General features: G+C 39.8%; 1 protein-coding gene and 1 non-coding gene across 5 annotated transcripts; one reads left to right on the top strand and one right to left on the bottom strand.

Moving 5' to 3' along the window:
- Positions 1-179942: 179942 nt before the first annotated feature.
- CTNND2 (catenin delta 2) lies at positions 179943-1108311 on the bottom strand. Of its 4 annotated transcripts, none has more exons than XM_031003313.3 (23): positions 1107673-1107828; positions 936792-936928; positions 772363-772475; positions 619840-619874; positions 619341-619457; positions 604842-605014; positions 592141-592705; positions 572137-572331; positions 553829-554084; positions 443565-443697; positions 406788-407001; positions 367135-367318; positions 325115-325232; positions 318510-318695; positions 306249-306422; positions 291546-291620; positions 290362-290512; positions 230348-230558; positions 225562-225646; positions 200200-200326; positions 195752-195883; positions 189410-189483; positions 179943-181349 (listed from the first exon to the last, which is right to left on the bottom strand). In XM_031003313.3, the coding sequence occupies exons 1-23, from the start codon at positions 1107707-1107709 to the stop codon at positions 181089-181091; spliced, it is 3753 nt and encodes a 1250-aa protein (XP_030859173.3). In that variant the 5' UTR covers positions 1107710-1107828; the 3' UTR covers positions 179943-181088. The 4 variants fall into 4 exon arrangements, with proteins under 4 accessions (XP_030859173.3, XP_030859174.3, XP_030859175.3 ...); XM_031003314.3 differs by lacking the exon at positions 1107673-1107828 and adding an exon at positions 1107025-1107239; XM_031003315.3 differs by lacking the exon at positions 291546-291620 and having other exon boundaries at positions 1107673-1108311.
- LOC115931392 (U6 spliceosomal RNA) lies at positions 234779-234886 on the top strand. The gene has a single exon (XR_004067891.1). It is a non-coding gene; the product is annotated as a U6 spliceosomal RNA (small nuclear RNA).
- Positions 1108312-1134148: the final 25837 nt, after the last annotated feature.

Here is a 1134148-nt window from a genome sequence, read left to right as displayed (position 1 = left end):
AGGGCTCTCCCATCCACTAGGAATGTTGGGTAATGGTTCAGCAATGATCACAATGCCTCTCTAAAAATGGTAAATTGGCAGCCAGTGCCAGGGAGAGGTCATTTCCTGCTGGCCCACACCTGTTGCACTAAAGTGTTCACTGAATGCAGACACCAGGGAGAAGCAACTTCCCGGGCATATACATAAAGAGACAAAATGGCAGAGTATGACCTTCCAAGGGCACCCCACAGGAAAAGGGAAGAAAGCCCCAGATGGGCATGTGCACAGCTTCCTAAACACACTGTGGGTGCCCACTTCCCAAGGGTAAGGGGGGCACTGTGCATGTGGGCAGCCCAGCCTAACGGAAGAATCGTGGGAAAGGGGCAGCCTATAAGGCCCTAGCATCAAGGTTAAACACCGCACTTGTTCTTCAGTCACCCGCTTGGGTTTCTTCCAAGCCTACTTTCCTTTCTTTCCTGTTCTAAAGCCTTTTAAAATAAACTTACACTCCTGCTCCGAAACTTCCTTGGTCTCTTTTTCTACCTTATGCCTCTCAGTCAAATTCTTTCTTCTTCTTTTTTTTTTTTTTTTTAGATGGAGTCTTGCTCTGTCTTCAGGCTGGGGTGCAGTGACGTGATCTCGGCTCACTGCAACCTCCGCCTCCCGGGTTCAAGCAATTCTCCTGTCTCAGCCTCCTGAGTACCTGGGACTATAGGCATGTGCCACCATGTCCAGCTAATTTTTGTATTTTTAGTAGAGATGGGGTTTCACCACATTGGTGAGAATGGTCTTGGTCTCCTGACCTCATGATCCACCTGCTTGGGCCTCCCAAAGTGCTGGGATTACAGGTGTGAGCGACCATGCCCGGCTAAATTCTTTCTTCTGTGGAGGCAAGAACTGAGGTTGCTGTAGGCCAGTATGGATTCGCCAGTAACTCACACATCTTCCACCAGGGTAACACCATCACCATTTGTAAAAGTCTCTTGCTGGGATCAGACCTGCCCCATGTTCTATTCAGGTGTGCACTCAGTTGCCTTCCTATTTGACTTGCTCACCTTTCAGCGTGTCATCTAGGAGGACTAGACAAGTAGCACATTTTCACAAACACGAATGGAATGAACATGACAGGCCAGATTGGAAAACAGGATCAAAAATAGGTCAAAAAATGAAAACTATGTCTATGGAAAAAAAGAAATAGGAAACACGACTCAAATTGTGTCAACCCTAGGATGACCTGCAGGAAGTTGAAACCCTGGGTGGGAGAAGTACTGAATAGAAGAGAGAATGCTGCTCCCCTGACACTGCAGCTATATTGGAAAATACATTCTAAGTCTACTTAAGATAGAATTCCGGTGGAATATTCTGAAATGTGTTCTTACATGGAAGACATTTGACCCCTGGAGACAACTCAACAGAAGCTTTGCCTTGGAAAGCTGGTTGGATGGAGAGGTTTTGTGAGGTCTTTTTACTCTGGAATCTGAGATGCCTCGTAGAACTTGAGCAGCACTGTTCAGCAGGGAGCAGGCCTCCAAGAGCACACATATACCCTTAAAAACCATCTGCTCTGCAAACATGCAGAAATCATTAATACATTGCAAGCATGGTTTTGCCCAGACCTGCTGCAAAATGATCACAGGCAAAGTGGCTTGCGTACTCTCCCCCTCACTGATGGCCCTTTGGGCCGTCAGTTGAACAAGGAACCCACACGGAGCTAAAATGTACAAACGACAAATAAAATGTTGCCTCTCTCTCCAGACTCTCACAAAATCAGGAAAAACAAAAAAAACCTTTCTTTCCATTTCTGCAAGAGAGAAATGAGAGCTAAAACTGTTAGCCATGTGAAATCTAGTGGGGAAACATGCTTTTTTTTCATATGAGTCTTAAAGCAGCAATAATTTGTTTCCCTTTCTTTTCCTTTCTTTTTTCTCCCCTCTGCCACATTACAGACGCTTGCTGACAAAGACTTGAGTAGGTTCTATAACGAGCCCCAGGCATCCCCAGATGTGGTGCACATTGAGATGGATGGAGAAGTTGTGTATGGCAGAGGAAAGGAGGAGTGCTGCAGGATAGAAATCCACTGGGAGTAAGACAGGTTGGTGTCCCTCTGGAATCCGTGTTGCTGCCACTGCTCAGTAAAGAAGGGTGGGTGGAGTCATGTCCCTGGAACCTGCTTGACAGTGTTGCCAGTTCTCCTGCTTCACTTCTGGGGCTGCCCCCGTGTCCCTGATGTCAAAGCCATGAAGTTACTTCTGGGAGGGGAGAAATCAAGCTGGAGACCCTGAGACAGGGGTGAAATCAGAGCCTGCTGCGCTGGTGGAATTTGGCAGATGCCTCCATGCTGTGAAAGGGCCATGGGCACCGAAAGGTCTCCCCACCCCTGCACCCTCTCACTCTGATGCCAAGGGCCTTTAGTTCCCCAGAAGCAGAACTGGAGCTGGGGAAGACTACATGAGGGATTCATGAAGGCAGAATTCTTAGGAGGAGGAGGGATCAGGAAGACACACGGTGGAAGGCAGGCGGCTAGGTGGGGATGTGGCCTCTGCTGGAGACCAGCTTCTGCCGGATCCCATGGCAGCTCCACTGGGTCCCTTTTGAGGTGAGGACATCGGCCTTTTGTACCTCTATGTTTTGTCTTTGACCACTGGCCGTGGTGATGGTGTTGGGTGACTGACAAGGTAGCTCTGTGCTGGGCTGCACTTCCTTCCGCTGAAAGTCATTAGGATGCCTCGCGGCTCCTTGTGAGGTTGGACATGGCGGATGAGCACTGAAGGTGGCAGGATGCTTCAGTACAGAGCCAGATGGTAGATGTTCTGGCTTTTCAGGCCACCTGATATGGTTAGGCTTTGTGTCCCCACTCAAATCTCATCTGGAATTGTAATCCCCATAATACCCATGTGTTCAGAGAGAGACCAGGTGGAGGTAATTGAATCATGAGAGTGGTTCCCCCATGCTGTTCTCATGATAGTCAGTTCTCACGAGAGTTGATGGTTTTATAAGGGGCTCTTCCCTGCTTCACTAGGCATTCTCCTTCCTGCCACCTTGTGAAGAAGGTGCCTTGCATCCCTGTTGCCTTCCACCGTGATTGTAAGTTTCCTGAGGCCTCCCCAGCCATGCAGAACTGTGAGTCAATTAAACCTCTTCTCTTTATTAATTACCTAGTCTCGGGCAGTTCTTATAGCAGTGTGAGAATGGACTAATACACCACCTGTGGTCTCTGTTGTATATTCTTTTTTGTTTTATTTCACCACTCTTTATAGAAACTCCATTGTTGGCCTGAGAGCCACATAGAAACAATCCCTGATTGACTAAATCCATTAATTCATAAGGGATTGCAAAATGGTGATGGCCTAACTCTTCACGCTTCATTCACTAGCTGAATTATTTCTATAAAGAAAAAGATTCCGCCAGTCACCTATTTAATACCCTGAGGGACAGTTCATTTAGGAAAGACACAATAAATGCTTGGATTTTTCTGTTTACTTACTATCTTAGCCCATTCCAGGCTGCTATAACAAAACACGTGAGACTGGGTGATTGATAAAGAACACACACTCATTTCTCACCATTTTGGAGGCTGGAAGTCCAGGATCAAGGCACCTAGAGTTTTGATGTTTGATGAGGGCCTGTTCTCTGCTTCCAAGACAGAGCCTTGTTGCCAGAGGTGATCAATACTGTATTCTCATGTGGCAGGAGAGATGGAGGGGCCAAAGGCCTGGCTAGTTCCCCAGAGCCCTTTCGTAAGGGTTCTAATCCCATTCATGAAGGCAGAGCCCTCACAATCTAATCACCTCCCAAAGGCCAACCTCTTAATACTGTTATCACACTGGGTCTTAGGTTCCCATGTATGCATTTTTGGGGATACATACATTCAGATCATAGCATGTACTGATTTTAATAATAATGAGTTTGTTTCTAGACATTCTCCAAAGATAATCAAGATTTTTTTTTCTCTTAGTATAATTGTGAACTTACGGATGTAAGCATATTGACAGGTTCAGGATCAAATTTGCCATCTTTGGGCAGTTTGGCCTCTGAATATTTTTCAACAGTTTTATTGAGATATATAATTCACATACAGTACAAACACCCATTTAAAGGGCACAATTCAATGGTTTTTAGTATATTCACAGAGTTGCACAACCATCACCACAATTAATTTTAGAGCATTTTTGTCATCCCCGAAAGAAACCCTGTACCCACCAGCAGTCATTCTCCATTTCCCTCCACCTACCTCTTCCATCCCTGCACCCCACCCTCAGACCTAGGCAACCACTAATCTGCTTTCTAGATGAGACTGTTCTGGACAATTCATATACACTGAATGATATAATAGGCGGTCTTTTGTGACTGGCTGCTTTCATTTAGTAAAATGTTTTCAAGGGTCCTCTACATTGTAGCATGTATCAATATTTCATTTCTTCTAATTGCCAATTAATATTCCATTCTGTGGAGGTACCACTTTTTATTTATCCATCCATTGGTTGATGGACATTTGGTTGTTTCCTCTTGGCTCCTGAGTCTTTTTGATAGCTCCCTAGCAGTCTTTGGCAGCTTCTTTCCTTTCTAGCATAATACGAAGTTCCAGACTCTTCTTATATATGTCTACCGCAGGCTTGGGAAAACTCACTCTCCAAGGAGCACATCTTCGTTTTAATGGGAAATGCAATGTCAAGACAAAACCTGGGTGCTAGGGATGTTTATTGTTACTGGGCTGGTCATTGATTCTAGGACTTGCAACAGACACAGACAAAACATTTTTTTGGTTGTTTACTTGTTTGTTTATTTGCTGTTTAAGATAAACTTTACCTGGTGTATGTCCTGAAGCTTCCAGTTCAAAGTTAGGACCACGGAGTTTTTACTTAGCTTCATCAATATTACAATTGTATTTTTTTCTATGCTAAAATGTCAGATTCTCAGTGACACCAAAGTAATGACTCATTTGCATTATCCCATAAGACACACAGACACAAGTTTCATGTCGCAATATCAAAACTTGTGGGAGCAATATATTTACTGAAAACAGTTTAAAATTTGTTCAAAGTTATTTTTGCCTTACAGATTTGTCACTGGAGATGTACAGTTGGAAATGTATTTTAACGGCATTTGGAATAGTTCCTCTTTGTGGTTATGCTGTCAACTGGTTGCCACTTAAGTTCATTTAGTTCACTTTATTTTTGATTTTTAGAGATTGATTTTTTAGAAATTAATTTTGTTTTCTAATTATGTTCTAAAGTTAAAACTACAAGGTAAGATTTATTCAAAGAAGTCTGGCTTCTGTTCCTGTCCCTTCTATTTTACTCCCTTTTGTTTCCATAAGGCAACCACTAAAAACAATTATCTTCTTTTACTTTAAATTTTAAGCAAATTCTATATATATGTTCAATCCCCCTTCTGTCTTAGACTACTGTATTTACTATTCTCCATCTTGCTTTTCTCATTGGACCATAAATCTTGCAGATCACTTCATAATGGAAATCTTTCTTAGTCTTTTTTAACAGCTGCATAGTACCCTAATACTTTCTGTATGCACCCCAGTTAATTCACCTGGTACCTGATTGACAGACATTTGGATTGTTCCAAGTTTTATGCAGTCTCACAAATAGTGCTGCAATGAATCGCCTACACATTTTCAGATTTTTGCCAGAATATCATTGGCTAAGAGCATAGAAGTGGGATAGCCAAGCTAAAGGAGCATACTTTGTGTAACTTGGGTTTTTCTAAGGCATGATTTCCGTTAGGGGTTGCAAAACGGTGATAGGTATTTAAATTTTATCATTCTTTATTTATTAGCTAGAACAGCTCTATAAAAAGAAAGCTCCCCTTACCACCTCTTTGACTACACTGAGGGACAGTCCATTTAGGAAAGGCAGGACACATGCTTGATTCTTTTTACTTACTGATTTTCACAAAAATGAATTGGTTCTCAGGCAACTTCCAGAGGTAATCAATGAAGATTTGTTTGCCCACATGTATCATTATGAACCTATAAATTCAATCATATTTGATGTGTTTAAATCCAATGTCATCTTAGTATAATATTAATTTCCTTTATTATAAGCGAGGTTGGGCACCATTTCATGTGCCTAAGAGTCAGTCACATTAATTCTTTCATAAACTATCTGCTCGTATTTCTAGACTACTGTTGGTCAAGTTGTGAGCCTTTTTTTCTCTTTTTAGAATCTCTTTTATATATTGTTTATTGACTTTTGATACATGTGTTTTTTCTTAGTTTATCATTTCCCTTTTCTACTTTGCTTATGCTGTTAATTTTTCATTAAAAAGGTTTTTTGGTGATCAAATTAATCAAATGTTATATTTAATGCTTCAGATTTCAAGTCATAATTAGGAAAGTTTTCTTCATTCGCAGGATAAAGAGGAATTCAGCCACATTTCCTTCTAGTACCTTATGGTTTGGTTTCGTTTTTACATTTAAATACATACCATTTGAAATTTATCCTATCATATAGCATGAGTAAAGATTCGATTTTATTTTCTTCCACATGGCTATCCAGTTATCCTAACACCACCTGTGAAAGAGTCTATCTTTTCCCTACTGATTTCAGATTTTGACTTTATTGTATACTACATTTTAATAATCACGTAAGTCTGTTTCTAGAGTTTATATTCTGAATCATGTGTACCTATTTAAGCACTAATATAAAGCTTTTGAAATGATGGCATCTTTGTAGGAAGTTTTAATATCTGAGAGGTCTTTCCACCACCCTCCCTGCCATTCCTCTCCTTTCTTAAGCTGCTATGCTTACTCGTATGTTAATCCAAATAAATTCTATATAATCAGCCTGTCTGGCCCAGGTAAAAAACTTGGGAATTTTTCAACTTTGTATTACATTACATTTCATTTATATGTTAGCTTAGTGAGTTCTGATTTTTTTTTTTTTGATGCTGAGTCTTCCTATACAAGGACATGGAGTGTCTTTCCATTTGTTCAAGTCTACTTTTGTGCCTCTCTCATGAGTGTTTTATGGTTTTCTTCATGCAGGTTTTGGGCACTTCTTTGTTAGATCTATACCTAGGTATTTCCTTCTCATTTTTGCTACCACAAATGTGGTGGTCTCTTCTATCTTCTTAACGGTTTTTGTTTACAATATATGATGAGTATTTATTTTTCTTTGTTAATTCTAAAAATTGCTCCCTTCCTAACACTGCTCTCAGTGTTATAGTATCTTTTCCTTTGATTCTTTTGAATTTTCCAGATACGTAATCATAAAGTGAAAAATTTTTTATATTAGAAACTCCAAGGGAATGTTTGAAATACGAATCTCTGAGAAAGTGTGTCCCTTGTGAACCATGGGAATGAAGTCAAGGCAGTTGCCACAACTTGTTGGCAACATGCTAGGAAAAAATATATTCAAGGAAAGGAAATATAGCTTTTTAAGTACTCTAATGACAATCTCAAAGCTTTAAGGTTGGAGACACCATTGTAAAAATATATAATTATTAATTGTCTTTGTCTCTCTACTCTTTCCCTGACAGCCCTTCCTTCTCCATGTCCTTTACTCCTTTGTTTTATATATTGCCACAGCATCCAGAAATGTTCTTCCCTCACAGATCCTACATCTTTCTACCTTCTTAGCTTCTTCTTTTAGCTCCTCCTTGCTCTTTTGCCTGCGTCCTCTATTCCTTTTATTCCTCTATTTTTTTTGTCATATGTGTTTGTTTATTTCCCATTGGTAAGGACATTGGAGTATAACTAGTATTAAGCAAAAAAAAAAAAAAAAAAAAAAAAAAAGTCAAATCCAGAAAGTGTCTTGAAATACTATTATAAAACATTACACTATACATGTCTTTAATAATGTTCCTAGAAAAACTTATTTTTGTGTAAAACACATAGTACATAGTACAGCTTATCCTAAAGATTGTAGATAATAAGAATAATGGTGAAAATCTCCATTTAGCGGGCAATTCCTAAGTGCCAGATACAATGCTGTGTACTGTACTAAAAACTCATCTATTCATTCTATAAATATTGATTGAGTTCCAGGCAGTATTCATTCTGCTGTGGATAAAATAGATGAAGTCTCTGCCCTCATTGAACTTACATTCTAGGAAGAAGACATAAAATGATGAAATATTATAAATCAACAAGATATGATCAATGCTAGCTCTACTCTTCTAGGAGGCAGAGGTTGAAGCAACGATTTGGGAGGTGCAAGGCTGGACTTGGAGAATATAGAAAGAAGAGGAGAGAGATAAGAGATGTGAGGCTGGGAGACTCAGGCAGGAGAATCGCTTGAACCCGGGAGGTGGAAGTTGCAGTGAGCTGAGATCGCACCACTGCACTCCAGCCTGGGTGACAGAGCAAGACGCCATTAAAAAAAAAAAAAAAAAAAAAGAGATGTGAAGCAATGTGATGCATATTGAGTTGGCTGCAGCATCATGAGCTGCCAATAGGCACAGCAGGTTGCATCTTCTTTGGCTTGTCAGAGTTCTAGGGAAGGATGGCTAGGAGGAACTGCATCTTGGTATATTCACAAAAGGCAGGGGTTTATTAGCCTGGCTCCCTCCCATCTTCTCTTTTGCATTGGTGAAAGGCCACCCTATGTGGAATTAACTTCCTCACATTGCCAGATTGTACCTTCTGGACCTCTGCTCGTCTACCGGAAAGCCACACCCAACCCAAGTCTATTGGCAGATGGGTGACCCAGCAGAAGTAGGGTGCTGACCAAGAGAAAGGAAGAAGGGTGAAGTCGAGGTGAACAAACTGTGCTGGCTTGTGCCCAATGTGGCTGACACAGTCCTCAGGAGGGAGAGACACAACAGATGAAGTCAGAGAGGTAAGGAGGGTGGGGAGTGGACAGATCCTGTGGAAACTTCTAAGTTCTTGCAAGGACATTACTTTTTACTTTGCATGAGCTGGGAAGCCATTGAAGGGAGGTGTTGGAGCAGAGGAGTGACATGATCTGACTCATGCTTTTAAAGGACCATGACAACCCTGCAAAGTTAGTAATTCAGGCTTTAGAATTGAAATAATTTCCCGATGGTCACAGAGAGAGGTAGTAGAGTCAGGATTTGAACCCAGGTCCTCTTACTCTAAAGTCCTTGCGCTATCTAGTAGGGGCATTTCCTTTCTAATATATTAGTTGCAAACTTTTTATTCATTTATAAATTTATATATTGATTTTATGCCTCCTTTTTGAGCCTGTACATTTCTGCTTGATGGAGAGTAGAGTGGTGTTAGGCCTGTATTTCTTCATTCATTCCAAAAATATGCATTCATTCCCTGCTGTGTGCATGGCATCATAAATTGTGCTACAAAGAATAAAAAGGTGGACAAGGTCCTTTCTCTCAAGAAACGTATAGACTAGCTATAAAGAGAAGACAGGATTTGTATTTAAATTATTTAAGTCCAATGATTTTCACTTTTGGGGGGTTCTTGCTTATTTCATAGAATTCCCTAAAAGAAAATTGCTATTTCTTTTAAAGAACAGCCCCATCTGAGAGCTGGCAGCAGACAAAATATGGGATTCCCTCTTCGATTTTATAGATTTTGACTTCCAGCTTGACTGTTCAGTAAGCACATTAAAAGATGACTCCCTCCCTCCCCAACCCTAAGCCTCGCAAACCCAACCTGTGATCAGAAAATCCAGCTGTGCGCTTTCTATTTCTCGCCTCATTGCCAGGAATAAAGATTCAGCAATCTCTGCCTAACCGACAATGTTGTCAGTGACACCTGAGGCAAAGTAAAAACAGCTCAGCAGTTCTGCAGCCGCTGAGCCACTGAGCTGCTGTGGCATTGCATTAGTCAAAGCAAGGATTCCTAGGCAGCCCCCCTCCTCCCTCCCATCTCTCACTGGGGGGCAGCTTCTGCTGCAGTGGGCAAGAATATTCAGTATCAGAATCTGCTCCTCTCATTTTGATGAGGAACTGTGACAGGGCTAAATGTCAAATCTTGATCCAAAGACTGTTCTGTTTGCCTTCAGCCAGTATTTCAAGTATTTTCAGGACTTGAGTCGTACAGTCATGCCCTTGGTTTTCCTGCAGAAGACTCAGGCAAGCAACACGTTTTAGGACAACAGCCCTGGATAAGGATTCAGGACACATGGGCTTCAGATCTGCCTCTAGCACCATCTGCCTGTGGACTGCACACTCTCCAAGGAGTACGCCATGAAGGCCTCTAAGTCCCTGTACCCCACATGAGGTTTGTTTGGGTCTTGCAGAATCCCCAATGGGAGGCCAACAGAGTCATACCTGGCCTTTGCAGCTCTGAAAATTCCCACATGAGAAAGCGCATCCATATTCCGCTTGAGTTTGCCTCCTTTTTCTGTGTGAACATGCAAACTCTCTCTGGCTCTACAGATTAGAATAAACCCTCTCATGACCCTTACTAGAAATACACAACCACTTTCATCTTAGCCAGTTTGTTCTCAGCTAATACATCCTTTTGAGCCTCTTTGTTTTTTTGTCTTCATATGCATTTGTCTATTTTCCTTTGGTAGAAACATTGGAGTATAATTAGGACTAAGCTGTGGTTTTGTATAGCTACCCTTAACATTCTATATCCTGGACTTGTTATCCTTTGCTTATGACTGTTATCCACAGCTTCTTCTTACATGGCTGTGCAAGTCGCTTATTCATTCATTCGTTCAATTAATATATGTTTATTAAGAGTTTATTACACGCCAGGTGCTATGAAACCCAGCATCCACCCTGCCTCTCTTGGGAGGCTGATGGTTCTGGGGTTTATATATATGCCTATTCGAGTATCTTTCCTATTTGAATATCTTTGCTGTGATACTCAAATAGGAATAGATACTATTTAAGTGTCACAGGAATAGGCATATATATAGACCTATAATGCCTATTTGAGTATCTATTCCTATTTGAGTGTCTTTTCTGTGACAACTTTACAAAAAAAGACGACTTTCAGAGAGCTATAACTTTTTCTTCGTTTTTACTGATCATGTTTCTATACCTTAAAACTTCTCCAAGATTCAGTATTTAGAAGTTATTACAAATTCTTCATTTATTTGTATGGAAACATCTACTTAGCAATGGTGAACTTTTTTTAATCCCCAAAGTACCAAAAAAGATAGAAATGATTTAAAGAAAGATTACTTTTAATTTCGATTTTTTGTTGTTGTTGAGACAGAGTTTCACTCCTGTTGCCCAGGCTGGAGTGCAATGGCATGATCTTGGCTCACTGCAACCTCTGCTTCCCAGGTTCCAGCGATTCTCCTGCCTCAGCCTCCTGAGTAGCTGGGATTACAGGTGCGTGCCACCATGCCTGGCTATTTTTGTATTTTTAGTAGAGACGGGGTTTCTCCATGTTGGTCAGGCTGGTCTGGAACTCCCTACTTCAGGTGATCTGCCCACCTTGGCCTCCCAAAGTGCTGGGATTACAGGCATGAGCCATTGCGCCTGGCCTTAATTCCCCCCACCCCTTTTTTTTTTTTAAATAAGCTGTTTGGACAAGTTCCTCTGAGCTACAAAATCGTAAACAATAGTGATATCAGTTTTGAAATAAAACTGAGGATTTCTACCTAGAATAAAATACACTTGAAGCATGCAGAACTTAGCCTGCCAACCAAATAGTTTTGCACTGATTATGAAAAAAGCATCATTCTTTTTCATGTGTAGCAATTGAATTTACTTATGTATCTGCCAAATCGCATATAAGCATAAACATTTAGTTTTGAATTCTCATATCATTTCAATTTGTCATTAAAAATGTATTTTTATTGTCAATTCCCATTTAAATTAAATTGTGCATGTGTGTGAAGCGTGTATTCAAATGAAGGTGATATAGTATATTGTGGTAGTAGAAGGATACTGAGGCTTGGGATGAAGAGTTTAATGTGTAATCTAGACTACCACATTTCTTCTGATGAAAACAGTCCCACATCTATCCTAAACCATCAGGCACTTTCAGATTTCTTCTTTCTTTCCTATGTGTGGCTCAGCAGAAGTGTAGTGATGATAGAAGTAAGAACGGAGCAGAACTAAATGCAGGGAATGTTAACAATACAGGCATACTTATTCTCTTACACCTCACTGTGCTTTGCAGATAGTGCGTTTTTTACAAACTGAAGGTTGGTGGTAACCAGGCATGAAGCAAGTCTCTTGGTAACATTTTTTTCCAACAACATGTGCTCACCTTGTGTCTCTGTATCACATTTTGGTAATTCTTCCAATATTTCAAGCTTTTTCATTATTATTATACCTGTTATGGCGATCTGTCATCCTTGAGTTTTGATGTTACTATTGTAATTGTGTTGGGTTACCATAAACCGTACCCATACGACAGTGAACTTAATCAATAACTCTTGTGTTTTCTGACTGCTCCACTGACTGGCTGCTCCCCTATCTCTCTCCCTATCCTTGAGCCTCCCTATTCCCTAAGACACAAAAATATTGAAATCAGGTCAATTAATAACTCTACACCGGCCTATAAGTGTTCAAATGAAAGGAAGAATTGCATGTCTGTCACTTTCAATCAAAAGCCAGAAATGATTACGCTTAGTGAGGAAGGCATGTCAGAAACTCAGACAGGCCGAAAACTGGGCCTCTTGCATCAAATAGCCAAGTTGTGAATGCTAAGGAAGAGTTCTTGGAGGATATTAAAAGTGCTACTCCAGTGAACACATGAATAACAAGAAAATGAAACAGGCTTATTGCTGATATGGAGAAAGTTTGAGTGGTCTGGATAGAAGATGGATAGAAGATCCAAGCAGCCATAATGTTCCCTTAAGCCAAAGTCTAATCCAGAGCAAGGCCCTAACTCAATTCTATGAAGGCTGAGACAGATGAGGAAGCTGCAGAACAAAAGTTGAAAGGTGGCAGAGATTGGCTTATGAGGTTTAAGAAAAGAAACCATCTCCAGAACATAAACGTGCAAGGTGAAGCAGGACGTGCTGATGGAAAAGCTGCAGCAAGCTATCTAGAAGATCTAGCTAAGACAATTGGTGAAGGTGGTTACACTAAACAACAGATTTTCAATGTAGATGAAATAGCCTTCTATTGGAGGAAGATGCCATCTTGGACTTTCACAGCTAGAGAGAAGTCAGCACTTGGTTTCAAAGCTTCAAAGGACATGCTGACTTTTTTGTTAGGGGCCAATGCAGCTGGTGACTAGGTTGAAGCCACTGTTTATTTACCATTTGGAACATTGTAGAGCCCTTAAGAGTTATGCTAAACCTATTCTGCCTGTGCTTCATAAATGGAACAAGAAAGCCTGGATGACAGCACATCTGTTTACAGCATGATTTACTGAATATTTTAAGCCCACTGTTGAGACCTACTTCTCAGAAACAAAGATTTCTTTCAAAATATTACTGCAGATTTACAATGCACTTGGTCACCCAAGAGCTCTGATGGTGATATAGAAGAAGATTAATGTTGTTTTCATGCCTGTGAAGACAATATTCATTCTGCAGCCCATGGATCAAGGAGTAACTTTGCCTTTTGAGCATTATTATTTAAGAAATACATTTCATAAAATTATAAGGCTGTGGATAGTGATTCTACTGATGGATCTGGGCAAGGTAAATTGAAAAACCTTCTGGAAAGGAGTCACCTTCTAGACGCCATTAAGAACATTTGAGATTTATGGGAGGTGGTCCAAATATCAATATTATTAGGAGTTTGGAAGAAGTTGATTCCAACCCTCATGGATGACTTGGAGGAGTTCAAGACTGCAGTGGAGGAAGAAACTGCAGATATGGTGGAAACAGCAAGAGAACTTGAATTAGAAGTGGAGCCTGAAGATGGGATTGAATTGCTGCAATCTCCTGATAAAACTTGAATGGATGTGGAGTTGCTTCGTATGTATTAGCAAAGAAAGTGTTCACTTGAGATGGAATCTACTCCTGGTGAAGATGCCTTAGGTGCTGTTGAAATGACAACAGAGTATTTAGAATATTAAACAAACTTAGTTGATAAAGCAGGAGCTTGAGACAATTGACTCCAATTTTGAAAGGTCTACTGTGGGTAAATTGCATGCTACAGAGAAGTCTTCCATGAAAGGAAGAGTCAATCAATGCAGAAAACTTCATTGTTGTCTTATTTTCAGAAATTGCCACAACCACCCAAACCTTCAGAAACCACCATCCTGATCAGTCAGCAGCCATCAACATTGAGGCAAAGCCCTCCACCAGCAAAATGATTTTGACTTGCTGAAGGCTCAAATGATCATTAGCATTTTTAGCAATAAAGTATTTTTAAATTAAGGTATGTGCGGCTGGGTGCAGTGGCTCACGCCTGTAATCCCAGCACTTTGGGAGGCCGAGGTGGGCGGATCACGAGGTCAGGAGATCGAGACCATCCTGGCTAACACGCTGAAACCCCGTCTCTACTAAAAATACAAAAAATTAGCCAGGCCTGGTGGCAGGCGCCTGTAGTCCCAGCTACTCGGAAGGCTGAGGCAAGAGAGTGGCGTGAACCTGGGAGGCGGAGGTTGCAGTGAGCAGAGATTGTGCCACTGTACTCCAGCCTGGGTGACAGAGCGAGATTCCATCTCCAAAAAAAAAAGGTATGTGCATTTTTAAAAAGACATAATGCTATTATACACTTAATAGACTATAGTACAGTATAATTATAACTTTCATATTCACTGGGAAATGAAATCTTTTGTGTAACCTGATTTATTGCAATATTCACTTTATTGTAGTGGTCTGGAATTGAACCCACAATATCTCGGAGGGATGTCTGCAGCATAATTCACATTCTACCATATCTGAAATCAGAACGTGTCTTACAGTTGACAGGACGTGTCTTAGATCTGATGAAATATAGTTATTAGTGGGCTGGACAGCAGGAATCTTACTGCTTGTTGATTGGGTAACTGTGATGATGCCTGTTTCAGCTTGGAATCTCCACCATCTCTAGTATATTGCCTTACACACACAGAGTAGATTCTCAAATATTTGTCACTGAAGGCAAATATTGATAAAATATACATGAATAATACTGAATTATTAATAACTTTAGAGAATGGTGTTAGCTAATTTAATTAGTTAGAATGGAGGACTGTTTGTCTAGGTTAGGTTAATAGCCTCATTTGAATACTTTTGAATACGTTTATGTGGTATCAACTTATGGCCTCTGCTTTGATCAGTGAATTAAATATACTCATTAAAATGTTTCCCAGTTCCCTTAAATTTGAAAGTCTTAGAGATATTACTTTTGGGCCTTCAGAGCATTCCCAGGTATGATGATTCCTGAGAAGTCAGCTGATTTCTAGGATCACCTGACAGTGAGAAGATACCTAGGGGTCTACTTAGGATGGAGATGACTCCTAGGGTTGTTTAGTTAGCCTTCAAAAAAAAACAAAAAAAAACCAAACAAACAAAAACAAAACACCTTTTGAGTGCCTCTCATGTGCACTGGAATACAGTGATGAGCAAGACAGGTGAGGTCTGTGTTCTGGTGAATGTTGGCATGATGTATGCAAACACACCAGTGCGATGCTCACCATTCAGTAGGTGTGCCATAGGTGTTAGTTTCTTTGTTCCAGATAGAGTTTCCAAGCTGAAAATAGCAGGGAAACCAGCTTCTCCCCATCTACATTCTCAACTGGACTTCAATGCCATGGTACTGTTTTCTTGTGGCAAGACTTTTGCTTTGGTACTCTAGAAAAAGACATGTGCCTGCTACTTATGAGAGCCTGGCGGGAAGAAGCTGCTGCAGACATGTGTACACATTAAAATCTAAGAAAATGCTCCCAATCCTTTAAGAAAACCATTAGTTGGCTCACTGCAAGCTAATTGCATTTGTTCAGTCATTGTGAAAATGGATGCACATGGGATAAGCTAAGAAATACCCTACTATTAAATCACAAAATAGAGCCACTTCTTCAGGAGACACCATGGCCTGAGATGAGGCTTTCTCCAAGAAGTGGGAAATTGCTTGGTAAATTTCTCTTTTCTGCTTAAGTAACTCTTTTAATTAATTTTTACTGACCTACTCCTCCTTTGACATAAAGGGAGTGGGCATATAAAGAATTGGGCTTTGCTGGCAGTACCTTCCAGAGTCAAAATGTGAAGATAAGGGAGATGGATTTGTTCTTTCAATTTGAAACAGAGCTTTGGTGTGTTAGGATCTGCAACTTTGTTAATTAGCCACAATGGACACAATGTTATTTTATTATCTTATTTCTGCAATCGCCTGATAAGAGCTTACTTTTGAAATAAAATGCTATGATGCAATAACAATCACATTTTAATGGAAAGCAGTACACAACATTAAGATAAAAATACTTGAGATATCTCTATTTAAAGGGGAGGGGTTAAAACATGTATCTATGATTCATAGTCTGACCTTGAAAAGTTAGCCACCTTGTTAGCCTCATGGATACTCAGTTGTGAAAAGATTGCAAAAGTCCTTCAGCTAAAACCTTGTTCAAAGTTTGCCCATATATAAAAATATATATTATAATTTAAAACTGATGATAGTTTTGTACTATTGACCAAATGAGACATACAGCACTGAAGTTTATGGACTTTATAATTATTTATGCTTTTCAGAGTTTTAATGATTCAGTAAAGGGTGAGGACAGTCTCTCCAAATCACAGCAGGTCTAACAATTCTCCTTCCTGGGTAGCAAAGTCCATCTGTTTTTAAACTGGGAGGGAGCTGCTGACACTTTATTAAGCTGTTGTTTTGCTTAAATTGCAGTTATCTAAAGTGACACTTCCCCTCCAGTCCTGCTTTCCAAAGTGTAGCAACCATAACATACACAAACATACGTGGCTGCCCCACCAGTTGATTAATATACAGAGTCAACATTTTTGCTTTATTTTAAAGCGTCACAGCATGTGGCTGTGTTTCTTGGATATTTACTTTTTCTACCTCTCTTTTCTCTTTTTTTCCTTTCACTCCTGACATAAGAGTGGATACACTGAATATTCTACTTCTAGCAAGAGGAAGTCCTGTTTGCTGTTTGTGTAAACACTTAAAATGCTGATTACAACCTCCAGAATCCTTAGACATATTCATCGTTGCAGGTCTCAAAATGATACAGAACAATGGACTTCTAGACTCAATGACTTATCTCCTTAGTGAAGAAACCTTTTCCTGAAATTTCAGCTTCATTCTTTTTCTTCTGACTGCGGTTTTCCTGCATATTAGTTTACGTTGATCTGGTCTGTGAACCTGCACCTCTTTTCTACAGAGATGCCTTGCTGATCCATGTGGATGGACATTTCATGCGCAAACAGAGGTGCTTTAAGTGCCGTGGTCTGGCTGAGCCACCGCATCTAAAAAGCATCTGCTAGGAATAGTTTTCAAAGGAATCATCAGATTCTAGAGATGGAGCCTCAGTTGCATGCTCTTGATACTTATGTGCATGTTTTTTATTTACAGATTTCTTTTTCTTTTCTTTTTTTTTGAGATGGAATCTCACTGTGTCACCCAGGCTGGAGTTCAGTGGCGTGATCTTGGCTCATTGCAACCTCCGCCTCCCGGGTTTAGGCGATTCTCCTGTCTCAGCCTCCTGAGTAGCTGGGATTACAGGGGCATATGACCACACCTGGCTGATTTTTGTATTTGTAGTAGAGACGAGGTTTCACCATGTTGGTCAGGCTGGTCTCGAACTCCTGACCTCAGTTGATCCACCTGCCTCAGCCTCCCAAAGTGTTGGGATTACAAGATTTCTTCAGTTAACTTTCAGCCATCGTTTGCCGAAGAAAAATGAAAGACATAAAATAAAATGGGGATAAGTACAATGGTCTTAGAAGAATCAGAGAAGATAAACACTTTGCATTCCAAATGTTTGGAATCTTCCCTTCTCTCACTCCCTCGAGTTTCGTTATTTCCTTTTCATTTACTTACTGGTCAAAGCCCACAGTCACTGTGCTGGTGGCAGAGAACCTGACTTAGATGTTTTCCATCTTCAGGTAAGAGGATTAACAGGAAAGATGTGTGGACAGAGTTCTGGGGACTTGGGTGTGTGAGAGGTAGGACTTGGCAGTCCAGGGAAGAACCTGGAAAATCTCATGGAGCCTGAGAAGCAGACTTTCAAGAGAAGGAAACTCCTGCAGCATGGTGTTAAATCCTCCAAGTGTGTTTGCAGATGTAGAAGTGCATGTGAGTGAGATACTAGAATTAAATCATGCAAAAGAGCAGGCAAACTGTCCACGGAAGAAACCAGGGCACCACCAAAGTGGGAAGCCAAAAAATCAGCACACCCTTACTCCTAGTTATTGTGAAGCCAAAATAATCCTTAGGTATTGTACTTCAGAATTACATTACAAAAATTTATTTTTGCCTGTAATAATGCATTCTACACTAGCTTAGCTCCTGCATTTTAGAAAGGCACAGTCCCCTACATGTGTGGACATCAAGGATGATATACTTTGCATGCTCAGGCTCCAATGGCAAGAAGATTCTTCTTACATCCTGTTTCTCAGAACTCTTCCCACACTTCCTATCCTCCCAGGCCTCTCTTTCAGAAGGTATGGGGTTAATAGAGAAGAGAGAGGGCAGGGAATTAGAGAGGAGGCAATCTTGCCCTCCACATTTCCTCTTTTGACCTAGCCCCACAGACTTTCTGAAATGATACCAGCCAGGTTACCCACAGGACAAGTCTTAGCAAGAGCTAAAAGGTAGTTCTTGTGCCTCCCCTGTTGAACATCAAGTTGCTAGTCTTAGCTTTGGCTGAAACTCCATTCATCAGGATAAATGTAGACTTCAAGGCTTGCTATATAAATATAATGGGAGACAGCAGGTTGGTATAAAAGGCTTTCCACCAAAGTACACATTATGGAATCAGATTCTATCCTGTTTTATAAAAATAAACTGTCTAGACAAAAAGAGGGGAAAAGAAAAGCTAGATTCTAGAGATCTTGGCTAAATCTAGGGACTTAACTAATTTTTTTCATCAGGTTTGATTTATTGAAGGTCAGGGCAAAAACTGATCTTAAAGGTCAGCTAGTTCAATCCCATCATTTCACAAGTGGGGACAGTGTGCCCCTGTCTCAGGTTAGTACCTTTTATAGAACATTAGGACAGTGAGGTTAGTACCTTGCTAAGGATCATCGAGCTGGCCAATTGCAGAGGTGGGTCTAGGACCAGGTCCCCTGATTAGCAGCCCTGTGTGGTTTTTTTTTTCATTGCAACATATTTCCAATGTCCCAAGAGGTGAAATGAAAACCATGGGTTATCTTACCTGCCCAGGCTCTTCACAGAGGTTACCTAAATGGGGATCAGAGTGGGGAGGGGAATGAATTGGGAAACCTAAGAAAGAATTGCAGAGCAAACCCATCAGCCACTCCCTAATTACCTCTTTCTGTAAATCCTCTCCAGGAGCCTACATCTACAACTCAGCTGGGGCTTAATGTGACTATATTTGATAACTTTAAAGTTCTCAATGCTTTAATACCTGTCTAAATTTGATAACTTTAAAGTTCTCAATACTTTAATATCTGTCTAAATTTGATTAATTTGGGGCTATCTGTTCTAGTTGGATTTTTAAAAATATTCGGATTTTGTCTGAACCATTGTGTTATGCCTTGTCTTCCCTATCCTTCTTTTTTTCCTCTTAGGTTCTATGTTTTCAAACTCAGAAACCATGCAGAAACCCACAGATCTTTGCAACCCCACAGGTTAGAAAATCTCTTGTGAACCCTCACCACCAGGGCCCTGGGTCTGATACACACAGCTGTGTAGAGTCTTAGCGGAACAGTCACTTGGGCTTACACAGAGACCTAACAGTTTTACAGACTCTGGCCCCAGGGATCCTGGCATGGTGGGAGTTCGACCTGTACATTCCCCTAAGAAGAGGGCTGAATCCAGGGAGCCAAGCAACCTTGTTCCACAGGCCCTACTTCTATGGCACCTCACAAGTTAAGATTCACTGGCTTGAAATTCCTGCCCGCCAGTGCATCAGGCTGGAGACTGCCTGAGATGAATGAGTTCCAGGGGGAAGGGATGGCCACCATTTTTGTGGTTAGGTCAGCTCAGCCATTCTAGCCTGCTGGCTATGGGGAGCCTAGGTGGTCCTGATGTGGAGGAATCCCCCACAATGCAGCATAGCTGCCGTGCCAGATTGTGGCCAGACTGCTTCTTTAAGTGGGACACCAATCCATCCCTCCTCACTGGGTGGGACCTCCCTGTGGGAATTTCAGCAAGTCCAGCCAGGGTTATATGGACAGAACTCTGATATCTCCTTGGGATGGAGCTCCTGGGAGGAGGGGTGGTTGAGGTCTGTGCAGTTCAGTTGACTCAGCCTTTCCAGCCTGCTGGCTGTTGAGAGTCCAGGTGGTCTAAACATGAAAGAGTTCTCCACAATGCAGCACACTTGCTCTACCAATAATCAGCCAGACTGCTTCTTTAAGCGGGTTCCCGATCCCATCCCTCCTGACTGAGTGTGACCTCCAAATAAGAGTCTCCAGATACCTCCTACAGAAGTGTCTAAGCCCGCAACAGGTCAGTCCCACCCTGGGATGGAGCTCCAAGAGAAAGGAGCAGGCTGCTGTCTTTACTGTTTCACAGTCTTCACTGGTGATACCTCCAGGTAAAGGAAAACTGAGGCAACTAGGGTCTAGAGTGATTCCCCAGCAAACCACAGCAGCCCTACAGAAGAGTGGCTTGACTATTAAAAGAAAAACAAACAGAAAACAACAACAACATCAAAAAAGACCCCACAAAAACCCCATTCAAAGGTCAGCATCTTTAAAAATCTAAGGCAGATAAGCCCACAAAGATAAGAAAGAATCAACACAAAAATGCTGAAAACTCAAAAGCCAGAATGGCTCTTCTCCAAATGACTGCAACACCTCTCCAGAAAGGGCACAGAACTGGGCTGAGGCTGAGATGGCTGAATTGATAGGATTAGGCTTCAGAAGGTGGGCAATTGTGTAATTCACTGAGCTAAAGGATCATGTTGTAACCTAATGCAAAGAAGTTAAGAATCATGACAGGAGCTGATAATCAGAATAGCCAGTTTAGAGAGAACATAACTGACCTGATGGAGCTGAAAAACACAAGAAATTCACAATGCAATTACAAGTACCAATAGCAAAACAGACCAAGTGGGGAAAGGATCTCAGAGCTTGAAGACTATCTTTCTGAAATAAGATACACAGACAAGAATAGAGAACAAAGAATGAAAAGAAATGAACAACACCTCCGAGAAATATGGGACTATGTAAAAAGACTGAACCTATGATCGATTGGGGTACCAGAAAGAGATGGGAGAAAGGGCCAAGTTGGAAAACATACTTCAGGATATCATCCAGGAGAACTTCTCCAATCTAGCAAGACAGGCCAACACTCAAATTCAGGAAATGCAGACAACCCCCGTAAGATACTCCACAAGAAGATGAACCCCAAGACACATAATCATCAGATACTCCAAGGTCAAAGTGAAAGAAAAATGTTAAGGGCAGCTAGAGAGAAAGACCAGGTCACTTACAAAGGGAAACCCATCAGACTAACAGTGGACCTCTCAGTGGAAACCCTATAAACCAGAAAAGATTGGGGGCTAAATTTCATATCTGGCCAAACTAAGCTTCATAAGGGAAGGAGAAATAAGATTCTTTTCAGACAAGCAAATGTTGAGAGAATTCATCACCACCAGGCCGGCCTTGCAAGAGCTCCTGAAGGAAGCACTAAATAATGGAAAGAAAAAACTGTTACCAGCCACTACAAAAACACACTGAAGTACACAGACAAGGGACACTATGAAGCAACCAAATAAACAAGTCTGCAAAACAACAAGCTAGCATCATGATGACAGGATCAAATTCACACATAACACTACAAACCTTAAATGTAAATGGGCTAAATGCCCCAATTAAAAGACACAGAATGGCAAGCTGCATAAAGAGTCAAGACCTATAGGTACACTGTCTTCAGGAGACCTATCTTACGTGCAAAGACACACAGAGGCTCAGAATAAAGAGATAAAGGAAAACTTACCAAGCAAATGAAAAACAGAAAAAAGCAGGGATTACAATCCTAGTTTCTGAAAAAACAGACTTTAAACCAACAAAAATTTAAAAAATACAAAGAAGGGCATTACATAATGGCAAAAGGTTCAATTCAACAAGAAGAGCTAACTATCCTAAATATATATGCACCCAATACAGGAGCACCAGATTCATAAAGCAATATCTTAGAGACCTACAAAGAGACTTAGACTCCCACACAATAATAGTGGGAGACTTTAACACCCCACTGACAATATTAGACAGGTTATTGAGACAGAAAATTAACAAAGATATTCAGGACCTGAACTCAGCTCTGGATCAAGCAGACTTGATAGATATCTACAGAACTCTCCACCCCAAAACAACAGAATATACATTCTTCTCATCACCACATGGCACTTACTGTAAAATTGATCACATAATTAGAAATAAAACAATCCTCTGCAAATGCAAAAGAACTGAAATCATAACAAACAGTTTCACAGACCACAGTGCAATCAAATTAGAACTCAAGACTAAGAAATTCACTCAAAGCCTCACAACTACATGGAAATTGAACAACTTGCTCCTGCATGACTCTTGGGTAAATAATGAAATTAAGGCAGAAATCAAGAAATTATTTGAAACCAATGAGAACAGAAACAATGCACCATAATATCTGGGATGCAGCTAAATCAGTGTTAAGAGGCAAATTTATAGCACTAAATGCCCACATCAAAAGGCTAGGAAGATCTCAAATTAACCTAACAACACAACTAAAAGAACTAGAGAACCAAGAGCAAACAAACCTCAAAGCTAGCAGAAGACAAGAAATAACCAAGATCAGAGCAGAACTGAAGGAGATAGACATGAAAACCTCTTCAAAAATCAATGAATCTGGGAGCTGCTTTTTTTGCAAAAAAAAAAAAAAAAAAAAAGACCACTAGCTAGACTAATAAAGAAGAAAAGAGAGAAGAATCAAACAGACACAGTCAGAAATGATAAAGGCGATATCACTACTAATGCCACAGAAATACAGACAACCATCAGAGAATACTGTAAATACCTCTGTGCATATAAACCAGAAAATCAAGAAGAAACTGATAAATTCCTGAACACATACACCCTCCCAACACTGAACCATGAAGAAAATGGACCCCTGAATAGACCAATAACAAGTTCTGAAATTAAGGTAGTAATAAATAGCTTACCAACGAAAAAAAGCCCAGAACCAGACAGATTCACAGCTGAATTATACCAGAGGAAAAAAGAAGAACTGGTACCATTTCTACTGAAACTATTCCAAAAATTGGAAAAGGAGGGACTCATTCCTAACTCATTCTATGAGGGCAGCATCATCCTGACACCAAAACCTGGCAGAGATACAACAAAGAAAGAAAAAGGCCAATATCCCTGATAAACACTGATGCAAAAATCTTCAATAAAATACTGGCAAGCCAAATCCAGCAGCACATAAAAAAGCTTATCTACCACGATCAAGTTGGCTTCGTCCCTGGGATGCAAGTTTGCTTCAACATATGCAAATCAATAAATGTGATTCATCACATGAACAGAACTAAAGACAAAAACCACGATTATCTTAATAGAAGCAGAAAAGGCCTTCAATAAAATTCAAGATCCTTTCATGTTAAAAGCTCTCAACAAATTAGGTATTGAAGGAGCATACCTCAAAATAATAAGGGCCATATATGACAAGCCCACAGCCAATATCATACTGAATGGACAAAAGCTGGAAGCATTCCCCTTGAAAACTGGCACAAGACAAGGATGCCTTCTCTCACTTCTCCTATTCAACATAGTACTGGAAGTCATGGCCAGGGCAATCAAGCAAGAGAAAGAAATAAAGCATATTCAAATAGGAAGAGAGGAAGTCAAATTGTCTTTGTTTGTAGATGACATAATCTTATTTTTAGAAAATCCCATTATCTCAGCTCCAAAGCTTCTTAAGCTGATAAGCAAGCCCTCAAGATACAAAATCAATGTTCAAAAATTGCTAGCATTCCTATACACCAACAACAGACAAGCAGAGAGCCAAATCATGAATAAATTCCCATTCACAATAGCTACAAAAACAATAAAATACCTAGGAACACAGCTAACAAGGGAAATAAATAACCTCTTCTAGGAGAAATATAAACCACTGCTCAAGGAAATTAGAGAGGACACAAACAATGGAAAACCATTTCATGCACATAGATGGGAAGAATCAATATTGTGAAAATGCCCATACTGCTCAAAGTAATTTATAGATTCAATGCTATTCTTATTAAACTTGATATTCTTCATAGAATTAGAAGAAACTATTTTAAAATTCATGTGGAAGAGCAACAACAAAAAATTCATATAGCCAAGATAATCCTAAGCAAAAAGAACAAAGCTGGAGGCATCATACTACCCAACTTTAAACTATACTACAAGGCTACAATAACCAAAATAGCATGGTACTTGTACAAAAACAGACACATAGACCAAAGGAACAGAATAGAGAACTCAGAAATAAGACCACACACCTACAACCATCTGATCTTTGACAAACCTGACAAAAACAAGCAATGGGGAAAGGATTCTCTATTTAACAAATGGTGCTGGGAGAACTGGCTAGCCATATGCAGAAAATTGAAATTGGACACCTTCCTCACACATACAAAACTTAAGATGGATTAGAGACTTAAATGTAAAACCCAAAACTATAAAAAGTCTGGAAGACAACCTAGGCTACATGCCATTAAGGACATAGGCACAGGCAAAGATTTCGTGACTAAAATGTTGCTTTTGTTGCAATTGCTTTTGGCATTTTATCATTTCAAACGAGATCTAATTAAACTAAAGAGTTTCTGCACAGCAAAAACAAAACAAAACTATCATCAGAGTGAACAGACAACCTACAGAACGGGAGAATTTTTTTTTGCAATCTATACATCTGACAAAGGTCTAATATCCAGAGTCTACAAGGAACTTCAACAAATGTACAAGAAAAAAAAACCCTATTAAAAACTGGGCAAAGGACATGAACAAACATTTCTCAAAAGAAGATATTCATGTGGCTAACAAACATAAAAAAACAGTCAACATAACTGATCAATAGAGAAATGCAAAAATCACAATGAGATACCATCTTATGCCACTCAGAAGGGCAATTATTAAAAAGTCCAGAAACAACAGATGCTGGCAAGTTTGCAGGGAAAAAGGAACACTTTTACACTGTTGGTGGAAGTGTAAATTAGTTCAACCATTGTGGAAGACAGTGTGATGATTTCTCAAAGATCTAAAGGCAGAAATACCATTTGACCCAGCAATCCCATTACTAGTTATATACCCAAACGAATATAAATCATTCTATTATAAAGATACATGCATGTGTATGTTTATTGCAGCACTATTCACAATAGCAAAGACAAGGAATCAACCCAAATGGCCATCAATGATAGACTGGTACATATACACCATGGAATATTATGCAGCCATAAACAGTCAAAAAAAGGACGAGATCATGTCCTTTGCAAGCACATGGATGCAGCCGGAAGCTTTTATCCTCAGCAAACTAACACAGGAACAGAAAACCAAACACTGCATGCTCTCACTTATAAGTGGGAACAGAATGAAGAGAACACATGGGCACATGCGGGGAACAACACATGCTGGGGCCTGTCAGAGATGGGAGTAGTGGGAAGGAGATCATCAGGAAGAATAGCTAAGGGATGCTGGGCTTAATACCTAAGTGATGGGTCGATAGGTGAAACAAACCACCATGGCACACGTTTACCTATGTAACAAACCCAGACATCCTGAACATGTACCCCCGAACTTAAAAGTTGAAGGAAAAATAGAAAAAGAGCTGTAAACGTATTAGATTCTGCAGAACTGGGCCCTACATTTTCATTCATTGAGAGTCTCAAAGATCTGTTGAAAAAACTTAAAATTAACAAAGGTTTTATTTGGGAAAACAAGTTAATTTTTGTAAGAACTAATGATGTTAAAGAAAAAAAGCTATCATTTCAAGCAAAGGGGAATGGTTTTCTGTTTCAGAATTTTCTGGTAGTTCTTTCCCTCTTGGAGTACAATCAAGTGTCATAATGTTAATTGCTCTGTGTTCTTCTGGGTGCTGCACTATATTGAGTAAAATGTTAGAATGTTATGGAGTAGATGACCAACCAGTTTACTTGACTACAAATGGGAAGATGAACAAGCTGCTTTTTGTCTTTACTAACTAACCATTTGTTCCAGGAGCTCCCATTTTCAGGTTATTTTAATGAGTCCATCAAACCAGGGGGTATGGTGGATGGAATAGGCAGCTGCACCTTGTGCCTAGGAAACATAGCACTTTTGGAACATGGATCTCCACACTCAAAAATACTTCCATGTTATATGGGAATCATGGGATTTCTGAACTGACCAAATCCTCAGATTATATCTGATCCTCTCTCATTTTAAAGCCAAGATGATGAAGGTGTAGAGTGACTGCAAGTCCTACATAGACCATGAATCCAGAGCCCATTTCCTGACCTCTGTTCTGCTTATTGAAGAGAGGGCTGTTGCCTTTAGTCTGGGGTCAGGAAGACAGCCAGAACAGTGTCTTCTTATCTCCAGACTAAATGGAAGTGCTAGTGAGCTAACAAAATGCCAGTGGGCTTTTGAGATGTCTGGAGACAGTTTTTATTTGTTACATCTGGGCAAGATGCTACTGGCATCTAGTAGGTAGAGGACAAGGATGCCAATAAACATCCTAACCAGCACAGGAAAGCCTCGAATTATCCAGCCAGAAGGCCAGTAGTGCCCAAGTTGAGAAACCCTGCTCCAGGGGAGTTGTTGAACTTTGGAGTTGACAAGACTTGGATTCAAACCCTGATCTGCTGGTTGCTGGCTTTCTGGGTAGGCTAATCGATCTCTTTATATCTCAGTTCCTCCTCTATAAAATGGGCTTCACCATAGCACCAATTGCATAGGATTGTCACGAGGGTTAAATAAGATGCTGCACATAAGACACGGGGATTTGCACACAGCTGGTGCTAAATCAGTGTTACTTACTGATGTTATTAAAACCTGCAGAAATGAATTTTCATGCTATTTTGGTTACTGTAGCCCAGTAGTATAGTTTGAAGTCAAATAGCATAATGCCTTCAGCTTTGTTGTTTTTGCTTAAGATTGCCTTGCCTATTCAGGCTCTTTTTTTTTTTATTCCATATGAATTTTAAAATAGTTTTTTTCTAGCTCTGTAAAGAATGCCATTGGTAGTTTAATAGTAATAGCATTGAATCTATAAATCACTTTAGGCAGTGCAACCATTTTAATGATTTTGAATTTTCCTATCTATGAACACAGAATATTTTTCCATTTGTTTGTGTCATCTCTGATTTCTTTGAGCAGTGTTTTGTAGTTCTCCTTGTCAAGATCTTTCACCTCATTGGTTAGCTGTATTCCTAGGTATTTTATTCTTTTTGTGGCAGTTGTGAATGGGACTGAGTTCCTGATTTAGCTCTTGGCTTGACTGTTGTTGTTGTTGTATAAAAATGTTAGTGGTCTTTGTACATTGATTTTGTATCCTGAGAGTTTGCTGAAGTTATTTATCAGCTTAAGGAGCTTGTGAGCTGAGGTGATGGGATTTTCTAGAAATAGGATTAGGTTGTCTGCAGACAGGGATAGTTTGAATTTCCCTCTTTTTATTCGGATGCCCTTTATTTCTTTCTCTTATCTGATTGCTCTGGCCATGACTTACAATACTATGTTGAATAGGAGTGGTGAGAGAGGGCATCCTTGTCTTGTGCCAGTTTTCAAGGGGAATGCTTCCAGCTTTTGCCCATTCAGTATGATGTTGGCCATGGGTTTGTCATAAATGGCTATTATTTTGAGGTATGTTCATTCAATACCTAGTTTATTAAGAGTTTTTAACATGAAGGGGTGTTGAGTTTTACTGAACGCCTTTTCTGCATCTAGTGAGATAATCATGTGGCTTTTGTCTTTAGTTCTGTTTATGTGATAACATTTATTGATTTGCACATGTTGAGCCAACCTTGCATCCCAGTGATAAAGCCTACTTGATCACGGTGAGTAAGCTTTTGATGTGCTACTGGATTCGGTTTGCCAGTATTTTGTTGAGGATTTCTGCATCAGTGTTCATCAAAGATACTGGCCTGAAGTTTTCTTTTTTTGTGTGTGTCTCTGCCAGGTTTTGGTGTTAGGATGATGCTGAATTCACAGAATGAGTTAAGGAGGAATCCTTCCTCTTCAATTTTTCAGAATAGTTTTAGCAGGAATGGTACCAGCTCTTCATTGTACATCTGGTACAATTAAGCTGTGAATCCGTCCAGTCCTGGGCTTTCTTTTTTTTTTTTTTGGTTGGTAGGCTATTTATTACTGATTCAATTTCAGAGTTTGTTATTGGTCTTTTCAGGGATTCATTTTCTTCCTGACTCAGTCTTGGGAGGGTGTATGTTTCCAGGAATTGATCCATTTCGTCTAGATTTTTTAGTTTGTGTCATAGAGATGTTCATAATATTCTCTGATGATTGTATTTCTGTGGGATCATTGGTAGTATCCCCTTTGTCATTTCTAATTGTGTGTATTTGGATTCTCTCTCTTATTAGTCTAGCTAGCAGTCCGTCTATTTTTGTTAATTTTTTTCAAAAAACCAACTTCTGGATTTGTTGATCTTTTGAATGGTTTTTCCATATCTCAATCTCCTTCAATTCAGCTCTGATTTTGGTTATTTCTTATCTTCTGCTAGCTTTGGGGTTTATTTGCTCTTGGTTCTCTAGTTCTTTTAGTTGTGATGTTAGGCTGTTAAATCGAGATCTTTCTAACTTTCAGATCTGGAAATTTAGTGCTATAAATTTCCTTCATAATCCTGCCTTAGCTGTGTCCCAGAGATTCTGGTATGTTATATCTTTGTTCTCATTAGTTTCAAATACTTCCTGATTTTTGCCTTAATTTCATTATTTACCCAAAAGTCATTTAGGAGCTAGTTGTTCAGTTTCCATGTAATTGTATGGTTTCAGTGAAATTCTTAGTCTTGATTTCTAATTTGATTGAGTAATGTTCTGAGAGAGTAGTTGTTATTATTTCAGTTCTTTTGCATTTGCCAAGGAGTGTTTTGTGTTTGATTATGTGGTTGATTTTAGAGTATGTGCCATGTGGCAATGAGAAGAATGTATAGTCTGTTATTTTTGGGTGGAGAGTTCTGTAGATGTCTATCAGGTCCATTTGATCCAGTCCTGAGTTCAGGTCCTGAATATCTTTGTTAATTTTCTGTCTCAATGACCTGTCTAAACTGTCAGTGGGGTGTTGAAGTCTCTCACTATTATTGTGTGGGAGTCTAAGTCTCTTTGAACATCTCTAAGAGCTTGCTTTGAGTGTTCCTGTGTTAGGTGCATATATCTTTAAGACAGTTAGGTCTTCTTGTTGAATTGAATCCTTTACCATTATGTAATGCCCTTCTTTGTTTTTTTGATCTTTCTTTGTTTAAATTCTGTTTTGTCTAAAATTAGGATTGCAACCACTGCATTTTTCTGTTTTCCATCTACTTGGTAGATATTTCTCCATCCCTTTATTTTGAGCCTATGTGAGTCATTGCATGTAACATGGGTCTCTTGAAGATAGCATACCGATGGGTATTGGTTCTTTATTCAGCTTGTCATTCTGTGCCTTTTAACTGGGGGCATTTAACCTGTTCACATTCAAGGTTAGTATTGCTATGTGTGGATTTGATCCTGTCATCATGATGTTAACTGGTTATTATGCAGACTTTACTTGTGTGGTTGCTTTATAGTCACTGGTCTGTGTACTTCAGTGTGTTTTAGTAGTGACTGGTAATAGTCTTTCCTTTCCAGAGTCAGTGCCTCCTTCAGGAGCTCTAGTAAGACAGGTCTGATGGTAATGAATTCCCTCAGCATTTGCTTGTCTGAAAAATATTTTATTTCTTCTTTGCTTATGAAACCTAATTTGGTCAGATATGAAATTCTGAGTTGGAAATTCTTTTCTTTAAGAATGTTGAATATTGGCCTCCAATTTCTTCTGGCTTGTAGCGTTTCTGCTGAGATGTCTGTTGTTAGGCTGATGGGCTTCCCTTTGTAGGTGACCTGACCTTTCTCTCTAGCTGCCTTTAACACTTTTCCTTTCATTTTGACCTGGGAGAATCTGATGATTATGTGTCTTGGGGATGACCTCCTGAGGTAACTTACTGGGGTTCTCTACATTTCATAAATTTGAATGTTGGCCTCTCTGGCTAAATTGGGGAAGTTCTCCCGGATGATATCCTAAAATATGTTTTCCAAGTTGCTTACATTCTCCCCATCCCTTTCAGGGACACCAATGAGTCATAGATTTGGTCTCTTTACGTAATCCTATATTTCTCAGATGTTTTGTTTGTTCCTTTTCATTCTTTTTTCTCTATTCTTGTCCTACTGTCTTTTTTTCAGAAAGCCAGCCTTCAATCTCTGAGATTCTTTCCTCTGCTTTGTCTATTCTGCTACTAACACTTGTGATTGCATTATGCAATAGTTGTATTTGGTTTTTCAGTTCTATCAGGTTGGTTCCATTCTTTTCCATACTGGCTGTTTTGTCTGTTAGCTCCTGTATTGTTTTATTGTGATTCCTAGCTTCCTTGGATTGGGTTTCAAAGTACTCTTGTATCTTAATAATTTTTTTCCTATCCATATTCAGAATTCTATTTCTGTTATTTAAGCCATCTCAGCCCAGTTCAGAACCCTTGCTGGAGAGGTGGTGCAGTTGCTTGGAAGAAAGAAGGCATTCTGGTTTTTTAAGGTTTCAGAGTTCTTGCATTGGTTCTTTTTCATCTCTGTGGGCTGATGTTTCTTCAATCTTTAAAGTTGCTAACCTTTGGATGGCTTTTCTTTTCTTTTATCCTATTTGATGACCTTGAGGGTTTGATTATGGTTTAAGGTGAATTCAGCTACTGGTTTCATTTCTGGAAAAGTTTTAGGATCCAGTGCTCAGCTCCTAACTCCTGGACTGTGTGCTCTAACTCTGAGGAATTTGTATCAGGCCTGACTTTGTTCTCTGGCTTCTCGAGGTTTGAAATTCACTGCACTGGGGTGGGGCAGGACGGGTAGGGAGAAAGTGCTGTCTGACCACTGGTCACTACACTCTGATGAGTGGTGTCTGCCAAAGCATTTCATAGTGTTGCAGGAATAGGATCCATTTGTGTTCTCATATGCCAGCAGCAGAAGCAGCAGGATTGCAGAGAGGTGTACTCTTGTCAGTGGTGGCAGGGTGCTAGTGGGTGCCTGGGTACCTGCCTCTGTGTGAGCATTTACCACAGTGGTGGAGGCATCATGGCTGAGCAAGGCAGAGGGGCCCCCGCTAATGACTGTGTATGTATTCACGCTGGTGGTGGTGGTGACACAGGGGTGAAAGGAACAGGTCTGTGTGTGCTCTCTGTGAGCCAGAGGCAGGGGTGGTGGCTCAGGGTGGGGGAGGGTCTGCTATTCTCTGTGCCTAGTTTAACTTCTGCAGCAGTGTTGGTGCAAGGGCAGAACACTGGCAGGGGCAGAACACTGTGCCTGCCAAGGCTCTGACTGCAATGGCCATCCGGCATTGGGAGTGGTAGCAGGCTGCACTCCCACTGCAGCAATGGCAGAGCAGGGTGCATATACACATGCATGCTGGAGGGGCAAGGAAGGTAAAACCCACCTACCCACGCATGCACCAGCAAAGTGTTATGGAAGGCTAGTGTGGGCCTGGGAGGAGGCTGCAGTGTGGGGAGGGAGGGAGTGGGCTGGTGTGTGGCCATGGGGGCTGCCCTACTGGAGCTCTCCATGGGTCAGGCATGGCCCACCAGTGCAGGAGCTATTATGTGGCCCCCAGGGCACCCTAGGTTGCCCTGCAAGCAGGTTCAATGAGGCTGGGGTCCTGAGAGAGGCCAGCAGACCCAGGGGTGCTCAGGTTGGACCAGGCCCATCTGATGGGAAAGACTGCCAGGCAGAGTTCAGGTCTGAGAGTTACCCTAGGGCTAAAGCCTCCTATAGGAGCAAGTTGAGCCTAGTGGGAGGGCCATCCCTGGCTATGCTCTGCATTAGCTGCTCCCACACCAAACCCTCTGGGCCCCACATCATCTGGCTTGCTGTTCCTACCACTTCTCTAATCAGCTCTCACTGCCAACTCCAGTGTCCATGGTGGTCAAGGGGTTTCCTCCTGCTGGGGTTCTATGGGCCTATGGAGAGAGGGGTTGCTCCTTGCCAGTTCAGCTCACTTGCTTCCCTGGAGTCATTGGGGGCCAGGAAAGAGTCCCAGGGCATGGTAGCCCTGTGCAGAGTTCTCAGCTTCCTCTCTCTTCAGCCCAGCTTCTGTGGTCTTCCCTCCATCCACTCTCAGTGCCTTCTCTCTGAAGATCTGTTAGGAGTGTGCCACTTGTCTTGGTCCCTTGTCATGGCTGTTCTGCCTGGCTCCATCTACTTGGCCATCTTGCCCTCTCCCTGATTTCTTACTATAGAAACCTTAGCTCTTTTTTCCACTTGTTTGACAGCTCTCCTCTTCCCTCTGTTATCTTTTGAACTTTTTCAGTTTGTCTTTCTATTGTCATATTCTTATTTTCTAGGAGATTATTTTTGTTCTCACATTGTCTCTTTTAAAATTATCCCCTGTTTTTGTTTCATGCATGTGCTGTCCTTTCTCATAATTCTGAAGATATTATAGTTGTTTTTTGCTTCTTTTTCTGTTTCTTCTGCTTCTGTGCATCACTTGTTTCCTCAGAATTGTTTTACTTTCTTTTGACACACAGAGCCTCTAATTGGCTTTTAAATTCTCACTTTTAAATATGCACCCAAAATTAACAGACATTTGAGGAAAGTGTTTTTATATTAAAAAAAAAAAGAGTAGATGAAACTATAGAACACTAAGGAAATAAATTGAAGAGGACACCAAAAAATGGAAAGATATTCCATGTTCATGGATTGGAAGAATCAATATTGTTAAAATGTCTATATCGCCTAAAATGATCTACAGAGTCAATGAAATCCCTATTAAAATACCAAATAAATTCTTCACAGAAATAGGAAAAAAAATCCCCAAATTTGTACAGAACCACAAAATACCTAGAATAACCAAAGCTATCCTGAGAAAAAGAACAAAACTGGAGGAATCACATTACCTGACTTAAAATTATACTACAGAGCTATAGTAACCAAAACAGCATGGTACTGGCATAAAAACAGACATACAGACCAATGGAATAGAATAGAAAACCCAGAAACAAATCCACACACCTACAATGAATTCATTTTCGACAAAGGTGCCAAGAACATACATTAGGAAAAAGACAGTCTCTGATAAATGGTGCTAGGCAAACTAGATATCCATATGAAGAAAAATGAAACTAGACCCATATCTCTTGCCATATATAAAAATCAAATCAAAATGGATTAAAGATTTAAATTGAGGACCTCAAACTATGAAATTACTAAAAGAAAATACTGGGAAAACTCTCCAGGAATTGGTCTGGGCAAAAATTTCTTGAATACTACCCCAGAAAGCACAGGCAACCAAAGTAAAAATGGACAAATGAGATCACATCAAGTTAAAAAGCTTCTGCACAGCAAAGGAAACAATCAACAAAGTGAAGAAACGACCCACAGAGTGGAGCAAAATATTTTAAAACTTCCTATCTGACAAGGGATTAATAATCAGACGATATAAGGAGCTCAAATAACTCTACAGAAAAATTCTAACAATTCAATTCAAAAATGCGCAAAAGATTTGAATAGATATTTCTCAAAAGAAGGCAAGCAAATGGCAAACAAGTATATGAAAAGGTGCTCAACATTACTCGTTACAGAGTGTTTTTGCATTTGCCTTTGCTAGTAACCACATGGTTTCACTTCTCTGAGATTGTTGTTATTTTTTGAGATTCCTGCACTATTTGAATAGTGTACATTTAGATGGCACACCTATACTATGTACAAAATTACTGTTTTGATTTCTCAAACTTGAGACTTTAAAATTATTTTTCACCCAGATCCACAGGCAGAGATAAGCCTCCTTTACACTTTCTTGGGTGGTTAGGAAGATATTTCTCCTTACTTTTTGTGCTGATTATTAAGCTACGGGCCCTCAACTTTAACCCCTCCTTCCATACTCTGTCTTATGATGCCAGGACTGTGATTCTACAAAACACATTTCCCCTTTGCCATGTTGCTGTTTTTTAGCTTTTGCCAATAGGGGGCTCCACATGAGGGTGGAAGACAGGAGAGAGAAAGGACTTGCCACTTCCTGTTTGTTTGCTATTCCTGAAGCATCACCCTGGTGATGGTCCACCGGTCCAACAATGGCAATGGTTCCAGTTCTTGGCTTCTTTACACCATCAGCGCCAGCCTCATTTCATCCCATCTCCAGATACAGCAGTACCAGCTGAGCAGCACTCCCTCCTTAGAGGTCTGGGTCTTAGTTCTGTGGGGACCCTCCTGCAAGGTTCTCATGACTACACACCTGGGCAAGAACACATAGGTCCAGACCAATAATTCTGTGGTAGACAGCTTCTAAAATGGCCCCAAATCATCTCTGTCTCTGGGTATTTATGCTCTTGTATGATTCCTACCCCTTGAGTGTGGCTAGACCTAACACAAAAATAAAATATGGCACAGCTGATGGGATGCCACTTCTGAGATTAGGTTACAGAAAGACTCTGGCTTCCATCTTGCCCTCTCTTGGCTCTTGCTTGCTCTGAGGGAAACCGGCTGCCATGTTGCAAGATGACTTATGGAGAGGCCCAGTGGTGAGAAGCCGAGGGAAGGTTCTGGCCAATACCTAGAAATGAGTTGAGGCCCTCAGGCCAACAGCTTGTGAGGAACTGAATCCTGCCAACAGCCCCACGAGTAGGCTTGGAAGTAGATTCACTCCCACTGGACACCTGAGTGCAGCCTTGTGAGAGACTCTGAGTGTGATGGCCCAGCTAAGCCACACGAGGATGCTTCACCCACAGAAACTGTGAGATAATTAATGTTTGTGGTTTAAAACTGTGAAGTTTTGGAATAATTTTTACACAGCCCTAGATAACAATACAACCTCATTTCTGATAACAGAATAACTTTTGAATGGAGGCAGAAGATCTTCAAAGGTGCTGACTTTATGTAAGGCTGGCAGTTCCAGCTCTCTCTAGCTCCCACCAGTCTAAGACCTGGTCACCTCTCCCAGCACAGGCAATAAAACCCTGGCCCTGAGCTGTTGGGGCTTTTGTCTAACATCTGTATCTCCAGGGCGTCATCTCCCTGCAAGCTCCCTCCTAGTTTCTGGCAGTACCTGAAAATTTCCCTTACTTTTGAACTTAATTGTGTACTTTTAAACATTTTGTAATATTTATCCAGAATTTATCTGTGCTTTAGGAAGAAGTGGATGTCCCCATCAGCTCAGTTCTCCCCATTGCCAGAAATCCAAAGGCAAGCAGAAGTCTCTGGACAGTCATACACAGGATAATTAAACCCAGGGAGTCTGTGTATTTTAATTCTCAGTATTGAAATGGATTGATTTTTACCAGTTGTTAAAACACAAACTCTAGTTCATAATATAAATGATCTCCCTGGGTGAATGCCACTAGGGCAATCGGGTAGCTTAATTGCTTCCTCCCTGATGACTTACAACTTGGAACAGATAGGAAAGTAGGGTATCAAAACAAATACTTGAAGGCCAAAGATAAAAAATGTTAATAATTATAACAGCTAGAAGCAAAGTTAATTCTCAGTGGGCCCATAATGCCAGTTATTTAATGCAAATTAACAAATGGCATTTTAATGTAAAGGACCTGAAAGCTAATATTCTAATTTTCCAAGTAAGATCAATAATTCAACAAACAATAATGTGTTCGAGGAAGGAATAACTTTATTTCAGAGATAAGTGAAATGCTATGTGAAGTTTATATTTGTGGATCCAAAATTAGACTAAATTAGAGTTAGGTGCCACATGCATTGGAAAGAAGGCCTCATAAAAATGAAAAGTGTGAGCATTAGTTGAACACAGAGTGATAAAATTTTGTGATATAATACTAGATAATGAGATGCTCTTATTTCTTTGACAGATTATGAAGGATAATTCTGAATTAAAGTGGTGTTGTTTTGAATTCTTGGATCTTGTGTTTTAAATAAAAGTTTAGTCAATGAATCATGAAAACATTCCAACTTCTGACCCTGGGTTGCTCTGGATGAATAATTTTGACTTGAAGTATAAAAACACACCCCTATATTCAGACTGTAAAATCTCCGTGGCCAGGAATGACATGATTTTAGCATCTAGTTTATACAAGGTGCTAAATAAGACCACATGAAGTTGATAACTTCCATTTGTGTAGGACCTTGCAGTGGACAAACACATTCTCATACTTTCTCTCCTTTGGTCCTTAAAACAAGCCTGCATGGTAGATACTCTTAGCCTCGTTTGATAGGTGAGGGAATTGAGAAATTATTATTTACCCGAGTCATAAAATTTGCAAATGAAGGATTCCTCCCTGGACCTTTGCAGTATGTTGCTGTATGTGGAGTGATTTTTAAAAAATTATTTGTACAAATTTATGGGGTACATGTGCAATTCTGCCACATGCATAGATTGTGTAGTGGTGAAGCCAGGGCTTTTATGGTACCAATTACCCGAATAACATACATTGTACCCGTTCACTAATTTATCATCCTCTCCCCTCCCACCTTCTCACCCTTCCAAGTTTCCATGATCTATTATTCCACTCCATATGTCCACGTGAACACATTTTTTAGCACCTATTTTGGAGTAAGAACATGGGATATTTGTCTTTTTGTGCTTGGTGCCAAATAATGACCTCCAGCTCCAACCATGTTGCTGCAGAAGACATGATTTCATTCTTTTTTATGGCTTTTCACTCCATGGTGTGTATTTACCATGTTTTCTTTAATCATTCATCTGTTGATGGCCTTAGGTTGATTCCATGTCTTTGCTCTTGTGACTAGCATTGCAATAAACACACGAGTGCAGGTATCTTTTTAAATATAATGATTTCTTTTCTTTTGGGTAGATACCCAGTAGTGAGATTGCCGGGTTGAATGGTAGTCCAACTTTTAGTTCTTTGAGAAACCTCCACACTGTTTTCCACAGAGGCTGTACTAACTTACATTCCCACCAGCAGTGTATATGAGTGACTTCTACTGCCATAGACACTCAGTTCCTCCAGCTGTGTCTGTGCATTTGATTTCCATAATGGCTGGCAAAGACAGATGAGTGGCCCCCTTTATCCCCTTCACTGCTGTCAAGTGTGTTTGGTCCTGCAGCTGCCCTAGCACTTGTTTATAGTCTTTTGTTTTGAATGTGCTATTTATCAGACAGAATTCAAATGCAACTTCAATCATGGTGAACTACAAATACCTTCTTTTGTGGCACATTCTCTACCCTCCTCCCACCCTGGTATTATTTTCTTACTCTAGTTAAAAAAAGAAAAACTTTGTATTGAAGTACACCATGCATACAGAAAAACTCTACGCAATAAATAAATTTTCAGCAATGCCCATATATTCAGGGCCCAAAGCAAGAAAAAAGTTACTAGCCCTCCAGAAACACCCCTGTATCCCTCTATCCCCTCTGTTACCACCCACTGTAAAGGTAATAGTTGGTCTAATTTCTAATGGCCTACATTAGTTTGGCCTATTTACATAGTTTATATAAATGAAATCTTTCCTGTCTGGCTTTTTTTGTTCAACAATATGTTTGAGAGACTCATCCATGTCATAGAATGTAGTTGTACAATGTTTGTTCTCAATGCTGCATAATATTCCATTGTGTGGACTCTGTTATTTTATTAAAATATTATTACATATAAAATATTATAATATACAAGACAGTAGACATATATTCTAGAATAATCATATTTATCCATTTTATAGTTGATGGACATTTGGGTGGTCTCTTATATTTGGCTATTATTAGTAGTCCCGATCTGAACATTTTAGTATAGGTTTTTTATGAACTTAAATATGTAGTTTTTTGTGGTAAGAATGTCTCAATTTTTGTATCCTGACATTCTTCCACTGGCAGAAACAAAAATATATAAAGAGCATAATTTTTCCTTGATATATTTTATGTTAATGTTAATAACCTAAATCACATTTTCTGTAAAGTTAAGATTGCTAGTAACAAACATGCCTCATTTGTTTAAAATTTGTAACAATTCAGACTGAAACTCAACAGATGTCTCTTATTTAGCAAACATTTTCTTTAAAAATAACATCAATTAATATTTTAATATAAAGCATATTGACCGGGCAAGGTAGCTCACGCCTGTAATCCCAGCACTTTGGGAGGCAGAGGTAGGTGGATCACCTGAGGTCAGGAGTTGGAGACCAACCTGGTCAATATGGTGAAACCCGTCTCTACTAAAAATACAAAAGTTAACCAGGTGTGGTGGTGCACACCTGTAATCCTAGCTACTCAGGAGGCTGAGGCAAGAGAATCGCTTGAACCTGGGAGATGGAGGTTGCAGTGAGCCCAGATTGTGCCACTGCACTCCAGCCTGGGTGACACAGCGAGACTCCATCTCAAAAAAAAAAAAAAAAAAAAATATATATATATATATATGTATAATATATATGAGATATATTTCAAATACAAGATCTGGTCATGAAATGCTTTAGAAACTACATTTACATATATAGCTCGCAAGATAATTACAAATGGATCTTCTTTAAATATGAAAACTAGGTATCCAAGGGAGCATCCTTTATAATAAACTTGTTAGCAGACCTGAATTGGCCATACTTAAAAATGGACAATTTCTTTTTTTTTTTTTTTTTTTTTGAGATGCAGTCTCGCTCTGTCGCCCAGGCTGGAGTGCAGTGGCACAATCTCGGCTCATGACAACCTCCATCTCCCAGGTTCAAGTGATTCTCCTGCCTCAGCCTCCCAAGTAGCTGGGATTACAGGCATGCACCACCATGCCTGGCTAGTTTTTGTATTTTTAGTAGAGACAGGGTTTCGTCATGTTGGCCAGGCTGCTCTCAAACTCCTGACCTCAGGTGATCCACCTGCCTCGGCCTCCCAAAGTGCTGGGATCACAGGCGTGAGCCACCGTGCCTGGCCAAAAACATGGACAATTTCTTTTACAAGTTATGCTACATTCTGTTCATTTCAAATCATCTGGATTTAGATGTGGCCCTGGTATTAATCTAGCTTGCACAGAACACTGATCTGAATGTAGAACTTTCCCCCCAATTAATCAGGAAGAACACAGTAGTAAAATAATCCTCATCATATTTAAACATTCATGGAGCAGTTTGTACAGGAAGCATGGCGTTGGCTGGAAAGGACCCTAGTCGGGGAAAGTATGTGTGACCAGGGCATGCACGTCCTCTCTCCTCCCTCCACCCAATGCTTCTGCAGACTTATAAACATGGATTTATAAATATGTCATTCCAAACCCTTTTCTCACTAAGCATCCCCTCCCCCTTTGTTTATTATCTAGCCCTGTGGCTTAGCAGAGTTCTGTTTTGACTAAGCCAGCGTCTCTTTTCAAAATAATTCTCTCACCGCCTCCTAAAAATAAAGTTTTTCCCTCTGGTACACAATGAATTGGAAGAGTCGGGTGCCCTGGAAGCCCAGGAGAAGAGCGTTAGCGCAGCTCTGGGAGGTGGAGGGATAGAGGAGAGAGGGCCTCAGGGAAGATGCTTCCAGGGGAGGTGAGCTTTAGATGGAGAACCTGAGCATGAGTACTCGTGCCGTGGGGGTGGGGTTTGGGTTAGCCTGTGTGTTTGGGTCAGAATGAGCTGTGTGGGGGAAAGAGCAGGGTCCTTTCCATGAGCCAGTGGCCCTCCCCTCACAGCAGTGTACATGAGCGTTGGTTGCCCACGTAGCTGACATTGTTGGAGAGGTGGCTCTGTGAGATATATATTTAGTAAAATTAATCATATTCTGATAAACTCTTGTGTATAATCAAGGAATGCAAATCTTAGAGGTGGCACAGTAGTGGGGAGAAGGCCAGCTGTGGAGTCCACACTCTTAAGTATGAAACCTGGGTTGTCACATCCTAGATGTGTGGTCCTGGGAAGGGTAGGTATATTCTTCTTCACCTGTAAAATGGGAATAAAAATAACACACATCTCAGAGAATAATCCTGAAGGTGATACTGAAATTACACATGCAAAAAGCTGTGCACAGTGCCTGGTCCACAGTTAGCACCCAGCAAATGGGTAATTAAGTAATTAATCAATTAACGGTAAAACTCTTAATTGCACTTTATTAAGTTTTTCTCTGGAAGTTCTTCAGAGAATTGATTATTGAGAACAACACGGATGTCCCTCAGTCAGTTCAGGCTATCACAGAATACCAGACTGGATGACTTCAATAACAAATATTTCTTTCTCATAGTTCTGGGGGCTGGAAATCTAAGATCAGGGTGCCAGCACGGTTAGGTTCTGGTGAGAACCTTCTTCCTGGTTATGTCCTCCTCTGGCCTTCTTTGGTGTGGGTGGAGAGAGAGAGAGAGACAGATAAAGAGAGAGAGAGATCGTGTGTCTTTTTGTAAGGTTATGTCATCTCACCTTCATGACTTAATCTAACCCTAATTGCCTCCCAAAGGGCCCACCTCCAAATATTATCCCATCGGAGATTCTGGTTTCAACATAGAAATTTAGCGGCGGGGGAAGGGCAGGGGTGGGGGGTACGGGGGGACACAAATATTCTGTCCGTAGCAACCAACAACATTTATAAAGTACATTAAAATTCATAAAATGCTTTCATATACCTTCTTTGAGCCACATAATAATCTAGGCAGAAAATAGGGATGAAGAAATTGAGGTTCAGAAATGTTAAATGTTTCAGCCAACAAAGCTCACAGATGGAATCCATCTCCGGCTGGAATAGAACCATGCTGCAGATGCTCAGACTGGAAGTTTACAGTCAGGCCCCAGAGATGCCCTTTCGAACTTTACCTTTCAAATTCCCCACAGAAGAGCATGAGGCAAACTGGGCTCATACCCGACTGCCTCCTGAGCGTGTCAGAAGATCAAAGGAGATAGCGTGTGGAGAATCTCTTTCTGTCGTGTAGTATGCCATGTTTTTAGCTGTTTTTAGTTGTAGTCCTCTTTTGGTTAGTAGCAACTTAGCCTACCAATGTGATATAGCTCAGGCAGCAATTTTTAACTCCTTAAAGTTTTGCCAAGAAAATTTGAAGTTTCATATGAAAAGGCAGACATTATTAATAGCATGTCAACAAATATTTGGAATGAGTGGTTTTTCTGGCTTCCCGTGCCAGAAAAACCACTTGCTTAATTTCACCGTAACAAGTGTTTACTATAGTGATTTCACGTCATGTCATTTTAGGTTGGGATCAGGATTGGTCCAATTAAAACTTCACATCTTAAAGGAAGGTTTCCTTTCTTTCCTGAATTACTGATGAAGAAAGTTTTTGTGTGTGCATGCATGCAAGGATATGCACATGTGTGTGCAAATGTGTGGTGGAGCATGGGAATAAAGAGATTATAGAAGAAGAGAGGTGTTTCACCTTTTCAGATATTCTGTGCTCGATCTTTTCAGCTCTCTGGTCTTTCTGATACAAGCTTCCTCTTTCCATCAAATGCTTGATGGGAAGCAGAATCTTCTGGATTCAGAATACCAGCCGTTCCCTCCCTGTGCCCTGATATGTCTGAAGGACACACTTTTCTGTGGCTTTACCTGTTCTTCTCAAAGGGGTAAAATAGCTGAGCCCTCCTTTCCACGTCACTGAATTCTAACCTTCCTGCCAATGGAAGCTCCAATCCTGCCTGCTCTGTCTCACCCCCTCTATCCACCAGAGCTAGAAAGGATTTTTTCTCCCTAATGAAGCCTGTGATTTCCTAGTGGCCCTTAGCTGCCAGCACAGGCAGTCTGCATTGTATTTTTGTTTGTTATTTTAGAGACAGAGTCTTCTTCTGTCATCCAGGCTGCAGTGCAACAGTGCAATCAGAACTCCTGGGCTCAAGTGATCCTCCTGCCTTAGCCTCCTGAGTAGCTAGGACTACCGGCATGCACCATCATGCCCAGCTAATTAAAAATACATATATTTTATAGAGTCAGGGTCTCACTAAGTCACCCAGGCTGGTCTGGAACTCCCGGCTTCAAGTGATCCTCCCACCTTGGCCTCCCAAAGAACTTGGATTACAGGTGTGAGCCATGACAGCTGATCTGCACTGTGTTTTAGATAATAATAGTCACATCAGCCAGCTTGTATTGAGGACTTGCACTGTGCCAAGCTCCGTCCTACGTGCCTTACTCAAAATAGCTCATTTAACTCTGAAAATAAGTAGACAACAATTTGTAGACGGCAAAGGGACTATTTTTTGCTCCCTAGCAATATTTTAAAGGCTACTGAGACTTACTATGTTCTTTGGGGTGGTGGATGGGGGAGTGATGAGGTGAACCTTGGATGCAATAGGAACAGAATAATTCACCAGCAAGAGAAAACCTTCCACATCTTTGCCATCCCTTTTCCTCCCCAATTTTTTATTATAACTTTGTTCAAATGTACACAAATATGGGATAATAGTATGATAAATAACTAAATTTTAAGCCTAACAATTTTTAGTATTATACATGTAGAATTTATACATATATGTATGTTATAAATGTGTTTTTTGTGGAATCATTCAAAAATGAATTGCTGATATCATCACATTCATCCCTAGGAAGTACAGCATGCATCAGCCTCTTACGTGGCCATGATACTGTTATCACACCTAGGAAGGTTAACAATAAAATTGAATGTGGATTGTCTTTGTCTCTTCATCCTTATTTGATCAATAAAAAGGCAATAGAACAAAACAATTAAAATTTGGATTTCTAACAATCTAGCATTCCACATTCTTTGGTTACCTGTACATGGTATAGTCAATCTTTCTATTTGCTTGGAAAGCACTTGCTACTTTGATGTGGGAGAGATACTATCTTTTACTACTTTGAAAATTTGATTTCACCTTCTTAATATGGTAAATATGGACATGCCCATGGCATGATTGGGAAAATTAAGAATGAACATTATAGATTAAACATTTCAGCCCCTATAGATTGGAACTCTAGATTTTTCCCCCCCAAAAATCCAGTTAAATTTAGGGATAATCAATAATTCATAGATACAACCTCTAACCAAGGATTTAACAGTTTAATGAACAAGAAACCATACATTAGTCCAAAATTTAACAGTTAATAGATAAGACTTCAACCTCCATTTCTAAGAGTGTGCACCAGCTGGGGATTCAATTACATTTGTGAGCTGGTGACAGATTATGGCTTTTTCCATTTATGAAAGAAATCACTGTTTTTGCTGACTCTAGAAAAAATATAACTTTTAAAATATTGAAGAAATAGGCCAGGTGCAGTGGCTCATGCCTGTGATCCCAGCACTTCGGGAGGCCAAGGTGGGCGGATCACCTGAGGTCGGGAGTTCGAGACTAGCCTGACCAACATGGAGAAACCTCATCTCTACTAAAAATACAAAATTAGCCGGGCGTGGTGGCGCATGCCTGTAATGCCAGTTACTCGGGAGGCTGAGGCAGGAGAATCGCTTGAACCTGGGAGGCGAAGGTTGCAGTGAGCCGAGATCGCGCCATTGCACTCCAGCCTGGGCGACAAGCGCAAAACACCATCTCAAAAAAAAAAAAAAAAAAAATTGAAGAAATAATGTGTCAGCTTTGCTTCATATTTATTTCCTCCAAGCCAACTAGTATCTCAAGACTTTTCATACTGGATATAGTTCTCTAACACAGTATATTATCTTCCAGGTATTCAATTATACTTGATTAATTTGCCTGAAAAGTTTTTACTGTGAATGGCATTTGTGATTAATCTGACAATAATGATTGACATTAGCTTGTCTCTGACAGAGACAATGTTTGCTTCTTCCTTTCCAGGTTTGGAACTATGCTGGTCGTTCCTAGTACTTGTGGAAAGAGGTAAGTGTTATATGATACCTTATAAGTGAATATCCAAGTAACCAAGAAATATTCAATGATCGTATTGTGCTCACCTGGGAGGAAATACTAGTTTTTGCTTTTGATAAGAGCCTGTACTTTTCATGGTGGCATGAATTGTTCCAGAAAGACATAATGGTCTTTGCTAAGAAGCTTCTGAAACTTCTGAATTTTAGGGAGTACCAACTGTGTGTCAAGTGTACTTAAAATATCTGATATCACACGTTTCTAAAATGCAATCAAGCTTTTATGGGTTGAATTGTGTCCCTGCCAAAGGTACGTTAAAGTCCTAACCCCCAGAATCTTAGAATGTGACCTTATTTGGAGATAGTGTCTTTTCAGATCAAGTTAAAATAAGTCATTAGGGAGGGCCTTAATCCAGTATGACTGGTTTCTTTATAAAAAGGGGAAATTTAGACACAGAGATCAGGATGGTGTTTCTCTAGGCTAAGGAACACAAAGAGTTCCAGCAAACCACCCAAGACTAAGGGAGAGGCCTAGAACAGATTCTTCCTCACAGCCTCGGAAGGGACCAACCCTGCCAATGCTTTGATCTCAGACTTCTAGCTTCCAGAACTGTGAGCCAATTTCCATTGTTTAAGCCTCGCAGTTGTGGTGCTTTGTTATGGCAGCCCTAGCAAATGAACACCTAGGTCAACTACTTGAGCTCATGTATGCGGATGTGAGGTGTAATAGTTTCTCAGTGGCTGGGTTGCAACTAATGTTAGTATACAATTTCCTCTGGGGAATTAAGTAGTGTTCTTTATATTTACTTAAGATGCTCTTTTTCTGATATTCCTACAAAGTAAAATTATTTTATTTTAAAGCGAATCATGTGGATATCCACATACATAACTAATTAGTTATTCATTGACCATTGAAATATTAGTAATGATGATATCATTCTCCTTGGGGTAGGGAAGCTGAATGTTTTAGTCTGCTCCACATCTCCTTATCTGGGAAACATTCCTGAGCCACTGTCTAGTTCCTACTCTGTCCTTGTGGTATGGTTAAAACTATGTATTCTAGCTGGTCCCAGGGATAGCCAATAAAACTTATCCATGTCTCTGGTCACTGTAATTGGTTCAGCAATGAGAATATGACCCAAGATAGACCAATCAGAGTGTTTCCCAGGCATTTTGCTGGCATGATCAGGAAAAATGTTATTTTTATCAATAATTAAAAGTCCTAAGGTCAGTGTAGACTTCTCTTTTAGGATGGAATCCTCACTGAAAATGATGGAGCCAAGCTGGGTCAGGAGGAATAGGGTCAGTCAGAATTCTTAATCCATGAATCAAACCCTTCCTGAAATCAGAAACATTCCTTGGACTTTCCACTTATACAAACCAATAACTTTTCTCTTGTGCTTTGAGCCACTTTGAGTTGGGCACTTACAAGGAAAAGTGTTTTAATGCATCTGTGATGTGTAATCTTTACTCATTTTTTGCCCCTTTACATCCTCTGAAAGCCTTGGATTATTCCAGTGTTTGGAGCACAGTACATTAAGAGTTGGTTGAATTTTTTTCCTACATTGTCAGAATAAAATTAATTTCCAAATTAAACAAAATGACACTGTGATGATTTTCCCTGTAATATGCGATGATGTCAAGCACTATTCACTATTGTCATTGTGGCAGGTGAGTTTCCAGTGATGGCCACATGTGTAGTATGTACATATATCCCCTCATATGCTCTTATTTCAATGCAATTGTCTATCTTCCCACAGAGAAGTCATGTCTGTGTTTCTTCCCCATGAATGTGAGACTTGTGACTGCTCCAATCATGAGAAAATGGTGGAAGTGACAGTACATGACCAAAGCTTAAAGGGTACAACCTCCCTTTATATGGACCTGGCCCTCTCTCAGATGTTTACCCTTGGAACCACTTGCAGCTCTGTGAGGACGAACAAGGAGAAGTCCACATGAAGAGGAGCTAGGCTCCTAGACTCCACTAGCATCACCTACCAGACAAGTGAGTGAACAAGCCTTCAGATCACTTCTGCCCCCAGTGTTCAAGGTCCTAGATATCGCGGAGCAGAGATGAGTCATGGTCACACCGCGTTATTTCAATTTCTAAACCCCTGAATATATGAGCATAACAAATAGCTTTACATCACTGTTAGGGTAATTTTTTATGCAGCCATCCTGAGATCATTCATTTGTAATATGTCGTGTTGGCTAGACTGAACTACATTTCTCAGAATTCCCTTATGTTTTGGTCAGGGCAGGCCTCAGGAGAGAGTCTTATGGCAGATTTGGAAGGTGGAAGTAAAGTGGCAGCTTTTCTGTATTTTTTAAGCTCACATGCATGGTTGCTGGTCCGTTGGCTGGCTGGCATTAGGCAGCAACCTGACCGGCAGCCTGTAGCTCTCCTGCACTAGTGTGTGCTTAGCTCCCTGACAAAGGCCTAAACTTCTTCAGGACTCCTGCATCATAAACCTTAGAAGCAATAAAAACTGATATGTTATGAGATCCAGTTTGTCCTCTGGGTACCACCTTGCCCATGCCCTTCTTCTAGTTTATAACCATCTTCTCTTCCTGCTTGCCTGCCTTGTAGACTTCAAGCATCGTCATCAGACTCCAGGACAACAGCTTTGCAGATGCCACTTAACCAGCTCCTGCAACTATGTAAGGTCAAATCCCTGTTTATAGGAGAGAGAGGCAGAGGAACATGGCCAAACAGAAGCTCACTGATTGTCCTCCCTGTAGGAACACCAAATTGAACAACTATCCACACAGAAAGCACCTTTATAAGAACCAAAAAATCAGGTGATTGATCACAGTAACTTGTTTTAATTTATATTACTGTAAAAGGCACTGAAGAGGGTAGGAAAGGCAGTCTTAAATTGCTGATGCCACCCCTTCCCCATCCTCCAGCAGCGACCTTGTGGCATGGAGAATCTGTGCATTTAGGGGAAGAAGAGTGTAGTGATCATGAGACTGTGTTGGAATACTCAGTGCTTCCCTGTCAGGGAGCAACATCTGGAAGAACTCAACTGGTGCCCATGAAAGAAACATTTAGACCAGCTCAAACCAGAGGGTAATAGCCCAATCTGAATTCAGGGAAGACTCATCACTGTGGGCTAAAGTGCTCTCGGGTCGTAAATAAACTTGAAACACAGTCTAGGCCACAAGGACTGCAATTGCTGGGCAAGTCCTGCTGCTGTGCTGGGCTCAAAGCCAGTGGACTTGGGGGACACGTGAGCCAGTGAGATAGTGAATGGAGTGCTTACATCACCTTTAATCCAATTCCAGCCATCACAGCTCAAAACTCCAGGAGAGACTCCTTCCCTCCACTTGAGGAGAGAAAAGAGAAGAGTAAAGAGGATTTTGTCTTGAAACTTGGATACCAGCTCATCCACAGTAGGATAGGGTACAAGGTACAGTAGGATAGAGTCCTGAGGTCCCTATTCCAGGACCTGGCTCCTGGGTGACATTTCTGGACACACTCTGGGCCAGAAGAGAATCCACTGCCTTGAAGGGCAGGACTCAGTCTTGGCAGAATTTATCACCTGCTAACTGAAGAGCCCTTGCGCCCTGAATAACCAGTGGCAATACTCAGGTACTACGTCGAGGACCTTGGTTGAGTTGCTGAGACTTGCTCACTTCAGGTGAGACTCAGCATATTCCCAGTTGGGGTGGCTACGGGGTGAAACTCTTGCTTGACTGAGAAAAGGAGAGGGAAAAATACAGGGGGCTCTGTCTTGCACCTTAGGTACCAGCTCGGCTACAGTGGTGTAAATCAGCAAGTGGGTTCTTGGGGTCCCTGATTCCAGGACTTGACTTTTGGATAACATTTCTGGACATGCCTGGGGCCAATGGGGAGGCCACTGCCCTGAAGGGTGAGTCCCAAGCCAGGCAGCATTCACCACAAGTTGATTTAAGAGCCCTCGGGCCTTACAGGAACATCAGTGATAATCTGGCAATACTCCCTGTGGCCTGTGGTGGTGGTGGCTACAGGGTGAGGCTCCTCTGCCTTTGGAAAGTGGAGGGAAGAAGGACTGCATCTTGTGTTTTGGGTGCCAGCTCAGCTGCAGTACAGTAGAATGCCACGTAGACTTATAAAGATTCTGACTCAAGACACTGGCTCCTGGATGGCATCTCTGGATCTACCCAGCCCTGGGGGATCTAGCTGCCCTGAAAAGAAGGACACAAGCCTAGCTGGCTTTGCCACCTGCTGATTGTAGAGACCTAGGGCCTTGAATGAACATAGGAGGTAGCCAGGCAATGGATACCACAGGCCTTGGGTGAGACCCAGTACCATGCTGGCTTCAGATGTGAACCAGTGCAGTCTCAGTGGTGGTGGCCATGGGGGTGCTTCTGTCATCCCTCCCCCAGCCCCAGGCAGTTCAGCACAGAAAGAGAGAGACTCTGTTTGTTTGGGAGAAAGTAAGGGGAGAGAACAAGAGTCTCTGCCTGGTAATCCAGAGAATTCTTCCAGATCTTATCCAAGTCACCAAGACAGCACCTCTATGAGTCTGCAAGAGCCACAGCATTACTGGGTGTGGGATGCCTCCTAATGCAAATAGGGCTGCAATGACCAAAAAATAGATTTAAACACCCAAGTCACTTCAAATATCTGGAATGCCTTCCCAAGAAGGACAGGTACAAATAAGCCCAGACTGCAAAGGCTACAATAAATACTTAACTCTTCAATGTCCAGACACCAGTGAACACCCACAAGTATCAAGACTATCCAGGAAAACATGACCTCACCAAATGAACTAAATACTTGCCAGGAACCAATCTCAGAGAGACAGATATCTGACCTTTCAAACAGAGAATTTAAAATAGTTGTTTTGAGGAAACGCAAAGAAATTCAAGATAGCACAGCGAAGGAATTCGGAATTCTATTACATTAAATTTAACAAAGAGATGGAAATAATTAAAAAGAATCAACGAGAAATTCTGGAGTTGAGAAGTGCAATTGCAACACTGAAGACTGCATCACAGTCTTTCACAAGTGGAATTGATCAAGTAGAAGAAAAACTGAGTAAGCTTGAAGGCAGGCTACTTGAAAATACATGGTCAGAGAAGACAAAAGAAAAGAGAATTTAAAAAATAAAGCATGCCAACAAGATTTAGAAAATAGGCTCAAAGGGGCAAATCTAAGAGTTTTGGCCTGAAAGAGGAGGTACAGAGAGAGATAGGGGTAGAAACTTTATTCAAAGGGATAATAATGGAGAACTCCCCAAACTTAGAGAAAGATATCAATATTCAAGTGCAAGGCGGTTATAGAACACCAAGCAGGTTTAACCCAAAGAAAACTCACTCAAGACACTTAATCAAACTCCCAGAGGTCAAGGATAAAGGATCCTAAAAGCATCAAGAGAAAAGAAATAAATAACATATAATTTAGCTCTAATATGTCTGGTAGCAGACTTTTCAGTGGAAACCTGACAGGCCAGGAGAGAGTGACATGACACATTTAAAGTGCTGAAGGAAAAAACCTTTAACCTTAGAATAGCATATCTGGCAAAAAAAAAAAAAAAAAAAAAAAAAATCCCTCAAACGTGAAGGAGAAATAAAGACTTTCCCAGACAAACAAAAGCTGAGGTATTTCATCAACACCAGACCTGTCATACAAAAAATGCTATGGAGAGTTCTTCAATTAGAAAGAAAAGAACATTAATGAGCAACATGAAATCATCTGAAGGTGTAAAACTCACTGGTAATAGTAAGTACACAGAAAAACACAGAATATTCTAACATTGTAATTGGGGTGGGTAAACCACTTATATCTTGAGTAGAAAGACTCAAAGAACTGATAAAAAATAATAACTACCACAACTTTTCAAGACATAGTACAATAAGATATAAATAGAAACAACAAAAAGTTAAAAAGTGGAGGGACAAAGTTAAAGTGTAGAGTTTTTATTAGTTTTCTCTTTGCTTGTTTGTTAGTTTCTTTGCTTATGAGGTCAGTGTTAAATTGTCCTCAGCTTAAAATAATGAGTTATAAGATATTATTTGTAAGCATTATGGTAACTTCAAATAAAAAATAGACAACAGATATACCAAAAATAAAAGCAAGGAATTAAAACACACCACCAGGAAAAATCACCTTCACTAAAAGGAAGGATAGAAGGAAGAGAAGACCACAAAACAACCAGAAAACAACAAAATGGCAAGAATAAGTCCTTACTTATCAATAATAACACTAAATGTGAATGGACTAAACTCTTCAATCAAAATACAAGGTAGCTGAACGGATTAAAAAAAAAAGACCCAATGATCTGTTGCCTACAAGAAGCACACTTCACCTATAAAGACACAAATAGACTGAAAATAAAGGGATGAAAAAGATATTCCACGCTAATGGAAACCAAGAAAATAGTTAAAGAGGAGTAGCTATATTTATAACAGATGAAATAGATTTCAAGGGAAAAAAAGACAAAGAAGGTCATTATATAGTAATAAAGGAGTCAATTCAGCTAGTGGATGTAACAACTATAAATATATATGTACTCAGCACTGAAGCACTCAGATACATAAAGCAAATATTATTAGAACTAAAGAGATAAACCCCAATAAAATAATAACTGGAGACTTCAACACCCTACTTTCAGCATTGGATTGATCCTCCAGACAGAAAATCAACAAAGAAACATTAGACTTAATCTGCACTATAGACCAAATGAACCTAATAGGTATTTACAGAACATTTCATCCAACGGTTGCAGTATACACTTTCTTCTCCTCACCACTTGGATCATTCACAAGGTTAGGCCACTGTATTAGTCCATTTTCACACTGCTGATAAAGGCATAACTGAGACTAGGCAATTTACAAAAGAAAGAGGTTTATTGGACTTACATTTCCACATGGCTAGGGAGGCCTCTCAATCATGGTGGAAGGCAAGGAGGAGCAAGTCACATCTTACATGGATGGCAGCAAGCAAAGAGAGAGCTTGTGCAGAAAAACTCCTATTTTTAAAACCGTCAGATCTCATGAGACCTATTCACTATCATGAGAACAGCACTGGAAAGACCCACCTCCATAATTCAGTAATCTCCCACTGGGTCCTTCCCACAACACATGGGAATTATGGGAGCTACAAGATGAGATTTGGGTGGGGACACAGAGCAAAATCATATCATTCCACCCTTGGACCCTCCCAAATCTCATATCTTCACATTTCAAAACGAATCATGCCCTTCCAACAGTCCCTCAAAGTCTTAACTCATTTCAGCATTAACTCAAAAGTCCACAGTCCAAAGTCTCATCCAAGACAAGGCATGTTCTTTCTGCATGTGAGCCTGTAAAATCAAAAGCAAATTAGTTACTTCCTAGACACAACGTGGGTATAGGCATTGGGTAAGTACTGCCATTCCAGATGAGAGAAATCAGCCAAAACAAGGGACTACAGGCGCTATTCAAGTCCAAAATCCAGCGAGGCAGTCAAATCTTAAAGCTTCAAAATGATCTCCTTTGACTCCATGTCTCATATCCAGTTCACACTGATGCAAGAGGTAGGTTCCCATGGTCTTGGGCAGCTCCGCCCCTGTGGCTCTGCAGGATACACCTCCCTCCCAGCTGCTTTCATGGGCTGGTGTTGAGTGTCTGTGGCTTTTCCAGGCAAACGGTGCAAGCTGTTAGTGGATCTACCATTCTGGGGTCTGGAGGATGGTGGTCCTCTTCTCACAGCTCCACTAAGCGGTGCCCCAGTAGAGACTCTGTGTGGGGACTCTGACCCCACATTTCCCTTCCACATTGCCCTAGCAGAGTTTATTCATGAGGGCCTCACCCCTGCAGCAAACTTCTCCCTGGGCATCCAGGCATTTCCATACATCTTCTGAAATTTAGGCAGAGGTTCCCAAACCCCAAGTTTTGGCTTCTGTGCACTTGCAGGCTCAACACCACATGGAAGCTGCCAAGGCTTGGGGCTTGCACTCTCTGAAGCCATGGCCCAAGCTCTACGTTGGCCCCTTTCAGCCATGGCTGGAGCAACTAGGACACAGGGCAGCAAGTCCCTAGGCTGCACAAAGCTCCGGGACCCTGGGCCCAGCCCACAAAACCATTTTCTCCTAGGCCTCTGAGCCTGTGATGGGAGGGGCTGATGTAAAGACCTCTGACATGCCCTGGAGACATTTTCCCCATTGTCTTGGGGATTAACACGTGGCTCCTGTTACTTATGCAAATTTCTGCAGCCTGCTTGTATTTCTCCTCAGAAAATGGGTTTTTCATTTCTATCACATTGTCAAGCCGTAAATCTTCTGAACTTTTATGCTCTGCTTCCCTTATAAAACTGAATGCTGTTAACAGCACCCAAGTCACCTCTTGAATGCTTTGCTGCTTAGAAATTTCTTCTGCAAGATACCCTAAATCATCTCTCTCAAGTTCAAAGTTCCACAAATTTCTAGGGCAGGAGCAAAATGCTGCCAGTCTCTTTGCTAAAACATAACAAGAATCACCCTTGCTCCAGTTCCCAACAAGTTCCTCATCTCATCTGAGACCACCTCAGCCTGGACCTTATTGTCCGTATTACTATCAGGTTTTTGGTCACAGCCATTCAACAAGTCTCTAGGAAGTTCCAAACTCTCCCATATTTTCCTCTCTTCTTCTGAGACCTCCAAACTGTTCAAACCTCTGCCTGTTACCCAGTTCCAAAGTTGCTTCCATATTTTCAGTTACCTTTACAGCAATGTCCTACTCTACTGGTACCAATTTAGTGTATTAGCCCATTTTCACACTGCTGATAAAGACATACCTGATACTGGGCAATTTGCAAAAGAAAGAGGTTTATTGGACTTACAGTTCCACATGGCTGGGCATGCCTCACAATCATGGCAGAAGGCAAGGAGGAGCAAGTCACATCTTACGTGGATGGCAGCAGGCAAACAGAGAGCATGTACAGAGAAACTCCTGGCTTTAAAACCATCAGATCTCATGAGACCCATTCACTATCATGAGAACAGAACTGGAAAGATCCACCTCCATAATTCAATCATCTCCCCTGGGTCCCTCCCACAATACATAGGAATTATGGGAGCTACAAGATGAGATTTTGGTGGGGACACAGAGCCAAACCATATCAGCCACAAAACAGGTCTTAAAACATTCAGACAAATCAAAGTTACATCAGACATCTTCTCAGACAATGGAATAAAATTGTCTGACAATTCTCAGACAATGGAATAAAACTAGAAATTACTAAGAAAAGAAATTTTGGAAACTATACAAACACATGGAAATTAAACACTGTACTGCTGAATGACCAGTATGTCAATGAAGAAACTAGAAGGAAATCGAAAAAATTTTCTTGAAACAAATGTTAATGGGAACACAATATACCAAAACCTATGGGATAAAGCAAAAGCAGTAGTAAGAGGAAAGTTTATAGGTATAAGCACCTACATCAAAAAATAGAAATACTTTAAATCATCAACCTAATAATGCATCTTTAAGAACTAGAAAAGCAAGAGCAAACCAAATCCAAAATTAGTAGAAGAAATAATAAAGATTAAAGCAGGAATAAATGAAATGAAGAAAATACAAGAGATCAATGAAATAAAAAGTTGGTTGTGAAAACATAAACAAAATGGACAAAACTTTAGCCAGACTAAGAAAAATGGAGAGAAGACCCAATAAATAAAATCAGAGAAGAAAAGGGAGACACTTCAACTGATACTGCAGAAACTCCAGGATTATTAGAAGCTAGTATGAGCAACTATATGCCAATAAATTGGAAAACCTACAAGAAGTAGATAAATTCCTAGACACATAAAATCTCCCAAGATTAAACTATGAAGAAATCCAAAACCTGAACAGACCAATAACAAATAACAAGATTTAAGCTGTAATACAAATTCTACCAGCCAAGAAAAGCCTGGGATGTGATGACTTCACTGCTGAATTTTATCAACATTTAAAAAAGAACTAATATGAATCCTACTCAAACTATTTCACAACATAGAGGGAACACTTTCCAACTCATTCTATGAGGCCAGTATTACCCTGATACCAAAACCAGAAAAAGACACATAAAAAAAGAAAACTACAGACCAATATCCCCAATGAACATTGATGCAAAAATCCTCTACAAAATACTAGCAAACTGAGTTCAACAACACATTTAAAAGATCATTCATCATGACCAAGTGGGGTTTATTCCAAGGAAGCAAGGATGGTTCAACATATGCAAATCAATGTGATACATCATGTCAACAGAATGAAGGACAAAAACCATATAATTATTTCAATTGATCCTGAAAAAGCATTTCATAAAATTTAACACCCCTTTGCAATAAAAAACCCTGTAAGGGAACACGTGTCAACACAGTAAAGGCCATATATGACCACATATGACAGACCCACAGCTAGTATCATATTAAATGGGGAAGAACTGAAAGCCTTTTCCCTAAGATCTGGAGCATGACAAGGATGACCACTTTCACCACTGTTATTTGACATAGTACTGGAAATCCAAACTAGAGTGATTAGATAAGAGAAAGAAATAAAGGGCATCCAAATTGGAAAGGAAGGAGTGAAATTATCCTTGTTTGCAGATGATATAATATTACACTTGGAAAAACTTAAAGACTCCACCAAAAACTGTTAGAACTGATAAAACAAATTTGGTAAAATTTCAGGATACAAAATCAGCATACAAAAATCAGTAGCATTTTTATATGCCAACAGCAAACGGTCTGAGAAAGAAATCAAGAAAGTAATCTCATTTATACCATTTATAATAGCTACAAATAAAACACTTGAAAATTACCTTAACAAAAGATGTGAAAGATCTCTACAATCAAAAGTATAAAACATTGATGAAAGAAATTGAAGAGGACACAAAAAAAGAAAGATATTCTACATTCGTGAATTGGAAGAATCAATATTGTTAAAATGTCCATACTGCCTAAAGCAATCTACAGATTCAGTGTAATCCCTTTTAAAATACCCCATTCTTCACAGAAATAGAAAAAATAATTCTAAAATTCCTAAAATTTATATTGAACACAAAAGACCCAGAATAATCAAAGCTATCCTGAGAAAAAAAGAACAAAACTAGAGGAATCACATTACCTGACTCCAAATTATACTACAAAATCTGTAGTAACCAAAACAGCATGGTCCTAGCATAAAAACAAACACATATACCAATGAAACAGAATAGAGCACCCAGAAATAAATGCATAAATCTACAATGAACTCATTTTTGACAAAGGTGCCAAGAACATACCTTGGGGAAAAGACAATCTTTTCAATAAATGGTGCTGGGAAAACTGTATATCCATATGCAGAAGAATGAAACTAGACCCCTGTCCCTCACCATATATAAAAATCAAATCAAAATGGATTAAAGACTTAAATCTAAGACCTCACACCATGAAACTATTGAAAGAAAACTCTCGGCCGGGCGCAGTGGCTCACGCCTGTAATCCCAGCACTTTGGGAGGCCGAGGTGGGCGGATCATGAGGTCAGGGGATCAAGACCATCCTGGCTAACATGGTGAAACCCCGTCTCTACTAAAAATACAAAAAAATTAGCCTGGCATGGTGGCAGACGCCTGTAGTCCCAGCTACTCGGGAGGCTGAGGCAGGAGAATGGCGTGAACCCAGGAGGCAGAGCTTGCAGTGAGCCGAGATTGTGCCACTGAACTCCAGCCTGGGCGACAGAGCGAGACTCCATCTCAAAAACAAAAAAAAAAAGAAAACTCTCCCAGACATTGAACAAGGCAAACATTTCTTGAGTAATATCCCATAAGCCCAGGCAATCAAAGGAAAAAATGGACAAATGAGGATCATATCAAGTTAAAAGTCTTCTGCACAGCAAACAGCAAAGTGAAGAGACAACCCACAGAATAGGGGAAAATGTTTGCAAACTATCCACCCGACAAGGAATTAATAACCAGAATACATAAGAAGTTCAAATAACGCTATAGGAAAAAAGCTAATAATCTAATTTAAAAATAGTCAAAGGATCTAAATAGGCATTTCTCAAAAGAAGACATATAAATGGCAAACAGATATATGAAAAGGTGCTAAACATCACTGATCATTAAGAAATGCAAATCAAACTACAATGAAATATCATCTCACCTCGGTTAAAATGGCTTTTTATCTAAAAGATAGGCAATAACAAATGCTGGCAAGAATGTGGAGATAAGTGAAACCTTGTGCAGTGTTGGTGGGACTGTTAATTACTATTCATACTACTTACTACCAATTAGTTACTTCTGTGGGTACAACAACTATGGAGAACAGTTTGAAGGTTCCTGAAAAAACTAAAAATTGAGTACTATATGATCCAGCAATCCCACTGCTGGGTATATACCCAAAGGTAAGAAAATCAGTATATTAAAGAGATTTCTGCACTCCTCTGTTAAGCAGCACTGCTCAAAATAGCCAAGATTTGGAAGCAATCTAAGTGTCCATCAACAGACAAATGGATGAAAAAAAATGTGGTACATATACACAATGGGAGTACTATTCAGTCATAAAAAAGAATGATACCCTGTTATTTGCAACAACATGGATGGAACTGGGGGTTGTTATGTTGTGAAATATGCCAGGCACAGAATTTGCATGTTTTCACTTCTTTGTGGGAGCTAAAAATTAAAGCAGTTGACTCATGGAGGTAGAGTAGAACAATGGCTACCAGAAGTGGAGCATGAAAAGGGGGACGATTAATGTGTACAGAGATATAATTAGATAGAATGAATAAGACCTAGTATTTGATAACAGAGCAGGGTGACTACAGTCAGCAATAATTTATTGTACATTTAAAAATAACTAAAAGAGTATAACTGGATTTTTATAACACAAAGAAAGGATAAATGTTTGAGGTGATGGATACTCCACTTACCCTAATGTGATTATTATGCATTGTATGCCTGTATCAAAATATCTCATGACCCCATAACTATATACACCTGCTATGGTACCCAAGAAAATGAAACATTTAAAAAACCCTCATTATATTATATATAATGCCTAATATATGATATTCAATTATAAACTATACTGCAATATATAATTTAAAATATATATGACAAGATACTATATATAATATGTAACATATAATAGATATCCTCACATACATATTATGTACATGTATGTATGCCTATGTATCTCCTGGGTTCTGCTTCTTTGATTGAACCCTGACTGATACACATAGTAATTGGATACACATAGTATTCAATAAATGGCTTTCTTCTGTTTCATTTTATTCCCCTCTTGTCACTCAATATTGCACAGCCACTTGCTTCTGGTTATTGCTCACAGCATCCTGCACCTGTTCCCTGTTTACATGAGTACTGCCGCAATCCTCACTAATTTGCAAGTCTGAAAGCATTTTGATGATGTAAATAACCTTTGAATGCAAGCTGTGTCTGAGAAAAACTTTCCCATGTATATAAGAATAGATTTATATCCACATTGGACTCAAATATCCACATGAAGATAAAGGCTTCCTTCTTCCTCATTTCCTGGATGACTCTTCATCCAACTTTTTAGGTCAAGACGTCTTAGTCTGCTCAGGCTGCTATTACAAAATACTATAAACTCGTGACTTAATCAACAGATGTTTATTTCTTACCTTTTGAAAGCCAGAAGTCTAACACCAGGGTACCAGCATGGTCAGTGTCTGTTGAGGGCCCTCTTCCTGGCTTTCAGAGAGCTGCCTTCTTACTGCATCCTCGCATGATGGAGACAGCGTTCTGGTCTCTTATTATTAGGACACTAAGCCCATCATGGGAGCCCTACCCTCATGACCTCATCTAAACCTAATTACCTCCCAAAGATCCCCCTCCAAATATCATCACAATAGGGTTTAAGGCTTCATTATATGAGTTTAAGGCGGGGCACAAACATTCAGTTTATAACACAAGGTAAGAAGTAAATCCAATTAACCTATAAAGACTTCTGAAGGATTTAAGTATTTGCTCATTGTTGGCTGTGTTTGGAAGTTGGCTGCTGAAAGGTATACTCTGCACACTAGACATATATTGGGAGGGTATACTTGAGGAAGATGGTCTCCAGTTCCTCTACAGTGTTAAGGCTGATGTATGTCACTCCTCCACCAGTATTTAATTGTACATTGTCCCCATCATGTGCTAATTGTGAAGCTTCCTCAGCAAAGAGAAAACCACTGCAGCCAGGGACACTGGTGGAGAATATGCTGATGACTCAGAGTGAAGCATGGCAACTCTTAGAAGAATGACAACCGTATTCTCTGCTAGTGGAGGTACCCTCAAAGAGGAATGTCCTGTACAGCCCAATATATTACATTGTTAGTCTTAGATGTAGTGAGATGCATCAACATACTAAGAATATAAAGCAAGTAGGTGGAATTATTGTTTTCACTCCAGGATCAGGAAAGGCATCTAAGCATCAAACACACTGGGATAAATTGCATATGGCAGTATGTCTCCTGGCTCTGAGCGATGCCTCTTCCTCCTGCTCACACAAACCTCCTTGGCCACAGTTGGTTGGACTGAGTATTGACACGTGACCCATGTTGGGCCAGGTAGATTCTTTTTCCTGGGAACTTGGATTTTCATCAAGAAATACTATGTGTTACTTAAATGGCAACATATCAACATGGTATATCAGAATTATTTCAGGTGCAAGTGGCTGACATCCAGTCTAAGTGGCTTAAACAGAAGAGGATTTATTGACTCCATGACTGAAAAGTCTAAAGGTAAAACTCAGCGGAGGTTTAGATTGATCCAAAGATATAAAAATTGCAACAGGACTAAGATTCTTTTTCCATTTCCCGACTGTTTCTTCTGGGTTGGTGCAATCTCAGATTGTGGTGTCAAGAGGGCTACAGAAGCTCCAGTTTACAACTCCCAAGTTTGAGTCCAAGGGGAAGAGCGCATCCTTCATTACTCAAAGTCCTAGCAAGAGTCTCTGCATCTCACTGACTCTGATTGAATCACATGTCTATAGCCGAACCACTCCCCATAGGTGGGAAAATGTGATGCTCTGACTGTGGCTCACCCAGAGCTAGAGGTAAAAGTCAAGGATTTAGAAAAATAGGGAAAGCAAAAGTAAGAGACAATCTCAAGCTACTAAATGTTCATTACCTCAATGTCTGGAGCTATGAGGCAGCCATGTTCCACCATGCAGACAGAGAAGCAGAGGAAGCACTGGCTAAAACAAGAGAAAAGACTGGCATAGACATTATAGGATCCAAGGGGTAGGTTTCCCTCGACCCCTTGAAGGTTCACTGAAAAATTAATTCACAAAAGAAAGATGAATAGGAGAAAAGGCATATATATTGACTTAATGTGTGTACATGGGAGCCTTGAGAATGAGGCCCCCTTTAGGAGAAGCTGTCCATTTTTATGTTTAGGTACAACAAAGTATGGACAGCCATGTAGAAATACGATTGGAGAAAAAGGGTATGACCTAATGCTAATAGACTGAGTGGGAAAACCCAACAAAGCCTATCTGTCTAGATTCTTCTTGGCCTCTCTGAGCACTGTTCCTTCTTTCTGGGGATGGGGCAGGCCCTTCTCTGCAATAGGCATCTTATGATCTACAGTCAGACAAGGTAGGTCCGATAATTTTCTTTATGGCCAGTTTTTATTCAGAACAGGAAAGGGAAAGCTAGTGTAATAATTTTAGGTTTTATGGATAGCTTTCAGGAACGGAGGCTGTGGTTTCTACGGTTTGCCTTGGGGAAGAGGGATTCTAGTTTCCATGGCTAGCCTCAGGGGAAATTGAGTCTGAGAGACAGGGTGGTAGGAGGTCAGAGAAAAACTTTGCTTCTGAGGCCTTCATGTTGGGGTATTGTTTTCTGAGCCCCAAAGCCATGCAGAAGGAACAAGAGACAGAAAACAGAAAGGGCATTTCCCAGGTCCCTGTGGTTGTACAGGGCATGTTTCCATCTCTTCCTGAGGCTTGATGCAAACCTGTTCTTAGGATCTGTGAGACTCCTCTGTGGCTTGATAATATGTCCTCTTTTCCTCCCTTTTTCTTTTGTTCCTCTGAAGGTAACTTGCATTGGTTTCTATTACTCACAGGCAGTGACATTAATCCTAGGAGCCCATCAGAGTCTTTACATAGCTCTGTGATGGGAAAACAAATGGAGCATATCCCAGGCCTAGGAATTGTCTGTCTTGGAAGGAAAAGTAACAAAACTGTGTGCCAGAATGTGAGAGAGAATGCTGGACATTTGTTGTTTTTCCCACCAACATCTTCTCCTTGCCCCATGGGGAATCATTGCTCCACAATTCTCCAGGGATGCATTGTGGGTAAAACTGACTCCATGTTTAAGCCAATCAGCACGTTCCATACATCTGCCAGAGTGACTGACTTCCTAATAGTCAGATGATATGAATCCTGCCCATGACAGCTAAGAAGTTTCAGTTCTCATGCTTTTGTTGGAACTGTCAGTGAAACGTATTCTCCTTTCCTGTTGGTATGAATGTGAAAGGATCATGAGACTGGAATTATGGAAGATAGTTTGTCAACACATGAGTCCTGTGCATGAACTGAACACCAGGAAAGTATAGTTGAGAAATTTAGACAGGAGCTCCAGCCCAGGGAAGTCATTTGAGCCCTGGATCAAGCTGTACCTGAAACTGGAGCTCCCTCTGGATTCTTTAGTTTTGTGAGTTAATAAATTCTTTTTTCTTTTCTTAATCTGATTTGAGTTAGAGTTTTGTCACTTGCAGCAGAAGGAATCATAACTAATACAGTTATGGGAAGTTATGTTTGAGGAAAGGTGTCAGGTAATCTATAAGATGGAGAGGCTGAACTATAAACAGAGCAGGTCCTAAAACTCCAGTAGGCACGCTTTCTCCTTTTCTTGAAATCATAAAACACTACAATTGACATGGCATATATCACACATTGCCTTGAACTGCAATTACAGTTCTTGTATGGTAGGTACAAATTTCACAACCATAAAACTCCGGTGTGCAGAAATGTAACTTTCTTTATTGTTTTATAATTGAGCTTAATTTAGCTCACAAACCCTCATTTCTGCTAATGGTAGGGAACTTAATCTTGCCAATTCCAGGCAATTCTGTCAGTCCTGGTTTAAAGCTCTGTATCTTTCAATTACTTTAGGATTCCAAGTTCCTCTACTCCTTTCTTTTTCCCTAAGGTGATCTGTGTTCTAGCAAACATGGCAAGGAGGCAAATGTCTGGTCTGGGAGTTGACCTCTGGCCAGTGGGCAACAGGCTGTAATTGGTCCAGGAGAGCCGGACACTCATCCTTGTTGGCTCTGTCCCCACCCAGTTCTTAGCTCAGCTTCTGCAGATTCAGCCATGACTTTGTCTAGTTCCTAGTTTGGGCTGCCCACATAGTCCCTGGCCTTACATCGTGGTCACCTCCCTACCAGGCACACCAGCCCTCAATTCTCAGCTCCCTTTGGCATTCGAATCCAACATTTGGGGACTTCTGGGTTTCCACATCCTGCAGGAGTGAGGGTGGTGGGAGGATGGGTCCTCTCAGCATCCTGTCGGCCTAAATCAGCTCTGCTCCCATTTCTGCATTATAGGAACCAACTGTGATGGTTAATTTTATGTAGCAACTTGATTGGGCCAAGGGACGTCCAGATATCTCACCAAACATTCTTTCTCCACAGTCTGTGACGGTGTTTCTGGAAGAGATTAGCATCTGAATTGGTGGACTGAGTCAAGCAGATGGCCCTCTCCAATGTGGGTGCAGGCCACCCAATCTGTTGCAGGCCTGAGTAGAATAAAAAGGTAGAGGAAGGGAGGGTTCTTTCTCTGTGTCTTCTTCTGACTGCTTGAACTGGGACTTTGATCTTCCATCCTCAGCACTCGTGGTTCTCAGCCTTCAGACCTGAAATGGAAATCACAGCACCAGCTCTGCGCTTCTCAGGCCTTGACCTATACCATTGACTCCTGGGTCTCTAGCTGTAGGTGGCATATAATGGGACTTCTCAGTCTCCATGATTGAATGAGTCAATACTGTATTATCTATCTATCTATCTATCTATCTATCTGTCTGTCTGTCTATCTATCTATCTATCTATCTATCTATCTATCTATCTATCTATCTATCTATCTATCTATCTATCTATCTGTCAGTCAGTCATCTCTGTGTGTGTATATCCCCTATCTGTTTCTCTGGAGGGCCTGCCTAATATAATACACCACCATATGTGGCTCAGGAGGCAGCTTCCTCCTGGATATTCAGGAAAATCAGTTCTGCTCTTGGACCCTCAAGCCCTCAGACCTGCTGGGTGTGATCTCAAGGGAGGGTGCAGGCCTCCCCCTCCTCTCACCTTGCTTGCTTCCCTCCTGTGAGATCTGCAGCTCCCACCCAGGAGGGCTATTGTCTTCACCATGTGCCGTGGTTTGTTGAGCTCTTTGCTCTGGGACCCTCCTGGCTGGCTCTTGATGTTTCTTGAAATACGACAAAAAAACTTTTTCCTCTCACCTGTCTGGATTTTATAAATGAAAATCACGGTCTTTAAGACCATGCCTCCAAGACCAATTAAGACCATGTCTCAATTGCCAGAAATTCACTCTAAAGGTCCAAGTTCCAGAGTTTAAATACATGTACTTGCTACCTCATTGGGTCAGCTCTTCCCTGCTGCCACAGGCCTCAGACTTGCGGTTTTGCTTTAGTGGAGGAAGCACTGCAGGGCAAAGAGACAAGGAAAAGAGTTCCAGAGAAGGAAAGCCACTTGGTACTATTTCACAACAGGATCTGGCTCAGTGAGCCACAGCTATTCCTCCAACCACAGAAGTGCTTCCAGTCTTGCTCCCCATGTGGGATGGCCATTGCTGTGGGGTTTGCAGGTTGCTTGACACCTTTGTGGAGCCAAACTCCACCAGCGCTACTGAGAAGTGCAGCTAGTAGAAGGAACTGTCCCTTCCAGCTTGACTGTCCTTTTTTTAAGGCCAGTTGGCCCCAGGTGGTCATTGTTCTTTTAGCCTCTGAAAGTTGGCCTTAGTGTTTTATTTCAGTAGCTTCTTGTCAATAAACCAACATTGAGTTCTCTGCAGTGTTGGCCTAGGCAGTGGTGGCCCCTGTGGGACTCCTAACTCATCCTCAGCGCTGTGAGCTGAATGTCCCGCCATAAAGATATGTTGAAATTCTAGCCCCTGGTGGCAGTGAATGTGACCTTGTTTGGAAACGGTCTTTGCAGATGTGATTAGTTAAGGATCAAGATGAGATCTTGCTGGATTAGGGTGTTGCCTGAACTTAATGACTGGTGTCCTTATAAAAAAGGAGAGGACACACAGAGACCCAGACTCACAGGGAGAAAGCCACACAATGATGGAGTCAGAGCTGGCAGTGAGGCACCTACCGGCCAAGGGACACCAGGGACTGCTGGGAGCTGCCAGGAGCTGGAAGAAGCAGGGAGCATCCTTCCCCGGGGACTTTGGAGGAGTGTGGCTCTGCTGACACTTTGACTTTGGACTTCTGACCTCCAGAACTAACAGAGAATAAGTTTCCCTTGTTTTAAACAGAAATGTTTGCTTCTTTAGTGCAACTTTGTTCCAGCAGCCCTAGGAAACACTCAGGAACCTCAATCCTGACCCATTTCTCTGCACTCAGTCCTAGGGTCAGATACTCTAAAGGCTTGAGACATTGCAGGGATCCAGAGGCTGCTAACTAGAGAGTGGACCCCTCCTAGGTCCCCTTTCCTGGGCTGGTGTCCCCAGCTGTTGTGAGTCTGGGCTGCTGACAGCTCAGACGGCTGTCCTCTTTAAGAAGTTTCCCCCGTGGAACGAGAGCTGCCTCACCCAGGAGGCTTCGCAGCACCCCTACTGGGGTGGGCAGCCCACAGTCAATGACTGGCTGGCATGGGACAAAGGCTGCTCTCCTTGTGCAAATGTGGTGCAGTTCCTTGTTCCTGAGCTCTCTGTGGGGTCAGGCTGAGGGTCCTGGCTACCCCCTCCCTTCCAGTGGATACAGTGCTCCATCCTCTCTGTGCCTCCGAGTCCTGGCTCAGGTTTGGCCTCTAGGGAAGCTGACCTATCATCATCAGATTGGAACTCCCTGAGGGTAGGGCCTGTGTGCTTAGTGGCCCTCTCCTTTGCTGGGTAAGGCGTGGCCTAAGGCAGGGATTCTTAATCTTTAATGTGCATGTGGAGAGCTTGTTTAAACGCCTCTTCCTGGGCCTAACTCCAGAGAGTCTGGTCCCGAGAACTGGCATTTCTAATCAGCTCCCAGGTGCTGCTGCTGCATTTTGAGACTTACTGGCCTAAGCTCTGTGGATTAATGGGATCTTGTCGGGTCGGGGCAGGCCTGGTGACTAAGAGGACAAGCACACCAGAGGTCCACAGACATTTGTTTGCATGTGGGATTTTTGAGGCTGGGCAGAGAATGTAAGGAGTGTGTGTGCTGGGTTGGGAGTTGGTGGGAGATGAAGAATCTGTTGTGGTGTTTTCAAAGGTAGATTCCTGGGCCCAGTCCCCTGGCCTGTGTCTAAGCTCTTAGGAGTGAACAGTTGTGGGTAGAAGCCTAAGGAATTGTTTATCTGGAGATCTTTTTGAGACGGAGGGGTCCCAAAAGCCATTCCATTAGGCAGAAGAGGCAAAGCTTGACTAGGAGAAGAAAATTCTCACATGTGTGTGCCTGCACCTGTCACTGCATGTATGTGTGCATATGCAGTCATGTACATATGTGTGCCTGCATACATGCACCAGAGCACGTGCGTGTGTGGCTCCAGGCTTGTTGAGTGCTTTCTGCTTTACTTGGGCAAGGCAGAGCCACCATCAGCTGCAGTGGCTTCCCACACAAAAGCTGAGATAGCCCCACCCTGACACACACATGTGAGTCGTCTCTATTTGAATTCTTCCCTCTGTTGTGCAGCAATCTATTTTTGTATGAGAGCCCTGGACTCCTCATTTGTGGTTCCCGAAAATTTGGGGTTTGCTGTTTCCAGCCTTCCTCTCCTGCAGCGCAGCCGCTGTGCCTGTGTTTCATCTCCCTCTGCCTTTGCCCTGCCGATGACACAGAGGGAAGCTTAGAATTCTCCCTGCTTTGTGGTTCTATTCACCTCTGTGATCAGTTGTTTTGTGGCTATAGTTACTCTACTTTGCAGAAAGGGGATTTGAATTCTTTGGGTTCTTTTTTCACAAACCAGGGCCAGAGCCACTGCCTCTTCGCCGCCTGCACAGTGCGCTGCGCTGCCTGCCAGCAGGGGGCGGGGGTCCATCCTCGTTTCTACCAGATTCCCGGACACGCCGCAAGCTCCGGGGTCCGTCCCTGTGTGTGCCTTCCTCTTTTGTACAAGTTACAAAGGAGGGGCTTAGGTTCAGGGTTGACTTAATCACATTCCTGTCCCTGGCACATCCCCATTAGCCCTCTGAGATGCTGCTACCGCTACCTTTTCTGTAGTTTTGTCCTTCCTTGCAGCCCCCTCTCCATGTCCCCATACTCCATTGGTACCTACTCGAACATATTCAACAAGTGTTTGTACCTGCGGGAGATGGGAATGGAGCCCCACCTGGACCCCCTTGCCAGGTGGTGAACCTGACACTCTGCAGCCCTGAGCGTTGGCTGCAGACAGCTCACAGCTGCGGAGGCTGGGGATGGTGACGGCCGCTCTTGCTGAAGGAAGCTGCCAGGCTGAGACTTTGCACACTGCTGGGTGGGGGGGAGGGGGGGAGCCCCGAGCCAGTGCTTGTCTGATAGAGGGGACAAAAGGCCAGTCCCCTTACCTCAAGGCGAAGTCCAAGCTGGGATGTGTCAGAACTCCAGGGGATCTTTCTAGACTTTCTCCAAACCCTTGTTCTCGCTGAGCTGCAGCCTCGCCCTATTCTGGGTCCCTCGCTTACCTCCGTTCTCCTGGAAGCTTCCCTTAGTGCATCACACACACCCAAATCCTATCTCAGACTGTGTTTCTGGGGACTTGCATGAAGATGGGATCTGTGTAGAATGTGTAGACTTGTGTGTGTGCACTTGTGCCCATGTGTGCTTAACACAGCCCCCCCATGGACTGTGGATGCCTACTGGAATGATATCCTGGACACCCACACTCTTCCCTTAAGCACCCTCTGTCTGGGCTCTATCTCTGGCACTATCCATTCATCCAGCCCGCTGCCTCTTCCTACCCATATGTATTCCAGAGGGTGCTACCACATCCTATGCAGCCACTTCTCTAGTGACGACCACTTAGGTGGCCTCTTCCTCTACATCCTCAATGGGCATCCTTGTGCATGGACCCTTGGACTCATGTCTCAGAATCTCCACATGGCCCCTGGGAGTGGGTCTGGGTGATGGGTGTGTGCAAACTTAGCTTCACAGGGTCCTGCAGATTGCTTCCCAGGGTGCACTTATAGCCCGACAACAGCACACAAGTGTCCAGTTCCCCCACATCCTCTCCTGCGGCAGGGAGAGGCCTGCCTTCCCCTGTGTGCTGTTCTGATGTTAATTTTTCGTTCTGATATTTTTCTGTTCATTGCTAGTGACTTTTAGCATCTCTGCATGTTGGGTGTTGGCACTTCCTCTTTTGCAAACCATCTACTAACTTTTTGTAAAAGATTTATTAATTTTAGATGCTCTGTTTATTCTAGACGTGAATCCCTCGTTTTATACAATGGAAATATCTTCTCTAAGCAGGCTGTCTCTTTCCTTGTTGATGGCATCCTCTTTCAGCAGAAATCCTTCAGAGTTGCTGCTTTATGCTCTCACGTTGTATGGAGGTTCTGATAAGACAGCTCATTTCTACTTCACCTGCCTTTTGCTGCAGTCCTCCAGCCAGGACTCAAGTATGAGTCCATAGGGGGCTGTGTTAAAGGACACCGAATTACAGAGACCATCTTCACACAAAATCATGCTTCCCTTTCGTCCTGACCCATAAACCCTACTTTTGCTCCCTGGCCTCTCTTCTGTGAATGGGAGTGCTTTTTCTAGAGCTTTTCCATTTCTCATGCAGAGAGACCCCAGATGGGCCATCTCACTAAACCCTGGAGGTGCCGAGACTCACTTGAGCCGCACAGAAAACACATGTCAGCATGCCACGTGCATCCCCTGCCACAGTGTAAGCCACAGGAGTCTAATTCCTCCAGAGCCTCTCTGGAGAGGAACTTTTCATCTTTGTGCCTCTCAATAGGTCCCCAGTCATGCATTGCTGCTCTTATAGCGAGCAAACAATATTCCAGAAAATGCCCAGATGCATACACAGTGCCAAGTGGCACAAGAAGGAAAGTTTTTATTTAGTGGGGTCCTCTGGGGACACCTGGTGGGCTGTCTCTGAGGGTTGGATGCATGGGTAGGTTGACTCTTTGAGGAAGAGAATTGAGGGGCTGGCCGTGGTTTCCCACATGAATGACTATGAGGGGTCTGCAGACTGGGATCCCAGGGTGGTGGGCACGGACAGCGGGGCTGGCATTGCTGGCAAGACTGGCTCCCAGCCTGACAATTGCCTAGGCCTGGCTTCAGCAAGCTGCTTCTGCAAAGGGCCAGAGAGTAAATATTTTGGGTTTTGCTGGCCATATGGTCTCTGCTGCAGCTATCCAACTCTGCCAATGTAGTATACAAGCAGGAATGGGCACTGTGTGAATGAATGAACGTGCTGGGTTTCAGTAAAACTTTATTTACAAAAACAGGCCAGATTTGATCTGTGGGTCACTGTTGGCTAACTGCCAGCCTATGCTATTGCATGTGCCTTTAGTGGAGCTGTGAGCTGATATTTTCACAGGGTTCCAAAGTTTCACGGTTGCTTTGGATTGGCTTGAATAAGGCTAAAATCACAAAAACTAAGATGTAGCGGATTTCTGATAATGTTTTCACTATACTAATTATATCTGATATATAATGGAGTGCCCAGGGCAAGATTTAAAATGGGGAGTTGTATGGGCAGCTCACCAGGATGAAAGCAGTTTGTGTTTAAGCTTGCTCTGACCCACGGCCCCAGGGCCGGCTCTACCGCCACCAACTCAAATAAGACTTTTATTACGGCTTAGTCAGAGCACGTAGAACAAATCTGCGTTAACTTCAGTGCCCTGAATCAACACCAGTGTAAATGAGTTAGAGGAATGTCCTGGAGCCGAGGTCAGCGACTTTTGGCCCATAGGTCGAATGCAGAACACTGCCTGTTTTTGTGAGTAAAGTTGTGTTGGAACACAGCTATTTTAGTCCACTCGTGTGTGCTGCAAGAACAAAATAATGGGGACTAGGTAATGTATAAAGAATAGAAATGTATTTCTCACCGTTCTGGAGGCTGGGGAGTCCAAGATGAATGTGCCTGCATCTGGTGTCTGGTGATGGACTTCTTGTTGAGTGTCCCGTGTTGCAAGGTGGAAGGGCAAGAGGAACAAAGGCCGTGTCCTCACCCGGCTCCCCTTGCAGAAGTGTAAGCTGGCCAAATGCTGCCGGAAGCTTCTTTTATGAGGGTCTTAATCCCTCCTAAGGGGGAGGAGCCCCCATAGCCTAATCATCTCTTAAAGGCCTCACCTCTGAATTCCTTCACATTGGCAACACCTGAATTTTGGACGAGACACGTTTGAATCGTAGCAACCGCTGTGGCCAGTCATTTGCACATTGCCTATGACTGCCCTTGCAGGAGAACCTCAGAGCTGAGCAGTTGCAGCAGAGACTGTAAGGCCCTTGAAACCTAAAATGTTTGCTGCCTGGCCCTCTACAGAAACATTGGATGATCCCTGCACTAGAGCCCCAAAGGGGAAAAGAATTATTAAGATCTGCTGTCTCTCCTTTCTGATAGTGTGGTGTAGATTTAGCTGTGACTGAGAATCTGAAATAACAGTGACTGGTACGGCCCCTGCTGCACTCAGCACTGTCTGTGGTGAACACCATCTGTGCCTCTCATTTTGCTGCCACCACTGTGGGGCTGCCACAGGCTCTGGTGCTCTGGTTGCCTGCAACTGTGGGGTGGTGGCTAACCAATGCACTAGGTAGAGAGCCGGGCAGCTATCCTGCCCATCGCTCACATCCACGGCTCCCATCTTCTCTTCCTGTGGGTGCTGACTTGTGGAGGGAGATGTTTTCCTCAGCATGCATGAATCAGTTAGGATTCAACTCAGCTGTGAATAATGGAAAACCCAAATAACAATGATGTAAGCAAGATGGAATTAAAAAAAAAAAACTCATAGTGGTCTGGAAACTCCACAATTATCAGAGATTCGACTATTTCTACTTCTCTCTCTCTCTCTTTTTGTATCCTTAGCATATGTTTTCTCTTCCCAAGTTTGCCTCATGGTAGCAAGATGGTTGCTGAAGATCGGTAGTCACACTTCTATCCCAGGTGGTATTTATTTTCAGGGCCACAGAAAGGAGGAGGGTACATAAGGGAAGTAGGGCACATCTATAAACAGAGGCAGTTCCATTTAAAGAACTTTTCCAGAAGCTCCATCAACAACTTCTGCTTATATCTTGTTATAGATTAAATTGTGTCTGCCCCACCTGACCTAAAAAAGATATGTTGAGTCCTAAATCCCCAGTATCTCAGAATGTGACCTTATTTGGAAACAGGGTCATTGTAGATGTAATTAGTTAAGACGAGGTCATCCTGGTGTCAAGTGGGCTCCTGGTGCAATATGACTGGTGTCCTCGTAAGAAGATGGCATGTGAGGACAGAGACACAGAGGAAGAACACCACATGACAAGGGAGGCTGAGATTGGAATGATGCAGCTACAAGCCAAGGGACTCAACGACTGTCTGCAAACTGCAGAAGGCTAGCAAGTGTCAAGAAAGGATTTCCTTATGGGTTTCACAGGGAGCACAGCCCTGCCATCACCTTGATCTTGGACTTCTAGGCTCCGGAACTGTGAGACAATACAGTTCGGTTGTTTTAAGTCACTGCATTGTTATGGCAGCCCCAGGAATATATACATAACTCAATGGCTGGAGGTACCTGAAAGGGAGACTGAGAAATGTCATTTTTCTGGCCCATTTCCACTGTAGGGAAGAATTAGAGGACGGTCCTGGGGATGGCAGTGCAGCCTCTGCTACAGATGCTCTGGAATGAGGCTTCAGTGGAAACTTCTCATCTCTTGAGCGCTTCTCCAAAGCACCTTTCCCCTGAAAAACAGGTGGGGATGGTAGATTTTACTGTGGTGCTCTTCCATTTGGAACAGAGTTTAGTTTTCTCTTCTACTAATTTGTGATCTCTAGCTTCATTTCCAGACCTTCCTGATATCCACTCTGTTCCATAAAAGAAACATTGCTGACCTCATAATTCTCATGGCTTAAGTTCATGGCCCTCAGATGACTCTTGATGGTGTGGGTGGGAGACAGCTTCTGTCCCTGACTCTGGCAGCCAGCCTTGGCCACTGTCTTAGCTCCCTGTGGACACGTCCAGACTACCTGAGGCCATTGGCCTTCCTGCTATACCTCTTTTTCTCTTTGAGCATGTAATTCCTTTAAGGATTAAACCTTAGGAGATTTCCAAAATGTCGCTAAGCTCTGCACTCCTAAGTTGTGAGGACAGCCTCTGTAAGTAGGGCATCTAAGGTCATGGAGAGGACCTTTTTGCAGTTAATCTTGACTAAAATGGCCAATAGAATGTGATGTCATCAACCTGTTGACATGAAATTAAGGCTTTCTTCTGTTCTTCAGTCCCATTTTCTCTTTTAGGTGGCTGTCTCTGGTCCTGCATGTCTGATCTCCAGCTAACTCCTGTCCCACCACCTTCTCGTTCCAGTTTGCTGCCCTAGGACCCTCTTGGTTTCTGATTATTATGGCGAGTCCAAGGAGATGTAGAAATTCAAAGTGTGGTTGTTTGAATGAGGCAGGAGTTGGATTACCCACATTAGAATGAGATCTGAGTGATACCTACAAAGGAAATTCTGCAGCTCCTAAGCTGTCCCTTCATTGCTCAGATTCATTGGAACATTTATTCTCTTTGATTCAATATGAAAAATAATTTAGTGCTAACATGATACTCCAAATAACTGGGTACCAACCTGTTAGTTTTATGGAATTCTTCATGAGAGTAACTGTTGTTTGTTTTTGTTTTTTTTTTTTTTGAGACAGAGTCTCGCTCTGTTGCCCAGGCGGAGTGCAGTGGCACGATCTCGGCTCACTGCAACCTCCGCCACCCAGGTTCAAGTGATTCTTGTGCCGCAGCCTCCTGAGTAGCTGGGATTACAGGCGTGCATCACCATGCCTGGCTGATTTTTGCATTCTTAGTAGAGATTGGGTTTCACCCTGTTGGCCAGGCTGGTCTTGAACTCCTGGCCTCAAGGGATCCCCCACGTTGGCCTCCCAAAGTGCTTGGAATACAGGCCTGAGCCACTACGCCCAGAGATAACTTTTTTTTTTTTTTTTAACCCATAGGTTTTGCTGGTCTCAGGCATACTTATATGTCTTAGTCTGTTCAGGATGCTATGACAAAATATCATAGATGGGGTTGCTTTTAAGCAAGAGAACTTTACTTCTTACAGTTTTAGAGGCTGAGAAAGTCCAAGATCAAAGCGCTGGCAGGTTCAATGTCTGGCTAGGGCCTGTTTCCTGGTTTGTAGACAGTACCTTCTTTCTGCGTCCCACGTGTTCCACATGGCGGAAGGACTGAGGGATCGCTATCAATCCTCTTTTATAAGGGCATTAATCCCATTAATGAGGGCTCCCAATCACCTCCCAAAGTCCCCGCCTTTTAATACCATTACCTTGGGGGTGAAGATTTCAGCATATTAATTTTGGGGGACACAAACATTTGGACCGTAGCATTACATCCACCTTTTCTAAATGCATTAAAACTGGTAAGGGATATTAGCATGTCAGGACTCTTTCTTTCCAAAGCCATGTTGTTGTTTTCTTCCACTTTTCGAGGTGTTGCAAACTGAATTGCTAGTGATTCTTCTCCCGAGCCCATCTCAGCAAAGAAAATAAATTTATCCATACAACAACAACCCAGGCCACTGGGTCGGCCTGGTAGCAACCACCACGGGGGAAAGGAAGAACTCAGGGCTTCCTAAGGTAGTTCTCGGCATAACCACCAGGGGGGCACTGCTAAAGTGCTGTCTCCTGGTCCTGGGCCTCCTAAGTTGGGGATGATGTGGTCTGCTGTGCAATGAGCATCTCGGTCACAACTTGAGTGCAATTAGATTAAAATGTGTCAATTATTGGCTGTGTTCCAGGTGTTTTTCTGTGTTATCTCATTTAATTCCATTACTTGCCTGTGTGGGAGGTATTTCGAATTTCATTTTACAGGTTGGCAACTAAAGTTTTTGCTCATGAGCTATCTCACATCCTAGGTGCTTGTAAGAGGTGAAACATGTTTTTTGTTTTTGTTTTTGTTTTTGAGACGGAGTTTCGCTCTTTTGCCCAGGTTGGAGTGAAGTGGCGTGATCTCGGCTCACTGCGATCTCCACCCCTCGGGGTCAAGTGATTCTCCTGCCTCGGCCTCCCAAGTAGCTGGGATTACAGGTGCCTGCTACCACGCCCAGCTAATTTTTTTTTTTTTTTTTTTTTTTTTTTGAGACGGAGTCTCGCTCTGTCTACCAGGCTGGAGTGCAGTGGCGCGATCTTGGCTCACTGCAAGCTCCGCCTCCCGGGTTCACACTATTCTCCTGCCTAAGCCTCCCGAGCAGCTGGGATTACAGGCACCCGCCACCATGCTAGTTTTTTTTGTATTTTTAGTAGAAACAGGGTTTCACCGTGTTAACCAGGATGGTCTCGATCTCCTGACCTCGTGATCCACCCGCCTCGGCCTCCCAAAGTGCTGGGATTACAGGCGTGAGCCACCGTGCCCGGCCTAATTTTTGTATTTTTAGTAGAGACAGGATTTCGCCATGTTGGCCAGGCTGGTCTTGAACTCCTGACCTCAAGTGATCCACCTGCCTTGACCTCTCAAAGTTTTAGGATTACAGGCATGAGCCACTGTGCCCAACTGAAACAAGTATTTAAAGTCTCTAATTGTCCATCTACAAAGCTCTCAGTCTTAAGAACAAAATCTACAGGAAATTAGGGAAGGAGAGAAGCAGCATCTTGCTCTTTCTAGGCAAGAAGTTCCAGCTGTAAGACTGGATGCTGGGGATGGCTTCGTTTCTTTCACTTGAGAAACTGAGGATTTCCACAGTGCAAACCTTGCTTAATGTGTATATCAGTCAGTCAGGAGAGGCTCAGCTGCTGTAACAGATACTCCCCAGAAACTAGGTGGCTTGAAATAACAAAGGCTCATTCCTCACTCAGACTTCTTGACCACAGTGGCTTTCTAGGGAGTTTCTGCTCACCCTAGGTGTGCAGGTTCCTGGCCAATACAATGATGCTGGTCTGGAAATTTGCCAGTTGCTGTGCATGAGAGAAAAAGAGAAAAATTTAGGAGGGTCTTGAACTGGCAGCCACATGCTCCTGTCCAGAGGTGACGCTCATCACTTCTGTTTGCAATGTGTTGATCAGAACTAGTCACATGTCCCCACTTATGTCCACGAGGGAGCCAGGAATTCTATCACATTCCCAGGAGCACTAAGGACTACTGATGACCACCACAGAGCCCCTATCAAGGCTGAATAATTACAATTTGGGGTTTTTTTTTTTTTTTAGATGGAGTTTCACTCTTGTTGCCCAGGCTGGAGTGCAATGGTGCCATCTCGGCTCACTGCAACCTCCAACACCCGGGTTCAAGCGATTCTCCTGCCTTGGCCTCCTGAGTAGCTGGGATTACAGGCACCCACCATCATACCCAGCTAATTTTTTGTGTTTTTAGTAGAGACGGGGTTTCACCATGTAGCCAGGCTGGTCTCGAACTCCTGACCTCAGGTGATCCACCTGCCTCGGCCTCCCAAAGTGGGAGGCCTGATTACAGGCACGAGCCACCGTGCCCAGCCACAATTTGGATATTTTATTAATCATGAGTTCTTTTTTTAACATTCATTTTTATTTTTAAAAACATTGCATTAAGACATTCTTTATTTTGATTTCTGAGTTTCTGGCTCTCCCGTACATTTTGCATCTGAGACCCGTGCTTGCTGCAAACAGAGGGAGGATAAAAAATAACAATTTTGACTGAAATTTTGTTTTCATGAGAGAGCCCTAGAGAAAAGCAGTACTTACAGAGAGGTGAGAATATAGTTGACATCTACATAAATATTGACAGAAAAAGAAAAGGATGAGAAACACACTGTAACAGAAAAGAGAAAACAAAAAGGAGGTCAATTTGAGATTGAGATTGCTGAGGTACATGCTGCTCGGGCTCTTTATTTAGTCAGCACATGGTATAGGAAAACTTTTGTGTTCAATTTCCCCAGTGACCTTTCAAGTACATTATGAAGACAATTAAAACCCGTATCCCAGAACCACAAAGTTTTCAGCGATTGGGCTAATGTTAATCAGTGTGAATTGAACGAAAACAGCTTGTTCAAGTAAAATCGATTGAAATCTTGATGAGCAAAAATGGAAATTTTGGTTGCAAGTGTTTACTTTCTTTTCGTAGGAACACTGTTGTGTAAGATTTTTAAAAGTACAACTTACTGGAAGCCCACAGATGCTTCTGTAAGATGCCAAAGAAATTAATTTTGGTAAAGATCTAGGATGTTTTCAATATATCGAACTGTAAATATATAGCAGTTTAACTTATCTTGGTACTTGGTATGATTTTTCTTTTAACCAATGTCTTGAATTTTGTTCTTGTGTGGATTTCATTTGAGTGTGAATCTATAAAATTGACCTAGATTCCTTCTCGGCAGTAGAATTGATCTCCTTTTTTTCCCGATTTGCCTTGTAAAATGCATCTGTGAACTTGCCTGATAAAGTTGAAAAGAGAAGTTCTTCAAAGATCAAAAGTATTTGCTAAATGTGTTTCTATACTTGGAACATCAGTGAAATATACACCTAAATATGGGGTGAAAGTAAGAGAAACTTCTTGACTATGACATTGCTTTAATCTTGGGGACTTTACGTTCCTTAGAAAATCCCAACTTCCCGAGGGCAACCTCACAATGGATATGATCACTACATAAGTATCTAGGAAAATAAAAACAGCTTGAGTTTTTGAGGAACTCTCTTTTTAAAACTCTTGAAGTACCGTGTATTGTGCTCTGAAGGGTGCTGCTGAGTACTTGACATTAACTTTTCTTAGGGATTTGTTCACATGGTCCCCTTCAGAAGAATGACTTGGCAAACACACTTTGCTGTCACTGGGAGTCTTTTAGCACCACACCAGTAAATCGCAGCCAGGGGGCTCGCTTTCCCCATTGCCTCACTGGGGAAAATTAAGGTCTTAGAGAGAAGCATTAATATCTGGGAGAGGTTGGTTAATGGGTACAAAAATACAATTAGAAGGAGTAAGTTGTAGTATTTGATCGTAGAGAAATTGTAGTTGAAATAATTTATTGTATATTTCAAAAGAGCTAGAAGAGAATTGTAATGTCCCCAACACAAAGAAAAGATAAATGTTTGAAGTGATGAATATCTCCATTACCCTGACTTGATCATTACACACTGTGTACAGGTATCAATATATCACATGTACTCCCCAAATATGTACAACTATAATAAAGTAGTTATATAATACAACTACAGTAAAGATAATAGAATAATGTCTGTTTCCTGGGATCAAGCTTACCAGGAGAGGAGGGCCTGGAGGCAGGGAACCTAAGGACTTCCCAGAACTAAATCAAGTGGAAACGCTTCAGCTATGACAGGAAATATCCTCTTCATTTACACAGGGTGTGCGCCAAGTAAATGACTTTGTAACTTTACTTCATCCTCTTCATTTACATAGGGTGTACACCAAGTAACCAATGGAAACCTCTAGAGAGTATTCAAACCCCAGAAAATTCTGTAACTGGGCTCTTGAGCCCCTATACTCAGGCCCGCTCCCACACTGTGGAGTGTACTTTCAACACATCTCTCCGTTTGTTGCTTCATTCTTTCCTTGCTTTGTGTGTTTTGTCCAATTCTTGGGAACCTGGACACCCTCCACCAGTAACACTGTGGCCCTTGGGGAATGAGTCATTAAAATTTTAACAACAAGTGCAGCTCTTCGAAGGATATTCCAGTCAAAGGAAGAGCATCAAAGAAGAGGTTTTTTGCTTGGGTTACTGGCAATCAAAGAATGTGTCACTAACACCTGGACGGGGTTTTGAAGGACTAGCAGGAGTTCCTCAGGTTCACAGAGGAGTGCTGTGAGGGAGGACAGCCAAGGTATGTGGAGCAGGTGCGGAGAGGGGGAGGCACATGGAGCAGAGGGCCTTGGTGCCTCTCCAGAGCCCTTTTCCGGATCTGTGAACCAACCTTAACTCTCTTGCAGGAGATGGAAGGGCCTGGATGTTTAGGTTACCCTCGCCTCCCACAAGAGTTGCCCATGGTTCGAAAGCCAATTGTCTCCGTCGCTAAGGGTGGGACAGAATCCAAGGCACAACCTACACTCTAGGGCCCCCTTGGGTTGAAGCTGAGTCCGTGACCAGCCCTGAAAATGCACTGTTGCTGGCTTCTCCTCCTCCCTACTTGGCTTTGCCCACCTCTTTCTGTCCCTGCGGGAGAACATCCTCAGGAAATCCCCGGGGCCTGGGTCCTTGCTCAGGGCCTCCTGGGAGAACCCAGCCTCAGAGGATGCGTTTCAGGACAGGAACTCCCAGAAGGACCATGGGAGTTGTGTGTTTGGAAATTGTAAATATAAGATCAAACGAATGGATACGGCCGGTGAAAATACTTTGTAAACTACAAGTGCTTTACCCTATTAGCAGTAATTGTTTTCCATTTACAACTGTCTTTCCCAACACGCCTTGGGAATACTTTATTGGGTCAGTTCATCCTCCTCCTACCGCTGTTCCCAGCGCCCTTTATAACATTCTGTGTGATGAGTGCACCTGCTACCTGGGGAGGTGGGTGGGGCGAATGAAAGTCGATTACTTAAATCTGGATGACAAATGCCCTGCCTTTACTCCCCTGGATTCAAAGCTTTTATTTGGCCCAATGGAGCTTTCCTGGGGCTTCATCTCTTAGCACATTGCTTACCATCGCAGAGCTATTTGTTTTATAAACCCAACTCCTTAAATCCAATGAAAAGCAATGGCTTCAAAGCAGCTTTTTCCATTCTGTGAACACAGGAAAAAAAAATAGCAGTAAATCAGAAACTTCTCATCTGAGACAGTTATTTTATCTTTTTGGCACTGGCCCTTAGAGAGCAAGAGGTAGAATCCACCCAAGCCCCTCGTCTCTCTGTGGAGTCTTCCACAACGTGCATAACATCCCAGCCACTGTGGAACGTGGCCGAGGCCAGCCCCAGCTTGATTTAATGCTCTCCGTAGCTGAGTTTCTTTGCCCCAGGCTCAATAAGCTGTAAAGAATAGATCCTCTGACAAATTGACAGCTTTTGCTTCAGAGATGTAAAGCCAATGGGAAAACCTACAACAGGACAATTCTCTTTTTATTCAATTCATTTGGAGAAATTATCATCAGAATAATGATCTATTTTAGGGAAAGGTGGATGGAAACTTAGGCTATTTGTAGAATTTTCTCCTAGGTTTAAAATAACATTATCCTAAACTCTTCCTTTCCTTCCTTCCTCCCTCCCTGCCTTCCTTCCTCTCTACCTTGAACTTGACTACAGCCTTATACTTTGTGTGAGGTTCAGTGTGAATTCAGAAGAGAACTTATAAAACATCTATAAAATTAAAAGAAATCAATTGGCACTGCAACCCTATAAACTCTTCTTCCATAAAAGCCATTCTGTGCCACTTCTCATCTCCTGGGAGGCAAGAGTGGTAAAGGCTCACACTTCCAGGGGAGGGCAAGTTCAATGGCAAGCTATCTGACTTTGGGCGACTATAATCCTATGAATCTCAGTTTGCTGAGGTGCAAAAAGGTGATAATTACGCCTCCTGTGCTGGGTAATAGAAGGCAGATAATGCCGTTTCATGGAAACTAGCACATACTAAGAGTTAATCAAAGATAGGCATGATTATCATTCTTGCTACACAAACTTGGATAAACAAAGCAAGGGCTGGGAACAGGAAAGGAAAGAGAAAGCTTAAGGAAAAATTAGATTTTTTTTAAAAAATGCAGCCTTGGAAGAGCTATTTAAATGGTTTCTTTAAGTCTGTTGTGGAGAGAAAACTGCATATATGGGTGTGGGTGGGTGCAGAGGGTGGGGGTTGACTGACAAGAGCATCAGGGTGTTGGGGACCCCTTCAGATACATGAGAATTCCCCTTGGCAATGTCCAAAGTGGGCCGGAAGGTGGGAGTCAACATTAGCAGCAATTTTTTTTTTTTTTTTTAGGAGACAGAGTCTCACTCTTTCTCCCAGGCTGGAGTGCAGTGGCGTCATCTTGGCTCACTGCAACCTCTGCCTCCCAGGTTCAAGCAGTTCTCCTGCCTCAGCCTCCCAAGTAGCTGGGATTACAGGCACCCACCACCAAGCCCAGCTAATTCTTGTATTTTTTTTTCTTTTTTTTTTTTTTTTTAGTAGAGACGGAGTTACACTGTATTGGCCAGCCTGGACTCAAACTCCTTACCCTGTTATCTGCATGCTTTGGCCTCCCAAAGTGCTGGGATTATAGGTGTGAGCCACTGTGCCTGGCCAGCAGCAACTATTTTAATCCCAAACACAGCTTCCTTCGCCATCCAGTTCCTTCTTCTCTTCTCCCACCTCCTCCTTCTCCTCCTCCTCTCTCTTTTGTATAACCCTCTATATTTCATCAGAAATACAGTCAAGAAGGGGTAATTGGAGCATGATAAGCAATCTTCACAGTCATCACGGGGCCAGGATACAGTTTTGTCATTTTTTCTTTTTTCCATGATTTTATATTCCACCTTGTCTGCAGTCAGAAATTGGCATTTGAAAATGCAGTTTATATGGTCCTGTTTAGAAAGTTAGGGTGAGGCTTGCTTTTTTGAGCTGGCAAGAACAATAAAGACCTAGGAAGATGACAGGATATGGGAAGAGGAGCTTTGTTAGATGTGCGACGTGCCGACGGTTTTGGAAGCTGCGTTGAAATTGAATTTCTTGCACAAACGTCGTCGACACATGCACTTTTCCATCCTCATGGCAGATGTCATGAGAGAATTATTGGTGTAGTGAATTCTTGGCCAATTTCTCCCACTTTAATCCCATTTTACACATACTTCTTGGCTTCCCTGTTGTAAAAGCCAGAGCGTTTTTGAAAGCGAATGCCCTAAAAATTCACACATTCTCATTCTACAGGGAGACATTGCCAAAAGCTAAAATATCCAGGAAAGGGAGAGATGATGCATAAACTAATCACCAAGAAAACGATAAAAATTCATCACTAGAAAGTCTGGCTTTTTAAGTGTCCTTTTCTAGATTCAGTTTTTTAAGAACCAGGTCAAAACCTGATACTTTGGAAGGAAGACCTTACAAATTACATTGGAAAATCCTAGAGTGTTTATGTATTACCCTCATTGCACCTGAGAAAAATCTTTTGAATAAATATATGTAGGTACTGCATCTCTGAATAACTTTTTGTTAGGGCAAAAGATCCCATTAAGGTAAATATCATCAATCAGACAATTATAAGTATCCAAAATGATTGATTCTATCGAATTAAGAGTGATTTCAGGGATATGAAACTCCTTAATTCACACATTAAAAAATTTTACCACTTATTTTTCATTAACGTACAGTAAAAATGATAATAAATCAAGCAGATCTCAGTTTGAACAGAGGTGATTGTAGTTGATACTTAAAAAATAGCCTCATTAAGACTCACGTTTATTAATGATCTACCCTGTCACACACACTGGCCAAAGTTTGATCTGAAGTCCTAGCATGTATGTATTGATTTATGAACCTGCTTTGGATTATTACCTGAGCAGAGAAATTGTATTCAGCCACAGAATTCAGGCTTTGAATTTTGGAGCTTTCTATCCAGGGTCCAGTAAATGTCAGCGTGGAAGGTAATGGGCCAGGCAAATAAACCCCCGTCATGATCATGCGGGTGGGATGATCTCGCTGTAGCCTGACCTGGGTGAGTTAGTTTACATGAAGCTGCTGCCTGAATTCTCTATGTGGCCAGGCTTTGCCAACATATTCACGTGTAGGAAGCGTGGACATTTCCTCTGCAGTGTTTGAAAATCTTGCGTGTGAGTTTCCTATGAATGCCGTAACAAATTGCCACAAAGCTGGTGGCTTAAAATAACACAAAGGTATTCTCTCACAGCTCTGGAGGCCAGAAGTCTGAAATCACTGGGCTGAAATCAAGGCGTTGGTGGAGCCACACACCCCGCTGGAAGCTCCAGGGAAGATTCATTTCTTTGCTTTTTCCAGCTTGTCGTGGCCGCCTTTGTTCCTTGGTTTGTAGCTCCTTCCTCCATCCACAAAGTGTATCACCTCAACCTCTGCCTCTGTCTCTGCAGTCACTTTTCCTTAGAAGGTCACACTCACGGTTCCAGGGATAGCAACTTGGCTATCTTTGGGGGCCTTTATTCAGCCGACCCCATCGTAGAATACAAACTATGAAATGTGACCACATCCTTATTAAAAACAAGTCGGGCATGGCGTCTTATGCCTCTAATCCCAGCACTTAGGGAGGCCGAGGCAGGCTGATCACCTGAGGTCAGGAGTTCGAGACCAGCCTGGCCAACATGATGAAACACCATTGCTACTGAAAACACAAAAATTAGCTGGGCGTGGTGGTGGGCACCTGTAATCCCAGCTAGTCAGGAGGTGGAGGCACAAGAATTGCTTGAACCCAGGAGGCGGAGGTTGCAGTGAGCCGAGATCATGCCACTGCACTCCAGCCTGGGCAACAGAGCGAGACTGTGTCTAAAAAAAAACAACAACAAGTAATTCTAGGGTAGTTTACATTTTATTTAAATTTCTTAAACTAAGAAAATAATATGCACGTGGTAAAACAAAACGAAAAAACCAAGCAGTACAAATGATGGACAATGAAAAATGAGTGGGCCTTTCACTCCTGACGGTGTTCTGTGGATGGGAACTGCCCTGGCTTTACAACTGAAGACCCCACATCGCAGGAGGCCCCTCAGTCCCAGACAAACCATACAGCAGCTCACCCTGTTCCAGTTCCATACCCTACCCCAGAGCTTGCCATAGTTACTTGTTTTTTGTGTATCCTTCTGAAAGTTTCCACATATATAACACAAATTTTTAACTCAATTGGAAAATACCTTTTTAATTATCTTGGCATTTTTTTCCTTATCAGCGCGTCTAGTTTTATCTCTCTCCCTCTTTTTTTTTTTAATCCATTATGTGGTATTTCATTGAATGAAGGTACCGTGATTCATTAAAACATTCCTTTTTAACAGTAAACATGTGAATTATTTTCAGGACTTTCTTTGCCACTACAGTGTAATTTACATCATTGTATGCATATTTCTTTCTCTATATATTGTTAGTTTATTGCTGAACATCATTCCATTTTATAAATATACTACAATTTGCTTCCTTTTCCCTTGGTAATAGACATTTTATTGTTTCCAGTTTTTGGCTATGAATAAAACTGCTGCATTTATTATAAATCTTTGTATGAACATACGTTTTCATTTCTCTTGAATAAATACCAAGAGTAGAGTGGCTGGGTCATGGAGCTTTTGCACGGTCAGCTTTACAAGACCCTGCCAAATACTTTTCAAACGTATTTGTATACATTTTCTCACCTGCCAGCACTGTATGAGAGTCCAGTTGCCCTACATTCTTGCCAACACATGGTATTGTCAGTCTTTTCCACATTAGCCATTCCGATGGATGTGTAATGGTATTTCATTGTGGTTTTAATTTGCATTTTTTGATCACGAATGAGTTTAAATGACTCTTCATTGGTTTATCGGCCATCTGGTTGTCTCCTTAAGGAGCTGCCTGTTCACATCTTCTTCCTATTGTTCTGTCGGGTTGCCTGCCATGTTCTTAGTGACTTGAAGGAGTTCTTTTCATGTTCTGGATACAAATCTTTTATCAGATTGCAATGGACAAATGTTTGTGTCTCCCCCAAATTCATACATTGAAGTCCTAATCCCTAATGTGATAGAATTAGTAGGAGAGGACTTTGGGAGGAAATTAGATCATGAGGGTGGCACCCTCATAAATGGGGTCAGTGCCCTTATGATAGGCACCCCTGAGAGTTCTGCCTGTTCTCACCATGTGAGGATACAATGAGAAGGCGGCCATCTGTTCCAGGAAGCAGGCCTTCAGCAGACATGAATCTTCCAGTGCCTTGATCTTAAACTTCTCAGCCTCCAGAAGAAGTGTGAGAAATAAATTTCTGTTGTTTATTAACCACCCAGTCTATGGTATTGTGTTATAACCGCCTGAACTGCCTAGGACATAGATGTATGGACTGAAAAGATTATTTCTCCCTGGGTTCCCATTCACTCTCTTACTAGTGTCTTTTATTGAACAGAGGTTCTTCATGATAACCTCTTCCGGTTTATCAAACTTTTTTCGTGGTCAATGCCCTTTTAGGTCCTTCTGGATCATTTTTACAAATCTTTGGCTATTCCAAGGTCATACCAATGCTCTCCTATGTGATCTAGGAATATAAACCACCTGGAATTAATTACTGTGCTTGTTGTGAGGGACTAAGACTCATTTTTTAAAATATGACTATTTAATTGACTCAGCACCATTTATTGGAGGGACCTTCTTTTCCACACCACTCTGTAATGCCACCTTCATCATAAATCAAGTGAATGTATACCTGTGGGTCTTTTTCTAGACTCTCTATTCTGTTTCACTGGATGTAATTTGATATAGGAAAAATAAAGAATTCTGACCTTTCTTGCATCTGCGTGCCTTGAAGAATATTTGTACCATCTGGATAACATCGTTTTGATCAGAATATGCCCAAGGAGTGTTTTGAGTGCTTTAACTTGTTCCCTTCAGTAAGATAAAGTGCTTCAGTTCGTCCTAATTAGCTTCTCTATCCTTTTTCCATGTTTTAGGAGGAAATAAGCCAGTGACAGCTTTGGGGGAGGATCTCTCGGGAAAGCTTCCACTGGAGAGCACTCTGGGCCGGGCCTGCTGAAGTCAGGGGCTCTGCCCGGGCATTGGCCTGTTTCTCCAGCGTTCCTCTTCTTATCATGCACCAGCTTATTTCTTCCTGGCTCAAGATAACCTTGATGTTTTTTTGCAAGTGGTCAAAACCCTGTCTGTTCATTCTCACCTTTGCTCATCCTGGGTGCCTCTCCCAGCAAGGCCTCTCCCTTGTTTTAGGTCTACACAAAGTTTATCCCCCAGTCTGATGTCTTCTAGAAAGCCTCTCCTAGTCATGTCAGCCCTTATCGATCTTTCTCTCCTCAGAACCCTACAGCTTCTGTTATTTCTGAATCGCTTGTTCCGGCCTTTGTAACATTATTAAATATTTCACAAGTGCTTGTCTTGTCTCTCAGGCTGGAAGCCCAGCTCTGCAGGAGGTCAAAGCCCCTCTCTTAAAGCAGTTGCTCAATAAATATTTCACCCAGGATGAAGGAAAGCATGGTCAGGGAGTGGGGGCAGCGGGGAGTGATGTGCTTTAGGGTGCTGAGGTGCAGAGGAAGGGCCTGCTCCCAGTGGGGAATTCAGACAGTGCCCCACACGCCCCAAATGCCTGGCTTTCATACGGTGTCGGCTTATTGAGAACTGCCCTAAAACCCTCGGTTCATGTTTCAAAGTGTGACTCAGAAAAGACACCAGCTCTTACATGAGGCAGAGGGTGGCATAACTTGGGATGATAAGACAACTCAGTTCTGAGTCAGAACTTTCATTTCAGTGGAAAATGGAAGCAACGCTGACATTCTCCTTCCACCTGAGAGCAAGCCTGCCACCAAGAAAGCTGTGGGAATAGGAGGGACGGGCCCGGACACCGCCATCTCCAAACTGCTCAAGATGTGTCATCTGCATAGATAAACTGGCACACCTGTGGATGGGACAGCCTTTAAGTAGATGTTAAACAAGATCCAAGATTGGCGTAATGCGCCTTCAGTGGACTGTCATGATGAACTGCGTGTGCTGGCTGGCACGCCAGAGGAAGCTGATGAGTTGTAGGTAAAGTGAGACAAATATGGAAAGACATTCCAGTTGTTTGGGGGATTTTTGTCACTTCCTCCGGGTGGATGATTTTGGGTTTTTGTCCCTGGATCTTGACAGATGTTCTCCACTTAACTTCCCCGAGGTTTCTGGCAGGATGGAGGGAGGTGATCTGCAGTCTGTTTCCCTATTAAAAACCATTTCCCCAGACTTGAAAAGTTGCCAACTCGGTCGTCTCTGATTTACTGATTTCTAACAAGTGTGCAGCGTAAAAATAAAGCCCCTGGTCGGTTTTTGGGGCGACTTGCATCATTTGTAGTCACCCGATGATGGGTTTGCTGTTTGCTTTGGGAACATCCCAAGGAACTCATTAATCATTTCCTCCTGAATATCCCTTAGGTCCCAAGCAGGGAAGAATGAAAATAGAATTAGATGGCATAATGCATTTCTGATAACAACAGCTCAAGACTCATGGCTTAAGAGCCTGAACCTTAAATTCCCCCCAGTGTTCCCTGAGTGGAGAGATGTTTCACTCCACAGGGGTCCTAGACTGTGCAGAGCTTCTCCATCTGCCCAGAGAGGGTGCTTAGCTCATCAGGGACTGCAGAGGGAAGCTCAGCCAAGAGGAAGTATGAGTATGTTAATGGGAAAGTGAGCCCTTGCCGCGTGCTGCCTGCCCCTAAAAGCTGAAAAAGAGGAAGTATTATGTCTTGGGTTTAGGACCACTGGGCTCCCAGCTCCTGGTTTTTCATGCAGTCCCAGGTTGGGGAACTCCTCCCTGATCCTGGCTCAGAGCCCAAGTCTTACCCTAGACTAAGGAAAAGAATGCTACATACCCCTCCCCACAACATGAACTCCCCCAAATGGTGCCAAATATGCATGATGGGAATGTATTCATCTCAGATGATTTTGAGAAGCTCTGGTTATTTACGACCTTTAGTTATAAATCAAGCAAAGGAGGTATCTGATAACAATCCTTCATTGAAGAAGGAAAGGCAGGATTATGGTATGGAGTCCTTCATTCACTTCTCCTGAGGTTAGAGACCAGAGAAGCCTAGGTTACTCATAGCAACCATTCCTGTATGGATAGGGGATGTCAGCTCCTAGAAAGGGCCGTTATATTAACCTGGTGATCAAGCAAAACACTATGTTGCTGTATGAGTCAGGGTTCTCCAGAAAGACAGAACTAATAGGATAGATGTATATATGAAAGGGAGTTTATTAAGGAGAATTGACTCACACGATCACAAGGTGAAGTCCCACAGTAGGCCATCTGCAAGCTGAGGAGCAAGGAAGCCAGTAGTGACTCAATCCGAGTCCCAAAACCTCAAAAGTAGGGAAGCTGACAGGGCAGCCTTCAGTCTGTGGTGGAAGGCCTGAGAGCCCCCAGCAAACCACTGGTGTAAGTCCCAGAGTCCAAAGACCGAAGAACCTGGAGTCTGATGTCCAAGGGCAGGAAGTATCTAGCACAGGAGAAGAAAGAAAACCACGAACCTCAGCAAGCCAGCTTATCCCACCTTCTTCCACCTGCTGTGTTCTAGCCAGGCTGGCAGCCGATTGGATGGTGCCTACCCACATTGAGGGAGGGTCTTCCTCTCCCAGTCTACTGACTCAAAGGTTAATCTTCTCTGGCAGCACTGTCACAGACACACCCAGAAACAATACTTTGCCAGCCATCTAGGCAGCATTCAATCCAATAAAATTGACACCTAATGTTAACCATCACAGTTGCTTACCTCAGTAGCAAGATCGCTATATTGACGGTTTTAGTGCTATCTCAAAAAGGTGAGGTAGGGGCTGAGGGGCAAGGGCGGATGATTTGTAAAGTTTTTAGGGTTAGTTTAAGGTAGTTCGTTGAATGCAGGGGAAAGGAGATGCTGATTGGGATCAGGCAAAATTTGTGATGGAATAGTTCAGGCATGGTGGGCACAGCAAGACAAGAGTTTCAAGGCAGACTTGAGGAGTAAATAGATGTGTCATAAACCCAGCAGAGAGATCTATTTTTCCAAGAAATGGGTTACTACCCCGATGAGGGCTAGCTGAGTAGTCTACTGTTTAGACAAATTTTCAAGAAGTTATTAAAACAAAATAATAAAGTAAGTCTTCCTCAGTAAGAATTCCCTGGAAAAGTAATGTTAACATAGCCTGTTGGAGTAAAGTGGTGTCAATGTAAGCAAGAAGCTGTGTGGCTAAAGACAGTTTTACCATTCTACCCTTTGCTTATAATTTTAGCGTCTGCGTGGAGGGAGGGAATGTATATGTGGTTCTCAGCTACCTAATAAATGTGGAGGATATTTCTCAAATGGGATAAGCTGAAGGCAAGAGTAGACCAATCCTGATGAAATCATGTTTCTTTCTAAGAGAGATACAGGAAGGAGAGGCAAGAAAAGAATCTCTTCAATACTTCTCACGTGATGGGCACTATGTTCACAAGCATTTTCTCATTTTAACTGTTATGCTGATCTTAGAAAGTTGATATTATTCCCATTAATTGGTGAGGAAGACTGAGGCTTGAAGAAGATATGTACCTTATGTTAAAGACTCCCCTTAACCTAACTCCGGTCAGGCTCCTCTAAGCCCTCAAATCCCCAACCTTGGGTTCTATCCTTGGCCTTTTTATTCCAGTTTTAGCAAGAATTCTGCTGTGTCAGTTTAGTGAAAATCTCCCACCCTTGATACTTGATCCATTTCCTCATCCCCCATCCTGGCCTCCCTTTAGCAATAATCCTGTCACGTCAATCTAACAAGACTCCTTTAGCTTTCATGTTTCCTCTTAATAATTTTTTACCCACTGACCCTCACTTTGCTCCTTGGCTACCAATTCTCACTTGCCCTTGTTGACTGTAGAGTTGACGCCATCTCTCTCTCCTACTGCAAAGCCCCACGATAGGGTCCCCTTGAATAAAGCCTGCCTTCCCATTATTAACATGTGTCATATCAATTTTTCTTAAATAGTTACACAGTCAGGAAGTGGAGAAGCTGGGATGGGAACCTGTCTGTAGGTGTCCAATCTTGAGCTACGCACTGTGCTGTCACTATGCTGGTGCAATGGAGGCCACCCTTGTGGGCTACACTCCCATCCTGCGTCCTCACACCATCTGCTGCGTAGGCCTTCCCTTGGCTACTCTTGGGAGAAACCGAGTGTCGGGCCTGGATAAATGCCTTGCTCTCCAGGGTCACTGCATCCTGCTGCTGCATGTGCTGGTCTTCCCATAGTGGCTGCTGCTAGAGTTCTCAATGTGACCCCTGCTTTAAAGTCCTGAAGGACCTCCCCTCACCAGTAGGGCAAAATCTAAATTCCTCTGTGACAAGAATCATCACTAGCTCAATTTTGGAATGGTAGAGGAGCCACACAAAGGATATGGAAGAAAATGCAAAATCCAGTGGCATATTATTACAATTATGATACAGCTGTGTTCAAGGGTAAAGAAACATGGAATTCATTGATGTAGCGATAAAAACAGCTTGTAAATAATCTTTTCCTGCACAAATGCTCATCTCCTCCGTTCCCCCACCTTCTTTGCCACCACCTTGAGTATACCTTGGACTATTTTTTTTTTCTCACAGGTCCCTCACCTCTAAAATCTCCAAACCTTTCTGCTAAGTTATCTCCTTCTGATAACATTTAAAGGCTTTATCCTGAAGTCTCCCACATCTGGATAGCCTTCTACTAGATAGAATTAAGCTCTCCTGTCTGTGTGCCCTTCAGAATGTAACCACGTGATTTCCCCAGCCCTGTGTCCTACCCATCTCCATCCATCCATTTAGCCATCTCACCGTTCTTTAATGCATCCATTTGTCAATTCATTTATTTATTTTTTCATTCATTCATCCTTGCATCCCCTACTCCTTCCATTTATCCATGGAGGAAATGTTTGTTTAAAACCCTATATGAAACCTGATCCTGGGTTTCATCTTCATTTGGATCAGATTGGCCTCATTCTGTTCCAAGGCCACAGAGTCAAGGGACAATTCCAGAAAACCATCTCAGGAGTGTGGCTGTCAATCTCATGTTGCATTTTATGTTGGATTGGTCCAGCCTCTCCTCGGTACAGCACTGTTAATTGTTTTCTCAACCAAGGGAGATCCAAGACAGTAATGTTCAATCTGATTTTAGATGAAGAATCCAAGACTTCTGCCATGGTCATTGAAGCATTACTCCAAATTGCCAAGATATGGAATCAATCATATCTTGATATGTTCATCAGTGGATGAATGGATAAAGAAATATGTACGTACACAATGGAATACTAGTTAGCCACAAAAGGAAGGAATTCTGTGGTTTACAACGTGGATGAGCCTAGAGGACATTATGTTAAGTGAAATAAGCCAGACACAGAAAGACAACTACTACATGATCTCACTTATATGTGGAATCTAGAAGGTGAACTCAGAAACAGGGAGTAGAATGGTGGTTCCAGGGGTTGTGGCAGGGTGGGGAAGAAGGGGCGAGATGTTGGTCAAAGAATACAAAACTTCTGGTAGACAGGAGGAATAAATTGAAGAGATCTGATGTACATCATGGTGACTACAGTTTAAAAAACAATGTGTTGCATACTTGAAAATTTCTAACAGAGTAGGTTTTAAGTGTTTTTGCTACAAAGAAGTAAGTATATGAGGCAATGTATATGCCAATTAGCTTCATTTAGCCATGCTGCAATATGTGCATATATCAAAAGACACCATAAATAGATGCAATTTTTATCTGTTGATTAAAAAAATAAACAAAAACAAGAAAAAAAAGAATCCAGGTGTGCTGGGTCCTGCTTCTTCTGACCTAGAGAACGCCCAGAATAAGTGCAGTGGTGCCAAGGACCGAACAGTTAAAGTCAGTGCAGCTATATCCGTTAATTTTAGCTTTAGGAGGGTTATAAATATAAAGAATCATGCATATTTCACCATCAAACTGATACTCAATTACTCTTTTTTTTGTCATCTCAAGAGCAAATGAACTCTGGTAAATGGACTGAGAAGAGAAACTTTGGAAAGTGGCACCAAGCAATCAGACACAGAAAAAAATGACCCCAGTGTTTGGAGATTTCTAACTGATCATTCTTTCTTAGATGCCTCCTGTCATGGGAATAGAAAAGAGTGGGGGATAGTTTTTGACTTTGCTTTAAAATTTTCATAATAGGAAAAGGCTCCCATTCTAATTCAAGAGGTGACACCTTAACAACCTTTCTCCTCATAAAACATTCCCCAGCTCCTTGTGGCTGTTGCGTAACCAGGAGGGTCCTGCCATGAAATAGAACTGGAGTTTCTTCCCCAGTCATAGCCACACTTCCCAAGGGAACTGGATGTCTGTGGTCGTTATGAATTAAAGGCTCAGTCTTCATTGCATCAGTGTCAGCCTGTATTAACAGATCTCAACATTTTCTCTAAAGGCAAGTATTTTTATTTGTCGAGGAATCAGGACTCTCTTCTCTGATTCTGACTTACAGCCTGCAAATCCAGTGTGCACGGCTCATTTTTTTTTTCCTTCTCCACTGAGATTGGCTTGTGTGACTATTCCATTCATCAGGCATGGAGTGAGGGAAACACACACTTCATTTGCTTTGTGGCCACTGCCTTATTTTCCCTATTTTGGTCTGAAGAGAACCAATAAACCTTCTATCTTCAAATTTTCAGAGAAGTACTTTCCATCTAGCTGGTTCTTGAATGCTTTAAAATGGAAAAAAGAACAGAAAACAGGTTGCTGTTTGGGTGATTTGCAAGCGCTCTGAAATTACTGTTTTTCTGCTTCACAGACTCGGTGATTGACAGTGCCTTCCCCCAGATAGTCAGCCAGTGGCATTGGCCACGACAGTGCTGCTCCAAATTGAGTATTTTTTTTCTTAATGTCAGTTTCTACTGAATGAAAACTAGAATTAATTTTTCATGGGCTAATAGTTGTGCATAGCTACAGTGTACCTGCTGAGTTTACGGACTTTGCAAATAACATTAATCTCTTTTTTTTTTTTTCTTTTTATCATCCCTGGTCTCTGGAGAATTTTACTTTTCGACGGTTTTAGCCCTTCCTCATATCTGGCTGATTTTGATAGAGCAGATGAATTACCCAACGTGGAATATGAGCAAATTCTTTGTAGAGGGGGTCCAGTGGTCATAGGTGCATTTGACTGGGGCTCCAATTTGTGCACAGCCCCCTTGTGCCCCAGCTGTGTCCGGGGTGAGAAGCCACTGGCCTGAGGTCACTGTAGCACACCTTTCCTCCCTATAGACCAAGGTTTCTCCCTCTTGGCACTATCCACATTTGGTTTGGGGGGCTGCCCTGTGCATTATTGGATGTTTAGTGGTACCCTGGCTTCTACACATTAGATACCAGTAGCACTGTTTCCCCAGGCGGTGACAACCAAAACTGTTTTCAGACGTTGCCAAATGCCTCCTGGGGTGATGGGGAATGGTCCCCACATGAAGATGTTCTTCCTCTGGGCTCCTTGAGTGAGAGTCCCAGGTGAGAGTTGGGATGAATGCAGAAACAGGAGGAAAAGAGGGCAGGAAATCAGGAAAAAGATGGACTCTGGGGCGCGTCGGCCTTTGCTGAGATCCAGATGAAAAAATTCGCTGGTTACCTACTCTGGCTAAGTGTTAGAATTACCTGAGGAGCTTTAAAAAAATCCACTGTCCGAGCCTGGCCCAAGGATCCTGAATTAATTGGTTTGAGGACGTACCCTGCTATCAGCATTTTCTTCTCAAGTCCCCTTGGTGGCTGTAATGTGCGGCCAGGGTTGAAGACCAAGGTGAGGAGCAGAGTCGCTCACTGTGAGGCCGTGCTCGTCCTGCCGGCCGCATGATGCCGGGAGCTGTGCTGTTGAGGCATTCACTTTACCTTCCTGAATTTTTCTCAACAAGTGTCTTCAAGTTCTCGAAGCTGAGACCCTGGGCATTACTAATGTCACCTGGGCTGCTCAAGTAGCTCCTTCGAATAACCACCAAAAGAACTCAACCCCAGCCTGAGCAACATGGAGAAACCCCGTCTCAACTAAAAATACAGAAAATTAGCCGGGTGCGGTGGCGCATGCCAGTAATCCCACCTACTCGGGAGGCTGAGGTAGGAGAATCGCTTGAACCCAGGAGGCGGAGGTTGCAGTGAGCCAGGATCGCGCCACTGTACTCCAGCATGGGCAACAAGAGGGAAACTCCGTCTCGGGAGAAAAAAAAAAAAAAAAAAGAACTCAACCAGTGAAAAAAGCAGACCCCACCTCAGTCATACATTGACTTCTGCTGCATTTCTTAGAAAATGCTCCTTTGCCTTCTTTTGCCAGCAGGTGAGTGCACGCATTTGTCTAAGCGACAGGGAACTGCCCGTGCAAGGAAGGAGGGCCGAGCGGGTGGAGAGGGATGTGGAAATGGGAGCCACCCGCGATGCTCTGTATCTCCCTGTAGGGATGGCAGTAGCTAAAGAATGGTGAGAACCAGGACCCCAGAGACAGGGAGGGAGAGGTGAACAACCAGGTAGTCATCTAACATCATAAACAGCAAATTCTACCAAGTATTCAATTAACCTAAGTGGAAATAGAAAAGGAGGAGCAGAGAAACCAAAAATAGATGAGATGAACAAGAAACAAATAGTAAAATAGTAGATCCGAATCCCACCTTATCTTTCAAATGTAAATGTAAGAGCCCATCATGTGTAAACGGACTAAACACCCTAAGAGGCAGAGGTAGTCTGGATGGATATAAAAGCAAGGCCCAATTCAAGAAAGCAAGATGTGCTTTAAATACACAGATATAGATAGGTTGAAAGATATGCAAGTAAGTAGGTGTTAAAAGATGTGCCATGCGTATAACGTAAAAATACTGGGGTAGCTATATATTAATATCAGATAATACACATCACAACAAAAAATATTACCAGAGATAAAGAGGGACACTTTATAATGACAAAGGGTCAATTAATCAGGAAGTTAAAACAATCATAGATGTATATGTCCCAAATCACAGATCTTCAAATAAAAATACACATGACTAATTTAAAGCAAACGTTATACCATGCCATGTGGAATTTATAATAGATATGATAGCTACAGCATCTAGGATGGAAGACAGATCAAGTGACCAGTAAGGCTGCAAGTTTCATTATGTTATATGAAGTAGTACCTTAGAAATAAGTAGGCTGTGCACTATTTACCATAGCAAAGACTTGGAACCAACCCAAATGCCCAGCAATGATAGACTGAATAAAGAAAATGTGGCACGTATTCACCATGGAATACTATGCAGCCATAAACAAGGATGAGTTCATGTCCTTTGCAGGTACATGGATGAAGCTGGAAACCATCATTCTCAGCAAACTAACACGGGAACAGAAAACCAAACACCACATGTTCCCACTCATAAGTGGGAGTTGAACAATGAGAACACATGGACACAGGGAGGGGAACACCACACACTGGGGCCTGTCGGGGGGTGGCAGGCTGGGGGAGGGATAGCATTAGGAGAAATACCTAATGTAGATGATGGGTTGATGGGTGCAGCAAACCACCATGGTATGTGTATACCTATGTAACAAACCTGCACGTTCTGCACATGTATCCCAGAACTTAAAGTTTAATTAAAAAAAAAAGAAGTAGGCTGTGAAAAGATAAAGATGTATATTCTAATTCCTAGAATGACCACTTAAAGTGCAAAGATAAATAGTTAAAAAATCAATAGCTGTATTACAGTGGCATTCTAACAAATATTCATTCAACACACCAATGCACACATACTCCCACTCCTCACATACCTCTTTCTTTTGGATGATGGAATCTACCAAACGAATAGTAACATAGTGGATCTTTCATGAAGGCAAGTACTTCCTTAGCTTTTCTAATATAAAATAGCTTCATAATTAGTTGTAATTTCGGTAAATTATTGCCCATTATAAACTGCTAATTTGATACATGTGCATTCCTTTCCATAGCTAATTTAGAAAGTCTTCACAGTGGGGTTGATTCTGGTTTGTGGATTTTGTGCGTCTGGTTTTGTCAAGTAGAATGGTCCAACTATCAGATCCAGGCCTCAGTAGAAAGTAACCCACGTAGTCTCACTTTCCTGAGGATCCTCAGTAAACTTCCTAGAAGATGTAACTCTGAGATTTCCTGAATGCTGAGTTCTGCCAGTGACAGGTGTAATCACCATTTACATTCCTGATGTTAGTAGAGAAAAATGAGGCAGGCTCATTGGGGAACTCACACAGGAATAGACAATGATTTAACGCGTAACAATGTGATGATCGTGGCTTTGGGTCTGGTCACTGTTTCCGTGAGCATGTACCAAGATGGTATGAGCTGTCCTTGCAGCAAGATGGAAAGTGCATTCCACTAGCTCCCTTAGACCTTCTCGCATGGATTGTGGTTCCCTGTGGGCCCCCCACATCCTGTATTCGTTTGATTGACTTCTCAGTCAAGTCTCTACATTTGTTTTATTAACGTCACTTTGAAATCTTGTCAAGAGGCGGGCATGGTGGCTCATGCCTGTAATCCCAGCACTTGGGAGGCTAAGGCAGGTGGATCAACTGTGGTCAAGAGTTCGAGATCAGGCTGACCAATATGGTGAAACCCCGTCTCTACTAAAAATACAAAAATTAGCTGGGTGTGGTTGTGGGCGCCTGTAATCCCAGCTACTTGGGAGGCTGAGACAGGGGAATCACTTGAACTCAGGAGGCAGATGTTGCAGTGAGCCGATATCGTGCCATTGCACTCCAGCCTGGGCAACAAGAGCAAAACTCCGTCCCCCTTCCCCAAAAAGGAGTTAATTGGATTAAAATGAATGAGAAACACAGTACATAGGGAGGGTAGGTGAGAGCTCTACAGGATAGATAGTAATTGAAGAATAGGTAAACTGTTAACAGAGGTAGGTGAATGAAGTGGAGAAAACAGTGTAATTAAAGACATAGAGGTGAGAACTCACTGGAAAGTGATCCAGGCTCAGGAAGCAACGGAGCTGGCCAGCATGTGGAGGTGGCATTGGAGGTTTGTGGTAAGACCAGAGAGATGGATAGCAGCCAGATTCTGGAGGGCTTTGAACATGAAGTCCAAACTTTTGTTACATAACTTGACACAAAATTTTGAAAAGCACTTTTTTTTTAAGCTAGAAGATGTCCTGTTTGGGGCTAGGCTTTAGGAAGATGCACCTAGCACCAGTCTATGTTGGAGGAATTAGAGAGAGGGGAGGGGTTGACATGTGACCTGGCTCCTCTTTTGTCTACATGAAAGGATTTCTGGATGGAGTAGGGCAATCACTTTCCTTCCTCCCCGGCCTTTTTCTTTTTCTTTTTTTTTTTTTGACAAGTGGATGGCTGCCTCAAATGAAACACCTTGAAAACTCAAAATGTCAGACTCAAAGAGTCCTCTCCCACATTGAGAGCTTTAGAGAGCTGGTGACAGGCACTCAGAAAAGAGAGCCCAAGTGGCCTGCTTCAGTAAAGGGATGCTTGAATCGTTAATTCCTAAAAAAACCATCATCCGTGTATACAGTTGCTTCCATGCCCTCTCAGCACTGAAATGGGACTTCCCATTATTCCTCAAGTCTTCTCTCTTCCCTCTTTAATTCACAAAAGATTTTCTGAGGGCTTACCGTGTGTCAGGTACTGTTAGGACTTGGAATATTCTATTTAGTTCTTTTTCTAAAAACATCCATTGCTGTGATGATGATTATTACATATGTGATATATATCTTATTATTATCCTTGCTTCAGTTTACTTATGAGAAAACAGAGACTCAGAGAGGTTAAGTAACTTTCTCAATGCCACACAGCCAGAAGGAAACCGAGATCTGGTTTCCAATGTCTTGTCTGGACAAATTAAATATTACATGAAGAACATCATAACAAAAAATATTACCAGAGACAAAGAGGGACACTGTATTAGTCTGTTCTTATGCTGTTAATAAAGATATACCCAAGACTGGGTAATTTATAAAGGAAAGAGGTTTAATTGACTCACAGTTCCACATGGCTGGGGAGGCCTCACAATCATGGCGGAAGGTGAATGAGGAGCAAAGTCACGTCTTACGTGGCAGCAGGCAGGAGAGCTTGTGCAGGGGGACTCCCATTTATAAAACCATCCTATCTCATGAGACTCATGCACTAGCACAAGAACAGCATGGAGGAAACCACCCCCATGATTCAACTCTCTCCACCTGGCCCTGCCCTTGACACTTGGGGATTATTGCAATTCAAGGTGAGATTTGGGTGGGGACACAGCTAAACCATATCAGACATTTTATAATGATAAAGGGTCAATTAATCAGGAAGTTAAGACAATCATAAGTGTATATCTCCCAAATTACAGATCTTCAAATAAAAATACATGTGACTAATTTAAAGCGAACATTATACCATGACATGTGAGATTTATAATGTATATAAATACAAACATTATAAAAAGTAACATGTACAATAGTAATATCTGTAATACCTTTATATACAATTACTATGCTATTTAATATCTTTTGATTATCAAGTGGTTACTATGTCCCAGCACTTTAGACACATACATTAATTCTCACAACCCCATTATAAGGTATTATTATCCCAAAATGTGGCAGAGAGAGCTAAGATTACTTGCCTAAGTTCTCTTAGCTAGTAATTAAGTGAGCTGGATTGAACTCTTAGTAAGTGGTATGGGGTGTAGACACTGGAATTTGGGTTTATCTGACCCAAAACCTGCGGTTAAATTTGTTTTAAGAAGAGTCTAATGATCATCTACCTCTTCCACCATTTACCTAAGGTTTTCTGAGCACCTACAATGTTCTAGACACTTTACATGTGATCATTTAGTCCTGAACCCTGTGAGGTGGGCATTCTTCTCCTTTCAAAGAATGGGGATCCAAGTCTCCAAGCAGCAAAATTATTCACCAGGATCATTTGCCACCAAGTGGCTGATGAGAGATTAAAATCCAAGTGCATCAGACGTTAGATACTGCTTCATACAAAAATCTGTCTTTCACCAAGAAAACCCATGCTTCAACAGAGTTACATAGTTCTCCATTTTGTTCCCACAGGCTAGACTAGGAGGGAGGAGCTGCCCCGAAGGCCTGGGTTTCTTCTTAGACCCTCTCAGGCCAGGTTCAGGGGATAGCATTTCTCTCTGGCTGAGAACTGCTATAGAGTTTCCATGTTTCATATACCATACAATGATGTTAAAAAACACAATTTCAATGTATTTAGTTTAAAATTTTAATTGGCTTTTGTTAGCAACTCATGAATTGGGCAGCCTCTCATCTAAAAATGGAGAGACACTCCATTAGGCATGGCCAAACTGGATTTTTATAAAGTAGCTTGAGTAGGAACAAGGAAATGGCATAATCCAAAAAGGGGATTGGGAAACACCAGGTTACTTTACTTGTAAGGGGTAAAGTAGAGGAGGCTTCCTTATCATGCTGCCTAACACTGGACCGTTTGTGGATTTGGCCACCATCTCTCTCCTGATTTCTCAGAAGGTCAGATAAACAACTAAGTTTTGGTTTGGTGATGTGGAACTTTAGCATAAGTGAGTCCATTTTGGTTTGATCTGCTGGGGCCTAGTGCAGAAGCTCAGTCCGTATCAATAGGCTCTCGTAAATTTTATTTAACCGTGATTAAAATGGGAAACCATTAAAATTAAAATTATAGCAACTGACTTATGAGAAAATGTTTATTACATACTGTTAAGTGGGGAAAGGCAGGATGCAATAAAGATCTGCATAAAATAGAAATGCATATCTACAGAATCTGGAATGAAGTACACAAAAGTGGAGAGTGAGAAAGGTCATATTATGGGTGATTTTTTGGTTGGGGGGGTGCCATTTTTGAAATTGTCTTTAGTGTTCCTTCTCAATGTGGGTTTTCACGTAGGGAAGGGGATTTGTATTGGAGAGTCACATATTAAAACCATATAAATCACAAGTTGTATTAGTCCATTTTCATGCTTCTGATAAAGACATACCTGAGACTGGGCAATTTACAAAAGAAAGAAGTTTATTGGTCTTAAAGTTCTACATGACTGGGGAGGCCTCACAATCATTGTGGAAGGCAAGGAGGAGCAAGTCACACCTTATGTGGATAGCAGCAGGCAAAAAGAGAGAGAGAGCTTGTGCAGGGAAACTCCCATTTTTAAAACCATCAGATCTCATGAGACTATTCACTATCATGAGAACAGCACAGGAAAGACCTCCCCCATGATTCAATTACCTCCCACCAGCTTCTGTCATGACACATGGGGATTGTGGGAGTTACAATCCAAGATAAGATTTGGGTGGAGTCACAACCAAACCATATCACAAGTATTCATAGCTCTCTGAATTTTCCCAGACTGAACACCCTGTGTACCAAGCACTCAGATCAAGAAACAGAGCATTGTCAGGATCCAGAAACCTCGCATCCTCCACTCCTATCATTCTTAATGTAAATTAGGAAAACCCATTCTCTGAGCGTGGAATGGATTGTTCTTAAGTATGCAATAAGAAGATCTTGGCCAGAAAGCCAAGGAAGAGGAGGCTGATCACTTGAGTCAGTAAGGACTGAGCCTTCCTGGGGCTTCCTACTCATCATTCATTCTTACTCTGGAAATAGCGGAGGTCGGCTGGGCCATTTTCAGAACATGAGCTTGGTAACTTGGTTATGCACCTAACCGGAAACAAGAAGAGAAAGGGGCTGGTGTCTGTCCAGGAGATGTGAAGTGGTGCTGAGGACTAGCCCAGAAACACTATCCCCCACTGAAGTCACAGGCCCAGTGGAGCTGGAACCCCAGAGCCTGCAGAGAACAAACACTGATGGGCCTTCCAGAAAGAGAGACAAGGCTCAAGAGCATAATTCAGAGAAGTGAACAGACCAAGTAGACATAGTTCAAAAACAAGGGAACAGCAGCTAAGGGCCTGGAGCCAGGGAAGAAGGGGTTGACACCCAGAAGTTGGGCCCTGGAGTTACACAGAAAAGTGCTTCCAGCATTCCTTCAGTGCTCATGGAGCCCCTGCTGCCTGGATGCAGTGGTGAATGAGACAGAATGAGACAGATGCTGTGGCTGCCCTCATGGGCCTGATATCCACAGAGGGATGACAGCTATGATGGGGGAGCCAGGCAGGGGAGGGGCTGTGTGTTCAAGGCTGTAGGAATGCACAGGTGAAACCCCACCTGAAGGCCAGGTAAAGTGCGCATGTTGAGTTTGGGGAACAGAAAGCCCATCTCATGGCAGAAACAGAGCAAACTGGGAGAGACGGATTGGACTGGAGTCACAGCCAGCTCCCAGGGACCATTGCAGGGAGCAGAAGCACAACATCCCAGCATGTCTCCAGTTGGTTAGAAAACCAGGACGGGCACGGTGACTCACGCCTGTAATCCCAGCACTTTGGGAGGCTGAGGTGGGCAGATCATGAGGTCAAGAGATCGAAGCCATCCTGGCCAACATGGTGAAACCCAATCTCTACTAAAAATACAAAAATCAGCTGAGCATGGTGGCGGGTGCCTGTAGTCCCAGATACTTGGGAGGCTGAGACAGGAGAATCACTTGAACCTGGGAGGCAGAGGTTGCAGTGAGCTGAGATCACACCACTGCACTCCAGCCTGGCGACAGAGAGACCCCGTCTAAAAAAAAAAAAAAGGCGGTGACGTTGCACACTCAGTAACACTGCAAATATGCAAATATAACAATTTGCAAACATATTCAGAAATGCCAAGTAAAATGTAAATTTATAAAACTATAAATGTTAAAAATATGTGATCATAGCCACATAAATTCTCAGCAGATTAAATGAATACAAATAAAACATTAGTCAAAAAATAACTATTGACCCAAAGTGAAACTAATTTAAGTAACCGTGAGTTTTGATTCACGATTATAAAATACAATGTAATCTTTTAAAATGCTGTATAAAAATATAAAATTGTCTCAACAGTTCATTTATGAGCTTTTCTGAGGGCAAATTCTTCCAGCTACTGAAAAATATCTTTCTTAATCTATATGCAATGAGTTGAAGAAACAGTGGTGGACTAATTCTAAGTTAATAAAAATGTTCTTTCTGACTCCAGAATCATTCAAATAATTCTATTTCTTATTTGATAATTTTAAAGATATATGATTGAACACTCTTTTTTTCAGGAACTGCACTCTCATTGCTGAAGAGCTGCTATGGGTTGAATTCTGCCTCCTCCAAAATTCATATGTTGAAGCCCTAACTTCCAATGTCACTGCATTTGGGGACAGGGCCTCTAAGAGGTGATTAAGGTTAAATGGGGTCATAAGGATGGGATATCAGTCCAATATGACTCACGTCTCATAAGAAGATGAAGAGACACCAGGGATGTGCACACACAGAAAAAAGGTCATGCCACAGGTGGACACAGGGAGAAGGCAGCCATCTGCAAGCCAAGGAGAGAGGCCTCAGGGGAAACCAGCCCTGCTGCCCCCTTGATCTTGGACTTCCAGCCTCTAGACCTGCGTAAAGATAAATTTCTGTTGTTTAAGTCATCCAGTCTTTGGTTATTTTGTTATGGCAGCTCCAGCTGACTAATCCATAAGTTATATATTTGGTTGTCATTTCTAAGAGAGTATGTTATTTGATCTTTGTTGGCTTTGCTTTCATCAGGCATAGATGGTGAATCCAGTGCAGGGTGACTATACCAATTTTCATACTATCATTTTTTATCCAATTTGTTTGGAAATTATAAAAACCAGAGGAAGATTTGTTCTTGGAATGGAAATTTTGCCAATACCACAACATGATTGCTTACCCTGGCTTACTCTGGCAGAGACTCGTTTAGACTTGCAGTTTGGTTATAGTTTTGTTGTTGTTGTTATTGTTGTTTATCTTAATTGAATAATTGAGTCATTGATCTTGAGCAAAAACCAAATGATTCAGCGTTCCTTTATGATTTAAAAATATAAAAATAATCATTTTACAACAAATGCATTCACTTCTTAGTAGTTGAAAATAGCCTAGTTATTAAAATACTAAAACACCTAAAACCCACTTACTGGCTGTATATTTGGGAGCAGCCTCTCTAAATTTCTCTGAAATTCACTTTTCTTAGCTATGAAATTATATTTATATATATATAAAATATACACACATATATACATATATGTGTGTATATACATAATATACACACACATATACATATATATGGAATAGGGCTGTGCTCAAGATGAGAATCATGCATGTAAAATGTTGGACAAAGAGCCCGTTGGTAGAAGACATTGGGTAACTGGCTACTGTTGCTGTCTCAAGACAGCACAAGGTGCAGGTGTTCTGGGACCCTGGGTGCATGGGATCTATCCACAGCTTTGTCATGGAGCCAGAAAAGCAGAATTAAGGTTGGCTGGAGCCCCCTCTGGCAACTCTGGGAAATGGCCATAACCACTGTAACCAGGGCTGTTACGTAGGCTATTATTTGGTTTGTCAGAGACCCAGGGGCCAAGAATCCAGCTGTTCATACAACTAAATGTGAAATGCAAGGTTGACACAGAGGAGGACACTCAAACAATTGTGCACCAAGCTAATGTTTCCACTAAGAAGTTCTGTCTTTGTGCATGAGTTTGGTTCTGCTCCAACTTTATCTGCCCAAGAAATGAAGGCAGAATGGTTGGGATAGGGTGCTTTAGAGATGGGTTCAGGAAAGGGTGAGTCAGCCTGCCTTGCTTGCAGATGAGCATGTGTTTATATCTGCTCTCCATCAGGGTGGGGTTGCTGGGAGAAAAATGTTCCTCTCCACATGTTGGCCAACACAGCAAGGCTGTCTATAGTGTCAGACTGTTCCTAGGCAAAATCTAGGAGTGCAAAGTAGGTGTTGCCTGTTTTTGAGCCCTTTATTCATAATGTTGGGGCCTAAAAGCCCAGCTGCCCCCATTGGTGTCCCCAGACCCCTTCCGTGATTGTCCTGTCACTAACTGGAGCCCCATTGGGTCCTTCCACCAACTCCTGCCTGCAGTCCTGTCTTGTCTCCTTTCTGTCATTAAAACCTTCCCGTAGAGCATTCGCTTAGCACAATGCTCCCCTTCTTGCCAATGCCTGCCAGTCCTGACTGCACGAGGAATCACCCAGAGAGCTCATTTAAAATGTCAACACCTGAGCCCCACCCAGAGGACCTGTTGATCTAGTTCTGGGAGGCAGAGCTTGGAAGCCCATATGTCACCCAGTGCTTGGCTGGTTCTGGTTTGTAGTCGGGTCTGGGGACTCAGCTCTAGCAGACCAGGGAGATAATGAGCTCCAGTTAAGTCAGCCAATCCTAGAGACTGCAGTAGCTGACACAGCAGCACTCTTCCTAGAAAACAGAAGTCCTTGTGCCAGTTAAAAATCTCAGAGGATCTCCCAGAGTGGGGTCATTGGAGATCTCAGCATGGTGGTCTGGGCAGTGTAGGAGGGCAACATGGATGGGCTGGAAAAGCTTGGCTCTTTCTCAAGCCAATGCTGATTAGGGGATTCATCTGTGGGGTATAAATGGCAAAAGAGTGGGGACATTGTGATATCATTTCTGTGTGTGTGTATCCATCTCCCTCCCCTCAGTGACCTAGAGTACCATGAAGTGGAAACTCAAAGAATTTTGGTATCTGCTGGGTGTGGGATAGGATGAGGGATTGGTCATATTTTAGGTACTGATTCATTTTGGACAGAAATGGGAGTTGAGAGACACTCCTTTAGGAATAACTTGGAAAATTCTCATTAAAAATAATGATGATGATAATAAAACAACTTAGTGCTTTCCACTTGGCTTTATGTACCGGATGATTTAATGCAACAATGATGCAGCTGTGCATGGCTGGCCGATGCTGGAAGCCCCCACCCCACCCCAAAACATCTCCTGACTAGCCTAACTAGCCATTCTATGCACTCAATACTTTAATTTGCACCTTCTTTTCATTCACTCCTAACCTGGTGACACCCCCTAGATTACTGATCTCTGCGGTTCAATTTCTTCATCTCCATAAACGATATAAATGCCTAGGGAATCCCAGTGTGTGAGAATTCCAACTCTCTCTCTCGGTTTCCACCTGGCACCTGGAAATAGCCCAGAAGTGATGATCACAAAATGATACAGAACAGAATATATTTTTCTAGACTTCACTTCCTAGCACAAAACGAGTAGCGAAACAAGTCTCTGAAGCTGTGTCTCTCTGACAGGGTAGAGTCGGAATGCGTGCTCTGTGGCTGTCTTATTTGTGTTTCCAGGCGGCCAGCCTGTTTGTATTCTATATAACATATATGGCACTCTCCCTTCCTTAACTCGATTCTCCACACTTTCCACACACTAGCTTTTTATTTTTATTTTTATTTTTTAGCCAAAAAGAATGCTGTGTTTCTTGCTGTTTTCATGTTCGCATTAGAGGAACAGCAGCACGCTGTCAGGGGTGGCTGGTAATAGACTCTGGATAACAAGCACCCAGCTCAGCCTGGGGCTCCCTCGGGAAACAGAATTGGATGATGGAAGAAAATAGTGTCAGGGTTCAGGGAGGAACGTCTCAGCTAGCCCATCACATAAACATTAAAAATAAAATTAGAATACATGCCTTATGATTCCTCAGCTGGAGAAGCAAAATAAATGGAAAAAATTATCCCCAAGCCGTAATAGCTTGGCTCCAAAGAATGGCTTCTTTCCTCTCACCGGGTTGCAGCATCCTTCCCAAACATTGCCCTCGTAAGTGTCCAGGAACTGTGACCTGGAGGCCCTCAGGATCTCTCCCTCAGGCCAAGGCAGGCAATTACATCAGCCCAGGGGTTTGGTTTCAAGTTGTCAGGGGTCAGTGATGCAGGTCACTCAGTTCCCAGGGCGCTTCCTGAGAATTGGTGCTGGGAATAAGTAGGATGGATAGAACATCCAGTTGGGATGTCTAGCACCGATTGGGATGTTGGCACCAGGAGCCAAATGACCTAGTTTCAAAGTCCAGCCCTACAACTTACTAGGACTCTGAGTTACATAACCTCTAGGTGCTTCAATTTGCTTATCTGTGGAATGGGAGTGAGGTAGACTCCACTGGATAGATGCATTGGGAAGCATAACAAACTTAATGCATGTAAACTCCTTTTTTTTTTTTTTTTTAGTGGAGATCAGGTTTTGCCATGTTGGCCAGGCTGGTCTTGAACGCCTGACCTCAGGTGATCCACCCACTCGGGCTCCCAAAGTGCTGGGATTATAGGCATGAGCCACTGCGCCTGGCCCCACTTTTCTTTTTTTTCTTTTTTTTTTTTAGGCGGAGTGTCACTCTGTCTCCCAAGCTCTGGAGTGCAGTGGAGTGATCTTGGCTCACTGCAACCTCCACATACTGGATTCAAGCGATTCTCCTGCCTCAGCCTCCTAAGTAGCTGGGGTTACAGGCGCATGCCAACATGCCCAGCTAATTTTTTTTCTTTTTGTATTTTTAGTAGAGATAGAGTTTCACTATGTCGGCCAGGATGGTCTCGAACTCCTGACCTAGTAATCTGCCCACCTCGGCCTCTCAAAGTGCTGGGATTACAGGCTTGAGCCACTGTGTCCGGCCTAATGCGGGTAAATTCTTATAACAGTGCTGAGCACAGATACGTAACACTGTTAGTTGCTATTAGTATGTTTAGCATTTTGGAGACCCTGTACCCCATTTTATTAAAGAGCAACTTTCTACAACCTTATGGGAAAAGACTTTGGGACAGGATACCAGGGGTTGGCAGCCCAGAGTCCACTCTGCTCCCATGTTCTATGTGAGCACAGGTGTGCACCTCATTCTGGATCCCACGCTGTTGATCTGTAATCTAGGAGCAATAATGCCTGGCTTACGTGTGGGTTTCCTTGGATTGCCGTGAAGATAACATTAGATGCGAAATGCCCATAGTTTTAAGCAGATCTCACAAGTTATAATTTTTCTGCTCTGGGTCTCTGATACATCTTCTTTTCCTCTTGCCAAGTGGATCAAATCCCATTTTGTTTCTCAGCTATCAGATTGGATTGCAGAAGCTCAGATACTAAGATGTTAACTCTTTGGACTGCACCATCATCCAGCTCACCAGGCACGGTATTATTTGGGCAATTAGAAATCTCTTGAGTTTATTATGGAACCCCATTTTAAATACATGTTTTTAGACTTGGTGTCTCTGCTGCGGCGCATAACAAATGAAAAATATATCACCTGTCACCATCTGACATGGTGCAGAGTTACTTGCTAGTTGTTGGTATATTGTGCACTTCCTTGCTCTGGAATGAATGAACACTTCGTTTATTCCAGGGGCTGGTTTAATTCACTCCTGTATCTACAGCACCTAGGAAGTGGCCTGACACATAATCCTCTCTCAAATAGCTGTTGAATGAACAGATGACTCACAGCTCAACTGAAGCACAAGCACCTTTTCATCAACAGGTTCAAAGTTTCAGGGAGAAGAAACAGTGTTGCTTTAGTTGAGAGTTTAAACAGTTAGATACTTAGAATAATTATCATAGTATAAGAGCTACATCCTGTGGGGGCACAAGGAGGCCTGGGAACTGGGTCCTTTGCAGAGAGTTGAAAATCTAGTTAGGGAGATGATGAGTGAAAGGAAAACCAGGACAAGATGGGGAAACAGTAAATGCCAAATCAGAGCTTTCTGAGTGGAGTGAGGTCAAAGAGGAAAAGCAGATGGAAGAGGAAAGGAGAGAAAGGACACAGGCAGACAGGGGAAGGCTTTGTGTAGCAGTGGGGTGGGCTCCTCTCCATAAAGGATGAGTGTGATTTCAATAGGGAAAAAGGGACAAGCAGCCCAGAAGGGGGAACATGGAAAGATGTGTGTTCAGCCCCACCTGAGCAGGGCACGTGGCCTGACGACATCAAACCTCACTGCACGTGGGGGAAGAGGAAGAAGGCAGAGGAGTTGCAGCCAGGCCAGGGAACGTCTCTGTGGGGCTGGCCAAGGTGTTTGATTGATGTTGCCCAGACTTGCTGATGGTAAGAATCACTTGTCGAAAAAATACAAAAAACAAGACATTTTTAAAGACTTCTTGGGCACTCATGAAGTCTGATGTTCAAGGGCAGGAAGCATTCAGCATGGGAGAAAGATGAAGACAGGAAGACTCAGCCAGTCTGCTCATTCCACTTTCTTCTGCCTGCTTTGTTCTAGCCACACTGGCAGCTGCTTAGATGGTGCCCACCCAGGCCGGATGCAGTGGCTCACGCCTGTAATCCCAGCACTTTGGGAGGCCAAGGTGGATGGATCACTTGAGGTCAGGAGTTTGAGTCCAGCCTGGCCAATGCAGTGAAATGCTGTCTCTACCAAAAATTAGCTGGGTGTGGTGGCAGGCACCTGTAATCCCAGCTACTCTGGAGGCTGAGGCAGAAGAATGGCTTTAACCTGGGAGGCGGAGGTTGCAGTGAGCTGAGATTGTGCCATTGCGCTACAGCCTGGGTGACAGAGCAAGACTCTGCCTCAAAAAAAAAAAAAAGAAAAAAAGATGGTGCCCACCCAGATTGAGGGTGGATCTCCCTTCCTCAGCCCACTGACTCAAATGTTAATCTCCTTTGGCGACACCCTCACAGACACACCCAGAAACAATGCTTTGCATCCTTCAATCCAATCAAGTTGACACTCAATATTAACAATCACAGACACTCTTCTAGGCTTATTGAACCAGAATCTCCAGGATTCTCCTTTGAAAAATTCAACCAGTCAGTCAATCAAGACAAATAGCCCAGGCAAGTTTGGGAAGTACACGGTACAGGTGATGAACAGACATGGACAGCTGGGAGTGGAGATATGATTTGACAAGAGCTGTGTCTTAGGAAGAGTAATAGGGAGGTGATTTGGAGGTGGGGATTGGTGGAGGAGAATGGAGATTGGAAATCAGTTACAAGGCTACTGAGAAAATCTGAGTGGGTAGAAGTAAGGGCTGAAGCCACGGAAGCTGCCGTGGGTCTAAAGTCAACGGGATGCCATGAGTTAGACCCAGTATGGAACGGACAACTGGTGGGACGCAACGGAGGAGAGAGAGGAAGTCATATAATGACTGGGAGGCTACAGGAAGGGTGAAAGCATACATAGAAATAATAAATTTCAGGCAGGGCACTAACTATACAGCAAGGTGATGGCCTTGGTCTCAGAGAATTTGTGGTTCTTATAATAATGGGTGTTCCTTTGGAAGACTAAGAAATTGAACTTGTGGGACTGGGGTGTTGGAGACAGGCAGACCTGGAGATTAGAAATGACCCTTTTTTGTAGGATAGTACAATTTACTTGTAAACAATGCTGGGATTTGGGGCACTGATCCCTGCAGTTTAAAATCCACATATAGCTTTTGACTACCCCAAAACTTAACTACTAATGGCCTCCTGTTGACTGGAAGCTTTACTGATAACATAAACAGTCACTTATTACATCTTTTCTATGTTATATGTATTATATACTGCATACTTTACAATCGAATAAGCTAGAGAAGAGAAAATGTTATGTAGAAAAGATATTTACTATGTATTAGGTGGAAGTGGATCATCATCTTTACATAGAGTCTCAGTGGGGGCAGAGGTGGAGGAGGTGGAAGGGGAGGCAAGACAGGCAGGCGCACTGGGTAGAACTTTTATTGAAAAAAATTCACATATAAGTATGCAGTTTAAACCCATGTTGTTCAACGGTCAACTGAATATTTGCGCAAAACTGGCAGCCAAGCTGAGAAAAATGAAGAATGAAAAAGGTAAAATGCTATTCAGGCCGCAGTTTACACTAAGCCTGTGCAGGGAAGGAAAGCATCTAAAACTGCTGATCCAGCCCAAAGCATGCTGTGCCCGCAGTGGAGAGTCGTATTTATTTAGAGGCAGGCTGGTTTGACTTCATCTGGTGAGGATTACATCCCCTACTAGGGCCGGCATTGTGCCTTCATTCTCTCATTCATCAGCTAATTCCTTACAGGTACTGTGCCCTGGACTTGCTTTGTTCAAAATGCATCTTTTTTCCCCCTCAGCAAAATAGAGCAGAGTTGACAAGAAGTTCTGATAATTACTCCCTAAACAATAAATCACTATGCTGGTGAACCGTGTTAACTCTACATGGGACATGAATGCGTTTCAAGGGAAACCCTCTCAAGACAAATGGCATCAAGTGCTGTGATTACAGCTTCAACAGACATGCAGACAGGGCTGCTTCAGGCCCTGTGCTGACTGCCAGGCTAGCAGGAACTTTCAGAAACAGCCACAGTAGGAATGCTGGAGAGAGGGAGCCTTGCTCCTCAATCTGCCATGCTTTGTCCTTGGGAGAAGTGGAGAAGACGAGCACAGGAAGGGAGCGTGCTCAGTTTTCACCCACTTGTTTATCCATTCATTCCTCAGGTCCAGGATGGCACCCAGTTGTCGCAAGCCCTTGCGGGTGACCTGTGTTCCCAGCCGTCGTCTCCATGATGGGTCCATCCTGACCACTGTTTCCTTTGCTATTCAGGATGCTAATTCTTGCAAATATCACCCTTTCAATCAAATTTTATTGAGCACCTACTATTCTATAGGTGCAGAGAAAGGGCTGGAATTTGAAAATGACTGTCCCGGTGCTTGTCCTCAAGGAATATACAAACTATTGGGGGAGATAGCTGCTTATATAAACAAATTTTTAAAAAGACTCTCATTTGATCTAGGTAGAAGCTGCACCAAGGTCCAATGTTTGAAGAATCCAGGGAGGCTTCCTAGAGCAGAACATATGAATGGGACTTTGAGGGAAGGCAGGAGGCACAGCACCACAAACAGCATGGTCCACTGGGGAAACAGTAGTTGTTTAGAGGATAAATGGATAGAGTACCAGTGGCATGGTTTTATTTTTAAATTGTATTCCCTTCTGTATGTGGTTTTACCATTGTTGTAGTCACTTTGTCATTAAATGACTTCCTCTCCTGCCTATGCTGGGTCCCACCAGTTTTCCCTTTTATGTTGGGTTTTGTTCACAGCACCCTGGGGATTAATGTAGGGGGTACTAGAGTTGGGAAGCAGCAGAAAGCATGAGAGTTTGAATGGATTCTTGCAATTCCCTTGCTAAAATCTTTAAGCAGCAGACTGACAAGATCATATGTGCAACTTTGAGAGATCTCTCTAGCCTGAGAATGAAATAACAGTAATAAGAGGCAAGAGAGAGAGAGAACCATTCAAAAACACCATTTGTTCACACATTCATTCAACAAACATTTTTTGAAGGCCTACTCTGTGCCGGGAGACAGGCTAGGTGCTGGGGATATAGTTGTGACCAAAACAGTTTACAAGTTAGTAGGAAAGTTGGGTTTAAATAAATAGACACCAAAGTCAATACATATTTATAATCTGTGGAATGAATGGAATTCCACGATGCTATAAACAAGTATGGCAGGGTGTTTCATTTCAATGGGTGATCAGGGCAAGGCCTTTTCAAGGAAATGGCATTTATCTGAGACCAAAAGAATAAGTAGAATTTAACCTGCCGTCTTTCAAAGAAAGACTGGAAGCAGAGAAGCCAATTAGGAAGCTAGTTCAGTTATCCCTTGCAAAGAAGAGGGAATGACATTGGAAATGTGGGGAAGACACCTGATTGGAGAGGTCTTTTTGGAGATGCAGAGTTGGCAAGCCTGCTGCAATGTGTTGAGAAGAGATGAGGCTATGAATCAATTCAGAGGAAGATAGCATGGATTTGAAAGAGGTTTGGAGAGGAAAATCCATAGGACTGCATGAAGAATAGTGTGGAGTCTGTGTCAGGGATGGTGAAGCCTAGGATGATTTCTGGTTTTTTGGCTCTGTAACTTGGACAGACAGAGGCACAAGGAACCATAGGTGGCAGTAAGAGCCGATGATTGTTTCGGTTTTGAGATGTGTCTGAGATTCCTGTGGCACATCCAGGGAGATATGTCTACACAGTATACAGGTGTGGCCTGGGCTGGGTAGCATATAGGAACCAATCAAAGTACAAAGGTGGATGAGTCCAGAATGTGTGTAGGATCCAGCAAAACCATTGCTGAGCCATGCACCTGAAATGTGAACTGATCCTATGTTACTGACACTCTTACATCAGACATGAAGGCAAGAGACAGACAAGAATGGTGGCAAATTAATAATTGCATCTCAATGCCTTTTTTAATTCCTCAAATTACTCGAAGTCTCAATTTAATGCAATTTCATTCTGTTCATTTAAAGTCCATTATCCAATTAGCAATGGTTCTCTCTGGGGCTTGAGATTGGGAAGAGGTGGTTGAGGGGAACATTTCACTTATGTTATAAAACTTTTGGTTTTATTTTGCAGCAACCAAATATTCCTTATATAAGCAACAGATAAACAGAGTACTTTAAAATATTTGTTTACAATAAAACTGGGCTTCCTTTCGTATGTTAAATACAACTTATGTGCCAGAAAAGTGTGAAAGGAAAATAGAATCTTGGGACCCCAAACTCACTATGCCAAAGGAAAAGTTAAGCTTGGGAACTGAGTCATGTAAAAACTGCCTTCCTTCTGTCCCCAGACAGATAGCTGTAATTTCACATGTTTACTTTCTCTTATGTAAAATATAGATTTATTGAGTATGAGAGGAATGCATAATTGACTTATTGTTCTACTCCCTTTCTTTTCAAATACAAAATGTAGATTCACGGAGTGCTAATCAGAGCCTCACAAGAATGGAACCGCTTGCTTCATTACCTATTCTGACTTCTTATTATTTTTTTCTTTTTTCTTCCCCTCCTTCTTGCTCTTTCCCCTTTAAATATTAAAGTTCTCAAGACCCTTTTTGGAAAAAGCAAAGGACACAGGCCCTACCATGACTTCTGTTTCTTTTTCCCAGGTGCATCCTCAACACGGGCAAAATAAACCTCTAAATGGATTGAGATCTGCCTCTGTCACTTTTGGTTTACAAAAGTGTATACTGTTAAAGACTTTTCATACACTTTTTTTTTATTTTTCAAAAAGAAAAAAAATTTACTCCTCCTCACCCCATCAAAAGTTCCACCCATGACTTGGCCACTATAAATGAGTTCTGGAGAAGTGGAGGTGGCTGGGGAAGCAAGGACTGAAGATGCTCAAACACTGGGCTGCAAGCATATCAGGGTCCTGCTCACAGCTAAGACCTTGCTCAGGGCCATCCTTTTCTTCAAAAACAGACTGAAACACGGAGGGTTTTCTCTGAAGCCATAGGTTGTAGAAGTCCTTGGGTGACAGGTGATTGACTGGAAGTAGAGGGGTATAGGAGATCCTGAAAATGGTGAGCATTGCAGAGATTCCACCTTTTCTCACACCCACTCGTGTCTGCTATTCATTGACGGTGACTTTGCAAATAACACTTCTCGGCTGTCTCTGTGTGTTTAAGTGGCACATTGAAAAACAAGACAAAGGCTCGTGAAAGTGCATGTAATAATTTCTTTTCTAATGAAATCTGGAGAACATTCGGATTTTTTCTTCTTTAACGGTGACTCATTGATTTGTTTATGACTCAGGAAAACTTACCCACTGGACTCAGTTCCCTGACTCTGCTCATGTTGGTTGTTGTCTTCTTCCTGGGGTCAAGGATTGCTTTGATGATCTCACTCCTTCTACAAACTCAGGGGGGCTATTGAAAGATCATGGCTGATTATAGAGTTCCTTTTGCTATGGCTAAGACTCAGTCACATTCTTAGGAAAAGACCAAAATGTGCTAATGAGATTTTTCAAATAAGCAAGATAAAAGGAGTTTTTGCAGAGAGGAAGCTAAGAGTTAGATTTAGTTGTATAAAAGATATAGGAGAAGCAGGGGGTGATCAGCTCTGGATTCACTGTGAGTCCAGGATTCTCAGATGTGACTGTTAACAGTGCCCTGTTTTAGTTCAATAGCACATTTTAAACGAAGATAAATGAAAGAAACCTCTTTAAAAGAAGATGAGGCTAAGAAAAAGGTATTCGTTCTAATGAAAGCCAACTGTTCTGCTTGAGACATCTGCTTGTTTGGTGTCATCTTGCTGTACAGGGCCACACTATGAGGCATGTAGGTCAGTAGTGGGAAGAGCAGTTGATGAGCTAAACGAAGCAAAAGAAAAGCCAGGCAATTGGTTAACTGATTATATGGGCATGTGTGCATCAGACACTTAATTCAACATATCTTAAATGTACATTAATCAGTCAGCAATATCATCTGTGTGACACCACTCTGGAAAACCAAGGCAGAGAGAGAAAAAATAAATCAAAGAATGATCTACTTCTTCATCTACTAGAGAGACAAATTCACTCAAAATGGCTTTTAGACATTTCTAGAACTATTTCAAATGAAGTGGGCTGCTTAGGAATTGAAGCAGATCAATTTGGAAGATTAGAAAAGGAGAAACTTGGATGCTGTTTATTTTACCATTGCATGTAGGAGTCAAAGTCTCACTCCTGAGACACAGGCAGGTTGTGCTGAATAAGGTCGTAAACCACTAATTCTCTCTTTCTGATGACCCTGAATTTCTGTCACATTCAATGATTCTGAATCCACACAGTTAAACTCTGGCACATAGTTGGTTCAGGAATTTCAAGGTCTAGGTCTTACTGCCGAGGTTCTTAGAAGCCTGGGGAAGTGCAGGTCCACTCAGTGCTGCAGACACTGGATGTTTCCATCTGACAAACAGTCTACGGGATGCTACAAATTTTCCCCCATGTAAAGTCTCACGAGGTCACATAAATTTTCCAAATTACAATCACTTGAACTCTTATCCTGCTCAGTTGCAGGACAACAAATTCTGCTCTCCAAGGATATCTGGGAAGCCTCAGGGATTTCTTAGATGTTCCCCAGTCTCTCTTGGTTGCCAGGCCAGCTGCCACCTAGCTCAGGACCACTGCTCAATCTGCTCTGCCTGTGGTTCACGCCAGCTCTTCCGCAAGTTGCCTCCTGCAGAGAAAGCATTTCTGTGGTTGTTGTAGAATTCTCCTTTTTCTCAGTCTTCCATAGGTTGAGCATCAGCCGCTACTCCTCCAGCAAATGTTGCCAAGTCTCTCTCCTTGAGCCTCTTTCTGTTCGGCTTTGGGGAATCATCACACTAAAAGCCCTGTGGTCATAGACAAGTCTTGGCTTTGACTATGGGTGACATGGGTGCTCTTGCAGGCACCTTGCCTACCAATTGTCATCATCTTGACCAAGTGCAAACACTGTCTGGGCACTTGGCCTCTGCTGCTACTGGCACCAGCCCCTCTTTTGACCTTGTTGCTGTGCCATTGTAGCCACCTGCACAGGACCAGGCAGGGCTGCCTCTTGCCCAGTTCAAGATGCACCTGCTCTTCTGGGCTCCCCCTTCTTTCCACCAGAGTAAGTTACAAAGGTTGTCTTCCTCCATTTTAGTGATTGCCCATCTGACCTCCCAGGAACTGAGGTGTGGGGGAGTCTGTGCTCTGAGTCTAAGCAGGTAGATCTCACCCCTCTCCTTTGGGGCCTCTTACTACATATATTTAGAGAATTAGGAAAATGCCAGCACAGAGCCAAGTGGTGATTCAGGCTGTTCCCACGTTGTTTGCCTCATGAGCCAAGATACCAATTTCTGCCTCTTTCAAAGCATATTGCAGTGTTCCATTTTTGGCAAGATTCTCTCCAGAGTCCTGTGTCATTTCCAAACAGTCTCATGAATCACCTGTGGCTTTAATCCACAAAGCAGCATATGCTAATTGCTACAGTCTCTGATAAGTGTAGGGTACAGTATCTGGGTCTTTAGCCTATATTTATTCAACCCAGAGACATTAATTTATGCATTTATGCATCCATTGAAGAAGCACTTATTGTGAACTCTACTATGGACTAGGCCAAGTGGTAAGGGAGGTGCAAATGGATTTGAGACATGGGTCATATCTTCCAGTAGCTTTCAATCCAGATGGCCAAGTTCACCTGTGAAACATCTGAAACTGTTTCTGCTTCTATCCTCACTAGAGTGACCTTGGGCAAATCTTTTAAGTCCTCTGGGTCTCAGTTTCCTCATAGGAAAAATGGAATTAAAAACACCTGTCATGCATGTCTCTTTGAACTCTTGTGCAGAACAGGTTCAGATTGTCTAATACCAGAAAGCAGAATTGGAGCAAATGGCACAAAGTGGCAGATTCTCCAATATAATCTCAGAAGGGATTAACTAACCATCCAAAGTAACCACCATAAGTGTGCTGCCTGCCCTACAGTGAGCTCTCTGTGCTTGCAGGCATTCACATGCAGATGAGGTGGGTGCTTGCTAGAGATGCTGCAGTTGTGTTAGAAACTTAACTTCATCCCTCAAGATGCTGTGAAACACGTGAACAGATGTAACAATGCAGGGTGGTCTTGGTCTTTGGTTGAGTTTCTTTTTATTTAAAAGACATTCATTGGACATCTACTTTGCACAAAAACTCTGTGCTCTGACTAGAGGGCACGAACAGATGAAGGGGGTGGAGTCTCTGTCCTTACAGAGGCAAACATTTTGATGAGGAGATAAACACACACGGTGTGAAAGCGTGAATCAAGTCAAAGAAAAGTACGGAGAATGTGAGTGAGGACACCTGGAGCTCAAAACCTTGGGCTTTTACCCTGGAGTGTGAGTGCTGTGTTCTTCCCCATTATTCTGGAGTCAAGGTTTATGAGAGGAAAAGGAATTCTACTGGGCTTTGGAGCAGGAAGGACATTGTAGGTACCAGAGTGAGCTAGACATGAAATGTGTTCTCAAATTGGAGACATATGGACCCTATAAAAATATTTTGACCATCTAAAGTTCACATAAACTTTTTTTAATCATAAATCTATTTAAATACAGAAAAAACTGAGGATAAATTTCTTAGGATTATGGTATAGCATATTTATAAATTATATATATACTAAACCATGAAACTAAGAACATTCATGTTTAATTTAATTTAATTTGATTTGATGGGTGTTTTTCTGAACCTAAATTGCTAATAATAGACTTAAGAATGAAGTTTAGACATCAATTTGCCAAGTGTTGTTGAAGTAAATGGAAGAACTAAGATTCTTCAGGTTATTGGCCTGCAAAGCCCTGTTCTTGCTCATCAAGGCAAGGACTAGTAAAAGAAGCAACTCCTAAAGTAGAATAGGAGAATAATCCTGGTATTAACGAGTGTGGCAAATCTGTTGCCTCCTGCCATCCTTGGCATGTGCCTACTAGCAGGTAAGTCATGGGGCTAGTCCACAGAACTAGTCAGATAAAAGCTAAACTCCCAAATCTGTGTTACAGCAAAGGGGGGAGGGGAAGTCGATTAGCTTAATGCAATCATGAACACATCCAATATCAATGTGGGCTTAAAGAGGTTTGCAGTTAATATTGCAGAAATACATATTGAAAAAGAATAATGAACCTCTAATTACATAAGGCTTGGGTCTTATTTCTTGGAATAACGAAAATGATCAGATGACGATTTTTAGTGAATATTGACTAGGAACGTTTACAAAATAATAACAGCCATTGTAATCACTGTGAGTGAAGGCTGTCTTGAATCCATTGAAAAACAACATGAGGCTACTTTAAAAAGTTATAAGTTATTTACAACAATATTTTTCTGCTATTGCATAGAATGTCATTGTTCAGAATTTTCTACAGGTTGACTTTGACTCTGACACTAAGACTGATAATGGATTTTTTACCCTTCTGCCTAAAACTTTTCTGACCAATATTCTTAATTGACCTCTACTGTCTACCTCATGGCAGGAACCTGTCAACATTAAGAAAGAAATACAAGGTTTATTATGATTGCCCTCTTAAAATCCTGCTGCAAAGAACACTATTTTTACTTTATTGTTTTTCATCCGAATTTCTTTGTTTTCCTTTCTTAGTAAGAAGGGCAGCTAGTCACTCTAATGTTTTGTGGCTGGCTGAAAATGTACTGTGAGCCATACTGAGGTTATCATAACTTGGATAAAACATTGGCAATATCCCCTATTCAGCTCTTGAAGGAAGTGCCTTGTTTTATTTGCAAAGGGAAGTCTGAAAAAGGGAAAAACACAGTTCTCACAAATAAAACACAGATTGTATAGATGGTAGTAAAATATGTCTTCAGTCTACACAAGAATCATTTTACCCGCAGCAGGAGAAACAAGTAAGGCTAGGAGACATCATAACTGCAGTGGTGGTAAAACAAGGCTGTCTTTGGATTTCATTACTAAAGATGAAAATAAAATCATAGAGGTGTAAAAACTGAGAAAACTGTCAAAAAGTACCCCACATCTCTCATCTTAAAATCCATGATCTCCTTAGAAAGTTCTTTCATTTCTTCAAGGAACTGATAAATCCTAGGGCCTGTAAACTGTTCCAGGGCAGAAAGAAATAAGCTTTCCTCTTCTAACCTGATGTCAGCTTAACCCTCTTGCCAACAGGGCAATCACAAATGGGAAAACTACCCAATCCAATCCAGCTTGAACCATAAAAGCAAACGTCTTTAATACAGTGTCAGCAGATAAATAGGTGTGTATTTTTAAAAGCAATATTCAAAGGTCAGGTTCCAGGAATGTAAGGATGGTTTAACATGAAAAAATCTATTAATATAGTATGCTCTTTTAATAGATCAAATGACAAAAAATTATATGATTGTCTTTATACATCAAAAGATAATATTTAACACATATGCAAGGCTAACAAGTCTTATTAAAATAGATGGAAAGATGCCTTGTAGTAAGATATGAGATAAAAACCACAATACATTCATGTTATATATATGTCTGTCACATGTGTGCATACATCATACTCCACATATCTAAGTCACATATGTCTTATCACTGCATTGAAACAATAGCCAATGTCATGTTCGATGGTGCAATATGAGAATAGAGGACTTTTCTCAACAGCATCTAACATTGTTCTGGAAATGCTATAATAAAATTAGGAAAAAATCAGAATCAGAGTGTTATACCGTGGTAAGACAAAGACAGTTTATATTTTCAGATAATATGTTTACTACCAGGAAAACCCAACAAAATGCAGTGGAAAAACTCTTAGAAACAACAGAAAAACTAAGTAAGCCATCTGGTTACAATATGAGCACACAAAAAGCAATAATGTTTTTACTTATAAATTAGTATATTTCAGACATATAGAACAAAATAAGAAAACCATAGAAACACTTGTGGACCCACTATCCAGTTTAAGAAATTAAACATTGCCAATGCAGTTGAAGCCCTGCATGTTCCTCTCCTGATCACATTCTTCCCTTAGAGGTAAATCCTTATTGTGAATTTGGTGTTGATCATTTTCATGCACTTTTTAATACATTTTAAAATATGAGCTAGGCATGGTGGCTTACACCTGTAATCCCAGCATTGTGGGGGCTGAGGTGGTAGGATCACTTGAGGCCAGGAGTTTGAGACCATTCCTGGTGATACGGTTTGTCTGTGTCTCCACCCAAATCTCATCGTGAATTGTAGCTCCCATAATTCCTACACCTTGTGGGAGGGATCTGGTGGGAGATAACTGAATCATGGAGGCAGTTTCCCCCATACTGTTCTCATGGTAGTGAATAAGTCTCATAAGATGTGATGGTTTTACAAGGGGAAACCCCTCTTGCTTAGCTCTCATTCTCTCTTGCCTGCCCCCATGTAAGATGTGTCTTTTGCTTTCTTCCATGATTGTGAGGCCTCCCCAGCCACGCGGAACTGTGAGTCCATTAAACCTCTTTTTCTTTATAAATTACCCATTCTCAGGTATGTCTTTATCAGTAGCATGAAAACAGACTAATACACCCGGCAACATAGCAAGGCCCTGTCTCTACAAAAATAAAAAAGATACAAAAAACACAAAATTATCCAGAAGTGATGGAGCACAACTGGGAGGCTGAGGCCAGAGGATCACTTGAGCCCAGAAGTTCCGAGTTGCAGTGAGCTATGATCATGCCACTGCATTCCAGCCTGGGTGACAGAGTGAGTCCCTATCTCAGAAAAACAATAAATAAAATTTTTAAAAATGTATGTCTTCTTAAATTTCACTGGCTGTTTGGCTGCTGTCTCATGGAAATGGCATTCTACTGGAAAGGTTCTTTGTTGGCCCACCTGTTTCAATCAGCACTGAATTTGTGGGATTCACCTGAGTGGGTGTGTGGGGCTCTAGCACATCATTGCCTTACTATGAATTATTATAGTGCATGAATAGAGCTCTATTTATCCCATTGTTTGCTGTCACAAGCATTCATATATATATCTCTCCAGATCCCAGGGATCTAGAGTACGTACCAGGGACTGAAGAGAATCCCATATCTTCTCTTTTCCAGACAGAACCCACAGCTCTGAATTCATGTTCCAACCAGCAGTGCACACAAGCTCTCACAGCCTCACACCCGCCCCCAAACACTTGCTTTTGACAATCAACATTTTACGATACCAACAATAAATATGCAGAAAGTATAATGAAAATAGAAGATTCCATTTGCAAACGCAGTGATAAAAGTTTTAGAAATAAAATTAGCAAACGTGGTATAGAATTTATGTGAAGAAAACAAAAACTTTTCTTTAAAGACTATAAACAAAGACTTGAGGAAATAAAAAATGATACATTTTCCTTAGGTACAAAGACTCTAAATTGAAAATATAAAATTTTAAATCTTATCTTAAACAATCATGGCTACTTTCCCACATACATACTTTTTTCTGTTGCACTTTTCATAAGTATAACAGAAAAAAAATATATATGGGAAAGTAGCCATGACTGTTAAAGAAATGGGAAAGAGGGTGAAACAAGTACAACCAGATACTAAGTTATTTTATTACCCACTTAGTACAGTGCTCATGCAAGAAAATGAGACTGGCCACTGAAACCAAGTGTGGTGGCTCTCACCTGTAGTCACAGCTACTGGGGAAGCTGAGGAGGGAGGATTGCTTGCACCCAGGTGTTTGAGGCAAGTCTGGGCAACATAGTGAGATGCCCCATCTCTAAAAAAAAAAAAAAAAAGATTGGTTACTGAAGTGGTCACTCTAGAAAAAACCTCAAGTATAACATAAATTTAAAAAGTGGCATCTCAAATCATTGGGAAAAAGATATATTTTATAAATGTATTGGGTTTTTGGCTAATAACTTAGAAAAAAACAAATCTGAATTCTTACCTTACGATGTATACACACAAAATTCAGGGTAATTAAATACTTTAATTTAAAAAATAAAATTAAAATGATTGAATACACTTCTCAGTGATTATGTCTATGATATTGGGCACAAAACCAGAAACCACCACGGAGAGATTTGACTACACCAAAATGCAAATCTTTGGTTCAATGACAAAATCTATACATATAAAGAAAAATAAACTAGAAAAAATATTATAAGGATAGTCTAGACATAAGAGTTTCTATCAATATAAGAAAAAGACATACCTCAATAGAAAAACAAGTACACAAACAAGCAATTTGTAAAAGAAGAAATATAACACCATCAGTAATTAAAATGCATATTTAAAGCAATAATAAGATACCCAGGATGGCTGGATTGTGGTAAATAAGCAATAACAAATCATGACATATTTTTGGAGGGAAATTTGTATATATTTCAAAAGTCAAATTGTACATAACTTTTGACCCAGAAACTCTATTTCTAGAAATTCATCACCAGGGAAATAGAGACAGGGAAAAATGTGTGGGCAGCAGCGGGTGGTATAAAAGAGTCCACACAGGAAAGCAGATAAGCCTGGGTCTGAATCTCAGCCCAATGACTTTCTAAGCCTTGGCCTTCTCATAAGTATAACAAAATAATTAATCACACCTCTTAGAGTTGTTGTGGGAATTAAATGAAGCAATGTGCTTTCAGTGCTTAACAAAACACCTGACATATTATAAGTACTCTAAATTTTCACTACTATCATTGTCATTACTATTAAGGTCCATCTATAGATAGGCACATTGCATTAATAGTAATGACAATGACAGTAGTGAAATTGTCATTACTATTGAGTAATACAGCCCTTTAGTCATTGAAATGATGATGCAAAATCAAGTCTACTGACACTGCAAGATGCCTAAGATATAGTATTAAATGAAAATGCAATTGATATATGCATTTTAATATAATTATATTTCTGAGCTCTCTCTCTCTCTATATATATGTATATATACTCTTGCTACCTCAGGATCAAGAGTGCTGTCCAGTAGCTACTTAATGTAAATCTGTGTAAGTGGTCACATAAGTTTTGTAGTTAAAAAAAGAAAGTAAAGAAGAAAGAAATGTATATCTTGAAGATTTAAATAAAATCTTTTGAGAAATTTTATATTTTATCCTTAGCAAACTTTAAGATTATGACTAAGTACTAATTATTAAAATAAATGCATAATAAACTCTGTTGATCAATTTTTGACATATTTTTTCTTCTAAAATGTGTATGAACAACTATTAAGCACCTACGGTGTGCAGGCACTTTGCAGATACTGAGGACAGCAAAGAATGAACAAAATAAAGGCTTACCCATGTGGAGCTCAGTTTCTAGAGGGGAAGACAGATGAAGCAAATCAGCAGACGTAAGTGCTTGAGGCACTGTAGATGTAGGTGAAGAATATTGAGAGCTGGTGGGAAGGGACACGCTCTCTGAAGGGGAAGCAGAGGGAGGACCTTTGGGAAGTGGGTATGGATCCCTAGGGGAAGAGAGCTCTAGGCAAGGGAACAAGTGGTGCAAAGATCATGAGCTAGGGTCATGCCTGACATGCTTCAGGAACAGCAGTAGGGCCCATAAGGCTGGACCAGATTTGCGGAGACAGACAGGAACACGTGCAGCAAACTGAGGAGGAGCCTGCAAGGAAAGGAAAGTCAAGAGGATTGGTCACCTGGACACCAAGTGAAAGAAGCATTTCAGGAAGCAGAGAGATAACTTAGTGCTGAGAGGTCAAATCCTCAAGAACTCAGAAAAACCATTGCATTGGCAACCTGGAGGTCACTGGACAAGGGCAGCTTCCCTGGAGAGGTGGCAAAGAAAGCATTCTTGCAGTGAGAGAGGACTTGGCGACAAGAGCAGATAATTCATTTAATGAGTTTTCCCATCAAGAGGAGCAGAAAGATGAGAAAGAAGTTAGGGATCAGAGTGGGTTAAGAAAAGGGTTCTTATTTGGATATTGGAGAAACGGCAGCCTGTTTGAGTGACAGTGAAGGGAATGATCTAGTAGACAAGGAAATGGATGAAGTCAGAAGAGAACAGGGCTGGAGTCAGGCCCAGGAGCAGTGAGAGGGATCAGATCCAGGGCCCAATGTCAGCTGGCCTTGGCATCAACAGTTCACCTACCTACCACATTCCTCCCCACCCTGGCTTTACAACAGGTGATAAAATAGACCCCCAAAAGGCCCCCCTGGGGCACCCAAAAAACTTTCATTGCCCAGGCCACACCACGGATCATTCAAATAAGTGCATCGCCTTAATGAAGGTCATCTTTTGACAAATTTCCAGTTTTCCTTTAGTGTCAATTTATATTTTATTTGACTTTCTCACCATCAGTGAGAGACAACCTAGCTACGATTCTCAATTTATGGATTGCGTTCACTGGGGAGGGAGGCTCAGTGAGCATCCATCTCTCTCTCTCCCCTTCTTTCTTATAACTATGATTTACTAACATAAAAGTTTCTAACACATGGCAGACATTTAATACATTTACTAAATCAAAATAAAACAAATAAAAAAATGGTTGGAAGCAGCTAAACTTAAAAGGACACTTCTCTCCCCTTCCAGGCATCCATGGATGTGTCCCAAACCAAAGTGATGGAAATAAACCAGACTTCAAACTTGGGATATTCCTAATGATTCCAGGGAAGATAACAAAACCCAGACTTTGGCATCAGTTTTTAGTTCTGGAGTCCAAGGTCAAGGCACCAGTAGATTCAGTGTCTGGGGCGGGCCCATTCCTCATAGACAATGGCTTCTATGTGTCCTCATGTGGCGGAAAGCAGTGATCGTTTGCATACTTAATGCCCAGATATTTTCACATGGTAGAAAGCAGTGATCATTTGCATACTGAATGCCCAGATATTTTCACATGGTAGAAAGCAGTGATCATTTGTGTACTTAATGCCCAGATATTTTCACATGGTAGAAGGCAGTGATCATTTGCATACTTAATGCCCAGATATTTTCACATGGTAGAAAACAGTGAAAGTGGGCATTTCCTTCGCTGATTTTGTTGTTCTTGCTAGTTATGATATTTGCTTTCTTTTAAAATGTTGATTATAAGCACTCAGATAATAAACTAGCAAAAAATATATAGGAAGTCTAGAAGGCAATATACTACATTAACTTTTTTATTTAGCCTTACAAAGAAAGGAATTTCTGATATATGCTACAATGTGGATAAACTTTGAGGATATTATATTAGATGAAATGAGCCAGTCACAAAAAAGAAAAATACCAGATGATTCCATCTATATGAAGTATCCAGAGTGGTCAAACTCATAGACACAGAAAGGAAAATTGTGGTTGCCAGAGACTAGGGGGAGAGAGAAATGGGGATTGTGTTTAATGGGTGTAGAGTTTCAGATTTAAGGCGAGAAAGTACTGGAGATTGGTTGCCCAGCAATGTGAATACACTCAACACTACTTAACACTTAAAATGGGTTAGGATAAATTTTATATGTATTTTATCACTATAAAAAATTTTAAAAAGAAAGAAGGAAAATATGAGATAAAGAGAGAAGGAAAGAGAAAGAAAGAAAAAGAAAGAGAGAAAGAGAAAAAGAAAGAGAGAGAGAAAGGAAGGGAGGGAGGGAGAGCAGGAAAGAAAAGGAAGGAAGGAAGGAAAGAAGGAAGGAAGGAAGGGAGGGAGGGAAGGGAAGAAGGGAGGGAGGGAGGAAAGGAAAGGAGGGAGGGAGGAAGGAAGGAAGGAAGGAAGGAAGGAAGGAAGGAAGGAAGGAAGGAGACTGTTACCAGGCTTTGTTTCAGGGCTGTAAGAGCTTGAAGATTGCGTGGACATTGGAATGAGGGAATACCATGTCCTCTGAAAGTCAGGTTTAGCTCTCTGGATCTGTAAAACGTTAGGATTCCTTCCTCGCACTTGCAAAGAATTTAATTATTGGAAAAGGGTTTTATAACATGATTTGTAGCCTCTGTTTTGGGTTGAGACCAAGAGTACTATGAAAGCCTCATATAAATACAAGTTTTAACATTTTGGCTAGTTGAGTCTGAGGAAAAAAATGAATTTTTTGGATTCACTTTCAATATAATCTATTTTTCCAGTCTCTAGTTTACAGTGTGATTCATTTCAAAAGGGATCTATTTAAGGCAATGGGGCTTTAAGTAGGACTTGCATAAAATGAAGCCGCTGCTTCTAATTCATCATTCAGGAACCCAAACTTTGTAATTATGCGGCCAACCATTTCCAATCATGACTCAGCCGGTCGCGAATCTAAATAGAATGGCTCACCCACTGCAATTACGTAAGTTCCCCTTATCAGGCAGGTTGACAGTCCTCATCGCTGGCTTTTTGTCAACTTTTAGAGGAGACTTCTCTTTGAGATGTGCAGCTGTACCTCCAGGCTCCCCAGTCAGCTTGATAACTCTGGCAAGGACAGGGGGGTCACCTGAGGACTGGAATCCTGGGGGTCTCTTCATCTAGGCATGAGGATGAGACTCCAACTGCTCCACCCCCCTCACCCCCCATCATGATACTTGAAGTATAGACATTATTCAGCCACTGCTTTTTGATCTTAAGAGGCCACATCTTCAGTGTGGTATATATCTGAATTACGTACTAGTCACTCCTCTTGTGCATTATAGGTTCGTGGCTTCTAAAAAAATTCAGTCACTGGAACTTCAGAAGTAATACATGCTGCTGGTAAAAATCCAAACACTGCCGGAGAATCTAAAGTCAAATTTAAAATGCTCCCTTCCCTCCTTCTAAGTCTACCCCTGATGAGGCATTTTGGTATATTTTCTTCCATACTCTTTTCTTTTCTTAGGAATGTATGCATGCATGAATGTGTGTATGCATGTGAATGTATCATGCATGACTGTGTATAAGCATGTATGCATGTGTGTATGCATGCATGAATGTGTGTATGCACGTATGCATGGGAATGTATGCATGCATGAGTGTGTGTATGCACGTATGCATGTGTGTATGCATGTGAATGTATGCATGCATGTGTATGCATATATATTCTTTTTAGGTCAACCGTATCATACTAAACACTGTATTCATTAATTTGATGTTTTTCACTCAACCATTTTATAGGCATCTTTCAAATATATTTTGTCAACCTCATTCTTACAAATTGCCGAATAGCACATGGCACTCAGTCATCCAGGATATGCAGGCAGTTTGCCATTTCAGACCAAGCTGTGACAATCACTTATTTGCCTACATTCCTGAGCATTGATTCTTTTATTTCTAACAGATGATGTCCAGAAGTGGTAATGCTAGACCCAATAATATATGCATTTTTTTTTTTTTTACCTTTACAGATCACACTTTCATGTTCTTTTTGAACTTTTTTCCTTTTTGGCAAATGTAGTGATCTTGATATGGGCAAATATAGGAAAATTGAGGGCATTTGTGGGAGTAGAATCTCTTTTGACCCACACTAATTGATATATGTTCCCAAACACGATGCTAGGGTTTCAGAAAATGCAAGCTATTTAAGACATGATTAATCTGCACGTACCTCTAAGTTTCCTGATTCACTGTATAATGTAACTGCTAAACTGCAAGACCTCTTTACTGAGAGTTTAGAGAGGTAAAGAAAGACAAGCACTGCATGGGTAGGTGCTGATAATAATGATGAAGACGATGGTAATAGTAACAGCCTCGGCTGACCTTCATCCAAGATGCGCTTGGCTGCTTATGGCTGGTGTTCTTTCTGACCAGTCAGTGCCTATGCTAATCTGGTTGTAAAATATGTTTAATATCACCGCTGAAAATAATACCTTCCATTTATTTTAACTGAGCACAATGATCTCTTTTAAGACTCACAATTCTAGATGGAAGCTATGGTTATCACCTCCATCACCTCAAGGAAACCGAGGCTCAGAGATAAATGTGCTCAAGGCAAGCAGCTAGAAGGTAATGGGGCTGGGATTTGAGCCTGGGCTGGCTGGCCATATGCTATTGCTCGCTGCAGTGGCATCTGTGTTGGTGTAGGCAGAAAAGACTCCACAGTGCAAGATGACTTAGAGAAAGTATTGACAATCTAATAGGACACCAGGAGGAGAGGAGAGCATCCTGGGCATGGTCTGGGCAAAGCCCCTGAGCTGGGAATGACAGAGTGCTGGCCACTGATTTCCTTCTGCCTGAAGACAACTGTGGGCTCTTGGGGATTTTGCCCAAACCTTCCTCCCCAGTCTTGTCACTCCCCATTGTTCTTGGCGTTCTGTGTTCAGCCCAGTTGGACTGTAGAACTCACTACTCTACAAACAGGCTTTGACACTTGAGTGTTATAAGTCACCCTGGTTCTCTTTCCTAATCTGTGTCTGCCCACGTTGGTCACCCTTCTAAGCATATTCAATCCATCATACCCCCACAGAATCACCTTCATCCTCAAGGCCAGAAAGGTGGTCCCTCGCGGAGCTCTCTTGGTCTGATGTTTGCACCTCTCCTAAAGCGCAATTATTTTAAATCTTAGAGCTATTCATGGGCATGGTTTTTGGCACTTACTCTACTGTAGGCTCTGTCACTCATCGTAGGAACACTCATAGTAGGTAGCACCTAGCACGCACTGCACACGCACAATAACAAACAGTCTGAATATTTTAGAGTCAAGAAAAAGGTTTTCAAAGGAAATCTTGGGCATCAAATGAAGGATTGAGGCCCAAAATCTTATTACCCATATGATAATTATTGGAAATCATTGTTTATCTTGACACAAGTTTGATAGGTGCAGGCTTTGGTGAGATTGAGTGAGGTACAGGGCGAATTCAAAGACAGAATTCTATTGCTTCACTAAAGTGGAGTAATGGGATGGAGAAGAATGTTATATACTGCTGGGAAGTATTTAGAGGATATATGGTTTGGAGACAGAATATATGGTTAACGAGGAAAGTTGGGCAGAGAGATGGCCTCAAGGCAGGAGGTGCAGCAGAATCAAAGGCTGGATTCAGAAGTGGGCTGGAAAGAAAAGGGAGGATGGAGGCAAAGGCAGCTTGAAGGATCTCAGACTAGAGATGTTGGGTTTAGAGAAAGGAGGAAGATTAACAACTGAATTTCCTAATTTTTGTGCTTTTAGAGCTCTGGCTGCCCCCCACTTTGCATTGTGCAAAGACGTATAAAGTTACACATCTCTGGAAAATTCCTTTTGGACAAAGTTTGTGAAAAATATATTATTATTATGTTAAAATCACACATATATTAGAAGCAGGAAATGTTAATATAAAAAAGTAAACTACCAACAATTTCATTTTAGAGCTGGGTTTTTCTGTGTTCCAAACTCAGACTACCCAGGCTATAAATTCACTGTATCTGCTGTAAGGACCTAGTGAGGGCAGTGTTTGAGAAACGCTATGCTGAGGTCAAGATGCTGCTGAGAGGTCAGGTGAACATGTCCAGAGTCAGGGAAATATGGGAGGTAGCAAGAGGCCGCCTGTACAAGCCCCTTTCCCAAGGCGGGGGGCAGAAGAGACTTCCCCAAATAAAATCCCCACATGCTGTGCCTGTCTAGACATCAGTATCTCGGAGAACTTGAGCACACCATTTTTTTTTTTTTTTGAGTTTCCCCAAGTCTCATCTTGCTAGGAAAGGAGGTCTAATTCCTTCTACAATTCCTCACGTTTATTCCTAATGCATTCAGTCATTCAACAGATATTTATTTAATTCCTGATGCGTCTGGCATGGTCTGAATGGCGTCTTTAACTTGCTTACTTTCTTCTGAAAGTCTCTTATCATCTCTATATTGCTCATAAAACGAGGACCTCGACCAGGCGCGGTGGCTCACGCCTGTAATCCTAACACTTTGGGAGGCCGAGGCGGGCGGATCACGCGGTCAGGAGATCGAGACCATTCTGGCTAACACGGTGAAACCCCGTCTCTACTAAAAATACAAAAAATTAGCCGGGCGTTGTGGCGGGCGCCTGTAGTCCCAGCTACTCGGGAGACTGAGACAGGAGAATGGCATGAACCTGGGAGGCGGAGCTTGCAGTGAGCCGAGATTGCGCCACTGCACTTCAGCCTGGGCGACAGAGCGAGACTCCGTCTCAAAAAATAAAAAATAAAATAAAAATAAAATAAAGATAAAAATAAAATAAAATAAAAATAACAATAAAATAAAATAAAGCGAGGACCTCAAAGGGCACCGAGTCTCAGCTGTAGTTTGATCACGTCACATTAGAAATGAACTCTCCCTTTCCTTGTTCAGGATGTAGGACTTTCATCTGGGAAGGCTAAGGCTGTATTGGCCTGCAGGGAACCCCCTCTCACTATGTACTTACTGTAGATTTGAAATCCCAGATTATTTTCCTGCTACTCCTGCAGACTCATATCTTCCTATCCATACCTGCTCTTTTGGAGAGTTGGAGCTCTGATTTATCCATATAGAGGTTCATCCCGCTAGTCCAGGCTGTGGTTAAGATTGCGGTTTCTTCCTGATGTGGTCTCTTGGATCCTGACGGGGATATGAGATGTATTTGTTCACACCACGGGCTGCTGAGCTGGCCTTGCACCTCCACATCCCTGGACAGGCTTGGTGAAAGACAGCGGGTAAGATGAACAGGAAGCATAGTCAGATTTATCTTCTTTCTCCTAAACTTTAACTCTCTATAGGAAACTGCTTTTCAGTGAACTTAGAACACAATTATTACAAACAGATTCTGTGTATTCTACTAGTAACAATGGGAATGGTTAAAAGTGCTGCTAGCAAAAAGTATGCAGTGAGCTCACTGTGAATTTTTATGGGGACAGTGACTTCTTTTTAAAAATCAACTAATTTTTAATTGACAATGAAACATTATATAAATTGATGTTATACAATATAATGTTTTGATATCTGCACACATTGTGGACTGGCTAAATCAAGTTAGTTAACATATATGGATTACCTCACATTTTTCTGTGGAGAGAACACTTAAAATTGACTCTCTTAGCAATTTTCAAGTATATATTGCTAGTAACTATAGTCCCCATGTTGTACAATAGATCTCTTGAATGGATTCCTCCTCTAACTAAAGTTTTGTATCTTTCTCCCTACTCCCCCTGCTCCCCAACCTCTGCAACCCCCATTTTCCTGTTTCTATGGGTTTGCCTTTTTAAAGAGACAATGACTTTCTGATAAGGCTGTAGATACAACACTGGTGAAATGTGTTATTTCACAAATGACTGACTCTAACGTGTGTGTGTGTGTGTGTGTAAAATAAATAAAATTTGATTTTTTATCTGAGCAAATTTTTGTTCATTACCCAAAAGAGGAGTTTTTTAGGTTCAGGGAGAGCAAAATAAAGTTCCTTGATATGTTAATTTATAGTTCCCCGCTGTCTTTGCTCCTGGCCTTCAGGAGGGTGTCAGTAAATGGCAGCCAATGAATTGCCAGACAATCCTGCCTTCCGATGCTGGGAGACTGGCATAGCAGGAATGGCAGCAGGTAAAGGGACTGTCAGGAAGCTGGTGGATCCTGGACAAACATACCCGAGACTCAGTTTCCCCAGTGGCCTCCTTGTCTATGTCATAATGTTGTAGTGAGAAGCAAATAACACATTCAGTGTGAAAGTACTTTACAAACTGGAACCTGCTGTTCAAATGTCAAGCGTTATCACTTAGTAACTCCAGGATTACCCAAATTTACGCTGAGACATCACCCCTCAAATGATTAACACCTTGGTTCACACAAGAGCACTTTAAATGGTTGATAGGTTCAGGTCAGGTAATACAGAAGAAGAAAAATTCAAATAGAGAACAAAAAGAAATTGGTCATTGAAAAAAACAAAATTACAGTGTTTGAACGTAGAGACGAGCCAGCCATAAGAAGCCCTTGGATTAGTAAGTTTATGGTGTCAGGAAATTGACTGCTGGAAGGTGTTTTCAATGAAATTTCATTGAGACAAAGAGGAAGAGCATTGTTAGTCAGGACATAGCTAGGCTTGATAGTTTCCTTCCTGATGCTGAAATAGACTCTGCTGTTTTCTCTTTGCTTTGTACTTGTTGGTATATCGTCCCCAAAGCTCACTAATTTAGTTCACTCTTTCACTATGTGTCCCTGAAACATCTACACAGACCTTCAACAACCAAAGCGCTTGCACAGCAAAGGAGTCGGATGAAAGGGGATAAGCAGAGGGTCAATGTAAACAAGGGCATGAAGCCACCACCTAAAAACTGATCAGAGCCACAGGAGTGGTCACCAGCAGGCCACTGGCACCAGTTTTCTTTCAGTGTTTGCTCAGATGGCATGCAGTGATTGTCTGTTCCTGTACCTGTTCTCTTTGATTCTCTAGACCCTGAGTCCATGAGGAAGGCACAGGAAAAGCACATATCCAATCCAAACAGTGAAAGGTGTCATTTAAGCGTGTTTCTCCCCTCTTTAACTTCAGGGAGAATGGAAGAAAAGTGGGACAGATTGAATGATAAATATACTCACAAAGTAAATGACTTTCTCAGGACACATATCATATTTGGACAAGTTTTGTTGGCCCCAAGCTAAATGACAGCATAAGGATCTCATTGTGTTTTTCATTTTATTGACTTTAATTGGCTCACAAGTTTGACAATTTACTGCTGTAATCAGTATTATTTTTTAAGTCAATAGTCTTAACAGTTAAGTTTGCCCAAACTCACCCAGCTCAACTTCACAAATTTTAAGATACAAGCATATATATTTTTTGATTTCTAGTACCAAGTCCTCAGTGTGGCCATAATAAGATATAGTACAGCAATAACATATAAAAAGGTTCTTTATAAATGGAGCTTTCAGAAGTTCATAAAACAGTTGAAAATGAGCCAAAAGTTTTTACACTATGGAGAAAGTGAGAGATTGCTCAAAAAATGCATTTCAGCATAAATTGGTGGACGTAAATGAGTGGACCACAAAATCTTAGTCATTTGTCCTATTTGCAAAGGGGCTATAATTTGTCTGCTAGTTATTTTAATGAATATCCTTTGTATTTGCTTGGATTTCTGGTTTCCTCCCCAATCTGTGTGCAGATGATGGTATTTTTAAAGTAAAGACCCATGTATAAAAGGTGCAGTGGTTAAATGTGGGAAAGGCCATCTCAGTCTTCCAACCCTTTCTCTTTCCCCACAACTCCAAATCTTAGATTTGAAGGTGCCTCTGGTGGTAACTCAGAACCTACAGAAATTGTAGAGACATTTAAAGGAGCTCTTCTTGACCAGGGAGGTGCCTGGCTTTCTGGGCAGCTACTTGAGTTCCCAAAGACATCATTGAAATGTTTGGAAATGCCCCTGCCAAAATACCCCAGCCATCTGATTTGCCCTAAGCAATGTATAGTTTCTGTATTTTAGTTTAGTTTCAATTCAGTACTTAGTTGGTTCCTCGCTTGGGAAGAATTCTAGAAGAGGCAATTGTCCATCGCTGGCTGGTTTTACTTCCCTTTGTTTTTGAAAGGCTCTGGGTTTTTTTAATGTGGGGTCCAAATAATATTAGGAGGTAAATTTGGAGGATGACATTTCTTTAGATGATGTGAAAAACATTTCAGCCTTACCACTTTCATGTGCTAGTAGGGCTGACATAGAGAGTGGAAAGAAAATGTCATAGACATCTATACAAGAAGTAATCTGATCATTGGCAAACATGACAGGTTGCTGAGAGGAGAGCGAGCCTTCTTTCAAATGCTTGCAGATGCTCACTGGAAAGAGATGACGGCAGAGTTAAGCTTCCTTTGCCTGTAGTCTATTTCATGTCGTGTTATTAATACATTGTCTTCCAAGGGGACCAAATGAGACCTACTAGTCTTACTCTGAACTGGAGTCTAGCTTTACATCCTTGTCTAGAATAAGGGCTGATAAACAAAAACATGTGTAATCTGCTTCTCTGGGGACCCTAGAAGAGAGAGAGGTGTGTGCTTCTCTGAGGTCAAGAGAAGGAATGAGCACAGTCTCTGAAGAGACAGAACTCTTAGGATTTATCATGGTGTGGGATCAGCCACATTTTTATCAACTCAAAGATCTCAATTAGGTTAGCTGATGAGGAAAAGATATTTTCTGCACAGCTGTTTGATTTTTCATCATTTGACAAGACCTGCAAAAAATTACTTTTATCAATACTCAAGGAGCATATAGTAGCTCGTTGTTCAGCTGAAGTGGCCAGTGGCCAACATGGTGAGGCGTGAGGCATCCTCCTGATCCCAAGCCTCCTGTCTGGCCCAGAACAGCTCTGCAATTACCCTCGTTCTCACTCCCTTGGGATAAGTAGTGATTTCCAAATGCTGGCTATACTCAGAGTCATCTGGAGGGGATTTAAAAAAAATACTGATATCTGGGTCCCACTCCAGACCTACAAAATCAGAATATTTATGGGTGGGGCCTGGGCATTTGGTATTTTTTGAAGTGCTCCAGGTGATTCTAGTGTTCAGGTACCAGAGAACTAGAGGGCGAGGACTATTCAGTGACTCCATCTCTTCTGTTAAACAGACAGGTTTTCTGGCAGAGGGAACACATGACATCACCATAAGTCATCAAGACCATTTACACCGGCCGGGCACAGTGGCTCATGCCTGTAATCCCAGCACTGCGGGAGGCCAAGGCAGGCAGATCACCTGAGGTTAGGAGTTCGAGACCAGCCTGGCCAACATGGTGAAACCCCCATCTCTACTAAAAATACAAAAATTAGCCACGCAGTGGTGCATGCCTCTAATCCCAGCTGCTTGGGAGGCTGAGGCAGGAGAATTGCTTGACCCAGGAGGCAGAGGTTGCAGCGAGCCGAGGTTGTGCCATTGCACTCCAGTCTGGGCAACAAGAATGAAACTCTGACACACACACACAAATTTACACCTTTGCTGGAAGCATCCGGCAGGAGATGAGTCTAGTGTTGGAATAGGTGGGTTGACACTGATGAGAAGTGAGAAGGAAAGGATTAGAGGAAAATGCCAATGACTCTGGGATGTCAGAGGGCCTAGAAAACTAAGGTGAAAATCATGCCAAAGGAGGTTTGAAAAAAGAGAATGAGAAGGCACAGGAAGACAAAATTAATTTAGTTTCCAATTTTGCCAGGGCCAGTCAATTACTGGAACAGCAGGTGGTGGGTGAGGGATGCAGAGAAGGGAATTAACTTAGAACTTTCCAGTTTGGAGGTCAGATGGTGTAATTCATTATGGAAGCTGAAAAGGACATGGGCAAATTTTTACCCTCAAAATTTGTTTGGCCACAGGCACACCACCCGGGGAAACCCCCCAGGATCTTTATGTTCAAGGGAATGAGCAGTCATCATTAGTCTGCTGTAGTCCAGGACCAAGAATTCCCTTTTGGAACGTGGCTCTCAATTTTACACTTCTGTGTAGCTAACTCAACCTTTCCATGAGTAATTCAATGCAGGTTGACAATTTATTTCCTAAAATATAACAGTGCCCCATTGTCATGCCCGGTTGAAGTGAGGGTCTCTGTGGATCCTGCTAATAGTTGAAAAATCACAAACAGCCATCGTAAGCAGCATGAGGCAAAAAGCAAAAACCAAAAGTGCCTCTCCTGATGAGAAATTTTTGGAAGTCAGGGCTGTGCATGTCAATAGTATGGTTGTTGGTAGAAAAATTTTCTTTAGTTAATATAAACTCAATTAGTCCTTGGTTTTAATTTGCTTTTATTTATTTTTATCAAAATATAGGTTAGGCCATGGAAAACAGTGATTTAAAGATGTATTTTTCATCACTTGAGCCCAAGAAGTTGAGGTTTCAGTGAGTTGTGGAGTGACACTGCACTCCAGCATGGGTGACAGAGTGAGACCCTGTCTCAAAAACAAAAAGATGATGCATGAAAAAGAAATTACCATCTCTGAAATCTGAATGTCTTAAAATAGGTAGGGTTTTATATTAGGAGAAATAAGGTTGCTCTCCCAGGCTTTACCAATCTCCTCTTTCCTCCATGTTCACGACCCATTATTTCCAAAAGCTGTGACATTTCCTGTATATTGGCTTATCCCTCATGGCAGCGTTTCTCAGATGCATGAATGCTTGACTCTACTCCTCAGAGAATAGCAGCTGCCTGGGGTCCTGGGCTTTGTCTAGATATACCCCCTATCACTCAGTCTTTAAACCAAGTGCCACTGAGGAGACTCCCTGGATGTTCCCAGGTAACAGCAGGGAGAGAACTGAATGGCTTTGTCATGGAAGTTCTCCTCAAAGCATGTGGTTGACCTATTTTTGTATTCCAGAAACACTTTTCTATGCTTCAGTCCAAAAGCTTAGAATTCTGTTAATGCTCAGCTTGTAGCTCTAACAGCTCTAACAGGCTTACTTGGGAAATCTCCCCCCGAAGCAGAAATCCTTCCTCAGCATCTGTCATCACCAGCTTCTGCTTGGTCCTCATGATGGGAACCTGATGCTTGCTGAGGCAGTCTGTCCACTATTTGATAGAAAGTTCTGCCTAAGAAAATTCCCACAATATTCAGTCCAAGAGGACCCCAATTGATCCCGAGTTCTTCAGGCTCCCAGGGGCCATTCCTGCTTGCAGTAAGTGAATGCCCAGAATCCAAGGCTCCATCTCGCATGACTGCAAGAGTCTAGTCCCTTCCTGAGGAATCCCGGGAGTGCTCACCTGTTGCCTTCACTCCTCACTCCTGCTCCACATGCCTACTTCAGATATATTCGCCATAGTCCATGCACCATCTTGGTGCACTTCTCCGTGCTGGTGGAGCTCTCATGGTCTCATAACTCCTCATGTCTGAACTCACACTCGACTCCTCTCTTAATCCCCAAGGCATAGCACCATCGAGACAGTGGTGTTTAAAATACCTTAATGAAGATCTGACAGTAATGTAAGGGAATTAGCATTCAGGAAAGGACAACTTTAATTTGAATGCAGTGGCTCATGACACCCCATCAGGCCCATGTGGCTGTCTCCCTCCTTAGGCTGTGTGTGCCAACATTTTGCTGGGCCCATCTTTCCTGTTTAGCATCCACTTTGTCATTTCCTCTTCTCCAGCAAGTCCCAGGGGCTCCAGTTACCCCTCTCTGCCCTTCCACCCATCTCCATTATAAAAAAATCTCTCAAAGATGCCCATGATGAAAATAGCCTTTTCTATTAATGTGATGAAAATTTAACATCTCAGTTTTAAGCATTTACATTGGGAATACTTCCCAAAGTTCAAGGACAACAAAAAGCTTCTTGTTTTAAAACTTTCAGAATATAATTACTCACAAAAGTGAAATAGAGTCTTTCCCAAGGGCAAACTCACCCTTTACCTTTAGAGGCATGGGGCATATATTTCTGGAATTCTAACAAATAGCAGTTTGTTCCCAATTCAGACTGTCAAAAGTTTGGAAACACTGTGGTTCAGTCACAGAGCCTGCTACTATGAAGTTTACAAATGCATACCAACTACAGGTGTGTGAACATACAGGTTGCACAGGCAAATGAAGACATAAAACAAGTGTTATGCCATTGCGGCGAAATTTGGAGTGCATATTGTCTAACATTTCCTTTTACAATATCTAAAAATTAAATATTACATTAAAATGAAAGGAAACTCATTTTAACCTGAAATCTTCCCAATATTTGCTTCCTCTGATTCTAGTTTTTTCCTATGAAATTAGGATTAGAACAAATCTAATCTCTTCAACATCATTCAAATATGAAGAATGCACTCTTGTCTCATCAAGTCTTCCCAAAATTTTTAAAAAGAAATTTAACCTTACGCTGTCATGTAGGTTTAGCATGAGATTTAGTATTTAACATCTTGATCATTAATTAAGAAAATGGAACCAGAAACCAGAGCAGAAAAGCTGAAAATTCTAAAAACCAGAGTGCCTCTTCTCCTCCAGAGGATTGTAGCTCCTCGCCAGCAATAGAACAAAGCTGGACAGAGAATGACTTTGACGAGCTAACAGAGGTAGGCTTCAGAAGGTCGGTAATAACAAACTTCTCCGAGCTAAAGGAGGATATTCAAACCCATTGCAAGGTTGCTAAAAACCTTGAAAAAAGATTAGACAAATGGCTAACTAGAATAAACAGTGTAGAGAAGAACTTAAATGACCTGATGGGGCTGAAAACCATGGCATGAGAACTACATGCTTTGGAAGCACATTCCATGCTCATGGATAGGAAGAATCAATACCATGAAAATGGCCATACTGCCCGAAGTAATTTATAGATTCAATGCCATCCCCATCAAGCTACCAATGACTTTTTTCACAGAATTGGAAAAAACTACTTTAAAGTTCATATGGAATCAGAAAAGAGCCCACATTGCCAAGTCAATCCTAAGCAAAAAGAACAAAGCTGGAGGCATCACACTACCTGACTTCAAACTATACTACAAGGCTACAGTAATCAAAACAGCATGGTACTTGTACCAAAACAGAGATATAGACCAATGGAACAGAATAGAGGCCTCAGAAATAACACCACACATCTACAACCATCTGATCTTTGACAAACCTGACAAAAACAAGCAATGGGGAAAGGATTCCCTATTTAATAAATGGTGCTGGGAAAACTGGCTAGCCATACGTAGAAAGCTGAAACTGGATCCCTTCCTTACACCTTATACAAAAAATAATTCAAGATGGATTAAAGACTTAAATGTTACACCTAAAACATAAAAACCCTAGAAGAACACATAGGCAATACCATTCAGGACATAGGCATGAGCAAGGACTTCATGACTAAAACACCAAAAGCAATGGCAACAAAAGCCAAAATTGACAAATGGGGTCTAATTAAACTAAAGAACTTCTGCACAGCCAAAGAAACTATCATCAGAGTGAACAGGCAACCTACAGAATGGGAGAAAATTTTTGCAATCTACTCATCTGACAAAGGGCTAATATCCAGAATCTACAAAGAACTTAAACAAATTTACAAGAAAAAAATCAAACAACCCCATCAAAAAGTGGGCAAAGGATATGGACAGACATTTCTCAAAAGACGACATTTATGCAGCCAACAGACACATGAAAAAATGCTCATCATCACTGATCATCAGAGAAATGCAAATCAAAACCACAATGAGATACCATCTCACACCAGTCAGAATGGCAATCAATAAAAAGTCAGGAAACAACAGATGCTGGAGAGGATGTGGAGAAATAGGAATGTTTTACACTGTTGGTGGGAGTGTAAACTAGTTCAACCATTGTGGAAGACAGTGTGGCGATTCCTTAAGGATCTAGACTTAGAAATACCATTTGACCCAGCGATCCCATTACTGGGTATATATCCAAAGGATTATAAATCATGTCACTATAAAGACACATGTACACGTATGTTTATTGTGGCACTATTCACAATAGCAAAGACTTGGAACCAACCCAAATGTCCATCAATGATAGACTGGATTAAGAAAATGTGGCACATATACACCACGGAATACTATGCAGCTATAAAAAAGAATGAGTTCATGTCCTTTGCAGGGCCATGGATGAAGCTGGAAACCATCATTCTCAGCAAACTACCACAAAGACAGAACACCAAACACTGCATGTTCTAACTCATAGGTAGGAATTGAACAATGAGAACACTTGGACACAGGGTGGGGAACATCACACACTGGGGCCTGTTGTGGGTTGGGGGCGGGCGGAGGGATAGCACTGGGAAAAATACCTAATGTAAATGATGGGTTGATGGGTGCAGCAGGCCAACATGGCACACGTATACCTATGTAACGAGCCTGCACATTGTGCACATGTACCCTAGAACGTAAAGTATAAAAAAAAAGGAAAAGAAAACTGAAGTAGGCCAAATTAGGATTTGAGGATAATCAGAGCCTTCAAGATGGGGTCATCCATTCTAGCCTCCAGTTTATTGATATTTCTTTCACAGTGTCCTTGAAAATAGGATGTTTTGTGAAAAAAATTTAAAGATATATTTTCAGAATAATTCCATTGTAATCTGTAATGCAGTGGCAGATATCTCAAGTAAATGGAGGTCAAATGTTTAAAAACACAGTGTCATTTGAAAAGATGCTGAAGTTCATTTACTGATATAAATGATCAAAATGGCAATTTTACAGTGTTGGTCCTTTATCCTTAACTTGAGGAAATGGAAGAATAAATTTGTGTTGTCCATAGTAGGTACTACCCTTTTATCCTTAAATGCTGACAAAGGAAAAAAGTGATACCCGAAGTATAGCTTAGTAAAAGTTACTGTAGGATTTCATATTATTTTTAAGTACTTGTAATTTGTAAGTAAAAGATTTTGATTTTTCTTACCTTCAAAAAAGCATGTAACTCCATCAATCAGGTAAATACACAATATAGAGTGATGGCATGGATTATTTATACATTTGCTGCTTAATTTCTTAAATTACAGAATTTTGTAATTATTTTTTGTTATTTATTTCTAGCTAAATTTCACTGGAGCCAGAGACAATATGTTGTATAAGTCTGATGTTTTGAATTGTGTTGAGATGCTCTTTGTGAAATAGCATATGGACATTTTTGTTAAATGTTTCTCATGCATATAAAACATTGCGGGCTCTGCAGTTGCCAAGTGTACAATTCTTTACATGGCAATTGCTTCGTGTTAATCATGTTGTCCCAATCTTTTTTATTCTTTTTTTCCTCTGTGTGTGCTACCAGTCGCTGAGAAATGTTAAGATCTCTCACTATAATTGCACATTTGTCTATTTTTCCCTTTAGTTCTGTCAATTTTTGATTTATATATTTTGAAGCTGTGTTATCAGGTGCATATACCACTTGTTATATCTTCCTGGTGGATTGACCTTTTAATTTTTCTTTATAAAATATTTCTCTTTCTCTCTAGTAATGCTTCTCGTCTTAAAGACTGCTTTGATATTAATAAAGCTACACCAGCTTTCTTTCAGTCAGCATTTATAATATGGTATGTTTTTCCCATTCTTTTCTGCCAACTGTTGGGAGTTTCTAAATAATTAGGCTTTGTTTTCTTCTTAGTCTTAGAATGTTTTTTTCATTAAAGCATTTGTTTTTTCACATTTAATATAATTACTGATACATTTGGGCTTATAGTTACCATCTTATATTTGCATTAGCTGTTTTTTTTTTTGTTCTTTATTTTAGAATTTTCAAGTTTTTTTCTAACTATTCCATGATCTCCTCTATTAATTTTCTTCTTATTTTCTTCTTCCTACTTTTTAAAAATACTTAGAGATTACAAGGTGCATCCTTAGATTAAGGTCTAAAATAACTTACTAGTACTAAGTTATTACATCAGTCTACTTCTTGGACAATGCAAACACGTTAGAAAACATTAACTTTTAACATTTACCACATAATGCTTTGTGTATTATTCTGATAAATTTTAATTTCACACATCTTAAATGTTTTTAAGATGTGATTATTGTTTTCTACAATTATTATTCATTGGGATTTATTCACATTTTCAAATATATATATATTTTTATTTCTCCCACATTTCCGTGCTTTTGGCTAAGATCATATTTCTTCTGCCTGAAAAAGTCCTGTTAGGTTAATACAGGTTTGTTGGTGAAAAATCTTTATCTTAGCCTAACTTTTCAAAGATACTTTCCCTGAGTGTTGAGTTCTATGTTGGCAGTTATTTTCCTTCATTATGTTTAAATATATCACTACATGGTTGCTTGGCTTCAGTCGAGTCTATTAAAAAGTCAACTGTCCATCTTCTTGTTGCTTTCCAGAAGATAATAGGCCTTTTCCACACTCTGGATGCTTTTAAGATTTTCTCAGTCTTTGATTTTCAGCTGAAATGTGCTTACATGTAATTTTCTTTGTATTTATATTACTTGAGTTTGTAACACTTTTAAAACCTGTAGTCTGATTTTTTAATCAATTAAAAAAATCTCAGCCATTATTTCTTCAATTACTTCTGTTCTACTCTGTCTGCACCATTTCTGAGACTCATACAATACACACACAATTCAATTACACATATGTTAGACATTTTCACCATGCCATACAGTTCTCATGTCTCATGCTCTTGTTTACTTGTTTCCTTTTCTTTCTGTGCTTCGGTATGGATATTCTTTAATGACATACCTTCCAAATCATTAATCCTCTTTCTAGTGGTGTCTAATATCCTTTGAAACACATCTCTTTAATTTTAGTTATTGTACTTTTCAGTTTTAGAATTTCCATTTGATTGTATTTTAATAGATTTCGGTCCTCTAGTAAAATTCTCTATTTTGTCTTAAAATCTGTCAATAACAGTGACAGTCCAGTCTCTAAACTCTTTTTAACTTAGATCACTTGGGGTATGTTTTATTGTCTTTTCTTCTTTTTCCTGTCTCTTATATGTCCTGTCTCTTGATATACCTGCTAACTTTTCATTGAATGCTGTAAATTGACATACATTCACTCATATTCTAAGAAATTGTAGAGGCTCTGGATGATTTTACCTTCCAACAAGGATTTTCTTTAACTCTTGATATGGAGTTAGGAGCAGATGACCTTTATCCAACTGAAGATGACATTGATTACAGTCTAATTTTCAGTCTATCAAAGGTCTAGTCTGTTTCCAGTTTACCTTTACTCCTAGAGTGTAGTCCTTCAGGGGTCCCAACTGTAAACTGGAATATTTTCCAGGAGCTCTCCACTTTGGTTGGCATCCAATCCCAATTTTTGTTTCCCCAACAGTGTAAAGATGACTGTAGCTCTGCTTAGTTTCTTAGCCTTCTGCGCACTTTTTTTTGGTCTCAATTTCCACACAGTTTTGGGACTGCATATCTTAAGAGAATGCTTTGAGGAAGTGACTTAAACTATCGGATTTTGTTGTCTTCACTTTTCTTCACTTGAGGATCTTGGTATCTCAAGTCCTGACTACTTTGGCAGGCCTGTATGTCTAATCTTTCTCTCTTCTCTTGTATCTGCATATCAATTGCTGGGTTTAGGGCCCACCTTAAATACAGGATAATCTCATTCTGAGATCTTTAACTTAATTACATCTGCAAGGACTCTATTTCCCAGTAAAGTCACATTGACAAGTACTGGGGTTTGGAACTTAAGTATGTCTTTGGGGGACAGTATTCAAACTGTAAACACACACAAAAGCTTAGAAAATATAGAAGAGCTATGTCAACAAATGTTGCCATCCTGAGCTAAATTGGAGAAACACGGTAAATGTGTAGGAATAACATCCTCCCTGAGTTGTCCACAGAAACTTGAATGTTTTGATAGGAAATGCACTGGGCAGTATTTTATTTCTTACCAAGCTTAGCTTAACTAAGAGGTTGGACTCATGTTAGCGGGAAGGGTTTCTTCAGCCTCATCTGTAGCAGGCAGAGGTCAATGCTCACAGGGATATGGCTTCACTGCCCGCTGCACAGAGCAGTTATTTCCTCCACAAAGGAAATGCACTGGCAAGCCCCAGGCCATGGCTAGAAGGATTTGAATAATCAATTGGATAGGATGACTCGTTCTGTGGACAGCACTCAGCCTCTTTCCCCAGCCACCTGTCATTGCCCAATGGGCCCATGAACAAAATGGCCATGGTGGCAGGGATGGAGGTTATGCATGGGCTCAGCAACATGGACTTCTACTCACCAAGGCTGACCTGGCTACAGCCACTGCTGGGAGCCCAATTTGCCAGCAGCAGAGACCAACACTGAGCCCTTGATTTGGCACCATTTCTCGGGGTGATCAGCCAGCTACCTGGTGGCAGGTTGATGATATCAGACCTCTTCCACCATGGAAAGGGCAGAGGTTTGTCTTCAATGGAATAGACACTTACTCTGGATATGGGTTTGCTTATCCTGCATGCAGTGCTTCTGCCAAGACTACCATCCGTGAACTCACAGAATGCCTTATCCACTGTCATGGTATTCCACACAGTATTGGTTCTGACCAAGGCATTCACTTTACAGCTAAAGAAGTGCGACAGGGGACATATGCTCATGGAATTCACTGGTCTTACCATGTTCCCCATCATCTAAAAAAGGTTCCCTGCTCCTCCATCTAAGCACGTAGGTTCCACTTGTGGCTGCAAGCTTGGTTCGTGTGGGCATGCTCAGGTTATATGACCTTTAAACTAGGGGCCCATGGTAACTGAAAAACAACCCACAACCTTGTTACATAAAAGGAGAACCAGATTGGTCTGGTGCAGTTACACATGTAATGATTGAAGCTGTGTTATGAATAAAATGCTTAGAATGGATGATTATCTAGACGGAATTAGAATGGAGGACACAGGGACAGCTTTATACCATTCAGAGGTGTCTCCATTGGTAGAGTCTGGAGATGGCAGCACATGTGTACCCAAAAGGGAAATTTCAGATCACAGCCTGTCAACATCCAGACCCCTGGGGTCTAAGAAATGTGAGAGAACACATGAATACCCAATGAGCCACAGGTTCTCTGCCCCAGGTCCCCATTCACATTTCATCTTGATCTAACTTCATCCCAGTTTTGAATTTTCCCAACAGGCTAAGCTCCTTTTTCTTCTTTTCTCTCCTCCTTTTCCCCCTTGTCTTCCATTCCTTCATCTCTGTTTCCTAATCTTTGCTTGATGCCATTATCGCTTCCCGCTCACAAAAGCAGTCTCCACTCTAGGGGGTGTAGGTGGAGGGGTCAATTAAGGCTGCACTGATCACCACATTCAACGAGTTCCATCAAGTGGCATCCCCTTTTCAGAACTGTTCACTTAAACCGATGGTTCTCACACGGGAGTGTATATCAGCATCCTCCAAAGGGCTTATGAAAGCGCATAATTCTGGTTCAGTAGGTTTGGGGTGGGGCTGGAGAATTTATTTTTTAAACAGGTTTTCAGGTGATTTTAATTTTGTTGACCTGCTCAATACATTTTGAAAAACAGTTAAACCTGCATTTGGGAGGCAGACTCTTTCCATTTTCATGGATGTATTATCATTTAGAGACCCACATTGTCTTCCTACTAACACAGCTGGGGCAGTGTGGTCAGGCTGGGAAGCGTGGGAGCAGAAATATTTGTTATTTGTTCCGAAAGGCTGAGGGGTAAAGTTTTGTGGTCAATTCTAAGAGGTGCCTGGGCTTGCTGGAAGCAGCTTTTCCCATTCCTTTTGGGCTGCCAACTGGGGACTGTTCTCTTAGCCCAGAGCTTTGTCAATGGGAATGTTTCCCTGGTGCAGATGGGAAAAACTTCATTCAGCCTGCACTGAGCGGGGTCCCTTCTGTGTAATGTATGATGTAGGTTTGGGACTGGCTTTTTGGTTTGATGGCCAGGTTTACTAACATTTTGCCCAAATCTAATTCAAAGAAAACAAGGTACGAGAATAAAAATGTGGAGTAAGGCATCTCAACATTACTGTCTTCTCACTTCAGACCAGTTAATGAGATGTTGTAAAAGTGGCTGAGAGAACTAACGTGTGACCCACTGATTGTTTCCCGCTGATCTCCTGCATAGCCCATCCTTACTTCCTGCTGTGCCTGCCACTTGTGTAGGGAATCATAACTTACAATAACCCCTTTCTCTTTCAGGGAACACAAAAAATAATTAAGATCTAACTTATTGTTAGATATCTTTGTGAACAGATGAGTCCTTTCTATTCCTCTTTTATCTCCACACCTCTTTCTCTATTCCAAATTTGGGAAGCCCTCAGTTTGATAGACATCTTGAGTCTGATTGCCTTTCACCTCCCTGGGGACAGAATTGAATTGAGCGAGTGTGAGGATGCCAGATGGCAGGGTAGGGGGCTGCCTTCTGATGGGAGCAGGGATTGAGGGACAGGGCTCTCACTAATGGTGTACGATACGATTGTACTCATGCTCCAATAGAAACTTCAGTAAAACTTCCTCATTCACTAATGCCTTGTGCAATCCTTTTATGGGGGTTCGGGGTATGAGCACTAAGAACTCTTAAGTTGGCATCAGATGACCCCATGGGATGACAGCCACATCTCACCCACAAGGTCCACATTCAGCTTTAGGAGTTCTCCTGGGCACAGACCAATGCTCTAGGTTGGCAATGCTGACATTATGGGGACTCAGTATTTAGGGTTTATCATTCTTGTGAAATATTTCCCTTGTGTCTTTTCTATTTGCCATATTTAAATTCATGCAGCAGACATTTATTGAATCCTTGCTGTGCATTACATGCTGAAGGAACAAGAAAGATAAAGGTAGCTAATGTTTATATTTTTCTTTAGAGCTTAAAAATGCTGCTGCACTTATCAGTCTCTTGGATCCAATACTGCCTCTGCTCTCAAATTATGATGATATCATAAATATGCCTTGTTTAACTGAAGTCAGGTGTTTGAGAAAAATGAAACAGTATTGAGAGGTACAGGTGTTAACCTTACAATAAGAGCAGGATTTTAAAGGAAGAGAAGACAATTCTTAAAAATGGCAAGATGAATTAGACTTAATGCCTCACATTAATGAAGGGATTTCAAGTGAGTGGCTGTGTATTTTTTAATAGACCACAAAAAAAATTCTATGTAGAAAACTGAAGAATTAAAATGGTCGACAGCTTTCCTTGCCTATTTTTGTCCTTTTCTAAATGTACTCCTTATGGAGAGAAGAGTCGTGATGACAGCCCACAGAAGTGACGAGTGCTTGGGGTCAAATGGGTTTGCTTTGGGGCTGCCAGGAAAGCTTCTGTTTGGATTTGCTGCCATGGCCTGCAGCAAAGGAAGCCTGCAATTTTAGCTCTGGAAATAGTATTCAGCTTAAGGTAAGTTAAAAAAAAATAAGCACCTGTCTCTTCTGAAGACATGTTGTCTTAGACAAATCATTCTTGACTTTCTTGTTGAGATGGGCCTTAGGTTGCCTGGAACTACATAAAGATCCTTGGCATTCATTCTTCCATTGAACCTCTCAGAAAAAAAAAGAATGTCCATTCTGTGCTACTTAGGGCACAAAAAAGATAATTTTGGTAATGTAAATGAGATAGAATATACCATGGCACTACATTATAATGATACTTTCCTGGAATGATGATGGTGGTGATTTTGATTTAGAAATCTGCATGAGATTCTGATCCCACATTCCAAGGAGAGCTTTGGAATGGCTTGGGGGCCTTGTATTCCCCGAGAAATCTTCATTACAATCAGCTCTGGCAATTTATAGAAGACTTCAAATTCTGAGAACTTTAGTCTGTTGAATATAAAAAAGAAGGAACAAAATCAATCCCTTTGTGGAAGGGCTACCTGTCATATTTACGATGAAAAGGAAATGCCATTTGTGCATTTTAGGTTGAACTTTAGAATTCTTCCAGCTCCACTATACGAGGCAAAAGAAATAATTGGTTTGTAGCCAGTAATAAAGGCAATCAGCCATACGGTTTGCTTTGCTAAGTTGTCCCTCCTGTCACATATATGTGCAGTTACACACCAGGAAAGGGACAGTGCCAGGTTCCTCATTAGCCACTGTGTTTGTTTATGCTGGGGAAGAAGCTGACCACTTACAAACAGCCAGCTGTGCATGAGCCGGCCTCACCGTGGTGCCCATGAAGGCTGCAGCCCCTGCCTGCACAGAATCTATGGAACAATACTGTTTATCTCACCTAAATTGGTTAACTACACGGTTTCATTCTGTGTGATAAATTCAATGATAGGGGAGGGGAAGAAGCACATGTGAGGAACACCTGCTCCTCCTAGGAGTCAGAAGAACGAGGTTGCTCCGTGAGCGTGCCAGCACCAGGTTGGAGGGTGCCCTAGACATTGATCTCCACCTCTGAAGCCACCAGGTGGGGTATGGAGTGGCTGCTGGGGTGGGGTCTGATCCTCTGGCCAGAGAAATCTCAGCTGGCCTCTCGGTTCCCCTCAATCTATTGATTACTTGGTGCCATTCAAATATGATCATTTCTCTGGATGTCATTACGTGAACAATATTGGGAAGCACCATGCTGGAAGATAGGTCCTTAGAGAAGATGGCTAATCCAAGGCTTCCAGTTCAAGAAAGAGAATCCTAGGCAGAAACTAAGCATATGAAAAAGATCAGAGATAACCAGTACCATGACAGTCAGGGTGACAGTGTTTGATTCAGCTGGAGAGAAGGCAGAAGGGAGAGGCAAAGGGCCAGGAATGGAGGGCCTTATAAGGCCCTTTAACCTCCCCCTAAATCTGAGCAGAGCCATTGAAGGACTGTAAGTGGGCTGATCATTCCATGTGTTCTGGTTAGAGGAGGCTGGAGCATTGGAACCTGGCAGCATGCAAACTGAGTGAGCAGCTTGGGATTTTTTGCAGGGAAACCTGATCAAGGGCTCAACCAAGGCCATAACAATTGTTAAAGCAATCTTTTGCAAACTGTGCAGTGAATCACAAATGTGGATTTTAAAATATGCCTGAGCAGATTGCCTGTATGAATTGAAGACAAGTTCTGTAACTACCAGTTAGGGCAGCTGAATAGATTATTGATTCTTTAATTTCAGGCCACAAAGAAATCATTACATGGAGTTATGAGAGTTTAGGTTAAATTAAAAAAAATTAAATATTTTTAGCAGAGTACATTTTGCTTGCCTAGGGAGATTGCTTCTCCAGAGCCACTTAGAAATGTCTTATACAGTCACTATCACGGTGGCTGGGACAGTCAAACAAGAAGGTCAGAGAAAAAAGGAGGTGCCCTCCTGCGTACTTCTAGTCTTAGGGGATTTTATTCTTAGAGTGTGACGTTAATCTTACAACTGGGGATTTGTGCATCAGCCACCAGGCTCCGTGTTATTTCCCCTTCAGTCTCTGGTAACCAATGATTCTACTATGACCGACTGACATTTTTGCATTCCCACTGAGACCCTGGTGTGTGGATGTGTGTAATGGTGTTACATTAGGACTGTTCTAGTACTTTTATGTTTTGGATGTTGGGGCATGGGTTCAGCATAGTTTATCCTATTCTGAGCCACGTTGTCGTGGAATTTGCTGAGCTGCGATGGGTGTCTTAAATATATGAGAGTGAATCTCTAGTTTGTTAGCATTTGGAGTTTCCTGAAGTGTAACCAGTTATGTTGCCTAAACAAAAGGGGATGTTTGGGCTTGACTTTGTTAGTAGAAACACTGCCTAACTGCAAAAGTACCTGCAGGGCATGACGGCGTGTTCTCCTCTGAAGGTCTTTAAGAATAGCATGGATTCAGCCTGGGCGCGGCAGCTCACGTCAGTAATCCCAGCACTCTGGGAGGCCGAGGCGGGTGGATCACATGAGGTCAGGAGTTTGAGACTAGCCTGGCCAACAAGGTGAAACCCCCTCTCTACTAAAAATACAAACATTATCCAGGTGTGGTGTTGGGCACCTGTAATCCCAGCTAACTGGGGGGCTGAGGCAGGAGAATCGCTTGAACCCAGGAGGCAGAGGTTGCAGTGAACCGAGATCGCACCGCTGTGCTCCAGCCTGGCAGCCTGGGCGAGAGAGTGAGACTCCGTCTCAAAAACAAAACAAACCAAAAAAGAATAACAGAGTCAATTCCTTTGCTCACAGTGGCTAAAACAGTTCCTACCTGAAGAAAACAGAAGTGGATCTCATGACATCTTGAGTATTTTGCAGTCCCATTATCCATTTCAAAAACGAGCCTTTTATTCAGCCTAACACTGCATCTAATAAAATAAGATTTTTGAGAGTGAGCTTTTGAAATTATAATGTTGGGATGTTGCTAGATGCTCTTTGAATGATGAGATTTTAATTCTGAAAACCAGCAGTGAAACACTCACCAACATGTTCCTTCTAGGTGAAGCTGCAACTGCAAGACAGTTGTTACTCTTTCGATAACTCGAAGGCAGTTTTAGTTATTAACTAATTAGGGTGGAAACAGAGGCTTGTCATTTTCATTATTCTCATGGCACACATTGTTAATAATTTTCTGGCTTTTGGCATAGTGATATAGGGCACTTCAGTTATGGCTTAAAAAAGGGGACGAGGGCACATCTTGGAGGTAGATTAAATAAAGATTTAGCTTCTTTGCCTCAGGATTGATATGTGCCATTTTAAAGCAAGGCTCTTGAGATCTCTGGATCAAGAGGTCAGTACTAAATACAGGAATGAAAATGCTGCAGGCTCTGGGGAAGGGAGGTGGTTAATTCTACCCTGGGGAGAAAGGGTTCATAGCAGAGCAATTTCACATGGGCTTTGAAGAAGTCAGAATGGGGTAAGGGATGGGGTCTGGGAGAGAGAATATATGACAAAGAGAACCAGAGGGAAAAGGACATGGATGTGAGGCTGTTGAGCATTTATTCAGCCAACAAATATTTATTGCTGTCTACTATATGCCACATACATTCTAAGCCCTGGGCACAGCAGAAAATTAAATGGGCATGTTTCTACTTTCCTGGAGGTCCTAGTCAAGTGACAGTGCTCCAGGGATTGTAAGCAGCATGGTAAAGTTGGCATCGGACAGGGAGCGGGTGTCACAGTGTCCAGTGGTGAAAGACCATGCGATGCTGGGTCAAGGAACTCAGGCTCTGCTCTCTGGTCTCAAGGCAGCCCCTTTGCTAAGTGGCTCTATGGCTCCAGATTTTGTGGTAAGAGGACCTCAGCCACCCCTCCAAATATCCCGTTATTTCTGGGAGCAAGTCCCTTGACGTGCCTCTCGTGCATCTGCACAGGTTTTCAACAACAGTCCTCTTGCAGTCTTCACCCCGTCTTTCCTTTCCTGCCCTGGCTGAGGCTCCCAGCTTCCCGTGGTATGGCCCAGGTTTCAAGTCCCGAGAAAAACCTCATCACACTGGCACCACCTCATAGGAACAGGAGAGATCCTTGAGTAAGTGAGGAGATTTTACGTCCTAATTGGAGTAGTGATTACATGAGTGAATACTTTTGTTGGAAGGTACTATATTGTATCCTTAAAATGGGAACATTTTATAAATTATTTTATATCACAATAAAGTTAATTTTAAAAGAAAATAAAAATTGTGATGTCCATCTTTTTAGTAACCTCAAATCTTTTTACTTATTAAGGAGATCTATAATTTATTTATTGTTTACTATGTATTGAATGCTATGTGTTTTACATTAATTATTCCATATACCTAGGATGAAAATACTACTATCATACCCAATTTGTGGCTGGGGAAACTGAGGCTCCCAGAGGCAAAGTAATGAAGGAGCTAAACTGGTATCCCTGCAGTAAGGGTTGGAGACAGGATTGGAGCACAGCCTTTCTCAATCCAAGTCCTTGCCCTTATTCATTCTGTGAAGCAGCCTCTTTTGTCACAAAGGTTATAATTTTACTTCCTCAGTAAAATAAAAAAGAAGTCACCTGTTTAGCATCTGAGCTTTGGGGTGCTGGTGTGGGGGCTCAGAGCTTTACGCAGGGTGCCACGGGAGTGGCCAGCACATCTCCAGTCCTGTTTCTCGATTGCCAGCCCTTCCTCTCAAGTAACAGTGCTGGAGTCAGCAGGCAGGAGGCTGTGAACACAGCACTTAATGATTCAGTCCTGTTGCTCCCTGAGCCAGCTGGAGAAGCCTGGCTCACACAGCCCGAGAGATCTCTCAGGCATGGAGCTCAGGTAGCCTTCTCCACCTACCTCTTTTTTTTTTTTTTAGATGGAGTCTCTTTCTGTCACCCAGGCTGGAGTGCAGTGGCGCAATCTCAGCTCACTGCAACCTCCACCTCCCGGGTTCATGCCATTCTCCTGCCTCGGCCTCCTGAGTAGCTGGGACTACAGACGCCCGCCACCACGCCCGACTAAGTTTTTGTATTTTTAGTAGAGACAGGGTTTCACTGTGTTAGCCAGGATGGTCTCTATCTCCTGACCTCGTGATCCGCCCGCCTCGGCCTCCCAAAGTGCTGGGATTACAGGCCTGAGCCAGCGCGCCCGGCCCTTCTCTTTCCACTTAGCGGCATCATTCTTCATCTGTGGCCAATGCTCTCCTAGATCATCACTCAAGGTGAAGCCAGGGCTGGACTGCTGTGTTTAGAGAAGCCTCAGGTTAGTCTTTGTAGGTTTTGTTCACTTTATAGATCACCCAGGGAGGGCATAAGCCAGTGGGCCATTCTCACCCCTGAGGACGGAACTAGACCCTTGGGGAAATCCACACCTCCCCTGCCCCAACTCCTGTCTCTGAGTCCATCTGTCCCCAGGATGGACGAGAGGAGAACAGTGATGTCCCGCAGCCTAAAGACTGAAGCCTCTCCCTTGCCCCACGCCCCATGAGGAATCAAAGGTCACTCTGAAGAGAGACTGAATTGAAACTAGTTCCAGTTATTGAACACCTGAGCTAATGGACTGAGGTCATCCATCTCTATGTACATAGTAGTCTGGAGTGTGAGTTTTGGGGATTTGGGTGGACCATGGAGGGCCAGGCCTTCTACAGGGCATTGTCCTTCTATGTTCTGGGAGAGAAAGTGGGAGAGGAGGGTGTTGGCCCCATGGGCAGGTCACACCATAGACTCTTACATGGCTATTTGCAATAGCTCTGAGCCCCACTCAGGGCAGAGAGAGGATATCTAGAGGTGGCTCTGAGAGAAGATAAAAACTTCTTTAGCAAATTTACTTCTTGAGAGAGGGAAAAGGAGGGGCCCAGTGACCTCCAGGTTGTACAAGGATATTCTCCTGAACCCATCAGCTTTCCTAGAACCTAACCAAATGGAGACACATAGACATACCCCATGAATGGGGATCTAGGAGGATTTCAGATAATATTCAAATGTCTTTTCAATGGTCTTTCTGCGTCCAACCTAATTTCAATTCAAAACACACACTGCTTCATGCACGGTGAGATAGAACTGCTTCTCTCAGGACGTCACCTCACTCAAACTGTTACTGTCTCTCAAGGCAACAGTAACACAGGAAAACCCACAGTACTGACCTCCACACCCTGTCTCCCAACCTTACAATTTGTATCACAAACAGTGATGGAAGAAGAAAGAGAATAAAGAATAAATTAAGGGGATAGATGAATGTAAAAGTGAAGATTAGAAAGAAGAAGTAAAGAACAGAGAGGTCCTTCTGGGGATAGAGGGACCCCGAAGAAGAAGAGCTGCTGGTTTCAGAAGAACAAAATTGTGGTCACCTCATCTCAAAAAGGGTCACTTATTTCCTTTATGGGTCCCATATTTCCTTTATGGGTCCCTTCCTGCCACCCCTTCTGTCTGAAACTCATTTTCGTGTTATCCTTTTGTCCTTCCTTCTATAAACTAAAAATAAAGACCCAAGCAACAATGCTCCGCCCCCCGCCCCACCCACTGACTGGGCCCACTTATGGCCAAGAGGACCCCAGAAAATCCTTAAAAGTGAGTTCCTTGCTTTTACACTGTTGGTGGGAGTGCAAATTAGTTCAACCATTGTGGAAGACAGTGTGGTGATTCCTCAAGGATCTAGGACCAGAAATACTATTTGACCCAGCCATCCCATTACTGGGTATATACCCAAAGGATTACAAATCGTTCTACTATAAAGACACGTGCACATGTATGTTTATTGCAGCACTATTTACAATAGCAAAGACTTGGAACCAATCCAAATGTCCATCAATGATAGACTGGATAAAGAAAATGTGGCACATATACACCGTGGAATACTATGCAGCAATAAAAAAGAATGAATTCATGTCCTTTGCAGGGCATGGATGAAGCTGGAAACCATCATTCTCAGCAGACTAACACAGGAATAGAAAACCAAACACTGCATGTTCTCACTCACAGGTGGGAGTTGAACAATGAGAACATATGGACACAGGGAGGGAACTTCACACATCGGGGCCTGTCAGGGGGGTAGGGGGCAAGGGAACGTAGAGCATTAGGACAAATACCCAATGCATGTGGGCTTAAAACCTAGATGATGGGTTGATGGGCACAGCAAACCACCATGGCACATGTATACCTATGTAACAAACCTGCACGTTCTGCATATGTATCCCAGAATTTAAAGTAAAATTTAAAAAAAAACACACAAAACAAAAAAACTGAGTTCCTGGCCATGATGGGATGGGAGATCAGAGGCCTTGTTACACCCCTTCCCTTTGGTGGTTCAGACACAACAACTGGCTGGCATTACTGTTAAAATAGAGATCGTAAGACAGGCAGAACAGACGCTTTGTGGCAACAGGGTACCAAATTATAAACAGGGCCCAAGGCCATTCCAGGCAAGGGTTAAGTCACACATCCGTAAACTTAAAGAATCAACTACATTTTAACTGCCAGGAGGTTACTCTTTTTCTCTAGCAGCTAAACAAGCACTGGCCCTGAGATAAGCAATATGGAAGCAATTGCAGCTCAGCCACCTCCAAACACTGACTAAGCCCTGCTGTTCCACCAGCCATAACTACAGCTTTAATTGGACAAAAGACTGATTTCAGTAACTTTCTCTGGTAAGACGACCACCAACTGTGGACTGGATCTGGGCAGTTTACAGTGGGTGCACACTTGCCTGCCTTACTGTCCTGAAAAGACCTTTTGACGTATAGGGCCTAATTGTAATACATTTAAATGTTAAGTCTCCACCCCAAACTGAACATGGGTCATATGTTACACGCATGTTTATTCAATATACATGTGTCAGGACCACCCTCATGAATATCTGTAGTTCTTCCTGTAACCTGTTGAATATGTATGTTTAGCCAGCCTGTTCAGCATAAAGCTCCCACCCCAACCCTTTCTCCTCCAAAGTGTCCGTCTCTGGGCTTCAACCAAGGCCTGTGTTGCCCAGCCCTCGAGGTGGCCACCTTACAGGTGGCAGCTCTTTACAAGAAATAGTCTCCTCTCCTTTTCCAAACTTTATGAGTGGTTTTTTTTTTTTTTTTTTTTTTTTTGAGACAGAGTCTCGCTCCGTTGCCCAGGCTGGAGTGCAGTGGCGCGATCTCGGCTCACTGCAAGCTCCGCCTCCCGGGTTCACGCCATTCTCCTGCCTCAGCCTCCCCAGTAGCTGGGACTACAGGCACCCGCCACCACACCCAGCTGATTTTTTTTTTGTACTTTTAGTGGAGACGGGGTTTCACTGTGTTAGCCAGGATGGTCTCGATCTCCTGACCTCGTGATCCGCCCGCCTCGGCCTCCCAAAGTGCTGGGATTACAGGCGTGAGCACCGCACCCGGCCCTGAGTTTTTAAATTGTTGTTAACATTTCCTTCTTTCCTTCCCTCTCCTCTTTTTCTTTTTCCCTCCCTCACTTCCTCATTCCTTCCTTTTTTTCCTTTTTTCTTTCTTTTTTGAGAAGCGCCAAACTCTCCTGTAATGGTAGAGAAAAAGAGGATCACTTAGGAGTTTCGATTGTTTAATTTCTGGGCTAGTTCAGATATGTCAATGTTTTTAGTATCAACAGTCCTAAGGACATTTTGCTTTTTTCACCAGAAGCTGTTTTTTAATTAAGTTAACATTGTCTACTGCCTCACTGTTGATTTTCATTTTTTTTTAATCATGTAAGATCTTCCTGTAAGCAACTTCAGAATATCCTCTTTTCACATTTAAGGCTGCAGTAATTAGACCCAGATTTGCTGAGCCTGTGGGAATCCTACAACCAAAGTGATCTTAATGGCATTTTAATGTTTGAACTCTTCTGTTCTTATGTGCGAGGTTACCAAGTAGATAAAAGAAATGGCTTTGACATCCTGGTGCTTATTGGAGTTTAGAAAATGCCCCTTAAGGGTGAAAGGTTTGGGAGTTTTTCTTTACTAAATGAGAAACAGTGAAACCAGCAAACCCGTATCAGTACTCACAATGTATTTTGGGTTTTTGGTCTCTTTATACTTCAGATACTTTGAGATATTCTTGGGTAAATACTTATGTAAGAGGATTTTATGAATGACAGCACCTTGATTTTATGAATGACAATACCTTGTAAATCAGGAAACAGTAAAAAAAAAAGTGTTCAATGGTTTGTAATAGGAGAGATTTTGTATCTTCAAAGGAAAGGTATGTATTTTGCAAATTAAAGACAGGGTGGTATTTGGGGTTTGAGAAGACTTTGCATGAGATTACTTTATAGAGCCTTATAAAAACACCCAGTTCACAAATGCCAATTTTATTGGTATTACCTCCATGTGATTTCTGATAGATGAACAAATGAAGAAAAAGCTAAAACAGATTAACCAAAGCATGAAATCATTATTGTCTCAGGCTGTTACCTCACTTAAATTTTCTCCAGTTTTAGGGGCCCAAGAACTGTCACCTGGACTATCGCTGGAGGATATGTCCTATTCCCCAAATCCTACAAACTTCACTTTCAATTCAATAATAAAATTCTTTGCTGGTTGTTTCCTTTAACCCATCCAATTCTTTTCTAAGTGTGAGATAATTTCTAAGCAGAGACCCACTTTGTTATTCTTGTAGAACCAGTCCATTAGCTCAGTAATATTTCCCTCCTGATAATTACATAGCACCTGTTTATGTCACTGCATTCATGGAGCACTCATTGTGTGCAAAGCATTATGCCAGGACTGTAGGACTTCAAGATACCCAGGACAGTCCTTGAGTTGCTGTTCTCTTTTGGAAAGTCTGCAAAATGAACCAATAAGTGATTTCAATACAATGGTGTGATAGCGATGTAACAGATTCCTGGGGAAGCTACAAGGGCAGACTCACAGTTGAGTTGGGACCTTAAAATGCAGGTCTTGAGTGGTGTATTAGTCTGTTCTCATGCTGCTAATAAAGACCTACCCAAGACTGGGTAATTTATAAACGAAAGAGGCTTAATTGACTCACTGTTCCACATGGCTGGGGAGGCCTCACAATCATAGCGGAAGGCGAATAAGGAGCAGAGTCACATCTTATACGGCAGCAGGCGAGAGAGTTTGGGCAGGGGAACTCCTATTTATAAAACCATCAGATCTCGTGAGGCTTATTCACTACCACGAGAACAGTATAGGGAAAACTGCACCCATGATTCAATTATCTCCACCTGATCCTGCCCTTGACACATGGGGATTATTATAATTTAAGGTGAGAGTTGGGTGAGGACACAGCCAAACCATATCAACTGGAAGTAACGACTGCGGTTATCAGTCCACAGCTGAAGGTTGAGATCACCAATTTACCTAAGGGTAGGGGATAGAGCAGGAGGAAGAGAGGTTTGGGGAAGCTCAACATTTAGTGAGTGAATGAAGGAAGAAGAATATCGGGAAGCTCCAGGAAAGAAGTTGTCAGGGAGATGGAGGAAGGACCAGTGTTGTTCAAGAATCTTCACTTCCCATCCCAGATCCATCCACATGGAGCTGATGTGCCTCTCCTTAACTGCTGCTAGTTCCACCTCCTTTCCTCTTGTGAATTCTTCAAGAAGAACGGAAATGTTTGCTTCCACTGTGCAAGTCCCCAGATTGGTTAACATTCTCTGTAATGAAGGATTCTGTCTTGAGTGGCCTCATGAATATGAAGCACTGTATGTCATTGTGTCTTTTGGGTCCATGCCCTTAAGAAACGCTATTTTTTCTTAGATGTGGGATATCATTACAATTACCTTCTACAGAAACTAGGGCTGCTCATTTCTGATTACCAATAAATATCTTTAAAGAATGGTGCACAGTTTGGAGAAAATTTGAACAAGTAAACATACCTGTGAAGTTAGATACCTTTCCTATTTAACTCACAACTTTCTCTGTCACTGCTCAATGTGATACTCATTTTCACACAAGTTTATGAAGAATTAATTCATTCTGATATGGTGTTACTCCTCAGTATTTTTTGTTATCAAATAATCCTAAACCAATTTTTCTAGGTGTTAATGACCTTGTAACTTTTCTTTTGCTTTCATTTGCCCCAGTTATCACGGTATCAGGGAAGGTCTGACTACATCATATTGTAAACTCTTTGAGAATTGGTACCCTTCTTTTACTTCTTTGTACTTACTTAATCCTCTCTATGGAAAATGATCCATAAATATATATTGATAAAACAATTGCTTACAACTTGTCAGTGAAATGAACAGTTAGCATTCCCAAGATCCCAATTTTTTCTCGGCCTGCTGCTCTGTTTTTAGACCCAATAGAAATGGAAAAACAAAATCATATCCTAAGATATGCTGATTAGTGTGAACATCCCAAAAGGGTCTTTTTCCAATAAGAAAAGAACCTCATACAAATTTTACCAATCGCTATAAGGCTTTTCCCCCCGTTGGATGTGTTAAAAAAAAACTGCACAATGTTGGCCTTCATCATTGAAATTCACTATTTTTGGGTATGAAGAGAACTAACTGAGTCAAAAGCCTGTCTCATTTTAAAGACAGTCCATCCTTTTCAGAAAACTTACCCTTTAAACTTGGTTAATTTAAACAGAGTGGGTTAAATAAAATTTGAAATAGAGATATAAACATATTTCCCACTATTAACTAGTGTGTGTGAATATCCTCTAAGTAAATTCTTCATTAACCTAGGCATGCATGGGAACTGGAGTCCAGGGAGCCCAGAGGGGGTGATGTCTGTGTGTGTTTCCTATTGCTGCTGTCACAAACTACCAAACGCATTGAGTCTGCAGACAACACACATTGATTATCCTACAATTCTGGACATCAGAAGCCGCAATTAAGTCATAAGGGGGAAGAAATGTGTTGGCAGGACTGCACTCCTCCTGCAGGCCCTGGGGAGAATTCATTTCCTTTCCTTTTCCAGTCCTAGAGGCTGGCTCCATTCCTTTGTTCATAACCCCATTCAGTGAACAATCCCAGCACGCCCAGCTCTGCAGACATCACCGCATCTCTGTCTCTGACTCTCGCCCTCCCCACTCCCTCTCAGAAGGACACTTGTGGTCACATTTGGCCCATTGGCTAATCCAGGATTACAACCCCATCTCAAGATCTCTAATTTAACGACGTCTGCAAAGCCCCTTTGCCTTATACGGTCAGGTAGTCAAAGGTTGTGGGGACTAGGGTGTGGCATCTTTGAGGAGCTGTTATTCAGCCTTTAGCACAAAGGGTGTCTGGCTGGTAGAAGGTCCTCTGCAGCCCAGAGGGTCTGGCTGACTCTATTCTCCCTTTCTCCACTTTTCTTTCCAATGTGCCACATTTCTTCATTTCTCTCCTCTCCTACCTTTTATTTTGCATGTGCCCTGTTCTTAATCATTGCAAAAGGACCAAGGCAGGAGTAATGAATATATACCTTTAATACATCAAGGGGATATACAGCCTGTACATGATAACATGAGCTCTCAATTCTGGATGAGTTATGAAATGAGATAGGGGAAGACACAAGGGATTGTGGCAGCCTGAAATATGCCCCATTGTGCACTCAGCAACAGGCATGATAAGCAGCTCGATGCCACGTCTTCATCACAGTCCCAGAGTAAATGCGTTTTATTGATTTTTATGTTTAAAAGTCTCATCTACTCAAGTAGTGTGTTTAATGCTACAAGTACAACAAAAATAAGTTAAAACTCTAACAGGCAAAACAAGTCCTACAATATATTGAAAAAGCTGCAGCAATTTGTTTAACTATTTGCAAGTTTATTTATACAGTAGTTGACTTTTCAGTTATCCTTTTGGTTTCTCCTAGCTTTTAGTAAACAATATAAGTGCTCTTGTCCAATTTAAGGATGATCACTTTGAAAATCATACAAAGGTGTGGTGCTGGGAGAATTTCTTCCCACAGCGATTACTTGAAGATGTGAATTTCTATTGGAAGGTGAAAGACCACCGTTGATAAAAGTTTAAAAAAATCATTTACATTTAAATTTAAATTGAGAGATGCTTGTCCCATTAGCAATAATTTTTATAGAGCAAGTAAATCTTCATTTATCTATCATCCCCAAAGATTATTCTAAGCACAATTGTAAAGCATTTCCTGGATGGGCACAGTGGCTTACGCCTGTAATCCTAGCACTTTGGAAGGTGGAGGCAGGCAGATCAACTTGAGGGCAAGAGTTCAAGACCAGCCTGGCTAACATGGTGGAACACCATCTCTACTAAAAATACAAAAAAATTAGCTGGGTGTGGTGGTGCAAGCCTGTAATCCCAGCTACTTGGGAAACTGAGGCATGAGAATTGCTTGAGCCTGGAAAGCAGAGGTTGTAGCAAGCCAAGATTGTGCCACTCCACTCCAGGCTGGGTGACAGAGTGCGACTCTGTCTCAAGGAAAAAAAGCATTTTCCCACCTCCCTTTCCTGTTCTTCTGGCCTCCTTGTTTACCCCTAATTCACGCTTTGCTGGTACCTAGTGGTATTGTGCAGTTCCCAGCCTCTCCAGAGACTCCTGGTGCAGAGCCTCAGCTGGGCTAGCCCTCCTTACCCCCTGCTTCCTTCCAGAATCTTCCATGAAACTTCGAAGATCTTTTCTTCAGAGGACTGTCATCAGGTCCCTACCAGTTATCCCACGTCAGACAACCTGATTTTTGTGAAGGCACTGGTATGCTTCTGTCATCCTCTCTGGAATGGCTGGAAATACAGGACTTTAACTAGAATTCCCAGTGTGAATTCTTTAGAACACAAGTTTCCTAGCAGGTGAATCGTTGCCACATAAAAAAATAGGTTCAGTTACCAAATAAATCTTGGAAATTTGTAGTGTGCATTGGCACATGTGAGAATAAAATACTCCAAAAAACTTATTTAAGGTCACTTAACACAATATTTCCCATCATACCATCTACAGGACCAGGGGACCTGAGACCTCGTCAAGAATAAAGGGTCTTTAAAGATGAACCATCATCCTCAGTAATGGACAGGAAACCATTTTGGAAAGCATCAGCACAAAGCAAAGCAGAGAAGTTACTCAGCTGGTGTTTGGGATTGAAAGCCTTCAACAGCAAGGGCAAGAACACTCAACTCAAATGCAGGTGGAAGAAGGGAGACCGTTGGTTCACTTATTATAAAATGTAAGAGTAGATTTGTTTCAGCTGGGGCTTGGCCTCCACTAACAAATGTTAGGAAAGTCAACTCAAACTTTAGCAGAAAAAGGAAAATTCTTGGGTCGTTTACTAAAAATCCCAAAATGAGGATAGGCCGAGGCATTCTAACATAGTCATTGGGGACTGGTGTTTTTCTATCTCCTGGCTCTGACTTCTGCCTCTTTGATTTCATTCTCAGGACCCCAGGTGGTGTCTTTGCCAGCTCTGAACTCACATCTTCCTCACTGCAAAGGAAAAGTCAGAAAAGTCTTCTTGCATTTCACTGATTCTGCTGATTGGATGACATAATCCTCTCTGAACCCATCATGGTGGCCAGGGAGATACCATACTCTGATTGGTCAAGTCTGAGTCCTGGGGCCAGGGCAAGGGCCAACTCCACCCAATGCACATGGTCAGAAGATAGGCAAGATAGTGGTCTGCCAGAGAAAAATTGTGGCGTTATTACCAGAAGTAGAGTGAATGGGTTTTTGGTGGCTGGAATACAACTGCAGCTGAGAAGAAACCATTAGCCAGCATGTGCTTTGGTCTTTATGTATTTAAAGCAATTCAGTTTTACAAGATTAAAGAATTAGCAGGTTAGTGGTGCAGATAATCAAGATGCCTGCAGTTATTATAGAAAATGCTAGAGAAAGAAGATGTCCCCAGAATATGAAGCAAAGGTTAGCCTCTGAAAATGTGACTATCCAAAATTCACCTCATAGAGTATTCATCAGTGCTCTGTTCGTTAGTAAGTTGGTTTCCTTAAGGGTAAGGACTTTATCTCCACCTCCCTGTTACTCAGCATAATACTTTGTGCTGAAGAACTTGTTAGAAGACCATTCTTGACTGAATTAATGAATAAAATTTGCAGATATAATTTAAGATGATATTTTTAAAATATATGTCCTGGGGTGCTTGGAAAACACCCCTGTCCAGTAAAAACGGAACGGTTTTTGGACCATACTGTGCTAACAGGGAAAATCTGTAACCTAATAAGTTGTTCTGAACGTGTCTGAAGGCTATGGGAAAGCAAAATCTTGGTCTAGGAGAAGTCTAGGAAGGGAGAACAAAGAGCTGGGGCTTTACAAAATCAATGGGAGAGGGGCCCTGTGCAGCTGTCTAAGTCTGGTCAGCTTGCTATAGACTGGCAGGCTTATAAACAATAGAAATTACTTCTCACAGCTCTGGAGGCTGGAAGTCCAAGGCCAGGATGGCAGCATGGTTGAGTTCTGGTGAGGGTGCCCTTCTGGGTTACAGACTGCTGACTTCTCACTATAACCTCACAGGACAGTGGGAGTGAGGGGCTTCCATTGGTATACATATATAGGCACTGATGCCATTCGCAAGGGCTCTGCTTCTGTGACCTAATCACCCCACAAAAGCTCTACCTCCTAACACCATCACCTTGGGATTTCAATATATAGATTTTGGGGGGACACAAACTCAAACTAGCTTAACTCTGTGTAGCTTTCTTCTCTCCTGTATCTGACCCACAAATTCAAGCCTCCCTGGTCTCCCCAAACTTTGGGTTCTTTCTCTCTTCAACTCAGCAAGGTACTGCTTGAGGTTTCCTCCCTGTCCCCCATGTAGCGTGCCGTTGAGACCACAAGACTTGGCTCATCTTGTTTCCTTCCACTCAGGGACCACAGTCCTGTGCAGCCCTTTGTGCAAACCCTTTTACTGCATCCATTTTCTCCAGTTCTCTGCATGTTCAAGGTGAGAGGGGAAATCTGGCTCCTGCTACTCCATCTTGGCCTTTGACACATGCAGTGAATACATTGTGCCTGGCCGGGAGTGCAGGCCTAAGGAGGACACGTGGAATGGACAGAGGAAGGAGGGAAGATACAACTGGCTCCAGAGTTCTGACTGCTGGACACCATCCTCACAGCTTCTCCTGGTTCTCTGATGAATGACAATGGCTAAATGTAATGTGAATCCCCAAGATGTCCTAGTGGACATTTATCACATTTTCTGGAGGTGGGGCATTGTTAGGACATATTTGCTTTAGTCTAAGTCCAGTCTTCCCAAGGCAGAGACCAGAACATTTGGATCCTGAGTGGTCACCGAGTCAGCGATGCAGGCATGTGACCTGGGCTCCAACCATCAGCTTCTGCCCTGAGGCCTTTCAGTTGAGTGACTTGAGGAATGTGGCTCTGGGCAGAAGCCATTCTCTCAGGACAGGTGGTGGCACAGCTGTCTCACAAGACCCTCTGTCTTAATCCATTTATATTGCTATAAAGAAATACCTGAGGCTGAGTAATTCATAAAGAAGAGGTTCATTTGGCCCACAGTTCTTCAGGCTGTACAAGAAGCATAGTGCCAGCATCTGCTTCTGGTGAAGTTTTAGGTTGCTTCCACTCATGGTGGAAGGCGAAGGGGAGCCAGTGTGTGCAGAGATCATATGGCGAGATAGGAAGCGAGAGAGGCAGGCGAGGGAACTAATAGAGCAAGAACTCACTCACTCTCCTCACCCCAGGGAGGACATTAATGTATTCCTGAGGAATCTGCCCTACTACCCACAGTCCTCATTAGGTGATGCCTTCAACATTAGAGATCAGAGTTCAACATGAGATTTGGAAGGGTCAAGCAAACCAAATTATAGTACCCTCCCTGGGCAAAAGTGGGTTGATGTGGACCGAGGCTACCATGCTGTTTCCTCTGGCACCCAGAAGACAACAGCAGAGGCTTGGCTCCCTGGCCAGGCAGCTCACGGCTGGATTTTAGCCACTGTGCCCAGAACCTTAGCTTTTGGTCTGTTTCACCAGCCATCCCAACAATTCTGTAAAAGTACCTCCTTTTTCTTCTTCATCAACCGGAGTTGGCTGAATTCCAGTCTTATTTGGAAGACTTATTGTCTTGGTTGTATTATTATTTGACTAAGTAGCAAATGACTGGCAAAGAGAAAACTGAAAAATAGGATGTCATTTTATCACATAAAGAAAGGCTACATTTAAATAGCTGCTTCCAAGTAGATGTAGGTCCTCATTTATAAGCCGTCTATGTACATCATAGACCAATGCTGAAGACCAGAGAGAGCAAAGGCATTAATTATTCCAAGACTTATCTCTTTCTATTGTCAACTGTAACATTTTTCCACTTGAAATAAAATCTTCTATTAGTCTAGTAATTGTTTCTGAATATTTTAATGACCTGTATCAGCACTATACAAACCATATATTTTCTGAACAAGTTTCTAGGCTTCACAAGCATTTCCGGAGATGGACATTAGTAATCAAGGTATAGGATGTACTAAGCTGACAAATGGTTTTCTCTAATAGAAGGCTTGGAAATAGCATCTGATTTCATTAATTTTATAACTTCTCATTCATTTACATTTGTAAGTTGGACATGTACCCGCTATGCTTCAATTCATTCTTTTGAAAGAAATGCACAGACCAGGGTCATTGTTATGGATAAATGTGCACCTTTTAAAAACAGCATGGGTAGTTGTGGCTTAGAGTGGAAATAATGATGTCAACTGAGCCACCAGGATGATGCATGCCCCAGGAGTCAACTAGATAAAATGTGGTCATGGAAGATAGGAAATTCTATCCTAATAAAGCACCATCAAGTCCTTGTCTTTTAAACATAAAATAACTTATTCCCGGTTGGTGATAGAAAGCATATCACTTGGAGTTTCTGGTAGGAGTTGCTTTAGAGTGGAAGTATATATTCAAATTTTGAATGGTATACTTCGCTCCTCACCAAGATTACTTGGTGACATTTGTATGGACAGGCAAGAAGCTACTTTGTTATGCAAACCTTTGAAAGGGGATGAGAGAGAATAAAAAAACAACAACCAAATAAATGAATGGGCTATGAACATAATAGGTGAGACATTGAACTAGCTGTTGTTTATCCCGGCAAGAAGTTGAGAGTGTTTTTAAAATAGTATCTAAATCCAAAACCAAGCCATTGTAACAAGAAAGAAAAGACTCATTGGGCTTTTTGTGGTGTGTGAAGCAAAACTGTAGATATAGAGAATAAATTCACTAGAAGAAACCTTGGAAGTGCATTTAGTTCAATGCTCTCATTCTGTCAATGGGGGAAACTGAGGCCCAGCCAAGAAAGTGATCTACCCAAGGTCACTTATTAGGTAGTGGGAAAGTGCTATAGACTTAATGTTTGTGTCCCTCTGAAATTCATATGTTGAAATTCTAACCCCTGAGGTGATGGTATTAGAAGGTGGGACCACTGGGGGATGACTAAGTCATGAAGGTGGAGGTCTCTTGCATGAGAGTAGAGCCCTCATAAAAGAGACCACAGAGAGCTCTCTCCTCCCTTTCTGCCATGTGAAGGTAGAGTGAGAAGATGGCCATCTATGAACCAGGAAGCAGGTTGTCGTCAGACTCCAAAACTGCCATGGCCTTGATCTTGGACTTCCCAGCCTCCAGAACTGTGAGAAATAAATGTTGTTTAAGCCACCCAGTCTGTGTCATTTTTGTTATAGCAACCCAAACAGGCTAAGACAGAGCATGTAAGTTTAGAAGACCGTGTCAAAGGACGGAGCACTGTGAAAACTTGACCATTTGATCCAGCAATCCCACTACTGGGTATCTACCCAGAGGAAAAGAAGCCATTATTCAAAAAAGATACTTGCACATGCATGTTTATAGCAGCACAATTCACAATTGCAAAAACGTGGAACCAACCGAAATGTCCATCAATCAACTAGTGGATAAAGAAACTGTGGTATATATGATGGAATACTACCCAGCCATAAAAAGGAATGAATTAATGGCATTCGCAGCAACCTGGATGATTGGAGACTATTATTCTAAGTGAAGTAACTCAGGAATGAAAAACCAAGCATCCTATGTTCTCACTCATAAGTGGAAGCTAAACTATGAGGATGCAAAGGCATAAGAATGACACAATGAACTCTGGGGACTCGGGGGGTAAGGGTTGGAAGGGTGTGAGAGATAAAAGACTACAAATTGTGTGCAATGCATACTGTTTGGGTAATGGGTGCACCAAAATCTCACAAGTCACCACTAAAGAACTTACTCATGTAACCAACACTACCTCTTCCCCAATAACCTATGGAAATAAACTTTTTTAAAATAAATAAGTAAGAGTTAGTTACATGAAAAAAAGATGCTAATACCTACATAATGTGCCCATCGTGATGAGTAAAAATCTAGGGAATATTTGCAAAGTAAGGAGCTCCCAGCTCCTCCATGCTGTAGGCAGCAAGGTGGGCAATATTCTCCAGGGATAAAATTGTTTTAATATGAAAAGTTGCCTGGGTTTCCATAGACCTGAATGGGCACTCTCCTATTGAACACAGGACCTGAATAAAACCCTATAATGATAGGCTTTTGCACTAACAGCCCCCTCAATGCTGGATCAAGATGCAAAAAGGCATGGCTGAAATGAGATGACATCCAAATGCAATTAAAAAGATCAAAGGCATAGATGCAAGAAGAGAGTGCCTGATAATAATAATTTTTATTTGCAAAATCAAAAACAAACAAAACCCTCCCCAAACAAAAAAAAGACCTAGAGTTTTAGTTGATTCAAGCTTAGGGTGCACCAAGGGTGTGATGTGATTGTCCTATAAACTGAAAGAAAACTTAGGCTGAATTAATCGGACTCAGTGTCCAAAAGCCCTAGAGGAAGTAACAAATAGGGGGTATAGATTCAAGTTCAATATAACAGGGAACTTTCTTGCTATTTATTCTGTTATTAGATTGGGCTGATAATTTGGTGTGCATTTCTGGAAGGTTGTGAACAGCTGGGTGAACATCTGTCAAGGAGGCTGTAAACTTGATTCTGCTTTTGACAAGGTGACCCCCAGCTCCACTCTAACTCTAGGGTGTAAGTCTAAAGTCTAGCTTTACTCTCCAAGTCCCACCACATACTGTGTGACCTAGACAAGTTATGAAACCGCTCTGAGTCTCTTTTCCTTGGCTTTAAGATCAGGAAGATTAAATATATCTCTCAGAAATTATTTTAAAAAATCAGTTTAAGAAATGTAAAGCAAAGCCCCTGGTATAGTGCTTGGTACATAATAATTTTTAAAAATATTTGTGTTGTCAGAACTGTCCATTCTTCCATTTATAACAACTCATTCAGGGATGAGCGTGTGACTCCCATAACAATTAATGAGATAGACTGTGATTTCTGCCAAGGCTTCGTGGAGTTCTTCTTGCTTAATGGATTTAAGGCTGAGACGACACTTCCTGGAGATCCTATTACATCTGAACTCTGAGATTAGGACCAGGACAGCTGCAGACAAAGGCAAGAGCCAGAGAGAAACAAGCCTGTGAGGACTTTGGTCCACCATGCCTAAAGCTTGATGACTTTTAGGCTTCTCATTTACATGTGTCAATTAATTCCATTTTGCTTCCTGCAGGGTTTCAGAAAAACTTAATTAAAGAATTGTGACAGATGCAGTCCTGGAGAGAGACATTCTCGTATCCTTACAGTTTTATTATTTTTTCTCCCATGCAAAGTCCCAACTTGGCAACAACTTTTCCTTTCCTCCATGCATGGAGCTATGAAGCCACCATGGGCACTACTTTTCTTAATTATCTACCTCTTCTTACAGCCCAGGGCAGCCGACTTGACACATTGAGGACACATTGACCTGAAAAGTCTATTGTTGTTTTTGGCAGCTCTCAGCTTACAGATCATACCTTTAAAACCACAGCTGTGTCTTCTTTAGTTCACCCTCGAGGTGCCAAAAGCCTAATCAATAATGAATAGCCATGATGTCTTCAAACTGACTTTAGCATCTGGCCTGAGGAGGGGCGCACCAAGTCTGGGTCTCATGGCAAGCAAAAGTTGGAACGAAAATAGAAATGCTGAGACAAGCTCAATCACAATGCAGATTCACCAGAGGTTCTCTTCTTTGAATGTTACATTTCTGCCATCACCTGCTTGCTAGTTAAATTAACTGTCAAAACCTGCGACAAATTGTGGTAAGGCTGAAGTGAACTAACATGGAAGCTCCATGACCATCACTGAACAAGGTTGTTGAAGCCACAGCTCTGACACTTTCTGATGTCAGCTTGTCTGAATGACCCCTGGAGATTCTTCTGACAACCTCCAAGGAGGCCATGGGTCTATTGATGGACACGAATCTGAATTTTAGTGGCCAAGCTACTGGGGGAAGAGCTTTAAGAGCCTACTGGTTTCCATAGATATGAGTAATTCAATGCTGGTGTTCTTCCCAGAGGTGCCTCTTTCTTCTATTAGTGTTGTATAGTCCCCTTGCAAAAGCAGCAAGGACCCTTACCCCAAATTTTGTTCAGGTATGGAGGTTGATGACTCTCCATGCAAAAGAGTGTTTGAGAGAAGGTTTATTGCTCACACAAGGGACTCTCTGGTAGAACTGAGCAGGTGCCAGCAGGCCCGGGGTTGGCTCAGGCAGAGTGGAAGAATGGGCTTGGGCCTTCAAATAAGTGGCTAAGAGCCCAGGACATGCTCACTGGATTTAGGGCCCAGTGAAATCCAGTTTGACCTCATCTCTCACCTTGATTACATCTGCAGAGATCTATTCCCAAATGAGGGCACATTCTGAGCTTCTGGGTGGACATGAATACTTGGAAGAAACAGTTCAACCCAGTCCACAAAGTGAAAGCACTTCATTATCACTTCTGAAAAATCACCTTTATCACACTTACCATATTGCTGAATTTCTGCTTCCCCAAATGGGACTGGAAAGAACCTTCACAGGCTCGTGGGATTCCCAGGAAAGTTTGACCCTTGAAGAGGATTGAGACCTAAAGAATGGATTTGCTCAAAGCAGAGCTGAGACGGGGAAGCAGTGGAACAGGGATGCCACCTCTTCAGCCCTCACCTGAGGGCAACACTGGCTGGGGGTGGAGAACCTTAGTGTCCCATACCGGCCTGTTTTCCCAGCAGAGACACAGCTGAGTCAGCAACAGTGAGTGTGACATTTGGAAGCATCATGGCCTCAGGATGAGTGTGGTCACCAGTGCTGTTAAATATAGTTCTCATGGCTGGTGCCCCATTAAGACAGATTTGATGCTTGGTGACACATTCAATTTGAAAATTTCCCACAGTTTGGCTGGATTCAGTGGCATCCCCCTTTGATTCCTGTCGGGCTGCCATAACAAAGTACCACAGGCTGGGTGCTTAAACAACAGACATGTATTTTCTCACAGTTCTGGAGGCTGGAAGTCCAAGATCAAGGCACTGTCAGTGTTGATTTCACTCTGAGGCCTCTCTTTCTGGCTTGCAGATAGCTGTCTTCTCACTGTGTCCTCACATGGGCTTCCCTATGTCCCTATATATGTTCAAGTGTTTTTTTTTTCTTATAAAAACACCAGTCCTGTGGGATTAGGGCTCCCTCTAATTACTTTGTTTTAACTTAATTACCTCCTTAGAGGTAATTTAATAGGGTCACATTCTGAACTACTGTGGCCCGGGACTTCAACACATGAATTTGCAGGAGACACAGTTAAGCCCATATCAATCCCTTCCACACGTTTGTGCTGAGTGAGCAAAGTGCATGCCTTCCTTTGTTACACATTTCTGTCTCTGAAAGTTATGACTGTCTGTCAAGGAAGGGTCTAGACTTTAGATGGCAGGGCCATGAGGCACAGCCAGGCTGAGAGCTCAAAATCATGACTCAGTTCAGCGTGTGGGGTGCACGAATGCTGAGGGGTGGGAGCTGAGGTGCAGCACTGACAGTTTCTTGACTTTTCACTTAGAGAATCCCAGTCTTCAGGGGGTCTTTTCAAGACATTTATACCTTGACTTCCATCCGTGCTGGAAACGTTTATCCACCTTTGCAATTGGCAGGCCAGGTTGCAAATAAACCTACTTCTAAGCATGAGACTCAAAAATATGAGGGACTCTGTTATAACTGTAATTCCAGTTACAGAGAAGAACTTAATATAAGATAGATTATTTGAGGGCCTTGTTCTAGGAATGTATATACAGCAAGAAGCTATTTTAATCCCAGCTCTTTGGGAGGCCGAGGCGGGTGGATCACCTGCAGTCAGGAGTTCAAGACAAACCTGGCCAACATGGTGAAACCCTGTCTCTACTAAAAGTATAAAAATTAGCTGGGTGTGGTGGTGGGTGCCTGTACTCCCAGCTACTCGGAAGGCTGAGGCAGGAGAATCACTTGAACCTGGGAGGCAGGGGTTGCCGTGAGCCGAGATCGCCACTGCTCTCCAGCCTGGGCGACAGCAGTGAAACTCCATCTCAAAAAAAAAAAAAAAAAAAAAAAAAAGAGAGTGTTTTGTTGTTGTTGTTTTTTCTATAGACTCTGATGATGATGCTATTGCAAAAGCCAGGTGTGGAAGACAGAATAATAGTCCTTCAAAGATGTCCACATTCTAATCTCCAGAACCTGTGTGTTATCTTACATGGCAAGAGGGACTTTGCAGATGGGGTTAAAGAACATATGGTGGGGAAATTATCCTGGACTATCTGGGTGGACCCAGTGTAATCAGAAGGGTCCTTATAAAGGAGAGAGGGAAAAAGGAGACAGGGGTGGGGGAGTAGAAGAGAGAAGGAGTTTTAGCCATGCTACATGGCTGGATTTGAAGATGGAGCCAAGAAAACAGGCAGCTTGGAAAAGACAAGGAAACAGATCCTTCCTTAAAGCCCCCATAGGGGCACAGCCACATAGCCCTGCCATCCCATCTTGGACCTCCAGAACTGGAAAATAACACATTTCTATTTTAAGCCATGAAATCTGTAGTAATTTTTTACAGCAGCAATAGGACACTAAAACCTCAGGGTAATTAAGTTACTGTATCTTGAGCAGCCAGAAGTAACTTGGTAACATTATCACTGAACAATTGCCTCAGCATCTTCAAGGTGCAAACAGTGGCCTATTTTTTTATTTTTCTAAAACAAGAAATGCACCATCTGTCAATTTAATTGCTACCTTTCCCTCATCTGAGTTGATCCAGCATCTGAGGCTTACAGAGTCCAGCAGAAACGGGGTCCCAGGTTCATAATCTACACTTGTTCTAACTGCTGCTGTCCCCGGGCTGAGCTGGGCAGGGTGTTACACTGCCCACCCCTTTACCAATCCCTCTTCTACACATCACCTTTCCTCAATTCCTCCTAATATGCTTCACCTTGGAGACCTCCCTCCTTCCTCCACATCCCCTGCGACACACTGATGCTCTTTTCCCTACTCCAAGAACCTACTACTGGCATCCCTCTAAAGCCCACCTCTCCCTCTAGGTATGGCCATCTGGCTCCATCTCATGTCTACTCTTGCATGGATGACAGCCATCACATCCCTCCATCCAGAAAACAGTCTCCTTCAGGTACTAGAATGTATCCACCTTGGAGAGCTTTGGGTGGTTATTAACAACACTGGTTTTCTCATTATATTTGTTTCCAAAAACTTTTATATAATGCCTCTTATGTGGTAACTTCAGTGATTGTGGGCTAACTGAATGAATGTTAATAATATACATTAGATGTGGCTGTTTGAGATATTTCATGGTTCCATATGAATTTTAGAATTATTTTTTCTATTTCTGTGAAAAATGTCATTGAGATTTTGATAGGAATTTTATTGAAACTGTAGGTTGCTTTCTTGAAAAGTAACAAAACTGGAGGCATCAAACGTCCTGATTTCAAAATATATTACAAAGCTACAGTAATTAAAACAGTATGGTACTGGCATAAAGACAAGCTTATGGTACCAATGGAACAGAATAGAAAGCTGAGAAATCAACCCACACATATACAATCAATTTTTCCTTCAAAAGGTGATAAGGGTGTCAAGAACAGACAATGGGAAAAGAATCATCTCTTCAAAAAATGGTGTTGGGAAAAGTGGATGTTCACATGCAAAAGGATAAAATTGGACCCTTATTTTACTCCATATGCAAAGTAAACTGAAAATGACTCATAGACTTAAACATAAGTCCTGCAACTATAAGATTCCTAGAAGAAAACAGGGGAATAGCATCATGACATTGATCCTGGCAATGATTTAATGGGTCTGACAGTAGAAGCAAAGTTCAACACTGACAAAATTAGACAAATGGAGCTGCATGAAACTGACAAGCTTCTGCACAGCAAAGGAAACAATCAACAGAGTGAAAAGGCAATTTACAGAATAGAAGAAAATGTTGGCAAACCATCAGATAAGGGGTTAATTTCTACAATATAAAAAGAACTCCTACAACTCAGTAGCAACAAAACTAATAACCTGATTTAAGACAGTGTAAATACTTAAATAGACATTTATTCCAAGAAGCCATGCAAATGGCCAACAGGTACATGAAAACATGCTTGACATTACTAGTCATCAGGGAAATGCAAATCAATGTCACAATGAAATATCACTCACACCTATTCAAACAGATGAACAATAACAAGTGTTGGCCAGGATGTGAAGAAAAGGGAGCCCTTGTACACTGTTGGTGGGAATGCAAAATGGTACCGCTGCTATGGAAAACAGTATGGAGGTTCCTCAAAAAATAAAAAAAATAAAAATACCATATCAATATGGTTTGGCTGTGTCCCCATCCAAATCTCATCTTGAATTCCCATGTGTTGTGAGAGGGACCCTGTGGGAGGTAATTGAATCATGGGGGCAGGTCTTTCCCATGCTATTCTTGTGATAGTGAGTAAGTCAGTAAGTCTAATGAGATATGATGGGTTTATAATGGGGAGTTTCCCTGCCCAATCTCTCTTTTTATGCCTGCTGCCATCCATGTAAGATGTGACTTGCTCTTCCTTGCCTTCTGCCATGACTGTGAGGCCTCCCCAGCCACATAGAACTGTGAATCCAATTCAACCTCTTTCTTTTGTAAATTGCCCAATTTCAGGTATGTCTTCATCCGCAGCATGGAAACTGACTAATACACATATCGTCTAGCAATCCTACTTCTAGGTACTTATCTAAAAGTATTGAAACAGGATCTTGAAGAGATATTAGCATTCTAACATAGTTTGTGACACTACTGACAATAGTCAAAATGTGGAAGCAACTTGTGTTCAGTGACATGAATGGATAAAGAAAATATGGTATGTACATACAAAAATATTATTCAGTCTTAACCAGGTGTGGTGGTACACACATGTAATCCCAGCTGAGGCAGGAGATTGCTTGAGTCTGGGAGTTTGAGGCTGCAGTGTTCTCTGATTGTGACTGTGAATAGCTGCTACACTCCAGCCTGGGCAACATAGCAAGACCCTCTCTCTAAAAATAATATACATATATTTTTTGAAAAGGAAATTCTGCAGTATCAGATAACTTGAATGAAACTTGAGGACATTATGCTAAGATAAATAAGCAGTCACAGAAGGATGAATACTGCATGATTCCACTTAAATGAAGTATCTAAAATAGTCAAATTCAAAAAATCAGGGAGTAGAATAGTGGTTGTCAGGGGCTGGGGGAAGGGGAAATGGGGAGTTGCCAGTCAAAGGGCGTAAAGTTTCAGTTAAGCAAGATGAACAAGTTCTAGAGATCCGCTGTGCAATGTTGTCCCTATAGTTAACAATACTGTATTGTACACTTACAAATTTGTTAGAGGGTGGATCTCATGTTAAGTGTTCTTACCATCACCACCACCACAACAAAACACAACCAAAACCAAAAAAGGTTGCACACTCGTACAGTAGTTAAAAATGTTATGGGCAATGGTATGCTAGAGCTGGCCTGTAATGGCTCACAAGAGCTGATTGTTAAATTTTCAGGAACATCCTCGTTAAATATAGCCATTATTAAGTGTTAAATGGTATAAATTTACAATTAAACAAATTAAATTGAAAGTAAAGGTAATAAATATTCAGAATATATCACAACATAATTATTTCACTACATTCTACTACTATCTATGTTCTAGAGGTTACCTAAGTTATTATCTATTTTATCTGCATCCTGGAAAGTACATACAGGTTTACAACCAACCACCACTTTCAACTCTGCATTCAGAGACATCATATTGGCAGGTTGAAATTGGTCATGGTGTGTGAAGTTACACCACAGAAACTGGCAAATGCTATAAATCACATATTTTTTTTTTTTGAGTCAGTTGTTAAATGTTCACCAGACACCACTGTTCCTAAGCCAATTCTTCACAAAAGACTTCACAAAGACTCCAAAATGGAAGCAGAACCGATATTACCACCAATTTACTAATACAGAAAGAGTGACCCAGACATTAATTAGCTTGTCCAAAGAAGCCTTCGGAGTCCTACTATACTCCATATTTTTACCGTTATATAATTTTAAAATCATTTATTAATAATTGAAATAGTCTCAATTATCTATGATCATCTATGATAATTGAAATTAATTATTAAAATCTTACATTTATTTTTACTTTTCCCTATAAAGCATAATACATTATAAAAATCATGGTAGAAATATAGATTAAACTAGGGTTGCCAGGTAAAATACAGGACATCTGGATAAATTTTAACTTCAGATACATTATGAAAACATTATTTAGTATGTTACAAATATTGCACGGCACACATTTATAACAAAAGAAAGTTGGAGGCCGGGTGTGGTGGCTTACACCTGTAATCCCAGAACTCTGGGAGGCCAAGGTGGGTAGATCACAAGATCAGGAGTTCAAGACCAGCCTGGCCAACATGGCGAAACCCCATCTCTACTAAAAATACAAATTAGCTGGGCATGGTGATGCATGCCTATAATCCCAGCTACTTGGGAGGCTGAGGCAGGAGAATTGCTTGAACCCGGGAGGTAGAGGTTGTGGTGAGCCAAGATTGTGCCATTGCACTCCAGCCTGGGCAACAAGAGCAAAACTCCATCTCAAAAAAAAAAAAAAAATTGAGGTTATTTCACTCAAATTCAGTGAATCACTAGCTATGCTTTCATATTAACAAGACAGGAAATTTTCTTACTCTATTTCTATTAAATTATTTTTTTAATCTGTAAGGTACATGGATGTACTTTGGTCAAGAATTAGGCCGAGGCAGACATCCAGGCCTGCATGACTCAGCGGGACTGGTACGCAGGTGCACACCTCCACTTGTTACATAACCTGTTTGTGTAAGCTCATACTTGGCTCTATGCCACTATTGTCTTTTTTTTTTGAGATGGAGTTTCACTTTCTCATTGCCCCGGCTGGAGTGCAATGGTGCAATTTCAGCTCACTATAACCTCTGCCTCCCGGGTTCAAGCGATTCTCCTGCCTCAGCCTCCTGAGTAGCTGGAACTACAGGTGTGCGCCACCACGCCCATCTAATTTTTTGTATTTTTAGTAGAGATGGGGTTTCACCATGTTGGTCAGGCTGGTCTCAAACTCCTGACCTCAGGTGATCCACCTGCCTCAGCCTCCCAAAGTGCTGGGATTACAGGCGTGAGCCACCGTGCCCGGCCGTATGCCACTATTATCTGTAAAGGGTATAACTGCCCTGCTGATGCTGATACATGCTGCTTGGCTCTCATACCCAGAGAGAGAGAGAGAGTAATGCTACTGACACCTGTAAGGGAGAGCTGGCCTTGTGGGTAAAGGAGTGCAGCTGTAGGTGTGGGGGCGGCAGGGGCTGTGGAGCCAGCTGCTGAGGGGAGCCACAGAGCTGGAGCAGATGGCCAAGATAAAGGTGGACAGTGCAAGAGAGAGCTAGAGTGAGTAAGCTGCTGATGAAAGAGCTACTGAATAAAACTACATTTCGCCCACCTACGGCCCCCCAAGTGTTCTTTCAGCTATCTGCCACCTACCCACTCCTCTCAGACCTCAGCATGGGCTAGAACCTGACCCTGGGCCTGACATTTGCTGTAGGAGTGGACCTGACAAAATGACTTTCTTTACCACGTCCCCTGGTCAGTTCTACCTTTAAACCTTTGCTAGGGTCAAAGTTAATTGCATAAATAAATTGCTTACGATTACCTAGTGCAGGTACAATAACCTAGCAACTTTGAATTTCTACCTAAAAGGGACTGCCAATCTCCTTTCTGACTTTTTAGACATCTCTGGAACAGTCTAAAACAAAATAGAAGCATTTAAAAACACCATTTCCTTTTCCATTCATGGCCGTTTCATCACACAGTTTGCACAGTCATCTCCTCCTGGGGGGATAGAACAGTTTCCTTGTCATTAGCACACTCTGGGGTCAGGTGTGTCTTGGCCAGTGGCTTTAGTTTTTTACGGATTAGAAATTCTTAGGAAAGTAAGTAAAGCTGCCCTTCAGAATCTTGGATCTTGAGTGAACAGAAAATCTGGTTGGGATACCTCTCTAATGGAGCTCAGGAGTGTGCCTGGACCAGTGAAGCAGTTGTTGGCAGGTTGATTATTGCACCTGTAATGCCGAGTGTCTGGCTATTGAAAGCTGGCGCCATTCATCTGGGCCATGTTTCATTTGCCGCGAATGCTCTTTATTTTTAACAGGGCCCAAGGATTAGTGGCAAAGAGCTCCCCTTAGAAGGTATGGGACTGGGAGTTGTGGAAACAGAGCAGGCAGTTCCATTGCATTGGTAATTTAGGTGGTGTGTGTTAGCAGAAAAGGAAGTGATAAAGGGCCTTGCAATTTGGAGGCATTCCCATTTGGAAACAGTATTCTCAAAGCCCGACTCAGAAGAAAGACGTATCATTGCTCAGTTTCCTAGCCTGTGTTATTCCTTAGTTGTTTCAACAATTTGATCACCTTTCAATGATTGTTCTCATTGGTTATAGATTGTGAACACATGAATAACATAATTACTTAAGAACCTGAAATTGCTCTTAATAGTGTATTGAGGCAATAATACAATTTCAAATGCGTTCAGTTGCAAATCTGCAGCATATTTTACTGGTGGTTGAATGAATAAGGTATATCAGGATGGTAACTACAGAAAGTGTCTGTGGAACACTTTTCTGCTTACCAAAATTGGCATTGAGTTTTAAAAAAGCAATTATATTTTCCTAACTTTTCAGAAAAGTATGTTCTTTTTATAATAAAATGACAATGGGTACTTAACTGGGTTTTGTGTTGAGATTGCTTCCATCGGTCCAGGCTTCTGTCACTTCCTAGGAGTGGGCAGGAAGGGTCTCTATAATGTGATCGTGAGTACTTGACCATTGCCTGTTGTGGAATATTCTTGTGATTGGTGCTTTTTAGTGCTCTTAGAAGAGAGCCAGGTTATTTCTATCTCCTGTTCTGCTCTCCTCCACTTTGGCTTTAGCCTAATTGGGCTCCTCATGGTCATAAGATGGCTGCCAGGAGCAACAGTGGCTGAATGCTTCCTTCTCATTCAGCTGGAGGAAAATAAAAACTCAGGATCCAAAACCTCTTCTCCGCTCACATTTATGTTAGTTACATTGTTTTTCACTTCTTCTAGTAAAACTCATCATTTTTGCCATTATTAAGAAATATTGGCTAAATGTTTGAAAGAGGAAGCTGAACCCATTGCTGCAAAATGTTACAAGCTTTGTGGTAGATTGTACCAAAAAGGCCACTGTAGTATTTCTATCCCACAGGCTCTTCCAGAATCTTGCCACTCTTCCATCAAGAAACACAGTCTGTTTCCCACCCCATCCCCTGAAACTGAGCATTATTTTGCCGCTGCATTGACTGATGGAATGCATCCCGACTTTTGCGCCTGGCTTTTTGCCTTGGGATATGGGTTTTGGGAGCTTTGAGATAATATGTAAGAAGTTTGGCTGCCCTGAAGTATCCCTGCTGGAGAGACCTGGTGGAGAGAGCTCAGAGAACGCCTGAGGAGCCACAGCTGTCCCTGTACCAGCTACTTGAGTCTTCCCAGCCCAAGTGCCAGACAGCAAAGTGATTGAGCCTTTAAGTGATTCCAGCTTTCAGCCCTGTACCTCCGCAGCTGACTCTGAGTGCAGCACAGCTGAGTTGTCCCAGTGGAGTACAATCCAGGTTACAAAGTCGTGAACAAAGTGTTTCTCTCTCTCTTTTTCTTTTTTTAAAGCACAACTTTTGAAGCAGTTTGTTACAGAGCAATAGAAAATCAGAATTAGTCTAGTTTAAATTGTGTATGTGTGTGATTTTCAACTCTGTCTTTGATAATTAAGAGTTGGCTATATATTCAGGTAGTAGAAATGGGATAGTGTTTCCATTGATGACAGGTTAGCTCAGGTGCGCACATGCAGTCTTAATGTGGCTGATGGTTTGGGTGTAATTCCCACAAAGGCCAGTTTACTTTCCCCTGCTCCATGACTTAACTGTGTGATTATCTCACAGATGTCTGCTTGCAATTATGAGGCATGAAGAATCCTTGCAGCTATTAGGAAATAGGCACCTGGCTTCTCTGCTGAGCGAGCGAGTAATGGAAGCTGTGATGAGAACTCTCTGAACAAAAACATAATGTTGGTTCCATCAAGGGCCAGGCTTCTGGTAGACTGGTCATATGAGAAATGAGGATAAGTAGCCTGGAGCAGATGGGGTTGTAATGGGGTAGTAAGGATGAAAGTCTAGAATAGAGATCAGTAATTGATGTGGCAGGTACTGGTTGTGTCGGATGCATGGTGAACAGCAATGGACACCCAAACTCACAGAGCTAAGGATCAGACTTATTCCATGTTGCCCTGTGTGGATGTCATGGTGCTGAGTAAAGGGTGGACCCTGAAAAATTAGACTGAATTAGACTTTTTCCTCTTTATGTCCCCTTTGCTTGGCACACTCGTAATCATCTCTTGAGCAGAAAAGCCCCAGTTGAATATCCAGCTGCAAAATTTTATATTCAGCTGCATGATATCACAGCATCTTCCCCTTCCCCCCCATTTTTTTTTTTTTGAGACAAAATTTTGCTCTTGTTGCCAGGCTGGAGTGCAATGGCACAATCTTGGCTCACCACAAACTCCGCCTCCTGGGTTCAAGTGATTCTCCTGCCTCAGCCTCCCGAGTAGCTGGGATTACAGGCATGCGCCACCACGCCCCGCTAATTTTGTATTTTTAGTAGAGATGGGGTTTCTCCATGTTGGTCAGGCTGGTCTCAAACTCCCGACCTCAGGTGATCTGCCTGCCTCGGCCTCCCAAAGTGCTGGGGTTACAGGTGTGAGCCACCGTGCCTGGCCCTTATTCCCCTTTGCTAAAAGAAAGCAAGGCTGAGGATACTAGTAGTGAGCAGGACAAGGAGAACAAATGTTAAAATACAATGAAGGCAATACAATACCATACAAATAGAAGGGGTTGTTTCTAAACCATTTGCACGAGCATGAGTTACCTTTGCCTTGGTTTAAAAGTTTATTTTGCTGTCCTAAAATAGTTCTTCATTCCTTATGTGATTGTCCCAGCCCAGGGTCTCAGCTCAATTGCTAGCCCATTCCCAAACTTTTCACTGCCTCAGCCTCCTACCTCCCGTTCACTCACCCTCGCCTGCTTCCGGAGCTACTCCCGAAAGTCCTGCACAGTCTGCACATTGCAATGTGCAAAGGTTTGTTTTCAGCCATCTTTCTTCTTGTCATCCTCTGTGCCCACCAGTGGCATTTGCTGCTCTCTGCACGTGAAATGCTGTCCTTCCCTGGTTTGGATAAAGTACACTGGTCTCATTCTTCCCGCCTCCACCCCACCTGGCTTTCTCCTCAGTCCTCTTCTGCCTCACGCTGCTTCCCCAGGGGTTCTCATCATCCTGGGACTCTCTTTTCTCCAAATCTTCTTTTTCATGGATGCTCTGTCCACACCCACTTTCCAGCTTTTAACCTCAAAGAGACACCCAATTCCACATCTCTAGTTCAAAGTACCATTTGCACATCCCACCACCCCCTGTAATTACCATCAGCATGGGCAACTTCACATGTCCAAAACCAAGTGGATTTTCCTTGCTGGAAAAGTTTTTCCTCCTTGTCATGGATGAGTAGAAACTCAACTAGCAAAGCAGGCACTTGACCTTCCGTCTCTTCATCAGTTCCATCATAAGTAACTTGTCTGCACCTAAAGCCTCATCAGCCACGAAGGATAAGGAAGAAATAAGACCCACCCCCAACTCCCTAAGCACAATAGGTAATAACGAAAGTGGAGTTTTAAGTCAAGTTTGGGCCTTAGTAAGACAATGGAATTCTTGACATAAACTTCAACAATAACTACATAAAAATCACACATTTTTATGTGGTTATAATATGTGCTGGACTTCTGGTTACCTAGGCTCACACCTCAGAGGGATCTTTGGGTACCTCCATCCTTCACTGAGCAGTAGCCAAGGGCTACTAATTTTATTTCTACAGTATTTCACATCAGTTTTATTTCTCTTGACTGTCATTCTTTTAGCTCAGATGCTTATGTGTTTTTTGGATCATGGCTGTCAAACTTTAATGTTCCAAAAAATCACCTTTTGATAATGCAGATTCTGGTGTGGGACCCAATAGTCTGCATTTCTAGTGAGCTACCAGCTGATGCTGATGCTGCTAATCCCCGGACTACACTTTGAGTAACGAGGTTCTAGGTTAATTATTACAACAGTCTCAGAAGTGATTCTCCCTAAACCAGTGGTTCTCAACATATGGCCCCCAGACAAGCAACATTAACATCGCTTGGAAACATCTTGGAAATGCAAATTCTTGGCCAGTTCCAGTCCTACCCAATCAGAAACTCTCTGAATAAGCCATCCAGGTGATGTACTCCAGTTGATTCTAATGGATGCTGAAGTCTGAGACTCACTTATCTAGATCTTACCTTTACAACCATCACACACACCCACACCCCAGAATCTTTGCAACAATGTTGTAAAATTTTTTTGTAGTGTTTCTGCAATATGGCTTTCTTCTTTTTGTCTGTTTGTTTGTTTATTTATTTATTTATTTATTTAGAGACAGGATCTCACTATGTTGCTTAGGCTAATCTCCACCTCCTGGACTCAAGTGATTCTCTCACCTCAGCCTCCCCAGAAGCTGGGACTACAGGCACACGCTGCCACACCTGTCACAATAGAGCTTTCAAGGGCCTCAAACTTTGTCCCTAGTGGGTTTCTCTCTCGCTCCATCCTCCTCCTATTCCTAATTTTGGAGTGAAATGTATTGCAAATTGTTCTCTGTTCATTCCCTATCCTTCCTCCATCTTCTCCTTCACTTGTTTCTTTTTCCTGAAGCACCCTCATCATTGCTCATTGGAAGCCTCTCCACTCCTTACGTTCTTGCCAAACACCATCTCTGCTGTCTCGTGTTCCTCAGATCACTCAGCTGGGAGTGCATCTTTTCCCTTCCTTTAACTCAGTAGTGGTTAGCGTATTGTGCATCACACTAGAGTAGTGGTTCTCAACTGGGGCCGATTTTGCCCCCTGGAGACATTTGCTTATACCTGGAGATGGTTTTGATTGTCACAGCTGCAGATGGTGGTGCTGTAAGCATCAAGTGGGTAGAGGCCAAGGATGTTGATAAATATCCTAGAATGCATAGGAAAGCATTTCACACCACCCCCAGACAATTATTCAGCCCAAAAATCAGTAATGCATTGGCCGAGAAGCCCTGCAGTAGAGCAGTATGTGTATCTTGTATTTTCTCTGACATTGTTGTCCGCACCACCCTGGGGTTATGTCTTTGTCATGCATGCAAGTTCCAGTACAGAGAACCAGGTGCTTCATAATGTCTTCATTTTATTGAGAAACTGAGCAACCAAATATTGTAAAGTTTAAAAATGTGTGATTTTTATGTGGTTATTGTTGAAGTTTATGTGGAGAATTCTATTGTCTTACAGGCCCAAACTTGAGTTAAAACTCCACTTTCGTTATTAATTACCTAGTGTGCTTAGGGAGTTGGGGGTGGGTCTTATTTCTTCTCTATCCTTCGTGGCTGATGAGCTTTAGGGGCAGACAAGTTACTTATGATGGAACTGATGAAGAGACGGAGGCTCAAGTGCCTGATTTGCTAGTTCGGAACTGGGTATTGCGACAGGGGCTGTATTAGAAACCTTCTGTCTGGAAAAAACATTAATGGGTCCCCTGCTTGGGTGTATTCTAGTTGTTGTTTGCAAGCAACTGGAGGTCTTGGTCTCTTTGCTTTGTACAGCCAAGCATTGTCGAGGACACCCAGAAGTCTCATTCCTATGTATCTACAGGTTACAAAGCGGTATGTTGCCTTGCGATGAGGTGGCATGCACGAGGCTCTCTTGCCCACAGGGACCTCTCCGCAGGATGGAGACCAGCACACTTTAATGTAGATTCTGATCTGAAATGCACCACAGGAAGGGAACTGGTTCTGAGAGCCGAACCAGGCTTTGGTAACTCATAAGTCCAGTTCTCTTATTAAGCACTTGGGTACAAGCTCATCTGTGTGAATCCCTTGGGGCAAACTGAACTAAGAAATTTTCTGATTTTAGAAGGTAATTTGGGTGTGCACCACAAAGTCCATAACAAGCTCAGCAGAGTCTGGGCAGGACCTGGCAGTCAAATGCACCATGTGTGAGAAACATCGGAGGAGTCTCACGAGGTCGGAGAAACAAAGACCATTCATAGCTTGGAGTTTGTTCAGGTGAGCTTTTGCTACCAAGTGCATTACAAAGTGTTTTTTTGGTTTTGGAGATTTGGGGATTTTAGAGAGACCCAGGGATACAAGGCTGCTGATAGGAAGGTCAGTTTGGTCTTGATGAGATGGTTACCCGGCATGAGTTTCTATTATAATCTCATTTCCACCACAGTGTAGAAATGAAATGTCAGATGGGGAGTGGAGCCATGGGGCCTTACAGGAAACATTGCCATGGAAAATCCTGCAACATGTCAGCAGTCTCCGCCATGTCAGCAGCCTCCAGCCTGTGAGGTGCAGATCTCTAAAGCACTCCATGGGCTCCCCTGATTGCTGGCTTATTTTTTTCTCTTTGTCACACAGAGGTTCCTTTGGTCTTGAGATAAAGGTCAGGTTTCTGTGAACCGACTGGCCGCAGCCTTTCTTCTCCTGCCGTCTGAGGTGGAGGTGAGCCGAGGTGCCTGGAGTGTTCTATTTGGTAGGTAAGAGACCCCAACAGCCTGGATGAATACTTTTGTAAACAGCATTTTGTCAGACAAGAGCCATGTTCATTTCCCTGTTGCCGTGTGAGTGAGAACACTGTATCTTCAGACAGTCAGACCTCACTTCTCAGGGGCACGGTTCTCAGAGACGAAGGGGACAGTATCAGACATTAAAAAGGAGCTGAAGAGAAACAAGACATACCAAATACACTGAGGTTTTTTGTTTGTTTTTTCTACTGAGTTTAAACACTGCTTTTTAAAACAGCAGCTTTCCATAATGCGCGAGTCTCATTAATATGAAATGGGTCGTCATTGGTTAACCTTCACTTAGGTTAGCTCCAAATACAATGTGACATCTTATGTCACCCTGATTCTTCTAAACCTGATATTTTATTGTCTAATGCACAACTCTTAATGAGGATCATAACATTAATGTGTGATAATAAAAAGATCTTATTGTTAAATGCTACTATTATCCATAATGGTATAATGGTATAGGGACTGTTTCTTAATCAGTCCCTGGTGACCAATACCCTCAAGAACAAAAAAAAAAGGGGGGTCTGTATTGTACATCTTATTAAGTGCATTGGGTTTTTATGGTCTACCATAGGGACTGAACAGAAAAAGAAATTTTCTCGCTTCCCCTCTTTCCTCTGAAAAACACCATTCCCATTTCTGTAGGAAAATTCAGGGTCTGCAGGCTCTTGTAGATGCAAGACACAGCCACTTGTGGGAGGGGCCTTACTTACTTTCAGGACAATCAAAGCCAAAACAAAGGTTTCTTGTCACTTGGGGCTTTTATCCAATACATCCCATGTTAGAAACAATAAATCACTGGCTGACCAACCTTCTTTGCCAAGGGAACCTGTGGGGGCTTTAGGCTATTTCATAGTTCAAGTAAGACCCCATCTATTGACTTATCTACCTCCATCTACCTATCCATCCACCATCTATCATCTATCTATAGCTATTTATTATCTATTTTTCATCTCTCTCTCTCTCTGTCTATATCTATCCTCAATCTATTTGTATATGTGCCTAAAAAGGAAAAATGGATTGGCTTGAATAATTACAAACACTTTTAAATTTTTCCCACTATCTCTCCTTCTGATGCTGGAGGCTCCAAGCTGAGTCAGCTAATCACAGCCTGGCACAATGTGCTCTCAAAGAATTATGGGATGCAAAGACATCCTTGGTCTTCAGGAGTCGCAAATGTAGGGCATGCATTAAGACTCAAAAATCATAAAGAAAATATACGGTTTCTACTAGGAGGAGGAATTCCATAGCACATTAATTCTGTGGCACAACTCCAACCAGAGAATGAGTCCTATTGCTTCCTTCTGGAAAGGTTAAGCCAGCCCTTATGTTATAGGGAAGTCATGTCCATATCACATTCTCTTTACTGTTGCATTGTATGATACAGATGAAGTGGAAACCCTGTCTTCAATGTGCCATGTTTCTCTCTCTCTAGAGGGGCTGAAGCATTCCTGTGAGGGAATCCAGAAATGTGGAGTCCTGTATGTCCAACTAGTACATAATTCACACATACATTTCTGTCTGCTGCTCTATTCTGAAAGTTAACTTTTCATTTCCAAAACTATGCTTGAAGTGACTATCATTTGATTGTTGTTAAATTTGGAGAAAGAACCATTTACTTGAGACTTGGAGCTGAATTAAACTATGCAGCGTGAAGGGAAGCCAGTTTTAAAGGACGATGGCAGCCAATTTATTTTGTTACTTATGTTTTTATTTTTTCCAAGAACAGTTAACATTTACTAGGCACCTATTGGCCTCAGCCACTTGCATCTAAAGAGCAAAGCTAGTTTACCCGCGGCCCATGTTCTTTTCAATGGTTAGCCTTATTTCTCAGCTCTGTTAACCACTATTCTAACGTTAGCTTCAAGTTCAGTTTTAATCATCTAGTCCATAGTTGTGTACTGCTCCCTGCCACGTGAACAAAAAGTTTGGGGGAATAAGGCGAGCAGTTTACATTTTCTGTGGATACTTCAAGTAATTGGCCCCAAAGTGAAATTGAATTGGCCATGGTTTATCGTGTTCTGAGGGGATAAAATGTGTAAGGAAACGGACCTGTAGAGAGGGTTGATATCCAAGTATGCGTGAATGTGTGAAAATCCTATAACTCCACTTCAACTGGCCTAATATCCTGAGTCACTAGATGGTCAGAAGAATAGATACAGTACAAAAGGAACAAACCGATGTACATTTATACTAAAAAACCAAAAACAAGGTTTGTACAAGATGAACAGCAAATGAAATAGCTTCTGTCAAAATAAAATCTCGCACAGGTCATTTTTCTAGTACGTGGACATACATACACCCACACACACAGACACACAAGCAAGAATGTGTATTTTGTAAGATATAGGTCCTTGGAAATAGACATTCTTAGCAAATATGGATGACAGATCAATTGTAATTTATTTTCTTTTAACACTGTATCATCATAAAGAAAACTGGTATAAATGAAAAAATCTATTTCAAATATCTACATCTAAAATTTTAGGCAGTGAAAAAGCACTTTGTTGACAAGGAGTGTGGAATGATGTATGTTAATTGTCAGAAACTGCTGAATGCCTTGTTTAGTTGTCACAAACAAATTCACATATCAGAACGAACAATACTGCTAAATATTCCTTTTTTCCTGCTTTTTTTTTTTTTTTGTTAAAACATACTGGGAGAAAGTAAAGAAAAGAAAAACTGGAAATCCATACATCTTTCAAAAGTTTGAAATTGAAGCAATATTTAGAACCATAGATGAGGAAACACGGCGGCATTGGTGTAATATACACAACGCGCTTTTCTTCTTTAATCTGTAATGTACATCAAATACTTTACAACAATGCATTAACAAAAGGCAAGAAACATCTTGCTGTACAGAGGAACCCCAATGCAACCTGAAGCCTAGAGTCACAACGGATGAAGAGAGTAAACAAAGCGTGAGAAGCCGTCCCCCACACAGTGTGTAAACTATTCTGTGTCTTGTGCTTAACGATAACCCTCACGCCCCACCGGCCCGAATGCCTCGTCTCTCCTCCCATCAACCACGTTCAGTATAAAGCACTTCTCGTTACTCTACAGCTCACGCTAGAAAGGTGCTGCCCACTGTCATATTTAGGATCACTTTAGCTTTCTACTGATTTCCAAGTTAACTTGCGATTCATTTAGCTTTCTAAAATAGCTCTTAATATTTCCTTACTGGTTATCACAGCCTTCCTATGGAACAGGCTTTAACAAACTAAATTTGCAGGAGAAAAAAATAAAACAGAAAGAAATGTCTTGTGGTATGCATGCACATGCACTGTTCCCGGAGCGCCTGTGCCCCGCTCCTCACACCCAGGAGTCGGGGGAGGCCGGGTAGTGGCTCGTTTCATAGTTCAGTTCACTGTAAGGACGGGCAGCTGAGTAGAAGTCAACGTAGTTGCCGGTGGACTTGAGACCCAGGTGCATGGTGTACTCGCTGGCGGGAGGGCGATGGTGGACCTGGTCCTCGAAGAAGGACTCGTCGTAATTTCTTGTGGAATTCTGAAATGGCTGGTAGGTCTCGTAATCTTTTCTGCTGGGCTCCTGTGGGACTGGCTGTGCTGAAACCTAAACGGGAAAGAAGAGCCACACTGGGTTACTTGGTTTCCCTTGACTCAGCCTCCCTCTTGCCCCGGCACCCAACTCTCCTTCAAAGAAGAGGCTGTGTACATCCAGGCATTCACCACTGTGGCCCTGCTTCTCCAAAACTGCCAACTGTCATTGGCTTTCCTTTTGAAAATTGGATCCTAGGTCCACGTGCTATCATTCTACATAATCTTTATCATGGCAAAATATACATAACATAAAACAGCTTGCTTTAAGAAATGTTGAAGTGTAAGATTAATTAGGTGGCATTAAGAACATTCACAGTGTTGTGCAACCATCACCACCATCCGTTTCCACCACTTTTTAAATCATCCCAAACAGAAACTCTGTGCCCATTAAATGTAATTCCTCATCCCCTCTCTCTCAGCCCATGGCAAGCACCATTCTACTTTCTGTCTCTAGAAATCTGCCTAATATAGGCACTGCAGAGAGTGTTTGTCCTTGTGTGACTGGCTTCTTTCACTTAGCATAAAGTTTGCATGGTCCATCCATGGTGTTGCATATGGCAGACCTTGATCCGTTTTTGTGGCTGAATAATATTCCACTGTATGATGTGCATTGCTCCACTGATGAATGCACTGAAGGCCATGACTTTACCTCAATGTAGCAAAACTGCACTTGCACCCCATGATTGTATACATATAAGAATAAAATAGTCCATGGTGTGCATAGACCATATTTTATTTATCTATTCATCCGTTGATGGACACTTGGGTTATTTTTACCTTTTAGCTGCTGTAAATAATGTTGCAATAAACATTGGTGCATTTGTATCTGTTCTAGTCCCTGGGGTCCCTTTTCAAGCACCTGCCCCTGAAATGAGCAGAACCTCCCAAGGTATAGGGTGAGGTTAACCCTACAACAAGTGCATACCGGGATGCACAAAGCTCTGCTAATGTGCAGTAATTGGGGAGGAGGTCTGGTGTGAATTATTAAACACTCTTAAAGAAAGAAATACTGTTTGATCACTTTTGGGTGGACTCAGTGACTCCCTATTAATTTAACTAAAGTTCAGCACGGAAACGTTCTCTAGAAATTGGTCTTAGTTAATAGATAATGATTTGTAATTAGCACGTTGTGTGTAAATGAATGCTTTTAAAGACTTACACATAATTCTTCTCTCAAGTAAGTGAAACTCCCTCTTATATATGTCATTGATTTATACTAGTAATCAACCTGATCTTCAAAGAAGTGGTGAACTTCATCACAGCAGCTGTCTAGGATGTCCCACATGTCTAGTTAGTGGTAGCTGAGTGAATGAGGTTTCTGTCTACCTACAGAAGTCCAAAAGTCCATAGAGGATAAACCTTTGTTAGCCTGAGAGCTAACAAAGGATGAGAGGAACATTTGGAATGAATGTGCAACATCTGCAATTAAATACTGCTAAGTCCAGGTCTACTGGACTGCGTTGCTAGGTTGGGGTGCCCTTTGCTATTCTTTGAAGAGCTCTGTTTGTGCGCTGCTGAACTCCACTCCAACACAGGGCTGTTTTCCAAGTGCAAGACATGCAAAGGCTCAGAATCTAGAAGTTTGGAAAAATTACACAGGGAGGGAACTAGATTTGCTGTGTTTCTTGTTCAGCAGGGCACCCTATTCAACATTAGCAAATCCTTTAATACTCCAGTAGTCATAAATATTTATGTGTGTTTGTGTCTGTCTACATCAATATCTATAATCTATCATCTGTCTGTCTTCCTATCCACCCACCAATCCATCCATCCATACATCCCTCAAGCAAACTCCCACCTTATAGATGAGAAAACTGAAGCACAGAGAAGTTAAGAAACTTCTCCAAAACGTCATAGCTAGTGGTGTTGTGAACTGGAACTGGAACATACGGCTGGCTGACTCTAAAACCCAGGTGTTCTACCAACCTAGCCCAGTCCCATCAGAGCCAAGGTGGCCAAACCTTAGAGGACAGGCCTCAAGGAGCTGACTCTAGGCTCTAAGATAAGAAAGTCAATGGACAAAAGAGACCAAGAAGCGGTGTGTTTTCTTATGCATTTTTGGGGGCCAGGGAAGGCAGTGCAGGGGACAGGCACATCTTCAGGAGGAGTCACTCACAAGGGTTATAGCTCTCCTCCAAAGTGGCTTCTGCTTTCATTTTTTTGGTTCTTTTGCACAACCTCGTTCAAATTGCTTTGACTGTTGTCATGTTCTCTCTGGTTGGTGAACATTTTGGAGCTGGGTATCAGCTTTTTCAGCCTCTTACCCCAGAGAATTAACTTCTTCCATTCATCTGTACTGTTCATAAAATCCCACACCAATCACTTCTGAGGTTTGGTGCCCCAGTCCCAAAAGTGTGTACAAATGAACTGTCACAGGTGACACGTGACACTGCTGCACCCGGAGAGACAGAATTTGCTCACTGTGGTATTTGCTCTTGTGGTATGGACATTTTTGTGGTATTTGCTCTTGCGGTATCTTGTGGTATTTGCTCTTGTGGTATGGACGTTTGCTGGTGAAACACATCCACAGTGGAGGAATATTGGCTGCATTTTAAACTTTAAGGGAATATCTGACAGTTGAAAATCTGGCTGATGAAATGACCCCTCCCAAAGCCCTCCTCACATAAGAGCTAAAAATAAATGCATTAAAAATTGCACAGTTTGCATCAGCCAGATTTGGATGAGGGAAGTAGAATGATGCCCCAATAGAGCAGAGGGGATTTCTGAATCTGGGTGTCTGTTATGGTCTAGAGAAGCCCAGGAATACGCAAGCCCAAAGCTTTTGCCTTCTTTGCCTTAATGCTGCATCTTCTTTTGGAAAGGGGTGGTGACCAGCAGCTCACTCCAGGGTCAATATGCTCACGCTCTCTGCGCTCTGTTCCATGGCTTCTGTTTCTACCAAGTCATCTTTGCTGAACTTTTTCCTCAACAGTAGAATATTCACTCTAAATTATGAAGGATAGTGTCATGACACCTTCCAATTCTGTTAGCATAATGACAAAAGACTTCTTTGGGTTTATTCCTTAATGAATTTGCCAGGAAACTGGATTTATTTTGAACATAAGGGAAACAGTAGCCCAGTATAGCTCTTCCAACTTTTCCATGTCTCAGAATGTTCATAGAAAGACTCAGAGTGTTCATAGAAAATGAAGGAAGCCACATATGAAGTATCAGTGGTCTTCAAAGCATAATCCCAAGACCAGCAGCATCAGCATCACCTGGGAACTTGTTAGAAATGCAGATTACTGGGTCCCACTCCAGACCTACTGAATCAGGGCCTCTGGCGATGGGCCCCAGCAATCTGTGCTTTAACAGCCCTTTGGGGAATTCTGGCTCATGCTCCAATTTGAGAACCATTGGCACAGAGGTAAAAAAAAATGGGACAGGAAGACAGAAGAACCAAGATGAGTATTTGCCTCTTCCTGGCTGCAGGACTGAAGGAAACACGTATCCTCCTGGGATCTCATCTTCCTCATTTCTGCGGACAATTACAACTGGCCTGCTCACGTGACAGTGGAACTAAGGACACCAGGAAGGAACTCAAGATTCCGGTTTTGTTATCGTTTAAATATTGGTCATCAAAACAGCAAAGCTCTTTGTTTCTAGTTCCTGAACAAAAATCCTGTTGTCAGCTAGATAGATACCGTTCAACATGATATTTCTCTTTGTAAGTATGGGGTGGACTGGTAGAAGCTCAAAAGGATGTTTGGAAAGTATGCATAGTTAAGTCTTTTTGTTTTTTTGAGGCAGGGTCTCGCTTTGTCACTCAGGCTGGAGTGCAGTAGTGCAATTATGGCTCACTGTAGCCTCCACCTTCCAGGTTCAAGCCTTCCTCCTGCCTCAGCATCCCAGCTAGCTGGGACTACAGGCACACACGACCATGCCCAGCTAATTTTTGTATTTTTTGTAGACACACGGTTTTGCTATGTTGCCCAAGCTGGTCTTGAACTCCTGAGCTCAAGCGATCTGCCTGCCTCGGCCTCCCAAAATGCTAGGATTACAGGCATTAGCCACTGCGCCTAGTCAGTTAAGTCTTAAAGTGATGTCTGTAACCCGTTGACCTCAGACATTCAAACCAAAGATCACAAACTGTGTTTTATACTACTGATTGTTTCTTCTAGGAGGCTTTAAGCTCAGAGTTCACTGAAAATGTGCCTGAGTCCCAGGTCACAGGAGCAGCACCCACGTGTGGCCATGTGTCTGGTGCAGGCGTCTCTTTCTCAGCTCTCACTGTCTTTTGCCTTATCTTGGAGATCCACTTGAAACTGATTTCCCTCCATGAATTGCTTCCCCATAAGCTCAGTCACTACCCAGTGTGAAGCCTGTGAGACCTGGCTGGTGACTGAGCCACCCGGGAGACAGGAGCGCTCAGCAGAGGACAAGCTTCGATGCTGAAACTGACCAAACCCTGGAGGATCCCTCCTGGTGAAACTGTTCCAGGTGCAAAGTTCTGGGGTAACTTTTGGCCCAGGGAAGCTCCCAACATGAAAGCATTCCACCTAGAATGGTTGGTTACACCTCTATGGACAGAGAATCCAAGTCAGGAATACTGTTTATGAGTCCTCTCTAGGACTCCCAACCGGAAGACAGTGAAAACATGTCTTTTGAAGGGTTAGGATGGTTGCACTTTATTGAGTCCCCAAGAGAGAAAACTGCAAGTGAAGACAAGGTTTATTCCTATAACATAGTCTAAAAGAAGTAAAATGCTTTCTTTCCTTCCTCTCCAAGTTCATTGGAGTGTCATTATGATCTCCTTGGAAATACTTTTTGGGGAGGAGGGGGAACCCTCTCTTTGGTGGACATTTAAAAATGGATGTTAGGCTAAGATAGAATGATCCAATTATCCACTTCCCTTGGCTGGTCGCTTACAGGGAATGATGGTGGTCCTGAGCTATGAAGATAGGACTCAGCTCTGCCGGGGGCTTGCCTGCAATGCCTCGGTCCTGACGAGAGATGCGGAGCTTGCTCTCCATCCAGGGTGGATTTTAGCAACATTTGCCTGAGGCCCAGTGGCCTTGGTGTTTCACTCTGAGACTGAGTCAAGCACATTCTGGAGACCTCTGGGAGAAAGGCTATAGCTAGGTGGTGTTCACACTTATGGCAAGGATGCCATCTTAGCACATTAATTCTCATTTGCTTAAATGCTCGGGATCTGCTTACGTAAAAAGAATGTGCCCCTTAGAGCCATTATAGACTGTCCTCTAAATCTAGATGGCAAGCAGTCTTTTGGAACCTACTGCAGCCACTCTCTGAGATGCCAGAGACCCCTGGCCATGTCAGGGCGTTTCTTCAATGCCAACTCCCGGGAGAGGAAGGCTGGTGCAGAGGGAGCTGGTTCCAATGAGGAGCTTCTCTCTACCTGAGGGAACTCAAGATGAATCTCACACTCTTGGCAGCAAAATCATGGTCCTATTACAACCTGACAAGAATCTGTAATAATTGGCAATAATCTAATAATTGGCAATAATCTGCTTACTGTACATCCAGAATTTTATAATATTTGCTGCAAGAAGCATGACTGATTTCCATAAATGAAGTTGGCATTTCTAATACATTTTGTTTCTGTTTGCCTTTATGGAGGCAGGTTGGCAAGTGAATAGTTGGGGCCTCCCTGGTGAGCTGGTGTCTACAGCTCATGACCCTATTTATTTAGTCATTGGCTTCTTTGCTTTTAGCAAATACTAGAACTGAGGGGAGGCTGATTAGATGTTAGCAACACATCAAATAGGCCATGGGGGCCAAGCCATTCACCAGGGGGTCACAGACAACACCATATGTTTTCCAGAGTGCTGCACATGGAGTGGGCTGATGCCCACCATGGGAAGGAGAGATGTATGAAGTTTCTGATCAACGAGGGGGAACAACTCTGTCTTTTGGCTTTTATAGTTCCTGCAGAGCCAGAGAAAATGAGCCTTCAATAAATGTTTGCAGAGTAACACACACATATACTCTCTCTCTCTCTCTCAGATTGGTTCCTTAAGAATCTACTGTTGAGCTATATAGACTAAAGGAATAGAACAGAGGCCTTAGAAATAACACCACACATCTACAACCATCTGATCTTTGACAAACCTGACACAAACAAGCAATGGGGAAAAGATTCCCTATTTAATAAATGTTGTTGGGAAAACTAGCTAGCCATATGCAGAAAACTGAAACTGGACCCCTTCCTTACACCTTATACAAAAATCAACTCAAGATGTATCAAAGACTTAAACATACAACCTAGGACCATAGGAATCGTAGAAGAAAACCTGGGCAATACCATTCAGGATGTAGGCATGGGCAAAGACTTCATGTCTAAAACTCCAAAAGCAATGGCAAAAAAAGTCAAAATCGACAAATGGGATCTAATTAAACTAAAGAGCTCCCGCACAGCAAAAGAAACTATCATCAGAGTGAACAGGCAACTATAGAATGGGAGAAATTTTTTGCAATCTATCCATCTGACGAAGGGCTAATATCCAGAATCTATAAAGAACTTAAACAAATTTACAAGAAAAAGAAACCCATCAAAAAGTGAGCAAAGGATATGAACAGACACTTCTCAAAAGAAGACTTTTATGCAGCCAACAGACATATGAAAAAATGCTCTTCATCACTGGCCATCAGAGAAATGCAAATCAAAACCACAGTGAGATACCATCTCACACCAGTCAGAATGGCGATCATTAAAAAGTCAGGAAACGAGATGCTGGAGAGGATGTGGAGAAATAGGAACGCTTTTACACTGTTGGTGGGAGTGTAAATTAGTTCAACCATTGTGGAAGACAGTGTGGCGATTCCTCAAGGATTTAGAACCAGAAATACCATTTGACCCAGTGATCCCATTACTGGGTATATACCCAAAGGGTTATAAATCATTCTACTATAAAGACACATGTACACGTACGTTTATTGTGGCACTATTCACAATAGCAAGCACTTGGAACCAACCCAAATGTCCATCAATGATAGACTGGATAAAGAAAATGTGGCACATATATACCATGGAATACTATGCAGCCATAAAAAAGGATGAGTTCATGTCCTTTGCAGGACATGGATGAAGCTGGAAACCATCATTCTCAGGAAACTATCACAAGAACAGAAAACCAAACACTGCATGTTCTCACTCATAAGTGGGAGTTGAACAATGAGAACACATGGACATAGGGGAACATCACATACTGGGGTCCGCTGGGGGTGGGGGGCTAGGGGAGGGATAACATTAGGAGAAATACCTAATTTGGATGTCGGGTTGATGGGTGCAGAAAACCACCATGGCACGTGTATACCTATGTACCAAAACTGCACATTCTGCACATGTACCCCAGAATTTAAAGTATAATAATAAAAATAAAATAATAATAATAATAAAAAGAATCTACTGTTCAGTGCTCCTCAAACCTGAATGTGCACACAAGCGCATCTAATTAGAATGCAACTGTGCTGCGGAAAATCTTGGACGGGTTAGGGTTAGGAGCCAGAGAAGAATCTCTCCTGTATTTCTAACAAGATTCTGGGTAACATTGATACTGCTGGTTCCCCAACTAGACTTTGAGTAGCAAGACACTACAATGCATTTCATGTATTGCAGAATAATAGAACTTATTTATGTGTTCTTTTTCAAGTTCTCTATTGAACTTGCTGTGTCTCCTTTATTGGTAGTGATCATGTATAATGAATGCTTCCTTCCTAATGCATTTGCAGGGTTACAGGAGCTACTCCATCTCTGTCCAGTAATTAGACAATTCCTATTTAGTGACATCTTACAGTTGTCTATTTGGGGGTTTCTTTTAGTTTTGCACCATAGCAGAATACCTGCTTTCTGCACCAGATCAAGCACGAGGTTCAAAGGCCGTTTGCACATTTGAGGCTGTTCTGCCGAGTCCAACACACACACACACACACACACACACAGACACACAGACACACACACGCTGCAACAGGCGTGAGGAGAGGGCCTCAGGGGATGTTGCCTTCTTTTTCAGTTCTTTATGTATGTTGGATGAAAGTTTATGTTTAAAATTCCAGGTTATTTCACATGAGTCACATTGAAAAGGAAATACAAACGTGTTGCATTTACTTTACCTGGTTGTGTTTGATGTCTTCAGCGGGCGCACCATATGAATTCCTATACAAAGTTGAAATTCCAGTGTTTTGAGCTAAAAGCAAAAGGAAAACAAAAGTTTAGCAAAGAAAACAACATTACAAATAAGGAATAGTTGTTATTGAAGCAAGTTCTTGCCCTAACAAAGCTTGTTTTCTTGGGGACCATTCCAAGTAGAAGACATTCTTTGGCCCTGAACACTTCATTTTACATACAGATATTAAAAAAGGAGAACAGTTATTCTAGAAAATCCCCACAGCATGTCAGCCGCTTGCAATAATGTTCACATCACAGACAGGGTCAGGGCAGATGCTGCAAACAGATGGTCATTTTGTAAGTTTTATGGCCTTCTTTTCTGGTGAAAACTGGCAGGTAATAAAGGCTTGTCACCTGCACTGAAGCATGCAGGAGTCTGTATCAGCAGCTTAGCTTTTAGCCGGAGAGTGACAAGAATAAAATTTCTAATTTGAGCTCACAGAAGTGCTTGATCATCTTTCAGACAGTTCATTTCTTATAGACCCAAAGTACGGGCAGGGGGCATCGCCTGCATGTCCCCCATGTATCTGGAAGCCTGCGGCTTTGGAATCAAACTAGATGCAGAGGGAGGATCCCACTCTGTTGTCTGGCTTGCCTGTGGTCTAGACGAAAGAGATGAAGGTCTCCTCTAGTTGCCAGCAGCTTCTGAAGGCCCAGAGAGGGGGCCTATTAGCCCACTTCCTTATGGGAAACCCTTGAAGCTCAAGCCACCCACTCAGAGGAAGGGCACAGGCCACCACTCCCTTCACAGCTGCTGAAGGGTCATGGATCAAGAAATCTTTGGTAGAATGACCATATCACCTAGCAATCCCACTGCTGGGTGTATATTAGAAAGACAGGAAGTCAGCGTATCAAAAGATATCTGCATTCCCATGTTTACTGCAGCGCTGTTCACAACAGCCTAGATGTGGAATCAACCCAAGTGTCCACCAACAGATGAATGGTTAAAGAAGATGTGGTATATGTACACAATAGAGTACTGTTTGGCCATAAAAAGAATGAAATCCTGTCACTTGCAGCAACGTGGTGGAATTGGAGGTGATTTATGTTAAGTGAAACAAGCCAGGCACAGAAAGACAAATACTGTATGTTCTCAGGCACATGTGGAATATGCGGAAGCTAAAAAAAATTGATCTATGAAGATGGACGGTAGAATGATGGTTATCAGAGACTGAGAAGTGGAGTTGGGAGAGAGGAATAAGAGGGGATGGTTAATGGGTAGAAAAATACAGTTAGAAGAGAAGAGATCTAGTGTTTCATAGCACCATAGGGCAACCATAATTCACAGTAATTTATTGTATATTTCAGAACAACTAGAATAATGGAATTGGGATGTTCCTAACATAAATAATAAATGTTTAAGGTGATGGTATCTCATTACCCTTATTTGATTGTTATACACTGTATACTTGTATCAAAAAATCACATGGACCCCATAAGTAAGTACAACTATTATGTATTCATAAATTTTTTTTTTAAAAAAAGTTTTGGAAAATGCTGTCTAGTGTCAGTGGGGTATAAAACACTCTAAAACTAGGAAGGGCTCATTGTTTGCTTCCAGTATTTAGGGGATAATGAAGTAGGATCACTCTACCTATCGGCCACAAGAGAAAGGTCAGTATAACCTCTCAAGGTCTAAGTTCACTCCACCCATGATTTTTTACCTAAGAGTTCACTACAGCTGTGCAATAAAATTCCTCCTGGAGAATTCAGCGTAGAAAGTGAGGGCCGAAAGTCCATTTTTTCCATTTTAAAGACCATTCTGTTATCCTCTCTGGTTGAATGCATGTCACTCCTGTCTCTGTATTATGGTGCAAACCACCATCTCTCTCTGGACCATTGCTACCAAATCCTCCTCGAAGGCCCAACTTCCACTCTGCCCAGCCTGATTCCTCCATCCACCCTGTTACAAAAACAGTTAGAATGCTGTCTTTGTAACACAAGTTGGGTTCTGTCTCTTTCTCTGCTTGTAATGCTCCAATGCCCTTCACCCTGAGACGGCTCTCCACTATGGCCATGAGGCCCTGCAAGGTTTGTTTCCTGCCTAAAATCCTAACACATTTCTCCCTCCTCTCCTCCTGTTAAAGGAGTCCCAGCTTTGCCAACCCTCCTTCCTCAGAGCGGGCCAAACTTGTTTAGCTTCGGTGAGGTTGTCTTTGCTGATCTTTCTCCCTGGAACTCGCTTCCCTCAGACTTCAAATGTCTCCTCCTCCCACGTCAAGTGAAGTAACCCCTTCCGCCTGCACCCCTATCTCATTACCCTCATCAGTTTCTTCTTCCTACTAAACACAGTGCAGTATCATCTTGCTGGGAACTTGTTATACTGTTTACCTTATGTACTGTCTGCCTTCCTCTTCCAGAGCAGAAGGCCCTTGAGAGAGAAACAGTCTGTCCTGCTGCTACCTCTGTATGTATCCTCAGAACCTGGCACAGCGCCTGGCCTCAGTGGACACCCATAGAGTAAGTGCCCCATTTGCTGAATGAATAAATGGGTAAACCTTAGATAAATCTGCCTTCAGAGCTATAATTTGCTGATAGAAAATGTCACTGGAGGAATAAGGTGAAATTTTGTTTTTTCTGTTGCTCAGAATTAAATGCATATATTTTTTGGAACATTTGCACTATTGCAGTCTTGGCCTCCCTCCCTGTTGTGAAATCATAAACAGACACTGAGACGCTCTTATCAGAGGAATCTTAAAAGCACGAGGCAGAGTTTGTGGCTTCTGAGCCTAGGATGTTAATACTGGAAGTTCTTTCCCCTCACTCGTTTAAACGAGACCATAGCTGAGACTGAATTACCTTTACAGACACGTGAAGCAGAGGAATTCACAGAGGCTCTGCCCTCATATGACCGAGCTAATAGTGGACTCACAGAAGAATGCCTTTCTATTTTTCTAACAGTCCCCAAATACCCAATTCCCAACTGAATCAACACATTGAAGACTAGAACGACTTTCAAAGGCATAAGAGGCCGGGTGTGGTGGCTCATGCCTGTAATCCCAGCAGTTTGAGAGGATGAGGCGGGAAGATCACTTGATGTCAGGAGTTCAAGACCAGCCTGGCCAACATGGTTAAATCCTGTCTCTACTAAAAATATAAAAATTAGCCGGGCATGGTGGCAGATGCCTGTAATCCCAGCTACTCGAAACGCTGAGGCAGGAGAATTGCTTGAACCCGGGAGGTGGAGGTTACAGTGAGCTGAGATTGCGCCACTGCACTCCAGCCTGGGCGACACAGTGAAACTTCGTTTCAAAAATAAATAAATAAATAAATAAATAAATAAATAAATAAATAAATGGCATAAGAAAGACACTGACAAAACAAACAGACCATTGGGTGAAAGGGTATGTGGGAAGTTCAGATGGGAAGGGAAAACCTCCAGGTGAATTTAAAAGTCAGGCAGTGGAGCTGCTGGGATGCCGCAGCCCTTTCTTGAGGTGAACTGAACACGTGAGGTTCCCAGGCATGCAGGGCTGCAAGAACTCGCTGTGGAAGCCGGCATGCCTGAATGAATAGCCAACTGGATTTCTCAGGGCTCTCCAGTGGCAGAGAAACACTTAGGAGAGAAGAATTTTATGAGGCTTCATCCAAGCTAGAAAATGAATCCAGAAAAGGAGGGTGGGGGAAGCCTGGAATAAACACCTAGATGGATCTGAACTTCTAAGAGCTCAGCAGAAGAGATGACAGCTCCATCAAAGAGATGTTTGCACTTCCAGCCCTCATAGGCTGCATTTTGAGGGTGAAGCTTCCCTTGTGGTTTTCGTATCAGAGGGAATGTTTTCTTGGCAGGGAATGAAACAAGGAAGATGGCAGTTTTTCAGGTTATCTTTCAATGCACCAAACTTTAAGTGTCCCGTAGATTTGTTCTTGAACAAGAAAAAGCATTGCTTTTGATGTTGGGTCCACAAGAAATCTGATTTTGCAAAGTAAACCCTGGAATGATGGGCATTTGCTAACATCCTGCAAGGTGGGGGTTGGAAACTCAATATCCCCATCAATATGTGAAAGACTGGCTTCCACCTGGCTTGGCTGGGGACTTATTCATACCACTATTGAAAGTGGCAAACCACCACTATCCTCATTTCTGCTATCCCACCATCACCTCCATCACCCTCACTACCACCACGACCACCATCATTGTTGTGATAATAACAATCGGCGTTTACATAGCACTCATTGGCTTTAGAGGAACTTCCCTATATACACATAATATTCAATAAAGATCTCAATGTTCTTTCTGGCTTGCTACATGATTGAGAGTGTACTCCTGAATTGCATTTTTAAGTAAGTTAGAGCAAAGCTGTTTAAGCCTCTAAATAAGTTTGAAGAATTACATACACTGAAATTGTCAAGATCCCTGCCATTTTCTAAGAAGATTAAATATCAGAAAAATAGTAAATTTTATGTTTTATTTTATTTTGAGTCCAGGGCACAATTATGTGCCATTGGAACTGTTTTGACATAAACACGCACACCCACACCTGAAGGCCTTTTGAATGATTCTCTTGGGCAAGAGAGTTAAAGAGAAACATGAAACTTAATAATAATGCAGTCGATCTCACAACTGTTCTTTAATCTCAGTGTATCATCCCAGACAGCTGGTGATGTGGCTACCCAGGGCAACGATAACTGCACATTGAACGGGTCGGTTGAATTTGGTGTCATGACTAGCTCAGCATAATCAGTACAAATGGGATCCTCTGCCGGATGTCTAGACTCCAGGGACTCAGAATTCAGATTCACAGCTTTCTTTGTTCCTGTTCATCTACGCGGCAACATGTAAGGGGGGAAACAGTGAATGTGAATAATAACCTAGAGTCCATGTAATGAGTTAAGTTCTCCCATTCAGGAAACATCTCAGGAGCAGCGCTGAGGTGTTCCCTTGTAGGGTCTGCACATGGAGGCAGAATGTGCTCCTGGGGGCAGGGATAAGAAACATCTGTTTATTATAGTTTTCTTTATGCAGCTGAGCAGAGTTAACACGGAAAACACTGCCGCTGGGGTAAATGCATTTGCTATTAGAAAAATTTATCTTCGCTGTCCTGGTTTGGAAGGCATTTTAATAAATCATCCAATTTGTCTGCTCTGCTTCTCTGCCAGTCTACACCTAAATACTACTAGAGAACTGCCTCCTGCTCTTCAGATTCCTCTCCTAAGAGGGTCTCAGTGTCTGCACGGCGCCCTTTGCGCCCCAGCTTTATGAATGCTCTAACCTGGTCTTGTTCTATTAAAGGCTCTTCCTCATAGCCTATTTTCAGCAGGGACCCATCTCCATGCCCATGTGGTAAAGAGGGTGTGGGGTCCCCGTTGAAAGGTCCTCGGGGCTCCGGCAGCTTTGCTTTTAAGGTATAACTCCCTCTACAGCCAGAGCCCACATCCTGCTTCTTGGAGGAGGGCCATCCAGGGAGAGGGTGAGGTATGGAGAGCTCGGAGGGGGCTGTGAGTGCCTCAACAGAAGCATATACAGAGTGTACAAGACGTACAGACTATACAGTGACTTAAGGGTAAGCCCTGTTATCAGATGGGCTGGGCATGGCACACTGGAGGGGGCAGAGACAGATACCCATTGTACCAATTCTGGCCTCCATAGAGTCTTGGCTGATGAGAAAGGAAGGCAATGGCTGTGACTGAGGTCGTGAGGGATGACGAGCGTGAAAGATGAATGCCTCCCCAGGGAATCTGCAGTCATCAGCTCTAAGGAAGCTTCTTTGGGGTATGTCACGGTAAGAGGTTGTATCATGGCAAGAGGGGAAAATATCTCAACAGTAGTTTCATGGGGTTCCCCTTAAATCCTCCTCCTGCCCTTCCTCTTTCTGTTCCCCGTCCCTCCCCTCCCCACTCCCCTCTCCTCCCCTCTCCACTCTATTCCCCTCCCCACCTCCCCTCCCCTCCCCTTCCCTTCCACCTTCTTTTCAGTTCCCTCCATTCCTAATGCACAGGGCCTAACTACACTGCCTCCATCTAGTCCCCTCCCCAGTGGGTGATGTCAATGAGGAAGAAATATGTGGGAATATTCTCTCTAATTTGAAAGAATATTATGAGCTGGGCAAACAAGAGGAAAGGACTGATAAAACATGGGTAGAAAACATTTCATCTTAGTTATGCCTCTATTCTTAGTCCCAATTCTTGGAAATCATCATTATCAAGCTCTCAAGTGACTGGACAGCTGCTAAGTCCTGCTCAGCAGCCAAGCGCAGCCAGCCCCGTGAAGCCTGATGTCCCATATCTCTGCCTTGTCGCGGGTCAAGCCACCAAGTTCCAGGAGGGGGCGCGCGAGGGGCGCTCACCTGTCATGGCGTCTTTCCTGGAAGTGTGTTCGCCTTTAGCTCCGTGGTAGGTGGCGTTGCTGCCGGTGCACTCGTAGTCTGTTTTCCTTTCTTTGAGGCTGATCATTTCCCGAGGTGAAGCTGGGGCACTTGCTACATAAAGAAATCAAAAGGGGGATGGATTTTCTGCATCTCATCCCACAGTGTGTGTACCTTCCACACAGTCAGGGTCCTCACTATGCATGGTCCTGCATCTCTCAATGCCTACGTGAGGACCTGATGGGTTTTCTTTTTAATTTTTATTTTTTGGCAGTTTTGGCTCTTGTCCCTGCCCCATTCCCTCACCTGTGACAACTGATGCTTTATAGTTAGAGGGCATGTGATTTGGAGGCTGGCAACTGGGGACCACATCCTGGGGCCATCTTCCTCAGAGAGAGATCATGGAGGGGACGTGGCCTGCCCAAGGTGTGTGGGGCAGTTTAGGAATGAGACTGCTCTTGGTTTCTTCCTTTCTCTTCTCTTTTCCTTCCCTTTCCTTCCCGCGCTCCCTTCCTTAATTAGATGTGTTTCAGAAGATCTATTACTGATATTGACTAATCCTGGATTAAAATAAATGCAGTTTTACTTAAACACTGAGTCACCTAGAAACTGCCTTTAAAAAAGTCAGAGGAAATAGCTCTCTACACAGGATGATTTGTGGGGCAGAAATAACCAAGCCCACAAAGACCTTCTTTGTCTGTGGCTGGGGTGGGCTGGGGAGGGGCATGGAGGCAGCTCTAGTTCCTGCTAGGGCATTCTTGCTCCAGCTTTTTGCATAAACACCCCAATAATCTCTGAGGCCCTCCTTACACCTCAGCCACTCACTGCCTGTCTGGCTGGGAGGCTGAGCCCTGCCGTTCCTCTTACACTCATTTCTAAAGTGCTGGGTTGTAATTGGAGGATCCTCCTGGGAAATTCCAAGAGTCCTTAACAAACTGGTACTAGAAGAGAGGAAAAGCTGAACTCAGAGGCAAGGAAGTCAGTAAACGGAGGTTGAATTTTCATGAGTGACTGAATGGATTGGCAGCAACTCAACCTTCCTGCCAGTGCAGAGGGGCACTGGGAGAGGTTGGCAGGAGCCATGCGTCTGGGTGAGGGGGCAGCTGGTCGCGCACCCCACCCTGTGGGCACCTGCAGCTGTGTCCAGCTCCACAGGAGCTCAGGTGCCGTGTCCTTCTGTCAGGAAGCTCTCCCCAGCTCCCATAGCCCAGGGCAGTGCTTCAGAGCCTTGTTTACCCTCAACACTCACTTGAGAATTTATGGATGCCCAGAGCCCATCCTGGACCTTTTGAGTCTGAATTTTCAGTGACGGGCTTCAGAATCCATATTTACTGAGCGTACTTGGTGACTATTAAGGCTAGGAATCCCTAGAGCACTCTGATTTTTAGGATAAATCTCTCTTTCCTTTGCTAGTGTCAACGCTCCTCCCCAGCCAAACTTCAGTTTACCTTCGAGCTTATCATTCATACCCTCTGTAGGGTCCCTTTGCTCCTCGGGTCTGTGGTCCCCCAAGGCACCTCTCATGTCACTGAGTCATGTGATTCAGTTTGTCACCCTTAGTATCTTCTATGTACAAATTCCTGTGCTAGCCACTGTGCAAGGCAGACATGCAGATCACGTGGCTCTTCCTGAACTTGTGCAGCTCTCAATCGAGTAAGGAAATGGATGTCCAAATAAAGTAGAATGAGAGGCAGAAGTGCCCAACAGACGTCACAGCCAAGTGCTGGGAAGATAAACATGGGTTGTTGCCACCCTCTCAAACCTATCAAAATAAAATCACGCCTCAATGTTCAGCTCTTGAAGCCATCACGGGTTTTGGATCCTGGATGCCTATTAGAATTCATTACCTGGAATCCTTTAAAAAAAATACTGAGGCTTGAACCCCACCCAATGCCAGCTGGCCAGAAGTCCTGGGTACAAACGCAATGGCAGACAGGGAAGAAAACCATGCAGCTCAGACAGCTGCAGCACCTTCATCACTTGTAGGACAAGCCTGGAGCTGCAATGACTTGATCAAGGACTGAACCTCCCTGATCCACAGTGACCCTGTGTAGGTAGAGAGAATGCCCAGGCTCTGCTGTGAGGGAAGAGAGGTTCCAGGGGAGAGGACAAAGGCTGGGACATGGGCCATCTCTGTCCCGAATGTGGATCTGGGGAGATGTGAGGGGCAGCCACTGTGTCTTATGAAGATTGGGGTTCTGTTGCTTGGAGAGGGGAACCTCTGCAAGAACAACTGAGTTCTTAGCAAGCCCTGTCACTCAACTGGGCTCTGCATCCAGTTCCTGTCTGCTCGCTGGTTCCTCGCTCACCTCTTCCACCTGCTGCCCCCTTCTCTTTGGTTCACCATCTTTCTCTTCCAGGAAAGTCTCTCTTCCTGCCTTTGCCCTTTTGCCTCTGGGTCTTCCCTAATAAAGGTTAGCCTTTTATGAGTTACTGCCACACAATCACGAAGGGACAATATTTTAAAGCCTGTTGACCATAGCTTTTAAAATTAGAATCCAATATTGCCCAGATGGTGGTGTTTATTAAACCACATCAAGTGTGTAATTATCTCCTGAGACCTCACATGCAGCGGTGCTCCAAGTCTCCGGTAAATCAGGATTAAGTTCTGGGAAAAATCAAATCACGCAAACAAGTGTTTATTAGGTGTCTGGATGTGCCTTGCCTAGGAAATCCTGAGGCAGCGCACTGGCTGCATGGCTGGGTGAACACAGCCCTGCCTGCTCGCGAGAAAAGGCTGCTTCTCTTTCCCAGCCCTTGCCGATCCATCATGTCGTTCCATTCTCATAACACTGATTGGCTCACTGTAATTCTTAATAATTACTGCTTTCCAAAAGACACCATCCATATGCTTCCCACACTCCATGCGCTTTATCTTTTTAAGCCTGCTGGAATTACAGAAATAAGAGGCCTAAGAGGCCTAAGAGGCCACCTCCATGCTTCTGAGATGGGTGGACATTTCCACAGGTACAGGGGGTTCCTGATCGTCACCCAAGGTTGGACTAAATGTGATAAGCAATGACAGTACACTAGAAGGATCAGCTTTCACAGAGCTGGGAGCGGGCCATTTATTTCAGTCAGATATTGGCCATTCATTTCTCATCATGTTGACAGTAAAGTCTGGCGTGGAGTTCTGCAACCATCATTCTCGCGGGTAGAGAGACCACTTTGCTGGGCAATGCTCTCTACCAGGTCCTCCCAGGTGTCATTTCAGAGAATAGGATTTCCTCAGCAGGGAGAGGGCAGAGAAGAGTAGGAAGAAAGCTTTCATAAATAAGAGCCTACATAGCTGTCATCTGTGTGGGTGCATATAACTTGTTATCCATCTTTCACTCTCAGAACAAAATCAAAATGCAGAAATCAAAATAAAAGTTTTAAAAACTAAACTGTGAGGAAAACAGCAAATTTATGCCATTTATATTACTAAATGTTGTGTTCACATTTGCCTTTCATCTTTCCTCTGATTTTTGGCATTCCTTAATGTGAATTAAAAAGGGTATAAAATCAAGTATTTTTACGAATACAAGAAGTTTAAAATTTAAGCAATAGGAATGTGACAAAATTAGAAAAAAATAAATGGAATGACATAGAAGTTATAGTTGGCTACGATAATAATTTATCAGTGGCATCTGCCGGTTTATCATTAATAATAAAAAGCCAATTAGATGTGGAACAGTTATGAAAGCATCAGTGCTATGTGTCAAATGTATATCACACTGAAGGAAGAAAGCACATTTGGTCTCCTCAACTTTTTATCCCAATTATGACAAAATGCAACTCAACCTATTTTTATTTTATTTATTTATTTATTTATTGAGATAGAGTCTCACTCTGTCACCCAGGCTGGGGTGCAGTGGCGCGATCTCCGCTCACTGAAATCTCGGCCTCCTGGGTTCAAGTGATTCTCCTGCCTCAGCCTCCCGAGTAGCTGGGATTACAGGCGTGTGCCAACATGCCCGGCCAATTTTTGTATTTTTACTAGAGACGGGGTTTCGCCATGTTGCCCAGGATGGTTTCGAACTCCCGAGCTCAGGCAATCCGCCTGCCTCAGCCTCCTAACGTGCTGGGATTACAGGCATGAGCCACCTCGCCAGGCCAACTCAAACTATTTTAAGTTGGAAAAACTGTCCACGGAAACCCCTGATTTGCAGACATATGACAGTTTTCTTTATACTCGTTCCTCCTGAATTCAGGTTCATTACATGCATGTCATGCGTAAGAACCTGTTAGAGAAGGAGATTTGCTCTGAGTCTGTGTATACAAAACACAGAGTGGCCACCACAGTACAAAGAACAGGTTCATTTCCTAGTTCTAGCGAAGGTCTGAATGGAAGGCTCTCCTCTGAGTACGGGTTGGCTCAGGGACTGGGAAGGAGGGTCTTTGCTCAACGAGAAATAAAGCCTGGCTGGCTAGCCGCGGCAGCTTCTTACCTGAGCGGTTGTTGGGAGACACGCGCACAGGGGAGATGGAGGGCGTGCGGGAGGAGGAGTAGGGCCTTTGCCGGTCCCTCTCGATGGTTGAAGACGAGGCTACAAAGTGGTATTGTGACCATCCATCCTGCAAAACACAGCACGCTCCTGTTAGATGGGCAAGACAGAGTGATTTTTCACCTCCGGACATTTTTAAGTTCCAAGTATCTGGATTCGCATAATATTTCTATGGTGTGTCAGAAGAGGTTCTTGAAGTTCTGCGCTCTCATGGAGGTGAACAGAGCCAAATGTGAATGAAGACACACCTCCTTCCCTCCAGACAGCCTGGCGGGTAGGGCCTGCTTTCCTTCATGAATGTTGAATAAATGGTCCCTTTACAAACCCGCTCTGGTCAGAAGCTTCTACTTCGATGAAAATACGATGCTCAGAATGTTAGGGGACCCGGAAACTCTCTATTTTTTGCCGACCTGGTTCCAGCTCTGCCTGGCTCCCTCTTCCGCTGCCTCAAGATTTTCCACAAGGGTTTACCCCTTTGCTCCCAGGACCTATCTGTTGGCAACCAGAATCCAGGGCAGCGTCCTCCCTTCCCGTTTACCTGCCTGTGTCCTTTCTAGCCCCAAATGCCCACCCCCGCCTGTCTCCAAGCTGGTCTGCTCCAGGAATGATATTTTTCAATATAGAGCATATTCAAAATGCATCCTACCAAGCCTCCGTTAGGCTTCTGATATCTAGTTAATATACAGAAAGCATCTATACTATTTTTCCTTATAAAAACCGCATAAATATATCACAGATTATTTTGTGAATTTACAAAGCATAAAGAAGAAAATAAAAATAGGTGGTAATTCCACCCTCTCCACCTGAGAGAACTCCTGTTAACATGTCATGGTATTTCCTTCCAGTCTTTTTTTCTTTTTTAAATAGATTTTATTTTTATCAAAGTAACATGTTAAATAGTACTAACATTATAGCAAAGAAAAGCAGTCACCTGCTCCACCCCCAAATCCTCCTTTACAGAGGCCATTGCTTTCAATTCTTTTAGATTTTTTATTTTTTTCCCTGACAACATTTAGACTTTTAAGGGGCTCAATGCTTTGTTCTCTTGGGATTGTTCAGATAATCTTGCCACACAGTTAGCACCTAGTAAGTAAGCTGGGTAATATCTTTTAAAATCATGCACCTCTCATTCTGGCTTTATCCTATCAGTCAAGTAGAACAGGAATAACGAGAATTAGATACACAAAGATTAGTCTTGGTGTATCTAATAAGAATTAGGAACATGGAAATGAGTATGCATTTTGTTCTTTATTAATTCATCTATTTATGTTTTCAATGATTTTTGATTGAGTTTTGAGCCCCTTAAAAGTCTAAATATTATCAGGAAAAAAAGCTAAAGAATTGAAAACAAGTGCCAATGTAAAGTGGGAACAGGGGCTGGGACAGTGCCTGCTTTCCTTTGCTATAATGTCAGTAATATTGGACATATTACTCTAATGGAAATAAAACCAAACTAATGGATACCATTATCTGCATTCTACAGGAAGAATTTGAGCCTTCGAAAGTAAATAGGCCACCCAAAGTCAAACAATACACAAGTTACAAAAAACATATTAATACTAACGTGGCATTCGTGGCATGCTTGGAAGGAAAAACCAAGCCGGATTAGGGGATAGACGAGCAGGGGCGGGGATAGAGGAGCGGGGTGGGGGGAGATGGAGGAGCGGGGGCGGGGATGGAGGAGCGGGGGCGGGGACGGAGGAAGGGGGTGGGGAAGGAGGAAGGGGGTGGGGAAAGAGGAGCGGGGGCCGGGAAGGAGGAAGGGGGGCGGGGAAGGAGGGGCGGGGGGGGTATAGAAAAGTAGGGGTGAGGATGCTGGCATCTCTATTTTGTGGAGTGGGGTCAGGGAGGTGCTGTCGGGAGCCTTAACGTTGCAGAAGGACCTGCAGATGACAACTGAACCAGACCCTGGCGACACAGATCTTGGCTTCCCAGCCGACAGAAGAACAGATGTGAAGGCCCTGGGTGGGAACGGCTTCGCTGGTGTGAGAGCAGGCTCCTGGGACTGAAGAGGCGTGAGCAGGGGGCCAGGAAGACAGGAAAGCTCTGGGTGTCCAGGACAGTTTGGGGAGGAGTAGCCACAGCAAAGCTGCTTGGGAGGTCACTCCCCTGGACAGAGGAGAGATGGCCCAGGCTTGGAGGGTGCTGGTGGTGGGAAGCGTGCAGATCTGGTATCCACACTGGAGGGTTTGCCGGTGGCATGGCTATTGGTGTGGGAAAGAGGAATCAAGCCTTACCGCAGTGCTTCTGGTGTGAACCACAGGGGCCTGAGGTCCCCTTCACTGAGCCAGGAACAATGGGAGGGAGGGAAGCAGCTTTAGGGAGTGGAACTAGGACTGCCTCATGGGGACGTATATGGTTACCGAAGAGGGACAGAGAAGGAAGCAGGATCTGCAAACTGGGATCTCAGGGCTGGAGGCAGAATTTTGGACGTCAGCATATAGATATTATTTAAAGCAAAGAGAATGGATGCAAACCTGTAAGCGAATGCAAATAAAGAAAAGCAGAAGGCAGAGGCTGAGTCAGCCTGAGGACATTCCAATATTGAGAGGGGTGCAAAGAGTAGGGGAAGCTTCAAAGGAGACCAAGAAGGAACCCAGTGAACTACAGGGAGCATCAGGAGGGTGTGACTGTGGCATCAGGCAAGACCAAAAGAGCGATGCGTGAGGAGGAGAAGGAGACCAACCGAATACCGAGGAGGACCAAGAGCTGCCTGGTGGTCTGGGAGGAAGGAAGTCCTCATGACAGGGACAAAAGTGCTTTCTTTGGTCAGGTTGGTAAATGTCAAACTCCAGTGGTCCCAAAAGATAATGAGAATTGGTGGAGACAGTGAGTACAGACAAGCCTTTAGCAAAGTTTTATTTTAAAGGGAAATGGAGAAATGGGCTTGAATAGAGTGAGGGCTGGAGAGATGTTTTCATAGATCACCTAGAAGATATTGCAGTATTTCGTGTGCTGATGGGAATGACTGAATGCAGAGAAGGAAAAACCTGGGGACATAGGAGAGAAAGGGAAAAATGGCAGGAAGAACATTCTCAAGACAGGAAAGGTGGATAAGATTAAGTGAGCAATGGGGTCACTGCCCACAGAAACAGACTGTGGCCATGGACATGGGGAAGAGACTGGTAGATGGGGTGACAGGAAGATAAGGATATTCACTCTTGATTTTTTTGTTTGTTTTTTGCATTTTCTTATGGAAAATGAGAAGAAGTGAGGTCATCTGCTGAGAATGAGGAAGGGTTGGAGCTTAGAGAACAGAGAGAAGAGAGAAAGGGAAGGGAGGAAGGGAAGGGAGGAAGGAAGGTAACGGGGATGTGGAGTGGTTCTTGAGTTGGGTGCGGAGCGAGCTGACTGGCCAGGGCAAGTGGCCGGGGTGCCGGACAGGGCTGGAGGCTGTGGCAATGAACCAAAAAGGAGCTGACTGGTCAGCATCTGTGTGTGCCTCTCTCCAGCCACAGTCAGCTGCCCTAGGGCAGGTGTGGAGTGGGTAGAGTTGATGGGTCATCAGGCAACTTGGAGGGAGACAAGGGAATGTCACAGAAGCTAAGCCCAGTAGGGAGGAAAATGTAGGTGCTAGAGACGATATGGAGAGTGTATATTGATCAGGGTACTGGTGGGCTTATGAGGGCCACAGGCTGTTGGGGGATACTTCACAGATGCTGGGGGTTTTCTTGAGGGAGGAGAGCGGAGATCCTTCTCAAAAGAGCAATGAGGAGGGGGCAAGAAAGACAATTGCTCCAAGAAGGACGTCTGCTCCACCTCCAGGGCGGGACACAAGGGAGGGAGGGTGGGTGGGAAATTAAACAGCCCTCGAGGAGGGGGCTTGGGGGACTGTGTCCTCAGGGCTGACAGGAGATGAGCAGAAGAGGTTTGCGAAAACGGACACAGGGGATTTTGCTGATTTATTTATTTATTTTTCTTTTGAGACCGAGTCTCGCTCTGTCACCAGGCTGGAGTGCAATGGCGTGATCTTGGCTCGCTGCAAACTCCACCTCCTGGGTTCAAGCAATTCTCGTGCCTCAGCCTCCCGAATATCTGGGATTACAGGCATGCGCCACCACACCCAGCTAATTTTTATATTTTCAGTAGAGACGGAGTTTCACCATGTTGGCCAGGATGGTCTTGATCTCCTGACCTCATGATCCGCCCGCCTCAGCCTCCCAAAGTGTTGGGATTACAGGTGTGAGCCACTGTGCCCGGCCAATTTTGCTGATTTTTAACCACAGGTTAAAGAGGGAAAAGAAATGGGAGGTGGACAGAAGACAGGTGGAATATATGGGGGATAACTGGCTGCTCAGAGCCTTTGATCGAGGGGTCCAGGTAATGATGGTCGTCCCAGGAGGCTTGGGTGATTGTGACAGCTGAGGTGATGAGAGATGAAGGGTGTAAGTTACAAATAAATGCCTCCTTAGGGAAGGGTGGGGGTGGTAGGTAGGTATCACGGCAGGAGAAAATGTCTCCACTGGAGTTCTGTGGGGTTCTCTGAAATCCTCCGGAGGGTGGAGGCAAACACAGAGGAGGAGCAGTCTTACCAAAAACACGTTCAGGATGGAAGATATTTCAACAATGTATGTGTCCATTACCTATGTATGGGAACGATTAAAAAAATTTTTTTTAGGCCAGGAGTGGTGGCTCATGCCTGTAATCCCAGCACTTTGGGAGGCCGAGGCGGGCATATCACGAGGTCAAGAGATCAAGACCATTCTGGCCAACATGGTGAAACCCCGTCTTTACCAAAAATACAAAAATTAGCTGGGCGTGGCAGTGCGTGCCTGTAATCCTAGCTACTCGGGAGGCTGAGGCAGGAGAATCACTTGAAGCTGGGAGGCGGAGATTGCAGTGAGCCGAGATCACACCACTGCACTCCAGCCTGGCAACAGAGCTAGACTCCATCTTTAAAAAAAAAAAAAAATTTAAATCCCTGTCTTTTGAAGGAAATGCTTTGTAGAGGGCAGAAGTCCTAAATATGACTGAATGGGGACAGATCATTTTATGTTTGTCTCATTGCAATGTAGAAGGTGTGCTTTGGAATTCCAAGTAGTGGCTCGGGACAGTCGTTTAGTCAAAACCTTGGCTTCTTTTGGCTATGAATGTGATGATATTCTGTGTGGTATTAAAGGTGAACAAGGTACTTTACAATGTGAATATTGGCTAAATATTTATTATGTTCTAAGACCTAAGGACACACTAGACCTAAATGTGGCACAGCTGTAGGACTGGTTTCACTTGGTGAGACATCAGTAGGTTTGTTAGCATTGCTCTCTTATGCAGGTGATTGGAGATATGTGTTGCTCAGCAACTCAGATTTCATGATGTTTAGACATACTGCAACCATTTAAGTATTTACATTTCTGGAAATGTCAGAAAACTGAGTGTAATAACAAAATTGCTTACAAAGGAACTCCTATATGGATGCACTCAAAAAATTTTCAAATCTTTCATAAAATCAAATATGGAAAATGCAAATGCCTGGCAGAAGTGTGGTCCCGCAGGTAACTTGTCTGTATGTGATTGGGTTAGTATACACCTGAGGGTGATGACAGCGGAGTGCGGTGGGAGAAACGGAGAAGCAACCCCTGACTCAGACCCTCTGAGGATGGCCAGGGACTGCATGCCTGTGGGTATAGGCACTTTGAATGGAGGGGAGAAGGGAGCTTAAGGAATGGGGCAGAGTAAAAACCCAATAAATATCTTCGTTAGAGCTGTTTCCTGACCCACAGCTCAGAAGCCCCAGGAGGAACAGAATACCTTCTACACTGCAATGAGACAAACATAAAATTTGTGTGCTGTGAGAAGAGGTGACCTTCTCCATCTCCCCTCCCTCATTCATCGATGCAGAGTGAAGGCTACAGTGACCAAACTGCACAACTTCAACACTGCTATGCTCAACAATGCCCAGAAAGGACTTTAAAACTTTAGTTCCGATGCCACATACAGTTAGCCCTCTGTATCTGTGGGTTCCACATCCATGGATTTCACCAACCTAGGGTGGAAAATATTCCAAAACATATTGTCTGTACTGAACATGTACAAGTTGTTTTTTCTTGTCATCCTTCCCTAAACAATGCAATTATTTACACAGCACATTGTATTAACATTACATATTATAATTAATCTAGAAATGATTTAAAGTTTACAGGAAAATGTGCGTAGGTTATAGGCAAATACTGCACCATTTTATTAATACAGCCGGGACTTGAGCATCTACAAATTCTGGTATCCTTGGGAAGTCCTGTAACCAATTTCCCACAGATATAGAGGAGCAGCTGCCAAATGTCATGGAAACTCATGGAACACTAGATACTAGAGGATAGGGTGCAGCTGGCCCATGGCATAGATCAATCACCACTCATTACAAACACCTTGAGCACAAATCTCACGGCCTTCCTCATCTTTTATTGTATAAAATCTTTAGTCATTCAATTAAAATAATGTTTCGCTTTTTAAATAAGAAGGGAAATGAAGATAGAGATTCTTTGGGAAAGTTATTGCTCAGCTGACATTCCTTCTATTCCACTAGCCATGTACATTTTTGTTATCTAGCCAGCTAGCAATCAATCTATTATTCATTTACTTACCACTGTTACTCAGAATGGCTTGGAGGTGGTTCACATAAATATATACAACTCGGGCACATATCATTTCAATCATTATTTGCCTCTTTAATCACTGTTTTTTCTTGTTAAAATATCAACTTATTGTAGGCCAGAGACTTATTTTGTGAATTCTGTTATATCGGGCATTTCACCTTAGCTCTTCTTTGCACCACCTGTACAGCTCATAGGGGTTAGACAAGAAAGCCCAGGGAAGAAGCAGGGAGAGTGAAGAATCACCACGGTAACCGGGGAAGGGCCATGAATCCTTCCTATTGATGATAAAGAACTCTTTTACTATCTGTCGTTCACCTTCAACAGAATGACCCACAAGTTGTGCCCTTCAGCTGAAGACGCAGCTAAGCTGTCAAAAACGTGATATGATATCTGTGCCTCAAATTGGTTTTTATTTTTAACACACTACAGTTAAAACTGGAGGTTGTTAAATTGTTCCAAGTATATAGAGATAGAAATCCAAAAAAGAAGATGAGTTCAAAGTCACTGAACTTTAAATTGCCACCAGGAACAATCTGACGTTCTTTATCTTACACCCTGTAGCTGTCCCTCCACCACTTTCAGCCTCTGTGCTCAAGTTTTCAATGTGTTTCTTATGAAACTGTATTATTCCCCAAAGCTACAATCGTCCACACGGGCATTTCCAATGTGCACGACAATCGGGCGATGTTCATCCCCACAGCCCCACTACCATCCGTCTTCGCGGTATTTCTAGGACGTGGTCAGTCTGTTTAGTTGATACAGGTCTTCTTTTCATGGATTTCGACGGCCCTGAATCTATAACACTCTCCATTTTATATTTCTGAACATCCTGTAAACATCGCCAAGAAGAATGTATTACTAGAGAGACTTCTACTAACAGTTTGAATGAGGGGACTAAGTAGCTTTCATTCGGACTGGTCTACAGGAGGTTAGGACAACACACACTTGAGCCACAGCTTCTTATTCTAGAAATTGTGTGGCTGAGCGCAGTGGCTCACGCCTGGAATCCCAGCACTTTGGGAGGCCGAGGCGGGCAGATCATGAGGTCAGGAGTTTGAGACCAGCCTGACCAACAGGGTGAAACCCCGTCTCTACTAAAAACACAAAAATTAGCTGGGCGTCGTGGTGGGTGCCTGTAATCCCAGCTACTCGGGAGGCTAAGGCAGGAGAATCGCTTGAAACCGGAAGGCAGAGGTTGCAGTGAGCCGAGATTGTACTGCACTCCAGCCTGGGTGAAAGAATGAAACTCTGTCTCAAAAAAGAAAAAAATGTGCACGACATTCAGTTCAGATGAGCACAGGAGTTTGTTAGCTTTGTATGCAGGGGATGAGCTAGAACTGTCTGGCAAGGCTCAAAACTATTCTCATGAATATCTTTTCACTACTTGGCTTGCTAACCCTGGGTGTCTCAGCAGATAGAGAGGTGGAATTAGAGAGCTGTCAGGAGTTGGCCCTTCTCTCACAATTACTGGTAAGCTCCATCTCAGCTTCTTTTCCACACATTAAGGGCAATGTGACTCATCAGGCTGGGGAGTTTTAAAAATAGTAATGCCTGGGCCCCAACCTGAGGTTCTCTTTAGGTTATTCTGGGTAGGGCCTGGGTATCCTTATTTTCAAAAGCTCCACTCCTCCCCAAAATGGATGCTAATGAACAGCCAGGGCTGTGAACCATTGGCTTGGGGTTTCTTTGCATAGGTGTCAGTGACAAGTTGGGGCACATTTTTGAAAGTGCTAAATCCCAGGAGGCCCTTCAGTCTCCATTCCCAAGGTTGACTTCTATAGTAACAAAACAGGTCAAAATCTCAGGCCAGAGAGGTGCCACACACACTGAGCCCCAATCACACTTGATCACCCAGCATGCACTGCTTATGAGACTCAATTTCAAACATCCCCACCTTTGATCAGGCAGCTCTATGACATGGCAGGGCACCTTGTCTTTGTCTACCTGTTAAATCTTATCTTGCTTGGTTCTGTATTAGGCAAACAGGAGGCAGGTAATGCATGTTCATTCAATTACTATTGCCAAATAAATTATGCCACCCTGGTTTGGGGGGAGTTTTCAGTAATGCAACCAGTTTTCTTTCCATGATAGTAATAAAATGCTTTTACATCACAATACAGACTTTAGCAATGCAGGCTGTCTCCCTAGCTGTGAGGCAGCAAGGGTGCCTCATTTATTTCTGAAGCTGTGGTATCTAGCATAGTACCTGGAACACCGAGGTGCCTAATAAATGCTAGCTGGAGTCAATGATTTAAGATGACAGTATTAATTATTGTAAAATGAAATGATAATCAATTTCACAGGTTTTATAGCTAGCATCCACAGTTCTTACGCTCTATTCTATAAGAAATAAATACAGTCAGAGCCTTAGAACCTTTTTCTTTTAATTGTAGCTCAGAGTAACCTCATCAGAATCATCTTCTGCTGTTGGTAGATCTGTCTTTTATGACATACTCGCAACTGTGCTAAAGGTAGTGTTAGCTTAGGTAAAATAGTACCTAATGACAATCACAAAAAAAGTGGCCTTTGGCTTGCCTGCTCTATTTTAAATGGTAATTCCTCTCCACTGACCATGTTTCAGTGTGAGGTACATACAATTGCCTCCTCTTTAACCTGTCTGGAAAATAATTTTGAAGCATCATTATCTCTGCCACCTCTGGCCCCTGGGTGGGTGCTGACTCAGTTGGAGCACACAGCTTGTCCCTCCACCTCCAGTGCTTCTTGCCCCATGGAGCTCAGAAGAAGATATAGGTACTTGCCCATGGCAAATGCGTTCAGTTCCCCCCAAACACAGATCCATAGGGGAATCAGGAAACAGGATAAAAAGGGAGAGTACATTACCTTTCTCATTAGCTATGCCCCAATTTCTTTTAGGGCTGGGTACAGCAGTCCACACCTGCTTCCAGAATGTGCCTACTAAACTGAAGGGGTTGGTTTCTGGATGGGTCACCTTGTGGGAATATTACTGGGCAGGGAACAGTGATGACCAGTGGTGCTCCAGAAAACATGCAGAGCATGTCAATAAGAGAGTGGAGAGAACTTAGATGTGGTGGAATGAGAATGACCCATGTGTTCTGAGGCTCCCGCCTCCCTCTATGAAGGGACATCCTGCCATTTTGAGTTGAGCAGGTGAGAGCACCCTACTTCTGCTGAATCACAGAAAGGATGGAGAAGGATACTCCTTGATGGAAGAGGAGGAAAGGGGATTAGGGAGAGAAGTTGGCTCATTCCATGTAATAGAGTTTAGAGAGAAGGTGGGAGGGGAGAGTGAATATTTCAAGGGCTGCTCAAATGAAGGTTGAGTGGATTTGGTGATTACAGGGAGAGAAAACAGGCTAAATACCAAATCCTCATTAATGTGTTTCAACAGATGAGATTTAGCAGAAAATGGAATTTTGAGTTACGTGCATGGTGGCTTCTGACCCTGCTCCTGGAAGACAACTTTTAGAAACTTGACCCCGATGGGGTGGAGGGTGACCCAGTGAATAGCCACAGCTGTGATGATATGGTCAATGTTGATGTTTCTATCGATAATTTTGTTTCCAAAGAGAGTTTTGGAAACTTTGTCCTCTGTCCTTAGAAGTTAGATTCATCAACTATTTTCTTATAAGAGACTTCTCTGACCCAGGAGCTTCAAGAAATAATTAACTTTGAAAATGAACAATGCTTGTTTATTTCTACTGGGGATATTAATTGGAACCCAAAATAATGACTAGGACACTGTTGGCCTATGTATGGCCTTTTTCTACCTGTTTTTTAAACAGTTCTGGAACTTTTTTAATGTACCAAGATTTGGCCTCTAAGCGAGGATTCCTCAGTGGCCATACACAGACTATTTGGTACTGAAGTCACAAACACAAGCTTTTCACCTTAGCTGTTCTTGAAGGCTCTACAGCCCACAAAGCTTGTCAAGTCTAATTTTTTTTTAAGTGACTTGAGATATAAAGAAAAGTGTGGCAAAAATCTGTTGGGCTTTTAGCAACCCAAGCTCACCCATGCACCAGCCTGTAACACTCAGGGCTTAGTACTTACATTCACAAGTAAGACTACTTCGCTGGGGACCTATTTTTCAGATGAAAGTCAAAACAGAAATCGTTGCCTTAGGTAACCAACTAAGACATTAATGCTCACGTATCAGAAGCCTGATTGTTCAAAATTGTACCAGTTTTCCAGTCATTTTTGAGTGGAAGAAACCTATTAATGTAATCACATTAAGCAGAGAATGAAAAGATTTCAAATTAGTGGCATTTACACATACACTTCCTTCTTATTTCAAGAAAAGGTATTCAATAAACTGAAGGTAGAATATTCTGATGCACAGTCTGTGTGACTAAAGACCAAGCCAGATTTTGCTAAACTACAAAACCTTCCGCTCCTCTCTGCTGTAATAAAACAAGCTTCCATCTATTTTTAAGGTAAACTGTTTGTTAAAGATTCATTAAAACTAATTCCATCAACAATTCCAAGAGCTATTAGAGTTAAATATTTAAACTAAATTTTAAGGGCCAAAAGGGAGTATTTGCAGTTTAATGTACAAATAAATACCACCTGACATACCAGTTGCTTTCATTAGTTTGTTTCAGCTCTGTTGCTTCTAATGAAATTTAATTAAATTGATTTGGATACTTAAAGGTACAGTACGTATAAGCATAAGGATCTTGTGCAACACCATCTATTAAAAGCAAATACGTTGTAAATCTGTTTTAGGAATTCAATTTACTGCTACTGGGCTAATTCTAAAGAACCAGTGTAACCAAGAAGATTTGAAAAGTTGGAAAAAATGTATATGATTTAGTAGAAGAAAGTATACCATTGTTAACCGCTAGGAGTTAATAGGTACCAATGGAATGCAAAAAACGAAAACAAACAAAGAAACGAAAACACCTGGGAAATTGAAATAAGACCATATCAGTCCTCTTACCTCCCTGGCTTTGCTTTTGAGGCCTTAAAACAAAGATCTGACTTGGATGAGCTTTAACAATGTCCTCTGTGTTTCAATTAGTACTGCAAAGTTAAGTTCAGGATAAAACTGAACACTCCAGTCTTCAGATTTAGGAATACAAATGTCCAGCTTCTAATATGTCATCTGAGCATTTGAACAGTCAGCTATTTTATATATATACTCATCACTGGGGAACAAATTCGATGTTTACGCTGGGTCTCAACTTCAAGTTCTCTATATTCCAGTCTCCTTCAAAATGCTTCTGACAGGGCCGGGCGCAGTGGCTAATGCCTGTAATCCCAGCACTTTGAGAGGCCGAGGTGGGCGGATCACCTGAGATCGGGAGTTCGAGATCAGCCTCAGCAACATGGAGAAACCCTGTCTTTACTAAAAATACAAAATTAGCTGGGCATGGTGGCACGTGCCTATAATCTCAGCTATTGGGAGGCTGAGGCAGGAGAATTGCTTGAACCGTTTCGTTTTTGCAGAGGTTGCAGTAAGCTGAGATCATGCCATTACACTCCAGCCTGGGCAACAAGAGCGAAACTCCTTCTCACACAAAAAAAAAAAAAAAAAAAAAAAGAAAAATGCTTCTGACAATGTGAATGGAAGCAGAGTCATTGAACATGCCCTCTGCTAGGCTTACACTCTGGGGTAGCTACACTGGTGCTTTTATTCAATAAAAATTAGTAAGTAGCTAGCACCATGCTGGGCACAGGGCAAGAAAAGAGAAAGAGACTGGCATGGTTGTTGAGGGGAAGATGAAGGAGAAACAGGTGTTCAGACATGATCACATCAATAGCCAGGCTGTAAGAGCCATGAAGGAAAAGTACAGGTTATTGGGAAGGACTGCTATTAGCCTTAGAGAGCTGGGGAAAGTCAGGGAGTTTTTCTGGAGGGGGTTATAGTTACACTGGGGCAGCAATAACCAGGGTTGGAGGCAGAGAAGGGGAGGCATTCCCGGGGGGAGGAATTAACCTGTGCCCAGGCAATGCCAAGGCTCTGAGGTGGAAACTGCTTTGTACCTGCAGAGGAAGAGCAAGGGGAAGCAAGAACAGTGTGGCTGAGGCAAAGCAATCGCAGGCAGGGCGGACGGAAGTCAGCGCAGGGAGGTGAGCAGGACTTTGTGAGAAAATGGAAGGTACTGAAGAGTTTTAATCAGGAGAATGGCCAGGTCAGATCGGGATTTTTAAAAGTATATTCTGAATGCTTAACGGAAAATAGACTGAAGATGGTTAACGTTGATTCCAGAAAACCAATTAGGCAGTAATATTGTACCAGGACCAGGGACAGATGATGATGGAAGTAAGGATGGGAGACATAGTTGGGTATGGGAGATATTTAGGAAATATATCATCAGGGTTTGTGAAAAATAGAGTGGAGATAAGAAAGAAGGAAGTATTAGTTGGATAACTCTCAGATTTCTGAAAAGAACAACAAGGTGGGTTGGGTGCTATTTACTGAGATGGGCAACCACGGAAGAAGAATAGATTTGGGGAATATACTGAGAGCTAAGCACTGGATGTACGGACAGTTAGAGCTGATGAGCTATCTAAGTGCAAATGTCATGTGGGTAGTTGTATGGATGGGTTTAGCGTTAAACAGTGAAGACCAGATAGAGAAATAAATGTGGATACAAACTAGTCTTCAAGTGCATTTAAAAACCATGGGAGCAGGGTACAGCAAACCACCATGGCATCTGTATACCTATGTAATAAACCTGCATGTTCTGCACATGTATCCCAGAACTCAAAGTATAATTAAAAAACAATTGTCTTAAGATGGCAGTGGTTTGTGAAGGGATCTTGCCTATATGCTGTGAAGTTCTCATGAGACAGGTTCTATTAAAAAAAAAAAAAAAAAAAAAACAAAAAAAACCATGGGAGCAGATGAGATCATCTACATTAGCAGGTATAGGGTCCCAAACAAGGATGTTGCAGGGAAGACCAGGACCAGGGTATTGGCAAAAAAGACTGAGAAGGGGCGGCTTCCCACATAGAGAAAAATAAGAATAGTGACAAAGCAGCCAGGGAGGAGGCTGTTTAACAGAGGAAGATGTGTCAGGGCCTCCCCAGTCCATGCCCTTTTCTTCCTGGATGCCCATCTAGACCACAGGTCCCAGCCTCTCCTTGTGGCAGCCTTTCACACCCACGTGATGGAGATCTAGCCAACGGAGGTGAGGCAGCGGGCATGTGTGTTGCCAGGTATAGCTGCAGCCCTTACGGCGTGCCAGGGCCACAGATGGAAGGAGGAGTCTGGGTCCCGAGTGCCCACATGGAGAAGAGCTGACCCATCTACTTGAACACCTGTCCAGGATGACTACAGGAGCAAGAAAATAAACTTTCGTGTAGTTGGATCATTAGATGTTTAGGTCTGCGTGTTACAGTGGGGAGCCCTCCCTAAGTCACACAGGCAATGAGACTCGTTGGATGCTGCAGTTAGGAGCCCTTTCCATGGAGGCATGAGGACTGACTGCTAGGGGTTGATGAGCACAACAGAAAGTAAGAAAGGCACCATGAATGAACTCCAACCTTCCTAGAAACCTCATTGTGAAGGCTGGACCATGGGAGAGCAGAAAGTGAGAAGGCAGAAGATGGAGAAGGATGGGGAGAGGACATGTCTCAAACATCATAAGATAGAAGCACGAAGAGCATATGTATCTCTAGGGGAAGAATGACCAGAGGGAGAGGATGAAGAAACAGGAGGAAGAAAATGGACAATGGCAGGAGAAAACGACTTAACAAGAGGCCTGGACCATAAATAGGGAATAAATATATATTTCTATTTTAAAATAGAACCCAATAAAAGTAAGCACAAAGTGAAACAATCAAGAAAAAATTGCTAAAATGCATGCCACTATGTAACTGGGGAAAGGTAACCCAATGTGGATGTATCCACTTCAGAATTTCCAGAACCTAGAAGGGAGCAGATGATCCAGCAGGTACTCAGTAAATATCCACTGAATGTACGAATGAATGTAAGCTACTAGGAGTGGCCATTTGCTAGTAGGATTGACAGGACTGCTCTAAGAGGAATCACATGGTATTAAGGAGAATAAGAAAATGGGGGTACTATCGCATAGACTGGCATAGAGAAAAACCCAATTGCTGTATACTTTTATTTTATGCTACCTATCTTACCAGCGGCCAATCTGTCATCTGGTTAAATGGAGCACTGGCGGTGAGGACGGCATGAACAGCTCTCTCAGAGCAGTTCATGGGAACTGTGAGTTCACTCAGCTTTAACCTCGGGAACTGCTGGCAGCCTGTCACGGGCACGTGGTTATGACAGGACACGTGGCAACAACAAGAAACATCTGAGACAGTTCCACATTCTGTGACCTCACTTCTTCCCTTGGTTGTTGCTAATGTTCTTATATTGTTCCAGCTACAAAACGGAGTCTGAAAACGTACAGTTCTCTTTCCATCGAACAGGCTGGCCTCCCTGCATAGGGCAAAGGAGTCACGGACTTGGGGCCATTTTCAAGGTTGAAGCCAATTGGTAATTACTGTGGAAGTATTTCCAATGAAATGACAGCACTGTGGGATCTCCCAAGAATGTGGCTTTTATAAAAACTGGGCACAGATACTCAAAAGGAGCATTGGTGCTGTTGCACACATAGCGTGGATGTCCAGGGAATGAACATCTCCGTAGCCTTTCTTCACTTTCGCACCGTGTAATGAAACTCGGCTTTTCAGTTAAGCCGCTAGACAGGGAGATGTGGGTGGCCACTTGATTAAGAACTGGAAGTATTTACATTCTTGTCTCTAAAAGAAAAAGGCATGCCCTCCCTGGCTCTTTTCCATTCCAGTTGTTTGGAATGTGGGCAGACTGATAGCCAATGTGGATAATACAGATGAGGGCAACACTCCAGAGGTGGTGAGCATGGAGTTAGGAGGAGCCAAACCCCTGGCTCTGGCAGGCGTTATATCAGACTTTGACCATTACACTCAGGCTTTTATGTGAGAGGGAGTGGGAGACTGAATAATGCTGCCTCCCCCATAGAAGATGTCACCATCCTAATTCCCAGAACTGGTGAATATGCTACCTTAAATGGCCAAAGGAACTTTGCAGATGTGATGAAGTTAAAGACCTTGAAAGGGAGAGATCATTCTGAATATCCCAGTAGGCCCAATGTCATCTCAAGGGTTGTTCCTTATAAGAGAGACTCGGGGGGTCACAGAGCAGGCAGTACGACAACATAAGCAAAGAAATTTCAAAGATGCGGTACTGCTGCCTCTGATGGTGGAGAAGGAGGCCACCAGCCAAGGAATGCAGGCAGCCTTTAGAAGCTGGAAAAGGCAAGGAAACAGATTCTCTAGAAAACTTGTAGATAATTAAATACTGGTGATAAGGTAGTATGCCAGGATGTTAATGTAATTTCCTTATTGTCTCTGTTCTGGCTAAGGTCCCAAGCAAGGCAAAGAATAATAGATGCCCCCTTGCCCCACTTTCTCGAAGTGTTAGACCTTGCACTCGGAGTTGCAAAAATGGTGGACAAAATAGGGTTCTGCAGTATTAGCATATGACTCAACTCCAGATTATATAAGATTAGGCTGAGGGTGGAAGCGGCTGGTGGTGAGAACTTCCTTGGAAGTAATCAACTGGTTGGGGATTCCTCAGCCTCCCTCTCCAGAAGCCCAGGGAGTGGACTATGTAAAGAGCTTCACCATGAGCTCCCTGAAGTTTGGGGTGGCAGGCCTGGTGTCTTCAGTGGCATTAGTGGGGCAATACAGAGATTCAGTGCCAGAGGTGAACTGACCATGGAGCCATGAACTTTCATGCCCGCCCATCGCATGGGCCCCTTCCAGGGTCTGTACCTAATTTTATATTCATAAAGTGTACTCTTCTTCTTAAATAGGACTTCCAAAATGACAAAAGCTACAGGGGCACAAAATTTGTATCTTCCCTGGTCTGTGTGTAGTCTGAGGCTGATTGAGAATTCTGAGGCAGACGGCTGAGGAGGTCAGGCATCCCCAGTTGGGAGGTCCTTGGTTGCAGGGTGGTACTTCTGAGCAACCCACCCCACTGCCCCCATGAGAGATGGAGCTAGCCAGCAGACATCTCCCATGGGCAGAGTGTACCAGAGCCAGGATATAACCAAGATGGTCAGGTTCTGCTCTCCTCTCCTTGAGTTTCCTTTCCCACTTAGCTCAACCTCGTTGGGAGGCATTGAGACAGGGGAAGCTACAGCTTATGAGAAGGGGAGGGAGAAGAGATGGAGCTGGGAAGAGAGAAGAAACTGATCACGCTGTCTCTCAAGCACACCGAGTTCTCATAAATGTGATATCACCCAATCTACTGGATCCACCAGAAAACGAGGGAGTAAGTTTGAGTTAATTGCCCCAAAGTAAGTGAGAAGAATGGATGTAGACTTACATTAAACTTACTGAGTTTACTAGCTCCTGATCTGGTCCTTTGATTCTGCCTTTTGTCTCTGGGGTATTTTTGTAGGGTTTGATTCAAAATGTTACGAGCGAAGCCTTGTGAAATGGTGGAATTATAGAGGAAGTGTTTAGTTTGGGTACTGCTATATGGGATTTCCCCTGACTTGGGGATCCATCCCAGCAACAGCTGTAACTTAGTGACTTCTTGTTTAGCAACTGCCATGTGCATTGATTTCCACTTTTGCACAATTGATTTTTGCTTCTGTTCCCATTTGTGCCTTTGCTTTTGGACAGATATCATATGATGAGTGTCTGAGAATTGTCTCAGAGAGGTCAGGAGACCTCGTGAAGAAAGACCTTCTTTGTCAATACCAAACATCAACAAGTAAACGTCCAGATTTATGAAGGAGACAGTATGGTAGCTGAGTTTAACCTTAGCCTTTTTGTTTTCTACCCTTACTTGACATCAAGTGATTTAGAAAAGAAAGAACTTGAGGAGCTACAATTGCAAACCTTGTGGACACTAGCCTTGGGTTGTTTTAAAATCTGGCTGAAAGTCCTTATGTTCTTCCAATAATCTGTTGTTGAAGAATTTTCCAGCACAGTAGGAAGATTAATAAATTCCCATTAAGCAATTTCCTTGATAAAATGACAGCTCTACATTTGGTAGTTTAATTTATTTCTATAGAGGATTTACTGCTTTTTCATCCCTATCTTAGATACCCAGAAAGTAGAATCTATCAATTCTCAAAATGGCAACATATTGGAAGACATATTAAAGCCCTTCAGTATTCCTCACCCTTCATACTGCAAAGCTTAAATAAAATTATGAATTTTGACTATATTGTGTTTTTCCTCGACAATATTTCAAAGTATCTTTCTAATTCTCACGGGAATCTGGTATTGTTTTTCAAATGTCCAGCAGATGAGGGTGATGGAGTAATGTTAAACATGAGAACATAACTTCAGTTTGCAGGGCCATGGCTACTGGCTCATCTATGTAGAGTGGTCAGTCTCCCACAAGCAAGCTGCAAAAGATGACAAAAGGCTGTATTCACTCCTTCATCCACTCTGATTTGGACATGTGAGGAAATCTACAGGCATTCCCTTACCCATCTATAATTACTTATTGATTTCTTGTTTTGTGAGTGCAATGGCCGCAAGAGCCAATGAAATGAATCCAAGAGCGGTAAGGAAAGAGAGCCTGGTGTGAGACAGGCCATGAAGGGCATGACTCCACTCCCATCAAAGCTCATTCTTCACTTGCTGTGCAACCCAAGAGTCTATCTTCTCTGACAATAAAAGGAAGGACATTGAAAGATTAGTTTTACGTTTTCTTTCTCTCATCACGAAGGCAAGAGCGAATACAGTGTCTCTATTCAGAGAAATATGATCTTACTCCATTTCAAGCACAGGCAGTCTGGCATTCTTCAAGACATGAGCTCACTGTGCAAGATAACAACATTGTGTGTGGGGTGGAGTGGAGGGGGGCACAACCATAAAAACACCAGACCACTAATATTAGGAGGGAGAATTCATCTGGTTTCTAACCCCACTGCTTGTCAACAAGAGGTTGGGTCTGACGTCTGATCTACCTGTGATTTGATCCATACGCTTAGGAACTATGGATTTTATTTATTTTTTATTTTTATTTTTTGAGACAGGGCCTCACTCTGTCACCCAGGCTGGAGTGCAGTGGTGTGATCTCTGCTCAATGCAGCCTCCACCTCTTGGGTTCAAGCGATTCTCCCACCTCTGCCTCCCAACTAGCTGGGATTACAGGCGGATTGCACTGCCACACCCGGCTAATTTTTGTATTTTTAGTAGAGATGGGGTTTTACCATGTTGGCCAGGCTGGTGTTGAACTCCTGACCTCAAGTGATCCGCCTATCTCGGCCTCCCAAAGTGCTGGGATTACAGGCATGAGCCACCATGCCCCGCCTGAACTATGGATTTTAATTCATTCGGAGAGATACTGAGTGGACGCTGTTCTCTCTGAAGCACTCTGAGATTCTTAGAGCAAAATGAGCTTCAGGACCATAAGCTGAACACTGGAAAAATCACCTACCACTTTAACAACAGGGACTGCCCTGACCCTTTCCATAGTAACTTTACAGGGTCTGTTTGAATGGCCTGGCTTGTCTTCCAGGCAAGCAGTCCACGGAAAGGCAAGGGCACAGAAGCATGCAGGTAGCATCCCCTCAATTCTGATCACCAGCTTTCAGCACCTAGCACTCTCTGTTGTAAACATGGGACTCTGTTTCCTATAGGAATATCGCTGGCAGGTAGAGCTGCATGGGAGAAAGGAGAAAGACCGTGGGAAAGCAGAAAGACAGTGGGACTAGAGGAGACAGAGTAGAGAGACCAGGGGGAAAGGAGCTGTAAAAATGTAGGCAGAGGTGACTAGTGATGATGATGATGATGATAAAATGAAATCCTCGGATCCAAACCTTCAGCTGCCTGTGGACAGGATGGCAGAGACGGCACTTGCCAATCAAACAGCTTGGAAAAATATTGTTGAATTAATGGCAGCAACTCCCATGGATATATTACTTTCCATTTTACAAAGCACTGTGATGACTGCTGTTCCATTTGAAACATCAGCAATCCACTGAGGCAAGTGTTATGGCTTTCCCATCATGGATGGGAAAACCAAGGGAGGGGGTGGGATTGAGGGAGAGATGCCCACAGTCTTCATGAAAGGCTATGAAGGTTCTTTAACACAAAGGTCAAGGAAAGATACAGACTTGGATACACAAAGTGGAAGGAAGGCATCATGGCGACCCAGGCTTCCAAACCTCCAAAGATCCGAGGGCTTGTCCCGCTGCATCCAGAGAACATGCTGCCAGGTATAAGAATAGCCAGAGACCATTTTAAGAGGTCGTTTACTTTCCTGGTGGCTCTTCATCAGGAATGGCTGCTTATCAGGTACAGATAACCGGCTGCCAAGCAACCCTAGCGCATCTGAAACCTGGTGAATCGGAGGGCTACTCATGGTGTTCCACCCCTCAGCAGAGGTGGCCAGAGGGCTGCCGGAAGTCAGTTCTTACACTGATGGGCAGAGGGTCTCAAGTCACCTGCCCAAGGTCATGCTGCTGGTAAGTGGCAGGGCTGTGCTGTGGACCCCTGGCCATGCACTCTTTGTATTTCACCAAATTGTAGGATGAGCCTTTCAGACACCAATGTGATCTCCAGTTTTATGAGTAGAAGTTGAGTGTCCCTCATCAGGAAAGCATAGTCTCTGTCTGTTCTCCTCTGCTTCAAACAAGCTTGGAGGAATACATTCATTTTGGGGTGCTATATTACCAAAGGGATACCAACAAACTTACATGCATTTGGCAAAAAAGGATAGCATGGTGAAGGCTGTGGAAAGGCTGACATATTAGAATTCAGCATGTGGTGGGATTCTTGCTAACCCCAAATATGGCACCTTGGCATTTGGGAAAACAACAGAGGCAGAAAGCTCTCTCTCACCTTCCCCTCACGCTTCTTCCCTTAAGCAGGTCATAAAACCCTCATTCGAGAGGTGCCTCCTTATACTGGAGCAAAGGAACATCCTTATCTCTGAACTCACAGGGGCCCACAGAGGAATCCGTAAGATCTCCTCGTTTATCAACATTAGATCATACCCTTTTGTCCTCCAATCAGACTTCTCCACGGGTGTCCACTCTCCATCAAACTTAAGCATAAAAATACACAAGTTTACCTGTTTCTTTGGGCCTTTATTTCCTTACAGAGGTTCTCATATAATTAATTGGCATGTAATTATCTCATGTAATTTTCTAATTATATAGATAATTTTGTATGCTTTTCTCTTGTTACTGTAATTTGTCTTTCATTATAGGGGCTTCAGCCATGAACCGAGTGATGGGTGAGGGAGGATATTTCTTTTCCTCTCCTACACATTTTAGACCTAGAAAAGAAATGACCTTGTAGATAAAGATGGCTAGCTTCAAATCCAGGAAGGCTATTGCAGAGAAGACAGATTAGACTTTTCCAGTACAGCTTTTAGAGGACAGAAGTTGCAAATAATGAGATTTTTGCTTAATATAAGTAAGAAGTTTTGGATGATTACAGTTACCCCAAAATGGGATAACATGCCTCATTAGGTTGTGATTACAGCTGACATTAAAGCCATTTGAGAAGAAAATGACTGCTGGAATGGTACTGCCTTTCTTCTCCTGCCACAAACCTTTTGCAGGGGTTATGCAGCCCCCTGTCCCCATCCTCCCTGGCAGGGGGCTGTGGCGATGGGACTGAGCTCTCACCCCGGGGTGTGAGCCCGAGACTGGCAACTTCTGTGCACTTGCCCTCCCCTCTCCCCTCTCTCACCCTATGGGCTGGAATGAGAAGTGGGCAGAGCCAGGGTGCTTTGCTTACACAGGCAGGAATGATGTTTCTTTTGCAAGGCAGAGCAATGTGACAGGCATCAAGGTCACCTGCTGGCCTTGGGCCACCTGCCTGAGCACGTACAGCTCCATGAGAGGGAAAGGGATCCCTGTGTAGTCTCAGCTCCTATAGTTTTGGGTCCCAACCAATGCAACTACTTCTTGGAGATGTTGTGCAGATTATTAAGGTATCATCTAAGAATTTATACATGATGATTTCTATAATCTTTTAATTCTATGTCCTCCCCTCACCCATCTTCTTTCCTTCAAAACCAGCCATCCTGACAGTTCCCCAACCATAGTCAAACATAAGCACCCTATTATTTCAGTCACTCCATTTCTTTTTAAGTCCCAAGGTTCTAAAAAGTCAAGAACTTTCCATCTCCTACTTCTCTTGTACCCCGACATCCAGTCTCTTCCCATGGCACATCGTCTTTTCCTTTAGAAAATATCCTCTGCAATGACACAAAACATCTAAGTTCTATTTGCGGTTATCTAAACTTAAAGACTGGCTTTAAAAGGGTGATGCATTCTTTAGCCTGCAAGTGATCACATTTTCCTACATCTGTTGATGTTCCATTAGGGCAAAATAACCCAGAAGGCCAAGCTTCACAAAAGTCAAAGGTTCCGATGATACAAATATGCTTTGGTTCCAAATGCAGCATGAATCAAACATAGTTTTATATTAATCAATACACCCAGCTGGAAGAATATTCTGATTTGAATCAGAATGTGTCTCCCTAGATAACATAAAGTAGGTGAGCTAATGAAATGACATCCTGGCCTCTGTACTTGGGTTCGACAAGAAAATGAGCATGACAGATGGCGCCGAATTCTGTTCCACGGACATGTAACTCTCAATCCAATTCCCATCTCTCCCCTCACGCTTTCCCTTTTATCCATAATGTCCTTATCTCTTACCTCCTAATTATGCAAACTCCATAAATGCCTCTCCAGATTTGGTCTATAAGTTTCTTTCCCTTAATTCATGCTTTAAAATTTGTAGTATGTAATTCAGAACTGAATGAAGTTGCCCATTATAGTTTCATATTTCATCTTTACCCCTAGTACCTCCTTCCCATATCTTATGTTTTCCTTTGGAACGCTTCCTTTGCTAAGCCTAGAATAGATGTTTAATAAATAGATTCGAAGCATGGATAATTAAAAGATATGGATCAGACATTTTTTCAATGATATGCAAATTGTCAGTGAAGAACAAAATAGAAATCTATTTCCCCACTGATTAAAAACAATTCATAAAGATGAATGAATTTGGTTTTCTCACAAAGGAGCTTTTCAAAAGGAAAGCTTTTTTGAATTTTGAGCTTTGCTATTAGCAGCACTTATGACACTGGGCACAAAGATCTTCCTTTCATTTCACAACTGCATAATTTGGTAATTATTAAGAACAGCTCTTTCTTGATATTTTTAAATCATGGGTCCACTGAAAACATCACCATTCATTTGTCCAGTCCATCCTTCTTGAATCTCTTCAAATGAAACATATTTTAAGCATCTTCAACTCTTGAGTTTTAGCTCCATTAAATTCCTGTCAACACATTCTTTTTTTCATGGAAATAGACGGACAATTATGCTTTTTGAACTCTACTAACAACAATGAAAAACATTAAGATGGAAGACTCATATGACTATTCAAGAAAGAGCCTGGAGAGTGTCTAAAAGCTGCTTCCCTTCAATGCACAGAAGTATCAGAAGGTTTATTTCAGCAAACAGGAAACGTTCAGGATCTAAAGGAAAGAGGGTTTTATTCCAGGCAGTAATATTTCATTGAGCTTCTGGAGCCACTGATTCAGAATGGCCAGTTCCTTTCTAATTTATACCATGTTCCTCATTTCTGGCTGCCTATTTAGCTGAAGGACTCTTTCCTGGGTGAGACTTCATTTGCCTCCTGGAGGAATTCAAGAAGGAATTAACTAAGGAGGCTGGGATAGGAATTTCAAACACAATAGAATGGAACCCAAAACACTGTAGATAAAAGGCTTATGCTAACCTATTATATAAAATGCTTTGGGAAGGACTTAACAGTTGTCCCTTGAGCCATATGGGTTTAACACTGTGTGGGTCCACTAACATGCAGATTTTTTTCAACCAAATGCAGATAAAAAATACAGTATTTGCGAGATGCAAAACCCATGTGTAAGGAGGGCTAATTTCCATAGGGCCTTGAATATTCACGGATTTTGCTATCTGCCGCAGTCCTGGAACCAATCCCCTGTGTATGCTGAGGGATGACTCTCATTGATCTAGAACTTCCACTTAATTTTGCATTCTGTTTCAACTTAAACACACTTCCTCTTAGGGAATAGGAAAATTTTGAAAGAGAAATATATAGGCTACACTTTATAAAACTTCAAGTGCAAAGTAATGAATAGTTAAGGGAAGTTAGAAAGGCCTTGGGGGAAATCTAGAAATAGACTCTAACTTAGTAGAGACAGCTGTTAAATATTTTTTTCCCCCATTGCTTAGAAAAATACAAATTTTCCCTCTGGCAAGATGGGTCTCATTCCCTATGATGTGAGCCCCTTACTGTGGTCCCACATCCCTGGCCAGTGAGTGGCCGGTGACCTGGGGGATGCGGGCTATAGATGGGGATGGAGGCAGCAATGATCTTGGCTTTCCCACTCCCTGCAAGTGGCCAGGGGGCTGCAGGTGGGTGCTGTGGGCAGTTGCTGATGGAAGCCCAGGCACCCTTCTGTAGTCCTGTTTGTGCTTCCTGAATCCCTGCATGGAAACCAATGCCTATGCCATTCTCCCCGCTTATTGGTGATGTCCTCTATCCCCTATATATTTTTTTTTTTTTGAGATGGAGTCTCACTCTGTTGCCCAGGCTACAGTCCAGTAGTGCGATCTCGGCTCACCTCAACCTCTGCCTCCTGGGTTCAAGTGATTCTCCTGCCTCAGCCTCCTGAGTAGCTGGGATTACAGGCGCCGCTACCACGCCGAGCTTTTTTTTTTTTTTTGAATTATTAGTAGAGACTGGGTTTCAACAATGTTGGCCAGGCTGGTCTCAAACTCCTGACCTCAGGTGATCTGCCTACCTCAGCCTCCCAACATGCTGGGATTACAGGTGTGAGCCACTGCACATGGCCTTCTACCCCTATTTGTTAACTCGAATTTAAACTTCCATGCTTGCTGGCCTTGTCACAATAAAACAACAACTTCTGGGAAATGTTAAAAAAAAAAAAAATTCTCCCCTCCTAACCAAAAAGGAAAAGTTAGGCACCCCTTATTGAGCAGATTTTGGAAATGAGGCCTTGAATAAAACTTTCTAGATGTGACTTTTTTCTCTTAAGGCATTTTTGAGCCATGTTGGGGGTGAAGACTCTTTGGAGGTATGCAATATGAATTCCTGCCTGCCTTGTGAGAGGAACAAATGCCGAGCATCTTGGTGATCCACGTTTGTCACTGGGAGCACCGTCTTTTTCCTTCTGGCCAGTAACACTGTGAGGTTCTCAGGGGCTTAGTGACGTGGGCCAGACAGTTGAGTCTCCTATTCAACGTTCCTAGTTTGCAGTGGTTCTTGATTTCCTGAATTACGTGCTCTGTTTCTCTCTTTCCATATATAAAGATATATATACATATATATCTTTCCATATATATATATATCTTTCCATATATATATATATTTCCAAAATTACTTGTTAACATTTGTTGATTTTTTTTCCCCAAAATCCCTCTGTCATTACTTGTTAGTCTACTGTAGAATACTGAAGCTCAGGAAAATGAGCTTATTTTCTTTTATGTAAGATGACTTAGGGTAAGACCCTGTGAGCACAGGTCTGTCCGGTCCAGAAAGTTCATGGATCTTAGGAGCTACTCAGGGGACACATTGCCTCTTTTCTGGCTTCTTCACTGATTCTCGTTTCAGTTGTGTTTCAATGACTGAGGCTGTGGGAAAGTGCCCTCCACGTCTGTGACACCTCTCAGGGTCCCGTGTTGAGTGTTTGGACTCAGGGCCCAGGTGAAGCCAGCCTTACCTTTTTGTAGAGACTCCTCAGATCTCGGTACTGCCACATGCTGTTGAGGACCTGAGATGCGGCCTTGACCACTTTTGGAGAGTGTCTGATGAAGAAAAGACAGGAAAGGCAAGATGTGAGTGGGACAGCTGTGTCATATTTCTGTAATTCTTGTAGTATTTCAAACCTCTTCATTATTATTATATCTATTATGGTGATCTGTGATCAGTGCTCCCTGATGTTACTACCGTAATTGTTTTGGAGCACCACGAACTGCGCCCACCTAAGACAGCAACCGTAATCAAGAAATATTGTGTGTTCCGACTGCTCCACAGACTGGTCCTTCCTCCTCTCTCTCCTCAGGCCTCCCTCTTCCATAAGACAAAACAATGTAGAAATTAGGCTAATTAATAACCCTACAATGGCTCCCAAGTGTTCAAGTGAAAGAAAGGGTTGCACGCCTCTTACTTTAAATCAAAAGCAAGAGATGATTAAGCTTAGCGAGGAAGGCACGCCACAACCCAAGACGGGCCAAAAGCTGGGCCTCTTGTGCCAAACAGTGAGCCAAGTTGTGAATGCAAAGGAAAAGTTCTTGAAGAAAATTAAAAGTGCTGCCCCAGTGAACACAAGAATAATAAGAAAGTAAAACAGGCTTATTGCTGATATGGAGAAAGTTTGAGTGGTTTGGATAAAAGAGCATATCAACCACAACATTCCCTTCAGCTAAAACCCAATCCACAGCAAGGCCCTAACTCTTTTTTTTGAGACTGAGTCTTGCTCTGTTGCCTAGGCTGGAGTGCAGTGGCGAGATCTTGGCTCACTGCAACCTCTGCCTTGCGGGTTCAAGCGATTCTCCTTCCTCAGCCTCCTGAGTAGCTGGGATTACAGGCGTGTGACACCATGCCCAGCTAATTTTGTATTTTTAGTAGAGCTGGGGTTTCACCATGTTGGTCAGGCTGGTCTCGAACTCCTGACCTCGTGATCCACCCACCTCAGCCTACCAAAGTGCTGGGATTACAGGCGTGATCCACCATGCCCAGCCAACTCTCTTAATTATATGATGGCTTGGTGAGGTAAAAAAGCTACAGGAGAAAAGTTTAAAGCTAGCAGAAGTTGATTAATGACTTTTAAGGAAAGAAGATATTTCTATAACATAAACCAAAATATTTGTGTGATTTGCTTTATTGAGATATTTGCTTTATTGCAGTAGTGTGCAACCAAAACTACAATATCTCTAAGGTATGCCTGTAATTCCTTTGACTTAAAGACAGAGAATTTTAGATCCTTTCATGAATCCAGATGAAGCTGCATTTCATTCTCATATAATCGATGCTGAACAAAGATTAAATGTGATGTTTTGTTGTATTTTATCATTTAGCTAAACATTTGTTCATGACAATATCCAAGCAACTCTAGAAAAACATATATTAATATTCAGGTCGTGACAGTGTAGTTGAAATACAATTAGTATGCAAAAATGCTTCTGAGTAGAAACAAAAGTGTAGTTTTTGTTTCTATCTTTTGCATAGTTACAAAACCAGAAGAGACTGTGAATGTGTAACGAACAGCAGGTTTTAACCTCTCAATTAAAATGCCAATACATCACAGTGTTATACTAACATGTGAAGGTTAAAGAAACTTTGCTTTCTTTTTAGACTTTAATTTTGATGCATTCACTAGATGGATGCCATAGAAATTTCTACCTGAAAAACTCTTCTAAATATTGATTGAAGGGCTTGGACAATTGTGTGTTTCTAATGTGACAAGTGATTATAACCCAAGCCACAATACACAGTTCTTTACTGACAGTAACAGTTAAGACTGTTAATAGCTTTTCCGTCTTATGACAAAATATAGTGACACATTCAACACTACTTCCCATATAACTGTTAAAATTGGGGAAAAAAAACAAATGTATTCTTGAGACAGATGAACATGATAGAATGTCCATAATGTATGTTTAAAATGATGTGAAAAGAATAAATAATTAAGATTTCAAAATGGCGAGTATAAGACTACTATAAGAGTTAATAACAATTACACAATTGGAGCTTGATCTTCACCAGAGCTGTCACGTCAGGGGTGGTGAGGACTTCAGTTGGTGCAGTTCATTGTGGCTGTCAACACAGCTGTGCCAGCAGTGGGATCACAGAACACTAGCCCCCTTGGTTGTGTCCGCCAGACGCTGTGAGTTGTGCAGTTCTGATAGACTGTGATTGGCAACTCGCCAATCTGACTCATTAACATCACTGCACATTTAAGCTTGTATATATATATATGTATATATAAAGAACATGTATAAATACATAAACTAGAGCATCATAGCAAGGCACGTTTCTTCCATCTGTGTTTTCCCATACTATCACAAATAAAAATCAGGTTTGAACTGAACTTATTTCTAGAAATAAGTTTTTTAAGGAATAATTTAGGGTGGGCAAATTAGCAATCATTTTATAAATAAGCTATGGTGTATTTGTATACCTACCGTTCCCAATTATTAAATTATCCTCAGTTCCAAAAATTTGATTTTCAATAAAGAAATTCTATTTCCTTAAAGTTTGTCTAGAAGTCCATGGGAATCTCCATACCTACTATTGTAATAGAATTGAGTCAGAAATGGTGAGTTTCATGCTCAAATTTGGAGCAATTCTCCTGAATTCATTTTGTTTTAAGAGCAGTGAAAAGCAATAATAAAACTGAAGTGTAGGTAGGAGATGAGGATAAATGTAGTTATAAAAACCTTGTTTTGATCTCCAAATTAGTCAGTATATATATAAAAAAAGAGATAAACTACATGAAACAGTGAATGAGACTGACTAAGCAGGAGAACTGTAACCAGGAAGATGCTTGATTCAATCCAATTTAACACTTCTTATTAAACTCGTAAATCCAGGTTGTTGGCATTGGAAAAAGAGATAAAGGAACAACAAGACAGAATGAGCGCCTATTCTATAAGTAAATTTTCAGCCAAATTAAACGGCATTTATGAGATCATCTTTAGTGAAAAAAATCTTCCCATTAACAATAATCAAGATTGGACCTGGCTTATCAGGACCTTAGCAACATGGCTCTGTATTATTTTATAGATGGTTTCTTCAAGTGATTTGTAATATCATTTCATAGATGGTTTCTTTGAGTGATTTGTAAATTAGTTTCACCAAATAATTTTATTTGACCATAGGACTCAATAAAACTTTTTTTTCTCTTTAGGCCCATTTAGTGATGCTTATTGCAGTAGGAATGCTCATAAAGTTGGAGAGAATTAATATATGCCAAACCACTCCTCAAAGCTCTGTAACTGTATAATTCAGAGAAAATACTTTAATCTTTGAATGTCTCATGAATATAGACAAGAATATATCAGATTGTTTTGCAGACTACGGTTTTATTGTGTGTGTAGGTGTGTATGCTCAAGAAAGCATTACCATATTAAGCTCTTAATGCTCAAAACAGGTAAGCACTTCAATTGGAGATTCCAAAGGTCTATTGAAGCTAAATAAAGAAGAAAACCATATGGTTTCCTGCCTACGTAGGATAGCACTTTATTGTAAGTACAATATCATAAGATACAGCTCAAGCCAACAGTCTCCACTGCGCAATTATTATATGAGTCCAGTGGTGCTTTTCTACTTGATATGAGAAAACATTCAAATCCAAATGCAAAATTGTTGATTGAGCCTATTTGGAGGTCTCTGGGTGCTTAAACAGAAACTCTGAATCTTCTATAATACATTGGTACTATCCTGAATTAAGTGAAATAATGAGACAGAATTTCCAGAAAGTCTCAAAGTGCGTCCCTCAAAGTGTTTAATAACAACAGAAAAACTATTTAGCATTTACATGTAAAAGAATGGGTGGTGGGGTGGCTTGGCGGGGAATGAAAAGTCAAAAAATAGACTCTTGATAACAAAATGTTTACCCTTTTAATCTTATTTAATTACATCGAGGGACTTCCAAGAGGCAAAATTTAATTAAGGTTAGTGAAGGTTTCTGTAAAATTGACACCTTGCTGATATACCGATGCGATGGCTTGTGAAGCTATTTTCCAGCTGTATATAGTAAGATACTGTTGGTTCTTAAAAACTGGGAGGCATTCTTATTCAAGGAGGTGCAGTTGCTTTGACACCAAGTCTCATCTCTTTTTGTTCTATCTGCACGAAGGCCCTCCTTTCTCACCACTGTCTGCACTGCCTGGGAAATTTCTACTCATTCTTTAAGATTTGATTATCACCTCTTCCAGCTAGCATATTGTGACAGCCTCTCCCTTAGGTTTAGATTGGAAAGTATAGGCATAGTGACTTGTTAAATTAAATATCTGCCCCACATCTCATAGCTTGTAAGGGAGGGTACTAGATGAGAACTGAGTTCTCTGACTCCATCACGCCCTGTCTCCTCCCCCATCCTTCCTGCATGGTGACTTGCTATGACTTGGTGGCTACTGTGATGTTGGTAAGGTAGACCTGACTTGGTTGCAGAGCTGAAGAGGCACAGAGCAGAAGGATGTAGAGACATCATCAACACACGGACTTCCCACCACAGAGGAACAACAACAGAATACCTTCATGTATCCAGGTTGAACTCGTGTCGCTGCCATGTGGAAGGAACACATGGGTGTGCTGGATCGTCAAGTCCATTTTACCAACAGTAAGAGAGAAGACTGGAAACCATTTGCCATTTTCCTTCTCTTGATTCTCAGAGACAAATGCTTTCCAGTGACAGTCATAGTACTACCTGTCATCAGGAGTTGAAAGGCACATTCAGAACCAATTTTATCAGGACAGAGATATGGCGTCACCAGGTAACTTACTTATCTCCTTTGCTTTTGGAGATGCTGACCAACTTCTCGATGCCACCGGCATCCCGTAAGGCCTTGGCGTTCTCCATGTTCTTGGTAATCACTTCGTGCAGTGTGCAGCAGACGGCTGTCACTGTGTCATCCGACATGGCCTTGCTTGCAGTGCTGTTGCTGTTGTTCCCTCCTGGAAGCCTGTGGACTAGGTCTCGCATGGCGTATTTGCCTGGAAAAGAAAATAAAGAGAAGAGTTGAAAGGAGGTCAAGGTGAAGGCAGAGATAGTGGCAGAGGTGGGTATGGGGGAGAAGAGAATACGACAGGCCACGTTTATGCAAAATTGTTTGTTTCCCATCACTGAATGTTCCCTATTGGGTAGTTTTAGACACATCTACAGAGAAAAACAGTCGTTCCTCATGGCAGTGCATCCACTCTGCTGCTAGATTGACCTGGGATCAAATCACTGGCCAAGTTATTTCATGCCTCTGAAGCCTCAGTTTTTTCAATCTCTAAAGTAAGACAATAATGGTACCTGCCATACAAGGTTGCTGTAAAGCATAAATGAGTGAATGTATGGAAATGAACAAGGACACAGGACTCAATAGGTATTAGCTATTATTATGTTCTTGCTTGATGTTTATAGAAGTCAAGAAAAATGTATGGGAATTCTAACATAACCCTCAAAAATACCTTAATGAAAGCTATGTTGGGGCCTGTATTTTTTAAAAAGAGTCAAAGCAAAAATGTGTGGGGAACATGATCACATATGTGAGTACTGAGCTTTGATTCATTTAAAGCAAGGAGAAACACTGAAAGCAGGAGAGAGGTACTTGACAATCTATAACTATGTGTCCTCTGAACTATAGTAACCTGATGCTGTTTGTCTCTCTGATGGGATTTTATTGTGTAGTTCTACCAGGTAACACTTACTAATTTGGTGTGTTTTTGTGTGAAAAATATAATACAATCCAATTCTGCTTCCTTAATTCACTTTAACATTATTAATCTTACTATTCCCAATGACAAAGGTACTTATAATGACATATTTATGGAGTACTTTTAGTTTACAAAGCACTTTAGGCATTACCAATAGCCCTGCAAGACAATTAATTTATCCCACCTGCAGCTTCCATTTCTGCTCCTTTAATTGACTTCTGGAAGTAAGTAAATGAGTGCCTGTAGCAAAGCTGGCTGTTCTCACATTTTTCAGATGGAATTGGCAAGTGCCCAAAGTTAGATCCCTTCCTTGTCTCCCATCCCCCAATTAGGCATATTTAGCTAGCTCCTAAAGGCTGTTTGAAATATTTCACCTCCATATACATATCTATAAATAATAGTCTTCTTCTGCTATTTAATTCTCTGGTGTATGGTGCCTGGCAGCAGGAAGGGAACCTTGTGGGAGTAGGCGATGATATCTTAATTCCAGGCAGTGATACATAAAACACAGGCCCTTGTAATTTTGGTATCTGCTCTTATCCTATGTTTAGGTGGCTTATTTTAGCTTAGAGAGAAAATGCTGATACTTAAATTACTGAAATAGAAAAGTGTGTTCATTCACTTGATGATAGCTGAGGAAGTGTCTGACAAAAATGGTTTGCCTGCAAACCCCCAAATGTAGCATATTTATTTTCTAATGACAGCAGCTAAAATAGTTTATCTATTTATCATTAAATCAGCCTTAACTCTGGTTAAGAGTTTACTTTTGTAGGGCTCAGCATGCTGGAGATTCTACCAGTTCATTAACCCCCACAAACCATTAGAAGACAAATTTGAGCTCCACAGACATGAAATGATCAATGTGTTCCTTTTTCCTTTTTCTTATAAGGAAAGTGATGAAGGAAGGGCAAAATAACTGAAAAAATACTCCAGTCATTGTATATACGGGGACATTTACACCGTTGACTGTGTATGGAGGACTGGTTTCGTGACCTTGGACACTGTCAAGGTTAAAACCAAAAATGAAGAGAGGGTTAAGAATTTGGCTGTAGTATTTTTTAGTTTTGTTGGTATTATCATTTTGAAAATTATGTCAGATAAATATGAAGATGTAGTCTCATCCTCCATGGCTTTCCTATCCTTGAGTCCTGATTAAGATGCGGGTCTCCCTGTAATGTTACTTTATTTATAGATAATAAGTAGATGGCAGGGTACCCAACCCCTGCAGAGCAGCCTCTTCCACTCACCCCAATGTGCCATTCAAGTACTATCATTTTCCATGTGCCCCATGATATGGAAAAGACCAGGAGTCACTGTTATATTTAACTTACCCCAACTTTACTGTCGAGGAAACTCATTGGATTTATTTTATTTCTAGTATTTCCAGTATAGGTTACTGACATTTTACTAGGCAATTGGAGATTTTTCATTAAGTCTATTTATCAGTCTATCTGGAGGAATATATTTTAGTCCAAATTTTTGACCATCCAAGTAAAGGAACAAATCAGGTAATATTATTCCACGGAGAAGAAAACCTCGGGGCAGTTTGTTAATTATTTTAAAAGTTTACAATTCTTTTTTAGCCTTTGATTATGTGTTGAAAATGCTGTCTTTTTACAGTGAAATTTAAATCCTATCTTCACAAGAAATTTGGGTAGCAAAAAAAGATTTTTAGCTCTTTCTAGTGTTTAGAAACTTTGAAGCTGATTAGGGAAATAATAAAATATGGGACATAGAATAATTACAGATGCAAGTGACCTTGTGTTGTATGTTTATAACACTAGTTCAGGGAAGAGACAAGTTAGATAGGACTGGAGTTGTTATGGAAGGCTTGATTCAGGAGGTGTACATTTAGGATTTTTTCTTGTATGTCAAGGGGGCAACAAGAACAACTTGATATTTTACAAAAAGAATTCTGGTGCATTAAGAAGGAAGGTTTCAGAATAGTAGAACTGAGGGTGGAAGAAACATATAGTCTTTTTCTTGACAATAATGTTCTCTTCTTCTAGACTTCTAGTGAAATTATAAGCACTACAACTCAAGGTAGTGTGTTTCTATAACTGTTCCATATCCTGTATTTTCTTTTTAACCTAAGTTTCTAAACACTTGAAAGAGCTAAAAAGCTATTCTTGCTGCCCAGTAGGAGGAATCTTGATTCCTCTCCTTCTACTGTTTCAGGCAGACTTTTGGGTCTTTGAGGTCTGAGATTTCTTCAGAGGGTAAATGAAGTTAATTCCCTTTTTTTGTATCACATTGGCAACAGGAAACTGCAAAGTGGGTGGTTCAAACTTTTTTTATAGTTTCACACCATCAAGGTGGTCAAATTGTTTCCTTTTCTTTTTAGAGAGAGAAATGGATGGAGGTAGGGTTCTTTTAGGACTGGGGAAGAAAGAGGTTGGATCACCAGGTGGAGGTTGTGGGCAGTTTTTCACAGTCCCAGGGACAGAAAGGGCACCTAGAGCCCAGCTGTGGTCCTGTGGTGCATTGAGATTCTCTGTGGATGCAGAGCATAAGCTTCCCCGTGTTTGAGCCTGGCATGGGGCAGAAGAAGTGCCTGTCTTGGAACGACCTGCTTAGGCCCTCAAAAGGAGCAGGCACCAGTAACCACTGCAAATAGATGACTGCTCCAGCTGACTGCTCCACCTCCTTCTTCTTCTTCTTCTTCTTCTTCTTCTTTTTTTTTTTTTTAAGACAGAGTCTCACTCTGTTGCCCAGGCTGGAGTGCAGTGGTATGATCACGTCTCAATGCAACCTCCATCTCCTGGGTTCAAGCGATTCTTCTGCCTCAGCCTCCCGAGTAGCTAGGACTACAGGCACATGCTACCACACCTGGCTAACTTTTTAATTTTAGTATAGATGGGGTTTCACCATGTTAGCCAGGCTGGTCTCAAACTCCTGACCTCAAGTGATCTGCCTGCCTTGGCCTCCCAAAGTGCTGGGATTACAGGTGTAAGCCACCATGCACAGCTGACTCTACCTTCTAGATTTAATTTGATTAAAAGATATGACACAGACTGAAAATAATAGAGTGATTCATTCATTTGGCAGGAAACTATAATATTTCAGGAACAAACAAGAACCTGTGACTACAAAAAGGTGGTCATGGGAGGATCAAGGACATGAGAGCAGCCATGATGGAAATTCTTAAGAAGCAACTGACAGGGCTTGGAGCCCAGGGAAATGTTGAGGTAATGCAGGGAAACAGGATTCAGAGATTTCACACAGGAATAACACAGAGGGTAGTAAAAACCAAGTGAATTTTAAAGCTTAATATTAATGGATAAATTGAATGTTATTTTTCCACACAAAGAAAAACATGCAAAATTAGTTATATTACTTATATGAGAGAATCACATAGCAAAATCCCGTCAGAGAGACAAGCAGGTCATCAGGTTCAAAGAATACCTGGATTTATGAAAGCAAAGTGGATACCTTGCCTTGCTTCTATTTTGAATAAATGTGCTACCAATGATCCACTATCATGGACTCACATCTGAAAAAGGGAAATCATGGTGCTCGCTTCGGCAGCACATATACTAAAATTGGAATGATACAGAGAAAGATTAGCATGGCCTCTGTGCAAAGATAATATATAAATTTGTGAGGCGTTCCATCTTTTGTTTTTTTAAAAAGAAAAGCTTGTTCTTTGTCAGATCAAAACAATACAAAACAAGACTGTACCATCACCACTACCACAAACAAAGTCACTCTTTCTTGCTACAGTTCCCAATAGAAATGAATCCTTGGGCCATTTCTTTTAAGTTACTTAGTCTCTAGTAACAATGACTATATGTCTGATTTTTGCAATACTGGTAAGAGACGACCATTGGTGATAACATAATTGTGCAGAAAGAAGACTGTATTTTCATCAATGATGGACTAACTGAAACCTTGTAACTTTGCTACCCTTTCCACTGTGTGTATGTGTGTGTGTGTGTGTTTCCTTCAAATACCCATATTTTGTGTTTGGTGAACCAGTTTTCTAAATCCAGATTTTCTTGAAAAACTGCAAGCAAAGATTATTTTCTCTTTACAGTGCTTCATTCTCGAAATCTTCTGTTAAGTGTTGTTGGGCACACCAAGGTACCCCAACGGACTCACTCAGGAGACCTAACAAACCATGTTGCCCAAGAAAGGCACTCCTTGCAGACTGCTTGTGCAGAAAGGAGCTGGTGGGGATTTCAAGATGAGGTAACAGCCTTGCTCTCGTTGACTGCTTCTGTTTCCATGTTGTGTTTGTGACTTTCTGTTTCTATTTCTGAACTAAGCCTGTATTTGTTACTGATGTGCATACTACCATTTGGTTTTCGCATTGGTGGCAGGAATGTTGAGTGGTGGTCTTATGGTCTAAAGACCTGCATTCTCTAAGGCAGCAGACAACAGGGAAGTCACTTGAGTTCCTTCCTACACTTACGATAGATCTCTTCTGATCACTGATGGAGTCCTATGTGTAGATGGTCTTTGTTGTGCACCATTATAAACTTAAATGTCTCAAACTGATTAGAGAAAATATATTTTTCCAGAAGGTCAGCTGGACTGGAGAGCAACCCCAGATGAGAAACATCACAACTCCTTTGTCTTCGAGATTTAAGTAGTTCTATGGCCCTCCTGTTTCTGCAGCTGCTAAAACTGATCTGTGGGTTTTTGCTGAGGTGCTCTGAGTTTATTTTTTCCAAAAAACTTCTTTATTGCAGTAAAATACTTATAAAATTTACCATTTTATCCATTTTAAATATATAGTTCATTGATATTATGTAGACTCATATCATTCTACAATCATATATCGCCAAAACTCTTCATCTTGCAAAATTGAAACTTTAAAAGCATTTAAACAACTCCCCAACCCTTCCCTTCAGTCCCTGGAAACTCCCATTCTACTTTCTGTCTCTTTGAATTTGACAACCAGGTACCTCATATAAATGGCATCATAAAGGATTTGTCTTTTTGTGATTGGATTATTTCACTTAGCATAATGTTCTTAAGGTTCATCCATGTTGTAGCATATGTCAGAATGTACACTCTTTTTTTCTTTTTTTCCAAGCAGGGTCTCATTCTGTCATCCAGGGTGCAGTGCACTGGTGCAATTTCAGCTGACTGCAACCTCTGCCTCCTGGGTTCAAGCAATTCTCATTCCTCAGCCTCCTGAGTAGCTGAGATTACAGGTATGTGACACCCCACCCAGCTAATTTTTTGTATGTTTAGTAGATACAGGGTGTCACTATGTTGGCCAGGCTGGTTTGAACTCCTGGCCTCAAGTGATCTGCCCACCTTGGCCTTCCAAAGTGCTGGCAGTACAGGCGTGAGCCACTGCACCCAGACAGAACTTTCTTTTCAAGACTGAATAATATTCCATTGCATGTATATATCATATTTTGCTATTCTTCTGTTGACGAAAAATTGGGTTGATACTTCATTTTCACTCTTGAGAATAATGGTGTGAACACAGATGTACAAATATCCTTTTACTTTCAATCTATTTCTGTCTTTGAATCTAAAGTAAGTTTTTTGTAGGCAACATATAATTAGATCTTTTTTTTAATGCACTCTGTCAATCTCTGTCTTTGATTGGAGAGTTTATCCATGTATATTTAAAGTAATTACTCATAAAAAGGGTCTTATTTCTAGCGTTTTTCTGTTTTCTATATGCCTTATAGCTTTTTTGTTTGTCCCTAATTTCCTGCACCACTATCTCCTTTGTGTTGATTGTTTTCTGTAGTGAAATGTTTTAATTTCCTTATTTTCTTTCGTCTATATAGTTTAATGATTTTCTTTGTGGTTACCACAGGGATTACATTTAACATTATACCATTATAATTGGAATTTATACCAGGTTAACTTCAATAACATACAAACACTTTTGTTCATTTACAGTTCCATCTCACACTTTTCAGTTATTGATGTCACACAATTACATCTTTAAACATTGTGTGTCCAAAAACATAAATAATTGGTTTTTAAAAACGAATTATGTAGAAAATTTCTCTTTAATTATGTAGAAAAAAATGTGGAGTTAGGAAACAAAGTCACAATAATGCTAGCCTTTAAACTAGTAATTGCTTTTTCTTAAATGTACTGAATTATGTAGAAAACAAAAGTAGCATTATAAACCATTGTTCAAACAATATGAGCTTTATAATTGCCCATGTATTTATCTCTACTAAGATCTTTATTTCTTCTTATACCTTTGAATTACTGTTTAGTGTTCTTGCATTTCAACATGCAGGACTCCCTTTAGGATTTCTTACAGAGCAGGTCTAGTGGTAGTGAACTCTCTTAGTTTCTGTTTATCAGGGAATGTCTTAAGTTTTCCCTCACTTCTGCTGGACATAGGATTCTTGGCTGACAATTTTTTTTTCTTTCAGCACCATGACTATATCAACCTACTACCTCTGGTCTTCAAAATTTTGATTAAAAAATCAGCTGATAACCTTATTTTGGATTTCTTGTGTGTGATGAGTCACTTCTCTCTGCTTTCAAGATTCTTTATCTATGTCTTTCAACAATTTGATTGTAATGTGTTTCAGTCTAGGTATCTTTGAGCTTATCCTATTTGAATCTCATTGAGTCTTGAATGTTTATATTTATGCCTTTTGTTAAATTTGGTAAGTTTTCAGCCATTATTTCCTCTAATAATCTCTCTATCCCTTTCCCACTTTTTTTCTCCTGAGTCTTTTGTAGTGTGTATATGATCTTCTTGATGATGTCCACAGAACCCCTAAGCTCTGCTCCTTTTCTTCGATCTTTTTTCTTTCTGTTCTCCAAAGTCAATAATTTAAATTTTCCTGTCTTCAACTTTGCTGATTCTTTCTTCTGCCTGCTCAAATCTGCCTTTGCATTTCTTTAGTGAATTTTTCATTTCAATTATTGTACTTTTCAGCTCTAAATTTTTCTTGTTTGTTTTTAGGTTTTCTACATCTTTATTTATGTTTCCATTTTGTTCACACATCATGTTCTTGACTCTCTTCATATCTTCCTTTAATTCTTTGAACATCTTTAAAACAGTTGTTTTAAAGTCTTTGTCTAGTAGATCTACCTTTGTGCCATTTTTCAGCTATGGTTTCTGTTTTTTTTGTTTGTTTGTTTGTTTGTTTGTTGTTTTTCCTTGAACTGGTCATACTTCCCTGTTTCATTGTATGCCTTGTGGTTTTTTATTGTTGTTGAAACTGAAAATTTGAATGTAATAATGGGTTATCTGGAAATCAGATTCTTCCTCTTTTCCAGGGTTTGTTATTTTTTTGTTTTTGTTTTGTTTTTGACTGTTTTAGGCTGTCTCTGTGTTGAGAATTAGCCTTAAGATCTTCACAGATGTTTTCTGAGCATGAGAGTTTCCCTGGGCATGCATAATGGCTCTCTTATTTCTCTTGTATATGCAGTTGCTTTTGAATATGCTAGTCTTTAATGACTGGCTCCCAAAAAGGGAAAAGAAAAACATAAAGTGGATGAGGAGGGTGAGGGTGTCAGCTCTTTAAATCCTCTGAAAATAACTTCAGCCAAAGATAGAGGGGCTTGCAATCATGGTATGGGTATGTGCAACAATGGCTGCTTGCCTCTGTGTTTGTGTCACTGTAGTGAGAAGCAGCAATCAGCAGAAAGAACAGATCCACAATATTTAGAGGACAGGGTCTTTTGTGTCAACCCTGGTTTCTGCCAGCTGCAAGTAAGCTGCTCTAGGAACATGTGCACAGCTACCTGCCACAGGGCTGAGGGGTGGGGGACGGGTAGCTACTGTGAGCTAAGCTGAGATTTACCAAATATACTGTACTTTACTGTCCAAGCCTTCTGAAATTTTTAAGTCTTCAATAGACTCCAGAGTTTCAAAATAGTTATATCAGTGTGACGGTTAATATTAGGTGTCAGCTTGATTGGATTGAAGGATGCCTCGGTGGGTTGGTAAAGTAGTGTTTCTGGTGTGTCTGTGAGGGTGTTGCCAGGGGAGATTAACATTTGAATCAGTGGATTGGGAGAGACAGACCCACCCTCAAGGTGGGTGGGCACCATCCAATCGGCTGCCAGCATGGCTAGAACAAAAGCAGGTGGAAAAAGGTGTGATAAGATGGCTTGCTGAACCTTCTGGCTTTCACCTTTCTCCCATGCTGGATGCTTCTTGCCCTTGAACATCAGACTCCAGTTCTTTGGCATCTGGACTCTTGGACTTACACCATTGGTTTGACAGGGGCTTTTGGGCCTTCGGCCACAGACTGAAGGCTGCACTGTTGTCTTCCCTACTTTGAGACTTTTGGTGTCAGACTGAGCCACTGATGGCTTCTTTCTTCATCAACCTGCAGATGGCCTATCATGGGACTTCACCTTGTGATCATGTAAGCCAATTCTCCTTAATAAACTCCCTTTCATATATACATATATCCTATTAGTTCTGTCCCTCTGGAGAATCCTAACAGACAGATTCTGCCAAAGTGATTGTGTCCAGGTGGTGAGACAGATTCCTGGTGCTTCCTACTTCTCCATCAGCCTAGAATCCTCTCCCGTCTCTGAATTTACTTTTCACCAATAATTGATGATATAAAAGTGAGGAGCTGATTTCCATGTGATTGGATGTCTGTAAGTTAGTGTGAAAAGGGTTAAAGGGTTTTTTTCCTTTTGTATATAAAAGGTTGTTTGATGTTTACAATGCTGGAATGTTTTGTCTCTCATTTCTCTTTTGGGAAATATTTGGAGCTTAATTTATAGAAATCTGTCATTTGCACACTATAAATATATCTAATTTAAACACAGTCTATCATCAAAGGGGAAAAATATATGCAAAAAATATATATTTTAAAACTGGTTAGTGTGGCTTACAGACCAAATTGGTGAAGCATTCAAAATGGTATTGCTTAGTTACTGAAAATGTCTGAATGCTTATTAACGTGGGAAAAGTCTCTTCTGGATTGTCCGGAGATCTCTGACCTCTGGAAACATCTGGAAGGTTCTGAGTGCTTATTTTTTTTTCCCCTAAAACAAAATACATGGAATACTACTTAGCAATCAAAAGGAACACTATGTGCTGCAACCTGAAAAGATTTGAACGGTATTATGCTAAGTGAAAAAAGCCAGTCTCAAAAGGTTCTATATTGTAAGATACCACTTATATAACATTCTTGAAATAACAAAATTATAGAGATGGAGAACAAATTAATGGTTGCTAGGAGTTTAGGATACTTAGGAAGACTGTGACTATGACAAGATGGTACAACAAATATCACTGGGTTGAGGGAATAATTCTGTATTTTGATAGCCTTGATGGTTACACAAATCCACACATGTGATGACACTGTACACATATACTGCAATGTTAATTTCCTGATTTATTGTGTTATAGTTACATAAGATATAGCCATTGCTGGAAACTGGCTGAGGGATACATAGGACCCCTCCTTACTATCTTTGCAATTTCCTGTGAATCCATAATTTTTTTAAAGTTAAAAATTAGAAAAGTCACACAGAAATATAGAAATATGCCAATAAACATGTGCTGACAAAAAGGTGTTAATAAATCTTAAAATGTATCCCCTGGTTCAACTCACAATGGACTTGACAAGGATTACAAAAAAATAGCACATATGAGATAAGAAGACATCCAGTCAGAAGTTCCTGAATCCTCCAGCTTACCCAAGAGTTTGCTGGGGATTCTTCTGTTGTATGTGTATAAACATTTTCTGTGTCTAGAAAGTGGCATAACTTTTCTATTCTCTGGATGAGACTGATAAATGGAGCTCCCAATTTGATTGGCTTATGGAAACAAGTAAGTCCTTATATATGTAATTACAACAAGAAAACTAAAAAATTGCCAATGAAAATACTCTCAGAATGCTTTAAGTTGCTGGTCCTTTAAGAAAAAAAATAAAAATCTGGCCAGGCGTGGTGGCTCATGCCTATAATCCCAGCACTTTGGGAGGCCAAGGTGGGCGAATCATGAGGTCAGGAGTTCGAGACCAGCTTGGCCAACATGGTGAAACCCTGTCTCTACTAAAAATAAAAAAAATTAGCTGGGTGCAGTGGCGGGAGCCTGTAATCCCAGTTACTCGGGAGGTTGAGGCAGGAGAATCGCTTGAACCTGGGAGGCAGAGGTTGCAGTGAGCTGAGATCATGCCACTGTACTCCAGCCTGGGCGACAGAGTACGACTGTCTCAACAACAACAACAACAACAACAACAACATCTTTCACAAAAGCTTATTTCAAGGAAAAACACAAAGAAATTTCACAATGAATTAAATTAACAGCCTTGGTAGCTAGGTTAAAAAATTTAAAGCAAAGAAATAAAAGTTGATACCAGGTTAGCAAAGACAAGGGAAAAAATAGTACTAAGACACTTCAGGACCTTTAAGGACATTTGAAGAGGTTTCAATATTTAGTATCTAAGGTAAAAAGAGTTGATGCAGTATTTTCAGCTAAAGCAAATCCTTGCAATATCAGACTGGTTTGATAATATTAGGGGAAAAACAGAGATGTCTTTCCCCTGGTTTTATCATTTCATAAATCTTTTGTTAGCATGATCTGTTTTATAAAAGATTAGGTTTATTTCCTCAATTTTTAATAATATGAATTTTTAAGATTTCCAATTCTAGGTTTATTAAACAGATAAGCTAATATTATTATTTAAAAATTTAAAAAGGTTAACAAGTGTTCAGCTAGATTGAATTGTAATAACTGCTGTTTCATGAAGGAGTCGCTCTTCTTCACCTTAGAGAATTCCACAACAATCTGTTACTGAGTTACTCCATCAAATTCCTCTGAGTAAAATTTTTAATGTCCTCTTTTTGAAAAAACACTGTCCACTAAACACATAGGCACACACATATATGCGCTTCAAATATCTGCAAATGTACAAATGTCCTGGACTTGTTCATGTTGCTAATTCATGAAATACAAAAACAATATATCAGACTGTTGGAGGAAGGACATCGTGAGGAGTCACAGGCAGCTTTCTGGAATCTCAGCTGATCTCAAGTACACACAGGCAACTGTCTCCTAGCCTTCTCTATGTCTGTGAGGAAACAACTCAGTTACATGGTTTCAAAGTTATAACTAATATGAAAAGTAGATGCTGCATGTGTTAGTTTTCTTTTCTTCTTTTTTTTTAAAATGTGATCTTTGTCATTTTTTATTGTGTTTATTGGGATCTTGTTTTTTTTGTTAAGCTAACTACTAGTGGTCTATTGATCTTTTTTTTGGCCTCTTTTTTTTAATTTATTATTGTTATACTTTAAGTTTTAGCGTACATGTGCACAATGTGCAGGTTTGTTACATATGTATACATGTGCCATGCTGCACCCACTAACTCATCATCTAGCATTAGGTATATCTCCCAATGCTATCCCTCCCCCCTCCCCCCACCCCACAACAGTCCCCAGAGTGTGATGTTCCCCTTCCTGTGTCCATGTGTTCTCATTGTTCAATTCCCACCTATGAGTGAGAATATGCAGTGTTTGGTTTTCTAATGCTGCTGTAACAAATCACCACAGGTTCAGTGCTTTAAAACTAGATACATTTATTATTTCACAGTTCTGCAGGTTAGAAGTACAACACTGGTCTTACTAGGCTACAATTAGGGTGTGGGCAGATTATGGTGTGGGAAGGACTGCATTCTGGGAGCTCTAGGAGAGAATCATTTTCTTGCCTTTTCCAGTTCCTAGAGGCCACCTGATTTCCTTGGCATGTAACCCTCTGTTTCTACCTTTAAAACTAGCAACAATGGGCCTTTCTTGTGTCACATCGCTCTGACCCTTTCATTTGCCTCCAACTGCTCCCTTTTCCACTTTTAAGGCCCTTTGTGATTACATTGGGCCCACTGGGATAATCCAGGGTCTTCTTCCTATCTCAAGGTTAGCTGATTATCAACCTTAATTCCCCTTGGCCACGTAAGGTGGCACAGTCACAGGTCTGGGGGAATAGGCTCTGAACATCTTTGGAAGGACATTATTCTGCCTACTACACTGTACTAGGTACAATAGTTGTAAAATAATATGAATGTGTCTGTAAGATAATGGAATGCATTTTTGTTTATCGAGGAAGAAAGTGTGTCTGAGGTTAAAAAATCTGGCTGTGTGTTAATATGTAAAATTAAGACATATGTGAGGATGTGCAATAAGTTATGGAAAGGTAGAGAAGAAGTGAACCTTATTTGCCTTGGTTTATAATGCCTGGAAATAATGAACTTAAAAAAAAAACAATGAAAGGTGTTACAGTCTTTTATAAAGTTTGTGTAATTTTGATGAGTTTACTTACAAGATAGAGAAAAGGCCTGTGAACTTTCTACTGCAAATGTTACATGAGCAGGGTACAAAAATAATAAAGTTAGTGTTGGGTTTTCTCTCTGATTATATTTGAGTATATACTCTGTTTTCAGTAAGAAATTGTGAAGAATAGTCTGTGCCCAAAGAACAAAAGCTTCTTTTGTCACTAAAATCCTCCTACTTGATATCCTGTTAATTTTTTTTTGTGCTTTTGTTACTCTCTTGAGTCACTTTTAGCAAAATTTCCTCACTTGTGGAAATGCTAGAGTTCAATCTTTTAAATTAATATTTAGCAAAAGATCCTTGCTTATGAAAATGCTAGAGTTCCTAATAACTTCTTTAACCATTTTATTATAAATATTATCATTCTGAGCCAAGCTGAAGTTATGTCTTGTCTTCAGCCACTCCAGATTTACACTCATATCTTGCATCCCAGATAACTCTTTTTGAAATTGCCTTCCACAAATCTGCACCACCACAGTCAAACTAATACAACTTTTTTTTTTGGACATAGTTTCACTCTTGTTACCCAGGCTGGAGTGCAATGGCACGATCTTGGCTCACTGCAACCTCTGCCTCCTGCGTTCAAACAATTCTCCTGCCTCATCCTCCCAAGTAGCTGGGATTACAGGTGCCCACCACCAAGCCTGGCTAATTTTTTGTATTTTTTGGTAGAAATGGGATTTCACCACGTTGGCCACGCATCTCGGCCTCCCAAAGTGCTGGGACTACAGGCATGAGCCACTGCGCCTGGCCTCAAACTAATACAACTTTTAGAAGTATCTTCTACATCTAAACCATCTTTGGGGTTTCTCAGAAAACTTCTGGTGACACTAAAGATTTTTCTTCTTCACTTTATGAGAAAAGGGATCCTAGAAATAATTGGCTATGTTCAGCATTTTGTAGATTTTTATTTGGTTTAATACTATGTTGAGAGCTGTCCTGTTCATCAAGAATCCAATACAAAAAGACCTGCCAAATGAAAAAATGAAAAGCTCAACCACCACTTAATTATGATGAGTAAAATATGAGCATTATGATTATGCTTCAGCAGTGATGACCTTTTCATTGTGGAGAGAGGCACACTCTCCTTCATGTTAAAGAATGGCACAATAATGGTCAACAATTTTTTAAAAGAAGATCCCATTTCCACATTTAAAATAGCCTTTTCAATTGGTGGTAATCCAAACACACATTGGATGGAATAAATTAAAAGGCCATGGAGATTGTTCTGTGCCCTCACCACTCTCATGGCCGTCACTGACTAATTCTTTATGAAACTAAACTGGCCTCAATTTGGATATTAGTGGTTATAATGAGTAAACAACCAGACCTATTCAGCCTTAGCACCAACAGGTGGTTTCTGATTTTTTGTCACACGATCCTAAATACCCCTGCCAAAGCCATGCGTCAGTATTGATGTCTGCTGGAAGAAACATCACAATAGCTCGATTAAAGGACTCTAACAAGTTCTTTTGACACTTCATAGAATAGAAAATTGGATCTTAGTTACACGCATCCCTATATCAGCTGATATCACCACCACAAATGAAGACTACCAAGGGACTGAGTCAGGAGTTCCAGAACTTGTTTGCACTGGAGGCAGAAAACTTTGAGAAAGTGGAGTGCCTACTAATCCAAGATCAACAAAACAAGGATTAATTACCTCAACAAAATGATACAAATTTCGCTGTGATTACTGTTCTGATTTGAATCGGGCATGTTATAGGAGCCTTCTGTCTATTTCCTCTGTCTCCAGTGCTTGATCTAACAGGTTATGCTTATAAAGACTAGAATAAAACATTCCTTAAATGGTATCTTCTAATTAATCCTTCAAAACTCATTTTTAAAATCCTTTAAAAATTTTAAAACAGATGATGACAATACATTATCAGGAAAAGCTAATAATTATAATAGTCCTGCAAATATCATGACGTATATTGATTGGTCTGAAACTATACAACAACTGAAAGCAATAGTTACATTATTATTTAACTATTATTATTACTAATCTGGGTGTTTTTCTTTAGCCATAGGCCTTCATATTTACCTAGAATCTGTCCTCCTTCCTACCAGAATGTAATTGAGTAAATCAAATCTGTGATAATGACCATGCCAGAGATGTTACATTTAAAGGGAAATATAATGTAATTAGACATGACAAGCTCATTTAAAATGAGTGCATTTCATATGTGGAGTTAATGCCTACACCATCCTCCCAGGACACTGGCTTGGTTCACGTTGTGTAGCTTAGGGCAGGGGTCCCCAAGCCCTGGGCCATGGAACAATACTGGTCCATGGCCTGTTAGGAACCAGGCCACACAGCAGGAGGTGAGCAGCAGGTGAGCGAGAATTACAGCCTGAGCTTCGCCTTCTGTCAGATCAGTGGTGTCATTAGATTCTTACAGGAGCGTGAGCCCTATTGTGAACAATGCATTGTGAAGGAGCTAGGCTGCACACGCCTTATGAGAATCTAATTAATGCCAAATGATCTAGGTGGACACTTTCATCCTGAAACCATCTTCCCCACCGACCTCAGTCCATGGAAAAACGGTCTTCCATGAAACTGGTCCCTGCTGCCAAAAAGGTTGGCGGACGTTGGCTTAGGGAATCCCAACCCTACAGGCAGTATGGCCAGGAGCACTGAAAACTTGGAGCTCAGAGAGATGGAATAATCTTTGAGACCTAGGTAGTGGATGTGAAACCTGGAAGAGGTGAACTTTGAATCTGAAAGTTCTGGATTACCGATTTCAGCAATCCAGAATCAAATATTTCTGCCACAGACATAAAAGTGACCACAAAACAAAAGTTAACCCTCAAGATTTAACATCATATAGCTCTCATTTTTATAACCATGCTAAGGGGTCTTTGTGAATGAATCAACACTGCTTGCTATACCTATGTCTATACAGCTGGTTCAATAAGACAACATATCAAATTAATGATCACAAATAGGAAAACTGCTAACCAAACACCTGTGGTTAAATCTATTTTAGGGGCAGAATGTCAGCATTATAACTGTAAAGGCAAACCAGTACCCAGCTCTGCACCTGTCATGGCAGCGTGCACATCATGTGCTTGTCACAGTCCTCATTCAGGGAAATAGAACAAAGCCAAGCTCAGGGAAACAATCCCAAAGCAAGCAAGCAAGCAAGCAAGCAAGCAAGCAAGCAAGCAAGCAAGCAAGCAAGCAAGCAAACAAACAAACAAAACACACAATCGCCTTTCTACTGTAGTGTCAAATAATGAATCTTTGACCCATTTCCTAACAGTTGCAGACTCCCCAATCAACATCATCTCTGACATTGGCAATACCAATCTGTGACAATGTGATTACCTTGTGAGAAAACTGCTGTTTGCCCAGCATGACCTGACTAAATGTAACCTTACAAACCAAGGTAATTTTGTACTTAGTTTTAAATGTAGATGGCTGGTCTTAATTCTGGCTCCCCTGCAACAATCCATAAGAAAACCCCTTTCTCATCTTGATGCTTTTTCTTTCTGTCTTCCTTTCACACAGTGGACGACGGCTGTGGCAACATCAACCCTCTGGATTGATCATACCAGTCCCCTTTTCCCAGAAAGGGACCTGTTCATCTCCACATCTGCCCCTTTGCTCTTGCTAGATTCAAATAAATATTTCAAGAGATGCCTTGATTTTTTAAAAAAATGAATCTTCTTTTATAATCTGCCTGTTGTTTTAATTGATTAGAGATTTATTCAAATAGAAAAAGACAGAGAGAAGGAATAGGAAGAAGAGACCAGCTGGAGCCAGGGGATCAAATAGTTGCTATGGGCAGAGGATAAGACAAATTCTAGAAGGTGCACTAAAGTTCCTTATGTTTTTTTCTAATAACCATTATTTTAAAAAACAAGTACAGGCCAGGCACGGTAGCTCACACCTGTAATCCCAGCACTTTGGGAGGCCGAGGCTGGTAGATTGCATGAGGTCAGGAGTTCGAGACCAGCTTGGCCAACATGATGAAACCCCATCTCTACTAAAAATGCAAAAATTAGCCAGGCATGGTGACACGTGCCTGTAGTCCCAGCTACTTGGGAGGCTGAGGCAGAAGAATCAGTTGGACCTGGGAGGCAGAGGTTGCAATGAGCTGAGATCACACCACTGCACTCCAGCTTGAGTTAACAGAGTGAACTCTGTCTCAAAAAAGCAAACAAACAAAAAAAAACCCCAAAAAATTAGCTGGGCGTGGTGGTGGGTGCCTGTAATCCCAGCTACTCAGGAGGCTGAGGCAGGAGAATTGTTTGAACCCGGGAGGTGGAGGTTGCAGTGAGCTGAGATCACGCCATTGCACTCTAGCTTGGGCGACAGGGTAAGACTCAGTCTCAAAAAAACAAAAACAAAAACAAAAAGCACAGACCTGTAACACATATAAGATCCTATTTCACATGCCTGAATTGGTAAGCAGTTAGTCTGAGAAAATGATTCAAAGAGTAACTCAATCCTCTGAAAAGAAATAACATTGAATGAGGCAGAATCTTATAGGTTTATGGCATACGGTATGCATTTCTTTCAAGAGTTGTTATACTCAAATAAATAACCTATTCCATCTGTTTGGAAGACAAAAGGAATTGTATGTTTCAGCACCTTGTCTCATCCAGGGGAATTCACTGAATTAGATTCTGAGAAATTCTCACACTGTTGAAGTGTGAAGAACTAAGAAAATGAGTAGAACTGTGGGCAAGAAGGTGGCTGAGATATGCATATTTAACTAGTATAAGAATGGTTCTAAAAATAAAAATGGCAGTTAATTAACAAGAGATTTGCTGAAGTTCCTTTTTGAACTAGAAATAAATTGATTTTTGAGAAATATTGAAAATGAGGCAAGCAACTAATATGATACCTTTTAACAGGATTTAAATAATTTGATTAACTATTAAGCATGATAACCATAAAAATAATTATCTCAATTCATTGACTAATTTTAGCAGAAAGAAACGATGAAAATTTAAACTTACTGATTCTAGCTTCAGGAGAGAAACCTATGCAGGGTGTTTTATTTTTAGGTCAAGATTGCTATCTAGCAAAGACCCAAGAACTCTCCTAAGATGAAAATTTCAGAAGACAATTGTCTGAGACAGATGAGATCAGTGTTTCTCTGAAGAAAAGTTTGTTTTCAGGAATAGAATCTGAAATTAGTCCTCCAACCTGAGCGACATTGGAATAGCAGTAATTCATTGATCACTGCAGTGGCTTAATGATTAATTATACAATCACATTTCCTCATTCTTGCTTTTCCAAATTGATTTACACCTCTGCCAAAATAAAAATCAGACCCAATTAAGGATATGGAGACAGGGAATCATCTGTTGGTTTTCTTCATATGCTGTTACTCATAGATGACATTATGTAGTGTTCTAACTTTTTCAAGAACATTCATATTCATTATTTCCATTTGTGTCTTACATTACCCTAGGGATATAAAAATGGCAGGTATAATTTCCAATTTATCTAGAAGACAAATAGAAGTTAAATGGTATGGGAAAGGTCACAGAGCTGTCTCCTGAGCTTTGGTGACCATAAGTCTCTTAGGCAGAAGCTCTTCTCTCCAGCCTAACCCTCCTGACTCCTTCCTCTGAGCTCTTTTCACAGGGATAGACTGCCTTTACCACCTGTGTGACACCTTCCCTATCATGCATTTATTCAGCCAGTCATTACAAAAAACATTCATTGAATTTGCATCTAGTTTGCTGATGTATATAATTTATCCTTCTATCATATAAACTGAGGATAGGATGATAGCTAACAAACCTATGTCTACTGATAAATTAATAAACAAATTGCATGAGGCTTTTGACCACACAAGGTAAGAAGGTACAACAGCACTTTGATCACTGAAAATTGCATTCATATTTATCCTGTTGCAGTTGTTATTTACTTCTATGCAGGTCTGGGGAATACTAGTTTTAAAAGGTGCTATGTTATAAATAGGGTTTCACTGCAACATAAATGCAGGAAATACTGTACTTGATACTCATCTCAGAGATTTATAATGTATTAGCAAATTTACTTTGAATTAGCAAAGTAAAGGCTCTGAGCAGACCAAAAGACACAATGAAGCCAACTGTTCAACTTTGTTTAAGCACAGGTTTTGCCAAACTTATCAGAACAGAGAAACTTATAAGAACAGAGAAACTTATGAGAATAGAGAAAGCAGTCTTGGGCATGACATCCATTCCATTTCCAGAGAAGTGGGGGTCTGAGGACTCAGTCTGGGGCCCTGCTGCTACTGTTCTTGTTCCTTTGATTAAGTTTTCATGTCACCAAGTGCACACAGATCTTTACACCACAGAAGCTGTAATTTCACAACTTAATGTTGATGAAAACCAGAACTAAAAGAAAAACTCTTACTATGAAAAAGGGATGGTCAGAGAAGACGTATGTTAGTCTGTTTTCAGTGTTGGCTGATAGGAGCAGCTCACCCCAATACACTTTATTCCTAAATGCATCTGTCTTGTTCTTATGTTATACACGCACACCTTGTTCACAGAGGACTTCGTAAACTAGAGAGATATGTGGCATTAAAGAAGGATATATAATTATTTGCTTAAAATTTCATCTTCCTTATTAACCAATGAGATGTTTATGGATGAATTCCAAGATGGTTCTCAAACAGAGGAAGTTCACTGTACGAAACTCATGTAATTTTGTTGCTCAAGTCAATTTTTGTCCTGGGACTTACCAGCCAAGCCAAGTACATGGCAATTCTACTTCTAATGTAAATTATAGAATTGAGCTTTGGATACCGGGAAGTCTTCAGTGGCTTTAGGTCACTGGTTCACCAGGGTCTGATTTGGCTTATAAAAAACCTGTACATCTAGGATTTCCTCCAGAGCTGAAATAGACCTAAGAAGGCAGCAAGCCTGGTGTGGCTTGGGGTGGTTGGACCATCACTTCATCTCTTTTTCTAACACATATCATGGGGCCCTAATTTCATGCCAGGTGCCTGAACTTTTCCAGATCTTATAAAAGCCTTGTCCCCCTTATGTTTAGGAGGTAATCTTCTTTCTTAGATGCAAGATAGTTTAGATGGTTCTTACCAACAAAAGAGATAGTATCCTTTCTCAAAAAATACTTCCAATCACTTGTCTTCACTTCGAGATTGGTCTTTAATAGTGTTAGCTTATAAAATTTTTTATATCTAGGTCAGAGCTTATTTTTTAGTTTTTTTTTTTTGGATAAAGGAATTGGGCCTCTTTTGTATTTTTATAGTACACAGAATTTCTATTTCAAGAGAAATAACATGAGAACCCAAAGATACTTAAATGTATTTTAGTAAAATTGGGTTGTGCTTTAGATATTTCTCCAAATGTCCTAGCTAGTGAAAACACTATTCCTATGAACTGTAAGAATGTCTCAGGCTATATAATATTGACTGTATCTTTGTTAATTAACCACAGTAGACATTTTTAATGAAACTGTTAGCATTATTATTACTCTACCCAGGATTCCAGCATTCATATTGTAGGCTTATGTCATATGCATAAAACATACAGGATTTGTATGTGATGAGTTTAAAACTTTGGTAGTTGTATTTGCGCTATACTAAAAAAAATCAGTAACTATTTGTTGTAATTGTATGAAGTGTTCACAAGTAGATAGGTAGAAAAAACATAAGGTATGATGAAATGAATAAAAAGAGACCAAGTAGATATAAAAACAGAAGCAAAAAATGAGCTTAGAAGACCAAAAATGGACCAAAGTTTATGTTAACTAATTTCACTCAATTAAAATGACTTATTGTTATATCTGAGCCAAGTGATGACCCACTTTTTACAAGCAATATTAATACGGTAAAATTTCAGGAAAAGAAAAGAAGCTGCAGTGCTGTGGCAATTTCTTTATTGAGATGGGATTTCACTTGTAGCAAAGGAGAAAGATTTGATGAGTAAAAGAGATTGCATGGAAGATTAAAAAAGCAGGAAAATACTAGACACAGAGCTTCTGTAAATCAGTTGGCTCAAACCTCAGGAAAGTGTTCAGTGTTTGAGTTTTCTCTTCTGAAATTGCAATTTTTGGAAAAGTTTAAGTATCTATTTGTCTCCCTCACTAGGGAGCCCAGGCAGGGGATAGAGGCTGTCATTCACACTTGGCTGAGAGTAACTGGCCCACAGGCACAGGCCCTGCATCTTCCAGCAGGTTGTACAGCGGGGTAGCAGCCTCTGCCCGGCAGGACTCTGATGTTCCTGGCTGTCTGCTCTCATTCTGCAATGAGGTACCATGACAGGAGGTCCTTTCCCTTGGTAAGAATGACTTCTTAGCAGTGTCACCTTCTGAAATGCAGACACCAAACATGCCCTGCACACTGCCCTGCCACTCTGTCAAGCCCGTTTGGCATGATCTGACAGATGACAGGGAGGTGAGTGATCATCTGCTAGGATTGCAGGAACCTACACATTGGTAGACAAGTAGCTTAATTATTATTACACAGTGACTACGGTCAGCCTCATCAAACCAAACCAAACCATGCAAATCCATACATCCATCCAGCAAAAATAGAGGTCTTCATATTACAGAACGATATTTTCTATGTACATTTCATAATCCGATATGAGCAGTCCCTCCTACCCTATTTTCAAAGTGAGTAGAAACAACACATGCTTGCAAAAAAAAAAAAAAAAAAATATATATATATATATATATATATATATATATATATATATATATATGGGTTGTTGGCTTCTTTTTAAGTCTGAAGATTCAGTGATGTTTGTTTGGTTTTACAAAATTCCATTAGTTAAAGAGAGCTTATGCAGCATCTGTTTTCCTTCCAGTGTCACATTGCTAAGGTCAAGTTCAGGTGAGCATGTGCCTGAATACAGATCCAGGAGCAGAGTGGTGGACAGGGACAGGGATAGATGGTGGTGCTCAAAGGAAACTGTCACTGGAGACTACAGCACAGGATCAGCTGGTGGTTCTGCTATTCCTCATGTGAGTCAGGCCAGAGCAGAGCTGGAGAAAAATGTAGGACTTCAGGGGTTTCAGGGTAGTGCCCCCTTGGGCCACCCCTGGGGACCCTGAGGGCCCCTGAAAATGGTACTTCTTTCTTTTCCTTTCCATTAGTTTCCTGTGACTGCTTCAATGGATTACTACAAACAGGGTGACATAAAAAATCAGAAATGTATCCCTCACAGTTCTGGAAGTCACAAGTCTGAAATCAAGGTATCAGCAGACAGGGCCATGCTCCCGCCTAAGGCTCTAGGGGAGGCCTGGCATTTATTCTGGTGGCTCCTAACATTTACTGGATTGGGGCTGTGTCTTAATCCATTTGTACTGCTATAAAAGAATACCTGAGACTGGGTAATTCATAAAGAAAATAAGTTTATTTGGATCATGGTTCTGCAGGCTGTACATAAAGCATGGTGCCAGCATCTGCTTTTGGTAAGGGCTTCAGAAAGCTTCCACTCATGGCAGAAGGTGAAGGGAAGCCAGTGTGTGCAGAGATCGTACGGGGAGAGAAGGATGCAAGAGGGAGTGGGGGAAGGTGCCAGGCTCTGTTTATAACAATCAGATCTTGCAATATCGAACAGAGTGATACTCACTCAGTACTTACTCATTAAGGCACCAAGCCATTCCTGAGGGATCTGTCCCTGTGACCCACATACCTCCCACAAGGCCCCATCTCCAACATTGGGGACTGCATTCCAGCATGAGATTTTGAGGGGACAAACATCCAAACCAAATCAGGCTGCATCGCTCCCATCTCTGCCTCCACCCTCACATGGCCTTCTCCTCTGCGTCTGTGTCATCTCCTCTTGTGTCTCTTACAAGGACACTTAGCTTTGGATTTATAGCCCACTTGGATAATCTAGGATGATCTCATCTCAAGACCCTTAACTTAATTGTATCTGCAAATACTCTTTTTCCAAATAAGGTCACACTCACAGATTTTGGGGACTTAGACTTGGACAGATTTTTGGGGGGCCACCATCTCACCCACTACACTTTCCTTATCTCCTCTCCCATCCCTCCTTTATCTTAAAGAATGTTCCCTTCCCTTCTCTGTCCTCTCTTCCTGTCTTCCACTGATAAGTTGGAGACTCAGGACCTTCCTCCTTGGTGGTTTTAACCAGAAATATTAAGTGGCTGGCCCCCTGTCTGTGCTGCAGGGCAGGGTGGCTGCTGGCTCAGCAGCTGTTGGGGCTACTTGGTGTGGGATGGGGTGGAAACGGGAATGCTGCTGGTTCTGGGTTGAATTGTTACCCCCTCACCAAAATTCTTACGTTGATATCCTAACCCCCAGTCCCTCAGAATGTGGCCTTATGTAGCAACAGGGTCATTGCTGATGTAATTAGTTAAGAGGTCATACTGGAGTGGGGTGGGCTCCTAATCCAATACGACAGAGATCCTTACAGAAAGGGGAAATTTGGATCCAGAGACAGATGCACACAAGGAAAGCACCATGTGAAGATGAAGCAGAGATTTAGGCGATGCTTCTACAAGTCAAGGAATGCCATCTATTGACAGCAAATCACCAGAAGCGAGGGCGGCAGCCTAGGACAGATTGTCCCTCACAGCCTTCCAAGGCAATCGACCCTGTGACACGCTAATCTGAAACTTCCTGCCTCCAGCACATTTAACCCATGCAGTAACCCATGCAGTGAGGGGCACTTTGTTATAGGAACCCTAGCAAACCAACACACTGCTTGACATTTGGGTTCAGGTACGTTTCAGAGCTGCTACTTTGAAGAAGAGACCACAAAGAACAGTTCTATTTTGCTTTATTTGACAAATAATCATGTCTCATCAGTCATATGGAATCCCACGGAATTTGCCATTTCACTTTTAACGCTATCTGAAATCTCATTGAATGATATCTCAACTTGGTATTTAAGACCAAATAAGCAAAAGCAAATAAATAAAATAAATAAAAATGATGCTTCAGTTAATCACATTGGCTGCCATCATCACTGTCACTATCACTGGATTCTGTTTTGTCCAAATCTGTTAAAACAAAACAAAACAAAACAAAACAAAACAAACAACAACAAAAAAAAACAGGCTTCGAGCTCCCTGGAGTTAACAAAGCACAGAGCCAGCACTGACGAAATGGCAAGCTCAAGACCAATTTCTCTAGAAAGTCCTTGACAGCCACAGACAGCCCATGCGTTTTCATGGGGATAATCACCAACATTATTGGGGACAGAAAATAAAGTTTAAAATTCTGTCATCAGTGACTCTTCTCAGCAGAGCCTCCTCATGAATTTCCGGAGGGTTAATGAGCTGAGTTTCATGACCGTGAGTGCCTCTGTGAAAGCCATGCTTCTCTCAGGGAGATGAGTGTGCACACAGGCTCTTCATCTTGGAAATGAAAGACTACTCGCACATGGCACTCCGGCTGCTTCAGAAAGCAGGGAAAGCTGCCAGTACACACCTCTGCCTGTCCAGGAGGATGATGTCACAGGAAGCGGGACTGGGCAACTGGTTCTACAGGAACGCACGGACCCGATCACATCACATAGAGTTCACCACCAACGCGATGGCAAAAATGCCTTTTGTATTGTTTTCCCACATAAAAGGCATTGTTTTGGGGTCTGAGTTTAAAACAAAAAGACACAATTATCCACCAAGGGGTGTGCTGGCTAGGGAAGGGACAGAGAGAGGGACAGGATATGTGTATATTTAGGGGTATAAAGAGTATGGCTCCATGTCTACATACACACAGATGCACAGATACATGCACACATATGTGCCGTGACTTTCGTTTATCAGCAGGTCAATAAAAACATAGAAAGATCAGTGTATTCCATTGCTTGCTGCTCTGGTAGAGGTCCGGTGTCACCCTAATAAATACAAATCACATACTTCAATCCTAGCAGAAGTAGGCTGGGGGCACAAGACTGTGAGTGCCATTTTTTCTGTTGACCATGTCATATCGCTAGCTCCCTCTTGCTTACCAGGTAAAACACCAGCTCTTGGGACTGGCCAACAGGACCCCTGCAGGGCTGGGGAGCTGCTGTTTTCCTAGCAGGTGGCCCTGCTTGTAATTTTGTAAATATGCTCCAGGAGATGGGACTCTCAGGTTTAAGTCCTGTTGTTTTCACTTCCTGCATTGTTTGCTCCTTTGTCTGGTTAACTTCAACTTCTCTGGGCTCAATTCAGGGGTTCCACCATTTAGGGAGGCTTTCCTAAATCGCTCCTCCCAAAGCTGCTTCTGCTGGCCGCTTCACCATCTCCAAATCCTGGCATTCCTCTAGCATAGCACAAGGGTCCATTCACTTCAGTACTCTCCTTGAGGCAAGGAAATACAGGCTCTTTATCACCTGAGCTCCCAGAACCTGGAACTGGCCTGGATCAAGGTCCATATTCTACAAACACTGCCCTGAATGAAGTGTCATCCAATCTCTGCATCTACTTAGCCATGAACAAATAAAACAGGACCCCACCCAAACCAAACCACGGCAAACAGTCAGGTATCCCAAGGTAGTTTCTAAGACTGAAGCATAAGCTATTCCCTGAGTGAGGGTAGCTGCCTTCAGAGATTTACATGATCTCAAATATTAGTCAGTCCTAAATTTAATGTGATATTGTTTTATTTCCCCATAAAAATCTTGCATGCATATATTTTTAGGTACTGCATTTAGTTGCCTGGGAAACAGCAGGGTCTGTGCAGAGAGAAGGAAATGTTTCAGAGAGCGTTAGCCACAGAAGTGTTTCTGGAATATTCTGTAATGGTGCAACCATCCACCCCATGGATGCATAACTTAAACAGTTGAGCCATGTAACATCCCTGCCCCACACTGCCCCTGTGTTGAGCTGACAGGTAGAGTCATCTATGGCAACTCAAGCACAGATTTGTAGAGGGTCACAGCAGTGCTATATCCAGCTAGTGTCATTTGGCTGGATTGCATACTAGACTTGTGATTTTCACATATGTGTAGACATAATCTATGCCTACTGAAAAAGATTGGAAGGAATAGTTCTTTTGGAGAAAGACAGAATTTGCCAGGTTTCCAGGTCTCCTTGAGAGACGTCTGTACAAGATCTGGAGCCGGGTTCCTCCAGCTTGGCACTGTTGATATTTTGGGCTGGACCATGCTGTGTTGTGAGGCTGTCCCATAGCCTGCAGGACAGACAGCAGCAGCTCTGGCCTCCACCCACTAGGTGCCAGGAGCACCCTCCCATCCACATCAGTTGTGACAACAAAAAATGTTTTCTGATATTGCTAAATATCTCCTGGGGGACAAAACTGCCCCATGTTGAAAGCTATTGCTCTAGAGATTCCGAGGTAAGATGAGGTCACTGCTGGAAATGCGGGAAGGTAAGTCACCTTCTGAAAGTCATGGGATGGGCATTTCAAGGAGCTAAAGGGAGGATCCTTTTTGCTAAAGCCTCCTGATATCTATTCCATACTTCTCACTTGCCTCAATAACCTCCTAAGCTCCTGGAACGTCATGCCGCATGGGCTTTTGGAGGCTTTTGTGTGATTAGAGGGGAGGACAAGGGTGTGATTTGGTAAAACTGACATAATACAAATTGCTTGTCAAATTTCCTCTCACTTGTCTGTGGAGTGCAATAGTAGGAACATTTGCACAGAGAAAAATAAATGTCTAAACATGCATTGCCACAGACAGTACACTAACTTTCAACCTAACGAAAGAAACCTAACGAATGAAAATGTAAGGCTTGTCAAATGTGTTATGATAACTCTCCAGTGCCAAGGAAATATCACCCTCCCCACGGATACCCTGGCAAGCCTGTGAGTTTACCCCAGTCAGCAGGTGCACCAACCATCTCCCCTGCATTGTAGGTGAGTATATCTATCCCTCATTACAAGGCTTCTTGAAATTCCTTCTCAACTTTCTTTCTGGAAATGCTATCCATTATCCAGGCACCCAAACCCACCCCTTTGTGCATGGAATGTGTCCAATAAATAACTGGGTTTCATACCACTTGTGCAAAAGCAACATAAAAAGTGCTTTTTCCTTAAGGGGAAATATCTCACCATTTATACCTCCTGGGAGTTAGTAGTTTCATTTAAATACTAACTTTGTAACCACAAGCAATTCGCTGTCTTAGTGGAGGGAAATACTGTTCTGTCCATGTTGCTACATACAGACTACTGTTAACAAATAAGAATGGAGATATTTCCAGTGCCAGGCTCACAGTAGTGCCCAACCAATTTCAATGAAGGAGTCTAGCAAGTTGAACAAAGTGCTACTTCAATAATCTATTCCTGAAAACTTGTTTTTAACGTGGTTTAGAGGATACAACTGTGCATGTATATTTTAGCCTATGGAATTTTAACTGGATGCTCTTTCTTCTTCCCTTTCTACCAATTTCTGGTAGATTTCTTTCTACTTTCAAGCCATGTTCTTTTTCCACCCAGGTCTATTGGTCCCTAGGCCTTGAGACCCAGAGTCAATAACACCTTCCCTACAAGAAACACACCCAAAAGTGTCCACCACCTCAGGTCCCAGTGAAAACAGGTCCAAGGAGATACTAAGCTACGTTCAATGTTTCCCTTTGGTTAACTGCCTGGTTCTTACATTTCCACAATGATTTCCTTTACAATTTGTATCTACTGCTACAAATGGCTTATAGATGTAGTACCAGAAGGAGAAAAACCAATAATAGATAATTTTCTCAAAATTACCTGGCTATATTTAGTTTAATGACAATTAACTAAAAACTAATTTAAAATAAAGTATAATTTAGAACCAGAGCTCTATTACGTTATAACTCTCACATATGTCCCCATGGAGAGACTGAATATGCAAATGGACAATGGTCAGACAATGCATAAAAACAGAACTTTGACCCACAACCTGAGCATCCTGCCCAGGAAACCAACTCCTTACCTGTAATAAGCAACTCAGGAAGCAAGCCTGCTGTTAGTTTCACAGAAAGACAGATTGCCATCTCTATTCAGAACTTCTGCAACATTTGGCCCCAAATGGCCAGGACTTGATTCATAAATGAAAGCTTCCCTAGTTTTTGTTTCGGCTTCCAACTGAGGACCAACCAGAGAAGGCCAGGCATACACCCCAACCAATCACCAGGGGTGCTCCACTTCTGGTTGGCTCATAACATCTCCGTGCTATCAGCTTCCAATTAGGGCACAACTGAAGCTTCCCTTTTCTCCACTATAATATTTACCACTCTTCTGCCTTTAAGTCTCTGCCAAAACACAAGTGATAATGGCCAACCCCCTTGCTATAGGAAGCTCAGAATAGACAGCCTTTGCTTTTCTCCTTTGGTTGTTTATTTCCACAAAGCCTGCCCTACCAGAACAAAAGCACATTCATTCTTAGTAAATTGCTAGTGAATTTCCTTCTCAAGGGTCTCAAAAAGGCTCTTTATTAAAATATACTGCCATCTCTAGGATGCAGTACATTTGCCCAATGGCCAGAGCTCTAGTGGGTATGGGTACCTATGAAGCTTAGATCATGCAGAGAGATATGAGTTAACCAAAATAGAAGAGAATTTTGGGTGGGGTACAAGCAATTAGCTATATCAGAATTTGGCTGGGGCAATAAGAATATAAAAATGGAGACACAGCTCCCTGGTTAATTTTAGTAGCCTTGCAGGAATTTGAGATAAACTGACAAGAACCCTGGCCTTCATTGACAAGAGCTTTAGCTGCATTGTAAACCACTGGTTCAAGCTCATGCATTTGGAACTTCTCTTGATTGTATCTACATCTCTTAGGAAAGAAGTGAGGAATAGAAAAATACAAACGTTTGAGACTAATAAAGAAGTATGTAAGATATGAAAATTCACCTAATAACTGAGAAATCAGAATTGCAAAAGATTTTTCATGAGAGTTGAGTCATTTCCTCTAATTTTTAGAATTAGGTTTCTTTTTTTAAAGCTATAGATCTTGTAATACCTGTTCTCTATGAACTTAGAGCATGAATATCCACCAACTATTCATTAAACAAATATGTATTGATAGTCTGATATTTTGTTGGCCTTGGACTTAATCAAAAGGCAAATAAGAGTGGCATGATCAGATTTTGTGTCCCAAAGCAACTGAGAATAAACTTCAAAACAAAATTTGATTTTAAAAATACTAAATTTTTGTTTATTGCTTCTTCACTACGTAACATTGTGCATTTAGTAAGCACTGTCTGCCTGCCATGTTTCTCTTCTATGAGTTCCCACAGCACTTAAAGCATGCACGGTAATCCCAGTGTTTGTGACTATGTAAATGTGGTTTCAAGTGGGCCGGGGCTTGGTCCTTGAGAACAGAGTCCATCATGCTTTCCATATCAAGCTGGGGTGGAGGAATTGAAGAGGGTGTACAGGTGTGGACTCAGGAGCCAAAGGGCTGTTAGATGGAAATACATTTTAGATTATTGATGGTTTTGTACTACCTGTGCTTCTATTTCTTCTCGATATCATCTGGCTTTTTTTTCCATGATGAAACAGAGCAATTTTTGAGATGTGTATATACTTTCAGTTCATGGAGAACTAAAACTATGTACCCTCCTAAAACTTCTGCCCAATACTCCCCTGACACACACACAGCTGTACAACAAATCTACATGCAGATAGAAATGGTTTTATTACCATCACTTAATTACCCCTGTCCTCATTAACGTCACTTACTATTCCAGAAGATTCTTGCCAATGCAAATAACTTGATTGTTCAATCCAGAAACTTGTAGAAAAACCTACTGACTCTTTCATGGAAAGTATCAAAAGACAGTTTGTGCCCTAAGACATATTGAATTCCTGTTTCTACCAATCCTGAATGGTGGCAAGTCTTAGCATTGGGAGATTCACCTTAAACCAGGCTTCAAATTCTCCACAAAATCTCGTCTCCCTCCTCCCAGGCACTGCCAAAGCTCCCTTGAGTGCTGTCCCCCTTACCACAGTAAGAAATCAATTCAGCTTTGTTTCAGCAACAGGTTGTGTTGATGATCTTTAGGGCGGCGGCCCTGGGCACCATGGAGGACCACTTTTTCACTAGAAACTCAAGCAGATAAGGGCATCTGAGGCAGCTGCTAGTTGGCAACACTTAAGTGACACTAGAAAAATTACCGAATAACACTTCGGGTTTGTATATTTTCATTAGTGAGGCTTATTTTTGGTTTGTGTTCATAATGCTTTTTTTTCCCCATGAGTCAATTTATTTCTTTGTATTAGAACAAATAAGACTTATATAGGGCAGTGGCTAGTTCAGCTTTAGATTTAATCAGAGTCTCTTAAAGATATGACTTAATGTAAGCAATTTACTGAAAGTTTCAAAGAGATATATTACAATAAGAAAAGGATGACAGATGTGATTTGCTGTAAGCTCACTGCTAGGCTGAGTTAATCTCAGATGACTAATCAATTTGGTCTCATTTGAAGCTTAAACTAAAGGTGCTTTTCTCTTTTCTTTTCTAATAATTTTTCCCCACAGGCTTTGATGTTTTTGTATGCAGAGGCAAGCTTATCAGAGAAGTTTGAGACAAAAACAAAAAGTTTACGTGGTGCTATGAATGAAACAGATGAATTTCAATGTCTATAGGAAGAGGTTGAGCTCTTTAGAATAAAGCAAAGCATATTCAATACTGAAGAGGGAATTCAACTACATTGCATAATGCACTAAAATCCTTCCTGAGAATCCTCATCTCAAAGGATTTGCTGAAAAATATATTAATACATTTTCCCTGAGATTTTTCATGGTTCATTGAGACACCTAGATATGGCTCTTTTCTGGCGTGCACCATTTAGACAGTGCAGCGCTAATGGATATTAAAGACGCAGCACTGTTACCTTGAAGATACAAGCCCGTGGAAGATACATGTGCACGGGGCCACAAAATGCATTTGATCTTCTACTTTGTGTTCATGTGTTTGAATTTGTTTAAGGCAAGCGTATTTTGGTAATTAAAGCTTAGGAGTTCTTGGCAGTTTTTTCCTCTTAAAATAAAGGAATAATAAAACTGGCTCTCTCTTTTTATCAAACTCTGCACATGTGTAGGAGAATATAATGACAGGTACTTGGGATTCCAGCTTCTGTGTGGTTGCAGATTACTCTTTAGTGGCGACACTGCTTCATTGTTCCATTATTTACCAGTGGGCTTCCTGGAAGAATGCAGATGTGATGACCAAATAGAAAACCTTGTTGAAAGGAGTAAGTTGCTTTTTTGGGAAAAATTAAGCATCTGCATTAGAAAGATTTGTGCCTACAATAAAATGAAAAAAAAAAAAAGGGTTTTGGAGAAAAGGCATCATCACAATAGGCTGGAGATAACTTTAAATATACTGAAAATGCCTTATCTCTTTTTCACAGAACAGAGGTGCTGAAAAACCTTTGCTTGGGAGCCTCCAAGGAACCGAAAGAAGCCCACGAAAGAACTGAGGCTAAGACCAGCAACACGGCTACTGCTACGAAGCACGAGGGCAATGATGGCAGTGAACTAACTCAGGGCCTGCCAAGTTCCAACTATTATTCTAAGTACTCTCTGTGTCTTCAATGGTTTCTAACAACAGCCCTAGGAGGTCAACACTGCAGTTCTTTCCATTTTAAACATGAAGACACAAAGGCACAGAGACAGAAAGTAACTTGCCCAAGGGAGTCAAGCTAGAAAATGTACAACAATGCCCAACACTTAGCCAGAAATAAAAGGTATGCAAGAGGAAAAGAACTAAGAGGAGTATTAGAGAAGACAAGGGAGCAGTAAGAAGCACATTTCCTACTACCTTCAGCAGAGGCTCCCTGCAAGCCCCAACTTGTAGTTTGGGTCCACTGGGATCCCCTCGGCTGCTCCCGCCTTCCCGCCAGTCCCCACGCTTGCCTCCCATCACTCATCATCTCCCAGCTCCTCCTTGAAGACAGCACTTGCCCTTTGCTGGGCACTGCTGAAACTGAAGTTTTTGAGCATTTTCTCTGCGAAAGTTGAAGGCTTGCTATAGAGTCAGGGTGATTTAACATTTTCTGAATGACTCCAGGACTCTTTGGGGAGCATCATTTATTTTTCTATATTATAATAATATTCTCACAAAGAGCTTCTGCCCTACACTAAGTGGTCCTAGATAGTTCCACACTTGTGTTTATACAAAGAGTCTTTACATTTCCATCCTCTCCTATTGCCTATTTATTTCTCATTACTTTTTAAATATTCTCTACTGTTCAATGTTTGACTGACAGCCTTAATGTGTTTTCTGAGAGCAATGCATGGGCTCTCTGGCAGCTCTGTCCCTGGGAAGCTGAGCAATGCCAAGGGTCCCATTTTCCACCTGGCATGGGAATGCTGGCTTGAAGTGTGGCAGGACTAAGTTCTTTTCTTGACACCACAGGCTTGATTGAGGAATGAATAACGGCTGGAGAAGGTAGAGTTAAGGACGTAGGTACTGAATGAACCAGGGTTAAGGACGTAGGTACTGAATGAACCAGGCTACCTAAACAAGTTGTGTGGAAGTCTTAAAGAACCCATCAGAATGGCATAAAGGTTACTTTAAACTTAAAAGAAGCCTTTTCTGAGCTTCCTTCATTGACTAAAGGCTGAGCTTTCTGAGAATGCAGCTGCCATAAGTCCCCTCTAAGGAGGCTCCAGCCAAGAAGGAGAGACTGACTCTTAGCCCTGGGGTGAGAAATGGCATAAACCAAACTTTATCAGAACTGCCATACCCCCATTTATTTCCCCTCAAAGCCCATTTGTTTCAACAGAAGCCCTACCTATCCACCCTTCCCCTATTAAGCTGGAATATAAACTACTACCCATACCTGTTCAGTGAGTTACTCATTACTGAGTACTTCCACACACAGGTGAATAAACCTTGTCTTTTCTCCTGTTAATGTGTCTATTGTCAATTTATTTGCAGTCTCCCACCTCCATCTCCCCAGTTAGGACCTAAGTTAGTAGAGGGATGGCCTGGAGTCTGGAGCTGGGTGTGCTGGGGCATGTGCTATCTAAAGTAGCCAGTGCTGTGGAGGTTGGCTGTGATTGGGGGTAGTGGGCTAGGTGATCTTTGGCTCATGTAGGGAGGAGCAAGAGACAGAGAGAATGAGCTGCTACTGGCCTACACCCTAGGTCCTTGTGGATGGCGGGTACTGCCACAAGCCACAGGCAGGGTTGGCTCACGGTGGGATGTCTCTGTGTGCTGAGGACACAGGAGGTCAACCTGCAATACAGCTGGGCTTGAGCTGATTTCCTGGCTGTAGAACAAAATCCCACGGTCACGGCACACATGGTAGTGCAGGTTCTCAGATACACTGACTCATGAGTACTGAATTCCAACATGAGTAGTTGCAACATGCAGTGACCTGGATCACGGAGATGGGGCGGAGTGTCTCCCATCATCAGGCTTTTGCTAAGTACATGCTTGAATAAAAATTAGAAGTTTAAACAATGACTTTTATTTCTGAGAATAAATGTTTCACATTTCAATACTATTAGTGAATCTTTCTGAAATGGAGAATCTAAATAAATGCCTGGCCTTGAGTCACAATACGTAGTGATGCCTTGAACATAGAATCACTTTGTTAATGTTCATCGACTGATTATCTTGGATTTCTGCTAAGGAAATATTGAAAAATGAGATGTAGAAAACAAATGGAAATGAATCTGGGAAAAAGTTTTAGTGTTTAGTATACATTAAAACCTGATGTGATACATATAGCTCATTTCAAAATAGTGACATATTTGCCCCTCCAATTTGCTAAGGTATTTTAAAAATTATTATTTTGTTATTATAATTTCTAGAAACAGGGGTCTCACTGTCTTTCCCAGGCTGGTCTCCAACCCTTGGGCTCAAGCGATCCTTCTGCCTTAGCCTCCCGAGCAGCTGGGACTACAGGCATGTGTTATTGTGCCCAGCTTGCTTAAGTATTTTAAATTCATGGGCTCATTGCACAATCTTAATAGCACTTGACTTGAGTTTTGAAGGTCCTAAGAACTTTTGTAAGTAATAATTTAGAGCTCAGTGAGAAGCAGCTTCATATGAGTGGAAAGGGCAGTGCCATTCATAAGAGGAAATGGCTGAACTAGCTAGGGCTAACACTGTGCAATGCAGATACGTGATGCTCAGCCTGGGCTGTGTATCAGAATCCCCTGGAGGGCTTCTATAGATAGAGAGAAGCTCAGGCCGCATGCCAGAGACTCAGATTCAGGAGCCTTCAGGTCTGGTCAGGGCCAGTGTCACTCTTCACGTCTGAAGGTGATTTCACACTGAGTACCTTTCATTTAATCATTTCTGTGTGGAATCCACTCTTGTGCTGCATTGGTGTGACATCCATCTATCTACCACTATCATTGTCCCTTGATCTGCACTATAGAAAATCACATGCTTTTGCCAAAATCTCTCTTCCAGCTCAGGTCTCCAAGTATAGGACAGCTATCTCAAGACCAACATTCTGGGTTGTCAAAACCAGAAAATGGTTTCATTGATAAAGTAAGCAGGAAACAAGAGAAAACAGGAAGTTTAATGAGGAGTATATTCATCTAATGGGGTGGGTTGTTGATATGGTTTGGCTGTGTCCCCACCCAAATCTCATCTTGAATTGTAACTCCCACAATTCCCACGTGTTGTTGGAGGGACCCAGTGGGAAGTAATTGAATCATGGGGACAGGTCTTTCTCGTGCTGTTCTCACGACAGTGAATAAGTCTTATGAGATCTGATCATTTTAAAAAGGGGAGTTCCCCTGCACAAACTCTCTCTTTTTGCCTGCTGCCATCCACGTAAGATGTGACTTGCTCCTCCTTGCCTTCCACCATGATTGTCAGGCCTCCCCAGCCATGTGGAGCTGTAAATCCAATAAACCTCTTTCTTTTGTAAATTGCCCAGTCTTGGGTATGTCTTTATCAGCAGTGAGAAAATGGATTAATACAATACATTGGTACCAGTAGAGTGGGGTGCTACTGAAAAGATACCTGAAAATGTGGAAGTGGCTTTGGAACTTGGTAATAAATAGAGGTTGGAAAAATTTGAAGGGCTCAGAATAAGATAGAAAAATATGGGAAAGTTTGGAACTTCCTAGAGACTTGTTGAATGTTTTTGCCCACAATAATGACAGTGATATGGACAATAAAGTCCAGGCTGAGGTGGTCTCAGATGGAAATGAGGAACTTCTTGGGAACTAGAGCAAAGGTAACTCTTGTTATATTTTAAAAAAGAGACTGGCAGGATTTTGCCCCTGCCCTAGAGATTTGTGGAACTTTGAACATAAGAGAGATGATTTAAGGTATCTGGTGGAAGAAATTTCTAAGCAGCAAAGCATTCAAAAGGTGACTTGGGTACTGTTAAAAGCATTTGGTTTTATAAGGGAAGCAGAGCATAAAAGTTTGGAAAACTTGCAGCCTGACAACGTGATAGACAATAAAATTCTATTTTCTGGGGAGAAATTCAAGCCAGCTGCAGAAATTTGCATACATAGCGAGGAGTCGAATGTTAATCCCCAAGACAATGGGGAAAATGTCTCCAGGGTATGTCAGAGGTCTTCACAGCAGCACCTCCCACCACAGGCCTGGAGGCCTAGGAGGAAAAAGTGATTTCCTGGGCTGGGTCCAGGGTCCTCATGCTTTGTGCAGCCTAGGGACTTGGTGTCCTGCATCCCAGCTGCTCCAGCCATGGCTTAAAGGGGCCAATGGAGAGCTCAGGCCATGGCTTCGGAGGGTGCAAGCCCCAAGCCTTGGCAGCTCTCATGTGGTGTTGAGACTGCAGGTGCACAGAAGTCAAGAATTGAGGTTTGGGAACCTCTGCCTAGATTTCAGAAGATCCATGGAAACGCCTGGATGTCCAGGCAGAAAGGACAGGGTCCTCACGGAGAACCTCTGCTTGGGCAGTGCGAAGGGACATGTGGGATGGGAGCCCACACACAGAGTCCCTACTGGGGCACCACCTAGCGGAGCTGTGAGAAGAGGGCTACCATCCTCCAGACACCAGAATGGTAGATCCACTGACCTCTTGCATCGTGAAGCTGGAAAAGTCACAGACACTCAATACTAGCCCATGAAGGCAGCTGGGAGGGAGGCTATCCCCTGCAAAGCCACAGGGGTGAAGCTGCCCAAGACTATGGAAACCTACCTCTCACATCAGCATGACCTGGATGTTAGACATGGAATCAAAGCAGGTCATTTTGGAGCTTCAAGATTTGACTTCCACACTGGATTTCAGACTTGCATGGGTCCTGTAGCCCCTTTGTTTTGGCAAATTTCTCACATTTGGAATGGCTGTATTTACCCAATATCTCTACCCCATTGTATCTAGGAAGTAACTAGCTTGCTTATGATTTTACAGGCTCATAGGCAGAAGGGACTTGCCTTGTCTCAGATGAGACTTTGGACTGTGGACTTTTGAGTTAATGCTGAAATGAGTTAAGACTTTGGGGGACTCTTGGGAAGGCAAGATTGGTTTTGAAATGTGAGGATATGAGATTTAGGAGGGGCCAGTCACAGAATGATATGGTTTGGCTGTGTCCACACCCAAATCTCATCTAGAATTGTAACTCCCACAATTCCCACATGTCATGGGAAGAACCTAGTGGGAGGTAACTGAATCATGGGGGCAGGTCTTTCTTGTTCTGTTCTCACAACAGTGAATAAGTCTCATGAGATCTGATGGTTTTAAAAGGAGGAGCTCCCCTGCACAAACTCTCTCTCTTTGCCTGCTGCCATCCACATAAGATATGACTTGCTCCTCCTTGCCTTCCACCATGATCGTGAGGCCTCCCCAGTCATGTGGAACTGTAAGTCCAATAAACCTCTTTCTTTTCTAAATTGCCCAGTCTCAGGTATGTCTTTATCAGCAGCGTGAAGACGAACTAATACAGTCTTGTACATCATCCGTACTACAGAGCTGGGCTTTAGCTATGAGCACAGAAGCATCATGAATCTGTTGGAAATTTGAAGGCAGAATCACCATGATTTCCCATTTCATGTCAGTCACAGACATTTCTGAAAATAGCTTGGGACAAAAATCATGTTGTTTATAAAAACTCCTGTGGCATACAGAGCTACATATAAGATTAAAAAATCATTCACCTACCACCAAGATTCAATTGAATGAAAAAAAGTATTCAATTTATAAGAAAAAGTATCACAGAAACTCTTTTTGAAATATGTGTGTATATATATAGATATACCCATACACATGAATATATACATTCATACCATATTTATATAAAACATGGTAATTTTGTTGAGGCTTATCTAGGATTTGAAGAAAAAGGAAGAAGTAAAATATCTTTTCCTGCAAAATAAGGAGAGCTTGACTACAAGGTGTCTAATGGTCCTCTATCAATTAGATTTATATCTTCTGCATTTGCCTCCCTGCAGGCTATTCTCACTTCTAAATGTTTGACAGAGTCTCCTGCTAAGCCATGCACACAGCTGAAAAATGGAAGATAAGTTCACAACCACAGCATTGGCAGGGACGGCTCAAGGGGTGGGAGCTACCCCCACTGCATTTATAAAGGTACTAGCAAAGAAGCATTTCCATTCATTTTCATTATAATATATTCCATGGATAAATAACTTGGCACTGCACCTATGGGCCCCTAAAACAATTTCCTCCACATGGAAAACTGATCAAGACAGAACGACTAGGTATGTGGTCCTGTGCACAGGGATTCATCAAGTCCCAGAAGCCATATAGTAAAGGATGACTACACACACACACACACACAAATTACCTGACAGATAAAAATTTCAGGAGTAAAATGTGACCATCCGCAATAATAGCCTAAAGAAATAAAAGTAAGACAGATAATACCCAACACGAGAGTCTAGACTCGTGGATGGAAATTCAGACTTCTCATCAGTCTCAACTGATTGGCCCTTTCCTCATGTCCCATATTTTTTCCTGGGTGGATAAACAGCCAAGATGCCTCAACAGTAGTGGCATGAATAAATCTGTTTAAGTTTTGTTCTTAAACAAGTAAGAGGAACTTAAAATGGCTTCACGTGATGACCTACAGTCAACCTAAAATAATCTGAACATGTGTGGTCTTATAATTTTCAGTATCATCCACACAAGGAAACATTACCTCTTGTCTTCTTTATTCCAAAGTAAAAATGAAGACAATTATGTAAGAAACCTGTCTTGGGTTAATGAGCCAAGAAATGCTTATCTACCTGTGGATGGGCATTTTATTTTAAGATGAGACTTCCTGTAGATGTTTCTGTACTTAGAGATTAACATAATTGGACCATGACTTTAACTATCTTTTTTTTTTCTTTTTCACACTGATGACACACAGATTAATATCTCAGTCCTGAGCTCTAAATGAATATTGTCGGCTTTCTACTTGGCATGTCCCCTTTCAAGTCTCACAGATATTTCAAACTTTCAGTCCAAAATCAAAGTTGTGATCTACCATCCCCTCCCCTCCTCTATCTTTTTTGCCACTTACGGCATTTTGTATTTCATCCATCAGCAAACCTTGCTGGTTCCACCTTCAAAATACTTTTTCTACCCCTGTGCTACAACTCTGGTCCTGGACAGCATGAGCTCTTTCCCAGACTCCTGAATCCAAGTCCTCACTGGTCTTCCATCTTGTCTACTGTCTAGTGTTCAACCAGCAGCTGGAGAGGACTTTTAGTAATAAACGTCTGATCATGCTTTCATGAGCCAAAACTCTCAGAGAAAAATCCAACTTCTTTATCCAGGCTGAAAGGTATCCCGCACTCACCATCAGCATCTCTGACCTTTCCCTGCCTCATTTTCCTGCTACAACAACGTTGACCTTGTTCCTGTTTTTGCCACCTGCGAACCTCTCTCCTGCACCAGGGGTTTTGCTCTTGCTGCTCCCTTGCCCAGATGGTGTAAGGTCTGGCTTCTGTCCATCTCTTAGGATTTACCTCTTCATAGACTTCTTTCCTGACCACCCCCTTCAACATTCCCTTCCCCTTGTCACTCTCTAAACCCTTACCCTATTTTACTCATGTCTGAAGTGGAAAGTAGATATTGTTTTCTTTCTCTTTTTTTTTTAGACAAAGTTTTGTTCTTGTCACCTAGGCTGGAGTACAGTGGTGCAATCTCGGCTCACTGCAGCCTCCTCCTCCTGGGTTCAAGCGATTGTCCTGCCTCAGCCTCTGGAGTAGCTGGGACTATGGGCACCCACTACCACACCCGGCTAATTTTTATATTTTTAGTAGAGATGGGGTTTCATCATGTTGGGCAGGCTGCTCTCGAACTCCTGACCTCAGGTGATCTGTCTGCCTCGGCCTCCCAAAGAGCTGAGATTACAGGCGTGAGCCACTGCACAGGGCCTGTTTGCTTATTTTTGATACTATTTTCACCACTAGGCTGTAAGCTCCGCAAAGCAGAAACTTTGATGTACTATGACTGGTACATAGGAGGCACTCAAAAAATACTGGTCAAATGAATGAATGAGGAGATAAATTAATTCCACATCTTGGAAGTTAGTACACAAGGATAAAATTACACTAAACCCTTGAAATATCCAACTATGTATTACCATATTTTGCCAACTGTATTAAATAATCACATTAGACTTTCATGGTATGAACAATGAATTGTGGCACTTCTATTTTGAAAGCTGGACTTCTTTATATTTAATTTGTCCCTGGGAATTTTTAAATACTGTACTCATTGTCCCAATAATGATACTCTATATGAAGATAAGAAATTATGATCTAGCATAAAATTCTCACTGTAGTCTTAATTAGCTTCAAATACAACCCCTAAATCTTGCCTGGTGTTTCATACCACACAGTTGGCTGCTTTTCTCTTTACGTGAGCTCCCTCTGGGGAACTGCAGCTCAAAAATGGCATTTGTGGAAATGACTTGGGAAAGCTAGAGCTAATTCATCAGAGAAGCACATTCTTCTAATGTTAACCCTTGACTACATGGGAACAACGCCAAGGTCATAGCTATAGTTCCACTGGGGGCAGGCTCCCCTGGGGCAGACTCCAAAAGGAGCCCTGTGTGCCGTCGGCGGCCGCGTAAAGGCTTGCCAAGGGGATACAGGGTTTGGGGTTTTAAGGGAATCCATTTTCAGATTCTCGACCTCCTTATGCACTCTGAACAAAACTGATCTGCCTGAAAAACGTGCTTGCATGTTCTTTCACACGTTCCCTTCTCTTGTTTTACAAAACCAGGTCAATTTTCTCCCTGCTGCAATGGCAAACATTCTCTGAGATGAAGCCAAGGGTATTGCTTAATGCCAGTGTCTGGGTTAAGGAGGAACAACCATGATGATGGACAATTCATCGTTTTCTTCAACGGGGCAGTTTCCAGTTCTTTACCTTCAACAAGATTGAAGGAAGACTGAACGAAGTTGACAGTTAACAGATCATTAAAAATAACTTGATGACGGATCCCAGTGAGATATTTAAACATCAATGCATAAGAAGTTCAAAGAATCAAGTAGCATTACTATAAGGAAAGACCATCTATTCTCTTTACCTTATATATATGAGTAATGTTTCTCGGTATTTAAATCTATAAAAACAAAAAAAAGAATAAAATGAGACTGAACCTTGTTCAATCAAGCAATAAGTTATATTATTTTTGAATATATGAATGGATAGGGAAAAAAGGCTCATCCATCTGGTGAATGCATTTCCAATACAATTTTACATTTTATATTGAATAACTTTAATCAAGATAAATGACATATTATTTTGATCAATTTTATTCTGCTAATAACTATAGTAATAATCTATAAGAAAGTTTTAATTTAAAGCCTAATACCATAAGAAATATTTACAATATATCTTAATTTGTATAAATTTTGTTTGCAAAGAGAATGAGCAAAAGACACTTTAAAGCATAAAATACATTAATCAGGGTAAAATTTTCGGGGGAGGTAGAAAGCTTATATGTTTGAGGAGCAAAAGGAATGATGTAGAGTTTCTAATACTGATAAATAATCTGCTCACATATTATTGAAGAAGATGATGTTGGGTACTAAACCACTGTGGTATCCAGATTTTTAAAGACATATGTAAAAGAGGGATGTGTCAGTTTTATTTTTAAAATGCCACCCGGGAAACTAAACTATATTCTTGGCAACAATTTAAATCTAAAAATGTGAGGGGGGTGGGGTTGGGGGGCATAGCTTTCCAAAAGTCTTTTAGAGAGTTAACAAAGAAAAATAAATTGCATACCCCTACTCTTAAACATTCTGTTAATGATTTGCAATCATTAATTCTATCAATACGCTGACATAGGCATCCTCCAGCCTGTGTGTGGTCAGGCCATGCTGGGGAAGCACAGAGATCCTCCGAAAGAACAGGGCATTTTCTCTCAAGGAGATTACCAGGGTGGGTCAGCCAGACCCAGGAGATGCCAGCAACAGGATAAGATGACTTTAGAACTTCAGGGAACTTGGGGGTGGGGAGGGCTGGAAGAAATGGAGTCCTCTTAGGCATTTATAGGAAGGTCAAGGTGAAGGCAAGGTGTGTTCCCTTCCATTTCTTTCCATTTCTTTTCTCCAAGTAAAGATACCAGCTTGTTTCAGCCAAGTTGTCGGGCTATTTTTATGCACATATTTGAGCTCCCTCTTTTCTGTGTTTAAAATAAGGAATCTCACACGCCTTGGAATTTAGAAAGAAAACTAGGCAGAGACTAGCATCTAGTCACCACACAACTGAGCAGAGACTAGATAACAATCATACAGACTGTGAAAAGTCCTGAACCTGGAGACTTCATAACCAGAGGCTGATTCCCACCATCCGGGAGGAAGAACAGGGCTCAGAGTGGAAGGATGAGAAGAGAGGAGTCTGCAGAAGATGTGCCTTTGAGATAGAGAACATTCCATGCGCTCCCTCCCCTCCTTCTCCGGTAACTGTCCCCACTCTTCACATGCAGTAAGGGTCACTTGGGATTGCTTATCTATTCTGCAGAAGACAAGACCAGAGTTGGCCTACAGCTGTTTAAACCCCCTACCTCATGCCTGGGTCTACCAGCCCTGTCAGCTCTATCATCTAAACTCATCCCTTTGTCTCTTGCCAAAGCAAAACGGAGATATAGTTATTTTTCCTAAAAGTTCATCAGAATGCTTAAAGGAAAGTTATAAAGTAAACAAATTTATAGGAAAGTCTGTGTACCTGTCAATCACACTGTTACTATCTAGACTGACTCCTTATCTAATTAGACTAACTGGGATTTTAGGCAGTGGTGATTTGTTTTTTCTGCACCCAGTTCAAGCTGGTCGCTCAGCTTCCTTCAAGCCATCTAGGAGCTGGTGGGTTACAGATTAACTAGTTGGAGGGGTGGTTGTGGTTGTTCTTGTTACTGCTAGTTATTGTCTAAGCTGCAGTTTTCCTGCGTTTCATTTTTATTCTAAACATTTCTACATCTTCCACTCCATCTCTGCTTTGAGTTCACGAGGGGGAGGTGGCCTTTGGAGACAACTGAGAAGCTAAAATGCAGGTTTGCTAGAAGTCCTGCTTTAAGCCAAGCTGGAAGGATTATATAACCTGATTCAGTCACCTGGGCCTTTCCCATGGGTGCCTAATAACTGTGGATGCAGCCATGATTATAAGTATGAGGTCACTCACCTACTTAAGATAGTTCTTTTGGAAACTGTACTTAGTTATGCAATGCTCAGTATTGTTTGTTGCTCACGGAACTTTACTGCTTGATCCAGTAGCACAGTCACACATATGTGTATACTTTAAATATTTATCCCCAGGAGCCCTGATACTTTGTCATTCAAATTCTTTTAGCGAGTGCTAGTCCTTTGCCTATCAGAAAGAAGCTCACTGAATAATTCCTCTATTTTCCCCTATGGAGATGCTTTAGAAAAAAATACTCCCTTTTCTTCAACAAACATCCTTGCCAATATTCATCACCCACTCTATCTCTTTTTATCTGTTACCTCTTCCCTCTGAGGACTACACTCTGATTTTTTTAACATGCCCAAATTCCTATCTAAAGGATTTGGGGAGTCATGCCCTACAAACCATAAATTCTCATCAGATGGGTTTATTTAATCCTATATATCGTGATTTACTTTCCAATTTGACTCTGGCATAACATTATGTGACAAAGAAGAAAGTCAAAATATTTTACCCCAAAACATATTTCTTTGCCATATTTTGAAATGGTCCTGCAGAGCTGTCCTTTGTGAGGGAAAATTTGCATCTGTAAAGAATCTCTGCTACCATAACTAGATCTTTTTATTGCAGGCCCTCCCCATCCTGAAGAGATTAACTGAGAGTCTAGCACCCTTTAAAGGTCTGAATAGGAAACATTTGTCATCTATTGTCTCTAAGGGCAGCCATTATAAGACTTCAAAAGAACCTTGGTCTCCACAATCTTTTATCTTTTTTTTTTTTTTCAGATGGGGTCTCGCTCTGTCACCAGGCTGGAGTGCAGTGGTGTGATCTTGGCTTACTGCAACCTCCATCTCCTGGGTTTAAGAGATTCTCCTGCCTCAGCCTCCCAAGTAGCTGGGACTACAGGTGCATGCCACCATACCCAGATAATTTTTGTATTTTTAGTAGAGATGGGGTTCCACCATGTTGGCCAGGATGGTCTCAATCTCTTGACCTCGTTATCCACCCACTTCGGCCTCCCAAAGTGCTGGGATTACAGGCATGCGCCACCGCGCCCAGCCTTCCACAATCTTTTATCTTAACCTGAACATTTCCTTTCCATTGATCCCAGGCCTTTAGACAAACTCAATCAATTGTCAACTAGAAAATGTTTAAATTTACCTACAGCCCCCCCTCACTCCCTCCTCCCCCACCCTGACTCCTGCCATCCCCAACCACCCCCTGCACTTTGAGTTGTTCCACCTTTCTGGACCAAACCAATGTATTTGATTGATGTCTCACGCCTCTCTAAACTGTATAAAACCAAGTGCACCCTGACCACTTTGGGCACATATTCTGAAGACCTCCTGAGGGCTGTGTCATGAGCCATGGTCACTCATATTTGGCTCAGAATAAATCTCTTCAAATATTCTACAGAGTTTGACTTCATTGACAACTCCAAGACCAACACTGAGACTCAGTGAGAGTGAAATACAATTGCAATCGTGTTCTGATGGGCTAAGCAAGCTGTCACAGAAGAAGGCGATGCTAATGCCAGAAAGTGGTCTCAGGTCAATTTAGGAATATTCAAGGCAGACCACAGAATTACTCCTTGGGTCTCCCACTGTCTATGTTTCCTTAGTTCAGCAGATTAGCAATCTGACCAAAAAGCAAGACCAAACGTTTGATCTTCAAGGGGACTGATTAGCTCCTCCCAGTGCCCGATGCAGCCATACGCCAACCCCAGAGTTATTCTGCACACAACATATGCTGTCAGTCAGGGCCTGGGGAAGGGACAAGAGGGAAGAGCTTATGAAAAATCCTGTTGCCATGATTCAAAAGCAATTCAAAGCAAACACTGCTTCACATCCCCTCTATATATCAAAGAGAACACATTTTAAAAATCGTTCAGGTATTGGTATAAGGTAGAGGAGAGTATAAGCAGAGAATAGTGTTTAAGAAGTGATACGTAGCTTTAATTCAAGAAAAGTAGTTCACCAAAATGCAGTGGTAATACTCTAGCATTTTTGGAGAATGGTCAAGGCAGGGTTATAGCTCTAAGTATTAAATTACATATTTTCTGTTTATTTTTCTTCTCCTTTGCTTGCTCACTGAAATGCTGAAGAAATTCTTTCCTTACTCAGCCCACACCTAAACAGAGACACAGCTTCAAAGAAACCATGGGCCAAAGCGCAAGAGGGAATAACCGGATGCTGCCTGAAGGATCAGGTTCTTAGGTCCCAGAGGTTAGCCAAGACTGGAGCTGGGAAAAGGTGCTGCCAGGAAAAGCAGCACCTCCAACCCTGTGGTCTAACCACCTTGGTCACGTGTAGGCATCCTGAATGGTGAGAAACTTAGACACCTTGAGTGGGGCAGGAAACCCTGCCCTCATTGAAGAATTGAGAGACTCCCTGGAGCCTTCCCAGACCCCTCTACAATTGTCAGTGTTATATTTGCATTTTAATGTTTACAATGAGCTCTTTAAACCCATCCTCTTGATTAAATTGGTCTTCAAACATAAGGGGCTTTATTAAGTGGAAAGGTAGAGACTTTTGCTGAACTGAAGAGGCTCATGATGTCTTCATCAAAGTGTGTGTTGTGAAAGATTATATTAAAATAATACCCACTCGATATTCCTACTCTCTCTCTATATAGTATTTGCAACAATTTAAGCTGGTTTTGACTCTAGGGATCAATGACATTAGTGGCAATGTTGGCTGAAGTTGGCTATTCCATTAGAAGCAACTATCCATTACATAAATAATATTTGGATCAGCAATTTCTGGAACAAATTTTTTTGTCTTTTCTAATCAGAGAAATGGGGTATCTCAGAGGAAAAATACTCTTAAGTTTAAACTTTAATAATTATAAAATATTTCCAAATTGGAAGAACACAGTTTTCCAAAAGATTAGCAGGCAATTTTTATTTATGATGGATCTTACAGACTCAACTCAGTAGTTCTCAACCTTGGCAAACTTCAGCATCCCTCAGGGAGCCTTGAAACAAGTACTCATATCTAGGCGGCTCTGGGTCAGGCTCAGGTGATTCCACTGTGCATCCAACTTTAAGAATGGTGTTCTTTAGAAAGGACTTTTTGTCTGCTTTGGTTTGCAGAGTAAAAATAAAGCATGTAGTTCTATTTTTATAAGTTTGTGGTGGTGGTGTGTTCAAGTTAAGGAAAGAGAGTAGAGGGTAAGTAGGTCTCAGTTATAAAAGATGCTCTGGTATAGGTTATAATGGCAAACTGATTTAAATTACTTAGGAAATCTATGTATGACAATAAAAATTTGGTTTATAAAACCACAATATTATGACTTCAACCTATTATGCATTACAACACAACTTAATAAGAATCTACTAGGACAGGGGCGGTGGCTCACGCCTGTAATCCCAGCACTTTGGGAGGCCAAGGCGGGCGGATCACGAGGTCAGGAGATCGAGACCATCCTGGCTAACACGGTGAAACCCCGTCTCTATTTAAAAATGCAAAAAAATTATCCGGGCGTGGTGGCGGGCGCCTGTAGTCCCAGCTATGTGGGGGGCTGGGGCAGGAGAATGGCGTGAACCTGGGAGGCGAAGCTTGCAGTGAGCTGAGATCGCACCACTGCACTCCAGCCTGGGCGACAGAGCGAGACTCCGTCCCAAAAACAAAAACAACAAGAAAAAAATAAGAATCTGCTAGACGACAGAACAGATCCATTCTGGGGGTTATAGTAGCAAAGAAGGAAGACACTGTCCATGTCCGTGTTCCCACAGAGCTCATATTCTAGCAGAACAGTAACTACGCAACGTGTATCTTCATCACAACATTAATACAATGCTAGGCATATTGGGGCTTTCAAAAGAAGCACAAAAAGTAAAAGTAAAAATAGAGAAAGGTGTTGTTCTTGTTCCTAAAGAGTGATCAGGTTAGATGAGGAGATGACACTACTCTACTTGAGTCATCATGAACTTATGGTGTTGTACACAGCATTCCTTAAATTCCTTAAGTGCCAAACTCGGGGGGTATACAGATTAACACAAAGAAGTGTAAATAGGGCAAAAATAAATCTAGAGCACTCACAGAAGCTTGTAAAAAGGGTAGGGCCTGAATTTGTCTTGGAAGATGGGTTAGGAGTAGATAGAAAAGGAGGCGAAAGAGCCATCAGGGTGGGGAAATGGCTGCCATGAGCCATCTAAGTGAGTTATAATGAAAATGTTATCCGTAGGGACAGAGGAGAGAGTGTCCAACTGGAAAGGAGGCTGTGAACTCAGAAATGGTACATATTGAGGATGGATAGAGACAGTGGATGTAAAATTACACAAGGCCTGAAAAATACAGGTAGTACAATGATCCAAAAAGCTGGCAGCTGAGCTTCACAGCAGACAGGGAAACAAACGAGAGAGAGACAGACAGACAGACAGACAGAGAGACAGAGAGAGAGAGAGAGAGAAGAGACAGAGAGACAGAGAAACAGATCTTATATGGCTCAGAAAACTGGTAACTGGGCAATAGTATACGGAGTATAGAGAAATCTTTGGAATCTACAGGTGCTCAACTTCTGAGCCTAATGGTAGATTAAATACTGATCATGCTCTTGAAACATTTGCACTCAGTGGTAAACTGAATTTAACTGGGCTGCAACTGGGCTGAATTCAACTAAAGCCCAGATATAGTTAAAGCATGCATTAGATTGTCTCAGCCCTCTATCTTAGCAACCCCATAGATGAAATGAGGTGCTTTTTAGGAGGAAAGAATTACCAACTTCAGTCTATTCAAATCTTTCAACATAAAACGTCCGGCATACAATAACAAATCACAAGACTTGCAAAGAAGTAAGACAATATGACTGAAAATTAAGAGAAAATAAAGTTATCATAGGCAAATCCACAATAATATAGATGTTAGAATATGTAGATAAGGACTTTATCTGTGATATATTTGTTAAATTATCTAGTGAGATAATGGACAACATGCATGAAAAAAATTGGTTAAATTCAGCAGAGAAATGGAAACTATAAGACATAACCAAATTGAAATTCTAGAATTGGAAAATACAATATCAGACAGGAAGGATTTATATAATGGCCTTTATAAAGGATTGAAAATAGCACATGGAAGGACCAGTGAGTTTAAAGATAGATTACTAGAAATTATCAAAACTAAAGCACAAAGTGAAAAAGAACAATAAAAAAATCTTAAACTGAAGATCTAAGACCTACCTACAGGACAATATTATGTAGTGTAATATACATGTAATTGAATTCCCAGAAGGACAGGAAAGTGAGATGGGGTAGAGGAAATATAATAATCAATAATGACCAAGCATCTTGAAAGCAGGTAGTATAAAAATACATACTCAGGGAACAACAGTAACAACTGACTTCTCATCAAAAGCAATGGAAACCATAAGACAACAGAATAATATCTTTGAAGTGCTGAAAAAAAATTATTCTCAGAATTCTAAGGAGAGGTATCCTTTGTGGATGGAGGCAACTAAAGACATTTTCAAAATGACACAAAGCTGAGAGAATTTATCTTCATCAGACTTGCACTATAAAAAGTGCTAAAGGAGTTTCTTCAGGCAGAAGGGAAATTATCTGAGATTTATACAAGTTTATTGCAGGAAGAAATGAAGAGGACCTGAAATAAAATGGAGGAGAGGTCTTAGATATAGTGTGTATATGGAGAGGGAAGAGGAGGAGTGCGTAGGGGAGGGGAGGGAGGAGGAAGGGAGGAGAGGGGAGAGGAGAGGGGGAGAGGACAAAAAGGCCCAGGACACAGCAGTGACGTAAAGTGGAGAAGAAAAGGCCAAAGAGGGGAGAAAAATGGAGAAGGAAAAGAGTAGGAAGAACACTAGGAAAGTTTTATCTTAGGAACAAAGATACGTGAATATGCCAAATGCTGCCGGAAGGTTCCAGCAAGTTTGGAAGAGAGACATATCTACTGCACTAAGAAGCACAAAGGCTCTTGGGGGCCTCAATAAAAATTTTTACTAAGAAAAACATCAGGGCTGGGCACAGTGGCTCATGCCTGTAATCCCAGCACTCTGGGAGGTTGAGGCGGGCCGATGGCTTAAGGCCGGGAGTTCAAGACCAGTCTGGCCAGCTTGGCAACACCTTGTCTCTACTATGAATACAAAAATTAGTTGGGCATGGTGGCGTCTGCACCTGTAATCCCAGACACCCAGGTGCCCGAGGCATGAGAATCGCTTGAACCTCGGAGACTGAGGTTGTAGTGAGCTGAGATTGTACCACTGTACTCCTGAGTGACAGAGCCTGAGTGACAAAGTGAGACCCTGTCTTCAAAATTTTTTTTTTCAAAAAACGAAAAAAAAAAAATGAGGCAGCAGAGTTCACTTTGTGTCATTCACATCAGGAAACACTGACTAGTCTGTAACTGGAGTACCTTGCAAAGGTAAGCGTGGCAGCAGTGATGTGGGAGGGGGGAGTGCAGACTGGGTAAGAAGGGACGGAGGGCAGGAACCCCCATAGAGTGCGCGTGTGTCCTGGGCTTGTCATGCTATGGGCTGAAACTGAAAAGTAAAATGCTGAGGGGTAGTAAAGAGAACTCAAGAAACTCCTTGGCAAAGTATCAAGAAGATAACACACTTGGTTTACTCACTTGGGATAAAGAAAAGGAAGAAAAGAAAACAAGAAAAGTTTCTGTTCATTTCTATCACTGGGAAAAGAAGGCCAAGTGAAAACTGGGGTTTATGTTCGAATCTGAGGAAGAAAGGAGATGGTGACTGGAAAATTAAACCTAGTGAGTTTCTAACATTTTAAGAGGAATGAGGTCACTCCCATAGACACTGGGGGTATTAATCCGTGGAGGTAATAGTAAATTAAAATGTAATACCACCAGTTTCCATTTCATCACTATAACTTTCCTTTCTGACCAATAAATTAAACTGTTCAAGTCTCAAGGTGAGGACCACAGGGATTTGTATCTTTTGATCTCTCTTGAGCACTGAATAACCTCTAATGTTAATGTTGCAATCTTAGTGAGCCTTAATTGAAAGTAACACACTGCACATTAACATATATGTGCATCAGCCCAGGCTATACTGCCTGAAGTTCAGTTGCCTACAGCAAATGATAAGAAACATACACTCACTTTGGGATTGAAGGCTATTATATGCTTAGGAAATAAGCCACTCTATGCTTCAAATCCATTCATTTTACCTGATATTGCTTAAGTACATTATAATACAAGAAATTGAATAGGAAAATTTTGTTTTAACTTTAAAAAACCAAGTTTCCCAAATGGACAGTATATTGTTACGAACTTTCTGGTTATGAGAGAAACAATGTCCGAATTTCAACTAATTTTCTTGAATGAACTTTCAGGACATTTTCATGAGGAGCTGTTGGGAATTGCTTGATTCTCTCACTCAATGTCCCTTTGACTGGAGTCTGGCAGGATGAACAACACGAGCTTTTTTCTTCTTCAGGCAATTGGTTTAGGAGCAGAATCTGTTGTTGCTGCTCATGCCAGGTCACAGACCAGCATCCCATATCCGGCCTCAGGCTGCCCAGACACTGGGACACTGGCGGGGCTGCATCTCCAGGCTTCTGTCTCCTTCCTGGTCCCCTGGTGTATGCCTGGGGGCTTGTGGTGCCCTTCCTGCTAGGCTGGCTGTCCCCTCCCTGCTGTCTGCCTCCTTCTCTTCTAACTGCCTTATGCCCCCAAGGGCAGCACCACTGGCCCATCTGATTGATGGCACCAGCCTGGAGCCTTCCTTTTAGCTGAAACCCAATTACAGCTGTCCTTGCCTGCTCTGTAATTTTTTGAGATCCAGTATAATAAATATAATCAAACATCAGCCAGGATGGTTTAAAAAGAATTCATCTTTAAACGTTTAAACTCGTTTCTAATCCATTAATTTTTAGTATTCAAGAGTAAAAATAATAATTTCTTTCCACCTGATTGAGACTTTTGTTTTTAACAAGGAGAGAAGATAGCAGTCCACACACAGAAGGGAATACAATGTAAAAACATTATCCTGCAAACGTCTATTTTCTGTTTTTATATTCTCAAGATTTGGCTGTGGTATTTGAGGAGAGCCATTTCATTTCTCATGCATCCTCTTTTCTAAAGCTTTTCTTCGGAAACTGTTTGGCCAGGCATAAAATGAACACCTAAACAGTCCAAATAAAGTTAGGTCGGCTCTCCGTCTCTTGCTCTCTTTCTTTGAGGTCTCTAAGCCTTTGGGCAGAAGTCCTGAATTTGAATCAACTGGAAATGTTTCAGTTTTGTCTTTTTCCCCACACGGAGTATCTCCAAGGGACAAATCATTAATTCTTATTTAATAAAATAATGATTGGCTCTTCAATTTATTTATAACTTCCCTTTTAAGGAATTCTTATCTTCCTGACCCAGCTGCCAAAATTCCCCAAAAGGTGTCCCAAGTTAATTAACAAAGAACCCATGGCTTCACCGAAAAGGGAGGCAGCATTCATGAAATTAGGTTCTGGGGTTTAGGAGATGGGAGCTGTAACATAGGCACCTAATCTGAAGATACAAAGTTCCAGCCAAGGTACAGAGCTTGCCTTCTGTCTAAAATGTGGCTTGTGAAATCAAGTTATTAAAACAAACCAGCAGAGAGTGCTCCAACAAATCACTTTGTCTAAGAAATAAGGTTTCTTTTTAAAATACTAATTAAAATTGCAAGTGTTCTAATAAAAACGACATCTGTCTGGGTCTGAAGAAACATATTTTGAAAAGCAGAGAAGATATGTCTCTAAAATTTCCTCAGATCAACGTAATAAAGTGAACTTACATATTTCCAGTACTAAAAACAGCATGTTGCCTTCCTGGGTTGCACTGGAGTTTCCACAGCCTTCTATCTTTCCCTGGGCGGAGGTGGGATTCGTCAGGGCCAAGAACACAAGTAAAGAAGGTGCCTACAGTGCCACGTGATCAGTGACCCTCAAGAGGGCTGTTTCTCAGAATGGAGCACCCATATCCCAGAACGTTCTGTCACGTGCCAGCCATTAGCATGAGACGCAAAAATAAGAAAACACATGGGTATCTATTTTAACTGATAGGACTCTAAATGTTTCTTAGAGCCCTCTGTTTCTCAGTTTCGCCAGCAGACAGTGGGGGTGCAATGTGATACTCTGAGCATGGAGAGGATACTGACTCAGGTGCGTTTCAATCCTAGACTGTGGAATTTAGACGAACTTTGAGGAATGATGTCCTGAGTATCATTTGTAACCATTTGTCATGGAAGTGGAGACACAGCTGCAGGGATCTGTTCATTCCCCAGTTCATGCTCTCATCATTGAGGGTTTGGTTAAAAATGTATCTCAAAGCTTCCATGAAGAGCAGTATTTCCAGGTTTAGAATTCCTAGATTCCATTATAAAGCTTTATATGTAACATTCAGAACAGTATTGATATAATGAAGATTTTCCCTGTTCTCACCACCCCTCACTCCAGTTCTCCAAAGGAAAAAACATTTCTCACTAAGTAAAGACCTGGCATGGAGGAAGGAGTATTGTAATTCTATGGGCATCACCGTTTTCTTTATTCAGTCTTTATTTTCACTCAAAGACAGAACATTTTTATGTCGTCCTTTAAATATCACCAGGAATCTTTGTCTGGAAACAGTCTTTACAATGTGCAGATCAAATCTATTATTTGAATATTTAAAACATTGTGGTAAGTAAAGGAAGCTTTAAAGGATGGCCCTAATTTCCCCTGCCCACCCCCCACCTCCTTAACCCCCAGAATGAACGAAAAGGATGATCTAAAGATCCATGTAGGGAAAGGAATAGCAATGATTTTTACTACTTAAAAAATAATAAACTCCCAGGCAAGAAACCATCCTTATTTTGTTCCTGATTTTGTTCACGTGGGAAAACATGAGTTGTGTAATGCTCACTACACAGGGGGGCGCTGTGTAGCGCCCTTCCCTTCCATCTCGGCTGGTGGATGCCTGTGTTTGAGAAGCAGCAGATTCCCCCTAGGAAATGGCCCTATTCTGACCCCAGAGAAAGTCAGATCCCGTCTTGTGCTCCTTTTGAGGTTGGAATGGGGAGAGAAGGCATTGGCTGGACAGAAGCTCAGCTAGTTGGTAAAGTGAAAAGAAAGCCCAACGTGAAAAGTGGATTATAGAATAGGAACATATGGGAGTGTCAGTCAAAGGAAGATTCTTACACATCCTCCCCAATGTGGTGAAGCAGCCATCCAAATGGGAGCAGAATGTAGGGAAACAGTCCTGCAAAGCACAGAAGGATGAGGCCAAAGGATGACGGCAAACTGGGAAAGGGCCAGGCTCATGACACAGAGGATAGGTCCTTCTCTTCAGCCTCAGGAGGGTGCAGAGAGCTAGGAGGATGCTTGCAGCATCCCAGCCCTGGTTCACCTGCTGGAAACTGTGGCAAGTTGCCACCACCCGGGGCAGCCAGGGGAGGGGCTCTGTGAGCTCCGCCAGTACCCGCAGGGATGCGGTGGCCCCGCCAACAGGAACCTTTGGCAGTGATTGAATCACACACAGAAAGCATTACTATTTCCTTTCCAATCTCAAGCCTCTTCCACAGTGGCAGCAGAATGAGTTTGATTAGAGTCTGGATTTGAGAGAGCATCTAAGCTTTATTTCTTTCCTCTGTTCTCTGGACACTGTAGAAAGAGACAGACACAGACATCCCCCTACCCCTTCCTCTCTCTATTTGGATTCCCCAAACCTCCTCCAGATCTGCTCTTTGAATAAATACGCTGTGTTATTTATCCACCAGTTAATTCACTCAGCAACTACATACCGAGTGCTTGTTATGAGCATAGCAAAGTGCTAGACACTGTCAGACATAAAAGTAAATACATCACCTGATGCCCGCTTATTATTTCATTTGGGGAAGACATATGCTTACACAAAAAACATAAGAGACAATGTGAGGATAAAATTACACAATGGAAATCTAAAATAAGTGAGAAGGTTTCTTATCAAATAGGTGCTGCCCACTTCAGCTCTGGGTGCAGGGAGTAGCCTTTATCAGGAAAGGTCACTGCAAGGTGGGCTTTGAATGGTGGTGGCAGGTAGTAAATGCAAGCTCATGTTATGCTTTAAATGTTTGGTTTGAGTTTGTTTTGTTGGCATAGAGGATGGGATTTGCCTAAAATAAGTGTCTGCCATCTACATCAGGAACTGTCCATGTGCCGAAATGGGTGGCATTTTGCTAAACTTTCTGTTGAAGCAATACAATATTGTTTGCTCTTTTCACTGATGCTAATTATTACCATTCCTTTTTTAAACCTTCCATACTCAGAAGGATAATTAACATTTTTTGAAGGTTGCAAAGAAATGTATGGATGTGCATTAACCTCGGCTACTATTCCATGCCAGTAGGAAGAACACAAAGATCTATCTACAGCATACTTATTGCTGTTTCCCAGAGACACACACATAACTATGGAAACAACCCAAATGGAAAGCCAAGGGAGAGGCAAAGCGTGTTTCATTCTGCTAGTGCTACTGTATGATTCTCATTAGACCTCATGGGATAGGGTGATTATTGTTCAATAGCCTATTTAGAGTTTCCCCGATAATGGAGTCTAAGAAAGATGAATGATTCCTTAGCTGCAATTGTGGAGTCTGCTTCCCCCAACCTCTCATTAAAAGAATGATCTACGAAGAATTCTATTTTAAACTGAAAATCCAGAACCAATGATGGAAAAGAACGGGATTCTTTCTGAAATCCTGAGTGTCTGCATGCATCTAGTAAATTTATGGAGAAAACAAACTGGCTGTTTGATTCTTGGCTTTTTTAATAGAAAACCCCCCTTTTTAAGTTAATGTTTTATTTAATTTCCTTAATGTTTTGCTGACTTGGAGGTCATTTTAAGATGATGACAAGCAGGAAATATTTGGTTCAGTCATTTTTTTTCTGGCAAATATTTATTAAGTCCCTACTACAGATTGGGCATTGTTCTAGGTACATGGGATATGCCAGCAAGGAAATAAGAGAACTCTCTGCTCTTAATAGGCTTACCTGACAGTGGGGAAAGATGGAAAAAAAACAAGATGAATAAGTAATACATTATATATTAGAAGGTAATTGGGGCTGTGGAGAAAATTAAGCAGGGAAAGGAGCTGAGGGTAAGATTTTAAGTATGGTGGCCTGAAAAGCTTCTCTGGGAAAGACGTGAGTGAGGTGAGGACTGAGCTGCATGAATGCCAAGAGGAAGAGACTCCAGGAAGCAGCAAGTTCAAATTCCCTGAGGCAGGATCTCAGAGCATGTAATATAGGAATCACAGTCAACCAGTGGCCTCAGAAAATTTATTAATTTCCAGAGGACTAGGTGGGGTTGGAGAGGTCATAGGGAGCTTCCACATCTGCCCTGCAAAGACTTGATTTTACACTGAGATGAGGAGGGTTTGGTGTGAAGGAGTGACGTGCTCTGACTAAGGTTTCAACAGGATAACTCTGGTTGCCACTGCAATAGGAGACCATCTAGGGTGAAGGAAGCACAGGGAGACTAGGTAAGGGGCTGCTCAGGAATAAGCCAGGAGAGGGATGATGAGAGTTTTGGACCAGAGAAAAAGCAATGAAGATGAAGAGAAGTGTTAAAGTCTGCGAAAATTCAGAAGGACAACCAGATTTGTTGATAGATTAGGTATGAGGTGGAATGCATATGAGTCAAAGAAGACGCCAAGGTGTCTGTCCCAGGTCTCTGCAAGAATAACTGGTCATTTTCTGGGGGAATACTGTGGAAGGGTCAGGTCTGGGAGAGACCTTGGTTGTGGACATGCTATATTTGAGACACTCATAAGACATCCAGTGGAGAGGATGAGCAGACAGTTGGACACAGGATCTGAGGTTCATGCTGGAGATACCTGTTTGGAGTCACCAGAATACAGATGATCTTCAATGCCATGAAACCATATGATGTCACCCTAGCCTTCTGTGAGAGGTGATAGAGAGGAGAGGAGGTCCAAGATTAACCTTTCATTGTTCTTCATTCAAAGTCACTGCAGCTTTCTTCTGTGTATAAAGTTCTGTATAGCATTTTCCTACAAAAACCACTTGGGTACAGTATTTAAAGTAAAATAGTTAGCAAAAGTCGCATTTCCTCTCTCTTAAATACAATCCAATGTTGTTCTTGTCAAATTCTGCTATTCTCAGTCAAGAAAAAAAAATATTGATTTCATAAAGCCTGTGACTTAGATATTTTCCCTTCTACTTTTAAATGACTGGCTTCATTTCCCATCTGGTGACATCTGATAGTAAAGGTTTCGTTGAACACAGGCAGTAGAGTGGTCTAAATATTCCTGTCTCCGAGAGAAGACTAGATAACTGGCTTTTGAGAAAGAAGAGATGCCTAGGAGCTGTCAAACCAATCAACAGTTCACTATTTTGTTATATTTTAATCCACCAAAAGAAAAAAACACACACACAAACACACAATACCAAGTAGTTAGTATCCAGGCAGTAGACTGATTAGCTATTGATTTTTTTCTCCATTTTTCAGAGAAGGGATAGGATTTTATTGGGAATCCCAGTGCTGTCCTGTCTGAAACAACTGTGTAACGAAAAAAAAAAAAAAAGAGTATATGGGAAGAGTACCTTGACCTTTGGAGCTAACGACCTACTTTAGATATACCAAATCTACACAATTCACAGATAACCCTTAAATTAAATGCAAACTAAGTGTAAATAGCAAGTTGCAAGCTTATTTCCCGCTGTATAATGTATTACAAGTATGGTGAATCTGTTAGACACAGATTTGCAGCCTGGCCTTGCAGTGAATAAATAAATGGCTGAAGAGCTGCAAATATTATGGTTTTTCTTGGAGGATATGATGGCTATTGTGAAATGGCAGGAGAAAAAGTGGCTGCTTCCCAGGTCATAAAAGGCTTAATATACCACTATCTGTAATTTGGATAGGGGAAAAAGAACCATGTAACTATAAAAACATTTTGTCTGCAATTTGGAGGCACACTTGGTCTTCCAGTTGTCCCAGGGATGGAATCTTGAGCTCTTTGCCTATTGTCACCTAATTTCTCCCAGTTCCCAAGATCACCTACACCCTTGCCACGGGGGTTGGTCCAGCTCCCTTCTGCTGAGCCTCTGGATGCTACCTACTGACTTCTGTTCCCTGCATTCAGGCTGCCAGATTTCATGCTGTCATTGGACTAGTGACCCTACAGAAATGATATCCCTAACACCAGATGCCTACCAGCCAGACCAATGGCCTGTGGGGACTGTGTCATCCTCTGAGAGGTTTCAGTAGATTCATCTTTCTCCAGGAGATCAATCAGCCTTGGCCTTGGCATCTTCCCACCTACAGAGGGAGGCATCAGAAGGCCTCTCTGACCTTGGCTCCCATCACTCGCCCTGCCAGGTACACAAGGTCCCTTGAAGGCCTGGAGCCCACTGGCCTGTTCCCAGTTCCCTCTCCAGGGCCTTTTCCCTGGATTCTTTTCCCCCACAAATACCTGCATGGCTTCCTGTCTCATCTCCTTTGAGTCTCTAGTGTTACTTTCCCAACCACCCCTATCTTGACCTCGCATTGAAAATCACAACTCTAAACTGGATATCCACATATGGAAGAATGAAACTAGACTTTTACATACAAAAATCAACTAAAAATGGATTCAAGACTTAAATGTAAGACCTAAACTATAAAAATTCTAGGAGAAAACATAGGGGAAAAGCTACACGACACTGGTCTGGGCAATAATGTTTTTGGATTTGACTCCAAAAGCTCATGCAACAAAATAAAAGATAGACAAATGGGATTGCATCAAACTAAAAAGCTTCTGCACAGAAAAAAAATAATGGAATGAAGAGACAACCTACAGATTGGGAGAAAATATTATTAGTAACCAAAAACATAATTATGGGTTGATATCAAAAATATATAAAGAATTCAAACAATTCAACAGCAAGAAAACAAATAACCTGATTAAAAAATGGACAAAGGATATGAATAGACATTACTTAAAAGAAGAAATACAAATGGCTAGCAGATATATAAAGAAAGGTTCAATATCACTAAGCAATGCAAATTCAAACCACAACAAGCTATCACCTCACACCTATCAGAACGGTTATTATAAAAAAGATAAAAGATAACCAGTGTTGGTGAGGATGCAGAGAAAGAGAAACCCTTGTACTTTATTAGCGGGAATGTAAATTAGTACAGCCACTACTGTACTGATTAGAAAAACTGTATATAGGTTCTACAAAAAGCTAAATATAGAATTACTGTATGATCCAGTAATCCCACTTCTGGGTATATATCCAGAGGATCTGGTATCAGTATGTCACAGAACCATTTATAACTCTCATGTTCATTCCAGCATTATTCACAATAGTTAATGTATAGAAGCAATCTAAGTGTCCATCAATGGATAAATGAATAAATAAAATACGGTATATATACACAAAGGAATACTACTCAGCCACAGAAAGGAAGGGAATCTTGTCCTTTACAACAACATGGATGAACCTGGAGGACATTATGCTAAGTGAAATGAGCCACTTACATATGTACACATACCACATGATCTCACTTAAATGTAGAATCTAAAACAAATGAATTTATAGAAGCATAGGCTGGGTGCCGATGGCTCATGCCTGTAATTCCAGCACTTTGGGAGGCCGAGGTGGGTGGATTACCTGAGGTCAGGAGTTCGAGACCATCCTGGCCAACATGGTGAGACCCCACCTCTACTAAAAAATACACAAATTAGTTGGGCATGGTGGCACGTGCCTGTAGTCCCAGCTACTCGAGAGGCTGAGGCAGGAGAATTGTTTGAACTTGGGAGGTGGAGGTTGCAGTAAGTCAAGATTATGCCACTGCACTCCAGCCTGAGCAACACATGAGACCCCGTCTCACACACACACACACACACACACACACACACACACACACACACACACAAACATGCTTTGTAGAAGCAGAGGGTAGAATGGAGGTTATGAGAGACTGAAGGTAAGAGGAATGGGGAGATGTTGGTGGAAGGGTGCAAAGTTTCACTTGAGAAGAACAGATTTTTTGAGATTTATTATGCAACAAGGTGACTACAGTTAATAATAATGTATTTTATATTTCAAAATTGCTAAGAGTAAATTTTCAAATGTTCCCACCAAAGATAAGATAATTATTTGAAGAGATGAAATGTTAATCAGCTTGATTTAATCAGTTCACATTGTATGCATTCAGGTTGAGAACCCCTTATCCAAAAATGCTTAGGACCAGACGTGTTTTCGGATTTTAGATGTTTTCGGATTTGGGAATATTGGCAGAATACATACCAGTTAAGAATACTGGTTGAGCATCTCTAATTTAAAAATTCAAAATTGGAAATGCTCATTGGAACATCATGTTGGCACTCAAAAAATTACGGATTCGGCAGCATTTCAGGATTCTGGACTTCTGGATTAGGGACCCTCAACCTGTATATCATAACATCACTTTGTGGCCCATGAATGTCTATGATTATAACTTACTAGTTTACCATTAAAGAAACACAATCCTTATGCTAAGTGAAAAAAGTCAGACACAAAGGTCATATGTTCTATGATTCCATTTATACCAAATACCCAGAATAGGAAAATCCATAGACAGAGAGCAGATTGATGGTTGCCAGGGGCTGGAGAAGGGGGATGGAGAGTGATTGCTAATGGGAACAGTGTTTGCCTTTGGGGTGATGAAAATGTTTTAAAACTTGATACAGGTGGTGATTGTACAACATTATGAATATACTAAATGCCACTAAAATGGTAGACTTTAAAGTGGTCAATTTTATGTTATGTGAATATCTCAATTAAAAAAAATTTGCAATCTCACTAATTACCCTTTACTCAGCTCCATTTTGTGATTCATTTGTTTAGTTTGCTTCTTGAACATCTCCTTCTCTTGAATGTAAATTCCACAAGGGCAGGGCTTTCTGTCTGTTTTGCTTATTGATTTAATCTCTGGGCCTAGAACAGGCCTGGAACAAAGCAGGCCATGAGTTTTGTTGAATAGACAGGTGAATGTATTCCTCTTTTGTGCCTTATTAATAAAAGATCCTCTGTATTTCTTGAATACCAAATTAAAGAGAGATAATTTCTTAAAAGAATAGGATTAAAGGGCTAGTATGGTCTCATCCAAAATAAATTTAAAATGGAGAGGGGAAGAAAAGTAATCCTATCAGAATTCCTCAGTTCACTGCATGGGAAACAAACAAACAGCCTGTCAGAGATTCAGAGGATTGAGACAACGGTATCCAGTGCTGAGCACTGAGGTTCTTTTTAATTTGCAAGGATTAGAAATGTCAACGACCATCGCATTTTCCTCTAAATTCTAAAAGATGAATCAGTGCAGTGGATTTAAATCAGAAGGACAGCAGAAAAAATGAGGCTGCTAATAAATGCACGGCTTCTGTGTAAGCACAGGCTGTGCATACGGGTTCAACCACACCTACCCCTAGAGAAAATATTTTCACTTAACACTTGAGACACTGTGAATCAGGGAGAACATACCGATGAGCTCCTTATTTCTGACGTCCAAGGCCATGTTCCGCAGCGCAGTGGCCACCGCGCACACCACACGGTCATTGTCTATTCGGAGCAGCTCCACGAGGATGGGCAGGCCTTTCTCTTTTCGGACAGCGGCTCGGATATATACTGACCACTGCAAAAACAGGGAAGGCGAAGGGCGTTAGAAACAGGAAGAAACCCTGCATGCAAATAGTACATTTGCGTTTTCAGACGGCTGCTTACAGGAGCCAAAAAGGTTGAATTACCAAGACCTAGTTGTAGAATGGGTTGAATATGTTAGACATGCATTTAAACTTTTTAACCGTATTTTTTGCCTTCAACTTGGGGACAAAGATTTCAGGGTTAATCAGTGAACCACATTAGGTTTCTTTTGTGACACTGTTTTCAGTACTTGAGGTTGAAAGCCATTTGCGTGATGTGTATACTTGATGCTTCAAGATACAGAGGTTTGGGACAAGTGGATGTGGCCAGTGACATTAAGAGAAATAAAACAAGAACCCTGAAAAAGTAGAAAATGAGAATGGGTTGTGTGGGAGTGATTTCTCAAGACAGCTTTGAATTTGGAGATGGGGCACACAGGTGAGTTGCTGAACGTGCTGTCAATAAGTCGTTTGCTGAACAATGAAGAGTCAACTAGTCAGAAATAGGCAGGGGTGGATAAATGTAAATATGACATTGAAAAGCAAGAGTGCACATGGTAAAATGTTTTTTAAAAAACATTAAGGTTAAACTGTATAATGTTCAGGGCCATAATTCAATGTCTTCTTTATAAAGTAGGACATGAAATTTGTTTTGGGTTGGTGGTCGTCAGCCTTAATGGAACACAGGTAATGCGTCATATTAAAATGTCCTTGCAATATCAGGATGATAAAGCATTCCCATTCACTTAACAGAATGCAGGCCCACATTTTCAGACATTTGTATGTATGATGTATACTCTTCTACAGTGTCCTGGAGAAGAGAGTACAATATAAAAATTCACAAATGTAAGGGTTTCACCTGTTGCAATTTCATTTTGATTTAAGAAAATTACATTCACGCAATGAGGCTGTGGATTCTGTGGTAGGGTCCTCCTGGGGACCAGTCCTTTCCCACCCAATCCCCCCACCAGGCCACCTCCACCCCCCTTCCCCCATGGGGGCAGGCACCCCAGAGCTGGCTCTCACCTGTGGCAGGCAGGGAGCCCCCTCTGGCAGTGAACGTAGGGCATATGCCATGCCTGCCACATCCTCAGCCCAGCCCTGCATGAAATATGAGATCAAAAAAACAACTTCATCCTGTCCTACATTAGAAATCACATTCACACAGTTTCTTATCACCATCAACCCACACTGTATGCTTTTGTCTCACCCCTACTTTGTACCTCAAGCTCTAGGAAGCCTTGAGGGGGTAGGGAGCAGGTAAAGCTCACTAAAGCATCTCTTGGCTGCAGTGAACTATTTGACAGCTCCACTTTCAGGGAGCAAAGAAGTGGAAGGTTAGGAAGTGTCAGACATGACAAAACATTGAGGTTTGCAAACTGCTTCTTGGGATGTGGGAATCTGGAACTGACATCCCCTCCCAGGGAGGAAGCCCTTTCTCCCGGTACAATGCCAATTTCCATTGATGCATTTAACCGACATGCTGAAACATGACTTCCTCTGGATACATCTGCCTCCCCTTCTCCTTGTGCCCTGCTGAGTCTCCAGTCCCCAGCTTGGAAAAGCCTGGAAATCTGAGCTTATGCAGCCCACTTAATCCTGGGATCTTCCCTAAAACTAAGGAGAGAAGCTAGAAAAAGGAAGAGAATGCAAATCAGGGTGTGGGGTCAACAATGACATATTGCAAAAGGAACATCAACAATAACTTGCAACATCGGGGAGATATTCTTGACCTTCTGGGAGATGGCAGGGGTATTCCTGGCAACTTAGGCAGGCTGATGCATGTGCCCTCAGCCTGGTGGGGAAGAGATGAACTGGGAAAGATGAGTTCATCTCTTCCACCATACCACTTCTTTGCAGGCCCCATGCGACTGGCTTATATATTTGAGATCTCTTCTAATTCTTGAAACTCCAGGGAGGTCAGCATTTTTATTTTATACAGGGGGAAATTTAGGCACAAAGATATTCAATAACCTGCCCACAGGACTCACCTGTGCCCTTGACTCTGGGTCCTGTTACTTCATATCTGTCTTTTTTTATGCTGCTGATATTATACCCCCTCTACCATCATCTCATCCCCTCTCCTTTAATCCTCCATGCTCAGTCTCCCAGATATGACCTAGCCTTTCCCTCCATCCTTCCAGACACAGACAGAGGAGAACCTGGCCACATCTGAAATGAGCCAAGAATAAATGGACATAACTTTGTCCTTCTTAGAAGTCCAGCTACTAGCCACACCCCCCAATGCTGGATGAAAAGGTGATTTGGTATTTGGAGAACAATGGGAATCCTCAGCTTTGCTGGGAATTGATTTGAGAGCAACAACAACAAAAAAGGCTACTCAGGACCAAAAATGTGGATGATATAGAAACACATTTTTGATATGAGAAACTGGTGAGCAGTGATGTGTTTTCCCTAAGAGAGAAAGGATAACCAGACAATAGATTTGATATTTTTATTATTGAGACATAGAAAATAGCTTTCATTTTGAAAGGTTAGTTATGTGTATGTTTGTGTGTGTATAGAAGATTTCCAATGTTATCACAGTAAATGAGACCAATTTGTCCAGATTTAGTAGGTCCAATACAAGAAGTCATGTCTAATTGGAATTTCTCGCTTGTGTCAGGAAAGGATCCCTTCTCCTTGCAGGTGATGGGACAAAGCTTTTGCACTCCTCTTCCTGGGGAGAGGCTCAGGCCATTATTTGACCCAAAGAAGTGTTGTCAGCATGGGACAGAGAAGCAGCAAACATGTATTGTCTAAGGCTAGAGGGCACAGATCCAGGTAAAAGATGGAATATATTTGAAAGAGAATTGGAACAGGGAGAAAATAATTTGCCCTCTCCCTAGTCAATACAGAGCCTCCATGCTGGGGAAAGAAAGGATGCAGTTTGGAGAGGAAGCAAGAGATGCGGCAGCACTGTGGGGGCTGCCAGCTGATCCCTGGAGTCCTCCTGGACAAGCCCCCCTCCATGGATAAGGGGGACTGAGGATGACATCCCCCTTGAAGATGGGAGAATGGAAAGTCCACAGCTTGGCTGCTCTTCTAGGATGACTGCAGTGGCTGAGCAAGACTCAGTGAAGTCTCCTGTACCATCCCAGAATGGCGGCCACAGGGCAGGAACAGTGACATGGCTTGCTGGGCTGGGGAGGGCTGGGAGGATTCGTGTAGCCCCAGTGTGGCAAGGGGTAGCAGCTGAGGGTGTTCTTGAATGGGTGGGGTGTGTAGGTTAGCTGAGGAGGAGAAACGAAGGACCCAGGGCTGCAGAGGGGTTACTTGGCCAGAAGGGAGGAGATACATCAGTGGAGCACATGATGGGAGCAGACGGTGCCTCTCTGGATTAAGGAGAGGAGGTGGTTGCATCTCAGGGTAGCTCAAAAGGGATGGAGGCAGGTGTGGGCCAAGACAGAACCCTGGACCGGAGATGGTCCAATCACCAATCACCACGTCCATGTGTGTCCTGGAGAAGAGGCTGCATAGAACAGAGTTGATTCCACACTGAGAAATGGACACCACACCCCCATCCTCTGTGCAGGACTATACCTGTAAGACCCCCAAGTTTAGCATCAACTGCAGGGGCAGGAGAGGATGAAGGTGAGGAACGTAAAATGTGGCCACGCTAGAAGCCTGACGGGACTGGGAAACAGCTGAATTTGACTGGGTTTGCCTAGAAATGTTGAGATTCACATTTCTTTCCTTTCTTGGCATCTTTGTTGGCATCAGGCAAATGAGGGCTCAGAGATGAGCCTGAAGTAAATTAACAAAGATACTTGCACACAAGTTTGTGTCCCATGAAATTCCTAGTTGTATGTATTGAGAATTTGGTAACAAGGAGAAGTCAGTATCTTTTAACCCTTTAAGGCCAGGCTGTCTCATTCTAATGTGGATTTCCAGGGATTTGACTTTTACAAATCCCAGCCCAGCTATAAATACAACTGATGGTCATAATTTTTCCAAAAAGTTCCCCCTTGCTGAAACTGAGGTGATTCTGTGAAGGCCTATTTGTTCCTGAAAGGAGATTAATACTATAATTTAACTAGCTTTTCCTCATTGAAATCCTAATAATTTGCTAAACTACAATGACAGTGTTTTCCTTTAAGTACTAAATATTCTCTTCTGAGGCTGAATCCATTATAGTGCTAAAATTCTGAATTTGTTGAATAATTCTCTATATTCTAAAAGTACTCTTGTATTAGAAGTATAGTCTGCAATTAAATGATTTTCAGTTAAATAATCATTTGTCCATTAATTTTCTTTATCAAATTAGACATATCCTCAGTTTTTCTTTTAACAAGGTAAAGTCAAATTTTAAAACCAAACTCTTCCAATGAAAAATACATACAATGAATTTGATACAAATGGCATGCGATTCCTAAATTTGTTTCTGAATTTATTTACAATACCAGGGTGTCTCATTCCCATGACAAGAGGGTAGGAAACACCTCCTGCACTGAAAAGCTTATTTAGTTAGTCTTATTTTTACCAGTAGTTTATTATAAAAACAATGCATAAAATATTAGGAAATGGCATGGCTTTTGCTGTATGCCCCAGATTGTTCTGTCTAGAATGGATTATTATTTGAATTACCAGATTCTCCCAGCTGGAAAAGAACTGTGCTTGGTTCCTGCTCTAGGATTTATGAAATAATGGGGTGGTATTAGCAGAAGGTCCTTCAAATGATGGGGTTACTCTGCAATGGATATAGAAGTCAGGTGTTGGCTCTTCACATCCAGAGTTATGTTATGGATTTACATATCTTTGTTTTCAAAATTTCAAAATCTATTTTGAAAACTGGTATCTCTAGTCAAGATGACTAGTGAAGAATTCCATTCTGTTAGTAAAGAAATAAATCAATTTAATAAGCACAAATTTTGGTTAAGGCAATGGCAACTATTGCATGTTTAGTGTTTTTTGTTGTTGTTGTTTATTTGTCTGAATTTTAAAAATGTAAGTCAAGTTAGGGCAAAGACTGAATTTTAGCCCATGTGTTTATGCAATGCTCAAAATATTAATGTACAGGCAAGATAATTTCCTGGGGGGAAAAACATTTAGATGTGTTTTTGTAGTAAGAACAAACAAAGAAGGTCAAGCTCAAGTAAAAGTGACCCAGAGAAAGCATTCACTGAAGAGATTGGAAGAAGCATACTCATTCCCCAACTCTCAAGCTATCTCAAGGATTAGTAATTTTCAATTAAAAAATTTCTTTAAAAAAGGAAACTTTCTGAACATGAAAAGGTTTTTTGTTTGTTTTTACTGTGGATGTAATCAAATATTAGAGATGTCATCCTTGTGTGCAACTGGTTATCTAGAAATGCCTTCTGGGGAACTAAATACAACCCTGCTAAATGATAGACAGTGCATGGTATGAGACTCAGGCTGCCTCAGATCTTATTCTGAGACCCCTGTGTGTCCTTAGCAACAGTGATGCATGAATACCCCATTGAGAAGGGGAAACTGACCACAGTGGAGGTCCAAAATGAAACTGCTCACACTGCTACCCTCTAAACAAGAGTGGTGGTTGAGAGGTGCAGGCTCTGAGCCACTACATTCACAGACATGGAAGATTTGGTGATATTTTTATCCAATTTAGGAAAATAAAATTAATTCAGTTGTTTCTTGTTCTAAGTTAATAGGCACTAAGTCAGAAAACTTTTCATCTACATATCTTTTTTTTTTTCTCTTTAAACATAGTGCCTCATGGGTGGAAGTGATCTGGACTTCATGTTTTTCTTTTGGAACCAGAAAACACGCCATTTTTGGAATATTAAGCAATTTCTTTCTTTTGGATATGGGGAGGGAGAAATTTGAAATTTATCTTTAGGGCACAGTTTGGAGGGGTCCTATTGATAAGCCCTTTCAGTCTTGCAACTATAAGGCAAAGTTTTTGCTGAAGTCTTAGGTAGTAAGTTAACTACAGTGCAATTATTTTTTTACTAAGATAGTGTGTTTTATTTTCTAATAGTCTAGTATAAATCAAATATATTAGCAAATTCTTCAGAAGACAGAATCTTATTTTTCTTGGATCTGGATTTAGATGACCTTACTGCAAATTATTATTGATTGCTGGTAGGGGAAGAGTTTATGAAGACATCTGTGTACTAGAGGCTAGGAGCTGAGCCCAGCCTATGAGAAGGGACATAGAGCTGTGATCTTGACTTTCATAAGAGAACATATGTTGTTATGAACTTGTGTTTTTGCTGCTGTTGTTTTTGCTTCCTGCTGGTGGATAGTGATGACAACAGCAGTCCTCTAAGTCACACATTGAAGACGGCAGAACAGCTATCAGCCTGGGTGAATTAATTCGTGGAGGGGAACTTCTGCCTTAACCTACTCTTAACTGTGACATCAGGAGAAAATAACTTATCTCGCTTGGGTATTTGCATATGTGGGGGTCTCTTTGTTATAGCAGTTAGCACTTTCCTAAATAATACTATGCTAGTGTACTAAAATAAACTCTCAATCATGGAACCCTAGCCCTAAGGCTTTAACAAGCAATGCTGGAAGTGTGCTTCCTCACCTCCGCCACTTCATTGCAAAAATAACCTCATGGATGGCCCTGTGCTGGCACATACTGCTATAGCTGCATCTGTAATGGATTTTGTAGACACTTTGTTTACATGTTTACCATATTGTAAGGGAAGAGACCGAGTCATATTCATCTATTTATCTCAATTGTCTTGTCTTTTTTGGCCCACAGTTGGAGATTTTAAACTGTTTAATTGATGAAAAAAGATGTCAGGTTGATTTACAGCATCAAATCTGATGATTTAACAACAGCATTCTGCACGGAGGGGAACTATGCAAAAAGGATCAAAGCCACTGAAATTACTAACAGGGCCAAAAAATTCTAACCACTTCCACAAAACGACTGCTAGGGTTTAAAATGGTTACACAGCTGGGCACAGTGGCTCACGCCTGTAATCCGAGCACTTTCGGAGGCCAAGGAGGGTGGATCACTTGAGGCCAGGAGTTCGAGACCAGCCTGGCCAATATAGTGAAACTCCATCTCTACTAAAAATACAAAAAATAGCTGGGCTTGGCCCAGGCTCCTGTAATACCAGCTCCTCGGGAGACTGAGGCAGGAGAATCCCTTGAACCAGGGAGGCAGAGGTTGCAGTGAGCCAAGATCCCACCACTGCACACCAGCCTGGGTGACAGAACGAAACTCTGTCTCAAAAAAAATAAATAGATAGATAGATAAAGAAATAAAACGGTTACATGCTCCTTTGGCAGCGTGTTCTAAAGCCAAACAAACCCTTCATTCTGGGGCCCCTGGTGTGGTGCTAGAACCTTTGACTCAGGGCTTATGAATACTTGTTTGTCTCCAGGACTGAAGAACAGAATACTGAGGTGGCATGTCCGGAGCCACCATAGCGCTGTGATCATGCTGTGTCAATTTCATCTAAGTTTTTATGTTAGAATTCCTCTGTGAAGTTGACTGCTCAGGTGACAGGTTAGCCCATGTCTTAAACTAGGCTGAAAATGGGTTTCATGTACAGGTAGTTTTACAAGTGCTCTCAGTGCAACTGGTGGACTAGGACTTCCCATTAGGGCAGAAGGCCCCAACCCCCGGGCCGCAGACCAGTATTGTGGCCTGTTAGGAACTGGGCCGTACAGCAGGAGGTGAGTGGTAGGTGAGTGAGCATTACCACCTGAGTTCTGCCTCCTGTCAGATCGGCAGCAGCATTCGATTCTCATAGGAGCACAAACCCTATTGTGAACTGTGCATGTGAGGGATCTAGGTTGCATGCTCCTCATGAGACTTTAATTCCTGATGATCTGAGGTGGAACAGTTTCAATCCAAAACTATTCCTCGCCCCATTGGATCCACGGAAAAATTGTCTTCCACGAAACTGGTTCCTGGTGCCAAAAATGTTGGGGACCACTGCTTTAGGGATAGGCTGTGTCTGCTAGACACCAAACTAAAAGTCAATTTAATATATGATTGAGCCCAGTAAGTTCAGCCTTTTTTTTTCTTTTTTTTTTAGTGCTTTATAGATGCTGCCTCCCTGTCTTCTCACTGGCATTGTTGCTGATAAGAAATCTGCGGTCTTCCTTATCTTGTATGGAACATGTCTTTTCTTCCTCTGGATGCTTTGAAGATTTTCTTTTTATTGCTGACTTTGAGCAGTTTGATTTTGATGCACCTTGGTTTTATTTCTTCATGTTCCTTGTGCTTGAGGTTGTTTAAGCTGCTTTGATCTGTGAGTGTATGAGTTTCATTAAATTTGGGAAATTTTCAGTCATTACTTTTTCAAAAATTTTTTCCTATTCTCTTCCTCCTTTCTCTGTTCTCTCATTAGGGTACTCCGTCTACATATAGTGGGTGCCACTTGACACCCACAGATGATCTGTACCTTTCTTTTTTCTTTCTGTGTTTCATGCTGGATAGCTTCTATTGTCTTCAAGTTCACTGATCTTTTCCTCTGCAATGTCTAAACTGCTGTTAATCACACCCCATGTATTTTTCATTTCAGACACTGCATTTCAGACTCTAGAGGTTTTATTTGAGTCTTTTATACATTTTCCATGTGTAACTTTTAAAATGTTTCGAACACATGGAATACAGTTATAATAATTGCTTATTTGATAATTTTAACATCTGTCAGTTCTGAGTTAGTTTTCATTTATTTATTTTTCTCCTTATTATGGACTGCATTTTCTATTTACTTGCAGGATAGTTTTTAGTTGTATGCCAGACATTCTCAATTTTAATTTGTTGGGTGCTGAATATTTTTGTATTCCTACGGGTATCTTAAAGCTTTGTTCTAGGATGCAGTTAATTTACTTGGAAACTTGATCCTTTTGGGTCTAATTTAAGATTTGATAGGAAAGACTAGAGCATGGTTAGTCCAGGGCTAATTATTCCTCTGTACTGAGGCAAGACCCTACTGACTATTCTCCCCAGTGGCCCATGGATTATGAGATTTTCTTCTCTGGCTCTTGAGAACATGCACTATATGCACCCCTACATGAGTGTCCAATTTTATTCTCCCTAATAATTTCAGGTGTTTCTTTCCCAGCCTTGGGTATTTGCCTCAGACACATGTGCTGAGAGTTCTCTGTTGAATATTTAAGGGGAGTCCTCTGCACATCTCTAGGGTTATGTGTGGCTCTCTCCTCTTTGATATTTTGTCCTATGAACTCTGATCACTTTGATATCTCCTGATTCCCCGATCCATCTCCTGAACACAGTGAGTCTACCGAGATCCCCCTGGTCCCTCAATCTTCATACCATGGCTTGGAAACTCTCTCTCAAGGTGGTGAGCTGAGACAATCAGAGGACTCACCTTCTTTTGTTTCCTGTCTTTCAGAGATCATTGTCCTTTGCTGACTAATGTCTAGTGTCTTACTAAAAAACCCCAATGTTTCACATATGTCTTTTCTTTGTTGCTGTTGTTTTTCCTTGAAGAAAGGTAAATTTGAACCTTGTCATTCCATCTTGGCATCTTGGCTGGAAGTGGAAATCCCTCTGGTTCAGCTGTTTCTACAACTTTAAAGTTCTGTAATTTAGAACTTTAGAAATCAGATCATCCAATGACAGTACTAAAATTAATGCAAAACTATTAAAAAATGGGTTTTCTCCATTTATCAATTTGGATGCATGTGGCATTTGCAACACAGATGTGATCTTTGCTATCCGTGCTGCTTCCCGGGTCTTGCAGGGAAGAAATCACTGAGTCCTGTGATTAGGACCAATGACTTGGTTGTGGCCATGCTCCTCCCATCTCCTGCTCCACAGAGTGGGTCTGTTCTTGTCCTGCAACAGACTGGTCATTGCCTGTGTCTGAGTGTACCATCTCCAGGACACTGCTGACTAGACAGGGTGCTCTGATCACCTCTGTGTTTATACTGGCCTAGTTTCTAATTGATGAGGCACGATGCTTCGCATTGTATTTTCATCATAGTCTTTCAAAACTCTGTTTCTTTACATTTAAATCTAAAGCTTGGCATCACACCATTAACTAGAACAAAGACAAGTCACTTTGTCTTAGACAATAAACCATGATTCTTAACTTGCATTTGATGGACTCCACTAATCTGCCCTGGTTCACTTTTACATGATACACTACCTACTAAGCTATGCTAAAGTCAGTCTTTCTCAAGGCTGTTATCTCTCTCTCTAAGGACAAGTCTCTAATTTCCCAGTTCTCTTGCATTTTTTATTCATTTGGGGCACACGGCCAGAGATTCTGTTTCCTTCTTCACTAAGTCCATGTTGCTATTATGTTAGCTCATTAAATATTAATAGATTAACATCCAAGTCTCTCTTTGTTCTGTCTTATTTTTAAAATAAATGGCAAATAACAGATGCTTTGAAAAGAGTCACACTTTAGGAGGAAAACTGAGTGTACAAAGATTTTAAAATGTTTGACTTCATAGCAAGTACGGATATATTTCTACAGTTCAAATCCTGGGTTTTCAGAAAGCTCAAGTACAATAGAAATAATCCATAAACGGGAGTTAAAAGAACATTCATTCACATTTTGGAAATCTTCAAAGCACTATACCCAATTGTTTTAATAGTCTGCAACAAACAAAATCATTGTACTATAAATGAGAAAAAGGTAACTGAAGTCCATGTTGGCAATGAAAAACATTTATCACTTTGCTTCTGCCATAATAACATTATGTTTTTCTGATGCTCATAAACTAAGTAATGAGTGTCTTAAAGTTTAAAAACTGTTTAGGGCCATTATGAATATCTAGTTTGCTAGTCAATTTGTCACAGAAAAAGAGTGTGCATGATCTTCCTATAAAGAGAAATTATTGTTTTAGATGATGAAGTCTATAAAAAGCTGTCTCCATGCAAAATTATAGTATTTTACCTCTACATTTCTGTTTTTGTTGGGTCATAAAAAGTTAAGAACACTAAAGAAATACCACTAAATTTTAACAGTTGCTATAAAAATGCATTCTTTGAATTCTAGATTTCAGATGGTAACAATATATGCTGTTGTGTATCCTAACTCAATCTTTTAATAATTCAATACTTTTTTCTGAAATCATCTTTTTAAAAGTAAGGATTTATCTGTTTGGTTTCTGGACAACTCATCCTTTGTCTTCTTGAAATTATAATAATTTATCATTGCTTGGCTTCATGATAATCTTCTCAAATCTTCCCTAAGAATTGTCCACTTGCTCTTCCCATGAAACATGGCAAATTAGTACATCATACAAAAGATGATGATAATGTGACTGATCCCTATATGTGTACTTGTATTTTGATAAGAAATTTTTATATGTGTATGTATATATTTATAATTACTCCCAAATATTACTTAGCAGCCCCTTGTCATGCCTGAGAACTATCCCATTATCAAGAATTATTAGGGAAGAAGTGCTTCTCATAAGCAAGACTGACATCCTAAGAGGCAAAATCCTACTTTAACCATTGGGATGGAATCTTTTGCAAATGCTTTCTGTCTTCTAAAATTACTAGTAATAACATTTTCTTGATGACAGAGGGCCAACTTTATGACTCGCAGAGTAGATGGAACAGCCATGACATTAAATGGTCTCTGACAGTTTTTCTTTCTTGCATTCTTATATTCAGTTTTCCTAACTCCTCTGTCTTTTCTCTTTGCCACCACAGTATCTACTCTCCCTCCTTATGATGGTCTATGTGTCTGCTTACAAGAGTTCTTGCTTTTTTTTTTTTTTTTTTTTTTTGAGATGGAGTCTCACTCTGTCACCAGGCTGGAGTGCAGTGGCGTGATCCTGGCTCACTGCAATCTCCGCCTCCCAGGTTCAAGGGATTCTCCTGACTCAGCCTCCTGAGTAGCTGGGACTATAGGCACACGCCACTATGCCCAGCTAATTTTTGTATTTTTAATAGAGACAGGGCCAGGATGATGTTGATCTCTTGACCTCATGATCCATCCACCTCGGCCTCCCAAAGTGCTGGGATTACAGGCGTGAGCCACAACACCTGGCCAGTTCTTGCATTTTTTAACATGTTGATTTCCAATAAGGACAGGGAAATCTATGGTCGTCACTGTTAAGCTTTGTCTAAAACAGAACAGCTTCTGTTACGCTGACTTTGGCTATTCTAGACCTTTCTGCCATTTTCCTATTCTCTACTCGCTTAGCAGTAGAGAAATTTACCAAAGAAATGCGCTCTGGATATGTGGAATAACTGTGCTGAACTAATGCACAGATTTATTGTGCTGGAAACAGTAAGATGCTATTGCCAGAAAATATTAAGAATAATTTTCATACTTCTTCCATAATTCCCATTATGTAAAGTAGAAGAGAATCTTAAAATATAAAAATAGTAAGTTCTTTTTAAACTTGTCATTTTCTTACTCTACACACCTAAAGATCCACACATATCTAAGCAGTTCTTGCAGCTGATCTGGTTGCCCCTGAGACACAGAACCTGCAAACTTACATGGAAATCTCAGCACAGTAGGAACCGCAGAACTGGCCCTTTGCTACTGAGCTCTGCAACCTGCAAAACATTGTTCAGTCTGAACACTGAAAAGAAAATGGTTCTCTCATAACTTCTTTCTATCAATTTTACATTGTATTGACAGTATATTGCCAGCTGAACCAAAGAATCAAAATATCATAAAATGTGACCATCTGAGGATGGCCTGGAACATAATATGTGCTACTAAATTCTTATTGACTAGTAGACATTAATAAATAGAAAACACTGCAACCCTCAAGGAAGACATATAGACATGGATAGTAGTTGAGAAAAATGCTCACATTTGAATTTTTTCGCTCAGCCAATCACAGGGGTAGTCAGTGGGATAGAAAGATAAATGGGGCTTGGTCTGCCCATAAGGGGCGTACAGACTAAATTCTCTTCTAGAGGACAGTCTTAGCAGCTCAGAAGGAATCATTGTATGAATGAATGATTAGTGCCACTGATCCTTAAATTTGGTGTTTAGATGTGGCGCAGTTCTTTGTACTTTAACATGTCTTTTTTATCTGTCTGCTTTTAGGATTTTTTTTCTTTGTTATTAATTTTGAGCAATCTGATTAAAATATAACTTGGTATTTTTTCTTCCTGTTTTCTGTGCCTGGGGCTCCTTGAGCTGCTTAGATCTGTGAGTTTAAATTTGGAAAATTTTCAACCATTATTTTTTAAAATATTTTTTTCTGTTCTCTTTCTTCTCTCATTTGGGGACTCCGTTTACACATATATGAGGTCACTTGAAGCTCACTGATGCACCGTTCATTTTTTCTTCTTTTTTCTTTGTGTTTCATTTTGGATCATTCCTATTGCTGTCTTCAAGTTCACTAATCTTTTATTCTGTAATCTTATAATCTGCTGTTAATCCCATTCCACATAATTTTTGTTCAGGCATTATATTATATTATATTTATTATACTTTAAGTTCTGGGATACACGTGCAGAATGTGCAGGTTTGTTACACAGGTATACACATACCATGGTGGTTTGCTGCACCCATCAACCGTTATCTACATTAGGTATTTCGCCTAATGCTCTCCCTCTCCTAGCCCCCCACCCCTGCCAGGCCCCAGTGTGTGATGTTCTCCTCCCTGTTTCCATGTGTTCTCATTGTTCAATTCCCACTTATGAGTGAGAACATGTGGTATTTGGTTTTCTGTTCCTGTGTTAGTTTGCTGAGAATGATGGTTTCCAGCTTTATCCATGTCCCTGCTAAGGACATGAACTCATCCTTTTTTATGGATGCATAGTATTCCATGGTGTAAATGAGGCATTATATTTTAATTCTAGAAGCTTGAGTTTGTTCTTTTACATATTTTTCCTATTTCTACTTTTTGAACATATGGAATATAGAGTTGAAAGGTTGAAGTCTTACATTCAAAATCTTCTAGAGGCCAAAGATATTTCTCCACTTTTAAGTTGTTATTATTACATGATAATGAAATAAGTATTTCTCAAGGAAAATGATAATTGATAAAAATAAAGGAAGAGAGAAAGAAGAGAGAGACAGAGGGAGGGAGGGAGAGAGAGAGAGACAGAGAGAGAGAGAGAGAGAGAAACAACATCTTAAGATGGCACACCTGATTTGCCACCATCTAGATCTTTGTGTCTTAGTCAGGCTGATGCCTGAAGCCCAGAGCCCATTTTCCTGTACCCATCTAGTTAGTGCTGCAAGGCAGGGGAGCTGGGTAGGGTCTTTTAGCTCATGAGCACGTGAGTGGTCATGGGCACATACAGTGTCTTGGCCTATCACATCTTGCTACCATCCTTGCATCCAGCATTGTGACTGATGTGCACGATGTAGAGTGAGGCAGCCCTGAGTTTCTCTGCAGATGACACATCTGAGACACAGTGATATGCTGTAGTTTGCCCAGGCTCACCATGCTCAGAAAAGGTGGAGCCTCGGTTTGAACTGTGATTTGAGTCAAAGCTTCCTAGATCACACTAAATTTAGAGAGACATAAGATGTAAGTTCTCATTCCAGGAAGTGATTTCCATTAGTATCTCTTTCCTGCTCCTGTAAGACTATGCTTGGGATGTCTACCTGGTGCAACTCTGCTTTTGAAGCTTTTCTCTACCAATCTCTGGTTGCAAGCAAGAGATGTGTACAACTCTAGGGCTGTCTATGGGCAGGGTGTAGAAAAGGGCTAATTATGCCCATTCCTAAGACTCTTAGGAGACTAAGTGGGTCTGGCATGGGGCAGCTGCTAGCTCTGTAGGAAGAATTGTCAGGGCCTGGCGCCCATGAGCTGGGATGGCACACTTGAGAAAGAAGGAAGTTCTGTAGCTTGGACTGTAGTAATGGAAACAAAGGATGACAGAGAGAATGACAAGAAGGCAGACATCCAAAGGAATAAGCAAAGGGGAGGGTGTAGTTACATAATGTTGAGGCCAGGGTGTGGTGTGTGTGTGACATCTATGGCCTTGAGCTTCTGATGTCCGTGTGTATATGTTAACATGGTTTGGATGAAAATAAATGTCAAGGAAAGGAGTGATTGATGAATATCCCACACCCCAGGATTTGATATGAGATTAATGGAACATGCATGGCAGAAGTGCAAACTTTCTCTCTTGGTATTCTCCCCACCTGCCCTCATTCTTCTAATAGGTCAAACTTTTTTATGCAACAAAGCAAATTAGCGCATTGGTGACCAGACTCAGGAATGAATTACTATGGTTAATCTCTTTTTGCCCAAAATGAGTGTTATGAAAATCAATCAGGAACAGTGTCAGTTTATAAGGACTCAGAAAAAGCCTGTTCTAATCTCCTCTCCAATCATAAATTTACTTTAACACGTTTGCCAAAGTCAACTAACAATACTATTCTTCTCTGTAAGCCCATGCTTTAAAAACATAAGGGGTTCTTTTCTTTTCTTTTCTTTTGGGGCTGGGACCCGGTACATTTTAAGTGTTCACATGGGATTTTACACAGGTATTTGAGCATTAACTCTCTTACCAGTTAATGATAGTGCTTTGAAAAAATATCAACCTGTCACAATCTGCACTGAAAACAAAGTAGCTCAGCTACAAGAATAGAATGAAAAACATTTCACAGCATTTTCAGTGACTATAACCACATCTAGTCCTCTCTGTTTGTAGTGATCTTCAAGGACTCCTGAGCCTTTAAGATCAATTTTTAAAAGGAATACATTTCCAAGTAAAACAGTTCAATATAATTTTTTTTTCTCTAACGTCCTAGAAATCTTTATTAGAGTTGCATTTCTCAAAACTGGACTTGTATTGTTTTCTGAGGAGTTGCTCATAACTCCAGATTTCTTTTTATTGTAATGAACTGGCCATACCTTCCAGCTCCCTGCAGCCAAGTTCTGCAGGGCGCCTGCCGCCCCTTCCAGCGTGTCTGGATTTGAGCACTCAGAGAGCAGTGTGAGGTAGGGTTTGACTATTGATGGGTGCCACAGCATCTGGATCCCTTTTGGTGGTTCAGCACAGTCTGGAAGAGGTCCTACTCCATCCCACTGGTGGAAGAAAAACAGAGAGCAAACATCTTTAACATCTTTATGCTTCCCAACTTTGCCTTCCTCAAACATTACAGGCGAAAACAAAAGCAGAGTGTTATCACATTTGCTGAATATAGACTGCACGGAGGCTATTGCATCAGCAGTCCAGGGATCACTAAAAGTGGAAGCCATTCCTGCCCAGCGAGAGATTGGGATCGAGGGTGGAGGGTGGGTTGGCATATGCACGCAAGAGAATGTAACTGGCAGAAGAAGTGGATAAGCTCTCCAAGAACGACTCTAACATGTTGCTGTAGGAAGGAAGGGGAAGAGATGAATTAATTTTGATTGAGCAGCTTGGAAGAAGGATAAAGATCAAGGTAGCATATTTTATAGTAAGCATACTACCGGTGTTGCATAATAGTTACCAACAACAAATGCCCTCACTTCTTGTGCATAATTATTAATGTGATAAACTCCTATATAATTTGTTACATGTATACAAATTGGGTTCTATTGTTGCATCTAACAAATGACAGAATCGATAAAAGAGAGAAAACTGCTATAGTCTATTAGACACAATGACATGAGCTATAGGCAAATCTAGATCTTGGAGCAATCATGATAGTTAAGTTTGCTTCGAATTGAATGTAATGAATAATAGGATAATGTGTAATTCAAAATTAATTACCCATAATTTAGAAATTATGGCTTACACGCACAAAGGAATACCAGTCAACCATTAAGAATGATACTTATGAAGACTATGTAGCAACTTGGACAAATTATAACAATAAACGTCAAATGAGCAAAGCAGGATGCAAAGTAGTATGGGATTTGCACATTATTCCAACTAAAATGCATCATAAAACACCTGTAATTATCATAAAAATTTATTAATACAATGTCTTTTTTTTTCTACATTTCAAACTTCTGTTCTATTACTCTTAACAATTTAAAAAACACTAAAAATTAAAATAATGATTCTGATCTTTGATTACACAAAGGCTTTGTCTTTTGTGAAAATAATGACTATAATAAAGTTAGAAATGAAAGATGCTATGCTTTTAGAAAAAAATACACATATTCAGTTCTGAGAAAAATCACAGTAAAATAAACAATTTCTTTATAATTTTAGTGTGAGAACATGAAGGTATTTAGCTTATTAGTGTTTATTAATGATTACTTAAAAATACAGTATAAATGACACATGCTAAACGTACTTGCAGATATTTTATGTACATACATATATGTGCATGTATATAAATGTGTGTGTGTATAAATATGAAAAACAAAACCATATTTCTGAACGTTAGTTCCTTAATTCTGAAAGTTTTACTGCAAGAAAATACATGGTTGCTTTTTATCCTTGCAACATAAAAATAGAAAAGTAGACAGAGATGGCTGTTGTCACAAATAATTTCAGAAACTTCATTATTTATTTCTTGAAATAAGCTAAACTGCATGTCTTCTTTTCCTCAATAATGACACAGCTTAGTTTAAGTCAAGGGTAAAGCTCAGAGATGAATGACATCCCATTAAAGGTCATTTTCAATGAACATGTCACTCAATTTTAACTTTATAACAAGGACACTCAGTGTGGGAAACTTCCTGTCCTTTTAACCAAAGCCACTTCCTAACTATTCAAAGATGACTTTGCACCTGTGAACAGCCTATCAATAAAACCAATACATCTCCTTTAAAATAAAAAAAGAAGGAAGTGAACTAGCCCCGTCACATTGCTCCTAGTTCATTATTTGATCCTGGCTTGCTGCACTGAATAGAAAGTGGGCACTAGAAAAAGACAGTAGTCATTCTGTAGGTTTGCCAGTTTCAATGACAAAGCAGTAGCAGTATTGGCCTCTCAAAGGAGACCAGCTTGGGGCAGTGAATCTATCTGCTAGAGTAACAAGAAATGGCAAATTATTTCTTTTATTTCATTTTATATCTTGTTATCTCCTTAAAAATTTAAAGCAATTATTTTCATATAAAAATGGATAAAATTCAGAAAAATAAAAATGTGAAACTTCCAACTCAACATGGATAGATTTTCCTCTTATGTAAGAGCTAACCTAACAGCAAGAGGTACAGAGAAGTAATATTTGCATGCTTGTTACAAAAAAGAGGAAAAAGTAGCCATGTTATCTTTTGCTGGGTTTCATCTTGTTCTCCTTTTCTAACTTCTGTGCAATAAAGCAGGATAAATGGTTAAGTCTGTAGAAAATTTTCCTCAGGCTCTGACATGTCATCTATGTAGCTCTCAAATATCTTTTATTACAATCCTTTCTTAATGGCTACAGAGAGAATCTGAAGGAATAAAAGGACAACTGATGTGAACACAGATAATCTTTGATGGCAACTGGAGATGGAGTTCAAAGGGGATTCTTGGCTATTTTAGCACGTTGATATTGAAGAAAAAGGACTATTTCAAAGCCAGTAAATGTATCTGCCAGACCTTTATCTGGGTACTTTATTCAAACTTTTATTAAGTTAATAGAGAGAAAAGTATCATAAGTTAATAGGGGGAAAAACCCATTAAAAATAGATTTCCATCAGCTGTAACATGACTGGGCGTATTCTGCAAGACTTGGGTTAACATGCTTGATATTATTTTGTCTAGCTCATCAACATCAACAAGGTAGTAGGGCAATGGTGAAGTTAGGATCAGACTGATGTAGGTGAGACAATTCTGCACATGCAAACTTTTGAGGCTCGAATGTGAAGATTCAAGAAAAATCATGGGATATACAACTCTTGCACCAAAGTAGAAATACTTGATTTACAAATTTAAATATAAGGTGCTTCTATCCTAAAATGTCTACAAAAATGGGACATTATCAGAGGCAAGCAAGTGGCTTAATCTGTAACATAATTGAAGCAGTGACCACACAGTGATTCAGCCCTGAAGAACACAAGACTAAACTTACAAATCTTGTGCAAACTGTGTTCATTTTGGACTATATCTTGAGAACCTACTACCAAAAACTCTTTAAGAGCCTGAAATATGCAAAGAATACATAAAGAAGTAAAATGTCATCAAGTCAGGGGAGAGAATTTTCTATATAATAAAGAGCACATGAAGACAAAGTATTTCCAGGACAGCAGTGGTGGCAACGCCAGAAAAGGACTTTTTATTATGTTATCTGCATGATGACCACATATAGGTGTGTGTGTGTGTGTGTGTGTGTGCGTGTTTATATGTTCACTCCTCAGGTTGCAGTTTAAAAATTAAGCAGAATAGAGAAAGTGAGAGAAATAGCACGAAGACAGAGGCATTTGTGGTTTTAAAAAAGCTTTTTTGCTGGGTTTCATCTTGTTCCAGCTTGGGGGAAATTTTCAATGAAAATATCCCTTCCTCCTCAGAATTTTACTCCTTATGTTTGAGAGTTATATAAATGTTCCACAATTCTGTGCAACATGTTAATTTTCATCTGTTATATTTTAACGAATAAAATTTGCAATAGTTCTAGTATCCCTTGAGTCTTACAGATATTACTTCAATGTTCAAATTACACTTTGTGTAAGTCATTCACATGTTGTTGAACAGGAAAACAGACCAAAGGATGTATCACTAGTGTAATATTAAACCTCCTCTTATGAATTGTCTTGTTCATAGAAATTTCTAATTTTACACACATATTTAGAGTTCATAAAGCTAAGGATTAAGGTGGCTATAACCAGAGTGTTTGAAAACTGAGTAATTGAGAATTAGAGCTCTGTTGGAGACAGGCTGGCAGCAAAAAAGTGAGTGTATATAGATCATAGAACAAACCAATAGATTGGTTTTTTGCCACTCCAAATAGTGCTTCACCCAATAATGTATCAGCACTTTTCTTTACTGGCTTCAAATATACGACTGCATGACTAATATCCATAAAAAATCAGCCAAAAGTTTCTGTCATTCCATTTCTAAAACTATAGAATTGAAAATATGTATTCTTTCATTAAGAAGGTAATGCTCAAAAATTTTTGAAAAAAAAAGGGGATATCAAGCTTCCCAAGATAGAAGGTTAAGAGACTGCTGAAATTTAGACATGATGCTTTTTGATATGGTCACCATCAGCACAGAGCATACATAATGGCCCCTGTAAAAAAAGGTCTGCTTAGGAAGGAAATAACATATGCGTGGGGCTGTGCTCAGTGTGTATGTTACAAAGAAAGAAAAGGAAAAAAGCCTTTCTTTGGATTTGCTTTAAATACTTTTGCTTCTATGCAGGGCTTAAATTCTATTTAAAAGATTTTTTTTTTTTTTTTTAAGACAGAGTCTCACTCTGTCACCCAGGCTGGAGTGCAGTGGCACGATCTTGGCTCACTGCAACCTCTGCCTCCTGGGTTGGAGCAATTCTCCTGCCTCAGCCTCCTGAGTAGCTGGGATTGCAGGTGTGCTCCATCACACCCAGCTGATTTTTGTATTTTTAGTAGAGATGGGGTTTCGCCATGTTGGCCTGGCTGGTCTTGAACTCCTGACCTCAAGTGATCCACCCACCTCGGCCTCCCAGAGTGCTAGGATTACAGGCATGAGCCACCGCGCCCGGTCTATTTAAAAGAGTTCTATCTCAGTTGGGTTTGAGAATGAAAGAGTGGAAGCCATTTGCTCCTTATATGAAGAGAAAGACGTAACTTGGGGATAAAAACCTGAAAGTAGGCTGGGCACAGTGGCTCATGCCCATAATCCGAGCACTTTGGGAGGCCGAGGCAGGCAGGTCGCTTGAGGTCAGGAGTTTGAGACCAGCCTGGCCAACGCGGTGAAACCCCGCCTCTACAAAAATACAAAAATCAGCTGGGTGTGGTGGCGCACACCTGTAATTCCAGCTACTCAGGAGACTGAGGCAGGAGAATCACTTGAATCCAGGAGGTGGAGTTTGCAGTGGGCCAAGATGGCGCCATTGCACTCCAGCCTGTGTGACAGAGCAAGACTGTCTCAAAAACAAACAAAAAAAAAACAAAAAAACCCCTGAAAGTAAAGATGTCAACATACTATATTAAAAAAAAAAAGAGACTTTGTAAACATGGGGTTCTTTAAGTTATAGAGAGTCACAGGAGTACTCTAATTACCACATTTATAAAAGCCCCCTAATGAATGAGAAGAATTACAGGACAATTTACAAGACTCTTCTCTGTGAGCCATCCTGCAACTGCCCTAGTCTCTGATCTCCAATGCACTGGGCTGGGTACTGAGGAGACACCAACAAGGAGTCAGGGAGTATGGAGAAGGATTTCCATTTCAGGAGAAGTGCTAAAATACACAGCTCCTCTTCCCACCTGTCACAGGCTTCATACAGTCTCCGCCAATCAAGTTTGTGTGCAGAAAAGACCTTTTACTGCTGAGTCGTATCTTCAGAACATAAACAGAAAAGGCTAGCTTCACCAGCAGAATGCATCTCTATCACCTAGATTTCTCTACTAATTAGGGAGCATCACAGTCATTACATATGTGCAGGCTCACTTTCATTTTTTAAGATATTTCAGTGAAATAAACAACAGACCAGAGATGCTGCAAGATAAAGGCAGCAGATCTGCAGCATCAGGGAAACATTCTGATTTTAAGATCCCACTCTTTCCTCTCAGGGGAAGTCACACATTGCAAAATGTAGGAAGAGAAGATGGCTCTAAGTAGGTAAACTGTCAGAGAATGTTCTCTCAAGCAGGGATTGGTTTAATTAAGCTGCAGCCAGCACTATGTACTTTAAAAAGCAACAATAAAAACCCAAGTCCATCCACCGTCTGCCACTCTTGCTTGGCTTGCTTTGAACAGCAGAGTTATGACATAATTTGCCTTTACAGTGTTTCATGGCCACTTCCAGCTTTTGGGGGGTTAAAGGTGGAAGGATAGAGGTGATGGGTATTCAAAAACTCCAGTTAACTGTAAAAAGCCAGCGAGAAATGATTCTTTGTGTTGATTCTTAAGAATTTCAAAGAAAACGGTAGTGCGGGTGTCTGAATCCCCCAGGAGCTGTTCAGAAGACTTTGGCTGCAGCTGAGGCTGAGGCTGTGCAAAGACGGGATAGAGTTGATGGCTAATTAGCTGTATTTATGTGGCACTGCATTGTCTCCAGGCTCTCCTCGCAAAAGACAGGAGGGGCTTTGCATTTGAGAGATTAGAAACCCGCATTAAAGAGGCAGGATGAGGTGCTGTCTGAACAAAGCGTTAGGGCAAAAGAGATTCAGGAATAGCCTTGCTGATGCACCTCCTCCTGTGGGGGGCCACGGGGCCAGGTGAGCACACATCCCTCAGGAGTGAAGCTGGTGATGCTGCCTACTCCACAGACTGGCATCACGAGGCCGGCCACTGTGCTGTGCCCCACAGAGGACAGCTGTCAAGGCTGCTCCATATGACTGGGCCTGCCTGTCCCTTCCCAAAGTCACTGTGATGGAACCAACTAGGGCATCACTGATGCTCATCTAGAATTCTCTCTGCTCCTAATTTGCCATCCACATCTAGGGAAACCTGGGACATGGCCGTCCCTGTTACTGCCTTCTAAAGGGGCTTTGTCCCTGACGTGCCAACCTCCTTCAGATAATCCTGTGGTCTTGGTTTATATGTTTGGTAATACGTCCTTCGAAGGACAATCTAGTCCAATGGTCTCAACCAGGGCAATTTTAACACCCAGGGGGATAAGCGGCAATGTCTGGGACATTTTTGGTTGTCATGGCTGCAGCAGAAGGTGCTACTGACATCCAGTGGGTAGAGTCCAGGGAGGCTGGCAAATACCCTGCAATGCACAGGCCGGCTCCCTGGAACAGAGAGGTATGCTGCCCCACATGTGACCAGTGCTGAAGCTGAGAGGCCCTGGTCAAGTTGTAAAAGAGAGTATTGATGGTGTGGAAGGCTGAGAGATAAAATACCATTAAGAAAACTAAACGAGACACCTGAAACAGAGTTTTAAGTCTATAAACTCATTGAAACTAAAATAGCAGCACTTTTAGGTGATGGGCTATATCTTCCACTAGAGGTGAGAAAGAAGTAGAAGAATATGGTTCATCCATGGATAATGGCAGACGAGAGTTGCTGCGCAAAAATGCACAGCCGTGATCTTTGCAGGCTCATGAGATATGTTGCTTCCAGGACATGAAATATCATGCCTTGAGTCAACAAGCTCCCAGCATATGGTGAGGTGAAGGCAGAGGGAGACTGTACTCGAACCAGCCAAGAGGAACGGGCGGCAGCTGAAAGAAGCAGATGGTTAGAAAGGAAATGATATTAAGCGGCAAAAGAAAGAGTATGGTTACTAATGAGAAAATGAAAACTGTCTGGAAAAAAAAGAAAAACAACCTGTGATATTAGGAAATGAAAGCCTAGGAGCATCCAAATGTCATGAGGAGCAGATGCATGAAGTGATAATAAAAAATCAAGTCCACGAACAGAAACTGTCACTGACATTTAGAGTGATTAAGATAAATTCCAGTTTGTGTATTGAGAGTCTTAAAAGCATGCATTTGGTCTAGCTATTTCACTTCTAAGAATGCATTCTTAAGAAGTGATTAAGGGGGTAGGTGAGATTTAACTACACAGATGTTGATTACAGTTTACATTAGTACAAACTTGGAAGCAACCTGATTTTCTAGGAAGAGGGGATTGGTTCGCCACATCATGGTATTCCTCTACCATGGAATTCACAGTAGCTCTTCCTCATTCCAGTGTGAAGAACTGCTTACTGGCAAGGAAAAAAGTCAGTCTGTGTCAAATGATAAGCTGTCATAAAGCGGTCAGCAAAGTGACATAGAGCGGACTTGTGCCTACACCTTCGCGCCCATCAGTGGTGTGCCAAAGTGGGCAGTGGGGGCTGTCACCTGGGGGCAGGTAATAAGAGGCTGCACTCTTTGCAGGGAATGTACAGGTAATGAAATGAATACAAGTTGGGTTTTTGTTCACTACCATGTGCAGACAATGCTACACGATTTCACTGGTAAGAGACTCCTCCTCACAGGGAGAGCCCCCTACTCACTGCACATCCTGAATGGGCCACTACATGCCTTTTTTTCTTTATTAAGAGAATGCCCAAGGTTCACCTAGGGTCATGGTTGTCACAAAAGACTACAATTCCCAGCCTCCCTCGCAGCTCTGGTGCCACTACGAGCCAGTCTAGGCCACAGGGATGTAACAGTGATGTGTGCAACTTCTGGGTGGGGTCCTAAAGGAAAGGATACTCCTGTCTTCTTTCCCCCATTTCTGTTCCTGAACTGTGGATGTGAAGAGCCAGAATTGTGACCATGGGGAGGAAGGCAGCACCCTGAAGATGAGAGCCCCATAAAATACAAGGAGCCCGACCTCTGAAGACTCAAGAGACTGGAGTTCTACATCAGTGGAAATATACTTACTGACTATAAGACCTTATGAATTTTGCTGTCTGATATGGCCCCTAACAGAAAAACATCTGAAAGGATATATGCCCAGATGTAAGTTGTAACTATGAATCTCTCTAGGAGGAGGCACGCTGAAGGTGTGGGTATTACTTTCTTCTTGGAGCTTAGTGCTATTTTACTTACATGCTATTTACATGTTAACTGTGTACATGTATACTTAGATATTTATCATTAATCTATTTTGTCTGAAATGGGAAGAAACTGTTAAAAGTTCAAATCTCCACTGTGGTCATTTTAACTACTAATAAAATTCATGTTTGTGCTTTGGGACATGCATGCTGTTTATTTAGCCTTAGGGTCTCACTTTTTGGTCAAGAGCATCCGAATGACATAGCAGGCAACGTGTGAGGCTCTTGAAGAAGTGGTGGCCAATACCGATATCCTGAAAATCCAAGAAAACCTTGTAGGTGGTGGGATTTCATGATACCTCATAACACCTTCAGTGCAAAGAATTTGTTTAGTCTGGCAGGATCAAAAGTCCTGCTTCTCCAGGGATACTTTGACACACACACCTTTGTTGCATATAAACTTAAGTTCTTAGATGATAACAGTAATTTAGATGGTGCATTTGTTTTGGTGGTGATTGCAGATTCAGAATACTGACTAACAATGAGATAAATGCAGCACTGTCATGAGAGGCTGGGGAACAGCTCAAAACACAGGGAGGGAGGACTGCGGAAGACGCTTGGCTCACAGCGGCCCTTGGGGCAAAGTCTCACCAGGAAAGAAACAGATGAGTCTGGGAAAAGTCACAGCTATGAGCATCCACCCAGAATTAAAGCCACAGCAAGAGCTAGGGGCCACCATAGGCCACAGTGTAATTGGGGCCAGGCATTGGGCTAGAAGTCACAGACCGAAATAAGACCCACACAGTCCTTTGCCCCAGAAAATTCACTCTCTTTGGGGATCAATTGCTATACTTAACCCATAATATGATAATAACTAGCAGAGAAGTTTAAATAAAATTATGGAGAAGTAGATTAGGGAGTAATTGTTTACTTGAAAGAAGTCTTGGAAAGATAGAGGTGATGTTTTATTTGCTCTTGAATGATTATTCCCCAAGTAGTGAGCGGGGAAAGGGAGGGGCCAGGCAGTGGAACAGCATGAACAGAAGCATAGAGGCTGGTCTGCGGGATCCTAAGACAGGCCAGGAAAGTGTGCGGGCAAGAGGCCTTGAAAGTTCTTCCAAGACATCTCTTTCATTGTGGGAAAAATAAGGGGGCATTGAAGTTTTACACAGAGGCCCATTCCCACTGCTTTTATGCATAAAATAGCATCCTGTATATCACAGGTGAATCTTCCAGTCATTTATGCATTTGGCATCTACAACTTAACAAAGAGGTGAAAAAGAGCAAAAATATTTACTGTTAAATTGACTACGGTGCACTCAGTTGTGAAACAAAGATGATCATGAAAGAAGACCTACCAGATAAAAATAGTGGATCAGAATCCTGTTTGAATTGATAGGTTTGTCTCCTCACCCATGCAGATAGACATATATTTTTTACCCATTTAAATTAAATAACTTTAAATTGATTTATAAGCTAAAAAGGGAGGTTTTGGATTCCATCAGGTCCTGCTTATTTAGTTTTTGTTTTTCTCAGTGGCCCTCTGCCCATGGTCAATCTCACACAAACAGCGCCTTGAAGAAGGTCTGACCTGACCAGCAGCTGGTGGAGGACAATGTCCCGTCACCTCCAAACCACGCTGAAACAGTACCCACCTCAGGACACCATCACAGGATCGTTGGCCATAGACCAAGGTGAAAACAAACCAAAAAATGCTGATTGCTACAAAAGGTGCAAAAAGTAAATGAATCCATTTTGTCTCCTCCTATTTCCCTGGACCCCAGTCTTCGGATTCCCTCCACCAACCACGCAGTGACAGTCTGCTGGCATAAAGCCCTGCTGAGGGCAGAGAGGGTCCTTCTGGGGGAGACGCGCCTTCTTGGCAGATGACACGCTGACTGTTTCATGGGAGGTTTTGTCCAAAACGGACTAGAGAAACTAGCAATTCCTTAGAATTCAGCAACAGGCACACAGCAGATGCAAAAATGGATGAGTTTGCAAGGACCTCTTAGACCAGAATGTGATGCATAGAGCGTCAAACACTTCTGCACACGGGAGCTCGTAGTCTGATCCTTCTAGACTAGAATGGCCTAGAAGTCTGATACTTCTAGTATGGTTCAATAGCAACCATTTCTTGAACTAACAGCATGCATGCATCATATTTTTGTATCATATATTTTCTAGAATTATCCCTACAGGGATTTTTTTTAAAGTTTCTGAGATTTTTCTTATAGCTAAATTTGACATGCAGAATATTATAGTGTCTTTTTAAGGTCAAGAATACCAATGCCAAAGGTAAGGGTCAACATAAATTTCTGGACTAGAAAAAGTTCTAGAGGCCATCATTAAACCAATTATTATTTGTATCACTTTTACTCCTGTTATAATATTTGGCTCCTCTGTCCTGGAAGGTCTGTGTTGTAGACTAGATAACCTTTCATTTTACATAATCTCTTACAGCTTTCAGTGAGGTATAAATTTCTCTGAAAAAAACCACACACTTTTATAAGCATACATTAACTTAGTGCCTTTATGAACATTATTTTTTAAAGGCCATTTGCAAAGATTACAAATGTAATTTTCACTGTAGAAAATTTATAAATACAGAAATATAAAAAGAATCAATCATTATCTTCTCTTGGATCTTACTCTGCTTTTTCAAGAAACACATACATTTTGTACATGCAAATAGCATTTTGTATTTGCATATGACATATTATACAAAACTGGCCAGATTGTATCTGTATCATCTATACCTATATCTATGTACGCACCTGTTTTTATACTGCTTTTTTTCACTTTACTTGTGAAACTCTCTGTAAGCTCCTTGATGAGATAAATCAGTTTCCAGGCCCTGAAGTTAACCTCTGTTCCAGTGTTAGCAAAGGTGGGGATGCTTTGTCCTCCCATCGCTTCCTGTCCTGGTGGGGCCTGTGGTGAGGGGTTTGGTCTCTCATGGGCTCCCCAAGACAGGGGCAGAGACTGTTCTGATGCATCAGGGTTGTGAGTTGCTGCCTAGCGGCCTTCGTTTTGCTGCAGGGGAACCTACTTCCTGCTGCAGCAGGTGAGGGCCATTCTGTTCTCAAGAGGCCTCCAGCTCCAGCTCAACGTTGTTCTGAATTCACCTGAATTGTTCCCCACGGCCAAGCTTCTAATGCCATCCTGTGGAAGGGCTGTGAATTCTCTGTTACCCCATTTCCAATGGGAAGTGTGAGACAGAAAATCTAAATGCTTCAAAACCAGCGATTAAATACATGTTGGATCTTTGGCCTCCCTCTGTCTCTCTCTGTTTCCCTTTTTATACCACATCTCCTGTTCCACCCATCCCTGTCACCTGGATGGCACCAAATCCAGCTCCGACAATGCCCTAAGTAAATGTGTGAATTAACACAGCGCCTGCTCAGAGGTGGAATGTCAGAGCTTGCTAGGGCCTCAGGTGTCTTTTTTTCTTTTTTAAGTAATTTCCTATCTTGGCTCAACTGCGAGATGTGAGGGAAATCATTTCATGTCCCACCGTCTCAGCTGTGAAATTCCCACAGGAAAATTGTGCAGATGCATTAGTGATTTTACCTCCTGATGAAAATGCAGGGCTCATTCTCTATATATGTTGAGGATATATTACAGTTGCAATTAGGGAAGGGGATAATTGCATGCAGCTGCAAGCAGCCCGCATCACCTGATCTTGGGATTTCTTTTTCTTCTTCTTCTTGCCCCAGCACCCAGAGCTCTCAGCATCCTTGCCATTGGCCTCGCCACAGAGTAGCCCGTCCAGCTCGTCCGTGCCCATGTGCTGTCCCTGAGACGTTTCTGCCGCCAGCCGGTACGAGAGGTTCCTTAAAATGCACACACAGTTTTCAACGGTCTGCAGAAAAGGGGGAAACAGAGGAAAGAATGAGTAAAACTAGCACTCAGCACTCCCTTCTTCCACCTGGAAAGGCCTCTTTCTCCACGGACACATTTCTCTTTGGAAGTGTTTAGCTGCCGGCTTCTGAAAGCTCCCCTGATGGCCACAGTGGAAAACAATTGGAGAAACTTAGAAAGGTCTTAGGACCTTTTACCCCCCACAAATAAATGACTTATCAGCAATAGTTACTTCTATAAACATCTGTTATTGTTGATTGAAATTCACTTGTGAGAAGGGAAGAATGTACAACCACGAGAGATCCCAAATATCATCCACTATCAGACAGCGCCCCACCTCTGACTCCCCGGCTGGGGATTGGGGATCGGGTAATGAGGAGTCAAAGACTTAGAATTTCGGTCAGCTCTGGTGGGGGGCATATTTACTGCCCACCGGAGCATTTTCTGAGTGTCAAGGAGGCCACAGGTGGAAACCAGGGTTGTCCCAGGAAAGTGAGGGGCTGTGATCACCTGGGGCGCATAAATATTTTTAGTCTACATTTTTTTGAGATGCCTGACACTCATGTTTTCTTAGCCAAAAGGTTAAACAGTGGTTAAGGACACATGTTGTGGAGCCGGACACCTGTAGAACCCTAGGTGTCTGATTTAGCTGTGGGACTTTGGACAATGCACTTGACATCTCCGGGACATGGCGTACCCCTCTGTAAAATGGTCATAACAGGACCCACATCTTAGGTTCTTGTGCATTAGGTGAGCTAAAATATGTGTGTGGTATGCCGAATAATGGCCCTCTGAGAAGGTCTACTTTTTTTTTTTTTTTTTTTTTTTGAGACGGAGTCTTGCTTTGTCACCCAGGCTGGAGTGCAGTGGCGCGATCTCGGCTCACTGCAAGCTCCGCCTCCCAGGTTCAGACCATTCTCCTGCCTCAGCCTCCCAAGTAGCTGGGACTACAGGTGCCCGCCACCACGCCCAGCTAATTTTTTTTTGTATTTTTAGTAGAGATGGGGTTTCACTGTGTTAGCCAAGATGGTCTCGATCTCCTGACTTCGTGATCCACCTGCTTAGGCCTCCCAAAGTGCTGGGATTACAGTCGTGAGCCACCGCACCCAGCAGGTCTACATCTTAATCTCTGGAACCTGTGAGTATGTTAGGTCACGTGGCTGGGAGGAGGTGGGAATTGTTAAGCTAATCAGCTGCTTGTCAGATGGGGAGGTTATCTGGACTGTTTGGGTGGGCCTGTGTCCTCACAAGGGGCCTGTACGTCAAAGAGGAAGTCAGGACAGTCACAGTGATGTGATGTGAGAAGGACATGGCTGACCATAGCCGGATCTGAAGATGGTGGAAGGGGCCACAAGCCGAGGTATGTGGGCAGGGTCTAGATGCTGGAATAGGGAAGGAAACAAATTCTCCCCAAGAGCCTCAAGAAGGTAAGCCTCAGACCTTACCACATTTTAATTTTATCCCAGCGAGACCCACTTCAGACTCCTGGTCTCTAGAGCTATAAGATCATAAACCTGTGTTAGGTTCAGTCACCAAGTTTGTGGTCATTGGTTATGACAGCAACAGGAAAGTAACACAGCGTGCAAGTACTGGGAAGAAAGCTGGGGCACAGTAAATGCTCTTCAAATGTTCATATCATTAACAGTGGCAGGAGATGGCACAGTGCGGAGCTCCAGAGGATGGGATCTAGGGCTAGCCGGCTTGGCTTCCAATCCTGGGCCTACCATTTCACAAGCTGTGGGGCCTTGGGCAAAGTGCTTAATCTTTCTGTGCTTCTATTTCCTCATTTGTAAACGGAGGGTCATATTAACAGTATCATGTACAGGCTGGGTGCGGTGGCTCATGCCTGTAATCCCAGCACTTTGGGAGGCTGAGGTGGGTGGATCTTGAGGTCAGGAGATTGAGATCATCCTGGCTAACAAGGTGAAACCCCGTCTCTACTAAAAATACAAAAATTAGCCAAGCATGGTGGCGGGCACCTGTAGTCCCAGCTACTCAGGAGGCTGAGGCAGGAGAATGGTGTGAACCCGGAAAGTGGAGCTTGCAGTGAGCCGAGATTGCGCCACTGCACTCCAGCCTGGGCAACACAGTGAGACTCCATCTCAAAAAGAAAAACAAACAAACAAACAAAAAAAAAACAAGCAAAAAAAAACCAGTATCACGTACAGGGCCACAGTGAAGGTTAATAAGCTCACAGATACAGCTCTTTGAATAGTGTCTGCTCAAAAGTATTTGCTAAAATACTAGTTGTAATAACTTCTGATTGTTGAGAAGAGGGGTGAGCAAACTGCCGCCCAGGGGTCCGATCCAGCCCACAGCCGGTTGTGCATAACTGGTGTTTTCCTGGAGGACACCCAGGCCCATTTGTTTATGAATGGTCTGTAGCTGCTTTCACGGTACAATGCAGAATTACATGGCTGTGACTGAGACAGTATGGCCCGCAACACCGGGAATATTTATTCTCTGACCTTTTGCAGAAAACGTTTGCTGGTTAAGACAAAGGTGACCTTTTGACTCCAGGAACCATGGAAAGCGGAGAAAAATATCCAATTTTAGAAGGGACGAAATAATGATGGAAAAAAAAAATAAACTGAGCCAAGTTTTATTTGAAGAATCTTACCAAGCTGGCTATCATTTTTTCAGGCACCTGCTACGTAACAGCCACCGTGATGGCACATAATACAATTCCATTGTATGGGTGAAGGGAGGACAGCTAAAGCTGTGAGTACCTCCCACCAGACTGAGCTGCTTCTCTGCAGTCCTGGGGTGGGACTAGAATGGGCTGGGGCTGCTGGGATCACAATCCTGCACTGCTTCCCTCCACTGGCTGGAATCTGGTGAAAGGTAGCAGGTGCCCTGTACTTATTACCGAGGGCATGAAAACTTACGAGGAAAACCAGTTTTCAGGAAATATCTCTGGAGCCTTTGTCATTCCAGACCTTTCTTGTCAGCTTTTCAAGGTGTCATGGGCTGCTAATCCCACAGGCTCTGAGTCAACCTGATTTTCTATTCCAAGCATCCTCTGCATCAAAAAGTGGACTGGCACGAAAGCAGGTAAACTCAGGGCGATGCATGAAAGAGAGAAACGACTCTCATTGAAAGGAAAATGTTATGGCATAAGTCAGAATGATTTTTAAATCAGCTCAAACTTATTTTTCTTACATCAAAGACTTGGGAGAATAAACTTTCTCATCCCACTGTTCGTCTTCCCTGGAGGCATCACTGTTCCTCTGTTTAACAAATGACTCCTGGGGAATAAATCTGCAGTTGTGAAAAATGCTTTATAATCGAGCTTCAGCTGGGGAGATGATTTGGGAAGAAGCTAGAAGAAGAGAAAGTAGGGATGGGGGCAGGTGGGGAGGGAGGAATGGGGGAAAGAAGGTCACAGGGACCACATTTATCTCTCATTTAAGCCTCCAGGAGTTCTGCAGTCTGGGTTGGATTGGGAGAGTTACTTAATTCAAGAGCTTTTCTCTGAGGGGATAAGGAGAAAGAGAAGACAAAAGACTTGGGATCCTAGCAGGAGGGTGGCAGCTGGTAGCTTTGCTTGGGACATCCATTGCTGTCAGCAGTGCTTTCAGCAGTTGCTTTTGGTTACCAGGGTCATTTTGATTCCTTACTTTCTATTAGAAAGGGTTAATCTGGAAGTTGTAGAGTGCTCCATCATATGTTATCCAGTCAACACACTGGCCCAATTATAGGACCAGAGCCACAAGCTTGTATGGAATCCACGCTCTTTTATGTATTAACTTCTCAGGCCTTAAAAAGAAGGTGTACTCATTCAAACCCCTCACCCTCAAGTTGTCATTGTGAAAGCTCAAAAGCGGCCAAGCAGAGGGCTGAGTGGAAAATGATGGTACAATAATAATACGTTAAAACTCAATAGCACAATCCAGCCAGTGAAGCACCCGCTGAGTAACTGATCACATCTGATCCTTTCAACAGCCTTGGCATTCAGCTATGATTATGCTCCTTGTCACAGAGTTGAGGTCAGTTGGATACGGTGCTCCAGCCAGTGGGAGGTGGAGATGGCACAGTCCACTGGCACTGTCTTCATGCCAGCTCCGGGCTCTTCTTACTCCACTAGGGATATCTGGGTTTTCTGACTCCAGCCCTGAATACTCCCAATTATTTCAACTTCCTCTTTTGGGGAAAATGTGGACATTAGAAAAGATGATCTACCAAGTCTCCCAGGGTTTTAGGAATCTGGTCATCTGACAGAAAGAAGATGTTTGTGCCATGTTGGTTCTTGAACCATGGCTCCTGAAAGATGCCTTAATCTTTGGTGCTGGTGGCTGCACTTAGCCAAAGCATGAGGCTGTTGACTCTTATTTTATTTTCAGCTGCAAGGTCCAGCTAGTATCAAAGCTCTTTTTGTAGCCATCACAGTAAAAGGTATAGTCTCCCAGTGCCTCACTCACCACTCTGAATATGACGATGCTGAGCATTGCCGCTTCAGTGGTTTACCTTCAGGAGCCCTTTGAAAACACACGTGTCTATTACGCTAACAAGCACTTGTAAATATTCAAGACATCTTGACTGGTCACTTGTTTAGGAATTTAATTTTCCTGTTGATGATACTAAATGGTCTAAAATGGTCACTTAAGGCCTTCTGTGAAAGGGGAATGCTTACTCTTTGTTACATTATGTTCATCTTTGAAACTAAAAACACACAGTCAGTGAATGGATGTGAACCTAACCGAGCAGAAGTTAAAAGATGACAAGTGGTGCTCATAATTGGGGTGAACTAGTACTCAAAGGGCTGATGTCCCAGAGGTACCTTGCGTTCAGATCTCTGGGGAGTAAGGCTCAGGCATCAGTGATTTTCTAAATTTCTTGGTAACCCTAATATGTAGTCAGGGTTGAGAAGTGCTATGCTAACTTATACACACAGCCAATTAATGACTACATGGATAGAAACACTTTTATTTGTTCTTTATCTAACTTTGTAACTAAATTACATTATACCAGATTCCCAATTAGAGAGTCATATTAAAGCTCTATCTACTATGGCAGGTTCTTAATCTAAGATGTACATCAAATTACCTGATGAACTTTTAAAGGTACACAAACTTGTGACCAGAGTTAGACAGTTGGGTTAGGAGGACTGCAATAGGGTCTGGGCAGATGTATTTACATGAACACTCCAAAGGCAATTCTAATAAAGAGTCAGAATGAAAACCATAGGATTAAGGTCACGGTTCATAACCAGGGCCAATTTTGCTCCCCGCAGGACATGTGGCAATGTCTGGAGACACTGTTGTTTGTTACTGGGGTGGGGATGGGGGCTGCTACTGGTATCCAGTGGGCAGAAGCCAGGGAGGTTGCTAAGCATCCTGCAATGTACAAGACAGTCACATGACAAAGAATAATTCACCCCAAAATGTCAATAAGGGTGGCTCTTGAGAAATCCTTATTAAGAAATCACATTTATTACCTGCATTACTTTATGACTATTGGTAAAGTTTGTGTTTATAACAGGATATTATGAAATTACAAACATATGAATGAATCAAACTTATTTAAGACTAAATAAAATAGCTCAAACACTGGAAAAGCCCACCCAATTCTATTCTGGCTTGTGAACTAAGACACTGAATAGACTTTGCTGATTTATTTTGTTGGGAAGCCCCATTTATTTAGCATTGTGACATTTATTTAGATCTTGCAGGCCTTTTAAAATGGCACTTAGTGTAATCAACAGTTGTTAAAAAGCAAGTTTATAAGAATATGGGATTATTCAAATCGCAAGTCTGGGCGTGGTGGCTCATGCCTGTAATCCCAGCACTTTGGGAGTCTGAGGTGGGCGGATCACTTGAGGTCAGGTGTTTGAGACCAGCCTGGCCAATGTGGTAAAACCCCATCTCTACTAAAAATACAAAAAATAGCCGGGTGTGGTGGTGCACGCCTGTAATCTTAGCTACTCAGGAGGCTGAGGCAGGAGAATCACTTGATCCCAGGAGGTGGAGGTTGCAGTGAGCCTTGATTGCACCACTGCACTCCTGGGTGACAGAGCCTGGGTGACAGAGCGAGACTCTGTCTCAAAAAATAACAAAAAAGCAGGTAGTTTTAACATCTTGTCTTTTCTGTTGAAAGTGGATTACATTAAAAAAAAACTAGAAGCTTGTGAGCAACGTGGTATTCAAGTTTATACACTCAACTGGAACACCTGTGGTTTGAGTAACTTAGAACAATCTGCATATTTACTCACAGCTAATCAGAAGTTAGGTTATATATCTAGTTCCGTGCTAGAATTAGAAGCCCAGTCTAAAAAGTGTTGGATTCTTATAAGGAAACCAGGAGAGAGTTCAGAAGGAAAGTCTGAAATACTGCGTTGGCTCTCCAGGGTTGTTAGCTATTGTTGAGTCCCGTGGGAGTCTTTATTCTCAAACATGTTTAATCTATGCCAGCACAACCAACCTTGCTATCGATCTCACTGCTCCCCAGCGCAGACTGGATCACGTACAGCAAGGCATCCGTAAGCCCATCACACTCTCTCATCCTTCTGCGGGCCTCCTCTCCGGCCGAACTAACATTCCTGCAAAGCAAAAGGACACGTCAGCGATCTTTACGGTTGTCACCAAAAGAATGTCTTTCCATGCCCAGCTGCTCTCATAGTTTGAAAGGAAATGCATTTTTCTCCACTTTTTCAGAATGCTTATCAAGAATATATCTTTAATGAAAAGGGATGGCTTCCACAAAACACATCCCAGAGTTGGGTAAGTCACAGATGTCTGTAATGCAACTCCTGGAATAGACAATGAAGAATTCCTAATACGGGATCTGTGAGTCCCATGACCGTGGAGGGTGGGGGACTTTCAGAAAGTCTTCTAGGTTTACTCCATGTACAATCAGAAGCTTTTTTATTCAAAGGACTCCTCTTTGAGAGGTCCGAAACACTTTCAAAGACAGAACTTGTAACTTCTGAAATATTTTAGACATCTAAATTTGTCTGCCACAAAAGATACCTACCTTGGCCCAGCCAGAAGTAGACTTCTAGGAATTCATTCTAAGGACATAGTTAGAGGTTTCTGTGACAATTTAGTCATTGGGATGTGCATGATACCTCTTATGAGAAGGGGCTGCTCCAAGCTCTTTTCTGTACTAGCACATGCTGAGCTAATGGCAACAGATGGGGTCTACTGTAATGAAATGTGTGGCTACGAAGCAGAGAGATCTTCTAGTCCTACAAGAGACAGAGATAATCGGAAGGAAAATCTTGGGGTGCTTTTAGTTACTCTACCACCTGAGCATATGTTGTTCTTCTCCTACCCACAGTTAGCATATGGTTCCAGTAGAGAATTTCTGCAATGACTTACTACAGACAACACAACCTGTAAAAGGGAGGCTGCAGGAGATGACTTAGTGGGTGGTACAAAGGGACTGAAAGAATTTAAGGACCTTGGGAACAGTGGTAGAAAAAGAAGGACGATTCTCAAACTTTGGGAGCATCGGAATCCTCTGGAGGGTGTGTGCAGTACAGACTGCTGGCTCCATGCTGGAGTCTCTGACTCAGAATGTCTGGGGTAGAGTCAGATAACCTGCATATCCTTGGTGATGCTGATGTTGAGAACTCAGACCCCAGCTCTCTAGGGAGGGTCTGGCTGGGAGGAGGGTGGTGTTCTTTGCTGAGTGCTGGGGCAGCCATGAGGCAGATCCCAAGGATCAGTAAGCCCGGACGGAGTCTGGAGAAGTTGAATGAAATGAATCTCCAGCCCGCTATAATTGACCCAGGTAGTCTCATTTCATATTCACAACATCGTTTGCTGTTGTAATAAATTCTGTTTTACAGATGATAAAACCGAGCCTCAGAGGTTGTCCAAGGCCACACAGTAAGTGTGTCTCTGCTTCAGATGGCCAAGATACTGGAGATCAAACCCAGAGAAGACCAAGGAATGAGATTTTGAGGAATCAATCTATTTGCAGTTAGCCTCCCCCTTCACACTCTCTTGGCTCTTTGAACCTCCTTTACTGATCACCATTGATTTTGTATTGGAATTATTTGGCTGTGACCTCATTACTACACTGAGACTTTCTGGAGGGTAGAAGGCATGTCAGTCTTATGTCTCTACCTAGCATTCAGCTGAGGAGGAGCTGGAACAAAACCTGTGAAGATGGGAAAGAAAGGGCTTCAGGCCTGATGTCAAATATGAATACAGAATATGATTTTCTAAGAATTAAAATAAAATAAAACAGGTTTCATGTTAAAATGCTACTGAACATAAATAGTTTTTTGATACCTAAAAAGTTCCACAGACGTGTTAAGATAGGCTCTATCAGCAGCATTTTTGTGTAACACTGGGAAAGGTTATACAATTCAAATTAGTATTTTTGGCATTTGCTGATCTTCGAATATAAACAAAATTTCTCAGCTTCTTAGATAATATAACTAGGCAAATACTGACAGCATTTTTATGTAAAATTTTATAAATTCCATCCTGTGATGGCCAACCTTTGTTTCTGACACAATCCGTGGTGGTGGCCAGAGAGGAACTAACTTTCTGCTAGGGAAAAGGTGGTGACAGGCATTTGGATATTATTTTAAACTAAAAGAATGGCCCTTTTAAAGGAGCATTTTAGACCATTCCTTCTTGAAATGATTCTCACCAGGTTGAGCTGTGAAGCTGTTAAAATAATAAGTTTGTCAAAGATTCTGAATCAGACCTCTTTGGCCAGAAGAACTTTGCATGGCAATGTGTGATTATGTTTCGCTCTTTAGCATAGCAAGTTAGTATTTCCAAATAGAATTAATGAAATTCAGGCTGGAAAGCAACTTAGGGTAGCGTGTGTACACCCTGATCTGAAAAAAACCCTCTGCAGCTCTTCTTTGACTAATGTGCTCAGTCTTTCCTTCGAGTATCCTTTTTTTGGAGGCAGGCTGCCTCCCGATTCACCAATAAACTTCCTAATAATCAGCCCTAATTTCATTGGTAATCATTAAATGTGCAGGACCAATCAATAGGAAATAATCAAAATGAACAACTTAACATCAGAAGTTGTCAATACTAATCTTAGCGTTTTTCTTTATTCTAGTTTCTATTCCATTCTAGTCCAGTCTCCTCCAAAATTTAAAAAGTTATTAATTGGCTACTATATTACAATGTGTAAGATATTGAAAAATGAGAAAGATTAATAACTTAAGGTCTCAGCAGAGAAGGGGAGTGACTGAGATACGCCCACACCCACACAGCACCTATGATACAGACTTCAAGAGGGGGTTATCATACTGTCTGCAGGGGTGATGAGGCTCAGTATACATATAGACTTCAAGAGGGGGTTATCATGCTGTCCGCAGGGGTGATGAGGCTCAGTATACATATAGACTTCAAGAGGGGGTTATCATACTGTCTGCAGGGGTGATGAGGCTCAGTATACATATAGACTTCAAGAGGGGGTTATCATGCTGTCCGCAGGGGTGATGAGGCTCAGTTTACATATAGACTTCAAGAGGGGGTTATTATACTGTCTGCAGGCATGGTGAGGCTCAGTATACATATAGACTTCAAGAGGGGGTTATCATACTGTCCGCAGGCATGGTGAGGCTCAGTATACATACAGACTTCAAGAGGGGGTTATTATACTGCCTGCAGGCATGATGAGGCTCAGTATACATATAGACTTCAAGAGGGCACTATCATACTGTCTGCAGGCATCATGAGGCTCAGTATACATACAGACTTCAAGAGGGGGTTATCATACTGTCTGCAGGCATGATGAGGCTCAGTATACATATAGACTTCAAGAGGGCATTATCATACTGTCTGCAGGCATCATGAGGCTCAGTATACATACAGACTTCAAGAGGGGGTTATCATACTGTCTGCAGGCATGATGAGGCTCAGTATACATACAGGCTTGAAGAGGGCATTATCATACTGTCCGCAGGCATGATAAGGCTCAGTATACATTTTTATATAAACTGTCTCTTTTCAATGGGTAATGGTTTCCTATAGGCCTTTGGGCTTGGGTTTCCACTTTTAATCAACTATACCTCAGTGCATGAAACATATCTTAAGAGAATCTTTGATTTTCACATTGGTGGTAAGGAGGGTTTCCTGCTCCTCCGTCTTCCCCACAAACACAAGTTCTACTCTTTCAACCACAAATTTCAGCTTTTTATTGTTGTTGGTTAAGACTTTTGATCAACATGTTAAGGTGAAGTCATGTCAGCTTATGACTGAAATAGCATAATCATGTTAGTACATGATACAGCTATAAGCATCACGACTTGAACACAGCTCAAATTTTTGTCTCTACACCTTTACTATGAAACTTAACAAGATGTTTCACTGTTTAAAAATAAACACCCTGATAACCTTCCGTGATGCTCACTAAATGGTTAGTTGTAATCATGATCCTTAGTGTTTGACAATTAATCAACGTTCAATCTAGAAAGTTCCTCCCTCCCATTGTACTTAAACCATCTTCTGCCCATCATGAAGAAGGTGACTTCTATGTCTGGTTAGAAATGGGTATGGAAAAATTCTATGCATAAACATAGTATTAAATACCTGTAGATTATTTGTTAGAAGCACAAAAATGTGCATAATATCTCATCCTTATTAGTAATCTTTACAATCATGACTGAATTGTCAGTTGCTATGTCATTGGGAAGTTCCTGCTAAAAGTGGATTCTATAATCTTTTTATCTAATAGATAAAAAATGAAACAATTCATTTTTATGTCTTCCAATTAAAAGACCAATCTATTTTTTATTTTAATGCAACTAAACTGCTTCCTTTCCCCTGTCTTCTGTGCTGCTTGAAATCTCATTTCTTTGAATCTCCATCACTCAGTGCTCTCCTAGGACCCAACGTGGAACTCAGACCATATGTTCACCTGTATGACTATGGCATTTTCCATGAAAGATGTGTCTCTGCTTCAGATGGCCAGGATACTGAAGATCAAACCACAGAGAAAACCAAGGAATGAGATATTGGGTAATCAATGTATTTGTAATTAGCCCCTCCCTTCACACACTCTTAGCTCTTTGAACCTCCTTTACTGATCATCATTTATTTTGTATTGGTATTATTTAGGCTGTGACCTTATACTGCACTGGGACTTTCTGGAGAGTAGAAAGCATGTCATTCTCATGTTTATACCTAGCATTCAGCTGAGTGTGTGACACATAGTTGGCTCTTATTGAGAATTCAGCCCTTCCATTGGATTGGAATTCAGGAAAGCAGGGGCACATTTACTCTGTGACTGACTGTGCTCTATGCTTACAGAATAAATATCAGATGTTTGTTCCAGCATTTGAATACTGGCTTCTTAAACTGTACCTTGTGTTACAAGCCTCATCCTGAGTTATTCGAGGCAGTTTCAACTTGCAAAAAAAAAAAAAAAAAAAAAGAAGATGCAATTGAAGATAGCATACAGCATCGAAAGTAAAATTAGCTCAAGATATAAACTTTCTTATGATTGTTCACAAGTTTGTGGCCTGGAGCCAGTCAGATATTTCCCAGTTTCTCGCCCGTCTACAACCTCAGGCTTGGAGGAAGAGCTTTCACAGCCTGGCTCAAGGCTAGGTTGTCTTCCTATGTCTGTTTCCTCCTCTCCTCTCTCCCTCACCTTCTCCTTGGCCTTCAGGGTCTGGACTCCACTGGAGTTGTCTCATACCCAGCCTACTTACATGTCCTTGAGCCCTGGGTCCAGCCGTGCTATAATCACCATCCATCAGGTGGCCCAGCCCTTCACATCCCTGGACAGGTGCTCCCTGAGCTCCTACATTTCATCTTCCAATTTATAACCATCAGAGCCCAGATGCTGGGTCTCTGCAGGATCTGGCCTGGGTTCCTGAGACCATATACTAGTTTGAGGAGTGGGGTGGGCTCTCTGGAGGGTGTTAGAGAACAGAACTAGGTTTAAGTGGTACACAGAGTCCCAAGGCACAGTCGAAATATGAAGTCACATACTTAGTACAGCCTTGATGCAACCCAGCAAGGCAGGCTGGGGAGGCAGAAGACACCAGAGATGATGGCATGGACCAGAGACCAGACCCGACCCTGGGGATACCTGGGACCCCTCAGGGCAGAGCTGAGGGCCTCTGGACGCTTGACCAAGGATAAGGAGAGGCTGTCTGGGGTTCCCAGGCCCACTGATCCCTCCCCCTGGAATGTTCTTCCTTCCACCTTGAAGCCATCAACTCTGACAGTCACAGTTGCCAGGGCTCAATCCAAGCACTGCCTTTTCTACCTTCTAAGCCTTGCCTCAGCCCCGCTACTCCTTCCTTCATAGCTCCAGGCACAAGCTTCTCTTAGAGCACCTGAAACACACGATGTTTGAGTCTGGTCCCACAAGGTGTTAGGAGGTAGGGGGGAGCATCATCTTATTTGGTTGTTTGTGCTCCCTGCTGTGCAGGACACAGTAGGAACTCACTTGATATCGACTGGATGAAAGAGCATATGGTTCTTTTCAGGACTCTTTCTAGACCAGTGGTTCCTAACTAGGATGACTGTGCCACCAGGGAATATTTTTGGTTGTCACCGCTGGGTGAGTGTTGAGGACATTACAGGCATCTCATGGGTAGAGGCAGCCAGGGCTGCTGCTAACCATCCCACAATGCTCAGGACCGCCCCCACCACAAGGCACACCAACTGTTTCGAGGCTGAGAGGTCTGCTCTGGATAGCTGGGCTCCATGAGGATCTAAACTACATGTGTGCTTCCCCAGCACCTAACCTGTGCTCAGCCCTGTGGCTTCTCAAACCTATGCTCCTCTGCTGCATCAGAATCAGCTTTGGAACTTGATTAAAATACAAAGGCGCAGGCCCTTCCCCTATACTTCGATTAGCCCCGTTCTCAGTGTGTTTCACTGGTCTCCAGCTGATGAGAACACATTCCAAAGGTGAGAACCACGGCCTTAGCCCACGGTAGGAAATTCAATGTAGAAAGGTAGAGTACTTCTTGAATGGCCATGAAGCCATGTGGTTGTCTGCCATGTGCTATGTGATGTATAGACTCTGAACAACACTCCCCAGGCTCTTCCTGACAGGATGGGACCATGGCCCCCACACACACCAGTGATGGCCTTTAGACCAATGGCCATCAGCTTCTAACAGTCAACCAGCAAATGTTGGGAAATAACACTAAACTTGTGAGGGGGGATCTCACAAGTAGAATATAAATACGGAGCATCTTAATTTTTTGACCATGTAATTACCTGCTCAGAAATTGATGGAAATTTTTTAACTCATGACAATCTTTTAATTCAACAACACAGGCACCCCCAGTAACAAGATCTCCAGAACTCCCAGCCTCTCCTGCCTGCTCTCTCTTGCTTAGGCTAAGCAGAGACTGAACAGACCTAACAGCCACCCCTTCAAAGAGCCATATTATTAGCAGCCAAATCGATTATCAAGTATTAATTACACGTAAAAATGCAAAAAATTGGCTCTTTGGAGTTTGATGCCTATAGTTAGCGCCTTTCTATGGAGAACATCCTTACATCCTCGATGGCTTGAATTTATCATAAATTACCTGATCTGAGTAAGTGTGAGAATGGGAAATTATGCCAATCATGCTTTTCTTGATTCCACGAAGCACACTTGCTTTTGCTTCAAAAACATTAAATTTTAAAGAGATCTTCTATCCGTGAACACCTAAATCAGGAGTTAAAAACTCTCTGTAAAGGATCAGAGAATAAATATTTCAGGCTTTGCGGGCCACACAGGGTTTCTGCCACTTTTTCTTCTCTCCTCCTCTTTCTCCTTCTTTCAACAACCTTTTAAAAAATGTAAAACCTGTTCTTACTTGAAGCCATACAGAAACGGGTCACTGGCACGATCAACCCCTGACCTAGATTCTCATCTGAAGCTCAGATATAGGATTCAGGAGGGTGTCTGTGAACTCCTGGTATTTTGTTCCAAGTTTTGTATATTTTTATATGTTATGCATGGTTTTTTGTTTTTATTTTCTGTGCTAGAGGTACAGAACTTTCAGCATATTCTGAGGCTGGGATCCTAAACTGTCTAAAAACCTCTCACCAAAATAAGTGGTTTGAGCAGCCCCTGCTTGGAGCAGCACACTGCTCTCCTAAATCTAGAGTCTGGGTTTCAGGAATCAAATGTATTTGCCTCCTCGGGGAAACGGCAGCTCTGCCTTGTGTCCTCCCACAAGGCCTTGGGAAACTTTGTCTGTGGTTTCCAAAATCATTGTCCAAAAAGCCCATCCTTTCCTTCCGTGCAGGAAGATTGTCCTCTTTGTTGAGTGCCCAGGGGTGGGGAAGGAAGGGGTGTCTTCGCCCAGCCACTGGGTCTGCTGACTCCACCTGGCCTTTACTGGAGTGACAGTAATCCAGCCACAGCCTCTCTCTCCAGGTGCAGAGGTTGCAGGGCTGGGGGGGCAGCATGAGACCCTCCAAGTCTGTCCATCCCCTTCATTCTTCCACGAGGGCTCATCCCTTTGATTTGTAGCTTCTTTGAAAAAAGGGAGTGGCTGGCTTTCTTATTATTCAAAATGTTCACAAAGGTGGCTTCTCCTGTACCTGCTGCGGTGCACATAGCTGCACTACTTAGCTGCGAAGGCACTTTCTTCGGTTTGGCCTCCTCATCCGGGAGGTGCTGCTGGGAATGGTGTGGACATCACAGGGGATCTGCAGTGACACAGGGCAGCTGCTCAGCGCCGGGCTGGTTTCTTCTCAGTAAACGTTAGCTGAGCAGCTGCTCCACCAGAGACCTCCCAGCCCAGAGGGGAGAAACATGCCAGGCGGGTTACCAGCACCCCACAGGAAAAGTGTCTCCCGCAAATGTGTGAGAGGAAAGAACAGAAGGTTTCACAGTAGCATTGGCAATTTTAGTCATTTATTTTTTAAAAATCAAAAACTAATGTAAAAATATTAAGACAGTGGGGGAAATGTAGAACTAAAAGTGATGTCCACAGTCTTCGCTTTCCCTTAAGGAAATCACTGTGACCATTTGGTGTTTATCATTCAAGATTATTTTCCACTCGTATTAATAAACCATGTAGGTAAGATTCTGTTTTTTTACCATAACAATTCCTCAGGCAACTGGCTTTTATCCCTCAAAAGTTTATCTCTGTCTCTGTTCATGATGGTAGCTACAGTTATTGAATGACTTTTGGCATCTCATGGTATAAATAGATCGGCCGGGCACGGTGGCTCACACCTATAATCCCAGAACTTTGGGAGGCCGAGGCGGGCGGATCACCTGAGGTCGGGAGTTCAAGACCAGCCTGACCAACATGGAGAAACCCCGTCTCCACTAAAAATACAAAATTAGCTGGGCGTGGTGGCGCATGCCTGCAATCCCAGCTACTTGGGAGGCTGAGGCAGGAGAATTGCTTGAACCCGGGAGGCGGAGGTTGCGGTGAGCTGAGATCACGCCATTGCACTCCAGCCTGGGCAACAAGAGTGAAACTCTGTCTCAAAAAAAAAGAAAATAGATCACAATTCATAATTTTTAAAATTAATACCCTGTTAATGAATATCCAGATTATTTCTAATTTTTTACTGTATTATGTAATGTTTGGTTCAACTTTGGAGGAGATATGGGCTTTAGAGGAATCATTCTAGGAAGATAAAATAGCAGAGATAAATAATTTCAAATCAACAAAGCAGCCAACCTTGACTGGGTGCCTGCTTTCTTCCATACGCAATGCTAAGTCCTGGGATAAACTGATGAGAGTACCTGGCTTGTGACCTTTAGAAGGTCACCGTCCAGCAAGGTAAACAGACATTATATTTGATGTGAGTAATCATGATATCATCAGCATGAAACTAGCAGTGTGAAGAATTTGGGAACCAATCTTCTTTGGAAGTGACATCTAGATATACAACAGAAAACAAATATAGGCTGAAATGGATGAAAATTTTACTCTTCATCTGTTTTAGTAAAATATTTCCTTAAGTTGTAATTCTGTAAATTTAGACATCAGTTATTTTCCTTCACACTTACAGCAGCAAGTCATGGGTTGTAACTTAAAAAATAAGGACACGGAACATAATAAACATGTTTCCAGCAAAAAAGCAGCTCATGCAATGTAAATGGAAAATATTAAAAATGCGTGCTTTTAGATGCAAACGGCAAGGCTTAAAGTACAGGCACAGGCTTGGGCTAAGTTCCAGGTGAACAGCCTGTGCAAATACCATCCAAGCACATCCGTGCAGGGGTGGGGTCTGCAGGCTCCAACCAAGGACAGGACCCGGCAGGAAGCCACGGCATTCTGTGGCAAATGTTAATTTTTGGCATATAATTCTCCATTTTTACTAAGCCTGGCATCCTCAGCCAGTGCAACATGTCTACTAAAACCGTGGCTGGCTCATGGCGGACCAAGGGAAAATCTTGTTAATGGCCTTTTACTCAACCACATTCCCTGTGCTAAGTGCTTCCTGAGATCTGGCCACAGGACAGCCCAGGTGGATTGCTGCAAATCCTGGGCCATCCCTCACCAGAGGTACCACTCCTGCTGCCTCTTGTAGTTCCATGGCAGGTGGAAATGCAGTTCTGTCCTTGTCGTTCTGTGCAGGTGGAAATGTGTGACGTTTGCACGATACTCAAAAGTGGACTGAAGCAGGGCTTCTTCCCCCACCAGCCTGATGCATTCAAGTCCCTTACAAGAGGCATTTCCAGTGTCATCTTTTTCTGACATCTGACCCGGAGGGCAAAGCTGAGGCTGACGTTTGATAAGCTCTGGCCTGGAAACCCAATGGCATTGGCTGGGCTGGGTTTCCAAGCTGCTTTGGAGCAGTGACTCCATTTTATTTTCAATTCCCCCTTTTAGAACTGGCGTGTCTATAATTGTCATCCTATGTCGTCCCATCACTGCATGTTGGGAGCAGATATGTTGCTTCTTTATTTTCACGGGTTCACAGACGGAGAGAAGTTCTTCCCCAGGAGTTGTACTTAACAGATTACTCATCCAGCTCGGATTTGGATGATTCAGATTTTGGACTTTTGAGCTGAAGAGATTTAAGACTTTGAGTTGATGCTGTAATGGGATGAAACCTTTGGGGACTGTGGATGGAATGAAAGTATGTGGCATGAATGTGACTCTTTGGAGGCCAGAGGGTGGACTGTGGTAGGCCAGAGAACAGCCCCTCCAAGAGGTCTATAACTTAATTCTTGGAGTCTGTGAACAGGTTACTTTATATGGAATAAAGAAAAAAAAGATGTTGCAGATGGAATTAAGGTTACAAAGTTTAAAATAGGGATACTTTCCCTATTTTGTCCCTGGAAAATCTCCCTATTTTATTCTCTGCTTTCCCTGGCTGGAGTCAGAGAGGTGCAGCAGAAGGGATGGCAGAGATCCCAAGAGTAAAGGTTCAGCTCCCAGCTGCTAGCTTCAACATATGGGGTAGCCACAGGCAAAGGGGAGGGAGAGGCCATTAGGAGTGCAGGAGCTGAGGGCAGCTCTCAACTGGCCACCACCAAGCAAGTGGAGACCTCAGTCTCATGGCCATAAGGAACAAGGTTCTGCTAACAACCTGCAGTAGCTTGGATTCTTCCCGAGAGCTGCTAGTAAGGAGAACGATCCCACCAGCACCTTGATTTTAAACCAGTGAGTCCAGTGTCTGAAGTTCTGGCCCAGAGAAGCTGTGGGTTAATGTATTTTGTTCTTTTAAGTCATGGAATTTGTGGCAATTTGTTACAGCAACAAGAGGAAACTCACAGGGAGGCTGCAGCTTGTTTTGCTCCAGGGTAAATGGATTCTTCTCAGCACCGTCTCCGATGCCTCATGTCCTATTCCCTCCCAGGAAAACTGCTCAGCCTGCAGTGGGCACATGCAAGTTTCAAGAAGAGTTTTCTAGATAATCAAACAACTGGATTGCTTTGCTCAAGACCAAAATGCCATATATATAATATATATAATATATAATATATATAATATATAATATAATATATAATATAAATATATAATATAATATATAATATATATAATATATAATATAATATATAATATATATAATATATAATATAATATATAATATATATAATATATAATATATATATAAATATATATAAATATATAAAATATAAATGAAATATATAAATATATATATAAATGAAATATATAAATATATTATATATAAATGAAATATATAAATATATATAATAAATAAATAAAATATAAAAATATATATTACAAATAAATAAAATATATATATATATATTATATATTATATATAAATAAAATATATAAATATATATCATATATTATATATAAATAAAATATATAAATATATATCATATATTATATATAAATAAAATATATAAATATATATCATATATTATATATAAATAAAATATATAAATATATATCATATATTATATATAAATAAAATATATAAATATATATCATATATTATATATAAATAAAATATATAAATATATATCATATATTATATATAAATAAAATATATAAATATATATCATATATTATCTATAAATAAAATATATAAATATATATTATCTATAAATAAAATATATAATATATATTATCTATAAATAAAATATATAAATATATATTATCTATAAATAAAATATATAAATATATATTATATATAAATAAAATATATAAATATATATTATATATAAATAAAATATATAAATATATATTATATATAAATAAAATATATAAATATATATTATATAAATAAAATATATAAATATATAAAAATATATATTATATAAATAAAATATATAAATATATATTATATATATTAAATATATATTATATATAAATATATATATGCATCAAAATTCTTCCTCGGAGCATGTGGAAGGGCGTGAGGTGGTGGCATAGAAAATACCTGCCCTCAATGCCGTGAGGCCAGGCCACTGTTCGATGGGACTCGGGGCACGCCAAGGCCCTCTGCGTGAGCAACATTGATGTGATGTTGGGATGATGCACTTTCTGAGGCTGAACTACATGCTTCAATATATTCTGCCCTATCTCTGATCTCATCAGCTACAAGAATGCCACCAAATTTGCAGCCATCAGCTTGGTCCAGACTGCTCTTTTGCCTGGTTGGTATCTTCCACTTCTGCCAGAAAAGTCCCCTGAAAACTGGAGTTTTCAGAGCTTGCAGAGAACCAATAGTGCTACAGTTGGCATTCTATATCTGTCTAGGACATGAGTACACTGGATTATAAGAGAGAGAAATGAGGCAACTTCCTACCCCTGCTTAAGTGAAGTCTGCAGTGCAGCCTCGTTATTTTAAACGAATTCCCATAACATTATGTGAAGCACCAACCATAAGTACCAGGCAGTATTACCCGCATTAGGATTAGCCACACCTCCATAAACTTTTATTGGTTGCAAATAATGTAAGGTTAAATTTACTTGAAAAGCTCTTGACTTCTCTCTCTCCATATGTGTTTTGAAAGCTGGTCTCTCATCACAGCCAAGTCAGAATAATTCCCAAAGAAACAAGTTTCCCTAATTTTTTTTAAAGATTAGCACAGTCTTGCTGTTCGAATTACTATGCACCTTACTGTCTTCTCCCAAGGAAGGCAATTTCTTTATAAATCAGGACAATGATGGCTTGGTAATTGCTTTGCTGAGCTGCAGGGACAGAATGCTTCAGTGGCTAAAGACCAACTACCTACTGGGGCTGGCCGCGAACACCACTGTTGTTCTGTACCCAAAGCGGTGGTTGCTAGGTTCATACCACAGCCCCCCCATCCACCCATAAACGTAAGCCATCAGAAAGGGACGGAGGGCCCCTCTTTTGATGACGATTAAACACTGCACCGTTTTAAGACTGCCTGGATCCGTGCCTTCTGGAGTTAGCCATGCATCAGGGAACATTGTTCCAGAGAAGCCCAGAGCGGAACCAGAAATACCTGAATTAAAAGACACCCTCTTGCTGTCAAGTACTACCTAGGGTTTTAGCTACATGACTCCAATTAAAACTGATGGTCGCCACAGAGTTAACTGCTCTATGAAACGTCTGCTGAAAGTTTCCCATTGGGCTAAATTACAAGGAAATCAGAGGGAAGAAAGGTGTGGATGCTGTGTGGCTAAAACCATTAACTGTGAGCCTAATTGTGCAGGTGGCCCTTTGTGCTCCACAAACACTCACGTGCCACTCACAGTTGTTCTTTCCTAACTTGCAGTACTTGGGGAATGAGCTGTACTCACTAGGCATTGATTTTTTCATGACCGGACTATGTCTCAAGCTTGGAGTAATGCCATATGGTCCATCCCCCGGGTCAATGCCCGCCCTCCCTGTATTCTACCAACTCCCACAGTGTTTTACTCTGGCACATTCATGGTAGGCTCAGAAAATCAGGGTGTACTATATATTGAAAGCCGCCCATATCTAACCTTCATTCTGGCACCTTGACTTCCCATCAAGAGGACCTCTGTTAAGTCCACCCACCACACGCCACTGCAGCAAGCATTACCATGCTTGCTAAATGATTTGCCAGCCATGGCCAGTTACAAAGTTACAAACACAGCGAAAAGAAAATGTCATGGGTCAAAACACAAATTAGATTTAAAAATGAATACTAGCTAGTTGTTTTCTTCTTTCTTTGTTAAACCAAATTATTTCTGCTCAACCAGGTGTGATTTATATGACAAGTCACAGAACCTAAGCCTTAAAATGTATATAATAAATGAATATGCTAGGAAACATTGCAGAAGAGAGATGCAATATTCATTCACCAAGCAGTTGGCTTCCAGGAAAATAAATACCATGTGACTAAATAAATAATGACCAATACCAATGTGATCCAATTCCTTGCATTTTGAGTCCCCTATCTTCTAAGAAGTAGGGGAACAGAACTTGACTAATAAGGGTTTATAGATTATTGGCTACCTGGCTTTTAAATGTCAGACTGTGGGCGTTAAGATTTTCAAGATTTGGCATTATGTTCTGGATTATTAACAGCTATTATTAAAACAACCTTTCCGGCTGGGAGCAGTGGCTCACGCCTGTAATCCCAGCACTTTGGGAGGCCAAGGCTGGCGGATAACGAGGTCAGGAGATCGAGACCATCCTGGCTAACACAGTGAAATCCCGTCTCTACTAAAAAAGTACAAAAAAATTAGCCAGGCGTGGTGGCGGGCGCCTGTAGTCCCAGCTACTCGGGAGGCTGAGGCAGGAGAATGGCATGAACCCGGGAGGTGGAGCTTGCAGTGAGCTAAGATGGCGCCATTGCACTCCAGCCTGGGCGATAGAGCGAGACTGCATCTCAAAAAAAAAACAAAAAACTTCCAACTTTCATTTCAATTCATCCCCTAATTCCGCATATGCAGTCATGTAATCTTTCAATTTATTTACTTGCAGGATATTTTAACAAATCGTACTTCAAAGACTTATTAAAGCTGAGAATAAATGTGATTTTTAAAAGCTCACTTATCTAGATGGTAAGTTTTCCTTGAGGTCTATTTCTTGTTTTTGTGATTGCTTTGATCATTGACTGATAGCTTACTGAATACCAATAACCATCATCAAAAAACTGAAAGAGGCAAAGAACTGCATATACTCTCACATACTCTTGGGTCTTAACCCTTTGTTTTGTGCAATTCTCCAGCCCCTCTAAAATATTGTTTTATTGTGGGGAGTCACCCCAGTATTTCTGTAAGCTGACTGCTCACTGGGGGGCTAAGTACTTAGAAGAGGGAGTCACTCAGTAGGGAAGAAAGGGCAGAAGCCGCTGTTATTCTGCGGGCTCCAGGCCTGCTGCCTGCAGGTATCTGGCCCTCTCTGCTTTTTATGGTCTTTGTTATAGACTGAATGTTTGTGTCCTCCAACAAATCATATTTTGAGATTCTAACCCCCATGTCACAGTGTTACTGAGGACTTTGGGAGATGATTAGGTCATAAGGATGAGAACCTTCTTGAATGAAATCAATGCCCTTATAAAAGGGGACTCCGAGACTCTTTGCCCTCTTTCCGCTGTGTGAAGACACAGGAGTTGGCTGTCTGCAACCCAGGAGAGAGTCCTCACTAGAACTCAACCATGAAGGCACCCTGATCTTGGACTTCCAGCTCCCAGAATGTGAGAAATACATTTCTGCTGTTTGTAAGCTATCTTGTCTCTTGTATTTCACTATGGCAGGCCAGACTGACTAAGACAGTCTTCTTACATATTTTCCCTGGAAACTAACTCCTTAATTTGTGGCAAAAATGCTAATAGAAAAGGAGACTCCGAGAGCTCTTGGATCAAAACATTCCTTGGATCAAAATAGCTTAATCCCCATATGTTTAAATTGGAAGGAAGTGATCGAAAATAAAACCCACCCTTCCTATAACCTCTTAGAAATTTACCCATCTCTGCTAATTGCTATCTCATAAACTGAGAAGTTTTGACAACTTATTTAGTAGTTTTTTACTTGAGGCAAAGAACATGACAAATGTTAGAAAATCCGGACTCCAGTTAACTCGGCCAGAGATTACTGTATAGCTCTAGCTAGGTGAATACTGTATTAAAAACAGACAAACCATGTTTTTGGCTAATGGTTACTTAAGACTGCCAAGAAGTCTAAGGACCACTCGCCTTGTTTCAGAATGAAAATATCGCATATGGAGGTAATGGGAGATGGGGATAAGAAAGATTATAAGAACACATATATATTTCATATAAGAAAAAATATACAGAAAACAGTAAAACTTAAGATTATTTAGCCTTTTTTTTTTCCTGAAAGGGAAATATTAGCACAGTCTTGCTGTTTAAATTACTATGCACCTTACTGTCTTCTCCCAGTAATTAGTAATTTAATCTTAATTACTAAAATATATTCTTAAATTTCTTTTTTCTTTTTCTTTTTTTTGAGATGCAGTTTCACTCTTGTTGCCCAGGCTGGAGTGCAATGATGCGATCTTGGCTCACCGCAACCTCTGCCTCTCGGGTTCAAGCAATTCTCCAACCTCAGCCTCCCAAGCAGCTGGGATTACATGCATGCACCACCACGCCCGGCTAATTTTGTATTCTTAGTAGTGATAAGGTTTCTCCATGTTGGTCAGGCTGGTTCTGAATTCCTGGCCTCAGGTGATTCACCCGCCTTGGCCTCCCAAAGTGTTGGGATTACAGGCATGAGCCACCACGCCTGGCCTATTCTTAAATTTCTGAAAGAAATTTCTGGAAGGCTTATTAAAAGAAAGCAGGAGTTATTTCTGTAAAGAGAAGTACCAATGAGGTCTTGCAAGTTTATGCACAGGTCTTAATCACTAGTTAGGAATAATGCTGGAAAATGCGATAACAGGGCAGCTCGAAGATTCTGCATTTTAAAAGCAAGGCTGCCATAGTACCAATATAGTCTGTCTGCTTCCATTATTGTCATGATTGTACTTTTCCCCTTCACTGCAGTAGGGAGAATTCTAAAGACATCTCTCCAAGATTCCTACCCTTTGGTTGCTCAACCAAATACTAACTGGGGAAGGGGCTTTGCAGGTGGAATCAAGGTTGCTAATCAGCTGACCTTAGGATAGGGAAATGATCCTGGATTATCCTGCTGGGCTCAGTGTAATCACAGGAACCCTTCAAATCAGAAGAGGAAGGCAGAAGGGTCAGACTGAGAGATGTGGCTGAGGAGGGAGCAGGAGAAAGGGGGAAAGATAGAGGTAGTGGGGCTACTCAGGTGGCTTTAAGGATGAAGGAAGGGAGCAATGAGCCAAGGAATATGATGGCCTCTAGAATCTGAGAACAATTCCTAGCTGACACCCCACAAGGAAATGCAGCCCTTAGTCTACTTCATGGGTCTGAATTTAGCCAGCAACCTGAACGATCCTGGATACAGGCTCTTCTGTGCAAAAAGAGCCCAATGGCCAACGCCTTGATTTTGAGAGGCTCCAAACAGAGAAACCAGCCAAGACCCCTGCACCTCTAGGATGCAGGACTCTGCAATAATCAATTAGTAATGTTCTCAGCCATTACATTTGTGGTAATTTGTTATGGTAGCAATGGAAAACTACTATATTCACATAAGATAAAACAAAAGGAAACTCACCATAGTAATTTTCACAAATGTTCATTTTAACATTTCTGCTAACGTATTTCAAAAGTTTTAGATAAACATCGTTTCTTCAGATGGGGGCATTTCACAGGCTCTGAATGACAAGACGAGATGTAGTCATTAAGATTTTTAGATGCCTCTTGTTGCAGGAAGAACAGCAAGCTAAATGAGTTTCTCACCAACTCTAGGTAGCACCTAAGAATGACTTTTCTTGCTTTACTACTACCAGATGGCTTGCACACAATATGAGTGTAGGATAATGGCACCACTGGGTGCACAATTTCCTTTTACTGCTTTAGTTGTGAAAGGAGTAATGCTTCAAAAATCCAAGAATTATAAAGCTGCACAAAAAGGTCAAATAGCAATGACACTTTGAGGAGCCACAGAGCATCATTAAAAACAGGTCACAAGTTGGCCATGAAGAGTTTAGTTCCTTTGTCTATCTTCACTGCGCTAAGTGCTGCAATCAAAGGACTTTTAATCTTTTACAGTACATGTGTCAGTCTTTTGAGCAAGTGTTAAGGTCTGATTTAAAAATTGTGCACTTAACCAGCTTGGTGGCCACCCTGAGAATAACTAGAAAACAAAAGAGAAGGCTCGTGCCCTCCACCATCAGCCCAGGGCACATTTGTCATTCAGGTTTTACTGCTTTTCGTAAATAATAATGGTTCTTAGAACTCTGGCACAAACTATATATAATGACTTCATGGGGAAAAATGTCAAGGCAACAGCACTCCATAGAAATAATCTAGAAAACAGAATCTAGAAACTCAAGGTTTTTCTAAAGTTCATCTTAATATAATTACTCTTATTATCCATCATTTTATATGTGCTGAAATGAAAAGGTTTTAGAGATCTGTCAATTAGTAAAGAAAAAAGTTACAGAAGAAACAGAGTGGATTCAACTTTTGACAACAGATGCAGAGAGAGGATCCTTCTATATCACACAAACGTACATCGGTAGATTCAGTGATTGAATGACTTCATTTAATCCAATAATTTGCTAAAATTCTCTAAGACATACACCGTATTATTTTAATTTGAATCACAAATACTCATCATGGAATATTTTTACAGACTATGCTGAAAATCAAATACATAGTGTTAGGTGATTCCAACTCCAAAGAAAATTAGGATCTCTGAAGTCTCTGAGTAGTGTTTTCCCATCTTTATTTTCCACATGGACACACCTCAAAGATAGTGTGCCACAACTTTGCCCCTGCTCTCCATCTGGTTCATATCATGGTGGTAGGTGGAGATATCCACTTCTAAATTAGCATTGGCTACTGCTATCATCTGAATATCTGTGTCCCTCCCAAAATTTATATGTTGAAACCTAACCCCCAAGGTGATGGTATTAAGTGAGACACTCATGAATAGTATGAGTGGCCTTATAAAAGATGCCTGAGGGAGTCTGTTAGCCTCTTCCACCATCTGAGGATGCAGGAAGGTATTATCTTTGAAGCAGAGAGCAGCCCTCAGCAGATCTCGAAGCCGCTGATGCCTTGATCTTGGACTTCCCAGCCTCTAGAACTGTCAGCAATACATTTCTGTTGTTTGTGAACTACCTGGTCTAAGCTGTTTTGTTACAGTAGACTGAACAGAGACTGCCAGCCTTTTTAGCTTGTTTTTTGTTTGTTTTTTAGTTCTGAATTTTCTTCATCTTAGAGGTCATGAATTAAATTAGTGATGAATAAAATAGAAATAATAAGAGTGAAAAAGGACTTTATAAAGTATATTTGTTGCCACAGTGATCAAGAGACATGAAAGAAGATAAAATGAAAAAGGCAAGAAGGAAAAAAGGAGATAAAAATGAAATGGGGAAAAAGAACAATGGTGCTAACTGGGGCCTATTTTGAGGGTTTTCTTAATGTTTATGTTGTTATGCACGAGCAGTGCTACACTTGCAGAATAGATATGTGTGTCACTCATCTCTGACTCTCCTCTTTCCCACACACCTACATTCAATCAGGCAGCATATCAAGTCAGCTCCAACTTCAAAGCATTTCCAGAATCGTTCTCTAAGGCCACCATGTATCTCTTATATGTTCTCTCTGCTTCTGTCCTCATCTTCTCTACCTTCTAGGGAAGTCTCATGTAGCAGCTGCAGGGATTCTTCAAAAATATATATCGAAGCACAAGTCCTCCAGTCCAGGGTGATTTCACTGAGTAAAACTCAAAGGCACATGCCTGAATACTCTCTCCTCTTCTAACTCCTACTCATCATTCAAGTCTTTTCCTTAGGAGGGCTTTCCCTGATCCCCTGACCAGGCTAAATTCATTGGTTCTATGTTCATTCAAGGCTCCCTTTCACAATTCCCACCCCACTGATGTTACCTGCTTACTGCCTTCTTCCTGCAAAGCCCATGAAAATAGGGCCTGTGCCTTTCTTGTCACTCACATCTCACCAGCAGCTAGCACAGTGCCTGGCATCAAGTAGGCACTCAATAAATAGTTGTTGAATTGAAAAGACATACTATTGTATCTCTAATCCAATTCCATAAATAATACACTTATTCCAGATTGGTCTGGAGGAGCTGAATGACAGAAAAGCCATATGAGGAATTAATCCATTCATTAGTTCATTTCTTATTTATTAATATAAGTCATCTCAATTTTATTGGGAGCATGTTGATCTAAAGGCAGGAACTTCATTAATTTTCCTATTCAGAGTCCAGAAATTTGATTTTTTTTCATGCCAGTTTAGTCAAGAAGCTGTATCTAGTCGTCTAGAGCAAATTATGATTTAGAGAATACTATAAATAGTACATACACCCCAACGTGTCCAGGAATTTCCTTGTTTTTTCCTTGCTTGTTATATTCAAGAACAAGGTTAATCCTCATAAACTTAATAGGGTAATACTCTAAGCCTTGGTTTACTATTTCCATGTAGTTGTAGATAAGCTCTTGCAAAATAACTTGGGAAGAAGACAAGTAGCAGCAGGTCTAACTTGGGTGTAGGGAGGAAGAATGCTTTTGGAAAAGAAAGCAGGTGACTGATGACTGCCAGGTCTTCTTGCAAACATGCAAAACACAGACCTCCTAGCAAACAAAACAATAATGTTTACTAGCAGGCAAATCCTTATTTATGGAATGTTTTCTTCAGAATATTCCTGATGTCTAGGAGTGCTCATGGGAAATATTTAAGTTAGGTATCCATCTGGATATGAAATTAGAGGTATTTAATGACCAAAATGACCCTGTATTAGCTTTTTGCTACTGCCATAAGTTACCTCTAATTTACCAGACTAAAGTAACATAAATTTATTACCTTACAGTTCTCTCTTATTACAGGTTGAAAGTCCAGTATGGGTCTCCAGAGCTAACATCAAGGTATCAGCAGGGCTGCATTACTTTTTGGAGGTGCTAGGGGAAAATCTGTTTCCTTGCTTATTCAGCTTACTTGCAGAATTTAGTTTGTTATGGTTGTAGGACTGAAGTCCTGTTTCCTGACTGGTTGTCAGCTGAGGATCTTTCCCAGCTTCTAGCAACTGTGTGTATTTCTTGGCGTGTGGCCTCCTTTCTCCATCCTCAAAGCCAGCCGTGATCTCTCATTCTGCTGCATCTCCCTGACTCCAGCCAGACAACATTCTCTGCTTTTAAGGGCTCATGTGATTAGACTGGGCCCACTGGGAAAATCACAACAATCTCCCCTTCTCATGGTTCTTAACCCTTTTCACGTCTGCAAAGTGTCTTTTGCCAGGTAACAGTCTCAGGCTGCTCGGATTAGGATGTAGACATCTTTGGGGGCCACTATTCTGTCAATCCCAGGCTCCCTATTTGTAAGTGTTGTAAATGCACACCATTCTGCGAGGACACGTGTTAAACTGGGTCAGTGAGTGTCCTGACACAGCAGGAAGGACCTGGTAGTGGCACTGGTGGTGCCATCCTCTCCCTGCCCAACCTGTGCCCTGTGGTTACCTGTGTCTTTGATATTATTAGAAAAGCTTGATACCTTGTCGGGTCTATGATTGGTGTGAGTTCGGCTCAATATTCTAAACCTTGTTACACCACACAGATTTAATGGGTGGTCCAGATCCTGTTCTATTTGTAGTTACTGATTAATTATTTTTTCTAGAAAAGTTAGCTTTGCTAGGAGCTACACAACAGGACCAAGGTTGGTGTCTTGGCTTATAATTTAGGTCATGAGAGCTCTGCTCCGTACATGTCTCCAGTGGGGAGTGAATGAAGTGGTACTGCTGCATTGATTAGTCATAAGGAGGTTCCTTCCTGCATGTCCATGCAGAACTAAAGCATTGGAATCATCTCCCCAAGAAGCTGGCACTGAGTTTTCTTTCCCCATCTTCAGAGGAGTCACAGAGTAAAAGGAAACTTTTTTTTTTTTTTTCTTTTCTGAGGCTGGAGTAAAATGGCACGATCTCGGCTCAATGCAACCTCTGCCTCCGGGATTCAAGTGATTCCCATGCTTCAGCCTCCTGAGTAGCTGGGATTACAGCTGCACACCACCATGCCAGGCTAATTTTTGTATTTTTAGTAGAGACAGTGTTTTGCCATGTTGCCCAGGCTGGTCTCGAACTCCTGGCCTCAAGTGATCTGCTCACCTCGGCCTCCCAAAGTGCTGGGATTACAGGCATGAGCGACCACACCCGGCCAGAAACCATTTTTGATCTGGAAACCAAAAGAGGGAGAAAGCATCTTGTTACCCAAGAAGCCTGTCTGCATCCCAGCATACTGTGTGTTAGAGTTCAGGACTGTGTGAAAGCACACTGACAGTGGCTGGATTTCATTTCACATTTGTTTTCTCACACCTAGAACTGGACCAGCTGATGAATCCCTGTCTTACTTGAATCTTTGCTCACCTCCCTGGGGTAACCACTGCATCATCATGGGTGTGATGTTTATGGAATCGTGGATGATAGAAGAGCCTGGGTTGAAAGGGAGAAAGAAAAACAAATCCCATTTTCTATCTGTTTGCTGCTAGACCTCGTGTCCTGCTGGCCAGCTGCTCGTGCAGCTCTGCTCCCTGAGTGCTGAGTGCTTGCAGACCTGCCTGGCTGTGTGGCTTCCTGGTGCTCCACAGGAATGCAACAGCTGCTTGAAGGCAGCTGCTAGGTTCCTCCTGCTGCTGTAACAAATTAACACAAACTTAGGGGCATAAACTGCTGATCTTATACATCTGGAGAACAGAAGTCAGCAATGGGCCCACAGGCTGAAATCAAGGTGTTGGCTGTGTTCCTTCTGGGGGCTCCAGGGGAGAATGTTTCCCTGCCTTTCCCAGCTTCTACGTGCACATCTTGGCTCATGGCTGCTTCCTCTGTCTTCAGAGCCAGGGGAGACTTTCTTATGTGGTATCACTCTGATACTCTTCTGCCTCCCTCTTTCACATGTAAGAATCCTTGAGATTATAGGGATCCATGCAAATAATCCAGCATAATCGCCCTATTTTAAGGTCAGGTGTTAGCAACCTTAATTCCATCTGCAACCTTAATTTTCCCTTGCCATGTAATTTAAGGTCTTCACACGTTTTTGGTGATTAGCACAGGGACATCATTGGGGGTCTGGCCTACCACTGAAGGTCAGACTATTTTTTCATTACAGTTGGGCATACATTGGTACCCAAAGAAAACATGACAATCTCCTGCCTCCTTCAACCTGTCCAGGGCAAAGGAACAGGTTCAGGAAGTGTATTCACAAGACTGTCCTCAAAGTACTCCTAGGCTCTTCTTTTAATAATTTTATCTCAAAAGGAAAAACAGGTAAAAACATTATCTGGTCAATTTATTGGTCTTCTATTGATTAATTGGAATGCAATGCTATCTGATTACACTCAAACGATTGTTTTTGCAAGCCAAGTGCTAAAGTTGTTTTCAAACACTATGTATGCTAATAAAGTTCAAGCTTACCTGTAATAATCTGATAATAATGATTCTCTATAACTACCTATTGAGAAGACATCTGTATCTATATTTACCAATGCTACCAGTTCCTACTGTGATGTCAAACACATGGGAAGAGAGGGAAGAAGGAGAGCCCATTCACCCCCAGCTACAAAACAGTTACTGAGGCCATTCAGGATGTGCAATGGAAAGAAGGATCTGGGAAAACACAGTCTCTACCAAAAGCTCATCCAATGTATAGGAGAAGCCATCTGTGTATAGTATTGGAGAGAAAATGTACACATATTTGTTATACACTAGATTTATTAAAAAAACAATTTCTATAAATATATATGGAGAATAATTAACTGGTTTGGCTCTGGGTTGGAAGGTAAGAGACAATTACTAATACTATTTTTATTCCTTTTGTATTGTCTGATTGCTTTAAACATTATTTTTATTTTTATTTTTATTTTTTTGAGACAGGGTCTCATTCTGTTGCCCAGGCTGGAATGCAGTGGCATAATCAGGGCTCAATGCAGCCTCTACCTCCCAGGCTCAAGCGATCCTCTGACCTCAGACTTCCAAGTAGCTGGAACTACAGGTGCATGTCACTGAACCCAAGTAATTTTTTATTTTTTGTAGAGACAGGGTCTCCCTATGTTGCCTGGGCTGGTCTTGAGCTCTTGGACTCAAGCAATCCTTTTGTCTTGGCCTCCCAAAGTGCTGGGATTACAGGCATGGGACATCATGCCCAGCTGTTTGATTACTTTTTAAAACAAATGCATACAAGACCGTCATTTTTTTTTAATTTTGTAAATTGTTGGTGAACACAATAATAGAAAAGGTCAGAGTAATTAGTGACAATTGCATGCTTAAAGTGATTGGCTTTACCTGTTTTCTATGTGGCCAGAGTACCCTCCTGATGGCTCTTGGTGAATAAAGGAGCCAAAGCTAAAAGTTAGAGGCTCCAGTCTTTGGAAGGCGTCTTCAGTAAAAATATCCTTTGGGGATGCTTAGTTATTCTAAGAATAGTTATAGATCTAATAAATATTGCCTTTGAACGGTTAAGTTTGGATATGCAAGAAGGCCAGCTGTGAGAAGAACAGGCAGCCGTGCAAGCTGGCAAAGGGAGAAAAAACTGTTTAGGGATAGGAGAAAACACACGGATGCCTTAGGCCAGCTGTGTCTGCACTCAGGAGCCCAGGTTGGCAGCAGACAGCCCTTGAAGGTTGTGCATCTTCATCTATGGCCAATTTTGGTCTGCAAATGAATATGAATGGCTGCTTGTGATTGATTTCTTTGCCTGTTGCTATAGTTTGAAGGTGTTCTCCAAATTCATGTGTTGGAAACTTAATCCCAATGTAACAGTGTTGAGAAGTGGGAACTTGAGGAGGTGATTAGATCCTGAGGGCTCTCAATGGATTAACATTTTTATGGGAGTGGGTTCCTTATTGCAAGAGTGAGTTTGTTATAAAACTGAGCCTGGCCTCCACTCACCCTCTGGCTCTCTCTTGCCCTTCCACCTTCTGCCCTCAACCATGATGCAGCAAGAAGGCCCTCACCATATGCCAGCCCCCTGACCTTGTACTTCCCAGCCTCCAGATAGGTAAGAAATAAATCTCTGTTCTTTATAAATTACCCAGACTGTGGTATTCTGTTATGGCAGCATAAAATGGACTAAGACACCTGTCAAATAGATGATAACTTGCTCAAATGAAAAGGAGACAGAAGGACTAAACGATGCCAATACTAATGTACTCTAGCCACAGAAAGCAAATAAAATTAAAAGCCAGCAAGAGAGCTGCTTCCTAGTGCCTGCTTCTTCTTTAGCCCTATTCCACAGAGAAATTAGAAACAGATCAGATAATATTCTTATCTCAAACATGTTAAAGGAATTTCAAGCAAGAGAGTGTGAAGTTGAATGCAAGGGGGATTCTTGAAGAGCCAGGGAGAAGGGTGTGAACAGTGAGAGGAACACACCAGGAATACTTCCATACCCCTACCTTGGCAGGTCCTCATTTTTATCGTTCACTTGTAAGAAATAGAAGTATTTTGTTTTCCATAAGACAGGCTGTGGTACTGGAAAAGGTTTGGTGTCAAATTTAAACTCTTTTATTAGCCAACTGGTCTTGGGCAACACACTTAACATCATACCCTCAGTTTATTCATCTATAAAGTGGGCTGATGTTTTAGAAGGATTAGATGAGGCAGTGTGTGATGCATGCAGGAGCCAGACCTATTTCCTCCTTCCCCCTTGACTTCTGCTCACTCAGGCATATGTGCCCGAGCAAAGGGCAGAGGAACCTATTTAACAAAGAGAAAATAAGAACAATACATGTAAAGCACCTAATGTCATGCACAGAGGGCTATCCTATTATTCAGCTAATACCCCATTAGCTCTGGGAAAGGTGAACCTCTTTTCCTAGCTTTATTTTCCTAGAAACTCTCCATGACTTCCCCTACCCTTCCTATACACTTGCACCCCTGTACTAGTTTGCTAGAGCTGCTGTAAAACATTACCACAAGCTGGGTGGCTTAAGCAACAGAAATGCATTGTTTCACAGTTCAAGATCAAGGTGTCTGCAGGGTTGGTTCTTTCCGAGGGTTGTGAAAAAAAACTCGTTCTGGGCCTCTCTCTTAGCTTCTGGTGGTTTGCTGGCAGTCTTTGATGCTCTATTGGCTTGTAGGAGCAGGACCCTGATCTCTGCCTTCATCTTCACGTGGATGTTCTCCCTGGGAGTGTGTGTCTTTGTGTCCAAATTTCCCATTTTTGTAATGATCAGTCACATTGGATTGGAGCCCATCCTAATGACTTCATCTAAACTAACTTTATCAGCAATGAACTTATTTCCAAATAAGGTCACATTCTTCAGTAGTTGGGGTTAGGACTGCAAAATGTGAATCTTGGAGGGAGGTATAATTTTACCCAAAACAGCCCCTAATAAGGAGAGTGAATCATTTGACTGGTGGGTGATGAAGCTCTGGCATTGGCTGAGATTTTTGCACTTGTTGGAGCTAAGCTATAATACAGGACCAGGGACTGTGGGAGTCAGTGATGTTGGGTGGGTTTGTCAGCTTTTCAAATCCCAGGTTTTCCATAGGGGCAGTCCCCAGGTCTACACCAGCTAGGGGTTTCTACCATAGGGGCAGTCCCCAGGTCTACACCAGCTAGGGGTTTCTACCATAGGGGCAGTCCCCAGGTCTGCACCAGCTAGGGGTTTCTACCATAGGGGCAGTCCCCAGGTCTGCACCAGCTAGGGGTTTCTATGAGCAGATCCTTAGTCTGCCATTTGGCAGGTTAGAAAGCCATGCTGTCAGCCCAGTGTTGTCACCAGTAAACAGACTATTTAAGTTCCATTTGTCTGTTTTCGTTGTCTTATTTTTCAATTAGTCCTAAACTTGGGAGAAGAAAAGGGTGCGTTTATTGGGCCCCTCAGTCCTAAAATACGGATTTCAAGGAGGCATCAAGGAGGCATCAGGGAGGCAACAGACGGTTGGGGAGCTCGGGAAGGTTTGGGAAGTGGCTTGAGCTCCCACTGCCTCCGGTCCACCTGCAGGCTACCCGACCAGAGCCTGGTCTCCCCACTTGGACTCACCTGTGCTTCCTCTGAGGATTCGTCACATGCTCTCCTTGTCTTCTGGGGCACAAAGGGCTGAGTGAATCAGGGTAAGGGTTACTGTGGCCACCAGCAGAGGAGATGTCAAGGCCTTGGGGGTCTACCTTTTGGTCCACAGAAATGGAAGCAGAGAATGAGGTCTTAGGGGACAACAGGGATCCTTTGAGTTGGTGGGAAGAAGCTGTATTTTTCTCAAGGGACGGCCTTCTCACCCCTTTTCTGGAGGAAGGGCCTCCACCCAAGCTGAGATGATCTAGGAGACAAATGTTGTTTTACTGAGGTTCCTAGCTCCTGTAGGTGGACAAATTTTCCTAAGGAAATAGATGTGTGTAGGATGCTATGCCCAAGATGCATAAGGGGACCCAGCACTCAGCCCCTGAGTCTCCCCTTATCGTTCCCAGCAGCTCCCAAGACAGACTTTCATTACAATTGCACGATGGCTGCCTCAGCAGAGACAGTGGTCTAGAGCCAGCAGCCATCAGTTTCTGATTGGTCAGACCCTATGCCAAGCAATTTATGTGCATGACTGCAGGGCCAGGAATGGGTGAGGAATGTGAGGCTGTCACCTCGGTGCAACATTTAAGGAGGTGCTAAAATAACTTACTAATTATGATAAACAATGTACACATTTTTATAATAAAATATGTATCATATAAAATTATCATCTTAACCATTTTTAAACGTTCAGTAGGACTAAGTACATTCACAATGTTGTGCCGAAGAATATTTTAATGCAATATTTTTTCATCTAAATCAAAGCAAAAAAATCCAGGATGAAAACATTACCAAAAATTTAAACTAAAGGTGGGATCTGGCCCTGCACAGCTCAGCCTCCCTTGCCTCACCCTGTCCCAGCCCTACATGACTGGCCAATCCCTCTTTTCAGATGGAGAAACTGAGGCTCAGAGAGGCTACCTCAGTGGCCCAAGATTACACAACCTGTGTTTTCTATTCAGATGCAGATGAGGATGCCTGCTCCTCTGAGCTCAGATTTTACGCCTGTCCATATCACACTCATCTCAAAGACAGTGGCAACTAACTGAGGTCCTAGAGCAACACCTAGGACACAGTCCAGGATCTGCAAATGGGGCCAGTGCTATCATGGGTCCTCTCATCCTTCTGCCAGCTCCACCCTCTTCTCCTCCTTGTCCCTGCCCCACGTCTCTAATCCTCTCTCCACCCTGTGGGAATGGCTGCATTTGTATAGCAAGAGGAGCCCCGTGTCTCTTCCAATCACACTTCCATGGTTCCACGTGGTCTACGAAAATCAAGACACCTCCTCCAAATGACGCTCCTTCACAGACAGTCTTAACAATCAGCTCCCAATAGGCCTTTCCCCTCTCTGTCCCTCCCTACCAACCACGCCCTGGCTGGCCACACTGAGCCACCTGTCTGTCCCCAGACATGCATCATCTTCCTCCTACAGGTGGATCTTCTGGCCTAGAGCATCTCTCTGCGCCTTCACTGGCAAACTCTCCTTCTTCCCCTGGACAGACTCTGGGGTGGGTTCCTAGAGTTCTTCAGGTGGAGTCCATGGTTCCATCCCCAGGAGCTGTCTGGCAGTTTGGCATGGACTGTTTTAATGACACTAAGTATCCCCATGATGCACCACAGTTCAGATTTCCTCCTCTTCTGTTAAACCACAACTGTCACGTCTTCCTCATCTTTGTTCCTATGGTGCCTAGCAAAGTCCTGGGCACATACTAGAAATTCAAGGTATGTTTGTGTGCAATAAGAGATGTGATCCATTTTATCTAAGCTGTTGATTTAACACTGGGCCAACAAGGAGAGGATGAGATGGCTACGGCTGCTCCAATTATCTAAGGGAGGGGGCAGACTGGCTGCAGAGTTCAGTGCTGACAGGCTGACTCCAAGGTAGCAGCATCATGGGAAAAGCATTCCGTCCAGATTCAGAAAGCCCAGCTTCGAATCTTGGTTTGTGGCTTTCTACCAAGGGCTCCAGGGTAAACTGCTAAACCTCTCTAAGCTTCAGGTTTTTCTTATTTAAAATTGGAAAAAAAGACATAACATATCATTTATGATGCTATCCTGAGAATTACGTGATGATTAGAGGTATTAAAGAGTTATTTTGTCCACAAAGCACTAGAGTGATATTATTTATTGATTTCTTAACGGTGCTGATAAGCACAGTCTAATGGCTTCCTTCAGATGAGGTGGTTGAGGAATTCAGAATCATAAAAACCAAGGGCAACATGAGCACATCGTGAGGACAAAATGTACTACGCAAGTCAGTGAGGCCACCCAAAGGAAAATATATTCTGCTGTTTGATAAAACAAATTGATGCAGTGATTTCATTTAGCAGAATTATCAGCAACGCATACACTGGAAAACAAGCAGTTACATGGCTCTACCCAAGAAATTAATCTCAACATGTGGAAACTAGGAAGGATAAATGTGAAGTTAGTTATCTCTCCAACTGGGAAGATTTTTATGAACAACCAGGAGAGTGAAAAGGTTCCTTGCTTGGTGCTGATTAGTACAGGACAGTTATTAGGCAGCTGGCACAGCAGAAAAAGAAGGGCCATTCATCAATTCAGTCATTCACTCAGTCATTCGGGTAGGAGCTATTTATTCGGGATCTACAAGGTGCCAGATGTTGTTCTGGGGAAAGACAAAACTGATACTGATCAAAGACATGATCGTCACGTACGTGAGAATGTCACTTGTGAAGTGACGGGCCTTAAATACCCAAGCACACAGGCAAGAATATCCCTCCAAATTGTGAGAAGTTCTGGATCAAAAGCCCAGAATGCTTTGACAAGGCCATAGAGAAGGCCGAATATATACGGAATGAACGTGTCAAGGAGTGTCTCTTACAACAAGAGACATTTAAGTTGGGATACAAAGGCAGAAAGTCCTCCAGGTGCTGGTAGTCACATGTAAAGGTCCTGAGGTAGAAAAGACCTCAACGTATAGAACAACGGAAAAGAGGCTAGTATTGCAAACATGGTGAATGAAGAGCAGAGGGGCCCCACATGAGGCTGGAGACTTGTAGGCCCAGGCCAGCTATGTCCATACAGCTGAGACGGGCTGATACCAGTTCTCAGATGCTTAAAATGAAATCGTGAAATCTGTGTAGAGCCTTTCTCCTAAGGACTCAAGAAGAGTGATACAAAGACAGATGGCCATAATAATTCAGCAGCTGAAAAAAAAAAAACTTTTTCAGAATGAGGTGACAACATAAAAGGAAGGTAATGTGAGAAAAAGAGCAGGATAGGCCCAGATAATGTAATGGAGGTGAACATACAGAAAAAAAAGGAAGAGCTGTGAAAAGCAGTTGGCAGTTTTCAAAAAGTGATACAGAGTTACCATACAATCCATCAATTCTGCTTCTAGGTATATACCCAAAATAGTTGAAATGGGTATGTAAACAAATACAATAGCTGAAGAGTGAACACAGCTCACATGTCCATCAATGGATAAGTGGATACACAAAATGTGCTATATCCATGCAGGGGAATATTATTCAGCCACATAAAGCAATGAAGTTCTAAAACATGCTACAACAATGATGAACCTTGAACACATCATGCTAAGTGAAGGAAGCCAGTCATAAAAGCCATCTATTGTAGGATCCTATTTATATGAAATATGCAGAAGAGATAGATTCATAGAGAAAGAGCACAGATGGTAATTGCCAGGGCCTGGGCAAGGCAGAATGGGAGTAACTGCTTAATGAATATGGGGTTTTCTTTTAGGGTGATGAAAATATTTTGGAACTAGGTAGATGTCATTTTCAACACACTTTGAACGTACTAAATGCTGCTGAGTTGTTCACTTTTAAATGGTTAATTTGATGTTATGTAAATTTATTCTGAATTAGTTTGAATGAAAGGGAGAGAAAGGATAGAGGAGGAAATACCTGGGAGGTGGAGGGTCATAATCTGGTCATAACAGAAGGTGTTGCTGGGTGAAGGGCTCGTTTCTGCTGCTAGTTCGATCTGCCTGCAGGCAGGTGCATCTGGGCTTGGTGGTCTATGGCACTCCTTGGCCTTTGTCTTCACCTGAATTAAAGTCTTCATAGCTCAGTAAGTTTTAAAGACAGTGGAGGGAGCTTCCAGGCCCACTGAGGTGAGAAGTGAGGGGAGCCCTTTCTCCAGCAGCGTCCCTGCCTCATGGTGCTTTGGTGCTGTCTTTCTGGGCTGCTGTCCCCTTCTGTCCCCATGGGAGTGGGAAGCTGCTCAGACAGGCAGCTCTACCTTCCCAAGGCCTCTGTGTTAGCTCTGGGGATCCTGGCTGGGTGCTTGAGAGGAAACAGGAGGCTATTCTGCCTCAGTGATTTCCCCTCAAACAGGAATGCTCCCTGGGAAATCCTAATAAGCCCTGGCATTGGTTCCTTTGTGAGCCTGTTACCGCAGGAGCTGGCAGAGGATGCTCTGCTTCATCTGACTCTTAATCTATTTCAGCTGCTTAGGAGTGACAGGGGTCAAGGACAAATGACATTTAATCATGTGTGGTAGCCAGTGCTGCCTGCAGAGGAGAAATCAGTAAAGTTCCTTTGTGTTCTAGGAAGAAACTCAGCGCTGCTTCCATGCACATTAAGGAGAAATGCTGCCCTTCAAGCCCCGTCAGATTCTGAGCAATGCGACAGGCCACACACCACGCCTCCTGGCAGGCCTCAAAAGGACACGATGCTTTTGCTTACCTGAAACCATTATTTTTTGCAGTAAGCTTCATTTCCTCCAACCACCTGACTCTAACTTGTGCAAAATAGCTCCGTGAGCAGTAAGCACCCATCACGGTGACGCTTTCCTTTAGCAGAACCCTCATGTGTTTATATAAATTAGTCCACAATTGGAAATTACATTGTTGTTCCAAAATAAGGGCAGGCAACATGTAACCCCGGGAAGAACAATGGTCTGGACACGGAAGTCCAGACAGGACTATTATGGAAAATTATGGGGGATGATTAATCAGCTGGCCTCTTCCTGGGCACGGCCATCCTCACATACAATCTTTGTGCTAACGCAGCTACTTTCTGGTAATAAGTTACCATAAGAGAAGTGTAATTAGCTGTTGGGATTCATTAGCTCCGGTCAGTGCATCACTGGTACAACATCTTCCTTGCCAGTTTACTGCTTGTTAATGGGGAGCGATGATGTATTTGTACCTCTACGGAACAACAGTGAAGGACGCAGGACTAATCTGAAGTCCTGGCGGTCTGTCCTTTTATGTCGCAGACTGAAAAACTGAAAATGAGTGTATGACACAGAGGAAGAGCCCAGGGTCCTAAAAAGCCAGTGTGGAAGGCTATCAGCCCATTCACACATATTATTACTAAATATTGCTTCTTCGGTTAAACCTGTTGGAGGCAAGAACACGTTGACCAAGCATGAAACCTGGACAGGGCTGTCTTCCCTTCAGCTTTTCCCTGCTTTAGAAAATTTTGTAGTGGGTACTTCTAGAAGCTTCTGTCAGTTTAGAACAAGAACTTACCAGACTTAAGGAGTAATGACTTTTACTTTCAATTTATTCTCAATTCTGTTTCCAGAATAAGCAATCGGCTTTCTGTGACACAATGAAGATCCCATCCCAGAGAGGCAGACAGGGGCCCCACGGGGCTGTGCAGGAAGGCAAGGGCTAATTCTCTCTGCTCACCCCAAAGGCACCTCTGCTTCCTATGAGACCCCCACACTACTGTTGAGTCAGTGTTCAGAGACCCCACCTCTCACTCTTCCACAGCACAGCTGCACAGGGCAATGGAAAAGAACCCAGGGAACCAGACCTCCCGCTGAGCCTCCACCGCCCCCGCCTACTCCTGCAGTGATTGTCAAACATCCCTGAGTAAATCTGGTGGACTTCTCCACTGGCCCGCACAGTGACGGGACAAAGTCGTTATCCTAGGAAAGGGGGCCAGAGGGCATAGAATGGCACATGGAGACTTTTCTACTCACTTACTTGAAATAGTCTTGGTCAATTAGAGGGAAACTAAATTTTATTTCAAATATTCTTGGTTAATTAAGGACCAACCAGACTCAAGAAAAAGAGGATGTGGGGGCAGCAGAATGTGGAGAAGCACAGTGCAGCACAGATAGCATCCAGCTCTGCATGCTGACATCAGGTGGTGGCAGGTGGTGAGGCCTCTGAATTGCTGCCTTCTTTTTTTTTTTTTGACGGGGAGTTTTGCTCTTGTCGCCCAGGCTGGAGTGCAGTAGCATGATCTCGGCTCACTGCAACCTCTGCCTCTGGGTTCAAGTGATTCTCCTGCCTCAGACTCCTGAGTAGCTGGGATTACAGGTGCCCACCAGCTCACCCGGCTAATTTTTTATTTTTAGTAGAGATGGGGTTTCACCATGTTGGTCAGGCTGGTCTCGAACTCCTGACCTCAGGTGATCCACCCACCTTGGCCTCTCAAAGTGCTGGGATGACAGGCGTGAGCCACCGCATCCAGCCTGAACTGCTGCCTTCTGAGTGCCTTTCATGCCTCTCATTGCTGATGTTTTCCTTCCTCCAACAGGATCACATCTACAAGCTGGATATCTTCACTTAAGGTTCATCAACAGGGGCATGGCCCCACGTGGACTCTGCTTGTTCTGTGAGCTCTACTAACTCACGGGTTGTTTGGCCCAACTTTGGTAAATGTCAGTTTTATTTATTTTCAAAAAATGCCACTTTGAAAAGGGAAAGAATAAACAGCATGAAAATCGATGTGTTACAGTGCTGGAGAGGCTGGGTACGTAAGCAGTAAATGAAAGTGTTTGGTGTGCTCTTTCTTCTTCAATTTATGGTTAATAGATTTGTTTGCTTCTCCTCCAGGGAAGTTACTTCTTATGCAATGTAATGTAATTTGGGAGGCAGCAGGAAGAAAAATTACATTTTTAATGTCAAGAAGGTATGAAGGATTTAAAGAATGAATCAGCTTTTTATTTTTCAGGGAGCTAATACCCTGTACTAATGTTTTATAGAAATATCTATTAAACATCATTTTAAACCAATTGATAATTCACTAAACTTTTTCATTGAATTTCTTTTAAAGTGAGTAATTTGTTCATATTAATGGAAAAATCCAAATATTCATGTCTTCATAGGAAGAATGACTATTCATTCACACTGAAAAGATAAATTAAATATTTGCTTGTCCTTTTAAAAGAAGCCCATATTTGCAACCAAATTACAGGATACATAATTTAAAACAAATCTCAGTCGGAGTGTGCAAATTTTCATAATTAAGTAGATCAAACTTTGCAGAAATAAGTGATGAAAACTTTAAAAGGGAATAGCATGATGGGGGATTTTATATTAATCATTTATATTCAAGGAGAAATCATTATACTCTCACTTTTTCTAGCTTAGGAAAACAAAATAGTGTTTGGGAAGAAATTATCCCCAGTACTATTTCAGAGAACAAAAATGCCAGGAAGAACTTTGGACAATGATACTCCTTTTGGGGAAGAAGGGCCATCTGAAAGAAATGAAAAATGAAGCTTTTTCGAACTTATCCTAATGGAAAAGACAGGGCACATGCAAAATTCCTAACAGATACAAAGCTCAAGGGCTACAAGATAGAAACTTTAAGCCAGCTTCAAGTAAAAAGCTTTTATATGTAAAGAAAGAATGTGTTAGTAAGAGAGAGGTGGATCAGCCACGGAGATACTGAAAAAAGGAATATTGTCTTCTGAGGCATTAATTAGGGAAAACATATCCCAGCTTGTCCAGTCTGGGGCATATAATGATGACCTAAATGCATCAGGCTGTCTTATCTTAATGATATTATGCAGTAATTTCAACTGCAAACTCCAAGGATTCTTCTATTTGCCACTAAGTGCAAAGTATTACCTTTTCTATGTATGGATATGTTTAGATAGACACATACTTACCATTTGTGTTACAACTGTCTGCAGTATTCAGGACAGTGTTGTGCTATACAGGCCTGTAACCTAGGAGCAATAGACATATCATACAGCCTAGGCTGTGTCATAAGCTATAACGTCTAGGTTTGTGTGAGTGCACCTTATGGTGTTTACGGTGTTTCCATAAGAATGAAATGGACTCAAGATGCATTTCTCAGAACACGTTCCTGTTGTTATGCCATGCATGACTGTATAAAGCACACCTCCTTCTGACTGGGTGGGAGGAAGTGATCTGGACGTGTTGGGGTTGCACCACAGGAGACCCGACCCCTCGTCACTGGTGGAGCTGCTGAGATGGGCAGCCAACTGTCTTTTCTGAGGAGCTCCTAAGATCACCTTACTCCTCCTCACTCCACTGAACTCTGTCCCCTCCCATTGAAGAGGACTGTCACTGCTGAGCACTGACTCAATAAAATCACTTCACATCTTTACTAGACACACTGATCAGGACTAAGCTGCCCGGCCAGGAGCTTCCTCTGCTCTAGGACCAGGTGTGGGAAAATGGGGTGGAGTGGGGTGAGTGGTGTGTCTCATCTGTTCCCATGTCCACACAGAGTCCTTCTCATTTTCAAGAACCTGGATTAAGAGTGCTGAATTCAGGCTGGGTGCATTGGCTCATGCCTGTAATCCCAGCACTTTGGGAGGTTGAGGCGGGGGGATCACTTGAGGTCGGGAGTTCAAGACTAGCCTGGCCAACACGGTGAAACCCCATCTCTACTAAAAATACAAAAATTAGCTGGGTGTGGTGGTATGTATGTAGTCCCAGGCACTCGGGAGTCTGAGGCAGGAGAATCGCTTGAACCCAGGAGGCGGCGGTTGCAGTGAGCTGAGATCACGCCACTGCACTCTAGCCTGGGCAACAGAGCAAGACTCCATCTCAAAAGAATAAAAGAAAAGGGTGCTGAATTCAGCTGACACATGCCCCTCATCTCTGGCCAAGACTGGGATGAGCTAGTTTGGGGCTCATGATACAACACTTTAAAAATACTTTCTCAAAAAGATTCTTTTTAACAGATGAATAATATTGGCAGCCAACTGAACTTAACATAAAAATAATAATAATTCCTCTTCTTACCTGTGGCTAATGCAAGAGTAAGCCACAGAAAATAAACGTCCTTGGAGCTTTGTAGCCACAGTGTGATTATCATTAACATTACTTTGTGAAGGGGCGTTTCTCAAGGTCACTCTAGAATTAGAGGCACCGTAGGACCAAGCACTCATCCATTTTATGGGTTAAAATGACTAATTGAGGGTCTGAGTTTAATTACAATCGTAAGCAAAGGCACAGCGCAGATACTTCGACGGGCTTAATAACATTCTTATGTACACAAAGATACATGGAAAAAATTAGGGTTGTATATTGTTGTCCTTTAGGACAAGACACTGAAGTGGGAATAGAATAATAAAAATAAATAAACGACTCAGCGGCACCGGGAAATGAGCTGCGGAAGTCAGCCAGCCAGCCTTATGCACATACTTCAGCTGGAGATAAAGTCCTAAGTATCCATGACTAAATATAATGCGACTATACAGGAGTGCAGATCACAGTTGTTTTATTGAGCTAGCTGCTAGATTAAAAGGTAAAAAAGTATGCTCTGCAAGCTTCTACCCATAGTTCACCCTGAAATGATGATAACGGCCACAACGGGATCTTTAGGATATGCATCGGTGATATTTTAAATGGGAAATGCAGTCATGTTTCACAGAAAATCCACAAAGCATCAGGTCTGTACACAGCTGCTAGAGTCGACGTCCTTAAATGACACTGATATGGTGTCACATCCCCTGCGTAAGAACCTCAAATGACTTCTGGCTGTCCATAGTGTCAGAAAAATCCATGCAATGTTCAGAAGCTAGTTCAATGTCGGGAGGAAAAGGAAAGGTTGGCTCATAAATAAGAGCAGAACACACAGAAATCAGATCCGTGTGTGGAGAGACCCTCATTTCATGGCCATCCAGTCAAGAGGTTGGATACGAACCTTCTTTGGCCGAGACAGCCACATCTTGACTTGTAGAACTCAATCCTGCTACAGGTAGTGTTTGGTTTTGTAGCTAAGCTACAGAGGGGAATGGCCTTGTGCACAGAGAAAAACAGAAAAATATCTTTGATCTGGGTTGTTTGTTGAGTGTGTGGGCACTGTTTGGGGACAGGCAGCATCTCTGAGTTGTCTATCTCCTCCTCTTCTCAGTGCTGCATCCTCAGGCGGCTCCTTGGCTTCCTAGCTTAGCAGCCCCTCTCTTATTTTCTTACTGGAGTGACCATAATAGATTCCTAGGGCTGTCAGAACCGAGTACCACAAACTGGGTGGCTTAAAACAACCGAAACTTATTATCTCACGTTCTGGAGGCCAGAAATCTAAAATCAAGGTGCCAGCAGGGCCATGCTCTCTCTGAAGGCTCTTGGGAAAATTCCTTCCCTGCCTCTTCCTAGCTGCTGGTGTTGCAGCAATTCTTAGTTATCCCTGAATTGTGGCTGCAACACTCCAATCTCTGCCTTTGTCTTCACAAGGCCTTCTTCCCTGTGTGTCTCTCTGTGCATATGTCCTCTTTTTATAAGATGCCATTCATTGGATTTAGGGCCCACCCTTATCTAGCATGACCTGATCTTCATGAACTAATTGTATCTGCAAATACCTTATTTCCAAATAAGATCACATTCTGAGGTTCTGGGTAGACAAGAATTTTGGGGGAAGATTTATTCAACACACCACAGTGACTTCAGCCAACATGAGCTTGTCCAGAGCGGAGCCAGCTCAGTGTTCCCTGGTTAGCGTTCAGACCATGGTCCCTCAACACATGTTTTTGGTTGAAGGTGATGATTATAGCGGCCACAGGTTAAGAGATGGATTTGATCACACGATGTGCAAGGAAACAACAATGAGTGCAAAACTGAACTGATTTCAAGGTCTGAACCTCACTCTGTATGAAATTCATTTCCCTGGAGGACTCCTTCATCATAAAACAAAACAGAGAAGACTAACAAAATAACCTCATTTATTCTTACATCCTAAGCCTCTCCAACATTTTGCCACATTTGTTTGGGGCCATATTTTAAAATGTTTTTTTGTTAAAAATGGATGCTTGAATGTGGCAGAATTGGAGCAAAAGGAACAACTAGCAAAGGGGAAGAAATGAAGAAGGGAGCGTTAGTGTGCCTGGGATTAGGGGTGGTGGGGAAGAGGTAGTGGAGGCAGAGCGTAGAAATGAAGCCCTTCCCTTCTGATCACCCACAGCTCTAACCCCCGCAACCCCACCTCCCCATGCGGCTTGGCCTCTCACAATCTAGCTGCCATCATCCTTATCAACTAAGGCCTCCAACAAAATTTAAGGCTTTTTTTTCCCCATTTCTATCCTTTTTCCTCAGTGACAGACAGATACTCCAGGAACACACAGATAGATCTGCTTTTTAAAAATTCAATTTCTTGTCCCCAAATGAATTTCAAACGAAAAAGGACCAAGGGCATTAACTTTTCATTTTACATTTCATATGTGCTTAAATTTTTGCTATGTCAACATGAAATAGCTTCCCATGAAGATTTTCCATTCCTTTCTAGAGAAGGCAAAGCAAGTGTCTCCTCTCTTTAGAATGCTCCCTGTAAGTGTGCCTCCTTCACTAGTTTACGACCTGGAGGTGGTAGGGAATGCGGTGGCTTTGGGGCATGAAGTGGGGACAGCCACTGATATTGGTACAATATCCACTGCCTAGAGGAAAGCCTGAGAAACTGGACAGAGCCTATTAAGCCTGCATGAAATTGTCTAAAGACAGAATAGTGTCACATTGTCAGGTTCTGGCTAAGACTTAGGCAGATTTTACTGACTTAAATTTATCTCTAATAAGCTTTTGGACATTTAAGAGCAATATAATTTGCATTCATAGATTTTTTTTTCCAAAAAATGAAAAGGTGACCTCTTTAAAAATAGTAATTCCTTAAATTCTTAACCTTGGCTCCCCACCCTGAAATCACATAAACAAGTCTGAATCCTGCTAGGAAGAAAAATCAAGAGTAATGATTTTCAATAATGACCTGATGAATTTACTTTTACCTACCACGTGCTCCTTCTGCTGGATTTCCAAGCTATATTAGTTTAGGAAACAGTATTCTAGGAAAAGAGTTTTATTTTCTTGGATGTTTTATTTTCTTTATATATTCCTGAAACAATAGCTACAGAAGCAAACCAAAAATATCAACTCATCTTAAAGTCACTGGCAAAAGAAGAAAGGAGTACTGGAAAAACAATGTCAACATTATTATCTAAAATATGCCTTAAAATATAGTCTTATTTTAAAACACAAAAAGGCACCCACAGTTCTAGTTGTCTACATGAACATCAAACGTGGAGGTCAAGAGACTTGCACTGGGCTGAGTGGCTAATGCTGTCCAAGGTAGCTACGCACTCTGTAGGTCCTAGCAGGGAAGAATTTGAAGTAAGAAAGAAGGGAGAGGGAGAAGACCACTGGTATTTACAAGCCAAATGATGTTGGCCACATGGATGCCACTCCGTTTATCTCTGGAAGCAAATTTAAGGAACCAACAGAGAGGAAAGTGTTGTCACGTCAGCACGTGGTGGTTGTGTATTGTTTTAAGCACAGATCTGTTAGCAGTCTCCTATCCCATAACTTTGAATTTCCTCTCTGTGTGGTAGGGTGGGGATGCTCTGAAACCAGAGTCAGGATGTGGCTCAAGTCCTGGCTTCATGACTTAACTACACATGAGCTCATTGGGCTACGATGCATATGAGAATCAACAACGTATCTGAAGTGGAACTTTCAGGCCCCTGGAAGACAGAAATTTTATGAATAATAACACTTACTTTAATTTTATTTAAAAATCTAGTCTCTATTAGTGGTGCATCTCAAACTCTTCTAGAGTCCTTTCAATGCTGGGTAGCGAGTGCTGGCCTCTGCTGCCCTCCGTGATGCTTTCCCATTGCATCATTTCTATGCTTAGCCCAATCTCACCTGACCCTTCAAGGCTTTTTAGGCCACACCTGGCTGTCAGTCATTTTCTCACCAGTTTTTCCTCCTGTACTGCCATGATCATAACACTAAATTGCCACTAGGCTGTTGTGCTGGGGCTCACCGGCTGAGTGCCATTTCTTCCACTCAGTCATGAGTTTCTGCAGGGCAGAGTCTGCCCTCTCTCAGCCTCCTTAGCCCTCCCCAGCACAAAGCAGGTGGTCAGCAAATGCTCCTGGGATAAAACTGCTGCATAGCAGAAGCAGCACAGGAAGTCATTTCTTTAATGTGAATAGTGATCTTGGCTTTGTTGGAAAAATGAAGAATGTAAATACACTTGCATACTAAAATCTAAAGCCTTCTGTCATGATATGGACGACTGTGACTGTTCTGGTGTCACAGATGTCTGCATGACAAACTGAATCAAATGGCATCATTTTTTGCTTCCTATTATGTGGTCACTCCTGGCCAGCAGCAGAAGCAGCAGCAAGTGTTGAGCTGCCGTATGTGTGAATAGACAGGGATGGGGAGTTATTCTGGTCTCACCAAACTGTGCTCTAGCAACACAACCCAGACCCTAAACTCAGCCAGATGATGTGTAAAGGGGACCCGTGAGCCTACACTGGTCTAGCTTCTTCATCTACTTTTTCATCAAAGGATGTCAAATGTACTTTAATAAAGGTGGTAGCCTATGTCCTTTCAAACACCACAAAGACATACTTATGCTACTATATTAATCAGAGAGCATTTTAACAGACAGAGCTAGCCAGGTCCTTATTGATTACACTTCTACAATTGCTTCTGAGACAGTTCCTTCTGCATTCTTCACTAGCGACCCTGACACTGTGAAAGTAGGGAATACTAGCAAGGGTAAAACAGTTTTAAATAGTTGTGAATAAGTGAAATAGAAAAAAATCAGGCATGGGAGTTCAGAAGAGCCTACAATTTTAGCTTTGGAGGAGTTATATTTCTTCTGGTGGGACAGATGTTTGCCAAAGGATAACAGAATTTAAGGGGTTATGAAATGGATGCCTCAGTAGGGGGTTTCAGGGTACTGTATATTTGCCATATGGTAGCACCTATCCAGAGAAATCACGTCAGATGTTCATGATTTCGTGACTCGGACGAAAAGCAGAATTGTCAGAGGATTCCCATTCCTGCCCATGAACGCATGTAGATATTCGTGGAGGCAGGCTCTTATCTTGCTCTGTGCACACACATTCACACAAACACACACCGCCTCTCAAGACTGGAGGCTGAGAGCACTGTGATGAATACTCATGAGATGATGATTATTAATGCCACTGAGGTGGATTTTGTTCCTTCTCAGTAGAGACTGGTTGTTATACCTAGACACTGATCAATTGTAGGAGAAATGGCAGCTTTGAACCATTTCAACTAAAACAATCCTGTATGTTTCACTTTCAAAATACAGATTATTTGGCTAGGTGTTTTTAATCACCCCTTTTGCCCCTATCCCAGCAACTTCATCCAGCAGAGATTTGCAACTTTGGTACAAAATACAACACTTTTGGGAGCACGGTTTCTAGAGTTTAGAAGAATCATATCTTGGTAACTACTTTCCTTCCTAAGAGCAAAAATTAAACAAGATATAAAGTTGATTCTAAGAAATCTCAATAGATTCCTGATGATTTTTGTGAAAAACGCATCAGGAGAGAATCACAACACATTTGCTACTTTTATTATTTAAAAAACCATTTAATACAACAGGCCTTATTAAAGAGCTATTTCTAAGAATTACAGAATCTTACAGTCAAACAGAGAATTTTTAAAAGGAGAATTTTTAAAAAATGGCTACTTGTGACAGTTAACCAGATCCCTATGTATCTGTTATGAACTCTGCCCAACCAGTCAGCCTGCCTGGTTGTGCTATATGCATGATATAATGTGAAATTACCAAGAACTATTGTTTTCGGCCAAAGAAAATGACTTATTTTGGGTTGGAATAAAAATGTTTGTTTTTCACCTTAGACCTAAGAAATCATGTGAAATAAGTCTAACATTAATTAGGTAGAGAAAAATACCTATATGTCTTTATTACCTGGTTAGAAAATTTAAAATTAACTTCTTATACTCCGTTGCCACATCAACATTCATCTTTTCAGAATGGTCTGATCCTCAGTAAAAGAGCCACTAAAGTTATGGAAAGAGACAGTGTCTGGCCAGGGGAAGATGGTGGGAGGAGGCACTCGTGACACAGGACTGACCTTAGGCACCCGGTGGCGTTACGCAGCACCTGTGATGAATGCAGCTGTATTTTCCGATCATCCTGAAGAGGCGAATTTTCCCAGCCTGAGTGGGGGATAATCACCGCGTTGGTCAGTACTGCCAGGGCATCCTGGATGATTGGCATTTTGAGTGCATCGCATGAGGAGAGGTTCCAAAGGACTCCTGCAAGAGACACACAAAAAGAGCTTTTGGGTGGCCACGAGTTTTTCTCATCTCAAAACTGTCTTCCTTATTTGAGTTAACGGAGCTGGCAGGAAGGAGGAAGATACTGTGGACACACATCCTAGAGTGTGTCCTTAATTTTAGAACATTCATGTGAACCCATTAAAAGCATTCTGTGAAAAATCTGATGAGTGAGCAGAGGAATTGTGACATGATTATCTTTATTTCTTCAGGGAGCATAATCAAGGTTGCGAGGTCTGATTGAACTGAGGCTACCAACAACGCTCTGTTCCATTTTAATACAATGGACTCAAGTTGCTAAATTCTAACCAAGACCAAAGAGATGTGAAAGTTATTTGAAATGGACTAGTAGAGCATCTTTGTTTTACCCAAGACCTCAGTGTGCACATGTGGTTGCCATGAAAGCTAAGTGCTTTCATAAACAACCAGCTACCATGGGTAGGACCCTTATGAGAATCCGGCATCAGGTCAGATGACAACTGGCTCAACAAGCAATTTAAACTGTTGCCCCTTGTGACTGTTTTGTCAGCTTTTCTCTGAAAGCAATGCTCATGGAGGACCTACAGAATGTTCCTCCTTAAATAATGACAAAGGGAGAGGTGAGAAGAAGAGGGCATATCCACAATGGACAGAGCGTCACAGTAATTCATGCAGGCAGGGCAATGCAAAATGTTAACGACAAATAGAATGCTTTAGTTTTTAAAATATTTTTTAAAAGGAGATATTCTAGAAAAGGTCATAAACATTGCATATATATTATAACATCATTTGAAAATGCTTTTAAATAATTATTCTTTTTTTGTTAGGACAGTCTACATAAAGAAAAAAAGGAACAGAGAATAACATTCTATTTTTCTTTGAAAGAAAGCCTGTATACACCCTGAACCTAAACAGGTACCATCACTGCAGATATTGGAAAGAAAACACTATAGTTGTCTTTAGAAATAGAACTTGTAGCTTATGTTTTTAATGAGCTTTCGATATATTTTAATGAAATGCGATTTTGTTCCATCTACTGTGTTATGAATAGAACAAACAGAACATGTTTATTTCCAAAATTTGTTTTGTTGGTTCCTTGCGTTGCGCATGTTGAACTATCCAAGGACATTAATAATACAAATCTGACTGTTAATAACTAAATAAGTGACTATAAAAATAAAGCGACTATAAAGTTCAATAAAAATGTGACTACAGAGGCAAACTCAACTGTCTTTAGAAATACCATTTGCTGGAAATTTTATTGAAGTGAATGCAAAGGAAACAAAATGTTTTTAGTGCCCAGCATGCATAAAATAATCCTTCAGTACAGGGGGTTAACCTGAAGGCAAATCTAGCTTCTCTTTTTTTATGAATAAAGTATTATTGAAGCACAGCCATGTCGGTTCATTTTTAAATTTTTTACATCTGCTTTTGTCCTATGAAGGAATAGCTGGGTATTAGTGACAGAGACTGTGCAGCCCACAAACCATAAACAATTTACAAACTGTCCCCTTACAGAAAAATTTTGTCCAACTGTGCTTTAGCGAATTTGACCATTTTATATACACTTTCGTTTGTGCTTGTATTGCCATTAGTATCCTAAATTGAGTACACAAAAAGTGCTCAATGGTACACAGAAGGTGCTCAGAATATATTCTGATTTGGACTAATTTGAAATACTAGGAATATTAACATATGCATCTATCTTGTTTTAAATAAAACACAAAGCTGCTTATTCATCCATTGAGAAACGTTTTACCAAAGTTTGGTAATCTAAATAATCAAAATGACTTCATTCATTTCCAGCCTCACAAAAATGTTAATTTTTAGAGTAAAATAATTGATTTTGCAGTTTTAAATAGTATATTAAAAAGAAATTAGTATCTACCCCAGTATTTGAGGATAACTTTCAGGAATACCATGTTAAGACATTTGTGTCTGCTCTTCAAAGTATACAATGCGAAAATATACGAACAAAATGTGCATTTTTTTCATTCCCAAATCCAGACTCAAAATACCAATATCTAAAAATTGAGGCTTATAAATGTTTTAAAATATGGGTGGCATATTTTGCTGTATGGTATATATCCTTTAAAAACTAAATAGCAGGCAGGGTGCAGTGGCTCACACCTGTAATATCAGCACTTTGGGAGGCTGAGGCAGGTGGATCACGAGGTCAGGAGCTCGAGACCAGCCTGGGCAACATGGCAAAACCCTATCTCTACTAAAAATACAAAAAGTAGCTGGGTGTGGTGGCGTGTGCTTATAATCCCAGCTACTTGGGAGTCTGGGGCAGGAGAATTGCTTGAACCTGGGAGTGGGGGGATTGCAGTGAGCTGAGATCGTGCCACTGTACTCCAGCCTGGGTGACAGAGCAAGGTTCCATCTCGGGAAAGCAAGCAAGCAAACAAACAAACAAAATAGCAGAGAGAAACCTTTGCATTTTTTTTACATGCAATGAGTATGAAAATCTCAAGGCTTTCTATGAGAATACAGCTATTTTTACTGTTTTCTTACAAACAGAAAAGAAATAGGGAAAGGGAGGAACGAAATCAAAGAAAACCTAAAGGCCAAATCTAGTACCTGTCAAGAAGTGAAAGAATGGAAAGGCAGATGCAGTCTGGGATATCTTTTTAGAGGCTGTTCTATCTCCTTCACTTTTCCTTAATTAGTTAATTAGTGTAACCTAATTCAGAATCACGAACAAACAGAAGTTCACATTCATTCCACCTTTCCAGGCTGTCTCCATCTGCGAGTCACATTCCAGTGAACTGATCACAGTACTTGATCCATATCTCTGAACCTTCTATCTCAATTTATAACTGCAATGCACAATGCTTCCTGGACTTATTACAACTGCAATGAATCTCTATCAAGCAACTTTATCACCTCTGGATGAAGTCTTGGTAAAGTGGATGGAACGTGGCAGATTTTCTTGAGGGGGAATTCAGCAAACCAGCTGCATGGGGTCGTCAAAATTTTGAGTTTTGGTTAGATTACCTGGACATGAGACAGGTTTAAGCATAGAAGCAGCAGTTTCTGGAGTTAACTGAGATGAAGATTTATATCATCTGGCAGGAGTAAAAGTGGGAAACAACTGGGAATTCCACATCTTTCCTGCTACACACACACACACAGACACACACACACACACGTCTTGACTGACGGAAGAGAGATTAGTGGAGAGAACTGGACGTATCTAGGCATCCTCTGAACAAATGGAAAATAAATTTTTTGCTCAAACTTTTACTTCACTCCTCCCTCCCCTTTTCCATAGTGGTTTAAAATATGTCCACAAATTCTTGGACATTTCCTTCAAATGGTGGAGCCTAATTCTTCTCTCCATGAGTGGGGATTTGATTTAGTGACTCATTTGTGACCAATGAAACATGGTGGAAGTGACTGTGACTTGAGACTATGTCATTAAAAAGGCTTTGTGGCTCCCTCCAAACCCTCTCTCAGATTGTTATTTGAGGGGAAGCCAATTGTCATGCCATCATGAGGATCCTCAGGCAGCGTTATAGACAGACCAGCATGGCAAAGAACTAGGGCTTTCAGCTGAAATTTTGGAAGTGGATTTTCCAACCCCAACCAAGCCTTCGAATGACTGCAGCCTCATGACAGACCCTGAGCCAGGACCACCCAAATCTGTGGCTCCTACTTGCACTCCTCACACTTAGACAGTGGGTGATACAAATGTTGGTTGTTTTAAGCTGCTAAATTGTGGAGTAATTTGTTATGCAGCAATAGACAATATACCTTCCCTTTCCTATGAAGCTCCCACTCTCTCTGTTGCTTTCTTCTCTCTGCTTCACTTTCCTATCCCTTTGCCTTTCTACAATGGATGGACTCATTTTTCCCTCTTGCCTTTCCAGGACACTTTAATTCTTACTCCTCTCTTACCTAAATCCACTTGTTGCCTTATTCCTTCCAAATTCCAATGTGAGAGTATACAAGATATAGCAAGGATGATCCAGCTACACTTTGTAACTAAATTTAAAATGCATTTTAAGTGACAAGTATTTAATTTAAAAAAATGTATCATTCTTCACGTTTGCAATTCAATAAGTGACCCAACACTTTCTTTAATTTGGAATAATCCTGCTGTTATTTCCAACTGCTGTCTTAACAAATCACCACACAGGGGCTTGAAAAACACAAATTTATAGGTTTGTGTTTGGAGGTCTGGAGTCTGAAATGGGCTGGCAAGGCTGGCTCCTTCCAGAGGATCCCGGGGAGGATGTATTTCCTCATCTTGTCAAGCTCCTGGGGGCTGCCTGCATCGCATTCCTTGGCTTGAGATCTTACATCCCTCTGATTTTGGCTTCCATCATCATATCTCCTTCCTGGACTCTGACCGTCCTACCTCCCTCTCATAAGGGCACTCTGATCACATTGAGCCCACCTGGATAATCCAGGATAATCTCCCCATATGAAGCCCTCCTACCTTAGTCATACCTGCAAAGTCCCTTTCACCATGAAAAGTAACATTTACAGGCTCTGGAAATTAGGGCGTGGGCTTTTTTTTGCACGGTAGGGACATTATTCAGTCTACTACATATCCCTTCAAAAATAACCTGTTATGCTTAAAATAAAATTAAACTTCTTATGGTAGCCTCATGATCAGGCCTTTCTCTAAATCTCTAAATTCATCTTGAATCACATTCATTCATTCATTTATCCATTCCATAATATTAAGGACCTAGTACATGCATGGTTCTGTTTGACGTGGAGTGGAGACATCAGTGAAGAAAACAAAAAATCCCTGTGCTGGTGGGCCAGGTACCATATAGCTTTAGTCACTATGCTCCAGCCAAAATGGCCTGTTTCTTCTTGAACACACAAGCTTCTTTGTGTCGCGGATCCCTGGACTTGCTGCTGCCTCATTCTGGAACATTCTTTCCTAGATCTTTTCATGGCCAATCCTTCTTCCATTCACGTCACCTTAAATGTGCTAAACTCAGAGAGGCTTTCCTGGATCAGTCTAGTCTACCTTCCCAGACGCTTGCTGTCAGATCTCCTATTTAATTTCAGCAGAAACCTCAACACTAATTCATTCTGTCATTTGATCACTGTTCCATCCTCCAACAGGGTCCCAGGCATAAAATGAAAGCAGACACTTGTCTGAATGCCCATCGTATGCAGAACACAGAGCTACAGAATCCCTGGCATACAGAATATGCCCTGACAAACATGAGTGTTCACCAAACAAGCACTAAAGAAAAATAAAAAATAACAGCTGGATGGTATGATCTTATAGGATGCCATGTGCTGTAAGCATCGAAACTTCTGTAAGTATTATAGCGTTAGCAAAATGACGTCATGCCTAGAGAAAATAAAACAGCAGCTGCAAGATGTAATTTCACAAATAATAAATCCAAACGAGAATAGAAAAATGTTATTTAAGTGGGAGTATTTACTTTGAATCTACAGAAATTCCACTTTTAGCTAGTAGAGAAAAATTTATAGCACTGAAACATATTAATCTGCTTTGTATTAAAAGGCTTATCTCTGGTGCTTCATTTGGGTAATTTTCTTATATTAACTCCCTGATAATTCTAAATTAGCCCAGGTAATACTAAAATTTCAATCTGAGGAAAAACTATAAAACTGATGGGATTCACACCAATTTTCAGCATTCATAACAAATTACCCTGTTTGTTTATATCTGAGGATAACATGAAAAATGGTTTAATATTTTGGTTGATGGTCACTAGAAAATTTAAATTTCCCTGATGAAAATATGCTAATTCCTTCCAGATTATAATCTGTGATAAATTTGTTTTATTAGCATCTTTCTTTTATTATTTCCATCCAATAGCTTTCCTTTATCAGCGTAAAATTATTGCTGTTCCAAATATAATTTTGAAAGTTTAATTGAGAAGACATTTACATATACTAAAGATATTTAAAAATATAGTTTATTTTTATTTCAGGCACAGAATGGCTCTTTTCCTTGATATTATCCATATTCATGAGCAATGATTGGTTTAATAAAAATTCCTTAATAAAACCTTAATTACTTTCATTTGCTTCTTTATAATGCTTTAATAGAGGGTAATTGTAGTTTCTTTTTACTGAAAGAGATGAAGACTATCTTGGTTTAAAAAACCCCAGATGAACAAAATGAATGTTTTAATAAAAGCAAGTTTTAAATGATGGTAAAATCAAACACTGCCTGGTGGCTATGCAGGACTTTACGACAGCCCACTGGCTTGCTTTCAGCTCTTTAGACCTAGCATGAATCCTCTCATGTGGGTGAGGCTCAAACCAAGCCCAAAGGAAAGCTGGGCTTCATTCATTTTAAATAAATGTTTATAAAAATGTATTTAAAATTAATTAGTGAATTAAGCATCTACTTAGTGTATTTATGAGGATTTATTTTAAACAAATTTGTCATTTCTTTTGGGAGTGACAGTTTGTGTACCTGGGGGGAGGGGGAGGAAAAAGGAGAAGAATGGGGACAAAACAGTTGTTTTTTTTTTGAGATGGAGTCTTGCTCTGTCACCCAGGCTGGAGTGCAGTGGTGTGATCTCGGCTCACTGTAAGCTCTGCCTCCTGGGTTCACGCCATTCTCCTGCCCCAGCCTCCCAAGTAGCTGGGACTACAGGCGTGCACCACCACACCCGGCTAAATTTTTTGTATTTTTAGTAGAGATGGGGTTTCACCATCTTAGCCAGGATGGTCTCGATCTCCTGACCTCATGATCCACCCGCTTTGGCCTCCCAAAGTGCTGGGATTACAGGCCCGCCACCGCGCCCGGCCAAAAAAAGTTCATTTTTTAAAAAAACCAGAGTTAGGCTTGGCTGACGGTGGGAGTGGGAGGGGGAGGGGTATAAAGGGGCTGTCACCACTACCTCCTCCACCCACACCCATTCACACTTTGAGTCCCTAGTGTGTGGAGGTTGAATGATTAAAATATAGAAGCCCAGGACACCCTGAAGTCCTGTTATACTATTGTGTGTGGGCATCTGCTATACAAACGAGTATTTGGATGCATATAAACTCTCAATATGGCCCCGAGAAGCAATAACCCTCTGGCGTGGCTGCTAATTGAGATCATTTTGAGAGTCCTTCTAGATGGAAAACATTCACATACCACACTCACTGAATGCTTTTAAAAAATTAAAGCGTTTATCTTGAGTCGATGTTAGATAAGAGTTTACCAAATGTTGCTGTAATAACAGCTCCTTAGGCCAAGGCTTCTTGTAGGAGTCCCAGGGGTTGGTTGACCACAACAAATGACCTCTACGTTTTCCTCTTTAATATTCCAGAAGAGGAACCTGCTGTGGCCTTTGCAGTGGGGATTACACAAAGGTCGATTCTTTTAGAATTTCAACAGGCTGAATCATCATTCCAGGCTGAGTCTCAGAGAGCCGGCAATGGGAAGAAAGGGCCTCTGAGGCTGATAGGCGTGGGAGGTGAAGAGAGAGAATTGGAGTGCCATGGTCCATAACCGTAAACTCTCATTCTACAGTTGCCACATAACGCTTCAGGTCCAAATACAGAATTTTTTAAACAGAATCACTTAGGCACAAATATTGAGAATTAGGTAGAATTATTCTTGCTCATTTTCAAAATACATACAAAATTTATTTAGCCCCAGAATGGATGAAGAATGAGTTGTCCTTGACATTTGAAAGTAATTCAGATCTTCGCTGTTGCATACAAGGCAAATTCTGGCTTAAACTGACTAAATTTACCTGGGTCTCCATGCAATGTTTTAAATCCGCAGATTCTAAAACAATTTTGTTATAAGATACAGCCATCAATACTAAGGCACTGTCTTGTTCGAAGCCAAAACTGATCCCAGCAACATTCTGATGTTCAAATTTCAGTACCAGCAGCAAACATTAAAAGTTTAGATCAAGATGATAAACATTTAGATGGCAAGAAGCCAGAAGTCATATTCACTTTTTTTTTTTTTTTCAGACAGAGTCTCACTCTGTTGCCCAGGTTAGAGTGCAGTGGCGTGATCATGGCTCACTGTAGCCTCAACCTCCTGAGCCCAAGTGATCCTCCCACCTCCGCCACTTGAGTAGCTAGGACTTCATGTACGTGCTACCATACCTGACTTTTTTTTTTTTTTTTTTTTTGGTAGAGACAAGATCTCACTATGTTGTTCAGCCAGGTCTAGAATTCCTGGACTCAAGTGATCCTGCCACCTCAGCCTCCCAAAGTGCTGGGATTACAGGCAGGAGCCACTATGCCTGACCCTCACCTACATTTTTGATTAGTTTAAAAAATAACCTTCACTTTTGTTTTCAGAGCCTGAATTAATTTTATTTAAAATTAGTTAATATTACAGACAAAAGACTATAATTGACTGATTTTTTTTAAATGAAAATCAAAACTCAGATGTATCTACGATCTCTCTTTTCATTCTAAAATGGAGTATACATATCCTAGTTTCTTTAGAATTCTTCTATTAAATGTTTACCAAAAAGGCACAACAGATCAGGCTCTATTAATGGAAAATAATGCCTGTCCCAAACTGGATGCCTATCTGCAACTGGCAATGCAGCTACTATAAGAAGTAGAAAGCTCTTCACACAGTAGTTTTTTTAAGTAATTATAATTGAAAATAATTTGTATGTCAGTGTTTGGTAGTGGCCATCTGTGAAAGTCATGGGTTCATCTTTGATCACAGCATTTTATAAATGAACCATAGAATTTCGTATTTCTCAGGCCCCAAGAGATCAACAGTTAGGAATACAAAATTAGGCTTGCTTAGAACTATAGCCTTCCTCAATGACCTTGGGTGTGCAAGAACTTTGAAAAAATGTCACCAAAGCACCAAGGCTGAGTTGTATAATCTCTGGAAAGTGGTCCTGGAACTCTTTTCCTAAAAGTTATGACAGTTAAAGACTATACTCTTTTATCTGACAGCTGTCATATTCTTTTATGTGTAAAATGATTTCTTATACTTTGTTGTGTTTCTTGGTAGTTTTGTGCCCTGAATTACATACATTAAATAAAGTAACTTAAGTTTGACTTTTCAATAAATAGCATAATGAGGAAGAGGAGAGAGAGAAAGTGAAAGAGAGAGAGAGAGAGAGATTTAAAGACAAAATACCCCCACTATCTGATTAAAAAAAAGTAAATGCAGGAGGTGAAATCACCATAATTTTTGGCCCTGGGTTAAACGATACTGGGACAGATATATTTTCCTATCCTTGTGTTAGACCATGCTGAGACTGATCAAAAATAATTTAAGTGCTTGCTCTAGGAAACTCTCGCCTGTGAATGTTTAGGCTGTGAACTAGAGAGCTGGCTTATCAAGAGTAATAGTTTGCTCATCATGACCCATTTCAAGACCTTCCCCTCACTGTGCTACTAGTTAAAACTCTGCCCAATCCCCATGGTTCCCCACCTTGCAATACCCCCCTTAAAATCTCCCAGCCAAGGACCTACAGCCTTATAAATACCCTGCCTTCATTTTCCCTTTTGACACTAAGACTCTTTCAAGGGAGCATTTTAGATCCACTGCAGTGAGGGAGGATACTTACTGCAGTATGTCTAACAAACCCAGCTTTGCTGATCAATGGGTTTTTATGGTAGTCTTTGGGGAGCTGACAGCTGACAAACCATATAAATTACTGAAAATGGGTGGATGGCTAATGTCATCTTTGGTAAAAAATAGAGTCTGGCAAATTCTTGAATATTCAGGGGATCCATTATCCATAAAGTCATCACCTTATCTCTATGCATGGAACAAAGGGTATTGAGCTGTTTACAGTTCCATTAAGTACTATAACCCAGAAGTTACACAGCCAGCACACATCTTGGCAAGGCCCCTAGCTGCCATGCCAAACTCTCTGGGTCTCGAGTGAGCACGCATATATAACCTCTTACAAAGATAGAGATGGCTATTGCCTTGGGGTTTCTTTTTTTATAATATAGGTAGCACATCTACCTCATAGGTCCTGTTGATGTCAACATAAGCGCTCTAATTGAATTTGTGGAAGCTTGCTTATCCAAGAGTCCCCGGATTGGAGACCCTGTTATGCACTGGGGCCACTTTAAAGAGCACCTTGGGTTCTACGGCTTTCAAAGAAAAGCAAAGCAACCTTGATGAAGATATGGGGGCAGAATAAAAAGAGCGACAGCTTTTTCACAGAGCATCACTGAACTACATGTCCAAAACAAGACCACATTGGAAAAAAACACAACACAAATTGTAGCCGAAAATATCTAACATCTTTGAGTTCTTGTCATGCACTAGGATTTTTGTTAATCACCTGCATGTATTAACTTATGTAAACCTTCAACCAAGTCCACTTTACAGATGAGGAAACTGAGACACAGAAAAGTTGAGTTACCTGTCAAAGTCATTCAACTTTTGGGGAAAATGAAGGTCAGATAAGAGTCTGACTGTGATGCATATGAACAATCAGACAAATGTCAGACACATAAATTTGCTATTTGAAATGGGAGGGAAGTGATGTGGCATGCTATCCTTTCAAGCAGAATATATGAACACAAGAGAATGTTCTGCTTTTCATCTTTTGCCAGTTCCCTTTTCGCCCCAGGTAATGTAGCTTGAGAAATTTAAAGAAGGCATTTGAGTTCACAGAACGAAGAACATTCAGTTTTATGTGTTTTTAATTGACAGATACAATTGTATGTATGTATCTTTATACAACATGATATTTTGAAGTATATACACGTTGTGTAATGATTAACCGTAGTTAATTAAAAAGAACTTTCAGCTTTGAAACTACTTTTACAACTAATTTTTCTTGCAAGCATTTAATTCTGCTGACCTCTACTAAAACACACACACACACACACACACACACACACACACACACACACACAGCTACAACCTTCTGTGGGAAGCATGGAAGAAACATCAGATTGAGATTTGGGGTAATCAAAAAACCCAATTGTTCATCTATTCACCACACTAATTTCATGACTAGATCTTTTTTTCAGTTACATCAAAATTGTCTGATACTGTATTAGTCCATTTTCATACTGCTATGAAGAAATACCTGAGACTGGGTAATTTATAAAGAAACAGAGATTTAATGGACTTACAATTCCACGTGGCTGAGGAGGCCTCACAACCATGGCAGCAGAAGAAGGAGGAGCAAAGGGTCGTATAACATGGTGGCAGGCAAGTGAATCACGTGCAGGGGAACTGCCCTTTATAAAACCATCAGCTCTTGGGAGACTTATTCACTACCATGAGAACAGTATGGGAAAAACCTGCTCCCACGATTCAATTACCTCCCATGAGGTCCCTCCCATGACATGTGGGGATTCTGGGAGCTACAATTCAAGAAGAGATTTGGGTGGGGACAGAGCCAAACTATATCAGATACTGTTGCTCTATCATAATAATGTCACTGATGATCACGAGTCCTCATTTCCTGAGACATTACCATGTCACATGCACTATTTAATTAAATCCTGACCACAACCTTAGAAGAGGGGTACTGATCTGTGAAGGAAACCAAAGATTAAAGTGGTTACAGAAATCTCCCATGGACAGGTAATGAATGAGAGAGAGAGCTGGGGTATAAACACAGGCTCTCACACTTCCAATTATATTGTTTCTTCCAGACATTCTAATAAGAGATTATTTTTCATGGAAAATATGCTATCACTGGATAATAATATTAACACTCATCTCTAATTTCTGCTGATCATGCTCAAATTTATATTTCTGAGTTTCATTTCTATAATTCTGAATGTGAACATTTATTACTGCATATTTTCCTCCAAACATATTCTCTTCTTCCTTTTGGTTTTTCAGTAGGTATTTTGTGAATGCCTGTTGAGACAAGACATTGCTAGGTACTCTAAGGAATACGCAGTAAATTAGTAAGAGTCCACTTGGGGAGACCAAATTACACTTGCCCAGGGAAAAATAAAACACACTTTATAGAGTTGTAGATGCTAAAGTCCATCAACTGTCAGAGGTGGTGTGTCATGAAAATTCTGACAGTGAAAAGTCACCGTGGGAGGGCATCACGGAAGGTTCTATGGGAGAGGGAGGTCTTCACTGGCCCCTGAAGAATGAGCAGAATTAGCCAGAATGAGAGAAAACATTCAGGTATCAAGAAAAAGGGAGCAAAGGCTTACAGATAAGAAAGGGTGATGGATAACAATCCTAAAGACCATGGGCCTAATTGTAGAGTAGATGCCACCTAAAATATTAATTGAGTAAAAAAGTTCAACAACAAAATGATACTTACATTCGGACAATTGTGGTCTTACACTAGAATAGTATTAGGTCGGTGCAAAAGTAATTAAAAACAATGACAAAAATGGCAATTACTTTCGCACCAAAATATTTCTCATGTGATCCACCTGGGGGGCATTAAGAAAGATACCTATGCACTAGCTTCACCTCTGGAAAATCTGGAAAGTGATCTGGGGCGGGTCCTGCTACCTAAGAATTTTTTTTAAAAAGTAGCCAGAGTGAGGGACCACTGGGGCTGGGAGTTATTTTATCTTAGTCCTGGTGACTTTAACTGACTTCACCAACATCAGCTTCCTCCACTGGCTTTCTCCTGAGAAACAGGAAAAAAAACTCTAAGTTATGACTATAGGAAAGTGACTACTGAGTTTCATACGTGAGATCTTCATACTTTAGCCTAATCGTGACTGAACAACTTCATTCATTTATTTATTTGTTCCTTTGTCTCATTATCCATCCTTTCAGTTGACAAAATCTTCTTTGGGTCCGGAACTGTTTCAAGCGTTAGGGCAAGCAAACCACTAAAGAATTCAATCTCACAAACATTCAGCAGTTTTGGTTCAGTTCTTCCGCAGAGCTGGAAAGACAATGATAGGAAAATGAAAGAAGTGGTCTCAAGCCTCAAGGAGCTTCAGTGGGTGATAGAGGATAAAACAAGAAAGCAAACACATGTGGTATGTGGTTAAGGATGGAGAGCGCCACTGGGGAGGAAATAACAAAGGTTGACGTTGAGAGAAGATGCAGCGTGGAGCTTCCTGGCACTACCAAGAATAGGATGTCACAAAACTCATAATATCAATTAGGCAGAGAGAACGTCCTCCTTGGAAATAAAAGGAAGGTCTGCGTGGAGAGAGAGTGTTGGAGAAGGTATGATGGACACTGAATTCACTCCCTGTGCACACAGCTAGGTTTCCAGCAAGGACTATACAGTGGAAGTGAAGACTCCAGGAAGAGAGTGGGACATAGGTATTGTATGTTTTGGACCTAAGGGAAATCACTGTGCTTCTGTTTTTTAGTGTCTGGATGGCGAAACTGATGTTCAATGATCAAATTCAAGGCATTTAATTTTCAGCTTCCTACCAGCTCCATATCTACAACACTGTAATGTCTGGCACTGTATACAGTCAGGACTCACATTGTCATAAAAAATGTCAACTTTGCCCACAAGCCGAACTTCCCGGGTACACGTGCCCTCTGGCTTGCAGCCAACCACAGGGTTCAGCTAATGGAAGAATAAGTAGGCAGTCAGAGGGCAGGAGGAGAGAGAGCTGGGGAATGTTATGCCCACTCCTCTGCTGTGCCCCTAGGGCTGGGAAGCCTTGTGGCTAGAGCAGCCTCTCTTCATGGCTCCCAATTTTCCCAAGTTCTGGAGACTGTGTTTGCTTCTACTGCTTCCCGCTGCTGACCACCCTCTAGATCAGTATACTAAACCTGCCCACTCCTTGGAAGAGTCCCTGCATTGGATTCTGTAGAGAATCCCAGCTGAGTGTTCTTTTCATGTCCTGTAGGAACCCTGATGAGAGCTGATGTACAGGGGGCACTTTCTAAAAAGGACCTCAGAGGCCACTATAAGAAGTTTCAATTTTATCCACCAAGTGCAGTGGGAGGGATACCATTAAGCAGGTAACTGTCATAATTGGGTTTTTGTGTTTGTTTTATAATGTTTCATTCCTTCTTGGTGGATCAATAGCATTAAATAACAAAGTACAAGATAAATTCCCAATTGGAGCTACAAGGTTAGGCTTTGAAAAATCTTTTATTAAAACTTAAGATGAAATTCCCATAACATACAGTTAATAGCTTTAACATGCACAATTCAGGGTTGTTTAGTGCATTCACAGCGATGTGCAGCCATTACCTCTACCTACTTCCCAAACATTTCCATCACCCCAAAAGGATGGTTGGTTTTTAAACCCCGTTCTGGAGGCATGCAGCAGAGAACAGGCTGAAGTGCGGTGATAAGAAGTGGGCAGGAAAGGTAGGAGGCCACTTCAGAACCCTAAGGGAGAAATGGCCAACAGAGATGGACGTGGTCAAGTCTGAGACGTAATTCGGACGTAACACTGGCTGGCTGGCAGCTCGGCTGGATGTGGGGGTGCAGGGAGATGGAGACGTTCTGGCCTTGAGCACAGAGGTGAGGAACACTGGAGGAGGGAGAGGCCTGGCAGGAAGTTGCGGGCTCCAGTTTGGGACGTGTTACGTTTGAGATTCCAATTAGACATCACTATCAAGAGGCAGCTGGGTGCATGAGTTGAGCGCTGCACAAAGGTAGAAATGTAGAGCCTTCAGCATTTAAATGGTATTTAAAGCCAAGGGACTGGATGAAGTCTCAGAAGTAAAGAAATAAAGCGTTCAAATTAAGAACCATCAGCCCAGGGCTGGTCTTCCATTGAAGAGCCTGGTGGTGAAGGTAAAGAAGAAAAAGCAGTGTAAAAAAATGTAGTTGCACAAACTGTTAATCTTGGGATGGTTTGCTACTCTTGAATGTCAGTGGAAACCTTCTTCTGTTAGTTGCTGACTTGTTTTTTTTTAAATATCACAAGTAATTTGAAACTGTTTCTCTTTTATTGTGCATATTTGTAAAAAATACTGAGCCGCAGTTCCCATTTAAAAGCATCTGTTTCAGGACTATCAGAGGGTTGATTGAGGACAAATAAAAATGCGTTAGCCAGTTGATCATTATGGCACGTATTCAGTGATTATACGCAGAACACGTCACAAGAGGGGATAAAAATCACTTATTTTAGGAATTTCCTGAGTCAAGGCAGGAGCAACATCAGCAGAGCGTGGCAAAGCACGCAGAACGGCGCAGCCTCTATTATGATTGCAATGTAAAGTGTAATAGGATTTTCAGAAAACAATTTAGAAAAAGTGACAATCTTGCTTATTTAAATGCTATGTGACATTCAGCACTACTCCTTGAGGTAAAATTACAAAACTGATAAACTGGCTTTTCAAGATATTATTGAATATGCCGAACACATGTAATACATTTATCTATTAACTAACCCTTAGGTTAGTATAAAGCTACATTGTTTCCCGAGAATGGAAGGTGACCTTCCTGAGTTGTTATACCAAAACTTTGGAATTTCTATGCTTGTGTATTTCAAACCAAATTTTAGATTGCTTCTATTTTTTTTTACATAGTAATTTCTCTGTATGGATATATATGGTATAAAATAAATTCCGTTTTATATTATAATTAATCTTTATCAAATCTCAGGTTCAGAAAAAGTGCATGCTTTTGGTATACATTTTCAAGTTTTCTAGATGAAGATAATAGTATTATTTTCTACGATTATAAAATACACATGGTAATATTAAAATCTTCAGCCTATTAAAAAGGGATAAAGAATAAAGTAAGAATAAAATCACCCAGAGATAATGAGATTTGGGAGACAAGCTCTTGTTTATCGCTCTATTCTTATCATATACTCACGTCACTTTTCAGAAATAGAATCCCAGCATGCACGCTGTTCGTTAACTTGCCTTTTGCATTCAACACATGTTATGGATATATTTTGATATCAACATCTAGCCACATCTTAATTTTTAATGCCTAGTAATGCTCTATTTGATGGTCCATTTTTATCTAATTGTGTATTGATGGACATTTAAGTTGTTTCTTTCTTTCTTTATTTTTTTTGCTGACATTGGCTCTTACTATGTACTAGAGTGTTTGAAATGCTTTCCATATATTAACTCATCTGCTTTAAAGATGCTTCTTAATAGTCTCTCAATATGAATTCCTAAAACTTGGACCGCTGAGTAGAGTCTACACATTTTAAATACTGAGGTATATTGCCAAAATGCTCTCCAGAAAGATCATCCTCTTGACACTGTCACCCAATAGTGTGCGTTGCTGCCCCTCACCAACCCTGGGTGCCAGCAATCATTCTTGTCTTTGGAGATCTACTAGCAGACATGGCATCTCCTTCCCATGGGCATTCCTTTTAATTAACCTTCTTATGAGTGTAGTAGCTGCTTGAATGTTGTTTTTTGAAATGCCAGTTCATTTCTTTTGTTATTTTATTTCCCAGTTGGGTCATGCATGGGAATGAACACATAAGTAAAGCTACTAAAAGTTGCAGAGCTGTAGAGACGCTAAAGAACTGAGAAGTTATCAGAACTAATACGGATGCCCAATATCATTATTTTTCCTTCTTTTTATCATTTTTGTGACCCTTAGTCTATTGACACCTGTATTTCTCTTTTCATGGTATCATTTAATTCATTTGTTTTCTACAATGAATCCTCTATTTAAAAATCCAGGGGACATCTATTTTTGCTGTTTCCCACTGACATGATTCCCCCATCTTCTGTCTTGGTGAGAGCAAGCTTTGACGATTATAAACACAATGTGTAAAAAGCCTTTGGAAACATGTAGCCACCGACATGTTTGTTGTTGACAATGGACATTAATATTCACACACTGTTTCCATGGCAAACTCTTGTCTCTGTCGCTAGTCTAAGGATGCAAAGCTCTAGCCATTCACTTTACCAAGTTTATCCATTTTACTGTGTTTGGAGGTTGAGAATGTAAGCACTGATACAGTTGAAAACAAGATGAATTCCTTCATGGAGTGAGATCCTATTGATCTATCTAGTAGCTTCTACCTCTTTCTCCAAACCACCTTACTCTGTGAAGACTGGTTTCCTTATCCTAACTTGCAATAATGGGAACTCAAGATCCAGCAAAATCTGAATTGGGCTCTACTGTCATGACTGATTCATAATTTCTAGCTAAAAATCCAACCATAACCTGACTGTGCTCACCCCCTCTGTTTATCTCAACTGGCTATTTATTCCAATCTATCATGTCATTGCTCTCAGATTAATGTTCCTATCCTGCAGGAGGGATTCATGGCACTGCCCTACTCAACAACCATCTGTTTGTCCCATCCTCCACAGATTTAGCAACAAATGACATAACAGCATCTAAAAGTCCAAGTTTGTAGGATTTGCTGATATGTTTTTCATGTAAGTTTCTTACATAAACTCTTAATAAGAGTAAGAGTAATAACATTAAAATATAACCTCTCTTCTGGGAGCTGAGCTAATGAGGTCCAGGTACATAATCTTGTGATTGAATGTTATGAACAGATGGAGTTTATAAATTCCTGCAAAGATGCATGAGTATTACATCCCTTATTTCACCTCAACAATTTCCAATGCACTTAGGTTCTCAGCAGGGACTATATAAGTTGATGGTAAGGCCCCAAGAAGGGAGTGAGGTTTAGATATTCTGTGTTTTACCCTCAAGGGAAATCCTGGTGCTTTTGTTTCTAGGTGTCTAGATAGGAAAACTGATATTCAATTATAAAATTCAAGGCATTTGGTTTTTAGTTTCTTACTATGTATCTATAACATGGTGATACCTAACACTGTCTATAGTCAGGACACCCATTGTTCTTAGACAGAAAGAAAGGACAAAAAACAGCTAAAAAATTATTGGCCTATACAAGACTCTAAGGCACTCCTTATTTGTGATTCCAGAATTTTTTTAATATAGAAAAATTAATCAAAATATATGTATAAAATATATGTATTGTGAGTTATTAAGAGAAGCTTTTACCTATCACCTCCTGGAGACTAAAAAAATATTTAAAGGAAGTGAAATTTTGAGGAACTTTTTTTTTGGTCTTGTTCACAGATAATTAGATCTACAAAATACTCTCATTAAACTACATGGATCAAGTTAGATGGAAATTTATATCATCCATCTAAATTCTGAATAATATATTGCAAAAACAACCTCTGCCATTTTGATATTAAGTTGTTCTTTATGGCAATAATTAGATAGCAGTGCCATTTATTTCCTTAGGTGAATTATGATTTGTGATGACAAAATCATATTGTCAGATAAAAAGTATCCTCAATTCCATTGCAAGAAAACATGCATCAATTAATTTAAATACTATAGCAAGTTGTTTATACCAGAGGAATGTATACAAGATGATACTTGTTGGTTCCTGGTAGCTACTGATATTCTGGCAGTGGTGTTGGCGAAGGCAAAGAAATAGAAAAGGAAGAGTTGAAGAAGACACAAAGTTGGCTTAGGATTCTAGCTGGTTTTATATTGTTTAGGATAGAAATGGGATCTCTCAATGCCCATTTCTATTCCTGCAATAGTGTTCAAGTATTCTTTATAGATGTGTTAACATACTGTCACCCATGATGACTCACACATTAAGCAAGTCTTACTACGAAATCAAAGATGGATGAGCATCAGTGAATACCAGTAAGTCTGCTACTGACCTAAGCCTTTTTCTCAGTAGGTTAAAAGGAGAACACAACAGTGGTTATTAGTTGAGGAATACTCTTGAAGCCTGGGAATGCAGCTCAATGTGGGGAAAATTGGAATATAGTTTCCACCAAATAAGTCCAAGAGGGATTTATTGAACTCCTGTGATATGCTGGGTTGAACATCATGGAAACAATCATGACTATGAAACTTCCCCTACTCTTAAGGACCTTATAGGTTAATGTTGGTGATAGAGAGACAGAGATGATACAACTTGAATGGAAAATCTGTGAAATGAGTCCTGGTAGGAGGAGTATGATTAACAATGCGTCATAATGGAAGATGATGCTAACAAAATGAGGCAAATGGTGGTTACGGAGGTCTGAGAAATTTGAGATGTAAGACATCAGTAGAGCCTAGCAGAATTTTACTCTTTAAAAAGTATATATATAATTGGAAATTTATGGTATATAAATAGTTTTGTTAAAATTAATTAGACTCAGGGCACTCACAACATTGAATCATTTTAAGTTGGCAAAGAATGTAATGATGATTATCAATTTAGTGTACCAGGAAGACATATACAATACATTCTTCGCCTTATATTGAAATTTAACTCTTAGAAAAACATATGTCCTACTGATCTTTATGATACTGTGGAACGACAATAGCTTATAGCTAGAAAACTCTTCTTTAAAATTACCCCACTGAGATGGCAGTGCATATATTTTACAACTATTTCTTAATTATGAAGATGGTATGTTCAACGAGCAGATAATTTTTCATGGCTTGACTAACTTTTCTCAATTTCAGTTGCCTACATTCTCTTGGATGGACACATTTCAAGGCAAATCACATGGGCCTTTATTCTTAAAGATACAGCAGAGCAACTAGTCCAGCGTGGTGGCAGGTGCCCTGTAGTCTCAGCTACTCGGGAGGCTGAGGCAGGAGAATCGCTTGAACCCAGGAGATGGAGGTTGCAGTGAACCGAAATTGCACCACTGCACTCCAGCCTGGGTGACAGAGTGAGACTCCATCTCAAAACAAACACAAAAAACAAAAAACAAACAACAAAAAACAAAAACAAAAAACAAAAAAACATAAAACAGAGCACTGTACTATATTCCTAAAACAAGGTTATCACAGAAAATATGAACCATGCCTTTAAATATACATATTTATCTTGAACTCCTGACCTCAGATGATCCACCCACCTCAGCCTCCCAAAGTGCTGGGATTACAGGCATGAGCCACTATGCCTGGACTAAATACACATATTTATCTGTACCTAACCCTGACATTCTATAATGTCTCCATTTGTAGTTATCTTCACAAAGGAGACAGGAGATATATTTGTTATAAGAGATGTGGTTTTAAAAAATTATATTCTGACCTCCACTTCTAAAAGTTAGTAAATTTGAGGGCTGAGGACCAATTGACAGCTCAACCCTCTTATTAAAGGCTTAAATGACTCTCAGAATAGATAACCCTGGATATTATATAATATTTAAAAAAATATGTAATTGGCTTGGAGAAAGCAGGTATTTGTATTCCAAAATGATGCTATGTAAACATGGAAGAACTTTTGGTTTGGTGCTTATTACATTAACCTTTTAATATTTCCTTCTCAACCTAACATGGGGATAACAATGACACACTTTTTATTTGCTGGAAATAATAAACAAAAGTCTCTGCTCATTGAAGAAATAACTCACAGCAATGACCTTCATTGAGGGATCACTGAGGCTAGAGCACTAATTCTGTAACTAGCAATAAAAGCAGGGTTGATATGGTTTGCTCTGGGTCCCCACCCAAATCTCATCTCGAATTGTAAGCCCCACGTGTTGAGGGAGGGACCTGGTGGGAGGTGACTGCATCATGGGGGGTGGTTTCCCCCATGCTGTTCTTGTGATAGTGAGTGAATTCTCATGAGATCCAGTGGTTTTAAAGTGGGACACTTCCCCCCCATCGCTCTCTCTCTCTCCTCCACTATGCTTCCTTTTGGCCTTCCGCTACGATTGTAAGTTTCCTGAGGACTACTCAGCCATGTGAAACTGTGAGTTAATTAAACTTCTTTCCTTTATAAATTTCCCAGTCTCGGGAAGTTCTTTATAGCAGTGTGAAAACAGACTAATACAAGGGTCATGTGGCCTTAAATGTAATATGTTATTTTGGAAGCAGAGTCCTAGGTTAATATTTAAAGCATTTAAAGAAAGAAAGGTAATAGCGATTGGTTGAGAACTCACTTTTAAGGTTCACACACTGAAAGCACAAGCAAGGCTTATGTGCCTCACATATTGTAGAGTCTCAGCATCATGGTCCCTGCAAGCAGATGGGCTCCTCTGTTCATGTCCCTGACCCACAAGGCAGGATGTAGAGTGAAGAAGGACCTCACCTATCCTGCTGGGGACAGGGTCTGTAACACTGATCTCTTTTCCATATTTGCCCTAGGGCTTAGCTGAGCAACACTCTCTAGATCCTGCTACCTCGTAGAAAACAGTGAAAATGTGATCTGGCTCTTTAGAGAACCAACTGAAATACATCACTCCTAATGATGCCAACTGGCAACTCCTATAAAGAGTTCCCATGTAGCAGGGATGCTAGCTCCCATCTGAGTTGATGTCTCTGTCCTCTTCAGAGTTCAGACAGGGCTGAGCACTCCCCATTGCCTGAGGATGTGGAGCTGACAGAGTCTACTAGTATGTGGGCCCGGAGGTTCTGGGGAAGAACCAAGTCTGTGCACTTGAGGTCTGGGATGTGTTTGGGCAGGTTAGGCAGGCTGGGCAGAGGCTGACTGGTGGGGCAGGAAAAGCTCCTAGGAGGGAACTGATGTGAATGCAAACCAGCCAGTGGGTACCATGAGCAGGGTGCAGTGGCGGGGAGGGTGGACCCAAGGACTGGAGTGGGAGCCATTATTTGACTCGTCCTTAGCCCAGCAACAGAGAGGCACATCTCAATTCCCGGGAAAGAGGCTAAGGTGGGAAAAGCTCTTTCTGTAATGCCTGGGGTATAAGAAGTGCTCTTCAGGGATTCTAGTACAAATTGTAATGCAAGGGGCAGTGAGCCATTCTTTCTCTCTGGCTTACCTACTACCTCATAGCTGCAGTCTCCTGGGGGCTCAGGGTAGACACACGTGGGGCCACTTTGCCCGGGAAGCAGCAGGTGAGATGGCGACAACCAGCAGAGCACACAGGCTGTGCCCCAGGGAGCCACGGTGATCAGCTGAGAGAACTGCAAGCTCTAAAAGCACTGTGGAAGTTTCTGCCAAGCCCAGTGTATAGAACAGATACATAAAGAAGTCGGGGATAGTAGTGCTTCCAGTATGGAACTGCGTCTGGTAGAGCAGGATGGTAGGGAGGGCTGTGTGATGGCCAAAAACCCAGGAGGCTCCGTGTGTATGTGTGTGTGTGTCTGTGTGGTGTGTGTGTGGTGTATGCGTGTGGTGTGTGTGTGTGTTATTTGTGGTGTGTGTGTGTGGATGTGTGTGTGTGTGTTATGTGTGGCGTGTGTGCGTGGATGTGTGTGGTGTGTATGTGTGGTGTGTGTGGAGGCTATGTGTGTGGTGTGTGTGTGGGGGGGTGCGTGGTGTGTGTGTAGTATGTGTGTGGTGTGTGGGTGTGTGTGGTGTGCGTGATGTATGTGTGGTGTGTGTGGGGTGTGTGTGGGGGGTGTGTGCGGTGTGTGTGGTATGTGTGGGGTGTGTGTGGATGGGGTGTGTGTGTGGTGTGTGTGGGCGTGTGGTGTGTGTGTGGGGTATGTGTGTGTGAGTGTGTATGTGTGTAGTGTGTGTGGTATATGTGTGTGGTGTGTATGTGTGTAGTGTGTGCATGCACACACCCAGGCATGTATGTTCATGCCTGCATGTGCCGGTCTGTGTGGGTATGCCTACATTGCACAGGTATGTTCGCATGCACCCACCTTCGTGTGCACATCTAAGAGTGTGCACACCTGTGTATATATGTCTGTGTGTGCAAGTAAAGTTAGTGACTTAGTTTTTGGAGGAGAGGGATGGATGTGAGACACTTGGTTTTAAGTAAATTTGCCTCAACTTCAACCTCTCTCTTCCCCCATCCATGTCTAGGTAGCTTTTCCACTGCCCACGATGGCTTCAAAACTCTTAATTGCGGGTGATTGCCCTCAACTTCCCGCCCTCAACTTCCCACCCGCAACTCTTACTACTAGCCATGTCCCCCAAGGATTGGGTAATACTATTTTTGTATAAAAGAGATACAGCAAAAGAAACTGGCAACAGTCAACGGGGAGAAGCAATGCCAAGGGTAGCTGTGGGCTGTTGTCCCTGCAAATTTCATATGACTGACAGACTTTCTGTGGCCTAATGATTTTTTAAAAGGTAATTTGCATAGATATAGCTGTTTCCATAGCAACTCAGATTGTGTTTCATTACATTGCAGCCCTAATGGCAGGCAGCTTTAGGAAAGCTACCTAGAGATGGTGAGGGAGCCCCCTGGAGGTAAAGGGAATTTTAGTAAGATCCTGGTATTTGGAGGTTGGATCAGCAAATTTTAGAGATATTCCTTTCCATTCACTAAGCATGTGGCTTATCTAATCAGACATAGTGTTTGCTTTTGGGAGAGTTGCCCTTCTGAGATCACCTGATCATTTCCTTCTTTTCAATCCCATTTTCATTAGATTCAAATTATAAATACCTAGCCATGCTCAATGTGAAGTTTATACATGACAAAAAAATTTCACATCTGTGTTTATACACTTCAATAACTAAGTTAATAGCAAGGGCAGTTTTGCAGAAAATTATTAAATTGATAGACTGCTTGTAAATCCTAAATGATCCATGTTCATCTCATAACTACAACTGTGTGTTAAATACAAATTTCTATCTCCTGTTACTTTAACAAAGCCTTAGGAAGTCTCCTGAAAAAGGCATGGAAAGTAAGGCATATTAACATGCCCCTCCACCCATACATGTCCTTAATAAAGGATGCACGTGATTGGCTGTGCATAAGTGATTACACAGATCAGAAAATGCCCCAAGGTCAAAAGTGGAGAGGATGGCATCGACACTCTCCAGCTAGCGGGTACAGATACCCAGCAGCTAAGGCCCCACTGCTAAAGAAGAGCAAATCAATTTAGTCTCTTTTTTTGTTTGTTTTTTTTTTTTGAGACCAAGTTTTGCTCCTGTTGCCCAGGCTAGAGTGCAGTGGTGCAATCTCAGCTCACTGCAACCTCTGCCTCCTGGGTTCAAGTGATTCTCCTGCCTCAGCCTCCTGACTAGCTGAGATTACAGGTGCCTGCCACCGTGCCTGGCTAATTTTTTTGTATTTTTAGTAGAGACAGGGTTTTATCACGTTGGCCAGGCTGGTCTCGAACCCCTGACCTCAAGTGATCCAATTGCCTCGGCCTCCCAAAGTGCTGGGATTACAGGCTTGAGCCACCACGCCTGGCCTAGTTTTGTGTACTCTCTCTCTTTCTCACTCGCTCATGCTGTCTCTCTCTGTCCCTCCCTCTTTCTCTTTCTCTCAAACTCTTTTCTTTCATTACCACGAGCATGCGTAGAACCAATATAAAATTAAACATCTGCTTCAAAACTGCAAACTCACTTAAAAGGCAAAGACTGAAACATAACAAAAACCGCTAAAGTTAATGTCCAAGACTTCTTTTTGTTAATAAAAGTGTTTCTGAATGCTTTGAAATCAGTATCTCGCAGTCTTAGATTTCCATGCATATTACTGCCTCTCACTAACGATGGAGGGGAATAATTTTTAAGAATAAAGGATGGGGGACGGTTCTTTCTAATCTAAAAAGAATCATTTGACATAAAATGTGAGAAATGAAAGTAGCCTTTTTTCTACTGATACCTGTGAATGCAAATGTGGTTCACTGTTAAGTATATCTGGAAACCAGATAAGAGCGCATGCTCATGTTTGCTTTTAATTAACTGCACAGATAAGCCTCAGAAAATAAATTTGTGAACAGAGCAGGTATGCCACTTGAAAACAGAATTGCACTTATGAATTAAAATCCATTTTCTCAAAAAAAAAATCCAACATGCGTGAAAGCCAAATACTATGTAGGGCAAGCAGCTCTTTTAACTAATATGTATCATAATTTTAAGTGCTAACTGTGTTTGCTATAGACTGCTGTACTTGAAGTACTGAATACTTTTATGCTCAAGGTTCCATGGTTTTTAAATTGCCTGAAAATATGTCCTAACTTTTAAGTTGGCCGACTGTCATTTGCATAGTAGATTAATCCTTGTTCACTATTGTGAATTAAGAGTCTGTGGAATTATTTTGTCTCATCAACGAGGTCACAGCTGACTCTGGGTGTGCCCCTAGCAATTTTTGTGTGAAGTGAATCAAGTTATGTAGAAACTTATCAAGCACGTTCCTCATTATTCCTTCCACCCAAAGGCCCTTAACTTCTAGAAGAATTGTAGATTAAAAGGCAAATATGGATGGAAGGAGAAGACCAGACCGTTTGAAGCCGACAGCACTCGGACTCAATGCAAGGAGAGTGGCAAGCAGATATGCAGAAGGAAGCTGCTTTGCGCAGGAGTGCTTGTGCCTGAGTCTGAGCAGGTGTGCAAGAACACACATGCCCACCCCTGCATGCACACGGATGACTCAGTTCTCAATCCATTCTTATTAAAGAAGCATGCAAAGAGAGTTTGCCCCTGTAACCTTTCTGACCCATGTTTTATTCTCCTGCTCCCATTACCTGCAAGCCAAACCCATATGCATCTTTAAAACCCATTTCAAATGTTGCTTTCTTCATAAAGTCTTCCTTGATCTCTTCAACTGAAGTTTCTCTTTCCTCCTCTAAGCTCCTCTGGCCCTCTCTCCATGCTTTTCTTGTAGAACAGTTCTCTATCTCCCTCTCCCTAACTCAATGGACTGCTCCTGGAGAACAGAGCTCACATCTACATCATTTCCATATGCTCTTGTCTACCCTGACTGAGCAACCTTGTAGTGCTGCTCAGGCATCTATTGTGAACTGGAGAAGAAAGAAGGAAGACAAGAAGGTCACTTTCTAAGCAGTCCCATTTCCTGACTTCTCTGGGATTACAGGCCTCATGATACAGGCTCCTATTTTAGGAAACCACTTCACAGAGATTCTTCTTCTGGGCATTCCCTGGGGAGGGCACACAGTTGATGTACACAGCTGCCGTGATGGCAAAGACAACAGCCGTCATGATGGAAGAGCGAGTTGCTAAGTGAAAAGAGTTTTGCATGTGCAAAACTGAAGCTTCTCCTCCACTAGGCTGAGTTTCATCCTCTAAGGGATAACCAAAAAGGAAGTTTATTTCAAACGTTTCATCAGGAATGACAAACAAAAACATCTGTTGGAAAGGAAACCAGGTGTTGGGCAAGGGATGTAGACGTTATATAATTTGGTGCTCTCCTCCAGGATCCAGTGGGGATTGCTATGTTGTGTCGTTAACACTAGTTAATGTAATTTTTGTGATAATTGTAGAGCAAATAGAGCAAACTCTCAAATATAATTAGGGAAAAGTGTTTCTAATTAACTTGTAACTCGTGAGTTGCAAAGTAAAGCCACAAATCAGTTATGCATTGTCAGACCTAACAAATGGAAATGCGCTGTACATTTCAATCTCGGCAAATACAAAACAAAGCACAAAGACCCAGAAAAACTTTCCTTTAAGCCTTTATACAATTTTGGCATGCTCTGAAATGTAATTAGAGATAAGCACAGATACATCTCACGTCACCAGCCCTAATGATCACGGAGATGAAAACTGAAGGCAACTTCAGACGGTTCAAGAACATCCAACATTTTACTGCTGCAGAATGTAAAACGGATCATGCTCACAAAACACTCTCTGATCGGTGTACAGAAGGTTCTGATGAAACTTCACAAGGTTTCATAGGGAAGTAAAGGACTATAATATATGCAAGCTCCACCCCAGTTAACACTTCCATCAGTAACAGTTGCTTACTGCTGGCTGTAAGTCAGAGGGGGGTACAGGAAATTTCTTCTATATCCAGTGGAAGCGATTCCACTTATTTTCTCTCTCACTTGAGGAAGCACACTGTAATATGAGGTAACCTCAAATTCATTCTAATTTGAAAAAAGTGATAAATGGGCCATATATTTTCATTGGATAATGTAGTTACCATTAGCGTCAAATTATTTTGGTGTCTCTCAAAACACATCCGTGTCTCCTAATCCTCCACCCCTGTGCAGTCTGCTGTAATTGTTGGTCCTGTGAAAGTAGAAAGTTTCTCAAACATGCATGATCCTAAGAACCACGAGAGGGTATTGCTAAATGTGTGGATTCCCAGGCTATTATCGTGAAAATCTAGGGTCCAGAAATATGTATTGTTTTATCAAGTGCCCCCAAAGAAACTCTTATGATTGGAGAAACTGGAAAATCACTGGTGTAAAGCAGACTGGCTTTGGAAATCAAGGACTACACAAGTACCACAGACCAGCTGTGACTTTAAGCATGCCCCTTACATCCAACCTCACAGGACCTCAGGAGTATTCAAGGCAATGATAGACTGGACAGTACATAGCACTATGACCGGTAAGTGTGGGTGTTCATAAATGTACGCTGATCTCTTCTTGGTCCACAAGAAAGAAATGCAGAGAATACCTGGATTCTCAGGTTAGGCATATTGGACAACAATAAGAATGTAAAACACAGGAAATAATGTGACATATTAGCTCTAGAGGCATCTGCAAATTCCTACTCTGTGACAAAGGTAATAAAGAAGGGGTATAAGCTTGACTTACCCATATATAAATGTTAGCAGTCTAATCTTACCATAGCACAACTAACTACAACTCCCTTAAAAAGACTGTTTATGAGAAACAGAGACAAATGGGACAGAATAGAGAACTCAGAAAGAAGACTGCACATCTACAACCATCTGATCTTTGACAAACCTAACAAAAACAAGCAACAAGGAAAGGACTCCCTATTTAATAAATGGTGCTGGGAGAACTGGCTAGACATATGCAGAAAATTGAAACTGGACCGCTTCCTTACACCTTACACAAAAATTAACTCAGGATGGATTAAAGACTTGAATGTAAAACCCAAAACTATAAAAAACCCTAGAAGAAAACCTAGGCAATACCATTCAGGACATAGGCATGGGCAAAGATTTCATGACGAATACATCAAAAGCAATTGCCACAAAAGCAAAAATTGACAAATGGGATCTAATTAAGCTAAAGAGCTTCTGCACAGCAAAAGAAACTATCATCAGCGTGGACAGGCAACCTACAGAATGGGAGAAAATTTTTGCAATCTATCTATCTGCAAAGGTCTAGTATCCAGAGTTTACAAAAACACTTAAACACATTTATAAGAAAAAAACCAACCCCATTAAAAAGTGGGCAAAGTACATGAACAGACACTTCTCAAAAGAAGACATTCATGCAGCCAACAAACCTATGAAAAAAGCTCAACATCACTGATCACTAGAGAAATGCACATCAAAACCACAATGAGATACCTTCTCATACCAGTTAGAATGGTGATTATTAAAAAGTCAAGAAACAACAGATGCTGGTGAGGCTGCAGAGAAACAGGAATGCTTTTACACTGCTGGTGGGAATGTAAATTAGTTCAACCATTGTGGAAGAAAATGTGGTGATTCCATGAAGACCTGGAACCAGAAATATCATTTGACCCAGCAATCCCATTACTAAGTATATACCCAAAGGAATAAAAATCATTCTATTATAAAAATACATCCACATGTATGTTCATTGCAGTACTAGTCACAATAGCAAAGACATGAAATCAACTCAAATGCCCATCAGTGATAGACTGGATAAAGAAAATGTGGTATATATATACCATAGAATACTATACAGCCATAAAAAGGAGTGAGATCATTTCTTTGCAGACACATGGATGGAGCTGGAAGCCACTATCCTCAGCAAACTAACACAAGAACAGAAAACCAAACACTGCATGTTCTCACTTAACTTAAAAGTAGGAGCTAAACAATGGGAGCACATGGACACAGGGAGGGGAACAACCCACACTGGGGCCAGTCAGGGAGTTGGGTGAGGGAGAGCATCAGGAAAAATAGCTAATGCATGCTGGGCTTAATACCTAGATGATGGGTTGCTAGGTGCAGCAAGCCACCATGGCACACATTTACCTGTTTAACAAACTGCACATCCTGTACACGTACCCCGGAACTTTAAAATAAATAAAATTTAAAAATTAAAAACAAATACTGTATATGGAAATGTCTTGTTCACTGAGACATTGGCGTCACCATCCTGGTCACTGGTAAGAGAGCCATCCCATAAGGAAGGGGGAGCTATGGCTGGAAGAAGCCATATGGCTAGAAGGGTTTCTGAAGACTCTATGGGATACAGCTGCGTTATCACCCTGGAACACTTAACTCCAGATTTCACGTATGGGAGACAAAACTTCCTCTAGTTTAACAGATCATTATCTGGGGCTTTTCCTTTCTTCAAACTTCATTCTAAGTAGTAAATTTCTATCCCTTTCTAATCTCCTTAGCCTGCTTGATTTTTCTTCACAGCACTTGTCACATGCTGAAATTACAGATTTATTTGTCTCAGTTTATTGTCTGTCTTGTCCACTACGACACAAGCGTTAGGAGGGCAGGTCTATGAGTTCTAAGCTTCTAATAGCCCACAATGGTTCTGTTAATAGATTATGAAATTTCACGTATTGTCTTGACACAGCTCACTCTTCTACATATGAATCAATGGAAATGCCAAGACTCCTCTCAATGCTGCTCCTTCTTTTCTCCCTTCCTCCATCTGGCTCCTTGAAAAACAGGTGCCATGATCTTGACCATTAGGAAGAAAGCCATATCATAAGGAAGGCTGGTCTATGGCTGTAAGGTGCCTGGGTCCTTACTCCTTGTATCCCAAGCACCTAAACTTCACTTCCATATACATTTGACTTTGAACAACATGGTTTGAACTGTGCAGGTACACTTATATACAGATAAGTGTATATACAGATTTTCTTCCACTTCTGCCACCCCTGAGACAGCAAGACCAACCTCTCTGCTTCCTCCTCCTCAGCCTACTCAATGCAAAGATGATGAGAATGAAGACCTTATGAGGATCCACTCTTACTTAATAAAGTGCATATATATTTTCTCTTCCTTATAATTTTCTTAATAACATTTTATTTTCTCTAGCTTACACTGTTGTAAAAATAGAGTATATAATATGTACATAAAATATATGTAAATTGACTTTTTATGTTACTGGTAAGGTGTCCAGTCAACAGTAAGCTATTTGTAATTAAGTTTTGGGGAGCCAAATTGTATGCAAATTTTCAGCTCTAGGGGTTGTCAGCACCCCTAACTCTTGGGTCGTTCAAGGGTTAACTATAGTAGGCACTCAGCAGCAATTTGTTTAATGAATGGATGAATGAGACTCACAGTCTACAGAATGGCTTCTGTCTCTAGGACTGAGGGTGGAGTATACAGAAAGTTAAAGGTGTGGATTTCCTCATTGGATTACAGTCAGTCTGTTTGGGGAAGCAATTAGGAATCAGAACAGTGCTGAGGGTTGTAAGTTTTTGCCCTCTGCCTGTGTATATGATTTGGGCTTGCCTCTGTGAAGAGATAATCCTAAAATGGTCAAAATGACAGGAGACAAGAACGGGCAATGTCTCAGCATAGAATGCATGAGATACAAAGCTGGTTAGGAGATAACTTGCCATCAAAATGTAGACCAAATACTTATCTCCTCTGCCCGTCATTGATCCATCAGAATTAACAGCAATGTACTGGGAAGGATTCTTCCCCAGGCCTGATGTTTCCTTACTGCGAATGGAGCACAATTACTGTAACACTGGACTCTCCCAGCCCCTCACTTGCTCTTCCCCTGAGAGGTAGAGGAACTTGTCCAAGGCACTAGTAAGCGTGCAGGGCTTGGCCCAGCTCTGAGCTTCTTCCCCTTTGGGATGAAAGGCCATGAGGAACTCTGCTTCCCCTGGTCTCCATAAGATGTGCCCTAGTGGCTGGCAGAGGAGAAGGGAAGCTGCCCTGATCCAACAGCTGCCTGTGCCATGGTAGATAAGTCTACTGAATTCTGGCATCTGGCATTCTGTGTGAGCAAACCAATGTGGCTAAAAGGCCTGGAGTCTGACCTCCAACCCAACCCCTAGCAGTAATGAGGTGACAATGTGGCCTTCTTCTTTATTCTGTTAGAACTTGGTTGCAGAAGATAGTATGAAATAGAAGGTTCTATAAACTATGGCCTGAGCTACCTGCTTGCATAAATACAGTTTAATATACAGCCATACACATTTGTTGATGTATTATCTATGGTGCTTTCATCCAGCACAGGTAGAGTTGAGTAGTTGTAACAGAAACCTAGGGCCTACAAGCTAAAATATTTTCTATCTGTCCTTTTACTGAAAAAGCTTGCCAAGCCCTGTTCTAGAATCTAGAAGAGAATGGTAGAAAAGCATATTGCCTCTAGTGCAATGCTTTCAGGTTCAAGAACAAAGGAAAAGTAGAAGGCAGGCAGGATTCAATTTCAGCAAACACTGCTACACTTCCACGTGCTAAAAAGCAAAGTGTCCAACTTAGGAAGCAGGTTCAAGAGAACTGAGCCTTCCTGAGATCTGCAGAAGGAAAGCAGAGGAAAACGAATCCCAGAAGGACATCCCATCCCAGCAGTAAAAAGAAGTGCTGGAAAAATGCATTTCTCAGGGCCTAGAGCAGGAGCAAGCAGAGACCGTGGCCTGCAGTGCACACAGCAGAGGTCTGGGCTTGAAGGCGCAGCAGGTTCCCCCAATGGCAAGAGCAGCTTCAATTCAGGAGTCTGTTGAGGGTGATTTTGCAATCTTCGTAGGGATAGGGGAGCAAATCAATTCCATCAAAAAAGCAGAGAAATCACTGTTGCCCCATAGAATTGAGGAAAACCTGCTAACAAACCACAGGACAGTGGAAGGCTTGTCATGGGACAGAACACACTCATGGGACACTGGACCAAGACACCTGGCTCCCATAGAGGAAATCCAAAATCAAAGGTTTCCATTACATAGGAAGGGAAAGAAACCACCTCATATAAGACCTGGAGTGGTGGGTTTGTGCTGTGTCACCCCAGCTGAACTGCAACTATGCTTCCCAGGATTTCCCTCCCTGCTTGGTTGCAGGTTGAGACTGTCCATGGAGACATCTGCGGGATGCCTGGCAGGTACAAGTGAAGCACAGTGCTGAGCTCTGAGCGCCGCGGGCAGAGGGCATCAGGGCTGCTGCAGTGTGTGCACGTACCCCCTGCTGCTGCTCCACCTTTTAGGCCACAGCTCTGACAGCTCCCACCACATCCCCTCTTTCCACTTCCCTAGGTCCTGGCCAGGAATAATCATGCAGAGTTCTGTGGCAAAGAGCAGCAGCTTTGTGTATCACTCATGTGGCAGATTTGCAGCTAGCGAGAGGCAAAAGAGGGGTGCCATTTGTCCCCATGAGTGGCAGCTGGCTCTGGCTTCCCCTGCTTCACATCCTGCTGTTCTTTCTGACTGCTGCCTGCTGGCCCGTGTCAACTGCAGGCCCATTACCAGACACAGCGGCAAAGCCTTTCACAGGCGTTTTCACCAGCTCTCACCGTGGCGTCAGGTCTAATCCTGATAACAAGTCCCCCTTTCCATGTCATCTACAGTGCTTCTGCCTCCCTGGTCAAACCATGATGCACCTGGAGACAGGCGCTGCCTCTGCTGCCAGTATCTAAATGTTGCAAGGTGGCAACAATTCCTGTGATTCCAGTTTCCCAAAGAAGAGACAACGGGAATCGAGGAATCTCCCTTCAAGTGGGAAATGCATCATGCCAGAATGAACCTTTGCCTGGACTTATTTCTCCCAATTCAGGTTAAGTCCACAGATGATGGACTCTCAAAGCCACACAACACCAGGCTGGCATCCCCCGACTAAATCCAAGGGGTCTCCATGCGCTCACTTCCCTCAGACACTGTGGGGAGCAGAATAATCATTCTCCAAAGGTGTCCACATTTGACTCCTCAGGACCTATGAATGGGCTCCTTTACATGGCAAAAGGGGCTTGCAGATGGGATGAAGGTAAAGAATCTAAAATGGGGAGACTAACATGGAGAGAATCCTGGATCAGCCCGGTGGGCGCAATCTAATCACACGGGGCTTTAAAAGTAGAGAATCATTTCTGGCAGTGATCAGAGGAAAATGTGACCATGGAGGACTCATCAGGGATGCAATGCTACTGGCTTTGAAGGCAGTGGAAAGGGGTCATGAGCCAAAGAATGTGGGCAGCTTTGGAAGCTGGAAAAGGCGAGGAAATGGACTGTCCCCTAGAGCGTCCTGAAAGCAACACAGCCCCGGTGACAGTTGGATTGTAGCCAGGTGAGTCTGTGTCAGGCCTGTAACCTCCAGAACTGTAAGAAAATCAATCTTCCTTGTGTTAAGCTGCTAAATGTGTGGTGAACTGTCAAAACAGCCACAGATGACCAATACAAACTCCACTGACACCCTAGGCAAACCTGGTGAGGGCTGGCTTCTGGGAACATGCCTGTGCCTGGGATACTTTCCCTTAGGGAGTCACAATGACTTGCTTGCTACATTTGATGGGCAGGGACCATTGTTCACACCTTTGAACAGTGAGAGGAGGGAGAACTGACAATGCAATCTTGCATCCTCTGAGGTCCTGAAAGTATGTGGCCAATTCCAGTGTGAGGCAGCCCCGAATTCAGGCTGCTAAAGGACCCAGGCCCCATAGAGGCACAAGAATCCCCCTGGCTGAGACTGTGCAGGATAAAAAATTGGGAGATGATTTTTACACATCAGCTAACTTAAGAATTGTGGATTTTGAACTTTAACACACAATGGCAAGAGGTATTGATTTTTTGACTTTAATTCCTTTGAACCTTAATGTATTTGGACTTCAACATGAAAGTGGATTTAAACTTTGATTTTTAATTTCTCCATGGGAATTTGATATTTGGTAGGGTTTATATTAAAATTTGAAGCATCTACATTGCTGGCATTTCATTACTGAAATGTCTGTATTCATTTTTATCTTTGGGATGTTGTTTAATCTTCTCACAGAACCTCTAATTTGCTATGTTGGACAACGTACCTGGACATTATTTGGAATAAGAAATAAAACTGGACTTAATTTTAAATCTTGGGAACATAGTAACCCTGAATTTGGTTTAAATAATTTGCTCCTCTGACCCCTTTTGGTGCCTCTTGGTGTAATATATGAATTGCCCACCAGGAATTCCAGGTGATCCCCAAAAAGTGCCATCAAGATAGAAGAAGAGCTTTCTTGACAAACTACTTAGCTCCTGCTCTGGGGAGAGGGGCTATGCCTCTGGGTGATCATAACAAAGAGGGTGAAGGAAAAATAGGCTGGGGATGTTAGTGGGATAAATGCATCCTCTCTGCTCCAGTGTCTCCTTTCATGCAGGGTGCTTCATTAATGCTATACCTGAACTTCTATTAAATTAGCAAGGTCACTTGGCTGACCGTAAAGAAGGCCTCCAGCCTGGCTTCTGTCAGCAACAGAGATAATATCTGTAAACATATTTACACTTTGTTTAATCTTCAAAACTGTTCAGAGTTCACTGTATGAGTTCTGAACTCATACAGGACAGATGTTATTTACCATGGACGTAATGGAATAGAGAAGAGAATGGAAGGAGTAATTCAGACAAGAAATTTCATCACATTTCTGTAAGATACAAAACAGCCAGAGGTGAGCTGACACATGGAGCTCAGGGAGAAGCCAGCATAGCCCAGGATACACACAGAGGGGACCCTATCCCAGGGAGGTGGCTAACTGTCCTGGTGGAACACTAGGAAAGATTTATACTCAAGAGATGGCAGGCACCTGGGGTGCAGAAATGGGAAGACAAGCTAGAAAGAGGTGATTGAAAGGAAGTAGTCACCTCTCATTCTCCACTTCCACCTAGGTTGAAAGAATACCCAGCAGACAGGAAAGTACTGTCCCCTTCCTCCAGGGCAACAAACAAAATAAACAACTCAGAAGAATCTCCAAAGAGATGGATTGTGATGGGGAGAACCAAAAAGGTACTGAGGATATCTGGGCCTTAGAGAAAAACCCTCCTCATTAAGACACTTAAAAGACTCCCCACTGCAACAGTTCCCTCCCACCCATTCGCCCTGAAGTGAAGCTTCACTGTGAACAAGCTTCACCGACATGCAGAGAGCTCAGAAAAACTCCATTCCACTATTTTAAAAATAAGCAGAAAACTTGAAGACCACCACAGATTTGAAGTAAGCCTGCAAAATCAGTGAAAAAGCCCACCATAAAAAAAGAAAAGCTGACAATGAAAAAAATTGAGATAATTCATGCCAAAGAGATAAAAACAAACTTCAGTTCTAACTAATATCCTTAGAGAAATTCAAAAATATCTTACATTCATAAAACAAAAATAGGAGCTATTAAAAAACACAAAAGAGAATTCTTAGAATTTTTCTTTTAAAGAGATGACATTCTCTTGGGCCCCTGGTAGTGGGAGCATGGAAGTCACAGAAAAATTGGGGGAAAATAAATGTTGGATATCAGCGAATTCTTTCAGAACATATGATAAAAAGGCAAAGGGCTCCAAATTACATAAGAAAATACAAGAGAAATAATCCAAGAGGCTCAAAATCTGACTAATTTCAGAAAGAGAGGACAGAGGAAATGGAGACAAAAGAATTATTTTAAAAGAGAAGAAGAAAATTTTCTGGCACTGAAGAAGGTCATGACTCTTTAAATTGAAAATGTTCAATGATTTTTTTTAAAGGCACACACCTAGATATATCACAAGAGAATTTAATGGTATTAAGGTTAAAATTAAATTATAGAAAATATTCCTGAGAAAAAGAATTTTCCATCTAGAATTGTGTATCTAGTAAACATCACTCATGTGTGAGGGTTAAAGACTTATTTTTTTAGAATTTAATCTCCTAAGCATCCCTTTTCAGGAACTTATGAGAGAGAAAAACAAGAGAGAAGAGGGCATAGGATCTTGGAAACAGAAGTTCTAATCCAGGATTGCTGTGCAGGTCTGGAGAGCAATATCCAAATCCGTCCTGAAGACAGAAGATTCTGGAAGGGACTTCTATGGAGAAAGGAGGGAATTAATGATGCCTGAAATGAAGGACAAGGTTGAGTCCTCAGCCTGACTCCTTAACTAAAAGGAAAGGCCATCTGGATATGCGAAGCATCAGATGGACGGACACTGTGCTCCTGGAGAAGCAGAGCTCTCAAGACACGTGCTTTCACCAAAATGAAACTTATTTACTAAGTTCTATAGTTTAATAAAAAACCGTTTTATTATGATTTGTAAAGCATTCTGAAATCTTTAGTTGGGCATACTCAAAATTTTGGTCCATTATTTCCATATTTAGAGAGAGAAAAATTATATTAGTCAGGCCCAAAGGACGTGCAGCATTTCTAATCAAAGTTTATTTGCTTCGGAGCTTTTCAAGCAATGGCTAGCATACAATAGCTTCGATTGGATTTAAATAAAATTATCATGATCATCTCATAGTAATTATTGCATAGGAAGAAAATTATTTATTGCAAGACATAGCAGGCAGCAAAATATATTCTGCTGTGAAGAGATATTGCCGTGCAAACAGGCAGCTGTTTTTTTCAGCATGCATGTTTATGTGTTGAATGTAAATGCATGTAAATATCTCAATTTTAACTCTTTATCATTGTTCAAATTGTTTGCCAAGCAATATTCAATACATAATTTAAAACTCTGCAAGATCATTTCTTTCTTATTTATAATTTGGCACTCTTGACATCATAGGTTCTTCTGGATATACAGCTAGGTCTAATCTAAAATCTGGTTTATAAACTGTGCTTTAGTTTTTAAAAAATCACTAAAATTGTTCTTTTGAATATTTGTTTATAATATATCCTAGTCTACAAATAAGTAAGAAATTCAAAGGGAGACCTCACCCTGCCTTCCCCTGTAATTTTTTGTTCAACATTTGCTCTCATCCATGAGATAATAGGTAGGAAAGTGACCAGAAAAAACTCCCCTGTACTGGAGGGGCTCCTGTAACATACTAAGTCATTTTTCTTTGCTGAGCTCTGTATTAGATCCACGGGAGAACTGCAAAGGAAGTAAGGGGTATAGTTCTTACACTTAGATCTTTGTTTTGTTTAATTCATGCATGGATACCTGACCTAATTCCTAAACAGATTTGTGGCGGCTCCTTGCGACAAACGACATGAAATCAGCCTTTCTTCTTGTACCCTACTCCACCTCTTGGAGTCATCCACTCCCTTGCTGCTCATCTAGCAAGTTCCCAAAATGTAGACATGTTTGTCAGGCCTATCGCTTTAAATACTTAGCAGCCAGTGCTGCACACTCCTGACCATTCAGAGCAGAGCCTCACCACTGTAGGGGGCACTGGTGTAGACATCTCCTTGGCTGCACTGTGTGGTCAACTGAGGGCATCCAAGGCTTGGTCAACAGAATCCATGCTTTCTCTGAGGTGAATTCCTTTTGCCTCATTTTAGTTTTGCTTTGTGCAGTGAGGCTGGCTTTGGCTTGCTTTACATCATTGAGGCAATGACTGTGCAGATGTCAGCTGAGTCCTGCAGGTTTCCAGGCCCCCTCAGGTTTCTGTCAGTAAGGAAACTCAGAAGGCTTTGTCTAGAGCCAATCACTAGACTGGCTTACAGTAGCAATTCCTTCCACACTAGAATGTTCTCCTAGATGCTCTCTTCCAATTTCCTTTACTAAAGTGGAAGGTTGGCCAAGTGGCTTGTGGATTTTCTAAAGAATCCATGATGGCAACTTCAGAAACCATGAAGTTCAGCTTGTCAACATGTTCTGATATGTTTTTCTTTGAGAAAGGTGAAACTGATGCCTGAAGTTCAGCCAAGCACAACATGAAAATGCTCTAGAAAGGCAGAAAACATCTATTGAAGTAACAACCACTGTCCATCTTAACGGATGTGGCTATCGCGGCAAAAGACAGCATTTCTTCTAGGAGGAGACAGACAGAGAGCCTCAAACCCCCAGCACATGCTGATGAAAACACAGTGGGTCAAGACATGACAGTGGGTGCAAACCTCCTTCTTCTTAAAAGAAGTGGAATAAGAGTGTAGCCTCTCCATACATCAAGCAAGCATCCTTCCTACAGCCTGCGTTTCACCAGGAAAAGAAATAAGAGGTTATGCCTTTGGTTTTCCAAATGGGGCTCACATAGGAATTTCTGATGTTGCCCAGGCACATGTGAACGGCTGACACCCAGAAGCTGTTGGAAGCAATGTCGAAGGCAATGGAGTAGACTGCGGTCAGTTCCTTTACAGCTGCTTCAAATGGCAGCACAGGATAAGACACATGCTGCAGAAGATGTCATGTGTCAGGGGTATGGCATTTCCATTCTGTTTTAAGCCATCATTCATCTCAACCTTTGGCATGTGGCTGAGTTTCTCTGGCAATCAGGGAAGCCACCACAGAGGGGTTCTTCTACACAATGAATTTTGTGTTGGAGCAAATTCAAATTCTAGTCAAATCCAATTCTTTTCAAATCATAAATGAATCCATACGGTGTACGCAGAAGGTGCTCTGCTGGTCTTCATTTCTCGTGGCTTCATGTATCTGTTGGTGGAGTCTTACTGCACGGAAGCCTCCTGTCCCCATCACATGCACTGAGCTCTTTCTTTTGCAGGCAGTTCCAACTTAAGCACAACCCACAAATATAAGGATGAACGGTGTTCCTAACCATAATGGTAGGAAATATTTTCAGTTACATAACTCACCCCTAAACTATCATAGATATCATACTGTGTAGATAAAAGTACTTTTACTTTCCCTGAGTCATGTCTCCCCACATTAGTTTGGTGTGAAACATTGCTTTAGTAGCACGGCAATTCTTAACAATTATTATTTTTTCCACAAAGATGATTTTCTAGTTATGGAAAGAAAAAACAAAAGAAAAAAACCAATTTACATCTAGTTCTAATACAACCAAGAGTGAGAAAGAAATGTGACAATAATCTCAAAGAGTGTACATTTAAGAAAATATACGAAAGTTGGGAGTCTTGACCCAGGACTGGACAAATATTTATGACTCTCTAGCTTGAATAATGTATTTTCTTTAAAAACACATTTTCATCTACTTCATCAGCATAGCTACAAGGAAATTTTAGAGTTAAGACAGAAGGTCGACAGAATCACAGATGATTAAAAGATCTTTTTAGACAGTCAACTATGCAATCCATTTGCTAAATACTTGCTGATGGGGTACTTTTTGATGAACTGAAAACCAAATATCACCTAGAACGGCAGTGAGCCTGATTAAGATGAGTAAGCAGCAGAGTTATTTGAAAGCTGTATTGAGGCCACCTGGGCCATTAGTACTCCAAGTAACACTGCACATTTTAAAAGGGAGGGATGACAGCTTATGGCTAACACTGACTGTGTTTACATGTATTCCATATATGTGCCAAATGTTTTACAGGGTCTCATTTATGAAAACCTCACGACTATGGTGTGGCTACTATAATTATCTCCATTTTACTAAGCCCAAAAGTTCTACAATCATGAAAAAGCTTTAATGTTCCCTTTTTGAAAATTCCTTAATATGTAATAATTGTGACTTTTAATAGACATGAATATTTCATTTAAAAAATTAACTGCTAAGTAGGATAAGCCGTCTGTTGTTAACCACACTAGAAACCAGTATACCTTATTAGCAAAAACTGACACACCTTGTCCTTTGATCAATGATTATTAATGCTATTCTAATAAAGAGCCCTGGGTATTGTACGATGCTCAACTACTTCTAAATCCACTGTCAAAAACTGTTTATGATCACAGAATTTTAGTGAGGATTACATTTACTGGATTATTGAATATGAATCCATGCATGTCACATCTGATACCATTTTCTTCAGTTGTTTACTCATTTGAAAACACATATTGAGACCGCCTATGTTATTAGAACACCACAATATTTATTTGATTAGTACATTTGCCTCTGTGTTGGATAATGGAAAGTTTATCTTGAGACATAATATAATAATTTAATAATGATTCTAACCTGTGACCAGCTCCCGGATCTCCAGGTCAGTCGTCTTGCGGAGTAACCTCACCAGTGCTGGGATGCCACCACAGTTTTTCAGGGCAATTTTGTTATCATCGTTGGCCTTCCCATACACCAGGTTTCTCAGAGCTCCACAGGCACTACGGTGGACTTCGGTCATCCGATGATCCAACAGGTCCACCAGGAGCTGGATGCCTCCTTGTCTCCTTATCTGAAAGAGCAAAGGACACCACTTTTGCTTTACAGTGTAAGGTTTCCCTACCTACACCAAAACATGTTTTTCATATAAAGTATCTGCTAATAATTAATCGCACCAAACTGAATTAAGGCATACAAAAGGAAACGGAAAAAAATAAGTGTTTGCTTTATATTTGATTGCCGGTATTTGCTTTAATATCCTACCAATAAAAATCCAAATGTATTTCTTTCGAACTATAGAATTTTGGAAAGGTGATTTTAACTTCATAATGAGTGCCTTAGACATTTCTCTCCATAAAATATGCCACAACCTCATGGATGAAGCACACGAAGAAATAAAAGGCATTAGAGTGATCCTCATTCCCTAGACTTATTAAATTTAACCACTGTCTTAAAGGGCTGCAGGAATGATGCACAAAATGTTAAAATTATGCTTAATAGGGATATGCTCTAAACATTTCAAAGGAATCAGAAGCGAAACGAGAGACTGGAAGAATTGACATAAGGAGTTTTATCTCAGAAGACCCGTGGAAATAAGAACGTCTCTTACATGAGAGACAGAACGTGTGAGGCCAAGGCACGTTATGCTTAATTTAGGTATTTGATTCAACAACAACAAAACCACTCTACATTTTACTCTTCTTTTTATCAAAAGAAAATTTTAATCTTTTATAAGTAAATGCAAAATATTTTTGCTGTGTATTTTGAGATGCATGTTCTCCTGGCTGCCCTTTGATTTGGGGAACAATTTTAAAATTTAAATTAGAAACCAAATAAAGTGGCTACTTAACACACAGGCTATATTAGCAAAGCTGCATCTGAAAACTTTTGCATGTATATGGACAAAGAGCATGATTCATGCAGGAATACCCTTCTTTTACACTTTATGCTTCAGCGTTCTTCAGGGATCGAAGGATTGGCATCTTCTCTACTTAATTTTTTGATTACAGAAAAACTCATTCATGTCACAGATGTGCCGGGACACCTGGCTACATCCCCAGCCTCTTTCTTTTCTCTTTCTTTCTTTCTTTTCTTTTTTCTTTTTTTTTTTTGAGACAGAGTCTCACTCTGTCGCCCAGGCTGGAGTGCAGTGGCACCATCTCGGCTCACTGCAAGCTCCGCCTCCCGGGTTCATGCCATTCTCCTGCCTCAGCCTCCCGAGTAGCTGGGACTACAGGCGTCCGCCACCACGCCCGGCTAATTTTTTTGTATTTTTAGTAGAGACGGGGTTTCACCGTATTAACCAGGATGGTCTCGATCTCCTGACTTCGTGGTCCGCCCGCCTCAACCTCCCAAAGTGCTGGGATTACAGGCGTGAGCCACCGCGCCAGGCCATCCCCAGGCTCTTTCAATAGTGCCCAACTGCTGCTCTCTCTGTGAGGTGACTCTAACCACACCGTTTAAAACTGCACTTGGAACCACACCCTCACCCCAAGCCAGCATTCTTGTTTATCTTCAAGTGCTATTGAATTCTTCATAGGATTTGTCATGTTCTAACTTATTTGTTATGTTTATCATTATTGTCCGTCTTCTCCTGTTAGGATGTGTGTTCTGGGAGGAAATGTCTCTGTTATATATCCCTATCCCTAAACCCAGTGCAATGCCAGGCACCTCATAAATGTTCAGGAAATATTTGTCAAATGAATGGAGAGGGTTAATTAACATATTACTTGCTACGTTGGTGTTGCTCAGCTTTGCTAAAATAGTGTTTTCAAAATGAAGAAATATCCCTCTTTAAAGACAACAAACAAACAAACAAACATCTCTTTTGTGAACAGCCAAGGATGTATCCAGAGGCCTCAACCCTGCAGCTCTTCCAACCCAGCTTACAAACAAAATAGAGCATGCTTCATTCATACAGGGTGGCCTCTGATGATTCCGAATATGCCTACGGGAATTATTTTCATTCATCAGCAAACGAAAGCAGAAAAAGTGGAAATCCTCAGAGCCCTCTTGGACTCTAAATCCCTAAATTGGAAACCATGAATGCAGCGTTTCACATATGGTGCCTCCATAGGAACATGACAGGGAAGGAAGAGGGAGGGATGTAGAGGGACAGTGTGGTTGAGGGGGTTATGGTTGCCCAGCCTGAGGGTGGTCACAGCACCTGGGTAAGGGAGACTCAAGGATCTTTTGGGTCAAATAAGGAAAGAGAAAAAGAAGTGGGAAACTTTACCCAACTTACAGTTCTACGCAGGGCTTCTTTGGCACCCACCCAAGAGAGATGATGTTTGTATTCCTATATAGGTGTCTTGTTCATGTACCCAGATTATAAGCACATCCACTTTATTATAGTGCTTGAGAAGGGATATTCCACGTGTACAAAAAAGGTTAAACTATGAGTGTCACTCTCTCTATGTGTGTATATTTGCCCATGTGTGATTTAGTTCAAAGTTCTCTGAATTTAGTTATTTAAATAATGATGAAACCATTGAAAAGAGATAATAAATCCATTCTTGCACTGAATCTATTGGTTATGTACTAAAAACAGATGGCATCATCAATCAATCTATGCATTTTATTCATATGTATATATTTTAGCTATATTGGATGTTATAATTAATATTCCTAATTTATTATAATAGATTTCCAATTCATATGATTTAATGAATTAAGTGATTAAAATATATTAAAAGGGAAAATGAATTCAAACTGAATGCAACATGAATTCTAAATGCTAAAATGAAAACACAATGTTTTCAGTATGGCCCTAATTAATGCCATATACCCAAATTTATAGTGAGATTTTCAGTTTGATTTTAATCTATTTAGATAAACATAAGTAAGTCAATTAACCTTTTTCTTTTGCTCTTATTTGGGGTCACCAGATCCTCTATATTAAAACTTGTTTTCTTGGGGTTTAATTTTATCTAAGAATGTGAGAATCCTACTTCTGTTTTCTGAAGCCAAACATTACTCAGAATTAAAATGTAAATGGCCACATGTGTGAAATGGGATGGCCAGGTCCTTGGTTCTCCCTCCTCCCCCTGCAGCCTCCCCTCTCCCATCAGGACCAGAAGGGAGGCCCTGACATGGACTCCAGTCCTCTTGCTTCTGGTGGCTGTGCGTGGCTCTGATGCTGTCCTTTTCACTTTCCCTCTATTTTGCTTTTCTCCAGGATCCTTCCTTTCTCCAATTTCTTTTTTTTCCTTTTCTTTTTCTTTTTTTCTGAGATGGAGTTTCGCTCTTGTTGCCCAGGCTGGAGTGCAATGGCACGATCTCAGCTCACTAAAACCTCCGCCTCCCGGGTTCAAGCAATTCTCCTTTCTCAGCCTCCCGAGTAGCTGGGATTACAGGCGCATGTCATCACGTCTGGCTAATTTTTGTATTTTCAGTAGAGACGGGATTTCATCATATTGGTCAGGCTGGTCTCGAACTCCTGACCTCAGGTGATCTGCCTGCCTCGGCCTCCCAAAGTGCTGGGATTACAGGCATGAGCCACCGCACCTGGCCCCTTCCTCCAATTTCTTGCACCCAATCCATCTACCAGTTTCTTCTGATACCTAACATGCAATCTTTCCAAGCTTCCAAACAAACCTATTTTAAACACTTAAAATGTACAACTTTCTGAAAACCTATCAGAAGAAACTTGTCTTCTTTGAAATGGCACCTTTATTTATTCTCCCCCAAAACGACAAGTTGTCTAGTTCCAATTTATCCCCCTAGTCGATCACTCCACATCCAGCAAGCTGAGCCCAGGTTTTTGTTAACATATGATCATTGCAGGTCAGTTTACCCTTGCCTCACATTATTTCTTTACTCATCTTCATGCAGAATTGTTTTTGTTTTGTTTTGTTTTGTTTTGTTTTTAGACAGAGTTGCGCTCTGTCACCCAGGCTGGAGTGCAGTGGCGCGATCTCAGCTCACTGCAACCTCCGCCTCCAGGGTTCAAGCGATTCGCTTAGAAGACATGAGGTTCCGCCATGTTGCCCAGGCTGGTCTTCAACTCCTAGGATCAAGCGATTTATCCGCCTCGGTCTCCCAAAGTGCTGGGATTACAGGCGTGAGCCACTGTGCCAGGCCTCATGCAGAATTCTTTAAAAGTCAAATCTTCAAAGATTTTAGGTTTCATAGCATTAAAATAAAGTCAATAAAATGCTAGTTAATGTATATCTTGTTATTTATATATAATTCAACAATAAAATAAAATGCATACAAATGATTTAAATGGAAACAATGAATGTTGAAATACATACGGGGAAATGACAGCTTCATTTGAATCTAGACTGAACAATTCTCATATCTGCTACTTTCCTGGACCTAATAGAATTGGACAGTGACCAGAAGGGACTTTTCATACTTGACCTGAATAGACAGTCTTAAACTCACTTATTGAGTTTAAGTGAGTAAAGTGGTTCTTTGACAGATGATTGACCTTAGTCAGTTGTTCCTGTGTCAATGGCTCACATTTATTTTTCTGCTTAGGTGTGCACTTCAGGAATCTAGATGGCGAGAGTAATCTACAAGGAGTAAGGGAGGTGGAGACTGGTAAACCCCATCCCCAGGGGAAACAAAAGATGAATTAACCAATCAAATAAAGCAAAACTATACCCTGCCTGTCTTTTGTTTTGTTTTTGGGTTGTTTACAGTGAGGGCATTCTTGAACCTGATGCAGATAATCTCTGGGGAATGAACACTAGAATGTATTCCCAGTTTGCACCAGGGGAGAATAAAAATGGTTTTCATACCCTTTGCCTTAAAATCCGCTGCTTTGAAGTATGTTTACAGTTTAAACTCTAGAACTGAGAGTATCTAAAAACCATGCAAAAGAAGGATGCAGTGGGTATCTTCCTTGTCTTTTCCTTAAAAGGTAGAATATATCTAAGCCTTTCAAATCAGAAAACAAATGGATAGGTAATTAAATTATACACAAGAGATATGCAAGTAATGCAATAGCACCTATTGCAAAAATAGGGCCTCATCACTAAAGGATTTGTTACTCTTAACATAATCTGCATATATTGACAATAGCATATATTTGCCAATGAATTAGCTATCATCATTAAACTGATACCAACATCAATGAGTAATTTATAGCATATTCAATTACAGCAGTGTTCAGATATTTATGACAGTCTTCATAAAAATGTAATGATAATGATGATGTATAGTGGATAAAAAATACTTTAAACAGCTTGCAATAGAATTCCTCTCGGGAGGTATCTGTCTTTATTTAAAAAAAAAATACTATGACAAGTTGCTTAGAGGATAGTGAGACCCCGAGGGCGTGGCCTCCCAGGCATTCAGGGCAACAGAAGATATTGCTCACCTGCTCTGCATTTGCAAAAGGGAGGGATTTGGAGCTGGGAAGAGAAGACAGAAAAGGTTGGAGTAGCTTTTGTCAACCTATTATTTGGTGATACAAGGACCTCAAAACAGGTAAGGACCTGGGTGTGTGCTGCTATTCCTCTCAGGAATCTTTCATTTTAATAAAATGGATATATCTTTGGGCTTCTGGGTTCATGTTGAAAGAAACTAGGCTGTGCCTGAGACTCAAAGTAAATTTTAATAATAGTGTGCAAGACTATCGCTACATACTATATATATATGCATAGCATATCATATATACACACATACACACATATATAGTATACACACACACACAAACTATGGATACTATGTACTATAGTAATTACTTTCTTCAGATACTTATGAAAACTCAAGTCCCAATGTCTGAGAACTGGTTTATAGAAAGAGCTGATTAAAAATAAGATAAGGGAATGCAGTGATTTTTTAACTAAATTTTCAATTAACTGTTACTTTTCAATGGTGCTGGCTTTGAAAAAGCTTTTTTAAATGATATAATTATTACACATTCTTTTTTAATATTACAAAATTCCAATAATTTTCTCTGCTTATAAGCTACTGGAAGATACAAATTTTGTAGATCCCAAACTAGATGATTAACCAGATGTATGTAGAAATTGCAAGGTTATCAGTTTGTAAAACACACATTTTACCTCACTGAATTTCAACCCTTACTCTTATTGAAAAGCCAGTTAAATAATCAGTTTCCATAAAATATGAACTGAGGTATGTCCACGTAGTTGCCTCTGAGTAATACAGAAGTATATTTCATAAAGGTCATAAGTTTTTAGTAGAAATTATTTTTGAGAATCTCTCTCCTTTCAATTGTATGAAATGGCCTGCGTTCTCCATTTGATAGGTGAACCAAGATGAGTTATGTTTCTTTCTCAATTGTGTTTTCGAGAGAAAGCACATTGCAGTGACTGGAGGTGCTATCTCAGACCTAGGTTCAAATCAAATCTTAAAACCGGTTTCCCCCAGGCAAGTTACTTAAATGCCTGTAAAGCATGAACAAAGTGTGAACCTACCTCATAGGTTGTTTTCAGGACTGAATGAGACTTCAAAAGTGAATTGTTTAACAAAGTACTCAGTAAACATTATGTGTCACAGAACCATCCACTGTATCAACTTTTTAAAGGATATTCTTAATTGCTTTCTTACCTGGCCAAAATACAAATTAATTTAATAAAATGTTGATATGTGATAGTGAAAGGAATACAATTTAGGGTTTAACTTTATAAATTGGATTTAGGATGTACGGTATATATCGAATAGATCTCTTGCTAACTGTGAGAGGAGCAGTGAAGTTTTCTGAGAATGAAGCAGGCTTGGAGGTCAAATGCACCTCAAAGCTGTTTTTTTCTGGCAACTGTTTTTCTGAGAGCAGACACCCTCCACAAACACATTTGTGAGTCCTCAGACTTGCTGAACACCGTAAATGAGTTTCAACTTTACTCATTAAGTGCACCCAAGAAAGGCCTCTCCATTTTTTTTAAACACAAAAAATTTCAAGCGATTCCTCGAGTTTCTTTTCTAAAGACACAACTCAGGAAATGTGATCTCGATAAGTCTAATGGTTTCTATCACTTCGTGTAAATTTTGAGCTGTCCTTGCAGATACTGAATGCAAAAATCACAAAGCATTGACAATTACAAAGAATGCCTCCAGTAAGTCTTACTGCATTCTGACTAAACTCAAATGTGTATTTTTATTTCCACATTTAGATATTTCATGATGCTAAAATCCCATGATTTTCTCTAAATTACAAAGTGTTGATGAACCCAGACTAGAAAGCACCAAAGAAATTCTAGGGCCTGGAATAACTTGAATAACTGCTTTCCTTGAATAACTTCATAACATCATCAGTCAGAGGCAAATATCGTGTTGTGAGTGCAGGGTGGATTTCTCCTCCCAAGACCATGTTCCCAGGTTTAAAGGCTACACTTACACTTACTCTCTCTCTCTCTGACTACTATCCTATCTTTGCAGATCTGTACATACAATCTGTTCAAGCAGATATATGCTCTACTTCACAGTAGGAGATTTAATCTATTGGATGTTTCATAAGAATACATGCTGCATATATACCATGGACTACTATGCAGCCATATAAAAGGATGAGTTCATGTCCTTTGCAGGGACATGGATGAAGCTGGAAACCATCATTCTCAGCAAACTAACACAGGAACAGAAAATCAAACACTGCATGTTCTCACTCATAAGTGGGAGTTGAACGATGAGAACACATCGACACAGGGAGGGGAACATCACACACTGGGGCCTGTTGAGGGGTGTGGGGCTTGCAGAGGGATAGCATTAGGAGAAATACCTAACGTACATGACGGGTTGATGGGTGCAGAAAACCAACATGGCATGTGTATATCTATGTAACAGACATGCAAGTTCTGCACACGTATCCCAGAACTTCAAGTATTTAAAAAAAAAAAGAATACATTCAAGACCTCATGTTATTTAACTTTATTATATCAATTACATATAGTTAGTACCATATCCTAAAACAAATATTCACTGTCTATAAAGATGGACATTGTTTAAAATATTTAAAGATGGATGGTGAGGGCTGACACATTCTTTCTCTCTCACTTCTCTGAATTCTGATCTTTCGGCTTTTTTTGTGTGTTGCTGGACAGCTCTCATCCTCCCCACCTGATTAAGCAGAGGTCTCTCCTTAGGGGCCTGGATTAGATTTCCTTGCCTGGACTCCAAACCCACCACTCGCCTTTGTTATTGGCTTTAGCTTTGTAAGTCCTTGCTTCACAGCTAACTGAGCAGACTATTTGAACTTGAACTTGACTCTGAGAAAACCTGCCACTACTATGGCATTTAAGCAATTTTTAATCCATAATAAAGTGAAGACACCGGTTACCAGCCTTATCATTTAACCTTGTTGTGGATGTGATGGTCAATAGAGTAAAACTAAAAAACTGAAATAAAGAGGTGAGTCATTTGGAAAAAAGACTCAGATTATCAAGATCGATGAAAAAACCTTTTGGAATTAATAGAAAATTCAGTAAAATACAAACTTAAAATTTTAAAAATGAAAGCTTCCTCATGGATATATATAAAAATTCATAATTTTCTTATATACTAAAAATAATTGGTCAGAATATTAACAGAAAATTATTCCATTCAGAAAAGCAACATGGTATAGAAAATACTTAGGAAATAAATCTATTATGAATTGGGAAATTTCTGTGTGAAGAAAACAACATGTATTTACTGAAATACATAAAAGCAGATGTGAATAAAGGTAAATGGACTACCACATTCCTTCAGTGTTATAAAGATTTCCACTGGTCTCCAGACTAATTTAAATATTAAAGCAGTTCAAATCCAAAGCCCAGTAAATTTTAAGTTGTTTTTGGACACAGTGACACTAAAGTTCATCTGGAAGAATGAACATAGGAAAAAAATCACAAGAAAAATAGAGAGTTATGGAAAGATGAACATATTCTAAAGCACCAATATACAGAACAATATGAAATGACCCCAGAATCAATAGATAACAATGGGAGAGAAGAAAAAAACTCCAGAAAAGATACACATGTTTACAAGACTTTAGGATTTCATCATGAAGCAGTATGGATTCGATACCTAGAATTAGTAATAACAGGCTCACCACATAAGGGATGACACAGCATTTGATTTCTTCACAATGACAAAAAGTAAATTCCAGATGGATTAGAAATGTAAACGTAAAACATAAAACAAAAAAGCACTAGGGGGATCTACAAATGGATATTTATATACTACTGGGAAGACCTAAGGTTGATACAAAAGCCAGGAGCCATAATGAAAAGGACTGATGCACACACATTATAAACAAACTTAAGTCAGGAGGAAAGAACTAAACAAAATATTGGCTATGAACATGATAGATAAGAGGTTTAGATACTTAGCATTGCTAAATTCTTCCTTGAATTTAACCCATCTATTGGCTGTAAAGTGATATCTCTTTTTAGTTTTAATTTGTGTTTTCCTAATTACCAGTGAGGTTGAGTCTTTGAATAAATTCTTTACCAAAGAGGTAAAGAATCAACATGAATAAAATTAAAGTACTTTACTGAACAATATAAATACAAACATTAATAAGTATAAAGAAATGCTCTGTTCATGAATGAAAAGAGTGGATATTGAAAAGGCTATAAATTCCCCAAAATTTATTTACACTTTTAACACAATTTCAATCAAAATTCAAGGAATTTTCTAGAACATGACAAAATGATTCTAACTTTCATCTGGAATATTAAGCAAGCAATAAAAAGTAAGACTATTTCAATAAGGAGGAACACAAGGGAGACATTATTTTATCTCATTTATAAATGCTACATAAAGCCTCAATAGTTAAAACGTTGTGATACTGATGTAGTAGTCAAGATGGCTTAGCGGAACAGAATGGATAACCAGGAAATAGAGCCCAGTGTACTTAGGAGCTAACGTGTGATAAAAAGAACTACAAGCCAATGTTAAAGGCCTGAATCACACCTAAAGGTCTTAGAGAAGTTGACTATAGATCATGTACATTCCAAGAATTTAAGAACTAAATGAACCAAATAAGGGCAAAAATAAGTTAAAGGAAATCTATGAGATTTCAAGAATGAATGAGGAGTCCTGAACACAAACAAGAACGGAATCAATTTAATTCCAAAAGTAATAACTGTATGCAGATATAAGATACTGCTTCAGCTTTAGTATCCTAGTGATACAGAGGCCGAGGCGGGCAGATCACGAGGTCAGGAGATTGAGACCATCCTGGCTAACATGGTGAAACCCCGTCTCTACTAAAAATACAAAAAATTAGCCGGGCATGGTGGCAGGTGCCTGTAGTCCCAGCTACTTGGGAGGCTGAGGCAGGAGAATGGCGTGAACCCAAAAGGCGGAGCTTGCAGTGAGCCGAGATTGCACCACTGCACTCCAGCCTGGAAGACAGCGAGACTCCGTCTCAAACAAACAACAACAAAAAAAGTGTAAATATAATTTTAATATATCCTTATAGGGAAGCATACTATCCATACTGAAGTTAGGATACATCTTTAGATGGTTCAGGTATTCACTTCCTTTTCTTTCTCCTCCTCCACTCCCTCAATACAATAAGGATAGAGTGTGACACTGGGTAGTTTTATAGAGATAATTTAAATAAAGATACAAGATTGGGCGTGGTGGCTCACATCAGTACTTTGGGAGGCCAAGATGTGCAGCTCACTTGAGGTCAGGAGTTTGAGACCAGCCTGGCCAACCTGGCAAAACCCTGTCTCTACTAAAAATACCAAAAATTAGCCAGGTGTGGTGGTGCACACCTGTAATCCCAGCTACTCAGGAGGCTGAGGAATGGGGATCATTTGAGCCCAGGGGGCAGAGGCTGCAGTGAGCCTAGATCTTGCCACTGTACTCCAGCCTGGATGACAGAGGAAGACTCTGTCTAAAAATAAATAAATAAAAATAAAATAAATAAGAAATAAAGATCTAAGACTGACTGATAACAAATACTCTTCAAATGCTGGTCTTACTTTTTAAAAGAAATAATCAGTCATCTCCCTTGAGCATAAATATCTACTTTTTAGGTGAATGGTTACTAATCTAATTATCTCTTCATTTGGAGAGGATAAGATCTAACATATTTATTTGTATGTGGCAAAGCTAAAGTCACAGATTGTTCAACATCTCAAAGAGAATTTTGGATGACCTCACATAAATTTTGAAAACACACACCCCAAAAGGTATATAGGTAACTTAATTATTTGAAAATCATTAAAACATCTAAGAATGTGAATATAAGAGGCCCACAAATACTGCCCGCAAAGCTTTCATTTTATAAAGACTGGACAGTTGCTTGTTTGGCAAATGTTTCCTGTGGGCCTTGTCTGCTCAAGGTGCTGGGGCTTAGAGGAGGTGAGATGGGCCATGGTCCCTGCTGGAAGGAGTCAAGGAACCTGTGGAGTCAGGAATTAAGTAAGGAAACCAACAAGGGAGCAAATATGACCTTTGCAATAATGAAAACTGGATGCGGCTTTACTGAAAGAGGATCTCGCAATTTTCTAGTCATTATTTTGTAATCTTCTGCTTAAAGAAGATCCACTAAACTGGACAAGTTTTAGATCCATCAACAACTGAGTTCTTCTGGGTGATAAGAACCAAAAAGAAGTCAGAGAAGGAAGAAAGGATAAATAGTGTGTGATGGTGTTGCCGGGGAGTGGGTCAGCGGACACTAGAGCAAAGACTCAGTGACATGAAGTGACAGAGGCCCCAAGGAGAGGGAGACCTGGAAGGCCTGTGTGCTAGTGATGAGCAAAAGAGAGGCAGTGGGGCTGGGGGAGGCGAGATGAGGTTGCAGGGCCCTGGGTTTACTCTGAGGAAGACAGGAATTTAAGTTGCCCTAACTCATTGTTTTAAAGACCATGTGCCATGTGAGGACAGACTGACCATCAGCTAGGGCCACTGCCCTTGTCCAGGTAAGAGAACCACAGCAGCTTTTGACTGATTGACAGGAGTACAAGCACTACAAAATGGCCAAATTCTAGGTCTGTTTTACAGGTAGGGTGGTAAATATCAAGTCTGACTGAAAGAAAGGAATCATGCGTGACTACGATTTGGGGCCTTGGGCTTTTAATAAATGAGTGTGTTGATAATCATCACAGCAGTAGTTTTTGGTTGACTGACAGATGGCAAAGCAGTTCAGAAAGACATAGCCCCTCATTTAAATTTCTATGTTACTGGCATGACAAAAGCACACATTTTAAAAACTGCTATTCTTTTGTTCATGCAAAATGGAAAATAACATCTTTCTAAAATATAGAGTTATGCTAAGTATACATGCAGAAATAATAGAGAAATTGTTTTGTGTCTTAGCCTATGGTTATAACAAATGAGGAGTATTAAATTAAAAGTAATATATTCCACCAAAAGAATTTATGATAGAAATGTCGAGAAAATTTTCTTTCATATTTATTTTAATTTTAAATTAAAAATATACTGACTTTAAAAAATTTAAATCATCTCAAGACTTTCATTAAACCGGTAAAAATTGTACAGAATATAATTTGCTTTATTATATGTATTACATGATGGAAAGTATTTTTTGTTATGCATGTATTTTTTTTTCTTTCTATTTTAGGTGACGGAGTCTCTCATATGTTTTGAAGATATATTTTTGTAGTAGTAAAAGCCAATGCTTAACCACACTAAACTGTGGTTGAGAAAATAATTCCAGTTTTGTTCAGTTCAGCTGATATTTATTAAGCATTGGTCCACATTCCCTGGGGTTGTCATGGTTTAGTGAAGGGGATACACACAGGAACAAATACAGTGTATGAAGCCCACAGGAAAGTCACAAAACCAGCCTCCTTAGGAAATGGGGTGGGGTAATTGTTTCTGGAAGAAATACCAGCTGAACTGACTTCTTGGGAGTTGAAAAACTGGTGACCTATACAATGTAGTACATGATTAAACTCTCAAATGCTTGGAGTGCAGTAGGTCCACGCTTTTTAAAGTCGAGGGCACATATGGTAGGGTTCAGGGAAAGGACAGGCATCAGTATGCCAGACAATGGTGCCTCTTCTTGGCCCTTAAATTCACCCAAAGATTGGGGGCATTATTTTTCATACTAATAAAGACTTGGAGACTTTACGAAGTAGAACACAAGATGTATGGGAATTTTAAAGCCAAAGTACAGAATGTAAGAGAGTGGCACGTTTCTAGAGAGCTGCTCTGGTCAACAGTCCCTGATTCCTGGAGCCCACATGGCTGAGGCCTGGCTCCACAGAGAGACCAGCAGTGGAAGGCTGGAGAGTGGGAGCTGGTCTCGGTAAGGGCCTGGGCCTGGGCCTGGGCCTGCACGGAGCCCCTCCCAGAGGTAAGAGACAGGGAGCGTGGGGGATGCTGGGAGGAGACCAGACTGGAGCTGGCACTGAAAACCACATAAATGAGGAAATAAACACATAAATGAGGTGATAGGACCCACACATGGTTTCCGGGCAGGAATGACAAGGGAGGTTGTGGCCAGGAAGACATGAGAACAAATTTGAGAGCTGGTTCAAAAGAAGGAATTATCCATCATGTAAAAGTGTATCTTAGCTATTCAATGGTTTGGCCATTTTCCTGACACCTAGAAATTTATAAGAAATTTATAGCATAACACACACAGGGGTTTCTACATCTCTCAACCATTTTTGTTTCAATCAACTTAAATGTTTTTACTCCAATAGCTCTGTGTTCTGAGCCCCAGCAAGGTAATTGGTAGAGCCATCTTATGTTTCTGTGTTTAGCTTGGCCTCCACAATCAGAGGGTGGAGGCCGCTGGGATCCCAGAGGCTGAGCAAAAAGGAAAAGCGTTAAGTTCCACCACTCAGAGCTCCCCGGGGCTCCCCGAGGAGTCCGCCGGATTTGACCACTATGACCCGCTCTTTCGAGACTCCACAAACTGAACCATGTCAACCTTATTTTTTCACATTTCTATTGAACACAAAGAAAGCTGTTACCAGGGAAATCTGTCTGCAACAAGGCAAATTGAAATATGATTTATTTAATGGTGCTACTCAGCTGATTAAATATTATTCACTCTTCATTTTGTCCTTCAGCCCAAGCAGAACATTGATATGACACTTGGATCTTGGTATAAGAAAATACACATTTGGTGCATCTGTGACCTTTGAAATTTACAAAATTATGTACCAAAAAATCCCATCAAGTGCAATGCAGTGCATCCCACACTGATGTGTCATCCTAATGGAGAAGGAGACCTTCTCCCAGGCATTCCATGGAAGGTCACTGCAGAAATTCTGAAGGCATCACAACTCTCCTAGCAGTTTGGGGGTTAGTACTGCTATGTTACACGCATGCCGATAATTTTATATGCACATATATATATATAGTATAATGTCATACATATACAACAATGTATAACATATATGTCTATAAGTAAATGTATACATTTAAAAGCAAAAATCGTTCAGAAAGGTCTTCTCCTCCTTCCCTCATCAAAATGGGATTCATTCAGTTCTTTATACTATTTTATTCCAATTTAAAGCTTGTAGCATTAATTTTCTTTTTTCTTGTAACCCACCACTTGTGGGTTCAGAGGGCCTGCCTGTAGGTACTCTCCCTTCCGATAATTCAAATAGCTACAGACGTTGAGAAGGCTGTTATTTCTTTAATAATTTCTGTTCAAAGATTTTCAGTTCTGGAGTGTACCAGATTCAATGGCTATAACCTCAATAATAAATAGTAAAATGCTCTGATTTTAATCTACTTTCAGAGGTTAGTTCTTATCAGTGAACTCTTTTAAAACCTTTCATGCATGAAATGTCAGGTTTATAAAAATCAAATTTCTTTGTTCTCTGTTTTCTTTACTGATTTTCTAATTTTGCATTTAAAAGAATACAGGCTATATAAATACCTTTGTTTGTATTTTTAATACTTTAAAAATTTTCAGATGAGTTATTTGTTTATTGCATACAATTTTTCTCCAGACTGGAAGGAAGGCAATGATTACACTCTCAGATTTTAATAGACTGGTAGATGCTGAGGACTAATAACGAAGCAGGGCCTTTAGGGAAGGGTTTTTTGTCTTTTATTTCTACATTCTGCACACACAGTAGTCAAAGTCATATTTTCAAAAAACATACATAACCAATAAGATCATGTTGATCACTGCTCAAAATCCTCTAATGATTCCTGCCACATTTAGAAGATCATTAACCTTGGCCTTCAGTCCTGCCTGACCTGCCTGTGTCTTCTCTCTGCTTCCATCTCTCATTATTGTTTCTTACTCACTTCGGCTTCCATTGCCTTGGGCTTCTGGAAATTCCTGAGCAGGTTGTTCTCCCAGAGTCTGCAGAGTGGCTTCTCTTCCATCATGCAGGTGCCCCCTAAACCTGATTAGCCATCAAGAATGATGGTATGACCACCCCTTCCCCTTTATCCTCAATCTTCCCTTTCTCTAGATTCCATCTTAGCTCCATTTACCACCTGACATATTTCACATACTTATTGGTTCATTTTCTGCTTCCACCCTCACCCAGAGAGATGTCAGTGCTGTGAGAGCAGAGATCTTGCCCGACTTGCTCAATGCTGTGTCCACAGGGCTGAGAGGAGTGCCTGGCAGCCAGCAGACATTCCATATATCCATGTCATCTTTAGACTGAGTGCAGTTTTGACTATTGACTTTGAACTTCTGCAATATGTCTGACTGGAACGTCTGTCTGTCAGGAGAAGTATCATATATCAAGCAGATTCACACTTGGGAACAAGGACTTCCAGTGCCTAAGAAGATATCTCAGAAACTCAGAATATTATACAATCATGAATATCATGACACTGGTCTGGCAAACATCATGCACCTCTAAAATGTTTTTCTTACAGCTTTATCTTTTTATTTCATGAAGTGAGAGTGATTTTCCCACAAGTACACGACAGCACTATGTATAAAATGCCTCTGCCCTATGTACACCTGCATCTTGTTTGTGGGAGCCAGTGCTGAATATATTAGCTAATTATAGATATGCAGATGCCTTGTTTTCTTTAATGCAAAAATATGTAAAAGCATGTGAAATAGTGTAGCACTCAGGTCCATGGTTGAATATCCAATTTCCATTAAATGAACTTGGGTTAAATAGTAAAGAGACAGATAAAGTTGGAACAATAAGGAAGATTACTCATAATTCAAAATCTTCACATTCTGCTGTCACTCTTTAGGCTTTAAGACACTAAAATGGGGAAAAAATCTAAATTGCAAAACAAATTATCATCCATTGATTCATTTCTTAGGATGTTCATCACAGAGAAATTAAACCCACAGCCTGGAAGACTACCAAAAGGGGGAAAATGTTACCTTTGGGAACTCTCAGAGATAATATGAAAAACTGTTAGGTATTTACTAATATAGATATGCTTACAGGGGTGAGGGAAATAGTGATTTTGAATGACAAATTAAAGAAATTGTGGTTTACGTTGAAACTTTCAAAAAGGGGATTTTCATAACAAGAGTTGGGAGTTATTCAACATATAATCGATACATTTGCTTTCAAGACCATGTGGTCATTAATATGGAATGGATTGATGTGACTAGCCAACCAACTAGTCAAAGGAATAATGCTCTGTTAAGTGGTAAAAAATCCTGAATCTTATCTGAAGGAAGATAGCTCCACAGAGCAGGATGTAATGTGGCATCCTGCAGGCAGACGTGCAGCTGCGCAGGGTTCCTCTAAGAGCTGAGAGAGCATTTTCCTCACTCTAATACAGGGTGGTAGGCAGAACAATGCCCCCCGCCACCCTATAAGATGTCAATGTCCCGATGCCTGAAACCTGTGAATATGTCATGTTACACGGAAAAGAGGAATTAAGGTTGAAGATGGAATGAAGGCTGCTAATTAGCTGATCTTAAAGAGTCTAACATTAACTATCTGGGTGAGCTCCATGCAACCAAAAAGTTCCTTCCAAAGTCGAAGAGAGTGGCAGGAGAGTCAGAACAGAAGAACAACAGTGTGAGACAGACTCAACCAGCCATTGCTGGCTTTGAAGAGTGAAGGGGCCATGGACCAAGGAATGCAAGAAGCCTCCAGAAGCTGGAAAATGAGAGAAAACAGACTTCACCCTAGAGCCTCCAGAAAGGAACACAAACCTGCCAACACTGGGATGTTAGCCCAGTGAGACCAATTTTGCATTCTGAGCCCCAGAGCTACCAGATAGTAAGTGTATGTCATATGAAGTCACTAAGGGTGTGGAAATTTGTTACAGCAGCAATACAGTGCTCATACATAGGTGGAAAATCTGCTGCAAAGTTATGTGCTCATGAGGAGCACTTCAGGCTCGCTGGATAAGAAGTGGCTGCTTTGATCAGCACACCTGCAAACAGCATAGGGTTGCTGTGCCCACTCATTCCCAAAGTCCAAGCTGCTCCCTCCAGGAGGTTGTAACCAATAGATCATCCTCCTGCTATAACCACCAGGGCTCGTTCTTTGGCTGCTGGAAGAGGTGCCTACTGAAGGAGGTGGATCTATACTGCCCGCCTAAATATAAGTCTGATAGGACCAAGGCAATCTCAATGTGTGCTGTGCACACATTGCACTTCTATGTACCAAGAAGTACCAAGTGTGAAGTACTCTTTGTCCATTTTCTTGACTCAATGGTCAACTCACTGGCCATTGTCCACAAACCACTGTTAAATGACTCTCTTTTCAGACAATTTCAATGACGGAAGACAGAAAAAGTCTTCCCAAGGTGGCAGATTGCACAATGGATGGCTAATCCTGTCTACACAAGTAAGAAATCGTTCATTATAACTAGCATCTTTTCAGATGAGTCATTCAAGAGAATACAGCCTGGTCAACTGGGAAGATGTGCTCTGGTATTTTGGTTTTGCTTTTTGTCCTGTTAACATTAACTTTCCCACAAACCAGGGAGGAAGGAGGTGGCTTTTCAAAAGTGTTCTCCATCATCTTGTGCTCTTGTCTGCAACTCCTGTTAATATTTATCACTGGCCTTGTTCTGATAAAGAGTCATAGGCAGTGCCTATGATTTCATTGTGGAAAAGAATGAAGCATCAGAAAGGATGCAGAGAGACCTGAATTCTGAGGCTTCCTGCTCATGCATTTAGTGGACATCTCTGGCATAACATAGGAATTTATTAAGGAAATCCTTACATTTAATTAGAGAGTTTTCGGGGCAGACCCTTTTTATGTCTGTATTTGAAATTTTCCAGGGTCTAACAGGAATTTCAGGCCGAAATGTCTCCTAGGGATGCAAGCATTCTCTACCAGTGCCTAAGAGCAAGCCACTAATCACTTTTCAAAAGGTAAGTATTTAATGGTGGACTCTGGTGGTCAGTATGTTCAAAAGCTTAAGGTTGTCTTTCTGTTGCCCCTACTAGCTTTTGCCATGAACTCCAATCTCTTTGGGTGTTTGTTGCTATTTGGGTAAAGCAGTTTGTGGATCTTAGGCATCCAAGGTTGCGGCTCATATTATTATCCACTGAAGACCTTGAGAGCTTCTTGTTGTTTGGGACCACCTTAAAAAATAAATCCCTCCCTCCCTCCCTTCATTTCTTCCCTCTTTCCTCCCTTCCTCCCTCCCTTCTTCCTCCTTCCTCCTTCCCTTCTTCCTCCTTCCTTCCTTTTCCTCTTCATCTTTTTTCTTTTTTCTCTTTTTTTTCTAATGGGACTTAACAATATCCCTGAATATAAGATAGGATTTCTCCAGGATCCAAGGAGTTGTACCAAGTGTTATATTTCTTACTCATTTCAGGGTAGCATCAGGGAAATATTTTTTCGTCAGTTGACAAATATCCCTGATTCTTCAAATTTTCCCTGTTGAGTCATCCTCATAATTCTCCAGAATTGACAAGCCAGCATCATCTTGTCATCGGAGTCATGCTGGTGCCAATTCTGACAGTCTTCTCATTTGTAAGCCCGATAATCATTATACCAGTAAAGTTGCATATCAGAGTATCTTTTATCATTAGTAAGTCTGGATCCCTACATAAAAGTTTTGGGCCATGGGTAAGGGAATGAGCATAGCTTTGTGTGAAAACTGTTAAAATAGATTGTGTGTGGTCTCTCAAATAAAGGCAAATTGAGATTGGCTTTTTCTCAGAAACTAGGATTGAAAAAAAGGCATTTTTCATATGGATGACAGTACTGTAAGCCCCTGGTGCCTACCAAGCTTCCTTTTTAGCTTGAACTACGTTGAATACTGTCAAAGCCACATGGAGCACCACTTTATTTAGACCTTAATAATCTATAAAGTCAACCCAGAAAAGCTGACTGCTTTGGTCCAATAAGCCATCTGTATAGAGAGGTGTTGCGAGCCAGGAGACCAGCCTCTGTGACATCCTTAGTTAATAAAGATGTCACCAGTCCCTTCCCAGGAAATCCATCTTGTTTTCGTTTGGGGATTGCTGGGTCTTTCTGGCAGAGAAGCACTCAGTCAATGTGCACAATTACAACAGGTATACCCACCATTTTCATCACACCTGTCCCCTCATGTGGAAGCTCACCCTGGCCTGCACATAGGGTGTGGCTGGATATGAGATGAGACCTTTCATTTTAAACAGCCACCATTCCTTTCTCTCTCTGAGCAGCCTCCAGTTCTTTAGTATGATGGCCAGGTATAATGACACTGATCAAGCTCAGTGTAAAATGTGGTTTCCCAACCAATGGCCATAAAAGTAGCCTCAGCATGTGGTCCCAGATCTCTCGCTAGAAGTGGTGGAAGAGTAGACCAGCCATCCCCATGCAGTGGGGGTCACCTGGCTGGTCCTCCTCACCCACTTCAACTATTAATCCTCCCACCATCACAAGAATCAAATGGAGTCAAAATCCTTCTTCAAGATCACCATGTTTCCTCCCTTCCTGAAACTCCATCAGGGAATTTTTCAAATCAGCTAACTTAAGCATAAATACTCTAAATTTCCTAGAATCTTACAGAGGAGAGAAGAACATCAGTTTTTATTTCTTTTTTCTTCCAAGGTATTTAGGTTTTACTTATCGGTGGACAAGTACTTCTATGATAGGCTGAGTAATTCTCCTCCCTGAAGATGTCCAGGTCTTAATCCCTGTGAATATATGACCTTACATAGCAAAAGGGACTTTGCTGCTGTGATTAAGAAACTTGAGATGGGACATTTGTTCTGGATTATCTGGATGGTCCCAGTGTCATCACAAGAGTCCTTATAAGAAGAAAGCAGAGAGAGGGGATGTGATGTTAGAGTCAGAGGTCAGAATGATGAAATCTGAAGATGAAGGAAGAGACCACAAGCTAAGGAATGCAGCCAGCCTTCAGAAGCTGAAAAAGTCAAAGGATCAGAATCTCCCCTCAGGACACCATGACTTTGGCCCAGGAAAAGAACTTTGGAAATTATTCAGCTCTGAAATTTTAGATCTCTGTTGATAGAGTTCTTTCTTCTGTGGTCTAATTTCAGTATCTCTTAGAATAGGGTAGAGTTGTTCTAGCCTGTGAATAGGGGGCCTACTTCTCACTCCACCTCCCCAACTCCACTCACCAGTCATTGCCAAACAGCTCCATCTTGAAAGGGGAGCTCTGTAAGACAACTGAAGGGAAGCGTTCTGCTCAACTGTCCATGTCACTATTTTATCATTTGTACACAATATTATTATTAGTGTCTTCACAACATGAGAGAAAAACAGAAGAGGGACATACAAGAGGGAAACATTTAACTCCTGGTATGCTTCTCCATCACCTGTGAAGATGGTAAAAATCCATAAAAAAAAATTGAGAGTGTGTTTGCATTACACAGAAAAGAATAAGGAACAGCTGGGAGGTTGTGTCTCATTCCCCAGTAAAGAGGAAAGAGGGAAACTGGCTTAAAAGCACCATAGATGGTGGCAACAGAAAGAATATTAGTTAGGTTAAGCAGAATTAAATGAAGGGAGTGCCAGGCAGTCGGTGAAGTCTGAGAAGTTCCTCTGGGATTTAAGGGAAATGCAGACAGGAGCTTCTACTCCTCACATCTCCTTCATTCAGTCCACACTTGGAGTCCCAAAGCTCACCCAGCCCTCCTAACAATGGCACTGTCATTGTCTCTGTGCTCCTTTTCATTTGTCTCCATTTTCCCTGGACCCCTGCCCAGACAACAGATTTGATCACCTGGGGTCAGTAGCAACGATAATGCCCACTTCCATTCCAAAGCTTGAAAGGAAACTGTGCAGCGAACATACCCTTCTATGCAAGGGTGTGCTGGGACGAGTCCTAGGCGTGCTACTGGAATGCTCTTTGACCGTCTCCATAAATACTTAGAGATTGGATATGCCAGTATTATTCACCCACTGCTAGAGTTCAGAGACTTTTTGGCTTAACAAAGCTTGTGTGGGCCTAATCTCCTAATATATCACACCGTTTCCAGGGGACATACATTTCAATTGCAAGATTCTTTCAAACAATCTTTGGAAGTTGAAGAGAGCCTGTATAGATCCACAGGAAACACAGAAATCATCCCATAAGTACAATTAAATGCAAATAACAAAAGAGTTAATGCCAACTCAGTGTTCTACTTGTCATGCAAGAGGCAAATTAATTAAGAAGGATTGTAAGTACAGAAGAGCAATGTGAATTTTGAAGAGCTCTTAGCAAAGCAAATTTTTTTTTCTTATGTTTGGAGCATGGTTAAAAAGTGCACTAGGGCTAACAAACTAGAGTAGTCATATAATGAGCACCTATAGCTTTTCTTGAAACATTTAACAAACATTTGTAATGCTGAAGTGCATCTAATAGGAAGACACAGCTCTTCCGATCAGCATCTGATATGAAATGACTGAAACATGGTCAAGCCAGAAATTTGCATACATTTAAAGTCAGCCAACTGGGGCACCTGTTCAAGTCAGGGAGGCTCTTCCCCTCCATTGTGTTAACTATTTCCAAGATGGCACATATAGGTGCCCACAGAGCAGGGTTATTATGCATTTGTAGTTCCACCAGGTTGAGGAGGTCTAAATCTTTAGATTTAGAATGAACTGGAACAATAACCTTGGAAGATAAGGTTGGAAGAGTGATCAGAGGCTCAAAAGCAGTAAGTCTAAGATCATTTGCATAGGGTGGATTAATGAAACAGAGATTGCAAAAACACAGGAAAGCTCATAACTGCAATGAAATCTTAGGAGATGACGGCGCCTTATAATCTATGCATGGACATCACATGATACGAAGCCTTCTTGTATTGTTTTTCTCAGTATTTTCACAAAATGTTCTCTCCAGTTCTGTGAGCCAGAAAAACCTGGAGAACGTCTGGAAGGGAAAAATCAAGAAAATGACAGATAAACAAGGTGCATCTTCCTTGGTTCAACGATTTAGAGATTTTTACTTGGAAACAAGGCCTGAGGGTGCTGAGTCGGTAGCAATAAGAAGCCAAGTGTCACCAGGAGGAGAAAGGCCAAGGTTTTGCTGCCACTTCCCCTACAGACTAAAGCAAAAGAAATGACCAGAATGCCAGATGAAGAAGTTTATGGTGGATATAAAGTTGAACTATGTCCCTGAAAAAGCAACTAGTTCTTCAGGTACAGGTCTTCTTCTCTAAACGATGACATATCAGAAATGCATCAAAACGGCAAAGCACAGTGAGAAATCCCTCAGTGAGTGCCGGCTCCTTCACCTGTGATGCAAATGCGAATGGACTGACATTCACACAGGTCATCTGTTTCTTCTGCTCACCATTGCAAAGACTACAAACCTTTTGTGGGTGGGTGGAGAGGCCGGGGGAAGATAAAAAGAAGACCCATTAAAATAGAAGGGAAGCATGGCCCAAAGAAGAAATGGAGTTAAAATAACCCAAAGTGATATTTAGCAAACCCAGAAAGGAAACTTCAAAGAGATCTGAAAAATACCTTTTGCATCATTGTTCGCAAGTCATGACCCAGTTTCAGAGACTGCTGTCTGACTCACGTCTGTTTTGCAAAGAGAACTTTGTGTACCTGGTGGTTTTAATCAGGAGTCTTGCCTCGCTGCAGGGTAGCTACATTTCATCACAATATTGGTCTGATTCCTTAACTTCATTCACTTTGGGCTATTAAAATGGTCTCCTTCTGGTTATAAAGAAAAAGCCTTGTGGGGTGTGTTGGCTCACGCCTGTATTCTCAGCACTTTGGGAGGCAAAGGCTGGAGGATCACTTGAGTCTGGGAGTTCAAGATCATCCTGGGCAACATAGGGAGACTCTGTCTCTACAAAAAATTAAAAAATTAGTATGGCATGGTGGCCATTGTCTGTAGTCCCAGCTACTTGGATGGCCAAAGCAGGAGGATTTCTTGAGTTCAGGAGGTCAAGGCTGCAGTGAACCCTGATCACACCACTGCACTCCAGCCTGGGAGATAGTGAGACCCTGTCTCAAAAAAATAAAAAGGAATAAGCCTGTCCATTTTACCACTTCCATCCTTTCCCCTTCCCCATCTCCAACATCCCACCTCCTGAAGCAGGCTGGACGTGAGCTCCAGCCCCCTGGTGTGCCCTTCCCACCCATCTCCTTCCACCCTGTTCTTTCTCCTTTCTCATTGGAGGTGGGAGGGAGAAGGAAGAGGTGTTTCCTTACATAAAGGCAGGCTAGAGGCCACCAGGCCACTGCCTATGTCTGTGGGCCATCTCTGCCAAAGTGACTCCTGGGCTTTAGCAGGGGCCAGTTAGGTGGCTGAAGCTCTCTGCCACCCCATATCTTTGCATCTTTGGCCCTACATCTTTGATGCCTACACCTTGCTTCACCCCTTCTGCCATGCTCCTGCAGGAACACATCTAAATCCCTCCATCACTAGTCTCTTCTCTCCCCTGTGACCCTGCCCTTGTCCATCTTCCTTGAAGAGACCTTTAAGCATAAAGGAATACAGTCCTTGCTCAAAGTCTGGCTGAATCCCTGTGTGATCTCCCCACTGTACTCCAGCAGCCCAAGGCAAGTCACCAGCTCAGAAGCTGAGTTGACAGCCAGTTGGGGAAGAAGATGCCAGTTTTCCTTTCTTGCTGCCTCCTACAAACTTTAAGGGCTATTCCCATCCTTAGGCCCCATCTTCCCCCAGTGTAGCTTCCTTTCCTCTCCTAGTTCTCCTGTTAAACTTCTAAATGGAAAAGATCATCAAACCAGTGAGGTCTCTACTGCCCCTAGAGAGATTAGCTCTTCTATCAAGAACTGGGCCCTTGAACTTGGTCCTGGGGGAGCCATATCTACTGAAGTCTCTACTCAGTGACCTCTAGAGCCAGGAGAGGTGCTCATTTGGCACCTCACACAGAACTGTCACGCTGACATCTGATCCGTCCCTGACATTTGGGAGGAGAAGCCTTTGTTGGAGGAGCCCTAAAATCTCTTTAGCCTGCAGGGAAAATCTCCAAGGCCAGGACAAGCCTCTTGATGGCTACAGGATGCTAGAATCAGCTTAGGTTTAGGAGGAAAAGGAGGAGAAAGGAGAGTTAAAAAGAGCAGGCAGTGGAGATAGGAGGGTAGAGAGGTATACAATGTGCAAAAAAGAGATGCATATGGCAGCTAGTAGCAGTGGCCCACCTGGCCTGGGATCCCCTGCGTCTCATCTGTCCCATCTATTGGTAAGTAAAAACACGACTGAATCGCCATGATTTGGTGTCTCTGGAGGCCTTCTTACTCGGCTTTTTCCCCTGTATTCTGAGTCCATGATTCTGCCTTACCCTCCAAGTTGATCTATACCTCCATGCAGCGGTATTTGTCCTCTTTAGTTGTAATTCTGTCCCAGGCTGTTAGCAATATTGCCTTCTTATTATCTCCTCCACTGAGGATGACTCATGGTCCTTTCCACTCAAAGCACTGGCCCAATAATTCCTGAGTGTGCCTCGTCCATCATCCTTCATGTGTGAAGGACCAAGCCTTCATGAAAATGGAAAAATATATTGGCCTCTGGCTGCAGTAGTGCTCACTGTGGATCACATATCACATCTCTCTTGTGTTCACAAAGGTTGTAGACCCTGAGAAGCTTTAACTTCTCCACAGAGCAAACCCCTCCACCGAGGCCTGGTACACTGACCCTCAGCACATTCCTTGCTCTCTTCTTCCTCCTTCCCTGGCTGTATTTAAACATGACAAGATTCCATATCTTTTTGAAATAGGAATTATAGCTCTGTTTGTTAAAGTCACTGCCTTCCTTCTTTTTCTTTGTGCTGACCTAACTTGTCACGTGTCACCCAGCTGTTTCCTGCAGGCTGTGTGCATGACCGCTAGTATCCTGGTGGCCAACCTCACAGGAGAGCTTCATCTTGCCTCGTGGCTCCTGGACTCTTCCACAGTGCTGTTCTGGAAGGTTCTTAGTCAAATGCCCCTCCAGTTTCTCCCACTTACTAACATTCTCTTATTTCTGAGTCTTTCTGGTTTACTTCCTAATTACGGATTACATGTCCTATCATAAATCATTCACATCTCCTTCAGATCCAATAAGTCACTTTGTTTTTATGACACTTTCTTTGTTTTTATCATACTTTCTCAGTCATTTTTGGATTATTACAAGAGGCTACTGTAGGTTACTGGGCAGCCCTTTTTGGCTTCTTTTACATCTTCCTGGGCAATCCTGCTGTGAAGTGTGATATATGAAATGGTGTCTCTGTGGTTCAGAGCTCTAAATTGGAGTCAGAAAGTCATTGTGAGAAAGACTGCCTGTGTGTCTTGCTAACTGGCAACAGCAACAACAAAAAAATGAGGAATTGTCTTGACCTTTGAAGTGGGTCAAACTGCAGTGACCACCACATTCTGGAAAACAGCTGAATTTCTCCAGCATTGCAACCCCTGAACAGCGACCACCAGTAAACTATGGACGCATGTTCTAAGTCAGCCACCTCTACCAATGATAATTCTCCAAAACAACTTGTGTAATCACTCTGAGCTTCCTTTTGGTTTTCTGTTAAAATCCTCTACTCCCCTCTGTCTCTTCAGAAGCCAAATTGTTTCCTGAATTATAATTCCTAACATTAAGACCCCTATAAACACCGCCTTGTCTTCTTGAACTGCAGTTTGGTCTTTCACCTGTTCTTGGTTGACACTACCCAGTGAATTTACCCATTTCCCATCTTCTTCAGAGATTCTCTTCCTCTTCTTTTATACCTCCTTTGACCATTTCATAGATTCCACAACCTGGTGAAGCACTGTTTCTTAAGATGTGTTTCTTTCCAAACCACCCTGCCAAAAAGCACACCCAGCTCCTTCTCCTCTGATATTAATAATAAGGCACTGGCCTACGTGGTTTATGTGATCCAACCCTGGGATATTACCTGTCTGATCTCACCTCCTACCCCTCGCCACCTCACTTGCTAGGTTCCTGCCACACTCTTTGTTACTCCTTGTTATAGGTTGAATATCGTCCCCCACAAAAGATATATTGAAACCCTAGTACCTGGGGCCTACAAACGTGACCTTGTTTGGAAATAGGGTCTACACAGATGTAATCAAGTTAAGATAGGCTAGGTCCTAATCCAGTACAACATAAGCCCTTATAAGAAGAGGAGAAGAGATACAGAAAGAAACACGCCTAGAGGAGATGGCCACGTGAAGACAGAGGCAGAGATTAGAGATAAAGCCAAAGAATGCTGAGTACTGGCGGCCACCAGCAGAAGCCAGGCAGAGGCAAGGAAGGATTCCACCCTGAGTTTCAGAGTGACCATGGCCCTGCCCCTTCTCAATCTTGGACTTGTAGCCTCCAGCATCATGAGAGAACAGATTTCCATTGTTCCACATCTCTCAGTTTGTGGCACTTGGTTCCCACAGCCCTTGGAAGCAAGCACAAATGAGCACATATCTTAGAGATCTAGCTCTGAGGTACTCTCTCTGACTGCCTTCAAGCTCTGCTCCGAGGCTACTTCTCAGAGATGGCTTTCCTGACCATTTTCTACAGAATGGCAGCTGCCTCTCTTCACCCACTCCTTATTGCTGTCCACCCGCTTTACTGTGTTGTATTTCCTCCATAGCCCACATCACCATCTCACCCATGATGAATGTATGCCTGTGTATTAGTCCTTTTTCACATGTCTGATAAAGACACACTCGACACTAGATAATTTATAAAGGAAAGAGGTTCAATTGACTCACAGTTCCACATGACTGGGGAGGCCTCACAATCATGGCGGAAGATGAAGAAAGAGTAAAGGGACATCTTACATGGCGTCCAACAAAGAGAGAATTTGTGCAGGGAAACTCCCCTTTATAAAACCATCAAATCTCATGAGACTTATTTACTATCACAAGAACAGCACAAGAAAGACCTATCCTCATGATTCAATTACCTCCCACTGGGTCCCTCCCATGACATGTGGGAATTATGGGAGCTACAATTCGAGATTTGTATGGGGACATGGCCAAACAATATCAGCCTGTATGTGTTTATTGTTGCTTCCCCCTACTCATGGGGGTCTATTTTGTTCACTGCTGGATTATTGAGGTCAAAAACAGAGCCTGCAACTTTATAGCTGCTCAGTGATTATCTGTTGAATATGAATTAGTTCCACTTTCACATATCAATATATCAAGTATTTGGGTCTATATGTTGCTTTATGTTGGTATGTGCAGATGGCTCTTTGATTCTAACTTCCTAAAGGGCAGTAGTTGAATCTAGTTGTGTAAACAGTGGCTTAGCACAGAGCCACACACTGTGTGTGTGTGTTCAACTTCCTTTGCTGACAATAGCAGATCTCAAAATGTGGATGATGAACAATACAAGTATTCTGTCTATAAAACTATGGAATTGGTTTTACATTTAACTGTTGGAAAGAGATTTCCTTATTTATTTTGCAGCACATGCTAAAAATAACTCATACTCCTTTGCCACCTGCTCTGTGCTGGCAGTCTACGTGTGTTCTCTCTGCCATGATATGGAGTCTCAATGCAGTTTCATAGTCTGGGAGACTGAGTCTCAGAGAGGTAAAGAAACTTGCTCAAGGTCATGGAGCTAGAAAGTAGTACAGCAGCCAGGGTTCAAATGCAGGCAGCCTGGCTCCAAAGCCGTTGCTATAAGCTCAGTGGTATCCTCTCTACTGATATTTAATCAAAGAAATACAGGCTCTTTTCCAAAAATGTGTAACAATTTATGATGAAAGAAAGAGAAGAAATGATTCAAAGGTAGTCGACTGAAAAGATGAATAGCACATTCGCTCGAACTATATGAGGTAGAAAGAACTAAGAATAAAATAGAAATTATGAAGCACTTTAAGTCTAGTAGACAGGAACAAGTCTCAATTTTTTTAACAGATGAAATGTTCTAAATTTGTTGGAATAAAAAGTTATGGGGGAGGGGAAAGGTATGCATATTTCATGCACAGAAATCAATTTCTATGTTCCATACTTAAAGGTAATCTGAATTTAGCCAAAATATTAGTATAAATGATATAAGTATATTGCAACTATCTAGTCTAGACACACAGACACACAAACAGACAACTGCAAATATGAGCTGTCTTCCATGAGTTCTAAGTGGGTATGCCTTAGGTTATATTTTTCTGGCAACTTCTAATTTAAGACTTAGCGTGGCCATCAGTGTAGGAAGCAGGCTGTTTTCCCTGACTCCACAAGCCTGGGATGTAAGCTGGACTCTCGCCAGCTGTGGCTTCATCTCTTCATCATGCCTAACACATGGTATTAGAATGCCCTGTTGGCTGGGCGTGATGGTTCATGCCTGTAATCCCAGCTCTTTGGGAGGGCAAGGCTGGTGGATCTCCTGAGGTCAGGGGTTCATGACCAGCCTGGCCAACATGGTGAAAACCCGTCTCTACTAAAAATACAAAAATTAGCCAGGCGTGGTGGTGAATGCCTGTAATTCTAGCAGCTTGGGAGGCTGAGGCAGGAGAATCACTTGTACCCAGGGGGCAGAGGTTGCAGCGAGCCAATATCGTGCCACTGCACTCCAGCCTAGGCAACAGAGGAGACTCTGTCTCTCTCTCTCAAAAAAAAAGAAAAAAAAAAAAAGAATTTGAATGCTCATTTTACTGCTGTGGCTTCACCTCTCCATCATGCCTAACACATGCTATTAGAATGTCCTGTTTACTTATTTTCTGTCCTGCAGGTATGGATTTTTTTTTTTTTTTTTGAGACAGAGTCTTACTCTGTCACCCAGGCTGGAGTGCAGTGGCATGATCTCCACTTACTGCAGCCTCGTCCTCCCAGGCTCAAGAGATCCTCCTGCCTCAGCCTGTCAAGTAGCAGGGACTACAGTGGGGCACCACCATGCCCAGCTAATTTTTGCATTTTTTGTAGAGACAGGGTCTGGCTATGTTGCTGATGCCAGTCTCCTGAGCTTAAGCAATCCTCCCACCTCAGCCTCCAAAAGTGCTAGGATTACAGGCATGAGCCACCACACCCAGCCAGATTCCTTAAAGACAGGATCTATATGCTATTGATATTTGGACCCTTCCACTAACACAAAGCAAGCTATCAGTACACTCTTTTGCTTTCCACTAGGACTGAAAATTTCATTTCTTTAAAAACAAAAATGTTTTATAGCAGTTAGGATGATAAGGTAATTGGAAAGATTGTTAGGAGTTAGAAAAATAAAATCAATATTGATTTCCTAGAGCAAGAGTTCTTATCTTGGGCCTGTGTAAGTTTATTATATAAGATCTGTAAACACTTCATATATAAGACAGCTGAAGCTACTTTTTGATATAACAAAAAGTAATCAGGACGAAACCTTAAATTACATCTTTATCAGTGCTGGTCACCAGACATTTCTATCAAAAAGAAAGGAGTACAAGTCAATCCTTCTCACATATAAAGTCACATAATAAAGTTTGAATTTTTGAAATAAGGCATGTTTAAAAATGAGGCATGTTAATAAGGATGGTCTATGTTTAAAAGAAAATACATTTTCCAATTATTTGAACATTTATAATTTTGGTTAGATTAACTTAAAGTTTTAAAAAGTTAATTGGTTTATTAACTTATAACAAAATAAAATATTTAGCTGGGCATGGTGGTGCACACCTATAATCCCAGCTACTTGAGAGGTTAAGGCTGAGGACCACTTGTGCCCAGTTCAAGGCTACAGCACGCTATGATTGCACACCACTGCACTCCAGCCTGGGTGACAGAAACAGTCCTTGTCTCTAAAAATAAATAAATCAATAGAAATATTTAAACATTTATAAATAATCCCTATTTGCCACTTGAAAATGTGCAAACACTTTTAAACCACTAAGATACATATTACCTTGAATGCAGCCATATTGTGTGTGTGTATATATATATATATATATACACACTCCTCTTTTTGTATAACTGTGTATATATACACATATACATACATATATATACTCCTCTTTTTGTATAACTGTCTGTATATGAAAGGGGGTGCCACCTGCATGCCAACTCTGGTGTGTGCAATGGAAGAAATGGGGGAAAGTACAGGCAGGAGGAACATAAATAAACTGCAATCCTCACTACCCATGAAATGCACTTAGTATCCCCAAATCAATGGGATAATCATAATATTCTTAGCTGAGGTGAGTTTCCAAAAGAATGAAGAAAGGATTCATTAAAAATCCGCAAAAGTTAGCAACATTTAGACACCTCCTAAAAGATGCTTATAGTCCATACACCTGAGGAAGTGTCCATGTTTAATAATTCCTCTGTCTAAAGGCTTAATTTATGGTGACCTTCCCAACAATCTAGGAGACAGTGTAGATGACAGACACAGTTCAAGGAGTACTGCCATCCATCCACACTAATCATGCCTGCACCCTTTAAAGTGGGAGGATCCACCTCCATCTCAGATATTCATTTGCCCATGAATATGGACCACACAAACTTACTGTGTTTGCAGCAATCACCTGAACCCTCACTTTATTCCTTCTCCTTCTCCCATCCTCTTTAATTTTTCCTTGACTGCTTTTCTTCTGATCTTATCTCAGTCTGGCTCTGACTACTGCCTATGTCACTACACCTCTATCTCAGTTTTTAAAAACTTGCTGATCTACAAAGTATTTAAAGCTAATGTCCTACCCTGGATCAGAGAACTCAGTGGAATTCAAACTCTGCCTTAGTCACTGGAGATTGCTGAGCTAGATCCCACCCAGCCCTCCCTCCTCAGTTCACCTCACTGCTGGGAGGGTGATATGGTTTGGTTCTGTGTCCCCACCCAAATCTCACTTTGAATTGTAAAAATCCCCATGTGTCAAGGGCAGGACCAGGTGAAGGTAATCAGACCATGGGGGTGGTTTCCTCCATGGTGTTCTCGTGATAATGAGTGAGTCTCACGAGATCTGAGCATCTGACATTTCCCCTGCTTGAATACATTCTTTCTCCTGCCCCCATGAAAAGGTGCCTTCTGCCATGATTGTAAGTTTTCTGAGGCCTCTCCAGTCCTGTGAGTCCATTAAACCTCTTTTTTTTTATAAATAACCCAGTGTTGAGTAGATTGGTACCAGGAGTGGGCTGTTGTTGTAAACAGACTTGAAAACATGGAAGCTTCTTTGAAACTAGGTAATGGGCAGAGGTTGGAACAGTTTGGAGGGCTCAGAAGAAGATACATAGAAGTACAAAAGTTTGGAAGTTCCTAGAGACTTGCTGAATGGCTTTGACCAAAATGCTGATAGTGATATGGACAAGGAAGTCCAGGCTGAGGTGGTCTCAGATAGATATGCAGAACTTCTTGGGAACTGGAGCAAAGATGACTCTTGCTATGCTTTAGAAAAGAGACTGGTAGCATTTTGCTCCTGCTCTAGAGATCTGTGGGGCTTTGAAACTGAGAGAGATGATTTAGGGTATGTGGCAGAAGAAATTTCTAGGCCACAAACCATTCAAGAGGAAGCAGAGCATAAAAGTTTGAAAAATTTGAGGCCCAATAATGTGATAGAAAAGGAAAACTCATTTTCTGGGGATAAATTCAAGCTTGCTGCAGAAATTTACATAAGTAACAAGAAGCCAAATGAACGTTAATCACCAAGACAATGGGGAAAATGTCTCCAGGGCATGTCAGAGACCTTCAGGGCATCCCCTCCCTTCACAGGCATGGAGGCCTGTGGGAGGGAAAAATGGTTTTGTGGGCTTGGCCCAGGGCCTCTCTGCTCTGTGCAGCCTCAGGACATGGTGCCCTGCGTCCCAGATGCTTTGGCTCCAGCCATGGCTAATAGGGGCCAAGGTACAGCTCAGGCCATTGCTTCAGAGGGTGTGAGCCCCAAGCCTTGGTGGCTTCCATGTTGTGCTGAGTCCGTGGGTGCACAAAAGTCAAGAATTGAGGTTTGAGAACCTCTGCCTAGATTTCACAGGATGTGTGGAAATGCCCTGAATGTCCAGGCAGAGGTTTGTTGCAGGGGTGGAGCCCTCATAGAGAACCTCTGCTAGTGCAGTGAGGAAGAGAAACAAGGGGTTGGAGCCCCCACACAGAGTCCCCACTGGGGCACTGCCTAGTGGAGCTGTGAGAAGAGGGTCACCATCCTCCAGGACCCAGAATGGTAGATCCACTGACAGCTTGCGCCATGTGCCTGGAAAAGCTGCAGACACTCAACATCAGACTGTGAAAGCAGCTGGGAGTGGGGCTGTACCCTGCAAAGCCATAGGGCAGAGCTGCTCAAGGCCATGGGAGCCCATCTCTTGCATCAGCGTGACCTGCGAGTCAGACATGAAGTCAAAGGAGGTCATTTTGGAACTTTAAGGTTTAATGATTGCCCTATTGGATTTCGAGCTTGCATGGGGCCTGTAGCCCCCTTGTTTTGGCCAATTTCTCCCACTTGGAAAAGATGTATTTACCCAATGCCTGTACCCCATTGTATCTTGGAAGGAACTAACTTGTGTTTGATTTTACAGGCTTATAGGTAGAAGAGACTTGCCTTGTCTCAGATGAGACTTTGGACTTGGACTTTTGGGTTAATGCTGAAATGAGTTAAGACTTTGGGGATTGTTGGGAAAACATGATTGTGTTTTAAAATGTCAGGACATGAGACTTGGGAGGGGCCAGGGGTGGAATGATATCGTTTGGCTCTGTGTCCCCACCCAAATCTCATTTTGAATTATAATAATCCCCAGATGTCAAGGGTAGGACCAGGTGGAGGTAACTGGATCATGTGGGCGGTTCCCCCTACTGCTGTTCTCATGATAGTGAGTGAGTTCTCACAAGATCTGATAGTTTTATAAGTGTCTGGCATTTCCCCTGCTTGTACTCAATCTCTCTTTTGTAGAAGGTACCTGAAGAGGTACCTTGTGCCATGATTATAAGTTTCCTGAGGCCTCCCCAGCCATGCAGAACCGTGAGTCCATTAAACCTCTCTTCTTTATAAACTGCCCAGTCTTGGGTATTTCTTCATAGCAGCATGAGAATGGACTAATACAGAGGGGAACTGAGGAGATGGTCTTAAATCCAAGTTCACTAGAGCAGCAGGAAAAGCCAGGGATGAGGATTTTATCTGCTGACTTACGGAAGCAAATTCTCAAAATTGCACATATAAGATCTGGCATCATTTTGAAAAAAAATTGATGTTCTTGGCTTTATTATATGAAAACCGTACAAATCACAGGAATAAGGAACAAGAAAGGCATGATTTATGACCCTCTGCATATGGAAGATGTAATTCTGCCCTTCGTTCAATGGCCTACCCATTGTGTGAGCAAAGTCAATATGAATGATGAAATGTAGACTGAAGGGCTAAATCAGTTCAATAAAATGCCGTAGAAAGACTAGAGGACTGAGTAAATTTGGAAAGGCTAGTGCCTGCAAAATTAGTATTTGGACAACAGGTAATTACAAAATGCAATGTCTGTGTATGAAAACACGACAGGCAGCCATCTGTCACAAAGGCAGAACCAATTACTAACAGTTTGATCTTTGAGTGAGGATGAGAGAACAAAATAGATCTGTGTAGAATCCTTATTAGAGTTTACGTGTCTGTGTGTGTGTGTGTGTATGTGTGTATGCACATATGCACGCCTCCCTATGTGACTGAATGGGAGAAAGAAAGGGAAACTCTGGAAGCTTCCTCTGTGTTTTATTTAAGCCTTTTGCACTTCCCATGTTCCTTTGGCTAATGCTTACTAACTTCAATCTCATTTTGTCAACTCGGGATCAGGATGCGCACTCAGTCATATACCACCCTTCCCTTCCTTCTCATCCCAGCCTCGCAGGTCCCCTGGGAACATTATCATGGGGCCTGGAAGTGTTTGCAGCCTTTAGAAGGTAGCATGGAGGGCTGCCATCAATAACATGAACTGCTGCTAGGAGTGCCAGCTGCTGGGGGCCACCCCAAACAGTGAGAAGTGATACAGGCAACCTTGATGGCACCCACAGCAAAATTAAAAAATAAACAGAAGCACACATATGTACACACACGCAGAGACAGACACACATATGCACACAGAGACACAGGCACACACACAGACACATGTACACACAGAGACACATATATATACACTGACACTTAGAAATATACATAAAATAAAACAATAACTTTAGTGTCTTAACTGTTCCTGGCCAAAAAGAAGGTGGATGAATGCACATTTCGCTACTAAGCAGTTTGTATATGTTAAGTCATTTAATTCTTGCAAAGATTCTACAGAGAAGGTATCAGTATCTTCATTTTAAAGATTAGAAAAGAGGCCCCAGGATAATCAGGTAGTTCAAGGTGACTGAGCTGGTAAGCAGGAAAGTCAGCCCGGGAAGCTCATCCATCTGCCATGACTCATGTGCTGGTTGCCCCTTCACTGGAAGGCCTGTGTTCACCACAGTGCACTGGGGGTCATTCTGATGTAGCTGGAAACAAGTCTACAGCTGCTGTCACTACAGCTCTTATCAGGTGGCATCACCACTGAGAGGCCCCAAGGCTGGCCCATGGATCACGTTTACAGAGCCAGTTAGACCATGACTTCAGACTTCCCTGGGCCATGAAGCCTGCATTGCCTGGCCGGGTGACTCCTTGTAATAGAGTCTGACTCTATCTCTTGATGTTTGACTGCTGACAGCTTTGAAGCCTCACCCTTCCTTCCACATCTGAGCAAGCTGATAAAACTCAAGAGCTTCCTTTTTTGGTATCTGCAGGAGTTTCAACCCGTACAAGGACCAGTCTGCATATGCGAACCGACTTCCTACAACCATAAAAACTCCACGACAGTTTCCTTTCCATAAGCTTTCTCAAGACAATTTTGGACATGCCTGGGAGCCACTGTGCTTGGCCCGGAAAGCCTCACTGTGTAAGTGACACCTTTTCAGGCCCTCTTGGTGTGTGAGTCATGCCAGCAACCTTGGCATCAGAACAACCAAATTTTGGGTGGGAGTCCATCCCACTTCGGCGGGGCACTACAACACTCTTGAATCAATTCATGCTAACGATGAAATGAAATGCTTTCATGACCTTCAGAGAAACCCTCAAAGTTATAGTCTTCAAAAAAGAAGACTGAAAGAAAAGTTACAGTCTTCAAAAAAGAGAAAAGTTATGGTCTTCAAAAAAAGACAACATATGATGATGGTATGTGATCCCCCAGTCAGAAATCTGTCCTTTATTTTGCATGGCCATTTTTTTTTCTATTAAAAATAGAGAATGACTAAGTTAACATATGTTTGGGACAGGAGTCACATAACTTTAATGCATTTTTAGGTCACTTTAACAGTTGGTATTTTTTCACATTTAAAATTTTTCTTAGATGGACAATATTTCTCTGTATCTAAACTTTGGCACTGCTGACATTTGGGGCTGGGTGATTCTCTTTGGGGGGCTGCCCTGCACTTTCTGGGATGTTTAGCAGCATCCCTGATCTCTACAAGGGATACCCACAGCCTCCTCCAGCTGTGACAACCAAAGATGTCTCCAGATATCAAATGTACTTTGGGACAAAATCACACCTGGTTGAGAACCATTGCTCTATATTCATTCCACAAAGAAACAGGACTTTCCTGATAAGAACAAACATGGACCATGTTCTTTGCAGTCCCAGGGGAAGACAGATGGAAAAAATAAAAAGCCATGAGGCTATGTATATCCCAATGCAAGCAAGCAAAATCTACAATAAATTGCAATTTTATCTTCAAATCTCTCTTTCCACTCTTAAACTAATTTAGACTCATCCCCAGAATTGCTTACATGCCATAAAGATGACTCATTATAGTTTATAAAATCTTTTTTAAAAAATTGACTACTCAGTTCCTTATAAGCAAATGCTTGTCCCTTGTCTAAAAAACTTAGATTTGGCTGCAGTGACCACTGTGATTTTCCAAAAATATCACACAGCATAATATATGCACTTCATGTATCCCAAAAACACAGAGCATGTTAACAGTTGTTTACATGACGGACATGGACAATAGTCTCCTTAATGGAACACATATCCACATTTAATCCATTATTCGTTTGTAAATAGCACCAAACACTTGGTTATAACACAAAGCCAATTTAGTGCCTAGAGTCCTTATCCTGTCAATGAGTTCTTCAGGAAGGACAGGTCATAGCTTATACTGACTATAACAATTTTATTGTAATTTGGAGATAACAATTGATGCTTAGTATGTCTTTAGGATTTAGGGGCAGAGAAAACTCCCAGAGTCGGAATTGGGAAGAGAAAGACAAATCACGTTCCAAGTATGGCATTTGACAATCCAGCCTCTATTAATAACTAGCATACACTATTGGTCCTCCGTTCCTCGGTATTCAAATACTAAAAAACGAAGAACGCATGAACAGGCATGCTAATCAATTAGATGAAACATGCTATGTTCTAGTCATAAATATAGATCTAAATTTTAAAAGCATAACTTCAGTTCTCCTAATTCTTTTCCCCATCAACATTAAGAAGATCCAAGTGCTTATGAATCTGACACCAATCATTTCAGAATCCAAGGAGCACTGACCTCTGCTTTAATTTTGTTGTCTCCAAAACAGAGGTGTTGCAAGTAGGCTGCCGCGTTAGACTGGACCGAGGGAAACTGGTGCTGCAACATCTGAATCACTTCCGGCAGTTCCGGGTCTCTCCATCCAAATTCTCTGAACAAAAGGAAAGAAGGGGGGAGAATATGAGAGAGAAATCCTACCACACTGTTAACACATGGTTAGCTCGTGTATGAAATGTACCTGACTCTAAAAGAAAATATTTCATAAATGACTGTTCTGGTTTTCTTACATGCAGACCCATTTAAGGGGATTTGGAAGAGATTCCCTTGAGTAAATAGTTTTCTTTCTTTTCTTTTTTTTTTTTTTTAGACAGAATCTCACTCTGTCGCCCAGGCTGGAGTGCAGTGGAGCGATCTCAGCTCACTGCAAGCTCCGCCTCCCGGGTTCACGCCATTCTCCTGCCACAGTCTCCCAAGTAGCTGGGACTACAGGCACCCACCACCACGCCTGGCCAATTTTTTGTATTTTTAGTAGAGATGCAGTTTCACTGTGTTAGCCAGGATGATCTCGATCTCCTGACCTCGTGATCCGCCCACCTCGGCCTCCCAAAGTGCTGGGATTACAGGCGTGAGCCAGCGCGCCCAGCCTAGTAAATAGTTTTCAAGTGCAAACGTGTATACTACATATATTGGTTTTATAGATTATATATACAGATCAATCTATCAACTGAAGTTACACGTTAATAAAGATTATGAAAAAATAACCTAAAATAGCATATGATTTTAATATACACATTTTCATTTAAGCTTGAGTGGATTATTCATTTATTTATTTTTAACTTTTTTAAGAGATGGGGTCTTACTGTGTCACCCAGGCTGGAGTGCAGTGGCATAATTATAGCTCACCGCAGCCTCAAACTCCTGGGCTCAAGCGATCCTCCTACCTCAGCCTCCCAAATAGCTGGGGTTACAGGCATGTGTCACCACGTCCGTCTTAAGTGGATCAGGTATAGAGGTCATATCTATTCTAGTATATTGTTTCAATAGTCTGATTCAGGCACAGGATTAAGCTAAATTATCAGACAAGAGAAAACAGAATTGGATGAGTCCAATCCAAAATGTTGTGATAGCAGCCAATGTTTATATCATTATTATTTTTATTACTGTTGTTATTTTCACAATCTCTTCTTTAAAAATAGACAGGGGCCTACATGATTCTCTGGGGATAAAAATGTAATAACATATTGACTTTATAAAAGGAAATTATTTATTTAAGAAGCTAGAATTATTTGCAGAATGTTAATACATTTTATGCATTGCACTTTTTTTTTCCTGTCTCCTCCTTTTTACATCTGAGCTACTCCAAGAAGCTGGTTGTCACCTTAAGCAATATGGTTTAAAATATTTAAGTCCATTCTAAAACATTATCTTGATTGTACTGTCATACAAAGAAATATTCTTTTATTAAATCTCTCCACTCAACCAGTTAGACCATGCTGCTAACAGGACCAACTGTATGAATTCTATCCCTGCAGCAGGGAACCAATTTTTAACAGAGAAATAAAATAGCAACCTCCAAGACCACAGGTAAAAACTTGACCCCACAAGCCACCAAAGGGCACTATTTATCCAAAGGACAGGCTGGAAGAGAAATGAGCCAGTTCTGCAACCACCTCTCTTCCTCATGAAACAACTCAAAAGCATACATCCTATCAATGCCAGGTCGACGCTGTCATCTGGGAAGAGAAGGCATGAAAAATGGGACAGAGAAGGAACAGACAAAGGTTAAAAGTGTCCTCAAAGATTTTAACCTCTTCTCTTTATCTTTCCTTTATCACAATTGGTAGAGGTTGTCAAGCAAACCTTGAAACATGTTGGTGCTTCCTTTACAGCAAGTGAATAAAATATGAAATAGAATACCTCTTGAAATCGCTTCGTTTTTATTGGAAAGATAAAGCATTCTATTTAATGTGCACTGAGCATTTTATAAATTTACATACAGTCAGACAGATTATATATACACACACAGATATACACATTATATATATACACACAGATATACATACACACTATATATATATACACACACACACATACTCAGAAAGACATACAGTATAATAATATACTTGTGAAGAAACCTACTCAAGTGATTGCTGATAATGAACAAACTATTGAATCCTTCTTGGCTATGTGATCACAGTAGAAAACAATCATAGAATTAAAAATGTAAAGCCTGTTTTTCTTTCAAATTTAATTTCTTTTGTTTTATAATTCTAAACCACGTCTGCAAGGCTCAGATAGCACAGTCCTTCTTATAAAAGTAGCCCTCTAGAATTATATTCTTTATGCAAATTAATTCAAAATCTACTAAATACCTGTAAATTAAAATTAGGAGTGTGGAGACACTGGATGGCTAAGATGAATTCAGGTAAACCTATGCTTTCGGAAAGTGATTAATAAAGGATTCATTTTAATCTGTTTTACTAACCAGTCAGGAATTGCTCTATTAGGTGATGGCTTATACGGCATATGCCAAGTGCACCTTTTGAACAAGAACCCTAGGGAACAGGTTTAGGGGCTCTTTGCACACATGCGTGCACCTGTGCACATGTGCTTGCACACACCCTCCTCAAACTCAAGACGGGAAGGATGAACATTCCAAAGACTCATGAGTGCAGAAGGGATCCACGTCCCTCACACTAGGTCAAAAGAAAGGCTGCTGCCAGCTCTGCCCTGTCCCCAAGCCCAAAACCTCTGGAATCCCAAGCATCCCTTCCCTCCCCACTTCTGTTCTCCCAGACCTCACCTTCACTCTGCTGACCTGCAAGTCTCCTCCCACCTCCCAATCACCACTCTTCCCACCTGAGGCATTTAAATACATTTAAATACGCAGATACGCACACGTGATTGTGCTACTTTCCTGCTCCACACCCTACTATGGCTCCCACCATCCTTGAGAGTCTAAGAGACTCCCATGACCTTGGAGGCCTTGCTGGGCTCGCCCACTCCTGCCTCACAGGCTTCTGCCTGGCCCTGGCCTGCCTCTGCTCCTGTCCTCCTGTCCCCTGGCCTGCCTGGCCCAGTGGCCTCTCACTCAAATGCGGGGCCTCAGGCTCTTTACAACTTCCTCGGGGAATCCTGTCCCAACTCCTATCCACGCAATGCCCAGTGGAGGATGACACCGTCATACTGTGGGCCATGAGGTGACCATCTCTCGCTTCACTCTGGTAGGCTCTGAGGCCAGGGCCCCAACTCTGTTGGTCATCTTTGTCAGCTGGCTCCTACAGTTCTCCCTGACACCAGATGGACTCCACATAAACGTGTTTTGAAAGAATGAAGGTGCTAACGAATGAAGAAAGGGCTTGGACATGGACAGTGTTTCCACAGTTCTACCAGTGACTCTTAGAAGAGCAAGAGTCATTCCTAGATTAGCCACACAACACACACACACACACCCCCAACACACACACCCAACACACATACACTCAACACACACACACATTCACACACACTCACACACCCAACACACACACTGACACACACTCACACACACCCAGCATACACACACCCAACACACACACACCCAACACACACACACTCATACACTCAAACACACACACCCAACACACACACACCCAACACACACACACCCAACACACACCCAACACACTCTCACACACACCCAACACACACACTGACACACACTCACACACACCCAACATACACACACCCAACACACACAAACCCAACACACACACACTCATACACTCAAACACACACACCCAACACACACACACCCAACACACACACTCAAAACACACACCCAACACACACATACACTCAGCACACACACACCCAACACACACACACCCCAACACAGATGTACATACACACCAAACACACACACCCAACGCCCAACACTCACCCAATACACACATCCAACATGCACACACAGACACCCAACACACACACCCAAAACACACATACACTCAGCACACACACACCCAACACACACACATCCAACAGACAAATACACTCAGCACACACACCCCCAACCCCCACACACCCAACACACACATACACTTAGCACACACACCCCCAATACACACCCAACACATACACTCAGCACACACACCCCAACCCACACACACCCAAAACACATACACTCAGCACACACATCCCCAACACACACCCAACACACACACTGAGCACACACACACCCCATATACACACAACACACACACACCCAATACATATACACCCACATCATGCATACACACCCAACACACACACCAAACACACACACCCAACACACACACCCACCCCAACACACATGCACACACACCACACACACCTAACACCCAACACACACACACCCAATACACACACCCAACATGTACACACACACACACATCCAACACGCTCAAACACACCCAACATACACTCACACACCCAACACACACAGACACACACAGAGGAGTCCTTCTCCATGCTGCTAACCTGAGCAGCCTTCTCTATGCCTCCATCGCATCTCACAACTCTGTGGCTTAAGACTCTCCAGTGGCTTCCCACTGCACTTAGACAACAATCTGTGAGGGTGACGTGAAGGTGCAACATTTATGGGGAGCAACTCTGGGGCACAGTGAAAGGGAGTGAAGGAGAAAAAGCCCAGATCATTAAGCCAGACAAGACTGGAAGGTGAACGTAAGTTAGCATTCAGATCCTCTGGCCTTAAACCAGCTTCCCAGAAATTGGGTTGGAGTTGATTGTGTCTCCAGGCAGTTGACTTCTGGTTTATTCTAATTGGCAGTCCCTCAGGACTCAGTCACTGCAGCAGTTACCCACTAAGAAAAGACTAATCTTTTCAAATGTTCTCCTCAATTTCACAAAATAGATGCTAAAAGAGCACCCTCCAGCAGAAAGTCTGGGGGAATGATTTATCTCCAAGGCTCTTTTTCTATAACAGTTTTGTTTCGCTTAGATGAGATTCCGTTTGGTTTTCTTTTTGCTGATCATGGAGATATACCCCAGAGAAATAGCAGCAGGCCTGCAGAAAATAGTCTGTCTGGATCATTTTGGCCAGAATTCAGTGTATAGTATGGTTTCTTCACATAAGGTCTTAATCCTTAAGGACAAAGAGGATCTTGTAAGACAAAAAAGTTCTGGAAAGAACAAATACCAGAGGAGGGAACAGCACCTGCCAAGGTGTGGAGTCACCGGGGGTGGGGGGTCGGTTATTTGGGAAAGGGGAGCCATTCAGCATGTCTGGGGCATGGCTCTGAAGGGGATGGGGGCCTCCAGAGAGGACGGCTGTCTGGGAACAGGGGGAGTTGGAGCAGGGGCTGGAAAGCAAGTTTGAGATGAGATCATGAAAGATCATTCATTCAAATACAAAAGAATCTGGACCTGGTCTGTGGATACTGTTGTGAAAAAGAAATCAAGTAAGATTTGTTTAGAATTACACAACAGGAAGATAATAATCTCCAGTCATAATGGGAGTGCATACTAAAAGTCAGTCGCCAAGATTCTCTGGTCACACACTTTAATGTTCTAAACCTTAACGAACATCGTGTGGTTTATTTTCATCTTACAGAAGAGGCAACTTAAGGTGTTATTGAACTTAGGTGATGAAGCTGGAATAAAATTCTAGTTGTCTCCTCTCGAATCCATAAATATAGCCATAAAACTATGTTGCCTGCTATAATCATTCTCTTGAAATAATGTCTAAAACAGTGATTTTTAAAAGACAATGTCTAAAGAATAAATAGCGTCTAAAACAGTGCCCCTCCGAGGACATTTAGCAAAGCCTGAAGACAGTTTTGGATGGCACCCGTGGAAGGCACTGCTGGCATCCAGTGGATAGAGGCCAGGGAAGCAGCCAACCTTATGCAGTGCACGGGACAGTCCCCATAACAAAGAATTATTGGTCCCCAAATGCCACCAGAGCCCGAGTTGAGAAGCTCTGGTCTCAACATGTACTGTATTTGATTAGTTTTGTTGAGCAAGGATGTTGTAAATCTTTCCCTCCTTGACTGTTGTACTAGAATGAGCACAGGATTTGGCAGCAGAATACCTGTCAAGAAGTTCAAAATTTGAACATCTGGCTCTGTCCCTTTTATCCCATAAATACAGGACAGTCCCTTAGATCTTGCTGGCCTTGGTTTCCATGGATCAATATATAAAGAATAATACCACCTATTTTACTGCATTTCTCTTAAAATGCCAAAATAAAATAATATATATGAAAGTGCTTGATCAACTACTAAGAGCTAGATATTTTCTAGTAATTTTTACTTTAAGACTGCCAAAAGGGATACATTTCTCTTAAAATCTATGTAATACTGCTGAAGGTTTTATAAACCTTATAACCTTTCACTGATATGTATTCATTTAGACATTATACTTATTTGAAGAACTCTTACTGTAAAGGGAGACACTGCTTTAGCTAGCAGTACAATTTGCCCTTTCAAAATAATTTCCTTTCTTCCTAACTCCCCTTGGGAGGCAGCGTGCTAGAGTGGGAAATGGTCTTTGGATGCAATCAGACTTGGTTTGAATCCTGCTCCGCCATTAACTGTCTCTGCAGCCTTGGGCTTGGGTCTGAGTCTTGCTGGCTGGCAGGGAGGTGCTCACTGTGTAGATGAATATCGAGTCCATCTGTCCCACTGAGGTAAAAATTCCTACCTGGGAGTATTATTGGGATGATTAGAAATAATATATGTGAACCCCTTAGAGCAGTGGCTGGCACCCAGCATGGGCTCTCTAGAAATGTCAGGTATTGTATACAACTAAGAAGAGGAGAAATGAGAACCCTCTACAATTTCCCACAGTAACCAAACTCGTAACTTTCATTTGTGACTGGGCTTCACTTTAGAAATGTTAATGGAAATGGGGATATGCAAATGTAACCTTTTCTCCATTAAAACTTGTCACACAGGCCCACAATATTGTGAGTAAATCCTCATTCTTACATGGGCTATCTGGGTTGTTAAAATCAAAACGCTCAGCACAGCTAAACAGCCAACAGTTCATGACTATGTTCAACAGTTCATGACTGTTCTGCTGGTACGGAAACCAAAAAGTTGATGCATTGTCACAATATCTTATCAAGCTTCCCCATTGAAAAGAGTCCCAGGACAACTAGAATCCTCACAATTTCACACTATTTTCAGCAAAGCTTTATGGTGGCAGACATGGCTCACTTTGATTGCAATCTAAACTATTTCCATTGAAGGCAGGGCTGTGTGGACATTATTAAAATATATGATAATTTTAATCCTTTAGAAACTCTAAACTCAAAATGTTTTAAAGACTGTACCGATTTTGACTTTCATATTTAGAGTCAAGAGGAAGTAGGTGATTTTGTTTTTCATTTGGGCTTGTTGATGTAGTTAGGAAGGGTGCAGGGGTGATGGTCATAAGAAAGTTAGATCGATTTTTTTAAAGAACAAAATGGAGATATTTACATTCTTGTTGACCAAAGAGAACTTATTCAACAATTAACATATAAAAGTATTAATATCTTAATCCTCATTCCTGGATAGTTTGTAACCAAAAACAAAAAGCTGTCCTATACAATTTTTTTTCTTTTTTTTGAGACAGTCTCACTCTATTGCCCAGGCTGGAGTGCAGTGGCGCAATCTCGGCTCACTGCAACCTCCGCCTCCCAAGTTCAAGTGATTCTCCTGCCTCAGCCTCCTGAGTAGCTTGGATTACAGGCACCCACCACCACACCTGGCTAACTTTTATATTTTTAGTAGAGACAAGGTTTTGCCATATTGGCCAGGCTGGTCTTGAACTCCTGACCTCAAGTGATCCACCCACCTTGGCCTCCCAAAGTGCTGCGATTACAGGCATGAACCACGGCACCCGGCCTGTCCTATAAAATTAATCACATTTTTTCAAAACACCAACATGGCTTTTATATAAACAATAGCACTAGAATTATGACTATCTGGAAAGTAAGCTCAACGGTTATACCATTTTTAAGGAAGAAATGGCCTTCTCCAAACATATGCTAAGAAAAATTAATTCCCCAAACTGTATCATAAACATTAATTCATTCAACCATGATTTCTGGTCCTGGCCTCATGATGGAGCAGCCACAGATCTCCCTGGAGACATGCTCAGCTCATGGAGGACTAGAAGGTGCTCCACCCAGGCAGCAGCTCCTCCTTCCAATCAGATATTCCCTTCTCATATGAAATTTGTATTATTAATTATACCCAAGTTTTCACAAAAGATTGAGGCAACTCAGACAAATTATATATGAGATAAGATGACAAAACGGAAATGAAAAATCAAGTACACAAAAGAGAGAGAATTCAAATGTTATAAAGACAGGGTCAGCATTCATGCCTGATTTGCATCAAATTTGATTATTTCCTTACAAGTAGCCCTGACAACAGGAGAGAAATGAACAAAGGTGAGAAGGGGCTATTCCTGTTCGTTCAGTGAAAGGACAGAATCCCCACTGGGAAATTAGGGGGCAGGGATCTGAGACCTTTTCTACCTGTCCCTATATTTGTGATAAAGACTCTGGTTACGACACTGGGAAAGACTGAAGAGTGGCCCCCAACGTGATCCAGGTCCTAGTCCCTAGAATCTGCTAATGCTGCCTTCTATGGCCAAATGGACTTTGCAGATGTGATTCAGTATCCTGAGATGGGAGATGATCCTCGGTTATCCAGTGGGCCCTAAATGCCATCATAAGTGTCCTAAGAAGAGGGAGGCAGAGGGAGACTGGACGCAGAAGAGGGCAATGTAACACTGATGCACGAGGCCATGCTGCTGTGCTGAGCATGGAGGAGGGGTCCACGAGCCAAGGGGTGCAAGGAATGCAGCTCTACAAGCTGGAAAAGGCCAGGACAGTTTCCCCTAGAACCTCTAAAGGGAGCCTGGCAGTACAGACACCTTGACTGCAACACAATGAATTTCTGTTGGATTTCTGGCCTCCAGAACTGTACGAGAATAAATGTGTGTTGTTTTAAGCCACCAGTTTTGTGTTAATCTGTATTAGCAGCAGCAGGAATCTAACACAGAAGCCCATCTGACCCCAGGACATGGCCCTTTTAAGCCTGGAAAGAGACCACCCCATTAGGGCAAGAAGGTGAGAGAGGCCAAGAAGCACCACCTCTGATTCCAATTTGGAGAGTCTTCGATGTGACTTTTGATTATGAGGCCGACTCTTCCATTGATTTACTCTGACTTTCTGACCACCTCTCGTTCATCTAAGAGTTGGAAATGCAATTTCCCTGAGCTTTGGCTTATTTCAGTAGCGCCCAGTAGCTTTCACCTCTTGCCATGTTCCTGCAGGCTGCCTGCCTGCTTTGTCTAAGGATTCAGTCAGGAACCCTCTCACTCCTCCAAACAATGTTTAATGGCCACTGCGTGTTTGTCCAATGGAATACAGTGTTGAATAGAGCAAAGGTTCCTATTCTTGGGGAGCTGACTTTCGACTGGTCACTGGTCATTAAAATTATTAAAAGAGCAGAATGTACTATTTGTCAGATAGTGATACATGTGTAGTGGGTTGAAGAGTGTCTCCCAGAATTCACGTCCTCCTGGAATCTTAGAACGTGACCTTATTTGGAAATAGGATCTTTGCAGATGTAATTGAGGTAAGGATGGAAATGAGATCAGACTGGATTGGGGTGGCCCCTGAGTCAAAAGAGAGTGCCCTCATAAGAGACAAAGGAAGACACAGACACAGAGAGAGGCAATGTGAAGAGGAAGGCAGGGGCTGGAGTGATGCAGCCACAAGCCCAGGGACACCGAGGATTCCGGGCACCACCAGAAGCGAGAAGAGGGGCAGGACTCTCCCTCAGCACCTCTGGAGAGATGCTACACTGCTCACACCATGATTTTGGTCTGGCAGAATCAATTTCTGTTGTTTTGGGCCACCCAGTTGGTGGTGCTTTGCTATGGCCACCACCAGGAAACTCATACAAGTTGGATGGGAAAGTAAAGCCAAGTAGAGACAGGGACACGACAGTCTGTGTGTCTGTAGGTGGTCGGGGGGGGTGGGGGGTGGTTATTATAAATACAGAGGCCAGGGAAGACTGCTCCGAGAAGGTGACACCGGAGCTGAGTGGAGGGAACATTCCAGAACAGGAAAACGGAAGTAACAAGCCTCTGAGGCAGGAGTGTGCCTGGCATGTCAGACAAGAGGTAAGAAGGTCACGGGGTGAAGAGAAGTGAGTCCCGGGCCCTACTGGGAGACCAACAGGGGGCCCTGATGTGTCCGACATCGCAGGCCTCTGGCTTCTGCTCCAAGACATAGGGAAGCCACTGGAACGCTGGGATCTGACTCACATTCTTAAAAGATCCCTTTGACGGTGGCTGCCTGGATGTGTGCATCTATTGACTCTCATAAACTGCAGGCCTAAAATCGTGCATTTCTTGGGTATCAATTATACCTGGATGATGCTGAGTTCTGGAAAAGGCCCCCGCTGGATGTTAGGTTAAGAACAGATTCTGAGGGGCGGGGCAGGAGCTGAGAGCAGTTGGGGGCAGATGGTGGCTCAGCCCCAGCAGGGACAGAGGGTGTTGAGAAGCACGGGCAGTCTGGATGCCCTTTGAAGGTAGAGCCTGCAGGAATTCCTGGAGGGGTGCATTTGAGTGTGAGAAAAGAAAGAGGCCCTCTGTGAGACCCTATGCAAAGCCTACTCCACGCCTCCCACCCATATCACTGGGGGCCTGGGCCCACTACGCAGGTTAGTCAGGGAAGGCCACCTTGTGGGGACTGTGGGGACTGGGATCTCTTGTTTCACAATTAGAAGGAACAATTTCAACTAGCAAGTTTCCTCCTGGCTGGTAAAGTGAAGAGAGAAAACAGTAAAATGATGAGAAAATTGGCTATTTCTGAACTATTATGGATACTAAGTGCCTTACATTAATCTTAGTCAAGCAATGGGCTTCTTCTCTGAATTCAATTTATTAGAAGTTAAGGGTGAGGAATGATGTAAAATGATTAGCCCCAATTTATGCTAATAGTTATCAAATTTAATTACATGTAGCTTAAATATTAACAAATTTCTGCTTCTATATAGAATATTTAGGTCCTTTAGAAGACATAAATATTCTCAAAGACCATTAGATTACAATGGATATCATCAATTATGTCATAATACCTATGCAATATCCAATTAACTTTAAAACAGCATTTATTCATTCATTAATGCAACTAGACTTTTTCAATAAAAATATGCTACAAAATGGAAAAAATAACCTCAAACATGTAAGAATTTAGTTGCCCTGGAAATTCTAACAGGTTCTGTCTGGTGGTAACAGCCCAAGGGAAAAAATACAAATTAGTGTCCATAAACTTTACCTTGTAAAGCATGATGACTTTATAGAAAATGTTTACGTTCACCACTATGTATCTATTTTAAAATTAACAGCCCGTGATGTTTCTTAGAAAATCACCTGGAGCTGTGAACCTGGAGCGTAAATAAGAGGGAAGGGATTTGATGCCCAAAATACTCGGATCAGGAGATTTAAGAACATTTGAGCAGTGGTTTTTACTTTGTTGATATCAGGGTAAGATCAGAATTTTGCCTCAGGATTAGATTAAGAATTTGAGAAAACCACAAAGGCCTTGGTCACCCTCAAAATGTTTTATTATACATACATATATATATATGTGCATGTGGGCACATGTGTATGTATATGTGCAGATCTGTGTGTATAATATATAGTGTGTAGATATTATATATGTATAATACATATAGTATGTGTGTGTTTGTACTTATGCACACATATAATGCATATATACACATATAATATACATATTACAGGAAACTTGATACATAGACTTAAAATACGTTGTGTATAAACCATAGACTAGAGCACACTTTCTTATAAATTAGGTAACCATACCACTTGACAATTGTCCCTGAGAAAAATATAAATGGTGCACTTGATGAATCTCTTTATGAAAACTTAACTTCTGATAGAAGCCACAATGATACAGGTAGATGCATTCTAATAACAAGAACACCATCTCTTGAGAATCCACACTAAGCTCTGTGTTTCTGGAAGTGAGAACCTGTCCCGAAGTACCTGTCACAGTGTCTTTACAATGTGAACCATGAACACATACTTTGGGGCTGACGGTTTACCGGAGTCTAGTCTTGGCTAGAACATGATTTAACAATATCCATTTTTGGTTTTCATCATCATCACCTTATCTTAGTTCTTCGAAGAATGCCAACTTAATTTATCTCAGATAATATTGAGCAGAGATACTTCCTCTAAAGAAAATCTTAATAGAATCTAACAAAATGTGGTCTAATTTGGTCTAACATTTGGTCGCTGTGCTCTCCAAAGCTGTCAGCCTCTAGTACCAAACACTGGTTCCTGCCCTCAGATTGTAGTGGGTAACACAGTGGGAGCAGAATTATCTACCAGAAAAAACCTGTTATCTAAGAAGGAAGAGGGTACTCCTTGTTCTTGTTTTATGGGTTCATTTCCTGATAGGCCATGTGGCGTGGCATTCAGGAATAGTGTACTTCAGAAACAAGCTGCTAGCAATGTCACTGCCATCCAACCGAGGGCATCAGGATCACACCTGTTTGAACCAAGTTGGGCTTATTGCTCGTAATAAGAAAGGACTCACACCATGGGAAACCATGGGACATATCAGTAAGAGGGGGTTGAATAGACTGACAAAATTTGACTTGTTTTGGGTGTCTTGGGAAGATTCAAAGGAGCAAGGCTTTGTTCTGGATTGGGTGCTACGAGGATGTAGGGGAAATTTCATGGTCGGGGGGCTTGAAGAATCTTATCTAGAAGGAGAAAAAACAGAGTAATGTTCAACCTGTGATTGGCCAAGAATGAGCAGTCATTCATATCAGCCAGGCTACTGTGAGTTGTGTGGTCATTTTTGTGGTTTAGGGACCATCATATTTTCTATTCATATTTACCATTCGTATTCATATTTGACACTTCAGTATAATTTTTGAGGAATGACTTCATGGATTACATTAGATTGTTTTAACCTGAAATACATTAGGAATGGGAGGAAAGCTTTTGAGTGTGGTCGTTTAGCCGCTAGAATAGTACAAAAACAACAAAAAAAACACAAAAATCTAAAGCCATTTAATTAGATCTACAGTCATTAGTGTCCATGTCAAAAAACAACCAAAACACACTCATCTATGTGTATTGCTTCACTTTGTCCTTAAAGAAATCCTAAAGAACATATGAATATTTGGGCATATTCTTAATATGAGGATATAAAGGGCTGCAGTGTCCAAGTGTCCATTCATAATTATTTCTCATTACTAGACATTAAAAGCAAAGCAATTCCATAGGGATTTTCTTTGATCATATTTCAGAGTACTTTGCTATAAAACTTTTAACTTACCTCCATTTCCAGAGTCTGCATTTCTTTAAATATAAAATGTGGAGAATATTTTCACCCTTCAGTTTGAATAAAATAACCAACAATGGACCATGGGTGAAAAGGCTGTTGAAAGGCCCAACTATCGGTCATTGTCTTGGATTATTCTATATCTGTACAACTGAATACATAAGCAAGTTTTGTTTTCAAGTGCAACAATAATAAAAAATAACGTTGATTTCAATATAATGGTACCCAATTACCTTTCATTTCTACCCATTGATAAAGTCTTAGACTAGCCTTTTTCTTACTTCTGTGTCTGCTCAACTCTAAGTAGAATGTGTGTAATTAATTTGAAAATTAATTGAAAGTTTGCAGTGAATTTAAAGGGTGTTATCTTTCATTGCTGCCACAGATCTCTCTCTCTCTCTATATATATATATATTTTTTTTTTCTTTTTTTTTTTTTTTTTTTAGAGACAGGGTCTTGCTCTGTTGCCTAGGTTGGGGTGTGGTGGTGGATCGTAGCTCACTGTCGCCTTGAATTCCTGAGCTCAAGTGATCCTCCTGTCTCAGCCTCCAAAGTAGCTAGTACTACAGGCACGCACCAACACACTCAGCTAGTTTTTAAATTTTTTCTACAGACAGGGTCTCACTAGGTTGCTCAGGCTGGTCTCCAACTCCGAGGCTCAAGTGATCCTTCTGCCTTAGCCTCCCAAAGTGCTGGGATTACAAGCGTGAGCTACCGCACCCAGCCCATAGACCTTTATAATTTAAAATGAGGTAGAGGGGTACACAGGGCAGATGGAAGACGTTTGACTACACCATAAAGACTAAGTGGCAGAGACACATAGTTTTGTTCGTGCAAATAATAAATGCATCTATGATCTTTTTCACTAATTAAGAACGATGGTTTCTTTATTAAGCATTTTAAAAGGTCTATTTCCATAGCAGCAAACTGAAGCCACTAGGAAAAAAAAAGAACTTGGGTCTTTAAGAATGTTGGTTTATTATTTAAGTGTTGTACAGATTTACTTTTTATAAATCAAATATTTTTTATTTGTGAGAAGTGACTGAACACAATTATTGGCTGGAGTGTTTCGGCTGCTTGACTTTATAGAACTTGAGTTTCCTGAACTTTATGGGTTCACAAACCTCTTCATGTTTCACAGGGTGCCCCCCAGGCCAAAATAAATGCCTGACAGTTCCATTTAGTAAGTTCTTAGGTCTGAACAGCTTGAATCATCTACATCCTAACATGTCCGTGCTTTGGGGCACTGCACAACTTCTCAAAACTTGGAAGCAGACAATGCCATCTTCACATCCTCTCCTATGCTGATTGTCACTAGCACTTGCTTCATATCACAGAAACCTCTGAAAATCCTGGTATGAAAAGTGATGACATCATTGAAAGGAATGTGGCACAGCTGGATTTTGAAACTAAACTAATGGGAGCTCATGTTTCAACCTGGTTTCAAGATACCGTATTTATCTTGAAAATTTAAAATATCCCTCGGAATCCCTCGAATTTCCTGTGTTGCCCTGGGGCACCTTGGCATATAGTTTGGAAACAGAGCAAACGAATCGTCCTCACGACAGCTGTGACCTAACCATTAATGAAAAACTTCAGCAAAATGAACAATTATTGGGAGAAGGGCAAATTATGTGTATATGAATAGGAAGTTCGTCTTGTAAAAGTTTATACTCAGAATTTCAGAATTTCAATTAAGTGACACAGTAGCTAAGTAAAATAAATAAAAACTTGTAGTTTGGGAAAATAGACTTACACTCAATTTCTAAAAATTTGCTTATGTAAATGTTTTGAAATGTATCGTTTTATGACTTTGAAAGTCCTAAATCACAGCTTTCCTTAACAATTACTTATATATTTAAAAATACTATAAATTTTGGGGAAAACATCAGCATTTAGAATCACTTTATCTTTTTTTACATTAGCAAGAGTACAGTAGAATGAGGTCTTGCAATGTTCATGACAAAAACACCATTTTAGTGGCAGTAGCATTACTGAAAATGCTTTATTATATTCAGCTTGTTCTTCACTGCATCAAATTGCTCTTAATGTCTTCAAACTTGTACGTGAACTTAAGGGACCTCCTTCACACCCATTTGTTGCCCTTTCCCCAGATCCTTTGTTGGGCTGATATGGACTTAGACTGCAGAATGAGAAATTAATGAGAGACTTGAGAGCCAGAGAAAGCAAACAAACTCAGTGATGTGAAAACTGCTGTCAGGTCAGTGTAACAAGCAGCTCTTTCTAGATTTCACTGCACTGCAGTGATCAGAAACTGGGGTGGGGGGGAGATTATACCTTAGTTCTATGTCTATAGACAACTACAGATTCAATAATCAGAGAGATTATCTCCTGTACATAACAATATTCTACAATAAGCACTGGCATAAGTTCATTTCTTACAAGTAGAAGTCAACATAATGCAAGCTCAGATTTAAGGAGCATGTTCTGTGTTGCTAAGAACTGCTCTTATGCCTTCCTCACTTAATGTTCATCACATTCCCATCAGGGTGGTGCCATAAATATTCCATTTTATAGATGTAACATCTGCAGTATAGAGAGCTTCAGCCACTTACTAGGAGTCTCAGAGAAGATCAGGTGATGGAGGCAGAATTAACCACAGGCTCTCTTCAGAGCCCACAGTCTTACCCAGGTGGCTCACTGTCTCATCAAACACTTTTTGTTACTATTTTTATAAGCCGCTGCAAGTTGGGCACCAAAATGAATGTGTACCCCTCAGTAATTTCATTAGGATAAAGTAAAATTCATCTACTGTAGGACTAACACCATGTTTCTTATGGCTCTTTCAATTATAATTGCCTTCTCCCCTCTAAATCAAGAGTTGTGTAATCTAAAAATAGCAGTATCTCACACAAAGATATTTTATGTTGCTGACTTTTATAGAGCAATGAACTGTTTGCAAATAAATATCTCTGCTATGCTTTCTCCATTTATAATCTCAGGCAACCTCAGTCTGAGGTTATTCCAGGGCCCAGGGTCACGAGATGGAACAGAGAATAAAAGGTCATACCTGAAGAAAAAAATCATCAGTGCTCTCAACCAGTTCTTACACCTCTCCTTTTCTTTTCTTTCATGATCTGTCTCTAAATTTTACTTGGCTTCTCACTGGGCCCCATTTGTTCAAATTCCTCCCAGATTTGTCATGTCCTGCCTTTCTCTGGCTTTTGTGAGTTACCTGTGATTTATTCAATTAAGGACTATTGATATGGTTTGGCTGTGTCCTCACTCAAATCTTATCTTGAATTGTAGCTCCCATAATTCCCGAGTTTGTGGGATGGATCTGGTGGAAGATAATTGAATCACGGGGCTGTTTCCCCCATACTATTTTCATGCTAGTGAATAAGTCTCACAAGATCTGATGATTTTATAGCAGTTTTCCCCTTTTGCTTGGCTCTCATTCTCTCTTGCCTGCCGCCATGTAAGACATGCCTTTCACCTTCCACCATGATTGTGAGGCCTCCCCAGCCACATGGAACTGTGAGTCCATTAAACCTCTTTTTCTTTATAAATTACCCAGTCTTGGGTATGTCTTTATCAGCAGCGTGAAAACAGAATAACATAACAATGATGTACAAATACAATAGACCATCTAGATATCTATGTCCATAAAGAGTTATGCTATTTGTTGGTGCAATAAATAAAACCTTCTGGATAAAATATTTTTCCTAATCTGTATTATTCTGCTCACCTTAGTGTTCTCCCGGCTTAAATCTCCCAAAAGGGAGTTGCTAAGCCAATCAAAATCTACTGGTTTGATTTGAAACAGATATTTTCTTTAAATAAGGTCTGATACAAAACACCTATCTTTCTGTACACTCAGTATATTTATTTTTTTATGTTTACTTACTTGGTATAATCTATTGCCTTGACCCAAAACTATTTGTTATTTTTTATTACAATCCATTATGACTTAAAAAATGCTTTACATCAAACGGGTATTTAGAAAATGATGACTTTCTAGTCATCAAATTTAGTTAGTTGAAACATTGACTGGATTTTTAAAATTTACATAAATTACTGCAATTTTAACACACTCAGTTTAGCAGAGTGATGGGATTTACTAGTTGCTCAATAAACATTAGTAGTCAATCCACTTTTCTTCCCAGAGTCTGATTTTCAGACATCTTAAATGACTTGTGCAAAGTTGGTAAAAGAAGCTCCCATCACTTCAAGTTTCCCTGAATACATACCCTCTGCTCAATGCATAAAGCAATGCCCACCCTATCCTGGCTGTGGTTCTCAGGAAACACATATCCAGGTAAAGGAAGCTGGATATGATACCTGAATGTGTCTGGGCACAAAAGAATAATTTAATCATAGGTAGAGCAAAGAACATGGTTCCTACCTTGCACAATAGAACTGGGAACTCTCACATTTTCTGGTGCTCTTTAGGGAATGTTTTTGACTCCATTTGAATAGGTATCAGAGGTGCAGGCTGTGGTCAGAGGCAAGATCTCCAAGAAGGCTTTCTTCTACTAGGTCAGAGGAAATGCCCATTTCCTAGGTTCTGAGTACATTCAGACTCACTGTACAACAGTGCATGTCAAAATTACAAAGTGGAAGACGGTCTAGAAATGTTTTTTACACTTCAAGAAGTATGAAATGTATAAAATACTTTTCTGAGCTAGGAGAAGCAGGTGTCACCCTTACTTTTAGACTTGCAAATTATAATGCAGGGCAGCCTCCCTTCCCAACTAAGAATTATCTGGCCCAAAATCTCAGTAGTGCTGAGGCTGAGAAACCCTGGTGTATACTATATTATGCACATTTTGATAGCCCAGAACATAAACTGTAAGAGGCATTACATTAGGTCAAAACACTGTCAATTCAGCCCAACATCTTTCTCTGAATAGGACCAAGGATTTGGGTTGCTGTTGTAATTTGAAATTTGTCTTTGGAGTCATGCCAGAGCTACAGGTTTAGGGATGCATTTCAAAACATTTTCCCTCCATCTCCTATTATGTTTGTGTCATCTATGAGTTTTTTTCCTAAATATCCCTTGACTTGTGTATGTTTCAAGTCTTTACAACACACAAGACTTTAAATTTACTGCCTATTGTATGATTTAATACTTCCTTGTGGTAAATAGAAGAAGGGAACAAGGTCTGAATTAACAATTCCTGGGGAAAAAAAACTCACTTCATGAAAAATGTCCATGCATCTCAGTTGCAGTGAGGACTTGTCACATCGGCCCATTTCTGCAACAGTTGGGCCTCCAGCTGTCTCTACACATCATTTCTGGAGAGCGGACTTTGCGCTGGTTTTGCACAGAGGCCGACTAGAACTTTCGACAGGCAAGTGTGTGACACAGAAGCATCTTGAAATCCTAGCATTTTTTTCCTGTTCATTTAACAGCTAGGGAGGTTTCAAACATCTTTCAAAAAATACTTTCTTAGAACTAAAATCACCATAATATTGTGACATAAAGAAAAATTCAATCTTGTCTCATGCTCTCATTTTCTTTGAAACACAAAATCCATACTTGGCTGCAACCACAAAGGTTACGCATTCTATCTAGTAGGATGCAGATGAAGGAAGGCACAGGCACGGTTATCATGGAGGAACACAAATCTTTATCAGGTCTGTTTCTTCAGTAACTGTTGGGGAAAAATATAGTGGGAATAAAAGTTTGGTTTCTAAGCTCCTCCCAGCATCAATCAGTCATGAGAACTGGAAACTCACTTTCCATAATACTCCCATTGCTGGAGCCATGGCCCAGGGCCTCATTACCTCTTGCTTTGGAAACTGTGATGGTTTCCTAATGGGCTCTGTTGCTCCAGGCTGTAGCCTCTCCATTTTATCCTGCACAACTCTGTCCCTGTGAGGCTTCTAAAGGCAAACCCCAGCATTTTACTGACCTTCCAGCAACCCTCCATTGCGCTCCATCACGGGACTTTGCTCCAGAACAGCCCTGCGTTCTGGCCACTGCCTCCTCCCTGGCTATACTCCTTGTGCTTGTGCGCTCTTTGGTGCATGCCCTGTGCTCAGGCCGAACCGTCTGTAGTTCCCTACTCATGCCAAACTGCGTCACTTCCTCCTCGGCTAACTTGGCCCCATCTCCTATCTGGCAATGCTGGTTCTGCTCCAGCATTAGCACCTGTAAAACTCCTTTCCTAATGACAAAAAAGTTGATAATATTCCTAGGTCATATTTGTGTGTTGATATAGATACATAAAACCCATTTGTGGGTCACACCAGTCTGAAAAAAATGTTGTCTGGTTTTTGACCCCATGAAAATTTCCCCAGCCTCTCTGTGGCAACCAAGGAGAATGTGTAGCGCTTGTCACGTTGAAACTTGACACTTATTTGTGTAATTTTGTAACGATAATTTCCTCTACTCAACAGTAAACTCCAGAGAGCAGGGTTCATGCTAAGTTTAACACATCATTATCTTCACAGTACCTGGCATACTTCTTTGCGTATAGTAGATATTCAATGAACAAATGAAACTATTCCAAGATGAAGTCATCTCAAAGATAAAAATAAGAATGATGACAGAAAGAGTATATATGCAATATTACACAGGTACTAACTTATCAGTCGCTTGCTCTCTGGCTTATCATAGCTCCTCCTTAACCCCATTCATTAATTCAGCAACATTTACGGGATACCAATGAGGCATAGTGAATAATATCCACTGGCCCCCAGAGGCTATGGATGAGGAGGTCAAGGTGGGATAAAAGAGTGGGCAACATCAGTGTACGCCAGGGTTTCTCAACCTCAGCACTACTAAGATTTGGGGCCAGATAATTCTTGGTTGGGAAGGGAGGCTGCCCTGCCTTATAAGATATTTATGCAACATGCCTGGCCTCTACCAATTAAATGCCAATAGCACCCTTTACCCCAATTTGTGACAACTAAAAAAAGTCCAGACATTGCCAAACATCCCCTGGGGAGCGAAATTATCTCTGGTTGAGAATTACTGGTGTAAGGTAATATTTCTGATACAGCAAGAGAAAGGTCACAGGAAATTAATCTCTGTATGACCTCTAGTCATATTACATAGACCTCTGTTGGCTTATTTCTTGCTAATAATATTGCCAAATGGTGTAGCAGTAGGTTTTCTCCACTGAGTCTCAGTGATTTTTGGTCCAGAATTGTGTTGTGAAGGAAAGAAAAAGTGGGAAAGGGTATGCAGTAATTACCTCTTGTTTCCTTGGTTCAAGCACCTAAGTGAATGATTAGCCATTGGCACATGTGATAAGGCTGCAGGAGTCATGGGAATATTCTCAGAGTTCATCACCATGCACCAATTTACTGTATTAGTCCATTCTCATGCTGCTATGAAGAAATAACCTAGACTGGGTAATTTACAAAGAAAAGAGGTTTAACAGCCAATTCTGCATGGCTGGGGAGCCCTCGAGAAACGTACAGTCATGGCAGAAGGCACCCCTTCATTGGGCAGCAGGAGAGAGAATAAGTGCCAGCAGGAGAAATGCCAGATGCTTATAAAACCATCAGATCTTCTGAGAACTCACTCATTATCAATGAGAACAGCATGGGAGAAACCACCCTTATGATTCAATTACCTCCCACCAGGTTTCTCCCAAGACACATGAGGAATATGGGGTTACAATTCAAGATGAGATTCGGGTGGGGACACACAGCCAAACTGTTATCACCTACCCTAACAGGAGCCTGATGGTTGATGGGCTTTCTACAGCATGTCCTGCCTCTCAGTGTCCCATGAACCTTGCCAGGCAAACGAATGACTATTTTCTGCTGGCTCCTCACTTATAGCTCTGCAGTACTGCACTTATTTAGATGGAAAGGCACCTGACAGTCTCCGTGCTAAGTAACTCTCCTCATGCATTTCAACATCACCATCATTCTCCTATTACTCCTCCAAGCCCTCTTCCATCGGGGAATAGAGCTGGTGCAGCGCTTTCAGTTCATTGTACTCCTGGGGGAGAATAATGCTCTTCAACTGATCTGGTGTCTCAGTCAAACTTAGATCTCTCTGAAAGTCAGATCCTTTCAGCGCAGCATCCCTGAGCGCTGTGTTGGCAGGAAGCGAGACTCGTACCTTAGGCTGAATGGATTTCTTCTAACCAATCCCAGATATCAGAGTAGTGCAAAGTCCTGCCCATTAGGTAACCGACATATGCTGCATCTTCACAATGTCCACAGGCCAGGGAGGCGGCAGACACATGGCCCAAAGAGGGAATGGAGAGCCGACCAGGCCCAAAGCATTTGGAGGGGCTGGCTGGGCCCCTGCTCTCCTTTCTTTTCTCTCCCTGGCAGCATCATGGCTTCCATCTGGTCATCCAAAAATCTTTTAAAACACTCACTCATCAACATTGCTATTACTGTTCACAACCTTATGCTCAGGCACCAATCCGTTCAGTGAATTTTTCAGGGTCACACAGAAACACCTTACAAAAGCTGGAAAAGACTTCCATGCCCCTCCAAGGCAAGCGAACCTGGTCACCACTTCATCCTTATTAGATTAAAATGATCTAATCTTGGTAAGTTTCGCTTTGTCTACTCTTTTCATTTTTGCACAGAAAAGGATTATGTGTGTATTTTTTTCAATGTGGCAGGTTATAAAAACACTCATGAGTAGTTTCTTCACCTCTAAAGTGGAAGAAAGTGAGTTTTTCTGAGATTGCAGAATTTAAAAAATAATCAAAACCTAAGGATTTTAGGTCATTATTAACAGAACTCCTATGTTTAGACTTCATAAAGTCTTGTCAGAGGTGCATTTCAACAGAAAAATTCTGTACATTCCCCATATCTTTTTTCTTTCTTACTTCTCATTTCCCTCTGCACAGAAAAGATCAGCTAATTAGGAGATTCTTGTGTCTCCTTCCTATTCTTCATCTATCCCTAATATATGAATCAGTGTATCCTTTTTGTAGGTCATGCTCTGTTTGGCTAGGCTACAGTTCCCAGTGATTTAATCAAACACAAATCCACGAGTTGCCCTGAAGGTATTTTGTAGCTAGGATTATCATCTACAATCAGTTGACTTCAAGTCTAGGAGGTTACCCTTAATAATATGGGTGAGCCTTGTACCATCAGTTGAAAAACGAAAACTCAAGACTTCAGTAGTAACTCCTGCCTGAGTTTCCAGCCTGATGGTCTGCCCTGCAGATTTCAGACTTGCTAACTCCCACAACTGCATGAGCCAATTCCTTAAAATCAATCTCTCTCTTTCTCCCTCTCTGTGTGTATATGTGGGTCTGTTGAGATGTTTATTCTTGGGATATACCCTTTTAGATCCCAGCCACCATGCCAAAAAAAAAGATGGCACCATGTAGAGAAGATGCTAGGTCAATTGCCCCTGCTGAGCTCCCAGTTGACAGCAGTTTCACCTGCCTGCACCAGATTGTGCCATCCTGGACATCCAGCCCTGTGGGACCATTACATGATGCAGCCCACTGACATCTCACTGCATGCTCATGAGACTGCCCAAGTCATAACTGTCCAGCTAAGCCCAGTCTACACAGAGAATCATGAGAGGTGAAAATTCACTGTTCTTTTAGACACTACGGCGGGTTGGGGTGGTTGGTTATGCAGCAAATGGCAATGACATATAGGAAGAGCTTTTGCTATGTTGTTCTCGAGTCATGTTTGTATTTGAAAAAGAGCTTCTTCAAATAAGTCAAGAAGATAATGCAATGTGTCCAAATAGCACCTGGATTTTGCTGAATTCTTTCTCATCAGACAGGAATAAAAGATCTGAAAAGAACCGCTTTGTTGAGGCCATCAGTTTGTTGTTAACAACGCTCAAAGTCAGCCTGGAATGGATTTAGCTCACTGTATCAAGACTGTGGACCCAGAGAGCTGTTCATCTGCTGTATTTTTTCACTAATATTTTTTAAAGGGATAAACACATTTTAAGCCACTCAAAAATTGTCCTAAAATGGAGATATTGCAAATACTACCTAATTTTTCCAACTCATTTATGACTTTCCTATGCAGCTTTGCATATGGTGAGTGAAATAATATATCAGTCTGTTTCGTTACATGCCGAGATGGCCCTTCCTTGAATGATGTGTTCATATCTAATATTTGCTGCTGTGAAGTGATGGAGATCGGAAGGAGGAGTAGAACAGACCATAGGAATGAGAAGAAACATAGCAGGCAGGCAAATATATTTTAAATAGACAAAGACTCATACTGAGAGGATAAATGGACAAAATGTTGTTTCCTGGTGTTTAGACCTCTTTGGAAGACCCTGTCTATATGACGCTATTAAATTACAAATTGCCACTGTAATGTATAAAATAACAACATATTTTAAATTTGTTGCTTCTTCCGAAGAGCTTTATTTACACACTAAGAAAAACGGCTTAAAAGCACAAGGTCTCACACGAAAACCCAATGAAAAAAAACCAGTAAAATTATCTTTTACAATATCAAAATATTTAAAAATTTCATGTAATATATGTAAAAAGAGGACAATCAATGTCCTAATCTGTTTTATATGGCTATAACAGAAAATGCATCTGTGAGGGCCTTCTTGCTACATCATCCCACAGTCAAAGGGGAAAAGGCAAGAGAGCACACACAAGTGAGAACCCACTCTCACTATAATATACCCGCTCCTGACATAATGACATTAATCTATAAGCCAGTCACCACTCAAAGGTCCCACCTCTCAACAAGATAGCACTGGGGATTAAGTTTCCAACACAGGAATTTTGAGGGACACATTCAAACCTTAGCAATCAATAATTTGAAAAAAATTCAAGGTGACAGGGACAACCATCTTATTGGCAATCATTAAGGGGGTAACATAAAATTTACTATTATAGGGAAGTATAATAGATGAGTTGGTGAGTAAAGACTGAATCCATACAAAGGTTATTAAATTAATTCTGACATATCCGTAATTACGACGGGCCTGAGAGCAGGACTCTCAAGGTTTTAGCTGTCATTGGCTCACACATCTTGGAGGGATGGGTCTGGCTCTGTGCATGCAGGTTGATGCCAGGCAGGGGGCTAACATTTTCAAGATGACACCCAGCCACAGTCACATGAATGCTTGCGTGAATTTATACTTCACCTTGGCCCAGAAAGAACTTGGTGGGGGTTTCCTCTACTCTAATAAAAATTAAAAAATTAAAATTATGGCTCTTCACACAGAGGCAAAAGACACAGGTAGCATTAGTGACAGTGATATTGGGCTGGCCGTTTGTCCCAGCCTCTCATCGGTCTAGGCCAGATCTCTTGGTCTTGCCCCAAGACAAGGGGCATGGGCTTGAGCCTCTTTATATTCTGGGAGTTCCTTCCTCCAGAACTCGCTGAGAGAATACTTTATTTGTTATTTGTTGCACGCTGACACTGTGCTTAGGATCTGGCAAGCTACCCAGTGTCCTCCCGGGTGTTTTGCAATCGAGACTGACAAATACCCAATTATAAAATCCACCAGCTGAAAAGGCAGTTAACTCTCCAAAGTACAGAGTCACTTAGCATTTTTATTTGGCCTCCATCTCAGACACTAAAGCAGCCTCTCAGTATCCTGCTGAACAAACCAAGGGTCATGTGTTTCTCTAGCTCTGGATGGTGGGATGCCCCGAGGGCAAAACATCCTTGGGTCTCACCAACCCCAAGGTGGATACAGGGGATCTTCCACCACTGCAAACCTTGGTCTTTCTAACCTAAGTTAGAATACTATAGTATAACCAACTAGTATTGGTAAATAGGAAAGAAAGGGAGAGCATGAGAAATAATGGATTTTGCAGCTTTTATTTGTGAGTGAATGGGCCCACAATTTTCCCTTCCTGAAGGTCAACTTGAAGGTGAAATAATGGGGTGATACACCGTGAAACAACTCAATGACTACTCAGCCCAGTAGTGTTAGATAAATATTTAAAGTTAAATATCTCATGTAGAAAGTCTAAGTTAATCATAAAATCTAGGTGAGTCAAAACATATCCATGCCTTAGTTATTTATTTCATAATTTATCTATCATAGAGATCAAGAGTTTCATAGGCACCTGTTAAAAAAGATAGCAGGCCCCAGGTGGAGTCACTCATGCTAAAGTTCCACGTTACCAATCGAGACGTAAGTTGTTTACGTGTAAGATCTGACCTTCCCAGAAGCCAGGAGAGAAATGATGTCCACATTTCCAAACAAACCTTTTAAAACAAAAACCAGGAGATCTCACAGCAACCGACCCACCAAAAGGGCCCAGTCAACCTGAGCAACATAATAGGGAAGTCTCCTCTGCTTAAACACACACCATACTGAAGGTAACCAATGTGTTTTTGCACTCTGCTGTCTCCTCATTCCTACTAAAGCTGCCTTACTGAAGACAATTGTTCTGAGATGCCTGGTGGAGCTCTGTACTATTTTCTAGACTGGATGTTGCCCAGTTCATGAATCATTAATAAAAGCCAATTTGATCTTTGAAACTAAATTTGTTGGCCGGGCACAGTGGCTCACGCCCGTAATTCCACCACTTTGGGAGGCCGAGGCGGGTGGATCACGAGGTCAGGAGATCAAGAATATCCTGGCTAACATGGTGAAACCCCGTCTCTACTAAAAATACAAAAAATTAGCTGGGCGTGGTGGCGGGCACCTGTAGTCCCAGCTACTCGGGAGGCTGAAGCAGGAGAATGGCGTGAACCCAGGAGGCGGAGGTTGCAGTGAGTCAAGACTGCACCACTGCACTCCAGCCTGGGTGACAGAGTGAGACTGTCAAAAAAAAAAAAAAAAAAAAAAAAAAGAAAGAAACTAGATTTGTTGAAATTGTGTTCTTTGCCACACATTTTCCATTCACAGGCTGAACTTCTGATTTCCCTGATCCCCCTAACTCCTTTCAACAACATAGGCTTTTAGAAACTTCAAAAAAGACTTTTCCTGCCAAGAATCGTTTAATTTATTCACACACAGCCTGACATGCTCTAGAAGGAATTTCCGATGGCTCTCACAAAAGCATAACATTTCAGAGGTGAAAGAAAACTTGATGCCCACATAAGTGCAACTTTCACCTGAAATGTGACCTTGGATTGTAGAGCCATCATCTGTGTGTATGACAAGAGAACACCTCTTCTAGCTGGCCCACCTCCATTCAAAGATGACTTGATTCTAAATTTTCTTTTTCCATTGACCCAACATCGATATCTCAACCTGCTTGGCTTTATTGCTGACTTCTGAAACCTTTAAAGATAACTAAAAATCTCTTTTGTATAATGGCCCATTTCGTATTTCAAATATGAAATGCATTTCAGTATTTAATTTAAATGTATTTTAAATAGAGCAACCAAGGAAATGATTAAAGAATACTATAACTCTAGAGTAGAATATTTAAAGCAAGTAAAAATGATGTGTTGAAAGTATACTTAATAACATGCAAAAATGCTCATGAAACGATAGTCAATAAAAAAGATATAAATCCATATTGGAACTATGATTACAAATGTGTGTGTGTGCATGTGTGTGTGTGTGTGTGTGTGTGTGTGTGTGTGTGTGGTGGAGAAAGAGTGAAGACAGAGGAAAAGAATGAATAAGAAAATTAAGAGAATTTAAAAAGCCTGGGAGAGAATAAATGTGAATAATGTTATCAGTGGTGGCACCATGAACCACTTGTAAAATACATCTTTGTATTTTCCAGTATGAGCCTTGAATTCATGCCTTTCCAGTTACTGTGTGTATCTCTGCACTCACACCCACCCTAAACTCTTTACAGTTAATTTCATCAAATACCCAGTATCCCTCAGCTGATGATTTTGAGTCTTTTGTCCTCTACTCTAAACACACTCCAGTTTGTGCATGTGTCTGTTTCTGGAACTGCCAATAACTAGACACAGCGTCCCAGGTGTGGTGTGAATAGCTCAGATGCAGTGGATTAGGGTCTCCTTTGCCCTGGACAAGGTCTTTCTTTCCATGCACTTGAAATCGTCTTCCTTCTGGTGGCACGTCATCTGTAATCTCACGTTCACCTTCGAATCAACTAACATAGATGTTCTTTTAAAACATGTTTTGCTAAGAGCATTCTGATAAGTCTTTATTCTTAGTTCTGGCCATCAGAACGACCAATTAACTGAAATATTTATTTCAATTATTTGGTCTGATCTAATATATAGTTTAAAATACAAGGAGAATTGTCAATTTTCCAAAGGATAGTCATTTGATATTATGGGTTGAATTGTGTCCTTCAAAAAGCTATACTGAACTGGCGAATCCAGAACCTGTGAATGTGACTTTATTTGGAAACAGGGTCTTTGCAGATGTAAGCAAGTTATGAGGTCATATTGGATTAGGGTAGGCTGTGGCAGTGGGCATGGCTATGTTCCAATAAAACTTTATTTTCAGAAACAAACAGTGGGCCAAATTTGGCCCATGGGATACAGTTTGCTGATGACTGCTGAAACTGTTTGAGGAAGATAATGGTTTTACTGGGTTCACAGGTGAGGGAAGTGAGGCTGAAAGTTTTCAATCTTGTAGAAAAATCACACAGTGAATACAGGGTAGCCCTGGAGTTTCAACTGACACCACATCTCCAGAAGCCGCCGTTGTAATCACTCGGCTACACTATCTTAGAGGCAAGAACAATTCTGCACTTTTGTTAAAAGTGTATTCATTGACTGGGTGTGGTGGCTCATGCCTATAATACCAGCACTTTGGGAGGGCGAGGCAGGTGGCTGGCCTGAGCTCAGGAGTTCAAGACCAGCCCGGGCAACATGGGGAAACCCTGTCTCTACTAAAAATACAAAAAATTAGCCAGGCATGATGGAGTGTGCCTGTGGTCCCAATTACACAGGAGGCTGAAATGGGAGGATCACTTGAGCCTGGGAGGCGGAGGTTGCAGTGAACCAAGATTGTGCCACTGCACTCCAGCCTGGGTGACAGAGTAAGACCCCATCTCATTAAAAAATAAATAAATAAATAGCAAGCTTTTCCAATACCGATATTATCTTGGCAAAAGAACTAGATCAACAAGTTCAAAGCAAAACAAAGACAGGCTAAATTTTATTAAATCAAAAAACTGCCATAAATTATATATTTTAGAACTATATTATCTTGGCAAAAGAAAGATATCAACAAGTTCGAAGCAAAACAAACACAGGCTAAATTGTATTAAATCAAAAAAACTGCCATAAATGTTCTAAAGAAGTTACATATGTTAGAAGATTCAGGAAATTAAAATTCAGAGTTATTGAACATTAGTGTCTCAAACAATCTGTGTATAGGACTGGAAAAAATAATGTACATGAGAGAACAGAGGAAACAAAAATCTTAGGGAATCAGTGAAAGCTTGATGTACATCTCAAAGTTTCTGGTGGTTTTCCTAGCTGAAAAACCAATTAAAGGGATTTCTTTCAAGTTTCTGGGGCACACAGGAGAAACCATGAGGGTGATGTCCCACAACACAAGCCCTTCTTTTGCAGGATGGTCCCACTCTCTGCAAAGCTCCTCTCCACACTGCAGACGGGCCTTTTACTTGCCCCCAAACCATACTCCTATATTACTCAGTAGCGTTTTGCTGAATCTTTTATTCCCTTAATACAAAAGTACTCCAAACTTTCTAGGAGCGTTTGACTGAGTGTTAAACTGTTCTGCTCAGAAGACATATACCATTAAGTTGTCCAAAATTAGTTGCAAATCACTCAGCATCACTGTATGTATTCTCTATTTTTTTTTTTTTTTTGAGATGGAGTCTCGCTCTGTAGCCCAGGCTGGAATGCAGTGGTGCGATCTTGGCTCACTGCAACCTCCGCCTCCCGGGTCCCAGTTCAAGCAATACTCCTGCCTCAGCCTCCCGAGTAGATGGGATTACAGGATCGCACCACCATGCTCAGGTAATTTTTTAATTTTTAGTAGAGACTGGGTTTCACCATGTTAGCCAGGCTGGTCTGGAACTCCTGACGTTGTGATCTGCCCACCTCGGCCTCCCAAAGTGCTGGGATTACAGGTGTGAGCCACCATGCCTGGTCATCTCTCTCTATTTTTTAAAGTACCTTTCATTTACTGGTTCAGGTAGTTTTGATCCATAAAGACAAAAATCCACATTACTAACAGAATTTAGAGATCTTTAGTTGACAAAATAAAATAACTTTTTCATCACCTAACTACAGCATGATGTTGATGCCTCTCAGATCCTTCAAATTAATAACTCAGACTCAAAAGGTATTGCTACCACTTGGGCTTTGTTTGAATTCTAAGTAAAAATAATTTATTTCCCAGAATACAGCTTTAGTTGAGCATGGCAAAATCACACTGGGCCAATGGATTCTCGCCTCATTTCCATAATTATCATAAATACACACAAAAGCATAAATAAAGAATAAAGAATTAACTTCACAAATATACTTGGAACAAGACATAAAGCTGCAGAGTGTCACCACATTTAACTCTCTGCTGTAATAAGTGCCACAGACAAATAGAGTTAAATGGGTTAATTAGTCACCAGTGGCTATTTTAATTGCAGTATTGAAAATCAGGCACAAATGCTAGAAGAATTCTCATTACAGGGTTACCTGGGCTTTCATGGGAGGGTTCGCTTGGGAGAGCGGCATCTCTAAAACATTGTGGAACTGATTACATCTCTTCCTCCCCTTTACCTTTCATAATTAGCTGTACACTATTAAGTTAATGCACATTTATCTACAACAATTCAATTCAGACTGCAAGAGAGAATCTTTCTAGTCTATAATTACACTCCAACTTAATTAGCATAATTTCCACTGCACATATTTTAATAAAGAAGCTGCCATTATGGGTTGGCTTCAGAAGTGGAAACTCTTCCAGGGAGATACAAATGCTTCCTACTCTCGAACTGCCACAAATGCAAAGAGACGACCTAAAGCTGACCTTCTTTTTTGAGACGGAGTCCAACTCTGTTGCCCAGGCTGGAGTGCAATGGCGCGATCTCAGCTCACTGCAACCTCCATCTCCAGGGTTCAAGCAATTCTCCTGCCTCAGCCTCCTGAGTACCTGGGACTACAGGCGCCCGCCACCACGCCCGGCTAATTTTTGTATTTTTAGTAGAGATGGGTTTTCACCATGTTGGCCAGTCTGGCCTCGAACTTCTGACCTCAGGTAATCCACCCACCTCGGCCTCCCAAAGTGCTGGAATTACAGGCGTGAGCCACCGTGCCCGACCTGAAGCTGACTTTCCATGAGACAGGACTGTTGGGAAGGGCATGCTTCTGCAGGAGGGGACCTGATGGATTCTCCCCACGTGGAGCTAACGGCTAATCCTCAGTGATGGCTGATGGCTGGTGATGGGTGATTTGGCAATAGGGCTACGTGGTGATGGGGTTTGACCTCATCAGTCTGTAAATGTCTCATCTGAGAGGCTTGAAAAACATTTCTACAGTTTATTTTGGATCTGGCTCTCCAGGGGAAAGCCATTTGAGTGCCTGCAATCCAGCCACCACTAGATGTCACCAGTCATTAACTGGGACACAGATAAATGAGCCCTTTAAGATATTTTTATTAACTTGAAAGACCTAAGCAACTGGTTGTCTTTTCTGCAACTCCCTTGTATGGGGGCCTGTTAACAACGAGGGAACCAATCTATTTGTCCAGCCCTGAAATGGCAAATGCCCACCGTGTGATTTAAAAGGACTGCACAAACTTTGCAAATGTTAGAAATCTGTCCTGATAATAACCAGAATTGTCTGATATAAAGGAAAATCTTCAGTTCTAGTAGCTCATTATATTTTGCACAAACATCTGGCTATTCAAATAAAGTTCACAAAAAGATTTTGCCAATGGCATTAATGTTCTTACTAGATCCCTTAGAGAGAAGAATGAGAGGCATTTTGCCTCCTCTGAATTTCCTGATGTTGAATGGGAAGTCATAGTATGATGCACAAGAAGATGAGCTTTGAAAAAGAGTAGGAAATCATCGCTGTCATCCAGAAAACTTTAATGAGAAAACTAGAAAGGAGGCAGATGGAACAAACCAACGATTGTTGCAAACTCCCAAAAAACTGTTTCAAATCCAAAAGTGGCAATGGTAGAAGGTGTGATTCTACCAATGGTTGAAGAGACCTTGAAAGAAGCAGGGGATTTTAGAGATGCTAGACACCAGCATCATTTCTGGAAAATCCAGGTAGGTGCCATGAGGCACGGCACATGTGTCAAACATTTCCTTTTCCACAAGGATATTTAAAAATGTAAACATTTTTAAAAACCTATTTTGAGTGAGTTTAAATAGTAATTTCAGTAAGGTATCTTCTCAGTCACCAAAGATTCAATTTAAAAATAATGCAACAGCCCAGGCACGGTAGCTCATGCCTGCAATCCCAGTACTTCGGGAGGCTGAGGTGGGCAGATCACTTGAGGCCAAGAGTTCAAGATCAGCCTAGACAACATGGTGAAACCTCATCTCTACTAAAAAGTACAAAAAATTAGCTGGGCGTGGTGGCATGCACCTGCAGTCTCAGCTACTCAGTGTTGGGGGTTGAGGCACGAGAATTGCTTGAACTTGACCTGAGAGGTGGAGGTTGCAGTGAGCCAAGATCATGCCACTGCACTCCAGCCTGGGTAGCCTGGGTGACGGAGTAAGACTCTGATACACACAAAATAAAAAAACATAAAAATAACATAGCAAATATATATATAAAGCACTATCACACTATAATGGTGCAATGGATTAAAAAATGATGTAATGAAGACTCATTTATGCCATCACAATCTGCATTTTTTTTACCACAACACTAACCATTTAGAGCTCATGTGCCTGCAGACAGTTACTTAAATTTGTACTTATGTCTTCAAAATTACAGGTAATTTTTTTTTCTTTTAAAACAAGATGTTCATTGCAGGGAGCAATGTGCACACTGACCCTTTTAAACTCTGCCACTGTTGCAAAGGTTTTCAGTAGGATTCTCATAGCGGTCTGAAGAGATAGGGAATGTTAGTTAACAAAACAGAACTGTCCTCATTTCAACCATGCATAAATGCTCACTCTGTTCCTTTTACCGAAACTTTTCCTTTAGAAATACAACGACACAGCTAAGAGCATGGCCTCTGGAGGCTACCTGCCTTGGGTTGAGTCCAGCTTCTCTGCTTACTGACTGTGAGACTGTGGGCAAGCTACATTAGCTCCCCGGGATTTAGTTTGCTCAGCTGTAAAATGGAAAAATAACAGCAGCCAGCTTATAGAAGTGAAGAGGAATGAATGGGGGAAAGCGAGGCAGTGCGCTTTGAGCAGCGCTTACCCCAAGCTAGTGATACTGAATCACTCATCTTTATTTGCTCCTTAGCCTTCAAAAATGTAAGAAAACAGCTTTATAACACTTTGGGGCCCTTGATCTGCAAAACTTCTCTTTGAAATCTATTCTCGTTTATTATAATAGAAATGCTAGAAAATAGTTTCCTCTGATTTATTGATCTTACCAAAATAGATACAGTCTTTAAATAAACAGCACACTGTCTCTTCACTTCAGAAGGATCTAGATTTCAGGCTACATTTGCATTGCATTCATACCTAATATTCAACTGGACCACAGCACGTATTTAACTCATTGTACTGTAATGGGGTTGAATGAACTGACATAGATTCCCATGTTTAATATAAAGAAATCAGTGCTTCTGGCTCCACAAAGACCACATGAATAGGAAGTTCACAATAGATGGTTGGCATAAATGTCAATATTCACAAAAAAGGTGCCTCTCTTTGAAACTGCTGCCAGAGTTCCTCTCCAGACTTGTACTTCGGACCCCTGCAGAATGATTTTTACAGGAGTAAAATCCCTCCCCCCTCAGAATATGCAGGACATCATCTGTATTTACTTCAATATAACATAAACCAAAAGGCAGACCTGGTCAGAAAGTTAGATGTTTCTCTAGAAAAATTATGCTAGTGATTGAAAACGAAAAAAACACGGAGCCTTGAATCGCAGGATTATGTCAACCCTGGAAATATTAATCACATGACAATTATTTTTCAAAAATTTACACATGTATAAAACAACATTCACAAACATTGTATTTCACCAATTCTTAACTTCAAATGGGAAACAAAACTTTGTGGCAAACTTCAGTTAAATTTGTGTCTAAATCCTCAATGTTGAGTCCACTTCCCATGAATACTGAAATTTACTAGAATTAGTTCCTTCTAGAAGAACTTCCCCAAAGTGGGGCTGTTTTTATTTTTATTTCACTCACAAAATGTGTGAGCATGTTAGGATTTTTCCCTTTACATTATTTCTTAAGTTCTAACACGTAACACACACACACATATATAATATATGTATAGTTATATAGTTATATAGTTTATATAACCAGAGACAGACACATTAAGCAATGCATTTATATGTAATTAATATACATTGGCTAATAAGTATTGGTGAAATACCACACATAACAACTATGTAACTTGTCAGGAACATGATTGTGTTTCTATAAGCCTATTATGATACATTCAAAGGAAAACAATGTGGTAAAAAAAAAAAAATCCATTCACTGTAATATTTAGCCTGTGGGAATTTTCATGCTTTTGCAGTGTCAGATTTCTGTCTGAATTAATTTTTATTCAACAGGGAGACAATAGATTATGAAATGCTCATAAAAAATACAGGATCCCTGCTTCAACACATGGTACCATGAGAAGCAGCATTAGAAAGGATCAAGCTCTTTTCTCCCTAAATCAGTGTTCAGCATTATACTTCTAGGCTATGTCTCTGAATACTTCCTTTGGTTGGCATTATTGGATTACTGCAACCCAATCTTTAGCCTTATTATTGCAAGAAAGCTTAAAATAGCAGATAAAAAACCTTCAATAACCAGCAGATAGAAAAAGCTAACCAAATAATAGTTAGTTCACGTGAATGCCACGTGGAACCAAACATGAAAGTATTTATTGAAATTAGATTGTACGAAGAAACATACTAATTAGCATCCTTTAGCATTTGGCAATAAAATACAAACTAGGAAAATAAAAGGAACATGTTAATCATTAATGTCACTATGACTTTAGCTCTATTTTAAAAAATGTTTAAATAATGAGCCACAATATAAAATAATTACATGTCAAGTCAATTCACATACACCCAACACACACCTATGTATATGCATAATTAAGTGAAGAACAAGTTATCCTTGCAAAGGTAGATGCATTTGAATAGGTCCTATTCTTTTCTAGTCTGTTCTGTTCTATTCCATTACATCATTATTCTACAAACACTGTTCATGACCAATAAAAGTATTTTGCCACCCACTAATGGATCACAACCTGTAGTTAAAAAATGACTATACAAACATATGTACATGTATAAATTAATGTATGAGAACTAGATAATCATGCATACTCATATCACATAAAGTATTGCATATACAATATTAACAGTTTGGCAATTTGGGTAACACTTAGCTTTAAAAGCTAAAAGTAAACCAAGGGAAAATAGAGCTTTCTTTCATGATTTTAATTTTATTTAAATTCCTGTTTTATTGGGTATTTCCTTTCTTCCCTTCCTCCAAATATATGGTCCGCTTTTCAAAGATGTGTGCATGTGATGAGAATGATAGCAATGTTGAGAATATCGCCCCCTGCCACCTGGACACTAATCTCAATTGTCAGAATGGGTCCCACTGCCATTATGACATACTTCATATTCAGATAAAGAGGGAATGATGGGCTTAGATGATACGCTGCAAAGGATTATGTTGTACCTTTAAATATCTCATATCATCTGCAAATTTGGCTCCAATTACCAAGTGGGTCCTCACCAAGGACTGGCTGAATGAGAAATGAGTGGGAGGTTGAAATGGGGGTGTCTGGGAGCGGGTGTGGGGGAAGGTTTCATTCTAAGCTATGCTTCATCTCACTTAACATAAGGAGAAAACAACTTTTACTGGGTAGGATACAAATTGTGCATCTTAAGCTACAATTCCCAAACTGTTTTGGGAATTGTACAAATGAAAATATAAATGAAGTATAATATAAATATAAATAAGCTGTTTTGGGAATAACACAAATAAAAATATAAAAATATTTTACAAAATGTTATAAAAATATTTCCTTTTACAAGTATAATTTCCATTTTTCTAAAAAAATACAGTCCATTATTTCTTAAAATACCAATTCCTGACAAATAAACAGAGAGTTTAGATAATTTTTACACCAAAATTTGTGGATTAATTCAGAAAACAATTATAGCAACGTGAGATTATTTTTGTGATAGAATTCTGTCCTTTCTTCATCTGATCGCTCACCATCTACTGTGAAACACACCACTCTATAGCCACTCAGATTATTTTATATCCATCAATTATGATATATTCATTAGTCTTAAACAGCTAGAGGCATTTGACAACATTCTTCCTCTGTCAGAGTCTAGGAAATTTTTTTTTAATATATTATTTTAGGAAAGATAAATGTTTCTAAATCAGTGTTTGACATGTATTTTGAATCAAGACCCACAATAAAAACCTTAGATCCACCCATGCCACACTCACAAGTCTGACTCTTTCCTAAAATGCCAAACAAAACCCAATTTTTCCTTACTATGGTTATTATAATCTATTCCATCCTATTCAATCCCCTAAATACTGGTGAAAACGCTCTGAACTGATTTTACAACTCCATCGTAGGTGGTCCCCAGGTGGAAAACAAAATTGTGCTAATCCAATCAGGTCATGGACTCCTGAACTGCAGTACAACTATGCCATAAAAATATCATAATCAAATTCTCATTTGCACTACTTAGACTCAAGGGGCAAAGGGCGACTTTACTAAAATATATTAGGGCAAAGTATCTACTTTTATAATTCAGAGAAAGACATTAGAATTTTATCCACGAGTATATAAAATTAATGATATATTAGAGTAGGGGTCAAAATCTGGCCCATGGGACAAATCTGGAACACCTCCTTTTATTGTACAACCTGTAAGCTAAAAGGTTTCTACAGTTGCACATTTATAATCCGTCTGATGACAGGGAACACTAACTTTGAAGACCAGCTAGGCATTCTCACAAAAAATAATCCCATTCTTACTGGCAGACCTGTATTACAAAACATTATTAATATTGATATTATGAATTGTTTTTGAATTTCATTAATAATAATTTTGTGAAAATGTGTTTTCTCTCCTGTTATATAATTATCTACATATAATATTTTCAATTTTGCCTCTTGGCCCATGAAGCCTAGAATATTTGCCATCTGGCCCTTCACAGAACATTTGCTGACCCAAGTATTTGAGCTGCATGAAAAATAATTGTTATAATTATTATTATATATACCTGTCAAATCAGAGAGTGATCTGGTTCTCAACCTCAACACACCCTGAGTCTCAAGTGGACACATGCAGAATACGCACATCAGGTGTGTAACTGGCTAAGTGTATGAATCACGCTGCCTTCAGAGAGCCAGATGCAAAACCGTCCCCTTGGTTATAGGGAGAAGCGTCTCGCTGAAGAGCAGTCCCTCTCTTCAGCCAAGGAAACTCAGATGCCTTCATTAAAAATAACTTTGCATTTATTTTATTAAGTGCCATAAGCTTGAAGGAAAATTGGGCTTTTCGGTCACTGAAATTTCTTTTTACTTAATTCCTTCCATATCATGGGACCGTGTGCAGCTCTGCAGCGGGAGACATTCTACTTAATAAGCATTGCAGTGAGATGAGCTGTTCCCGTCTCCTTGCAACAGCAACTGCATTTTGCATAACTGACACTTATCACCCAGATAAATGGTATTATTGGGCAACCTCATGTTTATTGCACTTGAAATTCACATTTGTTTCTAGGTTGACATGAAGCAGCGTAGGTTAGCTCCCTCTGTGTATATTTTCCACTAGAAGAAAAAAGTTGTGCGCCATTCTGATACACAGTAAGTTTTCCTAAAAAGAAGTTTTGCTCTTTGGGATATTAAGATTTTAAAGTTTAGCACTGGAAAAACACAATTTGAATGAATATATAGATTTCCTGGGGCGGCCGGGGAGGGGACGGGTATATTTATGCCTTCGCTTTTCATTTTTCCCATGTTTTATTTCGACTGCTCCTGCTTCATGCTCTCCTTGTCTCCTGCTCTCATAAAGACTTCTCTTCAGAACACGCTGAACTGAAAACCTTAAAAAACAGTCCACGCCGCCAACATTCATCACTTGTTCTCATTCTAACTAGGGGCTGAGCCAAGGTACTTTCTATTGGCGTAATCCCTGACAGTTGTACTCATCCTAGAAGTAATATTTTACAACTTTATGAAAATCTTACTTTTCATGACATGTATTCATCAAAGCCTCATTTCTTAAAGACTTTGGGCTTAAGAATGCATAGAGGTTTCTATGACTGCTTTGGGTGCTGATTAAATAATTTTGGCCATATGCCTATTTTAGCAATAACTAATAACTTTTTCATATGAAAGGACCATCTTATTAAATCCTCATTTCACGTGAACACAGAATGGTAAACAACCTGTCTCAGCAAAAATGTGAGACAAGCCCGAGATAGAAAAAAAATGTTCAATATCACATTGAAAACACATTTGGGAGAGTAATTAGAAAATAAAATAAAACAATTTTCACAGAAAGTTGATTTTGTTTTTGTTTTTTTTTTAAAAAAAGGCAACACCAAAACACAAAACACTTAAAAATTTTCCTGGAGCAAGATTTAATCTATTGGAAATAGATTATAAAACAATCAAGTCTAACAATTAATTATCTTCTCCGTGCATAAAATATTATAGTTTATTTTTGCTTGCTAACCGCTAATGAAAACAATGTTTTTCATCTAAGCAAAGGTTTGTTGTTGTTATTGTTGTTGTTGGAACAAAGAACTGTTTTCCAAGGAAAAAGAGTGAGGCAGGTCTAGAACTACCGATCTACAAGAAAGTTCTAAAAATATATTAACTATTTCTTTGTCATTAATGAACATTCTAAAAATCTTTCTGTTGCAAGAAAAACAGTAAATCTGGGACTTAACTGGTACTTGGTCTTCCTAGGGTGTTTCACCAATGTTACTAACATAATTATGGGTATAGAGTTGGTAGGAAGCTGGAGGAGATGATTCAAATTCTCTCCATACATAAACTTATGCAGGTTAATGCGTGGGTGGGAACAAGTGTCCTCAACAGGCCTTGCAAAGTGCCAGGCACCATTACAAGCGATTTATGTATAAATCACTTCATTTAATTCTCACACAATGCTATGGGGTAGCGGCTACTAATGCCAGCACTTTACAGATGGGGAAACTGAGTCACAAAGACACAAGTAAGTGGTCCAAGATCACATAGCTAATAAGCAGCAGAGGCAGGATTCAAACCCAGAGCATCTGGTGCCTCCTAATCCCTGCTCAGAATCAACAACTGGTAAGCGGTGATGTCATGACTGGAAGCCAGCTCTCCCAGCTTTTGCTCCAACTGTCCTGATAGTAGCCAGTGAGGTGAGCACTGAGAGAGAAGGATGGAACAGAGGACATCTGGGTTCAAATTCTGCCCCGTGGATTCCCAGCTGGCCCACTGATGTACACATCTGCTTCTTAATCTCTTCCACAATAAGAGGGGTAAGATCCTATCCACCACTATGAGTTGCTCTGTTAATGAATGAGGTCCCCATTGCAAGAGCAATTTTAATTAAGGAGATGCTTAGTAAACATCATTTCTCTCTCTTACACTACACACATTCTCTCCCTTAAACCTTTCTCGGTTCCCTGCTTATTTATAAACTCCTACAGCTTTATATTCAAGGGAAACAAGACCTTGAAACAGCTAGAATTAAAGTTTGACATGACTTCAAATTAATCAGGATTCTATTTTGTGCCAATCCATGGGGGAAGGTATTGAGTAGAATGTGTTTCTTCAAAAGACATTTTACTAATTGTGTTTTCTAGAGGATTTAATGCCAGCCAGAGAAACATACAATTTGTAGATTGCTGAATACCTGATTTTAATTCCCAAGTCATTCAATACTTGCACATGATCTAAAAAATACAATTAAAACATGGTCTTAGTTGTTTCTTAGAAATTCAAAACAACCTTATTTCTTTATATAATTAAGTGATATGACTTTTCCAGAACACAAATAATGATGTATTGATTTAAAACAAATAAATCATACATCTCAAATTACAAAACTATAGTTTTTGTAGACCTCAGTGAGGACGTGACATTTGAGAAAATGTCTCCCTGGCTTCTGACATGAGAGGAGACAGGAGCAGGGGATGTGGCTTGAAGATGGTGGCCACTTAGTAAGCTCAGGATATACATATGTGTGCATCATTGCAATACAGATGATAATCAAAGCCTTGAGTCTGGATCAAGGAGGGAAATAGATGAAGATGGGCAGAGAACAGATGTGAGCACTGTGTCTGGGGCATCCCAAAATCAGCCACTCCTCCTTGAAGCACTCTCTTCTGAAGACCCAACTCTCCTGGTTTCCTCCTATTTCCCAGGCCCCTTCTTGATCTCTTTCCACAATTCTCCCTCGTTGCTTGATTTCTAAGTGATGGCAGCCCTGGGGCTCATCCTGGTCCTCTTCTCTTCTTTACCTTCACTCACTCCCATGGTATTCCCATCCAGTCTCACGACTTTAATTAGACTAGGGTATAGTGCATAGTGGGTTGCAAAGTGGCCCCCAAAAAGATACATCCAAGTGCTAATACCCAGTATCTGTTAATGTGACCTTATTTGAAAACAGTGCGTTTGCAAACGTAATTGAGTTTAAGGATCTCAAGAGGAAATCATCCTGGATTCAGGGTGGGCACAAAATCCAATGACTGGTGTCCTTATAAGAGAAAGGAGAAAGAGATTTGTGACATGAGCACACACAGAGAGGAAGGCCATGTGAAGATGGAGGTGGAGACTGGAGTGATGAGGCCACAAACCAAGGAAAGCCAGGGGCCACTGGAAACTAAAAGAACCCAGAAAGGATTATCCCCTAGAGCTTTCCAAGGGCGTGGGCCTGCTGATTTCTCGATTTTAGACCTCTGGCCTCCAGAACTGTGAAAGAATACATTTCTGTTGTTTTAAACCACATATTTAGTAGTAATTGGTCACAGCAAAGCCCAAGGAAACTAATCCACTATATTTTTGAAGAGAAAAAGAAACGCATCTAATGAAAATTCTCCCTTACTATGTAGAACAGCTTGAAAATCATTCCCCCTTGCCTTTTTTTTTCTTTCCTAGAGCAGTGAGAGAAAACATTTTTAAAATAATCTTCACAGAATAGAGGATACAACTCAATAGAAGTTTTGGTTCTTAAATATTATCTAAGAAAATGTAAGGGTTTGAAACTCTCCCTTTTATTGAGAACAACAGAAATTACAGATTTTTCAAATTTTATAATTCACATCATCAATGAAGAGGAAATAATTCTTTAGAAAAAACATTTTGAACTCACTTGTTTTTTTATTTTATTTTATTTTATTTTATTTTATTTTATTTTATTATACTTTAAGTTTTAGGGTACATGTGCACATTGTGCAGGTTAGTTACATATGTATATATGTGCCATGCTGGTGCACTGCACCCACTAACTCGTCATCTAGCATTAGGTATATCTCCCAGTGCTATCCCTCCCCCCTCCCTCCACCCCACCACAGTCCCCAGAGTGTGATATTCCCCTTCCTGGGTCCATGTGATCTCATTGTTAATTAAAAAAATAAAATAACTGCAGAACAGCTTAAGTTCCAGAAAGAAACTTCAACGGCCAGTCTTTAAGAGCTGCTTTTGAATAGTATGGGCTGCTCTGGTGCTTTAGGCTTTTTAAAAATATTTATTTATTTATTTATTTATTTTTGAGATGGAGTCTCTCTCTTACCCCGGCTGGAGTGCAGTGGTACGATCTGAACTCAATGCAGCCTCAACCTCTGAGGTTCAAGAGATCCTCCCACCTCAGCCTCCCGAGCAGCTGGTATTACAGATGTGTGCCACCACACTTGGCTAATGTTTGTATTTTTAGTCGAGTCAGGGTTTCACCATGTTGGCCAGGCTGGTCTCAAACTGCCGACCTCAAGTCATCTGCCCGCCTCAGCCTCCCAAAGTCCTGGGATTACAGGTGTGAGCCACCACATCCAGCCTGCTTTAGGCTTTTATGCTGTCTGACTTGGGAAACAACAGTACCCAAGTGCACTTCCCTTTCCAGACACCCAACCACCCCATAGCTCCTCTCTCTCTCTCAGAAAGCCAGCATATCTACAACGTTGCTGCAAAGCCTCTTGTCTCCACTTTTCTGTACCCCACAGTAGTTACTTCTTTTCTTAGGGACTTTATCTTGGCTCCAACACCTCTGTCCTGCTCCAACACATTCTCTAAAAATCCCAATATCCCTCCAACTAGGATGTTCTTCTTAATTTCTTATAAACTCAGTTCTCCTCGTGCCTCCCCACCAGCTATCTCCATCAAGGGTCTCAAGGGACGCGCCAATCCAATGCTTCTCTACATTCGCCATTCTACTCAACCTCTACCCACTACAGATAAGCTTTCCCTCTTGCATGTCTGGCCTTGCCCTTGAACTATGTTTATCTCTCTCCTGCCTCTGCTTCCTCACTGGGCTTCCTTTACAGGTCCTATTTCCTTGTCTTTCATTTATTTATTCAACAAATATTCATGGAGCACCTCTTATGTGCCAGACACTGGAAAGCATGAAGAACAATTTTGTCCTCCACAGTGCTTGCATGCCACGGAGGAGGAAAACAGGAGGGAAGACATCAAAGCATGTTGGGCAGCTCCAGGTGCTAGAGGGGACAAGCACAAAAATGACATAGGAAAAGGGGGAGTGGGAAAAGCTAGTGGCCAGGAAAGACCTCAGTGAGGATGTGACATTTGAGAAAATGTCTCCCTGGCTTCTGACATGAGAGGAGACAGGAGCATGGGATGTGGCTTGAAGATGGTGGCCACTTAGTAAGCTCAGGATATACATATGTGTGCATCATTGCAATACAGATGATAATCAAAGCCTTGAGTCTGGATGAAGGAGGGAAATAGATGAAGATGGGCAGAGAACAGATGTGAGCACTGTGTCTGGGGCATCCCAAAATCAGCCACTCCTCCTTGAAGCACTCTCTTCTGGGGACCCACCTCTCCTGGTTTCCTCCTACTTCCCAGGCCCCTTCTTTGTCTCTTTCCACAATTCTCCCTCATTGCTTGACTTCTAAGTGATGGCAGCCCTGCGGCTCATCCTGGTCATCTTCTCTTCTTTACCTTCACTCACTCCCCCATGGTGTTCCCATCCAGTCTCATGACTTTAAGTAGACTAGCGTATAGACTGGGGTAATAATATAATTTGCTGTCAAAATCTGATGCTTCTGGGACTGAAATGGGGTGATGTAAATATTTACACTGAGGAAAAAGGCATCCATGGGACTGTCTTGGGCAGATGAGAATACGTGATTGCTCGGTTCTATAGACAAATACCTGTTGATTTTATAACACCAATCCAGAACCGTCCCTGTCTTCCAGACTGTGATGTCCATTCAAATACTTAAGAGACATTTGAAACCAAATATGACCAAAATTATGACACCCCCTCCAAAACTGTCCCTCTCACCATTTCCAGCAGCTCAATTAATGGCAACCCATCCCTGCCTAAAGCCTATATTCAACCCATCAACACTTTCTGTCATCTTTACCTTGAAAATATGCCTGTAATCTGACCACTTCTCATTCTCATCCCTGCACCCCTCTGGTGCCCCATCATCTCTGTTCCAGATTACTTCAACAGCCTCCGAATTGGTCTTCCTGCTTCTGATCTTACCCCCTGGAGTATACTTTCAAGAGAGCAGGAATAGCCAATCCACTTCAAAGCTAAGGAAATTCATGTTACCCCTCTTAAGAGGCTGAATCCCTCTGGTGCCTTGCATTAGATTAGATGATTCATCCATTGCTATAAAGAAATACCTGAGACTGGGTAATTTATAAGAAAAGAGGTTTAACTGGCTCGTGGTTCTGCAGGCTGTACAGGAAGCATGGTGGCATCTGCTTCTGGGGAAGCTTCCAATCATGGTGGAAGATGAAGTGGGAGCAGACACATCACATGGTGAAAGCAGGAGCAAGAGAGAGAGAGCATGGTATGGGGGTGGGATGCCACATAGTTTTAAATGTCCAGATCTTGCAAGAACTCACTCACTATTGCGAGGCCAGCACCAAGAGGATGGTGCTAAATCATTCATAAGAAATTTACCCCCATGATCCAGTCACCTCCCACCAGGCCCCATCTCCAATAAAGGGGATTACAAATTCAAACTGAAATTTGGTTGAGGGCAGATACACAAACTATATCATGCCTGTTCATCTTACTTGCAATAAGAGTCAAAGCCCATACCCCAGCAACACTGAATTTTAAAAGTCTAAGGTCTTAAATTATGTAATTTGTTTTTGCTTTCCCCAACCCATCTCTATAAGCAGCATTTATTGTAAAGCTCAGAACATTTAAAATCCAGCAACATTTTAACTCAAATGAACAGAGACACAGGACAGAAAGTGTTAATACCAACCTACTAAAAGAAGATCAAATATTAATGTGGTGGAATAATAAAGGAATAATAATAATAGTGTTTTAGACTGCTCTGCTGCCACACAAAATACCACAGACTGGGTGGCTTTAACAACAGAAATGCATTTTCTCATAGTTCTGGAGGCTGGTAAGTCCACAGTCAAGGTTCCAGCAGGTTTTGATTTCTGATGAGGGCTCTCTTCCTGGGTTGCAGGTGGCAACCTTCCTGCTGTGCCCTCACATGATGGAGAGAGATCAAACTCTATTTCCTCCTCTTTTGAAGGACATTAGTTCTGCGATATCAGAGCTCCACCTTTGTGACTTCATTTAATCTTAATCGCCTCTTCAAAGGACCTACCTCCAATACACTGATATGGAGGGGAGTTAGGGCTTCGACATATACATTTTTTGGAAGGGAAACACAATTCAGTCCACAGAAACAGAGGGAAGCATTTACAGGCATGTTTCTCTCTTACACACACACTTGGTAATCCCCGAGCACTTTCAGTTTTGTCCCGTGGGCCTCTTCCTTCCTCTAGTTTTTTCCTGAAGGTTGCATGCTACTCCAGCCCTGAAGACTATTATCCAGCCCCGTCTCTTCTTCCCACAGACCCCTCCTCAGCTGTGTGTCCTTCAACTGCCTGGATCAAGGAGCAAACTGAGGGTAAGGAGTGTGGGTGGTGTACGAAATGATGGCCCTGGGTTGGGAGAAAGCCTCATTTCAGATCAAGGTGGGGAAGAAAAAAGCAAAAGAAAAAAAGATCAGACTTCACCTTCTTTGAATCAGCATGTAACATGTTCACCACACATGAAATCCTCCAGACAAATTAACGACCATGTAGCTAGTGTATTGCAAAAAATATTATATCAAACATTTTATGTTTTTGGCCTTTTAATGGCAGATGTTTGCTCCTTGGGTAAATGGTTTCTTCACCTTTAGGAAATAATTGCAGAAGCCCAGTAAATCCCAGAGAGGATAAGGTCACTGAGGGAAAGGAAAGGCTAAGCATGTTTACATTATTGACTAAAATGGCTTGGGGGAGCTACGTTTCTGGAAATGTTCATGAACTCCATCAGTTTTTCTAAAATGTTCCTTTTGGTGACTAAAGCTGTTACCTCACGAGAGGTGTTAGTGCTACTGAAAGCAAACAGTTATAGGAAATAGAATTTCATGAAGCAACAGCAAATAGCCACAGAATTCCACGAAGCAATGGCCAATGGCAAAAACTTGAAAGAGTATGCAAAATAAAGTCAACATTTGTGGACTGAATCCATTTTCCTATCATGTATATTAGTTTGCTAGGGCTACCATAACAAAATATCACAGACTAGGTGGCATAAACAACATAGATTTGTTTCCTCACATTTCTGGAAGCTTGAGATCACAGTGTCAACAGGCTTGGTTTATCTGAGGCCTCTCCCCTTGGCTTGCAGCTGACTGCCTCCTCCCCACCCACTCACATGGTCGTTCTTCTGTGTATGCGCACCCTTGACATCTCTTTCATGTCTAAATTTCCTCTTCTTATAAGGACACCAGGCAGATTGGGTGACGGCCAATTTTCACTGCCTCATTTTAACTTAATCACCTCTTTAAATGGCCCATCTCTAATTACAGTCATATTCTGAGGTACTGGGGGTTAAGGCTTTAACATATGAATTTTAGCATAACACAGGTCAGCCCATAACATAGTGCTGAACAAACTATCCCAAAACTTAGTAGCTTAAAACAACAGTCATTTATTTTGCTCAGAAATCTAATTTGGGCAGGGCTCAGCAGGGACGGCTTATCTCTGTTCCAGGCAGTATAACATGAAGAGACTGAACTGGCATTGGAGAATCCGCTCTCATGGTGGTTCGCTACCATGGCTGGCAAGTCAGTGCTGGTTGGTTGTCAACGGGGCATTCAGGGACAGGGCCATGGGCTGAAAACCTCAGAATATCAGCACGATCAGTCAATGCTGTTGGGTATTGGAAAAAAAGCAATTCATGCTTCTCGTCTGACATTTCTAAGCTTCCTACCACAGCACTCAGGAGAGTGACTGGCATGAAGTAGGTGCTAAATAATTACGAGTTTTTAAGTGCCCAGAGAAGACGTACTCAACAGGGAGAGTTAAGAGGTTCCGGACTTGATACACTCTCTCTCCTAGCATGCAGCATCAGCAACTGATTTCAAACATGATGTCGGGAAGATAATCGCGTGTTGTTTTGAAAATCACTCCAAGGTGGTTCTGATAAGCTCCAAGCCCCCATAAAGATGAACGCTACAGCCTCGATTTACAAAAGGCCAGCAGCTCCTGCTAGAAATCCAGGAGATCCTCCTCTGATGCATACACTGTTAGGGAACGACTGTTTTGTCTTTCTGTAGATGCTAGGCAACCAACATTACTTAGATTATCCTAGGAGGGTATGATTTACATATCTTTTTTGAATCAATTAATTCTGATAAAAAGTGGGCTTTCATATGTAAACTTAAATCTTGCATTGAATATTTATAGAACAATAAGCCATGAGTAAGTGCAATGCTTTTAAATTATTCCTTTTATCTTCAATTGTTTATACAGGTTTAACGGCAACAGTCTTAACTAACAACAAGTAATGCCCTGGCTATTTATTGTACCATCGCATACTGATATATCTTTGCCAGATAATGTTTACTCAAAACTCAGGAAACTCATGTTAAAACTTGCCTCGTTCTAGCACTCCCTCTTCCTCAGATCTTTTTAAGACAAAAGATTTACAAATTAAGACCCTTCAGCTGACTCAAGCTCAGCCTGATTTAATCCTCAATAGCCAGTCTTACAAAATTCTCCTAAAATGCTTTGACACCCTTACCAATGTTATTTGCTTGCTTTTACCCCAGCCCCTATGCTTTACCATGTTTACTGAAGAAATTCAGAGTAGTTTTTAACCAGACTGCTTAATCCATGAGTTAACTCTCAGGAAAATCCTGTGGTTTTAGTCAGACAAAATTAAAATTTTTTTCCCATCCTGTATGGGAATTGAAATCACTTGCCCATGCCCAGTGTACAAGTAAAGACCACTGTTTTTGGTATTTTCTATGGTATAAGGAGTGTCATGATACCAAAGAGATATGTCAACTTCCTCGCTACTGTTAACATGGGAGGAAAAAAAGAGGCGGGAATCAGCTGGGCGCAGTGGCTCACACCTGTAATCTCAGCACTTTGGGAGGCCAAGGCGGGCAGATCATGAAGTCAGGAGTTTGAGACCAGCCTGGCCAACATAGTGAAACCCCGTCTCTACTAAAAATACAAAAATTAGCGGGGTGTGGCGGCACCTGCCTGTAGTCCCAGCTACACGGGAGGCTGAGGTGGGAGAATCACTTGAACCTGGGAGGCGGAGGTTGCAGTAAGCCAAGACTATGCCATTGCACTCCAGCCTGGGTGAAAGAGTGAGACTCCGTCTCAAAAAAAAAAAAAAAAAAAAAAAAGAGAGAGAGACATGGGAATCTGTATATTTGGAATTCAAAATGAAGAAGCTAATTTAAACAAATACATGTTAGATTATTCATACATTTTTAGAAAATAAGTAAATCACACATTAAATTTTTCAGAATTGAGGAAATTCATGTAAACCTTAGAAAAAGTAATTCCTTAAGTTAAACAGTAGCAGCCATGCAATGCGGACCTTGTGGTTCTGTTCACGTCGTCTGACGTGTATTGTGTTTTTCCCTTGTCCAGTGTGTCTCTAATACAGTCTTCAACATGTGGGCTATTAGCAACCACCACCATAAAACTGTTTCTCAATACTGAGATGGTCCCTTTACTGAGGAAAGCCCAGCACATTCCCACTGCTGCCTGGTGTGGGCTTCACGCTCTTCTCTGTTAGGAGAATGTGGTTCTGAGCCGCATCAGGTGTTCCGGTCATGTGAATTCTTCAGCCACATGGAGAGCATGAGGCACTGTCTGACAGCACTCCAGGGTTGTGCAGGGCTGTGAGTACCAGGCTCCTGTTGTGGGGAGGTGAAGGTTATGCAGGGCCTATCTCATTATTTTTTTATTTTATTTTTTTAAGTTCCAGGGTACAGATGCAGGTTTGTTACATAGGTAAATGTGTGCCATGGTGGTTTGCTTCACATATCAACCTATCACCTAGGTATTAGGCTCAACATGCATTAGCTCTTTATCCTAATATGCTCTCCCAGTCTGCCCCCTGGACAGGACCCAGTGTGTGTTGTTCCCCTCCCTGTGTCCATGTGTTCTCATTGTTCAGTTCCCACTTAGAGGAGAGAACATGAGGTGTTTGGTTTTCTGTTCCTGTGTTAATTTGCTGAGGATAATGACTTCCAGCTTCACTCAAGTCCCTGCAAAGGACATGATCTTGTTCCTTTTTATGGCTGTGTAGTATTCTATGGTGTATATGTACCACATTTTCTTTATCCAGTTTATCATTGATGGGCATTTGGGTTGATTCCATGTCTTTGCTACTGTGAATAGCGCTGCAATGAACATACATGTACATGTGTCTTTATAACAGAATGATTTATATTCTTTTGGGTATGTACCCAATAATAGGATTGCAGGGTCAAATCGATCTCACCATTAACTTTGACTTCTAAGCATGTATGTGTTCCAGGCTGGAACTTTGCCTCTCTCACTGTCTGGACTGAGAATGGAGGCTGAGTGATAGCAGAAACCAGAAATCTGCTTCTTTTGTGTCACAGGGGTCTGGTGGCCTGACAGAGCCCCCCTCCTTGACAAAGCTTTAGTCAGGTTCCTATAAGCCTTCTTCTCAATGAGAGCTCAATCTTGACTCTGTGCTTGCTAAGACCAGTTTTGGCAAGAATCCTGATAATTTAGTTTAGAGAGAACTCCCACCTTTGATATCTGATTCCCCTTAATGTCTGATCAAGTTCCTCATCCTTCACAATACTCCAGGTTATATCTGGTCCCCCAGCAAGAATCCTGTTAGATTAGCAAAGAACCATCTCCCCTTGAGGCCCCCTCTTGGTAATTTTTCATCCACTGACCCCACCCACCACTGCCTTCCTCCTTAGCTTTAAGTCCCCACTTTTCCTTGTTGTATTCAGAATGAAGCCCAGTTCTATAGTGAAATCTCTCTTCCCCTATTGCAATAGTTTCTGAATAAAATCTGGTTTTGCTGCTTTAACTACTGTCCAGCTCTGGTTCTTTCACAAGCCCCAGTCTAAAAGTGTTCCTGAAAAAGAGCAGATCAAAGACAAGGGAGAAGAGTTCTGGAAAAGACTAGAGGATAAACACAAGAGTATATGAATACTAGTGACAGGTGCTGATCAATATCTACTACCCCTTAAATTTGGAGACCCAAAAGCCAGAATGAGGGGGATTTTTCCCACTTCCCTCCAGAAAATAGACAGCTGGCCCCTCTGCAACAACCTCTTATGACTGTAGTAGAATGAAACAAAAGAATGGCAGGTTTGGGTACAGGGAGCCTGAGATACCACTCCTTCCTTTTGCTCCAATTCTTACCTCCGCTTCCCTCTCAACCAGAATCCTCTTTAGCTCCTATAAGCCCAGGAGGCCTTTCCTGCTACCCATAGGAACTAAGGAGGTGGTTGAGAGTTAAAAGCCAGGGGGTTTATTTCCAGGAACTGAGGGAGAGTGCACACATATATGTTAAATCCAAAGTGATTTTTAAATACATTAACAATACACAGTGTAATATAAGTGTTAATAAGAGAGCATAGGTGGATGCAGATCAATAATGATGCCACAGCATAAATGTAGGAGTAATATTACAAATTAGAGGACAAAGATACTGGAAAAATAAGTGCTTTTCCAGCAATTGATATCCACATGAAAAAAAAAAAACAGATCCCTACCTCACACTACACACAAGAAGTTGAAGACATATTTGGGAACAAATGTGAAAGGTTAAACTTAAATATTTAAATAAGAAAATAAAGGAGCATGATACTATGAACTTCATATAAGGAAGACTTTTAGACATATAAAGAACAAAATTTAAATACTTTAAAATTTATAAGTAAAAAAAAGAGACATGCCACCAGTTGGAAGAATTTATAAGAATCTAGATACCATCAATAATTTATAAATGCCTCCTATATAGTTAATAATGGTTTTCACTTATGAACAAATCCCACTGAAATACTTCACGTCTTAAGTTATTAAAAACTCAGAAAAGCTCAACAAGGTAGGTGCTTGTATTAGACTCTTTCTTAAGCATAAAAAGACTACAGATATTAAAGATAAAAATTTCCCAAGATCACATGAATAGCCGATATGGGACCTGCACCCAAGTGCCTTAGTTCTAGCACTCTCACTCGAAGCCAACAGTAAAATGGGGATAGGCCTGAGGAAAAAGCAAGTCACAGACCACTAACAATGCTGAACACATGCTAAACTTCAGGGATAACTGGGGTAATGCAGAGTGAAACAACCAACCCATCAAACTGGCAAAGATTTAAAAGGCTAACAGGAGTTGGCACATACAGGGTGAAATAGAAACTGTCATAAACTGACAGTGGGAGTATAAAATGGGCCCAAGCATTTTAGACAACAAATGGAGAGTAATTCTTAAATTTGAAGATATACGTTCCTCTGGTTTAGCAATGTTCATGCTCTGAAAATATTCTTCCACATTTGCCCAGGACACATGCACAAGAACAGTCCTTGCTTGCTGTCTACCAATAAGAGCATGGAAACCATGTAAGTATCCATCAATCAGAGAACAGATGAATGCACTGTAGTCTATCCATGCAATGGAACACTACCAAGCAGGAAAAGAGGAATGAAATCTACATATACACACCCACATGGATAAATCTCAATAACACCGTTGAGACAAAAAAGCATATTTCCGGTATCTCTGTATCTCTGCAAATGTAGTATGACGCTGTGACAAATAATTTTATGTGTCAATTTGACTAGGCCACAGTATACAGATACAGTATTTGGTCAAACATTATTACAGATGTTTTTGTGAAGGTATTCTCTTAGATGAGATTAACATTTAAATCAGTCAACTTTAAGTAAGGCAGATAACCCAAAATGTGCATGGGCCTCATCCAATCAGTTGAAGCCCTTAAGAGAAAAAGACTGCCCACCTTAGAAGTAAAGGGGATTCTGGCTGCAGACTTGAACTCTCCCTTGAGTCTCCAGCCCTGCAGACCTACCCTGCAGATTTTGGACTTGCCAAGCCTCCACTATTGCAGAGGCCAATTCCTTAAAATAAATCTCTCTCTTTTTATATAGACATATTTTTGTTGGTTGTGTTTCTTTGGAGAACACTGAGTAATACAGATGCCAAAGGTGCCAATGTTTAAAACACATAAAGCAGTTCATGGGCAAACACATATATGAATGGCATCCTTAGAAGTGTTCAAGGTAGTGTCCTGCTTAATTCTCAATATGCAGGAATAACAGTCCATATACGACCTTTACAGTACTATAAAGGGATGATTTGAAAAGTTTTATTAACATGCAAGAAGTGCAGGGGACAGGCTTAGACAATTCTGAGAGCTGCATTTAGAGTACATTTCATTTTTCTAGAAAGTGAATATGCCTCCTTTTCTAGCATAAGAAGATAAATTGATTTCCCTCAATTATAATTTGAATCACTGGACCAGTTCCAAAAAACTACACAAAAATGCTACACCAAAATAAAAACTCCGCATCAGTCAGTTGATACAATAAATGCGAATTACCAATTTTCCTCAGTTTTTTTATTTTTATTTTGTAACAGCAAATAATTTATTTTCTTCTGTGTATTATAATTTACAATGTGTTTTTCTATTATGAATTAGGGGAAAATTTCTGGACCATGTCAGACATCATTCAGGTATGACACTTATATAATTCAATGCATTCTAAGTTATTAAACTACTGTAGGCAGATGCATTGTGGCAGGTTATTTGTTTTTGCATAAAACATGCCAATATTTTAAGGTGAGGTGGCATGGGAGACGCCTGCTATATATTTAAAGTCCTATGAGATTAGGATTCCAAAAGTAACACAAACATTAAATGACACTGATGTACTGACAATCATCTACATTCATGTTCTTCTTTTTGTGCAGAAACTGCTTCTAAAATGTTTTCTAGTGTGCCTTCAAGTATTTTTTTTTTTTTAAATATGACTTGGGAAAAACAACTGCTAATTAATTTTAACACCATGTCAATTATGCTAACAAAATTCTAATTGAATTACTTGTGATGTAAATCAGTCTTTCTTTGTGTTGTGTGAGTGCTTGCATGGGTGTAATTATTATACAGGCTGTCAGGTATCAGACACTTACTAACTGTATCATAAACCTGTACCGTGGGCTTGGTTGTCCACAGATCTTTTGACATATCTAGCTCTGTCTTCCATAGCTTTGGATAAACTAATGGGGGACGCACAATTTTCAAGGTACCACAGAGGTAAACCAATGGATTCTCATTATGGAAATGCAGCAGTCTAGAAAGAAGGAAGAGACTGAGTGTTCAGAATTGACTTTTTTAAAGAAATAAGAGACCAGTGGATGGGATTTATGTCACAAGGAATTCAATTAGTTATCTTATTTCAGGCTGATTATACGAGATCCTATGATGAGAAAAAAAAAAAAAAAAGAAAACCAAAAAAGAAAAAAAAGAAAACCAAAAAAGAAAAAAAAAAAAAGATTCTGTACTGCAAGATATAAGAGGAGGTACCTTTAGGGGTGCCAAGGATGTTGTAACTTCAAATGCTGTCAAATGTGGAAACCCTGGCAGAGCACATGTGGACATTTCAGCCCCTCAGCATACAGAATCCCCATGTGGCCTTTACCACTGACATGATCAGTCTCAGCTCTGATGTGGCCATCTCCCTGTAAGCCTTTTGCAGCCTGCCATCCCCACCGCCTATGCTCCCAGGCCACTATCTGCACACCTTAGCACAGGTCTCATCAGATCCTCGTGCTGTCCTCTGTGTGCATGCCTCTGAGTGCCTCAAGAAGTGCCTGTTTTCTCTTCCCAGTGTCCAGAGCATCTAACACAGTACGTGACACAATGCAGGTAACCATGGAAACAAAATAATTCTGTCTCGTAAACTTTCACTCAGATGCTCTTAAGCACTCCTAGTCTGACCTCAGGCTCAGATTCCATATCCCAGTGGAGGAACAGCTACTGAGTAGCACAGGGGAAAACATTCTATGCTTTCTAACTAGACTGCGTATGGCATCTTCTCTTATCAAATTGGATTTGGCCAAAAGAACAACAGCTGAGCACTGGGAAAGTTATTCTTAGTATGCTCACAAAAGAGCAACTCCTCGCCTTCAAAATAGTCCTCTGCATCATGAGTACAGATGCACTCTCCTGCAGAGCCAACTGCTCAGACATCCCTATGGTACCAGTCAGACGCCTTTGGATCCAAGTGACAACAACCCAAAAGATTAAACCATCAAACAGACAACAACAGCAACTGCTCTCTGGGCCCAGGGGACCTTAATCATTGGGCTTCTGTAACCTCTAAAAGAGAGGCTCAGAATGAGTCTCAGAGATCCTCTTTCCATGGTTCCCATAGAAGCTTCTCTTTTAATGTCACCTCTCATCTCTTCTAAGGCCACCTGTGGCTCCAGTTCCTCACTATTAACCACCAGAGATAAATGCAGATCATTCTTTTTGGTTCCAAGCCCAAAAGTTCCAGGGAAGGGCTCCCATGAGCTCAGCTGGGGCAAGGTGCTGAATTCTGGAGCAGTTACTGTCACCAGAAGGTGGGGCACTATGGTTGGCGACCTCTGGAAAAAATCACCAGGATCACGCAGCATCAGAAAATGGTTCCCTTTGCAACTACAAGGATCGAGTATAGAGCAACACATTTTCTGGAAGACAAGGAGGTAGCATTCTGGACACATAAACTAAGGAATGTTTACTTCATACTCCTAAAGAGTGGAGAATAGCAGCATTTTTACATGGTTTTACAATAATGATGTGTAGCAATTTCCACTCCCCTCCCTCACCATTAGCAAAGACCCACTCTCTTACTACATAAGTCTCTAAGTAATTTAAAAGCCTTTGCATTCTCTCTTGAACTAGGTTATAAACCATGTGAGAACAAAACAGGTTTTTAATTACACTCATAACTACCTATGAGGTACCTGACGGGATGCTCATCGCATAAGAAGAGCTAAACCTAGCACACATATGATTGTGTGTTTCTATTTGTAGCTCACACAATGATAGTGCATTTTGTACCCACTTTCAGTTCCAACAATAAAAGCAATTGCTTGCCTTTCACCATTTCTACCTCTACCATAACTTTTCCTCCCTTAAATACCACTTTTATATTGAGAATTACATTTCATCCATAAATGAGTGACTTCATATGAATAAACACCCATCATTTCATGGAATCTGCTGAACAAATGATCCTGAATGCAACTATAATTTACCTTCAGAGAGAGCTTTTTAAAAAGCTATAAAAGAATTATATGAAAAGGTATGTTACATAGAGAACATCTGTTTTACCCATGATCGGTCCTTTTAAATGATCTCTGAAGTCAACTCGGTGCTTTGGTCTAAGTCTTGTTCTCAGATCCCTCTATCACATTAAAAGAGATGAAGCAAAATCTGAGTCTTTTTAAAAAACCCTGATGGTTTTAACGTAAAGTAACCTTCGTTGTTTATTTAACTTCATATAGTCAAGCAGGACACACTGAGCCCCTAAGAAGGGACACGTGCTGGCAGCTGGCTTTGTGAAGTTTAATTAAACCGTTGATTTTAGCAGAGTCCTAGGGAGTTAACATGTCACCTATATTGGAGTCTTCATAGAGGAAATCATGCTACTGGGGAGAGAGGGAAATCGGATACATGAAGAGAAGTGAAGAGAAGTGATCATGGATTAACCATCTTCAAGGAATTGCGTGTCTCCTGGTTACTGCTTGCTGCTGTCCTGCCACTCCCACACTCCTGACTGGGGTCCATATCTACCCTGGGGATTCGTCCACCCATTGATGCTGCCAACTAAAGGCAACAGCCTAACCTGGGAGCCACTTCTTCCCACAAATCCATTTTCCTTCGAATGTCTCTTTTCTTTTCTTTTTTTTCAATAATATTAAATATATTTTCCCATCATTCTAGGCTAGAAAACTTGAAGTAAATCTGAATTTCCCTCTCACTGTTTAGGTTGAGTCTCCAAATGCCATTGGATTTTTCTCTGCAGTTTTTCTCCTATTCATTGGTCCCAAGTTTGATCCTGTTCCTTCAGTTCACATGAAGTAAATCATTTTCCCAGTTCACTGTGTCAATGTCTGCCACTTCCAATTCCTTACACAATTATTCTCAGATGAGTCTCCCTCATACACACACTTGCACATGACACTCTCCTGCTCAAAGCTCTCAGTGGTTTCCTGTTGCTTTTTGGGGGCAGGGAACTAAACTTAAAGAAAAGAAACTCTGGTCCTTTCTCTCTGGTACTGCCCTATCTCCCCAGATTCTCCTGCCACACTTGCCAAACTAGCCTATTCAGTTTTCTCCAAACGTATGTCTAGCTTTATGACTTAGCTCCCCAAATCTCCCCAGTACCTGATAACATGGAACAGAAAATGCCTGAAACCTGGTGCAAAATAGGCAGGCAATAAATGTCTGTGGAATTAATGAAAACATACACACAAAACATTTATTTCCTGATGTCTTGCAAAACTGTGTCATAGCCACATTTCTCTTCAGATTTGCATTTACCATAAATTTTTGCTTGCTATACAAACCAGCTATACAAAGTTTCCCTAAATTAAAAAAAAAAATTCCACATCCTGACCTATCCACCCCATAGACCCTGCTCCTCCTTTTGAGTTTCTAGCTCAACTCATGGTAGCACTATGTTCGAATCTGCCTGTGAAAACTAGAGACCTCAGAATAATCCTCAGTTCCAAGTTCTCCTGCTTATGATTGAAGAGTTATCTGCATTGCCATGTAATAACGACAATAAAACAATAACAAACCTTACATTTATTGAGGATCTACTAAATTATGAGTTGTGTTGTATCTTTGCCCAACTAAAATTCATAAATTGAAGTTCTAGTGCCCAATACCTTAGAATGTGGCCCTTTTTGGACACGGGGCCATAGTAGATGTATTTAGTTAAGATGAGGTCATACTGGAGTAGGGTGGGCCCCCAATCCAATATTACTGGCTGGAGTCCTTCTAAAAGGAGGGAATTTGGGCCCAGATATTGATATGGTTTGGCTTTGTGTCCCCACCAAAATCTTGTCTCGAATTGTAATCCCCATAATCCCCATGTGTGGAGGGCGGGATGTGGTGGGAGGTAATTGGATCACGGGGGTGGTTTCTCCCATGCTGTTCTCATGACAGTGAGTGAATTCTCACAAGATTTGATGGTTTTATAAGTGTTTGACAGTTCCTCCTTCACACACTCTCTCTTGCCTGCCGCCATGTAAGACGTACTGGCTTCCCTTTCTGCCATGATTGTAAGTTTCCTGAAGCCTCCCCAGCCATGCAGAACTGTGAGTCCATTAAACCTCTTTTCTTTATAAATTACCCAGTTTGGGGCAGTTCTTTATAGCAGTGTGAGAACAGACTAATACACACATACTCAGGGAGAATACCATGTGAAGGCTGGGTGATATTGCCACAGCCCAGGAACTGCCATAAGCCAGCAGAGGCCTGGAAGAGACCCTTTCCTAGAGCCTTCAGAGGGAATCTGGCCCTGCCAACACCTTGATCTCAGACTTCCAGCATCCAGAGCTGTGAGACAATCAATTTCTATCGTTTAAATCCTTTGGAAGCCCTTAGAAACTCATACACCACGCATCAGCCAATGTGCTAAAATCCTTCGCAAACTTAGAGTTATTTAATGCTCACAATGACTCTGAAGTCATCTAGAGTTAGAGATTCATATAATTATTATGCCATTATACAGCTGTGCAAACAAAGGCTTAAAAGTTAAGTACCTAGTTCAAGGTCACTCAGATAAGCTCAGCTATTTATCAATAGCAGAGCAAACCAAAACATCTGTGATTAGAAAGCCCAAGTTCATACACACTAAACTCCAGGCCTCTCCTGATACATTTCCAAGCCGGGACAATGTTATACAGGTGACCCTCATACAATTCCAGGGCATAATACTGTAGAATTTCCACTTAAGATATTCCCTTAAGGTGCTCTTTGGAAATAGAAACTTGAACATAATTCATTTCATTTTAGGTGAGATTGTGTTCACAAAAAGATCTCCAAGAGGAACTTATTTTTATCTAATTTATCAGATGTGACATTTAAAATAACTCATAAACAAAGCTAACATGCTCCACTGCACATTTTTACTGTTTCTTTTATAATGCAAACATGGTATTACCCTTGTTAAAAGAAATTAAAATTGTAGCATCACACAGTGCACAAATAACAAAAATTACATTCTAAAAACACTTCGTTCACAGTTTATATTTATTCTTAATATGTGTAGAGCAACTGAATGAAAAAAGCATTCAACAGCCCTGACATTCCTTTGCTATTTCAAACAGTGGACTTATGTAAACTAATAAACACAGAATACAACCACCTTTTGTTTAAGCATTAACCACAGGCAAAAAAGACTCCAAGAAATGTGGGCACATTTCTTGGAGTCTTTTTTGCCTGTGGTTAATGCTTAAATATATATGTATATATATTTCCTAAGGCAAAGTTGTGAGTTGTGAGTTTTACTAAATTATGCCTGTGTATTGGAAACAATAATAGAACCAGCCCAGACCAGAGCTGGTCTAGAGCAACAGTTCTCAGAGTCTCAAAGTTTGGTTCAGGAACCCCAGGACTGCCTTCCAGGAACCCACAAGATGAGGACATTTTGCATAATTATAGTAAGCCATGATCTGCCCTTTCAATTTTCTTGACATTTGCACTGAAGCTGCAGGAGCACTGGTGGGTAAAACTGGTGCTTGAGCATGAATCCAGCCGGTGACATCAACTCGTATATATAGTTTCACTGTCACAATCTCAAAAAAAAAAAAAAACAAAGCCAGTTCCAATTAAGAATGTCTTTGATGTCGCAGTAAAAATGATTAATTTTATGAAATCTTGATCCTCAAATGCATGCCTTTTTAGTATTTGGGTGATAAAATGGAATACACATAAAGCCCATCTGTTTCCAATGGTTCTCTCCCAGAAAAACACTAATGTGCTGAGTTGTGAAATGAACTAGCCACTTTTTCATGGGACATGGTTATCCAGTCTTGGGTATTTGCAAGTGTTTTTCTTGAAAAGGGAAAAAGCAAGCTCCTCGCTTTATGGAAATCAACTAACCATATTTGTTACCAATAACAAATTGATAAAGTTCAAGCTTTCATGCAAATATAGAATGTTGGAAAACTTACACCCAACACTTTAAGCTTGAAAGTTTCAATAAAATACTGGCAAACTGAATCCAGCAGCACATCAAAAAGCTTATCCACCATGATCAAGCTGGCTTCATCCCTGGGATGCAAGGCTGGTTCAACATACGCAAATCAATAAACGTAATCCAGCATATAAACAGAACCAGTGACAAAAACCACATGATTATCTCAATAGATGCAGAAAACGCCTCTGACAAAATTCAACAACCCTTCATGCTAAAAACTCTCAATAAATTAGGTACTGATGGGACGTATCTCAAAATAATAAGAGCTATCTATGACAAACCCGCAGCCAATATCATACTGAATGGGCAAAAACTGGAAGCATTCCCTTTGAAAACTGGCACAAGACAAGGATGCCCTCTCTCACCACTCCTATTCAACATAGTGTTGGAAGTTCTGGCCAGGGCAATCAGGCAGGAGAAAGAAATAAAGGGTATTCAATTAGGAAAAGAGGAAGTCAAATTGTCCCTGTTTGCAGATGACATGACTATATATCTAGAAAACCCCACTGTCTCAGCCCAAAATCTCCTTAAGCTGATAGGCAACTTCAGCAAAGTCTCAGGATACAAAATCAATGTGCAAAAATCACAAGCATTCTTATACACCAATAAAAGACAAACAAAGAGCCAAATCATGAGTGAACTCCCATTCACAATTGCTTCAAAGAGAATAAAATACCTAGGAATCCAACTTACAAGGGACGTGAAGGACCTCTTCAAGGAGAACTACAAACCACTGCTCAATGAAATAAAAGAGGATACAAACAAATGGAAGAACATTCCATGTTCATGGGTAGGAAGAATCAATATCGTGAAAATGGCCATACTGCCCAAGGTAATTTATAGATTCAATGCCATCCCCATCAAGCTACCAATGACTTTCTTCACAGAATTGGAAAAAACTACTTTAAAGTTTGTATGGAACCAAAAAAGAGCCCGCATTGCCAAGTCAATCCTAAGCTAAAAGAACAAAGCTGGAGGCATCATGCTACCTGACTTCAAACTATACTACAAGGCTACAGTAACCAAAACAGCATGGTACTGGTACCAAAACAGAGATATAGACCAATGGAACAGAACAGAGCCCTCAGAAATACTGCCGCATATCTACAACTATCTGATCTTTGACAAACCTGACAAAAACAAGAAATGGGGAAAGGATTCCCTATTTAATAAATGGTGCTGGGAAAACTGCCTAGCCATATGTAGAAAGCTGAAACTGGATCCCTTCCTTACACCTTATACAAAAATTAATTCAAGATGCATTAAAGACTTACGTGTTAGACCTAAAACCATAAAAACCCTAGAAGAAAACCTAGGCAATAACATTCAGGACATAGGCATGGGCAAGGACTTCATGTCTGAAACACCAAAAGCAATGGCAACAAAAGCCAAAATTGACAAATGGGAACTAATTAAACTAAAGAGCTTCTGCATGGCAAAAGAAACTACCATCAGAGTGAACAGGCAACCTACAGAATGGGAGAAAATTTTTGCAATCTACTCATCTGACAAAGTACTAATATCCAGAATTTACAATGAACTCAAACAAATTTACAAGAAAAAAACAAGCAACCCCATCAACAAGTGGGTGACGGATATGAACAGACACTTCTCAAAAGAAGACATTTATGCAGCCAAAAAACACATGAAAAAATGCTCATCATCACTGGCCATCAGAGAAATGCAAATCAAAACCACAATGAGATACCACCTCACACCAGTTAGAATGGTGATCATTAAAAAGTCAGGAAACAACAGGTGCTGGAGAGGATGTGGAGAAATAGGAACACTTTTACACTGTTGGTGGGACTGTAAACTAGTTCAACCATTGTGGAAGTCAGTGCGGCAATTCCTCAGTGATCTAGAACTAGAAATACCATTTGACCCAGCCATCCCATTACTGGGTATATACCCAAAAGATTATAAAACATGCTGCTATAAAGACACATGCACACGTATGTTTACTGCGGCACTATTCACGATAGCAAAGACTTGGAACCAACCCAAATGTCCAACAATGATAGACTGGATTAAGAAAATGTGGCACATATACACCATGGAATACTATGCAGCCATAAAAAATGATGAGTTCATGTCCTTTGTAGGGACATGGATGATGAGGCTGGAAACCATCATTCTCAGCAAACTATCACAAGGACAAAAAAGCAAACTCTGCATGTTCTCACTCATAGGTGGGAATTGAACAATGAGAACACATGGACACAGGAAAGGGAACATCACACACCGGGGCCTGTTGTGGCATGGGGGGAGTGGGGAGGGATAGCATTAGGAGATATACCTAATGTTAAATGACGAGTTAATGGGTGCAGCACACCAACATGGCACATGTATACATATGTAACAAACCTGCACGTTGTGCACATGTACCCTAAAACTTAAAGTATAATAAAAAAAAGTTTCTCAGTACTTAAAGACTTTCTGATGTGATCATTAATAATATTAAGAAATATGACTTTAAAATACATTGTATAATGAACTGTGTCAACATTTAGAAGATCTGCAAGAAAGTCATCCCAGTATGTGCCAACATCACAGATGTTCATAAAGACAAATTTACAACATTCAAGGTCCATTCAAGGATTTGAAGTTACACAGTACAAAAAAGTTCATTGCTATATTTTTAAATTCCATATTTCAACTAACCTTTAAGGAACTAAAACTTGTAGAGTTTTGGTATAGTATCAAATAATAACCACAATTGTCTAAAAAGCTTTGAAAATATTTCTCCCTTTTCCAACTTTGCATCTGTGTGTAGCCAGATCTTCTTGATATACTTCTAACAAAATGTATTACCACAGACAGAATACAGAGACAGATATGAGAATGCAGCTGTCTTCCACAGAGCTGGTCATTAAAGACATTTGCAAAATTATAAAATAATGTTACTCTTCTTATATTGGAAAAACATAGTCATTTTAAATAAAATATTTACATCAATACATAAATGGTTTATGATCATAACTCTAAATGAATACTTAAAGGAGATATTAAATTAAGCATTTAAACATTTTTAAATTTTAATATTAAATACAGTAAATATTAAGAGATGTAACTCATAGTAAAAAGCTCTTTGAGGCCTTCCATAATTTTTAAGAGTGTAAGGGAGGTCAGGAGGCAAAAAAGGTCAAGAACCTCTATCTTAGAGAGTTTGGATAGGAGGAGTGGGGATGACTAAGCTATGAACCAACATATTCACGAGTTTGGATTTTATCCTAGGATGCAAAAATCTATTCCACCCACCATTGTCTAACAAATTTCCATATCTTTAGTTATTTTCACCTCAAAAAAGTGACAAGACAAAATGAAAATACCATCATCCTAATGTTAAAGTAAAAATTAGCACCTTCAATATTGGGCTAATAGAGTACAACACGGGTGAGCACAGCCCTGAAATGTCCTATGTCCTGTTTCTCTGCTTTCTCTTAATGACATCACATTTCAAAGTTAGTAAATTGTACATAAGGAACCATGCCACCGTAACTGCACCTAGACATTAAAACTTTACGCCCTACGAAAACGATGACAATTTTTAAGTGACAACAAAATCCTCAGGAAATAAATGGCTGTCTTTTATTTAGTTGTTTCTTTTTTCTTTTGAGACAGGGTCTTGCTCTGTCACCCAGGCTGGAGGCACAATCATAGCTCACTGCAACCTCAGACTCCAGGGCTCAAGTGTTCCTCCCACCTCAGCCCCTGAGTAACTGGGACTACAGGTATGCACCACCATGCTGGGCCATTTTATGTATTTTTTGTAGAGATGGGGACTTGCTATGTTGCTCAGGCTTGTCTTGAACTCCTGGCCTCAAGTGATCCTCCCACCTTGGCCTCCCAAAGTTCTGGAATTACAGGTGTGAGCCACTGCTCCCAGCCATCTTTTGTTTTATAACAATGCTAAAGCTTAGGAGTGAATGTACTAATCTGAACAGTAAAATTCCTTTTCTCCCAAACCCTTTCTATTTTGCTTTTAAAATGCCTAAATCATTGGATTCTCTCTCATTTAGTTATGTCTCTCATTGAGCTAGTTCTATTACTTCTATGATCTTGGTTTCTGACGACTGCATCTACAAACATGTTTCCTAAGAATTTAAATGGTTCATGCACTGCCTGTATAGAAATGCACAGTCAGTATAGAAATGTGGCGTGTAGCATGGGCTATAGCTACAATCCCAGACTCCACCATTCACAGTCTTGGGATGCTGAGCAGGTTACATATGTCGGTTTGCCCCAGTTTCCTTAGATACAAAATGGGAGTAGTGATAGTACCTCAGAGGGTTTTTGTAAGAATTAAAATGATTTATACTTGGTAAACACTTTAGAACAATGCCTAATGATTGGTGGTGAATTATTACTATTATAATATAGCTGGTAAATATATTTACTTGGGTCACCTTTTTATTCCACTGTATAGAAACCCTTGTGGTACAAACACATAAATGCTCACTCTGGATATGAGTTACACAGAAGCTATCTGGAGAACTATTTTATTAGATAATAAAATGCTAGTGACGCATATCAGTCACCTCTTTAGGCTGCCTTCCCACTCACCTCTCTTCTTAACTTTAGTGAGGATCTGTTTTGTTTTCCTAGCTGTTCTTTGGTTTTGGACTGGCTTTTCTTCACTGTTTGGTCTAAATTTACCACTTCGATGTCCCACTTGTGGAGGTTTAGCTACCATTTGCGTATTTGTCATAGGCAAGCATATGTCAAACTCTTTGGTATATACTCTCTCAACAAGCTGAGACCTCGTTACTGCCATCGCCTTTTACCAGAAGAAACAAACTCTTAGAAGAGTCTCACCCAAGGTCACAAAGCTCAAAGTAGCAGAGTCAAGAGAGGAGTGGAGCTCTTGATCCCAATTTCACATGCATCAAGGAGGCAGGCTTGCATGAGGTACACCCAAGGAGCAGCAGCCTCTCCCGTTCCCACCTCTCACAGGCCCTCTGAGGGTGTTTCTATTCTATCGCTCATCGCCTTGACAGAAACCTCTGGAGAAGCTATGGTCATCTACTAGCAGGATCTGTGGGTCGTCTAAGGTAGAAACATGTAGAATGGCCATGTTATTCCTCCCCTCCGTGAAACTTTCCTGCTAAGGTGTGTCTGATTTTTGCTGAGTGTGTTCCCAGGCTAAGGATGCTGAGAACAAGTGCAAAACCATAACAGGATGCTGGGAGCCTGGGCCAGCCACAAAGAAGGCCTTGACATTTGCAGATGTGAAGTCTTGGACCTTCAGACTGCTCGGATCCTTAAATAACCAGGGGCTGGTAAGGGAGATCTGGCAAAGGCAGGTGCTTCAGTGCTCTGATATGCCATGTAGAAACGTGGCCACTTATGTGTGCTAATTGATGGGCATGAAACATACATGTGAATACATTACACATGATCCTCTCAAAAGAAATGGGCAGCTTTCCGGGCTGTTGTATTCATTTATATACATTGAAGTTTGAAGATCATAAGAGCCTCTGGGGGTGCAGGGACTCCATTTCAGGAGAGACATCTAAGTTGCCCACATCCATGACACCATCAATCCTGTGGTTAACCCTCAGATCCCTTCCATGGGGAATGGATAGGATTTCCTGCTCTTAGGAAAAGAGACCAGGTTTGGTCTCCAGCAGAAACAGCTAGGAGAGTGGCCTGGAGAAGGGAATGAGGATAAGAACCAACCCCTCCTCCACTGAAAAGCAGGGTAGGCAGAGGACACCCAAGGGAACTTCACAGCCTGGAAGGTCTAAGCAAAGGAAGCTATTCTGGTGGCCCTCTGGTCACCCCAGAAATGCCTATCATTCAGGCCTTTGCAATCCCTCAAGTCGGGTCCAGCTTCCTTGTCGGGGCTCCTTGTCCCCCAGATGTTCTGCCACCTCCACCTCCTAGTGCGAATAACAGGCCTGGGGCCCCAATGACTACAGATCCGAAGTCCTTCCCACCCTCCCCACACACAGTTCCCAGATTTAGCAAGTAATACAGGACACCCAGTTAAATTTGCATTTTAGACAAACAACTTTTTTTTTAAGTGAAAGTATGTTCTAGGCAATATTTGGAACTTATATACTTCTACTAAAAATTTACCCGTTGTTTATCTGAAGTTCAAATGTGGCTGGACATCTTGTATTTTATCTGGCAGCCTTAGACCCTCTCCATGACGAGCTAAGCCTCTACTCTTTTGAGGACCCCCAGCCCCCACTCCCATCCCCTCAAGGGTGCCGCCTTTTGGAAACAGGAAGTAGAAAGGGAAGATGTCTTCAGAACACGGGCCTGCAGCACAACCTTCTCCTGGGATCAGAGGGCACAATCTGACACTGATGGGGAAGATACTGATGGGGAAGAAAACAAAACAGAATGAAACAAGAACTGGTATTTCAGTGTGTGGTCTCCCCTTCTGCTTTCTTTTTTGAGACGGAGTCTGGGCTGTTGCCTGGGCTGAGCTGGAGTGCAGTGGCCCTATCTCGGCTCATTGCAACCTCCACCTCTGGGGTTCAAGCAATTCTCCTATGTCAGCCTCCCAAGTAGCTGGGACTACAGGCACCTGCCACCATGCCCAGCTAATTTTTTGTATTTTTAGTAGAGATAGGGTTTCACTATGTTGGCCAGGCTGGTCTCGAACTCCTGACCTCATGAGTTGCCCGCCTCTGCCTCCCAAAGTGCTGGGATTACAGTCATGAGCCACCGCGCCCGGCCCCCATCTGCTTTCTTACTCTAGGGTCCAGCAAACAGGAAACATCTGGGATGCCCTCAGCTGGAGTCGCTGAAATGAACTAGGGAAAAAACAAAGGCGATTCCAAAATGTGTGTGTGATTCCAACACTATGTGGCAGGGTGTGCCACGAATGAACTGTATCATGTTTTAGACTTAAGACGAACAACCATACATAGTGCATTTTTGGAGAACTTCATCAAGCTTTACAATCTTTCTTGTTGTTTCTCTCCAATGACCCCCAAAATATCAAACATTATTTTCTTCTCGTGAAGTTTCATTGTTGAGAGAGAAGAAATTACATTTTAAAATTCGTATTCTTCACTCAGCATTGCAATATAAGGACAGTTTGCAAGCAGACAGGGAATGGGTGAAAACATATTTTGTGTTTTAATCTTAAGACATACATTTTTATACTAAAGTCACATACTACATTTCGATCACAAGCACAGAAATTCTGCTCTTTTTTGCCCCCTCCTACCCTGGGGGAAAAATAGATTCAAATTTTTGGAGACTTAACTGCCCTAAACTTTCATCTTTATGATGGAAATGACATTTTTCCTGGAAGATGGAACTTGGCCCTTCACTACTCCATGACTTTCTCGGACTGAGTTGTGTCCTTGAGGAAGAGGGAGTGGGTAAACCAGAGGAGGGGTGGGGGTCCTGAGAAGGAATGTGGGCAACTGGGAGTTGGATCCTTGGCACACCACGAGCTGGAGCTGAGAGGTAACTGTCAAATCAGAAACCTGTACCAAATTTGCTTTCCTTGACTTGTGCTTCTGGCTTTTTCTTCGTAATTAATTGATATCTGCCCTCTTTGCTTTTGAATACAATTCTTCCCCTAAGGTTGGCTCATCCCATCAGTCCTGAGAGGAAGGAAAGAAGGGAAGCGGGCTTGTGTTTTTCAGAGTAAGTGGTGCTCTCTCGGCAGCTGAGAATGACAGCCACTCCCAATCAGGAAGACCGCGGGGACAGGGAGAGATCCAGGGAATCAGAGGGGATGTTCCTCCAGAGCCTTGCACACCTGGAGACAGCTCTTACCGGGGAGTCCTCTTAGCTGAAGTCTTGGAGGGATGTGTCATCTTTCAACATAGGAAGTTATTCTCTTATATCCCCCAGTCTGTTCCTTTTGCTACTTCCTTACAAAGGGCCATAGAAGAGAGAAAAGGGGCGATGCCAAAGGAATGCAACAAACCCGGTAAATACTGCATGTGGGATTAAGAATTGAGCACCTCAGTTTAGGTGTGGTTTAGAGAAAGGCAGTGAAGAGAAAAAGATGCCTTCCCCAGGTCTCCAGTGATGCTTCCCCTGCTCTCCACTGTCAGGTAATGGAGAAGAAACCATGCTGAGGAGTCACAGGACAATTTCAAGATGTGACCATGGCTTCCCAGCTCTGAGAAGCTGCCTCTGACTGATGATAGCAGCTGGCAGGAAAATGATCTCCTGGGCAAATAGAGGATGTAAATAAATGTTCAGCATATGCCACTTTGGTTATGAGGCAACGCCTGGTAGGTTTCACAATGTAGAGGGAAGTTAGGAGGAGGAGGACCATTTCAGATACCCTTTCTCCTCCAAGAAACCTCGCGTCCCTCCTCCTTTTTGCCTACTGCCCCAGAGTTATCCCCGAGTGTTCAGACTCACAGGCATAGCCAGACTTTGAGCCCTGGGTTAACTTGCTGTCTTAATCAGTCACTCCTCAGCACATGGTGCCTCCTATATGTAATGTAATGTTCCATGTATGTCTTTTCTCCTTAAGACTGTGAACATAATCAAGCCACGGGTTGCCTCAGAAACTTCCTTTCTCTTCCACTCAATACTTAGTCCAGTAACTGGCATTTGGCAGCTTCTCGAAAATACAGCTAAACTGAATTCTAGCTTGGTGTTTGAGATATAAATTCAGTCTCTGATGAGAAAAAGACAATGCTCTTGACCTTAGGAAAAAGTTAATTCCTAATTATTCATTTCTGTCAGTACAGGTTGCTCATGGAACTCACAAGGGGCAGCCTAACACGGTAGTTATGCTATGGTTTCTGCACGCAGATGGCCTTGCTGAATTCAGACCTCCTCCCACTTTCTCTATGGCCCTGGGTAAGTCACCCATTGGCTTTGGCCTCAGTTTCCTCCTTCTATAAAACATAGATGATACTATCACTCCTTTCACTGGGTTGCTGAGGACTTAGTGATGTAATGGATGCAGACTGCTGAAGCGGATGCCTGGCACAGACTTCACCTTCAATGAATGTCGGCCATCAGTATTTATCTGCTGACCATAATGACCTGATCACTATTCCTTCTTCATTCAGGAAGAGCTCCAAGACATAGATTTCTCCTGGTGCTTTTTGATTCCATGAGGAGGAAGTATGTGGTAATGGGAAACCAACCCAGCTGTTTCCACTTTGTTCAGTAGCCTTGATTAGTTACTGAGGGTATCTTGAATCTCAGTCTTCATTCTAAAATGAAGATAATGTTGATATGGTTTGGCTGTGTCCCCACCCAAATCTCATCTTGAATTGTAGCTCCCATAATTCCCACATGTTGTGGGAGGGACCTGGTGGGAGATAATTGAATCATGGGGGCAGTTTCCCCCATACTGTTCTCATGATAGTGAATAAGTCTCAGGAGATCTGATGGCTTTATAAGGAAAAACCCCTTTCGCTTGGTTCTCATTCTCTCTCTTGCCTGCCGCCATGTAAGAGGTGGCTTTCACCTTCCACCGTGATTGTGAGGCCTCCCCAGCCACGTGGAACTGTGAGTCGATTAAATCTCTTTTTCTTTATAAATTACCCAGTCTTGAGTATGTCTTCATCAGCAGCATGAAGGGTATGTCTTTATCAGCAGCATGAAAACAGACTAATACAAATGCTATCTGACTTATTGGTTGTTGAGGATTAATACTGCATTAAAATACTTTGTGAAATGTTGCACAAACCGTTTCATTATTTTTTATTTGGCCTTTTGTATACATAAATGCATTACACACAGGCACACCACACACACACACACACACACACTCTCTCTCTCTCTCTCTTTTTGTATACATTAATGCATTACACACAGGCACACCACACACACTTACACACACACACAAACTCTCTCTCCCCCATGCATAACACTACTTCCTCCCTCAATGGTGCTCAGCAATGCATTTCATTCCTAGATGTATCCAGGTTTTTGCAGACCTGAAACTTGTATAATAATTTTTGGTCCCTCTAAAAAATATAAAACTACAAATATAAAATCAGGTTTTGTTTTTTATTAAACCGAGATCAGGGACAAGGAACAGTGGTGGGAGAGATTTTGTTCCTTGCAAGAGAGGGGCCAGGGGTTTCCGCTCTCAGTCTAGCCACGTGGCAGCCCACTTGGTTATACCACCCTTTTCTTCCAACCACCTTGTCCTGACACAACTGTGCTCTCGGCAGAGAGTCTGTTTCTTCCTGGCCACTGTGCTCAGAGTTCAGTCAGCTTCTTTTCCTCCTTTTCCAACATGTTTTGTGCATCCACCTGTTCTCTCCATCTGCTGGGAATCTCCATGTGTTTCCCACTAGTCTAAGCTCAATGCGGAAAAGAACCGAGTTTAAGAAGCACATTATCCCAAGTTCCTTGCAGCATGGTGGGTTTATGTGCTTCCTTGCTTGCTTGCTTGCTGAATGAATGCATCTCGGCATTGCATCCACTGAGCCACCAGGCAGCAGTCTGAGAAATGCCTGTGGTCACTGCGCTTGCATCTCCCAGTCACCACTCTCACTGCCTTGCTCCCTTCAGAGGTGGTGTCTTACCAGGTGCTAATGTAGCTCTTACTACACACAAAACATTGTTCTGAGCGCCTTTCAAATACAAACTCCTTTCATCTTAAGCACCACCCGACAGGGCAGGTACTATTACCATCTCCGTTTGACAGATGAGGAACCTGGCACAGGAAGCATTTGCGTGGATTCCCCAGGATCGCCCCACTGTCAGGAGCAGAGTCAGAATGGGCCTCAGCATCAGGCTCCCAATCCTGGCTTCTAACCGCTGCGCTCTGCCCTTCTCTCTCCCCACCTCCCCACTCCAGTGCCTTTGGTCATGCCACTGCAGCTTTCAGGCCAATACTGTATTAGCCTCTTAGTGTTCTTGTCCCTGCAGCCATTTCCCCAGGCAGCAATTCCATGTGCCCTCACTGATGTAGGTGGCTCTTGTGTCATTTGTCACATCCTATTGAATTGTTTATGCATCTTGTTCACACTCACAGCACCCTCCCTCTCACACGTCCTCCTTCTAAAAATGTCCCTCAGTGTCTGCTATGAGCCAGGTGCAGACTTAAGTGACAGGGCTGCTACGGGAAATAAAAAATTAACAAGGAGCACCTGCATCTTAATGCACAGTAACAAACTATGTTAAGTGTCAGGAAGGAAAGGTTAAGGATGCCAGGAAGGCTTTTAATAAATAACGTGACTTAGATGGGCAGGTGGTGCTGAGGATTAAGAACGTGTTCTTCTCGAGCGCATCTGAGAGATGAGTAGGGTTGGCCAAGTGAGAAACATGGGGGAATGTCCTAGGCAGAGGGATGGCCCCCGAGGAAGGCCTTGCAGTGGAAACAAGTTTGGCCCATTAAAGGTATTGCACGGAGGTCTATACAAATGGCTTACCATATGCAAGAGAAACAGTGATGAGACATGAGGGTAGGCGCTAGGCCCATCCCAGGTCTTAACAGAGTTTTTGAAGACTTTATACTTGTTCTTAAATGTAACAGGAAGACAGTGAAGAATGTGAGCAGGGGAGTGGCACTCTGATTTCCATAAATGAAGGATTTCTATTCTCTTTGCTGTGAGAAGAATTGATTACAAGAGAGCAAGACTGAAAGTGCGGAGAAGCCAGTTTGGAGGCTCTGACAATAGAAGAGGCAAGAGATGATGCTGGCTTAGGATGTGTGTGTGGAGGTGCAGGCTGAAGATAAACAGATTCATGATATATTTTGGGGGGATGTTTGAAAATACAGTTGTTCTTAAGTATTTGTCATGTGAATTAAAGATTGGTCTATTTGCTTTACTTATCCCTTCTTTCTTTGCAACAAATTAAAAGTTGCAAGCTGCTTCCATCAACGCTATTAGAACATCTTTTGGGACAACTTAGGAAAACAGGCTCCAGGAGCTATCATGGGGTGGATCCGAGGATGTCTGCTTTTCCATAGCCATTTTCAGTTGAAAAGATACTGAAATCATCTTATCATCCATTCAACTAAGAGTCAAGTTATTTGTCATTCTGTTGCCTTGGAAACAAAAAGACTTTTGCTTTCTTGATCTGCTATTTTTTCAAAACTTACAGGTTGACCTTGGGGACTGTTATGCAAGGCCCAACTATCTTTAAACTTTATGGATGTGCTTTTATCCACACATATGCATAGGAATGTCTGATGCTTTGATCTTTCACCATGTTGTTGAGTCAAGATGGCAAAATGCCTCAAAGGTTTGGCTTGCACTGTGCCCAAATGAAAAGGCAGAGAGAATGAAGTGTGATCTTAAATTCATACAATTCAGTGTGCTGTCCTTAGTGACAACTCCCTCATTCTGCCTCAAAACAGAGGACTGACACCTCTGTTCGCACTGTGCTTCCCTTTTGTGTGTCCCTGCGGGAGCATGCTCATGGTCTCAGTGCAGGGTTCCTCTCCACAACCTGGGGTTGTTACCAACATCCTAGGGGTGCAGGTTGAAGGGACCTCTGTCTTTCAGAGTGGCCCCCTGAGGTGGCCATGGGCTTAGTTAAATGAGGCTACTTTGCTCAAAGTGTGATCCCAAAGCCTTTTTTTTTTCTTCTGAATTACCTTCAGAGTCATTTGTCAGTCTCTAAGAACAAGTTAGTTTTACTGCTATAGTAATTCTTTCCACATCCCATACCCAGAAATGTTTTCATCCCTTCTTTCTCTGCTCCTGAATCAGTGATGAAGTGAGGGTAGATCAGGCTATGCCTGTGAGATAATACCCAAACCACAAAGGTAGAGTAGTGCGCACGCGTGTGTGTGTGTGTGTGTGTGTATACACAAGGGAATCATCACACGGCGCAATACACAGGGGCACTGGGGGAAGCAACCTAGTAGGAGGAAGCCTTCTATTCTCAGCAGGAGACAGCAAGGCAAGGCCTGCTTTGGAGACTTGTAAAAATACGACAGGGGCCAAGGGGCTGAAGAAAGTTTCGCTTGCTGAACAATGCCTATATTTTAAAATAACCTCTCACTAGTAATAATTTGTATCATATTATCTCAGTATCTAAAGGGATCATCTTATGCTCATTTTAACTGGGGCTCATGAAACAATTTTCTATAAGAAAAACTTGGTTTCATACGAAAATATTAGTCTAATGATGAAAAAAGTATCAATTATAGAAGATTTTCAAGTTCAGCAAAACTTATTACTTTTAAGGGCAAACATGCATTATATTAGACTCATAGTGCTGCCTGTTAAAAGTCCTGCTTTAGTTACTGCCTAATTATTGATTGTTATGGGCTGAATGTTGGTGTCCCTGCTCAAATTCATTGTTGAAATCCTAACTCCTAAGGGGATGGTGTGAGAAGATGAGGACTTTGGGAGGTGATTAGGTTATGAGAGTAGACCACTCATGAAGGTAGACAGTGCCCTTGTAAAACAGATCCGAGAGAGTTAGCCATTCTCTTTCCACCATGTGAGGACACAGCAAAGACTGCTGTCCCTGAGCCAGTACACTGGCCCTCACCACACAATGAACTTGCTGCTGTCTTGCTCTCAGACTTCCCAGCCTCCAGAACTGTGAAAAATAAATTTATCTTGTTTGTAAGACACCCAGTTTGTGGCATTTTGTTATAGCAGCCCAACTGGGCTGGGACAGTGTTTTAAATTGTATGCCTAAGTATGGTCAGCCTCTGCTTAGATTATAATTACTTTTTTTTTTTTTTTTAAAGCAAGCTATCTATTCCATTTGCAAACAGGCTCTTAATGTATCACATAGTGATTTAGAAACAAGGCCAGCAAACTTTTTCTGTAAATCACCGGATAGTAAATATTTTAGGCTTTGGAAACAGTCTCTCACAACTAGCCAGCTCTGCTGTTACAGTGCTGCAAAAGCAGCCATAGAATAACAAATAGCATGGCAATAAAACTTTATTTACAAAACAACAACAACAACAACAACAACAAAAACAGGTTGTGGGCCAGATTTGTCCAGCAGTCTGTAGCTTGCCAATGCTGACTCAGGGAAAGTAGTGGGTTCACTTCCCCTAAGGTTCCACTAATCACAAACTCAAAATTAGTGATGAACTACACAAAACTTGAAGTCTACTAATTGTTTAAATGTGTTTTGGTTTAATTTTTATTGTTAAACATAAACTTAGCTTCATTCAGGGCATAAGTAATCAGAAGCAATGAATACTGATGCAAATCCAGACAACATTTTTAATGGTTTGGACCTTTCCATTCAGATGTACCACAGTCTCTCTGTATTAGTCCTTTCTCACACTGCTATAAAGAACTACCTGAGACTGGGTAATTTATAAAAAAGAGGTATACTCAGCTCACAGTTCCACAGAGTATACAGGAAGCATGGCTGGGGAGGCCGTGGCAGAAGGCAAAGGGGAAGCAGGCACGTCTTACATGGTAGGAGCACAAGGAAGAGGGCAAAGGGGAACGTGGCACACACTTTTAAACAACCAGGTCTTGTGAAAACTCACTCACTGTCATGAGAACAGCAAGGGGGAAATCAAACTTCGTGATCCAATCACCTCTCACCAGGCCTGTCTTCCAACATTGGGGATTAGAATTTGACATGAGATTTGGGCAGGGACACAAATTGAAACCATATCATCAGCCCCCACACAGAGTTCTCAATGGGGCACTGCCTAGTGGAGCTGTGAAAAGAGGGCCACTGTCCTCCAGACCCCAGAATGGTAGATCCACTGATAGCTTGCACTGTGCACCTGGAAAAGTCACAGGCACTCAACGCCAGCCCATGAAAGCAGCTGAGGCGGCTGTACCCTGCAGAGCCACAGGGGCAGAGCTCCCCAAGGCTTTGGGAGCCCACCCCTTGTATCAGTGTGGCCTGGATGTGAGACATGGAGTCAAAGGAGATTATTTTGGAGTTTTAAGATTTAATGCCTCCCCTGCTGGGTTGTAAACTTGAATGGAGCCTGTAGCCCTTTTGTTTAGGCTGATTTCTCCCTTTTGAAACAGGTGTATTTACCCAACAGCTGTACCTGCACTGGATCTTGGAAGTAACTACCTTGGTTCTGATTTTGCAGGCTCATCTGTGGAAAGGACTTGCATTGTCTCAGATGAGACTCTGGACTGTGGACTTTCGAGTAAATACTGAAATGAGTTAAGACTTGGGGGACTGTTGAGAAGGGATGATTGTATTTTGCCATGTGAGAAGGACATGAGATTTGGGAGGGGTCGGGGCAGAATGATATGGTTTGGATTTGTGTCCTTGCTCAAAATCTTGTGTCAAATTGTAATTCACAGTGTCGGAGGAGGGGCTTGCTGGGAGGTGATTGGATCATGGGGGCAGATTTCCCCCCTGCTTCTCTAGTGATAATCATTGAGTTCTCATGTGTGGCACCTTCCCCTTTGCCCTCTTCCTTCTATTCCTGCCATGTAAGATGTGCCTGCTTCCCCTCTGTCTTCTGCCGTTATTGTAAGTTTCCCGGGGCCTCCCTAGCCCTGCTTCCTATACAGCCTGCAGAACTGTGAGCCAATTAAACCTCTTTGCTTTATAAGTTACTCTATCTCAGGTAGTTTTTTGTTGTTGTTGTTGTTGTTTTTTAGCAATGACAGAATGGACTAATATACTATCTACACATGTCTTTATTATTTAACAAGTATTTGGTCCCTTCCAATGGGCTAGGTCCTGGGCTAGGCAGTGGCTAGGGAGAAATAAATAAAAACAGCCTCTCACAGAGTTCCTGCTCATGGGGTCTGACAGCTTTTAGTGTGTTGTTCATCACATCCTCAGTGCTGCACACAGGCCTGGCACCTAGTAGGTGTTCCAAAAAATCCTTGTTGACTGAGAGAACTGCCATATCCTATTTGACACAATTAAAGTGAGCCCTTATCTTCCCCTCAAACTTAGTTTCTCCCTCTGCCTTCATCACTTCTATTTATAACTCTGTTCTCTAAGGTTTAAAACCCCAAAGTCATCTTTTGTGACAGCTCACAGATCTATCCCTTCACTCCATCCTACACGTTAAAATCACTGTAATCTTCCTGCAACTCAGCTCTGATTCTGTCAATCCTCATTCATAACACCTGGGGAGTTGTCCTTTACCTTCAAAAACAAACGCCATGCTGTTTCTCAACATGGAAACACCCCGAGGACCCGGATTTACCGACCTCTCCTCTTTCTCTGCTTTTCCCCAGCGGCCTCTCAGTAGATGCCTCTCTCATGTTCCTCCTCCCTGTGAGACATTCACCCTCACACACTCCCCAAGCACTCTCACCTCACACACACATACACTCTCACATACACACTCCCCATACACCCTCACCCCACATGCACTCACACTCCCTATGCACCCTCAACCCACACATACATACACTCTCACACTGTCTCCATGCACCCTCACCCCACACACACATACACTCACACACACACTCACCCCACAGGCACTCACACTCCCCATGCACCCTCAACCCACACATACACTCTCACACACTCACTCCCCATGCACCCTCACCCCACATGCACTCACACTCCCGATGTACCCTCAACCCATGTACATATGCTCTCACACACTCACTCTCCATGCACCCTCACCATACACACACTCCCCATGCACCCTCACCTCACATGCACATATGCTCACACACTCGATCTCCAAGGAACTTTACCTCACACACACACACACTCCCCATACACCCTCAGCCCACACTCACACATATTCCCCATACATCCTCACCCCACACACACACTCCTTCCCACTCACACACTCCCCACACACCCACACACACACACTCCCCATACATCCTCACCCCCCCAACACACACTCCCTATGTACACCTCCCACACACTCACACACTCCCCATATATACACCCCCACACACACTCACCATACACCACCCCACACACTCACACACACTCGCCATACACCCTTACCCCACACATTCACACTCCCCGTACACACACCCCACACGCACACGCACAGAAACTCCCCATACATCCTCTCCCCCACCACACACACACTCCCCATACACCCTCATCCCCCACACTCCCCATACTCACTCACCCCACATGCACACTCACACATTCCCCATTCAGCCTCACCCCACACTCACACACACTCCCCATACATCCTCTCCCCCCACCCCCCAACACACATACTCTCTGTATTAGTCTGTTTTCATGGTGCTGATAAAAGACATACCCAAGACTGGGAAGAAAAAGGGGTTTAATTGGACTTACAGTTCCACATGGCTGGGGAGGCCTCAGAATCATGGTGGGAGGTGAAAGGCACTTCTTACATGGCAGCAACAAGAGAAAATGAGGAAGAAGCAAAAGCAGAAACCCCTGATAAGCCCATTAGATCTCGTGAGACTTATTCACTATCACGAGAATAGCATGGGAAAGACGGGCCCCATGATTCAATTACCTTCCCCTGGGTCCCTCTCACAACATGTGGGAATTCTGGGAGATATAATTCAAGTTGAGATTTGGGTGGGGACACAGCCAAACCATATCACTCCCCATACACCACCATCCCACACGCACACTCACACACACTCCCCATATACCCTCACCCTCACCTCCCACAGTCTTAAACATTCACACCCACCCCGTGCTCTCACAGAAACATGCTCTTACACAGTCTTTCACACACACTCAAAGCCAGCCATACATCCTTGGACAACTTGTCCTTTTCACATATCTGTATATTTTCTAAATGAGATTTTGCTTTGGCATTTTACCCTTCCAGAATACTTTTATCTCCATTTCAAAACACCATTAAAATCAATTCAAACTGCACTTCCTCCGTGGAGAATTAGGGGCCTGGAGAATGCCTGTGGTTTGCAGCTCCTTTGGCCCTGAGCACATCCATTGGAGTAGGTCAGAATCTGAACATTACTCCTCTTTGGTGCAGAAAGGTGACTTTGTTTTTCTCTCTAAACTCCTGTTTGTTCCAGAGCTTCTGTGTGTTTGGACTGACACTTTCCTTCATCCCCTTCAGAACCCAGTGACATTCCAGTTAGAGTTGACTTGTACATATAGGTCTGCTTTTCAACTCCGTCACAAGAAGAGTTGTTGTTCAGATTTCTTCCTGTCCCTCCTCCTCCTCCCTGAGCAGGATTTGGGGCAGCAGCAGGAAACAGGGATAGAATCTTACAGGCCTGTGCAGGCTCCCCAGCCTCAGTACGGCTGCTCAGGGTGCTCAGGGACAAGGTTTTTCCAAGCCTCAGTGACAAGCTTTGCACTTTCTCTGACTTCCAGTCCCGAGATCTTCTTCCAAGTCCCCGACACTCTGGGCCCTTCTTCAGAGACCTGTGGGAACAACTGGAATTCCTGCCTGTGAGGTGCAGTGGAAGGGAAGTGGAGGCATTCCTGAGCCCCATTTCACCTGCTGCCTTTCTCCTCAACCGTGTTGGTGACCTGGCAGGATGGGTCTTCCCGGAATCCTGGGCAGAGAGCAGCCATGTATTAGTCTGTTCTCACACTGCACTTCCTCCGTGGAGAATTAGGGGCCTGGAGAATCCTGTGGTTTGCAGCTGGAATAGCTGCAACTGAGTAATTGCAAACTGGGTAATTTGCAACTGGTAATTGCAAAGAAATAGCTGAAACTGGGTAATTTATAAAGAAAGGAGGTTTAATTGGCTTATGGTTCCACAGGCTGTACAAGAAGCATGGCTAGGAGGCCTCAGGAAACTTACACTCATGGCAGAACGTTAAGCGGAAGCAGGAACGTCTTACATGGCAGGAGCAAGAGGAAGAGCGAGCAAATGGGGAAGTGCCACACACGTTTAAACAACCAGATCTCGTGAGAACTCACTCACTATCACTAGAACAGCAAGGGGGAAATCCACACCCAAGATCCAATCATCTCCCACCAAGCCCCTCCTCCAACATTGGGAATTATAATTTGACATGAGATTTAGGTGGGGACACAGAGTCAAACCACATCAAGCCACCAGCCCCTTTCTGGGACCTCTGATAGCTTGGTACCTATCCAACCTGGCTCAATCTTAGGAGGTAGGGTCTGCAGATACCTTCCTAGGGTCTCACACAGCAGCTCAACTGTGGACTAGTCCCCTATGAATTTCCTGACTTTCTGATTCCTGCTTGATCATTCCTCGTTCTTTCCTAAAGTCTGGAAATGTGCTCTGTGTTATATCTGGATTCCTGTCTGCTCCCAAGTCAGACTCAAAGCTATGTTTTGGGGACCCTAAAAGTCTTCTTCCCCTAGAGACAGGGTCTCACTCTGTCACCCAGGCTGGAGTGCAGTGGCATGATCACAGCTCACTGCAGCCTTTACTTCCAGGGATCAGGCAATCCTATCCCCCTGCCTCAGTCTCCTAAGTAGCTGGGACCACAAGCATGCACACCACGATGCCTAGCTAATTTATTATTATTACTACTATTTGTAGAGATGGGGGTCTCTCTTTATTGCCCAGGCTGGTCTTGAACTCCTAGGCTCAAGGGATCCTCCTGCCTCAGCCTCCAAGATTGCTGGGATTACTGGCATAGGCCACTGTGCCTGGCTCAGACTGGCTTTTTAAAATCAAAGAATCTTGCATTCCTACCAAAATTTGGCTAACCATTTAAAAATTTCTGTTTGAACCTCAAAGCTGAGCAATGAGCTCCGACTCCTGGCTCCCACTACCCCTGAAGAAATGAATGTCTTAGCTGCAATGGGGACATGATTGGGGGAGGTATGTGGTAGCCAGGGGTGGCTGGTAGGGTGGCCAGGGAAAATAGAGAGTGCCCAGTTATTGTTGAATTTCAGCTAAACAATGCATAAAGTTTTTTAGAATAAGTATGTTCCAAATATTGCAAGAAACATACTATACTAAAAACTTTTAATTGTTTATTTAAAATTCAATTATAACTGGGTATCAAGTCTTTTAATTTGCTATCAGAAATAATCATTAATTATAATTTCCCAGTTTTTTTAAATTAGGCTATGCTAGCAATGAGAACTTTAAAGAAAAACAGGAAACCCTAGTAGCAGAGGGTTCACCAGGAATGAAATCCATCAGTTTAGAGTTTTCAAAACTATGATCCTCTCCATACTACCTTGTACTAGAAAGAGTGGAGCAGTTAAAGGGGTAATTTAATACGGCAACTGATGTAATGCAGAGCACAGTTTTTGCCATCATTTTATTAGTTTAAAGGTGATACAGTCTTAGAGAGAGTGAAGATCTCAAATTCTTTTATACTCCACATCTGAACAATATTGAAATAATGTATAAACAATTCTGTACTGTTGATTCCATTGTTTTGTCCCATTTCTCTAACTTTTGCCAGTAAAAACTGACTTCACAGCACTTTTTATTTTAGAGTTTTATTTGTTCACACAACCTAGTACAATAACTGGGAAACTGTAAATGATGTCATTTTATTTAAGGTAAATTAACATATAAATATATGTGGATAGATGTTTACGTTAAACACAAAACTGAGGGATCAATTTGGTTTTTGTAGCTGGGTTATGAAAATATACAACTTTTCAACTTTTCCTGTTAATAATTCTGAGAGCTAATTAACTTTGTAGAACATGTTAGAGTTTTGTTATGAAAAACTCCATTTTTCAGTGTTTCATTTCAGTGCCATAGTCATGGGTCTGCAGGCTTTATCCTACCTATGGAAGTAGATGGCTACAATTCTTTGTCTTCTTTGGTTGGTCCTACATAGTAAGCTTGATAAAGAGTTTGACTTTTATGAAAATATAAATAACATTGTTTTGGAATACTCTGATGTCTTATCACCAGTAGATAGAAATTAATTTCATATAATACCCTGAGCAGTGACTAAAAAGGACAACTTTTGGCCATTACCAACCTGGATTAAAATGCCTGTTGAGACCAAGAGGAAAAGAGCATTTATCCTGTTAATTATGATTTCTTTCACAATACATTTTATTAACAAGGTTTCTAAATGTTAATCTGATTCCAGACCTAATTAAAAGGCTACAGCTAAGAAAAAAAAAACACAAAAAATCTAAACTATCACTGGAGCATATAATTAGGGTAAATCAGGACTAACACTCACCATTTATTGAACAATTACTAGCCGCCAGGTATATTCTAAACACTTTATTATTTACTTGTTTGTTTTTTGAGACAGAGTCTTGCTCTGTTCCCCAGGCTGGAGTGTAGTGGTGTGATCTTGGCTCACTGCAACCTCTGCCTCCCAGGTTCAAACAATTCTCGTGCCTCAGCCTCCCGAGTAGCTGGGACTATAGGCGCCTGCCACCACACCTGGCTAATCTAAGCACTTTAGATGCATCATCTCTTTTAATCTTTTGGGGGCTCCGTGAGGTAGGTACTCTTATCCACTATTTTTTAAATTATTATTATTATACTTTAAGTTTTAGGGTACATGTGCACAACGTGCAGGTTTGTTACATATGTATACATGTGCCATGTTGGTGTGCTGCACCCATTAACTCGTCATTTAGCATTAGGTATATCTCCTAATGCTATCCCTCCCCCTTCCCCCCACCCCACAACAGTCCCTGGAGTGTGATGTTCCCCTTCCTGTGTCCATGTGTTCTCATTGTTCAATTCCCGCCTATGAGTGAGAACATGCGGTGTTTGGTTTTTTGTCCTTGCGATAGTTTACTGAGAATGATGATTTCCAGTTTCATCCATGTCCCTACAAAGGACATGAACTCATCATTTTTTATGGCTGCATAGTATTCCATGGTGTATATGTGCCACATTTTCTTAATCCAGTCTATCGTTGTTGGACATTTGGGTTGGTTCCAAGTCTTTGCTATTGTGAATAGTGCCGGAACCTACAATGAACTCAAACAAATTTACAAGAAAAAAACAAACAACCCCATCGAAAAGTGGGCCAAGGATATGAACAGACACTTCTCAAAAGAAGACATTTATGCAGCCAAAAAACACATGAAAAAATGGTCATCATCACTGGCCATCAGAGAAATGCAAATCAAAACCACAATGAGGTACCATCTCACACCAGTTAGAATGGTGATCATTAATATCCACTATCATTTTATCCGCATCTTACAGGTTAAGAAACTGAGGCTCAATGAGATTTGTTACTGAGCCCAGGGTCACACAGCTAGTTAGTGGAAAACTAGGATTTGAACTCAGTCTTACCCTAGATACCATCATTTTAACTGCCATACACCATATACTATGTCCTCTCTTCACTGATAACAGCATTTTGGTGGCTATGGCAGCATAGTTAGCTGAACAAATAATACTTTAATGCCCAGAAAACACACTGAGGTCAGTGCATTCTTGCATGATTTCTAAATATCACTTCTTCCCATTTTGCTTTTTCTCTATAATAAACTCCCAATTATCCACTGTTTTGAATGCTGAATACCTTATAAACCTTTATGTGTCCCTCTATGGTACTTTGTCCACTGAAAGTATATTTCTTGTGTTAATTATAAGTACTTTTTAATGATTTTTATATTTTGATTGGTTCCTTTGAGTAAAGAGAGTATCTTTCAGAGAAAGTATTTTCCAGTTATAAACATGATTATTTCTTTAATTCAAATACTATTATTTTTTATAATTGATATATGTAATGCAGACTTTGAAAGCCTTGATCCTTAACCTGAGGTTCGCAGTTCCACAGACAGGATTCTCTCATGCTCAAGTAACCCTAAAATTAAATGCAGAATTCTACAAGTATGGATCTATGCAAAGATGGAAATGTGAAGATGCCCAGAGCTTCCATCAGATGTTTGAAAGGGTGCAGGGCTTCAAATGTAGCACCACATGGATCATGGTACTAAAATAGTATCTGGATTTTTATGCTTCTTTGTAGTGGAGCCCCTGCCATGCTGAGCAGAGTTCGAGTTAGGTGTTGAACCATGTCCTTGCCCTCCTGCCAATGAGCATGTGTGGCATGCTCAGAGGTGCTCAGGGAACCCTCGGTCCCTCTGGTGAAGTACAGGACTGAACTGCATTCTACTGACTTTGGTAGACTCAAGGAATCTGAATTCTTTCTTTATGAACCCAAGAGAAACTCCAGTACACGGACCCACCACCTTCCCTCTGTCCATCACTCCCTCATTCTCTGGCTCTCCCCACCAGGCTAGACCCAAAGTCCCCTGCTATCATCCCTTCTTCCTGTCCCTCCATGGTGTTCACCAGGCAACCTCAGAGGAGGCCTGACTCACTGCCTCCTTTGTCCCAGGTCCTGAACGTGACCAAAGACAAACATCAAGCCATGCTGAAGGTTGTCCTCTGAATTTACAACCACTCCCTTCAAGTGGGCACTCAGCCCTGTGTGGCAGGCAGTTCCACCTCCCTCTCCAGTCCATGCCCCCTCCCACGTACAGGATGGGCACCCCAATCCTAACCCTCAATCCTTAGCTCTTAGGCCCCTCCTCATGCTCAAGCAAGAACCTGATTTCTTGTCTCAGTGAGAAAACAAAAAGTCACCCTCTCCTCACCAGATCCTTCAACCCAACTGGATTTGTTCTCATCTACTGTGCCTTTGCTTTTGTGAAAATGTAGACAAATCGTCCCCTTTCCCTTTAACACCACTAAATCCATTCCTTTTCCCATAGGTAAGATCCTTCCTTACAACGATGCCCTCTTTCTTCCGCCCCACCAAGTTTTATCCTTCTTCGGTGGCATTCCCACCTGCATAAAAACATGCTGTAAAAGCTCTTATCTGAAATAAAACAAACAGTCACAACACATGCAACCACTCTAGGTGCTGCCCCATTTTTCTCTCTCTACCCACCCCTAGAAAAAACATATAGAAATATCTATAATAATATCAATAATAATAATATATATTAATAATGAGAGAACATACTTATATAATGTCAGGCACTGTTTTAAGCATGTTGTACATTTAACTCAAATTACTCTACACAGCAATTGTTAACAAAGGGCTGTTATTATCCTCATTTTACTCTTGAGCAAACTGAGTTACAAACTCACTTCTATGGCTTTCCCTGACCACCTCATGTAAAGTGGCACACCTTTCATTCCCAATCTCCTTACCTTGCCTCATTTTCTGTAGAACCTTCTATCTACTTAAGATTGTGTTTATTTGTTGCATGTCTCTTTCTTCTGACTACTAGATAAGCTTCAACAGAACAGAAACTGTGCCTGTTTTCCAATACCTGGAACAGAGCCAAGCCCATGGTTTATACTCAATAAGTATTTGTTGAATAAAGAATGTTAAAGACCTACACAATAATTTTGTGTAAAATTAGAGAGTTTTAAGAATATGTAAAATAAATATTTATAAATTGTCTATTCAATGGATATCCTATTTAAAATCATCCTGTGAAGTCATTTGCAAAGTTTTTGTGTGTGACAAACCACAGAAGTCTATAGTGTCTTTATTTATTTATTCATTTATTTTTATTTATTTATTTTTGAGACAGAGTCTCACTCTGTCGCCCAGGCTAGAGTGCAATGGCGCAATCTCAGATCACCACAACTTCTGCCTCTCCTGTTCAAGCGATCCTCCTGCCTTAGCCTCCCAAGCAGCTGGGATTACAGGCTCCTGCCACCACACCTGGCTAATTTTTAAATTTTTAGTAGAGACAGGGTTTCACCATGTTGGCCACGCTGGTCTCGAACTCCTGACCTTAGGTGATCCACCAGCCTCGGCCTCCCAAAGTGCTGGGATTACAGGCGTGAGCCACTGTGCACGGCCTGAAGAAGTCTACAGTTATCTGTATTTTTTCATGTATTTTTTTTTTGGATTTTCTTTAGCTGATGATCAGAATATTTTAGCCTGTCATATTTTAGTGTGAAATGCATAACATGTTTCCTGTTTCCATGAAGTTGTCAGGCCCGCTTTGGCAGGCTCACAAATGGATGCTGCATATACACAGGCACTGAGCTGAACTCTGAGAACACTAATCACATTTGAAATGGAGACGACACCCAGCGATTCTGACCATTCTGCACAGAGTTTACATTCCAGTTCATTAGTCATAGGCACTGCTCAATTGCATTCAACTGGCATAGTTCACTTACAACACAGGTAAATATCAAAAGGAAGTTAAATCGATGCTCAAATACAATATTTTGTGTAACTCTCTTTTTTCTTTAGTTTCTGTAAATTTGGTTGGCAGGTTTTGACAGGAAAAAAGTTGTTCTTCATAAACATTAATATATTTCACTTTCACTCACATAAGTAAAGTTGCTTCAGTTTTTTTTCTCCACTAGGTTTCTTGTTTATCTAAACACTGGTGTCCTCAGACAAACCAGCTACTATGTCATGGTTTTAAAAATCCTCTGTGGGTGAGAAAATAGTACAGCATACCAAACACTCAATCAGCTGAAGAACTGAAAAGGAAAAAGTATTGTATTAGTCCATTTTCATGCTGCTGATAAAGACATACCCGAGACTAGGAAATTTACAAGAGAAAGAGATTAATTGGACTTACAGTTCCACATGGCTGGGTGGGGGCCTCACAACCATGGTGGAAGGCAAAGAAGAGCAAGTCACATCTTACGTGGATGGCAAGAGGCAAAGAGGGAGCTTGTGCGTAGAAACTCCCATTTTAAAAACCATCAGATCCCATTCACTATCATGAGAACAGCATGGGAAAGACCCGCCCCCATGATTCAATCATCTCCCACCGGATCCCTCCCACAACACGTGGGAGGTATGTGAGCTATAAGATGAGATTTAGGTGGGGACACAAAGCCAAACATATCAAGTATCTTAAAGCAAAATTCTAAAATAGGCCCCGGTTAATCTTAGAAAATTAGGAAAGTGACACCATTTCCTACGATTAAAGAAACAGAATTTAACATAGCTTTACACAATCTATTTTTTGAATTTGATAAAACATCAAGATGTTTTTAAAATGTTATGCAATAAATAATATTTTCTAAGTTGAAAATGTATGCATATGACCTCTTTTTTTCTCAAATAAATGCAGAGCTAAATAACACATTCTAAAGACCAGTTTTATCATCTTTCTACTGTACGTAACATAAAACTGAAATGGTAATGGATCTACCACCAAGCAAAAGACAAAACAGTTTAAGTGATTGGGAAAATTGACATAAAAATGGATAATGTATTATTGTACAACAGTGAGTTTCTACATATGTGTGTTGTAACATTAAAAAGGAATTTGATTTTCCATTTTTGTCACTTGCAGATATTGTGTTGATAATAAGATTATTATGTCAAATCAACATTACACTGTGTTCTCCACCATGGATGCTGGGCCCTGCTCTGGGATCACCTCCATGATTTGCTTGGTTGATGGTGGTAACTGGACAAGGTTGGAAGGTTTAAACAGTAGCCACCAAGCCAGGGACAAATAGCTGTGATTTACTGCCAACCTTACAACCTTCTCCATCATGCCTGCACATATTGCTATTTAAGAAAGCCCTGTAATAGCTGCAAAAGTCATCCTTATCAACCCAAGGCATCTTGAGAATGATGTACTAAAAATGTGAAGTAGGGATTGTGAGAAGTTCATAAAAGATGGAAAGTAATACAGCTGCAAGAGAAAGATGGGAAACTTGTGAGGGACAGTCCCTGTTTCAGAGACTGGAGAAATAAATAACCCCCCAATGCACATATGCACCACACACACACATGCATGCACACACATCACACACACACAAACACACAAATGTAATGAACATGGTTCTTGGTGATTCTTTCCTAGAGATTTTCAGCATGAAGCTTGGCTTATAGTACTGTCCTCCCGTGTCTGATTCTAAAGCAGAGGTGAGCTTCCTAAAGCTTAACCCTATCTCCCCACTCCTTATGGCCATGATTCCAAGCACAATGAATGCATCTGGTTATGTTACCTCCTGGCTCCAAGCCCCCAGAAAAATGGAAAGCCCTGGGGAGCTGTGTTGGAAACTGGGCCTGCCACACAGTGCCTCTGGTGATGTCCCGTTCTATCCCTCCCTCCACAAGTCTGCAACTCCCATGATCAGTAACTTTTGCTTCTCCATACGCATCATACTCTTTCTTTTGCAGAAACCCATCATGAACCTCACTTAAGTAGCCTCTTCTTCAATCGCCTCATGCAGCTTGCTGTAGAAAGCCTCTCTCTTCCTGCCCATGCTAACTGCTCCTGCTCAGCCTCCCATGATATCAGTACCCAGCATTTTCACTTCATGTGTTGCAGTACTGAAACTGCAGGTCTGTCATTTTCCCACAGACGTCCCAAAGTTTCTTGAAGATGCAGACGTATCTTACTCATCTTGGTAATTTTAATGTTACCACAGTGCTTGCCACAGAGAATCTCTGTTGACATAATGAAAGCATAGTTGCATAATAATATTATGCAATAAGCATTTATGAATTGCCTCCAAAAAAGACTGGTAATATAAATGCACTATCCCACACAAGAGTTCCACTGAAGTGTCATTTCACTCTGTATATAAAAGCAGCAAAGCTACACTGAGTTGATTCATTTTTCAATATTTTATGAAATTGTTCTATAATACATATTTTGAGTGGCTTCTTGGATACATTTGTTATGTAAGCTTTTTTTCATTTTGACAGCTATAGGATAAAAAGTGCCCTATTACAAGTGAGATACTATAAAATGTGCACAGTATAGAACAAAATATATTTGTCAAAGTCAAAATAAATTTTTACAAAAGTATGGGCATTCTCCTTCGGCAGGTAACAAAGCACATGCATGTATTTTTTTAAATAAATACATTTAAAGAGATTGTATGTATACTTGCTCTGTGTATGGAGATACCTGCTCTAAAGGGGAGGCTACAGGGCAATTTGTTGAAAGAAACAGATGTAAATTTAGAGATCAGAGGCAAAAAGTAACATGGTCTTTAGTTCTCTGGGCAGATGTGGTTATCTGACAAATTATGTCTGTGACATGGCTTATTTCATGAATATGTGAGGCACAAGTTCACCACACATTTGTTTGTTTGTTTGTTTATCTGAGTCAGGATCTTGCTGTCTTGCCCAGGCTTGAGTACTATGGCACAGTCACATCTCACTGCAGCCTTGAACTCCTGGGGTTAAGTGATTCTCCTATCTCAGCTTCCCGAGCAGCCAGGACTACAGTGTGCACCACCACTGCCCAGCAAATTAAAAAACAAAAACATTTAGAGATTGGGAGGGGAGGGGGGTCTCACTATATTGCCCAGGCTGGTCTTGAACTCCCAGCCTCAAATGATCTTCCTGCCTTAGCCTCCTGAGTAGCTGAGAATACAGGCATGAAACACTGCATCCAGGGTATTTCTGACTTTTTTTCCACATACTCTGGCTCTTAAATTCAAAGCATCCCAAAAGTCAATGAGTCACATGATCTATGATGATGAACTAAGTTGGGACACAGTGAGGAGCAGGCAACTGAGCAAGTCATTGGGGTCTTATCCTTCCCTCCAAGCATCACCATTCTGAAAGGGAGGACTTGAAGATGATGCTAGTGTTTTTAGCTTAGGAAACAGACAGCCATGACAGGGTACAGGATCCTGGGAGCAGAACAGATTCAGGGGTCTCTGGTGATGGGATATGAGTTCTCTTTTAGACATGTTGGGTTTGAGATGTCTGAAACAATTGTTAAGTTGGGGCAATTGTAATTATGGTTTTTGCCATTGAAAGTAATGGCAAGACTGCAATTACATTTGCACCAACCTAATATCTACTAGGTGTAAATATGACACTCTGGAGAGAGGCCTGGCATTGGGGACATAAAGCTGAGCAGGTGAGCAATAGGTAATTAAGCAGATGCCATCAGAAAATTCTGAGTAGCAAAGAGTGAGGTCCTAGCCAGGAACAGGATTCCCCAGCGAGGAATGGGGAATCACCCTTGCTTTAAGGAAGCTGAGGTGCTTGGTGTCAAGGTGGGGCCCAGGCCCATGGAAGCATGTCACCATCTGGTCATTAGCAGGAGGGAACTCGACGGACACTCAATCCAGAAAAGGCAGAAGCCCAGGTCCTAGGTGACAGGTGGAACAGTGTGAGGTTGATGTTCGGTCTTTGGATCACTAAGCTACTCTCTTAGGTATTTTCTGACTATGGTCTGGCTTGACTCCAAACATGCAGAGGTTGAATCTCATGGTGAGGGCAGCAGGGACCCTGAGTAGGCCCTGGTTACCTTTTTCTCATGTTTATATGCCAAGCAGCAAAATGAACCAAAACAATTAGAAATAATAATGCCCACACCATTTTACAGGTAATCTTCCCCATCAGATTGAAGGCTGCTGAAATGTTCACTCCCTGTACACAGAACATTTTCTAAGTCACAGCTTTGCATATCATTCTCTAAATGTTACCACTTGAAACAGCAGAGAAAACCTTAAAGGGTGCATTTTAGTAAGTCATCATATACTCATTTTTTTGTTGAAAGTTACCAAAGAAACTTTCCCTATCAATTCCAACGACCATCTAAAGAAAGCATGCCTTCACTTGTATTCACAATCTGGGAAGTATTTGAGACTATTTCCCTTGGCTTCTCTTTGTCTAATAATAACGATGAAACTGAATGGTGTCTATCCTAACAAGGTCGGGGGCACATCAGGTTATTGGCAGAGCAGAATTCTGGCTTTCTGGAAAAGATGAAATGCCTGTCTTCTCAGCCGAGGGCAGCCTGCCACCTCCACCACAGTGTGCCATTGAACGTGGAGAGGGTAACAGGATGGGAAAGTGTATAGTTGGCCCATTGTTTAAAAGCGACTCCAGACATCCTTATTTGCTGTGTATTAATTGAAAGAAACCATTTGTTTGGTGGCTAAGTTTGCTTCTGAAATTTACTAAGAACTGAGTGCTGATTTCTCAGAAAACTGAAGGCCAAGTTGAATTTTTCCAGCTTTCAACTTAATGCATTATCCTTTTTTTTTTTTTTTTGTCTAAAGAGTGAAAGCCTTAAATGGAAATCAAAGTCTGTAGTACAAGAATGAACCCTCTTTGCCTGAACTGGTGTTTAAGGAGAGCTGAAACTCTTCATTTCCTTTCTTGTTTCTGAGAAACTGGTTCAAAGGTCAAGCCTAATGGAATGTTTCAGAAGTTTTATTTTCCTTTGCAGGCTTACGAAAGGCTTGGAGCTGACCCAGTAAAATTTAGATTAGGAAGCATTCAGTTGTTAAAGGAATTTCCATGGTTTTTCCCTTTAAAATAAATCCTATATTGATCAAAAGACAGTGCCTTGATATTTCATTAAACCAACACACATATATATATAACATATATATTGCTTTATTCCTCTGACCATAAAGCTGTAACTGTTAATTTTTCTTTTGGATTGAGTTATCATCATGTGGGCATCATTAGTACACAACTGATCAAGACATATATAATTATAATATACAATTATTAAAGCATACAAATTGTGATATGCAATTATGAATCTTAAACATTATTTTATTGAAAAATACATCTCTTAATGAGTGGAGACAGGGTTTTAAAAATTAATTTATGTATCCATGAATGAATGCTATTTATTGCTAGAATAAGACAGGTCCATATCAATCTCTAAACCTAAGATAAAATTCTAAGCCCTCCAACCGACTGAACTGACCTCCTCTTGGTCAAGGGGACCCTAGAGGAGCCTTGAAAATTGAATTCCTGGCCTCATTATACCCCCTCCCTAGCTAACCACCATTAGGCTTTCTTTCCCAAGGGCTAAATAGAAACCAGCACTTTGCAAAGACTCACTCCACCACTCTATCAACCAACCACCCGATGCTGCCCTTCCCTTTTGTGCTTTTGACAAAGCAACTGGCCAGCATTCCTTCAACATAGGAGACCACTGGCCATGGAGTGGTTCTCGCCAGTCTATGAGGACTGCACCCAAATGGCTTTTGTGTCCTGTTTCACATTCTGATGTCCAGAGCCTAACTGTAGTACATTTAAATGTTGAGTCTCCACCACAAAGTGAACATGGGATGTATGCTGCATATATGTTAGCCTATTACACATACATGCGCCACCTCTTCGTGAATTTTCCTAGCTTCAACTGAAACCTGCTGAATATGTACACCAAGCCACCCTCCCGGCATCAATTCCTGTTCCTTTTACCCCTCCCTTGAAGTGCTTGCTTTTTGGTTTCAACAGGATGCTCTGCTTCTGGCCTGCAGGTTGTGGCACCCTCTTTCAGAAATAAAGCCTTCCTTATGAAGTGTATAGATGTCTGACTTCTTTGGTCAACAAATCTATTTCTTTCTTTTTTTTTTTTTTATTATACTTTAAGTTTTAGGGTACATGTGCACATTGTGCAGGTTAGTTACTGTCCTTTGTAGGGACATGGATGAAATTGGAAACAAATCTGTTTCTATCTTTAGTTTTTACAGATGCAAGAGTTGAGAAGGTTTGTCCATAGTAATATGTAGTGAGGTTCCTGGGGAGTCAGAGGCTGGCCTTTATTTGAGAAGAGGGTGGGATTACTGTGAGAGGGACATGGAAAAGAGACTCAGGGAAGGGCCAGTAGACATTGGCCAAGTGAGTGTCTTGAAACTGATTGGCAGGACCCCTCACCCCTGGGACACACCATCTCAGCCTGAAAGCCACTGATCTACAATGTAAAGGGTACAATTCCTATCTCTAACCCTGTGAAACCATCCTGAACAGAGTTGGCAGTACTGCTGCCTTCTAGGTGTACCTTTCTCTCTTCTCCCTCAATGAGCTGTGTGCCTCCACACCCTCATCCCTTTGCTCCCTGACAGCTCAACCCCAGGTAAGGGTGCCAAACTCCATGACAATGTGTAACAAATGGGAAGGCCTTTTTCAATGAGGCAGAAGGAAAAGAGCTGGGCAACACCGACCTTCAGATCAGGGCATCTTTAACATTGATGTAAATGAATCACAACTGGGGGGTCTTGCTAATGCAGATTCAGATCAGTAGGTGGGTGGGGGCACAGCTGGGATTCTGCATTTCAAACAGTGAACTCTAAGTTTCAAGGTGATGCAGAGGCATCTCCTGGGACACATGCTCGCTGTAGAGAATGGTCTTACATCTGTCTGTGCATTGGTGACTTCTGATGATTGTCCTCCTAATTGGTAAGGAGCACACATAGGCACCATCCGATTCCTTGATGACAACCACACAGCATGAAGTGCCTATGTCCAGGGTCCACGTTGAGGCATCTCAAGCTAGAGGGTATGCTACAGGCTGAAGTTAACCAGAGAAGACAGCCTGGATGTGGCTACTGCATTGGGACAGGTGGAGGTCAAGGGCTGGTGGGAAAGGACAAAGAAGGGTGAGTCAAGCAAGGGAAAGAATAAAGCTTTCAGCAAGTATAAGTGATTCTGGGATGAACAGTCCAGATCCCCAAAGGCAAAGTGGGACAAAGGCTCAGTGGGAGAAAAAAGAGACCTTAGGGGGATTTGGCATGGGCTGGAAAAGGGGGAAGCATTGTTTGAAACCTTTGAAAGGCAAGTTGAAACTTTTGACTTTTTAAAGGGAATAGTTCCTGTGAGAAAAATCTAAAAGGTAAATTGTCTTCACAAACTCTATTACAACCTTCTAAAAAGTGAGTGTAAATTTTGTTGATCACATTGTCAACTATATTAAACACCTGGATTCTCAAATCCAGACTTCTGATCAAATAAAGGAAAACTCTAAGACTGTTAAGGTCAAGTGATCCTGGGGCCTTATTATGCCACTGATGTTATAATTACAAGCAGATTTACAAGGTCAAACAGGAGTAACATCGTAACGTCATAGCTTGGTTTCTAACTTCTGCAATAAACTAAATGTCATTGTTAAGAGATGTTTCTGATGATAAAATTGGTGATTCAGACATCGCGTGCAGAAATCACCCAGGGATCTTGCTAAAATGCAGATTCTGATGCAGTAAATGTGAGGCAGGGCCTGGGATTCTGCATTTCTAACCAGCACCCAGGTCTCAGAGCCTTATTTCAGACAGCAAGGATCCAGAAAAGGTGTTAACAAGTTTAAGTTTTGGTCAGTCTAGTGTTTGTAATTTTTTAAGTACAATAATATATTTTATGGAAAAATTCAAGATGTGGTAGGCTTGATTTCATTTCTGTGATTTTAAAACCAAAGGAATAAAATGGAAATGACAGTGATTCTTATTTTGTAGAAACCATTTCATTCCCATAAGTGAGTACGTTCACTTTAGCAAAGCACTAGTGATTTATTACATTAGGTTGATTTACACATATGTTTAATGATTTATATGGAAAACTAGAAAAATGACTCTTTTTTCCAAATCTCATTTTCTACATCCTACACAAACCTTTTCAAATTTAGAGCAGATAAATGTATATGTGTTGAACTGCATGTTAAATTTTAAACACTACACAAAATTCTTTTTTTTTTTTTTCCCTCAAGACAGTGTCTCATTCTGTTGCCCAAGCTGGAGTGCAGTGGTGCCATCATGGCTCACTGCAGCCTTGACCTCCCCAGGTTCAGGTGATCCTCCTACCTCGGCCTCTGGAGTAGCTGGGACTACAGGTGCTTGCCACCAGACCTATTTTTTCTTTTTTTTTTGTATTTTTTGTAGAGATGGGGTTTGTCATGTTGCCCAGGCTGGTCTCAAAATTCCTGGGCTCAAGAAATCTGCCCTTCTTGGCCTCCCAAAGTGCTAGGATTTTACAGGCATGAGCCATTGCGTCCAATCCAAAATTCATCTTCAGAAAAGATACATCTATATGAGCAGAATGAATGGCCACTTAATCTGCCTCCTTCTGGGCTTTCTCTCAGGGGCTACCATACTCCCAACAGACCCCCTTTGAAGATCTACACGTGCAGATTATTGCAAAGTCCCACTTCAGCTGAATGCTATGGGAATTCCCACTGACCCACAGACAGCTCTGCCAAGAGCAGGTGAGCTGTGTCCAGCGTGTTTCATACTGGACACCTACTCATGGCTCCAGACTGAGCCTCTTGTAGTAGTTTACTGGGCCTGCCCTGCAAAATATCCCAGATTGGGTGCTTAAACAGGAATTTATTTTCTCCCAGTTCTGGAGGCTGGAAGTCCAAGATCCAAGTGCTGGCAGCTTACATGTTTCCTGAGGCCTCTTTCCTTGGCTTGTAGATGAACAAATTCCCACTGTCCTCATGAGGTCTTTCTGTATAACCACATCTCTGACACCTCTTCCTCTTCTTATAAGGACACCAGTCCTATTGAATTGGAGCTCACCCTAATGGCCTCATTTTAAGTTAATCATCCTTCTTTAAAATTTTTTGAGACAGAGTCTTGCTCTGTCACCCAGGCTGGAGTATAGTGGTGCAATCTTGGCTCACTGCAACCTCTACCTCCTGGGTTCAAGCGATTCTCCTGCCTCAGCCTCTGAGTAGCTGGGACCACAGGCATGCGCCACCACACGCGGCTAATATTTATATTTTTAGTAGAGATGGCGTTTCATCATGGTGGCCAGGCTGGTCTCAAACTCCTGACCTCAAGTGATCCCCATCCCTCGGCCTCCCAAAGTGCTGGGATTATAGGTGGAAGCCACCATGCCTGGCCAAAGTTAATCATCTCTTTAAAGCCTTATCTCCAAATACAGTCACATTCTGAGGTACTGGGGGGTTGGGATTTCAACATATACATTTGGGGACAGAATTCAGCCCATAACACCTCTCTTAAGCAAGTCTGAATTCAGAGTGCTACAGTTACCCACACTGGAGAGATGCAGATCTCTGCAGAAGTCCTGTGCGATAGCAGCCCAGGAAGTCAGAGACTGGAGACCAGGAGAGAAGAAGGTGGTCAGAGGGAAGTGTCAGGGTGGCAGGGTCATGAGTACAGAGGCAGAGACCCACACTGCCAGGCTCTGCAAAGGGGCTCAGCAAATGCCCGATTCTCAGCGCCATCCCCAAGGCTCCTGCCATGGTCCCAAAGCAGCTTTGGTATCCAGCACCGTGATCTGTTTTTCAATGAGACTCGTCTGGCTAAGGTTGCTGAAACAGCTTCCTGTCTCTTTCATACCCCTCTGGAAACTTACAACAAGCTCCTATTGACTGAGATAACCAGAGCTTATTTCATTCCTTGTAGTCTGTAAGTGATTACTGCAGTGAATGAGCTAATGTAGCATGTTACATACAGGAACTTCAGCAGACAGTATGGGCCCGAATGATACACACATCACATGTGGATGTACATAAAGGTCCTGTTGTACATTGCCTGTGTTGCCTTGATTTTTATTAAAGCAATAGTGTAGGATAATCAGACAGAAACTTGTTTCCTTTTTAAACATGAAAATTTGGCTGGGCACGGTGGCTCACACCTGTAATCCCAGCACTTTGGGAGGCTGAGGCGGGCGGATCACGAGGTCAGGAGATCGAGACCTTCCTGGCTAACACGGTGAAACCCCGTCTCTCCTAAAAATACAAAAAAAAAAAAAAAAAAAAATTAGCCAGGCATGGTGGCGGGCACCTGTAGTCTCAGCTACTCAGGAGGCTGAAGCAGGAGAATGGCATGAACCTCCTGGGAGGCGGAGCTTGCAGTGAGCCGAGATCACGCCACTGCACTCCAGCCTGGGTGACAGAGAGAGACTCTGTCTCAAAAAAAAAAAAAAAAAAAAAGAAAGGAAAACTTATGGTTACAAAGAGTTCAGGCTGGGTGTGGTGGCTCATGCCTGTAACCCCAGGATTGCAGAAGGGCGAGGTGGGTGGATCACTTGAGGTCAGGAGTTCCAGTCCAGCCTGACCAACATGATGAACCCCCGCCCCCTGTCTCTACTAAAAATGCAAAATTTAGCTGGGCATGCTCACTTGAACTGAGGAGGCAGAGGTTGCAGTAGGCCAAGATAGTGCCACTGAACTCCCACCTGGGCAACAGAGCAAAACTCTGTATCAAATAAAATAAAATAAAATAAAATAAAATAAAATAAAATAAAATAGAAAGAGTTCAGCTAACTTATACAGAGCAAGTCCAGCCTGTGTGTGTGTCTGTGTGTGAGCATAAGTGTATGGACACTGTTTAGCAAACACACGCAGTGTTTGAGTTCCTAGAGGCCCATTTTACAATATTAGCAATATTGTCTGTTACTTTCAAGCTGATTTATAGTAAATTTAAGTCTGTTAATACTTCAGTCATCTTCAAAACAAAGAACAGCAAATACATAGCAAGGCATCCTGCAGAAACGTTTCCGTTTATCTAAAAAATCCCATGCTTTGTAGTTTCTTCTTTAATGTCGAAAACACTTTAACTGCAGTATAGATGTTAATTGCCACTTATCTTAATGAGTTCTTTTCTAATATAACAGAGCCTGGCTTGAAATACAGCAGACTTCTTTGTCAAGAAGAGATACGGACAAGAGTACTGTTGGTTCCTGGAAGAAAGGGGATGCTTATTTTTTGTCTGCTTTCTTTGTGTTGGTTGAAAGCCTTCTGATTTAGCATTTTTGAGGTATGAGTTACTGCTTTCATCCTCAGTGTGAGGGGAAATTAACCCCTGTAGAAGTCAGGAAATAGAACTTTGGTTCTAAAGGCAAAAGGCACAGTAGGAACTCCTGAGGTTGTTAAAATATTAATAGAATTATGTGGTAGCTCATATAATCAGTTACTAAGGGTAATTTTTAATAAAATTATGGCAGGTCGCTTTCATTTAAATGTGATCTATTTTTAAGTTTATGTAATTTTAAACATGATTATTTTTTACTTATTTCCTAGTTAACATTCCTACCTCATCTTCCCTATGGAAAAGTTTTCAGGGTCCAGAACATACCTGACTATTTGTACTTAGAACATATTTCTTGAGTGAATGAACGAATGAAAATATCTAAAACCCCAAGGCGAGATTTCCCAAATAGCATACACGACTATTTTTATTTTGTAGAATAATATTATGTCATTTAATTTAAAAGCTACTTTAGTGGGGAGGAGGGATAGGCAGAGATTGGTCAATGAGTACAAAATTACAGATAAGACGAATAGGTTCTAGTGTTCTATTGCACACTGGGGTGGCTACAGTTAACAATATTATATGGTATATTTCAAAATAACTAGAAGATTTTGAATATTTTCACTACAAAGAAATCATAAATGCTTGAGGTGATAGGTAAGCTAAGTACCCTGATTTAAGAATAATGTAGGCTGGGCATGGTGGCTCATGCCTGTAATCCCAGCACTTTGGGAGGCTGAGGTGGGTGGATCACCTGAGGTCGGGAGTTCGAGACCAGCCTGACCAACTTGGAGAAACCCCGTCCCTACTAAAAATACAAAATTAGCTGGGCGTGGTGGCGGGTACCTGTAATCCCAGCTACTTGGGAGGCTGAGGCAGGAGAATCGCTTGAACCTGGGAGGCGGAGGTTTCGGTGAGTGGAGATCGCACCATTGCACTCCACCCTGGGCAACAAGAGCTAAACTCCGTCTCAAAAAAAAAAAAAAAGGTGGGCTTTCGAGCTTCCTACATGGTAGTGGGAGGCACTGTTTTGAAAGGATCAGGATCCATGAGGTCTGGGTGCTGCCTCCCTGGGGATTCATCTCCTGCTCGTCCATGCAGCCTTGGTTTCTGTCTATAGGAGGCAGTGCCTGGCCAGCCTGTAGTTGTCTCCTTCCTTCTATTTATGATGGTAAAATATACATAACATAAAATTTACAATTTTAACTATTTTTAAGTGTACAGTTCCATGGCATTAAGTACATTCATACTGTTGTACAGCCATCATCACTAACCATCTCCAAAACTTCTTCATCATCCAAATTGAAATTCTATACCCGTTACACACTTCTCATTTCCCCTTCCCAAATCCCCAGGAAACCACTATTCTACTTTTGGTCTCTTAGATTTGACTATTCTAGGTACTTCATGTAATTGGAGCATACAGTGATATAATTAAACTGTGTCCCCACACAAATCTCATCTTGAATTGTAGCTCCCATAATTCCCACGTGTCATGGGAGGGACCTGGTGGGAGATAACTGAATTCCCTATACTGTTCTTGTGGTAGTGAATGAGTCTCATGAGATCTGATGGTTTTATAAGGGGAAACCCCTTTCGTTCATTCTGTCTTGCCTGCCGCCACGTAGGACATGCCTTTCACCTTCTGTCACGATTGTGAGGCCTCCCCAGCCACGTGGAACTGAGTCCATTAAACTTGTTTTTCTTTATAAATCACCCAGTCCTGGGTATGCCTTTATCAGCAGTGTGAAAATGGACTAATACATATTCATCCTTTTCTATCTACTTTATTTTACTTAGCATGATGTCTTCATGATTCATCCCTGTTGTAGTACGTATCAGAATTTCCTCCCTTCTTACAGCTGAATAAAACTCCATCATATGTATACTGTATACTACATTTTGCAATGGACATTTAGATTGTTTCAACCTTTTGACTTTTTTCTTTTCTTTTCTTTTCTTTTGTTTTTTTTGAGGCAGGGTCTCACTGTGTTGCCCAGGCTGGAGTGCAGTGGTGCAATCACAACTCATTGCTGCCTCGACTTCCTGGGCTCAAATGATCCTCCTGCCTTAGTCTTCAGAGTAGATAGGACCACAGGCATGTGCCACCACACCCAGCTAATTTTTGTATTATTTTGTAGAGACAGGGTTTTGCCATATTGCCCAGGTTGCTCTTTTTTATTTCAATAAGCAAAGGTAAAGGGAATTCCCCAGATGATATTAGAGGGAAAGATGGATAGTTTTGTGAGATGATCAGTCAGATCAGACATAACAAATCATCATCCCACAAACTTAAAGGCTGGAAACAACAATCTTCATTTATGACACCTCACAGGTTCATAGGAACACCAGATAGGGAAGAGTAGGGATGACCTTCTCTGCTTCACCATGTCTGGGAGCTGACCTGGAAGATCCAAAGGCTCTACTGACCCTGGCGGATTTGCTTGAAAGGGTTTGCTCACTTGGCGGGCAGGTTGACTCCTCACCATGGGCTGTTCGGACGTCCTTAGGATGTCAGCCTGGCTCCCTTACCTTCAGAAGCCACACACTGCCACCCCTATGGCATCCTACTGGTCACACAGGCCAGCTATGCTTCATTGTGGGCGGGAAGACAGAAAGGTGTGAACCCCAGGAGACCGGGGTCATTGTGGCCATCCTACCACACACTTTATTACTTTAATTATATGCTGGATGCTGGTATTGGGAGATTTTTCAGAAATTATTAAGATTTAAATATTATTGCTACCTTGAAAAACTTGAAAATATTGAGGAGATATTATAATTCTAGCCACTCATTCATTTAGCAAACACATTCAAAATGGTAAACATAAGTAAGGTAAAGAAGATAAATGGCCAGGATTTCTTTTTCACACTCACTGGGACACAAATTTTGAATGTTTTCACTGCAAAGAAATCATACACGTTTGAGGTGATGGATAAGCTAAGTATCCTAATTTAATAATGATGTACTATATATGTATAGAAACATCACACTGTAACCCATAAATATATACAACTATTCTATGGCACGTGAGTATCTTAAGGTAATTTTACATTACTCGTTCAGAAAAATAAAGGCTCCATCATTGTGGGTTTCTAAGTCAGTGGTTCCAACCATCTGTCTGTAAACCAACTTTCATTTTTTTCATAAGGCCTCTTTTATTCAGTTGAAAAGACTACATCCCAGGCTGATTTCATATCTGTCTTTCCAGTATATTAGGAAGTGCTGGAGGAAATCCTTTGTCAAGTGAAAGACTGGACACCCTCTGCCGGCATCTCACCTATCCCTTCATATGTAACTAACTCGTGTCTGAATTCCGAAAATGTTGGGAACCACTGGGCTGCATTTCAAAGCTGGGGCAGCCACCCTAGGGTCTCACTGTAGCATCCTTCAAGAGCAGATAGACAGGGTAGATGGAGGCCCTCACTTTGGGGGCTTCTTGCAAATGTCTCAGTTAACAAACACATTCCGAACTCCTTCATGTGGAGCTTCATCTGTAAAGAGGCCCCCAAACTAGGGACCCTCCGGTATGGAATTTTAAACAATAAACACATTCAAAGAACAAAGCATATATTGAAGTGTCCCTAGAATACTGAGAAGGTACAATAATGAAAAAGTGAGGATACTTCTGTCATCTTACTCTTCAATGCACTTTAGTACATAAAGCACTGTGTGTGTCAGAGTATAGCCTGCTGAATTTCCCACTGGTATCTTCTTCTCTTTCTTACCTTTCCTCCTTTCCTCCTCCTTCTTGTCTTCTTAATAGAATTAAGTGCCTGCTAAAGCACACTTGGTTCAGCAATCCAGTTACAGTCGCTGAACATGTTCTTCAGTAGATTCAATAATTTAAGTTATTAGGATTGTCAAACTTGAAATGCACCATGAGCAATGGGATTTCTGTTTAAAATATATTTTTTACTATAAAATGCTAATCTCCTTATCAAGGTCAGTACCTCCAAATTAATGAGCACTATTAGCTGCAAAACATCTCAAGAAGCAATGGAAATTAATTTCCATTAGTTAAACGCTGACAGTCAACTACAACCTGCTTTGTAAGACAATAAATATTTTGAATGCTCCATTTTTGTCCTCAAATGTTCAAAGTCAGATGGTGAAGGAAAATGACTTAGGACATCAAGCCAAATATCAAAACTGGTTTGCACATGAAATAACCAAAGGAGATTTCAGAATTCCACTTGTGGTAGAATAAATAAGGACTTTGAGGATGGATTAATTGAGATATGCTAAAAATAAAACCCGTTTCCCATAGTAGTACACATTGAAGAATAAGGGAAGGAAGCTCTTTTAGGAACTGAGGTAGGAGAATAGGGTCTGGCGGTGGGGAACCTAAGGCCAATTCACACTGACTTCCTAGGACTAAATCAAAAGAAAAACCTCAACTTTCCACACCTAAGTAACAAAAGGACCAGAGCCTACTCCCTTTGCAAATTCCCACTCCCTTTTCTGTGTGCCAGATGGAAAATTGAAAATACCTCTGATTGGTTGCTTTCCACAACCAATCAGACTGATTGTGGGCCAAGTCTTTGTTTGCACAGAGGTGTAATTTTGTAAATTCACTTTAGCCTCTGATTGGTTGCTTTCTACAACCAATCAGACATTTGCATAGGATGTAACCTTTGTAACTTCAGCCTCTGATTGGTTGCTTTCCACAAACAATCAGAGGCTGAAGTGGAATGACAAAGGTTACAATCAGATTTTTGGCCACTATTTCATTTGCATTGGGTGTACACCAAATGGCTGATGGGAAACCTCTAGAGGATATTTAACCCCAGAAAATTCTGGAACTGGGCTCTTGAGCCCCTATGCTCAGCCCTGCTCTCACCCTGTAGAGTTATACTTTCATTTTCAAAAATCTCTGCTTTTGTTGCTTCATTCTTTCCTTGCTTTGTGAGTTTTGTCCAATTCTTTGTTCAACATGCCAATAACGTGGACGCCCTCCACTGGTAACAGAATTGGCCAAGGTCTCTGAAAGGCATCGTGTACTTTGAACAGAACATGAGTTTGAAAGGTTGAACATGGGTATGTGGATGCCTATTAAATACATAAATACACAACCAGAATGGGCTTTTCAAAAATTTTATAGCTACTATGACTTATCCATACTTCTATGAGGAAAACAAGTCTTGTGTCTAAGTCTGTGAATTTATACTTTTAGTTTTCAACACCCTATCGACACTGATAAATAGAGAAGACAGAAAATCAACACTTTGTTACTGTGTGCCCTTTGTAGCATTAACAACCATATGCTTATGCAAGGTTTGTATATCTTATCTCTGGATAAATGCATGCAGAGCCAATAAACAGATGGATTACATGTATATATAAATACACGTGTTTATACACATGTGTACACATACTACATAGATACAAATACACACATTATCATCTGTATGCCACATAGACAAATTATGTGTGTATATGTATGTATACAAATAGTATATCTACATATAATTTATGTGTACATACATATGCTCATATCATACAAATACACTCGTAATCTATATGGCACACACACACACACACATACACACACAACTTTCTTTAATAAAAGTCTAAGGCTGTCAAGATTATCCCTAGAGGAAGACAGTCCCTGAGGAATGATTGACCCAGTGAGCCAATTTTGTCACCTGAATTTTTTTGGTTTCCCTCTTTCTGGTGAGGGTTCCCCAACGTGGGAACCAACTTTGGGTAGCAGGGGTGCTGTCCTCCATTTTCACAATCTTGTTCAAGACTAGACCCACAAAATCTTCCTTTGATACCTTTTGAAGCACAGAACCTTCTTTGCATTCCTTCGAAACCGCTTCCCAGAACTCTAAAAGATATCAAGCAGGAAATAAATGGGAAGCACACGGATTTTAAATACAATCTGTGCATCCAACTGGAGTGTTTAGATTTCACAACTTCCTCTCTGGAATTACAAGCCACTCTAATTCTCCATGAGATTCCAGGGAAAGAGGCTCCCTTGTTTTTGGTTCTCAGCTGACTTCCAAGAGGTGCCATTTTTAATATTCACTCTCCTTTTGTGCTCTTAAACATTCTGACCATTTTTTTTCAAATGCAGATGAAGAGAGAGATTTACTTCCCCCACCTACCAAGGACCTTTCTTCTCATTTGCAGTCTTTGATATCTGTTTCATCACAAAATGGTACAAGGAACAATTCCACCTGCAAGACCCCATTCTCCTTCCTGTATGAGAATATATAAATCCCATAGATGACACATGCATATCACACATACATCATATACAATATCATCAGTAAAATGACAGAGATTAACCACGAAAGAGGAAGTAATATGAATTACTGATAAAGTTATAAACTTAAAGCATAATGACAACATTGCAGATAATTATTTGAGAATTCAGTACATTATTCCTTTAAAGCACTACCTGCTTTTTTTATGTGTTATTACTGTACTTAGCATTATTGGGGACCTTAAAATTCATTAAGTTCTGACTTCTACTGATCCAAGATACCCTTGATACTGGACATTATCATCAGATTTAGTGTCTCCAATGAGCTTATTTTGTAAAAACTTCATGCTACTTTAATTATTGCATGGCACTTCTCAGTTGCTTTAAATTGGAGGAAAGATGATATATCTGTTCCTGGAACAGGGGATACAGTGGACTTCAGGTAGAAAGGTTAAAAAAGAAAGTTCTGGAAAGATGGAATAAGCAATATGATGGATCCACTTGTAATTCATCAGAGACACAAGTTAAGTGACCCAGGACATCTTAGTTCCTGGCTTTTTAATGGAGACCAAATATAAGAAACACAACCACAGGTAGGGAGTGAATAAGGTGTGTAGCAGGGGTGTTAGGGAGGGTGAACTACACTGAGAAGGAGGCGAACATGTGAAAGTCGCTTTGGCTGCTATATGTTGGCTCTAGCTAGCTTGGATTTGGCTTTTTGCCCCCAAGTGATGTAGGGAAGCCCAGAATGCCTGGAGCCCACTTTAGAGAACTGGAAAATGGGTCTCACAGACCTCTCTGCACTCCTCGAGGCCCTGGCTAGGAGTGGGGGCCCCATGGGTTGTCAGCTCTTGGGCCAAGTATGAGCTCCACACTCACCTTCTGAACTTGGGGTACAGTCTGTTTTACTGATAGCACATGGACTGGGAAGAGAAGAGGCTCGTTCCCTAGAGGAAGGTCTGTAATACCAGAGCACAAAACAGATTTCCACCATCGCAATGGATGGCGTATTTGCTAACAAGGAATTAAGTAACTAGTACTTTGGGTACGAATATGCATCAGGCATGATTGCCTGTCTCTCATTACTCTTGACCACATGATATCATGGAGGCCCCTATGCCAGAACCTGCCTTAGTATAAATTAGGTGGGTATATTTAGGTAGCATTAGAAATGAGTTGTTTTTTGGAATGCAATTGTTTATTATAAGTACACAAAAAATCAATATTACCACAGACAAATACTGTGTGTGAACATTACTTTCTTTTAAACTGATAAAAGAACTCCTGAAAAGGAAGTTTTATAAAACAAAAAGGTCTTTTTGCTTTGGAGTCTTCTCTCCCTTCTTCCTATCTTCCCTCTTGGCTATGAGGGCTGAGTACACAGTTCCTTCCTCCCTGTGGTCCCCTTGTCCTGCTCAGGCCTCAGTGGACCCCTCCTACTCCCACTCTCCACTTCCCACTAGGGAAGGCCTCGGGGGCTGCTCCTGGGCTTCTTTCAGTCTTTCCAACAAGGCAGCTCGTGGCCTCTACGACTTCACTCATTTCTTCCACGTTTCTGGCTCCCAAGGCCACTCTCAGTCCACACCTCTGTTCTAAGCTGCTCCGAGGGCAGGAGTGGTGGCTGCAACAGTGGTGGGGATGACTGAAGCTGCAGGTAAATACAGACCCCCCAACCAAGGCGGTATTCCAAGGACCTTAAGGTTTGAATATATTCCATCTTCACAACAACTTAATGAGGAAGGTGCTTTTCTTATTTTCATTTTACATCCATGGCCACCGGGCAGGGAGCAGTGCAGATGAGATCACGCCCAGAATCACAATTTGCTAAGAATCCCTTTCCCCTTGTATTTGATGCCCTTCACAAGACAGACCACCTCCTCTATTCCCGTGTGTGAGGGATGGCATGCATCTCAGGGCTAAGCAGCATCAGCTACCATTTAGGGAGAAAGGTTAAAAAAAAAAGTTCGGGAAAGATGGAATAAGCACATTTGATAAATCTAGTAATACTTGTAAGTCATCAGAGACACAAGTTAAGTGACCAACGACATCTTAGTTCCTGGATTCATAATGGAGACTATGAAAGACTATGGGTGGGAGGAGAGAACTCTTGAATTTCAAATTTATTTAGCTAAAGAAAATAAAGCAATGAAGTGCTGCGGCATTTACTCTCTGGGACAACCCCAGCTGCAGTGGAGGGCATGAATTGGTGGAAGCCACACAGGGAAGGTTGCCAGAGACGCCCTTGCTTGTGCCATATATCCAGAGAGCACCCTGTTGCTGCTGGGGTGTGATGGTGCATGTGGGGTTTGGGATTATATTATCTCCTTTTATGCTACCACAATGGCCAAGAGAGCACTTTAAGTGCAAGCTCATTCAAGAGCTCATGCCTGCAATCCCAGCACTTTGGGAGGCCGAGGCAGGTGGATTACCTAAGGTCAGGAGTTTGAGATCAGCCTGGCCAACATGGTGAAACCCCATCTCTACTAAAAATACAAAAAAATTAGCTGGGTGTGGTGGCATGCACCTGTAACCCCAACTACTTGGGAGGCTGAGGCAGGGGAATTGCTTGAACCCGGGAAGTGGAGGTTGTGGTGAGCCAAGGTCGCACAATTGCACTCCAGCTTGGGCAACAAGAGTGAAACTCCGTCTCAAAAAAAATAAAAAAATGAAAAAATAATTTAAAGAAGAGCCAAGAAAACAGCCACCTTTATCCATTTTATCCATCTTCCTATACTTGTAGTCAGGTATGCCAGCCACATCAATCAGTAAAAAAAGCAGTGATAATGTACACAGACCAAGCATGTTTAACCACAGTGTTCTTTCTAAAGAAAGGTTTTTATGATTAAAATGTAAAATAAGATCAAAACTTTGAAATATGGCTTATATTGAATGTATCCTGTTTAGGAACATCTGTTCTATAGTGTACCTGGTATATTCATACCCTAAAACATGTGTAGTCAGTTGAATAGTGTTCCTCCCAAAATCAGCATCTACCTCAGTACTTCGGAATGTGACCCTATTAGGAAATAGGGTCTCTGAAGATGTAGTTAAAATGAGGTTATATTGGATTAGGGTGGATCCTAAATCCAATGACTGGTGTCATAAGAAGACAGGAGGAGACAAGGAGACAGAAAGACAAAAATGAAGGCCAAGTGAAGAGAGAGGCAGAGACGGGAGTGATGCAGCCACAAGCCAAAGAATGTCTGGGGCCACCAGAAGCTGCGACAGGCAAGGCTGGATTTTCCCTTAGAGACTTTGAAGGGAAATGGTCCTGCTGACACCTTGATTTCAGACTTCCAGCCTCCAGAACTGTGAGATGATAAGTTTCTCCTGGTTTATGCCACCCACTTTGTGGTAATCTATTATGGCAGCCACTATGGTCTGAATGTTTGTGACCCCCTAGATTCATAGGCTGAAACCTAATCACAAATGTGATGCATTAGGAGGTGAAGATGTTGGGAGGTGATTAGGTTATGGGGGTATAGCTCTCATTGATGGGATTAGTGCCCTTTTAAAAGAGACCCCACCTTGTCAGGACACAGAGAGAAGGCACCATCTCTGCAGAAAGAGCCCTCACTAGACACACAGTCTGTTGGCACCTTGATCTTGGACTTCCCAGACTCTGGAAGTGTAAGAAATAAATTCTTTTCATATCAAGCTACCCAAAGATATTTTTCTTATGGTAGCCCTAATGGGCTAAGACAGCAGCCCTAAGAAATTAATACACTATGGTTATAATTTATAACTTAAACAAATCCACATATTGGAAGTGCAAGCTTTCGAGTTACCATTTTGTCCTGATTTGGGTGGGTGGACAGGGCATTCAGAGACAGCTGCCCTCTGTAGCCCAATATCCCAACTGAGCCAGGCCTGAGTGTTCCAACTGGCCACCCCCCTCCATTTCCAGACCTCTTTTCTTTTTAACTGTCCTCTTTACCTGGAAAGCTTTATCACAGTTTTTCCTGTGGCAATGCCATCTGTTCCTCACCGTGTACCAGCCCTCACTTCCTCCTGCGGTACTGCTTTTGTCACATCTGCCTTATTTCCCCATAGCATGACGGTCATTTGTAGATGTCCCTTTCCCTCTCACACAACTTTGAAAGCTCATTAAAAAATGAGGCTGTTTTCAGGCTCTTAGATCTGCAGCACCCACTCTGGAATCTTCCATGGAAAAGCCATCTAGAAGATAGTAATGCCTTCAGATGGATTCAGGGGGAGAGGTCCTGAGGAGTGAGGGCTGCAGGCTCCATCCTGGGGCCAGCTCTGGTTGTACCTGGATACAACCTCACTGAGGATACATATGTCTGATTTTCCCATTTCAAAGGATGTGGAGCAGTGTTTATAATTATACTGGATAACAAATTGGGACCCAAAAAAGATTTCTATAGTATCAAATAATGGAATCACTCTACAAGAAGTGAATGTAAAGTTCTTCATTTATGTTAAAAAGAAAATTAAAAATTCCAGATAAGATCAGTGATTCATAGTTTTGCAGAAGTTGCCTGTGAAAAGACTTGGCATTTTGTTTGACTCTACAGCTCAAATAGGTATGAATGTCCATTACAATTAGAAACACAAGACTGAAAGTCAGATTTGCGTTCTGTTTCCAGCTCTCTGAGCCTCAGTTTCCCCACATGTAAAATAGGTATTATAAAAAGTCATGTGATAGAGATTTTTGGATGATTAAATTAGATAATGAATATAAAATATTCAACACTGAGCATGGAACTTAATAATTAACTTTCATCATCATTCTTATCATCAACACTGTTATAAATATTGTTGTCATCTTACTGTCAAGAAACCCTAAAGTGAACCCAGGTTTGCCCAAAGTAACACTTATTCTCTTTCTATACTTGCTGGTGATGTGTGAAGCATAATTTGGAGGGACATCAGCCACTGTTGGGCCCAGAAGTGACAGCTCATGGAACAATGGCAGCTAGCACAGGGGCAGGAGCCTTGGGCCTGGGAGTGAGGTGCAGGAACTGTCTCCCAAGGCCACTCTTTGAAGAAGGGATAGGTGTATTCTCAAATGATTTCAAAGGTCAGAAACAAGATCAATGAAGGAACTTACAAAAGATGCAGATTTCTGTATCAATATAAACTAAAGCATAAGGCTTGGATTACTCAGAGAAAAATAAAATGGTTCAAGAGATGGTGAGGGGCCTGTTGCTCAAGGCATCCAAGCAGGGGCTGAATGGCAAGGTTTTGGGATTGCTATTAGCTTAACTGATAAACGACCTCCAGCACTCTTCAAACTCCAAAAGTCTTTAAGTTGTGAATCCAGTATTTCTCCCCTTGGATATTTCCTCAGTTAAATAAATAATTATTGAGCATTTGAAGTTAAAAGCAAACTACCCAGAGATTCATCATCCGAGAGAACTGGACCCTGAAAAATATGATATGTGGTTTACTGCAAACATTTCAGCCATGTTATTTGAGTTACATGGTAACAAGTTACATAATACTGTTTAAACTTTAATATTTAAAAAATATTCTTCAAGTCTTCATCTTTTTAAAAGCATTTTTATGCCAGGCACTGTAACTCATGCTTGCAACTCCAACCCTATGGGAGGCCAAGGCAGGAGGATCACCTGACCCAGGGAGTTCAAGACCAGCCTGGGCAGCATAGCAAGACCCCTTCTCTAAAAAAAATAATGAAAACAATTTAACCAGGCTTGTGGCCAGCCTGTAGTCCCATCTACTTGGGAGGCTGAGGTGGGAGGATCATTTGAGCCTGGAAGTTTGAGCCTGCAATGAGCTAGGATCACACCACTGCACTCCAGCCTGGGTGACAGAGCAAAACCTTGTCTCAAAAAATAAAAGCATTTTTATAGTATATTTTGTTTCCTGAGCTTTCAATTCACTATATATGCGTGCGCATGGGTGTGTGTGTGTGTATGCCCACATGTGCACATGCGTCGTGAACAGTTATAAAAAGAAAAAGCAGCATTTGGAAAACATTCTTTACCAAGGTTTACCTAGTAATAAAATATTTATAAGTAATATTCATTAATGAGATTTAATAATAAAATGTCCAACAATAAGATAAATTTTGTTACTATTTCGAAACAGCACATAAAATATAGTGGAAATGTATAAATAATTCCTTAAAAGTACATATTGTCATACTCTTAGTCAAATTTTGCGGTTTGAAATGGAACAAATCCATGGAGTGAGTTTGATAGAGCCGACTGAAAGTGCAGCTGCTATAATTTGGGCCCAGCATCAGCATTAAAAATGTGCCATTGTATGTATTCCTGTTATGATGAATAACAAAATAGAAGATAGTGTTCTATTGCAAATCACATTCACAAAAAGTGAGATTCTTTTAGCATGTTTGAAAAATTGCTTTCGAGATAGTGTACACCAAGGATTACAACATCTCAAAAAGGGATTAATCAAACATGATTAAAAGTTGCTATTATTGCTACAATTTACACATTATGTCAGTAATATATCTTAACCATGACTTTTATTATTTGATAGATAAGACAGTTATAATACCCTTAGTATATCTGGGTATATCAGTCTTGCTGTGTTTTTTTTCATTTGTTTCATCATCAAATTTTCAAAATGAGAATGCTTTTATGACTTATCACTACCAACATGACTGACACTTCTTTCATATAATTTAAGAGTTATATTTGACTTTCATGTTTAAAAACAACAGTATATAGAACTCAATAGCTGGTGTAGTACCTACAAATATATTAGCTATGATAACAATCCTTAAGAGATTCACATTTTATGGAAAATAACATACAATTACAAAATAAAATCTTCTTAGCAAATGGGGCTGTAAAGGGAATTTTACAGGTTTAAAAATGATCTCAATGACTGCTAGCTTTACAAAGAAAATTGGATAAGACATTTCTGTGGGTTTTCTGTTGGCATATAGGATGACTAGTCAAAAGAGAAAAGACCAAAACTTTGCCACAATCCAAACGACTGAGCCAACCATCAACAAGAAAATCCCAACCCCTCAGAACCAATCCTTTTGTATCCTATGACTTAGAGTCACAGAAAGTCAATATGGCTTCTCTGGTTTCAAGTCAAATGATGAAGTGGAACTGCCATGACTTCAAATTATTATTTCAAAATGCAGTATTTGCTTAAACACTTCTCACTGAATAATACTAAAACTCTCTAACAGAGAAGAGATACTGGTCTACAATAAGAAAAATAAGGTAGACGCCGGAAATGAAAAATATAACAAAGACCACACATCCAATAAGCAATCGATCAGGGATGCCAGAACTACTTAGACAATTTCCTTCATTCTTCCCAACTCCTACACAGATACTGGTACTGCCATTCATCCTCTGAAAAAAAACCATAAATATACTCTTTCTTTTTCCTTTTTCTTTTTGTAAAGAAATAAAAATGTTCGTGCCAACATGTGCTGCAGTATGGATTCAATATGTGCTAACAATGTAGATGTAGGTCCGCACACTCACCTGGCACCAATGCATTTTCAAGAAGTCATTTAACATTCTGATTCTGCATTTATTTAAGGCATTAAATATGGGATATCATTTTCTGCTCACAAAGGAGGATTACATCAAAGATGTAAGTAAGCCTACTTTGAAGATTGTAATGTGCTATAAACATATGTTTATAATGATAAAGAGGCTTACATAGCCTGGTGTTTGGTAGTAAATAAAATGTTAACAAATTCTCTTAAATATATGTAAATATATTTTGAAAGCTTGAAAACATTGAAAAGATTTAAATAATAAGCCATAACGCCAAAATAAATAAGTGTGAGCCCTAGAAGTTAAACATATTAGTTCTGGTAATATTCACGTATGAGGAATCAAATTATAATATTTAAGGGAAAATGCAAAAATCTTGTCTTAAAAGAATTACTATATTTTGGACTTGAAGTTTAAATTTGGCATGTCTCTCCATTAAATAAAAACATGTTGAGACATTCCTTAATTTTAAGAAAACCCGACAAGAAAGGTATTATATTACTACACTTTATGCTCCATACATTTTGCATGATGCCAGATAATGAATCCCTTTTATAATAAACCACAATAGTCCAGTTCTGGTTCTAGATTTGTTTTTTCTTTTCTTTTTTTTTTGGGGGGGGTCTGTGGGTCTGAGCTCAGGATTAACTTATAATTCATATAGCACTAATCTGCATACAAATTTGACGCATACAAAAGCTTAGTGGTCAACATTCTCTTACTCATTCTAACCCTTCTTATTGGTGTTTTTCTTTTTTGGTTTATAGCAGGCACTCAATAAATATAAGTGACATAATCCATAACTTGAAAAGGTAAGAGCTGTGTCAATATATTGAGAGAAGAAAAAAGGCTGTAAAAATGACAGTAACATAAAATGGAAAGGATACGCCATTTAATAAAATAAAACGCATTTAATACACAGTATTAAATACAGAAGCTATGCTACAGCTAGAGAAATATAATTTGGTTTCTTATTAAGCTAAATTCCTAATATGAAAATTTAAAGTATTTCCATTGGAGATAAAATGTTTATTGTCAATTTAAACCTCCGATGTTAAATATAAACAATGTCAAATCACATATTTTTGTCTTTTAGCATTTCTTAAGGGTTCACTATTACGCTATTTCTACACATTTTCAGTAGCATATCAAGAAAGATTATTTTAAAATAGGGAATATGTTGAGGTATTTTCTGATGAATACGCTTGCCATACATGCCAAGAATACTTAAGGATCTGGGGCAGGTTTCAGGACCAAGACTATAAAGAGTGCTGTTGAGACTGAAAATCTAGATAACCAGTACACTGAACATAGTAAACAAAAGAATGCTTCCGATTTCTGGTAGATAACAGTAAGCACTTATTACAATTCACTTTTTCAATGGTGTTATACCAAATACAATATTTAACATGGACCTTCCAAGCAGGTTTGAATTGTGCTAAAGTAGCTATCTCAACGTAAAGCATAAAATGATCCCATTCTGCCTTTTATATTTGCAGAAGTGATTTCTTTTTGCAAAAAAATCTATTCCAACCCCTCAATACAGTACACAGGAACTTGCATGCTCCATCAGTGAAAATTCCTTGAGATGAATTTTAAGTACAACACCAGAGTCAAGCCACCTGCCCTGCCATAAAGAAATATCAGCAATCTGACTTATCAACAGTATTCACAGATGCAGATATATATATTTATGGGACTCTATCAGCATAAATCCAATGGCTATGAATAAAACATCCTTTAACTCTACAGGGACTCAAATCCAACTTTACAAGCAGAGCACTGCTAAACCCCTTGCCACTGATGGAAAAAAGAAAGAAAGAAAAAAAAAACAGCAACAACAACCACAAAAACAACACCTCCATAACAACAATTTCTCTAATATATTATGCTCACGTTTTTATCAGTCTTTAAACAACTTCATCCTAATGTTTATTTTCAGACTTAGAGAAATGAAGGCCATGTAAAATTTCTAAATTTTCAATTTTACTATAGCTTGGAAGGTGTACCCCTTTGCAATCTGATAAATAGAAATATGCATGATGACAAAGCATACTTCCACTGAGACAATAAAATATGTAGGCCATGATATCTGAAGTCAAATGACATAGCCTCCAGTCCCCAGTTTCCCCTGTATTAAAGACAGCTGTTTACATCTCATCAAGTAGCTAAACATCAAGCACATATAGATACTCTGATCAAAAGATCATCTTTGTTTTTGGTGATGAACCACCAAAGATACTAGGGATCCATTGCAAACACACACATTCCAAGTCAAACACAAGAAAACCCAAGAAAAGCCAACCCTTTAATAGTCAGTGACATAAATGCAACATGACGTGAAATAAATTACAGTACCCGGTTACAAAACCTCTTTAGACATCATAGGGAAAGAAAAAGGTTTTTACCCACCTGGGATCTTTCTGAATGCTATCAATGGACGGGGACCTGGCCAAGGTGCCTTCGGGCGGGAGAGCAGGGCCGGATTTGCTGTATGGAGACTCAACAGAGGGACAATACTGCAGCTGTCGGTAGGGGTCCGCGTAATTGGAGGCTGGGCCGGCGGCATAGCTGGCCCTCTGGAAGGTGGCCGCGGCAGCATTCTGTGGGCCGTGCTGGCTGCCTGTGCGCTGCAAGGGGACGGAGTCGACACCAGGGGAAGATGGGGCTACGACAGGAAAGTAGGGACAAAGTAAAAAATTGAGGACCTGCTCACAGAAACGGTTAACCAGGTCTAGGCAGGGGCAGGGGAAGTTACACACATAAAAAATAGGGGGTTCAAAAGAATAAAAAAAATTAATCCACCATATTTGAACCAATACATTCAATGTTATCCAGTCAAATGATAATTAGCATGCCTAAGAGACAAACCTTTCAGGTATGGGGGGAATGCATCTGTTGTGTGTATATCGCTTACCTACATCCAACAGAAGGTGTGTTCAGCTGCAATATAAACTTTGTGCATAAGAAGAAATATAGAGAATACTTTCTAAGGAGGCATGGGAAGTTAATTCTTTATTGTTCAAGTTGAGAAAATTCAGAATGTGTTCCGGTAATGTTATATTAACTTTATTAAAGATGTAAAATGAATTCAGTAATGTAATTAGTAATGTAGTTAATTTTCTTGAATCAAAGAAAATAAGAAGAAATGAGAGGGAGTGTATGCATGGGGGTGGAGGTGAGAAGAGGTGGGGTTCACATCTCCATAATTAGCACCAGAACATTCAATGCAGGACTGCTCTAGTTTTTGTAAAGTAACTCCCGAAAGATTTTTATATGCCTCGTTTTCAAGTGAAGCTGTCACAGAAACAAACACATTTGGTGACGGGAGAATAAGGCCAAAACCAACCCAACTGCAAGGCAGACAAAATAAGGAGCTGACTTAGCTTTTCTGAAAGTATTTGCATCTTCTCAATGTGTCTAAATTGTTTTGAGAAGATTTTACACTAGTTACTAAAATCAGTTTGACTATTTTCAAACTGAATTTCAATTTTTTGTTTCCCTCTTGGATTCTTTTTAGATCCTTTCATGTCATTATTTTTATCCGGTTCTCAAAATATATTTGACATCTAAGGTTTGGTTGATAGATACAATGAAAATAGCATCTTTCATTTCAGTAGAATATGACCAGTTATTAACTGCTTTAGACTGCTAGTCATGATCAACAGCAGACAGCCCACTTGCTTTCTGGTGCTGTAGAGCAGATTTCATATCCAAAATACAGCCAGTGGCTAGATAGGACCATTTATGACATGGGTGCTCTACGGGAATTAGGTTCTAATTATCAATTATACATCTCTGACTTCCTAACCATTTCTTAGTGAACAATGATAGAGCTTATTTTATCCTCTTTTACATTAGGGAACATATGCCAAATCAGACACAAAGGACATTATGTCATGCTGAGAAAATAATTATTAAAAGAGGTAAGGAAATTGTGTTGAAATGATGAAAAGCTGCAAAGTCAATCCTCTAATACCGAGGATTGACTTAAGAGTTCAGGGCTCTTCTTTCCCAGTGAACTTTCAAGACTTCATCTTAGAATTACAAAAATTTAGGAAAGTAGGTTCCGTGACATGACAAAAATGACAAAAATATTTAAGAGAAACTTTATAAACAAAAAGTGCATATATTCCCAGAGGGACAATATTTTGAAATAACGAAGGTTGTCCTGATGTGTTAAGTCTCAAAATAATCAGATTAGGCTAATAAACATTAACTGCACAATCAGAAAATCTGCTTTATGTCCTTATGCAAGTCCTTGAGGATTTATCGTTTCTCCAAAGTATTACCAGTATGTGTAATTAAAATCCACATTTTAAAATTTATGCATAATGTGCCTTATATTATGGTGAAAGGGGTTTAAAACAGGCAAGTCATAAACTTGCTCTTGGATTAACAAATGTACAGAGGTAAACAAAATTTCATTTTCTACAAGTTGTGATAAGCTAGCCAGAGAATCAAGGGCAAAAAAAAAAGAAAACTAAGTACATCTGGCATTTTTCATAGATGTGCATTTTTTTCCATTCAGGAAACTAAGTATTAACATTTAATCTTGCTGAAAATGGTTTTCAGGAAAGAAATAGTTTTCTATGCAAAATCATTTCCTATTAATGTATTCAATACAATGATTAAAGTGTCAGAGATCAGGAAATAATATTGAAATCTAAAGAAGTCTTTTTGTTAAGAAAACAACAGAGTAGGTAAGGAGAACAATTTGACTACCCACACAAAAAACTCTCAAAGGACCTTGAATTAAAAGAAAATATAACAAGAAAGAGTTTAAGAAAAACTCTGCCAAGCAGCAGACAATAAATTATAAATCATGTAAGAGGGACTGGTTCAAAATGTGAAAATAGGGTGGGAAATTCAATTAATTAAGCAGAAACAGGAAGGCAACATCTTGGTATGTACGCAGGAAGAAAAGGTAGAAAAAAGTTTATGAATGTTATTGGGTTCCTATTTATATTTCACTTTAGACCCTTTCAGGGAAATGTCCTGGAGCTCTTTTAGAGCTTGGTTTCTAAAGGTGGAGAACTGGTTCCTGTCCTGGCCTTTTGGTCAGTTCTTGGCACTGGACAGATTTACCGAGCTCTCCAAGCTCCAGTTTCAGTGTTATTGAAGAGAAAAAATGGCTTCATGGGATCATTGTTTGACTTCAACCCAAGAAAAGTGTTAAATAACTAATATGGAGAAAATATTAAACAAATAAATTATTAACATTATTACCATTAACGATGTTGAAATCAACCAACAGTAGAAAAGGGGATTGTACACTTGGCATTGGGGAGAAAGGCCCTTTCACTGGGTGTCAGACTATATAGCTCCTTTTGAGTGCTGGGCTCTGTTGTAAGTGCTTTATTTGTATAAATTCATGTTTTCTCCAACAGTCCTATAAGAGAGTATACACATCATTTTCACCTTACAGACAGGAAACTGAGGCTCAGAGAGATTAAGAAACTAGCCAGAAGTCAGCTGATATTAATAAAAAAAATTGAAGTCCTCAGAGTTGGTTTCTAGAGTTTATGCTCATAGACACCATGGCTACCAGGGCAGGTTTAAAACCTCAAAGCTGTAGATTATTGAATTACCTAATACGGTCAGAAAACTTAGAAAAATGGTGAGGCCTAAAACGAAAGGAAATGTCTACTAAAGGTACAGAGAAGAGATGGGTTCATTAAGGAATTAACAACCTGAATATTATATTGAAAAATATTACAAACTGGTATGCTAACTAATTTACACTATTTCTCATTAAATTTACACTATTTCTCTACTAAAGGTAACAGATAAAAGATGGGTTCATTAAGGAATTAACAACCTGAACATTATGTTGAAAAATATATTACAAATTGTTATGTTAACTAATTTACACTATTTCTCATTAAATTTACGCTGTTTCACTTTGGGAGGCTGAGGTAGCAGATCATGAGGTCAGGAGTTCCAGACTAGCCTGGTCAACATGGTGAAACCCCATCTCTACTAAAGACACAAAACATTAGTTGGGCGTGGTGGCACGTGCCTGTAATCCCAGCTACTAGTGAGGCTGAGACAGGAGAACTGCTTGAACCCGGGAGGCGGAGGTTGCAGTGAGCTGAGATCGCGCCATTGCACTCCAGCTTGGGTGGCAGAGCAAGACTCCATCTCAAAAGAAAAAAAAAATTTACACTATGTTTCTACTAAAGATACAGAGAAGAGGTGGGTTCCCCCTTTAAAGAATTAATAACCTGAACATTATACTGAAAAACATATTACGAGTTGGTATGTTAACTAATTTACACAATTTCTCAATTAAATTGAATTTATTGAGATATGCAAAAAAGTACAAAAATTATGCCAAATAAACCTAACATTGTTCATTCCTTGGAAAATAAAAAATATATATATAATTATCTTAATTTTATTTTAAACTGTTTTACATCTTAGTTTAACCAGTGATATCACTACTATGAAAAGAGGCTGGGATATGAAATCTAAGATGAGAAACAACTTTCAAAAAGATTATATATTTAAAAAAATCACAATCATGTGTAGTTTCAGCCTTGTCAAATGGTCTTTTAGAACTGTCATTCCCAAATCCATGCTTTAAACTTCTTTTAGGTCATAATAAATAAAACAGCTGATGAGAATTTCAAAATATAAAACCTCAATCCAAATTGGTGCTGTTATAGTAAAATAAGTTAGAGGCTAATCAATGCAATGAAAAAATGTAAAATACCAGTACAAATGGACAGAAAAACACACTGTATTAAAGGACAGGTTATATAATCATACAGAAGAAAATGCATGAGAATCTAATGGATCTCAAACCAACCATTAGTAATGTAACAATGTAATACCTTACTTTGTAAAAGTATATATGTGAAAACAATTACTTTAAATGAATGAAAATCATTAAAGATCTAATATGTAGAGAATATTAAATAAATGAGCTATTATTATTACCATTAAGAATTTTGAAATCAATCAATATTAGAAAATGGAAAAGTGCGTATGGCATTGAGTAAAATGACATAAAGATTCAGGGTCCAAGTCTCCCATCTGGCCCCAACTATTTAGACATTGATGTGGCTTATGCATTCCTTGGCTCTCCATTAGTATGGATAAATTAATATCGGTCACACTGTTAAAAGACTTTCCTTTAATACATTTTTTTCCCTTAATTTCTGGACTGTTGAACACTTTTCCTTATTTGCGTTTTAAAGCTCAGTTGACCAAACCATTCTCCTTGTAGGATTACTCTATCCAATTGAACCCACTCAGGGCAAACACTGGAGAGGGAAGGTGCTTCATCAACTCTGTAAACACACTCCTCTCTCGTCTCACCTGCTCTACAAACAGCCCCTTTTCCCCTCAATAAGCTCTTAGAATTCAATGAACTGTATCACTGGTCTCGTCGGGAGATTTAACAAGTAGCCACTTCAGCAGCTGACTTGATACTTCAATAGATACCTATGCTTTCATGAAATTATCTGTTTGTTTTCTGCAGAGCTGCACAAATAAAGGCCTAGTTTATACAGGAAAAATAAAGAGATGTTTTACGTTTATGTGCTGTATTTGTTTGAAAAAGGGGAAGAGGCATCCTTTTTAATAAAGTGAAATATTCTGCTTTATGATAGATAATTGCAAGCATTATTTACTGACAATGGAAAAAAGGAGAACAGAATAAAATACAAGAATCTGGGCACACAGTTACAGAAACTTGGTGGGGGGAAATACAAGGTAATGTTCAATAAAGAGGCAGAAAAAAAGCACTACTTTTTGGATTATTTGTCTTTAAGTATATCTGCATATACAGATAAATATGAAAACATTAAGCACATTTACATGCTATGTAAATACAAAATAAGCATATAATAAAGTAATTAAAGAATGTTCCCCTGAAAGTTCAGAAAACAAAAATAGATGAGGTGACAATGGGTCCAAGAAAATGACCTACATACTCTTAAAAGGAATTCAACTCAGTTTCTTTAGGGATAGGGAAACTTTAGCACCCAATCTGGCATATATCCAAGAGTGTCATCATTAAGAACTGAACTATAAACATTTTGCAATTTTCTGTACTCAGCACAAGTTGATCCATCTAAATTCAATGGAAGAATATTCAAGGGTAAATTTGAACATACAAAATTTAAAATAATTTCATATATTACTATCTTTGTGGGGAGAGGCATTTAATGCATGATTCTTAGTAGTAATAGAATAATTGTCATTGGTGTTGATCTTGTTTTCCCTGCTTTTATTGGAAAAGAAGACATTGAAAACACCAGAACAGGCCAAACATGCCTATCACATTGGTTCTCAAACTGAATGTGGGATCATGTGTATGAATATATCATAGATATATTTGAAAGCGAATATAATGTAAAACCCTATCCTTAAATAGCTCTCATAGTTTCCTTCTTGTTATATCCTTGAAAGAATTTAAAAATGCAAGCTCTTCATCTGGATAAATGGCTAATACATGCGGGGTTTAATACCTAGGTGATGGGTTGATGGGTGCAGCAAACCACCATGGCACACATTTATCTACGTAACAAACCTGCATGTCCTGAACATGTATCCTGAAACTTAAACAACAACAAAAAAAATTCAAGATGAGATATGAGGTACTACGATCATGTTGAAACTTTGAATAACATTTTTGTGGTGGTGGTGACTATACTTATCTTAACCAATAGCATCGTAATGAGCAGATAGATTTCTATGTAAGTACAATTTTAAAAAATGCAAGCTCCTCATTAGGTCTTCACGATATAAATTAGCAGGAAAAAAACAACAAATGATTAACACAAAGGATCCTGCTCATTCATTGGCAATAGCTACTACTATTTCTAAGAATGGTATTGCGATACACAGCATAATGGACTTCAGCAGGTTTCTAGAACTTGGTATAAAAATTAAAAATGTAAATAAGCAAATTAATAAAAAAGGAAAGAAAAATAATCCCATGTTTAATCCTACATATGTATGTATTTATATCTATTTAAATGTACATTTAGCACTGTGCATTTTAGTTGTCCTCTAATTTATAGTGTGCGTAACTGGAGTCACGATGAATGATGAAGAGGATGATACACAGTCTTCTTTTTTCTTTTTTTTTTTAACCATTCCAAGCACGTTTTCAGCCATCAATGGGAAAGGATAACAATAAATGCTACATGTATTTGGAGCTTCCCATTGTGCCAACTACCATATTAGGGGTTTCTACACATGATCTCATTTAATGCTCACAACAGCCTACATGGCAGGTACTATTATCATTAACATCACCCTCATTAGGTCACAGAAGAGCAGTGACAGGACGGTAGGCAGGACTGGGACTGAAATGTAGCAGTGGACTCCAGGGTCTGCGTGTTTTACCCCCTCTCCTCCACTGTTTAGCACTAGAGGTGAGGGCAGGCCTGGTTAATAAAACCTACACATTTTGAAGTGCAATATGTTTGGCAGAAATGCCAAAAAAAAGACTAAAATTTAATGTGATATAGAGTGTCACCGCTTAAATCCCTATTACCTAGATAATTGGCTCCATCATAATATTCCTAGGGCTGGGTGCAGTGGCTCACGCCTGTAATTCCAGCACTTTGGGAGGCCGAGGTGGGCGGATCACGAAGTCAGGAATTCGAGACCAGCCTGGGCAACATGGAGAAACCCCGTCTCTACTAAAAATACAAAAATTAGTTGGGTATGGTGGCAGGCACCTGTAATCCCAGCTACTTGGGAAGCTGAGGTAGGAGAACCGTTTGAACCCAGGAGGCGGAGGTTGCAGTGATCCGAGATCGTGCCGTCGCATTCTGGCCTGGGCGACAAGAGCAAGACTCCATTTCAAAAAAAAAAAAAAAAAAAAAAATTGTATTATCATTTTCTTTGGCTTCTTCTTCAGAAAGAAATGCAGAAGAATCTCCTTCAATTGAAGACAGAAAGGGCTTAGGGGAAGGTCAATGAATAGAATTTTCCATAAAAATGGAAATAGGACGGTTGGGTGGAGATTGCTAATGTATCCACAGTGGACTTATTTCTTTACCTTGAGTAAGATGAGAGGACCCAGCAAACTCATCACAGGACAAGAGAGAGGCAGGCCAGAAGGAGAGGCTGCATGGGGCAACCTAAGCAGGTTTCCTACCCGCCAATCTCTAGAGAGCCAGACGAGAAGAGATGCATTATTCATGTGGTTTTACAGGAGGCTCAACAACGTGGCGATAGAGCTGGTTTTGCTCCCAAACATGAGCTAGTTTGCTGAGAACAGAATTAGCTGTGGAAAAAATCTTCTCTGCCATCTTAAGCACTAAATGATTTTACATCAAGTACTTGGCAATATGTGGTTATGGCATAAAAGGTATATTATATTCTTTATGCATCCAAATGTCCACTGCTGAATAAGAGGCTCAAAAAGAAACTCCAAGGAAGCTTAAGTGTTCAAACAAAACACCTTAGCTGGCTAAGGGCTTTAAATCAGGGATATAGCTTGGAACCTGGTGGGTTTATAACCACAGGTGCTGTGACCCTTTTTATTTTGTAAAAATAAGCATTTCCATGCCAAGCGTATTCCATGCTGATCTTGATCTATTCATTTGTCTATACACTTGCAACGTTTCTGAGAACATTTCCACGAACAGTCATATAAATAAATTTTAGAATAAAGAAAATTATTATTAGACCTAAAGGAAGAGATAGACTATAGAACAGTAGGGAACTTCAACCCCTCTTTAAGTGTGGACAAATTATCCAGACAGAAATCAATAAGGAAACATCAGACTTAAACTACACTCCAGACCAAAGGGACCTAACAGACATTTATAGAACATTCCATCCAACAGCTTCAGAATACACATTCTTCTAAACTGCACATGGAACATTCTCCAGGATAGATCATATGTGGCCACAAACAAGTCTTAACAAATTTAAGAAGACAGAGTCAACATCAAGTATCTTTTCTGACAAAAATGCTATTCAATTAGAAATCAACAAGAAAAACTTTGGAAACTTTACAAATACATGGAAATTAACATGCTCCTGAACCAATCAATCAACAATTTAACGAAATTAAAGGGCAAATTAAAAATTTCCTTGTGACAAATGAGGATGGAAACACATCCTACCAAAACCTATGGAACACAACAAAAGCAGTTATAAGAAGGAGTTTATAGCAATAAACACCTATATCCAAAAAGAAGATTTCTAATAAACAACCTAAAGGTGTACTTCAAGGAACTAGAAAAACAAAAACAACCTAAACTCAAAATTGGTAGAAAGAAGAAAACAAAAAAGGTGTGTTTATTTTTTCAAAATTCTCAACAAGATACTAGAAATGCAACAGCACATTAAAAAGATCGTTCACTATGATCAAATAGGATTCATCCCAGGGATGCAAGAATTATTTAATACATGTAAATAAATAAATGTGATATATCACATTAACAGAACCAAGGATAAAAACCATATAATCATTTCAATAGATTCTGCAAATAATTTGATAAAATTCAACATCCCTGCATGATAAAACAAAAAAAAAAACTCTCAACAAAATTAGATATAGAAAGTGTGTACCACAACACAATAAATTTGAGCCATACATGACAAACCCATAGCTCCACAGCTAATATCATACTGAACAAGGGAAAGCTAATAGCTTTTACTCTAAGGTTGGGAACAAGACAAGGATGCCCACTTTCACCACTTCTATTCAACATAGTGCTGGAAGTCCTAGTCAGAGTGATTAGGCAAGAAACAAAAACAAAAGGCATTGAAATTGGAAAGGAGAAAGTCAAATTGTCTCTGTTTGCAGATGGCATGATCATATAAATGGGCAGCCCTAAAGACTCCACACACAAAACAAAGCCTGTTAGAATTAATAAATGAATTCAATAATATTGCAGGACACCAAATCAACACACAAAAATCTGTAGCATTTCTATACACTATCTGTACAGAAATATACTAGCTGAAAAATCAGGAAAATAATTCTATTTATAATTTAATAGCTACAAAAATTAGATATGTAGAAATAAACTTAACCGAGGAGATAAAAGGTCTTTACACTGAAAACTATAAAACTTCAATTAAAGAAATAGAAGAGGACACAAATAAATGAAAATACATCTCATGCTCATGGGTTATAATAATTAGTACTGTTAAAATGGCCACACTACCCAAAGTGATCTAAAGATTTACTACAATCCCTACCAAAATACCAATGATATTCTTCACAGAAATAGAAAACCTATACTAAAATTGGTATGAAAACAAACAAAAAAACGCCCTTAAGAGCCAAAGCAATCTTGAGCAAACAGAACAAAACTGAAGGCATCACACTATGTGACTTCAAAATATATGACAAAGCTACAGTAACCAAAACAGCACAGCACTAGCAGAAAAACAGACACTAGACTAATGGAAGAGAATAGAGAGTCCAGAAATAAATTCACGCACCTACAGCCAACTTATTTTCAACAAAGGTACCAAGAACTTACACTGGGGAAAAGATGGTCTTTTCAACAAATAATGCTGAGAAAACTGATATCCACATGCAGAGGAATGGGACTAGACTCCTAATTCTCAGCATATACAAAAATCGACTCAAAATGGGTTAAAGACTTAAATGTAAAACCAGAAACTTTGAAACAACTAGAAGAAAACATATGTAAAATGCTTCACAATATTGGGCTCGGCAAGAATTTTTAAAATAAGACCTCAAATGCACAGGTAGCAAAACCAAAAATAAATGAATTAATACTAATATTAATAGGCAAACTATTAATAGACTAAGGAGACAATCTATAGAATGGGAGAAGATATTTAAAAATGATACATCTGACAAGTTGTTAACATCCAGAATATATAAGAAACTCCAACAACTCAACAGCAAAAAAAAAAAACAAAAAAACAAACAAAAAAAAACCCTTCCGATTTTAAAATGTGCTGAAGACCTTACTTGACATTTCTCAATAAAAGACATACAAATGACCAACAGGTATATATAAAAAAATGCTAAACATAACTAATCATCAGGGAAATGTGAATCAAAACCACAGTGAGATACTACCTCACTCCAGTTAGAATGGCTATTGTCAAAAAGAAAAAGTGTTGGCAAGGATGTGGAGAAAAGGGTGCACTTATATACTGCTCATGGTATTATAAACTAGTTCAGCCATTATGGAAAACAATATGTTGGTTCCTCAAAAAATTAAAAATAGAGTTACCATGTGATCCAGCAATCTCACTCCTAGGTATATACCCAAAGAAAATTAAATCAGCATGTTAAAGAGATACCTGTACACTCACATGTTTATTGTAGCACTATTTACAATAACCAAGATAGGGAATCGACCTATGTGTCCAACAATGGGTGAATGGATAGAGAAAATGTAACACATATACAAAACAGAATACTATTCAGCCATTTAAGAAAAATGAAATCCTGCCATTTGTGATAACATGGATGAGCCTGGAGGTATCATGCTAAGTAAACTAATCCAGGCACAGAAAGACAAATACCACAGGATCTCACTCAAACATGGAATCTAAAAAAGAAGCTGATATCATAGAAGCAGAGAGTAGAATAGTGGTTACCAGAGACTAGGGAGGGGAGGAGGATGAACAGGGGAGAGAATGGCCAATGGGTACAAAGTTACAATGAGATACGAAAAGTGAATTCTGGTGTTCTATTGCATAGTAGGGTGACTATAGTTAACCGTAAAATATTGTATATTACAAAATAGCTAGAAGAGAGGCTTTTGAATGTTCTCACCACAAAGACATGACGAATGCAGGCGGTGATGGATACGCACACTGCCCTGACTAGATCATTAGTATACAGCATACACATGTATCAAAACATCCAATTGTATCCCATGAACATGTACATGTGTCATTACAATGTGTCAATTAAAAAATTAAATAAGTAATTTTTTAAAATTTGAGAGCTTTTTCTATTATAATTTTAACTGATAGAGCACGTCTGGTGTTGAGGGCAGAATCTGCTAATGTGTAATTATGGTTCCATAGTGCTGTATCTTCTGGTAATGTCTTAATTATTCTTAAGTTCCAACTTTTGGTATTATATGAAGCCCCATTCAATGTGCAGTTGAAATCTCATACTCGGCTTCTATTCTTTTCAACATTGCTACGCTTAATGATGTAATTCCACGTATGAGGTGACACATCTTCCAGTAATTGGAGTGCATCATCCAGATCAAGGCCAGCTGTGTAATTTTCAGTATGTGTATCCCTAGTTGACATGACATGAATAAACATGGTTTCATGATCTATTTGTATAAAAGTATGACAGTTATGATATTTTTGAATTTTACCAATAAACTGTTCTCCCATCAAACACTCTGTCTTCCTTCAACTAAACAATTAGACTTCTTATTTATACCTTTTTAAGTGAATCCACACAGGTAAGCATCTGAAAGTTCTCTTTGGTTCTAAGATGACATTTATCATTGGGTTGATTTAAAATTTCTAACTGGGTAACAACAGGCATTTAATTTTTTAGCCTAAGAAAAGTGAACATTTTAACTAATAGGTTATGGAGAATCTTATTTGACTTGCTCCAATAGGAAGCACTTGATTTAAAAATTTTAAGTAACAGCACTTAATAAGTAATAAACTGCTGATAATTCACATCTTTGTGAACTCAAATAATTTTAATTAAAATATTTTTGATACTGGACTATTATTTATATCACAATGAATAACAGTAATAAGATTTTATGAATATGCAGGTCCTATGTAATCCCTCTATCACTTCATTAAACACTGGCTATTCTTGCAGAGGATTACGTTTTTTTTAGAGACTATTTTCTCTACATGTGTAACTATTTTCACCACGTTCTTTTTTCTTTTTATGTTGCAGTACTTGTCATCTTCATGAAGATATTTAGCAAGTTTGCTCCTTGCAACATATCTACGATAATTCTTTCTTTATTACAAGCTGACACATACATCACAGAAAGCTTGTTTTCAACACTCACTTTGAATAGCATTTATCCAAAAGAAAATCCATCTGACTAACATCACAGCAGACGTTGGCCATTTTTACTGGTTTATAAAAATGTGTTTAAGGGGTTGTCAGAGTCAAGTGTTGATGTTGATCAAATAACTCCTAAATTGACAGTCATTCATACGTTTGAGTTTGAAATAAAAATTCATGTTATTTATTTCTGCTTAATAGACTTTACCACAAGCAAATTCATGAGGCCCACACATTCCTTGTTTCACTGTACTCCTTATTTTATAAGCTCTGGTTTTGACAAGCCTCATCTCACATGAAATGTATATTTTATCTAAATAGACACCTTAGTTAAAATTGTGCCTCTTTACATTTTCATCATGCAAGAGGTATAAATGCCCAAATATTAGGGGGACGGTCATGTAAAAGTAAGTCTGTCATTTCTGCTGCAGTTCACACAATTCTGCCTCCTCATCTAGGGAAAGGACACTGGTGGCCTTCCTCTCTGTTATACTATCCCCCTCCCCCTGTTAATGGTCCTGCAAGAAAGATGTGGCTGTCATGTCTGGTGACGGGTACTCTCCGGGAGCTCTGTTGACCAGGGACCACTCTGTGGCACAAAGTGACCCTTTCACCTTTTCCTAGGCTGCCAGATCTCTGGAGCCACCATGCTGGCTCTGTCTCCCTCTTGGAGTCCTCGGGCAGGTGGGCACTGCTGTACTTTCTATCTGCCTCCCTGTTCAAAGCACTTTCTATCTGCCTCCCTATTCAAAGCCTGGGGCCAGGGATGCAGGCATTGCTGTCCCCAGAGCCCACACCCTTCTGCTGGGCCTAGTAGGGGACAAAGGTCTTTGGCTCTTATCTTGCAATGGCTGGCAGAGGTAGGTCTGGGGCAGGAGGATGGAGAACCCCTTTAGACCATGTTCTCTAACACAGCCTTGGGTGATGGCATGCCTGTTCAGCTTCATGAAATCCTATTGTCAACAGTGAAATTTGTTTCTGTCACCATCCACAAGCCTGGAGTAGAGGAGAGCTGAGGAGTAGGACTTGGGTACCCTGCTCCTTGGACAATACATAGATGTTCCTATATGCATGCTCAGGAGGTCTCTAACATTATGGCTAGGTAGCTTTTTGGGTTAGGAAAGCCTGGAGGACCTGTTTGCTTACAAAAAGGTAGACAGTAGTCCGCATCTGAGTTGGTACCCAAGATTTAAATTAGTCTTCATAATAAAGTAACAGGCATGGATGGATTACTTATGACAGCTAAGAAGAAAAGAGAGATGAAGAAGGAAGGTCTAGAGGAGAGATGGGAAAAGATGGTGGTAGGTGGAGTCTAAGGGGAAAAGCTAATTGAGAAATCCTCTTTGGTGGGAAAGTTAAGGGATCTAACATATCTTATCTTCAATGTCTGAAGTTTTTTTTCTGGTCTTCTCTGTGCAGTTATCTCCCTGACTATCTCTCAGCCCTAGAATGGTCTCTTACTCATGTTAGCGTTAGTGGTGTCTTGAGTAAGGAAAGCCCAGGGGTGAGGTCAGCATGGGGCAGAGCAGGGCAGAAAGAGTAGAGTGGCCACTAGAGCCAGAGTCATGCCCATGAACCCGAGCTGGTAGAGCGTATAGCTGTAGCACTGAATGAGGAGTGATCACACTCATACCTTCCCTTGGTGTGATTCCATCCATATCCACACCTTTCCATGCCCCAACTTGCTACCCACAAAAGAGAGGAAGGCCACTTTAGTAGGGACATGAGCAGGAGAGTGAGGGGCAACTCAATCCCTCATTTCAATGTCTTCAGGTTTTTTTTGGAATATGCATGTAGCCTATATGATATTACCTTCCAATACCGGTTAATTTTTCAGATGTTTATGTCTTTCTCTGAAACAAAATTGAACATGCTTAAGGACAAGGAGTAGATTTTAAGCCTCTTTGAATCTGCCAGTACATCTAGCACACAGAGTATCTTCAACAGATATTATTTAACAGGATATAGAAGACCATTAAGCTCCACAGATGAAAATAAATGTCTATCTATTTTGTTTTTAAATGATGATTTTTACAAATGCAGTCAACGAAGCCCAGGATCTAGGGTAAGACTGCCTATGTATGAAAGTTTGTTTATTTATTTATTTATTTAGATGGAGTTTCACTCTTGTTGCCCAGGCTGGAGTGCAGTGGTGCGATCCTGGCTCAGCGCAACCTCCATCTCCTGGCTTCAAGCGATTCTCCTGCCTCAGCATCCCAAGTAGCTGGGATTACTGGCGCCCGCCACCATGCCCGGCTAATTTTTGAATTTTTAGTAGAGACGGGGTTTCGCCATGTTGGCCAAGCTGGTCTCAAACTCCTGACCTCAAGTGATCTACCCGCCTCGGACTCCCAAAGTGCTGGGATTACAGATGGGAGCTACTGCTCCAGGCCTATTTATTTATTTTTAATAGAGATAGGGTCTGACTATGTTGCCCAGTCTGGTCTTGAATTCCTGGGCTCAAGCGATTCTCTCATCTAGGCCTCCCAAAGTGTTGAAATGATAGGTGTGAGCCACCATGGCCAGCCTGTATGAAGTTTTAAAGGCTGGTTCCACACAACCCGTGTGACCTTCGCATATTACTCAACATCTCTGTGCCTCGGTTTTCTGATCCAAAAAGCAAGCACTGAGCCTCATAACAGCATCTCCTTCCAAGGATTGTTCTGGTGGTTGGTAAAATACCCAAAGCATTTGGCACACTCCCTGGAAGCAGTTACAAGCTAGATGCTTCCCCACCGAAGGGGATTTCTCAGTTAGCTTCTCCTTTTAGGCTCTACCTACCACCATCTTTTTCTATCTTTCCTCCAGCCCTTTATTCTTCATCTTACCTTTGTTTGTCCAGCCTCACATGCTTGTTTCAATGACACCGTCTAATAATTCCCTAACTGTTGAGGCATGTCTACTTTTCTTCATTCCCAAGTGTTGACCCCTTGAAGGGAAGCAACTGGCCTTCGATCTTTCTGCCCCACTTCTCTTGCAGTATCATCTGGAAATGCCTTATGAATTGTACTGAAAGACCTCCACCTGGTGGTCTATTCTTAAGGGCAGAAAGATAAGACCAGTTGCTCGGGTCCCCTCAGCCACTCATCTGAGCTAAGAGCCAGAGACATTTTCAGGCTGGTAGGCCTCATAAGAACCTGTCCTCTTCTTTCAAGGAGTTAGGGTGTCTGCTTTAGGCCTGCGAACCTCTTAGAGTTCTGTATCAGTGGTCTCCAGGGTAGGGGTATGTACAACACAGATGACCCCCGCAAAGATATTGGGAAGCAAACTTAGAATTTTTTTTACGGCTACTGGATAACTATATTTAATCCTTACTTCTTTGTAATCTCCATTTTTATGGGTGTTATTCTAGACAGAATTTAATAATATTATATATGATGTCTTTAATATATAAATAAAAAGACATATACACATATTAAAGGCATTTTCTCATACACGCAGGTTGTGATACAGTTTCTGTGGCTGTGAAAATGTGAAGACATGAAATTATATGAATTAGGTAACCTTGGTGGATGCAGGGAAGACAGAGTTTGTGGCTTTACGCTTAGGAGCTGGAGAGAGGTAGTTTCTCCTCCTCCACTTGTGGTCCTAAGAGGTCATCCAAGCACTTCTGGAAATTTCCATAGTATTATGTCAATCAGCATGTTTTCTCAAAATTGCCTTAAGTTCAAAGGTGCAGGCTGGGTTGGGGTCTTGGACATCTGAATGTCACAATCACAGCACATCTCTGCCACAGTTATTACCAGGAAAAGCCCCCAGCAAACGGGTTTCACCTTTGAAGCAGTTAGAAGGTACTATTGCCTCCCTCATAGGGCAGTAGGAAAAAAACACTTGTTCATTCTGGATAGCTCTCCATTGACCGCTTGGAGCAGGAGACAGCAAATTTTTCCTGTCAAGGGCCAGATAGTAAATATTCTTGGTTTTGCCAAGAATCTCTGTCACGGGCACTCCACTCTGCCCCTGCAGGGCCCAAGCCACCATGGATGATACATAAATGAATGGGTATGGCTGCATCTCAGTAACGTTATTTATGGATACTGAAGTTTGAATTTCATATAATTTTCACATATTACAGAACATTAATCATCTTTTGATTTTTCCCCCCAATCATTTAAAAATGCAGTCATCATTCTTAGCTCATGGGCACTACTAAAACAGATTGGTGAGCTACAAATGGCCCATGGGCCATTGTTTGCTGATGCAGACTCAGAAAAAACACTATCACACTAGAGTTTTCTTTTTTTAAGTATGGATATCTTCCCTGTGTTTAATGTGATATAGATGAATTAAAGTTTTTTTTTCTTATGTAGCTAATTTTTCATTAAATTCCTGGAAGTTTATTAATAAAGGATAATTCTAAGAACATGTGAATATGGAACAGAGAATCAACATAATCTCTTTTGTCAGTTTTTATTCAAATTAGATATTGAATGTCACTGTGGTTATCTTCTTCTTTTATAAGATGTGCATAAAAATAAAATTACCTTACTTAAAAACATGCAAACATTAAATGCTAAAGTAGCCCAACTCCAAGCAGGAGTGGATCTAACGGGCTGAAGGTGAAAAAAATTCTGACAGAAGAATAAATGGGCATTCTTTTTCATCAAAACCAAGATATGTATTATTAATACTGGGTGGCATTTATGATGTCAAAAATAAAATAAAGAGTATTTTGTGCCTTTCTCCCTATGAATCAGTGAAATACTGAAATGTAAATATCAATAATCAACTATAAAAGCAGCTTGGCTTGCCTTGATTTCAAAGCATGTAATTTAGCATCATAAGGCAGTTTAAGAAAATTGCTATGCTCTACTTAGTGGTCACTAGAAATTCCAGTAGTCTGAGGATGTAGAGATCTGCGTGCCAGGTTCTGAAGCAGAGAGCCAGCTCTTCCAGCCTCAGTCCCTGCCGGCGCTCATATATATCATTAGGAAAGAAGGAGAGAGCTGTACTGTCTGCAGACCAGCAACACAGTCATTCCAGTTTACTTAGCAATGTGCAGCTTGATAATAAATGCAATTCTCAACCTGTTTTTAATTATATCGATTTTAGAGTTAAGATAAGTGTTCTCTAGCAATCTAATTATGACATTTGACAGATTATGTTGCAAATGGCTCCAGATACTGGAAAACACTTGCGTTTTGTCATGTGATCTGTGGTTGTATTCAATTGAAAATATATATTTAATCCAGGAGAGCTATATAACTGATTGAACCATTTGCAATTGCCAACATCCAATCTTCACACAATAATTTTGTGATTCAATCTATTAGTGTGTATGAAATAAATTGTCTGCCTTTCAAAATATGCTACATGTTTAGTAAATATGTTTTTGTTCCAAGCTTGCCAAATAGGTAGACAATATCATGAAAAAAACACTTACCATCATCAACCATATGTCTTTCACGTCCTACAAATGACTACATCCTTGGGGTACTTATATTCATTACGTAAGTGAATAATGGTGGGCTAAACATTAGTATTGCTTCTTTCAATTTTTCTCTTTGACAAAATGAGCTTACAATCGCCATTTGCTTCCTTTCATTCAGATTATACCAAGGTAGCCTGAATTAAAGTCATATTCTGTTTCTACCATTATCATTACAGACATTGATAGAAGCAGGTCACAGTGCTTGTGGGGATAGTGGACACAGACACACACCTTTCATTTGGGAGTGTTATTGAAGCTCCCATGCAGAGCCCACCCCCTGTGGACATGCCACTCAGTGGGGTCCTGATTACACACCTGTGCTCGTGCGGTAGGTGCCGGTGTGTGCTGGCGGCAGAGGGTCCCCCTGGCTCTGGCTGAGACTCCTCATAGGGGGCTTCTGATAGACGCGGTCTTCATAGATGGGATCTATGTGGTGTTCTGGGGACTGCAGGGCCCGCAGCTCTGGGCCCAGGTGCCCATGCTGGCTGCTGTATGAGGCTCGCGACCCAGCTGAAATAAATCAACAGAGGGACATCAAGGCTCAGGCGACCTCCAAACAGAACTTGTTTAATCAAAGGCATATTCAAATTTTTTTGGACAAAATTGTTGAAATTCCCAGGAAACCAAATGAATAGCATGAAATGGCAGCAATATGTCAACCTAATCAGCTTGTCGGCATCACCCAGCTGCCTGGCATTGCGACCAAACATGGTCTCACTCTAAAAATGACAATGTTTCTGAGATAAACCCACATGGAACAAGACCAGTGAAATGTTATTTTTCTCAAAACCTAATGAATGTAGCTAGGTTCTTCACTAAAGGAATCAGGTAGATAGTCAATCCTAAAAATCTGTTATTAGCCCATAGCCCTCGCACCTTAAACTGTACAATAGAAATCATTTTAAATGGCGAGCCACAATGGCAAAGCCATCTTGATGTTGTTCCTAAAAAGTGAACTAGAAATTGTTCCCATCAACAGTTTTTCCCTGGGAAAAGGATAAAGCAAAATGTTTGAACTTACAACAGCCTAAATCCCCGAGAGAAGCAGATATTAAAGAAAAAGGTTTCAAGTTATATTTTCCTTTACTCTGACCCTCTAAATTGAAGCATTTACATTTAGCCTGCCTCTCTCTGAAAAAGTTAGGAATGATTGCCACTAACTGGTTTAATGTATAAATTGTGGCTACACATCACTTTGCTTTGTAGTATTTACAAATCCTTATTTGTGTCACTTCATTGCATGATATGGGAAGAGGTGTTGATGTGAGGCAATGCTATGGACCAGAGAATCACGAGAAAGTCTCTGAAGAAAGGAAGCCTCTGTACATCAGGAAATAAGACTTTAGTGAGGGTGAAGAGGCCGGCCTGACAGACAGGAAAGAGGACGTTGATTGAGAGCCAATATTTTATCTGAGGTACAGTCAGAACCACTGGAGCAGAAACGTCACGAAAATCATTTGCATTGGGGCAATGAGATGGCCTTGGGGCATCAAGGAGAGGTGGCATCTTCCATGTTGAATACAGAATACGGACAAGAACCAAAGGAGACAATGGCTGATTTTGGGAATGAGCCTCGGCTACCTCCTACAACTAATCCCCACATGGCGTAATGGGATTTAACTGGCAACTGTCTTTCAGCAGCCCTAGTTCAGCCTCTCTATTCCGGACTAACATATCAGGGTGCTGGGATTCCTTGACCTTGGCCGTGTCTGGACAGCTCTCCTTCCATTTTGCCTTCCTCAAGGACCACTTCAAAGCCAAAGTCTTCAAATGCTGGATGTTAGGTCTGTTTTGTCAGGAACATATAAACTCAAAATTGTAATATTCTTGTCTAGAATATTTGAGAAAAAAAGCCATTGTAAAGTTTTAAAATTGCCAATAGAAAAATGTTTTACTGGTATATTTAACGTGGGCTACTTTAAATTTAAGTACACAGAGAACAGTATTCCTGAATAATTCGAGAAGTGGTGAGAACTCTATGAATTCAGTGTTAATAAAAACCACTGAGTATTTTGAGGAGGAGACAGGGACAGGGCAGGCAAGTTCCTTACCATTCTCTTTGCTGGTAATTACATTCTGATTTAGATAGCGCTCCAATGAATGACAGATTCAAAACAACTGTTTTGCATAATTAGGTTCATCGCATCTGATTTGTCAAATGCCAACATCACTCTGAATATTACCTCAAGCTTATATTTTCCAGGAATATATTTAAGTACAATATGCTTTGAGTTCCTGTTGTCAATTCTTATTCCTGAAGGTTCTGAAAATATTGCTAAGGATTTAAAAATGTAAAAATAAAAAAAAAACAGTCATCACATTCAAATGCAGAGATAAATAAAAGTTATCCATCACTGGTACATTTAGAATTGTTACTTTATCACTATTCCTTTATTCTAAGCCTCAAAAAAACATCCAATGATGACCAATGAGAGGATCTGCTGAACTTTTAAGTGGTAACATGGTCTTAGGGTATATGTAAAAATCCTCTTACTACATGCATTTATTTGGCATTCAGAAATTTTCATTAGTGGCATTAATCAAATTGATGACCAAGGGTGCTAGGCAAGGAAGAAGAATCTTAAGGTAAAGTCTACCTATGTGGATATCAGTCTTTTGATGTGCTGATATTATTACGAATATAATAATCAAATTAACTATCTGAATAGGATACTATACTTTTTTTTACATATTAGAGGGCTCTGAGTAAAACTATAAGCTCATAGTGTTTCCCTGTGTAAATGCTTGTGCAAAATACAGTTACATATGTAAGCATTATGCATAGTTCTGAATCAGATAAGGCATTTTAAAAAGAACATTATTTACACTTCTTTTTATCCACTGTGATCAAGTTTTGATTGCTCAAGGGTGGGCACAGTTATTGGCAAGAGAGACACAGAGAACAATGGGAAAGAAAAGGGCCAAGGAAACAAAGGTTAAAGATGTCACTGCTGGAATTCATGTGTTCTACCACCCGTGTTCAAGAAAGAACATTTTAGATCCATACGAACAAGGCCTATTTTATTTGGGGCAATTTCAAGAAAAAAATTCTCACACAATCTTTTCTGGGAATCCGCTACAAAATGTCATTAGATGGTGTATATATTTGCTGATTCAAATAAAATGTCCTTTTGTTTAGTAGTAATTTTTTTCATGGTTATGGTCTATTTGAAAGTGAATCTCAAGCATCACACTGGACTCAAAACGTCATTCATGAGAATTTGCATCTTTGCCAGGGACTGGAACTCTGTTATTATAATAAGAAAAAATGCTGGAGAAAATTCAACTTTGTCTAAAATGTTATAGATGTCAAGGCCAAATGTTCTTGCCAATTATGCTAGTGGAGAACAATCCTAGGAACCTGGCCTTGACCAAGACCCTGCAGGATGGCAAAGTGCAACCAAAACATGGATGAGCCAAAGAGAAAAGGGGAAGTAGATCCACAGACCAGACCAACTTTCCTGATGGTTTCCCCTGCTGTGACAGACATAATGTCATGCAATCATAATCCCTGTGTCTATAAAGCATTTCATGACCAATTACTGCAACAATTCCTACATCATCCAGCATTAATGTCTCAATTTTATAATAGGGTTTTGCTCTTCCTATTTCTTCTCTTCACAGGACAAAACTGGGGCCTAGAGAGCTCAGGCACTGGCAATTTTTCATATACAACGTGTTTCTGAAAATGAGCTTGAAGACTCACAGCTGAAACATGGGTACTTGGCTTACAGGCTAAGGAAGATTTCATGATGCAGGAGGACTAAAGGGTATTGGAATTTCCCTAGATATGTTCTGTGCTGGGTGCTGCTCCTACAGGTTCAGAGAGCCCCCCAAAACTGGGAAGGGCTTTCAAGCTGATCTAGGACTAAGCCTGAGGCATTTGCTGTATAAGAACTACCAGATATCCTGTCATGGAACCTCAGAGCCATCTCTTCTTCACCACAGCTACAGGTGACCTGAACGGATGCTTAAACAGCTCAGAACCTACCTGACTACTGACCACTTGGCTGGGGGGTTGGTGTCGGGGGAGCAAGGAAAGGGTTCAGTCCTGTGGCAGGGAGGGAGGTATGGATTCTAGGGACCCAGAGAGGTGCGCAGAAGGGACCACTGGAGAATGAAGGGACACAAGACCTCAGACATCCCCTGCTTCTATGTTGACACGTTTAATCCTTGGCTCTCATTTCCATGTACACCTACTATGAAGAATCATGACAACATGGCTCAGCCTCAAATTCTACACATGAAAGGTGGCCTCAGGGTGTTGATGTTCAATAGTTTGAGGTAAACAGAAATTGTATCTAAAGTAGTAATTTTACTGCTGTTTCTTGTGTCACTTTTGCCCACAGAACTTGAAATAAGAATATGTGAATTCTGTCCCAGATCTGTTTCTAACCAGTTGGATAAACCCAGGAAACACACCAAACTCTTTGATCCCCAGTTTCCTCAAGTGTAGAGACAGAGATAATAATATACATGGTATTGTTGGAGGGTCAGATGAGAGAGACTATGTGTGAAAGTGCTCTGCAGCTGATAAAGCCACATCAAAATAGGTGTCCTCATGCCAATGAATCTTTGAATCAATAAATTATGTCACCTCATGCAAATATATCTTTTGATTTGACAAAATAGTTGAATACCTCTTACCATAAACTATCCACATTTCAAAAACAAGTTGAAGATTTCAATTTGAAAAAATCTAAATAACAACCATTTTTCTGATAATTCTGTGAAGTATTATTGCAAAATGTGAATGTTATAGTTTTATCTTTTCTTAAAAATGTGTGCTTTCTAATGGATTATTGGAAAAAATGTAGGAATGAATGACGTTCATAAGGAAAGAAAACACTGAAATGACCACAAAAAGGTGACATCCTTTTTAGAAAGGAATAGGGCACAAATTGAATCTCCAAATTGAAAATAACAAATACCTGCTAATTCAGTAGGAAGCCAGTGACAGATCTCAGGGGGTTCTTGACACAGAAAATAATTACAAGGCTGAAAAGGGCTACATATGGCTCACCGCCTTGTGTCTTGCCTGTTCCTGTTCCACACCATGTTTTCCTTAAGTCAAGAAGGCTCTGTTTTCATTTGGCCAACAAAACAATGTATTTGTTATTTTTGGAACTATTTGTAACTAAATTTCTATGTACTAGATTTTACATCTATCATTTGTAGGTACTAGTTAATCCCTATGGATCTATATATTCATTCAACACATTCAACAAGTGCCTAGGAACCTCCAGGAGTTGAGGATGTCCTAGTGCTCAAAACAGACAAGGTCCCTCGCTTTGAAAATAAGTTATTACATGCAGGAGGATGGAGGTAAAGGTGTTGAAGAAAAATGAGGCAGGGCAGTGAGAAAAGAGATAAAGTGTCAGGAGGTTGTGGTGTTGGGATAGGGGGATCAAGAAAGTTCTTTCTGAGCATCTGACATTTTAGCAGAGAGCTGCAGACAGTAAGAGAATAAGCCTCACTGGAGAAAGAGTTGTATAGTTCTCAGGCGGAGGGAACCAGCAGCAGACACGAAGGGTCCCTCCGGGATTTCAGAATATACACAGAAGTGATTTTATGTGTACTGAAACCACATTGTCTTTAAAAGAAATACCAGTAAGTATATGAAATCTTTACGAGTTCATACTACAATTGATTGTATGAATGAAAGGATTTTTTTAACTCAAAATTTCAAAATCACGGAAACACATTTTTATTAGAAGGATTTGCAGCATTCAGTGGGAGATCACATAACCTTGGGAGAACTGCATAGCTGAAAATTCAGCTCCAACTACTTGGGTTTTTCTTTTTTTTTTTTTGACATTTCAATTTTCATTCCTTAGAATAGGATTAATTCTCAAATCTTAGTTTATTCCTCAAAGAATCATCTAGAAAACTTGCTGAAAATGCTGACTTCTGAATACAACCCCCAAGAGATTCTGATTAGGTCAGCCAAGTGGGATGCATCAATGTACATTTTAATGGGCACCCCCAAGCCTCCTGGTTCTAATGCAGGGATCACACTGTGAGCCATCCTGTCCCAAATAAAGGAGAAAAAGAGGAGATGGGCATACTTATTTTCAAAAAATAAGCATCTAATGTGTTACACCTTCCATTTATCATTTGTTGCTTTATTCAAACAATTCCACTTAATACAGGTTATGCCAATTATTTTACTACATTAATAAAACAGGTCCATGCTGGAGTTTCTAAATTGGAATCCATTCATATTATTTTATTTATATACTCTATAATCTATGACTCTCTAATTTAATGCAAATTCACCTGCCTTTACAAAGAAGTATATTTTTCCATGTTTTCATTTTGCAGTATCAATATAGTTTATAAGGACATACTGCCATGTAACTGGTCTCTTCAAATTTAGCATCCAGTTTCAAATGCTTATTTGCAAAGAAACGGAGGGAGAAAAAGAAGGGCCTAAATGACATAGTATTCACATAGCCAGAGTGAGCAGGCTTAATGTGTTTGTGAACAGTTCTTTCATTATTGAGATAAAGTGCTGTTGTATGGAGAAAAAAGTAAATTTATGATATGAAGAAAAGTCCAAAATAAAATTGAGGTTTTTAAAAACTGTAAGGTCAGTTAATGCATTGATAATTATTAACGAAACTACAACTTTGAAGGGCAAAAGGGAACTTCTATAGAGAAGGGTGGGGCCTGGACTAGATGCCAATTTTTCCCTTGCAAATCTACACTGCTGTTGTTCCTTTGTGGACACCCTGATTTTAGGGGTATGTCCCATGATGATAGGTCAGCATCGCTAGGCAACATGGCTTTGCAGGTAGTCAGCCTGTACTCTGTGATAGTTGATGGCTTTGAAATAGCTATTTTCTGGACTTTGAACCTCTTAAAATGTTTAGCTTGATACCTGTTATCATGAAACTCCAAGGGGATAAGGTGATATCAGCATATAAACACTTTGAGATATACAAAAACTAACATAACTTTGGTTAACATTATCTCAGAAATGTGTACTAGGTAAATTGTTGAGAGGTGCAAATATTACATCTTAGATCTGAAGAATACCTCATCATAATAAAACTTATCTCAAAGAAGGCACATTAAGAAAGGTGTGCCCCAAATGCTACTTCAGGAGTATCCATGAGGAACTGGGCACATTCACATTCTTCCTTCTGAACTCTGTTTCCTGAGATTGACTTGTTTTATTCTTGATTTTTGCTTTTGACCTAAATCAAAACTCCGAAGTCTCCTTCCTAATCCTATGTTAATTCAAAACTTAAATTTGCTATCTAAAGGGCCCCAAAACATTTTCCTATGTATTCTGAATCAAGCCTATCAACTGAATTTCATTTGCAAATGATCATTACTTTGTTGTAATTAATTTGACATCTTATATCATGTTGTTATAAATGCAAAGATATAAAGACACATTTCTCATATAGATTAAGAGTCGTATTTCAGACTTATGTTTGGAAGGAACATTGTTAATTCATATGATTTCAAAGATAAAATTGCACTGAAACCAAATAATTCCAGTGTAAAAGGCCATCTGATAACATAAAATGATCTTATTATAAATCTGTTTTTGGAAAGAAAAAAATGCCCTTCTATTTCATCATATTTCATAAATGTTAGATTTTCTTATATTATACTAACTTAGTACAGCTTTGCTGCTTTCACTAATAACTTGAATACTATGCAGTCTCTGGCAGCGTACAAAACACAGAATTTGTTCCTGTAGCTTTCCTGATGAGGTTTTCCGATACAATTTATTGTCATGATGAAACCTCATCACACCTTTTACAAAATGAATACTGTAAACTATTGGGACTCAAATACTTTCCAGCAAAAATAATTTGAAAGCCAAAATCACTGCCCAGGACATCATGGTAAGTGTGTCCATGTGATCTCATCCCTATAAAAGTATATGCCCCTTGTTCCTGTACTTTCTTTTTAACCACAAGCATCTATTGCCAAACTGTTAGGAAAACAGGCTTCCTTTGTTCAGTTCTTTTTGTGACAGGCAGGCATCTGGAACATAATGATAGTGGTAACGGAGTATAATGAGTAATGTGGGGTCCTGTATCAAGCTTTGCATTTTTACTTGCAGCGGAAGGTTGTTCTTCCTCTCTAGTGAAATGGATGGAGTGTAATACCCCACACCTCATGCATGGCTTCAACTTAACAAAGAACTGGTAGGAACCTACGGCTAAGGTGGTATTGGTAATAGTAAAACATATGAAGTACACAGGGATGGTTTGACACCTGCAACCAATATCTGTTTTGGGTTTCCTATCTCACAGGAAGTAGAAAGTAGCACCAAATTTACCAGCCACGTATTCTGGTGTTTTTCAAAATGCCACAGGCATATGAATGCCTTAATTGGAATGCAGGTTCTGGCTCAGTGGGTTTGAGGAAGGGCCTGAGGTTCTTCATTTTTAGCAAGTTCTCAGGCAATGCTGGCGTTGCTGGTTCACGGACCACCCTTTGAGAAGCCAGGACATATTTGTCTAGCTATGAATACATATCCGGTCTCTAGGAGCCCCGGAGACAGACCATCAATGCCGTGGTCTCTCCTGCCTCAGTGCTAGGATTACAGGTGTGATCCACTGTGCCCAGCACTCCTGCTTTGTTAGGCAAACACAAGTGGCCTCAATAAAGGCACAGTTCAAGAGTATAGCTAGACACTGGCAATGCAGGTGCTCATCAGCTTGGGCTCTGAAAGCACAAGCTGTGCTGGCCATGACAACTGTGACCATTCTATCAACTGCTGCAGAGTGACTGATCTTAGCTACAGTTGTCTGGGCCCCACCCCAGGGGGACTTCAAAGGCCTTAATGAGCAGGATAGCTGGGGCAAGAGTCACTTCTAGTGGGGAAAGAGCATCTTTCTATCTCTAGGGTGGACTTTTTTTAAGACACGGTGTCACTATGTTGCTCCAGCTGGTCTCAAACTCCTGAACTCAAGTGATCCTCACACTTCAGTCTCTCCAGTAGCTGGGACTGCAGGGGAACCACCACCATGTCTGGGTCAGGGTGGATATTTTAGACATGGGTGGGCTGGGACATTTTTGCTATGATTATGGTGTTTCTTGGGTGATTCTGGAGAGGCAAGTATCTAGGTTCCCTGTATTGCCACAATACCCACACAGGTAAGGATAGCTCAGGGCTTCTCAACCCTGAAAGAACATGCACAGCATTTGAATGGGAGACTTTTTTAAAGAGGAGTGATGCTGTGGGTGCATTCCAGACCAGGACCTCAGGGGAAGGGCCCAGGGAATGGAATAGTTCAAAGATTCTCCAGGCTTCTCCAAGAAGCATCCAATCTCTGGATGGCTAGGGGTCAAACTAGTAGATTCGGGGCTAGATGTAGGATCTTGAGGAGCATGTGTCAAGGTTTGGTCCTCAGCAGACCCTTTAAGGCTGAAGCTTCAGAATATCCCCAGAAATATCCATTCCTGAAAGTGAGGGAAGGAAAGAACCTCTTCTTAGATGAGGTTTTAGTGTCAGAAGTTTGCGGGTACCTTTAAAAGTAGAGGCTGCTTTTTGCCCCTGGCATGCTACACCTAGGGGCATGTCCCTAGCATGCCTCCTGCTGGGAAGTCCCTGGGAGGTCACAGGTTGTGGCCAGGCAGAGATGGCAGGACATTTCCCGCCTCTGCCTTTTCCCTTTCCTTCTGCAGGTCTCTGGGCTGGATCAAGCGTTATGTCTGAGGAGGGTGGGGTCAGTGCTGTGATGATCACGTGTGTCTTGTGAACTCTTGCTATAAAGAACTACTGTAACCATACCCTTCAAGTGAGAGACAGTCCTGACTGAAGCTAGGGAAAAGACCCCTAGAAAGACTCTACCCAGGCACCCTAAGCCCTTCTCAGCTGAGACCAGGTAGAATAAGAAATTATGGAGTGATCGAAATTTTGAATTTGTAATATCTTTGTACAGAAGAACAACATAACTTGACATCAGACTTGTAACAAAAGTCTTTTGACATGAGCATGTAAAGAAATTTAATCTGTGAAGGTTAATTTTTACCTGGGAGAAGCCTTGTATTTAAGATTTGCTTCAAACTACCTCTCCTCCCTGGGAGTAGCTTTTGGCAGCTACTAGGAGGAGTGGGCCCAGAGTCTTCACCACCACAATCTTCTGTTTGTCCTGATTAACTACAGATGCAGGGCAATCTATGACTTGGTATTTTATTAATTAGTGACTTACCAGAGTTTTTAATGGGCATATTCACACAGATATTCTTCCTTATCAAGGAGGGGGATAAAATTCAACGAGTGGCATTTTATTTCTCAAAAGCTGTGTCTCAATACCCCATGAGTGCAATATTCCAACAGTGCATCTGAAGTCTGGCTTCCAGAAATCATTATTATGGATCACTATGAATATTTCCATGGAAATAATCCAGAACAAGGTGCTCCCAATCTACTTTTTTGTTGTTGTTGTTGTTACATCAAGATGCAAAGCAGACCTGTGGGCTGAAGCTTCAGAGAGCCCAGAAGTCTCCATTCTGCTTTCCAGAGTGCTGACTGCTGTGGGAACTAAGCTAAGTATTCATTTTTGATTATGTGGCTTCTGCCCATCAAAGGGGTACAGATGAACTTTTCAAGGTATGAACAGGAATAAGGCTTAACAAGCAAGAATAGGATTAAACATGCAGTTGTCTTTGTAAATGGGTTCAAATATTTTGAAAAACATGTAAACGAAGATGTTTTACATCTCAACATCCTAAACAGAGGCCTTTTTCCTCAGATTGCATAAGATAGGTAATAGGTAGGCTGCAGAAATTCCCTTTAAACCATTAGACATTTAGCTTCTAAAATACAAACTGAAAATGTATTCTCCCTATATCATTTTTTTCTGCTTCTTTGTATCTTTCACCAACACTCACAGAGTGACCTCTGTCATAACTCCAGAAGAAAAAGACACCCTAACTCTCAACATAATTTAGAGGGAGGAAACGACAAATAAACAGCTTCACAGATTAGTAATTCTCTGTACTTATATTTTACAACCTCTCTATATCAACATTTTATTAATTTTTATTATTTTATTCAACATAATATCCAGCATATATAAAACGAGTTGGAGAAGAGAGGAATTCTGTTATGTAATAAACAGTTCTAAGGAGAACTAAAATTTTCCTTTGATTCTTTTCCTCTCAAAAGCTTTAATATGTGTTTATGTGCATGTATATGTTAAAGTTCAATTAGTTATTGGGTTATGTATGTATAATGATCATTTGAATCACAGTTGTATTCATTAAAACATTAATTTTCTAATTGAATACAAAATTGATGAAACCAATCTATAGCTAAAATTCTCCCACCTCCTTTTTCAAATGTTGTCATTATCCAGATAACACTGTTAAACAACCAACTGGTTTTGTACCCTAGTGATGTTAGTGATGCTTTCTAGTACAGAAAGTCAATTTGTTTTGACTACATACAATAAATACTACATATCTGAAAAAAGCTACCAAGTTGGGGGAAAGGGGACTGTTTTTGGTCATGTGAATAACAACAAGCGAACTGACTACTAGGGTCTACATGTTTGTGCTCTCTTCGCCCCCCGATTCTTATGTTGAAAGCTAACACCCAATGTGATGGTGTTAGGAGGTGGGGCCTCTGGGAGGTGATGGGGTCATGAGGGTGGACACGTCATGAGTGGGATTAGTGCCCTTACACCCGAGAGAGCAAGGTGAGGACACAGCAAGAAGGGGCCATCGATGAGCCGAAAAGTGGGCCCTCATGGGACAACGAATCTGCCATCACCTTGATTTTGGACTTTCCAGGCTCCAGAACTAGGAGAAATAAATCTCTGTTGTTTGTAAGTTACACAATTTATGATATTTTTTATAGCAACCTAAACAGACTAAGACACTGACTCAGCCATGGAAAAAGCTGTGGCATTATCTGCTTCTAACCAGCTGAGCTTAAGACCTGAATGATGAATGCCTTTGTGTGTGTATGTGTGTGTGTGTGTGTGTGTTCATGTATCTCTGTGTGTGTGTGTGTGTGTGTGTGTGTGTGTGTGTATTTCTTATTCTAAAGAGAAATAAATACTGACTTCCCCTTTCTACATCAATTTTCTATTTTGGTCTCTCTTTTTCATGCCACTAATTCTTTCCAATTCCTCAGTAATCTTTGATAATTTATCATATTTGAGAAAGAAAAATCCAGTGACAGCTTCTTTCCACAGTGTCAAGGGCAGTATTTTCCACTGTGCATTCTTGAGTTAGAATTTCTGGAGGGGAAGGCAGGGCATTCAGACTGGCAGTCTTCCTTCATAATGAGTGGGGGGTTGGGGGAGCAGTCCCAACTTCCTCATCACTCCATACGCTTGTACTATCTAATGTAAACCAGCATCTATAACAGAAGTCTAGAAGTTTCTTCAAGAGAACACCTCTTAGAGTAAGCACTGGCTACAGGTCGCCATTTTGGTAGGAGAGATGTTTGTCAGGGGGTGCCAACTTAGAACTGTCTTGAACACTGACTTTCAATGAATCCCTCTATCTTCAGCCCATCTCTCCCCAGCCCCACCCCCTCAAGCTCAGCTCTGACCCTTGGGCCTGTCCAGGAATTCACACAAGACAGCCAGTCCACCTCCAAAGTCCAGACAGAGCTCATTCTCAAAAGATAGCACTCCTATATTTTAATTGCTTATCACTCTACTTTCTAGAAATTCTTAACTTGGCTTGCTTGTCGGTGACACTCAGACCCTGGTCTCTGTGTTTTTGTCTCTTTTTTTTTGAGAAGGAGGCTCATTCTGTTGCCCAGGCTGGAGTGCAATGGCACGATCTCGGCTCACTGCAACCTCTGCCTCCTGGGTTCAAGCAATGCTCCTGCCTCAGCCTCCTGAGTAGCTGGGATTACAGGCACGCGCCGCCACACCTGGCTAATTTTTTTTTGTATTTTTTAGTAGAGACAGGGTTTCACCATGCTGGTCAGGCTGGTCTCGAACTCCTGACCTCATGATCTGCCCACCTCAGCTTCCCAAAGTGCTGGGATTACAGGTGTGAGCCACTGGGCCCAGCCTCTGTGTTTTGTCTCTTTTGTGACTTCATTCTCTACTGTATTCCTGTACTTTTATTTTTTGAGGTGTCCGGGAAATAGGAGAAATAAATGAGTGGGCAGAGGATGCCATCTTGAACAATTATCTTAGGTAGTTTTCATTTTTTTAGGGCACATTTTCTCAGTTAAAGCACAATCGAAGTCGTATCAATATCAATAATTTTAGAAGAGCTTTCACAGAATTCTACATAAAGATGCCACTTTCCTACCAAAGAACAAAAAAAGGATCTGTTAACCCCCATTTGATTTACAAGGCTGCTATGAGGTAGGAAAAGAATGGTAGATATTAACTTCTATGAAGGAAACAAAAATGAAAGACACCAGGAAGACATTTTGGGCCACCTCGCAATCCCAACTCTTAGTTCCAGGCTTAGGCACTAACTTGCCATACGGGAGTGTTAAAATTGCACTGTTCCCACTTCAGTTTGACCTGGACATCAGTTGGATAGAAATTGGATAGGAAGGTAAGTAGAATAGAGGTACTATATCAAATGAATTTACAAAAGAAATGTTTGATTACCATTTCTGTGAGTTCTGGACCTGCAGGCAGATGAATGCTATTAGACTGGGCTTAGCATGTATAGAGGATGGAAGGTTTGCTGAACCTTCAGCAAAGGCAGACCTCATGTCTGCCTTCCTGGGAGGTGGGGAATTCCAGAGAGATGAGCTTGCACGAAGCCACTGAGATATGGATTCCCTACTATAACATGGGGTCCTGGAATTCCAGAGGGTAAGTGGCTGGCTGAATAACTGCTTTGTTGGTGGAAGCAGGAAATGGTTGGTGTGTGGAAATCAGCCTGTACTCCCCAAGTGTGTTGAGGTGTAGGATGACACAATGCACTATGCAGAAGAGAGACCCATATTACATTGATTCTAAAGACAGCTGGGGCAGGCAATGGGTTCCTAATGCTTATGAGGAAGGGGCTGGAGCCCAGAGGCATGGCATGGGAAGGCAATGAGTCGCTGTCATTGGGAGAGTGCCCAGTTAGGTCTAGTTCGAAAGAACCCCTGGAAGCTCCAGTTGAGAGCAAGTCAGCCTTAACCACCTTTACAAGGTTAAAGTTGATTGATATCACAGGTTGATCATATTTTAATTAGTAAATGTAAACTGGAATTTTTTAACTTTAAGTGACAGTGGGAAAATCTAAATATCTAGCACTAGAGTGAGCAGAATGTTCGTGAGAACTGCGCAATGCTTGTCCACGGCACGGGAAGATTAGCTTTCCAAAATGAATTGAAAGGAGCAGCAGGAGCCAGATATCATGTTGCATTTTGACCACATCCCAGGAGCTGTGGCCTAAACAAACTCGCTCATTACCCCAGTAGACTTCACATTTCCTTTGAGAACCTCACTGCAGAGATTGCGAAGCTTTCATCTAGGACTAGACTCTTTTTTTTTCTTTCTTATATAAAGTGTACCTGGAAGCCTTAATCAGTCAGGGAATGGGTCTGAAATCTCTAAACAGTAAAGATTCAGCATTTACGTGCACGATCCACTCTAAATACTGAGTTTTATGTCCATTTGACTGGGGGACAAGTTAGACAGGCCTTGACCAAATTCTTCTCCATATTAGGTCAATTTTGATTTAAATCATTGGTTAAGAGTCTCCACTTCATTCATTTCAATTTTACCTCAAAATAAGCTTCTGATGTTTGACTCAACTTCAATGCATGTCTACAACTCGTATTTCTTTTCAAAACAGGATTAATTTAGCTACAAATCCCGAAAGTGAAAGGATTATGTTATTTTCTTTGTAAAAGTGAACAAAAATTGGTACTGGTGAAGTTACAATCACACATTCAATAGGATGTCGACAGCTTTTTTAGATACTATTATTACTTTCTTTAAAATAATGAGTCACTTAAATAAGCTGAAAATTTATATTGCATTTCTACATCCTTCGTGTTTTTCTCCACTGACACAAAAATATACTACCTCTAACTATGCATCACGTACATTTAAGACTACAGAGATTCTGCGGTCAAAGCGACATAGGTTCAAATCACATCCCTGTCATTTCTAGACGAGTAGCTTTGGGCAAGGAGGTTATCATCCATAAGCTTCAGTTTTTAAATCTGTAGAATGGGGGTAAAAATCATGTCTGCCTCATCAAGTTGCTGGAGACTACATGAGATGTATTAAGATAATACATTTAACTCTTAATTTATAAAAAAAAACTAAACAAACTTTGGGTCAGGAAAAATATAAAAAGTAGGTTCTGTCGCTGACTAGCCTTTTTCTCAACCATTTATAAGTGATAATTTTTGTACTGTCCCATTTCAAAGCAAACGGGAAAGAGTTTTAAGAAGCAGTGAAGGACTACTTCACTGGCTTCCAAAGTGATTCCCTGCCCATTTTTTCTTTGTAATTCCAGCCTCCACACACTGCCCAGAACAAAGTTTCTAACAAGCACATATGACCATGTCAGTTGTCTGCTGGATGGATAAAATGCTAAGTCCATTACAGTGGGATGCAGCAGCCTTATCTCCCTCTGCGCCTTCATGTCTCACCACCCCTACCACTCTGTCTTTGCTCAAGAAACACTGAGCTGCCAGTTGTCTTCCCCTGCCTCCCCGCACCCCACACACACCCTCCCAACTCTGACTTTGTTCTGGCTACCGCTTCTTTCTAGGTGCTCCTTTATAGCTTTGCTCTGGGACCACTTCATCAAGGAAGCATGCCAGGTGCACACTGAACCCCACTGTAAGATGCTCCGCTAGGATGCTCCCATAGTAACTAGCTTCTATCTGACACTGCACGGGGTTTAAAACTGCCCATTCCTGTGGTTGTTCTGAAACTAAGTCTCTTGAAACCAGGGGTTATGCCTCATTCATCTGCATATGCCCAACACAGACACTGACATGTTCTGGGATTCAATAAACCTGCTGTGTCTGAAGCAAAGATGGATGTCTTCTTCCTTGCACACCCAAGGTAGTGTGGTAGGTATTACTAAATAATATGAGTTAACTTCTATTGAGCCAGAAAATGTGCTAGTACTTTACATATGCTACCTTATTTATGTGCAAAAGTATATGAATAGATACAATGGTGACCCCTTTTATCAGGGAATAATTTTAAGCCGGTGAGCAATGAGCCTACCAGCCTTAAGGAGCTCCCCCAAGGCAGAGCTGGCTTTCCACTCAGGTAGCTCTATATGATGAAAAGCAGATACGATTTTTTTAAATAAAAGAAACGAAATTTTTAAACCTATCCAGGGATCTTTGGGTTCTGATGACTTAACATCTGAGAAGTTACACTCTGTAGGTTGAATCTGAATTGTAGTGTTTTCCCAGAGAGTCAGAACTCTGACATTTCTGGTCAGACTTTCTAAGGTTTGGCTATCAGGAAGATCCAGTGCAAACTGTGAATATGTGTTGCCTTACCAAGCGCCCATTACAGTCGATGACCCGAAACCCTCAGATAGAACTTCTAATTTCTGGAAATGTTTACAGCGAAACAAGAAAAACTTGAAAAACTCGAAAAACTCTAACCTGCATATATCCCACTTTCTACTGGCTACGTGCACTTTGATTCTGACAGATATCACCTATGCAAAACCAAGATCTTAGCATTTACCAGAACTACTCCCAGACCACCCGGTCCCTCTGCAGCCCACTCCCTCTCAATTGATGGTGACTCTATTCTTCTGGTTGTTGGGTGGGTGGTATCCTTGAGTTCTTTTTCTCTTACCTTCATCACCCAGTGCATGAGAAAATCTCAGTGGCTACACCTTATATATACATCCAGAACTATAATACCCGCTTCCATAACATCCAGTGCTTCCATCTTAACCCAAACCATAATCACCTCTTGCTTAAATTACTGCAATCAGCTCCCAACTGACATTCTTGCTTTTGCCTTTAATCCTGATAGTCTATTCTCCAAATGGCAGCCGAAGTAACCCTGTTACAAACTAGATCAGAATGCATTACTCCTCTGCTCAAATCCCCAATGGTGCCCATGGGTTTAGCAAAGGCAGCATCAAGTTCTCCACAAGACTTACAAGGCCTCTCAGACTTGGCCTTCCACTCCCACCTCGCTGACCTCAAGTCATGTGTTTGCTCTTGTTCTCTCTGATTAACCCCCGTGGTCTCCTTGCTACTCAGCAAACATATCAGACACACCCCCATTTATAAGCCCTTGAACTTGCTGTTCCTCCTGCTTAGAAAACCTTCTGCCCAGATAGGCATAGGGCCAGCTCACTCACCTATGTCAGGACAGATTCAAAGTTACCTTCTGTATAAGTACTGTGTACTAACTAATGGCATCACTGGAATCTAAAAAACAAAATATTGGGGGCCAGGCGTGGTGGCTCACGCCTGTAATCCCAGCACTTTGGGAGGCCGAGGCGGGCAGATCACGAGGTCAGGAGATCGAGACCATCCTGGCTAACACGGTGAAACCCCGTCTCTACTAAAAATACAAAAAATTAGCCAGGAGTGGTGGCGGGCACCTGTAGCCCCAGCTGCTCAGGAGGCTAAGGCAGGAGAATGGCGTAAACCTGGGAGGCGGAGCTGGTAGTGAGCAAAGATCACACCACGGCACTCTAGCCTGGGTGACAGAGTGAGACTCCGTCTCAAAAAAACAAAAAAACAAAACAAAACAAAACTATTGGGTACTATGCTCAGTACCTGGGTGACAGGATCAACTGTACCCCAAACCTCAGCATCATGCAATATACCCAGCTAACAAACCCAGAGAGGTACCCCCTGAATCTAAAATAAAAGTTGGAAATTATATATTAAAAAGTCTCTTCCTAATTAGAGCCTTCCCTGGCCATCTATCATAAGTATTTTGATAATTTTCTGTCTTCCTAATTTGAAACAAGGCCAAGGATTTTGGCTGATTTCTTATCCCTAGGATCTAAATCAATGGCAGTACATAAAAGGTGCTTAAAAGTAATTATTGAAGGTGGCTAGGTGTGGTGGCTAAGGCCTGTAATCCTAGCATTTTGGGAGGCCAAAGCGAGCAGATCACTTGAGGTCAGGAGGTTGAGACTGGCCTGGCCCACATGGTGAAACCCAGTCTCTACAAAATATACAAAAATTAGCCAGGCGTGGGGGCAGGTGCCTGTAATCCCAGCTATCGGGAGGCTGAGGCGGGAGAATCACTTGAACCCAGGAGATGGATGTTGCAGTGAGCCAAGATCGCACCACTGCATTCCAGCCTGGGCAACCGACAGAGTGAGACTCTGTGTATATGTGTGTGTGTGTGTGTGTGTGTGTGTGTGTGTTTGTGTGTGTGTGTGTGTGTAGAATGATGAATTAGTGAAAGTCACTACCTATCCTGTATCCACTCTTCCTAGTCATCAGTGACAAATCTCTAAAATCACAACCCCGAAATTCCAAAAGCTGTTTTGCCATCTCTTGACCTAACTGCTCTTTCAACTAGCAAACCAAGTAGCTCCCAACTTCACAACGCCTCGAATGGTATCAAGCACACGAAATCAGGCATGGAGGTCTTGGAGTTCCAATATTCCTAATCTCTCAGAAGCATCGAGTTTGTCCCTTATACCTTCCCTGGGCCATAGTTTGCAACCTAAGTGCAATACAATCTATTTTTACAATGTACTTTTACTACCCCTTCTTAGATGCAATGATAGAAGGAGCTGTTGGCTCTATTCAGCTCCATTCACCCTCCTCTAACCTCTCCACAGGTATATTCAGCCATGTGGCCACACTCTCGATTGCTACTGAAATGATAGACTAGAACATGCAAAAGTCTACACAAATCACCCATGGGAGAAAGAACTGGAAGCTAAGACTCCTGATTTCTTTCATGAGGTAAGTGTAAGAAATGAAATGGCCTCTAGTAGGATGCCTGGACTCCCTGCGCCTCAGTCTCCTCTTCTCCGTGGTGGTGCGCATGGCTGAGAAGGGTGTCATGGAGTCTCGTAAGAACTCCACCCATCTCCCCCTTCTTGACATGATCTGGTAACTTAGTTTACAAAAGCGTTTACATGAAGTTTCAGTACATGTTCACTCGCCCCCTTTTCTAAGCAGATCGCTACTCCTGAGTCCCTACAGCATAAAGATTTAGGTACTCATACTGGGTTGGCACTAATAATTGTCTACCTCAAAAATTCTATTTGAGAGAGAGGCAGTGAGTGAGAGAATATGTTCATTTCAGTAAACGTAGCTAGCACAATTTTGTGGGCAGCGGCACCCTAGCCTGCATCCTGTTAGGCCAGGCCAGTCCACACTGGCAATTACTGTGCTGAATTAAAGACGCCCTTGGCCACCTGCCTCATGCATGCAACAAGTTCCTTTTTTAAATCCTATTTATCTTCACAGTCATCTATTTGTGTCAAGAAAGGAAGCATATGAGCACAGCATCTGTTACTAGAGTGACACAATTACCAAATACTTCTGTAAGGGAAAAAAAATTCACAATAAATCCGAGTTAGTCGTCAGGTGTTTCAGAAGACAAAACATTAGTCTTTCAATCATGGTGTCTTGTTTAAGCCGAGCATATGGTGCTAACAGCAGAGAGGCACCAGCGCAGCCTGGTCGCTGACGGGCATAACGACCACAGAAATGTCACCTCCTCTAAATTGGCAGAGGAAAGCAGGTTTCTCTCCCCAAGCCCAGCCCCTCCCTCCCTGTAGTAAAGCAGGTACAAATTTAAGGGACTTCATCATTGCTAACTTTGTCGCAAATGTTAGGACCCAAGTACATCCAATGACAGGTATGGGAGAGTCCTTTAGTTTTCCCAATAACTAATTTAGCAAAGATGTAAATAAATTCAAGCCAAAACAAAAGGGTAATAATTCAAGGCAATTCATTATTAATTATTTCCCCACTACTACTGAAAACTACGTAAGCTGAACGTCTAATTTGAGAAAATCCCTTACTTTTTCGACAATGAAATGTAGACAACTAAAGGTGACCCTGTCAATATTGCAACTGTTACTTGTTTTGCTTTTTTCTGGATACCATCAACAGGTCTATGGGATGCTTTCCTAAATGTGTCTTACTTTTATGAGTTAGTCTTTAGACTGCGGAGAGGGCAGAGAGAGAAGAGAGGAGAGAAGAGAGTGATATAGGTGTTAGAGATTGAGACACCACATTACTCCGGAAAAGAAGTCACTGACAAACTGTAGGGAAGATACTGACTTGTTCCAGGGAAGCCCTGGCGTTCTCTATCTCCTGCCACTACTGCAACCTGGCAGACAGCGCGCCCGACTTCGCTTCTGCTCAAGCCGGGCTGCTGCTTCCGCGTCCCCGCCACGCGCCCAGGTGAGCTGCGCCAGGTGGCAGCGAGCCTTTACCTGCCAGGCTGCCCGGCCTCTGGAGGGTGGCCGTGGCATACAGCTCCTGCGAGTGCTTGCTGTACTGCTCGGACGCGTGGACCAGGCGCTTGGTGGGCGACAGGGTGGCGTACGTGCCGATGGTGGAGCTCAGCTGGTGGATGGGCGAGGAGGAGATGGTGGACTGCACGGTGGGGGGCGAGGTCACGCGGATCGGGGACAGGCCGGCCGAGGACACGACGATGTTGATGGGCGAGCTGGTGCTGTAGGACTTGGCCAGGCGGCTGGGCGACTGCTTGGGCGAGGAGCCGCGCGGCGCGGCGTAGGTGGCGCCCTCGGGGGCCGAGCCGCCGCGCTGCAGCTTGGTGGGCGAACCGCCCTGGGGCGCGGCCAGCGGGGAGCCCCCACGCGGCGGCGCGGGCAGTGTGGAGCTGGAGTAGTAGAGCGCGGCGGCGGCGGCGGCGGGCGGCGCGTCCGGCAGGTGGAAGGCGCTGCCCAGGCTGGGCGCGAACGGCTCCCGCGGCGGCGGCGGCGGCGGCGGCGCGGGCTCGGGCCCCGCCAGGTGGCCGGCGCGGCTGGTCGTGCCCTGTGCCCGGGAGAGGAGAGAACACGCGCACTTAGCGAGGGAGAAGCACACGGCCCACCCGGCCCAGCCCGGCCCCGAGAGCAGAGGCACACCGGGGATGCCGCGGGCGCCCGGCGGCTCTGCGATCCCAGCTGCGCTCGGGGCGGTACGCGAACCTGCGCCCCGAACTCTCCTGGGGCGGATTTCTTGTCCTGACACTGGCACAGGCCAGCTGACTACTGGAGGGAAGTCACGTTTGACAAATGAGACCTGTGTTTGTTTACATGTAGATGTTATTTCGGAAATAGCAGAAGCATCGCATTAGTCACATAAAGATTTTTAAAGGCCCCCCCGACAGGGCAATCATGATCTCCCTGGTGGCAATCACAATCTGTTTGTTTTAATGAGAAATTCGGGCAGTAAATCTTTTTCTGTCCCCCACTCCCCACCCTTGCCCCAGGTCATTTCACTAGATACACTTTCTACCTCTGAGATTGGCCGAGTTACATACTTATCTGGAGAACATCAAGAATAAACATACTGCTTACAGTTTATTCTGTTGCTATTGTCGCGTGGATTCTTCTTTTTGGACAATGAAAAGTTAAACGGAGGGAAAAATACTAAGTCAGAATGAATTCGCTTCGTCTTTTCAGCATTAAAAAAAATTCTAGAGGAATTAGAGCAATTGGAAATGAGAATGCTAAAAAGGCCTCCCTTTTCTAGATTTTAATACTGGGCTCCCAATCTTTCAGCATCTTTCTCTCTCTAGCTCCCTTTAAGAGCCCCCTGCAGCTGTGTCTTCAAATTGAAAGCCATTCGCCTCTCATTTATTTACAAGAACACAAAAGACAACAAGGGCTGGGGAGGAGCTGGAGAGACAGTTGGAGGGGAAAGCACTTTCCTTGAATCTTGTCCAGAGACAAATTTGCATTCGAATGAAAACACTACATTGTCAACCACTTCTGGGCAGGAGGTCTCAGATCTTCCAGGCTTTCCCGGGGGAGCAGAGAGGATTTTGAGAGCCTGCTGGTGTGAAGAGGGAGTAGGATTGTACACAGAGTTGGAGAGAAGCTGGGAAGGAGGGATTTGAAATGAGGGATGAGAGGTGGGTGGGGAGGAGGACTCGAGAGAGATGGAGGGAAGGGAGGAAGAGAAGATTGAACAGATGCTAGCCATTAAAAGTTTCAATTATGCCTCTCTACCGGTTTTGGAATGGCAATTGGCAAATAATAGACTGGGCACTTTCACTGCACATACACAGGCATTCCAAATTTTATCTGGGATGTCAAGTTCATATGCAGATCTGAGGGAGTTAATTGAGCAACATCAAAATTCTCTATTAGGAGCAGCCTAGCATAGGAGGTAAACAGTTTGGTGAGAGACTTTCTCTATGCAGAGTGTGTGTATGTGTATGCATATGTATTTATGTACGGTATATATATTTTAAATATTCTCACACACACATGCAATCCATAAAGCAATTATTTTAATGTTAAGAGTGAAAGTAAAATGTAAGCTCCATGAGTTTGTTCAATGATGTGTCCCCAGCAACTAGAACAGGGCCTGATTCCTAGCAGAGACTCCAGGAATATTTGTGGAATGGTTCCTCAAGTTAGTCTCAAGGCTATGAGGGTCTTATATGTGGAGGATGGGTGACGAACACTACAGATGTAGGTGTGCTCACTCTGAGCCCCAGAGAAATAGTCTAGCTTCATCCAGAGTCATTGAGGGGGTGGCTTTGATGCAATTTTGCTTCTCTCCCAGTGGCAGCTCTGAGCATGAAACATGTATTAAATAGATTGGGCTTCTCAAATCTAGCTGTATATTATAATCTCCAAGGGTGCTTTTAAAAAAAATCTCAATACTCATGACTTACCATTGCCATTTAATTCAGCATCCCTGAAGGTGAGACCATATATCAGTTTTTTTTGGAAGCTCAGCAGGTGATCTCACTGTGCAACCAAGTATGAGTTCCACGTCCCCCTAGAGCAGTGGTTTTCAAAGGGAGGTCCCTGTTCCCACAGCTGCAGCATCATTGTGGATGGTCTTTTCAGCATTAAAAAAAAAAAAAATTCTAGAGGAATCAGACCAATCAGAATCATACCCCACCATAAACTGAACAAACTCTGGGGGAGGGGCTGAGGGATCTGGGTTTTAGCCAGTACTCTGGGTGATTATGGTGCTGGTCAAAGTTTGCCAACACTGCTCCAGAAGACACTTGGATTTGGAGGGTGCGGAGTGGGCCCCAGAGTCTGCATTTCTAACAATCTCCCAGAGCAGGCAAATGCTGCTGCTCTGAGAACTACCACTAAGCTGCAGACATTTTTCTTCTGAAGCTCTACTGGGGTTCCCTATCAACTGGGGCCTGAGCAACACTCAGCCATGCAGAACACAGCTGGCAAGTGATGGAAAAGCATCCGACAAAAATTTCTGAAAACCCTTCCCACAGGAACAAAATGAGAAGAAAGAACCCTTTCTCTAAGGTTTCAGGAGCACTCTCTGCTCCCTGTTTACAACAAAACAAAAACTTTTTGTTATGTCTTGGCTATGTAACATTAATAAAATAACCTTAGAGTACACTAACGATGCCATTACCAAATAGCATAATTTTTAATAAATACTAACTAAAGCATACCAATGTAAATGAGAATATTAAGTCGGTATTCATTCTAATATTTAAATATTAGAACAACATGTATCCTGTGAAAACCTTAATACTTTTTACAAATACTTTATTTTTCTTGTAATCTGTCAAAACATCTAGTCTCAGGTGTACTAAGTGCTGAATATGACGTCTCCTATGTTTTCTTAAATGCACCCCAAATCTGTAGAAGTCTTGACAACTGCCACATGAGCTGCAGACATTTTGACAAGCTACGGCAACCAATTTGAAAGTCTTTTAGATATTATAGGATCTTGGTAAAATTGTGCTAATAATTTTGGCATGAAAAAAGGAAAAGTATAAACAATAAAATTTTATATACTGTTTAACATAGTAAGTGGTATTGTCCACTGCGTACTAAAATGCACTTCCAAAAAAGCCTCCTGAATCCATTTGCGTAAGAAGCCATCATCAACTAGAGCACCTTCTCAGGAGCACCAGCTACACTGGTGAGTTACCAGCAATGCTTTCTACAACGTAGAGAATGTTCTCAATCTGTACTGCTCAATATGGCACCGCTGAACACACGGGCTGATTGACAGCTTGAAATGTGGCTAATCAGCTGAGGAACTTCAGTACACACTTAACTTTAATTAAGTTAAACAGCCACATGTGACTAGTGGCCACCTTCTTGGACAGCACAGTTGTCTAAGCCCCTCTGCAGTTTACAATAAATAAACCAGGGGTGCTATACTCCATTTCAATGGCTTACAGAGTAATAAATGCCTAAGAACTATTCTTTGGTTAAACAGAGAAATTTGTCTTGCAGCATCATTTGAATAAAAACAAAATTTGGGGGAGCCTCTTTTCACCCTTGTGCTTACGTTTTCTTTCATTACTGAATTTGATTTAGTAACTCTTTGTCAGTTAAGGTTACCTGAGGCTGTCATTCAAGCCAGCTGCACAATCATAGGATAGTTTGTTACTACCCATCGTTGCATTAGAAATAATCGAAACACATTTCAACACATACAGAATTGTATTCACTTTAGCGTCACAAGAGTTCAATTCTACCTTAAAAGTATGTTAGCACTATAAAGCTGCAAATCTGATTTTAAAGTTAGAATTCAAGTAAAGTTTCATTTTCCATTTTTAAACTAAAGATTACTACATACTGCTTCCCTGGAGATATTTGGAAATGTGTGTGTACATGCAAAGAGAGTTGAAATAATTTTTTATTGATGTGTGACTCTGAAAATAAAAATAATGATATAACAAATTTAGATATACTTGGAATAGACTGGGCCCCATCCTTGGTCACACCATCTAGGCTGTTGGCAGAGACAATTCTTTTTTTTTTTTTTTTTTTTTTTTTGAGACGGAGTCTCGCTCTGTCACCCAGCCTGGAGTGCAGTGGTGCCATCTCCGCTCACTGCAAGCTCCGCCTCCCGGGTTCACGCCATTCTCCTGCCTCAGCCTCCCGAGTAGCTGGGACTACAGGCGCCCGCCACCACGCCCGGCTAATTTTTTTGTATTTTTAGTAGAGACGGGGTTTCACCATGTTAGCCAGGATGGTCTCGATCTCCTGACCTCATGATCCACTTACCTTGGCCTCCCAAAGTGCTGGGATTACAGGCGTGAGCCACCGCGCCCGGCCGACAATTCTTGACTCTGTCTCATTCTCAGCTCTTTGGATCAGTCTCAGCCTGGAGGGCAACTTTATTTGTCTTTCCCACTCCTTCAAAATGAGGATCCCATTTATGAGAAATGGACAAGGAAGAAGAATGTTCACAGATAAACAACCCCATCAAGGAGATGTTCTGATTCAACAGTTTCTGATAGGTAGAGTATGGTGCACATTAAGTGTAGTTCAGTTCTTGTTTCCCTTATGGGAAATTTTTCAAGAAAAATATGGAACATTAACTCACCAAAGCTATTACAAATTATTTATCTGTATACATATGTTTCAGATGGGTCAGATTTAGGATATATTCAGTGTCACAATTTTTACATTAGATGGTGTGTGTGTGTACTCAGTGGTATATTGAGGCCTCTTGTGTAACTGTAGATGCATTGATATCTATTTTATAGAACTGTTTAAGGGGAGGATGTATTTACAAAGTATAGTAGAAAAAATATTGAAATGGGAAGTTAGGGAATATGTACATTATTCCAACAGCCATTAATGAACAGTACTCAAGTTTGATGCATTAATTTACTCACTGACTCAATAAACCATTAAGAAGAGCCTACTACAGTCTGGGAATCCCTACTCTGAAAATCCAAAATCTGAAATCCAAAAATCCCAAATATTTTGAGCACTGACATGAATGTCACAGTAGAAAATTCTACACCTGACACCTTTGCTTTCTGATGGTATAATGTACATAAACTTTGTTTCATGTACAACATTATTAAAAATGTCATATAAACTTACCTTCAGGCTATGAGTTATGTATGAAACACAAATGAATTTTGTCTTTAGACTGGGGGGGGAGTCCCATCCCCAAGAAATCTCATTATGGATACGCAAGTATTCTAAAATCGCCCCCCCCCAAATCTGAAATCCAAAACACTTCTGATCCCCTGCATTTCAAACAAGGGATGCTCGACCTGCCTACACCATGTACAAATGAGGAGTTTGTTTTTGAAGAGCTCTCAACAATTCCCTTATATGGAGTATTTTACTTTGATGTTATTTTGGAGATCTATCGATGGAGTATATTTGTTTGTACAGAATACTATCTGACCACAATTAAGACACTGTTCTTTGGGGGAGTAGGAGCCCCTAAGAATATGGCACTCTTAAACCAGAAAGTGGCACTGGTCTTAGTGCCAAGCACATTTGCTTCCAGATTCTTTCACGCTGAATGTTCTATGGAGGGAGTAGGAATGGCAGAGGAGTCATAAGGGGACAATTCTCAGAACTTGAAAATTTATTCAATCCTCATTCTTTGGGGATCTGGCAGTGCAAACAAAACAAAACAAATCCCCTCAATGCTTATATCCAGTTAACAAGAGACCTGACAGCCTGTAATCTCTAAGGAATCTTGACTTCTCATCATGAGTAAGCCCTGTCACTAAGCAAAAGCACATTTTATAAAGCAGGCTCATGATTTATGAGCAGTCCTGTGAAGATGCATTTAGACCTGCCAAGTTTTCTTAAATTGCCAGCAAGGCCCCCAGTTCTGGGACAGGAGGCCTATTTGCCCAGGATGCTGGGCAGCCGGGCCGACAGTGTCAGGAATGGAGAACTGGAGCCCCGTTTTGTGGCTTCCCTGAGTCCAGCTTAACGGGATCAGCAGTCTGCTCCCCCATTCACTGTACTCATCCCTTTCTGTTTTCCTGGGATTACAATCAGACTGGCAAACCTAGTTACTAATGATGTCTTCCTTTTCCAGATAATATTGGCTGGTGGCACCTAAGGTCACCACAGGGAGCAGTGTGCCCAGGCAAGCACAGGGTTATGACAGGTGCAGCTGGGGAGCACATTCAAAGGAAGGCACAGGCCACAGGGCCAGGGCCACAGAGGAGTCAAAATGTGAATGTGGCCACGGACTGGGGGAGGAAGACATTGGAGCTCATGTGTGAGGAAGATGTCTCAATGCAGAGTGGTTTAAGTTGTGACAAGGACATGAGAAAGTAAAAGCAATGACAAAATGTACTCCTTCAGTGAGTTAAGAAAGGCAGGATCAATCCTGCATAATAAAAAACAGGGCATGGCTTAAAGATGACATATTCAAAGAAGTCTGTTTCTACTGAGAGCACTCTGGTAAGGTAACTGAGTTATACCAGCTCTGTGCTGCTGATGAACAGTTTTAAGAAGTTGTTGCACTTTCCTAGTTTAAGTTTGTCTAGCTTTGGGCTTGCACACAAAGACAGACAAGGCGATTTACTCTCACAGTTTTGAAACATGAAGAAATCACCAACTCCAAAATGCTTACAGTCATATTTAGTACTATATGAAATGTTCCTATAATATAGTGCAAGTAAAACAAATCTACATCCCCAAATAAGTTGTGTGCCTTGAACTTACTCCCTGGGATGTAATGAATTTGCTTGAGCATGCACACCATTGCTCAAAAAATTTGGAAAGTTTTCTTTTCAAATCATCTTCCAAAGGAATGCCATTCTTTAATTCCAAAGGAAGAAGACTCTGGTACTGTGAGAAAAGTTTGATTTTGTCAATAACTAAATAAAATCATCCAGGGCCTTGTTTGATGATTCTCTTGAGGGGTGCTGGTTTTGGTAAAAGCTAATATGTAACATAAGAGAAGAGATAGCTTCTATGCACATTTTATACACCTTCCCCGAAATCATCACCACTGGGATCATTACTGTTGGTGAGAAAATAAGGGCTGGGTTTACCTGGTGGTGATGTCCCACTGACACTGAAAGGTGGTGTCCACAACAAACTGAACTTAAGTAACGGAAAACCCAAGGTACTTGGAAGAAATTCCTTTCCTCAGATGGGAACATCCAGATCAAAAGGACCATAAAAGCAACTATATCCCTGGAAATAATAACAGAAACCACCTTCGCTGCTTTCTCTCTGCCCGATGGTCCCAAAATTATGGAGAAGGGGGAGAGAAAGAACAAGAGAGAAAGTGAGAGAGAGAAATTTTGCAAACTATTTTGTCTCTGCCACTGCAGTTAGAAGGAGGTGGCAATGGATTCATTTTCCCCAGGTCTCTAAGTCACAAGTGCAAACATGGTGACGTAGATTTTTGCATCCTTGAGTACTGATTTTTCCTACCCTTTCACCTCCCTTTAATGAAAATTGATTAGGATCATTATCAGTAAATGTTCTGAAAAGTATTTCATATGGCCATTTCTGTGGTCTACCAGTGGAAAGAAAATAGAGAAGAAAGAAATAAAGCAATGATGTAAGTATCTTATGAATTTATCTTGAAGAATACGTAAGGAGAGATTTCTTGATGGCAACTCTTTCTTAAAACCTACATGAGCACTGGCAAAAATATACTACACAGAACTTTATTTCAGCAAGAGGCTCATTTAATATAACTGCAATAGCCCAAATATTTGCTCAGAAGAGAAAATGTTACAGCAAAACACATATACACCCTCTCTGCCATGAGAAACGTTTCCATTATTGAAGCCAAACTACATTTGCTTATCCTGGAAAGAGAAAATGGAGAGAAAAGATTTTAAAGCAAAGCAAGGAATAGGGATTCACAACAGAGAGTCATCCTAAAACTATCTTAAAAACAAATATTCTGCCACTTTCCTGCAAATATGGGCCAAGGAAAATATGTGAAACAATATGAATTCTCTTCTAAATGTTGCACAGTGTATACATTTACGTTAAAAATATCTCTGCAATTTTTGTGTTTTCCAAATTTATTGGTGACTTTTCTCTGCAGGTTTTACCTAACAACAACTTATTTCATAATTAAGCAAATGGGAGTGAAGTCATACTAGCTGTCTTTACCACCCTTTTTATTCAACACTCAGGACATAGGTGTTTACAGGGAACTTGCTCTTCCTTCAATTTCCCCTTCCCCTCAGCCTTCACATCCACCTGCATGAGTGTGCACCAATAAGCAATGTTCCAAACACAATGAACACACTTCCTTCTGAAAGAAGTGAGCAGATGGTATACTTATGATTATGATATAGCATTAATGAGGACTTTTAAGACACAAAAGTCAGCAAAACATTAAATAGATAAGCCAGATCAAAAAGAAATGGAAATTTTGTTTCTCAAAAAGTGTATTGCTTTTCTAGAACACTTACCACTGTTCAGTTTTATTTTAGAGAACCATCATACAATTCTTAATTTCTTACAGCAAGCAGGCCATTTCCCTAAGATTGCAGTTGTGCACACTGTTCAATTCTACTGGAGAACATGCAAAGATTTCGAAATCTTTAGGCTTGTGTACTCCTTTGCCAGTGCTCTGTCTACAGATGTATATTTTTATATTTCTTGCATAGTTTTTTTGTTTGAGGGACAAAATGCTTGGTGAAACTATTTTTTATTTGGACATGGGGTGAAACCAACATGTTTAGAGTTGGTTTTTGGCTCCTCTTTGCCAGAAGTTTTATATTTAGCATTTCATATAATCCAATGGAAACTTTATGTGAGTGGAGAAAGCCAACTTCTTTATCTTCTAGCCCACCCACAAACCAGCACAGAATAATTATAAAACATCAGTCTGGTTTTGGCAGAACCTGATGGATATCTGGTGAACCCTGGGTCAATTGTGAGGGATATGAAGGTAAGTCTTGCATCGTTCTCGCTCTTGCAGCAGGGCAATCTAATAGGAAGAAACAGACTTAAATGAAACTAACTATAGGATATCACTTATTATATGACAGAGTAATGTTTTTAACACATAAGGTAGATCATGTCGTTCCTCTGCTTGAAATTCTCTACTGGCTCCTTACTTCACTCCCAGTAAAAAAAGGAATCCTACCAATGACTGAGTGGTTTCCCACCACCTCACAACTCCTGCAGTCCACTGTAGCCACTCTGGCATCCGTGCTGCTCTGTCAGCATGCCAGGCTGCCCCATCCAGGGGCCACAGCATTTGCTGTGCAGAGGGAGCCATATAGCTTCCTTCTTCTTCTCCATGTCTTTGCCCAAAAGTCTCCTCGAGGTCCCTATCATGCTGCACTCCCCCATGCACTTTGGATCTTGCTTACCCTGGTCTGTATCCATTTCCTTCCCATAGAAACCATCACTTTCTAATGTACTGTGCAATTTACTTATTTGCTGTGTTGATTTTCTGAGTCTCCATCCCTGATGCTAGAATAGAAGTTCCTTGAGGACTGGGATCATGTCTACTTTCTTTACTTCTCCATCCCAAGCACATGGGCTCATGGCATCAATTGGCACATGATAAACATCTTGAATGCATCAAAGAATAACCTAGACACACAAAGGTGAAGGTTGACCTGGAAGAAGAAGGGGTCTGTGGAGGGGTGACCTACACAACTTATTTAGAGGCTGGGGCAGGAGCTTGCAGCATAGCTGAGCAGAGTGCTGGCAGTGGGGAAAGGATATCTGTAAATCAGTTCAGGTCACTTTCTAGAATGGCCTTGGGGTCTGATGGGAAGGGTAGTCTACTCTCTCTCCTCTGGACCAGCTCCATGAACTCATCCTAAGTCTCAGAAGAATGATTTTAAAGAATAACATCAGAGAACAAATATTTTATGGCAATTTGGGTGGCTTACAGTTTGAGTTTTGGGCTGATAAGTTGGGGCAATGTGGGTTACACACATATCATCAAGGCCTGTTGTAGATCCTGGTGATGATCACTGAATAAGCATTTATTACGCTGAATAGAGATTTTTAAATACTGAAATTAGAATCTTTGAGCATTTATAATACTCCTTTGAAATTACATTTAAATTTACAAACCAGATAAAAAATTATTGCTTTACTTTAGAATTACATAGTTTTTTAGAAAAAAATAGAATATTTTTGTTTTGATTGATTATTGACCATACTCACTTGGTCTGACATCTGTTAGCCATCGTTTGAATTATATTAGGCCTTGTGGCAATTTATTATTACAGGATATTGTAAAAATTAACCTCGGCTTGAAGGAGTAAGATTTCACACGGATCAGAATTTTGAAAAGAAAAGTATCACACCACTCAAATAGAGGGATCTGAACAATAGTGTCATTATTGGAATGGAATGTGGCCTCCCTTCTCTCAAGGGTATAACACTAAAAGCAGAGTGAAAATGCTGGCTTATTTGTTGAACGTTTCTCTGACATTACATTGAAGTCACAGGCGCTACAGAATATTCAATAAGCATCCCTTTCATACTTCAGCACACAGCTAAAGTAAATTATAATACCAATATCTACCACTGAGTTAAATAAATGAGAGTTCAGATATTCCACAATGGTTTCCCTTCTGTTAGTAGAGTGAATTATAACATTTCAACTCCTGGTTTGATTATTCATACTTGTGCATCCTACCCACTGCCAGGTAAGTGAGTCTACCAGTAACCTTTGCCTCAAACTTAAGTTATATCTTTGAACATTTACATTTATCGATGTCTTCAAACTATAACTCTGATGACTTCAGATACAGAGCTTTGATATCTTTATAACTTAGTAACCCTTTCTGATTAAACTTTAAAGCAACTTTGAATGTGGGTAGAGGGACAGGCCCTTTATCTCAATGGAATGTTTTATCAGTTCCTCTTACCCACATTCCTATCATTCAGCATTGTGAGAAGGTAAGACTTACAAAGCCACTGATGAACAAGGATGTTGCTTGAAGAAGGTAATCATATTTTAAAAATTGTTTCTGGCACAGTAATTTAATGTTAGTAGTGGAAATCCAAAAAACTTTCAGCTCCTGCTTCAATAATGTGAATGTCACATAAATGAACACATAGTAGTGCCTGCACCAGGCTATTAACCCTCTTTGCCTCTCACCTCTGCATTCATTTCTTGGGGCTATGTGGCTTGCCAGGTGCTCCTGATACAAACATGAAAAAAGTCCTGACCTCAAGTAGCTTTCAGTTTAGTTAGAGGAATGCCTGGATGGATAACATCAATAAATTGGTGAAAGAGATGGGCTCGGGGGTTACAGAGCCAGTGGTGCATAGTGAGCATTTCAGAGGAAGGGTTCCTGGAAGAGACAGTGCCCAATAAATGCAAAAGGGCTGAAACTAACTTTGTCAGCTGCAAACGTGATGTGGGGCTTGCAGTTCTTCATTCCAGAAGCAAAAACACAGAGGTTAAAAGGACTTATGTTGCTGAAAATAAGCTTAAAACAAGACAGCCTTCCAATAAATTAACTCTGGCGTTGATGATCAAAATTATACTCTGGTGGGTACCTCAAAATTATAAAAACTAAAATATTAGCATCCCTTCTCTCCTCTCGTCTAAATAACAACATTTACATCTTTCTTGAAAAAAAAAATCATTTCCAGATTGGTAGCTGCTTCTTTTTACCAAGAGTTGGTTTTAACTGCAGCTAATGTATTTGTGCAGTGAAACTGTAAGATCAAGCACCTGCCTTAAAGAAACAATGGAGGGCAAATTTCAAAATCAGACTTCACAAAATGCAGCTATGCCTAAACTCATCACAATTATTTTCCAAACAGTTCTGTTTACCTGATTACACATTTATAGTATGTTTCTTTATATTAATATCAAAAACCACAAAGCAATCCCATGCTTTTTTTAGGAGACACAAGACTCAGTATTTTTTCCGAGTACACTCACAAATTCAGAATGTATGTCATACTTATATCACATATAGACATAGAGGGAGTAACTAGATGGACACTGACATAGTCACACAGGGAAACATATATAAGACAGGTATAGCATGAACAATACATAGATATTTCTAAAGAAAATGTCTGTAATTTAGCATTACTCCATAATTGTATTTTATTATTTTTTTCCTTCATTCACAGCACCAAAGGGCATTTTCCCTCAAGTTGAGGGACACACCTACAAAAAGGCAGGCTGGATCTCCACAATCTCCACATCCACTGCATGCCCATTCCCCACCTGTCCCCTTGGAGTCCACTGACACCATACAGCACTGGGTACCTACCTGGCTGAAGCTCTGGCCTGTAGCTCGGGCTTGTGTGCCTCGGGCCGGGAGCTGTGAAGGGGTGGTTTCCCCCAGGGCCAGGGTCTGGTTGCTATGGTAGCTGGCCGGATACTGGAAAGACCCTTCAGGTTTGGAATTGAGCTGAAGTGCACTCTGGGACAGCAGGCTGGGCCCTGCATTGAAAGTCATTTAGAGCAGTCAGTGACAGTCTCAGTGAAGCAGAAATGACATGTATTATTTATTGAGAGTAGCCTAGAATTATCTCACGCACATGATTCCAGCCATCCACACTTAAAATTCTGAGAACTAAAATGACCATATAATTTGACTCCAGCTCTCAGATGAGATTTTTTATTTTTATTTTTTATTTTTGGTGGTGGTTTAAAAGTTCTCAAAGGAGTAGATTTTTCAAATGATCTCATCCTGACCTACATAGAGACATTTCTTATGAGACAAATTAGTTAATCAAGTAGTTATTTTGGGATCAGACAATATCAGAAACATTTGAAATAATGTAAAACTCTACTTTTTGGTACCTGTTAATTTTGCTAATATAATTATATCTCCTACTTAATGATCGAGATCCTAAAACACTCGAAACCTTCCAATCACTGACAAATTCTATTGTATAAATAGTGATATAATACCTCAGTGCCTGAAGGGTAGACAGTGTTTAAAATATTAATAGCTCTTTGTACGATGTGGAATTCACCGTCGCCTCACATAATCCCTGATGACTGGTTACCTTTACCATCACAGCAGTGCACAGTAGGAGAACAAAGAGAACATACAGTGTTCAAATTCATGCCACGAATGTAGTTGATATTACAAGGGGTGAAGAATCAGTTTCTGGTCTTACTTAATTATACGTTGCATATGAAATTGTGTTTTGTTTTCTTATATTCTATTTAGATGAGATCCTTGCAAACATTTTCCCATTTTCTTTTTAAGCAAATTTTCTTTGATCAAATTTAATACTCTCTTTAGGGATCAAATAAATATGGAGGAGAGTAAATGTGCTTGTTATTTTCCATTGTGTGTGTTTGAGAGGGGCTGGGGTAAGAAGAGCGTGTCAGTGGCAAAAACTTGGCAATACAAGTTTTCTCCTGTCTCTTTGTACCATAGTACAAAGTCATATATTCGATGGAATGTAATAATACACATATAGACTATAGCATAACCATTAAATCATTCTTGATCCCCCTCTTTGGCTGTTTTAGACAATAATATCACTTCTGATAAGTATGAGCAAATTTCAAGTTCCTTATTTTTTTCCTTTTAAGAATGGAACATGACTTTTTATATTTCGAATGAGACATGATGTGGATCACCTTTCATAAAAATAATGCATCCTCTTTTAAATAACATTGGTTCACAAAATCTTTGGCACTTAAAGCCTTCCCAATCCCTCTGATTTTCTGATGGAACTTTGAAACAACATCAAGATATTTTTTCATCAGTATTTGAAACAACATGAAGATAATTTTTCATCAACATTTTATATTGAATAATATGCCAATTAGCTAGTACAGTTATTTTGGAATCTATGCAGTTTCTGGGGAAAAAAAAGGTAAGCAAGGAAATAAAAGTGTTTTCATCCAGCCACAACTTCATCATGAAGGGTATAACAAAAGTACAAATGCAATCCCTTTACTTTTAATTTAAGAAACCCAGTCCTGAGAAAACAGTATGTACCAGATGGTAACGTTTCCAATAGCCTGGAAAAAAAATCATTTATTCTGTCCTAATGGTATTATAGGACTCAATCACTGAATATAAGTAAGTCTCTGAGGGGAGATGCATTTAGAATTTGATTCTGGGTGCCAGTAACGTATTGTCCCTACCACTGCTATGGAAGCTGCCAGGCCCAGCAGAGTCAAAGAACAGTGTCTGAGGTCCAAGTGACAGGCAGGCTGAGATAAGGGAGAGCCTCTGGAGGTGGGGCAAGTGGAGACTAACCATAAAGTGGAGGAGAAGGAGGTGGGCACTGGGAAGACAGTGACAACTGTGGCTAAGGGCTTTACCCTTTGTCCCTCTGAAGGTCACATTTTAATGGTGGGAGTGAGCTATGGTGGAAAAGCAAAGGCCTTTTCAGCTGGGTGGTCACCATTCTACCTGACAAAGGAGGGCTGCCCGCTGCAGCTTTCTTGGTTCTTTCTTTTTTGTACAGTCTACCTGGGCATAATGGCTTGTACTGGCCATCCTCTCCACCCCCCTTGGGATAGTAATGCATCCTAAGGGCAAAGAAGGTTAAAGCAGATACAACGACAGTGCACAGACCTTTGGATATATCAATAGAATGAAGTAAATAAACACATAAAGAAAATACTTAATTTCATGGAAGAAGTTTAGCATTATCTTAAAACACAGTTGCATGTCCTCATTATTTGTCTTTCAAAGAGAATGCAGGAATTGCTCTGAAGAACTGTTTTGAGTATGTAGTTAGCAAGTTAAATAACTTTGTATATTCTGAATAGACTCATACAATTATCTCCAGAAACTTACAAATGCTGTCTGTACAGTATCTTCTAATGACAATGTAAAGTCCCGTTTCAAAAGAATTTAAATTAAAAATGTGGTTTACTTGCTCCCAGAATATATATGATAGAATAATGAAATCTCTTCATCTTTTATAGAATCAGTTGTGTATTTGATCAGTACTCAATGAAAAGTAACCAGGATTTTCTATCTCATTACTCTATTCATACATCTCAAGTACTGAAAACTAGATGTACTCTGACAAAAGTAATTGCAACAATGAGCAATGTATCAGAATATTACAACACTGACATATCACCTGGCAAGGACAGAACAGTCAAGACAATAGCCAAAACCATGTATGCATTTTAGAATGTTTTTCCATTGCTCACTAGGTTTTAAATCAGTGTCATTTACTCATTCTAATTTTAGAGAGCACAGACATACGAGTATATGAAACACGTTAAAATTTTAGGACAATTCTTAATTACTTTATAATGAAAGTACAATTTAAATTTAACTAACTTTCAACTAGCTTTATTAATATTACTGTGCAATGAGGTAGAAAATACAAATTTGCCAAGGATTTAAAAAGCATTTATAGTTTTGGGCTTTAAATTATGTTTTTTTTTCCTCTGGAACTTTTGACTTTTTAATCAAGCCTTGCTTGGGCTAGAGGTAAAACGAGGCTGTGGTCCTGAACCTATGGAATCTATGACCTGAAGGATGTGGGTGATATGGAAAGAAATGGTAGACGAAGAGAAAGAAGCTGGACCCTAACATTTCACCCAGGGAAACAGGCTATTGTCTTTAATGTAATGATTTCCAGTAGACATCTGAACTGTGAGCAACAGCGGATCATCATGTCCTTCTTGGCTACAGAGAGCAGAAGCCGTGGTCCCATTTGCCTTCAAGACGCTGACCTGAGGGGTCACAGTGACTTCTTTGACCATCTGGCCCTTCTCCATGATAGAATAGTCCTCAGAACTGAGCCCAAGGGTTTTCCCAAAATGAATCACCCCTGTGAGCCAGGAAGAGAAGGTGAAACCATTTCCTGATACATTGATGATGCTTAAGACAGTTTTCTTTGTTCTGAACAAAACCTACTAGCCTTAACTGGATAGAGAGAAGAAATTCCAAGGGAACTACAAAGTTGATTCCATTAATCCTAAGAAGATACATGAAGCAAGGATCTTGAGTGTAACACCAATGTCTCAATATGTTTTCACATGTATGAATTGGTTAGAGACTACACAGCAACCTGTGAAAAAAACTGCATGATCTTCATTTTTGTCCTAGAAGTACAGGCAGAGGCAAAGAGGTTAAATTGTCAGCCAGTGTCACAGACATGGTAACATGAAGAGGCTTGGATCCTTATCTTCTGTCTCCAAGTCCAAAAGCTGTTGTTGTTTATATCAAAGCACTGTTTCTTTAAGTCATATATACATGTCAGCAGTTTAAGGCTGAAAAAGTCCTGTGTAAACAGAAATCCACTTGTTTGCAGGAGAAATCTTCATGCCTCAGATTTTGGTGCTTCTCCAGTGAACTGCTGCTTACAGATTCCAGGTGCTGGCTAGAGGAAACCCGCTGTCCACTACTTGTGGGACAAAATCAATCTCAGAAGATGTAGAGGTTGAAATGTTAATTTTCCGCATAAAAATTCAGACCCACTTATAGTTCATATCAATACAGACACTATATAACACAGACACAATATGGCCAGCTTCTTCTGATCAGATTAACTGAGTATTTTAGAGTTTCCATGATTATGTGCACTTGTTCTGTTTGCATAGTTTTAAAGAGACTTTATTTGGAATTGCTAATATTTGCCTGCGTTAGGTGAACATCTGCCTTAGAATACAGTAGACCTTCAATTAAAGAATATACTTTGTAATAATACAGAAGAGACCAGGGTCTACAATGTGGCATTCCCGAGTTATTCTATAAGTCACAACCACACTAATGGAGTATCTGAACGTGTGTTGAAAAAAATCCAGGACTGGACATCCACAGACCTGGGCTCTAGCCCATCTCCATACTTATTTGACCATAGATGATGATGACAAAGATGATGATGACAGTGACAGTAATGACCAGTTAACCTTTTTTGAGTACTTAAGAAGTTCCAAGGATTGTCCTGAGCAGTTTCCATCTACTAACCCATTCAATTTTAATGACATCTAAGCGAGGAAGGTACAACCATTCCCACTAATGTCGGGGGAACTGAGGGATCCATTAACTGAGACCTCACAGTTACTGGTGGGCCTGGGGTTAAACAAAAATAGCAGACTGGCTTCAGAATGTGTGTTCTTAAGCACACTTCATGATTCTGTCACAACAAGTTGTAATCTTTCCAAATTTGAACACCTAAGGAGATAATGGATGTGCAAGTGCTTGGAAAAATTTTAACTGCTATATAAATATCAGTTATTATTATCTGATTATCTAATTGCATAGCCAGATGGTCTGATAATAATAAAACCTTCACAGGGATATTTTGGTCTTGAAAACCTTATTGTAGGACTCTCCCACACATTGTTTATGTTTTCTTTCAACAACCTGCAAGCTTTCATCTTACAAACAAAACATACAAGGCACAGTTCATTAAAATGGCCTGCATGCAATAAAACAACAACAACAAAACTAATGTCAGAGCAAATAGATGAGAAGCTAAAATCTTTTGGCACTTAGAGACAGTTCTCCATTTCCTCAGCCTGAAATTCTTTTTTCCATCAACCTCAAAACTCATTCTCAAACTTAAACTGCTGCTTAAATGTCACCTCCCAATATTTTAATAGAAAATATTAAGTAAGAATAAAGGAAACAGATGGTAGAATTTACATACAAAAGAGTTATTGGACCATTACAAAATCAATGAGAAAAATTATTGATTATTTCTAAAATTACCAAACTGATTTAAATAGATTCAAAGCACTTTGATCAGACTTAACTCTGCAGAATAAAAATATTCTGTTTAAATTTCACTACTAATGATTTCATTTGTAGCAGCAGTTTCACCTTTATGGGTTCTGGAAGAACTTGCCCATTTACAAATTAACTTAGAGTAAGAGGTAGCTACTGGTGATAAAGTGGTTGTTTTATCCTGATCTTCATTAGTAACTTATAAAGCTCATTTGGAGGAGTTTCTCTGAGGAGGTCCCCTAAAAATAGTGGCTCAGCGAATCTACCATTCCAAAAATGAACTGAGAGAAAAAGCCCAAGGGGCTCGTTATGCAAGAAAGCTTCACAGTTGATGGGGAGGTGTGTTTATAAATTTCATTTCTAAGCCTCTGTCTCCAGAATATCTATTTCGTCTGGTCAGTTGCTTTCAGTGTGTAATGCTTTATGTGAAAATTAAAACGTTAATGGTCCCAGGAATATAGAAGTACCCATTTAGTTTTTAAACTGATTTAGACTTAACCAATGTCCTTGGCTTAATTAGTATGCTTTTCCAAGTTTGACTACTGTGGATGGATACATATCGGATTGGTCAAATGTTTGCACTACACAGTAAGTCACTCAACTTTTTTTCTTTTTTTTAAATTTTATTTTACTTTAAGTTCTGGGATACATGTGCAGAATGTGCAGGTGTGTTACACAGGTATACATGTGCCGTGGTTGTTTGCTGCACCTATCAACCCGTCATCTAGGTTTTAAGCCCTGCATGCATTAGATATTTGTCCTGATGTTCTCCCTCCCCTTCCCTCTCATCCTCCATCGGGCCCCGGTATGTGATGTTCCCTTCCCTGTGTCCATGTGTTCTCATTGTTCAACTCCCACTTATGAGTGAGAACATGCAGTGTTTGGTTTTCTGTTCCTGTGTTAGTTTGCTGAGAATGATGGTTTCCAGCTTCATCCATGTCCCTGAAAAGGACATGAACTCATCCTTTTTTACGGCTGCAAGGTCACTCAATTTCTTTACAATGGTGTAAAATGGAAGACATGAGCAAACTGACATTTATCATAAAAATAACTCTCAAATGTATAACTTTAGTTTGGAATGTGTACCCAAAGAATTTTATCATGAGTGAGATTGCACATAATATTGTAATCATAGAAGTGTACTTTTCATCGTTCACTCCAATTCCCAACTATACCTTACAAAGTTTTGTCTTTAGGTTATTTGCCACTAAAAATTAATGTAGCACAAGGAGAAGAAAAACATTATATATTTCTTCATAAATAGTTTAAAGAGGATCTGATATATTCGTATTTCTCACTATCAATACTTGCAAAAATAAATAAAACATTAATACAAATTGGTTTTGAAGAAAATAAAATTTAAAAGTGAAACTCAGAAAACACTACAATTTGTGAATGGGAACATAGGAGTTTAAAGAACCAGTCTTTGATTTGTCACACATCACACATTTGCCCCCCGTTGATCTGCATGGCTTGCTGGCGCATTTCTTTCAGGTCTCTGATTCAATGTCTTCTCACAATAGAGGATTTCCTGGCCTTCGATCATCTTTATTCTAGTGGTTCTCAAAACTCTTGGTCTCTTAACCCTCAAAATTATAGAGGACTCCAAAGAGCTTTATTTTATCGGGGTATATATGATGCTAGTCACTCAAAATGTTTCCAACAGAAGAATATGCAGCACACATTCCCAGAGCTGTCAGGGACATGATGTTGTTACATGCCATGTAGTCTCTGGAAATCTTCAACAACATTCGTGTGAGAAAAAGAATGGGAAAGCAAGTATCTCTTAGTATTACTATGAAAACCTTTTGACTTTGAAAGTCCCCATCAGGGGCCACGAAGTCCCCAGAATTCCCAAGTATATTTTGAGAAAAGGTGCTCTACTCTACTGTTGACCTGGCTTTGTCCTTCTGCAAAGCCATTATCAATCTGGCCCTCCAGTATTGAAAAGGTTGATTTTGGCCTTTTCTGACTAGAATGTAAATGCCACAAGGACAGAGACCTTTTGTTCCTGCCATTAGTAAGTGGTTAATACATACATTTAACAAAATAAATGACTGGAACATCCACCTGTGCCTACAGTGATATAATAAAAACTCAGTACATTAAGAGTTGGTTACATCAGTTACTGTTCAAGTGCAAGTGCCTTATTGTTTGATCAGTATCTGTATTCTTTTTTTTTTTTTTTAGACAGAGTTTGGCTCTATTGCCGGAGCTGGAGTGCAGTGAGGCAATCTTGGCTCACTGCAACCTCTGCTTCCCAGGTTCAAGCGATTCTCCTGCCTCAGCCTCTCAAGTAGCTGGGATTACAGGGGTGCCCCACCAAGCCCGGCTAATTTTTTGTAGAGATGGGGTTTCACCATGTTGGTCAGGCTGGTCTCAAACTACTGACCTCAAGTGATCTGCCTGCCTTGGCCTCCCAAAGTGCTGGGATTGCAGGCATGAGCCACTGTGCCTGGCCAATATTCATATGTTTTAACTTTTGGGGAAATCCCTCAATACATCTTCATAATGTGTTACTGAGAGAGTCCTCTCCTTCCTCTGCCTCGCGGGGAAAAGTCTGCTTATTCTAAGGCTTTCTCACTGGGGCTGGCAGCGTCTTTGCTTTTTCTCATTACCTATGGCAGCTCTGAACCTGACCTCACTTTCAGCAGCTTTCATCTAATCTTCATATTTGTGTTCTGGGAATCTACAATGCCTTGACAATTTCAAGACCAGGAAATTCCCACCAGGTTCTACACACATTGTGCTTGATCCCAGAAGATCCTGATAACTCAAGTGGGAATGATGTCTTTAATGAGAAATTTGCATTGTTTTCTCGTATTAAGTGTGTGGTTAAAGAGCTCTTCTTACTTGATGCCTTTGCCTATTCTTTAAATTCTTAGGTTTGCCTCTGAGCTGGCGACCTTGTTAGAGAAGGTATAACATGCTTCTGAAACAACTACATGGTAGGAGGAAACCTAAGTGAAATCTAAGAAAAATAAATTAGGCCGGAAGCAGTGGCTCATGCTTGTAATTCCAGCTACTCGGGAGGTTGAGGCAGGAGAATCACTTGAACCCAGGAGACAGACGTTGCAGTGAGATGAGATTGCACCATTGCACTCCAGCCTGGCGACAGAGCAGGACTCCGTTAAAAAAAAAAAAAAAAAAAAAAAAAAAAAGAAATTAAACACCAGATGAGAAACAGGTAGAAATACTTTCTGGAATGGAGGATAATTACAGCTTCCTGAAGGATTTTATTATTTCCTGTGGGCCACCTATGTGTTTTCCCTCAGCTTTTGTCCTCACCTTCCATTTTTGCTACTGCTAACCTCCCATTAATTTCATACACCCGAGGCAGGGGGGAAAGTGAGTGTAAGTGAATTTCAAAAGGAATGGTAGCATCAGCCAACTTTAGACATGGACACCATGACAAACCTCTGGAAAGAACAGTCTTGTTTGTATTTTAAAAACTTGGACCTCCCAGCACTTTGGGAGGCCGAGGTGGGCGGATCACTGGAGGTCAGGAGTTCAACACCAGCCTGACCAACATGGTGAAACCCCGTCTCTACTAAAAATACAAAAATTAGCCAGGCGTAGTGGGGCACACCTGTAATCTCAGCTACTTGGGAGGCTGAGGCAGGAGAATCGCTTGAACCCAGGAGGCAGAGGTTACGGTGAGCCGAGACTGCGCCATTGCACACCAGCCTGGGCAACAAAAGCAAAATTCCATCTCATAAATAAGTAAATAAACAAAACTGGACCAAAGAGCATATGATAAAGTGATTTCACAGGGAATGAACAATTAGGATAGCTCAACTGACTCAGACACGCTTTCAGAATGTGGGGTCTCTAAGGCCAGGTGACAGTCCTTGGGCACATCTGGGATGAGGAAGGTTTTCTATCCTCTTGGGTCTATTGGAGGACCTGGTTTCCACTATAATAGAAAGCAAAACAAAGAAAACAGCCCTTTTTCCCTGACCATGACTTTTATTTTTTGAGCCAATTTGATTAATGGATTTATCATTTTGATTACTATGATTTTCATGAAAAATTTACTCTCCTAAGACCTCTTCTGCATCTTTTGGTGTCGTGCTTAACACAAATTATGAAAACATTCACTTCACAAGGATGCCTCCCACCTTTATTATTATTATTGCATGAGAACATATGGAATTAGGTTTTATAGCTTTTAAATAACCTGATCTCTCAAACGTCTCTTGTAAATTAAGTATATTCACAGTAATCAAAATAAAATAAAACTGTAAGTCAACAGTGAATAATATATTTGCCTCTGTTAAACTATATATGATTATTCTATTTTAATTCCACCTGCTTAGAATGGTAACATATATGATTGATTCCTGAGTTTTAAAAATATATTCAGATTTGAAAACTTATAATAATATGTACTTTTTTTTTTACCATAACACTCAGAATATATTAGCTCTGAAGATTTTCTTCCTACTGAATAACGGAATTTTCTAAAATATGACAGAATTTCAATTCATTAATATGCTATAGAAAAAATAATTACTATTGCAAAATACAATATTTAAACAAATTAACAATCTGTGGCTAAACATACGAGTTATTTTTTTCCAGGTTATCCTTTCTATTTCTTATTTTGACTGACAACATTTTTGTGAATCACCGGCTAAGATATAATCACCTTTATTTCTGAGTTTGTATATAAAAGGATGCATAGATTAAAGAAAGTACTTGGTCCTAGGCAGTTCAAGTCACATTATTCATTATGTAGAAAGCCAATGGCCCCAAGCTTCTGTTGGTAAATTATTTTTTGTTGTTTTATTTTGTTCCACTGAAGCGACAGCAGTCTCTGAAGCAATTCTCCTAGTGACTCAGTGACACATATTTGTTGAAACTGAAATTACACAGCCAGTAGTCACAAAAAAGAGGCAGGGTGGCAAAGGTTGTGCACATGGTTTACCAAGTGTTTCAGATCGCACTGTTAAAAATACACAAAGTGTTGGAAAACATTGGTAACTGTATGACCCAATAAAATCAGCATAGCAGAGCAGTTACTGCTTGTCTTGAGGTCAAGAAGATGCGTACTGTGACTCAAATTGTATTTTAATCAGACCTTTGAAAGACAAATAGCAAAAAAAGCTTTAAATAAAACAAATTAAGAACTATGCGCTCATGGGGTGAGACTGCTTTCCATTTTAGAACTTTTCCAGACTGAGTTTAGACAGTATTTAGCCTTGTTTTAGTCCCTTTTGAGTGAGGATTAAGAGACTGGTTCTCGAGGGCAGGGTGCCAGGTCCAATTTAGCATTAGCTGGTTCATCGCTAATGAATCCATTGATTGAATAATCACTGACTGGCAGAATCTGATGGGCTTTTCCTAATTAGATGAAATCTGTCAATGTGCTACTGCATATCTATTTGCTATGTTTCTATACGGGAGAGGTAAATATGGTATACGGTTGTTCCACTATCGAGGAGGATGCTGTGCTGATGGTGCTGTACACTCATTCTCTGCTAGTCCTCTGCACAGAGAAGGATGTCTTGCAGTTTGGCTTCTGGTTGGGTTTGGCCAATGGGAGGCAGGAGAAGGAGATCGGGGGAGGGAGGAAAAAGAGATTATGACATTGATTCCCCCCTTGCTGCTAGACTCTGCTGGGGATAGTTCCTTGATTTCCCTTAGGGTCTAAGGGTGGTAAGGGCATCTGTCTTCCACTGCCTGAATACCACAACATGCGCTGTTTGTTCCCTTAATCTTGCCCACCTCTTCATAAATAGTCCCTTAATTAAATTCTGTTCGGTTAAACTCTTTTGAATAGAATCTATATCTCATCTGGAACCTAACTAATATACATACACAGAGCAATTTAGATTTTTATTTTATGATCCTCTGAACACTTAAAATTCGCAATATTGATGCCCAAAATGATAGTTATCTACCCAATATGTTAAAATTATTTTCCTAATTTTTACTCAGTTACTTCAGTTTCAAGGTGACTCTGAAGATGTTAAGGGCAAATGGTTCTTAAGAATAATAATATTCTTTATGTGACTGTGGTTCAGAATCCTTCCGCATACAACTTTTGAATGGTACTTTTATCACCTGTTTCTTTTTTGTTTTGTTTCTTTTCCTTTCTTCAAAGCAGGATGAAGGAGCTTTCAAAAGAAATAATCAACTAAAATCCTAGGAGTCTTCAATAAGATAATTCAGTACGTGACAATATAAAGTGACTAATCTTTCTGAAAAATAAATATTTGGTGGTTACCAAATATATGTGGAAAGACCATACTGAAGCATTTAACTTCCCTATTATAAACCATTTGTAGGTAACTTTTGAATACATATTGCAGGCAAACTAAAGTGAAAGCTAAAAAATTTCTTTCCATTTTCCTTGTGTGTAACAGTTTTTCAACTAAGAAAGCTCAGTACTATTATTTGACTTACAGAAAAAATATCATCTATTTATCCCCTTTATTTACCTCTTCTGGCATTTATTTATCTTTGACTATTTTACTTTATATTACTTTATCTCTGCATTACTATTATCGTGTGCATCTTACTAGTTTCTTGCTATTTATTTACCTCTTTTAAGATTTTCCCCAAATAAGTACAACATTCTTTATTTTGTTTTCTATTTTTAATCATGAAGTTAAGATATCCTCTGAATGTGTTTTTTCCCCCATACTTCTGTTTTTACTAAAAAATGTTCCTGTTTTATTTGCTTAGTAAATGCTATGCAATTTTCTTTATTATTTCCATTTGATTTAGTAAATATCCAGAATTATGTTTCTTAGTTTTAATATTAGTACATTTTGCTTACAATTTTATTATTTACTTTTAGTGTTGGTAGATTTTTATCCAAGAATATGGCCCTCCATACTTCTTAACTTATATAATTGCCTTTATCTTCTAGTAGCTGGTCAATTTTTATGAATTTTCCTTGGACATATGTAACAAACATATACTATCATGCAATAAATAAAACCTTTAAAAGTTATTTAATACATGGTTATCTTAATTTGTTATTTCAACATTTTGTGGCTTTCCCTTCTAGCATTCTGTCTGATTCATGAGACGTGCATTCAAATGTTCACAATAATATTTTTCCTTAATTTCTTTTATTTTTAGTAACATTTGTTTTAATATTCACATGCTATGCTGTTTGGTGCACACATGTTCATTAGATTTGAGTATGAGCTTAACACATCTTTATAAGTTAAGACAGCTTACTACATAACTCCCACCTTTGGCCCTGCTAAGTGATTCTGTATTAAATTCCAATTTATCTCACATTATTCTTCCAATCCCACTCTTTGCGTTGATATATTTGCAGGCACTACTTTGACTATTCCTTTAATTTCAACCCTTATTTCATTAAATGTTATGAATAACTCATAACTACTTTATCTTTGTTTACTGCAAATTTGAACTTTTATTCTTTTCAGAGGAGAATTTAGAATGCAGCATTAGATTGATATACCTATATTATCCCTTCTATTTTAATTTGTTTACTTTTTATTTAACTCATTAATTATTTTCTGTACTTTCCATTTATTAAATGTTACTCCTTCTCCTAAACTCATAATCAAATATATTATTATATAAAAAAATGAGATTTTCACTATCATCTCCCCGTTTCCCAACAAGGCAAACTATTCTGTTGCTGCTTTTATTACTCACTAATAAGATGAATGCATGTGTTTCAAATATTAATTAAATGTGTTCTAACTAGAGTTGTCCCTACAAGAGAAATATATTTAATGACTATGAGTAAAAGAGGTAACGATTATACATTTTTCAATAAAAAATACAGAGAACAAGGATAATACCAACCAATCTTTCTTTACGAATTGTATTGAGAGGATGCATACGGGTATAAATAAATCTGTGTATACACAACAATGTTATCCTAACAGTAATGATATTACAAAGATTATAGAGAAAATGAGCTAATCTGTAAAATAAATGGTTTTCAAGATCAGTTTGCTATCTTATCCTTATGTCTTCCTTTTGCATGACGAAGCTTAGTGGGTATTGGAGGAAATTTTATTTTTTAAATTAAGGAATAAAATCCTTCACTGGTTTTTGATGTATTACCAGGATAATACCTATTTTAATGATGAAATTTTTAGTCTTTTGTGGAATTTTATTAAAATAAGTAAAAAGAATTTTATGATTTATTTAAAGGAGGTTCATTTCAACTCCTAATCCACAACCATTTTGGTTGAAAAATATGTCATTAAATGGAGAGAAAGTGATTTTTAAATGTTCTATGGAATTAATATAGCAATGCAAGATGGTTAAATACAGAAATGTAAGAATTTATTGCATACTACCTTAGCATAGTACTAAATAGATAATACTAAGAGTACACCAATTTTTTTCCTATTTTGTCACATAATTGCTGCTTTTTATGATTTCTACCAACAGTGATCTCTATGAGTAAAGCACTGATAGGTATTTTTTTTTTTTTTTTTTTTTTTTTTAAGACGGAGTCTCCTTCTGTTGCCCAGGATGGAGTACAGTGGCGCAATCTCGGCTCACTGCAACCTCTGCCTCCTGGATTCAAGTGATTCTCCTGCCTTAGCCTCTCGAATAGCTGGGACTATAGGCACGCACCACCATGCCTGGCTAGTTTTTTTGTAGTTTTAGTAGAGACGGGGTGTCACCATATTGGCCAGGCTGGTCTCAAACTCTTGACCTTGTGATCTGCCCATCTCGGTCTCCCAAAGTGCTGGGATTACAGGCGTAAACCATCACGCCCGGCCAGCATTGATAGTTAATTTTAAGGCAGACATTGTGTTGACTACAAAATATATGATGAGTTCATAAAATGCAGTAGTCTAGATATTGAAAAGGATATCAGAGAACAGTGAGAATCACCAGTATGTCAGTAATTAGTGCGAAAACTAGATGCCAACTACTGACTTAAAAGAGTTTATACTCTAATGTGAATTGAGGTGGGATAATGTGGGAAGGGAACAGATGGGACGGAGTGAAATGGTTAAAACAAGTATAAAAATATCCTGAAATCCTCACTTGATATTGCTCATAACAGAAATGATATTAGAAATAATGACATAATACTCCTATATTTCAACTATCTTCAAGCATAACTGCCACATGACTTACTTTCACCTGCAGAATAATCCTGTGGGTCAAGTATTCCTGATTCCTGTAGTGACCTAATACAGGAGTCCACCAGCTCGAGACCTGTTGTAAGCTCATCTTCGATATCTTTTTGACCATCTGAAATGAAATATTTTAAAGTGATGAACAAACACATGGTATATTATTCTTAAAGATTTAGGTTATCATTTAATCATGGAAAATATCCTAGTCAAATATATTACCTCTATGAAGTTTTCATTAGCTATTCCATTTTAGTTTTCGGTCAACCAACATTAAAGCCAAGGTCAGCAATTTCATGTACCCTTGAAGAGCATAGTTACTACAGAATTGAAAGATTTAACTCTCAATAAATTGTGAGCTATCATAACGACTTCATCTAATTTTACTACCGGGATGTTTTCCTATTACTTTTCTAAGTCTCATTCTAAAGTTCGTAAGAAAAGTCATCAGTAGAGATATGTTTAGAAGTGTAAGTGTTCATCAATAAGATAGACATTACCTTGTGACTGCCACTGAAACTGCTCTTCTGCTGAACTGTAAAAAAGAGAATACAGAGATATAATGCATTGATTAGAAAAGAAAAATAAAACCCTAAAATCTACGACACAAAGGCACATTAGGGTAGTTAACAGTGGCTCCGTTGCACTTCCTTTCATTTCTTACTATGAAAAGGGATTCCACTTTGATATAATTTTAATTTTAATCCATTTACTGTATATCCCTTTTGATTCACAAGTATTAGCATGTTTTAAATGGACATTGTCCAGTAATTTTCAGAAGAGCTCATTTTTTACAAAGCCCAACCTGTTAGACTCATTCTTTACAATAGCTTCTATATACATGCAGTTTTACTCAATTTTAGTTATTTTAGAATAGGATCATGTAGACTTTGCAAGGTAGCCTAATAAGGAAATAACTATCCCTTTTTTTATTAGAGAGATGAAATAAATCTTTGCCTCCATTTAGCCATATCATATTAAAATTTCCCTTTAGTTGATTATTAAGAGTTTAAGTAATTTAAAAATTATAACACTTTACCACCAACTAAATACACATTTCCAAAAGTCTCAATAATACATCTTATGAAATGACCCAGACGGAAAGGGTTGTCCATATACATATGCCAAAGATACTGTATAGAGTGGTTCTGTATAGGTAACAGATTTATTTTGAATGATTTATTAAATACAAAATATATAGTTTCTAAATATGAGCAATTCTTCCATTGTGTATGCAAACACTTCCTACATGCCCCTTTTTTATATGTAAATAATTGGTGAGAAATCTACATGCTAATTCCTGAAAGACATCATTTTGAGAATGATTTTGTACACTTATTTCATGATATTTTACTCTGTTCAAGCAGCTTCTATGAATAGTTCATTAGTTTCACAACAGCACGTGGATTGTAGACCTTTAGTCTGTACCTTACAGGTGGGTTCTGAATACATTTATGGAGAAAAAGGGAATTCTGGGTATAAATCAATGTTCAGAAAGGCCATGACTGGCGTAAATAAAAACAAGAGTAGTCCATTAAGAGACATGTGACTGTTATAGGGTATCTTGCCCCTGAGTCAATCCATATTAGGAAACTGGACAATGGTTTTATAATAATGAGAGCTGTAGACAATATTGATACGGGAAATGATAATATTTCAAATTCAGTCCAATGCAACTATTTCTTGCACAAAAAGATGTGACATTATATAATAGTAACATATAACTACAAAGTTTAGCCCTTAAAATAGAAATGTAATAAAAATGATTTTAAAAATTATAAAAACCTTTTAAAAATTAACAGGTTCACTTAGTAAGTGGAATTTAATATAAAGTAGTCCCATCTTATTATTCAAGAATCACCAATTCAAAAATCAGAACCATAGTTATCCTGGCTATTTTAATCCTCTAAGAAGTCTATGGATCATTACTTTTAAGAATGTGAATATCAAAATACTACTGTTTAAAGATCAATCCCATTGGTCATTTGCAGAAGCTAGACTAGAACTCAGGCATATGGGTTCTGAGTAATTCTGAATGCTTACTTGTGTCAGAATCACCTGTAGCATTTCTTAAGTATATGTATTTTGGGGCCCTACTGGAGACCTACAAGATGAAAAAGTCTACGGATTAGGCTGGGAGCCTGCATTGCATAACAAGCTTCCATGATGATCCTTGTGTGCTTCTAACTTTGAAAAACACTAGATACTATTTTCATTAATCATCCATTATTAATTTAGGGCTCCCCACAACTTCATTCTTCTATATTTTAAGGCTGGACAAATTCTCAAGGTGGTATAATATTTTAAGTGTTTACATGCCATGGATTTATACACAGATAGAAAACACTTCCATATTGATAGTGGGTTGAACAGAGGGCCTTCCTCTCTCAAAAGATATGTCCTCATCAAAACCCTAAGACCTGTGAATGGTAACATATTTGGGAAAAGTGCTTTTGCAGGTGTAATTAAGTTAATAATCTTCAGATGAGGTCATCCTGGATCATCCAGGTGGGCCCTAAATCCAATGACACATGTGCTTATAAGAGATAGAAGAGAGACAAAAATGGAGAAGGGCAGGCCATGTGAAAATGGGGGCAGAGACTGGAGTGATGCAGGCACAAGTCAAGGAATGCCTGAAGTCATCAGAACCTGAAAGAGGTAGGGAAGGAAACTCCCCTGACACCTTGATTTTGAACTTTTGGTCTCCAAAACCATGACAGAATAAATTTCTATTGTTTTAAGTCACCCAGTTGTGGTAATTTGTTATGACAGCGCCAGGAAACAGATACAATGAAAAAGTTCTCGTGTTATGTCCTCCAGGATTTGCTATTATCTCTATACTCCTACATTCCTTCACCAGCACAGCTATTTACTAAGTGCTTCCTGAATACCAAGGCCCAGTTAATTCACAACAATCACAAATCTCTTCTTTATAGATGGGGAATAACAGATTTAGTAATGTTGAAAAACTTGGCCAAACAGCTCCTAAGGATCCCAGCAGGGATTTAAACTGATGTGTGAACTCCTAAACTCAAATTCTTTTCTTTAAACCTTTATTTCCGGGATCCATGAGAAGGTTTGTTACATAGGTAGACTCATGTCATGGGGGTTTGTTGTACAGATTATTTCATCACCCAGGAATTAAGCCCAGAACCCAAGAGTTATCTTTTCTGCTTCTCCACCTCCTCCCACCCTCCACTCTCAAATAGACCCCAGTGTCTGTTGTTTCCTTCTTTGTGTTCATAAGTTCTCATCATTTAGCTCCCACTTGTAAGTGAGAACATGCAGTCTTTGGTTTTCTGTCTCTGCAGTAGTTTGCTAAGGATAATGGCCTCCAGCCCTATCCATGTTCCTGCAAAGGACATGATCTCATTCTTTTTCATGGCTGCATAGTATTCCATGGTGTATATGTACCACATCTTCTTTAATCAGCCTATCATTGATGGGCATTTAGGTTGATACCATGTCTTTGCTATTGTAAATAGTGCTGCAATGAACATTTGTGTGCATGTGTCTTTATGGTAGAATAATTCATATTCCTCTGTAGTGGGATTGTTGGGTTGAATGGTAGTTCTGCTTTTAGCTCTTTGAGGAATCATCATACCGCTTTCTACAATGGTTGCACAAATTTATATTCCCACCAACAGTGTGTAAGTGTTCACTTTTCTCCTCAACCTCTCCAGCATCTATTATTTTTTGACTTTTTAATAACAGCCATTCTTTCAAAATCAAGTCATGGCGGGGCTAGGCATGGTGACTCATGCCTCTAACCCTGGCTCATGCTTACAATCCCAGTGATTTGGGAGGCTGAAGCAGGGGGATGGTTTGAGGCCAGGAATTCCAGACTAGCCTGGGCAACATAGCAAGACCTCATCTCTACAAAATCTTTTTAAAAATTAGCAAGGTTTGTTGGTGCATGCCTCTATTTCTAGCTAATTGGGAGGTCAACATGGGAAGATTCTTTGAGTCCAGGAGTTTGAGGCTGCAGTGAGCTGAGATTGCGCCACTGTCCCTCATGCACCCCAGCCTAGGCAAGAGAATAAGACCCCTGCCTCTAAAAAGTTAAAAAATAATTTTTAAAAATTTGTGCAAGGAAACATGCTTAGGTTACCACCCATTTTAAGTGATATGAGTGAGGGTGTCAATGAAAGTCATTCCCAGTGCTCAGTAAAGTCCAGCACTCCTCTCCTTGCAGGCACTTTGAGGAACACACTCTGCTTAGCTCCCTTGCACATAGATGGGGTCACAAAAGCCTATGAGAGGAAGTGACGAGTGCCACTTTATGGCCAAGCACAGACGAATAAGCATGAGGTCTTCATGCTTTCTCTCTCTCTTAAGCCCTGTGTTGAGATGCATGCCTGCATAACTATGTGGAATGAAGACTTCTGCCAACCCACAGAGAACACAGAGCACCAGTGAGAAACAAACCATTGTTGTGTTAAAACTCTGTAATTAGAGGGCTGTCTGATCCCGAAGAATAAATGTCACACTGACCAAAACAAAAAGGTGAATTCCTAAGGCATTTCTTGCTCTTGCTCTTCAATTTCTGCAGTACAGAGTTGGAAGAAAATGTCTGGGGTAACCCTAGTACAAATAAGGTGGTGCCGATTTTATGTGCAGGTGTTGATTTTATGTTTAGGACTACACGTCATGCTATTAGATATTTATTTTTCTGTTCATCTCTATCAAATGTGTTTCAATTTTATGACGCAACAGAAAAAAGAAGAAACTCTTTTTATTATAATTTAAAAAATATAATTGGAAGTGAATATAAAACTGTCTTTCCAAAGCACAGGCAACTTCCTTTTGGGCAGACAAAAAGCACTAATCACTTCAATGGTTTCCCTGATTTCTTTGGCACAGTTAAAATGCATTAAAAGTATGACTGATCACAGAGAATGGAAGTCCCAAGAGAAAGCTGGTTTGGATTTTATTTCCTTTAAGTGCACACTTTAATCTTTTAGCTAGGAGATTTTATGCAATTGCCTATTTTATGTATTTGATTCCTTGTTTTAAAAATTGCTCTAAGGTAGATGCTTTTTAAAAAGCAAACAAACTATTTATTTATTCAATAAACATGGATTATGCCTGGGTCGCAGACACGCTCATATCAGGTGTCTAGGAATTACCTGTGGTAAATTTTCTCTCAATTACATAATTCAATTTAATATAATAGAAACGTCATTTTTGAAGGTGTTATAACTTAAATGCATGTTCAACTTCAGGAAATAAAGTTTGCTTTTACTGTTGAAATGCTATTTTATGAAACAGAAATCACCTCTAAAGAAATAAATGTAAAAAAGACTATAGACATAATTTTGATCAGTCAATATGTGTTTGAATATACCTAAATATAAGATCCAGAACCTAGTGACTGTGAGAAAAACATGTATTTAGGACAAAGACAACCATAAATAACACTTAGCCTTTAAATACATAAAGACATCAGTGATGCTAGGAAAGAAATTTTGAAACAATATATTGAAAGCAAAAATCCTAATAGCTAATATTTATATAGGTCTCATTTGGTAGCAGACAATAGTCTAACTGATTTATAGTTAACCTTCATATTAAAACTTTTGAGAGAGGTAATATTTTCCCATTTTAGAGATAATAAAACCAAGGTAAAAAGATGCCAGGGAAGTTGCTAGAGGTCCCTCAGCCAGTTAGTAGAGAAGCCAGGGTTATGACCTTGGTTTTCTGGTTCCAGAGTCTACAGAAATGTGTGAACCACTATTCCGGTCATACATTTGGCTACATCAAAAGTAAAACCTTATGTGACTAAAAAACTCCTACCAGAAACCAAGTTGTAAAACAAGCCACATCCTGGGAGAAAATATTTGCAAGGCATATAACTTCCAAAGGCTTACTTTCCAGAATATACAATGAAGTCCAACGAATTAATAAGATAGAAATTTAAAATGAAATAGAAGAGAGCTCATCAGACATGCATAGCTGGTGCATAGCAAAGAAACAAAAAAAAATGTATGGCCACTGAACACATTAAAAGTATTTGAGGAATAAAAATTAAACACAAGATACCTCCTCATACACCACAAACTGTCCAAAAATTTGAAAGCCTGACAATATTAAGTGTGGGGGAAGAAATGGGGAAGTAATTCTCATACATTGCAGGTGGGAAAGTAAATTAGTGAAACACACAGGTGACTTGTGGGATAGTACCTGGTAATTTTGTACATGTAAAACCTAATCACCCAGGAATTTTGCTTCTACGTAGAGACTCCAGGAAAACATTTGCACCTTTGTCCAGGAGACTTGTACAAGATTGTTCTTGTCTACATTGTTGTAATAGCAAGACAATGGAAACAGCCTATGTGTTCCAGCAATAGAAAAATAAACAAATATAATAATATGATTACATATCATATATGAGGGGTCTTCAAAAAGTTTATGGAAAATGCATATTATGAAAAATTTATTTGTGGATTTCAAATATTTGTTGCACCCAAATAAGCTGATATTAACTTGTTATAACATGTCTGAACCTGATCTAGTTTGACACACTAATGAGGGTAAGATATCGGTTTGAAAAGAGCTCTTTTGGGCCGGGCGTGGTGGCTCACTCCTATAATCCCAGCACTTCAGGAGGCTGAGGTGGGTGGATCACCTGAGGTTGGGAGTTCGAGGCCAGCCTTACCATCATGGAGAAACCCCATGTCTACTAAAAATACAAAAGTAGGTGGGCGTGGTGGCATGTGCCTGTAATCCCAGCTACTTGGGAGGCTAAGCCAGGAGAATCGCTTGAACTTAGGAGGCAGAGGTTGCGGTGAGCCAAGATCAGGTCACTGCACTCCAGCCTGGGCAACAAGAGTGAAACTCCATCTCAAAAACAAAACAAAACAAAACAAAACAAAACAAAACAAAACAAAACAAAACAAAAAACAAAAGAAAGAAAAGAGCTCTTGTTAGAGCAATATGAATTCTGCTAAAATTGAAGCAAGGATAAATATCAAATTTACAGGAAGCTTGGTTGGAAGAATGGCAAAACCATTGATGCCTTACAAAAAGTTTATGGTAATAAAGCCACCAGAGAAATCAGCATGTTACAAATGGATAACCAGTTTTAAGAAGGGACGAGATGATGACGAAGATGAAGCCTGCAGTGGCAGACCATCCACATCAATTTGTAAGGAGCAGGGTTGCACCTGGTTACTACTTGGATATTGGGAGAAATAGAGTTTATTCTTTACTTTTATCTTTTAATTCCATTTGTCCACAAACTTTTTGAAATCCCCTCATATGAACACTTATGGAATAAATACTATTTGGCAGGTAAACTAAATTAGCCAGATACATATGTAGTTCTTAAAAACAAAATACAGAGAAAAAAATGGAAGTTGTCAATAAGATATGTATTGCAGGATCCCAATTATGTGAATTTTAGAAACACTGAATAAACAATATTGTTTATAAATATACACATTAATACATATACATGCATCTCTCTCTATATATATATAGATATCTCTATATATATCTATATATCTCTCTCTATATATATCTATATAGATATCTATCTATAGATATATATAGAGAGAGAGAATAAAAGCATATGAACTGAAAAGGTATCAAATTCAAGATGGTGGTGGTGGCTCTACAGGGGGTCAGGAGGGTGAAGAAAGTGAGTCCAAGGAAGGATAACTTCCCTCCCTCTTTTATCTCCAGTGTTTTATTTATGAAATATGACAAAATGACCTGAAGTTATTATGACAAAATGTTAACATTATTTTAAAAATATCTTTGATACTTGGAAGAGAAAAAATTCCCCATGATTCCTACACTTAGAAATATGCTTAGTTAAATGTTTAGATAAACCTTTGTGATTGCAGCCTTTATAATATTCTTAGCATTGTTAGAATCACTCCCAGTTTAAACTCAAATGATGCCAAACAATTCTGAAATATATAATTACAAATAATAGTGGCAACAACTGTTTAGAGATATACTAACTTCTTTTTCCATTTCATATGTGAGACAATTGACAGTGTCATTTTTACAATGTTTCAAGTTTGATTTAGTTTGAACATTTCAAGTAAGCAACCAATAACCTTCAAGTTCAGAGGGCATGAAATAGGAAGCACACTGGTGTAAACCCAAAGATAACCTTTGAGTTCCTTCAGAAGTGATTTCCACCTCATCATTCCAACATCATAGCCTTAGTAACTATCTCCAGGCCATTTCTAATAAAAATATATATATGAAAGTTCAAAGCATTTTTCTTAATGCCAGGAAAAGACACAAAGCAAACTATTACTAGAGATATTCCATCTGTTATGAACCTGCTCAAATATACTCTTACTGTCTTTTTCAATTTTTTGATGCCCAAAGCATCAGTCTCCACATTGTATCATGTGGTGTATTATTGCTCACAATATCTTTCAAAATGAAATAAAGGTACAGAACTATGAGTTTTTTTGTTAGTCTGCTTTTGAGTTAAGCAATGTACCTAAAACATAAGCCAGAGAAACTACTGGGAAATAAATTGCTTCAAAACTGACCTCTGGCCGGGCGTGGTGGCTTACACCTGTAATCCCACAACTTTGGGAGGCCGAGGTGGGCGATCACAAGATCAGGAGTTTGAGATCAGCCTGGCCAACACAGTGAAACCCCATCTCTGCTAAACATACAAAAAATTAGCTGGATGTGTTGTCAGGCGCCTGCAATCCTAGCTACTTGGGAGGCTGAGGCAGGAGAATTGCTTGAACCGGGGAAGTGGAGGTTGCAGTGAACCGAGATGGTGCCACTGCATTCCAGCCCAGGTGACAGTGCAAGACTTCGTGTCAAAAAACAAAAACAAAAACAAAAAAACTGACATTTGATTCTAACCTATAGGAACAAAGACCTTTATATTGATGATGTCCATATGACCTGACCTTGTATTTGGACAGCAAAACATTTTTAGTACATAGTTTTGCATGCAGCCCCTCACAAGAATAGCCATGGGTTGCAAAATAAAATGCCCTTAGCCTCAAGTACTGTGAAAATGTAACATATTTAGTTAAAAATGGTGAGGAGTGATCCCCCACTGAGCTCAGCTTTAGGCCGCTGTTGCCCTTTTCCATTAGCGCACTATGTCCAGAATCACTGATTTGGGTTGCCGAATAACTCCACTCTCCGCACAATGTTTTGTGGAACTGATTTCCCTTTGGTCGGCTGCCTGTGGTCTCTATACTTGTCTGTGATATAATCCCAAATGAATGTCCTAATATCTCTGCCATGCAATTAGAATGCCGTTTTTCCTTCTTAGATGATATATCTTCTTTTTGCTTTAACTATTGCCATCAAAAATACAACTTGACGGCTATTATGAACATTTTTACAGGCTACAATGGATAGCTACAGAATCTCAAAGCCTGGTATATCTTGAGGAAGTAAGGAACTGCTTCCTCTTTTATGAGATTGTTACCCAGTGTCATGCCTACGTGACATAGGTAAATTTCTACCCCACCTTAACTCTGCTTACCTTTAGGAAACTAGATCCCTGAGGTCAGAAGCTCCCACTTCTGACCAAACTGGCTAAGACTAGCGGGAACCAATACAGCAGCTCGTCTGACCTCTGAAGAACCTCTAACTTCATTATAATCTGATTTCCATGCTAAATGATGCTCCCACTAGCACCATGACAGTTGGCAATCACCATGACAACAACTGGAGGAAACCATAAAAGGACAAAAGGAAAGTGGTAGCTCCAGTTCTGAGAAGTTCCCTGCCCATTCCCAGAAAAGATGTGAATATTCTTCCCCTTGCTTTTCATGCCCAACCCCTTCATTCAAGATACCCTACATCTGTGACTTTCCAGCTGTCACCCCAGTCACACACCCGCTTCTTGATTTCACGGCCACTGAATACAGCTTGCTCTGCTTAACGCTTACTTTTGGTTTTGCATATTGGCTTCGAGGCACCAAACAGGGAAACACCCCACTTTGAGGGGGACCGGTTTTGCTAGTAACATCATGTTGTTCAAATGGCTTATATGGCTTATTGACTATGGCTTACTCTAATCTATTTCATCACTTGGAGTACACTGCGGTCCACTGAGGGAGGGCGAAAATGGGGCCAATATGGGGAAATGGGAACAGTGGACACTAAAAAAATACCCAGGCATGGCGGTGTCTGCATCTAAGCAGCCAGACACAACCAGTCCTAGAGAAAATGGTGACACAGTCACCACAAACTCTTGGTGAGTGCTCACTGTGGCTCTGCGGATAACAAAGAGAGGGGCAGCACCAGCTGTCCATGAGTTTGCAGTCAGGTAAGGGCACAAGTAGGTAAACACACAGAACTGGGGGGTTGCTGCCTAAGGAGATGTGATCAAGGCACTTCTGCCTTACACTCTCCAAGTCTCTGTTTCCTCATTTGTAAAACAGAGATATCACTAGAATTTTTCCCATAGTGATTGTACAAAAGTTAAGGGTATAAAACACGAAAAATCCATAGAACATTTCCAGGAACATAGGATGCAGGACTGCCCCCACACTCCAGCCGCCCAACAAAAGTTAAGCTATCATTCACATAGAGAAGAACAGAGGCCTGAGAGAGTGCAGCTAATTCACAGAACTGAAAGACGAACGCAGGCCCACCATATGGCATTCAACTTCTCTATACTTGGGGACCAATAAATATTATCAAAAATATAAGTTACAGGCTCTGTAGAATTTATATTGTCTATCTTTTTTTCCCCCACGCTAAAATGGAGAAGAAACAAAGCAGTCTGTGATTTATAAAAAAAGATGATTTGCTTTAAAACCGTAAGTTTTTAAATCAGTGCTGCTCAGGATGTCTTTCCTGGCAACTGCCACCATTCTTGCCATAGTAAAAGCCATAAAGACCATTTGCTATCTTCAAGACCACAGGAGAAAATAAATCAGAACTAAATTGCCACTATTAATTTTAGTTTGAGGCAGGGGAAATTCATATTCTTAAGCTAATTTTTTTGGCACTGGTGACTGACAATTGTCCAAGCAACTGACACTGCAACGTGGTAACAGCTCCCACGCCATGGCCTGGACACACGCGAGTCCTGTGTTTATCACAGAGTACCACAACACTGTCACGTCTGCGGGCCAGCCAGCTACAGCCAAACCAGGGAGAATTCACATTAAATTCTGTTTTGTTTTAATTCCTTCAAAATAAATATTCTAGTTTCTAACAGCCACAAAGAATTAGCCAGAGGCTGAGTCACCCTAAATGTTCCGTCTACATACAAGCCAAGCTGTCACTGTGGGAAAGAAATGCATTCATATTTTTCTTCTTCAAATTCTTTTATAGCTTCAAAGTTGATTGTACTTATATTACAAGAGACATATTATGCATAAAATTAAATATCAGAAGCAGCAACAAATGGTGCATTATAAAGTAGAAAATTCTCACACTGTAGCTCCTTCTATAGTATTCCGGGAAGCTTCTCATGCATGGGGCTAGGTATTATTTTTCAAATGCTCATAACAGTACATGAGAAATTTACAGTAAAGTAACATTTCCAAATACCAACTATGTTAGAAAATAATGTATCATAGTATCTTTGCCAGTGGACATTCCATAAATTGGAATGTAGTAAGTTGAAATTCCAGTTGGCCAGGGGTACTGTTCACCAGTTGACCGATAGGTCTTATAATATACAGTGTTTTGAAGTACTTTCCAAACCATCAAACTGAATAGTTTGTGTAGTTTGTGTGCTTGGTGTATACTGCGGCATTCTATATGCCACAATGATACTTCTGTTTTGGTGACATTATAACTCACAGTCAGATGTTGATTAACTTGAACACTTCATTCCCTGATCCTGAGAGTGAAGAGAGAACTCACTGCATCTTTCAGGTGGATTATCCATAACTGATATTTCTGCAGGAGAAGAGTACCTAGTTTGTTTGCCGATAGAAGTGGCATGTATATCAAGATTCCCAGACATTTCAAGTTTCACTCTTTTGCATTCAACGTATTTTTGTTCCCAGAATTATCCCTGTTGTCGGATCATCTCAGTTAAGGCAGCTCTTTAATTTTGGAGACCTCTCTGAGAAAATGGAGGGGGTCAAGCTTATGTTTTCCTGGCTTCCTGTGATTCTGTGTGTGATATTATGTGCATGAGTGTGTGAATGTGTGTTGTTGCATACATGTGTGAACTCACTCCTCTGTTCCTCTAAAATACACTGATGTGGTCATAGCTTCTCTTTCCTCTGCTTTTGCTTCCTACATATGTCATCTACTACAGGTATATCAAACCCTGAATATTGGATTTGACTGCATTTGCTATGATTTTATTAATGTAAGCAAAGCTAACACCTCTTAGACATGTAATGAAAATACAAATGAAAAACCATTGCCGATTTCACAAGAAAGAAAAAAATATTTTTTTTTGCTTTTTTTGAGGATCAACAGAAGATTTGTAAAATATATGTTTCAATCTTAGTGCCTTTATACAGCAGAAACCATGTAATATTCATGTACAACAATTTTTTGTGGTGTTATAGATCTTCACTTCCTTAAGAGCAATACTGGCCTTTTGACCACCTGAGTCATCTGAAACCATCTGAAAGTTTCGTTAAAAAGTTTAATGGGTGCACAAATGTTCATTAGAGTTCTATTCATAATTGTCAAAAACTACAAGTAACAAATGTTCTACAACAAGTGAAAGGTTACACACACTGATACATCCATACCAAGGAAGTGTATGTGAAACATGCAACAACTCTCAAGGGAATTGTGCTGAGTGAAAAATAGGAATAACGTTCTTGAAATACAAAATTGTAGAACTGGAAAACAGATTAGTAGTTGTCAGGGTTTAGGGATGGAGAAGGGGGTGTGTGGCTAAAAAGGGGGTAGCACGGGGGAGACTTGCAGTTATGGAATAGTTTTAAATCTTGATTGTGGCATGTTTCATACAGCTACTGACATGACAAAACTGCATGGAACTAAACACACATACACACACACATACACATACACACACACATCAGTGCATATAAAACTGGGGAAATCTGTTGGTTGTAGCAGTGTTGATTCTGGTTGTGATATTGTACTACTTAAGCAAGATATGACTATTGGAGGGGCTAGGCGAAGTTAGAAGAGACATGTGTGTGTGTGTATGTTTGGCATGTCATAAAAATCTATAGTTATTTCAAAATAAAAAAGCAAAAAAAAATTAGAGGAAAGTGGTTTTATACCACTGTGTCTTCTTTTCCCAGACTGGTTCTTTTATGTTGAATTTGTTACACAATTATTTCCATGTAATAATTAAACTAGAATTTTTTTAAAAAGATTGGGAATAGTGAAGTAACAAGAAAGAAAAGAAGGAAGGAAGATGGAATAAAGGAAGAAAAGAGAAAAAAAGAAACCATTGTTGACTTCTGATTATCCCTTTGTTCTTCATTCTTCAGCCAGAGCTCAGGTGACCCTGCCCTGGGCTCATCTCCGCTTTGTTCTGTGAATGAAAGAGTTATCCCTGGAGCATAATATACCAATCATACTGCCCATTGCCAATCAGAGACAAGAAATTGTGCTGCTACTGAAGGAAAACTCATCCATTATGTGTAAGATTCCCTGCTCATCAGGATCCTGTATTCACTTCCATTGCCATATGTTCTCAGGGAAAATTAAAAAGGATATTTTTGCTTTCAATATTGGAGCAGAGTACAAGTCTTAATGCATACTACGTGAGTTCAGGAGACCTCACACAATATACTTCACTGGCTCTCTGGAAGCATATTTACTGAAGTTAGGCTGCCACCTGGTAGATGATTTGCAGGGTAGCTACTGCAGTGCCAATCTGCTTCCAGCCCACTATCCTAATGCCTGGAAAGGGGTCTCCTTGATTGACTACAGGTCTGTTGCCTTCCATATTTATTGTCATGAAAAAAATTACACATTAAAAAATTACTTTCTTTCCAGCATTTAGCATCTGATACTTGAAATGGGAAAGATGGAGCAGCCTCCCCACCTTCTCCGGGTACACAGCAGCTGTATGTGTCCTGAAGTTATCCTTTCAAGAAAGAATGAGGATTTGAATGAGAGGTCTGATGAAACAACCGCACTGCCAGTCGAATGTATAAAATCATTTTAAAAGCCATGAATTGAAATTCCTACTAATGTTCTTAAGATATTTAGAGCATATCTTTAATCATTCTTGGGATTATTTACACCAATCTATCCATTTTCCATTGGAAATGTCCCTGGAAACCCACTCCCCTTAACTGCCTTGGTTGGGGATTTTTATCATCTCTTGCCTGGTGGTATAAAGAGCTCTGTGCCTGGGTGGTATGAATAACTTCTCATTGACAAAGATTCTCTCCTTGACCAAATGTTGGTTGGGCTCTCCTGAGATCTTCCATGATCTTCCTTGGAGAGTGCAGTTCTAGCAACAACCCTGCTAAGTCAGTTTCGCCCATCCTCTACATCTGATCAGGTTCCTCCACCTCCATCAGCCTCCAGGTGATGTGGGATCCCCTCGGCCTGCCTTTAGCAAAAATCCTATTAGGTCAGGTTAGCCAGAATCCTTTTTTTCCCCTGATGTTTCCTCTCAGTAATTTTCTATCCATTGACCCCCACCCTCCTCCTTGGCTATAAATTCCCACTTTTCCATGTTGTATTTGAAGTTGAGCCTAATCTCTCTCCTCCACTACCAAACCGCACTGTTGTAGCCCCCTTTGAAAAACACAAGTCATCCTTCTCATTCTTTATCAAGTGCTATTGAATAATTTTTTATTGACACCATCACAGCTTCCTTACTGCTCATGAGACATGTGAAGGAAGTCACATCTTATCAATAGCCTGAGTCTACACATAATGTGCTCAGATAACATTAGGAGGGCTGGCTTCACGGGCCTGAGACCTGTGCGGTTGCACAGAGTCCCACACTTAGAAGGCCCCATGCTTGGTTTAATGCTCTGATGTTGCCCTCTTAAAACTCTGGACAACTCTATCTTTGAGCTTATGTTTTGCGAGTGAAATCTGACAGGTCAATGGAGCATGTGCAGAGTGAAGGAGATACGCACAATCCACATTCCTCTGTTCCTTGCTGCCTCGTTCACATAGGGCATTTGCAATGCCCTGATGGACTCATGATGTGTTGTGGGAGTTGAGTGAGACTCAAGCCAGTACAAGGTAAATGTGTTACGTTTATGACTGAGTAAGCAGGCGTGCTGGCAGCTCCAAAAGACCACACTTTCCCTTCAAGCCAGAACTTGCTTTGAATGAAGAAGGTAATGACCTTCTGAAAAACATGAAGAATTGAGGGGCCCTGTCATCTCCTTTCTTACTCAGGTTAGCCAATCAGTTACGTTGAAAATGATAACTTAGAAGGAAAGGAAAAGTCAGGGCAATTCATAGTTCCATTTGCTTTCATTCATTTCTAACTCACCAATAAGAGAATGTTGGTAGAATATCTGCATATCAAGAAATGAAAGAAACACAGTGGAGGTGGTTTTGCAGTGTTTCTCCTGCTGCAGTAAGAACAAAGCATACGGAAATGCATGAGCTATGAAATATGAACTGTATTATTTCAGTGATTCTGCAAACAAGTTAAATGCTCTTATATTTGCATTTGAATCTGGAATAGCACAATACACAGATAAATAGTAAAATCTGTGATAACAACTTAAAATTTTAAGTTTTCTTTACTTAGAATTATATTAAATAGTATGTAAAAAACAACACTATGACGAGTTGAGAGCAAGACAGTGGAAGAAAGGAGAAAAGCCTTAGTATTTTTTTAGTACCTTTAAAAGCATTTTCCCATATGCTTTTTTTTTTTTTTTTTTTTTTTTTGAGACAGAGTCTCACTCTGTCACCCACACTGAAGTGCAGTGGTGCCATCTTGGCTCACTGGAACCTTTGCCTCCCAGGTTCAAGTGATTTTCCTGCCTTAGCCTCCTGAGTAGCTGGGACTACAGGCATGCACTGCCATGCCCGGCTAATTTTTTTGTATTTTTATTAGAGACGAGGTTTGACCATGTTGGCTAGACTGGTCTCGGACTCCTGACCTCAAGCGATCCACCTGCCTCAGCCTCTCAAAGTGCTAAGATTACAGGTATGAGCCACTATGCCCGGCCCCCATCTGCTTTTTGAACAACAGATCCTAAATTTGCATTTTGCATTGGGCATTGTGAAATATGTGAACATGACTGACCTCAAATGACCACTGTGATGATTCAAAAATAAGGTACATGAAGGTCCCAGGCACACATAGGATATCAAGAAATCCTCCCCTGCCTCTCCCAGACTTCATTCCACCCCACTGCCCCTCTCTCCCTCTTCATGTCTGCAGTCTTTTTGCTCCCATCAATTATCTCCACTGTCAAAGAAATCCACAACCTTTTATTAGCCTGTTTTCATGCTGCTGATAAAGACATACTCAAGACTGGGAAGAAAAAGAGGTTTAATTGGACTCACAGTTCCACATGGCTGGGGAGGCCTCAGAATCATGGGGGGAGGCGAAAGGCACTTCTTACATGGTGACAGCAAGAGAAAATGAGGAAGAAGCAAAAGCAGAAACCCCTGATAAACCCATCAGATCTTGTGAGACTCACTCACCACCACGAGAACAGCATGAAAAAGACCGCCCCCATGATTCAATTACCTTCCCCTGGGTCCCTCCTATAACACGTGGGAATTCTGGGAGACACAATTCAAGTTGAGACTTGGTGGGGACACAGCCAAACCATATCAACCCTAAAGACAAAATCTGACTATCAGTAATCCCCGGTTCAAAAGCCTTCAGTAGTTTTTTAATTTATTTCCAAAATCTGACCATCAGCAATCCCTGGTTCAAAAGCCTTCAGTGGTTTTTTAATAAATTTCCTTTTCCCTAATCATCACCTGTAAGATCAAGCCCCAGCTCCTTGGAAAGCATGTTCCAACTGTGAGGACCTCCTTGACCTAACTTGAGGACCCAGTCTCAGCCACTTGCCTTAGATGAGGCCAACTGAGTGAAGCTCTGTATCCTCTGAGACTCCATAGTAGCTTTACCCCTTATCAAAACAGGCTACGATTCTTTGTTTTTCAGCATTTGTCTTTCTGGACTGGGAGCACCTTGAGAACAGAGACTAAACCACATTCTTCCTTTTTTGTTGCATTGGGAAGCTCTGTTCCTGGTACTCATAAAACAGGTGTTCACAAATGGAGGTCAGCATAGTTAGTAAAGCGTAGGACTTCCTCTTAATATTCTAAGCGTGCTCTGCATTTATTTCGCTGAATCTTGTCTTTAGAATTGTCTGTGACAAAAAGCGACTACAACACTTTTATTCAACTTTCATCATAAAGCATCACTGGCAGAAGTGATCAATCTACCGAGTGAATATTTTGATTTGTATAACCTCATTTGGAATAAGAACATTCAAGAATCAGTTCCTGAGCTACAGTCATGCTCCTTTGTCCTCATCCTGTATATTAATATTAAATACTTTAAGAACATATCATGGCAAATCCTTTTATGAAAACAATGAAACCTTAACTTATATTTTTATATCTCTAAATTTACATATGGCCTTCCCCACCCCTCCCCCTTAAACATAGCATATACCTTGATTTAAGAGAAAGCTATAGGGACCAACTTATTCCTCTGTAGGGAAGGGGATGGGGGTGGCGTTCACATATAAAAGGAAAATCCACCCTTTTCAAGTGCCACTGCATGTGACAGCACTTCAGAGTCATCTTTTTAGTTTTCAGCTGTTAAACTCCGTCCATCCTATAAACTTGAGCAAACTAATTTCCTTCTCCCTAATTAAGCCCATTGCCATATTTCATTCACTCAAGCTTTCTATTAAATGAAACATTATTTTCACTTATAAATGTTCCATGATGTGTTCCTAGTGGCTTCTAATTGGGGACAATTATAAAAAGATAAATCAGAACTCATCAGCAGCAGCTGTCATGAGCATGTCCCCGTTCTGCCTCTGGTGCCCACGTGTTTGTTTAAGGCGCCGGGGCAGAGCAGGACCCGGAGTGAGCCCTGATGAAGCAGCTCGGGAAATTCGCAGGCTGCCAGGACATTCTTCATTTTTAATTTGTTGATTTAATCTGGCTACAGAGGAACTGACAAAATCCTCATCACCTAATGTGCTTAATGGTCTAAATGAAATGAGTTGGTGGTGTTGGTTTAGTTCCTCTTGGACCCATTTCTAAAGTCATACAAGCCATCGATAAATTGCTCTAACAAGCCCTTCTCTCCGAAAATGCACCACAGAAGATTAGACTTTGGCATTTTGTATAGATTTTCCAAAAGCATCTGAAAAACGAAGTGATGAAAGAGTGTCTAGCAAGCAGGTTCTCGCACCCCTCAAAGCACAGGTCATTATCAACCTAGGGGAAAACGATGCCCTAACTGCAACTGAGTTTTCCTTCATTTTCTTTTCCTATTCAGGAAGAAGCAACTAGAAAAACAAATGTAATTTTTGTTTCTTTTTAGCTGTAATTGCTGGAGTTAATCTTCATTTTCACTACTAGAAAATAAAGGGGCCGGGTGCAGTGGCTCATGCCTGTAATCCCAGCATTTTGGGAGGCCGAGGCAGGTGGATCATGAGGTCAGGAGTTTGAGACCAGCCTGGACAATATGGTGAAAACTAGTCTCTACTAAAAATACAAAAATTAGCCAGGTGTGGTGTCGCGTGCCTGTAGTCCCAGACACCTGGGAGGCTGGGACAGGAGAATTGCTTGAAATCCGGAGCGGAGGTTTCAGTGAGCTGAGATTGCACCACTGCACTCCAGCCTGGGCAACAGGGTTAGACTCCGTCTCAGAAAAAAAAAAAAAAAAAGGAGTTTTTTTTTTTTTCCTTTTTACCATTAAGAGTTAGTATAAAAAACATAGAAAGGAGTATAATGTTGGAATGGGACATGAAACAAAAAAAAATAATAATTCTTCCAAAGTCAGGGTAGTTCAAAAATAATGATGTAGGTGAGGATGACTTGATTAAAAAAAAAAAAGAGCTTACAGAGAATAAAAAGTATGTTTCCTTTCCTTTGTCTCCTTTAATCTTCAAAATGCAGGAAAGTTCCCAAAACATCAAATCCTCTTGACATTTAGAGTTTTAATTAATGCACTATCCTGGGAAATGACTCAACTTTCCCCCCATAGTGATTAGAGAAACTGGACTTAGAATGTCAATTTAGTAAATGGATGAAAACATGTGTTTCTGTATTTGGTCATCATCTACTGTTTAATTAACATACTCATACACGTGTATACACATTCACATCACCACCACCAACATTATTCCTTTTGCCTTACTTTGGAAGTTGGCACAGTATTTTGTGTCAGGGAATAGAGAACAGAAATGCCAGTATTTAACCCTAGGGTTAGTATATGGAAAATGCAATCTTAGTTTATCTGGATAATCTGAGCTATGCATAGGGGTCATACTTTATATCTCTTTTTTTTTTCTTTTCAAAGATTCAATCGAGAACCCATCAGGCTAAAATACGGGTTGTGTATTTCAAAGGGATTGAGCAGTTTAATGTGTCTGAATCTTTAAAGGATATCATAACGATTTGAAAGAAACAATGAATCTATACTGCCTATGGAGAATTAGTCAGTAGAAATATCATCATATAAAATAAATCATATCGGGCAGCTATTCTTTACTGAGGTTATATCATTTAGTAGAGGATTTTTATGGACTTTCTTCTTTTTCCTGACCCTCTTTTGGTGGAAAGCATTCTACTGCTTGCATGCCCTGAGCTGGTATTCTATGACTTAAGGTGAAAGTGACATAACACTCTTAGAGGTGAACTCAGCTAAAACTCCATTAAGTCCATAGAGGTCAGGAAAGCAACCTGGTTGGTTAAACAGGTCTAGTTAGTTAACCTAGACACACTTAGGTCAGCAACACATATGATGGATTAAAGTTAGCCACGTATCCTTGCCATTTCATCCATTAAAAAGGGATGTCCATTTTTCTCCCTCACCTTGTCTCTGGACTTGCCAGTGATATGTTGAGATGTAAAATGCAGCTGAAGTGATGCTCTGAAGCTTTCTAGCATCTTAAGGCAAGGCTTAAGAGATCAACAGCTGTAGATTCCCTTCATAGGACTGAATGCTTCTTCTTGGCAGCTAGCCTCCGTATAAGGACTTTGGCTACTCTGCTGACAACCATGCTGTGGGGAAGCCCGCATTAGCCAGGTGGAGAGAGGGGCCACACAGAGAAGCACTGAGGTGACAGACATGTGAGTGAAGCCCTCCGAAACCTTCCTCTGAGCCCTGCCCCTACAGTAAATTGCCTCAGTTATTGCCATATGGAGTAAAAGAACCACCCAGACATGCCCTGCTTGCATTCTAGACCCAGAAGCTCCAGGCAAGTAACTTGGTGTTGTTAAAGCAGCTAAGGTTTGGGCTAGTTTGGTAAAGAATGGTAGATAACCAAAATAACATGCACAGCACGGAAGCACTCCTTGGTCATCAACAGTAGCAAAGTGACTTGTAAATTCGCATGGTATATTATATGTCTGCATTTTATTTTGAAGAAAAGATACTTGTAGAAACACAGGGCTAAACATTTACCTATCTGCTTCATTGCTTCCTGGGTAAATTTTCTATTTTATTTAATTGTTAAATAAAATGCTCAATGGACTAGATGCACACCATACTATCATTTTCTGAGGTTGAGGCTTTTTTTTTTTTTTTAAGTTAAGGGCTTAAGGACTGTTACTTTGAGAAAAATTGTAGTTTGAAATGGAAATGATATATAAATTATAAATTAATACCTTGGCAACACACAAAGTGTTGCAAGTTAGCATAAATTGGCCATATGAGGACATGGGCTGAAAAAAAAAAAGACCCAAATTGTATGAAATTTACCAGGGAAGACATCTGGGCAGAAATGTGGTTTGAGCCAGATTTTGAAAGAAATGATGGGATAAAATTAGATGGCAAAATGGAGGGAAATCCCAGGGGAGTGTCGGCATGGCCGATTTCTAACATGAGATAAAGATGAAAGGAGAATCAAAATCAATAACTTATTTAATTCAGTTTCACATTCCTAGCAAACTACTACAGCTAGGTGTGCATGATTCTGCAGAATATAATCCAGCCTGTGAAATATTTCTTTTAGTTCTACTGTGGTGGTGAAGCAGGGAGGGGATGAGGGTGATGATTTCAACTAAACAGTGATATTTGAGAATCTTTCAGAAAGACAGAGTATCTTTGAAAGGATAAGCCAAATAAAATGATAAGCAAAAGAAAAAAATTATAAGGAAATGAGGAAGCACTGCTGGGGCACTTCGTTTTGGATTCATTACTATTACTGTGTGTATGTGCATTTTTTGCAACAACAAATATCTGAATATCTTACGTTTCTCTAAAGGGGCTGAAATCTGTGATTAAATGGAATTTTATAGGGGAAAAAATCTGTAAAACAGACACAAAGTGGGAGTATATTTACTCCACATTAAGTTTTTCACAGAAGTCATTTTAAGACCACCAATCTATGTTAAACTTATTAACTAGCCGGGTGCAGTGGCTCACGCCTGTAATCCCAGCACTTTGGGAGGCCAAGGCAGGCGGATCACGAGGTCAGAAGATCGAGACCATCCTGGCTAACATGGTGAAACCTCGTCTTTACTAAAAATACAAAAAAAAATTAGCTGGGCGTGGTGGCAGAAGCCTGTAGTCCCAGCTACTTGGGAGGCTGAGGCAGGAGAATGGCGTGAACCCGGGAGGCAGAGCTTGCAGTGAGCCAAGATCACACCACTGCACTCCAGCCTGGGCAACAGAGCAAGACTCTGTCTCACACACACACACACACACACACACACACACACACACACAAAATTATTTACTTATTTACTATAACATAAACAAGTGCTCTATATCATTGGTCATTAAGGAGATGCACATTAAAGCCAAAATGAGATGCTGATGCACATCCACTTGAATGACTATTTTTAAAACAATTGACACTACCAAATGTCAGCAAGGCTGTTGTATCAGGCTATTCTTGCACTGTTAAAAGGAAATACCCGAGGCTGGGTAATTTATTAAAAAAAGAGATTTAATTGGCTCATGGTTCTGCAGGATGTACAGGAAGCATGGTGGTGTCTGCTTCTGGGGAGGTCTCAGGAAGCTTCCAATCATGGCAGAAGGAAAAGCGGGAACAGGTGCATCAATGGTGAGAACAGAAGCAAGAGAGTGAGAAAGGGGTGTGGGTAGGTGCCACACACTTTTAAACAAGCAGATCTTCTGTGAACGAAGAGTGAGAGCTCACTCACTATCACAGAGACAGCACCAAGCCATGAGGGATCTGTCCCCATGACACAAATACCTCTCACCAGACCCCACCTCCTGCATTGGGAATTGCAATTCAACATGAGATTTGGGTAGGAACAAATATCCAAACTATATCAGCTGTAAAGGTACCAAATTCAAATAGGTGGTTGTGTAAAATTGCCCAACTACTTTGGGGAAAAGTCGGGGAGTTTCTTTAATAACTAAACATATACATACCCAATGTGCCAGTGGTTTCAAACCAAGATATTTCCCCAAGAAACATAAAGCATATATTTACAAAAAGACTTGTAAAAGAATGTACTTAGTAGTTTTATTCATAATTGTCCCAAATTGGAATGAGCCCAGAAACTAATCAATAAGAGAATGAATCAACAATCTGTAGTATATTTATACAATAGAAAGCTACTCAGCAATGTACAGGATGGAACTGCCAATACATGCAGCAGCATGGAGGAATCCCAAAGCTTCCCGCTCAGTGAAAGAAGACTTATACAAAATAAAACATGCCATTGATTCCATTCAATATGGAATTCTTAAATGAGCAAAACTAATCCATGGTAGGAAACAAAACAAAACAAAACAGAGCAGTGGTTGCCTTTGAGAGAATAAGGTGGGGATTTACTGGAAAGGACAGAAACCAACTTCCTGGGAAGACAGCATAATATTCTATATCTTGACAGAGGTTTAGGTTACACATCTGCATGCATTTGTCAAAATTTGTTGAGTGGTACCCCTAAGACTGGTGCATTTCCTTGTGTGTAAATTGTACCTCAAAGGAAAAAATAGGGACTGAAAGTAAATATTAAAATATAGTTATTAATATGCACAATAAACTATTTAGGGGGATGTGTACTGATGCCTGTGACTTTCCACGAAATGCATCAACAAATAAAATGGATAAGCATTTGGAAAGAGAGGGGGTAGAAAAAGGGGTATGTGGGAAATCAAGTATATTAAACTGCTAATGGTAGAATGTAGGTAGTAGAGGGCTTCCCCTTGTCAGATTCTTTCAACTTTTCTGTATGTTTTTTACATAATTAAATGTTAGAAAAGGAATGCCTCCTATATTAATAGTATAGGAAAAGAATGACTCCCATATCCCAGGCTCAAACATGTTGTGTAGTATGCCAGAAAGAAAAGGCCAAATTCTCCAAGTAAATAGATTACATAATCAAATCAAACTGGATAACTGCAAAGAAAATATACCATGCACAAGTGTAACATACACACAAACAATAATTGAAAAAAATGCATGAGGTTGTTTTTCTCCAATAATAATCCAAATAAGACATTTTACTTTATCACAGAGATAGAGATATTCAGTGTCACGAGATAAATGGCTACCTTGACTGATACTCTATTTACAGATTAGCAAACGTTTTCTTTTTTACTATTTATTTATTTATTTATTTTTTGAGACAGAGTCTCACTCTGTCACCCAGGATGGAGTACAGTGGCGCGATCGCAGCTCACCGCAAGCTCTGCCTCCCAGGTTCACACCATTCCCCTGCCTCAGCCTCCCAAGTAGCTGGGACTACAGGTGGCCGCCACCAAGCCCGGCTAATTTTTTTTTTTGTATTTTTAGTAGAGACGGGGTTTCACCGTGTTAGCCAAGATGGTCTCTATCTCCTGACCTCATGATCCGCCCTCCTCGGCCTCCCAAAGTGCAGGGATTACAAGCCTGAGCCACCGTGCCCCGCCGTTTGAAAAACGTTTTCTGTAAACGCACAGCTATTTCAGGCTTTACAAGCCCTAGGTCTCTACTGTAGTTACTGAACTCTGGTGTCATAGGGCAAAAGCAGCCACAGAAACAACCTAGGCAAATAGATGCTGCTGTGTTCCCATACATTTTTATACAAAAACAGGCAGCTGATTTGGCCCTCTGGCTGTAGCTGGCCAACTCCTATTCTATTTGACTGAAGAACATTCATATTAAATTCCTCTTCAACCTCACATCACAGATTTTATAGTATTTATAATGCAAATATTGGTTTCAGATAGTATAATTCAACTGGATGTCAAACCTCAAGTCTTCCAATTCAAGGGACTTTAGGAACACAGTTCTATTATCTGAAGGCTTTTTTACAGGATGATTTTTGGGTTGGGGTTTGCTTTGGAGCCCAGCTCTTGCTTTCAAATTCACTGGGTGTCAAATGCTCACATTTCTTGGTTGCTTGAGTGCTTACTGATGGGGACTTTAGTACTCATGTATAATGGCGAAGATAAAATAACAGTTGTGAATATAACTAGGAGCTTTGAGATAACTGGAATAGGAGAAAGACGACGGCAGGGCAGAGTTAGGTGCCTCTGAGTACTACAGGCAAAAGTGGACTCCCTTTGCTTCCTGAGCACTTGCTCTCAGGGGCTGGCACAGTGGGAGAACCAATCCCTACCAAGGCACAATCCCTACCCTTCAGGAATATACACTGTTGGTTGGAAGAGCACCAGTGCGCAACAGACGAATGGGAGAAAGATTCACCCATTATAATGACCTTTCTACAGTCAGAGCTGTCTGAGTTGAATTTTATACCTGAAGAGAGAGAAAAAGCTCACTATCCCTGGAAGTACTCAAGGAGAGGCAGAAAGATCTCCAACCAGGCTATTTATTAGAGCAATTTCTCAATGAGGAAGAACCTTCTAAGTCCAGAATCTGATGTATAAGGTCACAACTTACAAATTCAATGTGATATTGGAGGAGAGAAAATACAAGATTTTATAGATTCTTCTTAGTGACAGGGCCTTGTTCCTCATCATGCACAGTATTTTGAAGTATTTTTACATGTATCTACTTTTTTCTTTATCGAGATTTCTGCAAACTGCCATGGTTAGTGACTTCCCAAAGATGTTCCTTACTCTTCCCTTGGTTTTGACTGATTCAAAAAGAATGAAACATTTATAAATATCCATCCCTGTATCTCACATTAGAAGTTAAAGCCTAAGCTATTTTATTTAGAACAAAGGATTTCAAAAATTTCACCCATGATATTTGCTGACAGTTTTAAAATGACACAAATGGCACTGATTACTTTCAAGCTCTTTCAGTTTCCTAATATTTCCCTTTTGAATTGAAAGATAAATTCAATGAAAATGAAATAACTACAGCACCTCAGTTTATTGACATTTTGGTATTTTATTAGTTAATTAGTCACGCCTTAAAATGGAAAGGAAGAGTATCTAAAAATACAAGCCAACCTAATCCACTAAATCTAAGTATGCTAAAGACATATTTTCCCAATATTGAAATAAACTCACTAGTTTCTCTGAAATGTTCTGGAGTACCAACTGGAAATATAAAAGCACTCTAAAAACCCAATAGTATGCTTTTTTGGCATATGCATTTGTCACTCAAGGGTAAAATTTTCTTAATTATTGTTATGTATTTCCATCTTTTTAAGACTGAGTCAATTAGGTTACCTCCTTATGAGTGTGAGTTACCGAGTTTCAGAAACCCTGCATATTCATGACAGTAATTCTCAAATCCTTGTAAAAGAAATAAAGTTGGATTTAAGATATTCATAACTTTCCCAAGAGAGCATTTTCTAATAAGGGAACAAGTAAGAGTTTGGATGATCTGTCATCATCTTTATGTGCCTAATCTGTGCCCACCACGGTGCCAGGAATTGGAGGGGAAAAGATAACAGTGTTCCTGCCTTCCAGATGCATGAGAATCCAGCAAGCGGGCATAAAGTCTAAGATTTGACACTATCAGAAAGAGTGTTGGGAACGATTTTGTGTAAGGGAGGAAATGGAAGAAATGCCAACGGAGAGATGAAGCAGACATGACTGTGAACCCAAAGAGTAAGTTTGGGACAGAGACAATATTCTGAAATGCCTGGAGCAAAGGAGGTGTCTTCAAGAAGGAAGAGGAGAGGACTGTAATCGGAGATGGTCCCAGATGATAAACTGGGGAACCCAAATGTCAATATTTGGCATTTATTCTGAAAAGACTTGGGTGCCTTTGGAGGTTTCTGGGTACTAGGCTGTCCTGCTTATAGAAGGTAGTGAGAAGAATATTCCACAAGCACCCTCACACAAGCACTGCAAGCTCAGGGGTGGCTAGGCCTCTTCTGAAGTACCAGGTCTGGCGGGGGGGGGGGGGGCGGTTCCCCGCTGGGTCAGTATAGGCTGTTACGTGTTATCTTAACTCAGCATTCTCAGGGTATGTGTGACAACATGGGAGAAGAACCTGATGATCTAACCTAAACTGATGCTGATGAGAGTCTTCGTTGGGAAGAAATATTAAGAGGATCTCAGATGTACACAAAATGGCCAGCTGTGTATTGTGGACTGGATATAGAAAACTAGGTGAAGAGGATCGTCATCTTCAAAGGACTTTCAATAAGGTAAGGGGATACCAATTACAAAAATACAACCACAAATGCAGATTCAATTATATACTTCCATTTCTTTTGTTCATTCATTCAATCAACGAATACATATGTACTCATGTCCACAATGTACCAGGCCTTCTTTTAAATGCTGAGGATTCAATGTCAACAATACAAGCAGGCACAGTCGTGATTATAGAATCAACGTGGGTGAACAGGATGGGCTGTCTGGGAAGCAGCTGTTAGGGAGCTTCCAAATTCTAATATATGAACTATACGTGGTGTTGAGAAAAGCAGATGGTCCCATATTAAAAATCTGTACCTAATTTCAGAGTCACACTTGATAAAGGGTCTGAGTTTTTAAAGGTGATTAAGTTGACTGCCATCTTTGGCATTAGATTTAAAGAATGTAAGAAGCAGCAAATGACTAAGAATGAACACGATTATTAATCTTCATGATCTACAGTTTATGAAAGGAGGCTATTTGGATGTGGACAAGATTAACACGTTCTCTGAATTAACAACAATGTCCTAATTACTTAGGCCAGTTGAGATTAGATAATTTAATCGGTATCTAGAAAAACATGATTTAATCCCTTCCGAAAGACATGCTTCGATTTTAACTTTATTAGCAATAGCAGGACAGTCCTACCTAAGGGACTTACTTACTTCTTTTATGGAAAGTCTAAGCTACATGGCATTCTCCCCTTCATTATTTATCCCTTTCCCCAGGGCAAGTCAACAAAGCGATTAAAAAGTGGCTACTTTAAGTTACATATGTTCAATGTCTTAAAGTACCTTTGAGTTAAATATCCAAATGTTAGTTTTGAGATGTAAACTACACTAGTACCACCGATGTGTACCTAAAACAAGCAGCAGACACGCATTCTCCGACATACCAAATTTACCTGGCAGAGAGGGCAGGAAGCTCAGTAACCTCTCATTTCCTGAAAAGGCCAAAACCATAGTCCAATGCATGGATGCATGGGTTTCTCAGGCCTCTCCAACCAACACCACATTTTCACATCTTTTAATGTGAAAGTCAAGCCTTGTCACTATTCACTGTTCAGCATGCTTGAATTGTCATCAAATTAATTCCTTAGGGGCAGACCTAGACAGCAGAGGGGATGCCTTGGTCAGGGAGAGGAGATCCCTGTAGACAGTAGTGGCTGCAGAGGGTGGATCTTCGGTCCACTATTTGGCCAGAAATTCTGGGATACCCTCGTTAGTCATAAAGAGGAAGTCACTTTTTCCCTTTCATTCCTTTAGTTTTCTGTTAATGGAAGAAGATGTGATAAATAAATGTGAATAGTTTCTTATTAATAGGTGGAGTTATAGTTGGAGTTATAGTCCAAAGCACTACTTTTTTCTTTTTGAAACAAAGGTCTCACTCTGTTGCTCAGGCTGGAGTGCACTGGCACAATCATAGATCACTGCAGCTTGTAACTCCTGGGCTCAAACAATCCTCCTACCTCAGCTTCCCCAATAGCTAGGGGTACAAAACTATGGTTTTGGCCCGTTCAGGAACTGGGATGTTACTGAGCTAGCTGCCCTCTCTGCTAGCTCTATCTATCTATCTATCTATCTATCTATCTATCTATCTATCTATCTATCTATCTATCTTATATATATGTGTGTATATATATATGTGTATGTATATATATTTATTTTTTTTTAGAGACAGGGTCTTGTTATGTTGCCCAGGCTGGTCTTGAATACCTAGTCTCAAGTGATCCTCCCTCCCTGGTCTCCCAAATTGCTGGGATTACAGCCTTGAGCCACCACCATGCCTGGTCCACACTGGGACATTTCTTAAGAGAGATGACAAAGGAGGGGAATTTCTGCCAATAGTTATGCAGGTACAACTTGCAGAAGCCAGGACAGTTCTGAGAAAATCAGACATAGGTCCCCTCCCTGTAATTAACACACTTCTAACCCAGAAGATCTCATTCTTAATATTCCAATAAAAATATCCAGATGATAAAATCTGTCCAACTAACATATTCCTTTTCATCTCCACCTATTCTCTCATTAACTTTAATGTATACTAAACAGTGTCTAGCTGATGTGTGAACTCGCTCATGGCATCAAAATTCTCTGTGATCCATGTTTCACCTTATCTTAAACTCAAAAATAAATTATGATGCTTTAATTCTCCTCAAGCTCAACGTGGACTTTCCTAGTCAACTGGCTGTAGAGGGCTTTAATTGTGATATGCTATGATCCTGGTGTGTGAGTTTTAGAAAACTATTTTAATAAGACAGGCAATTTACCTTGAGAATATTGGAATTCTTCTGAAAAACTCCAGGCAAATAAAATGTATCTCCAAATTCTTAGGTATGATTATTGGGTAAGAATAGATTGACTATAAAGAATCCCCAAATGAGAAATACTGGGAAATAGTAGCCTTGTATTCAGAAATTGAGAAGACTAAAGTGTATTTTGATTTCCTACTACTATTTGAAAATTCTCATAATACCAGCATTATAAAATATATGTATCAATGTTCATTGCTAGAATAATGCTAGAGGGCCAACATATATATTTGTACATAGTTATGATAAGGTAGTTTTATGTTGGAAAAATCTAATGTATGAAGAAATATGCTCCTTCCCCAAATTAAAATTTAACTTTCAGATGGCATGGATAGAGTTATCGCTGAAGCTCTATTATCCATAAAATTGTCAAACTATACTTTTGCTTTTATATGCTGAGTTTACACATAATTTGAATATAATCATGCAGAAGGAGCATACTTATTTGTTGATGTCTTAGTATCTTTCACAAAAAGATATCAGCTATATAGAGGATATTCATAGTTGCGGAAAGACAGAGTTTTGGATTTAGAAGAATCTACTTTTGTTATCTAAAGAGCTGAAACATAATGGATTATCATTACATTGATTTTTTTTAAAGAATGATAGTTTTGATGTAAGGCAGCACTTAAAAATTATATGAGGATCATATTTGGTAATTACTTTTTGTTACTGAAATGTGTGTCACAGCATTAGTACCAAATACACTCATGATATTTTAGAATTTTTCTTACAACTCTCTATAATTTTGCAATGTATAATTTCACTTGTCCCGAACAGAGTTGATATAAAAACTGCTCATCGGGCCATTTTATTATTGAGCTTATGTTTATAATTTTTAAAAGAAGAAAAGTGTTCAAATCTCCAATGTGGGATTTTTTTTTTTTTTTTTAAAGACGGATTCTCACTTTGTTGCCCAGGCTGGAGTGTAGTGGCATGATCTTTGCTCACTGCAGTCTCCGCCTCCTGGGTTCAAGCAATTCTCCTGCCTCAGCCTCCCGAGTAGCTGGGATTACAGGCGCCCGCCACCATGCCCAGCTAATTTTTTTTTTTTTTTTTAGTAGAGACAGGGTTTCACCATCTTGGCCAGGCTGGTCTCGAACTCCTGACCTGGTAATCCACTCCCCCCGCCGACCCTACCCCCTTGGCCTCTCAAAGTGCTGAGATTATAGGTGTGAGCCACTTGGCCCGGTCTATCCAATATGGGATTAATACCCTGTCTCACTGAACTTGGAAGCTCCTGGGCAGTTTCTCAGCCCATTACCCTGTCTGGAGGGAAGTGCATCCATCATACTGTCTTCTCCTTAATCATCAGTTATGTGACTATTAACAAGATATTTTCGCCAATATGTGCTTCCATTAGCATAAACCCGTGCCTTAATTAACTTATGCTTTTTTCCATCTGTAACTATCTGACATAAAAATTACAGTAGCAAACAGGCCTGTGTGGCTTTTCTAATTTTTTCCAAACTTGTCAGAAATGACATTCTTTGATGCGCCTTTAAATCCAGTTTCTTTCTATTACTTCTTAACACTTTTTAAAAAAAGAACGAAATACATATTTATAGAAAAAATTTAGAAATTCCGTACTTTAAAAAATTCACATCACTTATAATTCTGGAGTCAGAGATAATCCCTGTGGGCATTTCATTGCATTTTATTCCACTATTATCTGTTAACATATATTTATTTTGCATCTTATTATTTTATAAAAATAAAAGCATACTACTTTTCTTACTAGCCACTAGCTTTTTTCTCTAACTCAGTTTTCAATAAAATAGTACATAGATACAGATATAGATATATTTTTAGTAGATTAAATTAGAATCCCTTGTGAATACACCAAAGTTATCTAATTAGTTTGTTGCAGATTTTGCTTAGTGGTTCAGTATTATGAAAATACAACTAACACTGACAGAACAAGTAAGCATATAAAATTAACTGTGTTAATGTTGATTTGAAACATTTTATACAATCACTACAAAGCATTCATTTACTCTTGGTAAAAGAAAGGAGAGTTAGTTTGAAGCAACTTTTTCTTTATTCTGGGTACTGAAAAAGTAGTTTTGGGAAATAGGATTAGCTTTACTGAAGGCTTTCTCAGTGCTCCAAGGGTGAATAGAGGGTGCAAATCAGACACATTGGATTCTGCTTTGAATCCCAGTTCTTACTGAAGTGTAAGGAAAGAGACTTTACTCAGCATGATCTTGAGGGCACAGTGGGACAGCCAACCACTGTCGATATAAAATTCCATTTTATGAGATTGCAATCATTATATATATAATTATATATGTATATAATTTTATATAATATATAATGCTTATATTATAATTATATAGATATATGATTATATTATAATTATTATAAATATTATGTATATTTATATTAGTGAAAAGCACTAAAATTAATAAGATAATAAATACATATAATAATTATATATAAAATAAATATATATAATATATATTACATACACCATGAAGAATATATTTAAAGAGTATATTGGTTTCTATTGGCATTTTACTACAATGAGTACACCTCAACCAAACCCACTGATATGACCCAATGAAACGGCATCAGTTCTATGAAACTGGTATACAACACAGGTCACTTTTGTTTATTACAACAAATTCAGACTTTGATTTTGACTTTAAATATGTTTGTGTGGTGTGTGGTGTGTGTGTGTGTGGTGTGTATGTGTGTGTGGTGTGTGTGTGTGTGCTGTGTGTGGTGTGTGTGTGGTATGTGTGCATGTGTGTAGTGTGTGTGGGGAGTGTGTGGGGGCGTGTGTGTGGGGGGTGTGGCATGCGTGGGGGGTGTGTGGTGTGTGTGTGTGGGGTGTGTGGTGTGTGTATGTCTGTGCGATGTGTGTGTGTGTGCATACATATATATGTGCATATGTCTTTACACAAGCATGTGCAGATAGATACAGGCTAAGTTCTCTAGTTAAAAATTCTTTCAAAATGTTATCTTTACTTTCTTCTCTATTTTGATGTTCTTACTCTCTTAATGTTTACATTCCCTTAAGGTATGTACGGTTACCCTAAGAAGAAATAAACCAAATGTGACATTTACCAGCACTCTAAATAATGAAACAACAACAAAATACCCTGATATAGAAGAAATATTTTTTTCACTTGGAAATCACATGAAATCAGGTCCAAATTCAATCTCTGCTATCTCTCAAAAGTGTGAACTTGAGTAAGATTTTAAAACACTCAGTGAGTTTCAGGTTTTTTCTGCAAGATGGCATTATAATATCAAACTTATTGGGTGGCATAAAAAAACTAAGCATTGGATAATAGTAGTTTCCTTCCACTTAATCCTTTTATTTCTTACTGACACCAACTGTTATTTGGCTGCTTAACAACGGCACAATTTTCTTTGTACATATGGATGAATCAAGTCATTAATTACTCTGCATCAGCAGTGCAGAATGTTGGCTTTGTTTAATTTCGTTCAGAAACAGTCACTGGGAAGAAGCTAAGTGGGCTACCTCGGCATTGACTTAATGCCAAAATTCAGGAGCATTAACACACTTAGAAGTAAGTAACAGATAACTCAACTGACTGAATGCACTGTGGAAGTGATACAGGTACTAAATAAATTAATTACTGGGCTGCTGGAGAACTGGTGTCATCGGATCATTTTTGGAATTGATGTAGAGAATACACAAAGCATTTTCTCTTCTTCAGATGTTCATACTCCAAAAAGTGCTAACAAAAACATGAATTAGTTCCACAATTGCAGGCTTCAATGAGCCACGAAAAAACAAATGTGTAACCTCACATAGACAAAGAAATTCTCTAAAAATCTGGTCATTCAAATGCTCAACAAGTATAAATTCACTAGCTCTTAGGTACTGGTGGCTGTTAAGAGGAATGCAAAAATAAGGAAGTATAAGGTGAAGGGCAGTCTGACCAACACGACAAAACCCCGTCTCTACTAAAAATACAAAAATTAGCTTGGTGTGGTGGTTCACATCTGTAATCCCAGCTACTTGGGAGGCTGAAGCACAAGAATTGCTTGAACCCAGGAGGCAGAAGTTGCAGTGAGCTGAGATTGTGTCACTGTACTCCAGCCTGGATAACAGAGTGAGACTCCGTCTAAAAAAATAAAAATAAATAAAAAAGATGAAGGGTGTCAATGTATTTGAAGCATAGTAAAGACAAATAATTGACCAGTTCTGGGCACTTGCTGGCCCCTGGGACCTGTGGACAGGAAAGTGTCGATAAAGCCTTGAGCTGTGCTGAGGTCCTGTGGCCAGCACTGGCACCCAGGGCCTGGACTGGGGTATGTGATCAGGGCAGCGTAGACATGAGGGGATCAGCTGAGGGCAGAGGTGGCCCATTCAGGCCCGAGTGAGTGTGAGGGGCTTGCTTGTCCTGAAAGCCAAGAGGAAACTGCCTCAGTTTCCTACCGCTGCAGTACCAAAGTAACATAAACTGGGTGCTTCATAACAGCAGAAATATAATGTTCTCGCATTCTGGAGGCTTGAAGTCTGAAGTGAGGATGCTGGCAGGACCATGCTCTTTCTGAGCGCTCCACAGGAGGATCTTTCCTTTTCCCTGCTGGCTTCTGCTGGTTGCCAGTAATCCTCAGCACTCTGGCTTACAGATGCATCACTTCAATTTCTACCTCCTGTCATTACCTGGTGTTCTCCTCTGTGTGTCCAGGTGTCCAGACCTCCATCTTCTTATAAGGACATTAGTCATATTGGATTAGGGATCCCTCATCCTAACTTGATTACATCTGCAAAGCCTCTATTTCCAATTAAGGCCACGCACGGTTTCCCGAGATTAGGACTTCAACATGTCGTTCTAGGGGACACAATTTGGCCCATAACTGGAACTAAACGGTGGGTTGAGTGTCCCCTTCTCCTGCAATTGTGAGAGTATCGGGAGTCTCCAAAGCAAAGCGGCTCATGCCAGGTGCCTCCAGAGGGACTGGAGGCCTGGCTTTGCCACCAGCTCTGTGTGCTTCTCCTCACCCATGCCTGGGATTTCCACCTTGGAAATATCCAAAAATAAGACTGCATCCCAGTGAACCAGCAGAAAAATTGTACCCTAATAAAAGCCCACTTACGGAGGCTTTCAGCCAGAGGGCGGAAATTTTGACAGAACAATCATATAGCGGGGCTGGTGAGGTGAAACTGCTGGAAGTCAGCAGTGAGTATTCTACATCACATGCGGAGTTTCATTAAGCAGTAAGTTCTATAAATAATATGGAAACCAATTTTCTAAAGTAAAATGTCAGTTTGAAATGCAGTCATTCTCAACAATTAAACGTAAATGTAACAGAGTATTTAAATAGATATTTGGACACAGACAACATGTATCAGATACCAAAATAAGGTGTAAACCTAGATACAAATTTTTTGTTTGTTTTTTGTTTTGAGATGGGACTCTCACTCTGTCACCCAGGGTGGAGTGCAGTGGGGCGATCTCGGCTCACTGCAGCCTCCGCCTCCTGGGTTCAAGAGATTCTCATGCTTCAGCCTCCTGAATAGTTGGGACCACAGGTGTGCACCACCAAACACAGCTAATTTTTGTATTTTTTAGTAGAGGTGGGGTTTCACCATATTGGTCAGGCTGATCTCGAACTCCTGACCTCAAGTGATCCACCTGCCTTGGCCTCCCAAAGTGCTGGAATTACAGGCGTGAGTCACCGTGCCCAGTACTAGATGCAAAATTTTAATGAAATCGGTAGCTTGACTTACAGTAGTCATTAGTGATGCTAGCAATGACTCCAGTTCTTCTCCTAGGTTCATGGGAGGGTCGGGATCTCCTACTCCAGTAGCGTGAAGAGTGGTCAGGTGACATTCTCTGAGCAATGGCATGTGGGTAGGGCTGTTGTACATCACAGGATGCTTTAAGAGCCAGCCTATGATTTGCTATGCTCACAGTTCCTCTGGGAGATGCCTTCACGTCTTCAAGAGTGTGGAGACTATTTGAGGTGACAAAGGGGTCTCAGATTCTGACTTGGAGCTGTAAAAACTAAAGGTTGCAAAAGATAGATTGCCTGCATGCTGCCTGAGGGCCTGAAGGAGAAGTGTCTGTGCTGGGCTCAGTCTGTACCCCACATCTGTGGGGAAAGGAATGTGAATTTCTGGAGATCAAGAGAGTGATTCAGGGGTAAGATGCACCTGGGCCGGCCCCTGCAGAGAGAAGCTGAGTTACAGAAGGAGCAGGTGGCAGGCTAGGAGACAGCATGCCACTTGAGCAAGGGGGTTGTGGATAAAAGTTTCTCAAAGATGTTGGTCACAGCACTAGGAGCAGGGGAGTGTTGGTGTTGGGCGCCCAGCTTACAGTAGTGCCAGCTGTTCTGGAACTTTACTGCTCCTCTCAACTCTCTGGTGTCTCTTCTTCCCTATCCCCCCACCTCAATCCTCAATGGCTCTAACATACACACACACACACATACATATCTCTGGAGGGTTCTTTAACCCCCTTCCCGGGTAACAACAACAACAACAACAACAACAAAAGTCCCTTCTATAAGACACCTTATCTGTCAGGAGGCTAAGGCGGGCGGCTCAATTGCGGCCAGAGGTTTGAGACCAGCCTGGTCAACATGGTGAAACCCCATCTCTACAAAATACAAAAATTAGCCAGATGGGGCAGTGAGTGCCTGTAATCCCAGCTACTTGGGAGGAAGGGGCAGGAGAATTGCTTGAACCCGGGAGGCGGAGGTTGCAATGAGCTGAGATCCTGTCACTGCACTTCAGCCTCGGCAACAGAGGGAGATGCCGTTTACAAAAAAAAAAAAAAAAAAAAAAAGACAAACAAACAAACAAACAAAAAGCACCTTATCTGGAGGGAGTGTAAATAGCTGTAACTTTGAATGAAATCAGAAGCTTTGACTATGATAAGGGAATAGGAATGATAAGTATCAAATTGAGACAATGATTTAAAAATTAAAGTATTTATTTATTACCCAAATATTCAAAATAGTGAACAATCTATGTGGCATAGGCACCAATCAACAACAATAGACACCAGCAATGTCAGAAATGGCCCTGGAGGCTACCTGCTGTGCCTTTTAGTTGCTGAAACTTCAGAGAGTTGGGAGACTCAGAGCATAAGGGAGAATCTGGATGGCCTGTCCCTGAGGGCGGATAGGGGCTGTGTACACAAGGCACGTGGCTACTGTCCACCCAGACAGAAGCGCATTGCTATTTCAACAACTCAAGTGGTTGTTACAGCCTGAGTAGCAGGGGCCAAGGAAGGAGTTTCTCCCACTAAATACATTTCAAAGAATAGTGGGAACTGAAGAAAATTGCTTTGTGATCACATCCCATGAATCTTGACTGCTTGATGTACTAGTTGTGTATATTAACAATGTAAGCTGCTTAGAGAGGGTTTGATATGCATTCATATAACATACTCAATTTTCCTGAGAATGAAGTTATAGAAACTCGGAGTTGAAACTGGCCCCTAAATCAAGCCTTGCGCAAGTGTTCTGCGAAGGGAGAGGGAGAATCTTCCGAGTGGAGGAAATGAAGGTGAAGGATGAGTCGGTGTGCAGATTCACAAATTTGTGGTTTTTCCCCAACCGCACACATCTGAAGATTAGCTGTGCTGTTCAATTGTTACTGCTGATACTGGTTATACCAAACGATTTACACAAAACTAATGAGAATGTGTAACTTTGATAATGATATGAGATGTACAATATTAGGTTGGAATACTGAGGTTATGAATTTATGTGCTGAATTTGTTATATAATTACTTTAAATTGTTTAAAAATTTAGTTAAAATTACTTTAAAAAATTCAGTAGCAAAAAAAAAAAAAAAAATCAGTAGCCAATAAATGTGCTACATCCATCCTTACCCACAAGCCAAGAAAAAAACGACAGAGTATTATGATATTTCAAGTCTTTCGGGGAGGTTATATTTCATTGTTTTATTAATGTTTTATTGTCTGTCTGTGTGTGTGTGTGTTTGCTGTTGTCATTTTCAAATAAAATAATTTTGCTATGGTCCAAGGGCTACTATACCAATACAAGCAAAAGATCTCATTTTGGTTTTCAAAGTTTTAATTACTTATATTAAGGTATTGAAAATGTTTGTGTTTACATTATTCTCTTGCCTAAAACATATATATTTTTTGAACAGGATCTCACTCTGTTGCCCAGGGTGGAGTACAATGGTGTGATCTCAGCTCACTGCAACCTCTGACTCCTGGGATCAAGTGATCCTCCCACCTCAGCCTCCCAAATAGCTGGAACTATAGGCGTGCACCACCAGGCCTGGCTTTTTATGGGTTTGTTTGTTGGTTGGTTGGTTGGTTGGTTTGTTTGTTTTTGTAGAGATGGGGTTTCACTATGTTGTCCAGGCTCGTCTTGAATTCTGGGGCTCAAGTGATCCTCCCACCTCAGTCTCCCAAAGTGCTGGGATTATAGGCGTGAGCCACTACACCTGGCCTCAGAATTTTTTTTTTTTTAATCCTGGAGCTTGGGCTCAGTTGTGAATAAACTCTAAGAATGAATAAACATAAAAGAAACACAATTGTCTAGGTGTCTAAAATTTTCATTTGCTGTGAATTTCAATCAAAACACAATTTATTTTTCTTGCTAATTATGAGGTCATATAAATAAATGTTTTTCATTGTTGTCTAAAAATATCATTCCTTTATTTCAAGGTTATTTACAGATATAAATGTCTATAAGAGAAACCTACGCTTTTGTCTCACTAGCATTTCAATGTCCCTGTATTTGAAAGCAAATTAATTGATCAACTGTTTCAAATGAATAGTGAATTCATGGTAGAATTCAACATCGTTAGGCTTTGACAATAAGCACATGTGGCTGCATTATCCTAGCCAAAAACCACATTGTTATTGGCTGCTCTGCTGTCCAACAAGATTTGGATCAGTCTTTCACCAAGACGCTAGTGTCTCCTACCTAACATGAACGCTTAGCAGGTGGCCCTATAAACGCTGGCAGCCATCTGAGGATCACAGGGGTGGAGGCAGGGGTTGCATATCATGGAATAATGACAGCAGGGGGCACACTCAAAAAGCCCCCCTTCCATGTTGTCCCCTCAAAAGAAGTAAGATAAATTAATTACTTGTGTTCGTTTCTCTGTTACTTGAAGATGAAAGAATCCTGATTTCTTTTGTAGATGTCCCTTATTTCTATATGAAATTTTATAATTTATTGCTCAGTTACCTATAATCTGTCTCCTTAACTAGAATGTAATCTCATTCAGAGTGAAGATAGTTTCTGTCTTGTTGACTGCTGTACTCACAGTATCTACTGCCGTGGCTGGCACACAGACATTCAGTAAATGTTGACTGTTCATAAGAAAGCTTTCCCTGAATCTTCTAGATAAAATGTCAGTCCAGGGAATTCATCATCTGTACAGTTGCTAGACACTGTGATCTGTTACAGTTTCATTCCCAGAAGTTCTGAAAAAGCCTCACTTTTTTTTAGAATTAGAATAAACTGAGTGCAAGAAAAGCCCTTTTCGGACTTAGCAAGGGCTGGCTTGTCTATACTGAACTGTTCGCATTCCTCACCTTTCTCAGATCTTGGCTTCAATGGCTCTCAACCTATGTATCATTCGTGTAAAATGGGTTGCTTCTGACATTTCTCTACCATGTAGTGAATCCCACTGCTGAGATTTCCTTGGGCTGCCCCACATGAGAAACCTGGATCTGTCAAAGGTGCTATTGGTAGGTTCTATCATAAAATCTATAGAAGCTGTTATTCCATATGTCACCATAAAAATTCCCAGGACTCGAGTGTTGAGCTGTATGTCACACCATGCAACAGAACAGTCGTGCCTTCAGTGAGGGTGCCAATGGGTAAAACTTAAATCTCTTAAAAATGACTCACATTGATGAAGGATGTTGTATTGTCAATTATCCATGCACCCAATATCTTAGGACAGGGGAAGTGAGGCCGGCAGATCCTCAGCTTTGTCCCACTAATACTCAGTGCACAGCGTGCTTCTTTGCAGGTCCTCATCTAGCTTTAAGACAAAACAGGGGTTTCTGGAAAGAGACTGATTTCAATCTTAAAAATGAGTCCCAGGCTGGGCGTGGTGGCTCACGCCTGTAATCCCAGCACTTTGGGAGGCCGAGGCGGGCAGATCACGAGGTCAGGAGATCGAGACCATCCTGGCTAACATGGTGAAACCCCGTCCCTACTAAAAATGCAAAAATTAGCTGGGCGTGGTGGCGCATGCTTGTAATCTCAGCTACTCAGGAGGCTGAGGCAGGAGAATCACTTGAACCCAGGAGGTGGAGGTTACAGTGAGCCGAGATTGCGCCATTGCACTCCAGCTTGGGCAACAACAGCGAAACTCCGTCTCAAAAAAAAAAAAAAAAAAAAAAAAAAAGTGCGTTCCAAAGCAGCCATTTTATGGGCAGTTTCCTTCACAGTTTTGGACAAAAAATATGTTCAATCATTTATCAATTATAGAGTGAATTTGGTTTAGGCAATCTCTTTTGGTCTATCAAATCATAACATGCAAGTGTAGAAATTTTAAAAATTATAAATTTATATTTTATATAAAAATTAACCATATGTCACAACCAAAGGTATAAATATAAAATACGAATATAAAAATTAACCAGAGACACTGTTTTTCATGTGTGTATTGTTGGTGTATGTGGTATTTGTCCCTTAACATCTTTGTCAATAATTTTTCCCATATAATCACCTATTTAAAAAGTTATATTTAACATAAGAGTTGAAAGCTTCTAGGCATCACATTACCCCAACACTACCCTATTGTACCAGAGCCCTACCTAGAACCAAGAGCTCTAAAATCAAACCAACCACAATATAATTCTTCACCTCCAACTATGTGTGCCCAAAGACGCAAATGTGCAACTATCCTAGGAATAGTAAGTAATACAGATCAAGCATCCTCATCCAAAAATCCAAAATCTGAAATGCTCTAAAATTTGAAATGATGTTCAAAGGAAATGCTCCTTGGAGCATTTTGGATTTCTGGATTTTCAATGCTCCACTGGTAAGTATAGTATCAATATTCCAAAATCCAAATCTGAAATCTGAAACACTTCTGGTACCAAGCATTTCGGATAAATGATACTCAACCTGGATTACAATAACATAAGACTAAAATAATAAATTCTAATGACACATTATTTATTATGAAAGGCAGTTTCAATATTATTTTTATTTACATAATTCGCACGTTCAAGATCTGTTTGCTAAATCCTATAACATGCCTATTTTTAATTTGAGAGAAGAAATTGACTAAGATATTCATACTGAACAACACATGCGAATAACACATTCTTTCATTAAAAAACAATAAATGTAGTGGCATATGCTTCTACTTAGCATCATCCTTTACTTGTTTATACCCAAATAAACACAGCTGGCAACCATGGAATTCCAAAGTCCACTTTCCTCTGCTGTTTTCCCCAACAGTGGTACATACGTTGCATGGTGATTACAAGAATCATCCAAGGCATAATTTTAAATTTTAAGGCTAAACATGCTTCAGGAAGAAACTTTCTGAAAATGGATTAGCTTACTTTAATAATGTCACATGTCTGCACAGATAAGAATTACTACAGCCCTCTAGGCTAAATATCTATATAGGTGGATAGGTTGCAAAGTCAGGCTACTGAACATCAATAAAAAGGGCAAATGCAATTCAATATTTGCTTTTTTTATCCTGGTTTTTCAACTATTATGGTTGATACAGTTTTATCACAAGTCCCTGAATTAACGAAGAGAATATATTGGTAAACAGAAATGAATTTCATGCTCCACAGAGAGAAAATGAGTTGCTATGGAAAATATACCCCAAAGTAAGAATAAAATTTTATAATTTCTCTTAAAAATATTGAAAAAACAATTTTTAAAAATGTGACTGGAAACACTGATGTCCAGAGAAGAGCTAAACAGGTGTAAAAGTGCTCCTTCCTCCCAGGAAATTCACTTTCTGCAGCTCAGCTCCTTTAAAACACACAGAGCTCTCTGGATTTCAGGGATGAATATCACTGCCTCACAATGTTTGATTTATAATTTTTTAAAAATCAAAATACAGATAGATGCTGAGTGACACTGAGATTGTTCAAGATTGTTTTCATTCTAACTATTCATTCTAGGTAGTCTGTTCACAAACAGGCATTCTAATCTTTACCCAGTAATTTATAAAATATCGGCTGGTTTCAGAAAGAAAAAAAATACTCTGGCATAGAATCTAAACTTTTGATGTAGTTCATTTAAAATTGAAGAATTTTGAAATTTGAAATACACATAATATGTGCACACATTTGTTTGAAGTACATAGGTTTGAGATCTATCCTAATATATGTATATGACACTGATCAATTGTAGGGTGAAGAAAAACTTTCTCCAGAAAAATCTTACATCACACTCATCAGTGTTACTCATTGATGGCTACAGTGATGAGTTCCTGTTGTGTTTGAAGTACCGTATATTTGCCTCTCAGACTTTCTTGGCTACCCTGACAAGCAAGTGGCATCATCTCCATGTCACACTTCAGGGAACTAATGTGACTCACCAAAGACCACAGAGCTAGAAGGTGGCAAAGGCAGCTGAAGTTTAAAACCAAATCTGAGGGACTTCAAAACCTGTCCCCTCCACAAGATGCCTCTCTCCTAAAACATAGCTTCTAATTCTTAACAGACACAACTATTCTATTAATAAATCATTAGCACCATCCCATCGAATGTGAGATGGTGGCAATAGCTAACATCAGAGGTTGATTTCTAAGACTAAAATCCATGTTATCAACAATGACATATGCAGCTGCAGCACTAGAAGCTGTCCCAATGTTTGGCAAAACACATCAGCTCTTGTTGGAGCCAGGGTATTTTAAGGAAGTGAAACTATGTCATTTCCAGAGTTATTGGGACCTACTCAAAATTTCTTTTCCATTTTCCCAAAATAATCCAATCACTGGAAATTTTTTCATTGCTTATTGTAAATCATAGGAGGTTTCAGCCGAAATATCAGGGACTCAGAGTATCAGACTATCAGAAAGCCCAGAATCATTAATGACAAATCAGAAGAGATTTCTATCTGAAAGTCTCCATTTCAGTTTGGGTATATTCAAAGAACATATAACCTAGTATTATCAGCCATGATATATTCCCCAAAAAGAAAACCCTTATTCAAAACACATTCAGAATTGCATTTGTGTAATTTAGGCATTTTGCTTTGCATCAGATAAAGATGTAACATGAATCTCTTTTTTTTTTCATGCATGTACACTTGTACTCTTCCTTTTAAAACTTATTCTATTAGTTTCTCCAGGATTTATACTACTCTTCTTGAAAGTCATTTATTACACGATAATATAACTTTTTAATAGAAATGGGATTGTTTTATGAAGATTTGAAACTCATTCTCTTATGGAGTGTTACAGAAATACAAATTTATTCTATCAACATTAACACTTTATAGGATTTCACATATGTAAAAAGACCAACAGGCAGAATTAACTGTTCTTAGCAGCAAATTATTTACTTTATTCCTCTCCACATGAGTTTTCCTATATTTTCTATAACACTTCTTAGATGACATTAGGACTCTACTTATAAAAACATAATAGGGCCAAACGCGGTGGCTCACGCCTGTAGTCCCAGCACTTTGAGAGGCCGAGGCGGGCGAGTTACGAGGTCTAGAGATTGAGACCATCCTGGCCAACATGGTGAAACTCCATCTCTACAAAAAATATAAAATTTAGCTGGGCGTGGTGGTGTGTGCCCGTAGTCCCAGCTACTAGGGAGGCTGAGGCAGGAGAATTGCTTGAACCCGGGAGGCGGAGGTTGCAGTGAGCCGAAATCGCATCACCGCACTTCAGCCTGGTGACAGAGCGAGACTCCGTCTAATAAAAAAAAATAAGTAAATAATAAAAAATTAAATTCATTAACATAATATTTGTATATGTTCAAAAACAATTTTATTGATACAAATCAAATATTTGTTTAGAGGGATTTTTTGATTGGTCTGCGCTATGCACTCACAAGACATAATGTAATAGGATATTCATAACAAAGTTTTTTTTTTTCTTTTTTTTTTTTGTTGAGACAGAGTCTTGCTCTGTTGCCCAGGCTGCAGTGCAGTGGCACGATCTCAGCTCACTGCAATCTGCACCTCCTGGTTTCAGGCAATTCTCTCTCATGCCTCAGCCTTCCAAGTATCTGGGACTACAGGCACGCACCACCATGCCCAGGTAATTTTTTGTATTTTAGTAGAGATGGGGGCTTCACTATGTTGCCCAGGCTGGTCTTGAATTCCTGAGCTCAGGCAATCCGCCCATCTCAGCCTCCCAAAGTGCTAGGATTACAGGTGTGAGCCACCGTGCCTGGCTTTTTTTTTCTTTCCAGAAGAGAAATCATTTGGATTCTTACTTAAAAATCAGAAAAAAAATTCTGAGTATTAGAAAATGGAATGCTGGCAAATAATTTAACTCTTTTTTTTTTTTTTTTTTTTTTGCAATGTAACATTGAAGTTGGAAGTACTTAACTTGTTCAAGGTCTAAGGCTGGACGGGACAGATAGGAACTTCTGGGTTTTTGGTTGTTCCTTTGGGCTGGCTTAGGAAGAATGCACAGCACTAGATCCTTTAAACCATTCAAAGACTGATAGTAAAAAACGCCAAGCAGAGGACTGAAAAATGGAACTGAAGTAGGTATAGAAAGCTACTTTATTCAGATGGAGAGTAGTAAGAGAAAATCAGTATCATTTTCCATTTGTGTTTCCAAGGTGATGCATAGCGCAAAGAACGATACTTATTTTGCCAAGTACAGTGAAAATACTATTCTCTGGGCCCCAACTTAATGTTTTTCTAATTCACGTAATCGCATGGTGCATACACTATGATCATGATCTTTCCATTGTGGGTGGAAATAATTTGTTCAAACCATGCGTATCTGTGTGAAGCACAAACAGAGCTGGCGCGTCCCTACACTCTCATCGTGGGACTGATATTGACTTTATTTGCAAGTATACACCAGAAATTTCAGATTAAATGGCAAGACATGACCTTTTATGTCTCTTTTCAGAGACAGCTTAGAAAGTTCTCTGGGAGTCAATTCCTCCTCCTTCCTCCCTTCTGCCTTTTAGTTGTTGAGGTGTTGGTTTAAAATCAATCATTTTGTCATTCAAGAAGCGATCATACCTCCCTAACAGGAGAGAAAAGAAGTGGATGAAAAAAGATGACATTTTACTTTAGATAATGGCAACTAATGCTTATAAAAGAAGGTTTTTTTTCTGCTCGGAATTAAAGTAATCATATATAATAAGAGCATTTTGTTTTCCATCCGAACCAAGAATGCTTGCTCAGGCGCCTTTGAGAAATAACACAAGATTACTTATGCTGTTAGATTCTGTCAGCATAAATCTTCCCCAGTGGTGATGGGAATGCATTTATTTATTTATTTATTTTGGAAAAATGACATCTTTCATATGCCATGAGAAGGACTACTGCTAAATTAACACAATTAAAGGCAGCAGAACTTTTATCCGTTTCTACAAATTAATATGGGCACTGCAGAGCATGTACAAGACTGCACATTCAATTTCAGTCTTTCGTCACTTGGGCCAATATCTACATATTACCATCACTTATTTATCATCTAATCGAATCATCTGGGCAATAGATTGTTATGGGTTCTGCTACCTCTTGATGTGCCCCAAGGGAAGAAGGGTTGTGTTTGGTTTTCCTCCCTGCGTCAAGGAGACAATGTTGGTTTTACCCACATATAATTTTTTTTTCTTTTGCCTTTTTGATGCTTTTTTTTTTTTTTGGTGTGCAAAAGAGGGCATAATGGAGACGGAATAGAGAATCATTTTAAAAACACCCTCTAGTTTTACCTGATATTTCATTTACAGCAACATGAGTTAGGTGTAGATTTCTAGTTTCACATCTGTGTCCAGACACAGGTGCTGTGACCCAGCAGAGAACTACGTCACGTGAGTTGAGGGGATACTTCCCGTGTCCTCAGTTGCACACATCTATATTTCAACCCCAATACCTGGGAAGGTTGCCTCAAACATGTTCTGTTATTCAACATTTCTATTATAAATTATATTTTCCAAAAGTATATCCAGGGTGAAGGTATGGGAACTATCACCTTATTTGGTGCTTTTGTTCTTGGCTTTAAAAAGGGGAAAAATTATTAAAAAGATGAATTAAAAATTATTAAAAGATAAAGCTTTCAATATATTGTATTTTTCCATTGAATGCTGCCAAGTATAATTTATTATAGTGGAGTTTTAATATGAAGGCACTACTTATTTTTCTACATAAAGTGGCAAATTTAAGATTGCCACATTGTTTATAGAGGTAAGATCTAAATGAAAATCTAGAACTCTGGTGTTCATATTCTGAAGACAATGATTTTTATCACCAGCAGCATAATTGTACTAAATTGTCTAAACTTGTTCATTTTGTAAACTGTAAAATAACAACAATAATAAAATTAAAAACTTGTAATAGCCACTTAATTGGTGTCAAGCACTCTTTTAAGCACTTTCCATATATTGTCTCATTTAATTTTCACCTTATTTATTTCTTTTTTATAACAAATCTTTGAGAGTGAGGTGAGGTGGCTCACGTCTGTAATCCTTGCACTTTGAGAGGCTGAAGTGGGAAGACTGCTTGAGTCCAGGAGTTTAAGACCAGCCTGGGCAACATAGTGAGACCCTGTCTCTACACAATTTTTTTTTTAAGTTGCCAGGCATGGTGGTGCATGCCTGTAGTCTCAGCTACTCAGAGTCTGAGGGAGGAGTATTGCTTGAGCCCAGGTAATCTCAAAACTTGGAATTTTCTAGAAGTAGAATTGCTATATATATCAGCAGCATGATAGAGAAACAATATTAATTAAATATTAAATTTCCATGACAATTGACTTCAGTCATCACATTAACCCATGACATCCTCTGTAATATTATACTATTTTTAAGACAATAAGAGGTGACCTCATTTGTTCAATGTCACAGAGCCAGTGAGTGGCAGGGCCAGGACTCTCCACTCCATAGTTGGCATTTTTTTCTACTTCATCTTCTTAAGAAATCTGTATACTCCTTGATTCTTCATTGTCAGAAACGGAGATAAATTATCAGTAGTGCCTCAGGGTTGTGCTGGATTATTCTCCAAAGGCAGGCATTTTTGGCCATCTCTCTATCCATGCACAGGACACTTGTGTAGGATCCAGCAGAGCAGATTTCTGCCATCATCATGGGTGACTTCAAGATCCAACAACATGGCCCATCAGTTCTTTGCCTGCCTCTAACTCATTCCATGACAGCTGTTGACTGCAGTCCATGGGCTCTCCTCTGATTGCAACCCCTTCTACTCCTAACTCCTTTAGAAACTCAACAACTGTGATGGCTGATGAGACGCAAGACACTGAAATCTTACTTGCATGGGCTCTGAAGTCTGACCCTTGGACTTCAGCTCAGTTCCAGCTCTGCCACTTACTAGCTGAGCATGTTTTCATGACATGATAACAGTATGGATCTAAAGATGTTATTAAGATTAAATGAGTTCATATGTGAAAGAGCCAAAACAGTCTCTAGCATTTAGCTACTGCCTAAGAAATAGCATCTTACTAAGTCGTTCAACTCCTCACCTCTCCAATCTCTCTAGTCCTCACCAATGGGTCTACTCAGGAAACACCCTAAGATTTGCTTACTTAAAAGCTAAAATATATGATTGTGGATATGTAAGAGGAAGACAGGCCCAGGGGAACATGCTGGGCAACTTCCATGACAGTTGTTTCATAAACAGCTGAGGTATGGATTGGGTAGTTTATACACACAGGATGGGAGTGAAGTCCACACCAGCTGATGGATTCAGAGTAAGTGTGCCATGAGAAAACTAGGAACATGGCAATCCTGGAAAACAGAAGCAGGAATGAGTTGTCCAAAGTCCATTTCTACATAAGCCTCATGGCTGGGCAACTTTCAGGTGGACCCTTGAGGATGTGAAATCTCCTAATGGACACTTTAGTGCCTGAGCAGACACAGTTGGGAAGGCAGAGGTGGAAACCAGGAAGAGCGCAAATCCTGCATCTCTAGTCCATTATTTTTCTGAATGAGACCAGGAGAACAGAAGTTCTACAAGATGTTAATAGTTGCACCCTATTGGTCCTTCAGTTCTACTTCCCTCTTGGAGATTCATAAGGTACAACTTTAGCAGAGGTTATGGTGCCGGTCTAACTCAAAGATTTGCTTTTTGTTTTATTTTTTGAGACGAGGTTTCACTGTTGCCCGGGCTGGAGTGCAGTGGTGCAATCATGGCTCACTGCAGCCTGGAGTCCCTGGGTTGAAGCAATAGAGCAATAGATCCTCCTGCCTCAGCCTCTGGAATAGCTGGGACTGTAAGCACGCACCACCACCACGCCTGTTTCTTTTCTTTTCTTTTTTTTTTTTTTTTTGGTAGAGATGGCATTTTGCCATGTTCCCCACCCTGGTCTTGAACTTCTGGGCTCAGGCAATTTTCCCACCTCAGCCTCCCAAAGTGTTGTGATTACAGGTACGAGCCACCATGCCTGGCCCTTAAGGACTTCTTATAAGGAATCAATAAATAAGGTGAAAATTAAACGAGACAATACACAGAAAGTACTTAGCAGAGTGCTTGACACCAATTTAGTGGTTATTACAAGTTTTTGTTATTATTGTTGTTATATTACCGTTTACAGAGTTAAAGAGTTTAAAGGATTTAGTACAACAATGCTGTCGATGATGAAAATCATTCTATCTTTAGAATAGGAAGACCAGAGTTCTAGATTTTCATTTAGATCTTACTTCTGTAAACAATGTGGCAGTCTGAAATTTGCCACTTTATGTAGAAAAATAAGTAGAGTCTTCATATTAAAACCCCACCATAGGAGACTCTACTCGGAATAATTCAGTGGAAAGGTATTGTTTTGTCTTATTAAATACAATATGTTGAAAGATAAAGATAATTGCTTGTTCCGCCCCTTTTTAAAGCCAAGAACAAAAGCACCATGTATGGGGACAGACTTAAAGTTGCCTGACTTTTCATGCTGCTAAGTACGTCTGTTCTAAGAATATGAAATGTTTTCAGGTAGTTCTTTTATTTGTCTACCAGGCAAGGAAACTATCTCTTCCCTATATACCATGAATTCCAAAAACCTGCAGAAGGACATTTTAAAATATACTTTATTTAAAACTTTAATGACAATAAAACTTTTGTATATTTCTACATGGAAGGAGTTGTGGGTACACTTGGCAGAGTGCATTTAGTCAAGATTGTATTTGTTTAATATTTTATGATTCTATAAGTACATTTAGGTCAATGTCAAGTTGTAAGCACCTACAAATGAATTCAGAACCTACATTCTTCACATGTCTCACGAACTTGTGGTCAATGTACTGATAGTGTCTGATGGTTAATGCCTCAAGTAATCTGATTAAATGACTATTCTTATATTGCAAAATTCATACTTAGAATTTTGATGAAGCTGAACCTTTCTCACACAATAATATTTGCCTATCATGTTGGCAAGATCACCCGACTGGAATGGAAAGAGTTCTTAAACCCCTTTGGTCACAGATTTAACGGTCCTGTCTCCAATACATGATGCCCCCAACAATCCAGTCTACAAATACACTCAGAGGGAGCCTCCAACATAGGTGAGATCGTGGCAGTGTGTGCCCACAACCCCACCAAAATCTTACATCTCACCCAGATCACGGGACGACTGACAGAATTCAAACTATCTCAGGAAAAATTTATCCAAGAACAAAGAGAAAACAGATGCCCTATGAGAGAAAGCCAATGGGAGAAATGCAAAGAATAAAGCTTGGAATTAACATCTAATTTCTGGCATCCATTGTAATTGTCCAGCCAATTTCTAAATTTGATGTATATCTGAATAACCTAAATGTTGAGACACTAGATGTCACTCATATTTTAATACTGAGAAGTGTGTTTAGATGTGAGAACCAAAAACATGCACCTACTACTGTTCTCTACTATGCTGTCACCACTAACTGAGTGATGCTCTACCCCCACTGGGGGCCCCTGTGCATTTCTCTGCTTGTTTTTGGATCTGGCCCTTGCTCAGGCTATTTTAGTCTGGGTGATCTCCTTCCAGTACCCCAGGGCCTTTGCACTTGCCACCCTACTACTTTGCCTCAGATACAGCTCACTCCCTTTCTTCTCCCTGGAGTGCTCTGCTCAAATTTCACTTTACCTTAGCTGACTACTGCACGTAAAATTGCACTCTGGCCAGGAACCGTGACTCACGCCTGTAATCTCAGCACTTTGGGAGGCCGAGATGGGCGGATCATGAGGTCAAGAAATCAAGACCATACTGACCAACATGGTGAAACCGGTCTCTACTAAAAATACAAAAATTAGCTGAATGTGGTGGCATGCGTCTGTAATCCCAGCTACTTGGGAGGCTGAGGCAAGAGAAGTGCTTTAACTCAGGAGGTGGAGGTTGCAGTGAGCCAAGATCGCGCCACTGCATTCTGGCGACAGAGCGAGACTCTGGAAAAAAAAAAAAAAAATTGCACTCCTCCCTTCACTTTCCCCCCTAGTCCTGCTTCATTGTTCTTTCTGGTTCTTTATTTTCTTTCTCCCCTCACTAGATGTAACCCTCATGAAGGCAGGGACTTTGTTTTTTTTTTAAACTGGTGAATCTTGAGCCTCTAAAAGTTTGTGGAACAAATGCCCTGAATAAATGTGCGCTGAAGGGACAGAAAAACATAGATAAGTGAGGCACTGTCCCATCTCATGTGCATGTGGAACTGGAAATGCATGCAGAATGCCGAGAGAACACAGTACAACTCGGTCCAAACCCAGCCCTTTCACAGGAACCTGAGAGTAAATGTAACCGCAAACCCAGAAAATGAAAATTAGGCCAGGTAGGACTATTTGCACTAAGATGCAAAGACACCTGGGAAATTGCTTGTGAACTTCTTGATATTAGAAATAGGCATGTCTCAAACTAGTAGAGTTTCATGAACTCTGTGGCAGACCTTTCCTTGGGGTGGTCTAACGCCAGAGACCCCAGGTGAAGCTTGCTGTGGATGTGTCACCTCTGTCCCTTCAATGTGGTTGACCTAATGCATCTTGAGCATGTTGTAGCTCGAATGAGCAAGAATCATAAACTCATGGACTTTCCAAGCTGGAATGGATTTTAGGCATCATTCACCCAACACTTCCTGTAAACAAAGAAACAAAAGAGTGACATTTAAGAAAATTTCAAATGTTTGCACTCACGTTCAGGGAAACTACTATCCAATAAGTAATTTAAGATTAGAAAGAAATAAGGATTGAGACATTGATTCTCAGAGATACTGTGCAGCATCTAGGTAAATTCTGGGTAAAGCTTAAAAATCTACACAAGAATAAAGTTTTGTTCATATTGCTGTTTCACTATTAGATTTTAGGTGGTACTTGATAACCTAGGTTATATTGAGTCTTAGGGTCTGTTCTGAACTGACAAAATACCATCGAGGAGGAAAACAAGGGTAGGAGGTGATCAACACCCCAGGTGGTGACCAGATCACAGTGGTTTCAGGGCCTCCACAGAGGGTTCCTGAGATTTGGTCTCAGTGCTCACAAATGAATGTCCCCCCCCCCCCCCACTATAATCCAGGGACATCTAAACACACTTCTGTGGGTTTTGCCCCAGCATACCAAGCAGAGGGCATAATTCCTGGCCAAGAGCAAAGACTGAGGATCAGAAAGGTCATAGTTCCAATTTTATGGTCTAGGTTCTTTATTCTTTGACTTCGATGACCTCGTGGGCATAGGACTTGGGGGAGCTGCCCTCTCTCCTATAGGCCTGGCCTGGCTTTCTGGCCTTCACTGTGGATTTGACCTACTGTAAAGCACTGATACATCCCTGACATATCACATCTCCCCTCAACTTGAGCCCTGGCCTTGGTCTCTTCAGCCTCCCTGCCTTTGCTGTTGTGGCAGCAGAGAGGAGTCCAATAGTGTCATTAGTGGCCTCAGGCTTTAGTCTTAGATATTATGGGTATGTCTATAGAAGAAAGATTCTATTTTTTTTCCCCCAGAGTAACAGAAGAATATAGAAACAGGTTACGATGAGGAGAAAGCATCAACAAGAAATCTAAAGCTAAAAAGCACAAAAAATAAAAAGTAAATTTAAAAATATAAATGGAAAATAAATTCCATTAGTTGGGGTCCTCGAAAGTAACTTACTTTTATGTTACGTGCTGTTGTTGTTGTTTTTAATAATTTTTAATAATTTAATAAATACCAACTAAGAAATGAGCTATCACTCTAATCTATGTGTTTCTTAACACTTGTCTGCAGCAAATAAACAACCACCAAGAAAAGAAACAAGAAAAAAAGGACAACAAAATGACCTATCAGAAGCTGCCTCGGCCTCATGTGGACTTGGCACAGATGCCCTCCTGTCCCACATCTGCAGACTCCTCAGTCTTCATATCAAATGTGGACCATCCATCAATCTTAGTCCTGCATTTAAAACTCATTAAAAAGCTGTTTGCCATTCCCTTCAAAGATTAATCACACAAGTCCAACATAATAGCTTTGACAATTTAAATGCTCCCATTTTAGCATTTCATTTCAAGTGTACTGTAATTATATTGCTTCTGGCTAACTTAGAAAATATATTCAAATAATAAGCCTACTTTTGGTATATGATACACTCTTAACACTATTCCTCACATTCATTATGTAGAAAACTTGAAAATGTACTTAGAAGCGTCTTCAGAGATAAGAGTAATCTATTAATCCATCCATCCATCTATCTCTTAAATTGCACAGTTATATAAATATGCAAATGTTCATCCAGGGAGACAATTATTCTTTGAGTGCTTTGGAATTTTTGTACAATAACTTCCTTATTTTTAGTTTGTGTTTGTATTGAAAAATTTACACCAAACATCTCAGCCATTTGCTGTCTCAGGTTTATAAGCACATACATGATGGTAATGTGCTTCTCAGTTATGTGGTCATTAACCAGGACCCTTGTTTGTGGTTACTGTATCCTAGTACATTAGAGAGGAAAATGCTGCCTGCCATAATATTCCATGCCCCCATGTTCTGGCTTACTCCTTGCCAAGAGTGCAGTATGATAAATTCAAAGCACAAACTCTTTTGAATGGATATACAGATACCTGAGAGAGCACACATGGGGTGCTTCATTAAAAAAAAAAAAAAACTTTAAGGATTCTTTATATCATGATGCAAAAAGCAAACCTACTGACTCAATTTCTTATATGCTTTTAATGACTTAAAAAAGCACTGGGCAATGGAGGCAGGAGTCTATGAACTACAGGTCCAGCTAAGCTTTGACAGCTGAGGAAAGCGGCCCTTACAAAAAAAAAAAAAAAAAAAAAATTTCATTTGAAAATGAGAAAGACAAGTTTCTGGTTTCTTTTTTCATTCTCCAGTGATTAGTGAGGCAGGGTATAGAGATAGCCAAAATAAGTGTTAGTTTCAAAGCAATTTTAATTGATTATTTTGTGTTAACTCCTGTTAATTGATGGTGAACTAGAACCAAAATTTACTTCCAAGAGTTCATCTAAGTGATATGAATAAAAATTAAATTCTAAGTAGGTAGTAGATTTTGTTCATTCATTCATCTGATATTTATTGAGTTCCTACAAGTGCCTAGTCCTCTTTAGGCATTGAGGAATTCAGCAGTGAGCCAAACAGACAAAAATTCTTCCATTTGTAGTTGGGTGAGACAGATAAACAAAATAAATAAGTACACAATTCTGTAGCATGTTAGAAGGTGATGAAAAATAAAATAGGGACAGAAAGTGTCAAGGGTTCAGCTCTGCATAAAGTACTGTGAGGGGTTTCACTGAGAGGTACTAAGGCATGGTGATCACTGGGAGGAGAGAGTCCTGGACAGAAGAAAGGGAGCCTGCAATGTTCTCCAGGGAGAAAGTGCCCAAGGTTAGAGCACCTGCAGCCCTGGAGTGCCAGGCAGCAGGACGAAGACTTAGTGGGGACAACAGGGCTCCAGACAACTAGGGCACAGTCATTGTTAGAGCTTCCATATTTACTCTGAGTATCCTCAGAGGCCTTGGGAAGTAGGGAGTGAAGTGATCAGACTTGTGTTTTTAATTATTATGCTGATACTTATGCTGAGAACACTCTGCTGGAGAACTGAAGCCAGCAGGCCAGCCATGGGGCAGAGATATACAGGTGAGAGCATGGTGGACCAGGGAGGAGAGAAGGTGGTGAGAAGTGGTTGATCCTGGCTAGATTATGAAAATGTGGGTGACAAGATTGGCTATTGGGTAGAATATGGGGTTTAAGAGATAAAAGGAGTTAAGCTTGGCTCGTGTATTTTATTAACTAAAATTCTAGGAATATACCATGATGGATTTGATGTGGGTTGTTCAATCATTGTGATCATATTTATTTTAAATTCATAACAATATGGAATAGGAAATGCCTTCCTCAGTTATTGTGAGTATGGGCTGAGATCCCAAAATGATCTCTCCTTGCAGGCTTTGTTTCTTCTAGCTTAAAGGATATTTCTCTCTTCTTCCCCTCCCCCTAGCCCAAGATTTTCTCTTTAGATTTCCTAATCTTCATAACTGATTTTTGTCTTTTTGAAGGCACATTTTCCTTAAACAGTCACGTTAAGAATAACTAAGATATTTTACATTTTTGCAGTAATTGTTCACATTGTTAATAATCTGCATGACTTTTCCTATTATGCAGTATTAAAATATTTTCCAAAAGGCCCCAGTCTTTTACTATGCATACCTATCCAGAGTTTTCCTTGAAATAGCACAGAATATCCAAAACTGGACTTTTTTTTTTTTGCATTCTCTTCCTGTCCCTATTGTTATTTTCATAAGTTGAACACAGTTAATGGGTTGCTCAGAATTATCGTGGATAGAGATGCAATGTTTGGGCAACTGGTAAAAATTTGAAACATAATAAATGCAGCAACTGTACACCTAGGCATTCTCACATGATCGATGTCCCAATTTTGAAATGCTAGAATTAGGCAGACAAACAAAAGTGACACAGCTTTCCTGTCACCTTTATATTTGCCAGACTGACTCGAATGAAGATCACTATTGACTGTGGTGTTCCTGATGGGTAATTATTTCAGCAGCAGCTACTGAAAAACTCATAGCTATAATTCAACATCTGTTTCCCCTTCCAAAAGGGCTCAGACCCTGAAAATATTAAAACCATCATGGTGACTAAATAATCTTAGCAAGTTGGTCCAGTTTAGACTCTCCAAATATACTGGCAGAAAGATGACCAACTCCATCTGGAGTTTGCTATTATTTCTAGGAATTTCCTTGTAAGATTGAGGGTGTTGCAGTAATTTACTTGGCTTCCTCATGGCAGAATGCAGTTGAAGACGACAGCCAACTTCCATCTCCAAAATGCAGATGGCCAGTTCTTGATAACCTTTCCTAATGGCAGACTTTATGGAAACAGACCAGTGGTACAACTAAAAATGAACTTCATGAAATTTTTATTTTCTAACTTAAAAAAATAAAACTACTTATTGAAGAGATGGGGTTTTCACTCTGTCACCCAGCCTGGAGTACAGTAGTACGATCATAGCTCACTGCAACCTTGGACTCAAGCAATCCTCCCACCTCAGCCTCCTAAGTAGCTGGGACTACAGGCACATACCACCATGCCTGGCTAATTTTTAAATTCTTTGTAGAGATGGGGGCTTGCTATGTTGCCCAAGCTAGTCCTGAACTCCTAGCCTCAAGTGATCCTCCTGCCTTGGCCTCCCAAAGGACATAAAACCATTTTTAAACACAAAAGACTGTTCCATTGTACAGTCATTCACCTAAAAGGTAGCTCATTTGGAACAACTACTAATCTCCGCTGAGTTCTAAGCCTTTTTTCAGTATCCTGGGACTTATCTGTCAATTTACTACTAAGTTCCTTCTGATCCATTTTCTTTGAAAAAAATGAAAAATATACTAGTGTCCTCCAAATTCCATAATCAAATCCACACTAGACTATGATATATAACAGAACATCTAAAAACTGAATTGTTAATGAAAAACTAGTAACAAGAAAATGTAATCTCTTCTCTCTTCCTTTTTTAAAAAGTTAAATATTGTCAGGAATCCTCTTCCATCTATTTAAAGTACTTTAAGAAATCATGTCTCTAAAAATGACAATAAAAAAATTATCAACAGGAGGGCATACCTCATGAGATATTGACAAGATGACATTTCCAAGGCCCACATTAGTGGGGGTTCTGTAGGACCATCAGTGGGAAAGTCACTGATGCCATCTCCTGCCTTTTATCTTCCCCTCCCCCACCAAATCAGTTCCTTTTGACAAACTCATTTTCTGGGAAAGCGATGTTCTATGTGATGGTCAGCTTCCCACACGTGCGTGTACTGCAGCAACAACATCACACAGGTGCAATTCACCATGAAAGAAATCTGTGCTATGCCAATCTTCCCAGGATAACAAGTATTGTGCAGTGTGGGCTGGACACAGCAAAAGCCCTGAGCCAGGACAGCTCAGGACATGGAAATGCCCAGGCTCAAAGGTGGTATTGCTCACAAGGGCACTCACTGAAGCCATACAAAAAGCTCCTTCCTAAGCCAGTGCACCAGGCTGGTGCCCATACCATCATCTGTAAGAGATCCATAGCATGGCCCTGGATGTGCAGAAAAGTGTGTGCAGAGCCAGCACAGGCTGTGCACTGAAGCAAGGCCCCTGGGGAGCTCAGCTCTCCCAGGCTGGCCTGCCCTACCCCAGAGGTGATGGGCAAGCTCCGCTATGTGCTTGCTTCATCTCTCCTCTTCCACTTCCTGCATGGTTTCTGCTCGTCCTGGCTGTATCTGGAATGGGTTGGCCCTGAGATGCTCTCTGTCCTTCTCCCACACTGGGGCAAGGCTTTGCTTATGTCGGAGGCTGAGAAGGTCCCTGCCATTTTTGAGGGTCCTGGAGATGAACGGTTATACTCCAAGTGCCTGTTGTTTACATCGGGCCTGATTCTACACAGAATATTCAGTGAGTGTCAAGAATTTGTGGCATGTTCTGGCCTTTGAAATATAATTTTGTTTGTTTTCTCTAGGGTTGTGTGTGTGAGTCAAAATAAGTATGTAGACTTAACAAATAAATTTGTTTTTACTAGATTTTAAAAGAAAAAGGTGACTTGGGCTTCTGGGGGTAACATTTTACTTAGAGAAATTTTAATGTTATTTAAGCAGCAGTTTTGGGTATTTATTCCCAGTGATAAGGGTGGAAGTCCAAAAATGAATCCTAACCACTTAGCTGTGTTGTGCAACCAACATTCCTGTTTTTCTTCTACATGCAGAACTATTTAAAACTTCCAGTAAATGTCTTTCACTAACACATACACAGTACTTTAGGGGGCGTAAAGATAAATACAAGTAACTTTCTGCCTTTAAATTTAGTTCAAAAAATAATAGGATAAAAAATATGCATTAGCTTTTAGAGATATCGTGCTGTTCTTCCTCTTTTGACTAAAAGTGTTTGTAAATTTCTTCTTCTTCTTTTGCTAATTTCAACTGGGGAGTTAAATGTGCATCTGTGTGAAGTCCCAATCTGGAAGTGTTACTGTAACCTACATCAAAAACTGCAAAGGTAGAAGGGCAAATGAGACTCAAGTACAAATAACAGAAAAACTGTATTAGTGCAGAATTTCCAGGGAGCCAATCCTAAGATTAAGGTAGTCCCTAGCCCATAGAATAGGGAATCATAGAAACTTAAGAGCTAGTAACCCTTGGTATCGCAGTCCTTAAGCATCAGTCAGTCCTTACGGCCAATGGAGATGAAAGCAAGAGGACAAAAGTGACTTTTAAAAATTTGTAATCATAAAACAGAAAATCATTAAGATGAATAATAAACTCATTTAGGACACTTTTGGTTTTAAAAATGTCAGCTATGGGATAGTTTTTAATCAAAGCAAACTTACTCAGGATAAAAATTCAGGGAACCATTTCAAGAGTTCCATGGTATCAGCCCCAGGAAGCCACAGCCCATCCACAGAGCAGCAGGTTCTCAGATCTCTCTGTAGATACAGTATCCAATATGTCTGTCAGGTCCTGAAACGTCCAAAGGGTGCTCGGACAATACTGCAGATACTCAAACCCTCCTGCGAGGCTTTAACGTTAATGACTACACTTGTTCATTTCTAGAAATTCTATTTTTTCCTTTTTCAAATTTTAGAGTCTCTTATTTTCTCTTTTCATTCAGTTTCCTCTAGTAACTTCAATTCCTGGGTTGCTAATCACTCTGTTTGTTGAAATTGCTGATTATTCATGGTGACTCACTCATCTTGTCACCTGGAATTTTTAAATCTGAGCTCATTTTCAGTGGGGTGTTCTCTCCTTTCTTGTGGGATTCTTGCACAATCAACTTTGTGGAAGGGCCTGAAGAGAAGAGTCACATTTGCCTGTGCTGTGGCCCTAAGGGTTTCTACGTAAGTCTCCAGTTTAAATTTTTCAGCTCGGGTTTCTGCAGGTCATATATAACTCTCTACGCTCAAGCAGGTCTGGAGTTTGGGTTTCTCATGGGAGAACGTTTTCCTCACCCAAGACCCCTGAGATGGCAAGTTGCTCTGCTGATCTCAAACAAGTGTTCAGGGAGTTTCTAGCTCTTTCCACAGCTGAGGCTGCCCTTTGCCTCCAGTCTTTGTGCAGGGATGCCATGCCAGCTTCCTCTACATCCAGCCTAAGGATGTAAGACAAAGTTGCATTTGATTTCTCCATGTTGGGTGCCTGCAGATTTCCTTTTTTCCCCTGGAAATCAGATATGTATTAATATTTTTGTGTGCAGATTGTATTTTATTCCTGACTTCTGAAGAGTTTCTGGTGTGCAGGAAGAAGATCAGCCAATATCAGTTCAGTCACCCACATTGTTGGGAGTTGCATAAATCGATATGCAAGAGAGTACACTAAATCCACAATCCTTTAAAGTCACTTTCAGCACAGAAAGGCATAACACTGCTGCATTTATTGGAGCACCAGGGCCCTGAAACCTGGATGCACTTTCAGAGAAGTCAGTCCATCAGCTGACACTGCTTGTTACAAACAGATGATGATCACATCACAGGGGTTGACAAAGAAAGGTTCTAAGTATTACCTGCTCAAGACCAGAACACCCAGAGCCACACAGTTAAGGCCAGCTTCTCAGAAAATTCTCCACCCTTGTAGATGCCCAGTCAACACCTTCTCAACATAATTTATTTTTCTTAGGTAATTTTAAATACTCAAGTATTTTTCCTTCCTTTTATAAACCTTTTCCAATGCTCCATTTTCATCTTGAAAGCCATCATCGTAGATTTTTCCCTCCTCTCACCACCTGGCCCAATTTAATCAGGGATTAAGTGCTATTAACTCCACTGCTTTGCACCTTGCTTCCTGCCTCCATTTAGTCTCACTGCTGTTGCCTTCGTTCAAGCCCTTGACCATGCCTCCTCTGGCCTGGTCTGAGTCTTCACAGGGCTACCGGAGTGCATATCTTACGACTCAATACCTTAGAGGCTCCAAACATAATTGAAATATGTTCTAAATTGCTTAGTACAGCATATAATAATTCTATGCTATCCAACTCCACTCTCGCCCCCTCCTTCTTTATTAAACACACCCTATTATCAGGATAGTTTTAGATTTATAGAAAAATTGAGAAGATAGGCCAGGCATGGTGGCTCACACCTGTAATCCTAGCACTTTGGGAGGCCGAGACAGGCGGATCACCTGAGGTCAGGAGTTCGAGACCAGGCTGACTAACATGGAGAAACCTCGTCTCCACTAAAATACAAAATTAGCCGGGCATGGTGGTGCATGCCTGTAATCCCAGCTACTCGGGAGACTGAGGCAGGAGGATTGCTTGAACTTGGGAGGCGGAGATTTGGTGAGCCGAGATCGTGCCATTGCACTCCAGCCTGGGTAACAAGAATGAAACTCTGTCTCAAAAAAAAGAAAAATTGAGAAGATAGTGCAGAGAGTTTTGATTGTCCCATACCTAGTTGATCCCCTATTATAAACATCTTATATTAATATGGCTCATTTGTCACAATTATTCAGTCAAGAATATGATCACTGACTAAAGTCCTTGGTTTATCTAGATTTCCTTCATTTGTAATCTAATGTCCTTTTTCTGTCCCATGACCCCCTCCAGGATTCCACATTGCATTTAATCATCCTGTCTCCTTAAGCTCTCCTTGGCTGTGACAGTTCCTCAAGCTTTCCTCATTTTCAATGACCCTGACGGTTTTGATGAGTACTGGTCAAATGTTTTGTAGAATGTCCCACTATTAGGATTCATCTGAGATTTTTCTCGTGATCTCATGATTAAACTGGGATGATAGGATTTGGAGAGGAAGACCACAGAAGTGAAATCACATTTTCATCACAATATGGGCAGAGCTGGGTTTCAACCAAGATGTCTAAGTATCTAAGTCCTTTTATTTTAGCTATTATTTGATACAAAGTATATATATATATAAAATATTTTTTTTTTTTTGAGATGGAGTCTCTCTCTGTCGCCGAGGCTGGAGTGCAGTGGCATGATCTTCGCTCACTGCAACCACCGCCTCCCAGGTTCAAGCCATTCTCCTGCTTCAGCCTCCTGAGTAGCTGGGACTACAGGCACCCATCAACATGCCCAGCTAATTTTTTGTATTTTTAGTAGAGACGGGGTTTCACAGTGTTAGCCAGGATGGTCTCGATCTCCTGACCTCGTGATCCACTTACCTTGGCCTCCCAAAGTGCTGGGATTACAGGCCTGAGCCACTGCACCTGGCCCAAAGTCTATAATTTTAATGCATTTTCTATCTTTTAATGTAGTTTTTAATTTTCTTGTCATACATACAGATTTTATAGTCTAAAAAATGAATGTAAACACATTTGAATGCTTTTCTTCTGAATTAAAAAAGTTTCTTCGATTGTTTAACAAAGAGAATCAAGGACTGATTATACTCAGAATACACTGTTTCCTACTTTTAAAAAAATCACAGTGATGTTATCAACGTTTCTAAATAACAAATTCTAGTAACAGAATAATGGTTTTGATAAAGGTATTTACCAACAGTAAATGCTAAACAAATCGAGAGCACATGATACTAATTAGTGTGTCCTCTCTATCTGACAGGCATATCTTGACTATGACTTTTAAAAGCTCAGGAAGTTCATTCTATAAAGGCCAAAAAGTGGTCCGTTAAATATCATGACAAAATCATTCTGAGAAAAATTGATACAGAAGCTTGCTGTCCTTGTCAAGACTTAATTCCAAATAGGAGTTACCAATGCCAAAAAGAATAAATATCACTCTCCAGAAGAATAGGAATTAGGTTTAATATGGCATTAATTCCCAAAGTGAAGCCAAAAAGAACTTGAATTTGGTACTTTTAAAATATTACTATTGTTAAAGTGAATAAATCTATGTCTGGTTTCATTTTGTTTTTAACACAAGCTGGCAAAACTTCTTGTCTTCCCTGTTACCATATATAGAACAATTCAGCCTTTATTTTCAGAAGCGAACACTGTCATATTCAAAGGTATCCTAAACAACAGTTTAATTTTTGCCTTTAAAATTAAGCATTTAAGAAGCAAGTGGTGTCATCGTGTGAGCCTTTCATTTTATATAAGTACTTGTTCATCCTATTTTTTAAATTTTTTGGGGGGGATCCTCATTTAATCCTTATAACTGTTGGACAACCTTACACTTAATAGAATCTCAACTATTGTAAATTCTTCTTTTATAGCCAATGAGATAACCACGAATATCTTTCAATAAAATTATCTCAAGCCTTGACGTAGCTTTGTATAACACTCCTGGCATCAGTACCATATAGGTCTAACTATTTTATCATTTTATTTTTATAATTGAAATAATTTTACTTCTCATTAATCTTATCCTAAAATATTTTCATTTCACCCATTGATTTTTCCAGACAAACTTCAGATTAATTTTCTTCCCAGATTCTTGCCTCATCCCTAATTAATTGCCTTTAAATTTGAATTTTATTCAATCTATAAGTGTATTTGGGGAGAACTTACATCTTTTCAATATTTAGTATTTACGTCTTTGTCTTTTTACTCAATTCTGTAAGTTTCTGCATTTCAATCTTAGGAAATTTTGGTTGGAATAACTTCTAAGAATGTTATAGTCTTGAGATCTTTGCACTGTTAAGTTCTTAGAACTTATATGATTAAACTTTGTAAAAGGTTCCTATGCATTGTTAGAACTGATATTGATTTTTATATTACAGTATATTTTCTAATTTGAAAAAGATGTATAGTATGATGGTGTTAGACTGACCAGCAATTATATGACATCAAGTTCAGCACAGAGAGTGAAATGGATAAAACCAAAATGTTTCCTAGTCTCGTCTAAGAGGAGAGACCTTTACTGATTAAATTTAAGCAGTGTCACGTGTCTTCAAAAAATTATTTGGGCATGGTGGCGCATGCCTGTGGTCCTAGTTCAGGAGTCTGAGGCAAGAGAACCGCTTGAACCTGGAGTAGGAGGTTGCAGTGAGCCGAGATCGTACCACCGCACTCCAGCCTGGGTGACAGAGCAAAACTCTGACTCAAAAAAGAAAGAAAGAAAGAAAGAAAAAATTAGTGACAGGTCCAAATATTCTGTAGAAAATACAAATCGGATTGTCAGTCCTCAAGAGCTAAACTAATGGAATTCATTTTACAGCCAGAAGCTTTGACTATAAGACTTAAGGAGAATGGATGACAATTACATTCTCAAAGATTTAATGGCACCCAACTGAAGAAGGCCAACTGGGAGTGGGGAGAGAGAAAATGCAAAATCAGTAAGATACAAGTGTGGCTGGCAGTATCTTCTAGCCCACTCCTGGCACTGAATGTTCATGTTGTTTATTATAAGTATTAGGCTTTCCCTAGGCCAAATAATAAAGACATAAGCAACACATGGCATATAAGGGCAACCAGTTGGCTGAGAAGGGGATACTGAGTGAGAAGAGAATATTTAAATTTAGATGCGGCAGCATCATCAATGGTTTCCAGAGCAGTAAAAAAGGCCTAAGCAGGTTTTCTCTCACTGGTGCTGAGAAGTTACTGAAACACTCAACAACTACAGGAAATGGCTCCATCACTGTTCCCAGAAAAGATGTTCATATCAAGGAAAAGTTAAAAACCCATTCTAGAGCACACTGAGAGAAGGACACAGCAGGTGTGTCCACAGGCAGAGCACTGCAAACAGACCAATGGGTGAGCCAGGAACTGAGGAGAAAGTTAGCAAGGCACCACTGGAAATACTAGGATAGGATCTGAGACCAGAGCATCCAAGAAGAGCTTCTGTAGGATCCCTGCTATTACAATGGGGATGCCAGGCCTAATCTGCAGTGTGCAAAGAAGCTGTGTGGATCTTAGTTAAACAAATGTGATGAATTTGAACACTCCCCTTCCTCTCAAATATTTTTAAGCTTCCGCATCGTCTTGTGACCATGTTTGGCTGGGATTTAAAGAACTCCTTCTTTCTTAATAAGCAGTAATCGAGAGCCCGAAGCATGGCATCTATGCTGTTTGGAAGAGAGGGTCCACAAAAGGAGCACCTGTATATGATCATTATTTGGTTTACACTGACATTTGTCTGGAGAAAAACCTTCAACCCTTTTAACCACAGATTTTTGCATTCCACCCATGTGAGATTAGCAAAAAGAATACAATATGATTTATATGATTAAAACTTCAATTAATTATGTAGATAATAATTTATTTATTTAACAATTTAACTGATTGTTCGGCCCACCTCCATGCACTGGACAAGGCACTGTGACACCTTCTCCCAACTCTCCCAAAATGAGCAAGGCTTAGCAAAGATTTTCTAATCTAGTTAGGGGCAACAGAAAAGCACTTAAATGTTGTAATAGAAAAATAATGTTTTTGTTATAACAGTAAGAATCAAGGTTTAAAAATGATATTATGAGAGCCCAGAGAAGAGACAATAATAGCTAATTGGAGAAGAGAGAAGTAAACAAGCACGTAAGAGAAGATACTTTGACTCTGGGGCAGCTTTCAAAAGGCAGGAGGAACTGGGCTTTTCTTTAAGGGTAAATCAGAAAGAGGGCACCAAGACAGAAGACACCAACGCAGGTGTCTCCTTAGGGATAGCAACAGCCATGGTTTTCCTTGAAGCACCATTGTGAATACTGGATAGGAAAAAAATTTATTTTTCGCTTATGAAATACTTTTGAAAACCATGATAACTGAAATTTCTCAAGCTTGATGTCATTATATGCATTCAAACTGAGCCCCTTAGATTGAGTCCCATTAGCACAGCAAGTTGCCTCTTGCTATTTTGCAGCACTTGTCGTCATTATTACTAATTACCTTCCATGGTGCCCTTGAGGTTCTAAGCACCCGCCCTATGTACACCTGCCCTTCATTGGTTCACTGTGCTAGAGCCATACTTCTGTGACACGTCATGGCCACCCGTTTTCACATCTGCTCTGCAAAGCTGAGGTGTAATCAGCAGAACTGTGCTGCCTCTGCAGAGATAATCTTCTGAACTACTAATCAGACTTCTCAAGAAAGTCCTTTTAGCTAGAGGTTATAAGTCAAGCGTGTCTCAGGTATTACCGCCATTCTCTTCATACTGCAGGCAAGTCAATTTGACTCACAAGCTTTATTTCACATTTATAGCCTGTGAGCTACACTGAATATTGGCAGAAAGTGAGAGAAATTAGAATTGATGATGGTTGTATTTGGCCAGCAAGATCGAGGGGCTAAATGACTTGTCAAAGCTTGGTCAAGTAGCCAGATTGCTAGGAATTTAATTCAGGATTTTGGATACTCAAGGAGCAGTAAGTAATTAATTTTTTCTCCCTTTTATTCACCGAACTCCCTAAAAGTGAACAATTAATGGCATAAGAGTTAAACATTTCTTGTATGCCATTTTGAATCAGTTTGGGTTCAATAGCATTTATTATGTACCTAATTTGAGTGTGCAAAACACTTCATTAGACTCTTGCTCTCAAGGAATTTAGGGAAATCACACATATAAAGGATGAACTCTAATCAAGACAAAAGGAATATCCAAACTTGGATGTGCTGATTGCCCAGTGTTAGTGAAGTGAATGGTAAACTTGAGACACAGAAGTCAAGTTGGTTTTATATCAGGGTGCAGTTCTCAAAGAGAGTCAGCTGATGTGAGAATGCAGAGACTGGCACAATGAAACCCTTATACGCCACTTTTTATATTTAAATATAGGGTGACTTTAGATATTTTATGTCCTATATTCACATAAAGAAATGAAATAGATGACTTCATGTTGGTAAACCTGGATGGACTCTTACCAGATGATTCAGGGGACTAATTTACTAGTTTTGTTTTGTTTGTTTGTTTTTGTTTTTGAGACTGGATCTCATTCGGTAACCCAGGCTGGAGTATGTGGCCCCATCATGGCTCACTGCAGCCTTGACCTCCCCAGGCTGAGGTGATCCTTCTACCTTAGCCTCCTGAGTAGCTGGGACTACAGGTGTGCACCACCATGCCTGGCTAATTCTTCTATTTTTTTTTTTTTTTTTTGTAGAGATGGGGTTTCACCATGTTGCCCAGGCTGGTCTGGAACTCCTTGACTCAAGTTATCCGCCCACCTCGGCATCCCAAAATGCTAGGATTACAGGCATGAACCACTGCACCCAGCCGGGACTAATTAACTCGGAAAACCCACTTAAGAACTTGTAACTCTATGAGTAGACTTACATTATTAATGACTTTTCAGAACCTCCGAGTGTCTTTAAATTCCCACTGTAACCTTCTGTGTTCACCTATAATTACCAATGAGGGTTATTACTTGGACAATTTACTAGGTGCCAGGCAACATGCTATGTGAGTTATATGCACAATTTCACTCAAACTTCTCAGTAACAATGCAAGATAGGTATTATTATTCACATTTTTAGATGAGGAAATGGAGGTCCAGATGGCTTAGGAAAATTTTCAGTGATTCTGTGGCCAGGTGGAGGCAAAAGTAAACACAAACCTGGCTGATTCATATCACCTTTACATATTAAAAACTCCATACACTCACAGGCCTAACAATCTTCCCCATACAATCAGCTTCGTACAAGTTTCTCTTGCAGTAATAATATCTATTTGCTATTCAGTATGGAAATATGCCCAGAGAAAATTATTTCTGGATAGAGCAAGAAACATATACTAAATGTACATGATTATTATTAGAATGAAATTAATATACAGCCCAAAACACTTAAAAATGTAAAGTGCTATATAAATGCAAAGTATTTTAACACTCCTTACAAAAAATAATACTTGACAGCGGCATACTGTTGAAATCATGGTTGCGGGATTAGAGAGATTTTTCACTTCCTATTTCCCTCCAATTTATTTGTAATACTGCACAGAAAGGGAGTAGGTCTCTGTTATCTTTGAATTATTTGCCAGAAGTAAAACATCTCCCTTTTTATACAAAGATCCCACTTTAACATAAAAAACTGGGGATTCACAGTTAAGAACACTTGACAAAGAAAATAATAGGCTCTCAGTCACATTTTTCTGAGTTAACTGGAATAGGCTGAATGTCAAGAAGAATGAGACTGTGTTGATTGTCTATTTTGTGGATTCAGTTCCATTGCTTTACAGGCAGGTCTTTTATAGCCCACTGTTTTATTAGCAGGTCATGATTTATCCCACAATTATCACGGCAATTAACTCCCATGAACTATTCATTATTAACTCTCAATTTTACATGGCCTATTCTTAGAAAAGCAACTTTTTTTGTTTTGTTTCTGTTTTTTTAACAACCATATGATGGTAATGTTAGACACAGCAGACATATACCTGTTAGGGAGACTCAACCCAAGGAAAAATGTTTATGAATACACATCACCTATTTTTTTTTTGGTGGTGTTGTTTTTGTTTTGTTTTGTTTTGTTTAAGATCTAGGATCTTCATCTGTTGCCCAGGTTGAAGTACAGTGGCTTGATCATGGCTCACTGTAATCTCAAACTCCTGGGCTCAAGTGATCCTCCCACCTCAGCTGCCTGAGTAGCTGAAACTAAAAGTTCACACCACAACACCTGGCTAATTTTTAAATTGTTTTTTGTAGACACAGGGTTTCACTATGTTGCCCAGACTGGTCTCAAACTCCTGGGCTGAAGCAATCCTCCTGACTCGGCCTCCAAAAGCTCTGCGGTGTCTGACAACACACTTGGCCCACCTTGCCCATCTTGACCCGACCACAAAACTACTCTTTCCAAATGTGTCCCTTTGCTATGGTTACAATAATCTATGAGGGATTCCTTTTCATGAGGTGATGGCATCCATGTTTCCTTAGAAAAGTTGGGTGGTAAAGAAGAGAATGTTGTTATGAATAGCAGACCAATAGAAATGATCTCCTGTACTGCGTATCTGATTTTTAGGGATTTAAGATCAAGCAAGCAAACAAATATGGCTGATGTCAAACAGTGAGAAGTTGTTGGAAGTCATCCAGCTTTGGGTGGTAGAGTTTAACCTCAAATTCACTCAGCCAAAAACAACAACGACATGACTTGGTAAAAATTCTTTGTTGTTAAGCAGTCTACTGGAATTATTTTTCATTATCTACTAATACTAGACTCTCACTCTACACTTCTTCTCTCATATATATGCATGGATAGATATAAGTATGTGTGTGTGCATATTTTTTCTTCTATTTTATGGTAGACAGCAATTCTTTAAAAAATTTCTCCCACTTTATCAATTTGTATCCATTTTTGCATGGGCCCACTGCTTTTGCTGTGCTTGGGGGACCTATACATTTGATATCTGTTTTTCCAAAGCAGTTTTTATAACACAGCTGATTGAATGTAAAAATCCTGTAGTTTACCCATGGCTCCCAAATTGCTCATGTCCCTTGCACTTTCATAAACTACTTTCATTTCCTGCATGAAATCTATGAAATCTGGCAGCGTGGCTCTTAGAAGATGGGAATTGCCGGAGTGGTGGCTTTTCAGCCTTTTAAGCACCGTGTCTTTAAAGCACTTTGTCAAAACACATCATACCAGCCACATCTGTTCATTTATTTGAACCAGAGAAAACAGCTTTTCTTTTAAGATCTTCTTCAGTCATGCATATTGCTGCTTAACTATTTCCCAAAGGTAGATGCCATTGTCCCCTTGGCAGCCTGAACTTATCAGTGACCTATAATAATTATGCATTTTATTTCAGTCTTCTGAAATTTGCCCTGGTCTTTGAGTATTCTAGCTCTGGAAAGCAATGTTAGTCATCAATGCAATTAATTTTAAACTTGGAACGGCTTCACCCACTCTGGTAAACTTAAATCTGAATATAAAGAAATTCATCAATTATTAGATTTAAGGTTAAGAGACGTCAGACGGCCACTGTACATTCCATGTTTACTTCACTTAAAATTTCACTGTTGTCAGAACAAATTTAACAATAGCAACATTTAGAAACTACTAGAAAGGGGTTCTATTATATTAAACACCGGAGAGGAAAACATAATTTAACTTAAAAAAAATTAGGTTTGGGGTACATGTGCAGGTTTCTTCTATAGGTTCACTTGTGTCATGGGGTTTTGCTGTTCAGATTATTTTGTTACCCAAGTACTAAGACCTGTACCTATTACTTATTTTTCCTGATCCTCTACCTCCTCCTACCCTTCACCCTCAGGAGTGTCCTACTGTCTGTTTTTTCCCCTCTTCGTGTCCATGTGTTCTCATCATTCAGCTCCCACTTATAAATGAGAACATGTGGTAATTGGTTTTCTATTCCTGTGTTAGTTTGTTAAGGATGATGGTCTACAGCTCCATCCATGTTCTGGCACAGGATATGATCTTGTTCTTTTTTATGGCTGTGTACAATTCCATGGTATATATGTACCACATTTTATTTATCCAATGTACCTTTGATGGGCATTTAGGTAGATAACATGTCTTTGCTATTGTGAATAGTGCTGCAAGGAACATACACATGCATGTATCTTTATGACAGAACAATTTATATTCCTTTGGTTATACACCTAGTAATAAGATTGCTGCGTCCAATGGTAGTTCTATTTTTAGCTCTTTGATGAATTGCCACACTGCTTTCCACAATGGCTGAACTAGTTTACACTTCCACCAACAGTGTATAAACATTCCCATTTCTATGAAACCTGACCAGCATCTGCTATTTTTTGATTTTTTAATCATAGCCACTCTGACTGGTGTGAGATGGTATCTCATTGGGGTTTTGATTTGCATTTCTCTAATGATCAGTGATACTGAGCTTTTTTTTTTTCATAAGATAGTTGGCTGTATGTATGTCTTCTTTTGAAAACTGTCCATGTCCTTTGCCCAATTTTTAATATATTTTCTTATAAGTTGGTTTAAGCTCTTATAAACTGGTTAAGTTCCTTATAGATGTTGAATATTAGATCTTTGTAAGATGCATAGTTTGCAAATATTTTCCCCCACTCTGTAGGTTATCTCTTTACTCTGCTGATAGTTTATTTTGCTGTGCAGAAGCTCTTAAGTTTAATTAGATCCCATTTGCCAATTTTTGCTTTTGTTGTGATTGCTTTTGGAGTCTTCATCGTGAAATCTTTGCCAGTTCCTATGTCCAGAATGGTATTGCCTATGTTGTCTTCCAGGATTTTTATAGCTTGGGGTTTTACATTTAAGTATTTAATCCATCTTGAGTTGATTTTTGTGTGTGGTGTAAGGAAGGGGTCCAGATTCAGTCTTCTGCATATGGCTAGTCAGTTATTCCAGCACCAATTACTGAACAAAGATTCCCTTCCCCAATGATTGATTGTTTTTGTCAGCTTTCATGTTTGAACTTTTAATTCACCAATGCCACTTGGAGCAGCCTTGTTTAATCACCTCTTCATGATTGAAGGTTTCCAGCAGTAAAACACAGACTGCACTAAGTGTGTATCTCCTGTGTGATCATTTTAAGTAGCTTATTATGGAACTTTCTTCTCCCACATGCTGCTCCCATGATGTAAGTTAGGTGCTTAAAGAAGAACACAGATAACTCCCTTCAAACTCCCAGTGTATTCTTTTCTAACGCGATTCAGTAATAGCTCTCTGTTCTGATGAAATTACTTTGACATGTTTCTGTTACCTAACTCCCCCCACCAAACATGCTTGTTCTATGATTTGAAAATACATATGTGTGTGTGTGTGTGTGTGTGTGTGTTTGTGTAAGTGCATATAATTAGAGGTTATAACAGAGTTTTTCTTTCTGTAGAAAAAGAGTTGCACAGAGACCTAGGCAGGTAAGTTCAGTGTCTAGAAGGCAGGTAGGAAAAAGCGTTGATGTCAGGTGAGCTGCACATGCTGGCAAAACCTACAGGATGTAGAAAGGCAGGGAACCATCTTGTGTTGTTTCTTTCCAACTGTTACTATGGAAAATGAGTGTAGAGGGTAGTCACCCAAGAGTGCCCTGCCAAGCCCTGCTGGAGCTTGGGACGAAAGGGGAAATGGGCTCCTATATACACTCATCGAAGCACATGCTGATATTTTGAATTAACTGGAAAAAGTTAAAAAAGAAAAAAGCTCTACAATCAAAAAGCATGATTATATAAAGCCCCACATAGTCCAAGCTCTCCAAATGTCATCATCAACACTCATAAACCCATTGGCAGGGGACTCACGGCCAATTGTAAGTGACATAATAACAAAAAGGTGCACAATAACGTGGAATCAGAAAACAAACACATGGATGCCTGTCTTTATTGAAAAATTTGATATCTTACTCCTCATGGATTGTTTTCCTGAATTTTGATTTTTATAAATATTCCCTAAAAATATGACTTGATGGACTACAATTTTGGTTCCCCCATAAGTCTTGCACCTTCAACAAGTTTCTCACCAATCTCAACCTAATCCTGGCTCTATCAGCCAGCATTTTAGAAATAGTAACAATAAAATAAAAGAGAACTCAGCCTGGGCAACATGGCGAAATCTGTCTCTACAAAAAATTAGCTGGGTGTGGTGGCGCATGCCTATAGTCCCAGCTACTTGGAAGGCTGAGATGGGAGGATCACTTGAGCCCAGAAGGTCAAGGTTGCAGTGAGCCAAGGTCATGCCACTGCACTCCAGCTTGGGAAACAGAATGAGACCCTGGAGAGAGGGAGAGGGAGGGAGAGACAGAGAGAGAGAGAAAGAGACGGAGAGACAGACAGACAGAGAGAGAGAGACAGAGAGAGAGAGAGAACCTAAAAGGAATTATCTGGGTGCCTCACACACAAAGGAAGGTTGAGTATTATTTATTTGTAATAGTCATATTTGTGTGAACTGGGTTGGGAAAAAAAAATTGATTCCTGTCTGTAGGTGAAAAACAGAAAGAGTTAGAAAGCCAGTGGCCCAGAGAGTCCAAAATCAGACATAGAAATTGCCAACACGGACAGCCTGTGCAGGCCCCAGAAGGCCCCATTTGAGAAGTTTTTAATTATGCCATTTCTTTCTTAATTCCTTTGCACAATCTTTTGCAAAGAACAGCACACAGCCTTGGGTTTGGAGGAAGGTACCTGATTTTCTGCTACTGCCTTTCTGAGTTTTAGGTCCACGCCTTTGTACCAGTTCAAAAGGTATTCTAGAGTCTAACTCTCTCCCATCATTGAAGTCGGACTCATATGAACTTGATTATGCCGTGGACACTATGGCACTGACCTCAATACTGCAGGAATTGGTGTTTTGCAGTTTCCCAGGGTCCTTCCTAAGCACACTGCTATTCATGGCATCTTTCTGGCAGCTCCCCAGTCTGGAAGGTTTACATCCCTGATAAATGATGTCTCTGTGGATAGGAACCTGAATAGTGAGGTCTCCTGGTGAAATGCCCTCCACCACCTACACATACAAAATGAATGCAAATATTCTGAACTCTTCCCCAGAAATATTCAGGATTCAGTGAATAGAGGTCTTCCTGAATGCATTAGTATATTCATTCACTGAACAAAGAATGACTGAGTGCCCTTTATATGCTGACACTGTTCTAGGTGCTGGGAATGAAGTAGTGAATAAAAACATCAAGAATCGCCATTCTCAAGGCGCTAACATTCCAGTGAGGAAGCGGCCAGTAAGCAGACTCCTGAGAAGGACACACGGCACCTCAGAGAGCAGCGTGCTAGAGAGGAGAACAAGCGGGAAGGGCATTAGAGATGGCTGGAAGGAGGGGGATGTGGTTTTAAATTGGTTGGTGGTAAAACACTGTCTCCCTGAGAAGCAGACATTTGAACAAAGACTTGAAGGAGGTGAGGGAGTGAGTCAAGAACCAGGAGAGTGTTGTAGCAAATGAGAAGTCCGTGATGCTGGAACTTGGCTAGAAGATTCAGTATCAGCAAGGAGACCAAGGGGCTGGTGCAGAACCAGGGTGCAAAGCAGGGAGTGAGGGGAGAGAGCAGGGGGCAAGGAGTAGGTGTGAGAGGGTCAGCAGGCAAAGGGGAGGAGAAAGAAGACGGCATGTATGGAGCCTTTTGGGGCACTGAGAGGAACTGGGCTTTTCTCTGAGATTGAAAACCACAGAGAGGCACTGGTCAGAGCAACAAAATGGCTTTGGTTTTCATTGATAGCCTCCTTCTGGCTGCTATTGAGGTGATTTTGCTCTTATCAAAGGCAGAAGTGGATGGAGGACAGTAGTGGTGGCAGCAGAAGAGGCAGAAGGAATTGGCTGAATTCTGGGTAATTTTTGATGTCAGAGCCAATGGGGTGGATGAATTGAACATACATGTGATAACAGGTGACAGTCAAAGATAATACCTGATTTTCACAGTTGAGCACCTGGAAGCATGGAATTGCCATTTCCTGACCTGGGAAAGGCCACTCAGGAAGAGTGGATTGGCAGTGGGTGAGGCTGAAAGTTCACTCTTGGCTATGAGGAGTGTGACCTGTCAGTGAGACTTCAGAGCAGCCATGTGAGTTGGGTGCTGTATAGGGCTGTGCAGTTCAAAGAAGAATTGTGGGCTACACATCTGGCCATTGGCAAAGAACAGACGACATTTAAAGTTAGAGGGTACCCAACTGGAAGACCTGTTTCACATTGTTGCCCAGTGTTTTAAAAGAAGAGATCTGTGTACCTTTCAAGGGAGCATATGACCTTCAATTGTCTACACTGGCCGTCGATCTCTTTTGCTTTATTCCTATCCTACTTTACTCACTTGTGAAGCCTGCAGTCTTGTAAGCTCCTCGAGAGTAAGGATCGTGAACTTCATGGTTCAGTGATGCATGTTTTTGGCACCGAGTCTGTTCTCAGAAAGTGACAAACAAATGAATGATTTCTGGTACAGAAAATGCAACGTGCTCAACAAAGTTTAAAGGAAACTGAACTCCCAGGAGTATACTGGAAGATCAGAGAGTGAGGCAGCAAACAGACTCAGAAGAAAGAAATGTACCAGAATAATCCTTTTACTGCCAGGCAGACCCAAGGGATGGAAAACTGGATTGAGATAGACAAGTGACTCAGGTGGGAGAAACTGAGAATGACAACTGAAAGCAGGCATAGCCATAGATATTAGAATCAGTCCCAGTCAACACAGAGGCACAAATTTGTTGGCATCACAAGCTGGCTCCCCCCAGCCAGGTTGTCCAGTTGCACACCCTCATGGTTCTCGTAGCCCAACTAATGACCACTCCACATTGCACAAATGAATGAAGTGCTTTCACGTGTCCTTAACTATGACTGAGCTCTTCTCCAGGACCTGTCTGCCCATTTCAGCCCATCTCACTCAATATTCAATGATCTAGCCGAGTGTTCTGCTTCTGTAACTCCACCTCTCCATCACCACGTCATACAAATGGAGAGTCTGTCCATCATGTTACGCATAGTTGAATTGGGCTCCGAATCTGCCCTCTGGCTTCCACAACACTAGGACAATGCCTAGGTAAGAGTTAGTAAATGTGGGTTGTATTTGATGTCACACAGGATCTAAACACAGAGAACTCACAAATAAGAAAGGGTCATTCTGTCACATAAATGTGCTGCATGCAAATATCCCTTTAGAGACAGCACACTTCTGTACTAAGAAAAACACATTTACTAAGAAAAGTGTTTACATTTGCGCACTAAGAAAGGCAGCATCTATATCCTGTGGGAAGCAGTCCATGCATCCCAAATATGCCCCCCATATATACCCAAGACAACTATATCTTCGCAGTTATCAATTAAAATGCTACATACTACATTCTGTTATTTTAACTATTCTAGAATATAAAGAATGGCAGAAAGTTTCCATATGCATCATATGGAGCAAGTATGAACTCATTAAACCATCAAATTATCCTATTTATGAAAAGAAAAGCAGATTCTATGTAAAATAGCAAACAAGACAGAACAGTATATAAAAAGAGCTCAATTGTGCTGGAGGAATGCTCATAGAGTTGGCAATCTTGACCGTCATGAAGGGTAGCCATCCTGCCCTGGTGGGCCTGCCAAAACTTTCTAAAAGAGGTGAAAGTATGAAAAATGTAAAACCCTCACTATTTATTTATACCTGATTATATCATATACTTAGGAAAGTCCAAATAATCAACAGGAAAAATCTTTAAGAACAAATTTTCAAAAAAAAAATGCGCTTTCATGGCAGGTTATATAATATACACTGAAAATCAATAGCTTTTCTGTAAACTGGCAAAAAATGTACATCATTGGGGGAAAATTCATGGTAGCATCAAATATTATAATATGCCTAGCATAGATGTAACAGAAAAGGTGAAAGAAACATAAAATGTAGAATTGTTATCGGAAGAGTGAAAACAAAAGGAAAACGTTTTATGCAATCAGTAGAAAAAATCATGTTTCTAGATGGGAGGACACAGTATTTTTTAAATGCCACTTCTTAACAGAGAGAGAGAGAGACAGAGACTGTGTGTGTGTGTGTGTGTGTGTGTGCGCGCACGTGCACGCACATTCAATGCAATCCCCCCAAAATATCTATTTTAATTCTTTTTCTACTTGAAAATTCAAGTCTAAATTAATCTCAAAGAGAACCTGAAGAAAACCACTTTTGAAAAAGAAAATCAGCTATCAAAATATACTCTAAAATAAATAGCTTGTTAGTAGTACAGATATAAACAAATATATCAATGGAACACAAGGTGTCCAGATAAACTCATAGGCATATGAGAGCTTAGTAAAAACCATTATTTGGTAAACAATAATATTTAACAAATGATAAGTATTAGGAAAATTATGTACCATTTTGGAAAATATAGGTCTCTGTCTCATATGATATTGTACACTTTTCCAGGAAGATCAACATATTTGGGAGAAACAAACTCCAAATAAGAAAATGAATAGCTATGAAAATAGGTAAAATGTATAAGGCCATTATTTTTATTTTATAATCTTTCATTGAGAAAGGTCTTTCTAAACAAGATGCAAAAGGCAAAAGTTATAAAGAAGAGTAAATCAAATTAAAATTTCACTAAGTCCAAAGATATCATAAACAACTTAAAATACAAAAGGAGACTGAACAATTTTTGCAAAGTATATAATGAAGAGTTGATAAAACATGGTATAAAAAGCCCTATAAATAAAGAAGAAAAAAACACCCAATTTGTAAAAATGGCCAAAATATATAAGCAGGCAACTCACTAAAGGAGAATTAAAACAAACTGCTCAGGGATGGAAGGAAGCAGCCTCCATTTCAGAATGACCAGGGGAATGCACATTGCCAGGAGGATGAGATAATATCCAGTAGATCACACTAGGTGATAAAATCCAGTAGATCACACTAGGTGATAATATCCAGTAGATCACACTAGGTGATAATATCCAGTAGACCACACTAGGTGATAATATCCAGTAGATCGCACTAAGTGATAATATACAGTGCTAATCTGCATGGGGCCGGGATGGGATATTCTCACCTTCAATACTTGTTCAAGTTGGCAGAAACTTTCAGAAAATCAATTTGCCAGTAACTATTGAAATGGAAAGTGTGTATAGTCTTTTTTTTTTTTTCCAAATTCCTTATCCAGGAAGGAAGAAAGAAGGTAGGAAGAAAGAAGGAAGAAACAAAAGGAGGACATTGGAGGGAGAGACAGGGGAAGGAGGGAATCCAGGAGGAATGAAGGAAGAGCAGAGAAGATGGGGGGAGAAACAGAGGGAGGAAGAAGGGGAAAAAGGAGAGACTGAGAAAAAAGCAATTCAAAAATCATCACTAGTTTATCTTCAGCTATAATGAACATAAATAGTCTTCATAGTATTATTACAATGTGAAGCTATCTTTCTTCATCTCTAATTTGGGAAAATTTTACCAAAGCTGTATATGAAATAATTTAATATTGATAATATAAATAATCACCTGCTGAGTAGTTATGTTTTATCCTACTTGTTGCTGCTAAATAGTTTGAAATATAGTTTATATCACACATAGTTTATTTGAAAGCAGCTTACATATATAGTAATAACTCAAAGCTTTGGACATATGTAAAATGTCTATTTTAATGTCTGTACTTATGTTCACATAAAATGATGTTTTACCTGGTTCACTGAAAATACAAAATGAGTTACACATTTTTTATTCACTTTTGTATTGGTAAGATTTTATTTTCTTTGCTGAAACCTCCATGACCAAATACTGACTAGAAGATATAAATGATCATGTCAGAACTAATTATAAATAGATCAACTACGGCAAAACTTTTATTTAAATTCCTTCTTACTATACTCTTAGCTTCTACTTAATAAAATGCAAAACTTACTAAAATGCATGTTCTGTACCTTAGTGTCTTCTTAATAATACATACACACAGAGACACAAAGTGGTTAAACAATGCAAATTCTTGGCGTCATGTTTTCCTTTATGTCCAGAAATATACCACCATTTTTACTATAATTTAAAAATCTGACCATATGGTCATTTTTTTTAACACTACCCTAGTAGAGTTTACGTCTTGTAGGGGCAAAAAATATTAAATTCCAAATCACATGAACAGCCCAGTGATAGACTGATAACCACACTGCAGGAAATGCACAGAGATCCATGAAGGTGGCATGTGGCAGTCAGAGTGCAGTGTGCTCATCAGAGTGCACAGTTACCTTTCCAGGGACGCTGTGAGTCTTTAAATGCAGATACCATTAAAAATTAAATTATATATGTTTATAATTAAATCATTTATATTAAAAATAAGATAATATTTTACATTTTACTATGATTTATGCTTTTGAGGTTATTTTTATCTTTTGTGTCTATGGTGAAAATACTATAATGTGTTACTTTGCCTCTCTTTCCAACTCCATGCGACCTCATGTTGGTAGCTTGAAATTGACCATGGTGGGAGTATTTAGACAACAGATACGAGCAAAGACTATGGATCAGTGGCTTTTTTTTGGTCCCAGAGATCTAGTTGTTAAACATTTTCCAGCATACCATTGCAGGAGGCTGTATATCAGGGAGCAGTGATCTAACCTGCAGATAGCAGGTATGTCAAGATGAACAGGGAAGACGCAGCAGATGCTGCTAGTTGTCCACCCACACTCATTCTCAGCCACTGTTTTGTTTGTGGTGGCAATTTGCGCAGCTACAAAACCTCATATCCCAGCCTACTGCCTATGATCTAAACATCTGATTATCTAAGAAAATACTGACTTACTTAGTATTTCTTAAACTGCAGTAGATTTCCCATTATTTATATACTTTCAAAAACTGCCTTTAAATTTTTTTATAATGTTTATAGTTAGCCTACTTTAAAGTAATAATATCCAAGAATTTATGGATCAGATGTATTATGAATGGTTTTTAAATACCCACTAAAATATATAATTGTTGAGCCAGGGGCCACCAGCAACCATGTCATATCTCGCTACTTCTCTTGCCCCACCATTTGAGAAAACACTATCTAAATACAGTTATTTCTCTTTCACATCGTAGATAAAGAACATGTTAACCAAAAATGCGGTTCCATTACATATTTTATGTTTTTGAAATTGCTATTGGCTTCATCTTTTTCATGTAAAAGTTTAGCTTCTTAAGCCGCTTAAGTAAAAACATGATTGAAAAGAATATTTTAAAATTACCAACCGAATTGGTAATTTTGGTATATGGTTTTGTGAATTATAACACATATATAGATTCATGTAACTAGTAGCATAATCAAAAGAGAGAAGAGTTCAACTACCTAAAAATTTCCCTCATGCAATCCTTTAGATACTCCCTGACAATACCCCAAACCCTAGCAATCTACTGATCTATTGGCCCACTTTCCATCGTTATGACTGTCCTTGGAGAATGCCATACTAATAAATTGTCATATACTACATAATCTTTTCCAAACGTCTTTTCTCACCCAGCATAATGTCTGTGAGATTCCTTGAAGCTGTTGTGTACATCAATAGTTTGTCCTTTTACATTGCCGAGTAGTATTCCAGAACATGGATGTGTAGAGTTTAAGCATTCACTAGTTGAGGTTATTCAGGTTATTTCCAGTTTTGGGCTATCACAAATAAAGCTAGTATAAATACTTGTGTGCAGTTTTGGTGTAGACACAAGTTTTCATTTCTCTAGGGTTAATACCTAGAAGTTGGATTCTGGGTCACAGGGTAAGTATATATTTATATGAAGTTGCCAAACTGTTTTCCACAGTCTATAGTATTTTGCATTCCCTCCAGCCATGTATAAGAATTCTACTTGCTCCACATTCTCTCCAGAACCTAGTACTGTTCTGTTTTTAATGTTGGCCATTGTGATAAGTATATAGTGATCTCTTTGGGTTTTCATTTGCATTTCCCCAGTGGTTAACGATATTCAACATCCATGTGCTTAGTTGGCATCCTTATACCCTCTGAGATTCAGTGTCTATTCAGGTCCTTCCATTTTAAACCACAGACCTACTTCTTTTTGACCATATTCCTAGATAAAATTTGTAAGACATAAAAATATGGCTGGATTCCAGTTTGCTAGAATTTCTTATGCTGTCAACTCATTTTCCTTTCAAAAATTCAATAAATGTGGTCTGAAAATTATTGAATAGGAAAAAACGTGACTAGAGGAGCTTTCCAACACAGAGTTTTACTTCCTTGGAGTGAAATGAAAGCAGAATGGGTTGGGAGATGCATTTTCCTGGATAATGTAACCAAATATGCAGAGAAGTTAATGAGTAATAACACAGTGATTGGCACACAGCTGCCCACATAACATTTACATTCACATAAATTTATTCTCCATACTTGCTCACTGAGGTGTCCTAATTCACATATGATTGTTATTCATTTTATTTATAATTTTTAAACTAGATTTATTATTAGGAAAGCATTTATCATCGGCAGGCACAGCTGTGTGTGAAACAACTTAGTGAATGCGTACGAGATCGTCTCTGTGAATTTCGTTCTAGGTTTACTGTATTTATTCCAATGCCTCTTGCCTCCACCTGCTCTAGTAATGGCTCAGATTCATATTCTAGAAAGAGCTTTGCAGTCAGCCCAGTACCACTCCTGGCCCACACTGACAGAGGGTAAAATCCTGATGTGAATTCATGCTGATAGGTGGTGCAGGCAAACCTCACGATACAACAAAATCTCAGCTTCTCCTGAGGGTCTAACTTTCTGTCTTTATTGTTTTAACATTTGGCTTTTTGCTACACAGAGCTTGCAACTGCAATTTTAAGAACTCTAGTCAATGAGATTTTTTTAAATTTTCTTATGAAAATAATGATGCACATATTTTTGAAGCCAGACGCTGACAGTCGAAGAATCAGAAAATGGTTCACAATTGTGTTTTACATACTAAAAATGATAATATATTTTGAGATGTATGCTGAGCTTTATCCTTTATGTGCTATTTATAAAACATAATGTTAAAATAAAATTAAAATGTAGTTTCCATAGCTATAATTTATTTCATAGCTTTTGAATGTACATGTATATTTATCACACATTTACTCTTTGGCAAATATGGACTAGGCACTAAATAAAAGATCTAAAAGATCCACAAAATGCTAGATGTAATGAGGACTACTCAAATATCTCAAGACATTTCATTTTGAATTTTACATTCAAATTCTTGTGCCTGACTACAAATGTTGGCCTTAAGAAATAAACAGAAGAACATGCACCTGTACAGACACATGCACACATGCACACACACACACAGAAACATACTATGTTTTAATTTTGGTTTTTCATTGCTTAGATAATTTGCTTAGATAATCTGACATTCTTAAATATTAATGAATATATCAGGATTGACCACAGTTCATCAAAAGCCTTCAATAATCTATAGTACACTTAATCTCTCGAATGAGATAAAATCTGCCAAATAATTGCTCATCAAAATAAAAGTAGAAGGCCTGGCATGGTGGCTCACACCTGTAATCCCAACACTTTGGGAGGCTGAGGTGGGAGGATCACTTGAGCTCAGGAGGTTGAGGCTACAGCGAGACATGATTACACCACCATAGTCTAGCCTGGGTCACAGAGCGAGACCTTGTCTCAAAAAATAAAATTAAAAATAATAAATAAAATCACGAGACTGTTTAGGAGGAGAACTGTAACCATAATGAAGAAATCAAAAAGCAAGATGAATGTGACCATCAGCTTCCAGATGTTTGAAAACACAGAGTGAATTTTTAGAAAGTCTGAAGCTTTCAAAATTCCATGATACCACAGTTATGACACGGATTATTATTACCACCTAGTATCCTCCTGTCCTGGTTCCAGTTGCTTTCCCAGTGACATATGTCCACCTCCAGGCTCTTTTGGGGAGGTCTCCATTAATGATGGGGTTTTGGATGTTTACTGGGATGGCCCATTTATTTTAAGAAGTGCAAACAGTTCAATAGTGCTTCCTGGGTACCACACACTAAGTGCTTTCTTTTTTCCCATGTGTTATCTCATTCATTCCTCTCATCCACACCAACAGGTAGGTACCATTCTTAATAACATCCCCATTTTATGGAAGAGTAACTCATGTGTCGAGAAGTTAAATAATTTATTCCAGGTCCCAGCACTAGGAAGGGGCACAGCTGGGATTCCAACTACTGGCAGTCTGGCTCCAGAGTTTAAAATCTTAACCACACCCTGCCTCCTGGGAAGACAGAAATGCAAAGCATCTCATATGCAGAGAAGAATGTGAAATTCTACTTCTACAAAGGAAGCTCTGGAATGACTGAAGGCTCATGCCCGTCATCACAGTTACATCTTCTCTTTGCAAGTGCTCTGGTTCCTCGTCGGTGAGTGGGACCCTTGAAGCAGTTATTGATGCCAAAATGGAGAGATGCTAAAGTGACAATTCTGATTTCTAAGCCGATACCCAGTCAATGTTTTAAATAACCTATCTGAGACAGAATCCAGTGACTCAGCAACTACTTGTGACGCATTCTAATTACCATTGAACATTTGGTTCTCTCTAGACACTCTGCTGTCACCAAAACACTACTATTTCATGCATGAAAACTTGCTTAGCAAAAATATTTTCAAGAAGAACAAGGACAGCTGTCAAAAATCATCATAACCTTTGCAATGTGAGGAATCATAAAATAAGCTGCTGGGTAATCTTTAAGTGTGAGATGGAAACCGGGTATAGCATTCAAAGCTCATAACACAGAATACTACCATGCACACATCCCATATATCGTTTTATGATGCTAATAAACCACACATGCCCATGTGGCTTCACATGAACTCTGCAACTACCACATGGGGCAGGTAAATGGGCATTTTACTGGCATGTTCTCAAAAAAGGTGAAAGCATCAATCCATGGTTACTACCCTGTGGCAAAGGAGCTTTTAGACTGGTGTTCTCGCCTTTACAAGATGGGCAACATTCTTCATTTCCTGAGGTCTTGGTACAAGGAAGGTTTTATTCAGTGGTGTGGGTGTGTCTTACACATATTTGTAAGTATGTGCAAATATCAGAAAATGCATACGTAGATATCTGTACATATGTCTATATCTATGCTTTCTGTGAATGATTTTCAGATATCTCTTTCTACAGCTATATATATATATGTGTGTGTGTGTGTGTGTGTATCTGGACTTTCTTTCTCCTATCAGCCATTATTCCATGAAAAAGAAATAAACTAATACAAAGTAGTAAAATAAAAATTTCTATACATATTAATAGATATATATGTCTTTATTCACTAATAGATATATACATCGTTCATTAATAAAGATATATCTATCATTAATAAATATATATATATTCATTAATAGATATATACATACCTATATTTATTCATGCAATTATTCTTCATATAAATATTAAGAATAGGTTGGGTGTGGTGGCTCACGCCTGTAATCCCAGCACTTTGGGATGCTGAGGGGGGCAGATCACTTGAGGCTAGGAGAGTAAGACCAGTATGGCCAACATGGTGAAACCCTGTCTCTACTTAAAAATATAAAAATTAGCTAGGTAGGGTTGTGGGTGCCTGTAATCCCAGATACTCGGGAGGCTGAGGCAGGAGAATTGCTTGAACCTGGGAAGCGGAGGGAAGATTGCGCCACTACACTCCAGCCTGGATGACAGAGCTGCAGTGAGCCCAGTTCCTGCCATTACACTCCAGCCTGGATGACAGAGTGAGAATCTGTCTCAAAATAATAATAATTAATCTTTATTCATGCAATTATTCTTACAGTTACTGGGTTTGAATGAGTGACCTGCGTGGCCTTGCTTAAATGACCACATCTTGGCCTGCTGTGTGGAAAGCAAAGGGATGGGGTTATGATTCCATCAGTACCTTTCAGTCTCATCTGCAGAATCCCTGAGTTCGAAGTATCAGGGATAACTGAGGTACAGGGGAAGGAATTGAGATTTCAGGCTCCACAACTTCAAGCAACTAAAACTCCATCTCTCGGGTTAAACTATAGGCTGCACTTCTGAGAAAGATTTCACTAGGAAATCTCCATCAAAGCAGACGTGAAAATCATTGATCCTGAAGGTTGCTTAGAGCTGTACACTTTTGCCATTGAATTAACTTAATGTTTAAATGTATTGTAATCTTATAAAGAATGGCATCTTCTTATCTATACATCTGTGCAAAACATAGGCAAGCACAATATTGCTGCTTTAATGGAGATATATAATTGTCTAGAAGTCATGTATACTGGGCTGTGATTTATATATCAATGCAAGACTTTGACAAGAGCTGTTGCCTTACTTAGATTAATTTCAGTTAACTGTCAGTATTCAACAATAGTTAAATTCCATTTAGCAGAATTCTAACCTTAGACTTCATTTTATCAGAATCAATGAGGTTTCACTTAATGTCTTATTTCAGAAGAACATGCTATTCTTTTAAGAAAAATTTTGAATTTGGCTTTACTAATTTTCTCTATAAATATTTTCAGCATAGGAAAAAGGTTAAGGATATGAAAAAGGTTAATTTAGTAGTATTATAGATTTGTAGTTGCAATAATTTAGAATTATGAATTAATACTTAAATATAAATTTTTAGATACATAACATTAAAGAGATGTCAAATATTACAGTGATTAAAAAATCTTTTTATTAAAAAATGGTAGAATTTGGGTATAAGGAAAATTACTGAGATTTAAAGGACTGTTAATTCAATATCTATCCCTTAGGAACAAAAGATCTATTTGTGGTCCTTAAGAATATAGTAGTTGTCACAATATCCTGATTAGCAGGTTTCTAAACCTTCTAGTGAATAATTATTACAATCACCGCTAACAGATTAAGTAAACTTCATGAACGTTTTCTCACTCTGATGATAGGGTCAATTTGTTGTTATATAATCAAACATGATGGACCTTTTGGTCTCACATGGCCAAAGAGAAGGACAATTTTCATTGGTAACAGACATTTTTTGAAGTTCAGTTTTACCAATCACTTACTGCATTCATCTGTTTACAAAAAAAGAGAGTGATTTCTCATCTATAAATACCTATCATAATATGGCTCAAGTACCAAATGTGTGTGAGTGGTATTTGAAAGAAAAAAAAAATTGAAATAAAATAAATACAAATAATTTTCAAAGAGGTGCTGCCACCTTTTGGTTGAACTTCCCTGAAGCATTCGCTCATTTCTGAAAATTTGCAATAAAAATGAGAAATGCTTGATGAAAGGACTGTGAAAAATATGAGAATAATAAGCAATTCCATTATGTCAGTATTTCTTATTTGGATGGCTCCCAATACTTCTGATAGGTTTCAGAAAAGAATTATTGATATGAAGTGGTTTTTCCAAATGTTAGTATGGCAGTAGAAAGATCCACTTCAGAAATGGAGAAATGTTCCATGCTTTATTGAGGTCAGCCATATTAATGCTATGCCTCTGATACCAATTGAGTCAATAAAAAAGTAATTTTTATTGTATTGAACAAAAGACCACGAAAGATCACTTATACTTTCTGTTCTCAGTATTCCATTCAGACTCAAATCTTTCATTTCATCATTAATTATTTCTCATATCTGTGAACATCCTTTCACCAATGCCGTTCTCTAGATATAGGAGGGGTCAACTTTCTCCTCACTGCTTGACTTATAAGTTCTTTAAAATTGCTTTCCTTCCTAAGAAATCAATTTGCCTTAGTGTTTAAAGAGCAGAAGCCCCTTACGAAATCATTTTGCCACAGTGTGGCTACTTTAGTTGCCATCTGATAAATAATTACACTAAGAGTGTGCTTCATGATTTTTAACAACTGTATTTAACTGACTCTGACTTGAAATTGGAAGTCTTTTTTCAGTCAAATGGTCATCTTTATTAATTATCGAAATATGTGAAATGAATAGAAAGATTAGTAATCATTTACTAAATGCCAAATACTTTACTTTAAAACTTCATCTTGAGGAATATTTAGTAGCATTGCTGATATTTACAGTATTTCTTCTATCCCCTTTAAAATAATTATTTATTCAAATTAATAACTTCAAAACGAAAAACTTGCAGTTTCCAAAATGCACCTGTAGCCTAAAAGAATCAAAGCTAACTATGTGAGCCACAGGCTAATTCTAAAGGACTCAAGTCAACTGAGATTTAATCCAGTTTTTGTACCAGCGTCAACCTTGAACTGCCCTTGAGCCCAGATACAAGCTGAGACCATCACTTCCCCTTGAGATCTGCACATGGGGACTTTGGACTCTTGGCTTATTCTGCACATCTTCACATTCCAGGAGGCAGTGCAGGGCTTCCATCAACGACTCTTCTTTCTCTTGAACTTCTGCATTCCCACCACTCCCTCTCTCCTGCCTCTGGCAGAACAAGGCTTGAAGCTCAGCTCTTAAGTGACTTTTGCAACAGAAACTCACCGAAGTTCTGACTCCAGCAGCTCTTGCTGACATCTGAGGAGGGTGAGGACACCTAGGGCCAATTTCCCAGCTCCTCTCTGCTCCCACTCCCCCCAGTGACTTCTTCACAACCCCTCAACCCAATGGCCCGAAAGATGCTTCTCCCACAGGAGGACCTGTGTATCTGGCAGTACCTCAAGTCATTGCTATGATGTTGTTAAAATTCTTCTCCTTTCCTCACCCCATGCTGTCTCAGGTCTTTTCTGTATTTTCTCACTTGATATCCTTTAACATGCTTATTCTGAATCGGGCTACACTAAATACAAGTGAACACAATCCCCCCATTACCTTCCCTTTTGTCTCTCCTTACCTGGATAAAACAGCACCATGAATACTCTGCCAAGGGTATTTCTAAAGTGCATTCATCTATTGCTGTTGTAAGGCATGAACAAACAGTAGAACCCATTGAAAGCCTGTGTCTTGACCTCAGAACACTCAGGAATAAGTAGTTTCAGGTGCACCAGGCCAGGGCTGGAACCTCACTGCCTGTCAGCACGTGCTGTGCAGCTCTGCTACCATTCAGAACTGTCACACTGAGAACATGTTTGGCTTCCATCCTAAAGATCATTTAGGTCATCAATGTTTTATTGTAAGATTTCTTCACAGGACTAGTCCAATTAGAGCTGCTCTTTATGCACATGATGCAGAAAATAGGGGTGTCCAGGGCAGCAGCGCTGGTTATACTGCATTCCATCAGAAAATGCACTTGGGGCTGTGGAGTCCCCCTCCACCCTAAGGTAGGAGTGTGTATGAAATATTACACATGTACATGGTGAAGTTGGGAAGGTTCTACATAATCAGGGAGGCAAAGAATCCCTCATTACTGTCAGTAAAACGAATTTGCCACAAATTTGGCAAATTTTGCATCTACTTGCATCTATTGATGCATTATATTCCTAAAGCCCTGCACTCAGTCAGTTGTTTTGAATTCCAAATTCATTTTCCCATAGAAACAGTGGTATATGTTAGTTCCAAGTTCTGCTTATAAGGTTCTTCAACATCTAAGAACACTATTTGGATTACACTAGCCATAAAGCAGGACTGGTGACATGGTGTGAGAGTGGGACTGGGCCCCACACCTGGGAGAAGAAAGAGAGCCAGGCCCTCCTGAGTTCCTGAGTTTTGACTGCCTGATATCGGCATATTACTGGGCTAGGTATTGTGCATCCATTATCTCCTCAAAAATTTGGTCATAGTTAGGGAGTACAGGGTTAGTAAACAGAAGCTCAGAAAAGCCAGGTCCCTTGATGAAGGAAGAATGAAGGTCTGACCAACCACTAGAGTTGGGGCTCAGACTCATGTGGTCTGTCTGTGTGTCTCTAAAGTGAGAAATTCATTCCATTTGAACAGAGGAAGTTCTTCCTCCAGGGTTCTAATCATATTGATTCACTCATGTGACTACTTTTTTTTTTAATACCATACCAGGTATTTCCAATATTAATGGAAACAAAGATGTCACTTCTGAGTCAATAATATTTGAGGTCTAATGTGAAAGGTGGATGTAATCTACCCACATAAAGAATGCTGCAAATAGAAATTATGGTGGGTGCTGCAGGAAGGAGTAGGGAGCTGTGAGCACAAAGGGAGTTATGTTAGATTAGGTGGTCATGAAGACCACTTTGAGAGTGGCACTTCAGCTAAGACAGGAATGATACGTTGACATCCATGAGGCAAAGCATGATGTGCAGAGTGGAGGGGACAATATGTGCAAAGGTCCCGAGGCACAAAAGAACATGATGCCTTTTAAAGTACTGAAATATCTGCTGGGGATGCTATAAGGGAGTGGAGAGAGGAGAATTAATAGACACAGGCAAAGGTGAAATAAGAGGCTTATTTTCTAGACATTGACTTGTGTGTGTGAATCATCCATGAATGTAGTGTGTATAAGTCAGAAATTACTCATAAATTGGGCAAGAAAAATTAAGAAGATAATTATATGATGTAGGGAAATGGTTTTGTGATGAACTGTACTATCATTCAGCAAATCTGTACTCCTCTCCACCCCACTGCCATGGAATAGGCTTTGTATCCCACTGACTATGGACTTTGCCAGGTAACGTGATTCAGCCAATGGGATGTGAGAGGATGTGACGTGAGGCATCAGATTTTCTAGCCAGGCAGCACATGCACCTTTACCCAGGGCCCAGAACAACTGCACATCAAAGGGCCCTGAACCCTGTCTGCAAAGTAGAGTCAAACCCAGTGAATGAAATGCCTGAAATCAGGACTCCCCAGCCAAGAACTGGCAAATTGGAGGTCAGGCACAATGTGCATGATTGTGAGTGTGCAAATAAGTGCTTGGCATTATAGGCCCCTGAGTTTTGGGGTGGTTTGTTGCCCAATTTTATTGCCACAATAACAGACTAATGAAAAATTTCAACATTAAAACTAACCAATCACTCTCCCTCACCCCCTCAAACACACATACACATATGCATTTGCAAACAAGCACACACACATATCAACTCTGCCCAGCTCATCATCAGGTTCGACAAAACAACAGGAAAATGATGATTAGGAGTCAGTGCAGCATGGGAACCTTGATCATGAACTCTAACACTACTAGAAGATGGCTTGTTAGGCCATGACCTTTTAATTGAATGAAAACCAGGCTGCTAATACCAATGACACCGCTCTAGACTTCCTCATAAAACAATTATTCAGAATATTTTCAATGTTCTGCAAAATTATTTCACTTACAACAATGTAGGGTACAAGCAAAACACGATGGCAAAAAAGACCTTCATTAACCAGCTGCCATATCCATGAGCTCAGTTTTCAGCTTATGGACGCTCCCATCTTTTCTAGCAGCTTCCCTTCCATACAGCCAATAAAATGCTGGCAGTTAAAGCTGCTGCTTTGGCCCTTTGTGTATAGCTAGATAATTTTTATATTGCAAAAATGCTTCCCAATTCTTAAGGGTTTTTTTCCTTCGCTTAAAACAAATTTTTTAAAGCATATCTTTTAACAGTGAGGTTTTCCTACATAGACTCTGGGACGACAATGAAGGGCATCTAAGAGAAAGAAAATTGCATTGATATATTCGGTCACCGTATAAGTGGCTCAAGCAATCTAAGATCTGGATGTGTGTGTTTTTTTTAAATGCATTTGATGGCTTTTGAACATTCTCATCTCCTACGAATTTGAACACATTAAAATGCAGACTTCTTGAGATCTGGAATCCTTTCTTCTGTGCAGGGTGTTTTAAAAATAGGACAATTAAATTTCTTGTTCTTAGATACATAGGTTTATAGAATTTTCCAGCTAAAGAGGCTTCATAACTCCTGTATTCTACTATATCTCAAGTTTTGAGGGACATAAACACCTTTGAAAATCTAGTAAAGCCTATGAACTACCTGGCCAGAAAAAATTTCAAGTTAAAATCTGGTATATATTTACAGGGAGCAAAGCCTCCTGAAACCCATCTATGGATACCAGTTCACGATCCTCTGAAAAATAGCTCTGATCTTGTCCACATTCTAGATGAGGATCACTTTTCCTGCCCTGTCCATCTAATTCTGCATTGCCCTACAGGCTTAGTGGCAGCCAAAATCCTGACAAGAGGCCAGACAATGGCAGGATTACCATTTGCCAACTTGTTTCTGGTTTATTTGAAGCCTTTCATAAACATAGAGAGATTACTGAACTTTGGTATATCCATTACCAAGCTCCAATATTTGTTAACATTGTGGCCACCTTGTTTCAACTATCCTTCGTTTTTGGCTGAAGTATTTTTAAAAAATCCAAGGCATCCTGCCATTTCATTCATGAACCCTGCAGTGTGCATCCCCAAACGATAAGAATATGCCATTATCCTGATTAATAGCAATTCTCATGCCAATTAACAGAAAACCCTATCACCTGATTTCAAATTCATATAAAAATTTCTCTTGTCTCAAAGTTTTTTTTACAGTTGGTTTGTTTAAGTCAGAATCCAAAAAATCTGTACATTTAATTTTTAAATTTATCTTAAGGCTCTTTTACTTAATAGTACACTTAATAGTACCTTCCTAAATTCTCTTTTTATTGATTTGTGATAAAAAGTATTTTTTTTTCTTGAAGAATCTCCCACGTTCTGGGTTTGCCAATTACTTCCTTGTACTTTCATTTAGTTTGTTACTTCATCCCATGCATGCCCTAAAATTTGGCAGGTAGAGATAAGTGATCTTTATTTTTTGCTCAATCCTATTTAATATAAAAAGGGAGTGAGGGCCTGTAAGAATCCCCTTATGAAGAGTACGATCAATGAAGGGCATGTTTCTATGTTTCAATCTGAATTTCCCTCATCTCTGCTGTAAGATGTTGTTTCACTAATTCTCTGATAAGAAACAGACCTTTCCTGATATAGACACCCTCTTTGCCTGCATATTATCCTATTCTGAAGAGCAGGTAGGCCGTAATAAAGCATATTCCAAATCTTGCCCTGAGACAATATGCATGGGAGTGTCTGGCACAATCCCTAACACATGGCAAGCTCTTAAATGTTAGCTGAAGCTTAAAATAAAGCTCATTTCTCACTCAAAATAACTAAACATCAGTTATTAAAATAAATAATCCCTTTCAGAATTGAGGTAAAGAAAATTCTTTACAACCCATCATAATATAAATCAAAATGTTCTCTGTATTGAAATGGAATAAGAATACCTCTTCCTATTCACTGTCATGGATGATGTTGACTTCTAGCCAATTTTGTGCTTATCTGATATCCAAAGACTGATAATAAAAACAAACTAACAACAGCACCAAAAATACCTAATCAAAAGGCAGCAGACCCAGAATACAACTTAGGAAGGCAAAATCAGTATCTTAGCAGGGTTGCATATTATTGTTGCTGAAAAATGAATATTCCAGGTAATCATCACCATGCTGTCATTCCACACATTGACCAGTTTATTACTCCAATAGCTACATAGTCTAAAATACACATACTGAACACCACGCTGTGAAGTATGCATGCTAAATGTATCTCAGAGTAGGTTATGATTTTATGTGAAGAACACAAATAGAATTGATTTTTTTGTATTCTCTCAGAATCAAAATCTGCTGCTCAGAAAATTTCAAAGGATTATTATTACTATATAGACAAAACCTAATGGACCCTGATATAAAGACTGCATTAGCCAGAACATTAGCATGTCAGCTATAAATACCTCTTAATTTGTAATTAATCAAAAACTGCTTTATAGTATCTCTTTTATTGAATTTTCTTGTTGTTTAACTTTTTGTGCATCTCAAGCATATTTTAACACTCCTTGAAAAGAGACTACTCTAGTGGAGTTACTTAAAGAGGACAGGGTTTATCTAACTGTTCATTCTCTCATTAGATAGCCTGTAAAAACAATATGGTTACAAACGCAGCTAATGCTAGAAAAATAAATAAAAAGGTACAGTTGTTGTCCTCAACAGACTTACTTCTTTGAATCTCTCTTCCACCCATTCCTGGGAGCCAAGGGGGAAGCCCCAGAGTTTCACAGGCTCCAAGAACAAGACAGGAGCCTTCAGGATTATCTCTCTCCAGATATGATCCCTACTCCTGTGAGAATGAGAATGACATTCCAGAATTGTGTACTCCTGGCAAGAGTTCCCACACTTTACAAATGGGAAGTGACTACTGGGTCTCTCACCTGACCAGTGACCACCCAAGCTCAACAAAAGCAGAAGTCACTGAAACCCTGCATCTCAACACTGAGAGGTCCTTATAACATAAATGGAAAGTCAGTGTTAGTGCAATCCAATTCAACAAATACTTATTGCAACTGACTGAATGTTTATGTTGTCCCTCCCCAAATTCATCTGTTGAAACCCTAATCCCAATGTGACAGTTATTGGAGGTGGGAACACTGGGAGGCAATTAGGTCATGAGGATAGAGCCCTAATGAATGAGATTAGTGCCCTTATAAGAAGGAGCAGGAGGCTGGGCATGTGGCTCACACCTGTAATACCAGCACTTTGGGAGGCCGAGACGGGCAGATCACAAGGTTGGGAGATTGAGACCATCCTGGTTAACATGGTGAAATCCCGGCTAACATGGTGAAATCCTGTCTGTACTAAAAATCCAAAAAATTAGCCGGGTGTGGTTGCAGGTGCCTGTAGTCCCAGCTACTCGGGAGGCTGGGGCAGGAGAATGGTGTGAACCCAGCAGACGGAGCTTGCAGTGAGCCGTGATTGCGCCACTGCACTCCAGCCTGGGCGACAGAGTGAGACTCCATCTCAAAAAAAAAAAAAAGAAGGGGCAGACGTGCTCTCTTTGCATGTGAGGACACAACAAGAAGGCAGCTGTCTATAAACCAGGAAGAGAGTTTACCAAGAACTCATTCCTGCCAGCACTAATGTTACACTTCCAACGTCCAGAACTGTGAGAAATAAATGTTTGTTGTTGAAGCCACCCATTTTTTGAAAATTTGCTATGAAGTCCAAGCTGACTAAGGCATTTATTATGCAACCACTATGTGCTGTGCATTTTTCTAGGTACTGACTGTATAGCGGATGTACAAACTGTTACCTTTCTTCATGGAAATTCAATTCAAGGAGTGTAGTGTGGAAAACAGAATCCTACATAATCCTTACGATTTGTAACTGCTGATGGTTGCTTTGAGTTGGGAGATAAAAGACTGGTCAAGGAATTTAATATCAGCACATGGTTGAGACCATTCATGTCTGTGAATTACTTATAAATAAGAAACATGACACTTAAATTATTAATATATGTGTATACAATGAGACTCTTGGAAAACATCTTCCACAGCAGCCCTCACCACCACCATCTATCTTGAGCTCCTTGAAAATAACTTCCTGTGATTTTTATCCCTGTTCATAACAATCACCACAAAGAATACGGGAACACTCGGTACCCCAGACTATCATCCTCATAGGGTTTTGCACATCCCCTTGTCTAAGATTTTCCACCCTCACCAACTCCTGAAACCCTTCCCCTGTGACTTCATGGAAAGATGAAGAAGGAAGCTGTCAACACCAAAAGAATTTATTAAAGAAAACACTATGAAAGAAGGGACCTAGAAATATATGCAAAAATTAAGGCCAAGTATACTTCACACTATGAGAATACAATTAATGGAAATGTAAGTACATGTACAAGGATACGATTTGTATTTAACATCAAATAGGAGTTCTAATGAAAGCTTTCACAATATCCACAGTCAGCATATACAAATTAAATTGATGTGTGGATTATTATATTCACATTAGAAACTATCAATGAATGAAACTGTATGTAGCAACAGAAATAAGGCTAAACATTGCAGGGATGGAGTCTTGATTTCATAGGGGTCAGCTCGCATCTGCCCTTTCCACATCTTCAGATTGCATCTATCCCCGTCGCAGTCACATGAAGACAGCCTGCAAATGCACTCGCCATGCAGGGGAGACACAGCTTATCAAAGCTCCTTCACTATTAAGTGTCTGAACAAAGTAACGGTATATTGTTACGCTTAGTGAGGGCTGAAAGTCTTAGTTTCTTTTCATATACTGCTCGGACAAAAACAAACTACGACTCTAAACTCTTACTTCTTCTAGGCTATTATATTTAGCTTGGGAATCTTGTTCTCAATTGAAAGATCAACAGCCTATGTGACCCTCAAATGTCTCCGTTGACCAAGGTTTTCTTATTATTTAAACTTTTGCTTTCAGCTTTTATTTTGAATGAATTTCGTGAGCTGCCAATTATGTGATAATAAGCTTTAATCAATTAATCAATCAATGCATCTTCATAAGGAGGTATCTTATGATATTGTTTGTATCTAAAAGCAGCGGGGTTGTGTAGGTTTATTACCACTGCCTAAGGACAGCTTTAGTCATGATGGTGCAAACATACCACACATTCACTCAAACTCCAGAGTGATTTAAAGAGCACCATGAATTTTGCCATTGGATTGGGCATTATAATCTTTTCTTTCTGTAAACTGGTTTGTTCATACTTCTATACATTACGATGTCTTGTACATACCTTGTGATGGTTACTTATGGAACAAAACAAGGATGTTATAAAGAAGAAGATGTAGTAGAAAACATCTAAACCTAAGTATGTTTTCCTATGCCTCCTTTCCTATCTCTGATCTTGGGAGAATGAGCCATTCAGAATGAAGGACAACACAGAAATCATTTACAAAGAAAAAAACTGCATGAAATATATTAAATCAGTATTTCCATTTAAGTGGCTTTACTGCTACCTCATTCTGAAAGATAATTATCAAAGTACAAAACATAGAGAGTGCTAAAGAATCATTATATTTATCACCGACATTCTCTGGAAGCTAGACTGAATTTGGCCATTATTTGTAGCTTTTACATATGAATAAGATAACCATGAAGAGTGCAGACAGGGAATCCAATCCTCCACTCCTAACCCCACCCTCTCCAGGGGACCAAATCTACTCCTTGGATAAAGGCATGGTCAGGTCTAATGCTGTTGTTGCTGCTGCTGCCGCTGATGATGATGATGATGATGATGATGATGATGATGATGATGATGACTCAGCGTAATTTTAGAAATCTTTATTAATCATAAAAGCAAGATAATTCCAGTAACTAAAATCTTGTGTTTTTTAAGAGTTAAGAGCCCAGTCTTTAAAAAAATTGTATATGTATATAAAATTTCATCATGTCCCTGCACCAGCTAGGACCTGCTTCAGTTGAGAATCCTCCTATGGTAACAAAGAGGCATGGCTGGCTTCCAGTTGATTTCCCCGCCTGACAATTCTTTCCCTTCACATCCTGAGCTGGCATCCACGAGGGCTTCCCACTCCTTTGGGGCCAAGATGGTTGGGGCCAGGCCAGCGATTGGGCATGGAAAAGTCTTCCTGGAGGAACGGTGTCACGGCCCAGCCTTGGTGCTCACCAGTGTGGATGGCTGTGGGGAGCTGATGCTTGCCTTTTTCAGATACATTTCACGGGTTTCCTTGAGAGGCTCCACAGGGACCATCTGACAGCCACTGCCTGAGCCTGGGACTAGGGCAACACCTCTCTGTTATTCCTTCCCCACGTCCTACTACCGAGTGCAGCTTTAGCGTGTGACAGTGACCCTGTAGCCTTCCTTGCTGAAGATTCCTGCTATTGGCAGGCCTCTTGAGCAGGTTCCTTTTCCTGAGAACCTGGTAAGCCTCCCATCCACAGAGACCCCACATGGCCTCCTTTTGTCCTGGAGTCTGAAGAGCCATTCTCTCCCCTGGGGCCCTCTGCTGCACGTCCACATCAGCTAGTCTCCTGCCTGGAGTCTGCTGCGGGCATGAGTCATAGCATGAACTGGTGAAATATTTCTGTTAAAAGAGTTGGTGCTTTTATAAAAACTAGGTCGAATGTTTTGGAAAGGCACTATCAAAAACTGTTAACATTTACGAAAAAAATACGACAAATGATAAGAAGAATCATTAAAAAAAAAAAAAGTCGAGAAAGTCTCTGTATGCAAATTGCTTCACAAGTTAACTCCAAGATACCCTGCTCTTTAAAGACGCCAAAACTAGAAATGGCTGAGGCCATATCATGGGTGCAGTTTGCCTAGCAGAGAAGGTGAGAAAATCCAGTCAGCAGGTCCACATGCTTAGAAAAGGCACGGGCTCCTCAGCAAAATGCTGGTAAATAAATCAACACTTACAAGGTTTATGTTGAAATAAACCGCTTAATGTTTGCAAGTAACACATTTATAATTTTGTCTGAAACAAGTTTTGCAGCTGATTGACAATCTACCCACCATTCCTCACTCTATAAGAACAAGCGCTTCTGTTTTGTCATGTTGTCTCCTACTGTCAGGTTGTAGAGCCAGAAAACAAAAAGGAAAACCAAAAATCCTAAGGCAGAAAACAAAAAAACAGCCCCCTCCTCCATTTGGCTTCTCCCATCTGCCCATATCTTTTTTCATTCGCACCCCAAGTTCTAAATATCTTAGTTTACTTATATCTCCATGCTTGTATTTCAAAATCTCTCAAAATGTCACTAGAGGCCAGTTTCCATGAAGCTAATGAATTATCCCCCAAATTACACAACTCAGCAGCTCCTCATGATCCTCTGTGACTAACTTATTTTCTGGAGTAATGACGCAGGCCCCCGTCATTTTTCTATGGTTCCTGTGCTAGCTGCGTTGGGTTTTCCTCTCTTCGATGGCATCCATTCATTGCTCAACCACAAGATCCTTCCCTGCAGCCTCTTCTCTTCCTCTTGCTCATAACAGCATGATTAAATGTGAGTTGAAACTCACATTTCTAGGGTGGTACCCATGGCGTCTGTGTGCATGGTGTCACAGCTCGGGACACTGCACTTGGCCACTGACGGAGGCTCAGGAAAGGTTTGTAGGATAAATTGCTAACTTCCCAACCTACACTGTTAGCCTTGACTCCTCCCCAAGCTCCAGACCTACATATTAGGGGGCTATCATAGGGGATTGGCCAATAGGGCAGGCTCCAGCATCAGACCACCTCAGTTTACACTCTGTCTCCAGCACTAGCAAATTGGAAGGCTTTGGGAAAGTTACTTAACTAAGATGCTTTTTCTTACCTACAACACAGGGATAATAAAATAGAGATTAAAAAAATAAGCAGTACATCGTTTTGTTTACTTTTTATGCCAAAAGCTTTAGTATTATTAATATTCACAGCAATCCTTCAACACAGGTCAGAGGATACAAAATAGCCAAAATGTAGGATGAACAAGTCTGGAGAGGACAGCATGAGGACTATGATGTCTACAATTACACTATATTTGGAATTTTTGCTAAATAAGTAGATTTTAGCTGCTCTTGCTACAAAAAATAAAGGTAACTATGTGAGACGAAGCGTGTTTATTGGTTCCACTATAGTAACCATTTTAGTATGCATATGTGTCCCATAACATCATGCTGTTTACCTTAAATATACACAATTCATTTTTTTAAAAGATAAACATTTATTGTAAACAATATGAGGCATGCCCAGGGCTTGGCAAAGTGCCTGATGGCTAGCAAGCCTTCCACAAAAGGTAGCTTTGCTTAACCACTTGCTAGATACCAGCTCACTCATATCACTCTAACACCTCAAATGTGTCCAAAACTTAATCCATTACTTAAACTCAAACAGTATCTTCCCTTCTTCACTAATAAAATCAACCCAGCTTTAGCCATGCGACTGGCAATCAATTTCTGAATCGTTTTCTACTTCCCCCTCAACCCTTACATCGAATTAGTTGTCAAGCTTTACCTCTCCAAGTACTCTCCCAAATCTACATATTAAATCTTATATCTGATCCTTTCTTTTCACAGTCTCCGACCTACTTTAGACCTCATCACCTTTCACAGGGACCACTGTAATAGGCTCGTACCTGGGACAGTACACAAGGATTGCCTGTAGAGTGCTTGCCCATAATACTTCTCTTTTACCTCCAAATACATCCTTAGTATGGCTAAGGATGTTCCTACATAATAATGGCTTTAAATGGCTGAGAAACATTCAATGGCTCTTTACTAAATGAAGAATCAAGTCCAGGCTTCTAGCTCTATGTAGAGTAAGCTAAGAGAACAGGCCAAATGGAAAAATACCGCCACACATGATGATGGTCTTGTTTAAGCTATACAATCAAGAGCATACTTTGTAGAGATAAGGCTGGGAATGCCTTCTGAGAGAAGTAAATGCCCCTCCTCCATCACCCAGAGGCAGAAAGGAACCGGGCTTTTGAGTGGGGAAGGGATTTCCTCCTTCCTCCGTTGCATAAGGTTGGTACCACATGGGCTCCTAGGTGTGGTGATGAAGCACAAGGTGCCCCCACCATCAGGCTGCTGAGAAGTCTGGAAGGGGATCAAGAGCAACAAGCAGACAGCTCTGAGAGCAGGTGTAAGCCATTTCCTCCACGGGTTTCCTCCTGGTCTTTATAACACTCAGCTTTTAATGATCTGTGCTGTGGGAAACCAGACAGCGCAGGGTCCTGTCCCACAGCCTGGAGTTGGAGGACAAGTGGCTATGAACAGCAGAAGAAATACGGTCATGTGCAGATCACAGCACGAGCAACCACAGATGGCTGGGGACCCAAGGAGTCTAAGGACAAAAATGGAGTGGCATGTTCCACAGTCCTGGCGAGGAGGTCCCAGGCACGATGTTCCAAAATACTCGGTGGGAAACCTCTTTGAATGGGCTGAACTCCAGCAAATAAGGACAAATAAGGCTCGTGTTGTGAGGCTTTGGACATACAAAGAAATGGATTTTTTTTTTTTTTCGGTCGGCATTAGCTGCAGAGAAAGGCAGCAGTTACATGATTCACTATATATTACATCTCTGTCCTAAGGTCTGGGATTTTATGTTATGGTTGTTAGGATTTGGAATTACTTTAATGAAACAATGTTCTCCTATCGCTAAGGAATTATTCCATAGAAATAATTCAGCTACTGTAAACAGCTGGTCTCTTCTCTGGCCAAAATAATTTTGCTTGAAAATATTTCCTTTACTTATGGACATAACCAGAAGTCTGTTTTGTAGTAACGGTTCTCTCTTCAACACACTGCATTTGAAGACAATGTTTCAGGCTGACGTGGGATCTGACTTTTTCCCTTGCTGTTCTGATGATGCTCTGCTAAGCAAACAATTGCCATGTTCCCGAGACTTCAGGTTGAAACAACAGATGTAGAGGTAGGGAGGTGAAGTGTTTTCCTTCTGCTTCTGACACGATAATGCAAACGAGAAAATTCATTTCCTTTAATGTAGCCCCCAAACCCATATATCAACACATTATCAAGTGAAATAATCTTTTATGTTGCACTCTGAAAAACTTTTAATATTCATGTGAAGATAAAAAAAATACTTGGAGTTAGAAAAAAATAAATGTAACATAGAAAATATTCCCAGGGCCGGGTGCAGTGGTTCACACTTGTAATCCCAGCACTATGGGAGGCCGAGGTGGGTGGATCACTGGAGATCAGGAGTTCCAGACCAGCCTGGCCAACATGGTGAAACCCCATCTCTACTAAAAATACAAAATTAGCCAGGCATGGTGGCAAATGCCTGTAATCCCAGCTACTTGGGAGGCTGAAGCAGGAGAGTCACTTGAACCTGGGAAGCAGAGGTTGCGGTGAGCTGAGATCGCACCACTGCACTCCAGCCTGGGCAATAGAGTGAGACTCGTTTTCAAAAAAAAAAAAAAAAAAATTCCCAGGATACAACACAGTTTTCAAGTCATCAAATTACAGAGCCAGTAATATTAATGTTTGTATGGAAGAGAATAAGTAGACTTACAATTAAGTTGCAGGGACTTTAATAAGATGTTAACATGATTTAACTTTGACACAGGTAACTTTTTGATACTTTTGAATTTTGTAAGGACAAAACCCAATCAACTGCTTTAAAATACAGAAGTGTACTATGAAGATCAAATAACCAAGTTTTAATAAAAAGGAACATGTTTCCATAAATTCTAAGGTCTAGCATTCTTGCAGTTCCCCTAAGGCATTGCATCAGTGAACAGATTTGAGTTTTATTGGCTAAAGGGAACAATTCTCTGTAAATACAGGCATTTAGACTTATAAAAGGTGCTTATAAAACAGACAGAAGATGCTAGAAATTATACACGTTGTGGAACTATAAAAAAACCTATTTAAAAGCTATCCCATAGGATGTTTTATAATGTTTATCCAGTTCAAAACAGCTTTATATTTCCCATTTTTCCTATATAATAGTAGACTTTAAGGGCAAAAAAGGCAAAAAAAAAAACTGAATAATGAAAAAAAGGAAAGTCGGAGGGTTAAAGAGTGGATCACATAAGAGAAGCTTGAAAGCAGGAGAATATTTACATTTATAGGATACAGAAATTGAGCATTAGGGAAGAGACCACAAAGTAAAACAAATGAGAAATTTAAACAAATAGATAAAAGGTAAATAAGAAATGAGTATTCTTTTTTTATACATGTATAACTCATAAAATCTCTGAACTAGGAAAAATCTTGAAACTGGATCTAGTCTCTTTACTTCTCTTTTGGCAGAAATGTGGTTAAATTTTAACACAGACACAGCTGTACCAAACAGGTGCTACAGAGGAATGTTTTCGGATTTCTCACCTTTTCTACAGAGAGTTTCCCCTCCCCACAAAGGCAGAAATGCTTATTGTAACTTTTAGGAACAGAATCAAAGCTTCACAAGGTAGAAAAAAGCAAAAAACAAATTGTTATTATTTTTCTTTTAGAGACAGGGTCTCGCTCTGTTGCTCAGGCTAGAGGACAATGGCGCAGTCACAGCTCACTGAAATCTCAACCTCCTGGGCTCAAGCGATCCACCCTCCTCAGCCTCCGAGTAGCTGCAACTACAGACACATGCCAGCACACTTGGCAAATTTTTTATTTTATTTTATTTTTGTAGAGATGATGTCTCCCTAATTTGCCCAGGGTGGTCTTGAACTCCTGGCCTCAAGCAAAAATCCTCCTGCTTTGGCCTCCCAAACTGTTGGGATTACAGGAATGAGCCACTGTCCCATACCCATTTTTTTAAGCCCTAAATTTTACTCTAAGATCTAAACCCTTGGCAACTAAAAAAATGATCTTTGATTACAGAAATAAAGGCATCACTTAAAATCTTGTTAAATTACAGAATCTCAGGCCCCTTCCCAAGCTACTCAGCCCAAATCTGCATTTAACAAGATTCCTTATTTCTACACTCATTAAATTTTGAGAAGTACAATAAGTTTGTCTAGGTATCACTTCTGACAACGTTTACCTTGTGGTTTTATTTGTACAGCTGAATAACCTTAATTTATACCTTTCTTTTATTAACTATTATTAGGACTCTCCATAATTACACATATTTGTAGGTGGCATTAAAATTACATAAGAAACATAATTCAAAGTAACAGAAAAGCAAACACACTCAAATTTAAAATGCATTTGAATCGGGCACAATGGCTCATGCCTATAATCCCAGCACTTTGGGAGGCCAAGGCGGGCGGATCACTTGAGGCCAGGTGTTCAAGACCAGCCTGGCCAACATAGTGAAACCCCGTCTCTACAAGAATACAAAAAATTAGCTGGGCATGGTGGCACATGCATGTAGCCCCAGCTACTTGGGAGGCTGAGGCACAAGTATTGCTTGAACCCAAGAGGCAGAGGTTGCAGTGAGCCGAGATTGAGCTACTGCACCCTAGCCTGGGCAACAGAAAGAGACTCCGTCTCAAAAAAAAAAAAAAAATGCATTTGAATAGAAATTATTTCTCTAGCTTTCATCACCATATCCTGAAAGAGGTACATACAGCAAAGACTCTACATGACAAAATAGGAAACTTCCATAATGCGTACTATGTCCAAGTATGCTAACTGTATGCTAATGAGGCCTTGCACAGTAAAAGCCCTGTGGCATTTCACGTTGTCTTGTTGAGAGTTGATTGGGGTAATTCTTTCAAGGAATCATTACTCTCAGCATTTCTGTCATGCTTTCTCAGAAAGTGTTAAAGGTCATTTCACTTTCTTAACAAAAAATATCTAACATTTAATGAGTCACAGACATATCATTCTATTTGGTTTCTATCTGTAGTAGGCAAACATCAAAATCAAAGTTTTAACCCAGGATGTGTCCAGAAATTAGAGTAATTGATCCAGAGTCCTGGCTCTGGGGAAGATGAGAGATGGCAGGGATCCGCCTTGGTGGTAACAAAGAGGAAGCCAGGGCTGGGAGGGGAGAAGGATGTGGCCAAGGTTAGTGAGTGGGGAGCCAGGACAAAAACCCAGGACCCCTCACATTGACCATTCCCATTCCATTTTCCCCTCATTTGGGGGTGATGTGTCCATTTGGGGACATATGGTGGATGTATCTTCTAATTTCTAGCTATGCACTGAAAACATGCATCTTATCCCAAATAATTTTTTTTTATTTTATCCTACCTGCTAATTTCCCCTTTATATGTCAAGCTCTGAACTTGAGGCAGGAATACTGAGAAGAAAAGACATCTGAAGAAATCCTCCCCCATTGTGAATTCTGCTGTTCCATAGGTTTCTGTCCATGGCTGCCTTTACTCTCATTCTATATCCTCACACAGTTTTCCCACAGGTGTCATATACCACCTATGCACTACAAACACGCAGCTCAGTATTTCAAGATCTTGCCTCTCTTTTGTGCCCCAGACTCATACTTCTGACTGCCCTTGGACATTACCAAAGAATTTGTTTTCAGCTAAAAATCATTAGAACAAACCTATTTTGCCCTCTCATGAACCAGATTTTCTTTCTGAATTCCATTCTCATGCAATGGGACAAAGACTCCTTTATTCATTCGAATTCATTCAAACAGAAACTCAGAAGGATCCTGGATTGATCTCACCTCTCCCTCATTCCCCAACCAATATAGCTTCTTGGGCACATGACCTACGCAGTCTCATTGGGCCCCACACTGAGAAGAACAACACAGTGTTTGCTTTAATGCTCTGCTGTTGCCTTCTTAAAATTCCTAATATTTTTGAACAAAGGGCTCCACAATATTCATTTTGAACTAGACCCTGCAAATTGTATGACTGGTTCAGTCCTCAAATCCTATAAATTGTGCGGTTAGTCCTGCTTCTCTATAATCCGTCTCTACACATTGCTGCTGGAATTCTCCTAAATCTAGGCAGTTAGGATGTCCATTAACAAAATTTTTTAAAGGCAAAAATTCTGCGGCTTATCAATTTCCCACAAAGTGTCTTTGAGCCTTGACTGCAATGAATTTTCCAGCACAAATTCCCACGCATCTTGATTTTCACCTGTAAAGGGCAGCCTGCCCTGATTATCATGTATTTGTGCCAATATTACATGGACTGAAAGTCACCACCTTTTTTCTATATCTGACACACTCTATTCATCCTTCAAGCTTCAATTTTCCCAATGTGGCATATAATTCTTCTCTGCCTTCCATCACTCTCCCTAGGTAGGTCCAGCACCTGTGGTCAACAGTATTAGCATGGTAAGTGATTTCTAGCTGATTTACACAGGGCTCCAGGGGAATGAGGGAAGACCTCCTTTCAGTCCAGGATTTCTTCTGGCAACATCTTCGATGGGGGGAACAGCTGAGACAACATGAGTGTGTGACTGCATGGTACATTCATTACACTGGCTTTGAGCAAAGTCTGCAGGAGAAAAGACAGATGCTCCCAAACTACACATCCACTCAAGTATACATGTTCAAGTTAGTTTTTCATACAAATCTCACGTCCTTCCTTTGTTGACTTTATTCCTTCTCTGCACCATGAAACTTGCCCATACTCCTTTCCATATCTTCATGAAGATGACAGGAAGTCACTTCAAATCACAGCTGACTTCATTTTCATTGCTGTTTTTCTTCAAAAACATGTTAGTTTGCATCAGAGCCCCAGGAGTGGGTACAGGGGACACACGCAGACCAGGGTCAGGAGTAGCCCAGCCCCATTCAACAGCATACCAGCTGTGTGCACAACTCAATGCATCCCTTCCATGAGCTGCAAGACGGTGCATGGGCCACAAGTACCTCTCCTTGTTTTGCTTTTCTCAGGGATCTCAATTCCTGACCTAATACCATGCTTGTTTTGCAAATCAGTTTCAACTAATAATAAACAATGTTGTCCTTGACAGCAGGGCCATTACTGCTGTTTCCAAATACCCTCAAGATACTCTCACATCTGTTTCATTAGACAGGCTGCAAAAGGTTTGATCAATGTGATCAAGAAAGGATTAGCATTTACTTCTCTTCTCAGGCTCCTACGCTCACCTACTTTCACTCAATTTTTCTTCCTTTCTCCATTTCACTTTACAAATTGTGATTTTCACTAATAATAATTATCTCTATTACAGAAAAATAGAAGATGGGCAAAAATATGTAACTGAAGATCCCTAAGTATGTATTGATGACTTAAATATCTTTTTGAATTTGATTTTCTAGCAATTCAGTTGTGCGGCTGTTAAAAAAAAAATCTCTTTAAGTACGTCTTAATTTGCAAATGTGCCTAACTACAAGTGAACCACTCATTTAACAGACATTTAATGAGTCTACACTATATAGTATGTGTGGTCTGGAGACACATAGCCACACCTCAATAATCTAATGAGAGAGAGAGATAATATTAACAAGTATTTGTATAATAATAGGAAGTATGTATAAGTATCAAATGCACTGAAGACAAACATGCCTTTGACTCCGCAATTCCATTTCTATATATTTATAATTTTAAAAAATGTAACAAGAAATGGGCCAGCCTGGGCAACATAGGGAGACTTCGTCTCTACAAAAATTTAAAAAAAGAATTAGCTAAATATGGTGGCATGTGGCTGTGGTCCTCCCAGCTACTCAGGAGGCTGAGAGGGGAGGACTGCTTGAGCCAAGGCAGTTGAGGCTTCAGTGAGCTATGGTCATGCCACTGCATTGTAGCCTGGACAACACAGCAAGACCCTGTCTCAGAAAAGAAAAGAAAAAGAAAAAAAAATGTATGAACATTTAGGTGCAATAGTTTCAATACACACATATATATATAAGACATATATATATGCACTATATAAATAAAGATTTAAAATAAAGCCTAATAACTGGCTACATATCCAAGGTAATCCAGGTTTAAAAAAATAATGTTCTACAAATATTTGCCATATTCTGGAAAGAAGCTAGTTATGTTCTTTTCCTGACAGCTGGCTGTATTCATTTGATGGATTTTGAGTTATTAATATGTTTAAGAGCATGAATGTAATACAAATATTTAACGATTTAAAAATCATTTTCTGTACGTATAATTGCACAACACATTTCACGGGTGATCAGCTGTCAAGCTTATTTTACTGTGTCCTTTAAGCTGTCCAAAATATAAAAATTTCTTCATCTTTAAATGTCATAGTGTGACCTCAAAAAGCAATGCTGCATGAATGTGTAGTGACAGTTGACACACAGGAGGTGTCATTTTAGGCATCTGCACAGAAAGTACAAAAACATACCTCTAAAGTAACCATTTGCTTTGACTTGGAACTTTTCCCTAAGATGCAAATATGCATGTGCATGCACCCCATTCCCCCCAAAAATCACATGCAGTGATATTTCTTTCTTGAGACTTAGTCCCGCTCTGTCGCCCAAGCTGGAGTGCAGTGGTGCGATCGTGGCTCACTGCAACTTCCAGCTCCCAGGTTCAAGCAATTCTGTCTCAGCCTCTTGAGTAGCTGGGATTACAGGTGCACACCACATTTCTATAAAAACATGCAAGTACTTTTTTGCATCACAATAATGAAAAGAATGTGTTCTAATGTTCGTGTCACATAATGAGAACTTGAAATGGAATCAATCAAATTTTCTTAAAGGCAGGGCAAACAAACGAAAACATGCATCCCATTAATGCACACCAAAAAAAAATGCATTTCCTAATGAATGGGAGATGCTTTTCTCTGCAGAAGCATCATGGTCATCAGACTCTGAGTGTGTATTTTCTCAACAGGGGGAATACTGCAGTGATTCTCCTCAAATATCAGTCCATTCATTTCCCTCTATAATAAAAGTGACACTGGAAGGTTAATGATGTGAAACTCTGCAGACAAAATGAAGCTACTATCCTCTTTCTGCTGACAAGACCACAGTTATGCAATGTGACAAATTAGAAAGAGAGGAATAGAATCTTAGATGGAAATTCCGTTTAGCATGTATTTTTCCCAGCAGTGCCTCCACTTGACTAGGTAGTATGTAAATGTGCATAAACTTTTTAAATTTATGGTTAAGAGGGTTCATGATGTTATAATTAAGAGACAAACTAGGTCAAGTTATAACATATTCTATGCCATCCCATAACATATCTTTGAATTTCTTTGTATTTAGTAATCTTTGAAATGGAAGCAAATCACGAAGTATGCAATTACATGATTTTTGCAGCACTACAAAGTATGCTTTTTATGAATCTCAACATAGACCACATTAGGCTTTAAAATATCACTCACATTTGAATTTCAGCAGAAGTGCATAGAAAATTTAAATATTCAAAGGTACAATTTTCTGTTAAAAGGCTCAAAAACATTATAAAATCTATCATAAAGTCTTTAGCTAATGAAAAATTTGTTAATAGTTCAATTCAGTTAAAAAATATTTACCTCTTTGGGAAGCTGAGGGAGGAAGCTTGCTTAAGCTCAGGAGTTCGAAACCAGCCTGGGCAACATAGCAAGAACCCATCTCTACTAAAAAGAAATTTTAAAAAATTAGCCAGGCATGGTGGTATGCATCTGTAGTCCTAGCTACTGGGGAGGCTGCGTTGGGGGAGACTGCTTGAGCTTGGGAGATTGAGGCTGCAGTGCACCATGAATGCACACTGCACTCCAGTCTGGGTGAGCAAAACACTGTCTCAAAAAAAAATTTACTTAGTTAAAGTGCTATAATTGCATTATTATCAAATATGAAATAGGGCAAAGAGTAACTAAATTGTCAGAGTCACCACAAGTTTTTTATTATCTAATTATAAGAAATAACATCTTGAAACAAATCATAACAACTAAGATTGAGAATAAGACTAGGATGTCCACTCTCAACACTTCTACTCAACATGGTAAAGGAAGTCCTGGACGAGGCAATTAGGCAAAATAAATAAATAAATAAATAAATAAAAATAAAAGGCACCCATACAGGAAATGAAGAAGTAAGACAACCTCCATTTGCAGAAGATATGATCTTACATATAGAAACTGCTGAGAATTTAGAAAACAATGTGTTGAACTGATAATCAACTTCAGTAAAATTGCAAGGTACAAGATCAATATTTTAAAAATTGTTTGCATTTCTATACACTAGAAATAGACAATCCAAAAATGAAATTAAGAATACAATTTCACTTACAATAGCATCAAAAATTAATAAAAGCAAAATAAGTGCAAAATGTATATCATGAAAATAAAGAAAAAGAAGGAAATGTTAAAGATCTAAATAAATATAAAAATGGTCCATGTTCATGGACAGGAAAACTTAATATTGTTACAATGGCAATACTTGCCCAATTAATCTACAGATTTAATACAATCTCCATCAAGATTTCAGGTGTTCTTTTGTTTGTTTGTTTGCAGAAGTTAACATGCTTATCCAAAAATTCATTTGGAAATGCAAGGACACAGAAAAGCTCAACAATCTTAAAAAAGACTAAATTTTGAGAACTCACACGTCTCAATTTCAAAATTTGTAGTTGTTTATGTAGTTACTACCATATGTTTATGTAGTTACTACTATATAAATTGAATTCTGCATACAAAACACGTATTTCTTAGGCAAGCATATTATAGAATTACTTTCCAATATCAATACAAATTCCAATATTCCAGATTTCAGGAAGTTCTAGTTGCTGAATAAGCAACACTTAACCATTGTGTTTATGTTCCACACGTGATATGTGAAGTACACACTGCTAAATACCAAGCACAAAATACACTCGAATCATGCAAGTATCCTCCTATCTCTTAAATCACTGGCTTAATTTGGCCTTCCATAATTTTACATCTATTTTAACTACTCTGCTACAACTTACACTTATTAATTGATGTAAAAGAAAATATTAAAAAGCCAGGCTTTAATATCTGTCCCCAACAAAATCACATCACTTGCATACAAAAAGGTTAAGGTAATTCTCAAACTGTCTAAATTCTTCTCTCTACAATAGGGTAACACTAATTCAAGTGATTCTGCTACTTAAGTAATTTTTAACACCTTTGTTAAAGTATAATTGAAAAATTAAAATTGTACATATTTAAGGTATACAATGTGATGTTTTGATGTATGTATACATTGTGAAATGATCACCGCAAACTAATATATCCATCACCTCACATAGTCAACATTTTCTTATTTCTTAAGAACATCACACACCGGGGCCTCTCGGGGGTGTAGGGGGCAAGGGGAGGGAGAGCATTAGGACAAATACCTAACGCATGCAGGGCATAAAACCCAGATGATGGGTTCATAGGTGCAGCAAACCACTATGGCACATGTATACCTATGTAACAAACCTGCACATTCTGCCTATGTATCCCAGAACTTAAAGTAAAATAAAAAGAAAATAATAATAAAATAAATAAATAAAAATAAAATACATAAGAAAAAAGATCTCTCCTTTCAGCAAAGTTGAAGTACACGATGCAGTATTATTAACTATAGTCATCATACTGTATATTAGATCTTCGGACACAGACAAACACTGCAGGATTACGTTTATATGTGGAATCTAAAATAGTCAAACTTACAGAAGCAGAGAGTGGAAAGGTGGTTACCGGGCATTAGTGGAATGGGGCAATGGGGTGATGTTGCCAAAGGGCATAAAGTTTTAGTTACAGTCACACGACGTCACATAACAACATTTTGGTTAACAATGGGCCGCATATAAGATGGTGGTCCCATAGGATTGTAATGAAGCTGAAAATGTCCTATTGCCTAGTGATATCATCTTGTTGATACTGACCTTATGTAGGCCTAGGCTAATAGGTGTGCTTGTGCCTTAGTTTTTACTTAAAACATTTAAAGAGTAAAAAAATAATAATAAAAGTAAAAAGCTTATAGAATAATGATAGAAATATTTTTGTACAGCTGTACAATTTGTGTTTTAAGCTAAGTGCTATTAGAAAAGAGTCAAAAAGTGAAAAGAAATTTAAGAATTTCTGAAGTAAAAAGTTACAGTAAGCCTAATTACAGTAAGGTTAATTTATTATTGAAGAAAATGTTTTCAATAAATTGAGTGTAGCCTAAGTATCCAGTGTTTCTTGAGTCTACAGTAGTGCACAGTAATGTCCTAGGCCTTCACATTCACTCACCACTCACAGACTCATCCACAGCGACTTCCAGTCCTGCAAGCCCTGCATGGTTTAAGTGTCTTATACAGGTGTATCTTTTTTTAAAAAAATCTTTTATACTTTATACTGTATTTTTACTATACCTTTACTATGTTTAGATACACAACTACTTACCATTGTGTTACAACTGCCTACAGTATTCAGTACAGTAACCTGCTGTACAGGTTTATAGCCTAGGTGCAATAGACTATACCATATTACCTAGTGTGTAGTTGGCTAGACCACTAGGTCTGTGTAGGTACACTCTACGATGTTCGCACAATGACAGAATTGCCTAAGGACACATTTCTCAGAACTCAGGACTTATCTCTGTCATTGAGTGACATGACTGTACTTAAGTAATGCAAAGTAATAGAATTTCAACACAAGTACGTCCACTGGCTCTCCTTTTTTTCCCTATTTCCTCTCCCTATCTCAACACACACACACACACACACACACACATACACAAATTTAAGTATATGGAGGAAAAAATGGAAAAAAAATAGCTCCATGTGCTCTCCCTAACATCATCATTGCATGGATGAAGTTAATGGAGGTTCAGTAAGGTTAAGTGACTAGTTCATCTCAACATGCCTAGCAAACAAAGAATTCAAACTCAGCCTAATTTTGTAGACTATACACTTGATCATTCTTAATAGCAACAATTTACAGCTTCTTTTTTAAAGCAAAACTTTTCAAAAACGCTTTCACTTCTTTGAGTACCATTTACCTACTTTAATTGGACTTTTGACCCCTTCATTTCATTGAAATTGACTTTGCTAAAGTCAATAATGGCTTCCATGTTAGCACTTCCAATAGGTATTAGTCTTGATTCATCTTACACATCTTCAAAGCAGCACTGAACCCAGCTGACAGCCTTATCTCTGAAGTTCTCTACTCCCAGCCACTGTGACTTAAAGGCTCTATGGTTTACTTTTCATTCTCTTTTGTGGGTTTTTTTGGTTTTTTTTTTTCTGGTCAACTGCTAAATATTAGAGTGCTTCAGGCCTAGACGACTGGTGTCTTGTCTTCTGCATCTCTAGTTTCTGAAGCAAAACAAGATACTGTTTAATACTATCTGGATTTTATTTCCTTATTTATTGGTTTATTTTTCATCTCCTCATACCAGTGTATAAACTTCATGAGTCACAACAGATAGGAAGTGTTTTCTAAGTGTCTGTTGGATGGATAAATGGAAGGAAGGAAGGAAGGTAGGTAGGTAGGTAGGTAGGTAGGTAGGTAGGTAGAGGTATAAATTTTAATCCCTCCTTTCTGAGAAAACTGTGACCTGATAAGGAGTGACTGTTGAAAATATCTCTATCTGGCCAGGCATGGTGGCTCATGTCTATAATCCCAGCACTTTGGGAGGCTGACACAGGCAGATCACCTAAGGTCAGGAGTTCAAGACCAGCCTGGCCAACATGGTGAAACCCCATTTCTACTAAAAATAGAATTAAAAAAAAAAAACAGCTGGGCATGGTGGTAGGTGCCTGTAATCCTAGCTACTCAGGAGGCTGAGGCAGGAGAATCACTTGAACCCAGGAGGAAGAGGTTGCAATGAGCCGAGATCGCGCCATTGCACTCTAGCCTGGGCAACAAGAGTGAAACTCTGTCTTGGAAAAAAAAAAAAAAAGAAAGAAAATAAAAGAAAAAGAAAATATCTCTATCTCAGGGATCTCTTTTGCAGTAAGGCTTGGGTCTGCTTTGTCTGCATGCTGCACCCCTCAGTATTCCACATTCTAGGCCAACTGCCCCTGAATGGTTGACTCCAAGTTATTATCACGGCCCTGCCACCAGGAAATCCTAAAATCAACCTAGATTAAAGAGAAAGGCCTGGTCAGCTGTGATACTTGCTATGAGTGCAAATGTTCCATAGATGAACTAGGTCATGCTGGATTTAGCCACTCTCCCAATGAGCAGGAATGCCAGAACTCATGGGGGCAGAGTGAGGTGTGTACCAGGCCTGAAGTGATTGCGTTCTCAGTAGAGGATCCCTTCTACAAGTGTTTCTGAAAAGCTCACTGTTTAGCATCAGACCTTGATCTCAATCATCGCAACTTGTCACCCATGAGACACGCCCAGCCCTCATCTCATTTCTTTTGACTCCTCTAGGATGCTGTCTAGATTGGCCTTGAATTGTGGCCCTCATCCAGGCATTTGGCTGCCTTCACCCAGTACCAGCCCATCACCTGTCATGCCTCCTGCTTTCCCCAGCCAGATGGGCAGCCCCAATTTCTTAGCAGCTCTTGTGGAGAAGCTGTGTTATTTCAACAACCATATGCCAGAGCTTAGCACCTAGCAGTTTGTGATAAATAGACTTAATATAGTCAGGATCTCTGTTTAAGGAGAAATGCTAATGATGATAAAGATTTACATTTTGTGATGCAACAATGTGATTATATAAACCTAAGGAAACAAATGAAAATAAATCACTTTGTGCTATTTGGTTTATAGTTTACGTGATACGATTTTCATTGTTTTCCGATTTTCTATATTTTGTATTTTAAGTCATAGGAAAGTAGACGGGTAATTCGAATTTTCAAGTTGAAGATGTGCTTATTACCATTTTAGAAATATAATAAACATTCATATCAAAGGGAAATTTGGCATTTCAGAAAAATGACACTAAGTTTTTGTTTCAAAATGTGGCCATATATTTCTTAATGTTTTTTACCTTTTAATAGCACCTTCAATTCTACATTCTCCCCCAGCGATCACAAAGTCAAAAACATCCTATTGTAACACCAAGGCACATATCTGAGGACTCTTCTTTCTAACTGAGCCTTCTTTATTATTCTTGGGCAAATTATTTAATCTATTTTAGCCTCTTTTCTCATCATCATTCTCACAAAGGGTTAGTGATAGATAAGGTAAGAGCTTATCTTTCACTTACCTTAGAGAGTTGTTCTGAAGACTGAATGAAATAAACCAGGTGAAATATTTAGCACACTGCTTCCTTAGTGAATGCTCAATGCATGTTTGTCATCATCATTCTCACCACCATCATTAAACATATATATATAGTCAACATTTAACTTGGGATTTTCTCAGCATTCTTCAAAACAGTTTACCACAGATATTAATATTCTGGTTCTAAAACAGTATCCGGCAAAAATTAGGCATTTAGTAAATGTATATTAAGTGTTGGTCACATATTATCTTCTTTTGTAGCTTTACTGAGGCAAAGACGATATTGCATCCCATCTGAGGCTAGACGAAGTATCAGGAGCAGCAAAGACAATCAATGCTCGTTGAGTGAATGATGCATAGCCGATGTTAAACATCCATTAGGAAATAACATAGAGAGCTTTGCATTCTATTACAATGACAGGTGACAATAGATGCACTCCCAACGAGAACAATTTATAACCTCTCCTTTCTTGTCTTTTGCTGATAACTGATTACATATTTGAAGATCATTGCTGCAACCTATAGAGTCTATCCAGCTGTATGAGACCAGCCTCACAGAGGAAACTTAAAGCATAGTGAAGGGAGAGATCTACCCTAAATCAAGCAGACACAGTGCATGATTATTGGCTATTAATTCTGTGGACACACAGTGTGAGAATTTAAACTCATAAACATTAAATAGGTAACTGTTAAAAAAAGAGCAACTTATTTAATTTGGTCACTTAACATACTTTCTGAATCTCTATGTGTTAGAAGAAAGATTGTAAATTTTCCATGACAAACGTGATCAAAGTATAATTTATTTCTCAATTTCTGTATTGTGTGGTTTAGTAGAAAGGGCCCTGGGCTGGAAGACCCAGGAATACAGCCATAGCCTTGGCTTTGTAATTTTCACAAGTCACCTTACATTACGGCTTTAGTTTTCATCTGAAACCTGTCAGTTCCCTTCCAGCTGTAAAACCCTAAGTTTCTAATAATAACCCCATCATCAAAATCTGGTGTTTTGTTAGTATCATTCTCCCAAAGCATTGCCGCAGACTACAATCAACTCTATTATCCATGTTAGATTTTAACGTTATACCCGGGCTCTATCTACAGGGAGACAATATCAAATCAGTGCTCACAATAATGATTTGCTATACCCACGCAACTCTTTCTCCATGCGAATGAGACCTTCTCTGTGTAAATTGAAATTGCACATAGAGAACAGAGATATCATAAATGAGTAATTCCCATTCATTCTAATCACAGTTGACTCATGACAAGATGGCAGACAGGACCATAGCAGGTATCAGACTGCACTGCTCAGGACCAATTAAGCCAAGTTATTCCATATAGACACAGGTTTTTTTTCTTGAACGATGAAGGGGAAGACAGAAATTTTTGGCCATAGAAAAATTTACTATGATAAATACTGTCTCAACAAGCTACACATACACATGTATTTTTGCAGAGAAGCACCCGTGCGTTTGAATTACTGTTGAAGTCAAGTTGCTGTGTGAAAACTGGGACACTTTCAGCATATATTCTCCAACATTTCTGATATCAAGTTACAGTGGAGCTATTTGGCATGGTTGGATGCGATGGGCTGGCTTCCCTATGCCATATGCCATTGAATATGCAAGTTTTTCTATAAAAGTTTCCATAACTGATACTAATTTCACACTTAATCCACATATACTAGCTATGCTGGAAGTTTAATACATAATATAATTATGGAGGAAACAATCAGTCTTTTTCCAAGGCTTGTTCCAGCCCTAAAGCAAATCATTCTACATTATCTGTGGTAATATGTGGAAGCACAATAATGTTATTTTGAAATAACATGAGATTTTTTTTTAAGATTCTACGGTTTCTGATTTGGAGTTGTTTCTACACTTTTAAAAACTTCATATTTTTAACACAAAAACACAAATGTAACATAAGGTTATGGTATCATGTATATCGAGGCACACTTGCATAACCATCGAGTCCCTCAACAATGAATGATCCTAAATTCCTGCACTCAGAACCGAAGCCTCCAATGACATCTTTGTATTTTATGACTCTACATTGGAATAATCACAAACCTACAAAGGGGCATTTCTCAGATGTGCACAGGTTTACTGGTTCACTACAGAGTACTAGAGGCTGGAGTCCACGTTTCTTGAGAGAAGAACTTTTGATGCATTTACTACAGTGACAATCTCAGGTCATCTCCAAGTAGAACATAACAAGAAAGACAGGTCCCTTCACTGAGGTCTGAAAAGAACTAATGCACCGGGGACTTCCTGCACCTGCTCTTATGGCTCTCTTTTCTCTGGTTGGATTGCCTCCTCTTCCCTTATCGAAACTCTGCCCCCTTCTCAGCCAGGCCTACTCACTGGTGCCCTTGACCACGCTGCCCTGGCCAGGGCTTACAAGAATGAGCCCATGTCGCTGTGAAGCGGGTGCAGGGGGTCTGCACGTCTCATTCTCTCCATCTATGGCCTTCAGTTCTGGTGCTCTATCTGTGTTGCTGTCACAGTGATTCCTCAGCTAATTAATCCCCTGGTTATACAAACTCAACCATGTTTAAAAAGTGATCCTCATAAATCATCATGGGCAGAAATGCTTGTTAAGGAAAAAAGGCCTTCTAGGGCTGGCTCCTTTTGGAACTGTCTCAGATAAGGGTAAGAGGGTGGGCAGGAGGTGGGCTGTGAAGCTCTAAAGCCTGGGGCTGAAATCTCTGATCCCCTCACTGCACCCCACACGTGCCCCACCTGTGACCTCCACCTTCCCACGTCCCCTCCACAGGACTCTTCAGCCTTTGCAGACACTCAAGACAGCGTGTGCCCTTTCACCTCCTAACAAAACAGTCATTTGAATTGTTTCCCTGACTTATGACGCCCTGACTCAAACACAATCACACACTAAGGCATGAAATCCGAAAGTACCTTTGTTTTAAGTTGCAGAATGAAATGCTTTTGTTCTTTGGCTAATGGAATTTCAAGCATCAGCAAACAGTGGATTTTTATTGTTCTTTTGTGTCTAGAAGGACCAATGAAGAGACTCTCCCGTCCTCCCTGGGTTAATGGAGGCTGAGTGAGGACGCTCCTGGTGACACAGGGAACCCTGCATTAACACAGTTTCTTTCCCCAACAAAGCCCTGCTCAAAAGAATTTTAGGCAATTTGAAGACGGATGCTAGAGGCCTAAGGAAGGAGATAAGCTTCTGTCTGTTCCCCTCCAGGAGTTCCTGTCTAAAAGAGCCCATCTCTCCTTGTTTTAACAAAGTACCTACACACTTTAACAAAATGATTGTCAAAACAAAATTAATGCAGTTCCAATGTTTACTGGTGATAATATACACTAGAGCTTGTAACGTACATTCAACTGTATACGCATAATCACTTCGTTTTGCAAAACTTATTTTGTTTCTCATCATGCAAAGGAAGCAAACCTTAAAAAAAAAGACTACAATGTTGTCCTTTTACTTGACTCAAACATAGCATATAAAAATATGCTATGTTCATTGATCCATAGCTTACTCACAATTCTCAAAATTCTTTGTATGATAGATTTGACAAGGAATTTAAATCGAATATTTAACTAACTTTTACTAATTTAGAAAAGCAGGCTGTCTGAAGAAGCCGAAAGTCATTTTTGTGTTTATTGTAAGATAACCTTTCCCCAGTGGCAGCCAGCAACACATCTGCATTCCTAACTTCCTTATGACACACACACTATGGAGAGCTCTAGGGCTTTTTAGCTGCGGCCAAACATCCATGCTTGAGTTACATATCAAAGGAGATTTTTCATCCTTAGCCCAACTCACAGCACTTAGAGCACAATGTGCTGAATTTTTAACAGGAAACCGCCTCTTTGTGTAGTCCCTTCCCCAGGAGGCTCTTGTCAAAACATGCGGTATTTCAGAGTTCAACTTCCTGGCTGCACAAACTGATACACTGTCTTTTTGTACCATGAGTAACATTTTCAAATTAAAAAAAAAACACATAATCATATTTCATGTCCTCAAAGAATTTAGGAAGAGGTTAAATTTAAACATTTTGATTCAGATCTCAGCCTTTGTAAATAAGGATACATAACATTCCATCACCTACCTACGAGACCACAGAAATATCAAAAGCTAGGACAAGAACAGCAGTACTGTGAACCACACACAGTTAAAAAGCGTTCATTGTCCAACACCACAAGTAAGTTCAGCAGTTCTCAAATAGCATCCATCCCTGTCCAGGGCCGCTGTCTGTGTGTCTTCCCATTCTCCCCAGGTCTGCAGAATCCCAAAAATGTGCACATGAGGTTAACTGGCACGCCTACACAGTCCCAGTGTGAGTGTGTGTGGGTGAGGGAAAGGTGCAGCGATGGGATGGTGCCCTGTTCAGGGCTTGGTGGCCACCTGGTACCCTGAGCTGCTGGGATAGGCTCTGGGCCACCCAAGTCCTTGAACAGAAATAAGAAGGTAAATCACTATTTTACTTGTTTTTTTGTTTGTTCGTTTTGAGGCAGAGTCTCACTCTGTCACCCAGGCTGGAGTATAGTGGCACTATCTTGGCTCACTACAACCTCCGTCTCCCAGGTTCAAGGATTCTCCTGCCTCAGCCTCCTATGTAGCTGGAATTGCACGTGTGTGCCACCACACATGGCTAATTTTTGTATTTTTGGTAGACAGGGTTTCACCATGTTGGCCAGGTTGGTCTTGAACTCCTGGCCCTAAGTGATCGACTCGCCTCGGCTTCCCAAAGTGCTGGGATTACAGACATGAGCCACCATGCCCGGTCTATCTTACTTGTTTTTATTAAACTTTCCTAAATGTATGGATAACACACATTCATTATTAGAAGCGTTTTGGTCTTTATTCAGAAGTTTGGTGATGTTTTTGTGACCAGAAGCCGCCATACAAACTTAACTCTTGTTTATACCAACTCGTCTATGGTGAAATTGGTTCTATGTTGTTTTGCTTCAAGTCGCAGTTTCCGGAACCTATCGATGATGTTAAGTGAGCACCTGCTGTGCATGCTGCCTTGTTTTAGGCAGTGCTGATCCTCAGGCCTCACTTCCAGGTGCTGGCCCAGCTGGCTGAGGACAGGGGCAGCTGGTGCCTTCGGTAGAATCACGCCAGCCACCACTTGCTAGAGTTTGCCACACGCCAGCCCTCTTCTAAACATGTCTAAGCATTTTGTTATGTATTAACACTTAATCCTCATAATACCCCTGTGTTTTAGGAACTATCAGCATCCCCACTTCATACATAAGAAAACTAAGGTGCAAAATTAAAACCAAAATTACCACTTGATCCAGCCATTCCACTCCTAGGTATACACCCAGGAGAACTGAAACAGGGACTCACACTGACACCTGTACACCAGTTTTCACTGCAGCCCAAAGTGGAAGGACCTAAGTGTCCATCAACAGAGGAATGGAAGAAGAAAATGTGGTCTGTCCATACTGTGGAATATTATTTAAAGTGAAAAAGGAATAAAATTCTGATACATGCTCAATATAGATGAATCTTAATGACATGCTAAGTGAAGTAAGCCAGACACAGAAGGACAAATACTGTATAAATCTGCTTACATAATGTACCTAGAGTAGGCAAATTCATAGAGACAAAAGAAAAAGAAGGTGGGGTTTGGGGAGGGCAGATGGGGAGTTACAGTTTATAGTTTCAGTTTTGGAAGATGAAAAAATTCTGGAAATGGATAGAGTGATGGTTGCACACTATTGTAAATATACTTAATAACACTGAATTTTATACTTAAAAATTATTAAAATGGTAAATGTTATGTATTTTTTTACCACAATAAATAAAGAAAAAACTAAGATGCAAAGAAGTAGAACACAGTTCTCCAAATTGTCAGGCCTACAAATGGCAGAGTGTGGCTTAGAACTCAGGCAGGCTGGTGCCAGAAGCCTCGTCCTTCCCTACTCATGCAGAGATACACTGTGCCCCACAGTACCTCTTTCAAGTCTCCACTGCATCCCGCACAAGGCCTTCTGGGAGCCTGCCCTGGAATCCCACCCCCTGTACCCTTCCCACCCATCCACCTCTAGGCAGAACTCAGGCTCAAGGTCTCCCCACCTTTGCACCATCTCAGCCCCTTCCCTTTATCTCCAAGCTCTAAAGCTCCCCTTAGACAGAAGCAAAGGTGGAGTCAATGGCAGTTCCAAGGCATCTCTGAGACTTTTTATCAGTTGTTCCTCTAGTGATAGTTTCTCACCAAGAGCTCGGTCATAGCATGACACTCCTCTAAGCTGCTGTGTCATTATATTTAATATTTCATATAAACCTGTCTTCTAAATTTTACTGTATACTCTTAACAAGAAAGGGTGATCTTATGCTTTATGTTTCCCTGGGCACTTAACAGAGAACAGTGGACACACAGGCGTGCAATAAACGTTGTGTAATAAATGTCTTCCTAACAGTTACCCTAGGGTGTAGTCAACACAATGGCAATGGTTTATGACTTGCGTACTGCGCTGCATTAAGGGTGTTTCTCCAAACAGATTTAAACAGATTTCTTTGGAAAAGTAAATAAACTAGAATAATATCATAATAACATAACAATATTAATAGAGTCAATTTAAAAAACCCATGCAGTATGAGCACTCATATAAAGAGAGCCACATTTAAAAGCTCACGGGGGACTTATCAATCAATGTCATTTTCACAATGGGTCCCCAAGCCTGGGAATCTCATACAGGGTTCAGAAAGAATGAACATATTGTTACTACTGCAGTTGTACTTGGTGTCAAATGACAAGATCATCCATCAAGGAGGCATCACTGTAACTTGGAGACAAGCCGCACAGGTCACAGGCACAGAGGCTTTTGGAGTTGAGATAATTTTCACAGACTTGAAGCTGTGCTCTTAAGTAATGGCCTTCTGGCTTTTCATTTGTATACTCACTTTGTGTCAACAAGTAAATCACAGCATGAAATGAAGAGTTCTTATTCCCAGTAGTTCACATAAAAAAAAATGAAATTTCTTATTAGAAATATTCAGGAGTTCGTCCTCCACGTCATGGAGTTATCAAAAGTCAAAGTAATTGAAATATATCAGAGGGACTGGGACAGCCTTGAACAGAGTGGGAAACAACATCCCTTGGAAAATACCAAAAGGGAGGTGCAGAGTCTGGGGCTGGTGTCAGGTCCTCAGGGGACTCTACCTGCAATGTCCAGCTTCACACTGGTGCCAAGCCCTGCCCAACCCAATGTAAGTCTGCACCACAGAGTATGGCCTTGGGGAGTTGGCCATGCTGGCCATTCTGAGATGCACACCTTAGACCCTGGAGTCTGAACCAGGGGCCACAAAGGAAGTGAGCAGCGACCTAGCTCTGAACAGAAGAAGGCCTTCTAGTGGGGCAGGCACCTGCCCTGACCTCAGCAGGCACTTTAGACTTCCCCTTTTCATCAGTGGCCAGGTGGCCCCAGAGACTGCTGGGATGGAGCAGAGCTGTCTGGCTTGGCAATTCATGTTGTCGGCTTCAAGAGACACACTTGAGTTTCTGATCTTCTCACAGAGGCCGGCGTTGACAGGTATGGAGTGATGAAAATATTTGGGAAGAGAACCCCAGGATCACAGTGTGCTAACCAGGACAGACTGGTGCCGGCAGGAAATAGCAACGCAGAAAACAGGGACACAAGGCCATATTTTTCCGTCATTGGCTGTGAAGATCTAGGAAATAAGGGTTGCTTGCCACTGACCAAAAGGAAACTGAAATGAAGTCTTAACCAAAAGGCAGCACTGTCTGCCTCCTACTTAGCATAATGCTCTATTAGCTGTGCAAAAAACTGGCAAAAACAAAACAAAACAAAAAACAAAACAACAACAACAACAAAAACAGAGATATTGTGTTTGGGAATGCTACTAAATGGATTTGATTTCAGTTAAAAAATTCAAATGCTTTATAAAACCAAAGCGTCTTCCAATGAAGTACATTTTATTTGCAGATATTCAGAAAAGGAAACAAAATTCTTCCATAGTTCATAAATAAGAAATACACACTGTGGTTCTACATAATTTGAGCCATCTTTGATCTATTTTTAACTCTGCCTTGGCACTCAAGAAAAACTCAGGGGAAAAAAAAATGATTCAATAAAAAGCAATATCCTCATGGGAAGATAATCAAATAAAGCTTAGTTTGGAAACTGGTTTTGTAGTTTCCTAAATACAAAGCATGCAGTGGATTTACTAGATCTTTAGCATAACTATGAATATGAATGGGGTCTCCAGAGCTAACCCAAGATTATGCAGATAGTTTAAGCTTTATTCCAGGCAAAATTTCAACTAGATTTAGAAACATTTTCATAAAAAAGGGCTGTAAAGAGATTAATGGTATTTTCAAACAATCTAAAATCATGGATTTGAGAGATCTTGCCTTGGTTTATTGTCTTTAAAATTACTCAGAACAATACACACTTGGGTATCTAAAACAGAATTATCAAAATCCTTTTGTACTGATAACCCCATAATTCCTATATTATTTAGAAAAAGTAATTTATCTTGAAAATTACATACTATATGCTGTAAGATTGCTTTTTAAAGCTGTACTTTTTCTGAGCTTCAAGCAATATTGTACCCTGCAGTAAGCTTAGTTTCTGATACCAAAAATGTTCCAATGGAATTGGCATCCTAGATTCTCCTTGACTGCAATAGTTCCTTTGATTTTAACTCCATAAGTGCTCACCTCAAAGTTTTTATTATCAAAATAGTTGGCACAACTCTACTGGGGAAGCAAAGATATGATGAGGATTCCAGGATGACTCATAATATCTCGATACATAATGAGTGTACCAACTGAAAGCTCCCTTTAGTAAATAGCAATAATGTCAGATGGTTAGAAATGGGTAGGAGTTGAATAATCCTGCCTCGATAACCATCACACGGCTTCAAAGAATGGACTTATAGATCCAATTTGGCCTCATGATCAAGTATTTGTTACCCAGCAAATGCAAAAGGTCTCATGGCCTGTGTGTGTGATTTGGGGAAGTCCCCCTCCCTGCTTTCCAGCCCTGGGATATCTCCTTAGTCACTTTCCAGGAGGTAGAAGAGGCTCACTCCAAGGTGGATGCAGCAGTGTTTTGGGGACAGGCACAGCCAGTCTTCAAGTCAGTTCAGGACACCAAGTCCTTTGGAATTGGGGTGTTGTGGCATCCACAGGGCTTCAGACCTCCAGGCCTCAGCACTGCACTCAAAATACTAGAATGTGGTATTTTCTGGAATCTGACATCCCAGTCACATAAGAGGGGCAGAGCCTTAACAATATTTCTGATCACATATATATCTTAATGCCACTCATTTCGTCTACAACTACGTGTTTCTAGCTTCCCTTTTGCACTTAGCAAACATGATGGTGTGGATTTTGGTACCAATTTTTGAAGGGCTCAGGGATCATACTTAGATTATGAACTCTTGACTGGGGTTTTTTAACTGCTGATTATCCAAGCCTACAGTAAAAAATAATGCAAACTTACAAACGCACACAAAAAGCAGCACCCTGTTTACACTGTAGTATCTTTAAAGTCAATTGCTCTGCAGACAATACAACACACGGCTTTGTCTCCTGCAAGCAATGAAAATAACATCCTGCAGACATAACTGTCATTAGAGGTTTACCCTACTGGCAAGAGATGAAGTAATGGAAAATGTTGATACCTTGTTAGAACTGATCATTCTGAATTTACAAAAGGTGTGGTCAGGCAAGGATGGTGGGTACAAGTGTCTCCAGAAAAGGACACCTGGCCAAGGAACACGGGAATAGGACCATGAAAATATGTCAAATAGAGGAACAAAAGCCAGCAGCAAGGAACTAAATAAAGGACCCTACACAGGTGAGGGAAGAGGGAGTCAGGGATGGGAGGGAAACACGGCCCCCCACACAGTGAGCTAAAAAAGACAGGGAGGGCTGGGCACGGTGGCTCAGGCCTATAATCCCAGCAATTTGGGAGGCCGAGGAGGGTAGATAACCTGAGATCAGGAGTTCGAGGCCAGCCTGGCCAACATGGTAAAACCCCATCTCTACTAAAAATACAAAAATTAGCCGTGCATGGTGGCAGGCACCTGTAGTCCCAGCTACCCAGGAGGCTGAGGCAGAAGAATCACTTGAACCCGGGAGGCAGAGATTACAGTGAGCTGAGATCATGCCACTGTACTCCAGCCTGGAGGACAGAGCAAGACTCTGTCAAAAACAAAACAAAACAAAAAGACAGGGAGAGCCACTGCCATTGGGGATTGTTATCATAAGGTAGTAAATATTAATTACTAAAATGAGACAGCTCAGGAAAGAATAAAGGATGAAATAAAAACACTCAAAGATAAGAGCATTTTGATATATGCTTTTTCAGCCTTCCTTTCTATGAATACTTTACAAGTGATACACTGCACATAGACATTTACATTCTGCTGTCTTCACCAAACATTACAATTAATACCACATAACAGCACTTTTTATATTTTATTTGGCTTATCCACCAAATAAAGTCTGGTCACATTATTTCAAGACACACTAACCGCAGTGCACATTGCCACGTGCCTCCCAAACTGTTCCCCCAGCTGCTGGGTGTGCAGCTGCCTCTGGACAACACTCAGCTGTCAACCCCTTCAGGAAGAGCCAGACACTATGCTCCCCTCCAGGAATGGCTCACATCTATAACTGGCTGGCTGTGGACATAGAAAGGTGCAGCCCCTTTGCACCACCTCCAAACATTCCTGAAGGGCTCTCCCACCTCCAGAGCCTCCCTACAGGGCCACTGTAGTCTTGGTTGTGACTACACCACAGCCCAACTTCTCCCTCTGCCAGGCTTGCAGGCTCTTTCCCTCCCCATCCCTTGCCCCTCTCCCTCTTCTCCCTCCTTTTTCTCCAAACCCACCTCCACCCCTCCTCCAGTGTTGGCCTCAAGAACATCCCCAATAAACTAATCTCCGTATCTTAGTCGGTTTCCCAGGGAACCTGAATAACGTTTATTGGAAACATAAGATATTTAATTTCCAACATTTTTGAGAGAACATTCTTCAAGCCAACTTCAATTCCAAAATTTTAAAATACTCTCTCAATAACCAAAAGGCCATTAAAGACCTTTGAACTATAAAGCAACTTTTTATTGAGCTATTGAGCACCCACTGTAGGTCATCCACCTTGCCAGGGGCTGAAAATTTATGAATAAATCAGGTAACTCACCAACTAAGAGTGGTGAAATTAACAGAAAGTAAGAAAACTGTGTAAAAAATAGTTTGTTCTATCATTTCAAATTATTTCTATAGGTTCAATATCGCAAAACAAAATCAAGAAGGGCCTTAAAGAAAAAGGACATTTGCTAGTCAGGAAATAGACTTTAATCAATATTTCACTGAATAAATTTTTACATGATCAAGGATCTGGATCAGATGTGACAGCAAGTGACTTCCTATGGCCCCCAGAGAAGGGTTACTTGTTGTTTCTCCAATGACAGGAGAAAAAGAAGGAGGGAGGTGGGAAAGAGTTTAAAGTAGTCACTTTGCATAAAAGAAGTATGCAATTCAGAGGAGAACGTGAAATTATGTTAGCAATTAATGCCTTTTTATGAGATAATAAAGCAATTAGTGGAAACTTGAACACCAGCCACTAGTGTTCCCATGAAGTGGCAGCCCAGGGGGCGGAGAAGAGGAAAGGTGGAAATGCAAGTTCACAAAGACTCTCACTCTGGGCTAAGAGGAGTCAAGAGGAGCCACATTCATATGCATAAAAGGTCAGCCGTCTTTTCAAAAATATTGAATTTCTGTTAATTCTTCTGTCAAACGCAAGACTTCCAATGCAAATATGTAAGCATATTTTCTAGGAAACAACATGATAGCCTGTGCTTATTTTTCTGTGTCATCAGTTAATAGGCTTCAACAGCCCTTTAACGTAAATTATACTCAGGAATGGTCCTTGAAGTGCTAAGGGGACATCATCTCATGGCGCCTTCCACCTAGGGTGGGATTTAGAGCTCACAGATGCCCCAGAAGAAAATGTTCCCCGGGCTGGCTTCATTGTGAAGAATGAGCCAAAGTCACTGGACCTCAGGCAGCAAGGACCCCATAGCCTTGGCCATGGCACAGAGGTCCAGTGTGAGCCAGCAGACGTGGGGTAGCACAGCCCTAGCTAAGCCCCACACCCAGCACAACTCTTCCTTTCCGTGGCAACCCATGAAGCTTCCTGTCCCTGGCAAAAGACTCTGCTCTGGACATCAGCATTCTCACTTAAGGAAACTTCATCTCTGGCTTCATGGAGGCACCAATGTTTACAATCAATGGACCACTCAGAGCAGCTTTTCTCAAAACCTGATATGTATTTATGTGGCTTCAGGGTCTGGCCAACATGAAGATTCTGACCCAGGAGTTCTGGGACGGACCTGAGATTCCGCATGTCTAACAAGATTCTGATGTCAATGTTCCTAGGCCTGGAACCTCACTTTGAGGCGCCAGGGCTTAGTGATCTGGACTGTAGAGGGTGGGGAAGCTCACACATTATTCTGGAGAGCATTCTGCACTCACACTGCCTGTAAGAATGGATGCATTCACAACATGCAGGCTTCTGTATAGCAGTGAATTTTACAGGACTACTTCATGCAAAGAGCTTGTACTTCCCCTCACCAATAAAAAAATTAACATCCATCCTTTTATTCTTAAATGGCAGGAATATAAAAACAGCCTCCTACCGTGTTTAGATCGTTTATATTTTGTAAGCCATTTTCACCTTTCTTAATTTGATGGGTAGAAACACCCTGCAGAAAAATTGAAAACCCCAAGTTTGTTGTAAGTAACTGCTGACTCCCACAGTTACATCAGCTTGTTGTAGGCACTAAAATCTCATTCTTGGAGGAAAATCTAGGGAACAGTGTAGCCCATAAGAGCAGGGGACAGAAATCCTGAGGGTGGGCCAGGTGACAGTGGTTCACACCTGTAATCCCAGCATTTTGGGAGGCCAAGGCAGACAGATCACCTGAGGTCAGGAGTTCGAGACCAGCCTGGCTAACATTCCTACCAAAAATACAAAAAATTAGCTGTGCATGGTGGCATGTGCCTGTAATCCTAGCTACTTGGGAGGCTGAGGCAGGAGAATCCCTTGAACCCGGGAGGTGGAGGTTGCAGTGAGCTAGGATTGCCCCATTGCACTCCAGCTTGAACAAGAAGAGTGAAACTCCATCGCAGGGGAAAAAAAAAGAAAGAAAAGAAATCCTGAGGGTGATTCTATGTGCTGAGACCTGGTGACATCTATTTAAAGCCTGAATTCCTGGTTTCATGATTGAAAACAGGAGTGATGCCTTCCTCTTTAGAAGGTTGTCATCCAAATAAAATGAAGTCTGAGAGCTGTCTGTGAGCTACATATTCTAAGAAATACGTAAGTTAGTTTTTCCTCAAAGACTTTGCTGACAATCCATTCTCTCTGCTCTAACTTTTGTTCGGAAGTGAACTTGGACAAGGATTAAACACTTCAAAAAAAGATTTCTTGGCCGGGAGCTGTGGCTGACACCTGTCCCAGCACTTTGGAAGGCTGAGGCAGGTGCATCACCTGAGGTCAGGAGTTCAAGACCAGCCTGGCCAACATGACGAAATGCTGTCTCTACTAAAAATACATAAAATTAGCCAGGCATGGTGGCGGGTGCCTGTAATCCCACCTACTTGGGAGGTTGAGGCAGGAGAATGGCTTGAACCCAGGAGGCAGAGGTTGCAGTGAACTGAGATCATGCCACTGCACTCCAGCCTGGGCAACTGAGCAATACTCTGTCTTAAAAAAAAAAGACTTCTTATGGAACATTCACTTATCTGTACTGATTTAAAATGCAAAAGGAATTCTAATAACATGATTCACTTTCTCACTCTACACAAATATACTGCCTCCAGTTCTTGTCAAAGAAACAGCCTGCAATATGGTGTAAAATGTGCTTCAAGATACCCCAAAATATTATATATCACTCTCTCGTGGATGTTAGCAGTATGGGATATTTACTTTTCAAGTTTGTTTGCTTCCGTATATAATTTTTTCCTATAGGTAGTATCATGATAACTGTGAAATTTCTGGCCTTGTTTTCTTTACTCTCCATTATAACAATAACTTTTTTTGTAAGTGTAATCTTATAAGTGGCAACTTTTTCCTTATTTATTCCTTGAGTATTTATAGATTGAAGCAAAACTAAATGCATGACTCCATCTGCAATCACACAGAATATTATTAAAACTATGGTATTTTATGCTTGACATAGCTGAGAAAAGTGGAATTGGTAAAATATAAAAAATGCACAGTGGGAAATTATACAATTCGTAAATATATAAAAGGGTTAACTTACAAAGATCTTTTTCCCCCTGGTGTTACAAGCATGAGGTCTGAACCTATGTTACTAAGTTTAAATTCCAGATCTGCCACTTACAACTAATCAGGTGACTTAGAAAAGTGTCTCCTCTTGAATGCCTGACTTTCCATTTTTCCAACTATAAAAAAGGGTCTAAAACCAGAACTTTCCTCATCTGTAAAACATGGCTAAAACCAAGGCCAACCTCACAGGCTTGTTATAGAATTTAGTGCAGTTCTCTATGTAAACTGTTTGGAAGAGCGCTTAGTAAGTGCTTAATAAATGTTAGCTCTTTTATTTTATTTTTATTTTCCATTTTTGATTTTTTAGTGACAAATTCTCACCCTGTCACCCAGGCTGAAGTGCAGTGTCACTATCATAGCCCACTGCAGCTTTGAACTAGTGGGCTCCAACAATCCTCCCACTTCAGTCTCCCACATATCTAGGACTATAAGCTCAGCCATCACATTCAGCTGATTTTTTTATTTTTTGGTAGAGATAGGGTCTCCCTATGTTACCCAGGCTGGTCTGGAATCCCTGGCCTCAAGCAATCCTCCTACCTAGACCTCCCAAACTGCTGGGATTACAGGTGTGAGCCACTGCACCTGGCCAAGTTCCTAAGGTATCTACCCAGAGGAAAAGAAGTTATTGTACGAAGAAGATACTTGCACACACATGTTTACAGCAGCACAGTTTGCAACTGCAAAAATATGAAACCAGCCCAAATGCCCATCAGTCAACAAATGGATAAAGAAAATGTAGTATATATTTACCATGAAATACTACTCAGCCATAAAAAGGAACAAGATAATGGTATTCGTAGCAACCTGGATGGTATTGGAGATTATTATTCTAAGTGAAGTAACTTAGGAATGGAAAACCAAACATTGTATGTTCTCACTTGTAAGTTGGAGTTAAGCTATGAGGATTCAAAGGCATAAGAATAATACATTGGACTTTGGGGACTCAGAAGAAAGGGTGGGAGGGGGTGAGGGATAAAAGACTAGACATTGGGTACAGTGTACACTGTTTGGGTTATGGGCACACGAAAGTCTCAGAAATCACCACTAAAGAACTTATTTATGTAACCAAACATCACCTGCTCCCTAGAAACCTATTGAAATAAAAAATAATTCAAAAAAGTTTTAATAAATAAATAAAATGCATTTAATATGTTAGAGCAGTCATTCTCAAAGTGTGATTTCCAGATCTGCAGTATTGGTATCTGCCTGGGGATTTAGAATACAAGTTCTTGTGTCCCATCCGAGACCAAGTGAATCAGAAATTGGAGGCAGCAGGTGGGGGGAAGGAGGCAGCAATTAGTCTCTAGTAACCCCTCCAATCATTCTGCTGCACTCCCAATTTTACAAACCACTGGGACACAAGCAGAAGATACTATTGACTCTTTTTATCGATACAAATTCCTAGTGGATTTTCAGCTTTGTTTTAGGTATTAATTAATTTGACAAATTTGGGAAAGGCTGGCTCACAGCCGTAAAGCACCACTTAAAGATGACCCAAGCATCTTCAATGTTGGTTCATAATCTTTATAATATTTGGGCATTCTGAAACAAAATCCTTTCTCTGATTGATAAATCATATATCTGAAAAAATAACGTTGAACTTATCCTTTTTGTTATATAACTCCTTATACAACTGAGAAATTAGTGTTAAACATCTTATTTGAAAAAAAATATGGGGTTGAATAGAATTTATATACATTGTTCAACTCATAGTTTTGAAAATCCATCTCTTCTCAGGTATTGTAGGATTCTTTTGCGTTGGGCACTAATATCCTACAGGCATAGTGTAAATAGTTACCTTAGAATTTTTATTTCCTTTCTACCCTGCTTTTACATGGAAAAGGAATTCAATGATAAAATAAGAAAGACATTCACACTTAGGTTGGGGAGTTGGCACTTTTGTATGGTAGAATTCAGAAGCAGGGACTCTTCCCAAGAGTATGAAGAAAGCAGCATATATATTTAAAGTATAGTACCAGCTTTAGTAGAAAGGATTATGACAAACATATCTTAGCATCACATATAAAAATACAGGAAAAGCAAACTGAATAAAATACCTATTCACAAACTACTTTATAATTTTTTTTCATTATGTTCTCCTGGAAAATCATATTATGGAGAATGGACTCATAAGTGCTGCTTTTGTGCTCACTAATCATACTTAAGATTCTCTTTATTCACCTACAGTGTTTCTAGAATATTCTGAAGCAGCATGAGAGCCTGTATAGCCTTTGGTAGATTCACCACGGACTCAACCTAAAGAAACTCTTCCTGCGTGATTGTCACTTTGGAGCTGACCATCCATTCCCTTACTATCCCTTACTATTATTCTTAAATAGCAAACTAGCATTTTGTCCATAAACCAACTGCTTCTCTAGGACTGGCTGATTCGAGCATAGCCTCGAAGTCTACAGGAATTAGACAGGTTCCAATTTTATTAGAATAGTTTAGAAGTCAGAATTTTCATCTAATGGAAGAGTGGGAAGAAGGAAGAATAACGAATAAGGTATGGGTCTTTGCAGGACACTCAGCAAAGCATACCAACCTCTGCTTGTTGTGTAATAATTTTCCGTCAACAAGTAATGCCCATTAAAAGGAAGCATGTCTGTAACCTGAACCCATTCAACTCTTTTGTTAAACTAACAGTTTCCTCATTTAACCAGTGGCCACTATGTATTCTTAGCATATCAAAGCAAAGAATGCTGTATACACAGGGCAAAAGAAGATTTATTGTAATAATTATTTTCCCAGTCTTAATCCCAAAGAGTAATTGTGGCTGCTTCTGCTATTTTCATAACACTCTCTGGATGCCCAGAAACCCAGTAACATGGCAATTGAGAAACTTTATTTATAATATTCTATATATTCCATTATTACTCAAAGACATTCTCCTTGAGATACAGATGTTTAATGACGAGAATGTGAGTAATCGATTTCTTGGTGTCCTGTTAGTTATTTTTTTGTGAAGAGCTCTTTCCTAATCAGACTGGATGGAACACTCAGGTCATTGCTTTCTGTTTTGTAGAGCTCTCCAACTATTCACAGGATGTTTTTAATGACAAAGTTCTCATAAACAATTCTCAATAGTTTTCCAGAACACTAGTAAGATTTTTCACCTGGATGTCTATAATAACAACTAAATGGAATCCCAAAAAGCCATACATAATTCTTACAAAAATGATGTATTACACATATACTCAATTTTTAAAAATCTCTAAGTTATTGCTATTAAGATTCATTAATATTATTGCCATTAATTGTTGCTCCCCAGATGCATGGTGTACACTCACAAGTGTACAATGATCACTGGTATCCTATGTTCAGGCTGTAGGGGACAAAAAGATGAAAATGTCAGGGACTCCACTCTCCATGTGCTCCCCAAGGCCAAAATGTGAGATAAGAGATTTCTGAAACATCGTATAAATGCCAAGTCAAGAGTGTTCTTTGATTTGGAAGTTACTTGGACTGATGATAGAATACCTCCACATCTGAATTCCAGGTGACTGATGCCTGTCACCCAGACTGAATTCTGGGTGGCAGGCGGAAAGAACTTGCCCATCTCCAAGGCCCAGGGCCCAGCCCATGTCTGCTTTGTGAGTTCAATCCCATAAATCTTTCCCACAACCCACTGGAGCTACAGAGCTCTCAGCCCTGATTAAGCGTGGTGTCCACCTAGCTACTTATCACCTATAATAACTTGCTGTTTACAAGTGCCTTGCTGATATTTCAGTCACTCTGTACTGTTGCTGTCTAGGAAACCATTAATACGGGTCCATGTACCAGATGAGCAAGTCATTCAGTTGCAAGGATTCTCTTGTGATGTTTATGCAAGCAGCAAGCCATGGGTCCTGCCAATGGTCAGTGGAATTTGCAGCCTTTCTGCAGCCAATATGAAGCCGTCAATGCCACTGGGGCTCTCATGGCACTGCCACATGCTTGTTCCTCCACCTGAAACACTTAAAATTACCATTGTGGGCCGGGTGTGATGGCTCATGCCTGTAATCCCAGCACTTTGGGAGGCCGAGGCAGGTGGATCACCTGAGGTCAGGAGTTCAAGACCAGCCTGGCCAACATGGCAAAACCCCGTCTCTGCTAAATATACAAAAATTAGCTGGGCATGGTGGCGGGCGTCTGTAATCCCAGCTACTTGGGAGGCTGAGGCAGGAGAATTGCTTGAACCCAGGAGGAGGAGTTTGCAGTGAGCTGAGGTCGCGCCACTGCACTCCAGCCTGGGCAACAGAACAAGACTCGGCCTCAAAAAGAAAAAATTAAAAATTAAAAATTAAAGTATAAATACATTAATTAATTAATTACCATTGTGGTGGGTCAAATGACTGGAAATTAACAATTCCATATATTTCACCAGCTATTTCTACAAATGGACGCCCTATACACCTGACACAGGTTAAAATAAACGACATTCCAAGTGTGCCCTCCTGCTGCTCACTTCAGTTAACAGGAATCTTTCTCTCCTCCAGAGTCCCTCTTCAGGGCACTTTTCAGTTGCCAGTATTGCCCTTCTTGACATGTACTTGCTGTTAAGCTGTGAAATATGTGCCCTCCTGAGGGATGCACCTGTTCCCCTTCACCTTTGTATCTTGCAGACTCCCTTACTCCTTGTGAGTACTTAATCATTTTTTCCAAGAGTCACTGGGAATCCCACTGGGAATTGCTAAGAGGGAGTAGAATAAATGGCTACGACACAGACTTAAGGTCATACTGTTCATGCTGCAATCTTTTTTGTTTGTTTGTTTGTTTTGAGAATAAGTCTTGCTCTGTCGTCCAGGCTGGAGTGCAGTGGCACGGTCTTGGCTCACTGCTACCTCTGCCTCCCGGGTTCAAGCCGGGCTCAGCCTCCTGAGTAGCTGGGACTACAGGTGTGCATCACCACGCCCAGCTAATTTTTGTATTTTCAGTAGAGATGGGGTTTCACTATGTTGGCCAAGCTGGTTTCGAACTCCTGACCTCAGGTGATCTGCCCATCTCAGCCTACCAATCATGTTGCAGTCTTAACATAGTTCTTTCCTACTGGTTTATATCCACCTGATAATGGAAATAATAAGGGTTTATACTTACCTCTAGTATGAGAGTTAAGTAAGTTAACTCATCAACAAGTGCTTTGAACAGGCAGGGGTTGAGTGAATATTGGCTACTATTGTTATTATTTAAAGGTGACAAATGCTCTAAACTTGTCTCATTTAGACTCAGGACTTAGCCCTTTGACAGAAATAACATGAGTCAGACTGCAAAATACGACACCATTGTTCTTATCCAAAGCCCAGGATGCACAGGCAACGGATGCCATCAACTGAGGAGAGCAGCAACTTTAGAATATGGAGCGAGGCACTGCCCCTGGTTGCATATTAGCCTCACCTGGAGTACTCCAAGAGCTGTAGACCCCTAGGCTCTCCCCACAGACCAATCAAATCAGGCTCCCTGAGGTTGGTCCCAGGGATAAGTGTTTTAGAAAGCTTCCTAGGCAATTCTAATATTATAGCATTTTCAGGAACCACTGGCGCAAAACACTCTTGGAACACACTTAAAATTACTTTTAACAGTTTGGTACCAGTTTCTGGGATAAAGGTAAATAGCCATAAAGAAAAGTCATTCAGAGGAAAAGTTCTTTTCCAAGGTCATCACAATCTCAGTTAGGAAAGTATCACCATTCCTGTTTCTTCGATCTCCTCACCTGTGGCCACCATGATAAAAGGACATAGGAGGAGAGAACACATTTTCTAAATTAAGCTGAAACTTAGTGAAAAGCCTGCAGGGATCAGAGGAAAAGCCTAACTAAGCTTCTAGTCTTAGAGAATGACAAACACACTTGAACTTGCATTTTTCTGTACAGGGCTATAGATAAAGAACAAGAAACAGTTTTCTTGTCTTTGCTAAGGGAACATTTAGATAAGACATCTCAACTGAACTGACTGTTTTATTTGCCCACAATAAGCCTTTCTCAGAGCATCTTAATCCAAATGCATATCAGACCCCCGCAGTCTGTGTTCTATATGGTACAAGGCTCCTAATCCTCACGAGTCAGATTTGTCAACTTATTATTCATTATTGACCCCCCCCCCCCCCCGCCAAAAGCCTTTTCCAACTTTTATTCCTAATTGCTTCCCTCACCGCAAGCAACTTTACCACCACAGATAATCTGTTTTCATACTGTGGCTTTTGGAGATTCACAGACCACTATAATATCTAAAGTTTTGTGCCCTCCCCAATTAAAAAAAAATATATTTTTGTCCCCTTAGGAACATCATCACCCCCTTCCTGTTGAAAAAGCACAATGTAATTATTAATAAATGGCTCTGTCAGCCAAGAACATGACCTGCGGGGATTTACCTCAGAGGCAACACAAGAGTATATGCCTGCAAAGCTCAGACCAACAAACACAATCAATAATGAACTGCGCCAGATTCTAACCCGGATCCCTGCATCATGCTGCAGGGACCCACCGCCTGTTAGGACAGAACGCCTTCTTTTCAAGGAAGGTTAGAATACAGAAAATTATAAAATAAAGAATGACTCTACCTATTCATTATTTCACATGTCCTTTTACCTAATCATTCCAGGTTTTCCTGCTCATTTTCTGGGTAAATTCTCAAAATGAGAATTCTGAGTATTAATTTTGATTAGTTTTAAAATAAATGGTTTGATGACTAGAGCAGCCAACATAAGTTGGTGATATATAGCAGCCAGTAATGCAAAATGTTTTATTATTACACCAACTATAATTACTTCCATTTACATACTGCTTTACCATTTAAAAATATGTTCCCATACATTCTTATTTAAATAATGAGAAGGTGGTGAAATGATGTATGTATTTAATAATATACTTAAGAAGGCATATAATCCAGTCAAATTATTATAATTATGCTTTTAAAAGAAATGAAAAGGTCATTATACACTCTTAATTCAGACAATTTTTTGATAAACATTAAGACAATGACTTCCATTTTTACCCTTGTCTGTCAATCAAAGCCTTATGCCACTTCTTGTTCATCACAAAGCCTTGATAAAGTATCACCCTACCTCTGCTTTACGTGGGTCCCCCCAAACCCACAGCAACAGGAAAGGGAGGCTACACTTTTGGGGAGGTCAGGATGGGGAGTGCACAGGATGTCCCTGCATTTCATTTCTGAATGTTATACTCATTTATTAACATCAAATCTTCACATCAAAATCTCAAGTCACATATATAAGTGCACTGGATTGTCTGCCATTGGATAAACATGTGTGCACCTCTTCTACCTCTGCTCCAGGAACAACAAACGAGAGTACTGCAGGTTAAGTGGAATCAACTTTCATCTATGTGACTGCTCAATCAGCTGCAGTCAAAATCATCTCATGCCTTTCAAGTCTAACTTTAAAAGTTATTCAAGGGCAACCAATATGGGCAGGGTCCTCTCATCATGTTCTATGCAGATGAAATCTGCAAACAGTCCAGGCTCTGCTACACTTCTTTGGGTTGAAATATAACAGGAACTAATCAGAAAGGTTATGGCAGTGTCTGTTCTCCACAGATACAGACATTCCTTCATGTAAGGGAGACCCTGCAAGGCTTCAGGGCGGAAGACATTCCTTCTGACTACATACAGGTATCTACAGATAAAAAACAGTCTGATGTAGCTTGTATAGTTTACGTTTATGACAACTAGATAGTCTGATGGTTTCTTGTTGTCTTGTTTAGTTTTATTGCATTTTACCCACTCACTGATAAGAATTAGGTCAACTTCTGTTAAAAGCCGTAAGTACGTACTGGAGCTACTAAAACCACTGAATTTTACACTTAAATGGGTGAATTGCATGGCATATGCATTATATATCAGTAACGCTGTTTTTTTTAAAAAAAAACCTACAGCAGTTCTCTTAATGATAAAGATCAATGGAATTCCATTCAATTAATAGCTCAGTCTAAACCTAAAGGAGATTCATAGGCATTTCAAAACAGAAGAGTCCTTACTCATGTGGTTTAATGCCCTGTTTACATTACTAATGATGCTCTATCCAATACAGAACAATAATTTAGTTCAAAGTGGTCCTAAGTCAGCAGGATGCCCTCATACTCGGCAGAATAAAAGATACATCTTTCTTGGAAGACCATACCTTAAACTCCGACCTCATGTAATTCCCATAAATAAGTTACAAGGAACATGAATCCACAATCGGAAATCTTACACACATGAGAAAAAATGCCTCAGTGAGCAGGCTGTCATTAAAAACAATAAATAGAAGAATCAAAGTGAAGGACATTGAAGATTGTAGAATTATCAGATGCAGAAAAAAATAAGGGAAAAGCATATGTAATATACTTAAAAATTTAAAGGGGACTTTAAAATTAAAATGAAGAGTTCTTCCATTATTCCAAGGCCGATTTTTTTTCTTTTTTTTTGAGACGGAGTCTCCCTCTGTCTCCCAGGCTGGAGTGAAGTGGCGTGATCTCCACTCACTCCAAGACAGATTTGAATAAGAAAAAATTGAACTTCTAGAAATGAAAAATAGAACTTAAAGTGGCATATTAGAAACAGCTTAATAGAACACTGATACACTGCTGATAGGATTAGAAAATGGTAAAACCACTTTGGGAAGTAATTTAAAAGGTTAAGTATATGCAAGCATATGACTCAACGATGCCACAACTAGGGATTTACTCAAGAAAAAGTAACAATTAAATCATACAAACACTTGTTCACAGCAGCTTTATTTGTAAATAGCAACAACTATAAACAATTCAAATGTGCATCAACTGGTAAATGAATATGCAAATTGTGTTACATCCTCACAGTGGAATACTACTCAGCAAAAAAGGAATGAACTATTGATATGTGCAATCACTAAAACGGAATCGTTCTTTATGATGAAACACTTAGCAAATTAGCAATTAAAAGGAATGCCATGAGGGCTGGGCATGGTGGCTCATGCCTGTAATCCCAGAATTTTGGGAGGCCAAGGCCAGTGGATCACTTGAGGTCAGGAGTTCAAGACCAGCCTGGCCAACATGGTGAAATCTCTGTCTCCACTAAAAATACAAGAATTAGCTGGGCGTGGTGGCTTACGCCTGTAATCCCAGCACTTTGGGAGGCCGAGGCGGGCAGATCATGAGGTCAGGAGTTCAAGACTAGCCTGACAAACACCGTGAAACCCCATCTCTACTAAAAAAAATACAAAAAAATTAGCCGGGTGTGGTGACGCGTGCCTGTAATCCCAGCTACTTGGGAGAATGAGGCAGAAGAATTGCTTGAACCCAGGAGGCAGAGGTTGCAGTGAGCCGAGAACGCACCACTGCACTCCAGCCTGGCAACAGAGCGAGACTCCGTCTCAAAAAAAAAAAAAAAAAAAAAAAAAAGAAAGCAAAAAAATACAAAAATTAGCCAGGCATGGTGGCAGGCGCCTGTAATCCCAGCTACTAGGAGGGCTGTGGAAGGAGAATCGCTTGAACCTGGAAGGCGGAGGTTGAAGTGACCTGAGATCGCACCACTGCACTCCAGCCTGGGTGACAGTGAGACTCTATCTCAATCAATCAATCAATCAATCAATAGAATGACCTGAACCAGATAAAATGAGCCTATAGAAAAGCTACATTTGGCTGGGCATGGTGGCTCATGCCTGTAATCCCGGCATTTTGGGAGGCTGAGGTGGGTGGATCATCTGAGTTCAGGAGTTCTAGCAGTGTGGCCACACCCTGTCTCTACTAAAAATACAAAAAATTAGCTGGGCGTGGTGGCGGGTGCCTGTAATCTCAGGTACTCGGTAGACTGAAGGCAGGAGAATTGCTTGAACCCAGGAGGCAAAGGATACAGTGAGCCGAGATCACACCATTGCACTCCAGCCTTGGTGACAGAGCAAGACTATGTCTCAAAAAAAAAGAAAGAAAGAAAATAAAGAAAAAGAAAAGCTACATTAAACATAAAGTGACCAAGCAATTCTGCTTGTCTAGCTATAAACCTAAGAGAAATACAAACATGTGTGTCCACATATAAACTTGTACATGAATGTTCATAGCAGAATTATTCACAATATCCAAAAGGTAGAAACAATCCAAATGTCCACCAACTAGTGGATTTATGTCATTAAAGTAATTTATCCATACATACTTCTCCATATATATCTATACATACTTATATCATTAAGTATGATTTATCCATACAATGGTATATTGTTTGGCAACTAAAAATAAAGTCCTTATATTTGGTACAACATCAATGAACCTTGAAAACATGATGCTAAGTGAAAAGAGCCAATAATAAAAGATCACATATGGTATGATTCCATGTATATGAAATGTACAGAATGGGCACATAGACACAGAAAGTCTAGGGCTAGAAGAAGCTTGGGGTTTCTTTTGGTGTGATGAAAATGTTCTAAAATGGACTGTGGTGATGCTTGTAAGAATCTGAGAATATATTAAAAAACATTAAATTTTATATTTAACTGGATGAATTGCACAGCATTTGATTTATATCTCAATAAAGCTTTTTTTTTCTAAAAAAAGCCCTGCAGCAGTTCTTTTAATGATAAAGATTAATGTAATTCCATTAAATAAAAAAGGTTGTCTGCTCTCCCCCATTTCTTATCAGTACAAAAAGACAAAACAAAACAAAAATTATAAGATTTTAGAAGACACAATACAGTAATTTTCACAGATTGCTTATATAAAAACCCTAAAGAAGTCTACAAATTACTAGAGGTAATTAGCAAGTTTAGTAACTTTGCTTGGTATCAGATCAACATAAAGAATCTACTGCACTTCTATATAAAACAGAAATTCTTAGAAGAAGTCTCTTTTTTAAAAAAAAGAACATTTCCAAGAGTAACAAAAACTCCGTGGAGCCTAGCAATGAGAATGAAACAACGAACAACACAAAACCTTTCTGGAAAAATGTCTAAATTTCACTGAATAACATTTGAGAAGAATTAAATGGACATCAAGTTCATGAATGAGAACACTCAAAATCATAAAGCTGTAATTCTCCCCCAATTTCTCAGAAGCAGACTACACATATGTGAAAAATTGACACAAGGCAGATATGGCTTTAAAGCTTATGAGACAAATGACAGTCTGCTCAGTAGCAGGTATTAGGAGAGCTACTTTACATGAAAAAAAGAATTGAATCTACGCATCCTAACATGCGAAAAAATCAATGAAAAATAGATTAAAGATTTTAATATAGGTCAGGCGCAGTGGCTCAAACCTGTACAGCACTTTGGGAGGCCGAAGTGGGTGGATCACCTGAGGTCAGGAGTTCAAGACCAGCCTGGCCAACACGGTGAAATCCCATCTCTACTAAAAATACAAAAATTAGCTGGGCATGGTGGCAGGCACCTGTAATCTCAGCTACTTAAGAAGCTGAGGCAGGAGAATTGCTTTAACCCTGGAGGCGGAGGTTGCAGTGAGCCAAGATCACGCCGCCGCACTCTGGCCTGGGCGACAGTGTGAGATTCCATCTCAAAATAAATAAATAAATAAATAAATAAATAAATAAATAAATAAATAAATAATGTAAAAAGATATAGCTTTACAATTCACAAAATAAATAATGGGAAATTATTTAAATGTTGTTTTAATTCTGAAAATTGTTTAAATATGTCTTAAACAAGACTGATCAACCTAACATTAAAACCAAGCATTCTGTTCATCAAAGGACACTACAGTGAAAAAAAGACACAAACTGGGGGAACATGATTGTAATACATACAACTAACAGATTAGTATTCAAATATATTCAGAATTAAAATAACTAAAAAAAAAAGACAAACCACCAATAGAAAAATATGCTGAAGACATGATTAGGCATTTAATCGAAGAAAAGACATGAGTAAGTGACAAGTGTATAAAAAGTGCTAATAATGCCTAAATCAGGGAAGTGCAAACTTCAAGCTCACCAGATTTGCAACAACAGCACCAAAATAATTAGGAAAATGTTAAGTTTTGCTGAATATGTGCAGCAATGGATTACATATTGCCAGTGGGAAAGTAACTTTGCACAAGTACTTTTGAAAGTTCTTTTGCATTATGGAGAGAAGTTGAGGATGTTCCAATCCTACAACCCAGTCATTTCTCTTCTGTGCCCGCCCAAGAAACCACTTGCGCGCCCACACAAGGAGACTCATATGACAATGTCCCTAGCGATGTATTTACGAAGAAAACCCTGCAGACTCTGCAAATGTTCTCAGGAGAAAGTGTAAATGCCCTGTGGCATATTCAAATGATGAAGTAGGAGTCATCAGTGAAAGAAAAAAACAAATGCATGAACTACCAGCACCCACGACACCATGGGCAAATCTGCGTAGAGTGCAGCAAAAAGCAAGGTGTAAAGAACACATAACATATTTATGTAAAATTCAAAATCAGGCAAACCACGTAATACTTTACTTATTAGGATGCATATGTGTGAGAAAATATAAAGAACTTCAAGGGTACAAATAAACACAAAATTGAGAAAGCTGTTTGACATAGCGGAAGAGAGACAATGAGGAGGGGGCCTAGAAGACTCTCCAACAATTACTGGTCAAATTCTACTTCTTCAACAGAGTTATAGCATTTTTTAAAACCATGAATATGCAAATACTGCATATTTGCAATTGTACATATCATAGATTTCATTATATTATGTATGCTACTACCTTAAAATATAAGATTTGTTTCAGAAAATTATATTTGTATAGCAAAATCTCAAACAAATTCTCTTTATAATTAGAGCCTTATTAATCAATGACAACATTTTAAAAATAGTCTATGATGTAGTTCAGTATAATACTTTTATTTGGAAGTATCTTATCATTGTGTCCAATTAACACCTCAGAGCTATATTTGGTTTTGTACTTTTCTGACACAAAATGTAACAATCTTCCTCAGGAACAACGAAGGAAGTTAAATCTTCCGTGTAAAGTGACAAATCCAATCCTTTAACAGAAAAACCACTAGTTTCTTTACATTTTGTTACTTAAAATTCCCTTATTTTGTAGTTGTCAATATTTCTTTAAATGTTTTAAATATTCTATGGAGTTTATTTATTAGTTTATTATTTATTTGTTCTGACTCCAAGATCTGCACATAAAACTAAATTCTGATTCATTTTCTTCCTCTGGAATGCTAGTTCATTAGCCAAACATAATAACTGTTTGAAATGGTCCAGTTGAAGCTTAAAATGCACTTCTGCATCCCTACCCCAAAAGGTAGTTTAACTAGAAAAGAGTTAATTTAAATTTAATTTCTTCTCTTGAATTTTGATCTTGCACTTGCTGCTTTATCTTAGTATTAATTGGCCTGTCATGCTTAGGAGGGTTAGCGTGATATACGTTTTGTTACTGATACCTAGGAAAGTATTTTTAACCAGCGAAAGGTCTTGCTATCATCCCTGCTAAGGTATGCATTTAAGGTAGCATAAAGACTACAGGTTGCTTGAGGGCATGCAGTTTTTCTTATCGGGATCTATATTCGGCGTCTGTAACATTATATACGGTGTCTGCAACATTGTGTAACACATGGTACCTCCACAATTCATGTGTTGAATGAACAAACGAATGGATGGAGGAATAAGATTTCACCCTCCTTCCCATCAGAGCAGAGGATAGCACAAACTCATACTCCTATACATTTGTCCTTGATTGGCTGACCCCAGCATCCACTCACCCCACAGGCAGACTCCAGATTTTAGATGCAAATCCTGGAGAATGCCATACATTTCCATAATCCCCAAATATCCACAGGCTTTAAACACATTCAAACAATTCCAGTGTTTGGGTAACACTGAGGATTTTCTCTATTCCCACATTACTCTCTTTGGTAAAATTCTTTTCTAGTACCAGGTTACCAGGGAATTAAATGAAGCTTATTGGTAGTAGAACATAGACCCCAAAATTGCAGGGACCTTGAGCAACTATCCACCTGAGGGCAATACCATTTTCATAGTGATGAGACTGTGTCCTAAGGAGTGTGATATTTTCATGTATCACAGCTATGTTATCATACACATATTACTACATATTAATTTAAGAACATTGCTGTACTCTAGTGTTCTTTGGCAATAGCTACAATACTTGTCTTTAGCTAACTGAAGACATCATTTTCATTCACTAAATAAAAGAAAGAAGGAAAGCCATAAGTAAATAATGTATCTGTAAAAATCAGGGCATTTCCTATCTATTCATGCATATAACATGTCATAAAGATGTTTACATAAATCAATTAATTATTTAAGAAGAGAAAGAGCCCACATGTATGGAATACTTTCTCAGTGCCTAACACCATGCTAATTGTTTGAAAACACTTCTACATTAATGCTTATAACAGATTTCTGAGGTAACTGTTATTCTCCCAAATTTATAAATAGGTAAATGGGGTTTACCAGTATACTTTCCAATTACACATCACTAGTAATATGCAGAGCTGAGATTAAAATCTCAAAGTCTATGGTTCCAAACTCCATTGTCTTCACCAGCACCCTGGCTACCTCCTTAAATTAGAGCTTCAGAATTTGTTGAGCATTTATGATATGACAAGCAATACACGAGTCCAAAAGACAAAATTAAACTCTTTACCTTAAATGAGACATGTCAAAATGACAAGGAGTTCCCAACAGGTGGATGCCATCATTCCCACATTAGGGAGAGAAGGTTAATTGTTAAATTTCGAGGAAAGTTGGCAGTCAATGCCTTGGACAGATCTTTTCAATAAAATCTTGCTGAGAGTCCCATTCTCAAATAAGTGCATAAGACAAAGGAATAATGTGTGACAATTTTTAAACTTCCTCAGCTCTTGAGGTACTAAACAAACAGATGTGTGAGAAGACTGGGACTTATGAATACAGCGTTACTGTCAACTAATTAGGCGACTTCTTCGCTGCTTGCTGCTAACACAGCAATCTCTGAAATTTAACATTCCATGATAGTTTCTCCTGGATAAAAGGGAATTAGAATACATTCACATAGGATGAAAATTTTTTAAAAATCAAAGGGTTCTTGTTGAAAATGGAGAATGGTTGTGGTAAAAGTTAAGCCCACAATATTGGATTAGCCTACCAAATGTTTTGTTAAACGTTTTTTTGAAGTAAATAATAGCTTCCCAATCCTGCCCTGTGTCCTTTGACAACAGTGAGCCTCCAGATCTTCTCAGCCCTAGCTCTGCAGCCTCTGGAAGCCCTCGTTACCTTGGGTGAAATTTTTCCGACCTACCTCCTGGGTAAGGCCACCCTCTCTAACTTGCACTGTGGACCAGCCTCCCTGGGCTTCCATCCCTCCTCTTGGACGCTCTATTGCCTACTCAGCAACATGCAAAGTCTCTAGCTGGATGTGCAGTACGTGGCCTCTCAAAGAATGGGTATGCTCAGTCTCCATCCTTACCCAACACCAGTGTACCCCATCGGCTCCATTTCAACCATACTGATCCCAAACAGCAGTTTGTCTTTTGACTGTTCTTTCCCTCTGAGCAATGCCTTTACCCCATTTCTTTCCCTGCCAATATTTTGCTTCCCTGACAAAGAAATATTCCTCTGTGAGCCATCCCCAGCACCACTTACTGTTTTTTTTTTCACAGCAGCAACATATTTTATCATGTTTTAGCATATTTATGCTTTTTTTTTTTTTTTTGATAAGGGGGTCTCACTCTGTTACCCAGGCTGGAGTGCAGTGGTGTAATTATGGCTCACTGCAACCTCTTCCTCCCACCTCAGCCTCCCAAGTAGCCAGTAACTACAGATGCATGCCACCACACCCAACTATTTTTTTTGTTTTCTTTGTTTGTTTGTTTTGAGATGGAGTTTTGCTCTTGTTACACAGGCTGGAGTGCAATGGTGCGATCTTGGCTCACTACAACCTCTGCCTCCCAGATTCAAGCGATTCTACTGCCTCAGCCTCCCCAGTAGCTGGGATTACAGGCGCCCGCCTCCACATCCAGCTAATTTTTTTGTATTTTTAGTAGGCACAAGGTTTCACCATGTTGGCCAGGCTGGTCTCGAACTACTGGCCTCAAATGATCTGCCCACCTCAGCCTCCCAAAGTGCTGGGATTACAGGTGTGAGCCACTGCGCCTGGCGTTTTTCAAATTTTGGATAGAGATGAGGTTTTGCCGTGTTGCCCAGGCTGGTCTCGAACTCCTGGCCTCAAGTGATCCTGGCCTCAAGTGATCCCCTGACCTTGGCCTCCCAATGTGCTGAACCCGAACCTGAGCCACCTTGCCCTGCTGCCTCTGTCTTTATTTGATAGTAAAACCCCAGAGGGCAAGAGCCACATCATAGTCATCCCTGACGCACAAGGATCACTCTAAGACATTAAACCCTTGGGAATACTACATAAGCATTTTCTTTTAATGGAACCAACTATTATTTCTTAAAAGGCCCACTCCAAGGTATCCCTCAGTGTGAAACACTATTCCAGTTCCTTAGCTTTAGCTCAAGTTTTAGTCAAACTGGAAAACATTCAGACCATATGAGGCAATTTACAATATACTTATAAATTTATTTTAAATTGTGTTCTCCCTCATATAAAGTTCATGCCTTGACCTAACAGGAGATTTCTATATTTAAAAAAAGCTAAATAAATCTATAGATAATTCATCTGCTTTCCTTGAAAGTACTAAATCTTATTACTTTTTTACTAAAGTTCAATTAATGTCCCCATCCTAAAATATTCAGATGAACAGCACCAGAGTAGACCACTGGGAAAAGGCAAGGCTCTTTTTGTGTCCTAATTTACAGGTGAGCGAAACTGAGATACAGAAATCCAAATGACTTCCTTAAAGGCACACCTTAAATGTGTCGCTGCCAAGACCACAATCTTCTAGCACTCACTGCAACACTTTCTGCTATACCCCCCTTCCTTTTCTATCCTAATAATTTGAACACTTGGAATCATGTTCATGGTGGTCAACAAGCTGTAGTCATCCCAAGATTGATGACTGACATTTCAGCTGACTTTCCTCTGAAGCACGTCAAATGCTCATTGTTATTTTGTTGGCTAAAATATCACTGGTTTCCAATGTTCTATAATAACCATAAACAAACAAACAAATATGAACATGCATCTTGGTAAAAGCTTTTGGACTCTCAGCATCTGAAGGAAGACAGAGTGGATATGATGGAGACACAAATGCCTTTCTACTCCTCGTCATATTTATACACTTACAGCAGGGAGAGGAATAAGCGTGCATGATTTGGGCAATCTGTTCCTCTCTTGCTGTTTGCAGTTTGAAGAGTATCTATTCAAAGAGTCACTGACTTCTATATATTAATTTATTATGCATTCCCTATTATACATATGTTATTATTGCACTATCACTCTTCTTTTTTACTCTCACACAATATTGAAAATCTCATCTTCAGTTCCAGCAGTGGGTATGGAGACCTATTAAGGTGGCCTGTGTGAAAGGGAAATTGATTTAAGCTTTCTTTCATCTCATCTTGTCAATTTCTGTGTGGTTGTCTAGACTATATTATGAAAGAGACAAATATGGTACTACTCTGATACATCTTTTTAGCCCACAATGAGAGGAAGAATTTTATAATCTTCTGTAGAAAAATTAGAAAAGAGACTTCAATGAAAGATGTTCTGTGTATTCATCAAAAAGGGAAAATACATATGATTCACTCGTAGCAGTTGGTAATGTGAGATGGTTTACTTACATTTCTCACTTAGCCATTGCAAATTTATAGAAGAGCATTATCCCCATTTTTATAGATGAAAGACATAAATAAAAGATAAATTATGACTATATTTCAAGGCAAAGCTAGGAAATATCATAAAAACACAACAATGAAATTTAGCTATCATTTATGGAATTACAAACTCCATGTTTTGGATCTATGAGTCTGAAAAAGCTCTAAGAAGAAGAGAAAATATAAAGAATTTTCAACCCTAAATAAATTCATAAAGATTTCCAGTTCTCTACTGATTAGAATATTAAATTTCAAAATTCATTAGAGTTAGTTTTTGTAAAACATCTGTTTATACTGCAATTCTTCTAAATAAAATTAGTTATATTGATTGTTTTTAGATGTAAAATTAATATTAGCTTTTTGAAGTAAGATGACATTTAGGAAAGAAACCACACTTCAAAATTGATATAAAAGCATTAAGATACAGTAATTGATGTAAGAAATATGTCAAATAATTATAACCATAAAGTATTCAACCTTTCTAAGGCCCTACATCAAATTCTTAGAACAGCTGACTATTTATTATTCTCAAATAAATTTAGAACAATTATATGCTTAATATGATGACTGGTACTTTATAGACAAGAATATTAGTATAATTTGTCAATTGGCAATTTGCAAGAATTAATATGAAGGTATTTATACTAATGATAACATATACTCTTAAGCTTTTAATTTGCATAAAAATAAATCTCAGAAATATATTTTGATGAAGAATCTCAAAACAACTATAATCACTGCAGCGTATGGAAAGGAAAAGAAGCAGAATATCAGTTCAAGAATGTTCACATCCCTAGGGTGAAAACAGAGAGACATTTAGATGACTATTTACAACACAATTCAAGATACTGTGTTAGACAGAATGACAGCCTTGTGGTGTGACATTTTAATGCATGTGCTTGGGGAGTACAGATGCCTAGATTCAGAAATCAATGTCTAGACACCACTGAATCTATAGAAAGTGATTTTTTTTCTCTATATCTCAATGTTCTTATCTACAAAATAAAAACAATAAGACTTTAAAGGGTTAATGAGGATGACATGGTATAATCTATCTAACCAATTTAATTTTGTTGCCTGGCCTAGGGAAACTGCTCAATAAACACTGCAATTATTATTGTTAAAATTATTACTGTCATTACTATTGTTAGAACTACTATCATCCTTTTCTTAAGATCAGAGTGAAAGTATGAGACTAAATCAACCATAGTTCCACATTCGGAGGACATCAAGCTATCTGGCCCTGGAATCCAAGATACCACGTTAACAAGTAGATATTTTCATGAAAATTAACTATGATGAATATCAAAATGTAATATTATGATCTAGCAAGATCAGAATAATATATACCATTTAATGTACTGTATAAATCAATTATATATATAAATACATCTACATATATAATACATATAAAATGTACATAACATAGAAAAATGAATAATACAATAGATAATATGTATACTGGAAGATATAAACATAGAAATACTTAAGATTAATAAGACTGGTGATACTGCCAAACAATACCAATGAGATAAGAACAGTAATAAAATTACTGTATGTTCATTTGTCTGTTCATTCATTTATTCATTCCGCACTGATTAAATAAATGAATACAGTATTAGTTGCTGTGTGCTGGCCACTGGTTTCGCATATGCTTGTCGTCCCCGTCCTGGAGAAATTACTTATAGACTAGCCAAGGAAATGGAAGAGAAACAGACACCTAGTTCTAGCAGTTGACAAGGCTCAGCAAAGCCTTAGTATGGGAGGCAGCAGCTTTAATCCAGTTTGTGCATTTTGCTTCAGGATTAGGAGATCAAAGAAAGCTGGGATACTATATAGACATGGCTCAGTAGAGTGGCCTTGGACTCTTGGCTAGATGAGAAAGTCTCAGAGCACTGATGACTACAAAAAAAAGAGAGGTTTAGAGGAATAAGAGCTTCCCTGTTAAAGAAGCAACGGCTGTAAATGCTCCTGCTATTCAGGAGGAGAAAGAGAATGAAAACCTGACCAGAAATTTGATGGTGCTTGGGAAGCATGGAGATGAATCTTGAGGACCCAGAAAGTATTTTAGAATACCCTCCTGCTTTATGAGGAAAAAGGAAAGACTATAAGAAGGAATCTGAGGGGAACAATCTCAGCATTAAAAGGCAAACTACATGAGGTTAGAATTAAAAGGAAAAAAACAGAAATAATGTGAAAGAATAAAGGGGTTATGACAAGAAGAACAATGATTCATAAGGAGATTTTTGAATTAGGAATATTTGTGAGGGAAGGTTCTGCTCTGGAATTTAAATTGGAAGAAAACAAAGACAGAAAAACTTGGAAAAAAACAAAATTGGCAATGTTGAGAAGTCTCCAAAATATGTCTATAGTCCCTCTAATTTGTTCTTCTGGTTTTGTAGTGAAGCAGACACTCTCAAAGACTTTGGAAATGACTACTGCAATGTTAATTCTGAATGACAATTCAATAAACTAATTGTCTTGTTTAAATAAATCAGTACAACTTTATTGGAGCAGTAATAATTTAGCCTCATGAGAAATGGTATTTTTCCTAGCATGGAAACTAACAATTACTCCCTAGCTTTAAAATAGAAATTATATTTAATAAAAAATTTCCAAAAAATGATCCATAAGCAATCTAACTTTTTTTTTCCAGCTGGCAAATGTGTACTTACTGTGGTAAGGATATAAATTCCTATGGCTATGGTTGGTAAACAGTAAAAAGCATATTCTTCAATATATAAGATGTCTGGTTTCCAAAAATAAATATTTTGGCAAACTGATTATTTATTTAAACAAGAATAAATCAAATTATTTCAATATTGTATCCTGCAGAAGATAATGAAACTATAAAATGTCTTACTTTGTGAAACAATTATATTCCTATATTATTTATTTCCTCATGAAAATTCACATTTATCATGCTTTTGAAGAAATAAATTTTATTCTCACAAAATGTATGTGACCACTGGCTTCTGTTTCTTCACTAAATACTGTTAACTATTAATATATTAACTGGAAATCAGCATCTTCTCTAAAATAAGTCTGACTTTTTTGCATATGTGAAAAAGATTTTTAGACTCTAGTTATAGAACTGTTGGCATTTGGGCTCATGAAATTTAGCTAATAAAGAGAATGGCCTTTGATAGTATTTATAACACGTATTCCTTTTGCCCCCTAATATCCAAAGTATGGCAGACTTTGTTGGAAACCTCTCTTTGCAAAAAGTTCAATAGTTCAAAGATGGGAAGAAAAGAAAGCACTTCCTTATGTGGAGCAAGCAACTGTTAATATTTATTACGTTTTATCCTTTTAGGTGTAGCTAACAACATCAACATCTTGGGAATCTATATAATAAAAATGGTGAGGTTAAAGATGATTGCTTTATTTAGTTGTCCTTATTCTATAGTAAACCATCACTCCACTCCAGATTCAAACTCTACCACTTCTCAGAATCAAAGCTACAGATTAGCTTTTGAGTACAAATGCATGCATATACGCCTGAAAAATAAAATAGGGTATATATATTAAACTTTTGAAGGGAATAAATATTGTCACAGAATAAAATTTATTTTCTCTCAAAAACTTTAATAATTCAGCTTTTTGTAATATATATCTAACATGACCGATTACAAAGCATTGTATTACTTTTCTATCATGCATAACCAATCACCAACAGCAACGTTCACTGTTTCAGCTAACAGTTTTATAAGTTTTGTCAAGTCAGACTCGGCAGGGCTCTCTCTGTTCGGAGTTTTACAAGGCTATCATCAAAATTTCTCCAGGGCTACTTTCTCTTCTGCAGGTTCTGGGGAATCATCCCCTTTCAAGTTCATGCAAGTTATTATCTGAATTCAATTCTTTGGGCCATCAGATCGAGGTTCTGGTTTTCTTGCAGGTTGTGAGTTCAGGATCCTCCTCAGCATGTAAATGCCATCTGCATTACTAGCCCACAAAGCCCCTCCATCTTCAAAGCCAGCACCAGATAATTTATCTTGTGTCAAAACTCTCTAGCTTCGAATTGAATTTTCTGAATTTTCCTTTGTCTCTGACCTCCAGACCCAGATTTAAAGGACTTGTGTGATTAGGTCACACCCACCCAGATAATCTACCTTTCTTAAAGTCAACCATGCTATACAAAATAACCTAATTAGGAGAGTGAGGCCCCTTCATATTTACATTCCTAGGATTATACAGTCTGCGAAAACCAAGCGATGACGGGAATCTTGCTGGACACCTTAGAATTCTGCTTACCTCAAGCAGCGACGAATTTTCTTCCACCTAATAATCCTTGGAACCATGCTGGGAGTGAGGGAATTATTGAAGAGACATACACATTTGGAATCTCTTGATAACCCAGGAGGGAATTAGCCTAGCGGAAAATTCCAAAGAATGGTTCATTTTCTTTAGGAAGGGCACAGGTTGCTGCCCATTGGCAAAAATATTAAGAGGTGATTTCCAAAAAAGACAGAGGAATTATTTCAATAATTAACAAAGGGGGAGGTGACTGAAATCCATAAATCTAGAAATCCATAGTGAAGTTGGTTAGTTTCAGAAACAATGTTTAATGGAAAATGGTACAAATCTCAAGACTACATTTTGGAAATTTTCAGTCATCATTTAGTCAATCAATAAGCATTTACTGGGGAAAAGTTCCATGGCAGGTACCATCTTGGTGCAGGGGATACAGGAAAGAACATATCAAGGTCATGTACAGAAAGGGCTCACAGTCAAGGGAAAGAGACATTTACCTAAATGCAGATAATGGTAATACTTTGGCTGTGAGAAACACGTGTGTCTGTGTGTGTGTGTGTGTGTGTGTGTGTGTGTGTGTGTGTGTGTGTGAGACAAGGTCTCACTCTGTTGCCCAGGCTGGAGTGCAGTGGCACAATCTTAGCTCACGGCAGCCTTGACCTCTCCGACTCAAGTTATCTTCCCAACTTAGCCTCCAGCATAGCTGGAACTACAGGAGAGCATCACCACTCAAGGCTAATTTTTTGTATTTTTTTTTTGTAGAGATGGAGTTTCACCATGTTGCTCAGGCTAGTCTCGCACTCCTGGGCTGAAACAATCCATCTGCTTTGGTCTCCCAAAGTGTTGGGATTACAGGCGTAAGCCACTGGCCCGTGAGAATATATTGGTAGGCATACACAGGTGCTGGGTGGGGCCCAGGTTGTCAGGATCAGGGTCAACCTATAGCTTTGAGTGGAAGAACATGGAGTTTGGAACCTGTGACTGAGGTCTCGATCTCAGCTATGCACTTACTGTCTATGTGGCATTGTGAAGATATTTAACATCTAAGCTTGTTTCCTCATCTATATGACGTGAGAATACTTACCTTGCAAGTGGTCGTGTAGGCTAAGTAGGTAACACGTAATTGGGAGCTGTTAGGTTCTACACTAGCACCACTACCACCCCCTTTTCTGGCTACCAAATGTATATTTGGTTTGGGCATCATTGTGCAAAACCATTGCAGAGGAGTCTGGAATTTACAAGATCCCCCAGGGCATGGCTGGCCAAGTGAGGCCCTCTGGGAAACATTTTTCCTATATTTTCATATATCATTAATTATAGAATTAATATACTATATACCTTTATATTTGTATGTGTATATATTTATACACGTGTGTGGGTGGGATTGTGGAAGACAGACAGATAGGATGTAAGTCCCTTCCCTCCTTTCCAGTTCTACATGCTCACAAGTGAGACTGTGGTGCCTTACAACCATCAGGTGAATGCTTGGGAATCAGAGATGTTGACTTAGGGTCATGGCACCATTGAGACATCTAAAGAAAAGAACCCTGTCTACCTTGAGGCTCCATGTTAACTAAGGCTGAGAAAATAAATGTTTCCACTGCTCTACTCCATTTTAGTCCAATATTCTATGCTCTCCACTTATACCACATAAAATGAATTTAGCACGACGCTTTAAACTGTGATCCCTTCGATAGTAAAATGGTTGTTGTTCTATCTTCTACACCTAGGTCTTACCTGGAGGATTCACAAGGGTCAGAGCACCCCAAGTCTCCATGCTATGATATCTTGCCTGCTTGCCCAGCCTTCTGAGACCCTTCTCCCCAGCCTCCTGAGATCCTTCTCCCCATTGGAGCCTTCCAGGAGTAGCTGGAGGGTGCACAAGGGCATGGGGCATATAATCAGAACTGCCACCTGCTTCTCTGCAGCTTGCTGTTGTCACCATCTTTCTCCTTCAGTGGGGGCTGTGGCTCTGCTGTCCTTGGGCTACAGTCCACATCCTCACTGCTGGACAACTGACAAGTAAAGCTCCTTCCCTCTACGGCCTTCTGACGCCCAGTGCCAGCTCTGCTAGAGAAGTTACCTCAGCAAAGCCCTGAGACTACCAGTGACCTGGCTGCAGAGGCCATCTGCAGGGATGGTCACCCTCATGCTGTGTCTGATTCCCCTGCCCCTTGCAGCCTCCACCTGCTTTGTTCAATGCGGCCCACATTGCCATACTCCTCCACGTCCTTGCAAGGATCCATTCTTCCTGCCTTGCTCTGCTGTGGCTTCCTAATTGACGAAGTGGAGACAATGATGACACTTAACTGAAAGGGTTACCATAAGCATGAAATGAGGCAACATGTACAATTCTTCAAAGAGTACTAGCCCTCAGGAAAAACTCAGGAACTGCTGGCCTCACTCTTTATAATTGTTATTATTGTCATAAACCATCATCATTTTCATCAGCATAAGTCTTCTAAGAGTTATGTGTCATTTAGGAGCAGTCCATAGATAGATCTAACTGTTGGTCACATTCCTCATAATTGTTGCTATTGTCATAAATTACCCTGATCGTCAATCACAAGTCTTTCCAGAGTCAAGTCCCCTTTAGGAGATGTTCATAAGATGGTCCAACTGTGATTTGAATTCCATTTCTCCACCATTATGTTACTGATGCCTATGGAAATCAAGGAATATGTATAGGTACCTATTTAGGTGCCCTTAAATTTTCATCAACACTTGGAGAAATCCCCACCCATTCTTTGACTGAAGGTTAAAATATTCTGTGGTAGGGCACTTATGGTAAAGTCAATGGAGTGTTAGCCCCAACCCTTCTCCAACACTTTGTGAAGTTACAACCACTGCCAACAGTCCAGTGAGCAGAACAGAACAGAGAAACAGTCCAGTCTGTGCTGATCGAGAAGACATTCAGAAGGACATGAGCCCTGAGCTGGGTCACTAGGTCCATAGGCAGAGGTAACCATGCTAAAGAGGAAGGATATTCTAGGAAGAAAGCATCATAGGCTCTGAGATGAGAAATCATCATGCATTCATAGAACTGCAGAAGTGGGGAAGGATCCTTCACAGACATGGTTCTGGTTTATGTATCCTGCAGATCTAACTCACGCCATGTAGAGGATGGACTTGGGCTGAATACAGACAGAGGGATGAGTCTGAATGCTGTTATAGGGTTAACGGAGAGTATGACAAGGGCAGGTACTCAGGCAGGTCTCCAGGCAGGAGCCTCAACCTGGACGAGGACTGGATGGCTCATTAAGCTACCGGATAACACCTCATTGACAGGCCTACAGCCTCAGGAATGGGCCTTGGGCTGGGCATGAGCCAGATCATTGTACTGGCCAGAGGTTAGGGCTGGCTACTAGCAAGAGGGACTTGATTATCATCTTAAATAAAGCAGGACTTGATCATGACCCTTCATAAAAAAGCATCATCTGTATAGTGTTCCTGCCTCAGGTCTGCATAGTTCTTGAGAATCATGAAGAAAATATGAAACCAAAATCTCTATTTGTGGGAAAGATGAAGAATCCAACAGCTTTTTGATCTGAAAATAGGTTCTGGGTGAGGAAAGCCAAGACAGAAATGAGATAAGGTACAAAGTAAACCTTTAGCTCTAATAAAAAGCACCAATAACTTCTTTCCAGATGACTCAGAACCCTTAGACAATCACTAAATAGTCTGAATTCTGGAAACTATGATATGCATTTGGATGTTTAGGAAAGTCTGTGAAGAGATTAAGAGAACACAATGTTCCCATTTGCAGGGAGTTATAACCTACAGAGGTAGATGCAGAAGCTGATCTGCTGCAACAATAAAGATCTCCAGATTGCTTGTCCCTCAAATTCCTAGCATCCTCCTGTACTATTGGATGGACTGTTAGGAAGTTGACTTGTATTACAAATACATACTGATAATTTTTTTTTAAAGTTGAAATGTTGATGTGACTACCTGAAAAGAGATCTTTGGCTGGGTGCAGTGGCTCATGCCTGTAGTCCCAGCACTTTGTGGGGTCAAGGCAGGCAGATCACTTGAGGTCAGGAGTTCGAGACCAGCCTGGCCAACATGGTGAAACCCTGTCTCTACCTAAAATATTTTTAAAAATTAGCTGAGTGTTATGGTGCACATCTGTAATCCCAGCTACTCAGGAGTCTGAGGCAGGAGAATCCCTTGAACCCAGGAGGGGGAGGCTGCAGTGAGCCGAGATCGTGCCACAGTTGCACTCCAGCCTGGGTGACAGAGCAAGACTCAATCTCAAAAAAAAAAGAGAGAGATCTTGGGAATCAAGATAGGTGCAATTCCTACCACCATTAAAGTCAGAGTAAAACTGAAGTATATTTATTAGTCATTTCTACCTCTTATATACAAATATGTCTGGCAGTTGTGACTTGATTTTGTTTCTTTTCTCCTAAGAAACTCTTTTACTCACTCGCTAGTATCATTAAGAGGTATGAATCAACATCAAAATTACCAGACTTTTAAAATAGCCCTCTTTTTTTAAAAAAAAGTTGACGTTCTACTTTTGTTTAAATATCCCTTTTGATGTGCTAACTAGGTTAGTCTATCACCTTTAATGAAAACTTGAATTTCTAAGGTGCATTTCTGAAGCCAAGAAAACAAGTAGGTTATGACAAACAAACAAACAGTGGAAGTGATGCTATGCATCAACTGTTCTCCAGAGAAGTATCAATAAATTGCTTGTAGTTATACAAATGCAGATTCATACATTAGAGATTTCCAAAATACAAAATAATTAAGCTTGATGAAGACTGATATTATATATGGCAAAGGGAAATAATTAGGCAGTGTCATCTTCACTCAACACTATTATTTAGTACAGATTTAAGACAGATTTATTGATTAGATATCATAAGCTGTGAGCTAGACATACAAGACACAGTGTAAAGAACCAAAAGTTGTCATGGTATCATTTTTCTGTCTACCTTGGAATTAACTGATGTATTTTATTCAAGACACTTTGGATGTAATAAATGAAATCAACTTGAGATGAATCAAATCAAATGAGGAAAGAGGACAGGTTTTAAGAAGGCATCAGGTAATGTCATGAATGCAACATACATGAAACATACATTAGGCAGCCAGTCCTAATGAAAACTATACTGCTCACTGACTTTCAGGGCCATATGGCTTCTCTGTTTTGGGAGGCTCACTGTTACCACAGAGTCCTCCACTAGCACACAAGCCACTATGGCCACCATTGCCAAGCACCCACTATTGTATGTCACAGATTTTGGCTTGCTTATTTCATATCCTCCAGAGTAAGAGCCCAGATACTCACAGTCTGGTCAGGTCCATTTACAATACAACCAGGAATTGGAAATTGATTCACAGGTTACTAAACAGTTCCCTAGACCCATTCCTATCAGGGGCTGGAGTTGCATGAAACCATGTAAAAGGTATACAACATGGGAAAATGTCACACAGAAATATCAGGAACATGAACTGAAAAGGTAAACAGACCAATAGTGAAACAAGAGGCTTCAAAGCCAACTCGACGTCAAGTCAATGCTGCATATGGACCTATAAAATCTGGCAGGCTTAGCTTTTCAAGTGTTCAGCTTTAACAGGAAGCTCTTCATATATATAAAATTAGATGGAGTAAAGCAAAAATACACTTAAAATTATTATTTTTCTCTCTCCCTAAATTCACCACCTTCAATTAGTCCAACTTATAAAACCAACTTCAAGTGAATACAGCTTACTTTTTGTTTTCATTATCCATCCTGCTTTGGTTAATCTGGATGTTTAGGCAAGTCTGTGATGAGTTTAATACACCATGATGTACTTATTTGCAGCAACATATACATTTGGATGCAGAAGCAGATGCTTTCACATATCCTAAATAAGGTTTTATAATGGAAAATAATATTCCATCCATGTGGTTAACCCCGCTTAACAACAGAGAGTGCAGTGTTTTCTATTTAAAGAAAAAAAAAACACTAAGCAATGTTAAAAAGTTTAACAGCATGTGACTCCAATACGAAACGCTGCAATTACAAAGTTATACTCTTACAAATATAAAGTATTTTGGAGCAATGAATACAAAGACATTTTTATTCTTTTGTGGCAGCAGGTAGCTAAGAGTCGACCAAACTCATGTTCCTGCTTCTGCAGAGTGGCTGCTGACCCCAGGACCCTGCCCCACTTCCATCGATGAGAGGTCATGTGACTGAAATTCACTAATGAACTCTGAGTGCAGTGATGCAGTTGATGATGCAATTCAGGATGGAGCCATAGGGGATGGCAAGGTCATCAAGTTAGAAAGAGGGCGTGAGTCACTATATGGAGAAGAAGTAGGCTTAGTCGGCTACGTTAGAGAGAAACAAACTACTATTGTGTTAAGTTCCCTGCAGTGTTGGAGTTTATTTGCCACAGCAGCCTTGGTTTTCTCCCTAAAAATGTAGTAGAGTGCCAAAAACACACCATCTAACAAGAACGTTTTTGAGAAACGGAAGTTAAGCCTTATGTCTCTTTCACACACACATGCACACATACACTTACATTTTCATATACGAAAGCCTGGTTCTAAGGAGGATAATTTTATTTTGTGGTCAAGTGGCTAAAAAGTTATAGGCTTTAAAAATATATATTTCATAATCTCAAACTAATCACTAATTGAATAATCATTTATGTTTATGAATGAGGAAATATTTTTACACATGGGGAACTGCACGTGTGGTTGATCTTCAAGGGGCAATTTCATAACTTAGCATTATGTATTAGCAAAAACAATACTGGTTCCACCAGAATGTTCTCACTTTTATTTCAGGAACCTGGAGCTCTGGATCATTTACGAAAAAAAAAAAAGTCCCAAACTCGGAGACTGTGACTTGGCATCTCCTGATTTCCAGCAAGCTGGCTGAATGCAAAGCCTTCCTTTGTGTAAAATTACGTATAATTTGCATTCAGGGCAGGCATTAATTTTGTTAAAAGAGTTTCAAATACAAATCAGGACATTTTGGACACCTTTTGAACATCTTAAATCAGGTCAGTTACAATTTCTTTCCAACGTTTGACTGAATGTTCCAATTCCACCACCGGGTTGGAAAGAAGAGAAACATCACGATTTACTTGCAGGGACAACTCAAAGCACAGACAATGAACAGAGCGGCGCTAGTACCTCATGCTGCTCATGCTGCCAGTCTCGGATCCGAGCTTGCATCGCTCCAGCTGGCTGGCTACGATCTGCCGTTCAGCCTCCAGCTCTCGGGTCAGCCTTTCAAACTGTAATTCCTGAAAGAAACCCACCAACAAGATCAATTGAATCATCTGCATGACAGGTGAAATTCAGACCAAAATGGTAGGACGGCTGAGGGAGAAAAATATGATTTTCCAAGATGTCAAATTTGAGAAATGTGCAATAAAATTAGGATTCGAAGGTTAGACAGGCTTGTGGCCCACTGGCCATGCAACTTTGAGTAAGTTAATTCTTGTAAGTATCAGTTTCATCATTTGTAAAACAGACTTAAATACTTATTTAATAAGATGGATATGAGGACTAAAGGAGATAATGTCATGAAAAATTATCCTGTGCTATCTTTGGCAGACGGTCAGCACCCAACAGGTACCGATACTCCTGACACCACAAGTATAGCATTTAACGAGAAAAAAGTTCAGTTTTTAATTATCTTTTGGAGTTTTGTGTTTATTCCCTACTGGCCTTCTGGCCAACTCTATAGTGTATACTGCTTTCTTCATATTACTTATATATTGTAGATTGAAGAAAATAATGCTTTATAACCCACACTCTTCATAACTTTGCATTCCAGCAGAATGACAATGATACCAATTCTACACAGCCTCATTACTAAGTACATAACCTTTGAGATATTTGATATATCGCCTTAAAAACAGACAACTGAACCAATGAAAAATGCTTCTACAAAACTGCCTCAAATCCACTGTTGAAAACTTTAATGAATGATTCAATCAGAACTTCAAAAATCTCAGCTGTTCCAACAACAGGATTTTGTACCATATTTTACTACTGATGTTTTCTTTTCTCATACACTTAAGTTTTTTTAAAAATGAAAATAACCAGAGCAAATCATGTATTTTAATAAGGAACGGCAGGGAAAGTTTTTACAATGTCACATTTAATACCTTTTAAAAAATAAATTATCTAAACAGTTATGTTTTGGGTATAAGAAACAAGAATGCTTTCTCATACTGAAAAATAGCTCAGGAGTCAGTTTTGGAGAATTTAAACTCAGAAGGTTGCAGGGATGTATCTTTCCAGAAAATAAGATTTTATTTACTTGCTACCCCAGGACACTCTTGCATGAGGTCTTTAAAAAGTAGAATCTCGTGTGTCCCCTATATACATTAAAAATATCCTGGCTCTTTTCCATAGCTGCACATCTTAATATTGACATTATTTTGAGAAACGAAGTAAAAGACACTTTGTAAATGAGAGCTTAATTTTCCCTTTAAGGTGCTGAAACTGAGGGAACATTTTGTTATTTAACCTCAAACTTTTATTCTTACATATTCTGAAGGGCATCAAAGTATTATAGGTAAGAAATTAATAAGATCTCGGCTGAATGTATTTTATGCATCTAACTTCTTCTCTCTTAAAGTTCTACTGCTTTTTTTTCTTTCTGGAAATTCCTTTTCATAATATCCAACTTCTAGAAGATTTTTTCACTTCTAGACTTCTTAATGTATTGCATCTTAAATCTCTCTGTGAAACAGGAAACTCACCCATACTTTTAAGTTGATAACACCTTTAAAAACATAATACTTGAAGACCATACAGAACTCCTCACATGTCGATGGAAATTCATTCTTTGTAGCATCTAAAATACTTTGATTTGCTGCCCACTTTCCTGTGTTACCGAAGTTCAACATGTTGAAACAGTGCAGTATTTGGAGTCAGAATTCATCAACCAGGGGCTTCTGCTAGGACGGATGTTGCTCTTGGTCATCCCCGCTTCAGGTTGTGACTTCTCCATGGTTTTACCTCTTGTCAGTCTCACAGGAGGGGTGACAATGGGAGATGACTTTCTTGTTTGCAAGCTTCCTTCCCAGCACGCAGTCAGGTTTTCCAAGACTCTTCATCCATTCATGTAGATCTGTATTTGCATCCGGCTTTATTTTCCTTCCCTCTGAAAGAACAACCTTAGAGTTGTTATTATGGTGCCGTTCTTTGGGTAAAGAAGTCTTCCAGCTTGACAGACCTTCAAAAGATATATATGTGGTTCTCATTTTGGAAGACGTCTTTGCTCTATAATCCTCTTGTTTGCACTGTTTCTAACAATACCACCACCACAAAATACAGCTACCCTTAAATTTATTTCTCTATATGTCTATAGTGTTTATTTGGTATTTTTTTATTTATTTATTTTTATTGAGATGGAGTCTCGCTCTGTCGTCCAGGTTGGAGTGCAGTGGCACGATCTCTGCTCAGTATATAGTGTTTCTTTTTAATTTTTCTCTGCTTTTAAGATTTTCTCTTTACCGGAAGCACTGGGCAATTTGATGATTATGTTGCTTGGTGTAGTTTTCTTCATGTTTCTTATGCCTGGGTTATTCAGCTTGGATATCTGGCTTTATAGATTCCAGCATATCTGAACATTTTAGGCCATTATTTCTTTATGAATTGTTTTTCTGTTCTCCATTATTTCCTTTCCTTCAATGACTCCAATTAAGTGCATTTTAGACCACTTGGAATTGTCCCACAGTTCATGGATTCTCTTGCAATTCAATTTTTTTTCCTTTTGTGTTTAATTTGGGTAGTTTCTATTGGTGTCTTCAAGTTAACTAAGCTTTGCTTCTGCAATGCTTAACCTACCATTTACCCCATCCAGTGTATTTTTATATCAGACATTGATGAATCAAACATCTCTAAAAATTTCATTTGGGTCTTTTTTTGTATCATTCATTACTTTATTTAACTTTTTGCACATGTTGATTATACCTATATTAATTATCCTTTTTGTTAATTCTAACATCTGTGGTAGTTTCAGCTGATTGACTTTTTTCTCCTCAATCTGGGTCATATCTTCTGCTCCTCTAGACATGTAATCATCTTTCAACACAGACATTTTCATTTTACTTCTTGGGTTCTGGATAGGTTTGTATTCCTATAATTGTCTTCAGCTCTTTTATGAAGCACATTAAGTTATGTGAAAGCAATTTGATACTTTTGAGCCTTGCTTTTTAGATTTGTTAGGGGGAGCAGAACAGCATGTAGTCTAGGGCTAATCATCCTGCCCTACGAAGGCAAGACACTTCTGAGCCCCAACTCAATGCCCCATGGACTATGGGTTCTCCCAGCTTGGCTGGTGGGTGCTGGCAAACATTCCCACCTCTGTGTGAGTACCAGGCACAATTTCCTCACATCCTTTCAGATGGTTCTTTCCCTGGTCTCTGCTAGTTTCCTTACATACATGGGCTGCTAAGTTGTTTGCTGAATATGAGAAAGGGCACCTTGCCTTTCTGATATTTGGACCCATGAACTCCCTGGACTCTCAGCACTGTCTTAACTACTGAGACCCTGCTAGGCTTCCTCCTTTCTGCACTGCTGTGTGGAAACTCTCTCAAGGCAATCATTTCCTACCTTACCCCAAGCCAAGGGTCTATGGCTTACAGGGAAAACTGTTTGGGCCTTGCCACACCACTGAGGCTAGGATCTGTCAAGATGTAACCACCCTGAACTGGAATGGTATTCTCTTTGGAGTTGATAACTGAGCTTGTGAATGGAAACAAGAAGAGCTAGAATGGAGGTTCTCTAACTTGGAAAGACTGATTTTTCAACTGAGGATTAATTTTTCTCCTTGGTATAGACATTCTTGTGGCCCAAAGGCATCTAGAGAAGACACAGCATTTTCACAAGAATGGATGAGATTCTTTTGCACTGGAGGATACTTAAACTGTGGGGTAACTGGAAAGATGACATTATCCATCTCTAACACAGTTTGGGGTTTTAGGGAGGACAGACCTCTCAGGAATGAATAAGCTGCTGAGTTTCTTGGAAAATTTGAGATGAAACAGCATTCAAGAGAGGGGTGTTGCTAATAAGGGCAGGGGAGTATACAAGAAGTTAACTGGAAAATTAGAACTATGTGAATATATTTAGTGAAACTTGTAATTCTGGTTATAAGTAAATATGTAGTACTAAATTAATTCAGCAAAAGTGAGACTGTCAAGAAAGAAGAAATATCTCTAAAGATTATCTAGATTTGCAGAATAGAAGAAACAATAGAAGCCAAGATAATAAATAGAAGAGTAATTCTGGGGTAAAGGATCACTAGTATGGCCTTCTCCTGGGTAATTCTGGTGGAGATGTGGTGATGTAAATCAGGCTGTATAAAATGTAATACAGAGACTGCCCAGAGACATTAAGATTTCATGGGAATTTAGAGTACCTGGTGGTTTAGAGAAGGCATGCAATGGTAAAAGAAGTTATAAGAAAAAGCAGAGCAGTGTTAGAAAGCCTAAATCTCCCCACTATGTGGAAATCAACTTATGTAAGAGATCATAAACATTCATAAAAGCATTGGAGATATGACGCAAAAGTTCATTAAAATGTACAAAGAACCAGATTTAAATGGTTTCATCCTAGAATAGCGCATTATTGAGCCATATAATACATTAGGATTATTATAAGAAAAATTATCAAACATTTTATAACTTTTCCTAAACAGCCTAAATTAATGATTTATTTGGTTTAATTAAATGGAGTTTATGAAATGTTTTTAAGTAGATAAAAGCATGTAAAGTCTCTTGGGGGGACTTAGCTAACTTAGTATGAAAACTGAAATCAGAAAACTCATCGCCATAGTTTCATTACTTCCTTCCATAAATATGTTACTTAACTTTGTGGTATAGCATTAGTTGGGATGGTATCATCCAGATTTAAGGAAGTATAAAAATGGACAATTGTTAAGTCTTAACAATACTGAGGCTTCTTTTCTATCGTCTAAATGCCTGTGTCTCCATCCCCTGCCCAAGATTCACATGTTGAAATGCTATCCCTCAAGATGAGGGTATTAGGAGTTAAGGCCTTTGGGAGGTGACTAGATGAACCAGGAAGTGGGCCCTCACCAGACACCAAATCTGCCTGCACCATGATCTTGTGTTTCCCAGTCTCCAGAACTGTAAGAAATGTTTCAGCTATTTATAAGCAATGCAATTTATGGTATTTGGTTATAGCAACCTAAACAGCCTAAGACAAGATGCACATACTATTTTTTGCATAGTTTCATTTCCATTCACATACAATATTTTGTTTTCCCTAAGTTAAGAACTTGGAGTTTTTTGTTTCTTTGCTCAGTTGTCTATGGACTTATCAAACCCCAAACTCCTCCGATTTGTATAAAACTTCTCTTCACACAAACATATGAAATAATATGTCAATATCAACTACTGAAGAAATCTCTCCTGGAACTTTTGACCTGCTCCAATCTGGCCTGGCTGCCTTCTTTGCACAGCTGTCTTCTGGGATCTCTCTCCATCTTCAGGTGGGAGATTTCCTTTGTCCCTCTCTTCCGTGGATTCCTGTCTCCTCTATGAGTTGTCTTCTTCATTCTCCTACTATATTTCCTTTTCTGGTAGAAAATGTCTTTCCAGATACACAGAGATAGAGAGAATGAATGAGAGGTATTATGTTCTGATACTTTGCACATCTTTATATGTTTTTATTCTACTCTCACACTTAGTGAATAATAGGACTTAGTAAAGAAATAGAGAATGCTAGGTTGGAAATCATTTTCCTTCAGGGTTTTGAGACGGTGATTTTTTGCTTCATTATCTTCTACTCTCCAATGTTGCTGTTGAGAAGTGTGAAAACTTTCAGAGGTTTTCTTTTCTTTTTTCTTTTTTTTAATGAAATCTGCTTTCACTTTCTCCCAGAAAACATGTTGTATGTGGTGACATATCTTGATATACCTCTATTTTTAGACATGTTTGCTGGATATTCTGTGATCTATTTATTTAGGGATCTTTCAATCAAAAACCTATTGTTTATTCTAAGCAATTCTTTTGAAAATTTTTAATGCTTTTCTCCTCTTTTTTAACATTATTCTTGTTTTTTCTTCAACTCTCATTATTCAGATGCTAAAATCTAGTCCTCAAGGTTTCTTCCTTTAGTCTTCTTCTCTTGTATTATTCTGTTCCTTTATCTTCTGTTTTACTTTCTGAAAAGTTTTATCAATTTAATCATGTAAGTCTCTAATGAATAATTCATTGCTATTATGCTTTTAATTTCTCAGAGCTAGTTTTTATTCTCTGAATATTTCTTTTAATTTGCATCTGGTATTTATTCTATGGATGTAAAATCATCTCTCTTCTTTCTCCACAGTATTAATGTGGTCATGTTTGTTTTCTTCTCTCTGCATAGTTCCTATTTTATGATTTTTCTGTTTGTTTTAAATATGTATTTTTGAAGGTATCTCAACTTCCCTGGCAGTCTGCTCATATGTGACTGTTGGGGTGAAAGAGCTGACACTTGTATGAGTGCCAGCATGAGTGAGGCTTGTTAGCTGTGCCTTCCAGGAGAACCACTGTGTGCAGAACATCATGCAGAATCCCCTGAAAAGGCTCTTCCTAGCTCCAGCTTTGTGCATAAACATTTGCCTGCTCTTTTTCTGCAAAGCTGAGCAAGGTTGAGGAGGGGTGGGTCTCAAAATTTAGCAAGTAAAACTGTATTCAATACCTCACTTTTAACAGTTTTTCTTGTGGTCCCTGCATCAAGAGAATTAATTTCACCCCTTCCAGAGAAAAAGCCTCTAGTTTTTGGCATGGTGGGGTAGGGGATTTGGAGATCTAGCTGATATCTAAATGAGTGTTCAGCCAATCTCCAGAGCTTACCACTATACTTCATGCCCCATGCACCCACACCCCGCACCTTTGAGAGATTTTCCTGTGTAAATTGGTCTACAATTTAACTCACCCCCCTGCTTAGAACTCCATTCCCTTGGGTATAAGAAGTCATTTCCCACTTTGTCCATCTACCTTCTTTCATCCATTCTAAGTCACACATTTTTCACACTTTAGTATCTCTGGGTTTACCAGCTCATGAATTGGGATGACTTGCGTTTGAGAGTGTGTGACTCTTTATTGGAAGTACTGTTGCTTTCTTCACAGTGCTTTAAGTAACTCTAAATATTGATGGCCTCTCAAACTTGATGAAATATGGTTCTTTATTTACCCACTCTCTATGTTTAGGGGGTTATAACCCCTTTTAAAAGTCTTACTGCCATTTTGGCAAGGAAGCAGGGGTTAACACAAGGGTTCAATGCATCTTCTTTATTTGGCAGTCAGATCATCTTTTAAAATAACTTGGCAAGCTCAGGGCAAAGAAGGACAGGTCAGAGCAGGAGTGAATCTAAAATGCCCCAGGTCTTTGTGACATCTGCTGAACCCCTGAGCTGGAATATTCTAGTGGCATAGGTTGGGCCCTCTGCTCTCCTTCTAAGCATAACCATATCCCACACCAAGATGCTGATCATGTTCCTGTTTAGAAAGATTTAAAGAATGTCTGAAGTCCCATACTTCAAGTTTCGGTCAACTTTCCTGCTGTGTCCTCTATTTCTGAAATTTGGGTTCATACCTAGTTCTATTTTGAGCAAATCCCTGGGTCAATAATACAGAGAGAAATCCTTCTCTAGGCCTGGGCCTTTACAGAAGCATTTTGTTGACTACTCAACCTTCTTGGGGAGGATGTTCTGCCTCTCCACACCTGTTCCTGCTGGTGGCTCCACTGGATGGTAGGTTGGGCCTATTAGATGACATCCTCCTGATACATCCCTCTGCTCCACTTCAACTTCTTCCCTCCTCCTTTCCTACGACTGACCACTAGCTAATATACCCACTGGCTCCTGACAGAGTCTCAGCAAATTATCTATTTCCCCCAGTGGCCCGCTACAGTCCCCATGCTTCATTCACTATCCCTATGTCTGGCCCATCCTGTCTATAGATGAGACCTAGTTCTCAGATGCACAAATGCCACCACGATCGAGTTAGCTGCATGTAAAATAAGAGAATGAAACAGCAATTCTGTATTTCTTCTGCAGCTAAGATTGAATGGTTTTATGGAGCCTGACTTAGTGACAATGTTTCCAATAATAGAGCAAAATAACCGCTCAAGTGCTCTGAAGTATTTAATTAGAAAGCAGATTTCGGTCATTATCATTGTCTAAACTTTTTCCTTAGATGTTCTACCTGGGAGAGGATCGAGGTACAGAACTGTGGTTTCTCTGTCCTAGTTTCCCACTCTGTAGGTGAGTTCTTGCCGCCTGGTGTCTCTCCTCTCTGCACTGACCAACAATTAATACCATTGAGTATGCCTGGGTGATCTTTTTTCTTACATCACTTTTAATTCCCATTTCGCATGAACGAGTTGACTCTACAGCCACGTCTCTTGGCAATGTTAATTTTACCCCACTGAAACATGTTGCCAAGCCAAGTTTGAAGGGGAAGTGGCACAAATGACAGGGTAATAATTGGAAGCCTACAGCAGAGTGTACAACAAATCTGGACAGAACAAGCCATGATGTCAAGATGGAATGGAACAAATCAATGTCAACTGTAAAGCCGTGTACACCTCATTGGTGAGTCAGAAACTGTGGCAAAGAGCTGTCTGTGAAAGTTTACAAAACTGACAGATTAATGTTTTCAACAACGACAGTGTCACCCTGGGTTACCCAGCAAGGCAGCAGATGACAGGAATCAGAACTTGGAAATGGAATCATAAGCACCTTTCCAGAACACATTCAATAAAATAAAAATATAACGAAACACCTCTTTCTCTCCAACTCCTTCATTCTGCAGTGTTCCATCTGCTTTTGCTCTGCCATTTTCTCTTGCCAAATGCCTTGTTAGCCAAATAAAGCATGTTTAATGCAGTTTATTTAATTCACTAGATGACAGGACTCCATGAAATTAACAAAGGCTACATTTCTTGGTATTTGAAGATGATGTATAATTCCATTATGCTTAAAAAATTAGTAGCAATATTATATGGGTGACTCTAAACTCTATCACAGTAATCTCTAGAACTGTTTAAAATGCCTGGTCCATTCCCCGAGAACTGAAGACACAAATGTGGAGGCAACAGAGCCCAGCATGTGCATTCTGAAAATGTTCCATTAGTGATTATTATGCTCATATCTGCTTGGGGATGACTATTCTACTTACGATAACAGCACATAATGGCAGTTAATATTTTAAGTAATTACTTATCATGTACCTTATTCTGCTAAGTGCTTCACATGTATTAACTTATTTATTCCAATGTTGACTCAGTAAGGTAGGCATTTGATTGTCGGGGACATCTCAGACTTAGAGATGTTAAGTAGCTTCCCAAAGATTAGCTGGAACTGTAACAAGAAGTCTAACCCACACTAACAGTTCAGAAACCCATTGCTTCCAAGCTCTAGGAATATTTATTTCCACTGTTTTAATGAAGGCTATATAATCAGGAACAATACAGCAAAAATAATAGCACAAATTTCTTTAATGAGGAAGAACTATAGCTCATCATTTCACACTCTCTTTTATTTTAGTTTTCCTCGCCTGCCTGGAAATAAAATATTAGAATTATTATGTCCAACCACAGAAAGAATTATACTTATTGTACTGTTCAAGTTCACACTACAACTGAAATAATTCCTTCAAATAATGGCCCTTAACTTTTAAGAGGAGCACTGCCAAACTCAGATATACCAAACAAGGGCAATGAAGACAGAGAGGGGGCGTACACCAACATCTTTGCCTATACTTATACCACAATAGAGAAAGCAGCCTTTCTATATTTAAAGGGTGAAAGACAAAAGTACCAGAATCCTAGCCTCAGCCAAAATCGATGACTTGCATTTCCTCAAATGGACTTTGCATGTGTTCAATCTGCATTTATTCACTCATTGCTCCAAATATCCATTTCCTCTTCTCTATCCTTTCCTTGTTCCTCAAGTCTAGCAAAAATGCCTTTGCCTTTCAATTTTACAGTGATGAATCACATTACTTCATTTAATTGCCATCTGTTCTATATATATGCACATTTCTGACCTCACCCTCAATCTCAGCACCTGAGAAGAATTGTCCACCACTCTCATAGCACTAACAACGCTTTCCTGAATTCTGTTATTTACATTCCTGTCTCCTCTCCTGGACCATATATGCCTTGATGACAGGCACCATGCTTTTGCATTATCACCTTCTTCTCATCTACCATAGAGTGCTCTCAGTACATGAGGAATAGATGGATGAGTGGATGGATGCCTTACTTGACCTCAACAAATAATGTTTGCATCCATATGAGAAAATGTGCAATAGTGAAGAGCAAACTCAAACTATCGATCTGGGAAAATCTAAAATATGACATTAGATCACTTTTATAGCACTTCCAATGCAGAATTTCTGTTCAATGATCTTTTTCCATGAATTGCTCCCTCGCTCTACCTCTCTCTCCCCTCTACTCTCTGTGTCATCATCGTACATCCTTTATATAACTAACCCGTTTTAGGAATAATGTTTTTCAGAACAGAAATATTTGAGTGACAAAGTATGATGTTTATCCTTTGTTACTCAATGCTCTTCGTTGAAACTTAAATAGCTAAATATCCATATCAATGGAATAATTATACATGCTCTTATCACCAAACATCATGTACTTGACTTGACCTGGTAACAGCATTTTACTTTGTTGGTCTCCTGTTCCTTCCCGCACAAACTCTTCTGATGGTTTCTGACACACCATCTCCTGCTTTCTTTCCCACCTCTTTTGCTGACCCTCTCATTTTCCTCTGTGGCTGTCTCTTCCTCTCTTAAGCCACCATTCTCCTTGTGATTCTTATACTTTCTCTGAACAAGCTCATCCATTCCAAAAGCCTCAATGACTAGTTCTTGGTGTTTATCCACTGACATTCATTCCCAAAACCAAGAGGTTCACATCCAAAACCAAAATCAACCAAATCCTACAAACCTACTCCCACTTCTTCATTTTCCTATCTCACAGAATGACAGCATCATTTGCCTAAGTTGCCTGATCCACAGATTTGCAAATCTTTCTAGACTCTGTCCTCTCCAGACATACATAACAAATCATGTTTAATCTGCTGAGTGATGCACTAATACCACTCCAGTTTTGGCCACAAGTATCTCTTGCCCAGATTCCTAAACTCAGTATCCTAATTAATCTCTTGCCCTGTTCATACTTGCTTTCAATCTTTTTTTCAAAATACAGCCAAAATTTTTCATGAAAAATAACAAATGTGATTATGTTACTCATTTATTTAGAATATTTTAGTGAATCCTAATTTCCAAAGGATAAAAATTAATTTTTCTTAACATATTAATCATATAAAATATAGTTAGATATAATTACACACAATTAAGATTAAATAATTATATATAAATATATATAATTTTAAAAGGTTACTTATTACAGTACAGTTATATTAGAAGATGACAGCATCTTCAAAGTTATGCTCCATTTATTGGCCACCAAGAAATGTATGTAAAACTTTTCAGAGTGAGGAAGAACACTGCTCTGACTTTTCAGAAAAGCATCAGTAGATACTTGATTTCTATCAACCTAGCTGCAAAGCTCTCTGTCCAAATTGTGAAATCTACATTAAAAAAAATAAACTCTGTCATAAAATTGACACTTTCAGATATTTTTATCCTACATCATTACATGGCAGAATAATCCATTTTCTCATCATTTACCTCCTTCCTAGCAGAACAGTCTGTTTTCTCATCATTTGCCTTCTTCCTAACATAAAACGTTCTAATGAATTTCAGAGTGCAGTAGCTCTTTGAGAGTTGAATGTCTGTCAGTATTTCAAGACTAGGAATAGTTTCCAGTCTCTTCGGTGGCTGGAGAATTCCCAGTGAGTTACCTAATTTGACCACTGGAAATCAAAATTTGCCCCCAACAATATGGTGGTACTGCTGCTGAATTTCTGTTAAATACCCACAGTGTCGGAGTTTTCTAGTATATATATGAAATGCCGAGAGCACGCCATCTTCTCACTAACAATGACCACAGGGGTGTATTGAGTCTTTCACACTTTGCCTGGCAGCTAATCAAAAGTTCCAATTACTTTTGACTTATCATTATGTTTTATTTCAAGGCAAGAGTGACATTATCTTCTCATTGAAATCTCTAGTATATTATCACATATTAGGTATCAAATCAACATTTATGGAATAAATAAGTAAAACAGCAGTAGGGCAACAGATGCTTATGTGGAAAGCATTCTGCAAGGTGCTGAATGACGCAGTCAGGGAAGATATGAGCATAAAATTAATTCAGGTGTGGATCTTGTTGACAGTTCTAAGTCTAGTAAAATAGTTGAAATCAACACATCATTAAACAGAATGCAAAGTAATGCTAAATTGTAATGAGATGCAAATGAATTTCAAAGATGACTTTCCCTTAGAAAAGATGGAAGGGTGTGGGGAGAAGGAGGGCAACGTCACATGCAGGAACTAGTATTTGAGACGGACAATGGGAGATTATTATTTGACCATGTGAAAGGGATGTCATTCCAGGCTCAAAGAACAACAGGGATTTAAGCACAGACCTTGACAAATACTGAATGTGTGTGGTTGTGTTTCAGAGAGCAATTAGATTCCATCTTATTGGAGTTTAGGGGCAAATTTACCATGAGGCAAATTACACTGGAAGTTTGACATAAGTAAAAGGTTGATATTCAACAATGATCCTAATTTTCTTCGTTTACTGAATTTGATGCAACATCTCATCTATTTCCATACTCCAAAATAAGAAACCCTTTGAAATTTTATGGAACTCATGTGTTTCACTGACAAGAAAATAGTTAATAAAATTTAACTATGTTTTTGACATTTGAGGGTCAATAGTGTAAACATGGATCTTGCACTATATTGCACTGCAAGGATGTTAGTTTGCCAGTCCCTAAATGTCCCTGTCAACTATAGAGCTTTTTCGTAATTAGGCAAACACAATAAAGTCCACTGGGGCTATGGACACCAGTAGATACGGGTTCTTACACCCAAAAAAATAGTCTCAGTTTCTTCTGCTTCATTTATGTTGGCATTTTTTTTCACCCATTCCGTGTGTTATTTTTCATAGCTCCTGCTCCTCATTGCCTCCAGAGTGAATTTTAATTGCTGCTGTCACATCCACTGTTGATTGAGGGGACTGAGGTTACCATAGGGCTGACATCAGGTAAGAGGGAGTTATTATTAAAATTGTACCCTAATGTAATATCATAATAGTTTTATTATTTGTACAATAACAGCCATATTGTTACTCTAATTATTTTATCTTCACAATGACCCAGTGATTGATTTAGGGTATAAACTATAATCCATTTATGTAAAGAGTAGTGAACTGGGCCAGGCGCAGTGGCTCGTGTCTGTAATCCTAGCACTTTGGGAGGCCGAGAAGGGCAGATCACGAGGTCAGGAGTTCGAGACCAGCCTGGTCAGCATGGCGAAACCCCGTCTCTACTAAAAATACCAAAATTAGCCAGGCACAGTGGCACGCACCTGTAGTACCAGCTTCTTGGGAGGCTGAGGCAGGAAAATCGCTTGAACTCGGGAGGCGGAGGTTGCAGTGAGCTGAGATCGTGCCACTGCACTCCAGCCTGGGTGACAGAGCGAGACTCCATCACAAATACATGAATGAATGAATGAATGAATGAATGAATGAATGAATGAATGAATAAATAAATAAATAAATAAATAGAGTAGTGAACTGGCAATCACACAGGTAACGTGAACTGGCAGTCAGAGAGGTTAAGTGAACAAATCAGTATCACTCAGTTAGTGGGATAGCAGAGGCAATACAGAGATAGCTGGCCCATTGGTATTTCCTACTCTTGATAAGGTATGTAATATATGCATGCATGTCAACGCTTTTGTTTCATCTGAGAAATATATTTCCCTGCTGCTTAGGAAGTAATATATTCAAAACATGAACATTCTTATATTAACTTGTTTAAACCCATGTGGGACAACAGGATTGATTTTACTGTTCATTTCTTACAATACTGCGCATTCAATTAAATACTCTCTTTACTAAAGCAGCTTAATGATTTGAACATTTCAGTGTGATCCGTTCTCAGATCAACTTCAAAAGACTGAATTTAAACCTATCTTCAAGCTGTGAAGGTTTTAGTTCCTTTCCTTTTTTTTTTTTTTTTTAACTTTTTAAAATTCCTCTGCTGGGAACGAATTAAGTACAGCCTAGCAAAGGATAGATCCATATTTGCATCCTGCTAATCAAACAAGAACTTGTAAGAATGTAGCAGTGATAAATGTACCACCGTTGAAATCATTTGTATAAGCTGGAGCAAAATGAACTGTGACCAACAGATTCCTTCCACAGCCATCACCCGTCTACATTGCTCCAATGTGTGGAAGTGTCTTAATGGATGTACATTATCAAGTTTGCAGGCTTATTTTCAGTCATAAAGAATAGTGTACCAGATGCTCTTGGTACACTGAATTTGTCACACCGTAGACAAGCTAATATCATTATGTGAGACCACAGGAGAAAAAATAAAAGATTCACATTTAATCCATATTAACTACCAGGAGACCCATCAAGGCAGTTGGGCTGGCTCATGATACAGCAGCTTCTAGCAAATTAGCAGCCCATAACAACTTAGTTATAATGAGCTGCAAGATCTTACACCATAAGCTCAACTCCATTAAACCGAATTCAAGTACATGAATTCATGTACAAAGTATAACCTTAACATCTGTCGGTGCTTAGCCAATATTTTGTTTATGCCTTTTTAGGAACAACCAAATTATCTTTGTGTCCCCTGAAACTAGGGACTATAATTTCCATCAACTGCAGTTTTACCTGATAGAGAGGGCTGGACTGATCACCACTGGCCTCCCCGGCTGCGGCGTCCAGCAGCAAGCTATGCATCATCCCGGCAGCTGTTCCCTACATATTGGGCCAATTTTTTCCCAAACAATTTTCCCTTGCTATTCAAGTGGGAAAAGCAATAGTCTCCTCAGAAATTAAACAGTCAACAAAGCATGCATATCTAATAAATACTGTAGACCTTGTATTTACTTAAGCCCAATGAGTTAAATCCTATCCTACTCTACTCAACATGGAGAACATGTTTTAATAAACTTAGGCCATTTTTTTTTTCTCAAAAAGCAATGTCCTCCTTCTTTTCCCATAGTGGACTGACTATTCTTTAGGGACTCAGGAAATACTATCACCATTATTATAACTGTTATTTCTGTTTTACAGATGGGGAAATAGAGAGATAGACTACCCATGGTTAACCAGTTGCTACGTGAGGAAACAGATATTCAGTATATAATTTAAGGTATCTTCCATGGAGTTTTATGTAAAGAATGAATACATATTTATGGGAATAATCTAACTTTCTTATTATTTTCTGTCTTACACAACAAGTGTACATTATTCACTTGGGCAGTGTTTTCAAAATTCACATCTTACCTGCAGAAACCTTAGCATGCAGAAAAATGGGTACTGCATATATTGTTATGTCTTTTCTAGAGTTTTACATATCCAAATCTGATCTAGTTCTAATCAATCTAGATGCAACGTCTTTAAGTCTCATAGAATTTTATATGTGGATGGGATCTAGAAAGTCATTTAGTTCATCATCCTTCTCCTTCAAGCGTCAGCCTTTCCAGCAGTTTCTCAGTGAAAGTTGACAACAAAAGCAGTTCAAACCCCAATGCATACCATTCCATGGAAGGATAGCTCTGGTAATCAAATTCATAGTATGGTTTCTTATAAAAATAAAATGATTCTACCTTCTGTTCTACTTCTGGCTTCTAATTTACCAAAGCATGAGACTGACTTTTTCACTGACACAGTAGACTTTGAAAAACCATTTGAAAAATCTTCTCTTCTGTAATTCAAACAGGGGTAGTTTAGAGGTTTCATCATTGTTTTTAGAAGCCCCCTCCTCCTCCTCTGCCCACAACTTTGCATTGCCCTCTTGTTTTCCATGGCCTCTTCCACAACTCAAAACACCCAACAGTTTATATATGATTTCACATATGGTCTAAAAGTATCACTTTTCTTACAACTTTGAAATTAAACTTCCAATAATATAACTTAAGGTTACAGTAGCTTTCTTCCCATTCTGAAATAGCTGCTTTATAGGAAACCTGAATTCAACTATAATTTTTTTTTTCTGAACCCCTGTCAAACCAGACTTACCCACACTACAGACTCTTCAGATGATAACTTTGAACCTGCAGACAAGGTGGGACATGCATCCCAAATTTTTATTTTTTTATCTTATATTTTTCAGCGTTTTATGTTCTTGGAACAGAATTCTGTATCAAACATATGCATATTTTCTTAGCCCTGTGTAACCTGCAAATTCTATAGCTTGCTATGAAGATATCAGTCCAAGTCTTTGATTATAGTTTTGAATAGAAAGTACAGAGCTCAATGATTTGCCACAGACTCTTTTTCAGGCTGATAGTGATCCATTAAACAGCGTATCCAAAGGGATATATAAACATATGTCTACTATATGTCATCAACATACACAGATCAGCAAACACCTTGGATTGTTTTCCAGCCCCTAGATGGATTGCACTGTGATGTCAACGTTATCTTATTGGCTCCCTATCTGCAGAATCGCTGGTGGTGATGGACTCCTTTGCAAACCAAGAGCAATCATTCAAAATTATATAACTGTCATCTTTGGTTGACCCCCAACTCCAGTAATAATCAAGACAGGACAAGGATAAATGTCTAAGCTTCATAAATTACCTATTTCTCATATCTCAGGTTTCAAATTTGATTGTTAACTTCCTTACAATATGCTCAGCGATGCAGCTTAGCTAGTAGGGGCAGCAGTTGCCTCTGAAGTGGGGTATGGGAAGGGACGGTTTGAACTTATGTTTAAATGTACTGTTCTTTGCTTTAGTTTTTATTATATTTTTATATCATAAATGTTAGTACAGTAGTATTTGTATCATGTATAAATAAATGAGCATAAAATGGATGTTCTTACTCAGAAGACTTTTACTGACCAAGAATTGAGATTAACAAAGGATGGAGACCAGTGGATGAGACACCCACACAGAGTAGGCCACAGAATGAAGTGAGAGCCCATTTCTGCTCATCTGGTCTGCATTACAGCTACAGTATACCCTAACCTGGCACTAGGAAGCCCCTGTATGAGAGACAATAAATTCCTACTCATTTGGAAGGGATCATAGAATTGAAGCTTTTAATTTTGCAGTTATGGAAACTGAAGTGGAGAGAGATTAACTGACTAAAATGAGCAGCTTTAAAGCCCATTTGGGACATTCCAGGGAAAAGAAAATGAAATGAAATAAAGTTCACATCAGAGTGGGACCTGATTCTATTCCATTGTTCTTTCTCAAAATATATTGCCCCAGTTAGGAAATAAACAAACCAAAAACCAAAACAAAGAAAGAAAAGAAAAACAAGGAAATGGAGAACGACAGTCACTGAACTATACCTTTTGGCACCACGTAAATGCTGGCAGATGTTCTGGTGAGAGCATCAAGCACAGTGAAGTATCAGCAGTGCATTCCCTGTGCCGAATATTCACCTTGTAACTTAAATTCCGTCAGCATTCAGCCTTCAAAAATTGTGACTATCCACCTTTTCTAAAATAACACCAACACATCATCAAAAAATAAAGGTTTACATATAGAAATATTCAGTCCTAATCTTGCTCCAGTAAAATATTCTTCTACAGATGGAAGAGGAAGACACCACACACTTCACAGACAGCATCATATGGAGCCTGGACCACAGTGATAAGAAGGTTGCCACTGTTACTCTGAGAAAGTTATATTAAAAACACATGCATCTTTTCTTTTCTTAGAATCATACAATTAGAATGCGTCGGTGCTAGCACAGAAAACAGCCTCTGACCACCAGTCTCATATTATTTCCTCTACACTACAATGAAGGGGCCTATTTCATACCTGGTTAAATACACTAAGAATTTTGGATCTCATGAAAACTCACGTTTTCTCAAAGTTTCTCAAAGACATGAATGCTATTTTTAAGCAAGGCTGATAAAGTTTTTCTGGCTTCCTTCTAAAAATGAATGCAAACAGTAAGCTCTTACATAAAATTGACAGGGATAGACTCACTTGCCCTCCTTAGGATGGGCATAGCCTCTATGCAGCCACAATGCAACTGAGTCAGGAAGCTGCATTTATAACAGTTGCCCTGGGAATTCTGACACCATTAGTTCACATGGTATCCACCATCATCCTGAGCTCCATGCTGATCAGTGGCTCAAAAAGTTTCTTGTAAGGGAAAAGTGCCTGGAGCACCTGGATGGAGGTAAATCGTAAAACAAAACAGAAGGGGCGTATGCAGTGAGAGTGGTCTATGAACAGGTAGAAATCTAGGAGGGTTTTCTAAAATCTAAGTGAGATGCTTAAATTGAGCAATGCCCATGGATAGAAGAAGGCTGAAGGAGGGAGGGTCAGCTTCAGTTAAGTACACGTGGATACAAAATCCTGTGTTCATTTAATTCTGTGATCTCAGAAATACCACGTAATGGAATAATTACTTAGCGTAAATTTTCACATCAATCATACTGAGATAATGTCTAACATGTAGGGTCCTTGTGAAGGTTTAATGAGATATTATGGGTAAATAATCAAGAGCACACTGGATGTGCAAAATAATTTTATTGATTTTTATTTCAGAATAATAACAAAATAAACAGAGGTCAGGTTTATAAATTTTTAAATGAAGAAATGTAAATTTCCTATTTAATTCTACACACCCAGAGATAAAATAAGTTCCTAAATGGAATATGCATGACATCTGGTCAATATCTATGCACTCTATTTGCCAAATACATGCCCAAACGTACCAGCGTCTACAAACTAAAGTCAGGGCCAGGGCAGCACCTCAGGGTTACATCTGATTCTACAGACACAGCCTCACAATTAACTGAAAGTCTCCCTTTTTAATTCTTTTTCATCTCCACCTCTGTTTTTACGGTTTCCAGTTTTTGGAAGAAGTACTCCACGATAATGTGGGTGCAGTTAACCCCCCACCTCAGCAAGTAAATTTAATTACATTTAACATTTCAACAGTGAATATAGTATCTCTTGAAGAGATTCTATTAATGCTGATGAAAATTACCAGAAATTGGTTCAGAAGAGCATGGGGGCTTGAAATGAACTGACGCAGATAAAATTCATGAAGAAGGAACGTGTGACTAATGCGAAAGCTATGCAATAAATAACCATCTTCAGAGTTGCTCTCCTTGTAGGAACACGTATGCAAATGTTACTCTATACATGCAAAACAGTAGTGGAGGCGGAAAGGATGCAGAAAGGCTCTAATAATCGTTTTGCCTTGTACTAAAACAATTAGACAGTTGACCAACACTTAAAATTAGTTTTTGTTCTATATATACATATATATTTTTTTTGTGGGGGGGAGGAGGACGCTAGTACTGTTTAAAGTCACTGACTAACTCAATATTTTTTATTCCTGGAGGAAGGAACGCCCATAATGTTGAAAAATATTTACACACTGGAGAAGATCACAATGTAATTAGCCACAATGCAGTGTTTATTAAATTCCTAGAGATTACAGAGTTTATTTTTAAAATCATATGTGCTGAGTTTAATCAAACATGTCAAAGGTAGCATGAACTTCGAGGAATAGAAGCAGGTAATTTGATTCAAAAATAACAAAAATGCACCCACTTTTGCTCTGTTTTCTAGGTAAGCTAGTATTAGATATGGCCAAATAATATCACCATGCACATGATTAACACTGATTGGTAATTCTTAGGACCCTAAAGATACATTTTGTTTTTTTTGAGCAGAACTTGATCAGAGCTACTGACTGAATATGATTCTGTAAAAAATCCAGGCCACTGAATCATTTTTCTCATGCTAAGAGAGGATAGAAACATAAAGAAATACATGATTTAGTATTTTAGAAATTATATATACTTCTTCATGTGTTCTGTGTTGAAAACATACTTTGGAGAAAATGCAGATAAATCACAAAACCCTAGGGAGAGCTGGGGCATTACAATAATGGCCATGCTTTTCACAGTGGAAGGAACAGGCAGAGCATACAGAAGTCAAAGGCATTTGTGACATTTCCATAGCTGGAGGGCGGTAACAGGAGACAAAATTTAAGGTTGTTTCACTAAGAGTCTGTGTGATATCATATACCATGCCATAGAAGGGAAATTCTCAGGTCTTACTCTGCTCCGATGCAGAGTAAGAAGGGTGTTGGAACATAAGCAATTGTGAATCTGCTGCCTGTAACTGACCACTTCTCTCCTACTTAAGAGAGAATACGGGGTTGCAAGTGATAACCTTCAATACTCACTACTGTATCTGTTTCACTTTTTTAATCAGGGGAAAAAGAACACTGTATATTTGATGTTAGAAAAAATGTATTTTTTCTAACACACTATATTTATTTATATATAATACACTATATTTATATATTTTATCTATATCTATCTATCTATCTATCTATCTATCTATCTATCTATCTATCTATCTATCTATCAGATTCTCATTTGTTTGTTCAGTAAATACACCAGGCAAAGCCTAAGTGCTAGAAATGCATCAATGAAAAAAATCAGACAAAAATCCCTGCCTTCATGAAGTTTACATTCTAATGGAGAAAACAGACAGTGAACCAAATAAACAGATTACATAGAGCTACCTGTGGTAAAGGCAATTTAAAAAAGCAATTCAGGAAAATAAGACGATGGGGAGACAACTTAAGTAGAATAATTGAGAACAGCGTCATTGACAAGGTGACATTACAGAAAAGATGGGGAAGAATGAGGAGGTGAGGCGTGTGTATACCTGGGCTGGGGGGTGAGGAGAAAGGAGGGGCTAGGATGGTGTTTCACACGAAGTCAACAGAAAATGCAAAATCCAAGTTCTAGGGGCATGTTCTAGGAGAGGTGAGGAGTTTCCTCTGCAGGAGCAAAAAGTGAGAGGAGGAAACATCTTGGGAGGCGTGGGAGGGATGGGTGGCTGGTGGCAGAGCACAGAGGCCCTTGTTGGCCACTGCAGGGACTTCTGCTCTGCATAGAGTAGTAACATGATAGGATTTACATTTTCATAGGATTCCTTTGCCTGCTATTCAAAAATAATCTTTATATTCATTTATTAAAGGTTATTTTGTGTGTCACTTAATATTTATTCATCTCAGCTACATGGGGAGGACCTAATAAACACAGTTAAATGCATCATAAAAGCTATCTCAATGTTCATGCTCTCCTTGGCCACGACACCAGCACAGCAATTACTTTACTACATCCCAGGTACTAGTTCTCACATCTGGATCCCACCAGACTTTTTAGTTCTTGACCCCTAGGGAATGTCTCTTCCATTTTTATATGTGGCAATTCAATATTTAGAACAGAGGAATGACTCAAAAAAACATTTGTTGAATACAAGACATTTCGAATGCAAAATATAAGAATTCTAAAATAGCCACAAAACACAACTCTAAATCAGAATTCACACGTTAATAAGCTACCTGTAGAAACACGAACATAAATCTTTGTTCCCACACCATTCCAACTGGAACTTTTGATCAGACTTATTAGCTAGGATTCTCCAATTTGGCCATTATCATCACATAAGAGTTGAACCACATCTGGAATTGTGTGGACAAATAAATACACATATATTTAACAATGAAAATTCTTTTTTCTTAATTGTGTGGATAAAATTTATGAGTCAAATGGGCAAATATATATTTTTAAACACTTGAAACTATTTTTTGTTAATTGTGTGGATACAATTTATGAGTAAAACACCCCAGAAAAGATTTTGTAACATGGCATTAGAAAATTCTCACAATTTTTTTTATCATGTTTGACTCTCTGCTTTTGTTTAAAATGCCACCTAAAGGGCCTACTTAGTATGTTTTCAGATATATCCACATAATATAAATACCTGGATTAAAAAAAGTAAGTGTTCAAATTTAAAATATTTATATTTGGAAATATAAGGGAATGGGCAAACATAATCATACCATCAATGAGTTAACCTAATTGCGTTTTTAAAGTCTTTATTTGGATCACATACATATACTGTGTCCTATAGTTTAAAGACTTAGTGTCACGTAAATCTATTAGATTGATTTACAAAAAATGTGAGCACCCAAACACTGTATTCCTAATGTGAGACTTCATAGTCATTTACTTTTATAGTTCAGCAATATTATTAAATTACAGTCAATGTGGAAAACACTTCCAAAGGTCAAAGTTTTCTTAAATCACTTTCTAAATCCATAGCATTGAGATTGACTTTCACGCCTTAAAAAGAAAAAGATTTCCTAGCTTTAAGACAATAAACATAAACTTTTACTTTTATTTAATAATTAGTTGAAATACTTAGTAAGAGATGCCCTCAGAATAATATCTTTCTTCTGATATTATTCTGATATTCTGATATAATAAGGGCCTTTCTTCCTCAGTTTCTTTAAAATAAAAATATCCATGAGTAGGGAATTAACATATTAAAACATGAAAATATGTTTCTGATAAAATTAGATCATTTTTAAGTCAACATGGTCATTCTTCACACTTAGTTTATAACTTACAAAGTCATTCAAATTTCAAATAATATTAATCAAACATAAGTTTTATCTTGTGTTTGTCAAAATTAAGGTGAAAATCATTTTCTATCACTATTATTATTCATTTGAAAATACTTTAAGTTTAGAGATAAATACTTAAGGACTTTTTTATAAAGACTTTATAAATACTAAAGAATCTCTCAGGCATTCCATTTTACTGCACTCACAATTCTACAAGGTACAGCTATCTTAAATATATAACAATCTAAAATATAATTCCACAGATTGTCATTTTATTCAATCACTGGTTTCAAAAAATCAATTTGTTTCTTTAATCTGTTGGGTATCACAATTTTTTTTTTTTTTAACTACAGTGGTGGCACAGGTGAAATCTATGAAGCCATCGTAAATTTTGGGCAACAATTTTCTCAATGAGTTATTTGAATAAAAGCAAGCTTGAAACACTTGGTAAAGGTTTTCTATAATTAAGGGGTGTGTGCATCTTATTTACACCTGCACCATTTAGAGTGATCAAAACATGTAATTATTGTATTCTAGTTCTAGTATAAACTTATCACTGAGAACCAAATAATCTCTGCCAAAAAGAGAAAGCTATGCAACAAGTTAGCTGCCCAGTATATTAAATTTTTGGCTACTTTACATGGTGACTCTGGTTGGGTGATTTTTTTTCCTTTACTCTCCATGAATAATTTCTTTCTGGATGGGGTTATTCCTTTAACTGTGCATCGAAGGAAAAAAAAAAAAAAGACCTACAATTTCCAAATTAACTCTTACTTAATTCTCACAGAATTGTATGTGATTACTTACATGGATAATCATAACTTTCATAAAATCTAAAGTATATATCTATGACACACCAAGTCTTACTAAAAACAATAATTAAATGGTTATAATGGTTAGTTAATAGGGAAATGACCCATGAATTCTTACAACCACTTTCTGTTTAATTTGGTTATTTGGTTTTACAATTTCAATGTTCAGATGCTGAATAAATTGATAACTGTGAGGTCAGAAATAAATTCTTACCATATTTTCTATACATAACTTTAACCTGCAGTTTTAAAACTTTAGTTAAAATTATCACAAAAACAACATTCATAATGAAAGCATTGAAAAACCAAACACAGTTTTCACTTTTTGTCTTTTACCTTTGCTGTACCTTTTGAAATAAATGGTCCTTAAATACTTGAAAACTGTAGTCTAGGCAAACAAGACGACTAGTCCCAAAGATGAAGGGTTACTCTTCCCTCCTTCCCCAGGCTGTGGAGCAGGCGGTTCCTGGCATCCTACCCACCTCCCTCCTCCCTCCCTGCACCACAGCTAAAAGGAACCACAGAGCAGCTCAAAAACCGAGAAGGGAGTGAAGAACAGCCTCGAAAAAGTCAGGACGCTGAATTATCCTATGGTAATTTCTGCTTTCACTCGCAAACAGTTTAAAAGAAAGCAAAGCAAGACATATCAGAGATACCACAAGCCTAGTCGTTGCTGTCTTAAAAGAGAAAAGAATAGAGTTCAGCCAGGCACAAAGGTCTCCATGGCAACAGTGAATTTAGACCCCCATTGGCATTATTTATGCAACATTTCATCACAAAAGGACCCTCCCACTAGCCTGCCTGGCAAATTCTAGTTTTCTAATCTTCCGTTCCTTTGCCTTGAATGTATCTGGATTCTTAGCTATCTGTATGTTAACATTAAAACACACACACACACACACACACACACACACACACACACACACACAAGACAACAACAACAACAAAAACGGATCATGAAATGATTATCAAACTCAAGATAGACTTTATTTCCTTGATGAATTCAAAAGCAAGAGGCAGATTCAAGATTGTTTAGAGTTCATATTCAAAGCCAGTCCGGTTTTGGTTTCAAAGATGAACAGCTGTTCAATAAATAAGTTTATTCAAATTATTTGGTTTTTTGAAATAGATTACAATTCAAAGAGAGTACAAAATGGCAAAATCCTACCAACCCAAAAGGCTCACAGGAAAGACAGCTTGCTAGATACGGACTTTGAAGCTAAATTTTATATAATGATATCCATCCCCACCCACTCCTAGCTATTATAGTACCTCAAACAACTCCTTTGAGTCTTTTACCTGATTCTTTCTATTTTAGCCACAGCTTCCAAAAACATAAATTCGGCAAAGTATTTTAAGCACTTTTTATTGACCTGTGTACCAAATGGATCCCAGGTCCACATTTTATAATTAGACGACCTGGGACAAGTTATTTAAAACAGAGGTAACGCCCCAGTGGAATTAGGTTGCTGTGAGTATTAACAAGATGATATCTGCAGAAGTACTTTCTTCAATTATAAAACAATATACAAATGTAAATGGTTAGGATAATATTTGATGGCACTGAAAGGAAACACTAGTCTTCATTTGAAAAGGGCTGTATTTAGTATTAGTTCAAATAAGAACTAAACAAGGTGACTTCTTAAAAATAAGATTTTGTAAATTTTTTTTTTTTTTTTTTTTTGAGATGGAGTCTTGCTCTGTTCCCCAGGCTGGAGTTCAGTGACACGATCTAAGTGCACTGCAAGCTCCGCCTCCTGGGTTCACACCATTCTCCTGCCTCGGCCTCCCGAGTAGCAGGGACTATAGGCGCCCGCCACCAGGCCTGGGTAATTTTTTGTATTTTTAGTAGAGACGGGGTTTCACCATGTTAGCCAGGAGTCTTGATCTCCTGACCTCGTGATCCACCTGCCTTGGCCTCCCAAAGTGCTGGGATTACAGGTGTGAGCCACCACGCCCAGCCCTGTAAATTATTTTTTAAAAACATACAAGCTTATTATTAAAAATTCAGAGTACATACTTCGATAAAGTACAGGGTAGTCCTTATTCCATACACTCCCAGCATCAAATCCATTCTCCTTTTTGTAAGGTCCTCTGAGCTGGCCGCACCATGGTCAAGCCATCATGACATACCCCTGCCCTTGTGATAATGTACTTTGTGATATTCCCCCGCCCTTGTGAATGTACTTTGTACGATACATCCTCCCCGCCCTTGTGAATGTACCCTGCCCTTGTGACAATACACCCTCCCTGCCCTTGTAAATGTACTTTGTAACACCCTCCCCACCCTTGTGACAATACACCCTCCCAGCCCTTGTGAATGTACTTTGTATGATACATCCTCCCCGCCCTTGAGAATGTACTTTGTAACATCAACTCCCTGCCCGCAAAAAAACTGCTCCTAACTCCACCACCTATCCCAAACCTATAAACTAATGATAATCCCACCACCCTTTGCTGACACCTTTCTCAGATTCAGCCCACTTTCACCCAAGTGAATAAACAGGCTTGTTGCTCACACTAAGCCTGCTCAGGTGGTCTCTTATAGGGACACATTTAACACTTTTTATACGATTGCTTGTCTAGACCTAGATGCTTTATTCACCTTTACTTAGGTATTGACTGACACTGTGTTGTCTTTAAAACAATTTTGCAAGAAAGTTCATGGGTGCCTGTCTTTCCTGTTAATGCATGTTTAAGATGATTTTCCATTACCTGCAAGGCAGGCAAATGTCCCCATTATGTAACCCTCAGAGGCATTTTTCACCTAGAATGGAATGTTTGTGGTACCTCCAGAAGCACAACTCACCATCATTCTCTGTGAAGGTGTCCCTGGAATTGTGCCCTACTTAGAAGGTTATACAACTTTGGGATCACACTTTTCCTCACTCACAATTCTGAAGAAATCATTCAGTTACCTCTGACACTGAAAACTGCAGAATAGAATTAAAAAGCCAGATTGATATACCCCTCTTGTAAGAAAATTACTTTCCCAGGTGAGAACTATTGTAAAAATAACAACCCATACATTAGCTCCTAGTTACCTCTCTTCCACATCTATTGCCTTTTATTCTCTCTTCTGCTTTATTTCTTCATACTAGTCCTGTTAATTTCTGCACTATTTGTCTGCTTGATGCTTCTAACATGGTTTCATTTCAGCAATAGCTATTTCTTTTTTTCTTTTTTTCTTTTTGAATAATCTTTGCCAGCTCATTGTTACTCCTTTCATGCCTCCTCTGTCCTATGATTTCTTCTTTGATTTCATTTTTGCTCATAATTTTAAACTTACTCAAGTTATAAAAAAATGGTTAACTTTCTCTTACATCACCTGGGGGTAATTTTATTTTTCTGTGGTTATACTTTCTCTGCGTTTTGTGTATTTGTGTTTTTGTGTTCCTTTATTCTCTTTCTGATTTGTTTCTTACCTTTTATGGACAATGTCAACCCACTATCTTTAAACATTCCAGTTTATTACTTATTTTTGAATTATGGCAACCTTTTCTTGGCCTGACTTTTGCTTGGTAACAGATTGGGGAGGGGAGCAATTCTAAGTATGAAAAAAAGTGAAGGCAGCTGGTAGCTGAAAATGTAGTTCTTATGCTACCCACCCCCCAACCCCTGACATTATTTTCTCCTATTGGGACTTGTCCTTCATAGAGCTTCATCTCTCCTGTGTCCCCTCATGTCTTCAGAACTCAGTGTTTCAGTTGAGGATTGTGGCTCAGGAACCTATCTACCTTCTTCCTTCCTTCCTTCTTTCCTGCCTTCCTGCCTGCCTGCCTTCCTGCCTGCCTGCCTTCCTGCCTTTCTTCCTGCCTGCCTTCCTGCCTTCCTTCCTTCCTTTCTGCCTTCCTTCCTTTCTCCCTTCCTCCCGCCTTCCTTCATTCCTTCCTTCCTCTTTTTTCTAAAATGAAATATGCATAATGTATGATATCTGGGAAGATATGTGTAAACTCACATATCTCCTTCATGAGTTTGTGCTGATTTATTTCCTAGTATTATTGTAAATGGAATTTTATTCGCAATCCTCTTGTATTTTTGGTTCATTTTAGTGTTTCCAGGAAAGAAGTACAATAAAATCAACAATGTGAGATAATCATAACAGTGGTTTAAGGGAAATCCCAAAGATGCAAAAATGTTTACTCTTGACAAAGTTCAACAGTATTCTTAAGTAAAAAAAAAAATCTTTGCAGACCAGAAATAGTGGGGGAAAGCCCTCAATTTGATCAAAACAACAACCAAACATCTACCTAAAAATTATAATCAAAACCTCAGCATGCTTTTCTGGGGGGGTAAGGGGCCTGACTTAATGGACAGTGTATTCTAAAATTTATATAGAAATGCACAGGGCTAAGAAGAGCAAGCAGTCTTAAAGGAAGAGAATAAATCTGGAAGACAGCCTACCAGATAACATGGTGGACTAGAAAACTGCAGTCATAAAGATTGTGTGGTATCCACGTAAGGAGAGACAAAAAGAACAGTGGAGCAGAAGAGAATCCAGACATGAAGCCACACATACACCTGATTTACAAGAAACATGACACTGCAGTGCAGAGGGAAAGATAGTGCCTTCACCTGTTGAAAAAAAATGCAACGTGACCCCAGTTGCGAAAAAATAAAAAAAAAATCAACTCCATCTGGGGTGAAGGGCTAGATGTGAAAGATTAAATGAAAATGCTTATATGCAGCACATGCATGACCTCGGAGTAGCCATGGCTTTCTTAAGCAGGACACAAAATGAGCTAACCGTAACGGAATATAAAAAAAGTTATAAATTGGGCCATATTAAAATTGAGAAATTCTGTTAACCAAAGACCCCATCAGGAAAGTGAAAGTACACTAATGGGAGAAGATATTTTCATTCTGTCTTTCTCTGTATATGTGTTAAGTCTGAAATGCAATGTAATATGACATTAATAGGCAACCCAATAGAAAAAGGGTAAAATACTTAACAAGCACTGCACAAAAGAAAACAACCATATGACCCATGTGGCCAATAAATAAATTGGCAAACGATTGATATAGTTTGGCTGTGCCCCACCCAAATCTCATCGTGAATTGTAGCTCCCGTAATTCCCAGGTGTCATGGGAGGGACCTGGTGGGAGGTAACTGAATCATGGGGGCAGGTTTTCCCGTGCTGTTCTCATGATAGTGAATAAGTCTCAGGAGATCTGCTGGTTTTACAAAGGGCAGTTCCCCTGCATATGCTCTCTGGCCTTCTGCCATGTAAGACGTGTCTCTGTTCCTCCTTCAGTTTCCATCATGATTGTGAGGCCTCCCCACCCGTGTGGAATTGTGAGTCCATTACACCTTTTTTCCTTTTAAATCACCCAGTCTCCAGTATTTCCTCATAACAGTAGGAAAATGGACTAATACGACAATCAACTTCACTACTCACCAGGGTACAAAATTTTAACCACTACAGGGTGCCACTAAGTACTCATTAGAATGATTAAAATTCAGAGAGACAGATAATGCCCAAATTGGCAAGTATTGGGTGTTATTGGAACTTTCATAAAACTGTAAGTGGGAATATAAAATGTTAAAATAAATGTGACAGTTGTGAATTTCTTCTAAAATTCTTGATAAACATACTCTGTTTCTTAGCAATTCTACTCGATAACGCCACAGACTAAAAAATGTGCACATAAGCACACCAGAAGACATCTCCTATAATGCTGTCAGTCCCAACTGAACACTACAGAAATGCCCAGTCACTAGAATGAATATAGTATAGTACACGTACACAGTGAAATACTATTCAGCAAAGTAAATAAACCATGTATAACCAGGCACACTATTATGACCGAGTCTCACACACATAACAGTGAGCAAGCTGCACTTGCTGGAATATATTAGGCTGGTGCAAAAGTAATTGCAGTTTTTGCCATTAGAGCAAAAACCAAAATTTTTCTGTATGTATATTCTACTTTTAAAAAGGTTCTAAATTATTTTAAATCCTATATTTTTGAAAGCTATAACAGGCATGCATGTATGAAAACAGGAATATTATTTACTTACTAAATGTTCTTGATTTTAAAAAATCAATTTCAAAGGTTTCTAGCAATATTGTTGCCAATTTCCTTTTTAAAGAAAATGAAGGATTTTTACTTTTTACAAAATAAAAGTAGAACTAAAGTATAAAGGAAACACTATTTGCTGTGGTATCATTAATTTTAAAATAATTGACTATGCTGTGGCCCTTTGGACAAATAATCCAATCTTTTGGACAAAAAACAAACAAATATACACACACAAACAAAACCTACATGTTCATGATGTCCATGTCCTGGCAATTTTTATCTACTTATATGGACAGAGGGGTGGAAGAATAAGTAGCATTAACACAGAAAAGCTTTAACATGAAATAGGTGACTTGGTAGTGATTTACAAATAAGTTAAAGTTAACATTTAAAATGTTTATGCTAACAAAACTTGATATTTACGAGAGACTTTAAAAGACATGACTCCTGAAATTTTGGCTTATTATTTTCTGATAATCAGCATTTCAGTGTAAAACTGCGTAATTCTATTTATTATCCTTCCAGACGCTAAGGTATAACATTACACACAATTGACAGCCAAATTACTGTGTCTGCCTTCCAAGGGACACGGGGAAGCTCCAACACAGATTCTTTGGCAATTAAATCCTTGCAAGGAGTAATATTTTTAGGGCCAGCTCAGCTTTTATCTGTAATCCAGCAGTTATCGCTGCTAAAATGGATTGCAGGAGGTGGTAAGGAAAAAAATGGGAAAACAGGATGAGGAAGGAAGTCAAACAAACAATGCTGGACTTTTGCCTAGAGGCCTTGTAGTGACAAGTACTCAGATGCAACTGAAACCCCAGTGCTGCCTGCTGCTGCACTAAACTCTTGAAACCAAGTGTCAGACAGACTCAAAAATAGGACCATTGGTACTAAGAGACTAGATGTATATGTCATCACACACTAGCTAATATCCCTGAATCCAGTGTAAATTCGAAGTCTGTACTACCAGTGTAGGGTATATTAAATCTATTAATAATATATATTCTGGCAGGGTATAAACCTCTTATTTGAGACCTCACAAGCCTTTCTTCAATCTGTGCCTCAAACTAAAGCTTATGCAATGACAGATGAAGAAGATAAAATCATTTCAGAAGCAGCTCTCTACCCTGGCATGAAATTAATTTCACTGTATTCAAAGCAGGGTTTCTCAAATGGAATGTATAGTTGACCATCTCGGTAACAGTTCAGCTTTAAACCCATTGGCATACCTGATGTTGTAAATTATCAATCCATGAAATTCACACGCTTTTATATTTTGGGGATTAAAAAGCTTGAAGATAGCAATTTCCATCCAGTTATCAAATATACAACGACAATGATTGCCAGAAAATTAACTTAGAACACACTTTTTAAAACACATTAATTAATTAGAGGTAAAGAAACACATCTGCTATATGGAATCAGCACCACTGCCTCCCTAAAATGCCACAATGCACCAGTTTTACTATAAATATATATTCTTTCCAAATAATATCACTAATAACAAAGGCAGGATCTCATTTTTAAAGTAATCTCTTTCTCCAAGACACATACAGACATGCACACACGCATGCGCACCTTTGCAGAATGTAAAATTTTAAATTAACAAATTGAGAGTCTCTTTATGGCAGAACTGGGAGTATTTTTTGTTTATTACCAGATGGAAAGCATCTATCATATTTTATCCTTTTCTAGACCTCAGGCATAAATTTAAGGCACTGTCTTCTAAGAAATAACTCGACTTGTTTGACTACTAAGAATACTGCATCCTAATCACCCAGCATTAAGAGTGGCATTTGTTTCAATTTTTTGCATAATTAGCTCATGTCTTTACTTGATATCCTTTAACATTTATGTAAAGTGGTGATCATGAATAATACTCTGTCAAGACAGAGTGGGCCCTGTTTCTTTGGCTGGGCTTAGGTATTATGTCATTGCCCTTGGCTGAGGCACCCAAGGAATACCAATAAGAAAAGGCACATGACTAAGCATTTTAAGTTCTTCCCACAATGTGCTTGGCTAAGGCACTAGCCAAAGAGACTACTTTAAAAATATTTATTTGCAAAGCGAAATAAAACAAATGAGTAATTTCTTGAAGATATATCACATTTCAATACATCAAAGCGTAACTATATACATGTTTTTGTATAACCATTCCCTGTGGGATATATTTGCCTTTGGTATTATAAAAATCCTTTACATTTAGGCTGGAACATTTTGTCCTTTAAATAGTTAACTTCCTACAGCCTTGGGAAGTTCAGATGCGTAGAGGGTAGTGCTTAAAGGTGCTGCCTTGGAGGTGAGGGTTACAGGTGGACAAACAGGCTGAACATGACTGGCATTCCCCTATGTCTAGGACTCTAGGGTTCTCTTTGTGCTTTTTGTTTGCTTATCGGCATTTTTTTAACTGATAGCAGTATTTAAATATTTGGCAATCAATCTTTCATGAATTCTAGTATATTTGTTCCATTTCTTCTTGACTGCCTGAGAACAAGCTCTCATTTGTTCTTTGTACTATGGTGAGGTTTGGTTTGTGTGGAGCAGGACAGGCAGCGAACCCAAACAAGTCCAGCGGAATCTCTGACGATAAAAGGATGCTGCTCACAGATATGGCAGCACTGTATATTAAACCTATGTGAATCACAACAGGCTCCGTGACTTATCATTTGTAGAAACAGCACATTGTTCTTCTAGAATTTTGAAGACTTTTCTGTAAGACTTGTTGAATATACCTCTATTTCCGAACAGTGCCTATACATTGGTATCTTAAAAATGGGGCCCTTCCATGTATGTTACAGCTTAAGTTCGTTCTAGAACTGATATTGCATTATTTGAAATCAATGTTTAGGTGTCCACAGGCCTTGCTCACAGCTTTGTAAAGGTCTTAAATACTGAGTTTGCTCCCTTTACTACCCAGTCAATCTGGAATGAGATGATTCCTTGGTATTTCAAAGCTGCTGACATATCTGATGGACTGGATGAAAATTTAAGGCTCATTTAGCTCTACAGATTTATGTTATGTTCTCTATTTTTTGCTCTAAGCTTACAATTTGGCCTTAGCCAATAATGTGCTTTTCTTAATTCACCAAGGAGCAGTCCGAATTAGGGAATATTCTTTTGTTTTTTTTGAAACAGGGTGTCAGTCACCCAGGCTTGTGTGCAGTGATGTGATCACTGCTTACTGCAGCCTTAACCTCTCAGACTCAGGTGATCCTCCCACTGCAGCCTCCCAGGTAGATGGGACTACAGGTGTGCTCTGCCATGCCCAGCTAATTTTTGTATTATTTGTAGAAAAGGATTTAGCCATGTTGCCCAAGCTGATCTCAAACACCTGGGCTCAAGTGATTCGTCTGCTCTGTACTGAGACTATGGGCATGAGCCACGAAGCCTGGCTGGGAATACTCTTTGAAAATATAATAATAACAATGAAGATAAGTAGAGCTGGTATTTTATTGAGAAGTCAACTCACCACTGGATAATGAGGACAACTCATTTCCTATATCAGTGAAATTACCCTTTTCCATATTCTCATGTGATAAAAATACCTGTATTTTTGTTGTTGTTGTATCCAAAAAGCAGTTTAGCCTTAAAGTAAAATGTTATCATTGTTTCTGTGTACATCCAATGAGGCAAGTTATTATTATCTCATTTTATAAATGAGGAAACAGATTCAGAGAGGTTAAATAATTTGTCCAAAATCATGTTTGTGTTCTTAACCACTAGAGAGACCTATCTATAATCATTTACAGTTTTAAGTTTGTCTTCTAGGAGCCATGGCTAACAACCACCACATCATGTTCTTATTGGGTTTGTATAATAATGATAAATCAGATTCTCCATCCCTCTACACCACAACCAAGGGGGATACGTGCTGATGAGGAGAAATTCCAGCTTCCTCAGAATCAGGTAAGTTTCTAGGTGTGCCAGGACTCCAGGGGGGTCTCCTACCCAGTAATCCCACTAAGCGATTCTTTACCACCATGGTTTTGTCAACCATTCTAAAGGTAATCAAGGTTGATATTGTATACACATTTTAAAATCCTTTATCTGATTACATTTAAATGGTATAGTGTTGTGCCTCCTTAAATAAGAGGAAACACCTATCATCTTTCTTTTCATTAAGCCTCCTATGAGAGGGTTTACAAGTTGAGGGAAAGGAGGAAGTGTCTATTTCTTATAGTCTTAATATACGAATTGAAGATGAAGAGCTGGGAAAATATATCTTCTCCATGAAAACTGATGAAAAATATGAGACTTAACCAAAAGATTTCACAAACAACTGTAAGTATAAAACTTTAATATTTATTATAGTGAAATTCATTAACAGCTGGGTCAAAAAACACGAAAAGGAAGTAAGCATCTTGTATTAGTGCATTCTCACGCTGCTATCAAGAACTACCTGAGACTGGGTAATCTATTAAAAAAAAGATGATTAATTGACTCACAGATATGCATGGCTGGGGAGCCTCAGGAAACTCACAATTACGTCAGAAGGTGAAGGGGAAGCAAGGCACGCCTTACATGGCAGCAGGAGAAAGAGAGTGAGTGAGCAGGGAACTGCCACACACTTTTAAACCATCAGATCTCATCAGATGTCATGAGAACTCTATCACAAGACAGCACCAGGGAGATGGTGCTAAGGCATTTGAAACCACCCCCATGATCCAGTCATCTCCTACTAAGCCCCACCTTCAACACTTGGGAATTACAATTCCACATGAGATATGAGTGGGGACACAGATCCAAATCATAACACATCCAGAGCAACATCAAAAATGTATGGGACAATCTACTTAGGCAGTTCATGATAACATAGCAATATTTCCTGGAAAACTAAAAAAAATTAATAATAAGTGTTAAAGGAGGAAAGTTAACTATTCTAGTAAACTTCATCTTGAACAGGTATTTCATTTCTAATAGATGTTTCTGGAAGCTTGTGTCTTCTAGAACTTTTCTGTAGTTATAAATATATTTACACATATTTAATGACCATTTTTGGAGTTTTGAAAAAGTAACTCCTTTTGTGTATGAAATTTTGAAGTTGCCTGCAATAGTTCTTGCCATATATAGCATTTCTTCTCAAACGTGACATCCATGACTGGCAAAGGATTTGGGTTTTTTTGCTTGTTTGTTTGCTTTTGCTAGTTCTTAAAATCCCAAACAAGTAGAACTTGTACTTATTCATGAGGTCCACGTAAATCAAAGGTTAGATTTATACCCGTGAGTACAATTCAGTGAAAAGTCAGGAAAATGGAAAAGTGATTGCGAAAATGGAGTTTAGACTTTCCCTTGGGGTTCTCAGACCAGGAAGCTTGCTATTCTGGTGATGAGAAATGGCACACTGATTTGGCTATCTAATTTCTTGAGAGTCTTATTGCATACCCAGGAACCATAAAAGTGGAAGTTTCTTCTGCTCTTCTGTCGGCATTCTATGGCCATAGAGTTAATACTTGGGTTACACTCAGGAATCCGAGTTAAGAAGTGCCTCCAAAATGCATCAAGGTACCTACTTTTAGCAAGTCCCAAATATTGAGACCACCAATGGTCTTTATCCGATTCTAAAGCAAAACTATAAATATGGATCTGAATTTAAATTATCCATGATTAAAATATGTGACTTAAATTTCCATTCCTCCATCTACCATCTAGAGTTTTCCTCAGCTGACACTGTCAATGTTGGAGGCAATCACTGAAGTATTTACCTGCTTACAGAATTACATACCTATGCTAATACAGCAAGTGTGTGAACACACTGTTTTGTCAAGTATGGGAAAAACATTTGCTGACACCTAAAGTCTAAGCAATATGTGAAGTACACTAAAACTAAAAAAACAAAACAACAAAAAAAATTTTGTATTATATGTATCAAATATTTTCCACAGATATATTAAGTATATTGTGTGTTGTAGGTGAACAATTGTACCAACATGTGTGCAAATCTTTTATATGAAGATTAGGCCAGGCATAGTGGCTCACGCCTGTAATCCCAGCACTTTGGGAGCCTGAGGCAGGTGGATCACTTGAAGTCAGGAGTTCGAGACCAGTTTGACCAACATAGTGAAACCCCATCTCTACTAAAAATAGAAAAATCAGCCCAGCGTGGTGGTGCATGCCTGTAATCCCAGCTACTTGGGAGGCTGAGACAAGAGAATTGCTTGAACCTGGGAGGCAGAGGTTCCAGTAAGCCAAGATCACACCAATGCACTCCAGCCTGGGCAACAGAGCAAGATTCTGTCTCAAAAAAAAAAAAAAAAAAAAAATGAAGACTAGCCCAGGAAATTGTATTTCAAAATTATTGGGCAGAACACTCCCAGACAACGATGTTAGTAAATTAGCTTAGTAGTAATAAATAGCACAGAAATCAGAAGGTAATGAGAGCATTGGTGGTAAAAATGTGGTGGGAAGAAGGTACCAGCAGACATTGTGAAGTCATCCATGAGTGCTTGCCTCCCAGTGAGAAGGCAAGCTCACAGGTAAAGAGCTAAATTAAATGAAATGAATCCAAAGAATTCTAAATCTGACAAATATTCTAATTTGACTTGCATAAAACAGCAAGGATTTTTTTTTATACATGATACTCTATTTTAGTAACACTATATATATAGATGTCAAAATATCTTAGAATGCCACATCTCTGAATGTATAACTAAGGACTATGTGAATAACGTGTTTGTATCCATAGATGTATAAACGAGAACATACATATGCATATTTCTCATAAACATAATGTTGAGCAGCAAAATATTTGAGAACAACAGGAAAGCTAGTATCACATTGTTTCTGTTTCCCATAGCATTATTTTCAGTTTTTTTCTCTTCATGACCTAATTGGAATGATCAGATTCCATTCTTCTCCATTTTGCATAGACTCTTTCTTGCAATTCTATGGAAAATGATGTATTGCTCTATAAGAATTTTATTTTTTTGTGAAAAAAATGAAAGGAAGGCACATCATATTAAGTGATAAATAATTGGAACAGATTTAATTCCAGTTATTAAAAATAAAATTTAGATCTCTAAATTTTAATGTGGTCTATTTGAAAACCCTTAATCATTTTAAATTTATTCAAATCATTTTATTAGATGTAATTGTTAATATTTAATTGTTCACTTCTCACAACTCATTAAGATTTTAATAACATATTTTTCTAAATGAGAATATATAATAATAATACATAAATATATCTGCTGCCTTACAGTTTATAAAATGGATTTACATAAATTATCACTTTTGATCTTCTTAATAATCTTTTAAGTAGCTATTAAAATCTAAAACCAAAGAGAGATTATGAATTTAATAACAGAAAGCTAATTTAGATCAAAATTCTTATTTGGGAAGTTAAATTACCAAGCTAATTACTGAAAATACTCAGGCACACATTCAAATATGCTTCGGTACTTAGGTACTGCTCATTAAAGAAAACACCTGGATAGTGGTACTATGTCTCAGAACATTCACCAGAACCTGTTCAACTCAAATCTGCCCCCGCCAAACACTCTAGAAGATTTCGCCAGGTGGGGAAAAGTGCCCTCCTCCCTACTACCCTGTGTTCCCAAGGCTCAGGCAGGCATTCCTCCAAGAGGGTGTTAATTAAGTTCCCTTAATAATAAAGGGATATAAAGCACTATGGGATACAATTTCTCCCCTTAAGAAAGTTAATAACATAATTTCCTTAAAAATATATTTTATTATTATGAAATACTCCATCATAATTTAATTTTTAACATTGCAAGTGGCTCATAACAATGCAGTAGCATCATCGCTTCAATATCAATATAATCATAATTAGGAAATTACAGATAGAAATCTATTAGAGTTTTACACCGCTGGTACCAAGAACTCAATGATTTTTGTCATCTGGGAAGAGCTGAAAATCCAAAGAACACAAATGAATATTTCTTTTCAGGCAAGTTCCCCATGGACATGTGTCAGTATGCATAATAAACACGATGACATTAGATAGTGCTATTCAAACACCCTCTTGGCAGTTGAAGCAAGAAACAAGGGCATTGCCCTTTGGCCACAGAGACCAGAGCGTCTCCTCCAGTAGTCTGTCCAGATGGGAGAGTGACACACTGAACCACTGGGGGCACTAATGGAATAACCTTACAATATTCATGTTCGAAAAAGAAACCAAGAGAGAGCTTTGCTTTCTCTCTCTCTCTAGATATATATAAAATATATATATTATATATTATATATTATAGAAAATTATATATAGTATATATTTGTATATTATATTATATATTTTATATATAATATATTATTATTAGATATAAATTAATAGATATAAATATAATATATATTAATATATATTTATATATATTATTTGAATCAACTGTCTGGAATACTACTTTCCATTTTTCAAGCTAATATTGAAGTATGATGATAGAATGAAGCAATCTTTGTCCTATAATTCTCCTGTGCCTAAAATTGATCAGGGAAAAAATCCAGCACATTACAACATAATACGTAATAATGATTTACTTAAATATTTTGATAAGTATAACAGAAATGAATAGGTTGGTAATTTAAAAGTAAAAATGCTTCTCAGATTATTCTCTAACCTATTAGAAAGAGGCATTTAGGAGAGGGTACTTCACAATGGGCATCTTAACAGTAACAATCACAAAAAACTGTTGACCCTTTATGCCTCTGCTTCCAAAATGCAACCCATACTCATCATCGGGATAGAAGTATAAATGCCATTGCTTCGTAAATCTACTGAACAGATTCCATGTATACTTAGTATATTAAAATGTTGGCCACCTACTTTTGCAGTATGAACATCAACAGTTCTGGTTTCCAAAATAGATCCCACAATGAACCATCCCATGAAACAAACACAATTAGTTTATCCACATTATAATTTTAATGTCACAGTTGCAGTGGCTCTCAGTTTTCAACTTTGCTGCCCATTGCTGGTGTCACCATCAGGACCTCACGTGCTGCACCAGGACTCTCAAAACATCTTGCCTGTCTGTAAGTATCCAAGATTACCCTGCCACATTCCTGCTTTGACAGTGAAATAGACTAGAGGCCTCAAAGGAATTCAGAGTAAATGGCTAATTATAGAGTTTGCTACATTCAGCCTTATTATCATATTATTTTAACATAAAATGCAAAACCCAGGATGATTATTTTCCCTAAAAATAAAAGGCAAGGCTATATGACAGAGCTTGAGATTATGATAATAAACAGTTCAGAGAAGTCTATTATACAGTCCAACAAATTACTAGAAGAATCTCATTTTTATTATCATTCTACAAATACTTATTAAATACCTATTTTGTTCCAGGCACTCTTCTGAAGGGCAACGACAGATGTGGTCCCACCCTCACACAGCTTACCATCCAGTTTTATTTTGGAAACACTCCATATTTGATATCTGCTTCTCTTTCTTCCAAAAGCTCAATTTTATCTCTTTTAAACAAATCAGCATATTTATTCCTAGAGTTACTTGCATATAGCAAACATTTAATCATTGCCTTACAGATTGAATTGGTATTTTCCTTTTTAATTAATAAGCATATAATATTAAGGCATATCTGAAACTTCAATGTTATTGGCTACTTCACTGTCACAGAGGGTAAAAATAAGAACACAGAAATTTACTATTTCATGTTTTGTGAATATTCATATTCACAGGCTTCTTCTCCTTTTACTGTTGAAGTTTCAGTTTCTGGAATGTGGTTTATGGGGAGTGAGACTTTGGAATAAAAACAGTGTTTCGTTTCTGCAGCAATGAGCTGAGGAAACCTGTGACCCATGTCTTCACAGCCATCCAGTTGGCATGAAAAATTTACAAACTCTCTACTTGCTGCCGTGAGTTGGACAGTGTCCATGATCTAGACATAGTATAAAATTCTTTACATATACCATCAAAAACATTCACCATGGAAAGGAAAGCACTATTGATCTCTTTCAAAGATGAGGGAGATTCAAGAATGGGAGTGACTCATGTCAAGCCCCGAAGCTGATGTCTTGTGGAGCATGGGTCTGCACACAGCTCTGCCTCCAAAGCCTTGAGCTTCCTCCCGCAACATGTGAACCTTAAGCTTTGCAAGTCCCCTTGCCTTTGTGTATACAGTCCATATTCTTCTGCCATCTACCTGTGTCCTCTGGCTTTTCACATCTTAGTTCTTCCTCTCTCTCCTAGAAAGTCTAATTCTCACCTTCCCCAGATGATTCTAAGGCTCTGATATTACCTGGACTCAATTAATCACCCATGTCTCAAGATCTCAAAAAATATTCTGTTAAAACATTTGCTTTGGTATTTTCAGAAGCATTTATAATACCAAGTACATCGGTGGAGGAATGAGGGAGATATTCATGGGCATTTGTGTCAGCTTTTGGTTTTAGAGATGGAAGACCTACTTGTGCATTTGTCCAATTTATTTGCACAAATTACATTTGTGCAATTTATTTATCTGTGCTTTAAGAATGTTGAGAATAATTACAAGTTTGGTATGTTGCAGAAAGGTATTTGGAGCAAGGAACAACTGCTCTGGGTTTTAGTTATAGCACCAGGATTCCTTGGAGAGGTTGCTGAACTCATCTTAAATAAAGTTCCTTCATTTATGAAATGGGAAAAACTCTTGTACAGTACAGTTCAAGAGAAGATTATAGGAATACAATGAGATGAAACTACAAGTTCTTTGGGGTCAAGGGCTCAGTCAGATGCACATTCATTCTCCTAACAGTGCCAAGAGGGACTCTGAGAAGAGGCACAGCAGTGCCCACACAACAGACATGCTTACTAAATGAACATACACATATGAAAGCAACTTAAATTATACACAATGACCACGTTTATGTCAATGTGCTGAACATCTGAGCTGTAGCAAACAGACAAGGGTCTTACATTCTAATGAAGCATCACAGACAAATTTATCATCCACACTAAATGAACAGGATGGTTTCTCAAGGTGGTAAGTCCTATAAAGAAAGTCAAACAGTCTGGTAAAAAGATAGAGCCTTTGCAAGAATAAAAAGCCCCTTATAGACCATATTAAGGTTTGGATTTTATTCTAAGTACTAAAGAAAGCCATTAGAGGTATCTAAATGACATGATCTTGCAGGTGCTGTTTTTAAAAAAGATTAACTTAATGTATTATGCTATATTTAATGTGACCCTATCTAGAATAATAGGAGTCATAAAGAAATAGCCTTGTTTGGATCTGAAATGCCATGGTTCATAAAGATCACATAAGGGACCAGTGAGGAGTCTTTTGTAACTATGCAGGAACGGTGGTCACTGGAAATCTGGTGATAGTGATGGAGGGAGAGAAGAAAAGTGTGCTAAAATACAGCTAAGAGGACATGGCAGTTGTGAGAGGAAGAATTCTAAAGATGTCCCCCGCCCAAGTCCCTGGTCCTGTAATTACTCAGTCAAACATTCACTGAGGTTCTACTGTGAAGGGGCTAAACATAGCCTTAAGGTTACAAGTCAGTTGACCTAAAATAGGGAGGCTAACCTGGATTATCCAGGTTAAACCAATCTAATCATATGAGCTGGTAAAAGCAGAGAATTCTCCAGCTATACCCAGTACTGTACGTCAGAAGAGGCAAGAGATGAGACAGAATAGGAGGTAAGAGAGATGCAAAGCCAAAGATGGAGGAATGAAGCCACGAGCCAAGGAATACAAGTGGACTCCGGAAGTCAAGAATGATCCTTAGCCACCAGCCAGTAAGGAAATGGAGACTTCAACACAAGGATGGCATGGAACTGAATTTGGCCAAGAACCTAGATGCAGATACTTCCCTAGAACCTCCAGAAAGAAACGCAGGCCTGAAGACAATCTGATTTCAGCCCAATGAAACCTACATCGGACTTCTGAGGCAGTGAGATACATAAACTGGTGTTGTCTTAAGCCACTAAGTTTGTACCAATTCACTTTGGCAGAAGCAATACAAAACTAACACAGCAGTGGAAAGTATCAGAAGGCAGTAAGGGAAAGAGACACATTGGGATGGCTCGGCTCTTTGGACAGAGTTTGAGGGAATGGAGGGATCATTTACTGAGATAGAAAAACATGCTGGAAGAACATTTGGGGAGAAAAATGGAAAACAAACACTTTGTTTTGAACACGTGAAGCTTGAGATATCTTATCATTCATCCAGCTGGAGGTGACAGGAAGGCAGGTACCAACACAAGTTTGGAACTGAATGAAGAGGTGAGGGCTGGAGGCATGAGTCAGCTTTATAAGTGTGTCATAAACATATCAATGATGTTTTTAAATATGGGACTATATATGTGTTCCCAGGATACCTATATGGACAGATAAACAGAGAATGTCTTCAGGATTTGTTCATCAACAATGTCTAAGGAAAATCAGGAACATTAAGAAGCACAGGAGATTACACCTTTTTACGGGTGGAATTGTATTCCCTCCAGAACATATGTTAGCATCCCAATCCCCAGAACACGTGAATGTGACTATATTTGAAAATAAGGTCTTTATAGATGTAATCAAGTTAAAATAATATCAATAGGATAGGCCCTAATCCAATATGACCAGCGTCCTTGTAAAAAGGAGAAATTTAGAGACAGGCACACAGGAAGAATGTTACAAGAAGATGAAGTCAGAGGTCAGGAACCTGCTTCTGTAAGCCAGGGAACACCAAAGACTTCCAGCAAACAGCAGGAGCTAGGGGAGTGACCGGGGACAGATTCTCCCTTGCAGCCCTCAGAACAAACTGATCTGATGACACCTTGATCTTGGACTTCTGGCCTTGAGAACTGTGAAACAATAATCTTCTGTTGTTGAAGCCACTTGGTTTCTGGTAGCTTTTAATAGCAGCCCTAACAAACTAATTCACGCACATAATACTGTGAAGTCGATACCTAAGACAGGCGTACAGATATATTTTGAGTGGTATGGTCTCCATATCTGACATATATGATATTATCTCCATCTTTAAAATTTAAAAAGATGAAAATATGGCAAGAAAAAAATAATTTTATTAAAATGATTACAACAGTAATCATATAGTTTTGAATACTGAGTTTTAAGAAACAGCAAACATGTATTTCTCAAGCACAAATTACTCAGAAGTTAGTTTCTTTCATTAGATGATCTTAAAATCTATGGCAATTCAATTGACACAAATGATTGTTATTTGAATATTAATCCTCCATTCAAAATTATGGAAGGGAAGTTGCTCAATAGTCTTAGTTATGAATCCACTTCTGCAAGATATTCCTTGCATTTATTCAAATATTATATTACTTAACTTAGACCTGTTAATAATGTCAAACTATCAACATCCCAAATGAAAGAAACTCAAAACTTGGGCTGAAAGTCTGTGAACACGGCAGGTATCAAACTACATCCAACTTTAAAAGGAGCACACCTTCTGCTATGAGCAGAAATTGATACCTAATTAGGCCCCATACAAGGAATGTGTTTCACGTTGACACTATGCATTAGAAGAAATTCTCAAGTTCATTATCAAGCATAAAAAACCCAGGGGAAAATTCTCTTACAAAATATAACATCTCTGAATTTTATCAACAATTCGCAACAAATCTAGAAATAGACGCTGCTGTCTAAGATGTTATGCTGTGATGATTAATATTGTCAATTTTGACCCTCAAGAGAACCCTGATGAACACACATACCAAATGCAATGTGAACCTACCCACAGCAGTGGAAGCTATGAAGAGTCCTGTTAGATTCTGAAACACTATGATTCACAGAAACCCAGAAAACACATAGTTGAAAGTAGAAAATTAATGCAGTGTTTTCTCAGCCTGGCCTAAGGCTTTAAACATCATCTATATGCTGATGATTTCCAAGGCTTTCATCTCCAACTCTGCCCTCCCCACTGAGCACTAGATTAATCTAGGCAACTGCCTACTTCCCATCTCCACTGGGTATTTACTTACTAGACTTCTCTAAGTTCACGCACCCAGAATAAAATCTGGCATTTCTCCCATTATTCCCATTCCACCACTCTCCACCTTTCCTCTCTCCCAGGCACCTTTATCTTTGTAAATGGTACCACCAGCAACCCAGTTGTAGGGAACATATAGAAAAGATTCTAGAACAGCCTCTTTCCCCCTACCCCACACAAATACATCAGCAAGTTTCTGTTGGTTCTGCCTACAAAGTATATGCTGAGCTCCTCCACTTCACATAATCTCTACTGCTGCCAACTAGCCCATCATCTCTATTCTAAATTTCTGCAACAGCACCTTACTTGGTTTCTCTGCTTCCCATCTTGCACCCCCTGACACCCACCCACCACCTCCAGAGTCTTATTTTCCACAGAGCAAGCAGAGTTTTCCAACTGTTTAATCACATCATTTTACTCCTTTGCCTAAAATGTTCAAATGCCTTCCCATGAAATCATCAGCAGCAGCAGCAGCACCATCATCATTCCAAGGGTATCTGAGGCTTCTGGATTTGATAGGACTCTGCCTACCTCTCTGATTTAATTTACTTTCATCCTTCCCACTTTTTACTAAGCCCCAGCCATATGGCATTTTTTCTTCCTCAGATCCATGAAGCAATTCCTGCAGCCTGGACCACGTTTTCGTCACATGGCTTCCTCTACTAGTCCTGTGAATCTGAGCACAGGTGTCGCTCATCAGAGACACCTTCCCCTCAGCCAGCACTGCCCAAGTCTCTCTGGTTCACTCACAGTTTTTTTCTCCGTGTATTTTGTTTCCTTCATCCATTCATCCCTAACTGAAACTGTACATATTACTTGCATATTTTTTCATTTTTTGTTGCTTATGTTGTTTCTGCCTACATAATTATCACGTGTCTCCCAGTAAGTCATGTGGTTTAAGAACTATGCCTTCTTATCTACTGTCCACTAAATCTGAGAGTGTTTTATTTATTTTTTCTTTTTGATGAATTATGAGTAGTTGATCGAAAGTTTCAGCTTTTGGTTTCTAGTGAACACAGAAAATGTGCCCTCTTTAAACGTATAAATTTCTTTCCAAATCAGTGACTCTCAATGGACCCTCTGTCACTGCAATGGTCAGTCTTACCTGACAGAGAATTATTAATCACTCAATGACACTCTCATGGAGAGAATGATATTTCTTGAACTTTTGGGAGGATAATAGTCTATTTTATAATACTATTGTATTAAATAATAGTATTGGACAATGAACATAATTCCAATACTTATTTTTTGGCCCAGTATAGACTGATAAGGCCCAACACTGACAAGTGAAACAACACAAAGGAATGCCTTGTCCATGTGTCTGAGTGTGCTCCAGCCCTGGGAGGATGTGTCTTGGCAAAGCCTGGCTGGGACCCAGGTGGATTTGAAGCCACCTGCCCCAGGGGAGGCTTGAACCTGGGAGCCTTCTGCATCCGCAGCTGTGGGATCTTGACCTCATGACCAAGTGACAATGAACTTCTTCCACTTAGTCAGGCTCTACTAACCTTTTACCATTATAGTTTGTCCCTAACAGAATCACATTGAGAATCTTTTAACTTACACAATGACCTCCTTTAAACACGAGGAGAAATTTAGTCTTGATTTATTTGACAGCAATTCGGTTTGAGTCCTAGTATTTGTTATGTTGATTTATGACAACAATATAAGTGCCGATGACAAAGAGTTTTATGACTTGTTCCGGACACAAAGTTCCACTTTAGCTCCCCATACACTGAGTTCTCTCTACATGCACAGATCAAAGCCGCTTGGCTGTTTCCTGGGAATGGAGCCCAGTAAGACCTGGCCAGCCCAATTATAGCAGTGACCTTCATAAATGGATCCTAAGCAAAAATCCAGTGCCTTCTCTTGGCCGGTATCAATGTCATCAAGGAAATAACATTGAAAAGCTTCATCTCGCCTCATACACTGTAGCTTGAAATACCCAACATTTCAAACTCTTTAGCTGAAAAGATGTCAAATAATTTATTTGTGAGAATAGCCGATTTTCACAACCCTGTAAGGCATGCAATTCACATAAGGCAGCAATAATATCCCCGTTTCAGTGGTGAGAAATTGAGGCCTAGAGAAGTGATGTGACTGGCATAGATCTATAAATTACTATGTTTTAATGCCAGAAGGCTGCCTCAATTTTCACCCTCAGCCCAGGGAACCCACCGTCCAATAAGACACTCTCCTCCACCTGCCTATCTTTGGGTTCTAGTTGGTAGTTTACAAGTTTTAAGTAATAGAATGTTATTTCAATGAATGTTGCCTGAACGGATCATAGCAAAAATATAATGACCCCAAAATATCCAGAGATTTCTATTTATCTCTAAGCAGTGTGATCAATTCATATTTCAGCTATCATTGACATATTAGAGGTTTGCCTACACTGTTGTCTTGATGGATGAATTGTAGCTGCATATTTGCTCAGGGAGAAAACAATATTTTTTACAAGTGATCAAAGGAAGCTCTTGTTCACTTAAAGGAGAAGATATTATACTTTACTGAGGTCAAAAAGCTTAGAAATAGACAGTAATCTGGAGTCAAGATTTAGGATAAAATCTAAAGTCTAAGTCAGTAGATGATATGGTTTGGCTGTGTCCCCACCCAAATCTCATCTTGTAGTTCCCATATTCTCCATGTGTCATGGGAGGGACCTCGTGGGAGGTAATTTAATCATGGGGGCAGTTACCCCTCATGCTATTCTCATGATAGTGAGTGAGTTCTCATGAGATCTGATGGTTTTATAAGGGGCTCTTCCCCCTTTAGCTGGGCACTTCTCCTTGCTGACACCATGTGAAGAATGATGTGTTTGCTTCCCCTTCTGCCATGACTGTAAGTTTCCGGAGGCCTCGTAGCCAAGCTGAAGTGTGAGTCAACTAACCTCTTTCCTTTATAAATTACCCAGTCTTGGGTATGTCTTTATCAGCAATATGAGAACAGACTAATACTGTAGAAATATTCTAACAGCAAAACCTGTCAAGTCTGCAGCCTTGCTTTAAGCAAGATTTAAGACTATCATGGTTTGTTGTCACTTAATCATGAAGTCTATGTATCTTCCCTTTATCAGGATGCAATGATAAAGGTTTATCTTGGGCCAGGTGCAGTGGCTCATGCCTGTAATCCTAGCACTTTAGGAGGCAGAGGCAGGTGGATTACATGAGGTTAGGAGTTCGAGACCAGCCTGGAAAACATGGTGAAACCCCGACTCTAATAAAAATACAAAAATTAGCCAGGCATGGTGGCATGTGCTTATAATCTCAGCTTCTTGGGAGGCTGAGGCAGGAGAATCGCTGGAACCCAGGAGGCCGAGGCTGCAGTGAGCCGAGATCGCGCCACTGCACTCCAGCCTGGACAACAGAGTGAGACTCCATCTCAAAAAAAAAAAGTTTTTTCTTGAACTCAAAACAGATTAGATAAGCACACTATCTAGATATTTCCTTCTCTTCTGCATCTCTCACTACAATGTATTATCAACTTTTGTCTCTCTGACAACCAGCTCCCTCCAGACTCTGAGCTCTTTGAGGGCAATGATTCTATTTCATTTCTAGTTGTGTTCCTAATACAAATAAGTGATCAAGAAATATTTGACATTAAAAGCAAAACATATCATATTCATTTCTATTTACAGAAATCCTAATATCAGGGGTTCACCAAGCCTACATTGTAATGGAAAGTCACAAAAGTTCGAGAATATAGCACCTTAAAACTAACAATGTATATCTATGATCAGGCTGATAGATAGGAAATCCCAAATACCAGAAAGAAGACACTCCTTTCTATCATTTAAATGGTGTTGACTTGGGGAATTAAGAGATGTGACTTTACAAAAGGAACATTTGAAGTGAAAAGTTTTGCTTAATTATAATTCCTATCAGTAAGTCATTACTCATGCCTTCTGACTTGGGAATTTTGTCTTTAAAGAAACCAAAATGTTACAGAAGTAAGAGTTAATTATTTTTAAAGACTATTACTAAGTAATTCAATATCCCTGAATTATATTTAAATTACTAATGGCCTAAATAAGCAGATTTATGCTAAGATACATGGGATCTTAGCTATGTACCTTCTTCGTTCTTCTTGGTATACACATTAAGTAAATTTGATTGTGAAGTGAAAACTATTCACTGAAAACATAGCTGAAAGCAACAGCATTAAAAAGGTATATTGCTTACTAATACTATGATGCTTACTATTTCTAAAATCAAAAATAGGTTGGGTACAGTGGCTCATGCCTATAATTCCAGCATTTTGAAGGGCCAAGGTGGGAGGATTGCTTGAGCCCAGGAGTTTGAGACCGGCCTGGGCAACATACTGAGATCCCCACCTCTACAAAAAATAAAAAATTAGTCAAGTGTGGCAGTGCATGCCCGTAGTCCCAGCAACTTGGGAGGTTAAGGCGGGAGGATCACTTGAGCCCTAGAGGTTGAGGCTGCAATGAGCTATGATAGTTCCACTGCACTCCAGCCTAGGTGAAAAAGGGAGACCCTGCCTCAATATAAATAAATAAATAAAATAAAATATAAAAACACAGACTTTCATCATTCTCCAGGAATAATTAACAATAGCTTAAATTAATTTCCATAATTAATAGAGTCGCAGAATTTGTCTCCTTGATAGTGGCATTTATTTCTTGAGTGCATACTCTTGTGCTTTGGTTGAATAATGCTGCCAATGAGATACATGAGCAATACAAAACAGCTTCTTTGTGACATTTTCTAAGAAGTTTTTGCCAATGTCAAGACTTCTTAATCAAAATCCATTTTGCTTTGGGGTTTTTATTTTAATGTCAAGATGGTATTCATATGGCAATTATTCTGTTGCAAGTAGCTTGGATAAGTAATGAAATTGTGGCTTACCTTGCTTCCTCTCCATAATTTTGTAGATATACGTGTGTGTATATGTGTATGACACTTATTGAAGCTTAAATTAAAATAATCTTTTTAACGTGCTTCTTATTAAAACCACTGATGACATTTATGAGAGATGTAAGCAAACCCTGATGCTTCCTTCAAAATGATAAGAGAAAAATGTCACAAGAACCATCATTTTGTGGTATTCAGAATTCATGAAAAACCACCACTAGAAGCTAAGGAACTAGCCAAAGCTGCTGTCCAATCAGGCATTCAAAGACATTAATGGACGCCTCTGAATTGAATTTGTATGTATTAACCTATGTTTTCTTCTTCCGGCAATATATTGCTTCAGGGCTGAATTAAACGCTGGTGTGGACTCATTTCCTGGAGGTAACCAATGTAACTAGCCCATGGAATTAGAGCCTGTTGCCTGCTAAAGTCTCAGCTCTTGGGTCATCTCTTTCTACCAGCTCTCTTACTGTCCTCAAGCTGGGTAAAGCTAGGATTAGAATTAGGCCTTAATCTGTGTTTCCATGATGGTTAGTACATGTCTGTAGCTTAATATCACCCTACCAGGGACTGACAACTTTTGCTCCCCTGTCTCTACATCTGACTCCCAGACAAAACCCCACGTCCCCTTCATTCAATGCATCAATTGCTTTAACTCCTTTAAGTCTTGTTTATTTTTTCATCTATAATGACATGACAGAACTGTATTTAAAATATACATGCATTTATGTAGTGAAGAGTAAAATGTCTGCCAATTGAAAAAGTTTGAATACTTTCAATAAAAAATTTCGATAATTCTTCCTTGACAATGGACATTTTTCCTATACTTCTTTTTTTAAAATAGTGTGATTATTTTGAAGGTAACTTGCTTCTTACTAAGAGTACAATTATGCTTCTCGTTTATCCGCATGCCCTTTACATTTTCAGTTAACTTATACTGATCACCTTTTATGTAGAGACTATGTTTAGCAGGTTAAATAAAATATCTTTAATTTACAAAGTTACATAATGATGTTCAGAAAGGTTAAAAAATGTGCCTGAGGTCTGACTTCTGTTAAGTCTGAAGAAACAAGATTTCTGCTTTTCCCACCTGATATATTATTTCTGCTTCATTCTACCAAGATTAAAAACTCCAAGTGATGCAAAAAAAATGTGAATCTATAGAATCACTTCCACTGCTGATGGGAATACAATTAGACAACCATTTTGGAAAATAATTTGGCATTAGCGTATTAAGATGAATTTTAACTCTTGGGTGTTTAACAAAGAGAAACTCCTGAAAAATGTAAAGGCAGAGACACGTACAAGGCTGTTCATGGCAGAAATGTTTGTAACAGCAGAAACTCAGAAGCAGTCCAAATGCTCATTGAGGAAAGAATGGATGAATTGTGGGTATAGTCACATGATGGAATATTCTAGGGCAGTGATGAACTACAGTGGAGCACAGCATACAGGCATATCAACCTGTGTTTCATCACTGAGTGGGGTGGCATAACATACACTTGAGAGTCCAGACAGGGGAGCCAGACGTGCTGTAGCACCAATATCAGTGTGGCCCTGGACAATTCTGGAACCTCCTTCATCCTCATTTCCACATCTCTGGAGTGGGGACAATAGTACCTACCTGATAAGGTCCTTGTGAGAACTAAATGAATATACATATAGCAATTAAAACGGGCAATGATGCAAAATATGTGTTTTGTCTCACCATTTAAACATCCTTTAGTAGAATCTAGTAGAATTTGAGTAGATATTCAAATTACTTATGTTTCATATTCATTAAGCAATGTAGAAGAGATCATTTCTATATCTTACAGTAGAACTATATTTGCTGTATTTAACATACGAAAAATTTTGGCACATTTATTAGGTTGGTGCAAAGGTAATTGCAAAAGTAACTACTTACTTCCTGAGACATCTCTTCTTTCCTATTTAATTGCAAAAGAAATAGCCATTACCTTTAATGGCAAAAACCGCAATTACTTTTGCATTGGCCTAATAAGTGAAACCATGAAAAACAGTGGTTATAACTTTGAAGGACAATATTCATAATTATTTGTACACAGTCCCTTAAAGAAACACGTATACACTTAATATAAAGTATTTTCCCCTATTAATTGAATTTATACTTAAAAAATTATGTTCTTAAAAATAATGTAAGGCCATTCATCAAATAAGCATTTTCGCATGACTATACATTTTTAAGTACTGAAATTAGAAATGACAGAGATAGATAATCTTAGAAATACAAATAAAAAAATCCAAATTGAAGTAGTAGATCTTTGAAATCATCTACTCAAAACCCTTGACTTTTCAAACGAGGAAAACTGAGAACCAGAGAAGTTAACAAATAATCAAAAAATCACATGAGTTGGAGGACAGGACAATATGTAGAAACTCTATATTCTGGCTGTTAGTTCTCTCTCCAGTGTGTCATATAAGTGTATTTTAAATAAATGTATCACATGACACAAGAGCTACGCATGTGATAAGACCATAGGCATTTATTCTATGGCCTGGGACTATGTAGTGGACCATGAGAAGTTCCAAGATCATCAAGGATGGCCAAGTGGCTACTGAAAAATCACATGCACGACAATGGTATTCTCTTTTACACAAATATTCCTGTGTGGTGGAACATCAGAAGTCTCCAGGTCATTTTAGCACCATGAGATGGTCCTCTATCTCCATGATGGCCAAGTGGTTACTAAAAATCATACACATAACAATGATTTTTCTTCCTTAGACACATGCTTCTATTTCTGACTTCTCTCTCTTGGTTTATGACATTACATTTTTCCTGTTACCCAAGTTTGAAACTTTGATATTGGCTTTAAGCTCTCTTGCTCCTTTGCCAACTACATTTGCCTACTTACTTGCTGAGACAGCTTTTCTTTCCAATTTAATCTCCTTCTCTCCTCTGGGCCATTTTCTCGCTACAAAAATGATCACTTTTTACAATTTTCTTCAACTCTTTTTTGTCAAGGCATGATCTACTATGACTTTGTCAAGCACCTAAAAATATTTCCTTTTATGTTTCTCATGCATTTACATTTTAGTCCACTGCAAAAGAGTTTCTATTATTCCCATTCTACAGAAATGCCTTGTCACACATGACGAATAGTTTCCTATTTACTTTCACATCTGCAGTATCTGATGGTTAACTACACATCCTTCTTAATGTGGTTCACATACTTTGGCCTTGGTGTTAATAATATTCTAATTTCTACCTGTTTTCCCCTCCTTCCTTGCTTCCTTCCTTCCTTCTCCTTCCTCCCTCCCTCCCTCCTTCCCTTCCCTTTCCTTCCCCTTCCTTCCTTCTTTCCTCCTTCCTTCCTTCCTTTTTTTTTTTTTTTTTTTTGATGTAGTCTCATTCTGTCATCCAGGCTGGAGTGAGTGGCGTGATCTTGGCTCACTGCACCCTCCACCTCCCAGGTTCAAGCAATTCTTCTGCCTCAGCCTCCTGAGTAGCTGGGATTACAGGCATGTGCTACCATGCCCGGCTAAGTTTTGTATTTTTAGCAGAGACAGCGTTTCGTCATGTCAGCCAGTCTTCTCTCAAATTCCTGGCCTCAAGTGACCTACATACCTCTGCCTCCCAAAGTGTTGGGATTACAGCCGTGAGCCACTGCGCCCAGCCCTGTCTGCTGTTTCTTTTTGCCAATCTCTTTGTTCAGTTTTGTTTCCCTCAAAATGCAGCCTTTCTCCTAAGTATTGCCTGTAAGGATTTATTCCTTTGCATACATTTTCTTCCATTATTTGGTCTGTTCCTAAAGCATCATCCATCATATCTACTCGTATCAGACCTGTGGCTATGCATGTGCCAAGGTTTCCAGAAAATTCCAGGAATACATTTCTAATTGTCCATTACCTCCGAGGATGGCCAAGTGGTTACTAAAAACCATACACATAACAGTGTTTTTCTCCCTTACACAAATGCTCCTATTTCTGAATTCTCTATCTTGGGTTACGACACTGATGTTGGCTTTGAGTCATTGACCTCTACTGACATCATCTTCATAACTTCTCACCCCTGGAAGGAAATTCCTTGGACATTCCTCAGTAGCTGGATCTCTGATACCCCATTTCATTTTCACCTCATCTAACACTATTTGATATCACTTGATGTCATAGTTTCTAGATCTGATTTATGTTTTGCCTTCTATGTTGCCATATTTTAGCTCATCCATCATTCATTCATCATATATTAACTATGTATACTATAACAGGTACATACATCAGAAGTTTTTCTTCACCTGGTTACTTAACAAACATTTACTGAGCAGCTATTATTCTAAGCTCATTGTTAGGCCAGAAGCACATTCATACAAAAATGAATATTAAATGGCTCTTGATCTTAGTTCTGTGTCATATTGGTATATAGAGGAATATGAGCCAGTTTGCGAAATGTCTTCAAGGGAACAATATTTCCACAAGTGTTACAGAGAAATAAATAAGGGCACACACTGGGTCAAAGTTAAACAAGCATCTTTATTACGGAATTCTCAGAGCCATTTATATGTGAATTCACATTCTCAATTTCCCAGAAAGGGAAGGGAATACAGAGCTGCCAACTTATTATACCACAGGCTTTTGCCTCTTTACTCAGTCTGATAAAGTAGGTGTGTCTGACTGCCCACATTTTATGGATGGAGAAACTGATGTTAAGGGAATTCAGGTAAATATAGTAATAGATGGTACACTGATGGCTAATATCTATCCTTCAAGGGCTGCTAAAAGTTTTGGCTCCTTTATTTCACACATATTTAGGACTTTAACAACATGCCCTATACCTTCATCATTCTCTGCCTCCTCTACCTAACCCTATCAGGCTTTTTTTTTTTTAATACCATTCATATCTAACCATACCAGCTACTTGTGTCATGATGTCCATTTCATATCATTTGAAAAATCTCAAAGGAACTCTCCATCAATGACAGACCCACAATCCCCTACACAGAACACTTGGAGCTAGACGTATTTCTGAATTCAGAATGTTTGAATACAAATATATTACTACACCTACACTGTGGAATCAAAGAGAAGCACTTAGGATCAACACGTTAAAGTTTCTGCAAAAATATGCGCAATTTTGCTCACAGTTAGTGAGATTAATAAAACTATAAAGAGCTGCATACTAGTTCAGGTCAGGTTTGGACCCAAAAAGGAAAAAACTTCTGGCCACTTGTGTCCTTAACATCTTGCTTAGAACAAGCTGCTAATTGTTCCTAGGAAACATCTTCGCAACATTCACTACACACTCATAAACCCACATACATGTCCACACAGGTGCATGCACATATATCTTATAGATTTTGGAGTCAAATGATAATAAATGTAATTTGGTAAAAATACTACTTAAGCCTCTTATTTTTCCACACCTCTGACTATCCGAAATTTTACCAAGAAATAATTACCACTGCATGGTACAGTTTACCATAAATTTGATTTTTTTCACAGTCGTGTCACTTTATTCTACTCAAAGCAAACACTTATGATTATTACCCAATCAATCTTTCAGGAATTAGGCAAGCTTAATTTTACATATATTGAGTATCATTTGTATACTCATTTTATATGATTTTATCCGATTATTGTGTCTATCAGATATTCATTCTCAGCTAAATGTAAAATACATTTGAGGAAACATAATTAAGTAACTAGAAACCATATTCTGTTTACCTCCATTTTTAAAAAATTATGCAACTTTGGAACTTGTGTGAATTCAAGAAATATATTTTGCAAAATTAATCGACAATCATTTTTAAATGTTATGTTATTTCTGAAGTTTTGTGGTGTATGACTTTTATTTACATGCACTAAAAACATAAGAGTCCTAAAAATAAAAACAACTCAAAATTATTCTCAGGCCAGGCACAGTGGCTCATGCCTGTAACCCTAGCACTTTGGGAGGCCAAGACGGGAGGATCACCTGAGGTTTGGAGTTCCAGACCACCCTGGCCAACATGATGAAAACCCATCTCTACTAAAAATACAAAAATTAGCCAGGTGTGGTAGTGCATGCCTGTGATCCCAGCTACTCTGGAAGCTGAGGCATGAGAATCACTTGAACCCGGCAGGCAGAGGTTGCCGTGAGCCGAGATCATGCCACTGCACTTCAGCCTAGGTGACAGAGTGAGACTCTGTCTCAAAAACAAAAAACAAAAACCCCAAAACCAAAATTTATTCTCAGTATCTTTTCTTTCCTTTATCTGGCACTGCATGCAGTCTGAGAGTACAGTTGATATGTAGTCCTAGTGGGTTACTCATTAATTAGTCTTTTTAAATCCTATGTACAGGAGTCTCTGTTGATCAGAAGCCATATGCACTCTCTACATGGGTTGTAATAAATATATTTTAAATTTCTGAACTTGTTTGCATGATGGCATAGAAAGAAGTTTAGATAAACATTCCAAACAGAAGGCATATGCATTTTGGCTTGGCTGAGTTTATAAAAATGACATGATCTAAAATATCTGTTTCTTAATGCTGCACAAGTAGCTAGAAATTTCTCTCCCTGTACTCATCCCAGCTAGAGTCGTAACCCTTCTCCATTAACTACTGGTGCCATCTGTTGGTATGAAACGAATGGGCATCCAGATTGGTGGGTATTTAAATCACTCACAGAAGAAAAATCATGTGATTCACCTTATTATCTGACTTGTGAAGTTGCCATCATACTTTAGTGATTAGATATTTTCAAATATGTTTTCAATAAATGTTTAAAATAATGTATGAAATGCATTTCAATATCAACAAAAAGCATTTTAATCGATGATATTTTGCATTTCTTGATTTTAAAATATAAATCTTAAATAAAAACTTTGAAAACAGTAGCTTCATCATTATTTTTGGTATTCTTTCCAAGAAATGAATAATGGCTAATAGGTATCCTAATCATCCTTTTTTATTTTCTGTAATGCTGATGTTTTGACATCTTGGGACCTGGCTGACCTGGAAGGGACAGCTCCTGCCAGTGCTTGTGTACTCCTAAAGAGAGTAAATGACCAGCCCAACAGCCTACCTTTCATATGCAAGGTAACCAATCCAGTGCCCAATCACATCACTGCCTCCTCTACAGGGCTATCACATTCAGGACCAATATTCCCCTGCCTAGTCATCCCAGGGGCAGAGAGCACACAATCCAGGACAGGGCCTACAGCCCACAGCCTGCTGAAATTATTCAAACTATCCAATCCTAAACCTGTTTACCCAGCCTTGTTCTTCCTTCATACAGAAAGCCAAATAAAGGCGCTTGCCCACATTTCCCCTTTGCTCCCTCTGCCTCCTGACTGGCCCAGTGCTTCTCCGTATAGCCTGGAATATCATGGGGTGCCCCTCATTTTGGGAACTATGAGTAAAGAACTATCTTTTAATAGCTGTTGTCTCCTGGTCTGTTGGTCTCACAATGCCTGAGTTATAATAAAACTTACCTTTCAAAACAATAGGTCACTGGGTCTATTATCTGTTTTGAAGTCCCCATGATTATAATCTGTGACATCCTGGGCTCTTTATATCTGGAGGCTGGAGTTGTTCTTCCTAGTTCCAGGCAAAAGTGCCAGGTGACACTTAGCCTAGTGGCTCGGAAGCCTATTCCCAGAATTTCTGGATGTCGAATACCTGAATAGTCTATTTAGTGCTCAGGGCATATGAACCTCAACATGGCCCTGATGGAACACATGACTTATTAGCCAAAATGTGGTCTGCTTGACCCTGTCTGTCTCATGCCAGAGATCAAGAATAGCTGTAGGTCCTGGCTCACTGCTGTTTACTCAGCCATTCTCAGGAGTCTCCTGAAAGAATGGGGTATATGTGAGTGGATGAGTATCTGCATGTGTGTACACACACACACATGCATCCATCTAAAATAATTCTGCCATATTTAAACATATAAAACCAATATTTAAAACATTATGGAAAATAAGTATCAGATTTTAGACTACCACATTTATACTTCTTAAAAAGTAATTTTGTAATATGGATACATTGGTGGATAATTACTGGTAATATTCTGGCAATGCAAAAAAATCTGTTCAGTGTAAATTTCATGCTGATTACATTAATCATTATATTTTATTTGTAAGTAGGTTTGAATTATCAAACATATAAAAATTTTATATTTCCAGTAGCATCTTTGCTGATTTCACCATTGAAAATTAATGCAGAGTTGATTCCAGATTTTTCATTTATATTATATTAGAGGTTTTTGTTAGATCACAGATTTAACTTTGGAATTTGTATTTTTGGTTGAGAAAAAGTCGTGTAAATGGCATGCATTTGTAGCTTATAGAAATACATTTAAATCATTTAAAAACATGAAAGAAATCAAATATAAATACATAACAAATACAATATGGTACAGTTTATTTTATTTAGATGTTTATAGATAATATATCAAAATGCACTTAGCTTCCTTCATGCAACAAAAGAGAAAGTTGTAAAAAGGTGACTCTGGGTAGGAAGCAGCTTTACTCCCAACCTTTAGCATTAATATCTTGGGAAGAGTAAATTATCTTTATTATATGTTTCCCATCTGAAAATTTTAAACATCTAAGCTGTCTCCTAATGCTAAGGATTGCCTCATTAAGCATATGTAGGTAGGGCTGTCATAGTTGGCTGATTCTATAAGCTGTCTTGAAGCACTTTCCTTCCCTTGTCCCAAACTCTTTGCATCTTGCAAATATAATACACAAACAAAATACAGTATTTTTAGATGAAATATTCAGCATCACTTAAAATTAAAACTAAACTCAAATTTGTCAAATGGATGCTTAAAAATCCAAAAAGATCTAAGTATGAGTAACTGGGACCTGATACCAGGTTTATCATAATGCTCACTAAGAAATAAGACAGAAGAACATCACCCCATGCCTTCTTTGGGATTTACAAACAATTACCCAACATAAATTTCTGGTAAAAAATCATGCAAGTTGTTCCTCAAGGTCTAAAAATACCTTAAAATTAGGATTTTTCTATAGAAGTTTATATTGAATAGATTCTGTTTCCTAAGCTAAGATTTAATTTAAATGAAGACCAAAAAGTAAATGAACCTGTTTTCTTGCCAGCATAAAACAAGATGACTGTACGCTTGATTGAGGGTAAGAAACTAGCCAGCTTAATATTAAACATCAATTGCATGCAACTACATATAATAGGTTTTGCAATAAACACAATAATAATGTAAGTGTTTTGACTATTCGCTGTAAGAGTTCTTATCAGAAATGGACATCTCAGTTATATTCATATGGGTTCATAAACTGAAGAGTTTTTGATGATTTGGTCTTATTCCAAACCATTCTAAAAGGTGCAATTGATTGAACTGGCCATGCAGTTAAAATGGCTAAAATGATCAGATTAACTATAGCTCTGTCAGGTGCTTATCAGAAAAACACGATCTTACAGAGGCAAATCTGCCCCCACAAAAGCATGGCTCAGAAGCCATTCCTATCTCCATACAAACCTGGGCCCTCAAAAATATATTCTGAGGTATTCATTTATATCCTGTCTACTTCAAAATGGAGTTGAGACAATTATATCAAGGGAGAAAGAGCCCGAAAAGCAAACAAGCAAGTAACACTAATATCATTCATATTAATTTCAGAATGATTAAAACAACTGTTTTACCCCTTAAGCATGTAAGATTTCCACTTCTTAAATCCTTCTTTTATGGTTGCTATTTTTAATCTACTATGACTATATCCTTCAAAGCAACATTAACAACATGACTGGTTTATTTTTGGTACCATAAGAGGACAATTTACTGGCAAACTGTTCCCACTGAATGAGAACGAGAAACTTAATTATGCTGTTGGTCTTTGATATTTTTCCAGCAGAAATATTCCTTCCTCCATGTAGTACATGAGACTTTCAGCCTCCAGACAGGCTCTTTATTTTAGAGGAAAAACAATGTCAAATTGGTAGAAGTGTTCATGACTTTGCTTTATTTTCATTTTCTTATAGGCTCGTTGATATGGTTTGACTGTGTCCCCACCCAAATCTCATCTTGAATTGTAGCTCCCATAATTCCTACTTGTTATGAGAGGGACTTGGTGGGAGATAATTGAACCATGGGAGTGGTTTCCCCCATACTGTTCTCATGGCAGTGACTAAATCTCACAATATCTGATTATTTTATAAAGGGTTTCCCCTTTCTCTTGGCCCTCATTCTCTCGTTTGCCGCCGTGTAAGATGTGCATTTCGCCTTGTGTCATGATTGTGAGACTCCCCAGCCACATGAAACTGTGAGTCCATTAAACCTCTTTTTCTTTATAAATTACCCAGTCTTGGGTTTGCCTTTATCAGCAGTGTGAAAATGGACTAATACACCCATCTCACATGCAACGACACCCATAGGCTAAAAGTAAAGGGATGCAGAAAAATCTTCAAAGCAAATGGAAAACACAAAAAAGTAGTGGTTAATATTTTAATTTCAGACAAAACAGACTTTAAACCAACATAGATCCAAAAAATACACAGGGTATTACACAATGGTAAAGGGTTCAATTCAAGAAGAAGACCTAACTATCCTAAATATATATCTATGCACCCAAAAAGGAGCAGCCAGATTCATAAAAGCAAGTTCTTAGAGGCCTACAAAGAAACTCGGATAACCACACAATAATAATGAGAGATTTCAACACCCCGCTGACATTATTAGATCAATCTTCAAAGCAGAAATGTAGCAAAGATATTCAGGACCCAAACTTGACACCTGACCATATAGACTTCTTTTTGTTTATAAATTACCCAGCCTCTAGTATGTCTTTATTCGCAATGTAGGAACAGACTAATACACTCGTAAATAAGTGAAAAGTTAAGGGCACGTAAACTCCCATGCATTGAGTATTTCTGTGTTAGACAGAACACAAAGGTTTTAAGGTAAAATCTCATTGGATCCTCGGGACAAATCTATTGTTCTCTCAATTTTAGAGATAAAGATACCAAAGCTTGTTAAATTTATATGTCTTGACCAATACTGAACAGTAGTCACATAAGAACTCTCAGGTCATCTCCTTTATTCTAAAGAAACAGTTTACATCAATTGGCTTGTTGAGAAGAAAGAGGAACATGTGAAATGTGAGTATCTCTATTTATGAATAAAAATGTTGAATAACCTTGCTGTTTTCATTTACAAAAGAGAGCACAGAATTCCTTTAATACTTGACAATGGTGTTATTGTATTCATGGACAATGATCAGTCAAAATGTACTCTGTAGGTTGTATTTTATTAAACAGTTTTAATTTTAGATGTAATTTTGTTGAACAGATGTAATTTCGAGTACAAAATTAAAAGGAGACCTGAATAGAGCAGTAACATTCAGAAAAATTAACTTTTATCAAGAGTATCTTCTCTTAAAAGTGGCTTTTGTGATTTTGTTTTATAAGAGGTTAGAAAAATAAAACAAAATGATTCTGCTCCTGTTAAGGAAAATTAACAGTTGAAACTCACACAGGGATAGTTCCTTTCCCTCCCCCAACATTAAGGAATTACAAATTTTTACCAAACAACCACAACTGCTAAAACTGTACCTACCTATACATTTATTCCATATATATTTATTTAGCATCTACTGTATGCCAGGTACTATGCTTGAAGTTGCATGTAGCCTAATGTAACTTATGGTTTATATTTTAGAGGCAGCTATCTGTAAAACCAAAACAAACAAAAAAAAATCCATTGACAACAACAACCAAAAAAAACCAAAGTATTTTTGAAAAACTAAACACACTTCAACAATATGCACTGTAAGTAACATACAAAGATATGACCACATGGCTGAAACTGTCAGAGCACAATAGCAGATAAAAGTATTTAAACAATGACGTTACATGAAATTGCTATGAATCAGTGTACCTTTTGTTTCTTGCTTCTAATCTTCATAGGAAAATGACTTGGTCCTCAAAAATTCATTCCACTAACTCTCTTGTTAGAATGATTGGGGAAAAATATTTTGTCTAAAAGTTTGAATATGATATACATGCAGAAACTGATTTTAAACAAAGAGGTCAACCAACCTCATAGGGAAAGAATAATGTTTTCAACAACTGATGCTGGAACAACTGGGTAATGCAAACAGAAAAATCTCTCTCTCTCTCTCTCTAGCCTACTCTTACTTCACATCATTTACAAAAAATAACTTAAAATAGGTCATAGACTGAAGTGTAGGATGTAAAATTATAAAACCTCTATAAGGAAATAAAGGAACAAAATCTTTTCAATCATGGATTAAACATTTCTTTAAAATGACATGAAAACACAAAATAAAAATGGATATACAGTATTGGAATTCATCAAAATTACAAAGTTATGCTCTTCAAATAACAGTTAGAAAAATTAAAAGAGAACCACAGACTGGATGAAACTAGTTTCAAAACACCTGTCTGATACAGGACTTGTCTCCAATATACATGAAGAACTTTCATGACTCAATACTAAAAAGAGAACTCAATTAAAAAGATAGGTAAATTATTTGAATGAACTCTTCAATCAGTAAGATATGAGGGTGACAAATAAGTATCTTAAAATTGGTCAGTATTACAATTTGTAAATTTACCTTAATAATGCCAACAAAAATTTAATGCCATCGGTGTTTGCTACAGTTTACAGATTATAAATAAATTTAACTTTAACTGAAATTATGAATATATTCATTTCACTCCAAATATATAATGTTTCTGCTGACAAGTATAGAATGGTATTGTCAGCCTATTTCAAAGACTGAATATAAAATAGTAGGTGTCTCAGATACCTAATGTGAAATAAAACATGAGGCCGTAATGTAAAGGCAACCCAACTCAAATGCCAGAACTCATTTGGTCACAGAGATTTCTATTGTAACCTCAGCAAAAGGACAATTTTCTTCCACTCCAAGTCTTTTGTTGCACATTGATGCCAAATTGTCTACCTTCCCCTTAATGCTCAGGAGTTTTGCCTTCGACTCCATTTCATTGCATATGTAAGGCTGATTGCTTGTTGTGCTTACTGATTACCTCATTTAAAGTTTTAAATTGCATTGTCTTAAAAATGAACACTATACTATGTGTGATATTATTTAGTAATGAGGTAAAACCTAAAACATAAACTTGCAGGTAGGAAAGATTTGCATAATTCATTGAGATTCTATGAAACACTATCATATTAGGAATGTACACATTGCTAATTGTAAAATTATATTCCATCAACCATCACAAATTGAAGAGTCAGAGTGTTTAAGTCACTTAAGTTGTTAAGTGGTTGAGTCCTGGAATGTGTTTTCAGTTTTGCTAGACGCTCTGACTTTGTCTCTGGTGGCTGCCACTGTGTAATTATGTTCCTTCTCCATAGAGAAGCAAAGACAGCAAAATTAACACTCTCAGATATAGGAAGCTATGACACCGCACATCACATCCACAAAAATATACCTTCTCATGCTTTTTCTAAAATGAAATATTTGCTCCATACAAAGCATTAAACTTCACACACAAATCAGAAAAGAAAAGTACAAGAAGAGTTTTACAAGTGCATGAGCACACACATTCACACACAAATTGAAGAACCCATTAGTGTTTTAATTCTAAGTTTTAAAAATTGTGCCAAATTGTTCTTATTTCTTCTTTTTTTGGTGTGCTGGAGGCTCTCTCACTCTTTCTGCTAAAAGTGAGAACCTTATTTCATCTATTTTCACCTGCCAGGTAGAGTATAGATGATGAATAAAATTTGAGTTAATTTGCAGAGGTGTTAGGAAAGTGTTTGAAAAATTGCTGGTGATCACTATGCTCCAAAATTGAGTCATGAGGAGCAAGTCCCATAAGACAGCTCTTTTGTCTTTTGGATAGAGTTATTAACACTGGAAGAACTAGGGAATTCTGTAAAAAATAATGTTTCTGGACTTTGGCCAAACATCTGAGAGGGCTAGTGGTAGTGCACTGAAATGCCCTTCTAATTCTCATCACTTCTGATAATTCTTCAAGACCTATCCAGATGTCCCCAGTTCTGCAAAGCAGACCCTACATAATCCAGGTGGAGTTACCAGCAGTTCTTCAGTGGCTCCACAGAACAGATGCTCTCTATTGTGCCCTTTTATTGGCTGTGTACCATGATGTTTTTAACAATTGGTTTTAACACAGCCTCATCTATTGGACCATGATTCTATAGTATAACAAAATGTTCAGACTCCATGCAGGCATCAATAGATATTTGATGAAAGCTATGGTTGAAATCCTGCAGACAAAATGAAAAAAAATTACTATGGGTAACAGTAGATATAAGTAGATAGTTGATCACAATGTGGAAATAGTATTTGCTATTTCAAATGATGAGGAGTACCCTTACAGCAGTGGTCCCCAACCTTTTCAGCACCAGGGACCAGTTTCACGGAAGACAATTTTTCCACAGACTGGGTGTGAGGGAGGGCAATGGTTTTGGGATGATTCAAGTGTGTTACATTTATTGTGCACTTTATTTGTAGTATTACATGCTCATCACAATGTACAATCAGTGAGAACCCTGAGCCTGTTTACCGGCAACTAGATGATCCCATCTGGGGGTGATGGGAGACAATGACAGATCATCAGGCATTACATTCTCATAAGGAGCGCACAACCTAGATCCCTCACGTGTGAAGTTCACAATAGGGTTCACACTCTTATAAGAATCCCTTGCTGCAGCTCATCTGACAGGAGGTGAAGCTCAGCTTGGCTCGCTCACCCACAACTCATCTCTTGCTGTGCGGCCAGGTCCCTAACAGGCCATGGAGTAGTGCCAATCCATGGCCCAGGGGTTGGGGACCCCTGCTTTATAGAATACAACTTTTTAATCAAATTTGTGATTTGGACCGGGATAGCTATTATACAGATTCCACACGTTTTCACCATGCGGAACAATGGGTAAATCCAAAAAGACAGAATTTAAACAGGATAAATTAAAATGTCTTAATTTTAGATTAAAATATTTAATGGTCCAGGATCAAGACACTGAGGCTTAAAAATCATAATATGCATATAAGACCACAAAATAATGGATAATGTTCATTAAGCTCTTGTTCTGCATTAGCTTAAGTGGGAAGTGCTTGCCAAGTGTCAGGTAACTCAATTCTCAAAACAGTACAATGTAGCAGTATTAGAATCTGCATGTAAGAGATGAGGCAATTGAAACTCAGAGGGCAGAAGTAACCTGCCCAAGGTCACACAAAGAGTATGTGACACAACATGAGTGTGATCCTCAGCTCTCTGGGGTTGAAATTCCCTATGCTCTTTTCCAGTTAATCACTGCTTCCAACCTCAGCTATAAGCACCATGATCTACTGATTCCCAAAGCCGTCTGGGAGTTACTTGGCCTCTAAAAAATTATAAGACTCTATGCTACATTAATAGACGTATTACGGCCAGACTAAGAGGGCTGATTGTTCTTCACCACTTTTTGTACTTTTTGTAAAATTATATTTGTCTCAATTATAGTATCCCCAGGATGGGAAAGTGTCCAAAAAAAAAAAAAAAAAAGAGTGGTTAAAGCTTTTGAGAAGACTTGGAAAAACACAAAACACAATGGCCATCTTGGAATGCACAGAGAACGGCAGATGCAAATGGCACTTTTACTTTTTGCATGCCTCCTGGTGATGGGACAAAAGCTGGCAGGGCAGGAAAAACTTTTTAGCAATTAGAAATGTCTAAAAATAAATAGACTAATTTGTGAGATAATAAATTCCTTTCTACGGGAAACCATTTTTGTGGAAGGTAGATGACACATAATTGGGAGTGGTATGAGGCTAGCAGATTTGACTAGGTGACTGCAAGTTCCTTTCCTACTCTAGGGATCCACACCTTTAGTGATCAATGACCTAGGTAGCAGAACAAATGAAAATGTTAGAGCTATGCTTCAATAACTAATTTCCATGCCAATATTTTTGAGTAATGTATATCAAGCATTTCTTAGTTACTGACCATTAGCCTTGTTGCCACTGCCTAACCTGGAAAAGTTAAACAACAACAACAACAACAACAACAACAACAACAACAACAACAACTCATGCAAGAGACGATAAGCCTCTTAAATAAAGACAAAAGATACACAGGAGGTAGAACAGATTTATCTGGTGTCTGATATGACAGCTGTTTTCTACAGGTGGTTCATAAACCCCATTCCCTACCCCTGGCATCTCGTTAAAATTCTCCAGGTCACTAAAAGTGATAATAGTATTTGTTTAGAAAGAATGTATTTCCACCCCTGAAACATAAGAGTTTGAACATATCAAATAAAAACTACCAGCAATTGGAGGAGAGATCACGACATAAACAGCCAAAGATGGAGTAACACCACTGGTGAGTTTTCAGCATTTACAGTTGTATACATTTTATGTTTCATTTGTAGGCACATGTTGTTTATATCTGAACACAAGTTCATTTCTTATTTTATTTTATGTTTTTTAGAGACATGGTCTTGCTCTGTTGCCTAGGCTGGAGTGCAGTAGTGCCATCATAGCTCACTGCATCCTTGAACTCCTGGGCTCAAGTAATCCTCCCACCTCAGCCTCCCAAGTGCTGGAACTACAGGCATGAACCACCACATCTGGCCTCACTCATTATTTTAACATACCATTGGTCTCCAAATCAAATAGGCTATGATATGTCATGCTTTAATTGTTGAAAAAAATGCTAATTAAAATTAATTGAAAGTTAAAATGCCTCATTTTATAGCGGAAAAAAGTAAACTTTTTTTTCCCCAAATAGTAATGAACTCTAGCATATTTAATATATGTTTCTTAAATGTTCCATATGGTTTTCTACTTATACGTGCATTTTTGAAAAAGACATACTGTGACTTTTATTTCTCATTCTATTTCCTATTTTTCTCACTCAACATTGTGCTTCTGAGTCCTGGCATCTGCAGAGAGACATAACTCATTACCTTGGGCCAATGCATAGTTCACCATGTGCTACACTTTATTCCTTGAGGGATCTCCTAGCTCTTTCAACCCATACAGTGCTGTGATAAATGTCTGCTACACACATCTCCTTGTGATCTGTAGGAGGATGTCTCTAATAATGCACACCAGGGTGGACTGCAGGACACTGGGCAACACGCAGACTGAATCTCATCAATTCAGTCCACTAGCTTCCAGAGGGACTGACCAGCAAACACCACAACCAGGGGTGCAGGTGTGTTTCTATTTCCCCAATTCTTGACAGCACCTGGTATCTTTTGACTTTTGGCAAACCGATTGGTGTAAAGAGGTCATCTTTTTCTTAAACTGCACGTAGAAATTACTAAGAAGAATTCTACTTTGGTTTGGTAACTTACCCATTTATGTGCTTTGCTCAGTTTTCCATTAGGATAAGTTTTTCCTTTTTCCTTTATTGTTTCCTTATATATCCTAGTTCTTAGGATATCTTGCTGTCAAATAACCCTACTGTCAATAACCACACCTGTAATCCCAGCACTTTGGGAGGCCGAGGCAGGTGGATCACCTGAGGTCAGGAGTTTGAGTCCAGCCTGGTCAACATGGTGAAATGCCATCTCTACTAAAAATACAAAAACATTAGCCAGGCGTGGTGGTGGGTGTCTGTAATCCTAGCTACTCAGGAGGCTGAGGCAGGAGAATCACTTGAACTTGGGAGGTGGAGGTTGCAGTGAGCCAGGGTCATGCCACTGCACCCCAGCATGAGCAACAAGAGCGAAACTCCATCTCAAAAAAAAAAATACATAAACAATCATATCTTCTCCCAGTCACCTGTTTCATACATCTCTTAACTCTTCAGATTGTCCTTCACTAAATAGAAAGATCGATTTTGATGTAGTAATATAATGTCACTTTTCCCCCTTAGGATTTTCCTTAGTGGGGGAAAAGAAAGTCCGTTCAATACAGCTTTTCCTATCTTGCTGTCATTAAGATATTCTCCAATATGTTATTCTAGACATTGTATAAGATTACTTTTCACATTTAGGTCTTTAAAATATTGAAAGTTTTAAAGGATCTTTCCATGATAAGCCAGGTTTCTGTACAAGGTTATGCTACCTTTATCACACATCAAGTAAACATATATTCATGGGGATACTTTCTGGACTCCTCTATAGCAAGGATCTATGTCTTACCCTGAAGACTATACACACACTTTACTACTATAAAAATTTTCTTATTATTTGGTAAGGAAAGGCCCTATTTTAATTGTATATATGAAAGATAAGATACTTAAGTTTAAAACATTCCGTTCTATATTCTACAACATCCAATTAAAACATTAAGTTCTTGATAATATTCAACTAGATTATACAACACATCATTAAGTTTGTCCAAAGACATCCAAGTATTATTATGGATGAAGACTCTATTCACTATATTTGCTCTGAAAAATAAAGTTCTATTTTTAATATAAGGGAACATTTATAAGGCTTCAAATTTTTTACCACTAAAATCTGATGCCAAGACATGGGTTTCTCATTTTTAAAATAAAATGGATGGACAAGCTGATGCTGAAGGTCTGTGTAAGCTCTAAAATTTTTATGAACCTATAAAAATCACCCACATATACATTTCTGTGGAAAAAGGCCATTTCCATGTCCCTATTTTTGGACAAATTTCCTAGAAGGTAGGCTTTACTTGTACATTCACCTTCATGCTTTGTCTCAAACATCTGTGCACCAACTGAGAATACAGAAACATCCTTCATTGCCAAGTAGGTTACTTAAAAATTAAACAGCAAAAATAACACAGAAGAAATTGTATGTAAAATTAATACCTAAAAATGTTTTGAGACTGAGGTGAGCCATTTAATAAAATATGAGCTAAATGGATTAGATATATCTCATCAAACAAAATTAGTATTTCTAAGATAATACTGTCATTTTAGTACAAATAAGTATTTTAATAATATTATGTATGATATCACTTAAAAATAATACTGGTATCTTAGAATTATGCCAGCTTTTCCTTGAGACGAAACTGAGTTTCTTCATATATTTCGAAGAAAATCTATTCCAAAATGTATACATTTTTTACAGGCAATTAAAAATACTATCTCATTATTACAATTTAAAAATGAGACCACATTACACACTCACTAGAATTGCTGCAATAAAGACAGATAATAACAAATGTTGCTCAAGATATAGAAAAATTCTAACACACATACATAACTGGTAGGAATGTAAAATGATATAGCCACTTTGAAAAACAGTCTGGTAGTATCTTAGAAGTTAAACAGAAACTCACCATACCCAGAAAATACACTCTTATGAATTCACACACGAAAAATGAAAATTGATGTTCACACAAAGACATGGATGCAAATTTTCATAGAAGCATTATTCATAATAGCCTAAAACTAGAAATACTAATGTTCACTGGGTAAATGAAATGTAGAATATCTACACAACGGGATACCATTTAGTGATGGAATGGAAGCAGCTACCGATACATGTTAACACATGGGTGTCTCTCACAAACGTTGTAAGGGAAAGAAGCCAGAGGCAAATGATTACCTATTGTATGATTCCATATTTATAAAATATCTAGGAAAGGCAAACTTACAGAGTCAGAAAGCATATCAGTGGTTGCTTAGAGCTGAGGTTGGGAGCAGTGATTAACTGGAAAAGAGCATAGGGAAGTTTCTAGGGTAATGCAAAGGCTCTGAAACTGGATTCCGGTATGGAAGCACCTAGAAAAATGGCAGTATGAGGAGCTCCAAGGTTCCTTTTCCAAGGAAACAATCATAATTGGTAAGAATCATTAAAATTATTTAAAGTCTCTGGAAACTGTTTTAAAAACACATAGCAAGTAGAGAAACATTTACTCAAGATAACCAACTTAATCTTGGAGGGAAGAGAGTCTGTGGCATTTGCGCCACAGCACACTCCTCTTTTTGCTGATCAATGTGAGAGAAGCTGTACTCTACTTTGAGTGGTTGGTTCAAGAAGACAGGGCTCACTCGCTCACCACCTCCAAGTATAGAGCTATGCAGTGTTTCCAGGAGGGGAAAACCACCAGAGTTTCTCATCCTCCACAGCTCCATGTTGTAGAAGCTCCCTTTCAGACAAATATGATTGAGAGGTATAGGGCACCCTTCTTTCACCCAGGCCCTACGTATGGTGGAAGATCTCCCCTGCTGCAGCATGCTGAGACTAATGACTCTGATTGGCCTTGCCCCAGCTTGCTCCTCAGGAGGAGATTCTATGCTGGGAGGAGGAAGTTTACCATCCAGCCCCATCGCCCACTTACAGAGCAAGAGTGCCAATCCAAAAGACATGGGCCATGTCCCGGACCCCATCTCCAGAGAAGTGGTGTAAATGTGTTGCCTGGGAGGACAGGCAAGGCATATGAACAGAGAGTTCCAGTGCTCTCCTTAATGGGAATGGCTATATTTAAAATAGAGCATACAGAACTTAAGACCAAGTGTTTGTTTAAAACAATGAAGCTCTTGGTGTTGAACAATTAAGAGAAGAATGGCAGCTCCTTGATAGCAATAAATGAAATGACAGATGACTTAGAAGTTAGAAGTGTTCCAGAAGGACTCTAAGAAAGAGCTAAGATGATCCCTCCTGTAGTTGGAACAATTCTCAGAGACTAGCAGTTAGTGAAGGTTAAGTGAGTGTGATATCAATAGAGGTATACCAGCAAGAAGATTCATAGGGGGATGAAAAATAAAAAGAGACAGTGAGACAGCCTAGCTAAAACCAGTCAATCTGGGGTGCTGGGGTGAGGAGGAGGACATTAAGGAAGACTGTGTACCTGACTAAGGATGCAACCTCCAAGGAGTGACAGCAGAAACTGAACAGAGAAAACAGACCTCAATAAACTATTCCAGTCAAGTTACCAAATAAATAAACAAGAGAAACAACAAGCACAGGTTGGAGGGTGGTCAGTATTCAGAGTAGCTTCAATACATTATCTAAAATGTGCAGCTTTCAACCAAAAAAGTTATGAGTCACCCAATGAAACATGAAAGTGTGACCCATATAAAGGAAAAACAACAACAACAACAAACCAGACATTAGAAACTGCCTCTGAAGGACCCTAGATGGTAGATTTAGGAGATGGAAGATTTCAAAGCAGCTATTTTAAATATGTTCCAAGAACTAAAGGAAACCATGCTTTAAACCATGAATTAAAGGAATATATTATGATGACTCACCAAATACAGGATGTTAATAAAAACAGAAATTATTAAAAAATAAATCAAAGGAAAATTCTGGAGTTAAGAAGTACAATAACTGAGATGAAGAGCTCACTAGAGGGAATCCACAGTAAAGTTAAGCTGGAAGAAGAAAATCTCAGTGTACTTGAAGAAAGACCAGTAGAGATTACACAACATGAACAATAGACAGAAGAAAATAAATTGAACAGAGCCTCAGAGAAGTGCAGGACACTATTTGGCACACTAACATGCATGTAATGGGAGCACCAGAGAGACAGGAGAGATAGAGAGAAGGCATGAAAATATCAAATGAATAATAGTTGTAAACTTCCCATATTCAATGGGAAACATTAACCTTCACGTCCAAGAAGCTCAATAACTAAAAATAGAATGAACACAGAGATCCATATCCAGACACATCAGAGTTAAAATGTTGAAAGTGAAAGACAATGAAAAATGCGAAGGCAGCAAGAGAAAAATTACTCTTCCTTAACAAGAGAATGCCAACGAAATTAACAATTGACTTCTCATCAACAACAATGAAGGCAAGGAGGCAGTGGGATGAAATATTCAAAGAAAACATACCTGAAACTAACTACAGAGCCCCAAATTAGATGAAGAAAAAATGAGAAAATTGAAGGAAGATACAGAAAATTCAGCAATGTTAGTTGAAATTCAGCAATATTAGTTGATTTAAATATCCCATTTAAAATATTAGATAGGCCAGGCATGGTGGCTCATGCCGGTAATCCCTGCACTTTGGGAGGCTAGAGTGGGTGGTTCACAAGGTCAGGAGTTCGAGACAACCATGGCCAACATAGTGAAACCCCATCTCTACTAAAAATACAAAAATTAACCAGGCATAGTGGTGGATGCCTGTAATCCCAGCTTCTATGGAGGCTAAGGCAGAAGAATTTCTTGAACCTGAGAGGCAGAGTTTGCAGTAAGCCACAAATGTGCCAATGTACTCCAGTCTGGGTGATAGAATGAGGCACTGTCTCAAAAAAAGAAAATTAGTACAACTTGATAGAAACGTAGATCAGTAGGCTAGACTGGAAGGTCCAGAAATAAACCTGGACATCTTTCTTCTTCCAATGTGAAGTAGTATTTTAGGCTTCAGTGGTTTGGAATGGATAGTGGTATAGTCCATCTTCTTATACCTGATGTTTTTTCTTGGGTGATTTCCCCCCTCATGACATCTGTGTCTATTTTCTGTCCAATACCCAGTCAACAGAATCAGGCTCACGCTTCTCCTGCACACAGCTCTCTGCCCCATGAGTTGGCACTGCCCATTTATCCAGCCACCCCAATTTCATCTATCCTTTTCCCCAACTCTTGAGCATTTGGCCACAATCAGTCAAGTCTTCTCTACATTCAACGGACTATATACTCATCAGAAAGAGAGAACTTTACCCTTTTCTTTGTCTGGTTGTACATAATGCCATATTTTCCCCATATTCTTTTTCAGCCCCCGGGGAACCTGAGCAAGACCATAGGCACACACACAGCCATGGAGAAGTGTGGCTTCTCCCCTTCCTTGAAAGCACCTCAATTTCAGAACTGATTCTCTTGGGGATTCACAGTTGAGAATTTGAGAGAGCAGAAGCCAGAAAAATACCTTCTGCTCCACGGGGATATGAAGGGCACGGATGGGATCTGGACTTTCTCCTCAATCTCAATCCCATGCACGATTTCTCCAGTTCTGCCTCTAGTTCTTGCTCTTGAGGATGAGGAGGTTACAAACCAGGAGCCTCTCATTTAAAAACCAGGGTTCTCAATAGGTTGCTCCTTCTATGTAATCCCACACTGAGTTTTGAAAGTCAGATCAGGAAAGTTGAATATTTTACTGTTTTGAGTAGGTGGCAGTTGCACAAAATATAAGATGAAATGGCCCAGAAAGTATGTAAAAAGCAATGAGAAGATTCAGAGTAGAATTCCAGCACATTGTAATATTTAAGGGAAAGGTGGAAGAAAATGAGTCAATGATGGAAAGCAGAAGAATCTTAGAAAAGAGGGAGCACAGAAAACATGATGCTGGAAAATCTAGAGTGAAAAACCATTTCCTAAAGGTGCAGCTTGTGGTATCAGATGGTGTGAATATGTCAAGTAGCTTCAGAAATGAAAACAGTCCATTATTTTTGGCAGCCTGGAGATTACGAACCTTTAGAGCAATTTTAATGTCATCTAGTGGGCAGAAGATATAGGCAATAGGTTGAGAAAGATCAATATAAAATGAGAAATTAGAGGTAGGATTATACAGCACTCTTTTGGGACATCTGGTGTTAAGGGAAGGGAAGGATAGCTTCATAAAATATAAGCAAAGATTTTTTTTTCCTCTGTAAACTTAGGATGGAAGAAATGACTTGGGCATGTTTTTAGGTAAAGAACATGGGGCAGTGCAAAGAGAGTTTTTACAAATTTGAGAAACAAGATGGAATATAAAGCAAGATTTAGAAGAATATGGAACAAAAATGAGTGTGGGAGTTTGTGTGGTTAAATGTTATCTTTAGAAAGAAGAAGGCATCACCCATAAGAGACGGGTAATGATCAGAGAGAACAGTGAGAAACTGGAGTCCTACTACTAAGCATGAGGAAGCAAAAAAGAGTGGAAGCTTAAAAGGAAGAAGATGAAGGAGGAGAAACGGAGCTCCTTAGGAGCAAGGATGTAATTTCACAGGAGTTTTAAGAGCAGATAAGACTCGAATGGATGAACATCGATAATTTCTGAAGGGAAGTTAGGGATAAGGCATTTCCATTTCTGTTACTGACTTCTAGGGCTCTTCAAATTGCTCCAAATTCTTTTTCAGAATTGCCACAACTTCTCAACCACATCTGGATATTCTAACGAAATATGCATGTTTTATTCCTAACATTCTAACATTGTTTCCTCTGCCCTTTTATTTCTGTACTATAGTAAATCAGTCCTGAACATTCTACATAGGAAAGAATATCTTTTTTTTCTTATAACATAGATGGGCTATTCTTTAACCCCTTGTTTTCAGGCCCCCTTTCAGTCTTGCCTTGCAGACACACTGCCTGAGGAACCTGAAACCTTTACTGGTTCTACTAGCAGATCAGCTCCCACCCCTACTCCTTAATACCAGCCTCCACTCCTACTCTTTAATGCCAGCATGTATTTTGGAGTATCTTTTTTTTCTACTTTATATCACAACTGAAAACTCTTACACTAATTTTCAGTCTAATAGAAATTGTTCAAATGTCTTCTCTTCTGAGGCCCTCCAAGCATCAATGGTTTAATCCCCCCTACCCCCGCCACACACACATTCCTGATTCTACAGTAACTTGAATGGAATTTTAGAGAGAAGAAAACTGAGGAAAACCCACCCCCTTAAATAAGCACCATAAACAATCCTAGGAGACATGAGCTGTTTATTTTGTATATTGTACTTCTAATGAGCATTAAACAAGCACACACCCACTTAAGTTGTTTCTCAGTTGGCTATAGGATATAGCTATAACTATTGCCAATCTCAAACCTCTGCCCGCTCCAGAATCATTGTTCAGTAGCTGTACCTGGAAATCATCTTGTCTTCTCTTTCCTCTCATTCCAGAATAAAATATCTATTAAAGTAAGAAGTAAATGCATGAAAGAATACAGTGCTTTGTTATACCTATCCAGATCCTGAATATAACAGATTTCATGTCCTTTGTAATTATGGAAATAAAACTTTTACTAGAAATAAAATATAAAATAAGGGTGGGAGAAGTCATCCAAATGGCTAATATACACTAACAACAAGGAAGTTATGACAGTGCAGGCAACTGAAGTGAGCATTTCTATCCCCTCCTGATGATTTTCCAACCTCTGGTACAATTGGCAAGTTAACTCTGACTGAAAAAGTTTTTTTCAGGTATTGCTGTTAATCAAAGGAAATCAGGTCCAATGTACATGTCTTGAAGACACTTCTGAAACATTAGAAAGTGTGTCATCTTGGCAGCCAGCTGAAGTGCAACCATTTGGAGCAGATCTATTTATCAATATGCACAGAGAGCAAGTTTAAGACTTGCACACTGGAGCTGAATGGAGCATGAAGAAGGGGCAGTGGAGAACACATAAATATTGAGCAATGACCTTCTATTTGGCAGTTGGAGGCAATCCCACACATGGGCTTTTATGCCTTTAGAATTTATTTCTCTGGGTTCCAAGGTGCAGGTGGATTGTATTAGGAATAAATAATATCATGATCCAGGAAACCATAGGAAAAAAAAGGTTACTAGCATGAAAAGGAGTTATTACCTCAAGTAGATGGCAATTTCAGAATGGCAATTATAATTTCTTTACAAGAAAAAAGCAAAACAGCCATTTCATTTAGTAATTATAGAAGTTTATATATTTTTTAAGAAAAAAACCTTCAAAAAACAATCATTACCTTGGAAAATGTTTACTTAAATTTGTCTATTTCTAAATGCCCACTGAGCACTTAAATACTAATAGAGGGAATGTGTATCTCCCAAATAAACTGAGTTCTTGCCAATGAACCGTTTGGGCAAAACACACAACTCAGAAGTATAGAGATATATTAAAAGACTGTCTTGCTAACAGCTCCCTTTAAAAAATAAGTACATATGCCACAATGCCAGTTGAGAAGTTGGCATCTGCAACCACAAAATGTAAGTTAAAAATAATTTCATCTTGTGAATATGGACAATAATACCTTGCACTTAATTTCCCTCCAATTACTTCTACTGCAAAACTTTATATGACAAAGTTACTCTTTTTTAAATTGCTTATCTATTTATTACAATCTTAGTACAGAATTCCACCTCTTTAGCCTCAGAACAATGCCAGTGAAAATTAGACTAGCACACACATTCTGCAGTATCGGTTCCTTACTCATTCTGAAAATCATAATAATGACGTTTATATTTTAGTAGCATAAAAAACAGAGACCTTAAAAACCTGAGCAACATCAATCTTCTCAACAAATAACGGTTTGAAAAATACATACATTTATGTTTTTTAAATTATTTATTATTTATTTTTCAAATCCAATTTGATTTCTACTACCTCCACTCAAAACCTATTATGTCTAGTGAAAGGGAAGGAGGTTTTAGACATCAACTAATCTAAGACTCACTTTATAGATTAAGACATTTGAGTTCTAGAGAAGTGATACTAATTGAATATAGGATAAATCCCCTTAAGAAAATGAATACCGTATCAGTCATCAGTAAAATCTAATGTAAAGAACCGGTCTCTAAAGTCTTTGATTTTAATGGGAAAAGATAACGGCCTCTCTTTTTTCATCAAGTAAATTAGTTTCAGATTTATTAGTTTTGTTAATATATTCTTAGTACTTTAAATTAGTCGCACTAGCTGAGGGGGCAGTGTTTCCCTGTTACTAGCTGCCCCTCTGGGCAATTAATGGCTTGTGCCCATGCCTATGTTACCTCTCTTCTCCACTGATCTGTAATGCATTTGCCACCGGACTGTGTTATCCATTCCCAAACATTCCGCCCATGGTTCTCTGGTTAAATAATTCAGCTCCTCAGAAAGCCAGTAACATTTATTTTTGGTATCTTATTTTATGTTTGCCAATTTTTTACTTATGGTATAATTCTACTTTTATTGCTTTATAAAAAAATAGCAAGAAGCACTAGCATTAGTCTAAGAAATAACTGGTACTGCAGTAATAGATGAGATGTCTTAATTCTCCTTATCTCTGTAAGGGCCCTTAAATTCTCTGCAACATATTTCATTCTCTGGTTGTAGAAATTCCCCTTAAATTAAAAATATGTTTCCCGCACAAAAGTTGCTAAGTGCTCACTAGCTATCCTTATAACTGTACAGAAACATGGACTCCCACCCACTACTCTTGCTCTGTCACCCAGGCTGAAGTGCAGTGGTGCCATCTTGGCTCAATGCACCCTCTGCCTCCTAGGTTCAAGAGATTCTCCCACCTCAGCCTCCCCAGTAGCTGGGACTACAGGTGCCTGCCACCACAACGGGCTATTTTTTGTATTTATAGTAGAGACATGGTTTCACTATGTTGACCAGGCTGGTCTCAAACTTCTGACTTCAAGTGATCCACCCACCTCAGCCCCCCAAAGTGCTAGGATTATAGGCATGAGCCATTGCACCCCGGCCATAACCTCAATTTTAGAACAAGGCAGGTTTCTTATTTCTTTATAAGCAAAAAGATTTCCATGATCTGTGACAATTTAAAGAATTCTGGTTTTGGCCCATCTTTTCCATCAGAACTGAGAAGGAACACTTGAGAAAATCAAAGAAATAAGACATTGTGATGCAAACTATCTACATTGGTAGTCTCCAAAAGGGGGTGATTTTGCCCTCCAGGAGACATTTGACAATATCTGGAGACATTTGAGTTTGTTACAATGGGGATGAGAAGGTGCTACAATCATCTAATCATCTAGTGGGCAGAGGGCAGAAAGGCTGCTAAATATCCTACAACGTGCAGGACACCAAGCACAACAAGGAATTCGCAAGTCCACAATGTCAATAATGCAAAGGATGAGAACCTTGATTTCAGTTCTGGCTATTTAAAATGCTGTCTCCATACCAGCGGCTTTGGCCTTTCCTAGGAGCTTGTCAGAAACTTGGAACCCACCACAGACCTACTGAATCAATCCACAGTTAGCAAGATCCCCAGGTGACTCATATGGATAGTCCAATTTGAGAAGCACTGATTATACAACACTTAGGCAATTCTTACATATTCTAAAAGAGCATCTGTCTTATAGCACACAAGAATACCCTTAACTTAAATAACAGACTATTACAGTATCCTGTCTCTAATACGATATTAACATTAGTTCCACTGTGTAGCATATGAAAAAATTCCATTGCTTAGTAAATACGGAAAATTCTGGTTAGGGAAAACAAACATACTAGAACCTCTAAGAGGCTAATGCATCTTAAGAATCTCCAAGAAAGGGATATCATAGATACCATTTCTCAAAATTATGTAACTCTAGAATCTATTTTTTTCAGAGCTTTTAATAAGTCTAAGTTTTCATAGAACAAATTTCCTTTTCTCAGCATGGAAACTAAACATAAACTGATTAAGGTTGAGATCACTCTCAACAGAGCCTTGAATGAATTATTACCTATGATGCATGTTGCTTCAATGAAAGACAAAACTCAAGGCCTGTCTTAACAATGAAAGTCTGGCTGGAATCCCATAGAACCTCAACAAGAGAAAACCTTTCTCAAGTGTTAACCATGCCTAAGTAGAAACTTGCAGAGGAAAATTTCTTACATATAAAAATCCAGGTGAAAAAAAAATCTTCGGTATTGTTGCATGTTGAAAGAACAAAGCTTATGACTGGAGATGAATTCTCTTCATTCAGAAAGCATATTAAAAAGACACATGTTTTCATCACATTATCTGACTACTTTAGTGATAAAACATTTTCTTTATTATGTAATAGAAAAACTCTGTTAACAAGCAACTCTTGGGAACAACTGCAAAATAGAAGGAAACACATATAAGTAATTCAATGTCAATGGTGACTTTATTATGCACATAAATTACATGGAGTTGCAGACTGTCTCTTTTCATCACTAATTGCATTACAGCTTATGCAAGGTTCACTGAATGAATAGAATCGCCTTGGTATGGACAGCTTTGCAAAACTGTGAACATTTCCTTAGCAATTAAGAATTCCCTAAGGCTGCCACACACTGGGTACAAATCCTTGGCATGTAATGTTGATATGTGGACATCTATAAATAGGTATGTTACACTATCTAGAAAAAACAAACAACAATAACAAAGAGCATATCTTTGTAAGTATGATTAATTAATAACGGGACTGGTGTCACACATACCTAGGTTCAAACCTGCACATGCCCTATGCCCTGGCTGTCTAGCAGCATCAAGGGAAGGCCTGCATTTTCCTCATCAAGCACTTGAGTGGAATGTGGCATGAGTCACATGACACGCAAAAACAGAGAACACAAGGTCTTGGCATCACTCTGTTAGCAGTCACCTTTGTTATATTTAAGATTTCCATTCTTAGGACTGCTTAGCTATTCAGACATCCTTGGAGGAGAAAGAGTCATTTTGGTTCACCAGAATCATTATCTTGGACAGAGCTTCTGAAGACATACTGAACCCTATCAACTCTGCTGACCAATGGGAGTGGTATATCCCAGATGGCATTAGGAGCATACTCTAAAGTATTTGACTTTTACTGAGTATATCGTTCATTCCCCTAATGAACAATATGTCCGTTAATAAAACCCAATATGTCAGTGTTTACTGTGAGACACGTGGTGGGTTCCAGGTGTCAGGAAGGTTTCTACAAAGATAGCCATGCATGTATTCAAGGTCGTTCTGAGCACAGGATTTTAAAAAGGTGAGCTCTTCTCACTTTTTATTATTACATGTGAAATTGTTAAATAACTTTGTTCATTTAACAGTGATTGAACTGTTAAATTCAAAGACTCAAATATGAACATAGAAGCATCAAATATGAACACTTTAACTCTCTCAGACATTCTGCTTTAAAGTGTGCAATGTGAGTGTTCCATGAACACAGTAGAAACATCTATCCCAGGAACCGGATAAACCACACTCTAATCTCAGTTTTACTAGGAGTATCCACTTCCCACTGGAAAAGACATTTAATCTCTTTGAGCATCTATCTCCTTCTCAGAACAGGAGTAAAAGGATATATATATATATATATCCTTTTATGTATATGTATATACGTACGTATATACATATATGTATGTATATACGTACGTATATACATATATATGTGCATATACATATATATATTTTGCCACACTCACAAGGTTATTAAAAGGATTCTTTAGGTAATACAAAACAATTTACATGTTTAAAATTGATAAAGCTGTTCATTGATTCCATTCTCTTTTCTTTACGGTGCGTAACAATTGCAGCTTTCTCTCATTAAGGTTTAGGGTAATTGTTTTTCTCAGTGAATATTACATTGCATGAGCTTGGCAGGTAAAAATAGCAACACTGTTTCTTAAAAGTGAAAAAAAACCCCACAGAGTTTGGAGAACAATTTTGTGCCCCAATTTACACCTACTAAATATTGAGGTAGATCCATTCTATCAATATATATTGACCACCTATTTATGTCTCAGGTACAGCCCAGGTGTTTGAAACGTATCCGTAATGAAAACACATAAAGATCCCTGTCCTTGTGGAGCTTCAATTCTAGCAGCAGGAGGCAGAACATAAATAATATTATAATAAATCATCAAATTATGTATTTTGTTGGAAGATGGCAATCACGTATTTTAAAAAGGAATCATAGAACAAGTGGGCTGCAATTTGAAGCAGCTGAGTCAAAGTAGGTGCTTTGAGAGGGTGGCGCTGAGCAAAGAATTGGAGGAGATGATGAAGCCAGCAGCACGAACTCTGATGGATGAACTTTCCAGGCAGAGGAAGAGAAGGGCAAAGGCCCTGGCAAACTGCTGTATTCAAGGCACAGGAAGCAGCAGTGGAGTTGGTCAAAGTGAGTTGAGGGTGGGGCTGCGAGATGAGGGCCAAGAGGTGACAGGAGGCTAGTTGTCACCACCAGGCCTCAAAGGAAGAAGCAGGTTGCCCACAAAAGTGACGTTGGGGCCACAGATCCTAGGCACAGGCAATAAGGGTGACCTTGTGAGGAATTTAATTATAATACGAAACCAACTGGCATTCAGTCTGCTTTTCTTATCATTATGTGCCAGCAATTCTAAGCAATGTCACAGATAAAATACTCCTCAACCCCTGAATTCTTTTTAGTCTAAGTGCTAAATAATTGCTGTGGTTACTGTGAAGTTCTAATTGCGTGTAATATATGGAACTTCCTGCTATGTGGTCAACCCCTAAAACATGGAGACTCACGCTGCATGCATTTGGGTCAGTTAGAAGTTTGTAGCGGTCCAGAATTGTGCGAGTGCTGTCTGTGTCTCCAATCCCTGTGTCACTAGAGTCCTGAATTTAGATTCAAAATAACAAAACTCAGTAATTATAACAGCAAAGAAACAGATCTTCAGTTATAATCTATGTAAGCACTTGGCAGTTGAATTCTATTTCAAATTTAAAACAGTAAAATAGATCGCAAACTGTAAGGTGTAATATTTTATGTGTGTATGCTTGCACGGTTTAGTTCACACATTTAATATTTTATTTTTTATTTTTGTTTTTTTAATTTTATTATTATACTTAAAGTTTTAGGGTACATGTGCATAACGTGCAGGTTTGTTACATATGTATACATGTGCCATGTTGGTGTGCTGCACCCATTAACTCGTCATTTAGCATTAGGTATATCTCCTAATGCTATCCCTCCCCCCTCCCCCCACTCCACAACAGTTCCTGGTGTGTGGTGTTCCCCTTCCTGTGTCCATGTGTTCTTATTGTTCAATTCCCACCTATGAGTGAGAACATGCTGTGTTTTGTTTTTCGTCCTTGCAATAGTTTGCTGAGAATGATGGTTTCCAGCACATGAACTCATCCTTTCTTATGGCTGCATAGTATTCCATGGTGTATATGTGCCACATTTTCTTAATCCAGTCTATCATTGTACACCTTTATAACAGAAACTTGTTACTGTGAAATTATTCTTACACAACTGTAATTTATTAAACTTTAATGGGATTACTTATTATTGTGAGAGACCAAAAAATAATTATAATGTTTTTTCTATTTTTCCCAAAAAAAGCACGAATGTAATTAAAAAATGTTACATCATTACTTATTTCCTTTTATGTACTGTAACATTTGTTTGTTTTTATTGCTCTGAATACATACATGAAGTAAAACGAAAGAATTTCATTTTTTCACTTTTTTTCCTAATCATTACTATTATTCATTTGACTTCATATTTATTAATGAAAATAACTTTTTGAATAGGAGAAGAAATGTTAAAAAAAGGACCCACTCCAGCTGTTGAATACATAAAGCAGACCAATGATTGGAAGGAACTCATTGATCTTATTTCTTAAATATTTAGTGCATGAAGTACAATAAAATCACTTAGTCTAGGGGCTGACTTTATTACTTTTGGCTGTTCTTCTCCACAGTGGGAGAGTTTCATTAATAGTTGAATCAATAAATGAATCAATACGAAAAAGTAAAAAAAACCCTAGATAATAGTATTTGAAAGGCTGACAGGAATGTGTCAGGCCAGATATAGGACACAGGTACCAACCAACGTGGCACTTTATGTAGGATGTTTCACATTAAATTAGCTTATTTTCTTGCTTTAAACATCTAGAAATTACAACAGTAATTGTTATGTCCAACTACTATAAGAGTTAAGTCCTGTAAATGATACCAAGCAGCCGGGCCGGGTGTGGTGGCTCACGCCTGTAATCTCAGCACCCTGGGAGGCCAAGACGGGTGGATCAGGAGGTCAGGAGATCAAGACCATCCTGGTTAACAGAGTGAAACCCTGTCTCTACTAAAAATACAAAAAATTAGCTGGGTGTGGTGGCGGGCACCTGTAGTCCCAGCTACTCGGGAGGCTGAGGCAGGAGAATGGTGTGAACCTGGGAGGCAGAGTTTGCAGTGAGCCGAGATTGCGCCACTGCACTCCGGCATGGGTGAAAGAACGAGACTCCATCTCAAAAAAAAAAAAAAAAAAGTGATACCAAGCAATATATGTTATTTAATCCTGCTGGTTTTACAAAAACATAACAGCAAAGGAAATCAGTCATGACTGCCCACTATATGGTCATAAAATTGAACAATTGATGCTTGTCACCCATAAGTCAAACTGTGGATAACTATGAAAATAAACCTATTTTAATTGATTTTTTTATCTGTTAGAGAATTAGAGATATGAAGAAGTAATTCAGTTTGATGGCAAAAAAGCAGATGTATTCTAAAATCATCAAATAGTTATATATATGTATATACTTTCACAGTTTTTTTTGTAAGAGACGGGGTCTCACTCTGTCACCCAGGCTAGACTGGAGCTGCGTAACCATCATAGCTCACTGCAGGCTCAAACTCCTGGGCTCAAGGGATCCTTCTGCCTCAGCATCTCAGATGGCTGGGACTATAAACGTGCACCACCATGCCCAGCTAATTTTTAAATTTTTTTCTAGACATGGGGTTTCACTGTGTTACCCAAGTTGGTCTTGAACTCCTGGCCTCAATCAATCCTCCCACCTCAGTCTTCCCAAAATATTGGGATTACAGGCATGAGCCACCATGCCCAGTCTAATTTTTTGATATACAATTTCAAACTGCAAGCTATAATGGTTCCCTCCCCCACATTTATTATATTATGACTCAACAGAATGTGAAACAGGTCCATATAACACAGAATGATATGCCAGAAATTCTGCTCATCTTCACAACACTATTTTAAAAAAGTGACATTAAAAACACTTTGTATTTGCCTAAAAAGGTACATGGTTAAAATAAACCACTTCTTCCTATAGTTATGTATACTAAATTCAATTATACATGAATGATTCCTTATCTAGATTTTTTAATTTTCCTTTTTTAAAAATTTCTTTTTATCCAGATATTTGAATATATCAATAATCATTATAGCCTTTCAACAATTGAGAACCACTGTTAGTGCAATAATTAAGAAAGGATTAATAGCACTTCCAGATACTTTTACTGTATTTTTGTGCACTTGTAACTGTTTCATTTTTAGACCAGGGAAATAAAAATATCTTGTCCTTACTGCTTATCTAAGTTTATGTCCTTATCATAAAATGCTTAGGAAAACAAACAGCATAAAGAATAAAATAACAATCACATTACCTGTGAAAAAGTACAGTAGGAAATTTCATCTATATTAATATTTATTTTATGAAAATAATGTTCAACTTTTAAACATAAACAGTACATTATTTATCTAGCTTTATTGTTTTATGTTTTTTTAAATTTAAAATCCTATCTTCCACCACGGTTCTTGTCAATATGCATAAATATTCAATATGCATAAAACATATGATTCCATTTTATGTATTTATCTCAGCAGTCCTCTGTGAATCTTTTTTCTTTCCTTTTCTTTTTCTTTTCTGTCCTTTTTTCTTCTGCTGCTCTTCTCTCTGCTCTCTCAGTCCATGAGCCCATGGGCCCTCCCTCTAGCCTTGTTTTTTGTTTTTCCTTCTTTATTACTGTGGATAAAATATGCTGAATATTTACCATGTTATGTTCCAGCTGCTGTGCTTAGAGTCTTATGTGTATCATCCTAGCTTCCCTCACAAGTTTCTGAATAGCCATTACTGGTGGTATTCATTTTATAATGAGGCAAAAATGAGGCTTAGAGAGATTAAGGAGTTGCCCAAAGTCATCAAGACGGCAGACAGCAAAGCTGGGATTCATATTCAACAGGGTCTGTTTCCAGCGCCAGAGCCTTTCATAATAATAGACACGGAAACACACATTCTCAAGGATGTGCCAGTGTACTCTTGTCTGAACGTTTCATTGGAATACATTTCCATCAGTGGAACAATTCACAGGCTAACTTAAAATGTTGGATACATACTTCCAAATTATCTTCAAGAAATATTTTACCAATGATGCATGGAAAAGTCCCGGCTTCCTATTTCTTAGGACCCAATTTTGTTTACTTGATATTTTAAAATATTTTTTGTTCAATTTGTCTTTTTGTTCCTATCTGCTAAGGCAGAAGCTTTTCTTCCCTTCCTCTCTAAGACCCTGTTCTTCCTGATCATGGCACAGGAGCAGGCCAAATGACCCAGCCTCCTGCAGAATGTCTGCAGATTGTGAGTTTCCTCAAGTTGCCTGACCTCCTTCTGCAACCAGGTGGAAAGGTGCACCCTGGTCTCTCACTGCTCAGGAAGCTGCTGACACTTGGGGCATCTTCAGTCTCCCTGCACACACAGTGCTTCCAGGACATCAAAACAGCCACACATTCTCATTGGCATCCTTCTAAAACTGACCTTTATTTTTCTGTCTTCTATTCTGATTCAGCCTCCTCCCCTTCCAGCACTTTCAGTACATCATAACTAGTAAAATTATTCTTGCACCTGCAGAGTACTCGGTCACCACTGTCCCTGTCTCCATCATCCTTCCTGCTCATTGAGCAAACTCTACTGTTCTTTGCTCTCTTCCTCTTTCAGCTGGACTCCATGGTGTATTTAAAAACTCAGCCAGCTTTCCTCAAACACTGCCTCACCCCAATTCCTTTGTCAATTTTCTGGTCATTGCTAGTCTGGCAAAAAGTCCAAGCCTGGATCAATAAAGCTGTCTGCCTTCTCCATGTCTAAGTTCCAACAAAATAACTTCAGCTGCAAAAAGAGCACAACTGGACAGGATGCTGTTCAGGAGAATCCACGCTGTGTGGAATCCAACATCAGCTGGTCCTCCTTCAGTGTTCCCCACAGCATTTCTTATTCCCTACCAACCTGTCCCTCTCATCTCCACCAGTCGCTCCACCCACTGAAGGGTGGCTTCCATGCAAGCCACTTTGCTGATAGTGCCCCCCGCAAGCCCCTTCTATCTGCTTGTCAGTGAAATTGTACTTCACCTCTCTTCTATAATTGAAATAATTTTCTGCTAGTTTCCACAGCAACTCACACCCCTAATGTTCTCACAAACAATTCCTGCACCCCACACCATTCTTTCTGGGCTTCTCCACCTGTCCGATAACCGTTGGCGACCTTCTCAAGGTTGCATCAGGACCTGTGCTAACTCTACACTCTGTCCCTTGACAATTCTCACCTTCTCACGGGCATCCCATCACTAACTGCTTTCCTAACGATACCTCCACATCCAGCCATGATCTTGCTCTAGAGTCCAAGCTTATGCATCTAATTGTGTATTTGCCTGTTTCCTTAGAAATCCAGGTTTCTGTCCTCACCACCTGGATAAAGGATAGTCATGTTCACGGACAGAGTCACGGACAGACATAGACAAAGGAGCAGGCTTGCTTGGCTAAATCTTACTTAACTTTCAAGTTTTAGCCTAGATATTGCCTTCTATATATGTTAAATCTGGATTTAGTATATTTCTATTCTATTGCATCCTGAACTTTTATCATATCACTTAGCACATATAATTTCTTATATAATTTTCTGTCTCTCTCAGTCATCTGTAAACTGGCTCCATCAATGAGGGCAGAGAGAACATTGACTTTTTTTTTTTTTAACTATTATATTCCCAGCTTTATACAGTACACCCAGCAGGTGTTCACGCTACCACGATAAACTGAACTCAATGGAATTTAATTCTGCCTGGGAATATGGGCCACCAGACCTAGGCTACTTGGTCCTGCCCTGTTAATAGCTATGTCTCAGCTGTCACTTTCTAGGGATGGTGATGCAGACATTTTCCTCAAAAGCCCCTTTCTCCAACCGTATCAACTCTTGCTAAGAGATGCCAAGTAAGCTACTGACTTATCCATTCTTCAGGGAAGAGGAATCTACAGACCCACTTGGGTTCAGCTTTACACCTTGCTGCACTTGGAAAGTCCTCCCCAAAATTATTTTTCCCCTACATTAATTTATATTTTTTAACATGCCATAATCTTTAATCTACCTGATGCCTGTTTTGCTATAAAGTTACATTTTTGTCCAATTAGTAAGTTATCTTAGCACTATTTATTTAATTCTTTAACTATTCTCTCATGATCTATCATTTCAACTCTGTAACTAGCAAAATCTTCTAGCACCATGGCAAAGAATATAGACCCTAGAGCCAGCTGCCTAGATCCAATTCCACCATGACACTCAATAGACTTTGAGCATATCACTTAATCTCACTGGATTAATTTATAAGTAAAATGCTTAAAATGGTACTGATAGAGAGAAGATCTTTATGCGTTACTGTGTATTGTTACTGTAATCTGATTTCATATTTTATTTTCAGCTCCATTTACTTTATTGTTGAACTTGTGCCACATTAATTGCTGTAGATGGATAACACATTTTTGCGTCTAAGAGAATATTAATTCCCATCCCTTTCAGAAAAAAACTACTTTTATATTCTTATGTAATTATTCCTATAGTAAAATTCTTTGTCCTCCAAATATTAATTTAAAAAGTCAACTACCAGTTCTGTATTTATTTTTATGGGTCAAAGCATTGTATTAACAGCTTTATTTACATAGGTAATCAAATTTACTCATATGAGATATGCTTTATTATTACATTCGCTTTATGAATTAGGAGAATAAAGGTTGCAAACATTAAGTAACCCAGGTTGTCTAAGTCCAAAATTTGTACTCTATAAAACTGTAACATACCACTTTCATTAAAGAAACAAACTTATTTTTTTTTTTTTTAAGACAGAGTCTCACTCTGTCACCCAGGCTGGAGTGCAGTGGTGTTATCTTGGATCACTGCAACCTCTGCCTCCCAAGTTAAAGTGATTCTCCTGCCTCAGCCTCCAGAGTAGCTGGGATTACAGGTGCGCACCACCACACTCAGCTAATTTTGCATTTTTAGTAGAGATGGGGTTTCACCATGTTGGCCAGGCTGGTCTCAAACAACTGACCTCATGATCCACCTGCCTTAGCCTCCCAAAGTGCAGAGATTACAGGCGTGAGCCACCGCACCTGGCCATAAAGAAACAAACTCTTGATGAGACTGGGATAGGATTTGGGTTAAACACAGACAAATTTGGGGGGAACTGACACTGTTGAATACTGTCTTCTTGTTCAATATTGCGGTTACTGTTTTATCCAATCATTTATGCTCTTCATTAAGGTTTTATATTATTAATATAACTAAGGTTTACAGTTTTTACTATATTGTAGGCACTATTAGAATGCTTTACAACAATTAATTCTTCTAAATCTCATGATGACCATATGACTTTGGCATTATTATTATTTTTATAATTATTATAATCATTTCACAGAAAACCAAGACACAGAGAGGTCCCTTTAAATTAAATGACTGAATGACTTAATATCACCTAGCCAGTGAGTGACAAAACTAGTATTTTTGTTACACACTCTTGGTTCCAGAACCCATGACTTTAGTCAGTGATATGATTTGAATTTGCATCCCCACCCAAATCTCTTGTTGAATTGTAAGCCCCAATGTTGGAGGAGGGGCCTGGCGGAACATGGTTGGATCGTGGGGGTGATTTCCCCCTTGCAATTTTCATGATAGTGAGTAAAATCCCATGAGATCTGGTTGTTTAAAAGTGTGCAACCCCTCCTCCTTCACTCTCTCTTCCTACTGCTCCAGCCACAGAAGATATGCCTGCTTCACCTTCACCTTCAGCCATGATAGTGAGTTTCCTGAGGTCTCTGCAGCCATGCTTCCTGTACAGCCTGCAGAACTGTGAGTCCTTTAAACTTCTTTTCTTTATACATTACACAATCTCAGTAGTCCTTTATAGCAATGCAAGAATGGAATAATACAGAAAATTGGTACTGAGAAGTGGGGCATTGCTATAAAGAAACTTGAAAATGTGGAAGTGACTTTGGAACTGGATAACGGGCAGAGGTTGGACTAGTTTGAAGGGGTCAGAAGGAGACAGGAAGATGTGGTAAAGTGTGGAACTTTCTAGAGATTTGTTATATTGTTGTGACCAAAATGATGATAGTGATATGGACAATGAAGTTCAGGCTGAGGTGGTCTCAGATGAAGATGAGGAACTTATTGGGAACTGAAGTGAAAGTCACTCTTGCTATGCTTTAGCAAAGAGACTGGTGGCACTGTGTTTCTGCCCTAAAGAGCTGCAGAACTTTGAACTTGGGAGTGATGATTTAAGGTATCTGGTGGAAGAAATTCCTAAGCAGCAAAGTGTCCAAGTTGTGGCCTGGCTGCTTCTATCAGCATATGGTTATATGCTTATATGCATGAGCAAAGAGATGATCTGAAACTGGAACTTATATTTAAAAGGAGAGCAGAGTAAAAAAGTTCAGAAAACTTGCAGCCTAACCATGTGGTAGAAAAGAAAAACCCATTTTCTGGGGAGAAATTCAAGCCAGCTGCAGAAATTTGCATAAGTAAAGAGAAGCCCAATGTTAATAGCCAAAACAATGGGGAAAATAACTTGAAGGCATTTCACAGAACTTTGCAGTAGCCCATCCCATTACAGGCCTGGAGGCATAGGCAGGAATAATGGTTTTAAGGCAGGCCCAGGGCCCCACCACTCTGTGCGACCTCAGGACACTGCTCCCTGTGTCCCAGCCACTCCAGCTCTAGCCATGGCTAAAAGGGTCTCAGATACATCTCAGGCTGCTGCTCCAGAGGTTGCAAAACAGAAGCCATGGCAGTTTCCACATGGTATGAAGCCTGCAGGTGCACAGAGGACAAGAATTGAGGCTTTGGAGCCTCTGTATAGATTTCAGAAGATGTATGGAAATGCCTGGATATGCAGGCAAAAGTCTGCTGCAGGCGCACAGCCATCATAGAGAACCTCTACTAGGGGAGTGTGGAGGGGAAATGTGAGGTTGGATCCCCCAGACAGAGTCCCCACTGGGGCACTGCTTAGTGGAGCTGTGAGATAAGGGCTACCACCTTTCAGAACCAGAATGGTAGATCCACTGACAGCTTGCACTGTATGCCTTGAAAAGCCATAGGCATGTGGCCCATGAAAGCAGCCACAGAAGCTGTAACCTGCAAAGCCACAGGGGTGGAGATGCCCAAGGCATTAGGAGCCCAGCCCTTGTATCACCATGGCCTGGATGTGAGCAATGGAGTCAAAGCAGATTATTTTGGAGCTTTAAGATTAAATGACTGCCCTGCTGGGTTTCAGACTTGCATGAGGCCTGTAGCCTCTTTGTTTTGGCTGATTTCTCCCTTTTGGAATAGGGGTCTTTACCCAATGCCTGTTCCCCCATTGTATCTTGGAAGTCAATAACTTGTTTGTTTTTTTTTGTTTTTTTTTTTTTTATTTTAAAGGCTCAAAGGTAGAAGGGTCTTGACTAGTCTCAGATGAGACTTTGGACCGTGAACTTCTGAGTTAATGCTGAAATGAGTTCAGACTTGGGGGACTGTTGAGAAGGGATGATTGTATTTTGCAATGTGAGAAGGACATGAGATTTGGGAGGGGCCGGGGCAGAATGATATAGCTTGGATTTATGTCCCTGCACAAATCTTATATCAAATTGTAATCCCCAATGTTGGAGGTGGGGCTTGGTTGGGGGTAACTGGATCTTGGAGATGGACTTCCCCCGTGCTATTTTTGTGATAGTGAGTGAGTTATCACGAGATCTGGTTGTTTAAAAGCGTGTAGCACCTCCCCGTTTGCTTTCTTCCTCCTCCTACGGCCACGTAAGACACGCCTGCTTCCCTTTTGCCTTCTGTCATAATTATAAGTTTCATGAGGCCTCCTCAGCCATGCTTCTTGTACAGCCTGCAGAAGTGTGAATCAATTAAACCTCTTTTTGTTATATAAATAACTCAGTCTCAGGTGGTTCTTTAGAGCAATGCAAGAATGGACTAATACAGTCAGTGAGCTTTCAGACTGACTCTCAAATAATTTATAAATTTCCAGCTATTTATATTGTATCGACATTTGTGAATGGCACCTTTTCTCACTATATTGTTATTGCTAGTCTATAGGAAAGCATTGTTTCTTTATTTTCCTTTTTAAATTTTATTTTCAAGATGTAGAGCAGAAATTTGTGTTACTGGGTTTTTGATTGTTCTGATACACATAGACATTGTGAAGTAATCACCACAATTAAGCTAATTAACATATCCATTACTTCATGTATGATGTGTGTGTGATGGGAAGACTTATGACCTACTCTTTCAGCAAGTTTCAAATATACATTATTAACTATGGTTACCATGCTGTACATTTAATCTCAAGAATTTGTTAATCTTATAAATGAAAGTTTTTACTCTTTGACCTATATCTTCCCATTGCCCCCACACCCAAACCCACAGCAACCATCTTTCTACTCTTTTTCTAAGGGTCCAATTTCTTTAAATTACACATATAAAAGAGATCATGCAGCATTTTTCTTTCTGTGTCTAGCTTATTTTACTTGGCATAATGTCCTCCATCTATGTTTCTGCAGATGGCAGGATTTCCTTCTTTTTTAAGGCTGAACAAAATTCGTGTGTGTGTGTGTGTGTGTGTGTGTGTGTGTGTGTGTGTGTGTGTAACCTACAATTTCTTTATCCATTCATCCACTGACAGACATTTAGGTTGTTTCCATATCTTGACTATTATTAACAATGCCACAAGGAATATGGGAATGCAGATATCTCTTTGGCATACTGATTTTAATTCCTTTTTAATAGTCCCACATATACCCATTATAGTGCGATTGCTGTGTGGTAGTTCTGTTTTTCATTTTTTGAGAAAATGCCATGCCCTAATGTCTCTACCAATTTTCAGTCTCACGATGAGGGTTCTCTTTTCTCCTCACCTCAGTAACACCTGATATCATTTGGCTTTTTTATAACAGCAATACTAACAGATGTGAGGTGGTATCTCACCATGGTTTTGATTTGCAGTTCCCTGATGATTAGTGTTATTTAGCCCTTTTTATATACTTGTTGGTCATTTGTATGTCTTCCTTGGAAAAATATCTATTCAGTTACTTTGGCCATTTTTAAATTGGGTTATGTGTGTTTTTTGTAAATATTGAATTATATGAGCTCTGTTATATATTTTGGATATTAGCCTTCTAGCAGATACATGGTGTGCAATTATTTTCTCTCATTCCATAGGTTGCCTTTTCATTTTGTTGTTTCTTATGCTGTGTCAAAACTTTTTAGTTTGATGTAGGCTTGTTTGGTATATTTTTTTCCCCTTTGGTTGCCTGTGATGTGGGAGTCATATTCACAAAATCACTGCCAAGATCAATGTTAAGGAGCTTTTTTGCTATGTGTTCTTCTAGAATTGTTACATTTTCAGGGCTCACATTTAATTCTTATTCCATTTTAAGTTGATTTTTATGTATAGTTTAAGATTAAGGGTTCAACTTCATTATTTTGCATGCGGATATCCAATTTTCCCAACACCATTTATTGAAGACTGTCCTTTTCCCTTTGTTTGGTCTTGATGCCTTTGTCAAAGACTAGTTGACCGTATGTAGGTGAGTTTATTTCTGGGATCTCTATTCTGTTCCATTAGTCTTTGTGTCTGTTTTTATGCCAGTACCATATTATTTTAATTATTATCATAGCTTTTCAGTACACTTAAAAATCAGGTAGTATGATGCCTCTCGCTTTGTTCTTTTGCTCAAGATTGCTTTGCTCTTCATGGTACCATAAAATTTTAGAATTATTTTTCTATTTCTGTAAAGAATGTCATTGGGATTTTGGTGCAGATTACATTCACTGAACCTGTAGATCACTTTGGGTAGTGTGGACATTTTAACAATACTAATTCTTCCAATCCATGAGCATGGGTTATCTCTCAATTTGTGTCATCTTCAATGTCTTTCATCAATGTTTTATACTTCTCAGAGTATAGATCTTTCTCCTCTTTAAATTTATTCATAAGCATTTTTATTCTTTTTGATGTTATTGTAAATGAGATTTTTAAAAGATTTTCATTAAAGAAACTCACTGTTAATTCAATATTAGTGTATAGAAACATGAGTGATTTTTGTATGCTGATTTTGTAGCCTACAACTTCACTGAATGCATTAGTTCTAACTTCTTTTGGTGGCGTTTTTTGGTGGCGTCTTTAGGGTTTTTTTTTTTTTTTTTTACATACAGGATCACATCATCTACAAATTTCACTTCTTCCTTTCCAATATGGATGTCTTTTGTTTCCTTCTGTTGCCTAATTGCTCTGGCTAGGACTTCTAGCCTTCTATGCTGAATAGAAGTGGTAAGAATGGGCATCCTTGTCTTGTGTCTGATTTTAGAGGAAAGGCTTTCAGCTTAGTTCCATCCACTGTCGAGGATGATGTTAGTTGCAGCCTTGTCATATATGGCCTTTATTATGATTAGGTACATTTCTCTACCTAATTGGTTGGGAGTTTTTAATCATGAAAAGATGTTTCATGGTGAGACAGATAAAAAATTGTCAACGGTGGGGAGCACTGGTTTATGTATATTATCTTGCTGCCCTGTTGGAAGATTATTAATTCTAATCGTTTATCAGTCAGTTATACTGGGTTAAATAAATCATTTAGTTTTTCAACATTCAAAATTTATCATTTTATATTGTTTTAAAGAATGTTTTGATTAGCACTTACTGAACAATTTTAAATAGATTTAGCACTAAATACAGTTGTCCATACTGAACCTTAGTGGGAATGCCTCTAGTTTTTCACATGTAAGAGAGACTTAACTATTTTTTTTTAGGCAGATAATATTTAACCTGTTAAGGAAACATTGGGGATTAAGGTTCTTATATTAAGTCAGTTACTATTATTTCCTGGATCTTTCATTATTTAAGGTGCAACCACCACCCCCATTCTGCAAAACACAGCCATATATTTCATCAAGACAGCATTACATCAACCAGTAGGACTCTGCTCTCCACAACATGGATATCTCACAATTGGCATTCGTAAAGTAAAATAACAGGATTGAAAAGAAACTTATTATTCTTATTCTTGTCATGATCAATCCTTCCAAGTTTACTTAAGATCACTCCAGAATAAATTATATTAATAGATAATTTTTAAGGAAGAAGTCCATACATTGTTCAGCTCAAGGTCATGTGTTTTTAGCTGAAATAAATCACAATACAAATGGCAAAAAGCTTTGCTTATATTGATTGATTATTTTCATTCAGAGTGTAGGAATCAAATAAGATCAATCCAAATGTACTAGAAGCAACCCTAAGAAGCTTTCATACATTTCATGTATGGTTACCCAGGAAGTAAACATCACACACACTGTGGTTTCAGTAATTGAAATGGCTGCTAATGTGGCTCCAGGTTTCCCAAGTTGCTATTTTTTTTTTCTTTCAATGGTGACACACACTCATTTGGTTTCTAATACGGGACGTACTGAGTCAGCGATCTTTGACTTATTTCCATAACGGTGTCATAAAGGTTGCACCTGCAGCAGATTATTCTTTGATTCAGTAAAAAAAAAAATTTATTTTAGTTTTAAAGTAGCTCTGAATATTTCCATTCCAAATCTGTTTCAGGATTTTAGAATTCAGACATGGTTACATAAAAAGAGAACCATAAATTGGCATGAGACTATAAATTACAGTCAAAGAAGACCTACGTTTCAAGCAAGATGAATCTGGATTTTTAAAATTTTTATGCATGCTTTTTCAGTTTTAATTCATATATACGTTACTTAGAAATACAATCAATAAGTGCTTTTATGTCTCTCCTCTTTAATTCTGTGTGAAATGTTACCCTTTGCAATGGTCTTGTTAAACACTCTAGAAAAAAAGAGCAGTCTAAGCTGACTTTATAAAACCTCTACCTTTGTTCAGCCCAACCCTATACCATCCCTGCTTCTATACCCCTGCCGAACACTCCCAGAAAAAAAAAATATACTAATGTGAACCAGAGTCACTATGCAACCTCATTTTTGCCCTCAGCGTATTAGGTAAAGGTTCTTTGTTTTCCAGATTCTCTCTGTCAGTCACGGCACGAGTTATTCCAAACACACATTGCACTGTTACCACCAATGACCCCACCACCCACCAATTTCAAAAGATAACTCATGCTCCTACTGATCCACAAACAGTGGAAACTCATTGACAGGAAAGTCTTCACCCTCTCTCTTATCGCAGGTGAGTGTTAATGCAGAGCCACAAAAGATGCACAACTACCAGCTTTGTAACTATGCAAGCTCCGTAACAGTGAGGAAAGGAAGTCAATGATAAAACAGTCCATCCCAAAAATTCTGAGATGCACATTTCTTCAATTTTAATGGTTCTGAAATCAGAATAAAGAAGACAGGCAGTGTCTTCTTACAATCACTTTCAGCCAGATGGTGGCCATGGCAGAATTCTCAAACCTAGCACAGGTGAGAACTTGGCCCTCTGCGTATCATTCAACAAACGCTTTAAGGGCTTTGAGTTAGGAATATCAGTTGGGGCTGTTGTCTGAAAACATTCCAGTGACATATTCTGATGAGACCAAGAAAATAAAACTTGAAGAATGTGTCTCAACAGCTTGTAAGTCAAGCACAGAAGGCAATCGTGAAACACTTCTTAAAAATGTCCTGCAGCCTCACCACTTTTCATGTCACAGAGGGTGGCAGTGTGGGGAAAACGAAGACGCTGATGGCTCAGCATCAAAAGTGATTCAGAAGAGAAAGACAGTGGAATATTTTTTGGGAATTCTCAGTCACCTTATTGAACTCGTATTTTCATTTTTTAAAGAATGTGCAACAATAATATAATCATACATGATAAAAATTTATATCTAGATAAGTCTAAACCAGCTTTTCCAAAAGGTATAAAATAAACATGTGAAGTAACAAAAAAGCATTGTGTCCTACTTTTCATGCTAACATATTTGTATTTAGCTATCTCTCTCTCTCTGTTTCCTTCCTTCCTTCTTTCTCTCTCCTGTTTCTCTCTCCTTCCTTCTTTCATTTCTTCCTCCCTTCATTTTTTTCTTCCTTTCTCTCTTAGTACATAAAATAACCGTATGTATTAAATTCAAAGTGTCTCAGGTTTTATGAGTTGGCAAAGATTTAAATAGTGCTAGTTAATTCTGACCATTAGTCAAACAATTAGTGACAATCACACTAAAGACTGACAATACAAATTGCAATTTTTCAGATTAGTATGTTATTTAAGAAGTACATTTTGAATAACTTCAATGGGCACATCAATCAAAATAATTTTTAAAAATCATTTTGATAAACCTATTGTGCATAAAACTCAAATACCTTTAAACTTAACCCCAAGTCTCAGTATCACACAATATATGCATGTAACAAAGTTGTACATGTACCCCCGAAATTAAAAGTTGAAATTATAAAAAGGAGAAAAAGAAAAAACGTAAACAATGCTTCATATTTTGAATGATACAAAAACCTAAGCTGCTTCTTAACTTTATGACTTTTGTTATATAGATGGTTATTCTATTTAAAGTGGTTGAAAATCATTTTCTCCAAATCATCATCCAGAAGAACACTTTATTTTTATTACTAAAGCAAATTTTTATTTTTCAAAAATTAATTGCTATATTCATATTTTAATCTATTACACAAGTATTTCCTGAAAACCTATATTCAAATTATAGTAAGCTTCCTCTTCAAGTTTTATGAAGATTGTGAAACTTACATTATTACATCTTTTTAACCAAGTAAGAATAAAAAAAAATTCTTGAAAATATCTTGTATGCATCTGTGTGTGTTCCTGTTGACTCATGATCCATTGCCTTCATTACATAAACCTAGTCCAAGTAACCTTTCACAGGTGAGGAAAAATATAATTGCTAGCAGGTGAGAAGTAAGAGCAAGATGAAAAACTAAATCTGTATTAATTTCCCTAATACATGTCAGAGATATTGTGAATAGCTCGGTGACAGTGGTGCATTCTGAATCTATCTGTTGTTCTCCAGCAGATCAGATGCAGTCAAGTCAAATTACTGACAACCAAGGAATAAACAGAATCCATTATGGGAAAGCTCTTATTTCCTGGCTTCCTGTGCTATCTGTATTGTTGTATTCCGTGGAAACTCACTAAACTGAAAAAAACTGACATCCCTCATCTTTGTCAAGGCCATAGAAACATTACAGTCAATGTCTTGAAGTCACTTAAGCCCCCTGGCTTCATGCACTCAGCTTGTAAGCTTTCCATAAACGACAGCTGATTGCTGCGGGGAGGAAGTGACAAATTAGTGAATTAAAAATTTACACTGCGCTATATGAATACATTTCCTGACAATCAGCATTACTGGCTGCTAAAATGAGTTTCAAAAAGATGTACAGACCTTGAAATTTTCAATCATAGTTTTATCTAATAACACAAATCACGTTTTTATTTAGTTTACAAAGGACTACTAAAAAGAATTTAGAGATCAATTATGAATTAAATATTATCATAAAACAGAGCTTATAACCAGATCACATTTAGCAAATCATCTGATAGTTTAACAAAAACTTTTAAAATTCATTTCAGTCGATTGTGCTTTAATGGTAGATTATTTACTTGCAAATGTGGTTCACCCTTTGTATTCACGGTTCCTCATCCACAGATTCAACCAACGGCAGATCAAAATTATTTGGAAAAAATTTTTAAAAATAAAACAATACAAATAATACAAGTAAGAAACAATACATTATAACAACTATTTTCATAGCATTTACATTGTATTAGGTATTATAAGTAATATAGAGATGATCTGACGTATATAGGAGAATGTGCATAGGTTATATGCAAATACCACATCATTTTACATAAGAAACTTGGGCATCTGTGAATTTTGGTATCTGCAGGTCCTGGAACCAATCCTCCTCAAATACCAAGGGCGTATACCAGTAAGACTGTATTCTTAATATAGTATATGCAATTAAAATGAATCCTTAACTCCTATAGAAGAATAAGTTCATGTGTGGACTGTAGACTTGAAGGCATCATTCTCTTGTCTGGTGCATTATAGCTTTCAAGTGTTAGCATGCATATTGATGCAAGGACATAGAGCTGATCCATGGCTCTATATCCAGAACTAGAACAAGGAAACATGGAACAAGGACTCCTGATGCCTGCTCAATAGACTCTCCCTACACAGGTGCAGTGGCCGCTCCATACCATCCAGCATATGACACACTAAGGCCAAATGCAACTATGATCAGGGCCACTGTTTCCTGCATTAGGGCCTCGTGTTTTAATGCTCTTTTTCTCCTTGTCTCTTCAAGGACTCTCTTCAGTGGTCCAAAGCCTGAAAACAGTTGCTTCATATATTTGTCTAGTTTTATAACTGTTTATGTCATGAGTGTACATCAGCTACCAGTAACGTCTTTATGACCAGAAGCAGAATTCCAGGCAAACACATGTTAAGAAGGGTTCTTACTGTAGTAGTAATAGTATATACCACTTTGGGGAGAATTGTAAACACTTAACGGGCTAGAATATTGGATACTTATCCTGAAGTAGTGAGAAGACAGGATGAAATCAGATTTTGAACTTCTTTAGCTGTCAATAAAGAGTCTTTATTAGATTAGCAATGGAGAAGCTTTAAAGAAATTTGAGCTGGTGGGATGAGCTCAGCAGTTTGTGCTTGAAGAAGTTTAATCTGGCTGAATTTATCAGGCAATAGTAATAGAATGAAATGTCCATAGGCAGACCAGTCAAGAAGCTGCTACTTGAGGTCACAAGGCCATGAAAAAGGATGGGGGAAGGAGAAATTTAATGAAAGAATAGGAATAAGCTACTTCATGAAGGTCTGCTATTTGATGAGTATGGTACGAGAAAAGTATAAGTTAAAGTACTATCAAAAGTGTTGAGCTTGCCTGATTTAAGGAGAAAGAGAACAATCACCGGACAGAAGGGATATCTGACTCTGGGAACAATTACATTAATGATATCATTTTGACTTTGAGGCTGGTAACATGCCAAATGTTGAAAGAGGAGATGTCCAGATGGAAATGACCAGTAGATGCCTAAAAATACGGGTCTTCAGCCTCTGGAGTAGGCTCAGTTTCCCAAAAATCTGAGGATTTCATAAACATGTAGGCAATGAGTGAGTTACAGAAGGAAACAAATGGGTCATTGGTATAAAATAGAATTTGGGAGGAAAAACAAGTTGAGAAAGAGAAGATGGTGACATTGAACGTGTTTCAATTATTGATAGTGGTACCCTTAAAAAAGTCACATATTTAAAATATTAGTCTAGTTTGCATGTGTGTGCATGTGGGCATGTATTGCAAGCTGATATAATAACCTTAAAAATGTCTTAGTTCTAATGGCATAAATTATCCAGATGATAAAGTAAAATAAAGTTAAAGTACACAAATATATGTAGGATCAATATAATTAAAAGTAACATTTAATTTAAAAATCTTGAGAAAAATAACAAATGGAAACTTTTAAAGAAGAATGTGAGAGTTGAAAATGTGGCTTGATTTCTGAAACATGGCTACTCAGTTGCTAGATCAGAGAATTATTTGAGTAATATTTATCAAAAAACAATGATAATACTTGCTTTTAATGAAAATAGGCCTCTTTCCATTTTTGGTAGCCACAGTGAGTGGCTTTCCGAATGGCCTAACATAGATACAACTTATCACCCACTTTAGATATGTACTGATATAAAGCTCTCTTGTTTACATAATTTTAAAACTTTATTAAATTAATTTTTGAGATAATCTAATTAGGTTTCAGGAAAATAAATGTTGAGAAATATAAACTTCTTAAAAGATCAGATTAAGGAAAGTCACAGACTTGAAAAAGGTGTCATTTCAAGAGATATGTAGGCTATGGATTCCACAAGACATGGTGCCTCATTTAACAAATCAGGAAACTAAGTTACTAGAAGGTCCCATAAGCTGCTTATTAAGAAAGTATTACTATTTCAGTTCTGCTACTTTTTTATTGCAAACTTTTGCAACATCTACTTAACTTTCTGAACTTGTTTCTCATCTCTAGAATAAGCGATCTAAGATGTCTTCCAAATAACATCATAGGACCTATGAGACGAAATGGCTTTTGTGCCTTTGTCTAGCACTCTTCCCAAACCTACAGGTTCATGCTTACATCTAACTCCTTACTATCCTTAATACAGATCTTTAAAAAAAAAATAATCAATTTCCCAGTAACTTTTGTAACAAACTGCTTTATTTGGGTTTAGCTAGAAAAAGAAATAAGCAATCATCATACACGTCTATTTCTGTTCCCTAAGGATTATTTGCTTTTTAAATTTTTTTCCGAAAAGCTGAATAAATTTTTCTTTTTATGTCTTTCTTGGTTTTATATATGTCACGGACTGGTACCGGCTGGTAGCCTGTTAGGAACTGAGTGGCACAGAGGAGGTGAGTGGCAGGCAAATGAGCATTACCGTTCAAACTCTGCCTCCTGTCAGATCAGCAGCGGCATTAGATTCTGTATTAGGGTTCTCTAGAGGAACAGAACTAATAGGATACATATATATATATATATATATATATATATATATATACACACACACACATACACACACACACACAAACACACACACATACATATATACACACACACACACATATATATACATATTTCTGAAACATGGATACATAGTTCATATATACATATATATACACATATTTGTGTGTGTATGTGTATATATACATACATATATATATATATATATATATAGAGAGAGAGAGAGAGAGAGAGAGAGAGAGAGGAGTTTATTAAGTAGTATTAACTCACACAATCACGATCACAAGATCCCACAACAGGCCGTCTGCAAGGTGAGGAGCAAGGAAGCCAGTCTGAGTCCCAAAGCTGAAGAACTTGGAGTCCAATGTTTGAGGGCAGGAAGTATCCAGCACTGGAGAAAGATGTGAGCTGGGAGGCTAAGCCAGTCTAGGCTTTTCACAATTTTCTGCCTGCTTTATAGTCTAGCCATGTTGGCAGCTGATAAGATGGTGTCCACCCAGATTAAGGGTGGGTCTGCCTTTCCCAGCCCACTGACTCAAATGTTAATCTCCTTCGGCAACACCATCACAGACTCACCCAGGATCAATACCTTACATCCTTCGATCCAACCAAGTTGACACTCAGTATTAGCCATCACAGATGGATGCATAAACTCTACTGTGAACTGCGCATGCAAGAGATCTAGGTTGTGCACCCTCTATGAGATGGGACAGTTTGGGCAGTTTCATCCCCAAAACATCCCCCTGCCTCCCCATCCCAAAACCCCGTCCATGGATAAACTGTCTTCCGCAAAACTGGGCCATGGTGTCGAAAAGCCTGGAGATTTCTGGTCTACATGAAAGCTGCCAGTAAACAAATAAAGCAGATAAAATATTTCTAGTCTGTACTCACTTGAGAAGGAGCACATCAGAGCATTATGTCAAGACCAGGATGGTATTAAGCCATGTGTTTTGAGAATGAGAAGTGAGGAAGGAACCAAATGATTCCCAGCTATTTTTAAGATTTTTGTTTTAAGAAATGCCTCTAGTCGGGGTCTAAGGAAATGCAGGACTCCAACACAGCACCCACAAAGTCACTGCAGATGGCCTGCCATACATTTGTACTTTCTGTAAAGTGGTCGTGACATCATAAAAAATGTGTCTGCATAATTGATTTGAAATATAAGACTGATAAAAATTAGATCACCCTAATGTTCTCCACTTGTCATTAGATTGATCTATATTAAAAAGACAATCAAATTTTCCCATTAAAGAGAAGATATTCAATCATGAAATTGAGTTTTCCATTCCTATCTGCAATCAACATTTTAATATATACAGCCTGTCAATAAGTACAGTGGAAAATAGAGTTATATAACTATTAAGGTGCTTAATGAGTAGAAGAGAGATATTCCTGGAAGAAAAAGATATCTATTCCTGGAAAACAATGAGGAAAACCATTAAAATATGATGTCTTCCTAACAGCATGAATTAAACTACATATGTGTGTATAAAATGCATGTGGTTTCAATTAACACGATAAATTCTTTTCTTAATTACCATCCCCAAATACTCTATTCCAAAGCAGTATTTAGAAGCAAGAGACTAATAAAGCCAAACTTTAAACTTGTAAAAACCTTAAAATGCTTTCCCAATACAAAGACTGTATAAATCAAAGATTATTATAATTAAAATAATCCAGAATAGAGTCATAATTTGACCTAGGAAGAATAAGAAAATAAGTACAATAAGGTGTTTGATATGTATTATAATATTTAAAGATATCCTTTATCATTGTATTCATAGCTAATAGCATTAAGTAACTTATTATGCTTCTAAATTATATTAGTTTGTGAAATTAAATTTAATGATACTAAAAGGGATCTGATTGGCAAGACTCCAAATTAGCATTTCTTAGCAAGCCAAGAAGGTAGAAACCATCTCAAGACTAGATGCTATTCCTTCTTCAAATTCCATTAGTTGCCAACATATTTCAAAGCTACAGGGAACTTAACATAAAAGGTTTAGTCTAGAAATTCATTCAGACCTGAATGTCTCAGATAAAGCTGCCAATGAAAATGTTATTCCATAATAATATAAATTGGTTGCTAACCTTGATACCTTTATTCAAAATATCATATCTACCAAATAATTATGTACATACTATATTGTTATCAATAGAACATTTTTTAAAAGTTCACTTCTGTGTCATACCTTGACAAACATTAAGAGTTTTCAGGGCTGACTGTATTAAGACGACTTAAAAATTAAAATACAAGCTGGGTGCGGTGGCTCACTCCTGTAATCCCAACACTTTGGGAGGCCAAGGCCAGCGGATCACGAGGTCAGCAGATCGAGACCATCCTGGCCAACATGGTGAAACCCCGTCGCTACTAAAAATACAAAAATTAGTTGGGTGTGGTGGCTGGTGCCTGTAATCCCAACTACTCAGCAGGAGAATCACTTGAACCAGGGAGTGGGAGGTTGCAGTGAGCTGAGGATGTGCCACTGCACTCCAGCCTGGTGACAGAGTGAAACTACATCTCAAATAAAATAAAATATATAACTTACTTTAAAGTTTGTAACATAAACTCATGAAAGTACCAAAATAATTTATCACAGAAAAAACATTTGCTCATTTCCTAAGTTTCAGATGGCCTTCGGGTTGAGATCCTTTTCATCCAAATTATTACCTCCAATTCATTTCACTCACTATTTCCTCCATGGATACTTATCAGGGAAAGCTAGAATTGATAACTTAGTCTTCCATCCTCCACAGAATGAAGTGCTCCATCAGGTCTTGTTCAGGGAATGAAGTATGAAGTCCTCTTTATTGTTGGATTAAGTATATAATTGTAAAATGAAAGCAAATTAATTGTATTGTGAAATCACTGCTTTGAAGAAAGAATGCTAGTGAAAGGAATGCCTCCCCGGAATGAAAATTCATGAAATGTTAATATTTGGTGTCACGGGGTTTCCATTACTCGAGTTGCCAGCCTTCTTTTGATGGTGAGCATCAAAAGATGCTGATGGTGAATTGAAATTCAATTTCCCAACCAGATTTCCTATGAATAAATAAACTCACGCTTGAGTTTACAGATAACTGGGTTAATATTTGCTATTGGTGAATAGTGCGTCTCCGTTCAGAGCTTAATAGAGAAATTGTGTAGTTCTTGTATATGTGGTGAATCCGTGGGCTAGCTGGGAACCTTGCCTGTGACTCTCAGCTCCACTACTTACCAGCTATGAGATAGTGAGCAAGTTATTCCATCCAGCTGCTTCACTGAAAGAATGCAGATAGTGATACCTACATTACAGAGTTGTGCTACTGGTTTATATAAGCGGTTCTGAATAACATCTAGCTTTACCATATAGCAGGATAGTTCCTGAAAACAGAACGCCTGAACCCGTGTATAAATCTTACTACATTTTCACAACCACAATGTTATCATCTTTAGGGATTTCACTTGAGGAGAAAATAGACTAAGTGACACAAGGATTTTCTCTTGTTTCATTAGTAATTTGGTTTTACAATTCAATGCTATATGGAATATCATCTTCAAGCATGGCTACTTCCCAGGGAGTTTTCCAGAATGACAGATTTATATAATGTCTTATATATTCAATAGAAAATATCAACTTGCTCTTCTTCTCTCTATCATAATATTGATGTGAAACTGAGAACAAAGTGAGGTGTGTATTCAGGGGCCAGTTGAATCACAGGACAGAGAGGCAGTGAAGACCCTAACCCTTTCCTGTCTCACATTGTTTAAACACATTTGCTTTGTCCTTCCAAGTGGACCACAAGGGTTATCCTCCTGTTTCATAAATATAGTGTTATGCTTAAGATATGAAAGCAGAAATATGTAGGGGAAAACAAAATGCATCGTATTTTTCCTTGATAATCATCAATCAGGAATCATATATATTATGAGCAAAGAAATACACTTTCCAAAGATCTAAGCAGGTACTAGATTTGCATGCAGTGACCATATGATTATTAAATTTTTTAAACAAGATGAATGTGTACTACAGAATGATAGCTAAGAAGGATGACACTTAAGCCCCAAACCTAACATTCAGGGGAATCAAGGCATGTACACAAATTGCAACCTGAAATAAACTCATAGCCTGTGATATAACTGCAAAGTTTGTGCACTGCCAAAAAGCACCTGGAGAAAGAGGTAATTAGAGGCTGTAGTTGGACTCTCATACAATTGTCTAAGCTATGCACCTTGGTCTAAGGCTGTGTCTTCCAGGAGGAAGAAACATCCCAAGTCAGCAGACTTATATCAACCCAGAGGGGAAACCAAACCTTAGAAGTCCAGAATGAAATAAATATGTTAAGAATGAAACACAGATAAATGAAAGAATTATTTTCCCTTGAAAGATTATTGCACTCTTCAGAAAAGCTTTAAAGAGTTTTCATAGATGGGATTGTCTCAATAGTCACATTACAAAATATAAAACAAAGTTTTCACAGATCAAGTTGAAGGAATATGTTTGGATAAAAGTAAGACTGTGCTGTAATGCGATCATAAAATGGAACTAAGTCTGCCTGGTCATTAGAATTGTTCTCTTTATGCCACTGAGTCTTAGAGATGGAGCTTGTGCTTGGCCTGTTTCTGTAACGTATGAGGGAAGGAAACCATTTGAGATTTTTAACTACTCTTTTGTAATGTAAAGTGAATGAATTCTTCTATACTTCAAATTGAGAGAATCTGATTTCTTACTTTTTCTTTTTTTAGAATTATACTTTAAGTTCTGGGGCACATGTGCAGAACGTACAGGTTTGTTAAATAGGTATACATGTGCCATGGTGGTTTACTGCACCGTCAACTCATCATCTACATTAGGTATTTCTCATAATGCTATACTTCCCCCAGCCCCCACCCCGACAGGCCCCAGTGTGTGATGTTCCCCTCCCTGTGTCCATGTGTTCTCATTGTTCAATGCCCACTTAGGAGTGAGAACATGCAGTGTTTGGTTTTCTGTTCTTGTGTTAGTTTACTGAGAATGATGGTTTCCAGCTTCATCCATATCCCTACAAAGGACATGAAATCATCCTTTTTATGGCTCCATAATATTCCATGGTGTCTATGTGCCACATTTTCTTTGTCCAGTCTATCATTGATGGGCATTTGGGTTAGTTCCAAGTCATTGCTATTGTGAACAGTGCCGCAATAAACATACGTGTGTGTGTGTGTCTTTATAGTAGAATGATTTATTATCCTTTGGGTATATACCCACTAATGGGACTGCTGGGTCAAATGGTATTTCTAGTTCTAGATCACTGAGGAATTGCCACACTGTCTTCCCCAATGGTTGAACTAATTTATGCTCCCAACAACAGTGTAAAAGTGTTCCTATTTCTCCACATCCTCTCCAGTATCTGTTGTTTCCTGACTTTTTAATGATCACCATTCTAACTGGCGTGAAACGGTATCTCATTGTGGTTTTCATTTGCATTTCTCTAATGACCAGTGATGATGAGCATTTTTTCATATGTCTGTTGGCTGCATAAAAATCTTCTTTTGAAATGTATCTGTTCATATCCTTGCCCACTTTTTGATGGGGTTGTTTCTTTACTTCTTGTAAACTTGTTTAAGTTCTTTGTAGATTCTGAATATTAGCCCTTTGTCAGATGGATGGATTGCAAAAATTTTCTCCCATTCTGTAGGTTGTCTGTTCACTCTGATGATAGTTTATTTTCCTGTGTGGAGGCTCTTTAGTTTAATTAGATCCCATTTTTCTATTTTGGCTTTTGTTGCCACTGCTTTTGGTGTTTTAGTCATGAAGTCTTTGACCATGCCTATGTCCTGAATGGTGTTGCCTAGGTTTTATTCTAGGTTTTTATGGTTTTAGGTCTTACCTTTAAGGCTTTAATCCATCTTGACTTAATTTTTGTATAAGGTGTAAGGAAGGGATCCAGTTCCAGCTTTCTACATATGGCTACCCAGTTTTCCCAACATCATTTATTAAATAGGGAATCCTTTCCCCATTGCTTGATTTTGTCAGGTTTGTCAAAGATCAGATGGTTGTAGATATGTGGTGTTATTTCTGAGGCCTCTGTTCTGTTCCATTGGTCTATATATCTGTTTTGGTACCAGTACCATGCTGTTTTGGTTACTGTAGCCTTGTAATATAGTTTGAAGTCAGGTAGCATGATGCCCTAGCATTGTTCTTTTTGCTTAGGATTGTCTTGGCTATGTGGGCTCTTTTTTGGTTCCATATGAAATTTAAAGAAGTTTTTTCCAATTCTGTGAAGAAAGTCATTGGTAGCTTGATGGGGATAGCATTGAATCTATAAATTACTTTGGGCAGTATGGCCATTTTCACGATATTGATTCTTCCTATCCATGAGCATGGAATGTTTATCCATTTGTTTGTGTCCTCTCTTATTTCCTTGAGAAGTGGTTTGTAGTTCTCCTTGAAGAGGTCCTTCATATCCCTTGTAAGCTGAATTCCTAGGTATTTCATTCTCTTTGCAGCAATTGTGAATGGGAGTTCACTCATGATTTGGCTCTCTGTTTGTCTGTTAATGGTGTATAGGAATGCCTGTGATTTTTGCACATCGATTTTGTATCCTGAGACTTTGCTAAAGTTGCATATCAGCTTAAGGAGATTTGGGCTTGAGATGATGGGGTTTTCTAAATATACAATCATGTCATCTGCAAACAGGGACAATTTGACTTCCTCATATCCTAATTGGATACCCTGTATTTATTTGTGTTGCCTGACTGCCCTGGCCAGAACTTCCAATACTATGTTGAACAGGAATGGTAAGAGATGACATCCTTGTCTTGTGCTGGTTTTCTAAGGGAATGCTTCCAGTTTTTGACCATTCAGTATGATAGTGGCTGTCGGATTACCATAAATAGCTCTTATTATTTTGAGATATGTTCCATCAATACCTAGTTTATTGAGAGTTTTAGTAGGAAGGGCTGTGGAATTGTGTCGAAAGCCCTTTCTGCATCTCTTGAGATAATCATGTGGTTTTTGTCATTAGTTCTGTTTATGTGATGGATTATGTTTATTGATTTATGTATATTGAAGCAGCCTTGAATCCCAGGGATGAAGCCGACTTGATCGTGGTGGATAAGCTTTTTGATGTGCTGCTGGATTCAGTTTGCCAGTATTTAATTGAGGATTTTCGCAGTGATGTTCATCAGGGATATTGGCTTAAAATTTTCTTTTTTGGTGTGTCTCTGCCAGGTTTTGACATCAGGATGCTGCTGGCCTATAAAATGAGTTAGGGAGGATTCCCTCTTTTTCTATTGTTTGGAATAGTTTCAGAAGGAATGGTACCTTCTGCTCTTTGTACCTCTGGTAGAATTCAGCTGTGAATCCATCTGGTCCTGGACTTTTTGTGATTGGTAGGCTATTAATTGCTGCCTCAATTTCAGAACTTGTTATTGGTCTGTTCAGAGATTCGTTTTCTTCCTGGTTTAGTCTTTGGAGGGTATATGGGTCCAGGAATTTAACCATTTCTTCTAGATTTTCTAGTTTATTTGCATACAGGTGTTTATAATACTATTCTCTGATGGTAGTTTGTATTTCTGTGGGATCGGTGCTGATATCCCCTTTATCATTTTTTATTGTGTCTATTTGATTCTTCTCTCTTTTCTCATTAGTCTGGCTAGTGGTCTATTTTGTTGATCTTTTTAAAAAACCAGCTGCTGGATTCATTGATTTTTTTTGAAGGGTATTTTGTATCTCTATCTCCTTCAGGTCTTCTCTGATTTTAGTTATTTCTTGTCTTCTGCTAGCTTGTGAGTTTGTTTTCTCTGGTTTCCCTAGTTCTTGTAATTGTGATGTTAGGGAGTTGATTTTAGATCTTTCCTGCTTTCTCTTGTGGGCATTTAGTGCTTTAAGTTTTCCACTACAAACTGCTTTAAATGTGTCCCAGAGATTCCAGTACATTATGTCTTTGTTCTCATTGGTTTCAAAGAACATCTTTATTTATGCCTTCATTTCGTTAATTGCTCAGTAGTTAGTCAGGAGCAGGTTGTTCAGTTTCCATGTAGTTACGTGGTTTTGAGTGAGTTTCTTAATCCTGAGTTCTAATTTGATTGCACTGCGGTCTGAGTGACAGTTTGTTATGATTTCCATTCTTTTGCATTTGCTGAGGTGTGTTTTACTTCCAGTTATGTGTCAATTTTAGAATAAGTGTGATGTGGTGCTGAGAACAATGTATATTCTGTTGATTTGGGGTGGAGAGTTCTGTAGATGTTTATTAGGTCCACTTGGTGCAGAGCTGAGTTCAAGTCCTGAATATCCTTGTTAATTTTCTGTCTCATTGATCTGTCCAATATTGACAGTCGGCTGTTAAAGTCTTCCATTATTATTGTGTGGGAGTCTAAGTCTCTTTTTAGGTCTCTAAGGACTTGCTTTATTAATCTGGGTGCTCCTGCATTGGGTGCATATATATTTAGGATAGTTAGCTCTTCTTGTTGCATTGATCCCTTTATCATTATATAATGCCCTCCTTTGTCTCTTTTGATCTTTGTGGTTTAAAGTCTATTTTATCAGAGACAAGACTAGGATTGCAAGCTCTGCTTTCTTTTGCTTTCCATTTGGTTAGTAAATCTTCCTCCATCCCTTTATTTTGAACCTTCCATCCCTTTATTTTGAACCTATGTGTGTCTTTCCATATGAGATGGGTCTCCTGAATACAGCACACAGATGGGTCTTGACTCTTTATCCAATTTGCCAGTCTGTGTCTTTAAATTGGGGGCATTTATCTCGTTTATATTTAATGTTAATATTGTTATATATGAATTTGATCCTGTCATTATGATATTAGCTGGTTATTTTGCCCCTTAGTTGATGAAGTTTCTTCATAGTGTCAATGGTCTTTATAATTTGGTATGTTTTTGTAGTGGTTGGTACTGGTTGTTCTTTTCCATGTTTAGTGCTTCCTTCAGGAGCTCTTGTAAGGCAGGTCTGGTGGTGACAAAATCTCTCAGCATTTGCTTGTCTGTAAAGGATTTTATTTCTCCTTCGTTTATGAAACTTAGTTTGGCTGCGTATGAAATTCTGGTTTGAAAAATCTTTTCTGTAAGAATGTTGAATATTGGCCCCCACTCTCTTCTGGCTTGCAGAGTTTCTGCTGAGAGATCCGCTGTTAGTCTGATGAGCATTCCTTTGTGGGTAACCTGACCTTTCTCTCTGGCTGCCCTTAACATTTTTTCCTTCATTTCAACCTTGGTGAATCTGACAATTATGTGTCATGGGGTTGCTCTTCTTGAGGAACATCTTTGTGGTGTTCTCTGTATTTCCTGAATTTGAATGTTGGCCTGCCTTGCTAGGTTGGGTAAGTTCTCCTGGAAAATATCCAGAACAGTGTTTTCTGACTTGGTTCCATTATCCCTGTCACTTTCAGGTACACCAATCAAATGTAGATTTGCTCTTTTCACATAGTCTCATATTTCTTGGAGGCTTTGTTCATTTCCTTTCACTCTTTTTTCTCTAATCTTGTCTTCTCACTTTATTTCATTGAAATGATCTTCAATCTCTGATATCCTTTCTTCTGCTTGATTGATTTGGCTATTGATACTTGTATATGCTTCATGAAGTTCTCATGCTGTTTTTTTCAGCTCCATCAAGTCATTTATGTTCTTCTCTAAACTGGATATTCTAGTTAGCAATTCGTCTAACCTTTTTTCAAGGTTCTTAGCTTCCTTGCATTGGGTTAGAACATGCTCCTTTAGCTTGGAGGAGTTTGTTATTACCCACCTTCTGAAGCCTACTTCGGTCAGTTCATCAAACTCATTCTCCATCCAGTTTTGTTCCCTTGCTGGCGAGGAGCTGTGATCCTTTGGAGGAAAAGAGGTGTTCTGGTTTTTGGAATTTTCAGCATTTTTGCAATGGTTTCTCCCCATGTTCGTGGATTTATCTACCTTTGGTCTCTGAAGTCAGTGACCTTTGGAGGGGGTCTCTGAGTAGATGTCCTTTTAGTTGATGTTGGTACTATTCCTTTCTCTTTGTTAGTTTTCCTTCTAACAGTGAAGCCGCTCTGAGGCAGGTCTGCTGGAATTTGCTGGAGGTCCACTCCAGACCCTCTTTGCCTGGGTATCACCGGCAGAGGCTGCAGATCAGCAAAGATTCCTGCCTGTTCCTTCCTCTGGAAGCTTCGTCCCAGAGGGACACCTGCGAGATGCCAGCCAGCGCTCTCCTGTATGAGGTATCTGTTGGCCCCTACTGGGAGGTGTCTCCCAGTCAGGATACACAAGGGTCAGTGACCCACTTGAGGAGGCAGTCTGTCCCTTATCAGAGCTCGAATGCTGTGCTGGGAGAACTGCTGCTCTCTTCAGAGCTGTCAGGCAGGGACATTTAAGTCTGCTAAAGCTGTGCCTGTAGCCACCCCTTCCCCCAGGTGATCTGTTCCAGGGAAATGGGGGTTTTATCTATAAGTCCCTGACTGGGGCTGCTCACTTTTTTTCAGAGATGCCTTGCTGCCCAGCAAGGAGAAATCTAGAGATGTGGTTCGCCTTGCTGAGCTATGGAGGGCTCCGCCTGGCTCAAACTTCCTGGCAAGCTTGTTTACACTGTGAGGGTAAAATCACCCATTCAAGCCTCAGCAATGGCGGACGCCCCTCCCCCAACCAAGCTTGAGCATCCCAGGTAGAGCTCAGACTGCTATGCTAGCAGTGAGAATTTCAAGCCAGTGGATCTTAGCTTGCTGGGCTCCATAGGGGTGGGACCCACTGAGCCAGGTACTGGAGGGAGTCTCCTGGTCTGCAGGCTGTGAAGACCTTGGGAAAAGGGCAGTATCTGGGCCAGAGTGTTCCGTTCCTCCCAGTACAGTCTCTCACAGCTTCCCTTGGCTAGAGAAGGGAAATCCCCCGACCCCTTGCAATTCCTGGGTGAAGCAACACCCCATCCTGCTTCGGCTCACGCTCCATGAGCTGCACCCTGTCCAACCAGTCACATTGAGATGAACCAGGTACCTCAGTTGGAAATGCAGAAATCACCCACCTTTTGCATCGATCTTGCTGGGAGCTGCAGACCGGAGCTGATCTATGAAACTAATATAAAGTCCACAAACTTGTACACGTAAGGCCAAATTTCTTCTCATTTTCCAGTTTATCACTTTAATACGCATGGGTTTTACAATCAGAAAATGCAGGGCCTCTATTTTGAGAACACATCACTCTCAAATCTTTCAGAAATTCTGGAACTTACACAGTCTTTTTATATGAGATAAATCACATTTTCCCACCCAAGCAGGGAGTAGTAGAGAAGACAGAAAGCAATTGCTGTAGATTTTCACTTCCTATAGTTCTTTCTCTAAATAGTTCTCTCTCAATTAATTTATAGATATAGCTATTATTACACAGATGAATATCCAGATTTAAATCCCAATATGTTATAAATGCATTTTTGTGGGTTTTGTGGTCTTTTTATTTTTATTTGTTTAGAAAGTCTGCTTTAATGGTTGAGCAAAGACTTATCTGAAATTGCAGTAAATGATTATGCATAAGTTTTGGGTTTTATGAGTTAAAATTAATTTGTGACATGGTTGCTTTACATATGGAAATTCAGTCTAATCATTTTCTCATACTTTAAAATCTTATTCTGAAGGCTGGGTTTTATTGTTTTGTAAGTTTTGTAATGGCCTCAAGCCCAAAGCACCATAAATTTGAATTGGCATTACCATGCTGATTTATTCAATATTAGAAAGGTAGCTAATTTTTACATGAAAAGTGAAAAGGGAATTTATGCAAGACATTTATAACTTCAGATAAAAAAGAAAAATAAATATAAAACTGATAAATAGTGTATCTAAATGTTTGTTTGAGGCTCTATGATTGATCAGCATATGAGTCTTAAATCAGAGCCACAGAAAGAGAGAGTGAAGTGTCCAAGTGTTGGCTTAGGGGTGAGGGTTTTGATTTGTGCATGTCCTCTATATTGTAATTATGACTAGATTGACAAGTCCTGGGTATATTCAACCTCAGTTTTAAATATGAAGCCGAATTTATTCACAGAGGTTTGGGAAACAGATTAAGTTAATACCAGAAAAAGTCCTTCTTAAATTACAATAAGTAAATGTAGTGAGTTTTTGATTCCCAAGCAACTTTACAGTATGGTTACTCTAAGTGTCGATTCTTTGAATACCTTTTGAATTCCAAATACAAGATACACCAGTAGACTTTAAAGTGAAACCACATCTACAGCTTTTCCTTCTAAGAAAATAATCCATTGGCTTTCAAAATTATAGCAAGGTTAAAAGACAGTATATGAGATAAAAATATATGCCATGTTCCATTATGGACTTTCTAAGCTATTTAATGAAAACAGATTTTTTTCACATATGCATATATTTTATCACTTAACTTATTAATTTTAGCATAGTTTTAGGTTCACAGCAAAGCTAAAAGGAAGGTACTAAGATTTCCCCTATACTTCCTACCCCCACACATGTATAGCCTCCCTCATTATCAACATCCCCCACCAAAGAGGTACAATTGTTATAACGGATGAATCTACATTGACACAACATAATCACCCAAAGTTCATAGTTTACCTTAGGGTTCAGTCTTGGTATTGTGCGTTCTATGGGTTTGAAGAAACGTATAACAACATGTATAGATAAACTCATGTACATGAATTTCTGTAGCGTTAGAGTTGTTTCATTAGAAGTGGGATTGCGGAGTCAAAAGGTAAATGCATATGTAGTTTTTTTGTTTGTTTGTTTGGTTGGTTGGTTGGTTGGTTTTGAGACAGAATCTTCCTCTGTCTCCAGGCTGGAGCGCAGTGTGGTGCGATCTCAGCTCACTGCAACCTCTGTCCCCTGGGTTCAAGCAATTCTCCGGCCTCAGCCTCCCGAGTAGGTGGGATTACAGGCACATGCCACCATGCCTGGCTAATTTTTTAATTTTTTAAGTAGAGACAGGGTTTCACCATGCTGGCCGGGCTGGTCTCAAATTCCTGACCATGTGATCCTCCTGCCTCAGGCATATGTAGTTTTGTCAGATACTGCTATATTCTTTCCAATGGGGTTATTGCAGGTTGCATTCCCCCAGCAGACTCTAAAGGAAGGCAGAATTTTTGAGGTGCCTAAAATATTTATTCAAACTAAGATTGTCAATGAAAGTATTCTGAAAGGGACGGAACTGAAGAAAATATAAACATTTACTCAAAAAAGTAGAAAAAAAGGCATTTGATATGCAATATTCATACTTTAAATGGGAAATAAGCCAATCAGGTAAATTAATGTATAGCAGAACAGAAACTCACTTTCCATAGCACCAGCCCAATCCCTGTTTTAACCATGATACCCAATTTTCAAACAGCCACTGGCACTGCCCATGGAGACTGATCTCCATGGAACCTGTGTTTGCCTGGCAAGTGCAGACATTCTGAATCCAAGTAGGGATGAATGCCATTTGTCAGCAAGTGCAGTGGGAGGGAGGAAAGGCAACCAGCGCCCTCAGAAAAACCAGAGTGGGGCAGTTCTTGTTCCTCACAGAACCCCATCTTCTCTCACCACCTCTGTGTAACCTGACCCCCCTCCAATTTTTAACTTTTTATATTTTTGCCTTTTGCCTCTGAATTTTGCATTCACCAGTCCTTAAAAATCACAGAGGACCCAGAAGAGATTTTAATGTAGCAACATTTTTTTTGAATGAAACACTCATAAATTTACTAAATATAAATGTTAAAAAAACTGTTACAGCCTATATATATAAACTATTACATCATATATATGTGTGTATATATATGTATGTGTATATATCTGTGTGTGTGTGTGTATATTCATATTGTCTCCCTTTCTATGTCACCCTCAACTCTGTCCCAAATACTAAAAAAAGAGGTGAGAAATTCTTAGCGTCCTGGTAGTGATTTACACGTATCATATATCTTTAGTATTGTCAATCTAGGGTTTTTAGCACCCAATTTATGGGGGCAGGGGTTAAGCAGGAGGCCAGTGGGGTGAAAGTCCATGAGTTAATATAATGAGGAAGAGCTCACAAAAGAGATGAGCATTTACGAGTGACATAAATCTCTGAAGTTTAAGAACAGCACTTAGCATACTAAACTGTCCAAATAGTCCTTGAATGCTGACAAACGGTTCGTAAAAAGTTAAAAAAAAAAAAAGACATACATTCTTCAGAGCTATTTTTTCAATACCTGAAAAAAATCCTGTAATCCCATATTGGTTTGTGATACATGTTATCATTCCTTTACGGAGTTTTCAACTCAAGGTCAGAAGGTTCTTGAGTCATTCCTCTTTGGTGCAGATAAGCTGTATTTTATGTTCTACTGCAGTTCTCTGCCACTCTTCTTGACTTCCAAATCTCAAGCTTAGAACATTTCTTATGAAATCTATGACTTCCATTAATATCAAACCTGTTTCCCTTTTGTGTAAATTAATATATTACCATTCAATTATATTTAAGTTTACCAAACATTTGTCAAAATTATCTCATTCTCTTTAAAAGATAATCCAAAACTTGGTCCTCAATTAGTTTCTTCCATTGTAAACCAATCTTTCCTTTCTGAACTGGCTTGCTTAACTGATTGTATGCTTACTTTTTGATTCTGTTAAATGAACTTAAATTTGGCCTAATTCTGCTGCTGTATGTAGTTAACTGCAACCTAACCTAGTGTGTCAACCAAGAGCAAACCAACTTAAGAGTCTATTCTTGCAATAAATAGCTGTGTCTCAGCCAATCACAGTAGCCAAGCTTCAGCCAATCACAAGTTGCCAACTGATAAGATCATGTTCATATAAGGCAAATGCCTCATCATATCTTGCCCAAATAGGGCAAACACTGAGCTGTAACCAATCAGGCTGTTTCTACACCTCCTGTGCTTTTCTGGTCTAGAAATACTATCTGCCCCTGAGTAGAGCTCCTGGAACCTCTCCTGGTTCTGAGAGCTGCCCAATTTATAAACTACTTTTGCTCAGATAAACTATGCTAAATTTGATTTGTCTGAAGTTTTCTTTCAACAGATCTGACTGGTTTTCCAGTAAGGTGATACCAGATAGACTACTATAGCGATTATGATTCCTTAGAAATGAATTAATATAAAGACTAATGTGAAGTAGAGGAACCGGCTTTAAGCAAAAATACTTAAAACACTGATAGATAATAATGTGTTTATGAAATGTGAACAACACACGGTTATGAAACCCTTGAGTTAAAAAAGGTACACAATGAAAGCCCATGTATTCGAGTTTTGCTTTAAGTCATTCAAAAACTGTGAAAGGGAACACTACAAGTAAGTTCCATTTTGATCACAGTTGTGTGTGGTTTCCACATAAAACACCTAGATTTCATCAGTGCTTGTCCAATATCATTACCAATGCTTCTAACAAGTGGTCCAGAATTTGTGGCAAAGGTGATGTGAATCTGATTCAGGAAGTATCAAGCAGAACACTGCAGGAGTTCCACTCATACTGGAAATGTATTTTTGGCCTTATTTTCTACTGGGCCAAAAATATTATTCTGGTTAACATCCCATAAACAGGTAGTGAACCAAAAAGAGGGTGAGAGACTTCCTTCCTGACAGCAGGAAAAATATTCACTCTACCACAGACCGTGGGGTACACGTGTCAGACAGAACTCTGACAATAAGCAGTTAAACATTACTTGGCATTGACAATACAAGAAAAAAAATGTCAGAATTCCCTTCACTTTCAGGAAAATAATCTAGATAGGTATTTTAGAAAACTAATGTATCAGATCAATCCACTTCCTGCCAACTGAAGTTACCTCCTACTCTGATAGGAATGTGTACTTATTTATTATTCACATGGTTGCAGCTTAACAAATCCGATATCTATCAGGAGTAGACTAGGTTTTCTGAAGCAGTGACTTCAGAACCCCTGACTGGTATTTTACATTAATAAAATTGGCTAGAGCTCTAGACCTGCTGAGTCAAGAGTTAAAATAAAACTCCCCAACCAGCAATCCATCACCTAGATAGTGCAAGCGGCCACAATGCTGACGATGGAGTCTTTGATAGGTGTCCATTGAAATAAGGAGGATTAATTAATGCTCTGACAATTGTCAGCCTTCAATAGGAAATTAAATGTTATTAAGACAAAGCCCTCTAGCACTATTGATCACTGATATGAGCAGGGAACTGAGCTTAACATGAGGTGCTATGTCCATCTCACACAAATTAATCTAGCTAAAATACTGCAAACCATGCAGATCACGAACAAAATTAAGGCTAATCTTCCTTTAGTAAAGAGTAACAAACCTTATTTTAAAGTACTATATTAAGAGTATGGCAAGTTACAGATAAGTTTAAGGAAAAAAGTAAAATGTTCCGGCCTATATATGTGAAAAATCCAGAGTACTGGAGTTTTTGGCTCATTGGCTCCAGGAACAAAGGACAGGTGTGTGTATGATCTTTTGCCACCCACTCCACATCTCTTACTTCCATTTCTTTACTTGCCTCTGCTTGCATATTGATAGATATACTTATTCTACGTGGTGCTGGGATGGACACCGATGGTTCTGGAATTACATTACTCTCAAACGTTGCGATCTCAGAGGAGGGAAAAGACTTTTGTTTTTCAGCATCCCTTTCGTTCTCATGGGGGACTCTGACTGGCCCTTCCTGAAACGATGCCCATCCAGGAACCAATCAGTGTGATCAGGGAGATAAGATCCTAGATGGGCCAGTCATGAGGCACACCCCTATCCTGGAGAACTGAAATGAACCATCCCAATAGAATCACACAGAATGACTAGTTACCTAAAGGAAAGGGACTGCAAAAACCTATAACTCTACTACACACACATTACGTACTCAATCCATTCAGGTGGTATTTACTGAGTACCTATATGGGCCAGGCCTTGTGCTAAACCCTACAATGCCAAAAATATGGAGATTAAAACTGATGCTTGTATCTCTATCAGAATTAAAATACTGTAATTCATTGAAGTCTCAGTTTTATACCATCTTTAGGCCCGTTATGCTGGACCATCTTATTAGCAGGTTTCTCTGAAACACAGTATGTAATAAAGTCTAGGAATTGTCAGCCAGGCTGCTTCTCACTCCCTCAGGTGTTAATAACTTTCACCGCAACTCAAAGCTTTAGAGTTAGTCTTTGGATTACTGCTTCATTGGCTGCAATCAAGTGGGCTCATTTGGTGGTCCCTGTCTCTCCCGACACTCATGTGTCTCTTTACTTTCTGCACCCAAATATGTTAAAGTCTCTACCTAATTAAACATGCCAACCAACAGCATAATGGTTTGTTGAATTCAACCAAAGAGTACAATCTCACCAGTGGCTGCTAATGATATTAGTAACGTATCCTGTTGTAGGCACTCATAAAACTGAGGAATGACAACAACCAGCTCCCTGACCTCACGGAGGCGGCATCCCAGGGAGGGAGACACAAACCAAACAGCTAGTAACACATTCATTCGTTATTGTGGTGATTGTGATGAACGTTCTAAAGCACAATCACAGGAATTACAAAAGAATATAATCCAAGTACATAACTTATTCTGGGAGACTAGAGATTATGTTTCTCGAGAAAGGGACTTTGGAAGTGTAACATGAAGGAAAGTCAAGAATTAACTAGGGGACGTGGGTAGCAGGAGTGAGGGAGAACGTTCCAGACAAATGGGACATTTTAAGGAAAAACTGTGAGGTGTAAAGACCACAGGATGTTGAGAAACAGGGAGAAGGCCAGAGCAGGGAAAAGTGAGAACAGCAGGTGGGTATCACCAACCCCTAAGGCAGCTCTTAGATAACGCAGGAACACAGACTTACAATAATGCTAAGGAATTGGCTCTTTATCCCTAGAGCAGTGGTTTCCACACACAACAAAGAGCAGTGGTTTCCACACACAACAAAGAGCAGTGGTTTCCACACACAACAAAGAGCAGTGGTTTCCACACACAACAAAGAGCAGTGGTTTCCACACACAACAATTTTGCCCCCCCACCCACACCCCCACATTTGGCATTGAATGGAGACATTTTGGTTGTCATATTGCCACAACTGTGGTGGTAGGAGTGGGGAGGGAGTGTTACTGACACATTTAGTGGAAAGAGACCAGGGCAGCTGCTAAACACCCTACCACGCACAGGACATCCCCCTACAACAAATGGAATCATGCTGGCCTGAATGGGAAGAATGCTGAGGTTAAAACCCTGTCTTAAAACAGCACGAGGACCTAGAAAGGTTTTCAGCGAGAAATTATCATACTAAAATGTGCATTACGTGCACATAAAACAACAAAAATATCGTTCCTATCAGGAAATGAATAGGAGGAGGAGAGTGAGTAGATGCGTGTGGGCTGAAAAAAGAAAGAACCCAGGAAGTCAGGGCAGAAATAACAGCACAGAGCAGCAGGTGGACTGCAGAGGAGGTCAGGATGAACAGAGGCAAGACATGTCATGGACAACAAACCAACAGGCTTGTTCATCACCAGCCATGGGAGCAAGGAAAGGGAAAGGCTCCAAGAACCACTCTTGTCATTGTGGCCATTAGGTAAATAGAGCTCCACCACTCACTCACAACAGGAATGCTAGTGGAGAGAAAGCCACACACTCAGTTCTGGACATGTCGAGCTTTAGCTCTCTGGGATACAGAAGGGTGGAGATCTAGAGGATGAGATGGAGGGCTGGGCTGCTGATGCCAATTTAGAGATGTCTGCCATGGCCATGAGTGGTCTCAATCAGGAAGGACAGAATGAGATGCGAAGAAGATCTCCAGCTGAGCCTGGAGGAATTCTACCCCCAGTTGTGTAAGGAAGAATAAACTGGCTAAGAAAACAGAAGAACAGTCAGAATGGTAAGAGGAAAACCAAAGGAGAATAACATTTTATACCCAAGAAAAATGTATTTCAAGAAGGATGGAGTGTTCAACAGTTTAGAAGAGAGCCCAGAGATAAATGAGAACTGAACCGTGTCCACAGCTGACACTCCAGAAGTACTCGGATGAATCTAAAGGATGCAGATTAAAGTCTCCTGAACATAATAAAAGCATTCAAAAGAACATGAAGTCAAAAGCTTGTGTCTGCACTGACATGTGCCCTGACTTTTCAGGTTCCCTTTCTCTTTCTTGGTTTGTCTTCTTCAGCAGCCCTGATCTTGCTATTTATTCCCCATGGCTTCTATTGTGCACGTGCTGAAGTCTCTAAGAAATCCTGCTCTTGAGGAAAAAAAAAATTCTTTTTCCAGTCCCAACAGGGAAGTTAATGAAGGGATAATGAATGCAATAGAAAGCATAAAGATTCATTTATTTGTATATGCCAACAATTTTTATAATGGCACAATAATCTTAATTACAGTTATTTATCACAATGTAATTCCTATTGACCATGCCACGTTGATACAATTAATAATTTGATGTGTACTTCCTAAAACAAATTGGTTTACACCTATCAGAAAGGCGGTGCTTGCCAGCTACCTGCAAGTTTACTAATTACCTGCTTTGAAAATCTACTGACCTATCAGGAAAGGGTTAATTTTTCTCAGTAGCATTCCTGTGGTCACCATTTGAGGTAATTATCACAACATAGTAAGAAACAGACAAGCTGTCTACACATGAGATGACTGGAACAGCATGCTGGCCTTCTGTGCAGGTAAGTGCCTGCTTGTTTTTCCCCAGGTAACTGAGTGGGAGTAGCAACTGGCCTATCTGTAACGTCCTGCCATTGAGACACAGTGCAGAGTCATAGAGCATTTGAATTATCTCTGGTTTCTACAAAGAAGACATGTATCGGCGGCACACTGGTTTAACGTATCACAGTTTCATATGCTCTTCCTAGACTCTCGGATCTTTATATGAAAGTTATTCTCTGTGCCTGAAGCCTTGGGCATTTCTACTGGGCTGGGGACAATATTTTTTAGGAACCAACAGACGGAAGCAAGATGACAGAGAAAGCCGAGGTGTTGAAAATTGCCCTTGCAGCTTAACATCCAATATTCCACAGGCGTTCCAAACACAACTTATTCAGAATCATTTGCACATTATCACAACATCCGGATAGATTCCTAAAAATGTGAAAATGTCTACTTTGGTCAGTGAATGTGTTCTAAATAAAAGAATTATACCAAATGTATACTGGAAGGATATTTCTTTGTGTAAATTTAGAGAAAAAAGGTTCCTCCTTTAATTTCTTTCTTAACGGATTTTTGCTGTATTTATAAAGATGCAACAGATTTGGAGCTACATAAATCATAATACATTTCATGATACATGGAAGGTGAACAGTAGAAAAGACACAGTTATTGTTCTTAATGTCAATACAGAAAATTACTGAACACCAAAAATGTACCCAGAACTGTGTGACAGGCAAGTAATACGAGGGTCCTTGCTCTTGGATGGAAACACAATGCATAACCAAACCAAGAGGCTTCTTAGATTGGCATGTGGTCTGCTGTTCTGATAGGATGAAAAACAGAAACAACGAAATTCAAAAACCCTACCACTGAAAATATTACAGAAATATGCAACTATGAATGAGGAGGAAAAGGTGGAGGAATTAGAATTTGCAAACTCACTGTGTAGAAAACATAATTAAATAAAGATAATTACTAAATTTATTGTAACAGAATACATAGCCCCACAACACAATTTAAATCACATTTTCTACATCACTTATTTGCCAGTCAATGATGCATCGATTTGTAATCTCTTCTGTATTTTCTGATGGTTCAGTTTGCACTGCTAATTTATCGTGCACTTCTGGGGTTTATCCATCTAACTAGTTTCTAACGTACTTTACCCTTCACTTAGAAATCCACAGACATGTAATGGAGACTCAAGACATTTAAATATTCTTTTAAAAGCAGTGTATTAAATAGAATATTAAGCTTCCATGTCAGAATGTAAACTCTAATGAGGTGATAAAAATTTCACTGAAAGAATTTTAAGTATTCTGAGCAATGCACAGACTATTTATCAAACAGCAGCAGAAAATAAATAGGCTTCATTACTCCAAACATTTAACCCCTCTTAAGTCACATTTTTACACCTCAATTCATAGTCCATAATAAAGCCATTAATAGAATACTCATGATCCAGTATAAAGACAATGATTTCTTTTTCTGAAATACAAATTAATCATTTTAAAGAATCCATAGCACAACCTAAGTTAGCAATCCTGTAACTGTTGAAGACCGTCTTTGCACTTACATGGTACTTTGCCAATAATTAGTATTCTTCATTTATTTTCTACTGAACTGCTCTTTATAAAGTACTCAAAGAGAAAACTAATGCATATCTTCTTGAACTTTTAAGTGAAGGCAAATATTCTCTGGAAAGTGAGTTTCTCGTCTCTCTCCTTCAAAAAGCCACTTGGAATCATATAAACAAGAAACCTCTGTTGACACCCTATGGAGAAACAACATATAAAGCTGCAGGCAGCATTACCATGTCTTTCCATTATGATGACTGGCAGACTCTAGGTCAGAGCCCTGAGTCCTGGAGCGCTGCCCATGTTTCATTTCCTCACTGTAACATGAAGGGTTTTGAGGAAATAAACTCTAAGCTCCCAATAGTCCTAACATGTTATGACAGTAAAAGTGCTAGGATTGCATGATTCCAGGGAAGAGAATAAAAAGGGTGTAGACCTAATAATATACCATTATGATGTCGATCCACTTTTAATCAAGACAGACAGCTACTATTAGGTTTTTTACACATTATTTATTTATTTATTTATTTAGTTAGTTAGTTATTTAGTTATTTATTTATTTTTTTAGATGGAGTCTTACTCTGTCATCCAGGCTGGAATGCAGTGGCACAATCTCGGCTCACTGCAAGCTCTGCCTCCTGGGTTCATGCCATTCTCCTGCCTCAGCCTCCCGAGTAGCTGGGACTACAGGCGCCCACCACCACGCCTGGCTAATTTTTTTGTATTTTTACTGGAGATGGGGTTTCACCATGTTAGCCAGGATGGTCTTGATCCCCTGACCTCGTGATCCACCCGCCTCGGCCTCCCAAAGTGCTGGGATTACAGGCGTGAGCCACCGCGGCCGGCCTACACATTATTTTTAATAGAAGAGAAATAGTGCAAATATTTAGTGAGACATATTTTAAAGGATACTGTTTCATTGAAAAAAGTGATTATTTTAAATTAGGGTAGAACATTCAATACACTTTATTTTAAATGCATATTTCCTTCTCCAAACTCTATTTCTTCCAATAGGATCAAGTATATTAAGTCATATATCCAGTTAGCAAGTTGGTCATGGCACGGTTAGTACAGGTACTGTGCCTCCCACCTTCTTAATTCCTAACATGAGTGTGAATGAGTTTGAAGTTTGAATGCTGTAGTGCTTTTTTACTATAGTACTCTGTTAGGTGATCGGTGATTGTTCCTATAGTTGCTGTGTGCTTGGTCAACCACTTTGCTAAGTCATCTCAGCTGTACTACTCGAGGATTTTATGCAAATCAGCTCCTTCTTCAACTGCCTTAAAACAGGAAGCTTTTCTCTGTTTCTGAAACTCCTTGAACTTCCTTCCTTAGAATACTTCCCACTATAGTCAAACAAGTAGGAACAAAGAGAATGGTTCAATCCTTCTTCCCTCTACCTGATAATATAATAATCATTGTCGTGAAATCATTAGGTTGATGCTTCACAGCTTATAACCTTCATCTTATTCATAGTGCAACCTAATAAAAGGGCTATTTTGTCATCTAAAACAGTGTAGTATCTTCAATTCCTCATAGTTTAGTGTAAGCGCATTGTTACTTTAGAAAGTAGATTACCACAAAAAGAAAAACAGTACTACTATGCTGACCCTAAGACATTTTCTTTGTCCATACCTAGAGTTACAAGTTCACATGAGGGGCAGCAGATGAAGTGTATGTGTGAAGGTGCTGGGCATAAGAGCTAAGGCAGTCTTGGAGAAAAAGGTGAACACATATTCAGTCAAATCTTGTCCAATTTCTTTAAAAATGAAAGCAAAGTGTCAGCCATCATATTAACTTACAGGTAGTTCACAATCTCGCCTCTCATGAATTCCTTACAACAAATACATAATTACTTGAGCTTTCTGGTTATTTGAGTGCCAGGTAATATTTGATTGTATGTGAACTAGGATCATAATGGCCTACTAGTTACTACAACATAGATTTAGGGATTGGGATATAACAATTCATTCAAGTAAAACAAATTCTTCTAACAATGGCTTACTTTTCCAAACATAAGGATTATATTATTAAACTCAACCTTTTACTCTCTTAGTATGGAAACTCTAAAGACTTTGCATATATCCACTGAAAATTTTTTAAGTTAAATTCCATCAACAAATCATTCAGATGCTAACCCAATCCTACTACTATGAATTGCAATTTAATGAATACTTGCAATATTATTGATCTCTACGAAGAGTATCTCAGGTAATTCCCTCACAGTAAACCTATGTGAGAATTATTTCCCAGTCTAGAGGTGAGGAAATGAAGACCAGAAGTTGTTTATCCTTAATCTTTACATTCCCTAAGAATAAGTCCCCTTAGCATTCAAATCTATCACATAAATAAGCATAAAGATTCAAGGAAGGCCTGGCACAGTGGCTTATGCCAGTAATCCCAGCACTTTGGGAGGCCAAGGCAGGCCAATAGCTTTGAGCTCAGGAATTCAAGACCAGCCTGGGCAACATGGCGAAACCCCATTTCTACAAAAAATATAAAAATTAGCCGGGTATGGTGACATGTGCCTGTAGTCCCAGATACTCAGGAGGCAGAGGCTGGAGGACTGCTTGAGCTCAGGAAGTGGAGCGTGCAGTGAACCAAGATCGTGCCACTGCATACCAGCCTGGGTGACAAAGTGAGACCATGTCTCAGAAAAAAAAAAAAAGAAAGAAAAAATATATATTTAAGGAAAAACTCATGTGAAGAACTGCACTTTGGAAAATTCTATAGTACAAAAGAGGAGGCCATGGGTAACTCTATGAGGCATTACAAGAGCCCTGACAATGCCAGGCCACTCCATTTGCTATTAGCCATAACTGACCTTAATTTTCAGTCTTGTCCAGCAGCACTAGGAAGGCAATCAATCTTTTGTCAGAGTGAACTTTTTAGGGAAGACATGTGCTATTCAATTATATAATAACAATGATAATACTATTTCTAGTGAATAAATTATATTTGTTTTTTATATTTGCCACATTCAAAGACCTCTCCCAGAAGTATGTGTGAGCTCTAAAAAGGAGTTCTCAGTAGTCACTACCTTAGGCTCCACATCAAAGTATAGGTCTTGCTGATGAATAGTAGAAGGAGAAGAAATGTAATAAATTTCTAAATGTGAGCATGTTAAAATATTTAACAATATACTTTATTAATGGAAGTAATGCATATATAATTTTTTAACATCATGTTAAATATATTATTCTTATATAGAAATATATGTATATACAATAGGCAAATACACATATATAATATAAATATATATTTATATACTATATGTATCTAATATACTATATTATACTATAAACATATATACATACTACGTATACTATATATTTATATAAATATATTATCTATGTTTTAAAATATACACAAAAATGGAAAATGTAGTTAAGAAGGTAAGAAAATGGTATTTTTCATTTCCCATCCCTCCCAGGGACGCGCCCTTTATATCTACTTGTGCTATGATCCAGTCTATTTTGCCTTCCCAAAGTCTTTTAAACTCACCCTCTCTCCCCATTTTCAATATAATTCACCTGGTTAAGTTCGTTGTCAATCTGTTGCCTGGACTACTCCAATAACCTCCAAACTGGCTTCCCAAACATACTGATTCTCTTCAATTTATTCTTCATGTGATTTCCGGAGTGATCTGGCTAAAACACAGGTCTGATCATGTCATACAATCTCATCCCTGACCTTTGACATTCTTCAATGACTGTCACATGTACCCAACTGCACTGCAAAGGCAACAAGGGGCCATGATCATTGGCCTCCTGCCCACCTCACTGGCCTCAATTCCTTGCACTGCCTCCCACAGTCATTACAACAATCACAGGAAGCTATTTCCAGGGCCCCAGATAAAGCATGTTCTCTTTCCTACCTAGATTCTAGGGTACGGATTAAGTATGTGGGTTCCAGCTGCAGTCCACCCAGATTCAAAACCTGCTGCCCCCACTTAGTCACCAAGGTGTGGGCAAGCTACTACACCTGTTGAAACTGCAGCTTCTGCTGTGATATGGAGGAGGTAGCTGGACCTAAAACATGGCTTAGGTGTGAGGATCATCAAGTGTATGAAATCATTCCTGCAAAGTTTTCCATACAGTGCTTGGCTCACACACAGATAATATCTGTAGGCCTCCTTTCCAGAGCTAAAAATGCATGCACTTCACAAGAGGGGAAAAATCTTAGCCCTCATGGAGCACGTGTTCCAGTGGAGACAGACACTGACAAGTATAATACACAGTGTGTTGGAAGTAAAAACTCCCATGAAGAAACTAAAGCTGGCCAGGACTGCCATTTTCAGTAGGATGGGCAGAAAAAACATTAATGGGAAAGTGGCATTGGACCAAAGATTTGTAAGAGGTGAGAAGGTGAGCCACACAGAAATCTGAGAAAGAAACATCTCAGGCAGAGAAAACCATAAGGCAAGGACCCTGAGGTGGGGATGTGCCTGGAGAGTTTGGAGAATAGAAAGGAGATCAATGTCTGGAACCGAATTTTGCCTGGGCGAGTGATAATGAAATCAAAGAGAAAAGTGGTGGTGGAGCAGATCATAGTGGTTTGGGGGCCATTTGAAGGGTATTGGCTTTTACTGAGTGAAGTGGAAAAGTATATGACTGCCACTGGCTATTACTACTTATTAACGTTTCTGGGAAGTTTCAACCCAATCTTCCAAGCTGGCTCAAGAGCTTCATGTCTCTGCCCCCACAGGACATCTGAAACCTCTATTATGGCACAGCAGTCCCCCATCTGAACTCCCGGAAGACAAGGCTCAGGTGTTCATCTTGGTATCCCCAGCACTCTGTGGGTTACTCAGCAGGCAGGAATGGCTTAATTAAGAATGACTTTGAGAAGACCCCAAAAAAGTGTCCGTTCCATAGTGCACTAAATATACTCTGTATGATCCTAAAAATAGTGATGGGAAATAAGCATATGTCTTCCGCTGACATCATGTTTGAATTCTCAGCACTTTCAGCAATACGATACAGTGATGCTGGACTATTTTGCTAAGATTCTTTCATTTTACAATTTTGAAAAATTCTTGCATGGGTTATCTAAATCTGTTTCAAAAATAACCCTGTGCTTTTTAGATTTAAGTAACTCCATTTTCCAAATAAGGAAATTGAAGCCCAAAATATCAAGTGATGAGTGGAAGTCTCAGTCCTATAATTCAGAAACCCACCACCCAGGAGAAGGGCCCTGATGCTTGTAAAGAATGCAAGAATGCATGGCTGCTTATGACACAGAGAGCATCCCTATTAAAACGGCTGCAGCACAGCGAGCTGAAGCAAGGCAGAAAGAGGGAGAAAACAGACTGAGATAATGCAGCAGCACTTGGTGGTGAAAGGAAACAACCAAAGCAGGAAGAATTCCATTCTGCATTCACTGATCACAGACGGAGTTGCCCTTTTGATGAATGACACAGCGAGGGCCACAAAATAAGAGGTGCTGCCAAGAGACACCAAGATGACTGGGAACGAACAGTATCGATATCAAAGTTACTACTGGTAGTGCCTATTCTCTGTACTGCTGTTTTATTCTATTGCATTTTTGTTGGATTCTAATTCCACAGTAGCTGTAGTGTCTCTGATATGGAGCATAGGGCAGCTGTAGCACCAATCCAAAACTAACCAGCACTGTACCTGCACCCAGTTAAGACTCGGCATCTACTACTGATGAAGTCTTAGTCTTATTTTTTGTTTTTTTACTTCTGGGATCTGGTTTCTTAATCTGCAAAAATGGGATTGATGATGTCTATTTTACAGATTTGTTACAGAATAAATAATGTGGTAGAGTATTAAAAATGATGAACTGTTCTATGATGGTAAAACATAATTAAAATCTCTCTTCTCTCCACATACATTTGTAAATTAGTTTTGTTGCCCTCAAATTAAATAATACTTTACTTTATAATCATTCTAAAATATATATTAATTTTTCTGCCATCTAAACAATTATCAACACCTAAAAACAGAATCATACTGCATACCCATATCTTAGTGTCACTTTTCAGTAAATAAATCAATTTGTGAATGCTGTTGTACAGAATATTGTCACTTACTTTTTTTCACATATATTGTATCATAGTTTCATGAAGCTAATAATCACTGTACTGCAGAAATAGTCTAATAGGTCTTTTATTCACCACACTGCTTCTGTATTTTATTATGGTGATATTTTGACACTTGAGAAGCAAAAGTGGTGAGACAGTATCTTCATAAAAAAAATAAGGGATCAATTACATTGAATTACCTTGAAAACTAAAGTAATGAAAATGATTTCCTTCAACTTAATACGAGACTGCTGATCCCATCATCTCTTTCCAATAGCGCACACCATAACACAGCAGAAGCTATTTTGTTACAGCAGCATCACCACCCATAGCCTTGAGTCTAGGACAGTAAATGAGCAACATGAATGAATCGCCATTCTTCTTCCTTCCTAAACAGTACTGTGAAGAATACAGAGCAATAGTCAAACATCAGGGGAAAACTATCTTGTTCTTTCAAAAATAATAACCTGAGTTCATATTTTAAAAGATTATCATTCCAACTTTGGAGACTTTCAAATTGCCTCAATTATAAAACGACTTAAATGAAAGTGACAAAGTCAAAGAAAATTGCACTGTGATGGGGAAATAAAATCAGTGCCAGGAATGCGATGGAAGAGAATAGAATCCAATGTATCCACCGACTGGTGCAGGAATTCAAAATCATGTAACTGTTGACAAATATTTAAACAGCAACACATCAGCTTAAATGTACAACTAAAAATAAAAACAAAAAAAAACTTTCAAACAATGTTACAAACAAGAAAGCATACTATTGCAAATTGTGTAGTCCTCAAATGCTGCTTCATTTTTACAGTAACACAGCGAAGTGAAGCAAAATGAAAAGCACATCAGGTTCTGTAACTCCTTCTATTCACCTACGATATTAGAGGCTCTCACTTAAGAAATCTATGCTTTCAGCAATATACTCTTTTACAAAACAAAAAACTTGACTGCTTATAATTATTATATAAAATATTGCTGCATGCCCTTTGGGCTTAATATGAAATTAATAACTCCATGTAGAAGGATCACAGCATATTAACCTGAAAACACGTTGAAAATGAAAAGTGAAATTTTAGTTAACAAAATGTAATGATTGTGACCATAATGAGAGCTGCATTGTTTTGTATTTGTTTTTGTAGTCCATCTAACAGTGAGGCTCCCCAAGATAAGAACAAAAAAATGTGAATAATGCAAATATCTTAAAAGAAATAATGGCCGGGCGCGGTGGCTCACGCCTGTAATCCCAGCACTTTGGGAGGCCGAGGTGAGTGGATCACGAGGTCAGGAGATCAAGACCATCCTGGCTAACATGGTGAAACCCCGTCTCTACTAAAAATACAAAAAATTAGCTGGGTGTGGTGGTGGGCGCCTGTAGTCCCAGCTACTCAGGAGGCTGAGGCAGGAGAATGGCGTGAACCCGGGAGGCGGAGCTTGCAGTGAGCCAAGTTCACAGCACTGCACCTCCAGCCTGGGCAACAGAGCGAGACTCCATCTCAAAAAAAAAAAAAAAAAAAGAAAATGAAAAAAACAAAACAAAACTGAAATGTGGCACCAACTAGACTATGAAAAGGGCATTTGTTTGCAGAAGGAGAGGTAAAATGAGAACACAGAGTATTATCTTCTGAGGCCTCAGTTAGGTACATGTGTGTCCATGCATGGCACATGACTGTGAATACCCTGTTTGTTAATTTGGGGGTTATAAATGCATTTTAACATACACAAGCTCACAAATATGAAATTCTCAAATACTGAGGATGGATTGTATATCCAACAGGGAATCCATGGTACTCATGTAAGGATTACACCTTCTATTTCTGCATATCTCTCCTCTCTCCTTCTGTCTCTGTTCAACACTGTCATAAATATTTCTTTTCAAGCAGCAAACACCCAATCAGTACGTGCTGAAAAGAAAAAAAATGAATATATGCTTCGAGGATTTTCATTCCAATGGAGACTAAATACACAACAGGACTTGGAACCCCAATGTGTTGTCATCTTAAACGTATATGGTACAGTAGTCATCCAAAAGAATATTGCATATAGCTGGTCATTTTTTAAAAATGTTACATACAAACATGTCTTTCAATGAATGTTGTTAGGGTTATCGAACAGTTAGAAGAAATGGAAATAAGCTAGATGAGGTTAAGTAAATAGAAAGTAGATAGAAAACCACTAGCTTCCATCAGGGTCTAGAAGAGCCTATAATAATAAAAAGGTCAGACCAGGAAGAGACAGGCTGGAAGAAGAGGGATCACACAAAGGAGGAAACTGGTTTGTAGAGTATGTTATTAAAAATGCTGATTTTTGTCATATCTTGTCACATTGCTTATTGTTCAAGACAAGTATCTAGCAACTGGCCTGAGAGGAAATTAATACCCTACCATAATCTCTCTGATCTATTGTTCAGTGGCAAGCAATGAGGGGAAAATCTTTGTGTCTTGAGAGCTGTGTGGCTTGTGTATTGGTTTACTACTTCTCATTCCACTGAAGCTCAAGAGTTGAATTATTCTCTACAGAATCATTAAGAAGTATAAACGGAGTGCCCTACCACTTCTCTTTTCCTCGGTTATAATGGAATGGGTAAATAACAAGGTATTCAGAGACGTTTTCCTATTTATGTATTAAAATAATGCTTTTCTATTTCTTGAGAAAAAATGGAATATTTTTATTCCGTAACAATGTCACATTCACATTTATTTCACTAATGAAGAACACTATGCAGAGTTCCTTTTACTTAGCTTTGCGTGAGTTTGATGTTCTCATGCTGTCTTATCATTTTAGTACTGAAGCAGGCTTATTTAGAATAGTTAGGCAATAAATAAAAACAAAATCCATAATTCCTTAATTTGTCCCATTTTTATCACACTATAAACAGATGTAATATTACATACACATATTTTACATATTAAAATTGTGATATCATATATAAAGTCTTACACTGTTTTTAATCACTTAACTGTATAATGAGTATTGTCCAGTTCCTTAGACAGTCTTCAAAAACAGTAGTTCACACTGCCTGTAATGGATGAATTATTTAAACATTTGCCACTTTTATTATAAATATTTGTATACTTTTTACAAATATCTATAATCTACTTTAAAATAGTTAGCATGGATAGTGTGATATTGCCATGCAATTATCTAACTGTCTGCACACTCTTTCTGTAAGGGGCCAGATAGTACATATATTCGGATTTGTGAGTAATCTCATCTCTTCTCCAACTGTTCAGCACTGCCATGTTAGTGCCAAAGCAGTGATACACAACGTATAAAGGCATGAGTGTGCTGTGTTCCAATAAAACTTTATTCGTAGGCGCTGGTTGAATTTCACCTAATTTTCACATGTCATGAAATATTCTCCTTCTTTTGAATTTTTTCCAACTATTTAAAATATGTGAAAAATCATTCTTAGCTCATAGGCCATAGAAAAACAGGCAGCAGGTTGGAATCGGCCTTGGGCTATAGTTTGCAGACCACTAGTTCAAGCCCCACTGCAGATTCAGTCAACTGCCCTAATGAGAATCTCTTGCTCCAAGACTGGCCAACTCCCTTCCAGTTAGAAGCCCCTTTCTCCAGAGGAGGGCTACCCTAAACTGTTTAGACTAATTTTATATCTGATCAACAGCAGATATTTTTAATAATTTGCATTAGAATGAGTTTCCATGGGTGACATTAATGGCTTGTTAGTATAATGTAGATGTAAGAAATGAGTGCTCATTGTTCAAATTCATGATACTTAGAGCCAGCATTTACCCCTCTTTGGTGGTTTTCAGGTTGAGCACCTGCAGATCCTAAGGGAGGTCAGGGACACTCTGAAACCCAGACAGTAGTCATATATCAACAGGTATGAACAACCAGTAATTAGCAACTGACAGGCTGCATAATAGCTGAAAATCAGCCCTGCCTAAATGGGCTTTATCTGATTTCACAGATAGCTGGATGAAATCTTTTGTGCTCGCTTAAAGATACATTTTTGCCCTTTATAGAAAGAGTTGCTGACCCTTGCCTTAAACACCTGGGCAATATCACACTATCCATGCTATTTTAAATGATAGATATTCAGAAAAAGTATCAAAATGTCCATAATAAAAGGTCAAATGTTTAAATAATTCAGCCATTATAGGTAATGTGAACTGTTTTTGAAGACTGTTTAAGGAACTGGACAAATATCATTATGTATGTAAGTGATTAAAAATAGTGCCAGAATAAATATGTAAATGCCTGCAGGCATGGTAGATTTTGGTGTCAGAATTGCTCTCACTTTCAACTGTTATATAGAGGTTGTTGGAAAGTGTGCAAGCTGCCCCTAATTCTAACCATTGGAAGCTGCCATTCCATTGCCCCCCAAAAAGTTGGACCTTAACAGTACATAAAAGTTGGATCTCAATTCACAGTTCTTCCATAAAACACTTACTGAGTTTCTTTTATGTGCCAGGCATAGATACAGACACAGTAGTGGAATAAAGGCAGATATGGTCCCTGTCTTGATATTCATTGTTATGGCATAAGTGGGAATAAAAAATAAGCATTAAAATGCATTAAATATTCCTTTGTATTTTATAAGTCAGTAACAGTGTACTGTATCAATCACTAAAATAGGGATTTCCATGAGCCAGGACTGTCCCAAGGGCATGGCATATACCAATCTATTCAAGACCCCCGCCTTACGAGGTGATATTATGCCCACTTTTCAGATAAGGAAACTGAGGGACAGAAAGATTAAGGAATCTCTTGACATACGACAACTTTAAAGCTGTGGCTTGGGTTTTAACCCCAGCAGTTCAAACTCTTAGTCTATGCTCTTAGTCTCTGTTCTTCAAGGTTTGGTGAATGAATTTGGGGTACAAAGTGGCAGTCACTTAGGCGGGCAGTCAAGGAAGGACTTTCTTAGCAGGGATAATTTAAACTGCAGCCTAAAGGATGGGAAGGCATCAATTATGAAAAAAGGCAAACAGCACATCTAACACCCTATGTCTGGGAGGAGATTTCTCTGTTCCTGTAAGAGAAAAGAGGTTGACATGCCTAGAACCTGGGAAGCCACAGGTAGGACCTTGCTTTTATTCTAAGTTGGCAGAAAGTAGGAGAGTTACAGTCAGATTTAATTTTAAAAATCAGTCTGGTTGCTGTGCAGAGATTGCATAATGGGGTAAAAGTGATACTAGGTGGGGTCCATTGAAGATCAAGAACAAAGGTGGCTTAGACCAGAGTAAATGCTGCAGGGAAAGAAACTGATGTAGCCCATTTCAGAAACAGTTCAAAAGCTCCCAAACAATACTCCCCAACCAAGCCCTCCATGAAATCTATCTGATGCTGAAGATAAATAATTGTATTTCTTGTATTAAAGCAACACATTATTACATTATTATTATTATTTTTTTTTTTTTTTTTTTTTTTTTGAGACGGAGTCTCGCTCTGTCGCCCAGGCTGGAATGCAGTGGCGCGATCTCGGCTCCCTGAAACCTCCGCCTCCTGGGTTCAAAGGATTCTCCTGCCTCAGCCTCCCGAATAGCTGGGATTAAAGGCATGCGCCACCACGTCCAGCTAATTTTCGTATTTTTAGTAGAGACAGGGTTTCACCATGTTGGCCAGGATGGTCTCAATATCCTGACCTCATGATCCCCCTGCCTCAGCCTCCCAAAATGCTGGGATTACAGGTATGAGCCACTGTGTCCCGCCCAAAGAACACATTATTCTAATGTAAATTACACACTTCCTTTTTTGTCTCCAGCTTACACCTTTCTCTCCATGAAGTGCCGGAAATAAATCAGGGACTAAATTTTCATATAAAGAATGTTTTCTCTCTTATCTAACTAAAATATACTTAATTTCATTTGAAATGTTATGAAAGCAATGGAGCTAGTACCACAACAGAGTTTGAAGTAAGAATTGTCCAGTTCAATCCATTAAACAGGTGATTTATTTCTGGAAAACTAAAGCTTTAAATAATTTATAAACAAATTTGATCATTTATTCTAAATTGTAAATATATATTATAATAATTGAAGGATAATTAATATCAATAAGCATATTTTCTTAATGCATATTATTTTGTGCTATTATTAAAAGATTAAAATATTACAATTTATGTATTTGTTAACTCTCTATATATCATATATATACATATATATATGTTCCCCCACACACACATAGATAGATTTAATCTACTTATACTTTTAAAAAGAGTTACTTTAAAAAAGTGTCACTACATATGTCAATTCTATCGAATGAGTAGCTGTAGAACAGGTTTGCCACACTCGATCAGAATCGTAAGCACTGGGACAAATGGTCAGGTTTACATTTCAGAATCATTGCCTGGTTGTTAGATAGGTTGGGTCAACTCAGGATAGAGGCCAGGAGTCCACGGGGAGACAAAGTGGAGAGTGTGGAATCACAGAAGCATGAATGCAATGGAGGTAGGAATGGCCTATTTCTTAGGACCTGGGAGGATGACTAAGTCACCTGAGGATACAATGAGGATGACAAAAAGAGGGAAGGATTGTGGGTGAGAGGGAAATAAGATTATTTATGGGTATGTGGAGTTCAATTTGCTTATGGGGCATGAGAAATTGAATAAAAAGTCTAAATGACTGAAGAGAGAGGTGGGCCAGACCTTCGCAAATTTTCAACATTTAAGTGAAAACAAGGGAGGAATAATATTCCTCGGGGATATCGTGAATTGCAGAGAAAAGGGCCGAGATGAAAGGAATATTTAAAGGACAAGAACATAAAGAGAAGCCTCCAAAAATACTGTGGCCCAACTCTCCTTCCTTCCTCTTATTGCCATCTCTTTAAATTCTTGCCACATAAAAAAACATATCATCCACGGGCTTCCTTTCAAAGTAAAAATATTTTCTAGAGCTTTCTAACTTGTACCTGTCCTGGAAGAACTGTTCTGTAACGAAGTTAGAAATTATAAAGGTAAGCATGAAATGAGTACAACGTGCCAGGGTGTAAATGCAATCATATCCCCAGGTGGGGTTTCCCTCTTTGGTTCAGCTTCATTCTTTTGTAGTAGAGGGAGTCGGATACTTGGTAGAAGCTCCATTTGACTGAACATTAGGCTTAGTTGAAATCATCTATATTTGGGTTTTAAAATATGTGTGTGGGGGGCACTGTGGGTGGGTAGTTGTGTTTAACATATCAATATGTATTGAAAATTATTTTTTGATTGAAAGATTTAATCACTTGGCCGGGCACAGGGGCTCACACCTGTAATCCCAGCGCTTTGGGAGACCCAAGAGGGCAGATCATTTAAGGTCAGGAGTTAAGAGACCAGCCTGGCCAACATGGTGAAACCCCCAGCTCTACTAAAAATACAAGAAAAATTAGCTGGGCTTGGGGGCGCACTGTAGTTTCAGCTACAGAGGAGGCTGAGGCAGGAGAATTGCATGAACCCGGGAGGCAGAGGGTGCAGTGAGCCAAGATCATGCAACTGTGCTCCAGCCTGGGCAACAGAGTGAGACTCCATCTCCAAACAAACAAACAAACAAACAACAATAAACACAAAGATTTAATTATTGAAGGTGAGTGTCCCGACCTTGAGGAGCTTACAATTTGCTGTGGGAACAATGACTTAAAGAATCAAAGCCCTACTTGGTTGTATTCAGCGTGCTGGGGGAGTAAGCCATGGTGAGAATGTGCCTCGGGGTGATGCACATTTGTGAGCTCTTTTCATCGGCGCTGTGTGGTTGCATTCTCTGTCATCCTCTTGGGCTGCCATCCTTTTGTCTGTACCTATTCACTCACTGAAGCCTACGGTCAATAGAGCACTAGTTGAATAGAAGATTATTTTAGATGGAACACTCTCAGATCTCAAGAAATTTCTGAAAAAAAGTAACAGTGCCAGGTAGCTGAGGAAAAGAAGAGATAAGACCTTGAAATAAGAATCTGATTGAACAACTGAACTAAAGAGAGAGAAAAGCCTTTGAAAAGCATGTGATCTACTTGAAATTTGAGGATTTGGGCTATAATATAAATCTGTCATGTTGAAAGAATACTTAGGAAGTTGGTGAAGACAGAACCCGTGCTAATTCGGGATAAAATGATTATTTTTATTTCATGAGTAGCATCAGACATAATCAAAGGGCAGTTATTTTATTAAACAGATGCTCACTTTGGTTAAATATTCTGGGATTACCTGAGACCCATTCTGTACATAAATGTCTTTTATGACGTCTAAAGAAATTGTCAATATTCTGAAAGGAGGCTTTTAACAAAATCATGGGCCACAGGTGGAGATTTCTCCTCTTTACTTGAGGACATAGCAGGCTTTCTGAGTATCTATTTCTACTTCAATAAGACCTAAGTCCCCATGAGGAACTCCCCATAGGAAAACCCTAGCACTACCCCATCAGCTAGGGACCTTCCATGCAGAGAATTCCATCGGATGTCACAGATAATGGCTGCCTTTCAACCAGTCTGCTGGATACCCAGGACAAACGTGCGTGAAGTATAAGTAAATCCAAAGTGAACTTAATTGACAACCTAATAACAATATCAAATTTAATCAATAGACATCTTTGACCAAGTAATGATTCAGACCGCTCAAAGAATTTCTATACATTCAACATTTGTATTTATTCTATTTTGAGTTAAACTGCTAGAATTATGAAATACAGAATTATTAATGAGTTTTCTACATTATATATGATGAATATGTATGAGGACACAATTTTACCCACTTCATTTACTATAACCTAGTCTATGTATTAAAACCCCAAAAGAACATACTTATACATACATAAGTATAAGAAAGAATAAGAAAGAAGTATGGAATACTCCTTAATATGAGCTCCCTGTAGTATAAGTACAGCATTTCTGTTACAAGTCTTATAAAATATATGAAGTATTTCTTATTTGTATAATTTTTATATTAGCTAGGACACAAAAATGATGCTGAGAAAACAGTTAAGGATTTTTATCACTGAAGATAGGGTGAGTTATGCTGCAGTAAAAACAACCTAAAAATCTCAGCAGCTCGAGTCAACGAAAGTTTAAAGAGAACGAATTCTGCAGTGCCTTCCCACTGTGTCTATAAACTCAGCCACATAACTCATCATGGGAACCAGGACACAAGCAAAGGCTTGTAAAGCACTCGGGCAGTTGGGTTTGTCCTCTTCCTCATGCATCAACCATCGCTCTGAGAAAATGCCAGGTCTACTGCAGGAAGAAACACAGTGCACAGAACCAGGGGGTCCAGTTGCTCCAGATCACATCTAGTTGAAACCTAGAGACATACAGGCAAAATCAGCAGAATGGAGCTGACCACCCCAGTCCTGTGAGCAAAAAAATGCTTCTTGTGTACCACAAGGGTTTGTGGTTGTTTGTTACACAGCATACTTGTAGCAAGGCACAGCTGATACAGCTATCAAGGTCCCAGTATCTGATTTTAGCTCCCAGTTTATTTTTCTGTTGTGATGAACACTGTTTAATTCAGTTTCAAGTCCACATGTACATGTTAGTTTTCCCAATCTATTGCCCTATAGTTACATGGAATACATGAAGGAGGTGCTCAGACAGTTCTTGTTTTATTGTATTTCCTGCCAAAAAGATGCCCCATGTTCATATTAGTTATTCCCCTGGATCAGCTCTGCTTCTCTTTTTCCACAACAATTAGTGCTTCTATCCAGAATTACTACTGTCCCTCTTATCTTTCTTCTTCTACCCAGAATTGCAAAGACAATTACAAGTCACTGACTCCAAGCCACTCTCCAGGACAAGGATTGCTACACCGGATCCTAGGGTGGAAATCTCAGGATAATCTTTTCTGGCTATCTGCTAATCCCTTCATATCTGGAGGGCTTCCCCTGGGTACTCTTCAAAAACACAGAGGTTGTTAGCATGCTTTAGCTCTCTATGCAGAGACCGAGCTCCACTTTGACTGCAATGCTTTCCTCCATTTCTCCTTGCTCTAATCTCTGCAGGTGCAAACCAACCCTGACATCCTGGACGCCAAACTGGGAAAGAGCCAAGCTCTCTACTTAATTTGGAGGACAGGCTTAGTACCTGATCATGTCAACTCTTAACCAACATCCGCAACACTCAGATGCTTCAGTGTTACTCCCAAAACATGGCAATGGGAGAATACCAACACAGAAAACTTCTAGGATGATGCATTCAGGGATCACAAGGCAGATTCCTACAGGATCACACATGAATGCAGTGGGCTGGCTGGGGTTAAGAGTTGGGTAGAGTCTGCAGGCTCCATCCAAATAGGCTAAGAGCTACTCAACTGAAGTCAATTCATTCCAAGAAGAATCATGTTTCAATTTTTCAAATTTTCAAAAGAAATTAAAAATATATAGTTGGCAATTAATTTTTAAAAATTTATATTGTCCCAATGAAACATATATCCAGTTTACAGATATATGTTTATACATGCTATCAGGAGATAGCAACCACCATAGAGGTTTGATCTATTTGCTGGATTATTCCAGCATGAAAACAGTGTTCTTACAGTCAGGATACATGCATGGTACCTGAATTATGTTGTTTACTGGAAGCAAGAGGGTCTTGCCTTGCCTTTACCTGGGTTTTGCAGTCAGAATGGAACACAGAGAGTAGGGCTACACAGGCAAATCTCCATTGCTGCTGTAGAGTTACACCTTCTGCCAACAGCAAGTATAATATGCAAAAGATCTTGACTTTCTTTCTAACATTTATTCAGCAAATGCTATGTTCAAGGTACTTCTTTAGAGTGCAGGATTTAGAGTGGAATAAAATATTGTCTCCACCCTCAGGGAGTAGACAATTTCACAGTATTACTGTATTTAGTAAACAAACAGATGACTTTCAGTCTTTTGGGTCTCACAGAACGGATTTTTAAAAAGAGTGAATTTGAATTACTTATCTGGATATCTTGTATATCTGCCAAAGAATTCGATTTTGGAATAAAGATACAAAATATAATTTGATCAGACCCCCGTATCTCTGATCAGAATCAATTAGTAACTAAAATAGTTAAGAAGGTGCAAAGGAATATTATCCTGGAGGAAGAAAATTAAAAGAATTATCTTTTTCTGAGGGATTCTCAAAGAATCTTAAACAAGCATATAGAGTGTCTTAACAATACGTGTACTGGAATCCTCATCTCAAAGCATCCTACAATTTTTTTCATCTCTCATTCAGAGGACAGGGAAAAAGAAAGGAAATGATTTTTCATCAAAAATGTGAACATGCTGTTTTAACAGCAATGACTAGAAGACTAGATGTAGTCAAACTTATTTGAAATTAATTATCTAAGAAGCCTCAATAGTGCTCATCCCATCAATCTTGTTCAGGCCTGACCTCGGAGGACTACCTGCAAAGGTGTGAAGACAGCTCAGACTTCAGAACAATCCAATGCATGGCCTTGGCTGAGATTCACTACAGGAAGACTAATTAAGAAGACTTCTCAGAATACAGATGCCTACCTAATGAGAGCTGAAGTAACACATACCATTTTTCACTTCGGTCAAGAAACAGATGACAGAGAGTAGCAGATGGTTCACTTTAACAGAGGCCTGATGAAAATATGAATGAGTGCCTCTCAGTTGCTACCTGGCAGAGTGTTGAAAGCACCTCAGTCACAGAGAGGGATCCTGAACCCAAGTACTTAGCATCAGGGATACAGCTCAAGTTCCAGTTTCCAGAGGATGTTCTAGCAAACATTAGTTGAGGCCACTTAGGCTTGGAACGGACTGTGTTGGTCCTGGAGGGCTCCTCGAATGGATGCATCCTAACCTTTAACCCACAATAAGAGAAATGTACTTAAGCCCACCTCTAAATGAATTTGTCTTCAGCTTGTTCCTTTGGAGGCCCTATGTCCAGCCCAATTATGATATAGCTGTCACAGTTTAGTTGTGGCTCACAGTTAGGAAAAAGGAAAAAGCTGCCTACATAAAGCATATTTACTTGGCTCCCTTCCCTGAAACCCACTGCAATGGAGGAAAACAACATAATCACATGTAATAAAAATGGAAAATATCTACAATACAAATGCAAACCTAGTGAAACTAAACTAAGGACACACAAAGCCAGTGTGTTTCTCTCCAGAGCTCAAGCAGAAGGCAGATTTTGCTAGAATTAAATGAGAGACTCTTGAGCATCTCAGCTCAAAATGATTCATTTTCTGACAATTAAATTAGGGAAACTGTCTGAAGATAAATCCAGAAGGGAAAGAAAAAATAGCCACAAGCTTTTGAAGAGCTGACATCTGTCAATGGTGCAGGCATAAATCATCTCCAAATAGCCAACCAAATGCCTGAACAGGACAAATACCACATTGACCTTCTGCCAGGATGATCAGCTTCTCTGCCCAAAGATGTGTCTCCAACCCAAAGGATGCTACACATTGTGTATGGAGAAACAGAATGTGTCTGAGCACTACGCCAGCCAGAATTCTCCCCCCACCCAACTCCATTCCTAAGCAAATCATGGGCCACACTTGAGAATAATTATTAGAAAGAGAAAAAGCTAATGTAATATAAGTGGAAAAAGCAAAAGGCAGATGACAGAAGTAATTCAATAAACTGCAAAACAGTATATACAGCCAGATCCCTTATATGAAAATATATGTATATGTGGGCATATAAATAAAATAATACCTGGGATGAGACATCTGAAAATGTAAATAGTATATATCTGAGTAGTGAGAGAGGGGTTAATGTGATGCTTCTACTCTTTGCTTTATTCATATAGGAACATTTTAAAAATATAATTTTGAAAAAACAGCTGAGTTGAGCTTAGCCTCTGAAGAGAGTGAACATCCCTTCAGGGAAGTGGTATAATGCTGTCAGACTTAAACCTTGACCCTTTTTCTTCTATCCCTTTTATCTTTCCCTTGACTCTATGGTGAACCACTTTAGAGTGTCCACACTTTTATGCAGTCCTCCACATCTTGAGTGTGGATAGGACCCATGACTTGCTCCTAATCAAAAGAATATAGCACAGTGATGGGATGCCATACCTATGATTACACTCCATTATATACACATGCATTATGTGAGACTTTGTCTTGGGAACAGACTCACTCTAGAGACTCCCCTGGCTAGCTAGAGGAAGTAGCAGCTGTACTGGGAAATTCCACATGGCAAGGAATTATGAGTAATATTTAAGGACCACAGGTAGCCTCTAAGAACTGAGAGTAGCTTCCAGCCTTGAGCCAGACAGTATCCCAGGCCCTCAGATCTGGAGGTCTGAACAAATTCTGCCAACAGTCTGAGTGAACTTGGAAGCAGATTCTTTTCCAGCAAAGCCTTCAACAAAACCCAACCCAGCCAACCCTTGATTGCAGCTGTGTGAGGTTCTGAGGAGGGGGCCCAGCTAGTCTGTGCCTGGACATCTGACTCGCAGAAACTAAACTCATAAAAGTGTGCTTTTTCAGGCCAAAGACAAAACAAAAGCAAAACTCTGAAACCATTTCCATTGGTGTGATCACTGAATCAAGGTGGTAAAATATGGGCCGAGCAAGGGATAGGGATGAGGCCTTCTCAACACCAGTGCTTTCCAAATATTTTTTGAAAGTCAAGTTTATTGGGGGAAATCTTACAGTCAGTAAAATTTATCCTTCTTAGGTATAAAGTTTAACATGTTTTGGCAAATATATACAGGCAGATAAGCACCACCAAATCAAGATACAGAGTGCGTCATCACACTAAAGAGTACTCTCTTTCCCTTAGTTGTCAGCCACCTGCCCTGGCCCGCAGGCATCCACTGATAGGATTGTCTACAGTTATGTCTTTTTGTGAATATCACATCAGTAGAATCACACATAGCCTCTTGTGTCAGTCTCCTTTCACTTAACATAGCATTTCTGAGATTTGCACAAATTGTTGTATGCATCATAATTAGTTTTTTTTTGATGATGAACTTTCCTACCAGGGAAGCTACTAAAATAAGAAAGTAAGGTCAGCGAGGTGGCTCAGGCCTGTAATCCCAGCACTTTGGGAGGCTGAGGCGGGCGGATCACGAGGTCAGGAGATCGAGACCACCCTGGCTAACGCGGTGAAACCCCATCTCTACAAAAAAATATAAAAAATTAGCCTGGCTTGGTGGCGGGCACCTGTAGTCCCAGCTACTCGGGAGGCTGAGGCAGGAGAATGGTGTGAACCCAGGAGGCGGAGCTTGCACTGAGCCGAGATCATGTCACTGCGTTCCAGCCTGGGAGACAGAGCAAGACTCCATCTCAAAAAAAAAAAAAAAAAGAAAAAAGAAAGTGAGTATTAGGTGTCCCACAACTATGACTTTTGACAAAGTGTGACTGCAGAAACACAGCGCTTCTGAGATTTGCACAAATTGTTATATGTATCAGTAATTAGTTTTTTTTGTTGATGAACTTTCTTACCAGGGAAGCTACTAAAATAAGAAAGTGAGAACTAGGTGTCCCACAGCCATGACTTTTGACAAGTGTGACTGCAGAAACAGAGCCGGTCTGCTAGTCCCATCCTCCTCTCATGCACACAGACCTAATGATTTTTCTACAGAATATACCCATTGTCTCCACACAGAGACCGAACAATGACCTGCATCTCACTTCTGCCTTCTTTTTCTCATGCAAGTAATCCAAGTGGTAAGACCTCAAACAAAGTCAGGACCCTAAATGAAAAGGAGTCTGGGAAATATATTTGTACCTTTCCAGCCTCTGTAGTTCAGGAAGATACCACAGGAAAAAACTACAATAGGTGATGAGTGACAGTCCAAAATCCCCAAAACCAGCAACACAGGACACACAAATGCCACAGTACATATTAAATGCTAAATTTTCAACTATTTTTTAGAGTAAACCAAAATATAAATAAAAATTGTAATTTTTCTTCCTACTCTCTCTGTTATGAAAATCACTTTTGTAAGCCAATATTTTAGACACACAACAATTTGCGATTACAAAGTCTGTTTAAAAATAAAAGAAGAAAAACTACAAAAAAGCCTCAAGGTCTTCAAACATCAACACTGCAGACAGCTCTCACTGTATGACTCTAATTAATCTCTTGGAGCCTCCATTTCTACATCTTTAAAGAGACAAAGTTAAATATTCCTAAGAACTTTCCACTCCTAAATTTCTGCATTTTGCTAATTGTAGGACATTAGCTATGATGCTAAGTGGTAACTCACATATATTCAGAAGAAATATATTGATGATTAAAAGTATGTTTTAAAGATGATTTTTTTTTTTTTTGAGACAGGGTCTCACTCTGTCACTCAGGTTGGAGTTCAGTGGTGTGTTCTTGGCTCACTACAACCTCCCCATCCCAGGCTCAAGCAACCCTCCCACTTCAGCCTCCCAAGTAGCTGGGACTACAGGTGCATGCCACCACACCTGGCTATAAAGATGATTTTTTAAACTTAATAGTTAAATAGATTTATCAGTGGTAAAATGTAACAATACCCATTGCAGAGTAATAAATTGTATTTAATTTTTACTATAATATATAATGTGCATCAGTTTGCTAAGGAAAAAAGCAATTAAACATTACCAAAGGGGGCCAAGAAATCTCCTAAAGTGAAAAGCTTTAAGTAAGAAAAGATGAAACCTTTCTTTAAGGGGTTAATCATGGTTCTCTCTAGATATTGGAGAGATCTGAGTAGTTCTAAGAATTATAATAACACTAGTAATAAGTCTTTTATTTACAGGATACTAATCTGCTAGGATGTATCCATTTGCACAACCTGAATAACAATGTCTAAAATACACAAGTTTATTTTTCTTGCTTGGCGAGTCTGGGATTGTCTAGGGCGGGCCTTCTGCAGTGTGGCTCAAGTACGAGGAAGACACAGGCTCCATTATTCTGGATGCTTCCCCATCCTGGGACTGTTGTTTGTCAACTCAGGGCCATGAGCTCCGTTGCAGTTCCAGGCATCAGGCCACATTTAAGGCAGGGTAAGCACCACAAAATCAAGATACAGAATGTTTCATCACCCTGAAGAGTACCCTCCTTCCCTTTGTTGTCAGCCCCCTCCCGTGACCCACAGGCATCCACTGATGGGATCTGTCTATAGTTATGTCTTTGTGAATATCATATAAGTAGAATCATACATAGCCCCTTGTGTCTGTCTCCTTTCACCTAACATAGTGCCTTTGAGATTCGCACAAATTGTCACACGCATCAGTAGTTATTTGTTTATGAACTTTCTTACCAGGGAAGCTACTATGATAACAAAGTGAAAACTAGGTATCCTGTAAGATTGAAGAATGGCAGTGCATCGACTGTTCCCAAGAGAGCAAGAACTGTTTCAAAAAACACAGTAGGTTTCTGCGTTTATGTGTCAGAGCTATGCCTGTGACACACCCGGCTACTGAAGAGGCTGGGAAGATAAAATCAGCTTTCCCACTTTTACAGCAGAAGCCAGAAAAGGAGAAGGCAGTTTCACTCGGCTAATGGGCAGTATCTGGCCAAGATTTACAAGATGAAAGTCTTTCATAGCTGCTATTCTTTAGGAACATTACCAGCGAGAGTTAACTCCAGGTCCAGCTACACAGCAGTGTGAATGATCTCTTATTCAATGACCACTGACTCTAGAAAAACTCTCAACTATACTGTGACATGGGTGTGTTTGCTCAAATAATTTAATCATGTAAAAGCATCTCTTCTTGGATCTGTTAAAGCACTTGTCAAAATGTCAGATAAAAGAAGATGATGAACTAAACTGTATTATAAAATTGTGTACAATAATCCCAAACAGTTAGAGTTATTTTTTTCTGCTTGCTAAGAATACAGCGTGACCTGCAAAAACAACATAAAAAGTTAACAATTCTACAGAAAGCAATAAGAGCAGTGCAGAGAGAATTGCTTCCATCATTTAAAAAACGGTAGACAAAGTATTGAGAAGCCTTAAAACAAATGCAAATGATGCTGTCAGCAAGTATAAGGTTGGACTCCTTTTACTATGGAGAGATTTTATACAGAACATTTCTTTAATATTTAACTAATGTTTTCTTAGCTAAATTATCATACAGTGAAATTGTCCTTTAAGTACATTTTAAAAACAGAAATCATGTTCATTTAATAAAATTAAGATATTACAAAAAAGCATATTTGTACATTAATAATGTAAGAGTTATTTAGAAAAATTCCTTTGGTGTTTCACTTAAGATCCATGAATGGCATGTATTCTGTGATATATGGAATATAAATATATTTTTATTATAAGAGATTAACTTAAACCCACAGAGACATTTCAATGTAGTGAGGGAGAGGTGACCGCAGATAACTCTAATACCTGTTAGAGATGACTATGCATCCCAAGAGAAGGGCAGGCAAAGGAAAGATGATTGTTCCTTCCTCAGCTTTAAGGAGCCAAGAACCATTTATCTGGATTTTGACCTGCTTCCCTTTGTCTCCATCTCCTAAATCAGGTGATGGTTTAAGGAACCCTTCGGTCCGGCTGGGTGCCGTGGTTCACGTCTATAATCCCAGCACTTTGGGAGGCTGAGGTGGGTGGATCACGAGGTCAAGGGATCGAGATCATCATCCTGGCCAACATGGTGAAATCTGTCTCTACTAAAATTACAAAAATTAGCTGGGCATGGTGGCGTGCGCCTGTAGTCCCAGCTACTCAGGAGGCTGAGGCAGGAGAGTCGCTTGAAACCAGGAGGTGGAGGTTGCAGTGAGCTGAGATCACACCAACTGCACTCCAGCCTGGGCCAAAGGCGAGACTCCATCTCAAAAAAAAAAAAAAAAAAAAAAAAGACAAAAAGAAAACTGATCTCACAGCAAAAACAGCTTGAAGAATGTCTACACTTTCTCCTTCGTTGGACTATTAGCAGAAATCCTTGAAGGCAGATCTAGGAAACAGGAACTGATGAAAAACAAACATGAACTTTAACTCTACATGTCTATTTTTTCCCTAAATGCCTCAGCCTGCTGCCTTCACAGCAGTTACAGCTGAAGGTCCAGGCAGTGCACCACTACAGTGGCATTTTCAGTGGAAGGGAGGTTAAGGTTGAGTTTGCTATGTGCATCAAAGCTTTTGCTACGTTTCTCTTTTATTTTTTGTCATAGCAAAACAAAATACAATGCAATCTGATCCTTTGCCTATTCAGTTTAAACATAAGAAAAACAAGTTTTAAACCCTTGTCACTCCACATCATTTGTACAGATATACATTTAATTTCCTTCCAATGTGTTCTTATTGACTCTAATTATCAAAGAGAAATCACTGAGATTCCCATTCTTCTTACCAACGATTGGCCTAATTTTTTTTTTTTCTTTTTGAGAGGAAGTCTCACTCTGTCGCCCAGGCTGGCACGATCTTGGCTCACTGCAACCTCTGCCTCCTGGGTTCAAGTGATTCTCCTGCTTAAGTCTCTGGAGTAGCTGGGATTACAGGCATGTGCCACCACGCCAGGCTAATTTTTGTATTTTTAGCAGAGACGGGGTTTCACCATGTCGGCTGGGCTGGTCTTGGAACTCTTGACCTCAGGTGATGCGCCCGCCTTGGCCTCCCAAAGTGCTAGAATTACAGGCATGAGCCACCACGCCGGGCCGACTGGCCTAATTTGATAGCATTTTTTTATATATATTTAATCGGCATAGTCCTAATTTTAACATGTAGGGCATGCTCATTGCATGCCACTTACATATAGAAATGTACATTCAGGTTTCACTATTGTCTTTTATATAAAGAAATCAAGCAGATATTCTTATGCTAATGGCACATAAAAGTAATAGCTAATGGTTATTTTGTTATTACTACATGTTATGCACTGTTTTAAGCTCTTTAGCTATATTAACTTTGAAATTCTTATAATTCTGCGAGATAAATACTATTATTAACTTTAACAGATAAAACTGACACACAGAGAGGTTAAATAATGTAACAAAATATATTTACAACACTCCTAGTTACTGTTAAAATGAAGTATAGTTTTGTCTATGGATAACATTCACATCTTGATCTTTCACACTTTGCCACATACTAGCCACACGGCCTTAAGTATGCTAACTTATCTCATTAAGCCTCAGTTTCCTCATCTTTCAGATGGGCATGGGAATTGTATATGATTCTGGTAGGCGGGCAGATTATAAGATAATGTGTGTGAGGCATGGTGCCTGGATCACAGTAAGTCCTCAATGATAATTAGTTAACATTATTATTAGTAGGAGTTCAAACGCTGACTTCTAGTCTTGGATTGGGAGTTTATAATTTGTGTAATGTTGGATAAAAGACTTAAGATCTTTGCTTTCCCAATTTCTTTGCCTGTGGAGTGAGAACTAAATGTCCCCAGCCAGCTCCATCATGTAGCGTAAGGTCAAGTCAAACAATGTTTGCAGAAGCAGTCGGTAAACTGTAAAGAACTAGACACATACAAACTACTTCTTCTATTAACTCAACAGGGAGAAAAAGGCTTTAACCTTTTATTCCACAATGACTACTTCCAAAAGTTTCAGGGTCTCTGAGCTAACACAGATAAATGCTTTCATTGCATTTTTTTTTAATGGCAAAGTGGTAGCTGATTTTTAAAGAGTTTTCAGAAGTATTTTCAACAAAGTACCTCTCAGCAACTTTCTTAGGATACAGACCTCTCTCTGAAGTCTCACAGTCCTTGCTTCTGTAATTATGGATGAAATGTAGTATTCCTACTAACAACACTGAGACATCAAGAAAATGCTGAAATGTTTGTACTGTTCTGTTCTTTATTAAATAAAGGGCATACAGCAGTGTTAAAATAAAAATAATTTTATAAAGACAATTTAAATAGAAATATTAAAGTACTTGTAAAGTTCAAACTCTAAATTTTCTTATTTGAAACTCATTTTTCCAATGATGCTAATTCAATAGGTATAATTTAAATAACATTTTTCTAAATTGGTGGTCACAAGGATTGTTTTTGGACATTAAAAGAAGAGGGTAAAATAAACGACAAAAGAGTCGTTCATCCTAGAAATCAGAGTTTAGTAACTTTCCACAGTTAGCAAACTTAATAGCTTAAAATGAGTTTAAAATAGAATCAAATATACTAGTTGGAGAAGATAAGTTTCTACGAGATTATTTTTTGATTAAGTATATGCCATAGTGAAAATGGGGATATGATACTGAACAGCAGCACACAAAAGCAGAGGTATTTTTTGATAATATAGTCATTCATAGTATCCTAGGGGTCAGGCTAAAGATAAATAAAGTTCCAGCCACATTCCTGCAAAAATGGTATGTACACAGTGCCGCAAAATGGGGAGAAGGAGAAAGAAATGAGAACATAGGATATTCCTCTCCTTATGAAAAATTATATTGACTATGACCAGACAGAAATACTAAATACAGTCAGCAATTTATTTCTTATTTTAGGATGACAGAAATCAATGTGAATGGGTGATTTCACAAATAACATTTCTTTTTGTTGTTAATATTACTATTATTAGAAGGGCTGAAATTAAAAACTATTCTTTGTGGAGACAATTAGCACCTACCTATATTAGAAATACAATATGTAAGCCAGGTGCAGTGGCTCAGGCCTGTAATCCCAGTACTTTGGGAGGCTGAGGCAGGAGGATCACGAGGTCAGGAGTTTGAGACCAGCCTGATCAACATGGTGAAACCTCATCTCTACTAAAAATACAACAATTAGCTGGGCATGGTGGCATGCACCTATAATCCCAGCTACTCAGGAGGTTGAGGCTGGAGAATTGCTTGAGCCCAGGAGGCAGAGGCTGCAGTGAGCCAAGATTGCTCCACGCCACTGCACTCCAGTCTGGGTGACAGAGTGAGACTCCATCTCAAAAAAAAAAACAAAAAATACCATATATATACATATATATAAAGGACAGTTTTTCTCCTAGTATTTTCATCATGAGGATAAGACTTCTGCAACAACCTGGATATCATTAGAATATCTAAATACCAGCTCCATTTCAATACAGACAAATAAAATGTAACACAGAGCCTTAAGTCTGCAAATTTCTTAGGGTACAAATTGCAATGAAATATGTCATGGATTTGAAGACTAAAATAAATGGTTTGAAACATTCATTAACACAATCTAAACTTGCCATCTTTAGTGATCAAGGCTTCTGGACCTACCGTTCACCTGGAAGTGTGGCACAGGACACTGGGGACAGCAGGGGGGAGGGACTCTGAGGACTCCATTCAAGTATGGCAGGTCCCTAACAAGACCGTAGCCTCGATAACAAGTTCAATATTAGTTTAACTGTAAATTACATTCTATATTTAACTTTGTTACATGGGGAGTATATGTTTGCTGTGAGTGATGGCTTAATTTATTTTTAAAGAGAAAGTGAAAGATATTTCTCGTGATTGTATCTGAAACATAGTGAATGAATTTGATGGAAGGAGTGCTCCTGTGGAGCTAACATTGGTAGAAAATGAAAAAAGGGAAACCCTATCAGAAACTGACTGGAGTCGGCCTTCCAGACAGAAAAACAAACGCCTCAGCACATCTTTAAATGTTTTTATTTTCCTAGGGATAATGACAATTTTTTTTTTATGACCAGCTCCATATTTTTCTTAACATTACTGCATGAATTTCTCTCTTCCTCTCTCAATACCTTACTCTGGTAAAGTTACAGAGCATTACACTGGTTGCCTTGATCTTTTACTTCATTTATATGCATTTACAGATTAGCAGAGAAGCAAGCTCACTTAAAAGGTAGGAAAATTTAGGTTTGAATGCCAGTCTGTGACCCAGAATAGGTTGTGAGATCTCTCTTAGCGTCATCTTCATTTTAACTTGAGGATGATACAATCTTCCTCATATGTAAATTGTAAGAATTCAGGGGGCCTGGTGCGGTGGTTCACACCTGTAATCCCAGCACTTTGGGAGGCCGAGGCGGGCGGATCACGAGGTCAGGAGATCGAGACTCTCCTGGCTAACACAGTGAAACCCCGTCTCTACTAAAAATACAAAAAAAAAATTAGCCGGGCATGGTGGCAGGTGCCTGTAGTCCCAGCTACTCGGGAGGCTGAAGCAGGAGAATGGCATGAACCCGGGAGGCGAACAGAGCTTGCAGTGAGCCGAGATCGCACCACTGCACTCCAGCCTAGGTGACAGAGCGATATTCCGTCTCAAAAAAAAAAAAAAGAAAGAAAGAAAGAAAGAAATCAGGAAGGTAAAGAATGAAAATGTATGTGTATTGCGATACATTATTATTAGCTATTATGTTTATGATTATCATTAAGAGAAACAATAATACTTATGTAAAAATAAAATACCTTAAGCTTTTGAGAGATAGGGTTTCTGTCTTAGAGTGAATTTTTCTTCATGGCCCTGAGTTACCAGGCAGAGTGATTGGGGAAAATAAATGCCCCAATTTAATATCCAATACTCTCTGGACAAGTTTAGTTCCATAGCCAGAGCAGATGTGAATGATACTATCAAGCATGAACTCCTCATTCACTCATTTTTACACAAGAATATCACAAGAGACTGCCAAATGCTTTATTGAAATCACGAAGCATTACATCTTCAGGTTGTCGCTGCTTTATCTGTATGGTAATCTGTTGGGGAAAAAAAAACAAAGGAAAACACACAAACAAAAAACAAGGCAGTTTGTAACCATTCCTTCTGAGTGAATCCAGGTGGGCACATTCTGATGAATTTTTCAATGTATTCTCCAGCAGTTGACTTAACTGTTAATGCCAAAACCTCCTGTTAGTCAAGCCTTTTTAAGAAAGGAAAAGATCCTTTAACCATCTCCAGAAAGTTGTCCAAATAACAGATACATGTGACAAGTAGATTTACCCTTCCTACTCTTTTCTGGGAATTCAGTTCTAGGAGGCCTTGCCAGGAGTCAATATTCTGGAATGCTTCAATTCATGCATAGCTTCTTAAAGGCATCTTATAAATGTCTTAAGATAGAAATGGAAATGTTATGGGCCTGCCTATAAAGAGATTACCCATCCAAGTGCCAAATACATGATTTAGTTAGAATGCATTTGGTTGCGACAGAAGGTCAATGTGAGCTAGTTTAAGCAAACCAAAAAAATGAAAATGACAAAAAACAAAATCAAACAACAAAAAATAATTTATTGGAAGAATACTGGGATCTCTCACTGAATCCAAAGAGTTGAACAACCAAGGATTCTAGCTTTCTTTACAGGGCAGAAAACAAGGCCTCCAATTATCCAAACTCTCTATCGTAGACAAGCAGACTTCGTTCAATACATAATAATGCTGGCATGAAAGGACTCAGAAAAAATGCACTGATGTGTCCGCATCTGTTCAAGTAACCACTCTGGGGCCACCAATCCTCTATGACCAACATGAGCATGGGGTATCTGGACTATCCACAGAGTGAGCAATTAGGGCTTGACAGCCACTCATAAGGGGTTTCCCATAGTAACTTCCGGATTCCTTTATACCAGGTCTGATGTGATACTACATCATTATCAAGTCATAACATTTCTTGAAAAATGTAAACCCAACAACAAGAAGAGTAGCAATTTAGTTATAAACTTAACTAAATAGTTTAAGTAATAAAATAATTGAGGGACGTTAACAAAGGATAAATGTAACTTCTCATTCATTTATTTATGTGTTGTTATCAAAAAGGTCAAATTCAAGCATGTGCCCAGATAGCATTACCATGAATAAGAGAGATTATTTACTTTGGTTAAACTCTTTTAAAATTAAATGTGAGGTATTATTGCAATTGAAATATTCACATCACAGTCTTGCAACCCTTGCATCTACCTAAATATATTAAATTTCATTTACTTATTTTCTCTCTATACAATTTCTAACAGTTATTTATTTAATCATTCATTCATTTAACCTAAAATTCAATCCCATCAGTTAAGAAATTGGAAAGTACTAGTCTTTTTATTTACTTATTTGTTTGTTTATTTATTTATTTATTTATGAGACGGAGTCTTGCTCTGTCACCGAGGCTGGAGTGCAGTGGCCCAATCTCAGCTTACCACAACCTCCTCCACCAATGTTCAAGCAATGCTCCTGCCTCAGCCTCCCAAGTAGCTGGGATTACAGGTGTCCACCACAATGCCCAGCTAATTTTTGTGTTTTTTGTTTGTATTTTTGTATTTTGAGATGGAGTCTCACTTTGCCACCAGGCTGGAGTGTAGTGGCACAGTCTCAGCTCACTGCAACCTCCGCCTCCCGGGTTCAAGGGATTCTCCTGCCTCAGCCTCCCGAGTAGCTGAGACTGCAGGTGTGCACCACAATGCCCAGATAATTGTTGTATTTTTAGTAAAGATGGGGTTTCGCCATGTTGGCCAGGCTGGTCTCAAACTCCTGACCTCAGGTGATCCACCCACCTCAGCCTCCCAAAGTGCTGGGATTACGGGCATGAGCCACCATGCCCGGCCAAAAGTACTAGTCTTGATACCAGATATTTTGTTATCAAATTGTGATTTTTTGAAAAGACAGAAAATGAGTTTCACCTTACTCACTGTATTAGTTTGTTCTCACGCTGCTAATAAAGACGTACCTGGTAGGGCACAGTGGCTCACACCTGTAATCCCAGCACTTTGGGAGGCTGAGGCAGGTGGATCACCTGAAGTCAAGACTTGGAGACCAGCCTGGCCAACATGGTGAAGCCCCATTTCTACTGCAAATACAAAAAAAACTAGCCGGGCATGGTGGCAGGCACCTGTAATCCCAGCTACTTGGGAGGCTGAGGTGGGAGAATTGCTAGAACCCTGGGGGCAGAGGTTGCAGTGAGCTGAGATCACGCCACTGCACTCCAGCCTGGGTGACAGAGCAAGAGACTGTGAAAAAAAAAAAAAAAGTGCCTAAGACTGGGTAATTTATAAAGGAAAGAAGTTTAATGGACTCACAATTCAGCACGGCTAAGGAGGCCTCACAATCATGGCAGAAGGCAAAGGAGAAGGAAAGTCACATCTCACATGGGGGCAGGCGAAAGAGAGATTGTGCAGGGGAATTCCCATTTTTAAAGCCATCAGATCTCATGAGACTTATTTACTACCATGGGAACAGTATGGGGGAAACTGCCCCCATGATTCAGTTATCGCCACCTGGCCCCACTCTTGACATCTGGGGATTATTACAATTCAAGGTGAGATTTGGGTGGGGACACAGCCAAACCATATCACTCACCATTAATGCTATCAACACCTTCTTAAATATATTCCAACAATTTAAATAAAATAGCTTTATTGACTTCCATAAAATAGTCCAATGGCAATAAAACATCAGGACTCTTGAAATGAATTTCGCACATTCAATTCAATCTCAGTGGTTAAGTGTGAAATTTATTACTATTGTTACTCATTATCAATTAATAAAATAATTTCAATATTTGTATTTGTAGCTACTATGCAAAGAGCAGCTTCCATATTCCAGGCACTATGACAGGCCCTTTCCATTGAATCCAAAAGAAGGAAGATGTCTCAAAGGGGCACAAGGACACTTTGCACAGCATAATTCAAATAGTGGCTAATGTTCTTAAGATTTAATGAGGACTATCTAGAGTCTCCTATCCCACCTTTTGTGAGAATTTCAATTGACCCAAGATTTCTGGAAACCCCAGAACTTCATGTTCTACTGGTCATCTGTGGCTCTGAGCTCCCGCTTCTGTAGGAAATATCTCCTTCTTCATTCACGGACAATAACTATTCGATGTGCTGACTGAGATGAGCAACACAACTTGTTCTCCTTGATTTCCCCAAAGCCTCTTGATATCAGACATTGGCAGGTGCTGGGACTTGCAAACACACTTGTGATCCAGAGGATTTTAAGTCACAGCAACAAAAATGACCTGATTATCAAGAGTTCTAACACTTTTTTTTTTTTACAAAAAAATAAATAAGAAAAGTAAGAGAGAAAAAATCTACATCTTCTCCCAGAACACTGAAATGTAACATGTTGAAGTGTTATCAAGGAGCTTTGAAACGCCTCCTGCACTCTCTCTTCAGCGGATTTATAGACCGTCTTATGTAATAATCTGTCAATAAGTCAAATTCTGAAAGCTCATTTATTATTATTTTTTTCTCTACCAAATATCCTCTCCTCTCTCCAAATTTCCTTAGTGACTAAAGAAACTCCAGATTCACCATTGGATTTCCTGATTTAGTCCCCAGCTTGAGATTGCATATTCTTTACTGCTTAATTTCCTAAGAGAGATGGCAAAGAGTAATTCATCAAGCTGATATCAACTAAGGAGCACAGATTTCCATGGGCATCCTAATAAACTAATATGTGTTTGTAAAATGTGTGTTATTATATGCATACATTCCATTACAACACTGAGAGCTAACTGTCTTCATTTTATCAGATAATTAAAATCAGTTTCAGAAATGTTACATAACCAAGGCCATTCAGTAAGAAAATGCTGGAGGAATCTGAAGTAAGTCTACTGATTCCAAATGTATCACTTTTTCCATCATGCAGAATATTAGCCCACACTCTATGGCCACTTATGAATCAGTCCTTAAAACAAGATGGCATACTTCTTCAGAAGCGAGTGTCACGTAGCTTACTCTGTGTCATGGCAGAAGCCATGAAAATTTAACTTATCCTTAAAATAGATTACAGCCCAGTAGTACTGAGTGACTTTCCCCCGAATTAACAAAGATAATCAGATGTCCCACCTCAAGTCCTTACCTAGACTTGTGGTGGAGACAATGGTTCCTAACACTACATAATAAATTGTCTGTTGTTATAGATACTACATATTTACAAAGTATGGATATCTCAGACCACAGAGGAAAGATTCTTAGCAGGAACAACAACAACAAAACTATATTTAAATGTTGTCAAGATTAAAAAATAATATGCAATATTTATCCTTAGCGATGAAATACTAATAAGTAGATTTTACTGGCTAACAAGTTATATGTCAGAGTTTAACAACATCTATGATTTGGAGAAGACCTTAGTTCATTTAGTTAAATCTTCTCTCTAATTTAAGTCCCTCACAGATATTCATTCAGATTCTCCTTGCTTAATTCTAACATCTAGGACTTCACTACTTCTCTCTTTGAATTTGTGGGTAGCTCTGACATACACACACACACACACACACACACACACACACACACACACACATACACATACATACCACAGATCCTTTCCAACTTTTTTCGTATCCTAGTATCCTATGTTTCATATGGTAGGTAGAAAAGGATAATATATTTTGAGCACGCTGTGCAAGGCAATGGATGAAGCCAGTGCAAAGAGCTTACCCAGCCACACCCCAGGCTAAAAAGAATTGCATCTCAGCACATTTACTGACAAGCGATGGTACATCTCTGTGCTGCCACCCACTGGTCAAAAGGTCTGTCATTGATTACTGTTTGTCAGTGAATTTCCCAAAGAGACAGCAGGAACTGGCCGTACTTGAGAGTACTTCCCTAAATTTGTCATTTGCTGGCATCTTTGAGACCAGTTTTTCCATTAAAAAAAAGTCTACCTTATGAACACATCCCCGAGGCAGATCTGCAGTGAAACTTGCCATTGTCACTAGCAATGTAAACCCCAAACCTATTTGTTCCTTCCAAATATATGGGGGGCTACTTAAGTCTTTGAGTTATTCCTTTCAGGCTTAAAGTTCCTCAAGTTTGTAATTGAGATTCATATCTGGCACAAGACTGACACCTGCCTCTCCTAAATTTTGACGCTTTATCCTAATGCTCTTCTCAGTTGTACAACAGTTATTGAACAAAAGTTTGGTTCTTCTTTTGCATAACCATGTTTGAAGACAGCTCCTACAGCCCCCCTTCCTGTCTCACCCGACCACCCACAATTTGCAAGCCAAGCATCATTGATTTTCCCACCTGCAACATATGTAACTTGGTTTCTATATTCTTCACAGGCGTGGGTATGCTGCCGCGACTCATGTTTGGGAGCTTATTTTGTCTACTGACTAAATATATTGCTAATATTTTTAAATATAATATTTACATATTTTAAAATGTGTTGTTGTTCTGCCATGGAATTTTTCTGATGTTCTTAGGCTCTGGTCTAGCAGTTCATTTCAGTGTTACCTCAGCTCACTATTCTGCCTATAGTCAAAAAAGTCAGAAAACATCAAGTGTTGGCAAGGATGTGAAGATATTGTAATCCTCATAAAATACAGAAACAGCCTGGTGGTTCTTCAGAATGTTAACCTAGTGTTGTCACGTGACCCAGCATTTCCACTCTTAGGTTTTTATTACCCAAGGGAAATAAAAATATATGTCCACACAAACTTGTACACAAATATTCATAGCAACACTATTCCCAATAGAAAACAAGTGAACACAATCCAAATGGCCATCAATGAATGACTGCATAAATGAAATGAGGTGTATCCATACAGTGGAATATTATTTGGCAGTAAAAAGTAATGAAATCCCGATGCATGCCACAACATGAATGAAACTTGAAACATTATGATAAGCAATATAAGCCCTTTAGAAAAGACCATATATTTATCATTCCATTTACATAAAACAATCAGAATAAGAAAATCTGCAGAAGCAGAAAGTATAATAGTGGTTTCCTGGAGTGATTGTGACTATACCAAAACCACATAAATAAGGGAACAGTATGGTATGTGAGTAAATCTCAATAAGCTGTTTTTTTTTTAAATTCACCCCGGGCTACATAGAATCGTAAGACTTAGAAGTAGAGAAAATGGTCTAACATGACTGATTTTTTATAAACATGGAAAAAATGAGTGAACTGGTTATCTACTGCTGTGTAACAAACCACCTCAAGATTTACTGACTTGAAATTACAACCACCATCTGCTTTGGTCCTCTATCTCCAAATATCAATGAGGACAGATGGCCTCTGCTTCACACAGCATTAGCTGGGGCTCGGGGCTCCACTGCTGATGGCTCACTGGAAAGGTTGCTAAGTCAGTGCTGGCATCAGCCAGGAGTTCAGATGGTGCTGCATGCCTGGAGACTGCGTGCCTGTCCATATGGCCTCTTTACAAGGGTCTTGAGCATGTTCACCTCATGGTGACTGGTTTCTAAGAATGAGCATCTCAGAAGAACCAGGCAGGAGGTCTACTTCCCTGTAGCCCTGATCACATGCATTCCCTTCCACCATAGTCCTAAGCCTAACTGCAATGAAGAAGAGGACATATGGAGCTCATCTATCAATGGGCGAGGATCAGATTCTCATCACAAGAAGGATGGGAGACATAGGAAATTGTGATCTAGCACTCTGAATCAAGACAACTTACCATAGTGAGTTTTAGGCTAAGTTTATTGTCGCAATTCCCCTGTTTACTTCGCCTTCCTGCAATCTTTATTTAGGGTCCACATTTCTAACAAAACCACCTATTTACTCACTTCCTGTGTTGATGAAAAATATATTCATATTTTACATTTTAGTGAGGTAGCTTTCAATAATAGACTGCTTTAAGACACCATTTTCACAAAGAGTTTTCTCCTAAGAAGATGCTGAAAAGTAAACCCTCACATCAGCCAGGGACAAGAATAAAGAATTTGCTATAACAGTACTTAAATTTTTCAACACAAATCCTCCTAGCATTTTCTTCTATGAAGATTCTATTTCCCGTAAACTGAAGAGAAGACTGAAATTAATGGTTACACAGTTGCAGGTAAGTATGCTTTTTGTCTCTCTTGGAACCATCTACACAAATGTGCTCAAAAGGAAATGTGCTGAAATAAAAAAGTGCCAACAATAAAAGAACTACTCATATACAACACTGTATAAGTCCATTCTCATGCTGCTATGAAGAAATACCTGAGACTAGGTAATTTATAAACGAAAGAGGTTTAACTGACTCCCAGTTCCACAGGGCCTGGGAGGCCTCAGAAAACTTACAATCATGGTAGAAGGGGAAGCAAACATGTCCTTCTTCACATGGTGGTAGGAAGGAGAAGAATGACCAAAGGTGGGGCGGAAAGTCCCTTATAAAACCATCAAATCTTGTGAGAACTCACTCACTATCACAAGAACAGCAGGAGGGTAATTGCCCCCATGACTCAATTACCTCCTACCAGGTCCCTCCCATGACACATGGGGATTATGGGAACTACAATTTGAGATGAGATTTCGGTGAGGACACAGCCGAACCATATCAAACACATATGACATGCCACCATTAAACATAAAAATAAATAGTAAACACAAAAAATTACTTCAAAATCTGTAATGATTAAAACATTTTAATATGACAACATCAAGAGTTTCATCAAGCACAAATATGTGAAAAATCTCCCAAACACAAAAAGCATACAAAATAAGCACTAAAACAAATAATTGGATTTTTCTGAGACTCTGGGGAACAGCATGCTTTCAAACAGCAGTTAAAAATCACTGAAGGAGATTTTCAACAAATATGATAAACTTGGCATAATTGTATACAAACAAAAATAATTAAGTGTATTTGTATGTTTTTTATGTGTAAAGTTGCTGATTCATGTACTAATATGGTAGGTTTTTTTTCCTTTTAACTAAAACAAGGTACACAGTCTAGTTTCAAAAAAAAAGACAAGGACACATTTTATTAATGAAGGATATAGTTGAGTAAATAAGCCTCATATTAAACTGAAAATATCTCATTCCACCTGATTAAATGAGTTTTGATTGAGGTTGTTTATAGAAAAAATTGCAATTTGGGGGCCTAGGATTCATCAGTCAATGGGCACATTCTGAAGTGATATATGCAGGCGGCCCAAATGGAAGATCTAGACCCAATACAACCATTAAAATAAGGGAAAACGCATATGATCAGTGTAACACTGGAAATGAGACCCCTGCACCACAAAAGTGACTAAGGACTTTTACCACAATTAAGCAACGCATTTACTTTTGTGCTAAAATAAAATGGAAAAAGACAGTAAGTTCATTCCTAAGTCATACTCTCAATACGAATATACTACACACCTCCTCCACGGCTGGCACTGCTCCAAGACCCAACAGTAAGGAGGGGAGACAAGGCCACATCCCCAACCAATAAGCTTAGGTGAGAGTTAGAAAAATATTACAGTTATTGGGCCGGGCGTGGTGGCTCACGTCTGTAATCCCAGCACTTTGGGAGGCCGAGGTGGGCAGATTACGAGGTCAGGAGATCGAGACCATCCTGGCTAGCACAGTGAAACCCTGTCTCTACTAAAGATACAAAAAATTAGCCGGGCGTAGTGGCGGGCACCTGTAGTCCCAGCTGCTCGGGAGCTGAGGCAGAAGAATGCTGTGAACCCGGGAGGCAGACCTTGCAGCGAGCTGAGATCACACCACTGCACTCCAGCCTGGGCAACAGAGCAAGGCTTCATTTCAAAAAAAAAAAAGTATTACAGTTATTCAGTTATTAATTATTACTAGTAGTAAGAGTAATATGTCTATTACTGAAACGGTTCATTTATATTAAATCAGTTGACTATAGTTAAATATTGAAAGGTTTTCAATGTCAGTAAACAAACCAGTAAAGCTCCTAGTATGGTAATTTCTTATCTTGGGTCTCCATAAAGACAGAGTCACCAAATCACTGCAGCATTATTCAAGCCGTGTTCTTGGGGGGCATTCCAGTGGAGGGATGAGGTGTTGTTTTCAATATGAGCAGAGCTCTCAAAAGTGAGAGGATTTACACTCTAGATGATTCATTTGAAGAATAAATTGCCTCTGGCTTTTGACAGGAGGTCTCTATTAGGCAATTTCAGGTCTCTGAACAGTATCTCAAGTGTGTGGTATTATTTAACAAAATAATTTAATAAAAGTGGCTGTTTTGTTAATAGGTGGGCTGGATTCCAAGCTTATCTATTTCGGTGGAGGCTTTCTCCTCTGTTGTGGAGGTGGTGGGCATGGGTGCCGGCCAACAGGGCTACAATGGTATTTCAAAAGTTCTGAATCAAATAAAAGACTTAAACACCTTTGGTTGATATCCCAGAGTTCTACTTTTCAGAACAGAAGATATGGCAGTGTCAAAACTATATGTGGAATTGTTTGTGATTTCCTATAAAAACTATGGACTAGTTAGACTTTTATGTAATTTTAATTTTTAATTTGAGCATAATTTCTTTATCACTCCAAGATTTGTAACTTGCGAAAATGCATCCCCAAATGACTACATCTATTGACTTGGGGAATGAAGCTATTTAGCAATGTCTCTCTAGATGTTGAAGATTACCTGTCAAAAGTGATTTTTTTTTTTTGCCTTATTGATATTGAGTTGTTCTTTCTCACAGTAATTAGGCAAGTGGCCCAGCTGCTTCCTGAGGCTATGAGTAGAATATGAAAGTCAGAACTTGTCCTTAGTGAAAAAGGAGGATGCTAATCTTCACTTTTCCATGGGAGGCCACAGAGCCAGCTCATTTAGAGCCCAGGGCATGAACTTGCACGTGCGTTTTATGATTGCAGCCCAGTGACAGCAACTTGAAAATGATCGATGGGCTGCCTCAGGCATGTTTACCTGTGTCACTGATGCATGCTAGAGATAACTCCAGTCCAGGCCACTGATGCCCAGCAACAGAAATTTTCAACTAAAGTAAGAATGTGTCTAACCCACAGTATTCCCTTCCTGTCACATTTTCTCTACAGATACAATTAACTAAAAAATAAGGTATAGTAGTTCCTTAAATTATTTGTATTTGGGTTATTAGTGATTCCTTTTAAAAATACATTGCAGATCAAATTAAATATATTGCAGATCAAATTAATGTATAAATTTCCCTATTCTCTTCTCCTCGTTAAATAAGAGACTGGCAGAGAATACTATCTAACTTGACCTTAGCAAAACCTTGGTCATAGAAAAATATTTTTCTTCAGAAAAATATCAGACAACACATTGTAGGCCTATTATTTTATCTAAATGATGAGGCTGTGTAGTGTAGTGGAGGGAAAAAGCACTGAATTTGAAGTAAAACATAAAGTCTCAGTTTCTTGATCATAAAACATAGTGAGCAAAATAATCATTAGAGGAAAAATATATGATTTAATTATATATCTGAGGAAATGTTTCACATGTACGTTTTATAGAAATACATGTTTTACAAAAATATGTAAACTAAAGGAATTTATTGTCTGTCCTTTTTAAAAAACGTTTTTGAGATACTATTGAACATTGTTTCCTTGCTCTAAAATAATTCCTGTGTTTTTCTTGACTATTCCTACTATATCTGGTTCCATTTCTCTGAAAAATCAACATTTTTCCCATGAGCTTCCTCTAGAATATTCTATGGGTTAATTTCTTGCTTTGTGCAAACCATGCACAGCGCACTGACTATTTTACCCCAGGAGCCCCTGCTTTGTTGGCCTGCCAGTGGCCCTTGTCAGTAATTAATGATGACATATTTTCCAAGCAAATTTTTAAGAGTCTTGAATCTCTTTTTTTCAAACCTTTGCTCCAGGCAGTGTCTGTCAAAGCAGACCCAATGATTAATGTACAAGGAAGTGTGACATGTCACTTTTTTTCATATTGTGAAAACGGAATCAATCTAAGATCAACAAAGGTAAAAATGTGAAATACAATTATATTAAATAATTCACAGTGAATCTATATCACATACTCATTAGAAACATGTTTGAAATAATATTAAATGATATGTAAAAATACTCCTCATAGAAGTTTAAATGTACAAAGAAGAATAAAATATTTATAAAGCAAAATGAAAATTTTGTACAGATAATCTTATATTCATATAAAAAGTCTGGAAGGAAATCTCCCTAAATATTTGCAGCTACCTCTGTTTGTGGTGAATTTTCAAAAAAAAAAAAAAAACCAATTCATTTATTTTTCCTATCTAATGTTTTAAACTTTTACACAATATGCATGAATTACACCTTTATAGTGGAAAATTCATAAAAATTACTAAAACACCACATTTTACATATTCAGTATGATTTTACATATGAATATTTAACAATGAGTTGTAGTAATAAATATGACAGAAGCGTTAGAAGCACTATATTGTCATGTTACAAAACCCCACATACTAAAAGCTTATTTTCTAATCTAGCATATAACACCCTAGTCTCTTTTTTTCCCCATGATAGCTCCAGTGCTCTGTAAACCCAACAACTAACACTATTAAATAGAACAGAGCATAAAACAATCAAATGAGTTAATTCTTGGAATGGAGTTTGAAATTATCAAAAGGACAGATAGGTATATAAGTGTCCTGAGAAGAGTTATAAATATTAAGTTTCAGGGGGAAAAGTCAAAATAACTTACAGTAACTAACAGAATACACATAAGAGAGCATCAGGAAGCAGGGGTGGAGAGACAGAGATGATCTATCCAGAGTTCTAGAATTATTCACCCATAACTGGAACTCCCAGCACACATTCCCAAGACTTGAATAAGTAGTTTATGATTTGTTTCTCCTTGATTTATAGTTTTATTTATCATTTTTCTGATGCACAGGGTTAACAAGTAAACAAATACACTTCAAATGCAGGTGGTCCCATCAATCTCATGCTACCTGAGCATCCCTTTCCTTCATACATGAACTTCATAACTTTACATACACACTCATTTTCTTTCTTTACCCTCCTGGAACTCTGAACACCCCATCTGGTCAATCTATCTACAATCCTTCCATCCTGTACGTATGAAACTCACAAGGCTTTCTGATCCTTGCTCCCCCTTCCTTGTTATAAACCATATCATGTGTCATGACCCAGTTCCACGGACTCCTAGCTTGCACCTTTCTCTCTCAATTCACAGCTTGAAACAGATGATCACTATTCCTAATACAGCTGAGTTTCTGCAATAAAAGTTAAAGGAAATGCATGCTTTTTTTTTTCATTTCTAATCCACCCTGGCTTGAAACAAGAAATAAAAATTCAGCAATCATGTAATTCTCACTTAAATTTTGATATGTGGAGAAAGTTCAACTGGTAGCACTATGCTATGGATAATTCAATTCTTCCCTTCTCTGACTAAACGAATATAAACTTCACTGGTCTTTGCAGATAATCCTCTATCTTCTTGACCTTTCCTAAGGTGTTATAACTTCTGCTTTTTCTCGGATGATAATTTTGTCATTAATTTCATAAAATGCTTTCCCAAAATACCATCCGAAATTTGATTAATAGTTATAGGTCATTTCCCTAACAACACATTGTGTTATCAGAAATTATTGTTGCACATGATAGTAACACTAATAATGCTGAAAGATTTAGCAATGATATGTGGCACTGGAAGAAAACTAATTAAGGCAGTATTTTATAATGAACTTCTTCCAAATAGTATTCTTGTTATATATAGAGGTAAGTTACTTTTGAAATTCTAAATGTAGAAGCTGAATAAAAAGGAAGGCATGCTATCCTCACAAGAGATGATGTGAAAGATTTAGTTTCTTTAGATTTTAAATGAATCTTTTTAAATTCTTCCTTGTGGCTTCATATGACACAACATTATATATAAAGTACTCAGTGTCGTGGTTTGCCCCATAGTGAAAGCCCAGAAATGTCAGCTGGGCGCGGTGGCTCACGCCTGTAATCCCAGCACTTTGGGAGGCCGAGGCGGGTGGGTCATGAGGTCAGGAGTTTGAGACCAGCTCGACCAACATGGTGAAACCTGTCTCTACTGAAAAAAAAAAAAAAAAAAATAGCCAGGCGTGGTGGCGCATGCCTGTAATCCCAGCTATTCAGGAGGCTGGGGCAGGAGAATCACTTGAACCTGGGAGGTGGAGGTGGAAGAGGTTATGGTAAGCCAAGATCGCACCACCGCACTCTAGCCTGGGCAACAGAGCGACACTCCATCTCAAAAACAAAACAAAGCAAACCCACAGAAATGTCTTACTCTTACTTTCCTATATTTTGTACAATAAGAAAAACTAAAAGGAAGAGAATGTCTGTTTTGCTACCTTTGAATCACCAATATCCTAAATAATGGTACTCAAAAAATCCTCTAAAATCAAGAATACGGTTTATAATGATTGTGGAACTAAAAGAACAATGAAAATTAGTGTAACAATAGAGTATCTGGAGTTACAAATGCTCTCAATTTCAAGTTTATTTTTAGTCTGTAAAAATCATCTGGGGTTTGATAATATATTGACTAAAGAGTTTCCTGAAATTTTCATCTATATTTTTTTCTATTTTAAAACTCTTTACATATGGTTGTCTTATATTTTTAACTCCACTGCTAACTACTTTAAGGCCAATTCAGATAAAAATTTTAAGAAACAACTTAGCTTTCACTCTACAGATAATATTCTAGACTTGAGGAAAAAAATAAGGAACCTTTAAGAATGATTTAGGATACAAATCCCCTAATGAAGGATAAGATTGGTTGTTTGCATCAGGACATCCCCAAAAAGCTCATGGAATCTGCTGCTTTTTGATTTATGCTTTCACCTAGGCAGATGCTACACGTGGGACCTAATTCCCAGCTTCTGACTTGGGCACCTGGGGCTTCTCTATCTCAAGTTGCCAGAACACATTTGCATCCCTCCCCAAATTACTTATGTGCCACCAAAAAAAAAAAAAGTCATCTTTGCTGCCCCAAAATGAATAATACATTTTTTAATTCCTCAGAAAAAAAACTTTTCACAGTGATATAGTTTGGCTGTGTCCCCACCCAAATCCCCTATGTCTTCAGTCTGTTTCCACCTCCATCTAACTGTAAAACACATATGCTAATCAATATTAATAGTTTGATTTGTTTCCTTCTATACTTTTCTAGATGCTCATAAATATGTATAAACCAAAAACATATCTAATGTTCTGAGTTTTTAAAAACATGATAATACCATACTATGTAATTTCCTTTCTAAAATTCTCATGGATTTTTTCCCCAAAGATTAAACATATAGCCCCAACTCATTTTTACTAATGACTGCATAATATTTATAGAAAGAATATAACATTTTCAACTCTTCACCAAGCCATCCGTATTTTTGGCTATTTCAAATAATGTTATAATAAATTTCGACACACATAAAATCTTACCTATTTAGTCACTAATTTCTACAGAATATATATCTAAATGACTAAATCATGGTTATTGAACATTTTAAATGTCAACGCATAGAAACAAATCATTTTACCAAAAAATTACAGCAATTTATATTCCCATTTGGAATGAAAAAGAATGTGGATTCCTCCAAGCCTTAACTCTTACCTAGCATACAATATAAACTACTTTTCAACAGCTGTCTACCTGGTAGATTAAAAATTAGTTTTATTTTCACTTAAAATTGTATGTCCCCAATGGGTGCATTAGAGTGGACATTTCTAAACATTCATTATTTGCTTGCATCTTTCTTCTTGCATCTTTCTTCTGTTTATATCCTTTGCCTAGTTTTGTATTCATTTATTTCTCTTTTTCTCACCAACATTAGGAAGTCTTCATATATTAATTTTATCAACACGTTATTATACTTGTGGCACGTATTTTCTCTTGGACTATTTTTCTTTGCTATTTTGAGTTGTGTCTTGCTATTACTAGTAGTATTCATATTGTGAAACTCATCGACCACTTATGTATGGCTTCTGGACTTCCTCTCTTATTTAAAACTTTGCCTACCTTTAGTTTACAAAGCTCCTTCCCCAGAGTTTCTTCTAATATGTTAATGGTTTTATTTTTACAGTTACCATTTTTTTCCCTGTGAGATTTATTTCTCTTTATGCTGTAAGTTAACAGTTTTAATTTTCTTCCAGATGTCAAGTCAGTTATGACAACACCATGTAAGCCACTTCTTTGTAATGAACTGAAACATGAATTTTAAGTGAATAGGCATATATGTATATTTGAATCTGTTTTGAACCCTCAATTATGTTTTACACAGAGACCATTCTTTTTTGGGGCCACTGGGTACTACTGTGATTGGTAAGATTGGTAAGATAAAATCTCTCAAAACTTTCCTTGCATTCTCATATATTTATACTTCCACCGGTCTTTAAAATAGTTTGATCCAGTTTGCCAAAGAAACAAACAACCAGCCACAGGATTCTGATTACAACTGCCTAAATTTTATATCCTAATTTGGGAGACAGTAATATTGTGATGATACTAAGCTTTTCAACAGAGGAGCATGCCACGCCTTTTTATTCATTCTGAATTACTTTATGTCCTTGTGATAAAATAATTTTCAGCAGACAGGTCTTGCCTTTTTGTTACATTTGTTCTTTCTGCTTTAAATTTTCTTACTACTCAGAAGTTAGTAGCCTAGCAAGACTTCCAGATCACACGTGAATAAGAAAGCACGACATAACCCAACCATAACAAGGTAGTGTATTGAGGATGGGGAGTGGTATTAACCCCCTTGGTGGTCCCTTTTTCCATTTCCCCTAAAACTTAATCCGAAAACTCTCAAGAGTGAGTTTTGGAAAGCAAACTAATCAAGGAGCACAGCCTAAAGCTCAACCCAATTTCCTGCTTCCGGACTATTTTCACAGACTAGACTACCCACTCAATCTATTCAGCTCTCCCTTGAGTACCTACTTAGCTGAACACTTCCTGACCAGATGGCACACTTTTGACTGATAGCATCATTGATCCTTTCGGTCAGTGGGTTGACTCTTTAGGTGGTTTCCCACTCTTACCTAAATCAGTTTCCACTCATGAAACAGAATCAGTTTCCTCTAGATCCATTCTTCTTTTTGAGTAGCGTTACTATTCTTAATTGCTCCCATTTAGGCTCTTGCTCTGCTGAGATGTTCCTGGAGTCAGGTAAGTTGCCAATTCAGCATCACCAAATCACATAACCCAAACACAGCAGGCTTTTTTACTCAAAATTTAAAAAACTGATATACTTTCTAGCACATGTTTAGAAGAAGCAGTAACTAAAAGAATCTTGATCGTCCACCTCTCTTTATTTACTACTTTTTTATTTACAAGAAACATGACTTTTATAAAGTGATGTTTTAAATCTAAGGTTCAGATTTTATTTACTTATGCATTTTTTGGCAAAGTAACATTGGAGGAAGAATCGTTCGTTCAGACTTTCATTAGTTTGAGAAGGAAATTTTAGACTACATCCTTCCAGATCCATCTCAGAAAACACTGGAAAAACCAATTTGCCTTGACTTTGATGTGATATTCATTTACTGTCATATATATTTTTAACCTCCCGGATATATTTTAATTTTTCATTAGATTTTATCTTTTCTAAGACTAATTATTTCACTTTGTATGTTTAATAGTATTAAATGTCAGGTCCATCAATTAATCTGCCAAAACTTCACCCATAGGAAATTTTGATTGTAAAGTTGTTTTACTTCCCCTATAAAATATCTTTTCAAGGAAGGCTGCCCAAAACATGGAGTCAAAAGGAATTATAACCATATTATAATATTATTTATATAATAAATACCAACACTCTGCTACATAAGTATGAGTTTCTTTTAACATAATTTAATCTTTAACATTCATCTAGAAAAACAATTTTTAAAATGTCTCCAAACGCATATCACAAAAATGGAAATGTTTCTACCTGTTCTTTGACTGAGGCGAGGATGGCAGAGGTGGTTTCTGTTTCAGAGCCATCCCCGTTGGAGGTGTTTAAGCCAGGGCTCAGGGAACTCGTCTTCTCTGAGGCTGATGAAGGCTGGTCTGGAACAGGCATAGCTCCTGCAAGGCAAGAGGACATGATCAATACAATCAGATGTTGACACTAAAGAGGTACAACTACCAGACCACTTTGAAGATACACACAGAAAAAAAAGTAAAACTATAAGCTGCTGAGAAAGACCAAGACATAATTATAGAAGGGGAGTAATACAGTAAAGTAAAGTAACAGTACAAGTAAATAGAATGTTTTATTATCAACTCCAACCAAATTCCAGAACACACTCACACCTTGCGTTTTGTCTTTGAGGTAAATGGGGAAAGAAATCATCAGAAGGAAAAAGAAGGAGAGATTGTAAGAGTAAAGTAATAAAGAAGTATTGAGTCTAAGAAGCTAGTCCAACTATAAATTTATGACTATTTTAGGTAAATTTATTACCTGCCTATTGGTATATGTGCTGTTATTATATGTTTCCTCCTTGGTTCCCGGTTCATATCTCCCATAGCCCCCGTTATAGTCTTGTGATGGTATTGGGTGTGTCAGGTCTCAGGAGCAGGCCTCAGAAAGCAATCTCTCTGACCTTCCCCTGCCCTCCTTTTACCTGCTCTAAGGCAGGACTCTAATCCTCCCTGCCTCCTTTCTGATTGTGGGTCATAAGATCCTCATTCCACAGAGGGTCCCGCCCCCTACGTCCTGGGGAAAAAAATGCTGATGTCAAGAAGCCTCCATAAAACCCCAGAGGACCGGGTTCGTAGAGCTTCTGGAGAGCTGACCACGTGGAGGTTCCTGGAAAGTGGCACATCGGGAGGGCTTGGAAGCTCTGCGCCTCTTCCCCCATAACTCGCCCTATGCATATCTTCATCTGTATCCCTTGTGATATCCTCTGAAATAAACGTGTATACATATGTGTTTCCCTGAGTTCTCTGAGCTGCTCTGGCAAATTAATAGAATCCAACCCAGGGACTGTGGGAACCCCAGCTGAAGCCTGTTGGTCAGAAGTTCTGAGGCCTGGACTTGCAATTGGTGTCTGGGGGGATGAGACAGTTTTGGGGACTGAACTCTCAACATGTGGGCTCTGACACTCTCTGAGAGTGGATAGTGTAGTAGATAGTGTCGGACTGATAGAGTAGATAGTGTCAGAACTGAATTAGAGGACACCCAACTGTGTCTGTTGCTTGGCGTGTATGGGAAAAAACCCACACATTTGGTCACAGAAGTCTGTGTTTGTTGTTGTTGTGTGAGAGTAGAAGAAAAATAGAGTTTGAGAGGGTTTTTCCCAAAACAGAATATTTTCAACTCAAAAGAAAATCTATCAGACATTCCCCTTTGCAAGAAAATCATACAGAAGCCATGATTAATAATTTACCAATAATTAAAGAGATACCTGAATTAACATAAGAAGCTTAGTTAGTATTGTGAAATACAGTCAATAACTAATCTACTTCACAAATATTTACCAAGTTCCTAGTCTGTGACAGACAGCAGACAAAAACTGGCAAGGCCATTTGCCATAGTTGATTTTGTCTGAGTTTATTTGTGAAAGAAAGCAGAAACTCAAATAACATTAGACCCAATGCATAAGTGGATGCATATATACAGGTTAAAAACAAGATTCTCAGAATTGTTCCCATCTTTCCCTCACAAACAAATGAGATTGCTGTGGTCTGAATATTGATGTCTCCCAAATTCATACGCTGAAATATTAATACCCAAGGTGATGGTACTAGGAGGAGGGGCCTTTGAGAGGAGATGAAGTCAAGAGGGTGGAGCCCTCATAAATAGGATGAGTCCTTATAAAAGAGGCCTGAGAGAGACTTCTCCACCCTCCCACGATGTGAGGGCACAGCAATAAGGCATCATCTATAAACCAGAAAGTCGGCCCTCCCCAGACACTAAATATGCCAGGTCTTAATCTTTTGCTTCCCAGCTCCAGAACTTCAAGTTAATTTCCATTGCTTATAAGGACCCAATTTATGGTGTTTGGTTACTCTGGTCCCCGAGAGAGCAGCCATGACCTTGTATCGCCACCTCTCTCCATGTCCAATGGTTCACAAGGGACTTTATGCAAGGTGATATGGTCTGACTATGTTCCCCAACAAATCTCATCTTGAATTGTAGCTCCCAAAATCCCCACATGTAGTGAGAGGGACCAGGTGGGAGGTAATTAAATCATAGGGGCAGGTTTTGCCCATGCTGTTCTCATGATAGTGAATAAGTCTCAAGAGATCTGTAGCTCAAATGAACTTAAAAAGGGACTGAAGTATTTGTTACATGTATCATCTAGCAGTGATCAACAGAGAAAGCAATAGTTAACTGAGGATATTTACCAAGGCATTACAAAACCCCCATCTCAATAAAAGACTGAGAGTAAACAGAAATTATTTTCTTGCCTAAAGCTATTATATTACACATCCCTCCAGGAACCAGGGTTGTGTAAATATTAAAAGATATTTTCTATTATACCATATCTAAGCATCCTGGGTTTTACATTAAGAGATGTGATTTCCACAGTAGCCTTTGCCCTAAGTTTTTACGTATGTCTAGTTAATAATTTAGAGATATGCCAACCTAAAAAGGCCCCATTACAGAATTTTACTTAAAATATATGTTAAGGAAAGCAGTCATCCAAATTTCCTATTGAACATTTCATCTAATTTTTTATTTGTTTTAATTTTATGAAGTACTTATAATAATATCACCAATGGGGATTGGAATAGCACCGGAAAAGTAAATCTGTTACAAACAGAATATGTGAGAAGGAATAATAATATCACCAATGGGGATTGGAATAGCACTGGAAAAGTAAATCTGTTATGAACAGAATATGTGAGAAGGTTTGGGGAAATAATATCAACAAAACAAAATGTGGGCAAAGAGTTAGAATCAGATTAAATATGATTTGGCAAAATGCAACCACAGCTAAAAAGATTAAAGTATTGAAGGTGATGAATACCAACAGGATGACAGAAAGAGATTTGCATAATTATGGTGGTGTGTTAGGAAGAACATAATAAAGCATATTTATGTATTCAACATGCTTTCTCATATGGTTTTCTTATTCGATCAAGTCTCTTAATTATGTAAAATGTAAACAACCAGTTCAGCAAATGTTGTGCCCAGATAAAGAGTGGAACCTATGAATTTCCAGCTAGGGAAGGTTTCAGAGACGGTGAAAGAGAGCAGAAAGTAAGAAGGAAGGACAATGCAGCTCTTGTGTGCACAGTCGCCTCTGGTCCCTGAGAGAGGCGGCGTGACCTTCTATTGCCACCTCTCTCCATGTCCATGGGTTCACAGGGGACTCTATGCAAGGTGATATGGTTTGGCTATGTCCCCCGGCCAAATCTCATCTTGAATGGTAGCTTCCATAATCCCCACGTGCAGTGAGAGGGACCAGGTGGGAGGTAATTAAATCACGAAGGCAGGTTTTGCCCATGCTGTTCTCATGATAGTGAATAAGTCTAATGAGATCTGATGGTTTTAGGAAGGGCAGTTCCCCTGCACGTGCTCTCTTGCCTGCCACCATGCAAGACATGCCTTTGCTTCTCCTTCACCTTCTGCCATGATTGTGAGGCCTCCCCAGTCATGCAGAACTGTGAGTCCATGAAAACTCTTTCTCTACAAATTACTCAGTCTTAGGTATGTCTTTATTAGCAGCATGAGAATGGACTAATACACAAGGAGCACCTCATGCTGAGAAAGGGGGAGTCTTACATATTTTAAATTACCATTTTAATTTTTGTTTATTTACATTTTATTGGGCCCATGCTAATTCAAGCTCTGAGCCAGTATTCTTATCAACATATTTTTGACAAAGAAATTGTTTAAGGGCCCATAGTTATTAAGTCACATAAGTGGGCCCAGAACTCAGGCTTTCTGCCTTTTAATTCCTATTTCAATGTCCTTTGATGTGTCAGCCTATTTCCTATAACCTGTACTGCCTCCTAATGCTACTCTACTAACTAATTTTTATAAAATATAACTCCTTAAAAGCATAACAGTGACCTGTCATAAAAAAATATGGGATTTAATAGGCACTGAATCAAGGTTTCTCCTCGGGCACTTGACAAGTGTGACCCACACAGTATGAGGAATAATTAGGCCTGTTTATCTACCTCCTTTCTCCTTACAGCAATAACAGAAAGAGAAGTGGAATCTTCAAGGCTTATTCCATCGTACAGAGCTACCGCTACCTAAGGCAACCTCCATTCCTGAATGCAAATGACTTGGAATAATTTCCATGATTCATAATTTTTTTAATCCAAATTTAAGTATTGTGTCTGGACAGAAAAGACAGTCACCCTCCAATCACAATCTTCTCAGCTCAGGTCACACAGAAGAGAGAGAGGAAACTGCAAAAGACTTGCCCCAGTGAATCCCTGGATGGCCTTAGGGTAAGTATAAAAAGTGTTAAACTTCTAACTTCGCAGTAATATGGCCAAATATGTCAGTCTTAATCACAGCTAATCTACTAAAAATTAGTATTTAATCTGTGCAACCAGGAAATCTGGGAAGTATAGAGAAATAAAAAGCAAAAACCAAGAACAAAGGAAGAGCAACCACCAGCAATTCTGCCATTCCAGATAAGTAAAATTACTTTGGGATTTTGGTGATTTATTATTTCTAATATAACTTATTCTGTACAATGATTTTTACATAATAAGGCACTAATGCAAGGTTTTTGAATTTCTTGTGGCTCAGCAACATCTCATGAACAATTTCTTATATCAACAAACATTGCTCTACAGTTTAATTACAATGAATACTCAGTATTCAATAATCTGTACATGTTGAAAGTTATCTACCTGTCTTTTATATGTGATTTTTACCCCATTTTTACATCTATGACATATTCAATACATGGGTTCCCAGCAGTAGAATTGGTAAAATAAGGAATCTGTATTTTTCGGCCTTTTGTTAGCCAGTCCTGCTGCCAGGCTGGTCCAGCCTACTCGCCCACTGGAAAGGTCATGAGAATGTTATCTCACCACAATGTTAACCACACGGATCTCCATTATCCTCTCAGGCTTTTGCCAACCTGATATAGAAAAATGCACCCCTTTGACTTTGTTTTTGTTTGACTGTGAGTAGAGTGCACACTTTACCCAGATTTATTCACCCTGTACAGCACTTCTTGCTACCCTTGAAGTGGTTACCATGTAAGAAGTCTTCCTACACATAGTAGAATTATAATCTGCAAATACCCAAGCTGCATTTTGGACAGACCCATCTTCCACATGAGAAAAAGAGACAGCAGTGAGGGAAGAACAGCCCTAAATTTCGGGTGGGTTCTTCTAGCAGAACTTGGTACCAACAAGTCCTATGTCCAGAAAATAATAAAACAACAACACTAGCAGTTTCAGGGTGCAAGTCACCCTGCTCTATGCCCACACATGCATGAGCAGTGTTACGGACAGAACTGTGTTCCCCAAATTCATATGCTGAAGCCTTAATCCCTATGGGACTGTATTGGAGATGGAGCCTTTAGGGAGGTGATTAAGGTTAAATGGGGTCACAGAGTGGTGGGGCCCTAATATAACAGGACTTCATGTGCTTATACGAAGAGCAAGTGGCATCAGAGGTCTCTCTTCCCCTTTGCATACACAAAGACAGAAAGCCGTAAGTAGGCACAATGAGAAAGTACTGTCAACCAGCAGGGAAGAGAGGTGGCCTACTGGCACCTTGATCTTGGACTTCTGGTCTCCAGAAATATGAGAAAATAAATTTCTGTTATTTAAACCATTCAGTCTGTAGTATTGTGCTATGGCGGCACAAGCTGACCAATACAAAAAGTGTTCAATTTTCTCAACTTTCTTTCCCTTAATTCCCCTGTGGGCTGGGCATGGAGTCTTGGGAACTGACAGGAGAAAGGCAAAACATCTCTTGGTAACACCTTCATCTAAAATGAATCACAGGTCTCAGGAGGAGGCATGTGTCCCAACATTGCTTCAAATCAGCATACCAGGACAAAGCAAAGCTTACAAAGGGATGTACCCCATTGTATGAAATAAGCCTACAGAATAAAACAGTATCTTAAACACATCCATAATACTACCACTGTCATAAATGATGCAATAAGAAATTCAGAAAAATTGGCCTGCATAACAATAACAGCAAAAGCAGTTAGGCCCTGCGTGCCGAGCCTTCTTTTCAGTTTGAACTCTTATAACCATAGGTAATAAGATGTTATGATGTCCAAATGAATAGTCTAAACTTTTCTTTCCCAAATAGGAGTCTCTATAAATTTACATTACACTTGGCAACATGCTAGAATCTTAACTGCATTTTGGAAGGCCAAACTCTCTAGCCATCAATGCAGAGACAATATTCAATGTCATATTTTATTGACATCCATCACACACACACAAACACACACGTAAATTCTTCATATTTGAACTTGTTCTTTCTTTAGTCACTTTTGCATTGCAACTGATGACTTACACATCAAGACATGGTCATCTTCAACAAAATAACTGATGATGTCTGCATCACACAACCATCCAATTAAGTGATACAGCCAGCATTCTTGTGTCACTCTTACTTGGTGGTCTCCTTCTCTCCAATTTTCCAGTAAGTTCCTGTGGCCATTATATGGGTTTGCTCCTTCTTAGCTGCCCTCCCCTCTCTATAAGCCATGACCTCTTATCCTTCCAATTCTCCTCTCATTCTGTCACTCTTGGGGTCCTAGGGCCCTCAGGCTCTGAAGTCACATGCTTAAAATTCCAGCATTTCCAAACTCCAAGTATGCTGTGGGAAGCTAGAGATTTCATTAGTTAGACTTGCACTATAGCAGCCCCTACCCACACATGACTATCTACATTTTAATTAAAATAACATTAAAAAGTCAACTATTCATATATTTCAACTGCTCCAGAGCTAGAGATGGCCAGTGTGTACACTATTGAACAGTGAAAAGTGGAAGATCTCCATCACTGCAGAAAGTTCTACTGATGGCCCAAGTCTATGCCCAGTAGTAAATTCTCTGATATAATCTTCCATCTGCAGCTGAATCCAGGCAGGAGAGGTCTTGAGATGTGGTCAGATTACCAGGATAACTGGAAGGCAGAACTGGTGGGCCTCCTGAAAGATTCTATGTGGATGTGAGCCACAGTGAGAGGAGACCAGGTGAGTCCAAGGGCTTGGCCTGAGTGACCGGCCATCAGCCAAGATGTCAAGAATGTGGGTGGAACAGACTTGGGGCAGGGAAAGGCAACCTTGCCTGCAAACTTTCAACCTGAAATCTACCTATGACTCTTATGTGCTGCTGACATCTGGGCAGCTGAGCTCTATGGCCAGAAACCACACTCTGATGTCAGTCAGGGAATGTAAAGATTGAGAGCTATTTATGACAAACCCACAGCTAATATCACACTGAATGGGCAAAAACTGGAAGCATTCCCTTTGAAAACCAGTACAAGACAAGGATGCCCTCTCTCACCACTCCTATTATAGTGTTGGAAGTTCTGGCCCGGGCAATCAGGCAGGAGAAAGAAATAACGGGTATTCAATTAGGAAAAGAAGAAGCCAAATTGTACCTGTTTCCGGATAGCATGATTGTATACTTAGAAAACCCCATCGTCTCAGCCCAAAATCTCCTTAAGCTGATATGCAACTTCAGCAAAGTCTCAGGATACAAAATCACTGTGCAAAAATCACAAGCATTCCTATACACCAATAGAAGACAGAGAGCCAGATGATGAGTGAACTCCCATTCACAATTGCTTCAAAGAGAATAAAAAACCTAGGAATCCAACTTACAAGGGATGTGAAGGACCTCTTCAAGGAGAACTAAAAACCACTGCTCAACGAAATAAAAGAGGACACAAACAAATGCAAGAACATTCCATGCTCATGGATAGGAAGAATCAGTATCATGAAAATGGTCATACTGCCCAAGGTAATTTATAGATTCAATGCCATCCCCATCAAGCTACCAATGACTTTCTTCACAGAATTGGAAAAAACTACTTTAAAGTTCATATGGAACCAAAAAAGAGCCCGCACAGTCAAGACAATCCTAAGCAAAAAGAACAAAGCTGGAGGCATCACACTACCTGACTTCAAACTATATTACAAGGCTACAGTAACCAAAACAGCATGGTACTGGTACCAAAACAGATGAATAAACCAATGGAACAGAACAGAGGCCTCAGAAGTAACACCACACATCTACAACCATCTGATCTTTGACAAACCTGACAAAAACAAGAAATGGGGAAAGGATTCCCTATTTAATAAATGGTGCTGGGAAAACTGGCTAGCCATATGTAGAAAGCTGAAACTGGATCCCTTCCTTACACCTTATACAAAAATTAATTCAAGATAGATTAAAGACTTGAATGTAAGACCTAAAACCATAAAAACCCTAGAAGAAAACCTAGGCAATACCATTCAGGACATAGGCATGGGCAAAGACTTCATGACTAAAACACCAAAAACAATGCCAACAAAAGCCAAAACAGACAAATGAGATCTAATTAAAATAAAGAGCTTATGCATAGCAAAAGAAACTATCATCAGAGTGAACAGGCAACCTACAGACTGGGAGAAAATTTTTGCAATCTACCCATCTGACAAAGGCCTAATATCCAGAATCTACAAAGAACTTAAACAGATTTACAAGAAAAAAACAACCCATCAAAAAGTGGGCAAAGGACACTTCTTACAGGCACTTTTCATACAGGACTTTTCATACAGGCACTTCTCAAAAGACAACATTTATGCAGCCAACAGACACATGAAAAAATGCTCATTGTCACTGGTCATCAGAGAAATGCAAATCAAAACCAAAATGAGATACCATCTCATGCCAGTTAGAATGGCGATCATTAAAAAGTCAGGAAACAACAGGTGCTGGAGAGGATGTGGAGAAATAGGAATGCTTTTACACTGTTGGTGGGAGTGTAAATTAGTTCAACCATTGTGGAAGACAGTGTGGCAATTCCTCAAGGATCTAGAACTAGAAATACCATTTGGCCAAGCAATCCCATTACTGGCTATATACCCAAAGGATTATAAATCATTCTACTATAAAGACACATGCGCACGTATGTTTACTGCAGCACTATGCACAATAGCAAAGACTTGAAACCAACCCATATGTCCATCAATGATAGACTGGATTAAGAAAATGCGGCACATATACACCATGGAATACCACGCAGCCGTAAAAAAGGATGAGTTCATGTCCTTTGCAGGGACATGGATGAAGCTGGAAACCATCATTCTAAGCAAACTATCACAAGAACAGAAAACCAAACACTGCATGTTCTCACTCACAGGTGGGAGGTGAACAATGAGAACACATGGACACAGGGCTGGGAACATCAACACACTGGGGCCTGTCAGGGGGCGTGGGGCTGGGGGAGAGATAGCATTAGGAGAAATACCTAATGTAAATGTTGAGTTGATGGGTGTAGCAAACCAACATGGCACATGTATACTTACATAACAAACCTGCACGTTGTACACATGTACCCTAGAACTTAAAGTATAATAAAAAATAAATTGTCTTATATATTATATATTCATGTATATTATATATATAATATATATTCATATATTATAGTATATATGTATATATTACATAGTATATATGTATATATAGTAGTATTCATATATATATATAATGGAATACTACTCAGCCATAAAAAGGAATGAAATAATGTTATTTGCAGCAACCTGGATGGAATTGGAGCCAATTATTCTAAGTGAAGTAACTCAGGAATGGAAAACCAAACATCATATGTTCTCACTCATAAGTGGGAGCTAAGCTATGAGGACACAAAGGCATAATAATAATACAGTGGACTTTGGGGACTCGGGGGGAAAGGGTGGGAGGGGGTGAGGGATAAAAGAGTACACATTGGGGACAGTGTATACTGCATGGGTGATGGGTGCACCAAGATTTCAGAAATCACCACTAAAGAACTTATGTAACCAACCACCACCTGTTACCCCAAAACTTATGGAGGAAAAGAATATATTGATGACTTCTAAACATTGCTTGTCAAATCTTGTTTCCCATCCTGTTCCTTCTCTTCAGGAAGGTCCCTTTTTATCTTTTAGTTTAGAGTAGCTAGAAACATTTATAACTCGTCTCTCACTTTCTTCTTTTACCTTCAGCAACAGACTTCAACTCCAGAGACTCTGATGTTAACTACCTTGACTTCCTGCCCCCTCACACCAAACAAACAAGAGAACCCTGTTACAGCCACACTTAGCCCTCTTTCCTTCTCTCATGTAGATCAAAGAAATGTCTTCCATTTCTTTCAGAGAATACCCCCCTCCCTGTTCTTGATCCTATGTTCTAAAAAACAAATGTTGGCAAAATAGAATTACTTTTGGCTTTACTTCCATCATCAGGCATTACTTTCATAATCTGCCATTACCTTATACCCAAGTGAATAATGAAATACGGCATTAGAACATCCCAGGTATTTTTATTTAAATATATATGTAAATATGAGCTACTGAATGTTTTAAAAATTTACATATTTTAATATATTTTATTTTTAAAATCTTCCACTGAATAGGTGACATTTTAAAGACTCCTACTACGTATAATTGAAGAATAAGCATAAACATCTTTTTATGCATATTAGGGTACACAGAATGTGTGGATTAGTACAAATTAGCAACACAAAGAACAGTATTGAGCACCTCATTTGTGTAATCACTCTCATCACCAAAACTGCAATTCTCTATTTGTAACTAGCATATCGCTACCAAAAGAAATAGGCATCACGTCATTCTCACTCAGAAGTGCTCTGCACACATAAACATATATTCATCCTCACTTCTCACTTTACAAAGAGAAATCTAAAGTTATCGCTTATCATAATATAAACAATATAGTAATAGTTGTCAAAACTATAAACAATTAGGGCAGAAACTCAATCTGTCTTGGTCTATGTTCAATTTCCCACAGCTAACTCAGTATGTAATATACAGAAGCTAGTTAATAAATATTTGTTGAGCTAATATATGAACGATTAGAGTAAAATCAATAATAATTGCTTATGAGAGCATGTAACAAAAATATAATGGGCTTTGCATTAGGAGCATTTCTCTATGTGGCATTTGAAATGATACTCCTTTATTTCAACTCAAGATAGCTGCTTTTCAGTAAAAGCAGAAATAGGATTCAGAATCCTAGGACTAGTTTAAGACTTTCGCTTCCGTCAACTACCTGAGAATGATGTACACTTTGGGTAAGTGGCTTCCAAGGTAGAATCGTCGATCAAGTAGGCTTCCAGAACCTGATACTTGCAACCAACAGCTTGCAAATATAGAATCTGGCAAAACATATAGAGAAGATCATGCAAGGATGGGAAGCAGCACCTTTGAGCCATAGTCAGAACATGCAACCACAAGGGCATCAGCAGACAAAGGCAGGAGGCAGAGGAATTTCAGTTCCACCTGAGAAGTTGGGGGTGTGGCATTAGGTCTTATTCATGGAGTCGGCTACACAGGTCATTTGCTGCTGTAGTGGAAGATGTGATGGCTGGAGGGTGGAGAGCTGGAGGGATCTCAGTGTTGAGCTCATGTGTCAAACACAAGGGGATGACCGTTCTACCTCTGTGTTCAGACAGGCAGGAGCAGTGGGAGGGTCAACATAGCTTGGTGGGTCAGGAAACCCATTCTGTATCCTTGCATGAGCTATTCATCATTGAGAAGAATGGGATCATCCTGAATATCACCACAGACTTAATTTCCACCTGAGTTATTATTCTTAGTGACATATTATGTGTGAAGGTAAAAAGGAAGGTTCTGTGATGACTTCTACAAAGCAAGATGGAACGGTGCTGCTCATACAGGGGAGACACCTAAGCAGCCAGGCTCTAGCAAACTGCGGTCAGTGAGGATGGGAGCAGGTCTTCCTTTGGCTATGTTCTGAATGTCTCACCGTCTGTTTCTAAAGCATGATCTCAGCCAATTTTATCTAATCTTAACAAGCATTACACTAACAACTTATCTGTCTTAAAAATATTACTGAAAAGGTAGTGCTTTTAAAAACAAACCAGTGGTTAAGGGTGAATCAATTGCTGCTGCTCCTGAGCTCTGCCCCAGGCAAGCTTGTGACTTGAGAGCCAGAGCCAACACCACAGGTGAAGCAAGGAAGATGCGAGTCGGCCAAGCAACAGGTCAGGCTCTCAGGGCAGAGCTGACAGATCTCTCAACAGCAATCAGGGTCCCCTCAGACCTGAGGACTGAGAAGAAAGCTAAAAAAGCGTAGGAGATGGAGTGATTGACAGTGTAATGGCACAGGGTTAGAGCAGAGAGGAAAGGATCAGAATAAATGTATATAGGGAGACGTGAGGAGCAGGAAAGAGCAGCAACTGGGCTGAGATGCAGGGAGCACTGGCTTGAGCCTCGAAACACTGCCAGAGAAGGAAAGTGGGGGCAGCAGACATGCTGTTGGTAGATCCTTGAAGAGGAAAGAGAGTGTGTGTGTGTGTGTGTGTGTGTTGTGTGTGTGTGTGTGTGCGCGTGTGTATTTCTATTTTATTATTTTATTATTATTTTTTTTTTGAGACAGAGTCTCACTTTGTTGCCCAGGCTGGAGTACAGTGCCACAATCTCGGCCCACTGCAAGTACCACCTCCCAGGCTCTGGTGATCCTTCCACCTCAGCCTGGGACTACAGGCATGTGCCACCGCGTCCAGCTAATTTTTGTGCTTTTAGTAGACATGGGGTTTCACCATGTTGCCCAGGTGGGTCTCGAACTCCTGAGCTCAGGCGATCCACCCACCTCGGCCAAAGTACTGGGATTGCAGGCATGAGCCACCATGCCCAGCTAAGGATTTTAAGAAACTGGATGATGACCTTGAATTTGTTAATGATCTTTAAGTTGAACCTGCTAATTTCAGGAAATAACCAATATATAACGTACTATATTATCATTGTTTTTTAAACCGAATAAACATTGTATTTATGGATTTGCATTTTCTTGGAATTCTGTGTCATATCCCAATAATGGAAGCGTGGCACATACATTGTTGGCAATGTTGTCACCCTTCACACATGTTGGCTCCACCAAGGCATTCTCAGGAGTCTTCTTTAGATGGGCCCTTCGTGGGATACTATATTATTATATCAACAAACGAAGTGAGCCATTCTCTACAACTGCATGTGGAATCCTGGGGAGAAGCTAGTACAATGAGGCTGAAGGCCACTGGTGTACGTATATGAGTTTCCAAGGGGCCCACACCTTCTATTTCCTCTCACTGAACACTATCCAGACCTCTCTTTGGCAAAGCCATGCACACCCAAGATTGGATGTGCAAGTAATGATTCAGATGTCTACCTCTAGCTGAGGCCTCACAGTTGATGTCCATACTATACATTTGTAATAAGCCACAACCTACCGCAAATGGCTCCATCAGATCCTCAGAAACACACCAAATTCAGCATGAGTCCAAGTCTCCTGCCTGGACACACAAAACCCTCCTAACCTGCCTCTCATGCCTGCAATATTACCTCCTTCAATCAAGTCCATGCATTATTCATTAGAAGAGTCAATCTTCCTTACCAACCATCTGATCACATAATGCTTTTTCCCTAAATTTATTTGAGTGGATCTCAGCATCTAAACAGAGGTTTCCAAACTTTCTTTGACAGAAAATGTGTTTTAACTCATGGCCCAATTACACATAATCATGTATTTTAACAGAAACAAGATTTCATGAAAAAGGAAGCTTTATAACATGTGATGCACTATATTTTCTATTTTATTCCATTTTATTTAAAATGCTAGTGTCACCCACTAAATTAATGGATACAAAACAGTTCAGAAACCACTGACACAGAGGATAGAGTTTGATCTGCTTTGCATGATGTATGAGGCTGTTCTTGCCCTGGCCCACACGTCTCCACTCTTAAGGCTGTTGCCTCTCCTCTCACACCTTACACTACACACACCAAGCCTCTTGCCACTCCCAATACATCTTATTAAACTGTGTTGTGAACATGCAGAGTTCTCTTCCTGCGTGTGCCAATTCAGTTTACCACAATTGAATTTATCATCTTCCCTTTATCATCACCAAGACTTTTGCTGGCTGCCAAACTCCCTTTCTCTTTTCACTTTCATAGTCCTGTGGATTCATTTCTTCCTCTCTGAAGCCTTTTGGACAACTCCAGGCATCATGAATCATTTCACGTCCTCTTTACTGTTACCTTTACAGCTTGAACTTTCCTCAAATATTACATGATCACTAAGAACTGTGATGATCTTATCTTTTCTGGGATTAAAAAAAACTTTTAATGTTTTTGAAATCGGGATGGTTCTTCATGTGACTATGGCCCCTTTTTCCTTTAAGCCATTTGGGATAAATTTTCTGTCATTTGCAGTTAAAAGTGTTACTAAATCAATGATGTACTCAATATCTTAGATCTATGGAAATACCATATATTTTACATTTTACATCCCCTAATTAGTTCATGAATTCTTTGAGCACAGAAATTGGGTCTTATTCATATTTATAACCTCAGTGCCTAGAATAATGCCTAGTAAAGAGCTGGCATCATTAAATGCTTACTGAATAAGTCAAAATGAAAGAACATTTATAATTTATTGTCAGCCCCATTTTCAAATGTCAAGGAATTTTACACGTACAACACTGGCACATAAATGTCCTATAACTCTTCCCAGGTTTACAAACATAAATATTCAATATGTTAAATTAAATCTATTAAGTATATATCTATAAAAATAGAAATATTCAAATTAATGACTTTGGTTGATACATAATATTAAAGTAGTCAAACCATATATATTTCTACCAATCACACCTATGTCTACATTTATAATGGAAATATGTCTAGATAAAATTAATAATCATAATAAGTTCTAGGGTTCATCTCTACTACGAATTAGATAGTGACACATCTCTTGCATCAACGACCATCCTAGTTCCCCCAGACAACACAAATATATTTCAACAGCTGATTGATGGGTTTACCAAGCTACAGGGACACTTATCCTTATGCGAGAAAAATAAAGTGTGGGATTCTAAAATTACAGACCCATCAAACTAACAGTAGATTGAGCCGAAATTGAAATAGTCACAGTACTTTAAAATTTGACTCTTCCAGAATAAAAGAGGAAGTTCTAATGCATTTCATAAAAATGAAGCTCAGTGTTGAACTGACTATTCTTTTGGCTGAAACTTCAAAGAAGCATGCTTAGCACAGCCCCTAATACAGTGTTCATCACACACAGTGACTGTCCAGAATACACTGTCACTGCCAAATGTCTCAGGTGCTGGAGTTCCTCTCACACAGCTCCTGTAGACTTCGAATCCATCTCATACATTGCATCTGTGCAAGACACTGAATAAAAGCATCTAAGCTTATAAGTGAAATACAACCTGTCTTCCTAAATATTCTCCCTAGTAATATCCTAAACAAATACGCAGTTTTCCAGCTTAGATTCCCCATTTAATCATAGATTTACATCATAAAATCTGGCAACAAAACAAAACAAAAAACGTGTTTAAGCCAGTCACAACAATTTTACCACTGTGAATTGCCAACTTTGACTGTCACAATCTATTAAACAGAAAGTCCCCAAATGCCAGCCACACAGTGGTTCGCAACATGTTCTTACTTCACAGTACTTGAAAGTGTCCACTCAAATTATGGCAATTTACCCTTCATATTGATTGCAAATATGTATCTGCCACTTCACAATTTCTCAAGATTCCGAAGCTCAATGACACATCTAGTTTTTCCAGAATTGCTACCAATGGGCAGTCAAGGACAAAAAATCTCACTCTGCAAACAGATATCTGCACTCAGTCCATTTGTTTAACCTATCACAACAGAGACTGTATCAATCAGTGTTTTAAAATTAACTATAAAACCGAGTTTCAACTACTCTTATACAACTTTAGTAACTACCATTGACTTAGCAGTTTTTTAAATAAATTGCTGACCTTAAAAGAACAAATAGAAAACAAAGACTGAATAGAGCCATAATAATTTTATAGCTGCCAAGATACACTGACATTTTTTACCCACATATAACAAATTTTGAAATTTTAAGTGATATAACCTGCCTATTACAACACATGACTTTAAAAGTAAGCTGTGCTTAGGAGTTAAATCTAAATTATATATATTTAAGAGGTATTACTGTAATTGTAAACATTACATAGCAAAGAAACTCTCATTTTTTGTATATAATCATTCAATATTACACTTCAGGGCTTCAAATACCCTGGTATGTGATCAATAACTAATTTTAAATGGACAAATAATTAGATATTATGAAAAGGGGTGATTATCAATTCCCAGCCTTACTTTTTGCCAATTTGTTTTCTGTTTTCTTTTAATTTACAATTTGTACAAATCATTACCCTGTCAAGCAAAATTTATAGCATTTCTTTACCGCCAAATTCCCATTTTCTCCAAATAAGACTCTCAGATATTGTTCCCTTTTTAAATTACCTCCTAATGAAAATATTTTCCCTCTCACCTGCATTTATATCTTATCTGCTTATTATTTGTTACTATCTCTGTTGGGTTGAGTTTGGGAGTATGTGATAATTTTCAATTATGTCCACAGATTCTTTCATACTCCTCTCTTCAGGAAGTAGAGCTTACTTCACCTCCCCTTGAGAGTGGGCTACACCTAGTGACCCTTTACACAAATAATATGGTAGATGTGATGGTATATGATCCTGAGACAAGTTATGAAAGACACTCAGACTTCCCTATTGATCTCTCTTTGATCATTCACTCTGGGGAAGTCAGCTTCCAGGCAGACAGGATGCTCAAGCAGCCCTATGGAGAAAGAGGTCCACGTAAGGAAAAACTAAAGCCTCCTACCAACAACTGGCAAAGGACTGATACCTACAACCAATGGGCCATATGAGTAAGACATTTAGACAGCAGATCTTCCAGTCCCAGGCCTGCTTCAGATGATATAGACCTGGCTCCCATCTTGACTGAAACATTAGAGGAAACTTTGACTCAGAAATACCCAGCTAAGTGGCTCCTAGATTCTTGACTCACAGAATCCATGAGATAAATATTAGTTGTGTTAAGGTCCTAAATTCTAGGGCAATGTGTTATGCAGCAACAGATAACTAATATTGAGTGTAGTGACAATCTTCAGGTGTTTCTGAGGGTCATTACCTAATGCTGAGGTTTCAGTGATTTCATTATAGTCTTTTTTTGACACCAGCACATGGAAGGAGTCAGAAAATATGCCAGGCCAGAGGTTCTGCTCCATCCCCAAATTGTATTCTGCATAGTCCCTCAGAGTTTATGACTTATCACAGACTCCTCAGGAGCCATCTCCAAGAAGGGTTCAAAGTTAGGAAGAAATCAAGGAAAATAATGTATGAATGACTTAGCATGAGAGTAATCATGATTTCACAGTACATTATAATTTGTCTGTTTAAAGATTTCTAAAGATGTTCAAAGATTTTACTTAGTATATATACACATTTAAAAAGCATTTCATAATTATTGCTGAAGTTTAGGTTGATATTTTTGGACATGGATATCTTCTCCATGGTTTACGTAAAATAAGTATAAAATAATAGTCTTACATATGAATGATAATGAGGATATACAATGTTTTTATGTCATCAGATGATCTAATCTTATTCATTTACTATACCTTATTTTTAAAAAATAGACCCTTGTATATTTAGGTTTCAAGTATTTCTCTTAATGAGTGCATATCATAATCTATAATTATATAGCTATGATTAGTGCTAAGTTTCCAATGACTAATTTTCTGGCAGGGTTTTTGCAGGATCCTCTGGGCAAGTGCTCACACCGAAGCCAGTATTCTGGCACTTGACTTTCTTCCCATTCTTCAACTAGTACCTTTCTGGTCTTGGTATGAACCAATTGCATAATCTCCCAACTCAAGGTGGAGTGAGTTAATTTTACCTTGATAGACACTAGCACTGCCGACTGACTTTCCATTTTTCTTCTTCATCTAGGACAGCATTCACCTAAAATCAGTCTTGCTGTTATGACTTGTTTTGGTTAAGGAATTATAATTGAGTACAAGCATTTAAGACCCCGTGTATGATTCCTCATTCTCTGTTTCTTCCTACTTTGAAAAACCCTGTGTGTTATATTAGGGTGACAGAGGCATGAGAGATTGAAGAGTAACTATGTGGAAGAGGAGGTTTCATCTACCCACAGAGGATATGTTGCTTGAGTGATTAACTGGACTGCTTGGATTAAGCCAGTGTGATTCTGGTATTGTTTGTTACTTTGGCATACCCAGCCCATCCTGACTAATACACTGTCCAGAGTGCATGATGGGGGATACCTACAAAAGTTTCTGAGTTAAAAGAACATGATAGTCTAAATTTCTCTTGAAAAACAAATTTTGTTTTGCCCCCAAAGGGTTCAGCTTTAATTCCAGTCCTACTGGAAAAATATTTCTCTGGATCTTAGTTTCCTCATTGGTATAGGTATCATTGGTATAGCTCTATATTGTAGGTTTGCGTCAAGATTCAAAAACAGTAATTTTTATTATATTTTAAAAATTACAAAGCTTGTGACTAGACATTAGAACATTAATACAAAATGGATTTTAATTCCTAAATTATCTTTGTTAATATATTTTAAATTATCTTATACACCAAGATGTAATCAATAATAATTGGTAAATGAACTATGACGACGAATACTTATACAACATTGTGATATATGGTTTAAGCAATGCACTTTTTAAAACCAAATGTATTTCTTAACTTCTTGTTATGATAAAATTAAGATTTCATAGACACTCACCTGCCTGGGGTAAAATTTAGTAGACTTTTTTATATCAGGAAATTAAAGAAACACTCCACTAAAGTGTAAACCTGAAATTTCTACTTAGGGAAACCATTAAATAATTTAAAAGAGATTTATCAGTGAATTTTGTTGATGTGCTCACAATTTAATCAATATTAATCATCTTTTCCACCATTCATTCTGAAATTTCTCAAGTGTAAAGCAGAAGAAAAGACAGCTTGTTTCCAACTTTTATTTTAGATTCAGGCGTACATATGCAGGTTTGTAATATAGGTAAATTGAGTGTCATGGGGGTCTGGTGTACAGATATTTCATCACCCAGGTAAGAAGAATAGTAGCCAATAGGTAGTTGTTTGATCATCTCCCTTCTCCCACCCTACACCCTCAAATAGGTCCCAGTGTCTGTTGTTCCCTTCTTTGTGTCCACATGTACTCAGTATTTACCTTCCACTTGTAAGTGAGAACATGAGGGTTGGTTTTCTGTTCCTGCTTTAGTTCACTTAGGATAATCGCCTCCAGCTCCATTCATGTTGCTTCAGTGAACGTGATCTTGTGCTTTTTAGTGGCTCCACAGTATGCCACAGTGTATATCTGCCACACTTTCTTTAACCAGTCTACTGCTAATGGCCATTTAGATCGATTCCATGTTTTTGCTATTGTGAACAGTGTTGTGATGAATATGGTGTAATGATTTACATTCCTTTGGGAATATACCCAATAATGGGATTGCTGGGTTGAATGACACTTCTGCTTTAACTTCTTTGGGAAATTGCCACACTGCTTACTACAATGGCTGAACTAATTTTCATCCCAACAAGACATTCCTTTTTCTCCACAGCCTCACCAGCATCTGTTACTATTTGACTTCTTAATAACAGTCATTCAGACTGGTGTGAGATAGTGTCTCTCTGTGATTTTGATTTGCATTGTTCTAATGATTCATGATGTTAAGTACTTTTTCATAAATTGTTGGCTGTGCACAGTCTTCTTTTGAAAAGTGTCTGTTCATGTCTTTGGGCCACATTTTAATGGGGTTGTTTTTTGCTTGCTACTTTAAGTTCCTTACAGATTCTCTATATTAGACCTTTGTCAGATGCATAAGTTACAAATATCTTCTCCCATTCTGTACGCTGTCTGTTTACTCTATTTTCTTTTGCTGTGCAGAAACTCTTTAGTTTAATTAGGTGGTCCCCTTTATCAATTTTTGTTTTTGTTGCAATTGCTTTTGGTGTCTCCATCATGAAATCTTTACCAGAGCCTATGACTGGAATACAATTTCCTAGGTTATCATCAGGGTTTTTATAGTCTTAGGTTTTCCATTTGTCTTGAGTTGATGTATGTAAGGAAGGGATCCAGTTTCAATCTTCTGCATATGGCTGGCCAATTTATCCCAGCAGCATTTATTGAATAGGAAGTCTTTTTCTTATTGCTCATTGTCAGTTTGGTCAATTAGATGGCTGCAGGTGTCTGGCTTTATTTCTGGGCTCTCTATTCTGTTCCACTGGTCTATGTGTCTGTTCTTTTTTTTTTCTTTTTCCACTAACATGCTGTTTTCATTAGTGTAGGCTTATAGTATAGTTTAAAGTCAGGTAGTGCGATGCCTCCAGCTTTGTTCTTTTTGCTTAGGATTTCTTGGGCTATTGGGGCTCTTTTTGGTTCTATATGCTTTATACAATAGGTGTTTCTATTTCTGTGCAGAATGTCATTGGTAGTTTGGAATAGCATTCAATCTATAAGTTGCTTTGGGCAGTATGGCCATTTTAACAGTATTTATTCTTCCTATCTATGAGCACGAAATGTTCTTCCATTTTATCAGTCATCTCAGATGTCTTTCAGCAGTATTTTGTAATTCTCATTGTAGAGATCTTTCACCTCCCTGGTTAGCTGCATTCCTAGGTATTTTGCACTATTTGTGGCTATTGTGAATGGGATTGGTTTCTTCATTTGACCCTCAGCTTGGACACTGTTGATGTATACAAATGTTACTGATTTTGTGCACTAATTTTATATTCTGAAACTTTGCTAAAGTTGTTTATAAGATCTAGGAGCTCTGGGGCAGAGACTATGGGGTTTTCTAGGTATAGAATCATATTGTCTGCAAGCAGAGAAAGCCTGACTTCCTCTCTTCCTATTTGGATGCCTTTTATTTCTCCTTCCTGATTGCTCTGGCTAGGACTTCCAGAACTGTGTTGAATGGAAGTGGTGACAGTGGTCATCCTTGTCTTGTTCCAGTTCTCAAGGGGAATGCTTCCAGCTTTTACCTGTTCACTATGATATGGCTGTGGGTATGTTATAGATGGCTCTTATTATTTTGAGGTATGTTCCTACAGTGCTTAGTTTGCTGAAGGTTCATAACATGAAGGAATATTTAATTTTATTAAAAGCCTTTCTGTATTTATTGAGTTAATTAGGTTTCATGTTTTTAGTTCTATTTATGTGATGAATCACATTTATTGATTTGCAAATGTTGAAACAAACCTGCATCCAGGAATAAAGCCTACCTCATCATGGTGGAATACCTTGTTCGTGTGCTGCTGGATTTGGTTCGTTTGAAATTTGTTGATGACTGTTTACATCAATGTTCATCAAGGATATCGGCCCGAAGTTTTCTTTTTTTGTTGTGTCTCTACCAGGTTTTGCTATCAGGATGATGCTGTCCTCATAGAATGAGTTAGGGAGGAGTCTGTCCTCCTCAATTTTTTGGAATAGTTTCAGTAGGATTGGTACCAGCTCTTCTTATACATCTGATAGAACTCAGATGTGAATCCATCTGGTACTCAGCTTTTTCTGGTTCGTAGTGTTTTTATTACTGATTCAATTTTGGAACTCATTATCAGTCTGTTCAGGATTGCAATTTCTTCCTTTTCTCACCTTGGGAGACTGTATGTTTCCAGGAATTTATCAATTTCTTCTAGGCTTTCTAGTGCATAGAGGTGTGCATAGAGGTGTTTGTAGTAGTCTCGGAGGGATTTTTGTATTTCTTGGGGGTCAGTGGTAATGCCCTCTTTGTTATTTCCAATTGTGTTTATTGGGTTCCTCTCTCTTTTATTATTAATCTAGCTAGTGGTATATCAATCTTATTTATTCTTTCAAATAACTACCTCCAAGATTTGTTGATCCTTTGTATAACATTTTCTTCTCAGTTTCATTCATTTCTGGTCTGATTTTGGTTATGTCTTATCTTCTGCTACCTTTGGGGTTGATTTGCTCTTGATTTTCTAGTTTCTCTAGGTGTGATGTTAGGTTGTGAATTTGAGATCTTTCTAACTTTTTTAATGTGGGCATATAGTGTTATAAACGTTTCTCTTAACAATGCTTTAGGTAGGTCCCAGAAATTCTGATATGTTTTATCTTTGTTCTCATCACTTTCAAGGAATTTCCTTATTATTCTGTTGTGGTTTTTTGGGGGAGGGGGCGGGGAGGTGGAGAGTTCTGTAGATGTTTGTTAGATCTATTCGGTCAAGTGTGGAGTTGAGGTCCCAAATAACTTCTTTATTTTCTGCTCTGATGATCTAATATTGTCAATGGGGTGTTGACATCTTCCTCTATTATTGTGTGGTTATCTACATCTCTTTGTAAGTCTCTAAGAACTTGTTTTATGAATCTGGGTGCTCCTGTCTTGGCTGCATATACATATAGGATAGCTATGTTTTCTTGTTGAGTTGATCCTTTTACCAATATGTAATGCCCTTTTTGTCTGTTTTGATTGTTGTTGGTTTAAAGTCTGTTTTGTCTGCAATTAGAATAGTAGCCCCTGCTTTTTTCTGTTTACTTAGTGGATTTTTTTCCATCCCTTTACTGTGAGCCTGTGGGTTTCATTCCATGTGGGGCAGGTATCTTAAAGACAGTAAATCTTGCTTCTTTATACATTTTGCCACTTTGTGCCCTTTAATTGGGGCATTTAGGCCATTTACATTCAATGTTACTATTGATATGTACAGATTTGATCATATTATCTTGTTATTAGCTGGTTATTATGTAGACTTGATTGTGTGGTTGCCGTATAGTGTCACTGATTTATGTAGTTGTGTGTCTTTTTGTGGTGGCTAGTTCAACATTCTTTCCTTTCCATAATTAGCACTCCCTTCAGGACCTCTTGTAAAACAGGTCTGGTGGTAACAAATTCCCTCAGCATCTGCTTGTCTGAAAAGGATCTCATTTCTTCTTCATCTACGAAGTTTAGTTTGACTGGATATGAAATTCTCCATTGCAATTTATTTTCTTTCATAATGCTTAATATAGGCCCCCAATCTCTTCTGGCTTGTAGAGTTTCTGCTGAAAAGTCCACCATTAGCCAGATGGGGTTCCCTTTGTGGATGACCTGTAACTTCTCTCTAGATGCTTTTAATATTTTTTTCTTTCACTTCAATCCTAGAGAATCTGATGACTATGCATCTTGTCGATGGTCATCTTGTAATACCTTGCAGGCATTTTCTGCATTTCCTGAATTTGAATGTTGGCCTCTCTAGCAAGGCTAGGAAAGTTTTCATGGAAGATATCCTCAAATATGTTTTCCAAGTTGCTTGCTTACTCTCCCACTCTTTCAGGGACACCGATGAGTCATACATTTGGTCTCTTTATGTAATCCCATATTTCTAGGAGTTTTTGTTCATTTTTTTTTTGTCTGATCATTTTATTTTGGAGAACAGGTCTTTCAGCTCTGAGATTCTTTCCTCAGCTTGGTTTATTCTGCTGTTAATACTTGCAATTATATTATGAAATTCTTGAAGTGAGTTTTTCAGCTCTACCAGGTCAGTTTGGTTCTTTCTTAAAATGGCTATTTCATCTTTCAGCTTCTGTATCATTTTATTTTATTCCTTATAGTTCTTGGATTGAGTTTCAACTTTCTCCTGAATCTTGATGATCTTTTTTCCTACCCTATGTTCCTGTTCTGAATTTTATGTCTGTCACTTCAATCATTTTAGCCTGGTGAAGAACCATTGCTGAAGAACTAGTGTGGTCATGTGGAGGTAGAAGCCACTCTGGCTTTTTGAGTTATCAGAGTTCTTGTTGTGGTCTTTCTCATCTGAGTAAGCTAGTGTTCCTTCAAAAAGACTGCTTTTTAATGCTAACATTATGCAAAAACTTTGTGCCTGGATTTAACATAAAATTCGGAAAAGAAAACCAAAATAATTTTAAACAGTTATAAAGCCTAGGCTGCAAGCACTACAAAATTATTAACAAGTGGCTGATCCAAGAATACAGAAAATTTTTTTAAATATTATAACTTCTATCTGATCTAAGTAAAAAAAATACAGTACTCAAAAACTGAACACTGGATAAACAGTTGTTTAGTTGTTATGTGAAAAGTCAATAATCACCTCTAAGTATTTTAAAAATACATTTAAACTGATAAAGGAAATGTAACTCCAATATAAAATTCATAGTACCATTATAAAATGTTGCTTAACACACTGAAAAATTACACAGTATCTGGCTTTCAAATATTCAAACAACTTAAAACAATAAAAACAACATATAGACAAATTTCTCAGCAGTCATATTTTATGGGTATTCTGCTAGTTTTCCCCTATCAATTTACATATATATGTAAAGGTACACACATATACATAAATACATCCACATACAAACAAATCGATATACACACACATACATACACACACACACACACACACACACTTAACAGAAATGTGATGATGCTATATATATTGTTCTATAACTTTTTTTTCCAATCAGTATGTTTTGGAGACCATTTCAGACCATTACTTATGAATTTATCATGTTGTTTAAATCTGTCGACAGCTATCCCATTGTATTGATGTAACATTTTTAGTTCTCTCCTCTACAAATGTTGTTTTCATTGCATTGCTTTTAGTTGTTAAGTGAAAAGTCAATAATCACTTCTAAGTATTTTAAGAATACATTTAAACTGGTAAGTTAAAGGAAATGTGACTCCAATATAAAAATTCATAGTACCATTATAAAACGTTGCTTAACACCCTGAAAAATTACACAATATCTGGTTTTCAAATATTCAAACAACTTAAAACAATAAAAACAACATATAGACAAATTTCTGAGCAGTCATATTTTATGGGTATTCTGCTAGTTTTCCCCTATCAATTTACATATATATGTAAAGGTACACACATATACATACATACATGCACATACACACGAATCGATATACACACATATACACACGCACACACACAACAAAAATGTGATGATGCTATATATATTGTTCTGTAACTTTTTTTCCAACCAGTATGTCTTCGAGACCATTTCAGACCATTATGAATTCATCATGTTGTTTAAATCTGTACGCAGCTATCCCACTGTATTGATGTATCATTTTCAGTTCTCGCCTCTACAAATGCTTTTTTCATTTCTTTTTTATTTTGCTCATAAATATGTGTTGAAATCAGGATCACTTTATAAGGGTGTATGTGTGTATGTGTGAGTATTATTTTAGAATAAATTCCTAGAAATGAATTTGCTGTGTCTAAGAATACAAACATCTTAAGCTGTGACAGATGCAGCCATCTTGTTCCCAACGCATTTCCAATGGAGACTTCGCCAACAACATAAAGGAATGCCAAATTACATGCCCTTTGGCAAACAGAGATATGAGTCGTCATTTAAATTTTTAATAATCTGACAGTTAAAATGTAATGTATAATTGTTTTCTTTTGTGTAAAATGACATTTTAAACTGTAGAGTCCGTTAGACAAAAAGCTGATTCCATTAACAGAAAAACATGAGTCATCTTTCTATGACTTGTCAAGATAGTGTTGTTGTATTTCTCTTATAGCACTTTACCCACTTTACTGCAATTACAGATAAAAATCTTCTGACCCTTACATCCAATGTAAAAAGTCATTACTTTTAACTTTATTTCACAAATGGAGAAAGATGAGACTCAGGAAAAATAAACAGCATGTACAGTCTCAGAAGTGTAGTCAGGGGCAGCCAAAGATTTTAAACTAAATTTCTGACATCTTGTCATGTATTATTTTGATTAGACCCCAGAATAGTCAATGTTTGGATGTAATAGTTCTTTTGCATATACATCCTATTACAAAACAATACACATTAGTTTCAAGGAAGTTGTTTTTATAATTGTAGATAAATCCTTCAGCTTTGTCACTTAGACGGTAATTACTTCTGAAATCCTGAAGATGCCATCTTTCTAATTCCCTATGATACCAATATCTATTTAAAATGTTTATTTTTAATTGATACATAATTGTATACATTCATGAGGGAGTATGATATGATGTTTTGATATATATTTATGGTGTGGAATAATTAAATCAGGATAGCTAACACATTTATAACCATAAATTGTTGTTTGATTAAAAAAATTTCACTTCTACTGTTTTACCAATATTAAAATATGCAATGCAGTTATTTTAGTCACTATTCTGTATAATTGATCAGAAAAGCTCATTCGTCCTGTCTAATGGAAACTTTGCACCTCTTGACCAACATTTCCCCTTTCCCCGTCCACTCAGGCCTTAGTATCTGGTAACCATCATATAGTACCTTTTTAATGTGTTGTGAAGTCAGTTATCTTCCAAGAGACCATGCTTATTCAAAACTCCAAAGACAAATTTCAGAAAAGCTGTAATTTCTCTGTGTTTACAATTGCTTTATGTAACCATATCATATAGTAAATCTTAGATATGAGCAAACAGGTTTAAATGATCATATTCCCAGTCTAAAAATAATATTTAACATTTCAAAATTCATTTGTAGTATTCTGTACTGTATTTTTAAAAGTAATTTCCCTGACCAATTAAATTATTCTATGTTTAGGAGAACTCTCCTCATGGCAGTAGACTTCACACATTTTATTTTCTTTGTTCTTTCTTTTCAGTACATTTATAATGTTTCACATCATCAACAGTTACCACTCTCTAATACATAAATTATTCCTGAATAAAATGTCAAATATTTTAATATTTAGTTGTTAGAAAATCAATTATAAGTGCTCAAAAATATTAAACAAATTTAAAATAAAACAAGAATAACCTGTGGAAAAATAAACTTTGACTTTATGTAAAAAAACAAAATTTCTGTAAATTAGGTAGGAAGCACTTGCTTCTTTACATAGAAATATTTTAGCATCATTGGTCTTTTAGGAGGGAGAGGTCCAAGCATGAATCTGATTATAATCTACCTTTTTATGTCACTGTTTTTTTAACAAACTTTCCTCTCCAAAAGATACTTGGGAGATGAAATTTTAATCAATTAGGGATATTATATTTTACAAAGAGCAAAAATGGTTTTATGTTTAACTATCTATTATGAAAACCTTAATAACCTGCAGGAGCTATTAAAAGCATACTAGCAAATGCTTAAAATCAGAATTTGCTTTTTATAAACATGTCCAAGGATCTTAAGGAAAATGATACATAAATATAAATCAATATGATGTTTCTTTTTAAAATCTCAATTATGCAAACATGGTAGTTATACAGATTTTTGTTAGACAAAGCACAAATATTCAACTACAAAAGTTTTTTTCTATATTTATTTTACAATCAGGTTTCTTATCAATTAATTTCCCTATGTCTTAGATCAAAAAGCAATAAAAATGCATATCAGTGTCATACTGATCTTAGCATGTATGCTAAAGATTATCTATACATGGATTGTTATACATATGAGGTAATAACATTCTAAGTTATAGTTAAAGAGAAATTTTTACAGTGTAATAATAACACTAGTTGTGTACATACTATGGACCAGGCACTATTCTAAGCTCCTCCAGTACTGACTCAATTAATACAGCAATGCTATGCAGTGCTTCTGTTATTATCCTCTTTTCTAGATGATGGAACTGAGATATAGGAGGTTAACCTCCCCAAGGTGGCAAAGGGAAGGGCTACTGTTTGAACTCACATGGCCTATGGTTCAGTCACTACACTGTGCTGTTAATCTACTGGATGCCTCTAAATACTGATACCAATTTGGTAAATTATTCATTAATTTAAAAATCATTCATGGAACACATACTTTGCCAGGTCCAGTACTTGGCATTGAGTACTGGATGCAAAAGAAAAAAAAAATCCTATTTATCCCTCCTTCCTACTTTGGAGAAGCCATAGGTAAAATAATTAATATAGCAATTGGATCTAAAGCATACATTTTGGTTATGAAGAAGGAAGGTTTCTAAGTAGGAAAGTCTTCAGATGGCTTGCGTTGGTGTTCCAGTGCCTACCACAATGGCCACGTATTCTGGAAGCTCTTGGAAATGACTCCATTCCACAATCCTTGTTACCCAGCCCGTCACTGCACCTGTGGCCATCTATCTACTCCACAGGAGCCTGGGACCCTTCTGCCTCCACTGGTTAAGGGGCCTATTACCAGGAGCTAGTTGTGTTGCTTCTAAACCCGTTCATTTCAATTTTATCTAATAATTATATTATGTGATTAAACATATGTAAGACAATGAGACATAACTGCATCAAGAATAGTTTTTGTTATTTTATGAATACTTGTTGAAATTCCTTTAAGATAAGCCACTGAAAAATGCCATGGTATTATAGATAAGGTAACTGTAAAAGGCAAAGGAAAAATTATAAACATCTAGAAGGATTCTTCTTTAAAATACTTCAAAAGTTTCTTAGATTCCTCCTAGAGGAAGGAAAGAAGAGTAGGGAGTGGAGCAGTAAGAATGCTCATTCCATGTTATTACGAGCAGACTCATATTTAAATAACTGACCTAGGTCCTATACAGTTAGTGAACACACGTACAATTAAGTTAAAAATAAAACGAATACAGCATTTATGTAGATTTTTTAATGATTCTCTATTTTAAATGACTCTTCTTAACTCAATCTCTTGATTGAAAGAGTTTTTACCAACCATTTTCTCAACACTTATTGGTTGAATGAATGAAAGAATGAACAGTAAGTGAATTATCATGTTTAACCTATTCTGCCTGTTATGTGGTTGTTTAGTTGGTCTTTTCATTGTATGAGTATTTGTTTTGCCTGGAATCATTTACTTGCTGGATCAATTAGTCATTTATTAACTTAATTAAGAAACAAGTGGCTACTGGTACTTGATGATGTCAATAATTCCACCAAAGACGATACCGAGTGTTGAAGGGCTCTTTTGTTTCGCCTGGAATCTGCCTCTGCTCCCTTGTAACTGTGTCTGCACACGGCACCCGCATGAGGCAATGCACTCGGATAGACCAATTTCATGAAACTGTAATTACTCTGAGAACGATGCTAAATTTAAATTGTACAAGTGACTGAATTTCAATTTAGAATAACAAATCTACACATCATCTTATTGGAAAATCATTATCTAATTTCTGTGTACCACACATATAATTTGCACAATTGAGAAAAAAAAGTCTCTCAATTTGCTATCTTAAAAAGTGAAACAGCTTTGTGAACTCTGAACAGAGGATTAAAGTTCCATTGATATTCTGAACAAAGTGAACTAAATAGGAAAAATAATGTTAATCAGAAATTAATTTGTAGATTTTATATTCAAGATGGTACAATATCTAGTCACAATCTAATCGCTTTTTCACCAAGGAAAAAGTAAATAATAAGGTATTGGATTTTAATTTATTGTATTTAAATTTGTATCATAATATGTCAATAAACTCAAGTTATTAGAGTTGCTACCTACTGATTTAGAACAAACAACTCTAGTGCAGAAGATGAACCTTGTGTGAATACAGGAAACTGTTTTGGCTGTAAAAGACTCCATCAGGTTTTCAAGTAGCATAGGATCTAACACTAATTATTTCTGATATACTGTGCACTATTTTATACAAAAAATGTGTACCGTATATTGGTAACCAAGAAAACTTCCTATTTAAAAATCTAAGTTGACCACCATAGTTAATGCAATGGGCAAATTTGGAAAACTAGATTCTACCATAATTAGAAAAAAATGTGGAAATTGAAAAATGAAAGGACCAGGTCACATATATATAGATTAAGTGACATTAGTCAAATCAGTAAGAGAAAAAATTGTGTTATCCACAGGCATAGGCGACTTCTATTATATTTAGTTTCTATTATCTAGAAAATTAAATGCACCTTTAAATACAAAAATATGCTTACTGATATAACTGGATGAAATCTCAATTTCACTTTGTCAATTCTAGAGTCCCCTACAAAAATGGCATCCATTCTATACATTTCCTCTTTGCACACAGCAAAAACTACAGATGCACATGAGTAACCCTTGTGCAGCACAAGGGAGAGTAAGGACTCTTTGCCCAGACATCTTATAACTGGGAGGGTAATGAGGCATAAAGAAATTAAGTAACATTTTCAAGGTCATACCCTGAGTCTTTAATAGAGCAGAGAATAGAAACATAAGTTTTGGTTATTAGATCTATACTGTAATGTCTAGAGCATGCTTCCAATCTTGCAAATCTTGCACAACAAACCAAAATGAAGTACCTGGCACAAAATAGACCTCATATGTGCATATGAAACACTTGCTTATCCAGGAAACTAAATGATCCAAAAAAGAATTATTTTGAAAAGTAAATTAAAGACAAAATAAAGCTCCATTACAATTTCCAAATGAAAGCTTGCTTTAAGATGGATGATAGCGATCAAGCAAATTTCTCCTTTGCTTGCTTTTATGCATGACATATTTTGTAATGACCTTCTGAGTTTAACCCAGGCCTTCACGAATAATAAGTTTATCGTCCTGGAGTTGCCTGGAACAGCTCTGTACAGCAAGTACATCTTCCACATGGACTGGTCAAACCCCAGTACTGCCTTCTGTCTAGTTATTTTCTCCTGTTCATATATGGATTTGGATCTGAAACCACACATTTGAGTTCACAAAAGAATGATAATTCACCAACTGAATTTTGCCTGGGCAACTGTTCTTAATCTAAAACACAGAACTCCTTTCCACTTGCTGTTAGTAAATATTACGGTTTGGCTCTGTGTCCCCATGCAAATCTCATGTTGAATTGTAATCTCCAGTGTTGGGGAGGATCTGAGTAGGAGGTGAATGGATCATAGGGGCAGATTTCCCCCCTTGCTGTTCTCATGACAGTGAGTTCTCATGAGACCTGGTTGTTCAAAAATGTGTAGCACTTCCTCCTTCACTCTCTCTCTCCTGCTGGCCATGTGAAGATGGTACATGCTACCCCTTCACCTTCCATCATGAGTGTATGTTTCCTGAGGCCTCTCCAGCCATGATTCCTGTATACCTTGCAGAACCATGAGCTAATTAATCCTCTTTTCTTTATAAATTACCCAGTCTCAGGTAGTTCTTTATAGCAGTGTGATAAACAACTAATACAGTAAAGGCTTACATAAGGCAATGAAAATGGGAGAAACACACTCTTTACTCAGCCATTGTGCTTTCTGCCCAACTACCCAAGCCCAAGTAACCCTATGACAGTAAGTCAATGGACTAAAAACTCCTGTAGGTCATTTCATTGTAAGATCATTACCCATTCTGCACAGGTTGTTTGGCTTATTAATGTTCCACCTGCCTGTGCTTCAATTGACCAGAGAAACTCTTGTAGAAGAAACACTGACTTAGCTTTAATTGTCCTCCAAATTTGATCCAATGAGCATTACAAGAGCTTCCAAAGTAAGTAATAGAGAATTCAGAGGAAATGGCTTCCCTGAATGCTACTTTAAACATTTCATATTAGCAAATTCACTGACGTAATTTCAGATATTCTCATTGAATGGAGAAACATCTTTACAAGGCACTTTTAGCGTCAAAAATGGATGATATGAGCTTCAATGTGTACACTGGAAATTAGCTGTTTTGGTTGATCAGTAGCCGGTTTCCCTGTTTTTGTTCATTGCATCTTGATTTTCCTTGACAGACTTACTCATCCTGACATTGCATGAAATTTTATGGACTCCCAATCAAGGGTCCACAACTCTGCAGTCAGAGTTGGCCCCCAAGAATATCCAAATTCCAATCCTTGGAACTTATGAATATATTATGTTAAATGGCAATGAAAATTAGGGCACATGAAAGTTAGGTTTCTAACTAGCTGGCTGTGAGATGTGGAGATTATGCTGGATTATCTGGTTGAGCCCAGTGTAATCACAGGGTCCTTATAAATGGAAGAGGGAGGCAGGAAAGTCAGAGTCAGGAAGGAGATGTGACAAAGGAAGAAGGAATGATGTAATTGCTGGCATTGAAGATGGAAGGGTCCACGAGCCAAGGAATGTAGGCAGCCTCTAGAAGTCAGAGAAGGCAGGGAAATGGGTTCTTTTCTAGAGGCTTCAGAAGCAGTGCAGACCTACCAAAACCTTGATGTTGGCCAAGTGAGGCCTATTTCAGACTCCTGGCCTCCAGAAGTAGAAAGTAACAAATTTATATTGTTTTAAGTCACCACATTTGTGACAATCTGTTACAGCAGCCACAATTTCCTGGCCAATTGTGGGCATGTCTCTGAGTGGGCTCCTCTTGGGATCAAAAAGCAAAAAAAAAGATAGAAAACAGTTGAACTTGATTCTTCTAGTGAGGCTACCCCAAAGCCACTGTCTACTAGTCCCTGATGCTCATATCCCTGGAGTCTTCCTGGGTCCTGCCTTTCCTAACTCCTGGCTGTTGGACATTTCCCTTTCTTTTATGGGCATGTCATATGGTTCCAACATGTGACTTTTCCTTTCCACCTAGAAGCAAATCAGTGGTTTCTTCAACTTGTAACCAAAGATCATAACTAATACAGTTCAGTCAGCTCTTTAACCTGGTTCTAGCAATGCCATTAGTTGACTGTGCTATTAAACATACCTTTTCTGTGGGCCAGCTACTGTGCTCAGCACTGAGGATCAAATAATAAACAAAACCAGTTTCTACTACAAAGTGTTACTAACTGAGTAGCCAATACTGCAGACCCAATGCACATGAATCAAAGTCAAACTTACATGTATGAAAAAAAAGTGTCCAGATAAAAAATAAAGAATATTGTCTAACTCAGACTGCAAATTTATCAAGTTCTATTGGCCATGGGGCAACATGAATATGGTAAAATCCATGCTCAAGAAGTGAGTCATTAATCCTGCCCCCCCCCCTTCCTTTCTTCCTCATAGAGAAAATGTTTATGAGCCTCTATTTGATGCATTGAGCATAGAGAATACCAGACCAATTTAATGCAGACAAGCAAAGTCAGAGGATCTTGCAGTTCTGTGGTTCTAGGCTAAGGGCAGATGAATTAAGAGAGAGTCTCCATAATGAAACAAATGTTAAAATGGTTAGACTGGGATGGCAAGGTCAGGATCATGCCTGGGGAACACATTGCTGGGCCAAATGCCCAGGGACGAGCAGAAGCCACTCAGCGGGAAGGTGGAGAAGGGGCAGTCCCAACCACTGGGAGGTGTGACCTGGGCGGAGGCAGTCATACACACAGCAAGGTTCCAGGCTGCCAGGTGGATCAGAGAAGGGGAGCGAAGACCAGAAGAAAAGAACTTTAGAAGATGAGACTGGAAAGAAAAGGAAAGCCAGGCCAGACAGGGTCTGTGTCCACTCTTCTGCATTCACTCACACTCCTTAGATTATCTAAAAACTGACAATGAAGTAAAATATTTTGTATGTGAGGTATGGACTTCAAGATCCGATTTTAATATTTTGGAAATATTAAAAATATAGCTTGAAAATGGCGTCGAACTCTCGGCAGAGCTATTATAAGGCTCTTGGGGTCGTCTGTGTATGCAACAAGCTCAAATGAGATGTAGAGGAGGGGATAAATTGGAGATGCAAGGAATTCACCTCCACAGGCCTTTTGATAGACATAGGTTTTCCAAAATGACTCAACACAGCTTATGGTCAGAAAACAAATCAAATAATTTGTTAATAATAATGTATTAAAATTTCAACTAAAATATTTTTAAATTGTAAAATGCTATATGTTCATTACATCAGAATAGATTTGTTATACACTGTGGATTCTGTATTATTTCTTAATAACTAGAGTCAGTATAGAGATAGAAAGCAAAAGCTTGGGTTTTCCAAAATACATACCATGAAACTAGCACTGTAATTTTCAATTTTGGGAAATCTCATGACATATATAACCAGGCCTTTTAACTATTTATCTTCTGTAATAAGGGCTCATGTTAGACACGATTTTTATGTTTCCATTGTTTGCACCAAATAATTAAATCACATTCCAGGAATAATTTATTTACATATACTTGCATTGTCAACATCCACTTGGCTGACTGAGGGAATGTGCACCCCATAGGGAGAAGTAAAACATTCCATAGGGATAATAATGCAAGTTACAATGGTATTAGTGTTGGTGGCTCAGAGCCGCTTGATGTTCAAATGGGTGGTGATATGGTTTGGCTGTGTCCCCACCCAAATCTCATCTTGAATTTCCATGTGTTGTGGGAAGGACCCAGTGGGAGGTAACTGAATCACGAGGGCAGGTCTTTCCCGTGCTGTTCTCGTGAACGAATAAGTCTCACAAGATCTTATGGTTTTAAAAAGAGTTTTCCTGCACAAGCTGTCTCTCTCTTTTTGCCTGTTGTCATCCAAGTAAGACATGACTTGCTCTTCCTTGCCTTCTGCCGTGATTGTGAGGCTTCCCCGGCCACATGGAACTGTAAGTCCACTAAACCTCTTTCTTTTGTAAATTGCCCAGTCTCAGCTATGTCTTTATCAGCAGCATGAAAACTAACTAATATAGGTGGCTTGGGGCATTTAACTGACCCTCAATTTAGACCAGGGTGGTGCTGGGAGTCTCATCGAAGTCATGGAGGGAAGGCTTTCAGCCCTGTCTCACATAATAATAATAACATGCTGTGAATTCTATTTCTTATCTCCTCTCCTCCCTCCTGACATATGGTAACAAAAAATTTCAAACCTACCTTGAATTTCAGGGCAATATTTCTAAGTCAGAAATGTTCACAGTAATAAACTCCTCAGGAAAAGAGAACCAGGAAACTGATTGATCTCTGTACCATACAGCTATGGCCAGGAGTGTGGCATCTCCTTGCATGCCAGAGCTCACCCTGAGACTCACCCCACCCCACCACACAACACTCCATCCATCTACATTGTCATCTGGGTCTTCGTGACTCCATGTAGTTAGTACACCAGCAGCATTAGCTATCATCTGGGAGCTCATTAAAAATAATAAATCTCACCTTTCCCTGGACCTAATGAATCAGCATTGTAACAAGATGCTAAGCACATGTGAGGGGCACAGATATAGATGAATAGCATCTCCTAGAATTGAGTAATGTGCAACCTATGCAGCTGTGTATGGTAGCTCCAATCCCATCAGTGCTTCAATAGTGTTTTGATGGCAGGAAAACCATTGGCTACACAATGCCCATTAATTACTAGCATGCCATGTGGTGGCAGGTGTGAGGTTGTGTGTGGGCATGTGTCTATGCCTCCATCTGTTCATATACACCCACTGCATCTCTCCAATTCCACTTCCAGAAATGCAGAACTCATGCCTGTGCACCTCTGTCCTAAGACAAAAGATCACTGAGTATGTGTCACACTCAAGAGATGGTTTAGAAATGAACCATGAACAAGAATTATATTCCCTTTGACAAGCAAGTCAGATGAATGCCCATTTTTTATCTTAGGGTCTTTTGGAAAACCTCCAATATAATGCTCATTAGCCCCTCCTTCAGCATATTGAAAATGGATTCCTAGGATGCCTATCAAGGCAGACTGGCATACGGCACCATTCTGCTTGAGTCGATGCTAGGTTCTGACTGGCCAAGCACTTATGACCACTTTGAAGAAGAGGCAGAGGCAGTTGAGGTAAGCTCTGTATTTGGCAAATATCAAATGAGCAGCACTGGGAGGTCTGTTGACAGAGCCTTCATCGCTGTTCCCCCTGGCTAGACCATTGTACATTATTTGGATAATATCTGTCAAATTATGTAAAAAGAAAAATGTATGGTAGATATAAATGTTGTGTATATCTCACAGTTTTGTCTGCTAAGAGAATATTCCAATAATGTATCACTAAATTCTTAACTGTAATACAAAAATTCTAGGTTGAAACAACAAACTCCTTCATTTCCACTAATAATCCAAAATGGGAGTTGACCTGCCTTATCACACTAATTTTTTTTTTCTAATTACAGCATTCAGCATGAAAAAGCTCTTACATGCTTCTTTATGAAACTAAATGGAACAGGTTTTCTGTGGTCTCTTCGTTAGTCTGTTGTCTTCCTGACAATCACTGCACAATATTAGGGCTGTAAGGGGCACCTAGCACTCAGAGAGTCTCTCTCCTACTCAGGAGTGTTTTGTTTTGTTTTGTTTTGTTTTGTTTTGTTTTGTTTTGTTTTGTTTTGTTTTGTGACAGAGTCTCACTGTGTCACCCAGGCTGGAGTGCAGTAGTGCCATCTCAGCTCACTGCAACCTCCACCTCCCAGGCTGAAGCAATTCTCCTGCCTCAGCCTCCCCAGTAGCTGGGATTACAGGCATGCACCACCATACCCAGCTAATTTTTTGTATTTTCAGTAGAGGCGGGTTTTCATCCTATTGGCCAGGCTGGCCTTAAACTCCTAACCCCATGTGATCCGCCCACCTTGGCCTCCCAAAGTGCTGGGATTATAGGCGTGTGCCACCACACCTGGGTGTTATTAAATAGCCAAAACATCTGAGACACTAAGAGACATTGCTGAAGTTCACATAACCAATGAGTAACTAAGCCAGACCCACACTGCATCTTGTGATCACATACTATCCCATGCTTATTGATAAAAACTACCTGCAATCATTTGTGAGGACAAACCACTGCCACAGACGAATCACTGAGAGGTCCCAAGAGAAATGAAGCCTCCCTAAGGGTCCTGATGCCCAGGGTCTTTGGGATCCCAGTTCCTTCTCCATCCTTCAAACGTGGGGAATTCAGTGACGAAATATTGCTGGGAGTTGTCTGGCTCAGACTTTTATTTCTGTAGGTAAGAGCTCCCCTCAGTTAACATAACCCAGCCCATTTCTCATTAAGGGGAAAGAAGATAGTTTTTGTATTCTTTGTCTTTCCATAGACTATAAAATAAGAGGTGACTCCCCTCAGAATCACATCAGTGGTTCTCAAACTTCAATATGCATCAGAATCTCCTGGGGACCTTGTTAAAAATGGAGAATTCTAGGCATCAGACTCAGAACTTACACCCTCTGAATTCCTTCAGGGATCCAGTCCTGGGTCACTTTTGGGACTACGTGCTCTATGCCTTGCTTTGAAAACCCAGACACAGAAACCACAGTGAGGCTGAATCTCCGGAGGCAACTTTATGGGGTGCAAAGTTGGGGCCTCCAGAGGTCTCTCTGAAGGTCATGCGCACCAGGTCCCCAACAGTATTAACAGAAATGATATGGATAACACACTTGAATTTATAATTAACTACAATAAGAGCATATCAACAGAAGGCAATCATTTCACATTTGTAATTGCAAAAACTAAATTCTTAAAGGAATTTTGTGGTTCATATGGTATTTGAGCAATTCTCGTGATGTACTTAAAGTGAATATTATACATGCATATAAAGATAACTAAAACATAACATTCTTCTAGAGCTTAAAAATGGCAATTTATTCTACTAATAATTTTACATAATATCCATTTGCCTATATCACTGAAACAGACACTTAATTCACTAGAAACTGAATTCCATTAATGAAGGTTTAAGTATAAAACAAGATGGTAACTAGAGATACTAAGTGGACAGTACATATATGCAAATTAACACACACATAAAATATATGCCCCAGAATAAGCCATTCAGTTGAAATCATTACAGTATAAGTGATTAATAATTATATCTTCAAATTTCAGTAATAAGATGATTTGGCCATTCATAAATATGTATAATTTTCTGTACCAACACTGTCGACACATAATTTGTTTTCCAACCCCACTGATTTTCTCCAGGCAGATATATCATTTTCCAATTATAAAATTAAACATTCAACTTGAAAATATGTTAGCACTCTAATTCCAGTTTGAATAACTTTCTGTATATTTTCAGAAGTATATTCTGGTAGAATTCAGGGGAAAGTATGGAATTCAAAATGGCTGATGAATTTAAAAGATGTAATCAGCCTCTGAGAAGTATTACCACCATGGGCTAAGTTGTGAAGAGGAGTAGAAGCTTTTAGGATAAGGGAAGTCATTGAAGAAAAGAAACAGAAACTCCCTAGGGCTTAGGAGACCTCATGGGCATCACAGACACAGGGAGAGACAGAAGAAGAACGGAAACCTGGTCTCTGTATTTTTCAAAACATGGAACTAATATTTATGGGTTTTGATAGTAACTCACTATCCTAACCTTAACGTGAATACTCAGTACTGAACTAATAACACTTGAAGTAAACACAATTAGAATATATAAGGATCCTGAAATACTACTGAAGATTCAGATTGTTACACGTGGTATTAAAACAGAAAAAAAGGAAAGATGGAAGGAAGGAAGGAAAGAAGGAAGGAAGGAAGGAAGGGGTAGGGGTAGGGGAAGGGGAAGGAAGACTGTTCAATATGGTGGATGTATTTTTAATTTGAATGAGTATTTCCCATCATTCAGGAACCTACTCATGCCTGCACAGTGATCACAAAAAACAGTAGGCTGACATCTTCCTATACTTTCCTGCACCCCTTCCCCTGAGGCAAATGTCTAGCCATCTGCATTTGACCATGCTAGGACAGACAGAACCTGTCCTGGGACTGTTGGATTTGGGGCGCAAAGGAGTCAGCCAATCCTTCTTCGATGACTACAAATATGATGCAAAGTTTGAGAACAGTGAGTAGATCAGAAAAGCAGACACAAAAAGAGAGAGAATATGTGTGTGAGAGAGAGACACAGAGACAGAGACAAAGAGACTGGGACTTGGGGTGAGAAGAGAGACAGAGACTGAACACAGTAGGTGCCCAAAAAGGAGGGGAGGACTAGTTTCAGTTGCTTTCTGATACTCAGCTATGTTCCTCTTCTTGGTTATGAGAAACACGACTATATCTTATAAAACAAAACAAAATCACTTCTTTTCTTTAATGTATGTCCATTGGATTCTGTCAGAATCGAATATTCCTAGTAACATACTCATAAAATCACGATATACATATGAAATGGAAGGCTTTACATTACAAAAAGGAAAGGGGTCCAAATTACCTTTGATAGGGTCCAAATTACCATCCTGGAAATAGCTCTATCATGAACCCACATTGTTAGCTTTTTTTTTTTTTTTTTTTTTTTTTGAGATGGAGTCTCACTCTGTCTCCCAGGCTGGAATGCAGTGGCACGATGTCAGCTCACTGCAACCTCCACCTTCCGGCTAATTTTTGTATTTTTAGCAGAGGCGGGGTTTCACCATGTTGGTCAGGCTGCCGTTGAACTCCTGACCTTGTGATCTGCCTGCCTCTGTTAGCCTTTTAGAATTTGAACATTTTTCAATGTTTAAATTATCTAATTAGTGCAGATCTACATTAGAAAATGAAAAATAAAGATAAGGAACATAAAGAAGAATAGAGTTAAAATACTTAAAAACACTACCATTTAGAGAAAAGTCAACGTTAAAGGGTTTTTTAAATGAGAGATATATTTTTTCACAGACACAAACAAAATTCTACATGTTGCTTTATCACATGTAGTCTTCTTTATCATTGTAGACCTCACTTAATACCTTCTCCTGACCCCCGTCTATTTACATAATCATTTATGCAGTCACTGTAATAACTTTCTATTATCTATTACTTGATGCCTTATAATTTAGCTACCTGATCTACTGTTTTGAATATTTAAGTTTTCTCTAATTTCCCACTATTAAAAGAGATTAGAATGGAAACCTTTGCTTGCTTGTTCACTTCCTTAAGATAAATTATTTGGGTTAGGACCATTGCCTTAAAGACCTATACCACGTGAGGGCTTTTGAAACACTGAAAATGTTCACTCTGGGTAGGCTGTTGGATTTATGAGCTCAGCAGGCACACTGAAAAGCCACGTTAGGTACTAGGATTTTCTAGTCAAGTTTGCTGATCCAAAGGACAGTTACTTCATTGTTTTATGAGGCAAAAATGAACATTTTCCCCCATATCTTGGCCATGTTTACTTATTTTACAATTTGAACATGTTCCCTGCCTCTTCTTCTCCAATGGACATAGCAGATTTTCTAACAGACTATTCCTTAAATAGCAGAAATTGATTTTCTAACTAAATTAGAAGTTTTAATCTTAATTAAATCTTCAACTTTTTTCTTTTATTATTTCTGCTTTTGTTTTCCTATGATTATATAAATACCCTTTGTTTTATCTATTTCTAAAGTCGTATTTTTACACTTCGCATTAGATCACAATTGCATTCATTTTGGAAAAGAGTTTAAAGTCAAGTGGTAGGGCTTTTTGTCTCACGTTTTTCTGTGGGAAAATTAATAATAAAAACAATAATATGAAATTTAGATAGGCGTTCTAACATGGGGTCCGTAGAAGAGCTCACAGAGGACTTTGAATATTTTAAACCGTCTCTGAAAAGTTGAATGTGTATGTATTTGTGGATTTTACTAAGAAGTCCTAAAGCTTATATGAAATTCTCAAAGAGGTGTGTGAGCTCTTAATGGTGAAGAACTTTGATTTAAAGAGTAAACTATAGATTAAACACATAGCAGTCCTTTCCTTTAAAAAGGTGGTAAATCCCTTTTAATTTCAGAGGAGCAGACAGAGTCCTGTGATCTTTTGGCCACTGAAGTTTTTGATCCAATTGAATGTCACACAAAGCCCCACAGATACAAGCAGTTCTTCTGTTAAAGCCACAGTGGGGGAGTCCGGAAATCTGGGGCAGAATTTGAAAATACTGCATCAGAATATGATTCAAGGTGGCAAGATGTTCTATGAATACATCTTCTAGCTCTTCAATTAAAAGTTTTCAAAATGACTCAACACAACTCAAATTTGTTATGGTTGTGGAGCCTGAAATAAATAATGCTGCAGATCAATTAAGAGAAATGCATCTTTTCCTCAAAGAGCAGAAATATAAGATGACCCAGATCATCATCCATTATCAGACTGTCTGGCATTAGTGCAAAGCTGGAATGTCGATATCACGAAAGAAGCTCTTGTGCTGAACAGTTACTGTCAGCCATGAAATCAACCTCAAATGCCAGTGGAGCCCAATAAACACCAAAACTTCCTCTCAATCATCTGTCGGTGCACCTGTTTTAGGAAGTGATGGGAAACAATGCATCAACATATAAATTCAAACATATCTATGAATCCATACAAATGAAATGATTTTTTTTCCAAGCAGTAAAATCAAGGTCTTTCAGCTTTTCTGTTTTGTGCCATACAGGTATTACTATTAGGACTAATTTACACAATTAGTAATGATGCAAATTACTAATAATATTGCTGAAAACACTTATTTAATAAGTACAATAGTCAAATGAGTTGGACACTCCTGTGATACAGAATTAGTTATGCCAATGTAGCCTTAGCCCCAGATGCTATTTAAGTACAGAACTATCAAACTTATTTTTTCTTTACAAGTTTCCATATATAAGGACTTAGTAAAAAAGCATGCAACAGGGCTGGGCGTGGTGGCTCATGCCTGTAATCCCAGTACTCTGGGAGACTGAGGCAGATCACTTGAGGTCAGGAGTTAGAGGCCAGCCTGGCCAACATGGTGAGACCCTGTCTCTACTAAAAATACAAAAATCAGCCGGGTGTGGTGGTGCATGCCTGTAATCTCAGCTACTTGGGGTGGCTGAGGCAGAAGAATTGCTTGAACCCGGGAGGCGGAGGTTGCAGTGAGCCAAGATGGTGCCACTGCACTCCAGCCTGGGTGACAGAGGGAGACTCCATCTCAAAAAAAAAAAAGCATACGACAAACATGCAAATTTATAACCAATCACTTTTAAAAGGAAATCATCATGTATTAATAGAAGTCATTAAATTCTTTTTTTACTATTAAGAGAATGATCAATAGAAACTATCTTTTAATATCTGCACTTCCTGTTCTGACCAATTTCTTAGAATAGATAAAATACTAAACATGTTGTCAAGAAAGAAGAGATAATACATTAATCTGTTGAATTGAAACTAGGTACCAAATAACATTAAGCAGAAGGAAATTCAAGTAGTTGTTTTACAAAAGAACTGAACTTTGACAGTTCGCCACATTTATTATTAAAAATACAAAGAAAAGCTCATTGAGATATATTTCAAGCACACATCAATTTGCCTATTTTTTGACAGAGAACAAAACAATGATGGCTTTAGTCTAAAACACTGGTTGGTATGACAGCCATGCTGATTATCAGATCGTCACATTTTTGTTTGCAATATGGAAGTAATATGTATCTCAGTCTTGATTTAAGAAACACTTTTTTTCAACTGGAGAGTACAGTTTAATTTTGTGTTACCCCATGATACCATTTTATTAGTACGATTTTCTTCAAGGACTCAAAAATAGCTCTGTTCACTAATCTGAGCACACAGGTAACTGCACATTAGTACAGTCCAACTAACTGAGCTTGTCTGCATATGGAAGAGACATCCTTAACAACTAACGTCAAATACTGGCAATGTTCTAACTACATACAACACCGTTCAGCTGGAAGTGCAGTCACCAGCTTCTCACTTCTTACATCCAATCCCATCCTAGTTGTCCTTCTGTCTCTCAAAATGCACATCGTGTCTGACTTCATAGTCACAGTTATCAAAGACAGCCAAACAGAGCTGGGCGGGGGGGCGGTGCGGGGAAGAAGACCGGTGTGAGAACTAACCACCTCTTTCAAATGGCTGAGAAAACTGCGGTTTTTACCACATTGCCTTTTAGGAATTATTCTCCCATTCTGGCCTTACACAAAGATGATAGAATTTTAGTACACAGTTAAACAAAAGAGTAAAAGACATTTCCTAAATTCTCGGAGAACAAGAAAGGACTTGGGCATTTGAATTGACGAAAATTGGACATAAAATTCTCTTCTGCCATATATTAGCTACAGGACCTTGGAGAAGTCATGCAACTTTCCCTGAATATCCGTTTCCTCGAATATCCATTTCCTCATCTGTAAAATCGAGATAACACCAAGGACACTCCTGAGGATAAGACAAGAGAAGCACAGGAAGGTTCTGTAAGCACTCAGTAACTGTCTAGCATGTCCCCCCATTGCACTGTCCCCAACTCTCTTGCTACTTGATATCACTTTATCTTGTCAAGGATCTCCCCTTGGAGTATTTACAGCTTTTCCCTAATGAATCAAAGTGTGCAATATCACAAGGAGAGCTTGCTCCTTCCCCTTCCTACAGAACTCAGGGAGGACTGTGGTTGCTCTTAAGGGTGCTGCTGCTTTCAGAGGAGTCAAAGGAGCGAAGCTCTGGGCCCCGGAAGGGACTCTGAGTAGAGTATGTGTCTGCAGCCCTGGGGCACTGGGAGGAATAATATACCCCCGAAATTTATGTCCACTGGAATCTGTGAATGTGACCTTATTTGTAAATAGAGTCTTTGCAGATATAATCAAGTTAAAATGAGATCATATTGGATTAGAGTGGTGCTAATACAAAGACTAGGGTCCTTATAAGAAGAGGGGAATCTGGACACAGATGCACACACACAGAAGACGGCCATATGAGGGTGGAGGCAGAGGGTAGAGTATCCTGCCACGAGCCAACTCCAGGGATTGCTGGCAATCAAGAGAACCTGGAAGAGGCCACGAAGGATTCTTTCCTAGAGCCTTCAGAGGGAGCATGGGTGGCCCTTCTGACACTTGGGTTTAGAACTTCCAGCCTCCAGAACTGAAAGAGAATAAATTTCTAGTGTTGTACACCACTCAGTTTGTGGTAATTGGTTACAACAGTGGTAGGAAACAAATACAGCTAGGGAACAATGGTGGGGGCAGAATCCTAGGTTTTCTGTAGTCACAGAGAACTTCAGGCAGAAAACACCGGAAGCAGAGGGAGAGACCTTCCCCTCATCAGCCAGTGAGTGAGACAAAGGACGCTGAAGACAAGGAGTTAAAATAGCCAACCTCTGTAAGATACCCAACAACAACGCATGTAAAATAATATTTTCTGTTAATTGCATTTCTAATCATAAACCTCTACTGTGAGCACTAGTGTTTGTGGAGGGTCAGAGAAGGGGGTAAGTAATAGATGCAGTCTACAAGACCGTAAACAGCTTTCATTATTTGAATAGATACTATTTTGCTAGGCTTATTGCATACTTATTTTTATCCACAGAATGAGAAACGTAATATTATCAATCCCATTTATTTTATACATGGGAACACTGAGACTCAGAAATACTAATTAATAGCCTCAGCCTCACAAAGAGCTGATAAGCGACTGATCAGGGATTTCCACCCAGAATATACCTGATTGTAGCTATTATCAATGCTTTATCGCAGGTATATATCCCCAAGTTATTCATCTAGCAAATAAAAATTACTTTTAAAAAACAAAATTACTTTAAAAAAAGGCATAATGTTGATCACCAGAAGATAGAAATATTTTATTGTTAAACATTCTGTATTTACAAGTCCTTAATAAGTGAAAAATTTTATAATCTCTTGAAAAGTAGGAAGCATCCCATAATAAATCATTAGGCAAGTTATACTACTGGACATCCACACTCCTAATAAAAACAGTATAAGAAAATCCAGATTTTCAAAAAGGATAATCTATTGGGTGACTACTTGTTAAAAAATACTCATGTTCAAACAAATATATAACACACATGACACTTTCTATTTCAAATAAATAATTGTATAAGCAAGTTCTCACTTTCAATTACTTTGTTTTAATATACTCCATAAATTGTTTAAATATATTACCATAATCGACCCTCAAATTAGCAAAATATAATGAAACATCTCTTGGCATGTAAATTTGCCCTTCAGCTACAAATGAATCACTTACTCCTCAATCAACAGGACGTTTGTACACAATTAACAATAGCCATCTATCATTCCTCCAAAGATGGCATTTTGCCCATGACTAGAACCATCACAGTCCATTGACTATTGGTTATAAAACACTTCTTGAGTCATATCTACCTTAGTATTTCATAAGTCAACATTTAATTTATTGTGTTGATTAGATTCAATGTTTATATTCATACTTCCCATTCATCTGCTTAACTTCAGTTAATGAGGCTGATTTTGTTGTTTCCAACCCTGGATCGAGTTCTGAGACCTGGAAGATGGAGGTGGTTGAGTGGCGAAGCTTGCAGAAAAGCGCCACTCCTGAATCTTAGACAGAGACCAGCATAAAATTTGGGAAACGGGGTAGGGGGCTTCTCTAATAAATATTGGGGACTGTGCCTAAAGCAGGGGAAATGCATGCTTGCTAGGCAAAAACAACAAGCATCTCCCTACAGCAAAATTCTTCTATATCTAACATCTTAGTTTTAGTTCTTGAATGTTGGTCCTGTCAAATTTCCCCTGGAGAACTGGTAAAAAAAAAAAAATACAACTCTCCAGGCCTGGCTCTCTAAATAACCTTAGGTCCCTGTGTTTTTTATTACCTCTCCCAGGTGATTTTGAGATATCTAAATGTTTTTGAGAACTACTGGTCTATTCCACAAACTTTTAAGTTTTTGCACCTGGTATTTGGACCGAAAGTGGTCCCAGAATAAAAGATTTTTTGCACCAATCAGTCTTAAGCATGTACTGTGTGCCACTTCGTGCACTACTTGTCCCAAACTACCTGTGATCTCTTTTAATTTTAGAATCAAAATTTCCAGATCTCAGGTTTTGACTGAGACTGGAAATCTCAGTTTAAGTTGTTAAGTATGGAAGAGACATCCTTAACAACTAACATCAAATACTGGCAATGTTCTAACTACATACAACACCATTCAGCTGGAAGTGCAGTCACCAGCTTCTCACTTCTTACATCCAATCCCATCCTAGTTGTCCTTCTGTTTCTCAAAATGCACATCATGTCTGACTTTATAGTCACAGTCATCAAAGACAGCCAAACAGAGCTGGGTGGAGGGGTGGTGCGGGGAAGAAGACAGGTGTGAGAACTAACCACCTCTTTCAAATGGCTTTGAATTGTCAACAAGTTCTCCAGCTGATTCAGATCAGCCACTCCAACCAGGTGACATCGTCAGCATCATCAAAGATGAGCCATGCTTGACAGGATGAGCCCATAATATAAGAATGGTACTTTACTCTGTGTTCTCTTCCCCTAAACCTATAATCTCAATTGAATCATGTGGAAAACAGAAAAATCCTGGTTGAGAGATATTCTACAATATACCAGACCAGTACTCCCCAAAACTGTCAAGGTTATCAAAAGCAAGCGAAGTCTGAGAAACTGCCACAGCCACGAAGGATCCTAGAGAGACCTAACTAAATGTAATGTGGTGTCCTGAATGGGATCTGGAAAAGGAAAAGGATACTGGAGAAACATTGAGGAAATATGAATGAACTACAGGCTGCACTTAGTAATAATGCATCAATATTGGATCATTAATCATGCCAAACGTACCATGCGAATACAAAACTTTAATAATGGAGGAAAGTGGGTGTGAGTCATATGGGAATTCTCTGTACCATCCTTCCAATAATTCTGAAAACTTAAAACTTTTCTAAGATTTAAAAGTTTCCTTTAAAAATCCCCCAAAATCAGTTTAAGCAAAAACACTGGCAAATATTGACACATCCTTTAAACATTTCTTTAAAATTAGAACATATTTCCAATGCCCCATCTTTTTATGGCATGACAGGCCTTTTTTGGGTGTAAGCCTCTGGTCAGAAGGCCACAACGTCCTCATGCATGATGCATGGTGTATCCGCCATATGTTCATGTTTCAGTTAAAGAGGCAAGGAAAATCAGAAGACCCTGAAACATACTGAGTGTAAAACAATTTTGAATTCTTATGAAATTTTTAACCATATATTTTTAATGTTTTCTCACACACCCTAATTCAACAACTATTTTGGTCTTCTCACTCTCAAGTACTTATTATAGCTTTTACTAAGACAATAGCTGTCTTTCACACTTTATCCTCACATTCCACTGGTTTAGTGCTATTTACCTGAGTTATCTATTGATAACACAACAGGCACAAACAGACAAACAGGTATGGAAGCAAGCCCTGTTGACTCCAATCGACCTAGTGGGGGAAGAACTGCAGGCTGCCTTGCAGAGAGAGGGTGCCCAGCAAGGTGCTGGCATCAGTTCCAAATGTAACATGGGTTATGGCATAGCCTGTAACAGGAATTATGACATGGGTTGGTAGACCTGGCAAGTCACTTCGATGGAGATCAGCTGGTATTACAGCTTCTCCTGCACTTCAAATATCTACCTTGGTTATATGAGGAGTCGCCGCTTGCTGATGCATAAATATCAAATGGTTTTAGTTTTGTCCAATAACTGCTACCTCTTGTGATTTGTCAAACTTCCTTTTATGCTGGGTGGCTGGTTTCCTTAAAAATAGTTCAGTTTAATGTATTAAATTTTCAGCAGTTTTAGTCACTGAAACAGTATCATTTAGCAAATAGGACTTAATGGTTGTCCACTGTAAGAGTCCATCATCATTCCTAATTCCATCTTCCCCTCTCTAGCACACAGGGTAAAGCAAGGACCTTTCCCTGCAACTGCTCTCTCTCTTCTCTCTTTTATCCCACTAGGATTGGGGGAAGGACAAGAGGAAGATAAAAGCAGGGCCTCCATTTAACTTTCCCTGTTGAGTGTGATGGCCCTTTCCTGGGAGGGACCCCACTCATCCAGTTCCTGGAGAAACGAGAGAGGAGGAGCTGAGACCTGAGTATCTACTGTGGACAGTAGTACATTGAAAGCAGGGCCAGGTCCTGAAGCTGACCACCTCTGGGATCTTCAAGTCACACACTGTGTCATCCCCTAGAGTGCCAGCAGTCCTCATCTCCTCTGCTCTTTGCCACCCAATCCTGAGCCCCCAGGTACAGATTGGACCCTTCTTTCTTACCTCTCAGAAACCAGGAATTCAATGCTATGCCAGCCACCTCATCACATCTTCCCCACAGCCAATTTGAGTAGGACTGAGAAGTAGATGTCATCCTCTATTCCACGTGCTGTCTCCCAACTTTCCCAGTGATTGTCATGACCTTAGAAAGACTGGAGGGATAGCTGCTGCTCCCAGCAAACTTTGCCCACAGCCACCTCACATCTTCCTCTGCCCTCTCACCTGGAGAGTGCAGAGGCTATGGGGGACACGTTGAAATAGCAGCTTTTATCTCTGAGCTAGACTCCACAGCCGGTAGGCCTCTGAACTAGAATGGGATTGAATCCAGGGACCCCCATTCCCACATGCAGCAACTAGAAGATCCCTAGAGCCACATCCCAAGTAAACAGACATTTTTCTTGCTGGATCCTACAAGGAGGGAGATGCAAAGGGTAGGAGAGGCTGGCCCAGGATTTTCTAGAGTAATAGAGGTGACACACAAAGCTGAAGCTGAAGATGCTTAAAATAGGTGATGCTTTTCCTGTGACTGCACCAACGCCAGCCAGCCCTGGGGGAAATCCTGAGCAGTGACACAACAGATGACCCACGGAGCCACTGCTACCTGGCCAGTGATGTCAGTGTTGGGTGAAGAATAGGTGAAGTAGCCTGCCCAGGACCATGGATTTCTACAATAATTTATTTACCCGATAAAGTGCTATTTCCTTCACATTTAAATGTTACAACCTCCTTAGCCTTTGTTCCAAGCCAACTACTTTACTTTCCTTTTAAAGGAACTGCTTTAATGAAACACTGATAAACTGTTTTCAAGGTAGGCATGGAAGAGAAGAACTATCATTAACACACACCTGTTGCTGCCAGTCACTAGGGGTTTGGCAAATATTATCTCACCCCGCAGCAAGCAAATGAGAGAGAGAGAACACTAATCCAATTGACAGAGGAGGGATCTAAGGAGTGTTAGGTGGAACCAAGATCGAGCTTCAGCCCAATTAAAAAAAATAAAAAATAAAGCTTATGCCTTTCCAATTTCATGCTGTGATTTTCCATGATGGCGTGCTAATCTATCAGTTCCCTAGCACAATCATTTTCTGAATGCTGAGTTTAACAAAGCCACAAAGAAATATGAGGTTTCTGAAGAAGCCAGCCTCCGCCCTTTAGGAAGCTTATAATCAAATGTTGGGGATTCCTTTCCCCCAGGAGTCTGGCTTTTGCTTTTTATTGCCCTTCAACTATCTTTTTGCAATACAATTTATAATTTGAAGAATATTTGATAAAACTGCATGATGTTCTTTGAACACAACCTCTGTTAAGACAGGTTTTGAAATGAAGAACCATATATAAGAGCAAACCTCTGTTTCTGTGTTTTGTTATGGATGATTTACACAATACACAATTTATACAGTTACAAACAACTCCTCAACTCTGAACCAGGTAAAATAAACATTTCATTACTGATCTTTTTTTTCTTGGAACTTCTCCATACTGAATTATACTCAAGTGCATCACAATTACCCATTTGATCTTCTCCCCGTGTATTTTGGACCTACCATCTAATTTATAAATACTAACTACCTGTAAATGCACTACTTTTAAATTATAGCTACAATGATTTTTAAATGTGCCTATACTTGGGCATCATCTAGGGTTTCTAAAAAATATATTGACACCTGGGTCCACCCAAATCTCATCTTGGATTGTAGCTCCCATAATCCAACCACGTCATGGGAGGGGCCTGGTGGGAGGTAACTGAATCATGGGTGCGGGTCTTTCCCATGCTGTTCTTGTGATAGTCACATGAGAGCTGATGTTTGTACAAACGGCAGTTCTCCTGCACACACTCTCTTGCTTGCCACCATTTAAGACATAACTTTGTTCCTCCTTTGTCTTCCACCACAATTGTGAGGCCTTGTTAGCCATGTGGATCTGTGAGTCCTCTTTTTCTTTATAAATTACCCAGTCTCGGATATTTCTATATAACAGTATGAAAATGAACTAAAACAGCCCCCAAGAGACACTGATGCAATTGGGTTCATGCAAATGTTTGAAAACCAGTGCTCTACTAAACACTAAATACAAAAAAAAAAGCTTACCTTTTGTAAACTTACTACGTTTGAAATTTTTAAGAAAATGAGATAGAAGGAGAATTAAACCTAAATTATCCAGATATCTGAATGCACACTCATGAGGGCAATAAAGGTCTGAGAAAAGGACCTATTATGTAAATTCCAACCATGTGTACCTGCTGCCCACATGGAGGTATAAAACAAGCCTTCATAAATGTATGTTTCTCTTGTGAAGTCTCATCCTTTGTTAACTAGTGCTAAAATAGTTTAATAATGGTTACATTCCACTACCATGAATCTATTTCAATTAGCATTCCAAAAAAATGTATTTGCTTGGTCCTTAATTCAACCTTTTCTTTTTGAACTGTCTGGGTTCACTGTGAAACGCTCAGTATCTTTCAAACAACCCATTTTCCTATTCCATTATGAGATTCAGATTTCATTTGTCGTCTATATGTTGATCTTTCTTTTACATGCTTATAATCAAGTCCCCAAATCTGTGATGTGAATATTTTCAGGGACCGAGTAAATAATCACACCCATGTTCACTGCTCAAGTTAGAACCAAGTAAGAGACTCAGAAAGGATTCAGATGAAAGGACATAACAAGTTCTCTTTTGGTGCTGGTCTAGTGGACGTCGGAGAACATGGCTTACAGCTGTTGCCCAGAGGGAATCGTGATGCTGAAGCACATGCATGACTAGAACAAGCTACTGGGGCTGCCTTTGGTCAACTTAATAAATTATGAAGAGGCTCATGGAGGGGCAGATCCCAGAGAGAAGAGAGAGAGGTTGAGATCATGTGTCTAGCTCTTTCTCCCAGGCTCCCCAGTCACCCTAAGGAGAGATGAGCGAGGGAGCCAAGAGAATGCAGGAGAATTTCCTAGTTGGTTTTTCTCCATTGCATAGAGATATTCAGATACTGCAGATTTGCTTATGACCTCCACTGACAACTGTCTAATATGCACTATTATTTCATCTTGACAGCTCTCCCCATTTGCTACCTGCAATTATGTAATCTGCTCTATATCTAAAAACCATTCTTCTGCACCCTACTCTCAGGAATCTGCCTCTCCACTGGCCCTCTTCATAATTTATTAAGTTGACCAAAGGCATCCTCAGTGGGTTGGTCTAGCCATGCATGTGCTTCCGCATCAGGATTCCCTCTAGGCCACAGCTGTAAGCCACATTCTCCAATGTCCACTAGACCAGCTTGGTTTTTCATAATGGTTTTTAGGTATAGAGCAGATGACATAATTGCAGGTAGTAAATGGGAAGAGCTGCCAAGATGAAATAATAATGTATATTTGACAGTAGCCAGTGGAGATCATGAGCAAGTCTGCAGTATGCTGAATACCTGTATGCAATGGAGGAGAAACTTCTTTTGACTGCTTTCCTCTTTCCCCGTGGAGGCACACCAACCAGGAAATTCTCTAGTGTAATGGTTTTTAGATATAGAGCAGATGACATAATTCCTACTTTCCTTCCCAGAGCTATCAGGTGAGGAGGCAAGGCCCTGACTACTTGTGCTATCTGTCTCTTCTTAAGGACAACTCTGGTGATGTCTCTCGATGGCACCCTGGGTGAGAGATCACTTAGCAGAAAAGTGAGAAGAGTCAGGGAGTAGACTTGTGAACCACCCTATAGAGCTGGTGACCCAGCCAGGTTCAGTAGATGGACCACATACCATGTCGACAAAAGTTGTTGCAAAACAAAGCAGAACAAAAACAACAACCACTTATAGAACACACTAGGGAACAAGCTGACTTTTTGTTGTGATCAGTGGACAAATACAAACTGGATACTGTAAAAGAGCTATTCTTGACCTGCTGAAAATGGCATAAGCAATAGAAAATAACACTGGTTGAAACACACAGGCAGAACATCAAACTCATGTCCATGGAATTCAAATGGACAATGGGAAAATATAAGAGAAATGAAAAAAGGTAACGTTTTAAATTCTTGTGAAAAATAACTTGATTTAAGTGGTTAACAGGTGAAAATAATACAGGATCTGTCACATATTCATGACTCAAAGAATATCAGTGGTAACTGATTTTAGGAGGTTTTTCTTGGGGAGGGGGATGTGATAGGCAAAACTCTAAAATGACCCCCATGTAATCCATATCCTTTTATTATCCTCTCATACACAGATGTGGAAAAGATCTGTAAATACAATGGGATATCCTTCCATTGATTAGACTAAGTTACATGACAGATGAAAAGGGATTTTTCCAGATAGAATTAAGGTTGCTAAGAAACTGACTTCCAGTTAATCAAAAGGAAATTTATCCTGGTTGAGCGTGATTTAATCAGGTGAACTGGTTTTAAAAAGTGCCTAGAGATGAAAGCCTCAAAGCGGCAGATGTTTCTATTGTTGGCTTAGAAGAAGCAAACCCCATGAATTCAACCACCAACACAAAAGGAATTCTGCCAACAATCTGAGATAGCATGGATGTTAAGTGGGTCCACTCCCCAGTCAAGCCTGCAGATGAGACCACAACTGGTCAATGCCTTGATTTCAGTCTAATGACACCTTAAGCAGAGGACCAACTAAGCCAAGCCTGGACTTCTGACCTTTGGAAATTGTGAGTTAACAGGCATTGTTTTAAGCCACTAACTTTGTGCTAATTTGTTATGCAGCAACAAATAATTAATATGAGGATAATTTGCACCACAGTTTTCTTCTATTGTTCTTGCAACTTGACTATACATATAACTATCATGCTCATAAGTGCACACAATGTAAAAATAAAAAAAATTCCCCTGATTAGAGTTCTTCATCATAATACCTTATACACAGGCTTTTTCCTCACATCAAAACATAAATTGTTATTGTGTATATTGGTAATTATAATACAGTGAGACATAATTAATGTATCCCAACATTATAGTGTTCACATTTACCTAGAAGATGAGGATGATAGTGTGTTGGTCAAAAATAGTCACAAGTTATTTTGCAAGCCATCTCTTTGGAAACAGGACAGATACAGATTTTAAAAGGAAATATCATGAATAATGATGGCTGGAGTAAAGAAGGGTTAATTTGGATTTTTGAACAAAATAACCATATAAAAACACTTTTCAGTAACTTGAACATCAAATATAAAATGCTATTTTTTAAAAAACTAAGTTCCAATTTAAAGTGAATAAAATATGAATTGGATGGATAATGTATGTTCTATCAAAATAAATCTAAACTATTTAACACAGTAGAAAGCAAGCATTAGATGGAAATATGCTACTAACATATGTTAATGTGGGAAAAAAGGGAAGTGTAAGACAGAATGTATAGGAGTATCCCAAACTCGCAGGTTAAATAGTGGGAAAAAAAAGTCCTAAAAATTATCATCAAAATTTACCTTGCAGAAAGAAGTATGTTGGTAGAATTTGGAGGGTGGGTTACTAGCATCTTCCCCAACTTTATCAAAGAGGGTAATTTCCTCCCCCACTTTTCTCCTTCATAGGGGAGGGAGTAACAAACACATCAGTACTATCAGGACAGGGTGTTTGAACTTGAGCACCTTTCTGGGTCTGGAAGCCAGCCATGGAGGGGAACTGCCCTGCTGCAGGAACAGACTCTTCATGAGTCAGCCTCTTGGGCTGGACAGCCAGTGCCCGGGGCAGTCATGGAGGGGGGTCACACTGCTGCTGCTGTCACTCTCAACAACTGCACCCGCAGCATTTCCTGGGTGCCCAGACCAGTGCAGAGCACATGGCTCACCTCACCCTATTCGACCAGACCCCCATTCTGCAAGTGGGTACATGTAACAGCGCAGCAGCAGGGCTGAGCTCTGGGTACCCAGCCATCTCACAAAAACCACAGGAGCCACTCAGGGGACCAGGCCAGCTGGCAGAGGACGGGGGCTGCTTTTTCTTTCTCAGTAATCACAATTCACTTCTACAACTGTCATAATTCCATTTTAGAAAAGTAAAGTGTAAGACTGCCCTCTCAGAAGGGAATTCATCAATTTGCACATTTCCTGGAGACTTCTTTCTGTTACTCTATTAATTTATTAACACTTTTTAAAGTGATGCAGTTTCCCAAGATGCTCTCTGTCTGATAAATCATTGAGGTGGTTATAAATAAAGCATTACACCTTAATTCCCTAGGTATCTAACCCAGAAAACTAGATGCTACTGATTTTCTACAGAGATGTTCTGAAAATTAATTGCTATTGATAATTCAATTCTTCCCTAAAATCAGGAAAGGCTGAAGCAAGATGGGCAGATAAAATGTTTTCAGATGTTAGACAGAACAAAAATGACAAAGACAATGTAAACCTATGCTAGGATAATTAAAGAAAGTTTGTACCTTATTTCAGACTAAAGAAACTGAACTGAAGGAGAAAATGGACTTTTCCTGAAGATCCCTCTCTTTTAGTTGTTTGTTTGTTTGTTTTAAATCATTTCCATGAATACACACTTATCTTGAATTATCCAAAGTTCTCACACTATGCTAACATACTGAGCTTGTAGTTCCCAGAGGAATTTTAGGGTTTACCCACATTTTTATTTTATTCTTGAACTAAAGTCACAACATTTTCCCAAATAGAGTTGGGGGACAGAAGTAAGCATATGAAAATGTCAGAGGAAGGGACTCTGCCTTCCTAAAGCTTGGCCTCCGCAAACACACAAAATTGTTTAAACAATAAGGTCACATCTCATCAGCAACTTAGGTTCCTCCAGACCTGGAGTCGGCAGTATGTTTGTGATGCTATGGATGGAATGATCCCGTGACACTAATATAAAAACTTCTGCACTATGCAATAGTGGACAAGTTATTAAAGTCCCTAAAATGTAGGGATTGGGGAAAGCAAGTCTTTATTAGTACCAATAAGTTTTTTTAATTTAAGCAATGGCAGCTTTACATAGTATTCTGAAAAACTAGAGCTAAGCAAAACTATTATGCATGTGCACAACTAGTTTGGACAGTCTGTTGATAATCAAGATATACTAAATGTCTCCAATTATGTTAACAACTCAGCAAGATTTGAAAGCGAACATAAATCATAGGTAAAATAAATGCAACAACACTAATAACTGTAATGCATGACTTACTAAAAACTATATTTCAGCCACTTTTCTAGAGAATCATTTACATGCCAACATATTTCGCCACCACAGCCACACCATGAAGTAGACCCTTCAGTTATGACTAATCTACCTGCAATTGATGTACTTATTATGTAAAGCATTTGTAATGTTACCTTTTTATTTCTTGGTAGGTTGAATTTTGAGCATTTTAAGATTTTTTTATTAACAGAAAGTATTATGGAACTCCATTTGAAATACTTGGTTGGTTATATTGGAAATCACTGAACTTTACACATTCCCATAATTTAATAAAGGAAACTCTGAATGTGTATGTCCATGTCTGTGCACACATGTGTGTGCATCCATGCATGAACAATATGGATTACTTTGTACAGTTATTCTTGAGCTTTTAGTAGGTAAAGATAAAATAGAGTTGCATTTTGTTAGGGGAATTTTTCTATTCCCTAGTGAGATTGTGTTCAGTTCTTAACATACTTTTCCTTAGAAGTGCAAATAAATGAATATGAATTGACAGGATCCTATAAATTAGTAACACTGACTTTCCAACAAAACACAGTAGACATTCATTTATAGAACATTGCTCCCTTTAAGTTTACTGCTTTGGAAGAATATACGCTTAAAATCCAATGATACTTCATTGTTGAAATGATATTTGAAAGTGTTTTTTAAGATTTCAAAACAGAACTCATTACCTAATGATCACATCTAATTTTTAATTCCAGTTGATGCTTCTCAGTTTGACCAACCGTAGCCTTAAAATAACTTTGGTTAAATTTTTTAAAAGTAAAAATTCAAAATATATGTATCATAATATTCAGGACTCAAGACTTTCACAATTTGGCTATTAAGGTTATTCCCACACATCAACATTAAATCAGTCTAATAACTTCTTGCACAAGACAGTGTGCTAAGGACCCCTAGTCCTGTCCTCAAATCTGTTAGAGGGCTGCCTTCACTCCAGCAAAGAGCAAGTATCATAACTTTATCTCATATTTTATACTTTTTAAATATTTAGGGCCTTTAATCAACTTGGAATTTATGTGTTTAGTGGGAAGATGAAAATCTAATATTACTTTACTTTTCCATATAGACAGCCAAAGATACCACATTAAGACAACAGCACTGATTGAAAAAGTTTCCTCTGTTTCTCCCTTATATATGAAATTCTCACATACGTAGAAGTCTATTTCTAGTTATATCATTGTTTTAAGAGCTTAGTGATGCAATCCATATAAATAAAAACCAGCACAGTGCTCATGCATACTTTGTCTTATTAACATTATTATTATTATTATTTATTATACTTTAAGTTCTAGGGTTCATGTGCGCAATGTGCAGGTTTGTTACATATGTATACATGTGCCATGTTGGTGTGCTGCACTCATTAACTCGTCATTTACATTAGGTATATCTCCTAATGCTATCCCTCCCCCCTCCCCCCACCCCACAACAGGCCCTGGTGTGGGATGTACCCCTTCCTGTGTCCAAGTGTTCTCATTGTTCAATTCCCACCTATGAATGAGAACATGCAGTGTTTAGTTTTTTGTCCTTGCGATAGTTTGCTGAGAATGATGGTTTCCAGCTTCATCCATGTCAAAGAAATGCAAATCAAAACCACAATGAGATACCATCTCACACCAGTTAGAATGGTGATCATTAAAAAGTCAGGGAACAACAGGTGCTGGAGAGGATGTGGAGAAATAGGAACACTTTTACACTGTTGGTGGGACTGTAAACTAGTTCGACCATAGTGGAAGACAGTGTGGTGATTCCTCAAGGATCTAGAACTAGAAATACCATTTGACCTAACATTATTACTACTTTCTAAATTATCCTGGATTATTTTGTTCACTTACATTTTCATGTGACTTTCTGAATCAATTTTTTGCCACTCCTGAAAAATCTTCTTTGGATTTTGGAGTGGGAGAGCATTAAATTTGTTTATTAGGAGTAATTCTCCCTTGCCTTCCCATTCACAAACCTTCTACTGTCTCCTTTTATCCTGATCTTCTTTATGAGCTTCTATGAAATTTATCTCCTAAAAAGTTTTGCATATTTTTGTTAGGATTTTATTTATGCATCTTATAATTTTATTATTTCTGTGAGTAAGAATACATTTTCTATTATATTTTCTAGTTATTTATGGCTGGTATAGAGGAAAGCTATTGATTTTTGTATTTTGAGATTTAATCTGAGTATCTTAATGGACTCATTTTTATTAGTTATAATAGCTTTTCAGTTACTCCCTTGGGTTTTCTGGGTATACAGACTATAAAGTCTACAAATAATGCCATATTTCTTGCTTCCATATCCTTTTACCCCTGCCATATTTAGAATTGCCTAGTATCTCAAATACAATGCTGAATATTGGAAGTGATACAAAGCATAACATTCCAGATTTTAATTAAAATACTTCTCATATTTCACTACTGAATATAATATTCTGATTGGTAACTCCAAGTTTAAGAACTTCCTTTTATTTTATTCTGCTAAGATATTTGTTTTTTAACCAAGATTGGGTATTACACATTATCAAATGTATCTTGAACATCTGTTGAGATGACCAGGAAGCCTTTCTTCTGACTAGTATTAATGTAGTAGTTTTCATTCACGAGTTTTCTAATATTGAGCCATCCTTGCATATTTGCAATAAAACATGCTTTGCTATAATTAGTTTTTATGCTTCGAGGATTGAATTTGCTCCAGTGTTTAAAATTGAGCTGGACCTATCATTTCATTTACTGATTTCCATTTCTGGCCGGGTTACTGGGGTATCCTGTATTGCTTATCTAAAAATTAAATTTCTCAAAAATAAACTTTTTTTGGTTAATCAATTTGAATTGCATCATGTCATTCATTTGTCAGTCTTTCCATTATCCCCTACTCCAGAAGAAGTTTCAGCCACTTAGTGCCTGCCATATGCTTGTTGCTGTTCATTAGAAAAACATTTCAATATGAAGTCCTGGAGCCCTCTGAGTTGACTGACAATGTCATAGAGGTGTAGATTGAGCATGGGCTTTTGAGTCAGAGCTGACAGGTCCCCTTACTCTGTGAGTTTAAACCTATGCTTTCTTCCTTTGTAAAATGAACATAATTCCTACTTTATATGCTGCTGTAATGACTGAGTAAGGTAATGCTCACAGTGTACCTAGGGCACACAAGATTTTCTACACGTAATGATGTGCTGATTTTTCTTGGTGAATGTGAATGTGAACATTTGCTTCTTTGAATATGTCAGCCTTGGTCTCTGCATTTTCAGTGATGCATAGAGTTCACACAGGAAATCTACAAATATCACTCATAAAAGAAATGCTTACCGGGTAGTCCTTTGAAAACAAATTGGCATTTATTTACAAAATCAAAAGTCAGATACAGACCCTGGGACAATCTGACAGTGGAGGGAATGAACACCATGTGGCAGGGTCAGGAGCCCACATAGCAATTGTCACAGAATGAATGGTATTCCCCAAATAGATACGTTGAGGGCTTAATTCTCCATTATCAGTGAACATGATCTTATTTAGACATGGGATTTTTGCAGACATAACTGGTTCAAATGAGGTTACACTGGGATGGGATGGGCCCAATCCAACAGGACTGGAGTCCTTAAAAAAAGAGAGAAGATGATGTGAAGACACTGGCGCCCTGGGAGAACACCATGAGAAGACAGAGGCGGACAGTGGAGCAACATATCTACAAGCAAGGAATGCCTGGGGTTACCAGGAGCTGGCAGAGGCATGAATCCTCCTCTAGAGATGTCAGAGGGAACATGGCTGTGCCAACACTCTGATTTCAGATTTCTAACCTGCAGAAGGGTAAGATAATACATTTCAGTTATTTTAAACCACACAGTTGATCATACTTTGTTACAGCAGCCTGCAGGGTATGGGCAGGGGGCATCTCATGGATCAGAGCCATGAAATAACTTAGAGGTTCAGGTTGTCAAAGAAGCAAACCAAGAGGAAGACCGTGCAACAAGAAAATGCTGATATTAAGCCAAATGTTATCTGAGCTAGTATGAAAGCAAGAACATGTTCTCAAGTGCACACCAGCTAGAACAAATGGAAGGAAATGGCCGAAAGGGTCGGAGAATAAATGGCATAAATGCCATGATGGCTACTTATGTTGAAGATTTATTAAAAGTGTATCAGATGCTCATCAATCCACTAGGTAATGGGTGTGACTGTAACTGTTAAGTATATTTGATAATGTATTCGGCAAACGTTGCCATAGAAACACAATTTCATGGAACAAAGAAACACTAGCTTAATCTCCAATGTAATTTTGCTATGAAAGTGGTTCACGAAAACGAATCTGGGACACTGAGGCTCTTTCTTGTCTCAGAATTAACATTTATCCTATCAATTCATTACTGCTAAACTTTGGGATCCATAATCTTTCCTAGGTAGTATCAATCTCAGTCTTCAGAATTTCACCCTCCCCATCCCTCCCTATTTTCTGAGTGCTGAGAGAAGCAAAGTCAATTGTTATTCTAACTGATCAGATACTCTAGGCAAACAAAATGCAGTCATGCTGGTTTCACACTGGTCAAACAGGATCAAAGATGAGGATGCCATGCCAAGAAAGTGGGTGACTGCATTTAACATTCTACAAATAGAATTAATTGACTTGCTGTCCAAGTCATATGATGAAGCTATTCTAACTCTGGGAATGAAACCAGAATTTCTCACCATCAATTCTCTTTTCTCTTCTCTAGACCATGCGGTCTCAAAGTTTTTATTCTCCAATGATAATCAGTTTAAATGAGAGAATGCCTGCCAAACCCAATGCTCTAATTACATAGTTAGGAAGAACTGATAATAATTATTGCAATGTTCTACCCTCAAAAACTGTCAGGCAATGCTGACTGATTTAGATACCGAGACACAATTTTCTTTAAAATACACACACACATATATGTTTTAAAAACTGTCTAAATGTGTATATGCCACAAAAATCCATCATTAATGATTGTTAGCATAAATTTGTAACTAGCAAAACTAGTTCTGAGGCTTATGTTTCGCTTTCCATTTTTAAATAATTCAAAAGTATTGGTTAAATCAATGAATGCATGAATATTTTATTAACATGGTCTGCAAATATAAGAAAGAGAAAAAGTCCTGAGATGCTCCTTCCCCATATATTTTTGTGCAAGCATGAACGCTTTCAAATATTTAAATACAAGTACAGCAGGGGTCTAAGAGGAAGCACATCAAGGCCGATGAATTGAGTGTTCAAGATATTATTCATGCCTGACATGGCTTTTTATAAAATTACACTTCTTGTCACCTAGAATTTTACTGATTCTTTCTTTTAATTATCAAATTCCATGGTTACTTCCACCAATAAAACAGCAATGTCCTCTTAAAAGAAAAATATTCTAGCAGCACACAATGCTTCTATTCTGCTTCCATTTCCTCTTTCCCTACAGAAGGCTTCCTTGCCAGATTCCATTCACAGCCAATAAACTCTTGCCAACAAAGGCTTAAAATGATAAACTAACTCAGGGATAAATGGCAGAAGCTACATTTATTTAGGGGGAAAAAAATGTCCACATTTACAGAACTCTCTAATACATATCATGATTTCCCAGCGATGCATTTTAAGTAAAATTAGAAATGCTTTAGATGGCTAAAATTTCTAATGCAATCAATTTTCATAATTTTTTCCATACAATGGACAGTAAGGTAATTAATGTCGATTTCCAGAGATAAAGAATTTGATAAATATTTTACAGTTTGCTGTGCTATTGGTTTATGGGGCTCCCGACCCTTACTATAAAAGTCCACTCTTCACATAGGCCCAACAGGTGGGTCTTTCCCACCCACGTCTGATCTGCTCTGCCTCCTTGCTCCTCTCCATTTTCCATTTCTCAGGAAATGGCAATTCTGTTCCTCTAGTAATTCAGTCCAAAAAACCTGGATTCATCCTTGATGCCTTTCATAATGTCACACACAGTATTATTGGTTACAGGATAAACTGTGTCCCTCCCAAGATTCATATGTTGAAGTCCTAACCCCCAATACCTCAGAATGTGACCCTATTTGGAAATAGGATTGTTGCAAATGTAATTAGTTGAGATGTGGTCATACTGGAGTACGGTGAGCTCCTAAACCAATATGACAGATGTCCTCATGAAAAAGGGAAATATGGACACAGACATGTGCACAGGCAGAACGCCATGGGAACACTGGAGTGATGCTGCCACCAGCCAAGGAACTACCAGAAGCTGGAGAGAGGCCTGGAATAGACCCTTCCCTAGCACCTGCTGAGAGAGCATGGCACAGCTGACACCTTGATTTCGGACTTCTGACCTCCAGAACTGAAGGTAAATTTCTGTTGTTCTAAGTCACTCAGATTGTGGCAATTTGATACAGCAGCCCTAGAAAATTCATAGAGTGATCAGTCTATCAACCAATCACATTGGCTTTTGATACCTATGAAATTACTTACAAATGTTTTTCTTCTAACACTGGGGTTATTTATTCCTAGATGTTATTCCTCATGTGACAGTTTTCATAGACATAGTATTATCTCTAGGTTGACTCCCATATTTATGGCATATACTTATTTTAAATTTACTGAAAAGAAATACTGTATGGTGTAAAGCGTGTTTTGTTGTTTTCTCCACCCTTGGTGACCAATTACAGGGACACTTGCTCACCCACTGCACGTCAGTGTACCATATCACACCTTGGGAGGGGCTGCCCCTGGCATTAGGCCAACTCCTGAAACTATCGTAGTATTCTTCATTCACAGACAAGCTTCCAACATTAATTCTCTTTCCTAAGGAATTTTATTTCTGGAAGAGGGATGAGTAAATGGCACCAACTGGCATCCTCAAAGTTACTAAGCACCATCTACTGTCCCCGTATTTTAATACATCCATGGTGATTATATTATTTCCATCAGTCTGCTGAAAATTTAAACACTGACCTAAACTTAGAAAAAACGGTGTATCAACCTGAAACACAACAGCTACTGATAAAAGGCATTATATAATTAGGTGATAAATTGTGCGCGCAGATGCTACATGCTGTAAGAGATCAGAGCGGCCTTAGATCAATGAGAGCGCACCAGAGGACTGGAATCTTGCTGTGTCAATTTGTGTTTTTCTCTTTGATTTGCTTTGTCATCTGTAGACTCTTCTTTGTTTTGGATATTTTTAAGTACTTAGAATTAATTTACAATATGAAAGCATAACTTATACATCTTTGTCCACAAGGAATGCTGAGTTTTCAACAGGACTGTAAGATGATTAGTTGCAAGCCAGTAGGGAGCAAGAACTATAAACATCAGTCATTTACAAAATTAGAATTTATACCATCTTTTCTCCCACGTATGAGTGATCGACAGGATATAAAATAAATGCTTAGGATCCAAGCAGATGGGTTTTCTCCATTTGCAAGACTCCAGGTCTTTCTGGGTAAGGAATGTCTACTTGGATGCTCTTTTGCATCTGGAATGGTTTAAACATTCCTATTTATGATTCGTAGGCTCAACACAAAAAACTCATGGTATTAGCCCCATACAAAATAAATGTACTATTATTATCTTCCCAAACACTACTATATTTGTATTTACCATATTTTCCCATGTATTTTTTACTTCTCCCTTTTCACAACCTTATGCAATTGGATAACAAACAATAAATTAAAACGTTCTTCAGGGACCATAAATATTCATTTATTTATTTAACTCATTTAATTTAGAAACAAAGAGTGAGTGTTCCTCCTGTGTTAGACAGTGTACTAGGTGCCCTGACTCCAATGGAGGGCAAGTAAGCCTTACTGCCCACCAGGGTGCGGCAGTAGCTATCATAAATGCCAAGAATGTCTTTATTGAGAAGGCCAAGGAAGGTCTCTGGAGGAAGCGACCCTTCAGCTGAGCTATGACATAAAAAGAGGAGTGAGCAAACTAGCAGGTGAGGATACAAACCGCAGGGAAGGAATAAAAATCTGGAAGTGAGATTTAACATGGTTTAAGGAGATTCCGTTTATCCTACAGGTAATGAGAAACCACTGAAGAGTTTTCACTTTAGGGGACTGCCATCATGAAGTTTATTTTAGGATCCCACTCTGTGACTCCAGATTTAGTGGGTGGGAGAAGATAGGGGAGTAACTGGCTAAGGGAGACCGGTGAGGAGTCAGATTCCATCATCTTGGTTAAATGTAGAGTGGGAGGGATAGAAGGGGAAATGAAAGAACTGAACTGCTCTGAGACACGTTTAGAATGTGGACCAGCCCAGACACAGTGGCTGATGGCCCATGATAGCCGAGGAAGAAGACAAAGATTTCTTGGGAAGGAGAATATGGTATCTTAAAATCCAAAATGTTATTCATGTATGAGAAATAGCCATTCAATATGGAGATGTGACTTTTCTGTCTTACTCAGTAAGGTTTCTATTGCTGGTGGAGAAAAGGTTACCACAGACTTAGTAACTTAAAACAACACAAAGTTAGTACATTACAGTTCTTTAGGTCAGAATGTCCACACAGGCCTCAGCAGGCCATATCAAGCCATTAGCAGGTCTGTATTCTTTCCTGGATGATCTGGCAGAGAATCTGTTTCCTTGCCTTTTCCAGCTTCTAGAGGCCACCTGCATTCCTTGGCTCCTGGCCTCCTACCTCTATCTTCAAAGCCAGCAATGGCAGGTTGAGTCCTCTCCTGACCCTCCTCCATCATCACCCATCTGTACAGACACACCTAGGGAAGGTTCTCAGCATTTAGGAACTCACGTGATTCTATGTGGCCCGAGAGGATGAACTAGTTCCTCTGCACCTCCCACATTAGCTGAGTAGCAACCTTAACTGCATCTGCCATGCTAACCCCCCTCATGGTGCAATGTCACATGTTCACAGGTTCCAGGGATTAGGACGTGGTCATCTTTCAGGGCTATTCTTCCACCAACTACACTGATGCAGCATTTCTGCCTACACATGCTAGTCCACATCCAGCCCAATTACTTCCCTAGAAACTACTTTTGCACTATTCTGTTCTGAACAAAGCATATTATGGGCCACATTCTTCCCATAGAGCCTTATCTGAGAGGCTTTCATTTGAAGTAATATTTTAGCATAATCCTATCAAGAATGATTTCCAAATAAAGGGTATTTTGTCCCTTTGTACCTATAACATTGCTAAAACCTTATCTCATCCTTTGTGCTGCTTAATTTACTTCTTATAGCTTTCCTTCAAGGGCATATAACATTTTCAAACATAAGCATTTGCCCATTTTTAAGGTAACAAGCCCAATCTGTTTTTTGAAAATGAAATAATATACTTAAAATCATACGACTTAGGGCTGTTTATAGGATGTCTTAATTTTTCAAATGGTTAAGTATTACAAAAATCTATATAAAAACTAAACCTCATTTTACACCATCCATTTCCTACATTTTTATAACAAAACAGTAGGAAAATATATTGCTGCTAAAAATTAATAGTTATAGAAATTGTGAAAAGCTCAAGAGAAGTACTACTTCTGGTGATAAAACTTAAAAAGCAAATTATCAAGGAATAGTATGTAACTATTATTGTCTTTGATGGAGCACAGGAGTGAGGAATTTTACAGAACTATTGTCCATAAACACTGGATTGTGTTTACATTTATCTCATTGTGTTTATATGTATCTACTAGCAGTAAAAAGGCAAGTATCAGGGAAAAGAGCCATTACAGACCCCGAAAATGGCAAAATTAACTGAGGGAAAAGGTTTCTTTGACATTGAGATTGGCTTTACAAATATTTTTCCTAAATGAGATCTCCTAATAAAACAACTAGGAAAAGACTTTAAAAGTCTCCTCCATTCACCACAATTGAATGAGTGATCACCGATCATTTCGGTGTGAGTAACTCTGATATGCACACAGGGCAGTGGGGACGCTGCATTCCCGTCATTGTCACAGCCTGGCACTTGCCTGAGTCTCACCACAGGGTGGAGAATATTCCTGGCCCCCAGCCAGGACTTCCAAAATGGGGCAAGGATAAGTGGAATTAATTTTCCCTCATTTTGGATGTATTCCAAGTTTCAGGGTTCAGTGGTATCATTACCAGAGGATCAAATTGTGATCAAAGACAAAAATGCATAAATATTTTATAGAGTAACCAAGTGTAAGCTTGCAACTCCAAACTAAAATGTTTAGTATTAAATGCTATTCTCAAATATTCACCTCTAAGCTCCCATCGTCCTCATTATGTACTTGAATAATTTAAATATAAATGATGTAGTTATATTTCTGAATGTGGAAATTTTATAGAAGTAAAATTATGAAAATAATAAACAATTTTCAAACTTCTCAACAAATGTTTGCTAGTATCCTAGAAATTTAAGATAACATCATTTCTGGATTTGCATTTTAATTATCTTCTTGTATCTATGTACATGAATAGTCTAAATTTGTAGTATAGTTGCTTGACTTTACTTATAAAAAGACAGTGCCATAAGTTTCCTTTGCCCCACTGTAACAATGCATGCAACAAAGCATGTTTTGTATGTTTATAACTTTTTTAAATGACTTTAGTTTAAAAGTACCACAGAGCAAAAGTTAACAGAGAAAGTGTCTTAATAGTTTGTGTTTTGGCTGAGCGTGGTGGCTCACGCCTGTAATCCTAGCATTTTGGGAGGCTGAGGTGGGCAGATCACCTGAGGTGAGGAGTTTGAGACCAGCCTAGCCAACATGATGAAACCCCGTCTCTACTAAAAATACAAAAAAAAAATAGCCAGTCGTGGTGGTACACACCTGTAGTCCGGGTTACTCAGGAGGCCAAGAAAGGAGAATCGCTGGAACCCGCGAGGCGGAGGTTGCAGTGAGCTGAGATCGTGCCACTGCACTCCAGCCTGGGTGACAGAGTGAGACTGTTTCCAAAAAAAAAAAAAAAAAAAGGTTTGTGTGTCTTCACACCAAGATATCAATTTACTTCTTTAAATTTTAAATATTGTAAATGCTATTTTCTTTTCCTGGGGAACTATTTTCATGTATGTTAGACTCTTTCTACTCTTCTGGTAACCACTGATTATGCCAGTGTGCATGTGTGTGTATGAAGTGAGAGTCCACATGTTTTAATATCATTTTCTACAAAAACAGAGGATTTGGCCAGGTGCAGTGGCTCACACCTGTAATTCCAGCACTTTGGGAGGCCAAGGCGGACAGATCATGAGGTCAGGAGATTGAGACCATCCTGACCAACATGGTGAAATCCTGTCTTTACTACAAATACAAATATTATCTGGGCCTGGTGGTGCGTGCCTGTAATCGCAGCTACTTGGGACGCTGAGGCAGGAGAATCACTTGAACCAGGGAGTCGGAGGTTGCAGTGAGCTGAGATCGCGCCACTGCACTCTAGCCTGGGGACAGAGTGAGACTCCGTCTCCAAAAAAAAAAAAAGGAGGATTTATATGGTTGCATTTATCTCCATATAACAAGTATTTCAGGAAAAAAAAGTAACGTTTTGTGTTAAAACGTACTGTATACACTTTATGGGCCATATAAAACACAGTATAAATCATGACTTTAAAATGTTTGTGCTCTTTTTCATATAAATAATCATTATTTTAATCTGCAGAAATTAAGGGAGGTAACAGGCAGTTTCATTCATGTACAAGAGTGCTATCTCAGGATTCTGAAATACTTGAGGCTGAATCCTGGTTTGTCAATATTCTTTTTTCCTTGCTGAGTGATCCTTGAGTAAGTTAACCTCTATAAACCTCAATTCATACTAAAGATTTCTAAAAATCTTTAGTATACTAGCATTTATATTTAGGTCTTAAATCATCCATCACATATTTGTTCATCGTTTTAAAACCTTTCTACACACTCTCCAGGTGCTTCATGACCATTTTCTACTTCACTGGTGTAGTTTCCCATTCTGTGATTCTATCTTAAATTCTAGGGTAGTTTTATGTCATTGGTGATGTTTTTAATCCTGTATTGTTTTTATTTACCACCTGCTTTCTTCCTTTTTATCTCAGAATAAAGATATGGGTTCCTTGGCAATTTCCAAGTCTTTGTTTTGAGACAGAATTTCATGGCTTACAGTTCAATGTCTCTTTCTTCTTCCTCCCGTTGAGGTGTGTATAGTTTTCAAACATTTTACCTTCTCCTATGGCTTTTTATCAACTTCTACTCCCTGTTTTTATCTGTTACATCATTTTCAATGCATTTTTGTTCACTGACACAATATACAGACTTTTTTGTGGAATTTAATAGGAAAAGACATTAGCTGTTATTACTACCATATTATGAAATGTCCCCCCCCCCCTTGCTCTGTCCATATCGCTACTTGGATAAAGAGGGAGATGTTTAATATTTTATCCATGCTAGCAATATTTTGAAACATAATGAAACGGCATTCTAACTGCACAGACAGTGATAGATACTATTAACGTAGCACTTAAGTTGTGTCAGGCAAGCTACTGTCTACAGATAAAAATGAGGCATGAAAAGTTTATGTAGTTTAGTCAAAGTCACACAACACACAAAGAGGAATGCTAGATTCAGACTCATATCAAAACACTCCATGCATTTTCTACTACTCCAAACTCCCTCTTCAATTATTTTAAGAAGGAATTGACGAGGGTGGTAGAGTTTGACATTCCAGAATTTTGGACTAGCTGCCCATTTAGCCACTTACTACTTTAACTAAGGAACTGAATTCATTTCTCTTAGCCTCACTGTACTTTTTCTAAAATTTAAGCAATGACTGTCAACTTCATGTGTTAATGATACAATGAAATGAAATTAAGTATATATTAAAAAGTCTGAAATATAATAAATGTTGAGAAAATATTTGTTGAATGGAATTTAAACCTTCAAAGAATTACTCCCACTATAGAGTATCAATTTTGGCTTTCCCTCTATAGTCACCTATCAGTAAATAGGGAACTTCTGAGAAGAACTGAAAGCAAAGATGATTCAATATGATATGGTTTAAAGATATCTGAGTTTCTAACACTAAAGAAAAGCTTGAAGACATAGAATACCTGAAAACATACCTTTCAAAATTCAATATAGATAGGATCTACTCAGGATTGTGGTCATGAAATTACATAGTACATTTAAAGATGTTATTGAGCCTGATGATCTAATTCGCAGAATTAATAAACAGAAACTGACTAGCATATGTCCCTTAATTTATTCACCGTAGGTCAGATCTTTATTGTGATACTACTGTGTGCCAGACAGTCTACTGAGCACCAGGTGATGAAGGAAAAGGCATACCCTTCCGTCCATTAGAGAAACTTCTAAAAAAATTTTCATTTGACTCTTCCACAGCATATAAACTAATGATTGATAAACATAAAATCAATTGAGATAATTAGGCAGAACAGTTTCTTTTAGTAGAATAACAGCATTGCCTCATCATATTCTCAGCTATTGGAAAACCTGATCCTTCTCACTTAGAATTGAGTATTATATTTGAAATCCAAAGATAAAGTAATAAGATACTTTATAAGTCTTATTTATAAATCACAAAATACATTTTAGAATTCCCTTCTCTTGCTTTCATTACTTTCAGAAAATACTGTTGTTAAGCAGCAGTAACATGCTAATTTTCTAATGAGAAGGTACATACAGAGTTTCACAACTGTTTTTCAAGAGGGTGTTCTTTGCATCTATCAAGGCTAAAAGAAAGAAGGTATTTAAGAAGCTAATTTCCTACAGGAATAATATAGGTTTAAACACTTTCAGGGCTGTTCTTCCATAATTATCTATTACAATTTTATCTTCCAAAGTGAATACACTCTTTTGTCGTTGTTGTTCTGTGAGTTAAATAGCACGCTGGCAAAATGTCTTGTTAGCTGATGGGTACCAGTTAAGCATGGAGGTTTTTTGTAAGTTTGCACAGTGGTTTTATTTTCTGAGCCAACACAGAACAAATGTAATAATGAGCAAACTCTTACTCACCTAGGGTGAGTAACAGTGATAGCTACATTTACTAAGGGCAGAGCATCCAACTGATGATACAGTTGCTTCTGAACCTCTTTTAACTCTCACAACTGTTTTTGGCTCTGTGTTTAACAACAAAACCTGGGCTTTTCCTCAATTGCAAATGAACTAATTTGAATAGGCACAGAGATGTGTAAAGGCAACACTGGTTTCTTCTTACCTATGATAATCCAACAATTATAGTTTCCATTTTTGCAATGTTTCTGGCAGGACGTTGTAACTAAGAGCATTGAAATGAGATAGCTGGCACCCTCCAGGTATGTAATTGGGAAAACTCCATAGGCAGCAACCAATTTTTTTTTCTTTTGTATATGCTTATATGCCCTTAGTTATACTGTATTATTTGGAACTGGAAATTTTACTCTATGAGCATAAATATAAAACCAGCATCTTTTTACTTTAGTAAAGAGTAATTCTATAGCATCAAATAACTGGACAATAATCAGTAATTCTGAGTTGCATATAGTGATCTAAACAGCAAATGTGTATTTTACAGTGATTTGTTTAACAAAATAAGCAATTGCATTCTTGATCCTATAATATTTGGAATAACACCTTCCAAACATACAAAAAATGAAATTACCACCCTAAGAATGCGATACATTTTTCCCAAACTTTTCTGCAGGCTCAAGTGTGTATCTATTAAAAATCTTCTACCAGGCATGGTAGCTCATGCTTGTAATCCCAGCACTTTAGGAGGCCAAGGCAGAAGGATCACTTGAAGTCAGGAGTTTGAGACCAGCCTGGCCAAAATGGTGAAACCCCATCTCTACTAAAAATACAAAAATTAGCCAGGTGTGGTGGCCATGCCTGTAATCCCAGCTACTCAGGAGGCTGAGGCAGGAGAATCGCTTGAACTCGGGAGGCAGAGATTGCAGTGAGCCGAAATCGCACCATTGCACTCCAGCCTAGGCGACAGAGCAAGACTCTGTCTTAAAAAAAAAAAAAAAAGTCCAAGTGCAGTGGCTCATGCCTGTAATCCCAGCACTTTGGGAGACTAAGGCAGGAGGATCACCTGAGGTCAAGAGTTTGAAACCAGCCTGACCAACAGGGAGAAACCCCGTCCCTACTAAAAGTGCAAAATTAGCTGGGCGTGGTGGCGCATGCCTGTAATCCCAGCTACTCAGGAGGCCGAGGCAGGAGAATTGCTTGAACCTAGAAGGCAGAGGCTGCAGTGAACTGAGATCGCGCCATTGCACTCCAGTCTGGGCAACAAGAGCGAAACTCCATCTCAAAAAAAAAAAAAACGAATCTTCTAATCGTACTATGTAAGTATTTCAGTTTATTATGACTTGTTACCTTGTTACAGTGTATACACTTTACCAGGTCATATATGATAAAACCATGATATTAACTGCTATATAGTAGCCCACTGTATGGCTGTTTACTAATTTATTGAACAATTTCCCATTATTATCCATTTTTTCTTTTTATGATAAATAGCAATGTAATGAACATTATTTTATCTAATATGTATTCATTCAACTAATAACTTTTGAGTCCTTTCTATGAGCATGTGCCTAGGAAATATAATATTTATTCTTAAAAACTTATAGCAGCCCAGATGTCATAAACAACAAATATCAGTGACTCTGACATATTTCAAGACACCCAGATTGTGAAAAGAAGAGAGGGGAATATTCTCAAAAGTTTGTTAACCAAAGGTAAGTTCATGCGAGGCCTTTAAACCATATTAAGAAGTTCCAGGCCTGGCGTGGTGACTGACGCCTGTAATGCCAGCACTTTGGGAGGCCAAGGCGGGTGGATCACGAGGTCAGGAGATCAAGACCATCCTGGCTAACATGGTGAAACCCCATCCCTACTAGAAATACAAAAATTAGCTGGGCATGGTGGCGCGTGCCTGTAATCCCAGCCACTCAGGAGGCTGAGGCAGGAGAATCGCTTTAACCAGGCAGTCGGAGGTTGCAGTGAGCTGAGATTGCACCACTGCACTCCAGCCTGGCAACAGAGCGAGACTGCGTGTCAAAAAAAAAGAAAAAAAAATATGCACAAGAGTGCACAAGAGGGGTCACTGAGAAATTTAACTTTTTGCTTTTGAAAAATCATCTTTGCTCCAAAGGGGAAAAGGAATCTGAACTGTATAAACTTGTGCAGAGCAGGCTACTGCTAGCAGTTACTTATGATAGGATGACATAAAATAGGGCACTGAATGATATTTTGGAGGTAGACGCTATAGGATTTCTGGATCCACTGAACTGAAGATGAGAAAAAGAGTCACTGAATGTTAAGGCTACCGAAATATTAAGGAAATGAACCCTCTGCCTGTCACATGTGACTCACACAGCTCACGTTCTAAGGTTTTGCAGGCTGTCATTGTCTAGTGCTTCTCCACTGTGAGACGAGTTCACTTCCTATTCCACAAACTGTTTTTCTCACTGTTTCAAAGGGAGATCCTACGACCCATTGAATTTTATATCAATCGTCTTATAATTCACTGTTGTATTACCAGTGCCCATCCTCCCAGATGTCTGGTCTGCAATATTGCAATACTTGAAATTTTTCTTTTTTTTCCACTCATTTTTCTCCTCCAATCTAGGCAGTAAAAAATCTTACTAAATCCTGGCAACCTCCATTTTTTTAAACTCATTTTTGCTCCAACCAAGTCAGTAAAAAATCTTACCAAATTTTAGCCACTGGCCTCTGTTCTGAGGACTCATATGAGTTCTGTACTTCTATAAAGTCTTCACATTTTGGGGGGCAAGACTCTGACAGGGACTTCTAGGCAGATGCACTTTTAAATACAAGTCATGATTTCTGTTTAACAGTATATTACACATTAAAACAACCATGAGATACACTATACAACTATTAGAATAGCTAATATCTAAAAAACCTGACAGTAACAGTTACTGTCGAGGATACAGCACAACAGGCCCTCTCATTCACTGCTGATGGGAATGCAAAATGGTATAGCCATTCTGGAAGACTGTTTGGCAGATGCTTTAGTATACAACTAAATATAGCCTTACTATGCTATCCAGTCTTTATACTCCTAGGTATTTACCCAACTTATTTGAAAATATGTTGACACAAAAGCCTGCATGTGAATGTTTATAGTAGTTTTATTCATTACTGCCAAAACTGGAAGCAAACAAGATTGCCTTCAAAAGATGAATGGATAAATAAACTGGTATAGTCATATAATGGAAGATTATTCAGCCCTAAAAATAAATGAGCTATCAAGCCATGAAAAGACATGGCTTAAGCCCACATTACTAAAGGAAAGAAGACAATTTGAAAAGGGTACATACCAAATGATTCCAATTGTATGGTATTCTAGAATAGGAAAACTATAGAGATGGCAAAAAATAAAAATAAAAAGATGAGTGGTTACCAGGGGTTTGGAAGGAGGAGAAAAGGGTTGAAGAGGTGAAACACAGGGCAATTTTTAGGGCAGTGAAACTATCCTGCATGACACTACTCATTTGTCAAAACCCATGGAACTTTACGACACAAAGAATGAAGCTTAATGTATGTACATTTTAAAAAACATTTAGGATAGCAAGGAATCTGAGGATGAAATGCCAGATGTGGCAAAGCAATCTAACTGTACAAAACAACCTCACTGAAGAAGGTGAGAAAAGAAATGGTGTTCTAAGTAACTTTGGAAATGAATGGCGATTGCAAGACTAAAGGGAAAATAATCATTTTAATCATTGTGATTTAATCAATGATGTTGTTTCCCATGGAAGCATGGGTTAATGACTGTGATCTTGCTATACTTCTCTACTGTCACTGAACAATTAAGTAAAAGGATGGCATGTGGTTTGAACCAGGTTTCTCATATTCGGAGTAGGCAGATACATTTAAGCAAGAGGAGGAGAACAGAATGATCCAGGAGGTAACAGACTAGAGTTGGACACATCACTGTGAACTGATATATAGCTTTGTACAGATACAGATGGTTGAATCCAGAAATATTCATAGGTAATGTATATACTCAGATTAGTATACACTCATATATTTATTTGCTATATCAACTGACAGTCTAAAAACAAGGACACTCCACTAGCAACAAGCACATCTACCACCATTGGTTTTTAATAGTATTCTTCAATAAAAGGAATCACGGCTTCTAGAAGAAATGGCTGATCCTAAGACTGGATCAGGGACATGTAAGATGAGTTCAGAGAACCTCATAGTGCCAGAAAATAAGGAAGTACAAATAAATGAATGAACAATGAATGAATGAATGAATGAATGAATGAATGGAATATGTCAAAGCCACTCAGTAGCCCCTTTGAAGAAAGCTAGAATAATTGGAACAACAAAATAAATATGGTAGCATTGGATCATAACATAAAGTATAAATATCTATGTGTCTATACTAATATAAAGGTTTGAATAAAAAATAAATGGGGAGAAACGACAAATCTCCCATGCAGAATTCCACGTAACTCACATAGATCCATCAGCCTTAAAAAGTAGAGTATATTACTCCATACTCAAGTGGATACTGTACATTGTGACTTCCTTCCAATTAGTAGAGCATAGAAAGCAGGAAAGAGCAACTTTACAATGGAGAAATATGACAAACACTGTCTCAGCTAAGTGAGCAAGGTCAACGTCAATAATGGTCAGTCATGTCAACAGTGTATACACTAACCCTATCAGACAGATTCCAGGAGAGGGACATCCTATAATACGACTGACCAATACTCCTCAAAACTATCAAAGTTATTAAAACAAGGAAAGTCTGAGAATCTTCCAGAGTCAAGAGGAGCCTAAGGACACATGATCCTAGAATAGACAAAAAGACATTAGCTAAAACCTAGGAAAATTGGAATAAAGTGTGGAGTTTAGTTAATAACAATACAGCAATACAATGTTGTAATGACAATAAATGTGACATAGTAATGTAAGATGTTCAAGATGTTCAGATGAGGGACAACTGGGAATGGGATATATGAGAACTTTGTACTATCTTCTCAACTTTTCTGTAGATCTAAAACTGCACAAAAAATTATCTTAAAATGTATTTTAAAATGCATTATATATCTAACAATTTAAAGCAAATAAAATCAATAGCAACTAACGCTCACTGCCCACATGTCACTCTAAATACAGAATACTACAAGAACTTTAAAGTGATCAGAGATGTCATAGTATCTAATTTACATTTAATAAGATAGAATATATTCAATCAAAATTTGTTTGGATCTTTTGTCACTGCCATTCATTCATTTCCAGGGTTCATTTCCTGAGCCAGCCATCTATAACCAATGTGCAGATCTAAAACATAATATGGGCAATGTAAAAACCTGGGTAAGTTCTTTAGCATTCTGGGTTTTGGTTGCCCCATCTAACACATCAGGGTTGTAACAGCACTTATGTGCACATTGGGGAAATCTAAAAAGTTAATATATATTTATATATATAACACTGAGGAGGGTGCCTACAATAATGAACATAAATGTTAGCTATTATCATGATTATTTTGATGATCATGAATAATTGATCTTAAAAAAAGATGAGCAGTACTTGCTCCCATAATTCCACTTTTATTAAGTAAAACCATGGGCAGGGTTGAGGATAGACAGTGCACTGCTAGCAGTAATTACATTTGAGTGGATGGATCATAGGTGATTCTCTTTTTCTTTATGTTTTGTTGTTATTCTCAAGTTGCTAATGGGTGTGTATTCAATTATAATAAAAATAAATATTTAACATTCTGCGTCAATTTGCTACATGAGATCAATGCTTATATCACCCCTGCTTAAATTCTGTATTATTAAAATAATACACGTGCATAGTCAACTGCTAAATAGTTCAGGAGAATTTCATATTGAAAAACAACTTGTTCCCTCATTTCTTTCCACACTTAATTCCTCTGGTACTGCTGGCAACTTTAATACTTTCCTATTTGTGTTTTTCCCCGTGGTTACTCCCATATCTCTAAATATTAGACTTATATAAAGAATGCTTGTTGTGTCCAATTAAACATTATCTTTTGACTTTAGACTACAATAAATAAGGTTTCAGCTTGCTTAAACTATCCCTACTACCTTCTGCCTCCCAGATTTTGGTACGTACATCATAACTCTAAGTCCTTCTGTTGATTAGGTTTTTAATTTACATGATATTCAAAAGGCTGTCTTTTGCCCTTAGTGTTCCACAGTATTACATTAGCAAATGTGCTCCACACTCCCAATGTCATCGAGTTCAAAGGAACAGGTGTATTTAACAGAGTTCAGAATTATGGTCAACGTGGTAGAATTTATTGGCAATCTGGAAAAAATGTAGACTTACATTTAATACAACCTTAGAATTGTGAACTGTGTGATCATTACAGACTTAGGTTTTCAAAGCCCACTCTAAAACACTGTGTACTTCCTCTCAGAAGTTCACCATCGCCACGTACTAAGACGCACGGACAGAGGCATAATGGTTCTGTCTGCATGTTCCCACAGGCCTACTTCACCAAAAGGAAATGCATGACATGGTTTGTTTCTGAACATATATTAAAACAGCCATCTATTATAACTGCTAAGCCTATAAATTAACTTATATTATTAATGATTGTGTTTGAATAGGTTATGTACTGTTCATAACAGTGATTCTCACCCTCATATTGTACTCTGTACAAAAGAAGTATAGGAAATATAGTCTATCAGTAATAGTGGCTCCCTACAATAGAACTTCTCATCAGATGGAGGGTACCACAAGACATATTAGAATTCGAATGGGATGGCATAAGCACTGAAGCCTCAAAATAAGTCCTACGTCTCTATCCAAAGAGATTCTGCTACAACTTCTAAAAGCATATGGCCACTTCCTTCCCTGTCCTCATCTGTACCACACCACATTAAACGTCACAGATTTAAACCATAATGTGAAGACTTACAGTCATTGGACCATAACTAAACATACTTTATTCACTTATTGCCATATATTTAATGAACTCCCACCACCTGGCAGATGATGGTCGAGGAGCTGAGAGCCCCTCCCTCAAGAGCACAGACAGAAACTGCTATGCTCACAGAGCTGACAGTCTAGAGTGGGGAACGGACATACAAACAGGCAATTACAACACAGAGCCATCAGGACAAGATCAACCATTACTTAAACTAACCCCAACTTTCTCTAGGAATTCTTTAACTTAGAATCAGATCTTCTCAGGGCTTTTCTGCAGCTCTCGGTCTGCAAGCAGTTTCATGCCAACTGCTCTGAAGTGCTTTTCATAGCTGCCAGAAGTTGATTTCTGTTACAACTACATGGTTTCTATTTTAATATTTTCCCCTTCTAGTTGGTCTCACCCATTGCCTTGGATTCTCCTGCATCTGCTTTCTTTCTTCTCTCTACCACAGGCAGAAACTCTGATAGAAATACACATCACATTCACTAGAGACAGCAATGCAGCAATGCAACCCAAACTTTCTACATTTTCCTAACACAGTAATGTTTCTCTAAGCCTGTTTGTTCAGGACCCTACTATTTTCTTAGTAAAAACAACACAGTGATTAAAAATAAGTTTTATTGTATTTATTATCTGAAAAGATATTGAAGGTGGAAATGAAAATATTGACAACTGCAGACAAAACATCCAAGATACTAAGAAAATTAACCTGTCAACTACTAATGGAACAACTCCAGTTGGAATGGAAAGCTGTGAGAATTGTCATCGCTGAGGCTGCATGGGGATACTTCAATATGGGCATAATGGGAAGAAGATTCTTGGGATATAATTCCTTGGTAATGCTGCAGGTTGAGCATTGCGCAAAATTCTAAATGTACAAAATTTGAAAGCACAAATTTCTCCTTGTAATAAGGATGACAAATGTGGATGTTTTCATAATCAGGTTTTAACTATTACTACCTTATTTTAAGATTCTTTGGAGAACTGAATATCAGATTCTAGTTGAGATATCCATTTATTCTAGGATTCCATTGATTGTATCACTTTCAAAGTGATGTAAAGCTAAACATAATACAACAGGATATAAAAGATGAATTTTGGGAGACTCTTACAGAGTTCTCAAGCTCCAAATTCTAAAAGCATATGCATGTAGCAATAGATTGGTGGGATTCTAACTTAGTCATCTTTACTTAGAATATCTACCAAGAAAATTATTTTAAAACTCAAGGCATGTTCATAATTTTATTACCTAACTCTGAATTTACTCACTGCCACAGGATAGCCATAAACCATGAATCTAACAAATGATCAACAAAGAGTAAGTCATGGTGGAAATTCACATGTCATTGTCAAGGAGAGGAATAACTGAGTCAGGGTGGACCACAGGTCTCCAAATAGCAAATGGACTTCATCATCATCGCCAAATATTGATTTATCACCAGGCATAAACAAGGGAACAGGTAAAGCTCTGTTCTATACCAAGACATAGAAACTGGTCACAGCTCATCGAAGGGTCACAGTTTAGTAGAGGAGAACCAAAAAACAACTGTAAACACTGACTAGTCTCTTGTCAAATGCATGGTGCAGCCAGTGATGACTGAAAGGGTACAGGGCATCTGAGAAGTCACTGGAGCCCTATTGTAAATAATTATTTTATCAGGAGAGAGGACTTGCAGCAGTTCTCAATGGAAGAGCAGAACTTAAGAAACAATCATGTTTATGAATGCTGGCCTTGAAAATCCCAGGCTAAACATATCAAAGAAACTATCAGTCCCTGAAGCAAACATACAGAACCTGACAGTACCTTACTTTTTAATTATTGAGAAAACTATGTCCCCTGACAAATCTGACATCTTAAATATAAGAACTTATATGTAAGACTATACACGCCAACTTGAATGCGATATTCTTTAACATATTAAATATTAGCATATACTATGCTATATTTTTATAGGAAAAAGCCATATCTAGTATCTACTGTCGTAGTTTTCAATGGTATTAATTTCCTAGCATTTGCCAAAGTTGGCATCTGAGCTACCACGTTAAGTTAAATTGCTAAGATTATGACTTAAGCTTTAAAAGTAATTAATAATGCCTATGACACAGACCTTGAAAAAGAAGAAAGGGCTTCATGAAGGATAATTGTAGAATTTGGGATGATATTCATAATTTTTTCAAGGATTTACTATAGAAAATTACTTTTTAAGCTTAATCTTGAAAAGCAATTTGATAAATTATAAGAAAACATTGAACCACTGCCTCAAGCAATGTTGTGAAAATTAAGTGTGCATTGCATTAAATGTTTAAATGTGGATTACTACTTTTTAACAAATGTTCATTTCTAAATTAAAAATGATCACGTTTTCCTCTTACTATAAAAATTATTTGCAATTATATCAATTGTGGCATGTCAGAAAAATCATTATCTTGAAAAACAACTTTGTTTCTAATGCTTATTATAAGGCATGATTGTAATTTGGAAAGCAAAGCAATTACTGGCATGTGTACATGGGTGTATGAGTATACAGGTATGCTATTGATTAAAATGAGAAGCAATATGCCTCTTAAATTAGCTAATTAAGCATTGTCATACTACTTTAAATTTGAGGTTAAAATCCTAGGGTAAGTTAGGCAACACCTGGTGTCGGCACTTAAGGGCCTATTTTTTTTAAAAAAAAGACAGACTTTATGACATGCAACAGAGAAAGTGGTACTTATATCTATTTCCATAATGTGATATTTTACATATCATCTGAATTTTACTGTAGTTTGTGCTATGAGTTAGACATACTTATTCCACATTAAGCCATAAGAAGTCATCTTAAAAGTGAAATGTTTGTATTTATAAACCACTACTCTACCTATATAGGATTTTATCTTCAGCCCACAAATATTCATTGAGTTTCCTAGGAACCAGTCACTCAGGCTCTGTGAAAGATACTGAGGAAACTGAGGCCTGATGGAATTGACTGCACTGATAAGCTAAAATCTGACTCTGACCGTCCAACTCCAAAGACCGGGCTCTTTCTATAGCACCACCATACAGCTTAATGGAGAACTGGGCAGCCAGAATGAAATACAGAGAATGTGGTTAAATACTGCTGCCTTGGGGACTTAAAACACCACCTCCCGTGCCCGGTATAATGGGATAGTGAAACTTCATGGCCATTCTGATTTCCCTGATTGAGTGTGCATATATCTAACACAACTTAGCCATTCCACATGAGATTTCTTTAAAGATTATCATGAAATAAGAAGGTGTATGAACATAAATAAATCCAATAGGCTAGTATAAATTCTCTTGGATAAGGCATAATATTGTAAAGGTGTCAAAATCCATTTTGTGCATTTAAAATTTAGATCCATCCAATTCCAATTTGTTTAGACAGGGTCCAATGGATGCCCTAGTTTTATATTACTCATTGCTTAAGTACTAGAGAGTGAATTAAGCTTCTGATCTATTTTCATTTTGATATTTAAGGATCAAGCAGAACAACTATACATGAAGTCCCCATTTTCATAATGGGAGATCAGCAACATCACAGGATACTGAATTCTACCGTTGCTTTATAACGTCCAGCTTGGCAGCTCAGATTCTTTCTAGACACTAGATCTACAGGTAAGCTGTTTGTTGTTGAACAGCAGGAACTAGGCAATGTTTTAGAAGTGGCATTGCATGGCATCCAGAGAAAAATAGATTTATGATGTTTTTTAAAGATTTTTTAAAAATCATTATTAAAATGGCTATCCTCATAAACTTCAACTGCCACTGTAACACAAAAAAAGCATACTGCCACTGTAACATAATAAAAACATGGTAATGTAGCCATCAAATATTTATTAACTTTCTACCAAATGGAAGCACTGTTTCATTCAAGGTTCCAAATAGTCAAAACTCCCTGTCCTTATGAAGCTTACCTTTAAAAGGAGAGAAATAAACCATAAACACAAAGAAATTAGTAAAACACAGATGTCCTGTTGTGCAGGGAATATCAAAGCAGAGACGGTGAACAGCAATTGCTGGGAGAGGTACTGCTTTTTCTTGCTTTTCCAGCTCTATTTTTATTCTTAAGATGAATTAGAACATTTTTAATTCTGTGAAAATCAGATTTTTGGCATAAGAGGTCAGTTTCAAAACAGATCCAAATGCTTTCTATTCTTTCATAACTGCAAGCCAGGAAACCACCCTACGGCTGACATGGCATGACCCCTATTTACCTTCTCATCCTCTTATTCCAAACTCTCCCCAGTAACAGACACTGTGGAGTTCTCCCAGCATCGATTCCTTTTCTATCCCATTTGTTAATGGCCATGAGTTTGCATCGAATTGCTTGGCCACCACATTGGGGCAGTGATGGGGAGGTATCCCAGGTCTAAACAAATACAAGCAAGTTGTTGGATTTCAGGAAAATAACAGTAAAGCTGAGCACTTTCGTTTGATGATTAAAGAAAAAAGGTTCCTTTCTCCAAACAATATATTTGAAAATGTGAGATTCAAACATAGTAGCCTTTGTTTTCTGATAAGGGAAGACAGCCTACAATCAAGCTGACTCTTAGGAGAGGACACAGTGCTGGGAACCACACAAAAAAGTTACTGGAGCCCCCATCAAAGCATGACTAAAGCCCACAATGCCAGGACACATTTCCACGTCAAAAAAAAATTCCCACTATTAATTCTGTGTTCTTGCCTGCTTTGTGTATGCAAAAGTAACCCAAACTATCACCCCCCACACACATACTCATATATACACCAAAATCTACTCATATAATCGGGTGTGTTTTAGAATCTTATTTGTACAGTCATGCACTGCATAAGGACATTTCAGTCAATGATGGACCGCATATATCAAAGTAGTCCCGTAAGATTAGAAAACCATATTTTTACTGTAACTTTGCTATGTTTAGATACACCAATACTTACCATTGTGCTACAATTGCCTACAGTATTCAGTACAGTAGTATACTCTACAGATTTGTAGCCTAGAAGCAATGGGCCATACAGGCTGTACCAACTACTTGTGTGTAAGTACACTCCGCAACATTCACATAACGACGAAGTGCCTCATGATGCATTTCTCAGAACGTATCCCAGTCATTAAGCAGAGCAGGACTTACCACAGTCTTCCAGAACAAAGTGAAATAGTATAGCTGTGCCTCAGCCACCCGAATCTTGGAATGTTTTCACAGTCTGAAGTGTTCTCTGTTCATTTTTTTTCATTTCGGAAGCCTGAATAACAACTTCCCCCACCACTTGTTATGGAAATGTATCAAACCATTTCTGCTCCTAATTTGGTCTTGTACGAGCTGAAATGCATATCCAAATATCCTTAGCAACAGATATTTTTGGTGATACATATATCTCATTCTAAGTCAACATCAACTTTCTAAAAGAGTCCACATCTGTTTTAAAACAAACACTTTTTTTATTACCTATTTATGTATTTATTTAGAAATTTTTTGTAGAGACAGGGTCTCGCTATGTTGCCTAGGCTGGGCGCAAACTCCTGGCCTCAAGCGATCCTTCAGCCTCGACCTCCCAAAGCACTGGGATTAAAGGCATGAGCCACCCCACTCAGCCTAGAACAAACATTTAAATCAGCATGCATGTAACTGACAAATGAACAAGACGTTAAAGTGATGCTATAATTTTCATGCTTTACCACACGGCACTGATAGGCACACTTTTAATACTCCAGGTAAATCCTGTAAGAATCTGCATAATGACTTGAGAGGCATAATCTATTACAACTACCATGAAATTACTAATAGAATGAGGCTATTATTTTAATTTAGATGCTTTTTTCTTTAATGCGTATTTACGTACCTGACATATATTTTCATCATCTATGTAATTACATTTACTTTATGTATCTATTATTTCTAGCATATGTCATTGTAACAATAATGGAAGTCAAATATTGAAAGTTCAATTAAGTTGTACCTAAAACATATTAAATCATGCCAATGTAGATTTTTTACATGAATATAAAATGCATCTGTCTTTTGAAATGGAATGTATCTTTGTGTATCTACAGAGAGCAATCATGAATCTCATATATAAAACTGAAGGCGTCTTGACATTACAGAACTTTGAGTCCCCAGTGGACAAACATCTAATTAAAACGTGGTAGAGGACAGCAGCTCAAGCCCACATGAGTGGGATATCACCGATGGACGTATTAACACTGTAATAGACTGCTGGTTTAAAGAGTTCTATAACACTAAAGCAGACCTGTCTAAAATTTACTTTAAAGTTTGCAAGAAATGGTGACAGCACATGTGGTGAGCCAGGTTGGAGAGCTGCAAAGCACACATGGAAAAGGAAAGTGAGTGGCTCCCGGGCAGCTGCAAAGGGAAAGCCAGACGCAGAGAGCCACTGTTGGTTAATGCTAAGCAACGATTTCCAAGCTGCAGATTTTAATGGACAAATATCAACGATCTTGCTAGCAATCCCTAGGTTTCACTCTGAATAGGACTCTGCAATGTTGCCTAAAGATAAAGAAAGCGTTCTCTACTTGACAAAATAAAATAAAACATCAAATGAAAGGATAGCAGAATGGCAACATATTTCTGGTTGTGAGACTACAATATAGATTGTTGTACGTAAGATTTCTAAACAAGAGAACTGAGTTGATATTTCCATTATCATGATCAATAAGAGCTAAGTTAGAATTGACCATAGCAGATTTAATAGGTTCATATTTTAGTAGTAAATGCAATTTAAAGAACTTATTTTTAAGATCTTTTCTTATTTCATAAGATTCTCATTAGTGAGAATTTTGCGGATGCCAGAATCCTACTTGCTAAAGGAATTATATCTACAAATTATATCTAAACATACAAATCCCTACAAAATAGAAGTTCATTAAGAGACAACAGATATCACTAAGAAGTAATATATAGGCAGATATAGAAATTATGTGAAAACTGCCATGAATAAAATGAAAATGGAAAAGGAGTTTAATTCAAAAACCATAGAGAAATTAGAAGTTTCTGTACCAATGAATTAGAATTAACATTAAATGTTAATTAAAATTAACGTTAATGAGGAATTTTCACCTGTTTTACTTACTTAACATATGGAACTTGTAGAAAATACTGTCATCATTATGCCTACTTTTAGAATTATAACAATAGCAAAAGCTTATGTGAAATATGTCATTTAATAAATTGTTTTAACCAATTGGCAGCTATTAATGAATTTTATTTTATAAAATCCTCAGGAGACTCAAACTGTGTTTTATGATTTATGATTATGATCAGTTGTTCTCTAGGCTACATAAACAACATTAATGGATTATAATCCCAAGGGTTTTTTTCTATATAATTCTATTAAGTAGTAACTACTACACACTGTTGCACAAAACCAGTGGTATTTCGTGATAGATCTCGTAAAATCAAGTATGCCATTCAAGTACCAGCGCTTGTGCCAGCAGTTTGTTAATACAACAGGATGAAGAGTAGGGTTCTTGTTGTGTAAGCTTTTCAGCAAAAGCCCAAACAGGTTCACATTCTCAGGAGCACAGCTGAGAGCAGCGACCATCAGCCTCCCCCAAGACTTGCCAACAGGTGGGGGATTCAGACACCCCCAAGACTTGCTAGCAAGTGGTGGCTCTGTTCCTTCTAACTTTGTGGGAGCAGAGAAAAGGCTCCTCCTCATCATCTCATGTCACTGATAAGGTCTCCAAGATACCCACTGAGATACATGGGAGTGCCTGTGAGCAAGCAGACAGCATCTCCTTGTCCCGTGGCCAGCTGGGCTGCAGAGCCCATGAGTGCACCCTGGTATCCAGCACAGAACACAGTTGGAGCGTGCCTGTGAGAGCCTGGCAAGAGGCCCTGGTCCTGGGACCCACTCATGCACCTGGGGGCTGGCACTTGCCTCCTGTCTGGAGAAACCTACAAACACATGCAGTGTGGAGCAGCCACCACGCCCAGGGCGAGGAGAGAGGATGTGAATAGATAAAGTAAGCTCCTTTCTTCGGTGAGATCAGTCAGTGAGTATAGAGTTCCCACTGGCTACCTGAACACCACAAAAGAGAACTGAGCTTGAAACTTTTCAGAGAGATCCTGTCCCCAAGGGCTACCTGCTGGGACAAGGAGACCACAGAAACCAGATGTGGTTGGGAGGTCTTCTGTGCACAGGAACAGTTTGAGAGAGGGAGTCCCAAGGCTGTGTGACCATGCAAGCAACATGCATCAGGGTCTACGCAGAACCTCAGAAAAACACAACAGAGGGGCCTCAGTCAGCATCTGGGATGCCTGTGGTTGGCTGGTGTTAGCATAACTGTTTTTCCCGAAGGCCCTCTCCCCTTGCTCCAGCACCAGAGAAGCCAAGTGGAGAGCAGGTAGGGGAGGGAAGAGAGAGAGGGGGAAGAGGGAGAGAGGCGGGAGAGGGAGAGAGAGAGAGAGAGAGAGAGAACTAGCACTGGAGTGAGCGAGAGCCAGCGGGGTCAGCATAGCACCAACACAACCCCATTCCCCACAGGTCAGGCCAACGGGAGGGAAGGAGAAAGGTAGTGAAGTGGGGAAGGGGAGGTGACAGCTTTGCGTGGCAGCTGTGGTGGAAATTCTGAATCGGATGAGACTTAAGACATAAAAGCCGTGTGGCTGTTAAAATCAGACTGTTTTTATATGTGGAAGGGCATCTCCACGCTCTGTCTCCACAGGTTACGGCGGGGATGGGATGCGAGTCCACTCACAAAGTGAGAAACCATGGTTCAGCTCAATCAGGGCTCAGAATTTATGTTGAACACCAGCAGAAGCATATTTTTAACACTTAAGGAAAACACGATTATAAAATAAGAAAATGAATGCTTGGGAAGAAGCACATAATCTGATTCGGAAATGGCAGATACAGACTCAATCACAACTCCAGGCAAAACAATCTCAGGGGAGTTTCAAAATGCCATGAAGTAAAGATACATATTATGAGGTGTTTTTTTTTTTTTTCAGTTCTCCTCCATCCAATATCAAAGCCGCACATTATATTTCTTTTCAGAGCATAGCAGTGACGTTCATTTGGTAGGTTCTATAACACATGCTTACTAATACGACAGTGCGGAAATCAATCATTAATAATCTTGAAAAATTAGGAAGGAAGGAAGGACACAGATGGAAAAAAGGACATTTATTGATTATGACATGTCTAGGCATTATCATAAGGGCTTTGACAATATGGTAATGCCCATGAATTAATTCATTAACTAAATGCATCAACTCATATAGCAGTGATACCCGTGTTGCAGGGTTTACATCACACGGCTCATGACTGGAGGATTTCCTTTGACCCAAGCAGCCTGGCTCCTGTATATGCGTTTTTTCTTCTTTTCTTTTTTTTTTTCGTTGCTGTCACCCAAGCGGGAGTGCAGCGATGTGATCTCGGCTCACTGCAACCTCTGCCTCTTAGGTTCAAGCAATTCTCCTGACTCGGCCTCCCAAGTAGCTGAAACTACAGCTGCCACCACCATGCCCAGCTAATTTAGGTATACTTAGTAGAGACGCGGTTTCACCATGTTGGTCAGACTGGTCTCGAACTCCTGACTTTGAGTGATCCACCCACCTTGGCATCCCAAAGTGCTGGGATTACAGGCGTTAGCCACCGCCCACGGCCCTGTATGTGCATTCTTAACCGATATGCCCTATTGTATCCAAGTGGCAAGGAAATACTAGATTAAGCAAATTAAATAAGAGTACATCAAAGAGTCTACCTAAGAGAGCATATGTCACACATCCACCAGGAAAAGCTCCTCTGCCAGGTAACATGGAGCCCTCACTGTGAGTAACATGGTCAACTCTGGTTTTGGATTATAGCGGGTTTCCTCTCCTCAACAAAGAGGCTGTGGAGGTGATGAGTGGAGGGAAGCAGGCACCATGTGTCTCAAAGACCTATTTGTTTTCCTTTTCAGAACCTGTTGAGAGGCTTGTAAGTAGGCTTTACAGTTTTTTCTTTCCTCTTAGATTGCTGGTTCCTTGCAGGCAGGGGCTGAGCATTGCTCCTTGAAGATCTTAATTGATACAGTATCTGTACAGTAGACATTCAATAAATACTTCATTAATACTAAACCTGGCTTTGTAAATGTGACCAAAGGAGGTATATGGAATTTAGGCCACGCTGTAATCCCAGCACTTTGGGAGGCTGAGGCCGGCAGATCACTGGAAGTCAGGAGTTTGAGACCAGCCTGGCCAACGTGGTGAAACCCTGTTTCTACTAAAAATACAAAAATTAGCCAGGAGTGGTGGCGGGAGCCTGTAATCCCAGCTACTCGGGAGGCTGAGGCAGGAGAATCACTTGAGCCCAGGAGGCAAGAGGTTGCAGTGAGCTGAGATCACTCCACTTCACTCCAGCCTGGGTGAGAGAGCAAGATTCCAAGACAGACAGACAGACAGACAGACAGACCTCTTTTTATTTTCTTAATGAAGAAACCCCTGCAAAACCTTAAGTAATTTTCTTTCCTGACACTTATGGGGAAGCAAGACTAGACCAGTGGATCCACCCCTGTTCAGGCTCAGTAGCTGTGACAGCAGCAACTAGGATGTCACTATTTTCCTCTCCTTTTGGGTCTTCCCAAAGACCTACTTAGGAGTGGGAACAAGTGAAGCGAAGAATTCAAACAGCTGTCGGCTAGGGAAAATTCACAGCCTCTCCTGTCTCTATGGTTAGTCAGGGTCAAGGCATCTTCCCTGAAGACTCCTTAAGACAAAAGGTACTGTCAATCTTCGGGAGGTTTGCAGAGTCTAGGCCAAAGTAACTTTTGCCGCCTCTTTCACTGTATAGCCCTGTTGCCAGGGACATGGAAATACTCTTGGCAAACTCTCCAGGAATGGCCTCAGCAGAATCCTGGGCCTTGTCTTGGAAGTTTATGATATTCCCTGCTATGGAGTCCTCAGGGTGGCGGAGGAGCTCTAAACACAGGCCTCCACACTGCCTGCAACAGTCTCAGAAGGTATGTTAGTGATTCTCTTCTTGCAGGGTGGTATGCTAAGCAAGCTCTTCCCTGACTGCTAAAGGAAGAGCCCTCAGGAGCACTCAGCCTTTAGCTTTCTCCTGTATTCCAATCCCTGTCTTTCAGGACTTGTGGTTGGAAGAGTAGACACAGGGTCACGTGTCTGACTGCCTGCTTCCCCCCGTGTTTGTCTCCCCTCTTTCCAACACTGTCAAGGAAAGAAAATGTGAGTTCCCTGGTACTTTCTGTCTGAGATGGACTCAGATACAAAACCCCATAGCATAACCTGTTAATCGTGGTTATTGACACAGTCTATGGGAGGCAAAAGAATATGGGAAATCCTGTTCTAACTGCACATTCCCTGCCATTTATGTATCTGTCAAGTTAAAAGGTTAAGAATGTCAACTTGAGATCCAAGGCTGCCTCTTTACCTTGGGCAATGTCTAATATTTCACTCCATGGGACTATAACCCTTAAGGCTCAAACTTAGAAGAAGAATGGTGCCGGGGAACACGACTGGAGGTAAAAATTAAAATACAATACTTTAATACTTAGAAAATAGTATCCAAATTGCATTAACTCCTGCTCCAAAATTAACAGAATGCCCTGTATTCACATTGCAGAGTTAACTCTATGGTGAATTAGTAAAATGACTATAGTCCCAGCTCACAAACTAAGACGTGCTCATGAAGAGTTTTACATATTAAAATGAAATTATCTTGACTGCTTACCCTACTTTAAAGATTTCCTTTATGATAATTTACACAACTGCTCCAAATCTGATTTTCTTTTCCTATATGGACTGTTAGTTAATGTGCTGCTTTGATAGGAGGTCTCCTGTTAATGGGGAACTCAATAATTCTTGCTCTATGTCTGTTGAACAAGTTGAGTAAACTCTTTGAAACTTCAGGTACTGCAGGATGTGGGTTTTAAAAGGTGCTTCTGTCTGCACTTGAAGTAATGAAAGGTTCATTTCATCCCACAAACTAATTGGCAATTGTCTGTTACTACTAGGATTATCCCGGTAACAGAAATTATTTTTAAAGATAAATTAAGCTTTCAGAGGGATTGACAATTCACAAACTAGACACCACTGGTCAAACTACTAATGTCCATGGTATTCTCTGATGATGTCTTGCACATATTATGAAACATCATATCTTTAATTCACATTGATTTTTTGGTAAAGAATATTACTTTCTCCAAATGTTAGCCAGTTATCAAAATACAATTGTCTGTACCTTAAACTCTGACTTTTAACATACAATATATCCACATATAAACTTAGGTCTAATACTCATTTGTCAGAACTTTTTGAATATAAGCTTATTCGTGTCATCTTCTGTAATTTTTTATTTTAAAAGAAAACATAGGGAAATACTGAGATCTAGCTGATGTTACATAAACTGAAGTATTTAAATGTGTAGTCTGTACAGTGTACTTCGCTTCACAACTTACTCTGAAAGCACCAACAATGAATTGATGGAAGAGTAAAGAAATGGCAAAGTGTATCAATACATGAAAGAATTCATAGAGTAAATTGTTACCTGCACAATCTAGGTGGGAGAATTCTTTCCACATTTCTGTAGCTTTAAGGGTTTCATAATAAAATGTTGGGAAATTTATTTCAAATCCTTCATGAAAAATAAAAGAGCAAAACCAAAAAAAAAAAAAAAATTCATCTGATCCTCAATTGTATAATCTCTTCAAATGACCTGTTGGTTGACCCCTGTGTCAGTTCTACACTGTTCTAACTGCCCAGTCTTCTTTATAGGAAAACTTAGCATCTGGCAGGCCATGTTCCCCACTGTAAATCACTTTCAGAAATTACTTCTGAGAGAAGTGTCAATGGCAATGGCCTAAAATCAGTATGAGAGATATTTAAATTCGCTTTGTTTTATCAATTAGAAATATGAAAATTTCTATTTAGTTGAGAAAAACTAAATCAATTCAATTTCATTTACTAGTGTTATTATTTTACCAATTTAATTTAGTACTCCATATACTGAAACCATTTCCTAATAAACCACCAGCCCAGCAAATATGTCCCCCAAATAAGTAAACTACACATTCAGTTCAGTAAGGATGCATTCCGAGTTTTTCATCAATAGAACAGGATTCCTCATTCTTTAAGTAATGATATGCATCATAATAATACACCCCATCTATGTAGCAATTACTATGTAATAGTACTATATTAAGTGGTTTATTTTTATTATATTAGGTAAATTGTAAAAACTATCAAATATAATGTCAATATTATCTTCATTTGAAAAAGAAGAACTTGAGACTCAGAGATATAAAGTTAATGAAAGAACAGGAATGTGAACAAACTCCTATCCTGACCTCTCTGTTACACCTCTTCCATTAATGTGGCAGTAACTGTCTATCGGTCTGTATCTCTACTGCTATGTTTTGGAGAGTTGGCATAAATTATGTCACAATAGTAATACCTTTGGTTGAGAAGAAGTTTTAGTGACATGGTAAAAACAATGAGCAGTGTATGCGTTTCAAATTCTTCAAAGCAATTTTAAGATAAAGAACTTTAGTGACTCCAACAATATATTCAAACAATACATGGTATGTGTAACAAATGAGTACTTTATTGTGGTACGCAGTCTCAAAAACAGTCCCAAATAATTTCCGCATCCTGGTATTCACGATCTTCTCCTTGAATAAACTCCCTCTAATCACACAACAACGTTGATGGGATTATCATTACCATAAGTAAGTTATAAAATATTGTGACTTCCATATTGATAGTAGTCCCTCTCTAGTGCTGTTTGACTTTCACACTTTGATAAAGTGAGCTGCCATATTGGAGAGACCAGCATGGCAAGGAAATGAAGGAGGCCTCTGACCAAAAGTCAGTTAGGATATAAAGACCTGAGTCCAACAATTTATGAGAAACTCAATGCTGCTAACAACCACTAGGTGAGAATGGAAGTGGATCCTTCCCTACGCATGTTTTCAGATGAGACTGTAGATCTTGATTCGGGCCTTGTGAGAGATTGGCAAACAGAGAATCCATCTAAGCCATGTCCAGATTCCTTACACACAGAAACCATAAGATAATAAATGTATGTCACTATAGACCACTAAGTGTTAGAGCATTTTTGTTATGTAACAATAATTAAAATATTCAATTGCCTATGTTAAAATTACTCAATTATTGTAGCCATTGATAATTTACATTTAACTCCAAATTCCTTGAATCCATATTCAGTGCAGACTTTTAATATGCATGTCAACAATTCAAATATATATTCGACAATAATGAGAATTATATTCAGAAGTAAAACACTCAATAAATGAGGATTAAAGACCTGCACATGGGAAAGATTTCAAGTTCTGACACTTCATGTCTTCCAAAAGACTAATGAAAAGATGAAATTAAACAAAACCACTAATGATGCATGCAATTTTTTCCAATTAATGAGTTTGTGGATTTGTGCTGGGTGTGCGTTGGGAGGATTACTACAGTCAATCATGAATTGTACTGACTCAAATTTGTACTCAAATATTTTCAAAGAAAATGTCTCAGTATTTATTTTTTAGCTTGATTCTGAAAGTGTAACAGCCACTGTTACAAAAACACACTGGTGGCCAAATTGTTAATCACTGAGGATATTTTCATTGCTGAATAATGATAAAAACGTAAATATCAGTCATTATAAAACATTCAGATTTTTAGCTGTTACGCAGCTCATTTTTATTAGCCAAATTGATGGTATATGCTATACTTTTTTATATAATATTTTATAAGGCAATGTTCTCACATTAGTAAATTTAAGGGAAAGGTATTATTCATGCTATGTAAAAGGTTTCTAGGCCATTAGGTACCATGGTAATACCATATTGTACAGTAGTACTTTAAAAATCTAGTCTTGTGGAAATACGAATTTTATCCAGGGAAATGCTTATAATAAAAAGTGTAATACAAAATGTGAAGCTCAGCTGGGCACAGTGGCTCACACCTATAATCCTATCACTTTGGGAGGCTGAGGCAGGCAGATTACTTGAGGTCAGGAGTTTGAGACCAGCCTGGCCAACATGGTGAAACTGTGTCTCTACTAAAAATACAAAAATTAGCTGGGCATGGTGGCGGGATGCCTGTAATTCCAGCTACTCAGGAGGTAGGGGAATCGCTTGAACCGGGGAGGTGGAGGTTGCAGTGAGTCGTGATTGCACCACTGTACTCCAGCCTGGCAACAGAGTGTCTCAAAAAAAAAAAAAAAAAAAAACCATGGTGAAACTCAATTTAAATACTGATAAAAAATTAAATGTTTAAAAAATTATTAGACTTCTTGTTGCCATATCCCTCAGTATCCATCCAGGCTTAAACTAAGTGAGTTATACATAAATACCACATTGGCCAATGAGAATCCATTTCATAAACATCCATAGTATTACGTCAAAAATTCAATCAACAAGTGTAAAACACAACCCTCTTCTCCACACCTTTGCTATAGAAAACAAAGGCACTAAACGAGCGTCAGCAAATGTTTCACTTCAGGCCTGATGCAGGAGACAGCAGTGGCAGTGGTAGAAGCAGAAAGTGTCCCTTCAGGAGGGAGATGGGGAGGAAATCCTCCAACTCACCATGAGGAAGCAGGAAACTATCCACTGCTTTTGGGTAAAGGGTAGAAGCAAAAGCAATCTGCCTCTAATCGAAGGGAAATCTCTAGGGCTCTAAATTCCTCAGTGACACAAAGCAGAAGTCAGCTACCATTAGGAGAGATACAGGAAACTCTCTCCTACCCAAGAAAAATCAGAGATGCCGACGAGGTCCTAAACCCTAGACCTAAGAGGATAGGTTCTGTAAAACTAAATCTAGACTTGGAGAATCCTGCTGGCACCCATCATGTCTAACACTGAATCATAAGCCACAACACTTTACTTCTGAGGAAGGATAAGAATGCAGAGAAAGACACCCCTCTGTGGAACACACAGTCAAGTACCGTGTAAGAGAATAGGGTGACAGAAGCTTGAACAATTCTGTCACCCCAAACAGAGTAGGGGAACAATAATAGCTGCAAGATAATCAGAGTGCATCACTGTACACATTTGAGCCTGTAGTGAACTGAGGATAATACTAGCTACCACAAAACCCAACCCAGCTAAACTACTGGATTATTGACTTATCCTCCAACACTAACAGACTCACAAAGATTCCCATTTCCAGAGGCATATAGTATTTACCTTTGATTTTGCTGTTCTTCCACAAACTCAAAAAGAAAAAAGACTACCAAGAAATAAAATAATAAATACTAAGATTCAGAAACGATGCAAGTATTGAAACTATCACATAGGAACTTTAAAAGAACTACAATTAATATAGAAGAGGTGGAAACAAGCATGAAGTGATGGGGATATAAGCAAAGAAATAAAACTATACGTAAAGAATGAAACACTTATGAAAAATGTGAAAATAAAAACACAACAACAGAGCTGAAAAGTACCTTATCAGCCTTATCAGCACAAAAGAGCTGAAAAAAGGAGGAGTGAATTTCAAGATAACTCAATACAGATTATCTTTAAAAAGAATTTAAAAAATTAAACAGAGCATCCAAGAATTGTGGAACAGTATCAAGAAGCCTAACCTATGGGTAGCTGGACTCCCAGAAGAAGAGGAAAGAATGAGGCAGAAGAACTATGTGAAGAAATAATTCCTGAGCATTTCCAAAATAAATCAAGAAGAGACAACAAATCAGAGACTATCAGAGAACATTAAAGAAAATGAATAATAATCTAAAAATCCTGACCCATCATAATTCTGTTGCTTTTATCATTATTAATAATATTATTATTAATTTGCTTTTGCTGAAAATCAAAGATAAACTTATGCTGGTAGACAGAATAAAAAGAGAAAGAAATATTACCTCCAGAGGATGAAAGCCAAGGATTAAGCAGACTTTTCCCCTGAAATTATGAAAGGCAAATAACAATGATGCAACACTTTGAAGGGCTGAAGAGAAAATTGTCAACTAGGAATTCTATACCTAGTGGAAATAAACAATAAAATAAATCAACAATAAAAATAAATTAAAACTTTTTCAGGAAACAAATACTGAGCCATTTTCTTGCCAACAGACATGCAATGTAAGGCATAATAAGGGAAATTCTAAAGAGCAAAAAATACAGTGACAGGAGTAAATCGAGATATACACAAAGAAATGTAGACTAGTAGAAACAGTAAAAGTCAAGGTAAAGGAAAAAGTTTTCAAATTTTTTAATCATTTAAAAACATAACATTGACATAAGCAAAAATAATAACTATTATTGTGGATTTTACAACATATATAGGAAAAAAATCATAGTTCAGATTCTGAGAAAGACAAAACAAAATTATACTATTGTAACTTCCTTACAATATATAAGCCACAGTGCAATATAATTTGCAGTAGACATAGTAAATTTTATATGAACCAAACACAATAAATCCTATAACTACTAGGTAAAAATAAAAGAAAGAGCTAGACTAATATGCCAATAGTGGAGATAATGTAATACTTTAAAAGAAAATTCAATTAATCCAAAAGAATGGAGAAACTTTGGGGGAAAATAAGAAACAGATGGGGAAAATATAACACAATGATCAAAATGGTTGATGTAAACCCAAAACACAATAATCACATGAAATGCACATGAATTAAATATCACCAAATAAAAGGCTGAGATTGTCATATTATATTTAAAAAGTGATATCCAATCTAATATGGTCAACATAAAGCCAAATTTCAATATATTACAAAAATACAAATTAAAAATAAAATGACAGAAAATGATAATATCAAGTACCATTCAAAAGAAATCCAGAGTGGTTATATCAGACAAGACAGACTTCAAACTAAAAAACAATTATAAGGAGTAATGATAGAGGAGTCAATTCATCAAGACATAGAATCCAATCTACATATTCATACAACAAAATATGTAATATAAAAATGTATATAATTCAAAGAAGAAAAAGATAAAATCCATAATTATTGCTGGAGAATTCAATACTCCCCTCTCAATAGTTGATAAAAGCAGTAGACAGAAAATTGGCCACAATAAAAGAACCCTACACAACGGTATCAATGAACATGATGTCATTGACATTAACAAAACATTCCACACAAAAATAGCAGAATAAAGATTATTTAAAGGACACTTGGACATTGATAAAGATAGATCATACTCAGTAAAATAAATCAAATATCAATAAATTTACCAGAATTAAAATCCAACAAAACACTCCCTCTAAACAAAATGAAATTAAGTTTGCAATTTACAACATGTGGACATCTGAAATATCCCTAAATATATGAAACTCTAAAACTCAGGTGTAAATGATTCATGGGATGTCAAAGAAGAAAGTCAAAGCGAGATTATAAAATATTTTTAAATTGAATAAAAACACAACATAGCATATGTGGGACTCAGTTAAACTGTTGCAATGGGCAAAATGTGCTGCATTAAATCCTTCTGTAAGAAAGCCAGAAAGATTGCAAGTCAAGAATCTAAACTTCTACCCTTACAAAAGAAGAAAAAAAATCAAATAAGATGCAAAGTAACAATAATGAATAAAACAAAGATAGAAATCAATGAAGTTGAGAAAAGGGAAATAATAGAAACAAATCCATGAAATAGAAAAGCCTGTTCTCTGAAAACAATAAAATTGATACATCATTAGACACATCAAGCAAGAAAAAGATAGAGAAAACATAAAATACTGAAGTCAGGGAAAAATAGAACATCACTACAAGAACTAAAGACATTAAAAGGAAAATAAGGAATTATTATTAACAATTTTACGCCAGTTATCTTTGATAACATAGATAAAACCACAAACTCCTTGAGAGACACAAATATCTAAATCTCACTCAAGGGGAATTACACAACAAGTATAACTTTCTCCCTCTTATAGAAGATTTAATTCATAGGTAAAATCCTTCACCCAAAGAAAACACACAATTTACTTCAAAGGTGAATATTTTAAAAGAAATTATACCAATTGTATATAAGATTTTGCAAAATATAGAAGGAACTGAACACTTCTTAAATCATTTTATGAGGCTCTTTACTCTGATACCAAAATCTAGATATATAGTCATTGCCAGAAGAGTACAGTCCAAAATTGTAAGTCAGAAGAGCCAAGATGGCTGACTACATGCAGCCAGAAAGAGCTTCTCCTACCAAGAGACCAGACCAGCAAGAAAACTGACAGATATGGTTTGGCTGTGTTGCCACCCAAATCTCATCTTGAATTCCCATATGTTGTGGGAGGAACCCAGTGGGATGTAATTAAACCATGTGGGCAGATCTTTCCTGTGCTGTTCCCGTGATAGTGAATAAGTCTCATAAGATCCGATGGTTTTAAAAAGGGGAGTTTCCCGGCCGGGCATGGTGGCTCATGCCTGTAATCCCAGCATTTTGGGAGGCCGAGGTGGGTGGATCCCTGAGGTCAGGAGTTCGAGACCAGCCTGGCCAACATGGTGAAACCCCATCTCTACTAAAAATACAAAAATAAGCTGGGCATGGTGGGAGGCACCTGTAATCCCAGCTACTTGGGAGGCTGAAGCAGGAGAATTGCCTGAACCCTGGAGGCAGAGGTTACAGTGAGCCAAGATCACGCCACTGGACTCCAGCCTGGGCAACAAGAGTGAAACTCCAACTAAAAATAAATATATAAATAGAAAAAGGGGAGTTTGCCCCACAAGCTCTCTCTTTGACTGCTGTCACCCATGTAAGACATAAGTTGCTCTTCCTTGCCTTCTGCCATGATTGTGAGGCCTCCCCAGCCACGTGGAACAGTAAGTCCATTAAACCTTTTTCTTGCATAAATTACCCAGTCTCACATATGTTTTTATCAGCAGTGTGAAAATGGACTAACACAGTAAATTGGTACCAGGAGTGGGGTGCTGTGAAAATGTGGAAGTGACTTTGGAACTGGGAAACAGGTAGAGGTTGGAACAGTTTGAAGGGCTCATTAGGCAGGGAAATTGGGAAAGACTGGAACTTCCTAGAGACTTGTTGAATGACTTTGCCCAAAATGCTGATAGTGATATGGACAATAAAGTCCAGGCAGAGGCGGTCTCAGATGGAGAGGAGGAATTTGTTGGGAACTGAAGCAAAGGTGACACTTGTTATGTTTTAGAAGAGACTGGTGGCATTTTGTCCCTGCCCTAGAGATTTGTGGAACTTCGAACTTCAGAAAGATGATTTAGAGTATCTGGCAGAAGAAACTTCCAAGCAGCAAAGCATTCAAGAGGTGACTTGGGTACTGTTAAAGGCATTCAGTTTTGAAAGGGAATCAGAGCATAAAAGTTTGAAAAACATGCAGCCTGACAATGCAAAAGAAAAGTAAAATCCCATTTTCTGAAAAGAAATCCAAGCTGCTGGCAGAAATCTATATAAGTAACGAACAGCCAAATGTTAATCACCAAGACAACGGGGAAAATGTCTCCAGGGAATGCCAGAGGTCTTCACAGCAACCAGCCACTCCCATCACAGGCCAGGAGGTCTAGGAGGAAAAAGTAGTTTTCTGGGCCAGGCCCAGGGTCCCTATGCTGTGTACAGCCTAGGGACTTGGTGCCCTGCATCCCAGCCATTCCAGTCATGGCTGAAAGGAGCCAACGTAAAGCTCAGGCCATGGCTTCACAGTGTACAAGCCCCAAGCGTTGTCAGTTTCCATATGGTGTTGAGCCTGCCAGTGCACACAAGTCAAGAATTGGGATTTGGGAACCTCTAACTAGATTTCAGATGATGTATAGAAATGCCTGGATGTCCAGGCAGTAGTTTGCTACAGAGGCAGGGCTCTCATGGAGAACCTCTACTCGGGCAGTGCAGAAAGGAAATGTGGGGTCGGAGGCCCCATACAGAGTCCCTACTGAGGCACTGCCTCGTGGAGCTGTGAGAAGAGGGCCACCATCCTCTAGACCCCAGAATGGTAGATCCACTGATGGCTTGCACCACACACCTCGAAAAGCCACAGACACTCAAAGTAAGCCTGGGAAAGCAGCCAGGAGGGAGGCTGTACCCTGCAAAGCCACAGGTGTGGAGCTGCCCAAGACCACAGGAACCCATTTCTTGTATCAACATGACCTGGATGTGAGACATGGAGTCAAAGGAGATCATTTTGGAGCTTTAACATTTGACTGCCCTGCTGGATTTTGGACTTGCATAGGGACTGTAACCCCTTTGTTTTGACAAATTTCTCCCATTAGGAATGGCTGTATTTACCCAATGCCTGTACCAACATTGTATCTAGGAAGTAACTAACTTGCATTTCATCTTACAGGCTCACAGGCCAGAAGGGACCTGCCTTGCCTCAGATGAGACTTTGAACTATGGACTTTCGACTTGATCCTGAAATGTGTTAAGACTTCAGGGGACTGTTGGGAAGGCATGATTAGTTTTGAAATGTGAGGACATGAGATTTGGGAGGGGCCAGGGGCAGAATGATATGGTTTGATTGTGTCACCACCCAACAATCATCTTGAATTCCCATGTGTTCTGGGAGGGACCCTGTGGGAGGTAATTGAATCATGGGGGCAAGTCTTTCCCGTGCTGTTTTCAGGACAGTTAATAAGTCTCACGAGATCTGATGGTTTTTAAAAGGGGATTTTCCCTATACAACCTCTCCCTTTGCCTGCTGCCATCCACGTAAGATGGGACTTGTTCCTCCTTTCCTTCTGCCATGTTTATTAGGCCTCACCAGCCATGTGGAACTGTAAGTCCATTAAACCCTTTTTCTTGTATAAATTACCCAGTCTCAAGTATGTCTTTATCAGCAGCGTGAAAATGGACTAGTACAGACTCCACGCAGATCTCCCAGAGGAAGGCATTGAGAGGCGAGAGGAAGCAGACCCTGGGCTGAAAATGGAGGAAGCTGGGAACCCTGCAAGGAGCTGCTGAGCACCCAGACTCCTTACGCACCTCCAGCAATTCCTAGGTAAGGAGTGAGTTAAATAGATCTGATGTGGCCCACTCTTTCCACAGACCTCTGGAATCTTCAATGTAGAAAAATCTATTTTTAAAATATTTACTTGCAAATGACAATTGAAAATTAAAATAAAACAATACAATTTATACCACCAAAGCATGAAATATATAGGGTTAAGTGTAATAAAATATATTTGAAGTTTATTCTGTGAAAATTATAAGACAATAATGCAAGAAATTAAAGGAGAGTATGTTTGTGTGTGTGTGTTTATGTGTGTCTGCTGGGTTGGAAGACTCAACATGGTTAAGTTGTAGATTCTTTCCAAACTGTTGATCCTGAACTTCAACGCAATCCTAATAAAAATTCCGGCATATATTTATGTAGAAATTAACAAGTTGATATTATATTTTTGTGCCAAATTGAGGGACCTAGAATAGTATTAACAGAAAAAAAAAAAAAAGCTTGAAAAAGAAAAACAAAGCTGGAGGACTTATACTGCCTCAATCAAGACTCAATATGAAGCTAGAGTAATCAAGACAGTATCTTTTTGACATAAAAACAGACATATAGAATGAGGAGGAAAAAAGATTTGCCAGGCGCAGTGGCTCATGCCTGTAATCCCAGCACTTTAGGAGGCTGAGCCGGGTAGATCACGAGGTCAGGAGATCGAGACCATCCTGGCTAACACGGTGAAACCCCGTCTCTACTAAAAATACAAAAAATTAGCCAGGTGTGCTGGCGGGCGCCTGTAGTCCCAGCTACTCAGGAGGCTGAGGCAGGAGAATGGCGTGAACGTGGAGGCGGGGCTTGCAGTGAACCGAGATTGCGCCACTGCACTCCAGCCAGGGCAACAGAGGGAGACTCTGTATCAAAAAAAAAAAAAAAAAAAGTTCAGAAATATTTCCCCCTCATAAATGAGAGCCACTGATTTTTGACAAATGTATTAATGTAATTCACTGGAGATAGAAAAGTCTTCCTAACAACTGGTGGTAAAACAACTGGACATATTTTTGTATATAAGCATAAAAAGAACCTCATATCACTTCCAAAAACTTCAAATTAATCATAGATCTAATGTAAAAGTTAATATGTACGAGTTCTAGAAGACAATGTAAGAGTTAGGCAAAGATTTCATAAATATGATGCAAAAGGGAGGCATCAAAGAAAAAATATAAAAACAAAACTTCATTAAAAAACAAAAGCTCTGGCCGGGCACAGTGGCTTATGCCTGTAATCCCAGCACTTTGGGAGGCCTAGACAGGTGGATCATGAGGTCAAGAGATCGAGACCATCCTAGCTAACATGGTGAAACCCCATCTCCACTAAAAAATACAAAAAATTAGCCGGGCATGGTGGCGGGCGCCTGTAGTCCCAGCTACTTGGGAGGCTGAGGCAGAAGAATGGCGTGAACCCGGAGGCGGAGCTTGCAGTGAGCTGAGATCCTGCCACTGCACTCCCGCCCAGGCAACAGAGCGAGATTCCATCTCACAAAAAAAAGAAAGAAAAAAAAACGAAAGCTCTGTTCTTTGAAATATATTGTCAAGAAAATGAAAAGACAAGGCACAGTCTGGGAGAAGATATCTCCAAAGCACTTATCTAATAAAAGACTTGTATCCAGGAGCTAGGAAAAAAACAAAAAATAAACAAACAAAAACCCTTACTACTCTAAGAAACAGAACAACCCAACTAAAAAATTGGCAAAAGGTGTTAAAAAATACTTCACCAAAGAAGAGAGACAGTTAGAAAATAGAACATAAAAAGATATTCAACATCAATGGCTGTTTGGGATTCTCTCCCAAAGCAAAACCAGAATGAAATGCTACTACCCACCTACTAAAATGGATAAAATAAAACTATATTCCAGGCCGGACGTGGTATTTCATGCCTGTAATCCCAGCACTTTGAGAGGCCAAGGCAGGAGAATCACTTGAGCCCAGGAGTTCAAGACCAGCTTGAGCAATATGGTGAAACCTTATCTCTACAAAAAATAAGAAACTTAGTGGGTCATGGTGGTGTATGCCTGTAGTTCCTGCTACTCAGGAGGCTGAGGCAGGAGGACTGCTTGAGCCCAGAAGGTCAAGGCTGCTGTGAGCGGTGATCGTGCCACTGCACTCCAGCCTGGGCAACAGAGTGAGACCCTGTCTCTAAATAAATAAACACAGGAAAGAAAAAAATATATATATATTCCACACAGTGCTACACAGAGCTGACAAAGTTGTGGAGAAAGTAGAACCCTTATACCTGGAATCATGGAAATGGAAAAGTGGATGGCAATTCTGTAAGAGTTTGGTGTTTTTAAAAAGCTAAGCATGCAATTAAGAATATCTATTCCATTCCTAGGCATTTACCTGAGAAACAAAAACATGTTTGATATTTTAAGCAAATGTTTGTAGCAAATTTATTCATAATAACTAATGACTGAAAACAATGTCAAAGTCCATTAACTGGAGAGTGGATAAACAAATTGTGATAAAGCCACAATGAATACTACTCAGTATTTTTTTAATGTACTGTGATGTATGATACAACATAGTTTAACCTCAGTTCCATTATGCTGAGTGAAAAAAGCCAGACACAAAAGACTACGTATAGCATGATTCTAATTATATGACATTCGGAAAAAGGCAAAATTACAGGGACAGAAGTCAGATGGGGTCGCCAGGGCAGGGAGGGTACAGGTGGTGACTACAGTGGGGAAGGAGGGAGCTTGCAGGGATGATGAAACTATTTTGTTTTTTTTTTTGTTTTGAGACAGAGTCTTGCTCTGTCATCTAGGCTGCAGTGCAATGGCATGACCTCAGCTCACTGCAACCTCTGCCTCCCAGGTTGAAGCGATTCTCCTGTCTCAGCCTCCCGAGTAGCTGGGGAATTACAGGCACCCACCATTACTCCCGGCTAATTTTTGTATTTTTAGTAGAGACAGGGTTTCATCAGGTTGGCCAGGCTGGTCTTGAACTCCTAACTTCAGGTGATCCACCCTCCTCGGTCTCCCAAAGTCCTGGGATTACAGGCGTGAGCCACCGTGCCCGACTGGAACTGTTTTCTATCTCCCTTTTGGCTGCAGTCACATGATAGTACACATTTTGTCAAACTTCACTGAATGCTAAACCAAAACAATTGAGCCTTATAGTATGTATATTATACATCAAATCCTGAATATATCCTGAAACAAAATTGAATTAAAAAATGTTAATCATATGACTGAGATCAAAAGGCCTAAGTCCACCAAAAAATAATCCTTTGTGGGAGAGGCAGGTGAGACCTAGGGGAGGGAATGGGGGTAGTTTGCCTTCTGAAGGAGTAGATTGTAGTAAAGCGCTAAGGAAAACAGAACCTTGGGGAAATAAAATAAAAGCACACAGCCAATAAAAAAGGGCTTGCATTCTTAATAACTGCACCATCAAATGCTCATAAAAATACTAATACATCCCCCATGGTAAACGTAGGCATGTAAAAATAAATGCAAAGTAACATCATAGCACCTTACCCTCTCTTCCTCTACCCATTTATCCAAGACACCTGTAACCAGCTGGTATCTACAGATCTTTTCTATGCATTCTAATTTTTCTTCCCTAGATAACATAACATGCCAAAACAAGTAATTGAACAATGTTGATTCTGAACATAAATACAAAAAAGTCTTCCTCACCAAAAAATGGTAAGTATGTGAGGGTGATGAATATGTTAATTAACTTGAATTAGTCATTCCACAATACATACATGTAACAAAACATCATGGTGCACCCCATAATATGCGTGTTTTATTTGTCAAATTAAAAAAATTAAATACCTATATAAATAAATAAGGTGCTTTAAAAGTACTCAGTAAAATTGAATACACAAACACCTATATTCTGCAGGATCTTGGGTTGAATATCATTGTGAATATACCTTTTATTACATCATAGAATAATAAATTCTGACTCCTACACTGAAGAAACTAGAACTACAAACAAAAGTAGCACCCACTTTCGAATCTCCTGATTCACAGGTCTTTGAATTTGCCCCCTTTCAACATGATATCCCTCATAGAAAACATAGGACTAAAGAATATTTAAAAGTGGATGGAGCCGGGTACAGTGGCTCCTGCCTGTAATCATAGCCCTTTGGGAGTCCAGAGCAGGAAGATCATTTAAGTCTGGGAGTTTGAGCAGCCTGGCCAACATGGCAAAATCCCATCTCTACAAAAAATACAAAAATAAGCCAGGCATGCTGGCACGTGTCTGTAGTCCAGCTACTCAAGAGGCTGAGATGGGAGGATCACCTAAGCCTGGGAGGTGGAGGCTGCGGTAAGCCATGATCACACCACTGCACTCCAGCCTGAGCAACAGACTGCAACTATCTCCAAGAATAAAAATAAAGTGGATGAATGACAAATGGAAGAAGACAATTTTTTTATACTGTTGGATTTGATTTTATCATTTTTGAGGATTTCTGCATCTATACTAATGAGGAGTATTGGCCTGTAGCCTTATTTTCTTCTATTGTTTTTGTCTGAGTTGGTATCAGGGTAATGTGGCCTCATAAAATGAGTTGGGAAATATTTCCTTCCTTCTGTTTTCTGCACAAAAGCATTCACTATGCAGGATTGTTGTTATTTCATCTTTAAATATTTTGTAGAATTCACTTCACCGGGAAACCATCTAGGCCTTTCTTTCTTTTTTTCTTTTCTGGAAGGTTTTAAATTATGAGTTCAATTTCCTTAATAGCTATAGAATTATTCAGGTTACCCATTTAATGTTAGTGTTGGTAGTCTGTGTTTCTTGAGGATTTTTTCCATCTCATCTAAAGTGTCAAATATGTATGTACAATTGTACATAGTATTCCCTTACTATCGTTTTAATAGCTGCTTAGTATGTAACGATATTCCCAGTTTTGTTGCTAGTGTCGGTAACCTGTGTCTTCTCTCTCTTCTTTGTCAGTCTTGTTAGAAGACTGTCAATTTTATTGATCATTCCAATGATCCAGCTCTTTGTTCACTGATTTTCTCCAATATTTGTCTCTCTTTAATTCCATTGATTTCTACTATTATCTTTCTTCTGTCCTTCTTTCTGTTTGTTTTGGTTTCATTTCCCATCCCTCTTTTCTTTTTTTTCCTAGAGTCTTTAGCTGGGAGATTAGATTACTGTATAGGACCTGTCCCCTTTTTTAATGCATGCATTTAGTGCTATACATTCCCCTTTCAGCACTGCTCTGCTTATGTCCCCAAATTTTTGATACAATGCATTTTAATTTTCATTCACTTGAATGTACTTTTTAAATTTCCTTTGAGAATTCCTCTTTGAGCCATGAATAATTTAGAAGTGTGTTGTTTAGTTTCCAAATGTTGGGAGATATCATCCCCCTTTAAATCAACAAATCACCACTCCATGTTGGTTGGGCCACGTCAAGAACAGAGCAAAATGTTTCATCAATGGAACACATTTTTACACATAATTTATAAAGTACAACATAAAAAAGCATTGGAGACTAGAAGAGAGTGCTAAAATGATCATGATTTCCCTAGATTCTAAGAGAAAACTATAGAAATGTGGAGAATATGCTTATCTGAGAAAACTTGAGAATTAGAGAACCACATACTACTCTTCGACAGTGACTAGCTAATCAGCAGGCATGGTAGGGAAGACGTGAGCACATGATCCTTCTGTAACACATTAGCTCCACTTTCATGACACTATGACTGGTTCTGCAAAGTCTCATTCTGCTTTCATTTTTAAAATTAGATACTACCACTAAAAGGAGCCAAACTACCAAAAAAAAAAAGATTCCATTAGCCAAACAGACAATTTAAAATTCAAGCAAAGAAATGAAGTACCCATAAAGAAATTCTCTACTTTGAAAAAGGAAATACATCATCTCTTATCATGTGCTGATTAGAACCAAGAAAAAAAAACTCCACTTTGCTAAAAATTCCATAAAAGCACAAAATTCTTTTAAAGTAGCCTATTTCTTTGCTACTCTGTATTTAGCTTTACCGAAGGTAGGTATATTGGCAATGAAAATATGTGAGACAGAAATTGCAATCACAAGAGAGCTGACAAATGACCTATGCTGCCTCTGCTCCTGTTATTTCAGGGGGATGGGATGAAAGAAATCCAAGGAGAAAACATCCATCGCCACCAGTGGTCCAAGGCAAAAGCTCCAAGCGGGGCCGCTCTGGGAAAGGTGGTCAGCAGCAGTAAAGGGAATTGCCATAGAGCCTAACTATTAGGATATGAGAACAGAAGGGGATGTAGTTTCAAAGAATAATCAGGGAATCAGTGGTGGATCTGCTACTTGTTGTTTTCTGACTTTGGTTCAACCACCACAATTCTCAGGGTGACCACTTCTCTAGCTCTGAAGTACACAGGAGAGAACACATGTCCATTAAAGTCCCCTTCCAGATGAAAAATATTATGATTCCAATATTTACTAGACATCTACCTCAAAGGACATGAAAAAATCTGGTGAATGGAGGGAAAGAATAAAGCACTGAATCAAAACAATGGGATCAGATCTTCACTTTACATTTTATGATCTGTGTGGCTTCAGAAAGTCATTGGAAGTATATGAAGTCTATCTTGTTCAACATGGATGATTGTTTGAAAAATAAATGTGATGATGTGAATTAAAATGCTCTGTAAATTGTAAATATACAATGGGACATTATTGCCAGTGGTCAAGATTTGAAGAACAGAACTGGTAAGGGCTTGTGAGCCAAGGGCAGGGAAGACTAGTCATCACAAGAGAAGGCAATCTCGAATCTCCATTCGTAGCTGGACAATCACACCACTGCCCTAGCTACTGGGTTTTAAGAAGATGGATCTGCAAACATTTCTAATCTAAATTTACAGTATGAGTATCTTTAGGAACAAATCAGATCCTCTGGACAAAAGGTTTGAAGGTTTTGTTTGTTTGTTTGTTTTCTTTCTTTGTTTTCCCAGCTCAAAGACTTGTGAATCTGTTTTTTCTTTTGAAAAAAACAAAGGTTTTTTTCCGGCTCCAAGACTCCTGAGTGTACTATAGAGGGAGATGATAATGTGCACAAGTTTGGGTCACTAATATCTACAAAGTAGTTGGTTATTGAAACTCTAAGTCATTTTTGGAGAAGAAATCAATTCTGAAAACAATCAAATGTATATATTTTTGCTCTTATTAATTTCCAGGCCCTTTACTTGTCTCCATCACAGTAGCCATGACTCCATGACAAGCTCTCATTACCTTCAGCATGGGGCATCACTCAGGCCCATAGAATTGGATTCTCTGACTCCAGTCTTGTGCTCTGCCAGGACAATCAATTTTACACAAGCTTCTGTTCTAGGAACACCAAACATTTTTTTGCACTTTGTATCTTAACATTCCCTTCCTAGAAAACATGTCCTTCCCAACATCTCAAGGGACTCTGAGATGTTTCTCTCTCCTTCTCAGGGAATTTCCTAATCCTCCACATTCAGGCCTTTTGTTTCCACCAAACTTCAGAATTCCTGAGATGAATCTTTACGCCTTGTGGAGTTCCTTTCCTCCCAGCTCTGCATTTTTAGATTACCTTAGCTGTCCTTTAAAAATTTCAAACACACCAGGCACATTTATTTTGAACTTTCTCTGCCAGATGTGAAGTAAGTATGTTCCAGAGTAGTGGTTCTCAAACTTCGGGCAATCTGACAAAAATACAGAGGTTCAGGCTCTCTCCTTAAATGAATCCCAGCCTTTTTATGACTTATTAGCTCTCCAAGTAAGGACAGGGATAGATACGGATGTTGCTGGGGTTTGAGGTAATAGGATTCAGCTGTGACAGATTCAGTTTCAAGTAGCTGACTACCTAAAGTTCTACATTTTAGAATGAAGGTCAGGCCCTGCATCAGGTTCACCCAACTTATGACTCCTCCCTCAAGCCTATCCTGAATTTCTGAGATATTCTTTGCTAGAGTATGATACTATCATCATTAAATATTACATTGCATCAATTTAAGAGATATATTTTTTCACATTTCAATGTCTTCGATATTGTATCATATCTTAAAATCTATGACATCTTAAAATTATTTGTCAGCATCTTTTCTTCTACATTAGCACCTAACAATGGTGCTTCTTACAATCAAGTTTTCTTAGATTTGGTGAAAAACAACAGCAAAGACATCAAGAAAAGAAAATTCTACTCTAACTCAAAGTTAGAAGAAGTAATCCAACAGCTCAATAAATATTGTGGAAATAAAGTGGTAGAATGATGTAATATTATATGATTTATCGAATTCAGGCTAGCATGCTTAAATATGAAAATTTCGAGGAGGAATTTGTCATCTGCACAATTTTGTAAAAATTCAGAGGAGTCTAGCTCTCTCCTTAAATGAATCTCAGCCTTTTTATGATTTATTAGCTGTCCAAGTAAGGACAGTGGTACAGATGGACATTTGAAAAGTATTGCTGGGATCTGGGGTCATACGATTGGTGATCTAGTATCTAATTACCCAGAGAACTGAAGCATATTCCATCGAATAGCCAATTTGGTCTGCTAGGGACCAATAAAGCATGGGGCATGGACCACATCTCAGTTCTTAACTGTCTATTGACTTGTGGGTCATCAAACTTAGGTTCATCCTGAGAACACTTCAAAAACAGAGGTGTCTATATCTGTGTAACAAACTACCCCAGATTTAGTGGCATGAAACAATGACAATTTTTTTTAAACTATTGCTGTCTATCATGGCTCCAGGGATTACCTGGACTTAACTAAGTGGATTTCACTTGGGGACTTCCATATGGATGTTTTAATGCAAAATCATGAGTGGCTGGGGCTAGAGACAGCCCACATGTTTGATGCCTGGGTGGGAAGACACAAACAGCTGGGAGCTGAAACAGAGGGACACCTTGGGCGCCTCTCCCAATCTCCATGTGGCCTGTTTATGAGGTCTCTACAAGACACTAGCTTCACAGTAGTCCTATCTCTTATATGCAGGTTCTTGGCTCCAAAAGTGAGTGTCTCCAGAAAGAGAGAGAGACAGAGAGATAGAGATAGGTAGAGAGAGAGAGAGAAAGAGAGAGCATGTACCTGTGAAAACTGTGTAGCTCTTCGTGACCTAGCCTAGGTAGGCGTGAGTATGCTGCATCCTATTTGCTAGAATTGAGTCATTAAGCCTGTCTACAGTCAAGAGAAAGATAACTAAACTTATGGATATGTTTTAAAACCACCATAAAGAGACATCTTAAATGTTAGTGATCATTCTCTGAATCCAAAATTCAAGTCTTGCATTTTAAATAATCTGAAAGTTAATCAACACAAAATCTTTTTTCATTCTTAAAAAAATTATAAAAGCTACTGCAATATATTCATTAAGAAAAAAAATTGTAACTACATCTGAGTGGTCTGCTGAGTCAAAGAGAACTCTAAGCAACCTATAAATATAGAAAAACCCACACACAACCTATAAAAATAGAAAAACCCACCCACCAAAATCCATGATGCCTGTCTTTCCAAAACACAAACTGGATCAACACAAAATCGCTCATCAAAGATGCTTAAAGTAGCATAAATAATGTTTCTTTGCCAAACATTAATTGTTTACTACTATGTATTGAAGATAATTTTTAAAGTACATTATAAAAGAACTTGTGTCCCTTAAAATTACTTCTCTCAGGTTAGTGGCTGATTTTATTTCTTATCTATGAACTGCACCCAGAGAGATGGGAAACCTAGAGGTCTGAATAATCAAGACAATAAATATCTTCTATGGTTTTATATTTTCCAAAGAAATAAATATTAAATGGGAAGATGCCCATTGTTTGTGATTTTGACTCAATTTTTAAAACTTGCACATTTTGATCTGAATGCTACAAACTGGACCCACCAAAATAACTCGTATCACTTCATGCTATTTAAGAATCATGAGTGTTTACGTGTAGGAATCCATGCTGTAAAATAAAGTCTCCAGAATCAGCATTCTGGCACTTATTTTCAATGTAATGTAGGCACAGTGGGAAACTGTAGGTTTAACAGAAGGAAATACTGGTAATTAATGTATTAAATTTTAAAATAAGAAATACCCAAAAATCTGACTGTCCATGTATCTATACATTCAAGTAATTTGGAAACTCCACTTTTTAACGGGCATATCTACCCTATCAGGCAGCCACTGACAAACTTGAAATGGGTAACATAAAATATCTAAAATATTTTTATGTTGATAAAACTACTATAACAAACTTTATGGCAAACACCATGCTGAATGCCAGGAATACATTTTCATTGAATTCTCACCAGAAACCTATAAGGCCAATAATATTCTATTTTAGATCTGAGACAACTACTGTATTAATTACCCAATTTTATATAAATGATTCAAGGAATCATTTGAACTCCTTAACAATAAACAACGATGAACAAAAAAAAGTAAGGTAACTTTCCAAAGTGCAATCTTTACCCTCTTGTTTCACACTAATCCATTTTAGAGACACTTTTATTTCTCATGCCAGCCCCTTGTTGAATTTCAGCATTGCTACTAGCCTTACAAGATGTCTAAAGATCAGCATTTAATCTCAGAACAAGAACCAAAAACACAAACAAAAAAGTAATGAGCCATCACCCCCACCCCTACCCCATAAGTCATTACAGTTAAATAATTATCAAAACTTGGAATATGGATCACTGTGTTTAGGTCATAAGTTGACTAAGTCTGTAAAAAATGCCTTCTAATCACATACTCTTTGCCAGGCAATGGGAGAAAACTGTTAAAACAAAATTATGGAACTTTTATTTAGATTGAAGTTGAGAGAGACAAAATACAAATAACAAAATAGATATAATAGACATACCACAATAACAGCTAGTGGTGAGAAAGAGAAATGAAGCAGGCCAGGAAATGGAAAAAGCGGGCTCTCTGGGGTGGTGACATTTCAGCAGGGGTGACATTATAGCTTCTCTAGACAAATCACATAACCTCTGTATGTCCATGTTTCCTGATCTGTAAAATGAGGAACTGGACTATAATGACATTTAATGGACCTCCAAGCCTTGAAGTTCTATGCCCCTGAGCCCTTCCATTCACAAGAAAGCCTCCCAAAGAAGAGTTTGCTCTAATAGCTCATCTAGTATCCATCCAATTCCAAAGGAACCAACAGTATCAATCAATCGCACTCCCTTATGAATAGTACCTTTCACCCCTAGAGGTGAAGCTCAGCTCTCTTCTTTTTAATCTGATGAAGCTTTCTGGTAAATATTGCAATGCAAGAGAAACAATATTTCTAAGCATCAGCAAGGAATGTGGCAGGATTCTACACTGGCTGATCTTGTAGACCAGACAGGGCAAGAGATGTAATTTGCTGAATTATTTACCGCACAAATTCTCACAACCTTAAAAAAAAAATCAGTGAATCAGTTTCAATGCAGAGAACCCAGTCCCCTTTTTTCTCTGAAATGAAGGATGGTATTATGTAAATAGTGTCAGGATGTAGGGATCACTTAAGGGGAGGCAGCAATTCTGAAAACACAGATTAAAGAACAAAGTTGCACATTGACATCTCAAGCTCTGCTTGATGGGCTGAATATAGTAAGACGTATCAGTAACACAAGCAAATTCTATACTAGGGCTTAGAAAACCAAAGTGCAAGAATAATATGGAAAGCCAAATCTTGGTAGCAACATATACTGGACAAAATCTCCTTAGATATGGGCCGGGCGCAGTGGCTCACGCCTGTAATCCCAGCACACTGGGAGGCTGAGGCGGGCGGATCGTGAGGTCAGGAGATCGAGACCATCCTCGCTAACATGATGAAACCCCATCTCTACTAAAAATACAAAAAATTAGCCGGGCACGGTGGCGGGCGCCTGTAGTCCCAGCTATTCGGGAGGCTGAGGCAGGAGAACCGTGTGAACCCGGGAGGCGGAGCTTGCAGTGAACGGAGATGGTGCCACTGCACTCCACCCTGGGTGACAGAGACAGACTCGGTCTCAGAAAAAAAAAAAAGTAAACTGTCTCTTTTATAATTTTTATACTGAAAATGTCAAAATAATATGTTGGTATGTTGGTTTAACTCAAACACATTATTAAATTTAATTTCACCTGTTTCTATTTGCATTTTTTCATGTGGCTACTAGAAATTTCAACTTGCTTATGTGGCAAACATTTTATTTCTCCTGGCAATGCCGCTTTAGAGACAATCAGGAACAGGTACAGTAGTTTTTTTCAAACATGTGAAGCGCTGTTGTATAGAAGAAACATTAACTTGGCTCAGTCTAGAAACAAGAATTAGAACCCTGCTTTAATATTGCTTCATCAGCAAAGGCAGGTAACAAAATCTTTCTTTCCCAACAATGCCCAGAAGGGAATGTCATCACTCTGACAGATCCATCATTGAATGGGACACTCATGAAAAAGTTGCACTTCTTATCTTACTAAAAAATGTGAAAATATGGCAATAAAAATAAAACAAGAAAACCAAACTACCTATCAAAAAGCACTGTCTCATTAGTAGTTCCCAATGCACTCTCCTTTTGCCTCCAGAGAATAATTACATAAATCATTTTATTTTCTCTTTAGAGAATGATAGGTGGACACCCAGGCAGGCAAGAACATCATCAGAGGGACTGACATTCAGGTTTGCAAATGAACATTTTTCTGAAGATGCCACCTACTTTTGTTAAACTTCCTCGTGGATACATTACAGATCATCTACTGGAAGAAATATTTGCTGTCTTGAGACTGTCAGGATTCCCAGACAGCCTGTATCATCAGTATCACAGGAGGAAAAAATAAATAATTTGTAAAACCACCCTGTGTCCATAAACCTGATCTCAACAAAGTAGCAAGACTGTCAACAGAGTTTAGCAAAAAATGTCTATCTCACCACTATGATATTTGAGATAATAATCAAGAAAATATCTTACCTTTATTACAAGTTAAAGCTACAATAATGCGGCTTATATTTCACTAGTTCTACATAGTTCACCTTCTAAATGTGTATTAGAAATGTTAAATAATTATTTATGATCCTAGGAAATTGACTCTTTGACTCTATTTGGATCAATAAAATCAGAAAAAAACTCATTTTTTTTTCCAGGGGTGGTTTGTTTGATTTTCTTTAACAGAACCAGGTTTTTAAAGGAAAAATAAAAGATTATATTGTTTGTACTAGCACAGAACATCTTAACAATGGTTTGATAGACCTTCAAATTATAAAATATCAGTAGCCCAAAGTGTTTCAAACACTGCTGTCTTTAAGAAAACAATTTAGATTCAAGAGAATTCAGTCTGAGTCCCAGTTGTCATCAAGCTCAATCTGTTTATGAGATGTTAGTTTACTCATCATTTACTGAGGGCATTGGCTGTTATACTGATTCCTCCAGCTTTAACTTCCCATATTCCACATTTCTATGTAAATAGAAGGGAAAAATCACTTCCCATTTAACTAACTAAAGCCCATGCATATTTATTTTAATAAAATAGGTGTTACTTAGGGATGAACATCTTTACAGAAACTTTTAACACAGGTTTCTAAGAAGTCTGTGTAATAGCTCCCTGAAGACCTTTTAAAGTTCATAGAGAGATCTAACGTGAGTGCATTGTAAATATCTTGAAGGGATGGATAGACTGAAATACACACACACACACACACACACACACACATATACACATACACACTGCTTGCCGGATTTTGAAGACTAATAATGCAACCTCTGAAGCCAAATTAGGATTCAGATATGTAGATTCCCATTAAAATGAAAGCAATCATCAGTTATACTTACTTCATTCCATTCTGAAAATTGGAAAATATTTTATAGCATAAAATAGCTCTGGCATTAGTTTTACAAAAAGTTACACAGAAGTTCTGGCATATCCCAGAACTCTAATTATCAAACTAATGAATTCAGGGAGCACCTGTTGTTTAATTTGAACTCTTTTATAGGTACCATGTATATTCTGTGCCAGCATTTTGATGAACTGATTTTTAAAAATCTCAATAACTAGCTCATTTTTCTAATCAATCACTGTATTTGCCTGGCAAGCTACTTTCTTCCTAGTAAATTCCATATATACTAAGTCACATTAATATTGTTAATCAAGCTTCAGAGGAAGTGTCTGAGTTGAATTTGGATGTCCTGAGGTTGGCTATACATAAAGGTAGGAAGGTGAAGATCAGGGAGTTAGCCTCTTAACTGACTGGCGGAGGGGGGCAGGGGGTCAGGGAGCCATCATTTTCATGAACAGGAGCTAGCGTGTGACTCTAACTGGAGTCCCTTACTGTATCGTGGCAAGAAACCTGACTCTCCAGTGGCTACTAACCGAGGACGCATAAGGAAGCCACAGCTATGTTAGGACAGCAGCTTCAACGTGGAAATCAGGTTTCTACCATCTACTTTTAGGAAGTGAAATAGCCAGGACCTGAATGCTTGTCTTAGCACCATTTTGAATGTGATCTGCCAGTCAGCTTTATAAAATCAGGGTCTAAACATCTTGTTTTCTTTTTTTATTAACTGCTATATCACTCGCCCCCAGCACAGTACTTTAATAACTATTTTTAAATGAAAAAGTAAATCTCATCTACTCCATGGTGGCTGATATGGACTATATTATGTCCTCCCAAAAATCATAGCATCATAACCCCCAGCACCTCAGAATATGACCTTATTTGGAAACAGAGGCATCGCAGATGTAACTAAGATGAGGTCATACTGGAGTAGGGTAGGTTTCTAGTCCAATATGACTAGTGTCCTTAAGAAAAGGAGGACCACATGAAGATGAAAACAGAGCTTGGAGTGAAGACACAAAAGCAAAGAAACAGAAAAGGTTGCTAGGGAACTACCAGAAACCTGGAAGAACAGACTCTCCCTCACAGCCTTTTAAAGAGACACCTTGGTCTTTGACTTCCATCCCCAAAACTATGTTTTTTATTAATTAATCCACTCAGTTTGCGATGCTTTGTTACAGAAGGGCTAGCACGCTAATAGAATCATCAAGACGATCTATGGCTTGATATTACACACAAGTCATGGAAAGTTTAAATCTGAATAAAATCAGTAAGATATCAAGGCTAAGAAAGGATTTTTTCAAGGGATGTGTAGCACTATACTTAATGTTTGAGTCCGTGATAAATTGTGACTAGTCTATATTTAGAAAAGCATAAATGCCTAAAATAAATCAAGACATCTAAAATGTAACCCCCGTGAGAAAGAGAAACTTTGATTTGTACTTTGACACATCCCTGGAACATAAATCACAGCCTAGCACATTATGGCCACAAACCATAATGATTTTTAAATGAATGAATGGCTAATACAGAGAATAATCATTCCAAATATAGGAGCGAATTGGTGAACTTGCTTAATGAAACATTAAAAACTCAAAATCCAAACCAGAAATAGGTATAAAAAGAAATTTTTTTACCTATTTCTATTTGGACAATTTTGTCATTGTTTTATTAAGTGAATGTCAGTCAATAAAAACAGAAATATTAATGGAAAAATTAGAAATACGGCATATGGGCTGTCAGTTTGAGAAAAATGCAAGTACAATAAAATTTTCAAATTTCAACTAACTATCAATCTTTGGCTTCATACTGTACAGATGGCAAAGGTGCTGTGTTTTTAAGCATCAATTAGAAGTAACTGTATATCCACATGTAGAAGAATGAAACCAGACCCCTATCTCTCACCATATACAAAAATCAACTCTAAATAGATGAAAGACTTAAATGTAAGACCCAAAACTATGAACTTAGTTGAAGAAATCATAGTGGATCAATGCTTCATGAATTTCAACTGGACAATAACTTTTTGTAATAAGATCTCCAAAGCAGAGAAAATAAAAGCAAAAATAGACTAATGGGATTACATCAAACTCAAAAGCTTCTGAACAGCAAAGTAAACAATAAAATGAAGAGACACCCTACAGAACAGGAGAAAGTATCTGCAAAATATGCATCTGACAAGGGGTTGATACCCAGAACTTATAAGGAACTCAAACAATTCAATAGCAAAAATAAGCAAATAATCTGATTTTAAAATAGGCAAAAGACCCAAATAGACATTTCTCAAAAGAAGATATGAAAATGGTTACTAGACATCCAAAAAAAATCAACATCACTAATCAACAGATAAATGCAAATCAAAATCACAATGAGGTATCACCTAACCCCAGTTAGAATGGCTATTATCAGAAAGACAAAAAATAACAAATGCTGGGAAGAACGCAGAGAAAGCAAACTCAGTACATTGTTGGTAGGAATGTAAATTAGTTCAGCTATTACAGAAAACAGTATGAAGGTTCCTCAAAAAATTAAAAATATAACTACGGTTTGATCTAGCAATCTCATTACTGGGTGTATATCCAAAGGAAATAAAATCAGTATGTCAAAGATTATATATATATGCACACCCATGTTTACTACAGCAGTATTCACATTAGCCAAGATATAGAAATCGATCTAAAAGTCATCTATAAATGAATGGATAAAGAAAATGTGATATACACATATACGCACAACGGAATACTATTCAGCCATAAAACTGAATGAAATCCTGTTATTTGCGGCAACACAGATGAGTCTAGGGGACATTATGTTAAGTGAACTAATCTAGGTACAATAAAACAAATATGGCGTGATCTCACTCATTTGTACAATCTAAATAAGTAGGCTTCATAGAAGTAGAGAGTAGAATAGTGGTTACCAGAGGCTGGGAAGGAGGAGGAGGAGGAAGGTAATAGGAGAGGTTGGTCAGTAGTTATAAAATTACAGTTAGGAAGAATAAGTGTTGTGTTCTGTTGCACAGTAGGGTGACCACAGCAAGTAACAATGTAGTATATATTTCGAAATAGCTAGAAGATTTTGAATGTTGTCACCATAAAGAAGTGATAAATGTTTAAAGTGTTGAATATGATAATTACCCTGCTTTGTTCATTATACTATGTAAACATGCATTGAGACATCACATTATACCCCATGAATATGTATAATTACATGTCAATTATAAATTTTAAAAAACTAAATTTAAAAACAAATTAACTATGTGAAACAATGTGGAAATAGATACTGAAATTTTTAAATAAGCATAATTATGACAACATATCTACAGATATTTTCATTAATGAATTACTTGTGAATTACATTGTCAAGTGTCAAATAGAAAAATCTTTCAATAACAATGGCAATTATGTTAAAAACTGGACGGCGTTTAGAATTATGTTAAAAAGTTATTTAATGCTCATTTTAATATATTTTAAAATATCAATGAGAATCCTAAATTCCTATAGTAACAATTTTCTATACCTCTACACATAATTTTCATAGATTTTTCTCCCTTGCAAGGCAAAAGTTTGCCCTCTATTCTTTAAACTTTAATTTCTTTTATTCAACAATATTAAAATATTTATCAAATTACTTCCTTGTGTTTAAACATTGCTACATTTTATGGGGAAAAAAGTATAACCTGGTCTAAAAAAGTACGTCTTTCAAGAAAAATAATGATAAAGACATCCAGTTTCAAATTATTTTTATTATAGTTAGGCATGGACAAATACAACTAGGCTAGAAGTCCTTAAGTTTACAGAAACTACACACTTATAAAATGTAAAATTATAAAATAAATGTAAAAAGTATAAAATAAATAAAATTCAAAATAACAACATTAATATAGTGCGTTTGATGTTGTAGCATGGGAAAATTAATTACTACCCATAACGTGAATTTGGGACTGACTGGTAATGGTGTAGATCTTTTGAAATTTGGTGTGTCACAGAATGACTCAATTTTCCCCCTACCTTATTTACACAATGGCAATGTTTACTTCCTAAGGACATGTTGGCCTTCACTTTGCACAAACCCTTCATGAATGTCCTAAGCCTACATCATGCCATGCTCCACACTGTTAGTTCAGGCTATGTCTTCCACACCCAGAGCTTCTCGTAGAGAGCTTCTATACACATAGCTCTGAGGGAGGCATATGGTATATGTGGATCGTGTATCATGTGAGTCAAATCCTGACCCAAACCTCCTAGGTCAGAATATTTCTTTCTCTTGTCCAGGATGATTCCCATGAGATCCAGGCTAGATAAGGCAGAGTGAATCCTTAACAGTCTCTTGGAACCATCAGGAAAAAGTACATTCTTCCTATGGTTGCTCAACAACTAGCATATAAACTTGGAGCTCCCATTGACATATTGACACTACTTATAAAGAGCCTGCTAAAGATGAAAGTAGTAAAGAAGAAAGCAGAACTAATAGACAGCGTATTGGTCCATTTTCAGGGTACTAATAAAGACATACCCGAGACTAGGTAATTTATAAAGAAAAAAAGGTTTAATGGACTCACAGTTCCACATGGCTAGGGAGGGCTCACAATCATGGCAGACAGCAAAAGGCACATCTTACAACGCAGCAGGCAAGAGAGAGAAAGAACCAAGTGAAAGGGGTTTCCCCTTATAAAACCATCAGATCTCATGAGACTTACTACCATGAGAACAGTATAGGGGAAACTGCCCCCATGATTCAATTATCTCCCACCAGGTCCCTCCCACAACATGTGGGAATTATGGGAGCTACAATTCAAGATGAGATTTGGGTAGGGACACAGCCATATCAGACAGAAAGAGAAAAAAATGAGCCATGATCAGTAGAACTTGGGGACGGAGCAAACCTCTAGCATTTTTACTTATGAGAGTCTGTAAATTCCACATTTCCTATTACTCCAGGTTAAGTTCATTTTCCATGGTTTGCAAAGGGAGTCCCAACTAATCAGGAAACTTCCACTGGCTGTCAGTGATATGCCCAGAATAAAGAACTGGTCCATCTGGTGGTACGGTTTAGGTAGTGAGCACACTGCCCTTAACTGGAAAGGTAGGTATTCACTATCTGTTAACAAAGTGGCTGTTAAACTCCTCTCTATGTATCTCAGACCACAAGCTTGAGGGTTTGAGAACTTGATGAAGTGTCCCGGATGATTCTCATGGCCTTTTGTAAATTTCTCCAAAGAACAGGCAGTCTTACACTTAGACTGGCACAGTGAGAAACAGAGAAAAGAAAATAAATATCTGACCACAGTGGCACATTCTGCCCATGGCCAGGAACCCAGAATGGCTGAGTAGGAAAATCACGAGCCTTGTAGGGTTGAAAGCCAAATCTAGTCCAAGGCTCAGACCTCCTTTTCCAGCAATCTGGCCATAAGATAGGAGGTTTAAAATACACCCAGCACTCCACTGATGGGTTCAGCAAACGACCATTGCATGTGTATACCTATGTAACAAACCTGCACGTTCTGCACATGTATCCCAAAACTTAAAGTATAATAAAAAAATAGAATAATAATAAATAAAATTACAATTAAAAAGTACACCCAGAGGCTGAGGGGTAGGGATATAGGTGGTAGATGAGCTGAGATGCTAATACAGAGCTCTCATGTATTCTCTAAGTCCAAAGGCACATGAACACCATCGTGGAAAGACGTTTCACTCCACTCCACCCAAAACTCCATGGAAATGAGAAATATAAGTGAAAAAAGTAGCCTACAATTTTGTGACAAATTAAAAATGATGAACATATTTTGTTTCGTAAAGACAAATATATTCCCTAGATATGAAATTCCAAGGTAATAGGTAATAAAGTAGCTACTAACAATCAACTTCTCATTGATATAGAAAGTATGGACTTATCTGCATTTATACCAAATATATAGCTTTATTTCCTTTGTGAATACTAGTAGTAATTCTACTATACATTTTTAATAAATTATTAAATTGGCAGGAGACATTGTATCGGGGAATGAGAAAAAAGGCAATTATGATTAATAAAAAATATTTCTTAAAAAATAATGGGAGTTCTTTTCTTCATTTACTTTCAAATCCATTCTGCTACTGAGCTACAAAAGATAATAACACCCAGAGTGCCGATCCAAAATCACAGCATTCACTCACACATATTTCCATCTCATTAATGAAAAACAAAAGTTTCTATTTGAAGTACATTTTGTACTATCCAATATAAACTTCCCTGTAGTTCGAACATACTATTAATTTATACAGTAAATAAATATCTGAAGCTTCCACATTTACTGTGATAGGAAACTTTATGTGTCTACTTGGCTAAGGTATCGTGCCCAGCTGTTTGGTCAAGCACATGTTTAGATATTGCTGTGAAGGTGTTTGTGAATTTGATTAATAGTTACAATCAGCTAACTTTAAGTAAAGCAGATCACCAGCCATCATGTTGTGGGCCTCATCCAATCAGCTAAAGAACTTAAGAGAAAAGACGGAGGTCCCCCAGAATCAGAATTCTCCTCAAGACTACAACATAAATACCCTGTTTGAGTTCCTGGCCTACTGGCCTGTCCCGCAGATTTCAGACTTTATACTGCAGCATCACCCCTCCCTGAATTTCCTGCCTGTCAGCTCACCCCACAGATTTTGGATTTTCCAGGCCCCATAGCTATATGAGCCCATTCCTTAAAATAATATTCATATTATCTAACACATGCGTGTGTGTGTGTATGTGGGTGTGAGTGTTTATGTGTTCTGTTTCCCTAGAATGAATTTCTCTTATTAGAATAACATTTAAATGTCCCCAAAAAGATCTTGGCTGAAACTCTACCTTTCAGGAGAAGAAAGGTCTTTACTCTGCATGATTGAAAGAAATGGTACAGAGCCTGTTTTCTCAGCCCTAGTTATTTCCTAGAGGAATTTGCTGACTTCACTCTGTGGCCTGAGGGGAACTGGTCTCACCCATGTCCAGTCCACAGGAGCAGCCGGCTTTATGCAGCTTTGTTCATTAACACAGGGCCTGTTTGGAAATCCTACTTTTAAAGTCATTAAACCATGCCTACCCAGGACTTCTTCACAGAAGTGCTGGATTCCGCCTGTAGTACTGAGTCACAGGCAATCATGTTTGTATTTTGGAGAGTTTGCTTGGCCTGTGTGCTGCTGCCAAGTCTCCACATTGGCAATGGCCAATTCCATTTGTGATTTTGGTAAACACAGTATGTTTCATAAGGTACTGATGGTAAAAGTAAATCCAAAATTCTAAGCTTTGATTTTCAAAATCCTGGCCAGAACCAGCTATTTATATTTTAATCAGCAGTTAGGGCAGAGGGTAGCTAAATGCAGTCGATGCTTTCTAGAAAAGGCAAATAAAAGATTTTGAATATAATTTCTAGTCATTCAGTCATGGTATACATTCTCCTCTTACCTCAAGTCAGCTACAAGCTTCCCTTCACCTTCTATCTCCTGTTTCCTGTTACACATTTACAATTAACTTACGTCTCTTAACCACGCCACCTCTTTAGTGGCACCCAACGGCATTCATTGTTTCTTCCCCCTTGTTCCTACCTTTCAGACTCTTCAGCTTCCATCTGATATTTCCCAGAACCCACTGTAGGCCATGGTATCACACTCAGCCCCAAGAATGCCATAGGAATGTCACCCAGAGACTGACCTCAAAATGCTCACAGTAAAGCCATTCATTATAACCAAAGGTGATTATTCAAAGTCTGAAAGAGATTTTTTTAAGTGCATTCTTAAAATTAGAAAAAAAATCCACAATCCTTGCTTAATTAATTATAGATGAAACTCGGTCAGCACAATGCCAAATCACTATATTCCTACCTTGACCCTAAGTGATGGTCTAATGGCAGTAAGGAACAAATGGCAAGAATCAAGAGAGAACTGAGAAAGATACTGTGAGAAAACTGGAGTAAACATAACATTTGGGGGCACTTGTATGTGCACAGCATGATGTGAAGGAAATGCCAACTGTGACAGTATCACTGACCAAAGAAATAGGTACCAGTCAGGGTGATCCAAACAGTATCCAGTTCAGAAATACACATCTCATGAAAAGATACTGTATACTTACATTGAAAACCTCTAAGTTTCTGTTTACATGCAGTGGGAAACAGTCTCCTAGATCCTGGAATTACACTGACTGACCCTTTAGAAACAGAAGCAAGCAGAGAAGAAATGTAATAGAGCAACAAAATATATGTATTTGAATTACTTGTTCATAGAAGACCCAATTAATTATTCAGCAAAAAGAAAAGAGGCAGCTGGAAATGAACAATAGGAAACCAATTTGATAATGGCTTTGCCCTTATGTGTGCACTTTACCAGCTGAAAGGTCTAAGTAATCACTCTCTCTCTCCTTTGACTGTCTTTTACTTGCCTGTTTCTCTGTGTCTCTCTTTTGATGTTTTTCTCTCTTTCTTTTCAAACCTCTTCCAAATAAAAGAATCACATTCAAACCTCGGGAGATTAATCAAAACCTGTCAAAATTGGAAAACACATAAATCTCTGGGAAGAATCTACTTAGTTGCAGATTGCTCCCCAACTTCTCACCAGGTCTCTTGTGCTAGGGAAAACTCACTCTTTTTCTCTCATCACTCCACCAAAACTGCTTTGGTCAGGCTCCCCAAGGACCATCCTCTTTCTAAAGCTGTGGACAATTTTTAGGCCTTCTTTCCTTTACCTTCCTGCAGCATTTGACAGGTGCAGGCACAGCCAAGCTCTTCCTGGGTCTTTGTGTTTGGCTTCATGAACAGCATTCTCTGCACATTTTCTTCCTACTTCACTGGCCACTTCTCCCTCTTCTGTTGTCTCCCCCTCTCCCTGGCATCCCAATCATGCTCACACCAGGGCTCAGTGGTCTTACCACCTCCTCGTTATTTACATTCACTTTCTTGGAGATCTCATCCAGTCTGGTGACTTTAAATATCACACCTACATTGATGAATCTCAAGTCACTGCCCATACCTGGACCTTGACTCCTAGATCCACCTGCCTACTGATCCACTGCCACTTAGATCCACTGACAGCTGGGTGCCCCACAGGCCTTGGTGAACTTGAAACTCATCTCAAGTTGCTCCACCTCTCAGACCTGCCCCACTCACTTTCTTCTCCTTCTCATTTGGTGCCAATTGCATCCTTACAGTTTCTGAGGCCGAAAATCTTGGCAGTCACTCTTAACTCAGCCTTTTCTCTCCCATTATACACCTAATCCACCAGGTAACTCTGTTGATTCTACCTTCTGGATAGGTACAGCGTTTAGTCACTCTTGCCACCTCCATTGTTCTCTCCTCCTCATCTGAACCGCCATCATTAGTCACTTGGATTGACAACATCATCTCTGAACTGGTCTCTCCGTGTCCACCACTGCTGTCCTGCAGTCTGTTCTCTACAGGTTCATCAGACTGATCCAAGTCTATGTCAGATCACATCACTTCTTGGCTCAAAAGCGTCTATGATAAACAAGGCCCTGGAAAACCTGGCTGAGCATTCGTTCTCCTAAGTATCCTCCCACTATTCTCCTTCCGGCCACACTGTCCTCCTTGTTGTTCCCAAAGCACATTCAGCACACTGCCACGGGTGGCCCGTTGTGCTCACTGCTCTCTGGGCCTGGACCCATCTTTTCAAAACCAGGGTCATGGCTAACTCCCTCACCTCCTTTACTTGTCAGTTCTACATAAGTATCCAACATAAAAGTTCAACTGCATTACTTTTGCCTGGAATCCTTTCTCCCCAACATTTCTCCACTTTTATTTTGTTTTCCATGGCACTTATCAACATCTAACATACAATTTACTCATTTCTGTTTGCTGTTTATTGTCACCCTCCCAAACAGCTGGGCACCGAATCCTAGCCAAGCAGACACTTAAAATTACCTAACACAGTAAATGTGGAAGCTTCTGATATTTATTTACTTTATAAATTAATAGTATGTTTGAACTACAGGGAAGTTTATATTTGTTCTGTGATATATTCCAAGAATCTAGAAGAGTGCCTGGCTCAAAGAAAGAGCACAGTAAACACTTGTTGAGTAAGTGAATACTTAAAACTCTAATTTGAAAACTGTATCCAATATGTGCAAAATCTCTCCTAAAGCTTACAGAAGGTATATATTCCATCTTAACACAAGTATCGAACATACAGTAAAATCAACACTGAACTAGGAATTCAAACCCTGGATCTGAACCTGGATCTCGTTCTAATGATTTGGCCATGAAGTAGTTCTTCAACCTTCCTGAGACTCAGTTCTTTACCTGTAAAATCAGGATAACGTTTCACAGTTTTTGTTGTTGTTTTGGTTTTTAAAACCAAATATGATGATGCCTGTAAAACTATAAATTCAGAAAAGCAAGATCATCTGATAAGAGGCCCCACTATTCTCTTCTAAACTGGGCCATTTGTGGTGTGCTGTCATTTTTCATAAAGCAAGTGATAAAAATATTCTGTAACTGTAATGTGCAGCTGCACTCACAGACCAAAATAAATCTGATTAAGACACAGTTCCTTAAAGAGTGATGGTTACTTGGGTTTTTGCAATCAAGCATAAAAAACCTGTAATGCCGGAGGGCAGCCTTAAACCAGGGATTAGCTGGAGATGCCAAAAGGATTTGTGGAAAAGGCTTCAACCCACAGGTTGAAACAGGGACAGCAGCATCTTATGTTACCTAGAGATACCAAAGGTCGGTGGTGAGGTGTGTGGGCTCCTGAGCCAGACTCCCCAGGTATGAATCCTAGTTCCCCTACCTTTCCTGTGTGTATAACCCTGGACCAGTGAACTAACCTCACCTCACTGGAAAAACAGAGACCAATTGTAGGACTAGCATGAGGATTAACTGAGCTACCAGCTAGGATGCACTATGATACGTGCTCAGCAGAAATTCCTTTGGGCAAACAAGGGAGTTTAGTGTGTACATCCAACAGGTAAAAGCATTTTTCCTTCCAATTAAATAAAGACCAGTGGAGAGGAGATCTGTAAGCACCTTATTAGGTGAAAAACAAAATCTAAAGATAAAAAGGTATATGAAATACACACAACTAAAAGCCACTTTTAACTTATCTTGAGATTATTCAGAGATTAAGTGTTCTTGAACTCAGTCACTTTAGAATAGAGACTTCTGGTCACCCTGCATAGAGGTTCCCTAAATGAGGTTCTGATGCAGAGGCATTCACATCACCTGGCAACCTCTCAGACATGTGCATTCTTAGGCCTCACCATAGACCTAATAAATCAGAAACTCTGGGCCCCAGACCTAGAATTTTAACAAGCTTTCTAGATGATGGGGATGGAGGTCATAGTCTGCAAACCACTGCCCTAAGCCATCAACTCCAAGAGAGAATAAAGGATATTGCCGGATAATTGAACTTGACTCTTCACTGCTTTATCTAAGTTACTCATTTATAAAGTGTGATTGCAAGAAAAGGCTTTGAGAAAGCACTGAATGAATACTATGTGCATTAAGAAATTGTGGTTAGTTTGGTAGGACACAAAATCTTCAACTCACAAATATCTATTCAGCATTAATTATCTATAAGCCACCATGCCATAAACTGGGAGAGACAAAAAGAACAAAACATGGACCTTGCCCCCTGGGAGTTTATAATATTATAAGGTATTCAGATACAGAAAGAATGAACAAAAATACAAGCAAAATATATTTTCTGCTTTCACAACTAAGAAATTGAGCAAAGTTCTGGAATATTGACTACACAAGGCAAGATCAGAACAGGAGTTCATTCGGCACGGCCAGAGGGAACGAGGTAAGAAGGGATGCTGTGGAAGGGGAGGCTGATGGGAAGTTGGGAGTGAGTGTCATCTGAAGGAGTGTGGTCTTTATCACTTTTTCAGCACAAAGTTGCTGAAGCCTTTTGCAAAAAGCTGTGTTTCTCTGTATTTGACAAACTCGGCTAAGGATGATAGTTTAGTATCAATCTGAGTGTCGAAGTTAGAAAGAGGCTAGAAACAGGAAGAAAAGGTAACTGTCCAGAAAAGAGAGGTGGGAGGGAAGAAGCGGAAGTAAAAAGTGCAAAACAGAGGATATAATATGAAAGGGCATCAGGAACTACAGTGGCAGAATGAATTACCAGATAAGTCAAATAGCACCCCAGGCTGAAAACTAAAAAGAACACCAGAAAATACATCTCCCTTCGACATATATGTGGTTTGTGATATGATTCACTTACTGGTAACATGGCTGAATCTGAGCTATCTATAATATTTTTAAAATATGTACTTGGACCAGAATAAATTTGAACCTTATGTGATGAGTTCCTGGCACAAGAAATAAAAACAAAATCACAGCATTTTAGAGTGTGAAAGCAATATGGGTGGTTTTGGAAATCCCTTTAATAATTATATAAGATTATTTATTTTCAAAATTATCAAATTCCCAAACAACCCACTTAAATAGTTGAAATTAGTGCATGCAGACATATCAATGTCCAATAAGCTGATATAAGACCATGCATTTAAAAAATTTCACGTACTTCACATTAAATATCTGAACTTAAAAACCATTCTTATACTACTGACATCAGGATTAGATTCCTAAATTATATAGTCCATACTAAATAATATAAACATTGGTTTTCACAGTTCAATTTCCCCTACTCTTACATGGTTAATTTGAACCCAATACAAGAAGAGATAGAGGAATGGTCCTCCCTGTGGAGCAAACGTTGGAAAAGAGTCCGGGATGATGAGGATGTGCCAGCCATATCAAGGTACAAAGCTCTGGCAGGGGGAATGTTTGCAGGGGGCATGTGTGGTGATACAAAGGCACCAAGGCAGGAACAAGCCTTGTTTGTACAAGAAACAAAAATGACAATGAGGCTGGAGCACAGCAGTCAATGAGGGTGTGTCAGCAGGCCGTGGTAAAGATGAGCTCCCTCCTGCACGAGAGCCGGACAGGGTGCGAGCAAGAGGACAATACGATCTGATGACCCTTTGCTGATGAGTTTATACCTGTGTCCTAATGAGGCATGCAAATCTTGTCATTTGGAGCCAGAATAATGCACAAGGCTCTTGACTCATAAGGGTTATCTATGATCTTTGGGGTCAATAAGCAGAAGAGCTGATATATATTAAGTACGGGTTAACCTAGTTAGTGTCATATTTAATAAATTTGAGCTGAGCTACAAATGTGCATATTGGATCAGGGACTACCTATGCTATTAACGAAAAAATATCTTCTCTATAAGGGAAATGATGCCTCTCTGCTCTACAATGTGTTTTGTGATCGTGCATGAGCATATAAGAAAAGGAAGAATACATAACATGATATATTATGATTTCAACACGAACCTTCCAGCCAGGATCCACAAGAGGCTGACAAGGTCTGCCCATGATCAGGATGGCCGTGAAATGGAAAAGAGAACTTTTCAGATAGGAAGCACAGAAACTGTGGGTTCCTTAGGGGCCTGTAGCTAATCTGGTACTCCTTATGGCATATGTTTGGAGGTTGGACTTACTCCCTCAAAATGACTGCAATCAAATGAAATCACAGGTAATGTGGCTTCAACCCAGCCATGGACCATTTTTTAAAGTAACTTTATATGGGGATTGCTTGTGCTTATTTTTCACTCGTTTCCCTCCAGTTTTAATTTGATGTTTCTTCTTATCAATCCGTAGACACCTTCTTAAAGACTTTCCACAACATTGGATTCCATTTAGTTAATAACAAAAATAGGTGGCAAAGTTGGTTTTATATAATATTGCCTTATAAATGATGTCAGTATACATGCACACAAAGAAACTCCCACAATTTTACAGGCAAATATCCAGTTGATAGGAATGGGGTGAGAGGGTGGAAGGTCAGATGACAGAAAGAACTTGGAAGTGTTCATAAGGTAACTAAACCCAAAATTGCTGCTGCAAATGTAAGGTTATAATACAATCAATACAATACCAATATCTGTCCTATTCCTTGTACTTTTACCAACTATATTGCTCTACACAAACCCTGCAGATAACTTATTGATATATGTATCATGGATGCATATTCTTAGCTATGAAGCATTAATTTTTCTGTTACTATCCACATTTAATCAAATAATAAAACAACAATAAGTAAGTAAGAACAGGCTGGGCGCAGTGGCTCACGCCTGTAATCCCAGCACTTTGGGAGCTGAGGTGGGTGGATCACGAGGTCAGGAGATCAAGACCATCCTGGCTAACACAGTGAAACTCCGTCTCTACTAAAAATACAAAAAATTAGCTGGGCATGGTGGCGGGCGCCTGTAGCCCCAGCTACTCGGGAGGCTGAGGCAGGAGAATGGCGTGAACCTGGGAGGCGGAGCTTGCAGTGAGCTGAGATCCCACCACTGCACTCCAGCCTGGGCGACAGAGTGAGACTGCGTCTCAAAAACAGAGTAAGTAAGAATAAAACAACAATAAAACTAGCTAATATGTCACAAACTTATATACGCTGTCCCCAAGTTAAATGCTTTACATGTATTATCTTGTTAATTGGAAAAACCCAATGAAGTAGATTCTATGATGGTCAAGTCACAAGGCTAATGGCTGGAATCAAGCCTGAACTCAGACACACACTGAACCACTGCAAGAGCATCTCCTTCATGACTGTCTGCTAAGACACAGCTCATGCTCCTTTCCTGTATGGAGTTTTCACTCTCCTTTAACACTGACATCTCCTTCCTATGAATGACTGAAGCAGTTCATTTCTGTGCCATTATGTGTTATGCTTAACACATGGTGCCTTGTTTCATAATTTGCACTATCACCACAGGTGTTAAATTCCACATGCAGACTTTCATATGGTCACAGATCTAGAAGAACAAAACAAAATACAGTAAATGACAACGAAAATAGAAATTAAAATATCTTCCCATCAATCACCAACCCTAATGATTATAAAATTATTGTAGGAAGAATAAATATCCAGTTCTTGGACGAAAACAAGTTCATGTATCATCTGGACCCCCTATATGTCTACACGGCTCTGGGGGACCTCTTATCAGTCATTTTCCTGCTGCCCACTACTTGCTTTCAATACAGGAAAGGCCCTAGAGACCTTGCACATGATTTCCACAGAACAATCTCCTATTCTTACCCTTAATAACTGCTGTTCATCTATGAGAGCCACCTACATGCCTGTAACTCACACGAACCTCACACAACATTAGCCTTTGTCTCAATACTCTCTCCTCCAGATCCTGCTTTCTTCTCACTTACCCTTTTTCTCAGTAGCAAAATTCATTCATTAATGGGGTGAAATCAGTGTCCCCATAAAACTCTGAGCACCACAAGGGCAGGTACCATACCTATTTTGTATTCAGCACTCTTTCCTTAACACCTATACTTACCACAGTATAAGCACACTATAGGGACTACCAGATATAGACTGAAAGATCCCTCCCCATCCCTTTATTTGCCATTTATTTAAGGAACTGGCAAAATAAGGGAGAAAAAATAATACAGTTGAATTGTTACTGTACTTTTTACAACTGTCAATCATATTCATTCATCATAACAACTGTGATCAATCGGATTAAATATCTAAAATATTTAAGGTTCAATTGGTTTATGCTACAATTAAACATGTGAAAACTCGACAATTTTATCAGACAATAAATTTGAAGTACAAGTTCATTCAAAAGCTAAATCTGCCTTGTAAGTTGTGGGTTCCTATTCTGCCAGTAAATGCCAGGGGAAGAGTGATTTTTTCAGTATTTTAGCATTGCCACTTCAATTTTCCATGAAAATAGAAATTGCAGAAGTACCAAAAATAAAAAAAACTGCTACTTCTTACAACCAATTCTTGTTCTAAAGCCTATTTCCTTAAGCAGTGTTCTTACTCTATATACTTGCTCACTCACCCTGAAATTAACTAGCAAGTGATTTTATTCAGTATTATATGCTATTGTGATGTTTTTGAATCCTTGGATGACAAGAATGTATAGACAGCATATGTATAATAATACACAAATAATTTTCAAAATAGGGATGTTTTGTAACCAGGATTCACTGGCCATAAAATATTTTAATCTCATGATGAATTCATCTATTGAGAGGTATTACATCTTTTAAGCAAAATAGCACCCACATTTCCCATACACAATGCTTTTTACAGATTTACTAATGTTTCAACCACTGGACAATTCTGTAATCACATTTGCTGGACAACTCCGTTCTTAGTAAATTGTAGAGCTCAGCTGTAAATGCTGTTGTTTTAATAATATTTTGTAGCATTTTAAAAGATACATAATCCCTAATGTTTAACACAGAGGTTTATAACCAATTCTCTATGAGAGCTAAGTACTGTTAAGCTCATCTGTAAATTTTACCGTTTTAGTATCTTAATTGGATTTCAGGTAATTATAGCTAAGATTCTATAATGCACATAAGAATTGTTTCAGCTACAAAAATAGGAAAAATTTAAAATATACACATGCCTTTACTGCTTATAAAAATTACAAGCCAGCGGCTGTTTGTTTTTAAAAAAGTGCTATAATTTACCTTACAACAGATATGTAAAGAAACTAAACCAGGTAATTTAGGTACCAATTAGAACTTTTAATTTACTTTTATTCAAGCAGTGACATAATCTACCACAGTTGTAGCATTTAAATACAATAGGTTTTTGAAGAAGGTTGGCACATCTCCGTTACTCCAGGGTTTTGCATAAAACATGTCAACCCCCTAAATATTGCAAATATAGGGCATTGTACCAATTCTGCCTAAATTGCCATCTACACATTACTATAACAGCAGAGGTTTTTCCTCAATAAAACATAATTTTCTTTTGTTGCTAAAAGGTAAATAATGTTTTCAGAAATCTTTCTATGGTAAGTATTTTGAAGTGATCTTGTTCTAAAAGGTACTGGAATGCTCTTCCTGTTACTGCCCTCTATGATGTAAACTATAGAAAACGACTTCAACAGAAAACAACCTCTCCCACATACATGTTCTGACATACATAAGTCCATTTTTTACGTCTGTACTGCATGATCACCAGTGTATGTGATGGTTTCGAGTCTTTGAGTTTTATGTTTCAAAAAGTCTTAGAGTCCCATTCAGCCTTCTCTGCTCAACTCTAGACTTGTATCATCTACTGCCTATTGGACCCCTCCACTCAGACATCTGATAAACCTCTGCCACATGACACAGCATAATACCACATAACAGAACCGCAAAATAAAAACATAACAAATGTGATCTACTGAACCTCTCCCACCCAAACTTCATTTTCTCCTCTATCAATGAATAGAATGTCATCCTTCCAGTTGCTATGCCAAAAACTGGGAGTCATCTTTTATCCAGCTATTTCTTATACTCCATCCAATCTGTCAGCAAATTCTTTGACCTTCAGAACATAACCAGAAGATGATCACCTCTCTCGCCATCTCTCCTCTGAATGCCATTGTCCAAACCGATGTCATCTTTTGTTCAGGCCCTCTGCAAGGGCCTGCTATCTGAGCTACCATCCCCACCTCACAACTGAGCAGAGCAGTCAGAAGAATCCTTGCAAAACGTGAACTCGATCACGTCCCTTCTCTGCTCAAAACTCTGCAGTGTGAAAGCCAAAGGGCCCTCACAGTGGCCTACAGAGTCCACTTGATGTGTTCTCCCATCATCTCTCTGAAGTGATGACTACATTTCCTATGATTTGTCTTTGTGCCTGTGTGCCAGCCATGATTGGACTCCTTGGCATTTCTTGAGTATACTCGGCATTCTCACACCTTGGGGACCCAATTTACTGTATCTACAAGGCTACCAACCCTATCTTGTTGAAATATTAGCTCAAATGATGTCTTCTCAATGTAACCTACCCTGACTACCCTATTTATTAACAGAACTTCCAACAATGCCCCTATCATTTTGTGCCCAATCCCTCTAAACTTGCTCTGTGGTTTTCTATAGCACTTGTTGCCTCATTAGATAATCTATACTCAAATTGGGTGAAATGGAATTAAATGGGAAATAGAAATTAAGACTTCTTTCAACTACTGATTTAAACAAATCTCCACATTTATATTATCTAAATATGGACCAATTGTTAGGAAACTTTTCTCAAAGACTGTCCTGTTTTAACCAACTTACTACTAGAAATTTTCCATTTAAAATATTCCATTTAAAATGAATAATTTATGGAAAATAGAAATTTTCCATTAAAATGAAGGCATTTGTTATAGTAATTCATGTTTACTATAGTATTTTCAGGACAGCTGGTCAAAGTTTGGGACGGTTCCCTCTCAAATCTTGGAATTTGTTCAAGTATGCACTAATAACATGACATTTTCTTACTTTGAAGGCACCATGGTTTTGAAAAAATTTATTCCATCTATTCAAAGACTTCTTCCCAAAAGTACATTCATGGAGTATGGTTTTAGGAAACTGGAAAACTTGATGCATTTCTTACCATTAGTTCTAAAACAGACATTTCCATGCCTTGCCCTATAATCCTAAAAAGTTGATATTTTTGAAGAGTTACTCAAAAAATAACAATCATATTACTACCATTTCACCTGCTTTCTCATTCCCTAGCCCTTACTTCAAAAAGGAGTCTTCATTTTGCCATAATTATTAGAACATTGTTTCTTGGCTATACGACAATTTATCTCCTTTGAGACATGGGCCAGCTCTTCTGTTTTCAGCCTCCTGAGAGTTCTCAAACTGCTTTATATTTGCTGTCAGTGCACAGAAGATGAGAAAAACAAGCACTATATTAAACTGAATATGAATAAAATAGAGTGAATATCATTTGAATACACAAGATAAACAGTTTTCTGTATCCCATTCAAGAGAAAAATTTGGGCTAACATGAAATATAAAGACTAGTTAGACTTCAAAATTCAATGTATACAGCTCAGAGTTAGATTTGGAGTCTCTGTACTGCTTAGCTGTCCCTAGTTTAGCAATGCAACCTGAGCACATCTATTTTCTCGTATTTCATTCAACCTTTGAACTTACATGAAAATGTCCAAGTGTTTAAATTGTGTTTTCCTAAGAAAGTGAAAAGCTTTTTCTTTATGAAAAGAAATGATGTATTGATATTCATCTGTATTCTCCACAGTACAGAGCACACTGTTATGCAAATAGATGTTCAATAATAAAACTGTTGATTGCCAAACAATTGTTGTTTCTTAGTGTAAATGGTATATCCCGAAAATATTCTCTCTCAGGACTTGAGGGCTGTAGTTCTCAAAGGATTTTGCTCAATGGGAATAAATCAAATTATGGGGCCAGATATATCACACCAGGACCTCATGCACAATAGCTTCCTTAGCTTAGGAACCAATTATTTTTGATTGGTGTAAGCATTACATGGACAGCTGCTACCAGGACAATAAAAATTATTAATAACTTCCGGCAGTAAATTCAATTATTGTGATTATAGATGCTTGGATATGTGTTACATGGGCAAACCAGGAAGTGAAAGAACCTTTTTAATGCTGATTTTCATAAAAATAATCAAATCTGAGCACTGGAAGGCCAACTTAACAATTGCTTGGCAAACTCATGTGCTACAGTCAGCATAAAATGATAATCACCATCCACACTTTGCCTCTTCTATCAAAGTACCACTTCTGTCCGAACCAAATTTGAGAGTAATAAAATCGCATATTGGAAGCAACATATTTAACACAAGATAATAGGCAATTTAACAGTCTGATGCAGTGTTGTCTGACACAAAGAGATGGTTTTACACCCCCAAATTCTACAATTATATTCAACGTTCTCTACAAAATAGATATAATAGATAACTGAAATCAGCAGAAGTACACCTAGGACTAAGAGCTCCTGATGTCAGGTTTTATTTAGGGTACATCTAAAGCAGAACTCCACGTTCTTTCAGCAGTTCGGGCCTGCTCTGCTGATTCACCACTGCTGCATCATGAATTGATCAGGATCACGAACGTCATGTTTCACTGCTCTGCTCAGGTCAGTGTGTCCACGTCCTAATTACTGCTTGACTTGCTTTGTCTTCCTCAGTCACAGGAAGCCACTCCCCACAATGAAAGGCAGGCTTCCAAGAGGTCACTCGAGGGACGCCACCAGCAAAGGCCTTGACCAACCTCCGCTGCCTGAAAAAAAGGGTCAGGTCCCAGAGACAAATCATTCTTCAATTTTAACGGCAGACAAATGATGCTGTTCTTCCTAGAAAGTTCTATTGCCAGTATTTAGTAGAAATCATTATTGTGCTACTTAGAAATGTGGATGCCATAATAAGCACATGCGAAATGTGACATTTTGATTATTTACAAATCCTCTGACCATGATTCTTGCAAAACAAATATGATCATCTTACAACCAAAGGGAGTTAAAATTGTATCTCAAAGTCTCACCTTTCTCCTCTAGAAAGGCCACTCAGCTTACTGGTCCCAGCACCTGGCTGACTCTCCAGCAGACCTAGGATTAGCACTCCCGCTGCCTTTCCTGGATCCACTATCTACCTGTCTGGTGTAAGGCAGGCTTTCTCAGCCACAGGACTGCTAACATCACAGGACAGATAACTGTGTTGTAGGGGGGCTCTCCTTTGTATTGTAAGATGTGAGTGGCATCCCTCGACTTTACAGCCTAACTTAAGAGCAGCCCTGCCATGCCTCCTCCACCAGTTGTGATGTGCAAAATGCCTCCCGTCAGTGCTCAGTGTCCCTCAGGTGGCAAAACTGTCCCCACTTGAGAGCTACTAGTCTACAGTGAATCACAAACCTGTCTGCCTGTCTGATCTCAACCATTCTTCTTCTTCCTTTTTTTTTTTTTTTTTTTGCGATGGAGTTTCATGCTTGTTGCCCAGGCTACAGTGCAATGGCATGATCTCAGCTCACTGCAACCTCTGCCTCCCGGGTTCAGGCAATCATCCTGCCTTCAGCCTCTCAAGTAGCTGGGATTACAGGCATGTGCCACCACACCTGGCTAATTTTGTATTTTTAGTAGAGACAAGGTTTCTCTATGTTGGTCAGGCTGGTCTCAAACTCCCGACCTCAGGTGATCCGCCTGCCTCGGCCTCCCAAAGTGTTGGGATTACAGGCATGAGCCACCGTGCCAGCCTGTTCTTGTTTTTGAATGTGTAAAATGGGCTGATTTAAGAATATGAGATGGAGAAGAGCATATTTACAAGCATATTCACAAAAGTTCCTTTCAGAACTAGGACTATATTGCTTGGAAGTTCTCTTTTTTTGTTTGGCAGCCTATCTGTTACTGAAAGGAAGAAATTTCAAAGAGCCTGATATGGGAAGAACTATGTGTTTTGAGAAAGGGAGAGAATTTATCAATAACTTCAAAAAGAAAGGGAAAAGAGAAAAAGGAATTACTAAAGGGGAATAACTGTCAACCTCTTTCAGTGTCAATTAACTAGACAAACTCTTGATATAATTCATTTTTATTAATAGAGACCAGCAAAGGAGACAGATTTTCACTTCTAAGTTGGATCAGTGTGGGAAGCAGAAAATACCCGCCAAATGCATACATGTTCTAATTCCTAGAACCAGTGAATATGTTATGTTCAACACAAAAGAGAACTAAGGTTGCAGATAGAATTAAGGTCTCTAATCAGCTGAATTTAAAATTGGGAGATTACCCTGGATTATTGAGGTGGGCTTACAATAATCATAAGGGTCTTGAGAAGTGGACAAAGGAAGAAGAGGAGAACTATAGATGTAATGTGGAAAGTACTCAGCCTGTTGACATGGTCTTTGAAGATGGAGGAAGGAGCCACAAGCCAAGGAATGTGGGGGCAATCTTTAGAAGCTGGAAGAGACAAAAAAAAAAAAAAGAGTTCTCCTCTAGAGCCTCCAGAAAGGAACACAGCCCTAGTGACACCTTGATTTTAGCCAACTGACACCCACATAGAGCTTCAAACATAAAGAACTTTAAGAAGAACAGGTGTAGTGGCTCACACCTGTAATCCCAACACTACGGGAGGCCAAGGTGGGAGGATCTCTTGAAGCCATTAGTTTGAGACCAGCCTGGGCAACATAGAAAGACCTTGTCTCTACAAAAAATTTAGAAGTTAGCCAGGTGCAGTGGCACATGCCTATAAACCTAGCTACTCGGGAGGCTGAGGTGGGAGGATTGCTTGAGCCCAGGAGTTTAAAGCTGTAGTGAGCTATGATTTTGCCACTGCACTCCAGCCAGGATGATAACGCCAGATGTTGTCTCTAAAAAAACCTTTAAGAAAATGCATTTGTGATGTTTTAGGCCACGAAATTTATGGTGATTTGTTATAGCAGCATCAGAAAATGAATGCAGTCAGGTATAACCAATGCATCATTTGAGGACACAGGACTTGGTTAAGAGGAAGCCTGAGCAGGATGTTCAAATCTCAGTTGCCCTATAAATGGAAGTATGGGCCAAGGTTAACCATCTACAAAAATTAGGAGGTCCCCACTGACAGCTGTGACACAGGAAATTTAAAAACAAATACATTTCAGAGAATGGGAGAACTGAAGGAGATTTTGTACCTAAAGTGTGCAGCACAGTGCCTGGCACATCCTACGTGCTAAATGTTTTTCATGGATCTCCTACTGCATTTTTCCTACAAACAGAAAAGCTTTTGCCACAATGTAATCACCTTTCCCATGTTGTCCTAATAACAAACTACACTACTGCTCATGCAAAATAACGCACAGGGAGAAAGAGAAATCACATGCCATTAGGCTTCTCTTGGAATTCTTCGCATGATCAATAATGGCATTCTCTTCTGTGTGGTCCCAGTCGATACATGATTCTAGTTATCATGAACTCACTCCAAGACACTGCCTCCCTGACACCTTATCACGAGCAGTAGATAAGCTGTAACAATTTTTCTAGATATCTGCAAGCACATCTATCACTGTGACAAATGCATGATGTGGCATTATATCTTCTCTTCTTAGCCTTGTTTTAATATCACAAGTCTGTATGTAATACCACAAGATTCTGATCCAAGCTCACATTTTAATGCTTTCTGGACTGCCAATGCATAATGACCTTTCTTGACTATCTAGCTGGTTGGCTGGTACAAAATACTGTGAAGCCAGGGACAGTTTCAACAAGCCAAGTTATTCCAGAGAAGGATGAACTTGCTAGAGGCTGTGGTACTAATTTTATTGCATGTTAATTCTAGCCAGGAAAATTGCCCTTTGCTCAGACTTTGCACTGATTTCAGAGAAAAGTCCAATAATTATTTGAGGCAAGAAATAATGGCTGTTTTTGTTTTTACTTGGGGGAAGAAAATACAAAATCACAGAAAACATTACAGGCAAGGAATAACATCTCAGATTATTATAATCAGCCAATCAGAACTTTAACGAGCTGTTTAAGATTTTCTCTCTCTTCCACATGGAGATGTCAGTTCTGTTTCACTAACAGGATACTCAGTCACACTGGCAGAAAATTCTGTGGCTACTGTTTGAGAATGAGTGATCATTATTTTTAGAATTATTGTGTATTAGACCAGAAAGTAACTCAAAAGACCCACCAGTTTTGCCATTAGTTATAGATACTGAGACCATTCATTCATTCATTCAATAATATCTATGCTCTATAAAGCCTGTGCTGGTCTCAACTAGTCAAAGACACTGACCCTAAATCACCCAGCAAATCAGTGATAAAGCTGTGATTCCAAGCCAAGAACTTTGGCAGATCACTGCAATCAATACACCTAGTAAAACACCAACTTACACTGTGACTTCATTAAAATAACGTACTATTTATAAATGTTAAGAATTTATGAAAAACAGAAACAATGTAAGCAGCGCTGGACATCTAGAATGCCTCACTGTTTTATGATCTAAGGCACATCAGATTGTTTTTCCCAATTATCATGGAGCTAGTTCCCTACACTTCACCTCAGTGCTCTTTTGTCAACCAAGATAAACCACTGATGGCGAAGCAGGGGCAGGATAGACAAAGAGTCCCCAGGTGGAGTACTAGCACTAACACTTACCATTATGTGTGACCTCTGACAGGTCACTTCACCTGCAGGCACAGCTAGAGCAAGCAGTGAAGCATGCGCAGGGGTGTCCCTTGCCTCCAATGCAGCCACCATCCCAGCTGTGGTGCTGAGGATCACACTAGCCCCAACTAAGACCTGCGGCTGGACTCCTGCCTCTGCTCTGTCAGGACAGTCTTTGGGTGCTCCAGGGTGGTGATTGGGGTGTGAATTCCACCTCAGGGCAGTCTGATGTGGGAAACACTAATGACAGACCCAAGCTACCAGTTTGAACATCATCTTACCTTCAAAAGAGGTATGAAACCCACTGAAAGTAAATTAATCAAACTAATGATCTTTGGTGTTAAATGACTGAATATTCAGAATCAAGGGGATCATGGAGTTTGCCTGCTCTTTAAAAGTATCCAACTCAACAAGAAAAAGAAAATGCAAAAGGGGCAAATGACTTGAATAGACATTACTCCTAAGAAGATTGCTATGGTTTCAATATTTGTCCCCTCCAAAATGCATGTTGAAACTTAATCCTCAACGTGGCAGTACTGAGAGAGATAGGGCCTTTAAGAAGTAATTGGATCATGAGGGATCTAAGCTCATGAATAAATTTATTCATTAATAGATTAATGAGTTACCTTGAGAGTGGGACTGATGGCTTTGTAAGAAGAGGAAAAAAGACCTGAGCTAGCGTGCTCAGCCCTCTTGCCATGTGAGGCCCTCCACAGCCTTGGGACCATGCAGAGTCTCCAATAGCAAGAAGGTCTCCACAAGATACGGCCCCTGGACCTTAGACCTCTCAGCCTCAATAAACGTAAGAAATTACATTCCCTTTATTTATAAATTAGCCAGTTTTACATTTTTGGTTATAAGCAACCGAACACAGACAAGACAAAGACACCCAAATCGCCAATAAGCACAAGAAAAAACACCCAACGTCAACAGTCATTAGGGAAGTGCAAATCAAAATTAGAGTATACCACTTCATATCCATTAGAATGACCATACTTTAAAACATGGAAAATACGTGTTGGTGAAAATGTGGACAAACTGGAACCCTCATGCATTGCTAACAGGCATGTAAAATGGTACAGTCTATCCACTCAAAACAGGTAAACACAGAATTGCCATATGATGCACCAACCCCACTCTTAGGTATATAGCCAAAAGAACTGAAAACAAAGACTCAGATACTTGCACACCAATCTTCACAGCAGCATTATTCACAATTGCCAAAAGGTGAAAGCAACTTGAATGTCAATTGATGGATGAATGGGCAAACAAAATGTGGTTTATTCATACAATGGAATATTATTCTGACGTAAGAAGGTGCCAACTTCTGACACATGCCACAACATGGATTAACCTTGAAAGCATCATGCTGAGTGAAATAAGCCTGATACAAAAGGTCAAATAATATGTGATTCCACCTATATGAAGTACCAAGAATAGCCAAATTCATAAAGACAGGAAGTAGACAGATGTTGGCTATGGGCTGCGAGAATGGAAAGATGGAAAATTACTGTTTAATTGGTACAGAGCTGCTATTCGAAATAATGCAAAAGTTCTGGAAATGATAATGACGGTTGCACAGCATCATCAATGTATATAATGCCACTTACTTCTATACTTAAAAATGGCTAAGGTGGTAAATTTTATGTATGCTTTAATGCAATAAAAACATATCTATTTTTCAAAAGTATTTTGTCCAAGAGGTACACTAGAAGGTGAGGAGACAAGTCAATTTAGTCCAAATATGTGTATTTCCTTTTCCTGTGCCAGAAAGGGGTCACTAAGGTGTTAGGAACAAAATGCAAAAGAATAAGGAAGCAAGAAATATTCTAATTCCCCTGACACAACCGTAATTGGTAGTAGGATGAAACTCTCAAAATGTCTGCACCTTGAGAATATTAGAGAGGCCTTGAAGAAGCATGAGACCACCCAGCAAACACTTATACATAGACTGATTTAGAGGGGAAAAATGGTCATATTGCATCCACTACCACAATGCTTAGCAAAAGAGCCCAATGGAGAAAATCAGAAGGGAGAATATAGCACTGCGATAGGGGTTGGGTCCATGGAAAGCCTCTGCAAATCTACATCAGTGGTTCTCATTCATAGGCAATTCTGTCCCCTAGGAGGCATTTGGCAATCCCTAGAGACATTATTGGTTGTTACAGCTGGGTGGTGGAGTTCTGCAGGCATCTAGCAGAGGCTTGCGATGCTGCTCAATAGCCTGTAATGCAAAGGACAGCCCACGACAACAGTTATCCAGTCCATAATGCCAATAGTGCTGAAATGGAGAACTGTCAGCTACATGAAAGGTGAGCCTTCTATGTAGTTGGTCAATCAGTTAAGATGGAATGACAGGGACACTCATGATCGAGCTGTACAGTCAGAAAACTTGGAGATGAATTTGCTTACAAAGAATATGCTTTTGCAGAATTCCCTGACTTAAGTAAGCTCGAGGATAAACAGAATCTCCCTTGGCTCAATTCCCTATAAAAGGAAGTGAAAAAATGCATCAAGTGCCTAGTCAGCTTTTACAGGGCAAAGCAAGAAAACCTGTCCTTTCCACATCTCCTGAAGAGCAGAGAATGGTTTGGTCCTTGCTGTTGCTACCATTCTGCTCACTCAGTTCAGTCATGAAGAGGTGGCCCCAGCATGTGCTAGTGCAAGAACTGGCAGGAAAATGGAAGTTAATGCCTGGAGGGAAACTTCCACAAATTCAAACAGTCAGGTGCAGAGGACAAACTTATTACCTACTGATAAGACATAACTCTGCAACCTCAATTTATGGAAAACTAACCTTTGGTGGAGACACAGGGGTAAGGTTTCTGCAACAGAATGAAGGTTTGTGTCCCCCAAAAATTCAAATGTTGAAATCCTAATTCCCAATGTAATGGTATTTGGAGACAGGGGTCTTTGGCAGGTAATTAGGTTTAGGTAAGGTCATGAGGGTAGAGCTTCCATGAATGGGATTTGCCCTCTTGCAAGAAGAGGCCAGAGAGTTATCTAGGTCTTTCCGCCATATAAGAATATAACCAGAAGTCAGCTAACCCCCGCTCAGAAGGGGGCCCTCATTCTCAGACTACCAGCCCTCAGAACTATGTGAAGTAAATTTCTGCCGTTTGTAAATTTCCAAGTCTATGGTAACTTGTTCTAGCAGGCACAAACTGACTTAAGACAGCGTTCCTCTAAGCCATCTCTCATGTTTACATGGCTTAGTCTGTAGATGATACCACATAGAGACAGAGAAGTTTGTTAACTTCCCTATGCCATAGTTTCCTCATCTGTAAAACAAGGATAAAAACAGTCCCTGTCTAATAGGATTATTAGGGGGATTCAGGGAGTTAATATTCGTAAAGGACTTGGAATAATAAAAAAGTGCTACATATGTATTTATAAAATAAAGACTGTAAAGAGCTATCATATTAGAGGCAGCCTATCTGATTAGCATCATTTCTTTAAGAACGATCAGACTTAAAAGAATTTGTATTTTAAAGAAGAAAAGATGATAAAATCTTTAGGAATTTAACTGAGAGTTTACCAAGATTTCATCAGTATACCAAAGAAAGACTTTCTGACACCCTCTAGAGATTTTATTTTTGTCTCTAAATAATCTTCATAATGTTGTTCATATTTTAGTATTTTCAAATGAAACAACTCTTCACAACTTATTGTGAGACTTGAGATTGGATAAGCCCGAGACACAATTATACTAGTAAGAGTTTTCACTGTCAAATTTCTTATTCTAATATTGGGAAGCAGAAATGATTACATACTTTTAGGGGGAGGCATAAAGATGTAGGATATTTCCTGCAGAAAAATCTATTCATTCTTTTTTATTATTATCATAAGTTCTGGGACACATGTGCAGAATACACGTGCCATGGTGGTTTGCTGCATCCATCAACCTGTCATCTACATTTGGTATTTCTCCTAATGCTATCCCTCCCAGGGCCCCCCACCCCTCAACATTCCCTGGTGTGTGATGTTCCCCTCCCTGTGCCCATGTGTTCTCATGGTTCAACTCCCACTTAAGAGTGAGAACATGGGGTGTTTGGTTTTCTGTTCCTGTGTTAGTTTGCTGAGAATGATGGTTTACTGCTTCATCCATGTCCCTGCAAAGGACATGAATTCATCCTTTTTATGGCTGTATAGTATTCCATGGTGTATACGTGCCACATTTTATTTATCCAGTCTATCACTGATGGGCATTTGGGTTGGTTCCAAGTCTTTGTTATTGTGAACAGCGCTGCAATAAACACATGTGTGCATGTGTCTTTATAGAAGTATGATTTACAATCCTTTGAATAGATACCCAGTAATGGGATGGCTGCATCAAATGGTATTTCTGGTTCTAGATCCTTGAGGAATCGCCATACTGTCTTCCACAATGGTTGAACTAATTGACACTCCTATTAACAGTGTAAAAGCATTCCTATTTCTGCACATCCTCTCCAGCATCTGTTGTTTCCTGACTTTTTAATGATCGCCATTTTAACTGGCATGAGATGGTATGTCATTGTGGTTTTGATTTGCATTTCTCAAATGACCAGTGATGATGAGCTTTTTTTCATGTTTGTTGGCTGCATAAATGTCTTCTTTTGAGAAGTGTCTGTTCATATCCTTCATCCACTTTTTGATGGGTTTTTTTTTTCTTGTAAATTTGTTTAAGTTCCTTGCAGATTCTGGATAGTTGTCAGGAAAACTGGCTAGCCATATGCAGAAAACTGAAACTGGACCCCTTCCTTATACCTTATACAAAAATTAAGCCAGATTAAAGACTTCAACATAAATCCTAAAACCATAAAAACCCTAGAAGAAAACCTAGGCAATACCATTCAGGACGCAGGCATTGGCAAAGACTTCATGACTAAAACACCAAAAGCAATGCCAACAAAAGCCAAAATTGACAAATGGGATCTAATTAAACTAAAGAGCTTCTGCGCAGCAAAAGAAACTACCATCAGAGTGAACAGGCAACCTACAGAATGGGAGAAAATTTTTGCAATCTATCCGACAAAGGGCTATTCATTCTAAAATCTGTAGAAAACTAACATTTGTTGGAGACACAGGGATTCAATAGTGTTATGCTTATCTGTCCAAAACCCGTATATAGTAACAAAAAAAGCAAAAGGTAGTTCCAAGATGTTTACAGTGTTTATGGCAGAGCACATTTATGCACAAGAATTTAAAAGTTCATATAATGATATGACTCAAAATGACCCAAATTGATACTAAAAGATGAAACAGTTATCCCAAAACATAACTGCATTTTGCACATCAAATAAGGCAGCATGCAGAGGTTAAAGTATAGCAAATCTGCTCCCAAACCTAGTTAGTGGATATACAGAGACACATTCTGGCAGGGCTGAAGTTATTTGTCACCAGCCCCTTTATATTTATCTTTCAAGGTGAATTGGATCACAAAGAGATTTTATTGACCGTCTGTGAGTTTACCACTTTATCATAACGTTAAAATCAATAAAAACATGTTGCGTATAAGTCACCTCTCCATTCTGAACCAATTAAGAAATATCAGATGGAATTATAAAGATAGCATCCACTTTATTGCTAGTGGAGCTGAATTATCACCTTGGGCTGGATGCCAAAGCAGCTACCCTGCTACTTCACTTTCTGCGTGGAAATTTCCCAACTGGACAAGGGGCTGGAATGGAGTCCACCCCTTTGACACCTGCCCAAGGTGGAGGTGACAAGGAGAAAATGTGCAGCTTCACAGCAGCCTTGCGTGGTGCACTGACCTTCAACACATCCATTCCATCCAAAAGCGGGAAGAGCTGGTGACACAAGCCCCCACTGGTGACAAGGAAGTAAAAGTAATACAGAGGGAGCCTAGAAAAGGCAATCTAATATTACTACCTGCAGGGGAATGGCAGTGATGGGGAAATCAAGTGCCCTCACAGCACAGACATCCAAGCCCTACTATTCAGCAGTGAATGAAATGGCAGGCATATTTACAGCCTTAGTTTGAGAGCAAAGAAAAACAAACAGAAACACTGGAATTGATTAAACATGCATTGAAGTCCTATCCTAGTTTTAAGTTAAAATAGCAACTTTTAATGATAAAATTCTCCCACTCTCATGACCTCTCTGTGAGAAAAAATTGTGAGAAATTTTAAATAACCTCTGCACTGCAAAAAACCACAGCAGTAATATCAAATATCATTGAACTAGTAAACATAAGATAGCAGTCTGAGGGCAATATGTGCCAGAATCCCCAAAACCGCAGAAAATACCAAATCCTCTATATACACTAGGTTTTTTCCTACACACACATACCTATGATAAAGTGAAATTTATAGTTAGGCACAGTAGGAGATTAACAATAACTAATAATACAATAGGACAATTATGATATACCAGCATCGCTACTCTTGCACACTGGAGCCATTATTAAGTAAAATAAGGGTGATGTGAACACAAGCACTGCCATATCCCAACAGGGGACCCCATCACCAAGACAGTTCATAAGTGACTACTGGGTTGCAGGGAGCACAGACAGCATGCATTCCCTGGATAAAGGGGCAATTCACATCCTAGGTGGGAAGGAGTGGGACAGCGAGATTTCAGCATGCTACTCAGATTGTCACCCAAGTTAAAACTTATGAATTGCTTATTTGTGTAATTTTCCATTTAATAGTTTTAGACCACAGTTGACTGGATAACTGAAACCTGAAAATTGAGGATAAGAGGGGACTACTGTAATGTTTAACTCACGAAATTGATACCACTATCCCTTACCCAGATAGCCTGTACTATTCCCAGGTAAACACCATCATTAATTTTCAAAGGAAAATATAACCCAGACATCTTTTAAGTTACATATGAAAGAATGGAAATGTACCAGTGATGAGGTGATTCTTTCAAACAATTGTGAAAAAATATATAAATAATCTAATCACAAATTGGTTTGCCCATGTAGAAAACAAAGAAGAATTCTGACCTCATATAGTAATCATGACTACATCCTTTCACTTAAGTGGATAACTTAAAAATAATTTTGCTATGGAATCACAAAACCTCTGTCCCTTCAGAAGCAAAGGTTTCTAAATTGTTCAATCATTCTGGTAGAAACCTTTGTTGTTCAGGGTTTCAAACTCTAAGTACAAGCTAGCTGTTAGACTATTATACGTAGTTCTTCAACTTCAAAACTACCTCCCTCTTCCTACAACCTCAATCTTTGCTTCCTAACCCCTAATTCACTATTGAATTTTTGTAAGAACACTGCTATTTATGGTTGCTTCTCTGAAAATACATAATTCAATTAGAAATATTCATACCCTGGGAAAGAAAACTGCTGCCCAAAGCATTTTACACATTTGGGATTAATGAATATAATGGACTGAATCTTTGTGCCTCTCTCCCACAACCAAATCCATATGTTGAAGCCCTAACTCCCAATGTAACAGTATTTAAAGCCAGGGGCCTTTGAGAGAAAATTATATTCAGATGAGTTCGTGAGGGTTGGGCCCTCATGATGGGATTTTACCGTCCGTATAGAAGGGGAAGAGATGTCAAAACTCTGCCATGTAAGGGCACAGCAAGAAAGCAACTGTCTGCAAGCCATCAAGAACCCAACCTTGCTGGCAGTCTGATTTTGGACTTTCCAGCTTTCAGAACTGTGGGGAATAAATACTGCTGTTTATAAGTCACCCAGTCTACGGTATTTTGTTATAGCGGCACCAGCAAACTAATAAAGTGACCTTGAATAGACTCAAGACTACACTAGGAAGATTCAATAACTCATGGAGTTTCCCATCCATAAATCAAGACCAGAAAGTAATCAAGGTTATCAAGACCAAATGTTGGTTCACCAGCAAGTTTGCTTTTGCTTCCACACAATCTCACAAGGAATATCCTTGATAAGGAATAAAACAGATGAAATTGTGAAGGAAGTGTATAAATTCTCTAATTTTGTAACAGCTATAGCATGACTAAGTAACATTACTAAATGACTCCCATTTATAAGATCTTCAACCTGGTGCTATTCATACAAAGAAGTGGAAGACACAATCATTCCCTATCCATGGTCCCTTAGAATATGGGCAGAATCTGTAATGGTATGATTTCAGATAGATAGGTAGAAAAAGAGGAGAGGAGGGAGGAGGGAGGAGGCAGGAGGGAGGAGGCAGGAGGCAGGAGAGGGCAGGAAAGGCGGGGAGAGGGGAGAGGGGAAAAGGGAGAGGGGAAAGGGGAGAGGGGAGGAGAGGAGAAGAGAGGAGAAGATAAAAGAAAAGAGAAAAGAACGAAAAAGGAAAAAAGATTTTATATATAATCTTTCAACTTGGGTCAAAGGTGACTTGGGTCAAAACACAATTCACAGAGAAGAATTCCATCTAAGAGTCAGCAAGTCTAACATTTAATCATAGGGTTAAAATCAATATAATCATATTCGCAACAAATTGTGTGTGTATGTATACACATGCACATATAATTAAAAAGCACATAAATATTTAAACAAAAGAGAAGAATTACTTTGCATGGGAAATAAAGCTGGGAGAAATAGTCCAGTAGCCTGATCTGGGTAAAAGACTACTTTTAAAACACACCACATTATTAAATGCTCTTAAAAGCATTTAATAATGATGTAGATTGAAAAGGTGTTCAAAGCTAGCATTGTTTAAGTTTATACATTAGGCGCTTTAATTGGCATTGAGTTATAAACAATTTCTAAATTTCGTTATCTCAATGTTAACTTTTAAAAGTAATTTTAAATTATTATTATACATCAAACATGAAAGAAATAAGCCACATTTACCATCATGATATTCAGTCCAGCAAACTTGCTGAATTCCCTTGTTAATTATGACAGTTAAGACCTTAGAGTCCCTTGAAATTTGTAAGTAAATATTATCTGCACATAGTTTTAAGCTTTTCTTCTTGTTCCTGCCCATGCTTCTTATGTCTATTCTTATTTTATAGCAATGACTGAGGTTAAAGAAGTGCTGTTAGCAGATATTCTTTAATTTTTGTGTCAGAAATGGGATTATAAGCCTTAGATTTCAGTATTATTTAGCCTAAGAATGTTTTAACTCCTGGTTCACTAAGAGATACTAATTAAGTCTGATATTGAAATGTATCGTTTTTAAATGTGAAATATGCACATTTGTAATAACTGATTTTCATCTTTCTTTCATTTTACTCCATTGCCATTATTTTCCTAATTTCTTGAGATGAGTACTTAGTTCACTAATTAGCAGTTATTCTTCTTTTCTAATAAATTTCCCTCTGTGTACTAAACTAGCTACATTCTTTGAGTTTTGCTATTTGCTGTTTTAATTGGCATCCAGTTATAAACAGTTTCTGAAATTCATTATGATGTCTCAAACTTAACTTTTAAGAGTAAACTTCTTAGAATCATCATTATAAATCAAGCCTATAAGAAATAAGCATATGTAATTTTTAAAAGAACCATATTTTGAAAGATAAGCAAATAATTTTTAAGCTGTGTTACCAATATTTGAATATGCTTGAAGATTAACTCTGGTATTTAAAGTATCTAATATTGAGAAGCTTTCATTTCATATTACTGCCTAATTCACAGCAAGAAAATCAAGGTTTGCAAAAAAAATTTCCCACTTTCAATAATGATAGTTGTCGACAGCACCATCACCATCATCATCATCATCATATTCTATCAAGAGGTATCATTTCTCTTTAAGACAAAATATAAGACTATCAAAATCTGAAGGACAGAAAGATTTTTCTTTCATTTGGGAAGAAGTGCTATAGAACAAAGAGAGGAAAAATACAATTTCAAATTATTAACATCAAGTTTCATTAAACTATATATAAATCCATCTAATATATAAAAATATTTAAGTACCAAAGAGCAGCATGCAAAATTCTGAGACTTTGTATACGGCAGAAACAAACAAATATATCTTGTGTATAAGAAAAGAAATGTAGAAGGCAATTATCTTCTACTCAAGCTTTCTTCTTTTGAAAGTGTGGTACAGAATAGCTTAACAATTTTGTACACACACACAGACACACAAAGGAACAGAAATTGTAAAAGCAATCAGAAACACTCAAAAATGTGATTATATCCTTTCTGGTTTTTCATTTTATATTTGAAAAACTATAGCGGTATATATTAACAAATGTGGTATACAATTTTATATATAAATAACTCCATTATAAATATTACACATTTTCTGGATCTGGTCCCTAAAGAATTTCTTCTATCTCTTCTTTACTCTCTCTCCTCACCAAGATGTGTTATTTCTTACAAAAGTATGCTGGCTTGTCTCTGGGATGAGCTCCCAAGAGACAAGGTCAGGCCCAAGTAAGGTAGGGTTCACAGGAGCCCAAGAAACAATAGCATTTGTACCTTCAGTTTACTTCAAATCTTCAGGATAGATCAATACATAGAGAAAACAGATGCAAATGTTTGGCAGTGTTCTATACCCCAGATCTCAAACTGAGTACAACTGCACCAGAAACCTGCTTAAGGCTTGAACAGCTGGGAAAGTGACTAGATGTTATTTCCGGAATCCTGAGCTGAAGTTTGCAGTGTAAGATCCACTAACCGTGAAATTCGGTGTCTACACCTTTTCAGGTTATTATTTGCTAAGAGTCCTTGCTGCTTCATGCACGTTAGCAGTCACTCACTGTGGAGACTCACTCTAGCCCAGCCTCAAACCTGCCCACACCATATTTCCTGAGACACCAACAAAAAAAAAGCATCCAAAGAGAGAAGGAAGCATGTGGACATTGGGGCACCATCATTTGCAAGGTGGGGAAGGGAGATGGGGCCTCCTGGGAGTTTCGCTGCTAGCCTGGATGTCTCAAATTAATAACATTTTTCATTTCTGTATCTGCAATTGCACTGGAAGCTTTTCCAGGGTTCTTCAAGGCCTCCTCGCTCTTTGATTGCCTCTGCCAGCTCCAGCCGCCCCACATGGCAGAGCTGCCTGCAGTGCAGCCTGTGGTTACCATGGAGACAGTACCCCACAGAAGAGAAAGGGTGAGGCAGATGCCAAGTGGCACCGCAGAACATGATTGCAGCACCACGGAGCCCCAAGTACTCGGGACAGACGTGTCTATGAAAGGAGAGGAAGGTGGAGGGATGACAGAGCAGCAGGGCTGTGGGGCAGACAGGCTACGGGAGACAGAGGGAGATACAGTTAAAATTGTCAAGTGTTTCTGGATATGATTCACTGTTTCTACCAAAATGAAATATAAAAATCAGAATTTCAAGTGTATTAAAAAATTAAATGTATATATATATATATATATATATATATATACACACACACACAAACATATACATACATACACATATGCCTGTGCATGGGCATATACAAAATACAAGAAAAGTTTGATTTGCCTTTTCTTAACATCTGGGAACAGCATTTATAGAAAGGTTAATTTCCATGGAAATCTCAAAAACCAGCAAGATGGCTCTGGAGCATGCTACCATTTTATTTGAGCACATTATTGTAATAATATTTCCAATCACAATTCACATCCTATTCTGTGCCATTGATAAGCTTTTGACATTCTTTTTCTCTTATACAAAAATCTCGTTTCTATTTTATGTACAAGAATTATGAAACAAGACTTGTTTTACTAATAAAAACTATAGGTTCGCAAAGAGTAGCTCTCAAAATGAAAGTATATATATGCTATCCAATTCTCAAAGTACACAAATTCTCAAAAGTACACAAAATGCTTTTTCTATGATGTGGGTAGGGCTGTTCTCCAGTATTTCATTTCTTCACCCTCTGGGCATATGGAAGGACTGGACTTCCCTCTCCCTTCAGAGCTGGGCATGGTCACATGGCCCACTCGGCCTGATAAAATAGGGACATACGACTCAATTTTCCATGTTATTTCCCTGTCTCCATGGCTATGGAAGATTGTGCTGAGATGGTGGATCCACTGTCCTGGCGACAGTCACCGCGACTGTCAAACTCTCCATTCAACTCTTGCCAATCCATGCCAAAAATGTACCAACTTTTACTCTTGTGGGCTGCTGAAACCAGGAATTATTTGTTAAAGCAGCCTAACTTAGTTCATCCTGATACACAACCCCCCTTATTCAATTACAAAATATTTTCATGAAGACATTATGCTCATGTGTAAGAGGGACCCAGAAATTTATAACATATTCTCTTTTCAGGGTCTGCTAAGTTAGGAAATGATTACTATAAAAGGTAATATGTGAAATATTCCATAATAAACAGAAAACAAAAGTTCTGTAAGAGTTCACTTTGGGCAGAGGTTAAGACTAGAATGATTAACACAACAAAGTGCATTTAAGATGGTAATTTTAAAGAGTTAATAAGTCAGGAAGAAGGCCTTCTATCACAAGTCAGGTGTGGGGGTCTATGACATGGAATAAAGGCTCAACTACTACTACCACCACTACTACTGCTACTAGTACTACTACTACTACTACCACTACTACTGCCACCACCACCACTACTACTACCACTACTACTGCTACTAGTACTACTACTACTACTACCACTACTACTGCTACTAGTACTACTACTACTACTACCACTACTACTACCACCACCACTACTACTACTACTACCACTACTACTGCTACTAGTACTACTACTACTACCACTACTACTGCTACTACTACTACTACCACTACTACCACCACCACTACTACTACTACCACTACTACTGCTACTAGTACTACTACTACTACCACTACTACTATCACTACTACTACTACCACTACTACTGCTAGTACTACTACTACTACTACCACTACTATCACCACTACTACTACCACTACTACTGCTACTAGTACTACTACTACCACTACTACTGCTACTAGTACTACTACTACCACCACTACTACTACTACCACCACTACTACTACTACCACTACTACTGCTACTAGTACTACTACTACTACCACTACTACTACTACTACTGCTACTACTACTACTATTATTATTATTATTAAAGGGAATGAATTGTAGGTCCCCTTGTGCCCAAGAAACTCTGCATGGATAAATTAACTTGAATTTTTCATTTAATTTTTAATTGCCACCTAAGAATTATACATATTTATGGCATACACGTGCTATTTCAATACATGTATACAATGTGTAGTGATCAAATTAGAGTAACTGGCATGTCCATCACTTCAAACATTTATTACTTCTTTGTGTTGTGAACATTCAAAATCCTTTCATCTAGCTATTATTGCTAACTATAGTCACCCTACTGTGTTACAGAACACTAGAACTTATCCCTCATAGCTAAATGTAATGTTGTACTCATTAACCAACTTCTCGGTATCCCTCCCTCCCCACTATCCTTCTCATCCTCTGGTAACCACTATTCTACTCTCTACTTCCATGAGATGAAATTTTTTAGCTCCCACATATGAGTAAGAACATGCGGTGTTTGTCTTTCTATGCCTGGCTTATTTCATTTAACATAATGTCCTCTAGGCTTTTCCATCTTGCTGCAAAACACAAGATTTCATTCTTTTTTTATGTATTCATTCATCCATCAATAGACATTTAGGCTGATTTCATATATTGTTTATTGTGAATAGTGCTGCAATAAACATGAGAACATAGATACCTCTTGAACATACTGATTTCCTTTCCTTTGTATAGATACTCAAAAGATTGCTGGACCATATGGTATTTTTATCTGTAGTTTTTTGAAGAACTGCCCTACTTTCATAATGGCTGTACTAATTTACATTTCCACCGACAGTGTAAAAGAGTTTCATTGTCTCCACATTCTTGCCAGCATTTGTTATATTTTTTCTTTTTGATTATATCCATTTTAACTGGGTTGAAACGATATCTCATTGTGGTTTCAACTTGAATTTCCCTGATGATTAGAGCTGTAGATCATTTTTTCATGTACCTGTTAGATATCTCTATGTCTTTTTGATTATTTGCCCATTTTTACTTGGATTATTATTATTATCATTATAACTGCTGTTGAGATTCTTATATATTCTGGATATTTACTCCTTGCCAGATGGATAGTTTGCAAATATTTTCTTTCTTTCTGTATACTGTCTCTTCACTCTATTGATTGTTTCCTTTACTATACAGAAGTTTCTTAGTTTAATATTAATATGATCCCATTTATGTATTTTTGCTTTTATTTCCTATGCTTTTGAAATCCTACCCAAAAAATCTTTGCCCAGACCAAAATCATACAGCATTTCACCAATGTTTTCTTTTAGTAGTTTCTTAGCTTCAGGTATTACAGTTAAGTCTTTAATCAGTTTTTGAGTTGATTCTTCTATATGTTGAGAGACAGGGTTCTAGTTTTATTCTTCTGCAGAATAAAGGATAATAAATAATAAGGGTATAGTTTATACCGAAGAATATCTCTCAACATATACAAATATATATATATATATATATATATATAGTTTTCCCAGCAGCATTTATTAAAAAGCATGTATTAAAAAGATTGTCTTTTCCCCCACTGTGTGTGTTCTTGGAACCTTTGTCAAAAATCGGTTAACCAGAAATACACGGATTTATTTTGGTGTTCTGTTTCATTGGCCTATGTGTCTGTTTTTATAACAGTACTATAGCTTACTACAGTACTGGTTACTATAGATTTATAGTATATTTTAGAGTCAGGTAGTGTGATGCCTCCAGCTCTGTTCTTCTTGCTCAGGATTGCTTTGGCTACTTAGAGTCTTTTGTGGTTCCATAAAAATGATATAATTGTTGTTTCTATTTCTGTGAAGAATGTTATTGGCATTTTCAGCATGATTGCATTGAATCTATAGATTTCTTTAGTAGTATGGACATATTAATTTTAACATATTAATTATTCCAATCCATGAACATGGGATATTTTTCTATTTTTGTGTCCTCTTCAGTTTCTTTCACCAATATTTTATAGTTTTAATCGCTGAACTATTTCACCTGCTTTGTCAAATGTATTCCTAAGATTGGGGGGTTTGGTAGCTATTGCAAATGGGATTACTTTCTTCATTTCTTTTTCTGACTGCTCACTGTTGGGCATATAAAAATGCTACGATTTTTTTATTGGTCATTTTGTATCTTGAAACTTTACTGCACTTATCACTTATTTTATTATACTTCAAGTTCTGGGATACATGTGCAGAATGTGCAGGTTAGTTACATAGGTATACACGTGACATGGTGGTTTGCTGCACTCATCAACCTGTCACCTACATTAGGTATTTCTCCTAATGCTATCCCTCCCCTACTGCCCCACACCCTGACAGGCCTCAGCATGTGATGTTCCTCTCCCTGTGTCCACGTGTTCTCCTTATTCAACTCCCACCTATGAATGAGAATATGTGGTGTTTGGTTTTCTGTTTCTGTGTCAGTTTGCTGAGAATGATGGTTTCCAGTTTCATCCATGTCCCTGCAAAGGACATGAACTCATCTTTTTTTATGGCTGCATAGTATTCCATGGTGTATATGTGCCATATTTTATTTATCCAGTCTATCACTGATGGGCATTTGGGTTGGTTCCAAGTCTTTGCTGTTGCAAATAGTGCTGCAATAAACATACGTGTGCAAGTGTCTTTATAGTAGAATGATTTACAATCCTTTGGTTATATACCCAGTAATGGGATTGCTGGATCAAATGGTATTTCTGGTTCTAGATCCTTGAGGAATCGCCACACTGTCTTCCACAATGGTTGAACTAATTTACACTCCCACCAACAGTGTAAAAGCATTCCTATTTCTCCACATCCTCTCCAGCATCTGTTGTTTCCTGACTTTTTAATGATCGCCATGCTAACTGGCATGAGGTGGTATCTCATTGTGGTTTTGATTTGCATTTATCTAATGAACAGTGATGTTGAGCTTTTTTCATATGTTTGTTGGCCACATAAATGTCTTCTTTTGAGAAGTGTCTGTTCATATCCTTCACACACTTTTTGATGGGGTTGTTTTTTTCTTGTACATTTGTTTAAGTTCCCTGTAGATTCTGGATATTAGCCCTTTGTCAGATGGGTAGATTGCAAAAATTTTCTCCCATTCTGTAGGATGCCTGTTCACTCTGATGATTGTTTCTTTTGTTGTGCAGAAGCTCTTTAATTTAATTAGATCCCATTTGTCAATTTTGGCTTTTGTTGGCATTGCTTTTGGTGTTTTAGTCATGAAGTCTTTGCCCATGCGTATCTCCTCAATGGTATTGCCTAGGTTTTCTTCTAGGGTTTTTATGATTTTAGGTCCTACGTTTCAGTCTTTAATCCACCTTGAGTTAATTTTTGTATGAGGTACAAGGAAGGAGTCCAGTTTCAGTTTCCTACATATGGCTAGCCAGTTTTCCCAACACCATTTATTAAATAGGGAATCCTTTCCCCTTTGCTTGTTTTTGTCAGGTTTGTCGAAGATCAGATGGTTGTAGATTTGTGGCGTTATTTCTGAGGCCACTGTTCTGTTCCATTGCTCTATATATCTGTTTTGGTACCTTTTTGGTGGTGTCTTTAAATTTTTCTAAATGCAAGATCATGTCATCTGCCAACAGTGGATAATATGACTTCCTCCTTTCCAATTTGGATGCACTTTATTTTTTTCTCTTGTCTATTCACTCTGGGTAGAAGTATCAGTACTATCTTGAAAAAAAGTAGAAAAAGTGGGTATCCTTCTCTTACTCCAGATATTAAATAAAGCCTTTTAACTTTAACCCATTCACTATGATGTTAGCTGTGGGTTTGTCACATACTGCCTTTATTGTTTTGAGGCACGTTCCTTCTATAATTTGTTGAAAGTTTTTATCATGAAGTATGTCGAGTTTTATCAAAATTTTTTTTTTCATCTATTGAGATAATCATATAGTGTTTTGTCCATTCCATTGATGTGATGTACCATAATTAATGATTTGCATAAGTTAACCCATCTTTGCATTTTGGGATAAATCTCACTTGATCATGGCGTATAAAAGCACTTTTGGATGCGCTTCTGAATTCAGTATGCTAGTAGTCTGTTGAGGATTTTTACATCTATGTTCATCAGAGATAATGGCCTGTAGTTTTACTTTTTGTTGTTGTTTCCTTGTCTGGTTTTGGTATCCAAGTAATGCTGACTTCATAGAATGAGATTGGAAAAATTCCTTCCCCTTCAATTTTTTGGACTAGCTTAAAAAGAATTGATATTTGTTTTTTAAAAGTTTGAATTCATCCATGAAGTCATCCAATCCTGAACTCTTCTGTTTTGGGAGACTTTCTATTACTGATTTAATCTCATTACTTGTTATTGGTCTGTTCACGTTTTCCATGCAAATGGAAACCACAAAAGAGCAGAAGTAGCTACATTTATATCAAAGAGAATACACTTTAAGTCAAAAACTATAAAAAAGAGACTAACAAGATCCTTATATAATGATCTTTGGGTCCATTCAGCAAGAGGATATAATAATTGTAAATTTATATGCACTCAACACCAAAGTGCCCACTTATATAAAGCAAATATTAATAGATCTAAAAGGACAGATAGGCTGCAGTATAATTCAACAGTCTACTTTCAGCAACGGACAGACAGAAATTCAACAAACAAACACTGGAGTTAAACTACCCTCTGAACCAAACAGACCTAACTGACATTTATTGAACATTTCATCCAACAGCTTCAGAACACACATTTTTTTTTCATCAGCACATGGAACATTCTTCAGAACAGACCGTATGTTAGGCCACAAAGCAGGTATCAACAAATTTTTAAAAATAAAATCATATCAAGTACATTTTCTGACCACAATGGAATAAAGCTAGAAATCAATAAAAGAGGAACTTTGAAAACTACAAATACCATGGAAATTAAGCAACACGGTTCTGAACAACCAACGGGTCGATACAGACTTTAAGAAGAAAATTTTAAAATTTATTGAAACAAATAAAAATGGAAACACAACACAACATACCAAAACCTATGGAATACAAAAAAGCAGTACAGAGAGGAAGTTTACAGCAATAAATGCCTACATCAAAAAAGTAGAAAGATTTCAAATAACCTAAAAATGCACCTCAAGGAACCAGAAAAGCAGGAATAAACCAACCCAAAATTAGTAGCAGAAAAAAATAATGTCGGAGCAGAAATAAATGAAACTGAGACAAAAATATAAAATATCAATGAAACAAAAAGTTGAGTTCTTTTCAAAAGATAAATAAAATGACAAATATTTTGCTAGACTAAACAAGATAAAAAGAGAGAAGAACCAAATAGTACTTTGTTTATCTGGTTATTTAATAACCAAACAAAACCAGAAATGAAAAAGGAGACATTACAACTGATACCACAGAAATACAAAGGGTCATTCAAGACTACTATGAATAATTATATGCCAAAAATTTCGAAAACGTAAAAGAAATAAATTCCTAGATGCATTTAATCTACCAAGATTGAACTATGAAGAAATCAAGTTCAATTTGGTTTTCTGAAAAACAACGAATAATTGTTTAGTATAAGTGTGTCCCATGCAATATTTGGAACATACTTAGACTGAAAAAAAAAAGTATGGTTTATATGAAATTCAAAGTAAAGTAGGCATCTTGTATTTACATTTGCTAAATCTAGCAACTCTAACTATGCGTACTTTCTAAGAATTACACGGGTTGTGTAAAAGGGCTGGTGAGGAGGCATTAAAAGTTTATCTTCAGATCATCAGTAAGATGATTCATAAAATAAAGAGTAATTACATTTTTGGCCTTGTAAATGGAAAGAAGATAGCATTCCCACTCATTTGTTAAAATAATTTCCAAACATGATGAAAATGCTCTTTGCTTCTATAAAAAGCCATTCTCTAAACAAAATACCTGAGCAATTTTACAAATTTCAAGTTATGTTTCTTTTGATTCCAAGCCACTATCAAATAAGATGTTTTCTATCCTACTGCTTTTTTTTTTTTTTTTTTTTTTTTTTTGAGACAGAGTCTCGCTCTGTCACCCAGGCTGGAGTGCGGTGGCGCGATCTCGGCTCACTGCAAGCTCCGCCTCCCGGGTTCACTCCATTCTCCTGCCTCAGCCTCCCCAGCAGCTGGGACTACAGGCGCACACCGCCACGCCCGGCTAATTTTTTGTATTTTTAGAAGAGATGGGGTTTCACCATGTTAGCCAGAATGGTCTTGATCTTCTGACCTTGTGATCCACCCGCCTCGGCCTCCCAAAGTGCTGGGATTACAGGCAGGAGCCACCACGTCCGGCCTATTCTACTGCTTTTTAAAAATAATTTTGAGTACTTATTCTCCTTCCCCTCACCTTTGCCAAAAATCCATGACATAACTGATAAAAATATTTTAGGCTGATTTGCTATTTAATTAGAAATCAATTTGAATAATAATTCTAAAATATTAGGACATAGTCTAACCCCACTAAAATCAAACAAAAACATCGTTCCCTTTACAGAGATCTTTAAAAACTTTGAGCAAGCAAAAAAAAAAAAAAAAAAAAACTTCTAGTATTAAAAATTAGGTTGTAAAAAATAAATAAATTTTATCTTTTAGGACCTAATTTCTCCTATTATAAGCATCTTAGATTAGTATGGCACATTTGTTATAATTAATGACCAGTATTGATACATTATTATTAACTAAAGTTCATACTTAATTCAGATTTATGTAATTTTCCCTAATGTTCTTTTACTATTCCAGGGCCCCATCTAAAATGCCACACCACATTTAGTCATCATGTCTCCTTGGACTCCTCTTGGTTCTCAGTTTCTCAGACTTTCCTTGTTTTTGATGCCCTTGACAGTTCTGAGGCATACTGGTCAGGCATTCTGCAGAATAAATGTCTTCCACATGATTAGACTGAGGTTATGGGCTTTGGGGAGGAAGCCACAAAAGTAAAGTACTATTTTCAACACATTGTATCAAGCTATGTATAAAGTAGATTTTTTTAATTGACACTTTTTATGAATTGCTTACTCATATCCTTGGATGCTAAATTATATTTTAATGTTTTCAACCTGGTATTACCAGCATATTCAATCTGAAGTAAACATTTGGACAAGACTTGAGGGCTTCAATTTTATAAATGAATGGCATTCTTAAATTAATTCTAACCTCATTTAGAATAATCATATGACATTTCAAAGTGCAAAAACAAAATGTTGTTGAAACTTAGAAAATGGAATATTGTAAATATTAGAACATTACATCTGTCCTTTAATTAAACCTAGTGTAGCTTAAAGGCCAAAGTTACAACCTTACGACTAGGCTAAAAGACCCAGGAAAGGTAGAATGGTTGACGAAGATAAGAGTATTTCCCTGTGGCAGAGTGACTGCGTGCACCCCATTCCCCAGGGCCAACGTACTAGCCCACAGTTCTTTAAATTGCTCAGGGACTTAAGCTAATTCTTTCCAGCCTTGCCAACCTTAATCCAATCAATGGTTTCCCCCATGACCTAAGAGTTGGCACATCTCCCTTAGTATTTGAAAACACAAGAGAATTCCAATCTCTTATTTGTCAAGCCACCAAATGAAGAATTTCAGGGGGAAGAAAGGAATACAAGTTATTTTTCACTTATTGATCAGCTCCTCCATTGAGGAGAATGAAAATAATTAGAATAGTTATTTTTATAGATCAAACATGGTTACCTGTTAGAAATTTCACATGATCCTCCTACCTACTACTTGCAACACAGCAATGTCGGCCTCATTCTGTATTTTTCAAGTTCCCAGAATGACTCTTTTTTTTTTTTTTTTTTTTTAGATGGAAGCTCACTCTGTCACCCAGGCTGGAGTGAGGTGGCGCAATCTCAGCTCACTGCAACCTCCGCCTCCCAGTCCCGGTTCAAGCAATTCTCCTGCCTCAATCTCCCGAGTAACTGGGATTACAGGCATGTACCACCATGCCCAGCTAATTTTTCTATTTTTAGTAGAGACAGGGTTTCACCATGTTGGCCAGGCTGGTCCTGAACTCCTGATCTCATGATCTGTCCACCTCAGCTTCCCAAAGTGCTGTGATTATAGACGTGAGTCACCACGCCCAGCCCCTGGAATGACTCTTAAATAGAAACCTTTTCATGGCATGTACCAACCTTGGTAAATAATCAGATGAAGGCCCCTTTTCCTTCTTTCTGTAAGACTCAAAGCCAAAAGCTGGAATAACTAGACAGCAGGCAGAATGTCAACCATGCAGCTGAAGATAGGGAGAAGGGGCCAGAATGCCACCTTCCACTGAGCCCTGAGATGATCTACACCCAGACACACCACAGGTAACACATTTTCAGTTACAAACCTTCAAATGTCTCTCTAAGACTAAACTGAGTTAATGATTTTAAGACACAATTTAGAGCAGATTCAAACACTAAAGATGCACAACTATGTAGCCAATTCAATGCTCCAAGAGAGAAACAACTCATTCTAAATTAGTGTTTGAGTGGGTAGCCACAATTAAACACCAAAGGGCAACTACCTTAAAATACTCTTGTTAGGCCAAAGGAATCTCCCCAGTCTAATGACACATTTGATAACTTCAAGCATTTCTGCGTGCAGGTTTATGTTTCAAAGACATAATTCACTAAAGGCACAGCTAATTTAAATAAGCAGGGGATTTCATGGTAGTGGAGTCCAAACAAGAAATATTAAAGTTTATAAAAGCAATACTTCATTTTATATTAATATAAATTCTCAGATACAGACATTTCTTATATGAGATGAAATAAAAGTACACACAGAATTACTAAAATATCACTCTTGAAGTCACAAGAATTCACTTCTAACATGTTATTACATTGCAACTTTTAAAACTCCATATCCCAAACACATTAAACTTTCTTCTTTATAAAGGACATCACAATGTTTTCAACCTTTATCACTCAAGGTCTTATGCCAAAATTAGCATCTGAATATTTTATAGTCTTTTAAAATATTCTACTTTTCTTTTAGTTGACAATATTCCAAGTCATAGACAGTACCTTCAATTTAAAGATAATGAAAAATATAAATTCACTTTGAGAAAATAAATCTACTTTCATAATTATATATGTTGTATACTTCCAATTTTGCCATTATTCATCTATACTTTCTCATTATAATATCTTGAAAAAGTAGCCTGAAAATTCCCATCAGAATCAACTTTTTCCTGCAGTTCACAGTCCACTACTTTTTCTGAGATGCTGATTACTGGTCCCTGAAAACTTAAACTTGGTACAGTTCTACTTCTTGGTTCTATATTGGTTCATATTAAATCATGAACCAAAAGTATAGTCTCATATATTTAACATACCCTCCTGCCACAAAAACCTGTCACAGCTGTATTTATCATGAGATAACCTGCCTTTGAAAGACAACCTGCTCTCTCTGAGGATGCCAGGACATCCATGGCAGCTGACCAGAGAGGCAAAAAGCACTATATTACACCTGTACATGGAAAGGCAGGCAGCTCTTATAAACTCATCTTCATATTGATCTCTCACATCCCTTCAGATAGACTATCTGTCTTCTGTCTTGTCTTCTCATTTCAACATCTATCTATGATATGACTTGATGATCATATATTAAAATTTTATCCTTCATAAGGCAGCTACTTAGATGCCAGGTATGCATTAATGCTTGTGAGTTCATATGTGTACTATATCAGTAAATGATCAATTTTAAAGTTATTTTAATGATCAACCTTCAAGGAGGTTGCAGTCTAATGGAAGGAGACATGGAAACAAACCTGTAAACCAACAAATAAATGAGATGATTTCTATCACTCATATGTTATGAAAAAGATAAAACAGGGTAACTGTTAGGACAGAAACACTTGCTTTCACAAGATGATCAGCAGAGACAGGCGGCCAAAGTGGCTAGAGCCTAATAAACCCGGGGACAGAGAGGGGAGATAAGATAAAATAGAAAGAAACTGGACCTTTTGCTGGTTGTCACCACTAGGGTTATAAGCTAAGGCAAGATGTGAGTGAACTAGAAGGAGCCCTAGGATGGCCGTAGGAATGATGAGCTCACAGTGGGGTGGCCAGCCAGGAGCCTGCTGCAGAAACCCTTGTGAGCAATGAGACAGCTGGATCAGCCTCTTAACACTGAAGGTGACAAGAAGTGGGAGGTTCAACCAAGATGAGAAGCATCCATGCAATTTTGAAAAAGACACTTAAAAAGGAACTCTGGAATGCCATATGTTAATAAATACAGACACGTGGGTCTAGGTACTCTATATACCATATTGTTCTATGTATCACATTCTGAATTTTATAAATCAAAGCAAAACATTTAAACTGAGCTGAATAATCACTTGTTAATAAAATACCTCAAAGAGCTTCATATTATCCATCAGGAATTATCATTCATTTAGGGAATAATTCAATACCAAAGTTCCAAAATCTGCCACCAGAGATTGGCCTTCCTTGACACTGGGTACCTTGCTGGTTTCATCCTGTGGTCTCTGTTACAGATTGAATGTTTGTGTCTTCTCCTCACCCACCAACAAAGTAGTATGATGAAGCCCTAGCCCCCGATGTGATGGCACTTGGAAATGGGACCTTCGGAAGGTAATTAGTGTTAGATTAGGTGATGGGGATGTGGCCCTCAAGAAGGGATCAGTAGCTTTCTAAGAAGACAGATGAGAGATCTACAAAAGGCCAGGTGAGGAAAGAGCAGGAAGGCAGCCATCTGCAAGTCAGGAGGAGAGCCCTCACCTGGAATCAAATCTGCCAGCATCTTCATTTTAGACATTCCAGCCTCTAAAACTGTGAGAAATTAATGTTGTTTAAGCCACACAATTTAGGGCAGCCTGAGCCAACTATGACAGTCTTGGAAAAATTTGGTGGAATCCTTCCAAAGCCAGGATGCACTATCACTTGACATTGGACAAGTTTTTCTGAACTTCTGAGATGAAAGGGAATACAGTATGTTATTAAATTTGGAAATATTTATGCCCTTAGGAAATACTTATGCCCTTCAGTGTGGCACTCAATTATCCACTCAGTGCTACAGCACAGTCTGTGAATCTGTTTTCAAAACATCCTACCATCTTCTCTTGGTGATTCATGAACAGCTTCACAAATTCTTCTGACATCATAATATTCTCTATAACATCACACATCTGCACATCACAAAACCTGACACCTTACATTGCGTCTATATTTTTAAGCCCAGAATGCACATGCAGCTTAGCTTGTCGATGATGGTGAACTTTTCCACATGCAGCTTAGCTTGTTGATGATGGTGAACTTTTCCACATGCCAATGGTTTCATGCAAAGAGTATATATAGCACCACGTGCTGATACTGGGATGACTAGCCTACCTTATTTGTCTTCTCGATGCCTTCTAATCAATGTACGAACAGTCCTACATTTCTCCAAATGACCATAAATATCTATCTTCAAAGCTATGCTGACAGTAAACATGAAAGTAACAATGCTCTACTAATATGAAAACCATTCAGCAGAAAAACTGAAATTACTTCTGTAGTAGAACTAACTATTTAACATAAGTCCTGGGTACACATATTGAAAATTAATAAGCTACAGCAAAGAAGAAATATTTTCCCTCATAATCCACAAAGCAATTTGCTCTAAAGAATAAAAAGAAAAAGGAAAGGCAATGGACAGTTGTGTAAGCATCAAAGATCTTGAGAGAAACTGCCAAAAAAAAGACAAAATCTCTTCGGAGTTAGATAGCACCTTCTTTGGGCCAGAGCTAAAAAAAAAAACTCACGTAGCCACCAAATCCCAGCCCACCACATCTCAATTAGCTAAAATGATAAATAACTGTAAGGAACAGCATGTATATTTAAAATCAGATGAATATCACCTAAGGATATTCCAAGAATCAGTGAACACGACGAAATCTACTACTGGTCCAAAAATCTGTTACATTGCTTTCAAAATTCTTATCCTCCCTTTCAAGAGATAAAATATGAGAAAGCACTTGTAAAGACTAACATGCTATAAAATTCTATGGAATAACTTTGCTTATATTTCCTCCCACACTCTGTTCAACTTAAGACAGCACTTTATCCAGCCCTGTCACCAGCTCTCCCACTTGGCGGCTCTGCACCGCCTGCCATTCTGTAGGTCTAACTGCACTATTGTAAAATGCACGATTTATCAGGCCACAAGGAAGCCATATAAACTCATATTATTACTATGTAAACATACAGTATTTATGTTTACTACTGAAAGATCTTAAATCCTAGCAGGAATTAATGCATTTTAAGAGAATTGGCACATGGAGAAAGGGAAGGATTTCAGAGATGTGATGGAATTAAGGCTGCACAGCCATCTCAGTTGGAAATCCATGTTTGAAAAGGATAGAAATAGCTACCCTTCAACTAGAAAAATAAATGACTAAACCATTCAGAGGGGGACAGATTATCTAGCGCTGGAGGTATCTACATCCAGAGCTTGCTGCTACTAGTTATAACTTCTTGCCTCATTTAAAATTAAATTTGTCCAGTTTGTTGAATGAATGCATAAATCAATAAACAGTGGACTCGCCCATTATAATAGTTCTGTTTCTAAAACTAGTTTAAGCTACCTTACACCTTTCCACTTCTAGAAATTCCTGCACTTACCAGGTATTACCAAACTCCCAGCTCCTAGCTCATGAAAACATCCTCAGCCTTCCACATCCATCGCCTATATTTGCAGAGGAAGAAGGATGCTGCCTGAACGTTAATTTCCTCCAGCCATCATCTTGGCTCTATCCTCTCACACTCTGCTTCTGTCCTAGGTCCACAGGCTAAGTACAAGCTAAGTACACCCCATGGATCCCCTCAACTGCTGCAACAGGAAATATGGTGTCACTATACAATTTATCACACAACCCACGCTAAACTGCTGAAAGAAGACTTTTGATTTATAAGGAGATCATATCTGAAATTGCTATAGGCAGTCAGCAAAACGAAGATTAGCATCCCCTCTCAAGTACCTAAAACTTTGTAACTCACTAAGTAACATACTCATTGAGGAATGTTTAACTTGACTTCTTTACTTCCTTCAAAAGTTTTGGGAATCGAGAATAAATTAGATTTCTGTAACTTACACATGATTTCTTCCTATTGGCAGACTACAGTTAGAGCGATAAGAATTCTGTGCAATTTTGTTCAAAGTATTTAAGGAAATATCTCAAAAAATGGAAGCCAACTATGGTTCACACTTCTAAAACTGTTCTGATAAAGCCTCACAGGTGCCAGACGCGGCAGCCCACCAAGAGAGAAAATAATATTCTGGAGACATTTCTACAGACTTCACTCTTGAAGGACAATAGGGCTTCATTCCACTCCCATCTTTAAGCAGCAAATATCTGCACCACAAGGAAAAAATACAAGAAACTTTTTGGGCCAATTTTGTATAACTTACAATATTTGAAGTGGTACGAAGAAACAACAAGAATCACTTCTACGGATGGATAAAGGAGAATTCTCCCTTTAGGCAATAGCCAATAGCATGAAATGTAGCAATATCTTTACAACCATTATGGAAGTGGGCATTTTATAAACATATTAGTAACGAAATTCAGAGATTTAGTTTTATAGGCAAGAAAATATTTTGACTCTAACTCTTACCCCCCCACCATTACTGTATTTTTGAAGTGCATCAAAAGTTCCAGAGAATATATTTTATACTTAAATGTTTATTATGATTAAGCTTCCCAAAGCATTTTCACCTAAATTATCACAGCACATTCAACAAAGCCCTGTGAGTTTTTATCCCAAGGAACAAATGACAAAATAGGCAAAGATGCAAAGTCACAAGAGAAGGCAAGTGCCAAGCATGATTTAGATCCCAGAACTCGGCATCCTAAGGCAGTGGTCCCTCCAGGGTGCTGCAGTGTCTGTACCCAAAACCAACCCAAAGCAAGCAAAGAAACCTTGGTTCAGAAACCATTTTTGCCCCAAATGATGAACTAAGTGTTTGTTACATGCCCACTACTATCCTATGATTTGTGGATCAATTATTTTAAAAGATAGATTACCAGTATGGGGTGGGGCTGGGGAGAAGCATGGTCCTATGTGACCAGAGAGAAGGAGTGTGTGCCTGAGAGCAGGGGGAGAAGGTAGAAAATCATGTGTTTGCCTAAAAACAGTGTCCTGACTCTTCCCAATGAACTTGAACTTGAGAAATGAGACATCCCTGAAGAACACACAGTGAAGTGCCAGAACCACACACAAAGCACTGCACCTGTGAGCCCCGGACTGCCACAAACACCTTGCCTTTTCACACAGTGATCCTGGAGTCTGTGCAGGTGCGTTTATGCTTCATGTGGGAAAAGCAAACGCCAGAATTACAGAAAAGCATCTGGCATCTGTATTATTTCGCAGTAGAAACAGCTAATGTGTGTTGTAATAGTGAATATACCACATACTCTGCTATGTATTTTAAGTCCATGGTCTCTTAATTCACCGTCACAACAACCTGAAGACACAGGAATTATTGTTTCCCCTGTGTTATGACACTTAGTAGTAAACTAACCATTCACTTAGAAAATGATGAAGTTGGGATATGAACTCAGTCAGTTGGGGTACAACTTTGAAGCTATTTTCTCAACCATTTGCTCCACTGCTGTATTTACTACCGAGACACACGAAATCAGCAAGCAGTAAAATGTTTCCTTAAAAAAGAACTCCTGTAGGACAAGTGAGTAAGTTTAACTTCAAGGTTTAGAATTATGCTCCCAAAATAGGAACCAATAAAATGATATATAAACTGTTAAGACATGACAGAGTGACATAATTACTATAGACAAACAATATAAATCAATTTTAAAAAAGGAAAATAGATAAATTGAGAAATGTGTATAAGATATAAAAAGATAATTCACAAAAACAATTAGACGTAGACACCAAAAAATTAGAAAATATTTAACCTCAGGAATATTAACAGAGAAGCAAATAAATTACAGAAAAACACAATATTTCTCCTATGTAATTAGAAGTTTTATTTTTTTCATTACAACATCCAGTGTTGTTGAAATCATGGGAAAATTGGTACACTCCTGCCTTGCTGAGAGAAATATAAATTATATAATCTTCCTGGAAGACAAATGAACAACATATATCAACAACCTTGAAAACGTCCAGTTCTAGGAAGTAATCTAGATTAAATAAGCTGATGACGACTATTTAGTTATTAGGATCTTAATTACAGCATTAAATATAACTACCAAAAATGAAAATGTCATCAATCTCCAATAACAGAGTGATGTAAGTAAATAATGTTACATAAAGGTATGGAAAACAGACACTAAAAATAAATACTAATTACATGAGATGTTAATAGGTAACTAAACAGAATATGAGCAATGTTTTCTAAATTTAAAAATGTGTATAGCTTGACATCTCTGCTAAAAATATGGTCATTTCTGGGGCTTGCAACCATGCATGAATTTTAACTTCTTTTAATCATTTCTGTATTTTTGAATTTTCAATGAGCATGCACTACTTTTGAAAACAAACAAATCTCAAATTTAAAGGAGAGGAAACGTAAGTATGGCTGATCAAAATCTGTGTAATCTACATTCCATGATGAGTGACCTTTGTTAACTTTAAGTCATGCATTCAGCTAATTAATGAACTTCACCCCAAAATAAATATATACTATTCTTTTCAAGAATGGAAAAGCATGCTTTTCTTCTGCATAATGTAATATATATATTAAACTATGATATATTTAGTGGAAAAGTAATATATAAAGAACAAAACTCTTGAAACCCTGACATAAACACTGTGTTCTCAGTGTTCTCACATTTGTGAGTGGGTATGTGTGCTGGGTATCACATTCAATATAGTTATTTGCCTTGATTATCTTCTTAGCTTTGGTATTATGAATAGTTCTCATGTAATTAGCTACTCTGAAACTATAATTCATAATTGCATATTTCTTTGGCTAGAGGTGCCATAATATATCTATGCACCTGCTATGAATTTAACATTACTCTTTTTCAACCTGAGTTAAGCAACACAAATAATCTGATCCAGATGCTACAAGCCCCAGCCTTCCTGCATCAACCTTCCATGTCCTGGGTTAATGAGACAATTTGTACTATCTCTGAGACTTTTTATATAACACCTCTCTGTCTTTCTGGAGGATTCTTCTTCCTTATTCGGTTTCTCCATGACCCCAAGAACAATGCTCCACACCAGTGAAGACTGCATTAGAGATGAGAGATTGAACTGTGGCTCTTTTACATTTGGAGCTACCAAAGAGGTTGCTCTTTCTGGAAATTACATTATTCTATACTGTTGAAGGTAATGACTGCTATATTAGTCTAATATTTGAAAGTCCAAATAAAATATGTGATAGAGAATAAAATTTGTTTTAAAAAGTGAGCATTTTTAGGTTGAGTAGTCATGCTTAGACTTAAATACAACATCATATCTATTTAGAAAAGCAATGTTTATCTTCTTTCTTTACTGTGTCCATGATTTCTCCTATTAATTGCAAAACATCAAACAGCCACCAAAATCTAATTATTTATACTGAGGCAGAAAAAGCTGTGGATAATAGCTAGCCTAGATCACTTATATATGGTTTGGGAAGTCAGATTTTCACATCGTCTTTTTTATGTCTAATTCTCACCACTTACAAAGCGATCCAATTATTGGCAGTTAAAGAATAACATGAAAAATAGGGGAAGAACGCCAAGGGTAAGTTATTTTAAAGTTGGCTATACATAAATCTGCTGAACTTCATGGACCATAGTTGCTACAAATCAACCAGGGCATTAGACGCTACCTTGATAACTCTTGATGTAGTGTCAAAATACCATGAAATATTTAAAGAGCTCAAATACCAAGCAAAGTACCGTGAAAGCTACTATATCCAGAATTCTATCAACTAAAATTCTTCATAAACCATGCCAATGGGGAACACTTCTTCTCTATTCTGATATTTCCTTTCAGGCAAAGGGAACTTAATTAATGTAACACTGCTGGCCTCTCTCCAGCTTTTCACTTTCTGTGCCTCTGAAGAATAAAGAAGCAGCTTGCCTTGCTTCTTCTCTCTTCCTCTGGAGATCATCCTCCCTGCAGAGAGCAAGGCTTGGCTCTGCCAGATCAGAAAAAGCTCTGTCCCTGTGGGGAGGGAGGAGGGAAAGAAGGCAGAGGACCTGGGATGTCATTCAACTGCCACACTAAGCTATGTCTAATCAAAACTGATATTTTTGCCCATGGTAGCCAATTATTTATCTTTTTCCCTTCCAATATCCCAACATGCTGAGATGGGGAGTGGGGAGGAGGAGAGCTTGATATTTATTTGATTCCTTAAAGACACCAACAACCCACATTCCTGCACATTTTGTAATTCTTAAAGTAACTATATACCTTTCTGTGGTTTATGTAATTGCATATTTAAATGCAAAGAGATGATACAATAAAGCATTTGTACATTATAAGGAGGTTTCTAAACCAAAAGAAAGAACTGCATAAAACATGCACAAAATGCAGTTTTCTTTATACATATCTACTGGACAAAATTTCTAATGACAGTTGTGATCATCACATCTGTTAAACCAAAAATGTTACTAATACACTTCTCTGGCCTTTACCTAGGCAAGAGAAGTGTATTTTCTAATATCAATGATACAATTAATTGTTCCCCCATCATCTAGTGTTATAAACATCCTATTTAGTAACATTTCTGTATCATTCAAAACTTGTAGAAATGTTACAATATTTATTTAACCAAATATAATTGGCTCACCTGCTTACTTTGATCCAAAAAAACAAAAAAACCCAGTAAGGCCTTTTATCATAACATGTATTTTGCTCTGGTAACTTATAATTGGCAGTTCCCACAACAACACATAAATTTGAATACAAATAACCACATTTATTGTAAAAATGTTTTTCTGACTGAAGATAAATTTGTCCATTATACAGCTCACGTTCTAAAACAAATTCCAAGACACATCGAATCGTAATTATCCTAAAAATTATGTTGCTGAAGATCACAGTTCTAAATGAAGCCCCTCTGGGTTTGATCATCCCAAGGAGCTGGGCATCTTCAAACCTGGAAGAGCTGGGCACTTTTTTGTCTTCACTGAAGCTCTTAAGAGTGAAACGAAGCAAAAATGACCATCTATTTTCAAGGAGGTACCAATTCACACACTTTTTATTTCTCTTCAAGGACTTGATTTTAATTGGGGAGGGGGTCTTCCCTTTATGTAATACATTTAGCTGTTTAAGGTTTCTTTTTTCTCTATCATAATGACATGATGATGAGATTCATGCTCGGTGGTTCTAAACAGAGCAGATGTGTAATATCTGACCTCACAGAGAGTGATGCTTATTAAACTGTCTATGATAGTCTTTGTACAACATTAATCTTTGTAGAAAATTTGATCTTAATCAGGTGACTAATATAACACTAATAAAGAATATCAAAGTTTTGTAATTTCTACTCGATTAGAATCTTTTATAATAATGGTGTTGGGAGATATAATTTACTTCTCCTTTAGCTTAACTGCTATATACTTTAATATATAAAGGGCTGGTATGTTTCAGAATAGAAAGTTTAGCATATTTTATAAGCAAATCTGCATAATGAAGCAATATTACAATAGGGGTTGGGGTAGGGAAATTACAGCCATTTAATATCCTTTGTTAGAGAGGATGGTAACCTAGATAACCTACTTAATTAGATATGTATAAAACATTACTACCTGTCTTAATATGTATATATTGATTTCTTGTGTTTACATAAATTTTGTAATTTACAAGCCACTTATCCATGCTCTTACTCACTTTATCCTCAAAGAAATCTTTTAAGATATTGTGTCTTATTGTACCCATTTTACAGCTGAAGAAACTGAGTTAACAACTGAGGATCACATAAATGGTGAGGGATACACAGCTAAGAAGAGACAGGACTAGAATCCACCAAAAGCCAGTGCTCTCTCCACATCTCTGTACCCACCAGAAGCAGAATGCAAGACAGCATTACACTAGGGAAACTTATTTTTCCAATAATTGTCATTTCAGATCACAAACATATTTCTAGAAAAATAGTTGGGCTCTGACATATAACGTGTTTGTGTGTGTGTGTGTGTGTGTAACTTTATTACAAAATACTGTAATATATAATATATAAGAACCCAATAAAATGTTTCAATATATGTAATTCATTTTGCACGTAATGTGCCAAGAGAGACATGCGAATATTTATCTAAGATAGAAAGGTTCTAGGAAGCATTGTTTCACTTATTTAGTCATTATTTCCAATTTGTCAAAAACTAATTGATACAGGTACTTCAATATCCTGACATAGCTAAGACACTTCCTACAAATCAATTAACCATGATTCAGAGCTTGGAATTGCACTTAACTGCTATGTGATCAAAAGATAAACAACTGGAGGTGTCATAACTGCAGATTTTTGTTATGAGTCTTAATATTTAATGGACTAAAAAGCACAGTATGATAAAATATTTCTGTGAGTTCCCTGTGTTGGAGGTACTGTTTGTGACTATAACTGAGTTCATTAAACCCAACCAGGCAGTTTGTTAATCAGTAGGCTGCATTGGCAGACAATGTGATAGAAACTATTTATTGATGACATGTTTAAAATTTTATATTAATATAAAAAGCTGTTGCTTTGGCATATAATCAGATAACTTGAAGCTAGCAACAAGTATCATGAACTGTTCCCACTCAAATTAACTTTTCACACACCAGAAGGCTATCAAAGTACTGTGGACAGGAGAACACCTTCAGAAGATGAATGAGGAAAACCATCATGGAAGCCAACAATGAATTTGGCTTGGCAGTGTATTTCCAACTTGCAAATCAGCCAGCAAAGAACCACACCTTCAGCTGAAGTACTGGACTTGAAAATGACTAGCAGTCCATGCTTTGTTTTTGTTCATTGTCTGAATTATGACATCCAAGTTTAAGTACTCCCAACTATGTTAAGTCTTTTAAAAACAAAAACTCTGTTAGGAAGAGTGAGACTAGCATCAAGGATTTCCCTCTAAGAAGTGAAAATAATGTTCGCACAGAGAAAAAACAAAAATGGGTGTTCCCATTTTCTGTGGCTAATCATAAAGAAGAAAACATTGGAAGTTCAAAATGTAACAGTTTCTATTTTAATTCAATTGGCTTGTTACAGCTGTATACACTGGTCCATACATAGTTTGCTGACCCTATGGACAAATTACAATAAATTATTTCAAATGTAATGTTAATGTTTTCTTAAAGACAACCTGATGAAATTACTCTGAAAACCCCTTCGACAAGTCCACACAAATTTATACCACACAAAAAAGAAGTCTGATAAGGCAAAACAGAAAAGAGCAAGTTCTGTAACATTTTCTGCATACACTGCATATTCAACTAAATGCCAAAGTAATATTATATTTGAGATTATAACTTCATTTTTAATTTTAGAAACCATTATGAAAGCAATATCATCCTTAGAAATTATTTAACAAAACTATAAATTGCATTTGCAAACTAGTATTTGAATTTCATTTTTGTCTCTGATGAACAATTTCACTGGGAGAAAGAATTGGCTTATATTCTATTGTGAAAGATGTAAAGTGGATAGAAATACTGTAATTTGACAGTGTATGACTTTTATTACAAACAATGAAAACATTAGTGACATCTATAATGATTGGGTTATACAACTATACAAACGTACACCAAATTAAATAACTCCTTTCCGCAAGACTATGACAATTTTATTAGGGCAACAACCTCGCGTACTTACTACAATTGCCATTCAATCAGATAATATCATTTTCAATCCACAAGATAACATAAAACCCACATATACAGTATATGTAGTTTTTCACATGCCCATCGGCCGCTCTGGGTACACACACAGGCACAGAGCAATATCAACTAGTCCTTTAAGAATCATGTTTAAGAATGAAACACTAGGCTCAAAAGGAAAAAAGAAAAGGAAACGAGACATGTATGCTACTTCATCTATTGCTTCTTTTTGAAAGAAATTTTATACTAAAACAATGCAATGGGCACAACGGTGTGTTCAAAGTGCTCTCGGAAAGTTCCCTGAATGTGAATAAGGTGAAACTAAAACAATATTGCTAAAAACTAATCACAGTATTCAATTAACTTGAGCCGTATAGACCTTGCCAGTCCTTCTGCAACACTGACTTGTGATTAGTATAATCAAAGGCCTCCCAAATTTCAACACTTAACTCTGAATGTAATCGTCTTCCTTCAAGCCCTGAGCCCTTGGAACCCACAGATCAGTAATGATACCACTTAACATTTTTCCCCAACAACAGTAGGAACATTCTCCGTATGGCAACCATATGCTAATAAAAGACATTTGAGGGCAGTTTAAAGCATCTAGTTCATATTTGAGGATACTCGCCCCTATATGTCACACTTCTCGTAGCAGAAATCCCCAAAATAATAACAGGTTCACCGCCATAACTTGATATGAGTCACAGCAAACACTTCTCCATGGGATTTTAGAAGTGGTGCAGCCCCGAAGCCTTGTCATTATGTAGGTGAATGACCAGCAGCAGAGACCAGCTGGACTGCCCTCGGTAGCTTCAGCCCCTGATGAAGTATGCACAATGAGATAACTCCTAGGGAGTTTCAGCACCTCCTTGTTTTCATGGAAGTCACTGCAGAAAATCCCAAGCCTCTTAAATATTGGTCACATAGTTCTTAAAAGTGAAAATTTACACCTGCCAGGCCTAATACTAGGTTTACAACATTCTCTGTTTTCTAAATCAACATATTTGCTTAAGCACAGTAAAAATACATCTTAATAACACCTTCCAGAGCTAAGGCGAATCAGATCAGCTCAAATGAGGCACGCAAGAAAAGAAAAGAAAAAAAAACACCTTGGAACCACAACCTGCCCCTCTCTCTCTCATCTCCCACACCCTTCATATCCCCACGGTTACAGCAAAATACAACTTTGGGCATTTTGGAAGTAACTGTTCTTTGTGACACACACACACACACACACCCCAAAAATTCCCAAGTCTGTTTTCCTACCACACACACCAGGGAGGCTGCATCACCTTTCTAGTGACTTAATTCTGAACGCAGAGGCTCAACCTGCCGAGTGGCAATCGAAGAAAACACACTACACACCAGAATAAGATGAGGGTCGGGAAAAAAGAAAAAAGCAGCTTCGCTTTCAGCCATTAATTACGGATCACCCCAATTTTGCATCGCTTATCTCCCATACACACGCACAGCCTTCCAAACCTGGCTTTCAGGCGGCGCTTTCTGGAGCCTGGCTGTCTATTGTCAGCACGCAGAAGCCCCCGAAACCTGTGAAGCCGGCTGCAAAGGCTTGCTCGGAAGCCGCTAAATATAGCCCAAGGGGGTTCAGGGTCTGGCAAGCCGCGGGAGCCTGAAGACACGGCCATGGACGCATATGACTAAGTCTTTCCATTTTGTTCTAGCCAAACATCGTAATGACATTGAACATAAGGGCAAAAGACTGGAGGGAAGTCCTCCCCACCCCCACCCCGTCTCCTCCCGTATATTAGGGACGTCATGAATGCACCGAGTATGTTCTTAGGGTGGCGGGGAGCAGCATTGTCGGTGTTGCCCTAAATACGCTTCCTCCCGGGGAGATGGGTGGCAGGGAGGGGGAGCACGCAGGGCAGCCACTTGGTAACCGCTCCAAGAAAGGCACTAACCCCGGACCCCCTTCCAGGCACAGCGGCTTCCGAGGGGGACCTGGCGCGATCGCGGTCCTCCCCGAGGCAGGCAGAAACCCCGCAGCAGCCGCCGCCGCCGCCGCCTGCCGGCCGGGAGCCCAGGACCACCCCCACCGGCGGCAGGAGGAGGAGGACGGCGCCGGGAGGAGGCTGCGCCCGGCCCCGGCCGCCCAGCCCCGCAACTCACCCAAAGGCGCGGCGCCCGGCGGCTTCTTCGCAAACATGCACCCTCCGCCGGCGACAGCTCCTCAGTCCGGGAAGAGGCGTGCGCGGCGCCGCCCGGCTTCAGGGCAAGGTCCTGACCTTGCCCAACTGCAGCATCTTCCGCTTTTGTTGTCTGAGCGCGGCCGCGGGACAAGGGATGCTGGCGGGCGGCAGGGGCGAGCGCCGCAGGCGAGAGGCGGCTCCCGACGCGAGTGCGCAGCGCCCGGCCAGGCGGCCCCTCCGAGCTCGGCGAGCGCAGCGCCCCCTGCCCGGCTCCGCGGGCTCCGCGGGCTCCACGGGCTCCTGCGGGCTCCTCGGGGCTCCGGGCGCCGCCGCCAGCCGGCAGGGCTGAGAGAGCAGCCGCCGCGCCCGCCGCTCCGCTCGGCCGGCTGTCGCCGCGGGCGCGAGCCTGGGGCCGCCGCGGCGCCCGGCGCCGAGCGCTCCCGAGCTGCGCCCCGCGCGCGGCCCGCGCCACCTGTGCCGCCGCCGCCGCAGCCGCCGAGGGCGAGGCTCCTCCCGCGGCGCGCGGCAGCCTCAGCCTCCACCTAAGCCTCGGCGGCCGGCCCGGGCGCCCGGCTAGTGAGGGAGCGTCCGCCCCGCCGCCGAAACCGGGCCCGGGTGCGGAGCATGCCCAGTGCCGCCTCGAGAGCGGCGCTTCGCCGCGCGCATTCCACTTCTCCTGGTTTTCGCGGCAGCAGCGGCAGCCACGGGAGAGAGGGGAGGAGGCCGCGGGTTGGGAGAGGGCCGAGCATCCTTGGGAACGCACGCCCTGGACCTGAGATGGGTGGATGCTCCGGAGCTAGGCGAAAGATGGAAGGGACCCGGGAAGGGATGGAACCCCAGGTTACTCCGCTTCCCTAATTCACGTGCAAGGCGCTGACAGTTGACTCTGGTGGGGCAGATGTCAGCCTGCAACAAAGGGCCAGGGTGCGAGGGGTCCTAGAGTGGCCAGGTGGGTTGGGGGACGGAGGCTGGCGGAACGTGCTGGTGAGCGCAGGTAGATGCTCTTGCAGATCCTGTGATTCCAGAGCTAAGGAGGCACGAAGTCCAGCAGAGGTCTTCTCCACAGCACCTGCCCAATCTTGCCATCACCTTCCCTGTTCAGACGGCATGTTTTTGGCGGGTAGTGAGAGTTTCTCCTTAGGGAAAATCACTTCAGATTTGAATCTGGAATGTCTGTAAACTTCCTGCAAGAAAGACCCTTGCCCAGTCTGGAACTTGAGCAGATTAAGTTCTCTCTCCTCCCCTTCTTGTGCCACCTTGTCCTCCTCTCTTGGTCTCTTCTGCTGCATCTCTGCCACCTTCTCTTCCTCCTTTTCTTCCTTATTTCAAAGTGAACCACTCCCCTGATCCTTCCCCACAGTCTTCCAATGCATCTCGCATTGCCTTCTTCACGTTCAGATCAGTTTTCCATATCACCTCCTGGCTTGACTGCTCCTTAACCCCATCGGGACTTCCCCATGCGTATCCTGCTGTGAAATACAGCAAGTGGAATCACCGTATTCAAAGTCTTGTTGAAAAACGAAACCCAAAACATGTGCCAAGGAAGGCCTCTGGGCCTTCGCCCCTGTCCCTCTGATTCAGCAGCAGTCGGGACGGGGCTCACCTCTGCTGCATTCACAAGCCAAGCCAAGCAGGGCACAGCCTGCCCAGGGGCCAGGTCGAATGTTCCTCCTAATTATGCCACGGGCATGACCCTGAACACCGCAGACTGTCTGAGGTTGTGATCTCCTACACACACACACCCCCCCCCGCCCCCCGCAGAGCCTGTTTCTGAAACACAAATAAGCATGACAGAATGCAGGAAATTGTAATAAAGGGGATTTGGTGCTTACGATTCTCAGTAACATTGTGCTTCTATTTTGTGTTGGAAGAGATTATCCAACAAACTTAAATGATTTGAATATTCAAGTCTATTCTTTATTATACTTGGGAGTAAGTTGAAATATAAAGGTAAGTAAGAGTGAAGGAGAAAAGTCGTACAGAGGTTAAATAGGTAACAAATAATTTCTAGGAGGAGCAGATTAAGCAGACGATTGACAACAGTACAAATGTTCGCTTTTATTCCTCCTACCCCAGGTGTGGACATGCACACACAGGCTTGGTCTCACCTGCAAAAACAGTTCTCCAAGCTAACTCCAAGTGTGTTAAAGCCAGTTTGATATTAAAATATCCTGAGTCCTGTGAGGGAAGACATGCAAGACCATTTTTTTCATCACACGTTTAACTGTAATTTTTATCTTAGTTCTCAGAAAGGCAGTTCAATTACACTGAGTACGTGGTACAAGACAAATTAGCAGCACCGTGTCCATTAGGCCACATTATATTTCAAGAGATGTTCTTAGTTCCCACCTGAGCTTCTGTCAGTGTGCTATCGTTTGGTTTTCTCTTTGCATCTTCTAACTCAAGAAGTCAGTGGGGAGGTGGAAAGGGAGATGAGGGGACATCAGTTACTCTTTAGATTAAAATGGAGGTAGATGTGTAGACACTATCCACAGGTGATATACGTGTCTTTTATGCCTGATATAGATCTAAGTAAAGAAAATTATTTTCTAACGTTTTTTAGTTATTATTGAGATGAGCAATGACAAATTCTATCACCTAATTAATTGTGTGTCTGGGAAACGAGCTGGAGGCAGTCCCTACAGATACTTTTGGGGCTGGGTCTGGTGTGATATGGTTATTTAGGAAGCAGAGTGGTAATGTCCAATGTCCTGGCTGCTTTGATTTCATTTGCTCAGTGCCCCATTTCACTGAAACATTTATGACTTTTATTATTCTAGAATAATTTGTAACTTAAGATATTATTCAATTCACAATTAGATAATATTGAAAAATAAAGCAAAATGAACATGTATAATGTTAGATCTTGGAACGACTCACTGCTGCCATCTTTTGCCTCTTGCTTCCGATAATTCCTATATAAAGGAATATTCTGAATCCTCAAATTCACTATGAGACTACAACATTATTAGTTTATTATTTTCAAATTACAGTACTCAATGCTCAGTGAAAAACCTTCATTGTAATTCTTCTGTTTATGCATTGAGTTATCTGATACAGAAATCACATATAAATACTAAATGCTATATCTCTTGATTTTTCAAATCACTTTTCAAAATTTGAAGCAAAACATTTTTATATGGAAGTGTAACTTAACTTTAGAAATAAAATCTAACAATGCCAAATATTTTTTATAAATGTATGTGTCTTATTTTGTAATTCAAAGTATGTTGATTTTAGGAGAATGGCATTCTTATTTAAGTCACAGCTGTTTCAATATGGCATTGTTTGTTGCTATTGAGATTCAAATAGAAGATAATATTTTTGTAATTTTTTAAGTGAATTACCCATTGATAAACAATTGAGAAATTTTCAAATTGGGAAATGAAATCAGGTGAGTGATTATTGTTGCTGTTCAGCATTTAAATAGGGAGAGTAATGATACTTCTTTCAATTCACAATTTAAATTTTAAAGCAAATTACCTGAAATAGTAACCCAATAGTGTCATCATAAGTACATGTGTGTATATATTTGGGAGGCTAACACACACTGTTTGCTCTTGATCAAAAAAGTTATGATATTTGTTACCTGAAAGTGTCTCTATGTTTTTGAAGACTGTAAAGTAGTTAACTAATTTAAACTAACCATTTTAGTTAAGATCAACGTGTGGGTCATTTCACTATTTGATTGCAAACTTCACATTTTCACTCAAATTGCCTTTTATTATTGCTGCAACTCCTATGATGGTATCATTCATTCATTCAGCAAATGTTTATTGAGCATCCATCCACTGTGGTTCAGTATTGGCCAAAATTGGGAGAATTAGTAGCAAACAATAGAGAAGACAACAAATTCCTTATCCTCCCAGAGTTTAATTATGAATTGGGGTTATGGGGGAAGCAGAAATTGAAGCACTGCAGAGAGGTAATCACCACCAGAAGCTGAAATGAGGAACACAAATGTCCTCATTTCTTCCTAATTGTCTGTGTGCCTCAGTGTATTGGCTTCGTGTTATGGGAGGAAAGTTCATCTACATTGGATTAAGCCGTGGTGGTTGGATTCTGTTACCTGCATCAAATTCAAGCTCAAATTGAAATATATGTTACCTGTAATATCTCCCCTCTGCTCACTATAGCTGTTATTACTTTAAGTATTTCCCCCACAATGTATTTCCAAAAATTAAAACATTTTTTCAACAAAGTGAGTAAATGAATATGGTCTAAATCATATGTATTAGAAGATAAATTAAGGAATAATATAAGACCAGTTTTTTATTGTCACTGACCAATAAATTCATGTTCAAAGCATTGCACAATGAGTCCACTTCAACGATTTTTATACTATCTCCCAAAATAAAATACCTCATTTTCAGTCTTTGTTCCCCTTAATGTTCTCTACCCACTCCAGTGTCACTCTGAAGTTTGTACAGAATACACGTTCTGAAATTCATTTACGCATTAAAATGAAATCCTTGAAGCTCTCATTTTATTACCCATAAATAAGCCAAATCTTGCCTCTTGCTTTGTTGTGAAAATTAAATGAATGAATCAGTCTATGATAAGCAAATGGCTCTATGCCTGGCAAATAGGGAGCAATTGGTAAATGATGGTGAACATGAGTCATGACATTAGAATATCTCTTTCACCTCTGCTGTTTTCATCGGCTTGCTATATCAAAACACACTTATTATCTGATTGCGCATATCTTATTCAGTCATCAAGACACCTAGAAGATACGATTTTGCCAGTGAGCTTTTTCATATTCATTTCTTTCAAATAATCATTAACTAAATTTCTCCCACATGCAGGTAATTATATCATGCAGACTAATCATGAGAATTTACAGGGATCTCCATTTGGTAAACTGGTTGTGTTTCATGCTTTCACTGAATTTTTAGGAATTTGAAAATACATCACATTCAGATTACAGAGTCAGGTAGCTTACCTTTTCGTCATATTTCATCATGTCTATATATTTATATGCTTTGTCTACTCCATACAATGTGTTGCTTTAGTTTATATGTTGATAAAGTTATCTAACATTGTTTTCCATATTCTCTGAGACTGTGTCTATGTACATAGAATATGTATGTGAGCAGTTAGATTTTCTATTTGTGAAGTATATTATACTTCTATAATAAGCAAAAATCAATGTTTTACAAAATCTTTACACAAATGTACTCTAACATGAAATGTTCAATTATTTGAAAAAATCATTTTCGTTATGATTCTGCAAAGATTAAACATATATTTTGTTAGGAATAGGAACTTAATGAATTTTTCAAATCATTGAGCATTTCGTGTTAGAGTATGTTTGTATAAATATTTTGTTAAACATTTATTTTTGCTTATTAGAGAAGTAAGTTCTCATTTAAAAAATTTTAAAAATCAGAAAGTTATGAAAAACATCATAATTCTACCACCCAGAAAAAGTATAGTGTACAAATGCCTATCGTCTTATTTACTTAAAATTACATTCCTACACTTTCCCATTCCATTTCTCAAACTTTTCTAAGGTTAGATTATTCTTTATATAATGAGTTTTCTGTTTTATACATTTTGACTGTTATCACATGACCTCTCCCGTGGTAAATAAAGGTTCAATGAAGGTTGTTTTCTCAAATTGTTTGAAAAGAAAAACACCCCAATTATATCTATTTCTGAGTAGGATGAAATAGCTTATGGGACCTCCATGCCTCTGGTAAGAATAATTAGAATTTTTGAATGAAAAACCAAAATATTTATCTTATGTATCAGAAACCTGCTGAAGCAAAAAGGACTGGAGGAGCCAAGATTCCAGACAGGCAAGAATGTGGATGCCGAGCTAATGTGGTATGTCTGCTTTTTCCCTGATAACTTCGGCCAGTTCTGGATACAGTGAGAGAGGCTGGGTTTTGAGGCTTTTCCTGGGTAGGGGCCACTGTCTGAGACAGAGATATCAGCAGAATCTTTGTTAGCCTCGTAGGGCTTTAGACTGAAGCCCAAGGGATCAAGATCCCAGTAAGAAGAAAGGAGCAGAGAACTGGGACAGAAACATAGCTGGCATTCCCTTCAAAACTTTTGATAACTTATAAAGCTTCACAGGACTAAACAGCTGAACAAAAAGCCTCTGAAAATCAGATATAATTTTAACAGTCCTGCTGTGCAGAGAAGAAAAGCATTCACATCCAGGACCAGCCCCACCTTGGGAGACATTTCAAGTTATCAGTTAAAACTCCTAGAGTGTTCCACCCTGAAAGCTAGAGAAAACAGAGGTGGAATAAAACGTAACAATACTGTAATTGTCTCCAATTCAGTGATGTTGCTGATTGGAATAGAGGTTACCAGGTGATTTATCTGCCTAGCAGAGGAAAGGGTGAAACCTTTTAGGCAAACCTCTGCAATTTTTAAATATTCATTGTCCAGCATTCAGTAAAATCTGTTCTTCAGAGTTAGGAGCAAATGACCAAAAAACAATTAACAAATGTAGAATTGGAAAAGACCCATGGGTGATCTATATACTAGAATTAGCAGACAAAATATCTAAAATGATAATGATCAATATGTCCAACAGAATATAGGACTGTAGAAAAAGATGAAAAAGAAAAAACATGAAAAGGAAAAGATGGAGAAATTCACCAAAGAATTGAAAACTGTGAGAAGAATGAATCCACTGGGAATCCTAGAACTTAAAAATGTGGCAAATTAATTTAGTAACAAATTTTATTTGATCCATCAAATATAAAATTGTATCAATCCACATGTAACATTTGACAAAATCAGCCATGTGCTGGATTGTAAAGCAAGTCACAAGCATGAAATGATTGTATTCATTCAGAGAATATTCTCAGAGAACAGTGTCATTAAGCCAGAAATCAATAACTAAAAAAAAAAAGAAAATCTTCCTATGCATAATTTAATCTGCACTACTTCAAAATAAATCTACTTGAGAAACTTGAATTATTTTAACATAAATGATAAATAACATGTGTACAATAAAAATTGCAAGATGCAACAAAAACAGTCTTTACAATATCTATAAAATATATTATGTACAAATATATAAAAACAAGTTGCAGACATTTGACAGCAGCCAATGTAAGGCTGCTATTCTTGAGCTGTTCTGGAGAGACAAAGTATTCAAAAGTCACTCCACTTTTGCACTGCCTTTTTCCCTAGGTACATTTTCTGGGGTGTGGTGCAAGCAAGATCTGGATTTCCACTGAACAGAGAAGGCAAGCATTAAATCTGGGTTTATTAAAGTGTCTCCAATGTGGAAGAGACAGTGCTGGAAAAGAAAGAGTCGTAGAGAGGGAAATCCAGAAGTTTACATAGAAACGCACCTTGTGGCCGGGTGCAGTGGCTCACACCTGTAATCCCAGCACTTTGGGAGGACAAGTTGGGTGGATCACCTGAGGTTAAGAGTTCGAGACCAGCCTGGCCAACATGGCAAAACTTCGTCTCTACTAAAAATACAAAAATTAGCTGGGTGTGGTGGTGTGCACCTGTAATCCCAGCTACTCGGGAGGCTGAGGCAGGAGAACTGCTTGAACCCAGAAGGCGGAGGTTGCTGTGAGGCAAGGTCATTCCACTGCACTCCAGCTTGTAAGACTTCATCTCAAAAATAAATAAATAAATAAATAAATAAATAAATAAATAAATAAATAAATAAAATAAAATCCCCCTTGAGCCTTGAGTAACTTGATGAAATTGTGGATTCATGAGAGTAGAACAAGACTCCAAGAAGCTAGATAGAGAACTGCTGGGAAGCAAAGAACTGAGGAAAGATTTCACAGCTTCTTCAGTGGTATGGATTTTGGTAGTCAGGCCCGACTAAAGTGAAGAATGTTTAGAACAAGTCAAAGATGGAGTTGAGATGTCAGACACGCCATCAGATACAGGTGTTATAAATTGAATCATGTTCCCCTCCTAATTCATATGTTGAAACCCTAACTCCCAGTGCGCCTGTATTTGGAGATGGGGCCTTTAAAAACATAATTAAGGTTAAATGAGGTCAAAAATATGGGCCCTAGGCCAGGTGTGGTGGCTCACACCTGTAATCCTAGCAGTTTGGGAGGCCAAGGTGGGTGGATCACCTGAGATCAGGAGTTCGAGACCAGCCTGGCCAATGTGGTGAAACCCCGTCTCTAATAAAAATACAAAAATTAGCCTGGCATGTTGGCGGGTGCCTGTAATCCCAACTACTCGGGAGGCTGAGGCAGGAGAATCGCTTGAACCGGGAGGTGGAGGTTGCAGTGAGCCAAGATCACGCCATTGCACTCCAGCCTGGGCGACAGAGTGAGACTCCAACTCAAAAAAAAAAAAAAAAAAAAAAAAAAGGAAAGAAAAAGAAAAGAAAGAAAAAGGGCCATAATCCAGTACAACTTGTGTCCTTATAAGAAAGGAAGACACCAGGGATGCCTGTGCACAGAGGAAAGGCCACATGAAGATGCAAGAAGGTGGTCCTCTGCAAGCCAAAGGGAGAGACCTAAGAGAAACCTACCCTGCCAGCATCTTGATCTTGGACTTCTAGCCTCAGGAACAGTGAGACAATAATTCTCTGCTGTTTAAGCACTCACTCTGTGTCGTTTTGTTATGGCAACCCTAGCAAACTAATGAAAAGAGTAAAGATAAGCGCACTTTAGGATTGACGTCTACAACCTAGAAATATGGGGCGAGGGGTGGGGAAATGTGATAGATCTCTCTGAAGAGAGTGTAAAACCAGGGCTTAACAGCTCAATTTATTCCATTAGTACTTTGTTGCCAACATAAAACTCAATACTTTTTGATGGATAATAAATGAAATCCAGTGCCTTTTCAAGATATTATCAGAAAATTGACAAATATAATTTTAAAAAGGAAGAAAAAATAACCAGGTTGTACAAAGAAAAAAAAATCTATCACAATGAAGTTGTTGACAACCAAAGATTGAAAAAGTAATTCTTGAAAGCAGCTAGAGAAAAAAGACACATTACACACAGAAATACAATTGTTACATACATTGGTAATTCAAAAGAATTTATGGAGGCCAGGAAACAGTGAAACAAAATCTTTTAAATACAGGAAAAAAGAATATAAGTGAAAGAAAAAGGAATTCATTGCTAGCCATCTTGTTCTAACAGAAATGTAAAAGGAAGTTCATCAGGCTGATAGGAAGAGAGCAGAGGAAAACTTGGAACTTTAGAAATTAAAAAAGAGCAACAGAAATAGTAAATATCTGGGTCAATATAAAAGACTATGTTTTCCTCTTCAAGTCAGTTACATATATATTACTGTTAAATGTTAAAATTTTAACATTTTCCAATGTGGCTTTTGATATTCATTGAAATGACACATTTAGAAACTGTAACAAAATGTCAGTTGGTGATAGTTGGTGGTAGGGTAGGGTAAAGGGACTTATATGGTTGCAAGGGTTCTGTATAATAATTGAAGTGGTACATTATTAACTATACTAACCAATAATAAAAATAATACAAAGACATGTAGCCAGAAAACCAACAGACAAATTGAAATAGAATATTAAATATACTCGAGTAATCCATAACAAGGTAGACAAGAGGACACAGAGGAAGAAATGCAGAAGGGACAAACAGAAAAATGAAATAAAATGGTAGACATAAATTCATTTATATTAATAATTATATTAAACATTAATGGCTTAACTACTTCAATTAAAGGGCAGATATTGACAGAGTGAATGAAAAGCAAGATCCTACCAGAGGCCAAAAACAAAAGCACAGTTATTGAAAGTAAAGGATAGAAAAAGATCTACCCTGCAAAACTAAGCCAAAGAAAGCGAGAGTGTTTATATTAACGTCAGATAAAATAAACTTCGAGACGCAGATAATGTAATTAGATAAAGAGGAACATGTCATAACGATAAAAGGGTTAAATTATCAAGAAGAAATAACAATTTAAAATGCACATCCCAGAGCCTCAAAATACATGAAGCAAAAATTAATAGAATTAAAGGGAGACCCAGACAATCATGCATTGTAAGAGATTTTAGCAGCCTTCTTGCAGTAATTCATATAGTAACCAGACAAAAAGTCTGATTATAAACGCCATGTTCTTTACCTCCTGATTATACACACCATTGTGTGAGTCCCTCTTCTTGAGTTTAGGCTGGACCTAGCAACTTACTTTTACTGAATAGCATCCATATATCTGCAGAAATTATAAATATCCATAGAAAACTGGATTGGTATTTTAAACCTAAAATTCATTTATGAAAGACTGTAGCATCTATTGCTTCAATTATTTCTTTCTGGTTCGTCTAGCTTGATTGTTCTAATGAAACATCCTGCCATGTTGTGAGCTGCTCCATGGAGAGACCCACATGGCAAGGAATTGAGGGTGACGTCTGACCAACAGCCAGTGAGCAACTGAGGCTCTCATCAAAAAGCCCATGTGGAACTGCATCTTGCCACACCACACATACACACACACACACACACACACACACACACACATAAACCCGGAAGTGAATCCTTCCAAAACCAAGACATAGTTGACTGCAGCCCTGGCCAGCAACTTGACTGAAACTTGTGAGAGACCTTGAATCAGTGGGTCAAGCTAAGCCACACTGGAATCCCTAAACCACAGAAACTGTAAAATAACAGGTGTTTTTATTTTATTTTGTTTTTTGAGTTGGAATCTTGCCTTGTTATCCAGGATGGAGTGCAGTGGTGCGATATGAGCTCACTGCAAACTCCACCTTGTGGATTGAAGCGATTCTCCTACCTCAGCTTCCTGAGTAGCTGGGATTATAGGCACGCACCACCATGCCAGGCTAATTTTTGTATTTTTAGTAGAGACGGGGTTTTCCTATGTTGGCCAGTCTGGTCTCGAACTCCTGGCTTCTGGTGATCCACCCACCTTGGCCTCCCAAAGTGCTGGGATTACAGTCATGAGCCACCACGCCCAGCCAATAATAGGTGTTTTAAGTAACAAAGTTCAGGTGAAATTTGTTACAAAGCAATAGATGATAAATACAAACCCTATCTTGACAAAGACTACTTCAGTACTTCAATTGTAAATTAATATTTAAATTAAAATATAAATTGTGTTTGTTGTTTAGTTGATTGATTTAATTTTCAAATTAAATTTAAGCACTCATTCCAAAAGCAGTAGAAAATATGAGGCATATATATACATAAAATATAAATATATATAACATAAATTGGATCCATAATTCAAAATCTTTTTACAAAGAAACTCAAGACAAGATAGTTTTAATAGTAAATTACCTTTCAAATACTTAAGGAAGAAAATTATTCTGGTTTTATACAAATTTACCAGAGAAGAGAAAAAAAAGGAGAGCACTTTTACACTCAAAGTATGAGGCCACCATAAACTTGACACCAAAGTCTAACGTGGACTTTGCAGAAAAGCAAAAATATGAGTTTTATCTCATAAATGTAAATACAAACTCCTAAAGGAAATAATTAACTTCCAATTGAGTTAACAGATACATTTTAAAAATACATTATAAACAAGTGAAGTTTATCTTAGGAAAGTAAAGCTTTTTTAAACATCTGAATATCAACTGCCATATTCACCACATTAACAGAATAAAGGAGAAAAATCACAGATTCAGAGAAAAGCTTTTAATAACATCCAATACCCATCTAAGGTAAAGAAAGAAAAAGCAATTTAGCAAACTAGGATTAGAAGGAAACACCACTAATCTGATGGTTAACTGGAAAAAAAACACCTCTAGATTTTCCTCTGAGTTCTAGAAAATAAGACAAAGATGTCTACTGTCACCACTTCTTTTCAACATTTTACTGTACATGCTGGCCAGTGAAATGAGGCAATAAGGAGAAATAAAGATTATAAAAATAGAAAACATGGAGAGCAGGATGATTCTCCCCCAAAGATCTCTACATCCGAATTGTTGTAACATAAAAATATGTTCCTTATATGGCAAAAGGGACTTTTCAGATGTGATTAAATTAAGGATTTTGAGATGGGGGGTTTATCATGGATTGTCCAGGTGGGCCAGTGTGATCACAAGGGTCACTGTAAGTGGAGAGGGAGGCAGAAGAGCGAGAGCGAGAAAGAGGTGGAAGTTCTTATGGTGCTGGCTTTGAAGATGAGAGGAGGAACGGACCTCAGCCAACGAATGAAAGTGGCCCCCAGAAGCTGGAAAGGCAAGGAAAATAAATTTTCCACTAGAGTCTCCACAAAGAAGCAGCATCCTGCCAACATCTTGGCTTTAGCCCAGTGTAAACCATCTCATATTTCTGATCTTCCAAATTGTAAGATAATGAATATGTGTTGTTTGAAGCCACTAAGTTAGGGAGTTATGGGTAATTTATCATAGCAATAATAAGAAATAGATACAGAAGAGATCGTATGTGTACAAAATCCAAGAGTCTGCTATCAAATTCAATATGTGAATTCATCAAGAACACTGGATTCATATTCAAGACGTGTCCATTGTATTTCGATAAACTCGCAGCAAAATATTGGAAAACAAAACACATTTTTTAACAAACACCATTCACAAAAAATATTAAATCCCTATATTGCATCTAACAAGGATAGGCAAGATCTTAACAATGAAAAGTATAAAATTTGCTGAGAATGACCAAAGAATTTCTACATAAATGTAAAGATATTCATAGTTATGAATTAGAAGACTCAAAATTGTTCAGATAAAATTCTTCATAAATGTATCTATACATTCAGTGCAACACTCATAAAAATCCATGGTGTTTTTAAACATTGATATGTTGATTCTAATATTTGTACAGGAGTGAAACATGCCCAGGATAACCAAGTCAATCTTGGATTTGAAGAATAAATTTCTAGGATATACACTACTGGATGCAAAACTTATTATATAAATCTACAGTAATTAAGACAATGTGATATTTGCACAAGGATAGAAAAAAGATAAAGGAGTAAGATAGAGTTCAGAAATTAACATACATGGATTGTCACTTGACTCATGCCAGAACCATCAGTGAACAGCAGTGAACAATCCCAACAGCAAGATGAAGACTGTATGAGTGAAATGCCTTTCCTTTGTGAAGTTGGAAAAGGGGGAAATTTTGAAAGGGGAGTAGGGAAGGAAATTATGCTCTTATATCACAATATGTTGCTGAGAAAATAAACTTTACAGAAAAAAACATATTTGATGTTGATCATTTGAAAAGTGACTTCTTTAAACTGAATTACCATTCAGTTTAAAGTCAGTGTATGCCTTGAAAAGTCAGTGTATGCCACCACGGTGATCTCACGTGGGGACTGCTGGTTTGTAATGGAGATTCAGGAACCTTTGTCAGATCTCAATCACTAAGCTGATTGGTGAGTAAATGGATGTTCTTATTTTACTCTTTTTAACTTATGAATAGCTGTACTTCGATTTAATTTTAAAATTATCATGCATGTGGTTCTGGAAGATTTATAATACATAAATATAAACAAACTATATAAAGATAAAATATGCAAAATGTAATTATGGAAATAAATAATAGTAATGATAGATGTAATTAAAATAGCTTTGAAATATCAATATTCCTCTATCAAATTTGCAAAGTCTTCTTCACTTGTAATATTCAGTGTTGGTTAGAAGGGAGAGATGCCAATGAAATGCACATCATCACCACAGTTTTAGGGGATAGTTTGCAATACATGTTGAGATCCTGAAGAACTTAATCTACTTTATGGAAAGTGATTTTGAAGGTCTCATTATGAAGCAGAGCATGGGAAACTGAAGTAAACCTTTCATTGATAACTCAGACCAATAATATAGATGTTAATCTACTGTGACACCATGATAGCCTCAGATGTCATTGCAGTGTCTCTTGACCTGTATTAAATGACCCTAGTCTTTGAACATTTAGCTATCACCAAGCAAGCATCTATCTATACAGGACATTTGAGTGCTTCTGCTTTCAGGATTCCCTTCCCTGCATGCACACACATGTGTAGTGTGATGGGTCCCCTACCAGGTTACTTAGGATGTATACCCACTGCTTGAACCCAAAGGCCAGGCACTGAGACAAGACCCTGATGCCCAGCAGAGGAGCAAGTGTTCCTGAGAACTTAAACATCCCTGGAGTATGTGAGAACCTACCAAGAAAACCAGTCTCATCACTTAAACACAGTAGGCAAAGAGCCAGAAAATCAGCTTAAAAGTACTTTACAGACAAGAGGCAGCATAGATCTCTAGCGCTGCCCTGCTGTTATCCAGGAGCGCCCTGTATGTAAGTCCTAATAAACTTTATGTAATTGTCAAGTTGGACTTTCCCAAGTAATTATTTGGTCTCTCAACACCTTCCTCGTTGCAGAGGTAGAGGGGGGTGTGGGTGTTATAGTCCCAAGTTTCTCTCTTAACAATATGCAACATCAAGATTCCCATCTGCTTTTGTAACAGAGTCCCTGCTGTAGTAGAGATCAAGATACTTTTCTGGGACATTTCTAGCTTTATTTTTGCAGGATGTATAAATACAATATTTTGCAAAACACTTGAAGACAAAAAAGAATGTAAAATAAGAAAGCAGGATGATTTTGCAGTGCAATGGATAGGCAGGTTGTTTAATGGATAAATATCAACCTGAAAAGAGGACTCCGTAATTTGTAAGTAGCCTTTCCTGGCTTTGTATTTTAAGCCTCTACGTTTAAAAGGAGGCACATGATATCAGTTTGGGAAAAGAAAGTTGAAGAATTGAAAGACAGCATAAAGTCTCAAAACATATTTCAGGAGATAGGGCAGTGGTCTAAAATTAACAAGATGAAATTCAATGGAGAGAAATGCAAAGTCCTTCCTTAGGTTAAAACAATGGTATAATAAATCCAGGTTAGGAGGCTGTGGATTCTGAACTGGGATCCATGTACCAGAGCTGCACTGGCAGCGCCCAGGCCTTGGGAACGTGGGTGTTCCTGGAATCAGTTGCTTCCCACTTGGTTCAATCTGTTCAGGGAAATTTCCTTCAGTGCCTACAAGAGAAGATTGGCCTTTCTAACTACTGCAAGCTGCTGCTAATTTTATTCAAAGGCGAGTATCAGAGACACCAGCAGATTCCCCACCTGCCTGGAAAGCTGCCCTCATCTTAGTATCATGGAACGAGAAGCTGAAGCACCAATTACGGTCTGCTGTGCCAATAATACCTCTGACACCACCTGGAACTTCATTTGGAGTCTTCCTTATTCTGACTCAGCACTGCCATCCTCAGCTGCACAGAAAATTCAAGCCCTCTGGTCACTTTGCTTTTCATTATTTGTTACCATCTTGCAGCTCTGTGTTCTTCTCTGGAAATTTTGGCTGAAAGTAATTAAATACCCCTAAATTACTTTTTGAACAAATTAGTTTTAATTTTATTCTTAAAAATTCATGACTTTGTACAAATTATTCAGAGACCTCTGTTCTGGTTGACATCTATTCATTAAACCCAAGTTTCATAGTTCTTACTCTTTTTATATGACTTAGTATTGTTTTTCATTAAGCATAAATCACTCTTATTTACCTATATTGTTTATTCCTCAGTATACTAAAGACATGGAAATGAATTTAAATTTCAACTTTAATAAATGAATTTACAATAATTGTTGCTCTAAATCATGAATAGTCAATCACAAGCAAATTGTGTTTATTTAATTCAGTTGCCTTTATTTAAAGCTAAAATCTTGAGCCTGGGAGTTCAAGATCAGCCTGGGCAACCTAGTGAGATCCCATATCTACAAAAAGATACAAAAAATTAGCTGGGCATGGTGGCGTGTGCCTGTAGTCCCAGCTACCCAGGAGGCTGAGGTGGGAGAATTGCTTGAGCCTATGAATTTGAGACTGCAGTGAGCCAAGATCACACCACTACACTCCAGCCTGGCTGACAGGGTGAGACACTGTGTTTAAAAAAAAAAAAAAGTTAAACTCTATTCTACCTCCCAACAAAAATTTAACAACAGGTAATTCATAGGCCTCTTACTTGAAACTTATATTACATGTATTTCCTGATAAAATTTTATAAGAACTTTTTTTCTCTAATTTACCAGACAGTTTTTTCGCCTAGATTTTAGATTTCAGGTCATTCAGCTTACTATGCAGAAAACTCATTCCTGCATCTGCTTTTACTGTGTTCACCTCTGTATTTCTAGATTAGGTTCTTGTCTAATTCTTGGTTTATCCAATGTAGCTACCAGGTTAGTTTCTAGGGCTGCTACAACAAAACACCACAGACTGGGTGGCTTAAGCAACAGAAATGTGTTTCTCACAGTTCTGGAGGCTAGAAGTCCAAGATCAAGATGTTGGCAGGTCTGATTCTCTTGAGGCCTCGCTCCTCGGTTTGCAGAGGAGCCTTCTCCACGTGTCCTTCCATGGTCTTCCTTCTAGGCATGTGCGTCCCTGGTGTCTCTGTGCATCCAAGCTGTCTTTTTCTAGAACACCAATCTTATTGGATTAGGGCCCATATTCACAGCTTTATTTTAATTTAATTATCTACGTAAAGGCTTTATCTCCAAACACAATCACATTCTGAGGTACCATGCTTAGGATTTTAACCTATGAATTTGGCAGGACACATCTCAGCCCCAAACAGCTACCATCTATTTTTTGTAGTGGTATTTGAGAATTTCATTCTCCTTTAGTCAGCCACCCTGAAGTTTTACTCCCCTTGCCAGCACCGGCTGATTGACTGACTGTTCATTCCTTCATTCACTTGCTCATCAAATGCCTTCTCAGGGGCAGGCCATGCTCCAGGGTCTGAGGGTGAGGAAGTGTCACTGCCCTTGTAGCACTGACATTCTGGAGGAGGACAACAACAGTAAACACAGAAACTGACTTTTCCGTATTGTGGTGTCAGATTGTAAGTGGTAAGGTCTCTGAGGAAAAATAAAGAAGGAAATGGGGCTAGAGATGTAAGAGTGCTATTTTTGATGGATTGTTCAGGAGACACTTCTCCAAGTAGATGTCATTTGAATAGCGACTGGAATAAAGTGAGAGAAAACACTTTATGAAAATCTTGGAGATGTGTCTTTGAGGCAGAGGGCACAGCAACTGCAAAAGCCTGGAGTAAGATTATTAGCAAATTTAAAGAATGGAAAAAGGAAAGCCAATGTGACAGTCAGGGGGTGGATAATGTAGAGCATTTGAGTTACAGAAAGGTCTTTTTGTATTATAAGTCGCGGGGAAGACTTCGGAGAGTTTTGACCAGGGCAAGTTGTGACCTAACTTACCCAACTTAGAGCCTCAATGGAGAGTTCTGGATGCTGTGTGGAGGACAGGTCACAAGTCACAGAAAGGCAAGAATGGCTGTGTGCTGCTGCCCTGTCAGACCAGGACAAAGATGATAGCAACACAGGTGAAATTGTTACCTGATATGGTTTTGCTGTGTCCCCACCCAAATCTCATCTTGAATTGCAGCTCCCATGATTCCCACGTGTTGTGGGAGGGAGCTAGTGGGAGATAATTGAATCATGGGAGTAGTTTCCCCCATACTGTTCTCATGGTAGTGAATAAGTCTCACAAGATCTGATGATTTCATAAGGGGTCTCCCCTTTGGCTTGGCTCTTATTCTCTCTTACCCACCATCATGTAAGATGTGCCTTTCACCTTCCGCCATGATGGTGAGGCCTCCCCAGCCACGTGGAACTGTGAGTCCATGAAGCCTCTTTTTCTTTATGATATACCCAGTCTTGGATTTGTCTTTATCAGCAGCATGCAAAGGACTAATACGCTGGTGGTGGAGGGAGGAGAAGCAAGAAGTGTGAAGTCCAGGAATCTCTAGTAAAAGCAAACTAAGTTTGATGGACTCCTCTCACCTGTGCTAGGAATGCAAGCCAGCAGAGTGACTTTGTTAGTCCTGATCTTTGTGGTGTAGCCGAAGATTGAGCTCAAAACTCTTCCTCCTGCCAGGCAACAGTATAAACTAAACTGGATAAATGTGGGCAAAAGTGAAGGAGGTGGCACGGGAGCCAGACCTCCCACCCTCAAGGTTGAGTAAAATGATGCTATTTCAGCACCTTACAATGTTGCCAATTGTCCACAGCTGGAGGTAATATGAGATGACATTTCTGCTGGGAAAAAAATTCTCCATGAATCTTTACACATTTCCGCATAGTCAGAGCATGTTATATTCTGAGCAAAAGTGACTCTCAACCTGGGTTAAAGAATGGTTTAATGGTAGGCATGCCTGGCAAGTTAGAAACTCCACGTTGCTCCAGGGACAGTTGCTTAGTTTGTAGCATAACAAACTCCTTTCTTGACTCCCCTGGAACCGCTGGTTTATATTCCAGATTAGAGACCTTCTCCTCCTCTCCTTAGAGATGATTCTTCATATTCCAGAGACATATTTTATCTCTGTCTCTGTCTCCATTTATCTGTCTCTCTGAAAAAGAAGAGGGACAGATATGACAGCCACACTAAATATGATCTGAGTTTCATAACACTGAGGCTCTCCTCTTCTGCATGTGCGGGGAAGATCAGGTAATCATTGCCTTGCCCCTGGAGAAATTAAGGAATAGGGACCAGCACTAAGATCTCTCTGTTTTCTGACCCAGAGAGCTTGTATTTCCTATCAGGATGAATAAATAGACATTAAAATGTGACAAATTCCGCTTTGATTCATCCGAATTAAAATGTCTCTGAATTATCAAACTTTGAAACTTGATACATCCAATTTAATGAATCTGGATAGAAAGTCATGAATGGTCATGGAGGGTGCAAAATCTTCATAATATATTATTCGTACTTACATAGGCCATATGTTTGGGATGAGTGAGATCATGAGTAAAACATGTTGGGACACATCCTGCAAACTGGAAAGTGAAGCTGTGTAGAATTCCATGAACATAATGACTATGTAGACAAGTTCATGTACTATGCAAAACATTCGGGAGATACTGGTCTTTGCTGTATGTTATGGGCTGAAGTTGGTCTCATTCCCTCCCATCCAATTTCATATGTTGGAGTCCTAACCCTCCGTTCCTCAGAATGTGACTGTATTTGAAGATAAGAAAGTGGCAATTAAAGTTAGAACAAGGTAATGAAGGTGGGAAGCTACTAATAGGACTGATCATATGGTTTGACTCTGTGTCCCCACTCAATTCTCATCTCCAATTGTAATCCCTACATGTTGAGGGAAGACCTGGATGGGAGGTGATTGGATCATGGGGGCAGTTTCCCCCATGCTGTTCTTGTGATAGTGAGTTCTCTAACTAGTATTTGATTTTACAGGTTCATAGGCGGAAGGGACTTGCCTTGTCTCAGATGAAACTTCAGACTTGGACTTTTTAGTTAAGGCTGGAATGAGTTATGACTTTTAGAGACTGTTGGGAAGGCATGATTGGTTTTAAAATGTGAAAAGGACATGAGATTTGGGAGGGGCCAGGGGCGAAATGATATGATTTGGCTCTGTGTCCCCACCCAAATCTCATCTCAAATTGTAATCCCCATCTGTTGTGGGAGGGACCTGATGGGAGGTGATTGGATCATGGGGGTGGTTTCCCCATGCGGTTCTCATGACAGTAAAAGAGTTCTCATGAGATCTGATGGTTTCAAAGTGTAGCACTTCCTACTTCACACTCTGTCTCCTCCTGCCATGTAAGATGTGCCTTGCTTCCCCTTCCACCATGATTGTAAGTTTCCTGAGGTTTTCCCAGCCATGCAGAATGGTGAGTCAATTAAACCTTCCTTTTTTTTTTTATAAATTACTCAGTATCAGGTAGTAATATGAAAATGGACTAACACAAATGGTGTCCTTATAAGAACATTAGATTAGGACACAGCCACACACAGAAGAAAGACCAAAGAAAAGACAGCCATCTGCAAGCCAAGGAGGGAGGGCTCAGAAGAAACCTGCTCTTGTTCTCAGACATCTAGCCTCCAGAATGGTTAGAGAATAAATGACTGTTTTTTAAACCACACAGTCTCTGGTACTTTGTTATAGCAGCCCCAGCAAACTAATACAATGTATATAGTGTGTGTGTGTGTGTGTGTGTGTGTGTGTGTGTGTGTGTCTGTGTGTGTGTGTGTACATATATATATTATATATTTGAGAGTATATTATACATGCATTTAATTATGTTATCTCTGTTGTTGGTCACTAACCCTAAAGAGAGGGCCAAAGATTCTTAACCTCATGCCCAAGCAGCTTGGGACTCCTGAGACAAGGCAGGGCAACTCTGGATGGTTTTTTTGTTTTGTTTTGTTTTGTTTGGAGATCATTCTTGTATTGACTATTCTTAAGCCCAGATCATTATTTGTCTAATTTGAACATTCTGATAAGCCCATGTGATTAGAACTGCTGGTGGGAGTGGAAGAGTGCTGCATAGAGGCATAGAGGCCTAATTCAGTTCTTCCAAGTTGAATCTTGACTCAGGTGTTTTCTTCCACTTGTGAAATGCAGAATTTGCAGAACAGTGATCACTAGTGAGAACATCAGTAAGAGCTGCTACCTAGCACAAAAGACAAGGTGGAAACTGTTGAGAAGGTCAACTAAGTAACACACATATCTTTGTAAGTTGGGGCATTATAATTTCACTTTCATATAAGAGAAACATGGGTTCATAAATCCTACAAATGTTTTTCTGACATATAGAAAGTTATAGTAATGGAGAAATCCAAAATGAAATCTATGTTGGAAAATAGAGCATTAGCTAGCGGATAATGTGGTAAGGAGGGAAAATAGTAAATTGAGAAAAGATTAGAATTAGAAGAGGGAATATTGCCAACAACCACGAATCACACTTTAACAGCATGAATCAGCAACCTTGCTAAATTCTCTAATTAGTTCTAATAGTTGAGGCCGGGCACGGTGGCTCACACCTGTAATCCCAGCACTTTGGGAGGCCGAGGTGGGCAGATGACCTGAGGTCAGGAGTTTGAGACCAGCCTGGCCAACATGGTGAAACCCCGTTTCTACTTAAAATACAAAAATTAGCCAGGTGTGGTGGCAGGTGCCTGTAATCCCAGCTACTCGGGAGGCTGAGGCAGGAGAATTGTTTGAACCCGGGAGGTGTTGGTTGCAGTGAGCCAAGATCGCACCATTGCACTCTAGCCTGGGGGACAGAGCGAGACTTTGTCTGAAAAAAAGAAAAGAAAAGTTGTTGGTGGAATTTTTTGTTTGCACTTTCTTGGTAGACAATTGTTAACATAGAAGCACAGGTTGGTGACTTTCTCTTTGAAATCTTAAACTTTTTTATTATTATTATTATAATTTTTAATCACATTGCTCTGGCTAAGAATTCTGGAGCAATGTTGGAAAAAAAAAATAGTGACAGTGGACAATTTACCCTGTCCTTGATTGTAATATCTCTAAAATTTTACCAAAAATTGTTTCCGTATATGATTTTCCTATCAGATTTTGCATTATGAGGTCACAATTTTTGGTGTCTTTTTTGTTTTCATAATTTCCCTCTGTAGAATAACCTTGGTCAACTTATTCATTCTTCTACCTGATTTGGTTGCCTGAGCCAACATTTGAACTTCTTATAGAAGTTTTATTTTTTTACTTTTGGCAAAATGTTTCTTGATGCCTTCTGGAAAGTCCTGCATTTTAACATTTGATGACACTGATTTGCTTTTTTACATTTAAGATACTTAGCAATGTGCCCCATGTGCTTAATGTTTGTAGTCCTGGCATCTTGAAAAGTCCCAAAATACAATACACTGCCTACCTTTACTTGCTGAGCTAAAGTAAAAAGGAATTCATGCACAGCCTTGAGCATGAGGAAAGAGTGCAATACTTGGGAAAATTAGGTACGTAGGTAATACAGTTTCAACTTTTTGGTGAGGAGGACTTTGAAACTTGACCTTGTATGTTCTTTTACGTTTCTTTTGCGTTTAGACTTGAAAAATAGAATTCTGGATTTGTCAGAGCGGGCAGAGGAAAAACAAGCCCAGTGAATTCTTCAGTAATCCCTAATCCTTCTTACACTGTTTTCTACAAAACTGTTTTAAAAACACTGCACTCTTCAAATTACAGTCACCTCCTGACCCTAGTAAGAATCACAGATGAGGTAAGCTGCTACAGAGGAATAGACTTCTTGCAAGAGTGATTGCTCAGGAGACTGACTTGTAGGGGAGTTGGTTCCAGTGCTTTGCCCTGCAAAGATTTGTTTAAAGGCCACATTGGGCAGGAATACTTGTGAGGCCTATGAGTACATCACTAAAATATGACCAGTGCCAGAGCATATCAACAGTATTTTGAAAATAGGTTTCACTGAATGGGGTCAGACAACTTGATAACAAAACAATTGTTTGTGAGCAAAGGGTATTGTATTTATGGCATCCAAACTCATAGTGATTTAATGTATGGGAAGAGGTTGTAATGCTATCCTTTATCTTAGTAGAAATATTATTGGGAAGCTCAACCCCATGTGTGGATGCAGTTTTTAATACCAATTCTGTATAATTTGGGGAATGACTTTTTCAGATTCCACCAATATGAAATATGAGCCTCCTGCCTTGAAATATTATGTGCCAATATAGTAAACACTATATGGGTTACCAAGATGATTTAGAAGTACAAAGTCATGTTTCTCTTACATAACCATGGAAATTAAATTTTCCTTTGAGCAAACCAAATTTTTTATTGAATTTGTCAAAACTCATAGACCTGTACCCCCCAAATTAACTTTAATGTATGTACATATACCCCAACAGAAAAAAATACAGATTTAAATATATCTGAGAAAATGTCAATATTGACAATGCATTAATAAAATTATAGCTTATATATGTAGGTACTTCTTAAATTTTATTACATTTTTCTCTATCCTCAATGTAGAACACAATTCCTAACTCCCATATTGGGACTCAAAAACTGGTGCCCCAAAATATGGTGTTTTGACATGCTCAACTGAAGACAAAGCCTCAAGGTCTCTCTGACCTCTCCGCTGCCACCATCTCTCCCAAAGAAGTTGAAGTTCCTTTATCTGCCCAAGATCCGACCCAGCAAGGAGAGCAATTTTTTTTTTCTTCCCACTCCTGTAAGACCAAGAATGTAACCACACCTGAGCAGACATTTTCACTGTCAAAGAGAACTATTTACAAGTTAATTACTGTTCCTGCATCCATTCATTCTCCCTAGTATCCCCTCAATAGAACTCCTCTTCTCCCCTCTCCCACAGCCTGTTTAGCAAGGATGATATATAAGTTCCCGAACCCCAATGGGGTGTTGGGTCTTCATTCTGAAAGCTTCCATGTATAATCATTAAATAATTGTGTGAGCCTTTCTCCTACTAATCTGCCTCATGTCAGTGATTTTTCAGCGACCCTTCAGAAGGCAAAAGGGAAGATTCCTCTTGGTTTCTCTACATTCCTAATGGCCAAATTCAATTACCACTACCAGGATAGTGACTCTTTGTACTAAATTTAATAGGATTCTTCCCCACTCCCTGTATCTGTCAGAGTTCTCCAGAGAAATAGACTCAATAGGAGATACATACATATATATTATGCATATTATATATATATGCAATTTATATTTATTATGAGGAACTTGCGTACATGATTATGGAGGCTGAGATGTCCCATGATCTGCTATTTGCAACCTGTAGGCCCAGGAAAGCTGGTGGTGTAATTCAATCAGAGTGATGGCATAAATTCCAGTCCAAGGAATTTCCCTAAAAATAATGTTTGATCATTAACCACACCTAGGAAAAAATGTTTAATCTGGGCATCCCCCGCCCAGTCAAGTTAATACACAAAATTATTCATCACAATTCCCCAATTCATGTCCACCTGGAGCCTCAGAAAGTGACCCTATTTGGAAATAAGGTCTGTGCAGATATAAGTGAGGAAGTTAGGATAAGGTCCTACTGGATGATGGTGTCCTTCTAAGAAAAGGAGACAACACACAAACATAGGCAAGGATGCAGACAAAGGCCATGTGAAAGTGAAGCAAGGCTGGAATGATGCAGACGGAAGCCCAGGAGCACCAGGGATTGTATGGAGCCATTGAAGCTGGGGAAGGGGCAAGAACAGATTCTTCGCTAAAGCCTTCAGAGAAAGCAAGTCCCTGCCAGTAACTTGATTTCAGACTTCTAGGCCCCACAACTGTGGGAGACAAAATTTTTGTTTTTTTAAATGACCAGTTTATAGTAATTATGTGTTATGGTTGCCTTAGGAAACTATTACAATTCCCTTCTTGCCCAAAGGAACTGGGGGACAGTAGCAACTTGCTGTGTCCCCTGTTGGAAGTGTTTCCGTTTTGGGGACCAGGACTCCTGAACCTGCAGAACCCAGCATTACAGGGACAGAAGGCATAAATTCAAAAAACAAAACAACGACAATAACAACAAAAACCCAAAACAGCAAAAAAGCTGATGTTTTTCACCTTTGACTCCTGAACATGTGTATTCTTCCCCAGGGCAAAGCAATGTATCCGAAGTCCTTTAACTCAAAATCTATACTGGGTCCTGGGAGAAGAGCATCCATCCTTGGGGCATACCAGCTCTGAGCAGGCACTGCGAACTGTGCCTTTGCCCAGACTACCATCAACTCTCTGACCGTCCACTTCTGGGTGGTGGAGAACATGATAAAACTAGCTGATGTGGGCCTATTCTTGTGCTTCTTTTCTGTAAAAAGGATCCTCTGGTCATACCTTAGGTTATGTGAGATCCCCAGTTGCCAGAGAGGTTCTGGCTGAGGCTTAGTGATGACGGCAAGTACATGGAAGAAATGAAGTGTTTGTATTAAAGTATTATTTTGCATCAATAATAATTTAATAAAATAATGACCTGACTTTTACAAAATGTTTTTCCACACATATGAGAATGACAAATATAAAATATATGCTATCTTTAGCTGTCTTATTATATTGTGCCTGTCTTTACTAGACTCTCCTCTTTCTGGTCCCCTATTAGAACTATTATTTCTTCATTACAGTAATCCTCATTCTGGAGTTTTATGTGATGATAATGGGTTCAGTACATGCTAGTCTATGCCTCTGATCTAAAATTTGCCTGAATTCAATTCAGTCAACATTTATTAACTAACAATATAACAACAGTGTTGGGAAGGGAGTGTCCATTTCAAAGTGGTTCCACTTAAGAAAATGAAACAAGTTATACTATTTATCTTTTTCTGTATAACCAGTGGTCACAATATTTGATGACTTAAGACAACAATAATCATATATTAGTCTGTCCTAGTTTCTGCAGGTGAGGGTTTGAACAGGATATAGTGAGAACAGTCCATCTGCTCCAATTTTGGAGCCTCAGTGGACAATGTGGAGGCAGGGTGGCAGGGGATTTGAGGCTTATTCACCCGTGGGGTGGGGGTTGACACTGGCTATTGCTGAAGCCTTGGCTGGCACTGTCAGCTGGGCCACCTCACTGTGGTCTCCCCATGTGCACTGGGCTTCCTCATACCACAGTGGCTGCTTCTCTGACAGAAGGAGAGCAAGAGCACACAAGCCAAACAGGAAGAAACTGTGTTCTGTAAGTGACCTTGTTTCAGAAGGTAGGTGGCTTCATTTTGATGTACTCCAGTCATCTTGGGAATCAGAAGTACCCAGCAGTTTCAGGAGGAAAACACATAGACTTTGTTATGGTTTGACTGTGTCCCCATCCAAATCTCACCTTGAATTGTAGTTCTTACAATCCCCACATGTCGTGGGAGGGACCCAGTGGGAGGTAATTGAATCGTGGAGGTGGTTACCTCCATGCTGTTCTCATGATGGTGAGAAAGTTCTCAGGATAGCTGACGGTTTTATAAGGGGCTTTCCCCGCTCTTTGCTCTGCACTTCTTGCTTCCACCATCTGAAGAAGGATATGTTTGCTTCTCCTTCCACCATGACTGTAAGTTTCCTGAGGCCTCCCCAGCCCTGCAGAACTGTGAGTCAACTAAACCTCTTTCCTTTATAAATTAACCAGTCTTGGGTATTTCTTCATAGCAGTATGAAAATTGACTGACATAGACTTCCTGTTCTGTGAGATGAGTGTCAATTTCACTCTAAGCAGATGTGAGATGGGATAATGTATTAGCGTAGCCGTCATTGCAAATGGCCACAGGAATGAATGAACCTACATTCAATATACATTTGCTCTGTGTCTGACACTGCGCTGAGTGTTTTAAGCATATTTCTTATTGAATCTTTATAGTACCTCCATGAGACAAGTACTGAGAGACCTTTTCTCATCTGCATGATGTCACATGTAAATACATGACTTATATAAAAATATCTGAGGTTGCCAAATAGTTTGCATTCCAAGCCTCCTACCCAAGGCTAATAGTGAGGGGAGCTATAGGAGTCTTGCCCTTTTTAAAATTTCTGTTCACAACATAAGAAAGGCAAGACACAAACATGGCAAGTACATCTCTGATTATTACTTTTTATTTCAGACTGTTATTTTTATTAGATTCGATATAAGTGTATGTGGTGAGTGAGTGTTTATAATTAATTTTGAAGAGGGAGATGAGTTGAATTAAAAATTACATTTTTGTCAGAGATGCCATTAAGTGGAAGACTTTTTTTATGAGTCTGACTAAAATGTTAGTTTTTAGTATCACAAGATTATGACAGCAT

Source organism: Gorilla gorilla, chromosome 19 (assembly GCF_029281585.2).
Source record: "Gorilla gorilla gorilla isolate KB3781 chromosome 19, NHGRI_mGorGor1-v2.1_pri, whole genome shotgun sequence".
Taxonomy (NCBI): Eukaryota; Metazoa; Chordata; class Mammalia; order Primates; family Hominidae; genus Gorilla; species Gorilla gorilla.
This window is presented reverse-complemented; position numbering and strand designations above follow the sequence as displayed.

Coding starts and splice junctions, on each gene's coding strand:
- CTNND2 (XM_031003313.3), bottom strand. CDS start 1,107,709: ATGTTTGCGAAGAAGCCGCCGGGCGCCGCGCCTTTGG. Junction 306,423..318,509: donor AAAAGAAATCCCAAGATCAG/GTGATGCGGGCT, acceptor TTCTTCCACCAG/TGGGATGGAGTAGGACCTCT. Junction 290,513..291,545: donor GGGCTCCCTGCCTGCCACAG/GTGAGAGCCAGC, acceptor CTGTTTTTGCAG/TGGTCAGTATATATCCGAGC.